The sequence below is a fragment of the Heterodontus francisci genome, chromosome 1, assembly GCF_036365525.1.
Source record: "Heterodontus francisci isolate sHetFra1 chromosome 1, sHetFra1.hap1, whole genome shotgun sequence".
Taxonomy (NCBI): Eukaryota; Metazoa; Chordata; class Chondrichthyes; order Heterodontiformes; family Heterodontidae; genus Heterodontus; species Heterodontus francisci.
In genome coordinates this window covers 156,377,817-157,531,249 of record NC_090371.1, presented here as the reverse complement: position 1 = coordinate 157,531,249, position 1,153,433 = coordinate 156,377,817, and the positions used below count along the sequence as shown (strand labels likewise).

The 1,153,433-nt window shown below is 43.6% G+C and overlaps 1 protein-coding gene and 1 long non-coding RNA gene across 2 annotated transcripts; one reads left to right on the top strand and one right to left on the bottom strand.

The window, feature by feature from the left end:
- Nucleotides 1-599,266: 599,266 nt before the first annotated feature.
- slit2 (slit homolog 2 (Drosophila)) lies at nucleotides 599,267-1,103,070 on the top strand. The gene is made up of 36 exons (XM_068037597.1): nucleotides 599,267-599,547; nucleotides 601,485-601,556; nucleotides 602,769-602,840; nucleotides 622,424-622,495; nucleotides 903,806-903,877; nucleotides 918,102-918,173; nucleotides 920,523-920,594; nucleotides 922,085-922,248; nucleotides 924,683-924,827; nucleotides 948,581-948,652; nucleotides 951,061-951,132; nucleotides 969,389-969,460; nucleotides 984,704-984,847; nucleotides 994,709-994,872; nucleotides 999,728-999,878; nucleotides 1,003,074-1,003,148; nucleotides 1,009,127-1,009,270; nucleotides 1,015,467-1,015,610; nucleotides 1,023,022-1,023,188; nucleotides 1,030,719-1,030,851; nucleotides 1,034,029-1,034,097; nucleotides 1,036,840-1,036,911; nucleotides 1,037,113-1,037,184; nucleotides 1,042,215-1,042,286; nucleotides 1,044,204-1,044,367; nucleotides 1,045,531-1,045,655; nucleotides 1,052,298-1,052,395; nucleotides 1,059,533-1,059,672; nucleotides 1,077,019-1,077,112; nucleotides 1,079,954-1,080,091; nucleotides 1,082,654-1,082,894; nucleotides 1,083,579-1,083,709; nucleotides 1,092,481-1,092,635; nucleotides 1,093,415-1,093,703; nucleotides 1,098,885-1,099,096; nucleotides 1,101,333-1,103,070. The coding sequence occupies exons 1-36, from the start codon at nucleotides 599,363-599,365 to the stop codon at nucleotides 1,101,572-1,101,574; spliced, it is 4,578 nt and encodes a 1,525-aa protein (XP_067893698.1). The 5' UTR covers nucleotides 599,267-599,362; the 3' UTR covers nucleotides 1,101,575-1,103,070.
- Nucleotides 632,997-694,403, bottom strand: LOC137346763 (uncharacterized). The gene is made up of 3 exons (XR_010968784.1): nucleotides 694,264-694,403; nucleotides 677,915-677,993; nucleotides 632,997-633,078 (listed from the first exon to the last, which is right to left on the bottom strand). It is a non-coding gene; the product is annotated as an uncharacterized lncRNA (long non-coding RNA).
- Nucleotides 1,103,071-1,153,433: the final 50,363 nt, after the last annotated feature.

Here is a 1,153,433-nt window from a genome sequence, read left to right as displayed (position 1 = left end):
ATGTTCAGAGAGACTTGGGTGTACTCATACAAGGAACACAGGAAGTAAGCATGCAGGTACAGCAAGCAATTAGGAAGTCAAATGGCATGTTGGTCTTTATTGCAAGAGGATTGGAGTACAAGAATAAAGAAGTCATGCTAAAACTGTACAGGGCTTTGGTGGGACTACACCTGCATGCAGTATTGGTGTCCATATTTAAGGAAGGATATACTTGGATTGGAGGTAGTGCAGCGAACGTTCATTAGATTGGTTCCTGGGATAAGAGGGTTGTCCAATAATGAGAGACTGAGTGAATTGAACTGGAGTTCTCTGGAGTTTAGAAGAATGAGAGGTGATTTCATTGAAACATACAAGATTCTGAAGGGGTTGCATAGGATAGACATTGAGAGGTTGTTTCCCCTGGCTGGGGAATTTAAAACACAGGGGCACAATCTCAGGATAAGGGGACAATCATTTAAGACTGAGATGAGGAGAAATTTCTTCATTCAAAGGGTTGTGAATCTTTGGAATTCTCTACCCCAAAGGGTTGTGGATGCTCCATCGTTGAATATATTTAAGGCTGAGATAGACAGATTTTTGGTCTCTCAGGGAATCAAAGGTTATGGGGTATGGGCGGGAAAGTGGAGCTGAAGCCAAAGATCAGCCATGATCATATTAAATGGCGGATAAGGCTCGAGGGGTCATATGTTCTACTCCTGCTTCTATTTCTTGTGTTCTTATGCCGTTCCCCAGAAGGCAAGGTCACGTACGAGTTCCACAGCAGATGGCTCAGATGAGGACATTGATAGGGCAGGATACAGAAAAAGGCATTGTGGCCAAGAGGATGCTGTGATGGTCAGTAACAGAGGGAAGATGTGGGACAGTTGTTGAATGGGAATTGGGGTCGTGCTCACTGGTATCACAGTTGGATGAGCCAATCATGGACAGCCCAGCTTGAAAGGGGTTCAGTTAGTTCCCTACTCCCTTCATCCTGCTCCTCCTCTTCCTCCTCAGCTGCACACCATAAACCTGGTGGCAAGGGCTGTGCCTTCATGATGGTGAGGTTGTGCAGGATGCAGCACACCACCACGAATTGTGGCACATGCTCTGGTGACTACTGCAAGGTTCGTCCAGAGTGGTCCAGGCATCAGAAGCATTGCCCAATGGTATGATCGATGACATTCCATATGGCAGCATGGCTCTCATTATATGCATGCTGCCCACATGTGCTTGGGTTGCGCACTGGAAACATGAGCCAGGTAGTCAGCGGGTAGCACGTTGCCCAGTAGCCAGCTTCTGGTTTGATGTGGTGGCTGAAATACTGAGAGAACAGTGGACTGGTGCAGAACAAAGGCATCATGACTGCTGCCAGGATACTGGACATTCACTTGCATGATGTGCTGAGCATGGTCACACAAAAACTGTACATTCACGGAAGGGAACCCTTAGCAGTTGGGAGTGTATCTCTGCATTTGGATGTGGCACCCACAAAGCCACATATGTAGTTGATGGCATTCTGTACCGGGGGAAGTCCATGATCCCGGCGAAGTCACATACACTCTCTACCTGCTTTGCTCTAGTCACGAGAACACAATGTACTCCCCTCTCTTAGCGTACAGAGCATCAATCCACCTCTCTTATACAGCAGTGGACAGCAACTGGGAGATGTTCCAGATTTCGTCTGCTCCAGCCTGAAAGGATCCCAATGCAAACAGGTTCATGGCCATGACAGTGATGTCCTCACCCTGCTCTGAGGCTGGAGGTCTGCCTGCAAGAGGTAGCAGATTTTGATGAGCACCTCCTTCGTAAAACAAAGATGTCGCACTAACTGTTCCTGGCTTAGGTTGAGGTAAGAGAATTGATTTGGGTGGATGCGGTCTCCTGTTGAGATCCCTTCTCTCCTTCCTCCCTCTGTGAGCAGCTTGTCCTCATCTGTGCTGCCTCTGCTCAATCTCTCTGACATGCTGCAGGCCAAGGAAAATGGTAACTACAGTACCCATAACTGAGAGCAAGTAATCTGAGCTAAACCCTTGAAGCCAGAACCAAGGCCTTCACCCCGTGCCACACCACTCTCTGTAAACTGCACCGACTTTAAACAGCAGTAGAAAACTCACAGTACTTCTACAAGCTCATACAGAACCAGTAGAAATCAAACAGCAACTGATAAGTAAATAGTTGAAGAGCCCTTCAAATAAAGTGCTGGTGCAGGGTTCCTTCCTGCTGCTGAATGCACGTGTTTAAGAGAGGGCGATAGCTGGAGCATGAGGTCAAAAGTAGCACCGCTGGTATTGAATCCGCGTTACACACTGACTGACGTCACAATGTGCCTACTCTGCATACTACTGGTGCTTGCTCCCACTGCCTGCGCTAATGCCCTCGCCAAAATGGCAACTGGGTACACGACAAGTGTGCTTGCATACCACCGATGCCATGTGCACTCAAAGCGGCACCCGTATCACAGTAAATATGAGCACTACAGAGCCGAATTTCACGGCCACACTTTTAAAATGCATTTGCAATATCACTACAGATCCTCAGACTGTGATTGGTAAACCTGACCCCACCCCTTGAACCCCAATCTTTCCTCATTGCCGGGATCCAACCTGCACCCTCCACAAGCCCTGATCTTTTCCAAGTGTCTCCTGCCATTGGTTATCCTGCCTGGCAGCCAGCCAGGCTGTCAATCTGGTTGGCTGCTGGGTGGGAAATAGAAGAAGGAAATAATAATGAGGTCCAGCTATTAAATTCAGCAGATCCTTTATGTTCCTAGGATTTTCAGGTTTCCTCCCATTCCTGGCTATGACACTTCCTCGTTCCCTTCATGCCAGCCCGCAAATATAAGAGCCTAACTCTTTGAGATATGTTTTCTCACTTCTTTAGCCTGCTAGTTACAAAATGATGGATTTCTGTTTGTAGATAGAAGAGCGGTTTTATTTTAAAAACTAGATTCTCGCAGCATTGCCTTTATGGCAGGAGTGTTTTTTGTCTACAGACTGCTTACCACGTAGCCTTGTGAACCACATATGAAGTTTAAACAAATTCTCCCACTTAATTTGAAGCCTAAAACCCTTTCCTCAGATGGGGACAGCTGCCTCACATTGGGAGGTCCCTCACTAGGCCATTCCTGCTCGCAGTGGCTGTAAACAGCCTTCTTCTCGAAGCATACGCAAGATATTGAGAATTAGAAGCTGGCACAAGCATCCAGATGGTCACCCCTCGATCATTCCGGATCCCTCCTTATGTGGGATGCTTCCAATGCAGCACGTACATTAGTTCTGCTGGCAGTGTTAGTCTGCAGCACCATTTATATTCCACATTAAAAGCTATCTGTGTGCTGCAAAAACTGTGCACGACACCTTCTCTGCAGTAAGGAATGTAGAAAAGGTTGTCTCCGTGCTTTAAGTGCAAACTCCTTGAAGGTTCTGTAGCTGTTGGTTTTGATTTATACTATGTAAGCCATACTCCAATAGTAAAATAATATGAAAAGACATTTACTTTGGTACTCCTCCTAAAGCAAAAAAACTTCTTCCTCATGTGTTTCCAGGTCCAATGGATCTAGAAGTCTCCATTAATTGTGTTTTACCTCCTGCATATGACCACCCAAAATTTCCTCAGTAAAAAGGGGAATTCTCTTTACATTCCTATTTCCAAACATTTTTGGATGAGTGCATCTCTGGCTACTTTTCTTGAACGTGGTTACGGTTCTTCCCCTGTAAATACAAGTTTGCCACAACAAAAGCTCCTGTCCCCTTTAACAATGAACAGAAGTCCTTCAGGAGTGGCTGCCTGGCCAAATGTCCTGCTCCACGCAACCTCACCCGCAGCTCCCCCCCACCACCGCTCCCCCCTCCCCACCCCGCCAAACCCCTCCAGCTATTCATGCTTCAGAGGATAGATTTGCTGCATTTAATTTGGAGAGGCCAGTCATCCTCACCACTGTGCTGCCAATATTGCAAAATGGAGGTTAGCATATTTATTTGAATTCCTTTAGTGTCATTAAATAATCTTAAATAACCAAGGTGACAGTCCTGTGAAAATATCATGCAAAGGAATTCTGATGTTAATATGCTAGTAGAGGAAATGAAACCCTCAGGCTTACATATGACCTGCTGCCTTCCACAGAACCAAAAGTACAGCATAGTAGATTCATGACTAAGACCAAAACATGTGAAGTCAGGGAACAAGTAGCAGAATGAATACGAAACAGAAAACAGAGGCCAGAGATTTATGCCACCCTCCCTCACGACCCGGGAGTGGGCTGGCAGACGGGACAGAGGTGTGGCATAAAATCAGGCTTGGTGGTGGGGGCACTCGCCCGTCGTCTGCCTGCCTCCATTGGTACTTTACCAGCGGCAGTGTAGATATTGGGCAACCCACCTGCCATTGGGCCAAATGAGGCCCTTAAGTGGCTAATTAATATCTACTTACAGGCCTATTTCACCACCGCTGGTATTTTACCAACAGTGGTGGTGCCCATGCCATGTGGCGAGGCCACCAAGTTTACCCTGATAGCCTGACTGCAGGATCAATGCAGCCGGGTTGGGGGTGGTGGTGGTCCATCCTGCTTGTGCACCCTGTGCCCCACGGAGTGTTAATTGTGTATCAATTGTTTAATTATATGCAGGTGGAGGGTGTGAAGTGGGATCTTACATGAACACTTATAAGGAGACACTGAGACTGGTGAAGGGTTTGAGTGAGGAGCTGCATGTTTGTAATCCTTTTACTCTGTACAATAAATGTGAAACTGAGTAAAGTTAGGCTCCAGCATTATCCTTCCACAACAAGCTTTCTGGAATTTAACATGGTAGCAGGGGATGGTTGCCTAAAGCCGAAGGTTGGAAACTAGGATTTTGTATTCACATAGAAAACTAAAATCTCACTGGCTATTATGGAAAATAAGGCAGAAAGCAAGTGTGAATTGTCAGGGTATGATTACCCTCCGATGTTCTCTGAGTCTGAACCATATGACCAGTGGTAGAATGAAGTGGAGATGTGAACATGGGTTACATCCCTAACAATGAAGAAACAAGGTATGGCCTTGGCGTTTTCACTTCCGACCAAAAGTAAAATCAGAAGTAAAATGTTTTGTGAACTGGATGCTTATTAGTTGGATACTGATGAAGGGTTGGATCTTCTATTAGAATTCTTGGATGAAATTTACGAGAAAGTTGACCTTTTGAATGCGTATGAGGCATGGTCAGACTTTGATAGATTTCAGAAAACAGATGGTTATTCAATGGGGGGATATATCATGAACTTAAACAGACTGTATAGAAGATTGAGGAAATTCAATTTAGATATCCCAGTTTCATTTAAATTGCTAGATTGTACTAGGGTGTCGCATGTGGACAGGCTCTTGGTTTTAACTGGGGTTCTGTTCTTGGAAGAAGACTCCCTGTTAGATCAGATCTCTGCTACCTTAAAGAAATTACTGGGGAAATAGTCATTCTCTGCAGCCCTGGTAGAACAAACAGGGCATTCTGTGGTGACACAAAGAATGGAGGACTTAATGTTTACTGGATTTTGAAATGGTCCAGATACTGGAAACAGGCATAAGTACAATGGAAGAGTTAAAGACAGGAGGAATGAGGATAAAAGCACCTTTAGCAGATCTGACAATTACATTGGAAGACAGAATTGGAACAGCAATCATTGGTGAATTAATCCCAGGAATGCCTAAGGAACAGTTAATAGGTGCTTCAGGTGTGAGTCAAAGTATCATTATGCAATGAACTGCCCAAAGCGGAGGAGCAGAATCCTCGAAATAACACATGGCACAGAGAATTCTGAGACAGAACAGGAAGATGCTGATGAATCTGAACAAATTGTACTAGTCACAAGGAGTTTTAGTCCTGTGATGAGTGTGGTAGTTGCAGATTTGTTCAACTGTATCAGATTGTGCTTGCACATCACAGTATGTGGAATAGATTGGTTACAATGCTATCTGGATTCACTCAGTAATGAGGATCACCGAAAGGTTAAGGAATATAAAAGTACTACCAGCTTTAGGCTTGGTGATGATAACACATTGAAGTCACTGAAGAGAGTAGCAATTCCATGTAAAATAGCTGGAGTAAGCCACTTTCTCAGTATTGATCTAGTCTCCAGTGAGATACCTTTACTGTTGAGTAAACCTTCAATAAAAAAGGCACACATGAACCTTGATATGGAGCATGATAAGGCAATTGTTTTTGGAAAGTCAGTGAATTTATAGTTTACCCAGTCAGAGCATTATTGTACACCCTTAACAAAACCTGATTTTTCGAGTCTAGTGCTAAAGAAGTATTAATGGCATCAGATTGTAAGAATCAGAGAGATAAAAAGCAAATTATCTTAAAGTTATGCAGACAATTTTTTCAAAGATTAAAAACCCTGCTAAAGGCTGCAGGTGTGATTGATGAAGAGTTTCTGAGGATAATAGAAGAGATTAGTGAAAAGTGTGAAATTTGTAAAAAGTATCGGAGGACAGCATCATGTCCTATTGTAAGCTTTCCATTGTCACGTGACTTTAACGAGGTAGTTGCCATGGATTTAAAGGTATGGGACAAAAACTAGAATATTTTCATTCGCCATTTTATAGACCTAGCAACTGGATTTAGTCTTTCTACAATAATATATAGCAAGGACAAAAGGGTGATTATAGATAAAATTATGGAGAAATGGATGGCGACTGGACTTAGGGTACCAGCTAAGTTTCTGACTGATAATGGAGGGGTATTTTCCAATTATGAGGTCAGAGACATGCATGAAAACATGAGTATTATGTTTATGAATACTGCAACTGAAAGTCCTTTCAGCAATGGGCTCTGTGAACATAAGAACTAGGAGCAGGAGCAGGCAATTCAGCCCCTCGAGCCTGCTCTGCCAAGCAATACGATCATGGCTGATCTCATCTTAGCCTCAACTCCACTTTCCTGCCCGTTCTCCATAACCCTTTAACGCATTATTAATTAAAAATCTGTCTATCTCCTCCTTAAATTTACTCAATGTCCTGGCATCCACTCTGGTTGCTGAATTCCACAGACTCACAACCCTTTGAAAGAAGTAATTTCTCCTCATCTCTGTTTTAAATCTGCTACCCCCTATCCTAAAACTATGACCTTTTGTTCTAGATTGCCCCACAAGAGGAAACATCCTCTCCATGTCTACTTTGTCAAATCCCCTTAATCATCTTATATACCTCAATTAGATCTCCTCTCATTCTTCTAAACTCCAGAGAGTAAAGGCCTAAACTGGTGCCAATGTCCCACGAACTCGAACCCATTTCTCCCACACCAATCTTTGAGCCACGCATTTACCTATTTAATCTTATTGACCCTGTGCCAATTAGCTCGTGGCTCAGGTAGTAATCCAGAGATTATTACCTTTTTGGTTCTGCTTTTTAATTTAGCCCCTAGCTGCTCATATTCCCTCAGCAGAACCTCTATCCTCATTCGGCCTATATTGTTGGTACCTACGTGGACCACGACAACTGGATCTTTCCTCTCCCACTCCAAGTTCTTCTGCAACCCAGATGAGATATCCTGAACCCTGGCACCAGGTAGGCAATGTAGCTTGTGGGACACTTGATCCTGGCCACAGAGAACTGTGTCTATGCCCCTAACTATATTATCCCCGATTACGACTACATTTCTCTTTTCTCCCCCCACTTGAATGACTCCCTGTACCACAGTGCTCTGGTCAGTTTGTTTATCCTTCCTACAGTCCCTGCTCTCGTCCACACAGGGAGCAAGAATCTCAAACCTGTTGGACAAGGACAAGGGTTGAGGCTCCTGTAACTCTACCTCATGGATCCCTCTACCTGCCTCACTCATAGTCACACCCTCCTATCCCTGACCACTGGCCGAATTCAAGGTAGTTAATCTAAGGGGTGTGACTGTCTCCTGAAACACAGCGTCCAGGTAACTCTCCCCCTCCCTGATGTGTCGCAGCATCTGAAGCTCAGACTCCAACTCATCAACTCTGACCCGGAGTTCCTCGAGCAGCCAACACTTGCTACAGATGTGGTCACTAGGAACCACAATGGGGTCCACCAGCTCCCACATCATGCAGGTACAACATATCGCCTGGCCCTGCATCTCTATTTTATTTAATTAGATTTTAATTTGTTTTTTAAATTTCCGACTGGTCTTTAGTTTTTTAATCCACTTTAATTTTTAGTTTATATACTAATAAATTGATCAAGTCTTACTCTATATTTGATTTCAATTAAATTAAAAGCTTCCCTGAATACTGACCCCAGCTGCTCTCAGTTTCCCTGCTCCCACGATTGAATGTGACGTCACTCTGATGTCACGTTTCGATTTTCCCTGGCTCCGCTCCTGCTGTGTTCCTCCCTCTCTCTCTCCGACTCTGGTTTGGTTTGGCGTGCTTTTTGAACCTCCGCTCCTCAGGCTTTGTTCCTCCCTCTCTCTCTCTGAAAGGGATCATGCAGTGATTGATGAAACGCTGAATAAGATCTTAGATGACCAGCCAAACTGCAAGCTGGCAACCGCACTGGAATGGACGATTCATGCAAAAAATTCACTTCAGATGGTTGGGGGATATAAGCCCTACCAATTGGTCTAAGGGCAGAATCCCAAATTGCCTTTTATACTGTGCAACAGTCCTCCTGCTGTAGAAGGTACTACAATTAGTTCAATTTTTTTGGCACATTTGAATGCTTTGCCTGCAGGGCAACAGACTTTCGTCAAGGCTGAAGTCTCTCAGAAAACTCGGAGAGCTCTGAGGCATCGCATAAGGACATCTGAGGCAGAATTTAATTCAAGAGATTTGGTCTATTATAAAAGAGAGGGTCATAGGGAATGGAAGGGCACTGGTAAGGTGATAGGTTGTGGTGGTAAGACAGTAGTTATCAAGCATGGAAATCATTCCTCACAATTAATTAGGGTTGATTACAAAATCTCAGAATCTGAGCAGCTGATAGATGGAAACAAAGCACCTTGTAGCTCGGCTGATCATGTGTTTTGTGATGAAGGTCCTGAGAAACAGAATGAGGTACCACAAGGGTTGGATAGTAATGTGAGCGATCAAGATGCTCTAGAAAGAGCTATCACATCCAGATGGCAATTGTCCCGAGCAGGTACTCGGGTATCATATATTCCAGAGGGGTCTAATAAATGGAGGGATGCAACAATTGTGGGACGTGCAGGAAAAAAAATCTATTGGCAAGTTTAAATATTGGTTGAATGTTCAAGATGATGGCCAAGAAGCAAGGTCCAGAGACTGGCAGAATGGGTGAAAGAGTGGAGAGTAAGAAAGCACAGTGCAAGTTCTAATAGTGGGTCTGGAAGTGACTCTTGCATCAGGAAATGATCCCGTACTGGAGAAAGAGTCTCTGACAGTGAGCGAGGGAAATCGTATAGCAGTAATCCCGAAAGAAAAACATCACAGTGCTAATGGAGGCTGTAGTTTGACCGGATTCCACATGAAATGAAGGCCAGAGAGCAGTCTCGGAATAGAACTAGAGGCAGAAGTCCTCATGACAGTGAAGTTTTAGGGGCTACCAATAAACTTGAAGATAAGCTAACAAGATGATTATTAGGAATTATGATAAGGAATTAGACAGTTGGAGTGAGTTTGGAGTTTATTCTGAGCTACCAGATAGAAGACAGCCAGCCTTGTCACATAGATGGATTTGCACTGAAAAAGCCCTTCCCGATGGGACTTATACAGCTAAAGCAAGGCTAGTTGCAAGGGGTTTTGAAGAGTGACTGGGTGATACTGATGTTAACGTGGACTGTCCCACAGCTGGACAAGTAATCTTGAAAATCTTCTTGGCTCTTTTGGCCACATATTCATGGGAGTGTAAATCCATTGACATAAAAGCTGCATTTCTGCGGGATGATATTTTTCAGAGAGAAGAGTTTCTGAAACCACCTAAAGAGGTAGCAGATGCAGAAGGAAAACCATGGAAACTGAACAAATGCGTCTCGGCCCTAATGATGATTCCAGGGTGTGGTATTTCTCGGTGAGATCTGTTTTGTTGAAAATTGGATACGTTCAAAGCTGATCCTGTCATGCTTTATTGGCTTCATAAAAGGAAACTTTCAGCATTCTTCACGATGCACGTTGATGATTTCTTATGGGGTGGTACTGTGGATTTTGAGAAACATATTATTAATAAGGTTAGGGCAGAATTTAAGATTGGGAGTTAAGCTTGTGGGGCCTTTAAATATATTGGTTTAGATAATAAGCAGACTAAGTCTGGAATAAATTTAAATCAACAATCTTATTTAGAAAGTGTTACTCCCATTTGGTTAATCGTGCTAGGTCATCGCAGAAAGATGATGATATAGCTAAAGCAGCGACTGAGCAATTGCGAAGCTTGATTGGTCAATTAAATTGGTTATGCATTCTGACTAGACCTGATGCTAGGGATGAAATTTATGAGCCCTCCGGAGTCGGGGGTCGCAGGCGGGGGACTGGAAAATTCTTCCAGGAGAGGCCCGCCATGACCTCTGACGTTGAGAAGGCCCCGCCACATTTTACCGGTGGCGGGATGGCCTTGATGCGGTCGACGGGGCCTTTATTTCAATATTAAAATTAAGTTAAGAATATGCAAATCAACTCACCTTGTTCCGGCGGCCGTCTCACCCTAATATTCCGGCCGCCAGCTGGAACTCCCGCGCCTTCGGAATTCCTTTCAGAGTTCTGAGGCAATCACTGGTGGGGAGTGGGGAGGAATGAAATTATCAGGGTGGGGGGGTGGGTGGTGAGGGGAGTGATGAAAATACCTTTCATTGGCTGTGGGGATGGTGGGAAGGGGTTGAAGAGCAAAGGTTAAGAGGTTGCAGGGTGAAACTCGCATTGGCAATAAAGTTTATTTAGGGTCGCTGGCCCTAAAACAAAGAGTGGGGGGGGGGGGGGGTGCGGTTGAAAGGGCCTCCAGCTTTTATTTAAATTTTTAAATCACATTCACAATAGTATTGCTTTAAAAATTCTAATGTCACTGAAGGGCTTGAAGCCATTTAAAAATAGCGCCAATGCCTGTGCAGTGGCTCCGGACACTATTGCCCTCTCTATGTCATCGGGGGCGGCCCCTCCGCCCCCTCCATTTAAATGAGCCCTCGTGCGAAATTTGCAGCATGCTCATAAAATTCAGCCCCTAGTTTTGATGTGCTGGAGCTAAGTACGATGATGAAACACCTAAAAGTTGAGAATGTTTTTAAGGACAAATAAAACATTTAAAAAAAATCTGGAGAAGTGTGTACTGAGGTGACCCAAAGAACATGAAGCTAATAATTTTTAGTGATGCTTCACATGCTAATCTTCCTGATGTGTATTCGAGTGCAGCTGTTTCATAATAGTTCTGATCGGTGAAAATGGGAAATGTTGTCCTTTAGCTTGGGAAGCTAAGAAAATAAAAAGGTTTGTTAAAAGCACTTTAGCTGCAGAAACACTTTGGGCTGGATTTTATTAGTGCGCCACGCTCTGTGGCAGCGCACCGTGAGAGCAGCAGCCCTCTGATTTGGAAGTGCCGCTGCACAGCCCGCGCGATATTACACACAGGGGCTGATTTAAATAGAGGGGGTGGGGTGGCCGCCCCTGATGAAGTGGGCGGCTGCCACGTCCCCGACAAAGGCATCCAGCACCACCATGCAGGTGCCAGCACCATTTTTAAAGGGCTTTCAGCCGTTAGCAGAGATTTTAATTTTTAAAGTTACCATAGTCCTGATTTTTTTAAATAAAAAACTATGTTATGGAGGCCCTTCCCCAACCCCTCCAATGGTATTTTAATTGTCCCTTACTCAAAAAACTTACTTCATTCCCTACCCGAACATCCCCCCCCCAACCTTCTAACAATTGCTCCCAACCCCTTCCCACCATCCCCACAGTCAATTAGCATTGTCTTCCCTGCTCCCCCACCCCTCCCACCCTGAAAATTTTATTCCTCCCCCCTCCCCACCAGGTTCTTGCTTCGGAACTCCTTAAGGAGCTCCGAAGTCGCACGAGTTGTTTTTGGCGGCAGTAAAATCGGCGTGGGACAGCAGCCACCTTCAGGTAGTTCAATTTACATTTCATTATTCTTCATTTGAATATTTAGATGAAGGCCCTGCTACTTGGTGGCGGGAGCCGGGGGGGGGGGGGGGTGGGGGGGGCTGCACGGAGGTCCCCCCCCTGCTTGTAGTATCTGGTGGGCCCTTCTCGACGTCGAGGTTGAGGCGGACCTCTCCCCATTAAATTTTATGGGCCCCCCCGCCGCGACCAATGGCATTGAGGGGCTGGTAAAATTCAGCCCTGGGTCTTGTGGAGGCAGTGGATATGAGGTTCTATTTGTCAAATATTTTGGGTGAAATTCTAAACAAGGGACATACTGAAGATAGGATACCCATCGAATGTTATGTGGATAATCATTCTTTGTGGGACAATGTACGCCCTACAAAAAGTGTGAGTGAGAAAAGACTGCAAATTGACCTTGCTGGATTGAAACAAATGCTGGAGAGAAAGAAAATCACCAAACCTAAATGGGTAGAGGCAAGTCATTAGCTATCTGATTGTTTCACAAGAAGAGATGCTAGTACAAAGAAATTGTTAGGGGTGCTAGAGGAGGAGCGTCTCACAATGTAATAATTTCTTTTGATTTATTTTGAGATGTTCTTTGAGCATATTAATCTAAGTTTTATTATAAAAGAATGAAGGGAATCTGTTAATTGTGTATCAATTGTTAATTATATGCAGGTAGAAGGTGTTAACTGAGGTCTTAATTGAGTACTTATAAGGAGACTCTTACTGAGACTGGTGGAGGGTTTGAGTGAGCAGCTACATGATTGTAATCCTTTTATTCTGTACACTAAATGTGAAACTGAGTAAAGATAGGCTCCAGCATTATCCTTCCTGGAATTTAACACAGAGGGCCTCCCCCAGAGGAAAGGGCCGCCCTGGCTTGATTCCCATCCACTGCCCTCCCAATCGCTACCTTCTCCCCCCTCCCCCCACCTGGCTGGGGCCTGCTTGATTGGCCCCAACAAGTCTGCCCCACTTACCTGAAAGCAGGCCTTCATCACTGGCTGGGTCTGGTGCTGGTTGCAGTCCCAACAGTGGCCACTACTCCTGGTGGGCTGCTGGACTGAACAGCTGCCAGCCCTCTGAATGGCTGGCAGCTCTTGGAGGTAGAACATCCTGACTCATGGGGGCTGAAGCCATGACATCAGGCAGCTGATTACATTGTGGCTTCCCAGGCCAGTGGAGGCTGGTTCGCCCCTAACTTTCCAGCTAGTGGGCAGGACCACCACCTCCACGTTAAATCCCGACCAGATAGTAGTTGCTAAAGGTAGTTACTCAGACTGGCAAAAGGTGGGAAGTGGTGTTCCACAATGATCAATGCTTGGACCACTCTTGTTCACCATTTACATTAACAATTTGGACTTGGGAATTGGAAGTACAATTTCAAAATTTGCAGATAACACCAAATTGTGGGGTTGGGGGAGTGGTGGTGGTTTCACAGCGGGGGACAACATTGTTAATACAGAGGACTGTGATAAAATACAGGAAGAGCTGCATAAACCCGCACAATGGGGGCTGGAGTTTGTATTCCTGCTGCTGGCAGCAGCGGCAGGTGTGGAACATGGCGGCTGACCCCACAGGACCCGTGCCGACGTGATTATGCAGCAGGCAGTCATTTTACACATTCATGATGGCCGCCGCCCCCAATCATTTGGGGGGGGGGGCGGCCTCACCAACGTTGCTCACCACGTCACCTGTTGAAGGAGCAGGTGCTGGTGCCATTTTTAAAAGGCTGCCAGCCCTGCAAACAGTACACCATAATGCAGAGTTCACCCTTTCCCCACCCCCGTACCCATCAAAGTACAGAGTTCATCCCTTCCACCTCCCCCTGTACCCGTCAAAGTGCAGAGTTCATCCCTTTACCCCCCCCCCCCGTACCCATCAAAGTGCAGAGTTCACCCCTTTACTCCCCCCGTACCCATCAAAGTGCAGAGTTCACGCCTTTACACCCCCCCCCACCCATCAGAGTGCAGAGTTCACCCCTTTACCCCCCCACCCATCAGAGTGCAGAGTTCACCCCTTCGACCCCCCCCCCGTACCCATCAAAGTGCAGAGTTCATCTCTTTGCCCCCCACCCATCAGAGTGCAGAGTTCACCCCTTCCACCTCCCCCTGTACCCATCAAAGTGCAGAGTTCACCCCTTCCACCCCCCCGTACCCATCAAAGTGCAGAGTTCATCCCTTTGCCCCCCACCCATCAAAGTGCAGAGTTCATCCCTTCGCACACCCCCCCCCCCACCCATCAGAGTGCAGAGTTCACCTCTTCCAGAGTTCGCCCCTTCGCCCCCCCATACCCATCAGAGTTTACCCCTTCGCCACCCCCCCATACCCAACAGCGTGCAGAGTTCACCCCTTCGTCCCCCCCATACCCATCAGAGTGCAGAGTTCACCCCTTCCCTCCATACCCATCAGAGTGCAGAGTTCACCCCTTCGCCAACTCGGTGGTGCCATCTTTCTCTGGACGGGAAAGTGAAGGCGCGTGAGTCCTACATGTCATGCTGAGGATTGGGAACTGAAGGTAAGATGCGGTTTAGATTTTAATTCATGCAAATATGTGATTTAAATATGCTATGTCGGGTCCCATCGCAGAGTGGTGGAGGGCCACCATGGACCTTCCCCACCACTGGGAGGATCGGGCCCAGCAATCCCAGCATCAGATTCTGTGGCAGCCGTTGCCGCTTCGATTTCCTGGCACCCCACTGCCATGGGACCCAACAGGCTGGGAACAAAATCCAGCCCTGGGTGTGTAATTGGGAAAATGAACTTCAATATAGATAAGAATGAAGTAATACATTTTAATAATAAGAATAAGAAAGCCACATATTCCTTGGAAAATAAGTAGCTAAATTGTGTAGAGGAGCAAAGGGATCTGAAGGTACTGATACACAAATCACTGGAAGTAGTGATGCAAGTTAATGAGGCCATAAAAACAAACTTACCACTAAGGTTCTTTTCCAGAGGGATCGAACTGAAAAGCAGGGAGGTTATGTTAAACTTGCAAAGAACCTTGGTTAGACCAAAATGGAGTACTGTAAACAGCCTTGTGGACTGAACATTGAGTTCAATAACCTCAGAGCATGACTGGCCTTTTTAAACATTTTTAAAAATATTTTTTATTTTATGTTTTTAACCATGTGCTTGTTTTACATGCAGACAGAGCCGCTCATTATTCCGCTATTAACAGTCTCTCTGGACTAATGCTTTGTCTTTCACCACAAGCATTAACACAATCTTTGCCTTTGTCCCAGGACAGCTTTGTTATTTAATCTCTTCTGCTCTCTGCCCTATCACTCACCTCCCCTTTTGTTCTCTTCCCCACCATCTCCCCACCATCTCCCCCCCAAACCCCACCCACTTCACTTGCTCAAAATCTAATTCTTTTCTAACCTTTGCCAGTTCTGATGAAGGGTCACTGACCTGAAACGCTAACTCTGCTTCTCTCTCCACAGATGCCGCCTGTCCTGCTGAGTATTTCCAGCACTTTCTGTTTTCATTTCAGATTTCCAGCATTTGCAGTATTTTGCTTTTATATTATTTTACTGTAAACAGTTCTGGTCTCCATATTATAAAAGGTATATAGCAATATCAGAAAAGGTGCAAAAAAGATTTACTAGGATTATACCAGAGTTGAGAGGCTGTACCTATGTGGAAAGATTGAATAGGGTGGGGTCTCTTTTTCAGGGTGATCTGATAGATGTCTTCAAATTTATTAAAGGGTTTGATAGGACAGACATAGAGAAGATGTGTCCACTGTGGGAGACATCAGAATTAGAGGCTATAAATATAAGATAGTCACTAATAAATACAATAGAGAACTCAAGAGAAACTTTGTTATCCAGGGAGTGGTTAAAATGTGAAACTCAGTACCAAAAGGAGTAGTTGAGGCAAATAGCATAGATGCATTTAAGGGGTAGCTATATAAACACTTGACGGAGAAAGGAATAGAAGGATATGTTGATGGGGTTAGATGAAGAACAGTGGGAGGAGGCTCATGTGGAGCATAAACACCTGCATGGACCTGTTGTACCGAATGGCCTGTTTCTGTTCTGTAACTGCTATGCAACGGTATATAATATTACATTTGCAGGCTCTCCACATTTATTATAAAGTCAGATGAGTCTTCAGGGATGTATAAAATAAGAATTCAGACTGTGGAAGCCACAAAGAAATCCCTTTTGGTCAATAACATGCTATTATTTATAACCAATCTCAGAATTCTGTACATAGTCTATCATAATTAGTAAATTCTGAGAAGTTGTCAGGATACAAGGGGAATTGAGAATAACTAACAACTGCTGCTATTGGGAGCTTGCTTTCTCTCCCAGGCGCATTTATCTCCTTCTTATATGGGCCTACAAACAGAATGTAACAATCGGGTGTTAAATTTTCCTCAGGTTTACATTGGTTTCTGTACTTTTAATAACTTAACTTTTTGGCCAGCTGATAACACTGCAAACAATATATTTTTTCCCTTTACCGGATGTCCTGTCCCCACAGCCACTCATGCTTCTGGCCAGGTTCTCTGAAATATAAGGTATGAAATAAATGTTTTACTGATGCTGAACTACATGTGATCCATTGTAATGTTGCTGACCGTGATATCTTTTCTTATGAGTCACAGGAAACTTTGACAACTTTATTTCTGTGGTATTCCTCACACAGGAAGAGATGGCTCTGATTGCATTACTAAGTGGTGGACAATGAATGGACATAGTGCAGGAGGGAGAAAGTGGTAAAAGTGATAGGAGATAAGTAAAGTTAATCTTTAGGAGACTTCTACAATCCACGAGAGAGACTGCAAAGCAGAGAATTCAAAAGGGTGCAGCAAAGAGGCAGAAGTAATGAAACATTAAGCTAAAACGCTGTCAGTTTTTGAGGTGGATGTAAGCGATCTTATGGTAGATCTCATTTTTTGTTTCTGGGATTTAGCTGTGCACAATTGACTGCCATATTTAGTACATAATGACAGTGACTACTTTTCAAAAATATCTCATTGGCTGTAAGGTACTTTAGGATTTTATGAGGACAAGCTGTTGATCACCTCTCCTAATATCTTTCTTTGGTTGGTGTCCATTTTTGTCTGAAGACACCTCTGTGAAATGCCACAGGACATGTTCCAGGTTAAACATACTATATAAGGTTTGTTGTTGCTGGTAATAATAATAAGTTTCTTTCCTAGTAGACAAATAAAATTCCTGTGAAGCACCTTGAAATGCTTTTCTATGTTAAAGGCACTATATTAATTCAGGTTGTTGTTGAACCATTATTATTATTCACCATTACACCTTGACATTTATAAGTTCTTGGCCTAAAACCCAATGGGGCAAGAATTTGTTTGCATAGTGCTGCTTCAAATTCCCCAGGGGCAGACAGCACTGCGGACCATTACCTGGTAGCTCGCGTGGCATTCACCATTAATATCATTGAAGAAACCCACATGGTGTTCCAGGAATGAACTTTTCCCCATTATTTCCTAGAACTTTTCCAATGGAATAATGGCAAATGCTATTGTTACATTATTACTATAGAACAAATTGGCAGAAATCTAGGCTGTTATCTCTCGTGTCATTTTTAACCAATTCACAAGTTACCTCTGCCCCTTTCTTTTGTAAACACTAATATGAAGTTTTTGTTAAATATTCTCACCAATTTACAATTATCCTTTGTGAACTCACTGTGCTGTCCTCTCAGAGGTCCCACCTTATATTTTGACATTTCTCTTTTCACTGATGTATTAGTAGAATATTTTACTGAGCTTCTACTGCTTTTTTAGATTCTCTTCTCATACTCCCTCCTCGTTTTCCTTTTCCCTTTCTTAAACTCTTTCCTTATATTCTCACATTATCTTTTATTTGGATCAGACCTTTAGCCCTATATGCCCTCATCATCAATGTTAGATTTTTTTGATACCTCTTTATTTATCCATGCCAATCTAAAACTGGAAGTAGCCTCCTTTTCAAATACAACACACACAGATCAAGTCTCTCCAATTAGAAAGAATTATCCCTCATTGTCACATGAAATTCATATATTGAAGTTTCAGTAACTTTAATTGTTAATTTGAGATAACAGCTTCTGTCCTAGATATTTATGGGACATGATCAACAATATTGTTGAAAAGGGCTTGCAATGGGACCCTGAATTTGACGCTATTCCTCCTGGTTCATTGCCAATATAACCGTGGTATGAAATTTAACAGAGGAGAAGCAGAATCCTATATGCTGAATCAGACAATTCCTCAGCGTTCATTGAAAGGAAACCTTCAGCCAGTCAAGAGACATCACATCAGCTTGCTGTCACTTTCCCAAATTCTTGCATAGTGAGTAGCTCTATCAGTAGCCTGTGTGAAGTATGAACCAGCAACAAACACATCATAATTGTAAACATTGAGTTTCTGCACTCTTACCTTAGCTGTACGATCCTTGATGCTCTGGTCTGCAGAATTGGGCCAAAAATGGGCATTTAAAAAAGCCATTTAGCACTGGTTTGGAGATTATTCCTTCAAAAGTTAGAACCATGTCAGAGAGAAAAATTCCTTAACAGCAGTTTGTGATTTATTTTTTCTTCCTTGACTTTATTTGAAAATTCTTGTTCTGATCACCAGCTGGAATGCCAATTTAATTTAGCTTTACCTGGGGACGAAGCTGAAAGCTCTGCCAGCAGCCCTCAGAGTCAAGATGAAAGCTATCTGAGCCTCCATAGCAAAAGTGTGAGCTGCCATGGATGCAGTGTGAGCTGTGAGAACACTGAGATGTTCATAGAGCTGACCATTCAGTCCATGCTGGACAGAATGGTTTCCATGCTCTGCGTGAAGCCCCAACACAAGATGGAGCTGGGATCTTTCATGGTGTCCAGCTCACTGGCAAGCCACTCAGTGTACCTAACACAGTCTGGTGTATATTCAGCAGCCTTTTTCAGTATTTCAACCCTTGAAGTCTTTATCTATGTCTTCTGTAGCAGAGCTAGTACATGATCCCACTCTCTGGTAAACTGACACCTGTGGCATCCTATCCCCTGCCCTTGCTCCTGCACACTTGTGGCTGGTACTTTACCACCTGAATTTCCCTCTTCCACACTACCCTCTAAAGTACACATGGTTCCAGTCTGTGAGCTGGTGCTTGCTATAGTTATATTGAATGACAGTGCATCCACGGGAAGGCTGGCCTCCTCTTTCCGAAATGGTCGTGGGGTGTCAACATTTTCAGCGTTTGAAATGAAAGGGAGGGGTGAGGATTAGCTTTTAGTGTGAAAGCAGAGCAGAGAGTGATGAATGGCTGATGAAAACAGCTGCTGATTGCCATGCAGAGTATATAAGAAGGGAAAAAGAGCATAAGATGTGATTTCTCCTCCAGGGTCGCCACTTACTTCAACTGTGGCCACTTATATAAGCAAAAATCATTGACACACAAAAAGTACAAACCATACCAACAAAACATTAAGCATGTGACAAATGATGATAAACACTGTGGTAGATTTTTCAACTAATCGTGCATTGCACTGGCATTGCGGATCGGTGCTCCAATGGAGATGACAATTGGACGGTTTCTATTATGTGTGGCTGATACACAAGGCTGGTTTTTATGCCCAGACAGTAAGTTGAAGATCAAGCCCACCACTTCTTGTGTGCTGCATGCTGCACAATGTAAAATGCTACAGGGTCATGTGATACAACATTTTAGTGGTTCAGAACTTAATTTTTTAGTCCATTGAAGAACCACATAGATAAGAACAGAGGTAAGTAGTGAATGACTTTCCCCTCTAGAAGGAGAATCCAGAACATGGGGACATAATCTTAGAACTTTATTGTTAACAGTATTATTATTATTTTTGTGGAATACACTGACCAAGAAAGTCTCAACAGGAAAATAGTAATACATTGGTAAGGTTTGGGGATTTTTTTTCAGCGAGCAGTATAATCACAAAGAGCAAATTAAGTTGTTCTTGGCTTCTAAAGTAGGTCATTTCCTATTTATCTTGCTTTATATCCTTTTGCTTAAATGCCTTCTTTCTGCTGTTCTCTTGTGTTCATTATTCTTTGTTTTATTTCGATGTTTTCCTATTTGCGGTTTCAATAAAAACCTCAATAACATGAAGTTTAATCTTATTAAAATAATAGAGCAAATTCTTTTAACTTATGCCACTGATGAATTATCAACCAGCCAGACAACACAAGATCAAAGCAGGCTGACGAAAGATGGGGAAAGCCTGGGTATGTATTAAAACAGACTGCAAGAAATGGGATACTAGTACTTAAATATGCCATAGAGGATCCAGTTTGATTGTACACTTGAAAGCTTTGAAAATCCAAATTAGCTATGGAGTTTGTAGACTACAAAATCTGATTTAGTTGTTTATTTCATAGTTTATCAGATGCAATTTAGTTGCGCCTTAATGGTGGAATATTTGTAATATATATGAGATTTTAAAAGTTATACTCTCAGAACCACGATTTAATTGCCAGAATACTATTCCTGATCTCACTTCTCCTGACACTGACTTAAATTCTGACAGCTAACTATGCACTAACAAGATTTATCAGAAGCAGTTCTAAAATATAAACAGAGCCATGTTAATGCCAGTGGTGGCACCAGAACACCTCATAAGTGGAGTTTGGCTGGTGGTTCTGATCACTGAGGGTTTCTGATAGTATTATGACCCAGTTCACCATTTTAGGTCTGACAACAGGCAGTGCTAAAGGTCAGCCCATCCATAAGCATAAACACTTAAAATGCGTCTTTCATGTAGGAAAGCATCCTAGGTGCTTCACAGAAATGAAATAGGACAAAAATTGACATCGAGTCAAAGAAAAAGAAATTAGGAGGGGTGACTAAAAGCTTGGAGAAAGAGAGAGGTTTCAAGGAGGGTCTTAAAGGAGGAGAAGGAGGTTGAGAGATGGGAGCAAATGTCACAGCTCAAGGCCCAGATGGTTGAAGGCAGGGCAACCAATGGTGAGATGGGGATATGTAAGAGTTGGAGGAATGCAAAGTATTCACAGGACTGTAGGGTTGGAGGAGGGAGAGATAGGGAGATGTGAGGCAAAGGACGGATTTCAACATAAGGATGAGAATTAAAAATTTACGATATAGGTGGACCAGGAGTCAATTTAGGTCAGCAAGCACAAAAGTGATTGGGGGAGCAGAACTTGATGCAGGTCAGGACATGGACTGCAGAATTTTGGATGAGTTCAAGTCTATGGAGTATGGAAAGTAGCAAGTTGGCCAGGACAACATTGGAATAGTTAAGAAGGATGAGAGTTTCCAGAGTAGATTGGCTGAAGCAGGGACAGACATGGACAATGTTACAAAAGTGGTAGTAGGTGATCTTTGTATTGGAGAGGATACAGATTTGGAAGGTGAGGGCATTTCACAATGTCAGCTTCTATAGTCCTTGTGCATTCACAATCATCCATTATTACTCAATTCAACTCAATGTAAATGGGGGCAAAGTTAGCAACAAGGGAATCAAAACATATCACATAACAAGTGTTGATGGAAGCAGTTCTATTGTGTAATTGTAAAAGTGTTTCTATAATATGAATGTGGCAAATAAGTCTCATAATTACATAGTTCACATGTTATTGTCATAAAGGCTATTTGCAAGATTTTGCATTCCCAGTGGTGGGGTTTGCTTGCAGGTAACATAGGTGAGAGATTCAAGGTTACAATGTTGCTCCCTCAGAGCATGATTTAATTGCTGGAAGTACCTCATGCAGAATTAACCCTCTAATATTCAAAAGTTTAAATGTATAATTCAGATGTGATTAAGCAAAATTGCAGAGAAGTGTTATATTTTTTGTTAATTTTTTTTGGACTCGTATTTTAGAATTATGGACATTGTTTTATTTGGGAAAACTGAAGAAGGATTCTATGGATGTCTTTTTTACTGGGGTTATTGAAAGGACACTGAGAGTTCTTGTTTGAAAATAACATTTACTGGAAGTCACCTGTCTTCAGATAAATACCCGGCAGGGGTTTTTTGACTTGGGGGTGATGCTTACAGAGAAGTGACATGTCAAGATTTATAGGGGTCAGGAGGTTTGACACTTGAGATATTGTTTTTGGTTTCGCTTTGGACAGTGTGAATTGTTTTGAAGGCAGGTGGAGAAATCCAGCCAAGAGGGCAGTCACCATCAGCTCACCCTCTTCCATCTCTTTGAGAACTTCCTGAGAATCAAGTGTAAGAAATAGAGAAATTGATGCTGTATTTTTCCTGGAAAACCTGCCATTAACCCCTGTTGCCGCATTTCTCCTGAAAAGCCAAACTGATCTTCAACACCGCCTGAAAAGAACTCTTCCAGTAAGAGCCCAGTGACAGCCATCTACGTGCATTTGGGACGCCAGACCAAAAAGGGACAACTGACATCTTCACATATATTCTCTTTTTTCTTCAAGAATTGGCAAGTATTTGCCAAAGTATTCTTTTTTGTATTTCTATTTTGTAACAGAGCTCTAAAGAGAAAATATCTATTTTTCTGGTTAACTTATGTGTGTGTGTGTGTGAGGGGCTAAGGTAAAAGGGAACTTTCATGTTTCATTCTGTATGTTAATACTTTGCTTCATTACTGGTTAGGTCTTTTTTTTATAATAAATTGATAATTTATAAAAGAAACCTGGTTGGTGTATTTTATTCTGGGATATAGAGTCTCTGATTGACTACATCTGTAACTGGGTAAATATTTAAATATATGTTGTGACCTGTGGAGAAGTGGAACTACAAAAGACAATGCGTCATTGACCAGCCATTTTGCAGCATTCATTTTATTATTGGGCAAAATACCTACATAGGGGACCATGGAGTGTTTCGTGTTCTTATCTTTAGGACTTGGATTTAAATTCAATCTGAATTTATAGGGCCAAAGTCCTGGGCTTTTGTAGCCTTGTGATATTTTTCATGTTCCTGAAAACTGTAATGTTTTTAAATCCATGAACAATTTGCCAAGAGCTCTGTCCCTATGGGTTGTCCATCTACAGCAGAAAATTAGTCAGAATTTTTCATTAATGAGCTATTATCTCATTATAAAATTACTTCTAGATATTTGCTTTAATAGTATAAGGTTAACATTACAATAAATAAAGCACTCCTGATGTTTATAGTTTTTACTGTAATGTTAGCATTTATATCATGTTATGATCCTGTAATTTTTTGGGGGAAGAATGTGGTGTGCCTTTAAGGCTGGAAAAGGAGCTGTACTGCTTTAAGAACCAGCAAGCCTCAGTAGTTAGAGAAAGTGCATTCTTGTTGCCTTGGATACAGCCACTCGGACTGATAATTGAGAGATACATTTGCTACAATTTAATTTTGAACTGGCTGACAGTGGAAAACAGGACACAGACAGACAGCTGGACATTTAAACCTTATTTATTATTCTCCTTCAAAATTCTAAAAAGTCAAGCTAAAACATAGATCTCTGATAATTTAAATGAAAGGGAAGGAAGTTAGACTGTGACAATCTTTTATCCCTCAAAAGTTCTAAAGCCAAATTGATTCATTAAAAGGTCTTTGCAAGCGGTTAATTTTAGAAATTCATCGCTGGAGAAGGAACGATCATTTTGACTTCTGGATTAGACTAAGAACTGTTCTATTGTTGAAGAACCTTTTTTCCCCTATCGGACGGCCGTGAGGACTTCAAGCAACCTTGGACTGTTTCACATCCGGCAGGAGCATAAATTTGCAAGGACAAATTTAATGTTGTTTATATCTTCATAGTGTTTAAGAATTTAGCTTTCCTAATTAAAAAGTTAATTTGTTGGTTTAAAGACTCCTGGTTTGGTTAGCCTCATTCAGGGGTTAATAGATGGTACAATTTTGCTCGGTCTTTCTTTAATTTGGAAAGTTTAAAATGATATGTTAGGCAATCTGTGGAGGGACAGGATTGAATTAACAGTGCCTTTCTCCCACCACAATCAGAATCGTATATTTTGATTGGAGTTTTGACTGGAGCAGTCTGTCATAACAATCAGTACACAGTGTTCAGATGAAAACTAAAAAAAAGGCGACAAGAACCTGAGATATCCCTGGAATTGCCAGCAATGTAAGAGCTAATTCAAGTTTCGTAGTCTGTTGGGCTCAGTAACTCAGTCAAACCATCACAGCTAATTTTCATACTATTTCTTTCGTGCCTGCCAAAGACCATCAACGACTAAGATAGTAATCCTATCTTTGGGTAAGTATGCTACGCTGTTGAAAATAAATCAATAATTCTGCTAAGGCAACTGAAGGTTACATTGTGAGCTTGTATAGTAATTTGAAAATAGGGAAATTCCAATAAATATTATTTAATATCATTGCTGTTTTGCAGGCAGTGGAAAAAATATTCAAAGTGAATACACATCCGTCAGGTGGAAAATAAATAATTGCATTCAGTTGAGCTTTAAAGACATAGGTTACATGTTCACAAGTGTTTTTAAAAGTTATATTACTGAGTCAATAAATGTATAAATGAACAACAACTTGCCTTTATATAATGCCTTTCATGCTAGAAATATTCCAAGGTGCTTTACAGTTAGGCATAAAGAGGAATAATAGCAAGGCAGGAAGTGAGAGATTACGGGGGGTGGCCAAAGGAGCAAGGATGTCTTACTGCAGTTATACAGGGCCTTGGTGAGACCACATCTGGAGTATTGTGTGCAGTTTTGGTCACCTTATCTGAGGAAGGATATTCTTGCCTTGGAGGGAGTGCAAAGAAGATTTACTAGGCTGATTCCTGGGATGGCAGGATTGACATATGAGGAGAGATTGGGTCGACTAGGCCTATATTCACTAGAGTTTAGAAGAATGAGAGGAGATCTCATAGAAACCTCTAAAATTCTAACAGGACTAGACGGGCTAGATGCAGGGAGGATGTTTCCAATGGCTGGGGAGTCCAGAACCAGGGGTCACAGTCTCAGGATACGGGGTATGCCATTTAGAACCGAGATGAGGAGAAATTTCTTCACTAAGAGGATGGTGAAGCTGTGGAATTCTCTACTGCAGAAGGCAGTGAAGGCCAAGTCATTAAATATATTCAGGCTGGAGATGGATATATTTCTTAATGCCAAAGGGATATGGGGAAAAAGTGGGAACAGGGTCCTGAATTAAACGATCAGCCATGATCCTTTTTGAATGGCAGAGCAGGCCCAAAGGGCCGAATGGCCTACTCCTGCTCCTATTTTCTATGTTTCTATGTTTGGTTGAAGAAATAAGTTTCTGAAGATTTTTAAAGGAATAGAGAGAGATAGAAAAGTGGAGATGTTTGAGGAAATTCTAGAGAATAGGACCCAGGCAGTTGAAGTGCAAAGGGAGGGGAAACCCAGAGTCAAAGCAATGGAGTTCTTGGGTGGGTATAATACTGGAGTAGATTGCAGAAATAGAGGGCTGAATTTTCCCCAAGAAGACAGGAAACAGAAGTTGGGACTATTTTTGGGTCCCAAACCCACCTCCGATAGGAAACAGATTAATGTTAATATTTACACTTGGATGAAACCTTAACTGGCATGGAGAAAGTTTCCCTGTCCAATTAAGCGTGGCGAACAGGCTGTTGAAGCTGGAAAGCCAATCAGAGGCCTTCCAGGTTCAGAGGAGCACCCAGTTGCAGTATAAGGTAAGTAACTGGGAGGGTGCTTTAACAAGAAGGTGCCCTCTCAGCCACTGTTTAAAACCTTTAATTAAAAAAATATATAATGCAGCCAAGCTAACACTGTGGGGTCAAGGGGAGGAACCCCTCTACAGGGAAGCCTTTGGCTGCACCCCTGCCCAGGCAGGCAGGGAGGGCCTGTAGGCTGAAGCACTGGTACCGCAGTCTGCCTCTGGGTATCTGCTTCCAGGCAGTTAATCCGACCCCCTCCCCCTGTTGCATCATGAAACTGGAGGCCAATGAGAAAATCCCAGTTGGCCTCCTTAACTTACCTTTAACAAGGCTCTTAACAAGCCTGATTGCCTGCCTGCCTTGTGGAGGTGGGCGTCTTTCCTGGGCCCCGAACACATGGCAGCCAAAATGGTTGATGTCAGAAATGGGGTTGGGAAGCTGGCATACTGGCTGGACTCAAAATGTTTGGGCCCAGTCTGCCTCTGTTCCTAATGTCAGCAAGGCCCAAAAATTCACTCCTCAGGGGTAGACCTTGACTGTGTGTGATAGTGTGAAACTGATGATAGTGACTCAGGAAACCACTTTATAACTCTCTCAATTTTAATTTCCATTGGTGAGGCCATGGAGAAATTTAAAGGTTAGGACAAAAACTTTAAATTAATGTGCTCAGGCAGTGCAAGGAAGATGGTTGATAGGTAACCAGCACTTAGAGCAGGATAGGATATTTATGCAAGAGTTGGAGTTCATTAAGGGTTAAGATTGGGAGGCCAGTAAGGAGAACATTGGAATATTTGAGTGTAGAGTGACAGAGCATGTGCAAGGTATTCAGTAGAAAAGAATCTAAGAACGGTTCGAGTTCGATAATGTCTCAGAGGTGGATAAGCATTCTTTGTGATGGAAAGTATGTGGGGTCGCAAACTCCACTCTGGGTTAAAATGGACACTAAGGTTACAAACAGTTCAGTTCCATCTGGACAGAGGCCAGGTGGAGGGGGAGGGGAGTGGAGGGTGGTGAAATCAGTGGCAAAATATTCTAAGCAAGAGGGAAAAGATGAGGGCCTAGAAATTGGATTGCTCCCAAATCAGAGTGTGACTCTGGTGCTGTGCAGGCTGCATGGCCGGATAAGGATAATGGGAGGACCGTGGCAAATTGGTCCTCTGGCCTCATCTGTTTATTACCAATGGGCAGATGATGTAAGTCGCTGCTCCAGAGGCAGCTCACAAGTCACAGAAGGGGCACGAATTTGGCTGGTTCAGGTTACAGCTGAGGTCCTCAAAGTGTATGGGAAGGAAAGACAAGCGGTGGCCGGCAGCAGCATTCCTACTCCTCCCAAATTCATAATAAAATGAGTGAAAAAGGAAAACTTACCTTTCTGGTATCAGCCTATAGCTTTAAGGACCACTGGTTTGACTGCTAAGGGCATGAAGAAACTGAACCCAGCACGGATGGCGCATAATGTGGTCAATCGCAATCAAATTTTGAAAAGGGGCACTTAAACAGGCAATAGACTCTATGTTTACATATGAAAATGGCTTAACTTTGCTTGTAGGATGGCTACGGAAGAGCCCCAGTCAATACAGTGGATGACACACTTCTGGCACAGAATGAGCGCACGCTCGCTGCCGACAAATTGGACTGTTAGATGATCATTTTACACCAAAACTGCTCGTCAGAAATTGGATTTTTGAATTGTACTGCTCAGCTATTCAATATCTATCTAAACTACTGACTTGATCTCAAGGATTCATTGCTAGACTGAGCTGTTAGAGTATCGATTTTCTGCTCTACATTCTATTATAATGTAATGTTGACTCTGTACGGAATATGTTGTAGTACGCAGTGCGTCTACTGACTATGATTGCCTGAATAGCCTAATGAAGACATTATTTAAAGAGAAACTGCTCAAACCTTTCTGTAACATACTGTGCAGCAACGTACATTACGTTTCAGTCTGCTTTCGCTATTGAATGTAGTTAAAATACTATTATGAAGGTTATTTAACTTGTTATATGTATACTTATTCATGTTATCAAGATGACTGTGAGATTTGTATTTCTAACACAAGCTATGAATCTATCACAAACCGAACTACTCATCCTCCTCCATTGGACACCATTCATCAAACTATTCAATGGATATTTGAACAAACAGTAGGTAATTACAGGTTGTATAGTTACATAATTATTCAATTGCTGTCATGGGCAAGATCCTTGAAATCTCTCAAGGTTAACATCCAATGAACACTTAAAGACAACTTGCAAATCAATTTCCTGGTGGTAAATCGTTAAATAACCAATTACAACTCTCTGTCGTTTGCCAATAACAAAAAAAAAATCAATCTTTGTAGTCTGGTTTCAAAACAAGTAAATTCTAGACAACTGTTCCAGTGAACTCCTATCCTCTCATTAAACATGAAAAAAACTAAGGATTTTACCGCAGGAATAAATGTACATTGTCATAGCACAACAGCTGTTTTCAATTACATATAAACATGTGTCTAATGCCACATAAATGAGACAGAGCAGATTTGAGAAATTGTGGAAATTTCTGACTTAACTGGAAAAATTTCAACAACTGAGCAATTTCCTCAGAGAAATAAGAGCTAGCTACTTTCTGCTTGGTTTCTTCCACCTGATCAAACAGGAAGGACTGGAGCTCAGAGACATGCTCAGCTGTGGAGTTAAAAGAGAGAAAAATCATCGGATCTGCCCAGTAATGTTATATGTAAATTGGGTCATTTGTGTGTCACTGTGGAAAAATATCAAAGGATATCAATTCAACAATTAGAAAAAATACGGGGAACAGCAAAAGAGACTCATCAATGCATAAATAAAATAATCCTCCAATTCTCTGATTTTTTTTTACAAGAAAAGTAAGAAAATGAATTGAGCCCAGGCAGCAGAGTAGTTGAAGACAATGAATACCTGGCATGCAACAGCCTGTCACTCATTTTTGTCTACCTTAACAAGATGGGCTTAATTTGATATCTTCTCTATTGGCTGCCTAAAGCGTTATACAGAAGTGACTCTGATCTTATTTCACTGTTCCTTTAACACTGGGGTCTGGGTTTAAATCTGGTGCAAACTAGTAGGATGGAAGTTCCCTCCTCTGCCAGTTGTAAGGATCTTGTATGAAATGAGTTTGGGCAATTGTCATATTTCGCATTGAACACACGGCCCATGATTTGGCACTGACAATGAAATGTGATCTCAAAGGTCCAAAGGGTGACTGATATGGCAGGAGTGCATGATGCTGACATGGGTGCTTAGAAAGGAAGGTCTTCCATTCTTCAGCTTCAATATCCATCACTTTGGGAATAAAACTTCATGACAAACAAACGTGGTGAAGCTATTCACTGTGATCTCGGCAATCCTGGTTAATTTGTGCAGCACGAAGAGCATAGAATTGATATTCCAAAGCTGTGCTATTGGTGCAGAACCTTGTTAGCAGCAAGAGCAGTCATAAAGTTTGGCTGACAGGCCTATGTGCCTGACATGCAGTGTCCCTCAGTTCACGATGAAAAATTTTGGACTTTACCAGAGGCTGTGCTTTCAGCAAGTGGAAGCTTCGTTCGAGCCATGGAAAGTATTTAAATAGATTCCGTTGTTCAGCACAGGCATGATGGACTGAATGGCCTCCATTCTATGATTTGATTCCTCTGTCGCAAGGGATTTGTTGCAGATAGAGAACTGTTGTATTTCAGGATGCATGCATGACCTCTAAAAATCCATGGCCTATTGATCAGATTTGCACTCTGTTGCCTAGGCCCTAAGCTCTCAAATTCCCTCCCTAAACCTCTTTGACTCTCCAGCTCGCTTTCCTCCTTTAAGACACTCCTTAAAGTCTACCTCTTTGACCAAGCTTTTGGTCATCTGACTCAATGGGCTGATTTTGTTCTGGCAATGGGAGTCCCGGCAGCAGGCCAGAAGGTGGGAGGAGACCCCGCCTCGGCCTTCCATTGGACTCCTGCTGCTATTTCATGGCGGGCAGGCAGTTAACTGCCCACCATCGGGACACCATCCCTTTAACTGATGAGCACTCGCCTCCAAGAGCTACTGGCCAATCGGAAGGCTGGCAACTCTGCAGTATCAGCAGCACCACTGGGACCACTGCTGGTATTGCAGGAGTCCCTGCAGTACTGAGGAGAGGGAAGACCCCAAGAGAGGTGAGCAGGGTCAGGATTGGGGTTGCTGGGGCCATTTAGGCAAGCCCTGGTGACAGCTTGGTAGGGTGGCATTGTTGAGGGTGGGGGGGGGGGAGGATTCTTCCCAGGGGGGGTGGTCATTACTGCCAGGGGGGCCCTCCGGGGGCCCTGGATTGTCCCCAAAAGAGGGAACCCTTCCCCTCACCCGACCCCACTAGGAAGCCGCCGGGTTTTACCTGCTCAGTGGAGAGCCCTTCCACATTCCATTAAATTAAGGTGGAGACATCAAGAGGCCCTTAAGTGGATATTAATTGGCCTCAAGGGCCTCAATTGGCTCGGTCTTCCTTGCCCTGGACTAAATTGGAAGGCATCAGGAAGGAGATGGGCACTCCACCCCCTGTCTTCCCACTCAATTTTATGGGCCTCCCCACCACCATTCCCATCCATAGGGGGCCCATAAAATTCAGGCCAATATCTCCTTATTTGGCTTGGTGTCATATTCTGTTTTCTAATATTCCTGTGAAGCGCCTTGTGACATTTGCTTATGTTAAATGTGCTAAAGAAATATAAGTTGTTGTTGTTGTTCTTGCACGTCCTTTGAATCCGTTACAGGGTTTTCTCTGTGCTCTCAAAGGATTGTGTCCATGATGCCAGCAAGGGGATAAGGATTAGAAGGGTACAAGGATAGATCCATGGGGGATCCAGAGGTAATGGTGTGGAAGTGAAGCAGTTTCTGGAGATGCTTTGGCTATGGGAACCATACCAGGGGAATGACCAGGATGGGACAGAGTCAAGGTTTTGCTGCAGGCAAGGGCATCAAAGGTGGCAATGAGAGAATAGTTGATAGGTCAACAGCTGGAGAAGTATTGTGGCAAATGAAGGGTCAAAGGATCACACGGCACTTAAATACAGCAAGTTGGTGAGTCCACACCTGGAGTACTGTGTACAGTTTTGGTCCCCGTATGTAAGGAAGGATATACTAGCATTGGAGGCAGTTCGGAAAAGGTTCACTAGGCTGATTCCTGGGATATAGGGGTTGTCTTATCAAGAACGGCTAAACAGGTTCGGCCTTTATTCATTGGAGTTTAGAAGAATGAGAGGTGATCTTATTGAAACATATTTAAAATTCACACATGAACTGTGAGCAGTAAAAGGACTTTCTCAAATCACCAGACTCAGATGGTAACAGTGCTAGATTGTTACTAGATTATCTTGGTTTCCCTTTCCTCCCTGACCTCCTTCCCACCTCAGCTGCTTTAATCAAATGCCTTGTCTTCTTGCATGTTTCTGTCATATTTCTGACCACTGGTTGTTGGTTCTTATTGGATTGGACTAAAGGGAGATTTGTACCCAGCATGAATTGAGTCAGTCTAAACTCCTTTTCTGACAGCAGATTTTGCTGTGGTTTCTGCTGCTGCTCAGCCATTGGCATTGCCATGTTGTGGGTTGAAATAAAACAGTATGATATTAGGAATAAACACGTTAATGTGTTGACATGAAATTCCTCTGTCCACTATTTCAGTGAAGGCATTAACTCAATTAACTATCAGCTAGCTTTACTTAAAGTCTCATGAATGTTTATGTGCCACTTTTCAAGAATGTCAACCAAAATTGGCACATGCAGCCAAACAAGGTACCAGGGCACAGCACAGAGGCAAAGAAGAAGATAGCATTATTTCATGGAGTCTGACCTGAAAACACTTCTTAATGAAGTTGAGCTTAGGAAATAAGATAGCTGCTGAGTTTTTGCGACAGGAAGCTTGTTCAAAATCTCACTACTAGCACTGAGTGGCAGTGTTCTCACCCCAGGACTTCAGAGCATTGCTGCATAATATTCAGTGACCATCCAAGGAAGGTCACTGACCACTCACTCTTTTCTTCTTTGAGCAATCTGGGTACCAGCACATCCTTCATCATATAAACGTAACACTTATATAACTAATGCTTCACAATGGCATCTTATTAATGGGTTGGGAGTGGATGTGGAGGGGCAAGCATTAACTCAGGATCTTGCTAACCATGCTCCATCTCAGCAACTGCAAGCCCGAATCACTGTCTCTTTTTTAACAGTATGATATTACCACATCTCTTAATTAGCTCTCCACTTGGAACATGCTCCTCAACCAAAATTATTAAATTTTGTTGCAAGGTAAATGGCGTACAATGGTCATGAAAGGCATCCCCAACCTAAAGACCTCACATGCTAGGAGGGGAAAGAATGGAGCTCAGGGGGAGAACTCTGCTCTTGTTATGGGAGATGGCAAGGTGCTGGTGCCAGGTTAGTGATTGAACACCAACACTGTCCCCATAGCATCCCTGTGAAGTACCACACAACCACAAGCTTCCATCCACTTCTTTGCTTCCTTAGTTGCAAGGGAGTAATACTCGTCCATTCTAAGCTAGTACCCTCCTCTCCAGCAGATTCAACACAGCAATTGAGAGAACAGGAGGAGGAAGATGATGATGAAAAGGAGGAACAGAGACACAATTACCTGCTTATCACTACAAGACTACAATGATGATGAACAAGATGAGCAGGATGATGATGAAAAAGGTGAACAAGATAAATTTGAACTCCACCTAGGGGTTCCCTGCAGACACTTCCTGCGCTGTGTTTGGCTGTTTTAAACCCCTCAAACTCATCCACTGCGTCACTTGCTTCCTTACTCCAATGTACAGCTCAGCTACTGTCATCAGGAGGAATTGAATAGTGTTAGCACTGAAATGACCCTGGTGAATCACAGAGCATGAGGAAGGTGAAAAAGCAGGAAATGGGTGAAGATATGCCAACTTCCCAGCTGAGAAGGTTGCCTATAGTTTTGGAAACCAAAACTCATGGCTACTCGCCTGAAAAGATAGATGGAAGAACCTATGTTTAAGTTGTGCGGTTAGTCACTGAGGGCGTTCTACAACTCCTTAGTCTACAGCTCTTATTTACATCAGCAACATCAGAGAAGCTTTCTCTTTATTGCAGACATTAATGAAGCATGTGGAAACTTCATTTGTTTCATAAAATATTGTGCCAATTAAACAGGGAATAAAAAACATTTAAAAGATTGCAAATTTCAGTAGTTTAGCTGCCACTTAGTTTATAAAAAGTAACAGAATCTGAGATGAGATTAAATCTGATATGGTAATATAAATTACAATAATATAACATTTTTAGAATTTAAGGTAACAGCTTATTAGGGTTTTAGTTGACAGCTATTGAAGACAACAAACTGAAAAAAGTCTCCATAATTATTCCTTAGTCAATGTGAGATAAAGGAATTCACTTCAATTTTTACACTGATTTTGAAAGTTATGAGGTACATAAGAATTGGTAATGGATACTGGACACTGCAGAGGGACTATGATTGAGATTGGAATCAAGAATCAATTTCCCACTGAAATTCAGTGCATATAAATAAACTTTTCCCTTTACTTTGCTTCGGAAGTAGATTTTTACAGGAACATAATGTATATTTTTCATATTGAGTTCAAACAATTTACATTTAAACTAATAGATAGATAGATAGATAGATAGATAGATAGATACATTCTAATGATAGAGTCACAGATGCATATTTGGGCAGAAGTTAGATTATGACTATAAGGACTAAGGCCTGCTATAATCTGGCTGAGCTCCTACATCTTATCAAAAGTTCTTTCCGAATATATCCCATGAGATAGGTTTGGGCTATTCTTTTATTTTTATGATGATTAAGTCATAGAAGTAGCTCACACTGCTATCTTTCCCCCATGAAAGAAAGGAAGCACAAGCAACATGCTACAATTATCTTGTCTGAACTTAGGTACATTTTAGCTCCCCATTTGCAGTCCAATTGTTTGTCAATGCGAGCTTGTGCAAGGCTGATTTATAATACTGGATTTGTATTCAGATCACAATCTCAACTTACATTTAAACCTAACTATTCTATGGGCAAGTCTCACGAGTTCTTGAATGGACCACTAGATGGAGTGGATTACAGAGTGTTCTGTTTAGTGCAGAGGGAAACGATCTAAGAAAAACCAATGCTTCCCCACAGTTGGAGGCCTAGACTTGAATCCAGTCCCGGGGACAAAGCTTAATTTCTCTTGCTGAAAGCTATTAAAGGTTACAAGTTAATTAAGTTCTTGAAGTCTCAGCCCAGTAACAGTGGAGATGTTACTACATAATCTTGGCCAGCATTAGCACAGTGAGTGGCCCTGCATTGAGAACAGAAAGAAAATGTATGTTTAGAGATTCGACGAGGGACAATGAGGTAAGCATGGTGTTGGTGTGCATTGTCAAGGGACTCCTGTAGAGCAACTAACTACTGACCTTTGGCATACCTTATCTAGGAGGACTTAGCACTGTCTCTCTTTGCAAGTTAATTTGCAGCAGTGCCAAAAGAATTAGTGCTAAATGGTTTGTCTGAATTTGTACTCAGCCAAATTCATCAATTCAAATCCAAATTGCAATGATTGCCATTCTGTCTTCCATGTCAATGCAAATAAATTGTTTCAAGTCCACGTTTTCTTTTTGTTTGGAAAAGAATCACAGGCTCATCTGAGCCTGAAGCACGTAAAACTCGGCATGAGCTCAGCTTGATTGACATAACAGTATTAGAGCACCTTCAGGTTTACAGTTCAGTTCCATGTTCATTCCTAATAAGAACATGAAAATAAAGAAAAAAATGCATGAAAGGAAATCTACTGTTCAGTGAACTTGAAAAACAAATGAGAACATCTCCTTGTAGTTAAGGTAAAGACAATCTGCTCAGCCCTAGGTAACCATAACAGTGTATAACCAACGCAGTTCCTATGAGTATGTGGGACCTGCAGAAGGTGTGTAGAAATTAGAAACAGATGTCTGTTTAACTATAACAGAGTGCTATTCTATATATTGTTAATACCCAATTTTGTGCAGCAATGCAAAAACGCAGAGTTATAGTATAATGCATTCAGTTACATGTTCTGTAAGCAGTGTCTGTAATTCCCATTTGTCTCTGTGGAGAGTGTGCATCTTTTCAAGAACGTAAGACAAGAGTACATAAAAGAAGCATGTTGGGTACAGGTTCACATCAGCAGTAGAATTACAGAAAAAGTACATAATAGAAACAGGCCATTTGGCCCATCGGGTCTATGCTGGTGTTCATGCTCCAGACAAGCCTCCTACCACCCTACAGCTAACAAATATTAGGCAAATAAAAATATAGTAAGCAAATAATTTCAATCAGAACATTGTAAAATCAAAGCATAATAAAATAACATATAATTAGTAAGATGAAATAAGAAGCAAAAAAAAAGTGGCAAGAAACATCATTTGTGCATGAGTTGTTTGCCATTATTTTTATCAGAAGCACTGATTTTAGGGTTTTATGAAAACAGACATTTCTTATAGGGTGCCAGGAATGTCTCCAACAAATGATGATCTCTTGGTTCTGTATCATTTGTGTTCCAAAGGTGGGAATAAATCATGTTCACAATTGTCTTTTCAGATTTGGGCTCAACAAGAGTGCATGTTGCTAAACAGTGCCTGGAGCCAGAGATAACATACACAAAAAAGGATTCCACATATTTGCTGAGTGTTGAGTATCAGCGGAAATAGTAATAAAGTGGTCAAATCCACAGCTACAGTAAAGTAAGATCTCAGAGCTGGGTAATGAGATCCAGACCTACAGTTCATGTTCAGCAGAAACAGCCTCCATTAGAGTGTCCCTGCCTCACAAGCAATGAGCTATACTTTTTTGCCTTGTTCCTTGTGGAAAGTACACCAAGTCCAATTGTGCCTGCCATAATGCCAATAGCCACTCTCCCACTTCTTTCCCTCCCATTCTTTCTTCTTGAGTGGACACCCAAATAAGGCATCATTGCTCATTCTGGAAATCTACATTCTTTAAGGTAGATTCAGAAACATGCCTGTGATTATCGCCATAGGAAATGTGAGGCCCTTTGTGTAAACAGTAGGGGTGCAATAATTTTGAAAACATGTGTAATTCGTCATTGATACAGCTGTATTTAGCTACAATTTTCCTAGTCAAATAATCATTTAGTTGACATTTAAATGTAAAAATTTGCCATTTTCCACACTACTCTTCAAATTTCATCATTTAGTTACAGTACAATTCTACAACATTGCAACTATTTGTCCGTATGGGAAAAGACTATAAGGGGGTGAGATTCCATGGGGAATCCTTGTTCATCTGCCATAACTTCAATGGAAGAGCTGCAGAAACTCCAGAAAAAGTTGAATTTTTGTCCTGTCTTTTTCTGACAGATTTATAGTGGACAATCAGGAGAACCCCCATGGGAATTCACCCCCTATGATTTTAGTGTTTAGATCAAAAGACAAGAAAGCAAAAGCTGAGATAGTCTGATAATTCATTACTAATAGTTACTGTTTGGTTAAGAACAAAAGAAATAGGAGCTGAAGTCGGCCATTTTGCCCTTTGAGCCTGTCCCGTCTTTCAATAAGATCATGGCTGATCTTCTACCCCTCAGGTATGTCCTGTCCAATAAAAGCAGGACACTTCCAATCCAGCCAGTTACTGTCCCATCAGTCTACTAACAATCATCAGCAAAATAATGGAAGGTGTCGTGACAGTGCTATCAATTAGCACTTACTCAGCAATAACCTGCTCACTAATATAAAAGCAAAATACTGCAGATGCTGGAAACCTGAAATAAAAACAGAAAGTGCTGGAAATGCTCAGCAGGTCTGGCAGCACCTGTGGAGAGAGAAGCAGAGTAATGTTTCAAGTCTGTGACCTTTCATCAGAACTGTTCTGAAACGTTAACTTTGCTTCTCTCTCCACAGATGCTGCCAGACCTGCTGAGTATTTCCAGCACTTTCTGTTTTTATACCTGCTCACTAATGTTCACTTTGGATTCTGCCAGGGATACTCTGCTCCAGATCACATCACAATCTTGGTTCAAACATGGACAAAAGAGTTGAATTCCAGATGGTGAGATGAGGATGACTGTCCTTGACATCAAGGCAGCATTTAACTGAATGTTGCATCAAGGAGCCCTAAATCAAGGTCAATAGGAATCAGGGAGAAAACTCTCCACTGGTTGGAGTCATACCTCGCACAAAGGAAGATGGTTGTGATTGTTGGAGGTCAATCATCTCAGCCCCAGGACATCATTGCAGGTGTTCCTCAGGGTAGTGTCCTCGGCCCAACCATTTTCAGCTGTTTCAATGACCTTCCCTCCACCACAAGGTCAGAAGTGGGGATGTTCACTGACAATTCACAGTATTCAGTACCATTTGCAACTCCTCAGATACTGAAGCAATTTGTGCCTGCATGCAGCAAGACTTGGACAACATTAAGGCTTGGGATGACAAGTGGCAAGTAACATTTGTGCCACACAGTGCCAGTCAATGATCGTCTGCAATAAGAGAAAATCTAACCATCTTCTCTTAACATTCAACAGCATTAGCATCACTGAATATCCCACTACCAACATCCTGGGGGTTACCATTGACCAGAAACTCAACTGGACCAGCCATATAAATACTGTGGCTAGAAGAGCAGGTCAGAGGCTGGGAATTCTGCGGTGAGTAACTCATGTACTGATTCCCCAAAGCCTGTCCACCATCTACAAGGCATAAGTCAGGAGTGTGATGGAATACTCTCCACTTGCCTGAATGAGTGCAGTTCCAACAAGACTCAAGAAGCTCAGCACCATCCAGGACAAAGCAGTCCGCTTGATCAGCACCTCATCGCCACCCTAAACATTCACGCCCTTCACCACTAGCGCACAGTGGCAGCATAATGTACCATCCACAAGATGCACTGCAGCAACTCGACAAGATTCCTTCGACAGCACCTTCCAAGCCCACAACCCCTACTACCTAGAAAGACAAGGGCAGAAGATCACAGAATCCCAGCATTACTGAATTGTTACGGTGCAGAAGGAGGCCATTCAGCCCATCATGTCTGCACAGCCCTCCAAACGAGCAATTCACTTAGTGCCAATCCCCCGCCTTCTCCCCATAACCCTGCACATTCTTCCTTTTCAGATAACAGTCTAATACCCTTCTGAATGCTTCAATTGAACCTGCCTCCACCACACTCTCAGGTAGTGCGTTCCAGACCTTAACCACTCGCTGCATGAAAAAGTTTTTCCTCATGTTGCTTTTGCTTCTTTTACAAATTACTTTAAATATGTGCCCTCTTGTTCTCGATCTTTTCATGAGTGGGAACAGTTTCTCTCTATCTGCTCTGTCCAGACCCCTCATGATTTTGAATACCTCTAACAAATCTCCTCTCAGCCTTCTTTTCGCCAAGGAAAACAGTCCTAACTTCTCCAAAATGTCTTCATAACTGAAGTTCCTCAACCCTGGAGCCATTCTCGTGAATCTTTTCTGCACTCTCTCCAATGCTTTTACATCTTTCCTAATGTGTGGCACATAGAACTGGACACAATACTCCAAACGCGTGTCTTATACAAGTTCAACATAACCTACTTGGTCTTGTACCCTATGTCCCTATTAATAAAGCCCAGGATACTGTATGCTTTATTAACTGCTCTCTTAACCTGTCTTGCCACCTTCAATGACTTATGCATACATACACCCAGGTCCCTCTGCTCCTGCACCTCCTTTAGCTTTGTGCCCTTTATTTTACATTGTCTCTCCATGTTCTTCCTACCAAAATGAATTACTTCACATTTCTCCACATTGAACTTCATCTGCCACCTGTCTGCCCATTCCACCAATTTGTCTATGTCCTTTTGAAGTTCTACACAATCCTCCTTACAACTCACAATGCTTCCAAGTTTCATATCATCTGCAAACTTTGAAATTGTGCCCTGTACACCAAGGTCTAGGTCATTAATATATATCAGGAAAAGCAAGGGTCACAACACTGACCCCAGGGAACTCCATTACAAACCTTCCTCGAGCCAGAAAAACATCCATTAACCACTCCTCTTTGTTTCCTGTCACTCAGCCAATTTTGTATCCATGTTCCTACTGTCCCTTTTATTCCATGAGCTATAACTTTGCTCACAAGTTTGTTGTGCGCACTGTATCAAATACCTTTTGGAAGTACATATACACCAGATCAACTGCATTGCCCTCATCAATCTTCTCTATTACTCTTCAAAAAATTCCAGCAAGTTAGTTAAACATAATTTTACCTTAAGAAGTCCATGCTGGCTTTCTTTAATCGATCCACATTTGTCCATGTGACGATTAATTTTGTCCCGAATTATTCTTTTTAGAAGTTTCCCCACCACTGAATTTAAACTGACCCGAAACGTTAACTCTGCTTCTCTTTCCACAGATGCTGCCAGACCTGCTGAGTGAATCCAGCATTTCTTGTTTTTGTTACTGAATTTAAACTGACTGGCTGATAGTTGTTGGGCTTATATTTACACCCTTTTTTGAACAAGGGTTTAACGTTTGCAATTCTCCAGTCCTCTGGCACCACCCCTGAGTCTCAGGAAGACTGAAAAATTATGGCCAATGCCTCCGCAATTTCCACTCTCATTTCCCTCAGTATCCTTGGATGCATCTCATCCGGTCCTGGTGACTTATCCACTTTAAGTACAGACAGTCTATCCAATACCTCCTCATTATTATTTTTAAACCCTACTAGTGTCTGAATTACCTCGTCTTTTACCATTTCCTGGGTTGAATTTTCTTCCTTGTTAAAGACATCTGCAAAGTATTCATTTAATACTTCAGCTATGCCCTCTGCCTCCATGTGTAAATCCCCTTTCTGGTCCCTGATCGGCCCCACTCCTCCCTTTACTATTTACATGTCTATGGAAGACTTTGGGATTCCCTTTTATGTTCGCTGCCAGTCTCTTTTCATGCTCTCTCTTTGCTTCTCTTATTTGCTTTTCACTTCCCATCTGAACCTTCTATATTCAGCCTGATTCTCAACAGTATTTTCTATCTGGCATCTGTTACAAGCATACTTTTTCTTCTTTATCTTAATCTCTACCTCTTTTGTCACCCAGGGAGCTCTGGATTTGTTTACCCTACTTTCCCCTTCGAGGGAACATACCTTGACTGTGCCCGAACTGTCTCTTCTTTGAAGGTAGCCCATTGTTCAGCTACCATTTTTCCTGCCAACCTTTGACTCCAATTTATTCATCCCAGATCCGTTCTTACCCCATTGAAGTTGGCTTTCCCCAGTTAATTATTCTTACTCTGGATTGTTCTTTGTCCATTTCCATAGTCAGCCTAAATCTTATGATTCAATGATCTCTGTCCTCTAAATGTTCTCCTACTGACACTTGATCCACTTGGCTCACCTCATTCCCAAGAACCAGGTTTAGCAGTGCCACCGTTCTAATTGGACTAGAAACATACTGATGTAGAAAATTTTCCTGAACACACTCTAGGAACTCTTGCCCCTCATTGCCCTTTACACTATTACTCTCCCAGTCCATATATGGATAATTAAAGTCCACCATTAGAACTACTCTATAATTTTGCACCTCTTTGTAATTTCCTTGTAAATTTATTCCTCTAAATCCTTGGTGGCCTATAGACAACATCGAGCAATGTAACTGCACCTTTTTTTCCCTTAGCTGTAGCCAAATAGATTCTGCCCTCGACCCCTCTGGGACATCCTCTTTCTCTAGCATTGCAATGCTCTCCTTAATTAATACCTCCACCCCTTCCCCTTTTTCCCTTTCCTATCTTTCCTGAACACCTTGTATCCAGGAATATTTAACACCCAGTCCTGCTCTTCTTTGAGCCAGGTCCCCGTTATAGCCAAAACATCATATTTCCACATGGCAATCTGCGCTTGTACCTTACCAATCTTATTAACCACAATCTGCACATTCCCATACATGCACAGTAACCCTGATTTAGACTTTCTTTCTTTCTCCCTTACTCTGACCCCACCTATTAAATTACTATTCCTTATTCTAGTACTATCTATCTCCCAGTATTCACTGCAACTTGGTATTCCACTCTGATATTATCTCTTGGTTCTCACACCCCTATCAAGTTAGTTAAAACCCTCCCCAGTAGCACTAGCAAAGTGCCCCGCAAGGCACTCTGTCCTGGCTCTACTTAGGTGCAACCCATCCAGCCTGTACAGGTCCCATCTCCCCCAGAGCTGATCCCAATGTCCGAAGAATCTAAATCCCTCTCTCCTGCACTATCTTTCTAGCTGCTTTACCTGTTTTATCCTCTTGTTCTTTTATATTCAATTGCACGTGGTCCCAGGAGTAATCTGGAGATTACTAGTTATGAGGTCCTGCTTTCTAATTTCCTACCTATCTCCCTGAATTCGGACTGCAGGACCACATCCCTCTTTCTGCCTATGTTGTTTGTACTGACATGGACCATGACTGCTGGCTGTTCACCCTCCCCTCTCAACCGCTTCGTGACATCCTTCACACTGGCACCAGGGAGGCAACACACCATCCTGGATTCACGTCTGCAGCTGCATAAACGCCTGTCTATTCCCCTATCAAATCTCCTATCACTATTGCTTTTCTAGTCTTCCTTCTACCCCATCCCCTGTACAGCTGAGCCACCCGGGGTGTCATGGGCTTGGATCTGGCTGCCCTCCTCAGATGAACCATTACTTTCCTCAGTATTCAAAACTGAATACTGGTTGGAGAGTGGGATGCACTCAGCGGACTCCTGCACTACCTGATTGTTCTTCTTTTACTGTCTGGTGGTCACACATTCCCTCTTTTCCTGTATACTCTTAAGCTGTGGGGTGACCACATCTATAAATGTGCTATCCACGAAGCACTCAACCTCACAGATGCACCGCAGTGATGCCAGTAGCTGCTCAAGTTCTGAAACCCAGAGCCCAAGCTGCTGCAACTTACAACACTTACTGCGCAAATTGTTATCCAGGACACGGAGGACCTGGAGTTCCCAAATCGCACAGGATGTGCACTCCAGACATTGGAGCAGCAGATGCATCAGAACACCACCACCTGCAGGTTCCTTTCCAAGTTACATACCATCCTCACTTGGAACAATATGGCTATTGCTTCCCTGTCGCTGGTTAAAATCTGGAACTCCCTCCCTAACAGCACTGTGGGTGTACCTGCACCACATGGACAGCGTCACCACCTTCTCAAAGACAGTTGGGGATGGCCAATAAATGCTGACCTTGCCAGTGATGGCCAATCCAATGAGCTTATGTGCTTGAGAAGGTTGATATGTAGTCTCCACATGGATGCAATCTACAACATCCTGCAGCTAAGAAACCTTGCTGTTTAGTGAAAGCTCTACACACTGTCCAGCTGATGTCTTTTTCAACACAGAAAAAGATGAAGGTGTGTCCCCTTGGAGGCATAGCACTTGCTTGAGATATGCAAGCATTGTAGATTTCCCTTAATAGTGGGTGCGCTGCGGTGGGTAAACTTTATTTCCTTCAGGAAAGACCTGTCCCTGTTCCAGATCTGCCCTGCAGGTCATCTTGCAGCAGACATGATAGCTCTTTGATAGCTCTTTGAAGCAAAGGCAGAAAAGACACCTCATCACAGACATGTTCGGGTATGCATGCACATTCCTATAAATGCAAGTCTGGAGGTATTGTCGTTGCAGACAAAATATCTCAGGTGTTGTCGTTCTTGCATTTATTGTTGCCCCATCAATTTGCCTTCTCCAAAGGAAAGTCCATGCTCTCCACTATGCTTGGATCTATTTAACTGGCAACAACTAGGAATAATGAAAGAAAGCAGAAAAAAGCAACAAAAAATTGCTTAATTGGCAGGCTGCCGGAAAAACAAACAGCTAAAGAATAGGTCAAGAAGCAGCAAAATATAATTAAAGATTAAAATAAAACATTTTTAACAGTAACTCAAACAATAATATCTCTTTAAGAATCGGGTCCCAAGATTCCTGAAGCACCCTCTTGATATGAATGAAGTGCACGTTGTGACTGGAGCCTCATCTCGAGTTGTGAAATTCAGTACGGAACCTTGTTGGACTAAGTATTCTAGTGTAATACTGCTTCACTCTGAAATCATTGGGCTGAATTTAGTGGAGCTGGCAGGGGTCTCGACACTGGGCTGAAAAGGCAAGGGGAACCTGGCCTCAACCCTTTGGAGACCCCCTACCCAGCACAGTTTAACGGCGTTCAGGCACTTAGCTGCTGGCTGCCCGGGTCCCTTTCCCTTTAAGGACAGGGATCCCATCTTCCAGAGCTGCTGGTCAATCAGAGAGCCGGCAGCTCAGATGTATTGGCAGCACCACTGGGAGCCATTGTTACACCAGGCCTGGGACTAGACCTATCGTTGGTGCCCCAGACCCCAGGTAAGCGTGGTGGGGCTTCCAGGCCCTGCTGGCAAGCTTTGGCGAAGGGGTTGGGGTGGGGGGGGGGGGGGGGGAGTGGTCATTGAGGGTGGGGGATATTCGCGGAGTGGCGGCCTTTGCTGCCAGGGGTCCTCCATGGGCCACAGATTGCCAACAGAAGAGGCCACGTTTACTGGGCGACCTCCCCACGTGGTGTAGACCCCCCTGCAACCCCACCCCCCCGCTGTTGGTGTAATTCCAGTCGCGGTGGGAAGAGGCCCTTAAGTGGCCATTAATTAGCCTTTGGGTGGAAAGGCCATCTTCAGCCTTTCCCGCCCCCAACTTAATCACAGGGTGACAAGAAGGCGACAGGCACTCCACCCCACCCCGCCCCCGCACCTTCCGTCACTATTGTATGGGCCCCCCACCTCCCATCGCGTCTCCTGGGGGCCCATAAAATTCCGCCCATCCAGTGCATAGTACAATACAGCTGAATTTATGCCCCATACTTGCCACTACACCATTAGTGGAGCTCTGTGAAGTTTACCCTGAAGATTCTAACTGCCACAAGCCAGGCATTAGACATGTCAATATAGGCAAGGTGAGTTTGGAGAGCAGAGCCAGCCACATTGGCAATGGATCTATTATCTTAATTGTTGAGCCTGTAATGAGACTTGCAGTCTCCTGAACGCTGGCCAGTTTCGTTGCTGCAATTTTCCGACTCACATTGGTCCCAGACAAAGCTTGGTACTGTCAGCACAGCCTCACAAAATCCGGACTATAAATCAGGCTGGCCATACAGAACTAGAAATTTAAATTAGGGCCATTACTGTTTCATTGATATAATCAAAATACTGGTGAAAAAGGATAAATAGAGCACAATTTCATTAGAAGTTCTACTGGACATTCACTATGGACTTGCTATTTCCAGGGAGGGGGTGAGGGTGTGGGAAAGGCTGTAAATGGCCAAGGAACCTGGCTAGGCCGGGAACTTGGAGATCCTGCCAAATTTAATGGCAGGATCTCACTGTCATTTTTTCTTCCATTTCCTGCCAGGCAGCCAGCCCAATTGATGGCCTTGCCAGGCCAGAGTGGAAACACCAGCGGCAGGAGGCTACAGCAGGCAGGCCCTTGTGGACTGTCCCTGGAAATTCGGGGGTTAGGATTGAGGCCTATAACTCTGGGCAATCCGTTGAAAAAAATATCAGAACATGGATATGATTGCCACATTGCAAGGTCACCCAAGGTCAAAGAAGGTGGGGACTCCTCAATTTCTGCTTACTCAGCCCATAGGGGACCTGGCACAGGATTGGCGGTTGATACGCCAAGTCAGTTGAAGTGTACTGGCTTCTAGAAGGGTGGAATTGCACTCCATTGGAGCATTCTGACCTGGATCCCTGAAAATTGGGTAAGCTTTTTTTATTTATGATCATCCCCTTACACAGGGACACAAGCAGAACTACATAAGGTCTTTGGGGAAGAGTTGACCTGTATATGCTGGTTGATGATGGCCAGGTGGCACAGTTTCTGGCAGCGTGGAGCAGGCAGGCATCTGAGGTGCAACCATGGTGACACAAGTGCTGCAGCCCCCTGCAAACGAGGTGTTGTCCCACTGATCCCACAAAGTCCATCATGGTTAGTGCGGAAGGGCACCAGCGGATGTGATCTAGGATTGACTGCCAGGATCGTAGTGCATGCATTTTCAAGTTTTATACATTTAGAAGCAATATTTGACCAAGGTTTATATTCAGGTATGATATAGAGAGCTGATCATCTAACTTGACTACAAAAGTCAAGGTTTTCTGAGCTGACCATTTGTAATGTTGTAATGTTTTAATGCTGAAATATACCTTAATAAGATTCATTCCTTCAAAGATTATTTTAATTTTTGTTTTGATTATAGCCCAGTGTGAATTGGGGTAGAACGGATGAGTGGAAGAGTGAACTGGGGGTAAAACGCTGGGGAGGGAAAGGGAAGTGAAAGAGAAGTGCACACATGAACTGGGATAGGGGGAGGGAAAGGGCACCTGCATGTCACCATGACAACTATAAAACAGTTAACAATCAATTCTACCAGCAGTGGATACCAATACACATACAAAATTGCCCACAATTTCTTTGCAAGCAGTTAAAGAATATTGGATATTCACAACTCCCAGGCGCCCCTTTACGCCGAAGTGCAATAAAAGGAAAATCTTCTCTTGCACTCAAATGACATGTTTTCTGTCATTTGTGCCACAGCAGTGTTGAATGCCAGAGACATCTACTCAGGGTCAGGGACACATTTTGTGGCATGGGAGGTCACAAGAGATTCATTCATACACATACATGTAAGTCTGAGGTATGACACAAGAAATGTTCATTTGCTAATATTATAACCAGTAATTTCCAGTTTCCTACAATGATGATTGTGAACAAGATTCTAAGTAAATTACTTAATCCATGCTATCTGGAAAGGAATCTTGGATGATAGGCAAGCATGTATAATAAGGTCACACATCCATCAAAGGTCAAAGTGTATGTTTTATGAAACCAACCATTTAAAAGTTGAAAAATCAAGAAATGAAATGTGAAGAAATGAAGAATCACTTGAAAGGAGTTAACAGGGTATTGATTCCCCATTAACTGATGACAAGCATACATATTCAATTTCAACAATTTATATATATTTTAAGTGGAAAAATGAAATGGGCTGTAAAATAATGAACAGGTTACTTTAAATTTCTGATGATCGTGATCTAAGCTTCATTGCAATGTGCTTTGATATTTCAATCAGGATCATTGGTAACTATCAATTGTGTAAAAGAAATTGTGTAAAATTAATTAAATGATATCTATCGGAAAGAACTCTTTCTAATAATCAATTGACTTTTACTGCAATGCAGTTCACACACACACACACACACACACACACACATATATATATATAATATATATGCAACAGATTTTAATGAAGACATATTAAGACAAACCATCCCACTGGCCTTTATAGCCACTCCAGGCGCTGCTTCACAAACCACTGACCACCTCCAGGCACGTATCCATTGTCTCTCGAGATAAGGAGGCCCAAAAGAAAAGAATTGTATCCTTCCAAAATATTCACATGGAAACTAAAGTCACAGAAAAAAGGTAAAGGGAATCACACAATCCTATGCATCTTTGAACATGCCAAACTCTACCCCCTCTCTCTGCTGACAAATGCATCATGAAATTTAAAAATACGAACTCGAGACTCAGTGTGGTAGTTTTGGTTGAATACTTTAGGTGCTAAAGAGCCAAGTTGGGGTCTTAAGCTGCAGCACTGGTTCAGCCTGTGTTTAACACAAGGTATCACCTTGATAAATAAGTTGATGCGTGTGATAGGAACCACTGCCTGGAGGTTCTTTAAGGGACTGATTGACAATTAAATTGCCTGTTAGTGCTCCTTTTTGGAGGGTAAAGCTTCATTTAACAACCTCTCCTACCAGTGATCAGCTGAACAGGAGTAAACAAGTTGTTGCTGAGGATTTCAAGCTTTACTTCAAACCATGCTCAGCTTTCAGTGTTCACTTTGTCAAGCCTTCACCAACACTCTATCAACATTCTTTCTAAATATTCTCTCCGGACTTCACCTAAAAACAGTTAGTGCTGTGCTCTTTCGCCTTGTTAGAAAGGATATATAAGAGCCATCAGGAGAAAGGAAGTGTTTGGTAATGAGAATCTTTCTAGGGGTCTACCTTGTGCTGCATGAGGAACTGGAGGAGGAGATGAGGCCAGGCAGAGCAGCACTAGCTGTTGTCGGAGAGAAGGACAGGAAGGAGAGAAGGTCTTTCAGCAGGATACCCTATCCACCCAGCGTCTTCAGAGAGCAGTGCTCTTACATTCACATGACCCAATGACTTCAGGAGGCTGCACTTTACCAAGGAGGTTACAGTGCATGTATGTCATAGAGTTTTACAGCACAGAAACAGGCCCTTTGGCCAATCGTGTCCATGCCGGCCATCAAACACCTATCTATTCTAATCCCATTTTCCAGCACTTGGCCCGTAGCCTTGTATGCTATGGCATTTCAAGTGCTCATCTAAATTCTTCTTAAATGTTGTTACAATGCTGGAGACAGAGGGGGCTGGATGTTCAATCCAGAGTCAGGAACCTGACACCCAGATCATTACTGGGTCCCGACCCTGTGCTGCGTCTATGTTGCTGATGCAATAGTATTTTAATATGCAAAGCCCCTAATTGGGCCAGAGGAGAGCTCGGTGCCCAATTAGTGGTTCCTGATGCTGCCTGGAGGCAGGAACTGGCTCTGGAGTGAATTGCTCAAAGGCAGATGGCAGCCATGATTGGGTGTGCTGTTGCCTTGCAGATTGGAGCAGGTAGGAGAGCAGAGGGCCAGCAGCCTCACAGTGCATACAAATGGCCAAACAGTTAAACACAAGATACTTGACCCACTTTGCTCAAGCGATGGCAACTTTGTGCCACCACTCGAGCATCTCAGTTTAATTAACATTTTTTTGCACCACTTTTAATTCAGCAGCAACTTCGCAGTCTGGGTCCCCGCCGTGCTCCCGATAGTTATGTACTAATCTGCCCCAGACCATTCGCTGTTCCCATTTGCCACTTTGAAAGTTTCCTTCTGCCCTCTCCAGCTCATTAACAAGCTCTTCAACGAGCTTGATGACCAATTAATTGGAGGCGTGCAGGTTGCCATCTCCCCCCCAACCACCCCCGACCTCCTGCCCTTACTTAGAAAATTGCAGTGCGTTGCAGAGGCATCGGAAGACTGACGCCATCCAGGAGCACTATTTTCAAAGTGCTCCTGCACCTGACCTCACCCCAACGGGTGTTTGAAAATCAAGCCCAGGATGTCTTGGAGGGGTCAAGGAGAGAATCTATATAGTTAGAGCTAAGAAATAATAGAGGGACTGTTACATTGCTGGGTATATTCTGCAGGCCACCAACTAATGCGAAAAAAATAGAGGAACAAATTTGCAAGGAAATTACAGAAAAGTGTAAAAACTATAGAGTAGTTATAATGAGGGACTTTAATTTCCCTAATATATAGTGGGATAGTAATAGTGTAAAGGGGAGAGAGTTTATGAACTGTGTTCAGGAGAAATTTCTCGAGCAGTGGGTTTATGACCCAATGAGGAAGGAGGCATTGCTGGATCTGGTTCGGGGGAATAAGGTGAATCAAGCGTTAATAGGGGAACAGTTGGAGGACAGTGACCATAGCGTCATAAGCTTTAAAGTTAACGATGGAAAAAGACGAGGAGCAATCCAGAGTAAAAATATTTAATTAGAGGAGAGTCAATTTCAGTGGGATGAGAACTGATCTGGCTCAGGTAAATTGGAATCAAAGATTGGCAGGCAAAACTGTAATGGAACAATGGCTGCCTTAAAAGAGCAGATTGGTCAGGTACAGTTGAGGTACATGCCCATGAAGGGGAAAGGTAGGACTAACAAATTCGGAGCTCCTTGGGTGGTGAAAGAGATAGAGAGTAAGATGAAGCAGAAGAGGGGTACGTATGATTGATGTCAGGTGGATAATACAATTGAGAACCAAGCTGAATATAGAAAGTTCAGAGGGCAAGTGAAAAAATACATTTATAGAGGCAGCGAGAGTATGAGAAGAGATTGGCTTCTAACATAAAAGGGAATCCAAAAGTCTTCTATAGGCATATAAATAATAAAGGGATAGTAAAAGGAGGAGTGGGGCTGATTAGGTACCAAAATGGGATCTACATAATGAGGCAGAGGGCGTGACTTAGGACTAAATGTGTACTTTGTATCTGTCTTTACCAAGGAAGAAGGTGCTGTCAAAGTCATAGTGAAAGAGGAGATGGTTGAGACACTGGATGGGCTAAAAATTGTTAAAGAGGAGGTATTTGAAAGGCTGGCTGTACTTAAAATTGATAAGTCACCAGGACCGGATGAGATGCATCCAAGGATACTGAGGGAAAGAAGGGTGGAAATTGCGGAGGTACTGGCCATAATTTTCCAATCCTCCTTAGATATGGGGATGGTGCCTGAAGACAGGAGAATTGCAAATATTACATCCTTGTTCAAAAACAGGTGTAATGTTAAGCCCAGCAATTACAGGCCCGTCAGTTTAACCTCGGTGGTGGGAAAGCTTTTAGAAATGATAATCTGGGACAAAGTTAACAGTCACTTGGATAAATGCAGATAAATTATGAAAGCCAGCATGGATTTGTTAAAGGTAAATTGTATTTAACTAACTTTATTGGGTTTTTTGATGAGGTAACAGAGAGAGTTGATGAGGGTAATACAGTTGATGTGGTATATATGGACTTCCAAAAGGGCGGCACAGTGGCGCAGTGGTTAGCACCACAGCCTCACAGCTCCAGCGACCCGGGTTCAATTCTGGGTACTGCCTGTGTGGAGTTTGCAAGTTCTCCCTGTGTCTGCGTGGGTTTCCTCCGAGTGCTCCGGTTTCCTCCCACATGCCAAAGACTTGCAGGTTGATAGGTAAATTGGCCATTATAAATTGTCCCTAGTGTCAGTAGGTGGTAGGGAAATATAAGGACAGGTGGGGATGTGGTAGGAATATGGAATTAGTGTAGGATTAGTATATAAATGGGTGGTTGTGGTCGGCACAGACTCGGTGGGCCGAAGGGCCTGTTTCAGTGCTGTATCTCTAAACTAATCTAAACTAAAAGGCATTTGATACAGTGCTTGCCAGTACAGTTGAAGCCCATGGAATAAAAGGGACAGTAGCAGCATGGATACAAAGTTGGCTGAGTGACAGGAAACAGAGAGTAGCAGTGAATGGTCGTTTTTCGGACAGGAGGACGATATACTGTGGGGATCCCCAGGGGTCGGTATTAAGACCACAGCATTTTTTGATCTATATTAATGATCGAGACTTGGGTGTGCAAGGAACAATTTTAAAATGACCCAAAGCTTGTAAGTATTATGAACTGTGAGGAGGATAGTGATAGACTTAAAGTGAATGACAGAAGAACCAAAAGCTACATCAGAAAAAACATTTTTTACGCAGATCTGGAATGCACTTCCTGAGAGTGTGATGGAGGCAGATTCATTTGTAGCTTTCAAAAGGGAATTGGATAATTATCTAAGGAGAAAAAATTTGCAGGGCTAAAGGGAAAGGCCGTTGAAGTGGGACTAGCTTAGTTGTACTTGCAGAGAGCCAGCACAGACACGATGGGCCAAATGACCTCCTTCTGTGCTGTAACCATTCTACTGGCAAGATTTTGCCACCAGATGGGGGTAGGTGCAAAGGTGCATGGGCACGAAAATTCACACCACCAGTCCGCGTGTCGGTTTGCCTGCTAATCCTGACCCCGGGCCCTTTTCCCAGTGGTAGGATGGGCAGCCGGCAGAGCTACCCACCCACAAGTGACGGGTAGCCAATTCAGGGGATTAAATGGCTAGCTATGGCCTATTGTCAGAGGCCAATTGGAATTTTCCAGTCAGCCTCCGGGGCCCCCGAGGCATTAGGAACTAGGCCAGCTGCCTGGAGCAGGATTCCTGGTGGCAGACTGGGGGGGCCAATGCTCTAGGCAGGCTTTGAGAACCTCCCCACAGCTGTGCTGGAGGCCACTCATTGGAGGGGTTCCCACTCCACAATCGTGGCCCTGCTGCTGATTCCATTTTTTATTTAAAAGCTTAAAAGTTGGTGAAAGGGAACCCCAAGGTGGAGGCACCCTCTCTCTCTCTTACCTAAATTGCAGGGTGCAGCACCTTCCACGCTGCAAGGCCTCCTATTGGCCCACCAGCATTGAGAGCCTGCCTGTAATCCTTACTTGGATGGTAAGCCCGCCCTCTGGCCACTAGTTGGCCAATTCGGGGAAAATCGCTTCCAGGTGACTGTTTCCTACACAGTGCAGGGTTGTGACCTGCATTTAATTGCAACATTGGGGTCCCAACCCAAAACCCAAAATCCTTCCCTATGATTCTATCAGGAGGTCATTACAGAGATCTGTAGTCTCATGGAATGAAGACTCAGCATCACATTAGAGGCAGGACTGCATTGCCTGTGGCAGTCAAGTCACAGTACCATGTAATTTTTATGTAACTGTCCAAGCTGCCACAAGTGATATGTCACATTTCACAACCCTCTGTACAGTTCTGATTAAGGAAGATTACCATGGCTCCATACACTCTGAGAAATGACTATATGTCATTCCCTATTCAGAGGCAGAGAGCTCTAGGGCAGGATTTTGTGCTGGAGGTAGGGCTCCTAGCGCCAGGCTAAAAAGGCAGGGAGAGCCCTGCCTCGGCCTTCCCCCCCACCATCCCCTGGAGCGATCCTCCAGTCTTTTATTGTCAAAGTTTTAGGAGGCAGTATCCCCGTCCCCTGTGATTCGCCAGCAGCTCAGCAATATTGGCCACCGGGAGTGGTGGCCACTGCCAGTACTGCCGAGGCCTCGGGCCCAGGCTCAGCACTGGAACTTCGGAGAAGACATAAATGAGACAGGGTCACCGGGGCCAGTACAGAAGGCCCGAGCGAGGGTGGGTGGGTGGTTGGTTATGTAGTCCAGGGGGAGGGGTGTCTGGGGGGGTGGGGGGGGGGGTGAATTGACTCCCGATGGGGGTCCTCCGTGGGCCACAATTTGCCCTCGAAAGAAGGGAGTGACAGCCCCCCCCACCAAGCCTGCAGGGAAAGCACCTTGCTTTACAAGGCGTCGTCCCCGTGTGGGGGAGGCCCCACTGCCCTGCCACCGGTGAGATCCCAGCAGTGGCGAAAACAGGCCCTTAACTGGTCCTTAATAGGACACTTATGGGCCTCAATTTGCCTCTGGGCAGGAAGGCCGTCACTGGGTGACAGGCAGGTGATGGGCCCTCTGTCCCGCAGTCTCTTCCACTACCCGCCACAATTCTCTCTGCCCCCGCGCCTCTGATCCCGCCTCGGGGGAGCCCACAAAATCCAGGCCTAGGATTCAATCAGATTACAGGATTCCCTATGGTCTGGGGGCCATTGACTGTACACATGTGACTATATAAGCCCCTCATTCAAACTCAGAGTTGATAAGCAACAGGAACGGTTTCCATTTGCTCTTTGTGCAGCTTGTAAGCTAACACTGGCAGTGCATCATGCAGGTGAATGCCTGCAATCCAGGAAGCTGCCATGATGCATTTATAATGACACAGTCAACATTCATCCCGCAGATCTTTGAACTCCAACGCAATGTGCATGGCTGGCTACTAGGTGATAAGGGAAACTCTCTGATGCCATGGCTCATGACTTCTGTGAGAAATCCCCATACCAGCTGAGCACATACAATGCGAGCCACTCAGCCACCAGAAAAATAATTAAGCAGATCATTGAGGTCCTCAAGCAGAGGTTTAGATGCCTTGACTGGTCAGGAAGTGTCCCACCAGTCTCGGCCGAGAAAGTGTCTGGACTCATAGTAAATTGCTGCATGCTCCACAATCCGGCAATTGTGAGAGACCAGCCCTTACCATCTGCAATTGAGCCAGATGGTCAAACTCAGGAGCCTCAAGACAAAGAGGAGGAAGAGGAAGAGGAGAAGGAGGAAGAGGAGGGACCTAAGGAGAGCACCAGAGACTACCAGGTAGATGTCCCACACCTGGGATGGATGCTCACCTCCATTTAATTGAGGACTGCTGTCGAGAGACATCCTTCACCATCAAACACCAGAGCACTGTTGCCACATTATGTATCTTCCACAATTTACAATGCACCAGGCAGTCCATCATGTGCACCCAATTCTTTCCACCCCTTCCCCATAAAAATAACAATCAAAAAGACCACCCATTGCACAATTATCTAATTACCATAATCATCCTTCATCCACATCCAGACAAAGAAAGGAAAGCATTACACAGCCAACATCATTTACAAATAATAAAAACTTCACCCCTGGTGCTTAACCTCAGTGGCTATCAATAAGTGTGCTTGTGTAATCTAGTACTTCTACAAACTGCAGCACCATTTTCACCAGCAGCTGAGGCGCCTGGCTCTGAGAATCTGAAAAGCGCAGTTCAGATATCCTCCAGAGACCCTTGAGAGACCATGGGCCATGATGGCTCTGCCTCAGATGGCATCATGACAGCATGGGTTTGAGCAGTCTGGGCCACCTGGCTGACAGACAGCTTTAAATGCGATGGTGGAGGGAGCAGCAATGCTGGCATCCAAAGAGAGACCAGTAGGTTCCTGCTCCATGATTCCCACACCAATACCTCATGGTCTCTATGTTGTCTGTCCAATGACCTGATGATCTGGTGGAGGACAGATCTTTGGGCAGCTGAGAAACTCTGTAAGCCCCTTTCAACCAAGGAGACTACAGCCACCATGGCAGCTGCCTAAGCTTCCATTGCAGCAGATTACCATTCCATGGAAGCTGTTTATATTCTGTGCAAGCAGCAATGACTGCAGTGAAAGCTGCAACATCAGTCACCAGATACTGCATGACATTGGGCTCCACAGGTCACTAGTTGGAATTGATCAGCCTCTCCAATCTGGAAAGGATGGATTCCAGACTCTGCATCCGTCCACAGACCAGGTGAAGACGGACTCCTCCATCCCCTGAGCCACCAGTCGTAGGCTTTCAGGCAAGCTGTCCATTGTGCTAAGCATTTGGTTTGCCGCATCCACGAGCCTTCTTCTGAAGCTTGGCCCTGCAAAGTTCTTATCTGATGCCACTGCAGCAGAACTAGTATGCGATTTTGCCCACTGTGGTGCCTCTTCCATCCTGCATGGTTGCTGCCTGCTAGTGCCCAGTGTGTCCCAGGGTGAGGATCCCATTTCTAAGCTAGCCTCTTAGTTATATATGGTGCCGATCTCTGAGCTGGTGCTTGTAACAGTGATAGCCACTGACGCTGTGCACTCTTCCTCAATCTCCTCCTCTCTTCCTCTGGGAGGTGACGAGGCTGTTGCTGATACTGAACCTGATCCATGGGTAAGGTGGATCTTGCTCCTGGAGGCCTGCAGTGATAAAGTTGGAAGGGTTACGGTACAGCACAGGGGGCCACTATAGGACGATGTATGTGATGAGGCCACTTGGGAGTGAGGATAAGTTTGGGGAATTGTGGAGAAATGGTGGTGTAGTGGTAATGTCACTGAACGAGTAATCCAGAGGGCTGGGGTAATCCCCTGGGGACACAGATTCAAATCCGACCACAGCAGCCGGTGGAATTTAAATTCAATTAATTAATAAAAATCTGGAATTAAAACCTCCTCTCAATGAAACTATCATCGATTGTTGTAAAAACTCATCTAGTTCACTCATGTCCTTTAGGGAAGAAAGTTAGCTGGTCTGGCTGATATGTGACTCCAAACCCACTGCAATGTGGTTGACTCTTAACTGCCCTCTGAAATGGCCTAGCAAGTCACTCAGGTGTCCAGGGCAATTAAGGCAACAAATGCTGGCCTTGCCAGTGACACCCACATCCCATGAAAGAATTAAAAACAATCAGGAGTAGTGGTACATGTGTAAGGAAGCTGGAATGGTCGCATACATCTGGGTGAGATGTCCCCTGGTGTGTTTCTGGCCACACTGACTCCCACTCCCCACCAATCATGACCAGCTGTGCCTCCTCAAGGGGAGTGATCTCAAGGCGATGTAGTTGACCTCCCCGGTCAGGTCCTGCTTTTGCCTGTTACGTGTTCTTATTTCTGGAAGAGAAAGTGTGGTAATTGTGAAAGTGCATACTGGCAGATGTATTTGTGTATGTGATGCCTCACATGGTTGAAAAGCTATGAGATGTGTCTGAGGTGTGAGTTGTGGCTGTAAGGATGCAATAGTGTGGGGTGTGTGAATATCAGCGTATAGTTAGATGGTGGATGGATTGGGTTGAGGTTGTGATGCTGGTGGTGGTGCAGTTATTGAGAAGTGTGTTTGTGAGATGGGATCTCATCTTGACCACTAATGCAAAGTCATTAAATTTATTGCAACATGCAAGCAATGTCCTATGGCCAGAGCTCCTGACTGTGACCTTCTGTGCAATCTCCTCCCACATACATTACTTAAATTACTTCCTCCCCCATGTGAATAGAAAACATCACCCTCTCTCTACCTCCTACATCAGACTTTCAGTGCCACATCGGAGAACCTGGGCATCCTTTCTCTAGCTCCTTGAGGCATCTTTCCACACAGCAAGCATGCTCCATAACATTTTTTTTTATTCATTTGTGGGCTAAGAGTGCCACTGGCAAGGCCATCATTTATTACCCATCCCTAATTGCCCTTGAGAAGGTAGTGGTGAACCACCTTCTTGAACCACTGCAGTCCTCGGGGTGTAGGTGTGCCAACAGTGCTGTTAGGAAGGGAGTTCCAGGATTTGACCCAGCAACAGTGAGGGAATGGTGATATAGTTCCAAGTCAGGATGCTGTGTGGCTTGGTGGGGAACTTGCAGGTGGTGGTGTTCCCATGCATTTGCTGCCCTTGTCCTTGTAGGTGGTAGAGGTTGCAGGTTTGGAAGGTGCTGTCGAAGGAGCCTTGGCAAGTTTCTGCAGTACATCTTGTAGATGGTACACACTGCTGCCACTGTGTGTCGGTGGTGAAGGGAGTGAATGTATAAGGTGGTGGATAGGGTGCCAAACATTCCAAATATTTCGTCAAGTTCAATGTGTCAGACTATTCTCTTTGGTTAGACCCTCCACCCAATGAACCAGAAGGCACCTTTACCTGCTCAATATCTGGTAATTTATAGCGAGGCCATGGTTCAAACAGAAGGCTCTTTTCAATGTACCTTAGCTATTTGTTATATCATGTGCTTGTCCTCAATTTTGGAAGACAATAGAAGAAATACAGTCAACAGTTAAGACGTAGGATAAGGATAGCCTGTAAGGTCAGCGAGGAGAAACATGGTTTGGGGCTTGTACGACATAATAATAATACTGCAATACATGCAAGCTCAGTATTGATATGATGAGATAGGAGCAAGCACTTCTCTAGCATTAATTTCCTATGTTAATAGCTAAAGGGTGTCACACTCACACAAGGAGACATTATAAACTATATCATGAACTTATGAAACAAACCCAAAAGCAGACAATTTTCCTATTTAAAAAAATGGAGTCGAGAAGTCAGGTGACCTTATCCCGTCCTGCTAATACACATGGAAACTGCAAGAACCCTGAGCCAATCTTCATTTCTGGACAAACCTTTGAGAAGGCATTAAAATGTAAATGACCCATTCTGTGTTAATGGTTACTTCTCTCCAACAAATTGGGTTAACAATAGCGTCACAGATTTGGTGACCCCCAAGTTCAAACTGAAGAGAATGGCTGTGAAAAATCTCCACTTTATCAGGATGGGCTGAAGGTGAGTGACACCCAAACCCCATTGTCTAATAATGGCCTCACCATCAGATACCATTTATGAGAACAATGAGAGAGAAACTCTGGTCTCATGACAGAAATCATGTTTCTTATAAGGAACCAAATAGAGGCATATGCTGGGGAGACAAAGCCAGAAGCAAAAGAAGAGAGAAAGATCCATCTATGCCATTGAAGATACAGGACCCTGCCTAAGATTATCAGCTTTGAACATGTAGACAGTGATTGGAGTTTGGCCTTGAACTCCTTACCTGAGAAATCATATCAGGAATTCGGCAGGGACCTTTGACTGGAATACAACAGAAACAGTCTGCAGCAGCGCATCCGCCTTTCTAAACCTTTCTTCAGTGAACAAAGGAAAAGAATACAGGCCTGCATCATTCCAAGTCTTCACCCCAGGGAAACACAAGTTAAACAGAGGATACTTTTAAGCCATCAGACCTAAATGCATGTTATCTTTTAATCTCTATCTTTTCTTTGTGTCTGTGTGTATCTGTATGCATGTGAGCGGGTGAAGTTGTGTACATTTTCAGATGTATAATAAACATTTATCTTTCTTCTAAACTTACAAGAAAATCTGTCATTGTCTGTTTGTTGAACACTAAAACGCTCAGGGGATAAAACGCATTTTTTAACAAAGCGTTGTATTCGGTCATTTAAGAGGTGAAAAAGAACAACCATCATTATGATCTCCCACCTATCCATAACAAGGGTTCCTATTTATAGTGATGGCCAAAGAAGCTGTCAGTGTGTCTTGTGTGCGGACTTCTCGCAAACTTGAGACTCTGTTGTGGGGGGCACAGCAGGGTAAAAGGCTCAGAATGGCAGGTAGGTAATTTGTCTTCTTTCTAATTTGGATACAATTGTATTTGTGGGTCAGAAAACCCTGAACCTAGTGGTTAAACCTACAGCTGTGCTCCTGTTTGGACCCACAATTACTGGTGCAATTCATGCCAGGCATACAACTGATCATCATGTGGTCACTTCCCATCAAACTCTGGTGCACCTTGGGCAGGAGAGCCATAGCACAAATGTTATAGGTGTCTTTTAAACTTTGACCTTTATTGAAATGTAGCTACATAATAATCAGTTAATAGCTACGAATATAATTGGTAACAGGATGGCCTCTTCATGATACTGATTGTGTCATTGCATCCTCCTCTATTTATGTACAATGTACAGTGTCTTTCATGCCGTGACATAAAGCCTGGCTACCCGACCCAAACCCGACTAGACCCGACTACATGTGTCGGGTTCGGGTTGGGTCGGGTCAATATTTCGAGTCCAGCAGTCGGGCTCAGGTTGGGTTGGGCTGGACAGTGTTGCTTCTGGGAACTCATGGGATCAGGCTCACCCAAGATTCCCCACAACTCCATCTGCAAGAATAGCCTGCTGCTGGAATGGATGAACAGGATCACAAGTATTACCATTTGGACAAGGTAGAGCACAATAACATGTTTGATATCATTAAATTTATTGTGATATTTGGGTCGGGTCTGGTCGGGCATGAAAAAGTTAAAGGACTCGGGTCCGGGTCAGGTTCGGGTTGACTGTGGTTGGGCCGGGCCCAGGTCGGGTTTCAATTTTATACCCGAGCAGGCCTTTAACGTGACAGTCTTATCCACTTAATATTTTGCAAAACTGGGATTTTATTTCTTGCATTGTTTTCCTCCTTTGATCTAGCTCGCATGCAGCTAGCTGTGGTGGAGAGTTTTTTTTATTTGGACTTTTAACATGCTGCGACACCACCTATTTATATAGAAATAATTTTAAATTGCTATCAAAATGATTCTTTGCCAACCGTGTCTAAACTGAGTGTGAAAGATTGGCTGAAGCACGCAGAGAGAATGGTTATGTGAGGAGAGACTGCTGCTAAAGTTCCAATAAAGTAAATAAATAGCTCCATTTACCGACACATGTTTTAAGCATCAGTCCAAAAAACTGGCGAGCAATTTGTTCTGCTCCAATGGAAAAGACACTAGGTTTCTCAAGATTAAAGTGCGGAATGAAAATAGAGGCTTTCAACAGAGCCAACTTGTGTCTTTCTGAGTTGCTAATGACTTTTATGCACCAAGCTGAGACCTAGCAGCACAAAAATTAATGTTTCTTTTCACAAGATATGGAACAAACTATAAGACCACCACAAGATGCACTTTAGCTCTTCAACAACTTAATTGGCATTTTCGCACCATACTACAAGAAAACATATTGCAATTCAATATTTACTATAATAACATTTTATGGCTCCTGTATCCTTCTTTAACTCAACTTTAAAATTTTTGTTTGTGTACACTTATGGTATTGTATAATTATATTTTATTTACAAATGTCAAGGGGTTCAGCTATAACGCACCTGAAAATTTGTCATTTGTGATAAGCCTCACCTCTGAAGAATATTATTTTATATCCTTTGGGCATAAAGCTTTTTCCTTCGTCTGTTTCTAAATTTAGTTTTATAACTTTGCTTCCATTTCCTCTGTCTGTGGTGCTCTTCAGTCCAAAGTGCGAGGTAGTGTAGCCTATATACATCTCAGACACCGTTTATTGCTGTCCTTAGTTCAGCTCATCTTGAATCATCAACTTAACTGAGGTTATTGCTCGAAGCTCGACACCATCCAGGACAAAGCAACCCGCTTGATTGGCAACCCATCCACGACCTTCAACATTCACCCCCTTCACCACCGACGCACAATGGCAGCAGTGTGTACAGTCTACAAGATGCAGCAACTCACCAAGACTCCTTCGACAGCACCTTCCAAACCCGTGACCTCTTCCACCTAGAAGGACAAGGGCAGAAGATGCATGGGAACACCACCACTTGCAAGTTCCCCTCCAAGCCACACACCATCCTGACTTGGAACTATATTGTTGTTCCTTCACTGTCGCTGGGTCAAAATCCTGGAACTCCCTTTCTAACAGCACTGTGGGTGTACCTACACCCCAAGGACTGCAGCAGTTCAAGAAGGTAGCTCACCACCACCTTTTCAAAGGCAATTAGGGATGGGCAATCAATGTTGGCCTAGCCAATGACACCCATATCCCACGAACAAACAAAAAAAGATAAATTGCTGTCAGCTGAAGTATAGACCTCTGCCAATGATGGTTAGCTCTGTCACTTGGTAATAGCACTTGGGAACTTGCTTGTTTAATCCATTACCCTTGATTATATGCCTGTGGTTCCTACCTTTCCAGCCTCTATGTTACCCTCATTCAGATTGATAAACTTGAAAATGAAACTTTTGAGATATGTAAGACAAGATGCAGGTTCAACATTGCGAAGGACACATTTTACACTCTAATCAAAGTGCTAAAAACATAACATTTTTGTCTAAGATTTAGTTTGGTATTAGTTTCTTTACAGTGTTACGGAATTTCCATTTTTTTGTGGTAAAACTTGAGAATCTTAATTTTTAAATACTAAAAAGAAAGGATTTCATGGACATTGAAACATTTGGAAATAGCTGAACTTTATGGATGCTTTAAAAAAAGAGGTAGGTCGACAAGGTTGTGACCAGTAAACAAATACTGGAAAACAGGTGATTTCAATTAAGCACCACAGGGGGGTTGACTTAAGAGCTATCCTTTGTTGTGACAAGAGAGAATTTATGATTAGCATGAGACTTGCTTGGAAAAGTAGTTTCATTTTGAACTGCTAAAAGCCAGTGGGTTTGGACTAAAGTAGGCAATTGGAATTTGAGATGGACCTGCTAGCAGTTCAGAAGAAAGCTATTACCTCTCTTTAAAGAATCCCTGCTCTTGAAAAGCAGAAGCTTGTATGAAGTGGCACTGTTGCCTCCTGCATTTTTGAAGAAACCCTGGATATTTGCAGAAACCTTGCATCTTCAAATGAACTTTGTATCTAATGTGTGTGAGAACTGACACCTGTTGCTGCACACCTGATGGATGACCGATATGCAGCCTTCTGCAGTTGAATTTCTTTGAACACCCAAAACAGACTGTTCATCAACCTCGCCTGGAAAAATTGCTAGTGGCAGCCAACTATTCAACTTAGGGACACCTCGCCAAAACACTGGACTTCCATCTCTTCTCTTCAGTAAAAAATTTTTTTTATCCCTTCCATTTCTTTGTAACAGCTGTAAACAAAAATCCCTTTTTTCACGGTTAACCGATTTTTGGATGTATATGTGTGTGCGTGAGGGCTAGGATAACAATACGGGACTTTAATATTTTGATTTGCCTATATATTTACTTCATTATTGGTTAAGACTTGGTTTTATAATAAATGGATAATTTCATTGTTTATTAAAGAAACCTGGTTGGTGTGCTTTATTCTGGGAAAATTTATTGATATGCTGTGATCTGTGGAGAAGTGGGACTGAATTAACAGTGCACTCCTCCCACCTCAGTCATAACAATAGTGAACCTTTGGCCTAGTAGTAGCATTCCCACTTTTAAGTTCGACTTCTAGGCTCTACTTCTGACAGCCATGGCAAACAAAGACCAGATCACTGGCTCTGAATACTGGGTTGACGTCCAATGGGGGTATTTGCATCTGATGACTGCTGGTGGCTTCCCGGCACCCAACACTGAACCCACCCCCGCCCCACACCACCCTCTCCTCCCCCCACCTGCCCCCAAACCTCATCATAAAGTGTAGGTGGTTTCTTTATCTTTGGTTGTAGTCGATCTAGGGGAAAATATTCCAATGATCAAAACTGTGAGGAAGACAATGGCAAACTACCTCAGCTATTCATGTGCAACAAGTGGCTCAAGATTCTCACTTGTTAAACTTGATTTAGGACCTTCCCTAGGGCAGAACACAATGGACAGATGGAATGTTCAGTTACATTTTGTTACAATTATTGCAAATTTTAATAGTTATTGTTAGACAGTTGGATGAGAGAGAGGTAAAACCATTCAATTTAAAAAAAAAACATTCTGGCCGGAATTTTACGCTGGGTGGATGGGAGCCAGACTCCGACGTAAATGTCGGTGCCAAACCCGCTTCCGGCAGCCTGGGGATCTGTTCCGTATTTTACGGATCTCCAGGCTTTAATTGGCCCGAGGCGGGACTTCCACCCACTTGAGGGAGGAGGTCCCGCCTCAATGAGCTGCCAACCAATCAGCGGGAGCAGTGGCCACTGCTGGGACTGCAGCCCAGCTGATCAAGGAGGATACCAAGGAGCCGGGATTGAAGGTAAGTTTGGGTTGCCTCACCAGGGGAATCGGTCGTGCCCTGGTGAGGCTAGGGTGGTCGTTTGGGGGGAGGGGAACGTCTTGGATCCCGGGGTTGGGTTGAGAGGTGGGGGCGGCCCTCAATCGGGCACCCTGTGCCCAATTGCCAGGCCCCCCCGGGGTGCGGAAAGGCCAGCAGCTATAGCTGGGCGGCCTTTCACGTCCCCGGCACACCCGTTTGCCACAGGTAAAATACCCGTGGAGGCAGGCAAGGGCCCTTAAGTGGCCGTTAAGTGGCCACTTAAGGGTCTTGATTGGCCTCAGGCGGGCAGGCCACATCTCACCCCCCGCCCCCCCACCGGACCTCCGTAAACTTGGTCAGAGGCAGAATCTGGGCGGTTAGACGTGCCGGAGCCTGCCGCTCAATTTTACGCCACTCTCACGCCACCATCAGACCCGCTGGGGCAGCGTAACATTCCAGCCACTGTGTGACTTGTTCAGATATGTTCGATGTGTTTGACTTTAAACTACCCTCTGAAGTAGACAGCCAAGTCACTCAGTTGTGAAAACTAGGGATGGGCTGGCCTTGCTCGCGATGTGCACATCCCAAGAATGAATAACAAAATGTTTGAATTTATTGAATTTCTATTTGAATTTGAAGTCCTTTAAATTTGTTTTGCTCCCTGTTGCAGATTTGAAGGTATTTATCAGCTTGTCTTTTTCAAATCAGTGTGGATGAAGTTCCATGAGTCCTGCTCTGCCAATGGAAGTTCCGTGAAGTGGATCTCCCAGATGCTCAGGTACAATGACAGAAACACCAGTTCAAATCTTGAACTTGGAGAGATGGGTGGTCTGTTTGTGCCTACAATGGTGCATTAGAAAAATAAAGAAATTATAGTGAAATAACTAAAATGCAATGCATTCTTTCATGCCTTCAGTATATTTACCACTGTTAAGCAGCCCAGGACACCATTTCAAATGATTGGCATTTGCATTGGATGTCCTTCATGCTAGAATTGGGGAGAATGACATAAAGGGAAGACAGTTCCTCAAATTTATATTTAAATTAGGCGTTCACCTGTTTGAGACTGGCATTTGACAGCAGTATATCCCACTCACTAAAAAATATGTTGGTGCACAAAATGGATAGATTGGCCGGAATTTTACACCCCCACCTCCCCCAAAAAGCGGGATGGTGATGGGCGGTGGGGGGGGGGGGGGGTGTAAAATGGAGTGGGAGGCTCAGGGGACCCTTCCCAACCTGCTCCCATCTCTGCCACCATTTTACACAGGGCGGCGACAAACAGCCCGCCAGCCCCTGGCCAATCAAGGCCCTTAAGTGGCCAGTTAACGGGGGCAAGCAGGCAGCCCAGGCCCTGCAAAATCGCCTGTTAAAAGGAGGCAGCTTTCTGATGGCCTGGGGAGGCCCTCCCGATCAGGCACCCTGTGCCCAATGGAGGCCGCCCCCAATGCCCCAAACCCTAACACCCAACATGCCCCCCATCCATCCAATCAACCACCCTTGCCTCACCGGGGCCCGACTGATCACATCCAGCGAGGACCCAAAAACTTACCTTTTCCCAGGGCACCCTTCCTCTTCTTCTTGAAGTTGGGTTGCAGTCCCAGCAGTGGCTACCACTCCCGATGACGCTCCAGGGAATAAGCGCTGCTGTTTGGCTGGCAGCTCCATTAGGCGGGACTTCCTGCCTCAGACCAGTTAAGGGCCTGGAGACCGTAAAATGCGGTTTGGATCCCCAGGCCAGGTGGAGGCCGGATCGCCACCAACATTTCGGTCAGTGGACGGCCCCCGTCCGATGAATGTAAAATTCCAGCCATTGTTGACCAATTGACCCCCATTTTCCAATACCAATGATCAAATTTACACTGTGGGGTGAGGTGCTGGGCATCAGGAAATCCGGGCTGATCAGATTTTAGAAACTTATTCCTGCCTTAACTTCAACAATTACATAACCTTTTCAGATTAGTCCATTGTCCATATCATTTGGCCCCTCAATGACTGGGATGGGTATATCACTATGTCTCCAGTTCAATGGTTAGGAAAAGAAAATTTCGAGCCTCGGACCTCATAGGAAGTCTCCGGAAGCAAAAATGGTTTATTTTGGTCAATGGGTGAAAACAGGTGCTAAAAGCGTTCTGTGCTAACAAGAAACGTCTGTTTGAAAGTCTAGCTTCAGCACATGGTTTTCAGGCTAATTGAGGATTATCATGTTTTGAATGTGCCTGATAGCGCTGTAACTGACAACTGCAGGATTAGCACTCGAACGCTGTTTAGATGCAATTTTCCTGGAGTTGTATGTATAGCCTGCACTCACCCATTTCCACTAAAGTGCCAGGTAATGACCACCTCCAACAAGAGAGTATCTAACAATCTTTGTTTAGCGTTCAATGGCATTACCATTGCTGATTCCCCCACTATCAACGTCTTGGGGGACAGCATTGACCAGAAACCGGACCAGCCATATAAGTACTATGGCTATTAAGCAGGTCAGAGGCTGGTTATTCTGTGGTGAATAACTCACCTCCTAACTCCCCAAAACTTGTCTACCATCTACAAATCAGGAGTGTGATGGAATACTTGCCTGGACAAGTGCAGCTCCAACAACACTTAAGAAGCTGGACAGCAAGCAGGACAAAGCAGCCCACTTGAGTGGCACCCCAACCACAACCCTCAACATTCACTCCCTCCACCACCGAGGAGTAGTGACAGTACTGTGTATCGTCGACAAGATGTACTGCAGCAACTTGCCAAGGCTCCTTCGACAGCATGTTTCAAACCCACAACCTGTACTGCTTAGAAGGACAAGGGCAGCAGATGCATTTTCTTGAGTTTAACAAAGAAAGAGGTTAACTTTATTTTACTAAAACTGAACTAAGTAAAGTAATAAAATACACTCCAACTTTCACACACACACTAGAGATTCACAAACACACAAATAGATTACAGAATGGGGAAGGGTAGATTGGTCGAGTTAGAATCCATTAAAAAAAGGGGTATACAGTCTGTGGAGTTTGGTGATTTGGCTGGCTTCTATCTGAATTCAGTAGTCCTGAGGTGTTTAGTTTGAAAACATAGATGACTGATTCTGTGGGTCTCTTGGAGACAGTGATGCAAATGATTTCTTCAAAAGAGATTTCTGATTGTAGCAGGAGTATGTAGAGATGGTCAGTCAGCAGGCAGGGTTTGAAGCTTGCAAGCTGGAATGGAGAGAGAGAAAGAGCAGAGGGACCCCCCACCTGGGTCTGAACGTGTCAGAATCTAGATGCTTCTCCTTGCTTTTGCAGAGAAACACCAACTGGGCAGTGGGGGGGGGGGGGGGGGGGGAGGGGGGTGTTTGTCACATGACAGTCATGACATGACAGTATTTATTCTTACTAAAAAGAACAGGCAGTTCCCTTAAACTTCCTGGGTCTTGGTTCTTGCTGAGATGAGCAGATATTTCTTCTCCACCTCACAGGCCTTGCAATGTAGGATACAGTGTTGCAAAATAGGTGGCCATCTTAAGCTGCCAGGAAAGTCATCTTTTATTTGTTCATTTTTAAATTTATTTAAAAAATATAAATTCAAATCTCCAGTCAGTGGATTAAAGAAAATTATTATTCAACAAAGCACATTGGCTTGACAGGAGATACACAGTTGCTTGCCCTGCTCACACAGGTCCCAGATGCCCTGGAGAGGGTGCTGAGCTTTTCGTCTGGTTGACTGACAGGAACTTTCAGTGCAAAATCCCAGAGCAAGGCTGTGGGCAAGTACAAGCATAATGAACAGCTAACTCTGTATGTTCGCCACTGACTGCAAAATCTAGGCCATTATATTATGTTGCATATTTCTAAGCCTATAATATAGATTACATTAATCTAATATTCCGATGTGTTCTATATTTTATATGGGTGCACTTAGTTATTTGTGTGACAGCTGCTTAAAATGGAACATGGCTCCAATAGACAAGGCCTGCCCTTTAACCTAATCTTTAAAAAATACATTTCCATTGGTTTCAGTCTCAATTAAAAGTAAGAAGAAACTCTTTTTTAGAAACAGGTAAAGTCAACTAGTTCAAATAAGCCCATCATTTTTAAATAACTACCTGATACCTTCTTACTATAACTTTTAATCTCTTACCATCCTACGACTCAGTTGGGAGCACCTCTACTGCTGAGGCAGAAGGTTCCAGGTTCAAGTCCTACTCCAGGACTTGAGCAGAAACTATCAACGGCTGAATTCCAATCGCACGCCACGTTCCTCGGTGGCATGCTTTCAACTCGGTGGCCTTCCGACACGGAAGGGCCACCAAGGAGCCTCCGTGATATTTTGCGCGGGGCTCATTTAAATAGTGGGGGTGGAGCAGTCGCCCCCCCCGGGATGATGAAGCGGGGGCGGCCGCCGCGTCCCCAGCAACGGTGTCCGCCGCCATCGTGCAGGCCCCAGTGCCATTTTTAAAGGGCTTTAAGCCCTGAGCAGAAATTCTAATTTTTAAAGGGACCAGGAATTTAATTGTTCATAAAAACAGTAAATTTCACATAAAAGTGCCACTTCCACCTCCACCACCCCCCCCGCCCCGCCCGCAATGATCACACAATAGATTTATTTCCCTCTCCCCCAAAAAAAACATACTTCACAGTCCCAAACTTTAAACCCCAAACTTTGCACTCTTTGCCCTTCAACCCCTTTCTACCATCCCCACAGCCAATGAAAAATGTTTTCCCCGCTCCACCACCCCTCCCACCCTGCAAATTTTATTCTTACCCCCTCCCCACCAGGTTCTCGCCTCGGAGTTCCGAAGGCATGCGAGCTGCGTTCGGAGTCGGTAAAATTCGCGTGGGACGTCTGCTGCCTGCAGGTAAGTTTATTAGCATCTAATTTAGGTTCATTTGAATATTTAGATGAAGGGACCACCATTAGGCGGAGGGGGGCCGCACCAAGGTCGCCCCGCCACTGGTAATATGCGGCGGGCCCTTCTCGACATCACGGGTCAGGTCAGGCCTCTCCCCACAACATTTTACCGGCCCCCACGCCGCGACTCGTCTGCCTGTTCAGGAGAATGTAAAAGATCCCACACACTATTTTGAAGAAGAGTAGGGAAGTTATCCTGAGTGTCCTGGCCAATATTTATCCCTCAATCAACATCACCAAAATAGATTATCTGGTTATTATCACGTTACTGCTGGTGGGAGCTTGCTGTGTGCAAATTGGCTGCCATGTTTCCTACGGTACAACAGTGACTACACTTCAAAAGTATTTAATAGACTGTAAAGTGCTTTGAGATGTCCTGTGGTTATGAAAAGCGCTATATAAATGCAAGTCTTTCTTTTTCTTCTCTTCTTCTCTCATATATGCCCTCCACCTATAACAAGAGCTTAAGTCAGAAAGAGGTGCATTGAAAGTGTGCTTTTTCTGAAACGTCCTGAATCCACCTGTATTTCTGCATTCAGGCATTAAGACTGCCCAGGTACAGGAACCCCTCTTGGAATGGGCATGTGCCTAAAAGATAGGAGAAAGCAAGCTGATGCTACAGGCCTGAGAGATAATGGCCACCAGCTTCAGGACCTGCTAGCTGCTGTTCAACTTCACTGCTCCTCCTGTCTGGCTCAGGTCATCCCATCCGAGGGTGCTAGGCACAAACTCCAAGGCACCATTTCAGTGTGCATTATAGTATTTGGACCACTGCCAAATCTTTGAACTCTCACTTCCTTGTGCTGCCAGTTCTGGCAGGTTCCTTGACCCTCTCTCCACCACCTTCCAACTCTTACAGAATCAAGATTCCCTTCCAGTGCTGTCAGAACCTGGATGATTCTCCCCAATTTTTTCAGATGCCAGGAGCCTCTGCAGTCCTGCCAGTTCCTGTCTCAGTGCTACTACAGCCTATACATCCCTCTCCACTTCTGACAGACCCCAGGACCTCACCTCACAATGCTATTATTCTCTCACATTCCCACTCCCAGTGCTGCCAGATTCCAGGAATCCCCAGTGAGCTAAATTTCACATTCCAATAAGCGGTTCTTCGAAAGCCTAGATTACCTCTCCACAAAACTGCCACACACCAAAATTGACACTGCATGTCAATCCAAACCCTTTCAAAAGACTACAGCGCATCAAAACATAGGATTCTTACCGCAATGCTATCAAACCTCACAACCTTCCCTCCTTCCCCAACTCAGATAATGTCCCAGACACAGCCATCACCATCCCTGGTTATGCCCTGTCTCACCAGCAGGACAGACCTAGCAGAGGTGGTGGCACATTGGTATACAGTCGAGAGGGAGTTGCCCTGGGAGTCCTCAACATCAACTCCGGATCCCATGAAGTCTCATGGCATCAGGTCAAACACTGGCAAGGAAACCTCCTGCTGATTACCACCTACTGCTCCCCCTCAGCTGATGAATCAGCACTCCTCCATGTTGAACACCACTTGGAGGAAGCACTGAGGGTGGCAGGGGTGCAGAATGTACTCTGGGTGGAGGACTTCAATATCCATCACCAAGAGTGGCTCGGTAGCACCACTAATGACCGAGCGGGCCGAGTCCTAAAGGACATAGCTGCTAGACTGGGTCTGTGGCAGTTGGTGAGGGAACCAACAAGAGGTAAAAATCTACTTGACCTTGTCCTCACCAATCTGCCTGCCGCAGATGCATCTGTCCATGACAGTATTGGTAGGAGTGACCACCGCACCGTCCCACATTGAGGAGACCCTCCATCGTGTTGTGTGGCACTACCACCGTGCTAAATGGATAGATTTCAAACAGATCTAGCAATGCAAAACTGGATATCCATAAGGCACTGTGGGCCATCAGCAGCAACAGAATTGTACTCAACCACAATGTTAACTCATGGCCCGGAATACTCTACCATTACCATCAAGCCGGTGGACCAACACTGGTTCAATGAAGAGTGCATGAGGGCATGCCAGGAGCTGCACATGCATATCTCAAAATGAGGTGTCAACCTGGTGAAACTACAACCCAGGACTACTTGCGTGCCAAACATCGTAAGCAGCATGTGATAGACAGAGCTAAGTGATCCCAGAACTAACGGATCAGATCGAAGCCTTGCAGTCTTCCCACATCCAGTCACGAATGGTGGTGAACAATTAAACAACTAACTGGAGGAGGTGGCTCCACAAATATTCCTAACCTCAACGAAGAGGGAGCCCAGCACATCAGTGCAAAAGATAAGGCTGAAGGATTTGCAACGATCTTCAACCAGAAGTGCCGAGTGGATGATCCATCTCGGCCTCCTCCTGAAGTTCTCACATCACAGCTGCCACTCTGCATGATGTCAAGAAACGACTGAAAGCAATGGATAATGCAAAGGCTATGGGCCCTGACAACATTCCAGCAATAGTACTGAAGACCTGTGCTCCAGAACTTGCTACACCCTTAGCCAAGCTGATTCAGTACAGCAGCAACACTGGCATCTACCAGGCAATGTGGAAAAGTGCCCAGGTATGTCTTGTACACAAAAAGCAGGACAAGTCCAACCCAGCCAATTACCGCCCCATCAGTCTACTCTTGATCATCAGTAAAGTGATGGAAGGTGTCATTGATAATGCTATCAAGCGACACTTTCATAGCAATAACCTGCTCAGTGACACTCAGTTTGGGTTCCGCCAGGGCCATTCAGCTTATGACCTCATTACAGCCTTGGTTCGAACATGGACAAAAGAGCTGAACTCATGAGGTGAGGTGAGAGTGACTGTCCTTAACATCAAGGCAGCATTTGATCGAGTATGGAATCAAGGGGCCCTAGCAAAACTGTAATCAATGGGAATCAGGGGGAAAACTCTCCGCTGGTTGGAGTCGTAGCTAAAGGAAGATGGTTGTGGTTGTTGAAGGTCAATCATCTGAGCTCCAGGACATCACTGCAGGAGTTCCTCAGTTTAGTGTCCTCGGCCCAACAATCTTGAGCTGCTTCAGCAATGACCTTCCTTCAATCATAAGATCAGAAGTGGGGATGTTCGCGGATGATTGCACAATGTTCAGCACCATTCACGACTCCTCAGCTACTGAAGCAGTCCGTGTAGAAATGCAGCAAGACCTGGGCAATATCCAGGCTTGGGCTGATAAGTGGCAAGTAACATTCACACCACACAAGTGCCAGGCAATGACCATCTCCAACAAGAGAGAATCTAACCATCTACCCCTGACATTCAATGGCATTACGATCACTGGATCCCCCACTATCAACATCCTTGGGGTTACCATTGACCAGAAACTGAACTGGAGTAGCCATATAAATACCTTGGCTACAACAGCAGGTCAGAGAATCGGAATCGTGTGGTGAGTAGCTCATCTCTTGACTCCCCAAAGCCTGTCCACCATCTACAAGGCAAAACAATGGAATGTGATGGAATACTCTCCACTTGCCTGGATGGGTGCAGCTCCAACAACACTCAAGGAGCTCTACACTATCCAGAACAAAGCAGCCCGCTTTTTTGTCACCCCATCCACAAACATTCACTCCCTCCACCACCAACGCACAGTGGCAGCAGTGTGTACCATCTACAAGATGCACCGCAGCAACGCACCAAGGCTCCTTAGACAGCATCTTCCAAACCTGCGACCTCTTCCACCTGGAAGGACAAGGACAGCAAATGCATGGGAACACCACCACCTGCAAGTTCCCCTCCAAGCCACACATCATCCTAACCTGGAAGTATATCACCATTCCTTCACTGTCGCTGGGTCAAAATCCTGGAACTGCCTTCCTAACAGCACTGTGGGTGTACCAAGCCCACATGGACTTCAGCTGTTCAAGAAGGCAGTTCACCAGCACCTTCTCAAGGGCAATTATGGATGGGCAATAAATGCTGGCCTGGCCAGCGATGCCCACGTACAATGAATGAATAAAAAAAAAAATTCTCCCATATGTTCCCAGGACCTACACTGCACTGCTAGTAAACTTCAGAGGCACTTCCTCTTCCTGCTATTAACCCTCACTTCCCATGAATAAGTTAGATAGGCAGCTGGTGGAAAGGAAGAGAAAGGACATTAGGACAAGATGGGTACATGATATTAGGACCACAGCTCACGTGGAGGATCAATACCAACAAGGACCAGTTGGGCTTGTTTCCATGTCGCAATTTCTATGGAATTCAATGTAAACCCTGGGTTCTTCTTTCCTGGAATCTGAACTGTACAAGTAATTTATTGCCCTATTGAGCAGTGGGCTTAAAGGGACTGGTTAGCAGCTAAATGTCACGCCCATGTGCTGGGCTCAGACCATCAGGAGCAACACACTGACAGATTTGCTGTCACACATATAAGCCACATTTCAGATGTCATACTTTAAATTGAGTAAAATTGTTTCATGTCCATGTTCCAGTTAACATATATTTTCAAACTTACAGCAACGCTCGTAACTAAATAAAAAAATGATTGAATCCCTTAAAAGGCGGTTGTCACTACTCAGTCAAGGGATGTTATTTGACATGGGAGGTAACAAAAGTAGAGCAGAAAAGCAATGACATCATTATTATCAAGAAAACATGCAATGTTAAATGAGAATTTTTAATCATTGGTTGGAAACTTGCATTAAAGAGAAGGAAAGTTGGAATATCACAGACAACTTTTACTAAGACTTTGCCACAGCTAAAAATGGCCACCACCATTTGCATTTGAAAACCTTACACATTCCAAAGCTTCAAAGTGGAGATATATGTCTGATTAGCCTGTACCCAAAACAATGGCTCACACTATTGATTGAACTACCTGAGATTGTTTTAATTGGCAAGACATTCAAAGCCATCCTGGGACATTAACATTGAAAGGACGAACTCCTCCAGGGGAACACATTGACACCATGAGGCTAGAAGGATGGAAATTTATAAACTTGAATCTCATTAGAAGGTACCAAAGAATACACTGAGACAGTCATGTGCCCATCTGTCCATCTCTGTGAAAACGGGGAGTTTCCCTTGGACAAGCTGACAAGCCAGTAACTCAATCTGTGCAGAAGGCTCTCTCTCGCTCTTTCTCTCTCCAGAAGGCCTGGTGGGGCGTGCAAAGTCTAGCTGCCGGCTGCTGGATCCAAGGCAAAGACATCAAGAAGTAAGCCCTCTGCTCAACTATCTCCAAGGACAACTACCAACGCAGAACTTCAGGACCATGAATTCAACCGGAAGACCACTGAAGTCACCAGACAACACAGACTGGGTATTATTTTTATTTTTCTGGACTCCAATTCAACACAAATATACTTCTCATCACTCTGTAATCTATTTACGTGTGTGTGATTCTTATGCGTGTGTGTGTTTGAAAGTGCAGCATAAGTTTATTATTTTTATTTAGATTGGGTTTAGATTTTTAAGTATAATAAGCTCACCTTTCTTTTTTAAACTCAAGAAAACCTGTCCGATTGGATCTTTTACGATTACAACAAACGTAAAAGGTAAAACACTCAGTGAAGTGGTAAGCACAATCATTGTTTCGAAAAAAGGAATAAACCCTGTTGTGATCAAAGAAGAGGAAGGGCAAGAGGGGAGACTTGCGACCCCTCTTCACCTGATCATAACATTATAGATAACAATGAAATGAAACATAAGCTAGACATGCCAATGAACAGACTAATCCCAGTGGAAAATGAATTATGTAATATTTGCATTTTCTACCTTGGAAAATTACTGTTATTTTCAAATCGTCTAAACACACTGCGCAGAATGTGTTATTTTTAGAGGTGTAACATATTTTTGTGTAACACAGAATATATAACCTTTACTCCTGAAAAATGGAATAGTCTTTGTTGGATTAATATTTTTCTTAAAATAGTAATACTATGCAAGAAGTAGATAATTCAGCTCATTTTACAGCACTTCCAAAAATCGACATTCACAGCTGAGTTTTTGTCATCCTCATAAGTGACATTATTATCACACCTTATTGGTTGCTTTAACATCATACAATAATGCAACACAAATTGAATTGCAACCTATTACCACAATCACTGCAACTCTGCTGCATTACATTGTCACAGTAAAAGTGGTGCATGACTTGTAAAAACACCATAAGAGCCCAAGGAAAGAGAAAAGGCCATTTAGTCCTGCTGGTTTTATTGACCAGCTGCAAATGGTACTATTATGGGCTCAGCACAGGGAATGAATCAGATCATTTGAGCAGAGATGGTGGTGGAGCCAAATTGAAGAAGGGAAAAAGCTTGCCTAGATTGACATGGACTGAACTGCAATCTGCAGGTATCAAGGCATTTGCAACAAATTATGGTCAACAATGCTCAACCAAATAATTGAAGTGACAGGAAAGTAACCAAATTGAGCCTCCGGCTCCCAATATGGGAATTAGCCTCTCCAAGAAAATGCTATTAAGGGAGTTACAAAACAACAGACAACTCCACGAGTAAGAAGTAGCATTTTATTACTGAGTATTTTTCTTCTTTGTGCAAAATGGTACTTTTACAACCCTGAGGGTATTAAGAGCCAACCACATTGAGTAAGCTGCGGTCAGATGTAGATTAGACTACATAGGGGTGGTATACTCACATTCTTGAAGGACTTACATGAACCAGAGGGATTTTTACAATTTCGCCACTTTCATGGTCATTTTTCTCCTGACATCTTACAAATTACCATTACCAGCTTTATTGAATTCAATTTCACAAATTGGCAGGGTGGCTTTTAAAATCACAACCATCTGGATTCGTAGTCCCAAACCACAACCACTACACTATTCTATCCAGTATAATGAGTCAAAACAAACTAATGCTGCTAAACCTGAGAATGTATCTAAAACAGCCCCAAATTTGTAGAAGAATAAAAATCAAATGATGATGCTAGCCCAGAATCTGCAGGACCCTATGGTTTGAAAAAAGTTCAGGGTTATAGGTAAGGCAGCTCCACCCTTGGTCTTCGTGCACTGCTGTTTATGATGGCAGCTTCTCCTCCAAGTAAATAGAAAACAAACAAGTATTGGAAAGAGGAATCAGTGTGCACCCCAGATGCCCAGACCAAAAGTGACTTTATGCAATTTGTCAATATGCACCATGCAGGTACCCTTTTTTGACAGTGTGTTTGGTGTTTCTCAATTCCCACATGTATTGGGCCACAGGGCAAAAACACTGCCATAGCAATAATGCAGAGTGGCTTGGTAAAATATGAGCATGCCTGTACAATTGAACAATTGAAGAATTGCTGCAGTCCTGTGTATTTTCCCTTGCTGATGCTACCCCAAACTGAAACTGAAATGTTGTTCAGATTCATGGTACGCCAAAATTATAAAATGCACCTAAATGTAAGCAAACTTACCTTGGATACATTCCTGGCACGAGCAAACTTCCTCTTCACATGCTCCCAGGTTCAGGACAAATGACTATGTCAACCACCTCCATTCAAGCTGTTCAAGCACTGCTTCTCATTGGAGGAGGGGCCCTCCGTTCCAACGCTGTCTCATTCAATGGTGCTGTTCTGCCGCGTGTGTTTATTGCAGCAATTTCTCTTCAGTAGCAGAAGAGCTTTAAGGGTGACCAGTAGTTCTTCAGAAATTGCTGACACTAGAAAAGTCATTCTTTCTTTGTGGAGCACTCCCAGAGTACATGACACTGTGTTCCTGGAGTACCGCAACTTCATATAAATGAGCTGATGTCTCAGCATAGCACAGGGGTAGCTTTGTACACCTTAGATGCTACCTGCCCCGGTGTGCAGCTATGCGGCACAGCATTATCAGCTCACATATATCATTAAATGTGACATCAAACCATGAAACTCATCCTTGTCTAATCTGCACATCTCATTTAAATGTAGAATTGAAATAGTGAAATGTCTTGATTCATAATCTTTGAAATTTAACAGCTGCCATGACAAAGGATTGACCGATTGTTTTCAAGTAATGAATGATTCCTGTTCAATCATATTTACAATACCAAATTCACCTTGAAGGCAACAATTTCCCCAAATATATTACTTCCTGAAAACCCCAGAGACACCAGAAACTTTGCCAATCGACATTTGAGTTGTTAATTGGCTCAGTGATCTCTAAAATTTATATTTATTCCTTCCCCTAGGGACACAGGAACAGGAATTGTCCATTCAGCCCCTCTAGTCTGTTCCATGACTGACCTGCATCTGAACTCCTTTCACCTACCTTAGCTCCATATTCTTGAATAAACTTGTCTAGCAAAAACCTATTAATCTCAGAATTAAAATTATTAATTGAGCTAGCATCTATTGTTTTTTGTAGGAGAGAATGACACTTCAACCACCCTTTGTCTGAAAAGGTGTTTCCTAACTTCTCTTCGAAATGGCCTGGCTTCAATTTTAAGATTCTGTCCCTTGGGGCTAGAAAACCCCACCAGTGAAAAAAGTTTCTCTCCATCTATCTACCCTTTCAATTTCTTTCAAAATCCTAAAAACCTCAATCAAATCACCCCTTAACTTTTTCTAATCCAGGGAATACAAGCTTAGTTTAAGTAAGCTCGACTCAAAGTCGGAACTCAGTGATGCCATTGATTCTCCAGCCAGTGGAAAAGCCCCTGGGAAGAACGGCATTACCCCTGAATTAATCAAGAGTGCCAAGCCTGCTATACTCTCAGCACTCCATGAACTGCTTTGCCTGGTCTGGGATAAGGGAGCAGTACCACAGGACATGCGCGATGCCAATATCATCACCCTCTATAAGAACAAGGGTGACCGTGGTGACTGCAACAGCTACCGTGGAATCTCCCTGCTCAGCATAGTGGGGAAAGTCTTTGCTCGAGTCGTTTTAAACAGGCTCCAGATGTTGGCTGAGCATGTCTACCCTGAGGCACAGTTTGGCTTTCAAGCAGAGAGATCCACCATTGACATGCTGTTTTTCCTTCGCCAGCTACAGGAGAAATGTCGTGAACACCAGATGCCCCTCTACGTTGCTTTCATAGATCTCACCAAAGCCTTTGACCTCGTCAACAGACGTGGTCTCTTCAGACTACTAGCAAAGATCGGATGTCCACCAAAGCTACTAAGTATCATCACCTCATTCCATGACAATATTCAGCATAGCGGTGCCTCAACAGACCCCTTTCCTATCCTGAGTGGCGTGAAACAGGGCTGTGTTCTCGCACCCACACTGTTTGGGATCTTCTTCTCACTGCTGCTCTCACATACGTTCAAGTCTTCAGAAGAAGGAATTTTCCTCCACACAAGATCAGATGGCAGGTTGTTCGACCTTGCCCATCTAAGAGCGAAGACCAAAGTACAGAAGGTCCTCATCAGGGAACTCCTCTTTGCTGACGATGCTGCATTAACATCTCACACTGAAGAGTGTCTGCAGAGACTCATCGACAGGATTGCGGCTGCCTGCAATGAATTTGGCCTAACCATCAGCCTCAAGAAAACAAACATATTGGACAGGACGTCAGAAATGCTCCGTCCATCAATATCGGCGACCGCGCTCTGGAAGTGGTTCAAGAGTTCACCTATCTAGGCTCAACTATCACCAGTAACCTGTCTCTCGATGCAGAAATCAGCAAGCGCATGGGAAAGGTGTCCGCTGCTATGTCCAGACTGGCCAAGAGAGTGTGGGAAAATTGCGCACTGACACGGAACACAAAAGTCCGAGTGTATCAAGCCTGTGTCCTCAGTACCTTGCTCTACGGCAGCGAGGCTTGGACAACGTATGTCAGCTAAGAGCGACGTCTCTATTCATTCCATCTTCGCTGCCTCCGGAGAATCCTTGGCATCAGTTGGCAGGACCGTATCTCCAATGCAGAAGTCCTCGAGGCGGCCAATATCCCCAGCATATACACCCTACTGAGCCAGCAGCGCTTGAGATGGCTTGGCCATGTGAGCCGCATGGAAGATGGCAGGATCCCCAAAGACACATTGCACAGCGAGCTCGTCATTGGTATCAGACCCATCGGCCGTCCATGTCCCTGCTTTAAAGATGTCTGCAAATGCGACATGAAGTCCTGTGACATTGACCACAAGTCATGGGAGTCAGTTGCCAGCGTTCGCCAGAGCTGGCGGACAGCCATAAAGGCGGGGCTAAACGGGGCAAGTCAAAGAGACTTAGCTGTTGGCAGGAAAAAAGACAGAAGTGTGAGGAGAGAGCCAACTGTGTAACTGCCTCGACAACCAACTTTATCTGCAGCGCCTGTAGAAGAGTCTGTCACTCTAGTTTTGGCCTTTATAGCCACTCCAGGCGCTGCTTCACAAACCACTGACCACCTCCAGGCGCTTACCCATTCTCTCTCAAGACAAGGAGGCCAAAGAAGAAGAAGACTCAAAGTCCTCCCCTTGGAGCTCTCGTAACATTCTGATGAATCTGCATTGACTTCTTCAAAGGGTAATGTATCCTTTCATAATGTGAGATGTCAAGAACTGTACATAGCTCCCCCACCCGAGGTGGGGGGCATGCATGGGGGTCGTGGAGGCCCAACCCAAAGGGGTATCTGTTCCAAAGGGTGGTTCAATCCCTGACCTTGAGGAGGTGGGATCTCAAGGCAGTCTGATCCTGGGGAGGGAGTTTCTGATCCCGAAGGGGTGGGCCCGATCCCAAAGGGTTACAAAACGCCAACCCTGGGAGTGGGAGGGGGTTGAGTCCTGGTGTGGAGGTGCCATTGTATGGGGTGATGTCTGATGGTGGGGGAGATTGCGGTGCCAGGAGGATGGGTGAAAGCACTCCTGTCCCTCCTGGTCCACAAGGAGTGCTGTAAAGGCACTTGCCTTCTCCCCTAGGGCATCCTCACCTCGCTGCAGCTGCTGGGTTTCTCGAGGCCTGAGAATCCTGGCTGACCAAACTTCAACCTGCTAAACAGGTTAATTCTGAGGTTTCCTGCCAATGTTTCTCCTGGGAAGGGGTTGCCGCCCTCCCGCTGTCCTGCCTGAAGTCGGTAGGTTGGATCAGCTTTCCAACAACACTTCCATTTTTTGCCCATTTAAGTCCCCATCTGTACCCAATCCCAGCGCTCACCCATGTTAAAATTGCCTCTGCTATAGCAAAATTTTTTCCTCTTTTTATTCCACCCTTCTAGATATAAAGGCTAACATTCCATTAGCATTCCAGATGTCTGATGAACAGGTCTATAACTTTCTGGTTCCTCTCCCTCTCACCTTTCTTAAATATTGCACTTATATTTGCAATTTTCCAATCTTAAAGGAGAATTCCTGAATGAGGAGAGCTTTGGAAGATTATAGCTGAAGCATCTGCAGTTTCCTCACCAATATCCGTCAAAATCTTGGGGTGGAAACCTTCAGGTCCTGGGGGTTTGTCAGTCTTTAGTACCATAACTTTTTCTAATACTGGTTTCTTGCTTACATTAACTTTAGTTTGAGTTACAGTCCTTGTTTCATTACTAGGTTCCCTGGAATGGCAGATATATTATCCTGTTCCTCGATTGTGAAGTCTGACACAAAGTAATTATGCAACAAGCCTGCCATTTCTTTAGTTTTATTTGCAATATTACCCATATCTGTTTTAAAGGACCCACATTACCCTGATTACACTTTTCTTCCAGTATGTTGTAAAAATGTTTTCTGTTAATCTTGATATCCCTTGTGAGTTTCTTTTCGTATTCCTTTTTGCAGCTCTATCTGTTTGCTCTTCATTTGCTGTACTTTATATCTATTCCAGTCCCCTGGCTCTACGCTATTCTCTGCCCTTGTACATGCTCTTTCCTTAAGTTTTTGTTATCTCCCACCTCTTGCTCAATCGTGGCTGTTTTATTTGTCCCTTAGGGGTATATACTGGCTCCATAGTAAGCTAAATTCTTTTTTGAACACCTCTACTGTTCATCTGCTGTTCTAGTGGTGGCTAAGGTTTTCAACACAATAATCAGGGGGAAAAAAATCAACAGACACATGGGCCGGGATTTCACGTTGGGCAGACGCATTTACGGGCCATAGGCCGGGATTTCACGTTGAGTGGACGGGAGCCGGCCACCGACTGAAAAGCCAGTGGCGAACCCGCTTTCATCTCACCTGGGGATCCGACCCACATTTTATGGGTCCCCAGGCTTTAACTGTTCCGAGGTGGGACTTCCACCCACTTGAGGGAGGAAGTCCCACCTCATTGAGCTGCTGGCCAATCAGCGGGCCGGCAGCTCTTATCCCAGCAGCACCACCATGAGCAGTGGCCACTGCTGGGATTGCAGCCCAGCCGAAGACATGGAGCTGCGAGTCCAGATAAGTTTTGGTTGCCTCACCGAGAGTAATCGGTTGGGCCCTGGCGAGGCAAGTGTGGTTGGATGGGGGGAAGGGGGGTATGGTGGGTGTTGGGGATGGTTGGGGTAGCGAGGGTGGCCCTCTATCGGGCACCCTGTGTCTGATAAAGAGGGCCCCCCTACCCCTGGGGCGATCACAGCCGCCTGATTTTCCCAGCTCCAGGACGCCCGCTTGCCACACGCAAAATCCGTGTGAAGTCGGGCGAAGGCCCTTAAGTGGCTGTTAAGTGGCCACTACAGGGTCTTGATTGGCCTGGGGGCGGCAGGCCTTTTTCCGCACCTGCACCACCCCCCCTACCGCCCTATGTAAAGAGGGGCGGAGGCGGGAAAGCCTCCCAGAGCTTCCCGCTCCATTTTACGCCATCCCCGCCACCACGTAAAAGTCCGGCCATGGAGAGGTGTGAGTTAATTAAGGAGAGTCAGCACAGATTTGTAAAAGGCAGATCGTGCTTGACTAATCTAACTGAATTTTGTGATGAAGTAACAGCAAAGGTTGATGAAGGGAAAGCAATAGATGTTATCTATATGGATTTGACGAAATGTTTTGACCAAGTGCCACAAAATTAAGGCTCATGGAATAGGAAGGGCAGTGTCAGCTTGGATAAAAAAGTGGCTTAAGGACAGAAAACAGCAAGTCATGGTAAATGGATGTTTTTCAGACTGGAGGATGATAGGCAGTGGTGTTTCCCCAAGGGTCAGTGCTAGGACCACTGCTTTTTTGATATATATAAATGACTCAGATACTGGAATACGGAGCAAAATTTCAGAATTTGCCAATGATGCCAAACTTGAAGGTTTGGCAAACAGTGAGGATGATACCAATTGACTGAAACAGGACATCGATAGGGTAGCAGAATGGGCAGACAAGTGGCAGATGGAATTTAATACAGAGAGGTGGGCAGTTATGCATTTTGACAGGAGGGATATGGAGAGACAGTATAGACTTAATGGCACTGTTCAAAAGATTGTGCAGAGGGACCAGGGGTTCATGTGCATATATCTTTGAAAGTGACAGGACATTTTGAGACAGTAGATAGCAAAGCATATGGAATCTTGGGATTCATAAATAGAGGTATTCAGTACAAAAGTAGAGAAGCTATAGGTGTATAAAGCTCTGGTTAGACCACAACTAGAATATTGCGTCCAGTTTTGGTCACCACACTTTAGGAAGGATTTTTTTTATTCATTCGTAGGATCTGGCTTCACTGGCTAGAGCTGCATTTATTGCCCAACCCGAATTGCCCTTGAGAAGGTGGTGGTGAGCTGCCTTCTTGAACCGCTGTAGTCCTTGAGGTGTAGGGTTCTTGAGAGGTTGCACAGGAGATTTACCAGAATGGTTCCAGGGATGAGGGATTTTAGCTCCAAAGTTAGGTTGGAGAAGTTAGGGTTGCTCTCCTTGGAGAAAAGGAGATTGAGGAGAGATTTGATAGAGTATAAGATTATGACAGATTTAGATATGGCAGACAAAGAAAAGCTGTTCCCATTAACTGATGGTACAAGGACTAGGGGGCACATATTTAAAGTTTTGGGTAAGAGATGCAGGGGGAATGTAAGGAAGAACATTTTTATGCAGCAAGTGGTAATGACCTGGAACTCGCTGCCTATAAGGTGGATGTGGAGACGATGAATGATTTAAAAAGGAAACTGGTTGGGTACTTGAGGGAAATAAATTTGCAGGGCTACAGGGATAGAGCGGGGGCATGGGACTGATTAGGTGCTCGACAGAGAGCCAGCATGGACTCGATAGGCTGAATGGCCTCTTTCTGTGCTGCAATAATTCTTTGACTGTGAGTCTATAACTGTTTTGACCAGTTTGCTGTCATTAGTCTCTGTCACATCCAATTAAAGTCAGTCTTATCAGAAGCTAAAATCTTAGTAACTGTATTATGTTTCTCCTTTTCAAACTTAACATTAAATTTGATCAGATTATGAGCACTGTTGGATAAATGTTCCCTAACATGTTAGATTATTAACTATGTCTGTCTCATTACTCATTAAAAGTCTAGTATGGTCTGTCCACTTGTTGATTCTAGGACATATTCCTCCAGAAAACTATCTTGAATGCACTCAAGAAATTCACTACTTTTCTCGCTTGAGTTACTCTACTCTTCCCAATCTATATGAAAATTAAAGTCTCCCATTAAATCAACTTTACTTTTGCTCTCTAATCGCTGAATTAATGCATTCTGCCACTTCACTGCTGCTAATAAGCCGTATTTTATTCCTCAGTTCTAACTATAGAGTCTCTGTTTATTGCTCTTAACTATATCCTCTCTTACTAATGTTGTAGTAATATTTTTAATCAGTAAGGCTACCCCTCCTGCTCTTCCAGTATCCTTATCCTTTCTAAAGACCTTGGGGAAGAAATTTGTTTGCATAGAACTGCCGCAGTGCTACAGACTTACATCGATTCCCTGGGGGCTGGTAGGGTGCAACGTACCTAATTGATATCATTGAAGAATGCTATGTGGGCCGTAGATTGTGGCCTGTGGTACTGCCTGCCCACAGGGAATTGATGTAGCCAGTGTAGCATTGCCAAAAGTGGAACACGAACAAATTTCTTGCCCCTTATAACCTGGAATAATTAACTCCCGATCATGGCCACCTTGCAGCCTTATCTCTGTAATGGCCACCATGCCATATCCTCTAAGCTGTATTTGAGCCTCAAATTCACTCAATTTATTTCTTATACTCTAAGTTAGGGCGAGACCCTAACCTGTCCTCTGTCCTGATACTGCCTTTCTCATACCATTTAACTTAACACATTTCTCATTGGTTATTTGTGCTGTAACTGTCTTGGTTATTTCAGTATTCCCTTCATCTGGAGTATCTATAACACTGTTTGTGGCCTGAACTCTACTCTTATCCATCTTTTTTTACTCTCTAAACAATATTTTTAATATTTCATTTAACTGAGCTCTCCCCCCATTTCTTAGTTTAAACTCCTCTTTACTACCCTAATTTTCACGGAGCAGGCTTGAGGGGCCGATTAGCCTACCCCTGCTCCTAGTTCATGTGTTCGTATGTTCATAAGTTCGCTAGGACCTTGGTCCCAGCACAGTTCAAGTGCAGACCATCCTAACAGTAAAGCTCCCTCCTGTGCTGGTACCAGGGTCTCAGGAAGTGGAACCACTCCTTTAGTCACATGTTAACCTTCCAGCCTGCTTCTCACTATCCAATGTGTATTAGATACACTGGAGTGGCATGGGGTAAACAGCCTGATTCCCATTTCAAAGCAAGAGTAGGAATAAGCAGATTCAGCTACGAGAGGCTCAGTTCAAGTACCTGTACTACATATACTGCACTCTGATACAGATTTATTGCAGGAATCCTGCTATAGTTGCAGACCACTGGAGGGCTTTTAGAAAACCAGTGAGCTCTTTCAACTGCACTTAGAGTTTCTGCAGATTTAACCGTGTTTGAACTGTGCTAGCCTGGAAAATCAAGGCCATTGTTACAATTACCATCAAACGTATATTTCTGTAATGTCTTTTGACACTCTCCACAGAGATGTTGGTCTGGGCCAGTTAATTGCCTCCTTCTCTATGCTTTCCAAAGATACAGCCTGGTCATATGGTGTTCAACAATGCCGCCAACATGATCAAGCTGGACCCAGAGACTCTGGAAAGTAGCCCAGTCAAAAGAGATAATTTACTCTCACCAATTAAATTAAACCAAGTTCCATTTTACATGGACTCCCTGTCACTGACACATAGATTATTTTCAGTGCTAAGTAATAAAATTGGATGTGGCACCCTCTAAGCAGGACGTGAACAGAAACAATAAGGATGATTAAGGCCGTATGATGTGTTTCTTCACCTCCATCCTTGGAGGTTAGCTATTTTCTGGCTCTTCCTTCCCATTTATTTATTTAGCTACTTTCTCTTCCCATTCATATTTATTTCAGTCCATGTAGACTTTCCTTTCTTCTTATTTAATGTGTCTTAATCTTCCTTCTTGTAGAAGGTTTAAACTTATAACTTATAACATATTCTTCTCCTCAGCAGACATTCTCCTCCAACCCTCTCTCCTAATGAGGATCAACACTTTCATCACCCTTCTATGAAGGTCACTATAAATACATAAAACAAACACATGAGGGGCTAGAGTTTCTCTTTTGCTACAATCAGTGCAAAACTGTGATTCACTTCCAAAATTGTGGCCATTTTGAAAAGTATTTTTTTCCACCAATTTCTGCTCAAATTCAATTGCATTTCGCTGAACCCAAAATCTGTCATGAATCAACACACTCGGGCAGCATTTAAAATTAACTTCTTTTTTAACATACTCCTTAATATATTTAAGGTTGGTAACTTGGTAAAGTTTGATTAATACAGCAGAAAATGGTTTTATAATCAATGTCAAGCCTTTTTAAGCACAGCGTCAATCCACCATCTTTGAGTAACTTGAATTTAAATTACTGAAACTGACTTTTAGAAAATAAACAAAACACTTTTCTAGTCAGATTGAAGTACAGTAGTCAGTTCCTTAGTAAATTAAAAAAAAATTAAAACCTGTCAAAACACACCTATTCGTGTCCTTGCCCCTAGAAGATCCAGCTTAATTTTTGGAGCCTCTGCAAAGATCAGCAAACAAGCACAATTAGAAGAAACTCTCAATGGTGATTAATTCGCCCTGGGGTCATGGACAGTTTTGTGGGTAGGGCCTGCTTCTAGCACAATGTTCTTTTAAACAAGCACAAAAGAGCATGGAAACTCAAGTTGCAGTGAATGCAATTTGTGCAATAAATTCCACAATCTTCAGCATTGGTTATGCCAATATCGAGAAACTTGTACCCAAAAAATGCAATTGAACAGAAACTCCAGTCCTAGATTATTAGGTATGATATTTATACAGGAAATTTCTTAAAGTCATGATACCCATGTAACCTGTTCCTATGTATTTTCCATCCTTTGTCTTCTTGTCCTCGTCACAAATCCTAAAATCAGCTACAACAACTTGCATTTATGAACATATGAATTCGGAGCAGGAGTAGGCCACTCAGCCCTTCGAGCCTGCTCTGCCATTCAATAAGTTCACCTAACCATGATAACCTTCCCCCTGGCATATCAAGAATCTATCTACCTTGGCCTTAAAAATATTCAAAGACTCTGCTTCCACCGCCTTTTGAGGAAGAGAATTCCGAAGACTCATGACTCTCTGGGAGAATTTTTTTTCCCTCATCTCTGTCTTGGGAAACCCCTATTTTAAAACAGTGACCCCCAGTTCTCGATTCTCCCACAACAGGAAACATCCTTTCCACATCTACCCTGTCAGGACCCCTCAGGATCTTACATGTTTCAATCAAGTCGCCTCTTACTCTTCTAAATTCCAGCGCATACAAGCCTAGCCTGTCCAATCTTTCCTTGTAAGACAGCCTGCCCATTCCAGGTATTAGTCTAGTAATATAAAAGCAAAGTCTTGCTCTGTTAGAGATCCGCTCGCAGGGAGGCGTGTCTCCTGAAGTGCTGCAATATCCACATTGAGTCTACTGAGCTCGTTGTTAATGATGGCGGTCTTCCGAGAATCGTTGATTTGTGTAAGGTCTTCCGACAGGCCAGGACACATAGTTCTGACGTTCCAGCTTGCAAAACGAAGGGCTGGTACCTTCTTTCCTTTTTTCGTGCTGTTTGGTGCAGTGTTGCAGTCTGCTTTTCGGGCAGGGTAGGGATCCTGAAGAACCAAGACAGCATGGAGTGGTCTTCGCCATCAGAAACTCTTTGCTCAGCATGATAGAGCCACCTTCAAATGGCTCAGAACGCATACTGTCCATCCGACTGCTCACCGCCTCTGGTCCAGTACACCTACTAAGCATCTATGCTCCAACACTCTGCTCCCCACCAGAAGATAAAGACCAGTTCTACGAGGAACTCCATAATATCATTAGTAGCATCCCCAACACGGAACATCTGTTCCTGCTAGGGGACTTTAATGCCAGGGTTGGGGCCGACCATGACTCATGACCATCCTGCCTTGGGCGCTATGGCATTGGAAGGATGAATGAGAATGGACAGATACCGCTTGAGTTGTGTACCTATCATAACCTCTGCATCACCAACTCGTTCTTTCACACTAAACCCTGTCACCAGGTTTCTTGGAGGCACCCTAGATCACGTCATTGGCACCAGCTGGACCTCATCGTCACAAGGCGAGCCTCCTTAAACTGTGTTCAAATCAAAGGCAGCTTCCACAGTGCGAACTGCGACACCGACCACTCCCTGGTGTACAGCAAGGTTAGACTCAAACCAAAGAAGTTGCATCATTCCAAGCAGAAGGGCCACCCGTGCATCAACACGAGCAGAATTTCTCATCCACAGCTGTTACAAAAATTTCTAAATTCACTTGAAAAAGCCCTTCAAAACACTCCCACAGGGGATGCAGAGACCAAGTGGGCCCACATCAGAGATGCCATCTATGAGTCAGCCATGACCACCTATGGCAAACGTGTGAAGCGGAATGCAGACTGGTTTCAATCTCATTTGGAAGAGCTGGAACCTGTCATAGCCGCTAAGCGCATTGCACTGCTGAACTACAAAAAAGCCCCCAGCGAGTTAACATCCGTAGCACTTAAAACAGCCAGAAGCGCTGCACAAAGAACAGCCAGGCGTTGCACAAATGACTACTGGTAACACCTATGCAGTCATATTCAGCTGGCCTCAGACACCGGAAACATCAGAGGAATGTATGATGGCATTAAGAGAGCTCTTGGGCCAACCATCAAGAAGATTGCCCCCCTCAAATCTAAATCAGGGGACATAATCACTGACCAACGCAAGCAAATGGACCGCTGGATTGAGCATTACCTAGAACTGTACTCCAGGGAGAATGTTGTCACTGAGACCGCCCTCAATGAAGTCCAGTCTCTGCCAGTTATGGATGAGCTGGACGTACAGCCAACAAAGTTGGAACTCAGTGATGCCATTGATTCTCCAGCCAGTGGAAAAGCCCCTGGGAAGGACGGCATTACCCCTGAAATAATCAAGAGTGCCAAGCCTGCCATACTCTCAGCACTCTATGAACTGCTTTGCCTGTGCTGGGACGAGGGAGCAGTACCACAGGACATGCGCGAGGCCAATATCATCATCCTCTATAAAAACAAAGGTGACCGCGGTGACTGCAACAACTACCGTGGAATTTCCCTGCTCAGCATAGTGGGGAAAGTCTTCGCTCGAGTCGCTTTAAACAGGCTCCAGAAGCTGGCCGAGCGTGTCTACCCTGAGGCACAGTGTGGCTTTCGAGCAGAGAGATCAACCATTGACATGCTGTTCTCCCTTCGTCAGCTACAGGAGAAATGCCGCAAACAACAGATGCCCCTCTACATTGCTTTCATTGATCTCACCAAAGCCTTTGACCTCATCAGCAGACATGCTCTCTTCAGACTACTAGAAAAGATCGGATGTCCACCAAAGCTACTAAGTATCATCACCTCATTCCATGACAATATGAAAGGCACAATTCAGCATAGCGGCACCTCATCAGACCCCTTTCCTATCCTGAGTGGCGTGAAACAGGGCTGTGTTCTCGCAACTACACTGTTTGGGATTTTCTTCTCCCTGCTGCTCTCACACGTGTTCAAGTCTTCAGAAGAAGGAATTTTCCTCCACACAAGATCAGGTGGCAGGTTGTTCAACCTTGCCCGCCTAAGAGCAAAGACCAAAGTACGGAAAGCCCTCATCAAGGAACTCCTCTTTGCTGACGATGCTGCATTAACATCTCACACTGAACGGTGTCTGCAGAGTCTCAACGACAGGTTTGCGGCTGCCTGCAACGAATTTGGCCTAACCATCAGCCTCAAGAAAACAAACATATTGGACAGGACGTCAGAAATGCTCCGTCCATCAATATCGGCGACCGCGCTCTGGAAGTGGTTCAAGAGTTCACCCACCTAGGCTCAACTATCACCAGTAACCTGTCTCTCGATGCAGAAATCAACAAGCGCATGGGAAAGGCTTCCACTGCTATGTCCAGACTGGCCAAGAGAGTGTGGGAAAATGGCGCACTGACACAGAACACAAAAGTCCGAGTGTATCAAGCCTGTGTCCTCAGTACCTTGCTCTACGGCAGCAAGGCCTCACAGTGGCGCAGTGGTTAGCACCGTAGCCTCACAGCTCCAGCGACCCGGGTTCAATTCTGGGTACTGCCTGTGTGGAGTTTGCAAGTTCTCCCTGTGTCTGCATGGGTTTCCTTTGGGTGCTCCGGTTTCCTCCCACAGCCAAAAGACTTTCAGGTTGATAGGTGAATTGGCCATTATAAATTGTCACTGGTATAGGTAGGTGGTAAGGGAATGTCGGGACAGGTGAGGATGTGGTGGGAATATGGGATTAGTGTAGGATTAGTATAAATGGGTGGTTAATGGTCGGCACAGACTCGGTGGGCCGAAGGGCCTGTTTCAGTGCTGTATCTCTAAATCTAAAAAAAAACGTATGTCAGCCAAGACCGACGTCTCAATTCATTCCATCTTCGCTGCCTCCGGAGAATCCTTGGCATCAGGTGGCAGGACCGCATCTCCAACACAGAAGTCCTCGAGGCGGCCAACATCCCCAGCTTATACACACTACTGTCAGCGGCACTTGAGATGGCTTGGCCATGTGAGCCGCATGGAAGATGGCAGGATCCCCAAGGACACGTTGTACAGCGAGCTCGCCACTGGTATCAGACCTACCGGCCGTCCATGTCTCCGCTTTAAAGACATCTGCAAACGCGACATGAAGTCCTGTAACATTGATCACAAGTCGTGGGAGTCAGTTGCCAGCGAGCTGGCGGGGAGCCATAAAGGCGGGGCTAAAGTGTGGCGAGTCGAAGAGACTTCGCAGTTGGCAGGAATAAAGACAGAAGCGCAAGGGGAGAGCCAACTGTGTAACAGCCCCGACAACCAATTTTTTCTGCAGCACCTGTGGAAGAGTCTGTCACTCTAGTATTGGCCTTTATAGCCACTTCAGGCGCTGCTTCACAAACCATGGGCGGCACAGTGGCGCAGTGGTTAGCACCGCAGCCTCACAGCTCCAGGGACCCGGGTTCGATTCTGGGTACTGCCTGTGCGGAATTTGCAAGTTCTCCCTGTGTCTGCGTGGGTTTCCTCCGGGTGCTCCGGTTTCCTCCCACACGCTAAAGACTTGCAGGTTGATAGGTTAATTGGCCATTACAAATTGCCCCTAGTATAGGTAGGTGGTAGGGAAATATATAGGGACAGGTGGGGATGTGGTAGGAATATGGGATTAGTGTAGGATTAGTATAAATGGGTGGTTGTTGGTCGGCACAGACTCGGTGGGCCGAAGGGCCTGTTTCAGTGCTGTATCTCTAAAAAAAAACCATTGACCATCTCCAGGTGCTTACCCATTGTCTCCCGAGACAAGGAGGCCAAAGAAGAAGAAGATAAAAGCGAAATACTTCAGATGCTGGAAATCTGAAATAAAAACAAGAAATGCTGGAAATATTCAGCAGGTCTGGCAGCATCTGTGGAGAGAGAAGCAGAGTTACTGTTTCACGTCAGTGACCCTTCATCAGAAGATTAGTTTAGTAAACCTTCTCTGTACTGCCTCCAGCATCCTACATCCTTCCTTTAGTAAGGAGCCCAGTACTGTGCACAGTGCTCCAGATGTGGTCTCACCAATGCCTTGTGTAGCTGAAGCAGAACCTCCCTACTTTTGTATTCAATTCCTCTTGTGATAAACGATAACATTCTATTAGCTTTCCTAATTATGTGCTGGACCTGCACACCTTTTGTGATTCATGCACTAGGATACCCAGATCCCTCTGCATCTCAGAGCTCAGCAATCTCTCACCATTTAGATAATATGCTTCTTTTTTATTCTTCCTGCCAAAATGGACAATTTCCCACTTTCTCACATTATACTGCATTTGCCAGGTCTTTACCCACTCACTTAACCTATCAATATCCCTTTGTAGCTTCCTTATATCCTCTTCACAAGTTCTTTTCCTATCTATCTTTGTGTCATCAGCAAATTTAGCAACCATAACTTCGGTCCCTTCATCTAAACCATTTATATAATTCATATCGTGCCTTTAACATAGTGAATGTTCCAAGGCGCTTCACAGCAGAGAAATGACAAAAAATAAAAATCGATACTGAGCCGAAGGAGATAATAGGACAGGAAACCAAAAGCTAAGTCAAAAAGACAGGTTTTAAGGAATGTCTCAAAGATGAAGGGAGAGGTAGAGAGGTTTTAGGGAGGGAATTCCAGAACTATCTATCTGTTTAATTACATTACAGTTGTAAATCTGGAACTGTTTTGTGTTGTGCTTTCATTGCAAAATGAAATAGAATGTTCGAAAAAAATATTTTTAACCTAGTTTTCTACAGTTCACCCAGCTCTCTTGTTTACTCGGAAGTCTGAGAATGTCTCTAGTTATTATTATTAATGTTTCACTGTAAAGCCAGTAACACTTAAGTTGGGAACTATTATTTGGAAATGACTCCATGGGAAAAACAGAATATGGGCATATTTGCAAATCTCCACCTGGTGACCTGGTTCAGAAAAGGAAAGCAGCCTAGGGTGGGTTCTTTCCTGCATTATTCACCTGTGAATTCTGTTATGTTAACTGAGGAGACTGCAGCTGACATCACATCAGCCTCTGCAGGCTTTTTCCATTCTGCTGGCTGGCAACAGTCTTGTTTTTTAAAATTAAAATAATGAAACGTTGGAAACAACATTTAGATTGAAGTGAATACTACGCAAAAACAAGGTGAGCACTTCTCCAGGCTATCGTTCCGGGTGACTGCAACTTGCATTTCAGTGCAATCGACCCGCTGTCAGTCCTTCTCTTAAATCAGGCTGAGTATACAAAGTGCCCTGGTTGGTTCGTTCTGAATTTATGGCATTTACCTGCCAATGAGAAGCCTGAGATTGGTAATGGGAGAGTGCAGCTCTTCCTTATGAAACCTGTTTGTACAGTCTGTATGTTGAGCCGTGTATCTGAAAGTTTAAATCTAAGTTGAATAGAAAAAGGTTTAAAATAAAAAAAAATCCATCATTGCATGTGTAATGCTTTATTCCAAAGTGAAGATAAAGCAGTTTATTGAGATTACTTGAGTTGTGTGGGATTTGAAATTACAGAATGCTCTCTGGTAGAGTGGTGGTAAGATAAAGGTGACAGCCTGATATTAATCTATTGGCTTGTCTGGATGGTCAATCAAGAAACACTAAGCTGCAGCCTATCCAAATAAACTCTGATGTACTGAATTAAAACATCAAGAATTGCAGAACAAAGTGCTATATCAGAATTCCTATCTCGTTCTGCACAAAATGCTATGTCAGATGTTTACCTTCGGCTTCACTGCAAATGCAAGCAAAATATTTCAAAACCATTTGCTATCTTTATTGAAGTTGAGATGCAATCGTTTTCAGACTTAACATTGAATTACTTTTCAGCATGCAACATATTAACAGAATTTCCATTACATAGTATGATAAAAATGAATACTTTGACTAAATTATGAGGATGGTCATTATAATTTCTAAATGTTAAAGAATAATGGGTAGAAACTAGAACCTGTTGCGCCCATTTTATGGACTTTGAACAGGTGCAATGAGGCCCAGTTTCGTGGACCATCGTTCTGAGTCCCATGAATTCCTGAAAGACATCCGACCCATAACTCCACTTTGCAATGTTCTTCTTCAATGATGCCCAAATGGGCAGAAATGGTTTGTAATTCCCGTGAAAGAATTAGGTAATTGGGAAGCGGGGTGAGTTGGAGAGAATATTGCATCGTGTCACTTTTATCAGTAATTTCAACAGTAATGAGGACAATGAGAAGAAGCTCTTATTACCCACAGTTTGATTTAAAATCTCTATTCCTCAAAACTTGGAGAGAGGGTTGAAATCTCCAGTACCAAAATAGAGAGAATGCCTGTTTTTATCCATGATTAACAACACACTAACAAAATTAGAAATTGAATAACTCAAAGCTGCATGTCTCAGCAATTTCATTAATAGATCATTAATGTGAAAGAAAATTAATGGACCCTCACCCCCACTCTTGAGTCTTCAGTGTTGGTTCCCTGATCGGGTGTTCTTCGTGAGATGTGATGCTCACAGGGAGCACTAGTCAGGAACTCTTGGAACACAGCCTTGATTCTTATTCAAATATAAACATGGATGGAGACTCAGTCATTGAAGGCTCACAGTTTTCTGACTAATGCTCCCTGTTCAGTGTCACTCCTTGTCTGCTGCACTCAAATGCAGTAAAGCTCTGTTACAACACAATGAACCAGACGTCCATCTATATGATAGTTTGGGATTGAGGGCAGGGGTAAGGGGGGAGGAAGAACAAGTGAAAAAACATATTTATTGTTCAGCAAACATTTCACTATTAGTCTGAATTTCCCTCTCTCATTTTAACCACCAGCAATATTTAATATTTTGGGTCTTAAAATGTCTGAAAACCACTGGCAAAAGTGTAAAATATTGAAACTATACATATACAAAAGCAGTGGAAAATAGCCAGCGGCGGGAAAGGCTGACAACAACCTTGCAGCCCAGTGACCAATTGAGGCCCTTAAGAGGCCTATTAAAGGCCAATTAGGGCCTCTTCACGTCACTGCTGGGATCTTACCAGCGACGGGGGGGCCTCCGCTACACAGAGAGGTCACCTTTAACACAAGGCAATCTCCCTGCGGGCTTGGGAGGGGCTCCTCCTCCAGGGGCAATCTGTGGCCCATGGAGGATGCCCGCCGGAAACCACCTCACCTGGAACATCCCTCCCCCTTGACTGCATGACCACCCCTCGACCTCCCTCGCCGGGGCCTCCTGGACTGGCCTCACCTACCGCTGATCCAGGGTTCCAGCACTGGGCCTGGGTCTGAGGCCTCTGCAGTACTGGCAGTGGCCACCGCTCCCAGTGGCACTGCTGATACTGCTGAGCTGCCAGCCCTTTGTTTGACTGGCAGCTCATGGAAGTGGGATCTCCGTGTTTAAAGGGATGGGGATCCCGGCTCCTGAAACTGATAGAAAAAGACCGGAGAATCGCTCTGTGGGGGGGGGGGGGGGGGGCAGGAAAAGGCAGAGGTGGGGCTTCCCCTGTCTTTCTGGCCCAGCGCCGGGAATCTTGCCTCCGACACAAAATCCAACCCCTTATTACTGAATATTCTCTGAATCAACATCAATATAATTTTCTGATGAAAGGTCATGACCTGAAATATTTTTCCCTCCATAGGTGCTGCCTGACCTGTTGAGTTTTCCAGCATTTTCTATTTTAATTTCAAAATAATTCTTGTTTGCAATCATGCAGAATTGTTCATTGAATTCATATTATTTATTGTTTTAACACAAGAAATAGGAGCAGGAGTAGACCATAAGGACCATTGAGCCTGCTCCGCTAATCAAAACGATCAGGTCTGATCTTAGTCTTCAACTCCGAAAGGCCGAAGGGCCTGTTTCAGTGCTGTATCTTTCTCTCTAACTCCACTTTCCTGCCTGCTCGCCACATCCCTTGATTCCCAGAGAGACCAAAACTCTATCTATCCCAACCTTAAATATATTCAACAATGGAGCAACCACAACCCTCTGTGGTAGAGAATTCCAAACATTCACAATCCTTTGAGTGAAGTAATTTCTTCTCATCTCAGTATGCTATGACCAAGGTGGGAGTAATGCACTGTTAATTCCCACGACGCCACAGATCACAGCATATTAGTAAAGTTTTCCACCTACCGGAAAATAGCCAAATTAAACACCTTATATATCCCCCAGAATAAAGCACCCCAACCAGGTTTCTTTAAACAACAACAAAATTAACTATTTATGAATAACCCAAGTTTTAAATGACAATGAGATAAATCTATATGTATGAAAAGATTTTATAATTTCATATTCTTTCTAATCCTCATGCACACTGTTACGACCTGGTGAGAATGGGTCGATGGGGTTCCCTCTCAGCCTTTGCCTGGTTTAACCGTAACAGGGTTTAATTTGAAAACACCGTGTTTTTAGTTCCCCCTTAGTGAATCCTTGTTCACTGCTCCAATTGCAAGGCAAAGAACTCAAACACGTTTCCTTAGATGTAAACAATAAAGGTAGAAGTTTATTCATCTTAAACTCTAATCCGGTTAGTGACTACGAATATGCGACGTGACCACGCTAGCATGCATACGCAATAAACACACGCAGATAGAGACAGAAATAGTAGAAGGAATAAAGGGGAAAACTCTGAGGCAATATCTGGTAGTCACAGTCCTTTAAGTTCAATGTGGAGTCTTTGGTTGCCGGTAAGTCTTGCAATTTGTTGGGGTCCAGTTCACGCTTCAGCATGTTCCGATTAGATTAGATTAGATTAGAGATACAGCACTGAAACAGGCCCTTCGGCCCACCGAGTCTGTGCCGACCGTCAACCACCCATTTATACTAATCCTACACTAATCCCATATTCCTACCAAACATCCCCACCTGTCCCTATATTTCCCTACCACCTACCTATACTAGTGACAATTTATAATGGCCAATTTACCTACCAACCTGCAAGTCTTTTGGCTTGTGGGAGGAAACCGGAGCACCCGGAGAAAACCCACGCAGACACAGGGAGAACTTGCAAACTCCACACAGGCAGTAGGAGTCTTTTCTCTCTTGAAGTTTATGAGTCTTCCATGGGTCCAGTGGATTGGGAGAAAGCGAGAGAGAGAGAGAGAGAGAGACAGCCAGGTGAGAGACTTGCTTGTTTCAGCTTCAGTTGCACATTGCCTTCTGAATTCAAACTGTCCTGTGGCTAGTTCAAAAAACCTGGACAAGACAGTTAGTCATGTGACCAGCTGGTTTAACCAGTCCTGGCTCTGTGGATTGTATCATATTAGCAGGACCTGGAATATGCTTCCTTACACCTTCAATGTCTGGTGATCAAAATCCATTTGGGTTAATTGGAGCAGAGAATATTCCTTTCTCTCCAAAAGCAGCGTCTCTTAGTATGCAAATGGCCTTCCAGCCCAGTGACTGGTGATCTTCAAACAAGTAATTTCTTCACTCCAGCAACAGTTTAAAATCAATGTTCATATGACAAAATTAATATGCCTCATTCTTGGCAGATGGGGTTCTGCATGAGAACACACATACATTGAAAAAACAACCGTTAACCAGTTTTAAAAGGATGTTTTAAATTAGAACTGTTTCTTAGGAATAATAAAATAACTGGCTACCTTTGGTAGGATATTTCTGGATTGGTAAGGTGTCCCAGAGTCGAATAGTCAGATGCCACTCAAAGTCTCTCCAGGTGAAATTAATGAATAGTCTGTGATGGATAGGCATTCAAGGCAATTCGTCTGCAGCAGTCGAACACACAGATATTTCAGCAAAAGGTGTAGCAACAGGTCTACTTAAATTTTTAAAGTAGCAGTCTAAAAGGAGAAACTTTCTTGAGATTTCAGGATCTCACAAAAACACAAAAGGTAATAGGACTCACTCTTGAGGCAGGGATTCTTGAGACTGAAGGCAATAGCAATCTGCCACACCAGAAACATCAGGCTTCCTTTCTCCAAAGCAATGTTCCTCCACAGAGTGCAGTAACGCCTCTTTTCTTGGGTATTTTCTCTCTCTTCAGGCAGGTCAAAACCATACCTTAAATGCAGTATTACTTTCTAAGAGAAGAAAAGCTTCTTTTTCAGGAAATGTAAGTCTTTTCTCTGGTCTATCAGCAGATCACAGCTTCCAGCCAGCTCACTGCTAGCTTCCCACAGCTCCCTGGTCTGTTTCACTCTGCAAAACTGAAACTGAAACCTTGCAACAACCAAGTCACAAGACAGTCATAAATCTCCCTGTTGCTTAGATACAAGTTTATAGCCTGCACACTTCAAACACCAAGTGTTCACAGAAAGTCTTTTTTTCTCAGTTCTTAAAGGCACACAGACCTATAATTTAAAAAAAAACTCATTATTTTTTTTTATTATTTAGAGATACAGCACTGATACAGGCCCTTCGGCCCACCAACAACCACCCATTTATACTAACCCTACAGTATTCCCATATTTCCTACCTATACTAGGGGCAATTTACAACAGCCAATTTACCTATCACCTGCAAGTCTTTTGGATGTGGGAGGAAACCGGAGCACCCAGCAAAAACCCACACAGACACAGGGAGAACTTGCAAACTCTGCACAGACAGTACCCAGAATCGAACCCGGGCCCCTGGAGCTGTGAGGCTGCAGTGCTAACCCCTGTGCCACTGTGCCGCCCTTATGATAAGTCATAAATGATTGGCCCCTTATCCTATACTGTGCCCTCATGCTTTAGATTCCCTGACCAGCAGAAACAATATCTCAGAGTCTACCCTATCCAGCCCCTTCAGAATCTTGTATGTTCAATGAGATCACCTTTCATTCTTCGAAACTCCAGAGAATATAGGTCCAATTTACTCAGCCTCTCATCATTGGACAAACCCCTTATCCAAGGGACCAGTTTAGTGAACCTATGCTGGACTGCCTCCAATGCAAGTATATCCATTCTTAAACCTGGAGACCAAAACTGCACATAGTACTCCAGATGTGGTCTCACCAAAACCTTGTACAATTGTAGCATGACTTCCTTATTTCTGTACTCCAATCCCCTTGCAATAAAGGCAAACATGCTACACAGTGAAAAAAATGCAGAAATTCTCTCTGCAGAAGTCTGTTACAAAAAAAAAGACACAAAAAGAGAATACTTTGGCCAAATACTTGCTAATTTTTGGAAGAAAAAAGAGAAGATATGGAAGGAAGGCAGTTATCCCTTTTGGTCTGGCGTCCGGGGATACGAAGATGGGTCATTGGGATCTTTTCAGAAGCAATTCATTCTAGAGATGTCAAGAATTAATCTGGTAGGCTGTTCAGGAGAAATGTGACACCAGGGATTTCGGCTGAGACAGTGAACATGTCGGGTTTCTTTCAAAGAGGTAGAAATAGACATGAGCTGGGTGGTTTTTCCTTGGCAGGTTTATCTTCAACTTTCTTCAAAACAGTTCACAGTGAAAACGATCCAAACCCCAAACAGCAGTTCAGAACATCCTGACCACTCATAATTCTTGACAGGTCACTTCTCCGTAAACATTTTCCCCAGGTCACCAAAGTTTCTGCTGTTTATTGAGCTTAAAGCACATTATTTCCAGCAAAGATTGTTTTCAAACAACATCTCAAGTTTCCTTTCAGTGAAATTGATTTTAAAAAAATCCATGGAATCTATTCAGTTTTAAAACACAAGTCCGCAAACAAATAAAATATTAAAAAATGGAAGCACTTTCATAACAATATTAATTATTACCAATTCTTTGGTCCAGTGTTCCCAGTAGGGAGTAACATCATAGGAAGTCCATCTCAAGAAATGACATGTTTGCAGTGGAGTGCTGTCTTGGGTTGCATTAGAGTGCTAAAGTGGAGTTTTGTGACTGAGGGAGTTCGGTGAGGAAGTAGTGAGGAGCTCCTTTCATTTCCTACCTGTCCTCAAAGAGCGTGAGGGGAGTCGAGAGTTTCCACAGAGCACAGCTGACTGGTGAGTAAGTCCTGGTGGGTATTTTTCAAGCTGGATTGAAGTGTAAGTCATTGATTTAGCAAGACTTAGTTGATTTTTAAAATTATTTTAATTTTAATTTTATTTAGAGATACAGCACTGAAACAGGCCCTTCGGCCCACCGAGTCTGTGCCGACCATCAACCACCCATTTATACTAATCCTACACTCTTACCACATCCCCACTTTCCCTATATTCCCCTACCACCTACCTATACGAGGGGCAATTTATAATGGCCAATTTACCTATCAACTTGCAAGTCTTTGGCTGTGGGAGGACACCGGAGCACCCGGCGAAAACCCACGTGGTCACAGGGAGAACTTGCAAACTCCATACAGGCAGTACCCAGAATTGAACTCGGGTCACTGGAGCTGTGAGGCTATGGTGCTAACCACTGCGCCACTGTGCTGCCCATAAATTATAATAGTCTTCTAAAGTTTCAAATTTAAAGGGTTTAGTCATGGCAGGAGAGCTTAAAACCGTGGTTTGCTCCTCTTGCTGCATGTGAGAATCGGGAAACATTTCAGTCCCCGGGACCAGCATGTGTGCAGGAAGTGTGTCCAGCCGCAGCTCCTGGAAGCTCGGGTTTCAGAGCTGGAACGGCGGCTGAAAACACTGTGGAGCATCCGCGAGTCTGAGAGCATCGTGGATAGCACGTATAGAGAGGTGGTCACATCACAGCTGAAGGGACTTGAGGAAGGAAGGGAATGGGTGACCACCAGGCAGTACAAGAGAAACAGGCAGGTAGTTCAGGAGTCCCCTGGGATCCTGCTTGCAAATCGGTATTCCATTTAGGAGGCTGATGAGGCTGGTTCCTCCAGGGAGTGCGGACAGAGCCAAGCTTCTGGCACCACAAGCAGCTTGTCTGCACAGGAAGGGGGAAAGAGAGGAAGAGCAATAGCAATAGGGGATTTTATAGTCAGAGGAACAGATAGGCGCTACTGTGGCCGTCAACGTGACTCCAGGATGGTGTGTTGCCTCCCTGGTGCCAGGGTCCGGAATGTCACTGAATGGCTGCAGGGCATCCTGAAGGGGGAGGTGATAAGGCAGAGGTCATGGTACATGTTGGTACCAATGACATAGGTAGAAAGAGGGATGAGGTCTTGCATCAAGAATTCAGGGAGTTAGGCAGCTGACTAAAAAGCAGGACCTCTCGGGTTGTAATCTCTGGATTACTCCCAGTGCCACGTGCTAGCGAGCATAGGAATAGGAGAATAGTACAGATGAATGCGTGGCTTAAGATTTGGTGCAGGAGCGAGGGTTTTCGATTCCTGGACCACTGGGACCGTTTCTGGGGAAGGTGGGACTTGTACAAGCGGGACGGTCTACATCTGAACCAGAGGGGGACTAACATCCTTGCTGGCGGGTTTGCTAATGCTGTTGGGAGGAGTTTAAACTAATTTGGCAGGGGGAGGGGACGCAGACTCCGAGCAGAATTGGGACACAGCTAAACACAGGAAAGCAAACAAGCAGAGGGAATACAGCAGAAGTAAGTTTCAAAGGAGTAAGACCCGGATGGATGGCCTCTACTTTAATGCCGAGAGTATTAAAGGTAAAACGGATGAGTTAAGGGCAAGGATTGACACGTGGAATTGTGATATAGTAGTATCACAGAGACATGGTTGAGGGAGGGGCAAGATTGGCTGCTCAATATCCCGGGATATAGAATCTTCAGGCGGGACAGAGGAGGGGGTAAAAGAGGAGGGGGCATTGCAATATTAGTTAAGGAGTCAGTTACTGCAGTAAGGAGAGATGATATCTTGGAGGGGGCATCAAATGAAGCTTTATGGGTAGAGTTTAGGAATAAAAAAGGGACAGCCACATTGCTAGGTGTTTATTATAGACCCCCAGATGATCAGCGGGAAAATGAGGAGCAAATACGTGTGCAATTTGCAGAGGTGTGCAAAAATAATAATAGGGTAATTATATTAGGTGATTTCAACTTTCCCAACATTAATTGGGATAGTCATCGTGATAAGGGCTTAGATGGAGTGGAGTTCTTAAAATGTATACAGGAGAACTTGTTAGCTCAATATGTAGAGGATCCAACAAGGGAAGATGCAGTGCTGGACCTAATTCTGGGGAATGAAGCCGGACAGGTAGTTGATGTTTTGGTGGGGGAGCATTTTGCTGATAGCGACCACAACATGGTACAATTTAAAATAAAAACAAGAAATGCTGGAACCACTCAGCAGGTCTGGCAGCATCTGTGGAAAGAAAAGCAGAGTTAACGTTTCGGGTCAGTGACCCTTCTTCGGATTTCCAACATCCGCAGTATTTTGCTTTTATGGTACAATTTAAGCTTGTTATGGAGAAAGAAATAGACAAGTTGCAAAAAAAGGTTTTGGAATGGGGGAAGAGCGAATTTTAGTAAGGTGTATGAATAACAGAATCACTTCGATTGTTTATAGGAAGGGATTTTTGCCACTAACATACACAAGGACAATTCACACTTATATAGAGCCTTTATCATCTGGAACATCCTGGTGGAGGGGATAATGGACACGAAGTAGGACTTGAGAGAGGGAGGTAAAGGGAGACAACTAAAGGTACAGCCAAAGAGGTAGATTTTGAAGGTGACAGAGATATAGCAAGATGAGATTTTGGGAGAGAATTTTGGAATGAAGTCCTAGCCATAATGCTCCAATAATCATTTTCCTTTTCAGATAGACCACTTCGAATGATGTATGAAAATGTGTCAAAGATAAAAGCAAATAAATGCATTCTGAAAAATTATATTGGTATTTACGCTATTTACATCACTCATGCCACAATCGTGCTCATAACTGCTTAATTTCACATTTCCTACACATATGTCAAGATGCTACCCCACGTCAGTGGTATGGAAACTATTGGAAAAAGTTCTGAGGCACAGGATTAATCGCTACTTGGAGAGGCAGGGATTAATCAAGGACAGTCAGCATGGCTTTGCCAAGGGGAGATCATGTTTAACAAACTTGATTGAATTTTTCGAGGCAGTGACGAGATGTGTAGATGAGGGTAAAGCAGTGAATGTAGTCTACATGGACTTCAGTAAGGCTTTTGATAAGGTTCCGCATGGGAGATTTCTTAAGAAGGTAAGAGCCCATGGGATCCAGGGCAATTTGGCAAATAATGGTCGAGGGTTATTTTTGCGATTGGAAGCCTGTGACCAGTGGTGTACCACAGGGATCAGTGCTGGACCCTTGCTGTTTGTAGTGTACATTAATAATTTAAATGTGAATATAGGAGGTATGATCAGTAAGTTTGCAGATGACATGAAAATTGGTGGTGTCGTAAACAGTGAGGAGGAAAGCCTTAGATTACAGGACGATTTAGGTGGGCTGGTAAGATGGGCAGAGCAGTGGCAAATGGAATTTAATCCTGAGAAGTGTGAGGTGATGCATTTTGGGAGGACTAACAAGGCAAGGGAATATACAATGGGTGGTAGGATCCTAGGAAGTACAGAGGGTCAGAGAGACCTTGGTGTACTTGTCCATAGATCACTGAAGGCAGCAGCACAGGTAGATAAGGTGGTTAGGAAGGCATATGGGATACTTGCCTTTCTTTGTCGAGGCATAGAATATACGAGCAAGGAGGTTATGATGGAGCTGTATAAAATGCTAGTTAGGCCACAGCTGGAGTACTGTGCACAGTTCTGGGCACCACACTATAGGAAGGATGTGATTGCACTGGAGAGGGTGCAGAGGGGATTCACCAGGATGTTCCCTGGGCTGGAGCATTTCAGCTATGAAGAGAGACTGGATAGGCTAGGGTTGTTTTCCTTAGAGCAGAGAAGGCTGAGGGGTGAGACATGATTGAGGTTTACAAAATTATGAGGGACATAGATAGAGTAGATAGGAAGAAACTTTTTTCCTTAGTGGAAGTGTCAATAGCCAGAAGGCATAGATTTAAGGTAAGTGGCAGGAGGTTAAGAGGGGATTTGAGGAAAACCTTTTTCACCCAGAGGGTGGTTGGAATTTGGAACACACTGCCTGAAGGGGTGGTAGAGGCAGGAACCCTCACAACATTTAAGAAGTATTTAGATGAGCACTTGAAATGTCACAGCATACAAGGCTATGAACTAAGTGCTAGAAAATGGGATTAGAATAAATAGGTGCTTGATGGCTGGCACAGACACGATGGGCCGAAGGGCCTGTTTCTGTGCTGTATAAGTCTATGACTCTATTAGCAGCTGAGGTGGAGGCAGTCTGCTCAGTGCGTTGCCCCTTTGGTGTTGATGACCGTAGTGGGTGTGCTCTGGAGGAATGGGGCCTTGATGGCTCCGTCATACTGGTGGTCTGCAGCACCAGTGCCTGAGTATCCCCCGTGTGCTTGCCTGCTGGAGGTAAGGGGGTTAATGTCGGGGGTGGTGGGGAGAACGAGACACTGATTACCCTGAGAGGAAGGCCCCAGAGCAGCTGACATGCGCTTCACTTCCTTCTATATGCACGATGGCACCTGCCTGTCTCGTTGAGGGGAAGGAGGGAGGCAGGTCCAGGTTCCCCATCCCGCTCTCACTTCGGCACTGCTGCATGGAGCCCACGGCAACAATGATGGAGAGCTCATCAGATCGTGTATGGGTCGAATGCTCAACCAGACTCTTCACTGAAGAAGCCATATGCTCAAATGCCTGGGACATGGCAGACATCATGGCTTGCATGGACTCCTCCATGAGACCCGCAAAGCTGCGCATGACCTCAGGCATCTCCAACATATTTTCCACATAGCTTTGCTGCACATCCAGCAGACTTCTTGTAGCAACAAACAGAGGATCATCATGAGTGTGGGGTTGAGCAGGGGCCTGGTCCCAACTGCCCTCTGATTGACAGGACACCCGGCTTGCACATGCTCCCTCAGCTGCTGAGACGTGTCTGTGTCGTGCCCACCAGATTATGACCCTACTTCTGATCTCAAACCCCTCGTGGACCATGTGGATGTATCTGTGCTGACGGATGTGGAAAAGAGGCAGCTAATGGTGCACCTTCTGGGGCATTGGCTTCATCTTCCTCCCTAGAGAAGGAGTCTTGTGCCGTGCAGCCTTCTAATGCTCGAGTGAGGGCACCTGCAGTTGATAAACAAATAGAGGTACATTAAGCATCATCAGAGCATGAGGTCGACACTTTCACACACGTTCCTCCTGTATTCACATATGGCTGCAACACTAAAATTGACATTTCATCCTTACATCTTGAGGATCCTGCCTCACTGTCTGTGATGGCTCTGCTTCACTCCTTTCTCACTAACTCTGCTGTCTCCTCCTCTGCTGGGGTGAGCAATCTGAGGTCTGGCACTCCTCCACCTGCTCCCATTGATTATGGGTGTGTTTATCCTACGGGAGACAGTGCAGATTTAATGGCCTGTCCAATGATGCCTCACTCCCATTGTCTACATGTCTGACATCACCCATTCTGGAGTGGTATTTGCATGATACATCCAAGCACATGAAAAAAGCCAGATGTAGACTTCCTGCACAATCTTTGGGTGTATGGCACCAAGGCTGATCATGCATTCGAATGCATGCCTTGTCTGCCCACTGTCATGAAGACACGGAGCCAAGGAGAAAAACATTATAATAAAAGCAAAATACTGCGGATGCTGGAAATCTGAAATAAAAACACGAAATGCTGGAAATGCTCAGCAGGCCTGGCAGCATCTGTGGAGAGAGAAGCAGAGTTAACGTTTCGGATCAGTGACCCTTCTTCGGAACATTATCAGAAAAACATTATCGGCAACATCACTTACCTTTGCCAATCTGAGCAAGTTATTGATGCATTTCCAACACCGACCCCAGGTCCAGCGTGTTACCCCACGGTTTGAAACCTCCTCCGACACCTCCAACCAGACCGCCTTAGTCAGGCGGGAGGGTCTTCTGAGACCATCTGCAGGGAAACGGACCTCCCGTCTTTACCTGACAGCCCGGAGGGGAACCTGCAGGGAGGCATCACTGAACCGTGGGGCAGGACACTGCCTGCTGGCTGATATGGTATGGGTGGTGCTGGTAACAAAATAAAAATTTGAGGGGGAATTGGTGCTGGGGTGGGAGAGATCACTAAGGATGAGGCAGCAAAAAACCCAGCAATTTTAATGAGTTTTCCCAGCAACCGCTTTAAAAACATGAAGGCCGCTGATCCTTCAGGCTTGCAACGCCAAATGATTTATAACCGTGGTGTTCATGTTGCTTTAAAGAATGACGGTGGGTTCCACCGACGGAAGTCTGCCCTGCCGCATGATTTCATGTGTCTCCCCTACCCACTGCTGGAACTTTAATTTACATTTGTAATTGCGTGCGAACTGGGAAAAAGGGTTGATGCGCATGTGCCGCTAACTTCTGGTTCCGCAGTTGGAAACTCAACCCATAGTGGGCTGAATTTAATGAGGCAGCCGCTGGCAGCAGAAACGGGCACCATTGCCGTCTGTCATGTGGGCAATCATGAGGCGGGCGGCCATTTTGCATTGAAGATGCAGGACCCCCCGCAATCACATGGCAGGGGCAGGATGAGAGTCATTGATTATGGCATCAGATGACTGGTGCAGGTGCTGGCACCCCATATTTAAAAGCCTTCCAGCCCTGCATTCACTCCTGCCTTAGATTCATCGGCAGCTTGGAGAAGCTTTAAACTTAGCATGACTGGTTCCTGTAATTTCCCCAATCGCCTGGGAGGGCTGCAAATGATGGCCAAGGCAAGACAAAGGGTGGCCCCACAGTTCAGTGATGCCTCCCTGTAGATTCCCCTCCAGGCTGCCAGGGAAATACAGGAGGTTCTCTTCCCCAGCAATGGCAAGGAGGTCCTCCCACCTAATCAAGTAAGCCTGGGTGGAGATTGGAGAGGAGGTCAGCAGTTTTGGGGTCACCCAACTCAACTGGGTCCAGTGCAGGAAAAGAGTCAACGACCTCCTGCGTTCTGCCAAGGTGAGTGCTCCATACCACTCGCCTTTTTGGGGATTGCATATGACTATGTGGGATGATGTGCGACATGGGGAGGGTGGCACTATTATGGCGATGGCGGAAGGGCTAGGTGAGAACTCATCCTGACAGATACAGGGCTGCATCTCGGCCAAAGGACACCGTCCTTCGTAACTCAGCCCCATTAACTCCCCTGACAGCGTCTGTCAGCATGAGAGATATCACATTCCCTCAGCAGGGGACGAGGGTCGGACACTAGCAGAAATGTCTTGTTGATCTCCCTGTCCATCTCTACTAAGAACAAACATAGAACAAAGAACAGTACAGCACAGGAACAGGCCATTTGGCCCTCCAAGCAGGCGCCGATCTTGATGCCTGCCTAAACTAACACCTTCTGCACTTCCGGGGCCCATATCCCTCGATTCCCTTCCTATTCATATATTTGTCAAGATGTCTCTTAAACGTTGCTATCGTATCTGCTTCCACCACCTCCCCTGGCAGCAAGTTCCAGGCACTCACCGCCCTCTGTGTAAAAAACTTGCCTCGCACATCCCCTCTAAACTTTGCCCCTCGCACCTTAAACCTATGTCCCCTAGTAACTGACTCTTCCACCCTGGGAAAAAGCTTCTGACTATCCACTCTGTCCATGCCGCTCATAACTTTGTAAACCTCTATCATGTCGCCCCTCCACCTCCGTCATTCCAGTGAAAACAATCCGAGTTTTTCCAACCTCTCCTCATAGCTAATGCCCTCCAGACCAGGCAACATCCTGGTAAACCTCTTCTGTACCCTCTCCAAAGCCTCCACATCCTTCTGGTAGTGTGGTGACCAGAATTGCACGCAATATTCTAAGTGTGGCCTAACTAAGGTTCTGTACAGCTGCAACATGACTTGCCAATTTTTATACTCTATGCCCCGACCGATGAAGGCAAGCATGCCGTATGCCTTCTTGACTACCTTATCCACCTGCGTTGCCACTTTCAGTGACCTGTGGACCTGTACGCCCAGATCTCTCTGCCTGTCAATACTCCTAAGGGTTCTGCCATTTACTGTATACCTCCCACCTGCATTAGACCTTCCAAAATGCATTACCTCACATTTGTCCGGATTAAACTTCATCTGCCATTTCTCCGCCCAAGTCTTCAACCGATCTATATCTTGCTGTATCCTCTGACAATCCTCGTCATTATCCGCAACTCCACCAACCTTTGTGTTGTCCGCAAGCTTACTAATCAGACCAGCTACATTTTCCTCCAAATCATTTATATATACTACAAACAGCAAAGATCCCAGCATTGATCCCTGCGGAACACCACTAGTCACATCCCTCCATTCAGAAAAACACCCATCCACTGATACCCTCTGTCTTCTATGACCGAGCCAGTTCTGTATCCATCTTGCCAGCTCACCTCTGATCCCGTGTGACTTCACCTTTTGTACCAGTCTGCCATGCGGGACCTTGTCAAAGGCTTTACTTAAGTCCATATAGATAACATCCTTCATCAATCATCTTTGTCACTTCCTCAAAAAACTCAATCAAATTAGTAAGACACGACCTCCCCTTCACAAAGCCATGCTGTCTCTCGCTAATAAGTTTGTTTGTTTCCAAATGGGAGCAAATCCTGTCCCGAAGAATGCTCTCTAGTAGTTCCCCTACCACTGACGTAAGGCTCACCGGCCTATAATTTATGAATTATCCTTGCCACCCTTCTTAAACAAAGGAACAACGTTGGCTATTCTCCAGTCCTCTGGGACCTCACCTGTAGCCAATGAGGATGCAAAGATTTCTGTCAAGGCCCCAGCAATTTCTTCCCTTGCCTCCCTCAGTATTCTAGGGTAGATCCCATCAGGCCCTGGGGACTTATCTACCTTAATGCTTTGCAAGACACCCAACACCTCCTCCTTTTTGATAATGAGATGACTGAGACTATCTGCACTCCCTTCCCTAGGATCATCATCCACCAAGTCCTTCTCTTTGGTGAATACTGATGCAAAGTACTCATTTAGCACCTTGCCCATTTCCTCTGGCTCCACACATAGATTCCCATCTCTGTCCTTGAGTGGGCCAACCCTTTCCCTGGTTACCCTCTTGCTCTTTATATATGTGTAAAAAGCCTTGGGATTTTCCTTAATCCTGTTTGCTAATGACGTTTCATGACCCCTTTTAGCCCTCCTAACTCCTTGCTTATGTTCCTTCCTACTGTCTTTATATTCCTCAAGTGCTTCATCTGTTCCTAGCCTTCCAGCCCTTACAAATGCTTCCTTTTTCTTTTTGACTAGGCTCACAATATCCCGTGTTATCCAAGCTTCCCGAAACTTGCCAAACTTGTCTTTCTTCCTCACAGGAACATGCTGGTCCTGGGTTCTAATCAGCTGATGTTTGAAAGACTCCCACATGTCAGATGTTGATTTACCCTCAAACAGCCACCCCCAATCTAAATTCTTCAGTTCCTGCCTAATATTGTTATAATTAGCCTTCCCCCAATTTAGCACCTTCACCCGAGGACTACTCTTATCCTTATCCACAAATACCTTAAAACTTATGGAATTATGGTCACTGATTCCGAAATGCTCCCCCACTGAAACTTCGACCACCTGGCTGGGCTCATTCCCCAATACCAGGTCCAGAATGGCCCCATCCCTAGTTGGACTATCTACATATTGTTTCAAGAGGCCCTCCTGGATGCTCCTCACAAATTCTGCCCCATCCAAGCCCCTAGCACTAAGTGAGTCCCAGTCAATATTGGGGAAGTTAAAATCACCCGCCACTACAACACTGTTACCTTTACATCTTTCCAAAATCTGTCTACATATCTGCTCCTCTACCTCCCGCTGGCTGTTGGGAGGCCTGCAGTAAACCCCCAACATCGTGACTGCACCCTTCCTATTCCTGAGCTCCACCCATATTGCCTCGCTGCATAACCCCTCTGAGGTGTCCTCCCGCAGTACTATCTCCATCCTTCCTCTTGTAGGGCAAGAGGGCCCACAATAGGAGGGAGAGGCCTGGATTGGCAGAGGAGTTCCTGATCTACATCCTTTCACCACAGTCGAGGAAGAGGACTTGGGAACTGGCAGGGACCCAGGGCAGTCATGCAATTTCTGATGAGGAGACTGGAATGCCTGTGTGAGAGAGTCAGGATTGGCCTCCATCGACATACTAATTAATTATGGTTGACGTGACGGGATCTGCACAGCCTAACCCACACATGTTTGTATTCTTTCACGCAGGTCACCACGCAAAGGAGACCACAGCCACAGGGGAATAATCATCCACCTCTGAGGAGGAGGACCACTCAGGGGATGCACCTTCATAGAAACATAGAAAATAGGAGCAGGAGTAGGCCATTCGGCCCTTTGAGCCTCCTCCGCAATTCATTATGATCATGGCTGATCATCCAACTCAGTAACCTGTTCCTGCTTTTGCCCCATATCCTTTGATCCCTTTAAAACCAAGAGCTACATCTAACTCCTTCTTGAAAACATACAATGTTTTGGCCTCAACTGCTTTCTGTGGTCACGAATTCACTCTCTGGGTAAAGAAATTTCTCCTCATCTCAGTACTGAAAGCTTTCCCCTGTATCCTTAGACTATGACTCATGGTTCTGTACTCCCCCACCATCGGGAACATCCTTCCTGCATCTACCCTGTCAAGTCCTGTTAGAATTTTATAGGTTTCTATGAGATCCCCCCTCACTCTTCTGAACTCCAGCGAATATAATCCTAACCGACTCAATCTCTCCTCATACGTCAGTCCCGCCATCCCAGGAATCAGTCTGGTAAACCTTCGCTGCACTCCGTCTCCTGCAATAACATCTTTCCTCAGATAAGGAGACCTAAACTGCACACAATATTCCAGGTGTGGCCTCACCAAGGCCCTGTGTAATTGCAGCAAGACATCCCTGCTCCTGTACTTGAACCCTCTCGCTATGAAGGCCAACATACCATTTGCCTTTTTTACCGTTTGTTGGACCTGCATACTTACCTTCAGCGACTGGTGTACGAGAACAGCCAGGTCTCGTTGCATATTCCCCTCTCTCAGTTTATAGCCATTCAGATAATAATCTGCCTTCCTGTTTTTGCTACCAAAGTGGATAACCTCACATTTATCCACATTATACTGCATCTGCCATGCATTTGCCCACTCACTCAACTTGTCCAAATCATCTTGAAGCCTCTCTGCATCCTCCTCACAACTCACCCTCCCACCCAGTTTTGTGTCATCTGCAAATTTGGAGATATTACATTTAGTTCCCTCATCTAAATCATTAATATATATTGTGAATAGCTGGGGTCCTAGCACCGATCCCTACGGTACCCCACTAGTCACTGTCTGCCATTCAGAAAAAGACCCATTTATCCCTACTCTTTGTTTCCCATCTGCCAACTAGTTCTCTATCCATGTCAGTACCTTACCCCCAATCCCATGCGCTTTAATTTTACATGCTAACCTCTTAAGTGGGACTTTGTCGAAAGCCTTCTGAAAGTCCAAATAAACCATATCCACTGGCCCCCCCTCATCAACTCTACTGGTTACATCCTCGAAGAATTCTAGTAGATTTGTCAAGCATGATTTCCCTTTCGTAAATCCATGTTGACTCTGTCTGATTCTACCACTGTTCTCCAAGTGCTCCGCTGTAAAATCTTTGATAATGGACTCTAGAAGTTTCCCCACTACCAATGTCAGGCTGACTGATCTATAATTCCCGGCTTTCTCTCTACCTCCCTTTTTAAATATTTGCTACCCTCCAATCTGTAGGAACTGTTCCAGAGTCTATAGAATTTTGAAAGATGACCACCAATGCATTCATTATTTCTAAGGCCACTTCCTTAAGTACTCTGGGATGCAGACCATCAGGCCCTGGGGATTTATTGGCCTTCAATCTCATCAATTTCCCCAACACCATTGCTCTAATAATATTGATTTCCTTCAGTTCTTCTCTCTCATTAAACTCTGTGTTCTCCAACATTTCTGGTATGATATTTGTGTCCTCCTTTGTGAAGACAGAACCAAAGTATGTATTTAGTTGGTCAGCCATTTCTTTGTTCCCCATAATAAATTCCCCTGTTTCTGACTGTAAGGGACTTACATTTGTGTTCACTAATCTTTTTCTCTTCACATACCTAAATAAACTTTTACAGTCCGTTTTTATGTTCCCCACAAGCTTGCTCTCGTACTCCATTTTCCCCTTCTTAATCAATCCCTTGGTCCTCCTTTGCTGAATTCTTAACTGTTCCCAATCCTCAGGTCTGTTGTTTTTTTTCTGGCGAATTTATATGCCTCTTCCTTGGATCTAATGCTATCTCTAATTGCCCTTGTCAGCCATGGTTTGGCTACCTTTCCCATTTTACTTTTGCGCCAGACAGGAATAAACAATTGTTGAAGTTCATCCATGCGCTCTTTGAATGTTTGCCATTGCCTTTCCATCGTCGTACTTTTCAGTAACGTTTCCCAATCCATCATAGCCATCTCGCGCCTCATATCTTTGTAGTTTCCTTTACTAAGATTCAGGACCCTTGTCTCAGAATCAACTATGTCACTCTCCATCTTGATGAAGAATTCTATCATATTATGGTCGCTCATCCCCAAGGGGTCTCGCACAACTAGTTGGTCAATTATTCCTCTCTCATTACACAATACCCAGTCTTGGATGGCCTGTTCTGTAGTTGGTTCCTCAATGTATTGGTCCAGAAAATCATCCCGTATACACACCAAGAATTCCTCCACTACGGTATTGTGACTAATTTGATTTGCCCAATCTATATGCAGATTAAATTCACCCATAATTACAGATGTTCCTATATCACATGCATCTCTAATTTCCTGTTTAATGCCATTCCCAGTATCACCACTACAGTTTGGGGGTCTATATACAACCCCCACTAACGTTTTTTGCCCCTTAGTGTTTCTCAGCTCTACCCATACAGATTCCACATCGTCAGAGGTAATATCTTTCCTCACTATTGCAGTAATTTCCTCTTTAACCAGAAATTCAACTCCACTGCCTTTTGCTTTTTGTCTGTCCTTCCTAAATATTGAATACCCCTGAATGTTCATTTCCCATCCCTGGTCATCCTGCAGCCATGTCTCCGTAATCCCGACTATATCATACCCGTTTACATCTATTTGCGTGATTAATTCATCCACTTTATTGCAAATGCTCCACGCGTTAAGGCACAAAGCCTTAAGGCTTGTCTTTTTAACATCACTTGGCCCCTTCCCACTATTTTTCACTGTGGCCCTGTTTGATTCTGGCCCTTGATTTCTCTGCCTATCACTTATCTTATTCCCCTTACTGTCTTTTGTTCTTGTCTTTGATACCCCCTCCTCTGACTCCTTGCAAAGGTTCCCATCACCCTGCCATTTTCGTTTAAAACCCTCCCCAACCACTCTCGTAAATACTTCCCCTCGAACATCAGTCCTGGTCCTGCCCAGGTGTAACCCGTCCAGTTTGTACTGGTCCCACCTCCCCCAGAACCGGTCCCAATGTCCAAGGAATCTAAAACCCTCCTCCTCTTCAGCCACGTAGTCATCCAATATATCCTGCTATTTCTACTCTGACTAGAACGTGGTGGTGGTCGTAATCCTGAGATCACTACCTTTGAGGTCCTACTTTTCAACTTACTTCCTAACTCCCTATATTCTGCTTTTCGGACCGCATCCTTTTTTTTACTTCCGTCATTTGTACCAATGTCTACCACGACCACTGGCTGTTCACCCTCTCCCTTCAGAGGTTAAAGTGAGCCTTCAAAGGGTAGAGGAGAGGCTAACCTCCACATCCGGGGGTTCCCCTCAAGTTGCTCCAAGTGTGGACAGTGGCTCCTCAGCCACTCTGCCAGTGAACCCAGCTCCAGTTGTTACAATGCCTGAGGAGAGATCTACACCAGTGCAGCAACCCCTCAAGCAGACGGTGCCCTCCAGGCCTCAGGCAGCCAGAGAACAGCCACCAAAACCTCACAAGCCAAGGGGCATAAAAACAAGAAATGCTGGAATCACTCAGCAGGTCTGGCAGCATCTGTGGAAAGAGAAGCAGAGTTAACATTTCGGGTCAGTGACCCTTCTTAGGAACTAGGGCAGAGTTAACGTTTCGGGTCAGTGACCCTTCTTCGGAACTAGGATCTCTTTCCACAGATGCTGCCAGACCTGCTGAGTGGTTCCAGCATTTCTTGTTTTTATTTCAGATTTCCAGCATCCACAGTATTTTGCTTTTATACAAGCCAAGGGGCAGCCTGATCAGCAGCCTGCCTCCAGCCCAGCTGCTGTTGCAGGGCTCACACCACGTAGGAGCACTCGCAAACGTTTTAAGAAAATCACTTAGTCACACTTTGGGACTCACAGGCATTGATAATAAGTAATTCATCATCAATTAAAATTTCTTTTGTGTAAATCATTGGCCATCAATGTTTGAAAGCCATGTTCCATTATTATTGATTGTGAGCTGTTGACTTTCCCCTTCCCCCTTAGAGCAATGCAAAGTGACCACAACCCTCATTAACAAATTTACTCCCATGGGCACTAGCATGCATTGTTACTGGCCGTAAGTCAGAGAACACAAATGGAAAGGAGATGAAAGACTACATGCGTGAAGGTGAGTCTTTATTACATTCTCAGTGAGTGGACATCAGAGTGGCTGGAAATGGGCAATTATAAGGTTGTCTCTTGCCTCCTTTGCACGTCTCTTAACCTGCCTGGCCTCAGTGCCGTGTCTCTGACATCCATTGTTGCTGGCCCCTCTGCCTCCTCTGCATCCTCCTCATTGGTGGAGGAGTGTTGCTCAGGCATCTCATTATCATGTCAAGTCTCCCCCCTCTGTAGTGCTAGATTGTGCAGAGCACAGCAAACCACCATGATGCACAATACCCTCGCCAGGGCATAGTTCAGGGCTCCACCAGATCGATCGAGACAACAGAATCTCATCTTCAGTAGCTGAGTGGCCTGCTGAATGGTCGCTTGGGTGGAGCCATGAAAAGTGTTATGCCTCTCGTCCACTGCATTGCGAGGGCTCCTCATAGGCATAAGCAACCATGTCTTCAATGGGTAGCCCTTGTTCCCAAGAATCCAGCCCTGTGGCATCTGGGACTGCTGCAGTCTGCAGGCATCGTGGCTGCTTCACGGGAAGCGGGCACACACCTGCAGGAACTGCTTTTGGTGATTGCAGACCAGTTGATTGAATGGAAGCCCTTCCTGTTGATGAAGGCAGCTGGCTGGTCAGTGGGAGCCTTGATGGTGACATGCGTACAATCAATTACCCCTTGTATGTGGGGAATCCAGTGATGACCCTGAATCTGATGGCCCTTTCGCCCTGACTGTCAGGGTCAGTCCAGTACTACACATAATCACCGTCCCTCTTTTTCAGAGCATTGGTTACCTCCTTGATGCAGTGGTGGGCTTCTGCCTGTGACACCCCATATATGTCCCCAGTGAATCCCTGGAAAGATCCAGGTGCATAAAAGTTTAGGGCCACAATGATCTTCAGGGCTATTGGGATAGGGTGGCCCCCAAATCACATAGATCACAACTTATCCTGCAGAATGGTGAATGGGTTGGTGATGGTCTCCCTGGACAGCCATAGACTTCGCTGGCAATGGCGTTCAGACATTTGGAGGTCGTTGATCCAAGTCCGATACACTGTCTGGTGTATGTGGGCCCTTCTGAGCCTGGCTGGCTGCTGTTACTGTTGTCATGAAGCTGCATGGACAGGCGTAGCTGTCTCTTTTCCCTCTCTCAGTCAGAGGCACAACATCATGTTACGGGGGCCCAAAAATACTGGGTATATGAGACCCACCCAAGGTAACTGATTGGCCTGCAGATTGTTATCGATGCAGAGATGACCCTGCTTTGGCAACTGAGCTTTTGAAATTTCAGCGGAGTCCCCGATAGACCTCAGAGTCCAACCTTGCTGATGGCCCACCCTCTGTTTCAGCAGTGTGACTGAACAACCACATCACACAGCTGTTCGATAACCCAATACAGCCCCCGCACACCCAGACTGCATACTTGCAGAAGACCCCCACACCCATACTGAACACTTGCAGAGCTCCCGAAACTTCGAATCTCCCTGCAGAGACCCCAAGACCCCGAACCCCTTTGCAGAGCCCACAGCAACACAGGCCTCTGAACCCCTTGGTTCCCTATGCAGCAATGCTCAGGACTGATTAGATTAGAGATACAGCACTGAAACAGGCCCTTCGGCCCACCGAGTCTGTGCTGAACATCAACCACCCATTTATACTAATCCTACACTAATCCCATATTCCTACCAAACATCCCCACCTGTCCCTATATTTCCCTACCACCTACCTATACTAGTGACAATTTATAATGGCCAATTTACCTGTCAACCTGCAAGTCTTTGGGCTTGTGGGAGGAAACCGGAGCACCCGGAGAAAACCCACGCAGACACAGGGAGAACTTGCAAACTCCACACAGGCAGTACCCGGAATCGAACCCGGGTCCTTGGAGCTGTGAGGCTGCGGTGCTAACCACTGCGTCACTGTGCCGCCTGTTTCCCTGCTTCCCTGTTGTGACAATATGGCCTCTCGCCTCAGTGCCACCAGGTTTTAACGGATGTGAACGCAAAGGTACGTGAGTGCTGCCCGCCATTCACACAATCGAGATCCTGTCGTTAAATTGCAATTAATTATATTTAAATCCATTTAAAAGAGCAGTTCAGCCATTTAAAATCGCTTTCCATTGTGTCAAGGCGTCAATGCCATCATGGTGCTTTCCTGTCACTGACGAATTCTGGAACCAACATCATAACGTTGGATTTCTGGGCAGACAGCTCTAATGTGATTCTCCGTTCCCCCCCACGCCACCATACCCATAATGGCCCCATTAAATTCTGCCCAGTGAATGCAAAATGTCAAAATGTTGAGTTAAGGCTGAAAATGTTATCTATAGTTTAATAAAGAAGCCAATATCTCTGCCAGACTACATTCTTTCACCATTCATCTTCACCGTTAGTACTCTTGCATAATAAAATTCATATTCACAAGGAAATAAGAAATTGGCCACTTCAAATCACCTGAGCTGAAGATTTCTTCTGCGTACCCAGTTCAGTGAAATTGTAAACTTGCTCTTTACACATATGGGGCGGAATTTTTCCAGAATCTAGGAAGTCCCAAGCCGAGCCCACGCGGGCGGGTGGACGGCAGGGCCCCAGGCGGCAGTTTACCAGCGGCGGCTAATTAGGAGGCCGCAGCCGGAGCCGCTATCCAATTGAAGATGGCAGCCTGCCTGTCAGAGCTGCCAGTCCAATCAGATGGCCATCAGCTTGGCAGCCTTGGCAGCATCACCGATAGAGGTGGTCATTGCTAAGATTGCAGGGGATTGAGGGCGCCTCCATGTTGAGGTGCCCATGAAGGCCAGTTAAGCTTTTTTTATTAATGTGCCAGGGCCAGGCAGACAAGCGCTGGCAATCTGAGGGGTGAACTCTTCAGCGGTGGCATCAGAGCCGCGGGGGGTGGCCACTGTCACTGGGGGTCTCCTTCATGGGCCATAGAGCACCCATAAAGGAAGGCCGCCATGGTTTACCTAGCAGACTCTCCGCCCTGACGCTGGTTGAGGTGGGATGTGGCCGTTAATTGGCCTATTAATTGATTTAAATGGCTCCCGTCCTCTGGACGACAGGCGTCTGCGCCATTGCCAATCCTACAGCTGAGAATATCCCATAGCGGCACAAAGACATCGGGCTCCCCCACAATGTTATCTGCCACCATTTTACAAGGCCTCCTGCCTCCCAGCCTGTCTCCAAAGGCTGGTAAAATCCAGCCCCTGTTTATGATATTTCTGCACCCAGTTCATGGGAAATCTTTCTTTCCCATCTGTATTTGCTGGTTATGATTGTGGCAATAAATTATATTTTCAATAAATTAATTTTTGTTCTTATGAGTATTGTATGTTATTTCACAACATTACTATTTTCAAAATTGCAAAAGTATTTGAAAATCATGCATTTTCGGCCCAAATAACCTGATGCACTGCGCGAATGGCAGCACAAAGCTGCACATGTCACAGTCAGACAGAAGGTCTGTGAAGATCCCTTGAAGAGGACAAACCTAATGGTCCCATTGTCCTTAATGCCTGCAAGATAATAGAAGGATGATACTGAATACATTATTATTATCTCCCCCCACCCCCCACCACCAACTGCTGTTTGCTGAATTATGGTCATTGTGAAAAGACTGTACTGGAGACAAAATTAGAGAGTCCCTGAAATAGGGTGTGGGGATTGCAATGTGCAATTAGTCATGTCCACTCAAAGCAATGCAGGGCACACAAACTTTATGCTGTCTACTAATTTTAATGATTGTGGAGCGCAGCCCAGCTCTGAATGTGTTGCTGAGTGGCCTTCAGCAGGAGTTCCAAATTTGTGAGAGGTTAGCAATTAAAGCTAGCCTGCACTACCTAAAACCAACAAAAACAAGAAATGCTGGAGTCACTCAGCAGGTCTGGCAGCATCTGTGGAAAGAGAAGCAGAGTTAACGTTTCGGGTCAGTGACCCTTCTTCGGAACTACCTAAAACCAGTCTGCACCTCTTAAAGGTTAAGTGCATTGCAGCTGTAATGGTTGGAAGTGGTGAAAGAAGGGTTAAAGACCAGGAAAAAACCTTGAAAAATGGCACAACAAACCAGAAAAGATGCAACAAGGTTGTCCGATACAGTGCTGGAGGCCTTTGTGCAGGTGGTGCAGAGAGATCCTCTTCCCTCAGGGGGCCTGGAGACTCTCCAGGCAGATATTAAGAAGGCAGTAGGAAGCAGTAGCAGTCACAGTCAATGCCAGTAGTGTAGCTCTGACGCCCCAGATGCAATGCCAACATAATGCCAACACTAGTGTCAGCTTGGCTCAATTGGTAGCACTGTCGCCTGAGTCACAATCTCATTCCAGGACTTGAGCACAGAAACCTAGGCTGACACTCCAGTGCAGTACTGAGGGGGTGCTGCACTGTCGGAGGCGCTGTCTTTCAGATGAGATCTTAAACCCAGGCTCCATCTGCTTGCCCAGGTGGATGTAAAAGATCCCACAGCACTATTTTGAAGAAGAACAGGGGAGGTATTCCCGGCTGATATTTATCCCTCAATCAACATTACTCACACAGATTATCTAGTCATTATCACATTGCTGTTTGTGGGAGTTCACTGAGTGCATACTGGCTGCCACGTTTCCTGCATCACAAGTAACTACACTTCAAAAAAAATACTTCATTGGCTGGAAAGAGCTTTGGATTGTCCCGTGATCAAGAAAAGCACTATATAAATGCAAGTCTTTCTTTTTCGTGCTCAAGGTTGGTGAATGCATCTTCATGTGAGAAGGTTGATTAAGGAGGAATATACCATCACTCTTAATGGTTTCAGCCACACCACTAGCCACATCCTCAGTAACAGCCACACCAATGATGGCCAGCAATGTCTCCTCTGTAGGGGAAGGACATGCCTACTCCCATGCCGGTTAGCTGCTCCTGCTGCTGCCTATTATGAAGCACCTTATCCTGCAAAAGAGAGGGAAGTGTGTCAGTGAGTGTGGTACAATGTGTTTGGGTGATGTGGATGCTGTGATGGTCCATAACAGATGGTAAGATGTGGGACTGTTGTTCAATGGGGATTTGTGTTCTTATTCTCAGGAACCAGAGTCAAATAATATGCTCATGGACACACCATCCAGAACTTGTGTGTGTGAACTGCCCATTCCCTTCCTCCTCCTCCTGAGGTGCTCCCTGAATCCCTGGTGGTAAGAGCTCTGTCCTCATGATGGACAGGTTGTATAGGCTGCAGCAAACTAGCACAAATCTGGACACCCACTCTGACGAGTACTGGACAGCACCTCCAGAGCAGTCGAGCCATCAGAACCATTGTTTCAGCACCTCAATCACTTGCTCGGTGATGCTTGACATGGCAGCATAGCTCTCATTATATGAATGCTGGCCCCATGTGGTTGGGTCACAGAGAGGAGTCTTGAGCGAAGTGTAGAGCAGATAGCCCTTGCTGCCCAGCAGTCACCTCTGGTTTGATGTAGTGGCTGAAAGATGATGGAACAGTGAACTGGCACAGGATGCACGCATCATAACTGCTGCCAGGATAGCAGGCATTCACCAGAAACCTTTGTGGTTTCTGTACATCTTAGCATTGAGATACGGCGCCTGCAAAGCCACATGTGTGGAGTCAATGGAACCCTACACTATGGGGAAGCTCTCCTGACAAAGCCACATGCACGCTCTGCCTGCTCTGTTCAGAGAGAGCACATTGAAGTCCCCTTTTCTGGTAGAAAGTGCCTATGTCAGCTCTCTGATGCAGTAATGGATGGTGAATTGAGAGATGTTAGATATGTCGCCTGTTCCAGCCTGAAGGATCCCAATGTGAAGAAATTCTGGGCCACGGTCTGCTTCACAACCACTGACAGCGCCATCCTTGCCCCGCTCTGGGGCTGCAGGTCTGATTCCAAGAAGTGGCAGAGTTTCGTGAGCACATCTTTGGCGAATCCCAGAAGCTGAACACACTGCTCCTGGCTTAGGATCAGGTAGGAAAAGAGCTCCTAGGAGACCCTAGGTGGATAAGGTCTCCTGCTGAGAGCCCTTCTCCTGCTCCTCCTCTCTCTGCAAGGAACTTGCCCTCTTATTTGCTGCCTCTGCACTGTCTCCCTCTCATGTTGCAAACCAGGGGGGATTTTAACTAAAGCCCCTATGACAGGAAACAGAGTGCCCAGAGACCTTGCAGTGACAAACAACACCTTCTCCACTTGCAGCACCACTCCCTGTAGGCTTCACCAACTCTAACCAACTCCTTAAAACACCCCGCACTGACACAAAAACAGTAATCAGCAATTAACTTGCAAGTTCTCGGTGATCCCTTTAGATAGCATTGGTGGAGGGATCCTTTCTGCTGCTGAACGCATATTCAGCTGTGTGTGTTTAAGAGAGGGCATTAACTAGAGCAGCGAAGTCTAAAATGGCAGAGCTGGAGTCATTTCAGTGTTAGCTGCTGACTGATGTCGCGATCTGCCTACTCTACATAGTTCTGGGGCACAGTCTTAGCACCCACACTAATGCCTTCACCAAATGGCATTGGGCACACGCTGCACCGGAAGCGAGCTGAAGTGGCGCAGACACCACTTTGGCCCTAAGGCAGCACCTGTACCGCCAAGAGTACTGCGTTACGGAGCCAAAATCTGTGGACTATTTCTTCATTAATGCATCTGAATTTTGATGCCAGATTTGTTGTGGAAAGGGAAACAGATATTGTACTGGGTAAAAGCTAGTAGACCAGGAAATATTATAATAATATGAACAAAATTAAATTCATGGAAACCTTCTACAACTCTTCCTCAAAAGAAAGATCAAATAGTCAGATCATGCCACCTGAATGCACTGGTAAATTCAGGAGGAATTTTTTTGAATGCATTAAGCACTTATGCAATAATAACAGCAGGAGGTAATTTCTGCTGTTACATATTTTATCAGACAATAAGAACAAATGATATAAATTAAAGAAATAAAAGTGTTATATTGCTGCCAAAATCATTCTTAGGCTATTTCATCTTCCAATTATTTAATTTTTCTGGAGGGTGCTTGAAACATTTATGAATAGTAGTAGTTTTAATTTGGAAAATTAGTTAAGTCTCATAGGAATGTTTCCTTAGATCTGAGACAAAAATGTTGGTGAAGAATTACTCCTGCTCCTATGTTCCTATGTTCTGCAACTGCAATGCGTTTTTAAAAATATTAGTTCTTGGGGTGTGAGCATCGCTGACAAGGCCAGCATTTATTGCCCAGCCCTAATTGCACAGAAACAGGCCATTTGGCCCAACAGGTCCATGCCGGTATTATGCTCCACATGAGTTTTCTCCACACTCCCTCCCCACCCCCGCCCCGCTTCTTCAAGTAACCCATCCACATATCCTTTTTCTCTCATGTGTTCATCTGGCTTCCCATTGAATGCATCTATCAATATCTATATCTATACTCTATCAAACCCTTTCACAACCTTGAAGACCTCTATCAGGTCACCCCTTCAGCCTTCTCTTTTCTGCAGAGAAGAGCCTCAGCCTGTTCAACCTTCCTGACAGGATAGCCTCTCAGTTTTGGTATAATCGGAGTAAATCTTTTCTGCACCTTCTCCAGTGCCTCTATATCCTTTTTATAATACGGAGACAAGAACTGTTCACAGTACGCCAAGTGTGGGAGAGTCAAGGTTTTATAGAAGAGTAAAATATGGAGGAGCTTTAGCTTGCAAAAGCATGTGGGTTTGGGGCTAAAAGCACTGAACTTGACACCATGTTGGGAAGCCGGCTCCAACACGTTGACTTCTGCATTTAACTGCAGCAGATTAGGCTGCGTGTGAGCAAACCCCTCGGGAGAGACGGGTTGTCAATTTCAATATGTTAATCGCCCATTAAGAGTGATTTTAACATGGATATTAGGAGTTAATTGTGGGTGCCCAGGTTTCCCAGAACTTGCCAGACAATGGCCATTGATGGGGCTGAAGAAGAAATGACAGGCAAAAGTTTTAAGCACTGATAACTTGCCTAATTTTGTGAAAGGCATTTGTTCACATTACTTGTTTCGAGAAGTGACATTCACAACTTTACAGGTTAATTTCACTACTTTGGAGGGTACTGTGGAGGTTTGTATGTCTGATTTCCACTTTACAGCTGTGATCTATAGATCAGGATGGGTGCCGCTAATGCTGTATTAGCTTGGATAGCAGATGAGGATCAAGATGACCAGCAGCATCAACAGTACCAGTAGCAGTAGGAGGAGCAGGAACAGCACCAGTAGAAGCAGCACCAGCAGCACCAGCAGGAGCAGCCTTCTCCTCACAGATCTGAGACTCCACAGAAGATAGGGAATATATACAGAGGTGTAGCTCGCATGAGACAACACAGCGTGTACTATCAGAGGATCAACTTCCTGGACATGCCAGAACACCAGGGTCTCCGGAGGCTCAGAGTCTCGCATCAGCTGGTGGCAGACATTTCCAGCCCACCGGAAGAAGACTTGCTGCCAAGTGGACCTGGCGACCACACTTTACCAGTGGCTATCATAGTCATCATCACCCTCACCTTCTTTGCCTCTGGATCCTTCCAGGGATCTGCCAGAGACATTTGCATGATCTTGGGCTTGACAGCATACAAATGCATTGCACAGGTGACTGATGCCATGTTTGCCAGAGCTGGAAATTATGCCAACTTTGCCACCGATGATGCCAGCCACGGTGAGCAAGCACTCGGGTTTGAGGTTCTAGCTGGCTTTTCACAGATTCAGGACATCATCAACTGTACACACGTGGCAGTCAGAGCACCCATAAATCACCCAGGTGTGTTCATCAACTGCAAGGGCTTCCACTCCCATCAATGTGCAGCTGGTGTGCAACCACAGAAAGATCTTTAGGCTGGTGGCTGCAAGATTCCTGGGCAGCTGTCATGATGCTTTCATCCTGCAACAGTCCACACTCCCTGAATTCTTCAAACCTCAAAGCAGACTTACTGGCTGGCTGCTTGGAGACAAGGGATATCTGCCTAAAACTTGGCTGATGACACCTGCGGGGAACCCAACCAATGAGGCCCAGGAGCAATGCAATGAAAGCCATCAGAAAACCAGATATATAATTGAACACACAATTAGCATGCTGAAGCTGTGTTTTAGGTGTCTCAGCGGATCTGAAGGCATCCTTCAATACGCCCCAGCCAGGATCTCCAGAATGGTCATGGTGTGCTGCGCTCTGCGAAACATTGCATAGCAGCAAGGTTTGGACCTTCAAGAGAAACAAGGCACAGAGCACACAACCTTTTTGGAGGGGAACGAGGACAGGGAAAATTATGCCTCCACTGCACCAGCAGTGGTGCACATCGCTGCCTGGGATGCCCTCATAATGGCAAGGATCTGTTAGGTTCCACTACTGCACCCATCTGGCAGCCACCTCCCTCCCATATACACAAAGCAGTCCTTCAATCAACCAAGCATCCCTTTCACAACCCTCCAGTGCTCAGTGTTAAGTCTTGCCCTATCAGTCATCACAAACGAAAAGGCACTTGACAGACAGCAGGCAAAAATGTGCAACAAGGGAAAGTGGGGAAACAAATAATATTTAAGTGACTGAAAAATGAAACAGAAATTTAACCATCTAACATTGTGTAGCACACCCATATGCATATCCTTTACTCTTCCTCTTCCTTCACATGGTGCAAACCCTGAGACTTCAGCACAGGTAGAGATATGCTGCTCAGATCCCTGTTCTGACTGATAAGTTACTCTTGGCCAATGTCCTCTGCATTTTGGAGCCTGTGAGGGACCCGTCAAGGACTGCTCCACCTGCACATGTGCAGGGACAGACTCGGGCATCAGGACAGGAGGTAGCACGTGGGGATCTGACTGAGGTGGAGGCAATGGGTGAGAAATAGAAGTGCATTGAGCCAAGTTCCACTTCCATACCCCCTTTCACCATCATTCCTCTCATAGCCCACCTAAACTTCCCTGCTAGTAATGAGCCAGAGAACATTTTGCTGCAGATCAATGGGGCGATGAACAGACAAGGCTTGGGTACTATTCATCCTATTTAAGGTGGTCTTCATAGCGTGAAACCCATTGTTGAGGGCCTGCATGCACTCATGTGATTTCTGCATTTAATACTCCATGTAGTTGGCCACTCTTTCCAAGGAAGAAGACATCATCACAATTACCTGAAATGGAGAGGACAGGGTGCTTAATATACAAAGATATAAAGTTTTCAGAAAAGACAGAAAAGGAAATTAAAAAGGAGGTGACATGGCAGTATGGATTAGGGAAGACATTGCACTGTTGGAAAGGGAGGACGTCCTTGAGAGGGCAGGGACAGAATCCATTTGGTTAGAGTTGAGAAGCAAAAAGCGTATGATCACGTTACCCAGGGTATTCTATAGGCCTCCAAATAGTGAGACAGAGAGGAGCAAATCTGCAGGAAAATCACAGAGATGTGCAAGAACTATAGAGTGATGATATTGGTGGACTTTAGTTACTCTCATATCGATTGGGATAGTGTTAGAATAAAGGGTAAGGAGAGGAAGGAATTTCTGAAATGTGTTCAGGAGTACTTCCTTGATCAGTATGTTCTCAGTCCAGCTAGAAAGGAGGCATTGCTGGATCTGGTGCTGGGAAATGACGCGGGTCAAATGGACCAACTGTCTGTGGGGGAGCACTTGGGTAAGAGTGATCATTGTATCTAAAGGTTTAGACTAGTAATGCAGAAAAGCAAGGTACAAGATAAGGTAGAATGTCTAGATTGGAAGGGGGCTAATTTCAACATGATAAGAATGGATCTAGCCAGGGTAGAATGGAACCAAAGACTGACAGGAAACTCTGTAACAGAACAATGGGTTATCTTTAAGGAAGAAATGCTTCAGGTACAGGTTAGGTACATTCCAACAAGAGCAAAAGGTAAGCAAACCAAAAACTGTGCTCTTTGGATGACGAGGGAGATAGAGATTATGATGAAACAAAAAAAAAAACGGTGTATGATGCATTTCAGATGAATTCTTCAAGTGAGAACGAGGCCATATACAATAAGTTGAGAGGGGAGGTGAAGAGGAATATAAGACTGGCAAAGAGAGAATATGAGAATAGAATGGCAGTCAATATAAAAGAGAACCCAAAAATCTTCTACCGGCATGTAAATAGTAAGCGAACAGTAAGTGGTGGAGTGGGGCCTATTAGGGACAGAGAGGGCGATATATGCTTAGAGGCGCAGGGCAAGGCTAGAATACTTAATGAGTATTTTGCATCAGTGTTCATTGAGGAAGTGAAATCTAACAAAATATCAGTGGAAGTGGAGAGAGTAGAGACAATGGATAGGGTAAAAATTGATATGGAGGAGGTACTGGAAATGCTGGCTATGCTTCAGGTAGATAAGTCACCTAGTCTAGATGGCTTGCATCCCAGGTAGCTAATGGAAGTGGGGATGGAGGTAGCGGAAGGGCTTGCCATAATGTTCCGATCTTCCCTGGATATGGGGGAGGTACCAGAGGATTGGAGAGTGGAAAATGTGACACCCTTATTCAAGAAAGGGTGTAAGGACAGCCCTAGCAACTACAGACCAGTTAGCTTATCATCAGTGGTGGGTAAGGCTTTAGAAACAATAATCAGAGAAAATAAATCAACAGACATTTGGAGAGGTTTGAGTTAATTAAGGAGAGCCAGCGTGGATTTGTAAAAGGCAGATCATGCTTAGCTAATCGAATTGAATTTTTTGATGAAGTAACAGAGAAGGTTGATGAAGATAATGCGGTGGATGTTGTTTATATGCATTTTAAGAAAGTGTTTGATAAGGTACCACATAAAAGACTGGTTAACAAAATTGAGGCTCATGGAATAGGAGGGTTGGTGTCCAATTGGATAAAGAAAATTGGCTAAAGGACAGAAAACAGTGAGTCATAGTAAATCTGAAACACAAACCAGAAATGCTGGAAATACTGAGCAGCTCTGGCAGCATTTGTGGAGAGAGAAGCAGAGTTAACGTTTCAGCTCAGTGACCCTTCATCAGAAGGGTTGTAAATGGTTGTTTTTCAGACTGTAGCATGGTAGAAAGTGGTGTTCCCCAAGGGTCTGTGCTGGGACCACTGTTTTTTTAATATATATGAATGACTTGGATCTTGCAAACAGAGTAGAATCTCAAAATTTGCCAAGGATACTGAACTTGGAGGTGTGGCAAACTGAGAATGATGTGAACTGCCTGCAACAGGACATAGATAGGCTGGCGGAGTGGGCAGAGAGGTGGCAGATAGAATTCAATACTGACAAGTGTGATGTAATGTACTTTGGCAGAAGGACTAGGGAGAAGCAATATAGACTTAATGGCACAGTTCTAAAGAGTGTGCAGGAACAGAGGGACCTGGGGGTTTATGTGCATTGATCTTTGAAAGTGGCAGGACATGTTGAGAGAGTGGTTAGTAAAGCGTATAGGATCTTGGGCTTCATAAATAGAGGCATTGAATACAAAAGCAGGAAAGTAATGCGGAACCTTTACAAAGCTCTGGTTAGGCCCCCAACTGGAGTATGACATCCAGTTTTGGTCACCACACTTTAGGAAGGATGTGAGGGTCCTTGAGAGGGTGCAGAGGAGATTTACCAGAATGATTCCAGAATGGGGAATTTTACTTACAAAGTTAGGTTGAAAAAGCGGGGGTTGTTCTCCTTTAACAAAGCAGATTGAGGGGAGATTTAATAGAAATGTACAAGATTATAACAGGCTTAGATAAGTTAGACAAGGAAAAACTGTTCCTATTAACAAATGGTACAAGGACTGGGGAAACAGTTTGAAGGTTTTAGACAAGAGATGTGGGGGAATATGAGGAAGAATTTTTTTATACAGCAGGTGGTAATGACCTGAAACTCACTGCCCACAAGGGTGGTGGAAGTGGAGACAATCAAAGACTTCAAAAGGAAATTGGATGACCACTTGAAGGAAATAATCTTGTAAGGATACGGGGATCGAGCGGGGGAGTGGGACTGACATTGTGCACATGCTCATATTTCACTGGCTGCTGACATCAAACCAGCATGAATGAGTGTTGTGTGCCATGTGGTTGTCCGATATTTAATTCTCTTACCAGGTAGCTGGGCGGCCCCCATTTCTCTATCACCGACAGTCATGCATGCCAAGACTCGATTTATTTCCAGCGTCTTCTTCTCTGCAGATGTTAATCACAAGATTGACGGAGGGCCACCTCCAGTTTTCTACCCTCCCTGGTGTTCTGTGCTCTCTTCTCCTACAAGGAGGGAAAGAAGAGACCCATGAGTGAGAGTAATGGCATGTGTTGACCAGATATCTGCAGAGTATTTGTTGAGGGTGACCATGAGGGAGAGGCATGACGTTTCATAAGGATGAAGGTGAGTGTCCCTTTTGAAAACCATGTTAACTATTCTTTGTTCGATTTTCAGTTTCTGGATGCTTTTCTATTACATTTTTGAGTAAGAACCGTTGGGCCAGATTTTGCAGGGGTGGAGGGGGATGGTCTTGACACAAGCATCAGTGTTCAACATCGTTACCCCTCTGTAACTGACTGCAATGTCAGGATGTTGGGCATGTGCAAATTAGTGTGGAAATCCTGAAGTTCTGGTCTGTCACTCAGGGCTCCAGCACAGGCTGTGCTGTGGACATCCCCACTTCACCACCACCCAGGGCCATCAATCATTGAAGTTAACGAGAACTTAACCTTTTCCTCTCCCACATCGCTGTTAGAAACCCCTTATAAAGGTATTCCTTGTTCAATCAGCTGTAACTGGGTTATTAATGGCGATGTGATTAATAACATTTGATGAAGTACAGAACTGGCCCTGAAAAAATAATTTTATAATCATGGAATGCTGTTAAATGAATTGATGAATCGATTTTTTAAGCTAAACTATTTTAATAACTTTTTAAAAGATTTTCAGAATATTTTACCTTCTACTTTCACACCATGTGTATGTCCCAATCTTTAATTTGCATTTTGTAAAAAAATTTTAAAAGTGATTTTACTTTAGTGCTTTTAGTTTCCTGTTTGGGGTGCTGGGGGGCGGGGGGGGGCGGGGTGGTGCTGTGAAAATCCTTTAATGTGACTGACTACTTGAACAGCCGAATGACATCACTCCAGCTCCACAGTGTGAGTGTCCAATGTAAAATGTTGCAATCAGTTGCAATACCACCGCACAATGCTGGAGCTGAAATTCTCACCAGAGAGATCACTTGATCGCTCAGCATGATTTACTTTGTGGTCAGCGGCAAGCGCCCCTGCTGCACCACTGACCACAAAATCTGGCCCAGTATCTTTCCCATCACCAACATTAAGCTAATTGGTCTGCAGTTTCCTGGACTTGTTCTGTCTCCCTTTTTAAATATAGGAATCACATTAGCTGTCTGTCAGTCCGCAGGCACTATTTCCTTTTCTAATGAATATTTATATATATAAAAGCAAGTCTGCTATCTCTTTCTCAGCTTCTTTTAATATGTATGATCTAATCCATCCGGTCCAGGGTTTTATTCTGTCTAAGCTTGATTACATTATCAATTATCTCCTCCCTTTCTACCTTAAATGTCTTCATATCTTTTTTGAACTCTTCTTCTAAAGCCTAGTAAATGCTGAAGTAAAGCTATTATTTAATATCTCTACCATTTCTCATCACCTGTGAGTTTAGCATGTGAATCCCTCAGAGGCCCTATCCTTATCCTGTTTTTCTTTTGTTATTTATGTGTCTGTAGAATACTATTGCTTTTCATTTTCTTCTTTGCCTTACTAATTTGTTTTTTGTTCTTTCCCACCCTTTTGGTAGCCCTTTTTGTCATACTCTCCCTTGTTGTTTTTGTACTTAGTATATAGCTTTTTCTTCAGTTTTAATTTTGCCCTCATTTCTTTATTCATCCACGATTTGTCATTACTGCCTAGTTTGCTCGTGCTTTTTAGTGGGATATATTTCTCCTGGACATCCTTGATATCTTGGAGGGGGCATCAAATGAAGATTTATGGGTAGAGTTTAGGAATAAAAAAGGGACAGCCACATTGCTAGGTGTTAATTATAGACCCCCAGATAGTCAGCAGGAAATTGAGGAGCAAATATGTGTGCAATTTGCACAGGTGTGTAAAAATTATATTAGGTGATTTCAACTTTCCCAACATTAATTGGGATAGTCATCGTGTTAAGGGCTTAGATGGAGTGGAGTTCTTAAAATGTATAGAGGAGAACTTTTTAGCTCAATATGTAGAGGATCCAACAAGGGAGGGTGCAGTGCTGGACCTAATTCCGGGGAATGAAGCCGGACAGGTGGTTGATGTTTTGGTGGGGGGGCATTTTGCTGATAGCGACCACAACATGGCACAATTTAAGCTTGTTATGGAGAAAGAAATAGACAAGTTGCAAAAAAAGGTTTTGGATTGGGGGAGAGCGAATTTTGGTATAATAAGGCAGGATCTGGCCAAGGTAGACTGGAAAGAGTTACTTGTCGGGAAATCTACAGAAGAGCAGTGGGGGGCATTCAAAAAGGAAATGGGGAGGGTACAGGCCCAACATGTTCCCTCAAGGGTAATAGGTAGGAGCAACAAGCCCAGAGAACCATGGATGACCAGAAACATTCAGGGTACGATGAGAAGGAAAAGAGAGGCTTTTAGCAAATACAAGGAGAGCAAATCAATGGAAGCATTAGTGGACTACAGAAAGTGTAGGATGGAGCTTAAGAAAGCAATTAGGAGAGCAAAGAGGGGATATGAGAAAACGCTGGCTGGTAAAAGTAGGGAAAATCCCAAGATATTCTATAAGTATATCAATGGGAAGAGGATAACCAAGGAAAGAGTAGGACCCATTAGTGACCAAGGGGGAAATCTGTGGGTGGAGCAAGAGGACATTGATAGGGTGTTGAACGAATACTTCACATTTGTCTTCACCCAAGAGAATGAGGATGTAGTTAGGGAACTCAGAGAGAGAGACTGTGAGTTTCTTGAGCAAATTGTCATAGGGAGTGACAAGGTATTGGAGGTTTTGGCAGGCTTAAAAGTGGACAAATCTCCAGGTCCGAATGATTTGTGTCCCAGGATGCTGTGGGAGGCGAGGGTGAAAATTGCAGGGGCTCTGACCCTAATTTTTAATTCCTCTCTGCCACAGGGGAGGTGCCAGAGGACTGGAGAACAGCTAATGTGGTCCCACTATTTAAGAAAGGTTGTAGAGATAAGCCAGGGAACTACAGACCAGTGAGTCTCACGTCAGTGGTAGGGAAACTATTGGGGAAAATTCTGAAGGAGAGAATCGATCTCCACTTGGAGAGGCAAAATTTGATTAGGAATAGTCAGCATGGCTTTGTCAGAGGGAGGTCATGCCTAACAAATTTGATTGAATTTTTTGAGTGTGTGACCAGGTGTATAGATGAGGGTAGTGCAGTTGATGTAGTTTACATGGATTTCAGCAAAGCCTTTGACAACATCCCACATGGGAGACTTATCAAGAAAGCAAATGCACATGGGATACAGGGTAACTTGATAAGGTGGATTCAAAATAGGCTTAGCTGTAGGAGACAGAGAGTGATGACAGACGGCTGTTTTAGTGACTGGAAGCCAGTGTCCAGTGGCGTACCACAGGGATCTGTGCTGGGTCCCCTATTGTTTGTCATTTATCTAAACGACATAGATGACTATGTGGGGGGTAGGATCAGTAAGTTCGCAGATGACACAGAGATTGGCCGAGTGGTTAACAGTGAGGTTGAGTGTCTTGGGTTACAGGAAGATATAGACGGGATGGTCAAATGGGCAGAAAAGTGGCAGATGGAATTTAACGCTGAAAAGTGTGAGGTGATACACTTTGAAAGGAGTAATGTGATACGGAAATATTCAATGAATGGCCTGACACTGGGAAGTTCCGAGGAACAAAGGGACCTTGGTTTGTTTATCCATAGATCTCTGAAGGCAGAAGGGCAGGTTAATAGGGTGGTGAAAAAGGCATATGGGACACTTGCCTTTATCAATCGAGGCATAGATTACAAAAGCAGGGAGGTCATGTTGGAGTTGTCTAGAACTTTGGTAAGGCCACAGCTGGAGTACTGTGTGCAATTCTGGTCACCACATTATAGGAAGGATGTGATTGCACTGGAGGGGGTGCAGAGGCGATTCACCAGGATGTTGCCTGGGATGGAACATTTAAGCTATGAAGAGAGGTTGGATAGGCTTGGATTGTTTTCACTGGATCAGAGAAGACTGAGGGGTGACCTGATTGAGGTGTACAAGATTATGAGGGGCATGGACAGGGTGGATAGGGAGCAGCTGTTCCCCTTAGTTGAAGGGTCAGTTACAAGGGGACACAAGTTTAAGGTGAGGGGCGGGAGGTTTAAGGGGGATTTGAGGAAGAACATTTTTACCCAGAGGGTGGTGACAGTCTGGAATGCATTGCCTGGGAGGGTGGTAGAGGTAGGTTGCCTCACATCCTTTAAAAAGTACCTGGATGAGCACTTGGCACGTCATAACATTCAAGGCTATGGGCCAAGTGCTGGAAAATGGGATTAGGTAGACAGGTCAGGTGTCTTTAATGCATCGGTGCCGACTCGATGGGGCCGAAGGGCCTCTTCTGCACTGTATTATTCTGTGATTCTGCGACTCTATTAATCACTGTTGTAAATATTTTCCACTGATGTTCTGTACCTTTGTCAATAAATTTTCCAGTTTATTTTGCCGAGATCCATTCCCCTTAAAATCTGTTTTTTTTTCAAATTATTACTTTGATCTTTGTCCTACTATATCGTTCACAATTTTTTTGAATTAAACCTTATTATGTTGTGATCGCCATTGCCTAGATATACCCCTATGCTTACTTACTTTGTCTGTTTGGTTCATTTCCCTTTACTCGATCCAGAAATGCTTACTTTCTTGTTGAACTTTTTATATATTAGATAAGAAAGTAGTCCTGCACATGTTGTATAAACTGTGTTCCCTGTACTCTGTCTGCTATCTCTTCTTATCAGTTTATTTGGTGATAGTTAAAATCTCCCGTGATTATTGTTCTATGTCCTTTACTCAATTCATATAGTTGCTTACATATTTCTTCCTTCACCTCCTTTCCACCATTAGTTGGTCTGTAGTATTAGCATGATTGATCCCTTCCTATCTTTTATTTCTGGATTTTGTTGCTTTGTCCCTTATATACATGTCCTTATATTATCTCTAATTACTACAGGTACCTCACCCCACTTCTTCTTTCCCATTCCTTTCTGATTATATTATAACCTGCAATACTTAGTTACCAGTCCTGTTCTTTATGTAACCGTGTTCCAGTATCCCTACGGCATCTGATTCCTTGCGATACATTATGCCTCCAGTTCCCTCATTTTCTTTTGGATGCTGTGTACATTGCTGTACAGGCAGTTTAATTCATCTTTAATAGTTTTTCCTTTTATTTTACTTTTACAGTACTGTTATACTTCTGGTTTAGTTACCCTTGTTCCTTACTTTGGTCTGACCCTTTATTCTCATCTATTTCTTTTATCTTCAGACTTATGTTCACCAGATCTATCCCCTTGTCTTACCATTTTAAAGTCCTATTGACAGCTCTATTTATCTTTTCCACCAGGACACAGGTTCCACTCCGGTTCAGGTGGAGCCCATCTCAGTAGTACAGCTCATCCCTGGTGCCAGTATCCCATGAAATGGAATCTTCCTTCTCACCACCATCTTTCAGCCACGCAGTTACCTTCTAGACCTGCCTAACCCTATGCCAATTACCACATGGCTCAAGTAGTAGTCCCAGGTTTACCATCCATAAGGTCCTATTTTTCAATTTAGTTCCTAACTTGTATATTCCCTTAGGAGGATTTCTCACTTTTCTTCCCATGTTATCGATCCCAACATGGCCCACGACAAGTTGATATTCCCCTCCCTTTCCAAGTTCCTCATCAGTTATTTCAAGAATTTGTGAAGGGGAGGTCATGTCTCACTAACCTGATTGAGTTTTTTGAGGAAGTGACAAAGATGATGATGAAGGAAGGGCAGTGGATGTTGTCTAAATGGACTTCAGTAAAGCCTTTGACATGGTCCCTCATGGCAGACTGGTACAAAAGGTGAAGTCACACGAGATCAGAGGTGAGCTGGCAAGATGGATACAGAACTGGCTCTGTCATGGAAGACAGAGGGCAGCAGTGGAAAGCTTTTCTGAATGAAGGGCTGTGACTAGTGGTGTTCCGCAGGGATCACTGCTGGGACATTTGCTGTTTGTAGTATATATAAATGATTTGGAGGAAAATGTAGCTGGTTTGATTCGTAAGTTTGCGGACGACACAAAGGTTGGTGGAGTTGCGGATAGTGATGAGGATTGTTAGAGGATATAGATTGGTTAGAGACTTGGGTGGAGAAATACAGTAAGTGGCAGAACCCTTAGGAGTATTGACAGGCAGAGAGATCTGGGCGTACAGGTCCACAGGTCACTGAAAGTGGCAACGCAGGTGGATAAGGTGGTCAAGAAGGCATACGGCATGCTTTCCTTCATCGGTCGGGGCATAGAGTATAAAAATTAGCAAGTCATGCTGCAGCTGTACAGAACTTTAGTTAGGCCACACTTAGAATATTGCGTGCAATTCTGGTCGCCACACTACCAGAAGGACGTGGAGGCTTTGGAGAGTGTACAGAAGAGGTTTACCAGGATGTTGCTTGGTCTGGAGGGCATTAGCTATGAGGAGAGGTTGGATAAACTCGGATTGTTTTCACTGGAACGACGGAGGTGGAGGAGCGACATGATAGAGGTTTACAAAGTTATGAGCGTCATGGACAGATTGGATAGTCAGAAGCTTTTTCCCAGGGTGGAAGAGTCAGTTACTAGGGGACATAGGTTTAAGATGCGAGGGGCAAAGTTTAGAGGGGATGTGCGAGGCAAGTTTTTTACACAGAGGGTGGTGAGTGCCTGGAACTTGCTGCCGGGGGAGGTGGTGGAAGCAGGTACGATAAATACGTTTAAGAGGCATCTTGACAAATTCATGAATAGGATGGGAATAGAGGGATACGGACCCCGGAAGTGCGGAAGGTTTTAGTTTAGACAGGCATCAAGATCGGCGCAGGCTTGGAGGGCTGAATGGCCTGTTCCTGTGCTGTACTGTTCTTTGTTCTTTGTTCTTTGTAGCCATTGCTTTTGCACCTACCTTTGCAGGAAGGCAACATATCCTTTCGTAAAATAAAAGCAAAATACTGCGGATGCTGGAAATCTGAAACAAGAAATGCTGGAGCCACTCAGCAGGTCTGGCAGCATCTGTGGAAAGAGAAGCAGAATTAACGTTTCGGGTCAGTTTCGGGTCAGCAGGGTTCCGAAGAAGGGTCACTGACCCGAAACGTTAACTATCCTTTCGTAATCTCGGATGTGACTGTAGAAGTTGCATATCTAGCCGCTAATTATTTAGTCCCCTACAACTACAAGCTTCCAATTCTGCTCTTCCCCCATTTGGACTGCCTCCTGCTCCACAGTGCCATGGTTAACATTCTGGCTGTCTTATCCTCAAAGGTAGCAAGTATATTGTACTTGTTTCTTAGGACCAGTGTCTCGAGGACCTCCCCCTCTATCGCCCCTTGGTTCCCGTTACTCTGCTGACTGAGAGTCACATTCCAACACCACCCCACCCCCACCCCTTCCTGCACCTGTGCTTTCCTCTGAAATGTGATGGTACTCTGGAAAAAACTATCCAGAAATTCCTCCCCTTTCCTTATGTGTCTGAATTTCTCGCAGTCTAGCTCAAAGACTCTGAGCTTGAAATGTATCAAGTGTCATGTGGGCCCCCACCTGCCAAGAATGAGGCACATTAATTTCGCCACATGAACATTGATTTTTAAACCTTTACTGGAGTAAAGAAAGAACTTGCTTTGAAAAAAACACCAGACCCTTGACTGGAAATACATTTGCATAGTAATAGACAGTGCTTGGAAAGGACAAAGGGGCCACTCCTTGCTCCAATTTAGTCCACAATGGACTTTTGTTTGCCAGACGTTGAAGGTGGAGAAGCTAGCATTCCAGGTTGACTGCTAAGATGCTCCCAATGCACAGAAGAGGCCTGGTGTCAAACCAGTCAGTCACATGACCACCTGCTGGCCAATGAGGGGAGTTTTAAATTGGAGAAACAGTGTTTGAACTGGAAGAAATCTCCTGGACTGGAAAAAGACCTCTCTCCTGTCTGCTCTCAGCTCTATCACCAGTTTCAAAAACCATTGAAGACAAATGAACTGCAAGAAAGAAAAGTCTCTTACAGTGAACAAGGTTTAAGAAGAATACTGGGCCCCAACAAAAAGCAAGATCTACCTATAAGCAAGGACTACAGCGAGCTCGAAGCGCAGTAAAAAAAAACCCTCTTCAGAGATTGCCTCAAACCTCTCTACTTTATTTTTCTTCTGCCCTTTTCTGTCTCTATTTGCATGTGCTTATCATGCATGCATGCTAGCGTGGGGCGTGGCAGTAAGCGTTAACCGAATTAGAGTTTAAGTTTTAATAAATTTCACTTTTCTTCTTTAAACCTAAGAAAGCCTGTTTGTGCTCATTTCTTTGCCTTATAATTGGAAAGCGGAGAACAAGGATTCACCAAGGGGGAGCTAAAACACAATGTGTTTAAAAATTAAATCCTGTTACAGTAAGACCAGGTGAAGGTTGAAAGAGACCCCCAGACACCTTTCTCACCTGGTTGTAACACAAGCCAAAGACATTTACTGCTGATGTGGCAATCCAGAAAAGTCTCATAGTCCACAGACTCCCATAGATTACAGCCCAACTTATTTTGTGATTTCTGAGCAGCCTGTTCCAAATGCAATGCCCCACCTAGTTTAGCACCATTTGTAATTGATAGGGTGAGATGAAGTAAGGTAGGAGGAGGCTCATGTGGAGCATAAAGACTGGCATAGACCTGTTTGGGAAAATGCTCTCTGCTGTAAAACTCTTTAAATTTGGCACAAAGTATTTAGTGAAATTTTATCATGCAAATCATAAATTGTGAATGGGAGTAGTATAGAACCTTGGTGTGGAACCTGGTGCCACTGGGTCTCCATCACTTGTTGGCCACAATTTGAAATTGTGATGAGGGTTCGGTCCTCCTTGCATTCTGTCATGATGTTATTGATGGAAGTGTGACTGGCATAATGATGTCATACATCAGAAAACTAAATTCCAGAGAGGAGGTGAGAGTGCTGCCCTTGATATCAAGGCAACATTTGACTGAGTGTGGTATCAAGGAGCCCTAGCAAAACTGAAGTCAGTGGGAATTGGGGGAAAACTCTGCATTGGCTGGAGTCATAACTAGCACAAAGGCAGATAGTTGTGGTTGTTGGATGCCAATCATCTCAGTTCCAGGACATCACTGCAGGAGTTCCTCAGGGTAGTGTCCTAGGTCCAACCATCTTCAGCTGCTTCATCAATGACCTTCCCTCCATCATAAGGTCAGAAGTGGGAATGTTTGCTGAGGATTACACAATGTTCAGTTCCATTCACAACTCCTCAGATAATGAAGCAGCCCACACCCGCATCCAGCAAGACCTGGATAATGTTCAAGCTTAGGCTCCTGAGTTTTTAGTTTAGTTTAGAGATACAGCACTGAAACAGGCCCTTCGGCCCACCAAGTCTGTGCCGACCATCAACCACCCATTTATACTAATCCTACACTAATCCCAAATTCCTACCACATCCCCACCTGTCCCTATATATTTCCCTACCACCTACCTATACTAGGGGCAATTTATAATGACCAATTAACCTATCAACCTGCAAGTCTTTGGCATGTGGGAGGAAACCGGAGCACCCGGAGGAAACCCACGCTGACACAGGGAGAACTTGCAAACTCCGCACAGGCAGTACCCAGAATCGAACCCAGGTCCCTGGAGCTGTGAGGCTGCGGTGCTAACCACTGCGCCACTGTGACAAGTAACATTCATTCCACACAATTGCCAGACAATGATCATCTCCAACAAGAGAAAATCTAACTATCTCCCCTTGATATTCAACTGCATTACTATTGTTTAATCACCCACCATCAACATCTTGGAGCTCATTATTGACCAGAAACCTAACTGGACCAGTGACATAAATACTGTGGTTACAAGAGCAGGTCAGAGGCTGGGAATTCTGCAGTGATTGACTTACCTCCTGATCCCCAAAGCCTGTCCACCATCTACAAGACACAAGTCAGTAGTGTGATGGAATACTCTCCACTTGCCTGGATGAGTGCAACTCCAACAACAATCAAGAAGCTCAATACCATCCAAGACAAAGAAACCCACTTGATCGGCAGCCCATCACCACCTTCAACATTCAGTCCCTTCACCACCATGCACAGCGGCAGCAGTGTGTACTATCTACAAGATGCACTGCAGCCACTCGCGAAGGCTTCCTTCACAGCACCTCCCAAACCCGCGACCTCTACCACCAACAAGAACAAGGCAGTAGACACATAGGACCACTACCACCTGCAAGTTCCCCTCCAAGCCACACACCATCCTGATTTGGAACTATATCGCCGTTCCTTCACTGTCACTGAATCAAAATCCTGGAACTCCCTTCCTAACAGCACTGTGGTTGTACCTACACCACATGGATGGCAGCAGTTCAAGAAGGCAGCTCACCATCACCTTCTCAAGGACAATTAGGGATGGGCAATAAATGCTGACCTAACCAGCGATGCCCAAAACACATGGATGAATAACAAAAAAACATTTGGTTCTGCCTCTCTGGAAGGTAATGTAAAGTAAGCCTTCATAATGTAGGCATATTTGCAGCACAGATGAAGCCCACAATGTTGTTTCCCAATGACAGTTGATTGCATTATGATTAATTACTGCTAGGAAACTGCCAACATGGAATTGTCTACAGTTTTTTAAAAGATCTTTTAGACTTTTTGAAATTCCTAATTCCCCATGATGCCATGTAAATAATGCAGGCACCAATTTTCTTTATGTATATGATTCCATTCCCGGGGTAATGATGGGGTCAATGCTGGAACTAACTGCTGGTTACTAGTCCTGCTCCACCACACATTTGGTGGAACAGTTGCCTGCTAGGAATTTCTAGGCCTCTGTTTCCAAATCATTGATGTAAATCAGAAATGCCAATCCCTGGAACACACTACTCAGCAATTCTGCCCACTTTTACTCAACTTCTCAATCTCACTTGTGTGGTCCAGTAACTGTGGGAAAAAAAATTCTGATTAACAGAGGTTGTGCATGCCTGCTTTCAGACATTCTGTGAAGCAGGACCAGTAACTCTCCATCTATTCAACAGCCAGTTACAAATTAGAAAAGGGATCTGATGATACCGACAAACTGGGAAAGATATCAGAATTTGTTTTGAGATGATACTGATCCTCGAAGCTATAAAATCACACTAATCCCACAATTCTCAAACAAAACGCATGATATTTGGGGCTGGCACAGCCTTGTAAATTTAAAGAAGTGCAGTGTCATGAGGGTGAAGTCTGATGTTAGACATTTTATGATGTTTATAAACAGAAAAGAAGGCAATGAAATTTTAATGTAATCCAGGATAAACAATGCCAAGCCTGTAGGGTAAAAGTCGGTGCTCTAGAAGATACAATGTCCATGTCCCACAGCAGTCACTGAGGTAGTGTGACAGCAGAGTGTTTGGAACAGACAGCTCTTGACTGTTTCAGCAACTGAGGCAACCCAGGTGAACCAATAATAACCTTTTCTTATTTATGACTTTTTTTTATTATTTTATAGATCTGTGCTTCCTCCAACCAGGCTGGTAACACCTATCAGTATTCTCACAATTTTCCAATCACCAATCAGAAACTCACTACAATATTGCAAACATATAAAATTACAGGCTCACGATTTCAACAAAATATAGATAGCTGTGTTAGAAAATGTCAGAAAAGACAATAAGCATCTCTTTATAGGCCGCATATTTTTAAAAATTGTATTTAACTATGAAGAAATTTTATAGATATGCATAAAACTGTAACTTATCTAGTATCATATGTTCTAATCCTCAGAATGCTAATAACATCCATTAGAACCCATTGTTCTCATGATCAAGCATATGATTAACATTTTCAGAATTTTGCGTCTGCGCAGATGAAAAACTGATATCTCATATTTCCCAGATGCATTTCTTCAAATACGGATATCAAAGTCATATTGCATATATGTTTGCAAATGCTTGTTGTTCAAATTTGTTGGCATCAGAGGCCACGCTTTATTAAATGCATAAATTCTGAACATAGCCCACACTGAAAGTAAGTCTGAGATTTCTCTGCTCTCAATTTGGCTTGAGGCCCAGGTTGGATTGAGATCCTATACATTAAACAGAGATCCAGCAGCAAAGTTAACTGATGGCCAGCTGATTGACATGAAAATATTGTTGACTGCTCCAAGGCAGTTCAAAGAATTAAATGTGATTAATGCACTGAATTGGAAGAGAAAACAATTGACGTTATCGGCATTGAATTCAATGGCCACGAAAATATGGAGCTGGAAACTGATAGGTGCCTGAAAGTTCTCTGATTCATAGAATCATAGAAAGTTTAAGGCACAAAAAGAGGCCAGTTGGTCCATCGTGTCTGTGCCGGCCAAAAAATGATCCACCTATTCTAATCCCACCTTTCATCATTGGTCCGTAGCCCTGCAGATTACGGCACTTGAGGTGCATATCCAGACTCCTTTTGAATGAGGTGAGGGTTTCTGCCTCAACTTCCCTTTCAGGCAGTGAGTTCCAGACCCCCACCACCTTCTGGGTGAAAAAGATTTTCCTCATCTCCCCTCTAACTTTTCTACCAATCACTTTAAATCTATGCCCCCTTGTCACTGACCTCTCTACTAAGGTGAATAGACCCTTCACCTCCACTCTATCCAGACCCCTCAAAATTTTGTACATTTCAATCAGATCTCCCCTCATCCTTCTCTGTTCCAAGGAGAACAATCCCAGCCTATCCAATCTTTCCTCATAGCTGCATTTTTCCAGTCCTGGCAACATCCTCGTAAATCTCCTCTGTACCCTTTCTAGTGCAATTACATCCTTTCTGTAATGAGGTGACCAGAACTGCACACAGTACTCAAGTTGTGGCCTAACCAATGAGTTATACAGTTCCTGCATAACCTCCCTGCTCTTATATTCTATACCTCAGCTAATAAAGGAAAGGATTCCATATGCCTTCTTAACCACCTTATCAACCTGCCCTGTTACCTTCAGGGATCTGTGGACATTCACTCCAAGATGCCTCACTTCCTCTACACTTCTCGGTATTTTCCCATTAATCGTGTATTCCTTTGCCTTGGTTTGACCTCCCCAGATGCATCATCTCACACTTCTCCAGGTTGAATTCCATTTGCCACTTTTCTGCCCCTCTACCAGACCATGAATACCTTCCTGCAACCTATAGCTATCCTCCTCGCTATCAACCACATGGCCAATCTTTGTGTCGTCTGCAAACTTCTTGATGATGCCCCCTCCGTTTACGCCCAAATTGGTAATATATACCACAAAAAGCAGGGGATCCAGTACTGAGCCCTGCGGAATGCCACTGGAAACTGCACTTGGGGTACTTTTGGTCCCTGTATTTAAGAAAGGATATACTGGCATTGGAGGTTCAAAAGAGATTCACTAGGCTGATTTCTGGGATGAAGGGGTTGACTTACCAAGAATGGCTAAACAGGTTAGGCCTTTATTCATTACAGTTTAGAAGAATGAGGGGTGATCTTATTGAAACGTACAAGATTCTGAGGGGATAAATAAAAGCAAAATACTGCAGATGTTGGAAATGTGCAATAAAAACAAGAACAAAATGCTGGAAATACTCAGCAGGTCTGGCAGCATCTGAGGAAAGTGAAGCAGAGTTAACGTTTAGGGTCACTGACAGACCTGCTGAGTATTTCAAGATTCTGAGGGGACTTGACAGGGTAGATGTTGGGAAGATGTTTCCACTAGTGGGGGAATCTTGAGCTAGGGGACATAGTTAAAGAATAAGGGCACACTCATTTAAAACTTCGATGCAAAGGCATTTCTTCTCCAAGGGTAGTGAATGTCTAGAATTCTCTACCCCAGAGAGTTGTGGAGACTAGATCACTGCAGGTATTTAAAGGAGGTAGATAGATTTTTCAAATATCGGGGAGTTGAGGACTATGAGGAGCTGGCATGAAAGAGGAGTTGAGGTCTAGGGCAAATCAGCCATGATGCTATTGAATAGCGGGACAGGCTTGAGGGGCCAAATGGCCTACCCCTGCTCCTATTGCTTATGTTCTTATCTTCTTATGAAACAGCCCTCGAGTCGCTAAAACACCGGTCAACAATTATCCTTTGTTTCCTGCCACTGAGACAATTTTGTATGCACCTTGCTGCATTTCCCTGGATCCCATGGGATTTTATTTTTTCAACCAGTCTGCCATGTGGGACATTGTCAAAAGCCTTGCTAAGATCCATGTAGATCAGATCAACTGCAGTACCTTTATCAATCTTTCTTGTTACTTCTTCATAAAATTCAATCAAGTTGGTCATACAAGATCTTCCCTTAACAAATCTATGCTGACTATTCATGATTAACCCATGCCCTTCTAAGTGACAGTTTACCCTGTCTTGCAGAATTGATTCTAATAATTTGCCCACTACTTTATTTTTCTTTTATTCATTCATGGGATGTAGGCGACCCTGGCCAGGCCAGCATTTATTGCCCATCCCTAATTGCCCTTGAGAAGGTGGCGAGCTGCCTTCTTGAACTGCTGCAGTCCATTTGGGGTAGGTATACCCACAGTGCTGTTAGGAAGGGAGTTCTAGGATTTTGAACCAGCGACAGTGAATGAACGGCGATATAGTTCCAAGTCAGGATGGTGTATGACTTGGAGGGGAACTTGCAGGTGGTGGTGTTCCCATGTATTTGTTGCCCTTGTCCTTCTAGTTAGTAGAGGTTGCGGGTTTGGAAGGTGCTGTCGAAGGAGCCTTGGTGCATTGCTGCAGTGCATCTTGTAGATGGTACACACTGCTGCCACTGTGTGTCGCTGGTGGAGGGAGTGAATGTTTGTAGATGGGGTGCCAATCAAGCGGGCTGCTTTGTCCTGGATGGTGTCGAGCTTCTTGAGTGTTTTTGGAGCTGCACCCATCCAGGCAAGTGGAGAGTATTCCGTCACACTCCTGACTTGTACCTTTAGATGGTGGACAGGCTTTGGGGAGTCAGAAGGTGAGTTATTCGCCTCAGGATTCCTAGCCTCTGACCTGCTCTTGTAGCCATGGTATTTATATGGCTACTCCAATTCAGTTTCTGGTCAATGGTAGCCCCTAGGATGTTGATAGTGGGGGATTCAGCGATGGTAATGCCGTTGAATGTCAAGGGGAGATGGTTAGATTCTCTCTTGTTGGAGATGGTCATTGCCTGGCACTTGTGTGGCACGAATGTTACTTGCCACTTATCAGCCCAAGCCTGGATAGTGTCCAGGTCTTGCTGCATTTCTACTGAGGTTAGACTGACTGGCCTATAATTATGCAGTCAATCCGTCACTCCCTTTTTAAATGGAGGTACAACGTTAGCAGTTCTCCAATCCCCCAGCACTACCCCTGTATCCAGTGAGGACTGGAAAATGATGGTCAGAACTTCTGCTATTTCCTCTCTTGCTTCTTTTAAAAGCCTAGTGTACATTTCATCTGGCCCTGGTGATTTTTCAAATTTCAAGGATGCTAATCCCATTAATTCTTCCCCTCACCCCATGTTTATCACATCCAATACTTCACACTCCTCCTCCTTAACTATAATATCTGCATCATCCCCCTCTTTAGTGAAGAAAGACACAAAGTATTCCTTAAGAAATGAACCAGATCTTTCACCTCTACACACAGGTTACCTTTTTGGTCTTTTATGGGCCCTGCTCTCTCCTTAGGTATCCTCTTACTCTTAATGTATTGATAAAACATCTTTGGGTTCACCTTAATTTTGCTTACCAATATTATTTCATGCCCTCTCTTTGCTTTCCTAATTTCCTCTTTGATTTCACCCCTCCACTTTCTATACTCCTCTCAGCTTTCTGTAGTACAAAGAACAAAGAACAGTATAGCACAGGAACAGGCCATTCGGCCCTCCAAGCCTGCGCCGATCTTGATGCCTGTCTAAACTAAAAACTTCTGCACTTCTGGGGTCCGTATCCCTCTATTCCCATCCTATTCATGTATTTGTCAAGTTGCCTCTTAAACGTCGCTATCATACCTGCTTCCACCACCTCCCCCGGCAGCAAGTTCCAGGCACTCACCACCCTCTGTGTAAAAAACTTGCCTCACACATCCCCTCTAAACTTTGCCCCTCGCACCTTAAACCTATGTCCCCTAGTAACTGACTCTTCCACCCTGGGAAAAAGCTTCTGACTATCCACTCTGTCCATGCCGCTCATAACTTTGTAAACCTCTATCATGTTGCCCCTCCACCTCCGTCGTTCCAGTGAAAACAATCCGAGTTTATCCAACCTCTCCTCATAGCTAATACCCTCCAGACCAGGCAACATCCTGGTAAACCTCTTCTGTACACTCTCCAAAACCTCCAAGTCCTTCTGGTAGTGTGGCGACCAGAATTGCACGCAATATTCTAAATGTGGCCTAACTAAAGTTCTGTACAGTTGCAGCATGACTTGCCAATTTTTATAGTCTATGCCCTGACCGATGAAGGCAAGCATGCTGTATGCCTTCTTGACTACCTTATCCACCTGCGTTGCCACTTTCAGTGACCTGTGGACCTGTACGCCCAGATTTCTCTGCCTGTCAATACTCCTAAGGGTTCTGTCATTTACTGTATACTTCCCACCTGTATTAGACCTTCCAAAATGCATTACCTCACATTTTTCTGGATTAAACTCCATCTGCCATTTCTCTGCCGAAATCTCCAACCGATCTATATCCTGCTGTACCTTCTGACAATCCTCATCACTATCTGCAACTCCACCAACTTTTGTGTCATCCGCAAACTTACTAATCAGCCCAGCTACATTTTCCTCCAAATCATTTAAACATACTACAAACAGCAAATGTCCCAGCACTGATCCCAGCGGAACACCACTTGTCACAGCACTCCATTCAGAAAGGCACCCTTCCACTGCTACCCTCTGTCTTCTATGACCGAGCCAGTTCTAGTTTAGTTTAGTTTAGTTGAGAGATACAGCACTGAAACAGGCCCTTCAGCCCACCGAGTCTGTGCCGACCATCAACCACCCATTTATACTAATGCTACACTAATCCCATATTCCTACCACATCCCCACCTGTCCCTCTATTTCCCTACCACCTACCTATACTAGGGGCAATTGCTAATGGCCAATTTACCTATCAACCTGCAAGTCTTTGGCATGTGGGAGGAAACCGGAGCACCCGGAGGAAACCCATGCAAATACAGGGAGAACTTGCAAACTCCACACAGGCAGTACCCAGAATTGAACCCGGGTCACTGGAGCTGTGAGGCTGCGGTGCTAACCACTGCGCCACTGTGCCGCCCATCTTGCCAGCTCACCTCTGATCCCATGTGACTTCACCTTTTGTACCAGTCTGCCATGAGGGATCTTGTCAAAGGCTTTACTGAAGTCCATATAGACAACTTCCACTGCCCTTCCTTCATCAATCATCTTCATCACTTCCTCAAAAAACTCGATCAAGTTAGTGAGACACGACCTCCCCTTCACAAAACCATGCTGCCTCTCGCTAATAAGTTAATTTGTTTCCAAATGGGAGTGAATCCTGTCCGGAGGAATCCTCTCCAATAATTTCCCTACCACCAACGTAAGGCTCACTGGCCTATAATTTCCTGGATTATCCTTGCTACCCTTCTTAAACAAAGGAACAACATTGGCTATTCTCCAGTCCTCTGGGACCTCACCCGTAGCCAATGAGGATACAAAGATTTCTGTCAAGGCCCCAGCAATTTCCTCCCTTGCCTCCCTCAGTATTCTGGGGTAGATCCCATCAGGCCCTGCGGACTTATCTACCTTAATGCTTTTCAAGATGCCCAACACCTCCTCCTTTTTGATATCGACATGACCCAGACCATCTACACTCCCTTCCCTCGACTCATCATCCACCAAGTCCTTCTCTTTGGTGAATACTGATGCAAAGTACTCATTTAGCACCTCGCCCATTTCCTGTGGCTCCACACATAGATTCCCTCCTATGTCCTTGAGTGGGCCAACCGTTTTCCTGGCTACCCTCTTGCTCTTTATATACATATAAAAAGCCTTGGGATTCTCCTTAATCCTGTTTGCCAATGACTTTTCATGACCCCTTTCAGCCCTCCTGGCTCCTTGCTTAAGTTCCTTCCTACTCTCTTTATATTCCTCAAGGGCTTCGTCTGTTCCCAGCCTTCTAGCCCTTATGAATGCTTTTTTTTTCTTTTTTGACTAGGATCACAATATCCCTCGTTATCCAAGGTTCCCGAAACTTGCCAAACTTATCCTTCTTCCTCAGAGGAACATGCCGGTCCTGCATTATAATCAAGTTTGAAAGACTCCCACATGTCAGATGTTGATTTACCCTCAAACAGCCGCCCCCAATCTAAATTCTTCAGTTCCTGCCTAATATTGTTATAATTAGCCTTCCCCCAAATTAGCACCTTCACCCGAGAACTACTCTTACCCTTATCCACAAGTACCTTAAAACTTATGGAATTATGGTCACTGTTCCCGAAATGCTCCCCTACTGAAACTTCGACCACCTGGCCGGGCTCATTCCCCAATACCAGGTCCAGTACGGCCCCCTCCCTAGTTGGACTATCTACATATTGTTTCAAGAATCCCTCCTGGATGCTCCTTAAAAATTCTGCCCCATCCAAACCCCTAGCACTAAGTGAGTCCCAGACAATATAGGGGAAGTTAAAATCACCCACCACTACAACTGTTGCTTTTACATCTTTCCAAAATCTGTCTACATATCTGCTCCTCTACCTCCCGCTGGCTGTTGGGAGGCCTGTAGTAAACCCCCAACATTGTGACTGCACCCTTCCTATTCCTGAGCTCCACCCATATTGCCTCGCTGCATGATCCCTCCGAGGTGTCCTCCCGCAGTACTGCTGTGATATTCTCCTTAATCAGTAATGCAACTCCCCCACCCCTTTTACATCCTCTTCTATCCCGCCTGAAGCTTCTAAACCCTGGAACGTTTAGCTGCCAATCCTGTCCTTCCCTCAACCAAGTCTCTGTAATAGCAACAACATCATAGTTCCAAGTACTAATCCAAGCACTAAGTTCATGTGCCTTACCTGTTATACTTCTCGCATTGAAACAAATGCACTTCAGACCACCAGTCCCACTGTGCTCAGCAACATCTCCCTGCCTGCTCTTCCTCTTAGCTTTACTGGCCTTATTTACTAGTTCCCCCTCATTTATTTCACCTGTTGTCCTACTGCTCTGGTTCCCACCCCCCGCCACACTAGTTTAAACCTTCCCGAGTGACGCTAGCAAACCTTGCAGCCAGGATATTTGTGCCCCTCCAGTTTAGATGCAACCTGTCCTTCTTGTACAGCTCCCACCTGCCCTGGAAGAGATCACAATGATCCAGATATCTGAAACCCTCCCTCCTATACCAGCTGTTCAGCCACGTGTTTCGCTGCACTAACTTCCTATTTCTAGCCTCACTGGCACATGGCACAGGGAGTAATCCTGAGATTACAACCCTAGAGGTCCTGATTTTCAACTTTCTACCTAACTCCCTGAACACCCCTTGTTGGATCTTGTCACTCTTCCTGCCTATGTCGTTGGTACTGATGTGTACCACAACCTCTGGCTGTTCACCCTCCCCCTTCAGAATGCCCTCTGCCCGTTCAGAGACATCCTTGACCCTGGCACCAGGGAGGCAACATACCATCCTGGAGTCTCTTTCACGTCCACAGAAGCGTCTATCTGTGCCCCTGACTATAGACTCCCTTATAACTTTTGCTCTTCTGCGCTTTGTCCCTCCCTGCTAAACAACAGTGCCAGCCGTGGGGCCACTGCTCTGGCTTCTGTTGTTGTTTTCCCCTGATAGGCCATCCCCCCCAACAGTATCCAAGACAGTATACTTGTTAGAGAGGGGAATAGCCACCCTGTAGGCTCCTTGACATCCATGGGCCTCTAGATTTGGCCGTCTCACCCTTTTTCTTTGTGGGAACATGTTTACTCTGAACCCCTTGAATCTCCCCTTTGAATGCCTCCCACTGTTCTGACACTGATTTACCTTCAAGTAGCTGTTTCCAGTTCACTTTTGCTAAATCACTCCTCAGTTTAGAAAAATTGGCCCTGCCCCAATTGAGAACTCTGAGTCCTGTTCTATCTCTGTCCTTTTCCATAATTATGTTAAAACTGACTGAATTGTGATCACTACCACCAAAATTCCCTCCCACTGCCTCTCCTTCCACCTGCCCATCTTCATTTCCTAAAATTAAGTCTAAAGCTGTGCCCTCTCTTGTTGGACTTGTTCCATACTGGACAAAAAAGTTCTCCTGAATGCATCTCAAGAATTCTGCTCCCTCAATTCCTTTCACACTAAAACTATCCCAGTTAATATTGGGGTAGTTAAAATCCCCTACTATTACTACCCTATTGTTCTTTCACTTTTCAGAGATATCTGCTCTTCTATCTCCCTCTGACTGTTTGGGAGTCTATAGTACACTCCCAGCAGTGTGATTGCCCCTTTTTTGTTTCTTAGCTCAATCCATATGGCCTCATTTGATGAACCTTCCAACATATCATCCCTCCTCACAGCTCCAATAGTTTCCTTGACCAAAATTGCCACTCCCCCTCCTTTCTTATCTCCCTCCCTATCACATCTGTAAACCCTGTAACCAGGAACGTTGAGCTGCCATTCCTGTCCCTCCTTATATATATTATATTATATTCTGTAATATCTATGATATCATACTGCCACGTGTCTATCTGTGCCCTCAGCTCATCTGTTTTATTTGCTATACTCCTTGCATTGAAATAGATACCCTTGAGCACTGCCACACTTTTTTTTTTATTTTCTAACCCTTGTTTCCTCTGTCTTCCAGACTCATTCATTAATTCTCTGCCTTCCATTTTCATTTCTGATTTTGTCCCAGCTGAGTCTACTCTCAGGTCCCCATCCCCCACCAAACTAATTTAAACCCTCCCCAACAACACTAGCAAAATGTCCTGCAAGGAACTCAGTCCTGGCTCTGTTCAGGCGCAACCCGTCTGACCTGTACAGGTCCCATCTCCCCCAGAGCTAGTCCCAATGTCCCAAGAATCTAAAGCCCTCCCTCCTGCACCATCTTTCCAGCCACTCATTTATTGTCTTATCCTTCTATTTCTATACTCATTCTCAGATTTCCTCCATCTCTATCAATTCAGTCCCAGTCAATGCAATATTTTGTACAAATCGTTGAAGTTTTGTTCACTTTAAGATGCTAAGGATATTTGAGCCTCCCGCACCAGTGTACACTGCTATATTTTTAAACTCTTTGTTTCAATTGGTATTCATTTCCATTTTATAATTTTACACAACACGTTCTGATATTACAAATTTTTATCAAAAGCAAGAATGGTTCTGTGGAATTAGATCTGCTGTGTTGACTGGAAAATTTCCTTCAGGTCTGATTATCTACAGCTTTATAATAAAAAGATGATGTTTCTTACCTGTGTAATATTTGATAAGATAGGGGTGTTTTATACCCCCTTCTAAGGTGGGAACAGACTTGGCAGCACAACAGCTTGTTATGAATTGACTTTATTGAGATAAAGGTAAGGACAAGTTTGTTAACTTTTCAGATAAACCATAGTCACAAACTCAGGAGTAATTAACAGTCTAACACAGATATTACCCGTATTAGAGAATGGACAGCAGAGCGCAAGACTAGTTTATTTTGCAGCTTTTGGTCTTCAAGTTTTCCTTGTCGGTCTCTCTCTCCCTTGCCTCTTGTTTTTTGAAAATTCTCTGCCATACAGTATCAAAGACAGGACTTCTTTTATCTTGGCAGCTTTTCAGTTAACCCTTCCCTCTCCAAATCATTGATTAGTCTTGTATTAAAGGATGCCTTTCTTAACCAATCAAGGATCATTTTGTGATGGTTGCTAACCTTTCGGATTTGCACAAGTAGTACCCTATTTGTGTTGACTACTTTATTTCAATGCTTTTACATTTCGAAGTTCCTTATCTCACTACGAGACAAATTTACACAAAAGCTGTTTTCACTGTCTGCTCTCAAGGTCTCACCCTTGTACTGCAAGTAAGCTTTTAAAACTTGACATAATCTCCCAGAATCCCTCTGCTTTGACATCTTGTCTATACCCCTATTTCCTAAGCTTTTCTACTTTACCATACTACAAAGAAGGTTTCTAATAAACTTAAATGTTAGTTTATAATAATAAGTCAATTGTTAGTTTATAACAGCTAGATTTTAACAATTAGTACTCTGGTTAGTAGCTTTTAGTAACCTAATAATCTTACACCTGGTAGAATTTAGAACATAACCTGAGGTATACAGAGGTGCAAAAGGCCAGTCCTCAAATATGTTTGCCCAGCATTTCATTTCATTGTCAGACAATGTCAGTAAATATGTATGAATCTGCTCATTTCTGGGATTATCTTGCATTTTGTTCACTTCATTGTCAAAAGCAGATTTATTGCTTGTCTTAGCTTTTTCTAATGTTTACAGATGTTGCTAAACTAAAAAAAATTAGGATTTTGACCACAGTTTGTTTATCTTAAAGTATAACAGATCTCCCAAGGCATTTCTTACAGTATGTCATATAGTGCACAGGTTGATAAATATTATATAATTTAACATATAAAATATTATTCTGCTGCTAATGTGAGGCTGTATTTAATCTAACTGGCTCCCTTTAATCCGCAGGGCTAAAAATTGGCTTACCCTGCTTTTTGAACATGGGGGTCGTGATTTATGTCCTGCCTGTTATGGTTCCAGAAGGGAGAGGGGGCAGGTAACCAGGGAGGTTCATCTCTAGTATCTGGCCCTGAGGAACCTTGTAGCAGTACCACAAGAAGTCAGTGAATGCCTCTTTACAAGCCATCTCCTAACCACACCCCCACCATTCACCCAGCACAGGTCCCTGGTACTCAGGACTCACATATAACATCCAGATTCTCTATCTCACCCTTATATAACTACCAATGCTGCCAGCCTCACACCCATCTCTCACTACCTCCGCATACCTCCAACTATTCAGTCATGGCAGGGAGCTCACCCAAGCACAGTCCTACATAACCAATGACATTCTGCCCTCTCTCTTGCTGGACTAGGTGGCACCCAGTAGGAGGGAGCAGAGCAGATCTGGTCAGGGACAAGGATACATTTATCTCCTGAGCCCCGTGGAGGAAATGGCTCTCTGCATGATCGGGCTGGCTACGATGGAGACCATGGCATTTGGCCTTGCTGAGAACGTTGAAGATGGTGGTACTTTTTGGAGGTGTCATGCTGTAGACCCAGAGGTACTGCCACCAATGACCCTTAGGCACCTTCTCAACTCCCAGCACACCCTCATCTTGAAATCTGACAATGATGTGCAAGCAGTTGATGATGTGACCATGGACCTCTTGCTTTTCAACTCTCCCTCCCACCCCCTGACTTCCCTCACACCAACCTTCCCTTCTGATTTTCTACTTTCAGACACCAAGAACTGCCACTTGCCCAGCCACTGCAGCCTCATGAGGAAGAGAGAGAGCAACAGCACAGCACTAATGAAAAAGCCATGTCACTTGACCTGGCACTTGCAACCACCAGCTCAGATACTGGCATGACATGTACCGTGGAGGCTAGTATAGAGTTGGATCCAGCATGTGGTGAGTCACTGGACATGAGTGGACACCAGCCCTGCCATGGACAAAGGATGGCTCATTTGCCAGCTCACCAAAGGGCAAGGTCATAGACAAGTATGTTGCAGAGGAGCAGCATACAGGCGAGCACTGATGACGCTGCACACCAAGCCTTCTGTCATTGTCAATGAGCATGGTGGAGTCTGGCTCTAGGTTTTCAGACAGCATCACTCAGAGCTTTCCCTCTCCACAACCTCTGCTCCATCCCCCTGTCATGCTGTAGACCCAGAGGTACTGCCACCAATGACCCACATCTGTTGCAACGTTTGAGTAGACTGCTCACCCATTCCTCTCCCCTCCCTGTGAGGATGCAGCAACACTCTAATACCTCCAAAAACCCTCCAGAGTATTTCCAGGTACTTTACAAGAGCAGAGGTTTTTCCAAATCAACTTATCTGCAAGATGGGTGCCTGGGCTCTTTAAACAGCAATGCTGCAGGGTCCATCTCACAGCTCAGTTCTTGATCTTTGTCGAGTGATGCGCAAATTCATCCAATGGACCTGCAGGGCCAAAATTAGGAATTCTGGCATCACATCAGCCAGTAGGACTGCGAGACCTCTGGATAATGCTGAATCAGTTGCTTCCAGCACACACAGAGGATGCCCAGTGAGGGTCCTTCTCAAGAAGCTATGCCGTATGGATGGTGCTCAAAGTGGCTGGTGGCACAGCATGCCCCAGTAAAAGCTAGGCTTTGTAGCACCATCTCCAACAGTGCTCCAGAAACCAAATTCATACGTACAGATTGTAAGTTTAATTGCTGTTGGTGAGGGAAGTTTGAAGATTGACCATTGTATGTAAATTTCTGGCTTCAAGTAAGAAGAAACCAGCAAGAAATGGCTGTTTATATTGATATATGTTTTTAAAATACCTTTGACACTTTCAAGTAGTGTAGTGATTATGCTACTGGGAGAGTGATCTGGAGGTATGGACTAATAATTCAGAGAATGTGAGCTGAAATCCCACTGAGGCAGTTTGAGAATTTGAATTCAGTTAAAAGAATATCTGAAAATAAAAAGACTGGTAGCGGTAAAATCCCTCATTAAAAACCCAGCTGGTTCATTAATATCCTTTCATGAAGGAAAGCTGCTGCTTTTATCCAGTCTGGTATTTATGTGACTCCAGACCCACAAAATGTGGTTGACTCTTAACTATCCTCTGAAATGGCCTAACAAGCCACCCAGTTGTATCAAACAGAAGACAGCTCACCACCACATTCTCAGAGTAACTAGGGATCATAAAATCATAGGATAGTATAGCACAGAAGGAGGCTATTCAGCCCATCGAGTCTACACCAGTTCTTTCAAAGCGCAATCCAATTCGATGCCCACCCCTCTCTTGCCACATATTCCTGCAATTTGTTCATCTTCAAATGTTTATCCAATTCCCTTTTGACAGTGACGATTGAATCTGGATCTACTACCCTTTCAGGCAGTGCATTTGAAGTCCTAACCACTCGTTGCATAAAACATTTTTCTTCATGTCACCTCTGGCTCTTCTGCCAATCATCTTAAATCTGTGCCCTTTAGTTATTTACCCTTTGGCCATTGGAAACGGTTTCTATCAAAAGTGTTCATGATTTTAAACACCTGTATCAAATCTCCTCTTAGCCTGCTCTGCTCTAAAGAGAACAATCTGAGCTTCTCCAGTTTATCCATGTAACTGTAATCTTTCAACCCTGGAACTATTCTCATAAATCTCTTCTGTACCCTCTCCAAAGACTTCATGTCCTTCCTAAAGAGTGGTGCCCAAAATTGGGCGCACTACTCCAGCTGGGGCTGAGCTAGGGTTTTATACAGGCTTAACATAACTGGCTTTTGGATGAGCAATAAAGTCAGCCTTGCCAGTGACATCCCACATCCTGAGAATGAATAAAACCAAACATATTTATGTATGACAAATGAAATGTGGCATTTGAAGTGTGATGAGTATACACGATATGCAAGAGCCCACAAAGGAAAGATTTCCAATTACTTTGCAGGGCCTCTTTGTCCTCTCGACAGCTGCTGATCCAACATCACGGTGGCTTCCCTGCTCAGCCTGGATTAAAATGCAATCGGGGTTTCATTGAAGTAATAAAACATCAAGCTACAAAGATTTATGAGGCTCCTGCCTGCTTCTGGCGAGCACCTCATCACCAAAACAACAGTGAGCAGATAAACCAAAAAAAAGGACTCTGGTGTGTTGATAAGGTAAGCTTTTTATTTAAAAATTCTGTCTGTCGGATTGCTAAGCTAACAAGTTTTGACTTTTTTTGGGGGTTTTTCAGTAGATTTGTTGGGAATTTAGAATAGTGGGAATGGAGGTTAAGGCAGTTGTATGTTCCTCCTGCAGAATGTGGGAGGTAAGGGTCGCCAAGAGTGTCCCTGCTGACTGCATCTGCGGGAAGTGCACCCAACTCCAGCTCCTCGAGAACCGCGTTAGGGAACTGGAGCTGGAGCTGGATGAACTTCGGATCATTCGGGAGGCGGAGGGGGTTATTGAGAGGAGTTATGGGGAGGTAGTCACACCTCAGGTAAAAGAAGTAGGTAGATGGGTTACCGTCAGGGGAAGGAGAGGGAACCAGCAGGCAGTGCAGGGATCCCCTGTGGCCGTTTCCCTCAACAACAGGTATACCGTTTTGGATACTGTTGCGGGGGACGACTTACCAGGGGTAAGCAATGGGGTACAGGTATCTGGCACAGAGTCTGTCCCTGTTGCTCAGAAGGGAAGGGGGAAGAGGAGCAGAGCATTAGTCATTGGGGACTCCATAGTTAGGGGAACAGATAGGAGGTTCTGTGGGAACGAGAGAGACTCACGGTTGGTGTGTTGCCTCCCAGGTGCCAGGGTTCGTGATGTCTCGGATCGTGTTTTTGGGATCCTTAAGGGGGAGGGGGAGCAGCCCCAAGTCGTGGTCCACATAGGCACCAACGACATAGGTAGGAAGAGAGATGGGGATTTAAGACAGAAATTCAGGGAGCTAGGGTGGAAGCTTAGAGCGAGAACAAACAGAGTTGTTATCTCTGGGTTGTTGCCCGTGCCACGTGATAGCGAAGCGAGGAATAGGGAGAGAGAGGAGTTGAACACGTGGCTGCAGGGATGGTGTAGGAGGGAGGGTTTTGATTTCCTGGATAATTGGGGCTCTTTCTGGGGTAGGTGGGACCTCTACAAACAGGATGGTCTTCACCTGAACCAGAGGGGTACCAATATCCTGGGGGGGAGATTTGCTAGTGCTCTTCGGGGGGTTTTAAACTAATTCAGCAGGGGAATGGGAACCTAAATTGTAGTTCCAGTGTACAGGATGTTGAGAGTAGTGAGGTCAGGGATAAGGTTACAAGGATGCAAGAGGGCACTGGCAAGCAAGAACCTGGTTTAAAGTGTGTCTACTTCAACGCCAGGAGCATCCGGAATAAGGTGGGTGAGCTTGTAGCATGGGTTGGTACCTGGGATCTCGATGTAGTGGCCATTTCAGAGACATGGGTAGAGCAGGGGCAGGAATGGATGTTGCAGGTTCCGGGATTTAGATGTTTCAGTAAGAACAGAGAAGATGGTAAAAGAGGAGGGGGTGTGGCATTGTTAATCAAGGAGAGTATTACGGCGGCAGAAAGGACGTTTGAGGACTCGCCTACTGAGGTAGTATGGGCCGAGGTTAGAAACAGGAGAGGAGAGGTCACCCTGTTGGGAGTCTTCTATAGACCTCCGAATAGTTCCAGAGATGTAGAGGAAAGGATAGCGAAGATGATTCTCGACAGGGGCGAGAGTAACAGGGTAGTTGTTTTGGGGGACTTTAACTTTCCAAATATTGACTGGAAATACTATAGTTCGAGTACTTTAGATGGGTCAGTTTTTGTCCAGTGTGTGCAGGAGGGTTTTCTGACACAGTATGTAGACAGGCCAACCAGGGGCGATGCCACGTTGGATTTAGTACTGGGTAATGGGTGTTAGATTTAGATGTAGGTGAGCACTTTGGTGATAGTGATCACAATTCAGTTAGGTTTACCTTAGCGATGGGCAGGGACAGGTATATACCGCAGGGCAAGAATTATAGCTGGGGGAAAGGAAATTATGATGCGATTAGGCAAGATTTAGGATGCGTAGGATGGGGAAGGAAACTGCAGGGGATGGGAACAATCGAAATGTGGAGCTTGTTCAAGGAGCAGTTACTGTGTGTCCTTGACAAGTATGTACCTGTCAGGCAGGGAGGAAGTTGTCGAGCGAGGGAGCCGTGGTTTACTAAAGAAGTTGAAGCGCTTGTCAAAAGGAAGAAGGCGACTTATGTTAGGATGAGACGTGAAGGCTCAGTTAGGGCGCTTGAGAGTTACAAGCTAGCCAGGAAGGATCTAAAGGGAGAGCTAAGAAGAGCAAGGAGAGGACACGAGAAAAAGGATCAAGGAAAACCCTAAGGCTTTCTATAGGTATATCAGGAATAAAAGAATGACTAGAGTTAGATTAGGGCCAATCAAGGATAGTAGTGGGAAGTTGTCTGTGGAATCAGAGGGGATAGGGGAAGCGTTAAATGAATATTTTTCGTCAGTATTTACAGTAGAGAAAGAAAATGTTGTCGAGGAGAATACTGAGATTCAGACCACTAGGCTAGATGGGATTGAGGTTCACAAGGAGGAGGTGTTAGCAATTTTGCAAAGTGTGAAAATAGATAAGTCCCCTGGGCCAGATGGGATTTATCCTAGGATTCTCTGGGAAGCCAGGGAGGAGATTGCAGAGCCTTTGTCCTTGATCTTTATGTCGTCATTGTCGACAGGAATAGTGCCGGAAGACTGGAGGATAGCAAATGTTGTCCCCTTGTTCAAGAAGGGGAGTAGAGACAGCCCTGGTAATTATAGACCTGTGAGCCTTACTTCGGTTGTGGGTAAAATGTTGGAAAAGGTTATAAGAGACAGGATTTATAATCATCTTGAAAAGAATAAGTTCATTAGCGATAGTCAGCACGGTTTTGTGAAGGGTAGGTCTTGCCTCACAAACCTTATTGAGTTTTTCGAGAAGGTGACCAAACAGGTGGATGAGGGTAAAGCAGTGGATGTGGTGTATATGGATTTCAGTAAGGCGTTTGATAAGGTTCCCCACGGTAGGCTATTGCAGAAAATACGGAAGTATGGGGTTGAAGGTGATTTAGAGCTTTGGATCAAAAATTGGCTAGCTGAAAGAAGACAGAGGGTGGTGGTTGATGGCAAATGTTCATCCTGGAGTTTAGTTACTAGTGGTGTACCGCAAGGATCTGTTTTGGGGCCACTGCTGTTTGTCATTTTTATAAATGACCTGGAAGAGGGTGTAGAAGGGTGGGTTAGTAAATTTGCGGATGATACGAAGGTCGGTGGAGTTGTGGATAGTGCCGAAGGATGTTGTAGGGTACAGAGGGACATAGATAGGCTGCAGAGCTGGGCTGAGAGATGGCAAATGGAGTTTAATGTGGAAAAGTGTGAGGTGATTCACTTTGGAAGGAGTAACAGGAATGCAGAGTACTGGGCTAATGGGAAGATTCTTGGTAGTGTAGATGAACAGAGAGATCTTGGTGTCCAGGTACATAAATCCCTGAAAGTTGCTACCCAGGTTAATAGGGCTGTTAAGAAGGCATATGGTGTGTTAGCTTTTATTAGTAGGGGGATCGAGTTTCGGAGCCACGAGGTCATGCTGCAGCTGTACAAAACTCTGGTGAGACCGCACCTGGAGTATTGCGTGCAGTTCTGGTCACCGCATTATAGGAAGGATGTGGAAGCTTTGGAAAGGGTGCAGAGGAGATTTACTAGGATGTTGCCTGGTATGGAGGGAAGGTCTTACGAGGAAAGGCTGAGGGACTTGAGGTTGTTTTCGTTGGAGAGAAGGAGGAGGAGAGTTGACTTAATAGAGACATATAAGATAATCAGAGGGTTAGATAGGGTGGATAGTGAAAGTCTTTTTCCTCGGATGGTGATGGCAAACACGAGGGGACATAGCTTTCAGTTGAGGGGTGATAGATATAGGACAGATGTTAGAGGTAGTTTCTTTACTCAGAGAGTAGTAGGGGCGTGGAACACCCTGCCTGCAACAGTAGTAGACTCTCCAACTTTAAGGGCATTTAAGTGGTCATTGGATAGACATATGGATGAAAATGGAATAGTGTAGGTCAGATGGTTTCACAGGTCGGCGCAACATCGAGGGCCGAAGGGCCTGTACTGTGCTGTAATGTTCTAAAAAAAAAAATGGTGACCAGCACAATTCCAGCAGGAATAAGGCAGTAAAGCTGAATGCTCAATTTTAAAGGCCCTTTCTCTTCCCTGCAACATGCCCCACACAGTGGGGAGGCGGGGTGTGGGGAGATTGGAGGATCAATGGTGGGGGTGGTCAGAGACCTCGGTGGGTAGGAGGTCTGGGATGGGGGAAATCACAGGTCTTGAGTGGGATGTCTCAAGTCTTGCGGGGGGGGGGGGAAGGTTGGAGGTCTCAGGAGGGGAGGGGGATGTTGGAGGCTTCATGGGAGTCGGGGGAGAGATAAGGGTTGTGGCGGGTGTCTGTTTGCAGGAGGTTGTCCAGGCAGGCCCACTGGATCCCACCAGAGGATGGAAAGATACTTATCTCCTGGATCAGGCAGTCCTCACCTTGGGTTTAACTCAGGAAACCTGGCCATCCAGCGCTAAATTCAAAATGTTACATAAAATTCAGGCTCACAACCTCATATTTAAAGTACTAACTCACCTCCTGGGAATAGGCTGGTTACCCACGCCCCGTCCCATCTCGTTAAAACCAGAAGTGGGCGGTTGGAGAGGTGGGATGAGGTCAGAATGCAGATTTTTAACACTTGACCCAAATTCTTCCCCATAGAATAAAACCAAATGATCAAATGGATTCAACTCTTTACAGGAGTAAATAAAAGACCCTGCAATACCACAATATGAGAATGCTGCTGCTGCCTTACCATTATTACAGCCCACCAGCTCTTTATTCTGTGCTATGCAATTTACCTTTTCACTTACTTACTTGCACATTGAACAGCAGGTCTGGGATTACAGCATTCTTTTCAGTGAGGCACTAACCTGAAAGCATGTTTGATGAGGATGGCATTCATCCAACCCACGGCAGCCTGTTTCATTATTACATCTCAGATGTTAGTGCTGTGCAGAAGTCCCACAACATTTTCATTATAAAGTTGAAAGAGTATCCAGACCTATTTCAAATGATCCTTTTCTACTGGAGATAATTAGCATGCTCATTCCTCATTAATAATGGACTACTCAATCTCATTGTTTCAAAGGTCCACCAAAAGTTTAATGATTTCCCTAGTTTTTTTTAATAGACTATAATAAACTATAAATGCTTATTTAATCCTTTGAGTACTGAATATCCTTTGCAGTTTTAAATATGTATTTAATCATACAGAAGCAGGCGCAATAATGCTCTAGATTCTTTGCAGAGACAAAATTTATTTTTTATAAATTTCTATTTTATAAATAACTGCCCTCTTCACATAGCTCAACAATGTTTCAATCTTTAAAGTTGTTCTATTGACTATAGAAGTCATTACTCATTTTCCCAAAACAATTGTAGTACATTGATTGCAGTTATCAATGTAAGGCTTACACATCAAAGCATGATGGATTTTTTAATGATGTGATAATTGCTTTCAAATGGATCAAAACAAATTACTTATTACAATTCTGTAGTGCATAATGAACGCAATGATTTATATCTTCCTGAGCTAAGGAAAAGACTGTGGGGAAAAGAAAATCATGCATTGGCATGAAATGAACTGCTGACTCCGATTTCACCCACTTGGATCGTTTTTAACTTTGTGCAATCATGTAAAACGTGTGATAGTTAGTCAGCTACCTGTTTTGCTATGATCCTAATTATTGAAATTAATGGAAATAAAAATCAGGGGCAATGTATAATGTACTAACTCGCTATCATCTGTTTTATACTATCGCACAAAGGCAAGATCGACCCCACCCTCTGTTTGTAATAGTGACCCAGTAATTCAAGTAGTCGGTTGCCTGCTCCCCACCCAAAAGATTATGGGGGTGATTTTGCAATCCGGAGCTCTCCATTGGCTCCCTGTGTCCCATCAAATTGACTCCAGGATTCGCATCCTCATTTTCAGATTCCTCGCCCTGCCTTATAGCAACATCCTGCAGCTTATGTTGCCATGTGCATCTGCTGCTCCTCGGAGTCAGATGACTCTTGTTTCCCACTCCCTCTGTTCCACCATTGGCAGCTACCTTTCAGCCACTGCATTCCTGCTGTATGGAATCCCAGCCCCAAATCCCTCCACTTTGGAATCTTCCACCTACCTTCAAAAGCCTCCATAAAACCATTCCCTTTGACTATGCCTATAACCTCCAATCCCAACCCCTCTACAATTTTCCTTTCTTGCTGCTGCTCAGCACGCACATATTTTCTTCCTTAACTATATAGCACTTTATCTCCCAATAAGCGAGCAGAGCAACAGAAATGCGAATTGTGGTAAAGGTTGTGTTGCTGGACTGATATAGATTGATATTTTACTTAGCTTAGCTTGGGGAGCAGTTTATCGTATTCTATATCTAGTTTTGTTAGGCTGGTTGATATCACCAGTAAATTCACTTTGGGGTCTGCTGCAAGAGTATATCACTGAAAAGAAACAACATGTCAATATAAATGTGCTGCCTGAAAAGCTGAGGATGCCAAGGTTGAAGGTTGCTGAAAGATGATGGATTCAGTTCCTCCCTTCGTTTGGTTAAATCGTTCTCTTACCCTTTATATCTTTGAGCATTACGGACAATTTCATAACCAGATGGTCACTCGCATGCAACCTGCTCTCAAACCTTTAACAAAGCTGTTCTTGAGTCAGATGCTAAGGGTGTGTGAGATTGGCACAGGCTGACTCTGTCTTTACCCCCTGAGGAAAACCTTTTCTTCCATCTGGCATCTCCTTTAGAGGGCCAGCTGAGAACAGGAAATAACAGCATGGGGAACGCGAGGGGGAGTTCTTACGTGCTACCCACACTGTGGCACAGCCTAGCGGGGGATTACAGTGGATTTCTTAACCGCACTGAAAAAACCTGCAGTAGCGCTTTCCCAATCATCCTAAGCATAATAATCAATTGCACAGTATCTGTGAGCTGCGTTCAGTTAATCCAGCAAAAAAGGTCTGCTTGCTTTAATCTTGCAGGTCAGAATAGCAACAGCACTAACAAATAAGCAATTTTACATAGCAAAGTATAAGGTGTCGAATCTTGCAGGAAAAATAATGGCATGTTAATGACAGACAGCGTTGTTAATGTACATTTGGGCCAGTAAATTCAGGGGTGAAGAGATACACCATGAGTTGAGATTCTCCAGAAGTTGCTGGCTGATATGCTTTGCACTTATTTTTAAGAACTTTTGCTGGATTTGCACATTAATTGCCCATTAAGCTCACCACAGAAGGTTTGGGCTGATGATTAAGAGTGTAAGTACCCTTTTAATGACTTGATAATTGTTAATGCATTGCCAATGAACCTCTCTGCCTAAAACGGGAACAAGTAAAACTGTTATATCTTTTTCCTGCATGTAATAAATTCTCAGAGATTTTTTGAAGACAAATCTTTTTCTTACTTTTCCTTTCTGTCTCTTTTGTTCTGTCTCTCTTTGAATCTAATACTTCTTTACCACTCCACTTCTTTTACTGAACATAATTTGACTTTAATTCAAGAGGAAAATACAGCAGATGCCGGAAAACTGAAATCAAAACAGAAAATGCGAGAAATACTCAGCAGGTCAGGCAGTATCTGTGGAGAGAGAAACAGAGAGAAGATGAAAGGTCACCGTTCTAAACGTTAACTCTGTTGAGTATTTGCAGCATTTTCTGCTTTGACTTTTATTCACCCTCTTTCTTCATAATTCCTATGTTTCTTTCTCAATCCTGACATCTCATTGGTTAAGGAGATGCACTGTTTGTCTTATCATTGCCCTGTTGCTCTATTATCTGCTCTCATATCCAGCATGTTTTAGTGCAAAAAATGTTCAAGCTGATATGTGCGGAAAAAAGCCTAACCAATGGCATTTGCTCTGAGATGCCCTGCTCTCGCAAGAGTGGGCCTAATGTATCAGCCTTAGCTCAGTGGTAACATTCTCGCCTCAGAATTAGAAGGTTGTGGGTAAAAGTTCCATTCCATTAACATATAACCTAGGATGACACTCCAATGCAGTACTGAGGGAGTGCTGCACTGTTGGAGATGCCGTCTTTCAGATGAGACCGAGATCTGCCTGGGCTTCCAGTTGAATGTAAAATGGCACTATTTTGAGGAGGTGGTTGGTGGCGTTGACCATGATGCAAGCTGGACAGAGGATGAGGAGCAGCATCTGCAGGCACAGTGTGCTATTGTAAGTCTGACAAATCTAAACTTGCAATACTCAAATGATACTTAGTTACCAACAAATCAATTTAAACCAAATCAGATAGTAAGATGCAATACCGGAAGTTGGCTGGGAGGTGGCGGGGGGGGGGGGCATAAAATCAGGTGGGATGGCAGGAGATTAATGCCCATCACCTACCCACTTCCACTGCTATTTTACCAGCATTGGGGGTAGTGGTGGGCGGCCTGCCCAGCCCAGGCCAATTGAAGCCTGTGAGAGGCTTATTAATGGTCACTTAGGAGCTTCTTCCCGCTAACGTGGGATCAGCAATTCGCCACCTGGAGGGGCCAACCAGAAAAACCTGGTGGTCTCCTTGCGGGCTGATGGGTGTGGGGGGGGTGGGGGGTTCCCTGCTGATTGGATATCCTGTGCCTCCGAGGTGGGACACCCCAGCAGGATGGGTCACTCCTCCTGGAAGAACCCACCCCCCCAACCATCACAATCGAACTCCTCCTGCTTGCCGGGGCCTGGCTAATTGACCCTGGTGAACCCCGACCCTATTTACATTCTTCTCCGGCCTCCATCGCTGGCTGGGTCCAGGGCCTGCTGCAGTCCCTGCGGTGGCCACCGCTGCTGGTGGTGCTGCTGGGACTGAAGAGCGGCCAGTCCATTGACTGACTGGCATTACTTGGAGGCAGAACATCCTGCCTCAGAGGGGCAGAAGCCACGATTCAGGCAATTAATTGCCTGTGCCATGCTCCAGGGCTGGTGGAGACAGGCTTGCCTCTGGCTTTCCAACTGGTGGCAGGGGCTGCCACCTCCTCGTTAATTCCTGGTCTATCCCTAACCAGGATCCATGCCACAGTTTCAACTAGAATTTATGATCTGGCACACAGCAAGGAGAAGAGAAGGGCTCTGTCACTTTCTGAGGCCACTGGGGCTGTCAAAAAATATTTCTTTCTTTATAATCACTCCCAAGACAGATCTTTAATTTTTAACCAGGGAAGCAATGACTTCCTTGTTGTCAAAAGTTACTGAAGCAGTCTGTGTCCATATGCAGCAAGACCTGGACAACATTCAGGCTTGGGCTGATAACTGGCAAGTAACATTTGTGCCAGGCACTGACCAACTCCAATAAAAGAAAATCTAACCATCTTCCATTCACATTCAATGGCATTATCATCGCTGAATCGCCCACTATCGACATCCTGGGGGTTACCATTGACCAGAAACGGAAGAAAAACAGCCATATAAATACTATGGTTACAAGAGCAGGTCAGAGACTGGGAATTCTGTGCCGAGTAACCCACCTCCTGATCCTTAAAACCTGTCCACCCTCTACAAGGCACAAGTCAGGAGTGTGATGGAATACTCTCCATTTGCCTGGATGAGTGCAGCAACAACACTCAAGAAGTTTGACACCATCCAGGACAAAGCAGCCCACTTGATTGGCACCCCATCCACAACCTTAAACATTCACTCCCTTCACCACTGATGCACAGTGGCAGCAGTGTGTACCATATAAAAGATGTACTGCAGCAACTCACCATGCCTCCTTCAACAGCACCTTCCAAACCTGCGACCTCTTCTACCAAGTACAAGGGCAGCAGATGCATGGGAAATGCACCACCTGCAAGTTCCCCTCCAAGCCACACACCACACTGACTTGAAAATATATTGCCATTCCTTCACTGTCGTTGGGTCAAAATCCTGGAACTCCCTTTCTAACAGCACTGTGGGTGTACTTGCACCAGATGGACTGCAGCAGTTCGAGAAGGCAGCTCACCACCACCTTCTCAAGGACAACTAGGGATGGGAAACAAATGCTGGCTTTGCTAGCGACACCCACATCCCATGAAACAAAAAAAAAGGATGCCAGGAAGCCATTAGAATGGATCCCCAGCATATTTCCCATTCCATTACTACTGAATCAGGTGCCAAATGCAAGCCTAATATATCTTAAACTGACAATACTCAATTTGCTTTTCCTTTCTATTTGACTAAATTCCAGCAAAGTAGTTTGTTCTTTAATTTGTTGGCTTTTTCTCTTATAAGCCAATTTTATTTTCAAAATATGAAAAGTGGGAAATCATGTCCAACTCATTTGTCATCCTTGCTAATAGCTGTCTTTTCATAATGTGAACATTTTGGAGGTGAAATTGGTCAACGGCAGTAGCACAAACAGGTGGATAGTGGGTCAACTGCCTGTTTTGAAAATTGAGCAGGGTGTAAATTGAGCTGCTAATTCACTATTAGCCCATATTGTGCTACCAGCATTGGCAGATTTCACTCCCTTTATGTTTTGTATTGCAATGTGCATGGCCTTACATTTATCCAGATTAAAATCTATTTTCCATTCCTTAACATATCCATTCAAAGTAGTCAGTACGAATCTGGACCCTATCTATATTTGTTATGCTCACTTCTACCCATATAGAAATATTTGCTGGTAACACCATGCTATCACAAGAAGCACCCTTGTGCATATAATTTCTAAATAATGTGAACAGCAATGAACCCGTTAAATGCCTTTGCATAACTCTATTAACCATTGCTCCCATATCATGCTTCCCCTCATTTATTATTTCTCTTCATCACAAAGCAAGGTTATATGCTATTAATTCTGAGTCTCAATCTTGTTAAGAGCCTCACATGTGGAACTTTATCAAGTGATTTTGTGACATGATTGGACCAATTCCAACATTGCTCAACCCCTGTTAAGTTGTGCCTCAATTTAGAAGGAGATACTACAGGGAAATGGCAACAGTTTAACTGATAAAGCTCTACACGATAAGCAATGAATCATAGAGCATCAGTGTTCTGATGAAAAGTCACAGACCTGAAACAGTGGCCCGAATTTTATGCCGCCCCAGTGGGTTGGATGGTGGCGTGGCGGCCGCGTAAAATGTAGCGGCAGGCTCCGGGAGGCCTAACCGCCCCAATTCCGCCTCCGACCAAGTTTACGGAGGTCCGGCGGGGCTGGGGGGTGAGAAGCAGCCCGCCCGAGGCCAATCAAGACCCTTAAGTGGCCACTGCTGCCCTGCTATAGCTGCCGACTTTTCCGCAACCCGGGGGGGGGGAGAGGCGCCTGGCACCCTGTGGCACTGCTGAGACTAAGAGCTGCCAGCCCGCTGATTGGCCGGCAGCTCATTGAGGCGGGACCTCCTCCCTCAAGTGGGTGAAAGTTCTGCCTCGGGCCAATTAAAGCCTGGGGACCCGTAAAATACGGGAAGGATCCCCAGGCTGGGCGGAAGTAGGTTCGTCACCAAGATTTACGTCAGAGTCCGGCTCCCGTCCGCCCATTGTATAATTCCGGCCATTAACTCTGTTTCTGTCTCCACAGATGCTGCCAGACCTACTAAGTATTTCCAGCATCTGTAGAGTTCGTCCATGGTCTTCCAAGTGCAAACGAAAGCCCTGACTATCTCCCAGCAATTAAAGAAATTCAATGAGGCAGGTATTTTCCTTAATTTCGAACATCTTATGCAATTAACAACAGGTACTGTAGTAAATGCCACCACCAGGAAAAAAAAATAGTAATAGTTTCAGGGCAGGGCAAGGATTGGGGAGGATTTCTGGCCAAACAAAGTACTTGTTTCAGACAAATAATAATTTTTTAAAAAGCATGCAGTTAGGCTCAATAGTCAGTCATGAAATGCTTCTGACAAATCAATATTTTGAATATTTTCACTAGAATCCATGGTTACTTGAACTGTGACTTTCTTGACAGCTTTCTTCTATTAAATATTATTTTTCCTTGTTCACTACCACAGGAAACTAATTAACAAAGTCATTAAAGTGCTATATTAGCATAATTTCATCTATCCAACCAATAGATGATTGAAGTTACAGCATTTAAATGCCAAAACGTGGAATTGACACAACCAAAGAGCAGCTGTAACAGCAGAGATTTACTGCCAAAACAGTGCGTAATGCCACCACCCAGGATGATTCTTCCTCAGATTCTTCATAGATGGTCCAAAGATAAAGTACAAATTACATACTAGGATGGGAATCTTCAATAAATACAAACCTCTTGGAAATGAATTTTGTGTAGAATACATGATGCATTTTATAATTTCCACCTTTTCATACTGTGTTTGTATCATGTTTCTATAAAGGAAAATCTACAGTAAAAGTGGTGAAAATTGTGTGATATATGAGATGTAGCAATATTGTTTGCCCCAAGTGAAATACACTGAACCGATTTATGCCACCAAATAGAGAAACATGTAAGCCAAAACGCTAAATTAAAAATTACAGCCAGATTGTCATTAGATTCATATATGAATACCCACTGTGGACTGAAACCATAAAGAATCATTTCAGAGGGACAAGAAGGTAATCATCAAAGGTAATACACAAGCTGAATAGAGGATCCTGACCTACAGCAAAGAGTGAGCATTTCAAGTAAAATTTGAACTATGGGGCAACAACTGTACCTAATCCAAATTCCAATTGAAGAAGAATCAACCCATTATGTATGAGTCAGCAATCAGCACAGAGTTTCATTATTCCTAAGGGGTCAGCCAGCTTTGGCTTTCAGCCAAGCCAAGAAAATATTAAAGCAAGGCCCGACACCATCCTATAAGGAAATGCTCTACCAGACCACCCCCTGAGAGAATAACAAAACCATTGATCTGGAGTCCCTATCCTTAACAAAAGCATACCAGATCCAACTGCCCACCTCTTGCAAATGGCCAGAAGCCAAGTCAACAAGTTAATCTTTGGTGCACTGACAAGGCTGTGTACAAACATAAGATTTATGAATTATGAACAGCTGAAGCATGCTTGCTGAGGTGTATTCCTAGATCACTGAAAAGTAATAAATTATGTTATTCAGCAATCTCTAAAGTCTGTTCTGTACTTTATTGACAATATTAAATCAAACATTCAGATACAAGGGATGCCATGCCAACATTTTGCTTAGTAGTACCCACAAAATGCCAGTCGTCAGAAATACCTTTTTGATCAAGTAAATTCCAAACAAGCAAAAACCGGTTTCTGCATTTTTTTTTTAGTTTCTGATCAATTTTTTATGAGTACCAGCTTTCATCCTGCTGTTGCTCAAGTGAATGATTTTCCTTTAGCAAACTGCAATTTGGTCAAACTATGCTTGCTAATGATGTGTTTAATCGGCCATTGAAATCCCGTAATTTATGCTGAAAGCTTTGGTCATTGCTTTCAGATGCATTGAACCACGGCAGGTGTGGGTCAGCACTGCATGAGATATTATTTTGCTTGGACTAAATGGCAACTACACAAACAATCATTTAGTTATCAGAGTGAATCAGTGTTTCCGTTCAACCTTATTTATCATAAACATTGGGCTATTTATAAAGAGAAAGACACAAATAAAATAAACATTTAACTTTTTCCACCTGTCGCTATTTTAGCACTTAAACATTGAGTTCCACACGTTATTTCACTTTCTAGGAACATAGGAGCAGGAGTAGGCCATTCAGCCCATTGAGACTGCCCCACCATTCAATCATGGCTGATCTTGCACTTTAATACCTTTTTCCCACACTATCTTCATATCCACTTGTGTTTAGAAACCTGTCAATCTCTAAACATACTCAATGACTGAGTTTCCACAGCCCTCTGGGGTAAAGAATTCCAAAGATTCACAACCCTCTGTGTAAAGAAATTTCTCCTCATCTCTGTCCTAAATGACTTCCCCCTTATTTTGAAATTGTGTCCCCTGGTTCTGGACTCCCCAACCAGGGGAAACGTCTTAGCTGCATTTTTCCTGTCTATCCCTTTAAGGATTTTGTAGGTTTCAATGAGATCACCTCTCATTCTTCCAAACTCTAGAGAATAAAGGCCGAGTTTCCCCAATCTCTCTTCATAGGACAGTCCCACCACCCCAGGAACAAGTCTGGTGAATCTTCGTTGGCAAACAACCTTCCTAAGGTAAGGCGACCAAAACTGAACACAGTACTCCAGGTGCTGTCTGGCCAAGGTTCTATCCAATTGAAGCAAGACTTCACTACTCCTGCACTCAAATCCTCTTGCGATAAAGGCTAACATGCCATTAGCCTTCTTAATTGCTTGCTGCACCTGCATGTTAGCTTTCAGTGACTTATTGACAAAGACACCCAGGTCCCTTTGTACATCTACACTTTCTAATCTCTTACCATTTAAGAAATTCTCTGCACATATGTTCCTCCTACCAAAGTGGATAACCTCACGTTTTTCCGCATTATATTCCATCTGCCACATTCTTGCCCACTCACTAAGTCTGTCCAAATCCACTTGAAACCGCTTTGCATCTTCCTCACAACACACATTCCCACCCAGTTTTGTGTCATCCGTGAACTTGGAAATATTACATTTGGTCCCCACATCCAGATCATTGACATATATTGTGAACAGCTGGGGCCCAAGGAACAGCCGATCCCTGTGGTACTCCACTAGTCACAGCCTGCTGATGTGAGAATGACCCCGTTTATTCCTACTCTCTGTTTTCTGCCTGTTAACCAATCCGTAATCCATGCCAATATATTATCTCCTATCACATGTGCTTTAATTTTGCTAACTTTTTATTGCATGGTTGCTATATTTGTTGTGGGAAAGTTTTAATACCTCTGATCTAATTACCATTGAGATATTTAATTAAGGAACCCTGTTTTTTTTGTTATTGGGGATTTAACCTAAAACAAAAGGTGTGTTTGGGTTTAGTGAGGGGGTTAAAGTCTGAATAAATCTGTTTCCTCCTCCCCCACTTACCCCGTGGTAAAGTCACGGGTAAGGAAGGTCGAGGACAGCCTTCCTGCCTGGAGGCCAATTGAGGCCCTTAAGTAGTCAATTAATGGCCTCTTCAGGGCCTCATCCCACCGCCACTGGCAATTAACCATTGGCGGGGTTGACCCTCCGCCATGTGAGAAGGCCACATAGTAAAACCAAGTGGGCACCCTGTGGGCTGGTGGATGGGGCCCTCCTGTTTGGACAATCTGTGGCCCGCAGAGGTGCCTCCCCCCCCCAATGGCAAAGGCGACCCCTGCACCATCATAACTCCCCTATCCTCAACAACCCCCAACCTTATCCCCCTCACCAACTGCGGCCTGCCTCCACTTACCTGCTCTCCGGGACTCCATGGTCGCTCCTGGTCCTTGGTCCACTGCAGTACCAGCAGTGGCCACCGCTCCCACTGGCACTGGTGGGACTGCTGAGCTGCCAGCCTTCTGATTGGCTGGCAGATCTTGGAGGCGAGAGTCCCATCTTAAAGGGATGGGGACCTCGGTGTATGGGCAGTTATTTGCCTGAATGACGTAAAATGCAGCCAGGTGTCACCCAAATGGCCGAGGCAGAGTTTTCCTTGCCTTTCTGGCCCAGCGTTGGGGCCCCCCCAGCTGCATAAAATCCAGCCCAAAGGCTTGAATAGTGAGATGTGGGTCGTGATCATGCCTGCCCACTCCAATTGGTTAGGAAACCCGGGAGTGGGATGCTAATGTTATGGCTGAGTTAAAGAGCCAAGGCAAAACCCACTTCACAAGCTTTTGGGTCCCCACTCTGCTACCGGCTCCCCCACTGAGAGCAGGTCCAACAGGTAAAATTCAGCACCAGGTCCCTGGTGCACTTTTGTGCCATCCAAGCTTGTTACTGCCGCTGTCAAAGACAGTACTTTTACTTCTCCAGCTCCACATGAAGGTACGTTTAAAAGAAGAAACCTTTTTAGTGGCTGTTCCTTTAAGGGTCACTCATTCGGCTGCTGAAGAACCCAACAACCTGACCTGATGATGCTACTGCAGATTAACTAGTATGTATAACAAGTCTTACATCTTATGCATATTCCTCACACACAAGGAGTATTTTTCACTTTCAGCTAGAATAGATGGTAGAGGACTTGCTGTCCATGACACACCCCTTTCCACATTGGAAAAAGAAATTTGGGTTGGATGTATCATTAATGGCCTATATGTCAGCTTTCCACCACTGCCAAAAGCGAAAATTAGCTCCCAGAAGACGCACTTTCTACAGATGCAAACAACCTCAAAAAAGAGAGGAAAAAAAACAGTTGTTATCCTAGACCCTGAAATTTACAAACAATTGCAACTGCCCTCTGACTGACATGAGCTGTTTCTAAATGGCTACAGTTAGCTGATGGTTTCCACATAGATCAGAAACAAGCCAGTTCCAATTACTTGTATGTTCCAGAACTGAGACTTACCATGAGCAATGCCACAGGAGGATGCCAGCACTATTTGAAAAGGGACTTAATTTTCATTATCACTAAGAAACTTCCTCAGAAGCAATAATACTAAAGGGCCATGTCCAAAATATTATTTTATCCAGCTGTGCAAAGTTGATTTTATTGGTGCTGGAGGACCATTTAAATTTGTACTTAAATGTTTTTTTAATGTAATTTTATTCTCACACCATCATAACAAGAGCACACTGGAAGAAATGGCTAGAGCTGGAAAATGAAACACCTCTCCTCACATGATTAGAATTTATAAAATGGCTTAATCTCTCTTGAGAATTCCTTCTTTGTAACACACAGAGGTTGGGTATGTACACCTTATTTTGAGCCTACAATGAAGTGATCTGACCTTGTGTCACCATTATACTACCTCCAAGGTCAAAATCACATGTTGTGGCTTCTTGTTATTGAAACCAAGACTGATTTCTTTGGTATTGTTCTTGGGCAGCAGCAGTTCCTCACCAGCTGCACATGCAGCCCACGAGATTGGATAGGTAAGTCCCACATTGAACTCTCAATTCTTTGGGAAGATACATCATTTTTCAACATTTTTGAGGAAGCTGTGTGGGTGTGCAACTGTGCAGCAATCCAGGACATACTGTGCAGGGAACAAACAGGCCATGCATCACCAAAGTTCCCTTTAAGATGTGCGCACCAACGACCGTGCGGTAATCATAAAAGGACCACACAGACTGTGCACAGCAAAGAGAAATCCAAGTGTATATTGGTCATGTTTCAGCTAAACAAAGACCTGGTTAGACCACATCTGGAATACTGTAAGCAGTTCTGGGCACCACACCTTAGGAAGGTGTCATGAGAGTTTTTTTTTAAAGACTAAGAGGCCTATGCGCCTTTAAGACTGAGAAAAAGGACATTCCGTGAACAGTGACTGCAGAGGCTTGGTATTTGAAGAGTGCAGACTGTAAGACCGTTTTCCAAGCAACCAGAAAGATTTATGACAGTCCTGTGACTTGGATTGTTGGAGAGTTTCAATTTCAGTTCTGCAGTGTGAAAGAGACCAGGGAGCTGTGAGCAGCGAGAAGTCACTTGCTGTTGGAAACCTGGCTTTTCAGACCAGGAAAAGAACTTGCCCTGAGTGGAAGACTTATCTCTTGTAAAAAGGAATCTTATATTTGAGTTGGGGCAGTGTTCTGCCTGGAGAGAGGAAAAAGACCCCTGGAGAGAAAAGACCCAGAGAAAGAGGAGTTGCTGCTCTCTGTGGAGAAAGGCTCCTTTGCTGAGAGGAATCCTGCATTGTTGAAGGTAGCAAAATTCCTATTGTCTCCAGTCTCTGGAAAATCTCTGCCTCAAGAGTGAATCCTGTTGCCTTTTGTCTTTTTGGAAGTTCCTCAAAACTCAAGAAAGTTTCTACTGTTAGATTGCTACTTTAAAATTTAAGTAGACCTGTTGCTACAACCTTTTGCTGAAAGATCTGTGTGATGCTTGCTACAGACGAACTGCTTTGCATGCCTATCCATCCCAAACTGTTCATTAATTTCACCTGGAGAGACATCAAGTGGCATCTGACTATTCAACTCTGGGACATTTTTTTTTATTCATTCATGGGATGTGGGCAACGCTGGCCAGGCCAGCATTTATTGCCCACCCCTAATTGCCCTTGAGAAGGTGGTGGTGAGCTGCCTTCTTGAACCGCTGCAGTCCATTTGGGGTAGGTATACCCACAGTGCTGTTAGGAAGGGAGTTCCAGGGTTTTGATCCAGTGACAGTGAAGGAACAGTGATATAGTTCCAAGTCAGGATGGTGTGTGACTTGGAGGGGAACTTGCAGGTGGTGATGTTCCCATGTATTTGCTGCCTTGTCCTTCTAGTTGGTCAAGGTCGCGGGTTTGGAAGGTGCTGTCTAAGGAGTCTTGGTGCATTGCTGCAGTGCATCTTGTAGATGGTACACACTGCTGCCACTGTGCGTCGGTGGTGGAGGGAGAGAATGTTTGTAGTTGGGATGCCAATCAAGCGGGCTGCTTTGTCCTGGATGGTGTCGAGCTTCTTGAGTGTTGTTGGAGCTGCACCCATCCAGGCAAGTGGAGAGTATTCCATCAACTCCTGACTTGTGCCTTGTAGATGGTGGACAGGCTTTGGGGAGTCAGGAGGTGAGTTACTCGCCTCAGGATTCCTGGTCTCTGACCTGCTCTTGTAGCCACCGTATTTATATGGCTACTCCAGTTCAGTTTCTGGTCAATGGTAGCCCCTAGGATGTTGATAGTGGGAGATTCAGCAATGGTAATGCTGTTGAATGTCAAGGGGCGATGGTTAGATTCTCTCTTGCTGGAGATGGTCATTGCCTGGCACTTGTGTGGCGCGAATGTTACTTGCCACTTATCAGCCCAAGCCTGGATATTGTCCAGGTCTTGCTGCATTTCTACACGGACTGCTTCTGTATCTGAGGAGTCACGAATGGTACTGAACATTGTGCAATCATCAGCGAACATCCCAACTTCTGACCTTATGATTGAAGGAAGGTCATTGATGAAGCAGCTGAAGATGGTTGGGCCTAGGACACTACCCTGAGGAACTCCTGCAGTGATGTCCTGGAACTCAGATGATTGACCTCCAACAACCACAACCATCTTCCTTTGCGCTAGGTATGACTCCAGCCATTGGAGGGTTTTCCCCCTGATTCGCATTGACTCCAGTTTTGCTAGGGCTCCTTGATGCGATACTCGGTCAAATGCTGCCTTGATGTCAAGGGCAGTCACTCTCACCTCACCTCCATGTTTGAACCAAGGCTGTAATGAGGTCAGGAGCTGAGTGGCCCTGGCGGAACCTAAACTGAGTGTCACTGAGCAGGTTATTGCTAAGCAAGTGCCGCTTGATGGCACTGTTGATGACACCTTCCATCACTTTACTGATGATAGAGAGTAGGCTGATGGGGTGGTAATTGGCCGGGTTGGATTTGTCCTGCTTTTTGTGTCCAAGACATACCTGGGCAATTTTCCACATTGCAGGGTAGATGCCAGTGTTGTAGCTGTACTGGAACAGCTTGGCTAGGGGCGTGGCAAGTTCTGGAGCACAGGTCGTCAGTACTATTGCTGGAATATTGTCAGGGCCCATAGCTTTTGCAGTATCCAGTGCCTTCAGTCGTTTCTTGATATCACGCGGAGTGAATCTAATTGGGCGGCACAGTGGCGCAATGGTTAGCACCGCAGCCTCACAACTCCAGCGATCCGGGTTCAGTTCTGGGTACTGCCTGTGCGGAGTTTGCAAGTTCTCCCTGTGTCTGCGTGGGTTTCCGCCGGGTGCTCCGGTTTCCTCCCACAGCCAAAGACTTGCAGGTTGATAGGTAAATTGGCCATTGTAAATTGCCCCTAGTCTCGGTAGGTGGTAGGAGAATGGTGGGGATGTGGTAGAGAATATGGGGTTAATATAGGATTAGTATAAATGGGTGGTTGTTGGTCGGCACAGACTCGGTGGGCGGAAGGGCCTGTTTTAGTGCTGTATCTCAAAATAAACAAATAAATAACAAAGGATATATTGGCCCCAGAGGGAGTACAGCATGGATTTACAAGAATGATACCTGGACTCCAAGGATTAAATTACGAGGAAAGATTACACAAACTAGGGCTGTTATCCCATGAATTTAGAAGGTTATGGGGTGATTTGATCAAAGTTTTCAAGATATTCTGGGGAATAGATAGGGTAGATGGAGAAAAACTATTTCTGCTGGTTGGGGGGTTGAGGAGACTCGCGGGCATAGTCTAAAAAATAGGAGTGAAACTAGGAAACATTTCTACACAGAAATCTTGGCAGAAGTTTGGAATTCTCTTCCACAAATTGTAAATTTTATATCTGAGATTGATGTATTTGTGTTCTCCATAGATATTAAGGGATATGGGGTTAGGTCGCAGATCAACCACTGTCTCATGGAATGGCGGAACATCCTCAAGGGGCTAAATGGCCTACTCTTGTTCTTATGTTCCTATGTAAAACATAGCTGAAGAATTCTAACACTTAAAGCTGGGTTGGCATATTTATGAGATTTAAATTTTGATCACCACTTTTGACTTGATGAACTGAACTTTAGGCACAATTGCTGGTATGTTATTTATCCTGCTGCTGGCTGCTATTTTTCTCCAATGCTGCACTCCGTTAGCACACTCTACCCACAGTGCCATCCTTTCTGTCACCAGTTTACGTTACAGCTACAAGCAGTGCTGAATATGGGCATTCTTCTGGGCTTGCCCATGAATGTCCTGGATTTGGAGCTGGATGAGGAATTCTTGAAGAAAGAGGATAGACAAGGGCACTGGCAAGGGCAGGCATTTTACACCACCCACAGATTACCCAGGAATTATATCATATAATATTGAAATACACCTGCCTTCCTCATTATTAATAGAATATGTTTGGCTTGGCCATGTGAGCCGCATGGAAGATGGCAGGATCCCCAAAGACACATTGTACAGCGAGCTCGCCACTGGTATCAGACCCACCGGCCGTCCATGTCTCCGTTATAAAGACGTCTGCAAACGCGACATGAAATCCTGTGACATTGATCACAAGTCGTGGGAGTCAGTTGCCAGCATTCGCCAGAGCTGGCGGGCAGCCATAAAGACAGGGCTAAATTGTGGCGAGTCGAAGAGACTTAGTAGTTGGCAGGAAAAAAGACAGAGGCGCAAGGGGAGAGCCAACTGTGCAACAGCCCCAACAAACAAATTTCTCTGCAGCACCTGTGGAAGAGCCTGTCACTCCAGAATTGGCCTTTATAGCCACTCCAGGCGCTGCTTCACAAACCACTGACCACCTCCAGGCGCGTATCCATTGTCTCTCGAGATAAGGAGGCCCAAAAGAATGTTCAGTATAATTTACCGATTATATCAGGGATGAGAAAGAGTACAATTACAACTTGCATTTCGATGTAAAAAAATGTCCCAAGGCACTTAACAGAAGAGCAATCAGAAAAAAATGCATGCTAAGGCAAAGGAGGATAGATTAGGAGGGGTGATCAAAATCAAGAGAGGTGGGTTTTAGGGATCAGAAAAGGCATTTAGAAGGGTTTTAATAGGCCATATAGGAAAGATTATTCATCTGGTTGGGTCATCAATTTAAATTGTCACTAAGTGAGTGAGGAGAGAGCAAAGGAGATCTTCACTCAGATACTTGTTCGAACATGAAACACCTGCCTTGGCATTCATCAAGATGATGGATGATCTTCTATATCAACTCTGCTTTCCTGCACTATCCCTATGTCTCTTGATTCACTTAGACCCCAAAAATCTATTAATCTCAGTCTTGAATATACTCAATGATGGAGCATCTACAGCCCTTTGGGGTAGAGAATTTCAAAGATTCACAACCCTCTGAGTGAAGAAATCTTTCCTCATCTCAGTCAGAAATGGCTGACTTCTTATCCTGAGATTATGCCCTCTAGTTCTAGAAGCTCTCGCCAGGACACACAGTCTTTCAGCATCTAATCTGCCATGCCCTCTAAGAATTTTATAGGTTTCGTTCTCCTAAACTCCAGAGAATATAGACCCATTCTGCTCAATCTCTCCTCATAGGACAGCTCTCTCATCCCAGGAATCAATCTGGTGAACCTTCATTACACCCCTCTGAAGTGAGAATATCCTTCTTGGGTAAGTAGACCAGAACTGTGCACAATACTTCAGGTGTGGTCTCCACCAAAGCCTTACATAATTTCAGCAAGACTTATTACTGTCATACTCCAACCCCTTGCAATAAAGGCAAATATACCATTTCCTTCCTATTTGCTTGCTGAATCTGCATGCTAACATTCCATGATTTGTGTACAAGAATGCCCAAATTCCTCTGAATACTTACATTTACCAGTCTTTTGCCTTTTAAAAAATATTCTGTTTTCCCATTCTTTCTACCAAGGTGTATAATTACATGTTTCTGCACATTATACACCATCTGCCACCTTGTTGCCTAATCACTTAGACTGTCTATATTTCTTTGCAGCATCTTCACATCCTCCTCACTATGCCTAGCTATGTATCATCGGCAAACTTGTATATATTACACTCAGTCTCCTCATCTAATTCAATGATAAACATTGCAAATAACTGAGGTCCAAGCACTGATCCTTACTGCAATCCACTCGTTACATCTTGCCATCCAAAAATTGACCCATTTATTCCTACTCTGTCTTTTCTGTCCATTAGCCAATCCTCAATCCATGCCACTATATGACCCATAATCTCATGAGCCCTAATCTTCCATAACAACCTCTTGTATTTCATCTTATCGAATGCCTTCTCCAAATCCAAATATATTACATCTACTGGTTCCCCTTATCTACCCTGCTAGTTACACACTCAAACATTCTAAAAGATTTGTCAAATGATTTCCCTTTCATACAACTGTGTTGACTCTGCATAATCAGTGATTTTCTAAGAGCCCTGTCACCACATCCTTAATAATAGATTCTAGCATTTTCTCTACTGCTGATGACAGGATAACTGGCCTATTGTTCCCTGCTTTATCTCTCCCTCTTAAACAGTGAGGTTACATTTGTTCCCTTCAATCCACAGGGACTATTCTAGATTCTAGGGAATTCTGGAAGATCAAAATCAATGGATCCATCCAGGAAAAAGCAGCCCGCTTATGTGGCATCCCACCTTAAACATTTACTCCCTTCACCACCAGCACACAGTGGCAGCAGTGTGCATCATCTGTAAGATGCACTGTAGCAACTCCCCAAGGGTCTTTTGATAGCACCTTCCAAACCCGTGACCTCTACAACCTAGAAGAACCAGGGCAGCAGATGCATGGGACCACCACCACCACCACCTGCAAGTTTCCCTTCAGGTCACTCAACATCATGACTTGGAAATATATTGCCGTTCCTTCACTGTCGCTGGGTCAAAATCCTGGAACTTCCTCCCTAACAGCACTGCAGGTGTACATACACCACATGGACCACACTAGTTCAAGAAGTTGGCTCACCACCTTCACAAGGGAAATTAGAGATGGTCAATAAATGCTGGTCTTGCCAGCAACACCCACATCCCATAAATGAATTTAAAAAACCTATCTCTGCAGCTACCTCTTTTAAAACCATAGGATATACACTAAGTCTAGGGGATTTGACGGTTTTTGATTCATTAATTTATCCAATACTTTTTCTTTACTAATATTAATTACTTTAAGTTCCTCACTCTCATTAACCCATTGGTTCTGCACAATTTCTGATATGTTCTCTGTGTCTTCTACTGTGAAGAGAAACAAAATTGTGGTTGCCTGGGATCATGCTGTTCTCCACAAACACCCACATTCTGCAGAAAAGGCACACCACCTGCATTTACTTAATATAATTAATTAATTAAACTGCTATGTAATTAATTCACTTTGTTTATTTTTAGATTTTTAACTAATTAATTTAACAAGTTTAAATTATAATTTTAATAAAGTATTTTTTTATTTATTCATGGGATGTTGGCATAAGTGGCAATCCAGCATTTATCGTCCATCCCTAATTGGTCTTGAGATGATGGTGGTGAGTCATTTTCTAGTTCATGTGGTGATGGTAATTCCACAGTGTTGTTAGGTAGCAAGTTCCAGGATTTTGACCCAGTGATGATGAAGGGACAGTGATATAGTTCCAAGTCAGGATAGTGTGTGGCTAGGAGGGGAACTTGCAGGTGGTGGTGTTCCAATGCACCCGTTGTCCTTGCCCTTCTAGGTGGTAGAGGTTGTGGGTTTGGAAGGTGCTGTCGAAGGAGCCTTGGTGAGTTGCTGCAGTGCATCTTGCAGATGGTACATACTGCAGCTCTGGTGCACCAGTCGTGGAGGGTGTGAATGTTTAAGATGGTGGAGGTGGTGCCAATCAAACAGGCTGCTTTGTTCTGGATGGTGTTGAGTTTCTTGAGTGCTGTTGGAGCTGCACTCATCCAGACAAGTTTAGAATATTCCATCACACTTCTGACTTATGCTTTGTAGATAGTAGTAAGTTTTGCAGAGTCAGGTGGTGAATCACTTGCTGCAGAATACCCAGCCTTTGACGCGCCCTTGTAGCCAAAGTATTTATATGGCTGGTCCAGTTATGTCTCTAGTCAATGCTGACCACCCAGGATGTTGATAATAATACCGTTGAATGTCAAGGGAAGGTGATTAGACTCCCTTCTGTTGGAGATAGCCGTTGTCTGGCACTTGTGTGGCACGAATGTTACTTGCCACTAATCAGCCCAAGCCTGAATATTGTCCAGGTCTTGCAGCATGCTGGCATGGACTGCTTCAATATTTGAGGAGTCACAAATGGAACTGTACATTGTGCAATCATCAGCAAACATCTCTACTTCTGACCTTATGTTGGAGGGTGGGTCATTGATGAAGCAGCTGAAGATAGTTAGGCCTAGGACACTACCTTGAGGAACCCCTGTTATGGTGTCTTGGGAATGAGATGATTAGCCTCAAACAACCACTACCATCTTCCCTTGAGCTCGAAATGACTCCAACTAATGGAGAGTTTTCCTCCGATTCCCATTGACTTCAATTTTACTATGGCTCCTTGATGCCATACTCAGCCAAATGCTGCCTTGATGTCAAGGGCAGTTACTCTAACTTCACCTCTGGAACTCAGCTCTTTTGATCATAAGAACATAAGAACTAGGAGCAGGAGTAGGCAATTCAGCCCCTCGAGCCTGCTCCGCCATTCAATACAATCATGGCTGATCTCATCTCAGCCTCAACTCCACTTTCTTGCCCATTCTCCATAACCTTTCAACCCATTACTAATTAAAAATCTGTCTATCTCCTCCTTAAATTTACTCAATTTCCCGGCATCCACTGCACTCTGGGGTAGTTAATTCCACAGACTCACGACCCTTTGAGAGAAGTAATTTCTCCTCATCTCTGTTTTAAATCTGCTACCCCTTATCCTAGAGCTATGTCCTCTTGTTCTAGATTGCCCCACAAGAGGAAACATCCACTCTACGTCTATTTTGTCGATCCCCTTAATCATCTTATATACCTCTGTTTGATCTTCTCTCATTCTTCCAAACGCTAAAGAGTAAAGGCCTAAACTGCTCAATCTCGCTTCATAAGACAGACCCCTCATCTCTGGAATCAATCTAGTGAACCTCCTCTGAACTGCCTCCAATGCAACTACATCCCTCCTCAAGTAAGGGGACCAAAACTGTACGCAATACTCCAGGTGTGGTCTTACTGATGCCTTGTACAGTTGCAGCAACACGTCCCTACTTTTATACACTATTCCTTTAGCAATAAATGCTAAAATTCCATTTGCCTTCCTTATTATCTGCTGCACTTGCATCGTAGCTTTCTACAATTCATGCACGAGGACACCCAGATCCCTCTGTACCAAAGCATTCTGAAGTTTCTCTCCATCATGTTTAGACCAAGGCTGTAATGCAATCTGGAGCTGAGTGGTCCAGGCGGAACCCAAACTGAGCATTGGTGAGCAGGTTATTGATGATATGTGCCACCTTGATAGCACTGTCGGTGACAACTTCTATCATTTTGTTGATGATTGAGAAAATGCTGTTGGGGCGGTACTTAATCAGATTAGATTTGTCCTTTTTGTGGACAGGTCATACCAGGGCAATTTTCCACTTTGTTCATTAGATGCCAGTGTTGTGACTGTACAGGAACAGCTTGGCTAGAGGGGCAGCAAGTTCTAGAGCACAAGTCTTCAGCACTACAGCCAGGATGTTGTCGGGGCCCAAAGCCTTTGCTGTACCCAGTGTGCTCAGCTGCTGCTTGATATCATATGGGGTGAATCAAATTGGCTGAAGACTGGCTACCCTGATGGTAGGGACCTTGCAGGAGCTTCTGGCTGAAGATGGTTGCAAACACTTCAGCCTTGTCTTTTGCCCTCACATGTTGAACTCGCCATCATTGAGGATGAGAATCCCCTCCTCCCATTAGTTGCTTAATTGTCCACCACCATTCACAGCTGGATGTGTCAGGAATGCAGAACTTTGATCTTGTAGTATAAAGATCTGAAAAGGTTAATGTTGGAGACAGTGAGAACAACCCCTCCCACATGGTGATGATGGTGTAACAGTCATATGGTAATGGGCTTTGGAAGAAGAGACTAGCAGCATGAAGGATGCTAGTTAGAGAGGCTTGAGGAGAGTGTAAATAGAGATGTGTAAATAATAAGAGTTTTTTTTCATATTTCCAAAATATACTTTATTCATAAAAAAAAACAGATCAGCGTGAACCTCTGTTAACTACTCAATTTCCGACCTGACCATGGGAACCTCTAGATACAGATTTATTCATGTTCAATGGAAAGTCTTACATAATCATTATTGATTACTTCTCAAGGCAGATAGAAGTGAGAAGATTATATTCAACAACAGATGCAGTTACAAGAGTTCTACAAGACATTTTTGTGACACATGGGGTTGGAATTTGTTCCCAGCCCAACGTCGGGTTCTGTGGTGGGGGTGGGTGGGAAGGGTCCGGAGAATCGGAGCGGCAGTGGCCGCCACGGAACCCAATGTCGGGATTGCTGGGCCCGCTCTTCCCGGCAGCGGAGAAGCTCTGTGGTGATCCTTCTGCCACTCTGTGATGGGACACTGCTTTCCATATTCTAATTAGATCTTTGATTTAATTTAAATGTAACCCCGCAGCGATCTTACCTTCAGTTCCTGATCTTCAGCGCGACGTGTGGCACTCACGCGCCTTCACTTTCCTGTCCAGGGAAAGCTGGCTCCACCGAGGTGGGGAAGGGGTCAATTCTGCAGTATTTGTATGGGAAGGAAGGAAGGTGTCAACTCTGCAGTATTTGTACAGGGAAGGGGGAAGGGGTCAACTCTGCAGTATTTGTACAGGGAAGGGGGAAGGGGTCAACTCTGCAGTATTTGTACAGGGAAGGGGGAAGGGGTCAACTCTGCAGTATTTGTACAGGGAAGGGGGAAGGGGTCAACTCTGCAGTATTTGTACAGGGAAGGGGGAAGGGGTCAACTCTGCAGTATTTGTACAGGGAAGGGGGAAGGGGTCAACTCTGCAGTATTTGTACAGGGAAGGGGGAAGGGGTCAACTCTGCAGTATTTGTACAGGAAAGGGGTCAACTCTGAACTTTGTTGAACTATTTGCAGGGCTGACAGCTTTTTGAAAATGGCACCAGCACCTGCTCCCACATCAGGTGACACTGTGAACGGCGTTGCCGATGCTTCCCCTGCCACGTGTTTGGAGGGGTGGCTGCCGTAAATCGAAGTAGCCACCTGTGGCAGAATCGCGGCAGCATAGCAGCGTGGGTTCCGCACAGGACACCCGCCATTTTCTGCACCCACTGCCGCTCCTGGTGGCAGGACAACAAAATCCTATGGTATCCCTGACAAAATACTGTCAGATAACAGACTACAGTTTGCGAATGAATATTTCACACAGTTTGCAAGAAGAATGGGATTTCAACATCTCACAAGTTCACCATGTTATCCACAGTTAAATGGTGAAGTGGAAAGAGGTGTAAGAACCATAAAGTCCTTATTGAAAAGAATGAAGACCTTCCAACCTCACTTCTAATTTATAGATCTACACCGTTAATGACTATAACCTGCAGAGTTACTGATGGGCAGGAAGATAAGAACGCAACTTCCTACATTGCCTAAAAGATTGCTTCCAGAATTGGATGTCCGGGACTACAAGACAGTAAGAGTCCAGGAAAACTCTTATAGAAGGCAACAAACTCGAAATCACAACAAAAGATTTTGTACCAGAGTATTACTAAAACCTAAAACTGAATGAAGACCAAAGAGTATGGATACATGACCAAGAAAGGGAGGGTACTATAATCCACAGAGATGAAAACTACCAGAGATCATATATAGTACACACAACTGAAGGGAACATACGTAGGAATAGGAGAAACATTATCCCTATTCCCCAGAAGCAACAATCAATAATTTATTTGGAAGACCCAGATGATGATGAAGAAACCCAGAGCAACCAGTATACTACAATCCTTAATAGAAATCAACCAAGTCAGTGATCCAGACTTACAAGGAAGACTACTGATCACCCCAGTCAGACTAGAACAAGATCAGGGAGAGTCAGGAAACCTCCTAACGGACTAAATCTGTGAAGTCAGAGACTTGGGGGGAGAAAGGGTAGTAGGTAAATTCAAGAATGTATATATGTTTTCAGAAAATGTATGAATAAAGACTTGGGGGAGAGATGTAGTATAAGGACCTGAAAGGGTTAATGATGGAGACAGTGAAACCAACCCCTACCACTGTAGTGATGATAATGTAACAGTAACATGGTAATGGGCTTTGGAAGAAGAGAGTAGCACCACAAAGAATGTTAGCTAGAGAGACTTGTGGAGAGTGTAAATAGAGATGTGTAAATAATAAGAGTTATTAGTTAACCTTATCCAGGCTCCGAGACTTTATCAAGAATGTCCTAACTATGCTACTACAACAACAACAACACACAACAGATCTGCTCCATTGTTTGTAGGTTCACTTAGCTCTGTCTATAGCATGCTACATCTGCAGTTAAGCATGCATGCAGCAGTGTGCTGTAGCTTCATCAGGTTGGTGCCTTGTTTTCAAATAAGCCTGGGTTCTGCTCCTGGCATGCTGTCTTACACACTTCACTAAATAAGGCTTGGTCTTGGCTTGATGGTAATGGTAGAGTGAGGGATCTACCAAGCCATGAGGTTACAGATTGTGGTTGAATACATGCTGATGATGGCCCGCAGGACTTTATGGATGTCCAGTTTTGAGCTGCTAGATCTATTCTAAATCTATTTCATTTAATACGATGGTAGTGCCACACAACCTGATGGAGGTTGTCCTCAGTGTGAAGATGGGTCATCTTCTCTACAAGGACTGTGCTGTGTTCGACTCTTACCCCACACAGGGTACATTCTGTGCCGTTGCTACTCTCAGTGCTTCTTCCAAGTGGTATTCAACATGGAAGAGTACTGATTCATCATCTGAGGAATGGTGGTAATCAGCAGGAGGTTTCCTCGCCCATGTTTGAGCTGATACCATGAAACTTCATGCGGTCTGGAGTCAATGTTGAGGAAACCCAGGGCCAATCCTCCTGACTGTATGCCACTGTGCTTCCACCTCAGGGATGGTGATGGGAGAATCTAGATCATTGACTGAAAGGTGTGATTCTGTGCCTGTGACTATGTTAGGTTGATGCTTGACTAGTCTGTGAGATAGCTCTCCCAATTTTGGTCCATTTTCCGAGATGTAAGTGAGAAGGACTTTGTGGGTTGTCTGGGCTGGGTGTATGGGATTAACTGTGCTGGGTGTGTGGGGTTAACTGGGCTGGGTGTTGTTTCAGGTGCTTAGGGCTATGCCAGGTGGTCCATTTGGTGTTATTCTTGTTATAATTTTGAATAGCATTTTAATACAACTGTGTACCTTGCTGGACCATTTCAGAGGGCAGTTAAGATTCAACTACATTGCTCTAGGTCTGGAGTCACATGTTATAGGTTCCTAGTTTTAAATTCTTACTGCCTCAAGCTTGCATACTCCAGTACAAGTGTTAAAGGCAAAAACAAACAGATCCTTACCCCATGCACTGAATTCCAACTCTCTATTCCTGAATAGCCCTACCCTCTCTAATTATTCCCTTTTATTGTTGATAAACTTATATAAGCCTTACTATTTACTTTTATATTAGGCTGTGTTTGCTGACAATGCAACCACTAGGTGGCGCTGCACAGGCACATGCGCAAATACAGCCTGTGCCACTAAAACGTCACAGTCTGCGATGTTCAGGCAGCTGCCAGGGCTAAAGATGGCGCTGCTCAAATAATCACACAAAGTAAACACATGGTAGCACACAATGGCCGGACAGAGTGAGCGAGTGAGCGGGCGGGGGGTAGTGAGTAGTGAGTGAGCGGGCGGGGGGGGGGGGGGGTGTAGCGATGGGCGGGGTGGTGGAGAGACAGTGGGCGGGGGGTGGCAAGCGAGCGAGGGGGGGGTGGCGAGCGAGCGGGTGGTGGGGGCGGGGAAGGAGCAGAGCACACCCACATCCACCGCCACCAAGGTCTTCAGCCGCTCTCCACCCACTGTCTCCCGTCTTCAGCCCCGCGTAACGCGATGACGTCATCTGCACATGCGTCAACCAGTCATGGCAATCGGGAACGCAGCGCATGTGCAGAGAGTAACAGCCCGTTTGCGCAAGTCCGCAGCTTGGCACTGTCTGATGACGTCAGCGACTGACTGCATTGTCAAGAATCACTTTGTTTATATTAACTGCTAACATTTTCCATATTCCCTTTAGGTCTTTTAATCTTCCCTTTAACCACCCTAATATTCTTTTTACATTCCTCATGAATTTCTTAACACTTGTATCATGCTCAGTAAAGCTCATGTCCTATTCATAACTTTAAACATGTTTAAACATGGACCATATCCAGCATAGAATCTTCTGGAACTGAATTTTCCTTTTTTTTTTAAATGAACCACAATGGAGACTAAAAGGCGACATAAGATGGTTGCCGAGGGTCAGGTGATGTTTGCAATTTTAGCCCAGACTCAGAAGTATCTCAAGCCTCTGGAAAGTTCCTAATTGAATGACCATGGGTGGAGTGCCTCCCTTGAATGGACATACCAAGACAAAACCATTTGTGGAATTCACACCTCCTATAGTTTGTATTCTGATCCAAAACTCAATATCTATGGACTCCTAGACTGAGTGTCTCCAGCTTGAAACTTAACAAAGACAGCTGTAAGAAACCAGTTAAATCATACGTCGGTGTGAATGGCCACCATCCATTCCCACTGTGTAGAAATGGCTTCTTATTTCAAATCATTCTGGGTGAACAAAAGAAGTATTGATCAGTTGGTCATCTGACCAAAACTGGTCACCATAACAAATCTAATTACTCCAAACACCAGGAAGAAAACTAGTCAGTCTGCAACCACCAGCTGCAGAGACAGCAACAAAGGCAAAACACCTATGCGTTAAAACCGGAGACTACCACATCTTAAGGCCTCCAAGCCTGTTTCTTTTCAAGTCCACCAGTACAGAAAACTGACCGCCTAGTAATGAGATTATAAGCAACTAACTTCGTGACCTGCTAAAAATCCACCTCTTCAAGAGAATCTTACAACAACTTCGATATACAACTCTGTCTATCGAATCTACCTAACTACCCATCAGGGGTGAAAATGCCTTCTTCAACGGGCCCACAACACATGCTTTTTCCCAGGTTGAGCCAAAATCACGTGACATATGAACTATTCCTTTGCTTGTAATTTGTAAAAGTGAACTACCTCTTTCACATAAAAGCAAAATACTGCAGATGCTGGAAATCTGAAATAAAAACAAGAAATGCTGGAAATACTCAGCAGGTCTGGCAGCATCTGTGGAGAGAGAAGCAGAGTTAACGTTTCAGGTCAGTGACCCTTCATCAGAATAGTTCTCTTTCTTGATTGTGTGTGAGTTGTGAGTGAGTGACGTAGCATTAGACTTTCAGGATGAACAAGTGAATAAAGAAAAATAATCCTCTTTATTTAAACCCATGAAAAGCGTGCTGCTGGTTATTCAAATTGACCATACACTCAGAGGTTAAAAAACACACATATCTCCCTTGTCAAAAACACACTGATTACGAAGAGTAAAGGGAAGGGAACTGGGGTTTCAGTTCTCTCTCAATTCTGTCCATAACACTTGTGAAAGCTAGTTTTATCATACAAGTCTCTTATAAATTTCAGTTCATTTTAATCTCTCTTGTTATGTCCTTTTATGTATTTAGGTATGTATTTTGTACACAACCCATCAGAAATGTATAGACTCTGATTTCTACACAGCTCATTTGGGACAAATCCCTTTTTATTTCACTGAACTTTGCCATTTTGTAGTCCAGCACTTTTATTTTTGATCTTCATTATCATGTTCTACTTTTACTTTGAATCTAATGATGATGTGATCATTATTCCCCATTTGTTCTACACTTACTTTCTCCACCTCATTTCCTGCAGCTAACTCAAGCAATGCTTCTTTCCTTGTTGGATTAGAAATGTGCTGATCTAGGAATTTATCCAGAATGCATTCTACAAAACAATCTTACTTTGGCTACATTCATTACCTTTATTGAGTCTATCTTGGGATAACTAAAATCACTCAACATACCTTACATATCTCTGAACTGTGTAAAAATCTCCCCTTCTATCTCATCTTCATGATTTGATGGCCTGCAATGCACTCTATGAGCTGGATTTTGTCATCCCTTCACGGGTCCTGGCGTCAACCCCGGAAACGGGTGCCGTCGGTGCATGACGTGTGCATCCAGCCGACCGCGATCACATAGCAGCCAGCCACTTAACACATTGGAGGCACAGGGCCCGTCCTATTGCAGGTGGGGGCAGGTTCCGAGGTGCTGATGGCAGTGTCAGATGACTGCAGTGAGGCACTGAACCTAGAGTGTTGCTGGAACCCTCTGCTATTGTTTCTAAATCCTGCACCCCCCCTGCATCACTGTTGCTGTTGCTGTAGCTGGATCTGCTGACCCCCTGCACCACTACTCCTGACCATCTAGATGGAGCGGGAGCAAACTGGGACCATGTTCGAAGCAAGATACCGGGTGGCCCCACGGTTTAGCAATTTCTCCCTGGAGATTTTCCTCCAGGCTGCAACAAAAAGGAGGGAGGTCCTCTTTCCACGGGATGGCAAGGGGACCTCCCACCTGACTAAGCAAGCCTGAATGCAGATTGCAGAGGAGGTCAGCAGCCATGGGCTCAACCCCGAGAACTGGGTTCAGTGCTGCAAGAGGGTCAATGACCTGTTTATCTCCTCCAAGTCGAGTACTCCAAACCTCTCTCCTCTTTGGGGCTTGCATGTGGCTACATAGAAGGGACTGCGACATGGGGAGGGAGTGACCACAAAGGCGCAGGCAAAGAAGTTAGGCATCACCTCATCCTGGCCAAAGCATGGCTGCATCTCAGCGACAAGCTGCCTTCTTTCACAGCTCACCCCCATTACGTCCCCTGAGAGTAGACCTGGGGAGGAGCCATGGAGGAAACCCCAACAGGAGACTGCGATGTCTCTCAGGACTGAAGTGAGGTTTAGCCAAGTTTAGTATGAGATGTAAGGCAGAGATTGAGACAGAAGCAGCAAGCTGTTGAATACAAAGGCTTCTTCTTTATTTTGTTTTAGTTTCACTTTCCCTTTACTAGCATGTGTGTTCTACAGCAGCCTCTAGAGTACACAATGCACAATTCAATTGAAATTTCAAAACACTACAACACTACATCCCTCCTCTTCTTAGTAAATGAGAGACTTAGCATGTTTCAATGATTTGTTTCCAAAATATAAACAATAAACTTAAATAGTTCACCTCGTAACATAGTCACTTAAGTATGGTGGGTATTTTCTCTCACGAGTAGGATATCGTCTAACATTAGATGTAATCTCATTTGATTCATGTTCTTCATCTGAGATGTCAATGGCAGAATTGGATTCAATGCTTGCGAGTGATGTTTTCAGTGCTTTGAAGAATGATCATTGATCCTTTTGTAATAAAAACAGAAACGGCTGTAAATATTCAGCAGGTCTTGCAGCATCTGTGGAGAGAGAAGCAGAGTTAATGTTTCAGGTTTGTAACCTTTCATCAGAACTGGCAAAGGTTAGAAATATAATAGGTTTTAGCAAGTAAAGGTGGGGATGGGGGGGAAGAGAACAAAAGGGAAGGTGTGAGATAGGGCAGACGGCAGGAGAGATTAAATGACAAAGATGTCATGGGACAAAGGCAAAGGGAGTGCTAACAGTTGTATTGAAAGACAAAGCATTCGTCCAGAGAGTGTTAATGACAGAATAATGAACAGCTCTGTCCAAAAGCACAAACATGAAAAAACAAGTTTAAGGCAGGTACATGGTTTAAAAATAAAATAATAAAAAAGGCCTGTCAATCTTTGAAATTGTTGAACTCAATGTTGAGTCCGGAAGGCTGAAGAGTGCCTAATCAGAAGATGAGGTGCTGTTTCTCGAGCTTGCGTTGATGTTCACTGGAACACCACAGCAAGCCATGGACAGAAAGGTTGCCATGGGAGCCGGGTGGTGAATTGAAATGGCAAGTAACCGGACATTCGGGGTCATGCTTGCAGACTGAGTGGAGATGTTCTGCAAAACTGCTACCCAATCTGCGTTTGGTCTCCCCAATGTAGAGGAGACATGTGTGCAGTCGATGACATCTTGCATCTGGGGGAATCCAGCGATGGCTCTGAAGCCAATGGCTCTCTCTGCCTGGCTGAGGTGGTTGGTCCGGTAACGCAGATAGTTACCGGCCCGCTTGAACAGGGAATTGCTCACCTCTTTGATGCAGCGGTGGGCTACTGCGAGACCCCATACATGTCCCCAGTGGATCCCTGGAAAGAACCAGATGCGTAGGAGTTGAGTGATCTTCAGGAGCACAGGCGTTTGGTGTCCACTGAAGTCCATGGGTCGCAACTCGTCCTGCAGCGTGGTGCATAAGTTGGTAACGCCCTCCCTGGAGAGCCATTGTATTCGCTGACACAGCTGCTCAGACGTTTGGAGGTAGCTGAGGCGAGTCTGATACATTCTCTGACATGTCTGGGCCCTTCTTGACGTGGCTGGCTACTGCTGTTCTCCTTTTGGAGCTTCATGGGTAGGCGTATCTGCATCCTGGCCCTCCCTTCCTCTAAGCCGCTGCCTCATGGCATGGGGTTCACAAAGATGGGTGTGTGAGACCCATGCCATCTGATCAGTACCCCTTCAGAGTGCTGTCCTTGAAGAGACGAACTAGCGTTGGCACCTTCCCATTGCTACTCCTCTCAGAATATTCCCAATGCCCCTCAGTGTCCATCCTTGCAGAGAGCCCAGCACTCATTACTGTGCCCACCCAACCCTTGTAGCCTATACTGTGCCCACCCGACCCTTGCACTGCAGGCTGACAATGGCCTCTGCTCCCCCATCTTCTTTTATCCACTGCTGCCCATGGCTGCCTACCCACAGCCTTAGTGAGGCCTTGCCTCAGTGCCACCACTTTTAAATGGCTGGGGATCAGAAGGCACATGATCCCCATGTGTCTTTGACTAAATTTAAAACCCCCCATAAAATTGCAATCACTTCAATGCAAATGTATTATAACAAACTGTCCAGAAATTTAAAATGCAGTCCCGTCGCCTAGGAGCTTTCCTGTCGCTCATAAAATTCGACATCCGACGTCACGACATCAGGTTTCCAGGTGAGCACACCCGTCACAATTTTTTGGCCCCCCACATCTCCACTCCCGGTCCTGCTGGCCGGCCAAAATTCAGCCCTACAAATGGTACTCTTTCACTTCCTATTCAACTCCTAACATTCTTACACTGAGAGAATCTTTTAAGACTGCCCCTCCGCTTTCTTTTTGCCTCTTTACCTCTCCTGAAAATGTTATACCCAGGAATATTAATTTCTCAGTTCTGTCCAAAACTATGCCATGTCTCTGTTATAGTTATTATATTGTAGGTCTAGTTATTAATGCATCTACAAAAATAGCACTCAATCCTGAATCTTAGTTTCTCATGGCTGTAAAGTATCAAAGGTAATTTGTGCTCTCTTCTGCACAATTACACCATTAGAAAGGGTATACCAAACAGCCAGGAAGGCTGTGAAGCAAGGCTGTGCCCTCACCTGCAGAGAAGGCAGAAGAGACAAAAGGAAGAAAAGGAAGACATGATCCTAGCTGAAGAATGACCAGGATGAAAGGAGCATCAAGGACTGGTAACAGTTAAAAACTGCCCTACTTGTATTTAATACTATTCATTCATCTGTTTATTGTTTAACAAATATAATTCTTACTTTATAATCTAAGCCACCATTTGGTAGAGCACTTTCTTTTCCTATTGCTGAAGATAAGGACACTGTGTAAAGGTGTGTGGTATATCCAGTAAGCCAGAATCTCAAGACTCTCTTTACAACCCCCAAGTTTATGATATTTAGATAGCTTTGAGCAGGTAAAGGAACAGTCCAAATCAAAGGAGTGTTTTTTTTTTAATAGGAATGGTCTGTGACAAATACCTGATGAAAAATATCTAAGCAAAGGGTCTCACATAAGCAGTGCATATTGAAACATTGTGCACTGCTCATGATTTTCTGCCCATTGATTTCAATAAACACACATGCATGCTTTTCTAATATGCACTTTAGTATTATCTGGTAATGTCTGATAACCTACCTGTACTGTTACAAGACATTTCAAAATGAAATAAATCTCGGCCGCTGTACTCATTTAAGAAACAGCTAGATAATTGGGACTTAATGAGAGTGATATCCTAGGTCAGTGAAGCCTAATGAGCTAAAAGGCCTTCTTCATCTAAACCTATCCTGTGACCTTGCATGGTCTTTTTTCATCACTAGATTTATCACAAATTTCCATTTTAATGTTTGTAATTTTTTCATCGCCATTATTTTCCCAACAACTTTAATGCTAATTATCCTTACTAAAAACAACCTACGGATATTGGAAAAAGGAACGCTAAATGCCATCCAAACACTGTAAAACAACATACCATACCCTCAGAAGTACTGCATAATCACCGCTCAATTTGAAAAATTAAATCAGCAAAAGCTGCCAAACCTATTTACATAATACGAATGAATAACCATTATAGGCAATGGTTTCAGTAAAGTATAAATCTAGAATAGTACAGCAGGTCAGAGAAAGACTCCAACACTGATAACTGTTGCTCAGGGCTTTAATTTTGTGATTTCACCAGAGTCAAACAATACAAGGTATTAGTTAAAGCAGCTGGAATGACTGGACAATGATGGATGGATATACTGATGTAGTTATAAATTAAGTCTAATTGACTCCTTTAGTGTATAAGATTGCATTTAATTCTAATTATAGCAGGTTAATGGACTTTATTTTCAAAATATATTTCAACAGTCAGATGTATTGGCTCTCGTCATGAAAACTTTCAAGCAACGAGACTTTGGGTTACCTTAAAACAAAATTATTCATATACAAGTCTGCTTTCATGTTGTGTGAGAATGTAGAAAATGTGCCAGCGTTAGCAAAAAAATGTATGTTCAATAAAAGGACGCAGCTATAGTAACTCACCAGGGTACTTTGATACAACATCATCTTAAAAGGCCTCAGAAGACAGACAAGTCATGCCAAATCAGGAATAACATTTCAGTCGAGACTTTAATTCCATATCACAATTGCCTAAATGGTTTCAAATGTCAGTTAATGAGCAAATAAATTGGCTTTCATCAAAACCAGATTCTGTAGGAATGCATTTGTACCTAGTTAAATAAGCAAGGCTCGGGACATGGAGGCACTCGCATAGACCTTGTGATGTTTTTAATGGAATTGTTTGTTACTTTTTTTCCCATAATGTCAAATGGTGTAAACCTATGTTTTGAATTCTCGTACAAATCTGAACATTATTTGCTCTGACCTCAGATATATGTTCTTAATTCTAAGCTCAACCTATTAGACATTTCAATGAAAATGCTTAACAATAGTGACTGACTGGTAGTTTTAGAATGATCAACTTTTTAATTGTTCTGCATTGTATTTATTAATTACACAAAGAATCAAATGCTAATATGATCTTTCATTTTAAGCACGATTTTTCTTACCATCTGACTGAATTTTCAAACCGAGATGTCACCGCATTGGATTTTTTGTAATTTCTCTGAACTTTTACATTTTCTTATGAGACATGCATTTTCTTTTTCCACCATGTTTGCTTCCCCCACAGGCCTTTCCCCTTTACATCTGAGAGGTCAGGGGTACAGCTGCCACCAGTGCTACTCTTGGTCTGCTGCCAGGAGACATGTAATCGGATTGGTTGGAGCTGCTTTGGCATCTGTCCGCCCTTTTCTGAGCAGTGCAGCCGAGATTGGGAAGTTGGTGGAATAGGGTTCAAAAAGATTTCCTTTTTCACAATGCTACCACAGTACAATACTGCTGTTACAAGAAAAAAAAATCACGCTTATTTCATACATTTTTCTCAAATATATTTTGCTAGAAGAATAGAACAGTTGCCAACTTTTTCATTATCGAGCACTCCCAAGTTGATGATAGAATGGGTTTGATTCAGGATATAGTGCCAATGATTTTGGCCCAATAATGTGCCTGAATGTGGAGAGTATGTCTAAAACCTATAACACTATCATTGATCAGTGCTTACCCACAGAGTTTCTCCACAGTCTTAGATAATGTTTCCTTCTTATAGCTTTTAAATAGCATTGTTTTTCGGCTTATCTGTGGAGCACTGTAAATGCCCCTTTTCAGATGGAGTATAAAAAAAATTGAGATTAGTGGGAATATTTTCAAAACTTGGAAAACTAACATTAAAATCAGCCTGATTGGCTGTCAATGAACAGAGGTCATGTACTGCAGAGTGGATATACTGTAGTGTGCCTTACATCACACTGATAGACTAGCTTGTTCACTGCAGGTCAGAGTTCATCTCCGCCACCAGTGGAAACTTAAACTTAGATAAAGATTGGTTGAAGGATTTAACAGTTCCATAGTATAGATTCTAAAAAAGCCAGAATGCTGAACAAAGGTGGAAAGGAATACAAAAACAGTCCAGAACTTTTAAAATGCAGCAGTTTAGGTCTTGAGCTTGGAAAATTGGAACTGGACTGTATTGGTTTGTCCAAATCTTTACATACACTCATCCTGGTACAGCTTTTAACTGTTCTAGGTTAAACAGGAAGCTGAAATGAGAGTTGATTGAATGCTGCACCAATTTTTTTTTTGCAGAATTGCACTTACTTCAGAACTTTTCATTTTTCTGTTCTGACATCAGTATAATCAGAGGTGGTAATGAAATGTTACAAATACTCATCCATAATTGTATGGCAGTAATAATAATGAAAGTATGCCCTCAAGTGGACTGTGATTCATTTGGCCCTCTTATAGCACTTGATTTTATTACATTTACTAAACCCCACAGTCACCCCAAAGACTTCTTAGATCTAATGGCTTTTACCTATTCCTAAAACTTCAAGATCCAGAGGTTTGGTTGTGCAATACCCATTTTTCAGGTGCTAACAGGTTTATTAAGTCCCAGTATGGCAGACAGGAACCGCTTGTACATTTTGAGCCAGAAGTGTGCTGCCCATCATATCAGGACAGGGGAAAAAGTGGTGTACATTGTTCAAGCTTGAAACAGGCGTTAGGCCTTTTGCTTATGTGAATAAGAGACCTAACACCTGTTTGAGGCCCTCACTGCAAGACTGGTCAATACTGACTGCACTCAGTAAAACTAGAGCTTGGATGATACCAAAAAGGTAAGGTTTTAAAATATAATTATCTGAACGTGGAACCAAGAGGAGCAGGATTGCTCCCCTGGCCTCCAATGCCCCTTCCCATTTTTTGAATCATTTTCCTGGCCTTATATCTCCCAGCCCCTGTCCTCACCTACCTGAGGGTTGCCGTGATGCTAGCAGTGGCCCAATCTTCATTTACTGTTTGCTGGCTTTTCTGGCTACGCCGACTTCATGTAAATCAGATCCGAGGCCTCATTTCGGGTATGCCTCTGGCCTCAACATTCAGGCACAGGAGTCCAAAAATGGGCAGTCTTCATTTCTGCCCACAAGTTCTAAATACATATCTAATTCTAATTCTAATATCTATAACTTCAATGCTGTCTGCATCACATTATCAGATGGAGGTAAATTGCAATAGGTTTTCCTTGCCATTCCTAAGCATTCCAACCAATCTGCATACATGAAAAGATTTTGAAGGTGATTAACTTTCCTCTTTTTTTTCTTGATAATTATCTTGGGAATCCAAGAATATAATGGAAATTTTGAGGAAAACTTACACTGACAACATATATAAGTTCCACATTTTACTGTGTTTTGGAAATCTAATGAATTTTTTTTTCACCCTGCGTCATGTTACATTGATGCACTGAATGATTACATTTATTTTGACAATCTGGAATTGAGTTTTAATAAAACAATTAAGGGATTATATTGAAATTTACATTTGTCTGCATATAATTATACTTACAATTACTAATGGAAATACCACCTCTTCTTGACCATGTAAAAGCAATTTATCTTAACTATGATGGGAATGCCCGACTGTGACCTCTGCCTAGTCTAAAATCAAGTCAAATTTACTTCTTTGTACTTCAGAGAATTTCCAGGCCCTGGATGTATTTAATGTCATCTTCTTTTCAAAAATATATATTTGTAATGAATGAGAAGCATACATTCACTGTCAGCAACACAATACAGCAGCAATCTTGTGCCTGCCCAGAACCAACACTCACAGTTCACTAGCAACAACAACAACTTATATTTATAAAGCCCCTTTAACATAATTGAATTGCGCTTATTGTTTGCCCCATAGAACGTCTAATAAAGGAATCCAGTCATGAAAAATGACAAAATGAATGAACTCTGTTTACAGCAAAATGCCTCTTTTCATCCATTCAACAGGCTATGTTCCTTAGGTTTACTTCATTACATACTTCCTTAAATCTTCTCTGTAAGGTTGTGGAGAGGGTGCTGAGAATTTTAATTTATATGATTATAATGAAATCATAATTTGAATGCCAAGGTAAAGCCTTCTGAAGTCACTTTGTGTTGTTTAGCAATACATATGGACCTAAAAAAACTAGCCAGCATCACATGTCATAGAATCATAGGATCATACAGCACAGAAGGAGGTCAATCAGCTCATCATGCCTGTGCTGGCTCTTTGAAAGAGCTGTCCAATATATCCCACTTCCCTGCCTTTTCTCTTGATGCCATGATACACTGTTTTAGTTATTTTGTTAGTTTATCTGCTGCATGCTATCGTATTAGATGTTCATGGAAGCATTGAGATTGGGGAACAAGTAGCTAGTTTTAAAAATGGCTAAGAGGTGAGTTGTGGGAATGCAGTGCTTATATATACACAATCTTTCAATTCTGACACCGGAGTTTGAACTCAGCTCAAATTCATTGGCAATGATCGATTATTTCAGTAGGCTGTAAAGGTCCTTAAGGAAATAAGTAATGGCCAATCTCAATCCAGTTCTTGGTAGACAAATAACTCACAATACAGAACTCCTCATAATCTGCTGGTAAATTGGTAGTGCATTGTAGACAGTACAAAGAGAAACTGCACATGTACTTGGTGTGGGAAATGGAAATGTCATTATGCACAAACACCAACTAGCAACTCACTTCAAAATACACAGTCCCGATATCTAGCAGCTCAAAAAATAAACCTGAAAATAGGCTTTGCGTCATGCGGAAATGAAAGGTTGGAGATGAAAGGTTGCACTGAAAATGCATTTGGATATGGGCAGGTGATAATTTTGCTACAGAAATATGAAACCTTTGATAAATGTTATTCCAGGAGAAAAATCTTAAAGTACATGAAAGCACAGTTTCCATCAATGGTGACTTTAAAAATGCACTGAAAGAGGAAAGTAACCCCTGAAGTATAAGATGTTTTATCTTGGGGATTCCTGGGGGCTTGCCCATAAAATGTTTGATTTTTGGCACTTGAATTTGTGCCTTTCCTGATATTTTGGAGCCTAACATAATTCTACCTGAAGGAGTACCTGTTGGAGGTGCCATCTTTCAAATAAGATGTTAAACCAATCTTCTGTCTGTGTTCTTTGGTGGTCTTAAAAGATCCCTTGGCACTATTCAAAGAAAGGTAGGGAAGTTCTCCCAGTATCCTGGCCAATATTCATCTCTCAACTAAAAGAAACTGATTATCTCATTACTGTTTGTGTGTCCCTTCTGTGTGCAATTTGGCTGTTGCAATTCCCTCCATTACAACAATGAGAACACTTCAAAAGTATTTTCTTGGCTGTGAAGTGCTTTGGGAGATCCCTGAAGTTGTGAAAAAAAACAGTTCGTAGGCTCGGGGAGGTCTTATGGTTTAAATGCCTTTGGCAGACCAGAGGCACGAAGGAACATAGGAACAGGCATAGGCCATTCAGCAGCTCCAGCCTGTTGTGCCATTCTATTAGATCATGGCTGATTAATAACTCTACTCCATTTCCATGTCCCTTGATACTCTTATCCAACAAAATAAATCAATTACAGTCTTAAGAATTCAATTAACTGAACATCCACAAGTGCTAGATGGCATCAATCTGAGGACAGCCTGGGATTGGCTTTCTGGTATACTTCAGGGTCCTCTTCTGCTGCATCTTGCAACTCCTCCTTACTTGTACTCTGTACTTCACCTGATGCTCCCTGTTTCATTTAACTCTATAATTTCCTCCGGAATGGATATTTCTGGGCCAATGCTTCCAACCAGTGTTGGAAAGAGAGGATGTCCTTAAGGGGGCAAAGACAGAATGCATTTGTTAGAGTTGAGAAGCAAAACGGATATGATCACGTTACTGGGGGTATTCGATAGGACACAAAATAGTGAGAGAAACATATAGAGGAGCAAATCTGCAGGGAAATCACAAAGATGCACAAGTACTATAGAGTGATGATATTGAGGAACTTTATTTACACAAATATTGATTGGGTAATGTTAGAGTAAAGGGTAAGGGGATGGGGAGGGTGAATTTCTGAAATGCATTTAGGAGAACTTCTTTGAACAGTATGTTCTCAGTCCAGCAAGGGAGAAGCAGCAGGAGAGGAGAAGATTTAGACTGTGACTTGAACAGAGTGCTGGGAGTTCGGGCAAGAAGCTAGCTGTTTGGTGAGTATCTGGTAAGTGGTTAAGGTCTATTCTATTCCTAAGATTTAAAATAGTACAGCAACTAGTGGTAAGGTTAATAAAATATATAAAAAAGGAAAATAAATAATTGAATAAAATAATTAAGTAGTTCGTTAAAACACATTAAGGATGGCAGGATAGGTGATGTGACATGGCTGCAGCATGTGGGAGCCCCTGGATGCCAGTGTGATCCTGGGCAAACACAACTGCAGTAAGTGTTTACGTTTCGAGGAGCTTCGGCTCAGAGTCATTGGACTGGAGGCCAAGCTGCAGACACTGCAACACATCAGGGAGGGGAAAGGTTACCCGGACACTTTGTACCAGGAGACGGTCACACCCCTTAGGATAGGGTCTTCCGATTTGGTCAATGGTCAGGGATAGGAGAGTGTGGCTGCAGCTGAGGCAGGTAAGAGGACCCAGAGGGTGGGAGTGCAGGAGCCTCAGCCTTTGCGATTGTCTAACAGGTTTGAGGGACTTTCAGCTTGTTTGGATGAGAGTGGGGGCTGTAGGGTGGATGAGTTAACTGACCCTGGCATCATGGTACAGGAAACCATTCAAGTGGGGGAAGCAAAAAGGCATGTAGTGGTAGTAGGGGACAGTATAGTGAGGGGGATTGACACTGTTCTCTGCAGCAAAGAGCAAGAGTCCAGATGGCTGTGTTGCCTGCCCGGTGCCAGGGTTCGAGACATCTGCTCAGGGCTGGAGAAGAACTTACAGTGGGAGGGGAAGGATCTAGTCATTCTGGTCCATGTAGGTACCAATGACATAGGCAGGACAAGGAAGATAATTCTGTATAGTCAGTATGAGGAGCTGGGCAACAAATTAAGAAGCAGAACCTCAAAGGTAATAATCTCTGGATTATTACCTGAGCCACGTGCAAGTTGGCATAGGCAAATAAGATTAGAAAAATGAATGCATGGCTCCAAGACTGGCGTGGTAGAAGTGGGTTCTGGTTTGTGTGACACTGGCACCAGTACTGGGGAAAGTGGGGGCTGTACCATTGGGGACTGTCTACACCTGAACCGTGCTGGGGCATGTGTTCAAGGGAGCTGCATAACTTGGGAAGTAGAGATGGTTTTAAACTAAATAGTGGGGCAAGGGACCAAATTTGGGAAGATGTGGTAAATCAAAGAGTAGAGACAAGGCAAGAGAGAAAGGTATTAATATGGGAAATGATAAACAGATCGCAACACGAAGGGATAGAGTGTACAAATCAAAGAGTAAATCAGCAGTCAAGGCTAGACATTACAAAAATAATAAAAGGAGAAAACTAAAGGTTCTGTATCAGAATGCAAGTAGCATTCAAAATAAAATAGATGATAGATGAAAATAAAATAGATAGAAATAAATAAATATGATCTGATAGTCATAACAGAGACAAGGCTGCAGGATAACTTAGATTGGAACCTGAATATTAAAGCGTACATGACATTTAGGAAGGACAGGAAGCTAAGAAAAAGTGGAGGGATGGCTCTGTTAATTAATAATGGTATGAGTACATTAGAGAGGGATGACCCAAGTTCAGGAAACCAGAATGTAGAAGCAGTTTGGGTAGAGATGACAAATGATAAAGGCAAGGATTCACTCATGGAAATGGTGTACAGGCCCCCTAACAGTAACCACATGGTAGGACAGAGTATGAAGGAAGAAATAGTGGGAGCTTGTCAGAAAGGCACAGTGGCGCAGTGGTTAGCACCGCAGCCTTACAGCTCCAGTAACCCAGGTTCAATTCTGGGTACTGCCTGTGTGGAGTTTGCAAGTTCTCCCTGTGTCTGCGTGGGTTTCCTCCGGGTACTCCAGTTTCCTCCCACAACCAAAAGACTTGCAGGTTGATAGGTAAATTGGCCATTATAAATTGCCCCTAGTATAGGTAGGTGTATGGAATTAGTGTAGCATTAGTATAAATGGGTGGTTGATGGTTGGCACAGATTCGGTGGGCCGAAGGGCCTGTTTCAGTGCTGTATCTCTAAATTAAAAAAAAATAAATAAATAAAAATAAATGAAATAATCATGGGCGATTTTAATCTACATATAGACTGGGCAAATTAGATGGGCAAAGGTAGTCCAGATGAGGAATTCATAGAATGTTTTTGGGATAGTTTCTTAGGACAGCACATTCTGGAGCCAACCAGAGTGCAGACTATATTAGACCTGGTATTGTGCAATGAGATACGATTAATTGATGACCTCATAGTGAATTTTACATTCAGTTTGAGGGAGCGACAAATGGGTCTAAGCCTAGTATTTTAAACTTAAATAAGGGCAAATATGAGAGTATGGAAGCAGAGCTAGCTAAAGTGAACATGCAAATTAGGTTAAGGGATAGGTCAATAGATATGCAGTGGCAGACTTTTAAGGAGATATTTCAGAATAAACAGATACATTCCAATGAGAAAGAAACATTCCAAGGGGAGGACCCACTATCTGTAGTTAACTAAAAAAGTTAAAGATAGTATCAAACTTAAGAGAAAAAGCATATAATTGCATAAAGATGGGTGGCAGGTCAAACAATTGGACAGAATATAAAGAACAGCAAAGAATTTGACTAAACTGAGGAGTGATTTAGCGAAAGTGGACTGGAAACAGCTACTTGAAGGTAAATCAGTGTCAGAGCAGTAGGAGGCATTCAAAGGAGAGTAAACATGTTCCCACAAAGAAAAAGGATGGGACAGCCAAATCTGGAGTTCCATGGATGTCAAGGAGCTTACAGTGTAAGATAAGGCAGAAAAGGAAAGCTTATGTCTGACACCGAGAACTCAATACTACAGAAAACCGACAGGAGTATCGAAAGTGGAGGGGTGAAATCAAAAAGGCAATTAAGAAAGCTAAGAGAGGGCATGAAAGAATATTGGCAAGCAAAATCAAAGATGTTTTATCAATACACTAAGAGTAGGAACGAAGGAAAGAGTAGGACCCATAAAAGACCAAAAAGGTAACCTATGTGCAGGGGCAGAAGATTTTGCTGTTGTTCTTCATGAATACTCTGCATCTGTCTTCACAAAAGAGGGGGATGATGCAGATATTGCAGTCAAGGAAGAGGGGTGTGAAGTATTGGATGTGATATACATAGGGAGGGAGGAGGTATTAATAGGATTAGCATCCTTGAAAGTAGATAAATCACCAGGGTCGGATGAAATGTTTCCCAGACTGTTAAAAGAAGCAAGAGAGGAAATAGCAGAAGGTTTGTCTATCATTTTCCAGTCCTCACTGGATATAGGTGTGGTGCCAGATAACTAGTGAACTGCTAACATTGTACCTCTGTTTAAAAAGGGAGCGAGGGATGGACCGAATAATTACAGGCCAGTCAGTTTAACCTCAGTAGTGGGAAAATTATTGCAATCTATTCTGAGAGATGGGATAAACTGTCACTTAGAAGGGCATGGATTAATCACAGATAGTCAGCATGGATTTGTTAAGGGAAGATCTTGTCTGACTAACTTGATTGAAATTTTTGAAGAAGTAACAAAGAAGATAGATGAGGGTAGTGTAGTTGATGTGGTCTACGTAGATTTTAGCACGGCTTTTGACAAGGTCCTACAAGGCAGACTGGTTAAAAAAAAAATGGAATCCAGGGAAATGCAACAAGGTGGATTCAGAATTGGCTCAGTGGCAGGAAACAAAAGTTAATTGTTAAGGGGTGTTTTGCGACTGGAGGGCTGTTTCCAGTGGCGTTCTGCAAGGCTCAGTACTAGACCCCTGCTTTTTGTGGTATATATTAACGATTTGGACGTAAATGTTGGGGTGTAATCAAGAAGTTTGCAGATGTCACAAAAATTGTCCATGTGGTTGATAGCGAGGAGGATAGCTGTAGGCTGCAGGAAGATATCGATGGACTGGTCAGGTGGGCAGAAAAGCGGCAAATGGAATTCAAACCAGGGAAGTGTGAGGTGATGCATTTGGGGAGGTCAAACAAAGCAAAGGAATACATGATTAATGGGAGAATACTAAGAGGTGTGGAGGAAGTGAGGGACCTTGGAGTGAATGTCCACAGATCCATGAAGGTAGCATGACGGGTCGATATGGTGGTTAAGAAGGCATATGGAATCCTTTCCTTTATTAGCAGAGGTTTAGAATGCAAGAGCAGGGAGGTTATGTTGGAACTGTATAACTCATTGGTTAGGCCACAGCTTGAGTACTGTGTGCAGTTCTGGTCAGCTCATTACAGAAAGGATGTAATTTCATTCGAGAGGGTACAGACGAGATTTATGAGGATGTTGCCAGGACTGGAAAAATGCAGCTATGAAGTAAGATAGGATAGGCTGAGGTTGTTCTCCTTGGAACAGAGAAGGCTGAGGGGAGTTTTGACTGAAATGTACAAAATTGTGGGGGGCTGGATAGAGTGGATATGAAGGGCCTCTTTACCATAGCAGAGAGGTCAACGACTAGGGGATATAGATTTAAAGTGATTGGTAGAAAGGTTAGAGGGGAGTTGAAGAAAAGTTTTTTTCACCCAGAGGGTAATGGGGGTCTGGAACTCACTGCCTAAATTGGTCCCTGGGATGAGGGAGTTGAGGCTGAGTAAATTGGGCCTATTTTCTCTGGAGTTTAGAAGAATGAGAGGCAATCTAATTGAGACATACAAGATTCTGAAAAGGCTTGATAGGGTTGAAGCTGAGAGATTGTTTCAGCTGGTCAGGGAATCTAGAACGTGAAGCACAGTCTCAGAATAAGGGGCCAATCATTCAGGACTGAGATGAGGAAAATTACTTCACTCAAAGGGTTGTGAATCTTTGGAATTCTCTACCCCAGAGGGTTGTGGATGCTCCCATCGTTCAAGGCTGGGATAGGTAGATTTTTGGTCTCACAGTGAATCAAAGGATATGGATAGTGGGCAGGAAAGTGGAATTGAAGCCCAAGATCAGCCATGATCATATTGAATGACGGAGCAGGCTCGATAGGCCATATGGTCTACTTCTGTTCCTATTTCTTGTATTCTTGTTCTTGTGCCTGTAAGGGTAGTAGAGGCAGAAACCCTCAACTCATTTAAAAGGTGTCTGGATATGCACCTCAAGTGCTGTAATCTGCAGGGATACGGACCAAATTCTGGAAGGTGATATTAGGCTGGGTGCCTCGTTTTTTGGCCGGCGCAATCTCAATGGACCAAGTGGCCCCTTTCCGTGCTGTAAACTTTCTATGATTCGAATGACTAAACGATTGATAAGAAGGGAAAAATTAGAGTACAAGAGAAAACTAGCTAGAAATATAAAAACAGATAGTAAGAGTTTCTATAGATATATAAAAAAAAAGAGTGAACAAAGTGGGCGTTGGTGCTATAGAAAGTGAGTCTGGGGAATTAATGACGGAAAATAAGGAGATGGCAGAAGAATTGAACGGGTATTTTGCATCGGTCTTCACTATAGAGGATACAAGTAACATCCCAGCAATAGCTGTAAATCAGGAAATGGAAGGGAGGGAGGAACTCAAGAAAATTACAATCACCAGGAAAGTAAAAGTGAGAAAATTGTTGGAGCTGCGGGCTGACAGGTCCCCTGGTGCTGATGGACTTCATCCTAGGGTCTTAAAAGAAGTGGCAAGTGAGATAAATGATGCATTGATTTTAATTTTCAAAAATTCCCAAGATTCAGGGAAGGTACCATTAGATTGGAAAATAGTGAATGTAACTCTTTTATTCAAACATGGATGGAGACAGAAAGCAGGACAGGCCAGTTAGCTTAACATCTGTCATAGGGAAAATGTTGTAAGCCATTATTAAAGTTATTATAGCAGTGCACTTCGAAAAATTCATGGTAATCAGGTAGAGTCAACACGGCTTTGTGAAAGGGAAATCATGTTTAACCAATTTATTGGAGTTCTTTGAAGAATTAACATGTGTTGTGGATAAAGGGGAACTGGTGGATGTACTGTACTTAGATTTCCTGAATCAGACCAAATAATGGAGCTAGTGATCGTATCAACACTCAATGAAGCATTCCAGAAAGACCTATTTGGGAAAAAGAAAGGTCACAGCATCGATGTACTGCTGGAAGATGGCAGGAAGTACAAAGCCATTGCAGTTGGACAACAGCAGCAACAAGAACTAGGTAATAAAAGCAAAATACTGCGGATGCTGGAAATCTGAAACAAAAACAAGAAATGCTGGATTCACTCAGCAGGTCTGGCAGCATCTGTGGAAAGAGAAGCAGAGTTAACGTTTCGGGTCAGTGACCCTTCTTCGGAACTGTTGTTGAACAAGAACTAGGTATTGGCACCATAACCAGGTCAAAAAGGACAAGAAAGCTGTGTGGTAAATGCGGTTGGTCCCATTCACAGCCAAGTTGTCCTGCATTTCGAGACCTGTGCAAGGCGTGCAATGCAAAAGGACACTGGGCCCGCCTATACAGGCTACACTTGTATCCGCTGGAGTTTGGAAGAGTAAGATGCAACTTGATTGAAATGTACAAGACCCTGAGGGGTCTTGACAGGGTGGATGTGGAAAGGATATTTCTGCTTGTGGGAGAATCTAGAACTAGGGGTCACTGTTTAAAAATAAGAGGTCGCCCATTTAAGATAGAGATGAGGAGAAATATTTTTCTCTCACAGCGTCATGAGTCTTTGGAACTCTGTTCCTCAAAAGGCAGTGGAAGCAGAGTCTTTAAATATTTTTAAGACAGAGATAGATAAATTCTTGATAAGCAAAGGGGTGAAAGGTTATCGCGGGTAGGCAGGAATATGAAGTCGAGGTTAAAAGAAGATCTGCTATGATCTTATTGAATGGCATAGCAGACTTGTGGGCTGACTGGCCTACTCCTGCTCCTAATTCATATGAGGCATTGGTGGTCTGGTGCTGGGGAGTGAGGCGAGCCAAGTGGACCAAGTGTCTGTGGGGGAACACTTGGGATAGAGCAATCATTGTGTCATAAAGTTTAGATTAGTAATGGAGAAGAGCAAGGAACAATCTAAAATAGAACTTATAAATTGGAAGAGGCCTAACTTCAATGGGATGAGAGTAGATCTAGCCAGGGTAAAATGAAATCAAAGACTGACAGGAAAAATGACACGTACATTCCAACAAGGTTGAAAGGTAAGGAAACCAAAACCAGGGCTCCTTGGATGACAAGGAAGATAGAGAATATGATGAAACAAAAAAAAGAGGGCGTATAATGCATGTCAGGTGAATTCTTCAAGTGAAAACCAGGCAAAGTACAATAAGTTGAGAGAGGAAGTGAAGAGGAAAATAAGACTGGCCAAGAGACAATATGAGAATAGAATGGCAGTTAAGACAAAAGGGAACTCAAAAATCCTCTATTGGCATGTAAAGACGCATGGTGGGGCCTATTAGAGACAAAGAGGGTGATATATGCTCGGAAGACCTAGAAGGGCAAAGGCAGCAGATGCATGAGAACACCAGCACCTGCAAGTTCCCCTCCAAGCCACACACCATCCTAGACCCAACCATCTTCAGCTGCTTCGTCAATGACCTTCCTTCAATCATAAGGTCAGAAGTGGGGATGTTCGCTGATGATTGCACAATGTTCAGCACCATTCGTGACTCCTCAGATACTGAAGCAGTCCGTGTAGAAATGCAGCAAGACTTGGACAATATCCAGGCTTGGGCTGATAAGTGGCAAGTAACATTTGCGACACACAAGTGCCAGGCTATGACCATCTCCTCCAACAAGAGAGAATCTAGACATCTCCCCTTGACATTCAACGGCATTACCATCACTGAATCCCCCAATATCAACATCCTAGAGGCCACCATTGACCAGAAACTGAACTGGAGTAGCCATATAAATACTGTGGCTACAACAGTAGGTCAGAGGCTAGGAATCCTGAGGCGAGTAACTCACCTCCTGACTCCCCAAAGCCTGTCCACCATCTACAAGGCACGTCAGGAGTGTGATGGAATACTCTCCACTTGCCTGGATGGGTGCAGCTCCAACAACACTCAAGAAGCTCAACACCATCCAGGACAAAGCGGCCTGCTTGATTGGCACCCCATCTACAAACATTCACTCCCTCCACCACTGACGCACAGTGGCAGCAGTGTGTACCATCTACAAGATGCACTGCAGCAACGTACCAAGGCTTCTTAGACAGCACCTTCCAAATCCACGACCTCTACCAACTGGAAGGACAAGGGCAGCAAATGCATGGGAACAACACCACCTGCAAGTTCCCCTCCAAGTCACACACCATCCTGACTTGGAACTATATTGCCATTCCTTCACTGTCACTGGGTCAAAATCCTGGAACTCCCTTCCTAACAGCTCTGTGGGTGTACCTACCCCACATGGACTGCAGCGGTCCAAGAAGGCAGCTCACTACCACCTTCTCAAGGGCAATTAGGGATGGGCAATAAATGATGTCCTAGCCAGCGAGGCCCACATGAATGAATAAAAAAAAGGCACAGGGCAAGGCCAGAATACTTAATGAGTACTTTGCATTGGTGTTTATTAAGGAAGAGGAAGCTGACAAAATATGGGGAGAAGTGGAGATAGTAGATGTAATGGATGGGGTGAAAACTGATAGGCAGGATGTACCAGAAAGGCTTGCTATGCGTAGAGTGGATAAGTCACCTGGTCCGTATGGCTTACATTCCAGGTTGCTAAGGGAAGTGGGGGTGGAGACAGTGGAAGGGCTTGAAATCTTCCAATCTTCCCGAGATATAGGGGGATGTTCCAGAGGATTGCAGAGTGGCAAATATGACACCCTTATTCAAGAAATTATGTTAGGACATTTCTGGTAACTATAGGCCGGTCAGTTTAATATCAGTGGTGGGTAAGGTTTTAGAAAAAAATAATCTGGGAAAAAAATCAACAGACTCTTGGAGAGGTTTGTGTGAATTAAGGAGAGCCAACACAGATTTGTAAAAGGCAGATCATGCTTGACAAATCTAACTGAATTTTTTGGTGAATTAACAGAGAAGGTTGATGAAGGAAATGTGGTGATGTTGTCTGTACGGATTTTAAGAAATTGTTCAACAAAGTATCATATAAAAGGCTTGTTAACAAAATTGAGGCTCATAGAATAGGATGGTCAGTGTCAGCTTGGATTAAAAAAAATTGCCTTAATTCCCTTAAGGACAGAAAACAGTGAGTTGTGGTAAATGGTTGTTTTTCAGACTGGAGGTGTTCCCCAAGGTTCAGTGCTAGGTCCACTGTTTTATGATATATACAAATGACTTGGATATTGGAATATAAAGTAAAATTTCAAAATTTATTGATAATACCAAAATTGGAGGTGTGGGAAAAAGTAAGGCTGATACCAATCTATTGCAACAGGACATAGATAGACTAGTAGAATGGGCAGACAAGCAGCAGATGGAATTCAATACAGAGAAGTGTAAGGTGATGCATTTTGTCAGAGGGGATAGGGAAAGACACTTAATGGACTTGATGCCATTAAAAGTGCCATTATAGACTTAATGGCACAGTTCTAAAGAGTGTGCAAGGACAGAGGGACCTTGGGTCCATGTGCACGGATCCTGAAGTTGGCAGGACATTTTGAGAGAATAGTTAGCAAAGCATATGGGATCTTGGGCTTCATAAATAGAGGTAGTGTGTACAAAAGCAGAGAAGTTAAGCTGAACCTTTATCTAGAGTATTGCCTCCAGTTCTGGTCACCACGCTTTAGGAAGGATGTGAAGGTCCTTGAGAGGGTGCAGAGGAGACTTACCAGAATGGTTCCAGGGATGAGGGAATTTAGCCACAAAGTTAGGTTGAGAAACTGGGGTTGTTCTCCTTGGAGCAAAGGAGAATTGAGGGTAAATTTGATAGAGGTATACAAGATTATGACAGGTTTAGATAAAGTAAACAAAACAAACTCCCTGAAGGTGGCAACGCAGGTAAATAGAGTGGTCAAGAAGGCATACGGCATGCTTTCCTTCATCGGACGGGGCATTGAGTACAAGAGTTGGCAGGTCATGTTACAGTTGTATAGGACTTTGGTTCGGCCACATTTGGAATACTGCGTACAGTTCTGGTCGCCACATTATCAAAAGGATGTGGATGCTTTGGAGAGGGTGCAGAGGAGGTTCACCAGGATGTTGCCTGGTATGGAGGGCGCTAGCTATGAAGAGAGGTTGAGTAGATTAGGATTATTTTCATTAGAAAGACGGAGGTTGAGGGGGGACCTGATTGAGGTGTACAAAATCATGAGAGGTATAGACAGGGTGGACAGCAAGAGGCTTTTTCCCAGAGTGGGGGTTTCAATTACTAGAGGACACGAGTTCAAAGTGAAAGGGGAAATGTTTAGGGGGGATATGCGTGGAAAGTTCTTTACGCAGAGGGTGGTGGGCACCTGGAACGCGTTGCCAGCGGAGGTGGTAGACGCGGGCACGATAGAGTCTTTTAAGATGTATCTAGACAGATACATGAATGGGCAGGAAGAAAAGAGATACAGAACCTTAGAAAATAGGCGACATGTTTAGAGAGAGGATCTGGATCGCCGCAGGCTTGGAGGGCCGAAGGGCCTGTTCCTGTGCTGTAATTATCTTTATCTTTATCTTTATCTTTAAACTGTTCCATTAGCTGATGGCACAGGACTAGGGGGCACAGCTTTCAGGTTTTGGGCACAAGATGCAGGGGGAATATGAGGAACAACTCTTTTATTCAGCCAGTGGTAATGACCTGGAACTCACTGCCTATGAGGGTGATGGAAATGGAGACGATTAATGATTTCAAAAGGAAATTTGATGAGCACTTGAGTGAACTAAACTTGCAGGGCTCCGGGGATAGAGCGGGGGAATGGGATTGACCTGTAAGATTTAGGCTTGGGAGTCACAGGTACCCAAAGGGGGTCGAGCTCATAATGTTATTTTAAGTGTAGTTTATTAAGAATCAATTAAATATAATGATGCATGAGCTAAATAGGCAGCAAAGACAGCTTGAATAGTTTCCCGATCCCTGATCAGATGAACGGATGGAGGAAGCAGAATGATGCTGATCTCCGTAGCTGGTGGTGACAGTCTCTTCTGCTCTGTCTTCTTGAGCTAGCCAGGGTGTTAAGCTGGAGTCAGCATGGATTCGCCTTGAGAGGCTCGTTTTCGTCCAAAGTTATTTTTCCTTCTTGAGAGCCCATTTATATACATTAATTCTAGGAAGTTGCTGATTGTTTTGTGCCAGTCACATTCAATTGTCCATTTAGCAAGGGAGATATGTTCAAAGTAGATACCTCCCATTTCTGTCCAACATCATCTCATGGCCTGCAACACATGCCTTTTCCCCAAGACGAGCCAAATTCCATGACTTACGAACTATTCCTTCATTTGTAATTTGTGAAAGTTCACTATCCTCTTTAATGGCTTTCTTTCTCAACTCTGTGTGTGTGAGTGATGAGTGAGTGATGTAGCGTTGGACTTTCAGGGTGAACGTGTGAATAAAAATAATCCTCTTTATTTAAACCCATGAAAAGCGTGCTGCTACTTGTTCAAATTGGCCATACACTCAGGGGTTAAGAAACACACACATCTTCCTTTTCAAGAAGAAACACTTACAGGAAGGGAACTGGCTTTCAGTTCTGTCTCTCAATTCTGTCCGTAACATAAGACTCCAACAGGTGGAACAAAAAAGGCAGTGGGTACGATTTTGCCTCTGGGGTCAGGAATTAATCACAACCTGCGATTTTTGCAGAGATGGACTGCTAATTGGCTGGAGGGTGACTTGGGCAGCCGATTAGCGGCTGCAGGTGTGGGACGGAGACGGAACTGCTGAAATGTGGGCCTGACTTACAGGTAGCACGGCAGCCATTACTGAGGCAGCCATTTGAAAGAGGAAATGCAAGAAGCAGGGAGACTGGAGGAGAGACAGAGGCCTGGCAGCTGGGACAAGGCTGCCCCTAGCTTCTCAGATGTTGACCTTGAGGTCCTCCTAGAGGCTGTGAGGGAGATTCTCTCTCTGGAGGGTGGAAGGAGAAGGTGAGTGCAATGTAAGGCCCTGCTGACAGGCCTCTGGGTATTCAACCTCCAGCAGACACACCTGCTGAGGAGCCTGAGGGCACATACTTCTTCTGAACATGGGAGGAATGTATGCCCAGGGTACTTACTGACCCCTCAGCAAGTCTCAGAAACATGGTGCTGTTGAGGACTTGCCAGAACTGATACATGCAACCAATGTCAGCTACAGAGAATGGGAAACAAAGGACACAGGAACAAAAATTGGAGAGCCGCTGGCATTGGTCAGAGAGGTCAGCAGTGCCTTTTTTCTCTCTCTTTTGTCCTTGGAAGAGAAAAGGACACATAATGCTAGGGAGAGGGCTCAATTTGGAGGAGGAATGCCCCAGGTCACCAGCGTCACTGCCATGGTGGAGGGAACCATGGAAATCGCCAGCGTGGCCCCGCAGGACCCAGTCGGGGAAGGAGTGATGGGCATACCTGAAGGAGAGGGGGAGAAAATATTGCAATCTGTAGGTGAAGGGGGCTGAGTGCACTCCTCCCTGTCCAACTGCATGCCAAAGACTCAGCTGCATTGGGAAGCCTCAGCATTGCGAGCTTGCCTGCTTTCCTTCACAGCTGGTGCCAAAAATTCCCTTACACAAAAAATATCCATCACAACTCTTATTTTTCACTTTCTCCACCAATAATAAATCTCATTGATGAACAAACAAGTAACAACATTATCCAGCTTTTTCACAAAACAAGAAGTCATTATGAATCAACTCGTTGTTAAACATTTTGGTATGTGAAGCATGTGGTTTTTAAGTAAAAGGAAAAAATGAAATAAAGTTTACTGCATAAATACAGGCTTCTTAGCAATTATCTAAAAGTGGATTTTAGCCTGCATCACTGACATGTCTACTGTTTCCTGATCCCTGCAATTTACACCTTTTTCCCCCAATGTGAGATAAGGAAGACCATTAAAAAGCTATAGTTGAACAGCTGGTTATTTCAAGGTTTCAATCTTCCTCCTGGTGCAGCAACACAAATGCTGTTTCTGTTGGAACAGTACAATCTTTCACTCCTCTGCTGGAAGTGTTCTTAGTACCAGGCTATGCAAAGTGCCCCCACTCCCCTACTTGTACCTTTCTTTGGCAGTAAACTACACCATCAAGTGATATTAAATACGTATGTTGTTAATACTCCTTGCACACTAAACCCATACAACTTTAAGGTGGACTTCATAATGGCAGAGCTATGTAAAATTTCATACATTGTAATGCATGTACTTGCCTGCTAATTCTAGAATATAAAGGCTGATTGTATTCCTGTGTTAACAACAGCTGCCAATCTTTATTAAGCCTATGACCTGTTTCTGTAGAATAAGACATTGGACACTGATTAGGTAATATACACTCACATACATAGCTAAAAAAAAAAGGCAGGATCATACTATTCATAATATCTGTCCTGCTCTTTTTAATCTTCATTAGATCCATTTGAAATGTTTTCTTTCGGGTGTTATGGCAATGTGTTTTGTTGAATGATCAACTTCTTTGGTTCACTGGCATTTTGGAAGACATTTTTTAAAAAACAAGCAAAGTCATCCTTTCAGCTTAAGATGATCACCGAATTTGCAACACTGTATCCTATACTGCAATGCTTGTGAGGAGAGAGAGCAAGAACCAAGACCCAGGAAGTTTAAAGGAGCTACCTGTTCTCTCAGCAAGAAGAAGAAATACTACTGACTGTTATGCTTTGAATCACTAAGTGACTGTCATTTTTTTATTCATTTGAGGGATGTGGGCTTCGCTGGCTCAGCCAACATTTATTGCCCATCCTTAATTGCCCTTGAACTGAATGGCTTGCTAGGCCATTTCAGAGGGCAGTTTAGAATCAACCACATTGTTGTGGATCTGGAGTCATATGTAGGCCAGACCAGGTAAGGACGGCAGATTTCCTTCTCTAATGGAGATTAGTGAACCAGATAGGTTTTTATAACAATCGACGATAGCTTCATGGTCACCATTAGACTAGCTTTTATTTCCAGATTTATTAACTGAATTCAAATTTCACCATCTGCCATGGAGGGATTCGATCCCATGTCCCCAGAGCATTAACCTGGGCTCTAGGTTACTAGTCCAATGATATTACCACTACGCCACCGCCTCCCCTTTAAGCTCCTCCCCATTTGTGGTTTTAAGCTGGTGTTTTTTTCTGCAGCAGAGGAGAAGGGACTGGACTCTGACATGAACAGACCCTAAGTGGGGGTTCCCCTCTCTCTCTCCATTCCAGCTTGAACGCTTTCTGACTGACCACCTTTGCATACTCCAGCTACAATCAGAAACCCCATTGGAGCAAATCATCTGCCTCACTATTTCCAAGAGACTCACAGAACCAGTCATCTACCTCTTCAAACTAAAAGCCTCAGGACTATCGAATTCATCTAGAAACCAGTAGAATCACCAAACTTCACAGACTGTATACCTTTTTTTTATGGACACTAACTGAATCAATCTACCTTTCCCCACTCAATAACCTATTTGTGTGTGTGTAAACCTCTAGTGTGTGTGAGAGTGAAAGTTGGTGCGTAGGTTATTATTTTCATTAGTTTGGTTCAGATATAATAAAGTTAACCTCTTTCTTTGTTAACACAAGAAAACCTGTCCGATTGGTTCTTGTTATGATCATAGCAAGTAAGTAATCAAACACCTAATGAATTGGCCAGTACATCCACTTTAAGAAAGAATTAAACCTGTTGTGGTTACACAACCTCACTTGACCATAATGTGGGTCATCAAGCTTTTTTTTTTAAAAAGACCAAAACAGAATCCTGCAATATGCTTAGAGCAGACTTGCTAAGATTATTGCTGACACTAATGGTGCAGGGAGATTGTTCCTGAGCTTTAGGGCCTTGGGTACTGCAACAGACAGGCTCAAAACAGCTGCATAGCCTTTACATTTCATAAACATGGAGTGAGTTCAGCCACGTAGCTGCTCATTGATGGGCTCTATCGGGTCATACTCCTGGAGCTGAGCTTTCTGTACTAGGATTTACAACTTGGGAATTCAGGTGGGTAGGTCAGCAGGTGCGTCATGGAGGGAAATTCCAGGTCAAACAGGTGGGTTGAAGGTGCTCCTTAAAGGAGGAGAAGGAAATGAAGGTGCGGAAAGATTTAAGGAGGCAGCTCCAGAGGCAATCCTTGGAATGGCAGTATAAGGTGGAAAAGAGGGGAATGTTGGAGGATGTTGCTCTGGCATTTATATATGGCACATGCACACTTGATGGCTGTGGTAGGCCCAATTGGGGTGCGGAAGAGAGATTAAGATTGGTGTAAGGAGGCTGCAGTGGAGCTAGGTAGCTAAAAGCATGGCTGTCAGTGGTGGGCTAAAGGGGTAGAGAATGCACAAGAGCTATAGACAGAGAAGTTGAGGTCTAGGAGGCTGGTTGTAAGGCTGTAGAGCATTCCAGAGATAGGGAGGAGCATGGACATAGTAGGATTTAAAAGCAAAGATGAGAATTTTAAATTTCAGGCTCTGGGAACTGGGAGCTAGAGAACAGAGTGATAGGTAAGCATGACTTGCTGTGTGATAGGATATGGGCATTAAAGTTTTCAATGAGCATTGGAGTAATCAGACCGGATGTTCCACCACTAAGCTGTCCCAAATCCGAGAGGATAGCAGTGAAAATGATAGGAATATAGCATAACAAGGCCTTCTTGCTTCAACCTTAAATTCCCCCCTCAGTATCGCCTCAATCACCTGTTCCTGACCTGTCACATGCAAATGCCAGCAGTGAGTCGAGGTGCGGGGAGCCCTTCCTGTCCTCACCTCATATTGCCATTCCCATAACCACCACGTGAAGCTGGCAATAGTCCATGGGATAATGGCAAGAAGGCCCCAGCGTCTCCAAATAGAAGGAAAGGGTCTAGTAGCAGCCTCCTCTCCTTCCATTTTGGCCCAGTCATGAACATATTGAGGGCCTTGGTCTTGGCTAAGGCCTTCAGTAAATGATTGGCTGCAGTCTTCCAATATACAGAGGTGGCAATTTGAGCCAGTCGTGCTGGAAGTATATAAAGATGAGAAGTGGAATCATCCTTGTGATTAACTTCTGATTCAGTCGGACCAGGAATGGGGGAGGGGATTGGGATTTGGTGCTTCAATCCTGAGACCAATGCCATTCATCAACAAATACAAACTTAGGGTTGGATTTTCGAGCCCCGCCAGGCATGGGAACGGTGGCGGATGGGGCCCGAAAATATCGGCGTTTGCCGGTGGGCTGGTTTCCCGACCCCGTTCCTGGCATCAGCCATTTTAGCAGAGCTGGGTTCAGGGCCGGGAGGGCTACATGCCCCCACACAGTGGGTAGCCAATTAGGCTCATTAAGAGCCTTGTTAAGAACAATGAAAGGAAGCCAACTGGAATTGCTTCGCGTTTCCCACACCGGCAGGGCCCAGTTTAGGTGCCTGGAGATGAGCACCTGGCAGCAGGTTGGGGAGTGGCCAATGCTGCAGACAGGTCCTGGGGCAGCAGCAGCCACATGTCGCCCTGTTGAGGGATTCCCCCTGACTGCAGGAACCATTTTTTAATTAAAGTTTTAAAAATATTGCCGAGTGTGTGCCTCCATGACTTTTACTTACCTGTCATTACAGCCAGCTGCTCCTTTCAAACTGGAAGGCCTCTGATTGGCCCTCCAGTTTTGAGAACTCGCCTGCTGCTCTTAATTGGACAGGGAACCTGTCTCTATGCCAATGAGTGACTGCTTCCCCTCGGGGCAGGGTCGGGACCTGGAAACAGTCCCAACCTCTCTTTCCTAGTCCCGCAGGGAAGATCCTGCCCTTAGTGCCTGTTGCCGTGGGTCTCAACTGAAACATTCACATCAGTTTCCTCTTCTGTGCCAAATGCTTTTCCTTCAACAACTCTAACTTTTCATAAAGCTTCACAAAAAATTGAATGATGCTCCCTTATGAGGAAGCTCCTGACCAACTAACTGGCATAAAACATTTGAACATTAAACCTATTCTAGAATAGTGCTCACACAATCTCTGTACCATTTCCCTGCACTCATCAACCAAACTATGCCTGCAGCAGAAGCTTATACCATGCACCTACCCATTGGATACAAATGAAAATTTAATTTGCTGTATGGGTAGCTGTGCTGTCAATCATTCACCAACACATTGCCACTATGAAATTAGGTTGACTGGACCATATTATTTTTAGGTGCTTGATGCTCTTAACAGTAGACGGAGTAGCAATGCACACATGTAAATTACCGTTCCAGTTCAGTGTAGTTGAAATTTATCTAATCCTGGAAATCAGCTGATGTCTGGTTCCCTCGTGTAAATAGTGTAAATGGGGGCTGCAAAAGTTATTTTTCTACATGAAAAACAGATGGTTAGGACAGCATGCATTTTTCTGTGGATTAAAGAACTAAAGAACTGTTAGCACAGAAGCTATATGTGCAGTTTGATTTGTGCTAAAGTGGAGTTATGTCTCGGAGAAAGAGTGGAAGCATGTATCTGAACTGCTTAGATTGGTAGTTATGCTGTAATCAGGAATGTTTGCACATGAAAGATTAGATGTACAGTCTAAAGAGGAACCATGAAGGTAATATTAGTGTAGCAGTGAACACAGCAATGACATCTGAAGGTGCTCCTTATAAACACTGCTTGCAGATGTCTAGCAGCTGCCAAAGGGATCTCCAGTTTTTGCGGAAAGGAAACACTATGGTTTCCTAAGGTACAAGAATCAAGTGTACAACAAATATAATACATTACAGTTCTGCTTAATTCACAGCATAGCTAAATATTTTGTTGTGGTGATACATTTGTCTATTTATAATAGTCATCTACCACGATGACCAGTTGCTACAGCAGCTTGGCAACAGGCGCCAATGTCAAAAACAGCAACTCACAGCATCACTTGGCAGCTTCATGTGTAGCACTTGTGGCAGAACCTGCCTCTCAAGGATTGGCCTTTACAGCCATCAGCAAAGGTGCACCAAGAGAAGGTACCCCACATAAATGGATTGTTTGCTGCGTGTCCATCACCTTTCATAGATGGAAGGATGCCAACCAGTCGTCTGATAGTGAAAGAGGTGTATGATCTTGTGGTAGTGCAGTGATAAATGAAGTTTGTGACCTCATGGTGGGATTGCACTCGGACTCCTGCTATTGGGGATAGAGAGTAACCAATCTTATTCGGTGTTTGGTGAATCTCTGCCCAAATCCTTCGGAGCCAAAAAGAATGATTGAATGCACAGGTGAAATAAATTTGGACTATGGCATTAGTGTTTAACTCTCTTCAAAGTCAAATCCAAAATTCAAACGTACCAGAATTACACATATCTGTTCACCTATAGAAAGTAAGTTCTGTCAGCGCATTTAGACTGGCTTTCCCACATTAAACACTCTTTGAACTTTTTCCTGGTGGTTTGTTCCAGATCAGTCACGGACTAACACGCCTGATTTGTGACATTGATTGTCACACTGATGGAACAAACATGAGACAATCAATACATGATTGTCCCAGATAATTTGAAATTACTGATTTTACAAATGTCATAAGTTCCTTTTATTCCATCTTCCTTGGAAGTGGATAAATCGCCAGGGATGGATGGATTGTATCCCAAGTTATTAAAGGGAGTCAGGAAGGAAATAACGGATGCTCTGAGGATCATCTTCAAATCCTCACTAGATACAGGTGAAGCACCAGAGGATTGGAGGTCTGCAAACGATGTACCATGGTTTAAAAAGAGTGTGAGGGATAGGCCAAATAATTATAAGCCGGTCAGTGTGACCTCGATGGTGGGCAAATTATTAGAATCAATTCTGAGATAGGATAAACTGACACCTTGAAAGGCACGGATTAATCAAGGATAGTCAGCACGGATTTGTTAAGGAAAGGTCGTGTCTTACTAACTTGATTGAATTTTCTGAGGAAGTAACAAAGAGGATTGATGAGGGTAGTGCAGTGGATGTTGTCTACATGGATTTTAGTATGGCATTTGACAAGGTCCCACATGGCAGACTGGTCAGAAAAATAAAAGCCCATGGGATGCAGGGGAATGTGGTGAGTTGGATCTAAATTTGGCTCAGTGACAGGAAACAAAGGGTAATGGTTGACGGATGTTGTTGCAAATAGAAAGTGATTTCTAGTGGGGTTCCACAGAGCTCAGTGTTGGGTCCCTTGCTGTTTGTGCTATATATTAATGACTTAGACTTAAATGTGGGAGGCATGATTGGGAAATTCACAGATGACACAAAAATGGCCATGTAGTTGATAGTGAAGAGCTGTAGACTCCAGAATGATATCAATGGTTTGGTTGAGTGGGTGGAAAAGTGGCAAATGAGATTCAATCCAGAGAAGTGTGAGGTAATGCATTTGGGGAGGGCAAACAAAGCAAGGGAATACACAATAAATGGGAGGATAGTGAGAGGTAGAAGAAGTGAGAGACCTTGGAGTGGATGTCCACAAGTCCCTGAAGGTGGCAGGACAGGTAGATAAAGCGGTGAAGAAGGTATACGGAATGCTTTCCTTTATTGGCCGAGGTATAGAATACAAAAGCAGGGATGTATGCTGGAACTGTATAAAACTCAGGTTAGGCCACAGTTGGAGTATTGCATACTGTTCTGGTCACCATATTACAGGAAGGACATTATTGCTCTGGAGAGAGTACAGAGGAGATTTACAGGAATGTTGCCAGGGCTCGAACGTTGCAGCTATAAGGAAAGATTGGATAGGCTAGTGTTGTTTTCCATAGAACAGAGGAGGCTGAGGGGTGAGTTAATTGAGGTGTACAAAATTATGAGGGGCCTAAACAGAGTGGACAGGAAGGACCTGTTTCTCCTAGTGGAAAGGTCAATTACCACCGGGCACAGATTTAAGGTGATTGGTAGAAGGATTAAAGGGAACATGAGGAAAAACATTTTCACCCAGAGGGTGGTGGGTGTCTGGAATTCATTGCCAGGAATGGTGGTGGGGGCAGAAACCCTCAACTCATTTAAAAGGTACATGAACCTGCACCTAAAGTACTGTAACCGGTAAGACAATGGAAGAGATGCTGGAATGTGGGATTAGATTGGGCGGCTAGTTTTTTCAGCTGGCGCAGACATGATGGGCTGAATGGCCTCTTTTCTATGGTTCTTTAAGTTGAGATGGAATTGAGACTGGATTCCTAGCTTTAGGAAAATAAGTTTTATTCAGGTTATCTATCACCCTCTGAACGTGTAGACCTGTCCTTTACAGTAGATCAGGATGGGTTACACAGACACACAGTTCAATTATTTAAATACATTGTTTCTATGTTTTTAGTTGGCTTGTTATGATTTTGTTAATGTTTATTTATTTTTTTGTTAAATTTACTTGTGGATACATAGAATTTTGCAGAAGGTCAGGTGATATGGCAAAAGTCAAGGAGACTATTTGAAAATAATCCTGGGTCTGGTGATTTTTCAGTCAAACTCAGGGCCACTTTTACAGGACAGCTATTCCTTTTGAATGACTTTTGAAATGTGGATAGAGACATTATTAGCGCTTGTAACAGATGGTTAACCTTGAGCAGTCACTATTTTTAATGGCCAACTACCTAAAATTCCGGAATATAAATGGTGAAAACAAAAGAGAAATTGAAGGAGTTATTGTTTGATTGATATGTTAGTCAATACCTATGTTTAATTTGTGTCATTGCCTTTCCCAACTGATTATAACATTAGGGCAATGTACCTTACCAAAGAATCTGGACCATGACCTGGCTCTGTGTGTCACAATCATGCTTGTGCGTGTAACCTAATTGACTTCAGTTAGTGTTTTAATCCAAAATGTTCTGCCAACACTGACTGAACTGGCAGTCAAACTATTGGACAAATATTGAATTAATAACCAACCTTTCTAATGTACAGACCTCCCGTAGAACACTGAATTGAGATGTCTCACGCATATCCCACAATGGTATTTTAAAGTGAAATAGGGGGCAGAAACCACATATCATCCCATATTAAGCACTGCACCAATCCTTGTTTTTTTGGTGTATTGTCACAAATTGGTAATACTGCTTCTAATAAACAAGTGTTAAATTAGTGTTCCCCACAGTAATGCAACACATTCTGCGGAGATAGAGATTCCACAAATTTACTGAGTCTAGGAAGAGCTACTAAAATGTCACCAAACTTTACAGCTTTGACTCACTGTAATAAATGCCATCTGTTGCAGTTGCCAGTTGCATGCACCTGGCTCAGCAGGAAGGTTGGGGTCAAGCTAATGAACATTTCTTTCTTCCTCTCTTAGGAGATTTGAGGAGAACACTGAAAAAAGCACAGTCCTATAACTGAAGGTACTGTAGGCAGCACATTAGAACTATGTGGTATGGGATTGAACAAAACTCTGTAACAAACATATGCAAAATTTTCAATCACCAGTGTGGTCTTCTCAATTCGTTGAATGGTGCCAGACTTTCCTTCCTGGCTCTTTTAATTTGTACTTTGCACAATTTTTCATTTTCCCTTGTTTTATTAGTTATTGAATCCTTTCAATGTTGACTCTTGAGAATTTCAGATATGTATTGGGAAATTTTTGTTGTTAATAAAATGTTGCTGTATTGTGTGCATGGATTTTGTCCACAAGAATTTAAATGTATTAGAACCACAAACAGGTCCATTGTGTGGAGCAGGTCATTAGCGGTACTTTGGTTTGGGCCATTTTAGACTGGTGCTTGTTAAGCTTATCTATGTTAAAGGCACAATATAAATGCAAGCTGTTGTTTAGTTCAGGTTGCAGAAAAACACTGTCCATGCACTGGCTCCCCTCTTTTATATTGCTCGAGTTGGCTCTCTTTACTCAATGATGGAATCATAGGGTGGAATTTAATTCCCCTTCAGAGCAGGCTGGGAAACGGGGTCAGGGACCTTTGAATCAGGAGGGAAGGTGGGATGCAGAATGCCTGCTGCCTTTCTGATTCCCCTCCAATTGTCAGGGGTGGGGAATGTTGAGGGCGGCCTTCCAGCCCGGAGGTTAATTGAGGCCCTTAAGTGGCCATTTAACCAGCAGCTGGGGTTTGGGGGTTGAGGGGGGGGGGGAACACCTCTCAGCCAAATGGGGAGTAAAACCAGGTGGCCTCCTTGTGGGCTGGTCAGGGGGGGCCTTCCTGCTTGGGTAATCTGTGGCCCTTGAAGGGCCCTCCAGCAGCAAAGGCTGCCCCTGCACCAACACTCCCCCAACAACCCACCTCACCCCCCCAGACCCTTCACCAGAGTCTGCCTGATTGGCACCAGCGAGCCTGTCCCACTTACTTGCTCTCCAGGGCTCCATGGCTGCTTCTGGTCCTGGGCCTACTGCAGTCCCAGCAGTGGCCACCGCTCCTGGTGGCACTGCTGAGATTGCTGACCAGCCAGCCCGCTGATTGGCCGGCAGCTCTTGGAGGTGGGATCCCCATGCTTAAAGGGACAGGGACCCTGGTGCTGGGCAGTTAATTGCCTGAGCGCCATTGAATGCAGCCAGGGATCCCCAGGATGGCCATGGCAGGGTTTCTCTTGCCTTTCTGGTCCAGCATTGGGACCTCCGCTGGCTGCATTAAAAATCCAGCTCATAGATTCCAACTTTTCGGTGCATCTATGATTCTGTTTCTGAGATAAGGGAGCTCGCTTTAGCAGTGTACACAGAGTGAGCCAGACTGTAGGCATCCTCTCCCTCAATATGAACTAAATAGGAAGAGGTCAATGTACAAGAAGTAAACTGATCTGCTGCTATTGTGTTATATGAGATGAGAAATGTTGGGTTACAGCAGCTGTTTCTACTATTGGCTACGCGAGGAATCAAACGCCTTTCGGCAAAATCTTTCTCTCAAACACTTACCAGCAAAATTAAATTTCTGCAATGGTGACAGGCTTGGCTTGTACAAAACATTCTTTGTACTGATATTTCCTAATTTATAGTCCAAATAAGCCTGAGGTTCCAGGGAGAAAAAAAAATCTAAAAAGGAAACACACTTGTTTTAAAAATTCAAAAACGTACAGCAAATTGTTTTGTCTTAAACATCACAGTCCTTTCAATTTTTTGTTTTCCCGCTGTATAATAACTTCTACAATATTTATTGTTAAAATGCTGGGGATGATGACTTGGCAGTGTTCAGCAGCAGCAATGTCGCATCATCAGCAATGAAAGAAGCAGCTCATTTATTTTTGCTCGTTTTGGCTGAAGGAAAGATGGTGACCAGGACACCAGGTGAACTCTCTGTTCTTCTTTAAATAGAACTGTGGTAACTTTGACAGTCACCCGAACAGAGAGACTGGCTCAGTTGATAAAATGGTCAAAAATATCTAAAATGAGGTATTGGGTTGTTCTGATCTGATGCCAGAAATGTACAAACAAGGACAATTAACCTCTGAATTGCCCAGCTTTGTCTATTTAAAGCATTTTCCCACAGGAAATACTTGAGAGTAGCCTTAAATGGATAAGCCAGGTTAATCACTACAGCAGTTAAATAACACAACTATGCTCCAGACTCTAGAGTACCCATGAGCAATGCAATAGGAGATTGACAAGTATGTTTAATAAACAATCATGCAGTTGAGACTATCAATCAGGCACTGTCATAGTGTTAATGTCACTAAACTAGTAATCCAGAGCCCACGTTAATGCCCTGGCAACATGGGTTCAAATCCCACCATGGTAGCTGGTGGAATTTAAATTCAATTAATTAATTTTTTAAAATCTGGAATTGAAAGCTAAGTCTCAGTAATAGTGCCATAAAACTATCATCGATTGTCATAAAAACCCATTTGGTTCACAATGTCTTTTAGGGAAGGAAATCTGCCATCCTGACTTGGTCTGGCCTACATGTGACTCCAGACCCACAGCAACGTGGTTGACTCTTAACTGTCCTCTGAAATGGCCTAGCAAGCCACTCAGTTATCAAGGGTAAGTAGGGATGGGCAACAAATGCTGGCCTTGTCAGTGACGCCCAAATCACATGAAACAAATAAAGAAAAAGATAAGAATGGAACCAGGGGAATGCAGTCCCACCCAGCTGGATGATGATGGTGAGGAGTTGGAGGAGAATTTTGTGATAAACCATGTAAAAAAAGGCTACAGACAGCTCAAGAAGAATGAGGAGGGAAAGTTTACCTTTGTCACAGTCACACAAGATGTCATTTGTGACTTTGATAAGAGTCTTTTCTATATTGTGGCAGGGACGGAACCATGATTGCAAGGATTCAAACATGGAGTTCTGGGAAAAATGGGCACAAATTTGGAAGGCGACAACACTTTCAAGGACTTTGGAGAGGAAAGGGAGGTTGGAGATGGGGTGGTAGTTTAACTTATTATTAACTAATTGTTAGCTCATTTACTGAGGAAAAGATGTTGAAGCCTGTCACACCATTGGTTGAGCTATAGTGATGTGGTATAGGTAACAATATTCTATATGAATGAACTTTTACAAGAAAGGGATACAAGGTGCAAAGTGATTAATGCTAAAGGCTTTTTCCATGTAAAGTCAAAACACTCAATAGCTTCTACATGCAACAGGGAATAGTTTTATTGATGGCCTGACACAGGCTCTCTTTAGAGATTTAATTTAATGAGATTTAACAGGCAAGAGAAGTTAGCTCAGGTATGATAGCATAGTGGTTCTGTTACTGGACTAGTAATCCAGAGGCCTGGACTAATGATTGGGGACATCAGTTCAAATGGCACCTGGGGAATTTAAGTTCAGTTAAATAAATAAAGTTAGAATACAAATTATGATTAATGATGACCATGAAACTACTAGATTGTCATAAAAACCCAACTGGTTCACTAATGTTCTTTAGGGAAGGAAATCTGCCATTCCTACCTGGTCTGGCCTACATGGGACTCCAGACCCATAGCAATGCAGTTGACTCTTAACTGCCCTCTGAAATGGCCCAGCAAACCACTTATTTATATTCAAGAAGGTCACCACAGTATTCTCAAGTGCAATTAGGAATGGGCATTACATACTGGCCTTGCCAGTGATGCTCACATCTCCTGAATGGATAAAATAAAAAGAGGATTTGGAAGGCCATGCTTGCATGAATTACACACTGTTAGCGTTAATTAAAGTGAATGCGAGGGAGGGAGCCTGGGCAGCAGTGGCCCACATTATTCTAATGAAGCACAGATGAGCAGTCGTGGCTAACAAGAATAATTTTAGATTTACCTTTTTGTGGTTTCTTCATTTTGATTGCCAGGCTTTATTAAGCGGAGTCTCATGACACACACTCTACCTAGTAGGCATTCTAAATTGCTTTAGTGTCGCACTTACTTCATAGAACCCTGATTTGCATTGATTAATAAGTCCCAAGTTAAAATGGTGGCAAAACGGGAATGGAACAGTAAGTTGATTTAACTCCGCTTCCGTCCTATTTCCACTGGTTAAAATTGCCTGTTTTTTCGATGCCAGGTTTTCATCTCTGTAATAATTACCACCAGATCCCATCAACTTATTTATGAGTTCACATGCTTCATATCATTAGGTAATCTCAAAATGACTGTTCAGAACAAAATAATCAGATTGGTCTTCATTTCAAGTTGCGCAGTTCAAATAAGCATGGAAACCATTCTTAAAATTATACATTTGTATTCCTCAAGAACACATCTTTATGAAAGCATGACCTTTTCCATTTCTTTAGAGATTTCAGTATCTGTCAAGATTTATTGACAAGTTATATTTGCCACTAGAAAGGATCAATTTTAATATTATTAGAATGAAGGCTTTTAGTACAAAAATCAATAAAAAAAACATTCCGACTTCAATTGCATCAGTGGACAACAAGACTTATTATTTTTAGGTTTTTGGGAATTCTGGGGTTTAGCATTATGGACTTTTCTGAGATTTACCTTTGGTTCACTGGAGGATTTTCATGTCTTGAGAGAGGATGGGGTATTGTCCCAAATTCTGGTAGTACTTTTGGATCTTGAAAGTGACAGAGGCCAAGAATCACTGTCTCTACCAACCCCTAATCTGCACTGTATATACTGGTTAGCTCTTAATAAACCTGTTTGAGATCTTCAATCAACTGAACTCCATGCATTTCATTGATGTTGCATCAGACAACATAAAAAGCTTCTCATTACATTCATGACCTGTTTATGGCTGGGCAAACATGACCTCATACAAAAGTCAGGTACAGCAAGGAAGTCAGGGCCAGAGTAACCCCCAGGACGAGTATGGTCATCTAGATGTGTTGGAGAGAAATGTCCCAGATTTCTCCCCCCAAATTGGTCAGGGTTCTTATCTGATTTTTTTAGCTCTTCCAGGAGATCCTGTGGTTTTGGGTGGGGTAGGGGGTTGCGTACATTGTGTATCACAATTGTGTGGGAGAGACTAGATGGACCAGGGGGTCTTTACCCGTCCATCATAGCTCATATGCTTGTAAATCTGCCAGTGAACCCAATTAGAGATTAGACAAATTCCTTGTGACTGAGCAGTTGTGAGTTAAAATGGTGCTTCAGTGTTTGCAGAGGTTCCCCGTTGCATACGAGTTTCCCTTACACCCAGGTGATGGCACAGAAAAAGTATGCAAGGTAAGGAGGTAAGTGAAACCTTTCTCATCTTTATAGCATGTAGATTGAGAGCTACGCCTTCATTAATCTTGGCCGCTCTTGTGAGGTCATTGTGCAGGAAGAGGTTCAGTGTGTCAGTTCTAGGGATGGTGGAAATTACACTGACTGCTTCAGCAGCCTTCCTTCATAGGGCCTGAACCACACTCTTAATGAGCTTCCTGCCTTCCAATGATGGTAACCAAAAAAGGAACAGTATTACAAGACCCAATTCACCTTGCATGGATATTAAAAGCCTAGGGAGAAGTTCAGCAGATTAGTGGCAGTCCTGTGCAGAGGCAGAAGTGATGGCCAACAAATGGGAAGGAAATCCAGTCCAATGATAAATGTTTGGAACAAACTACCAGGTAGCGTGATAAAGACATACAAAATATATTTGGAATCTAAGATGGGAGAAATAGAATAAACTTACATGGCATTTCTCATCGTTGTTTTTTGCAGAAGGAATAATTTTTCTCTGTTTAATGGCCTTAATGCATGGTTCCAGGCAGAAAATTAAGGAAAATAAGTTGGGAGGCCTTCCACTGGCACCCCTCATCCCACCATCTGAAATTGACTATTTATGATGAGAGATACCTAATTCCCAGTCCACAATGATAGCAAGGAGTCTCCATCAGATCTTCCTTTGTTCTCATTTGCACCACTGATGACAATGAAGACCTGAAAGAAAGAGGTGGTAGGTGAACTGTCGCAGCAACAGGAATGACAGGCATCCATGGTAGGCGATCTGGCCACTTCTTCTGGCCTGCAACTGCTGGTAATGTATGGCTAGACTTATGCAGAGTCAATGAAAAATTTGAACCGAGCTGTTGCTTCCTTTAAAATTGAGTCCATCCATTTTAGCTGTTGTAGCACCATGGAGGTGGAAAGGAAAGAATGATCGGACGGGTGGAAAATGAATGGTCGACCTGATGCTGCCCACCTCCTCCCTGGTGGAACAGTTAACATCAAGTCCCCAAAGGAGGTTGTGAGTCTACCCTGAATATGTAATTAGCTTCGACACAGAGGGTCACCTGGAGGTCAGCGTGGTAGACAGACGTCTTCTAGTGACAATCCCAAGTGGAAAGAATAACAAATCCCTTATGTTCTTATGATTATTACAATGAAACTTGGGGGAAGAAGAAATCCACCAATTCACAAGATACCCAATAAAACACTGAGTATCATTTTAATCTGCCTCAGTTTCTGGCAAGAACAGTGCAGCAGGAACATGATAATTGGAAGATTATATCCCACTGACACCTCATCAGATACCCACACAACCTTTGGACAGGCCTCAAAATAGGCCTGCAAAACAGACAGGAGCCTTATTTAAATAGTTAAATTAGGTCCTACACCATTTGTAGGAGCCTTTTTTAAAAATTCATTCTTGGGATGTGAGCATCGCTGGCTAGGCCAACATTTATTGCCCATCCCTAATTGCCCTTGAGAAGGTGGCGGTGAGCTGCCTTCTTGAATGCTGCAGTCCATGTGAGGTAGGTACACCCACAGTGCTGTTAGGAAGGGAGTTCCAGGATTTTGACCCCGCAACAGTTGGAGCTGCACCCATCCAGGCAAGTGGAGAGTATTCCATCACACTCCTGACTTGTGCCTTGTAGATGGTGGACAGGCTTTGGGGAGTCAGGAGGTGAGTTGCTCGCTACATGATTCCTAGCCTCTGACCTCCTCGTGTAGCCACGTTATTTATATGGCTACTCCAGTTCAGTTTCTGGTCAATGGTAGCCCCTAGGATGTTGATAGTGGAGGATTCAGCGATGGTAATGCCATTGAATGTCAAGGGGAGATGGTTAGATTCTCTCTTGTTGGAGACAGTCATTGCCTGGCACTTCTGTGCTGCAAATGTTACTTGCCACTTATCAGCCCAAGCCTGGATATTGTCCAGGTCTTGCTGTATTTCTGCATGGACTGCTTCAGTATCTGAGGAGTCGTGAATGGTGCTGAACATTGTGCAATCATCAGCGAACATCCCCACTTCTGACCTTATGATTGAAGGAAAGTCATTGATGAAGCAGCTGAAGATGGTTGGGCCTAGGACACTACCCTGAGGAACTCCTGCAGTGATGTCCTGGAGCTCAGATGATTGACATCCAACAACCACAGCCATCTTCCTTTGTGATAGGTATGACTCCAACCAGCAAAGAGCTTCCCCCCTGATTCCCATTGACTTGAGTTTTGCTCGGGCTCATTGATGCCATACTCGGTCAAATGCTGCCCTGATGTCAAGGGCAGTCACTCTCACCTCATCTCTTGAGTTCAGCTCTTTTGTCCATGTTTGAACCAAGGCTGTAATGAGGTCAGGAGCTGAGTGGCCCTGGTGGAACCCAAACTGGGCATCACTGAGTAGGTTATTGCTAAGCAAGTGCCGCTTGTTAGCACTGTTGATGACACCTTCCATCACTTTACTGATGATTGAGAGTAGACTGATGGGGTCGTAATTGGCCGGGTTGGACTTCTCCTGCTTTTTGTGTACAGGACATACCTGGGCAATTTTCCACATTGCAGGGTAGATGCCAGTGTTGTAGCTGTACTGGAACAGCTTGGCTAGGGGGCGGCAAGTTCTGGAGCACAGGTCTTCAGTACTATTGCCGGAATATTGTCAGGGCCCACAGTCTTTGCAGTATCTAGTGCCTTCAGTCATTTCTTCATATCACGTGGAGTGAATCGAATTGGCTGAAGTCTGGCATCTGTGATGATGGGGACTTCAGGCGGAGGCTGAGATGGATCATCAACTCGGCACTTCTGGCCGAAGATTGTTGAAAATGCTTCAGCCTTATCTTTCGCAATGATGTGCTGGGCTCCCCCATCATTGAGGATGGGGATATTTGTGGAGCTGCCTCCTCCAGTAAGTTGTTTAATTGTCCTCCACCATTCATGGTTGGATGTGGCAGGACTGCAGAGCTTAGATCTGATCCATTGGTTATGGGATCGCTTAGCTTTGTCTATCGCATGCTGCTCAGTTTGGCATGCAAGTAGTCCTGTGTTGTAGCTTCACCAGGTTGACACCTCATTTTGAGGTATGCCTGGTGCTGCTCCTGGCATGTCCTCCTGCACTCTTCATTGATCCAGGGTTGGTCTCCTGGCTTGATGGTAATGGTAGAGTGGGGGATATGCTGGGCCATGAGGTTACAGATTGTGGTTGAGTACAATTCTGCTGCTGCTGATGGCCCACAGCGCCTCATGGATACCCAGTTTTGCATTGCTAGATCTGTTCGAAATCTATCCCATTTAGTACGGTGGTAGTGCCACATAACACAATGGAGTTAATCCTCAATGTGAAGACGGGACTTCGTCTCCACAAGGACTGTGCGGTGGTCACTCCTACCCAATACAGTCATGGACAGATGCATCTGCGGCAGGCACATTGGTGAGGACGAGGCCAAGTATGTTTTTCCCTCTTGTTGGTTCCCTCACCACCTGCAGCTATGTCCTTTAGGAATCGGCCAACTCGGTCAGTACTGGTGCTACCAAGCACACCCAGAATGCATTCTGTGCTCTTGCCACCCTCAGTGCTTCCTCCAAGTGGTGTTCAACATGGAGGAGTACTGACTCATCAGCTGAGGGAAGGCGGTAGGTGGTAATCAGCAGGAAGTTTCCTTGCCCATGTTTGACTTGATGCCATGAGACTTCATGGGGTCCGGAGTCGATGTTGAGGACTCCCAGGGCAACTCCCTCCCGACTGTATACCACTGTGCTACCACCTCTGCTGGGTCTGTCCTGCCGGTGGGACAGGGCATACCCAGGGATGGTGATGACACTGTCTGAGACATTGTCTGTAAGGTATGATTCCGTGAGTATGACTATGTCAGGCTGTTACTTGACTAGTCTGTGGGACAGCTCTCCCAACTTTGGCACAAGCCCCGAGTTGTTACTAAGGAGGATTTTGCAGTGTCGACGGCCTGGGTTGCCGTTGTCATTTCCGGTGCCTAGGGCGATGCCGGGTGGTCCGTCCGTTTCCAATCTTTTTTATTGACTTCGTAGTAGTTAGATACAACTGAGTGGCTTGCCAGGCCATTTCAGAGGGCTTGTAAGAGTCAACCACTTTGCTGTGGGTCAGGAGTCACATGTAGGCCAGACCTCGTAAGGACAGCAGATTTCCTTCCCTAAAGGACATTCGTGAACCAGTTGGGTTTTTACAACAAACAACAATGGTTTCATGGCCATCATTAGACTAGCTTTTTAAATTCCAGATGTATTAATTGATGCAATTTTTTTGTGAACCAATGGGTAGGGTGTACCTTTCACATGTCCAGCCCATTGGTCACCAGCATACAGTTACCTAACCATTGCTCCTCAAAGGAATTGCTGAAGGATGCTCTAAATAGGGGCAAAAACAATTATGTCATTTTATGGTGCTAGGAGACTGCAGGTCTCACAGAAATTCAGCAGTCCACTGTCTATCCCCTGTCCTGCATCTGCAACCACTTCCAGGAATCATCTCCCATATAAACAACAAGTTGAATGAACATTTCACTGGAATTTACATTAAGATGCCAGCTATCCATGAATACATAGCATTCACCAATTGTATCCTGCCGCTTCCTTTTAGATAGCTTCTGCTGATTAAATGTACCTTTTCAGCGGTAAGTAAATCTGATCAAGAACCTTCCTATAAGGGTGTATTGCACGTGTTAGAAAAGTGAAAGAACACACAACCAAAATAGCGTGGATTTTCTCATCTTCATTGGATTGGGCGAGTGGGGTCAGAAAATTCAGCAAGCTAGTTCTGGACTTGTTTTTCTCCCCTGGAAATGCGCGCATTATTTTGAGATTGGCAACATTTTCTTCCTAAGAGGGTTCTTACACCAGATATGTAACAGCTTCAATAAAGAGCGCAAAATTATTTTTACATATTCAAATTCAGTGAAGGTGCAATTTTTGGTTTTTTTGCAAAATCACACTGTTTGCTCTGTGAGCCCATTTGGACTGAGAGTCAGAGAAACTTGATTTGTAATGGAGCTCTTCAAGGAACAAAGACTGCTTAGCCATTTTTTTCAAATTCCACTTTTATACTACGCTTTTGTATTCTGTTTCATTATTTTATTTGTAAGATTTCATTTAAAATAAAAACATATGTAGGTACTTTTTGTCTACAATTATCCAGTATCATTTTTTTATTTTGACAAAGAGTGTCATTTTTACGACATAGGGTACCCGGGATCATTATTTTGGTCCCTAACCATGGCCTCTTGATGCTCAACAAACTGCTGTCAGCTACCAACCACTTGCTGCTTCCCACTAGCTTCTGACTGGGCCTATATTATATAGTTGAGGCCTGGGAGTGAAAGACTCCAATGTCTCATGCTGCCAAGGTGGAGACGGTTTACTGCATGAATGCACAGCTGTTGTTCCAAGTTAATATTGGGGCTTGTGTGACTGTCATTGACATGCATCTTGTGTTAGAATGATTATGGCCTAGATTTTGCAGTCAGTGGCAAAGATATGGCACTCACTGCTGACCTCAAAGAAACCTGCCCACAAAGGTCTAGCGATCTCTGTGGCATGGATTTCCCCGTTCCTGATTGCACTTTAAATCTGATGCCAAGTCAAAAAGATCTCCAAGTGTCCAGCAGCAGAGATGTCAGCAATCATGGAGACCAGCCAATCACACTGAAGTATTCTCACAGACAGCAAAGTAGGAAGTTAAAAGCACTGGATCCCTTCGCTTTTAATTTATATTTTCAGATAATGAAATAAATGATTATTATGGATTAAGATAGAGGTTAAAATATTATAAACAGTATTTTAAAAATATGTGGATTTTTTTTTAACTATAATGGAGAACATTGACATTCCACAAATAAAAAATTAGTTTTTTCTGGGCCAGTGAGGGGGTTTAGCAGTAATTATGAAGTTAAAACACTGTTTAACCTCAGTCAACAAGGTGTGACATTTACAAAGGTTTTCACAACGAGACTAACACCGTAAACGTGGAAGTTTTCGTCAATTCAATGATTGCTTATGGGTTGCACTCTGGGGGGACCTCAATGGTGTACTCTCTGGAGGAGCTTTAAATCACTGACAAAAACTTCTGGATTTCTGCATTAATCTGCAGATGTGCAGGCTTCCAAAGTTGCAGTTAGTTTCAGTGGAATAATGGCAGAAAACATTGGCAGTTTCACCATCATGACCACTGCAAAATCCGGGCCTTTATATGCAAAGCCCTTTAAAGATATGTGTATGGTAGCTAGCTGGTAAATAGTACCATAGTATTAACACAGAAAATGGTATGCTAGCCCTTATTGCAAGAGGGTTGGAGTACAAAGTTAGGGATGTCATGTGGCATTTATAAAGGGCTTTGGTGACACTACATCTGGAGCTGCCCTCCTCACATATCCACTTCAGCAAGTAAAAAACAGCACATGGTCTCTCTTGAGTGAGCTAATAGAAATCCCACCAGACTGAGCAGGATTCAAAACTAGATCTAAAGATGAATGCACAATATGTTATATGCTGTGCTACCAGGTCCTCCATGTTCTTGGATTACATACAGCATGGAGCCAATAAACAGATACAAATATTATTCTAAAATTAACAAATTATGCCTCCACAAACCTTATGTTCTACATAATCTGTGACTTTAATCCTGGCTAAAATCTTGTCTAACTAAGACCATGCAGTAAGGTTTCATTCAGACAAGCTAAAACTGACTGGTGGGCAATCCAATGTTGCAAAAAATGTTTTAGAGCTGTGCGTACATCAAGATATTTTAGACTAAATACAGTTTCTATAATGCCACTTCTTAGGTTAATCTCCCACAATTTGTTGGCTTGTTTAAAAGTGAAACATGTGTTATGGCCATTAACACAATTAAGTTCAACATTTTATGAACATTCATGGAGAGCAGCCATGTTGCTAATGCTCAATCTAGGGATTAAAAATGTAAATATTTGAACAGTATTAAAACTTATCTAATTGTAGTTTACAGTGAAATATCTTCTTTGTATATCCTCAGAAACAGAATAAGGTCATCTGTTGAATAATAAAGAAACAGTAAGTTGAATCTCTCATTATTTTCAAAGGGAAGTGAGACTTGAACTTTGACCTGCTATTGAAATGTAATGGAAAATGTTGAAGTATATGAACAAATAAATATTCCATAGGAAATAATAGCTGTTTGAAATGCTGTATTGAAGGGGTTCACATGATGTTATAAGCCATGACAGTAAAGCTCAAGAGCCTTATAAAGTCAGCTGAACCCCAAGATAAAGTTACAGGCTTGTGACATATGAACCAAGCCAGCTGTTATTATTTATAATCTGCACAATTTGTTTTCTGTGGGATCACTGGAACTGAAGTCACACATAATTAATCTTCAGATTTGGTCTTGGCTTCAAAGGATTTGAAATTAAGATCCTCTGAATCTCAATCTGAAGCATGAATTTGAAAACTGTCTCCAAGTAGAATGTTAGGATTTGCTGGTAGCTCTTAAAACAGACATCATAGTTTAAATAAAGCTGTGCTGTTTAATATGGGCTAAGGAGTAAAGTTAAAACCATTTATCATTTGGACTTGTGTAGCAATTAGTCTTAGCATACTTTAATGAATGACACCCAGATATTCCCTAAACAGGCTGACATAACCTCTTATTTGAAAGAGACTGCACCTCCAACAATACTACACTGAAGTGATGCCTATATTTTGTGATTAAGTCCAAGAGGCTTGAATCCATGACCTTTCGACTCAGGCAAGAGTGCTATCACTGAGCCAGTGGTAAAAATACGTGGTAAAATGGGAGACTCAGGAAAGGGTGGTAGAAATGAGGAAGAGCAAGTACAGAGTTTAAGCAGACAGAGAGGACAAGAATAAAGCACACAGAATTACTATTTGTAGGCAGTTGATAATGTATGCAAGTTCCAGTCGCATGCGAGTTTGAGGAGGAATTGTTTGTATACAACTGTGATTTGCATGCGAGTAGATATGACTCCAGTGTACTTTTAATGGTACTTCTGTCAGCATAGCAGAATTCCATAGTGGGCAAGAATGGCAGAAAACTGATTAATGATGGTAAATATAGTCTGTGCACAGAAAATGTAAGCTAGTCTTAATACAATCCCTGTTGATAGTCTTCTGAATTGAACACAGCCTTCTATCCTGAATAAAATAAAAGGCTTTCCATTTTTGACTATTCCATTCAAAGCAGGTGAGAAGATGAAAATGATCTGAAAAGTCCTACAACAACATGAACTGAATGGACCGCTAGTATTTTCTCAGTGCTGCTTTCAAATGTTAATATTTCGGGATCCAGTCTTGGTTAAGCTGAAATTTTCTCCAATTAAATATTGGGAAGACAGAAGCCTTTCATCCCAGGAATCAGCCTAGTGAACCTTTTCTGAACTGCCTCCAATGCTAGTATATCCTTCCTTAAATACGGGGACCAAAACTGTACGCAGTACTCCAGTTGTGGCCTCACCAACACCCTGCACAGTTGTAACAAGACTTCCCTATATTTAAACTCTAACCCCCTAGCAATAAAGACTAAAATTCCATTTGCCTTCCTAATTACTTGCTGCACCTGCATACTAACTTTTTGTGTTTCATGTGCTAGAACACCCAAATACCTCTGTACTGCAGTATTTTGTAGTCTTTCTCCATCTAAATAATAATCTGCCTTTTTATTCTTCCTACCAAAGTGGATGACCTCACACTTTCCCACATTGAACTCCATCTGCCAAGTTTTTGCCCACTCATAACCTTGGTGTTATATTTGACCTGAAGATGAGCTTCATTGGCGCATCACTAAGACTGCCTATTTCCACTTCCATAACATCGCTCGACTTCGACCTTGCCTCAGCTCATCTGCTGCTGAACCTAATTCATGCCTTTGTTACCTCTAGAATTGATAATGCCATTTCTGGTTGGCCTCCCATGTTCTATCATCCACAAACTTGAGGACATTCAAAACTTTCCTGCCATTGTCTTAAGTCGCCCTCATCCATCTTCTCTGTGCTCGCTGATTTACATAGGCTCCCTGACAAACAATTCTCCAATTTTAAAATTCTCATACTTGCTTTCAAATACTTCCATTGCCTTGCCCCTCCCCATCTCTAATCTCCTCCAGCCCTACAAACCCCCAAGATATCTGTGCTCCACCAATTCTGGCCTCAAGCATTCCCAATTTTAATCACTCTACCATTGTGGCCATGCTTTCAGTTGCCAAGGCCCTAAACTCTGGAATTCCTTTGCTAAACCTCTCTGCCGCTCTACTTCTCCTTCCTACTTTAAGACTCTCCTTAAAACCTACCTCTTTGATCAAGCTTTTTGTCATTGGGCCTAATATTTCCTTACGTGGCTTGGTATTAAATTTTGTTCCATTGTGTTCCCATAAAGCGTCTTGGGACATTTCATTACATTAAGGGTGCTTTATAAATGTAAGTTGTTGTTGTCATTGCTGAGATTTAAAGCTATCACAATCTCTCACCTTGGAGCCTTAATATGAGTAAAGATTAGAAATTTCTTTTGGATTTTGCTTCTTTACTTGAATTCCAATCCTTCTCTCCATATTGCTGATGATAAGGAATCAGCTCTTTTAATTCTTTTAATCTTTAAAGTGAAGGATGTTAATGCTGTGAAATCTAACAGTTTGTCTGCCCCATGAGCATGGGCAGCTCAAGTAAAGAATAGAGATGCAGAGCAAGGCTCCCTCTACTCTGACGCAATGAGATGCCTCACCTCAATACAAACATTCCTGCTGCACCAGCATGATTTTTGGTCATTTCGAACACTGGCCAAAGCATCACCTCTCTGAGTGAGATTGCTAAATTCATACCAATTGTTGAGTCATGTCAATAGGACCTCAGTCAGTTTCTTGAACTCATTTTGCATAGAATCCTTACAATGGATAGAGAGAGGAGACTATTAATCCCCTTGGTCTGTACTGGATTTGAATTTATGGGCCAAAGTGGTAAAGTGCTGTGTTAACAAGTCTCCTCACCATATGTATCCAATTCCAGGTTATTTGACATAATTAGTTTGTGCATACTTTGGAATACATATCAATAGTAAATAGTATCTTTTGATGCAATGGGTTAGAGAAATTACTTTCATGCCTATGATCCAGGATTGAATTGAACACAGAGCAGCAAATAGTGAATATCTGCTTGCTCTGTTGACTGCAGATCTTTGAAACAACAGGATTTTGAGCAATTTTACTTAAGTTATTAGTATTCAAAAAGCCACCCTACCAAATTGCCTAGAACGGCAAATATAGAGGGTAAGGATGTCACAATGGTATAGCAGGGAAAGCTCTTCCGATGTCAAGTTAAACTATATTGACAGAGTGGCAATGCTGTAACTCTCCAGAGAATGCTGAACTCTGACATTGAGATCCAAAATCAGCTCTGTTTCCTCTCATTGAAAAACTCCCCACTTCTGAACAGGACATTTAGAACTAAAATTAAAATGTCATCCTTTGTGATTGTTAACCATTAATAAATATATTGAGTTACAAGTCAGTGTGTTCTCATATAGAGTACTGTTTCTGTCATACCATGTCTTATCCATGCCTTTCTTACCTCTAGACTTGACTATTCCAATGGAATCCAATGTTGGTCTCCCATGTTCTACCCTCTGAAAATTTAAGATCATCCAAAACTTTGCTACCCATATCTTTACTCGCACTTTACTTGAATCGTGAAACAAAAGCAGAAAATACTCAGCAAGTCGGGCAGCATCTGTGCAGAGAAACAGAGGTAACGTTTCAGGGCGAGACGTTTTGTCAGATCTCCAGGTTTCAGATTTCTAGTATTTTGCTTTTGTATTAGTGAACTGCGAGATGTTGTTGAAGTCACTTAATGCTGCTTGAAATGACCTTATAACATAAAAGCTAAGGTGACCTTGAGAGCCACAGGCAGTGCTGCTCATGCTCTAGTTTGTGGCTCCAGTTGTAGATTAACAAATGGCATAGCTCAGTGACAGCCTCCTTGGTGAAGCACAGGCATCTTATACATTGTTCCTCAGTGAGGTTGGGGAATAAGAAGTGTTCCTGAAGACCCCACTGTGGGTATAGCCTCCTATTTAATGTCCTTCTCCTCCCTCTTCTCGGCTCCTCCTACTCTGTCCTGTTTTCTTTGCTGCTATCCCTCCTCCTCCAGACCCAAGGGCAGACCTATCAGACCACCCATGACTGAAATAGTTACATGTTGAAGCAGTTATCTCACACATGCTCTTCAGTGAGCATATGAACTGGGAGCAGAAGGAGGCTATTTGGCCCCTCGATATGATGTGGTCCCTGAAGAGTCACTGTGGGTATGGCCCTCTTTGCAGTGACTTCCTCCTCCCTCTCCTCACAGCTGCTTCTATGTGCTGCTTGCCCTCCTCTTCCAGCCCCAAATGGAAACCTACCAGACCACGTATGAGTGAAATAAAATATTTCCAAGGCAAACAGCAGTCCAACGTCAGCACAAAGTTTCTCCCAGAACTCTCAAAGTTAATAATGGGACAGAGAAAATATCCCCAAAATGGGCAAGAAGTTGACCAGCAGCCAAATAGTACAAACCAGCAACTTAACGTGCATAGAGGGGGAAACGCTTTAAACAGCACTCCTGCAGGGTCCTCCTTGACTGTTAGTGCTCAGAGTTGCTGAGTATAATTATCACATGATGAATTAGATGCTGGCGCAGACCTCTTTCACAAAAGGATCCTACAGCCAGCATAGCACCCTCACTTTAGTACTTTAGTGAGATTCCTGAATAGTTCCAGCATGCACCCTGGACACCTGAAGAGCTTGATCCAGTACCAGTGCTGAAGAGGCAGCATCGCTCCTCCATTTATTGGATCCCCAGATGCTGGAAAAATGAGTGCGACGTGACTGAATTTCCAGGCCAAGATTTTTGAAACTTAATATATCAGGGATAATTTTCAACTTCACCACCTGGGCCGTAACCTGGGAGAGTGAACTGTCCACTCTTCGTACAATCCACTTAGTTTTCATTCCATGGAAAACAAAGGGATGAAAGACAGGCAGTTTTACAATGGACGGGCGATCTGCCTCACTAAGGTTACTGCCCAGGTGGAGAAGTTGAAAATTACCTCCCATTGTGTGTTGTATTTGCAAGGGGAAGGTTAGTTCATCAAGTAGAGATTGTTTATTTGCACTTCTGTTATCCTAGCCAGAGGCATGGAGCTGAACACGTGATTACAATAGGGAATACGGTTCTGATTTACCACATTAACCATGGTTACAGAAGGGATTCAACAGCGTTTCAATGGTCAACAAAAAAGAAATAGCATTGATGACAAAATAAGTCTGCAGATAGTCTGTCCTCCATGCTTGATCAGTTACTTACAGAATCACAGAATTGTTATAGTGCAGAAGGAGGCCATTTGGCATTCTGCACCAACTCTCCGAAAGAGCAATTCACTCAGTTAGATTCCCCACCTTCTCCCCATAACTTTGCATATCCTTTCTTCTCGTATAACCAGTCTAATTCCCTTTTGAATGCTTCAATAGAACCTGCCTCCACCACACACTCAGGCAGCGCATTCCAGACCTTAACCACTCACTGCATAAAAAAGCTTTCCCCCATGTCACCTTTGCTTCTCTTATCAATTACTTTAAATCTGTGCCTTTCCATTCTTGATCCTTCTTGAGACAGGGGCGTTAATAGAGGGGAACACAGAAATGACGGAGGCACTAAATCAGTATTTTGCCTCAGTTTTCACGGTGGAGGACACTGGTACCATCCCAATAGTAACAGGAAATGCAGAGGTTATAGAAAGAGAGGAACTTAGAATAATCATCACCACGAGGGAAAAAAGTACTGAGAAAACTATTGGGATTGAAGGCAGACAAGCCCCCAGGGCCTGATGGCCTACATCCTAGGGTCTTAAAGGAAGTGGCAGCTGGGATAGTGGATCCATTGGTTATAATATTCCAAAATTCCCTGGATGCGGGAAAGGTTCCAGTGGATTGGAAAAATTCTAATATAACGCCCTTATTCAAAAAGGGAGGGAGGCAGAAAGTAGGAAACTATAGACCAGTTAGTTTAACATCTCATCGGGAAATTGTCAGAATTCATCATTAAGGAAGTAATAACGGAACATTTAGAAAGTCAAAACGCAATCCATTAGAGTCAGCATGGTTTTATGCAGGGTAAATCGTGTTTGGCTAATTTGCTAGAGTTCTTTGAAGCTGTAACAAGTTAAGTGGATGATGGGGATCCTGTAGATGTAGCATATCTGGACTTCCAGAAGGCATTTGATAAGGTACCGCACAAAAGGTTGATACACAAGGTAAGATCACATGGGGTTAGGGGCAATTTATTAGCTGGGATAGAGGATTGGCTAACCAACAGAAAACAGAGAGTCAGGATAAATGGGTCTTTTTCTGAGTGGCAAGATGTAACTAGTGGGGTGCCACAGGGTTCAGTCCTTGGGCCCCAACTATTTACAATCTATATTAATGATTTAGATGCAAGGACAGAAGGTACTATAGCCAAATTTACAGATGACACTAAAATAGGTGGGACAGTAAGTTGCAATAAAGAAATAAGACATTTACAAATGGATATGGATAGGTTAGGTGAATGGGCCAAAATTTGGCAGGTGGAGTTTAACGTGGATAAGTGTGAGGTTATCCATTTTGGTCAGAAGAATAGAAAGGCAAATTATTATCTAAATGGAGAGAAACTTCAGAGTGCTTTGGTGCAATGGGATCCGGGTGTCCTCGTGATTCACTGAAAACTAGTATGCAGGTGCAGCAGGTAATAAGGAAGGAAAATTGAATTTTGGCATTTATTGCTAAAGGAATAGAGTATAAAAGTAGGGAAGTGTTGCTGCAACTGTACAAGGCACTAGTGAGACCACACCTGGAGTATTGTGTACAGTTTTGGTCCCCTTACTTGAGAAAGGATGTAGTTGCACTGGAAGCAGTTCAGAGGAGGTTCACTAGATTGATTCCAGAGATGAGGGGATTGTCTTATGAAGAGAGATTGAGCAGTTTAGGCCTTTACTCTCTAGAGTTTAGAAGAATGAGAGGAGATCTAATTGAGGTATATAAGATGATTAAGGGGATTTGACAAAGTAGACATGGAGAGGATGTTTCCTCTTGTGGGGCAATCTAGAACGAGAGGTCATAGTTTTAGGATAAGGGGTAGCAGATTTAAAACAGAGATGAGGAGAAATTACTTCTCTCAAAGGGTCGTGAGTCTGTGGAATTCACTACCCCAGAGTGCAGTGGATACCGGGACATTGAGTAAATTTAAGAAGGAGATAGACAGATTTTTAATTAGTAATGGGTTGAAGGGTTATGGAGAATGGGCAAGAAAGTGGAGTTGAGGCCAAGATGAGATCAGCCATGATCATATTGAATGGCAGAGCAGGCTCGAGGGGTTGAATTGCCTCCTCCTGCTCCTAGTTCTTATGTTCAATACTACAGCTGAGGCCGAACTAGTGTCTTATAGAAGTTCAACATAACTTGTTTGCTCTTGTACTCTATGCCCCTACTCTAATAAAACCCAGCATTCTATATGCTTTGTTAACTGCTCTCTCAACCTGTCCTGCCACTTCAATGACTTATGGACATATACACCCAGGTCCCTCTGCTCCTGCACCCCTTTAGAATTGTACCCTTTATTTCATATTGTCTCACCATGTTCTTTCTATCAAAATGAATCACTTCACATTTCTCTACATTGAACTTCATCTGCCACTTATCTGCCCATTCCACCAACTTGTCTATGTCCTTTTGAAGTTCTACACTATCCTCCTCACAGTTCACAGTGCTTCCAAGTTTTGTATCATCTGAAAACTTTGAAATTGTGCCCTGTACAACAAGGTCTAGGTTATTAATATAGGTCATGCAAGCCCCCACCTACCAAGACTGAGGCACACATTATTTTGCCACATGAACATTAAACTTAAAATTGTGGCTGGGAAGAAAAGAGGGCCTATCACAAGGAATTGCCAAGCCCCTGACTGGAAAGCCATTTGCATGCTGGCAGACAGTGTTGGAACAAAGGACCCTGTCCCTGCTTCTCCAATACACAGACGACCTGGTTAGGCCAGTTTAGTCACATGACTAACTGGCTGTTTGAATTTGAACTTGTTGAGAGAAAGAAACTCAGAAAGCTGTTTGCTCCTGGACTGAGAACATCTCTCTCCTATCTGCTCCCATTTCTTTCTCACGGAACGGAAGACCCATTGAAGACATGTGAACTCAGAGAGAGAAAAGTCTCCTACGTGAACAAGCTTAAGAAGAATACTGGGCCCCAACAAAAAGTAAGAGCTGTCTGCAATCTAAGACTCTATGGCTAGCTGGAAAAACAAAAACGGTAACAAGAAACCCCCTTCAGAGACTGCCTCAAACCTCTCTACTTTATTTTTCTTCTGCTCTTTTCTGTCCCTATTTGAATATGTGTATCGCGTGTGCATGCTAGCGTGGGCACGTCATATATCCATAGGCGTTAACCGAATTAGTGTTTAAGTAAGTTTAATAAATTTCACTTTTCTTCTTTAAACCTAAGAAAACCTGTTGTGCTCATTTCTTTGCCTTATACTTGGAAAGTGGTGAACAAGGATTCACCAAAGGGGGAGCTCAAAACACAGCGTGTTTAAAATTAAATCCTGTTGCAATAAGACCAGGTGAAGACCAAAAGGGACCTCTAGACACCTTTCTCACCTGGTCGTAACATATATATCAGGTAAAGCGAGGATCCCAACACTGACCCCTGGGGAACTCCACTAAAAACCACCCTCTAGCCCGAAAAACATCCATTAAACAATACACTTTGTTTCTTGTCACTCAGCCAATTTCATATCCATATTGCTACCTTCCCGTTTATTCCATGAGCTATAACTTTGCCTGCAGGTCTGTTGTGTGGCACTGTATCAAACACCTTTTTGAAAGTCCATGTACACCACATCAACAGCATTGCCCTCATCAACCCTCTCGGTTACCTCGTCAAAAAACTCTAGCGAATTAAACATGATTTTCCCATAAGAAATCCATGCTGCCTTTCTTTAATTAATCTGTATTTGTCGATGTGACTATTAATTTTGACCCGAATTATTCTTTCTAGAATGTTCCCCACCACCGAAGTTAAACTGACTGACCTGTTTTTGCTGGGCTTATCTTTACACCCATGTTTGAACAAGGGTGTAATTTTTGCAATTTCCAGTCGTCTGGCACCACCCCTGAATCTAAGGAAGACTAAACAATTGTGGCCATTGCCTCCACCATTTCCACTTTAACTTCCCTCAGTATCCTTGGATGCATCTCATCCGATCCTGGTGTTTTACTCACTTTACGTACAGACAGCCTATCTAATATGTCCTCTTTATCACTTTTAAACCCTTCTAGTATCTGAATTACCCCCTGATTCACCATTGCCTGGGTTGCATCTTCTTCCTTGGTAAAGACAGATGCAAAGTATTCATTTAATACCTCAGCTATGCCCTCTGCCTCTGTGCATAAATACCCTTTATGGTCCCTAATCAGACCCACTCCTTCTTTTACTACCCTTTCACTATTTTTAAGTCCATAGAAAACTTTGGAATTTCCGTTAATGTTAGCTGCTAGTCTCTTTTCATGCTTTCTCTTTGCTTCTCTTATTTGCCTTTTAACTTCCCCTCTGGACCTTCTATATTCAGCCTGGTTCTCAATAGTATTTTCTACCTGGCATCTGTCAAATCACAACTTACAAATTCCTAAATTTGGTGACCAAGAAAATGGTACTGAATCTCTGGAATGGATTTTTAAATATGATCAGGGACCAGATTGGAAGTGGGCTGGCGTGCAATGTGGCACCGCCACCCTCTGTGTTGATTCGCCACCACGCTCCTGACCCCGAGCCATTTTGAATGAGGACAGCTCGGGGTCGGATAAGTTACTTTCCAGTGAACAACTAATTGAGGCTAATTATTAGCAATTATGAGGTCTATTAAGGCCCTGTTCCCACACCAACTGGAATTTCCAATTGGCAATGCGGGCAGTCCACATCAGCCTGAACCACATCCAGGCCAATGTGGTGGGCACAGGGCAGGAGGTGAAGGCAGGAGGGGGTGCAATAGATCATGGGAGGGACACTCCACCAGACCCATAACAGCTGCTGGACCACAGCTGTGGCTGCTGGCTGTCCCCTGGAATCATGGCCATGCAATTGTGGCTTTTTAAAACAGACAAAAAAACCTACCTGGCCTGCTCCTTTTCTCTCTCTATCTTCAGATTGGCAGCTCCCACCCCGGACATTGGGGCTGCCAATCACTGAGTGCTAGAGGGCCTCCCATTGACCCTCCAGTGTAGGGAGCCCACCTACCATCCCTGATTGGATGGTGGTCCCACTTCCTGGCCTTTAATTGGCTGAGGATTTGAAAACTCTAGTGGGCATGCTGAAAGCACACTGTGCAGAGTTGGGACCCGGAATCAGTCCCATTTCCGGTTCCCAACCCCTAATTAAACTCCAGCCTTCGGTATCAGCCAATACCCATGCTCAATGGCATTAGCTAGACAGGTGCCTCATTTGATTAAGACCAACAATCTGCTATCACTATTCACACTACATATCAGCAGCTCATTGATTGGGAGTGCAGGAAATCAGGCACCCATGGGCTTTTTAAAGGGAATACACACACTTTGCCTTTACTTAATTGAATCAATGCTGTACAGTGCAAATGGAACATGGAGCAGGTGCAACAAAGGTCAGCATAGATTTGTTAAAGTTGATTGAGTTCTTTGATAGTAACAATGAGGGTTGAAGAGGATAGTGTGGTTGGTGTTGTGCACATGGACTTTCAAAAGGCGCATTTGATAAAGTGCCACAAAACAGACTTGTTAGAAAAATTGAAGCCCATGGGATTAAAATGGCCGTAAACTATTTTGGATACAAAATTAGCTTGGGGAGAGAAAGTAGGGAGTGGTGGTAAATGGTTGTTTATCTGACTGAAAGTAAGTGTACAGAAGTATCCCCGAGGAGTCGGTATTAGGATCACTGCTCTTTTTGATATGTATTAATGATCTGGACTTGGGTACACAGGGCATCATTTCAAAGTTTGCAAATGACAAAACTCAGAAATATAATAAACAGTGAGGAGGATGGGAACAGACTTCAGGGGAAAATGGACACATGGCAGATGGAATTTAAAACAAAAGTATGAAGTGATAGATTTTAGTAAGAAGGATGATGAGAGGCAATATAAACTAAATAGTACAACTTTAAAGGGGACTCAGGAACAGAGAGCTGGGGATTTTTTTTTTAGAGATACAGCACTGAAACAGGCCCTTCGGCCCACCGAGTCTGTGCCGACCATCAACCACCCACTTATACTAATCCTACACTAATCCCATATCCCTACCACATCCCCACCTGTCCCTATATTTCCCTACCACCTACCTATACTAAGGGCAATTTATAATGGCCAATTAACCTATCAACCTGCAAGTCTTTGGCATGTGGGAGGAAACCGGAGCACCCGGAGGAAACCCACCCAGACACAGGGAGAACTTGCAAACTCCACACAGGCAGTACCCAGAATTGAACCTGGGTCGCTGGAGCTGTGAGGCTGCAGTGCTAACCACTGCGCCACTGTGCTGCCCTGTACATGCACAAATCTTTGAAGGTGGCACAACAAGTTAAGAAGGCTGTTAAAATGGCAGACATGATTCTTGACTTTATAAATAGTACAAAATTAAGTACAAAAGCAAGGAAGTTACACTAAACCTTGATGGAGCACTAGTGAGGCCTCAACTGGAATATTGTGGCCAATCATGGCCAACTCAATTTAGGAAAGATGTCAAGGCCTTGGAGAGGGTGCAGAGGAAGTTTACTTGAATTATACTAGGGATAAGGAACTTCAGTTCTGTGGAGAAACTGGAGATACTGAGATTGTCCTTGGAGCAGAGAAGCTGAAGGAGAGATGTTCAAAATCATGAAGGGTTTTGATGGCATTAATAACATTAAATTATTTCCAGTGGCAGAAGGTTTGGTAACCAGAGGGCATGGATTAAAGGTAAAAGAACAAGCAGAAGAGATGAGTAAAAAAACCTATACAGTGAGTTGTTATGATCATCTGCAATACACTGACTAAAAGGGTAGTGAAAGCAGATTCAATAGTAACTTTCAAAGCAGAATTGGATAAATACTTGACGGGGAAAAACTTGCAGGGCTATGGGGAAAGAGCAGGGGAGTAGGACTAATTGGATAGCTCTACCAAAGAGCAGGCCCAGGCATTATGTGCCAAATGAGCTTCTTTTGTGCTTTATCATTCTATAAAGTTTCTGAGCAGGTGGTCAACATGAGAAGCATTACAACCAAGACCTGATGTGAAATTTGGAAGTTTTCCACAATTTTACACATGAAAAACGGGCAAATGTAAAATACATTTCTCACCTCCAAAAAAATGATTGACTAAACTAAGCGTAACAGGTCAAACAATGTATTCTTCCCAGAAGGTAGGAACAGCTGGTTCTTACACGCAATTAAGGCTAGATTTTTGTCAGAGTTAACTTTACTGCATTTCTTGCTTACCTAATAATGAGTAACAATCAAAGCCAACAGCCTCTCGAGAATGAGAATGAGGTGGTTAGAGCATTTGAATGTCAGAGGAATTATGTCCTTAAGGATTAACTCATTATTAAGAGATTTGGATATATCTATAGCACTCACTGTCAGTACCTCAATCAGCACTCTTGCTAGCAAAGGCAGAAGCAATGAATACATCATATAATTATTATAATGATTTCTGGCCAGTCTTCCCAGGAAACACCTGCCTACAATATTCCTCATTTAATCCAATGGTTACATCATTACAGACTGATGCATTTAATAGTCGTAAGATAAATACTTACCCAGCATGAAAGACAAATGAGATAATATGGACTCTCAGCTACAAGTGGTCTTTGTAATTTGATACAGCAGCAAACCAATAAGGGCTACCATCAAAAATGTTTATATCACAACATCACTTGTCTGTAAAAGTAAACGGAGATGTGTTTACCATTAAAATGTCTGAATTACATGCAGTTAGCTTTTCCCACAACAATAAACAAAGCCTCACTCTAGAGAGGCAAGATTAACTTTGAAGAGATGAAGAAAAAAAAATTACATTGAACAGCTGCTTCTACAAGCTCCCTGTTCAGACACACGTATATCTGGATGAGATGTAAAATTTCAGTCATCAGTTTCCATGCATAGTTACTTGATAAATTTTAGCTACCATAGGATCCTGCTGGCTAAACAAGATTGATGGATAGACATATCAAATATAAGACAAAGTACTGGAGAGTACAATAACATCCAGGCCATTCAAAAACATATCAGTTCTGTTTTATGAACTGCAGCTAATGGGGATGGTCATGCAGTCCACGGGAGGAGGGGGGTGGGGAGGAAAGTGGTTCCCAGTGGGCTCCTCTGTGGGCCACAAATTGCCCGCAAAAGAGGATTCCCCCCAAGCCCGTGATGTTAGGGGGAGTCTATGCCAGTTCTTTGAAAGAACTATCCAATCAGTTCCACTCTCCTGCACTTTCCCCAAAGCCCTGCAAACTTCTTCTTTGCAAGTACATAGTCAATACCCTTTTGAAAGTTACTATTGAATTTGCTTCCATGACCTTTTTAGGTAGTTCATCTTATATTTACAGATCATGATTTTATCACGGGTTCCTGGCAGGTTTTTCATGGCGGGGAAGCCATCACTGCTCCCCTGCTCAGGCCGTGGTTTAAAATCACAAATTGGGCCCTGAGAATGACACAGGAGTCCAATCTGCAGACCTAAAGAGGACTCATGGCTTGGGGATTGCGGGCGGTCGGACTGAGTGGGAAATAAGTTGTTCAGCCCCCTGCCCACTCCATTTTAACTGACTACCCCCCATGCCTGGTTTCTGCTAAGTTAAAATCAGGCCCACTGTCTCCAGATGAAACTCCCTCAGTATTAGGGATAGGAACAGCAGCTGATCATTCTGCCCCTCAAGGCTATTCCACCATTCTATTATTATCATTGCCGATCTTTACCTCAACTCCATTTACCTGCTTATGCTCCATATCTTTTGATACCCCTACTTAACAAAGCAATGAGCAGGTAGGGAAGTTTAAAGAGCAAATGTAAGGTCTAAGTTATGAGAAGAGAGAAAACTGTGATGCTAGAACAAAGGGGTCTATAGCAGGTTTTAAGAGGCAGCCTGAAACATAGAATCAAAGCTACCATAGAATGGTTACAGCACAGAGGAAGGCCATTCAGCCTGTCCTGTCTGTGCTGGTTCTCTGCAAGAGCAACTCTGCTACCCCCACTGTCCTGCCCTTTCCCTGTAGCTCAGATTTTTTTCTCTTCAGGTGTTTATTCAAATCCCTTTTGAAAGCCACAATTGAATCTGCCTCCACCACATTCTCAGGCAGTGCATTCCAGATCCTAACCACACACTGTAAAAAAGCTTTTCCTCATGTTACCATTGTTTCTTTTGCCAATTACCTCGACCCTTTCATCAATGGGAACAGTTTCTCCCTATCTACTCTGTTCAGACCTCCTCATGATTTTGAACACCTCTATAAAATCTCCTCTCAGCCTTCTCTTCTCTAAGGAGAACAGCCCAAGCTTCTCCAATCTATCCTCATAACTGAAGTCTCTCATCTCTGGAACATTTTCATAAACCTCTTCTGCACCCTCTAAAGCCTTCACATCCTTCCTAAAGTGTGGTGCCCAGAATTGGACAAAAACTCCAGTTGAGGCCGACCCAGTGTTTTGTAAAGTATCGTGCTCAGAAGGAGCCATGATGAAATAAACAATGAATTGGAGTAATTATGAAAATAAAAAGTCAACTGTAAAACAGAACCGCAAGAATAAGGACGCTGTATTAACTACACACACCTCTGTCTGTTGACGATGAAACTCGTTAACGTCATCTGAAATAGCTCTGGGGAGAACCCATTGAAATTAAAAATAGCACCATTGCATATTGATGACTCCTATCTACATGAATGAATTAACAAAGGGTTCTGGAGACAGACTGACTGTTACGATCAAGTGAGAAAGGGGTCTAGGGGGTTCCCTCTCAGCTTTTGCCTGGTCTAACCGTAACAGGGTTTAGTTTTAAGAACACCGTGTTTATAGCTCCCTCTCAGTGAATCCTTGTTTGCTGCTTTCCAATTGCAAGGCAAAGAAATCAAATCAGACAGGTTTTCTTAGATTTAAACAAGAAAGGTGGAAATTTATTAATCTTAAACTCTAATTCGTTTAACGACTACAATTACGCGACGTGACCACGCTAGCATGCATACGCGATAAAGACACACGCAGATAGAGACAGAAAAAGTAGAAGGAATAAAGGGGAAAAGTTTAAGGCAATATCTGATAGTTATTTACAGATCTTTAAGTTCAATGTGGAGTCTTTGGTTGCCGGTAAGTCTTGCTGTTCGTTGGGGCCCAGTGCACTCTTCAACTAGTTTTGATGTAGGAGTCTTTTCTCTCTTGAGGTTTACCTGTCTTCATTGGGTCCGGAGGCCTGTGAGAAAGTGAGAGAGATCCAGCCAGGAGAGAGAGCTCTCTTGTTCCAGGCTCAGTTGCACTCTGCTGTCTGACTTCAAAACTGTCCTGTGAGCACAATTCAAACCTCCAAATTGGCCAGCAGGTTAGTCATGTGACTAAGTTTTTTCAACAAACTCTCCTATGTCTTTTGTGGATTTCAAATTTCTCAGTGGTGGGGTGTAGTGCTGTCTCTTGCACCGACAAGATGTGGATCACCATTGCCCAGACCAATCTCTGTTAATTGAATTAGTGAGCAGTTCTTTTATCTCTCCAAGCACTGTCTCTTAATATGCAATTGTCCTCCAGCCAAGGTCTGGTGATCTCTTTTTAAATAAGTAATTTTTTCACTCCAGCAACAGCTTAAAATTAATGTTCAAATGACAAAATTAATATGCCTCATTCCTGGCAGGTGGAGGTCTTCATGACACTGACTCACAGCCCAAATCAAAATGAATAGGGGTAAAGTAGCGCCATTGTAACAGAATTGTACCCATTCAGACATCAATAGATAGCCATATTTTCCATATCATGTACGATTGTGTGGTCACATCAGAGGAGAATGCCCTGTGACACTTCAGAGACTCAAATGTGATGGATTTTTACCTCAAAAGGTAACCCTCTGGAGTGAGAGGAAGATCAAGCCAAGAACACAGAAGACAAGTTTTCTGCCAGAGGCTGTGAGAGAGATCCAGCTAAACAAAAGAACCCTGCTGAACAAGAAAAGACAACCACAACAGAAGAGAAATTAAAAAGTGACTCTGAGACTATCCAACTGTGAAGGTAAACCAAATTTGCATCACCAATTTTGGGCTGAGTTTTAACCACTAGAACTCTACAAAGACTGCAAACATTCAGGCCTGCACTTCTATAAAAAAAAAGACTTTCCTCCCAAGAAGATTCAACAGTTTTCTGTAAACCATAAACTGAGGGCGGCACAGTGGCGCAGTGGTTAGCACCGTAGCCTCACAGCTCCAGGGACCCGGGTTCGATTCCGGGTACTGCCTGTGTGGAGTTTGCAAGTTCTCTGTGTCTGCATGGGTTTTCTCCGGGTGCTCCGGTTTCCTCCCACAAGCCAAAAGACTTGCAGGTTGATAGGTAAATTGGCCATTATAAATTGTCACTAGTGTAGGTAGGTGGTAGGGAAATATAGGGATAGGTGGGGATGTTTGGTAGGAATATGGGATTAGTGTAGGATTAGTATAAATGGGTGGTTGATGTTCGGCACAGTCTCGGTGGGCCGAAGGGCCTGTATCTCTAATCTAATCTAATCTAAAATCTTACATCACCCTGAACTTTCATTGCATCCTACCCTTTTCTCTCTATCTATCTATTCTTGAGTATGCATTGCATATATGAATGCTTGAGTGGATGAAGGTTGTGACCATTTTGGGAATTGTTTAAAATAAATAGTTATCTTCCTTTTTTTTTTACCTAAGAGAAAACCTGTCATTTGTCTGTATATTTGACCCTAAATACACTCAGGAACTATAGCACCATTTTTAAAACAGCACAAGCGCGGTCAGTTGGGAGGTGAAAAGTGGAAGCTACCCACATCACTTACCACCTGTCCGTAACAAAAGATTCATCATAACTTCCTTGCTTTTGTACTCTATGCCTCAATTCGCAAAATGACGGGCATGCGCAGAATGATGCAGGCAAAAATGGCCCAGCGCAGATGTCTTAAAAAGGAACAGGTGACATAAAATGTATGCAGACTAAATGACTAAAAACTGGACTAAATTTTGATTTATTGTGCCATGTGGAAACAAATTGTGTTCATTATGCATTATGTAAATACCTATCAGCACTGTTGCAAACAATATTGAACCAATTCCAATCTTTTCTGTATTAGAAGTCAAGAGACAAAATAAGGAATTTATTTCTTTGTGGAGCATCTTGATGAATTTAGTGTTTTATTCCAAGCAGTGGTATCCTATTTACATCTTAAGTAGGATACCATTGCCTACAATCCCGAGTCAATGATTTAATGTAAGAACACAGTTTTGTATATATCTGAACATTCTATGCACCAAATGAAAACCTACAGCACAGAACACAATTCTTTTTTCAGTAACAGAGTTCTAAAGTATCTAGTTTTAACAGTAATCTACAGTGAACTAAGTGATGGCAAATTCCATTGTGTTAAGAACATTAGTAAGCTTGGGGCAGATTTTCTGCTTGGGTGCAAAACAGGGATGATATTGGCAGTGCACCCATGGCCCTCTCACTCTGCGACAGTTAGGAAGCCCAAACTGTTTTCTGGTTTGAGCCTCATTGATATTTTTTCAGTGAGCTGAGGGCACTAAAAGGGCACTTCACTGCAGCTATAGCAGAGAATCGATCAACTATAGCATGCAGCCAGCCAGAAGGTACAGCCTGCTGTGCTGACAGTGGGAAGGTGTGGGGCATTTGCAGAGGGATAGATACTGAGCGAAGAATGAGAACATTTCAGAGCAGACCAGAAGATTTTTATGGGTCCTGGACTACTGTATCTCCAAGATCAGGAAAAGGATTAGAACTTTAACTGCTGCCAATGCTGGAGAAATTAAACTCAAGGATCAATGAGAGGTCAGAATTGGAGGATGGCAGAGATTTCGGAGGGTTGTAGGACTGGAGGAGGCAATACAGAAACAAGGAGGTGCAGGGTCATGGAGGGATTTGAAAACAAGTGTGTTTTTTTGAGGTGGGTCTGTAGGTATCCATGTATCTCTATAGTGGTTAGTTTAGTTTTGGCATGGCGGTGACTGAGGTTAAAGAGTTTTCCATTTAGGCAGCATTTAATACTCACACCAGAGGGCAGCTGATCTTTCACGAGGTAACTAGCCACGATCAGGTAGATTGTAAATAGTATGGCGGCTATTGCACAGCCTTGCTTGACACTGGTCTGGATTTTGAAAGCGTCGGTTTCAGATGTCCCACTCAAGACGGTTGCAGTAATATCATCATGGAGCAATTGCAGGATTGTGATGACCACCACATTCCTGTAGTGCAGTGAGACCTGGACTGTGTATCAGTGACACATAAGAACACTAGACAAATTCCATCATATACCCCTTCGCCGCATCCCCCGGATTCAATGGGAGGGCCGTCGAGCAAACATTAGTGTCCTTCTTGAAGCCAGCTCTACAAGAATTCAGGCAGAACGCCTGCAAAACCAACTTTGATGGACTGGACACTGTGTCCAGATGGCTGAAAACGGTCTCCCCCGCCAGGTTCTGTTTTCTCAACTCTCAAATGGTCAGCATTCCAGGGGAGGACAAAGAAAACACTTCAAAGACACTCAGAAGCTCTCTTTGAAGCACGGCAGTATTGCCATTGATGACTGGGAGGAGCTTGCGTTCAAAATGGTGACAACATGTCCATCAAACTGCATCGTGCTTTGAGTCCAAACGCCTTAATGATGTGGCAGAGCGGCAGCAGAGAAGGAAAGAAAAGGAAGCCAAAACCTAGACTCCGGATCCCAGTACCTTTTGGGACATCCTGCCCTATGTACCCAAAGATCTGTGGGTCGAGAATCGACCTGTTCAGTCACCTGAAGACCCATGGAAGTAACTAGTGACCTTGAGTAGATGTCATCTTCGAATCTAGGGACAGTTGACGACAGCGTAGGTATCCTGGGGAAGGGGATGTTTTGGTTATACACCCTTTTAAAATTTTCATACTTGATTTCAAATCCTTCAATGGCTTTGCCCCTCCCTATCTCTGTAACTCCTCCAATCCCACAACCCTCTGAGATATTGGTGCACCTCTAATTCTGGCCACTTAAGCATCTTTGATTGGTGGCTGTGCCTTCAGCCAAGGCCTTAAACCTTGGAATTCCTTCCCTAAACCTCTCTGCATCTCTACTTCTCTTTCTTCTTTTAAGACACTCCTTAAAACCCACCTCTTTGATTAAGCTTTTGTCCATCTGTCTTAATATCGACATATGTGGCTTGGTGTTTAGTTTTGCCTTATAACACTCCTGTGAAGCATCTTGGGTTGTTTTATTACTTTAAAGGCACTACATAAATATGAGTGTTTGCTGTTGTTGTTGTTATGTTGGCTTCTCCAATATCTTTTTATCCTTTAATTCACTCATTCTTTTGCTCTTTGTTTTTACATTGTCACACCACTGTCCTCCAGAATTTAACTGCAGATTCCTATAAATAAGGCTCCCACCAACAGGCAGCCTGATTGATGGGCTGGAGGCCTTTTGGACAAGAAGCCTGTGTCGCAGGGCTGAAGACTACGAGTGCATTTAATTGTTGTGGGGTAGAGCATGGGAGTGTCAAGATAGCTGGGGTGGTGGGGGGGTAGTGCTGGAAGGGCAGTGTTGTTGGGGGTGTTCATATCACAGGGGTTCCTGATTGCAGAGGGCCATCAGGATCAAGGGGAGGCAAGATTGTATGGTTGTCACTTGGTAGGGTCCTGAATGCAGGTGGTGAAACCACATGGTGGTCTGTGAGGGTCCTGCAAATGGAGAAATGATGGTCTGGAGGGTTTCAATGACAGGGTAGGATCAGATGGTAGTCAAGGAGAACAGACATCGCGGGAGAAGGTTTACTGTATAGTTTGTTGTGCTTGGAAGAAGCACTCATGTTTTTCCTGGCCTACAAACAATGTTATAGTTATGTTGTTGGAGGCCAATAATTTCAGCCCCAGTTCATCACTGCAGGAATTCCTTAGGATAGGCCCAACCATCTTCAGCTACTTCATCAATGACCTTCCCTCCAACATAAGGTCAGAAGTGGGGATGTTCATTGATGATTACACAGTGTTCAGTTCCATTCACAACTCCTCAGATAATGATACAGTCCGTGCCCACATGCAGCAAGACCTGGATATCTTTCAGGCTTGGGCTGCTAAGAGGCAAGTAACATTTGCACAACAAAAGTGCCAAGTAATGACCATCTCCAACAAAAGAGAATATAACCAACTCCCCTTGGTATTCAATGGCATTACCATCACTGAATTCCCACATCATCAGTGGCCACCATTGACCAGAAACATAACTAGACCAACCATATAAATACTGTGGCTACAAGCGCAGGTGAGAGGCTGGGAATTCTGTGGTGAGTAACTCACCTCCTGACTCCCCAAAGCCTGTCCACCATCTACAAGGCAAAAGTCAGGAGTGTGATGGAATACTCTCCACTTGCCTGGATGAGTGCAGTTCCAACAACACTCAAGAAGCTTGACACCATCCAGGAAATAGCAGCCTGCTTGATTAGCACCCCATCCACCACCTTAAACATTCATTCCCTTCACTGCTGATGCACAAAGGCGGCAGTGTGTACCATCCACAAGATGCAGTGCAGCAACTCGCCAAGCCTCCTTCAACAGCACCTTCCAAACCCGCGACCTCTACCACCTAGCAGGACAAGAGCAGCAGTCACAAGTTCCCCTCCAAGCCAAACACCATCCTGACTTGGAACTATATTGCTGTTCTTTCACTGTCGCTGGGTCAAACTCCTGGAACTCCCTTCTTAACAGCACTGTTGGTGAACCTAGACTCCAAGGACTGCAGCGATTCAAGAAGGCAGCTCAAGGGCAATTAGGGATGGACAATATATGTGAGTCTTGCCAGGTACACCTACATCCTATGAATGAATAAAACAAAACGATGGATTCAGGCCCTTGCATTTCCTTTAAGCTGCCAATTTTTCCCAAGGTATGGGAAATCCAGAGGCCTGTGTTTAAAAATAGAATGACTGTTGTAATGAAGGCATACAACTTATTAATAATAATAATAAAATAACCAACGTGCTTCCTGCGAGTGGGTTGGTCATCTGCCCCTCGTACTGCCACCATTAAAACTGGAAGTGGGCCAGTTCAAGGTGGGATCAGTCGCTTTTCCAGATATTTTGCATTTTAACCTCTGACAGAATTCCAACCTGCCCATTTTTGGGAGTTGACATTCAGCCCTGCGTGTCTCTGAAAATTCTTCAATCTGTTTGGTTAATGAGCCTCACTGTTTCTTGTCCTCTCACAGACGCCACAGATACCCTCCAGCGAAACTGGATCAGATGGCAGATTAGAGCAACTCTACACTCAAAGATATGAATGGATTTTCGAATGTTTTCCCCTCCGACATACTAGCCTTCAGACTTTCCTTTATCACCCTGTTGAATCGTTCAACACCACCATTCAATTGCGAGTTGTAGCGTGATGTCAGATGGTGATGAATTCCATAACTTGCTAGGAACTCAACTTCATGAACTGACTTGAACCAAACTGCAGCCCATTGTCTGTGGTGATATTCTCCGATAAACACCATTTTATAAATAACTTGTCCAGAATGTCAATGACTGAAGTGGTTGTAATGAAATTTGTTGTAGCGATTTCCCGCCATTTCCTCGACTTGCAAAACACAATTTGATGCTCAACAAGGACAAATGCGCATTTGCAGCTCCTGAGATAGGTTAAAATGCAAAATATCTGGAAAAGCGACTGATCCCACCTTGAACTGGCCCACTTCCAGTTTTAATGGGGCTGCTTGCACTTCTCCAAAAATATCTACTTAGAGTTGTTGCCATGGTTTTGTTGGCCATGGTGTCAGTTGTAGAGGTGCAGGACATGGTTTTACAGATTGTTCACTGAGTGTACAAGCTACGCAGTTCCTAATGAACTCCCCTATACAGCGATCCATTCTTGGCCACCAGACTGCTTCACAGGATCATTGTTTCATCTTAACAATACCCAGATGTCCTTCATGGGCAAGATGCAATATACGTTGCTGTAGTGCATTTGGGATAACTGCCCGAGCTCCACGTGCAGTACAGCTATCACCAAACAAAGCAAGTTCATTGCATACTCCATAATATGGGATCGGTTCTTCCCCTATATTACGAGGCTACTCAGATTTGAGGTACTGATTTTCTTGCTGTAGTATGTTGTCTGCTGCTGACTCTGTCTCCAACTCCTCTTGTGTAACAAGATTCGCGGTCATGCGCAAAATCACTGCGATCATGTAGTCTTCAATGTCGCAAGTTGCTTTGCTGTCGCTAACACGATCTGCGACAGTATTATGGCTCAGCATATCAGCTACTCAGTTGCCTGAACCCACAAGGTACTCAACCTCGAAGTTATTCTATCGTAGATGATCTGACTATCTATAGATGCATAGAGGCCAATGACTTGATCCCGACGTAGCTAATAATGTAGTCAACGCTTGGTGATCAATGCGAAGAGTAAACTTTCTACCAAAAAGATACATGTGACAATGTTCACATGAATTGATACAGGCTAGTGTTTCCTGCTCTCCAGTAGAAGATTCACGTTCACTTTCCGACAATGGGCGTGATGGATAAGTTATTGGTCGTTCGCATCCATCAATAGACTGTGAGAGTACAGATCCAATTGCAGTTCCCGATGCATCTGTTGTGACATACGTTTCTGCATGTGGGTTGAAATGCATGAGGACTGGCGGAGATGCAGTCTTCACCTTTAACATTTCAAATGCTGATAGCTGTGTGACAGTCCATTCCCATTGAGTATCTTTATGCAGTAAGTTCCGAAGAGGCTCTGCAATCTCTGCGTACATAGGAATGAATTTCTGATAAAAGTTGGTAGTCCCAAGGAACGATGCCAACTCTTTCACATTAGACAGTGTAGGAAGCGCCTGAAGGGCTTTGACAGTGTCATGTGTAGGCTTTACTCCAGCGGCTATCACTCTGTAACCTAGAAAGTCAATCTCGGGAGCTGCAAATGTGCATTTGTCCTTGTTGAGCGTCAAATTGTGTTTTGCAAGTCGAGTGAACACTGCTGACAATCGTTGATCATGTTCAGCTCTGTCCTTTCCGTGGTCAACGACGTCATGAAGTAGGTTGAGCGCCCCTCAACATCCAACAAGACTGAAGAAACCATCTTCTGGAATGCGCTGGGTGCTGAACGTAGTCCATAGGGCATTCTGCAGTACTGAAACACACCCTCATGGGTAATAAAAGCTGTAAGATATTGACTTTGTTCCACTAGCGGTATCTGAAGATAATTCTGTCGCATATCAAGCTTTGTGAAGACTGTGGAGTCATGAAATGGTGTTGACAGTTCTTGTATTATAGGAAGTGGATACTTGTCTGGTATGATAGCTTTGTTGACTGCCTTTAGGTCAATGCATAGTCTACATTCATCATTTTATGTCATGCTATGACTAGATTTGATATCCACGGCGATGAGTCTATTCGTTTAATGATACTGTCTGCTTCTAGTCATTTCAGTTCCTGTGACACTTCAGCATGGATTGCAAACGGCAACCGTCTCAAACTCTGTAAAACTGGTTGAATTGATGTGTCAACGCGAGGAGTGTGACAGTACCCTTTGATCTCCCCAAATCCAGTAAATAAGAAAGGATACTGTCGTGTATAATCCAAGCCTATCGAGAAGGTTTACCCCCATAAGGCTTCGGCCTTTAGCTACATAGAAAGTGAACCTGTGTAGGGTGACATTTTTGTAGTGTTCTGGAACTGTGATCATCCCTGAAACTGGAATGATAGTGTTGTCATATGCTTGAAGAGCGTGTGTTGCAGGAGTGAGAGAGAATTGCAAAAAATACCGATTGTCGAGTTTGTCACTCAAAATAGATACTTTTGCGCCAGCATCGATCAGAAGTGACACTGAGATGCCTGTGATCTTGACTGAGAACTCCTTAAAATGACCTGGTGTTTTACTTTTTGTGATGGTAAATACAGGTCGTGCCTCATTCTCAGGAAGAGACTCTCCCACGTGTCGAACTAATGAAGTCTTTTCCATTGACACTTGTACATCTTTGTAAAATGGTTCCACTTTAAACATGAGTTACATTTTTTCTCTTGAGCTGGACATGGCAATTGTGACTCAATAAGCATTTCCACAATTTGGGCACAGTTTTGCAGGGAACTGACCATGATGGGGCACATTTTAATGAGGTTGCTGAGGTCTTCTTGTCCTCAAACCTTGCACTGAAGCTGGTTGGGCAAGCTGTGCCTGCAACCCTGAGTCTAAGGGTGCATGTGTGTAACCTCTTCAAATTTAACATGGCAGATTCGATCTGGACTGCCAAGGTTATGGCTTTTTCCAAGGTTAAATCACCATCCTCCATGAGGAGACGTTCCCTAATTTGTGGAATTGAAATGTTTTCAATTAATTGGTCACAAATTAGTTCGTTGGTTAGTGTGCCAAATTTACATGTAGCCATCAATTGCTGCAATGCTGTCACATATGGTTTAATGGACTCACCATAGCCCTGGGATCTCTGGTAGAATGCGTATCATTCTATCATCATACTTTTCTTTGGCCCAAGGTATTTTTCGAGAGCATTTACCGCCATTTCAAATGTAAACGTATCTTCTGTGGGCTGCTCAAAGACTCACTGGCCTTTGGCTCCTAGACAATGTACAAGTATCACTTTCATATGGTTCCCTGCTATATCTGGGCTGTCCATCCTCATAGTGAGCAAATAGGTGTTGAACCCCAAACTCCATCGTTCTCAACACAAAGAAGGCTTTCCTGGTGTTGGAAGAAAAGGTTCTGGAGCTGGTAACATTAGATTTTGTTGAATCATCTTCATCACCAAGATTTTGTAATGTCTACGTCGTGTTTCTGGATATAGTATGTATATCTGATTTATCTCAGAGCAATGCAGATATCACACTTGTACTAAATCACCAACTGGTTTGTTTATAGCACTTTAAACTATAATAGTTCTTACACAAGTTCAGTACAATCAGTGTGTTTTCTGTAGAAGATCCTAGCTGAGTCTTTTAGTTTCACTTTTAACTCTTAAACTCCACTCAGGCTTAAACAATCAAACACAGTGGACACAGATAGGTGGACAGACAAATACAATCAAACACAGATCAATCAAACACAACCATGGCCAATCAGCAGGCCCACATCTCTTAGTCCCACCCGAAGCGGTGGCCACTGCTGGGACTACACCCACCATCGCAAGCAAGATGAAGGATGGCCCTGGAATTAAGGTAAGGTTTTAGGGCCTCAATGGGGACAATCGGTCAGGGCCCAGTGAGACAAGGGGGGGGGGGGGTCAGTTAGGGGCTCGGGGGCCCTTCAGCCCACCGAGTCTGTGCCAACCATCAACCACCCATTTATACTAATCCCACACTAATTCCATATTCCTACCACATCCCCACCTGTCCCTATATTGCCCTACCACTTACCTATACTAGGGGCAATTTATAATGGCCAATTAACCTATCACCCTGCAAGTCTTTTGGCATGTGGGAGGAAACCGGAGCACCCGGAGGAAACCCACGCAGACACAGGGAGAACTTGCAAACTCCACACAGGCACTACCCAGAATTGAACCCGGGTCACTGGAGCTGTAATGCTAGTGTTAAAATGTTAACAGTTAATATGAGGAAAATTATATATGATACAGAAACATACTAACATACAAATTAACAGTTAAATGTCGAATATACTAACATACAAATTAACAGTTAAATGCCGAATATATCTCATAGAATCACATCAAAAAACAAAACAAAAACAAAAACTGTACAACCTTGGAATAAAATTTTTCATCTTGTGGGAGCTATTTTTTCTTAACCTCATTTAGAAAAGAATTTGAATTTTCCATTTTTGAACGTTATCAGATATCTTTATGTAAAATAGGCCTACTTTTAAATGTAATTTAAACTTCTGTCACCTCTGAAACTGAAGAGTTTTTATACTATCTGCATGTAATTATTACAAAAAATCATTTTTGCACTGTGCACAAGCCTGATTATGAATATGTACAACAGCTTATTGACTACTTCAAAACAATAAAAACAAAAACAAAATTAAAGCAAAATATCAGTCCCTGCAACAAACTCCAAGTTGATAGTTTGGAATGAACTGGAGTTCTGCAATTTTCATTGGCTTTTGACATTCTGCATGGGGGAAGTTGGGGCTTCAGTGGCAGCCCTCTGTGGGGCACAGGGTGCCTGATCAGGAGGACCCACCACCAACCCGCAAGAATGCCGCCTGGTTTTATCAGGCGGGTTTTTTGAGGCCTCAGCCGCCTGCCAGACAAGCATAAAATATCCACAGTGGCGGGCGGAGGCCCTTAAGTGCCAGTTAATTGGGTCTTGATTGGCCTGGGGCAGGCGGGCCATTTCTCGCCTTCTGGAAATCCAAGTACACCACATCCACAAGTTCCCCTTTATCCACGTTGCTTGTAACTTCCTCAAAAAACTCTAATAAATTAGTCAAACATGATTTCCCTTTCACAAAACCATGTTGACTCAACCTGATTGCAATGAGATTTTCTAAATGACCTGCTATAACCTCCTTAATAATAGACTCTGTATAATAATAGGCAGCATTTTCCCTTTGACAGCTGTTAAGCTAACTGTAGTTTCCTGCTTTCTGTCTTCCTCTTGAATAGCATGAATTCGCTATTTTCCAATCTGATGGGACCTTTCCAGAATCTGGGGAGCTTTGAAAAATTAAAACCAATGCATTCACTATCTCAGCAGTCACTTCTTTTAAGACCCTAGGATGATATCCATCAGGACCTGGGGACTTGTCAGCTTTTAGTTCTAATAATTTTCTCAGTACCCTTTCCCTGGTGATGATAATTGTTTTCTGTTACTCCCTGCCTTTCAGCTCTTGATTCACAATTATTTCTGGGATGTTATTTGTATCCTCTACAATGAAGACAGATGCAAAAAAACTCTCGATGCAGCAGGAGATTGGGATTTTGAGCGCAGATTTGCACAAATCCTTCTAACCTCTCCCAGTTGTGTCTGAGTGGGCCGAGATTTTAACTCATTCAAAGTACAAAGAGCACAATACATGGCAAATCAATTGTGAAAGGTCATGGACCAGAAACAATAACTCTGTTTCTTTCTCCACATATGCCTGCTGACTGTTTCCTGCATTTTCTGTTTTTCAATCATTTGTTACCAGTTTTATTTCACTGTTGGCTCATACCTACCATAGTGTTCAGGTGCAGCATTCAGATCATATTCTAAAAGTCTCTCATAGAATGAATGTTGCATCAAGCTTTTCAATACACAGTCTACCTTTTACTTATTATCCAATCAAGATGGTATTTGCTACTGCACAGAGTGTGGACCACAGAGTGATCAGGGAACTGACTGCCTTGTAAACAGAGTGCTAAATCAGGAATTCAGTGCAAGTGGGATGTCTCTGGTAAGTATTTACCAAGCAGAAATTTAGTTTAACATTTTAAATTTGACCTAGAGCTTTAAAATCATAAAAGAAACTGCAAGGTAGTTAAAATACCTAGTTAACAGAAACTGCCTTTCAGTGGCAGTAAACAGTCAATCAACTGAAAGTGGTTGCCTGAATAGATGTTAATTTTTGTAGCAGGAAGCTGACTTAGCAGTGTAACTTGGGTGTGAGCCATAAGCTCTCTATATAAGTAGACGGTATTTGTTACGCCACAGAGTAATTGGGGAAGTGAGTGCTTTGTAACAGAGTGCTAAAGTCAAGAATTTGGTGCAAGTAGGAGTTCAGGCCAGGGGAGAATGAAATGCTTCTTTTTTGGTTTACATTCAGTAGCTGGTGAGTTTTTCCTTTCTCTCTAAGCTAGGAACTGTAACTTGCTATTACTTTACTAAATTAGCAACTAATTAACTGATCAAATAAGGAAAAAAGTATGGTTAGATAGACATGGCAGGGTAGGTAGCATGCTGTAACTGCAGCATGTGGGAGTTTGTGAACAGCATCGCGATCACTAACAACCATATCTGCAGTACATGTCTGCAGCTTGAGCAGCTTTGGCTCAGTTCTGATGAAAGGTCACAGACCTGAAACATTAACTCTGTTTCTCCCTCCACAGATGCTGCCAGACCTACTGAGTATTTCCAGCACTTTCTGTTTTTATTTCGGCTCAGATTTGTTGAGCTGGAGTCCAAGCTGCCAAGATTGTGGGACATCAGGGAGAGGGTGTGTTATCTGGAGACTTTATTCCAGGAGGCAGTAACACCACTTATGTTAAGCAGAGCATTGGAGTTGGTTAATGGTCAGGGACAGGAGGGTATGAATGTGTGTCAGGCAGGTATGGGAATCCAGGATGTATTAATGGAGGAGACTTGGCACTTGACTTTGACCAAGAAGTATAAAGTAATTGCTACCTGTGTGGAAGAGAACAAGGGCTGCAGGATTGATGGGCAAACTGGCCATGACACCATGGTGCAGGAGCCCATTCAATTGGGGAGAGTGAAAAGGAATGATGGTAGTGATAGGGGACAATATAGTCAGGGGGATAGATATGTTCTTTGCAGCCACGATCAGGAGTTCCAAAGGTTGTGTTGCCTGCCTGGCACCAGGGTTAAAGATATCTCCTTGCAGCTGGAGCAGAACTTGGAGTGGGAGAGGGAGGATAACATAAGAATATAAGAACTAGGAGTAGGAGTAGGTCATTTAGCCCTCAAGCCTGCTGTGCCATTCAATAAGATCATGGCTGATCTGCTAGTGGCCTTAACTCCACTTTCCTGCTTGCCCCTCATAACTCTTGACTCCCTGTAGATCAAAAAACTGTCTAACTCAGCTTTGAATAAATTTAATGACCCAGCCTGCACTGCTCTTTGGGGTAGAGAATTCCAAAGATGAATAATCCTCTAAGAAAATAAATTCCTCCTCATCCCCATTTTAAATAGAAGACCCATTATTTTAAAACTGTGCCCCTAGTTCCAGATTCCCCCATGAGGAGAAACATCCTTTCAGCATCTACCCTGTCAAGAGCCCTCAGAATCTTATACATTGCAATAAGATCACCTCTCATAACAGCCAGTTGTTGTGGTCCATGTAGGAACTACTGATATAGGTAGAACTAAGAATGATGTTCTGCTGAGAGAGTTTGAGGAGTTAGGGTGTAAATAAAATGCAGAACCTCAAAGGTAATAATCTCTAGATAGTTAACTGATCCACTTGCCATTTGGCAAAGGGTCAAGCAGATTAGAGAATTAAATGTGTGGCTCAGAGTGGTGTGGGAAGAAGTGGTTTTGATTCATGAGGCACTGGCATCAGTACTGGAGAAAGAAGGAGCTGCTCCATTGGGATGTGCTCCACTTAAACTGGGCTGGGTTTAAATGGGGGAGTTTATACTGGGGAACAAAGAAATGGCAGACCAATTAAATACATACTTTGGTTCTGTCTTCACAAAGGAGGACACAAATTACCTTCCAGAAATGTTGGAGAACATAGGGTCTAGTGAGAAGGAGGAACTGTATGAAATCAGTATTAGTAGGGAAATGGTGTTAGGGAAATTGATGGGATTGAAGGCCAATAAATCCCCAGGGTCTGATAATCTACGTCCCAGAGTACTTAAGGAAGTGGCCCTAGAAATAATAGATGCATTGCTGGTCATTTTTCAAATTCTATAGACTCTGGAATAGTTCCAACGGATTGGAGGGTAGCTAATTTAAACCTACTATTTACAAAAGGAGGTAGAGAGAAAACAGGGAATTATAGACCAGTTAGCCTGACATCAGTAGTGGGAAAAATGCTAGAGTCAATTATAAAAGATGCAATAGTAGAGCACTGGGAAAACAATGAGAAGATCGGACAAAGTCAACATGGATTTACGAAAGGGAAATCATGCTTGACAAATCTACTGGAAATTTTTGAGGATGTAACTAGTAGAATAGATAAGGGGGAACCAGTGGATGTGGTGTATTTGAACTTTCAGAAGGCTTTCGATCAGGTCCCACAAAAGAGATTAGCGTGCAAAATTGAAGCACATGGGATTGGGGGTAAGGTACTGACATGGATAGAGAACTGGTTGGCAGACAGGAAACAAAGAGTAGGAATAAACGGGTCTTTTTCCGAGTGGCAGGCAGTGACTAGTGGAGTACCGCAGGGATCAGTGCTAGGACCCCAGCTATTCACAATGTATATTAATGATATAGATGAGGGAACTAAATGTAATATATCCAAGTTTGCAGACGCACAAAGCGAAGTGGGAGTGGGAGCTGTGAGGAGGATGCAGAGAAGCTCCAGTGTGATTTGGACAGGTTGAGTGAGTGGGAAAATACATGGCAGATGCAGTATAATGTGGATAAATGTGAGGTTATCCACTTTGGTGGTAAAAACAGAAAGGCAGATTATTATCTGAACGGTGATAGATTGGGAAAGCAGGAGGTGCAGTGATACTTGGGTGTCCTTGTGTACCGGTTGCTGAAAGTAAGCATGCAGGTGCAGCAGGCAGTTAAGAAGGCAAATGGTATGTTGGCCTTCATAGCGAGAGGATTGAAGTACAGGAGCAAGGATGTCTTGCTGCAATTATACAAGGCCACATCTGGAATATTGGGGTTAACGTTTCGGGTCAGTGACCCTTCTTCGGAACTGACAAATATTAGAAAAGTCACAGATTATAAACAAGTGAGGTGGGGGTTGGGCAAGAGATAACAAAGGAGAAGGTGCAGATTGGACCAGGCCACATAGCTGACCAAAAGGTCACGGAGCAAAGGCAAACAATATGTTAATGGTGTGTTGAAAGACAAAGCATTAGTACAGATTAGGTGTGAATATACTGAATATTGAACATCAGCAAGTGCAAACCTGAAGAAAAACAACCTGAAAAAAACAGTGGGTAAGCAAACTGAACAAACTAAGATGAAATGAAATAAATGCAAAATAAGATTGTAAAAAATGTAAAAAGGAATGCAAAAAAAAGGAAGAAAAAATAACTAAAAATGACTAAAAATGAAAGTAAAGTGGGGGGCTGTCATGCTCTGAAATTATTGAACTCAATGTTCAGTCCGGCAGGCTGTAGTGTGCCTAATCGGTAGATGAGATGCTGTTCCTCGAGCTTGCGTTGATGTTCACTGGAACACTGCAGCAATCCCAGGACAGAGATGTGAGCATGAGAGCAGGGGGGAGTGTTGAAATGGCAAGCAACCGGAAGCTCAGGGTCCTGCTTGCGGACTGAGCGGAGATGTTCCGCAAAGCGGTCACCCAGTCTGCGCTTGGTCTCCCCAATGTAGAGGAGACCACACTGTGAGCAGCGAATACAGTATACTACATTGAAAGAAGTACAAGTAAATCGCTGCTTCACCTGAAAGGAGTGTTTGGGGCCTGGGATAGTGAGGAGAGAGGAGGTAAATGGGCAGGTATTACACCTCCTGCGATTGCAAGGGAAGGTGCCCCACCAGCCTCCATATCCAAAGGATCATCCTCCGCCATTTTCGCCACCTCCAGCGTGATGCCACTACCAGTCGCATCTTCCCCTCCCTTCCCCTGTCAGCATTCCGAAGGGATCGTTCCCTCCGCGACACCCTGGTCCACTCCTCCATTACCCCCACCACCTCGTCCCCGTCCCAGGGCACCTTCCCTTGCAATCGCAGGAGGTGTAATACCTGCCCATTTACCTCCTCTCTCCTCACTATCCCAGGCCCCAAACACTCCTTTCAGGTGAAGCAGCGATTTACTTGTACTTCTTTCAATGTAGTATACTGTATTCGCTGCTCACAGTGTGGTCTCCTCTACATTGGGGAGACCAAGCGCAGACTGGGTGACCGCTTTGCAGAACATCTCCGCTCAGTCCGCAAGCAGGACCCTGAGCTTCCGGTTGCTTGCCATTTCAACACTCCCCCCTGCTCTCATGCTCACATCTCTGTCCTGGGATTGCTGCAGTGTTCCAGTGAACATCAACGCAAGCTCGAGGAACAGCATCTCATCTACCGATTAGGCACACTACAGCCTGCCGGACTGAACATTGAGTTCAATAATTTCAGAGCATGACAGCCCCCCACTTTACTTTCATTTTTAGTCATTTTTAGTTATTTTTTCTTCCTTTTTTTTGCATTCCTTTTTACATTTTTTACAATCTTTTTTTGCATTTATTTCATTTCATCTTAGTTTGTTCAGTTTGCTTACCCACTGTTTTTTTCAGGTTGTTTTTCTTCAGGTTTGCACTTGCTGATGTTCAATATTCAGTATATTCACACCTAATCTGTACTAATGCTTTGTCTTTCAACACACCATTAACATATTGTTTGCCTTTGCTCCGTGACCTTTTGGTCAGCTATGTGGCCTGGTCCAATCTGCACCTTCTCCTTTGTTATCTCTTGCCCAACCCCCACCTCACTTGTTTATAATCTGTGACTTTTCTAATATTTGTCAGTTCCGAAGAAGGGTCACTGACCCGAAACGTTAACTCTGCTTCTCTTTCCACAGATGCTGCCAGACCTGCTGAGTGAATCCAGCATTTCTTGTTTTTGTTTCAGATTTCCAGCATCCGCAGTATTTTGCTTTTATTCTGGAATATTGGGTGCAGTTTTGGTCTCCTTATCTGAGGAAGGATGTTCTTGCTATGGCGGGAGTGCAGCAAAGGTTCACCAGACTGATTCCTGGGATGGCAGGACTGACGTATGAAGAGAGATTGGTTCGATTAGGCTTGTATTCGCTAGAGTTTTGAAAAATGAGAGGGGATCTCATAGAAACCTACAAAATTCTAACAGGACTGGACAGACCAGATGCAGGAAGGATGTTCCCGATGGCGGGGGAGTCCAGGACCAGGGGTTACAGTCTATGTATAAGGGGTAAGCCATTTAGGACTGAGATGAGGAGAGATTTCTTCACCCAGGGAGGGCGAACCTGTGGAATTCTCTATCACGAAAAACAGTTGAGGCCAAATTATTAAATATATTCAAGAAAGAGTTAGATATAGTTCTTAGGGCTAATAGGATCAAGGGATACGGGGAGAAAGCGAGAACAGGGTACTGAATTTGGATGATCAGCCATGATCATATTGAATGGCGGTGCAAGCTCGAAGGGCTGAATGGCCTACTCCTGCTCCTGTTTTTCTATGTTTCTAAAACCATAAGAGTGTGTTATAAATGCTGGAATTTGTAGTATGATTATGTTTTAAAACCTGTGTTTTTTTTAATGTAATGTAAAGATAGAGTCAGAGAAGTCATGTGACCTCACAGCAACTCTGCTCAAAGACAAGACAGGAATCTTGGTTACCAGGACAACAAGGAACCCAGAACAAAGACCCTTTCGAAAAGCAGAGAATGCTGCTTATCCTGCTGCCCCCTGGATTGGGATGACTTTGATGACATCCTCTGGCTGCCTGAGGCCTGGAGGGTCCCGGCATACTAAGGACTCCTGGCCTCCTGCACATGTGCAGGACCCTTCTATGTTGTCGGGGATGATGAAGGTGCTGGTGTCACTTGCAGAGGGGCTGAGGAGCTGCTGGCTACACCAGGAACACCCTGAGATGAGCTCCTAGATGCAAGAGGCAGTTTCTCCTCCTTCTTTGTAAGGCACACATACCTCCCTGCTAACCTGAGAGGGACGAGGAACTGGTGGAGACTCCAGGTGCCTCATCCACCTCTTACCTTGCCAGTGCTGCACCAAGCTCATGAATATAGCGATGGTGCGCAGGTCTGTGTGCATCTCCAGAATCCATCGATAGGTCTGCTGAGAGTAGCCAATCTGTTGATGGAGAAAGCCGCACATGCATCAGCCAGAAACATGACAGCATGCAACAGTCCACCACCCCAACTATGGAGCTCCATGTATCCAGACGCATGAGCACCATGGCTCGTTTGTGCCACATACACTCTTGTGGCCCAGGGCACCCTCACTCTCTTGGGTGGGCACCTCTGTCTTGCCATCCGCTATGCAGTGGCTGCCTTGCTGCCCTGCCATTTCCGTTGCCTCCTGTTCCACTGGACTCAAGACATGCAAATAAAGAAACCCACCACTGGTCTTGGCCCACTCTTTCCAGTTGTGTGCTGTCTCCTGCAAACACAAAGAGGTACAAGAGAAACAAGCACAGCACCTTTGCTGGCGTAGTTCAGCTGCCCATGATGGGAACACATGAATGTCTCCTGCATGCGGCCACTCTTGGGCAATGCAATGACAGACAGGCACATCTCACTGAGATGCAGCCATGCCTCAGGCAACATTTCTTGCTGCCTTACCCCATTGCCCAGAACTGGGTTGTGACTTCCTCTCCACCCCCAAATGCTCCTTCCGGTGAGAATTCCGCCATTTGTTCCAATACAAATTTGCTCCCCCCTTTGTCCCAGTAACTCGCCTAAACGAGTCATTTCCAAATCTTTCTCAGTTCCCGAATACATCACCCTTAGTCCGATCCGTCTTCTGCAACAACCACCACCATCCCACTGAGATGCTACCTCAGCACTCCAGGCACACTTGCTTCCCTCTTTCACCCGTACCTTGCTGGCTGTAATATTTAATCTTGGGCAGGGCACTGATACTTCACCGAACTGGTACCCGGTGGAATTGGAGTATTTGGTCGAATTGGACCCCAACCAACCTGGCCACTTTCCCTCATGGGAATGTGTGGTTGCCCCATCTGTGTCCCTTGTCTTGCCCCCCTGGGTTACAATGGGTCCAGCTCCCTCCATACACCTATAGGTGAAAGACATCTCAGTGTTGCCCCGATCTGTCTGTCTGGCTCCCACCAGGATTGTCACCATGCTCAGCCACAGGGTACGTCCCATCTCGTGTCCTTGAATCCGATTTGCTTCGTCAGAAAAGAGAAAAATAAGAAAAATAACACTTCTCTGTGAGGGGTTCTCCCTCCACAGGTCAGACTTTAGTTATGTACAAATTTACATAATTTACCCTGAGGAATTCCTCAGGGTCGTGTCCTAGGCCCAACCATCTTCAGCTGCTTCATCAGTGACCTTCCTTCAATCATAAGGTCAGAAGTGGGGATGTTCACTGATGATTGCACAATGTTCAGCACCATTCGTGACTCCTCAGATACTGAAGCAGTCCGTGTAGAAATGCAGAAAGACTTGGACAATATCCAGGCTTGGGCTGATGAGTGGCAAGTAACATTCGCGCCACACAAGTGCCAGGCAATGACCATCTCCAACAAGAGAGAATCTAACCATCTCCCCTTGACATTCAACGGCATTACCATCGCTGAATCCCCCACTATCAACATCCTAGGGACTACCATTGACCAGAAACTGAACTGGAGTAGCCATATAAGTACCATGGCTACAAGAGCAGGTCAGAGGCTAGGAATCCTGAGGCGTGTAACTCACCTCCTGACTCCTCAAAGCCTGTCCACCATCTACAAAGCACAAGTCAGGATTGTGATGGAATACTCTCCACTTGCCTGGATGGGTGCAGCTCCAACAACACTCAAGAAGTTCGACACCATCCAGGACAAAGCAGCCTGCTTGATTGGCACCCCATCTACAAACATTCACTCCCTCCACCACCGATGCACAGTGGCAGCAGTGTGTACCATCTACAAGATGCACAGCAGCAAAACACCAAGTCTCCTTAAACAGCATCTTCCAAATCCACGACCTCTACGACTTCGAAAGACAAGGGCAGAAAATGCATGGGAACGCCACCACCTGCAAGTTCCCCTCCAAGTCACACACCATCCTGACTTGGAACTATATCGCCGTTCCTTCACTGTCGCTGGGTCAAAATCCTGGAACTCCCTTCCTAACAGCACTGTGGGTATACCTACCCCACATGGACTGCAGCAGTTCAAGAAGGCAGCCCACCACCACCTTCTCAAGGGCAATTAGAGATGGGCAATAAATGCTGGCCTGGCCAGAGACGCCCACATCCCATGAATGAATTTTAAAAAAAACATGTGGTGCCCCAATTACCGCGTTTCCCCTTCCTGTCTATCAGGGCGGGGTCTCTTGTGGCTCGGGGTTGGTGTGCGTGGAGGCATCCAGAGCATCCTGGGTTGGGGTGTCCGACTGCTCCTCCTTACCGCCCTTCTGTCTAGGTCTTGTCTTTAAACAAAGAAAGCTCCCTTTTCCAAAATTAAAACCTCTTTATTTAAAAAAAGCATTTATCCAAATTGTCTTATTTCACCCTTTAAGTTCCTTTTGTCAAATGATCCTTTGTTCTTCCCGCAGTCTGAGCTTAAAACACATAGTTTGAGTGTGTTTTCTTTTATTCCAATCCCGAAACCGCATGTGTGAATTTCTGTCCGGAATAAAATCTTCACATGTTTAACAAAACAAAATTCCGTTCGAATTGAAATTTTGATCAGAAATTCCAACTTGAATTTATAACTTCGAATATATGCTTATCCATTACTGTCCCCCTTTAACAAGGTCACAATTCCCATTGTGAAATCCCCACAATTTCAGAAAACAATCTTAAAACATACATCCTCCTCATAAAATCTTTTTTACACACACACATTCTCTTGCTGGAAGCTTCCCACTCGCATTCTCCATGCACACATCTTAAACTTTATCAACTTAAATCAATCAACATAGCACATGTTTTACAAAGAAACAAAAGAAAATAACTTAAGTTCTGGGTTCTAAGGTCTTCTTAAGGTCCCCTTTGAAGCAACTGTAAGTAGGAACTCAAGAAAAAGATGAATTTTCAGAGTACTACTTCAGACAAAATTTAAACTTAACAGCGGCTTCACACAGCATGGGAGAAAACCCCTTATATATCTTTCTCTCTCAGAACAATGAACACAATCATTTTTTTTAATAGTCCAGTATCCATGTTTTCATAACTTCTTTCTCATTTATACCAATTAAAAAAAAACAGCTCTTGAAACACATTAAACAACCAACTGTTTTAAAATCACATACAAAAACAGACCACAAGGGGTTAAACAACTTTCCAGTGACACAGACACTGGCTTGCAAATCAGAGAAATCAGAGACATGAGTCACTCTCTCTCTCAGCGTAAGAACACAGCACAATTGGATATTAACACTTCCAACATCCACTCAGTGACAGACACTGAACACTGGAACACAGACACCCCAAATCAAACAGGACACTCTAATAAAACATACAGACAGAAACTGAACCAACTATCATACACACAAGGTTTTCTTTACTGTTCACACAGTGGTTTAAAACCTACCGTGTGAATCTCCCAATTAACTTCCTCTAACTATTATCTTTCAATCTGAGCACCTTTTCCTGTCCCTTGCCCAAAACCTGCTGTAATGTGGCCATCAGAAGTTTCACTGGGACTTCTCCTTGCTCTTTTTCTCCTCTACTGCCTGTGGTTTTGACCCTGGGGAACTCCTGTTTGCCTTCTCCTTCTCCACCCCTACTTCCCGCGGCTTTGGTCCTGAGGAACCCTCATATCCTGGTTTCCCCCTTTCGGGAACTTACACTCCCTGAGCCAGTGTCCCATCCTTCTGCAGTTAAAACATGCCTTGTACCCGCAACCCCCTTCTGACTTCCATTCTCTTCCACCCCTGCTTCCCTTTTTCTCATGCACCTGGCCCTTCTGCTTGAGCTCCTCCCCCCAGTCAGCTTTAAACACTAGGGTCAGCTTCCTCAGTACCCCTGCCTCAGTGTTTGTCAGGTCTTTGGGGCCAAACCATGACTCCGCCATCGTTCTGATTCGTGGCAGGCTATAGGTTTCTGGAAGCCCCTACCAGTTGCAAATGGTCCTGGTTTCCTCCTGTAGCCTTCAACTACACTGGCTATAATCTGTCCACAAACGCATCCGGTGCCTCACCTGCTAGCTGCCGGGTCTGCTAGACCTGTAAAAATGGGCTGCCCTGACCATGTCCAAATGCAACCAAAATCTCATCCTTCAGACCATTTACATTGCCCCCTCCCATCTTAGTGGCCGCAGATAAGCTTTGGGTACACCTTCCCGTCCAGAGATAACAAGATCAGCTTTTTCATCTCGTCCTCATCACAGTTGTTGATCCCCTCTACCTGCTCTATGCTAGCGAAGTGGATAGAGGTGTCCCCTCTGTGTTTCAGCCTCGGCATGCCGGCTATCATTTCTTGTTACTGTAGGATAGTACAGGGAACCACATAGTCACTTTGTCACGGCGTGGACCACCACCTACAGGGGGCAGGCTGAACTTCTGCTGTCGCAGGGGGCACATTGGTCTCGGTGGACCTGATGCCTACTCCCACTGTACTGGATCCCATCATCAGGCTCTTTCCCCTCTTCATCCCAGTCTATACCACCATCTCCTGGCACCAAGAGACAAATCATATCCCTGGCCTCTGAAAATGCTAGAGTCAAATTCCGAATCCTTTCTCTACAGGGTCAGTGTCAGCCTCTTCATATACCCAACTCTGAGCTACCCCGTAAGCTGCCTTAACATCTTTCAGCTGCCCCTCAGCCTCGCCAGCCCTCTGCAGATTCCTGGCACTTGGTTCATGTTGAGCCTGGCACTCTCTCCTACTCTCCGTAACCTGACACTGTAAATACTCTACTGCGCTTCATGAAGTCTCCTCCTGCACTTTCCTCTCCTGCCTTTCACTGTTTAATTCTGCCACCAATTTGTCCAGCACGGCTTCTCTATCGCCTGTTCTGTTTTCCAACTCCGGCTTTTCCTCCTGTACCTGCTTGAGTTTCTCCGTTAAAATCTGAATCTGCCTCTGCATACACAGTAGCCAGACTTCCTTTTCCTTTGACTTCCATTGCCTGCTTCTCCGGACAATCAGCGTACATCAATTCCTGCACGAATGATGCAGAAAAGTTTCACTTGCTTTCCACATACTTGGATATCCTATCTGCCATTGAGGGTTTCTTGACTTTGGCCCCATCCATAATTTGTCCTTGACCTTGAAGTCCTGCCATGGTTGCCAGATATGTAAGAGGTTCCCGCTCCCGTTTCCTCCTTACTGATGTTTCTTGACTTTAGGATTTTATAAAAGACAAATTGCACAGACCCAGGATTGGGCTGAACTACAAACTTGTTTATTAACACACTGATACAAAAATCCTCTAAACTAATTTAAAGGTCACCACACGACACCTTGATTCGTTAGTCTGATTTAAATCCCTCCACGGTGGCGCAGTGGTTAGCACTGCAGCCTCACAGCTCCAGTGACCCAGGTTCAATTCTGGGTACTGCCTGTACGGAGTTTGCAAGTTCTCCCTGTGACCGCGTGGGTTTTCGCCGGGTGCTCCGGTTTCCTCCCACCGCCAAAGACTTGCAGGTGATAGGTAAATTGGCCATTGTAAATTGCCCCTAGTGTAGGTAGGTGGTAGGGAATATGGGATTACTGTCGGTTTAGTATAAATGGGTGGTTGTTGGTCGGCACAGACTCGGTGGGCCGAAGGGCCTGTTTCAGTGCTGTATCTCTAAATAAATAAAAATAAATAAATAAAAATTAACCTTGGCTCCCATTCAAACATACAAGTCACCACAACTTATAAACTTTTAATCAAAAACCACAGGCAAAACCCCACATTTCTGCCCCAAACTCACTCAATTCAAAACCCCAAACCGTCCCAGGATTTGGTTGTTACACTTAAAATTGCTTTAAACTCTCAGCCCCGAATACCCCTCGGATTTGGCAGATAACTTACAATCCTCCAAGCGGCTGGGCCTTCCAGTGAGAATTTATAGGTCGACGAGCCAGGTTGACCATTCCTGACCCTCCTTCTTGACTGCAGTGCCAAACCCTTAGATCTTGTCCTTTTTATGATAATCCTTATCGAAATATCACATCTCTTGAAGTCATCCTGATGGATGGTCTGTGCTTGGCACCTTTTAATCTCTTTCGTCTGTTACCTGCCTGGTCCAGACAGATCCACTTAGTGCTGATATTATTTCCATGACTGAGAAGAATGAAGTCCACCAAAGTGAGGTACTCCAGGCTCCAGGGCTGATATACATGAAAAAGGGTTCTCTCCCATCTTGACAGGAGTGAATGCTGTGCTCTGGGGCTGGTTAGTTGTAGCAATGGCCTCCCCAAATACTTCACTGGATTACATGATGGCAGTTACGCTGTGTCACTGTTATGATAATGTCCCAAATTCCAGTCCTTTAACAGTATCAGTTCTGTTGTGATGTTGGAATGTTTGAAATTGACCCATTGGAATGCAGCCTGCCTCTGTGTGCTTTGTGTTGAGTTTTGGCTCTCATTCACAGTACTATTTTTCATGGGGGTTGGGGTTCCTTCTACATACTCCACAAAGTCCAGTTTTAAAGTCCAGTTGTGGGGTGGAAATCCGATCCCACAATTCACCTTGGTAATATGAATAGAAAAGCAGAATATTTTTAAAAGGTGTGAAACTTTTAAATGTTGATGCTCAGAGATACTTGGGTGTACTTGTACAAGGAACATTGAAAATTAACAAGCAGTTCGGAAGGCAAGTGGCATGTTGGCCTTTTATTGTAAGGGGACTCAGTATAAGAACAAGGAGGTCTTGCTACAATTGTATAGAACTTTAGTGAGACCACACCTTGAATACTGTGTGCAGTTTTGCTCTCCTTATCTCAGGAAGAATATACTTGCATTGAAGGTAGTACAGCAAAGATTCACTAGATTTATTCCTGGGGTGAAAGGTTGAGTAAATTGAACCTATAGTCCCTGGGTATAGAAGAATGAGAGGGGATGTCATTGAAACATACAAGATTCTGATGGGGATTGAGAGTGGAGACACTGAGAGGTTATTTCTTATTTCTTAGGGTGGAATTTTGTGCTGGCGGCAAGCATCTCAATGTTGGGTGAAACCGATGCCGAGATCCCTGTACCGGCTTTCTGTACAGAAGGCCCACCAAATTTAGTGCCAATCAAGCACTTAACTGTACAGCAGCAGGCCTTCCATACGATTTAGAACCACACCACTGGAAGTCCCGGCTTTGCAGAGCTGTCGGTCAATCAGAGGCTGGCAACTGCAGCACCACCACGGAGGAGCAGCCACCAGACACTGAGGAGCAGCACTGGAACCAGGCTTAAAGTAGGTCAGGGTGGGAGGGGTCTCGCAGGGTAGGAATTGCAAAAGAAGGGTGGTGGGAGTCAGCAGACCACCCCCTTCCTAATGCCGGGTCCCTCGTTCTTGTACTAATTGCCTTTGAACAGGGCCGCCCGCCACATGGGTAATTGTGGCTGTGGCAGGAAGAGGGCCTTAATTAGGGGTTAATTACCCAGTTTAGGGCCTCAATTGGCGTTACAGACCTTTCCACCCTGGACTAAATTTCAGCAGAGGCAGGATGGTGGTGGGGTTGCCCCCCAACCAACACCATCCTTCCATCCTTACTGATTTTATGCTCTCCCCACCTCCAAACCCACCGCAGGAGAGAGAATAAAATTCCACCCCTTCTTTTGTTCTATAAATGGCATGATTTTGGAAAGTGTAGATGTGCAGAGAGACCTTGATGTCCAATAATGCAAATCCTTAAAGGTGGCAGGGCAAGTTGATAAGGTTGGTAATAAAGCATAGAATTATTTGAGTTTATAGAGTGTTATGGAGAGGGGGAGATGGTGTGGATGACCTCCACTTTTCACCTCTCAACTGACTGTAGACAGTGTTTTTTAAAAATATTGTTTTAGTCCCTGAGCGTCTTAGTAGTCACATGAACAATGACAGGTTTTCTCATAGCATTAAAAGTAGGATAAATGATTTATTATGCAATACCCAAATATATTCACAACCTCACCCACTCATACATGCATACACATGCACACAAAAAAGAAGAGGTAGAGATTAGAGTATAGCATGCATTTAAGTCCGATGGACATAAAGAGTTCACTTTGAAACCTTCTTGGTTTTCTGGGAGGAAAGGCCTGGAGTTCCTTTTCTTGATTCACTGAAGTATTGCAGATTCCTCTGCTAAGACTCCGACAAGGTCAGTGGTGAGAATCCCACTATAATTTCTCAGGTGGAGAGTTTTCAAGGTCACTTTTCAGTCTCTACCTCTGTGGTTTAGAGATGTTGCAGACAGGCTCTTTGTCTTGGTTGGAATGGATCTCTCAGCTTCCTGGACGACAGGCTTTCTGTTGCTGTGGGTTGGATTTTACCGGGCTTCCAACATCAGGCTCCATGGTGAGGGGTGCTGGAAGATTGTTCCGGCAGAGCCCCGTCACAGAGCCTGCATCAGGAGGGCCAGGCCTGATCCTCCCAGTGGCGCCGAGACTCCGTGGCTTCCCCCCGCCACCCCCTCCCCTCCCCCCCACTGCCGCTGGGCGATGGGACCTGGATTTAAATATTTAAATGATAGAACTGAATACATTTAAGTAAACTGACCTCCGATCTTACAGACCCACCACAATCTTCTGTGTGACGGCCGGCAATCCCATGCCTTCACTTCCCTGTCTGGGGAAAGCAGGCGTGACACTGGTGGGGGAAGCATTAAGAGTTTTAATGCGGGGGGGTGGATGGGGTCAATTAATTGTAATAAGTGTAGGGGATGGTGGGAAGGGGTGAACTTTAAACCTTGTACAGTCTGGGGGGGGGAGAAGGTCAGACTTCAAAGGTGTTTTTGGGGGGAAGGGCAAATACTTAATTTCATTGGTATTGGGGGTGGGAAAGGGGCAGCTATCATGTCCTGTGGTACTGCTCCCTCGTCCCAGCACAAGCAAAGCTGTTCATGTAGTGCTGAAAGTATAGCAGGCTTGGCACTCTTGATTATTTCAGGGGTAATGCTGTCCTTCCCAGGGGCTTTTCTGCTGGCTAGAGAATCAATGGCATCCCTGAGTTCCAATTTTGTTGGCTGTTCGTCCAGCTCATCCATGACTGGCAGAGACTGGGCTGCATTGAGGGCAGTCTCAGTGACAACATTTTCCCTGGAGTACAGTTCTAGATAGTGGTCCATCCAGCTTGCGTTGGTCAGTGATTGTGTCCCCTGATTTATATTTGAGGGGGGCGATCTTCTTGATGGTTGGCCCAAAAGCTCTCTTAATGCCATCACACATTCCTCTGACGTTTCCGGTGTCGGAGGCCAGCTGAATATGACTGTATAGGTGTTGCCAGGTTTGCGCAGTGCCTGGCTATTCTTTGTGCAGCGCTTCTGGCTGCTTTAAGTGCTACGGATGTTAACTCGCTTTCTTGTAGTTCAACAGTGCAATGCGCTTAGCGGCTACGATAGGTTCCAACTCTTCAAAGTGAGATTGAAACCAGTCTGCGTTCTACTTCTCAAGTTTGCCATAGGTAGTCATAGCTGAGTCATAGATGGCGCCTCTGATGTGGGCCCACTTGGTCTCTGCATCCCCTGTAGGAGTGTTTTGAAGGGCTTTTTCAAGTGAATTTAGAAACTTATGGAACAGCTGTGGATAAGAAATTCTGCTCCTTGTAATCGCCCCTTGTCATTTACCCCTTGGAGTCCAGGTATCATTTTGGTAAATCTAAACTGCACTCACTATATCTTTCCTATGGTGTGGTCCCCAGGAATGCTCACAGTACTCCAGGTGTGCTCTAACCAGAGCTTTGTATGGCAGAAGCACAACTTCTACCCCCTTGCATTCTGGTCTGTTAGATATAAAAGCCAACAGTCCATTAACCATTTTTATTATTTCTTGCACCTGTTCATGACATTTTCATGATCTATGTACCTGGATTCCCAGGTTCTTTGGACATTGCTATTTTTTTACCATTTAAAAAGTATTCTGTTCTCTCCTTTTTCAGTCCAAATTGGATGACCTCACATTTTCCTACATTGAAATCCGTTTGCCACAGTTTTTCCCATTCACTTAATCTATAAATATCTCTTTGTAATTTTAGCTTCCATCGACAATGCTACCTCTCTATGTGTTTTTAGCAAATTTGGATACGTGGCTTTCAATCCAATCATCTAAAACTTCCCACCCAAAAAATTTGCTACCTTTCTGGCATGAACACAAACACATGAAATAGGAGCAGAAGTAGACCATATGGCCAATTGAGTCTGATCTGCTATTCAATACGATCATGGCTGATCTTGGGTTTCAATTCCACTTTCCTGCCTGCTTCCCATATCCTCTGATTCCCTGCGAGACCAAAAATCTATCTATCTCAGCCTTAAATGTATTCAATGATGGAGCATCCACAACCCTCTGGGGTAGAGAATTCCAAAGATTCACAACCCTTTGAGTGAAGTAATTTCTCCTCATCTCAGTCCTGATTGATTGACCCTTTATCCTGAGACTGTGTCCCCGTGTTCTAGATTCCCTGACCAGTGGGAACAATCTCTCAGCTTCTACCCTATCAAGCCCTTTCAGAACCTTGTATGTCTCTATTAGATTGCCTCTCATTCTCCTAAACTCCAGACAATACAGGCCCTGATGCTAGTCTGCTGATCCCAATTCATATGAAAGTTAAAATCCCCCATTAAAATCACTCTGCTTTTGCTACGTGCTTGTCTGATCTCTCAATTTATACAATCTAGCACTTCGCAGCTGCTGCTAGGGGGCTTACACACAACTCCCACTCCAGTCTTGAAACTTTTGCTGTCCCTTAATTCCATCTAGAAAGTCTGCACTGACTGCTTACATCTCATTATATCCTCTCTTATCATTGAAGTGATTTCATTCTTAATCACTAGGGTTATTTCTCCCGCTCTTACCATTTTGCCTATCTTTCCTGTAAATCTCATAGCATGGTCTATTTCATTTCCAGCCCTGACTGTGTTGCAGCTATGTCTCAGCAATTGCTACCATATCATACCCTCCAAGTTGAATTTTCAGCCACAATTCATGCAATTTGTTACTTGTACCCCATGCGTTTGAATAAAGAACATTTATTTGAGCTACACACTCTAACCTGTCCTTCTGCTCTAATATTTGACTCATATGTGTTTTATTTCTCTCTCCGAGTTTAATTACTCTACATCCTTTAATTTTCCATTTACTTGTAGTACCTAAAGCATCATTATCTGGTACTCTACTTTCTTCCCTGTTGTTTGTTTTGGAACAATTATTTATTGTACCTTTTCCAACTGAGCCTTCCACCCCCCCCAGCTCATTTAGTAGTTTGAAGTCTTTGTGACTGCCCTCTTTATCCTTTCTGCTTTCTGGCTGTCCTTTCGACAGTCTTTATCCTTGCGCTGAATTTGCAGGGCCCCCTCCCCAAAGTCGAGAATGGGGTCGGAGGTGTGGGGGGCGGGGGTGCTGGTGGTGCCCGAAAATATTGGCTCCAGGTGGCGTCTCAATTTCAAGACGCTGTTCCCGTGCCAGCAATAATTGTCAGGCCGTGGAGAAGGCGGAACAGGAATGCTGTTCTCTTCCTAATTGAGGCCAGTTAAAGCCATTTAAAAGCTCGTTAAGAGCTTGTCAAGGTTTGTAGTTTAAATTTTTAAAGGGACATATGGGTTACCTGCGCCTTCAGAAACAGTTCATCTGAAGGGAGGTGGGTACGGTTTGGGGAGCCAGTCATGACTGCCCCAGGCCCTCACCATGCCCCATAAGAGGGTCAGCAGGACAAAATTGGGACTGAGAACTTGATAAGGGGCTGCCCTTGGCACTGTGCAGGTGACCAGGAGAGTGGGCAGTCAGCACCCAGACTCTGAACAGGAGCAGCACACTCCTGGCATCACAGGGGCAGAAGAGCAGGGGCCAAGGCCGCTAAGAACAATTGGGCAGCCACCTGCCCAGATGGAAGGCTCCAGCTGGCAATTGGGCATGGCTCTGAGATTTTGGGCCCAGTAACAATGAGGGGTAACGCCCTCCACAGTAAGGACAGAACCCCAGGTATCAGGAGGACATGGGAGAGGAAAGAGGAGCAGGAAGACAACAAAGGTCAAAACCTCAACACAGGAATGACCACCAAAGACATCTGGAGATGACTAACATCCAGTTTCGCAGGAGACTCCGACTCTCCAGGCAGATGGTCACAGACATCTGTGCCCTCACCACCAAAGACCTTGCACCTTGGTCACCATGTCATAGACAGATACAGCACTGAAACAGGCCCTTCGGCCTACCGAGTCTGTGCCGACCAACAACCACCCATTAATACTAATCCTACATTAATGCCATATTCTCTACTACATCCCCACCATTCTTCTACCACCTACCTACACTAGGGGCAATTTACAATGGCCAATTTACCTATCAACTTGCAAGTCTTTGGCGGTGGGAGGAAACCGGAGCACCTGGCGGAAACCCACGCGGTCACAGGGAGAACTTGCAAACTCCGGACAGGCAGTACCCAGAACTGAACCCGGGTTACTGGAGCTGTGAGGCTGCAGTGCTAACCACTGCACCACTGTACTGCCCCATGCCTGGCCAGTGGCTATCAAAGTCATTGTAGCCTTGAACCTCTTCGCTCCTGGCTCCTTCCAAGGATCAGCTGTGGACCTTGGTGGCATTTCAAAAATGGCTGCACACCATTGCATCTTGCTAGTCACTGATGTTGTCTTTGCCAATGCTGGAAAACATTTTCATTTAATGAAAGACACAGCCTTGCAGGAACAGAGGGGAGCGGCTTTCCCCTTCATCGCTGTATTGCCCCAGGTGCAGAGCATCATTGATTACATTCTTGTGACCATCAAGGCACCCAGTAACTGGCCAGTGAGATTGGTCAACAGGAAGGCCTTCCACTCCCTCAATGTTGAACTGGTCTGTGACCAAGACAAGAGCTTCTTCCATGTGTGCGCTCACTTTCCTGGCAGCTACCATGACTCCTTCATCCTTAGCAAGTCCAGTTTGCCTCAGATCTTCACTCCAACCCCCAAAAAGTACTTGGAATCATCCTAGGGGACAAGAACACAAGAATAGGAAATAGCAGCAGGAGTAGACCATATGGGCCATCAAGCCTGCTCCACCATTCAATACGATCATGGTTGATCTTAGGCTTCGACTCCACTTTCCCGCCCACTTGCCATATCCCTTGATTTCCTGAGAGAACAGAAATCTGTCTGTCCCAGCCTTATATATATTCAACGATGGAACATCCACAACCCTCTGGGGTAGCGAATTCCAAAGATTCACAACCCTTTGAGTGAAATAATTGCTCCTCATCTCAGTCCCAAATGATCGTCCCCTTATTCTGAGACTGTGCCCCTGTGTTTTAGATTCCCCGACCAGCGGAAATGATCTCTCAGAGTCTACTCTCTCCAGCCCCTTCAGAATCTTGTATGTTTCAATGGAATTACCTCTCATTCTTCTAAACTCCAGAGAACATAGGCCCAATTTACTCAGCCTCTCATCCTAGAACAACCCCCTTATCTGAGGGACCAATTTAGTGAACCTTTGCTATATTGCCTCCAATGCAAGTATATCCTTTCTTAAATGTGGAGACCAAAACTGCACGCAGTATTCCAGATGTGGTCTCACCAAAACCCTTATAATTGTAGCAAGACTTATTTATTCCTGTACTCCAATCCCCTTGCAACAGAGGCCAACATTCCATTTGCCTTCCTAATTGCTTGCTGTACTTGCATGCTAACTTTCTGCGTTCCTTGTACAAGCACACCCAAGTCTCTTTCAACATCAACACATACAAGTTTCACACTTTTAAAAAAAATAACCCTTGAAGAGATGGCTACTCACCGCTCTACGAGAGCCCCAGACAGAGACACAGAGGTGATATAACCAAAGTCACCTGCTCAGAAGGACAACCATTGAGCAAGTCATTGGGCTTCTGAAGATGTGATTCCAGTGCCTGGACTGGTCGGGTGATGCCCTCCAATACCCTCCTGCAAGGGTCTCAGTCATTGTGGTTTACTCCGCTGTCCATAACATGGCCCTCCAGAGAGTTGTGGACCTTGAGGACAGTGAGGCCCTGAAAGGACACAGCTAATCAGGGGAAGAACAGGAGGTAAGAGAATATGAAGAATAGGACACGGAGGGAGATGATGCTAAACAGAGAACTGCCCCTGCTACATGACTAGGTGACCTTCTCCTGCTACCCTTCAGGAAGAGGATCTCCCTCCTCTCAATCATGGCCTCCAGCATTTGATCCAAGTTGGAATCGATGAAGTGAGGGGTAGCCCTGCCCAGGTGCCAGGACTCGAGCTCTCTTGTGACATCTCACTTTCCTCTGGTGTTGTGCAAGGCTTTTGCACAAACAGCAAATCTCTCCCTCAGGACAACAAGCAGCTTCAGTGATGGCTGCCATGGGGTGTCTAATGAGTCCCACACTTCATCTAACCCATCTCCATTCTCGGACCACTGGCTCTAAGTGGGCAGGGAACCCGTCACCATATCAGTTAAGGGCTCACCACCATGACAATATTAACTTTAATCAGTTTCCCACTGCAGGTGGGTTTCTGACCCAAAAACAGACCCAGCTCCTGTTTCCCGCCTCTGTGGCGAAAATTCAGTCCCTTATCCTCACAGGCAGCAAGTACATTGTACCTGTTGGATAGGATCAGTTTCTGCAGATCTGCATTTTCTATCTCACCTGGGTTCACTAACCCCATTTTAAAGCTGTACCTCTCTACGACGTGTGACCAAAGTCTGGAGCCAACTGTCCAGATTCTTCTGCCCCTCCCTTGTATGTCAGCATGCCTCCAACTCGCACGCCAGCTCAATGACTCTGAGTCGGAGAGGTTCAAGATAGAAACGTTGACTGCTGATATGTCCACGTGGGACAGTCTCGCAGTCCACAAGCTCCCACATACTGCAGTCCATCTGCACAATCTGCTCTGCCACATCTTAGTCTAGACTATATGTAGTTTTTACATTTTTCTTCTTTTTCCACACACTAACTTGCACTAAGCACAAAAGCACTGGCCAAAATTTTAAATACTTATTGCATCAAGCTTACACAAACCACCTCAAGTACTACAGGCAAAAAGCAGCAACTTGTCCTACCTCTGCATCAAATTCCCACTCTCACCAAATTCCAAACGTTTGCACCCTATTTACGATGCACTCCTTTTTTGAGCACTCTGCGTCTGCAGATACTGTTTTCTTTATAGACCTTTTTGAGCCACACCCAAGCCACAAGTGCTGACACAGCTTCCTGCTCACCATAATTCGAACCTATTCAGACAATCACAAAGTTGATTGACAGTTAACTGCCACTGACAGGCAGTTTCTGTTAACTAGCTTGAAGTTCTTAAAGTTCAAATTTAAATTCAAATGTTAAACTAAATTTCAGTTTGAGATGTATTCACCAATACTTACCAGAGAATTCCCACTGTCACCAAATTCCCAACATTTGTACCCTATTTATGATGCACTCCTTTCACAACGTCGCTGTATGTCTGCAGATACTTTTTACTTTATAGTCATGCGTGTGTTTAAATCCTTTCATAGCCTTGCCCCTTCCCCATCTTTGTAACATCCTCTTGGAAACCACCACCCACCCCAATGCCCTAACCCATTCCGCTGCCCCACAACTGCAGAATTCTTCATTCCTCTGAATCTGGCATTTTGTGTACTCCCCTCCTTTAACACCACCATTGGCAGTCATGTCTTCAGGCACCTGCTCCTCTTGGCCCACAGGCAGTGATGGAAAAACACTTACCCGATGGATCCATTCCGTCTCTCCTCCTTTCAGCTCCTAAGTTTCACGAGGCCTGGGAAATGTGGCCAACATGGGTTAAAAATAGAAATCTTGTTGAAAAGAGTCACACAGCTTTCTTAAAAGGTTTTATTCACCAACCCGAAAGTGGATTGGTCACCTGCCACTTCTACTAAAACTGGAAGTGGGTAAGTTCGAGGTGGGTTCAGATTGCAAATTTTTTAATTTTTAACTTCCCACCCAAACCAACCCCATCTGTTTCTGGGGGTTTGTAATCACTCCCTATCCATCTTCTGAAGTGACTTAGGGGAATCCCACATACAATCCGATAACAATTTTTACTAAGTAAGGAAAATGGTTTGTTTGTGATGCCCTATATATTTGACAATCTGTAAATACTTACTGTCCACATTCACAGATAAATTGCCTTTTGCTATTTGGCCAAAGCCTGGAAGCCGACTAGCACCTTTGGAACTATGCACCATCATATCAGTAACTTCAGAAAAGGAGGCAAGGTAACGGCAGCGATGGGGAATTAAAACTTTGATGTGCAGTTTGTAAGTAAATATGCTGTGGACCTGCTCGTGCAGACAGAAGTGCAGCTGGATGAAGATTCTACCCATTGTCTAGACCCTGCCATGACCTCATCCCAAACCTTTGTGATGGGGTTGTTTAAATGTTAGGGCCAGCACCAATGTCTGGAGTGGTGCAACAGAGGTGCCTGCCACTCTGAGGAAATGGTGCTGGGGGTGGCACATCCCCCTTTGAGGAGGGAGGGATACCCTGAATCAGGCAGAGAAAAAAAGGCTCATTCATCTCAGGAATTCTAGGGGTACCTTGCTAACCTTGCAAACCCCAGCACTCTCAGCAGGGCTGCTCAGGGCAAGTTGCTTGGAATTCCTGAGGTAGCTTGTGAGCACCCCCAGACCTACTCTCAAAGTTACTCAATGGAATGGGGGCAGGCAGAGAAATATGTGCCCCTCCCCAGAATATAAGTTGTTGGGGAAGGAGTAAGGAGTAGAAATCTGACAGAACCAGTTTCCACTGTCATCACACCATGCAGAAATTCTTTACTCTTGTGTTTATAGCTTTTTCTTTTGCTTTCAACAAATCACATCTTTATTATATTCCAAGAAAAGACTGGGCAAAATTCCATGTGCTTGAAAAAAAATTTCAAAAAAAAGTCTTTGTAACTTTTAATCAACTTCATCAATGTATGATCTTTCAAAATGTCTGCAGGAAATTTGTAATATAAACCAGATTCTTTTAACGTTGTCAAGTATGCAGCCTGCTTTCTCCTGCCATTGTTAAACACATTGTCTAAAGAATGAACAACAAAGTTTGGAAATCACGGTTGCCAATTTTATCATTTGAGCATGATGCACTTATTGCAAATTCCTCTCGGTTTTTAACAGAGTTGTTAATCTGTTTAAATGAAGTAGCTTTGACGACTTGCTTAAAATAACAGATGAAGAATTTTATATAAGTGCACTGTATTTGTTCAATAACATCACTGACAGTCAGTTCCAACCTTAAAAATCCAAATTTGACACCAATATTGTTCTTTTAATTAAGGTTTTTCAACTATGAAAAATGCACCACATCAATGCAACACATCACATTTGTGGCTTTTATTCAAGTCTTACTGTCAAATGAGTGGAAGAAAAAAAACATTTTTAAAAAAGCATTAAATTGTACACTTTTTAATTATCCACAATTATCCACTGCTTGACAATGAAGACTGACCTGTTGCACTTGCTTAGTGTATGAACTGCCAAGCCACTTATTAAAAAAAAATTGTGTGGGTAACCAAATGGTATTTGTGAAACATTAACGGAATTTGAAAGGAACTTCTTACGTAGTTTAATTGTTTCCAGAATGTTAGTTTAAAAATTTATGAGGTTGTACATCACACGCAAAGTGTGTGACTGCCAACCCTCCACTGCAAGATTTGGCACCAGTGCTGGCAATGCATATTTCACCACTAGTTGGATCAAATTAGTCCACAATGCAAGTACAATCTGTCTTGTGCACTAACACATTGTGGCATTGCAGTGAGTTCAAGTCCAAAGAAAAGGATTGAATGCTGGGAGAATTTTTAATAGACATTTCTAGTCATATGGATGTGCTTGGTTAGTTTACCTGTTTATATCTCGATTAGAAAATTAATTCCAGCTGTACAGTCCAAACGTATTTTTATTGAATTAAAAGAAAACTCAGCACTTATTATTCTAAATGTTCCTTGAAACCTCTCAGCTGCCACAGCAAATTTATTTTCCCTCCGATTATTTTACTTCAAACAAGTTCTGAATGAATCAGAAATGAAGTGTTTTGTTATTGTTCTAACTTACCCTTATTTATCCTTTAGAGTATGTCCTTATAAGAGGACTAGGTGATGTGACAGACATTTCCCCCATGTCTCTGATGTTACAGTGGAGCCAGCGTTGGTGAAGGTGCATCATGTGTATTAAGGATCAAATTGAAAAACAACACTGTGGCATTTTCTGCAATTTTGCAAAAAATACAAGATCAATTTGGTAATACTAAAACCGATCTTTAATTTGGCAACCTCGAGCTTAAACGTTTTAAGGTATCAAGCATAGCACACAGTGTTCTCTAATACTGAGCCTTAAATTTCACTAAAATCACCATCACTAAAAACTTTCCAGCCAAGAATAAACTCGTTGAAATATTTACCCTATTAAGAACATACTTCAAGCACATTTGTGCAATAATAATTCTTCTGGATGAATTTTGTTTTAAATTTCGATGTGATTTTGTAATCTGGCTTTATGCCCAAAAGAAACCAACTTCAAACTTCAAAATGTATTTCACTGAGTCCTTTTTAAGGAAAAAAAAAAGAATATTTATCTAATGTCATGAATACATACTAGGTCAAATGATGATTTTGTTTTAATCCACCGGCTGGAAATCTGAATATTAAACTGATGAAGATGAGTCACTGAAACTTTGAAAACTTCGAACTCTGTCTGTTGACCATGAGCACCAAGGCATATTCCCTGCTGCAGACTGTAGTATTCAGTAGTATAGTTGGCTTGCGTTTGACTGTGTTAGTTTGCTGACCGATCGATGCTCACTGTGCCTAATGACTTAAGCCTGGGGTGGTGGGGGGGGGGGGGGGGGAGGGGGGGGGGGTTGGTTCACGGAGGTATGGAGCGTAGAGAACCTTCCCGAAAGAACAGACAGAGATCTCCCTCGAAGGAATTTAGTCACGTTCCTGTCTCCCAGAGAACCACTGAATCAATGCCCACCTCTTCAAATCAGAAGCCTCAGGACCACTGAATTAAGCCTGAAGCCAGTCGAGTCACCAACCTCCACAGACAGTATGCCCTTTTATTTCTCTGGACTCTACTTCGGCCATACTATTGTTTCCCACGCCGTAACCTATTTGTATGTGTGTGTGTGTGAAAGAGCTTTTTTTTACGTAGATCAGTTTAAGTACAATAAAGTTAACCTCTTTCTTTGTTAAACTTGAGAAACCCTGTATGATTGGCTCTTTTATGATCATGGTGCATAAATAGTTATACACTCACTGTACTGGCAAGTATATCCGCTTAAAAAAGTAATAAATCTGTTGTGATCAAACAAGGAGAGGGAAAAGAGGGGAGACCTTCCACCCCTCCTCACCTGCTTGTAACACAAACACCTTATCATAGCTCTTGAATGCATCCCAAAGCACATTATATAGAATAAATTATATTGCAGTTATATGGATAAATGTGTCAGCCATTTAGTATGCAATAGGGCCTCAAGAATAGCAGTCAGATGAATGGCCAGTTAATCTGTTTTTGATGGTGTAATATTGGATAAAACATTGGAAGAACTCCTTGCTCATCTTCAAATAGCATTATGAATAATTGAACCACCAGAACGTACAGACAGGTCTTGAGCTTAAAATCTCATCCAATGGATGGAGTGAAGATCTTGATTATATCTATCTAGCCTGTGTTTGAATTTTGGTTCCAGAGATCGGATGGCAGTATTCTAACACAATGTGGCAGTCAGAAGATATTTTCTGATCACAATGCATCAGAACATCACTCTGTCTTATGTGATAAATAACCTGAGATGCATACATAATAGGAAATGCTTTTGCATGATTCAGTGATCTAACAAACAGAAATGTTCAGGAGTGTCGGCATATGTCACAGCTGCTAATTAAAATCCAACTTGTGAAAATACTGACAAAACTTAATTAAGATTCTGTATTTATTTGCTGACAACATAAGCAGTTGTTTTAACGAAATGCAGGAGGAAAGGCTTGTTTATATTACTGAACAGCCTTTCCAGTGATTTATTTGGACAATAATGTCTGGATTCACACACATTAGAAATGACTCAGGGGATAGTAGTATTTCACTGTGCATGTGCCTTCAACATACTGTTTACAGACTCAGTTTAAAATTAGCTTTAGAAACCCTTTATGCTGATTTAAAAATGATTATAAGTTTGTAGTTCCTTGAGGGACTTCATATTCATATAGTCAGACCTGTTATATATGCAAGTAATTTTATTACCATTATAATTAGAGTATTTTACAGTAGTCTTATCGAGGACAGATTTGACAAAACTACTAAACTTTAAAATGAGATTGAGTGTGCTGGACAACTTGAGGGTAAGAGAATGTTGTGAAGAATGCTGAGACTTTGGCTGGATTTTGTTTTCTCGCCATCGGGAGCAGCGGCCAGCACGCACGGGCTGTGCACCGCCATGATCCTGAACTTGGAAGCTCATTAGAATATGCGGGGTGGCCGACCCCCTTCCCCCCCAATCATGTGATGGGGCTGGCCTTGGCAGCACCATGAATGGCATCAGTTGTCTCTGCGCCAGCACTGGGGTCATTTTTAAAGGGCTATCAGCCCTGCTCATAGAATGCAGAGTTGAACCCCTTCCCTCCCAACGACACCGAAAATAAATGTTTGCCCCATTCACCCCCTAATACACCGAAATTGCAGAGTTGGCCCTTTCTACCCCCAACTGCACAAAGTTCAGAGGTCACCCTTTGCCCCCCGACCCCCCACTTCACTAAAAATCCTGAGTTCTCCACTTCCCCACCTCGGTGGCGCCACCCGTTGCACAGAAGATCTGCATCTGACAGTAAAATTGTGGGGAATTGTATTTAAATGGATGCATGAGGTTTATTTAAATATTTAAAGCTGGTCCCGTCGCCAAACGGTGGAGGGGACATCACGGAGCTTCGCCACCTCTGGGAAGGTCGGGTCCAGCATTCCTGGCGTCAGACGGGCCTCTGCCGCTCCAATCTACCGGCCACCTCTGCCATGGAGCCTGACTTTGGGAGCGGAACACAGTTCAGTCCTACCTGTGGAAAGTTTACGCAGCAAGGATTAAGTTAATTTTAAGATATGCAGGCTTTAATAGTCCTTTTATTTTGCATAACTGTATTCGAAAGTGTTATGCAAAGGCAACTCCTAGCTATGTAGAAAATGTCCTGTTTCTTATTTGGGACAGTTTCTATCCCAGATGCTTCCATGGTGTGCTCCTTTACTCAATTGGTAGTACTCATGCCTTTGAGTTAGAAGATTATTTGTTCAAGACCATTCTTGGGCACATAATGCAGGCTGACACTTCAGTTCAGTGTGGCACTGTGGGAGGTGCTGTCTCTCAGATGAGACAATAAGCCATGGCCCTGTATCAGGTGGATATAAAAAGATCCCATGGCACTTTTTGAAGTGTGGTGGCAAACATTTACCCCTCAACAAACATCTGAAACAAATGGTCGTTGCTGTTTTTGGAGCTTGCTGTGTGCAAATTGGCTGCTGTGTTTCTTACAAGATCAAATACACTTCAAAATGCTACAAAGTCTTCAAAATAACTTCATTAATTGTAAAGTGCTTTGGAGTGCCAGAGATTTTGAAAGGCTCTGTACAAATGAAAGTTTTTCTTATGTCCTTTTCATGACTAGCTGTTGGCAGTAACTTTTGGGGCAGTTAATACAAGTCATTGATAATAAAACCATTTTAAATCATAGGTGTGAGCACTCTGGCTGCTTAGACCAGCGGTGGTGAAATTATACAGTCCATTTTTTGTGCTTTGGTGCCAATGGAGTGTCTGAGTGAGGCAATCATATTCGATAGTGAGTGCCATCTCTTTGGTACGGACAGCAAAATAAATGGGCCAACCCATTAAGTCTTAAGGCATGTAAAATTAAATGGTGGTACTAGTCCATGGGATCGAATTTTGAGCAATCACCTTTATGAAGCCAATAGGTCTGCTCATCCTGAAATAATAAAATGTGTTGTTTACCAGAATAGGAAACTGAGTTCCAGAAATAATTTCTGGAGATGAGTTTTCAAATTCAGATGTCTGGGATCTTTCTGGGAGCAGATGGGCACGCATTTCTAATGTCCAACAAGGTGCCTGTCACTGGAGGACCAACACCCACCCCGCCTCTTGCCAAGTAGTATGCGCTCTTCTCCCTCAAGGGGAGAAATCAGACAGGTGTGAGTGCTCACCATGGTCTGTTTGGAGAGGAGCGAAGGCCACTATTTGTGGAGGGTGACTGTGAGAAATAGGTGCAAGAGTGAGGGTGAGTGTGAGTGTTGGCTGTTCAGATGGGGATGTGAGGGAATGAGTGGAGCTGCAAGGTGTGTTGACCTGAGGAGTGCTGTGCAAGAAAATGCTGGGAAAGTCAGAGTTTGGGGTAAGTGTTATGCCCCTCACTTGTCATGCTATCCTGTGGTCCTGGATTTTCTTGGTGCACTGTCTCCAGATTGCTCACTCCCCAGCCACTTTCATCCATGCCTGCTTGGTTGGAGAGGTTGTCCTCTTCCTCCCATACTTAGGAGAGCACACCTCCCTGTAGCCCCTCAGATTCCACAGCAGTATCTCTTGTTAAGTGTGAGACACCCAGGGAGCAGTCTTGCCAGGCTTCCTGTCCATTCCTGTGGTTGCTGCAGCCTCAAAAGTCCACATGCTGGTGAGCTCATAACCCATGTCATGGGTCCCTTTAATTAGGAGCCTTTCCTTTGATAAAATGGGCATGTCATCCCAACAGCTGTCCCTAATTGGTCAGGGAGCCCAGAGGCAGAAGTTAATGTTGTTGCTCTAGGAAAGAGCCTTGGCAAAGCCAACCTTTAGGAAATTGGGTTCTGGGCCTGAAAGTTGTCCTGCCCTTCCAGCAGGGACTAAGTTAAGAAGATTTCCCCCGCTGTTTCTAAGTAAGTGACAGGATAATGAGGCCTAATGCTAGTGTCCCAGAAACTCCAACTTCTACAACAGTGTTGTGTCTGACTGCAGTCACATGTGTAGAAAGGAGACGTAAGTTACCTGCATGACTTGTCAAACCAGGAAGTAGTTACGCTCACAATCTTTGACACTCCACAGTCTTTGACTGAAGTATCAGCTTAGAGTAAAGCAATTTAAAACATCTTTTCTCAGCTGTGCTGCTAAGAAAGGATTCTGCAAGCTGCCTTTCAGGCAGGTAGGTCAGTTTTTCCCACGCTGTTGTCATAGGAACAACAGAACAGGAGTGGACCATTCAGCCCCTTGACCTTATTCCACCATTCAATGATATCAGAGGTGATTGGTAGTTTAACATCATCCATTATTTTGGCTGCATGGTCATGGAGCCCTTACCATAGGGTTCACTATGGACATTTCTATTTATGACCTTATAATGGAGGCAGAGCCGGATCAGGAGCAAGAGAAAAATCACTCCTTTTTTAATAGAAAGAATTGTGCTTGACATAGAATGTTTTGAGGAGGTAATAGGCATGGTTGATGGCAGAAATGTAATTGATGTAGCGCACAGTGACTTTAGGAAAGCCTTCAGCATGGCATCATATGGTAAAGTAGGAAAGAGGATTAAGGCTACAAAATTCACCTCCATAGTTTTTTTCCCCCAAAATATACTTTATTCATAAAACTTTGTAAAAAATACATTACAAAACAGTTTAAATTTGACATTTTGTAAAGTACAATAGATATCAGATTCCTTCAATACAGTATATGAGGTGCCTCACAATTCTTGCCATTCCATTTTATATGCGATGTACATTTGCATTACACAGAAAAAAACATTTTTGGTGAACACATCCCGAGGGGTTTTACAAGGGTTCCAGCCCCTCATTATACTATGGTGGGAGGACCTTACACAGTGGTCTTTCCCCATTGAGCCTTTGCGACAGCTGCCCCAAGCTGTACTGCGTCCCTCAGCACATAGTCCTGGACCTTGGAATGTGCCAGTCTGCAACACTTGGTCGTGGACAACTCTTTGCACTGGAAGACCAGCAAGTTTTGGGCAGACCAAAGAGTGTCTTTCACCAAGTTGATGGTCCTCCAACAACAGTTGATGTTTATCTTGGTGTGCATCCCTGGGAACAGCCCATAGAGCACTGAGTCCTGTTTACAGAGCTGCTCGGGATGATCTCAACAAAAACCACTGCATCTCTTTCCATACCTGCACATCAACAACAAAGGCACATTCCAGCAGGAGGTGGATGACGGTCCTGTTCCCCAAAACAGCCACCTCGAGGGCAGCATGTGGAGGCAGTGAGACTCTGGGCATACAGGAAGGGTCTGACAGGGACAGCCTTTTTCACCACCAACCAAGCTACGTCTTGGCACTTGTTTGAAAGTTCTGGCGATGAGACATTTTGCCAAATGACTTTGACAGTCTGCTCGGGGAACCTCCATAGTTTCATTGGTTTTGGTATCAAGGTAACGTCTGCAACACTTGTGCTCTTTGCTGACATGACCTGTGCTGTACACTACCTTTGTGATGGCATTAGCAGAGACATTATGGCATGATTGTGACATCAGTCAGCATCTAATGCTGATTTGACGCCAGTGCTGCCATTTTAGACCTCACTGCTCCAGCTAAGCCCTCTCTTAAACACACACAGCTGAACTTGCATTCAGCAGCTTAAAAGACATCCTACCAACACTAATTGAAAGGGTCATCAACAACTTGCAGTTTAGTTGCTGATTACTACTGGCTCTGTTTGAGTTTGTAAAGGTACCGTGTGTTTTGAGGAGTTGCTTACAGTTGGTGAAGCTTGCAGTGAGTCATGCCGCAAGTGAAGAAGGCATTTGCTGTGACTGCAAGGTCTCTGGGCACCCTGCATGTTCCCAGTGTTGGGGGTGATATTAGCAATTCCCCTGGGGCTGCAGCATGAGAGGGAGATGGAGCAGAGGCAGCAAATAAGAGGCAAATTGCTCACAAAGGGAGGAGGAGAAGGGTTCTCAGCAGGATGTGTTATCCACCTAACGTCTTAATTCATCCTCTTTGATCACAAGGGGTGGCGTCAGTCTAATGATGTCCACGTGAGTTGGCTTACTAGCAGACCATTATCACGTAGACGAATGAACACTTTCATGTCATCAAAAACTTTTGTTTCTCGGATGGGAGGATGTCTCCTTTTTTTTATTCTTTCATTGGATGCAGGTATTTTGGCAAGGCCAGCATTTGTTGCCCATCCCTAATTGCCCTTGATGGCTGAATGGCTGGCTAGGCAATTTCAGAGGGCAGTTAAGAGTCAACCACATTGCTGTGGGTCTGGAGTCACATGTAGGCCAGACCAGGTAAGAACGGCAGATTTCCTTCCCTAAAAGATATTAACGAACCAGATGGGTTTTTTGACAATCAATGATATTTTCAGGGCACCATTACTGAGACTAGCTTTCAATATCAGATTTTTATTAATTAGTTAAATTTATTAATTACCTACATCCACATAAGCCAGAAGCAGTGTGTGCATCGTCTGTAATTCATGAAAGAGGTGCTCCCAGAAATCTGCCACCTCTTGGAACCAGAACTTCAGCCTTAGAGCAGAGTGAGGATGGCTCTGTCAGTGGCTGTGAAGGTGACTGTGGCTCTAGAGAACATTCTTAGAACATTACAGCGCAGTACAGGCCCTTCGGCCTCTCAATTTATACACGTCAGGATTCTTCCAGGCTGGAACAAGTGACATATCTAACATCTCCCAGTTGCTGTCCATTGGTGCATCAGAGAAAAAAGAAGAAAGACTTGCATTGCTATCACACCTTTCACAGCTACTGGACATCCCAAAGTGTTTTATGGCCAATTAAGTACTTTTGAAGTGTAGTCACTGTTGTAATGTAGAATGTACGGCAACTAATTTGCACACAGCCTACTCCCACAAACAGCAATGTGATAATGATCATATAATCTGTTTTTATGATGTTGACTGAGCGATAAATATTGCTCATGACACTGAGGATAACCCCTGCTCTTCTTCAAAATAGTGCCACAGGATCTTTTACATCCACCTGCCAGGGCAGATGTGGCCTCGGTTTAACATCTCATCCAAAAGATGGCATCTCTGACAGTGCAGCATTCTCTCAGGACTGCACTGAACTGTCAGCCTTGATTTTTGTGCTCAAGTCCTGGGGTGAGACTTGAACCCAGAACACACAATTAGGTAACAGAAGCTATTTATGCCAGTAGAGTGGACTTGGAACAGAGAGAACCAGGTGGAGCAAGCTCTTTGCTTTGCCAGGTTAAAAGGCTTCCCCATGTGTTGTGTGCCATTGACTGCACACAGGTGGCTTTGCAGGCACCACATCTCAATGCTGAGATGTAAGGCAAAGATTACCACTCGCTAAATGTGCAGTTGGTGTGTGACCACAGTCATCACATTGCGCTGGTGAATGCACACTATCCTGGCAGCAGTCATGATGTGTTCATTCTGTGCCAATCTTTCAGCCACCACATCAAACTACAGCTGGGTGACAATGGCCATCGGCTTTACACCTGGCTTATAACTGCCCACTTCCATACTGTGCTATGTTGGAACCAAACTCCTCCATACTTCTTGACAGTGACGATATTATTTCTGGCAGGCCTGCCAATATACCAAGCATCTCTGCATGCATGCTCCTCAGCCTATTTCCATATGCTGCCCCATGAAAGTCCTTATCTGATCCCTCTGCAGCAGAACCCATGTGTGACCTCACCCTCCGAGGAGCAGACAACTGTGGTATGCTTTCCCTCTGGCCTGGCTGCAGACCATCCATGCCCGGTGCCTCACCAAGTGCAGATGCCACCTCTATGGTACCCGCTAAAGTATGTGCAATGCCAATATCTGAGCTGGTGGCTGCAAGTTTCAGATCAAGTGATAGTGTTTCTTGTTCATCAGTCATTTGTCTCCTGTTCTTCTAGGACGTCACAGCATTTTTCTTTAACAGGATCTCCACTCAGAAGTCAGCATGATTGACCGGCTTGGCTAACAGTCTGGGGAGGGCAGGAGCTCACCAAAGCAGGCTGCAGCCCCAGATTGGGAGTCTGCCATTGCTACTGGAAGCAAATGGGGAGGGGTCCGATTTCCAATCCTGAGGGGCTTCAGTATGGCAAAGGGGTGGTATGATCCAAGACTAGAGGGTAAGATTTGAGAGCTGGGGGTTGGTGGTGGGGTAGGGGGGTACATCTGCCCATCCTAAATGCCCTGGAGAAGGCTATGGTGAGCCGCCTTCTTGAACAGCTGCAGTCCATGCATTGTAGGTACATCCATAGTTCTGTTAGGAAGGGAGTTCTAGGATTTTGACCCAACGATAGTGAAGGAATGTTGATATAGTTCCAAGTCAGGATGGTGTGTGACTTGGAGGGGAACTTGCAGGTGGTGTTGTTCCCATGCATCTACTGCTCTTGTCCTCCTAGGTGGAAGATGTCATGAGTTTGGAAGGTGCTGTCGAAGGAACCTTCGTAAGTTACTGCAGTGCATCTTGTATATGGTACACACTGCTGCAACTGTGTGTTGGTGGTGGCAACAGTTGGAGACAGTGAATGTTGACGGTGGTGGATGGGGTGCCAATCAAGCGGTTGCTTTGTCCTGGATGGTGTTGAGCTTCTTGAGTGTTGCTGGAGCTGCACCCATCCAGGCAAATGGGGAATATTCCATCGCACTCCTGACTTGTGACTTGTAGATGGTTTTAGGGATCAGGAGGTGAGTTACTTGACACAGAATTCCCAATCTCTGACTTGCTCTTGTAACCACAGTATTTATATGGCTGGTCCAGTTACATTTCTGGTCAGTGGTAACCCCTAGGATGTTGATGGTGTTGGAATTCAGTGATAGTAATGCCGTTGAACAACAAATGGAAGTGGGTAGGTTCTCACTTGTTGGAGATGGTCATTGCCTGGTGTGGCATGAATATTACTTGCCACTTATCGACCCAAGTCTGAATATTGTCCAGGTCTTGATGCATGCAAGCACAGAATGCTTCAGTTTTCTCCCTGAAGATGTCCTCACCTCCCTTCAGCTGCTGGGTTTCCCAGGGCCAGGGAATCTTGGCCACCCATTGAAAAATTGCAAAGCAAAATATTTAAATAGGCAAAACGCCCCTTGTGTCATCGCCATTAAACCCAGAAGTGGCTGGTTGAAGGAGGGTTGAGGTCAGTATTGAGACTTTTAATGTTTTAATGTCTCATACAACCACAGCCCACCCATTTTTGAAGGATAGAATCCACCCTGTTATATCATTGTAGGCGTTTATAAAATACCAGAAATGGTGTATTCTAGCCTGTAGAGATACTGCCAATCAATCCAGCAGGGTATCAGCCATCAGGTTCTCTATTTGCAACAAAGTGCAAGTGATGTGATGCCCAGAAAATAATCTTCCAGGACTGTAAAGTACTTGACATTCACAGGCGGTTCCGTCGTAACATAATACTGAGACTGAATCGATTCTGTAATCCAGTAGCTCTTTGTTTTAGAGATGGAGCACTTTATATTCTCCAACCTCAGATGCACAAGAATCTGAAAGTTAACCAAAGCTTTGTGCATACTCTGTTAATGTATCACCATTCTTGCCTTGTTAATGTGCTCATTAATCTCCATTCCCACCTACTTCTCCATATGCACTTCAGGCCTGCAACTTCTGTAACCTAGAATGGATCTCTCCAACTCATGTACTTACACTGACAGTTCTACATTCATTAGGCTAGGAAATGCATGTGGGTCATGATACAGCAAAAAAAGTTGCGGTGGGTACCAGCATCTCTTCAGTGGTATTCGTGCTTTCTATTGCAATGTGTGGGGCTGCTACCACAGGGAAAAATCATCTGAAGCTAGAAGAAAGGTAATAACTTTGTAGTGTACCACACCTCTACCCACAATGTAACCATCCATTCATCTGAGCTCCTTCAGTCCTGCCAATTGAAGGGTCTGGTAATAACTCGAAGCTGAGAAAAGAGTGCTGTGGGGAGCAGGATTTTCAAATGGAACAACTGGAAGTAAGAGTTTTTCACAGTGCTGCTGTTCCAACAGCTTTCCTGCCCAATAGTGGGCCAGATTGACAGGCTTTTTAAAAATTCCTTCATGGGATGTGGGCATCGTTAGCTAGGACAGCATTTATTGCACATCCCTAATTGCCCTTGAGAAGGTAGTGGTGAGCTGCCTTCTTGAACCGCTGCAGTCCATGTGGGGAAGGGAGTTTCAGGATTTTGACCAGCCTCATTGAAGGAATGGTGATATACTTCCAAGTCAGGATGGTGTGAAGCTTGGAGGGGAATTTGCAGGTGGTGGTTTTCCCGTGCATCTGTTGCCCTTGTCCTTCTAGATGGTAGATGTTGCAGGTTTGGAAGGTGCTGCCTGAGCAGCCTTGGTGCATTGCTGCAGTGCATCTTGTAGATGGTACACACTGCTGCCACTGTGAGTCAGTGGTGGAGGGAGTGAATGTTTGTGGATGGGGTGCCAATCAAGCGGGCTGCTTTGTCCCGGATGGTATCAAGCCTCTTGAGTGTTGTTGGAGCGGCACCCATCCAGGCAAGTGGAGAGTATTCCATCACACTCCTGACTTGTGCCTTGTAGATGGTGGACAGGCTTTGGGGAGTCAGGAGGTGAGTTACTCGCCACAGGATTCCTAGCCTCTGACCTGCTCGTGTAGCCACGGTATTTATATGGCTACTCCAGTTCAGTTTCTGGTCAATGGAAGTCCCCAGGATGTTGATAGTGTGGGATTCAGTGATTATAATGCCATTGAATGAGATGGTTAGATTCTCTCTTGTTGGAGATGGTCATTGCCTGGCACTTGTGTGGCGCGAATGTTACTTGCCACTTACCAGCCCAAGCTTGGATATTGTTCAGGTCTTGCTGCATTTCTACACAGACTGCTTCAGTATCTGAGGAGTCGCAAATGGTGCTGAACATTGTGCAATCATCAGTGAACATCCCCACTTCTGTCCTTACGATTGAAGGAAGGTCATTGATGAAGCAGCTCAAGATCGTTGGGCCTAGGACACTATCCTGAGGAACTCCTGCAGTGATGCACTGGAGCTGAGATGATTGACCTCCAAGAACCACAACCATCTTCCTTTGCGCTAGGTACAACTCCAACCAGTGGAGAGATTTCCCCCCGATTCCCATTAACTCCAGTTTTGCTAGGGCTCCTTGATGCCATACTCGGTCAAATGCTGTCTTGATGTCAAGGGCAGTCACTCTCACCTCACCTGTTGAGTTCAGCACTTTTGTCCATGTTTGAACTAAGGCTGTAATGAGGTCATGAGCTGATTGGCCCTGGTGGAACCCAAACTGAGGCTGCAAGACAGCTGAGGTGCAGTTGTCAGGCAAGTTGGAGATTGTGGAGAGGGGGTGGTGTGGAGGATCTGAGCTATAAAGCGAAAGAAACATTGTAGGGCATGAGGGGAACCATGAAGGGGTGGGGGGTGGGGTGAGGGGAAATAGCACATGTGGTGAGGGGACATGGTGGAGGAGTTGAGGGGATATCATGGAGGGTGAGAGAGCATCTTGGGTAGGAGATGAGGGGACACCGTGGGGGATGAGGGAACATTGTGGGGGGTGAGAAGACAGCATGGGTGGGTAAGAGGACATTGCGGAAGTGAGGGGACATCGTGGGTGGGTGAGGAGACATCTTTGGGGGTAGGGGACATTTCTGGGAGTGAGGGGACATCACGGGTGAGTGAGGGGTTATTGTTGGGGATGAGGGGATTTTGTAGGGGGTGAGGGGACATTGTGCAGGGTGAGAGGACATCACAGGTGGGTGAGGTGATATTGCAGGGGGTCAGGGGACGTCGTGGTGGGTGAGGGAACTTTGTGTGAGGTGAGGGGAAATCTCAGGTGGGTGGAGGGATATTTTTGGGTGGGTGAGCAGACATTGTGGGGGGAGTGAGGTGACATAGCAGGTTGGTGAGGGAATATGGAGTGTGGATGAGAGGATATGGCAGAGAATAAGGTGACATCGTGGGGGTGGTCAAGGGAATCAGATATCGCAGGGCAGGTGGTTAGAGGACATTGTGTGGGGGTAAAGGGAGATTGTGTGGGGGTGTGGAGATTGTGTGGGGGTGAGGGGAAACTGACATCGTGGGATGAGGAGATATCGCAGATGGGGTGGGGACAATTGGATATCGGACATACCAAAAATGGAGATTCTACTGGTCAGTTGATCATTGAGACATAGGAAATAGGAACAGGAGTAGGCCACCTTGAGCCTGCTCCGCCATTCAACTAGATCATGGCTGATCTTCTATCTCAACGTCATTTTCACAGAATCAAAGAATAATACAGTGCAGAAGAGGCCCTTCGGCCCACCGAGTCTGCACCGATACATTAAAACACCTGACCTGTCTACCTAATCCCATTTGCCAGCACTTGGCCCATAGCCTTGAATGTTATGATGTACCAAGTGCTCATCCAGGTACTTTTTAAAGGATGTGAGGCAACCTGCCTCTACCACCCTCCCAGGCAGGGAATTCCAGACCATCACCACCCTCTGGGTAAAAAAGTTCTTCCTCAAATCCCCCTTAAACCTCCCGCCCCTCACCTTATACTTGTGACCCTTCGTAACTGACCCTTCAACTAAGGGGAACAGCTGCTCCCTATCCACCCTGTCCATGCCCCTCATAATCTTGTACACCTCAATCAGGTCACCCCTCAGTCTTCTCTGCTCCAGTGAAAACAACCCAAGCCTATCCAACCTCTCTTCATAGCTTAAATGTTCCATCCCAGGCACCATCCTGGTGAATCGCCTCTGCACCCCCTCCAATGCAATCACATCCTTCCTATAATGTGGTGACTAGAATTGCACACAGTACTCCAGCTGTGGCCTTACCAAAGTTCTGTACAACTCCAACATGACCTCCCTGCTTTTCCCACACTATTCCCTATCCCTTGATCTCTTTAATATCTAGAAATCTATCAATCTCTGTCTTGAATATCCTCAACCACTGAGCCTCCACAGCCCTCTGGGGTAGAGAATTCCATAGATTCATCACCCTCACCTGGACATCAACACTTCCCAACCTCTCCCCATTTAAGAAATACTCTGCATTTCTGTTTTTCCTACCAAAGTGGATAACTTCACATTTTTCCACATTATATTCCATCTGTCATGTTATCACTCACTTAGCCTGTCTAAATCCCCTAAAAAGCCTCATTGCATCCTCCTCACAACTCACATTCCCGCCTAGTTTTGTGTCATTGGCAAATTTGGAAATATTACAGTTGGTCCCCACATCTAAATCATTGATATAGAATGTGAATAGCTGTGGCCATAGCACTGATCCTTGCACGATCCCACTAGTCAGAGCCTGCCAACCTGAGAATGACCCTTTATTCCTATTCTCTGTTTCCTGTTCATTAACAAGTTCTCAATCTATGCCAGTATATTGCCCCCCAATCCCATCTGCTTTACTTTTGCTTCCTAACCTCCTGTGTGGAACTATAGTTGTGTGGATAGATTGGAGAATCTGGGACTGTTCTCCTAGAACAAAAAAAGTTTGGGAGGAGATTTGATAGAGGTGTTTTAAAATCACGAGGGGTCTGGACAGAGTAGATAGGGAGAAACTGTTCCCATTGGCAGAAGGGTCAAGAACCAGAGGATAACGATTTAAGGTGATTGGAAAAGAAGCAACAGTGACATGAGGAAAATCTTTTTTATTGAATGAGTGGTTAGGATCGGGAAAAGCGCTGCCTGAGAGTGTGGTGAAGGCAGATTCAATTGTGGCTTTCAAAAGAGAATTGAACAAGCACCTGAAGAGAATAAATTTGCAGGGTTACAGGGAAAGGGTGGGTGAGTGGGAATAGTTGAGTTGCTCTTTCAGAAGGCCAGCACAGAAGGTGCTGAATGGCCTTTTGTGGTGTAACCATTCTATGATTCTATTCTATGGTTTGTCATAAAGTCCCAACTAATTCACTAATGCCCTTCAGGGAATTAACCTTCCACCACTACAAGTCTGGCCTATGTGTGACTGCAGTCCCACACTATGCAGTTGGCTCTTAGATACCTTCAGGGCAAATAGGGGTAGGCAATAAATACTGCCAGTTGCACGCATGTCTCAGGAACAAATATATAAAGTCCAACATTTACCTTCGTGTAAAACCATCTGAATAAAGGGTGATTGTCTCATATCATCATATAGACCTTATTATTGCTGGATAGGCATCAACCAACTTTACTATGATAATTCTTTCCAGAAACTTGTAGACAGAGAATATATTTTTACAAATTGGATAAGTGTAAATAGGAGGAGTAGTATGTAAGGTGCAATCCTTTCTAATTAACTTTATCCAGCAATTTGTAGACTATGTTTTTTGAAGGTTGTATTTACAGCTGAGATTCCCATAAGGATTTTCTAAAGTTTGGACACCATATAATTGCTGTTTTTGTTTGCCTCAATCATGCATTCAATCTCTGCAAGCTTTGGGCACTTTCAGTCTTTTTCTAAAGCTGACTGTTGAGAGGCATTTGGCTGCAAATAATGAAACCTTTAGTTTATTGTGTGTTGAAAGTCCATTTGGAAGTAATTGCATGAGCAGAATACCATTTCTACAAACCTGTCTGCAATATATTTAATAGTTGCTTGATTCCAAGCTGGACACCTGATTACATTACCAACAACTTGAATAACAAGATTACTTCACTGTATTTCTGGGTGGGCCTGTGATGTTGACTGAAATGGTATTTCAGCTTAAATATCAGGTCCTCAGGTAGGTTTAGATGATTATTCTACTATAATGAGATCAAATAAGAAAGGCTTCCTATTTCTTTGTTGATAGTAGGATGGAAACAGGTACAGCTGGATGAGAGTCTCACCTGCTAAACTAGTATTTTCCAGTATACATACCGTTTGTATTACAACACAATTATTTATAATTTATATTATCATTATTACTTAAACAGTATTTGGTGTATTTGAATTTAGAAACATCTATAATAATTGGGAATATCTGTATTCAGTTATACAGAGCAAAAACCATAATTTCAAATTCACAGTCTAGATATGCCTACATTGTGAAGTCCTTTTCCTGCACAGGTTTAGTGGAGAGGGTGATGTTAACACTTTAGACTCTCTCAAAAAATAAAAAGGCCAGTTGAATTTTTTTCTTGGGGATGGGGGAAGGGGACATCTAAAGTCTCCAACCAAAGGTAAAGGTTTAACTTCTATAAATGCCCAGTTACATCAATATATTAAAAATAAGAGCTTGTTCAGAAAGTCCTACTATGGTTGGAGGATTGTAAACTTGACCACTCCTTTGTTTACTTCTCAATTGTAGGATTAAGTTGAATCTGGATGGAGTGTGACAGGCTCAGATGTTCAGGAAACTCAATTTGCCAATGTTTTTCATAGTTTTCAGCACCGTATCTCATCATCTGGAATCAATGAAAAGCCAGCATTGTAATAGATTGACAGACTTTCCCAAGGTAACAAAAACAGCATGACAGCACAGTTAACATTTTGCTTGTACGTTAATCACAATTTTAATACAACCAATATGATAAGCCACTTCTGTTCAAATTTTGTGTGCAATGAAGGGAGGCAGTGGCATAATGGTAATGTCACTGGACTAGTAATCCAGAGCCCAGGATAATCCACAGGGACATGGGTTTGTATCCCGCCAGGGCAGGTGGTGAAATTCGAATTCAACTAATAAATCTGGAATTAAAAAAGCTAGTCTAATGGTGGCCTTGAAACCATTGTCAATTGTTGTAAAAACCCATCTGGGTTCACTAACCCTTAGGGAAAGAAATCTGCTGTCCTTACTTTGTCTAAACACCATATGACTCCAGACGCACAGCAATGTGGTTGACTCTCAAATGCCCTCTGAAATAGCCCTAGCAAGGCACTCAGTTCAAGGGCAATAAATACTGGCCTAGCCAGTGATACCCACACCTTGCTAACAAATAATAAAAAGAAAATTCCTGAAGTACATCTACATATCAAGTAGGATTGAAACCATCTTTTGCAGCTGTCATCACAGCATAACTAAAATCATTTAATATTTGACATTTATAGTTAGCTGGCAACTATTGTCAGCTCATTATATGCAACAAGATCCTCCCACAAATATAAAAGTTAGGATTGCCTCGCCTGTAAAATTCAGGAGTCCCAATTAAAATGAAATACTGCTTGCTTGTGTTTTCAGGATGTAATTGTTCTTAATTTCCAAAACACATTTGTGGAATAATGTGGTTCTTCAAATAGGCTGAAATTTGTATTACATGAGTCTTGGTTTACTATTGTATGTGCACAAATAAACTGTGATTTCTTTAAAGGGATATCTGTTACAATGTTGTTGCGCAAACTTTTATCCCACTGTCTATGCACACTTACTGCAACGATGATTAGACATAGAGTCATAGAGTCATTTACAGCACAGAAGGAGGCCATTTGGCCCATCAAGTCCATGCCGGTTCTCCATGGAGCTATGCAGTCAGTCCCATTCCCTGGCTCAATCCCCGTGGCCCTGCAAGTCTATTTCTTTCAGGTGGCCATCCAACCTCCTCTTGAAGTCATCCATCGTCTCCACTTCCACCACTCTTGTGGGCAGCGAGTTCCAGATCATTACCACCAGCTGTGTAAAAAAGTGCTTCCTCATATTCTTCCTGCATCCTTTGCCCAAAACTTTCAATCTGTGTCCCCTGGTACTTACACCATTTGTTAATGGGAACAGTTTTTACTTGTCTAACTTATCTAAGCCTGTCATAATCTTGTACACTTCTATTAAGTCTCCCTTTAGACTCCTTTGTTCTAAGGAGAACAAACCCACTTTTTTTTAAGTGTGTCAGAAAATATTATTTGGTTGCCAAAACTTCATGAGACTAATTCTACACTTCTGGAGTTGTTACCATTAACACTGTTAATGAAGTAAATAATTAGATTTTGCAATTCAAAACCTGAGTGTCCACTGGGTAATAATTCCTTTGGCCTGCTTTCAGGTCTGAAATGGATGCCACGCAGAGAGCATACTACTCAACTAGCTGGTCCAAAATTGAGCCTTGAGCTTTGTTAATAATATTTCAGCAAGCAGCTTTCACCTGTCAGTAGTCCAGAATGGAAGAAGAGAAGGAAAGGGAACAATTGCAGGCCAGCAGCAGCCTTTGGGAATGTGGTGGATCCAGGAAAAGCATGCCTGCTCCTACTGGCTCCACATCATGCGTTAACAAACAACTTACATTTTTGATGCCTCCGACTCATAATGCCTGGGAAACCCAAATTAAGCAGGCCCTATGCCTGCTCCAATCAGGTCAGCGCAATTTCCCTGAACTGCCTGCCATCTGGCATCTAGCCGCTCTTTAGCATATGCAAGGGGCCTGACACTGGTTACCACCTGCAAGTTCCCTACCAAGCCACACACCATCCTGACTTGGAACTATATTGCCATTCTTTCGCTGTCGCTGGGTCAAAATCCTGGAACTCCCTTCCTAACAACACTGTTGGTGTACCTACCCCACAAGGACTGCAGCAGTTCAAGAATGTAGTTCACCACCACCTTCTCAAGGGCAATTAGGGATGGGCAATAAATGCAGGTCTAGCTGGTGACGCCCACATCCCAGAAACGAATAAGAAAAACATAACTTTTAGTTTACCCAATGAACCTCAGACATCTCTCCCCTCAAACCTATGTAATTGCCTTTGTTTAAATTTAGATTCTTGTTTGGGACTGGAGAATGTCACTTTCAAACTTAATATGGAATGCAATTATATTATGATTACTTTTTCCCAGTGGATCTTTTACTATGAGATTGCAAATTACTAATTGTGTTTCATTGTGCAATACTAGATCTAAAATAGCTTTTTCTCTATTGTGCTCCCACAAGATTTTGTTCCAGGAAATGGTCACAAAAGCATTTTACAAACTCATCTTCCAGACTACCTTTGCCAATTTGATTTGTCCAATCTATATGAAAAGTTAAGTCCCCACAATTATTACATTGCCTTTGTTACATGCTCCAATTATTTCTTGTATAACTGCGTTAGCGAGCCTATTAGCTACTCGCGCCAGCATTTTCTGAACCTTCTTATTCCTAATCTCCATCAACGCTGATTCTATTTCCTAATCTTCTGAGCTAAGATCCTTTCTCACTACTGTCCTTATCATTCTTTACTATCAGGGCTACTCTTCCTCCTTTTTCATTCTGTCTGTCTTTTTGAAATGTTGTGTACCCTGGAATATTTATTTCCCAACCTTGGTCACCTTGTAACTATGTCTCTGTAACAGCGATTAGATTTAATCTATTTATCTCTATTTGCAGCACTAGTTCATCTATCGTATTGTCAATGCTTTGTGCATTCAGATCAAGAGTCTTTAGGGGTTTTTTTTACTTCTATTCTTTGCACAGAAGAAATAAGATGCAGTCTTGTGAATGTGAATTTGATCCTCATATCAGCACATGTTTCTTGGGAGACCTATCAAACATGGCACAGCTACAACTTGGAACTGCACATTCTCTGGAGGTGCTATTTCAAGCATTGTGCTGAACCAATGAGCTTTTGTATCTTTTCCACTGCATGATTTTCCTGAAGGTGGAGGTGACAATTGAGGAGTAGAATATAGATGCTGAGGTAGCTAAGATGAGGTGTTCCTCAGCTGTTAGGAGTATTCTCAGTGGAGTCAACCCTGTTCTTCTAAGACCTATCCACCCAATCTTTCTCCTCCTTCAAAAATGCAAGCACCATGGTCTGTCATCATGGCTGCTTCCTGTATAATTGTCACTGGTATGCTTGATGATGTGGTCAGACAGGTTTTATGGGCAAGGGTTCATGTTGTGCAGATAACCCTTTCAAAGGCCGCCATGGTAACAACAACATCTGCCACTTATAGTTATATAGCGCCTTTAACGTAATAAAACGTCCCAAGGTGCTTCACAGGAGCATTATAAAACAAGGTATGACACCAAGCCACAAAAGGAGATATTAGGTCAGATGACCAAAAGCATGGTCAAAGAGGTAGGTTTTCAGGAATGTCTCAAAGGAGGAAAGTGAGTTGGAGAGGTGTAGGGAGGGAATTCCAGAAGGTAGGGCCCAGGCAGCTGAAGATGTGGCTACTAATGGTGGAGCAATTAAAATCAGAGATGCTGTTACAATCAGGAGGTGTCAAATGGTTCCCCTCTTTTCCCGTTCCTTGTTTGACCGTAATAGGTTGAGTTCTTTTTTGAAAAGGATATACTTGTCAATTCAGTAAGTGTTTAACTGTCTATGCACTGTGATCATAAAAAGAACCAATTGGTTCTTGCGTTTAACAAAGAAAGTGGTTAGCTTTATTGTATTTACACTGATCTAAGTAAAATAATAAAATGCGCTCTGACTTTCTCACATGCACTACTCGAAGTTCACGCACACAGACAAATAGGTTGCAGAGTGGGGAAGGATAGATTAGTTAAATTAGATCCAGAGAAGTAAAAGGGGTATACAGTCTGTGGAGGTTGGTGACTCAGCTGGTTTCAGGCTGAATTCGATAGTTCTGTGACATTCCCTCGGTGGTCCTGAGGCATCCGATTTGAAGATGTGGATGACTGATTTGGTGGTTCTCCTGGAGACAGTAGTGTGGCTGTTTCCCTTCAAGGAGTCTCTGTCTGCAGCAGGGGCATCCCTGGGTGATCACAGTCAATAAACAGGGTTCAAAGCTGCAAGGTGGGTTGGAGAAAGAGAAAGAAAGGCTGGACCCCACTTGGGTCTTCGCTCATCAGCATCTAGCTGCTTGTCTCTTTACTGCAGAGGAAACAAAAACCTCAACGCATGAAGGGTGGGCCTGTCACCCAGTGATTCAAGCATGGTCGTTACTGGTGTGTTCCCTCTTGCAACTTAATTAGTCCATGTCTAGAAATCCCCTCTCACAGCTAGGGTCCCCTTGTTCATGTGATTGGGTAATGTGGTTCATCTTTACAAGTTGAATACTACAGGTGATGGCCTCAATGACTTGCTAATGGGAACAGGCTATGTGGGTCACTCAGATTCCCTAGGTCATTGTCCTGGATGGGTCTTTGCAGACATGCTATCTCCATCTCAATGTATTGGAATGTGGAAGGTACAGTGATGTAAATTGAGGTAGCCATCTTTAGCTGCAAGCACGAGTCACCTTTAATCTTTGTGTTTTTTAAAATTCAGTTCGTGTTTCCAGCCGGTGAATTAATATCATCATTGAACATAAAGTACATTTTCGAGACAGATGCACAAGAGGCCAGAATTAGAGGAGCACAGATATCTTGGAGGGTCTTGTGGCATGAAGAGATTCCAGAGATGGGGTGGGGCAAGGCCATGGAGCGATTTGAAAACAAACGTTGACTGGGAGCCAGTGTAGGTCAGCGAACACAGGGTTGACAGGGGAATGAGATTTGGTGCGAGTTAAGACATGAGCAGCAGAGTTTTGGATGACCTCAAGTTTACAGAGAGTAGAATATGGGAGACCAACCAGGAGTGCATTGGAATAGTCAAGTCCAAAGGCTAGCGAAGGCATGTATGGGGGTTTCAGCTGCAGATGCGCTGAGACAGGGGCGAAGACAGGTGACGTTATGGAGGTAGAAATAGGCGGTCTTAATGATGGCACAAATATGAGGTCAGAAGCTCCTCTTGGGGTCAAGTGTGACACCAAAGTTGCAAATAGACTGGCTTAACCTCAAGCTGTTGCCAGGGAGAGGAATGAAGTCGGTAACTAGGGAATGGAGTTTGGAGCAGGGACCAAATACAATAGCTTCAGTCTTCCCAATATTTAATTGGAGGAAATTTCTGCTCATCCAGTACTGGATGTTAGATAAGCAGTCTCTAATTTAGCAACAGTGGAGGAGTCGAGAGAAGTAGTGGTATGGTAGAGCTGAGTATCATCAGCATACATGTGATTGATTTTAATATGTTAATGGTGCAAGGCACGTGGGAAACATGGGCTCAGTTTTGTCTCTTAGTGGAGCATTGTACAATCAGTCACCACATGTATCTGGCACTTGAGGTCAAATATCCAGCTCCATGTCCTCCACTGGCTGCATGTGAGGTCCCATCAATAGCATGGGGGTGACATAAAATGTATCCTTTTAGCACCAATTTGGAAGTAATTGAGAACTCAAACCTGCATTCGCAGCAGCAATTGCCACTGCAACCATAAGTTTTCACATTTTCTCCTTCAAGTTTAGCATCTATGACAGTGGGCAATAGACCAAAATCACAGAGGAGAAATGAATTTCAGATCAGTTGTAAGCATTGGGTTGGACGATCTGATGGCCATTACAGAGATAAGTTTGCAGGATGACATAGATTGGGACCTGAATATTGCAGGGTACATGTCATTCAGGAAGGATAAGAAGCTAGTAAAAGGTGGAGGGGTGGTTCTGTTAATTAATGATGGTATTACCACAATAGCGAGAGATGACCTAAGTTCAGGAAACCAGGATGTAGAAGTGGTTTGGGTAGAGATGATAAATGATAAATGCAAGAAGCCACTTGTGGGAGTGGTGTACAGGCCCCCTAACAATAACCACTTGGTAGGACGAGGTATAAAGGAAGAAATAATGGGAGCTTGTGAGAAAGGTACAGCGATACTTATGGGGGATTTTAATCTAAAATAGGCTGGAAAAATCAGATGGGCAAAGTAGCCTAGATGAAGAGTTCATAGAATGTTTTCAAGATAGTTTCTTAGAACAGCACGTTCTGGAGTCAACCAGAGAGCAGGCTATAATATACTACTATTGTACAATGAGTTAGGATTATTTATGACCTCATGATGAAGGCGCCCCCAGGCAGCGGCGATCATAATATGATTCAGTTTGAGGGAGAGAAGAGTGGGTTCAAGACTAGTGTTTTAATCTTAAATAAGGGTAATTATGAGGGCATTAAAGCAGAGCTAGCTGAAGTGAACTGGCAAATTAGATTAAGGGATAGGTCAATAGAGATGCAGTGGCAACCATTTAAGGGGATACTTCAGAATACACAGAATAGACACATCCCAACGAGAAAGAAAAATTCCAAGGGGAGTACCCACCATCCAGGGTTAACTAAAAAGGTTAAAGATAGTATCAAACTTAAAGAAACAGCATATAATTGTACAAAGATGGGTGGCAGGACAGAAGATTGGATGGAATAAAAAAGCAGCAAAGAATGACTAAAAGGTTAATAAGGAGGGAAAAATTAGAATATGAGAGAAAGCTAGATAGAAATATAAAAACAGATAGTAAGAATTTCTATAGATATTTAAAAAAGAAAAGTTAGCAAAGTGAGCATTGGTCCCAGAGAAAGTGAGTCTGGGAATTAAAAACACAAAATAAGGAGATGGCAGATGAATTGAACAGTTATTTTGCAGTGGTCTTCATTATTGAGGATACAAGTAACATCCGAGAAATAGTTGTAAGTCAGGAAATGGAATGGAGGGAGGAACCCAAGAGAAGTGCAATCACCAGGGAAGTGGTACTGAGCAAATTGTTGGAGCTGCGGGCTGACAAGTCCCCGGGTCCTGATGGACTTCATCCTAGGGTCTTAAAAGAAGTGACTAGTGAGATAGTTGATGCGTTAGTTTTAATTTTCCAAAATTCCCGTGATTCGAGGAAGGTTCCATTAGATTGAAAATAGCAAATGTAACTCCTTTATTCAAAAAGGGAGGAGACAGAAAACAGGAAACTACAGGTCAGTTAGCTTAATATCTGTCATAGGGAAAATGTTAGAAGCTATTATTAAAGACATTATAGCAGGGCACTTAGAAAAATTCAAGGTAATCAGGCAGAGTCAATATGGTTTTGTGAAAGGAAAATCATGTTTAACCAATTTATTGGAGTTCTTTGAAGAAGTAACATGTGCTGTGGATAAAGGGGAGCCAGTGGATATACTGTACTTAGATTTCCAGAAGGCATTTGATAAGGTGCCACATCAAAGGTTATTGCAGAAAATGACAGCTCATGGTGTAGGGGGTAACATATTGGAATGGATAGAAGATTGGCTAGCTAAAAGGAAACAGAAAGTAGGAATAAATGGGTCGTTTTCTGGTTGGCAAGATGTAATGAGTGGTGTGCCACAGGGATCAGTGCTGGGGCGTCAACTTTTTACAATTTATATAGATGACTTGGATGAAGGGACCGAAAGAATGGTTGCTAAATTTGCTGATGACACAAAGATAGGTAGAAAAGTAACTTGTGAAGAGGACATAAGGAGGCTACAAAAGGATATAGATAGGTTAAGTGAGTGGGCAAAGATCTGGAACATGGAGTATGATGTGGGAAAATGTGAAATTGTCCATTTTGGCAGGAAGAATAATAGCGAAGCACATTATCAAAATGCTGAGAGATTGCAGAGCTCTGAGATGCAGAGCAATCTGGGTGTCCTAGTGCATGAATCACAAAAGGTTAGTATGCAGGTCCAGCAAGTAATTAGGAAAGCTAATAGAACATTATTGTTTATCGCGAGGGGAATTGAATACGAAAGTAGGGAGGTTATGCTTCAGCTATACAGGGCATTGGTGAGACCACATCTGGAGTACTGTGTGCTGTATTTGTCGCCTTATTTAAGGAAGGATGTAAATGTATTGGAAGCAGTTCAGAGAAGGTTTACTAGACTAATATATGGCGTGGACTAGGCTTGTATCCGCTGGAGTTCAGAAGAGTAAGAGGCGACATGATTGAAACATATAAGATTCTGAGGGGTCTTGACAGGGTGAATGTGGAAAGGATGTTTCCTCTGGTGGGAGAATCTAGAACAAGGTGTCACTGTTTAAAAATAAGAGTTCACCCATTTAAGACAAGTGAGAAGTTTTTTCGCTCAGAGAGTTGTGAGTCTTTGGAACTCTCTTCCTCAAAAGGTAGTGGAAGCAACGTCTTTGAATATTCTTAAGGCAGAGGTAGATAGATTCTTGATAAAAAAAGGAGGTGAAAGGTTATCGGGGGTAGGTGGGAATATGGAGTTGAGGTTGCAATTGGATCGGCCATGATCTTATTGAATGGCGGAGCAGGCTCGAGGTGCTGAGTCGCCTACTCCTGCTCCTAATGCATATGTCTGTATGCATTTTATGGGGCCCCCTGAGGCAGGGTCGGAGGCGGGGGTGGGGGGAACAGATAATCACGAAGGGGTGGTGGGCAGCGGACAGCCCGTCACCAAGTACTTGGGGCAGGATAGGCCGACGATCGCCTTCCCGTCCAGAGGTCAATTAAGGCCCTTAAGTGGCCTATTAACAGCCAATTAAGTGCCTCCTCTCGCCTCTGCTGGGATCTGACTAATGGCAGGTTTGCCTCTGCCACAGGGGGAGGGCGCCTGTTGGCATGGGTGGGATGTCCCTCCTCCATGGGTAATCTGTGGCCCATCGAGGATCCCCGCTGGGAACCAATTTACCCCCTGGGACCTCCCTCCCCTAGACTGCACGACGAACCCTCATCCTCCTGCTTTCCATACTGGCCATGGACACCCCGCCTCACTTACCTGAAGTCCAGGGTTCCAGCGCTGGCCCTGTGTCCAAGGCCTCTGCAATACCAGCAGTGACCACCGCTTTTGGTGGCACTGCTGATAATGTTGAGTTGCCAGCCCTCTGATTGGCCAGCAGCTCTTCAAGATGCGATCCCCCTCTCTAAAGGGACAGACATCCTGGCTCGTAAACTGAGATTTAAAAAGACCAGAGGATCGCTCCGGTGGAGGCTTTCCCCTGCCTTTTCGGCCTGGCGCCGGGAGCACAGCCTCAAACACACATTTCCCTGCCCATGGCTTTGAATTTCTGCAGCTGTTATCACAATTCCCTGCTGTAACTTTGTTGGGAAATCAGTGATCCCTACAGAAACAGCATAAATGGCTGAAAACGGTAGCACAATTAGGACGGCACCCCTCTGGAAATTGAAAGCTAATATCATTCTGATTAACATGATACTCAGCTGTTTTACATTCCTTCTCTTCCATATAGCTTTCTGTTATCTTATTAAATCTGGGTACTGCCTGTGTGGAGTTTGCAAGTTCTCCCTGTGTCTGCGTGGGTTTCCTCCGGGTGCTCCGGTTTCCTCCCACATGCCAAAGACTTGCTAGTTGATAGGTTAATTGGACATTATAAATTGCCCCTAGTATAGGTAGGTGGTAGGGAAATATATAGGGACAGGTGGGGATGTGGTAGGAATGTGGAATTAGTGTAGGATTAGTATAAATGGGTGGTTGATGGTCGGCACAGACTCGGTGGGCCGAAGGGCCTGTTTCAGTGCTGTATCTCTAAAAGCTAAACAAAAATGTGCATAGATCTTTGAAATTGGTAGGACATATTGAGAGAGTAATTAACAAAGTAAAGGGATATATGGGCTTTATAAATATAGGTATTTAGTACAAAAGCAGGGAAGTTATGCAGGATCTTTATAAAGCTCTGCTAAACCGCAAGTAATATATTGCATCCAGTTCTGATCACCACACTTTATGATGGATGTGAGGCTCTTGAAGACGGTGCGGATGAGATTTACCAGAATGGTTCCAGGGATGAGGGATTTTAGCGACAAGGTTAGGCTGGAGAATCTGGAGTTGTTGTCCTTGGAGCAAAGATGATTGAGAGAAGATTTGTATGATGATAGGTTTAGATAAGGTATACAAAGAAAAGCTGTTCCCATTAACTGATTATACAAGGACTAGGGGGCACAGATTTAAGGGTTCAGGCAAGAGGTGCAAGGGAGATGTGAAGAATAACATTTTTACGCAGTGGGTGGTAATAACCTGGAATGCACTATCTACAAGGTTGGTGCAAGCAGAGACAATCAATGGGCTGGATTTTAAGAGCCTGCTGCCGATTTCGTCGATGAGCTCAAAAACGCGCTGCACACCAAAGAGCTGCTGCAATCGCAAGCGCGATGGTTCATTTAAACAGCCGGGGCAGCCCGCACCTCCCGCCCCCCAATCTCATGGAGTGGGGGGCGGGGGGCTGTCCGTCCCCACCAATGATGACAGCTGCCTGTGAGCAGGCACTGGCACCATTTTTAAAGGGCAGCCAGCCCTGCCGCCCAGTTTAAATCTTTAAAGTCCTAGCCCACAAAATTAAATAAATACATTTCTGACACCTCTTTCCCACCCCCCGCCCCATAACAATTACATTAACTATTTGCCCTTCCCCTCCCCAAAACATTTACATTTTACATTTGACCATCCCCCCCGCAAACTGCACAAAGTTTCATGTTCAACCCCCACCATTCCTGAACCCTTTGCGTATTGTTCACACTGCACCCCACCTCCCAACCACACTGACAAACTTACCTCCTCCACCCCCACCCCCACCAGTGTTGCGCCGCATTTCCCCGGACGGGGATCTGAAGGTGCGGGAGTGCCTGCCACCACACCAAAGATGATAGCAGGCCCTCCAGATCGCAGGTAAGTCTACTTAAATTCAATAAATTTTTCATTTGAATATTTAAATTGTGGTCCTGTTGCCCAGCAAGTGGGGTGCGAGGGGGGAGGGAGGCGCCACAAAACCCCGCCACCCCCCGGGAGGATCGGGCTGAGCCCTCGTGGCGTTGCGGTCCATGGGAGGCCTCATCAGGAGCCATCTTCAGGCCTCCCATGCCACGGAATCCAACGCCTGGGGGAGAACAAAATCTAGCCCAATGATTTCAAAAGGAAATTGGATGGGCAAGAGGGAAATAAATTTGCAAGGCAACGGGGATAGAACAGGGGAATGGAACTGACTGGAACTGACTCATACAGAGAGCAGGCATGGACCCAATGGGCCAAATGGCCTCCTTCTGGGCTATTATGACTCCATGATCTGAAATAAAGCCGTGCACTATCATCACACAAATACTTAATGTATTCTTATCTAATTCCCTTGTAATTTATTCAAACAAAAGTGTCAACCTGATTTCTTTTGGAAGAAAGTTAATGCCTCTGTTAAAGTAATGGACAAAGGAATTTGATACTTACTTGCCGAGCTCTGCTTTCTTCTCAGTAACATTTCATTAATGCAGCATGTCCTAGGGCACCATATCACTAAAATAAATTTGATTCAGTAACTGGTGAATGAATATTTAACAGTTAATTTAAATATATATTTGTTGGACTTTCATGCCGCTGCATCACAGGAGCACTGGAGAGGTACAGTAATAAGTGCCATTTAGCATTATCACAACCATTTATCCCATCTCTTAACCTCCATCTCACAATAAAATATTATGTGGAATTGCAACGTTGCAGATCGAACATCCATAATTTTTTCCTCCTGTCACGAAAACATGCTTTATGCCAAATGATAATTTTTAATCCAATGGCTGGAAACCTGAATTGTATGTTAAAAAAACAGAGACTAAAGGTGACTCAATGCTTGCAGCTAAGAATGGTTAACCCAAATGCATCTCTGTACTTTCCACATTCCAATACATTGAGATGGAGACACCATGGGCTGGATTTTAAGAGCCTGTCGTCACTCCCGGCAGCGAGCTCAAAAAATGGCAGCCTGTACACGCAGGCCGCATGCCAAAGAGCCGCCATTATCTCCCGTGTGGCAGCGCAGTTAAATAGTCGGAGTGGCTACTCCCCCCAACAATCACGTGGAGGGGATGAGCTGTCAGCTGCCTGTACGCAGGCCATTTTTAAACGGCCGCCAGCCCTGCTGGCAAATTTGAATTTTTAAAGTGAACCCACCCCCCAAAATTTACAAATTAAAATTGTAATGCCCCTTTCCAACCCCCCCAATAAAAATTACAGTAACGTTTTGCCCTCTCCCCACCAAAAAAACCTACCTTTGAATTCTGACCTTCCCCCCCCACCTCCAGACTGTACAAAGTTGAAAGTACACCCCTTCCCACCATCCCCTACACTGATGATGCTTATTTGATCACCCCTGCAATAAAAATCCTATCTCCTCCCCACTCCCCATCAGTGTTACGTGTGCTTTCCCAGATGGGAATTGAAAGTGCGGGAGCTCCGGCCGCTACACCAACAATTGCAGTGGGCCTGGAAGATTCAAGGTAAGTTGATTTAAATTTATTCATCTCATTAATTAAAATATTTAAATCCATGTCCTGTCGCCCAGTGGCCGGGGGGCCGCTACGGAGCCTCGCCGCCACTGGGAGGATTGCCCTCCCAGCATTGGCCTCCGTGGCAGGCCTTTGCCACACCATCTTCCAGCACCCCCATCATGGAGTCTGACGTCTAGGGCTTGGTAAAATCCAGCCCTATGTCTGCAAAAACCCATCAAGGACAAATGACCTGGGAAATCTGAATGAACCTCATATTCCGCTCCCAATTACAAGGCATCAGGCACCTGAGGTATTCAACTGGTGGAGACGAACAGCTAGACTGAATCACTTGAGCAATGGGACCCTAGATGTGAGAAGGGGACATGAACTAATTAAGTTGCAAGGGGGAATATACTGTTACTGACCATGTTTGAATCACTAGGTCACAATCATATGACAGACCCACCTTTGGGTGCTTAGATTTCTTTTTTCTCTGCAGTCAGGAGACAAGCAGCTAGACACTGGTGAGAGAAGAACCAAGTGGGGTCCCTCCTTCCTCGCTCTCTCACCAACCCAATTTGCAAGCTTCGAACCCTGTTTGTTGACCGTAACCAACCAGGGATGCCCCTGCTGCAGACAGAGGCCCCTTGAAGGAAATCAACTCCACACTACTGTCTTCAACCATCCACATCTTCAAACCAGAAGCTTCAGGACCACCGAGGGAAAGTCACATGACCACTGAATTCAGCCTGAAGTCAGCTGAGTCACCAACCTCCACAGACTGTATACCCCTTTTATTTCTCTGGACTCTACTGAGGCCAATCTATCCTCCTCCTCCCCCCTCACTCTGTAACCTATTTGTGTGCATGTCTGTGTGTGTGAACTTTGTATGTGTGTATGTGTGTGAGAAAGTCAGAGCGTCTTTTATTATTTCATTTAGATCGGTTTAAGAATAATAAATCTAATCTCTTTCTTTGTTAAATTCAAGAAAATCTGTCCAATTGGTTCTTTTATGATCACAGTGCGTAAACAGTTAAACACTCACTGAATTGGCAAGTATATCCATTTCAAAAAGAAGTAAATCTGTTGCGGTCAAACAACGGGAGGGAAAAGAGGGGAATCTTTCGACCCCTCCTCACCTGATCATAACACTCCTCTGTTATTAAAGTGAAAACATTGTGCCACAATGTGCCAATGAAATTAATGGACAGAAAATTCAGTGAGGTCTGCTGACCTCTCCTCTCCCACCCCTCCCCAATCTAAAATTCCCAATATGTTTGCCTAACATGTTAGAAGTACAAATTCATAAAATCTTCCCTTATTTGTGATGCTTCATGTGTCGCATTAATGAGTACTTGCCTATCTCTGCCTCTTCCATAACATTGGAGAGCAGGAATACTACAGCAGTACCATCTATGGAATTCAATAGTGGTATGTTGACAAATCAAGTAATTGTTAATCATGTCACTAACAATATTTAGTGGTGGTGTTTGAGTGATAAACCACATCGTTATCCTAACCATTCAAATGTTTTCAGCATGCCTATCTGTAATACTGTTGTTCAGGCGCTCTGCTTATTTGACAACTCCTGTTACTGCCTGAGAAATAAATCCACTGGTCCTGATTGCAACACGCTTTGACAGCTGTCAGGTCACTCAGTGGGTGGGTCATCTTATTGCTGTGCAATTTCTTACTTCAGGGCAAAATACAAGGTGATGTAGGCCATTTCTCCCTGCAGTAAGCTCTCTTTCGACTGACACTGGCAGAGAAGTGTTCTATGGATCACTAATCAGCTTTTCATGGCTATAGGAGGCTGTTGCAGAGAAAAGACCATAAAAGGACAAAAAGGAAAAATCTGAACAATCCAGTGAAAAACAGAAAAAGAAACATTAACGAGATTGCAAAAAGATCTATGCTACTTCATCAACAATCTGAAATATGAGACTATACCTTTCTTCTAATTAATGCACAAATTTGAATGCGTGATTGCATTGTTTTCCATGACCCATGCAGCTCTGTGTGAGATGTTTATAGAGCTGATACATAGGTTGAAATTATACGTAATCTAATAGATCAGCCAGGACAGAGTTGGTTGGCTTTGGATTGTGTTTGGAACAACAAGATGATGCTAAAAATATATTTCTGGAAAACAAATTCTGAGTGAAAACTAATGAACCTGAATGAGTTACATTGATAGGCCCTTTTTCCTTAACCGAGGAATTCCCCCCCACCGCCCCCCCTCCATTGTGGTTGACAGGGCTCTCAACCGTGTCCGACCTATTTCCCACACTTCTGCCCTCACCCCATACCGCGACAGGGTTCCCCTTATCCTCACTTTCCACCCCACCAACCTACACATCCAAAGGATCATCCTCTGCCATTTCAGCCACCTCCAACTTGATGCCACCACCAAAAGCATCTTCCCCTCCCCTCCATGACACTCTGGTCCACTCCCCCATTACCCCGGCACCTCATCCTCTTCCCACAGCACCTTCCCATGCAATCGCAGGAGGTGTAACGCCTGCCCTTTTACCTCCTCTCTCCTCACTATCCAAGGCCCCACACACTCCTTTTGGTAAAGCAGCGATTTACTTGTACTTCTTTCAATTTAGTATATTGTATTCGCTGATCACGATGCGGTCTCCTCTACATTGGAAAGACCAAATGCAGATTGGGTGACCGCTTTGCAGAACACCTCCGCTCTGTCCGAAAACATGACCCCGAGCTTCCGGTCGCTTGCTATTTCAACACACCCCTTTGATCTCATGCCCACATCTCTGTCTTGGGCCTGCTGCAGGGTTCCAGGGAACATCAATGCAAGCTCGAAGAACAGCATCTCATTTTCCGATTAGGCACACTACAGCCTGGTGACTGAACAATGACTTCAATAATTTCTGGTCCTTTTATATTTTTATTTTATTTTGATTTTTTAACCATGTGCCTGCCTACTGGTTTTTTCATGTTTGTGCTTTTGGCTAGGGCTGCTCATTATTCTGTCATTAACCCTCCCTCTGCACTGATGCTTTGTCTTTCACCAAACCATGAGCACACTCTCTTTGCCTTTGCATCATGACTTTTTTGTCAGTTAATCTCTTCAGTCCTCTGTCCTATCACACACTTTCCCTTTTGTGCTCTTTTCCCCCACCCTCGCTTTACTTGCTTAAAATCAATTACATTTCTAACCTTTGCCAGTTCTGATGAAAGATCACGGATCTGAAACATTAACTCTGCTTCTCTCTCCACAGATGCTGCCAGACCTGCTGAGTATTTCCAGCACTTTATGTTTTTATTTCAGATTTCCAGCATCTGCACTATTTTGCTTTTAATTTATTGGAAGGCCCATTCTCATTTGTCATTGTTTTTTGTTCCTTCCACTAAATTTCACCCCTCTGGTTTCATCCCTCTTCCTGAGCTGTTTTTTCCTCATTTCCCCTTTATGTAATGCACCATGGGATATGTTTTACATTAAACACACTGATCCCAAAGGCCCAAAGCCATTCCTGTGCAATTTTCCTATCCTTATTTTATTTAGAGATACAGCACTGAAACAGGCCCTTCGGCCCACCGAGTCTGTGCTGACCATCAACCACCCATTTATACTAATCCTACATTAATCCCATATTCCCTACTATATCCCCACAACTCTCCTACCACCAATCTACACGAGGGGCAATTTACAATGGCCAATTTACTTATCAACCTGCAAGTCTTTGGCTCTGGGAGGAAACCAGAGCACCCGGCGAAAACCCACACGGTCACAGGGAGAACTTGCAAACTCCGCAAAGGCAGTACCCAGAATCGAACTCGAGTCAGTGGAGCTGTGAGGCTGCGGTGCTAGCCACTGCGCTACTGTGCCGCCCTTGCCCCAATCATGACCATCAATGTATGATTGGTGAAAGTATATCTGTTGAGGCCAAATCTAATTCGCTGACAGGGCAGAAGTTGCACTGACCAGAGGGTCCAGGCAGGATTAAAGCTAGCATCCCAAAATAGATCGGAATTTGTTTTTCAATGTAGTCCCCACTAGCGGGAAGAGACACTTGGGGCACCATGAAATTGTTTCCATGGTGGTAAACATACTGAGATGTGCCCAATCACACACAGGTCATTATATAAATACAAGTTATCATTGCTATTATTATTGACTGTTACCTTGCTGCTTGGGCTTTCCAGGCATGCTGTGTGCTCTATTGTACCTCAGTCACTTGGCATAACCTTAGGTTTTTTTTTCCAAAATATACTTTATTCATAAAAATCTGTAAAAATTACATTGCCAAACAGTTTCCAAACAGCACGAAAAAATACAAACATTGCAAAAGAGATCAGTTTCTTTCAATAATGTTATGAGTTTCTTCCCAACCCTTCCGTTTCACAATTGTCATGTCAATTACAGTTTTACATTTACAGCAATTGAGAATATTAACGATACAGTTCGAGGGGCTTCCCATGGTTCCAGCCCCTCAGTCCAGCTTGGTGGGGGAACCTTACACTGTGGTCTTTCCCCATTGAGCCTTTGCTGCGGCTGCCCCAAGCTTTAGTGCGTCCCTCAGCACGTAGTCCTGGACCTTGGAATGTGCCAGTCTGCAACATTCGGTGGTGGACAACTCTTTGCGCTGGAAGACCAGCAAGTTTCGGGCAGACCAAAGGGCGTCTTTCACCGAATTGATAGTCCTCCAGCAGCAGTTGATGTTTGTCTCGGTGTGCGTCCCTGGGAACAGCCCGTAGAGCACAGACTCCTGTGTTACAGAGCTGCTTGGGATGAACCTTGACAAAAACCACTGCATCTCTTTCCACACCTGCTTTGCAAAGGCACATTCCAGGAGGAGGTGGGCGACCGTCTCTTCCCCACCACAGCCAACGCGGGGGCACTGTGTGGAGGGGGCGAGACTTCGGGTGTGCATGAAGGATCTGACGGGGAGGGCCCTTCTCACCACCAGCCAAGCTACGTCTTGGTGCTTGTTTGAAAGTTCTGGTGATGAGGCATTCCGCCAAATGACTTTGACGGTCTGCTCGGGGAACCATCCGACAGGATCCACCGTTTCCTTTTCCCGTAGGGCCTTGAGGACATTCCGTGCAGACCACTGCCTGATGGACCGGTGGTCAAAGGTGTTTTTCCGCAGAAACTGCTCCACGAAGGATAGGTGGTACGGCGCCGCCCAACTGCATGGTGCGTTCCGCGGCAATGTGACCAGGCCCATCCTTCGCAACACCGGGGACAGATAGAACCTCAGCACGTAGTGACACTTGGATTTTGCGTACTGGGGATCTACACATAGCTTGATGCAGCCGCACACGAAGGTGGTCATCAGGATGAGGGCCACGTTGGGTACATTTTTCCCGCCCTTGTCCAGAGATTTGAACATCGTGTCCCTCCGGACCCGGTCCATTTTAGATCCCCAGACGAAGCGGAAAATGGCTCGGGTGACTGCCACGCCGCAGGAGTGGGGTATGGGCCAGACCTGCGCCACGTAGAGCAACAACGTGAGCGCCTCGCACCTGATGACCAGGTTCTTACCCACAATGGAGAGAGATCGCTGCCCCCACATGCCCAACTTTTGTCGTACCTTGGCTACTCGCTCCTCCCATGTTTTGGTGCACGCCCCGGCACTTCCGAACCATATCCCCAGCACCTTCAGGTAATCTGACCTGACGGTGAAGGGGACAAAGGATCGGTCAGCCCAGTTCCCAAAGAACATGGCCTCGCTCTTGCCGTGGTTAACTTTGGCTCCCGAGGCCAGTTCGAACTGGTCGCAGATGCTCATCAGTCTGCGCACGGACAGCGGATCCACCTTAGGTGGTGATCGTTAGTAAGCTGCTGAACAGCAGAGTGCATCTCAGACAACCCAGATCCTTTCCTCATCTGATATCTGCAAATGCATGTTGGTAGTGGTAACTGAACAGCAATCAGAAGCAGGAGCCCTGACTAAATTCATCTTCCCGAACCCAATTTTTCAACATAGTGAGCTGGATTCTATGAGCCCGTGGCCAATCTCAGTGGTGAGCTCAGAAAATGGCGGCCCGTGCGCTAAAGAGCCACCGCGATCTTAAGCGTCGCAGTTTATTTAAATAGCCAAGGCAGCCTGCCGCCTCCCCCCACAATCATGTGGGCGGGGCGGGCTGTCCATCCCCGGCAATGGTGTCAGCTGCCTATGGGCAGGCACTGGCGTCATTTTTAAAGGACAGCCAGCCCTGACGGCAGATTTAACTATTTAAAGAATATACCCCAAAATTCAATAAATATATTTCTCATGCCCCTTCCCCACCCAACTCATAACAATTACAATAACCATTTGTGCTTCCCACCAACCCCCCAAAACACTTACCTTTTACATCTGACCTTCCCCCGCAAAACTGCACAAAATTTAAGGTTCAGCCCTTCTCACCATCTCCTACACCCGTTACGTTTATTTGACCCCATCCACCCACTCCCCACTCCGCTCACATTGGTAAACTTCCTCCTACCCCCTCCCCACCAGTGTAACGCCACATTTCTCAGGACAGGTATCTGAAGGCCATGGGAGTGCCAGCTGCAGTGCCGAAGATCGTGGCGGGCCCTCAAGATTGCAGGTCAGTGCATTTAAATTTATTAATTTTATTGATTTACATATTTAAATGCAGGTCCCGTCACCCAGCGGTGGGGGGGCTGCCACAGATCTTCGCCACCGCTGGGAGAATCAGGCCCTGCCAGCGTCATGGTCCATGGTGGGCCTCATCTACAGCCAGTAACCCACCCCCGCCCACCACCTCCCCCCCCACTCACCACGGATCCCGACGTCGAGGGCTTCTTAAAATCCAGCTCAGTGTGCAGATTCAACCAGTAAACTTTCTAATTTGTATTGCTTCAACCATGCTCTTAATTCGATTTTCTTCACTTTTTTTATCATGAACACAGGAACAGCTTAATATGATGCGTTACTAGCATATAAAAATGCACAAAAAATAGAGGAATGGATCAGCTGGTCTATCAAGCCTGTCCCATCCTAGCATCGTGTAACTTCTGCATATCATCACCTCATTTTACGGAAGCCATGTTGAAAAATAACAAATCTCTGACAAGGTGGCAAAACAATGCATCTCCGGCAGTTCTGATGCAAGGTCACAGACCTGAAACGTTAACTCTGTCTCTCTCTCCACAGATGCTGCCAGACCTGCTCAGTATTTCCAGCATTTTCTGTTTTTATTTCAGAGCAGCCATAGTATTTTGCTTTTATTTTAATGCATCTCTGATGATCCTTTGTAGCAACTTGCCTGTAACTGAAATCAAACCAATGGGGTTTATAGTTTTAACTTGTTTCCCTTTTCAAATAGTGGTACCACATGGTCCTCATTCCAGCCCATGTGAAGGGTGAAAGTAACAGTGAAGAGCATTTACAAACTCCATGTAGTGAGTTTCCAGCTGGGTTATTGCACTATAATGTACCATATATAGACTCTGTCCTAAGCTGTGTGATGTTATCCATCAACAATCCTCTGTATGAAAACAATATGCGATGTAAATTCTGAAATAAATTAATTTGCAGAAACAATAGTTGTGCAAACAATAGATAGAGCTCAGGAACTGAGTTATGTCCTTCATAGGTGACCTCACTGTAACCTGAGGGTTAAAGTGTGTGCAATGGATAAGCATGGATGACAGAAGGATTCTGAATGTCTAAAGCACAACTGTCTCTTGAAACAGATAGCCTATCCTTCTGCAGGCATTATAATAACAAGGTAAACAGGTTAAACAATAGCCTGAGTAGGTTATATTGCATTCAAGTTGCAGGTTTACATAATACAGATGGGAAAGATGCACCACGTTAATGAAAAAATGTTGAGTTATTTATCAACATATCAAATTGCATCACCATATCCATTGTGCATGCCATTATTATGATGAAAATGGTACTCACTGATGCAGCTCTTCTCCCTCCTCAAAACAAAGAGATTGGACAATTGGAATAAAGTCAGCAATGTGCATGGACCCTTGGTGGCTGAGCTGGTGAAAGCAGTCAGCAGCCAAGCCATATAGATCAGGGAAGTCACAATAAAAAGCATAGTTTGTGGATCACAAAGAGGAGCACCACATCTGTAAACTCCAACTCAATGTGGAACACTATTATCAATTAATATTCAGTCATTACTGGTTGGACTATGTCCAAGTTTTCTCTTCATAGCAGCAGTGCTAATCTCAGATATAGGATGAGCTAGCAGGACCAACCTTCAATAAAATTCATCTCTTACATGGGAGCGTTAGCAATGGATGCACAGAAGCTGTTTCAGAGATTATTCATACCTTCCGGCTGTGGAAGAAAGCTGACACAAGGTGGCAGCACTTGCTATTTAATTGTGGAAAGTTGTCATTCATAAGATAATTTTTTAAGATATATAGGTAAAGGCAAACTACCACTATCCCTTCTATGCCTTGGAAATAAAGGAAATATAATCAGAAGAGGCATAGAAAATAACATCAGGGAGGTTAGGCTAGAACTGCATAAAACACTAGTTAGGTGACAGCTAGAGTACTGCAAACAGTTCAGGTCACCACATGACAGGAAAGATGCGATTGTACTAGAGAGGGTACAGAGGAGATTAACGAGGATATTGCCAGGAATGGAAAATTTTAGCACAAAGAATGATTGGATAGGCTGGGGCTGTTTTCTTTGGAACAGAGTGGAGATTTAGTTGAGGGGCCTAGACAGATTTTTTTTTATTGCTTTGTGGGATGTGAACATCACTGACATGGCCAGCATTTGTTGCCCATCCCTAATTGCTCTTGAGAAGCTGATGGTGAGCTACAATCGATGATGATTTCATGGCACTGTTACTGAGACTAGCTTTCAATTGCAGATCTTTTGCTAATTAACTTTTGTTAATTAATTGAGTTTAAATTCCATCCATTGCTGCGGTGGTGGGATTTGAGCGTATGTCCCCAAGGCATTAGCCTCAGCCTCTGGGTTACTAGCCTAATACTTTACCACTATGCCACCATCCTATTTTCCTTAGCACACAGGTCAATAACAGGAAGCATAGATTTAAAGTAATTGGCAGAAGGATGAGATGGGAATTGAAGAGTCATTTTTTTTTTACCCAAATAGTGCTGAGAGTCTGGAACTCACTGCCTGAAAAAGTGGTAAAGACAGAAAGCCTCATCATATTTAAAAAATACTTAGATATGCACATTACATGCTGTAATCTACAGGGCTACAGATCAAGAGTTGGAAAGTGGGGTTAGGCTGGACAGCTGTTTATTGGCTGGCACAGACATGATGGTCCAAATAGTGTCCTTCTGTGCTGTAAATTGTCCATGTTACTATGTTGTTAAATTTCAATTTAACCTTATTCGCAAACTGTGTGTGAAGGTTTTGCTGCATCCTTTCCCTTTTTGCATCTGATCTTTGTGTTTGTTTCTTGGACTGTTTGCCATATTAACTCCATGGTTACGTTAACAATCTCTGAGAAAATATTTCCAACCATTTCACTCAAGTTCCCTGTGGACCATAAGTCCATACCAGAACTATTCACTCAGTTTAATAGACTGAGCTCTGAAATACATAGGCTGTAAGTGAGGAGAATGGAAAGACCACCTGCTTTAAGCAATATGTTTCAATCCAGAGCTGATCCTAAATTGTTCTGGAATAAAGGGCATCTGGCATTCCTACTGAGTTAGCTAAACCAGGGTAAAGGAATTCTGAGAATTGCTCTGCCAATTATTCTGTTAGTACTCAAAATGTTTGAAAAATATGGTTTCACCCATTAACTTACAGGCATTGGGCCTGGAGCACTTCCTTCACCAAACATCCATATCCCTAGCAAGCAAGTTAAACTCCGACCTGAAATTTTCACAACAAAGCCTTTCAGTTCCAGATTCTGTGGTACATCCATAATATATTACATAATTCTTGCTGCTTGCAGTGTTAGTGTTGGTTTAATGCAGTAACAATAGCAGCTTGTATCTCCATGTATGCCTGTGAGAATGCTGTATAACTTTGTTCACACATTTTCCCCAGTTTAATATTGGCAGGACCGAAGCCATGCTGAGTGGCTCCTGCCAAAAACTACACACCCGAGGCCTTAATTCCATTACCCTGTCAAACTTATTGATGCAGAAATTAATATGTTGTTTTGAGCTTTAAACCCCAAATTCTATCAATCACTATGACTGTCTATTTCCACTTTTATAACCCCTCCCTACTTTCCTACCTCACCCCCACTGAAACTCACATACAACTCTTTGTCAACTTGAGACTCAATTTTTCCAGTGCTCCTCGCTGCACTCCTGATCGTAACAAAATTCCAACATGTGAAAAACTGCACACCTGCATCCTGTAGCTACACAAAACACTTCTCACTTATTATCCAAGTTCACGTCAAACTCTACTAATTTCTCTGTTCTCAACACATTGATCTAAGAATCCACATGCTCATTTATATATCCTTCCATGGCCTCTCCCCACCTTGCCCCATAACCATATTTTGCACCCGCTCCTCTTTCAAATAATGCCTAGTGTCCTTCCTTGCATCACTCCACCACCAGTGACAGAGGCCTTCAGCTATCATGCCCACTTCCTGTATTATCTCCCCAAACACCTCACTAAATCTTACCCCAAACTAAGTTTCTTTCCTATCTTCAAAAGTCTCCTTAGAATCTACCTCTTTATATTCATCTTCAGTTCTCTCCTCTAACTGTCCTCCTAATCCCTGATTGGTGTCTGCTCTCTCACCCCATTTTGATGCGCTTTCAGATAATGTACAAAGTTAAAGTCACAAATGAATATTTCCTCTCCACAGCTACTGTCTCACTTCCTTTAAAAACTGCTGGTATCACCCTCCTCCTCAAAAAGGCTAACCTGTATTTGTTCACTCTTATCTCTCTAATCATAGCCATAGTCACAGGATCTCCATAAAAGGAGTCTCTTCCACCCCCAAACCCCACCCCCCCCACCTCCACACCATTACCTCCGGAGTAAATAATCTAAACTTTGTCCCCTCCTCTTCCACATCAACATGCTGTCTCTCAGCAACATCATTTGCAGATAAGGACTCAACGTCTAAATGTACATTGGCAACATTCAGCTCTTACTCTCCACCCATCTCTTTGTTCTTAGTCTGTGTATCCAATATCCAGACTTGGATGAGCCACAATTTCCTCAAGTTAAACATTGGAAAGACTGAAGCCATTGGTTTCTGCCTCCGCCACAAACTGCTGACCTTTGCCACCATTTCCATTCCCCTGCCCAGCCATTGGCCATCAGGTACGGCGGCAGTCATAAAAGATGGCAGCCCACACACATGGGTTTTACTCAGCGGAGCTGCCGCCATCTTATACTTGGCGGCTCACTAACATGGCCAGGGCAGGCCACCTCCCCTGAAGACATGGAGCAGATGGGAGAGCTGTCCCCGGCAACGGCGTCTGGCGCCACTGCGCAAGAGCCAGCGCCATTTTTAAAGGGCTTCCAGCCCTTACATTTACTTTAAATTTTAAACAGGCATTACTTTAAAATGTATTACAAATAATGAACTTAATGTTGCCAGCCCCCCTCCCACCTCCCCAATAAATTTACATTTCATCCCTTGTCCTCTGCGCACCCCCCTCAAAATACTCAGCTTCTTTACCTGACCTTTCCTCCCCCAAAGGTCAGAAACTTTTAACTTTACCCCTTCCCATCACCCCCTAGACCAATGACCATTCAAGTAAGTTTGACCCCACTTCCCACCCCCACACTGATAAACTTACCTCCTCCCCCACCACCCCCAACAGATGTTGCACGTCGTTTCCCCGGACGGGGATCCGAAGGTGTGTCAGTGCCGGCCACCAGGATGAAGATAGCGGCAGTATATCAGGAGGCGACAGGAGCATCATTAATGCAGGTAAGTTAATTTATTTAAATACTTAAATTGAGGTCCCATTGCCGAGCGGCAGGTGAGGGGCCGCCACGAGGCCTCGCCACCGCCGGCAAGATCAGGACAGGCCCTGCCGGTGTACAGGTCCGTGGCGGGCCTCATCCGGGACAATCTTCATGCCCCCCACCCACCATGGATCCCGATGTAAAATCCAGCCCATTGTCTCAGGCTAGACAACAGCATCCTATTCAAACCTGATCTAAACTTCTGACCTCATACCTTCTCAATGTAGTAAAAGATCCCAAGGCATTTCACAAGAGTGTTATCAGACAAAATTTAATGCCAAGCCACATAGAGATGCTACAGTAAGAGACCAAGATTTTGGTCAATGATTTGGATTTTAAAGAGTGACTTAAAGGAGGGGAGAGAGGTAGAGAGGTAGAGAGGATTAGGGAGAGAATTCCAGAGCTTAGGGCCTTGGCAACTGAAGACACAGCTGCCAATGGTTCCATCACAAAAACTGCATGTATCCACCTTCATATCATCTCCCGACTCCACCCGCCTCAGCCCATCTGTTCATCCATGTCTTTTATCAGTTCAACCTTCTCAATGCTCTCCTGACAAGACTCCCATTCTACAACCTCCATCATTTTCAACTTATCCAAAACACTGCTATCTCTGTGGGCTGAATTTTATGTCAGGCAGATGGGAGCTGGCCACTGACGTAAAAGGCCACTGGTGGTGAATCCGCTTCTGCCCGGCCAGGCAACCGCTTGAGGGAGGAAGTCCCGCCTCATTGAGCTGCCAGCCAGCCATCAGGCCAGCAGCTCTTAGTCGCAACAGTGCCACTGGGAGCAGTGGCCACTGCTGAGACTGCAGCCCAGCTGAGGACAGGGAGCCAGGACTACAGGTAAGTTTGGTTTGCCTCGCCAATGTGATCAGTCATGTGTGGGGGTAGTTGGGGAAGTGGGGACGGCCCTCAATCAGGCACTCTGTGCCCATTTGTCAGGGCCCCCTCCCCCCATCAGTGTGCTGAGAGGCCTCCAAGTTTCACTGGGTGGCTTTTCCCAGCTCCAGGATGCCTGCTTGCCATGCATAAAATCCGCGTGGAGGCGGGCAAAGGTCTTTAAGTGGCCATGAAGTGGCCACTTAAGGGCTTTGATTGGCCTGGGACAGGAGGCCCGTTTCTTGCCCCCCGGCCCACGTAAAGTGGGGCAGAGGCGGGAGTGGGTCGGGAAGGCTTCCCGGAGCCTCCCACTCAGTTTTACATCACCCTCCTGCCATCATCCACCTCGCTGGGGTGGCGGAAAATTCCAGCCTATTTTATCTTGCACCAAGTCCCATCATCCCTGTGTTCTTGCTGACCTACATTGGCTCCCCATCCCCCAATGCCTCCAATTTAAAATTCCCTTCTTTGTATTTTACTCCCTTTATTGACCCACCCCCCTCTATCTCTGTAACCTCTGTAGCCCTACAACCTTCCTCCTCCAACCCCTCTGTTCCTCCAACTGTAGCCTTTTGTGTATTTACCATTCCTTAGGACCACCACTGGTTACCATGTCATCAGATGCCTGACCCTAGACTCTGGAATTCCCTCCTTAAACCCCTCTGTCTTTCCACCTCCCTCTCCTCCTTTAAGAGTCTCCTTAAGATGCTATTTTGTCCCCTCTCCTAATATTTCCTTTGGCTCTGTGTCCATTTACTTCTGATTATGTCTCTGTGAAATGTCGTGGGACATTTTCTATGGTAAAAGCACTATCTAAATGCAATTATTGCTGTCGTTGTAGTACAAGTGCAAGTTGTTATTTATCAAAACCCATGATCCTAACACATCAGCTCCATATTTATTAGATAAACATTATTGAGTTGTATGTAACCACTGAGCTGCACAGAATTCTGCAATGCAGCTAACATTTAACATGATGCACGGAGCGCCAAGGATAAAGATAGAAATATAATGTTAACCAAAGTTATTAAGGGATAGGGGGCAAAGATGAATCATGTAACTAGGGCTGTGGTTAGGGCTTTAAACTAAAAGGGGGCTAGGTTCAGATGAAGGGAGGTTTAGAAATCTAAAGAGAAAAGTCAAGGCAATAGAATAGAATAGCGATCTGGGTAAAGACAAGCATTGTAAGACAGGAAGGGACAGAGAGTTTAATGGTAAAAGTACATCAGCGAATAAGGTCCATGCAAAAAATAGTAGTAAAAAATAAAATTAATGCCTCTTTATCTGAATGCGCTAGGCATTCGCAAAAAGTTAGATGAACTAGTGGCACAAGTAGAGATAAATGATTTAGATCTAATCGCCATTGCAGAGATGTAGTTGCATGGTGACTAAGGTTGAGAAATAAATATTCCAGGGTCCACAACATTTCAAAAAGACAGACAGAATGGATAAGGAGGAGTAGCCCTGACAGTAAAGGATGACATGAGGTCAGTAGTGAGAAGGGATCTTGGTTCAGAAGAAGTAGAATCAGTAGGGGTGGAGAATAGGAATAAAAAGGGTCAGAAAACACTGGTGGGAATAGTTTATAGACCCCCTAACAGTAGACTGTTGGACAGAGCAAGAAATTATTGTAGTTTGTAACAAAGGCAATGTAATCATTTTGGGGGACTTTAATCTTCACATAGACTGGACCAATTAAACAGACAAAGGTGGTCTGGAAGATGAGTTTGTGGAATATTTTCATGACAGTTTCCTGGAAAAATATGTTGTGCAACCAACTCAGGATAAAGCTATTGTAGATCCAGCATTGTGTAATGAGGCAGGTTTAATTAAAAATCTCATAGTAAAATATCCACTGGGAGGAAGTGATCATAATACAATTGAATTCCATATTAAATTTAGAAGTGACAAACTCCAGTCCCACACAAGAATCTTAAACTTAAGCAAAGACAATTACATAGGCATGAGGGGAGAGCTGGCTGAGGTTGATTGGGTAAATAGAGTAAAAGGTTTGACAGTAAATAAACAATGTGATACATTTAAAGAAACAATTCAAAACATTCAACAAAAAATATATTCCATTAAAAAACAAAAACTCAGGAAGAAAGATGCATCTGTGTCTTGCTAGGGAAGGTAAGGATAGTACTAGATTAAAAGAAGAGGTTTATAATGTTGCAAACAATAGTAGTAAGCCTGAGGATTGGGAGCGTTTGAGAAACCAGTGAAGGATGAACAAAAGTTTGATAAAAAAGGAAAAAAATAAAATACTAGTCAGGAATATAAAAGGGGATTGTAAGAGCTTTTACAGGAGAAGAGTAGCTTAAGCAAACATTGGTCCTTTAGAGGCAGAAACAGAAGAAATCATCATGGAAAATTAGGAATGAAGAAATGGCAGAGACATTGAACAAATATTTTAGTTTGAATTTTATGCAGCTTTCAGGGTTATGGTGCATAGGCAATTAACTACCTGGTACTGGGGTCCTCGTCCCTTTAAGGATGGAGATCCCATCTCCAAGAGCTGCCGGAGTATAAGAGGGCCAGCAGCTCAGTAGTCCCAGCAGTGCCACTGAGAGCATTGGCCACTCTTGGTACTGCAGGGCCAGTGCTGGAACCCTGGAGAGGAGGAAAGTGGGGGGGGGAGGTTTGGTGGGGGGGGGGTTGGGGCAGGGCTCGCCACAGCCAGTCAGACAGGTTCCAGCAAGGAGTTGATGGGTTGTTGAGGGCAGGTGTGAGTGTTGGCACAGGGGTGGCCTTTGCCACCTGGGGCCCTCCATGAGCCACAGATTGCCCAAGCTGGAGGCCCTGCCCCAACAATCTATAGAGAGGCTGCCTGATGTTACCCCTCCCCCACCCACTCCCCTCCACCGCTGGTAAAATGCCATCAGCAATAGGACGAGGCCTTTAAGTGGCCATTAATTGGTCATTATAAGGGCCTCAATTGGCCAAGGCCTTCCCCACCCCTGACTAAATTGAATGGCATTGGGAAGGCCATGGCTAACTAAGGAAGGTAAAGATAGTATCAAACTGAAAGAAAGAATTTAGCAAAGAGTAGTGGCAGGTCAGAAAATTGGACAGAATATTAAAAAAACAACAAAGAATGACTGAACGAATGATGAGGAGAGAGAAATTAGAGTACAAGAGAAAACTAGCTAGAAATATAAAAATGGATAATAAGAGTTTCGACACATATTTAAAAAGGAAAAGAGTAAGTAAAGTGAGTATTGGTCCTCCCGAGATTGAGTCTGGGGAGTTAATAATGGAAAATAAGGAAATAGCAGAGGAACTGAACAGATTTTTTGCATCCATCTTCACTGTAAAGGATACAAATAACATTCCAGAAATAATTGTGAATCAAGAGTTGAAAGGAGGGAGTAACTTGACACAATTCCCATCACCAGGGCAAAGGTACTGAGGAAATTATTCGAGCTAAAATCTGACAAGTCCCATCCTAGGGTCTTAAAAGAAGTGACTGCTGAGATAGTGGATGCATTGGTTTTAATTTTAGAAAATTCCCTAGGTTCTAAAAAGGTCCCATCAGATAGGAAAATAGCAAATGTAACTCTGCTACTCAAGAAAGGAGGGAGACAAAAAGCAGGAAACTACAGGCCAGTTAACTCAACATCTGTCATAAGGAAAATGCTGGCATCTATTATTAAGGAGGTTATAGCAGGTCATTTAGAAAGCTCATTGCAATCAAGCAGAAACGACATGATTTTGTGAAAGGAAAATCATGTTTGACTAAGTTATTAGAATTCTTTGAGGGAGTAACAAGCAACGTAGATAAGGGAAACCTGTGGATGTGGTGCACTTGGATTTTCAAAAGGCATTTAACAAGGTGCCACATCAAAAGTTACTAAACAAAATAAGAGCTCATGGGGTTAACATATTGGCATGGGTAGAGGATTGGTTAGCTAACAGAAACAGAGAGTAAGCATAAATGGGTCATTGGCAAGCTGTAACTACAGGAGGGCCACAGGAACCAGTGCTGGGGCCTCAACTATTTACAATCTATATCACTGACTTGGACGAAGGGACCGAATGTATGGTTGTGAAATTTGCTGATGACACAAAAATAGGGAGGAGAGGAAGTTGTGAAGAGGACATTAGGAGGCTACAAAGGGATATAGATAGGTTAAGTGCGTGGGCAAAGATTTGGCAGATGGAGTATAATGTGGAAAGTGTGACCTTGTCCACTTTGGCTGGAAAAATAGAAAAACAACATATTATTTAAATGAAAAGAGATTGCAGAGCTCTGAGATGCAGAGGGATCTGGGTGTCGTAGTACACGAAACACAACAAGTTAGTATGCAGGTACAGCAAGTGATTAAGTAGGCAAATGCAATGTTATTGTTTATTGCAAGGAAAATAGAATATTAAAGTAGAGATGTTTTGTTGCAGTTGCACAGGGCATTGGTGAGACCACATCTAGAATATTGTGAACAGTTTTGGTCTCCTTACTTAAGAACAGATATAATTGTATAGGAAGCAGTTCAGAGAAGGTTCACGCGACTGATTCCTGGGAGGAGAGGGTTATCTTATGAGGAAAAGTTGGACAGGTTGGGGTTGTATTCTTTGGAGTTTAGAAGAATGAGAGGTGATCTTATTGAAACATATAAGATCCTGAGGGGAGTTGACAGGTTGGATGTTGAAAGGATGTTTCCCCTTGTGGGAGAGACTAAAACTAGGGGGCACAGTTTAAAAATAAGGGGTCTCCAATTTAAGACAGAGGTGAGGATAAATTTTTTCTGTCAGCGGGTCGTGAATCTGTGGAGCTTTCCTCTCCGGAGAGCGGTGGAGGCAGGTTTATTGAATGTTTTTAAGGCAGTGGTAGACAAATTCTTGACAAACAAGGGAGTCAAAGGGTACAAAAACAAGAAATGCTGGAATCACTCAGCAGGTCTGGCAGCATCTGTGAAAAGAGAAGCAGAGTTAACGTTTCGGGTCAGTGACCCTTCTTCGGAACTGACAAATATTAGAAAAGTCACAGATTATAAACAAGTGAGGAGGGGGTGGGGCAAGAGATAACAAAGGAGAAGGTGCAGATTGGACCAGGCCACATAGCTGACCAAAAGGTCACGGAGAACAGGCAAACAATATGTTAATGGTGTGTTGAAAGACAAAGCATTAGTACAGATTAGGTGTGAATACACTGAATATTGAACAGCAGCAAGTGCAAACCTGAAGAAAAACAACCTGAAAAAAACAGTGGGTAAGCAAACTGAACAAACTAAGATGAAATGAAATAAATGCAAAAAAAGATTGTAAAAAATGTAAAAAGGAATGTAAAAAAAAAGAAAGAAAAAAATAACTAAAAATGAAAGTAAAATGGGGGGCTGTCATGCTCTGAAATTATTGAACTCAATGTTCAGTCCGGCAGGCTGTAGTGTGCCTAATCGGTAGATGAGATGCTGTTCCTCGAGCTTGCGTTGATGTTCACTGGAACACTGCAGCAATCCCAGGACAGAGATGTGAGCATGAGAGCAGGAGGGAGTGTTGAAATGGCAAGCAACCGGAAGCTCAGGGTCCTGCTTGCGGACTGAGCGGAGATGTTCCGCAAAGCGGTCACCCAGTCTGCGCTTGGTCTCCCCAATGTAGAGGAGACCACACTGTGAGCAGCGAATACAGTATACTACATTGAAAGAAGTACAAGTAAATCGCTGCTTCACCTGAAAGGAGTGTTTGGAGCCTGGGATAGTGAGGAGAGAGGAGGTAAATGGGCAGGTATTACACCTCCTGCGATTGCAGGGGAAGGTGCCCTGGGACGGGGACGAGGTGGTGGGGGTAATGGAGGAGTGGACCAGGGTGTCGCGGAGGGAACGATCCCTTCGGAATGCTGACAGGGGAAGGGAGGGGAAGATGCGACTGGTAGTGGCATCACGCTGGAGGTGGCGAAAATGGCAGAGGATGATCCTTTGGATATGGAGGCTGGTGGGATGAAAAGTGAGGACAAGGGGAACCCTGTCACAGTTCTGGGAGGGAGGGGAAGGGGTGAGGGTAGAGGTGCGGGGAATGGGTCGGACACGGTTGAGGGCCCTGTCAACCACAGTGGGGGGAAATCCTCGGTTGAGGAAAAAGGAGGTCATATCAGAAGCACCGTCATGGAAGGTAGCATCATCAGAGCAGATGCGTCTCATCTACCGATTAGGCACACTACAGCCTGCCGGACTGAACATTGAGTTCAATAATTTCAGAGCATGACAGCCCCCCATTTTACTTTCATTTTTAGTTATTTTTTTCTTTCTTTTTTTTTTACATTCCTTTTTACATTTTTTACAATCTTTTTTTGCATTTATTTCATTTCATCTTAGTTTGTTCAGTTTGCTTACCCACTTTTTATTTCAGGTTGTTTTTCTTCAGGTTTGCACTTGCTGCTGTTCAATATTCAGTGTATTCACACCTAATCTGTACTAATGCTTTGTCTTTCAACACACCATTAACATATTGTTTGCCTGTTCTCCGTGACCTTTTGGTCAGCTATGTGGCCTGGTCCAATCTGCACCTTCTCCTTTGTTATCTCTTGCCCCACCCCCACCTCACTTGTTTATAATCTGTGACTTTTCTAATATTTGTCAGTTCCGAAGAAGGGTCACTGACCCGAAACGTTAACTCTGCTTCTCTTTTCACAGATGCTGCCAGACCTGCTGAGTGGTTCCAGCATTTCTTGTTTTTATCCTCACCAAACTACCTGTTGCAGATCTGTCCATGACAGTACTGAGAGGAGTGACCACTGCACAATCCTTGTGACAATGAAGTCCCAATTTCACACTGTGGATACGCCCCATTATGTTGTGACACTACCACTGTGCTAAATGGGATAGATTTAGAACAGACCTGGCAGCTCAAAACTGGGCATCCATGAGGTGCTGTGGACCATCAGCAGCAGCAGAATTGTATTCAAACACAATGGGCTGGATTTTACGTTGCAGCCGCCGAAATCGGATGTGGCCATAAACAATGGCAGCCCGCATGCACGCGCGGGTTGTACTTCGCGGAGCCGCAGCGATATTCAGCGTGGCAGCTAATTTAAATGGCCGGGGCAGACCCCACCCACCCGGATGACATGGAGTGGGCGGACAGTCCGTCTCCAGCAATGGCATCGGCAACCTTTACGCAGGTACTGACACCATTTTTAAAGTGTTTGGGCCCTTCCATTTAATTTACATTTTTAAAGAGAGATGTTGGGAAAAAATTTTGAAAATTTTTAATTTGCCCTTCTCCCACCACCCCCCCCCCACACCACCACGCACCCCCCCCCCCACCATCTCCCGCACCACCACGCACCCCCCACCACCACCACGCACCCCCCCACCATCCCCCCCACTACCACACACACCCCCCCACCATCCCCCCCACCACCACGCACCCCCCCACCATCCCCCCCACCACCACGCACCCCCCCCCACCACCACGCACCCCCCACCATCCCCCCCATAACCACGCACCCCCCCACCATCCCCCCCACCACCACGCACCCCCCCCATCACCACGCACCCCCCACCATCCCCCCCACAACCACGCACCCCCCACCATCCCCCCCACAACCACGCACCCCCCACCATCCCCCCCACAACCACGCACCCGCCCCCCCACCACCACCACCCCAATAACCACGTAATTATCTACTTCCCCTCACAGATCAACCATGATCTCACAGGCTCGAGGGGCTGAATGGCCTACTCCTGTACCTATGTTCCTATAAATGCGCTTTTAACATCTGTTTAGTATGAGCATTTTATAAAATTTCTCTACTTTTCAGAAGAAATAAAATCGCATACCCTGGATAAGAAGCAAAATAAATAATTCTTCCTTCGTGTATGTTTCTGATATGTTCCTCGTTCCAGGATTTCATTGTGAGTTATATTTATCTGTTAAAAAGTGCTATCGTGGATAATTTGTTCATAAAGAAAAGCAGACCACACATCATTTTTTTGCTGTACAAGAGAAAAGATATAAATTACTCAGGGGCCAGTGTGGGGTTCAATCAAAGTCGGCCAAGCATTGTTATTGTGGAATGCAAATCTGAGTTTAAGTTTCCACAAAGCTTAGTTTGAAGTGGCATTGACAAGTGGTCAAATGTCTGACAAGGCAGTTTACCAGATTATTAAACACAGCAAAGCAAAACAGCATGATCGATGAAGCGACCACAACACTGAGCTTATTTTTTGAAATTCAGCATTAAAAAAACTTGCCACATAAATTTCTGATGCAGCAAATACAATGGTTTAAGGAAGTAATTTAATCCTGGAACTCTGCTAATGTTTAAAAACCTCTGAGTTTTCAATATCCATAAGCCACATTTCCATATTATTATCAAAATTGTCAGTCACTAATGGAAATGTTCTTGACTACATTTGTATAAAACAAGCATCTTGGAATGTTTTACTATGCTTTCCTACACTGCAACTGTGACCACCTTCAAAAGTACTTCATTGGTTGTAAAGCGCTATGAGATGTCCGGTGGTCGTGAAAAGCACTATATTGATGCAAGTCTTTCCCTTTATTTTTATGTTAAAGGTACCATAGAAATGCAAGTTGATATTGATATAATTTTTCAAAGTGAGGCCAATGCACAGAAATGATGGTTTTGAAGTAGTAGTAAGAAAGTTCCAAACCAGTCAATGTCCATACATTACTACTTCCATTGGTTTTAGAAAGTAATAACCGTGGACCTCTGAATAAGAGCTGACGACAGACACCACAGCAGCAGTGTAGTGGAGCTTCAATGTACTGCATCCACATGTGATTCTCTCAGGGTAAGTTCTTGCTCTCCGCTGTACCCTGATGGGGAGTTTGTGAGCAAGAGATCTGGCATTTCCTCACAGTGAATGAGGGAAAATTTAAGGACCAGTCATTAAGCCTGGAGTTCTCCAAGCCCTTTGGGGACAGCTTAGGAGGCGGGAAGGCTGGGAAAATGGCACGGGAAGGCATCAGGGGCATAAAGTTTTCTCACCTCCATGTAATCTTGTCAGCAGCAGGAAAGTTAGCAGATCGGCCACCCGCTGGGAGGCCATTTGACCCAGTTAAGCGGCCAGTTAGGGACCACTTCTCGCCTCCATGGGCATTTTATCTGCTTAGGGGACCTGCCACCATGCAGGGACATTTCCCAGTGAAAGCTGACACCCTCCCTTTGGGCTCTGCGGGTGGGGCCCTCCTTTATGGGCACTCCATGGCCCATGGATGGGCCCCCCAGCAGCAATGGCCACCCCCGGGGCAACGACGCCAGTGATCCGTAATGAACCCTCCCCCCACCCCCCACCAATTGCTGGGGCCTGCCTTAGCCTTTGAGGTGCCCTTTTCTTCCAGCTGCATCCTCAACACTGGCCACCGCTAGCGAGGGCACTGCTGAGGCTGTTGAGCTGCCAGCCCTCTGATTGGGTTGGCAGCTCTTGGAGGCGGGTTGTGTTCCTTAACTGGACAGCGGCCCTGGCGGCTGCCACTTAATTGGCCGCTAGCAGCATTATGCCTTCCCAGATCCCACCACTGGCCAAAGCAGGATCACCTACCACTTTCAGCCCCAATGACAGGACTCCTGCCGTCCAGTAAAAGTCAGCCCTAAGTTTCTGTCATGCATTGGAGGACACTGGAAGAAGACTCGAGCCATTCCTTTTGACTGGGTTAGTGAATAATATGAGGAGAATTAGGAAGAAAAACTAGCAGGAAAATAATAGAGCAAATTATCAAAAATACAATAATTCACATGACCGGGGAACACTTTATTTTACAATAAATTACAGCCTTAACCACTAGATGCTACAGAACTCATGAATGCTAATTTTTAATCGCAGAGAGACTGAATACCTTTGGTCCTATTGTTAATTGTATATCGAATCACAGAATTACAGAATGGTAACAACACAGAAGAGGCCATTTGGCCCATTGTGTTTGTGCCAGCTCTCTGCAACAGCAACACAGCTAGTCCCCGCCCTCTCCCCATATCCCTGCAAATATTTTCTCTTCAGGTGCTTATCCAATTCCCTTTTGAAGCCACGATTGAATCTACCTCCACCATACTCTCAGACAGTGCATTCCAGATCCTAACCACTCCCTGCATAAAAAAAACTTTTCCTCATGTCACTGTTGTGTCTTTTACTAATCACCTTACTTCGTGTCCTCTGGTTCTTGACCCTTCCACCAATGGGAACAGTTTCTCCTTATTTACTCTGTCCAGACCCCTCATGATTTTGAATATCTCTATCAAATCTCCTCTCAACTTTCTCTTCTCTAAGGAGAACACCCTGGCTTCTCCAATCTATCCATGTAACTGATGTCCCTCATCCCTGAAACTGTTCTTGTAAATCTTTTCTGCACCAACTCCAACACCTTCACATCCTTCCTAAAGTGTGGTGCCCAGGACAATACTCCAGTTGAGGCAGAATCAGTGTTTTATAAAGGTTTACTATAACTTCCTTACTTTTGTATTCTATACCTCTATTTATAAAGCCAAGGATCCAGTAGGTCTTATTAACCGCTTTCTCAACCTGTCCTGCCACCTTCAAAGATTTGTGCACATATATCCCCAGGTCTCTCTGCTCCTGCACCCACTTTAGAATTTTATCCTTTATTTAATATTACCTCTCCTCATTCTTCCTACCAAAATGTATCACTTCAAACATCTCTGCATTAAATTTCATCTGCCACACATCTGCACATTCCACCAGCCTGTCTATGACCCCTTGAAGTCTATCACTATCATCCTCACTGTTCACAATACTTCCAAGCTTTGCATCATTTGCAAATTTTGATATTGTGCCCTGTGCATCCAAGTCTAGGTCCTATTAATTATGTTTAATTGCATGCAGGTGGTGGACATTAAAAGGGTTTAACTTGTGCCCCAATAAATAGACGCAGCCTGGAACTAATATTGCTGGTTTATGAGATGCCTTCTTGTAATGTATTACTCTGTAAATAAATGCTCATAACAGTATGTGAAGATTGTCTCCAGTTCTATCTTTCACCAACTAGCTTTCTGGAATATAATATGGTAGCAGAGGATAGTTGCATAAAGGTGATGATTGGAAGCTAAGAAACAACATTTCAGACAAAAATAAACTACAACTCTAGTAGCCATTGTGAAAATTCACAGGAAGCAAATTGTTGGGGTATGCTTACCCTCCGATGTTCTCAGAGTCTGCAACATATGATCAGAGGAAGAATGAAGTGGATATATGGACATGGGTTACAGCCCTACCAAAGGAGAAACAAGGTATGGCCTTGGCGTTGTCATTTCGTACAAGAAGTAAAATCAGAAGTAAAATATTTTGTGAGGTGGATGTCTGTCAGTTGGATAATGATGAAGCTTTGAACCGTCTATTAGAGTCCTTAGATGAAATTTGCAAGAAATGTGATCTGTTAAATGCCTATGAGACATGGCCAGACTTTGATAGATTTCAGAAAACAGATGGTCATTCCATGGAAGACTTTAACAACTTGTATAAAATATTGATGAATTTCAATTTGGGGATCCCCAGATCAGTACTAGCATCTAAATTGCTGCACTGTGCTAAGGTGCCTCATATAGACAGGCTACTGGTCTATTGGTTCTAACTGGTGTTTGGTTCTTGAAGAGGGTGATCCTGTTGGATCAGATGTCTGCTGCCTTGGAAAAATACTGAAGAAACAGTCATTTCCTTCAGCCTTCATGGAATAAATGGGACTTTCTTTGGAGACACAAAGAATAGAAGACTCAACGATTGCCACATTTTGAAATGTTTCAGAAACTGGGTGCAGGTGTCAATACAAAGGAAGGATTAAAGATAGGCAGAATGAGGATTAGCAGAGGAGAATGAGGATGACCTTCAGCAGATCTGGCTATTACAGCAGAATTAGAACAGCAATGATAAGGGAATGAATACCAGCAATGCCCAAGGAAAAGTTCATAGGTGCTTCAGGTGTGACTCAAAGTATCATTATGCAGTGAACTGCCCAAAGTGGAGAGGAAGGACCTCAAAATGACACATGATGAAAAGAATTCTGAGGAATAAGGATAAAGATAATGATGAATCTGAACTAATTATGCTGGTCACAAGAACTTTTAGTCCTGTGATGAATGTATTGGTTGCAGACTCCCTTAACTGTGCAGTGCTAAACAGTCCTTGCACTTCGACAGTATATGGAACAGATTAGTTAAAATGTTACCTTCATTCACTAAGTAGTGAGGATCGATGTAAGGTTAAGGAATATAAAAGTACCACTTCTTTTAGCTTTAGAAATGTCAACGTATTGAGGTCACTAAAGAGAATTGTAATTCCATGTAAAATAGTTGGATTTAATCCATTTTATAAGCACTAATATAGTCCCTAGTGAGATACCTAGGCTATTGAGTAAACCTTCTATGAAAAAGGAACAAATTAAACTTGGCATGAAGCCTGATAAGGCAATTGTTGTTGGAAAGTCAGTGGTTCTGCATTTTACCCAATCGGGATATTATTGTATCCCCTTAACAAATCTTGGTGTTTTTATTTTATTTATTTAGAGATACAGCACTGAAACAGGCCCTTCGGCCCACCGAGTCTGTTTCTCAGAAGAGTGTAAAGCAAGTATTAATGGCATCAGGTGAGAAGGATCAGAGAGAGAAAAAAGCCAATTTTCTTTGTTACATAGACAATTTGCTCACCCTATTTGTCAAAGGTTAAAAATCCTGCTAAACCATGCAGGCATGGTTGATGAAGAGTACACAAGACTAATAGAAGAGATTAGTAAAAAGTGTGAAATCTGTAAAAAGTATTAGAGGATACCACCACATCCTATTGTAAGCATTCCATTGGCACATAACTTTAACAAGGTAGTTGCAATGGATCTAAAAGTATGGGTCAAAGACAGAAATATATTACTTCTATATTTTGTAGATCTAGTGACCAGATTTAGTCTTGCTACAATAATATTGAGTAAGGACAAAGGGGTTATCATAGAAAAAAATGGAGAAATGGATAGGGACTAGACTTGAGCTCCCAGCAAGGTTTCTGACTGATAATGGAAGGATTTACCAATGACAAATTCAGAGACATGTGTGAAAACATGAACATCATGGCATGAAGACCAAAGCTAAAAGTCCTTTCAGCAATGCTCTCTGTGAAAGAAATCATGTGGTGATTGATAAAATTCTTCTTTCTTTCTTCTTTTCTTTTGGGCCTCCTTATCTCGAGAGACAATGGATACGCGCCTGGAGGTGGTCAGTGGTTTGTGAAGCAGCGCCTGGAGTGGCTATAAAGGCCAATTCTGGAGTGACAGGCTCTTCCACAGGTGCTGCAGAGAAATTTGTTTGTTGGGGCTGTTGCACAGTTGGCTCTCCCCTTGCGCCTCTGTCTTTTTTCCTGTCTTTTTTTGATAAAATACTGCATGAAATTTTACCTGATCAACCAGACTACAAGTTGACAACAGTCCCTTCATGTAAAGAATTCAGTCCATATGTTTGGAGGATATAGTCCCCATCAATTAGTTTATAGGCAAAATCCCAAATTGCCTTCTGTGCTGTGTGATTATCCTTCTGCTCTAGAATGAATGACAGCTCCAATTTTTTCATGTACATTTGAATGTTTTGCAGGCAGGGAATTAGGCTTTCTTCAAGGCTGAGGTCTCAGTGAAAATACAGAGAGCACTGAGGGTTGTATAAGACCAACTGAGGCAGAATTTAATTCAGAAGATTAAGTGTATTGTAAAAGAGAGGGTCATAGGAATGGACAGGTCCCGGTAGGGCATGATGGTAAGACAGTACATATAACCTCCAATTTTTAGTTAAAGAGAAAGGAGAGAATCTGTTAATTGTATTGTTACGACCAGGTGAGAAAGAGGTCTAGGGCTCCCTTTCAGCCATCACCTAGTCTTACTGTATCAGGGTTTAATTTTAAACACATCGTGTTTTTAGCTCCCCCTTTGGTGAATCCTTGTTCAGTGCTTTCCAATTATAAGGCAAAGAAACCAGCATAAACAGGCTTTCTTAGGTTTAAAGAAGAAAAGTTGATATGTATTAAAATTAAACCTAAACTCTACTTCGGTTAATGCCTATGGATACACGACGCACCCACACTAACATGCATACGTGATATACACATGCAAATAGAGATAGAAAACAGCAGAAGAAAAAATAAAGTGGAAGAGTTTGAGGCAATATCTGAAGAGGTTTTTTTGTTACGGTTCTTCGAGCTCACTGTAGAGTCCTTGATTGTAGGTAGATCTTGCTTTTTGTTGGGGCCCAGTATTCTTCTTAAACCTAGTAGGAGACTTTTCTCTCTTGGGGTTCATGTGTCTTCAGTGGATTCAGAGGCTTGTGAGAAAGAATTGGGAACAGACAGGAGAGGCTGTGGCGAGCCAGCCGGGAGAGATCTTCTCAGTCCAGGGGAATTCTGCTTTTTGCCCAAACTGTTTGTACAAATTCAAAAAACTCAGGTTGCCCAGCAGGTTAGTCATGTGACTAGCTGGTTTGACCATGTCCGTATTCGGCCATCTTAGCAGTCAATCTGGAATGCGAGCTCTCTCACCTTCAACATCTGGTGATCAAAAGTTCATTGTGGGTTGAATGTGTCAGGGAATGGCTGCTTTGTCCTTCCATACACTGTCTGTTAATATGCAAATGTCTTTTCCAGCGACAGCTGATCCTTTTAACAAGTCCTTTCTTCACTTCAGTAACAGTTTAAAATCAATGCTCATGACAAAATTAATGTGCCTCATTCTTGGCAGGTGGGGGCCTCGCATGACAATATATTAATTGTTTATAATTGTATGCAGCTGGTGAGCATTAACTGTGGATTCACGTGTGGGCTGATAAACAGACACAGACTGAAACTGTGGTTTTTGGGTTAGGAGGTGCATGCTTGTAATTGCAACACTGTAAACAAATGCTTATAAGCATGAAAATATTGGTTCCAGTTTTATCTTTCACCAACAGACTTTCAGGAATATAACATCTATTGTGTTAGAATCCCTCAATTTCAACTATTAGCACTGGAAATGCCTCAGTTCATGTGAAACACAGCACCCATGACAATATCCCTCCTTGATGCTGTTGGATTATGTACTTAAGAATTAAACCCACAGCCTATTGACTGAGAGGCAAGAATGATATGGTAACAAGAATCCTACCATTGATTCAAACTGGCCCTCTAAGAAATGTAATGGAACTTTTTTTTTGAACTGTATCAGTCCAACCTTTACATGGTGTTGTTACAAGTTTTGAGTCCTGCCTTAAATATTCTCTCAGGTATGGTAGGATGGTCACTCTTATAAGCAGTCTGAGAGTCTCATGCCTAAATGTGTGCCAGTATTGCTCCACACACCACTGACCATCTCCAGGCGCTTATCCATTGTCTCTCGAGATAAGCAGGCCAAAGAGAAAATTGCCCATATCTAATTGTGCAATTGCATAACCCAGGGATCTAACAATAGAAACTGTCTGTGATCTGAACTGGATACTGTAACTTTCTCATACATTCCCCACATGCACTTCTCCAATTTTTTCAAAATTGTCCCAGGGAAACATTTGATAAGAAGAAATCTGATATAACACTAACATATTGGGCTGAAGTTTACGCTGCCCCAGCGGGTCTGATGGTGGTGTGGGGCGGCATAAAATTGAGCGGCAGGCTCCAGCAGGTCTACCCGCCCTGCTTCTGCCTCCGGACAAGTTTATGGCATTGGGTGGGGGGGGCGGTGGGAAATGGCCTGCCCGCCTGAGACCAATCAAGGCCCTTAAATAGTCACTTAATGGCCACTTAAGGGCCCTCGGCCACCTCCACGGGTATTTTACCCGTGGCAAGCGGATGTGCTGGGCACGTGAAAGGCTGCCCAGCAATAGCTGCTGGCCTTTTCACGCCCCGGGGGTGGGGTGGGGGGAGTATGGCAGTCGGGCACAGGGTGCCCAATTGAGGGCCGCCCCCACCTCCCAACCCACCCCCGGGAGCAAAGACACCCCCCTCCCCCCAAAGGACCACTACAGCCTCACCAGGGAAGGACAGATCCCCCTGGTGAGGCATGCCCCTATTTACCTTCCCCCCTTGATCCATAGCGTTGGCTGGCCTGCAGTCCCAGCAGTGGCCTCCGCTCCCGGTGGCGCTGCTGGGACTAAGAGCTCCCGGCCCACTGATTGGCCAGCAGCTCACTGAGGCAGGACCTCCTCCTTCAAGTGGTGGAAGTCCCACCTCAGGACAATTAAAGGCTGGGGACCTGTAAAATACGGGGTGGATCCCCAGGCTAGGCGGAAGCGGATTCACCACTGACTTTCACGTTGGAATCTTGCTCCTGTCCATCCACCGTAAAATTCTACCCATTAAGTTTGAACGTGACATACTCCAGTCCCAAAAACAAATCTTAAAATTAAACAAAGTCAATTATTTAGGTAAAAGAGGAGAGCTGGCTAAGGTTGATTGGGTAAATAAACTAAGAGGTATGGTGATAAATAAACAGTGGGAAACATTGAAAGAAACAATTCAAAACGTTCACCAAAAGTACACTCCATTAAAAAACAAAAGCTCAGCAAGAAAGATACATCCGTGGTTTACTAAGGAAATTAAGGATAGTATAAGATTAAAAGAAGAGGCTTATAATGTTGGAAAATTATAATGTGGGTAAAATGTTGGAAAAGGTTATAGGAGATAGGATTTATAAGCATCTTGAAAAGAATAAGTTCATTTGCGATAGTCAGCACGGTTTTGTGAAAGGTAGGTCGTGCCTCACAAACCTTATTGAGTTTTTCGAGAAGGTGACCAAACAGGTGGATGAGGGTAAAGCCGTGGATGTGGTGTATATCGATTTCAGTAAGGCGTTTGATAAGGTTCCCCACGGTAGGCTATTGCAGAAAATACGGAAGTATGGGGTTGAAGCTTTGGATCAGAAATTGGCTAGCTGAAAGAAGACAGAGGGTGGTGGTTGATGGCAAATGTTCATCCTGGAGTTTAGTTACTAGTGGTGTACCGCAAGGTTCTGTTTTGGGGCCACTGCTGTTTGTCATTTTTATAAATGACCTGGATGAGGGTGTAGAAGGGTGGGTTAGTAAATTTGCGGATGACACGAAGGTCGGTGGAGTTGTGGATAGTGTCGAAGGGTGTTGTAGGTTACAGAGGGACATAGATAGGCTGCAGAGCTGGGCTGAGAGATGGCAAATGGAGTTTAATGCGGAGAAGTGTGAGGTGATTCACTTTGGAAGGAGTAACAGCAATGCAGAGTACTGGGCTAATGGGAAGATTCTTGGTAGTGTAGATGAGCAGAGAGATCTTGGTGTCCAGGTACATAAATCCCTGAAAGTTGCTACCCAGGTTAATAGGGCTGTTAAGAAGGCATATGGTGTGTTAGCTTTTATTAGTAGGGGGATCGAGTTTCGGAGCCACGAGGTCATGATGCAGCTGTACAAAACTCTGGTGAGGCCGCACCTTGAGTATTGCGTGCAGTTCTGGTCACCGCATTATAGGAAGGATGTGGAAGCTTTGGAAAGGGTGCAGAGGAGATTTACTAGGATGTTGCCTGGTATGGAAGGAAGGTCTTACGAGGAAAGGCTGAGGGACTTGGGGTTGTTTTCGTTAGAGAGAAGGAGGAGGAGAGGTGACTTAATAGAGACATACAAGATAATCAGAGGGTTAGATAGGGTGGATAGTGAGAGTCTTTTTCCTCGGATGATGATGGCAAACACGAGGGGACATAGCTTTAAGTTGAGGGGTGAAAGGTATAGGACAGATGTCAGAGGTAGTTTCTTTACGCAGAGAGTAGTCGGGGCGTGGAACGCCCTGCCTGCAACAGTAGTAGACTCGCCAACTTTAAGGGCATTTAAGTGGTCATTGGATAGACATATGGATGAAAATGGAATAGTGTAGGTCAGATGGTCGGCGCAACATCGAGGGCCGAAGGGCCTGTACTGCGCTGTAATGTTCTAAATTCTAAATGTTGCAAACAATAGTGGTAAACCTGAGGATTGCGAGTGTTTTAAAAGGGCCACCAAAAAGTGGATTAAAAAGGAAAAAGTAGCATGAAAGTGAACTAGCTAGGAATATACAAATAGATTGTAAGAGTATAAAAAGGAGAGTAGCTAAAGTAAATGCTGATCCCTTAGAGTCAGAAACAGGAGAATTTATCATGAGAAATGAGGAAATAGCTGAGACATTAAACAAATATTTTTTGTCTGTTTTCACAGTAGAAGAAACAAGTTATACACCAGAAATAGAGGGTAACCTAGGGACTAATAAGAGTGAAGAACTTAGGGTAATTAATATCAGGCAAGAAAAAGTACTGAAGAAACTTAAGGGACTAAATTCTAACACATCCCCAGGACCTGATGACCTATATCCTAGGGTTCTAAAAGAGATAGCTGCAGAGATAGTGTATGTGCTGGTTATGATTTTCTAAACTTCTCTAGATTCCAGAATGGTCTCAATGGATTGGAAGTTAGCAAATGTGACACGTCTATTCAAGAAAGGAGGGAGCAAGAAAACAGGGAACTACAGGTCAGTTAGCCTAATATCAGTCTTTGGGAAAGTGCTGGAATCTATTGTTAAGAAAGTCTTAACAATGCACTTAGAAAATCATCGTATGATCAGACAAAACAAACATGGTTTTGCAAAAGGGAAATCGTGTTTGACAAATTCATTAGAGTTTTTTGAGTGACACCTTTGATCCTATAACTATTTGTTATAACTGGTGCTACCACTTCTGCCTTCTCCAGAACACTGAAGCTTTCAGTTTCCTTTTTCAGCAAATGACTGTCTCAGAAACTAGTGAGGTAGATAAAGGGGAACCAGTGGATGTAGTATACTTGGATTTCCAAAAGGCATTCGATAAGGTGCCATTCAAAAGGTTAATACACAGGATGATCACTCATGCTGCATATATATATATATATATGCTGTATATACACACACAGCTTAAAGATGACATGTTAATTATCAGATAAATCAACAAAGATAAATCTCATGAGTCTTTTTGGCAGTCCTCTCAGCAAAGGTAGCCCCAGTTACAGCCACAAAGTCCTTCAGGTCTTTGAACTTTTCAAGTAGATCTCCAGATCCTGTCCTCCAAGATGCAAATGCAGATTTCCATGTAACCCAAACTTCCAGATCCTCTGTAGATTTGCTTACAACAGTCTTGATAACATAGCTCCACAGGTGTCATCTTAAATAACTCTTTAAGCATTGAAAACAGCTGTAGCAACTCATATTTGCCAAGTGCCAGATCCCAGAGAAACAGGTTCCAATTACAGCAGCATATCTCTTTAAAACAATGATGCCTTGCTGTTTGCTTCGACACACTGCCGTCTGGTAAACTGAAATCTGAGCTTCAGTCACATGTATCTGGTGACACCTTTGATCTTATGACTATTTGTTTTAACTGGTCTTACCAGTTCTGCCTTCTCCAGAACACTGAAGCTTTCAGTTTCCTTTTTCAGTAAATGACTGTCTCAGAAAAAATACAAGTTTTGAATCCAAAGTCAGTGCACCGAGCAGTACATTCAGCAGGTCAACTGTTCAGATAGCAGTCTGGACACTCGGACTCCATTACACTTGCCCCCACTTGGGAAAAAGAAATTTTTCCGTAGTAAAGTTTTCTTAACAGCATTTCAAAAATGCAGTAAGTTCTTCATACCATAAACATTTTAACAAATAGCTTATTACACATTGCGTAGGTAAACTTTTTACATTCCACAATTACACACATCATATTTACAAAATCATAAGTCTTAACCAGTAACAAAATTAGGATTAATAGGATTCAAACATGGTAAAATTTTCACATCTCAGAGAGTTCCTTCACTCTTACACCCCTTCTTTAATCTCTGGACAGAGCATCAGTAATTACATTGCTTTTCCCTGCAACATGTACAATTTTTAGGGTAAATGGCTGTAACATGAAGCTCCAGCAAAACAGCCTGAGGTTCTTTGTTCTGAAAATTTCAGAAACACAAGTGGATTGTGGTCTGTATAGACTTGTATATCCCCCTGACTATTGGTTACATATACCTCAAAAGGTTGTATAGCCAGTACAAGACATCTTTCTTGATGGTTGAGTACTTTCTTTGATGTTTATTAATCTTCCTAGAGACTTAACTAATGGGTTGTTCCATAGTCATCTTTGAGCAGTACCGCTCCCTGCCCCTACATCACTTGCATCAATATCCACCTGAATGGTTTATTAAAACCTGGGGCTGCAAGAACTGGTTCCTTTATTAAAATAGTCTTCAGCTTCTCAACTGCTGTTTGACATGACTTTGACCATTTGAACTTCATGTTTTTCTTTAACAGATTTATCAATGGGGTGACTACCGTGCTGACATTAGAGACAAACGTCCTATAGAACCCACAGATACCCAGAAATCGTAACACTTCTTTCTTTGTCTTGGGTATAGGAACATCTGTTATTGCCTGAACCTTGGTCCGTCATGGTAATACTTAACCTTGACCAACAATGTGTCCGAAATAAGTAACTTCAGCCTTGACAAAATCAATCTTTGAAAGGTAATGTCAGACATGATCACGCCATGTGTTGCTGAAGACCAAAATATCATCAAGGTACACAACACAATTATTCAATTCAACAATCACTTGATTGGTTAATCTTTGAAATATTGCTGGTGCATTTTTATACCAAAAGGGATGACTTTACATTGGCACAGACCAGCTGGTGTCACAAAAGCAGATTTGTTTTGGCTTGGTCAGACAAGGGAACTTGCTAATATCACCTAAATAAATCAATCTTGTTAATAAAGGCTGAGTTCCCCACCCGATCAATACAATCCTCAAACCGTGGGAGCATATAGGAGTCCATCTTAGTTATCGCATTAATTTTTTTGGTAATCTACGCAGAGCCATTGAGAACCACCTGGTTTTGGTACAAAAACAATGGTAGAACTTCAACTACTTTGACTGGGTTTAATTATATCGTTATTTAACATATATTGAACCTCCTCCCTGACTTTGGCCAATTTGCTGAGTTTGAATTTCTCGGGTTATGTTTAATTGGGTTAGCTTCCCCTACATTTTTTTTATTCTTTCATGGGATGTGGGCATCGCTGACAAGGCTAGCATTTGTTGCCCATCCCTAATTGCCCTTGACAAACCAATGCCTTGCTAGGCCATTTCAGAGGGCAGTTAAGAGTCAGTCACATTGCTGTGAGTCTGGAGTCACATGTAGGCCAAACCAGGTAAGGACAGCAGATTTCCTTCCCGAAAAGACATGAGTGAATGAGATGGGTTTTTACAACAATCGATGATAGTTTCATGGCACCATTACTGAGACTACCTTTCAATTCCAGATTTTTATTAATTAGTTGAATTTATTAATTGATGAGGGCAGTGCAGTGGATGTGGTCTACATGGATTTTAGTAAGGCATTTGACAAGGTCCCACATAGCAGACTGGTCAGTAAAATGAAAGCCCATGGGATTCAGGGGAATGTAGTAGGTTGCATCCAGAATTGGCTCAGGGACAGGAAACAAAGGGTGTAGTTGATGGATGTTTTTGTGAATGGAAAGCTGTTTCCAGCGGCGTTCACAGGACTCAGTGTTGGGTCTCTTGCTGTTTATGGTATATATAAATCATTTGGACTTAAATGTGGGAGGCACGATTGGGAAATTTGCTGATGGCATAAAAATTGGCCGTGTAGTTGATAGTGAAGAGGATAGCTCTAGACTCTAGAAAGATATCAATGCTTTGGTTGAGTGGGCGGAAAAGTGGCAAATGGAATTCAATCCAGTTAAGTGTCAGGTAATGCATTTGGGAAGGGCAAATAAAGTGAGGGAATATACAATAAGCGGGAGGATATTGAGAGGGGTAGAAGAAGTGAGAGACCTTGGAGTGCATGTCCACAGGTCCCTGTAGCCGACAGGACAGGTAGATAAAGTGGTGAAGAAGGCATATGGATGCTTTCCTTTATTGGCCGAGGTATAGAATTCAAAAGCAGGGATGTAATGCTGGAACTGTATAAAACACTGGTTAGGCCGCAGTTGGAGTATTGCGTACAGTTCTGGTCACCACATTACAGGAAGGACATAATTGCTCTGGAGAGAGTACAGAGGAGATTTATAAGAATGTTGCCACGGCTTGAAAGTTGTAGCTATGAGGAAAGATTGGATAGGCTAGGTTGTTTTCCTTAGAACAGAGGAGGCTGAGGGGTGACCTAATTGAGGTGTACAAAATTATGAGGGGCCTAGATAGAGTAGACAGGAAGAATTTGTTTCCCCTAGCGGAGGGGTCAATTACCAGGGGGCACAGATTTAAGGCAATTGGTAGAAGGATTAGAGGGGACATGAGGAGAAACCTTTTCACCTGGAGGGTGGTGGGTGTCTCAAATTCACTGCCAGGAATGGTGCTGGAAGCAGAAACCCTCAATTCTTTTAAAATGTACCTGGACATGCACCTGAAGTGCTGAAACCGGCAAGGCAATGGACCAGGCGCAGGAAAGTAGGGTTAGATTGGGCAGCTAGTTTCCTCAGCTGGCGCGGACATGATGGGCTGAATGGCCTCCTTCTGTGCTGTAATATTTCTATGGTTCTATGGTTCTACATGCCTCCTACCTCCACCTAAGCCAGGAGCAGTGTGTGCATCGTCTGTATTTCATGAAAGAAGTGCTCACAGAAATCTGCCACCTCTTGGAAACTGAGAGGTATGACCCAAATTATCTGCGCATACAAACTTATAGACCCTCAATATCTCAGCTATGTCTTTCCTCTGGTGCTCAGGTGGATGCAGGTAGTACCTCATCCAGACCCTCTAACACCTCTGTGTTCATCAGCTTCACTGCAGGAGGCTCAATCTGGGAACACTCAGTCTCAGACTCACGGGCTGGATTTTGTTGAGCTCCCAGCATCAGGATCCGTGGCGGGGGTGGGGTCTGGAAGATCGGAGCAGCAGTGGTGTGACACAGAGCCCGACGCCAGGAATGCCGGGCCCATTCTTCCCGGCGACAGGGAAGCTCAGTGGCGGCACATCTGTTGCTCTGCAGCGGAACTCAGATTTCAATATTCAAGCCAGCTATTTAAATACATTTAAATGCAAGCCAGAGCAACCTTACTGGCAGTTTCAGATCTTCCGAGCAACATGCGGCACTCCTGTGCCCTCACCTTCCTGTCCAGGGCAAACTGGCGCCACTGAGATGTAGAAGGGGAGAACTCTGCATTTGTAGTGTAGTGGGGGGGACACGTCAATTCTGCATTGTCAGTGATGGGGGGGTGGGGGGGGAAAGGGTTGAACTCTGCACTTAGATCAGTTTGCAGAGGTTAAAGGGGTCAACTCTGCAATTAATGCATTTGGGATGGAAAAGTGGTAATCTGGGCTTTTCTGGTGTAGTTGGGGGGATGGGTCAAACTTTACTTTTTGTTGCAGTTGCAGTGGGGAGGGGGTCAACTTTCATCTGCCAACACAGGCCTGGCAGCCCTTTAAAAATGGCACCAGCGCAGTGCAGTAACAGGTGACGCCATCAGCCACCCCCGCCATGTGATTGGGGGGGTGGGGGCGGCTGCCCTGCATATTATAATGCTAGATTGCGGCATACAGCCCGCACATGCGGACCGCCATTTTTTTCGTCCGTCACCAAATAAAATCCAGCCCATCATCTTGTTTATCATGTGCACCAATGTCCCCATCTGCATTCTCTACCCACTGTGCTACACCTACTGACTGACTATGCTCACAGTCATAGTATCTCTTCAGCATAGTCACATGACACATCCTTTGACTTTTTGGTCTGTCTGGAGTACTAACCAAATAATTCACCTCACTGAGTTTCCTTTTGATACAGTAAGGTCCACAAAACCTGGCTTTCAAAAGTTCACCAGGCAAAGGCTGCAAAAGTAGCACCTTATCTCCAGGTTGAAAACTATGTGCATTAGCTGTTCCATCCACTTGGGCTTTCATCACCTGCTGAGAAGACTTGAGATGTTCTCTGGCCATTGTACAATTTTTTGGGAGTCTGAAAACTCTGACACATAACCTAAGAGGGTAGTTTCCTCCTCCTGTGCCAAAAATCGCTCCTTAATGAGTTGAAGAGGGCCCTTAACTTCATGACATAGACAAATTCAAAGGGACTGAAACCAGTAGACTCATTCAGTGTGTTCCTAGTTGCAAATAACAGAAGTGATATCCTTTTATCACAATACTGTGGATATTCAAAACAATAAGCCCTAATCATACTCTTTAGGGTTTGGTGATATCTCTCCAAAACACTTTGGGATTGTGGGTGACAAGCGGATGACCTGAGCTGCTTCAGTCCCAAATTACAAATTACCTCCTGAAATACACCTGATATGAAGTTTGACCCCTGGCCAGACTGAATTTCTTTTGTCGACCCAGACCTAGTGAAAAACTGGAACAACATCTCAATCTCAACTTGCGCTATGATCTTTTTCGATAGTATTGCCTTTGGAAATTGAGTGGACAAATTCATGATGGTCAGGAGATAATTATTGACCTGACTTAGTCGTAGGTAAGCGTCCAACAAATTCCACAAGAACCCGACTAACTGGTTCATCAAATGCAGATATTAGTAATAAGGGGGCTGACTTAATCAAGGGCTGTGGCTTCCCAATCATCAGATATGTATAACATGTCTTACAGAAGTCAACCAGATCCTGATGCAGCTTTGGCCAGTAAAAATGCATCATTACCCTAGTCTGTGTCTTCCAAATACCCAAGTGATCTGCAACTGAAATCTCATGGGCAATTCTCAAAATTTCACTATGGTAGCAAAGAGGGCCAACAATTTGATGGACTACAGCCCAATCGTCATCAGCAGGGCTCTGGAGAGGTCTCCATTTCCTCATCAAAATGTTATTTTTGACATAATAACACTCAGCGACCTTTTCAGCTTCTGTCTCAGAACAAGCTATTTGAGACAATCTTCTTCAGTCAGGGTGTGTCCATTGTGACGCAATCAAGGATGATCTGCTAAACAATTCTCCATTATTAGCCTTGGAGCCTTTTACACCAACATTCCCATCCAAATCCTTGAAAAGGTTTTCAGCCAACCAAAAACCTGAATTGTCCTCCACAACAACTGACTCCATCTCATCTTGTTTAACCCGATGAGCTTAAGACCCAGTCACAACACAATCTGGGAATATTCTGGGCAATTCTTCTTGCAAAACCTCAGTTACAGCACCCTCAGCTGGCTTCTCCAAAACTACTGGAGATGCCACTACCTTATCCACAGCCAGAAATTCTATACCCTCAATGGGAAAACTGGAAATGACACTGGCAGTAACAGGACCAGTGACCAAGTCACATTTTAAGTCAACTCTTTATAAGGAAACAGGTAAATAGGTTCCATCAATCCCTTGGATTAACACCTTCACATTCAGCGAACTACCAAGGAAAAAATTCATGTCACTTACCAACATTAGTGACTATGCTGTCCCTGTATCTTGAAGGATAACAATTGCCTTGCCTGCCTCAGCAGACAAGAGTGAAAATACTTCACCCTCAAACAGAAAACTTCTATAGTTTTCGACAATCTGATTCACTCTATTAGTGAACAGGTGAGAAACTATCTGCTTGTGATGAACATAAGAACATAAGTAAGAGGAGCAGGAGTAGGCCATTCAGCCCCTCAAGCCTGCCCCGCCATTTAATAAGATCATGGCTGATCTGTCCCAGGCCTCAACTCCTCTTTCGGGCCTGCTCCGCATAACCCTCGACTCTCAGAGATTTCAAAAATCTATCCAGAGATTCACCACCCTCTAAGAGAAAAAATTCCTTCGCATTTCAGTTTTAAATGTGTGCCCCCTTATTATGCAACTATGTCCCATAATTCGAGATTCCCCCACTAATGGAAACATCTTCTCAACATCCACCCTGTCAAACTCCCCTTAAAATCTTATATGTTTCTATAAGATCATCTCTCATTCTTCTAAACTCCAATGAATAAAGGCCTAACCTGTTTAGCCATTCTTGATAAAGACAACCCTTTCATCTCAGGAATCAGCCCAGTGAACCTTTTCTGAACTGCCTCCAATGCTAGTATATCCTTCCTTAAATATGGGGACCAAAACTGATTCCAGGTGTGGCCTCACCAACACCCTGTACAGCTGTAACAAGACTTCCCTGTTTTTAAACTCTAACCTCCTTGCAATAAAGGCCAAAATTCCATTTGCTTTCCTAATTACTTGCTGCACCTGCATGCTAACTCTTTGTGTTTCATGTACAAGAACACTCAAATCCCTCTGTACTGCAGTATTTTGTAGTCTTTCTGCATCTAAATAATAATTTGCCTTTTTATTCTTCCTACCAAATTGGATGACCTCACACTTTCCCACATTGAACTCCATCTGCCAAGTTTTTGTCCACTCACTTAACCTATCTATATGCCTTTGCAGATTCTTCGCGTCCTCATCACAACATGTCTTCCCACCTATTATTGTATCGTTAGCAAATTTGTATACACTACACTCTGTCCCTTCCTCCAAGTCATGAATATAGATAGTAAATAGTTGAAGCCCTTGGACCGATCCTTGTGGCACCCCACTAGTTACGGCTTTCCAACCTGAAAAAGACCCATTGATTCCGACTCTCTGCCTTCTGTGTGTTAGCCAATCTTCAATCCATGACAGCACATTACTCCCAAATAGCCTGAGCTCTTTTTTGTGCATCTTAACGAACGCCTTCTGAAAATCCAAATACACAACATCTACCAGTTCCCCTTTATCCACTCTGCTGGTTATATCCTCAAAGAACTCTAACAAATTTGTCAAACATGATTTCCCATTTATAAAACCATGTTGACTGTTTGATTGCATTATGTTTTTCTAAGTGTCCTGCTATTTCTTCCTTAATAATGGACTCTAGCATTTTCCCAATGACAGATGTTAAGCTAACTGGTCTATAGTTTCCTGCTTTCTGTCTACCTCCTTTCTTACGTTACCCACTAGGACAGTATTTCCTGGGAACACCATGTGACAGTATATTTGCAATGGGCTTGTTTTTCCTCTTCCAACACTCAGTTTCACATGTCATAGAAACATAGAAAATAGGAGGAGTAGGCCATTCGGCCCTTCGGGCTTGCTCCGCCATTCAACAAAAACATGGCTGATCGTCTAATTCAGTACCCTGTTCCTGCTTTTTCCCCATATCCCTGGATCCCTTTGGCATTAAGAAACATATCTATCTCTTTCATGAATATATTTAATGACTTGGCCTCCACTGCCTTCTGCGGTAGAGAATTCCATAGGTTCACCACCCTCTGAGTGAAGAAATTTCTCCTCATCTCAGTTCTAAATGGCATACCCCATATCCTGAGACTGTGACCCCAGGTTCTGGGCTCCCCAGCCATCGGGAACATCCTCCCTGCATCTAGTCTGTCTAGTCATGTTAGAATTTTATAGGTTTCTATAAGATCCTCTCTCATTCTTCTAAACTCTCGTGAATATAGGCCTAGTCGACCCAATATCTCTTCATATGCCAATCCTGCCATCCCAGGAATCAGCCTAGTAAATCTTCTTTGCACTCCCTGCCAGGGAAGAACATCCTTCCTTGGATAAGGAGACCAAAACTGCACACAATACTCCAGATGTGGTCTCACCAAGGCCCTGTATAACTGCAGTAAGACATCCTTGCTCTTGGACTCAAATCTTCTTGCAATGAAGGCCAACATACCATTCGCCTTCCTAACTGCTTGCTGCACCTTGAATGCTTGCTTTCAGTGACTGGTGTACAAGGACACCCAGGTCTCGTTGCACTTCCCCCTTTCCCAATCTATCACCACTCAGATAATAATCTGCCTTTCAGTTTTTACAACCAAAGTGGATAATCTCACATTTATCCATGTTATACTGTGATGCATTTGCCCATTCACCCAACTTGTCCAAATCACATTGGAGCCTCTTTGCATCCTCCTCACAGCTCACAGTCCCCCCCAGCTTTGTGTCATCTGCAAACTTGGCAATGTTACATTTAGTTCCCTCACCAAAGTCATTAATATATATCGTGAATAGCTGGGGCCCAAGCACTGAACCCTGCGGTATCCCACTAGTCACTGCCTGCCACCCGGAAAAAGACCCGTTTGTTCCTACTCTCTTTTTCCTGTCTGTCAGCCAAATCTCAATCCATGCCAGTATATTACCCCCAATCCCATGTGCTTTAATTTTGCACAGTAACCTCTTATGTGGGACCTTTCTTATGAAAAAAATAGCATGTCAGTCCTCGCGAACCAAACTTGTCCTCCTGGCCTTCTCTTTTATTAACCTGAGGTGAGTCTGTGTCCTTACCTTTGCCATCTTTTTCAATAGAACCAGATCTCTTTTCATTATCAAACTTTGTATCTCTCCAATTTTTCTGAAAGTTTCCAAACACTTGGCCTGTGACTACTGCTTTTGTAAATCAATTCGAAATCACCTGCTATTACAGCGGTATCCCAAATTTTACCAATTTTATATTCTTCTCAGTGAGACCTTATTTTTGAAGGGACATTATTTTTGAAATAGTCCATCAGGATCACTTCCCTAAGACTCTCAACATTTTGTGCAATCTTTATTTATCCATACCACCGATCAAACACCATTTCCTTCTCCCTAGCAAATTCCACCAATGTCTGACCCTGTTTCTTCTTTAAATTTCTAAATTTTTGTCTGAGTCTTGCTGGTACCAACTCATAGGCATTGAGAACAGCAGTCTTTACTTTGTCATAGTCCCGTGAGTAATCATCTGAAAGAGTTGAGTACACCTCCAAAGCTTTCCCCACGAAAACACTCTGAAGGAGCTTTTTTCAAGATGCTTTCGGCCAATCCAGAATCATGACAATTTTTTCAAATGACACAAAGTACATTTCTACCCCACCTTCACTAAATTTGGGTACCAAGCGGATATCCTTTGCCAAATGAACACTACGAGGAGCTTGCTCTGGGTCATGCTCAGCTTTCACCTCCAATTCACGTCCATTGACTTTGAACTATTCCTTTTTTTTAAATTCAAAGTCTTAATCAAGTCTTCACAATACGTTTTCATTTTTTTCTCTTTACTTTCCCTTTCTCTTTCAAATTCAAGTTTTTTTTTTCATTTCTCTCTCTTTTGCTAATTTCATCTTTATTTCAAATTTTCTTTCTCTTTCTCTTACTTCTCTTCCTTTGTCTCTTTCTCTTTCTTCGCCTTCCAGTCTCATCTTCTCTCTTTCTAACTCAATTTTGGCTAGTTGTACTTGAGCACGAGCAAAAACATCCTTTTCTTTCTCCAGCTTCAAGTGAGGAGCCAATTCATGGGTTTTATCTGCTTTCACAGCCCCTGGGATTACATTAACACCCACATGCTCTGATACAGCAATCAAATCAACATTCTTCAACTACTGCAATGTACTGAGAGTCAAATCTCTCTTCACAAAGACTTGAACACTAATAGAATACAGCCATAGTAGATGTGAAATCTTATTTGCTTAAACTCTGGAAAATTCCAGTGAAATCATTTCACAGCCCAGTCTTGGATAGATCCCAGATGAGCCTCCAATTTTATGAATCTCCGTAGAAATTACAAACCAAAAGAATCTAATCTACCAACCAACCCAATTTAGAGGGGAAAAAAAACAAATGGATCAGATTTCACATTTATAAAATTTACTTTAACACTCAAACCAAAATCAATATAAATTAAATATGAACTAACAGTTAAATCACAGTCAATTTTATATATTTATATATATATACATATATGAGAGAGAGAGAGAGCTTAAAGATTGTATGTTATTTATCAGATGTAACAAAGATAGATCTCACAAGTCTTTCTGACAGTCCTCTCAGCAAAGATAGCCCATTTGCAGCCACAAAGTCCTTCAGGTCTTTAAACTTTTCAAGTAAACCTCCAGATCCTGTCTTTCAAGATGAAAACACTGATTTCCATTCAATAGCAATTCCCCTGCAACCCGAACTCCAGCAATACCATCTCCACCAAAACTGCGCACCCTTCTGGTACTTCCATAGATTTGCTCACAGCAGTCTTGATGGCGTAGCTCTGCTGGTGTTGCCTTAAGTAACTCTTTAAGTTACCAAAAACAGCTGTAGCAACTCGTATTTGCCAAGGGTCGGATCTCAGAAAAACAGGTTCCAATTACAGCAGCATATCTCTTTAAAACAGGATTGTCCAACCTTTTCACCTGGGGAGGACCACATTACAATTTTTGTCGTACATAGGGGGCCGGTCGGTGAGACTATTTTAGAAAGATAATGGCATTAAAAATGTATCTTACTATTCATCAAAATGACAACAAATGGATATTTTTGTCAAGAAACTTTAAATGAGAAGACTAATTTATTGACTTACTTTCTCTTCACTATGTTGGACACTGATTTAGTGAGATATCTGGCAATTTTTTGCTTGCACAAGTAATCTATGGAAGCCAATGTTTGCCTGCAAACTTATCGTGATGTGTATTCCGGATAAAGGTCATTCTGTCAGGAGTCAGAACACTTTCTCTGCCTTTCTCTCTCTATACCACCCTCTTTGTAGTCTCTCCTCTCTGTGTCGTCCTCACTCTCTGTGCCCCCCACCTCTGTCCTCCCACTTTCTCTCTCTGTTAACCCTCTCTCCCTCTATCTCGCTCTGTCCCTCTTTCTCTCTCTGTCCTCCTCTCTCTTTCTGTCCCTCCCTCTCTTTGACCCCCCCTCTCTCCCTCCCTCTCTCTCTCCTCGCTCTCTCCCCTCTATCACCCCCTCTCCCTCTCTCCTCTCTCTCCCCCATCTCTCTCTCCCCTATCTCTCTCTCTCCCCTCTCTCGCCCTCTCACCCCTCTCCCTCTCGCCCCTCTCTCCCCCCTCTCTCTCCCCCCCTCTCCCTTCTCTCTCTCTGTCCCCTCTCTCTTCCTCTCCCTATCTCTCTCTCGTCCTCTCGCTCCCACACTCTCTCCCCCTTCTCTCTCTCTCCCCCCCACCCCGCTTTCTCTTTTTGTCCCCTCTCTGTCTGCCTCTCTCTCTTTCTGTATACCCACCTCTCTGTATTCCCTCTTCTCTGTGTTGTCTTTGCTCTCTGTCCCCCCACCTGTCCTCCCATTTTCTCCCACTTTGTCGTCCCTCTCTCCGTCTATCTCTCTCTCTCTCTGTCCCCCTCTCTCTCTGTCTCCCCTCTCTCTCTGTCCTCTCCCTCCTCTCTCTTTCCCTCCTCTCTCTCCCCCCTCTCTTCCCTCTCACTCTCCTCTCTCTATCTTACTCTCCCTCTCTCTCTCTGGTCTGTCTCTCTCCGTCCCCTCTCTCCCTCCCCTTTCTCTCTCTCCTCTCTGCCTCTCTCTCCCTCTCCCCCCTCCCCCTCCCCCTCTCTCCTCTCTCTCTCTCTCCCCCTATCTCTCTCCACCCTCTCTCTCTCTCTCTCTACCCCCTTCTCTCTACCCTCTCTCTCTACCTCCCTCACTCTCTACACCCCCTCCCCACTAACAATTGCAGAGAGCAGGAACGCTCAGCAGATGGGTGGTCAGTTTAAAAAAAAAAATCAGAAGTCAGGTTCACAGCTGCTGAGAAGGAAAACAGCCATTTCCCAACTTTAGACAGAGTCAGGGTGTTTAAAAAGCCAGCTGGAAAACCCTGAATCTGTCCAAAGTTTCCAGTGGCTGTTCCCGCTCCCAGCAGCTATCATCTGTCAAACTGTCTTCTGATTTTTTTTTAAAGCTCGTCTGGAAGAAGAAGCCAAAGGGAAATTTCTCATCTCCAGTCACGAACCCCTGGTAAGGATGAGGAATAGCCTGATATAGTTTATATCTGTGGGCCAGATGGAAACCTTTGGACAACCCTGCTTTAAAACAACCATGCCTTGCTGCTTGCTTCAACACATTGCAGTCTTTAATCTGGTAAACTGAAACCTGAGCTCCAGTCACATGTCTCTGGTCGCACCTCTGATCCTATGACTGTTTGTATTAACTGGTCCTAGCCAGTTCTGTATTCTCCAGAACTCTGAAGCTTTCAGTTTCCTTTTCTAATAAATGGCTATTTCGGAAAGAATGCAAGTTTTGAATCCAAAGTCTGTGTACCTAGCAGTACAGTCAACATATCAACTGTTTGGATATCAATCTGCATACACAGACTCCAACTAAAGCATGGCTACCCGATCCGACATGTGTCGGGTTCGGTTCGGATCGGGTCTCTCTTCTGGGTCCAGCATTCGGGCTCATGTTGGGTCAGGCTGGATGTGGACAGTGCTGTCTTGCTCCAGGAAGTAATCTTCAAATGAACATTCAGGATGTCAAGGTGAAAACTTGCAGTCCGGACTCCGCACTCTGCAGTAAAGCCTGGCTACCTGACCAAACCTGACTACATGTGTCAGGTTCGGGTCGGGCATTTAAAAAAATTGAAGGACTCGGGCCGGGTCGGGTTCAGGTTGGCTGTTGTCAGGTTGGGCCTGGGTCAGGTTTTAATTTTGTACCTGAGCCAAGTTTTAACTCCATCACACCTTCTACTGAAACTTCCAAACTGCTCCTGACAAGTCTTTCAATGAGCTCCTCATTGAGCTCAACAGCCAATTAATTGGGGGCATACGGGCTTCCCGTCCCCTCCCTCCCAGCAACCCTTTCAAAATTGCTTTGCTTTCCAGGGCTGTGAGACCCAGTGTCAACCTCTGAGAACGTGATTTTCAAATCACGCACATGCTCACTCCCCCACCCACTGGCATTTCAAAATTGAGCCCTTGGTCTCTCAGGAAATCAAGGGATATGGGGAGCAGGCGGGAAAGTGGAGTTGAGGCCAAAGATCAGCCATGACTGTATTGAATGGTGGAGCAGGCTTGATGGGCCATATGGTCTATTTCTGCTCATATTTCTTACGTTCTTATGTTCTTAACAACTTACATTTATATTGCACCTTAATATAGTAAAATTCCCAAGGTTCTTCAAAGGAGTAGAATCAGACAGAAATTATCATCGAAACAAAAAACAAAGAATGAGGGCAGGTAACAAAAAACCCATTCAAAGAGGTATATTTTAAGGAAGACTTATAGGAGGCAAGGGGATAGAGAGGTTCAGAGAGGAAATTCCACAGCCTAGGGCTGAAACAGCTAAAGGCACTGCCACCAATGGTGGGGTGAAGGGAGTGGGTGGGGCAGGGCAGTACTTCAGAGCAGAGATCGAGGATTGTGTAGTTCTTGAATGTTTTCAGGGTTGGAGAAGGTTACATAGACACCCTAACATTTTTTAGTCTGGTCTAAAGCTTTCTCTAATCTTTCTGTGTTTAAAAATCTGACTGACAATATTTCTATCCAGAAGTTATTCCCCAGTGTTCAAAACCAGATGCCAGAGTCTATGTTATATAACTCCTGCTAAACTTACTGTACCAGGTTTTTCCCAGCACAATAGCCATTAGGTGTTTATTGATTAGGAGACAGGTTGATAAATTATTATTTTTAGTAAATGAGAAAATAACTTCATTGCCTAGCACCATAGCACCTTAACCAGCTATTTCTGCTTTTTGAAAACTTTAGGCGAAATCTTACCACCATAGTCCCTGGTGCAACAGTGGGATCACTTTTGTGTTTGGAACCCGACTCTGTGCATAATGCCCCCGGCAGTTGCTCTTTTCCAGAGTAAACCAATTGGCATCCCGCCTCCGGGCTCCCCGACTAATTAGGGACGGAGACCTGGGAAGGTTGTTTCCTGGGTCTCTCACTCTTACCTTGAGGTCTTGCTGAGGGACTGCAGTGAAGTGATCTTTCCCAAGGACGGGAGGAAGAAGACGACCTCTCCAATCAAGTAGGCTTGCACGGAGGTGGCTGAGGAAGTCAGCAGCAACAGTCTGGTCACACTAACCTGGAGACAAACGTAAGATTTAAAACCTTACTTATAATTTGTTCTTGGACCAGACAATAAGATTTCAGACAAGGAGACACCTGATGTAGTGGTATGAGGCTGATTTATTAAGGCAAAAAGCAATACTTACAAATCCAAGGTACCCTAGTCTGGGTGGCCTTTACTCTCCACCAGCTCTGGTGACACATACGGCTTGTGACTCCTGTTGTCTCTCCCTGTGCACCGATCCTCTCCAGGTTGGTTCCTTTATTCTTCGCAGCCAGTGGATCCTCCAGTTTACCTATTAGTTGGTTCATTCATATCACTGTTTCGATTGGTCCTGCCATTTTGTTTGTCAATGCTTTCATTTATACATTAATCATGATCACACATGCAAAACAATGTGTCCTTGGTGCACAAACAGTCCATTATAATCTTGAGGTCCATTAGTTTGTACATCTTCAGCGAGACTCATCCTGCTTTTCTATTACATTTTGATCATAACTTGTTACATAGCTTTTGATATCTGTTCTTTTCTTTCCCTTTATCTGTTCATGTTATTAGTCCAGATCACAATGTGGTTCTGGTTGACTCCAACTGTGCATTAAATTAACTCATCATTTACCAAAAGCTTATACAAAACATCATATATATTATTGGCCACTGGCAATGCGTGTCCACATGGTCCACTGGGAAGCACTGGGAAGGAGCTCTTGTTCAAGGAGACTGAAGATATCAGCAGTGACATGTCAGCAGAGCCTGAGCCTCCTGAGGCACTGATACTCAGACATGTCGAGAGAACTGATCCTCTGCCTGTGGACTCTGTGTTGGGGTTCTTGCCACCTTCCAGCTGGTGCCCTGTGGAAGGGCATGCAGCTGAGGAGAAGGCAGCTGGTGCTGCTGCTGGTGTTGCTCCCGCTGTTGCTGGAGCTTATGACAGTTGTGTGGTCTGGGCTTTTGTCCCTCAGCAGGAATTGGAAGATAAAGCTACATAAGCTGTTTCCATCCCTTGCTAAGGCTGGCAGCAATGAAGTGCCGCTGCAGATGAGTGAAGTACTAGACAGGTGAAGTGCCTTTCAAGAAGTTGCTAATCACTGTCAAACAGTGAAAACACTGTCTGAGAGAAGAAGTGCTTTGAACACTAGTTTTGCAATGCACATGGCTTGAGCTCTTCAGTGTAACTGATAAAAGCCTTCCCAGCTTGTCAGTTTCAATCAAGTAGGTCTTCCCCCTGTGCACTCACCTCAGTGATCCTGGTGACTTGCTGACAGATCAGGAAGCAGATTCCATGCTGGGAAATCCAGGGTTCAGGGCTAAAGCAGCTTATAATTGACTTTTAACAGATCCAAGGTGGTTGTCAGTTGGCTTTCAGTGCTATCCGGGAAAAGCAGGAAAAGGACGGGATTACAATAGGATCCTGACTTGATGTCAATTTCTGTGACTTTCCTGATCCACACAGCCCTGAACCCATCTCTCACAGGCTGAGAAAATTTCACCCTTTAACAGGAACTCTTACACAAATCCTTTCTCTGGAAATACTATTTTTAAAAATCGCAAAATGTGACATCTGTACAAGTATAAAAAGACAATGGCCCCAAAGATTTGCTATCGTTCTGGTGGAGTCCCATCGTAAAACTGATGGAAGTCCACCATTATATCCACAAATTCGGCCATGAATCAGATATGCCTAGTCTTCATCTTAAATTAGAGATTTCATGATAGCCCATTAGGGATGGATCCTGCACTTGGCCCACAATATCAGTAATCTCAGAGGATGCAAGGACTGCAGAGGGTTAAAGATCCTCCACCTAGCTGTTATTCTGCTACTTGGAGTAACATTAGCAGAGGAAAACCTAGTCTAACCAGCCATACCTCCCCCACCCTTGGTGGATGTGGACCCACCTGCAAAAGAGGGGGCACTTTAAAAAAAATGTAAATGTAACCCCTGCCAGGTCACTTACAGTATGTTGTATTGGTCATCAGCCACATGGACATTGATGAGTTAGTCACAATCCCAGATTTGCAGACCATAAAGTTGAAAGTTCAAGCATGAACCAGATCTTATAGCACATCATGAACCTTCAGTAGATGGAAATGTCTGTCCTTGTTAATCTCTCCTTCAGGACTAAAGGGTTTGTCAACAATAGAATTTTCCCAAAGCAGAAACGTGAAAGCAGAGCAAATATAAATATATTCAGCTGAAAATTATTACTCCGTCATTTGGTTTCCTAGTTAACTCATATAACTAGACAATATCAATTGGACTTCAAAGCTGAACTTTCTTTACTAGTTTAGTTTAAGGTCATTCTGCCAGTCATACCTCCTCTATCCCCTTCTTTTATTTCTTTACTTGTCCCATTATCACTCCCTTTGGCCTTGTAACACCAATCCTTTTGTCATTTAATCTTTCCTGCCTTCCAACCTATCACAGAATCTTCCTTTTTGTTCTTTCCTCTCCTCCCCTCTTTCGCTTGCTTAAAACCTATTACATCTCTAACTTTTTCCAGGTCTGATGAAAGGTCATCAACTTGACATGTTATTTCTTTTTCTCTCTCCACAGATGCTGCCAGCCCTGAGTATTTCCAGCATTTTCTGTTTTTATTTAGATTTCCAGCTTCCATAGTATTATGCTATTTTTATGAGTTTAAGGTCAGTTGATTCTTCATATATACTTATGTGGATAAAATATATTCTTAACTTAAATGTTTTACATTATTAATGTTTAAGTATTGATTTCTGCCACAGGTATAGATATGGTACAATGTGGGCATCACAATTCAGAGAAAAGATTCAACCTGTAGCTAATGTCATCATATTAGAGCCACTTTCAGGAATTGTGAACTTTGTGAAGTTACTGCTTTCCCTCATTGTGAATAGAAAATGGTTAATGAAATGCTTGCTACACTGCACCAATACTCTGAGTTTTCTAGTGCATAGCTGATAGATTTCATCAAAAAGATTCAAATACAAGAACCCCTGTTGCCACAGCAGTAGCAATGCTGTAGTTCCTTAACAGAAATCATTACAAGTAAAGGATCAAAGGCAAATTTGTTTGATGTGTGTAAAACCTAACAGCGTCCTCATTTCTTTTTCCTTTAGGGTGCCTGTTTTGAGAACTCTTAAAGCAAAAATGCCTTTGAAGCAGGCTGCTGGCTCAAAAGTTTGCAATTAAAATAATATTTAGCAAAGTAAACAAGGGAGAGCTGCTCATTTTAAATTAAAAATGTGGACAAGAGGAAAGCATTCAAAGAATGTGATTCACAAATATTTTATGTCTAGTTTTTCAGTGAACATTCGAATATCTCCAGCATTTAAAATACCAATGGAGTTGAAATTTAAGATCAGTGCCATCCCTGATAAAATTGCACTCAGCTCGTAAAGGATGGAAATAAGCAGCATGAATTGCCAGACTTCCATATAATACATTATACTATATATATCAGTGAACATCACTCACAAATTTTTAACAGATGATATACATATGAGAAGCTGCAAAAAATCCTAATAATTCCAACTTTCACATTCCTCTCACCAGAGCTAGTGTGTGATTTTGCTTTTGGTACAAATCGGCCCTGATTCGAATGCAGAACACTTTCTTAATACAGATGGCACAACAATTACTTTGACTAACTAACAAGTGGTTTTGCATAGCAAAATCATGAGCTATATACTGCATATGGAAATGTTTCTCCACCAGACTTTTCTTCACTGACAGTTTTGCCAAAATTTCAATTAGTCCATTATTTAGTTAGGAGACAAGTGTAAAAAAGACATTTCAAGGGATAAGGGATTTCAGTTGTGTGGAGACACTAGAGAAGCTGGGAATTTTCTTCATAGAGCAGAAAAAGTTAGGAGGAGATTTAATTGAAGTGTGAAAATTATGAAGGGTTTTGATGGAGCAGATAGGGAGAACTGGCAGGTGGGTGGTAACCAGAGGACACAGATTTAATATAATTGACAAAATATCAGAGGAGAGATGAGGATTTTCTTTTACGCTATGAGTTGTTATGATCTGGAATGCACTGCTTGAAAGAGTGGTGGAAGCAGATTCAACAACAACTTTCAAAAGGGGTTTGGATATATACTGGAAAAAGAAAAAAATGCAAGCGTATGAGGAAAGAGCAAAGGAGTGTGACTAATTGAATAGCTCTTTCAAAGAAATGGCACAGGCAAGATGGACTGAATGAGCTCCTTCTATACTGTAAAGTTCTATGGCCTGTATTTTACCAGCCCTATGGGCATAGGCTGAGAGACAGGAGGGCTGGTAATATGGTGGGGATGGCATTGGGAGGCTTAGTGTCAATGGCGGGAACCTCAGTGCCGCAACCGCCCACTGGGCATCCAACTGAACCACTTAAGGACGACCTCTCACTTCCGCCAACATTTTGCCCACATCGGGAGGGCCTGCTGTCATGTGGGGAGACCAACAGGTAAACACTGGCGGCCTCCCAGCAGGTTCCCGGGGGCGTGGACCCTCCTTGATGGGCACAACATGGCCCACAGAGGTGCCACCCAGCAGCACTGGTCGGCCCTGTCCTAAGTCGCCATCACCGTCCCTCCCCACCCATACCAGTCACAGGGCCTGGCCTTGGCTCTCTCAAAAAACTTACCTGTTCACGATCCTCTATTGGATGGTGCCTGTTATTAGGCTACTGCCTGGAAAATGCTGCCCCTGGGTCCTGCTGCCCGCCGGCACTGGGTCAGCTCCTGCTTTTGGCCCCAGCGGCGGGGATGCCTTATGGATTCTCAGCCTCCTCAAAAGGCTAGCATCAATATATTGCATTTCAGTTGCGGCTGCAAACCTGGTTTATCAAGAATGTAATTGCCTCAAAGTCTATATTCAAAATTTTAAAAGTACAGTAACCTTCACTTACTGAAAGCTCTAGGGCTGCACATTGGCAACACAAATTCTCTAGACTTTTCTGCGCTGTCAACAATCACAGGTGTAATTTTTGTGAAGCATCTGTCATTGTAGTTGCCTCTTGCTATTATACTACATAATGTAATAAAAAAGAACAGATCCAGCTAGCAAATGCGATTTGTTTCTAGAATGGTCTTAGTAGAACTCATACTCAGCTGGTGTTTATTTATGTTTAGAGAAGAAAGTCTGATCCAGTCTTCATTATTTTAAATCACATTTATGTTATTTGAAGGCATTACATAAAAAATAATAAATGTTTCCTTTTTAATTGTAGCAAGTATAATAATTTAAACAAGAGAATGCAGATGATGAGAAATAAAAATTCTGTTTGGGGTTAATGGCTATTAAAGTTTCACAGAGTCTGTCATAGGTCCCATCACATTGACATTCGTCAGAAGGTCCCTGAGGTGTGTCCAGGTCAGTGTGGTCGCTGTAACCTCAGTTTAAGATTGGCGGAAATCGCAATATATCTGGGAATTCTGCTGATGTACTGGCAACCAAACAGGTGAACTTCCAAGGAAATTCCTCTCAAGATTATTTATAAATAATATGCAGGAGGTGCTCTCAATAATACTACAAAATTTGCTGAGACTATGAAACTATGCAGCCAGAGACTATAAAATAACCAAACAAATCTAGACCAAAATAACAGATGGAGTAAATGGTGACGGGTTATTTTAATGTGGGTAAATGTCAAGTCACATACACAAAAACAGTAAACATGAAATGAGTGTACAAGAGAAAATCATAGAGTCATAGAAGGTTTACAGCACAGAAAGGCCACTTGGCCCACTGTGTCTGCGCTGGCCGAAAAATGGGCCACCCAGCCTAATCCCATCTTCCAGTATTTGGTCAGTAGCCCTGCATGTTACGGCACTTGAGATGAATATCCAGACACCTTTTAAATGAGTTGAGGGTTTCCTCCTCTACTACCCTTTCAGCAGTGAGTTCCAATACCCCCATCACCCTCTGGGTGAAAAGAGTTTCTTCATCTCCCCTCTAATCTTTCGACCAATCACTTTAAATCTATGCCCCCTAGTCACTGACCTTTCTGCAAAGGTAAATAGACCCTTCACATCCACTCTATCCAGGCCCCTCACAATTTTGTACATTTCAATCAAATCTCCCCTCAGTCTCCTCTGGTCCAAGGAGAACAACCCCAGCCTATCCAATCTTTCCTCATAGCTGCACTTTTCCAGTCTTGGCAACATCCTTGTAAATCTCCTCTGTACCGTCTCTAGTGCAATTACATTCTTTCTGTAATGAGGTGACCAGAACTGCACACAGTACTCAAGTTGTGGCCTAACCAATGAGTTATACAGTTCCAGCATAACATCCCTGCTCTTATATTCTATACCTCGGATAATAAAGGAAAGGATTCCATATTCCTTCTTACCATCTTATCGACCTGTCCTGCTACCTTCAGGGATCTGTGGACATTCACTCTAAGGTCCCTCACTTCCTCGACACCTCTCAGTATTCTCCCATTAATTGTCTATTCCTTTGCCTTTTTTGACCTCTGGATTGAATTCCATTTGATACGTTTCAGCCCACCTGACCAGTCCATCGATATCTTCCTGCAGTCTGCAGCTATTCTCTTCATTATCAACTACACGGTCAATTTTTGTATCATCTGCAAACTTCTTGATCACGCCCCCTACATTTACGTCCAAATCATTAATATATATCACAAAAAGCAGGGGACCTAGCATTGAGCCCTGCGGAACGCCACTGGAAAAATCCCTCCAGTCACAAAGCACCCATCAACAATAACCCTTTGTTTTCTGCTACTGAGCCAATGTTGTAGCCAGCTTGCTACATTTGCCTGGATGCCATGGGCTTTTTCTTTAACCAGTCTGCCATGTGGGACCTTGTCAAAAGCCTTGCTAAAATCCATGTAGACCACATCAACTGCACTACCCTCATCAATCTTCCTTGTTACTTCTTCAAAAAATTCAGTCAAGTTAGTCACACAAGATCTTCACTTAACAAATCCATGCTGACTCTGCTTGATTAATCTGTGACAGTTTATTCTGCCCGTCAGAATTGATTCCAATAATTTGCCCACTACTGAGGTTAGACTGTCTGTAATTATTTGGTCTATCCCTCACATCTTTTTTAAACAAAGGCACAATGTTTGCAGTCCTCCAATCCTTCGGCACCACACTTGTATCCTGTGAGGACTGGAAAATGATGTTCAGAACCTTCGTTATTTCCACCCTGGCTTCTTTGAACAGCCTGCGGTACATTTCATCTGGTCCTGGTGATTTATCCACTTTCAAGAATGATAATCCCATTAGTACCTCCTCCCTCCCTATGTTTATCACATCCAATACTTCACAATCCTTCTCCTTAACCACAACATCTGCACCGCCCCCTCTTTTGTGAAGACAGACGCTCAGTGCTGGAATTTACAGCCTCTCTGCCATCATGAACGTTGGTGGGGGCGGGAGGGAATGAAGATCGGTGTGGCAGAGGCCCACCACCGACCCCGACGGCGACAGGCCCTGTGCCGATCTCGGTGGCGACGGCGAGACCTCGTGGCAGCCGCTCCTCCGTTTGGCGACAGGTCTCCTTTTTCAATATGTAAACTAATTTACATACCTGATTTAATGATGGCCACATCGCCTTCTTAATCGCCGCACTGATCTTCATTCGGGCAGCTGACAATGCCGTGCCTTCGAATCCCAGTTCAGGGAAATGTAGCCAAAACCTGTGGGAAGGGGAGAGGAGGAATTTTTTCTCTCTGCGGGAGGGATGGAGTGGGGTATCATTGCTGTGGTTTGGTCGGGGGGGGGTTGGTGGGAAGGGGTAAAGGGCAAAGTTGCCGAACTGTTTTGCGGGGACAGGTAAAATTGTCAATATTCGATTTCCGGGGGCAAAAGGGCACGAATAACTGGAAATGCCATTGGGGGTTGGGAAAATGCATTTAAATTTCATTAAAATCTGTTTAGTGGAAATTCTATTTATCTGTCCCTTTAATTTTTAAATGTCCATTGAGGGCTGTTAGCCCTTTAAAAATAGCGTTGCGCTTGCGCATAGCACCGGACGCCGTTGCCTGTGACGGCTCGCCCTCCCCCTTCACATCATCGTGGAGGGTGGGCGCCGCGGCCATGCAAATGAGCCGCCACGTACGAAATCGCGGCGGCTCCGTGACGCAGTGGCCATGCGGGCAGGACGCATTTTTTTACTTCCGCCGCCTACTTCAGCGACAGACTCTTAAAATGCACCCCAAAGTATTCATTAAGAACCAGACCAACATCAACCGCCCCAACACATAGGTTACCTTTTTGGTCTTTTATGGGCCCTAATCTCTCCTTAGTTACCTCTTACTCTTAATGTATTGATAAAACATCTTTGGGTTCACCTTGATTTTGCTTGCCAATATTCTTTCATGCCCTCCCTTTGCTTTCCTAATTTCCTTTTTGATTTCACCCCTCCACTTTCTATACTCCTCTCGGCTTTCTGTAGCACTGAGTTCTCGTTGTCGGACATAACATTTCCTTTTCTGCCTTATGTTATCCTGTAAACTCTTTGACATTGAGGGGGCTCTAGATTTGGCCATTTCACCCTTTTTCTTTGTGGGAACATATTTACTCTGACCCCCTTGAATCTCCCCTTTGAATGCTTCCCACTATGCTCACACTGATTTACCTTCAAGTAGCTGTTTCCAGTTCATTATTGCTTAATCACTCCTCAGTTTAGTAAAATTGGCCTTGCCCCAATTGAGAACTCTAACTCCTGTTCTATTTTTGACTGAATTATGATCACTACGGCCAAAATGCTCTCCCACTGCCATTCCTTCCACCTGCCCATTTTCATTTCCTAAAACTGAGTCCAAAGCTGCACCCTCTCTTGTTGGAATTGCTACTTACTGGCCAAAAAGGTTCTCCTGAATGCACCTCAAGAATTCTGCTCCCTCAATTCCTTTCACACTCAAACTATTCCAGTTAATGTTGAGGTAGTTAAAATCCCCTACTATTACTGCCCTATTGTTTTTGCACTTCCTAGAAATTTGCCTACATATTTGCTCTTCTATCTCCCCCTGACTGTTTGGGGGTCTATAGTACAGTTCCAGCAGTGTGACTGCCCTTTTTTTGTTTCTTAGTTTAATCCATATGGCCTCAAATGGCCAAAATTATTAATATTCATTTACAAAGATGGAAAAGGAAAAGGATTTGGGTGTAATTATTAATCATTCATTAGAAATATTTGATCAGTATGGAAACAATTGTTAATAATGCATAACATTCTGCATTTCACTATTACTGCAAAATTGAAGGGTCTGAAGTTTTTGGTCAGTACAACTTATTTTATTTCGCTTCTGAGCTCACATAAGTTAGACTATATGGTCACCAATAACAAAGAGGCAGAGTAGTCCCACTGTCGGAAAGAGATTTGAAACCATTGTCACTCATACTAATTAACTTTGTGCTTATTTATATGTAAATGTATCTTACCCAATTAATGATAAGTAATGGGTGAGTAAATGCCAGCTGTGACTAAAGCCAAAGTAGGAGAGCTAGATCTTTAAACAAATGAAAAGAGGAAGCTTTGCAGGTAAGTGCAATGGGTGCTTTTGGTACTGAACTATACAAAAGGAGTAAAGCCAAAGTTGAATAACTGCTCTGTGTTGAGCTAGCTGAGTTCTACCAGGGTAGAAGTGGTACATTGACCTCAGCTGGGTGATGAAGTAGAAAGCTTTTAGCAGCAGACCTGATTGATGACACAATGACATATTTGAGTTATTAATATTCATAAGATTAACAGGTTTAAAATAACTCTTTTGATGAGGCTTAGCCAGCAAACATTGAATATGCACTTTGGAGTGCGAGCAATGCATTTACACTGCAACCGAAGTGTCAGTGAGAAGTAGCTTGGCTTACTGGGGTAAGTTTTACAATTTAGCACTCCCAGCATGGAGCTTTGTGTGATGGGAGGCATATTGAGAATTCAGACATGAAAATCAACATGTTTGATTTGCAAATATTTCTATCCATGAAAGTTAAATGTTTGCACCCATTATTCCCTTATTTGCCCTTATTCATGCAAAGCTCAAAACTTTAGAAGTGCTAAATTACAGTAGAAACTACTCTTTAAAAATACTTCATTGGCCGTAAAAAGCCTTGGGACATCCTGAGGATGTGAAAGACAATATATAAATACAAGTTCTTTCTTTCTTTAAATTGGAAATGCAATTTAAGGGCTGAATTTAATGCCAGCGGTGGCGGCCACGTATGGCAGGCCAGAAAGCTTAGGGTAACCCCTCCGCAGTTGTTTCCAGGACCCCTGACAAGATTCTGTGTCCATCAGGTAATTAATTGACAGGGATCGGGGCTCCCATCCTTTAAGGGCAAAGATCCTGCCTCCAAGAGCTGCCGGCCAGTTGGAGGATCGGCAGCTCTTCAGTTACAGCAGCTCTACTGGGAGTGTGATTACTGCTGGGACTGCACCCAGCCAGGGTCTTTAGTGAGGGCAGGATGGGTGTTTCAGCAGGGGCGGCCCTTAGCGCCGGCGGGGGGTGGGGGGCCCTACATGGGTAACAGGGTGCCTGATCAGGAGGGCCCTGGCCTCCCCCACAACCCTGAGCAAACATGGAGGCCACCAGCATTTACTAGGTGGTCTTCCTATGTGACAAAGGCACACCACCACCCACCACCCCACTGCCCCCCCCCCACCTCCCCACCCCACCCCGCTGCTGGTAGAATACCGGCAGCAGTGGGAAGAGATCCTTAATTGGTCACTTAAGGGCCTCAATTGACCTCTAAGTGAGAAGGCTGTCTTCGACCTTCCCCACCCTTGATGTTTTGGACGGAGTCAGGAAGGCGACAGGCACTTGCCCCCACCTTCCCTCCCAATTCTATGGTCCCTGGACTAAATTCCACCCTAAATCTGGGGCAAGCCCTCCCACTGGAAACTGTTTTGCCAAACTTGTAGGCCCTGAATTTCTGCAGGGCATTGTCAATCTTCTGCCATAACTTTGGTGAGAGATCATCGGAACCCTGGAGAAACAATGTAAATAGAATCTTTATTGGCAGAATTTTTCTCTGGGGTTGAGACCGGGGGTGGGCAGTGGGGAGAAGGTTTGAACAACCTTCCCTTGATGACCCCTGTGGAACATCCAGGAAGTAGCTTCTCATTCAACACACTCTCAATAGCATATGAAATTTATGATTCTGTGGGTGATGGGGTAAGCCCCTTGCAACAGGAACATGTATGTAGCCTAAGCTTGGCCAGAGAGATGTCAGGAATGTGGAGCAGCATTTAATTATTATCATTTTAGCTTTCTGTAGTCTAAAGTTAAAATCACCAAATTTAGGCCAAACGTCAACAAACAACATAGAGCATTCAATGATTTCTTAAAAGGCAATTGGAAACAGTTGTTCTGTGGTGTTTCAAAATTGCATTAAAAATAGGTTATCCTCTGGAGGTGCTTTTTGCTGCATGTAATCTATTGCTAACAAGGAGAAAATTTTGCTCACTTTTCAGATTCCATAACTGGTCTAATCCACCTTAAAATATTTGCCCAGTAAGATCAAGGAGTTAACTGAATACAATCTGAATTTTATACACTATTACAAAATACATAGAGGTTTGAAGACTATAAGGTAACATAAGTTATAGCATTACATTTCTATTCAGAGTTATTTCCACATAATATCTTAGGAATTCTTCAACTTATGCCAACAAATGTAAAAGGTACATTGAAAAAGCACTATAGGAATACTTTCAATTTAATTCATTAATTAAATATATGTTGCAGACAAAGAATGCATCACAGTATCTCAGTGGGACATAGATTTTATCCTACTTAATAGCATGACCTAATTGCCACATGTGGATTATCAAGCTGGGAAACCAGTAGGATAAATTCCAATAAAACCACTGACCATCTCTAGACGCTTACCTCTTGAGACAAGGAGGCCAAAGAAGAAGACGAAGAACATGTCCATTGTGCATAGTTATTTGAACAACTACCCAATAAAACCTGTTTATTAAATTAATGTTGGAAAATCAAAGCTATCAAATAATAGCAAGACTGAATTCAATGGTTGTATGTGATTTGCAAAGATATAAGCTTAGAAATTACTGCCAGCGATGTTAATTTATGAAATCCTTTGTGGCTAATACTAACTCATGTATTGATTTTGTTGCAGAAGGAGAACAATTGTATGGCATTGCATCTGTAATTGGTAAAAAGTGGCAAGTCATATCATCCAATACTTCACAATCCTCCTCCTTAACCACAATATCTGCACCGCCCCTTCTTTTGTGAAGACAGATGCGCAGTGCTGGAATTTACAGCCTCTCTGCCATCAGGAAAGTTGGCGGGGGTGGGGGGGAATGAAGATCGGTGTGGCAGAGGCCCACCACCGACCCCAACGGTGACAGGCCCTGTGCCGATCTCGGCGGCGACGGCGAGACCTCGTCGCGGCTGCCCCGCTGCTTGGCAACGGGTCCCCATTTTAATATGTATACTAATTTACATACCTGATTTAATGTTGGCCGTGTCACCTTCTTTATCGCCACCCCAATCTTCATCAGAACAAACCACATTAAAATCATGCAATTATGCTCATTCTTCTAAAGCTAGTAAAACAAATAATTTTTATTTAATTTCCATCAAAGTGCTATAATGAATAAAAATAATTCAGTGGTAGAATCTAACCATCGGGAAAATTACATGTCACAAATATGACTCAGTATTGTAGTTTGGCACATCTTGAGTTATGTAAATTGGTTGAATTTATGTACAAAGTAATCTTAGCATTCTAGTTCAGCATCCTCTGATGACCAATTGAGTCCACTGCATTATACGAATGACTCGTTTCCAAAGCTATAACCCATTAACACTTGAGGCAACCCTACTTTGGATGCCTGACTTTTATCTCCTTCCCAACAATCCAGGTGACCATGTGTGGGAAGATCAGAGGAAAAGATTTTGAATATATATTAATAATTTGAAAATTAAGGGTTATCTAAACCGCTTCTAAAGATTCGGCAACATTTTAAAACAGCTTGACATTTTCTTACCACAGTGAACTTTCCGGGTTCTTATTTAAGTGCTCTGGGATTTTAATATTCCCTGCTAGAAATGAAGTATTACAAAGTTAGGGCAACTGGGGTGTTCTCAGATGTTATTCAAATCTCCGAACGTGGTCACTTAATGTTTATTTAACATTGATATGAATGTCTAACTCTGCTGCCTGTAAAATTAATGCAAGCCTTCTTGACTTGTGACAAATTAAGAAGGTGATTATTCTAAGGAAGTGATTTATTTTTCCAGCTCAAGAAATAAATAATGAAAATTCAAGGATAAAATTAATAAGTTTTGATTATCTGCCAGCTTGGTATGTGCCTTTTTAATTTTGCCTGCCATTTGGTGGGCTTACATACCAAGAACACATTTGGTAGAGGGTGGGCATTAACAGGTTCAAAATAGGAAGCTCTTAAGAATAATGCCAACTAATTTATTTATGGAAACTTTTCTCCTTTGCCTTAAATTTCTATTTTTTGTGACACAAATTATCTGGTTCTCCCTACTATTTTTGACATTTTGGCACTTTTTTCCCAAATGTGACTGAGCTCCAAAAGATGTGTGTGATTCAATCTCTGAAATAAATATTCAAAGAAATTGCATCAGATTAACCTTTAATGCAATATGCTGTTATTAAAAGCAGCTTTGAGAGATGAGCACTGAGATAATGAAAGTCCTTAAGTTTTGGAGGTGAAAAGGTTGATAGTTTAAGACTCAAGATGCTTACTTCATGTTGTTCTGGTCCTGGATACCAGTCCCAAAGGTGGCGGACATACCAAATCAATCAGCATTGGACTTGATGGGCAGAATTTTCCCAGTCCAGTGGAGGTGGGTTCGGGAGTGTGTGGGGTGGGAAAGTCCTGGAAAAGGACGTGAGGCTGGATTTTGTTGTCTCCCAGGCATTGGGTACCGTGGCGGAGGGTGGGGGGAGGGGGGTGCCTGAAGATGGCTCTGGATGAGGTCCACCACGGACCTCGATGCTGGGAGGACCTGGCCCGATTCTCCTGGTGGCGGCGAGCCTCTGTGGCAGACCCCCTACCACTGGGTGACAGGATACAATTAACATATTCAAATCAATAAAATGAATACATTCAAATAGATTTACCTGCGATCTTGAGGGCCCGCCGCGATCTTTGGCGCGGTGGCTGGCACACCCATGCCTTCAGATCCCCATGCAGGGAAACGCGGCGCCACACTGATGGGGAGGGGGGAGGAGATAAATTTGTCAGTGTGGGGGTGGGGAGAATGGGGTCAAATAAATGTAATGGGTGTAGGGGATGGTGGGAAGGGTTGGACCTTAAACTTTATGCAGTTTGTGGGGGGAAGATCAGATGTAAAAGGTAAGTTTTTTGTGCCAGGCATTGACCATCACCAATAAAGAAAAATCTAGCCATCTTCCATTCACATTCAATGGCATTATCATTGCTGAATTGCCCACTATCAACATCCTGGGGGTTACCATTGACCAGAAACTGAAGAAAAACAGCCACATAAATACTATGGTTACAAGAACAAGTCAGAGACTGGGAATTCTGTGCCGAGTAACCCACCTCCTGATCCTCAAAACCTGTTTGCCATCTACAAGGCACATTTCAGGAGTGTGCTGGAATACTCTCCACTTGCCTGGATGAGTACAGCAACAACACTCAAGAAGTTCGACACCATCCAGGATAAAGCAGCCCGCTTAATTGGCACCCTATCCACAACCTTAAACATTCACTCCCTTCACCACTGATGCACAGTGGCAGCAGTGTGTACCATATAAAAGATGTACTGCAGCAACTCACCATGCCTCCTTCAACAGCACCTTCCAAACCTGCGACCTCTTCCACCATGAAGTACAAGGGCAGCAGATGCATGGGAATTGCACAATCTGCAACTTCCCCTCGAAGCCACACACCACACTGACTTGGAACTATATCGGTATTCCTTCACTGTCGCTCGGTCAAAATCCTGGAACTCCCTTCCGAACAGCACTGAGGGTGTACCTACACCACAAGGACTGCAGCAGTTCAGGAAAGCAGCTCACCAACACCTTCTCAAGGGCAATTAGGGATGGACAATAAATGTTGGCCTAGCCAGCGTTGCCCACATCCCATGAAAGAATTTTTAAACATCTATCTACCTCTGCCTTAAAAATATTTAAAGACTCTGCTTCCACCACCTTTTGAGGAAGAGAGTTCCAAAATCTCACGATCCTCTGAGAGAAGAAATTTCTCCTCATCTCTGTCTTCAATGGGTGATCCCTTATTTTTAAGTAGTGAACCCTAGCTCCAGATTCTCCCACAAGGGCAAACATCCTTTCCACATCCGCCCTATCAACACACCTTAGGATCTTATATGTTTCAATAAAGTCTCCTCTTACTCTTCCAAACTCCAGCAGGTACAAGCTTAGCCTGTCCAACCTTTCCACATAAGACAACTTCCCATTCCAGGTATTAGTGTAGTAAACCTTCCCTGAACTGCTTTCAATGCATTTACATCCTTCCTTTAATAAGGAGACCAATAATGCACACAGTACTCCAGATGTGGTCTCACCAATGCCCTGTATAACTGAAGCATAACTTCACTACTTTTGTATTCAATTCCCCTCACAATAAATGGTAACATTCTATTAGCTTTCCTAATTACTTGCTGAACCTGCATATTAACCTTGTGCAATTCATGCACGAGTACATCCAGAGTTCTGCAATCTCTCACCATTTAGATAATATGCTTCTTTTTCATTCCTCCTGCCAAAATGAACAATTTCATATGTTCTCACATTATACTCCATTTGTCAGATCTTTGCCAACTCACTTAACCTATCTATATCCATTTGTAGCCTCCTCTGTCCTCTTCACAACTTACTTTCCTACCTATCTTTGTCATCAGCAAATTTAGCAACCATATCTTCGGTCCCTTCATCCAAGTCATTTATATAAATTGTAAAAAGTTGAGGCCCCAGCATTGATCCCTGTGGCACACCACTCGTTACATCTTGCCAACCAGAAAATGACCCATTTATGCCTACTCTCTGTTTCCTGTTAGCCAGCCAGTCTTCTATCCATGCCAATATGTTACCCCCTACACCATGAGCTGTTATTTTCCACAATAACCTTTGATGTGGTACTTTATCAAATGCCTTCTGGAAATCTAAGTACCGTACATCCACTGGTTCCACTTTATCCACAGCACATGTTACTTCTTCAAAGAACTCCAATAAATTGGTTAAACGTGATTTCCCTTTCACAAAACCATATTGACTCTGCCTGATTACCTTGAATTTTTTAAGTGCCCTGCGATAACGTCTTTAAGAATAGCTGCTAACAGTTTCCCTAAGACAGATGTTAAGCTAACTGGCCTGTAGTTCCTCCTTTCTGTCTCCCTCCCTTTTTGAAGAGAGGAGTTATATTCACTATTTTCCAATCTAATGGAACCTTCCCCGAATTTAGGGCATTTTGGAAAATAAAACCAACGCATCATCTATCTCACTAGCCATTTCTTTTAAGACCTGAGGATGAAGTTCATCAGGACCCAGGGACTTGTCAGCCCGCAGCTCCAACAATTTGCTCAGTACCACTTTTTGGTGATTGTAATTTTCTTGAGTTCCTCCCTCCCTTCCATTTTCTGATTTGCAGCTATTTCTTGGATGTTACTTGTATCCTCAATAGTGAAGACTGATGCAAAATTCCTGTTCAATTTATCTGCCATTAATTCCCCAGACTCACTTTCTATAGGACCAACACTCAACTTTGTTTACTTTATTGAAAGATACAGCACTGAAACAGGCCCTTCGGCCCACCAAGTCTGTGCCAACCATTAACTATCCATTTATACTAATCCTACATTAATCCCATATTCCTACCTCACCCCCACCTTTCCTCAATTCCCCTATTACCTACCTGTACTAGGGGCAATTTATAATGGACAATGTATTTATCAACCTGCAAGTCTTTGGCTGTGGGAGGAAACTGGAGCACCCGGCGAAAACCCACGCAGTCACAGGGAGAACTTGCAAACTCCACACAGGCAGTACCCAGAATTGAACCCGGGTCGCTGGAGCTGTGAGGTTGCAGTGCTAACCACTGCGCCACTGTGCTGCCCTCTTAACTCTTTTATTTTTTAATTATCTCTAGAAACTCATACTATCTGTTTTTATATTTCTATCTTTCTCTTGCACTCTAATTTTTCCCTCCTTATCAATCTTTTAGCTGTTCTTTTTTATATATATATATTCTGTCCAATCTTCTGACCTGCCACCCATCTTTGCGCAATTATGTGCTTTCTCTTTAAGTTTGATACGATCTTTAACTTTTTTGGTTGACCACAGATGAGAGGTTCTCCCCTTGGAATTTTTCTTTCCCATTGGAATGTATCTATTCTGTGTATTATGAAATATCCCCTTAAATGTCTGCCACCTCATCTCGATTGTTCTATCCCTTAACCTAATTTGCCAGTTCACTTTAGCTAGCTCTGCTTTCATGCCCTCAGAATTGCCCTTGTTTAAGTTTAAAATACTAGTCTTGGACTCATTCTTCTCTCCTTCAAACTGAATGTAAAACTCAATCATATTATGATTGCTTTACCTAGGGGCGCCTTCACCATGAGGTCATCAATTAATCCTATGTTGTTGCATAATACCAGGTCTAGTGTGGCCTGCTCGCTGATTGGCTCCAGAATATGCTCTTCTAAGAAACTATCCCGAAAACATTTTATGAACTCTTCATCTTGATTACCTTTGCCCATCTGATTTTTTCAGTCTATATGTAGATTAAAATCCCCTATGATGGTCGCGATAACTTTCTGACAAGCTCCCATTATTTCTTCATTTATACTCTGTCCTACCATGTGCTTACTGTTAGTTGACCTGTACATCACTCCCATGAGTGACTTCTTACCTTTATCATTTCTCATCCCTACCCAAACTGCTTCTACGTCCTTGTTTTCTGCACTTAGGTCATCCCTCTCTAATGTGTTAATACCATCATGTATTAAAAGAGCCACCCCTCCACCTTTTCCTAGCTTCCTGTCCTTCCCAAATGTCATGTCCTCTTCAATATTCAGGTCCCAATCTATGTCATCCTGCAGCCATGTCTCTATAATGGCTATCAGATCATACTTATATATTTCTATTTGCACAATCAGTTCATCTGTTTTGTTTCGAATGCTACGTGCATTCAGATACAGAGCCTTTAGTTTTGTCCTTTTATTACTTTGTAATATCTAGCCTTGACTGCTGATTTACTCTTAGAGTTTTACTCTCTTTCCCTTCATGTCACGGCCTCTTTATCATTTCCCATATTAATACCTATCTCTTTTGCCTTGTCTCTACTCTTTGATTTACCACATCTTCCTAAATTTGATCCCTTGCCCCCATTTTAGTTTAAAACCCTCTCTACTTCCATAGTTATGCAGCTCGCTAGAACACCAGCCCAAGCATGATTCAGGTGTAGACCATTTCAATGGTAGAGCCCCCACTTTCCCCAGTATTGGTGCCAGTGCTTCACGAACAGGAACCCACTACTACCACACCAGTCTTTGAGCTGCACATTTATTTCTCTCATCTTATTTGTCCTATGCTAATTTGCATCTGGCACAGGTAATAATCCAGAAATTAGTACCTTTGATGTTCTGCTTTTTAATTTTATGCCAAGCTCCTCATACTGACTATGCAGAACTTCCTTCCTTGTCCTGCCTATGATGTTGGTACCTACATGGACCATAATGACTGCATCCTCCCCCTCCCACTGTCAGATGTGTTTGCACTGGATCACACTGCATCCAGGAGCTCCCATATGCTGCAGCCATGACACATCACCTATCCTGCCATCCTTAATGTGGTTTAATGAACTACTTAATTATTTTGTTCAATCATTTATTTTCCTTTTTTATATATATTATTACCCTTACTACCAGTTCCTGTACTATTTTAAACCTTCAAACCATAGAACCATAGAAAAATTATGGCACAGAAGGAGGCCATTCAGCCCGTTGTGTCCATGTTGGCTGAAAAACAAACTCACTGCCCAATCTAATCCCACCTTCCAGCATCTGGTCTATAGCCTTGCAGGTTACAGCACTTCAGGTGCAAGTCCAGGTACCTTTTAAAAGAATTAAGGGTTTCTGCCTCTACCACCATTCCTGGCAGTGAATTTCAGACACCCACCACCCTCTGAGTGAAAACGTTTATCCACATGTCCCCTCTAATCCTTCTACCAATCACCTTAATTCTGTGCCCACTGGTAATTGACTTCTCTGCTGGGGGAAACAGGTCCTTCCTGTTTACTCTATCTCGGCCCCTCATAATTTTGTACATCTCAATTAAGTCACCCCTCAGCCTCCTCTGTTCTAAGGAAAACAACCCTAGTCTATCCAATCTTTCATCATAGCTGCAACTTTCAAACCCTGGCAACATTCTTGTAAATCTCCTCTGTACTCTCTACAGAGCAATTATGTCCTTCCTGTAATGTGGTGACCAGAACTGTACACAATACTCCAATTGTGGCCTAACCAGTGTTTTATACAGTTCCAGTATTACATCCCTGCTTTTGTATTCTATACATTGGCCAATAAAGGAAAGCATCCATATGCCTTCTTCACCACTTTATCTACCTGTCCTGCCACCCCAAAGACCTGTGGACATGCACTCCAAGGTCTCTCACTGCTTCTACCCCTCCCGTTTATTGTGTATTCCCTCACTTTACTTTCCCTCCCCAAATGCATTACTTCACACTTCTCCGGATCGAATTCCATTTGCCACTTTTCCGCCCACTCAACCAAACCATCAATATCTTTCTGGAGTCTATGGCAATCCTCTTCACTATCAACTATATGGCCAATTTTTATGTCATCAGCAAATTTTTCAATCATGCCTCCCACATTTAAGTACAAATCATTAATACATACCACAAACAGCAAGGGACCCAACACTGAGCCCTGTGGAACGCCACTGGAAACAGCTTTCCATTCACAAATCATCCATTGACTGCTACACTTTGTTTCCTGTCCCTGAGCCAATTCTGGATCCAGCCTGCCACATTCCTTTGTATCCCATGGGCTTTCATTTTACTGACCAGTCTGCCATGCGGGACCTTGTCAAATGCCTTACTAAAATCCATGTAGACCACATCCACAGCACTACCCTCATCAATCCTCCTCGTTACTTCCCCAAAAAACTCAATTACGTTCGTAAGACATGACCTTCCTCGAACTAATCCATGTTGACTATCCCTGATTAATCTGTGTCTTTCTAAGTGGCAGTTTATCCTGTCCCTCAGAATTGATTACAACAATTTACCCACCACTGAGGTCAGACTGACTGGCCTATGATTATTTGGCCTAGCCCTTGCACCCTTTTTAAACAATGGTACAACAATCGCAGACCTCCAAGCGTCTGGTACCTTGCCTGTATAGAGCCATAGAGTTATACAGCACAGAAACAGGCCCTTCGGCCCATCGTGTCTGTGTCGGCCATCAAGCACCTAACTATTCTAATCCCATTTTGCAGCACCTGGCCCATAGCCTTGTATGCTATGGTGTTTCAAGTGCTCATCTAAATACTTCTTAAATGTTGTGAGGGTTCCTGCGACTACCACCACCACCTCTGCAGCGGTGCGTTCCAGATTCCAACCACCCTCTTGGTGAAAAACTGTTTCCGCAAATCCACTCTAAACCTCTTGCACCTTACCTTAAATCTATGCCCCCTGGTTATTGACTCCTCCACTAAGGGAAAAAGTTTCTTCCTATCTAAGCTATCAATGCCCCTCATAATTTTGTATACCTCAATCATATCTCCCCTCAGCCTTCTCTGCTCTAAGGAAAACAACCTTAGCCTTTTCAGTCTCTCTTCATAGCTGAAATGCTCCAGCCCAGGCAACATCCTGGTGAATCTCCTCTGCAGCCTCTCCAGTGCAATCACATCCTTCCTATAGTGTGGTGACCAGAACTGTACACAGTACTCCAGCTGTGGCCGAACTAGTGTTTTATACAGCTCCATCATAACCTCCCTACTCTTATATTCTATGCCTCGGCTAATAAAGGCAAGTATACCATATACTGTCCTAACCACCTTATCTACCTGTGTTGCTGCCTTCAGTGATCTATGGACAAGTACACCGAGGTCCCTCTGACCCTCTGTACTTCCTAGGGTCCTACCAGCCATTGCATAGTCCCTTGCCTTGTTGGTCCTCCCAAAATGTATCACCTCACACTTCTCAGGATTAAATTCCATTTGCCACTGCTCTGCCCATCTTACCAGCCCATCGATATCGTCCTGTAATCTAAACTTTCCTCCACACTATTTACGACATCACCAATTTTCGTGTCATCTGTGAACTTACTGATCATACCTCCTATATTCACGTCTAAATCATTAATGGACACTACAAACAGCAAGGGTCCCTGTGGTACACCACTGGTCACAGGCTTCCACTCACAAAAACAGCCCTCGACCATTATCCTCTGCCTCCTGCCACGAAGCCAATTTTGGATCCAATTTGCCAAATTGCCCTGGATCCCATGGTTTCTTACCTTCTTAACCAATCTCCCATGCGGGACCTTATCAAAAGCCTTAATGATTTCCATATAGACTACATCAACTGCTTTACCCTCAGCTACACATGTTGGCACTGCGTCAAAAAATTTAATCAAGTTAGTCAGACACAATCTCCCCCTGCCAAAGCCATGCTGACTATCCTTGATTAATCCCTGCCTCTCCAAATGGAGATTAATCCTGTCCCTCAGAGTTTTTTCCAATAGTTTCCCAACCACTGATGTTAGACTCACTGGCCTGTAATTACCTGGTTTATCCCTGTTACCCTTCTTGAATAATGGTACCACATTCTCTGTCCTCCAATCCTCTGGTACCTCTCCTGTGGCCAGAGAGGATTTGAAAATTTGTGTCAGCGCCCCTGCTATTTCCTCCCTTGCCTGACATAACAGCCTGGGATACATCTCATCTGGGCCTGGGGATTTATCCACTTTTAAGCCCGCTAAAACAGTTAATACTTCCTCCCTTTCAATGCTAATATGCTCAAGTATATCACAGTCCCCCTCCCTGATCACTACACCTACATCATCCTTCTCCATAGTGAACACAGATGAAAAGTAATCATTTAAAAGCTCATCTATGTCCTCCGGTTCCACACACAGATTGCCACCTTGGTCCCTAATGGGCCCTACTCTTTCCCAGGTTATCCTCTTGCCCTTAATATACTTATCAAACACTTAGGATTTTCCTTTATCTTGCCCGCCAGTGTTTTTTCATGTCCCCTTTTCGCTCTCCTAATTACTTTTTAAGTACCCCCCTACACTTTCTATACTCCTCTAGGACCTCTGCTGTTTTCAACGCTCTGAATCTGCCATAAGCCTCCTTTTCTTTCCTGATCCAATACTCTATATCCCTTGACATCCAGGATTCCCTGGACTTGTTGGTCCTACCCTTCACCTTAACAGGTACATGTTGGTTCTGAACACTCACTATTTCCTCTTTGAATGACTCCCACTGATCTGATATCGACATTCCTACAAGTAGCCGCTCCCAGTCCACTTTGGCCAGATCCTGTATTATCATTTTAAAATTGGCCTTCCCCCAATTCAGTACCTTTATTTCCGGTCCATCTTTGTCCTTTTCCATAACTACCTTAAATCTGACTGAGTTATGGTCACTAACCTGATACGTTCCCCCACTGACACTTCTACCACTTGGCTGACTTCATTCCCTAGGATTAGGTCTAATATTGCCCCTTCTCATATAGACTTTCTACGTACTGGCTCAAAAAGCTCTCCTGTATGCATTTTAAGAATTCCGCCCCCTGTAAGCCTTTTGCATTAAGACTATCCCAGTTGATATTGGGGAAGTTGAAATCCCCAACTATTATTACCCTATTATTTTTACACCTCTCTGAGATTTGCCTACATATCTGCTTCTCTATCTCTCCCTGACTGTTTGGGGGCCTATTGTGCAATCCCAGCCAAGTGATTTCTTCCTTTTTGTTTTTAAGTTTTACCCATATGTCCTCATTTGAGGAAACTTCTAAGATATCATCCCTCCTTACTGCAGTATTTGACTCCTTGATCAACAGTGCAATGCCACCTTCTCTTTTACCCCCTCCCCTGTCATGCCTGAAGATTCTATACCCTGGAATATTGAGCTGCCAGTCCTACACCTCCCTCAACCATGTCCCTGTGATAGCAATAATATCATAATCCCATGTGTTAATCTTCTTTCTTTGGCCTCCTTGTCTCGAGAGACAATGGGTAAGCGCCTGGAGGTGGTCAGTGGTTTGTGCAGCAGCGCCTGGAGTGGCTATAAAGGCCAATATTGAGCTGGTCTTATAACCCGTAACTGCTGCCTTCCATGTTGATTTGGTTGCTGTGAGGCGACTATGGAGTGACCTCTCCATGGCGCATGCCTGGGCGGATGTATGGAGGTTGTGAGTTGCCCAAGCGTCAAAACCCCCCTCTCGGCCTTCCTGGTGGGGTCCAAAGGAGTGCAGAGCATGACGTTTGGCACCAGTATGGCTGCAGGAACTGCCAGAAACATGCCAAAGGTGACACATGACCGCCCTCGGGGTTCCGCTCCGGATTTTCTGTTACGGTTTACTCCCTTAGCCTTGGTCTCTCCCGAGATGCCCACAAGGCAGTGGGGTTGTTGGGGCCCCTACACAAGGGTAGGTTTACAAGTCACTGATCTCCCCAGGCAGCCAACTAAAGAAAGCAGAATATTTCAACCTGCAGGGAAAATTCCATTGGATTTCAAATCCCACACCTCAATCACTCAGTCATCACAGCTCAGTATGTATCCATACAAAGCAAGAACTGTCTTGAACATATTCTGGGGATTCACTCAGACAATGCGTTTCAGATCTTAAGAATCCTCAGTCTGGAGAAATTTCCCCTCAATGATCTTCTGTTTCTTTTGGGGACGATTTTGAATTTAGGGTGCGTTTGTTCAACGCGACCACCACGGGGCATGGTACTGGCACATGCGCAAATCCGGCCTCACTGCCAGTGACGTCACAGTAATAAATATGGCGCTGCTCAATCAATGCCCTCAATTCATCTGCCTTACTAGTAAGACTCCTTGCATTAAAATAAATGCAATCCAGCCTTGCATTATTCACTTGTGCCTTAACAGGTCTATATTTGCTCTGCCTTCCAGAATGACTCAGTTTCTCTTCTATATTTGATTGTACCTCCACTCTGTATCCTATCCCCCTGCCAAATGAGTGTAACGCCAACCCCACCCACAGCACTAGCAAACCTCCCAGCAAGGATGTTGGTCCCGTTCTGGTTCAGGTGCATCCTGTCCAACTTGTTCAGGTCCCACCTTTGCCAGAAACAGACCCAGTGATCCAGGAAACTAAAGCCCTCCCTCCTGCACCATCTCCTCAGCCACGCAGTCATCTGCTCTGTCCTCCTATTCCTATACTCACTAGCACATGGCACTGGGAGTAATCCAGAGATTACAACCTTTGAGGTCCTGCTTTTTAATCTGCTACCTAGCTCCCTAGATTCTTGTTGCAGGACCTCATCCCTCTTTCTACCTATGTCGTTGGTACCAATGTGTACCATGACCTCCGACTGTTCACCCTCTCCTTTCAGAATGTCCTGCAGCCGCTCTGAGACATCCTTGACCCTAGCACCAGGGAGGCAACATACCATCCTGGAGTCTCATTTGCGACCACAAAAACGCCTGTCTGTTCCCCTTATCAGTATGGCTCTCCCATTCTTTTTCATCCCCTCCTGTGCAGCAGAGCCATCCGTGGTGCCACGAACTTGGCTGTTGCTGCTTTCCCCTGGGAGGCCATCCCCCCAACAATACCCAAAGCAGTATATTTGTTTGAGAGAAGGATGGCCACAGGGGACCCCTGCACTACCTGCCTGCGCCTGCTACTCCTCCTGGTGGTGACCCATCCCTTTTCTGCCTCTGCAGCCATTACCTGTGGTGTGACCACCTCGCTAAACATGCTATCCACAACGTCCTCAGCATCTAGTGAGGATTTGAAGATGATCCTCAGTGCATCTGCTATTTCCTCCTGGCTTCTTTTAATACCTGGGATGCAATCCATCCAGCCTTGGCAATTTATCCTCTTTCAAGTATGCAAGACTCTCTAGTACTTCCTCTCTCATTATGCTTATCGTATCTAACATTTCATACTCCTCTTTAACTACAGTGTCTGTATCAACCCTCTTCTTTGCGAAGAAAGAGAAAAAAATCTCAATTAGAACCCTGCCCCCATCTTCTACATCCACGCTTAAGTTCCCTTGTACATCTCTGATAGGCCCTGCCCTATCCTTAGTTATCCCTTTGCTCTTAATGCACTGATAAAAAATCTTTGGGTTTTCCTTGATTTTCCCTGCCAATAATTTTTCACGTCCTCTCTTTGCTTTTCTAATTTCCTTTTTTACTTCACCCCTGCACTTTCAACACTCCTCCAGGCTTTCTAAAGTATTAAGATTTTTGTGATCGATTATTAGGAATAGAATAGATCTTAACCACTTATCAGATACTCACCAAACAGCTAGCTTCTTCAGAACTGGCAAATATTAGAAATGTGAAAGGTTATTAGCAAGTAAAGTGGGAGTGGGGCAAGAGATGACAAAGGAGAAGGTGTAGATAGGACAAGGTCACAGAATAGCTTACCAGAAGGTCATGGAGCAAAGGCAAGTGGTATGTTAATAGTGTATTGGAAGACAAAGCATTAGTACAGATAGGGTGTTAATGAACTGAAAGTGAACAGCCGCAAGTACAAACATGAAAAAAAATAATGGGTAAGGAAACTGAACAAGCTAAGATGAAATAAAATAAAATCCACAAACAGGACTGTCCTGGCAGACCCATTGTGTCAGCCTGCTCCTGCCCCACTGAACTTATTTCTTCCTTTCTTCACTCTATCTTTTCTCCCCTGGTCCAGTCTCTTCCCACCTACATCCGTGACTCTTCTGACGCCCTACGTTATTTTGACAATTTCCAGTTTCCTGGCCCCAACTGCCTCCTCTTCACTATGGACGTCCAATCTTTCTACACCTCCATCCCCCACTAGGACGGTTTGAGGGCTCCCCACTTCTTTCTTGAACAGAGGCCCAAACAGTCCAAATCCACCACCACCCTCCTCCACCTCACTGAACTTGTTCTCACATTGAACAACTTCTCCTTCAACTCCACTCACTTCCTTCAAGTAAAAGGTGTTGCTATGGATGCCCGCATGGGTCCTAGTTATGCATGTCTTTTTGTGGGATATGTCGAACATTCCTTGTTCCAGTCCTACTCAAGCCCCCTCCGCCAACTCTTTTTCTGGTACATTGATGACTGTATTGGTGGAGTTTCCTGCTCCCGCCCCAAACTGGAAAACTTTATCAACTTTGCTTCTAATTCCCACCCTCCTCTCACCTTTACATGGTCCATCTCTGACACTTCCCTTCCCTTCCTCGACTTCTCTGTCTCCATCTCTGGGAATAGGCTGTCTACTAATATCCATTATAAGCCCACCGACTCCCACAGCTACTTCGACTACACTTCTTCACACCCTGCCTCCTGTAAGGACTCCATTCCATTCTCCCAGTTTCTCCGTCTCCGACGCATCTGCTCTGATTATGCCACCTTCCATGACAGCGCTTCTGATATGACTTCCTTTTACCTCAACCGAGGATTCCCCCCTACTGTTGACAGGGCCCTCAACCGTGTCTGGCCCATTTCCCGCATCTCTACCCTTACCCTCTCCCCTTCCTCCCAGAACCATGACAGGGTTCCCCTTGTCCTTACTTTCCACCCCATCAGCCTCCATATGCAAAGGAGCATCCTCCGCCATTTCCACCACCTCCAGCGTGATGCCACTACCAGACGCATCTTCCCCTCCCTTCCCTTGTCAGCATTCCGAAGGGATCGTCCCCTCTGCGACACCCTGGCCCTCCATTACCCCCACCAGCTCGTCCCCTTCCCATGGCACCTTACTCTGCAATCGCAGGAGGTGTAATACCTGCCCATTTACCTCCTCTCTCCTCACTATCCCAGGTCCCAAACACTCTTTTCAGGTGAAGCAGCAATTTACTTGTACTTCTTTCAATGTAGTATAATGTATTCGCTGCTCACAATGTGGTCTCCTCTACATTGGGGAGACCAAACGCAAACTGGGTCACCACTTTGCAGAACAGCTCCACTCAGTCCGCAAGCATGACCCCGAGCTTCTGGTTTCTTGCCATTTCAACACTCCCCCCTAATCTCATGCTCACATCTCTGTCTTGGGATTGCTGCAGTGTTCCAGTGAACATCAACTCAAGCTCAAGGAACAGCATCTCATTTACCGATTAGGCACACTACAGCCTGCCGGACTGAACCTTGAATTCAACAATTTCAGAGCATGACGGGCCCCCCATTTTACTTTTATTTTTAGTTATTTTATCTTTTTTCTTTTTTTTGTGTTTATTTTATTTTATTTTATCTTAGTTTGCTCAGTTTCCTTACCCACTGTTTTTTTCATGTTTGTACTTGCAGCTGTTCAATTTTCAGTCCGTTAACACCCTATCTGTACTAAGGCTTTGTCTTTCAACACACCATTAACATATTGTTTGCCTTTGCTCCATGACCTTCTGGTCATCTATTCTGTGACCTTGTCCTATCTATACCTTCTCCTTTGTTATCTCTTGCCTCTCTCCCGCTTTACTTGCTTATAACCTTTCACATTTCTAATATTTGCCAGTTCTGAAGAAGGGTCATTGACCTGAAATGTTAACTTTGCTTCTTTCTCCACAGATGCTGCCAGACCTGCTGAGTATTGCGAGCATTTCTTGTTTTTATTTCAGATTTCCAGCATCCGCAGTATTTTGCTTTTAACATAGTTTCTTCCCTTGTAGTAGAATAAGAACCAAATTCTACAGGGTGGAAAATTAGAAAAAGCAAAGGAGCAGTTCCTTCCCCTCCTTACCCAACTCCCTCAATTCACCGAACTCACGACACTCTGTTCATACGTACATATGAATTAGAAGCAGGAGTAGGCCACTCAGCCCTTTAAGCCTGCTCTGCCATTCAATAAGTTCATGGCTGAACTGATTACTCCACATTTCCACCTACCCCCGATTACCTTCCACCCCCTTGTTTATCAAGAATCTATCTACCTCTGCCTTAAAAATATTCAAAGACTCTGCTTCCACCGCTTTCTAAGGAAAAAAATTCCAAAGACTCATGACCCTCTGAGAGAAAAAAATTCTCTTCATCTCTGACTTAAATGGGCGACCCCTTATTTTTAAACAGTGACTCCTAGTTCTAGATTCTCCCACAAGGGGAAACATCCTTTCCACATACACCCTGTCAACATCCTCAGGATATTATATGTTTCAATCAGGTTGCCTCTTAATCTTCTAAATTCTAGCAAATGCAAGCCTAGCTTGTCCAACCTTTCCTCATAAGACAGCCCGCTCATTCCAGCTATTAGTCTAGTAAACCTTCTCTGTACTCCCTCCGACGCATTTACATCCTTCCTTAAATAAGGAGACCAGTACTGTACACAGTACTCCAGATATGGTCTCACCAATGTCCCGTGTAGCTGAAGCATAACCTCCCTACTTTTGTATTCAATTCCCCTCGTGATAAATGATAACATTCTATTAGCTTTCCTAATTACTTCCTTTACCTGCATTCTAACCTTCTGCAATTCATGCACCAGGACACCCAGATCCCTCTGCATCTCAGAGTTCCGCAACCTCTCACCATTTAGATAATATGCTTCTTTTTTATTCTTCCTGCCAAAATGGACAATCTCACACTTTCTTACATTATACTCCATTTGCCAGGTCTTTGCCTTATCTATATCGCTTTGTAGCCTCTTTATGTCTTCTTCACAAGTTACTTTCCTACCTATCTTTATGCCATCAGCAAATTTAGCAACCATACCTTTGGTCCCTTCATGTAAGTCATTTATATGAATTGTAAAAGGTTGAGGCCCCAGCACGGATCCCTGTGGCACACCACTCATTACATCTTGCCAACCAGAAAATGACCCATTTATGCCTACTCTCTGTTTCCTGTTAGCTAGCCAATCTTCTATCCATGCCAATATGTTACACCCTACACCTTGAGCTTTTATTTTCTGCAATAACCTTTGATGCGGTACCTTATCAAATGCCTTCTGAAAATCTAAGTACAGTACATCCACTGGTTCCCCTTTATCCACAGTACATGTAACTCCCTCAAAGAACTCCAATAAATTTGTTAAACATGATTTCCCTTTCATAAAACCATGTTGACTCTGCCTGATTACTTTGAATTTTTCTAAATGCCCTGTCATAACATCTTTAATAATAGCTTCTAACATTTTCCCTAAGACAGATGTTAAGCTAACTGGCCTATAGTTTCCTGCTTTCTGTCTCCCTCCCTTTTTGAATAAAGGAGTTACATTCGCTACTTTCCAAACTAACGAAACCCTTGTGAATCTGGGGAATTTTGGAAAATTATCTTTAGTTCTCATCTTTCCCTTAATGTACTGATGAAACATCTTCAGGTTTTCCTTGATTTTACCTGCCAATAATTTAAATAATAAATTATCAAATCCACCGTAGTTTTTAGTTTATATATTAATGAAGCGATCAGGTCTTATTTTATATTTGATTGATTTAGATTAAATTAAATTAAAAGCTTATCAGTATACTCACCCCATCTGCTCTCTCTTTCCCTGCTCTCTCCGTTGATTGTGACATCACTCTGGTGTCACTTTTCAATTTTTTTCCTCTCGCTCTGCTCCTGCTGCTCTCTCCCCGGCCTCCCACCTTTTGGCACGCTTTTTAAATCTCCACTCTGCTCCCACTGCTCTCTCACTGGCCTCCAACCTTTTGCCACGCTTTTTAAATCTCCGCTCTGCTCCCGCTGCTCTCTCTCCGGCCTCTGACCTTTTGGCGCGCCTTTTAAATCTCCGCTCTGCTCCCGCTGCTCTCTCTCCACTATTCACTAACCAGTCCTCTATCCATGCTAATATGTTACCTCCTATACCAAGGGCTCTTATCTTGTGTACTAACTTTTGATGTGCACCTTATCAAATGCCTTTTGGAAATCTAAGTACACCACACATACAGGTTCCCCTTTATCCATATTCCTCAAGGAATGCTCATAAATTAGTCAAACATGATTTCTCTTTCACAAAACCATGTTGACTCTGCCTGATTGCATTAAGATTTTCTCAGTGCCCTCCTTGATAAGAGATTCCAGCATTTTCCCTTTGACAGATGTTAGGCTAACTGGCCTGTAATTTCCTGCTTTCTGTCTCCCTCCTTACTTGAATAGAGGAGTTGCATTCACTATTTTCTGATCTGATGGGACCCTTCCAAAATCTAGGGAATTTTGGAAAATTGAAACCAATGCATCTACTATCTCCACAGCCACTTCTTTTGAGACCCTCGGATGAAGTCCATCAGGTACTGGAGACTTGTCAGCCTTTAGTTCTAATAGATTTCCCAGTACCCTTTCCCTGATGTTTGTAATTGCTTTAATTTCCTTCCTCCCTTTCTCCTCTTGATTTACAAGTATTTCTTGGGTGTTATTTGTGCCTTCTACAGTTTTATGCTGTTGAAGGGGATTTCCATGTCCGGAAAAAGCGATGCCGAGAACCCTGCGTTGCCTCTTCTCCGGAAGGCCCACCGAATCTAGTGCCGGTCAGGCACTTAAGTGGACAGCAGCAGGCTTTTCACAGGATCAAGGACCCTGTCATTGGAAGTCCTGACCTTGGAGAGCTGCTGTCCAATAAGAGGCCAGCAGCTCTTCCACTGAGTAGCACCACTGCAGAGACAGTGGCTGCTGCTAGAGGAGCATGTACCTGAGACCCAGGGGCAACGCTGGACCCAGGCCACAGGTAGGTCATGGCAGGAGGGGTCTCACGGGATGGCGGGGGGAGTCACAGGAGAGAGGGGTGTAGGGGTGTTGGTAGAAAGGGCAGGAGGGTGGCTCTCAGCGGGTTCTGTCTTCCAAATGCCGGATCCCACGTTCAGGCACTAAGTGCCTTTTAACGAGGGTTCCCCCCAACTCCACCAGAGCCGGGAAGCAGCCCACACAGTTTTTCATGCCGTGCTTCTTGTGTAGCAACAAGGCCGCCCTCCACGGGGCCAATTGGAGTTAATTGCTCAGTTAAGGCCCTCAATCGACAGCGGGGCAGCCAGTTCACTTCAGCCAGCTCAGTCTACATACCCTTGTAATTGCATTTATTTAAATTTAAAACGCTAGTCTTAGACCCATACTTCTCTCCCTAAAACGGAATGCGAAATTCAATCATGTTATGATCACTGCTACTTTGCTATGAGGCCATTAATCAATGGTGTCTCATTGCACATTACCAGGTCTAGAATAGCCTGCTCCCTGGTTGGCTCTAGACCATGTGGCTCTAAGAAAATGTCCCAAAAATACACTATGACCTCATATTCCAGGCTACCTTTTCCTATCTGATTCATCCAATCTATGTTTAGATTCAAATCACCCATGATTATTGTCATACCTTTCTTACAAGCCCGTATTATTTCTTCCCATATACCTTGTCTTACAGTGTAGTTACTGTTAGATGGCCGATAAGCTACCCCCACAAATGACTTCTTACCTTTGCTTTTTCTTTTCTCTACCCAAACTGATTCTACATCTTGATCTTTAGAACTAAGATAATTTCTCACATTTGAGGAGGGTGATTGAGGAATGGGAGCAAGACGGCAATAGGTTGAGAGTGAGTGTGAGTGTTGTCTGTTAAGTTAGAGATTTGAGGAGGAGGCTGGAGAGAAAGGAATGCGTGTAACTGCCCACATTCCACCCAGTATTTCTTAGCTACATGAGGGAATAAAATTATTGGTAAAGGATAATATAGGGATCTTGTAAAGAACAAATTCAAAAATTTGTTCATAGGATCATAGAACTTTACTGCAGGGAAACAGGCCATTTAACCCAGCAAGTTTACATCATGGCTTTCTCCACATCAGCCATCAAATCTAATCCCACTTTCCTGCTCACGCCCCATATTCTTTAATATTACCCTTTTTCAAGCTATTATCTAATTTCCTTTTCAAACATTTTATGGTCTCTGCTTCAACATGTTTATGTGCAGAAGGGGATATGCCAAAATCATTAAGAGCAGAAATGAATAATGATAAAGGTAACTGCTAATGGCTGCTTGTTCACGGCTGATTTCAGTAGCTCCGAGTAAAATTGGTAGACCAAGGACATCTGGGAAGGAATGGTTAAAGTACAGTATTCACCAAAGAGAAGGACTTGGTGGATGATGAGCCTAGGGAAGGGAGTGCAGATAGTCTCGGTCATGTTGTTATCAAAAAGGAGGAGGTGTTGGGTGTCTTGCAAAGCATTAAGGTAGATAAGTCCCCAGGGCCCGATGGGATCGACCACAGAATACTGAGGGAGGCAAGGGAAGAAATTGTTGGGGCCTTGACAGAAATCTTTGCATTCTCATTGGCTACAGGTGAGGTCCCAGTGGACTGGAGAATAGCCAATGTTGTTCCTTTGTTTAAAAGAGTAGCAATGATAATCCAGGAAATTATAGGCCGGTGAGCCTTACGTCAGTGGTAGGGAAATTATTAGAGAGGATTCTTCGAGACAGGATTTACTCCCATTTGGAAACAAACAAACTAATTAGCGAGAGGCAGCATGGTTTTGTGAAGGGGAGGTCATGTCTCACTATCTGCACCTTCTCCTTTGTTATCTCTTGCCCCACCCCCACCTCACTTGCTTATAATCTGTGACTTTTCTAATATTTGTCAGTTCCGAAGAAGGGTCACTGACCCGAAACGTTAACTCTGCTTCTCTTTCCACAGATGCTGCCAGACCTGCTGAGTGATTCCAGCATTTCTTGTTTTTGTTTCATGTCTCACTAATTTGATTGAGTTTTGTGAGGAAGTGACGAAGATGATTGATGAAGGAAGGTCAGTGGATGTTGTCTATATGGACTTCAGTAAAGCCTTGCCAAGGACCCTTATGGCAGACTGGTACAAAAGGTGAAGTCACACGGGATCAAAGGTGAGCTGGCGAGATGGATACAGAACTGGCTCGGTCATAGGAGACAGAGGGTAGCAATGGAAGGGTGCTTTTCTGAATGGAGGGATGTGACTAGTGGTGTTCCGCAGGGATCAGTGCTGGGACATTTGCTGTTTGTAGTATATATAAATGATTTGGAGAAAAAGGTAGCGGGTCTGATTAGTATGTTTGTGGACGACACAAAGGTTGGTGGAGTTGCGGATAGTGGTGAGGATTGCCAGAGGATACAGCAGGATATAGATCGGTTGGAGACTTGGGCGGAGAAATGGCAGATGGAGTTTAATCCGGACAAATGTGAGGTAATGCATTTTGGAAGGTCTAATGCAGGTGGGAAGTATTCAGTAAATGGCAGAACCCTTAGGAGTATTGACAGGCAGAGAGATCTGGGAGTATAGGTCCACAGGTCACTGAAAGTGGCAACGCAGGTGGATAAGGTAGTCAAGAAGGCTTACGGCATGCTTGCCTTCATCGGTCGGGGCATAGAGTATAAAAATTGGCAAGTCATGCTGCAGCTGAACAGAACTTTAGTTAGGCCACACTTGGAATATTGTGTACAATTCTGGTCACCACACTACCAGAAGGACGTGGAGGCTTTGGAGTGGGTACAGAAGAGGTTTACCAGGATATTGCCTGGTCTGGAGGGCATTAGCTATGAGCAGAGGTTGGATAAACTAGGATTGTTTTCACTGGAATGACTGAGATGGAGGGGCGACATGATAGAGGTTTACAAAGTTATGAGCGGCATGGACAGAGTGGATAGTCAGCAACTTTTTCCCAGGGTGGAAGAGTCAGTTACTAGGGGACATAGGTTTAAGGTGCAAAGGGCAAAGTTTAGAGGGGATGTGCGAGGCAAGTTCTTTACACAGAGGGCATGAGTGCCTGGAACTTGTTGCTGGGGGAGGTGGTGGAAGCAGATACGATAGCGACGTTTAAGAGGCATCTTGACAAATACATGAATAGGATGGGAATAGAGGGACTATGGGCCCCGGAAGTGCAGAAGGTTTTAGTTTAGGCAGGCATCAAGATCGGCGCAGGCTTGGAGGGCCGAATGGCCTGTTCCTGTGCTGTACTGTTCTTTGTTCTTTTGTTCTTTGTACAAGTAATTTGATAGCAATAATAAGAGACTCTTTATTACAACGTACAATGTTAGCCAATGGAACAGTTCTCGCAATCACTCAATTGCGAGATTTGACGTTTTTGGAAATCTGCGTCTGATCTTGTCCTCACCCAATGTCCTTGTTGTAGTCCTCATGACATAAATGGTGAACTTGGGCCAGTTGTGAGCCCTTGATCTAAAACTTAATACCATGCATTCATACACCATTTTCAGCATCATTGTACTACAAAATTAATTTTGGAGGATTTAACGGGCTAAAATTTTATATAGGCCTATTTTTGGGCACGGGATTCGTGATTCATGATCTGCATGCACCCATTCCCATTGAAGCAGGCAGCATGCAAAGTTTGTGCTGCCTCTTCATTAAAATAAATGAAGTGTTGGGTCAAGCAGGACTCATGCTGCTGGCTGCTTGAGCACTCAGCAGGAGGTCCAACAGCGTGCACTGATAGCACATGGTGCAGCCTACCTGCTTCTCTTAAAGGCAGCCTATCCCTCTTAAAGGAAGCTGCACTCATTGGAAGGAAACACTGCTGACTGCCTATACTGAAACTGGCTGCAAGCAGTGTGTGGCTGGAGGCCCAAAGGAACATCCTCCAAAGGAATGGGAGCAAGTGGCCAGAGAGGTCAATGACTGGAGTCTGGCCCCCAGGACCTGGCAGAAGTGCCAGAAGAAGTTCAATGACCTCGCCCAGGTGGTCAAGGTCAATGAATGCATGTTTACATGACATCTCCAATCCACCTCTCTACCAACCTGTCATCCTGCTCAATGCACCATACCTTTCAGACACCCATCGCCAGTCTCTAGCACTCAGGACTCAGGCCTAACATCCAGATACTCCACCTCGCCCTAATACACCCACCAATGCTGGCAGCTTCACACCCACCTCCCGCTGCTTCCACATACGTCCAGCTATTTAGCTGTGGCAGGAACATTACCCATGCACAGTGCAACACAGTCACTGACATTCTGCCCTTCCTCTTGCAGGACAAGGTGGTACACAATAGAAGGAAGCAGAGCACAACCAGCGGGCCACAGACCCATGTTGATCCCTTGAGTCCTACAGAGGAGATAATGCCGCACATGAAGGGGCCGAATATGATATAACCCCTGGCAACTGGCATTACCGAGGGAAGTTAGGATGATGGTATGTTACAGTCCTGTGCCCCTTCTCAACTCCCTCTTCACCCCCTCATCCTGATATCTGGTATGATGTGCAAGCTACAGATGGTGTGACCATGGACCTCTTGCTTTCCACCCAATCCCTCTTCCCTCACCTCAACCCTCCACTTCTGACTTTATGCTTTCAGATATCCAAGAACTGCTGACCGCCCAGCCACAGCAGCCCTGGGAGAAAAAGAGAGTGTGACTCCAAACCACTGATGAAGAGGACCTATCACTTGATCTGACACTCACAGCCACGAGCTCAGATATTAGCACTGCACGATCTTTAGCGGCTAATATAGGAAAAAATATATAGAGTTGGGATCAGCACACAGTGAGTCACCAGGCACAAGTTGGCTGCAGCCAGTCTAGACCAAAAGGAATGCTCGTGTGCCATCTCACTGGAGGATGAGGTCACAGATGAGTTCTGCTGCAGGGAGCTTAAGTGAGGACTTTTATGGGGTGGCCTACAAGGAGAAGGCTGATGAACATGCACACTGAGATGCTTGGTGCATTGACAGGTCTGCCAGACAGCCTCCTGTCACTGTCAAGAAGCATGGAACAGTCTGGCTCGAACATGGCAGAAGGCATCGCACAGAGCTTGAAGCTCATCGTTTCCACCGTGGAAGTGGTGGCCAACTCCATATCAGCACTTACAGACCCAGCCGTGATGCAGCATCTGGTGGCTGATGACTCAGCTTCAATTGCAGCACAGGCAGAAGCCACCCAACCTCTCAATGTTGCTGTGGAAGCTCAAATTGAGGTTGAGAGATGCATGCTTGCTGCCATCATAGCTGCAGATACCAGTGCTCAAGGGAGCATGCAGGTTCTGACAGCAGTCCAGCAATCTGTCCTCCAGCACATTACTAGGATTGCTGAGGCACCACCCTGCAGGTGGAGCACAAACCTGCTGCCCTCTCAGGATGACAGCATTCATTCTCCTAGCATTGCCACCCCGCTAGTGCCCTTGCTGTGCCTGTCAGCCAGCCAGCCCAGATTGCTGCACCCATGTCAAGATAATGCAGTCCGAAACTGGGCTCTCAAGGCCCAGAGCTGCTGGAGGGCATCCTGAAAGTTCATCTGCAGTCTCTCCCATTGAAAGTCAGCAGCCTTCCTGGAATAGCACTGTGCAGGAGCACTAGGATAGGCAAGGGAACCAACTATACAGGCACTAATGGGAATGCACAAGGGTATATAGTTTATCATTCTTAAATAATTGGATGTGTTGTTTGACAAAGATGTTCTGACAAGGTTTTTGCTGTTATCTTTTCTGGCAGGGTTAGAGCCAAGAGGATGATGGGATGTCACAGATGAATGGGAAGGTGGGATAGAGTGAAAAAATAGTGGTGAAGGGATGCCATCCTAAGGGAAACAGATTGAGTAGGCATTCATGGGCAGCCCATCTGGAACAAAGGCATCCCAGATGCCTCCTCCCTGACTCTTCCTCTTCCTGCTCCTCCTCCTCCCTCCACACAGAGCATCTCCTCTCTGCAACCACTTTTCCACCTCTCTGTTCTGCTGCAGACCCAGAGGCACTTCAACTAGAGTCCCCATATCTTTTGCAGCCTTTGTGTGCACTGGTCACAAAATTCTCTGCCCTCCCTGTGAGGATGCAGTAACACTCCCTACCAAATCCAGTAACTCATCCCAAAGCCTCTAAAATCATTCCAGAGTACTTCCATAAACCTCGCAATAGCAGGCATTAATCCAAATCACCTATCAGGAAGTTGGATAGATGGCCCTTTAAAGAATGTTAGTTGGGGTTCCCTTTTGCAGCTCAATGCATGTTCTTCTGTGAGTGGAGCACGCACATGTTCAGTGGTCCTGGGCGGTCCAAATTTCGAGAATATGCGTCAAATCAGCCAGGACGACTGTTTGATATCACAACCATGCCAGTTGGGATGTTTCTAGTGTGCAACACATCATGCCCAGGCTACACCCTTCCCAGCATGGGGCACTGTGAGTGCCATGCTGGAAGTGGCCGGAAGTGCTGCATGTGTCATTGCGAGGGACACTGGCTTCTGTTGCGCCAGCTCCTGCAGCACTATGGAGCCAAATTTCCAGCCCAAGCTGTCAAACAATTTTGAAGTGCAACCCTCCATGACTATAATGAGACAAAGTCAGGGGATTTATTACCTTTTAAGCAACATTGCATGATTTTGCCTATGACATAATGGGGTCAATGGAAAAGATTGTCAACAGAGTGTAAAACTGGCTGCTGATTCACTATTGTCCATGTTTTCCTATCACCTAAGACAAGTTTTCCTGTGATGAGTGGTGTTTCAGACTCTCGCTACCCTTTGTGACTCTTCTTAATGACGAGTACCTGAAAAGGCAGCAATGTGAATTGTAAGATAACTAACATAGAACAGTACAGCACAGTACAGGCCCTTCGGCCCACAATGTTGTGCCGAACCTTTAACCTACTCATTGCGGTTAACCTCATTTATTTTTAAAAACTATTAAGATCATTATTAAAGTTCTACTCTGTATTACTATTTGACCAACTGGGCTATCTTCAAAAACAACAGAACCCACTGGCTTCACAGATAATTATTTTACCTTTTAAGCCACTAAATGTATTATCAGATATTTAATGTATGAACAAATGGTAACACCAAAGTGTACTGTAGACCATAATTGAGGTAAGCAGTTTGATTGTTGGACTCAGACCATAGTCTTATCCTTCAATGAAACTCCTGTCTTCAGTTATAACCCTGCACTCCCACAAATCCAGAATTGCTCATTCTGCTAAATGTTTCACTTTCAGAAGGGACAGCGCGGATGAGATTCATATTGTAATAGAACTAAGTATAAAGCTGCACAGTGGCACATAAGGATTCCAAGCAGCCACAAATGTATTATGATGGCACATTCAACGCAGGGACATAAAGTGGAAAAGTTATTGCTGGACTTTTCTAGCATCATCTTTTTATGGATGAAGCCACTGGCACTGGGAACAAAGCACACTGGACATCAAATTGAAAACTAAGCAGTGATTTTGGTCTATCTTTCAATTATGGAGGTGTGCACAGTATTGCTTCAACTATATGAAAACTAACAAAATACAGTTTGCATCACAGTCAATCCACCAAGGGTTAGAGTGTGATTTTTATGCTGTTATTTAATGTGCCATGAATAATATTTGAAGGGTAATGGCCCTATAAACAGAATAATGCAACTGTAATTTAGCAAGTTGCAAGAAATCAATCAGTTGTTTGGTGCACTACCAGATGTTGATCACTAATTGAATAAAAATGTGCTACTATTGACAAAGAGTATCTTAAAATAGCTGGGAGAACAGCTCATACATACTCTCACATTTGCAAACAAGGGGCACATGTGCAAGGAACTTACTTCAAAGTGATAATGGATCAGTAGGCACTCAAGTGGCCACGGAAAATGTAAAACTCCCAGTGGGGATTAAAAAGAAAGGGTTGCATGGAATTCAACTTCAAAGTGATGCCCAGGACAAAAAAAGGAAAATGAAGTTACATGCCAGTTATCTTAGCATCAAGTTCTCTGAAGTCAAAAACACAAGAAGGGAATTTCAGACAAACTAAGCGATTGTGGCATGAATGCAAGAAAGGAAAACATGAAGACGGCCAAGGACCACATGTGAGCAAGTGCATTGCAGCAGTCTTGCAGAAGCGGATTTGTGTTGGCATATCTAGGCTGCATGGAAGCACAGACGGTCAAACCGGAAAATTTCATCAAAGTACAATAAAATTGCTACAACCATCTCTTAAAAATTGTTAGCTAGGGAAGGTTGCATTTTAAGGATAGAGCCTAATTTAGGTCATTGGTGTTATAACATTTGTCAGCAATGGGTGAAATGGCTAACCTGCTGTTCTGAGTATGGGGAATGCCTCACTTATTTGATAATGAAGTATGCCCTGTTACTAATTGAACAATGAAAGGCTAGGAGACAGTGGGCTGAGTTCTGCTTTTGAACAACTTGAGGGTTGCAGTTAAAACACAAAAAAAATCTTGAAATTCCCTGACACCAAAAGTACGGCTGAATAAACAAAATCAGATTTTCCTCTCAGCATTCAATTCCAGTCACTCAACCTGTAGCAACTACTTAATTGACATAATACCTGCTGCTCTTTGAACACTGCCTTATGCTGCCTCTGTATCCCTCCTACATACAGTGCCAATGATTATTTAAAATAGATTGGTTGCTAAATACAAATGGAAATTCCTACAAACAAAAATCTTCAGGAATAGGTGAGGCTATTGCAATAATCTAGTAGGTCTCAAGATCCGAAAAATGTAATTTTATATTTTTATAATTCGTCAGTATCTTATTCAGTTTGCTCCTTACAAGGAAAATATGACGACAAAGATCTCACATTTCCTTCTATAACCCATTTACAAGGTGGCAAAGCTGTAGCTATGTCATGGAATGTATAGTTACTCTGAAGTCTCGTCTTGATTTTACATTACCATTTTGCTTCAGAAACAGGGAGCAAAACCATTTGAAACATGGAGTGCTTGCCCCTTTAATCAGTAGCACAGCCTAGATTAAACAATGAAACCAGCTCTGAAGGCAGGCATGTTTGCTGTCAAATGCACTTCTCTGGTATAAATGGCAATATTTTCAATCCCCAGACTGAATCAGCAGACTACACAGTACATTTAACTAAGTCCTAGTTAAATATTCCAACAATGTCTTTTAAATAATTTCACCAGCTTGAACCAGCAGGTAAACACTCTTATTCCTATATATCTGCCCTTTTAATCTTTTGGGGCATGATATAACAGTAGATAAGTTCAACTTTGTCCATGCAGTTTTATCCTAACTCTTCCAGACAAGGCTTCCAAGTTTTACAGTCTGTTCCCTGCCCATCTAGCATTTATTATGAAACACATGTAGATTTGTAGTGAACAAATATATTTTGCAGATCCCACAGTTTTACTCTATCAAACCTCTCTTGATACAGTGAAAAATCTCTCTTTGCTGGTTAAGACTTGTTATCAGTGAAACCCTGCAATCTTTTCGTGTACCTGCACCAGATGGACTTCAGCGGTTCAAGAAGGCAGATCATCACCTCCTACTCAAGGGCATTAGAGATGGGCAACAAATGCTAGCTCAGCCAGCGATGCTTACATCCTATGAAATGAAAAAAAAAATTATTGAGAAAGCTGCCTTCCTCTGTCACTCTGCAAACTGTTCAGCCTAAATTTTCCCAACCTCTTGACAATGGACTGGGAAGTGGGAAGGTTGGCAAAATGGTGTGGGAAGGTGTCAGGGGGCATGCATGATGTCTTCCCGCTGCTATGCCATTTTACCACAGGCAGGGAAGCTGGCTGATATGCTACCCACTGGGAGCCCAATCGAGCCACTTAAGTGGCCAATTAAGGGCAAGCCGGCATTTATTGCCCATCTGTGGCTGTCCTGAGAAGATGATGGTGTACCTCTTTCTTCATCCTCTGTAGTAGTTTGATACAACTGAGTAACTTGCGAGACCACTTCAAAGGGCAGTTAAGAGTCAACCACATTATTGTGGTATTGGGCTGATATAAGCCAGAATGGGTAAGGACAGCTGGTTTCCTTCGCAAAAGTACTTTAGTGAACCAATTGGGTTTTTATGACAATTTGACTTGTCATTGCACCAGCCCCTGTAATTACATGGGAGCCTGGAATGCACCTTCAGTTGCTGTTTAAGAAAATAATTTATCTTCATAAATGTAACCAGTACTACAATCGCAATAAACATACCAATCCCAACTCCACACAGAGCTGTTTTTGTGAACTAATAATCCCATTTGCCACTGTTCAAGAGCCATTGCTGCAAGATTCATTACCTCTTATTTGACGCCTCTCCAGAAGAATTAGTCAGTGCACTATGCTTTATTGTGCACCTTATCTGCAATCCAACCAGAGACTACTGTGCCACTGCTGCCCTCCTGCAATACGTCAACAACATGTTTGAATAGGTCAAACATCATTTCTGATTGATGGCCCAAACCTGAAGTCATGACCTGGACAGAATGCATTGCTTAGTCCATAAATCTGAATCCCATTGACCAGTATTTAATTTTATGCACAGTTAGTCATGAAAGAAATACATTATTGTGACATAACCATGTCTTGGGACCAAGATAATATTTAGTGACTCTGATTTTGCATGGTAAAGAAAGAGTAATGCACAAATATGTGCTGAGTATGCTGTTGCAATGTTGAGAAAACAACAGCAACTAGAAAAACATGCTCCATTATTTTGAAACTGCACAACTTATGTTCAATTTCCGCCACCTCCAGCGTGATGCCACTACCAGTCGCATCTTCCCCTCCCTTCCCCTGTCAGCATTCCGAAGGGATCGTTCCCTCCGCGACACCCTGGTCCACTCCTCCATTACCCCCACCACCTCGTCCCCGTCCCATGACACCTTCCCCTGCAATCGCAGGAGGTGTAATACCTGCCCATTTACCTCCTCTCTCCACACTATCCCAGGCCCCAAACACTCCTTTCAGGTGAAGCAGCGATTTACTTGTACTTCTTTCAATGTAGTATACTGTATTCGCTGCTCACAGTGTGGTCTCCTCTACACTGGGGAGACCAAGCGCAGACTGGGTGACCACTTTGCGGAACATCTCCGCTCAGTCCGCAAGCAGGGCCCTGAGCTTCCGGTTGCTTGCCATTTCAACGCTCCCCCCTGCTCTCATGCTCACATCTCTGTCCTGGGATTGCTGCAGTGTTCCAGTGAACATCAACGCAAGCTCGAGGAACAGCATCTCATCTACCGATTAGGCACACTACAGCCTGCCGGACTGAACATTGAGTTCAATAATTTCAGAGCATGACAGCCCCCCATTTTACTTTCATTTTTAGTTATTTTTTCTTCCTTTTTTTTTTACATTCTTTCTTACATTTTTTACAATCTTTTTTTTGCATTTATTTCATTTCATCTTAGTTTGTTCAGTTTGCTTACCCACTGTTTTTTTTCAGGTTTGCACTTGCTGCTGTTCAATATTCAGTGTATTAACACCTAATCTGTACTAATGCTTTGTCTTTCAACACACCATTAACATATTGTTTGCCTTTGCTCCGTGACCTTTTGGTCAGCTATGTGGCCCGGTCCAATCTCGACCTCCTTTGTTATCTCTTGCCCCACCCCCACCTCACCTACTTATAACCTGTGACTTTTCTAATATTTGTCAGTTCCGAAGAAGGGTCACTGACCCGAAACGTTAACTCTGCTTCTCTTTTCACAGATGCTGCCAGACCTGCTGAGTGGTTCCAGCATTTCTTGTTTTTATTTCAGATTTCCAGCATCCGCAGTATTTTGTTTTTATTTTAGTGTTTAATTCACTGCCACTTCTCTTCCAGGAATGCCTACCTTGAAGAAGTTCTGCTCTTCTCTCCGACGGGATTTTCGTTTGTCTCTTTTACCTTGTTCACCTTCATTGCTTTCTATTTCCCTCCTGGTGTTTGATAAGGTATCTACCAAAACTCGTTTTCACAGCCACATCTCCTTCCTCAGTGCCTGTCTCCGGCTCCGACTTATTCCACGTGGATTCCAACTGCAGTTTCATCCATCATGCTTTGAAACCACCCAGGATCACAGGTATCTCCGAGAAATACAACGTTCCTCAGACTGCTACTCTCGCCGCATCCTGAGATCCACACTCAGTGCTATGCGCCGCCACATGCACACACTGGACCTCTCTCTCTAGCAGCACCGCCTTACCTTATCTCAAAGCTGTTCTACTCCGCAGTTTCATTTCATCTTTCGTCTCATCCGACGCATTAACAAAAAACTTTTTTTCTTCCTTTCAGGTGTTAAGGAACGCAAGCTCCAGCAGCTGATGGGGACTAATGCCCCTCCAGATCCTCCTTCCGCTTCACTTCCCTCTGACCCCACCCCTTCTGATCTGACCCCTTGCCGTGTATTCACTATACCCTCTGACCTCCCCCTCTCTGATGCTGAGCGTTCTGTACTCAGCAAAGGTCTCAGTTTTATCCCCTTACGTCCCCACCTCAATGAATTTCGCGCTCGGCATGACATTGAGCTCTTCTTCCGTCGCCTCCGCCTCCGGGCTCACTTCTTTGACCAGGAGTCCTCCCCCCGACCAGCAGACCCATTCACCCGCCTCCAGCATTCTCCCTCTACCTGGACCCCTCCCCCTGGCCTCTTACCCGCTCTTGATCTCTTCATTGAAAACTGTCGGCGAGACATTGGTCATCTCAATTTCTCTGCCCCCCTCACTCACTCTAACCTGTCCCCCTCTGAACTTGAGGCACTCCGTTCTCTCAGGTCTAACCCCGACATGGTCATCAAACCTGCAGACAAGGGTGGTGCTGTTGTCAGATGGCGTACCGACCTCTACCTTGCAGAAGCTCAACGCCAACTCACGGACACTTCTTCCTACCTCCCTCTGGACCATGACCCCACCACCGAACATCAAGCCACCATCCAAAGGACTGTCACTGACCTCATCTCCTCTGGAGATCTTCCCTCTACAGCTTCCAACCTCATAGTCCCACAACCCCTGACAGCCCGCTTCTACCTCCTTCCCAAAATCCACAAACGGGACTGTCCTGGCAGACCCATTGTGTCAGCCTGCTCCTGCCCCACTGAACTTATTTCTTCCTATCTAGACTCTATCTTTTCTCCGCTGGTCCAGTCTCTTCCCACCTACATCCGTGACTCTTCTGACGCCCTACGTCATTTTGACAATTTCCAGTTTCATGGTCCCAACCGCTTCCTCTTCACTATGGACGTCCAATCGCTCTACACCTCCATCCCCCACCAGGATGGTTTGAGGGCTCTCCGCTTCTTCCTGGAACAGAGGCCCGACCAGTCCCCATCCACCACCACCCTCCTCCGCCTGGCTGAACTTGTTCTCACATTGAACAACTTCTCCTTCAACTCCACGCACTTCCTTCAAGTAAAAGGTGTCGCTATGGGTACCCGCATGGGTCCTAGTTATGCCTGTCTTTTTGTGGGATATGTTGAGCATTCTTTGTTCCAGTCCTACTCAGGCCCCCTCCCCCAACTCTTTTTCCGGTACATTGATGACTGTATCGGTGCCGTTTCCTGCTCCCGCCCCGAACTGGAAAACTTTATCAACTTTGCTTCCAATTTCCACCCTTCTCTCACCTTTACATGGTCCATCTCTGATACTTCCCTTCCCTTCCTCGACTTCTCTGTCTCCATCCCTGGGGATAGGTTGTCTACTAATATCCATTATAAGCCCACCGACTCCCACAGCTACCTCGACTACACTTCTTCACACCCTACCTCCTGCAAGGACTCCATTCCATTCTCCCAGTTTCTCCGTCTCCGATGCATCTGCTCTGATGATGCTACCTTCCATGAAGGTGCTTCTGATATGACCTCCTTTTTCCTCAACCGATGATTTCCCCCCACTGTGGTTGACAGGTCCCTCAACCGTGTCCGGCCCATTCCCCGCACCTCTACCCTCACCCCTTCCCCTCCCTCCCAGAACCGTGACAGGGTTCCCCTTGTCCTCACTTTTCACCCCATCAGCCTCCATATCCAAAGGATCATCCTCCGCCATTTCCGCCACCTCCAGCGTGATGCCACTACCAGTCGCATCTTCCCCTCCCTTCCCCTGTCAGCATTCCGAAGGGATCGTTCCCTCCGCGACACCCTAGTCCGCTCCTCCATTACCCCCACCACCTCGTCCCCGTCCCATGGCACCTTCCCCTGCAATCGCAGGAGGTGTAATACCTGCCCATTTACCTCCTCTCTCCTCACTATCCCAGGCCCCAAACAATCCTTTCAAGTGAAGCAGCGATTTACTTGTACTTCTTTCAATGTAGTATACTGTATTCGCTGCTCACAGTGTGGTCTCCTCTATACTGGGGAGACCAAGCACAGACTGGGTGACCGCTTTGCGGAACATCTCCGCTCAGTCCGCAAGCAGGACCCTGAGCTTCCGGTTGCTTGCCATTTCAACACTCCCCCCTGTTCTCATGCTCACATCTCTATCCTGGGATTGCTGCAGTGTTCCAGTGAACATCAACGCAAGCTCAAGGAACAGCATCTCATCTACCGATTAGGCACACTACAGCCTGCCGGACTGAACATTGAGTTCAATAATTTCAGAGCATGACAGCCCCCCATTTTACTTTCATTTTTAGTTATTTTTTCTTCCTTTTTTTTTACATTCTTTTTTACATTTTTTACAATCTTTTTTTTGCATTTATTTCATTTCATCTTAGTTTGTTCAGTTTGCTTACCCACTGTTTTTTTTCAGGTTTGCACTTGCTGCTGTTCAATATTCAGTGTATTAACACCTAATCTGTACTAATGCTTTGTCTTTCAACACACCATTAACATATTGTTTGCCTTTGCTCCGTGACCTTTTGGTCAGCTATGTGGCCTGGTCCAATCTCGACCTCCTTTGTTATCTCTTGCCCCACCCCCACCTCACCTACTTATAACCTGTGACTTTTCTAATATTTGTCAGTTCCGAAGAAGGGTCACTGACCCGAAACGTTAACTCTGCTTCTCTTTCCACAGATGCTGCTAGACCTGCTGAGTGGTTCCAGCATTTCTTGTTTTTATTTTATGTTCAAATGACTTAATTTAATATTCCATATAATTATGTCACATTTTTGAAAGCAGCAATTATCTAAAAGTCACTAAAATACCAATGAGACTCAATGACTACTTAGCACATAAATACCTGGAATATAGCCATTTAGTTTGTTAATTTCTCTGTCCTGAGGGGTAATTTTATCCCACCCTGTCCAGTGGGAATATGGTAAGGGAGGTAAAACCTTTAAAATTGATTTGTCAGCCTTAACACCTCATTCCCACTGGAATCACGGTAGTCACCCTTTTAGCTACTCAATGCTGTCAGATGGTGAGGTGTCTGCAGATGTACACTGCAGTTATGAAAAGCCTTAGCTTTTTTACTCAATTGTACATAAAGTGGGCAGGTTTGTCCAGCCTTCAATGCTTGATGCTATGGGCTGGATTTTAAGAGCCTGCCGCTGATAACAATATAAGAGCATAAGAAATAGGAGCAGGCCTGCCCCACCATTCAATAAGATCATGGCTGATCTGTCCCAGACCTCAACTCCTCTTTCGGGCCTGCTCCACATAACCCGTGACTCCCCGATATTTCAAAAATCGATCTTCCTCCTCCTTAAATACATTTAGTGACCTAACCTCCACAACTCTCTTGAGGTAGAGAATTCCAGAGATTCACCACCCTCTGAGAGAAGAAATTCCTTCGTATCTCAGTTTTAAATGTGTGCCCCCTTATTCTGCAACTATGTCCCCTCGTTCGAGATTCCCCACCAGTGGAAACATATTCTCAACATCCACCCTGTCAAACCCCCCTTAAAATCTTATATGTTGCTATAAGATCACCTCGTTCTTCTAAACTCCAATGAATAAAGGCCTAACCTGTTTAGCCATTCTTGAGAAGACAACCCCTTCATCCCAGGAATCAGCCTAGTGAATCTTTTCTGAACTGCCTCCAATGCTAGTATATCCTTCCTTAAATACGGGGACCAAAACTGTACGCAGTACTCCAGATGTGGCCTCACCAACACCCTGTACAGCTGTAACAAGACTTCCCTATTTTTAAACTCTAACCCCATAAGGCATTTGCCTTCCTAATTACTTGCTGCACCTGCATGCTAACCTTTTGTGTTTCATGCACAAGAACACCCAGATCCCTCTGTACTGCAGTATTTTGTAGTCTTTCTCCATCTAAATAATAATCTTTCTTTTTATTCTTCCTACCAAAGTGGATGACCTCACACTTTCCCACATTGAACTCCATCTGCCACGTTTTTGCCCACTCACATAACCTATCTATATCCCTTTGCAGATTCTTTGTGTCCTCATCACAACATGCCTTCCCACCTATTATTGTATCATCAGCAAATTTGGATACACTACACTCTGTCCATTCCTCTAAGTCTTGAATTTAGATAGTAAATAGTTGAGGCCCTTGGACCGATCCTTGTGGCACCCCACTAGTTACGGCTTTCCAACCTGAAAAAGATCTCGGCGGTGAGCTCATAAAATCGGGCCGCAGCTAAAGAGCCGCCACGATCTTAATTTAAGTAGCCGGGTCGGTCCATTTCCCCACCCCAATCTAGTGGAGAGGGGCGGCTGTGCAACCCTGGCAATGGTGTCAGCTGCCTGTGCGCAGGTGCTGGCACCACTTTTTAAAGGGCAGCCAGACCTGCTGCCTAATTGAACTTTTTAAATACAAACCCCCCCAAATTAAATAAATAAATTTCTAATGTCCCTTTCCCACCCTGCCAATAACAATTACATTAACTATTTACCTCCCCTCACCCCCCAAAACACTTACCTATAACATCTGGCCTTTACCATCCCCAAACTGCACAAAATTTACAGTTCAACCCTTCCCACCATCCCCTACACTCGCAGGCGGCGCCCTTTGAACTCAGCGCGGCGCCGCATTTAACAGCCACCGCAGGACCCCCACGATATTACGTGCGGGGGCTCATTAGCTTCACTGCCCCCCCCACCCCACGATATTACGTGGGGAGAGGCGGGACATTTGGCGCTGTGAGGAACCCATTGTCAGTTGTGCAGCAGGTGCTGGGGCCCAATTTAAAGTGCCCCAGCACCTGCATCCTGACAGCTGTCAAAGAATACTTACCTGATTGCTCAAGAGTGGGGCTGCTGTCAATCTGGCAGCAAAGCAGAATGTGCTGCAGAAATCCAGCAGGTCAGGCAGCATCTGTGGAGAGAGAAGCAGAGTTAACTTGTCCAAGTTCACAAACCTGAAAGTTAACTCTGCTTCTTTCTCCACAGATACTGCCTGACCTGCTGAGTTACCCCAGCACTTTCCGCTTTGCTGACATATACGTCCTGCTGTGTCCCAGTGTCCTGTGAAGTTGCGATCCTCTTCTCCCACTCAAGTGTAACATTCCTTCTTGTAGGTGTGCTGCACCTGGGTGAATAATCTTAAATTTGCACGTTCCAGGATGTGAGACTTAAATAGACCATAAAAGGTATTACAGAGGTTTACAGAGAACACACTGACACAAATGGGAATGCATGGTTGTCACAGCAATGTAAATATGTCTTTCACTAAATGTTCCTCACTAACATGTGTGTCCTTTTCTCGATGCGAATGATGTGTGCCAGCATGTAGCGCCAATGTCACATCCCTTTGCACCGCTGGCCCTTCAGAAGAGCCAACATATGCAATAACATCATTGCCATGCCACCATTATACACAAGTGTCTCCACGGATGCAGTGACATGGACATTGGCTCAGTCAGCTGCTGCATCTAACGGTTTACACAGAGATGCTGCAAATGTGGACTGGTACACAGCAGGTGAGCGAGGGTGATGTGTGGCTTGCAGAGCTCATGTCGGTTCCTATGGAGCAGACAGCTTTTGTCTGATAAGCCACATCTGTACATCCCTACCTCGCTGCTAGCCCTGCGTGCAGAGCCTGGGTGCCATCTGCCCTCCCATGCGTCTTTCATATTGTAGGTCCTTAGTGTCCTCATAGTCCAAGGAGGAATCCTGTTGACGTCTCTCCTCATCATGCCAGGCCTGGCCCCTATTGGATGCATAGTTGTGCAGAGCAGAAAAGAAAGAAGCTGGCCTTTCGGCCCGTAGTACAGGGCATCACCCTATTCATACAGGCATTGGGGGCACTCTTTCAGCATGCCGACCTCATGCTCAATGGTGGCTCATGTAGCTCAGTGGCTGGCATTGTATCCCTCCTCTGCAGTCGTGGTGGAGTCTCTCAATGGTGTCGGGAGCCATGTCTGCAAAGGATATCCCTTATCTCCAAGACGCCACCTCTCCATCTGAGCCAGTTCAGTGAATACTGGTGGCAGCCGGGACTGGCGCAAGACCCAAGTGTCAAGGTAACTGCCTGAGAAGCAGTCACTCATTTGCTGTAATCATCTGCGGCACGTGATGGCTGCCCATTCAACGAAAAATCCGGCAGTGTCGGTGGCGGAGAGGCGGCGGGCTGCATAATCAGCATAGGTAAGTAATCATTACCGTATATTGATTGTAGTGCCGGCGCCGTGCGGCGGGGGTGGGGGGGGCCGCACTGAGGTCCCGCCGCCGCCGGTAATATGCAGTAGGCCCCTCTCGACGTCGCGGGTCAAGGTGGGCCTCTTCCTGTAGCATTTTACACCCCCACCCCGCGCCACGACTTGTGGCACGAGGGGCCGGTATAATTCAGCCCATTATGTTTATTTGACCCCATCCCCCATCCCCCCCTCCACCCTCCGCCCCCACTGAAAATCTTACCTGCTCCCCCCTCCCCACCAGTGTGGCACCACCTTTCCCTGGACGGGGATTTGAAGGCGTGGGAGTACCGGCCGCCATGTCAATGATCAGGATGGGGTAACGGTATGTTAATTCATACATTTTATTGATTTGAATATTTTAATAGTGGTCCTGTTGCTCAGTGACGGGGCGCTGTCATGGAGCCTCGCAACTGCCAGGAGGATTGTTACAGGCCCCCCTCAGTATTGAGGTCTGTGGTGGGCCTCATCTGGAGCCATCTTCAGGCCCCCCTCACCCCCCGCCATGGAATCCGAGGCCTGGGGGAGAACAAGATCCAGCTCTATATGTGTAGGTAAGTAATATAGACAATTAAATCAGTTATTGTTCATAAACAGGATAAATGAAATAGAACTATATCACAATTTCAGCGCAGAAACATGCCATTTGGCCCAACTAGTTTATGCTCCACAGAAGCCTCCTCTCACAATACTTCATGTAATCCTGTCAGCATATTCTTTGATTCACTTCTTTCTCATGTATCTATCCAGCTTCCCCTTAAATGCATCCATGCTATTTGCCTTCATGGGCGGCACGGTGGCGCAGTGGTTAGCACTGCAGCCTTATAGTTCCAGGGACCCGGGTTCGATTCTGGGTACTGCCTTTGTGGAGTTTGCAAGTTCTCCCTGTGTCTGCGTGGGTTTTCGCCGGGTGCTCCGGTTTCCTCCCACATCCAAAGACTTGCAGGTGATAGGTAAATTGGCCGTTGTAAATTGCCCCTAGTGTAGGTAAGTGATAGGGAATATGGGATTACTGTAGGGTTAGTATAAATAGGTGGTTGTTGGTCGGCACAGACTCGGTGGGCCGAAGGGCCTGTTTCAGTGCTGTATCTCTAAATAAAATAAATAAAAATACTCCTTGTGGTATTGAGTTCCACATTCTAGCCACTCTCTGAGTAAAAACATTTCTCCTGAATTCCTTATTTGATTTGTTGGTGACTAGCCCCACAGGTTGGGGGTCGCGGCAGGGGGGCCCGTAAAATACTTGTGGAAGCAGCCCGCCACGACCCCCGATGCCGAGAAGGCCCGGCCGCATTATTCCAGTGGCGGCGAGGTCTTGGTGATGACACCACCAATCCCCGCCGCCACCAAGCAGCGGGGCTTTCATTTCAGTATTAAAATTAGATAAATAAACATGCAGATGAACCTACCTGGTCCCGGCGGCCATCCCACACCAATATTACGGGACCCTGCCCTAACTCGCGCGCTTTTGGAACTCCGTTTGGAGTTCCAAGGCGAGACACTGATGGGGAGGGGTGGGGCGGGGAGGACTGAAATTATCAGGGCGGGAGGGGGTGGAGCAGGATAAACACTTCTTATTAGCTGTGGGGATGGTGGGAAGGTATTGAAGAGCAAATGTAAAGTTCCCTTTGATGATAATGCCTGTAAACAGCGGTTGGGGGGCGGTGGGGGTGGGGGGGGGGGTGGTAGGCAGGGTGAGAAAAGGTCTCCAGTATTTATAGAATTTTTTATACATAATGCTACACAATATAACTTTAAATAGGGGGAGATCGTGTCTAACAAATTTGAGTGAATTTTTCGAGGAGATGACTAGAGGTATAGGTGAGGGTAAAGCAGTTGATGTCGTCTACATGTACTTCAGTAAGGCTTTTGATAAGGTCACGCATGGGAGATTGGTTAAGAATGTAAGAGCCCATAGGATCCAACGTAATTTGGCAAATTGGATCCAAAATTGGCTTAGTGGCAGAAGGCAGAGAGTAATGGTCGAGGGTTGTTTTTACGAATGGAGGCCTGTGACCAGTGGGGTACCACAGGGATTGGTGCTGGGACCCTTGCTGTTTGTAGTGTACATTAATGATTTAGATGTGAATATAGGAGGTATGATCAGTAAGTTTGCAGATGACACGAAAATTGGTGGTGTCGTAAATAGTGAGGAGGAAAGCCTTAGATTTACAGGACGATATAGATGGGCTGGTAAGATGGGCAGAGCAGTGGCAAATGGAGTTTAATCCTGAGAAGTGTGAGGTGATGCACTTTGGGAGGTCGAACAAGGCAATGGAATATACAATGGATGGTAGGACCCGAGGGAGTACAGAGAGTCAGAGGGACCTTGGGGTGCTTATCCATTGATTACTGAAGGCAGCAGCACAGGTAGATAAGGTGGTTAGGAAGGCATATGGGATACTGGATTTTCTTAGCCGAGGCATAGAATATAAGAGCAGGGAGGTTATAATGGAGCTGTATAAAACACTAGTTAGGCCACAGCTGGTGTACTGTGTACAGTTCTGGGCACCACACTATCGGAAGGATGTGATTGCAATGGAGAGGGTGCAGAGGAGATTCACCAGGATGTTGCCTGCGCTGGAGCATTTCAGCTATGAAGAGAGACTGGATAGCCTTGGGTTGTTTTCCTTGGAGCGGAGAGGGGCATTTGTAGGCTAGATAGGAAGAAACATTTTCCCTTAATGGAGAGGTCAATAACTAAGGGGCATAGATTTAAGGTAAGGGGCAGGAGGTTTAGAGGGGTGTTGAGGAAAGAAATTTCACCCAGAGGGTGGTTGGAATCTGGAACACACTGCCTGAAGGGATGGTAGAATCAGGAATACTCATGATATTTAAGAAGTATTTAGATGAGCACTTGAAACGCCATAGCATACAAGGCTACAAGCCAAGTGCGGGGAAATGGGATTAGTTTGGACGGGTGCTTGATGGTCGGCACAAGCACGTTGGGCCGAAGGGCCTGTTTTTGTGCTGTAAAATTCTAAAACTCTATGACTCTAAATATTAAATAATAAAATTTCTCCTAAAGCCCCTTAAAAATGGCACCGTCGCCTGTGCGGTGACACCGGACGCCATTGCCGGTGACGCAGTGGCCGCCCCCTCTACATCATCGGGGGAGGCCGTTTCCCCCTCTCCATTTAAATGAGCCCCCGCGTGAAATAATTTGGGGGTTCAGCAGCAGCGCTTCCACACATTGAAGGCCGTTGAGTTCAAAGCACGGCTCCGCATTGTGTGGCGCTCTAATAAAATTCAACCACTAGTTTTGGTCTCTCCCAGAAGTGGAATCATCATTTGTTTAGATATTGGATATAGCATAATCTGTTATTGCTCTTTAACAAGATAAGTACAATACACTATAATCTGATATTGTTCATAAACAAATTATGGCATTTAGGTGCTGAATTATTGCATGTTTAGCCGATAGAACCAATACACTGTGATGCATATCCCTTTTACCTCAGATCTGTTTCTTCCTGTCGCAGTGAACTACCTGTGGACACGTTCACTGTCCCTTCACCATGAAGGTTCACATTTCTGTAAAGTCTTTTTCCAGCTGTGCATTGCTTTTCTTGCTGATGGTGCTGTCTGCAGCCTTTTAGGCCAGATGCCAATATGAGGGATTTGTACCATTTATGTTTTTGTTGATATAATCAGAATTCCCCCAGCAGGAATAATCCTTCGATAAAGAATACTTTGTCTGTCATTGGAGCTTTACTGTTCAACTAAGAACCTATTGCACAACTACCTTTTAAGAAGCCCTGCAGAGGCGATATAAGTAATCATTTTGGAAAATATATTAATCCTGGACACCAACCATAATAGTTAAGAGAGTTTTCCAGTCTGACAAAATGACAGAGCTAATGCTGTGTACATTAGTGTTATTTTTTTTTTAGATTAGAGATACAGCACTGAAACAGGCCCTTCGGCCCACCGAGTCTGTGCCGAACATCAACCACCCATTTATACTAATCCTACACTAATCCCATATTCCTACCAAACATCCCCACCTGTCCCTATATTTCTCTACCACCTACCTGTACTAGTGACAATTTATAATGGCCAATTTACCTATCAACCTGCAAGTCTTTTGGCTTGTGGGAGGAAACCGGAGCACCCGGAGAAAACCCACGCAGACACAGGGAGAACTTGCAAACTCCACACAGGCAGTACCCGGAATCGAACCCGGGTCCCTGGAGCTGTGAGGCTGCGGTGCTAACCACTGCGCCACTGTGCCGCCAGTGTATGAGTTAAGTTTAATTCATATCTTCTGCAATTGTGTCCCTCTGCTGCATAATGCAGCATACATTGCACCGTATAGAAACAGAGAAAATAGGAGCAAGAGTAGGTCATTCGGCCTTTCGGGCCTGCTGCGCCATTCAAAAAAAGATCATGGCTGATCGTTTAATTCAGTACCCTGTTCCTGCTTTCTCCCTATATCCCTTGATCCCTTTGGCATTAAGAAATATATCTATCTCCTTCATGAATATATTTAATGACTTGGCCTCCACTGCCTTCTGGGGTAGAGAATTCCATAGGTTCACCACCCTCTGAGTGAAGAAATTTCTCCTCATCTCGGTTCTAAATGGCATACCCCGTATCCTGAGACTGTGACCCCTGGCTCTGGCCTCCCCAGCCATCGGAAACATCCTCCCTGCATCTAGCCTGTCTAGTCCTGTTAGAATTTTATAGGTTTCTATGAGATTCTCCCCTCATTCTTCTAAACTCTAGTGAATATAGGCTAAGTCAACCCAATCTCTCCTCATACGTCAATCCTGCCATCCCAGGAATCAGCCTAGTAAATCTTCTTTGCACTCCCTCCAAGGCAAGAATATCCTTCCGCAGATAGGGAGACCAAAACTGCACACAATACTCCAGATGTGGTCTTACCAAGGCCCTGTATAACTGCAGTAAGACATCCTTGTTCCTGTACTCAAATCCTCTTGCAATGAAGGCCAACATACCATTTGCCTTCCAAATTGCTTGCTGCACCTGAATGCTTGGTTTCAGCGACTGGTGTACAAGGACACCCAGGTCTCGTTGCACCTCCCCCTTTCCCAATCTATCACCATTCAGATAATAACTTGCCTTTCTGTTTTTACAACCAAAGTGGATAACCTCACCTTTATCCACGTTATACTGACATCTGCCATGCATTTGCACACTCACCCAACTTGTCCACATCACATTGGAGCCTCTATGCATCCTCCTCACAGCTCACATTCTGCACCCGCACCCACCCCCCAGCTTTGTGTCATCTGCAAACTTGGAAATGTTACATTTAGTTCCTTCACCCAAGTCATTAATATATATTGTGAATAGTTGGAGCCCAAGCACTGATTCCTGCGGTACCCCACTAGTCACTGCCTGCCACCCGGTTCTTCCTTATCTATTCTACTAGTTACATCCTCAAAAAACTCCAGTAGATTTGTTAAGCATGACTTTCCTTTTGTAAACCCATGCTGACTTTGCCCAATCCCATTTATGTTTTCCAGGTGTTCTGCTATCACATCCTTTATAATGGACGCTAGCATTTTCCCCACGACTGATGTCAGGCTAAATGGTCTGTAATTCCCTGTTTTCCTCTCCCTCCTTTTTTAAATAGTGGGGTTACCTTTGCCATCCTCCAATCTATAGGAACTGCTCCAGAGTCTATAGGATTTTGGAAGATGCCCACCAATGCATCCACTATTTCCAGGGCCACTTCCTTTCGTGCTCTGGGATGTAGACTATCAGGCCCTGGGAATCCGTCAGCCTTTAACCCCATTAATTTCCCCAGCACTATTTTTTTTACTAATACTGTAAGTGTAAAATGTTATTTTATTCTGAGCTGTTGTTGTATGATTGCCTTTAAGAGTGATGTCCCTTTAAGATTTTAGTATGCTAATGAGCTAAGTACCAGGATGCAGTCATGTGACTGCAAGTCAGAGTCACTCTGCAACTGTAACACCCAGAGTAAGGTTCTGTAAATAGTTTGCTCTGTACTGTACATAATAGTTAGCTGTAAGAAACCTGTTTGAGATCTTCAACCAAATGGACTCCACATTCTCATTTATGTTGCATCAGACAACATAAAGAACTCATGACATTTTTTTTTAGAGATACAGCACTGAAACAGGCCTTTCGGCCCACCGAGTCTGTGCCGACCATCAACCACCCATATATAGTTTAGTTTAGAGATACAGCACTGAAACAGGCCCTTCGGCCCACCGAGTCTGTGCCGACCATCAACCACCCATTTATACTAATGCTACACTAATCCCATATTCCTACCACATCCCCACCTGTCCCTATATATTTCCCTACCACCTACCTATACTAGGGGCAATTTATAATGGCCAATTAACCTATCAACCTGCAAGTCTTTGGCATGTGGGAGGAAACCGGAGCACCCGGAGGAAACCCACGCAGACACAGGGAGAACTTGCAAACTCCGCACAGGCAGTACCCTTTTTTTTTTTTTTTCTTTTTCTTTTTTTTTCTTTTGGGCCTCCTTATCTCGAGAGACAATGGATACGCGCCTGGAGGTGGTCAGTGGTTTGTGAAGCAGCGCCTGGAGTGGCTATAAAGGCCAATTCTGGAGTGACAGGCTCTTCCACAGGTGCTGCAGAGAAATTTGTTTGTTGGGGCTGTTGCACAGTTGGCTCTCCCCTTGCGCCTCTGTCTTTTTTCCTGCCAACTACTAAGTCTCTTCGACTCGCCACAATTTAGCCCTGTCTTTATGGCTGCCCGCCAGCTCTGGCGAATGCTGGCAACTGACTCCCACGACTTGTGATCAATGTCACACGATTTCATGTCACGTTTGCAGACGTCTTTATAACGGAGACATGGACGGCCGGTGGGTCTGATACCAGTGGCGAGCTCGCTGTACAATGTGTCTTTGGGGATCCTGCCATCTTCCATGCGGCTCACATGGCCAAGCCATCTCAAGCGCCGCTGACTCAGTAGTGTGTATAAGCTGGGGGTGTTGGCCGCTTCAAGGACTTCTGTGTTGGAGATATAGTCCTGCCACCTGATGCCAAGTATTCTCCGAAGGCAGCGAAGATGGAATGAATTGAGACGTCGCTCTTGGCTGGCATACGTTGTCCAGGCCTCACTGCCGTAGAGCAAGGTACTGAGGACACAGGCCTGATACACTCGGACTTTTGTGTTCCGTGTCAGTGCGCCATTTTCCCACACTCTCTTGGCCAGTCTGGACATAGCAGTGGAAGCCTTACCCATGCGCTTGTTGATTTCTGCATCTAGAGACAGGTTACTGGTGATAGTTGAGCCTAGGTAGGTGAACTCTTGAACCACTTCCAGAGCGTGGTCGCCAATATTGATGGATGGAGCATTTCTGACATCCTGCCCCATGATGTTCGTTTTCTTGAGGCTGATGGTTAGGCCAAATTCATACACTAAATTCATAATCCTACACTAATCCCATATTCCTACCACATCCCCACCTGTCCCTATATTTCCCTACCACCTACTTATACTAGGGGCAATTTATAATGGCCAATTTACCTACCAACCTGCAAGTCTTTTGGCTTGTGGGAGGAAACCGGAGCACCCGGAGAAAACCCACGCAGACACAGGGAGAACTTGCAAACTCCACAAAGGCAGTACCCAGAATTGAACCCGGGTCACTGGAGCTGTGAGGCTGTGGTGCTAACCACTGCGCCACTGTGCCGCCATGGTGGCAGCAGTGGTGAAAAGACAAAGTCTGAGATTGAAGGTCATAGGTAAAACAGCTGCAGAACTACCCTTCCTCCTGCCAAAAAGAGAGAAAGTTCCACAGAAATACTAGCCCAAACAGCAGGAAAAAAAGGAACTTAATCTCCAGCTGTAGAAGACCGAGCAAAGAATGTCAGGCTACAAATAAATTGGGTGAGTCATTATTCTTTAAATAAAAACAAGTTTTGAAGTGTTTAGAAATTTTTTTTTTTTGCAAAGGCTCCATGAAAAAAAACATGGAAAACCCAACTCCTCTCCCAGGCTGATTGAGGTTGGCGCCATTACAGGAGGCATCCAACAGCAAAAAACATGGGAAAACTCTAATAACTGCAGAGCCTCATCCAATCAGCCAAAGTTTTTTAAAAACGAATTAAATCACTCGAGCATGAAGAATAGCTTCCATTCACAAAGCCACAGCTATAAAAATACCATCAAACCACTCGAGCATGCAGAACATAAACAAACTCTAAAAAGCCATTAAAATGCTGAGTGAACAGCTGTGTAAACAGACCAGCTTAAGTGCTGCAAAAAAAAACTCTTTTAAAAAAAAGCAGTTGAACTGCCTAGTGAAGAGCTGTGTAAATAGACAGACATACATTCTGCAAGATAAACACAGAACACTGTGAAACACCTGCTTCTCTCAATCCAACCAGATGGTCTAAATAACAGAGTGTTTCTTAAAGGGGAAACAGTGCAGAGTCATAGAACAAGTCTTAAAGCAAGTTTTAAGCAAAAGAACAGCAGAAATATGGATACCAAATTTCCCAGCATGAACTGGAAGGCCGTAGATTTCTTATCCAAGTTCCAACTTTTCAAACTGTGAATGCAGTTATGCTTCACACATCAAGTGATTGCAGAAGCAGAAAAACAGGCTGTAAAAATACTAATAGCAGTTGGAAATAAGGGATTACATAGAATCAATATATCTGTCTTTTCTGAAGAGGACATTAAAGATCCCACAAAGATATGCAAATTGCTAAAAGATCAGCTCCGGTTACCAATGAATTTTAGAATTCACCACCTGGATTTGATGTCCTACAGGCAACAGCCACAGGACTCAATAGATCAGTTCATCAGTAGATGCTGTAGTAAGAGGAACAAATGCAATTTCTTGGATGCTGAGATGTCAGACTGAATGATAGAGCTGGTGATTGTATCACTACCCATTGAGGCATTTCAGAAAGACCTCTTGGGAAAAAAGGAAGGTCGCAGCATTGATGCACTGCTGGACGATGGCAGGAAATATGAAGCCATTGTAGCTGGACAACAGCACCTGCCAGCACTAGATGCAGCCAACATATCGTCACAATAACCAGGTCAAAAAGAGGAAGCAAGCTGTGTGGTAAGAGTGGTTGGTGCCACTCACCACAAATTTATCCTGCATTTCAAGACCAATGCAAGGTGTGTGGTGTTAAAGGACACAGGGCCCGCCTATGCAAAGAAATCTGGCTCCAAAGATGCAGCCAGAAGTCACAGTAGGACACAAACAAACAGACAACAGGTGTAGCAACAGGGCAACAGCAGCAAGGAAAGCACCAGAGACCCATGTAAGTATAAGCCGATACATGAGGTCCACAGTGGAACAGAACTGAGACAAGACTCAGAGTGGAGCAATTCTCAGCCAGAAGACGAGCAGATGTTCCACATTGTGAGCCTGACACATTGTGAACCTAACACATCATGTTGATGAAATCAAACAACTGGAAGCTTTTACTACCATTAACATCACGTGCCCAAAGAAAGTTGGCAAACACACACTCAGGGTTAAGATTGACACCAGAGCTAGTGCACATATCCTACCAATCCTAATCCTGTAGGATTTGTACCGAGGTCAATTGAAAATCAATGGTACAACCGACAACTGCAAACAATGGGTCACCCATCCATTGCAATGTCACACTAACAATGCAATGCAGCTACAGCAAATCAGCATGGAAACCATAAGTATTCTACCTGGTAGACATGAGTGGACCAGCAGTGGCAGGACTATCACCATGTAAGGACCTCAATATTGTGACCATCCACAAGGTCAACAAGGTACCCATTACAGCAGAAGAGGCCAAGGGTACCCGCATTGAGTCAGTTCATGACCTACAACAAATGTACCCAGACAGGTTCGACGCCATAGGAGATTTCAAAGGCGCTGCCATACTGCACCTCAGAGAGGATGCAATCCTGTCAATCGACCCTCCCAGAAAGTGCAGTGTGCACATACATGAGCTGGTGCGAGTTGGATGACATGGAATGCAATGGCATCATCTGTCATGTACATCATCACACAGACTGGTGCAGCTCATTCACATGTGTACTGAAGAAGGATGGAACAATCAGGGTATGTCTTGATCTGAGACATCTAAACCTCTCCCTAAAGAGATGCCCCCACAAGATTCCAACACCAGAGGAATTGAATCCCAAGTTCACAGGAGTCAGATTCTACTCCGAGTTCAATGCGAAACATGGATATTGGTCAGTATGCCTAGCCAAGGAATCTCAAGAAGTCGCCACATTCAGGACACCATTTGGAAGATACTGCTTCCAAAGATTACCCTTCGGCTTATCTGTCAATCAAGTTTTGTTTCAGCAGCACATAGACAGAATTATAGAAAATGTGCCTAGCTGCATATGCATTGCCGATGACATTGTGGTAATGGGTAAAACCAAAGAAGAACATGATTCGAATCTCCACTTACTGATAGCAGTAGATCATCATGAAGGGCTCATTTTTAACAGCAAGAAGTGCCAGGTGAATGTAAGTCAGATCAATTTATTTGGCTCCATCTATTCCAGTTGTGGAATCTGTCCTGACCCAGGCAAAATCGAAGATGTAAGGCATATGCCTACCCCACAAGACAAGGAAGACCTCCAGAGATATCTTAGATTTTTCCACTTCTTGGCACCATACATTACAAATTTTTCTGACAGAGCACTATCGCTGAGAGAGCTCTTAAAGACAGATGTACCATATATATGGCAGGAGGACCAATAGCATATGTTTGAGTCTCCCAGACAAGCATAGCAGACAACTGTACCCTGTAGTACTATGATCCAAGGAAGAAGACAATCATGAAAGTCAATGTCTCACAGAAAGGGCTAAGAGTGTGAATCCTGCAGGATGGAAAACCACTTGCATTCGGGTCCAAATGTTTATTCTCAGCACAGTCCAATTACTCAAACAAAGAGCGTGAAACACTTGCTCTGGTGTTAGGAATCACAAGGTTCCACACCTTGTTCAGTAAAGAGTTCATGGTAGAAACTGACCACAAACCACTGGAGATGATCTGGCTTAAACCATTGACAAGCTCTTGTAGGGGTACGACTGCGATATTTGCTACAAACCGGGCACTAAAATGGTGACCTCGGATACGCTGAGCAGATTGCCAAACCCGAGCAAGAATGAAAAAGTTCCACTGGATCTACAAGTAGACAGCATGGACATGGAGGTGGAAGATGTGCTCAAAATCAATTTATTGCCAATGAACCACAACTGAAGGCACTGTGGAGAGTCATCATAGAAGCCTGACCGGATGCAGTAAAAGAGGGGCCAGGAGCTTCTGGCCTTATTGAGTTGAACTCGGTATCTCAAAAGGTGTCACCTTCAAGAGGAAACAAGTGATTCTGCCAAAAGCTCTCCAACAGGACACCTTGTCACAACTTCACCAAAGACATATGGGCACAGAGCAAACCAGACGACTGGCACAAGACATTGTTTGTTGGCCAGGGATCAGCAGTAACATCGAAAAGTTAATGATGATGTGTGAGGCATGCCAGAGCCACCAGCCACAACAAGGCAAAGAGCCCATACACCCTCACAAGATTCAGTCTGTTCCTTGGGTCCAAAATCGCCACTGATCTATTTTCCGTTAATGGAGATGACTATCAAGCGTGGTCTTCGCAGACACATTGAGTGTCATATTCAGTCTGTTCAGTGCACCTGAAGAAATAATTTCTGACAATGGACCACAGTATACGGGCAAACCTTTCAGGGGTACGTGTTCCAAATGGGGTGTAAATTATGTGACATCCTCACATTACCCCAGGTCTAATGGTCTCACTGAGTGAATGGTCCGCACAGTCAAAGCCCTTATCCTAAAATGTAGAACAACAAAACAAGATTTTCATGTTGCCATGCTCCATCTCAGAGCGACACCTATGGATATGGGCTTACCGTCACCAGCAGAGATCATGTTTGGCAGACAAGTGTGGACGGCTCAATGGTGGCCAAGCCATCATCTGTCCAAATTCTCCGAGATGCAGGAGACACTGCTCGAAAAACCAGGGAGAATGAAGATGGTGCATGACCGACACACAGGGAAGGAACTACCTCAGCTACACGTAGAACTAAATGTCAGGGTCATTCACCCCACAATGAAAACATGGTCACTCACAGAAGTTTCCAAAGTATGCAGTGAGCCTAGGTCCTATGAGATTACAACATCGAGCGGAGTGGTGATGAGGATGAACCAAAGTCAATTAAGAGAAGTGTGCAATACTCCAATTGCACACAGCGGACTCAAAATAACACTCTCCGATGATGAGGATGTGACGGAACAACAGGCCAACAACCAACACATCGACAACCTTTCTGCAAACGCAAAACAACCAAGAGTGAAATCCACATCCCCAGAAGGTTATACCACAACCAGATCTGGAAGAGTTGTCAAACCACCGAAACGATATATGGAATCTGAAGCTTCTATGCTTGTACATTTAATGATCTATAGCCCATATGACTACTTTTGATGTTATCTAATTTTATGTATTTTTACTTTTAGCATATGAGACTTATCTTTGGAAAGAAAGGGGATGTTACATGATTGCCTATAAGAGTAATGTCCCTTTAAGATCTTAGTATACGAATAAGCTAAGTACCAGGATACAGTCATGTGACTACAAGCCAGCATCATTCTGCAACTGTAACACCTAGATGAAAGTTCTGTAAATAGTTTGTTCTGTACGGTATATAATAGTTAGCTGTAATAAACCTGTTTGAGATCTTCAACCAACTGGACTACATGCATCTCATTTATGTTGCATCAGACAACATAAAGAACCCATTACATGCATAACATGTTATCCAATGGAAACTGATGTTCAATACACAAAGGGAAATCAACACATTAAAATTCTGTATCAAATTTAAGAAAAAGAAATACTGAGTCACAAAGAAAATGAAACAAGCATCAATGTTAGGAAACAATAACATTTGGGGCTCTTTGGATGGTGTCGAGCTTCTTGAGTGCTGTTGGAGCTGCACCCATCCAGGCAAGTGGAGAGTATTCCATCACACTCTGACTTGTGCCTTGTAGATGGTGGACAGGCTTTGGGCAGTCAGGAGGTGAGTTACTCGCCTCAGGATTCCTAGCCTCTGACCTGCTCTTGTAGCCACAGTATTTATATGTCTATTCCAATTCAGTTTCTGGTCAATGGTAACCCCTAGGATGTTGATCGTGGGGGATTCAACAATCATAATGCCATTGAATGTCAAGGGGAGATGGTTAGATGCTCTCTTGTTGGAGATGGTCATTGCTTGGCACTTGCGTGGCACAAATGTTACTTGCCACTTTTTAGCCCAAGCCTGGATATTGTCTAGGTCTTGCTGCATTTCTACATGGACTACTTCAGTATCTGAGGAGTCGCAATTGGTGCTGAACATTGTGCAATCATCAGCGAACATCCCCACTTCTGACCTTATGATTGAAGGAAGGTCATTGATAAAGCAGCTGAAGATGGTTGGGCCTAGGACACCACCCTGAGGAACTCTTGCAGTGATGTCCTGGAGCTCAGATGATTGACCTCCAGTAACCACAACCATTCTCCTTTGGGCTATGTACGACTCCAACCAGCAGAGGGTTTTCCAGCTGATTCCCATTGACTTCAGTTTTGTTCGGGCTCCTTGATGCCATACTCGGTCAAATGCTGCCTTGATGTCAAGGGCAGTCACTCTCACCTCACGTCTGGAGTTCAGCTCTTTTGTCCATATGTGAACCAAGGCTGTAATAAGGTCAGGAGCTGAGTGGCCCTGGTGGAACCCAAACTGAGCGTCACTGTGCAGGTTATTGCTGAGCAACTGCTGCTTGATAGCACTGCTGACAACCCTTTCCATTACTTTACTGATGATCGAGAGTAGACTGATGGGGCGGTAATAGGTCGGGTTGGATTTGTCCTTTTTGTGTACAGGACATACCTGGGCAATTTTCCACATTGCTGGGTAGATGCCAGTGTTGTAGCTGTACTGGAACAGCTTGGCTAGGGGTGCGACTAGTTCTGCAGCATAGGTCTTCAGTACTATTGCAGGAATGTCATCAGGGCCCATAGCCTTTGCAGTATCCAGTGCTTTCAGTCGTTTCTTGATGGAGAATTCACATGGAGTGAATTGAATTGGCTGAAGACTGGCATCTGTGATGATGGGGACTTCAGGAGGAGGCCGAGATGGATCATCCATTCGGCACTTGTGGCTGAAGGTTGTTGCAAATGCTCCAGCCTTATCTTTTGCACTGATGTGCTGGGCTCCCCCATCATTGAGGATGGGGATATTTGTGGAGCCACCCCCTCCAGTTAGCTGGTTGATTCTCCACCACCATTCACGACTGGATGTGGCAGGACTGTAGAGCTTAGATCTGATCCATTGGTTGTGGGATCGCTTGGTTCTGTCTATCGCATGCTGCTTATACTGTTTGGCATGCAAATAGTCCTGTGTTGTAGCTTCACCAAGTTGACACCTCATTTTGAGGTATGCCTGGTGCTGCTCCTGGAATGCCCTCCTGAACTCTTCATTGAACCAGAGTTTATCCCCCGGCTTTATGGTAATGGTAGATTGAGGGATATGCCGGGTCATGAGGTTACAGATTGTGGTTGAGTACAATTCTGCTGCTGCTGATGGCCCACAGCGCCTCGTGGATGCCCAGTTTTGCGTTACTAAATCTGTTCAAAATCTATCCCATTTAGCACGGTGCTAGTGCCACACAAAACGATGGAGGGTATCCTCAATGTGAAGACAGGACTTTGTCTCCACAAGGACTGTGCGGTGGTCACTCCTTCCAATACTGTCATGGACAGATGCATTTGCCGCAGGCAGATTGGTGAGAATGAAGTCAAGTATGTTTTTCTCTCTTGTTGGTGCCCTTACCACCTGCTGCAGACCCAGTCTAGCAGCAATGTCCTTCAGGACTCAGCCAGCTCGGTCATTAGTGGTACGACTGAGCCATTCTTGGTGATGGACATTGAAGCCCGGCACCCAGAGTACATTCTGCACCCTTGCCACCCTCAATGTTTTCTCCAAGTGGTGTTCAACATGAAGGAATACTGATTCATCAGCTGCGGGGTGGCGATAGGTGGTAATCAGCAGGAGGTTTCCATGCCCACGTTTGACCTGATGCTATGAGACGTCATTGTTCCAGAGTCAATGTTGAGGACTCCCAGGGCAACTCCCTCCTGATTGCATACCACTGTGTCTTTGATGAGTCTGTCCTGCCAGTGGGACAGGACATACCCGGGGATGGTGATTGTGGTGTCTGGGGCATTGTCTGTAAAGTATGATTCAGTGAGTATGACTACGTCAGGCTGTTGCTTGACTAGTCTGTGGGACAGCTCTCCCAACTTTGGCACAAGCCCCCAGATGTTAGTAAGGAGGACTTTGCAGAGTCAACAGGGCTGGGTTTGTCGTTGTCATTTCCGGTGCCTAGGTCAATGCTGGGTAGGCCATCCAGTTTCATTCATTGTCACACGTGGTGACCAAAATTATTTCTAGACATTCCATAGCTGTAAGAGGATGAAAATTGTTGCCAGCTTTTCCAAAGGATCAAAGGAAGGGACTGGCAAACAACAATGAATGGCAAACAAATGGAATCTGTGGGTAAGAGATGCATAGTGCAGCCTGTTTGATGCCTGGCGAAGTGGAGGCACTGCTGCATGAAACAGATGTGGGGGGGAGAGGTGGGGAGGGGGTGTTGTCGATGAGGCATATCAAAATGTCAAACGTACCATGATCCATTTACCAGGTAGCCCGGGCATGGATACCACAGTGCTGCTTGTCAACCTGTTGTATATGTACAACAGACTCACATAGCCTTGCACCTTATTGCTTTGAATGCAAATCCACAGGCCAACAGGCTGGTTATAGGCCAGGTAACCCATGACCATCACATTATCAAGCTGTCCCTGCTCCTGCATCACTACCTCTGGTATCCTCCAAGGATCTATACTTGGCCCCCTCCTACCTCCTATTTCTCATCTACATGCTGCCCCTTGGTGATATCATCCAAAAACACAGCGTCAGTTTTCACACGTTGCCTGATGACACCCAGCTCTACCTCACCACCACCTCTCTCAATCCTCTACTGTCTCTAAATTCTCTGACAGTTTATCTGACATCCATACTGGATGAGCAGAAATTTCCTCCAACTAAATATTGGGAAAAACAAAGCAATTGTCTTCAGCCATTGTCATAAACTCCTTTACTTAGTCACCATCCATTTCCTTGGCAAATCTGTAAGGCTGAACCAGATTGCTCACAACCTTGGTCTTGTATTTGACCCTGAGATGAGCTTCCAATCACATATCTGCACCATCACTAATACCGCCGATTTCCACCTCCATTTTATTTCTTTATTTAGCCAATTCAAATCCCCAGAGCCAAGCAATAGCCTCCTCATTTGTTGAATTTAAGGTGATTATTCCACCACTTCATCTGTAGAGGGGACACTCCTCAGTAATGTTCAGAATGGTTGTGTCTCTCCACAACTGCCTAAGGAGCCTTTACTAAGGCCCCAGCGGTGGAGGTTTACTGTGCAGGGGCCCTACCTTGTCCTGAACCAATTTAGCAAAGATCTCTCTTGCCATGGTAGTTCAATGCCTGCCATTCGACAGATGGGGTTTGTCACAAGGAACTTGTTAGTGACATCCCGTGTTTCCCACTCCTTGATCCAAAGGACGTCTGCTAGTAGATCTTGCTCAGGAAGGTTGCTCCAAATGGGGTATCGAGATTGAAGGTGGGCAGTAGGTGGATTGAACATGTCATTTTGGAGTGGTAAGTTAGGTGCAGCACGAATGGTTTCAACCAGCTTTTGGGTTTTCGTCAGTCAGTGGGATGTGTGGGGAGTGATGTTTGCGAGGACAGGAAACCAGAGGAGTGTTGAGCAGAGGGTTCCAGTCATGATGCACTTTGTTGCATTCAACTGAGTATAAACAAGCTGACTCCACCCCTGCCTTAGTTCATCTACTGCTGAAACCCTTATTCATGTCTTTGCTACCTCTAGACTTGACTATACCAACAAACTCCTGGTTGGTCTCCCACATTCTACCCTCTGTATACTTGAGGTCATCCAAAACCCTACTGCCTGTGTCATAACTTGCAACAAGTCATGTTCACCTATCACACCACTACGTTGGCTGTCAGTTGTTGGCTGTCAGTTATGCCTCAATTTTAAAATTCTCATCCTTGTTTTCAAAACCCTCCATGGCCTCACCCCTCCCTATTTCTAGAACCTCCTCCAACCCTACAAATCTCTGAAATATCCACGCACCTCCAATTCTGGCCTCTTGAGCATCTCCGATTTTAATTGCCGCATCATTGGTGGCTGCACTTAACCTCTGGAATTTCCTTCCAAAGCTTCCTCTCAGCCTGTCTACCTCTCTTTCTTCCTTTAAGGCACTCCTTCAGCCTACCTCTTTGGCTAAGCTTTTGGTCATCTGCACATATGTGACTTAGTGTCATATTTTGTTTGATAACACTTGAAATATTTTATTTTGTTAAATGTGCAAGATAAATACAAGTTCTTGTTGCTGTAGGCATTTGCAGTGAAATACTAAATGAGAGCCAACTTTGCAACATTTAGTAGGGTTAGCTATTTGCAGTTTCTATGAGTGCCTCAGAACTGGTGCTAGATAAGGACTGGAAAAAAAAGAAGCAAAAAGGTCACTTGAAAATCTTTTTAAAGTGCCCATTTAAGAGCTTCCATCACACATGGAACATCCCTTTTCACCCACTTCCAATGGTTGAGCAGTGTACACTCCAGTCATAAGGTTGTGGGCTCAAGATCCACTCTCGGACTTGAGCACAAAAATCAAGGTTGACACTCCAGTGCAGTACTGAGGGAGTGCTGTGCTGTCTGTGTTGCCATCTTTTGGATGAGATGTTAAACCGAGGCCCTTTCTACCCTCTCAGGTGGATGTAAAAGATCCCATTGCACTATTTTGAAGAAGAGCAGGGTAGTTATCCTTGGTGTCCTGACAAATGTTTATCCCTCAATCAATATCAAAAATGTCAGACTCTGCTCATTATCGCATTGCTGTTTATGGGAGTTTGCTGTGTAAAAATTGGCTGCCCGTGTTTCCTGCATTCCGACACTGCCCACACTTCAAAAGTACTTAATTGGTTGTAAAGCGCTTTGGGATATCCTGAGATTGTGAAGGGCGCTATGTAAATTGCAAGCCTTTCTTTTTTGTATTAAACTCAACTGGAATCGTGTTAAAGAATACTTGCATGGATTAAAATATGTTTCAATATTTAAATGAAGCTCTTTCATGTTGGGATGAAATTTTTGAGGTACTTCACCCACCAGTCTGTACCAGAAAATCTGTTATAACAATATCAATTTATATTTATATAGTGACTTTAATGTAGTAAAACACTTCAAGGCATTTCACAGGAGTGTAATCAGAGGACAGTTAACACTGAGTCAAAAGAAAGGTTAGGAAAGATGATCAAAGGCTTAATCAAAGTGGGAGGTTTTTGAGGAAGGTCTTAAAGGAAGAGAGAGAGGTGGAAAATTAAAGGGAGGGAATTACAAAGATTAGAGCCTAAATGGCTGAAGGCACAGCCACCAATGGCATGGCAAAGGAAATGGGAGATTCAGTGAGGCCAGAGTTGGAGGAGTGCAGAGATCTCGGAGGGTTATAGAGCTAGACAAGTTTACCAAGGTATGGAGGGGCGAAACCTTGGCAGGATTTGAACACGAGGATGTAATGATTGAAGTGTTGGTGGACCAGGAGCCAATGTAGGGCAGTGAGCAACAACAACTTGTATTTATATAAAAGTAAAAAACATCCCAAGGCACTTCACAGCATCATTATAGAGCAAAATTTGGCACTACGACACATAAGGAGATATTAGCGCAGATGGTCAAAAGCTTGGTCAAAGAGGTAAATTATGAAGAGCGTCTTAATGGAGAAAAGGGAGAGAAAGAGGAGGAGAGGTTAGTGAGGGAAATCCAGAGCTTAGGGCCTTGGTAACTGATGGCACGGCCACCAATGTTGAAGCAATTAAAAATCGGGGATGCTCAAGAGGCCAGAATTAGATGAGTGCAGATATCTCGAAGGGCTGCAGGGCTGGAGTAGAACAGGGACACTGGATGAGCGGGACTTTGTGCAAATTAGAATTTTGGTTGAGCTCTCAATTATGGACAGGGGAAATTGGAAGGCTGGCCAGGAGTGCATTGGAATAATCAAATCTTCAGGAAACAAAAGCATGATTGAGGGTTTCACAGGAGATGGGCTGAGGCAGTGATGGAAATGGGCAATATTATTGATGCAGAAGTAGGCAGTCTTTATGATGGAGAAGATATGATATCTGAAGCTCATCCTGGGGTCAAAAAGGGTGTCAACATCTGTTCAGCCTGACACAGTGCCCAGGGAGAGGGATGGAATCAGTGATTAGGGAACAGAGTTAGGAAACAAAAGACAATGGCTTTGGTCTTCCAAAAGTTTAATGGAGGGAATTCCATCTCATCCAGACTGGATGTCAAACACAGAGGAAGTGGAGGGGTCAAGAGAGGTGGGTGGTGAGGCAGAGCTGAGTGTTGTGAGTACAAATGTAGAACCTGATGTTGTGTGTTTGAATGACATCTCCAACAGGCAACATGTAGATGAGAAATTGAAGAATTGATCCTTGAAAGGTCTCCAGAGATGTAGGGGCAGGAAGAGAAGCCATTGCAGGAGATTCTCTAGCTACATCTGGATAGGTAAAGGTTACACATTGAAAGCAGATGAGGTACCTTGCACCAGGCATAGAATCAGAATGGCATTTTAGGCTGTATTGTGCTGATCAGATAGCTATCTGGCTAATGGAATTCACCACCTGTTCCTCACTTGCACACTCATACATTCTGTGCCTCTGGGATCAATCCTGTCAGCCAGAAAATATCTTACCTTTTGATTTAAATAAAAGCAAGATACTGTGGATGCTGAAAATCTGAAATAAAAGCAGAAAGTGCTGGAAATACTCAGCAGGTCTGGCAGCATCTGTGGAGAGAGAAGCAGAGTTAACGTTTCAGGTCAGTGACCTTTCATCAAAACTGGCAAAGGTTAGCAATGTAATAGGTTTTAAGCAAGTGAAGCAGGGGTGGGGGGGGTGGAGAAGAGAACAAAAGGGAAGGTGTATGATAGGGCAGAGGGCAGGAGAGATTAAATTAAATTGGATGTCCACTCTCTCTACACCTTCGTCCTCCACCAGGATGGTTTGAGGGCTCTCTGCTTCTTTCTTGATCAGAGGCCCAACCAGTCTCCATCCAACACCACCCTCCTCTGCCTGGCTGAACTTGTTCTCACATTGAACAACTTCTCTTTCAACTCCACTCATTTTCTTCACATAAAAGGCATTGCTATGGGTACCTGTATGGGTCCTAGTTATGCCTGTCTTTTTGTAGGGTAGGTCACACAATTCTTGTTCCAGTCCTACTCAAGCCCTCTCCCCCAACTCTTATCCAGTACATTGATGATTGTATCGGTGCCATTTCCTGCTCTCGCCTGGCCTGGAAAATTTCATCAACTTTGCTTCCAATTCCCACCTTTCTCACCTTTATGTGGTCCAAATCTGACACTTCCCTTCCTTTCCCTTCCTCAACTTCTCTGTCTCCATCTCTGGGGATAGTCTGCCCTCTAATATTTATAATAAGCCCACTGACTCCCACAGCTACCTTGACAACACTTTCTAACGCCCTGCTTCCTGTAAGGACTCCATTGCATTCTTCCAGTTTCTCCGTCTCTGACACATCTGCTCTGATGATGCAACCTTCCACAACAGTGCTTCTGATATGTCTTCCTTCTTCCTCAACAGAGGATTCCCCCCACCTCCTCACTGTGCTTGACAGGGCCCTCAACTGTGTCTGGCCCATTTCCCACACTTCTGCTGTCACCCCTTCCCATCCCTCCCAGAACCATGACAGGGTTCCCCTTGTCCTCACTTTACACCCCTGCAGCCTACATATCCAAAGGATCATCCTCCACGATTTCCGCCACGTCCAGCGTGAACCCACCACCAAAAACATCTTCCTCTCCCCTCCCTGTCAGCATTCCAAAGGGATCGTTCCCTCTGTGACACCCTAGTCCACTGCTCCATCACCCCCGACAACTCATCCCCTTCCCACGGCACCTTCCCATGCAATCACAGGAGGTGTAATATCTGCCCTTTTACCTCCGCTCTCCTCACCATCCAAGGCCCCAAACAGTCCTTTCAGGTAAAGCAACAATATAATTATACTTCTTTCAATTTAGTATACCGTATTCGCTGTTCACAATGCGATCTTCTCTACAATGGGGAAACCAAACGTAGATTGGGTGACCGCTTTGCGGAACACCACTGCTCAGTCCGAAAGCATGACCCCGAGCTTCCGGTTGCTTGCCATTTCAATTCAGCACCCTGCTCTCATGCTCACATCTCTGTCCTGGGATTGCTGCAATGTTCCAGTGAACATCAATGCAAGCTCAAGGATCAGCTCTCATTTTCCGATTAGGCATGCTACAGCTTTCTGGACTCAATATTGAGTTCAATATTTTCAGAGCATGACTGGCCCTTTTTTATTATTATTTTATGTTTTTGGATTTTATTTTATTTTTTAACCATGTGCCTGCTTTAAACTTGGATTTTCACGTTTGTGCTTTTGGACAGAGCTGTCTATCAGTCTGTCATTAATATGTCTCTGGACTAATGCTTTGTCTTTCACCACACCATTAGCATTCCCTTTGCCTTTGCCCCATGACATCTTTGTCATTTAATCTCTCCTGCCTTCTGTCCTATTACACACCTACCCTTTTGTTCTCTTCCCCTGACACCCTCCCCGCACCCCCGCCACCCAACCCCCACCCCCTTCACTTGCTTAAAACTGATTATATTTATAACTGTTGCCAGTTCTGATGAAAGGTCACAGACCTGAAATGTTAACTCTGCTTCTCTCTCCACGGATGCTGCCAGACCTGCTGAGCATTTCCAGCATTTTCTGTTTTTATTATCTTTTGATTTCTTGTTTTCTCTCTTCACAAAACGAAAGAAATCACAGGAACACACTTCACTGAATAGTCACCAGGGTGAAGCCTCTTAAGCTTCATTGCATTTGATAGAACTTTCCCTCATTTCTTGAATCAACCAATGAAGAAGAGTTTAACTGAATAGCCCTGAAGATCCTCTTGCCGGCTAAGTGATGGTGCATTGAGTGTCAATGGAACTGATGTTTAGAAAAAGTATCATGATATAAGGCTATATAAACAACAAAAATAATAACTAATTGTTTTCAGACTTGAGCCCTGAAGGAGAAATAAATGTAGAAGCATGTGTGTTATGGAGTTTTAAGATGACTGAAAAATCAATGTGGCCTGGTGGTATCACAACTTTCTCAATTTGCAGCAGTCTAAGGGTTAGTTTGAAAATGGGAAATATCAGACAAAAAGCAATCATAGTGTAAGCTTCATGAGATCTGCAAGGTTCATGATCTCCCTCAAATTAAAAATAAAATCAATGTTTCCAATGTATTTACCTTCACGACAGGAATCAAATTATGACTCTCACCCCTCAGGAAATCTGAATTATGAGTCACCAAACCATCAAGAAATGTCTGTGCCTATATGTATTATTTTACTTTCATTTTGAAATCTTTGCGAAATGATATTGAATTTTAAGTTTCCAGTATATACGGAATAATAGATTCTGCTCGGCGAATTATGGGGAATAATCCAATAAAGTGTTTCAGATGATGTTATAAATGTAACTTCTTGTTCAACATTTGAACCCATAGATTGGATTGCTGTCTTGTAATTCAATCAGAAGTATACATTATAGTTTCTAAATGGTCTGAAATTTCTTCTAACAATTCTTCTTATCATTTCAGTGCAGTGTTGGCGCTATCTTTGTCAATTAAAGACATCCCATGAAAGCAACATAGAGGTCTGGTGTAAGCCGTGAATAAATATTATATTTTGTGGCATCGGACCCAAATGTGGATTGAATTTGTGAGGCACGATTAGATGGAACGTTAGATTTGTGATGAAGGACTTGGAGGTATTTTCTTGGTACCTTGGGATTATCCAAGGTTTAACCAATTATTTCCTTCGGTTCACAATTTTTAACATTTTAAATTTGTGGCTTGTTGATAAAAAGACTATTGCACGTTCATACAATATTTATCACATATTTCACATTCAATATGAAATAAGGGGCTAGAATTTATTGTCAGTGATATTAGAAGATGATCATATTAAGCATTTAGACAGTAAATGCCTCTGTTAAAATAATAAACTCTTGGAGTGTCATACAAGCATGAAATTATAGCCAACGTATAGCAAAATATATATTTATATAGCTCCTTTAATAAAATAAAATATTCCAAGGTGCTTCACAGCTGCGTTAGAAAGCAACTTTAAACACTGAGCCACATAACGAGATATTAAGGCAGATGGCTAAAAGCTTGGTCAAAGAGGTGGGTATTAATGAGTGTCTTAAAGGAAGAACTAGAGGTAGAGATTCAGAGGTTTAGGAAGGGAATTCCAATGATTAGTGTCTAAACTGGCAGCAACTGTCATTTCTAGCTTTAATATTCTTTGACCATGACGTGAATTACACATATCTTAAAAGAGAAAATGAAGGAATAAATTTAGCATATATATTTACTAAGCAAAGTACTGTAAAAAAAAACAGACAGAACTTTCTATTTGCAGAACACACTTTTTTGATTTGTTCTTCTTATACTGCCAGTTCAGGTACCATTGAACTCCATTTCATGTGAAGCTGCTTACTGTCAGGCTTGTTTTGCACACTTCATCAGCTCCCAATATGGGGGGAGTCCCAAAATAGAAGGGGGAAAGTTGAGAAAGAAGATAAAAATAGGAATATTTGATCAGAAATAGAGCAGGAAATGTATTTACCAAATGCATCTTCCCCTCCCTTCCCCTGTCAGCATTCCAAAGGGATCGTTCCCTCCACGACACCCTGGTCCACTCCTCCATTACCCCCACCACCTCGGCCCCTTCCCACGGCACCTTCCCCTGCAATCGCAGGAGGTGTAATACCTGCCTATTTACCTCCTCTCTCCTCACTATCCCAGGCCCCAAACACACCTTTCAGGTGAAGCAGCAATTTACTTGTACTTCTTTCAATTTAGTATACCGTATTCACTGTTCACAATGTGGTCTCCTCTATATTGGGGAGACCAAGCCCAGACTAGGTGACCGCTTTGCAGAACACCTCCGCTCAGTTCGAAAGCATGACCCCAAGCTTCTGGTTGCTTGCCATTTCAACACTTCCCCCTGCTCTCATGCTTGCATCTCTGTCCTGGGATTGCTGCAGTGTTCCAGTGGACATCAACGCAAGCTCAAGGAACAGCATCTCATTTACCGATAAGGCACACTACAGCCTGCCGGACTGAATATTGAGTTCAATCATTTCAGCGCATGACGGGCCCCCCCATTTTTCTTTTATTTTTAGTTATTTTTTCTTTTCTCTTTTCTCTTTTTTATCTTTTTATGTGCTTATTTTATTTTATTTTATCTTAGTTTGTTCAGTTTGCCGACCCACTGTTTTTTTTTATGTTTGTACTTGCGGCTGTTCAATTTGCAGTCCATTAACACCCTATCTGTACTAAGGCTTTGTCTTTCAATACACCATTAACATATCGTTTGCCTTTGCTTCACTACGTTCTGGTTGGTTATTCTCTGTGACCTTGTCCTATCCACACCTTCTCCTTCGTTATCTCTTTCCCCACCCCAGCTTTACTTGCTTAAAACCTTTCACATTTCTAATATCTGCTAGTTCTGATGAAGGGTCACTGACCTGAAATGTTAACTCTGCTTGTCTCTCGACAGATGCTGCCAGACCTGTTGAGTATTTCCAGCATTTCTTGTTTTTATTTCAGATTTCCAGCATCCGCAGTATTTTGCTTTTATATAAATGTAGTCATGAGTTCAGCGTGCTGGCTGGCTATAGATACCATAAATTTTCTCAATATTAAATTTACTTATCACTTGAATAATAGTACCTGTTTTCATAAAACAACGGATATGAGATTTCTATGTAATTCCGGATCACAAGATGAGCTTGAGATAGTGGCATCATTTGTCAAAGGGACTGCTAGAAGCCACTCACAAAATATCCCAGGAAATTTGGAGTTTCTGTTTTGCTGGGCCCAAGTCAAATAGAAGTACTTGTCCTGCTGGCACTGGGTGGAGGAGGGAGGCCATCCTGGGGCGATGGTAGGGGATCCTTGAACATGTTGGGAGCAAGTGGCTGTCTTCGTGGGGCCCGAGGTGGAGTACTGAAAAAAAATTGAAAGCTTCCTGGACCGATTTTTGGATTTTCTCTTGCGGTCAAGCCACTCAATTCCTTGTACAATTGTGCGGAGCGTGCATGGGTCACAATCTGCCTTTTGCACTTGAAAGTTGCATTTGGGGTCTGACAATTGATGTAGGACACTGATTTACAAATTCACGCACCTTCTGACTGTTTCAGGCAGATCAATGACTTGCTCGTTTACAGGCCGCCTAAAAATTGCATCAGGGAGGCCTTGTGTGTGGATAGGGTGACTGATGCTCCCTCTCTGCCTCCCCGCATCCCGATTTTCAATTGTTGGCTATCCGCATTTCAGGCAAAAATTGGATGATCAGTAGAAGATTATCGCAATTCTGGTTACATTTGAAAAATAGAGCACAATATATAACAGACAAAAATACCTTCCAGCGTGTCACAACAGCAACAACAAATGGCATTTATATAGTGCTTTAACATAGTAAGATGTTCCACAGGCACATTATCAGGCAAAATTTGACACCAGGCCACTTAAGGAGATATTAGAACTGGTAACCAAAAGCGTAGTCAAAGTGATAGCTTTTAAGGAGCATCTTAAAGGAAGAGAGAGGCGCAGAGAGGTGCAAAGGTTAGGAAGGGAATTCCAGAACTTAGGCCCTAGACATGGGAAGGCACAATGTTGGAACAATTAAAATTGGGAATGCACAAGATATTAGAATTGGAAAAACTTGGAGGGTTGCAGGGCTGGAGGAGGTTACAGGGATATGGAGGGCAGGGTCATAGAGCAATTTGTAAACAAGGCTGAGAATTACAAAGCCTTTGGAAATTTAGTTCGACATGTTTTGGTACCTGTCATTGCAAAAGAAGAAAGCCGTTAACAACGTGGCTAGTCAATTCTTTGTGGATTAATGAAATAGACCTTCTTGTTTGGTGCTTAAGTGCCACATAGTCTGTCACATTTTTATACCTGGCTCAAATAATCACTACCAATCATACACCTATAGACAGTTACGGTAGGCTCCGAAGCACAAAGCAGAAACTCTCACAAACCCAACTAATCAAATTAGGTGATTTTCAATGTTATCAATCAGGAATTTACAACTGTAACAAAACAAACCAGTTAAATTCATGAATTTTACAGTTATCTTTTGTGATTCTTTTTGTGAACTTTATTGTTTGTTATGTTATAAATGTTGGCCCTGAATATTACAAAGGATCACTTCCCAGATTGAATATTGGGGATTATTGCTACCACTGAAATTCAGAGAGTCAGTGATAGACGGGCAGGTGACATGCAGTTTTGGCACCTGGGGGTGATGCATCACGACCAGTGCCTGGCAGACATTACTGCATACAGCACTGTAAGTTGCTGATCAGCAGCAGCTTCTGTCCCACCACAGAACAAAATCTAACATTCTTCTGGAAGCCTCTTTTGTAACAGGGACTGCTTCTAAATACTAAAATAACTTTGTTCCTCTTCTTCAACAGTACAGGCCTTGACACTGATCAGAACACTCAGGTGGGCTCAGCTTCCATGGGACAGAGAAGGGAGGCAGCGAGGTTTAGGCAGATACATCTGAGGAGACTTGAGCATCTCTGGAGGGCTGCAATAATTCCTAGAGTTTTGTGCCTTATTCCTGAGCCATCCTGTTGTTGATGGCTTTGCAGCAACGGGCAAGGCTCTTACTCCACAAGGCCATCTCAAAATTCTCAAACTAAGGCAAGGACCTGATGTACCTGGGTCTTGGCTAAGGTTTCAGCTTTACCTGCAGACCTGCACAAGATTTATTATCTGTCCAGCTGCAGATTTCCAGGGCTGTTATTTTTAATCTGTTGTACTTAACTGACTGAGGAAGAAAAAGAGCAGCCAATATCATGAGTGCTTAGCACTACATCAAAGGTAATCATCTCTGGATTGTTACCTTAACCACGTGCGAATTGGCATAGGGTCAAACAGATTAAAGAATTAAATGAGTGGTGCAGAGAGTGGTATGGGAAGAAGGGGTTTCAATTCATGGGGCACTGGCATCAGTCCTCAGGGAAGAGGGAGCCATTCCGTTGGGGTGGGCTCTACTTAAATCAGGCTGGACCAGCATTCTGGCCAATCATATAACTAGGGGTGTGGACAGGGCTTTAAACTAATGAGGTGGGGGGAGGGGGAGGGTTCAGGTGAAGTGAGATTTAGAAATCCAAAGAGAAAGGTCAAGGCATCAGAACAGCATAGTGTTGTGGGTAAAGACAAGCAGAATGGGACAGAGAGTTTAACAAAAATTGTACATCAGTGAATAGGGTCATTGCAGGGAATAGAAATAAAAAAAATAAATTAAATGTTCTTCAGCTGAATGCACAAAGCATCTGCAATAAGATAGATGAACTCATGGCACAAATACAGGTAGATCTAATCACCATTACGTAGCATGGTTACAAGGTGATCAAGGTTGGGAAATTAATATTCCAGAGTACATAATACTTTGGAAAGACAGTGAGACTGGCAAAGGAGGAGGGGTGGCCCTGATAGTAAAGGATAACATAAAGACATTAGTGAGAAAGGATATGGCCTCAGAAGATCATGAAGTTGAATTAGTATGGGTGAAAATTAGGAACAGCAAGAATCAGAAAACACTGGTGGGAGCAGTTTATAGGCCCCATAACAGTAGTTATACCCTTGGACAGAGCATTAAACAAGAAATTGTTGGAGCTTGTAACAAAGACAACGTAATAATTGTGGGGGACTTTAATCTTCATATAGACTGAGACAATGAAATTGGAAAGAGTGATCTAGAAGATGAGTTTGTAGAATGTATTTGTGACAGTTTCTTGGAGCAATACATTGTAGAATCAATTAGGGATAAAGCTAGTATTGTGTAATGAAGCAGGGCTAATTAGTAATGTCATAGTAAAAGATCCACTGAGAAATAGTGATCATAATACCATTGAATTCCATGTTAAGTTTGAAAGTGACATACTTCAATCACAAACAAGAATCTTAAGCTTAAACAAAGCCAATTTCAGAAGTATGAGGGGAGAACTGGCTAAGGTAAATTGGGTAAATAGACTAAAGGGTATGGTGGTAAATGAACAGTGGGAACACTGAAAGAAATAATTCAAAATGTTCAATAAAAATACATTCTATTTAAAAACAAAACTCAGCAAGAAAGACCCATTTGTGGCTCACTCAGAAAGTTAAGGATAGTATTAGATTAAAAGAAGAGGCTTACAATATTGCAAAAATCCATCACGAGTCTGAAAATTGGGAGTGTTTTAGAAACCAACAAAAGGCCACCAAAAATTTGACAAAAAGAGAATATGAGAGTAAACTAGCCAGAAATATAAAAACAGATTGTAAGAGCTTTGATAAGAATATAAAAAGTAAGAGGGTAGCTAAAGTAAACATTGGTCCCTTAGAAGCAGAGACAGGAGGAATTATCATGGGGAATGAGGAAATGGCAGAGGCATTGAACAAATAATTTTTGTGCCATCACAGTAGAAGACACAAGATTCATACCAGAAATAGACAGTAACCTAGGGGTTAAAAATGTGAGGAAATTAATATCAGCAGAGAAAAAATATTGGAGAAATTTAAGGGACTAAAATCTGACAGATTCCTGGGACCTGAAGACCTGCATCCTAGGGTTCCAAAAGAGATAGCTGCAGAGATAGTGGATGCACAAGCTATAATTTTCCAAAATTTCTTAGATTCAGGAATGGTCCCATCAGATTAGAAGTTGGAAAATGTTACACCACTTTTCAAGAAAGGAGGGAGAGAGTAAACAGTGAACTACAGGCCAGTTAGCCTAACATCAGTAGTTGGGAAAATGCTGGAAACTTTTATTAAGAAAGTTTTAGTAATGCACTTAGAAAAGCATAGTGTGATCAGAACAAGTCAACATGGTTTTACTAAAGGGAAATCTTATTTGATAAATATATTAGAGCTTTTTGAGGATGTAATTAGTAGGGTAGATAAAGGGGAACCAGTCCATGTCCTAACTGAATTTCCAAAAGGCATTCGATAAGGTGTCGCACAAAAGGTTAATAGGCAAAATAAGGGCTCATGGAGTTGGGGGTAATATATTAGCACGGATAGAGGATTGGTTAATGGACAGGAAGCAAAGAGTGAGCAAAAATGGGGAATTTTCAAGTTGGCAGGCAGTGAATAGTGGATTGCCACAAGGATCAGTGCTGGGCCTCAGATATTTACAATCTATATCAATGACTTAGATGAAGAGACAGAGAGTAATGTATCTAAGTTTGATGATGATACAAAGGTAGGTGGAAAGGTAAACTGTTGGGATGATACAGAGAGGCTGCAAAGAGATATAGACAGGTTAAGTGAGTGGGCAAAAAGATAGCAGATGGAGTATAATGTAGGGAAGTGTGAAGTTATTCACTTTGGTCGTAAGAATAGAAAAGCAGAATATTTTTTAAAATGTGTGAAACTTGTAAATGTTGATATTGAAAGAGACTTGGGTGTACTTGTTCAAGGAATGCAGAAAGTTAGCATGCAGGTACAGGAAGCAATTAGGAAGGCAAATAGCATGTTGGCCTTTATTGCAAGGGAATTGGAGTACAGGAATAAGGAAGTCTTGTTACAATTGCATAAGGTTTTGATAAGACCACATCTGGAGTACTGTGTGTGCAGTTTTAATCTCCATATTTAAGAAAGAATATACTTGCATTGGAGGCGGTGCAACAAAGGTTCACAAAACTGGTCCCTGGGATGAGCGGGTTGTCCTATGATGAGAGGTTGAGTAAATAGGACCTATATTCTCTGGAGTTTAGAAGAATGAGAGGCAATCTCATTGAAACATATAAGATTCTGAAGGGGCTGGATAGGGTAGACACTGAGAGATTGTTTCCGCTGGTCGGGAAATCTAAAACACAGGGGCACAGTCTCGGGTCAAGGGGCTGATTAACTAGGGCTGAGATGAGGAGAAATTACTTCACTCAAAGGGTCGTGAATCTTGGGAATTGTCTACCCCAGAGAGTAGTGGATGCTCCATCATTGAATACATTTAAGGCTGAGATTGGTCTCTCAGGGAATTAAGGGATATGGCGAGCAGGTAGGAAAGTGGTGTTGAAGCCTAAGATCAACCACAATCGTATTGAATGACAGAGCGGACTTGATGGGCCATATGGTCTACTCCTGCTCCTATTTCTTGTGTTCTTGCACTTAAAGCTAGTCTGCACCTCTTAAAGAGGAGGGGTATTGTGGCTGTTGAAGCTGTTGAGACCGTTGAGAATATTGTGCTGTGCAACAATCAACAATGATGACCATGGGAGAGAGCAGGCACCAAGGTTTTCAGAATCTGCATTGGAGGTCTTGGTTGAAGAGGTGAAATGAAGTAGAGATATCCTGTACCATCGGGGGACTGGAGGTCCCCCAGAGATATCTTCAGAAGGCAGTGACAAGAGATACTTGCAGAGGTCAATGCCAGACATGGATGAAGTGCAGCAAGAAGTCCGATGAACTCACACGTAATCAAGGTCAGTGAATGCATGGCAGGAATTTTACACCACCCCAGCAAGTTGGATGGTGGTGTGGGAGCGGGGCGTAAAATTGAGCAGGAGGTTCTGGGAGGCCTTCCCGGCCCGGTCCCGCCTCCTCCCCACTTTACGTGGGCCACAGGGGACGAGAAATGGGCCACCCGCCCCAGGCCAATCGAGGCACTTAATGGCCACTTAAGGACCTTCACCTGCCTCCACAGGTATTTTACCCATGGCAAGCTGGAGTCCGGTAGACATGAAAGGCCACCTAGTGATACCTGGCAGCCTCTCAGCGCACTGGCGGGGGGGGGACCCTGACAATCAGGAACAGGATGCCCGACTGAAGGCTGCCCCCGCTTCCCCAACCACCCCCAGGACACGAGACGCCCCTCCTTCCCCCAAATAACCACCCTTGCCTCGCTGGATCACAACCGATTCCCATGGCGAGGCAACTCTTACTCACCTTTGGTCCTGGGTCCATGTCCTCAGCTGGGCTGCAGTCCCGGTGATGCTGCTGGGACTAACAGCTGCCGGCCCGATGATTGACAGGCAGCTCACTGAGGCAGGACTTCCTCCCTCAAGTGGGTGGAAGTCCCGCCTCTGAAAAATTAAAGCCCGGGGACCTGTAAAATGCAGGTCGATTCCCCAGGCTGGGTGGATGTGGCTTTTATGTCAATGGCCAGCTCTCGCCTGCCTGGCATAAAATCCAGCCCTGTATTTAAATGCCATAACCTTCCAGTTCCACCACTAGCCTCAGCTACTGCTCAATTCATCACACCACATCACTCACTTACGAACAATCTCAATGAATGAGAACTCATTCCTAACATTCATATGCTTCACCTCACCGTCACACACTTAATAATCTTGAAAACCTCATAACTGTAGTGTTGTAGTGTTTTGAAATTGCAATTGCATAGTGCATTGTGTACACTAGAGGCTGCTGTAGAACACATATGCTAGCAAAGAGAAAATGAAAGTAAAACAGAATAAAGAAGACTCCATTATGTTCATCAGTCTGCAGTCTCTCACAAATCTTATACCAAACCCAGCAAAACCCCACTCCAGTCCTGAGAGACTTCACAATAACCACATCTCACAGCTTGCAAACACTTCAACCATGACATCACCCAAACACATTGCAGAACACTCAATGATGCATTTCCCTCTCTGTTGCAGGAGAAGCTGGTACACAGCCACAGAGGCAACTAACCAGAGGGAGACAAGTGCACCTACATGTACTAACCCCCTTGAAGGAGATGGTGCTGGACAGTACGAGAAGGGCCATTGCTCAGGGTGTGGCCACTGGAGGGGCTGAAACAACTAATGATAATGTACCTAATTGTTCTCTCATCCCAAATCTATTTCATCTCTCAATCTCTCTGACTGAGAAGCTGCAGTTGCAGTAAGCATGCACTTTTTACTTTCTCATCACATCTCACCGCAACCTTCCCCATGTCCCTTTTTCCATTCAGAAAGCACAGTGTTAGTTTTCACATGTACAGTGATAACACCCAGCTGTACCTCACCGCCACCTGTCTCAACTCTTCCATTGTCGCTAAATTATCAGACTGCTTGTTCAACATCGAGTACGAGATGAGTAGAAATTTCCACCAATTAAATATTGGGAAGACTGATTGCCATTGTCTTCGGTCCCCGCCCCAAACTCTGTTCCCTAGCTACTGACTCCATCCCTCTCTCTCGCAACAGTCTGAGACAAAACCAGACTGTTCACAATCTTGGTGCCATATTTACCCCTGAGATGACCTTGAAACTATATATTTGCACCATCACTAAGATCACCTATTTCCACCTCCATAACATCGCCCAACTTTGCCCCTGTGTCAGCTTATCTGCTGCTGAAACCCTCATCATGTCTTTGTTACCTCTAGCCTTGACTATTCCAACACACTCCTCACTGGTCTCCCATATTCTATCTGCCGTAAACTTGAGGTCATCCAAACTCTGCTGCCCAGGTGCTAACTCGCACCAAATCCCGTTCCCCGATCACTCCTGTGCTCACTGGCCTATATGACTCCCATCAAGTAATGTCCTGATTTTAAAATGCTCTCCTTGTTTTCAAATCCCTCCATGGCCTCACCCCTCCCTAACTTTGGAACCTCCTCCAGACCCACAAACTTTCGAGATATCTGCACTCATCTAATTCTGGCCTCTTGAGGATCCCTTATTTTAATTGCTCCACCATTAGTTGCTGTGCTTTCTGTTGCCTAGGCCCCAAGCTCTGGAATACCCTCCCTACACCTTTCTGCCTCTCCACCTCACTTTCCTCCTTTAAGACACTCCTTAAAACTTACCTTTTTGACCACCCCTTTGGTGATTTGACCTAATACCTCCTTTTGTGGCTCAGTGTCATATTTTGCTCCTTTGAAAAAAGAATAAAGAACAAAGAACAGTACAGCACAGGAACAGGCCATTCGGCCCTCCAAGCCTGCGCAGATCTTGATGCCTGCCTAAACTAAAACATTCTGCACTTCCGGGGTCCGTATCCCTCTATTCCCCTCCTATTCATGAATTTGTCAAGATGCCTCTTAAACGTCTCTATGGTACCTGCTTCCACCACCTCCCCCGGCAACAAGTTCCAGGCACTCACCACCCTCTGTGTAAAGAACTTGCCTCGCACATCCCCTCTAAACTTTGCCCCTCTCACCTTAAACCTATGTCCCCCAGTAACTGACTCTTCCACCCTGGGAAAAAGCTTCTGACTATCCACTCTGTCCATGCCACTTATAACTTTGTAAACCTCTATCATGTCGCCCCTCCACCTCCGTCGTTCCAGTGAAAACAATCCGAGTTTATCCAACCTCTCCTCATAGCTAATGCCTTCCAGACCAGGCAACATCCTGGTAAACCTCTTCTGTACCCTCTCCAAAGCCTCCACGTCCTTCTGGTAGTGTGGCGACCAGAATTGCACGCAATATTCTAAGTGTGGCCTAACTAAAGTTCATTACAGCTGCAGCATGACTTGCCAATTTTTATACTCTATGCCCCGACCGATGAAGGCAAGCATGCCGTTTGCCTTCTTGACTACCTCATCCACCTGCGTTGCCACTTTCAGTGACCTGTGGACCTGTACGCCCATATCTCTCTGCCTGTCAATACTCCTAAGGGTTCTGCCATTTACTGTATACTTCCCACCTGCATTAGACCTTCCAAAATACATTACCTCACATTTGTCCGAATTAAACTCCATCTGCCATTTCTCCACCCAAGTCTCCAACCGATCTATATCCTGCTGTATCCTCTGGCAATCCTCATCATTAGCCGCAACTCCACCAACCTTTGTGTCGTCCGCAAACTTACTAATCAGACCAGCTACAGTTTCCCCCAAATCATTTATATATACTACAAACAGCAAAGGTCCCAGCACCGATCCCTGTGGAACACCACTAGTCACATCCCTCCATTCAGAAAAGCATCCTTCCATTGCTACCCTCTGTCTCCTATGACCGAGCCAGTTCTGTATCCATCTTGCCAGCTCCCCTCTGATCCCATGTGGCTTCACCTTTTGTATCAGTCTGCCATGAGGAACCTTGTCAAAGGCTTTACTGAAGTCCATATGGATAACATCCACTGCCCTTCTTTCATCAATCATCTTTGTCATTTCCTCAAAAAACTCAATCAAATTAGTGAGACACGACCTCCCCTTTACAAAACCATGCTGCCTCTCGCTAATAGGTCCATTTGCTTCCAAATGGGAGTAAATCCTGTCCCGAAGAATCCTCTCTAATAATTTCCCTACGTAAGGCTCACTGGCCTATAATTTCCTGGATTATCCTTGCTACCCTTCTTAAACAAAGGAACAACATTGGCTATTCTCCAGTCCTCTGGGACCTCACTGTAGCCAATGAGGATGCAAAGATTTCTGACAAGGCCCCAGCAATTTCTTCCCTTGCCTCCCTCAATATTCTGGGGTGGATCCCATCAGGGCCTGGGGACTTGTCTACCTTAATGCATTGCAAGACACCCAACACCTCCTCCTTTTTGATAATGAGATGACTGACACTATCTACACTCCCTTCCCTAGGCTCATCATCCACCAAGTCCTTCTCCTTGGTGAATACTGATGCAAAGTACTCATTTAGTACCTCGCCCATTTCCTCTGGCTCCACACATAGATTCCCTTCTCTGTCCTTGAGTGGGCCAACCCTTTCCTTGGTTACCTTCTTGCTCTTTATATACGTATAAAAGGCCTTGGGATTTTCCTTAATCCTGTTTGCCAATGACTTTTCATGACCCCTTTTAGCCCTCCTGACTCCTTGCTTAAGTTCCTTCCTACTGTCTTTATATTCCTCAAGGGATTCGTCTGTTCCTAGCCTTCCAGCCCTTACGAATGCTTCCTTTTTATTTTTGACTAGGCTCACAATATCCTGCGTTATCCAAGGTTCCCGAAACTTGCCAAACTTATCCTTCTTCCTCAGAGGAACATGCTGGTCCTGGATTCTAATCAACTGACGTTTGAAAGACTCCCACATGTCAGATGTTGATTTACCCTCAAACAGCCGCCCCCAATCTAAATTCTTCAGTTCCTGCCTAATATTGTTATAATTAGCCTTCCCCCAATTTAGCACCTTCACCCGAGGACTACTCTTATCCTTATCCACAAGTACCTTAAAACTTATGGAATTATGGTCACTGTTCCCAAAATGCTCCCCTACTGAAACTTCGACCACCTGGCCGAGCTCATTCCCCAATACCAGGTCCAGTACGGCCCCATACCTAGTTGGGCTATCTACATATTGTTTCAAGAAGCCCTCCTGGATGCTCCTTACAAATTCTGCCCCATCCAAGCCCCTAGCAGTACGTGAGTCCCAGTCAATATAGGGGAAGTTAAAATCACCCACCACTACAACCCTGTTACCTTTACATTTTTCCAAAATCTGTCTACATATCTGCTCCTCTATCTCCCACTGGCAGTTGTGAGGCCTATAGTAAACCCCCAACATCGTGACTGCACCCTTCCTATTCCTGAGCTCCACCCATATTGCCTCGCTGCATGACCCCTCCGAGGTGTCCTCCCGCAGTACAGCTGTGATATTCTCCTTAACCAGTAATGCAACTCCCCCACCCCTTTTACATCCCCCTCTATCCCACCTGAAGTACCTTGGGACATTTAATTAGGTTAAAGGCACTATATAAATATAAATTGTTGTTGATGTTCAGATACCCAAGAACTGAAACCTGTCGAGGCAGTGGACAAAGAGCAAGAAGACAGTCAAGATGAAGCTGCTCCGTCACTCGATTTCGTATTCGCAGCTACCAGCTGAGATACTGATAGTGGCCATAATTTAGAGGATAAGTTAGAGGCATGAGTGGCCTGCAGCCAGGACAACTGGAAAGTGTAACGTAGGTGCCAGTATGTCAGAGTGCAAAGTCACGCATTAGTTCTACTGCAGGGGGCTCAGTTGAGGACTTTGATGGACCAGACTAAAGAAGGATACTGATAGGTGTACACATCCAAATACTTGGTACATTGGGAAGCCTGCCAGAAAGCCTGCATTCAAAGTCAAGGAGCATGGCTGTGTCCAGCACCAACTTTGTGTCGGGTTTTGCACAGAACCTGGAGTCCATCCTTTCCAGTATGGAATAGATGGCCACCTCTAGCAACACAGCTGTGAGATCAGCCATGATGCAGCATCCACTGGCCGATGTCTCAGCTTCCATTGCAGCACAAGCAACATCCACCTAATGTCTGAGTGCTGCAGTGGAAACTTAGACTGTTGCCATGCAATCTCAGCTTGCTGTCATGGAAGCTTAGACTGTTGCCATCATAGCTCTGAATGCCAGTGGGCAAAGGGACCTCAAGGGCATCAGAGCATTCTAACAATTAGTTGTCAAACAGATCTGCTCCCTAAAAGATCTCTGTAGATATGGCCTCCTACTTAAAGCCCTTCTCACCCTCCTTAGAATCATAGAAAGTTTAAGGCACAGAAAAAGGCTACTTGGCCCATTGTGTCTGTGCTGGCAGAAAAACGATCCACCTATTCTAATCCCACCTTCCAGCATTTGGTCCGTAGCCCTGCAGCTTACAGCACTTGAGGTGCATATACAGACTCCTTTTGAATGAGTTGAGTGTCTCTGCCTGAACTACCCTTTCAGGCAGTGAGTTCCAGACCCCCATCATCCTCTGGGTGAAAAAGTTTTTCCTCATCTCCCCTCTAATTTTTCTACCAATCACTTTAAATCTGTGCCCCCTCATCACTGACCTTTCTGCTAAAGTGAATAGACCCTTCACCTCCACTCTATCCAGGCCCCTGAAAATTTTGTGCATTTCAATCAGATCTCCCCTCAGCCTTCTCTGTTCCAAGGAGAACAACCCCAGCCTATCCAATCTTTCCTCATAGCTGCATTTTTCCAGTCCTGGCAACATCCTCGTAAATCTCCTCTGTACCCTCTAGTGCAATTACATCCTTTCTGTAATGAGGAGACCAGAACTGCACACAGTACTCCTCACACAGTACTTCTCCTCTCTCTTCTCGCAGCTTGTCCTGCTTTGTCTGCTTGGTCTTTGGTCATTCCCCTAGTCATGCTCAATGCCAAGAGGAAGTCTGAGAAGGCCTCTCATATCTGGAAGCAATTGGTTGGTGCACGGTTTGTGCACAATGAAGAGTAAATCTTGGAGTTTGACTCAAAGATTTCCATAACAGAAGCATGATTATTTATTGCAAATGTTCACACTATGCCTATAGCTCTCATTTAAACTCAGGGGAGAAGTTGGGCAGAGAAGTAGCGGGAATCGAGTGGGAAGTGAGGTTTTAACTCTCAAGACTCATATGGTATGATTGATGGGCTGCTCATTCAATGGTGTCAGGAAACACTTGGCGAGGCTACCGAGATCTATTTGAAGCAGGACAGTACCCCTTAAAACGAAGCTGCATTCTTTGAAGACAGAATTGCGTTCAAAGACTCTGCATAAAATTCTGCCAGGATTACTGAGTCACAGGGCTGCCTTCAGGTATTGTGATGCCTCCCTGGAGAACCTCATTAAAAAAGTCAGGGCAAGAAGGGATGTACAGATTCCCGGGCCCTGTAGGAGCATCCCAGGGCCACTATCCAACAGGTCTGGACAGAGATAGTTGAAAGGGTCAGTGCGAGCAGCATCACCTTTAGAATCTGAGTTCATGTAGGAAGAGGTTTAATGACCTGAAAAGAACAGCAAATGTGAATACAACTCTTCAACTCTCTCAACAACACCTGCCAACACCTGACCCACTCTCCTATCACTCTCAATAGTTTCCTCTCCTCCGTCACATCCTGCAATATACTATTAAAAGGACACACTGCAACACCACTCCAACTCATACCTAACACACTCACGTCTTCCATTCCTCTCTTCACACCACATTCTAACACCATCTCCTCCCAGCTCTCCTCCCACACTTCATATGCCACACTCTCGGCTTTATGTTCATCACTTTTCCATCACCATTCCATTGTGCTTCTTCTCTGCCTCTCAGTATGTGTACCAAATGCACAAACTCCACATGCCTCCACTTACCTTTTCAATAGCCACTCACTAACTCTCATATTCAGTACCTGGGAGGGGAGTATGTGTGGGAGTGGAATGCCTGACATTGTAGCCCTCGCCTAAATGGAGTAAGAAGCTCTGGAGATCAATGGCCCAGGGATAGCCATGAACATCAGGAAGGGCAAGGCTGTCAGCTTATCTGAGCAGAATGCCTGTAACACTTCATTCAGAAGAGCAAGCTTCATGACTTCAAGCTGCATCCTCAATACTATCACCTCCAGCCTTTCAGTGCATACTATCTCTTATTCCTGTTCTCTTTCCTCAAGAACCTGTTTAGCAACTGGGTCCACAGAAGAAGGTAACCTTGGAGAAGGACAAGCCTCCAGAGGATGCACCATTATGTGCACAATTCCTCCCAAGCACTAGGATAGACGATGTGAGTTAGGTAATGGTCCAAAGGGGTCAGCACCTGGTAAAAAAAACCCAGTACAAGTACAGGTATTGGTAATAGAGCCCAGGTGAACTCGCCAGGAGACAAAATCCTTTCCCAGCTTTGCTGAGCAGGTCAGAGATGAAGAATCCATAGACCCACCCATGAAAAAAAAGTGTGCCTCTCACATGCAGTTATATTAGGTATTATAAGGACTGGTAAAGAGTATCAGCACTCTGGGTGAATGTATGGAAGAGTCCACTTCCAGTCTATGTGGCATCGTCTCACATGGTATCAGCATTCTGTAGTCTACCTTGGGGAGTTTGGCAAGGAACACTGCAGCTGGGCCCTCACAAAAGAAGTCTGTGTCACCAGTCTTTACAGTTAAAATGGTGACAAAAAAAACTTTCATTTATACAACACCTTTCAACACCTCAGGATGTCCTAAAGTGCTTTATAGCCAATGAAGTACTTTTGAAGTGTAGCCACTGTTGTAATGTAGGAAATGCAGCTGCCAACTTAAACACAGTAAGGTCCCTCAAACAGCAATGTGATAATGGCCAGATAATCTGTTTGCCTTAAGTGACATTAATTGAGGGATAAATATTGGCTCGGACACCAGGGATAAGTTTCCTGCTCTTATTTGAAATAGTGGCATGGAATCTTTTATGCCCCCCTGTGAGGGCCAATAGGACCTCAGATTAGTGTCTCTTGCCAAAAGATACCACCTCCCATAGTGCCATTCTCTCTCAGTACTGCACAAGCCTAAATTTTGTACTTAAGACTCTAGAGTGGGACCTGAATCCACAACCTTCTTACTCGGTGGTGAAAGTGTTATCAACTAAACCTTGGTTGAAATACAATGCAATGCCCCTGGGAATGGGGTGGTAAGGATGACCACTCCATTTTAAAGGTCCCCTACATAATTACCACTGAGTGGCAGAGGTTAAAATTGTCCCTGCATCTTTGCTATATATAACTGTTCTTGGTGATAAATTCTCCTGGTTATCCAATGACATTACTGAACTCACAAATTTTCTCATTCTGGTATTTATGGAGGGGTCATTGTGTGTGAGGTTTATCCAGAACTAACTTTGTCTCATGTCCACTTAAAGCAGCATGTATCATTGACTTTAATATTTCTGACCTAACTTGGTGGATTTCTTAAGGTCTGTCATCTTCTTTATGACACTTTTCCAGGTCTGGTGGATTTGTAGTGCCACTGACTGGAAATAAATCTGCAAGTTCTGTAGGGGTTTTCCGGTGGGATATTGGCAGAATCCCTGGAGAAACTCTAAAAATGATGATCCACGTGGTTTCTTTGGAGCTTCTACTGTTCTCTTGTTAAACTTATGGCGTGACACCAGGATAACCCGAGGGAATTTCAGGGTCAGTCAGTGATTTCTCCTCATACCTGGCGACCAGCCTCTTCTAGTGACTCTGAGTTCTGTAGATGGTGTCATTCCATTCTTTCAGTTTGAATCAGATGCCTGTCATCAAAACTGGACTCTATCTCCTGTACTCCATTTATGTGAGAGAATTACTCAAAATTTGTTCCTGAAAATTCTCCAGCAGGATATGGGTGAACCCCTAAAGAAAAGAATAAGTTTGGGGGTTCGCTAGTACACATCATAAAGCCGACTATTATAAGTGCTGGAGGTGGTAGTGTAGTGGTTTATGTTAGTGAATTAGTTGTTATCAGTCTAGGCTACTAATCCAGATAATAGGAGTGCATGATTCACTACAGTTTAATTTAGTTTAACAAATCTGGAAATAAAAAAAAACTGGTACCAGTGACCATGATAATTGTTATTAAAAACTCATCTGGTTCATTAATGCTCTTTAGGGAAAGAAGCCTGCTGTCCTTCCCCAATGCTAATAACTCTTAACTACCATCTGAAGTAGCCTAACAAGCCACTCAATTAGTGTTGGAAAATAAATGCTGACCTGGCCAGTGATACCCACATTTTGGGAATAACTATAAAAACTTGATTACTGTGGAAAGATTCATTTCCAAGCTGCAGGTTTTTCAGAATGCTAATTTGTTTTTATTAAGTTGTCCCTATTGTGTCACTGATTTTCCCAGTAACCTTGTAACTTCACATTGTAAAGTCATCGACTAGAGTATACTATCTCAATTATACAAAGCCCTGTTTCCAACAATAAACCTATGGCATACATGTTGATCCCCCTATATTCTAATGCCTACATGCCCTCCCTGACTTACACTTCTTATTTCTCAGTCGTTCCTTGTCAGAGATAATCACATCGGTTGGTTCTTAGTTATTGCACCTCCATATTATTAGTGTTCACATTTCCTGTCTCGCCATTATTTTTCAGCTCTTGGTACTTACAGTTCATCTCCACACAGCTATATCATGATTGTTGGCAACTGGACCTTCCTGATCACATTCTTAGTGCTTGGCATTACCACTTAGCTCAATAGCTCCAATTCTTTGGCTCACAAATGTACCAGGAAAACACATTCATATTTTATAAACTTAGCACTACTTTAATTATACGCTGCAGGAAAGCTAGATGCAGCATCCTGAAATATTAGGAACTGATCCAAGTTCAAAGTAGAATAAATGCAGATGTCATTCATAATAAATGGCAGTTTAATATTTCTGTGTCATTTTTTTTCAATTGTGAACTAAACAATATAAGATAACCAAGACTCTGCCATAATAATACCATGTTGAGATTCAGTATTCTCAAGCTGTCTTCCACACTTGTCCATTACATTTTCCTACATTACAAGAGTGACACTTCAAAACTACTTCATTGGCTGTGAAGCACTTTAGGGTGTCATGAAGTCACAAAACGCACTGTAGAAATGCAAGGCTTTCTTTCTATCAACACACTTGCAATGCTAGCCCTACTGGAAAGCAGCTGGATATTGCATAATGCTGTGGCTCAGGTGGTTGCATTTTTGCCTCTAAGTTAGAATGTTGTAGGTTCAAATTCCACTCCAGGATCCTGTGTACAAGAATTAAGACAGATACTCCAGTGCTGTACTGAGGGAGTCCTGCACTGTCAGCAATGCTGTCTTTTAGATGAGATTTTAAACTGAGGTCCCATTTGCCCTCCCAGATGCATGTAAAAGATCCCATAGTACTATTTTGAAGAAGAGCAGGGGCGTTATCCCTGGTGTCCTGGCCAACATTTATCCTTTAATCAACATCACACAAACAGATTAGCTGGTTATTATCACATTGCTGTATATGGAAGTTCGTCGGTTTGCAAATTAGTTGTTGTATTTCCTACAACAGTTACAACACTTTATTGGCTGCAAAGTGCTTTGAGATGTCCAGTGGTCATGAAAGGTGCTACATAAATGCAAGTCTTTCTTTTTTTCACTTGCCTTTCTCCTGCAATAGAAGTACCATATTGAAAGTGAATAAAGAAGCTGATCTTACTCAGTTCCTCCATTTTAAATAGTGCTTACTTATAAGGGGAGATGGTGGTAATGTCGCTGCCCTAGTAATCCAGAGGTTTAGACTAATGCTCTGGGGACAGGTGTTCAAATGGCAGCTGGTGGCATTTAAATTTGATTAACTAATAAAAAAATCTGGAAATAAAAGCTAGTCTCAGCAATGGTGCCATGAAATTATCATTATCATAAAAACTCATCTGGCTCACTAATGTCCTTACTTGGTCTGGCCTACATGTGACTCCAGACCCACAGCAGTGTGGTTGACTTTTAACTGCCTTCCAAAATGGTTATCAAGCTGCTTAGTTGTCAAGCGCAATTAGGTTCAGTCAGTAGGAAGATCTCCAACAAAAAATGCAAGTTGCAGAGAAAGGGTTTCAGGAGCTCATCCTTCTCTTAAATGGTAGCTTTTAGCGACTCCTTAAGAAGGACAAGGAATGATTTGTTTATGACAATCTGGTAGTTTCCTGCTCACACAAGGAAATTAAAATTAAAAAACTAAGTAGAAATAGGTTCTCATGGTCCCAGATCCTCTTCATGCTGTGGGAAGCTACAGAAGCTACCTGTCTCAGGCAGGAGTTAAAATTGCACCTGGGGCCCAATGTCATCATTCGCTTCAGGCAGGAAATCAGCCAGTAAATCATATTGGGTGGGTAGGGCTATAAGTGCTCTAGTGTGTGTGAAATTGTGTGTTTCCCTCTTACTCCTCTCTCTTGTTCTGTTCCTTTTTAAATGCTGTTCATCAAGGTAGCGGGGTCATTTGAGACCTCAGGCGGCAGTCGTCCCTATCCTTTGAAAGTCTCCCCAGGCCCAAGTAAGGGTCCCATGCTCAGGGTTATGAACCATGGCCAACAGCAGAATAAGCAGATTTTCAGGTGGTGGTAGAAGATCTAGAACCTCGAGGGACAGCAGGTCTTTACAAGTGGAGGATCCTTCAGGAATAGGACTTGTGTTTCTTCTAAAGCACACACGAGGAAGGCCACAGGAAACCACCCCTTGTACCTTTTCCCTATTCATATTATTCATTTGTCATTGAAGTTAAAAAATGGGAGGTTCTTGCAAGCAACTGAAGAGGAAAGCGTAGGACCATGAGGTGTGGAAAAATGAGCAGAGGACCTACCTTGGGCAGACCACTACTACTACTACATCAATAATGTATTTTAGTTCTGAGTAAGAGTGTATACCTGAAACATCACTTGACGAGTGTTCTCTCAACAGATACTACCTTTAATAATTCATTCAGGGGATGTGGGCATCGCTGGCAAGACCAATATTTATTGCCCAACCCTAATTGACCTTGAGAAGGTGGTGGTGAGCCGCCTTCATGAATATAACTGAATGGTTTGCTAGGCCATTTCAGAGGACAGTTAAGAGTCAACCACACTGCTATGTGTCTGGAGTCACGTGTAGGCCACACCAGGTAAGGATGGCAAATTTCCTTCCCTAACAGACGTTAGTGAATCAGAAGGATTTTTACAACAATCCTGCAGTTTCACGGTCATTATTACAGATACTAGCTTTTTATTCTAGATTTCATTAATTAACTGAATTCAAATTCCCCTGCTGCTGTGGAGGGATTTGAACTAATATCTCTCGATCATGAGACTTGGCCTGTGGCTTAGTAGTTCACTAACAGAATCATATGGTATGGGTACCTATGTGCCTTACTTGCTGAGTGTCTTCAGCATTATCTGTTTTTGTTTAATATTAGGGGATTTTTCTTTTTCTGAAACAAGGATTGAAGGGTGATTTGTTAACATGTATTTGTCTTATGTTTCTGTCATGTGTTGCTCTGGTATTTATATAGAACCTTTAAAATAAACTTTGGGTGTAATATACTGGTATGGATTGAGAATTGGTTAACAGACAGAAAACAGAGATTAGGAATAAATAGGTCATTCTCAGGATGGCAGGCTGTTACTAATGGGATACTGTGAGGATCAGTGCTAGGGCCACAGATGTTCACAATCTATATAAATGATTTAGATGTGGGGACCAAATGTAGTATTTCCAAATTTGCTGATGACATAAAACTAGGTGGGAATGTATATTGTGAGGAGGATGCAAGGAGGCTTCAAGGGGACTCGGACAGGCTAAGTGAATGGGCAAGAACATGGCAGATGGAATATAATGTGAATAAGTGTGAAGTTATCCCCTTTGGTAGAAAAAAACAGAAAGACAGTATTTCTTAAATGGTGAGAGGCTGTGAAGTGTTGATGTCCAAAGGGACCGGGGTGTCCTTGTTCATGAGTCACTAAAAGCTTGCATGCAGGTGCAATAAGCAATTAGGAAGGCAATTGGACTTCATCGCAAGGGATTTTGAGTGCAGGAGTAAAGAAGGCTTGCTGCAATTGTATAGAGTCTTAGTGAGACTGCACCTGGAGTATTGTGTACAGTTTTGGTCTCCATATCTAAGGAAGGATATACTTGCCATAGATGGAGTGCAATGGAGGTTCACCAGACTAATCACTGGGATGGCAGGATTGTCCTATGAGGAGACATTGAGGAATCTGAGCCTGCATTCTCCAGTTTCGAAGTATGAGAAGTGATCTGATTGAAACTTACAAAATTCTTACAGCACATAACAGGGTGGATATAGATAGGATGATTCCCCCTGGCTGGTGAGTCTAGAAACAGGGGACAGAGTCTCAGAATAAGGGGCAGGCCATTTAAAACTGAGATGAGGAGGAATTTCTTCACTCAGAGGGTGTTGAATCTTTGGAATTCTCTACCCCAGAGGGCTGTGGATGCTTAATCACTGAGCATGTTCGAGACAGAAAGCAACAGATATCTGGACACTAATGAGATCAAGGGATAATGCAGGAAAGTGGCTTTGAGGTAGATGATCAGCCATGATCTAACTGAATGGCGGAGCAGGCTCAACAAGCTGAATGGCCTACTCCTGCTCCTACAATACCAAGGCACTTCATAGAGACATAATGAGACAAAAATCATCACCAAGGCAAATTGGAAGGAGATATAGGGGTGGGTAACACACAGGTGCATTTTAAGCAGGGTGCTAAAATAGAAGAGGGGCAAAGGAAGAGAGAGGATATACAATAAGCCTGAATCAGAGAAACAGTGAGTCTTTGGAGAGATTGTAGCACTAGGCAGGTTACAGAGATAGGGAGGGGCAAGGTCATGAAGAAATTTACACATGATTATGAGAGTTTTAAATTGGAGGTTTTGGGGGAACCAGGAATCAATGCAGGTCAGCAAGGACAGGGATGATGGGTGAGCAGGCCTTCCTGCTGGGTCGGATTAGCTGAGCAGGGAAGGCTGAGAAAGTGGTTAAAAAGGCATATGGGATCCTGGGCTTTATAAAAAGAGGCATAGAGTACAAAAGCAAGGAAGTTATGACAAACCTTTATGAAACTCTGTTTTGGCCTCAACCGGAGCATTGTGTCCAATTCTAGGCATCTCACTTTAGGAAGGAAGTGAAGGATTTAGAGAATGTGCCGAAAAGCTTTACCAGAATGATTCCAGGGATGAGGGGTTTCAGTTACGTGGATAGATTGGAGAAGCTGGGGTTGCTCTCCTCAGAGAAGGTTGAGAGAAGATTTGATAGAGATGTTCAAAATCATACGGGGTCTAAACAGAGTTTTTTTTTATTCATTCATGGGATGTGGGCATCACTGGCTATACTAGCATCTATTGCCCATCCCTAATTGCCCTTGAGAAGGTGATGGTGAGCTGCCTTCTTGAACCGCTGCAGTCCATGTGAGGTAGGTACACCCACAGTGCTGTTAGGAAGGGAATTCCAGGATTTTGACCCAGCGACTGTGCCCAGTGCTCTTGTCCTTCGAGGTGGTAGAGGTCGCGGGTTTGGAAGGTGCTGTCTAAGGAGCCTTGGTGCGTTGCTGCAGTGCATCCTGTAGATGGTACACACTGCTGCCACTGTGCACCGGTGGTGGAGGGAGTGAATGTTTGTGGATGGTGTGCCAATCAAGCGGGCTGCTTTGTTCTGAATGGTGTCGAGCTTCTTGAGTGTTGTTGGAACTGCACCCATCCAGGCAAGTGGAGAGTATTCCATCACACCCCTGACTTGTGCCTTGTAGATGGTGGACTGGCTTTGGGGTGTCAGGGGGTGAGTTACTCGCCGCAGGATTTCTAGCCTCTGACCTGCTCTTGTAGGATAGGAAGAAACTGTTCCCATTGGCAGAAGTGTTGAGAACCAGGTGACACTGATATGGTGACATGAAAAAAATCCTTTTTTACACAGCTAGTGGTTAGGATATGGAATGCACTGCCTGAGAGTGTGGTGGAAGCAGATTCAAGTGTGGCTTTCAAAATGGAATTGGTTGAGACAAAAGACAAAAAAAAAGTGCAGAGCTATGGGGAAAAGACAGGGGTGTGGGACTAGCTGAGTTGCTCTTGCAGAGAGCTGGCACAGACATGATGGGCCAAATAGTCTCTTTCTGTGCTGTAGACATTTTATGATTCTATGATTTACTGAGTGTGGAGAATGGGAGATCAGACAGGAGAGCATTGGAATATCTGAGTCTGGACGTGACAATGGCATATCTGAGGGCTTCAGCAGTCGATGGGCAGAGGTAGGGTGGAGATGCGTGATGGTACAGAGGTGGAAATAGTCTTTTTGATAGAGAGCATAATGGGTCAGAAACTCAGTTCAGGGTTAAATAGTATGCCAATGTCAACAGACTGATCCAGAATAAGAGGAGTGAATGGGAGGGAGATGGAATCAATTACAAAGATACAGAGTTTACAGCAGGGCCAAAGAGAATGGCTTCCCCTTTTTCCAATGTTTAACTAAAGGAAATTACATCTCACTCAAGACTGGATATCAAACAATCAGTCTGATAACACAGATTTGGCAAAGGCCCAATTACACTTGATGTGGTCCAGCCAGATCAGGTGAAGGATGGCTAAAGCAGGAAATGAAGATAGAGGGTGTAGGAGGAGGAACAACCAGGCTGAGCGAGAGTAAAAGTATAATTGAGGGCAAGAACATCAAAGTTGGAAGTGAGGAAGAGGCAGTTGCAATGCAACCCACAAGCTCCATCGTGCCATGTGTTCGTTTTCAGTGCACTGCATCACAGTTTAACAGGATACTCCTTATTCTAGATTCTTGAATTTCCACGTAATATTGTAGACACTAATATTGCTTTTTGCTGCAATGCATGAAACAAAATCCAAAATTTTACACATTACTTTGGAGCCGAAGAGGACTCCAGAAGTCCTGTCAACAGCATCATTTGAATAAGTGTTGCAGCCTGCTCCCATTTTTGCAGACAGTATGTGGTAAAGTGACAGGCATCAAGGGCTCGCTCTGCCATCTGTACCGAAGCTGCCACAGAAACAGAATGAAGGGAGCAGAACTGGCTAGACGAAAGGATCAATTCTTGACTAAAGGAAAAATAAATCTAATAGAATCATATAACTACACCCCCACCCCCAAGAAATTAGGAACGTAAAAAGACCTTTTAAAAGATTTAATATGCTTTAAAAATGTATACAGTTCCTTTTGCAGTCTGCAAAATTAGATTTGATTAATTACAACATGAATTAAGAGTCTGTCTGAGCAATTCTTTTTCTAGGAGCCATCACTGCAGGAAGCAAATGAGATGTTGTTGGTAATAACATGGGATTTGATATGAAGGTCGCACCAGCATAGGCACAACTGGCCAAAAGGCCTCCTTCTGTACTGAAGCTTCTGTTATTCTATAATGCTACATGTTTTGAGTGGGGTAGGCTTTTTTTGATTTGTTCATGGAATGTGGGCATTGGTGGCTTGGCCAGCATTTATTTCCCATCCCTAATTGCCCTTGAGAAGGTGGTGGTGAGCTGCCTTCTTGAACCATGGCAGTCCTTGGGGTGTAGGTACATCAACAGTGCTTTTACGAAGGGAGTTCCAGGGTTTTGGCCCAGCAACAGTGAAGGAACGGCGATATAGTTCCAAGTCAGGATGGTGTGTGGTTTGGAGGGGAACTTGCAGCTGGTGATGTTCCCATGCATCTGATGCCATTGTCCTTCAAGGTGGCAGAGGTTTGGAAGGTGCTGTCTGAGGAGCCTTAGTGCATTGCTGAAGTGCATCTTGTAGATGATACACACTGCTGCCACTGTGTGTTGGTGGTGAAGGAAGCAAATTTTGAAGATGGTGGATGGGTGCCAATCAAGTGGGCTGCTTTGTCCTGGATGGTGTTGAGCTTCTTGAGTGTTGTTGGAACTGTACCCATCCAGGCAAATGGAGAGTACTCCATCACACTCCTGACTTGTGCCTTGGCAAAGGTGGACAGGCCTTGGGGAGTCAGGAGGTGTGTTACTCACTGCAGAATTTCCAGCTTCTGACCTGCTGTTGTAGCCACAGTATTTATGAGACTGGTCCAGTTCAGTTTCTAGTCAATGGTAACCCCCCAGGATATTGATAGTGGGGGATTCAGTGATGGGAATGCCATTGAACATCAAGGGGGGATGTTTAGATTCTCTCTTGCTGGAGATGGTCATTGCCTGGTACGTGTGTGGTGCGGGTGTTACTTGCTGCTTATCATCCCAAGCCTGGATGCTGTCCAGGTCTTTCTGCATGTAAACATGGGCTGCTTCAATATCTGAGGAGTCATGAATGGTGCTGCACATTGTGCAATCATCAGCAAATATCTCCACTTCTGATCGCATGATGGAGGGAAGGTGAAGCAGCAGAAGATGATTGGGCCTAGGACACAACCCTGAGGAACTCCTGGAGTGATGTGCTGGAGCTGAGATGATTGACCTCCAACAACCACAACCATTTTCCTTTGTGTTATGTATGACTCCAACCAGCGGAGAGTTTTCCCCCTGATTTTCATTGACTCCAGTTTTGCTAGGGCTCCTTGAGGCCATACTCGGTCAAATGCTGCCTTGATGTCAAGGGCAGACACTCTCACTTCACATATGGAGTTCAGCTCTTTTGTTCATGTTTGGACCAAGGCTGTAATCTCAGGAACTGAGTGGCCCTGGCGGAACCCAAACTGAGTGTCACTGAGTAAATGGACACGACGAAGGCTGTTGCTATTCTATTTCTGGTAATCTTCTTCGCTCTCCCCTTCTACCCTGTAAACACTGACACATGTTGCAAATATGTTTCCACATCTGCTACCTACTAATGTTCATAGATGGCAGCCATCAGCATTTGACACAATTGCATTTAGCAGTGCCATTAGAAGTGGAGATGCACCCAAAATGGATTATTAACAGCCAAACTCAGGTTGGAGTGGAACTAAGGGAAGGAAGGTGAAAATGATGACAGCAAACAGGAAAAGGGAGAAAATGGTGGAAATGATAAGGAGATGGATGGGGAAATGAAGGGGAGAGAGTTGGGGAAAATAAAGGGTAAGGGAATCATCAATAGATAACAATGGAGAGGAGAGGGAAGGGAGAAATGGTGGCCAGTTGTGGGAACCCAGGAATGTTTATTCCTCCTATATATTGTGACGGAAACCACACCTGCCAAATGGAAACATATTAATTTCATCATATGGAACACTATTTGAACTCTTACCAGACATTGAACATAACTTGTTTTAAAAAGACCACAGGACTGAATGGTTGAAAACATAGCTACACATTTGCATTCTGAGACAGTTGCACTGAGAGACAACAGAAGTACTCCCTGATCCAATTAGCCAGATGAGTTTTGTCAATAGTGACCATCAAGAGACATTGAGAGTCATTGACTATGTAAGAGCCAGCATTCCAGCTCCCACTGAGTGTGGCTGGTAAGCTTGGAAGAATTAAGAAACTTTGTCGGTGATGCCATTTCAAACAAAGAGCTAGCCACATGACTAACCTGCTGGCCAACCTGAAGTTGATTGAATTGTGCTCACAGTAAAGTTTTGTGACAGACTGCAAGTGAACTTCAAGAAGAAAGCACTTCTCTCTCTCTCTCTCTCTTGCAAACTTCCAGGGACCATGGAAGTAACTTAAGCTTCAAGACAGAAGACCCTGCAGCCTTCTGGTATCAGCAAAACAAGTTTGAAAGTGTGCACTGGGCCCCAACGAGAATTGCAAGAATTAACTTCAATCAAAGACTTTGCATCCAACCCAAAACAAGTAACTGAATTCTATCTACTACTTCAAACCTTTCCCCTTTAATTCTTTCTCCTCCTCTGTCTCTATTTGTATGTGTGTTTATCATGTATGCATGCTAGCATGGTTGTGTAGCATATTCTTTGTAGTTTTAACTGAATTAGAGTTTTAATGTTCATAAACTTATCCCTTTCTTGTTTAAATCTGAGAAAACATGTCTGCTTGATATTTTTTACAATTACAATTAGGCAGCAGGGAGCAAAGACTCACTGAGGGGAAGCTAAAAACACTGTGTTTTAAAAGTTAGACCCTGTTACGGCCAAACCAGGAAAAGGCCGAGAGGGGAGCCCTAGACCCCTTCCTCACCTGGTCGTAACAATACACTGAAGCCTCAACAAATCTGGGATCTTTTAGATTGTATGCCTTAGTGCCATAATCCACCATGCTATCAAGGGTCCTAACAACATTTTTGATTAACCTTGTGCAATCTAATCTTATGACTTCACCACTGACCACTGACTGGAATACAAGAGCAGTCTGCAGCAACACATCCATCTTCCTGAACCTCCCAAGGCTTTCTTCAGTGACACCATGTTGAAGAAAGAAATGATAAGATAACTTGTAACCTGCTGGATGGTTGTACACATATTCTGCTTTAACTTTTATGAACTTTTATACATGTATGTGATAACTTCAGATATTGATTTCTTTCATATTTTGGGTCTACACTTAATTAGATGAATTTTTTCATCTAATTTTTCTGAGTTTCTAGGCCAAATCACTATTCACATCACTTTAATATGAATACTGTCTTTCTGTGGCTGGTCACCACAGACTTGTTGAATAAATAGCGTGAACACTCCCTGCAAAAATGACATAAAAGATAATAAAAGTTAAAGCAGAATATGCAACCAACCATCTAACAAGTTATCTTATCACTTCTTTCTTCAACATGATTTGTAGTCAACCTATCAATCTACAGAATGTAATGAAGAAAAATTAGCTTGTGAGCGAAAAATCAAAGATTGGAATATTTGTAACAGTCTTAATGGCCACAAAGCTAGGATCACAAAGGGATTACTAAACTCCAGAAAGCATAAATTCCTTACTGGCTACAAAGTATTACATTGTAAGACGCTCCTCCTCTAGCACCTCTAACAATTTGTACAAGCATTTCATTTTGTGAAAGCATCAGATAGCTGATGACTTGCATCTACCCATTTAAGTTTGGAGATTTCCTTTCTCTGCAGCATTTGTTTCAATCCAGCAAGGTCAATACATAGTCATTTCTCACTCACAATTTTCATAGGGTGTACATTAGGAAGGGCTTTTTCAGTACAAATCCATCTATGTGACAAGACTGGCTGTCCCCTATCTGGTACCTCAGAATAAACTCCAAACTCTCTCCAACTCTCTAATTCCTTATGTTTTGCTTCTCTTATTAGTTTATTTTTTAGTTTAGAGATACAGCACTGAAACAGGCCCTTCAGCCCACCGAGTCTGTGCCGACCATCAACCACCCATTTATACTAATCCTACACTAATCCCATATTCCTACCACATCCCCACCTGTCCCTATATTTCCCTACCACCTACCTATACTAGGGGCAATTTATTATGGCCAATTTACCTACCAACCTGCAAGTCTTTTGGCTTGTGGGAGGAAACCGGAGCACCCGGAGGAAACCCACGCAGACACAGGGAGAACTTGCAAACTCCGCACAGGCAGTACCCAGAATCGAACCCAGGTCCTTAGAACTGTGAGGCTGCAGTGCTAACCACTGCGCCACTGTGCCGCCCACAATCCTCAAACTTATTGGCTCCACTAAAACTTCACAATCACGAGGACTTCTGCTTCTAGTTCTATTCCGAGACTGCTGTCTGGCCTTCATTTCATTGTGGAATCTGTTCACACTACAGCCTCTATTAGCACTTTGATATCTTTCGGAACTACAGCTAGAAGATCTCCCTTGCACATTATCGGAGACTCTTTCACCAGATCGCTTCCTTACACAAGAGTCACTTCCAGACCCACTATTAGAACTTGCACAGTGCTTGCTTACTCTCCACTCTTTCATCCTATTCTGCCAGTCCATGTGAGTTGCCATCATCTTGAACATTTAACCAATATTGAAACTTGCCTGTAGATTTTCCTGCATGTCCCACAATTGTTGCATCGCTACATCTATTACACACCTCTGGAATATCTGTCACCCAAATACCTACTTGGAGCAATTGCCCTTTGGATGTGATAGCTCTTTCTTGAGCGTCATGATCCCTCACATTACTATCCAATGCTTGATCTAGCTCATTCTGTTCCTCAGGACCTTCATCACAAAACATATGAGCATTTGAGGTACAAGGTGCATTGTTTCCCTGTATCAACTGCTCAGATTCTGAGATTTTGTAATCAACCCAAATCAATTGTGAGGAATGAACCTGAACAGTTTGATTTCCATGCTTGATAGCTACTGTTTTATCATCACAACCTTACCAGGGACCTTCCATTCCCTATGACCCTCTCTTTAATAATACACCAAATCTCCAGAATTGAATTCCACTTCAGATGGCCTGATACGATACCTCAGAGCTCTCCGAATTTTCTCAGAGACCTCAGCCTTGATGAAAGCCCGTCTCCCTGCTTGTAAAGCATTCAAATGTGCAAAAAAATTGAACTAATTGTAGTACCACCTGGAGCAGGAGGACTATCACACAGTACAAAAGGCAAATTGGGATTTCACCCATAGGCCAATTGACAGAGACTAACTCCTCCAACCAGCTGAAGTGAATTCTGTACATGAACTGTCCATGCCAGGGCAGTTGTCAACTTGCAGTTTGGCTGATCAGCTAAGATTTTATGTAGTATTTCATCAACCACAGTGTGATTCCTTTCACAGAGCCCTTTGCTGAAAGGACTTTCAGCTGCAGTTTTCATAGCCATAATGTTCAAGTTTTCACACATGTCTCTGATTTTCTCATTGGCAAATTCCCTTCCATTATTAGTCAGAAACTTAGTTGGTGCCCCCAAGTCCAATCCCTATCTGTTTCTCCATAATTTTGTCTAAAATCACACTTTTGTCCTTGCTATTTATTATTGTAGAAAGACTAAATCTAGTTGCTAAGTCCATAAAATGTAGAATGGAAATATTGTCTTTGTCCAATCCCGCTAAATCCATGGCAACTACATCATTAAAGTCACATGCCAATGGAAGGCTGACAATATGACATGATGGTATCCTCCAATACTTTTTACAGATTTCACATTTTTCAATCATCTCTTCTATTATCTTTGCATGCTCTTCATCAATCACACCTGTATCCTTTAGCAGGGTTTTTAATCTCTGACAAGAAGGGCGAGCAAATTGTCTGTGTAACTTTAAGACAATTTGATTTTTATCTCTCAGATTCTAAAAAACTAATGCCATTAATACTGTTCTAACACTCTGACTAGAAACATCAAGTTTTGTTAAGGGTATACACTAATGCTCTGACTAGGTTAACTGCAAATTCAGACTTTCCAAAAACAATTGCATTATCATGCTCCAAATCAAGTTTCATTTGTGCCTTTTTCATTGAAGGCTTACTCAACAATAAAGGTATCTCACTAGAAATTACATAAAGTACTGATAAAGTGGCTTACCCCAGCTATTTTACATATACTTCAATGCATAGTCATCACCAAACCTAAAGCTGGTAGTACTATTATACTCCTTGACCTTGCGTTGTTTCTCACTACTAAGTGAATCCAGATAACATTGTAACCAATCAGTTCCACATACTGTTGACGTGCAAGCACTATCCAATTCAGCACAGTTGAACAAATCTGCAACTAACACATTCATCACAGGACCAAAACTCCTTGTAACTAGTACAATTCATTCAGATTCATCAATATCTTCCTCTTGTGCCTCAGAATTTGTTGTGTGTTATTTCAAGGACTCTGCCCCTCCACTTAGGGCAGTTCATTGCATAATGATACTTTGAGTCACATCTGAAGCACCTACTAATTGTTCCTTGGGAATTCCTGGGATTCATTCACCTATGACTTACCTTCTGGGATAGCAGCAGAGAGAAGTGGACCCGCAGGAAGAACACGGAGCAGGGAGCCAATAAATATAGCCTGAGGATCGCGGCCTAGAGCACTTACTTTCTGAGAGAGAAGCAGACCTGCGGGATGAACACGGAGCGAGGAGTGGATAAATACAGCCCGAGGATCACAGCCTAGAGCACTTATCTTCTGAGAGAGCAGCAGAGAGGAGGGGATCTGCGGGAAGAGCACAGAGCGGGGAGCAGTTAAATACAGCCCAAGGATCACGATCTACAGCACTTACCTTCCGGGAGAGCAGTGGAGAGATGCCCAGGAGCACCTGAGTTTGAAAACAAAGTGAGCAGTGACATCACAGGAAAACTGCAAGGTGATTGGTAGGTTAGTAAGTGCTGTTAGGGAATAATTCTAAATAGCTGGGTTAGTACACTACTGTTAGAGGATATGTGTAAATAGCTTAATAATAAGGAGCAAGTGAGTAGCTTTTTTTTTTTGAGTAAGGTTTATTTTAACTAGTGAACTGCATTGATTTTTAGTAGCATTTGTCACTACTAGTAAGGTTTTATTAATAATTCTAAGCTGTTGTAGTATTGGGAAGAGTTTTTTTAGCAGTAGCAAAGGGTCAACGAATAAATAAAGGAATGGCAGGTTTGCTTCAACCTCGAGAGTGCACCATCTGTGCTATGTGGGAGTTCCAGGATGCTTCCTGCATCCTGGAGAACCATTTGTGCAGGAAGATTCGTCAACTGAAGCACCTTGAGCTCTGGGCTTTGGAACTTGAACAGCAGCTGGCGACACTGCAGTGCATTCATGAGGATGAGAGCTACATGGGTCGCACGTTTATAGATGTGGTCACCCCACAGCTTAAGAGTATGCAGGGAAAGAGGTAATGAGTGACCACCAGACAGTCAAAAAGAATCAGGCAGGATGTGCAAGAGACCCCTGAGTGCATGTCACTGTCCAATAGATATTCAGTTCTGAATACTGAGGGAAGTGATGCTTCACCTGCAGAGTGCAGCCAGAGCCATGTCTAGGGCATCACGGGTGACTCAGCTGCACATTGGGGTAGAGGGAAGACTGGATGAGCCATAGTGATAGGTGATTCAATAGTCAGGGGAACACACAGGCCTTTCTGTGGCCGCAAACGTGAATCCAGGATGGTGTGTTGCTTCCCTGGTGCCAGGGTCAAGTATGTCACTGAGCAGCTGCAGAGCATCCTGCAGGGGGAGGGTGAACAGCCAGCAGTCGTGGTCCACATCGAAACCAATGACATAGGTAGAAAGAGGGATGTGGTCTTGGAGTCAAAATTTAGGGAGCTAGGTAAGAAATTAGCAAGCAGGACCTCAAAAGTAGTTATCTCCGAATTACTCCCAGTGCCATGTGCAAGTGAGTATAGAAATAGAAGGATAAGACAGATGAATGTGTGGCTGGAAAGATGGTGCAGGAGGGAGGGATTTAGATTCCTGTGACATAGGGACCGGCTCTGGGGGAGATGGGACCTGTACAACCCAGACGGGTTGCACCTGAACAGAGCCGGAACTGAGTCCCTTGCGGGACATTTGCTATTGCTGTTGGGGCGGGTTTAAACTAGTTTGGCAGGGGGGTGGGGACCTGAGGATAGACTCAGTTTTGACAAAATCAGAAATTAAAATGGAAGGCAGTAAGTTAATGGATGAGTCTGGAAGACAGAGGAAACAAGGATTAGAAAATTTAAGAAAAGAATTTGGCAGTGCTCAAGGGTATCTATTTCAATGCAAGGAGTATAGTAAATAAAACAGATGAGCTGAGGGCACAGCTAGACACGTGGCAGTATGATATCACAGATATTACAGAAACATGGCTTAAGGAGGGACAGGAATGGCAGCTCAACATTCTTGGTTACAGGGTTTTCAGATACAATAGGGAGGGAGATAAGAAAGGAGGGGGAGTGGCAATTTTGGTCAAGGAAACTATTCCAGCTATGAGGAGGGATGATAAGTTGGAAGGTTCATCAAATGAAGCCATATGGATTGAGCTAAGAAACAAAAAAGGGGCAATCACACTACTGGTAGTGTACTATATACCCCCAAACAGTCAGAGGGAGATAGAAGAGCAGATATGTAGGCATATCTCTGAGAATTGCAAGCACAATAGGGCAATAATAGTAGGGGATTTTAATTACCCCAATATTAACTAGGATAGTTCTAGAGTGAAAGGAATTTTTTTTTTATTCACTGGATAAATGGCAAATGGAATTCAACTTGGAGAAGTGTGAGGTGATGCATTTGGGGAGGTCAAACAAGGCAAAGGAATACACGATTAATAGGAAAATACTGAGAAGTGTAGAGGAGGTAAGTGACCTTGAAGTGAATGTCCACAGATCTCTGAAGGTCGCAGGACAGGTCGATATGGTGGTTAAGAAGGCATACAGAATCCTTTACTTTATTAGCCCAGGTATAGAATACGAGAGCAGGGAGGTTATGCTGGAACTGTATAGCTCATTAGTTAGGCCACAACTTGAGAACTGTGTACAGTTCTGGTCACCTCATTACAGAAAGAATGTTATTGCACTAGAGGGGGTACAGAGGAGATTTGCAAGAATGTTGCCAGGACTGGAAAAATGCAGCTATGAGGAAAGATTGGATAGGCTGGGGTTGTTCTCCTTGGAACAGTGAAGGCTGAGGGGACATCTGATTGAAAGGTACAACATTTTGAGGGGCCTGGATAGAGTGGAGGTGAAGGGTCTATTCACCTTAACGGAGAGGTCAGTGATGAGGGGGCATCGATTTAAAGTGATTGGCAGAAAGATTAGAGGGAGATGAAGAAAACCTTTTTTACCCAGAGGGTGGTGATGGTTTGGAACTCACTGCCTGAAAGGATAGTTGAGGCAGAGACCCTCAACTCATTCAGAAGGAGTCTAGATATGCATCTCAAGTGCCATAAGCTGCAGGGCTATGGACCAAATTCTGGAAGGTGTGATTAGAATAGGTGGATCATTTTTCAGCCGACACAGACACATTGCCTCTTTCTGTGACTTAAACTTTCTATGATTGCTTTTCCAATTCTGTCTTCCACTGTAATGATCAGACCTGCCAAAGGTGCTTTCATCCTCATTCCTCCTGTCTTTAACTCTTCCATTGTATTGCTGAAAATAGAGACATTATGTCCAAACTTTTCGTCTTGCATTCATCAGGACAATCCACAAGAGATGTAACCCATGTCCACATATCCACTTCATTCTTCATAATATAAAAGCAAAATACTGCGAATGCTGGAAATCTGAAATAAAAACAAGAAATGCTGAAAATACTCAGCAGGTCTGGCAGCATCTGTGGAGAGAGAAGCAGAGTTAATGTTTCAGGTCAATGACCCTTCTTCAGAACTAGCAAATATTAGAAATGTAAAAGGTTATAAGCAAGTAAAGCAGGGGTGGGACAAGAGATAACAAAGGCAAAGGTGTAAACAGGACAAGGTCCCAGAATAGCTGACCAGAAGGTCATGGAGCAAAGGCAAACAATATGTTAATTGTGTGTTGAAAGACAAAGCCTTAGTACAGATAGGGTGTTAATGGACTGAAAATTGAACATCTGCAAGTACAAACATGAAAAAAAACAGTGGGTAAGCAAACTGAAGAAACTATGATGGAATAAAATAAAATAAACACAAAAAAATATATTAAAAAAGGAAAAAGAAAAAATTACTGAAAATAAAAGTAAAAGTGAAATGGGGGGCTCATCATGCTCTGAAATTATTGAACTCAATGTTCAGTTCGGAAGGCTGTAGTGTGCCTAATCGGTAAATGAGATGCTGTTCCTCGAGCTTGGGTTGATGTTCACTGGAACACTGCAGCAATCCCAGGACAGATATGTGAGCATGAGAGCAGGGAGGAGTGTTGAAATGGCAAGGAACCGGAAGCTCAGGGTCCTGCTTGCGGACTGAGCGGAGGTGTTCTGCAAAGCGGTCACCCAGTCTACGTTTGGTCTCCCCACTTCATTCTTCCACTGGTCATATGGTTCAGACTCAGACAACATAGGAGGGTAATCATATCCTGACAATTTACACTGGCTTTCTGCCATATTTTCCACAATAGCCCGTGAGATTTCAGTTTTCGATGTAAAAATAAATTCCTAGTTCCCAACCTTCAGCTTTAAGCAACCATCCTCTGCTACCATGTTAAACTCCAGAAAGCTTGTTATGGAAGGATAATGCTGGAGCCTATCTTTACTCAGTTTCACATTTATTGTACAGAGTAAAAGGATTACAAACATGTCGCTACTTACTCAAACCCTCCACCTGTCTCAGTAAGTGTCTGCTTAAGTGCTCAAGTAAGGCCTCAATTAACACCCTCTACTTGCATATAATCAAACAATTGATACACACTTAACAGATTAACAAGGCTGTCACATCAGACTGTAAAATTAGGCAAAGCCAGCTGCAGTAACGAGGCTCCAAAACATGCATAACAATTGGCACGACTGAGTTCATCATTCAAATAGGAATCAATAATTTAAGCAATGTCAGTACATAAGTAATAAATGCTGGGTGTAAATAGGATAACCATGGTTGTTGCATTAAGTATTGGAGAATATTAATATAGTTGATTCAAGGCATTAATGAAATTATGCCTTTGAAGGGTTAATTCCAATTTAATATTCCGCTCCCAAAGTCTTTTGGAGATTTAAGGTAGCCCTGCTTTGTCTCATTCATTTTGGGCTATTTTTAAAGAAATTATAACTGTTAATTCAGCCTGGGTATATTCGATACATTTTGGGAATGAATTGTCATCAGGAAGTTTAGAGTTTTGTGACTAATTGTGATTCAAATGGACCTGAACCAGGAAAACACTGGAGGGTCTGTATTCCTGAAGGCTATGCAGCTGGAGACATCTTATGATTGGACTGTGCTAACTGAGCTTCTGGTTAAAACTACTTTAATATTTATGCCAAAATCAGTAAAATAAATGGGGAGATGAACAAACTAAATTCTACCTTCCCAAACAGGGTTAAGCAGCACAAGTTCAAATAAATATAAAGGGTAACAATAGTGATAATGTAGTCAATCAACTAATGGTTTTCATTTGTTTTATCAAATTTTCACTCCCTAAGGATGTTTTCAAATTTTTGATCTACTTGCAAAGTTATGTTGTGTACCTGTGGTATTATCACTTAACTTCACAATGTTTGGCTTCATGTGTACAATGTTTGAAAACTGGTCCTATATTTTACATTAAGTTTGAGTAGATGATTTAGGCTGACATTTTTTGGCAGAATTCATGTATATTTGATTGGATACATTATACTTGCAAATTTCGGGTATAAGAATCTTTGAAAAATTATTTTGCATTAAATTGGTTCCAGGAGTTTTCATAAATCCACAGGATGCAATAAATGCACAGAGTCAAAAAAAAGAATAAAAGGACATTGGAGAATTATAAGTTACAGTTACAGAATTTTGTCCTGTTTTAAAAAGGTCAGATCTAAGATTTAAATCAACTGGAACTTTTCAAATCATTGCCCGACTTTGTTAAATTTGTTATGTAACTTGTTCTGGTTTCCTTTGCCTGTACCTTTAATATTAAACAAATGAAGCAAAGTCTGCTGGAACAGATTAGTGTGTGCAGACCTCAGAACTTCTCTCAGGCCCGAAAGTGTTCAGGGAGGGGGGAGGTGCCCCGTGGAGGTGGTGTGGATGGAGGGATTGCTGTTAGGAATGCTATCTGGAAGATTTTATGGAATAATTCACTTTATGCTCATGACTCCATTTTATGGTTAAAAGACAGTTGTTGCAGAATTTGTTGAAACATGGAATGTCACAAGATAGCTCAAATCACCAAAGCCCATTTGAAAGGCTGTCATCCTACAAGATAGCCTTGTGCCATTCTAACCTTCTAATAAATTCATCTACCTGTTTGAGGACCAAATGTTTACCTTTCTGCACATGTAAGGACAGCGAGATTCATGCTTTGTAATGCTGAGCTGATGTAAGGTAGTGTAAACCACGAGTGGAGGTTATGGAGGAGATATGATGCAATGACCTGCAATTTAGCTGAGGATGAAAGTGAGATCATTGTAAAAAAAAATAGGGAAGACCTGGTTGCTAAGCTTTTGACCGAGCTCAGCAACTGTAACATGAGGTCTCCCACAGCCTTCGTATCATTACGTGCACTGTCTGTGAATACCATTCCCCTCTGATAAAATCTATTTGCATAGACTCAGCATCTAGAACTTGCACAGAGATAGCAGCTCCAAGCTTGTGTCTCTCACAACATTAATTAATATTCAGGCCCAAACATGGGCAAGGATCCCATACTTTATCAGTGACATTTCCATTTTTCACATGTAGCCAAACTAAGGCTTCCGTAAGTGGCATTGGCATTCGCAACTCCTCAAATACAGAAGCAGTCCATGCCTGCATGTAGCAAGACCTGGCTGGGCTGATAAGTGGCAAGTAGCATTCATTCCACACAATGACCATCTCCAATATGAGAGAATCTAACCATCTCCCTTTGACATTCAATGACATTACCAACGCTGAATCCCTCACAATCAACACCCTGGGGGGTTACCATTGACCAGAAACTTAACTGGACCAGCCATATAAATACTGTGGCTACAAGAGCAGGTCAGAGGCTGGGTATTTTGTGGTGAATTTGAACCCAAATTGTAAAGATGATAGCCTAGCATGTAGCCTACCGCACCATGCAGTTTGTATAACCATTGCTACTTTGAAGACTGCCATAAAGGATTTGTTAATAACCTTGAAAAAGGACTTTAGCAGAGCTTACAAAGATAATTACAGAAGAGGGATGCCATTGGTTCATCTGACACTTCCCACCATAGAAACCTATGGTCCTGCTACCCCAATAAACAGTACTTCCTGTCTTGAACTTGACATTTACCAGTGTGTGCTCATTCAGCCTTGTCCTAGTCTTCAAATAATTCTCCAGGTCAAACATTTCTATCGCACTTATTGGACTGGATTTTACTGGGTCCCCGATGTCAAGCAGAGGCTCGCCACAAAGCTCGATGCCAGGAGGGCCTGGCCCGATCCTCCCGGCGGCAGCAAGAATCCGGGGCGGACTCCGCGTCGCTGGGTGACAAGACCTGAATTTCAATACGTAAATCAATAAAATGATTACATTTAAATACGCTCACCTCCAATCTTCCGGGCCTGCCACAATCTTCAGTGTGGGGGCCGGCACTCCCAATGTCTTCATTTCTCTGTCTGGGGAAAGCAGGCATGACAATGACGGGGAGGGCAGACAGTTAAGACTTTTTGTGCGGGGGTACAGAGTCAAATAAATGTATTGGGTGTAGGGGATGGTGGGAAGTGGTGAACTTTAAACTTTGTACAGTCTGTGGGAGGGAAGGTCAGGTTTCAAAGGTAAGTGTTTTAGGGGGGAAAGGGCAAATACTTAATGTAATGTTTATTGGGGGGTGTGGGAAAGGGGCATTAGGATTTTATTTGATACATTTTGGGGATTTATCTTTAAAAATTTAAATTTGCCGGCAGGGCTGGCTGCCCTTTAAAAAATGCACCAGCACCTGCGCACAGGCAGCTGATGCCACTGCCGGCATTGGATAGACCGCCCCCACCACATGATTGGGGGCATGCGCTGCCTCAACTATTTCGATGAGCTGCCGTGCAGTAGATCGCTGCGGTTCTTCAGCGTGCAGCCCACCCATGCGGGCCACATATAATTCGCCCGCCGCCGAGAGCAGCAGTGGGCTCTTAAAATCCAGCCCATTATTTGGTATATTTCTATAAGGATCGCTCTCATTTATCCCCTTTCAAGACTGGAGAATCCAAGTGTTCCTAATCTTTTCTCATAATTCAGTTGTCTGATACAAGGATCCACTTGATAGCACTTCATAGTATTTGCTTCCAGAACTGGGATGCTTCCCTTATGCCTCAGTGAGCAAAACTGAATTCAGTACTTTGTCGGAACATTGCAAAACTTCAGCGATTATAACCTCCATCCTTTACTGATCTGATAAAGCAGATAAGCATTCTGTTTGCTTTGTTGAATGCAGCTTTGCAATGGGTGAACTTTACAACTGATGAATTTACTGTTACTCCAAGATCTCTTTCAGCCTCGAACTGGTTCAACACCATTCATTGAGTAAGTAACCAACACAACCAAAATCGGATGATCTGGTCATTCATTCATTTGCTATTTGTGAGACTTTACTGTGCACAATTTGGGTATTGCATTCACCTGCACAACAAGAGCTTACTGCTACTGCCCCCACCACAGACACCACCCCACCCACCACCCCCCCCCCCCACCCCCCACCCCCCACCCACACCCTTGCAGTTTAATATAAGCCCCAAATCTAACCAATTTGCATTATGTTTCTGAATCCAGATTGTTGATAAAGATTAGAATTTTAGATTAGATTAGTATTTAGCTAGCATCAATCTCTGAAGCACATTACTGTTGTACTTCTCCCCAACCTGGTATCATTTTCCTGCTAATTCCTTTCCTTCAGCCAATTCTTTATCCATGTCCAAATTTTACGAAGGATGCTCAACTGCTTTAAGACTTTGTAACAAGCTGTCACACAAAACTTCACTAAAGGCTTCAGGAAATGCAGATATAGTGCACTATAGGCTTTCTAACATTCACTTGTAGCATCGCCTCCTAATTGTTTAAGCTCTTACCTCTTCTCCTTAGTGTTGCCCCTTTTAAAGTTGTACAGCTGGGTCTTGTCAAATGTAATCATGTTATCGTCGCTGTCACCCAGAGATGCTGATACTTCTATTTCCAGTGTGGTATCTGGGTCATTTATCATTATCCAGTCAGAGGTAGTTAGTTATTGTGCTATTCCCATTGGACAGGGCTGAAAGCAGTCATGCATTACATTTCCCAACTCAGATTCTTAACCATCTAAACCAGAAAGTAACTTCATAAAGATTGACCACCTCCAATGATACTGAGGCTGCAACAAAGCAGTCAGATGCACTCAAGAGTTAATTCAAATAGCCACCATGAGCTATTTGACAGGATATTGAAAGCAGATTGAGTTTGAATATACAAGTTCATCTCATTTAAACAAACCAGAATATGAAAAACTCTATGTCAGAATTTGGCCTTTTCAAATCTGTACCCACTTCAGTTGTTACATAGTACTGCTCCAAAGTCTTAACATTACTACTGGTACTTTTGTGCTTAATCTAATGCTTGCATAGATACAGACCCTATTTACCCAAGTATCAAAACAGATATATATGTATCAGAACAATGGAGTGAAGGCCAGGTAATAGAGAGACCCTGCTAGGAAAGAGCTAATGGGAGTGATTTTCATGTGTGATGGCTAAATGGGCAGGCACTCGGAAAACTCAGTAGGGCATCCGTGTAATTTTCCCTGTCAACCCTCATTGACATGATAGATAAGCTGCCAGCACAAAACGCAATTCCCAGGGACAGCTCACTATTTTGATTTTTTTTTAATGTAGATTTAGAGATACAGCACTGAAACAGGCCCTTCGGCCCACCGAGTCTGTGCCGATCATTAACCACCCATTTATACTAATCCTACACTAATCCCCTATTCCTACCACATCCTCACCTGTCCCTATACATCCTCACCTGTCCCTATATTCCCCTACCACCTACCTATACTAGGGGCAATTTATAATGGCCAATTTACCTATCAACCTGCAAGTCTTTTGGCTTTGGGAGGAAACCGGAGCACCCGGAGGAAACCCACACAGACACAGGGAGAACTTGCAAACTCCACACAGGCAGTACCCAGAATTGAACCCGGGTCGCTGGAGCTATGAGGCTGCAGTGCTAACTACTGCGCCACTGTGCCGCCCCTATTTTGAAGGTACTGTGGCTGCTTCTGAAGGGTTGGCTGCAGCAGCTTAAAAGGGTGGAATATTTCTTTGTGTGGCACAGAAAGAACAACTGTGCAGCAGCATGCAACATGAGTTCAGGGCATACAGCAGCAATTAATTTCAAATCAAACACCCACAAGTTACTGCAAGAATTTTTCTTCCAAATGCATAAGACAGCTATACCCGATGATATCAATCTAAATGGCTGCCTCCAGAATTGAAGTGTCAATGGTTGTGAATCGGCGGGTAACTAGTGGTAATCAGGCGGTGAAGACAGAAAATGACATCAGGATATAAAGATGTCACTGGAACCCTATTCTTATGTATTAATGAAGTTTCTGAAGATCTGGCTAACAGGATTCGTGTCCATCTGAAAATTGGATTACACATGAAAGCAATGGCAAATCAGCTGGATTAGCAGCTGTTTTATTTTCCGACCATTACCACTCTATTTTTTGATTGCAAATATGACAGGAACAAGATAAAAGCAACCCCTAGCAAGATACATCCAGATCATAATTTTCCAACATTGACTTTTATTAATAATTTGTCACGATTGTGATGAGTCTGTGGTCTATGAGACCAGTGGAATAGCGTGTGCAGACTGTTAGGATCAGGTGAGGAGGGGTCAAAGGGCCCCCTCTTGTCTCTTTCCTTGTTTGACCACAAGAGGATTTATTTCTTTTTTAAAGTGAACGTGCTTGCCAACTCAGTGAGTGTTTTACTATTTACATGCTATGACCATAAAAGAATCAATTGGACTGGCTTTCTTGAGTTTAACAAAGAAAGAAGTTAGTTTTATTGTACTTAAACCAATCTAAGTAAAATGATAAACTACATTCCAACTTTCACACAAACACACACACTCTAGGCCACACACACACACATAAATACGTTACAGACTGGGGAAGGATAGATTGCTCGGATGAGTCCAGAGCAATAAAAAGAGGTATACAGGTTATTGCAGAAAATAAAAGCTCATGGTGTGGGGGTAACATTTTGGCATGGATAGAAGATTGGCTAAATGACAGGAAACAGAGAGTAGGCATAAATGGGTCATTTTCTGGTTGGCCAGATATAACGAGTGGTGTGCCACAGGGATCAGTGCTGGGGCCTCAACTTTTTACAATTTATATAAATGACTTGGATGAAGGGACCAAAGGTATGGTTGCTAAATTTGCAGATGACATAAAGATAGGCAGGAAAGTAAGTTGTGAAGAGGACATAAGGAAGCTACAAAGGGATATAGATAGGTTAAGTGAGTGGGAAAAGATCTGACAAATGGAGTATAATGTGGGAAAGTGTGAAATTGCCCATTTTGGTAGGAAGAATACAAAAGAAGCATATTATCTCAATGGTGAGAGATTGCAGAGCTCTTAGATGCAGAGGGATCAGGGTATCTTAGTGCATAAATCGCAAAAGGTTAGAATGCAGGTACAGGAAGTAATTAGGAAAGCTAATAGAATCTTATCATTTATTGCGAGGGGAATTGAATACAAAAGTAGGGAGGTTATGCTTCAGTTATACAGGGCATTGGTGAGACCACATCTCAAGTAATGTGTACAGTATTGGTCTCCTTATTTAAGGAAGGATGTAAATGCTTTGGAAGCAGTTCAGAGAAGATTTACTCGACTAATGCCTGGAATGGGCAGATTGTCTTATGAGGAAAGGTTGGACAGACTATGCTTGTATCCACTGGAGTTTAGAAGAGTAATAGGCGACTTGATCGAAACATATAAGATTCTGAAGGGTCTTGACAGGGTGGATGTGGAAAGGATGTTTCCTGTTGTGGGAGAATCTAGAACTAGAGGTCACTGTTTAAAAATAAGGGGTCACCCATTTAAAACAGAGATGAGTAGAACATTTTTCTGTCACAGGGTCGTAAGTCTTTGGAACTCTCTTCCTCAAAAGGTGGTGGAAGCAGAGTCTTTAAATATGTTTTAGGCAGAGGTAGATAGATTCTTGATAAGCAAGAAGGTGAAAGGTTATTGGGGGTAGGCAGGAATGTAGATTTGAGGTTGCAATCAGATCAGCCAATATCTTGTTGAATGGCAGAGCAGGCTTGAGGGGCCTTTTGGCCTACTCCTTCTCCTAATTCATATGTTCGTATGTTTGTATGTTCTTCACAGGGTCTCTGTCTGCCACAGTGATAGGCTTAGGTGGTAATGGCCAGCAGGCAGTGTTCAAAACTTGAAGAGAGAGATAGAGAGAGAGGGACTCCACTTGGATCTCTTCTGATCATTGTCCAGTTACTTGTCTACTGCAGAGAAAAAACCTAACTTAAAACACACAGATGGTGGGTCTGTCACTCAATGGCTCAGCATGTATTTCCTCTTGCAACTTAAGTAGTTCATGTCTAGGAATTTCCTTCTCTCAATCAAGGTGCCATTGTTCAAGTGATTACCTTTGAGTGGCTCATCTCCACAAGTTTAACATCTCAAGTGTTTGCCTTTAAATGTTTTCTTAATGGGAACTGGCCAGGTGATGCACTCCAAACTTCCCAAGTCATTTGACCAGAGGCATGTGACTAGAGCTATCCAAGCTCAGATTTGAAGATTACAGAATTCAAGGAGTCTGCAGGCTTTTTGTCAGAGAAGCTGCAGAGAGAGAAAGCTGATTCTGGGAACTGGCCTTTGGCAAATATGAGTTGTTGCAGTTGTTATAGGTTACTTAAGGCAATACTGGTGGAGCTATGCCATCAAGGCTGTTGTCAGCAGAACTATGGAAGTTCCGGAGAAGCGCGCAGTTTTAGTGGAGATGGTACCTGTGGAATTTAAGAATGCAGGGGAACTGCTTGCAGATGCAAATCAGTCACTCAGTCACTGCATTTTGGAAGATGAGATCTGGAAATCCACTTGAAAAGTTCAGAGATCTGAAGGACTTTGTGGCAGTAACTGGATCCATATTTGCTGAGTGGACTGCCCAGTAAATCCATGAGATATATATTTGTTGTATCTAATAATTAACGTGTAATCTGTAAACTATATATATGTTGACTGTGATCTGACTGTTAATTCATGTTCAATTTACATTGATTTTGGTTTAAAAATTTATGAAAGTGAAAACTTGTCTGCATAGTTTTTCTATTCAGATTGGTCGGTAAATTTAATTCTTTTGGTTTGTTGATCTCCATGGGGATCATAACATAATTGGGGGCACATCCGGGGTCGATCCAAATTAGGCTGTGAAATGGGTTCACTGGAATTTTCCAGGGTTTAAACAAACAAGATTTCGCATTTACGTTTGCTGTATTCAGTGGAAAATCAATATCAGTACATTGTAACAGTTGATTTGATTGCTGTAGCAGAGCATGTGGGAGGTAGTGTAAGCCCAGGGGCTAAGATAGCAGAGATCATTGAATAATTGGCTCAGCACTTGAAGCTGGAGAGGTAAAAGAATGTCTCTGCTAGTGTTAAAGTAGAACTAGCCAAAATTGCATCAGAAAGAGAAGACAAAGAAAAAGAACGAGAAATGTGAAATTTTGAGTTAGTTTGAAAGATAGAGGATGAAATTCTAAAGAGAAAGGGGAAAGTTAGAGAAAGAGAAATGAAGACTTGAGTTAGAAAGAGAAAAAGAAATGTAAAAATTTAAATTAGAATAAGAAAAGGAAATGGAGAAGTTAGAAAGGGGGAAATTAGAATTTAAGAGAGAAAAGCTCAAATCTGCGCATGTGCATTGGAGCTGATAGATGAGGAGGACCCAAAGCAAACTGCTCGTGGTTTTGATTTGACAAAGAATATTTGCTTCATACCTAAATTTAGTGAGGAGGGAATAGAAATGTACTTTGTGTCATTTGAGAAAATTGCCACAAGTATGAATTAGCCTAAATCATCTTGGACAATGCTCCTATCAAAGAATCATAGAATCATAGAATGGTTACAGCACAGATGAAGGCCATTTGGCCCATCATCTCCATGCGGGCTCTCTGCAAGAGCAACTCAGCTAGTCCCACTGCCCTGCCTTTTCTCCGTAGCCATGTAATTGTTTTCTCTTCAGATAATTAGCCAGTTCTCTTTTGAAGGCCCCAATTGAATCTGCCTTCACCACACTTTCAGGCAGTGCATTCCAGATCCTAACCACTTGCTGCATAAAAATAGTTTTTCCTCATATTGCCGTTCCTTCTTTTTCCTTCTCTGGTTCTGGATACTTGCACCAATGGGAAGAGTTTCTCCCTATCTACTCTGTCCAGACCCCTCATGATTTTGATCACCTCTATCAAATATCCTCTTAATCTTCTCTTCTCCAAGGGAAACAGACCAGTCTATCCACATAATTGAAGTTCCCCGTCCCTGGAACCATTCTCATGAATCTTTGCTGCACCCTATCTAATGCCTTAACATCCTTCTGAAAGTGTAGTGCTCAGAACTGGATGCAATGCTCCAGTGAGGATGAACCAGTATTTTATACAGTTTATTCATAACTTCCTTGTTTTTGTTACTCTATGTCCCTATTGATAAATCCTAGGATCCCTTATGCTTTAGTATCTGCTTTCTCAACCTGCCGTGAAACCTTCATTGATTTGGGTACATATACACCCAGGTCCCTCTCCTCTTGCACCCACTTTAGAATTGTACCCTTTATTTTATCTTGCCTCTCCTCATTCTTCCAACCAAAATGAATCACTTCACACTTTTATGCATTAAATTTCATCTGCCCCTTGTTCGCTCATTCCACCAGCCTATGTCCTCTTGGCATTTATCACTATCCTCCTCACGGTTCACAATACTTCCAAGTTTTGTGTCATCCACAAAGGTTGAAATTGTGCCCTGTATACCCAAGTCTAGGTCATTAATATATATCAAGAAAAGCAGAAGTCCCAACACCAACCCCTGGGGAACTCCATTATATACATTCCTCCAGTCTGAAAAACAACAGTTCCCAATGACTCTCTGTTTCTTGTTACTAAGCCTATTTCATATCCATACTGCTATTGTCCCTTTTATTTCAAACGCTTTAACTTTGCTGACACAACATCCTGACTTGGAGCTATATCGCTGTTCCTTCACTGTCGCAGGGTCAAAATCCTGGAACTCCCTTCCAAACAGCACTGTGGGTGTACCTACCTCACATGGACGGCAGCAGGTCAAGAAGGCAGATCACCACCACCTTCTCAAGGGCAATTAAGGATGGACAATAAATGCTGGCCTAGCCAGCAACGCCCACATCCCATGAATGAATAAAAAAAAACAAGCCTGTTATGTGGCACTTTATCAAATGCCTTTTGGAAATCCATCAACTACATTACCCTCATCAACCTTCTCTGTTACCTCATCAAAAAATTCAAGCAAGTTAGTAAAATACAATTAGCCCTTAAGAAATCCATGCTGACTTTCCTTAATTAATCCACATTTGTCCAAGTGACTATTAATTTTGTTCTGAATTATTGTTTCTAAAAGCTTTCCCACTACTGAGGTTAAACTGACTGGCATGTAGTTGCTGAGCTTATCCTTACACCCTTTTTTGAACAAGTGTGTAACATTTGCAATTCTCCAGTCCTCTGGTAACACACCTCTATCTAAGGACAAGTGGACGTTTATGGCCAGTGCCTCCGCAATTTCAACCCTTACTTCCCTCAGTATCCTTGGATGCATCTCATCCGCTCCTGGTGACTTATCAATTTAAGTGCCCTCTCCCCCAAAAAATAACTTTTCATCCGATCCCGAACTTTCCGCCCCAAACTTTATTAACTTTGACCTTAGACCCCTTTCCACCATCCCCACCACCACCACCCGCCTCCCCCCACCCCCCGCCCTGAAAACTTCACTCCTCCCCCCTCTCAACCTCCGGAGGCACAGAAGTTCTGGCAGCTGGCTGGAATATTGGAGAGGGACGGCCATTGTGAAAAGGTATTTATTCATCTAATTTAAATCGATTAACACATTTTAATTAGGTCATGTCGCCAAGTGAAGGCGGGGGGCGGGGGGGGTCCACCACGAGGCCTCGCCGCTGCCGGTAATATGGGCCGGGACCTTACCGACATCAAGGCCTGTGACGGGTCTCTCCTGGAGGCATTTTCCGGGTCTGCCTGCCATGACCCCGGATGTCAGGTGGCAGGTAAAACACAGCCCCATGTGTTAGTGCTACTACCAATACAGGGCAAACCACTGAAAGCCCAGTTCAATTGCCCATGCAGAGTAGTAAAGCGGATTAGCAAGGTGAATTATTTAATTGATACCCCAGACCATACGAAAAAGCAAAGGCTGTGCCACTTCAATATGTTAAAGCAATATCACAGCCAGGAAGGGGACAAACAAGCACAGATCTGTCAGGCAGTCAAGAAAGAGGAGGGCAAAAGGGACAGTGAGGATGGGTTACAGGAAGGCCTGGAGGGCTCCCAAATCAAATCTCCTAACGTCCGGTTAGCTAACATTGAAACATGAGGGAAATTAGACACCGTACTCTCCTATTTAAATGCAGAACAGAAAGGAAACTTAACAAGTCTTATCACAGCGTTTAAAGGGATCTGCAGGAACAAACCAGGGTGCACAACCCAAATCCTACACGATGTGGATGTAGGAGAGACCCCTCCCATAAAGGAAAATCCCTATCGCCTAGGCCCTGGGAAACTGACCCAAGGTAGGGAAGAAATTCAGTATATGCTGAAGCACAAGCTGATTGAGCCCAGTCAGAGCATCTGGAGTTCCCCAGTTTTGCTGATGCCCAAACTCAATGTCTCAACAAGGTTTTGCATTGATTATAGGGAGGTTAATGCAGTGACCAGAGTTGACGCCTATCCAATTCCCACCTCCCAATCCCCCCAGAAGACTGTATCGATAGAGTAGGAAACGCCACCTACATAACAAAAATAGACTTGTTAAAAGGATACTGGCAGGTTCCCTTAACACCCCAAGTGAAAGAGATCTCAGCTTTTTTCACCCCTGACAGCTTATTTCAGCGCCAGGTGATGCCCTTTTTATGAAGAAATGCCCCAGCCACATTCCAAAGGCTGATGAACCAGATAGTGGCTGGCCTGCCCAACTGTGTAGTGCAGCTGGATCATCTGTTTGTGTACAGTGATACCTGAGGGAACTACCTAGACCAGTTAAAAACCCTCTTCCGAAGTTTAAAGTCGGCTGACCTAGTGAGAAATCTTGAGAAGAGTAAGCTCAGGTAACCTACCTAGGGCGAGTGTTACCCAGAGCAGCAAAGGTACAGGCATTGATGGATTTTCCTGTCCCCAAGACCAAACTGGAAATAATGCAATTTTTGGGGATGTGTGGGTTGTACCGCAAGTTCGTCCCAAACTTCAGTACTATAGCTGCCCCACTGACAGAAAAGAGCGAAGGTAGTGTAGTCAGGTAGTGTTTCGAGAGGCTGAAAGCCATCTTAACCAATGAGCCAGTGCTAGCAGTTCCAAATTTTAACAAACCATTTAGAGTAGCAGTTGATGCTAGTGCCTTGGGGTACGCGCCGTCTTCCTCCAAGATGATGAGTCAGGCATTGAGAGACAAGTTGGGAATTTCTCAAAGAAATTAAACGGACATCAAAAGAGATACTTTACTGTGGAGAAGGAAACTCTGGGACTGTTACTGGCTCTCAAGCACTTTGAAATAAATGTCCGAAATGGATATAGAGAGACCGTAGCTTATACAAGCCACAATCCTTTGAGAAGCGGGAGGTAGAGGAGCAGATATGTAGACAGATTTTGGAAAGATGTAAAGGTAACAGGGTTGTGGTGGTGGGTGATTTTAACTTCCCCTATATTGACTGGGACTCACTTAGTGCTAGGGGCTTGGATGGGGCAGAATTTGTAAGGAGCATCCAGGAGGGCTTCTTGAAACAATATGTAGATAGTCCAACTAGGGATGGGGCCGTACTGGACCTGGTATTGGGGAATGAGCCCGGTCAGGTGGTCGAAGTTTCAGTAGGGGAGCATTTCGGGAACAGTGACCATAATTCCATAAGTTTTAAGGTACTTGTGGATAAGGATAACAGTAGTCCTCGGGAATCTTTCAAACGTCTTTTGATTAGAATCCAGGACCAGCATGTTCCTGTGAGGAAGAAGGATATGTTTGGCAAGTTTTGGGAACCTTGGATAACACGGCATATTGTGAGCCTAGTCAAAAAGAAAAAGGAAGCATTCATAAGGGCTGGAAGGCTAGGAACAGACAAATCCCTTGAGGAATATAAAGACACTAGGAAGGAACTTAAGCAAGGAGTCAGGAGGGCTAAAAGGGGTCATGAAAAGTCATTGGCAAACAGGATTAAGGCAAATCCCAAGGCTTTTTATACGTATATAAAGAGCAAGAGGGTAACCAGGGAAAGGGTTGGCCCACTCAAGGACAGAGAAGGGAATCTATGTGTGGAGCCAGAGGAAATGGGTGAGGTACTAAATGAGTACTTTGCATCAGTATTCACCAAAGAGAAGGACTTGGTGGATGATGAGCCTAGGGAAGGGAGTGCAGATAGTCTCAGTCATCTCATTATCAAAAAGGAGGAGGTGTTGGGTGTGTTGCAAAGCATTAAGGTAGATAAGTCCCCAGTGCCTGATGGGATTGACCCCAGAATATTGAGGGAGGCAAGGGAAGAAATTGCTGGGGCCTTGACAGAAATCTTTGCATCCTCATTGGCTACAGGTGAGGTCCCAGAGGACTGGAGAATAGCCAATGTTGTTCATTTGTTTCAGAAGGGTAGCAAGGATAATCCAGGAAATTATAGGACAATGAGCCTTACATCAGTGGTAGGGAAATTATTAGAGAGGATTCTTTGGGACAGGATTTACTCCCATTTGGAAACAAACGAACTTATTAACGAGAGGCAGCATGGTTTTGTGAAGAGGAGGTCGTGTCTCACTAATTTGATTGAGTTTTTTGAGGAAGTGACAAAGATGATTGATGAAGGATGTTATCTATATGGACTTTAGTAAAGCCTTTGACAAGGTCCCTCATGGCAGACTGGTACAAAAGGTGAAATCACACGGGATCAGAGGTGAGCTGGCAAGATGGAATATACAGAACTGGCTCGGTCATAGAAGACAGAGGGTAGCAGTGGAAGGATGCTTTTCTGAATGGAGGGATGTGACTAGTGGTGTTCCACAGGGATCAGTGCTGGGACCTTTGCTGTTTGTAGTATATATAAATGATTTCGAGGCAAATGTAGAAGGTCTAATTAGTAAATTTGCAGACGACACAAAGGTTAGTGGAGTTGCGGACAGTGATGAGGATTGTCAGAGGATATAGCAGGATATAGATCGGTTGGAGACTTGGGTGGAGAAATGGCAGATGGAGTTTAATCCGGACAAATATGAGGTAATGCATTTTAGAAGGTCTAATGCAGGTGGGAGGTATACAGTACATGGCAGAACCCTTCGGAGTATTGACAGGCAAAGAGATCTGGGCGTACAGGTCCATAGGTCACTGAAAGTGGCAACGCAGGTGGATAAGGTAGTCAAGAAGGCATATATCATGCTTGCCTTCATCGGTCGGGGCATAGAGTATAAAAATTGGCAAGTCATGCTGCAGCTGTACAGAACTTTAGTTAGGCCACACTTAGAATATTGCGTGCAATTCTGGTCGCCACACTACCAGAAGGACATGGAGGCTTTGGAGAGGGTACAGAAGAGGTTTACCAGGATGTTGCCTGGTCTGGAGGGCATTAGCTATGAGCAGAGGTTGGATAAACTTGAATTGTTTTCACTGGAATGACGGCGGTGGAGGGGCGACATGATAGAGGTTTACAAAGTTATGAGCGGCATGGACAGAGTAGATAGTCAGAAGCTTTTTCCCAGGGTGGAAGAGTCAGTTACTAGGGGACATAGGTTTAAGGTGAGAGGGGCAAAGTTTAGAGGGGATGTGCGAGGCAAGTTCTTTACACAGAGGGTGGTGAGTGCCTGGAACTTGCTGCCGGGGGAGGTGGTGGAAGCAGGTACGATAGCGACGTTTAAGAGGCATCTTGACAAATACATGAAAAGGATGGGAATAGAGGGATATGGTCCCCGGAAGTGCAGAAGGTTTTAGTTTCGGCAAGCATCAAGATCGGCGCAGGCTTGGAGGGCCGAATGGCCTGTTCCTGTGCTGGACTGTTCTTTGTTCTTTGACATTTATGGAGAAATTCAAAACCCAGAATGCAAGACTATTTCGATGGAGCCTGCTTTTCCAACCTTATGACCTAAAGTTTGGTAGCTGATGCTTTATCCAGAGTCTAACTCAGCACAGAATCATGCCAGATAAAAACTAAACCAGAGCACAGTTATGGCCTTGTGAGATTGGTCAGTGAGTGTTTGAGGATGAATGTATGGGTACAGTTCTTTTTTAACTTTACCACCTTATAATGAAATTCTCCTGTCATCGCATTTCATTTCAAGTGGTGTGGAGGTGTCACAAAAATGTGCTAGGTCAAATGATTTTTTAATCCACCGGCTGGAAACCTGAATATTAAACTTATAGAGATGAACCACTCAAACTTTGCAAGCTTCAAACTCTGTCTGTTGACCAAGAACACCAAGGCATATTCCCTTCTGCAGACTGTAGTGTTCAGTGGTTTAATTGTTCTGTGCTTGATTGTGTTTAGTCTGTTCACCGATCGATGCTCAATGTGCTTAATGACTTAAGCCTGACAGGGGAACTACTGAGAGTAGAGAACTTTTCAGAAAGAACAGACAGAGATCTCCTTCAAAGGAATTCAACCACATTGCTGTCTCCCAAGAACCACCGAATCAGCATCCACATCTTCAAACTGGAAGCCTCAGGACCACCAAGGGAAAGTTGCATGACCACTGAATTCAGCTTGAAGGCATGCGAGGCACCAACCTCCACAGACTGTATACTCCTTTTATTTCTCTGGACTCTAATTTGACCAATCTATCCTTCCCCACTCTGTAACCTATTTGTGTGTGTGTGTGTGTGTGTGTGTGTGTGTGTGTGTAATTTGGAGCGTATTTTATTATTTTACTTAGATCGGTTTAAGTACAATAAAGTTAACCTCTTTCTTTGCTAAACTTGAGACAACCTCTCCGATTGACTCTTTTATGATCATGCTGTGTGAACAGTTAAACATTCACTGAATTGGCAAGTATATCCACTTTAAAAATAAATAAATCTGTTATGGTCAAACAAGGGGAGGGAAAAGAGGGGCGCCCTTTGACCTCTCCTCACCTGATCGTAACATAGGAAATGACTTGGCTGGGAATAAAGTATTGGCGTCTCCCGTGGTTTCCGGGAAGCCAGCTGAGGCTGTTGAAATTGAGGTTTTGCAAGAAGAATATCCCAGAAAATTTACAGATTGTGTTGTGACTAGGTCCCAGACTCATTGGGTTAAACAAGATGAGAAGGATTCAGTTGTTCTGGAAAACAATCCAGGTGTTTGGTTGGCTGAAATCTTTTTCAAGGATTTGGATGGGGATGTTGGTGTTAAAGGCTTCGAGGCTAACAATAGGAAATTGTTTAGCAAATCTTCCTTCATTGAAGCACAAGCCAAGAATGACATTATAAGGAAGAAGGGGAGGCCTCCCCAAAGGCCCGCTGATGAGGATTGGGCTATAGCCCATCAAATTATTGTCCCTCCTTGATACTGCAGTGAAATTTTGAGAATTGCCTATGAGATTCCAGTTGCCGGTCATTCGGGTATTTGGAAGACACAGTATAGGGTAATGATGCATTTTTACTGGCCAAAGCTGCATAGAAATGTGTTTGACTTCTGTAAGACATGTCAGTTGGTTGGGAAGCCACAGCCTTCGATAAAGCCAGCCCCATTAATTCCAATACCTGCATTTGATGAACCATTTAGTAGGGTTCTTGTGGATTGTGTTAGACTCTTACCTATGACCAAGTCGGGTCATAATTATATCCTGACCATCATGAATTGATCCACTTGATTTCCAGGGGCAATACTATCAAAGAAGATCACAGCAAAAGTTATGATTGAGATGTTGTTCCAATTTTTCACTAGGTATGAGTCGCCAAAAGCACTTCATTCTGACCAGGGGTCAAATTTCATGTCAGGTGTATTTCAGGAGGCCATCTGTAATTTTGGACTGAAGCAGCTCAGGTTGTCTGCTTATCACCCACAATCCCAAGGTGCTTTGGAGAGATATCACCAAACCCTAAAGAGTATGATTAGGGCTTATTGTTTTGAGTATCCACAGGATTGGGATAAAAGGATATCACTTCTGTTAATTGCAACCAGGAATGCGCCAAATGAGTCTGCCGGTTTCAGTCCCTTTGAATTGGTCTATGGGCATGAAGTTAGGGCCCCCTGTAACTCATTAAGGAGAGATTTTCAGCACAGGAGGGGGAAACTACCCTCCTAGATTATGTGCCAGCATTGCTAGAAAGGCTCTCAAAAGCATGTGCAATGGCCAGAGAACACCTCAACGCTTCTCAGCAGGTGATAAAAACCCAAGTGGATGGAACAGCTAAGACATTTGGTTTTCAACCCAGGGACAAGGTGCTAGTCTTGTTGCCTTTGCCTGGTGAACCATTGAAAGCCAGGTTTAGTGGACCCTGCTGTCTCAAAAGGAAACTCAGTGATGTGAACTATGTAGTTAGTACTCCAGGCAGATGAAAGAGTCAAAGGGTGTGTCACGTGACTATGCTGAAGAGGTATTATAACCAAGAGCATTGTCAGCCAGTAGGTGTAGCACAGGTGGTAAATAATGCAGATGGGGACACTGGTGCACATGATAAACCAGATGATGAGTCTAAGACTGAATGTTCCCAGACTGAGCTTCCTACAGTGAAGGTGGCTAACACAGAGATGTTGCAGGGTCTGGATGAGGAGCTGAAACATCTACCTGAACAACAGAGGAAAGACATAGCTGACCTACTGAGGGAGTATAAGCCTGTATGTGCAGATAAGCCAGGTTGTACTTCTCTGGCTATTCATGAGATGATGTAGGGGAAGCTAAACCAATTTAAAAAAAACCCTACAGACTGACTTCAGCAAATTGGTCAAAGTCAGGGAGGAGGTTCAATGCTTGTTAAATAATGATATAATTGACCCCATTCAAAGTAGTTGGAGTTTTCCTGTCGTTCTAGTGCCAAAACTCTGCGCTATGATAATTTTATGATGTTTGAATCCTGCTAATCCTAAATGTCACATTAACTTAGTTTTGTTATTGGTTAACCCCTTATGGTTTTGTAAATATGACACATATAGGACTGGATTTTGTTGTCCCGCCACCAAGAGCTGCAGCGGGTGCAGAAAATGGGAGCTGCACCACCACGATTACATGGTGGGTGACCACTTAACATATTGACGGCAGCCACACACCCCCAATAACATGGTGGGAGCAGCATTGGCAATGCCATTCGCAAAGTCACCTCATGACGGAGCAGGTGCTGGCACCATTTTTAAAAGGCTGCTAGTTCTGTAAATAATTCAAAAGAATGCAGAATTGACCTCTTCCCCCTGTTACAAGCTCGCACGACAACAGTCTTGCTTGTACTGTGTCTTCATTGAACTGCCTGCTGATGGATGCCTGCAGTGAGTGCCTCATGGTAAAGGTCACATTACTACAGCAAGCCAGGAGGCTCATTAGTACAGTATTGCATTTCTATCCCAAACATTCCCCTTTTCATACAAAAAACCCCAAAAAGATTGCATGCATTATCATTTACACTGTGAGTTGCCCAAGTTACCCACTATGCATACAACTGTTCTCATGTATTTGCAGTTCACTTTTCTCATCAGTCTCTGCACATGCATTGCACACATAAGGCTGGGTTTTGCAGTGACCCCGACATCAGGGGGTCATGGCAGGGGGTGGGCTCCAGCGAGGTCTTGTGGTAGCCCCCCGCCGCTTGGTGACAGGAGCCAAATCTGCATATTTTAAAAAATGGAAATGAAGGAATAAATGACTTGCCCGCTCCCGCCATCCATTCCGGTGTCATATTGGTGCCAATGGCTTGCACTCCCACACCTTTGGATCGCCGTCTGTAGATCTGAGGTGGAACACTGGTGGAGAGGCGGGAGCAGGTATGTTTCTCTGTACGGGAGTTGGGGAGGTGGGAATGGCATCCAAGTAATTTAATTGGTCTTGGGAATGGTGGGAAGGGATAAAGTTTAAAGTTTATGAACTTTGGGGGGGATGGAAGGTTAGGTGCACCATGTAAGTGTTTTGGGAGGAGGAAGAGAGGGCAGGTACTTAATTCTATGGTTATTGTGGGGGGGTGGGGGGGAGAGGGTCAGGATCAAGTTACTTAATTTTTAAAAAACAATGTCGCTTTAAATTTTAAATTCAATGTAGGGCTCGAAGTCCTTTAAAAATGGCATTGGCGCCTGTGCAGCAGCACCTGACGCCATTGCCAGGAACGGACCGCCCGCCCCCTCATGTCATCGGGGGGATGGCAGCCTGCCCTGGCCATTTAAATGTGCCACCATGTCTAATATTGCGGCAGCTCCGCAATGTGCTGCCTGCACATGCGGGCAGCCATTGTTTACGGCCACCGCCATAGTCTTTAAATTGTGCCAGTCTCTTCATGGTGCATGTGCACGTTGTCGTTGGCTGTTCCTCTGGGTGATTTTCCTGCTCTGGGGTGTGTCATTCCCATGGCACTTGTTGCTGCGGTAACTGTTGTTGTTCCATTTCCGTTGTTGGGAGTTCTGTGGATCTCTGGGACTGATGGTTGATCTGTGGTCTGTGCAGATGGTGAGTTCATATCTTCCTGATCGGCCACCTGCAGTGAAGGAACGGATTCTCTGGTTGTGCACACGTGCCTGCGGTTGCGACGGTATATCTAGTCGTTCACTTCCACTGCGTTCGATCGAGATGGCAACTGCTCGTGCAGGTCCCAAGTTGCCACTTGACAGCATTGAAGGTCTGAACCCTGACTGGCTCTCCAAAGCTCAATTCTGGCAATGGTTTGGCAATTTTGTCAAAATGAAATTTTGCTTTCTGCAGTTTCACCTTTATTTTGTCACTCTATTTTGTCAATAGCCTTTTTGCTATTGGTGTGACTTGACATTCGTCTTTGCACTGGACTACTTTACATGTCTTCAGTAGGTGTGTTTGTCCACTTGAGGATTGCCTTGTATACATCTGTGCTGGATTTGCTCACATTCTTTCTGATTCCTTTGGCGATTTCCACTGCCACCTCAGCCTTTCCATTTGACTGGGGATGGTGTGGAGATGAAGTCTGGCCTTGAATTTCCCAATCCTTTATGAAGCGGCTGAATTCTTCACCCATGAACTAAGGGCTATTGTCGCTCATTACAATGTTTGGAATGCCATAATGACCAAAGTGTGCTTTCACGCATTCTACTGTCTCACTGGTCATCATTGAGGTCAGCTGGCCTACCTCCTAGTTGTCTATAGTGACAAGATAATCAGTTCCTGTGAGAGTGAAGAGGTCTACTCCCAACTTGGTCTGTCTGGAATGTCATGTGTCATCAGCGGCTCTTTAGCTTGCTTAGCCTGGTATTCATTGCATGCACTGCACTGGCTGATGTGGTCCTTGATTTCCTTGCTCATGTTTGGCCCCTGGAGCACTTCTCTTGCCTTCCTCAGACCCGACTCAATTCCTTGGTAGCTTGCATGGATGTGCTTTAGCATCTCTTCTCTTAACTGCAGTTTTTTTAAAAGGGTGGCATAGTGGTGCAGTGGTTAGCACCGCAGCCTCACAGCTCCAGCGACCGGGGTTCAATTCCGGGTACTGCCTGTGCGGAGTTTGCAAGTTCTCCCTGTGTCTGCGTGGGTTTTCGCCGGGTGCTCCGGTTTCCTCCCACATGCCAAAGACTTGCAGGTTGATAGGTAAATTGGCCATTATAAATTGCCCCTAGTACAGGTAGGTGGTAGGGGAATATAAGGACAGGTGGGGATGTGGTAGGAATATGGGATTAGTGTAGGATTAGTATAAATGGGTGGTTGATGGTCGGCACAGACTCGGTGGGCCGAAGGGCCTGTTTCAGTGCTGTATCTCTAAATAAAAATAAATAAACTCCTTAGGGATAATGACTCTATTTCCTTTGTACACAATGCAATCTTGGACTGTCAGTTCCTCTCTGTATGCCCAATACGCTCTTGTGACCACAGGAGTATCCATGATGCTTTCAGGTCATCCTTTCATCACTACTTCTTGCAACACTTGGAGAGTTGCATCTTGTTGGGTCGTTCGCTTGATTTGAGCAAGGTACTTGTCTGTCAGATTCAGTATCTCTGCTGGGTTGATAGGTTCCAGAACATGTCGAGCTGCAGCTTCATGTTGGATCTGGAAGATTGCACACTCTGTCGTAGCATCCTCTCCTTTCTTCATAGGGAGTGCTGGTCTCGACAGCATGTCTGTGATGTACATCTGTTTCCCTTGCTTGTATGTCACATCCAGATGATATCTCTGTAACCAGAGTAACGTTCTTTGCAGACAATTTGGAGCAGATAGTAGCAGCTTGAGGAAAATGCTTTGAAGTGGCTTGTGGTCAGACTCGACTGTCACTTTGTCTCTTCCAAGTAGGTATTGATGAAAATGTTCACAAGTAAAGACAATGGTCAGGCACTCCTTCTCAATCTGAGCGTAGCATTTATTTTGATTGCATTAATGCCCTGGATGCAAATGCAACTGGTTGTTCTTCCTATATTAGGATTGCTCCAAGTCCTGTCTCACTGGCATCACACTGCAGGGTGACTTTATCATTTACGTCATAGTATTTCAACACTGGCATTGCCATCATCAGTTGCTTGATTTTAGTGAACACTGCTTCTTGTTCTGTGCCTCAATACCACTATGTTAATGTGTTAATTGTGTGTCACTGGTTTGATTATATGTAGGTGAAGGTTATTAATCAGGGTCTTAGTTGAGCATTTATAAGCAGACACTCACTGAGACTGGTGGAGGTTTTGAGTCAGGAGCTACATGTTTGTAATCCTTTTACTCTGCACAATAAATGTGAAACTGAGTAAATATAGGCTCCAGCATTATCCTTGCATAACAAGCTTTCTGGAATTTAACGCACTGCACATTCTTGGCAGTGAGTTGGCGTAATGGTTCACACTCCGATGACAAATTGAGCAAGAATTTTGATAAATAGTTGACAAATCCAACAAATCGTTGCACTGCTTTTACATCTGTTGGTCACTGCATTGCTGCTACTGCTCTCACTTTTTCGGGATCTGGGTGAAGACCTTTTGCTGTCAGTACATGACCTATGTACTTGACTGCAGGCATCTTTATTTGCAATTTTTTCTTGTTCAGCTTCAGGTTCATCTGGCGAGCTCTGTCCAGCAGTTGCACTAGATTTTGATCATGGTCAGAAATAGCTTCTTCCATTGTGTCTCCACATCCATAAACTAACAGATCATCCACTACAGCTTCCACTCTGGGAAGATCACTAACTACCTCATGCTGTCTGCGTTGATACTCCTCTGGAGCCGTGGAAATGCCAAACGGCATGCACAACCATCTGTATCTCCCGAAAGACATCAAGAATTTAGTTAGAAAGCTGCTGCTTTCATCCAGCTTCACTTGCAAGTAACCATCCAAGGCATCTAGGGTGGTGAAAATGTTTGGCTTTGTAAGTTGTGGCAAAATTTCTTCGATGGTTGGCATGGGGTAGTGAGATCTCTTCAGAGCTTTATTTAGATCCTTTCGGTCAATGCATACTCTCAGCTTTCCAGGTTGTTTCACTGCTACCATGCTGCTAATCCATTTTGAAGGGGTTGTCACTTTCTTGATTACTCCCTTCTTTTACAGCTCGTCTATCTTGTCTTTCAGGCTGCCCTTGAGGGCAGCTGGAACTTTCCTTGGCAGATGCTGAATTGGTCTTACTCTCTCATCTACTTCGAGATGATATTCTCCAGGAAGATATCCTAAACCTGTAAGCACATTGTTGTACTCCTCTAGGATCTGTTCCGCGGTCAATGGTTTAGTGTGCTGCGACACTTTGCAAATCTCTTTTTGTACATTGGGGGTTACCAGTCCAAGCTTTACACTTGCTCCGGCTGAGATGAGTGGCTTTTGCTTGCCATCTATGATCTGGAACTCTTCGTTCTTATCATTGTATTGGGCTCTCAGAATAATTTGTCCTCTTGGCATTAGTATAGTGCCATCATATAGCCTCAACCTTACTTTTGAGGGCTTCATTTTCGGATTGCCATGTTGAGCCACTTTGCACAGGTCTGTGAAGGTCATGATGTTGCATGATGCATTGGTGTCTATCTGACACTTTATGTTGACTTGAAGTTCTCCTTCTGCAGTCATCGTTCCAACAATCACAAACCATTTATCACCTATCGATCTGACTGAACCAACCTATTGTATGGTGTATAGCGATTTTTCAGAATCTTCAGTTGATATCTCCAGTGGCCATCTGTACCTGCTTGTTGTGCTTCCTTCTAGCCAAACACTTGTGTGCAAAATGATTCAGCTTCTTGCAGTGAGAACACTGCTTTCCCATGCTGGACATGCCTTCTTTTCCTTTGAGTGATGTCCTCCGCAGTGTTCGCATCCTGCCCTTTGTCCGTGATCTTTCTGCCCTTTTAGCCTGGAATGTCTCACAGCATAATGCAAGCCCTGGTCTGTTCTGTCATGAATATGCTCTAGCTGCTGACTTACAACCTCAACACTTCTGCACATGTTGATCGCTTTCCTGAGAGTAAATTTCTCCTCTCTCAGTAGATGTGTTCTCACTGTGGGATCTCTTATGCCTCATACAATCCTATCTTTCAGTTGCACAAATTCACAGGATTCTGCGAGCTGTATTAATGCAGTCACATATTGATCAATGGACTCTTTTTAACTTTGGGCCCTGATATTGAACACATACTGTTCATAACTTATGTTCACTTGGGGTTTAAAGTGTGCCTTCAAGGCTTTCAAAGTTTCTGCTGTCCATAATTTTTTGTTCTTCGGAGAGAGTTAAAGTGGAATACAGTTTGTAACAGTCTCTCCCCAATCGTGATAAAAGTGTAGCTACTCATAGCTGCTCTGGTTTGTTAATCAAATCTGTTTCAATTTTGTAATTTTGCCATTGCGAGTAGAAAACTGCCAGTTCTGCTTCATATCAACTTTCATTTTGAACGGCAATGGGAGAGGAAGATTTGCAGCCATTGTGTCTTACCCAGTGCTTTCTGCACTTCTTTGTTCTGTTTCTGTGGATTCCTGTGGATTTTAGCAGCTTTCAGCAGCTCTGAATAATCCTGTGTTCCTCTTTTACTAGCTGTGCTTCTATACAGCTCTTCAGCACTCAATCTCAGCTCCACTCTGACACCATGTTACAAGCTCATAGGACAACAGTCTTGCTTGTACTGTGCCTTTATTGAATTGCCTGCTGATGGATGCCTGCAGTGAGTGCCTCATGGTAGAGGTCATATGACTACAGCAAGCCAGGAGGCACATTAGTACAGTATTGTATTTCTATTCCAAATACCCCCCATACACCAAATATTGCAGAGTTGACCCTTTCACCCGATACAGTAAATAATGCAGAGTTGACCCTTCTCCCCATACACAAATAATGCAGAGTTGACCTCTTCCCCATCTCGTTGGCGCCAGCTTCTCCTGGATGGGAAATGCAGGTAAGTGCCACACGACATGCTCAAGATTGGGAACTGAAGGTAAGATCGCGGAGTATTAAACTTAAATTTATGCAGAGATATTTTAAATATATAAAGTAGGGTCCCGTCGCAGAGCTCGCGGAGGTGCCACCATGGAGCCTCACCGCCACCAGGAAGATCGGACCCGACAATCGCAGCATTGGGCTCTGTGGTGGCCGCTGCTGCTCTAATTCTCTGGCCTCCCACCCCCACCGCCAGGAAACCCGATGTCAGGCTGCGAACAAAATCCAGTCCATAATTGTGGAATATGAAAATATTACCTGTACAGTATACACTCAGCTATTTGTTAAAATGTTTATGATGTTCAGAACGTGCTGTGTTTTTAAACTGTTGAAAATAAAACCCTGCTACGATAAAGCTTTCTTTGTCCCAAGGAGAAAAGTGTGATGAAGTCTGCGGTCTACAAGCCCAATGGAGGAGCATGTGCAGACTGTTATCAGAATAGACGATTTATTGAATTATGTTTGGTGTACTGACACTGGTTTCAAAGCTTCTTTATTTTTAAGACAGACGCTAAGTTGAAAGTGAAACTAAAAACTTCAGGTTTCGAGGGAAATTGAAAGTGATTGGAGCCAGATAAGACACAGAGTCATTTGACCAGAGACATGTGACTAGAGCTATCCAAGCTCTGATTTGAAGATTGCAGAGGTCCAGGAGGCTGCAGGCTTTTTGCCAGAGAGACTGCAGAGAGAGAAAACCAGTTCTGGGAGCTGGCCATCAGCAAATATGAGTTGTTGCAGTTGTTTTCGGTGGAGTTACGTCATCAAAGCTGTTATGAGCAGAACTTACGGAAGTTGCTGAGGAATGTGTAGTTTTGGTGGAGATGGTACCTGTGGAGTTCGGAAATACAGGGGAACTGCTTTTGGCGGAAAATCAGTGACTACATTTTGGAAAACAGGATCTGAAGATCTACCCGAAAAGTTTAGAGATCTGAAGGACTTTGTGGCTGTAACTGTTGCCATGTATGCTGAGTGAACAGCTCAGTAAATCCGTGTTGTATCTTTGTTGTATCTAATTCTTAACATGTAATCTGTAAACGGCCAACATCCCCAGCTTATACACACTACTGAGTCAGCGGCGCTTGAGATGGCTTGGCCATGTGAGCCGCATGGAAGATGGCAGGATCCCCAAAGACACATTGTACAGCGAGCTCGCCACTGGTATCAGACCCACCGGCCGTCCATGTCTCCGTTATAAAGACGTCTGCAAACGCGACATGAAATCGTGTGACATTGATCACAAGTCGTGGGAGTCAGTTGCCAGCATTCGCCAGAGCTGGCGGGCAGCCATAAAGACAGGGCTAAATTGTGGCGAGTCGAAGAGACTTAGTAGTTGGCAGGAAAAAAGACAGAGGCGCAAGGGGAGAGCCAACTGTGCAACAGCCCCAACAAACAAATTTCTCTGCAGCACCTGTGGAAGAGCCTGTTACTCCAGAATTGGCCTTTATAGCCACTCCAGGCGCTGCTTCACAAACCACTGACCACCTCCAGGCGCGTATCCATTGTCTCTCGAGATAAGGAGGCCCAAAAGAATCTGTAAACTATATATAGAGACCATGATTTGACTGTTAATTCATGTTTAATTTTGCTTTGATTGTTAAAGTAAAATTTATAAAAGTGAAATCTTGCCCCTATCATTTTTCAATTGGAATCAGTTGGTAAATTCGATTCTTTGTTTTGTTGATCTCCAAGGGGATCATAAAACTATATTTCAAGTAAAATTTAATTTAGCTTTAATATGAGAAGATAGACAGTCATTGAGATGCCTAGATAGCAATTTTATAATGAAAAGGAAGTTTAAATGTACTATTATTAGTTAAGGGAATTCATTTCAATCATTTGTTGTAGAAAACAGAAGCAGTATTAATCTAAGGCAGGTGTCAGTTTTACTTAGTGTTGCTCTAGTGTTCATTCAATCTGTCGCTGGAAGTTTTAACTGTATTGAAGAAACATAAATTGGTGCCATATTATCATATATGTTACAGAGTAACATCAGACAATGGAATGTGGCTGTTTCCTTAAAGGATAGTTGCAGCTGTTCAAAATTAAGTACTGATCAATGGATCAAATGTCATTAAGAATTATTTTCATACTTAGAATCATAGAATTATAAAATGGTTACAGCACAGAAGGTGGCCATTCGGCCTGTCGTGTCCGTACTGGCTCTCTGCAAGAGCAGCTCATCTTGTCTCACTCCCTCACCTATTCCCTATATCCGTGCAATTTCTTTCCACCTCAGATAATTATCCAATTCTCTTTTGAAGGCCTCAATTGAATCTGCCTCCACCATACACCCAGCAGTGCGTTGCAGATCCTAACCACTCGCTGCGTGAAAAAGTTTTTTCTCATATCACCGTTTCTTCTTTTGCCAATCACCTTAAATCGGTGTCCTCTGGTTCTGGATTCTTCTGCAATGGGAACAGTTTCTCCCCATCTACTCTGTCCAGACTCCTCATTATTTTGAACACCTCTATCAGATCTCCTCTTAACCTTCGCTTCTCCCCAGCTTCTCCAAACTATCTATGTAACTGAAGTTCCTCATCCCTGGAACTATTCTTGTAACTCTTTTGTGCACACTCTCGATTGCATTCATATCCTTCCTAAAAATACTCCAGTTGAGGCTGAACAGGTTCATCATAACTGCCTTGCTTTTGTACTCTATGTTTTTCAAACCCAGGATCCCATTAATGATTTGTGCACATATAACCCTAGATCCCTCTGCTCCTGCGCCCCCTTTAGAATTGTACCTTTTGTTTTAAATTGCCTCTCCTCATTCTTCCTACCAAAATGAATCACTTCACACTTTTCTGCATTACATTCATCTCCCACTTCTCCACCCATTCCACCCCCTGTTGATGCCCTCTTGAAGTTTATCACTATTTTCCTCACAGTTCACAATATTTCCAAGTTTTGTGTCATCCATAAATTTTGAAATTGTGCCATGTACACCAAAGTCTAGGTATTAATATATGTATCAAGAAAAGCAGGAGTCCTAACATCTGGGGAACGCCATTATATACCTTCCTCTAAGCTTAAAAACAACCTTTCACCTGTTCCCTCTCGCTCTGCCAAGTTCGTATCCATGCTGCTACTGACCCTTTTTCTCCAATCATTCCAATTTCAATTAAAAAACAATTAATGAATTTTACCTTTGTGTGTTGGCTCAAGCCTGCACTGCAGGAAAATATATTAATTTAGACAAATTAAAATTGCTTTATTAAAGCGCATTATGTTTGGTGGGCAAGTACTCCTTTACCTTATAAAATATAGAGCTAAAACTATTTCTGATACCTCGTGAGTGGATATGAACATTATTATTTAGCTCCTACTCTATAGTATTTTATTACTTCCAATGATTGTAAAACCTTCATTATTGATTATTTCACATTTAATAGAGATTGAATCATTCCACTGCTGAACAATAAAGAATGTTATTTTCTTTAAAATTAAGCCAGAGATAATTTTAAACTCATGAGACAATGAAAAAACTTTGTGTAATGGTTTTCCTTGTTAATAACTTGCAGTTATTTTGTATATATTTGGAACTGTGTGTTATTTCAATTTTGAACAAGTGGTTTACACGATCATCCAGATCCATTACTTTCATACTTTGCCTTGGATAATCTAAATAAGATGGAAAACAGCTTGTGATGGCTGTGAGAAATTAAAATACATCCGCTTCTTAAACAGATAGGATTATGACAAAAGCAAAATATAGCGGAAGCTGGAAATCGGAAATAAAAAGCTAAAATGCTAGAAATACTCAGCAGGTCTGACAGCATCTGTGGAGAGAGAAACACAGCTAATGTTTCAGATTGATGATCTTTCTTCATAACTGGAAAAGGTTAGAGATGTACCAGTTTTTAAGTAAGTACAGCGATGGGGAGAGGGGGAGGGGTAGAACAACAAAAGTATTGGTGTGTGATAGGGCGGAAGGCAGGAGAGATTAAATGACAAAAGGGATGATGGTGCAAGGCAAAAGGGATGATAATGGGACAAGAATAGAAACAAAAGATGGGTTTAGAGAAGCAGTAAATGGCAACAGCAGAACCACTACCAGCATCTGCTGCCCTGAAAAATGGAAGCTGTGGTTGTGATCTGAGATTGTTGAAATCAAAGCTGAGTCCAGACGGTTGTAATGTACCTAATTGAAAGCTGAGGTGTTGTTCCTTGAGCTTCCATTGAGAGTATTTGAGGATCAGCATCTCAAACCCAAGACTATGATCATGGTTTACTGGGCAGCAGTGATCCCTATACTCCTATATGCTTTGGAGACTTGGACAACCTACAGCAGGCACCTCCAAGCACTGGAGAAATACCACCAGAGGTGCCTCCACAAGATCTTCCAAATCTGGTGGCAATAAAGATGGTCCAACAGCAGCATCCTCTCCCAAGCCAACCTGCCCAGGATAGGGGTCCTAATCAGCCAAAACCAGCTCCACTGGGCAGGACATGTCATTTGCATGCCTGACACCAGACTCCTGAAGCAACTGTTCTACTCAGAACTTGGTCATGGCAGAAGCCTCCCAGGAGACCGTGAAAAAGCTTTTGAGATATCTTCAAATCCCTGAAGAGATCAAACACCCTCGTCGACTCGTGGGAGTTGCTGGCTCGTGAGCATCCTTATGAGAAAGCTCATTCAGGAAGGCATTGTACACCTCGAGCGACTTCATCGGGAACATGAATTTTAATGCCAGTGTGATGCTAGGTATATAGGTAGTATGTCCCAAAGACTGGCGGATCGTATCAAACAACATGTCCTTTCCACTGTTCGCAATGGGCAAAGTACAGGCCATACCCAACCAGTCCATGGTTGCAAAACTCAAAACACAGTGTCCAACATTAGATGTCATTCTGCGATTGGACAACATTTGCTAAATAATCCTCAGTGTGCTGAGAATTACGCTGACAACCAATTTGAGATTGTCAGTAGGGCTCGCAGTTTGGCACATTTGTGTGTACTGGAAGCTACATATATTAATACACAGGGCCCTGTTCTTTGCAGACAGAAAGAACATGTACAAACATTGTGCCTGTTTCAGCTAAACAAAATAAGTGACAGCCATTTGCTGGTTCATTCCTCAAGGCAAGGCCTTGACCAATCAGAGTCAATCTGCAGGCATCAGAGGGAGCACACAAACCTCCAAACTACACATCTACCTGACCCTTCAAGCACCATCTGCCCCTCATGTAGCAGCGACTGTAGATCACGCATTGGACTTATCAGCGAATGACATCTAATGTTGGACACTGTGTTTTGAGTTTTGCAGGCATGAAGGATTTGGGTATGGCCTGTACCTTTCCCGTTGCGAACAGCGCGGAAGGGACATGTTTGATACGATCCACCAGTCTTTGGGACGTACGGCCTATATACCTAGCATCACACTAGCATTAAAATTCATATAGGCTTACTACCAAACGACTAATTACCGATTCATTTGTATCAGAAAAATGCATCACACCATGAATGTTTTGCTCAGAATAAAGACTAGGACCTGTTAAGGTCCTGTTGAGTCCAAGCACATGCCACATCACTTATAACAAGTCGGTTGGAGTTAATGTATTTTTCTTACTATACACAGTAGATGATAAATCTAAACATAGAAGTGGCAAACATATCTGCATTCTTTTTAAAGTAAGTCTCCATTTAGCAACTGCCCCTCCTAATTATTAGCAGTTGCATCCAGAAACTCATCACTAAGGTAATCACACTTTAACAAGGTAGGAATAACTGACTGAAACTGCTTGAAAACCCAACTTTACCTGAAATCAGTGGAGCTTTTTAAATCAGTAAGTAAAGGGTAAGTACCTATTGAACTGCCTTAAATAGTCAGAGCACTTAATACATTATAAGTGACACCATTGTAATTGACGCCTAGGGTAAAGGCACATGGTTAGCACCGTTTTATTCAGGAACTGTCATCGTGTAACCATTTGTACAAGTGCAAAGGTATTTTCCTATTTATTGTATGTTACCAAATGTCTGCTATATTTTCTATTGCCAACTTAGTACTACGTTAAATCTTTGTGTATATAACTTTCCAAACAAAAGATATAAGATTTGTCAAGTGTAAAGTCTGCTCACTATGCTGCATTTTTCAAGAAAACTGAAAAGTGGGAGTGAAAGTAATACTGCAATGATAATGATGGTTACTGGTTATCCAGTCATGGCAAAGATTCAGCAGGGGAGGTCATTAAGGGAGACCCTGCTTTAAGAGGGTTTGGATGCCAAAAAGAACCATCCTAGTTCTGTCTGGGAGAAATCATTAATGGTATTTTCACCTAATTGAACACATGTGGTGTAGACAATGAACCATGGTTATTAATTTTGCACAGCAGTAAGTTTCCAAAATGCGTTGTCACTAATCAGCAAATTTTAAATATTTACATGATTTAAGGGATAGAAATTACACTATTTTTAACGAATTAGTTAACATTTTGGGTCCAATTTCTCTGCTAGTTATTTCACTAAACTCATTACCCATTTAAATAAAAGGGCTAATAAACTGACAAACAGGTGTTTCACTCTGATGTGTTAAGCAATTCGCTAAATGTAGCCCATGAGGAATTTCCACCCTCAAAAAAGATTAACAAATCAAAGTAAAATTTACATTCTGCCTCTAATGCTGATGGTGGGAGCAAGATGAAACTTGTGGCCCCTTGCTGGATTTTCCTGATTAGATGTTCTTGTAGATAAGATCAGCGAGAGCAGAAAATAAATATAAATTTTACTCACTTGGACCTTGGTGTCTATCATCACTCAGATTGACCACTCATCCTGTACTGCTGGCAGTGATCAATGCACAAGAATTCAACCAAAAGGGCATTTAAGACTTCATCCCAGAAACTGTCGCACACAGACATAGGATAAAGAAAATTAACCCGAACATGTCTCCATCATGTCCTTTTGAATAATAGAACTGCCTTCGCTTTTATATTTTCTCTGGTCCTACCTTAGAGGCTTTCTAGTTACAGAGCATGTTAGACTACACCCCATCCCCATTTTACTTAGCATTGGGAGAGTGCTTCATGGCAGTTTTATTTCTGCTAGTTTTAAATATATGGTTGTAGAGTTTGAATGATTTTCTTTGATTTGCCTGCTGGGTCAAAATATTATAAAAGGCCAAGGCCAGAATAATGAGGAACGCAGATTGGAATGATAGATTGATTTGCTCTTGATTATCTTTAGGGTCAAGGAGAGACTACAAAATTTTATGGACGTCTTAACTATGACTTTTCACCATGGAATGAGTGAGCTTAAAGCACCAAATGTCTTTTTCCGAATCCATTCTTCATTATCTCCTAATGCACTTTTAAAAGGATCAATCGGAATCTTGGTTGACGTTAGTATATATTTATCAAAAACCAACGGCCTGGGATTAGTTCCCCAAAACAGTATACCAGCACACAAATGAATTTTGCACATGCAACCTGTGAGGCACAATAAATAGTGCCTAAAGTAATACTTTTATGAACTTCAAACAAGAAAAGACATGAAGGGTGCTTTTCCAACATTAGTTTCCGGTGGGGTGCTTTGCTCGCCAGCAGTACATATCCATTCAGGCATGCACTCTCAATCATTTGCATCTATATTTCTAATCTGTTATGGAAAGAAAATCATGGGGAAAACATGTCCAAATTCCCAATATGCAGTTCTGGTGGAAGAGGCTTCCTGCTAGGAGTATGCTGTTATAGAATTACTCTTACAGTGGCTGGAAAGGAACACTGATTACCTGAAGAAGCTACGTACATTTAGGTCTTGCAATTTTCCAGTTGTACTGTACTAATCTTTACATTATCTTCTAATTGTAGACTTCAAATTAATATTGATGTTTAATTTCAATAAATTGAAGTTACTTGGGCTTATTCTGCTGTGGTTCTTGTTAAGTGGGATTAGTTTGTACACAGTGGAACCAAGTTTGATTTATCAGAATGATTGACAATCTTATGAATTTTGTAAAATAGAGACAACAGTAAGTTCAAGGTCTGCTACTGTTTTCAGTCTCACCAGTTTTCCGTCTAAATTGTTTTACTGTAGCCAAGCTAACTATAAACAGTTTTGCTATAGCGAAGTGACTAAGAATGTGCAATCATTGTGATTCCAAATGGTAGAGATCAAAGTTTCTGGATTTAAGAACCAAAGTATCAAACATGAAAAAATAATTGATAACTTTGGACCATGGAAAAAATATTATCCTTTATCAATTTTATTTATAGTTCTGTCAGTGCATTTATGTATACTTTCTACCATGTTTTACGACCCAGTGAGAAAGGTGTATAGGGGTCCCTCTCAGCCTTCACCTGGTCTTACTGTAACAGGGTTTAATTTTTAAACACCCCATGTTTTTAGCTCCCCCTTGGTGAATCCTTGTTCACCGCTTTCCAATTATAAGGCAAAGCAACCAGCACAAACAGGCTTTCTTAGGTTTAAAGAAGAAAAGTTGAAATTTATCAAACTTAAACTTAAACTCTAATTTGGTTAATGCCTAAGGATACATGACATGCCCCACACTAGCATGCAAACACATGCAAATAGAGACAGAAAAGAGCAGAAGAAAAATAAAGTGGAAAAGTTTGAGGCAATATCTGAAGAGTTGTTATGGTTCTTCAAGCTCACTGTAGAGTCATTGATTGTAGGTAGATCTTGCTTTTCGTTGGGGCCCAGTATTCTTCTTAAACCTTGTTCGCTGTAGGAGACTTTTCTCTCTTGGGGTTCATGTGTCTTCAGTGAATTCAAAGCCTTGTGAGAAAGAGTTGGGAGCAGACAAGAGAGAGATCTTTTCAATCCAGGAGGAAACAGACATTGTCTTCAAACTCTCTTCAAACTCTCTGCAGCCAGTTCAAAAGAAAACCCTGGAACAGCCAAATAGTCATGTGAACTGCTGGTCTAACCAATTCTGGCCCTTGTGGATTGTATCCTCCTTAGCAGGCCTTGGAATGCGCTTCCTCACCTTCACTGTCTGTTGGTATGTAAATGTTTTTTTCCAGCCACGGCTGATCTGTTTAACAAGTCCTTTCTTCACTCCAGTAACAGTTTAAAATCAATGTTCATGACAAAATTAATGTGTCTCATTCTTGGCAGGTGAGGGCCTAGCATGACACATGTAAAGAAATAAATAATGGGTCAGATTTTGCAGTAAACATGAAGTGAAATTGTTCATCTTTGACCTCAAAGAAAGCTGCCAACAAAGATTTCGCCTTGGATTTCACCTGCCATGGATTTCACCTTTCCCGATGTTAATTTTGTCCTGACGCCAGCTGTAGGGGCTCTCTGGTGCACACCAACAGTGATGTCATCAAGCAGGCTAAACAGCCAATCACAACGAAGAATTCTCACAGATGGCAAACCAGGAAGTAAAAAGCACTGATTATCCTTCACTTAATCATTTTTCCAAAGAACACAATAAAGATTTGCATATACATATTGGATTAAGATAGAGGTGGAAGTATAAGCAAACTTTACAAAGAAATCATTTTTATTATTTTAAAAACTATGGAATTTTTTTATCTTAATGGAGAAATTAGGACCCGTAGTGCTGTCGAAGGAGACTTGGCGTGTTGCTGCAGTGCATCTTGTAGATTTTACACAATACTACCACTGTGCATCGGTGGTGGAGGGAGTGAACGTTTATGTTAGTGGTCGGGTGGTTGGGAGGTTTTGTTGGAAGAGGTGCTGCAGCCTTTTCTGTGGCTTGAGGCGAAACTCTGAGTGGACCACAATGTGCAGCAAGCCTTGTAGGAGGAAGCAAATCAAGTTAATGCTGTATCCTCACAACTGAGGAAAGAACTCTCAGGCATAAGGAAGATTGCCAAGGTAAGGCTGCTCATGGATTTGTCTCTGTTCATAGTATGCATTCTGTAAGCACAGTGTTTCCAACATGACACAGCATCAACAGGTCTGTCCTGCTTTGCACCCCTCCAAAGCTTTTTTTTTGATTTGTTCATGGCATGTGAGCATTGCAGGCAAGGCCTGGATTTATTGCCCATCCCTAACTGCTCTTCAGAAGGTGGTGGTGAGCTGCCTTCTTGAACTGCTGCAGTCTATGTGGTGTAGGCACACCAACAGTGCTGTTAGGGAGGGAGTTCTATGATTTTGACCCAGCAACAGTGAAGAACAATGATATAGTTCCAAGTCAGGATGGTGTGTGACTTGGAAGGAACTTGCAAGTGGTGATGTTCCCATGTGTCTGCTGCCTTGCCCTTCTGGGTGGTAGAGGTCATGGGTTTGGAAGGTACTGTTGAAGGAGCCTTGGCAAGTTGCTGCAGTGCATGATAGTAAGCACTACTGCTGTTGTGTACCAGTGGTGAATGGAGTGAATGGTTAAGGTGGTGTATGGGGTGCTAATCAAGCGGGCTGCTTTGTCCTGGATGGTGTCGAGCTTCTTGAGTGTTGTTGGAGTCGCACCCATCCAGCCGAGTGGAGACTATTCCATCACACTCCTGAATTGCGCATTGTAGACAGTGGACAGGTTTTGAGAAGTCAGGAAGTGAGTTACAGGCCACAGAATTCCAAGCCTCTAGCCTGCTCTTGTAGTTACAGTATTTTGGAATGATACCAGACAGACCACCAGCATCGACCTGGGCACTGGAAACAACAACAGCAAATCCAGCAAAGTCCTCCTTACTTACATCTGGGGAATTGTGCCAAAATTGGGAGAGCTGCCCCACAGACTAGTCAAGCAACAGCCTGACATAGTCATACATTTTTTTATATAACATACATTTTTTTTTATTCGTTTCATGGGATGTGGGCATCACTGGCCAGTCCAGCATTTATTGCCCATCCCTACTTGCCCTTGAGAAGGTGGTGGTGAGCTGCCTTCTTGAACTCCTGCAGTCCACGTGGGGTAGGTACACCCACAGTGCTATTAGGAAGGGAGTTCCAAGATTTTGACCCAGCGACAGTGAAGGAATGGCTATATAGTTCCAAGTCAGGATGCTGTGTGGCTTGGAGGGGAACTTGCAGGTGATGGTGTTCCCACCATCTGCTATCCTTGTCCTTCCAAATAGTAGAGGTCGCGGGTTTGGAAGGTGCTGCCTGAGTAGTCTTGGTGCATTGCTGCAGTGCATCTTGTAGATGGTACATACTGCAGGCACTGTGCGTCAATGGTGGAGTGAGTGAATGTTTGCAGAAGGGGTGCCAATCAAGTGGGCTGCTTTGTCCTGGGTGGTCACGGAATCATACCTTACAGACAATGTCCCCGACACCACCATCATCATCCCCAGGTTTGTCCTGTTCCACTGGCAGGACATGCCCACCAGAGGTGGCGGCAGAGTGGTATACTATCGGGAGGGAGCTGCCCTGGGAGTTCTCAACATCGACTCCGGATCCCATGAAGTCTCATGGCATCAGGTTAAAAATGGGCAAGGAAACTTCCTGCTGATTACATCTACTGCTATCCCTCGGTTGATGAATCAGTGCTTCTCCAAGTGAAACCAATTGTAAGAAGCACTGAGGGTAGCAAGGACACAGAATGTACTCTGCGTGGTGCACTTCAATGTCCATCACCTAGAGTGGCTCAGTAGCACCACTACTGACTGAGCTAGTCGAGTCCTAAAGGACAGAGCTGCTAGACTGGGTCTGTGGCAGGTGGTAAGCGAAACAACAAGAGGGAAAAATCTATTTGACCTCGTCATCAGATGCATCTGTCCATGAAAGTATTGGTAGGAGTGACCACTGCACAGTGGGCACTACCTCCTCGCTAAATGGGATAGATCTCGAACAAATCTACCAACTCAAAATTGGGCATCCATGAGGCACTGTAGGCTATCAGCAGCAGCAGAATTGTATTCAACCACAATTTGTAACCTTATGTCCCGGCATATTCCACACTACACCAGTACCATCAAGCCGGGGGACCAACCCTGGTTCAATGAAGAGTGCAGGAGGGCAGGTCAGGAACAGCACCAGGCGTACCTCAAAATGAGGTGTCAGCCTGGTGAAGCTACAACGCAGGACTACTTGCATGCCAAACAGTCGAAGCAGCATGTAATAGACATGTGATTCCACAACCAATGGATCAGTTCTAAGCTCTACAGTCCTGTCACATCCAGTCGTGAATGGCGGTGGACAATTAAACAACTAACAGGAGGAGGAGGCTCCATAAATATCCCCATCCTCAATGATGGGGGAGCCCAGCACATCAGTGCAAAAGACAAGGCTGAAGCATTTGCATCCATCTTCAGTCAGAAGTGCCAAGTGGATGATCCATCTCGGCCTTCTCCTGAGGTCCCCAGCAACACAGATGTCAGTCTTCAGCCTATCCGATTCGCTCCATGTGATAGTAAGAAACAGCTGAAGGCAGTGGATACTGCAAAGGCTATGGGCCCTGACAACGTTCTGGCAATAGTACTGAAGACTTGTGCTCCAGAACTTGCCACGCCTCTAGCTAAGCTGTTCCAGTACAGCTACAACACTGGCATCTACCCGGCAAGGTGGAAAATTGCCCAGGTATGTCCTGTCCATAAAAAACAGGACAAATCCAAAACGGCCAATTACCGCCCTATCAGTTTACTCTCCTTCATCAGCAAAGTAATGTTAGGGTCATCAACAGTGCTTCTGGCTGAAGATGGATGCAAGTGCTTCAGCCTTGTCTTTTGCACTGATGTGCCAGGCTTACCCATCAGGCTGAATATTACAAGCGTGTCACCGATCGCAGTCAGAGACCTGAGAGTTAACTCTGCTGCTCTCTCCACAGATGCTGCCAGATCTGCTGCATTTCTCCAGCATTTTCTGCTTTACTGCTAAATAATTACTCTGTAAGAGAAGGACTTGGTGGATGATGAGCCTAGGGAAGGGAGTGCAGATAGTCTCAGTCATCTCATTATCAAAAAGGAGGAGGTGTTGGGTGTCTTGCAAAGCATTAAGGTAGATAAGTCCCCAGGGCCTGATGGGATCTACCCTAGAATACTGAGAGAGGCAAGGGAAGAAATTGCTGGGGCCTTGACAGAAATCTTTGCATCCTCATTGACTACAGGTGAGGTCCCAGAGGACTGGAGAATAGCCAATGTTGTGCCTTTGTTTAAGAAGGGTGGCAAGGATAATCCAGGAAATTATAGGCCGGTGAGCCTTACGTCAGTGGTAGGGAAACTATTAGAGAGGATTATTCGGGACAGGATTTACTCCTATTTGGAAACAAACAAACTTATTAGCGAGAGACAGCATGGTTTTGTGAAGGGGTGGTCGTGTCTTACTAATTTGATTGAGTTTTTTGAGGAAGTGACAAAGATGATTGATGAAGGAAGGGCAGTGGATGTTATCTATATGGACTTTAGTAAGGCCTTTGACAAGGTCCCACATGGCAAACTGGTACAAAAGGTGAAGTCACACGGGATCAGAGGTGAGCTGGCAAGATGGATACAGAACTGGCTCGGTCATAGAAGACAGAGGGTTTCAGTCGATGGGTGTTTTTCTGAATGGAGGGATGTGACTAGTGGTGTTCCGCAGGGATCAGTGCTGGGACCTTTGCTGTTTGTAGTATATATAAATGATTTGGAGGAAAATGTAGCTGGTCTGATTAGTAAGTTTGCAGACGACACAAAGGTTGGTGGAGTTGCGGATAATGATGAGGATTGTCAGAGGATACAGCAGGATATAGATCGGTTGGAGACTTGGGCGGAGAAATGGCAGATGGAGTTTAATCCGGACAAATGTGAGGTAATGCATTTTGGAAGGTCTAATGCAGGTGGGAGGTATACAGTAAATGGCAGAACCCTTCAGAGTATTGACAGGCAGAGAGATCTGGGCGTACAGGTCCACAGGTCACTGAAAGTGGCAATGCAGGTGGATGAGGTAGTCAAGAAGGCATACGGCATGCTTGCCTTCATCGGTCGGGGCATAGAGTATAAAAATTGGCAAGTCATGTTGCAGCTGTACAGAACCTTAGTTAGGCCACACTTAGAATATTGTGTGCAACTCTGGTCGCCACACTACCAGAAGGACGTGGAGGCTTTGGAGAGGGTACAGAGGAGGTTTACCAGGATGTTGCCTGGTCTGGAGGGCATTAGCTATGAGGAGAGGTTGGAAAAACTCGGATTGTTTTCAATGGAATGACGGAGGTGGAGGAGCGACATGATAGAGGTTTACAAAGTTATGAGCGGCATGGACAGAGTGGATAGTCAGAAGCTTTTTCCCAGGGTGGAAGAGTCAGTTACTAGGGGACATAGGTTTAAGGTGCGAGGGGCAAAGTTTAGAGGGGATGTGCGAAGCAAGTTTTTTACACAGAGGGTGGTGAGTGCCTGGAACTTGCTGCCGGGGGAGGTGGTGGAAGCAGATACGATAGCGACATTTAAGAGACATCTCGACAAATATATGAATAGGAAGGGAATAGAGGGATATGGGCCCCGGAAGTGCAGAAGGTGTTAGTTTAGGCAGGCATCAAGATCGGCACAGGCTTGGAGGGCCGAATGGCCTGTTCCTGTGCTGTACTGTTCTTTGTTCTTTGTTCTTTGCTTTGTCCCAGTGTCCTGTGCAGTTGAGATCCTCTTCTTCCACTCAAGTGTAACATTCCTTCTTGTCGGCTTGCTGCACCTGGGTGAATAATCTTAACTTTGCACATACCAGAACGTGAGACTGAATTGTATCATAAAAGGCAACTATCAGAAATAAAAGCATCATTTAAGAATATCCCCATACCATGGGCTTTTACTTTCCTGAATGTGAAAAGCCATAGACTAATACGCAATTGAAATCTGTATTCATTTTGTTGCTAGCTGTTATGTGCAAAGACATGTAACTGGAATTAGAAGTATTTCTTAAAGAACCAGGAAAATATGTTTATATTCTATCTGCATTGCAAAGCAGAAATATTGCATTAATAATTATGATCAACTGCTGCAGAAGCAAAGTGTACGTGAACATGTATATCTGTGTCGATCTGTGTCGAGTTGAAAAACCGGGACAACAGCACAGATTCCCTCACTAGTCCTGCATTAGTTTTCAAACATGTGCAAAAAAAATCTCACAGCCAGAAGTTAGCGCAGTTTCACTGTGGAATAACCTTTGCATGTAAAGGACTAGACCAAAAACCAAAGATGGCAGAAGGACGCTCCAGGGTGGCCCACGGTTCAGCGATGCCTCCCTGCTTACTCTCCTCCAGGCTGTGCATGCAAGGCGGGAGGTCCTTTTCCCCTGCGATAGTAAGAAGAGGTCCTCCCGCTAAACAAGGCAGCCTGGCTGGAGGTGGCAGAGGAGGTCAGTAGCCATGGGACCGTCCGGCATCAAAGGGTCCAATGCCGGAAGAGCATGAACGATCATTCCCCCCAGCCAGCCGGGGCCCTCCAGGCCTCACGCGCGCAGAGTACAACTGCCAAAGTTATCCACAGCCAAAGGGCAATCTGATCAGCAGCCTTCCTCCAGTCAGGTTGCGAGCACAGAAGTGGCACAGTGAAGGAGCACCCACAAGCGTTTCCAAAAACCACCGTGACACAACTGGGCCTGCACAGGTGATGCAACACTATAAAAAGTTCAATCTCTAAATCTTCTTCACTAAGATGTGAATTGCTTTTACTGTGTGAATGACGTGTGCCAGCATGTACTGATCGTGTCTCCTCCCATTACATCAGAACTGCCAATGTACGGAATAACATCATTGCCATGCCAGTATTACTCATGTGCATCTCCACGGATGCAGTAACATGGACAATGGCTCAGTCTGCTGCTGCCAGTAATGGTGGATGCAAAGATGTTGCAGATGCGGACTGCTGTACAACAGGTGAACGAGGATGCTGTGTGGCTTGCAGAGTCCATGGTGGCTCCTATGGCATGGAGAACCTTTTATCGATAAGGCCTTGTCGTGCATCCCTTGCTCACTGCTCGCCCTGCGTGCGGCGCCTGGATGCTCTCTGTCCTCCTGTGTGCCTTTCCTGCTGTAATTACTCAGCATCCTCATCATCCAAGGAGGAGTCCTGCTCACGTCTCTTCTAATCCTACAAGGCCTCCCCCCTATTGAGTACACAGTTGTGCAGAGCACAGCAAACAGCAACGATACGAGCTACCCTTTCCGGTTCATACTGCAGGGCACCACCTGATCTATGCAGGCAGCGGAAGCGCATTTTCAGCATGCCGATCGCCTGCTCAATGGTGGTTCTTGTAGATCCATGGCTGGCGTTGTATCTCTCCTCTGCAGCAGTGGTGTGGTTTCTCACTGGTGTTAGGAGCCATGTCTGCAAGGGATAGCCCTTGTCACCAAGAAGCCAACCATCCATCTGAGCCAGGTCAGCGAACAGCAATGGCAGCTGGGACCGGCGCAGGATGAAGGCGTCATGGCTGCTGCCTGGAAAGCAGGCAAAGATTTGCATAAAGAGGTTACGGTGATCACATACTAATTGTACTAGAGCGAGTGGAAGCCCTTACGGTTTACGTATTCAGCTGGTCACCTGGAAGGAGCCGTGATGGCCACAAGGGTGCAGTCTATGACCCTTTGCACCTGTGGGAATCCCGCAGGGAGCCGAAACCAATGGCCCTCTGCGCCTGGTTCTCAGAGACCGTCCTGAAGCGGACATAGTCACCAGCCCTCCGGTACAGGGCTTCAGTGACCTCCCTGATGCAGCGGTGCACTGCCGACTGTGTAACCCAACAAAGGTCTCCGGTGGGCCCCTGAAATGATGCAGGGTCATAAAGGTTTGGAGCCGCTGTCACTTTGAGGTCCACAGGCATAGGATGGCCACGAATCCCATCAGCTGCAGGTCATCATTCAGCAGGGCACAGAGATGTGTCAACGCCTCTCTTGATATCCACAGTCGCCTCTGATACTGGCTCTCTGACATCTGCAGGTATGTCATGTGGGACCTGTAGCTGCGTGGTGATCTGTAGTGGCAAGCTCTCCTTGGGAGCTGCTACTCATGATGGGGGCCTCCATGTGGGCTGCACCTGCCTGCTGATTTTACCTGCAGTGCATATGGATCCTCACTGGAAGCGGATCAAATAATATAAGATGTACCATTCCATCTCCAAGTTGCAAGTAAATTTGGTTCCTTCACTTCTTTGAAGGTACCTAACAGGGCAGAGATTGATGTTGACTGGCACATATGGTGCTTTCATGCATCAACTATGTGACGTGGCATGGCATTGCCCGTCTTAGCTCCCACTGAGTGGCACAGCATGACCACAATAAGATTGTAACAGCTGCATTGATTGCCTCACCAGCCAGAAAACCTTTACAGTGGCACCCTCCCCACACACAGGGTGACTGGAGTGCCATTGCTTCTTCACTCACACAAACAAACAATGGCGCAGAGTGGCCACCCTTAATGGAGGGAGGGTATGCAGTACCTCCCTTCATGCCTGCAGAGTTGTGCCCCCAGTAATACCATTCCTCCCCCCCCCCCCCCACCTCCCTTCAACTATGCAGAGATATGCCCCCAGTAATCCCATCTCCGGTCCCACCTCCCTTCAAGTATGCAAAGTCGAGACCCTGGTTTTCATGGGCATGCTGAGGTCTCAGAGACCAACATGCCTGTGAGCTGGAAAATGGAATGTTGTCCTTCTCTGCTCCTTTTCACAGGCTAATGAAGATTCAGGTAGGAGTTTCAGCCCAATGGATACACTTTTCGGCTGAAAGGTGATCTTAGACCGCAAATTATGTAAGGAACTGGCACTATCATAACAGACATAGGTATATAAAATAAGTGCTTAAAGAGATATTAGCATTTTGCCTGAAAGATACCGAATTAGAATTTTAAATTGATATAGTTTTAGGATTTTTAAAATTACTCCTGAATATTGCCAAATGATAAGAATTGAAAGTGCTACTTCCACTTATCTGAAGCTCCATTAAGAATGGCACAGCCTTGTCTGCATGTCAGAGCTCCAAACCACTGTGTTATGGAACACTAAGATATAGGTTCACCATTGCTATTTTGCTCAACCTGCTTAAGTCCTAAACCAAGAACAAATATTTTCCCTCAGGGATAGAAGGAAGCTTCAAGGGTCAGTCACCTTAGGCAACTCCAAAGCACTCTTTAGTAAGTTGCCACAGTGTGGCATTAGGATCAGGATAGAAACCTGGCATGGTGAGATGTAAGGAGAGAAAATAAATTTATATCAAACGTATATGCTTATATATCATATATTTGAGATTTTCTTTATGGATATTGATTCTTTGATGCTTACATGCATTATAATGCCTCCTAATTGAAGGCTGTAATTTAAGCTGCAAAGCAATAAAAAGAGATTGTTTCAAACCAATTCCAGCAACTATTCCATTTTGACATCTCAAAGAGAATAGATTTAAGGAGTCTTTTATTTTTGGCAAATAATTAAAGAAAGCAGTAAAACTAACTGAAGTAACTTAGCTTTAAAGACATTAGGGTTTGTTCCAATCTGTTTAAACCAGGTAAATTCAAATTATCCCAGGTTTTTCTATTGATCTGGAACTGTTTTCATTCCTAATTGGGATCCAGCATGTTGGCATAATGTTCCCTAATGCTTTACCTGGCAGATTGGTTGGTGTAGGTCTGCACTCATTAAGGAGGAATGTTTGCCCCGAAGGAAGTGACCTAACATAAGCAGTCATTAACCAAAATATAATAGATCAATGGGATTGCCTCAAGGCAGAGACAAGGATGGTGCCATTCTTATGAATTCTGAAATGCAGATGTTATTAAGAGATGAATAAATATAGCAAGAAACTACCTGTAGCCAAACTGTCACTTTAATAAAAACTCCTGAGAGTGTAAGTCTGGGAGTTGAAAGCAGACAAAAGCAGATTGCAGTCAGCAGACCACATAAATCATTGGTTTCCTGATTACATTCAAATGTAAGATTTGACTTGCACACAAATGTGGTGGCATAAGACTGTGAAGAGCAGAAATTTTCAGCTCTGGGAAAATGTTTAGCAAAAGGCAACTAAGGATAGCTAAAGAAAATATAATTGAAAAATCAAAAAAGAAACAGATATAAGCTGTCAAAAGTGGTTGGAGACAGAAAAATTAGCTATTGAAAGCCCTACTCAGAGGAGAGGGCCACCCTCTAAAAAGCAGTACTGCAAAAGTAGCATGGATGGAAGCAAAAGACCACAGAAATGCTCGGCTGAATTTTAATGTGGAAAAGCGTATGGGTTTGGGAGTGGGTGGGGTGCTAAAACCAAAAAAATTCATAGAATCATATGATGGGTGCAACACAGAAAGAGGCCATTTGGCCTGTCCTGTCCATGCCAGCTTTCTCCATGAGCAACTCACCTGGTCATATTGGAGAAATTAATGGGGCTGAAGGTTGTTAAGTCCCCAAGATCTGATATTCTACATCCCAGAGTGTTGAAAGAGGCAGCTATGGAGGTAGTAGATGCATTGGTAATCATCTTCCAAAGTTCTATAAATTCTAGAGCAGTTCCTGAAGATTGGAAGGTAGTAAATGTCATCCCACCATTTAAGAAGGGAGGGAGAGAGAAAACGGGGAATTGCAAACCTGTTAGCCTTGCATCAGTCATTGGGAAAATGTTAGAATCTATCCTAAAGGATGTGATAAATGGACAATTGCATAATGATGATCTGATTGGGCATAGTCAACATGGATTTATGAATGGGAAATCATGTGACAAACCTGTTGGAGTGTTTTGAGGATGTTACTAACAGAATTGATAAATGCTAGTCAGTGGATTTTACTTGGATTTTTAGAAGGCTTTTGATAAAGTGCCCCACAGGAGGTTAGTTAGCAAAATTAAAAGCACATGGGATAAAAAACTGGCATGGATTAGGGATTGGTTAACAGGCAGAAAGCAGAGAGTAGGAATAAATAGGTCATTCTCACTTTGGCAGGCTGTGACTAGTGGGGTACCGCAGGGATCGGTGCTTGAGCCCAAGCTGTTCACAATATATATCAATGATTTGGATGTGGGAACCAAATGTAATATTTCCAAGTTTGCAGATGACAGAAAACTAGGTGGGAATGTGTGTTGTAAGGAAGATGCAAAGTGGCTTCAAGGGGATTTGGAAAGACTTAGTGAGTGGGCAAGAACGTGGCAGATGGAATATAATGTGGAAAAATGTGAGGTTATCCATTTTGGTAGGAGGAATAGTTGTGAAGAGTATTTCTTAAATGGCAAGAAATTAGAAAGTGTAGATGTACAAAGAGACCTGGGTGTCCTTGTCAATAAGTCACTGAAAGCTAACCTGCAGGTGCAGCAAATAATTAGGAAGGTTAATGGTATGTAAACCTTTATCGCAAGAGGATTTGAGTACAGGAGTAGTGAAGTCTTGCTTCAATTGTATAGAACATTGGTTAGAGCGCAATTGGAGTACTGTATGCAGTTTTGGTCCCCTTACCTTAGGAAGGATATGATTGCCATTGAGGGAGTGCAACAAAGTTTTACCAGACATGTTCCTGGGATGGCGGGACTGTCCTATGAAGAGAGATTGGGGAAACTGGGCCTATATTATCTAGAGTTTTGAAGAATGAGAGATGATCTCATTGAAACCGACAAAATACTTAAAGGGATAGATAGGGTGGATGCAGGTAAGATGTTTCCCCTGGTTGGGGGAGTCTAGAACCAGGGGACACAATTTCAAAATAAGAGGAAGCAGAAAATAATAACATGTTTTTATTATGCGAAGGAATCGCATATGTGACTGCAGTCATGGGCTGATTTGTTGCTGTGTGGAAACTGATGTGTGTCAGAGTGTCCAGATATGACATAGTGCCTTTGAATGAGACTGGCATTTCAAGATTTCTGAGAATTTTCAGCGGTTTGTCACTGTTGTAAGGGAAATTTTTTGTATTCCATGGTTTGCAGAGAATGGGGTAATCCTGAAGTTTGTTGAATGTTTTGTCTCCCCTGACATTGACAGACATTCCTGTCTCTATGAGAGCATCGACATCTGAGCAACCAATGGTTACTGTCACACATGGCTGTTTGCTGTGCCTGAGAGAGAGCACAAAAGTATGTTCAGGGTCATCCGCCTCTACATTAGCTACATTCTCTTGCCCTTTTGCTGTGGAATGCACACGTAGCACCCTTCTGTTGGTATTGGTCTTAGTAATTGATTTTGCTGATGAGCAGTAAACATGAGCAAAGTGGTTGGGTTTTCCACAAGCTTTACATTGTTTACCAGTGACAGAACACTCTGCCTGGTGTGGGTAAGCACTGCCACAGTGAAAGCATTCACTGGATAAGTCACAGCTCTGTTTGTGAGATGGCTGTTGTTGCTTTGCCGGTGGTTTCCTGGCACGTAAGTGATGAACAGTGTTCACAGGAGTTGAACTTGGCGTGTGGTAGTTACTGTTAGCAGCCTCAACTTCAGTAGCTCTGAACTCTGAAACAATAGTGATCTTGCTAACTTCAACAGCTCTGACACCTTTCTGTCTTTCGCAAGTGCTTTTCAGTGAAGTTGACTGGAGAGACAGCCTTCGATTATTTGTGTTTTGATTTCCAGTTCAACATGTTGAACATCACCAAAGCCACATCTGGTTGCTAGTTGCCTTAATCGTGTGCAATATTGGACAATTGTCTTGTTTGCTTCATGCTTACGAACATATGAACATATGAATTAGGAGCAGAAGTAGGCCACTCAGCCCTTCGAGCCTGCTCTGCCATTCAATAAGTTCATGGCTGATCTGATTACTCCACAGAGGTGCGGGGTAGTGAAGAGGTGAACGGTAATCAAAGTGTGACAAGAAGGGGAAGAAAATATAAGCAGAAGAGTGCAGCAGAACTTAGAACCAGAACGAGTAATAATGGCAAAAAGTCAAAGCTTAAGGTTCTTTATCTGAATGCACGCAGCATTTGTAACAAGATAGATGAGTTGACGGCACAAATAGAAATTAATGAATATGACTTGATAGCTATTTCAGAGACATGGTTGCATGGTGGCCAAGACTGGGAACTTAATATTCAAGGGTATTCAACGTTCCAGAAAAATAGGTAAAAAGGAAAAGGAGGTGGTGTAGCTTTGTTAATAAAGGAAGGTATCAGTGCAGTGGTGAGTAGTGATATAGGTGCAGTAGATCGTGATGTGGAATCCGTTTGGGTGGAAATAAGGAATAACAAGGGGAAGAAGTCATGGGTGGGCATCGTCTATAGGCCCCCGAAGAGTTGCCTCACTGTAGGACAAAGTATAAATCGGGAAATAACGGCGGTGTGTAAGAAGGGCACTACAATTGTCATGGATGATATAATTTGCATATTGACTGGACAAATCAGAGTGGCAGAGGTAACATGGAAGACAAATTTGGAGAGTGCATCAGGGATTGTTACTTAGAGCAATAAGTTGCAGAACCTACCAAAGAACAGGTTATTTTAGATCAAGTAATGTGTAATGAGGTAGGATTAATAAGAGATATTGTCGTTAAGGATCCTCTTGGGGGTAACGATCACAACATGGTAGAATTTCAAATTCAGTTTGAAGGCGAGCAATTCGGGTCTCAAACCAGTGTCCTCAACTTAAACAAGGGCAATTACAGAGGTATGAAGAAAGAGTTGTCTAAAGTGGGCTGGGAAAATAGACTAAGGAGAAGGTCTGTGAATGACCAGTGCCAGACATTTAAGCAGATATTTCATAACGTTCAGTAAAAATTTATCCCGTTCAAAAAGAAGGTCTCGAAGAGCAAGATGAACCACCTGTGGTTAACAAAGATAGTCAAGGAGAATATCCAATCAAAAACTAAGGCATAAAAAGTGGCAAAATCTAGTGGTAGGCCAGAGGATTGGGAATTTTTTAGGAACCAGCAGCGGATGACTAAAAAGCTAATAAAGAGGGAGAAAATTGATTATGAAAGTAAATTGGCAAGAAATATAAAAACAAACAGCAAGAGCTTCTACGGGTATATAAAAAGCAAGACAATATCTAAAGTGAGTGTGGGACCCTTGGAGGATGCGACTGGAGAATTGATAATGGGGAACAGGGAAATGGCAGATAATTTAAACCAATATTTTGCATTCCTCTTCATGGTGGAGGACACTATAAACATCCCACAGATATCAGATAAGCAAGGAGCTGATGGGAGGAAAGACTCTGTAATAGACTCCATCACAACAGACAAAGTATTTGACAAACTAATGGGACAAAAGGCAGACAAGTCGCCAGGACCTGATAGCCTACATCCAAGGGTTTTAAAGGAAGTGGCTGCAGAGATAGTGGAGGCATTGGTCAAAATATTCCAGAACTCACTGGATTCCAGGAGGGCCCCAGCGGATTGGAAAACTGCTAATTGATGCCCCTGTTCAAGAAGGGAGGGAGAGCAAAAAGCAGGAAACTATAGGCCAGTCAGCCTAACATCGGTCATTGGGAAAATGCTTGAGTCCATTGTTAAGGAAGAACTAGCAGTACATTTAGAAAAGCTTAACGCATTCAAACAGAGTCAACATGGTTTTGTGAAAGGGAAATCATGTTTGACAAATTTGCTACAGTTCTTTGAAGATATAACAAGCAGAGTTGATAAAGGGGAACCGGTAGATGTAGTGTATTTAGATTTCCAGAAGGCATTCGATAAGGTGCCACATAAAAGACTATTGCACATGATAGGAGCTCATGCTATTGGGGGTAATGTATTAACATGGATTGACGATTGGTTAACTCACAGAAGACAGAGAGTAGGGATTAATCGGTCTTTTTCAGGTTGGAAAGGCGTAACTAGTGGAGTGCCACAAGGATCAGTCCTAGGGCCTCAATTATTTACTATCTATATTAATGACTTGGAGGAGGGGGCAGAGTGTAATATATCCAAATTTGCTGATGATACAAAAATTGGTGGGAGGACATGTTGTGATGAGGTCATAAGGAATTTGCAAGGGGATATAGATAGGTTGAGTGAGTGGGCAAAAACTTGGCAGATGGCGTTTAATGGAGGAAAGTGTGAGGTCATGCACTTTGGTAGGAAGAATCAAAAGGCAGACTACTATTTAAATGGAGATAGACTTCAAAAAAGTGCAGCACAGAGGGATCTGGGTGTTCTTGTGCATGAAACGCAAAAAGTTAGCATGCAGGTGCAGCAAGTAATTAGGAAGGCAAATGGAATTTTGCCCTTTATTGCATGGGGGTTGGATTTTAAAAATAGGAAAGTCTTGTTACAACTGTACAGGGTGTTGGTAAGGCCGCACCTGGAGTACTATGTACAGTTTTGGGCCCTGTATTTAAGAAAGGATATACTAGCATTGGAGGCAATTCAAAAGAGATTCACTTGGCTGATTCCTGGGATGAAGGGATTGTCTTATCAAGAACGGCTAAACAGGTTAGGCCTTTATTCATTAGAGTTTAGAAGAATGAGGGGTGATCTTATTGAAATGTACAAGATTCTGAGGGGACTTGACAGGGTAGATGTTGAGAATATGTTTCCACTAGTGGGAGAATCTGGAACTAGGGACATAGTTACAGAATAAGGGGACACTCATTTAAAACTGAGATGCGAAGGAATTTCTTCTCTCAGAGGGTAGTAAATGTCTGGAATTCTCTACCCCAGGGAGTTGTGGAGGCTAGATCACTGAAAGTATTTAAAGAGGAGGTAGTTAGAATTTTGAAATATCAGGGAGTTGAGGGCTCTGAGGAGCTGGCATGAAAGAGGAGTTGAGGTCTGGGGCAGATCAACCATGATCTTTATTTATTTATTTAGAGATACAGCACTGAAACAGGCCCTTCGGCCCACCGAGTCTATGCTGACCAACAACCACCCATTTAAACTAATCCTACAGTAATCCCATATTCCCTACCACCAACCTACACTAGGGGCAATTTACAATGGCCAATTTACCTGTCACCTGCAAGTCTTTGGCTGTGGGAGGAAACTGGAGCACCCGGCGAAAATCCACGCGGTCACAGGGAGAACTTGCAAACTCCGCACAGGCAGTACCCAGAATCGAACCCGGGTCCCTGGAGCTGTGAGGCTGCGGTGCTAACCACTGCGCCACTGTGCCGTCCTGCGGGGCAGACTTGAGGGGCCGAATGGTCTACTCCTGCTCCTATTTCTTATGTTCTTATGTTCCTACCCCCGATAACCTTCCATCCCCTTGTTTATCAAGAATCCATCTACCGCTGCCTTAAAAATATTCAAAGACTCTGCTTCCACTGCCTTTTGATGAAGAGAATTCCAAAGACTCACGACCCTCCGACAGAAAAAATTTCTCCTCATCTCTGTCTTAAGTGGGTGACCCCTGATTTTTAAACAGTGACCCCTAGTTCTAGATTCTCCCACAAGTGGAAACATCCTTTCCACATCCACCCTATCAAGACCCCTCAGGATCTTATATGTTTCAATCAGGTCGCCTCTTACTCTTCTAAATTCCAGCGGATACAAGCCAAGTTTGTCCAACCATTCCAGGTATTAGTCCAGTAAACCTTCTCTGAACTGCCTCCAATGCATTTACATCCTTCCTTAAATAAGGAGACCAATACTGTACACAGTTCTCCAGATGTGGTCTCACCAATGCCCTGTATACTGAAGCATAACCTCCCTACTTTTGTATTCAACTCCCCTCGCGATAAATGATAACATTCTATTAGCTTTCCTAATTACGTGCTGTACCTGCATACTAACCTTTTGCAATTCATGCACTGGGACAGCCAGATCCCTCTGCATCTCAGAGCTCTGCAATCTCTCACCATTTAGGTAATATGCTTCTTTTTTATTCTTTCTGCCAAAGTGGACACTTTCCCACATTATACTCCATTTGCCAGGTCTTTGCCCACTCATTTAACCTATCTTTATCCCTTTGTAGCCTCTTTATGTCTTCTTCACAACTTACTTTCCTGCCTATCTTTGTGTCATCAGCAAATTTAGCAACCATACCTTCAGTCCCTTCATCTAAGTCATTTATATAAATTGTAAAAAGTTGAGGCCCCAGCACTGATCCCTGTGGCACACCACTCGTTATATCTGGCCAACCAGAAAATGACCTATTTATGCCTGCTCTCTGTTTCCTGTTAACTAACCAATCTTCTATCCATGCCAAAATGTTGCCCCCCACACCATGAGCTTTTATTTTCTGAAATAACTTTTGATGTGGCACCTTATCAAATGCCTTCTGGAAATCTAAGTACAATACATCCACCGATTCCTCTTCATCCCCAGCACATATAACTCCCTCAAAGAACTCCAATAAATTGGTTAAACATGATTTTCTTTTCACAATACCATGTTGACTCTGCCTGATTACCTTGAATTTTTCTAAATGCCCTGCTATAACATCTTTAATAATAAATTCTAACATTTTCCCTATGACAGATGTTAAGCTAATTGACCTGTAGTTTCCTGCTTTCTGTCTCCCCCACCAAACCCCCACCCCCACACCCCCCACCCACCACCCCCCCCCCCCCCCCCCACCGCTCCCCCACCCCTTTTTGAATAAAGGAGTTACATTTGCTTAGTGTGTCGGAAGATAATTTTTCATATATGATGCTTTTCTTGAGTGTGAAGTAGGCTGTCAGTGCATGTTTTGCTGAGTTGTAGTCATTCTGCTCAGGCACAAGTGTCTCAGATATCTTCTAATTCTTCACTTGCATAGCGTCGAACCAAGGCCTTTTTTTGTGACGGTCTATGATTGCGAGACCTGCCGTCGCAGCCACCTTTGCCAATGTGGGGATATGGATGATGGCTCTGAATGCACATCAAAACATGGTAGGTTGGGCATAGGCAACGCAACACTGATCAGCAACAGTTATCGCGTGTGACCAAGGTTTCAGGATCGCGTTCCTTTTAGAGGAAACTTCTCTGCAATGATCCAAGATTATACTTTTTTTGCATTGGATGGTCATTTTGGAGAGATCAGTGTGTGAGTATACAGTGTACAAGCTTCCTGTGTGTCACTGTAACAGTTTTTAAGTTAAAATGCTGTCTGTGAAATTGGACAAAAAATTTCCAAAATTTTTACACCTGAAAGTAATGTTTCTGGGTTTTTTTCATCTTTTTTCTGTTTACCACATCATCATTATGATGTCCTCGGGACTTGAGTGAGGTTTAGTCAATTTAGTGTAAGGTATGAGGCAAAGACAGAGAGACAAAGACTGTAGCAGCTGAACATAAAGGCTTCTCCTTTTATTCTCCCTTAGTTTCACTTTCTGATTGTGTGTTCTATAGCAGCCTCTGGAATACACAATGCACAATGCAATTGCAATTTCAAAACACAACACGACACCACACAAAGTCATTCATTTTGGTGTAACGCACCTCAACAGCTTGCTACATGAAGAAATAACACAAGGCCTTACTGCAAGTACTCTCAGGTATGGTCTACTTCTGCTGCTGTAAGTGCCTGAGAGGCCAAACCAGATGTACTCTCAACTGAGCACCTCATAGCACCCTACACCATCCACTCCTACACTGCCAAATACCATCCCAGATAGATTTCTTGCACAAAGCGCAGGTCAGTTGCAGGATGGAACATGTGGTGAACCATCGAGTGGAGGAAAGAATGAGTAAATGCAGGAGGCAAAACCTGCTGTTTGGATAAATAGCTCAAGATTCCTTCAATTACTGAGACAGGGATTGGACCTCGGAGAACCTGCCAGAAAATGTACTCTGTTGTTCATCAGCAGTTCATGGAGTCATCTTCCGGGTCTGAACCATACGCTGATGTGGAAAAATGCATGCGTCACAATTTTTCATCAGCAAGAGCTTAATTGCCCTTGGCATTGTGTTCGCTGCCCAATTAGCAGCAGCAGACACTTGAAGGAGGCGGCACTGAGGCAGCAGAGGGCCCATTCTAAAGGGCGGGTGGTAACCATTGCTGAGGGTGCCGTTCATTCAAAGAAATTGAAGCAGAATTTGAGCAGAAGGCAATAGGCAGGTAGGGCTCCCATGCTAGGGCAACCCCCCACCAGACCACCACCCACCCCCCCCCCCCCACCCCGTTTTGCTGACAACTCATTGGACACGCTGCTGGAGGCAGTGGCTGTGCACAGGAACATTCTTTTCCCTGCCAGTGGAAGCAGAAGGTGCACGAGACTCACCAAGAGGGCAAGCCTGGAGGTGGCACACGAGGTCAACAGCAGAGGAGTGGTGAGGAGAAACAGAGTGCAGTGCCTGAAAATGCTTCAATTACCTTCTTAGTTCTGGCAAGTTGAGTGCCTCAGAGACCCAGGTGGTATGCCTCCCATCAGCAGACACCAGAGTTCAAAAGAGAAGGCATCCTTATGGTGCATTGAGTTCACCTCATCATGGAAGAGGGGTGTGCTCAGCAGCCTTGCTGATCCACAGGCATAGGTCAGAAACCTAATGCTGCTGGTGAGGAGACTGGAATGCAGACTGAGAATGAAAGGGGGAGGGAGGGATTGCACGGCATCATTCTTCACCTTGTAGGCCAAAAGGGAGTTGAATGCTCGGGAGAATGAGAGGGCATATCTGGACAGTGGGGTTCCCCAGCTCATGGTATGATATGATTCAAGGAGCAGTCCCTTGATATGGCCAGAGTGTCCAGCCACAGGAACACTGGGGATGGAGAAGTGGGAGTCTGCCACAGACAGGATGAAACTATCTCAACAGGTTGGATTTTGTGTTGGAGGCAGGGATCCCAGCGCCAGGCCGAAAAGACAGGGGAAAGCCCGCCTCAGCCTTTTCGTACCCCCCGGAGCGATCCTTGGTATTTTTAAATCTAAGTTTCAGGAGCCGGGATCCCTGTCCCTTTAAAGAAGGGGATGCTGCCTCCAAGAGCTGACAGCCAATCAATGTTTGTAGTATCCTGTTGTCTCTGGGTTTCTCAATTATCATCTGGTTCCTCCAAATATATGACTGGTTGCTGTTTTTGAGGTATAGGGATAAGGTTTCTCCTATTTCTGCATATAGTACCCTCGGAAGTGTGTATTACGTATGATCTTGGATGAACTTCATCTCTCTGGATAACTCTACCTTCACGACCTAGATCTTTAGTTAGGCCACACTTAGAATATTGCATGCAATTCTGGTCGCCACACTACCAGAAGGACGTGGAGGCTTTGGAGAGGGTACAGAGGAGGTTTACCAGGATGTTGCCTGGTCTGGAGGGCATTAGCTATGAGGAGAGGTTGGAAAAACTCAGATTGTTTTCAATGGAACGACGGAGGTGGAGGGGCGACATGATAGAGGTTTACAAAGTTATGAGCGGCATGGACAGAGTGGATAGTCAGAAGCTTTTTCCCAGGGTGGAAGAGTCAGTTACTAGGGGACATAGGTTTAAGGTGAGAGGGGCAAAGTTTAGAGGGGATGTGCGAGGCAAGTTCTTTACACAGAGGGTGGTGAGTGCCTGGAACTTGCTGCCGGGGGAGATCGTGGAAGCAGGTACAATAATGACGTTTAAGAGGCATCTTGACAAACACATGAATAGGATGGGAATAGAGGGATACGGTCCCGGAAGTGCAGAAGGTTTTAGTTTAGGCAGGCATCAAGATCGGCGAAGGCTTGGAGGGCCAAATGGCCTGTTCCTGTGCTGTACTGTTCTTTGTTCTTTGTTGAATCCATACATTCTCACCATCTTTTAATCTTGGCAGGTTTCTGGTACAAAATCGCTTATTATAATTGCGAGCTTGTTGGTTCCTGTAAGACTTTGTCTTTGAACTTTTGGTAGTCTTGTACTTCAATTTGGGGAGTAGTTTACTGGGAAGTTGAGTTTTCAGCTTTCTGCCATCAACAGCTCTGAAGGTGACATTGGAATAGATCAATAATTCAATAATGCAGTTGGAAGATTATTGTTCTTCTTCAACAACAATTTAATAGTTTGTACTCCTCTCTCTGCTTCACTGTTCACTTAAGGGTAATGAGGGGAAGTTGTGAGATGTTCGACTTGCCAGTTCCTCGCAAATTTTGTGAAATATTCATTTGCAAACTGTAATCTGTTGTCTGACACAACCTCGTCAGGAATACCATGCATTGCAAAGATTTCCTGTGAAGCTCTAACAGATTCTATTGTCATTGAGTACAATCTTTTCATTTCTATCCACATGAAAAATAATCGATCACTACCATCTAAGATTTTCCATTGTACATAAACAAATCCATTCCAAGACCTTCCCACGGTCTGGTTGGAAATTGTATATTTATCAGAGGTTCTCTCTGTTCTGGTCTGTGTACCGCACATCTCTGACAATTCAAGATCATACTCTCAATGTTTTTGGATATTCCTGGCCACCAAACCAATGATTGAGTGCGAGCTCTACATTTTGTAATTCCCATGTGGCCTTGATGAATTCTTGCCAAGATATGTGATCGAAGTGAACTTGAAATGACTAGTCTGTGATTATACACCAACATAATGGACAATTGTGAAGTGTTTCCTGAATTTGAAGAAAACTTTCATTACTTTCCCAATAGGACGTTCCTGTGGCCAACCTTTTGCACAGTATTGGCATATCTATATATATTCCTCATCTTGCTTTTGAGCGTGACAAGTTTTTTGAAGTTTCTGTGTACTTGCTGGCCACTGCAACGCTGTGTATTGTGAATATGATTCTATTTCCAAAAAAGTTAACATCCTGTTATGTCAGATAGTCAACAATTGCTCTCGACAATGCTTCTGCGGAAGTTTGCATCTTCCCTTGTACATATACCATCTCATAGATATACCTCATCAACCTTAATCAGAATCTTTGAATTCTCAGAGGCATTCTTGCAATTTCCCTCTCCTCCAGCAAGGAAACCAAGAGTTTGTGTCTGTCTCAATAACAGCTTTCAGGCCAATAATGTAATCTGAAAACTTCTTGCAAGCCCACGTGACTGTGAGTGCTTCTTTATCAATGACAGAATACCTTGTCTCTGTCTCAGACAAAGCTCTAGATAAATAATAGATTGGTCTTCAACATCCATTTGGCTGCTCTTGAAAGAGGACAACCCAGAACCCTGTAGATGAGGAGTCTGCTGCAATGATACTTGGAAATGAAGGGTTTTAGTGTGCTAATATCGCTGTTGAAACTAGCATCTCCTTAATTCTTCAAAAAGCTTGCTCTTGATGTGTGTTCCAACATAGGATTGATCTTTCTTCAAAAGTTGTCTTAATGATTCTGTTACCTGTGCCAATTGGGTAAAAGTTTTGCCAATTGATTCACCATTCCTAGGAATCTTTGGAGATATTAGACTGTAATTGGAATAGGGAACTGATTAATGGTTCTCATCTTTTGCAGGTCTGCCATCATGCCCTTACCATTCACAATATGGCCTGAGAATTGAATAGATGTTTTAGAGAATTCATGCCCCATTAAGTGTCAGCCCGTCTTCTTGAAGGCGATGTAGAACTGCTTTGACTCTCTGGTCTTGTTCTTCAACTGATTCTCCTTGGACCAAAATGTCATCCATGTGACAAATCATCACTTTTAGACCTTGAATAATATTGGACAGGGCCCTTTGGAAGATTTCCAGTGCCGATGTCATGCCCAATGGTAAGCGATTGAATCAAAATCTTCCAAATGGTGTGATGAATGTTGTAAGCAATCTTGACTTCTTATCTAACGGAAGTTTCCAAAAGTCACTGTTCATGTCAGGTTTTGTGAACATAATACGTTTTGATAGCTTTGCCAGGCTTTCATCCACCAAAGACATAGGAGGAATTTCCCTCACCACAGCTTTGTTAAGCTGTGTTAAGTCCACACAGATACCAAGAGTACCATTTGGTTTTGGGATGGTAACCATAGCTGAACACCATTCTGTTGACTTCATGACTGGAGAAATGACTCCCATCCTGTTCATCTCTTCCAGCTTATGCTGAACTTGATTCAACAATGGATGTGGTATCTTCCTTGGTGTAAAGATACATACCGGTCTGGTATCTTCTTTCAATGTTATACTGTACTTGGTCTTCCTAGACCCGAGAACAGTTTTGGCAAGTTTGCTTGAAAGTGACTGTTGGACTCTGGCCATTTAATTTCTTCCACTTTTTTAAGTAGATGTAGGTCTAAGCACGCTCTTCTGCTTAATAATGAAAATTCTTGATTTTTCAAAACACACCAGGTTTCCTTAATCTGCCTTCCTTTATATTGGAATGTGGCTTGCAGCGTTTCTTTGACCTTCAATTGTATCCCTCCAGGATCTTGTAACTGAGTATCTGCTGGTTGTAAGGAATGTCTTGTCAACCATGGCTCTTGGTCTGACAGAACTGTGACACTTGTGCCAGTATCCAATTTAAAATTCGGAATATATCCATTTACATACATGTCTGCCATCCAGAATGCCTCATTGGGGTCATTAATTTCCCCTAGGAGGTCTCCTTTTTTTTCTTTTACTGGGAATTGGTGCAACTCATTCAGAACTCTATGTGTGAAAGCTTTTTGTTTGGCACTTTCATGAAAAGAGGTCTTGCTCTGGTATTTTTTCCCACAATGGCCTGACTTCTTGCATGTAAAGCATTCTGCTTTACTAGCAGGACACTGTTCATGTCTGTGGGTCGAGTTGTACTCGGCCCTGTGGGACTGGGTCAGCCCAGACCTGCTGGAAGTATACGAGAGTATGCTCCTGGCCGGCAGCATGTCAGAATCCATGAGGAAAGGCATCATCACCCTTATTCACAAGCGGAAGGGGGAGAGGGCAGAAATCAGAAATTGGTGGCCCATCTCACTGCTTAATGTTGACTACAAGATTCTGTCCAAAGTCATAGCCAGTTGAGTCAAGTCTGCTCTGGAGTTGGTGATCCACCCTGATCAGACCTGTACTGTACCCGGCAGGAAGATGTCCGATAGCCTCGCGCTACTCAGGGATACGATCGCCTACGTACGGGACAGGAGGGTGAACACCTACCTCATCAGCCTGGACCAGGAGAAGGCTTTTGACAGGATATCACACACCTACATGATGGATGTGCTTTCCAAAATGGGGTTTGGGGAGGGAATCTGCAATTGGATCAAACTGCTCTACGCAAACATCAGTAGCGCAGTCTCAGTCAATGGGTGGGAATCGGAAAGTTTCCCGATCAAATCTGGAGGATGACAGGGCTGTCCTCTCTCCCCGGTCTTGTTTGTTTGCTGTATTGAACCCTTTGCTGAGTCTATTAGGAAGGATGCGAGCATAAGAGGGGTGACAATCCCAGGCAGTGGAGGCACTCAGGTTAAAACCTCCCTGTACATGGATGACGTCGCCGTCTTCTGTTCGGATCCGCTGTCTGTGCGCAGACTGATGAGCATCTGCGACCAGTTCGAACTGGCCTCGGGAGCCAAAGTTAACCACGGCAAGAGCGAGGCCATGTTCTTTGGGAGCTGGGCTGACCGATCCTTTGTCCCCTTGACCGTCAGGTCAGACAACCTGAAGGTGCTGGGGATATGGTTCGGAAGGGCCGGGGTGTGCACCTAAACCTGGGAGGAGCGAGTAGCCAAGGTACAACAAAAGTTGAGCATGTGGGGGCAGCGATCTCTCTCCATTGTGGGTAAGAACCTGGTCATCAGGTGCGAGGCGCTCACGTTGTTGCTGTACGTGGCGCAGGTCTGGCCCATACCCCACTCATGCACTGTGGCGGTCACCCGAGCCATTTTCCGCTTCATCTGGGGATCTAAAATGGACCGGGTCCGGAGGGACACGATGTTCAAACCTCTGGATAAGGGCGGGAAAAATGTACCCAACGTCGTCCTCATCCTGATGACCACCTTCGTGTGCGGCTGCATCAAGCTGTGTGTAGACCTCCAGTACGCAAACTCCAAGTGTCACTACGTGCTGAGGTTCTATCTGTCCCCGGTGTTGCGAAGGATGGGCCTGGTCTCATTGCCGCGGAACGCTCCATGCAGTTGGACCGTGCCGTACCACCTATCCTTCATGGTGCAGTTTCTGCGGGAAAACACCTTTGACCACCGATCCATCAGGCAGCGGTCTGCACGGAATGTCCTCAAGGCCCTACAGGAAAAGGAGACGGTGGATCCTGTCGGATGGTTCCCTGAGCAGACCGCCAAAGTCATCTGGCGGAATGCCTCAGCACCAGAACTTTCAAACAAGCACCAAGATGTAGCTTGGCTGGTGGTGAGAAGGGCCCTCCCCGTCAGATCCTTCCTGCACGCCCGAAGTCTCGCCCCCTCCGCGCAATGCCCCCGCAGTGGCTGTGGTGGGGAAGAGATGGTTGCCCACCTCCTCCTGGAATGTGTCTTTGCAAAGCAGGTGTGGAAAGAGATGCAGTAGTTTTGGTCGAGGTTCATCCCAAGCAGCTCTGTAACACAGGAGTCTGTGCTCTACGGGCTGTTCCCAGGGACGCACACCGAGACAAACATCAACTGCTGCTGGAGGACTATCAATTTGGTGAAAGACGCCCTTTGGTCTGCCCGAAACTTGCTGTCCACCACCGAATGTTGCAGACTGGCACATTCCAAAGTCCAGGACTACGTGCTGAGGGACGCACTAAAGCTTGGGGCAGCCGCAGCAAAGGCTCAATGGGGAAAGACCACAGTGTAAGGTCCCCCCACCAAGCTGAACTGAGGGGCTGGATCCATGGGAAACCCCTCGAACTGTATCCGAAAAATTTTCATTTGCTGTAAAATGTAAAAATGTATATGGCATGACAAATGTGAAATGGAAGGGTTGTGAGGCAACTCATGATTGTATAGAAGGAAACGGACCGCCTTTGCACTGTTTGTATTTTTGACATGGTGCTGTTTGAAACTGGTAATGGAATTTTTCCAGATTTTTATGAATAAAGTATATTTTGGAAATTTAAAAAAAAATGTCTGTGGGTCTTTCTGGCTCCACAACGCTGGCAGGATTTTCTGGTCTTGCACCCTCTCACCTGTGTGCACCTTCTTCAGTCCAGTGTTTTTTCCCTTCTTGGGCTTGAGGAACTGTACCATTGTCAGACTCCTTCTGTTCGAAGGCCCTCAGGATGGCTCTATTTTGTCTTCTGTCTTCCGCCTGTTTTACAATCTGATCGCTTTTTCCAGAGTGAGGTCCTCTTTTGACTGCAAGAGATCTGATAAAGACACATCAGTTACTGCAACTACAGTACGGTCTCTAATCAATTCAGACTTTAGTGCTCTGTTCTCACATCCTTCAGTCAATCTATACAAATCATTAATGAAAGCATCCGCTGATTCGCTCAGCTTCTGGATAGTTTTATTGAATTTTACGCTTTCTAGGATCTATTGCTTCTTAATTGAAAATAATTATTAAGCTTGCAACACACCCTCAAATTTATCCGAAGCTTCATTGTCTCATGATCACATCATCAGCTATTTCACCTAGGGCGTGCAGTAAATTATTTACTTATTCTTGTGGAGATGAAGTCCCGACTTCACATTGAGGATACCCACCATTGTGTTGTGTGGTACTACCACTGTGCTAAATGGGATAGATTTTGAAAAGATCTAGCAACTCAAATATGGGCATCCATGAGGTGCTGTGGGCCATCAGCAGCAGCAGAATTGTATTCAACCACAATCTGCCACCTCATGTCCTGGTATATTCCCCACTCTACAATGACCATCAAGCCTGGTTCAATGAAGAGTGAAGGAGGCCATGCCAGGACCAGCACCAGGCATACCTAAAAATGAGGTGTCAGCCTGGTGAAGCTACAACACAGGATTACTTGCATGCCAAACAGCGGAAGCAGCATGCAATAAACAAAGCGAAGTGATCCCACAAACAATGGATCAGATCTAAGCTCTGCAAACCTGCCACATCCAGTCATGAATGGCGGTGAACAATTAAACAACTGACAAGAGGAGGAGGCTCCACAAATGTTCCCTCCTCAATGATGAAGGAACCCAGCACATCAGTGCAAAAGGCAAGGCTGAAGCATTTGCATCCATCTTCAGCCAGAAGTGCCAAGTGGATGATTCATCTCAGCCTGCTCCTGAGGTCCCTGCATCACAGATGCCAGTCTTCAGCCAATGCAATTCACTCCACGTGATATCAAGAAACGGCTGAAGACACTGGATACTGCAAATCAATGAGCCCTGACAACATACCAGCCATAGTACTGAAGATTTGTGTTCCAGAACTAGCTGCGCCTCTACCCAAGCTGTTCTAGTACAGCTACAATACAGGCATCTACCTGTCAATGTGGAAAGTTGCCCAGGTATATCCTGTACATAAAAAGCAGGACAGATCCAACCCGGCCAATTACCGCCCTATCAGTCTACTCCCAATCATCAGCAAAGTGATGGAAAGGGTCGTCGACAGTGCTATCAAGCGGCACTTGCTCAGCAATAATCTGCTCAGTGATGCTTAGTTTGGGTTTTGCCAGGGCCACTCAGCTCCTGACCTCATTACAGCCTAGGTTCAAACACAGACAAAAGAGCTGAACTCGAGAGATGAGGTGAGAGTGACTGCCCTTGACATCAAGGCAGTATTTGACCGAATATGGCATCAAGGAGTCATAGCAAAACTGGAGTCAATGGGAATCAGTGGGAAAACTCTCCGCTGGTTGGAGTCATACCTAACACAAAGGAAGATGGTTGCAGTTGTTGGAGGTCAATCATATTAGTCCCAAGACATTATTGCAGGAGTTCCTCAGGACAGTATCCTAGGCCCAACCATCTTCAGCTGCTTCATCATCAGGTCAGAAGTAGGGTTGTTCGCTGATGATTGCACAATGTTCAGCACCATTTGCAACTCCTCAGATACTGAAGCAGCCCATGTCCGCATGCAGCAAGACCTGGACAACGTCCAGGCTTGGGCTGATAAGTGGCAAGTAACATTCGCACCACACAAGTGCCAGGCAATAATCATCTCAAACAAGAGAGAATCTAACCATCTCCCCTTGACGTTCAATGGCATTACCATCACTGAATCCCCACTTCACAAAAACACAAGAAATAGGTGCATCATCGAGCCTGCTCTGCCATTCAATACGATCATGGCTGATCTTCGGCTTCAATTCCACTTTCCTTCCCGCTCCCCTTATCCTTTGAGTCCCTGCAAGACCAAAAATCTATCTATCCCAGCCTTAAACGTATTCAATGATGGAGCATCCACAACCCTCTGGAGTAGAGAATTCCAAAGATTCACAATCCTTTGAGTGAAGTAATTACTCCTTATCTCAGTCTTAAATGATTGACCCCTTATCCTGAGACTGTATCCCCGTGTTCTATATTCCCTGACCAATGGGAACAATCTCTCAGCTTCTACCCTAGCAAGTCCTTTCGGAATCTTGTATGTCTCAATTACATCACCTCTCATTCTTCTAAACTCCAGAGAATATAGGCTCAATTTACTCAGTCTCTCATCATAGGTCAACCCCCTCATCCCAGGGACCAAATTAGTAAACCAAACATCCTGGGGGTCACTTTTGACCAGAAACTGAACTGGACCAGCCACATAGATGCTGTGGCTACAAGTTCAGAGGCTGGGAATTCTGCAACGAATAACTCACCTCCTGTCTCCCCAATGCCTGTGCACCATCCATAAGGCTCATGTCAGGAGTGTGATGGAATACTCTCCACTTGCCTGGATGGATGCAACTCCAACAACACTCAAGAAGCTCAACACCATCTAGGACAAAGCAGTCACTTGACTGGCACCCCATCCACCACCTTCAACATTCACTCCCTTCACCACTGACGCACAGTTGCAGCAGTGTGTACCATCTACAAGATGCACTGCAGCAACTCCCCAAGGCTCCTTCAACAACACCTTCCAAACCCACGACCTCTTCCACCTAGATGGACAAGGGCAGCAAATGCATGGGAACACCACCACCTGCAAGTTTCCCTCCAAGCCATACACTATCCTGACTTGGAACTATATCACCGTTCCCTCACTGTCACTGGGTCAAAATCCTGGGACTCCCTTCCTAACAGCACTGCGGATGTACCTACATACCAAGAACTACAGCGGTTCAGGAAGGCAACTCACCGCCACCTTCTCAAGGGCAATTAGGGATGGGCAATAAATGCTGGCCTAGCCAGCGACACCCACATCCCCCAAACAAATTTTTAAAAACCTTCAGATTTAGTATGTAATTGTGATGCTCTTCTGAATCTTAAAAATCTTTTTCTCCAGATTGTCCAGTTTTGAATCTGGTTAGGCTCTTCTGAATTTTCGAAGTTTTCTGGCGTTTTATATTTTTAATCCATCCTGTGCTTGACTCTTTAGGGTATTCACTTCTAATTTTATTTTTTCTTTTCCTTAATGGAGGTGCTGTTGCAGTACTTGGGGGTTTTCTGCCCTTTTACGGGTGTTCTCATGCTTTCTGAAATTTCCCGCACTTTCCCTCCTCCGTGTGCTTGATTAATAGCCACAAACTCTGGACTCACCCTAACCAGGAATTGACTGCTTTTTGTTTTCCCATCTTCCCTTCTCTCCTGCCCAGTGTGCCGTTTTAAGTAATGTACCTTTCTACAAGGTTTATCCCCTGTTCTTGAATCGTCGCTCGGTTCTGTGATTTGCAGCCCGATTGCTGCGCCCGGCTCGTTCACACAGACCACCATGCTTCTGTGGTGCATTCTGAATGCCTGCACGGCTGACTCACCAACTCTCTGTGCCTTTCATCGTCTATGGAGCAGTTCTGGAGCTCTTCGCAGCCTCTCCCGAGATCTGCAGTCATTTGGCACTTCAAATGGTTAGGTTTCTCCAATCTTCTGGGTGTGTTCACCATTTACCAAGTTTTACACCATCTGCCGCCGACCACCATATTGTATCTCTCTGTCATGAAATTGTATGCTGTTGGTAGCATAGTTATGGCGTTCTTCACAAACCTCTCGGAGTCTCTGGCTGGCTCAACATTATTATATTTACACTTTCCATGAGGATCTGTAGCTGACACTTCTAATGGTGCTTCTAGCTCCATCCAAACCCACTCCAATGTGATTATTACCACATTATCACTACAGTGGGAAGGGTTACTTTCACTGTCTCAACCATTAACCCTTTAGACTCTTATACTACAGAATGCAGAATAAACATTTAAGATTTGGCAATGATATCAAACATGAAGCTGTGGCACAGTGAGAATGATACCAATCAATTACAACAGGACATAGATAGGCTAGCAAAATGGCAGACAAGTGGCTGAATGAATTTAATACAGAGAAGCATGAGGTAATGCATTTTGGCAGAAGGGATAAGGAGAGACATAATACACAATTCTAAAATGTGTGCAGGGTCAGAGGGACCTGGGGCTCATGTAGCAAAGTGTATTGAGAGTAATTGAAAAAGCAAATGAGACCTTGGGCTTCCTAAATAGAGGTATTGAGCACATAAGGACATAAGAACGTAAGAACATAAGAACTAGGAGCAGAAGTAGGCAGTTCAGCCCCTCGAGCCTGCTCCGCCATTCAATACGATCATGGCTGATCTCATCTCGGCCTCAACTCCACTTTCCTGCCCATTCTCCATAACCCGTCAACCCATTGCTAATTAAAAATCTGTCTGTCTCCTCCATAAATTTATTCACTCTCCCGGCATCCGCTGCACTCTGGGGTAGTGAATTCCACAGACTCACGACCCTTTGAGAGAAGTAATTTCTCCTCATTTCGGCTTTAAATCTGCTACCCCTTTTCCTAAAACTATGACCTCTCGTTCTAGATTGCCCCACAAGAGGAAACATCCTCTCTACGTCTACTTTCTCAATCCCCTTAATCATCTTATATACCTCAATTAGATCGCCTCTCATTCTTCTAAACTCTAGAGAGTAAAGGCCTAAACTGCTCAATCTCTCTTCATAAGACAAACCCCTCATCTCTGGAATCAAACTAGTGAACCTCCTCTGAACTGCCTCCAATGCAACTACATCCCTCCTCAAGTAAGGGGACCAAAACTGTACGCAATACTCCAGGTGCAGTCTCACTACTGCCTTGTACAGTTGCAGCAACACATCCCTACTTTTATACTCTATTCCTTCAGCAATAAATGTCAAAATTCCATTTGCCTTCCTTATTACCTGCTGTACCTGCACACTAGTTTTCTGCGATTCATGCACGAGGACACCCAGATCCCTCCGCACCGAAGCACTCTGAGGTTTATCTCCATTTAGATAATAATTTGTCTTTCTATTCTTCCGACCAAAATGGATAACCTCACACTTATCCACGTTAAACTCCATCTGCCAAATTTTGGCCCATTCACCTAACCTATCCATATCCATTTGTAAATTTCTTATTTCAACTTACTATCCCACCTATATTAGTGTCATCTGCAAATTTGGTTATGATACCTTATTTATTTATTTTGAGATACAGCACTGAAACAGGCCCTTCAGCCCACCGAGTCTGTGCCAACCATCAACCACCCATTTCTACTAATCTGACACTAATCCCACATTCCTACCACATCCCCACCTGTCCCTATATTCCCCTACCACGTACCTATATTAGGGACAATTTATAATGGCCAATTTACCTATCAACCTGCAAGTCTTTGGCTGTGGGAGGAAACCGGAGCACCCAGCAGAAACCTACGCAGACACAGGGAGAACTTGCAAACTCCACACAGGCAGTACCCAGAATCGAACCCAGATCGCAGGAGCTGTGAGGCTGCGGTGCTAACCACTGCGCCACTGTGCCGCCCTTTCCCTGCATCCAAGTCATTACTATAGATTGTAAATAGTTGGGGCCCGAGGACCAAACCCTGTGGCACCCCACTAGTTACATCTTGCGAACCAGAAAAAGACCCATTTATCCCTACTCTCTGTTTTCTGTTGGTTAGTCAATCCTCTATCCAAGCGAATAAATTGCCCCAACTCCATGTGATCTTACCTTGTGTATTAACCTTTTGTGCGGCACTTCTCAAATGCCTTCTGGAAGTCCAGATGTACTACATCTACAGGATCCCCATTATCCACTTTGCTTGTTACATCTTCGAAGAACTCAACAAATTAGTCAATCACGATTTACCCTTCATAAAACCATGCTGACTCTGCGTTTTGACTTTCTAACTGTCCTGTTATTACTTCCTCAATAATGGATTCTAACAATTCCCCAACAGATGTTAAACAAACTGGTCTCTAGTTTCCTACTGTCTGCCTCCCTCCCTTTTTGAATAAGGGGGTTATATTAGCATTTTTCCAATCCACTGGAACCTTTCCTGCATCCAGGGAATTTTGGATTATTACCAATGGATCCACTATCTCCGTTGCCACTTCCTTTAAGACCCTAGGATGTAGGCCATCAGGCCCTGGGGACTTGTCTGCCTTCAATCTCAATAGTTTTCCCAGTACTTTTTCCCTAGTGATGATGATTGTTCTCAGTTCCTCTCTTTCTATAACCTCTGCATTATCTGTTACTATTGGGATGGTACGAGTGTCCTCCACCATGAAAACTGAGGCAAAATACTGATTTAGTGTCTCAGCCATTTCTGTGTTCCCCTCTATTAACTCCCCAGTCTCATCCTCCAAGGGACCAACATTCACTTTAGCTACTCACTTTCATTTTATATACTTATAGAAGCTTTTGCTATCTGTTTTTATATTTTGCACGAGTTTTCTTTCATAATTTATCTTTGCTCTTTTTATTACCCTTTTATTAACCCTTTGTTGATCTTTAAAAGTTTCCCAATCTTCCAGCCTGCCACTGGCCTTTGCAATATGGTATGCCTAGTTTTTGTCTTTATGTTATCCTTAACTTCCTTGCTTAGCCATGGATGTTTTTTCCCCCTCTTACAATCTTTCTTCCTCTCTGGAATATATTTTAGTTGGGAGGAATTGAATATCTCCTTAAACATCTGCCACTGCTCATCAACTGTCCTACCTTTTAGTCTTCCTGCCGAGTCCACTAGGGCCAAATCTGTCCTCATGCCTATGTAATTACCTTTGTTTAACTCCAGAATGCTAGTGTGCGACTCCAGTTTCTCACCCCAAACTTAATTTGAAATTCTAGCATGCTATGATCACTCTTCCCTAGAGGATCCTTAACTATGAGATCATTAATTAATGCCACCTCATTACACAATACCAAATCTAGAGTAGCCTGCTCCTTGGTTGGTTCCACAACACATTGCTCCAAAAAACAATCTCTCATACATTCAATGAACTCTCCCTCGAGGCTACCCTTGCCAATTTGATTAATCCAGTCTATATGCATATTAAAATCACCCATGATTATTGCCGTACCTTTCCTGCAAGCCCCCAGTATTTCCTGGTTTATACTGTGCCCCACTGCAGAACTACTGTTTGGGAACCAAAGATTACTTCCACCAGGGACTTCTTTCCCTTGCTATTTCTTATTTCTACCCAGACTGATTCTACATCTTGATCTCCAGTGCCTTTATCATTTCTCACTACAGCACTGATCTCTTCCTTTACTAAGAAAGTAACACCGCCTCCTTTTCCTTCCTGCCTATCCTTCTGTAATACTGAGTATCCTTGGATATTCAATTCCCAAACCTGGTTTGCCTGCAACCACGTCTCAGTAATCGCCACTAAATCATACCCATTTGTCTCTATTTGCGCTGTTAACTCATTAATTTTATTCCGAATGCTTCATGTATTCAGATACAAGGCCTTTAAGTTTGTTCTATTATCAAATTTCCCTACTCTTGTATGATTCCTTGGTGCAATATGACGTTCATACGTTCTGTCCCTTCCTTTTATTTTCTGGTAACAATCAGCCTCATCACTAATTTGCACTCCTACCTGCTCCTTTAACGTTAACTTCCTAATTTTCCATGCAACTGAACCCTCCCCCCCACTATTTAGTTTAAAGCCCTATCTACAGCCTAGTTATGTGATTCGCCAGGACTCTGGTCCCAGCATGATTCAGGTGGAGCCCATCCCATCGGATCAGCTCCCTCCTTCCCCAGTACTAGTGCCAATGTTCCATGAATTCAATCTCATTCCTCCCACACCAATCTTTGAGCCACGCATTTACCTCTTTAATCTTATTGACCCTGTGCCAATTAGCTCGTGGCTCAGGTAGTAATCCGGAGATTATTACCTTTTTGGTTCTGCTTTTTAATTTAGCCCCTAGCTGCTCATATTCTCTCAGCAGAACCTCTATCCTCATTCTACCTATATTGTTGGTACCTACGTGGGCCACAACAACTGGATCTTACCCCTCCCACTCGAAGTTCCTCTGCAGCCCAGATGAGATATCCTGAACCCTGGCACCAGGTAGGCAACACAGCCTTCCGGACTCGCGATCCTGGCCACAGAGAACAGTGTCTATGCCCCTAAGTATACTGTCCCCGATTACAACTACATTTCTCTTTTCTCCTCCTACTTGAACGGCTCCCTGTAGCACGGTGCTATGGTCAGTTTGCTCATCCTCCCTACAGTCCCTGTTCTCGTCCACACAGGGAGCAAGAATCTCAAACCTGTTGGACAAGGACAAGGGCTGAGGCTCCTGCAACACTAACTCCTGGATCCCTCTCCCTGCCTCACTCATAGTCACACTCTCCTATCTCTGACCACTGGCCAAATTCAAGGTAGTTAATCTAAGGGGTGTGACTGTCTCCTGAAACACAGCATCAAGGTAACTCTCCCCCTCCCTGATGTGTCTCAGTGTCCGAAGCTCAGACTCCAGCTCATCAACTCTGACCCGGAGTTCCTCGAGCAGCCAACAATTGCTAAAGATGTAGTCACTAGGAACCACAATAGGGTCCACTAGCTCCCATTTCATGCAGGTACAACGCATCGCCTGACCCTGCATCTCTATTTTATTCAATTAGATTTTAATTTGTTTTTTAAATTTATGACTTGTTTTTAGTTTTTTAATCCGCTTTAGTTTTTAGTTTATATACTAATAAATTGATCAAGTCTTACTCTATATTTGATTTCAATTAAATTAAAAGCTTACCTGAATAGTGACCCCAGCAGCTCTCTGTTTCCCTGCTCTCACTGTTGAATGTGACATCACTCTGATGTCACTTTTCGATTTCTTTCCCCGGCTCTGCTCCCACTGTGTTTTTTCTCTCTCTCTCTTTAAAGCAGGGAAGTTATGTTGAAGCTCTGGTTAGGCCACAACTAGAGTATTTTATCCGGTTCTGGTCATCACATTTTAGGATGGATGTCAGGTTCCTTGAGAGGTTGCAGAGGAGGTTAGGTTGGAGAAGCTGGGGTTGTTTTCCTTCGAGCAAAGGAGGTTGAGGGGAGATTTGATAGAGATGTACAAGATTATGACAGGCTTAGATAAGATAGAGAAAGAAAACCTGTTCCCATGAGCTGATGGTACAAGGACTAGGGGACGCAGTTTTAAGGTTTGGGGCAAGAGATGCGGGGGGTTGTGAGGAAAAATGTTTTTACACAGCGATGGTAATGACCAGGAATTTGCTGCCTCCGTGGATGGTGGAGGCGGAGATGATTAATGATTAATGGAAATTGGATGGGAACTTGAGGGAAATAAACTTGAAGGGCAATGGGGATAGAGCTGGGGAATGGGACTGACTGGATTGCTCTACAGAGAGCCGGCATGAACTTGATGGGTCAAATGGCCTCTTTTTGTGCTGCAATGACTTTATGGGCCAGATATTAAAGCCCACTGGGAGCAGGAGTGGATGCATGAGCGATTTAAAGATCACATTCTCGGAGGTCAGCAGTGTGTCCCGCCACCTATGGAATGCAAAGCCATTTTTAAGAAGATGCCAGGATGGAGGGAAGGACAACCCTGCACGCCTCCAATTAAGTGCCTGTTGAGCTCATTGTGGAGCTCATTAACAGGCTTGTCAGCAGCAGTTTGGGATTTTCAAAGGGAGGGAATAGGGAAAATGCCACGTCTGCACACAGCAGGGTGTACAAGTCGTGAACAATGTGGAGGGCCATGAGGGCTATGCGAAGGGTTGATTTACATAATGCAGAGGCCCAAAATAAAGCTCAGTTGTTTCAAAAGTGCCACAGAGTAGCTATTGCTAGAGCTGTAAGACTTGCTTTTCTCAGTCATGAGTGGTAGGAATCTGGAGAGGGACATGAGCTGCTGGAATCACTTGGACAGCTCTGGTCGGTAGGGGAAGACCTGGTGAATGCACAAAGCCCAGCTGAGAGAGTTGAGATGGGAGCAAGCTACTCTGACATTGGACAGAGCAGACAAGATGAGCTTCAGCAGATGCAACCTCCTGGACAGCAGGAGGCCCAAGGAGCACAGCAAGGCACTGCAAGGGGAAAAAGGTGGTAGCCAAACATCGGGTCTACTGACCAAGAGTCAGCTACCCCTGTAAATGACAGAGCGCCAGTGCCTTAGGAGATTGCACCTATCCAGACAGATGGTCTCAGACCTTTGTGCTCTGATCTGCAATGACCTGAGGTCTTGCAGTCCCCATGGCAGTTCCTTACCTGCAGCCGTCAAGATCTCTGTCACTCTGAATTTCTATGCAACTGGGTTATTCCAGGGATTAGCTGTGGACCTCGGTGCCATCTCGCAATTGGCAGCTCATCACAACATCAGGCAGGCCCCGAATGCCATATTTAGGAGGGTGGGAGACTGCACCCACTTTGACACAGATGAGCCTGTGCAGGGACAGAGGGCAATGGATTTCGGTTTCATTGCTGGTTTCCCCCACATGGAGGGCATCATCGATTGCGCCCGTGTGGCCATCAAGGCACCCAGTGACCAGCCAGTGAGATCCATCAAGATGAAGGCCTTCTGTTATGTTTACTCCAGGTTGCTGGATATTTGATTTATCTCTGAGCAATGCAGATATCACACTTGAATTAAATCACCAACTGGTTTATTTACAGTACTTTAAAGTATATCAGCACTTACTAGATGCCAGAACAGTCTGTGTTTTCCCTTTAGAACATTCTAGTCCTGTTCTGTTAGTTTGTTTCAAACTCTTAAGCTCCACCCATAGGCTTAAGTAATCAAGCACAGTGAACACAGATCAGAGGACAGACTAGTACAATCAAACCCTGGTAAATCAAACACTACACCTTCCACTCCCTCAACATCCAACTGGTCTGTGATCACAAGAGCTTCCTGCATTTCTGCACTCGCTTTCCTTGCAGTTGTCTTGACTCCTTCATCCTCCGCCATTCCATGCTGCCTCGGATCTTCACTCCAACCCCCAAAGTGCATGGATGGATCCCAGAGAGAAGGCCAATCCCTTGAAGAGATAGCTACTGACCCCTCTACAGGAGCCCCACAAAGAGGTACAAAAGTGAAACCACCTGCTCACTAGGACAACCGTTGAGCAGCCATCGAGTTTCTGAAGACACAATTCTAGTGCCTGGATCGATCGGGTGGCACCCTCCAGTACTCTCCTGCAAGAGTCTTGGGCTTTTTGGTGGTCTGCTGCGCTGTCCATAACATGGCCCTCCAGAGAGGTGTAGACCTTGAGGACAGTGAGGCCCTGCAAGGAGTCAGATCATGATTAATCTAATTGAATTTTTTGACCAAGTAACAGAGAAGATAGATGAAGGGAATATGGTGGATGTGGTTTAAATGGATTTTAAGAAAGGATGTGATAAGGTACCACATAAAAGGCTGGTTAACAAAATTGAGGCTAATGGAGTAGGAGTTGGTGCCTAATTGGATAAAAAATTGGCTTAAGGACAGAAAACAGCAAGTCATAGTAAATGATTGCTTTTCAGACTGGAGAATGGTAGACAGTGGTTTTCCCCAATGGACAGTGCTATATATAAATGACTTGGATCTTGGAATACAGAGTAGAATCTCAAAATTTACTGATGCCACCAAACTTGGAGGTGTGTCGAACAGTGGGGATGATACCAATCAAATGGAACAGGACATAGATAGGCTAGATGAATGGGCGACAAGTGGCAGATGGAATTTAATACTGACAAGTGCGAGGTGATGCCTTTTGGCAGAAGGAATAGGGAGAGGCAATATATATAATGGTTGTTCTAAAGAGGGACCGAGGGGTGCATGTGCATAGATCTTTGAAGGTGACAGGACATATTGAGAGAGTGGTTAGTCAAGCATATGGGATCTTGAGCTTCAGAAATAGAGGCATTGAGTACAAAAGCAGGGAAGTTATGCTGAATATTTATAAAGCTTTGGTTAGGCCCCAACTGGGGTATTGCATCTGGTTCTGGTCACCACACTTTAGGTGATGATCCTTGAGAGATGCAGAGGAGATTTACCAGAATGGTTCCAAGGATGGAGGATTTTAATTACAAGGTCAGGTTGAAAAGCTGGAACAAAGGAGATTGAGGGGAGATTTAATAGAAGTGTACAAGATTATGACAGGCTTAGATAGTCAGACAAGGAAAATGTGTTCCAATTAACAAATAGTGCAAGGACTGGGAGACACTGATTGAAAGTTTTGGGCAAGAGATGCCAATCAGAAGTCTGGCAGATCTGCAGTACTGGCAGCTCTACTGGGAGCAGTGATGGCTGTCGGTATTGCAGGAGGCCCTGCAGTACTGAAGAAAGAAGACCCTGGAAGAGGTGAGCAGGGTTGGGGTCGCTAGGGCCAGGCAGGCACTGGCAATGCGGTGGGGTTGAGGGGTTGGTGAGAGTGGGGGGTGGGGAATCTTCCCAGGGGTTGGCAATCACCACTGGGGGGGGTCTCATGGGGCCCTGGATTGCCCCAAAAGGAAGGATCCCCCTCACCGACTCCGCTAGAAAGTTGCCAGGTTTTATCTATTGGTATCTCCCTGTGGCAGCGCATCCCTCCTTCCTCCATTAAATTGAGGTGGAGGTGGGAAGAGGCCCATAAGTGGCCATTGGCTACTTAAAGGTCTCAATTGGCCCGGGCTGGAAGGCCTCCTTGGCCTTTCTCGCCCCAAACTAAATTGGCAGGCATCAGGCAGGTGACGGGCACTCCACCCCTGTCTTCCCGTGCAATTTGATGGATTGCCCCCGCTTCCATTCCCATCTTAAGGGGGTCCATAAAATTCAGGCCTATGATTCTCCCTTGGACCTCTGATGAGGAGCAAAAGGAGCAGCACCAGCCGTACAACCCACAGCAGCAGCGGGAGCAGAAGCTGCTCTCCTCAGCAACTGCCACTCCACAGCGCAGAGCAGATGAACTTGGATCTCTAACTCGCAGAAGCTAATGCCCTCAACACAGAATTCAGAGGATCAGCTTTCTGGACATGAATGAACAATAGTGCATCAGGAAGCTCAAATTTTATTGGTAGACTGTTGCTGGCATCTGCTGCGTCCTGGAAGAAGACCTCCTGCCCAATGGACCAGGTAGGCATGCATTACCAGTGGCCGTCAAGGTCAGCACAACCCTGAATTTCTTCATCTCTGCTTCCTTCCAGGGATCTGCTGGTGACATATGCAGAATTTCATAATCTGCTGCCCACAACTGCATCTCCCAGGTGACCATGTTTGCCAGGGTCACCACTTATGTCTACTTTGCAACAGATGAGACTAGTCAGAACAAAAGATTTCCTGCAGTGATTGGATTCCCACAAGTCCAGGGAGTCATAGATTGCATCTATATGACAATGAAGGCACCCTCAGACCAGCCAGCAGTATTCGTCAATTGAAATGCATTCCATTCCATTAATGTTCGGCTGGTACGTAAACAGAAGGAGATAATCATGCAGGTCTGTTCAAGATATCCATGCCATAATGCCTTCATTCTGCACCAGTCAAGTCTCCCATAGATTGTGCAAGCTCCAAGCAAAGTCATTGGATGATTCCTTGGAGACTAGGGATGCCCTCTAAGGATGTGGCTAATGACACCTGTGAGGAACCCTACCACTGATGCATAGGAAAGGTACAACGGAAGCCACACGAGCTCAAGAGTGGGTAATTGAGGAGCCACTGAGCTGCTGAAGATGCAATTCTGGTGTCTGGACAACTCTTTCTGGACAGGGGGAATCCTTTAGTATGCACCAGCAAGGGTGTCCTGAATGGTGGTGGTCTGTTGTGCCTTGCACAACACAGCACTGCACAGAGGACTGGAGCTGCAGGAGAAGGAAGTTGATGACTGTGCTGCATCTCCAGAGGTGGAGGAAGAGGAAAAGCAGCAGGAGAAGCAGGAGGAAGAGGCGGAAGAGCCTGGTGTAGCCAAGGTCCCTGCAGAATTTCACATTAAGTTTGAATATATTGTTCATCTGAAACTAGGGTCTTAAATCTGGACAAGGGAATCTATGAAGGTATGAGGGGCAAGTTGTCTATGGTGGATTGGGAAAATACACTAAAAGATTTGATGGTAGACAGGCAATGACTAGTATTTAAAGAAGTACTACATGGTCTACAACAGATATATATTCCTCTAGGACACCAGCACCCACTGGGAAAGGTGAATCAACCGTGGCTAACAATAGAAATTAAAGATTGCATTAGATCAAAAGAACTGACTGATAAGGATGCATGGTAAGCCTGAGGATTGGGAGCAATTTAGAACCCAGCAAAGGATGATCAAGAAAGTGATAAAGAAAGGGAAAATAGAATGTGAATGCAAGCTCGTGAGAAATATAATGGCAAACTGTAAAAGCTTCCTTAGGTAAGTGAAAAGGAAAAGATTAGCTAGGACAAATGTGAACCCATTAAAGGTGGAGACGAGAGAATTTATAGTGGAGAACAGGGAAATGGTGAAGAAACCTACAATTAATTTGTGTCTATCTTTATGGAAGAAGATACAAAAAATCTCCCAGAAATACTTGGCAACCAAGGGACTTGTGAAACTGAGGAACTAAAAGAAATTAGTATTAGTAAAGAGGTAGCACTTGAAAGGTTAACTGGATTGAAGGGTGATAAATCCCCTGGAGCAGATGAACTGCATCCCAGAGTATTGAAGGAGATGGATATAGAGATAGTGGATGCATTGGTAGTTAACTTTCAAAATTTTTATAGATTGTGGAAAGGTTCCTGCAGACTGGAAAGTAGCAAATGTAACCCCGCCATTTAAGGAGGGAGGGAGAGGGAGAATGGAGAACTACCGACCTGTTAGTTTGATGCCAATAGTTGGGGAAAAGTTAGACAATGAACAATAAGAAAATAATGGTAAAATTGTGCAGAGTCAACATGGATTTATGAAAGGGAAATCATGTTTGACAAACCTGTTGGAGTTTTTTGAGGATGTTACTTGCAGCATAGATAAAGGAGAATGAGTGGATGTGGTGTATATGGATTTTCAGAAGGCTTTTGATAAGGTCCCATCGAGGAGGTTAGCAAACAAAATTAGAGCACATGGGACTGGGGGTAATATACTAGTATGGACTGATAATTGGCAAACAGACAGAAAGCACAGAGTAGGAATAAATGGGTCATTCTCAGGGTGGCAGGCTGCTACTAGTGGGGTACAGTAAGAATCAGTGCTGAGGCCACAGATGTTCACAATCTATATAAATGATTTGGATATGGGAACCATTTGTAATATTTCCAAATTTGCTGATGACACAGAACTAGATGAGAATGTATATTGTGAGGAAGATGCAAGGAGGCTTCAAGTGGACTTGGACAGGTTAAGTGAATGGGCAAGAACATACCAGATGGAATATAATGTGAATAAATGTGAAGTAATCCACTATGGTAGAAAAAACAGAAATACAGAATATTTCTTAAATGGTAAGAGGTTGGGAAGTGTTGATGTCCAAAGGCACCTGGGTGTCCTTGTTCATGAGTCACTAAAAGCAAGCAGACAAGTGCAGCAATCAATAAGGAACTGACCTGAAATGTTAACTTTGCTTCTCTCTCCACAGATGCTGCCAGACCTGCTGAGTATTTCCAGCACTTTTTGTTTTTATTTCAGATTTCCAGCATCTGCAATATTTTGTTTTTATATTAGTGAGGAAACTGGGCACATAGTGAGGCGTCTCTTGCGTTTCGAAGAATGAGAGGTGATCTCATTGAAACTTACATAATTCTTACAGAGTGTGACAGGGTAGATGTTGATAGGATGTTTCTCCTCGATGGTGAGTCTAGAACCAGGGGACATAATCTCAGAATAAGAGGCAACCATTTAAGACTCAGATGAGGAGGAATTTCTTTACTCCGAAGGTGATGAATCTTTGGAATTCTGTACCCCAGACGGCTGTGGATGCTCAATCATTGAGCATGTTCAAGACAGAAATCGATAGATTTCTGGATACTAATGACATCAAGGGATTTGGGGATAGTGGGAAAAAATGGCGTAAAAGTAGACGATTAGCCATGATCTGTTTGAATGGCGGAGCTGGCTCGACGGACTGACTGGCCTACTCCTGCTCCTATGTTGCTATGTTCCTACAATAAAATTGACACATTGACATACTTCTAAACACCCACGTAATTACCCTAGACTACAAAGTCTTTCTTCTCCTTTTCCTGTAACATCTATATGATCATACCTCTGTGGCTTCAGCAGAGCCAGAGGCAGACTGCTTGTTCCCCTGCTCTGACAGCTGATATCCCCTTGGTGGATGCCCTCCGGGTTTTGGAGCCCATGAGGGTCCTACCAAAGACTGCCCCACCTGCACCTGTGCAGGGGCAGACTCAGTCATTGGATCAGAAATCAGCAAGTGTGACTCTGAGGGGTGGGTGCAAGGGGGGGAGGAGTAGGAAAGCCATGAGTAGAATCCACACTTCCATTTGCCCTTTCTCCATCTTTCCCCTCGTGGCCCACCCACATTAACCTGCTAGCCAAGAGCTGGACAGCACTTCGCTGTATTTCAGTGAGATGCTGAAAAGCTATGTTGAGGCTTTCCTCCACTCTATTTAAACTGACAGACCGTGTGTGCAGGCCATTGGTGACAAACAGTATTCACTCAGTTGCCTGCTGTGTCTGTGCTCCATGCAGGTGGTCAGTCTTTCCATGGAGGTGGACATCAGCGCAAAGGCCTGAGACATCATGGCACTCATGCTAGAGATGGACTCCTCCAACCTCTCTCCAGTTGTGCACAGTGCCTCTGGAAATGCTGACAAATCCTTACACATTTGCTGCTGCTGCTCCAGTGTAGTCCTCATGGTCAATGACCCTGGGCCTCAGTATCTGCATCCAGCTGAGTAGAGCCTGGAGTATTCTGTGCCCTCTGACAGGGACTCTTCATTACTGTTCCTGTCCCTGTCCCTGTCTCCAATACCTGCTCCTGCTCACTTGTGATGTGTGCCTCACTATGTGACAATGTAGCTACCTGCCTTGGCGGCCCCACCGAGGTGTGTATACCCGAGCTGGTGCAGTGTGTGCATGAGTTGTGAGATGGTGCTTCCTCAGAGTGTGTGACCTCTTTTGAGGATTTCTCGGCCTCCTCCTGCTCCATCTCTTGTGATATGCTTGACGGACCTATAGGAGAAGAAAGCCATGAATTAGAACTGACAAGGGGAAAGAGTTTAAAGTCATCATAGTGCAGTTAATCATATTTCAGTTACAGATGATACCAAGTCAGCATGAGTGAGTGTTATGTCCCATGTGGCAGTGTTATATCTAATTCTGTCATCAGGTCTCTTAAAGACCCCCATCTCTCCATCTCCAATGGCCATGCACTCCAACAGATTGCTGATTTCTAGGCCTACTCCTCCGCAATGATCTAGGTGGCATTTACAGGAGGACTACCCTCCCCCAACAGCACCCCCTCCCCCACCCTGTTCTCTGCCTCTCTGGTGTTCTGCACTCTCTCGTACTCTCCTGTAGGGGGAGAAAGCAGAGAATTATGAGTGTGGAAAATGGATTGAGATGATACAATGGAGGAGGAACATTTGTGGAGGATTACTGTGAGATAGCAATAAGATGAAGCTGTGTCAGTGGTGGCTGTTCAAATAGGGAAGTGAGGAGGTATCTCGAGAGAGAGGAATGAGTGGAGCTGCATGGTGTGTTGGTCTGAGGAGTGCTATGCAGGAGAAGGCTGGTGAAGTTAAAGAGAGGGGGTTTGCACTTGAATGTAGGTTGCCACTTACCTTTCTTGAACCTCTTCCACACTGTATCCAACTGTGAGGTACCACATTCCTGCTGCTCAACCCTTCAGCCACTTTCCTTTCAGAGGCTAGACTCTTCCTCCCATCTGCAGGGTCCTTCCAGCCTGCAGCATGACCTGCAAGGATGCCTCAGACAAACGTGGCAAGGGGTGGGGGGGGAGGGGGAGGGGTGTAACAGTGGGCAGCCATCTCACATTGAGACTCCATCATTGCAGTTGCAGTCTGTGTCCTGACAGTTGTAGCATGGATCCATTCGATCCATGGCCGGGGTCCCTTTAAATAGTGAGGCTTGAACAGTCAGGTGCAGGTCATAATCATGCCAGCCCACTCCAATTGGTGAGGAAACTCACAAGTAGGATGCTAATGCCATGGGTGAGTTAAAAAGCTGCCTGTCTCTCCTGCTATCAGTCCGTTAGTTAACATTCTGCCCAAAGAATTTGTTGTCTGTTTAGAGGCTACAGCATCCTACAAAACAGTGTTCTTTCCTTTCAAAATGTTTCTATAAGAATCAAAAAGGCATTTTGCAGTATGTTACTGTTAAGTATACACACTTTAAGTGCATACCATATAAACTCGTAATACCATATTAAGCAAACCCTGTGCTACCATTACTCCTGTCAGAAAGCTTCAATCCTCTGAAAAAAATCCATCATCCATACATAAATAAAGATTGCCATTACATAGAACTAAAATATAACAAGCTCCGTTTATGTCAGACTTTGGCTAAGCCAGTTTCCAAATGAAAGCCATGAGGTACAACAGCCAAGTTGAAAGTTTGCTTAAAAAATGTGTTTGTGATAAGCAAATTATTGAATGGCATGTAGCATCCGAAGTGGCAAAGTTCATACCTTAAAGACAAAAATGTCTGATGATGCAGCTCTTGGTCACCAGCTGTGTATATAACTCTCACACAAGCACTGACATTATTGTGAGTCTGGATTCAGCTGTCTGACTGCACCACCAAGGATGTTACTGGGGCTTCTCTCTCTGTCTCTTTCTCTGACACCTGGGTTCATCACTCTGTGAGCGAAGTATCCTGTAAAGACTTCAAATTCCTGGTCCCTAAGAACTGTGAGGTCAGAATGTCTACTTGACAAAAAAAACCTGCTTAGTTCCTTCATACAGTTGTGGATTCAATTTCCTACCACAGCAGTCAACTCTTTTGAGCATGGAAATTTATATCCAATTATTTTAGTGTATATATTTGCATATTGTTGCATATAGCTCTCTTGTAGAATCCTATTCTCTTTACTCACAAATAAATCTCCAAACTGTGACTTAAATTTCCCATCTTATATGAAAGTATGTACAGTAATATTTAAGTGCACAGTTTTCTAACTGTTCCTTTTGTGGGAATTTTTGTGGCTTTTATATTTATCAGGATGTTAGTACTGGGAAAGCAGTACTTTAAAAAATGCCAAAGTATTGCATTATTGATTTTGATGAAAGTCTGGCCTATTGTGGTATAAATCATTTCCAGTATGTAGCAAAAGATCCTGGCACAAAACAAAGAGTTTAAATTATTGAATCCTGTGTTAAAAGTATGCTCTCAAAAACAACATGCAGCCTCCATGTCAGCAGCACATTCACCCTTGCTACTTGGAGAAGATTTTGCACATAGACCAAGCGGAGTGGGTGCTGGTGAATGACTTATTTTAACACAGATTAAAGGGAACTTGGAAGTATTTAAAAGGCAATGGTAATGAAACTGGTCTATGCCAGTAGTGAAAAATGGGCACTAGTGAACAGGAAAAATCAAAATGCTGTGGATGATTGAAATCTGAAATAAAAACAGAAAATGCTGAAATACTCAACAGGTCTGGCAGCATCTGTGGAGAGAAAAACATAGTTAAGGTTTTGGGTCTGTGACCTTTCATCAGAAGTATTTCCAGCACGCCAAAGACTTGCAGTTTGATAGGTAAGTTGGCCATTATAAATTGCCACTAGTATAGGTAGGTGGTAGGGAAATATAGAGACAGGTGGGGATGTGGTAGGAATATGGAATTAGTGTAGGATTAGTATAAATGGGTGGTTGATGGTCGGCACAGACTCGGTGGGCCGAAGGGCCTGTTTCAGTGCTGTATCACTAAACTAAACTAAACATTACTGGTGAATAGGCTGCCCATTTCACATTGCACCCAATTTATTTGTCATTGAAGTCAACGTGGATTACAATTTTAATGTCATACATAAAAGCTCCAGGAAAGCTGAAATCTCACAGGAAAGTCTCCAGCAATTTCACCATCCTGTTATATTACTAAAGCATTCTTTTTAAGAGCTGGATCCTGAAGGTCAGAAACCCTTTTGTCATCAGCTGCAGACAGATGTGAGATGACCCTCTGGTCAAGTGCTTCCTGCTCCTCTTCTGTTACCTCCACCTGTTCTGGCTAGCTTATTTTCGGTGGTTATCTCTGTGTTATGCCCTCAATATCACTTACTAAATCCCCTAGTGTGAATGGAATGTTTGCCAGAGTGAGATCGAGTGAAGTGGTGCCATGAAAAGCTCATAGTGATTCCAATTCTGAGGAATCAACTCAGCTTCTTCTGCCTTATCTGCAGACACAGAAAGAAAAAAAGTGTTGCCAGTAGGCCATCACTACAATATTGTGCCAAGCAGCTTTGCGAAACAGAATCATAGAACCATAGAAAAGCACAGAAGGAGGTCATTCAGCCCATTGTGTCTGTGCCAACTGAAAAATACTCGCTGCCCAATCTAATCCCACCTTCCAGCACCTGGTCCGTAGTCTTGCAGGTTACAACACTTCAGGTGCAGGTCCAGGTACCTTTTAAATGAGTTGAGGGTTTCTGCCTCCACCACCGATCTGGGCAGTGAATTTCAGACACCCACCATCCTCTGGCTGAAAACGTTTTTCCTCATGTCCCCTCTAATCCTTCTATCAATCACCTTAAATCTGTTTACCACCCCCTGGTAATTGACCTCTCCACTAGGAGAAACAGGTCCTTCCTGTCTGCTGTATCTAGGCCCCTCATAATTTTGTACACCTCAATTAAGTCACTCCTCAGCCTCCTTTGTTCTAAGGAAAACAACCCTAGTCTATCCAATCTTTCCTCATAGCTGCAACTTTCAAGCCCTGACAACATTCTTGTAAATCTCCTCTATTCTATCTCCAGAGCAATTATGTCCTTCCTGTAATGTGGTGACCAGAACTGTACACAATTCTCCAGCTGTGGCCTAACCAGCATTTTATACAGTTCCAGCATTAAATCCCTGCTTTTGTATTCTATACCTCAGCCAATAAAGGAAAGCATTTCATATGCCTTCTTCACCACTCTATCTACCTGTCCTGCCACCTTCAGGGACCTGTGGACATGCACTCGCACTTCTACTACCCCTCTCAATATCCTCCCATTTATTGTGTATTCTCTTGCTTTGTTTGTCCTCCCCAAATGCATTACCTCACACTTTTCTGGATTGAATTCCATTTGCCACTTTTCCGCACACTCAATCAAACCATCAATATCATTCTGGAGTCTACAACCATCCTCTTCACTATCAACTAGGGGCCAATTATTGTGTCATCTGTAAATTTCCCAACCATGCCTCCCACATTTAAGTCCAAACCATTAATATATCCCACAAACAGCAAGTGACCCAACACTGAGCCCTGTAGAACGCCACTGGAAGCAGCTTTCCATTCGCAAAAACATCCGTTGACTATTACCCTTTGTTTCCTGTCTCTGAGCCAACTTGGATCCAACTTGTCACATTCCCCTGTAACCCATGAGCTGTTGGTCAATGTAAGCTTTGATGTGAGTCATTGCATGACTGATTAATATGAAGATTGACGGGAGAATAAGCATTGGATAAACCCTTCACCTCCTACTTCTCCATTGCCTGCTTTCTTGGCGAAGACCTGGTCCTGAATTTTGAGCTTGCTCCTCAAATCAATGTTAATTGAATATTAATTCAGTGCTTAATTGTATTTGCAGTTGGCAGGAAAAAAGACAGAAGCGCAAGGAGAGAGCCAACTGTGTAACAGCCCCGACAAACAAATTTTTCTGCAGCACCTGTGGAAGAGCCTGTCACTCTAGAATTAGCCTTTATAGCCACTCCAGGCGCTGCTCCACACACCACTGACCACCTCCAGGCACTTACCCATTGTCTCTCGAGATAAGGAGGCCAAAGAAGAATTGTATTTGGGTGGTGGACATTAACTGGGGATTCACCTGTGTTCATATATATAGGAGCAGGTTGAAAACTGTGGTTGCTAGATTAGAGGTGCAGAATATATAATGTGTGTCTCTGTAAATTAAAGCTCGTAAGTGAATAAAGACTAGAGTCCAATTATATCCTTCACTGCCTGACTCTTTGAGTTATAACAATGGGGAATGGGTATGTAACCGAGACAAGCCACCTCTTGTTTGTACTGTCCTTTGGGAAGGCAGAGACATGCATAGAGCAGTGATATAGGTTGCATGCCATTATTTCAAAAATTAAGTGTCAGGGTGCTATTCATTGGTACTAGAAGATACTAAAATGGAAGATACTAAAATCCAACATGCAGTTGTTGTATATGGAAGGATTGGCAGGGACGTGCCTTGTGTAATCTTCTAGTGAAGGAGATAGTGCTGGGCAAGGGAGGTTCTAGGAAGTGCTCAGTGCATTATAATGGGCAACTATGGGAAGCAGCATGCAATAAAGGAATGCATGGGTAGGAGGAGACAGAACATGCCAGTACTCATTCTGCAGTGTTCCACCATTTTATTCATCCAGTGGCCATCTCAGGGAAACAGAAACTTCCTCCTGAACTGTGCTTCCTGCAGCAACATTTCCACTATCTCATCATGAAATGGGATGTCCTGTGTTTTTTTTTTATTCATTCATGGGATGTGGGCGACGCTGGCCAGGCCAGCATTTATTGCCCATCCCTAATTGCTCTTGAGAAGGTGGTGGTGAGCTGCCTTATTGATCCGCTGCAGTCCATTTGGGGTAGGTATACCCACAGTGCTGTTAGGAAGGGAGTTCCAGGATTTTGACCCAGTGACAGTGAAGGAACGGCAATATAGTTCCAAGTCAGGATGGTGTGTGACTTGGAGGGGAACTTGCAGGTGGTGGTGTTCCCATGTATTTGTTGCCCTTGTCCTTCTAGATGGTAGAGGTCGTGGGTTTGGAAGGTGCTGTCTGAGGAGCTTTGGTGCATTGCTGCAGTGCATCTTGTAGATGGTACACACTGCTGCTACTGTGCGTCGGTGGTGGAGGGAGTGAATGTTTGTGGATGGGGTGCCAATCAAGTGGGCTGCTTTGTCCTGGATGGTGTTGAGCTTCTTGAGTGTTGTTGGAGCTGCACCCATCCAGGCAAGTGGAGAGTATTCCATCACACCCCTGACTTGTGCCTTGTAGATGGTGGACAGGATTTGGGGAGTCAGGAGGTGAGTTGCTCGCCTCAGGATTCCTAGCCTCTGACCTGCTCTTGTAGACATGGTATTTATATGGCTACTCCAGTTCAATTTCTGGTCAATGGTAGCCCCTAGGATGTTGATAGTGGGGGAATTCAGCGATGATAATGCTGTTGAATGTCAAGGGAAGGTGGTTAGATTCTCTCTTGTTGGAGATGGTCATTGCCTGGCACTTGTGTGGCGCAAATGTTACTTGCCGCTTATCAGCCCAAGCCTGGATATTGTCCAGGTCTTGCTGCATTTCTACACAGACTGCTTCAGTATCTGAGGAGTCACGAATGGTGCTGAACATTGTGCAATCATCAGCGAACATCCCCACTTCTGACCTTATGATTGAAGGAAGGTCATTGATGAAGCAGCTGAAGATGGTTGGGCCAGGACACTGAGGAACTCCTGCAGTGATGTCCTGGAGCTCAGATAATTGACCTCCAACAACCACAACCATCTTCCTTTGCGCTAGGTATGACTCCAGCCAACGGAGGGTTTTCCCCCTGTTTCCCATTGACCTCAGTTTTGCTAGGGCTCCTTGATGCCATACTCGGTCAGATGCTGCCTTGATGTCAAGGGCAGTCACTCTCACCTCACCGCTTGAGTTCAGCTCTTTTGTCCATGTTTGAACCAAGGCTATAATGAGGTCAGGAGCTGAGTGGCCCTGACGGAACCCAAACTGAGCGTCACCAAGCAGGTTATTGCTAAGCAAGTGCCGCTTGAATGCACTGTTGATGACACCTTCCATCGCTTCACTGATGATTGAGAGTGGCTGATGGGGCGGTAATTGGCCGGGTTGGACTTGTCCTGCTTTTTGTGTACAGGACATACCTGGGCAATTTTCCACATTGCAGGGTAGATGCCAGTGTTGTAGCTGTACTAGAACAGCCTGGCTAGGGGCGTGGCAAGTTCTGGAGCACAGGTCTTCAGTACTATTGCCGGAATATTGTCAGGGCCCATAGCTTTTGCAGTATCCAGTGCCTTCAGTCGTTTCTTGATATCACGCAGAGTGAATCGAATTGGCTGAAGTCTGGCATCTGTGATGCTGGCGACTTCAGAAGGAGGCCGAGATGGATCATCAACTCGGCACTTCTGGCTGAAGATTGTTGTAAATGCTTCAGAGTTATCTTTTGCACTGATGTGCTGGGCTCCCCCATCATTGAGGATGGGGATATTTGTGGAGCCACCTCCTCCAGTTAGTTGTTTAATTATCCACCACCATTCATGGCTGGATGTGACAGGACTGCAGAGCTTAGATCTGATCCGTTGGTTATGGGATCGCTTAGCTCTGTCTATCGCATGCTGCTTACGCAGTTTGGCATGCAGATAGTCCTGTGTTGTAGCTTCACCAGGTTGACACCTCATTTTGAGGTATGCCTGGTGCTGTTCCTGGCATGCCCTCCTGCACTCTTCATTGAACCAGGGTTGGTCTCCTGGCTTGATGGTAATGGTACAGTGGGGGATATGCTGGGCCATGAGTTGACAGATTGTGGTTGAGTACAATTCTGCTGCTGCTGATGGCCCACAGCGCCTCATGGATGCCCAGTTTTCATTGCTAGATCTGTTTGAAATCTATCCCATTTAGCACGGTGATAGTGCCACACAACACGATGGACGGTATCTTCAATGTGAAGGCGGGGCTTTGTCTCCACGAGGACTGTGCTTTGGTCACTCCTACCAATACAGACAGAAGCATCTGCAGCAGGCAGATTGGTAAGGACGAGGTCAAGTATGTTTTTCCCTCGTGTTGGTTCCCCCACCACCTGCTGCAGACCCAGTCTAGCAGCTATGTCCTTTAGGACTCGGCCAACTCGGTCAATAGTGCTGCTACCGAGCCACTCTTGGTGATGGACATTGAAGTCCCCCACCCAGAGTACATTTTGTGCCCTTGGCACCCTCAGTGCTTCCTCCAAGTAGTGTTCAACATGGAGGAGTACTGACTCATCAGCTGAGGGAGGGCGGAGGTGCTAATCAGTAGGAGGTTACCTTGCCCATGTTTGACCTGATGCCATGAGACTTCATGGGGTCCCTACTGTATACCACTGTCCCGCCACCTCTGGTGGGTCTGTCCTGCCGCTGGGACAGGACATACCCGGGGATGGTGATGGCAGTCTGGGACATTGTCTGTAAGGTATGATTCCATGAGTATGACTATGTCAGGCTGTTGCTTGACTAGTCTGTGGGACAGCTCTCCCAACTTTGGCACAAGCCCCCAGATATTAGTAAGGAGGACTTTGCAGGGTCGACAGGACTGGGTTTGCCGTTGTCGTTTCTGGTGCCTAGGTCAATGCCCGGTGGTCAATCCAGTTTCATTCTTTTTTATTGACCTCATAGTGTGAAGTACAACTGAGTGGCTTGCTAGGCCATTTCAGAGGGCATGTAAGAGTTAACCACATTGCTGTGGGTCTGGAGTCACATGTAGGCCAGACCAGGTAAGGACAGCAGATTTCCTTCCTTAAAGGACATTAGTGAACCAGATGGGTTTTTACAATAATCGACTATGGTTTCATGGCCATCATTAGACTAGCTTTTAATTCCAGATTTATTAATTAAATTCAAATTCCACATTCTGCTGTGGTGGGATTCAAACCCTTGTCCCCCGAGAAATACCCTGGGTCTCTGGGTTACTAGTCCAGTGATAATACCACTACGCCACCGCCTACCCCTGTGTCCTTCCAAGACTGCTGCCAGACTTTTTCACTTGCTAAGCCTCTTTCTTCAGGCAACAGGCCGAAGAAAGTGATTACCCTTCAAATTGCTGAGGGTCTTTAAACGCATAAGTTTCTTCCTGCTATTGCTGATTCTGAGGCAGATGGCCTACCTGACACTTTGCATATTATAATCAGATGAACCTGGAATAAAGGGTGATTTTACAATAATAAGGTTGGTCACAGGAGAGGAGGGGAGGGGAGAAGAGGAAGATCAACCTCTTTACTCCACAAAAGGAGAAACTAAGATCATAAATTGATGATAAAAAGATCATTTGCTTTCACTGCAATCCATATCCTCATTCTGGTTGTTGTAATTACTGATCTGCTAACCCATGTATCTTTATCATATGCTAAACCCTTCAAGTATAACTAAACTGCCAGATTATTATAGCAAGAAAACTGCTTTTTAAATGTGGTTTTGTAATGGATCATATTTTGCCTACTCTCCTCTCAAGTGCATGCCTGAGCACCTAAAAGAAGAGTGGATTATGTTGAGAGTGAACAATGCACTGAACAATCAGCAATGTTTAAAGAACACCAATTTAGCAGATTTTATCAGGTAGAAGATATGTTCTTATTTTGAAATCGACAACTACTGAGCAGCTATGATGTGTTACATAGAGGAGAATGATTAGCCCCTGATGTGGGTGGGCACGGAGGCCGGCAGGCGCAAAAATTCACGGCATCATCCGGCACGCTGGTTCCTTGGCTCCATCCCACCCACAGGCCATTTTCCCGGAGAAGAGATTGGGGGGTGGTGGGGGCAGCCCACAAGCGGCGGGTAGCTCATTCAACTAATTAATGGCCCATTAAGGTCTATTGTCAGAGGCAGACTGGAATTTTCCAGTTGGCCTGCAGGTCCCCACAGACATTGGAGAACAGGGCAGCTGCCTTAAGGCAGCCTCCTAGTGGCAGAATGGGGGGAGGGGGGGTGGAGGTGGAGGTGGGGGTGGGGGTGGGGGTGGGGGTGGGGGGATGGTGGCCTGCACTCCAGCAGGTTTAGAAGTCCTCCCTGCCTGCCGGCTTAAGCTGCAGCCACAGGCCATCCCGTAGAGGGGCTTCCCCTCCACAGTGGTGGCCCAGCTACTGAGGCCTCTTTTTATTTTAGATTTAAAAAATTTGGAGAGAGGGAGTCTCCAATTTGGGGTGCCCTCTCCCTCACTTACTTTAGGAATATAGGAAGAGCCTGGGAACATAGGAGCAGGAGAAGGCCATTCAACCCGTCAAGCCTGTTCCACCATTCAATTAGATCATGGCTGATCATCTACCTCAATGCTACTTTCCCACACTATACCCATATCTTTTGATGTCATTAGTATCCAGATATCTATCCATTTCTGTCTTGAACATGCTCAATGATTGAGATTCCATAGCCCTCTGTGGTACAGAATTCCAAAGATTCACCACCCTCTAAGTGAAGAAATTCCTCCTCATCTCAGTCTTAAATGGCCTACCCCCATCTTGAAAGGCATCCTGCTGCTGCTTCCAAGCTGGAGAGCCTCCTATTGGTCCTGCAGCTTCAAAACCCTACCGGCTGTCCTTAATTGGACGGTGAACCTGTCCTCTGGCCATTAATTGGCCAAATCAGGAAAAATCACAGATTCCCCACACAGTGCAGGCTTCTGACACCCATATGAGCCTGACGGTGGGGTCCTGAAGCCCATGGGGCAAATCCTGCCCATAGATGTTGCAAAATTCCTGGGCCAGCATTTGTCACACCCAAACTCTATGGGGGCAATTTTAACCTAGCTTCCCAGATAGGAAACCCACCAGATTAGGCAGAGCACTGATTTTACAGACCAGCCAAATGTGGGCAATTTTAACCTATTTTGCCAGTTGGGAAACTGACATAATGGGGCACAACATTGGTTTTACTCCCCACCCAATTTTACTGTCCATTGAATTCAACAAGTAATATTTAGTGGAGTGTAATATCAGCATTCCAACTGATCTCATGGGTTTCCCACCCAGCAAGTTAAGTTAAAATTGCCCCTATGGAGCAAATGTTGTCTTCATATACGTTTGGTCCTTGTGGTCCCATTGGACATAACATGGAGCCTCATTATAAATGTAAATCCATGTTTTCATTGGTTTGCATGTATCCCAAGTTGTCAATTCTGACAAATCTAGCTGTTTTCGTTTAGAATTTATCGACCAATACAGCACATGGCAACTCAAAACACCACTTTCCAAACCTCCAAGCCCACAACCTTCAAATAGGGAAAACCAGTGCAAGACAAATATAAGCATCAGGCACAAGTTGAAACGAGTTGGCAGGATTTTGAGGGCTGGAGCTTGGGAACGTGTTTGTGACCCTGAGCCACAGGTTGGACACTCCTGATGTATATAATGCTTGTTTCTCTATTAAGGGAAGAGTTCTCTCTATGTTTGAAGTCTTTTCTTTGATTTTGCATTGATGTGAAGTGGAATCCACAGAAAAAGTGTAGCATGACTGCATTGTTTAATATAAATTACGTTATTAATCTGATTAAAGTTGCTGATCTCATGTCTGCACGCACATTTTGTCGGCAGACGTACTTATGTGCAAAGTAATGACCCTTAATTGCCATAGACTGTCTGCTGGTGTGCCAATGTAGCTTCACAGATAGTGTGTTGGAAACCCCAGTTACACTGTAAACAGAACCTCTGCCACATTTCCAGCAAAAGTAAAGTGGCCTGAGGAAATTCAGGGCCCACGTTTATAACTTCAGTTTAGGAAGAAGCATTCAATATGAGGTATTGTATTAATTTGGACAAGAGTCCACATCACATATCTGATCCCATTATTCATGATTTTGCTTTAGCTACAGCTAAAATAAAGCCTTTATACCTTCTCTTTTGTCTTTCACTGTCGCCACCATTCATTGCGTTACTCTATGTTGAATTAAAAAGATTTTACTTTCAAAAGCAATCTAGTCTTGCAGTATATCTCTATAAACTTGTTTGGTTCATTTCAAGTATTTACTTCTCAATATAAAATTTTTTGTGCCATGTACTCATGCACTAACTTGATAGAGGATAGCCTGTGGCTCATTCCTATGCTTTGTCATTGTTGCTGTTTAATTGTTGGCTTTGGCATGTTCTGAATGATTCGAGTCAACTTGCCCTTCCAATTTCCCTTCCTCCTTTTGACAGCTAACATTTCAGTACATTAACCCCACAGAATCACTGTAGTAGTCCATTAATACTGAGTGATACTAACACATGCACACGTTTATATACTTCAAATTAGCCTCATATTTCAGTAAGTAGGTCAATCACACACTATACTGCATGTTCTGATGAAAGCTCACACTGAGAGCATTAACCTATCTTCTTTTTCAGATGCTGACTGACCTGTTTTGTATTTCTAAGTATTTTCTATTTTTAATATTTCAGAATTCCAGCTTTCACAATTTTCCTTTTGGGCTTTGCTTTTCATGAAATGAAATGTAGCACATCTTAATATTCACATATATACTAATATACATATATGCTGAAGGAGGGCAGCATGGAGGACTCGAGCAGTGAGGCAATATGGGCAGAACTCAGAAATAGGAAGGGTGCGGTAACAATGTTGGGGCTGTACTACAGGCCTCCCAACAGCGAGCGTGAGATAGAGGTACAAATATGTAAACAGATTATGGAAAGATGTAGGAGCAACAGGGTGGTGGTGATAGGAGATTTTAATTTTCCCAACATTGACTGGGATTCACTTAGTGTTAGAGGTCTAGATGGAGCAGAATTTGTAAGGAGTATCCAGGAGGGTTTTCTAGAGCAGTATGTAAATAGTCCAACTCGGGAAGGGGCCATACTGGACCTGGTGTTGGGGAATGAGCCCGGCCAGGTGGTTGAAGTTTCAGTAGGGGACTACTTTGGGAATAGTGATCACAATTCCGTAAGTTTTAGAATACTCATGGACAAAGACGAGAGTGGTCCGAAAGGAAGAGTGCTAAATTGGGGGAAGGCCAACTATACCAAAATTCGGCAGGAGCTGGGGAATGTAGATTGGGAGCAGCTGTTTGAAGGTAAATCCACATTTGATATGTGGGAGGCTTTTAAAGAGAGGTTGATTAGCATGCAGGAGAGACATGTTCCTGTGAAAATGAGGGATAGAAATGGCAAGATTAGGGAACCATGGATGACAGGTGAAATTGTGAGACTAGCTAAGAGGAAAAAGGAAGCATACATAACGTCTAGGAGGCTGAAGAAAGACGAAGCTTTGAAAGAATATCGGGAATGTAGGACCAATCTGAAACGAGGAATTAAGAGGGCTAAAAGGGGTCATGAAATATCTTTAGCAAACAGGGTTAAGGAAAATCCCAAAGCCTTTTATTCATATATAAGGAGCAAGAGGGTAACTAGAGAAAGGATTGGCCCACTCAAGGACAAAGGAGGAAAGTTATGCGTGGAGTCAGAGAAAATGGGTGAGATTTTAAACGAGTACTTTGCATCGGTATTCACCGAGGAGAGGGACATGACGGATGTTGAGGTTAGGGACAGATGTTTGATTACTCTAGGTCAAGTCGGCATAAGGAGGGAGGAAGTGTTGGGTATTCTAAAAGGCATTAAGGTGGACAAGTCCCCAGGTCCGGATGGGATCTATCCCAGGTTACTGAGGGAAGCGAGAGAGGAAATAGCTGGGGCCTTAACAGATATCTTTGCAGCATCCTTAAACACGGGTGAGGTCCCGGAGGACTGGAGAATTGCTAATGTTGTCCCCTTGTTTAAGAAGGGTAGCAGGGAAAATCCAGGTAATTATAGACCGGTGAACCTGACGTCAGTGGTAGGGAAGCTGCTGGAGAAGATACTGAGGGATAGGATCTATTCCCATTTGGAAGAAAATGAGCTTATCAGTGATAGGCAACATGGTTTTGTGCAGGGAAGGTCATGTCTTACCAACTTAATAGAATTCTTTGAGGAAGTGACAAAGTTGATTGATGAGGGAAGGGCTGTAGATGTCAAATTCATGGACTTCAGTAAGGCGTTTGATAAGGTTCCCCATGATAGGCTGATGGAGAAAGTGAAGTCGCATGGGGTCCAGGGTGTACTAGCTAGATGGATAAAGAATTGGCTGGGCAACAGGAGACAGAGAGTAGTAGTGGAAGGGAGTTTCTCAAAATGGAGACGTGTGACCAGTGGTGTTCCACAGGGATCCGTGCTGGGACCACTGTTGTTTGTGATATACATAAATGATTTGGAAGAAAGTATAGGTGGTCTGATTAGCAAGTTTGCAGATGACACTAAGATTGGTGGAGTAGCAGATAGTGAAGGGGACTGTCAGAGAATACAGCAGAATATAGATAGATTGGAGAGTTGGGCATAGAAATGGCAGATGGAGTTCAATCAGGGCAAATGCGAGGTGATGCATTTTGGAAGATCCAATTCAAGAGTGAACTATACAATAAATGGAAAAGTCCTGGGGAAAATTGATGTACAGAGAGATTTGGGTGTTCAGGTCCATTGTTCCCTGAAGGTGGCAACACAGGTCAATAGAGTGGTCAAGAAGGCATACGGCATGCTTTCCTTCATCGGACGGGGTATTGAGTACAAGAGTTGGAAGGTCATGTTATAGTTGTATAAGACTTTGGTTCGGCCACATTTGGAATACTGCGTGCAGTTCTGGTCGCCACATTACCAAAAGGATGTAGATGCTTTGGAGAGGGTGCAGAGGAGGTTCACCAGGATGTTGCCTGGCATGGAGGGCGCTAACTATGAAGAGAGGTTGAGTAGATTAGGATTATTTTCATTAGAAAGATGAAGGTTGAGAGGGGACATGATTGAGGTGTACAAAATCATGAGAGGTATAGACAGGGTGGATAGCAAGAAGCTTTTTCCTTGAGTGGGGGATTCAATTACTAGGGGTCACGAGTTCAAAGTGAGAGGGGAAAAGTTTAGGGGGGATATGCGTGGAAAGTTCTTTACGCAGAGGGTGGTGGGTGCCTGGAACGCGTTGCCAGCGGAGGTGGTAGACGCGGGCACGATAGCGTCTTTTAAGATGTATCTAGACAGATACATGAATGGGCAGGAAGCAAAGAGATACAGACCCTTAGAAAATAGGCGACATGTTTAGATAGAGAATCTGGATCGGCGCAGGCTTGGAAGGCCGAAGGGCCTGTTCCTGTGCTGTAATTTTCTTTGTTCTTTGTTCTTTTGTTCTAATATTTTGCATCGGTCTTCACGGTGGAGGACACTATAAACATCCCAACAATAATAAATGAGCAAGGTGTAATTGGGAAGGAGGAACTTGTAACAATCTCTATCACAAGGGAAAAGGTGCTTTGCAAACTGATGGGACTAAAGGCAGACAAGTCATCAGCACCTGATGGCCTGTATCAAAGGGTATTAACAGAAGTGACTGCAGAGATAGTGGAGGCATTGGTCATAATATACCAAAACTCACTGGATTCCGGTAGGGTACCAGTGGATTGGAAAACCACTAATGTGACGCCCCTGTTCAAGAAAGGAGGGAGACAGAAAGCAGGAAACAATAGACCAGTTAGCTTAACATCTGTCATTGGGAAAATGCTAGAGTCCATTATTGAGGAAGAAATAGCAGGACATTTAGAAAAACATAATGCAATCAGACAGAGTCAACATGGTTTTATGAAGGGGAAATCATGTTTGACAAATTTGTTAGAGTTCTTTAAGGATATAACAAGGAGAGTGAATAAAAGGGAACCGGTAGATGCAGTGTATTTGGATTTTCAGACGGCTTTCGATAAGAGCTGAGGGTATTGGGGGTAATGTGTTGGCATGGATTGAGGATTGGCTAACACACAGAAGGCAGAAAGTCGGGATTAATGGGTCTTTTTCAGGTTGGAAAGACTTAACAAGTGGGGTGCCACAAGGATCTGTCTTCGGGCCTCAACTATTTAATATCTATATTAATGACTTGGAGGAAGAGACAGAGTGTAGTGTATCCAAATTTGCTGCTGATACAAAAATAGGTGGGAAGGCATGTTGTGATGAGGCCACAAAGAATCTGCAAAGATGTATAGATAGGTTAAGTGAGTGGGTAAAAACTTGGCAGATGGGGTTCGATGTGGGAAAGTGTGAGGTAATCCACTGTGGAAGGAAGAATAAAAAGGCAGATTATTATTTAGATGGAGAAAGACTACAAAATACTGCAGTACAGAGGGATCTAGATGTTCTTGTACATGAAACACAAAAAGTTAGCATGCAGGTGCAGCAAGTAATTTGGAAGGCAAATGGAATTTTGGCCTTTATTGCTAGGGGGTTAGAGTTTAAATATAGGGAAGTCTTGTTACAACTGTACAGGGTGTTGGTGAGGCCACACCTGGAGTACTATGTACTGTTTTGGTCCCTGTATTTAAGGAAGGATATACTCGCATTGGAGGCAGTTCAGAAAAGGTTCACTAGGCTGATTCCTGGGATGAAGCGATTGTCTTATCAAGAACGGGTAAACAGGTTAGGCCTTTACTCATTGGAGTTTAGAAGAATGAGAGGTGATCTTATTGAAACATATAAGATTCGAAGGGGGCTTGACAGGATAGATGTCGAGAGTATGTTTCCACTGGTGGGGGAATCTTGAACTAGGGGACATAGTTACAGAATAAGGGGGCACACATTTAAAACTGAGATGCAAAGGAACTTCTTCTCTCAGAGGGTGGTGAATCTCTGGAAATCTCTACCTCAGAAAGTTATGGCGGCTAGGTCACTAAATGTATTTAAGGAGGAGGTAGATAGATCTTTGAAATCTTGGGGAGTCGAGGGTTATGTGGAGCAGGCCCAAAAGAGGAGATGAGGCCTGGGACAGATCAGCGTTGCTCTTATTGAATGGCGGGGCAGGCTCGAGGGGCTGAATGGCCTACTCCTGCTCCTATTTCTTATGTTCCAGGGCCTCACCATTCTCAAAGTCAAGTAATGAGGAATGCTGTAGACCACCACAATGAATGAAATCCTTGCAGGAGGGTATTGGAGGGCACCACCAACCAGTCCAGGCACCAGAATCACATCTTCAGAAGTGCAATGGCCTGCTCAATGGTTGTCCTGCTGAGCAGGTGGCATTGGTTGTATCGCCTCTGTACCTCTGTCTGGGACTCCCTTAGAGGGGTCATTAGCCATCTCTTAAAGGGATTTCTCTTGTCCCTGAGGATCCAACCATGCACCTTGGGGATGGAATGAAGATCTGAGGCAACCTGGACTAGCAGTCAATGAAGGAATCATGGCACCTGCGAGGAAAGTGAGCAGACAAATGGAGGAAGCTCTTGTTGTGGTTGCAGACCAGTTGGACGTTGAGGGAGTGGAAGCTCTTACTGTTGATGGATCTCACTGGCCAGTCACTGGCCACATGGGTGCAATCGATGTTGCCCTGAACCAGGGAGAATCCAGTGTTGGAGGTAAAACCCACTGCCCTCTGTACCTGTGAGGCTGTGTCTGTTGTTAAATGAATGTATTGTCCAACTCTGGCAAAGAGGGCATCAGTGTGCAGCTGATTTTGAGATGCCACTAAGGTCCGTAGTTGACCCTTGAAAGGAGCCAGAAGTGAAGAAGTTAAAGGCCACAGTGACTTTGATGGTGACTGGAAGGGCAGAGTGACCAGTGCTGCGAGGTGATGAGGGCACAGATGTCTGTGACCATCTGCTTGGAGAGTCACAGTCTCCTGGGTCATCTCCAGGTTACTCCGTCTTTGGCGGTAGATCCTGTGTTGAGGATTTGGCCTTGGTTGCCTTCCTGCCTTTCTTTCTTCTCCTGTACCCTTCTGATGCCCTGGGTCCTGCCCTTCCTGCAGAGGGTCTTGCCTCTCATCGCCACTGGGCCGAAAATCTGACAGTCATGTGACCATTGCCAGTTGCAGCCTTCCTTTTGGGCAGGTGGCTGCCCGATTTTCCTTGGCAGCCTTGCGCCCTGCTCTTCTGCCCCTGCTTTGCCAGGGGGTGTACTGACCCTGTTCAAAGGCACAGATTAATCAAGGATAGTCAGCATGGATTTGTTAACGGAAGATCTTGTTTGACCAACTTGATCAAATTCTTTGAAGGAATAACAAGGAATATAGATGAGGGTAGTGCAATTGATATGGTCTACATGGATTTGACAAGATCCCACATGGCAGACTGGTTAAAAAAAATCTCATGGGATCCTGTGAAATGCAGCAAGGTGTATATAAAATTGGCTCAATGGCAGGAAGCAAAAGGTAATTGTTGACGGGTGTTTTTGCAACTGTAGAGCTGTTTCCAGTGGCGTTCCACAGGGCTCAGTACTAGGTCTTCTTCTTTTGATGGTATATATTAACAATTTGGACATAAATGTAGGGGGCATGATCAAGAAGTTTGCAGACGACACAAAGATTGGCCATGTGGTAGATAGTGAGGAGGATAGCTGTAGGCTGCAGGAAGCTATTGATGGTCTGGTCAGATGGGCAGAAAAGTGGCAAATGGAATTCAATCCAGACAAGTGTGAGGTGATGCATTCGGAGAGGTCAAACAAGGCAAAGGAATACACGATGAATGGTAAAATACTGAGAAGTCAAGAGGAAGTGAGGGACCTTGGAGTGAATGTCCACAGATCCCTGAAGGTAGTAGGACAGGTCAATAAGGTGGTTAAGAAGTCGTATAGAATATAAGAGCAGGGAGGTTATGCTGGAACTGCAAAACTCATTGGTTAGGCCACAAATTGAGTACTGTGTGCAGTTCTTGTCACCTCATTACAGAAAGGATGTGATTGCACTAGAGCGGCACAGTGGCGCAGTGGTTAGCACTGCAGCCTCACAGCTCCAGGGACCCGGTTTCAATTCTGGATACTGCCTGTGCGGAGTTTGCAAGTTCTCCCTGTGACCATGTGGGTTTTCGCCGGGTGCTCTGGTTTCCTCCCACAGCCAAAGACTTGCAGGTTGATAAGTAAATTGGCCATTGTAAATTGCCCGTGGTGGAGATAGGTGGTGGGGAATATGGAATTACTGCAGGGTTCGTATAAATGGGTGACTGTTGGTCGGCACAGACTCGGTGGGCCTAAGGGCCTGTTTCAGTGCTGTATCTCTAAATAAATTTTAAAAAAGGTACAGAACAGATCTATGAGGATGTTGCCAGGACTGGAAAAATGTAGCTGTAAGGAAAGATTGGATAGGCTGGGGTTGTTCTCCTTGGAACAGAGGAGATCTGATTGAAATGTACAAAATTGTGAGGGGCCAGGATAGAGTGGAGGTGAAGGGCATATTCTCCTTAAAAGAGAGGTCAGTGACCAGGGTGTGTAAATTTAAAGTGATTGGTCGAAAAATTAGAGGGGAGATGAGGAAAAGCTTTTTCACCCAGAAGGTGATGGGGTCTGGAACTCACTGCTGAAAGGGTAATTGAGGCAAAAACCCTTAGCTCATTCAAAAGGAGTCTGGATATGCACCGCAAGTGCTGTAATCTGCAAGGCTACGGACCAAATGCTGGAAGGTGGAATTAGACTGGTTGAATCATTTTCAGCCAGCACAGACACGATGGGCCAAATGGCCTCTTTTTGTGCCTTACACATTCGATGATTCTAAAGCCCGGGCGCTAAGTACCCACTCTCCCTGCCACCTGTAGAGTGCCAGGTGCACTCTCCCTCTTTGCCCCATTGACCCTTTTATGGGGCCGGGGTGATGCCCTGAGGAAGCTAACACTGGCTCTCGACTCTGTTCCCGCCTGCCTTCAGCTGGTCAGTTTCTGGAAGTGTAGATAGGTAACCTGTCTGCCCCTTCAAAGATTAGAACTTCAGCCCCTGACAAGCCCGAAAAGCACTTTTTAACAAGCTTAATTGGATCCAACTGGGAGGAAGGCGAGATTCCTGTCCCGCTCCTCCCCACCCTGGTGAGTATTGCTGGCGCCTGGATCGAAACCTTGAAATTGACACGCCACCTGGCGCCGGTATTATCAGGCCCTTCCACCTCCGTTCCTGACTTTGGGAGGCCCTGAAAGTTCAGCCCTATGTTTAGGTTAACCTGGTCAAATTCTTTGAGGATATACAAAGCTAAGTGGACTGTGGTAAGTCCTAAGACATGGTGTACCTCAATTTCCGAAAGGTTTTTGATAAAGTTTTGCACAAAATGCTATTTTATTAACGTCAAAACTAGAGATTCAGGGTAAACCCTGGGAACGTATAAGAAAGTAGCTTACAGCTAGGAGTACCATGTATTCATCAGAGAAGTGGGGAGGTATTGTATGGGGTACCTCAGGGCTCAATGCTGCAAACATTACTATTTCAAAATTGCATAAATGAACTGTAGTCAGAAACTCAATGCAAACTGGTCAAATTTGCGGATGGTACTAAATTGGAAGGGACAATGGAATCGGACGAGGCCATACAGAAATTACAAATGAGTTGGACAAAGTATGCAAGTGGGTAGAACAATAGCTGATGAAATTTAGTGCAGCCAAATGTAAAGTGTGATACGTGGGAAAGAAAAATAGACAACATCTGCACTCCATGAATGGTGTTGAAATTACTAGTCATGAAGCTGAAAGAGGCCTATAAATCTTAATATGCTCAACCCCAAACATGTCGAACCAATTCAGAGCTGCAATCAACCAAGACAACAGGATGTAGAACTATATAGTCCAAACAGTAGAATATAAGTCATAGGAAGTAATGCTCAAACTGGATGATGCTCTGATCAGACTGTAACTTGAATGTTGTATCCAGTTCTGGTCATTTAGCAACAAGTGAAACTTTCAAGTGCTGGAGGCTGTGCAGAGAAAGTCCACAAGGCTGATTCCCAGATTGGGGTCTGAATTATGAGGAAAGACTTGAGAAACTGGCAATATCTAATTTGGAAAGGAGATGTCAGAGAAGTGATGTTATCTAGGTACAGAAGAGTGTCAAGCATATGGAAGAAGATAATCAGAAAAATTATATTAAAATAAATTGTGGGAATTGAATAGAGGTTCAAATTATTAAAAGGTAATTTTAGAACTGATATCAGGAAGTTCTCCTTCATAAAAAATGATCAATGTGTGGAATAAGCATCTAAACAGAGCAATGAAGCCAAAAATTCTGGAATCATTTAAGAAACAACATGGCCATGTGGGGTGGAGGGTTAGGATTTCTCTGGATATAGAAATTATGATGGGCTGAATGGCTTTGCTCATCTGTAATTGTCTTGTTATGTGTATGGCTATCAGCATTCTGTTGTGGTGTGTGTGCATGTAGTTGTGCTCATTGCTATAGTAGCAATTTTAGAAGAGGGCATACTGTATAACATGTACAAGATTTGTTTTCTAGAATTGTGGGGCATGCTCCCCATAATTTTGATTTTTCCCAGCATTTGTGAGATTACCTCACTAAATTGGATAGAAACCAACTACAATGATGAATCGTGCATTGTGCGAATCTGTTATCAGCAAAATAATAGACTGCCTTTTTTTTTGCTTTTCACTGAACTTTCTTGAACCGAGAAATTACTGTTGCTGATATTAGTGGGCAAACTCTTAATGCATCTATACAATATATGATACACAGATATTAAACCATTTATTAACAGCTTAATACCTCTGCTGAAATCGCAGGCAGAGTAATGTGCTATGGGTTCATCTGCTAATATTGCCAAAAGTCATTTACAGCTTTAGTCTCTAATGAATCATTGATTATAGTGTGGGTTTAAAATAACTGGCACTGAGGGGGAGATTTTAACTGAACCCACCCATCGGAAAACTGCCAGGATCAGGCATATGGCTGGCTTTACACCTTCTTAATTATGCTCTCCTGGAAATTTATATTGGGTGTGATGCTAAAACAGTATTCCACCCAATCCTATGGGTTTCCCACCCAGCACGTTTAGTTAACAGGAGTTATCCTGATCCTGATCTCTTACTGAAGTTATATCATTTCTCTGGAGGTGGGGGTGGTGGAGGGGGAGGTGGGTGCTGGGTGTGGGGGTTCACCAACTTCTCGCCAAAGTTATGGCAGGGGATCAGGACAACCCCTGCAAAATCCAAGGGCAGCAGTTTATTATGGTCACTGACACATTGGAGGGAATTTTATGTGGGTGATGGAGGTCTCAACACCGGCTGAAGTGCTCTGGGGAAGGCCCGCCACATTACGTGTCATTTAGCCACTTAAGGGGACAGCGGAGAGCCTTCCGCGGGAATAAGGACCCTGGCGATGGAAGTCCCGCCTGCTGAGAGATTCTGGTCAATCAGAGGCCAGCAGCACTTTTACTGAGCAGTCCCACCACAGAGGTGGTGGCTGCTGCCGGCAGAGCACCCATTGGAGGTGGGGGACTCAGGCCACGGGTGAGTCAGGGCAGGAAAGGGTTTGCCGGGTGGGGTTTCACGAGGTGGAGGTGTAGAGGGATTGGCAGAAAGGGTAGGGAGGTGCCTCTTAACAAGGGACCCAACCCCCACACCCCCAGAGCCAGCAAGCAACATGCACAGGTTTGCTTGGCGTTCTCCCCGTGTGGTGACAGGCCCCGCCCGCCACTGGGCTAATACTGGTGGGCAGCGGGATGAGGCCCTTAATTGTGCATTAATTGTTCTCTTAAGGGCCTCAATTAGTGGCGAGGCAGGAAGGCTGTCCATGGGCCTCCCCACCATGGACTTAATTGGGATGGAGGCAGGAAGGTGGCGGGTACCCCCCACACACCCCCACCACCACCACCATCCTGCCCAATTAAATGCTTTCCCCACATCGTGGGGGAGAGCATAAAATTCCCCCCATTCAGTGTGAATTAGTCTTTGGTGGCAGCACAAGATGGGTGACAATGCATTGGCAGCCCTTTTTATACTCTGGCCATTTTTTCCTCCTGTGGAAAGAATGATTAGGTGGGATGTAAAATGGGCTGCTGATTCTCTATCGTCCGATTGACATTACCACTGAAGTAGAATTTCACCCCCTGTTGCTTTTTGACCGCTATCAGAAGATGGCTGCCTGAATTTGGGGTTAAATTTTAGAAACTTTATTCAGGTAAAGTTTATGTTGCGTATTTTTTTTAAATACAGTGAGGCTTTGTGTGTGTGCATAGGGGACAAGGAAAAGACCAACAAAGTATGAACTCTGAGCTTAGTATAGCATTCTCCTCAACTCCTTCAATATTGTTCCGCCCAAAGAACTCCAGGATGGTCCCTTCAAACAATAACAGAAAATGCTGGAAATACTCAGCAGGTCAGGCAGCATTTGTGACGAGAGAAACTTTCATCAGAACTGGGAAAAGTTCAAAAAGTAATAGAACTTCCCCTGTGAAGGATTCCAGCCACAATAAGGGGGTTACAAAGTTAAAAAAAATATTTTCCTATGCATTAGGGATTTAAAAATTAAAAGCAGGGTTCATCTTCCTAAAAGCTTAGAAGAAGTTCAAATGCTAGCCTTGGCATTCCCCCTTGGTGAAGGGCTCGCCTCATCTTACAGCACACAGGCAGCTTCTGATAAGAGGGATTCACTCCTAAAAAGTCACAAACCTCATCACATAGTAAAACATTGGTAACATGGTTTGCAACTGATCACGTAAGCTAGCACAGTGTAATAGTTGATAAGATGGTAAACAACGGTCAACTGAAATTTTGACAAAACTGACCAAACCCAAGAAACTGAATTATAATCTTGAAACACAGTTAGGTGACTAAGAGAATTAACCATCATGAGAGGCTGACACCTTGCTGTTGGCCTACCTTTTCTTAGAAATCAAAGAAGGAGGATATTAACTAGAAATTAACAGTTGTGCAGCCTTATTTGGGAAATAACAGAGGACGAACCTACTTGCAAGAGAGGTAACACCCCCCATACGTAAAAAAAAAACTAGTTATGCAGCTTGGAAACAGTATAAATATTGGAACCACACAGTGGATCTTCAGAATCATCGGATTCATTCCAGCCTTTCTCACAGTAAAGGTACAAGCTACCTGGTGCAGCGAAGATAGTTCCCTTAATTGGGATGGAGGTATCTTGCTAAACTCTGTAGCTTTCTACTCAGGGACGTAAGGTAAATGCTGCTTTAAATATTGATGGATAGCTCAAATATTTTACAATAACATTATTTGGACTTAAAACTTGGATTCTCTACTAGGAATAAGATTATACTCTCTTTGAACTATTAACGTTGCGATTGTTTTATTCATCAAAGTGTGATTTGCATGTTTGGTTCTTTAATAAACTTTTATATAATTTAGAAAATATATTGTCTCATTTTTATTCGTTTATGGGGATGTGGGCATTGCTGGCTCGGCCAGCATTTATTGCCCATCCCTAAATTCCCTTGAGAAGGTGGTGGTGAGCTGCCTTCCTGAACTTCTGCAGTCCATTTGGGATAGGTACACCCACAGTGCTGTTAGGAAGGGAGTTCCAGGAATTTGATCCAGCGACGGTAAAGGAACGGCAATATAGTTCCAAATCAGGATGGTGTGTGACTTGGAGGGGAACTTGCAGGTGGTAGAACCATACAACCATAGAAACATTACAGCACAGAAGGAGGCCATTCAGCCCGTCATGTCTGTGTTGGCTGAAAAACTAGCTGCCCAATCTAATTCCACCTTCTAGCACCTGGTCCATAGCCATGCAAGTTACAGCACTTCGGTGCATGTTCAGGTACATTTTAAAAGAAAGGCTTTGTGGTTAACTTTCACCTGGTCTCGTTCAGGGTCGTTCAGGGTCGTCCCTGCTTTAACCTAGATCAAGGGTTTCTGCCCCACCACCAATCCTGGTAGTGAATTCCAGACACCCATCACCATCTGAGTGAAAAAGTTTTTTCTCATATCCCCTCTAATCCTTCTACAAAATAAAGGTTCGGCCTCCACAAGAAGCCAAGTTTGCAGTCCAATAATGTTTTAGAAATAGTTTGTGTGTCACTTCAAAATAGTCTGGGGAAAATGTCATTAAATGGAGAGTTTTAAGCATGCTTGCCTCTGATCTGATCAACTTAAATCTGTGCCCCCTGGTAATTGACCTCTCCGCTCGGGGAACCAGGTCCTTCCTGTTTACTCTGCCTCGGCCCCTCATAATTTTGTACATCTCAATAAAGTCACTCCTCTGTTCTAAGGAAAGCAACCCTAGCCTGTCCAATCTTTCCTCATAGCTGCAACTTTCAAGCCCTGGCAACATTCTTGTAAGTCTCCTCTGTACTCTCTCCAGAGTAACTATGTCCTTTCTGTAATGTGGCGACCAGAACTGTACGCAATACTCCAACTGTGGCCGAACCAGCGTTTTATACAGTTCCAGCATTACATCCCTGCTTTTGTATTCTATACCTCGGCCAATAAAAGAAAGCATTCTATATGCCTTCTTCACCACTTTATCTACCTGTCCTGCCACCTTCAGAGACCTGTGGATATGCACTCCAAGGTCTCTCACTTCTTCTACCCCTCTCAATATCCACTTGTTTATTGTTTAGAGATACAGCACTGAAACAGGCCCTTCAGCCCACCGAGTCTGTGCCGACCATTAACCACCCATTTATACTAATCCTACACTAATCCCATATTCCTACCACATCCCCACCTGTCCCAATATATCCCTACCACCTACCTATACTAGGGGCAATTTATAATGGTCAATTTACCTACCAACCTGCAAGTCTTTTGGCTTGTGGGAGGAAACCGGAGCACCCGGAGAAAACCCACGCAGACACAGGGAGAACTTGCAAACTCCGCACAGGCAGTACCCAGAATCGAACCCGGGTCCCTGGAGCTGTGAGGCTGCGGTGCTAACCACTGCGCCACTGTGCCACCCTTGCTTATTATATATTCCCTTGCTTTATTTGCCTTCACATTTCTCTGGATTGAATTCTATTTGCCACTTTTCCGCCCGCTCAACGAATCCATTGATATCATTCTGGAGTCTACAGCCATCCTCTTCACGATCAACTACAGGACCAATTACTGTGTCATCAGCAAATTTCCCAATCATGCCTCCCACGTTTAAGTCCAAATCATAAATATATACCACAAACAGCAAGGGACCCAACACTGAGCCCTGTGGAACACCACTGGAAACAGCTTTCCATTCACAAAAACATCCGTCGACTACTACCCTTTGCTTCCTGTCACTGAGCCAATTTTGGATCCAACCTGCCACATTCCCCTGTATCCCATGGAATTTCATTTTACTGACCAATCTGCCATGTGGGACCTTGTCAAATGCCTTACTAAAATCCATGTAGACCACATCCGCTGCACTACCCTCATCAATCCTCCTTGTTTCTTCCTCAAAAAATTCAATTAAGTTAGTAAGACACGACCTTCCCTTAACAAATCCATGCTGACTATCCCTGATCAGTCCGTGCCTTTCGAAGTGGCAGTTTATCCTATCCATCCGAATTGATTCTAATAATTTACCCACCACTGAGGTCAGACTGACTGGCCTATAATTATTTGGCCTATCCCTCGCACCCTTTTTAAACAATGGTATAACTTTCACAGACGTCCAATCCTCTGGCACCTCACCCGTATCCAGTGAGGATTTGAAGATGACCCTCAGAGCATCCGTTATTTCCTCCCTGGCTTCCTTTAACAACCTGGGATGCAAACCATCCGGCCCTGGTGATTTATCCACTTTCAAGATGTCAGACCCTCTAGTACTTCCTCTTTCATTATGCTAATCGTATCTAATATTTCATACTCCTCCTCTTTTACTACAATGTCTGCATCATCCCTCTCCTTTGTGAAGACAGAGACAAAAAACTAATTAAGAACCCTGCCCACATTTTCTGCATCTATGCATAAGTTCCCTTGTACATCTCTGATAGGCCTTACCCTTTCCTTATTTTCCTCCTGCTCTTAATGTATTAATAAAACATCTTTGGGTTTTCCTTAATTTTACCTGCCAATATTTTTTCATGTCCCCTTTTCTAATTTCCATTTTTACTTCACCCCTGCACTTTCTATACCCCTCTTGGCTTTCTAAAGTATTAAGTTTTTTATGATCGTCATAAGCTTTCTTTTTCTGCTTTTACTTACCCTGTAAGCTTCTAGATAACCAGGGGGCTCTAGATTTGGCAGGACCACCCTTTATCTTTGTGGGGACATGCCTACATTGTGCCTGTAGAATCTCGCTTTTGAATGCCTCCCACTGGTTTGCCACTGATTTTCCTTCCACAGTCCACTTTCACCAGATTGCCTCTCTGTTTCATAAAATTTGCCTTCCCCCAATTTAGAACTTCAACTCCTATCTTATCTTTGTCCTTTTCCATGCTTATGCTAAAACTAACTGTATTATGATCGCTATCTCCAAAATAGTCACCCACTGCTACTTCATCTACTTGCCCAGCTTCATTACCGAAGACTAAATCTAGAATTGCGCCCCCTCTCGTTGGGCTTGTTACATGCTGGCTAAAAATGTTCTCTTGAATGCAGTTCAAGAATTTTATGCCCTCTGTGCCCTTCACACTATTTGTATCCCAGTTGTTCCCAGGTGTTTCCATGCATCTGCTACCCTTGTCCTTCTAGGTATTAGAGGTCATGGGTTTGGAAGGTGCTGTGTAAGGAGACTTGGTGAGTTGCTGCAGTGCATCTTGTAGATGGTACACACTGCTGCCACTGTGCATCGGTGGTAGAGGGAGTGAATGTTTGTGGATGGGGTGCCAATCAAGCGGGCTGCTTTGTCCTGGATGGTGTCAAGCTTCTTGAGTGTTGTTGAGGCTGCACCCATTCAGGCAAGTGGAGAGTATTCCATCACACTCCTGACTTGTGCCTTGTAGATGGTGGACAGGCTTTGGGGAGTCAGGAGGTGAGTTACTCGCCACAGGATTCCTAGCCTCTGACCTGCTGTTGTAGCCTCAGTATTTATATGGCTACTCCAGTTCAGTTTCTGGTCAATGGTTATTGATAGTGGGGGAAGTCAGCAATCGTAATGCCATTGAATGTCAAGGGGAGATGGTCTCATATAGTCATCTGTATTTCAACTCGCGAACCCATCTCTCTACTCGCTTTAGGGAGGATGTTACGCCAATGTGTTTTGTTGAATGATAATTTTCTTTAATACACTGACTGGAGATCTGAATTTGTAATTTTTAAAAGACATTTTAAAAAGGCAAGCTGCCAGCAAAGTCATCCTTTCAGCTTAAGATGATCACCTAGTTTGCTACACTGTATCCTGCATTGCTAAGGACTGTGAGGAGAGAGACGAAATGTCTGCTCAGTCCCCAGCAAGAACCAAGACCCAGGAAAGGAACTACCTGGTCTCTCAGCAAGAAGAAGAAATACTGCTAACTGCTATGTTTGAATCACTGAGTGACTTTCATGTGCCAAGCCCCTCCCCATCTGTGGTTTTTAAGCTGGTGTTTTTCTCTGCAGCAGAGGAGAAGCAACTGGACTCTGACTTGAGCAGACCCTAAGTGAGGGTCCCTCTTTCTCTCTCTCTCTCTCCATTCCAGCTTGAAAGCTTTCAAGTCCTGCTTTTTGATTGACCACCTTTGCATACTCCGGCTACAACCAGAAACACCTTTGGAGGAAATCATCCATATCACTATCTCCAAGAGACTCACTGAACCAGTCATCTCCCTCTTCAGACTAAAAGCCTCAGGACCACTGAATCTAGCTAGAAGCCAGCCAAATCACCGAATTCCACAAACTATATACCTTTTTTCAATGGACTCTAACTCAAACAATCTACCTTTCCCCACTCTGTAACCTATTTGTGTGTGTGCAAACCTCTAGTGTGTGAGAGAGAGTGAAAGTTGACACTTTGTTTATTATTTTATTAGTTCAGTTTAGGTTTACCTGAACACAGGAGCGGCGACTGGCAGACCTGGGTGAAAGCTGATCCGGAGCGGGAGATGAAAAGGCCCTCACTTACCTGAAGACAGGAGTGGTAGCTGGCTCTGTCTCTCTCTCTCCGTCTCTGTGTTGGAGTGAGCTGAAACTCGAAATAGGGAAAAAAGACTTATATTGTCATCACGGGAAATCTGCAAGGTGATTGGTTGGGGAAGTAACAGCTGTTAGTGCATTTAAATGCGGAGAAATGGCAGATAGAGTTTAATCCGGACAAATGTGAGGTAATGCATTTTGGAAGGTCTAATGCAGGTGGGAGGTATACAGTAAATGGCAGAACCCTTAGGAATATTGACAGGCAGAGAGATCTGGGCGTACAGGTCCACAGGTCACTGAAAGTGGCAATGCAGGTGGATAAGGTAGTCAAGAAGGCATACGGCATGCTTGCCTTCATCGGTTGGGGCATAGAATATAAAAATTGGCAAGTCATGCTGCAGCTGTACAGAACCTTAGTTAGGCCACACTTGGAATATTGTGTACAATTCTGGTCGCCACACTACCAGAAGGATGTGGAGGCATGGAGAGGGTACAGAAGAGGTTTACCAGGATGTTGCCTGGTCTGGAGGGTATTAGCTATGAGGAGAGGTTGGATAAACTCGGATTGTTTTCACTGGAACGATGGAGGTGGAGGGGCGACATGATAGTGGTTTCCAAAGTTATGAGTGGCATGGACAGAGTGGATAGTCAGAAGCATTTTCCCAGGGTGGAAGAGTCAGTTACTAGGGGACATAGGTTAAAGGTGCGAGGGGCAAAGTTTAGAAGGGATGTGCGAGGCAAGTTTTTTACACAGAGGGTGGTGAGTGCCTGGAACTTGCTGCCAGGGGAGGTGGTGGAAGCAGATACGATAGCAACGTTTAAGAGACATCTTGACAAATACATGAATAGGATGGGAATAGAGGGATACGGACCCCGGAAGTGCAGAAGGTTTTAGTTTAGACAGGCATCAAGATCGGCGCAGGCTTGGACGGCCGAATGGCCTGTTCCTGTGCTGTACTGTTCTTTGTTCTTTGTTCTAAATAGCTTAAAGAAAGAGGAAAGTTTTTTTTGAAAAAAAGCCTCAAGTGTTAAGGTGAGGATTACTAAAGTTTTTTTTTAATTTAGTGTAATTTATTAAGGACTTAGATTGTATTGGGTAGTGTTTGGAGTAGAACAAGGCCCTAGTGCAATTAGTATTTTTTAATTAAGGGAGTAACTAATTAATCTAAAGGTAAGTCGTGGCAGGAGAGCTCAGCCCCGTGACACGCTCCTCCTGTGCTATGTGTGAAATCAGGGATGCTTCCAGTGTCCCTGACGACCATTTGTGCAGGAAGTGTATCCATCTGCAGCTAGTGGCTACCAGCATTACGGAGTTGGAGCTGTGGGTGGATTCACTGTGGAGCATCTGCGATGCTGAGGACATCGTGGATAGCACATTTAGTGAGGTGGTCACACCGCAGGTAATGGCTGCACAGGCAGAAAAGGGATGGGCGACCACCAGGCGGAGTATTAGGGCGCAGGCAGGTAGTGCAGGGGTCCCCCCTGGCCATCCCCCTCTCAAACAGATATACCGCTTTGGATACTGTTGGGGGGGGATGGCCTCCCAGGGGAAAGCAGCAACAGCCAAGTTTGTGGCATCACGAATGGCTCTGCTGTAGAGGAGGGCAGGAAAAGGGGTAGAAGAGCTATACTGATAGGGGATTCTATCGTAAGGGGTATAGATAGGCATTTCTGTGGCCGCAAACGTGACTCCAGGATGGCATGTTGCCTCCCTGGTGCTCAGGATGGCATGTTGCCTCCCTGGTGCTAGGGTCAAGGATGTCACGGAGTGGCTGCAGGACATTCTGAAGGGGGAACGTGAGCAGTCAGAGGTCGTGGTACACATTAGTACCAACGACATAGGTAGAAAGAGAGATGAGGTCCGGCAACAAGAATTTAGGGAGTTAGGTAGCAGATTAAAAAGCAGGACCTCAAAGGCTGTAATCTCTGGATTACTCCTGGTGCCACATGCTAGTGAGTATCGGAATAGGAGGATAGAGCAGATGAATGCGTGGCTGAGGAGATGGTGCAGGAGGGAGGGCTTTAATTTCCTGGACCACCGGGTCTGTTTCTGGCAAAGGTGGGACCTGTACAAGTTGGACGGGTTGCACCTGAACTGGAACAGGACCAACATCCTTGCTGGGAGGTTTGCTAGTGCTGTCGGGGAGGTGGGGGGGAGCGGGGGGTGGTGGGGGTGGCTTAAACTAATTTGGCAGGGGAATGGGATACAGAGTGGAAGTACAGTAGGGGGTGATGCACAGTCAAATATAGAAGAGAAACTGAGTCATTCTGGAAGGCAGAGCAAATATAGACCTGCAAGGCTGGATTGCATTTATTTTAATGCAAGGAGTCTTACTAATAAGGCATAAGAATTAAGGTCATTGATTAGCACATGGGATTATGATATTATTGCTATCACAGAGACATGATTGAGCGAGGGGCAGGACTGGCAACTCAATATTCCAGGGTATAGAATCTTCAGGCGTGACAGAGGAGGGGATAAAAGAGGAGGTGGCATTGCACTGTTGATAAAGGAGTCAATTACTGCAGTAAGGAGGGATGATATCTCAGAAGGTTCCTCAAATGAGGACATATGGGTAGAACTTAAAATCAAAAAGGGAGCAATCACTTGGCTGGGCGTGTACTACAGGCCTCCAAATAGCCAGGGAGAGATAGAGGAGCAAATATGTAGGCAAATCTCAGAGATGTGTAAAAATAATAGGGTAATAATAGTAGGGGATTTCAACTTACCTAATATCAACTGGGATAGTCTTAGTGCAAAAGGCTTAAAGGAGGCGGAATTCTTAAAATGCATACAGGAGAGCTTTTTGAGCCAGTACGTAGAAAGTCCTACAAGAGAAGACCTAATCCTAGGGAATGAAGCTGGACAAGCGGTAGAAGTATCAGTGGGGGAGCATTTTGGGGATAGTGACTATAACTCTGTAAGATTTAAGGTTGTTATGGAAAAGGACAAAGACGGGCCGGAAATAAAAGTACTGAATTGGGGGAAGGCCGATTTCAATCTGATAAAACAGGATCTGGCCAAAGTGGACTGGGAGCAGCTACTTGTAGGAAAGTCTATATCAGACCAGTGGGAGTCGTTCAAAGAGGAGTTTAGGGGCAATATGTTCCCGTAAAGGTGAAGGGTAGGACCAACAAGTCCAGGGAACCCTGGATGTCAAGGGATATAGAGGATTGGATAAGGTAAAAAAGGAGGCTTATGGCAGATACAGAGTGCTGAAAACAGGGGAGGCCCTAGAAGAGTATAGGGGGTACTTAAAAAAGTAATTCAGAGAGCGAAGAGGGCACATGAAAAAACACTGGCGGGCAAGATAAAGAAAAATCCCAAGGCGTTTTATAAGTATATTAATGGCAAGAGGATAACCAGGGAAAGAGAAGAGCCCATCAGGGACCAGTAGTAGGAAAGTCTACATCAGACTAGTGGGAGTCATTCAAACAGGAAATAGTGAGAGTTCAGAGCCAACATGTACCCTTTAAGGTGAAGAGAAGGACCAACAAGTCCAGGGAACCCTGGATGTCAAGGGATATAGAGTATTGGATCAGGAAAGAAAAGGAGGCTTATGGCAGATTCAGAGCGCTGAAAACAGCGGAGGCACTAGAGGAGTATAGAAAGTGTGGGGGAGGGGGTACTTAAAAAAGTAATTAGGAGAGCAAAGAGGGGACATGAAAAAAATATTAGCGAGCAAGATAAAGGAAAATTCTAAGGCGTTTTATAAGTATATTAAGGGCAAGAGGATAACCAGGGAAAAAGTAGGGCCCATTAGGGACCAAAGTGGCAATCTGTGTGCGGAGCTGGAGGACATAGGTGAGGTTTTAAATGATTACTTTGCATCTGTGTTCACTATGGAGAAGGACGATGTAGGTGTAGAGATCAGGGAGGGAGATTGCGATATACTTGAACATTGTAGCATTGAAAGGGAGGAAGTATTAGATGTTTTAGTGGGTTTAAAAGTGGATAAATCCCCAGGCCCAGATGAGATGTATCCCAGGCTGTTATGAGAGGCAAGGGAGGAGATAGCAGGGGCTCTGACACAAATTTTCAGGTCCTCTCTGGCCATGGGAGAGGTGCCAGAGGACTGGAGGACAGCGAATGTGGTACCATTATTCAAGAAGGGTAGCAGGGATAAACCAGGCAATTACAGGCCGGTGAGTCTAACATCAGTGGTTGGGAAACTATTGCAAAAAATTCTGAGGGACAGGATTAATCTCCAACTGGAGAGGCAGAGATTAATCAGGGATAGTCAGCATGGCTTTGTCAGGAGGAAATCGTGTACAACTAACTTGATTGAATTTTTCAAGCAGGTGACTAGATGTGTAGATGAGAGTAAAGCAATTGATGTAATCTACATGGACTTCAGTAAGGCTTTTGATAAGATCCCGCATGGGAGATTGGTTAAGAAGATAAGAGCCCATGGGATCCAGGGCAATTTGGCAAAGTGGATCCAAAATTGGCTTCGTGGCAGGAGGCAGAAAGTAATAGTCGAGGGTTGTTTTTGCAAGTGGAAGCCTGTGACCAGTGGTGTACTACAGGGATCGGTGCTGGGACCCTTGCTGTTTGTAGTGTACATTAATGATTTAGATGTGAATATAGGAGGTATGATAAGTAAGTTCGCAGATGACACGAAAATTGGTGGTGTCGTAAATAGTGAGGAGGAAAGCGTTAGATTACAGGACGATATAGATGGGCTGGTAAGATGGGCGGAGCAGTGGAAAATGGAATTTAATCCTGAAAAGTGTGAGGTGATGCATTTTGGGAGGACTAACAAGACAAGGGAATATACAATGGATGGTAGGACCCTAGGAAGTACAAAGGGTCAGAGTGACCTTGGTGTACTTGTCCATAGATCACAGAAGGCAGCAGCACAGGTAGATAAGGTGGTGGGATACGGTGGCATGCGGGATACTTGCCTTCATTAGCCGAGGTATAGAATATAAGAGCAGGGAGGTTATGATGGAGTTGTATAAAATGCTAGTTAGGCCACAGCTGGAGAACTGTGTACAGTTCTGGGCACCACACTATAGGAAGGATGTGATTGCACTGGAGAGGGTGCAGAGAAGATTCACCAGGATGTTTCCTGGGCTGGAGCATTTCAGCTATGAAGAGAGACTGAAAAGACTAGGGTTGTTTTCTTCAGAGCAGAGAAAGCTGAGGGAGGACATGATTGAAGTATACAAAATTATGAGGGGCATTGATAGGTTAGATAGGAAGAGGCTTTTTCCCTTAGCATCGTGGTCAATAACCAGGGAGCATAGTTTTAGGGTAAGGGGCAGGAGGTTTAGAGGGAATTTGAGGAAAATAAATGTCACCCAGAGGGTGGTTGAAATCTGGAACACACTGCCTGAAGGGGTGGTAGAGGCAGGAACCCTCACAACATTTAAGAAGTATTTAGATGAGCACCTGAAATGTCATAGCATACGAGGCTATCGGCCCAGTGCTGGAAAATGGGATTAGAATAGTTAGGTGCTTGATGGCCGGCACAGACACGATGGGCCGAAGGGCCTGTTTCTGTGATGTATAACTCTATGACTATGACTAGGTACAATAAAGTTAACCTCTTTCTTTGTTAACTCAAGTAAATCTCACCAATTGGTTCTTGATGTGATCACAGCATATAAATAATCAAACACTTACTGAATTGGCCAATGCATCCACTTTAAGAAAGAATTAAGCCTGTTGTGGTCAAAGAGGGAAAGGAAAAAGAGGAAAGCCCTTCAAACACGCCTTATTTGCCAGTAACAGAGGGGTACATTATTGAGGAGAGATACCCAGCCCCTTATAATATCCAGGTGGTTATTATCCGGCTAACACTTATTGAAAAGGCTGCCGAGAGGATGGTAATATGCTCCGCTGGTTCCTTTCCTTTTGGGAGCATTAGCTCAGTTCTTCAGACCCATTCAGTTGTCTGTGAGATCTGTCTTTCTCAACTTTAAGTGAGAGTGACCATCTAAGGAGTACACCTGATCTGGGATGGTTTCAAAAAGGGGCTAGGATTATAATCCACTTCACCCCCTTGTTTTTCTCACCCTCCCTGCCTTTCACTTGCTTAAAACCTATTACATTTTTAACTTTTCCCAGTTCTGAAAAAAGTCTTCATCCTGAAACATTAACTGTCTTAATTTCAGATTTCCAGCATCCACTGTATTTTACTTTTGTATTAGATCCTTTCAAAAGGACTGATGAGCTTGAAATTTCTGGGACTGTGCCCCCACCCCAACCCCTCCTCTCCAGTCTTCCTTTTCTGTAGAGGTTAAGTAGGCTGGATCTTTCTGTTTAATTGTAAAGCTGGTGGCAATACAGCAGGGTAGGGTGGGACTTCCACTGAATCATATGTTTACCATTAAACCTTGTGCATTTTCCAGGGTCAGAGAATTCTTAGTTATTGTTGGATAAGCTCCCAGCGTAACTCCCCCAATGACTGGACTTTTGCAGTGTTTGGCGGGGCATGTAAGCACTGGTGGTAAATGTCAACATGACCCCTGACCCAGACAGGTGTCCAAAGAGAAAAGGATGTTATGATATCACAAGTGTAGGCAAGGTAAGAGAAGTCAGCCACTGCTTCCAAGAATGCAATGTACAATCATATTTATCATTTTCTTGCTACTAATTCTCTCTATGTTCCCAGGCTTCATCGGGAACTTAGTTTGCCCCTCCCCAAGCGTAAAAAAACTTACCTCGGGGATTCTCGGAGCAGTCTCGGAGGGTGGAGTTCCAGAGCGGTAAGTATAAAAAACTTACCTCAGGGATTCTCGGAGCAGACTCGAGGGCGGAGTTCCAGACTGGTAAGGATAAAAAACTTACCTCGGAGATTCTCGGAGCAGACTCAGAGGGCGGAGTTCCAGAGCGGTAAGTATAAAAAACTTACCTCGGAGATTCTCGGAGCAGACTCAGAGGGCAGAGTTCCAGACCGGTAAGTATAAAAAACTTACCTCGGAGATTCTCGGAGCAGTCTCGGAGGGTGGAGTTCCAGAGCGGTAAGTATAAAAAACTTACCTCGGAGATTCTCGGAGCAGACTCAGAGGGCAGAGTTCCAGAGCGGTAAGTATAAAAAACTTACCTCGGAGATTCTCGGAGCAGACTCGGAGAGCGGAGTTCCAGAGCGGTAAGTATAAAAAACTTACCTCGGAGATTCTCGGAGCAGACTCAGAGGGCAGAGTTCCAGAGCGGTAAGTTACCTCGGGTGGGGGGAAAAAAACTGAAAAAGTGACGTCACAGGAGAGCTGTGACCTGATTGGCTGGTAGGGAATCTGTACCGAATTTGAAAATAAAACTGATAAAAATTGATTAAACCACTAATTAATTAATTAATAAGTAGAGTAACTAAACCAGAGGGAGGAGATTACTGTATTTAGTTAGCATATAGTATTTATTGTAGAAATCTAGCACGAAGGACCACATAGTTAAGTGTATCATAATTTAGTAAGGATTTAATAAGTATTTATTTCTTTTATATTAATTAACTAATTAGTGCTAAGAATGACAGTTAGAGGGGTGAAGTGCTTCACCTGTGAGATGTGGGAGGTCCGTGCCGCTTCCAGCGTTCCGGGCGACTACATCTGCAGGAAGTGTATCCAGTTGCAGCTCCTCACAGACCGCATGGATCGGTTGGAGCGGCAACTGCATGCACTTCGGAGCATGCTGGTGGCGGAAAGCGTCATAGACAGGAGTTTTAGAGAAATGGTTACACCCAAGGTGCAGGCAGATAGATGGGTGACCACTAGAAGGGGCAGGCAGTCAGTGCAGGAATCCCCTGTGGCTATCCCCCTCTCTAACAAGTATACCGTTTTGGATACTGTTGGGGGGGATGGCCTATCAGGGGAAAACAGCAGCAGCCAGAGCAGTGGCCCCACGGCTGGCACTGTTGTTCAGCAGGGAGGGATAAAGCGCAGAAGAGCAATAGTTATAGGGGACTCTATAGTCAGGGACACAGATAGGCGCTTCTGTAGACGTGAAGGAGACTCCAGGATGGTATGTTGCCTCCCTGGTGCCAGGGTCAAGGATGTCTCTGAACGGACAGGGGGCATTCTGAAGGGGGAGGGTGAACAGCCAGAGGTTGTGGTACACATCGGTACCAATGACATAGGCAGGAAGAGTGATGAGGTCCTGCAGGGGGAGTTTAGGGAGTTAGGTAGTAAGTTAAAAAACAGGACCTCTGGGGTTGTAATCCTGTGCCACGTGCCAATGAGGCTAGAAATAGGAAGATAGTGCAGCTAAACACGTGGCTGAGCAGCTGGTGTAGAAGGGAGGGTTTCAGATATCTGAACCATTGGGCTCTCTTCAGGGACAGATGGGACCTGTACGAGAAGGATGGGTTGCATCTAAACTGGAGGGGCACTAATATCCTGGCTTCAAGGTTTGCTAGCGTCACTCGGGAGGGTTTAAACTAGTGTGGCAGGGTGGTGGGAACCAGAGCAGTAGGACAGCTAGTGAAATAAATGAGGAGGACATTGTAAATAAGGCCAGTAGGACTAGGAGGAAGAGCAGGCAGGGAGATGTTGCTGAGCACAACGGGACTGGTGGTCTGAAGTGCATTTGTTTCAATGCGAGAAGTATAACAGGTAAGGCAGATGAACTTAGAGCTTGGATTAGTACTTGGAAATATGATGCTGTTGCTATTACAGAGACTTAGTTGAGGGAAGGGCAGGATTGGCAGCTAATTGTTCCAGGCTTTAGAAGCTTCAGGCGGGATAGAGAGGGATGTAAAAGGGGTGGGGGAGTTGCATTACGGGTTAAGGAGAATATCACAGCTGTACTGCGGGAGGACACCTCAGAGGGGTTATGCAGCAAGGTAATATGGGTGGAGCTCAGGAATAGGAAAGGTGCAGTCACGATGTTGGGGGTTTACTACAGGCCTCCCAACAGCCAGCGGGAGGTAGAGGAGCAGATATGTAGACAGATTTTGGAAAGATGTAAAGGTAACAGGGTTGTAGTGGTGGGTGATTTTAACTTCCCCTATATTGACTGGGACTCACGTAGTGCTAGGGGCTTGGATGGGGCAGAAATTGTGAGGAGCATCCAGGAGGGCTTCTTGAAACAGTATGTAGACAGTCCAACTAGGGATGGGGCCATTCTGGACCTGGTATTGGGGAATGAGCCCGGCCAGGTGGTCGGAGTTTCAGTGGGGGAGCATTTCGGGAGCAGTGACCATAATTCCATAAGTTTTAAGGTACTTGTGGATAAGGATAAGAGTAGTCCTCGGGTGAAGGTGCTAAATTGGGGGAAGGCTAATTATAACAATATTAGGCAGGAACTGAAGAATTTAGACTGGGGGCAGCTGTTTGAGGGTAAATCAACATCTGACATGTGGGAGTCTTTCAAACGTCAGCTGATTAGAATCCAGGACCAGCATGTTCCTGTGAGGAAGAGAGTCAAGTTTGGCAAGTTTTGGGAAGCTTGGATAACACGGGATATTGTGAGCCTAGTCAAAAAGAAAAATGAAGCATTTGTAAGGGCTGGAAGGCTAGGAACAGATGAAGCACTTGAGGAATATAAAGACAGTAGGAAGGAGTTAGGAGGGCTAAAAGGGGTCATGAAAAGTCATTGGCAAACAGGATTAAGGAAAATCCCAAGGCTTTTTATATATATATAAAGAGCAAGAAGGTAACCAGGGAAAGGGTTGGCCCACTCAAGGACAGAGATGGGAATCTATGTGTGGAGCCAGAGGAAATGGGCGAGGTACTAAATGAGTACTTTGCATCAGTATTCACCAAAGAGAAGGACTTGGTGGATGATGAGCCTAGGGAAGGGAGTGCAGATAGTCTCAGTCATCTCATTATCAAAAAGGAGGAGGTGTTGGGTGTCTTGCAAAGCATTAAGGTAGATAAGTCTCCAGGGCCTGATGGGATCTACCCTAGAACACTGAGGGAGGCAAGGGAAGAAATTGCTGGGATCTTGACAGAAATCTTTGCATCCTCATTGGCTACAGGTGAGGTCCCAGAGGACTGGAGAATAGCCAATGTTTAAGAAGGGTGGCAAGGATAAACCAGGAAATTATAGACCGGTGAGCCTTACGTCAGTGGTAGGGAAACTATTAGAGAGGATTATTCGGGACAGGATTTACTCCCATTTGGAAACAAACAAACTTATTAGCAAGAGACAGCATGGTTTTGTGAAGGGGAGGTCGTGTCTTACTAATTTGATTGAGTTTTTTGAGGAAGTGACGAAGATGATTGATGAAGGAAGGGCAGTGGATGTTATCTATATGGACTTTAGTAAAGCCTTTGACAAGGTCCTGCATAGCAGACTGGTACAAAAGGTGAAGTGGGCGGCACAGTGGCGCAGTGGTTAGCACTGCAGCCTCACAGCTCCAGGGACCCGGGTTCGATTCTGGATACTGCCTGTGTGGAGTTTGCAAGTTCTCCCTGTGTCTGCGTGGGTTTTCTCCGGGTGCTCCGGTTTCCTCCCACAAGCCAAAAGACTTGCAGGATGGTAGGTAAATTGGCCATTATAAATTGTCACTAGTATAGGTAGGTGGTAGGGAAATATAGGGACAGGTGGGGATGTTTGGTAGGAATATGGGATTAGTGTAGGATTAGTATAAATGGGTGGTTGATGGTCGGCACAGACTCGGTGGGCCGAAGGGCCTGTTTCAGTGCTGTATCTCTAATCTAATCTAGTCACACGGGATCAGAGGTGAGCTGGCAAGATGGATACAGAACTGGCTCAGTCACAGAAGACAGAGGGTAGCAGTGGATGGGTGTTTTTCTGAATGGAGGAATGTGACTAGTGGTGTTCCGCAGGGATCAGTGCTGGGACCTTTGCTGTTTGTAGTATATATAAATGATTTGGAGGAAAATGTAGCTGGTCTGATTAGTAAGTTTGCGGACGACACAAAGGTTGGTGGAGTTGCGAATAATGATGAGGATTGTCAGAGGATACAGCAGGATATAGATCGGTTGGAGACTTGGGCGGACAAATGGCAGATGGAGTTTAATCTGGACAAATGTGAGTTAATGCATTTTGGAAGGTCTAATGCAGGTGGGAGGTATACAGTAAATGGCAGAACCCTTAGGAGTATTGACAGGCAGAGAGATCTGGGCGTACAGGTCCACAGGTCATTGAAAGTGGCAACGCAGGTGGATGAGGTAGTCAAGAAGGCATACGGCATGCTTGCCTTCATCGGTCGGGGCATAGAGTATAAAAATTGGCAAGTCATGTTGCAGCTGTACAGAACCTTAGTTAGGCCACACTTAGAATATTGCGTGCAATTCTGGTCGCCACATTACCAGAAGGACGAGGAGGCTTTGGAGAGGGTACAGAGGAGGTTTACCAGGATGTTGCCTGGTCTGGAGGGCATTAGCTATGAGGAGAGGTTGGAAAAACTCGGATTGTTTTCAATGGAACGACGGAGGTGGAGGGGCGACATGATAGAGGTTTACAAAGTTATGAGCGGCATGGACAGAGTGGATAGTCGGAAGCTTTTTCCCAGGGTGGAAGAGTCAGTTACTAGGGGACATAGGTTTAAGGTGCGAGGGGCAAAGTTTAGAGGGGATGTGCGAGGCAAGTTTTTTACACAGAGGGTGGTGAGTGCCTGGAACTTGCTGCCAGGGGAGGTGGTGGAAGCAGATACGATTGCGACTTTTAAGAGACCTCTTGACAAATACATGAATAGGAAGGGAATCGAGGGATATGCGTCCCGGAAGTGCAGAAGGTGTTAGTTTAGGCAGGCATCAAGATCGGCGCAGGCTTGGAGGGCCGAATGGCCTGTTCCTGTGCTGTACTGTTCTTTGGTCTTTGTTATTATACTCCATCTGCCAAATTTTGCCTACTCACTTGACCTATCTATATCCTTTTGTAGACTCTTTACCTCCTCTTGACAACTTACTTTCCTTCATATCTTTGTGTCATCAGCAAATTTAGCTACCCTACCTTTGGTCCCTTCTCCCAAGTCATTGATATAAATCGTAAAGAGTTGAGGCCCCAGCACTGATCCCTGTGGCAATCCACTAGTTATAGCTTGCCAGTCCGAAAAAGTCCCATTTACCCCTACTCTCTGCTTCCTGTTAGCTAGCCAGTCCTTTATCCATGGTAATATGTTACCCACTATGCCATGTGCTCTTATCTTGTGTAGTAACCTTTGATGTGGCACCTTATCACATGCCTTTTGGAAATCCACGTACACCACACCTTCAGGTTCCTCTTTATCCACCTTGCTTGTTACTTCCTCAAAGAACTCTAATAAATTAGTTAAACATGATGCCATTATGATTTTCTAAGTAACCTGCTATAACCTCCTTAATAATGATTTCTAGTAATTTTCCTATGACAGATGTTAGGCTAACTGGCCTATAGTTTCCTGCTTTCTGTCTCCCTCCTACGAAAGCCATAAATTGGTGCAGAAGACTTGGAAAAAGTAAGGGAGAGAGAGAATAGAGAGCGATCAATTCAAGCTGAAAATTATGATAGACAGTGTAGAGTGAGAAATCTGTCAGACATCCAACCAAGAGAATCGGTTTGGGTTAAGACTAGATATGGAGAAGTGATGGAGATATCACTATATCCAAGATCATACATTGTCCAGATAGCCAGAGGATGATAAGAAGGAACAGAAAATCATTGTTACCAGTTCCACAGAAAAAACAAATGGAAGAAATGCAAGAGAATCAGTCATCAGAGAGATTTAATTAACTGATGATACAACAATCAGCAGACATCCCAGAGAACAACCAAGACAGAGAACTGGAGTCATCGAATAGTTCCACCCAAATTCAAGAAAGTGAAGAGGAAAAACTAAGAGACTCTAAACTCCAAACATCTTCAAGTAAAAGGAGAATGCGTTGTGACAGAGTTGTGAAAACGCCACAATGTCACTTACCCTGATGAATGAAGTCAGAGACTTGGGGGGAGATGTAGTATAATGTGATGTAGGTTGTTGCTAGGTAGATATGTAAATAAACTGTAAGCATCATTACAGGATGTGATGTCACGGATTGTACAGAGCTTCATGTGAGGAGTATTGCAGTGACAACCGTAGACGATAGACATTTGTAAATAAACTCCAGTTACCTTAACACACAAATTACTATCTGTATTCAGTGCAAAGAGTATGGTAACCCAGATTTATAAAAATCCATGCTGGTTCTCAGCTGAGCAATCTTCTTCCTGATCTGTAGAGGCCCAATGGGTTCTTCAGTCTGCTGTAATGTTTGCTGATCCAATCATTTTTGAGGAAGGTACCCTTTTCTCCTGCCCAGGATATCCTTCCTTTGCCACTTCATTGGACCTTCAGTGATTGATCAGTCATAAAATATAACAATGCTTGCTCTGGCAGTCACTAATTCTAATCCAGAGGACAGCAAGCTGTGCAGGAGGAAGATCAGGTGAACCACACATAATGCTGCAAACAGTAATATCAGGGGTTAATGGGCAGATGAGAAATTTCCCTACAAACCTTAATAACCCACAAATAAACACTGAATAGTGCATCAAGAGCAACTTCTGGAATTATGCATCAATCTCTATTAAACCATAAGTGATTGGATGCCCCCTACTGGACCATCAAGAAGTTAACACAGTAAAAAGCCCAAACTAACAGAATGAGGGGTTGCACAACATGTTGGGAACCCAGAAGTTATTATTTCCAATGCTATGGCCCTGAAATGATGCTAGCGAACAAATTTTTTAAATGTTTGTCTGATATTCCTTCCCCACTATTTTAGCAGATGAGATAACCCATTTATTTTAAACAAAATCATAGAATCTAGAATGGTTACAGCACAGAAGAAGGTGGCTGTGCCTGCTCTCTGCAAGAGCAACTCAGCTGGTCCCACCCTGCCCCTATTAGAAAAACAGTGAGGGGAATTTCATATAAATGCATTATGCATTCATCCATTAATATTCCATTACACAATTTCAGGAGCAATGAATTCTCAGTATCAACCATCCCTCCTCACTGGGTGACAAACGTAAAATCACAAGGAAAATCAGCTTGGCCTGTTCAGTGCACTGTCTGGCTGGCAGATACAGAATCATTTTGTCAGGGGAGAAGGTACAGGTTATGCTATTTTTAAGCTTTTATTCACGATAAATTTCTTGACTTCAAACCTTTTCTTAGTCTGCCCTCATCCAAACTGTACCTTTTCCTACCTAATTTAAGTCATTTGTAGTGAGCCAGAGAATCAACCAGATGAGCCCTACTCTTGTATTTTATTGCTAATTATATCATGTGACCTTGTGTGATCTTCTCTACTTTGGAAGGCACTAGATTAAATATTTCAATAGACCATGGCTTAAATTATAAATCTCCAAACAAATTACTAAACAGCTAACAAATATGTGAATGGAAGTACCATAGATTCAGGTTTACCTCTTCTTCCTCAAAAAATAGAAAAGTGACAGACAATAGGCAAGACTGGATCTGAGGCCCTGGAAGTTGCTTAGAAATGCGATCCCAGCAGATACATATTGGGTCATGCCCATCACTAGCCTCCAGTATTGATTACACAAAAGTATGTAGGGTCACAGAAGGACATCTAATCCACTCAAAGCCAGTGGGTGCCTGACCATTCCACTAATCCACACAGGTGACAAGTTGCTGTCATCTGGGAAAGAGTGTGCTCGGATACCCCACCTCCCCCTTCCTCCCACAAAGATCATTTCCTGGCCCCAGCACCCGCTCCCACATTGTCCAATAACATGATTCATTAATTGGAAAGTAACGTTGCTTATTTTTGGGAGTCCAAGCTGCTTTCCCGGTCCAGACCCCATGTACCCTTCAGGAAACCAGTTTACCTCAACTCACTAGGAATACCCGCCTTCAAACTTAAACTGGGTCTCTTTTGGGATGAGGGATTCCCAGCATAGGCAGTCCCTGCTTTTGGCCCCTCCTTCTTGACGTCAGTGGCCTTGTTTGCAGCTGTAGATAGCTCCGCCCCAAACAGGGCTACTGGAAACTCCAACATGTCTCCAGGTCCTGACAGAGTTTACAGCAATGCTGGCAGAATCCTTTTGTATGGGAGTCCACCAGAATGGCTAAGCAATTTCAACCAAAAGGATCCTCATTATTAACTTTTACCTGGCTGTTTATTGCTGACTGACCACAAAGTCTCTCTTTTTGGCATCTCTCTATGATGGAGTACTCAATTTGAACAAGACAAGCTGAGAAAAGCTCTTCATAAAAGACTGGGACAAGCACATTTTAAATCTGTGTCTCTTTTGTTCAAAAAGAGTTGACAACAAAATATATGTGCAAATAGAACCCACACAAATCTGGTATTTATAATAAATGGCTTGACTTGCTCCCTGACCAGTTACAACTGAATAGCAACACAATCATCAGAAAGTTTGTGCCATGCTATGTTAGTGCATTATACCAGAGGTGTAGGTTGTGGCATCTCTCCATGGGTCATATACAGTGAGTCCTGAATCGATACCAGGTTGTCTAGAGAAGGTATTGAATGTAGGTGAAGTACTGTCCAGGTGATGCAAAGGAAACTGAAGAATGAGTTAACCAATACTAATCCCCTGACCATATAATAATGACTGACTATAGACATTAAAAGAAGGTGGGGAACATTAACACTTGGCTGTCCTTCTAGATTAGGCATTGTGTGGTGTAAAGGAGTCAAAGAACCCAACTGATCAACAAATAGCAATGTTCTTCTGGGAGACAGAAGAACAAAAGTAAAAGTTGATCAGCCTGAATTCTGAACGGCTTTGCTTTATATTTTCAATCTCCTTCCCTGTCATAGAGTCATAGAGTTATACAGCACGGAAACAGGCCCTTCGGCCCTTCGTGTCTATGCCAGCCATCAAGCACATAACTATTCTGGTCCCATTTTCCAGCACTTGGCCCTTGTCCTCTTTTTTTTTCCAAAAATATACTTTATTCATAAAAATTTGTTTAAAAAATACATTACAAAACAGTTCAAAGCAGTTCAAATTTGACATTTCAGAAAGTACAATAGCAATCAGATTCCTTGCTGCCACAGTTATTATTTTGCCAGGATTGTAGAATGGCTTAGTCAGCCAACCCTTCTGTGGTCCCCATTAATGTGACACTGGGCTGATTCTAAACCTACATGCCCAACAGGTAGACAATCAAAATTGACAATTTGACTTAACCGCCGATGTCAATGCCTGGATCCCACTGTCTTTAATCATCAACAGCTCTGAGCAGGCAGCAAAGACAAGTGTTTGAAACCAGTGGGGGTCCTTCTTTAACTATGCAGATTGGGGTCCCATGATATCATTGGGCCCCAACTGCTATTTTAATTTTGAACTGAGCAGGGAAGCTGGCTTCCTTCCAGGTGAGCTTAAGTCAGAAGAAAATGTGAAGCAGAAGTGAACGTACAAGTTAAGTTTTTCACTTTCCTTTGTAGGTCCAGGAATTCTGCTTCAAGTCCCACCAGGAAAATTTAGGCCTTTGCTACCCTGAACTCTTCCCCTCATTTCCCTACCAGGAGACTGCTTCTGGAACCCCAGTTCTTGCACCTAACTGAACAGTGGCAGGTGACCAAAGGATGCCAAATTTCCGAAGGATAGCAGCACTTCCAACCCACTCCCGCCTGTTCCAGTGATTAAAATCACATGAGTTCATTGTGCCCTGGGCAGGTGGGAATCGAACCAAAACCAATGGATTCCACCAGAAACCAACTGGCAGTTAAACTCTATCCCCCACCCGACTTCTCCAGCCTGGCTTTTCTGGGATTAATAAAAATATCTCTGGCAGCTACTCTCCCAATTTTCCCTCTGTTTTATTTTGCTGTTACACTTCCTGTGGCTGAAATTTCTGAGTTTGGTAATTTGCTTAGTGTTGCTCGCACTTTCTGTTATTCTAGTAATGTCAATGCATCATTTTCCTTCAGAAATCTTTTCCAACTCCCATGGCCCCCACTCCACCCCACACCATAGCTCTCCTGAACAGATAATCAGTCTCTATACTAAACAAGATGTTTTGATGCTCCCTGGGCCTGTGAACACCTGATCAATATACAGTTAGCAACATTGTAAGATTGTAAAGACAAGTTGAGCTGAGTAGGATCTCAAGTATTCAAGTCTATGCAATCATGGGATTCATTGCTGTCTGAAGCTGGCCATAGTATTTGCCTAAGATAAACTATGCCTCTGGAAGAGATGGAGCTAGTCCTAATAGGTTTCCTTCTGCCTCTGAGGTGGGACTTCCTATTGTCACAATATTCCACCTGATGGGCAAGCCGAGTATTGGCGCAATTCATTGACTGTCATCTCAAGCTGACCACCTGAGGGCGTTGTAGCTGGAGAGTTCGGAGAATGGAGGTGACAACCTGGAGGTGGGAAGCAGCTACCTCTAGCTGCTCCCTTCGCACACCTGGACAATAAGATCACACCTACCTTTGTGCCGATCTTGGGCCGTGCCAGTTGGTGACAAGGCATTTGACAAGTGCCACATAAAAGGTTATTGTGCAAAGTGGGAGCTCATGGTGTATGGAGTAACAGATTAGCATGGATAGAAGATTGGCTGGCTGGCAGAAAACCTTTTGGCAGAGTATGCCAAAATGGGTCCTTTTCTGATTGGCAGGATGTGACGAGTGGAGTCCCGCAGGGGTCTGTGCTGGGGCCTCAACTTTTTACAATTTATATCAATGACTTAGATAAGGGGAGCGATGGCATGGTCGCTAAATTTGCAGATGACACAAAGATATGTAGGAAAGTATGTTGTGAAGAGGATATAAGGAGCTCGCAGACCGATATAGATAGCCTGAGTGAGTGGGCAAAAATCTGGCAGATGGAATATAATGTGGGAAAATATGCAGTTGTTCACTTTGGCAGGAAGAATAAAAAAGCAGAGTATTTCTTAAATGGAGAATGACTGCAGAATTCCGAGGTGCAGAGGGATTTAGGTGTTCCAGAGCCACAATAAGTTAGTATGCAGGTACAGCAAGTAATAAAGAAGGATAATGGAATGCTATCCTTTAGTACGAGAGGAATTAAAAATAAAAGTAAGGATGTTATGCTTCAGTTATACAGCGCATTGGTGAGACCACATCTCAAATACTGTGTGCAGTTTTACTCTCCTTATTTAAGGAAGGATGTGAATGCATTGGAGGCGGTCCAGAGGAGGTTTACTAGATTAATGCCTGGAATGAGCGGGTTGTCTTATGAGGAAAGGTTGGACAGACTGGACTTGTTTTCACTGGAGTTTAGAAGAGTGAGAGGAGACATGATTGAAGTTTATAAGATCCTGAATGGTTTTGACAAGGTGGATGTGGAAAGGATGTTTCCTCTTGTGAGTGAGTCCAGAACTAGGGGGCACTGTTTTAAAATTGGGGTCGCCCTTTTAGGACAGAGACGAAGAGAAATTTTTTCTCTCAGAGTGTTGTGCGACTTTGGAATTCTCTGCCTCAGAAGGTGGTGGAGACGGGGTCATTGAATATTTTTAAGGCAGAGATAGATAGATTCTTGTTAGGCAAGGGAATCCAAGATTATCGGGAGTAGATGGGAGTTTGGAATTCTAGACAGAAACAGATCAGCCATGATCTTATTGAATGCTGGAGCAGGCTTGACGGGCCGAATGGCTCACTTCTGCTCCTAATTCATAAGGTATGGTACCTTCAACATTAATAACAACATCAAGAGCTAATGGCTAATGGTGTAAACCCGACAAAATCTGAAGTGGAATCCCATTAGGTAGTTGGTGTTTCCCTCAAGTTAGCACCTTCCGGCAACTCCTGCAACTGAATAGGCTCCAGGCATACAGGCTTTCATCTTTCCTCTGGACACCAGCCTACAAGGTCGAGAGGGGGTTGCAGATGCTAGGCAAGTCTGCACCTCCTAAAACCATGCCTAAGCTATGCAGCAAACGAAAAAAGGTAACCTTTCAGCTTGGAAGCTGGAATGTGAGGACTATGTGGGAATAGCGACCTACACTGCAGAGCAAGTGTACACAAGACAGCCCTGATTGACCGTGATCTACACAAGCTTGGTATTGACATTGCCGCTCTACAAGAATTAGCCGACACAGGCTCCATTCGATAGGCTAATTATACCTACTACTTGCATGAAGAGTGCTGAAGATCACAGTGAGCATAGTGTAGGCTTTACAGTGAGCAACCGGCTGACACTGTCAATTGTGCCACCAGTAGCAACCTTGGAGCGCCTCATCTCCCTGTGGTTATCATCCAGTGGAGGCACAGTCAACATCATATGCATCTACACACCAACTCTATGCCAGCATCTCAGATAAAGAGCATTTCTATAACTCTCTAGGTGACATTCTAAGGAATATCCCAAATGGCGAGAGGCTATTCATCCTGGGTGATTTCAATGCACATATTGGAGCAGTCAGTGATTCATGGCTAACATGCCTCGGTCATCATGGGATGGGCAACATCAACAATAATGGACAATGCCTTCTTGAGCTTTGTGCCCTGAATGAACTCTTCATCACCAACACCTTCTTCCAGGTCAAACATTGCCACAAGTTATCATGGTGTCACTCAAGATCTGCTCATTGGCACAAACTAGACCTAATCATCACGAGGGGCGTGATCTGCCCAGTGTTCTTTACACCTGCACCTACCATAGTGCAGATAGCGACACCGACCACTCTCTTATCAGCAACGGAGTGAAAGTACATCCCCAAAAGTTACACGACGGCCCGCCACGCATCAACATCCCTTGCATAAGCAATGATACCAAACACCAGCACTCTGCACTGTCGCTCGAACACTTGCTACCCACCAAAGCCTTAACAGGAAGCACCAATGCTGGCATTGATGAAACTTGGATGTCACTGAGCTCAATCACCTATGAAGCAGCAGAAACATCATTTGATAAAGGGAGAACCCACAACAACGGCTGGTTTGAGACCTACTCAGCTGATATGATATCTGTCATTGATGCAAAAATCATAGCCTACATGATGCACAACATAAACCCAACAGCTAAGACACTGCATGATCTGAAAGTGGCCAAGACAGTTGTGCAAAGGAGAGGGAGATACTGCGCGAACAAACACTGGATCAGCTTATATAAAAAATCCAAACTGCCTGTAACAAAGGAAATCTAGAAGGGATCAAGAGGGCGCTTAGCCCTGTCATCACCAAAGTTGCTCCCCTGAAGTTAGCAGATGGTGAAGTACTCATTGACAAAGTAAACAGATGTCCCTCTGGGCTGAACACTACTGTGAACTGTATTCATGTGAGTCGGACATCTCCCAAATCTGCGCTCGATGCTCTCCCGCAAATTCCTGTCAAGGATGAGTTAGATGAAGAACCCGCAACACTGGAGCTCGAGAAGGTCATAGACCACCTAGCGAACAGAAAGGCACCGGGCAAGGACGGAATCCCAGCTAAACTGCTCAAGCACGGAAAGTCCCATCTATTCCCACATTTATGACCGTCTCCTTCCCTGCTGCAAAGTAGGCTCTGTTCCAAAGGAGACATGTGTTGCCAAAATCGTGACACTATACAAAAGCAAAGGTGACAGAGGAGACTGCAACATCTACAGGGATTTCTCACTCCTTAGCGTCACGAGGACGGCCTTTGTTAGTATCATACTTAAAAGACTCCATTTACTTGCAAACTGAGTGTACCCGGAAGCCCAGTGTGGTTTCCATGTCAGCAGATCTACTGTGAATGTGATCTTCGCCATAAGCCAGCTACAAGAGAAATGTAGGGAACAGAGTATACCCCTTTACCTTGCTTTCATAGATCTCACTAAGACATTCGACACCGTCAGCAGAGCAGAGCTCTACAAGATTTTGGAAAAAATTGGCTGTGCACTGAAGCTCCTCAATCTCATCCACTCCTTCCAGTACACTGTACAGTTTGATGGTTCCACTTCTGACAGTTTGGGAGTGAAGAATGGTGTGTAACAGGGTTGTGTCCTAGTCCCCACTCTGTTTGGCATCTTCTGCTCCATGCTCCTGATCTTTGCCTTCCCTGCAGATACGGAAGGCGTCTACTTGCACACTAGATCAGATGGCAAGTTCTACAATCTATCAAGGCTGAAAGCGAAGACAAAAACACATCACGTTTTGATCAGAGAACTCCTCTGCACAGATGATGCTGTGCTAGCCGCTCACAGGGAAACTCAGCTACAAAGAATCATGGACTGTCTCTCCCATGCCTGTAACTTGTTGTCCTTGACTATAAGCATCAAGAAAACCATGGTCAGGGGACAACATGTTGCATCTCTGCCCCGATCACACTAAATAACACTACACTGGAAGTGATTAACAAATTCTGCTTCTGTGGATCTATGGTGACAGACAATCTGTACCTTGATGCAGAGCTCGAAACACGCATAGGGAAAGCAGCTACCACCTTTGGCCAACTTGTGAAATGCGCATGGGATAACACCAAGCTGACCCTGAGGACCAAGCTGATGGTTTATAAGGCCTGTGTTCTTAGCACCTTGCTATATGGCTGTGAAAAATGGGCGACTTACAGTTACCAGGAAAAGAAGCTTAATAATTTCCATCTTCACAGTCTGCAGTGCATTATGTGTATATCCTGGAAGGACACAATCACAAATGTGGCAGTCCTCTCAAAGGTAGAGCTCCCAAGTGTGTTGGCAGTAATCAAACAGAGGCGGCTTTGTTGGATCGGACACATCCGCAGGACGGAAAACTGTCGCACACCCAAGGATCTTCTGTATGATGAGGTAGCCAGGGCCAGATGACCAGTGGGGCTCCCAAAGCTCTGCTTCAAGAATACTTGCAAGCTTGAACATGAAGACACTAAATGTCAACAATTGCACTTGAGAGTCACTAGCTGGCGAAAGAGCCTGTCGACTGGTGTGCACTATCACGATGACCAGTTGCGACAGCAACTTGGCAACAGGTGCCAATGTCAAAAACAACAACTCACAGCGTCAGCTGGCAGCTTCATGTGTGGCATTGTTGCAGAACCTGCCTCTCAAGGATTGGCCTTCACAGCCATCAGCAAAGATGCACCAAGAGAAGCCACCCCACCTAAATAGATTGTTTGCTGCATGTCTATCATCTTTCATAGATGGAAGGATGCCAACCATTTACTGAGTTCAACTGCCATTCAAAACTGAGATTCAAACATGCATTCTATGGTACAGATTGAACCACTTATCTATTTGAAAATCTATTTGAAAAGTGCAGATGTACATTTCCTTTTTCATGATCTGCCTGCGGTGTGGTAAATGTTAGAGGCAGCGCAGTAAAAGTCAGTTGTGGTGTTGAGTTACACTGAAATTTGAAAACCTACAAAAAAAAAATGTACTCTGCAGGCATTCAAAACTGGCTTGCCCTGGTACTAGTCACACGTTGTTAAGCAAACCTGTTTCATCAAAAAAGTTCTCCAGATTGTATACAAGAACTATTCCTGTGTCTGGTGCCAGTTACTAAAATGGGGATGTTAGAGGACAGGAAAAATGCTGAAAGTTTTGCTGAATGTAGGCTGACTTTTTGCATCCAAATTTGTGCTCCTACTGTATTCACTGGACAAGGAAAGTAATTATGCAAGTGCCACTGGTAACTTAATCACCCAATCTATAAAGCAATGTCCCCATTCAAGAAAGCAACTAAATGCTTAACAAGTAAAATTCATGCAACACTGACCTGACTGCATAGACTAAACAGGGTGTGTTACAATTATGTGAAACTCAGTTATAATGATCAATTTGAGCACGCTTCCCTTTGATTGTTATATCTGGTTGATCACTACATGCGAATTCCTGCATTTCTGTGCACCAGAGAGCGGCACTAATGAAACCATGGAGCAGAACTGATTTTATGGTTTTTACTTGCAGAAAAACAACAGTGCAATTCTAAAGCCAACAAACAACACAAATACATTCGTCATAAATGTCTAAATGGTTGGCAATACAGTAAAACATCTGTAATTCTCCTCCATTGATTAGTTGATTCCGGGGGACAGGGAACCAGGATAAGTGTTAAAATGCACACAGGTTAGCATCATGAATCGGCTCTTTCCCCAGTTTTACAATCAATAAACATTTTTCATTTCATGGCACATTAATGTAACAAGTGTTTCCTCACTGCTTCTGATTTTGTTTCACTTATAAGCCCTGAAATTGTGAAACAGATCAGGGAATGGCGGAGATCAAACAGTTGGATCTGGAAGTCATTATGGCTAATTTTTGTGCTCACAATTTTCCAGCAATTGTGCTCCTCTCGTGTGAGAGTCTGTATCGTGGATATAGTTTGCAATTTTGAGGCGACAGGCTTGGAAATTTCATAGAGGTTCTCTTGATTTCCCACACTTAGGTCAATAGGAGATCTGCAGAGCCCCCAGAGAAGCAACATAAACACCATTATCTGTAAACTCATGAGCTGGCTGCAAATCTCAGCATGTGCCAGCTTCACTAGTATGTATCATTTGGTACCACTTCTTGATGGGCTTTCATCAGTAGAAGTGCAGAAATGTGGTTTTCAGCGACTGCTTGGTCATTCGGTATTTGCATGAGCTGTGAAATTCCTTCCTGGCGATGAAACATTGAAAGGGAACTGCTGCAAATTTGAACATTACAATGCTGTTTGATCATTATAACTAAGTACAAATAACTCGTATACAAACATTGGAAATCAATTAGGCCATTCAGCCCCTCAAGCTTGTTCTGCCTAACAATGAGATCATGGCTGATCTACATAATTGTGAAATAGTTTTGGAAAGTCAGATTTGATCAGTAATGTTGACTGGTCACAATAAAGCAAGCAAATTCACTGTTAAGTTCACTGAGCTGTAGTTTGGGAGTACAAGTGAAGCATGGAAGGACCCCAATGCTCAATCATCTATTCCATAAACTGAAAACATATAGGTATTTTTTATTCAGATATCAATATGTATCAGTTCCAAATGTAACTCAGTTTAACACAATAACTGCATTCTTTGTAAACTCTGGTAATTCTACAATAAAAGTCTACGCTAGAAATGTGATTACTGGTGTGTTCCTTTTCATTAATGTATGGGAATGTTCTGGAATGCACTGCCTGAAATGGCGGGGGAGGCAGATTCAATGTTATCCTTCAAAGGGGAATTGGATATATACCTGAAAAGGGAAAAAATTGCAGGATATGGGGAATGAGGAGGGGAATGGGACTAATTAGATAGCTCTTTCAAATAGCTGGCAGAGGAAAGATGGGCTGAATTAATTCCTTCTGTGCTGTATCATTACATGATTCTAAGACAGCTTTGAATAAGTTTGGTAAAGAGAAACATATCAAAGGGTTCAGATAACTGAATAGGATATAAGAATGAGGCATGAGGAATTTGTCAATGACATCTGAAAGTAAGATGTTTTCCACCCTTGAAACAAACTGTTCCTTATCTTCTTTATGATGGTGTATTCTATATGTATTATATATTGATTTTTGGGAGATGGGAGAATAATTCTGTCCTGGATCAGTTTGTTTTCGTTAATAGTGGGTTCCCAGATGGTGAGCATTTCCACTGATGGAATTGCATGATGTAAATTGAAGTGTTATTTCACCATATGACTTGACCTGCACTGATATTGAATTTTATTCATTGGATCTCACAGGGAAATTGAAAACCTTGCATCAATTATAATCTGTTGGTGGAAGATTCCTAGAATAGCTTGTCTCTCCAGATAGTAAATGTGCTAGCCAGTATGCTTTGAGCCATACAGACCAGGACTGCCTTTAATTCCCAGAATACACTGTCTGAACTGATCTTGGACATGGCAAATGTAGGTCAACACAACTGACTTCTGCAATCCAGGGATAGGGAATCACCAACCAGGGCCCCTGCTGCTAGTCATTATCCAGCAATTGTGAGTGTGAGATGTCAGGTAAAGAGAGGCTAGGGTTTGATTATCTTGAGACTAATGCACACTGCCAGGATGGAATAGTTTGCTGCCATCCACTGTTTAGGTAAGCATGTGAACTTTAGCCACTTAGTGGACACCACAGAGGGTGGCCAATGGCTGTGAACTACATTCCAGCACGAGTTGGTGCCTGTAGGAGAAGGGATGGAAATTGGAGGGAAACAAGAAGTCTCAGAAAAGTTGGAAAACCCAAAATTGAACAAAGATGACTCGAGCCAACTGAAGTCGAGGCTATGTCCATCTTTACGCATGCAACATAACAGGCCATTGTACCAAAGGGAGAGTGGTCTTAAAATGCTAACTGTTAGCCAAAAGAATTTGGTGGGCTTGTTCAAACTCCATGAGAATTCTGCTCCTGGGACATGTGCGTCTAAAAAATGAATATTATAGTTTACTTACTTTCAAAGTGTGTGCATTTCCTTAAAGTAGAATAATCTGGTTTTTCCCCTTTTATTAGAATATACTCAGCTGAGAATTTGTACATGATGCAACAAATAGAATGTGCTGATGGAATATTCATATAAAATCATCCTTGAAATATAAGAAAGTTGTCAGTTAAATAAGTAATCTTTATAGCACTGTTATTTTTCTTTCCACACCCTGAAACTCGTTAGCATTCCCTGATCAAGAAGTACGTGAAGATGAACTACTTCCATTCTTCACCTAGCTCCACTCTTAAGCTTCTGCTAGGAGGTAGCACCCTCCACACCCGTTGCCCCTACCCCCAACACCATCATCATAGACACAGCATAAACCTGTCCCCAACATCATTTTGTTCCTGCTACATTCTAATGGAGCTTGCATTTCCACTTTGTCCCCGTACACATGAAGATACAGACACATACATGCAAACACAGACACATGCGTGCAGACAGGCACATGTACATGCGGATACACACCCCTAAGCACAGACACATGCATGCACAGATACAGCTACACAGGTATGCAGACAAAGACACACACATACACACAGTTACATCCAAATAGACGCAAGCACATATGCAAAACACAAACGTGAGCAGACGCAAAGGTACACATGCAGACACATTCATATGTAGACATGAACACAACTTATGCTTTTGATATTAAAAATGCTCATTCAAATAATTACTTCTGAAACAATAATTTTCCAAAAATTCTTCCTTGTTGTCACTATGTGGAGTAAATATGGGAAGATAAACAATAAACAATTAGAAGTTGCTACTTTCTTTGGGTCATTACGTAGAAATGTAGTGCAAACTCTGGATTGTAGTATGCCCACAGATGGCTGGCTTGGAATATCCTTAAGTGTCTGTAATGCTGAAAAAGAGTGTACTCTGGTGGAAACCCATGTCTGTCCTAGGATCATATGAATTTCAAATGCAGATAATTGGAATTCCTCCACATGACAAGTGGGAACCAGGAGAACTACCTATGCTGTGCTACAGCAAGATTTATGGACATTTTTCAGTGGTTGCAGGAAAGTGTTTTTTTAAGTTACTGGGGTCAAAAAGGCTATTGGCACATATTAAATAACACACAATGGCTTACATTATAAAATCATCAAATCAAAAGTTAAATCAATACATGGCACTTGAAATGAAATACTGCAGTCATGTAAAATGATAAAAATGCATCTCAGCTAGATTCCTTTTGCTCACCTTAGCCAAAACATTTTGTAGATTTATGGTACAAGAAAAAAAATAAGAAAATATTTGGGGATATCTGTTCAAACTGTAATATTACAGTCCCACAAAGTGTTGAGAACAAAGCATTTAAGTAAAACAGATTTGATCAATTAATTTCATTATACAACATAACCATTAACCTGTAATGGCACTGAGCTCTGGAATTTGTTAGAATGCTCCTTTTTCATAAACCAGTTGGAAATCTGCCTTTGTAGGCTGTTTATCCATTAGCTTATCATAATATCTCAGTAGATATACAAAATTAATTCTACCACTAAAATTCTAGTCACTGAAATTAACTTGTGGTAATTTGGCAAGCATGTACAAACGATTTGTATTCAACAAATATGTATAATTATCATTTTAATCTTGCTGGTTTATACTCTGATGTTTGTTGTACACTCGAGTGTGTAGTATAAGTGAATTGTTTGGCTTTCACCAGTATAAAATAGGATCTACATTACTGTGCTGCCATGCTAGTCTCACCAGCTCCCAGCATGTAGCAACAGCTGGCAGCAACATAATGGTAAATTTGCTATGGCCAAACCTGTGAAGACCCAGTTAAAGTAAAGTAGGAGGTATTAGACAGCACATAATTCAACATTAATAAATAGCTTGCAGTAGATCAGTAACTACTGTGATTGAGTGTCTGCTTCCCAAACAGAAGGCTTTGAGTAAAGGAGCTTTTACATTATTACAGTGTCATTGGCTCCTGGCATGTGGCTGTCACACTGCCACTGGCATGCCAGATTACAAACTTACTGACCCTGCTTATAACCACCGGCAACGAAGACCCAGTTTTTGCTGAGTCTCCATATTTGTTGCTGGTGCTGCTGCCTCCCACTTTTACAAATATAATTGCAGATGAGGAGGGCCATTTGACCCATCTTAGTTCAGCAATGCAGAAAGGCCCCGTAGTCCCCCATTGTGTCATTCAATTTTTTCCAGAGCTTTTGCCTCCACTACTCTAACCGGAAATCTGTTCAATTTGTTGATCACTTTGTGTAAAGGAAACCCTCTTGATATGAGTTCTAAGTTTGGCTTTTACTAGTTTGAGTCTGTGTGCCCAGGATTTACTTTTTCCTACTGTTTATAATCATATATATTTCTATAAGATCACCTCTAAGGTGCCTCTTTTCAAGACTCAAAGGCTCAACTATCTCAGTCTTTCCTCTTAACTCAGGTACACTAAGGCAAAACCTGATGGTTCTTCTCTGTAATGCCACCTATCTGAGAATATCTCTCTATGACTTGATTAACAGGCTAGGCACAATGATCAGGACATGGTTTGACCAGAATACTTATATCGTTTGAACATGACTTACTCTGACTTGTATTCTACTCTTTTGGAAAATTTAGTTCAGTGTTCTATTAATTTTGTTAATTGTTCTGCAGCAGCTAAACATGTTGGATGTGGAGCCTACTAAGATGCCTAGGACTTTACACTTGTCCACATTAAATTTCAACTGCTATTGTTCTGCCCACTTGAATATTTTGTCTAATCCATTCTGTCATTTTTAGAGCTGTGTCCTCCGAGCCTGTCTAGTTTGCATATCTGTCTAATGTGCATTGAGTTTCTGAATCCAAGTCATTGATATAAATTAGAAACAATGGAGGTCCAAGATAACAATTCGTGAGGAACTACTCCTCACCCTGACACAACTCATCTAACGAGTATGTGTAGGTTTCTACCTTTCAGCCAATGTTTTGCCCATTCCCAAATGTTTAATCGAATTTCTACAGCTTTGAGGTCAATTAATAGCCTTTTATTTGGAACTTTGTCAAATCACTTTTAGAAATCTAGTTAGCATTAGTTCTTTCCACAGTTCACTTAGAGAGTCACTTCATCAAAGACTCAAAGATATTGGCCAGCATGATTTCTCCACCCTCCCCACTCCCATATACATTGGACTGGATTTTCCAGTGGGCGTTGGAATCCTATGGGAGCCCCAAGCGTGCCCATATCATCAGTGTGTCCACCGGCGCAATCTTCCGGGATGCAGCCTCTTAATTGGCCACCTCCATGTTGACCATCCTATTAAGGTTGGTGGACGGGCTCTCAAGGCTGCAGGCCCAATCAGAGGGTCTGCAATGATGTCAGGTCGCCTGCATAGAATTAATGAAATAAAGAGGCCCGAAGCTGGTTGAGACATCAGGATGCAGTGGAGGAGCCTCTCCACGGGACCAGTGAAGGACGGGGCTGCGGCCTTTCATCCCCATGCCTTCGTCATTGGAGCATGGAGCCTTTGGCTCTGATGGTCCCCTGGCCTGATGCTGGGAGGGTGCCTCAGGTGAGCTGGCAGACTCTGCACATGGCGGGGACCACTCTGGCGGCTGTAGAATCCCAGCGCCGACCGAAAATGGCCCCTAAGTGGGGTCATAAGTAGACAAATTGGCTGCTCAGCCCCGTGCAATGGACAGCCAACTCTCTTCCCAGCCTGCCTCTGGGAAAGGCCCTTGGAGTCAGGAATCCTGACACAGCTCCCCACTATATCCCCGGCACCCCTGCCTCCAATGCTGTCTCCACGGGGCTGGGATAATCCAGCCCACTGGCTCTAGTATACTGGATTATGATACAGATGGCCTCTAAGTTTACTCCTGATAATTCATTCCATGATTTTACAGTTTTTTAATGTGAAATTATTGGTTCAGTAGTTTTGAATCTGACTTGTTACACTCTTTGAAAATGGGTGCTCTTTTAGTCTGTCTCCAATCTATTAGTACACCTCCATCCCACTAAGCCCCTAACACAATGCACCCCACACTCCTGCCACCCCCCACCCCACACCATCATAGTGACCAGTGACTCCCTTACCATAAATAAAAACAGAAAATGTTGGAAATATTCAGCAGCTCAGGCAGCATCGGAGGAGAAAGACTTTTTGTCAGAACATTTCTCTCTCCACAGATGCTGCCTGACCTGCTGAGTATTTCCAGCATAGAAACATAGGAACATAAGAGCAGGAGTAGGCCATTTAGCCCATCAAGCCTGCTCCACCATTCAGTTAGATCATGGTTGATCATCTACCTCAACGCCACTTTCCCACGCTATCCCCATATCCCTTGATGCCATTAGTATCCAGATATCTATCGATTTCTCTCTTGAATATCTTCAATGATTGAGCTTCCACAACCCTCTGGGAGTAGAGAATTCCAAAGATTCATCACCCACTGAGTGAAGAGATTCCTCCTCATCTCAATCTTAAATGGCCTACCCCTTATTCTGAGACTATGTCCCCTGGTTCTAGACTCACCATCCTATCTACATCCACCCTGTCATGCCCTGTAAGAATTTTGTAAGTTTCAATGAGATCATTTCTCATTCTTTGAAACTCGAGAGAATATAAACGCATTTTTCTCACTCTCTTCTCATAAGACAATCCCGCCATCCCAGGGATTAGTCTGGTGAACCTCTGTTGCCCTCCCTCTATGGCAAGTATATCCTTCTTAGATGAGGAGACCAAAACTGTACACAATACTCCAGGTGCAGACTCACCAAGGCTGTATACAATTGAAGCAAGACTTCTTTACTCCTGTACTTAAAACCATTTGTCTTAATAAAAGCAAAATACTGCAGATGCTGGAAATCTGAAATAAAAACAAGAAATGCTGGAAATACTCAGCAGATCTGGCAGCATCTGTGGAGAGAGAAGAAGAGTTAATGTTTCAGGTCAGTGACCTTTCATCAGAACTGGCAAAGGTTAGAAATGTAATAGGGTTTTAAGCAAATAAAGCAGGGGTGGGGCAAGAGATGACAAAAGGGGAGGTGTTAATAGGACAGGGTCACAGAGAATAACTGACCAGAAGGGCATGGAGCAAAGGCAAACTTATGTTATTGGTGTGCTGAAAGACAAAGCATTAGTGCAGAGAGGGTGTTAATCGACAGAAAATGAACAAAAATGTATTCGTAACAGCCTGCCATCCTGAGAATGACCTATTTATTTCTACTCTGTGTTTTCTGTCTGTTAAACAATTCTTGATCCATACCAGTATATTACCCCCAATCTCATGTGCTCTAATTTTGTTTACTAACCTCCTGTGTGGGACCTTATCAAAAGCCTTCTGAAAATCCAAATACACCACATCCACTGGTTCTCCTTTATCTATACTACAAGTAACTCCAAAGGGTTTGTCAAGCATGATTACCCTTTCATAAATCCAGGTTGACTCTGCTCAATCATATCATTATTTTCTAAGTGTCTAGTTATCATATTCTTTATAATAGATTCTAACATTTTCCCTACTACTGACATCAAATTAGCAGGTCTGTAGTTTCCCATTTTCTCTTTCTCTCCTTTCTTAAATAGTGGAGTTACATTTGCTACTTTCCAGTCTGCAGGAACCCTCCCACAATCTATAGAATTTTGAAAGATAACCACCAATGCATCCGTTATCTCTATAGACGCCTCCTTCAACACTCTGGGATGTAGCTCATCTGTTCCAGGGGATTTATCAACCTTTAATCCAGTTAATTCTGTCTTTATTTCAGATTCTAACAACTGCAGTATTTTGCTTTTGATTCCCTTACCATGATGCCAATGCTTCACAAATTTCCTTCCTTGTGCTGAACCAAATTTGCACATCAGTGTTCTTACATTAACCCAAAAGCAATGTTTCAACCTTAGACTCGTTTTTCTCTTGTTTTTGCTTTTGAACGGCAGCTCTTCACTATTCTGCCATTGGCACCTCCTCTGGACACGTTGTCATGGATTCTATAGCCCCGCCGCCAAAATAGGCGGCGGGCAAGAAAATGGTGGCCTGCACACATGGGGCACACTTCGCAGAGCCACCGCAATTCCAAACATGACGGCTCATTAGCATGGCCAGGGCAGCCGCCCTTCCCGATGACATGGAAGGGGCGGGCGAGCCATCCCCGATAATGGCGTCCAGCGCCACTGCACAGGTGCCGGCACCATTTTTAAAGGGCTTAGAGCCCCAAATGACCATTTCAATTCTTAAAGGAATATTGCATTTTACAGTAATAAAAGTAATTGAAATTTTTTCCATCCTCTCTCCCACTCCCCCAATAGCCTTACATTTAATTCCCTTGCCCGCACACCCCCCAAAATACTTACCTTGACGACGTGACCTTCCACCCCCAAAGTTCGTAAACTTTAACCCTCAACACCTTCCCACCATCCTCCCAAAGAACCCAAAGAGTTTGACCCTGCTCCCCACCTCCCGCACTGAGAAAAGTACCTCCTCCCCCCTCCCCACAGGAGTCGTGCCTCGTTTCACCGGACGGGGATCCGAAGTCATGGCATTGCCGGCTGCCGGAATGAAGATCGGTGACGCAAATCAGGAGGCAAAATGGCCTTCATTAATTCAGGTGAGGTAATTTATTTAAATATGTAAATCATGGTCCCGTCACCGAGCGGTGGTGGGGTTGGGGTTGTGCATGCGGGGGCACCATGAGGCCTCTCCACCTCCATTGAGATCGGGTCGGGCCCTCACGGTGTCGGAGTCAGTGGCGGGCCTCAACGGGAGCAATCTTCATGCCCCCCCCCCCCCCACACAACAGTTTCCAACGTCGAGGGCTCTATATAAAATTCAGCCCATCATCTCGGTCAGATTGTTGCATTTAATATTGTACAATTATATAAATCAAAGGTGTGAAATAAAACTGATACATAGAACTGATACAATCAGCTGGGAAAGGAGGAAAGCTAGTTTACTTAGCAATGCTTTGACAAATTATCCACAGTATATTAAGAAGCGTAGAAATTTAAGGAAGCTTCCAAGCATTAGAGTATTAATCAACACCATCTTCCATTTCCTAAGTATATGGGAGCAGGACTGATTCGTACAGATTTGAAGCTCTCAATTTTTGCTGATTTTCTTGAACATCTATAAATTTTATATTATTGTTGGCAGCCTTGTGCTGTCAATGTGTCCATTATATATAACATATAACAATGATAAGCATCGCCTTTATAAGAGGTTATTGCCAATATATTCCTGTTTGCAAACACACCGTGGTTATCTATGTGACAAGACATCATTGTGTCACTTCTGTATGCCACAACTCTTGGAAAATTGACGCCCCAGTCGTCTCCAAACAAAAGAATGGGTTTTACAATTCATTCATTTACTTAAGGAATGACACCACCCCAGTAAAGAATGCAGTTTCACACCTAAAATGTTGCTGATTGACACGGGGTGAGGAATTATCTTGCCAGTAAGCTCACTGAATTGCGTTTATGAAGTGGGCTATCATGTCAATCGACTTTTTTGTTGTTGCTAAAACTCAGTTAATTTGGGGAGCGGGTTTGCCTGTTCCAGCAGTGTTAGAAAAGGGGGAAATGAACAGCAGAGAAAGAGACAGTTGGTTACGATTTGAGGAATGAACGCTATTTGTGCCAATCACTTTTGGACCCCATTCAGGATCTCAGACTCTCCTTCCTCTTCATTCATTCCATTGTTGCTTGTGCCGCGTCGCCGCCGTATGCTAATGAGCCGGCCTGCAGGATCCAATGGGAGGGCGGGTGGGGGAAGGGGCGTGACCAGCGGGCCGGGTACATTAGCGCGTGCCCGAGCGCGGTGAATGTTGCAGCGTTTGTGAGTGTGGAAGGGCGGCGAAGGCGGCAGAGGCGAGCTTCCAGCATTAGCAGCAGCTCGCAGGCAGCATGTGAGAGGGACACACACTCCACCGGGCTGCTCCAGGACTTCCCACTCTCTCTCTCTGTGAACACCCTGCTTTTCAAATCTACCAACTCTCCGTCGCGATTGATGCAACGAGCAAGAGGTGCTGAGAGTGCAAGAATGCAAACATTTGTTTCACTGCCCACCTATCTTCAGGTGTTTTGGGCAAAGCGAAGATAAGAGATTTTAAAAAAAACTGGTCTCAATCAGCTTCCCGGAGGGAGAAAGAGAAAAATAACTCCTTGTTTGTTTACTTGGGATCTAGACTTAAATGAACAAAAAAGGCAGGTTGTCAGGACTTTAAGCAATTACAAGCACATTGATAGCCAGTTTTTCTAGTGTGTGTAAATCAGGGCGAGCATGATCTCTCCCCCAAATCCTCAGTGATTCTCATGACTTGTCAGTGAGAGCCTGATGGATGCTTGAAAGGAAATCAATATCTGGCGTTGTATGCGGCGCCGTCTGTTGAATCATCTGGGCTGTTGTGCTCGAACGATCCGAAGCTATTCGGTGACAAGATAATTCATTTGGTTTGGCTGCATTTGTTGAGAAGCCGGAGCCTCCTATAGTGGCGATAAAGAAGGCGCAGTTGATACGTGTTATTGTCTGGGAACTGGTCTCTGTGAGTTTGCAGGGATTGGAGCGATCGCTGCTTCGAAAATCTCTGCACACACCAACACCCAGGCATTGGGACAGCGGGAAAAAAAAAGTTGGGAGAGCGGATCGATTGCACTTGGAAGGCGGATTTGACACCAACAGCTCGAATTTATTCATCTTCGGGTTCCTTTTTAAGCTTTCCGTGTTTATTTTTTTAAAGAAACTAAGTTTTTCCCTCTCCCAAAAGCAGAGATGAGTGCGTTTGGATTTTGGAGGATTTTCTCCTGGTTTCTCCTTGTAATCGGGACGAACACTTGGAGAGAAGTTGCTGGCCAAGTTTGCCCGAATCACTGTACCTGTGCTGGGACGGCTGTGGATTGTCATGGACTGGGACTACGCTCGGTTCCTAAAAGCATCCCGAGGAATACCGAGAGACTGTAAGTACAAACCCAATCGCAGCATCCATTCCTGGCCTTTATTTCTCAGATATATCGCAAGCTTTTAATTTCTTTATAGCTGGCATGCAGCATTTTGTATTTCCCCATTAATGAAATAGTCTGCAGACAGTACTCGCGACAGTGATTTTTTTTCTTGGCCTTTTCCCGTAGTGTTTAAATGTGATGCAGAGGTGTTTCTTGAGCAGGGACTCTGTCCATTTCACAGTGTGTAACTGATTTCTGCTCATGCCTCCTGTTTAGTACAGGAGACTAGAGGAAGGAGCTGAATAGCTCCTTGAAACCAGCAGGTCTGAGTATGGATCTTGGCTGAAAAGCTTCATTTTTACATGAGGTTGATATATTGTCCTTGCACGGTGACAGGTTTGAGGAGACGAGCACCACAAGAAAGACTTCGAGCCACTCATTCGGGAACAGACGGGAGCTGGTTAATATTAGAGAGCGGAGATGATAATGAACGAGTCTGTTTGACTCAGCCTCAAACATCTGGGAGATGTGTCGAATAAGTCAGATGCGATACTGAAATCACTTTGAATGCACACTTATTACTTGCTGACCGTCAGGCTCTGTAAATAACACATCAATCGCGCGCGAACGGTTTTAGTTTCGCCTTATTGCACATCTGGCTGATGTGTTCACTCGTAACAGTATAAATTTAGTTGCTAAACTCTGGTAGGACATGTTCCTACATAGCGGTCACCCGGAATATGAACTTCCTTAGGGACCGGGCAGGTTTCAAAACTGTTCCTAAAACAAAATATCTTATAGCGGCTACAGAAAGAAGCGATGACCCCAGAGTTGTGCTCTTCCTACAGCAGCTCTCCCCTTATTGTTGAGGGTATTTTGCTTTGAATATAAGGTGGAATGGTGCAGTTTATTTTAGCGGTTCGTTCTGTGCAAGTGCCTGAAGCCTTCGAGTAGGTTTGAAAGAGTTGTGCCCTTATTGAGCTTAGTTAGCGAGTGTGTAAGTGGTCTCAGATGCTTGATCGGATTAGATTTCAAGAGCTTGCTGTGCTGTCAAAATCTACATTTGCACACAGCATAGAGACGCACACATTTTTCTATCAATACTTTGAAATGTTAGATGACAGTGAAATTTTCTGCATTGCCTGTGCCGTAGCTTAGATTTTCTTTTTTTTTAAAAAAGCAGCGTTATGAAATATTCCCAAGATAAAAGTTTCTTTTTTTTATTCCCGTCTCTCAGAAATGCACTAACTGCCGCAAGCGACAACTTTGACTTTTTTTTAGTGGACAACGGTAACAGTTTAACATCTTGCCTTCTCTTTCCTGTTATGGAGATCCAGAATTAGCTTTTTTGGGAGATGGCTATCGATTGATGATGATTCACTGGTAGCAGTACACATCGAAATACCTTCAGCCACATTCTAAACTTCTCCCCAAAGCCATTCATCTTGCTGCATTCGTCCCCCACCTTCCAAATCCTCTTTAAAACCTATTTCTTTGACTCCTTTTCCGGTCTTTGTCCCTAATCCTCCTACCTTGCTTACAACTATATTAAAGGCACCACATACACAGGTTCTTTGTGTTGTTGATGGAAGGGTAAGTATTTCGGTTTTTATTCAACTGTGTTAAATATTCTGTGGCCATTAATTATTGATTTGCGCCCCTTTTTCTTTTGCTTGCAGATGCAGAAGAAGGAAATGACTTGTTGGGATGATATTTTGATTCCAAACATTCACCCCCTTTTAGGAGCGATGGGGGAGGGGGCATGTACTGTACTTATAAAAGTTTCAGACGGCTTTAAAATGGCTTAAGTGTCACTGAGTGAAATATCAATAATTGGGCATAGATTTGGCTTCTGCTTTTCACACTTGAGTAGGCTTCAGGAAATTATGAGTCTGTCATGTTGCCTGTCTTTGCTTCATTGTCAAACACTTTTTAACATTGTTTCTCTTCAGGGATTTGAATGGGAATAACATCACAAGAATCACCAAATCAGCCTTTTCAGGATTGAGGCACATGCGAGTTCTGTAAGTCTAGATCTTTCTGTCGCACAATCTATAAATACATTTCTGCCACTATTTACTTCCAGCTGTTCAGTTTGTGTCATTTTTTTAAAATTGCAGTTTGATATTTAATGTTACTTTGCATTGCCTTTTGTGACTGAAATACAGGAACAAGTTGTTGCTTGAATTAGCACAAGGCAGAATCAGCAGTGACTATATACCACAGATTTAGACCATAACACTCTAATGTCCCTGTCCCAACTGGTTATTGGCATTTTAAAATGTTTCTGCAGGAAAACTTGATACATTTTAGAATTTAGAAACTGAAGCACTTGGTGTAAACTGTAATGATACAATGGGGTATTTTATCCAATACTGATCCAATGTTCCAAGCTGCCTGCTATTTTGATGATTTAATAGGAGTGTACACTCACCAAACTCTACTGGGCCAAACTGAGCTTGTATGTTATATTTTTGATTCACTTGTTAGTTATGAATGATATTCACCAGTCTTAGAGAATTGACACAACCAAATACTACTCAATGAGTAGCGGTAGAGTCACAGCCAGTGTCAAGTACTTTAAATGTGGAAAAACTCAAAGACCGAACAGGATTCTTGCATAAATAATAAACCTTACTATTGCTCATTTTTAACACATTTCTATATTTGAACATGCATATGTTTCTTTTAAAAATACTCTACCCAGGTGAAATATATTAAGCACATTATAATCGAAACTAAAGTTCACATTTTATACTCCTAAATGTAGGGTTGTCATTCTGTAACAAGACGTTCATTTACTCAACATAAACATTGCTCATTCACCTCTGCTTTTTCTGCTTCTACAAATTAAAGATGCTCTATTACTGGTAAATGTGCTTTTTTTCGTACCTCTAACCCTTTGCTATTGGCCTCGAAACCACAATAAAGCACATTTCTAAAAAATGTTTAAATATATTTTTAATGACTAAGTGCCTCCCCCACCTCCTCCCTCCCCCACCCATACTTGCTTTCTGTACTGCACATGTAGCTGGATGGGTTTCAGGTGTCAGTAGCAGGCAGAGCAAATTGGATGTGAAATCTCAAACTCAGTTACAATATGCTGTGAAGGAAGACAAGTCAGCCCACAGTCTGCTTTTAATGTTTGAAATGCAGTCGTTCGAGGTGTTAATGGCTGCCTGCTTGTTGGTTACATTAAGTGTCGTGGCTTTAATTTTCTGTCATCTGCTTCACAGACAGCTCATGGAAAACCAAATAGCCACCATTGAGAGGGGAGCCTTTCAGGATCTGAAGGAGCTGGAGAGACTGTGAGTATTTTCAGTAGCTGAACCTCACAAGGTGACTTCCCTGTAAACTAAGAATCCAAATATGGTCATTAGTATTACCTGGTCAGAAGAAATTAAATGCAGGAAGTGAACAGAACATATTTCTCACTTCATAATATCACAGGTTTGAGATTTTTTTCTTCAGCTTTCCTTTTACTTTGTTACTGAATTCCTCCAGTATCTTAGGTGTTGCAAAGTTGTATGATTTAGAGTATAATTAATCTAACATAAAGCATTGATAATTGTGAAATCTTCAGTTTTAAATTCTTAAAAAAATGTTTTTGGAAATCTAGTTGTTTAGAAACTTTTCAAACTATTTGAGTACCAGTTTGCTCATGAAATTTTTACTCTTCATGGATGGCATGCACTCACATAAAGTCCAGATTTTCAGAAAATCAACCCTCATTTGTATATATGTGGTGCTTAGCTTAGTGACCATGCTTTCTGCTCTCTAAGCCTTAAACTGTGGAATTTCCTTCCTCAACCTCCCTGTTTCTCTCTCCTTTTTAAAACACTCCTTAAATCCTGTCTCTTTGACCAAGCTTTTAGTTACATGTCCTAATATCCTCTGACTCAAAATCAATTTTCTTTGGTCTGATAACACTCCTTGAAGCTTGTTAGGACCTTTTACTATGTGGCATGTGCTATATAAAGGCAAGTTGTTAGCATTGTGAAAAAAAAGACAGACCTATACAATGTTTTGTACTCTGAAATTTTCTCTAATTATGAGAATAAAAATAAATGTATTCTTATTCTCATAATTTAAAGGTTAACACTTCAAGCAACGTTGTATAATTAGTGTACAGAACCATGGTATAGGAGGACACTGGATTTGCAACCCTTTTTTAAAATCTATTTTTTAAAGACAAAAGTAGATCTCTCTTGTCATTGCTCATGTGAAGTTTCAGGCATGAAGCGAGTGCAGAGTTCTGTACGCGTCACATTTACTGACCTGACTTTGCTGCTTTATTTTTCACTGAATACTTTATTCAGTGCAAAGGTGAGGACGGAGCCAGTGAGGGTTAGATAGGATTGGCTCTATTGGTATTTCTTATGAAGAGCCCTGTGCTTTCTGGATGGAGATTATTTGGGCATCAGGGATGCCTTTAGTGATTCTTTATCTTTGAGTATCTTTCTTTGTTACTCTTATGTGTTCCAGTGTCTTCTGATTTTCTTAGTGGGACCAGTGCCACAGGTATCTTGGGACTCTTTTATTTGTTCATGGGATGTGGGGGTCACTGGCCAGGCCAGCATTTATTGCCCATCCCTAATTGCCCTTGAGAAGGTGGTGGTGAGCTGTCTTCTTGAACTGCTGCAGTCCTTGGGGTGTAGGCACACCAACAGTGGTTTGAGGAAGGGAGTTCCAGGATTTCGACCCAGCGACAGTGAAGGAATGGCGATATAATTCCAAGTCAGGATGGTGTGTGGCTTGGAGGGGAACTTATCAGGTGGTGATGTTCCCATGCATGTGCTGCCCTTGTCCTTCTAGGTGGTAGAGGTCGTGGGTTTGAAAGATGCTGTTAAAGGAGCCTTGGTGAGTTGCTGCAGTGCATCTTGTAGATGGAACACACTGCTGCTGCTTTGCGTCAGTGGTGAAGGGCGTGAATGTTGAAGGTGGTGGATGGGGTGCTAATCAAGCAGGCTGCTTTGTCCTGGATGGTGTCGAGCTTCTTGAGTGTTGTTGGAACTGCATCCATCCAGTCAAGATGAGAGTATTCCATCACACTCCTGACTTGTGCCTTGTAAATGGTTTTGGGGAGACAGGAGGTGAGTTACTCGCTGCAGAATTCCCAGCCTCTGACCTGCTCTTGTAGCCACAGTATTTATGTGGCTGGCCTAGCTCAGTTTCTGGTCAATGATCCCCAGGATGTTGATAGTGGGGGATTCAGTGATGGTAAAGCCATTGGACATCAAGGGGAGATGGTTAGATTCTCTCTTGTTTGAGATGATCATTGCCCACCACCTGTGTGACAGGAATGTTACTTGCCACTTATCAGCCCAAGCCTGGATATTGTCCTGGTCTTACTGCATTTCTACATGGACTGCTTCAGTATCTGAGGAGTTGCGAATGTTGCTGAACATTGTACAATCATCAGCGAACATCCCCATTTCTGACCTGATGATGGAGGGAAGGTCATTGATGAAGTAGCTGAAGATGGTTGAGCCTAGGACACTACCCTGAGAAACTCCTGCAGTGATTACCTGGGACTGAGATATTGACCTCCAGCAATCACAACCATCTTCTTTTGCGCTCGGTATGACTCCCACCAGTGGAGAGTTTTCCCCCAATTCCCATTGAATTTAGTTTTGCTAGGGCTCCTTGATGCCATACTCGGTAAAATGCTGCCTTGATGTCAAGGCAGTCACTCTCACCTCCCCTCTGGCATTCAGCTCTTTTGTCCATATTTAGACATAGGCTGTAATGAGGTCAGGAGATGAGTGGCCCTGGTGGAACCCAAACTGAGCGTCAGTGAGCAGGTTATTGCTGAGCAAGTGCTGCTTGATGGCACTGTCGAAGACCCCTTCCATTACTTTACTGATGATTGAGAGTAGGCTGATGGGGCGGTAATTGGCCGGGTTGGACTTTCCTGCTTTTTTGTACAGGACATCTCTGGGGAATTTTCCACATGGCTGGGTAGATGCCAGTATTGTAGCTCTACTGGAACAGCTTGGCTAGGGGTGCGGCTAGTTCTGGAGCACATGTCTTCAGTACTATTGCCGGAATGTTGTCAGGGCCCATAGTCTTTGCAGTATCCAGTGCCTTAAGCCGCATCTTGATATCATGTGGAGTGAATCGGATTGGCTGAAGACTGGCATCTGTGATGCTGGGGACCTCGGGGGAGGCTGAGATGGATCATCCACTTAGCACATCCGACTGAAGATGGATGCAAATGCTTCAGCCTTGTCTTTTGCACTCATATGCTGGGCACCCCATCATTGAGGATGAGGATGTTTGTGGAGCCTCCTCCTCCTGTTGTTTAATTGTTCACCACCATTCATGACTGGATGTGGCAGTACTGGAACTGAAAGAGGGAGAGGTCAGAACAGGCACCAGGCAGAAAGCTGTGAGAGGGATCAAATAGGAAAGCATGAAATGGGTGACGTATGCACCAGCAAGTAAAGAGGGATGCAAAAGTGTGTCTTTTTGCAACACCTTAACATGTATCTCAGAAATGTAGGCAAACACAGTAGACCTTTTGTCCAACAAACAAATGAGATGAAGGACCTGTTAGCTTGCTTTTAGTGACGATAGTTGAGGAGGAACATTCTTCATTACAGGGATTACTTTTTTTTATTTCCAAAATATACTTTATTCATAAAAATCTGTGAAAAATACATTATCAAACAGTTTTAAACAGCACCATGTCAAAAATACAAACAGTGCAAAGGCGGTCCGTTTGCTTCATTACAATCATGAGTTGCCTCACAACCCTTCCATTTCATTTGTCATGCCATTAACATTTTTACATCTTACAGCAAATGAAAATTTTTCCGATACAGTTCGAGGGGTTTCCCATGGATCCAGCCCCTCAGTTCAGCTTGGTGGGGGGACCTTACACTGTGGTCTTTCCCCATTGAGCCTTTGCTGCGGCTGTCCCAAGCTTTAGTGCGTCCCTCAGCACGTAGTCCTGGACCTTGGAATGTGCCAGTCTGCAACATTCAGTGGTGGACAACTCGTTGCGCTGGAAGACCAGCAAGTTTCAGGCAGACCAAAGAGCATCTTTCACCAAATTGATAGTCCTCCAGCAGCAGTTGATGTTTGTCTCAGTGTGCGTCCCTGGGAACAGCCCGTAGAGCACAGACTCCTGTGTTATAGAGCTGCTTGGGATGAACCTCGACCAAAACCACTGCATCTCTTTCCACACCTGCTTTGCAAAGACACATTCCAGGAGGAGGTGGGCAACCATCTCTTCCCCACCACAGCCACCGCGGGGGCATTGCGCGGAGGGGGCGAGACTTTGGGCGTGCAGGAAGGATCTGACGGGGAGGGCCCTTCTCACCACCAGCCAAGCTACATCTTGGTGCTTGTTTGAAAGTTCTGGTGATGAGGCATTCCGCCAAATGACTTTGGCGGTCTGATCGGGGAACCATCCGACAGGATCCACCGTCTCCTTTTCCCGTAGGGCCTTGAGGACATTCCGTGCAGACCACCTCCTGATGGATCGGTGGTCAAAGGTGTTTACCCGCAGAAACTGCTCCACGAAAAATAGGTGGTACGGCACGGTCCAACTGCATGGAGCGTTCCGCGGCAATGTGACCAGGCCCATCCTTCGCAACACTGGGGACAGATAGAACCTCAGCACGTAGTGACACTTGGAGTTTTCGTACTGGAGGTCTACACACAGCTTGATGCAGCCGCACACGGATTACTAGCATCCATCTAAACCGCTGGAACAGGCAGACTTGATTTTGGCACCTTACCTGACAATGCAATGCTACCCTCAGTACTGCACTGTAATGTCAGCCTTGATTGGGTGCAAAGGTCCTAGATTGAGGCACGAACCCACTATTTTTTGTGACCCGGAAACAATAATACTATCAACTAAGCCAAGTTATTGAAGTTGTCAGCACAGGCATGAGCTCTTCATGTTGGGGTTTAAGGTATTGGGGCTGGCAATGGCATATAAGAGCGTATGCAGATTTGATACTGTTAACATGGAAGAGTGTCTGCATGATCAAAGCTGTTGTTTTTCCCCCCAGGACGGGTAGAAAGAGATCAGCAAGATTGAAGGGTGAAATGGGAAACTCTGTTTTTACATTTGTAATTTACTGAAATTGTATTGTATAAATTATGTGAAAATGTTTATTTTTAATCGGAGAGGGTGAGGAACTGCATTTTACGGGTCCCCAGGCTTTAATTGTTCCGAGGCGGGACTTCCACCCACTTGAGGGTGGAAGTCCTACCTCATTGAGCTGCCAACCAAGGCAGCTCTTAGTCCCAGCAGTGCCAGCAGGAGCTGTGGCCACTGTTAGGACTGCAGTCCAGCCAAGGACATGGAGCCAGGAGTCCAGGTAAGTTTGAGTTGCCTCAGCAGTGTGATCGGTGGCACCTTGGCGAGGCCATGATGGTCATTAGGGGGGATGTGGCGGGGGGGGTGTCACGGATCCTGGGGATGGTTGGGGAAGCGGGGGCGGCCCTCAATCGGGCACCCCTGCCTGTTTACCAGGCCCCCTCCTTGCCTCCGGTGCGCTGAGGGTCCGCCAGGTTTTATTGGGCGGCCTTTCGCGTCTCCCGGACACCCGCTTGCCATGAGTAAAATTCCTGTGGAGGCGTGCGAAGGCCCTTAAGTGGCTGTTAAGTGGCCACTTAAGGGCCTTGGTCGGCCTGGGACGAGCAGCCCATTTCTCCCCCTGCCCCTGGCCCACGTAAAGTGGGGCAGAGGTGGGAGCGGGTTGGGAAGGCTTCGCAGAGCCTCCTGCTCACTTTTACGCTACCCTTCGCCACCATCCGGCTCGCTAGGGTGGCGTAAAATTCCGGCCAAACAATAATTAAGTAATGACCAAACAATCCTTTTTTTAGTGAAGTTGGTTGAGGGACAAATAACAGCCAGGACAATGTTTGGTGCTCACTGCAAGCATACATTCTACATCTTGTACATTATTACAAACACACACAGATAATTTCAAATGGGGGTTCTCTTGATCTCCCACCTGAATTTTGTCAGAAATCTCGAGAAATTATGTAAATAGCTATTCCAGGGGTTCTGCTGATTCTGCACTGAGGTTATGACAGCAGACTAGGTAGGCCCCTTGCAGAAATTTATGGCAAAGGTTTTTAATGATATAAATTATAGCTGTCACCAGCAAAAGTGGATGATCCACTGTGTATCCAGTTTACCTAATGCATTTCCAAAGCTTTGCATCTGCTGATTATATAACATGCGGTTGCTCACTAACATTAGCCTTATTTAGGAACTCTTTTTCACTTCAGAAATGCTGCTGCACCAATGCAGTGCAAATGAGGTACAAAAGCAAACTGTAGCTTCTCAGTAAAAAAAAAATTACGAAGTTGCCTCTGCAAATAAGGCCTGTTACCTGCTAATAGACTAACTGTCGAACTAAGGGACAAAATAGCCCAAATTTTATTCTGTAAAACAAGCAGCTATCACCTTGGTAATTTCCTAGTTACCACCATTGTTGTTCAGTTAATAACAAACATTAAATCACCAAACAATCGACAGGACTGTTGTCTAAGTACGTAATTAAATCTTAAAAACAAAGAACTAGTTTTATTCCTCCCCCAAACTATTTGCATTGCTGATGAACCCTGTAGCTGTAGTAATTATATTTAATCTTGTAGCCTATGACTTTTGTTTACTGCTTTTCTAAAACTGCATAGAATGAAACCTGAAATGGTACTTTCTGTTCAAGAGTTTCACCTGAACCCTGATCCACAATATTGATACAAACAAATTCAGTACAGATCAGGGTTGATGTATGCATGTTCCTGCCAGAGATATGTGGGTCTTCATTCATACCATTTCGGAGAACTCAACCTACTAACCCTGAACCAGAACCTGTCATCCCATATGAATGCACTGAATATTAGTCTAGAATATAATTGCAGCTGGTAGGGATGGTGTTTTCCATTGGCATTCTATGCAGCCCTCTAGCTTGCTTCACATTGGCTGCCTCAAATTTGACAATGATCTATAGCTAGCAGGGCCTGACTGAAGTGTAGGGGGTTGAGTTGACTTTTGGCTGTGGAACATGATTTAACACAGAGCCCCCTCTAGGCAGTCACAGCTGTCAGCCCCAGAGCAAATATTTCATATTTGTTCAGAATAAGCTGCGGAAATTCCCATTGTTAGTGGCTGTCAAGTCAACCTGACGTGAAGACGTTGTTATCTGACAAGCAATTTATCTCTATGTGCCTCTGGAATCTGCAAAAAGGTGTATTACTACCCATGCCATTGCACTGCAATATTAATTGGGGACACCAAAAGGGAAAGTCATCTGAGTAAACCTTGTTTATTTATAGCCTAGTATTTTTTCTTAAATGTCAGCCTGGATGGTGTTGGTCTTTTGCATGCTGACCATGTTTGCTGTGATTTTTTTTAAAGAGAAGTCTTTGTTTTTCAATTTTTCCCTCTGATATTTTCCCCTTACTCTCTCTTCTGAACTCAAATGGCACTTCCTGCAGTGCATTACTATGTGGCACTGGCAGAACTTGGAACCTCAAACAATATGTGCATTTGGATAGTGAGCATGGTAGGCTATTTGGTCATTGTGGGCATCAGAGCCAAGCTTGTTCCTGCTGTGTCCACTGTCTATGTACATGCATTTAACAGAAGACATCATAGGAAACATATAAGGGATGGAAACTCTGGCAGACTGAATGTGAATACATTCTGAATTTTAATTGGTTGCAACCAATGGAGAGGAGGCTCTTCTGGGTGTTGGATAATAGCTTTTTCCCGTCATATTTATTGTGACGCAATAGCTGAAGAATGATTACAAATACCTAGTGATGGAGTTCTCTCTTCTCTATCTTCCAATGAAAACCCTCTGTACACGTGCTGCTGCAGTGCTGGAACACTACTCTTAACAGCAGGGTTGTGAGTTTTAATTCCAGCCTCAAATGTCAGTAGGCTACAAATGTCCTTGCTTGGTGCAGCTTTACTGGTTGAGAGCTTGCCTACACTGTATAGTAGTTGGGTAGTGCATCACAGAAATTAGCCCCCTTCCAGCTAATAGGACTGTTTTTTAAAAAAAAATCAATTGCGCCTCGGGTTACCAGCTCTGGTTGGACGAATCATTGGAGGTTTCATCAAATGACCTCAAACCTCCAACCACCCCACCCAGTCAAACAGCCTTTTTTTTTTCTCATCTCTGATATTTTTATGACTAATAAATAAGAGTTCAAAGAAAATGAAGAAAAAAAACACACATTTGTTTTTGATGCCCCTATGATTTTTCTTCTGGGTTTCACACAGCAGGAATCTTCAATCCCTGGAGATTCAAGGACAATTCTGGAGGGTTGGCAATCCATGTTGTGCCTTCTCAGTTAAAAGAGTAGGTCTGTCAAGAAAACACAGCAATAGGGACCGTGGAAAGGAAAGCAGAATGTGAAGAGGACATAAATAAATAAAACACTGAGTGTGTCTTAGTTTAGTTTAGAGATACAGCACTGAAACAGGCCCTTCGGCCCACCGAGTCTGTGCCGACCATCAACCACCCATTTATACTAATCCTACACTAATTCCAAATTCCTACCACATCCCCACCTGTCCCTATATTTCCCTACCACCCACTAGGGGCAATTGCTAATGGCCAATTTACCTATCAACCTGCAAGTCTTTGGCATGTGGGAGGAAACCGGAGCACCCGGAGGAAACCCACACAGACACAGGGAGAACTTGCAAACTCCACACAGGCAGTACCCAGAATTGAACCCGGGTCACTGGAGCTGTGAGGCTGCGGTGCTAACCACTGCGCCACTGTTCTGCCCTTGAGAACCCAGAAATTAATTTGACCTGACATCAATTTAAAAAGCACTCTGTAGTGCCTGCCTGCTAATCTGCTGTGTGTACTGCTTGTTTCTGGTTATAATGGACCTTGAATTATTTTCTTTCAGTCCTTTAATGACTTTTTTTTAATGTAGTTTAGAAGTGTCAGACAGTTAATGGCAGCAAAATAATCCAATTTTTTTAACCACGAATTCTAACCCATTGCCTGAATCCACAACAAGTATTGATGAGGAGATTAAATAACACCTTATTTAATGAGGACAGCTAACTGAAAGTGACAAGTAGAACATCTTTTGTAAAAGAATAGAAAGTGCTCTTTTGGTAATATGGTGCTTCACATAAGCAGGTGAATAGCACTACTCTACACATGATTACGTAGCACAGTGGTGCCTTTTGGAATGGGTGACTATTGCAGCATATATGGGATTGCTTTCATTGGGATTTAACATAGCCAACAACAACATATTTGTATAGTACCGTTAATGTAATAAAACTTCCCAAGGTGCTTCAGAGAAGCATTATAAAACAAAATATGACACCGAGCCACATAAGGAGATATTAGGCCAGGTGACCAATAGCTTGGCCAAAGAGGTAGGTTTAATGGCGGAAAGCAAGGTGGAGAGGCAGTGAGGTGTAGGAAGGGTATTCCAGAGCTTAGGGCCTAGGCAACTGAAGATGCAACGACCAACGGTGGAGCATTTAAAATTGTGGATGCTCAAGAGGCCAGAATTAGATGAGTGCAAATATCTTGGAGGGTTGTCAGGCTGGAGAAGATTACAGAGATAGGGAGGGGCGAGGCATGGAAGGATTTGAAAACCGGGATGAGAATTTAAAAATCAAGACATTGCTTGACTGGGAGCCTATGTACGTCAGTGAGATGGGGTCATAGGTAAATGGGCAGCAGAATTTTGGATGACCTCAAGTTTGTGGGGGTGGAGGTGGAGGTGGTGGGGGTCATAGAATGTGGGAAACCAGCCAGGAGTGCATTGGAATAGTCAAGTCTCGAGGTAACAAAGGCGTGAATGAAGGTTACAGCAACAGGTGAGCTGAGACAGGGGCCAAGTTAGGCAATGTTACAGAGGTGGAAATAGGCAGTCTTACTGATGGTGCAAATATGTGGTCGGAAGCTCATCTCAGGGTCAAATATGAAACCAAGGTTGTGAACAGACTGGTTTAGTCTCAGACTGTTGCCAGGGAGAGGGATAGAGTGGGTAGCTAGGGAACGGAGTTTTCAGCAGGACTGAAAATAATGGCTTCAGTCTTCCCAATATTTAATTGAGAAAATTTCTGCTCACCAATACTGGATGTTGGATAAGCAGTCTGATAATTTAGCAACAATGGAGCAATCAAGAGGGGTGACCATGAGGTAGAGCTGGGTGTCCTCAGGGTAGATGTGGAAACTAACGCTTTGCTTTCAGATGATGTCGCCGAGGGGCAGCAAGTAGAGGAGAAATAGGAGGGGGCCAAAGATAGATCCATGGGGGACATCAGAGGTAACAGTGTGGGAGCAGGAAGAGAAGCCATTGCAAATGAAGCTCTGGCCACAATTGGATAAGAATGAACCCAGGTGAGAGCAGTGCCACCATGCTGGATGACAATCAACAGGCATTGGAGGGAGGATGGTGTGATCGACTGTGTCAAAGGCTGCAGACAGGTCGAGAAGGATGAGGAGACAAAGTTTACCTTTGTCACAGTCACGTAGGATGTTGTTTGTGACTTTGATAAGAGCCCTCTGCATTATTTATACTACTTTTGTGGCAGCACTGGTTTAGTTTGAATTTGGGAGACCAGCTTTAATAAGCCGAATCTTCTTGCTGACAATACTAAATTTGGCTCTTTTAGTCGGGCAACAGAATTGTAGACTCAGTTTTTCATATATCTTGGAGTTTGTTCCCAGGATAAGAAATCTGGATTTAGCAGTAAGTTGATTTAAAAATAACAGACTTCGAGAATAGAGCAATGCCAGCAAAAGATCAATTTTAAAGGGGTAGAATTTACATAACTTTCGGAATGATGGAATAATGAAAGTCCACTTTGCTGGAATGCTTGATTGTAATTTAACAGTGATAAGGCTAACGACTACAAAACACAAGTTTGGCCCTTTAAATGGCATACATAGAAGCATCATGACAATAAGGAAGAGTCCCAGCCTCTGTTAAAATTCCAGGGATGAAACGTAGAAAGATTGCTTGATGAGATTGAAAACAAAAGGCCTAGGAAGTAATCTCAGCTCCATCTCATGGTGCTGAGATAATGCATTAAAGCCCAAAAAAGAGTGAGCCATTCTGACACTGGACCCCCTCCCCAATAACATGGTGAAAGTTGATCCATTAGTGCAAGTTAAGTGATGGGCAGCATCTTGGGCAATCTCAGGTTGCCCAACAAATGGGAAATGGGGAGGGGGTGATGAAGAACAGCTCAAAGGAAAGTACTGTACTCAACAGCACTAAATGAAGGATGTGAACTACCACTTTTTTCGCAATGTGCTTTTCTTTTTAAAAGCAGCAGGATGCATTAATTATGATAAAGGTATGCACCCTCCCCACTTCAGAACTTTCTCTGCATTCCAGAAATGAAGCCTTATTTTCTCCTGGAGCATTGCTGACTGCTGCATTCAAAAAGGTAATATTGTATTCCAAAGGATTTGACCATGAGGGAATCAACTGATTTCTTATTTTGTGTAACTCTTCTATTATTTTTCTGTCATATCTTGCAGTAAAAATCCTCAGAGTCTTTTTATAAAGGGAAGAGTGGGTGTGTTGCTGTAGAAACTCCTTAGAGGGAAGACACTGGTGGGAAAGGAGACATTTCCTTTATCTAGCTGAATCCATTAAATAAAGAAACACAATTGATGCTGATATTCTTCCAAGGAGAGTGATGTGAATAGCCAATGTCACCTGACACAAGCACAGAAACTGCCTTCTCCATACAGCTAAAAGGATATGCATGAGGGTGAGAATGGGTCTTCTTGGTGATGGTTGACGCATTTATCAGTTAGTGTTGGCACAGAACGAGTTCTGAACAGCACATCGAGAAGGCATTCAGTAAAGCCTGTTTTTATTGTGACATAAAGCAGAATAATACAATTTTAGAAATTAAAAGAAAGATTTCTTTAAATGAACTTTAAATATCTGTTTTAAGATTATTGGCCTGGATCTTCCTTTTCTACACTGACCCAAATTGGTATACCAACGACAGAATATTGAAAATGGGCTGGTGTCACTTCAGAGCTGGATGAATGAGAGGTGCTTGGAATGATTCATCTGGTCATTGTCCCACCACCGCCCCCCCCCCCCCCCCACCCCCACCTATCCCATCTCGAGAAGTGTGTTTTCTTCATATTGTTCTTGTAAGATACAGTCAAACTGGCACCTGCTGTCTCAAGAACTGTGGGTATAGGATCTTGAGCTAGAGTCATAGCTAAAACTTCCTGGCACGATATCATATTCATAAAATGCCAGGTGTGGCTCAGTGGAGCAGGGAAATTTCTCCCCAGTGTCCTGGCTAATATTTATCCCTCAACCAATATCATTCAAACAGATAGGGAGCTAAATTGGATAGCTTCCGAAAATGGGCGTGGGAATCACTAACTGCACAGTACACCAGCTGGGGGACAATAGCATGTGTGGCTAGCACCACATAAAATTAACCTGCACTAAAACAAGCCTGCACCTCTTAAAGGGGAGGTGCATTGTGACAGGAACAGGTGGTGGGTGTCGTGGTTGAAGAGAATATGACCTGGGAAAGAATGAGGATGACACAACATGGGAGAGAGTAGGCTCCAAGTTTCTCAGATGCTGCACTAGAGATCTTGGTGGTGGAGGAGGTGAAAAGGAGGGGAAATGTCTTGTATCCACGAGGGTAATGGAGCCCCTACAGACACAATATCAAAAGGCAGTGGGAGCAGATAAATGTGGACGTCAATGCCAGGAGACAAGCTGCGAGGTCCTGGATGTAGTGTCACAAGAAGTTCAATGACCTCACACGAGTTTTTAAGGTCAGTGAATGCATCATCAAATGCCATATCCTACCAACTGCACTACTAGCCTCAGTCACTGCTTAAATCACCACACCCACATGAATCAACCGCCAACAATCTCTATCAATCAAGCCTCAAACCTGACATTCATTTATTTCACCTCAGCCTCACATACTAAGGGCTGCTGCAAGCCTCACACCCATATCTCTCAGGATGCATACACTGTCAGCTATTCAACCATGACAGCCAAACAAACTGCACAATACTGACCAACTTCCCTCTCTCTTGCAGAACAAGATAGCGCACAATGAGAGGCAGCAGGAGCTAACCAGAAGGGAAGAGGTGTGCCTGCATGTCCTGGAGGAGATGATGCTTGTCATTATTAAGATGCCCATTGTTGAGTATCTCACCAGCAGCAGGGCTGAAACCATCAAAGATGACAGTATCCTCACACCTAATCCTCCTGCTCACATCCCACTTCTCCCTCATCCCACAATCTCTCCTGATTTACAAGCTGCAGATGGTTTAAGTATGCACCTCTCTATCCAGTTACGCTGTGCCCCTCTGCCCACCACAATCTTACCCTAGTGCCTTTTTCCTTTCAGTTACCCAAGAGTTGCAATGTGACCAGAAATGAGAGTGATAATGAAGACATAGCACCATCACTTGATTTCACACTAGCAGCCACCGGCTCAGATACTGACAGGATAGATTAGAGGCAGGATCTGTATGTGGTGAGACACCAGACATCAGTGGGCTAGAGCTAGGGCAGGGGTAAGGATAGGGCTTGCCAGAGATTGAGATCCCACACTATAGATGACACAGATCAGCACTTTGATGCAACAGCCTACAGAAGAACACTGATGGGTATGCATGATGAAATGCTTGGTGGATTGGGAAGCCTGTCAGAGTGACAGCAATTAGTCCAGTATCGACTTGGCACAGGACTTTGTGCAGAACTTGGAGACCATCCTTTCCAGCATGGAAGTGGTGGCTAACTTTTTTCGCACACATGATGCAGCATCTGATGGCTGATATCTCAGATTCCATTGCAGCACAAGCAGAAACCATCCAATGTCTGAGTGCTGCAATGGAAGTTCAGACTGCTGTCATGCAAGCTCAGACTGTTGCCATCATGGCTATGGATTATAGTGTGCAAAGGGCCTTGCAGCGTGTCCGAGGAATCCAGCAATCTGTCCTCCAACAGATTATCAGGGTTACTGAGGCACCACCCCAGAGGTAAAGGCCTGCTCAGGTCAGGTAAAAAACCCGACAGAACCACATCGGACCCGAGCCCAACCCGGCCCGGGTCCCTCCATCTTTTCCCGCGCCCGACCTGACCCAAGCCTGACCCAACTACCGGAATGTTCACTGTACCTACCTTCCCATCCCAAATCTGCAGGAAGCTGCAGCATGAGCGCGATGACGTCTTAGAGATGCTCACTGCGCAGACTCGGAGTTTCCCTCCTTAATGTCCCGGACTCCCAGATCAGGTAGGCTTTTCAGCTTTTGACACTCAACTCAATTTCCCAGCAGAGCAAAACGTAATACTTACTGTGTGAGTCCAACCCGGGCCTGGACCCAGCCCAACCCGCCCTGAGTCCGAAAACCAGACACGGAAGAGCAACCCGACCCGAACCCGACACATGTCGTCAGGTCCTCTCAGATTCGGGTCGGGTAGCCATGCTCTAGTTGAGTAACATTACCACTATGCTGCCGTCTACCTCACTCCTCCAGAGTGATCCAGGCAGCAGAAGCATTGTTTCAGCATGCCAGTAGTCTGCGTGATTACATTTCATGTGGCAGCATAGCTTTCATTGTTTCTATGCTGCCCATATGTGCATGAACTACACAGCGGAGTCATGAGCCATTTCTCATTGAATAGTAGTTATCATCCCAGTAGCCACCCTTTGGTTTCCTGCGGTGACTCAAATGCAGCTGGCACAGTGGACTTCCGCAGAAAGAAGGCATCATGATTGCTGCCAGGATACCTGTGTGACTCACTGCCTATGGTCACAAACCAGCTGGACATTGAAGGATTGGAATCCCTTTTGGTTGCAGTATAGGGGAGAGTTAGCACGTAGTGTCTACAAAGCCAGCGAAACTACATGCTTGCTGTGCCTGCTGCTCCCTGGCAAGAGAGAATGCAACATAGTTAGTTCTCTTTGAATAGAGAGCCTCCTTACACAACAGTGGACAGCATACTGCGAGATGCTGCAAATATCTCCAGCTCCATCCTGGAATGAATCAGACGCATAAAAGGTCGTGCTGTCCTTGCTCTGCTCCAAGTTTGCAGTTATGGCTGCAGCAGGTGGAAAATTTCATGAGGATGTCACACACATTGTTCCTCGCTGAGGTTCAGGGAGGAGAATTGTTTCCTGAACACCTTGGGCAGATATGGCCCTTCTGCCCCTCCTCCTTCTCCTTCGAGCAGCTTGTCCTGCTCTGCGTGCCCTCATTCTCCAAGTCATGCTGTATTCCACAAGGAATGCCTACTAGGGTACCTGTGTCTGATCGCAACTGGTTTGTGCAGAAACATTGAAGTCAGCAAAAACTCCTTTAGCACCTGCCACACCCCTCCCTGTAAACTTTTGAAACTTGTAATGACTATAGAAAGCACCAAAATGTGTAGAATCTAAGCAATACCTACTAAACATGTACTCAGCTGCGCGAGGTTGAGAGGGTGTTGGCTAGAGCATTGAACTGCAAAATTGCACCGCTGGCATCAAATCAACATTACATCAACAGATCTACCAGCTGTGCATACTTCATTGCACATGTCCATTGCAGGCACTAATGGTGCACCAACATGGTGTCGAGCACAATTTGCCCCACAAGTGTGCATATACTATGGATCCCATTTTGGAGCTCTGAGCACACTCATAGCACCCAAAAAATGGACATTAATGAACCCAATTTCTCACTCATGATCTGATCATTATTTCATTTTTTTTTGTGGAACCTTGCTATACACAAATTAGCTGCCACATTTCTTACATTAGAGTAGCGTGTGTCTACATTTCTAAAGCACATCATTTGCTGCAATTCACTTTTGGGCATCTTGATATTGTGAAAGGTGCTATATAAGTGCAAGTTTTTCTTTTTTTTCTTTATAATTTGCTAAGCTAACAGTGTCCTGTGCAATTACATTGGTTGTAGATTGCTGGCTTAAAAACGTGAAGTTATGTTCTTCATCAAGATAACATTGAAGCAGTTGTTCACAGTCAGGTTTGTGAATTATTTCAAGGAAAGAAAAACAACGAAAATGTTAACATTATAAATGACCTACACTTTTTTTCTCATTTGACCCAGTTTCCTACTTAATGAGTATCTAGGTATACTCAGGAGCACCTGGCTTTATAAACAGATTTACAATTATCTGATGACACATTGTACAGAGCAAGATTGGTCGTCAGTGAGAACTTAAGCTATTTGATGATATGATAGCACTGCCTGTAAAAAAAACCTGTATTGCATCCAAAGTGGTACACAAGATTGTTTTCTCATAATGTTTGTCGAATTCAGCATTTTCTCCAAAAAAACATGAATGTTGATACTGTTGCCCCATTGGGACAGGATCATGTACACAACCATTAACATTGAGTAAATACACTCATACAGCCCCAGTCCCTCCGCACTACGTATAACACACTTCTTGTCACCACATGTCTTGTTGCAGCATCTAAAGGCAATGTAACAGAGTGGATTGACTGTATCTTAATATATATATAATTGCAATAGTAACAAGATCTATGGTCAAGTTGTTGGAGCCATGTTCCACCTTTGTATAAATAGTGTTGCACTGAGAATTGTATGTTAGCTTCTTAGCTCATTTTGTCTTTAATGCTTAAATGTCACAGTGAAAAGGCTTTTTTCGTTCCCCATTGCTAACACAGTTTCTTGCTGCCCATGCAGAAACCACTACTATTGCAGAGTTCTCAGTGTCTCTCCTTTGCTCTGGGTTGGGTTTTGCCTGACCTTTTTATAGCTATTGATGTTGAAGTGAGGAATGGAGTCTGTTTGCATTGAGCAGGACCTTTTACCAATTCAGATGACAAGCTGCTGTTTGTTTTTCCCACATCTGTTTTGCACTGTTTCTTTGTGATAATGTTTGCTGGATGCTGGCCCTTCTACTTTCTCCTAAAATGAGAAGCCAGTTTGAACGGATGTTTCTAAATGTTAAAGACACACTTGGTTTCTTGCTCCCCCCCATCCCCCCCCCCCCCCACCCACCTCCATCACCACTTTTATTATCAGCCGACAATGCTTGGACTGTATTTCACAGAAACAGTAGCTGTCATCTGTCTGAAGTATAAGACTGAAAGGCCCCATAGTTTCCAAACATGGTTTGAATAGATGCGCACTGTAAAGAAAAAGAAAAATGATGAATTATTTTTCACATTATAATTCCAGATATTCCTGCCTCCCACCCCCAAATAATTTCCCCTTCTCCTCTCCTGAAAGTATTGATACTTGCTCAGGTACACTTCATGGGTGCCAAGAGTTCACCAGTATATTATGTAACTGATTGTCCTTCCTGCTCAAGCCTAGACATTGAGTTTTGTCAAGCTGTTTGACTGAGGAAGGCATCACAGCCTGATCCTGTCCTCAATTGGAGTCCACCCAAGCACACTTTCAACAGGGGTTATTGGATAGAGGTCCTTAACAGGCACTGTGGCTGATTCTTTCCTGCTGTAACCCAGACATCGAGCTGCTATCAATCACAGAGATGCCAGTGAAAATATGACTGCAAAGTCACTATCTGAATGAATGGTTCAGTCACATGCTGTGGAGTCTTATCATGATCAAGAGAGAATTAAGAACAACTTGGGCCATCCCAAAAGAGAGGTTTATTTAACTTAAAATGCCTTGAAACCAGATGCATGGAAAATCATGTTTGTTTTTGAAATTTTAGCAGACTGATTTGTTGACAAAGAACAAGCAAATCACAATTTTGAAACAACAGTGCAGCACTAAACCTACGAATTCTTCTTACACAATGATGTAAAAGTTAGCAGTAACTGAAAGGTTGATGTAATTAGCGGGCCTTCAATAAATATGTGAAAGTTATTGAGTAGGTTAAAAACAATAAAGTGCAATTCACAAGGGGACATAAGGAAAGAATTGTTCAGGTTTCACTTTCTCATTAGCTCCGCTTCTCAACACCTCTCAATGGACTTTGCGGATTTCTGACTCACTGCATATCTACAGGGAACATTTTAACATTCTGTAATGTCTTGGGTAAACACTGCAGGACCACCTTGTGGAATTGACAAACTGTTATCATACCCTGGCTAAATATGTAGCACATGTTTCATTTGATGCATATGTAGCACCTGTGTCCATTAGAACTCGGACATTTAATAAACACACAAAGCCAGCCTTTGACAGGCACCATATGAAGAATATTAAGAACAAACACAATGTTCTTATTATATGAAAATGAGACAGTGGAACTCCTGGCATGCCTCTGAGTACTTAACAAGAATTTTTAAAATGCAGTATCTTTTCCTCTTCAATTTTCATGCAGTCTTGTTTGTGTGGAGCTCATTGATCTCAACTGAGCAGTAGTTACGTTTCTATATTTGGCCTCAGTAAAGGAAATGCTAGTCAATGTCCTCACGCCTGTTTACTGCCTATGTCCTGCTGAAAATTATCTATGTATGAACACAAAAAATAGGAGCAGAAGTAGACCATATGGCCCATCGAGCCTGCTCCGTCCTTCAGTATGATCATGGCTGATCTTGGGCTTCAATTCCATTTCCTACCCGCTCCCCGTATCCCTTGATTCCCTGTGAGACCAAAAATCTGTCAATCCCAGACTTAAATGTATTCAATGATGGAGCATCCACAACCCTATGGGTACAGAATTCCAAAGATTCACAACACATTCAGTGCAGTAATTTCTCCTCATCTCAGTCCTGAATGATCGGCCCCTTATCCTGAGACTGTGTCCCCGTGTTCTAGATTCCCCGACCAGTGGAAACAATCTGTCAGCTTCCACCCTATCAAGCCCTTTCTGAATCTTGTATGTCTCAATTAGATCGCCTCTCATTCTTCTAAACTCCAAGGAATATAGGCCCAATTTATCAGCCTCTCATCATAGGACAACCCCCTCATCCCAGGGACCAATTTAGTAAACCTTCGCTACACTGCCAACAGTGCAAGTATATCCTTTCTTAAATGTGGTGACCAAAACTGTACACAGTATTCCAGGTGCGGTCTCACCAAAGCCCTGTACAGTTTTAGTAAGACTTCTTTATTCCTGTACTCCAATCCCCTTGCAATAAAGGCCAACATGCCATTTGCCTTCCTAATAGCCTGCTGCACCTGCATGTTAACTTTGTGCGTTCCTTGTACGAGTACACCCAAGTCTCTCTGAACATCAACACTTACCAGTTTCACACCTTTTAAAAAATATTTTTCTTTTATATTTTTACGATCAAAGTGAACAACTTCACACTTCCCTACATTATACTCCATTTGCCATCTTGTTGCCCACTCACAGACCCTGTCTGTATCTCTTTGTAGCCTCTCAATGTTCTCCCCGCAGCTTACCTTTTCACCAAGCTTTGTAACATCAGCAAACGTAGATACATTACTCTCTGTCTCTTCATCCAAGTCATTAATATAGAGTGTAAATAGCTGAGGCCCCAGAACTGATCCCTGCGGCACCCTACTATTCATTGCCTGCCAACTTGAAAATGCCCCATTTATGCCCATTCTCTGCTTCCTGTCTGTTAACCAATCCTCAGGATTGTGAGCACACGATCAGATATCAGTGATGTTTCCGTGGTCAAATAGCCTTCTGACATCTGAGGTAAATCCACCAGTCCCTCATTCCCACCACGGAGCTACACTGAAAGGGAGCATGGATTGGTGAATTGGTGCGACAGTCGTGTAGCCCAGTCTTCGATTTGGTGCCCCTTCTGCGCTGAAGTATGGGATTTGTAAGCTTAGCCATTCTGCTCTAGGTTCAAAAATGAAGGAAATCACTTAGATGAGGGCACTGGAGAGTACACAACATTTATTGAATTAGCACCTTGAGGGGAGAAATTTTTGTGCAATTATTTTCTCATGACTCTTTCTCTTTATTACTTTCTGCCTCTCTGCAGCCGCCTGAATAGAAACAATCTACAGGTCTTGCCAGAGTTGCTTTTCCTGGGAACTCCGAAGCTCTACAGACTGTGAGTAGTCAGGTTTCCTTAAACCTATCAAATTTGAAAATAATAGAGACACCTGGATGATTTCAGTACTGCGTAGCTACTCCTGAACCAATTGCACCACATCAGCACAGCTTGATTCTTGGTAACTCACGCTTCAATCCAACCTAATGTTGCAAATGGCCGTATAATTATAGATATTTGTTATACTGCCATCTGAAGAGTGTATTTATTTTTGCCTAATTGTCACAATTTTTCTAAAGCCCTTACAGCTATATTTTTTTGAGAGAACCTGTAGGATAGAGTTATAATTTGCTTTGTGTTTTCTTACAAATCATAAATCAAAGTTAGAGCTTAAGCTCTGAATTATCCTCAGGCACTTTGAAGCAGGCAGATGCAGTCCTGATGGTAATTTAGAAGGAAAAAGTTCATTCCAAAGCCATTGAGAAGCGAGCAGCTTCAGAAAGATGCAGGATGGAAGGTCATGTCTGGTATGATGTCACATAGTTATAGTTTACTTGGAACTCTACATGCCTAATGGGACAGTATTCCAAAACTGTGAGTTGATTCAGAATGAATCTGGGATTCGTTTTAGTTTCATTGTGTTGATGGAAATCCTGACATTCAGTTTATGGAATTTAATTTTTTTTGACTTGCTTAATGCATGAATATTAGCTGAAAATGTGAAGTAGTTGTCCAGTTGTCATAGCGAGTTGTGATGAAATGTCAGTGGTTTATGTCTGAGGGCCTCATTTAATTCGAACATGAGTAATTGTGCAAAAAGTAACTTGATTCCTCTGACAAAGAAGGACTGTAGGTGCAAAGTTTCACTCTATCAGATGCAATAATCCTGTCGACTGTGCTGCCACTCAAAGTGGAATTTAAAGAACTGATCATCTCAGTTCCTATTTCTTAGTTCTGTGAAGCAGGAGTGGTCTTGGTTTTTGAATTTCTTGAAGCAGAACTATAATACATGTGCATTTTGTTGCAAGACTGCCACCAATCTTGCATTCTTATGAAAAATTTCAGATTGATCTTGATGTGGATTGTGATACCTTCAAGTACTTATAAATTAATATAGATCAATGTAAATATCAAACCAACATCAATTTTGCACATGCAACTTTAGCAGTTCATCAGCATAGTGCAAAATCAGTTGGAATGGCTTTAAGGAGATTTTCTTCCATAAATAATTGGATTCTAATTGTAGATAATACTGAGACTGAGTAGTTCTGAACCATTTTTGTTTCGATAAAGAATCTGTTTGCACTGACTTCGATCAGTCTGTATTAAATTAGCATGATCTAATTTGATAAATCCTCCTCTTAAGATATCAGATGTCTGTGCAACTAGACTGTGCTCACAAGTATCAGTGGAACTTTTTTGTGCTTATTGTTTATCTTTCTGTCCTTATTACTGATAATGCTTGAGAAAAAGAAGAGAGAATTTGGACCTCCAGCATCATGTTTGAGGAGTTTACTATTCATGGTGTTTCAAGAAAACTGATGAGCAGTTTGTCATTAATTGGCAAATTCACTAAACCTCCACCTTCAATGGGGAACCACGCCATAAGGAAAGTAAGAGAATTAGCAGTACAGTGTCATTGGCCCATCTCCCACCTCCATTCCTTTTCAGCGTGGGGGTCACTGCATTTATCCATAGAGCCTATGGCAATATTTACAAGGCACATGTGCCAATGAGATACAATATTCAAATCTTATTTCATGTTTCAACTTGGCTTTGTTGTTAGCACTTTGAACTTTAGTTCAGAAAGATGTGGGTTTGAGCAGCACTTAAGGGCTTGAGTGCACAATCCACATTGAGACGCTAGTATACTACCAAAGGAGCTCTGCATTGTTGGAAGTGCTGTCCTTTGCATGAGTTATTGAGCCCCTGCTGCCTGCTGAGTTGGATGTTAACGATCCCATGGCAGTGCTTTAAAGAAGAGCAGTGGAACCTTCCTTGTGTCCTGACCAACATTCTTCCCTCAACTAATAACAACAAAAATAAAAACAAGTTAATGGGTAATTCACTTTATCACTGCTCACGGATGGTGCTGGTAAAGACTGCTGCTGCATTTGGTTACATAACAACGGTTACTTACACTCCGAAAGTATATATGTGAAACATTTCAATGTTTCAATGTGATAAAGCACCATGTAATTGCAAATATTTTGCATTATTTTATTTGTTAAAAAGTTGCCACAACATCATTCACTGCACCTCCTTACTGAAAATTGTGCATGCCCAAATCTGATGTATTCTCACCATTGCTTGAGAAGGGTGCATGAAGTCTTTCAGCTCTCTGCCTCAATAGCAGTTGCAAGATTAATAAAGCATTGCTGATTATAATTTTCAATTGCTGTCCAAATAGGAACACTGTAAACGGCAGTCCTTAAATAATGTACTACTTGGCCGAGTGAAATAATTAATACATTTTCAATTGGTATTTTAAACTTTGAACTACTGTAAAGAAATTACATTCTACCTCTTGAAGTTACAGTTTTCTCTGAGGGAATTACCATTAAGGCAGCCTGCTGTACAGTATGTTATATTTCCACAAAAGCTTGTATGAATCATATTTTTCCCCAAAAGATAACAGTGTTTTGTATGGTGTTGTTTTTCTGACTGCATTTAATTTTCAAAGATGTAGACAGTCTTTAACTCAGAAAGAAGTAGTTCCATTCACAACCTTAGGTCTTGCACGGTATGGAGCTCTTATGTGCCAAAATGCATATTGGTAGCCTATTCAGAGCTTGCATCTTACATGGCTGTGTAGCACTGTAATGCACTGTTAGTGACAATTATGCCGTTAATAAGTAAGCAGTCTTGGATCCTGCTGTTCCTCTTTCAGTAGCAGTGTTTCCATGACCAGAGTTTAATTATATTCAGACAGAATTAATGACGGGTCTGAGCACTGGGTAACCTATAGGAATCATTTTGGGTTCAAATAGACTAAAAATTATTTTTAAAAACCCTGCTCTTGGTTTGTCCAGAACTCAATTTTAGTCTTTGGCTCTGCTGATGTCAATGGGTGATTTTTGTGAGAAATCAGTTACATCTATATACCTTACCATATATTCAGTGCTCTGACACACATTATTTGTTGGCAAATGGAATGTGCACTTCCTGCAGGCGGAGCCAATAAGAAATTCACTTAGTTCAGATTGACACAAACTGAATTGACTCCAGTTTTCCCCTGATAATGAATATTAGTTCATTGCACCCTGAGAGCAGCTCACAGCACTGGGTTCAATTGTTATAGTCATTGCCAATCTGAAGGTGCTGGCTGATGCTGGGGAACAGTTTTGCAGGTGCCAGTCAGCATTTGTTATCTTCCCAAAGTAGCCACTTTTCATACAAGAGTCCAGATACTGAGTGCTGATGAGCTTTTTGACTGTGGGAAGCATCACTGCCAGCATGCAGTGTGGCAATCCATTTACATTGTTGGCTGAGCCATTGGACAAGACCTACTGTCCAGTTTTGAAGAAAGATTAAAATATCCATATAAGGGCATATTCAGTACAGTTGTGCTCCATGAGTGGAGCCCTTCTTGACAGGATGGCAAGCTGGAAAATTGGGGCTGCAGTTGTTGTTATCCTGTCTCTGGCTCACACCCCTGTCCAATAAGGATGACTCCTATCTATAGTAATAAAATCAAAAAAGTGCTGGAAAATACCCTGCAGGTCTGGCAGCATCTGTGGAGAGAGAAACAGAGTTAACATTTCAGGTCAGTAACCTTTCATCAGAACAGACCTGAAATGTTAACTTTGCCTCTTCACAGATGCTGTCAGACCTGCTGAATATTTTCAAGCACTTTTTGTTTTTATTTCAGATTTCCAGCATCTGCATTATTTTTCTCCTATCTGTAGTATTTTGTCAGGGCCTGAACAGATGGAGATTTACTGGCTGCATAGCGACAGCACATGTCCCTGGGGCTGATCTTAACTTTCAGTAGTGGCGGAAAATGGACGGGAGCTGATTGGCCACCCGCTATACACCACGCCCAATTATCAATGGAAAGGACCAATCCATTAACATTAGCCCATGTGAACCTATGATATCAGAGACTTGACTGCTGTGGGGGAATTGGGAGATTTCAATGTAATACAAAAAGGAAACTGTAATATTAAGTTTCTCTTGCCCAGGGGTTATTGCTGAACAGACTGTGAAGTCAAGCATCTGTGTGTGTGCGTGGCTAATGCAGACTTTCATAAATAATGCCTTATACTTAGTTTACTAAATCTGTATTTTCTCTGTCATATGCTCTGCTCTTTAACCTCGTGTAAAATGGATTTTAATTCAACAGCTTAAGTGGCATAGAAAATTATAATAATACTGATAATCAGCAACTTGAACATCCACTGTAGTGTGAAATGCTGTTCAAAATAAAACCATTTCAGAATAATTGAAACACTTTGCAGACTGCTGATACAAGTGCCAAAGAAAACTTAGATAACACAACACAAATTGTAATGCATTTTCTTTAAGGAAACATGTCCATCGAAGTCTCCAGTAATGTTTGCTCAGGTTCTACTCTGCATGCCAAGAATGATTAGCATTTTGTGGCACTCTGTTCCAGTCACTAGTGAGTTATTTAGTTTTTTATGAAAATATCCCTGAATCACAGACTGGGGGATGATTGACAGGCTGACCCCTTTGTGCATGTGCACCAGTGAAAGTTTAAGTGGAGTGACACCTCTCCGTGTATCAAACTGTTTAATGCAATCCTATCAATAGTCTATAATTACTGGTGGATAGTTACTTATCTGTCTGTTTGGCACAGATGAACAATGTGAGAAACTGGGCATGTGAAATATATATGATTGGTTGCAGTTGGTCACTAACAGCAACCAAGGGATTTTTTTCCCCACTTTTACTATCTGCTGTGTGGCTTCTGTTCTCAGGGAGCTATACAGGCTGGAAGCATCACATGCTTAGGTCAAGGTATTTGCTTTGTAACAGTAGTATAGTCACAGCTGTGTTTGCAGGGCTAGGAAACCAATTCAAATATCATTAGCACAATTTATACTACTCACCGTGCTGCTGTTTTTTAACCCCAGGTACCTGCTGAGCTATAATTAGGACTACCCTTGATAGTCTCCGATGGCAGGCTGTACGCTGTAATGATGGTGCGTATGACTACTAGAGAGTCTGCATCGCAGGTGCTGTGCTGCATTTTAGACCTGTGTGCCTGGAGTGCGGAGCAGAAGCTTATGCTGGCTGTGTATCGCAATGAAGTCCAGGTACAAACATCTTCATTCCAATCGCCAATCCTGCTGCTCTGATAACAATCAGATGTATGCGATTTGAAATCCAGAGCCCCAGAAGTGAGATTTTACGTGGACCAGTAATTTATGGTGGTAATTTGCACAAACCAAATGATGGGATGAAATCACATTATTCAATTTTAGCAGATACATTTATGAGCATATTTCTGTGCTAATATCATAAAGCCCAAAGTCCATCTTCATCCAATAATTGGACTCCATTCCCTCTTCATGTTGGCATAAGTCGAAAATAGAAACATGGCTTTTGCTGGCAACTGGAATCTGAATAGTGGCATTCATAACAATAAAGAATTCTAACAAATTTGATGGCAGTGATTGTGAAAAGAAAACTCATGAATTCAAGTTAGTTTCCCACACACAGCACTGATATACATATATATATAAATATATCTGCTGCACTTCCTGTTGTTTGCACCACTTGACTTCCTGTTGTCATGTTAAACTGTTTCCTATGTCTACATTTTTAATAGAAAAGGTCTATGTGAACTTGTCACGCTGTTTGCATAATTGTAGATGTATATTGGGAAAATTTCTGAGTTTACTCTGAGATTTCAATGAGCACAGTAGCTACTTTCCATTAGTAAAGACTTTTGCAGGACCAAGTGGTACCAAATGTAGAAATTCGCTATGTTATTAAAAGACAATCAGAACCAAATCCACAGCCCTACCAACACATTCCTGCTGTAACTTTAAACTGGGGTCAATGTTCCTGCAAAGCTTTGTGCATTTGCGACAGTGCAGCAGCCTGGAAGTTACGATGCAGGCCTTGTTCCCACTTAAATACTGCATTTGCGCAGCAGTGCAAAAGGAATTTTAAGGGGCTGCACTGAAAATACTGGCCTCTCACAACAATGAAATTTTAAAGCGAACATTGGCTGGGACCTGCCTTATTTGAATCTTGATCTTACACCAGAGTTCCTGCTCAGTCTTCTTGGGGCTAGAGCTTCTGCACAGCCCAAGCAAGGCCAATGGTATAAGAAGGGGTGGAACCAAGGATGGTGATCCTATGTTAGGAGTTCCATGTGACTGGCCCTCAAAGGGACCTGGTGTAAGGTTGGCGATGGTATGTTTAGTGAGACCAGGTGTACCATGCCATTAAGCAGCAGAAGCACACCCAGCCTTCCAAACTGGGACCCCAAAGAAAAAATATATCATTTTAAAATGACCCTTCGTAGCTACAGTGGCTGATCAGGAGAACCCTTAAGGAAATTCTTAGTGCCTGTGTTTAGACTTAATACATACAGATATTTCGAACCAGCCGGCTGCACATTCCACCTGTTTAGTTTTTATAGGATGCATAATTTTAATTTCCTCAGAATTAGTACTACAGCCAATATTGTTAACACTGCCAATTATAGTTACTATTACAGTTGGAGGTATCTGAGATGTTGTCTGTAATACCCATTTGGCTCTCATTCAAAAAAATTCCATTCACCTGGTTCATTAAAGGGCTAAATTCTGCATCAGTGTGGGTCTGTATGGTGCACCATTATGCAATTGCAGTGGATACTCTGTTCTGCTTTGTGCAGTAGCCTGATGTATGTCAAACTTCGTAGCTAAAGAACAAACTGCTCCATGTGTTGATGCATGCAAAAATAATTCAATCTAGCCCTTCATTTTGAGAAGAACAGAAGAGAAAGGGCCAGTGTTTCTTGTCAGTGCTGACAATTTCTTAGAAACCAGATGAAACTTCTGCAGCATATGTCGTGTTCTCAGAGTTACTTAAAAAAATAAGCAATATAATAATGCTCTTGATATGTCTCTACAACAGAGAATACTCTGAAGATTTTATGGAGGAGAGCAGAGAATAATTGAAAAATTTTCTGAATTGTGGCTTAAAATTGTGCAAAAAGAGTAATTTTACTAAATGGATGTCTGTGTTATGTTTATGTTTGACCTCTTGGCTGCCATGTTGATTTGTGGGCATTGGGAGTAGGTATTAATTTTCTTTATTGGTAAGTGATTTGTTCAGTACACGGTAGTGCTGAGTCCTACCTCATTCATATTTACAGTGTAGTACTGTAATGGAGAAACAGGAAAGTAATTTTTCAGCATGATTATTTGCCCAGTGGTAATTTCTTTAATTTAATATTTCCAAATACTTGGAGCTGAACCACACAAGACCACAGGAGATTAAATACTGATTTAAGTGAAATAGGGGAGGCTCTGGGGAAAGATTTTCTTTCTCTTTTGATGTGTGTTCTGAACAAGAGGGGTGTGTTGTGTGCGTGTGTTGTGGGTGTCTGTATAAATCAGTTTGTTTGAATGTGTGTGAATGTAAGGTGGGTGGAGGAGAAAAAAATATATTTTAAATAGAAGCAGCCTAACGCAGTCTGTGTTTTACTACTTCATTTCAGTTTGATTTTTGAAATATATCTTAGGTATTATAAGTTGTGTTCTTTGTTTCTCTATTGGGGCACAACTGCACTGCGTAGAAAGAGGCTGAAACAAAGATCAGAACTAAAACCATCTCTCGAAATGTCCAGTTTTGATTCCTTTCCTCCTTCACTTTTGGTTTACTATTAGCCCCTCTTCATTCACATACTTCAATCTTCCTCACAGTTGGTGGGCAGGTAACCTCCTCCTAAGTTTTTGTCAATGCAGTTAGCTTACGCGCAATATTTCTTCTTTTTCCCTGTTCTAAATTGCTTAGTCTCTGCATTGATATATTGTTCACACAGCATACCAGTGAGGGCACGAATGAGCTGTCCCACTATTTTTTTCAGTAGCTACGTTAAGGTGTAGCCCACAAATGCAGTGAAGGTCAGCAGTATTCGCAGTGACCTGATTTCTCATTCATAGCAATGCTGCCCTGCCCAAATCTAGTATCTCTTGAAAAGCACATTATTCACAGCCTGCTGACTGCGCATTTGAAGCAAATGGATTTTGACTGTTTAATTTAGCTTGTTGGATCACAGTTCAGTGATCGTTGTTTTCTGCTCAGCTGTGTTGTGTCGCACCAAGTGTTTGACCTGAAACGCTGGAAACTCTGCCTTTTGGGAGTCTAGACTCTATCATAGGTGCATTCCTGAAGAACCAACAGGGAGACAGGTGGAACTATTACATGCAGGCTGGGACTCAATAGAATAAATGTGCCAAGTGGTTGCGAGAAGAGACTTTGAGAAATGTGCCAATATTATAGCAAAACATCAGTGATGCAAAAAAGTGAGATCCAAACACAGATTTGAATGCACATGGATTGAATTGGAAGGGGAACGACACACAGAGGCAACTGACCCTTTCATCACCACCCTTCCTTCCTTAATTCAAGGGATAGGTACTATCTGGGCTGTGGAATCCTCTATCGCCAGGAGGCTTCCATATTTTAGTAATGGAATAGATTTTCTTCTGCTGACTTTCTCACCCTATGATGGAATGGTGTACTCAATCTAATGTGTTCATCCCTGTACCATGCGCTGTCAGAAAAATGAGGTGCAGCTGATGAGTCCCTGCTTGGGCAGGAATCCAAAAAGGCTGCACAGTGATGGAGCAAGATCAACATTCTGCCTTTTATTGTTTTAGACTTTAAGAAGCAAAGCGCGTTTGTTTTCCAGTCCCACTGACGGCATAATTATTGCATCAGACATGTTCATAACGAACAGAGCTGGGCCAGACCACTTCTTTCACCAACAGGGTAATGAATCATCTCTGGACCAAGATTCAAATTCAGATTCAGAACTTGTAGGTTTGTGCAGCAGGAGAGTTAAGGGAGGGGGCACATTCAACATACTGTGAAGCTATATTAAGAGAACAATTATTTCTTTCAGCTCTATTGTAATATACTCTTGATTTCTTAATTCTGTTTTATAATGTAAACTGTCTAAAGTGATTGCTTTCTTTACTTGAAATGAACAGTTCATAACTGTTGCCAAGGCAGCAGTAGGCCTGGCTTTATTGTCCTTTAACTTGGGAGGGGAAAAATTAATCAGGGTTTCTACTCCTGATTGCTACCAAACACCCCTCCACCCCGTGAATACAGACACCAGGCAGAGACAGGATTGGACTTGATGGAGATGGTGTTGATAATTGAACAGTTTGCCAAAATTCATGTTCCAGACACACACGTGAGGGATGGTGATTTGGGCAAGTTACTGGAAGGTAGTCAGTGCCTGTGGAACAGTATGTTGGTGCAAGTCGCCATCTTTGGGACATCAGGGAAGCAAAGGAGACAAAAGACTTTACAGAAACATAAACACAAAGACTTATAAATGTGCTTCAATTATGAAATTTTAATTACTTTTAATACAGACATAACGTGATAAGCAATTTGTAATAGGAAAAAGACAAATGTTTCATTCTGAAGGAGTGTTTCCTGAAATAGAAAATATTTCCTTTGAGCCTGGCAGCTAGCAGGATTGAGGACATTATAGCTATAACAAAAACAGGAGCGACACAGGGAACCATCTCGAAAATCCTCTCGAATTAATTTCTCCCAGCTATGATTAAAGTGCAGGACACTAGACATGTCAGATGCCATAGTTCTTTGCTTTATTTTTTTCCTGGCCTCTCTGGCCTCTGCCGCATTGAATCCAACAATGGCTGTGCAGGCTTCACAGGTTACTGTTGCTACGGTTACTGTCGCCTTGTCAAATCAAAATCATTACTCATCCTGTGAGCTGCCATGATAACTATTGCTGGTTTCCAATGCTAGGAAGACTGAAGATAATTTACGCAGAATAGAGCGAACTTGCTCGGCTGAGTTCTGTGAGGTGGATTTTAATCTCTTGGCTCTGCTAGCATGAGACAGCTGTTGATGAGCCCTGTAAGTTTTCTCTGTCAACCTTGGCTCTTAATTGCCATGGAAACCTGAGAGAGCTATGACTTTGTAAACTTGGTAACGCTAAAAGTTTTCTTTTTGCAGTTCTCGTCAGGGATTATACCTCTGTGTTGGTTCGCCCTGACATTTTGCTGATAACATAATGACGCCTTTTAAAACTACTTGTATCTTTGAAGTAGTTGGGTTGGTATGAACAGGAAATTGTTTTGTCCTTAGTTGTCAAAGCTGCTGGCAGCTCATGGTGTTGTCCTTCGGTGCCAGGCTGAACAGCTTCAAAAGAGCAAATCGACTTTGTAGCAAGGTCTCTAAAGAAGTAAATAAGACATCAGACAATGTGAATGCATAAAGTGGCCTAATCCCTGTAGAGAAACTAGGACTTGTATAGAGACAACCCACTATCTCAACCGATTGAGCACTTGACTCGCAACCTCAAGGTCAAATGTTAAATTACCATTGAAGGGTCAGCACTGACAAGTGGCGATGGAGAGGTCCATAGTTTTGCCCAGCCCATCTTCTGGGGGATGTGGGTAGAAAAGGATCTGCAGGGACAGAAAATGAGGAAGAGAACATATTAATTTGTCAGTGTGGACTGCCGTTCGGAGGTTTTGCTAATTAACCAAAGGAAGTAGAACTGCCTAATTCCTGTTTTAATGTTCCATGTCATCAACACCAGTTCAACCTGCATGATGAACACATGGCTAATAAGATTAAAACTTGTTTCCAGTAGGGCGCAGAGTGTTTAGAGCCAGCTCTAAATGTCACAGTAAAATGCTATTTATCTCTGGGTTGCTGAATGGCTACTTGCTGCTCTAATTCCAATGCTGTTGTCAGTGAGCTACACTGGTTCTCAGCCAGGTCCTTCGATTGGAACCTCCATCTTCTGGGATAGGGAAAACCGAGAAAACATCAGGCAAAAATGGCACAGAATCTTGCTCAGTGCACTGTGTGATATGATACTGAGCCATAGGTCTGATTTCAGTCTGTGCTCAAACATCTGGCCATAGCCTGTGTAGCTTTGGGAGGTTGTGATCATCGTCAGCATCCGTAGGCTCACAAAGAAAAATATTAGTCAGGATTCGTACTCTTGTTTGCTATCCCGTAACCCCTGTTGAAATGCGGCTGTCAGGAGGAAGCAGAATTGGGCTCGGCCTTCCGTGGTCAAATGGCCTGTAGACACTCAATACTTAGGAACAAACTGCATTTGAACATAAGTTATTGCATTCAGAAGAGATGGAATAAAAGGGGGGGGGGGAGTGAAAACAAGAACAAATAGGACTTATTTGTCCTATTTTTCAAATCTGAACAAATAATATTTAAAAAGATATACTCTGCAATGTATTGTGACACACACCCAGGCAGCATGCAGATTTAGTGTTTAACTCCCAACCTAAAGGTCAGAGTTTACATTTTTATTCAAGTACCAGTATTGACTAGTGGTTGGAAAAATCAGTTCCCTGACTGCCAAATATTTGAGTAATATTATTCAGTAAGTGGTGAGTTTTAGAGATCCATGAAAATTCCAGGTTACAATCCCTGGTCAGTGCTGGGAATTCTGTGGTGAGTAACCCACCTCCCGACTCCCCAAAGCCTGTCCACCATCTACAAGGCACAAGTCAAGAGTGTGATGGAATTCTCTCCACTTGCCTGGATGGGTGCAGCTCCAACAACACTCAGGAAGCTCAGCATCATCCAGGACAAAGCAGCCCCAGATTGGCGCCCCAACCACCACCTTAAACATTCACTCCGTCCACCACCGATGCACAGTGGCAGCACTGTGTACCATATACAAGATGCACTGCACCATGCCTCCTTCAACAGCACCTTTCAAACTCACGATCTGTTCCACCTAGAAGGATGAGGACACCAGATGCATGGGAACACTGCCACCTGCAAGTTCCCCTCCAAGCCACACACCATCCTGACTTGGAACTATATCGCCGTTCCTTCACTGTCACCGGGTCAAAATCCTGGAACTCCCTCCCTAACAGCACTGTGGGTGTACCCGCACCAGATGGACTGCAGCGGTTCAAGAAGGCAGCTCAGCACCACCTTCTCAAGGGCAATTAGGGATGGGCAATAAATGCTGGCCTTGCCAGCAATGTCCACATCCCATGAAATGAATAAAAATAAGGCATTATAGGGGTACTGCCTCTCTACTGCAGAACTAGAAAGTGGAAACTCATTCAGAGTTCCCACTCATGATTTCATTGGAACAGCCCTTGAGGGAAGTGCATGTGTGTGGCTATCAGTTTAAGATAGAATTGGGGCCAATTTGATGCTCTGTCCAGTCAAATAGTCTGCAAATGTTCACTATTATGGCTTCCACATAAATGATCACCATCTGGGCAAAGTACTAGAGGGTGACTGGTGCCGTTGAATGTGTACCCTGAAAGGAGAAGAGGGGAGGAGAATATCACTGCTGCCCTCATTTAAAGCATTATCTATTCCAGTTGTAAAAATGTAATCATTAGAGCTAATTATCAGAGAATATCTGGCTCAAGATGCTCAAGAAATCTTGTTTGAAAATGCACACAAAATGAAATAAAACATCGCGTATATTGATAACTGCTGGAGAAGATAGTTAACCAAAGAATAAGGCATGCACTTAGCCTTGACAAGTGCAGTATCTGTAGAGGGATTCAAACGAAATACTTTCTGAATGGTGTAAACAGCTAGAATGAGCTGTGCTGCTCTCTCCTTATTTGGTGTGAATAATAAAAGTCTGTATCCATGTGGTGCTCTTATGTTACGATGCAATGAAAACAGATGTGGCTGAAGTTACAGTCTGTTTCTGTTTTCTGAAAACTACTTAACAAACTGCCAGCATAAACTTTCAGCATCAAAGCACTAAAAACTGCTCAAATTAAAATATCACCTTGCCGGTAACCATGTCACCAGCATGATATGAATGGGATGGCAAGCATGTTAGACATTTAAAGTGGCGATAGATAGGAAACATTGCCACATTTAACTGAATCGCACTTTCATTAATTATAGACTACACTTGGTATATAATTACATACTGGGTGAAGTGTGTATAAACATTAGACGGAGGGAAGAGCAGACATGACAGGTTGATTCATTCCTCAGTACTTGGCTGCTAAAGGAAGAGTGTTGCGCAAAAACTGATGCTTTCAGGGATTTTTTTTTCATGTTCCATAACACAGCACATACCAAAAGAGTTTCCTGTAAATGTTAAATGTTACATGCTATAAAGTAGCACAGACAAGTCCAGCCCATTTCTTTATCTGCTGTCTGAATGGATTCATGTTATTAGAATGCTAATACCACTTCCTGCATCCTCTGGCTCACTGGGTCTATGCCCTGCCTGCTATGCACCTAAGCAGACAGATCAGGAAGATAAAAAGGAACAAAACTATAGATAATGGAAACTTGAAACAAAAACAGAAAATGCTGGAAAAACACAGCAGGCCAATTGACATCTGTGGCGAGAACAGACAAGATGACATTTTGTCAGAACTGTTCAAATGAAAGGTTTCACCCAAAACGGTAACTTGTCTGTTTTGCCCCAGACCAGAAATGTTCCTGGTTCAGTCCTTGGCCTGTGCTGAATTATCTAATCTCACCTGGGACTGTGAAGTGTTCCTGTGTTCCCTGATTATAGTATTACATACTCTGGGTTCTCTTTTTCACAGGGCAGATTACATTTATTTCATACACTAATTTTTTTAGTGGTGATAATTGTATGAAATATACTGCCATTATACCAGGACAACAATTTCCCATTAAAATATTGCAATGCATAATTGCTGTTCTTAAGTAAAATAAATGCTGTCAGTTGGTGAGCTAGCTGCAAAGTGAATATGTGTGACTGTCAAGTAATGATGGGTTGGGTATGACTGTGATCTACAGCTGTGTAACCTGCCAATACTCACTGTGCAAGCTCACAAATGCCAAGAGGCTACTTTGTGTGAAGTTTCTGATGGTTACTAGGATGAGGTGTCCGATGGTTACTTGTGCTATGCCCTTGAAATCATGCTGTAGTGTCAAATTAATATTCTCAGTAGAGGAGAAAACTGATAGGGCCTGGAGTGGGGAGGAATTGAAAAATGACCTACTGGTGAAATAATCGCCTCTGATGTCCACATGAGGGAACGGATAATGAACCAACTTGGAGGGGCAGATAAAGACTGTGGGCTAGAACCTCTACAGGAGTTCCCTGATCTCCAGCTGCTACAGTTTTTGCAATGCAGTTTTCACAGAGCAGATTAAAGTTTTTTCATACACTGTAACAGTCAGATGTTTTTATAGTGAAGGCATAATTAGTGTGGAGTGACATAATGAATCATGTATTGGTACATTTGTTTATAAACAGCAGATAAAATATGGTCCCTGATATTATACCATGATGACAGTTCCACTTTCAAAAATTGCAATATATAATTGCAATTTATAAAAATATGAACAAATTCTGTTGGTTCTTTTGCCTTTTTAGCTACCAGCTGAAGAATCCCAGAAACCAGCCTGAATTGTCATTAAAACAATTCAATTTAGATCCAGCACAACACATTTAAACTGAAAGTAATGCTAAATGTGGCAGTGTTGTTGCTAGGGCTGCTTATGGCACTGTATTCCATGTATATCTCCCTGTGAGATTTCAGGGCTCATTCTTCAACAGGTATCAGGCTGGATGTTCTAATGTCTGATGTTTGAACATGTACAGTTATTTCAGTTGCCTCCTCTGACCTACTCATCTCCATCTTGTCTCCCAGTGTTTTCTATTAGAAAGTGAATAATGGAGTCAATTGGAAGCCACTTGCTGTGTAGATGTTGCTGAGTAAACAGCTTCCATTAGTTGATTTTAGTTCATGTACCAATTGTCATGAAGATGTGATATGATGAATAAGAATTTTTAATTCATCGATTGGAAACCTATGTTAAACTTAAAAAAAGGAAAGCTGGAATATTACATTCAACTTTCACAAAGACTTTGCCACAGCTAAAAATGGTTGCCACCATTTGCCTTTGAACACCTTTCACATTCCAAGGCATCAAAGTGGAGACACATGTCTGATTAGCCTTTATCCAAAACAATGGCTTGCCCTATTGATTGAACTCCCTGAGATTGTTTTCATTGACAAGACATTCAAAGCCATCCTGGGATATTAATATTGAAAGAGCGAAACTCTCCAGGGGTAAATATTGACACCATGAGGCCTGAGAGAGACTGAGATTCCTAAACTTGAATCTCATTAGAAGGCACCAGAGAATACACTGAGACAGTCATGTGACTGTCCATCTCTGTGAAAACTGGGAGTTTCCCTTGGACAAGACAGACAAGTTCCAGAGAGACTCAATCTGTGCAGAAGCCAGAAGGGGTCTCTCTCTCTCTGCCTCTCTCTCCAGAAGATCTTGTGTGGGGCATGTGAAGCCGAACTGCCAGCTGCAAGATCCAAGACAAAGACCCTGGGAAGGAAATCCTCTGCTCAACTATCTCCAAGAACAACTATCAACCCAGAACTTCAGGATCACAGATTCAACTAGAAGACTACTAAAGTTACAAGATACCACAGATTGTATATTCCTTTTTATTGATCCGAACTCTATCTCAACTACTATTCTTCTCCATTCTGTAATTTATTGGTGTGCGTGATTCTCGGGTGAGTGAGTGAGTGAAAGTGTAGCATACTTTTATTCATTTATTTAGATCGGGTTTTTGGTTAAGTACAATAAACTCATCCCTTTCTTGATTAAACTCAAGAAAACCTGTCCGATTTACGATCATAACAAAGGTAAAAGGTAAAACACTCACTGAAGTGGTAAACACATCCACTGTTTAGCAAAAACGAATAAAACCTGTTGCGGTCAAACAAGAGGAAGGACAAGAGGGGAGCCTTGTGACCCCCTCCTCACCTGATCGTAATGCAATGAAGTAAAGCAGATTTCAACATGGCTAGCGTCATATGTTAACTTGTAGGCTGCACTCACATAACAGTTCTTTTGGGCCTCCTTATCTCGAGAGACAATGGATACGCGCCTGGAGGTGGTCAGTGGTTTGTGAAGCAGCGCCTGGAGTGGCTATAAAGGCCAATTCTGGAGTGACAGGCTCTTCCACAGGTGCTGCAGAGAAATTTGTTTGTTGGGGCTGTTGCACAGTTGGCTCTCCCCTTGCGCCTCTGTCTTTTTTCCTGCCAACTACTAAGTCTCTTCGACTCGCCACAATTTAGCCCTGTCTTTATGGCTGCCCGCCAGCTCTGGCGAATGCTGGCAACTGACTCCCACGACTTGTGATCAATGTCACACGATTTCATGTCGCGTTTGCAGACGTCTTTATAACGGAGACATGGACGGCCGGTGGGTCTGATACCAGTGGCGAGCTCGCTGTACAATGTGTCTTTGGGGATCCTGCCATCTTCCATGCGGCTCACATGGCTAAGCCATCTCAAGCGCCGCTGACTCAGTAGTGTGTATAAGCTGGGGGTGTTGGCCGCTTCAAGGACTTCTGTGTTGGAGATATAGTCCTGCCACCTGATGCCAAGTATTCTCCGAAGGCAGCGAAGATGGAATGAATTGAGACGTCGCTCTTGGCTGGCATACGTTGTCCAGGCCTCGCTGCCGTAGAGCAAGGTACTGAGGACACAGGCCTGATACACTCGGACTTTTGTGTTCCGTGTCAGTGCGCCATTTTCCCACACTCTCTTGGCCAGTCTGGACATAGCAGTGGAAGCCTTACCCATGCGCTTGTTGATTTCTGCATCTAGAGACAGGTTACTGGTGATAGTTGAGCCTAGGTAGGTGAACTCTTGAACCACTTCCAGAGCGTGGTCGCCAATATTGATGGATGGAGCATTTCTGACATCCTGCCCCATGATGTTCGTTTTCTTGAGGCTGATGGTTAGGCCAAATTCATTGCAGGCAGACGCAAACCTGTCGATGAGACTCTGCAGGCATTCTTCAGTGTGAGATGTTAAAGCAGCATCGTCAGCAAAGAGGAGTTCTCTGATGAGGACTTTCCGTACTTTGGACTTCGCTCTTAGACGGGCAAGGTTGAACAACCTGCCCCCTGATCTTGAGTGGAGGAAAATTCCTTCTTCAGAGGATTTGAACGCATGTGAAAGCAGCAGGGAGAAGAAAATCCCAAAAAGTGTGGGTGCGAGAACACAGCCCTGTTTCACACCACTCAGGATAGGAAAGGGCTCTGATGAGGAGCCACCATGTTGAATTGTGCCTTTCATATTGTCATGGAATGAGGTGATGATACTTAGTAGCTTTGGTGGACATCCGATCTTTTCTAGTAGTCTGAAGAGACCACGTCTGCTGACGAGGTCAAAGGCTTTGGTGAGATCAATGAAAGCAATGTAGAGGGGCATCTGTTGTTCACGGCATTTCTCCTGTATCTGACGAAGGGAGAACAGCATGTCAATAGTCGATCTCTCTGCACGAAAGCCACACTGTGCCTCAGGGTAGACGCGCTCGGCCAGCTTCTGGAGCCTGTTCAGAGCGACTCGAGCACATAACAGTAGTGTTGTGATTATGTCACAGTATTCATTGTATTGAAAATCATATCGCATCAGTGACTCTCTGAACTTGTTCCATCTCTTTGGAACATTAGCCTGGATTTTACTGTTGGAAGTAGCCTGGAATGTGCAAATGAAGCTGCCAGGGATGGTGGAGATTGTCTCTGCTCACTATTCTTTTAGGATACCTTTAAAAGGCTGGTAGAAATAGTCTACATAAAAAATCTTTCTTCTATTCAATGATTACCAGATACTACATGTCTACCAGAAGAAATCACCATGGTTCACTGATTTTATCCGTTTACATTTTTGGTGACAGTAAGAAACTGTCACTAAGGGTCAGCTAGGGAGGTGGAGTAGAATTTATTAGAAGAAAGAGGTACTGATGTCTGGTTTTCCCCTATGTGTGACAGAGTACCTGGTAGCAAAGTTGGAATTATTGAAAGGCACAGTGTGCTGTTTAAGTCTCATGAGTATCCCCCAAAGTCTGCACAACTGAATCTGCTGCTCACTGTATCACACTCAATAGCAATCAGCAGGGCTAAAACTAAAGGAAAAATAATTGGAAGGGGAAAAAGGATGCCAAACAGAATTTCAGCCTATTTTATCCTGTGAATCGTTGATGGACAATGGCTACGAAATAGATAAAGAGGATGACAAATTGACAACAGGATTAAACATGGCTGTGATGGCTTCCATGACACACTTGCTGGAATTTCCTCGTGGGCTGTCCTGATTGGCGGCTGTAACTTTGTGTCAATGGGATATCTGCTAGAGTTATGGTGGACAATCAAGGTAGCCCATGAGGAAATTGCCGGTGTCAGTGTTTAGGGCTGTGCATGTTGAATGTCATTTGGGTGAGGTGATGGAGGCCAGCTGTGGTCCAATGAAACATGGTCAGGGAAGAAGGTGGTAAGAGGAGAATATTAAGGGGAAAAAATTTATAATAGACAGAAAAGAAAAAATAGTACTTGTGGATGTGAAATTTTACACTGATAACTCCCCTGCTCTTCTTCAAATAGTGCTGTGGGATCTTTTACATCCACCTGACCAGGCAGACAGTGCCTCACTTTAACATTCTACTTGAAAGATGGCATCTCCAACAGAGCAGTGTTCCTTAGAGTCATAGAGTCATACAGCACAGAAGCAGGCCCTTCGGCCCATTGTGTCCATGCCAGCCATCAAGCACCTAACTATTCTAATCCCATTTTCCAGCACTTGGCCCGTAGCCTTGTATGCTATGGCATTTCAAGTGCTCATCTAAAAACTTCTTAAATGTTGTGAGGATTCCTGCCTCTACCACCTCTTCAGGCAGTGTGTTCCAGATTCCAACCACCCTCTGGGTGAAATTTTTTTTCCTCAAATCTTCTCTAAACCTCCTGCCCCTTACCTTAAATCTATGCCCCCTGGTTATTGACCCCTCCACTAAGGGAAAAAGTTTCTTCCTATCTAACCTATCAATGCCCCTCATAATTTTGTATACCTCAATCATATCTCCCCTCAGCCTTCTCTGCTCGAAGGAAAATAACCCTAGCTTTTCAGTCTTTCTTCATAGCTGAAATGCTCCAGCCCAGGCAACATCCTGGTGAATCTCCTCTGCACCCTCTCCAGTGCAATCGCATCCTTCCTATAATGTGGTGCCCAGAACTGTACACAATACTCCAGCTGTGGCCTAACTAGCATTTTATACAGCTCTATCATAACCTCCCTGCTCTTATATTCATTGCCTCAACTGATAAAGGCAGGTATCCCATATGCCTTCCTAACCACCTTATCTACCTGTGCTGCTGCCTTCAGTGATCTATGGACAACTACACCAAGGTCCCTCTGACCCTCTGTACTTCCTAGGGTCCTACCATCCATTGTATATTCCCTTGCCTTGTTAGTCCTCCCAAAATACATCACCTCACACTTCTCAGGATTAAATTCCATTTGTCACTGCTCCGCCCATTTTACCAGGCCATCTATATCGTCCTGTAATCTAAAGCTTTCTTCCTCACTATTTACGACACCATCAATTTTCGTGTCATCTGCGAACTTACTTATCATGCCTCCTATATTCACGTCTAAATCATTAGTGTACACTACAAACAGCAAGGGTCCCAGCTCCGACCCCTGCAGTATACCACAGGTCACAGGCTTCCACTTGCAAAAACAACCCTCGACCATCACCCTCTGCCTCCTGCCACTAAGCCAATTTTGGATCCACTTTGCCAAATTGCCCTGGATTCCATGGGCTCTTACCTTCTTAACCAATCTCCCATGCGGTACCTTATCAAAAGCCTTACTGAAGTCCATGTCGACTACATCAACTGCTTTACCCTCATCTACACATCTAGTCAGCGCCTCGAAAAATTCAATCGTTAGTAAGACACGATCTCCCCCTGACAAAGCCATGCTGACTATCCCTGATTAATCCCTGCCTCTCTAAGTGGAGATTAATCCTGTACCTCAGAATTTTTTCCAATAGTTTCCCAACCACTAATGTTAGACTCACCAGCCTGTAATTGCCTGGTTTATCCCTTCTACCCTTCTTGAATAATGGTACCACATTTGCAGTCCTCTGGTAACTCTCCTGTGGCCAGAGAGGATTTGAAAATTTGTGTTAGAGCCCCTGCTATCTCCTCCCTTGCCTCACATAACAGCCTGGATACATCTCATCTGGGCCTGGGGATTTATCCACTTTTAAGCCTGCTAAAACAGCCAATACTTCCTCCCTTTCAATGCTAATATGTTCAATTATATCACAATCCCCCTCCCTGATCTCTACTCCTACATCGTCCTTCTCCATTGTGAACACAGATGAAAAGTAATCATTTAAAACCTCACCTCCAGCTCCACACACAGACTGCCACTTTGGTCCCTAATGGGCCCTACTCTTTCCCTGGTTATCCTCTTGCCCTTAATATTCTTATAAAACGCCTTAGGATTTTCCTTTATCTTGCCTGCCAGTGTTTTTTCATGTTCCCTCTTCGCTCTCCTAATTACTTTTTTAGAACCCCCCCTACACTTTCTATACTCCTCTAGTGCCTCTGCTGTTTTCAGCACTCCGAATCTGCCATAAGCCTCCTTTTTTTCCTGATCCAATCCTTTATATCCCTTGACATCCAGGGTTCCCTGGAATTGTTGGTCCTACCCTTTTCTTAACAGGTACATGATGGCTCTGAACCCTCACTATCTCCTCTTAAGTACCAACTGAGATTTTCCTCAGTACCAACTGAGATTATGCGCTCACTGGGAGCTGACTGACATGCACAATGCCATTGCACATGCTTCACACTGGAAAGCCTCAATCAGCATGGGTGAAACCCCCACTGCCAGTGCACAGTGTAATCGGGCAATACCTTGCTTAGCAATGCAGCAATGAAATACCCAAATCAAATTGGATGTCTGATCTCAATGTAAATGAGATGTGAGACTCTGCACCATTGTGCACTGTAACATTCTGCACTCCCCCCTCCACCAATACTCCCTTCTTCCAATGCACCATTCCTGGTGATAGCTATCTCCTCTTCTCTGTATAGGAGACGTCTTGGAAGTGAACATCAGAGTAAAAAGCAGCAGCTAAGCTTGCATTAAAGTATTATTCTTCTCCAACCCCCAACAGGACAAAAGCTGGTTTGTCCTCGATGGGGCCTACTTCAAGTTTGCCATTAACTTTACTGATTGAATATTTTTTTTCCACAGAGCTCCGGTATCCATGGCCAGGGAGCAACTTTACCATCATCCTCCCACTTGTTAATGTAATATTTAACTTGCCCAGCCAGGCCCTTTATGATTACCTTTTCCTTTCTTCTACAAATTTCCTGTTTGTAAATGAACAAACAAGTTGTGAAGACAAATAGACCATGACAGAAAGTGACACCTTTTTCCCCATTTTCTTTGCCTTCAGTTTTATTTAATTTAAAAAAACAAACAAAGAGTCCAGTCACAGAGTGCTGCTTGGGAAAGGAGAGCTTGCCTTAGGAATGCAGTGCCTTGTTTGCTGTTTTGTACCTTCCATTCTGCCTTTTATTTGTATCAGACTATTACACCAGTGTGCATGAGTGTGGTCAGTCAGTGTCTGTTGGGAAGTGGTGCTGCTGTAGTGGAGACCTTTATTTTGGTTCTAAAGGCGGTGTACCCTCACATATAGATTTCAAGAGTTCAAGCAACAAGAAAGTAGGACATGTAAGAACAAGAGATGTTTATCTTTAGCTTTCAAAGCCCCACCTAAAAAAAGTAAGAAATGTTTGTGGGCGGGATGCGTCACGGGGCGGGGGGGGGGGGGGGGGGTGGTGAGGGGGGTGGAGTTGGTGGTGTTGGGGGGAGGGGGGGAACTGGCCACTTCTTACTTTCTGGGGCTCGGAATCAATTACAAAGACTTCTTGAAAGAATAAGGAAATAATGATAAATATGAGGTGTGGAAAGTATTTTTTAAGTACATTAACATGTCCCTGACAGTTTTTATTTTGTTCTTCTTGCTAAATGTTTTAACATGCAAACATTCAGATGAGCCTTTATCCGGTTACATTGGGGATTAGTGTCATTAATAAGCAGTTGCAGTATTGATCATTTGATTTGTTGGTCTGAAATTTCTTACTCCAACATCTTGTGTTTGTGGCCAGTATCTTTACAAATCTAGATAAAGATGCGACTGCAGGAAGAAAATGTGGTTGAATCCAAATATTCCAGCAATGCCTCCTGGCATCATTGTCCTGCTATTAGTGCCTTTTTTCAGGGAATTGCTGTGTTGGTCACTCTGAGCCATGTGCTTCCTATGATTGAGAAGGAGTATGGATGATACCCCACCCATGCCAGTCTTGGACCAATTGCAAGAAAGTGCTCAAACTTCATTGGGTACCTCCTTATGATGTAGTTAAGATAACAATTTAACAGTATTTATGGTAGAACCTGCACCACACAGTGGTTCAATTTGTAAATACACTACCTAGTTTTAAACTGAATTATAAGGAGCATGGAACAAGCTTTAATCCCTGGATTTTGCTGAGTTAGCTGTGTTCACATTGGGTGCCAGTAACCTGTCATATTTTGCCTCAGTACCCCTAAGAAGAAAGAGGAATATTGGCCTGGTCTGATTCTGATCTCCATCCAGAGAACCCTGCTACAAAGTGCCCCTATATGGACATGGAGTAAGAACAGAAGAGGGTCAACCTGTGATACCCTACATTGTCAAACAGATGGTCAACACTTACTATCTAGATTCACACATGAAGCATGGCCACATGGATCGGGCACTCGATGGTGGCCACTGTCCATGGAACCATATCCCAGCATGCATCAGCAACTTTGGGAGAGATGGAGAGAAACCTGCAAGTGAAGGCTGCTGCATCGCATCACATCCAACCATTGGATGGCACTAAACATTGGTGCTTTACCACACAGAGCCACTATGCCCCTTATTAATATTACTATGTAAGATGAGTAGAGTCATAGGTCATTTAAAAAACATATAGCTAATGGTTGGTGTGATGACCACTTATACCATTGACTGTTAGTTAAACAATTAAACTTGAATGCCTTCGTAAGTGGTGATATAACACACACCATTAGATGGTGGTGTGTTAAGGAGAGAGCTCCATGCTGATGAAGGAAGTAATAAAGGCAAAAGCCATGTCAGAGTAATACCAACATTCTGTAGAGCAAAGAAAAGCCACAGAGAACCATGAAGGGAACATCTGTGAGTGACAAGAAAGTTCATTCAGCAGGCTCTGAAATTGGGTGAAACCATCTTGATTAAAATCGAGAAGAAAAGAGGAATAAACAAGCCCAGGATAAAGGCCAGAAAGAAATAAATCTTTGCAGGACCACACAATGAAGAAACTTTCTTCCTTCTACCAGAGAAAGATTAAACCTTGAAGTAACTGAATAGCAAAGAAAAGCAGGAAGAAAGGTTGATTGCTTCCCCTCCTACAGTTCAAATTGATGAAAAAGGACTCAATTCAAATTGTGTTTGTTCTGTGTCTTAGACCATCTGAATTTTTTCTGTGGAGTGGCAGAATACACTGGTAGGAAAGGAGCCAGGGTAAAAAGTCATTGCCGGCTAACAATTGCTTCTAATCCTCACAAAATGCTGAAGAAATTCAATTTATTCTGTGTTGGTCAGAATGTAACCTAGGTCACTCGGCGATGGGAAAATTGAACTGGAAGTCGAGTTGGCCGCATCTTTGTCTTGTGCCTAGATGCTTAACCCAAGACGTAACAAAGCTTTCTGTAGAGGGTGGTGGGAACTTTGCACAAAATGTTAGCAGTAGCTTTTTTTTTGGATGCTGTGTGTCCTGGAGAGAAGCAGACAGCTGACGCAGACTGCGGGGTGAGAGCACTACAATTTCAGATTGAAATGGTTATTTAATTAACACTTAGCAATAACTGTGTGTGGAATAAATAGCCCTTATTGTTGAGTTGCCCAGGAGGTTAAATGTTCTGCTTTATTCAGCTGCATTGCTTGAAATGGAACTTTCTTGTAAGAATTGGGATTGCGTTCTGATGGATTATACAAAGTTTGCATACACACTCCTAGCTTTAATTCCACAGTTTACAGACTGTTTTAGATCTGTAGTATGATAACATGGGTGCTATTTCTCTTTTCATTTATTAATAGCAATAATAAAACAAGCTGCAGGGATTTAGATGTTTCAGTAAGAACAGAGAAGATGGTAAAAGAGGGGGGGGGTGTGGCATTGCTAATCAAGGAGAGTATTACAGCGACAGAAAGGACGTTTGAGGACTCGTCTACTGAGGTAGTATGGGCCGAGGTTAGAAACAGGAGAGGTGAGGTTACCCTGTTGGGAGTCTTTTATAGACCTCCGAATAGTTCCAGAGATGTAGAGGAAAGGATAGCGAAGATGATTCTCGACAGGGGTGAGAGTAACAGGGTAGTTGTTATGGGGGACTTTAACTTTCCAAATATCGACTGGAAATACTATAGTTCGAGTACTTTAGATGGGTCAGTTTTTGTCCAGTGTGTGCAGGAGGCTTTTCTGACACAGTATGTAGACAGGCCAACCAGGGGCGATGCCACATTGGATTTGGTACTGGGAAATGAACCCGGCCAGGTGTTAGATTTAGATGTAGGTGAGCACTTTGGTGATAGTGATCACAATTCGGTTAGGTTTACCTTAGCGATGGGCAGGGACAGGTATATACCGCAGGGCAAGAATTATAGCTGGGGGAAAGGAATTATGATGCGATTAGGCAAGATTTAGGATGCGTAGGATGGGGAAGGAAACTGCAGGGGATGGGAACAATCGAAATGTGGAGCTTATTCAAGGAGCAGTTACTGTGTGTCCTTGACAAGTATGTACCTGTGAGGCAGGGAGGAAGTTGTCGAGCGAGGGAGCCGTGGTTTACTAAAGAAGTTGAAGCGCTTGTCAAGAGGAAGAAGGCGGCTTATGTTAGGATGAGACGTGAAGGCTCAGTTAGGGCGCTTGAGAGCTACAAGCTAGCCAGGAAGGATCTAAAGGGAGAGCTAAGAAGAGCAAGGAGAGGACACGAGAAGTCATTGGTGGATAGGATCAGGGAAAACCCTAAGGCTTTCTATAGGTATATCAGGAATAAAAGAATGACTAGAGTTAGATTAGGGCCAATCAAGGATAGTAGTGGGAAGTTGTGTGTGGAATCAGAGGAGATAGGGGAAGTGTTAAATGAATATTTTGCGTCAGAATTTACAGTAGAGAAAGAAAATGTTGTTGAGAATACTGAGATTCAGGCTACTAGGCTAGATGGGATTGAGGTTCACAAGGAGGAGGTGTTATCAATTTTGGAAAGTGTGAAAATAGATAAGTCCCCTGGGCCAGATGGGATTTATCCTAGGATTCTCTGGGAAGCTAGGGAGGAGATTGCAGAGCCTTTGTCCTTGATCTTTATGTCGTCATTGTCGACAGGAATAGTGCCGGAAGACTGGAGGATAGCAAATGTTGTCCCCTTGTTCAAGAAGGGGAGTAGAGACAGCCCTGGTAATTATAGACCTGTGAGCCTTACTTCGGTTGTGGGTAAAATGTTGGAAAAGGTTATAAGAGACAGGATTTATAATCATCTTGAAAAGAGTAAGTTCATTAGAGATAGTCAGCACGGTTTTGTGACGGGTAGGTCGTGCCTCACAAACCTTATTGAGTTTTTCGAGAAGGTGATCAAACAGGTGGATGAGGGTAAAGCAGTGGATGTGGTGTATATGGATTTCAGTAAGGCGTTTGATAAGGTTCCCCACGGTAGGCTATTGCAGAAAATACGGAAGTATGGGGTTGAAGGTGATTTAGAGCTTTGGATCAGAAATTGGCTAGCTGAAAGAAGACAGAGGGTGGTGGTTGATGGCAAATGTTCATCCTGGAGTTTAGTTACTAGTGGTGTACCGCAAGGATCTGTTTTGGGGCCACTGCTGTTTGTCATTTTTATAAATGACCTGGAAGAGGGTGTAGAAGGGTGGGTTAGTAAATTTGCAGATGACACTAAGGTCGGTGGAGTTGTGGATAGTGCCGAAGGATGTTGTAGGGTACAGAGGGACATAGATAGGCTGCAGAGCTGGGCTGAGAGATGGCAAATGGAGTTTAATGCGGAAAAGTGTGAGGTGATTCACTTTGGAAGGAGTAACAGGAATGCAGAGTACTGGGCTAATGGGAAGATTCTTGGTAGTGTAGATGAACAGAGAGATCTTGGTGTCCAGGTGCATAAATCCCTGAAGGTTGCTACCCAGGTTAATAGGGCTGTCAAGAAGGCATATGGTGTGTTAGCTTTTATTAGTAGGGGGATCGAGTTTCGGAGCCACGAGGTCATGCTGCAGCTGTACAAAACTCTGGTGAGACCGCACCTGGAGTATTGCGTGCAGTTCTGGTCACCGCATTATAGGAAGGATGTGGAAGCTATGGAAAGGGTGCAGAGGAGATTTACTAGGATGTTGCCTGGTATGGAGGGAAGGTCTTACGAGGAAAGGCTGAGGGACTTGAGGTTGTTTTCGTTGGAGAGAAGGAGGAGGAGAGGTGACTTAATAGAGACATATAAGATAATCAGAGGGTTAGATAGGGTGGATAGTGAGCGTCTTTTTCCTCGGATGGTGATGGCAAACACGAGGGGACATAGCTTCAAGTTGAGGGGTGATAGATATAGGACAGATGTGAGAGGTAGTTTCTTTACTCAGAGAGTAGTAAGGGCGTGGAACGCCCTGCCTGCAGCAGTCGTAGATTCGCCAACTTTAAGGGCACTTAAGTGGTCATTGGATAGACATATGGATGAAAATGGAATAGTGTAGGTCAGATGGTTTCACAGGTCGGCGCAACATCGAGGGCCAAAGGGCCTGTCCTGCGCTGTAATGTTCTAATTCTAATTCTTGCAGTGATGATAACTACAAACAAAGCATGAATCTCTAATGACTTAATATGTGAATGTGCCACGCAGTTCAATACTGAGGAATACAGACCAGGAAGGTTCCAGCTTCAATCCACCATATCTGCCGAATTAGCTGATCTTTTCTTTTGTTGTGATGGTATCAATTGTTATTCCGCCCCTTTTGCATCTAGAATCACCAGGCTCTCCTGATGGCTCAGCAAGTTTCTCCAGTGAGCAGCTGAGCTACACCACTCAAGGAGATGCCAGGCTTTGTCCTCAGTTTGTGAAAACTTAGCTGATTTCAACTAGAATGGCAGCTGAACATTATAATTGGCCTCATTGCTCCTGGATCAAGGAGAGTAAAAAAAAACTAAGGTTCTTACTCCTGATTGCTATTCATTGATGTGTGTTCCACATGCATCGGCTGTGGACATTAGGGAAGGGCAGGCTCAGAATTCGGTGAAGTGCCACCTCCCCCCCAGTCAAAAATGCTGCTAACACTCACTGTCATGGTTCACCCATGAATAATGGATACTTTGGGGAGGTACTGGAAGGTGACCAATATCTGTGGAACATAGTGGAACAAGGAGTTGATGTCGTCTGCAGAGGAGCAAGGGAGATAAGAGGAGGGGGCAAAATTAGCAAAGAGAAAACAGAACTACCTCAAGTAGAAGCTGGAGCTGCCGGTGCTGTGGCATATGGTCCAGTCACATACACAGTACCAGTGACAATGGGAAATAACTGCAAGCACAGTTGTGCAAAATACATGAATCACAGATTCCTTTTTTGGCTCTGGATCTTCCTCAATTTAACAACTGCATTGCCAACCTGCATAGGATGGACTCAGCATTCAGGCTGCCATTAACCAGAAAAAAACAGGACTTGTTAAACAGATCAGCCGTGGCTGGAAAAGACATTTGCATATTAACAGATAGTGTTTGGAAGGACAAAGCAGCCATTCTCTGACACATTCAACCCACAATGCACTTTTGATCACCAGACGTTGAAGGTGGGGGAGCTCACATTCCAGGTTGACTGTTAAGATAGCCAAATACACAAATGGACATGGTCAAACCAGCTGGTCACATGACTAACCTGCTGGGCAACCTGGGTTTTTCTGAATTGTACAAACAGTTTGAACTCAGAGTGTCTGTTTGCTCCTGGACTGTGAAGATCTCTCCTGTCTGCTCCCACCTCTTTCTCACAAGCCCCTGAATCCACTGAAGACACATGAACCCCAAGAGAGAAAAGTCTTCTACAGCGAACAAGGTTTAAGAAGAATACTGGGCCCCAACGAAAAGCAAGATCTACCTACAATCAAGGACTCTATAGTGAACTTGAAGAACCGTAACAAAAACTCTTTGGATAGTGCCTCAAACCTTTTGACTTTACTCTTCTTCTGTTCTTTTCTGTCTCTATTTGCATGTATGTATCATGTATGCATGCACGCGTGGGCATGTCGTGTATTCGTAGGTGACAACCGAATTAGAGTTCAAGTTTAATAAATTTCAACTTTTCTTCTTTAAACCTAAGACAGTCTGTTTGTGCTGGTTTCTTTGCCTTATAATTGGAAAGTGGTGAACAAGGATTCACCAAGGGGGAGCTAAAAACACGGTGCGTTTAAAATTAAACCCTCTTATGGTAAAACCAGATGAAGGCTGAGAGACACCTCTAGACATCTTTCTTACCTAATCATAACAGCTTCCTTACTGAATTGGCAAAAGATGCAGCAAGGCACCATGTAAGTGAATTGCCTGGTTGTTAAGAAGATGCCATTAGACTTTGACTGTAATGAAGAAATGCACAGAGAAGATTAACCTGAGGAAAATCAGTAGTTTCAAAGAAATTTGCATTCAGAGTGAAAATGAAAAATTCACCTTCAGTGTCTGCTTCCCGTGGATGGTCAACCAATCAGCAGAAAGCAATTGCTATTTATTCTAACGTTAAGGAAATTCACTTTTGAAATTGAATGGAAGGTACGAGAGAGGAAGGATATTTATTTGCCTCAGAAATATTGTGATTCTTAATTCATGAAGTCAAGTTGTGGTAGAAACTGTTTGGCTTTCCATAGTAGAGGCAGTTGCTTCAATTCATCGGGGATAATGCCACTGGTGTGTTCTGGCTGCCTGATCAATTTTCCCTGTGTCAAGTGTTAAAATTAAATCTGGAGGACATTTCAAAATGGCAACTTGTTTGCATGGTAATTCAATCTTGCACAGTCAAGAGCCAGCAAGTAACTCAGGCAGTAAGTGCTAAGCACCATGAAAGCTGTCCATTTGCAACTTGGGAGTGGAAACCAAGATACAGATTCCTATCTTTCCGGTCACCAGCTTCATTCTGGCAGCTACATATCTGAAATGCTTTGTACTTATCTCTCAGAAAAGGTATAAGGATATACTTTTAACAAAACAAAACTGCAAGAATGGATGCGTGGAAAAGCCTGAGTTATAAAAGTGTTTTTAAACAATATTTTTTATAGCGAAAATGCTACAGGCGAGTAACAGATGTACAAATTAACACATTGTCAAGTGTGGCTGTGTTGCATGTGTCAAGTGATGTCATGTAGCATGATCTGCTTGTCTTCAAGGCCAGGAGGACCCTGCACAGCACACTGTCAGTTAACTTGTAAAACCTGGAACATTGAACATGAGAAACTTTTCAGATTCATACAAATAGAAATATTCAGATAGAAAAAAAGTTCTGGAAATACAAAGCAGGCCGGTCAGCATCTAAGAGAGAAAAGAGATGTTAAGGATTAGGGTAGCGACTCTTCAACTCTTCACTAGAACTGAAATGGAACTAAAAACATTGAACTAAATATAATTCCTCCATTTTCAGGATTTGCGTCTTTTCACCTATGTTACATAGTTTTAATGCAGCACATTATGGTGCTCGTGCTACTATCAGTACGCACCAAAAATAACATCTAGACCTGAGACTGTTAGGCTGCATAGTGAGCCAGACATTGTTGAAGTAATAAACCTAGACTCATAAACATGTTGGGTTTGAAATTGTGCTGCATGATATTAGAAACAAGTACATTTGGAACTCTTATTTTAAGGAAGGTGTTGATTTATTTAAAATTAATGCTTAATAAATGTTAATGCTTTTGTTGAATAGCAGAAGTGGCTACTTCATACTTGTGTGTTAACATTCTTGCTAACTAATATTGCAGAAAATGGTTTTGTTTCTATTAAATTCACAATGCTGTTATCCTGATTATGGGTACATTGATAATGTGTCTGCATTTTCTCCTCACATATTTAACATAGATAACATAGATAAAATTAGTTAATTTGTTGGTAAATCTGCTTGCTGTTAGTGGGGTTTCTGTCAATTCTGGCCATCATCTTGTAACAGGATTGGCGTGTGCTGTTGTGCATCGGAATTATATTTTCATATATTTTGCTTTGTTTTCTTTCAATATGCATTTGGTAAAAATCAACACAACAACACCAAAAACCTGCATTCGCTTTTGAAGGATCTTCCATGTCACTAGAATAATACAGTGAGAAATATTCAGTTAGGAATTGAAATGGCACTGGGTAATAATAATCACAATAATGCATTCATATGAAATCCCTTTGTCTGCCATTTTAATGAGGATGTTTATGTTTTCATTAAAATAATGTTTCATTGCTGTTTGTGGGAGCTTGCTGTGTGCAAATTGGCAGCCATGTTTCCCTACATTACAACAGTGATGCACTTTGAAGTACTTCACTGGCTGTGAAGCACTTTGAGACATAATAAGGTCATGAAAGGAGCGACATAAATGCAATTATATTCTTTCCTTAAACTGTCTCTCTCTTGTAACGATGTTATTGGATAACCCCCAAATGTCATATTTCCTACTGATGGAAAATTCTTTCAAAACATGAGTGTATCACCCAATAGCCATTTTGAGGAAAATAATCTGTATGAGATGAATTTAAGGCAATACTCATTGTAGACATGAAGAACCTGTAAACTGTAGTAATTCTCAAAACTCCTGACCTGACTGCTGCTTCGAACTATGAATAAAGCCATGATATGGAAAAAAAAACCTGTAAATGTGAAATGCTGATCAGATTGCCATTGTGATTTAATTGTTGTGGGTTTTTATTGGATAATTTTATTTTTGTAAATGGAACACTTAAATTGGATATTTGTTTCTGAAGGGACAGCATTCTGCTACACTCTGAGCTTCGATAATTATTTTATCCCCCTTCTGTTTTAAAGGGGTTTTCTCTATTTAAAACTTTTTGGAAACTTGCAACTCCTTCGCCAAAAACTGGAACCTGACAGAGAATGCAGCTAATGTCAAAACACAACACTTTGTGATAATATTACTGCCTCACTTGCACCTTATAATCAATAAAAAATACTTGCATTAATTCTATATCTTATCACGTCAAAATGCTTCACTTTGAAGTGTAGTGCAATGCCAGATAATTCCACCAACAACAATGCAATGAACAACTCGTTAATCTGTTTTTTTTTATGTCTTGCTGAGGGAGGGGTGTTACCGAGGAGAACTCCCTGCTTTTCTTTGAATAGTGCCAATGAGCTCTTTAACGGTCATCTGAACCGCTCAGGTAGTAGATGGGGCCTTAGTTTAACAGTCCAGTCAAAGGATGTAGCTGTGTCAGTGCAGCACACCCTCAATATAGCACTGAGGGAATGAGGTTAAAGGCTAGACCTGACCATGGGCAATAATAGTAGATGAATCTCTAACATGCAGTGTGACATACCTCTGTCCATTATTTTTACCATTTTTACCCCTTTATTTGAAATGATTCTACACCTGTATTAAATAAGAGACCAAAGAATGCCATACAGATGTTTAGGTAAATGCTAGTCCACTTTTATCGGCAAGAGTAATTTTGTGGTGATCATTGTGACAGAAATGCTGCCTTCTCCTCCCCGTATAAGAAATGCACATCCTTATTGTTCCTTTTGCAATGGAAGCTGTTGCTCAGAAGTTACAAACCACAGTTGCACAATTAAATAAAATCTCATTTGTGACACTATCCAATGTCTTTCAATATACAGTTGGTGACTGTTTGGCTTTGCCAATGACTAATTTCTATTACAGGCATCCAATAAAACTCCTGCTGAGGAAGGGTTTTGATATCTCTAATAGTATGGGTATTGGTTCATTCACATTATTGGGTTTACTCTGATGCTAGTCTAACAGTCAGAGGCAATCCTGAGTATAAGAGATGGCATAAGTGCTTGATTGTAATTTTAGCATACAGACCGATTAACAGTCCTGGCCCTTAGTTTGTTTGCATATACAGTGATCACACTTTACTTGAAGAAAATGTATTAAATTGACCTGAAAAAGACAGAGGGATTACTCGACAAATTGGTTCTATGGCAGTAAACATAAGCATTGTAGTTCAGAACTACTAATTGGACATTGGCAAATGTCAGACATTTCACGCAGATAACCAGCCAAAATTTAACCGTAGGTTCCATCAGCTGGTCAAAGCAGTTAATTCTGCCAAGAATGAGACATAATAGTCAAGGCTGGGTAGTGTTGCCAGCTTTTGCCTTTTGTGCAGAAAGGCGATTGATGTTTGTGCCATTGAAAAACCAAGGGAAAAAGGGAACGCTATGGATTCCTGGTGAGAAGCTGCATATTTTCCACCAACACTTAGTTCCATGCCAGGTTGTGGAAGGGAAATAAACACACTGTTATTCTGTTTATAAACGAATGTATTGGAGGAGTGAGCCAGAGGCATGAAGGAGAGTGCCAAGTGCCACAATCTGACGTGGAAAACATTGGCGGAGGTAGCAATTGCTAATGACTAAACAACACATGCATTATCACTAATTGTCGATTGCTGCTTCAGCACTGAGTGCCAGCACCTGGGAGTTTGCTCGCCGAACTTGGAGCCCAGAGGCTGGATGTGTAGTAATCTGGCAGCTTTGAAGCCTGCATTAGCACTTTGAGCCATGGCTGTTTAAGATAAGCTTTTTTCCAAGTGGAAACATTAACACTTCCAGTTAGCACCATATCAGATTCAAAATATAACCGACAAAATCGTTACACAAATAAGCCAAGGAGCATGAAGATGGTTTCAAAATGGATAAAGGGTTTCTGAAGTGGAATTGACAGTGGAAGATGCCAAAATGATAATTACAGTATTCTGAGAGAGAGTGGCAAGCCACAGGGAGTGTTTGTAGAGCCCTCTGAGGATTGACAGGTGATTGACAGGGTAAACAGTCCTACTGTGCTCTGATAATACATGCTATGAGCCTCAAAAGAAGCAGAATATCACACAAGCATGAGGAAATAGCCAGAATCCAATTTTTATTAAAAGTTATTTGGATCAATGGGTGCAAACATCACTTTAATTAGTGGATGAAATGTGCCAGAGCCTTTCAGTTCATTTGCAGATAGTGCAGTAGTTCTCTGATGGAAGCTGAAAGGATCTGTAAAAAGAATTGTGCAGTTCTGCACTAAAGGGAAATAGGATGGCAAAACAAACTGTGGGCATTCTCATTAAAAGGGACTTAAATGAGTCTCAACCAATCATTCTTACGGGAGATCATTTTTGAATGCTAATTGCAGCAGGTTCTAAACTGTTCTGCAAATGATGCTGAATGTGAAGTAATCTCTAGAATACACTTAATTATGATTTTAAATTGGTGTTTATTTGATTGTGTGCAACATGTACTGCTTATTTTGCCAATGTATTTCTGTTTAGTGAAAATAAGTGTAATATATGGTGTGACACAGTGTATACTCTCTCCATAGATTATCAAAAGCCAAATTGTGCCCACAATGGAGTGTTAAGTGCAGAAAAACCAATATCCTATCGTTTTATTCAGCAGCTTATTCAAACTACGGCAAACTGCTAAGATGTTAACTATTGTCTGAAGTTCCTTTTATGTTTGGTTCAGTGGTGTTCTTCTTGTTGCAAACGCTTACAGCAAGTTTACTTTGTACTTGCCATCACTTGTACAAGATCCGAGTGTCGGGATCTGGTGGCCTTAGGACCCCACTTCATCCAATATAAAAGAAATTCACGTTTAGTCTGTGTAAAGTCGCACTAAGCAGTTATTATTCAAAATGTCAAGCATTTTTTTTGCAAGAAAATGTGTTATACTACAGTAATTTGCTATATTGACTCCTTTTTTAATCTTTAACTTATTAATGTTTACAAATTGTTGAATTGCTTATTACATATAGGAGAGGTGCACTATGCTATGATGATCTACAGTGTTGCTTTGCTTTAAAGTGTTGTAAACAGCACATTACTTTCACAAAGTTATTTTAAAATACAATATTAATTATGTTCAATGAGCATGCATTCCTCTATGATGCCGAACTGGGAAACAGGTAAAGGAATTAAGCTTCCCGAAAGCACATCAGAATCTCTCAATTTCAGCCTGGAGACTTTGCACAGTATTCCCCTGGTATGCGAAAAAATACCTTCTGTAAGTTCAAAGCATTGTGGTTTCACATATACAGAACTAGAGCTGTATAATTCATGATGCCTTTACATTCAGTGTGACTACAAGTTTTAGCATCTTTTCTCAAAGATATAGTTAAGTGCCCCAAATCTTCAGCAGGGTGTTCAAGAATGCTGGCATAGTTTTATTTTACTAATTTGATATTTTCTGTCATTGTTGTTGAAATGACATAAGGGGCGAACCAGATGAACATTTTGCAGTACAATTCCATTTTCTATCTAGTGCTTGATTTTAAATCCTCTTATTCCATCTTGTTTTACTGTTAAATTTAACATGCTATGTAAGGAATATTAAATGTATGATTGCGCTTTTATTAGTTCAGATTCCTCACCAAACTGTTGTTTGTAGGTCTATTAAACCATTAGATAATGTCAGGAGACCTTTAAAGTGTTTGTCAGTTCCATGCTATAAGTACAATAGTTAAATTATACAGTGTAGCGATGATCAAATGACTTTATGGCATTTCTCTTTCTGAACACCCCTTCATCATGTCAAGATTCACTCAGATAGTTCAATGTCATGTCAAATTTTTATTGAACGTATAGTATTATCAATAGATTCTATGTAAACCAGACTTTTTGGTTAGTTCTACAAATTCTTGGAAAAAATGGCAATAGATGCTAAGTATTTAACAAATACAAAGTCACTTGATTAAATCTATAAAGATCAACCTTCCCATTAACTGCTCCTATCTTTCACAGTGCTGTTAAACACTAGCTTCTGCTATTTGTGTTGCTCAGCACAAGCATTCTTCCTTTTTTCCACCATTCTGTTGATCAATTGAAAGACCTTTAACGTAAATCAACAAGCAAGCTAACAGAAGTAAATACCTTAACTACCCTAATGTTGACGCGTCTCACTGGTGCTGTGGATGTATAGCACAGCTAGAGCCCTGGCCATGGGCGCCTCAGTCTGTGCTGATAGTTGCATTGAAGTCGAGCAAAGGGAGTCGTTAGAGGGAAAAAGGGGGTTTTATCTTTCATTAGTGCCAGTCGATTGAGAAAGGGAACTCTGATCTTTGGTCATTTATGAGAGATCACAGACAAACCAGAGTTGGCAATAAACGTGTTTTGTTGCTCTGTTTGAATGTGGCCTCTAAGGGAAGGATCAAAGGTCGGAGAAGAAGTGTCAGGGAATCTATAGGTCTGAATAATGAAAATGTCAGGGAGAAGAGGGGAGATGATGGTAAGGAGGTTTGAATAAGTCTGCCCTTTAAGTGATGACAAGTACAACTCATTACTGTTACCAAAGGACAAAGACAAAAAGGAGACAGGAGCTAAATATGGATTGATGGCTACAGGCTGCTGTGATTCAAGATTTGTTGACATGGACATGAGTTATACTGCAGAAATATCTCGGATTTTTCATGCAATCGGAGACCTCAGATACTATTCTGATGCTTCAAATTTAAAGTTTGCATGAATTGACGTACAAGCATGAAGTAGTTACATAAGCAGCAAAATTTAATGCAGCATTTAAGGATTAGCTGAAGTATATTGCTTTATTGAAATGCTATTGCTGTTTAGTAACATTGGGTGATATTATGATCTACATGGAGGATTGTGGTAATGGTAGAACACAAAGGAGACTATATCCGGAAATGGTAGCACTTAAGCTGACACTTCCCAACATGATCAGTTTCAGATCTTTACATCAGATTACATAGGATATAGGCACAGAAACAGGCCGTTTGACTCAACCAGTCCGTGCAGCGTTTATGCTTCAGTCGAAACTTCTCCCATCTTTTCTCATCTAAATCTAGATTGTAAACCTCTATTCCCTTCTCCCTCAAATGCTTGTCTAGCTTCCCCTTAAATGCATCTATAGTATTCGCTTCAACCACTCCCTGTGGTAACGAGTTCCACATTCGAACCACATTTTGGGTAAAGAAGTTTCTTCTGAATTTCCTATTGAATTTTTTTGTATTGATGGCCTCTAGGTACGCTGTTTCCCACAAGTAGACACATTCTCTCTGTATCTAAACTATCAAAACCTTTCATCATTTTATTAGGTCACATCTTAGCCTTTTTTCAAGAGAAAAGAGACCCAGCCTGTTCATGCTTTCTTGATATTATATCCACGCATTTCTGGTATTATCCTTGTAAATCCAGTGCCGCTATCTCCTTTTTATAATATGGCGACCAGAACTGTATGCAGTACCCTAAGTGTGGTCGAACAAAGATTCAATACAGGTCTAGCATTACTTCCCTACTTTTCAATTCTAACAAGCTAGAGATAAAGCCGAGTGCTTGGTTTGCTTTTTTTATGGCCTTGCTAACCTGTGGCACAACTTATACTGATTGGTGTATTTGTGCTCTGAGATCCCTTTGTTCCCCTAATCGACCTAGACTTGCACCTTCCAAGTAATAACAAACCTCCCTATTCTTCCTACCAAAATGTACTACTCACATTTATCTGTGTTGAACTTCATTTGCAAATTATTTGCCCATTCTGCAAGTTTATTAATGTACTCGAGTATTTTTTTTCTCAGTATTGACTATCCTCCTCCACCACCCCCCCCCCCCCCCCCAAATTTGGTGTCGTCCACAAATTTAGAAATTGTGTTTTTAATTCCAAGGTCCAAATCGTTAATGTAAATTGTGAACAGCAGTGGTCCCAGCACTAATCATTGTGGAACACCACTTCCTGCATTCTGCCACTCTGAATAACTACCCCTTACTCCCACTCTCTGTTTTCTGTCTTGAAGCCAGCTAGCAATCTTGCCACTTGTCCCCTGGCGCCGTATTCTCTGACTTTAGACATTGATCGTTTAAGGGGCACCTCATCAAAGGCCTTTCAAAAATCCAGATAAATTACATCTACTGCATTACCATTGTCTCCTCTCTATTGTCTCCTCAAAAACTTCAATAAGGTTGGTCAAATAAGATTTTCCCTTTTACAATTCATGCTGACTGTAAAGTGTTATATTTTTCTGTTTTAGATGTTCGTCTATTCTCTCCTTTAGTAGAGATTCCATTATTTTTCCTACCACCAATGTTAAGTTGACTGGTCTATAATTCCCTGGGCATGTTCTGTCCTCCTTCTTAAATATAAGAATTAGGTTAACTATCCGCCAGTCCTCTGGCACTACACATTTTTCTAACAAATGATTAAATATGTGTAGTCATGCCTCTGCTATTATATCCCTGGATTATTTAAAAATGAGTGGATGCGATCCGTCTGGACTAGGGACTTTATCCTCTTTGAGTTTGACTAGTTTATTCAATACATCCTTTTTAAAATTTAAATTGCACTTTTGTCATTACTCATTTCATCATTCAATTGCATGTCTACGTGTTCTAACTCCCTGGTAAATACCAAAGTGAAATAATTTATTATTTCTGCCATGTCTGTATTGTTACCTGGGCGGTGGGGTGGGGGGCAGAATTTTATGCTAGCAGCAGGGATCTCAACGTCAGAGGAGACAGTTGCTGAGATCCCCGTGTCACCTCTTTTCCGGAAGGCCCTCTGAATTTAGTGCCAATCAGGCACTTCAGTGGACAGCAACAGGCCTTCCACAGGATCAAGGACCCCGTCGCCGGAATCCCACCCTTGCAAGCTGCTGGCCAATTAGAGGTCAGCAGCAGCAGCACCCCTAGGGAGGCGGTGGCTGCTGCTGCAGGCGCACCTACTGGAGGCCGAGGAGCATCGCTGGAACCAGGCCTCAGGTAGCTCAGGGCGGGAGGGGTCGTGAAGGATGGGGGCTGCGGAGGTGGGGGGGGGCGGGCAGGGAGGAAGGTGGGTCAGCAGCAAGGCAGCACGGGCAGGGAGGTGGGACTCGGCGGCTCCCCCCCCCCCCCCCTCCCTCCCTCCCAATGCCAGGTCCCTCGTTCAGGCACTAAGTGCCTTTGAACAAAGGAAACTCCTCCCCCCTCCCCCCCCCACACCTCCGGCTGCGGAGGGAAGAGACCCTTAGTTGGAGGTTAATTATCCAGTTAAGGGCCTCAATTAGCAGCAGGGAAAGAAGGCTATTCACAGGCCATCCGGCCCCGGACTAAATTTCGGTGGAGGCGGGATGGTGGCGGCAATCCACCACCACCCCCACCCTCCAACCACCAGCCCACCCTATTTTATGCTCTCCCCACCTCCAAACCCGTCACAGGGGAGAGTATAAAATTCCACCCTTATGGTATTATCCTGTCAATCCCTTAATGGTTCTCTTCCCATCACAACCTTCCTTTTTTTAATTGATGTGCCTGTAAAATATGATACCATTTTGTTTTGTGTGCATTGAAAATTTAATTTCATAGTTCCGCTGTGCCTTCCTAATTTTTTTTTAGTTCTCTCCTAATCTTTTGGTATTCTCTCTTATCAGCACTCCTCTGCTGTCTATGTAATTAATACATGCCTCTTTCCGAACCCTCAATTGTTCCCCTATGTTTTCATTCATCCATGGAGTCTCATTAGTGCTTAGTTGTTCTTTCCTTTTAGCAGAATAATTTTTCCTGCACTCTGTTGAACACCAATATAATTATATAATAATTGTATTCAATATTATATAATATAGAACACAGATCTTGGCTGTCTCATAAAGGGTACATTTCAGGTATTTCCCCGTAGGTAATGAGGGAAAATCAGAAAAACAAGTCAAGCTGCCTGCTTATGATCGCCTCATTGCACTTGGATTAAGAATGACCTGAGCAAAGGTGTGGGAGCAGGCAGTCTGCTTGTCACTTGAATGTAGGCAAAGTGGAAGAGAGCTGCAGAGGAAGGCAAATCATTTGGAGATTGGTACATAGTTGTGGACAAATTCCACATGTATTGATGTAAAGCACATTAAAACATTGCCTTAATATCTTAATATTTGATTTAATTTCCTGCTTCCCATTTTTAGGAAGCTGGTGAATAAACAATTCTTGCTGTTATACTCCATATCAGACATTAATGCTGCACTGACAAATTTGGTACATTGGTGCCATTAAGACAATCTTATACTGCCAGTGCGGCAGTCTTTTGTTTTGCAGTGGCAGTTGTATGATGGCAAAACACAATCTGCTGGCTTCTGCACTGTCATTCGTATCCTCGGGATTTAACAGAGCTCTCTGTTATGTCAGTATTTCACAAGTGCAAAAGTCTGACCGCCATTTGGAGGTCAGTAAGCAGCCCTTGTGCACACATTTAAATGGACGAGGGCAGGGCATGACCATTTCCATTCCACCCTGGAGTAAGCAGGAGTCTGATCGTCTGACGCAGTGGGTAGATTTTCATGTGTTCTGCTTCCATTGAGCCAGCTGCCTGCCTGATGGAAGCAGACCAAGGGCCAAGGCCTAAACTATTGCGGGGCAGTAAGTGCTGTGCTATGCTGTGGACTGTGCTACCGCCCTGTTCCTGCTAAACACATGGTACGAATGTCAGCTGCAATATTACACTAATTGCTACCTTCCACTGCAGATATGATGAAATCTCATTATTTGGGGCACCTTGTGTCCCACCATTCCTTGGCCTAGCATGTTGGAATACCAATTAGTCTCACAGTTTAAAATGACTTGTATTGTGACCCAACCCGCAGATGAGTGATGGCGGGAGGGGTTTTGTCGTGGTGGGGAGGGGGTTATAGGGGGTTCGGCAGCAAGGGTAGAGGGTGGCTCTCAGCGGGCCCTCCCCTTCTTGATGCCAGATCCCTCGATCAGATTTCTTATCTTCTGTACCCCTTCTTAAAATGGTGCTCTGTGTAGCTAGTCTATTGAAAGAATGGCTTGAGAATCTTCTTATTGAAAATAAATCACCTGATGAGGAGACACTAAACCCTACTAAAGTCTCACATTCTGAGAATTGATATTTGGAAAGCAGTAGAGTTTGCATCCTTAAAGAAAGCCAACCGAACTATGTATAATGGCTGAGATGTAGGGATATAATGTTATATAATATTATCTACTGTACCTGCCTACTCGCAAAGAACTTTTGGATTTGTTTAGTATATCCACACTAGATCATAAATAGAAAAAGTTTAACTGAAGTAGTATGGCGCAGTTCTGATAAAAGGTCATCAACCTGAAACGTTGGGTGGTATTTAATGGAGACAATGGGGGTTTCGCTGATGGTCTCACCCACTGGCTGAAGAGCCGGCGAGAGCCCCACATCCCCTCTTTGCTTGAAGGCCCACCGTATCACGTGCCAATCAAGCGCTTAATTGGGTAGCAGCGGGACATCCCCGAGATTAAGGACCCAAAGGGTGGAAGTCCAACCCACTGAGAGCTGCCGGCCAATCTTTTACTCAGCAGTGCCATTACCAGTTGCCGGTAATGCACCCACCCCCGAGGCCCAGGATCGTTGATGGACCCAGCCCACAGGTGACTGATGGCAGGAGGGGTTTTGTGGGGTGGGGGTCGCATGGGGAGGGGGTTGTAGGGGGGTCAGCAGCAAGAGCAGACGGTGGCTCTCAGTGGGCCCTCCCCTTCTTCATGCCGGATCCCTTGACCAGGCACTAAATGCCTTTAAATGAGGCCCCTCCACTACCCCCCCACCCCCGCCCGGGAGCTGGCAAGCAACCTGTGCAGGTTTGCTTGTTGTGCTCCTCACGCAGCGACAGGCCCACATGCCGGTGGGCTAACACCAGCAACGGCGGCAGGAAAAGGCCCTTAATTGGTTATTAATTTCTTACTAAGGGCCTCAATCGGCTGCAGGGAAGGAAGGCTGTCCATGGGCCTTCCCGCCACAGACTTAATTGGGGTAGAGGCGGGAAGGTGGCAGGGACCCCACTCACCAACATCCCCCCAGATTAAATGCTCTCTCCTTCAAACACTCCACGAGGGCAGCATAAAATCCAAATTGATAACTCTGCTTTTCTCTCCACAGATGCTGCATATTTCCAGCACTTTCTGTTTCTGTTTCAGATTTCCAGCATCTGCAGTATTTCGCTTTTGTAATATGGTGTGGTGCCATTTTGGTTGTGTATTTTCCTGGAACTAGGCATAACATAAATAGATAATTGCTATTCAGACGTTCCATCCGGTCTGTTCTGGGGACATGGGTGGGGGAAGGGGTCTCCTAGTCACTATTTTGTGCCACAGAAACTTGACATGACACAGAATCGCACAGTATGCCAGCAGGGAATAAATCAGCTCCATGCCTTAGTTATAAATACATCTTTCCACTTGTGTATCTGTGGTTTTATAGTCAAATGACTTTGTGGCTTGGGAAAATAGCACACAGATAAAACAAGCAAATTGAATAACAGGAGGCTGAATCAATGTTGCTGTAATTATGCAGAAACCCATTTGCTAACTCTATATCTTGTGTTAGTTAAAGTAGGTTAATCTCTTACTATCAGTCTCTTTGTGCCTTTCACTTTATTAAATAAAAAAGTCTGTACCACATAGAGTGTTTTCATTCTGCTCTTGCCATTTGTGTGTCTGGTTTCTCTTAATTTACTGCTTGTCTAGTTGAGGGCAGTCTGGTGGTTTATTATGCTTGAGTTATTTGAGGAAGACAATTGTATGTACACATACACACACACTCACTTTATCTCCTTACAATCCAACAGCACAGACCAAAGACACTTCACAGACAATACTTTAAAGTCTCTTCTCTCTTAGCAAGAGAGCATGTGACTTTGCCCACACTCTGAAGCGCTGTTAACAGTCCATGTATTCTTTAAGGAACCTTGCACATTGCTCACAGATGTGGTTTTATTTAATCAAGTCTGTTATGTCTTGAAGAAGAGGTGTTATTTTGAGGTTTGTGGGCTTTTACTAATCCTGACCTCTGAATAAACAGTTTTTCCCCAGTTGTTTTATTTGTCAAAGGACCCCAAGCCCTTTAGTAAATAGCAGCAACTGCCTTTAGGCAACCTTAAGTACATTACTGCGAATTTCCTAGAAGAAAAAAAATATAAAAACAAACACAGTTTCCTGTAACACTGGTTTATTTTGTGCTGGAGGATATTCTCTGTTGTTGCCATAACTACACTGGGATGTCACCTAAGAGATGGAAAAGACATGTATATGGACAAGGCTGGACCAACCAACAGTAAGCAAGAGGATGGGCAAAAAATAGACTGCACATCTTTTGTTATCTCAATGACTTCTGGTTGCTAGTGGTTACCAAAAGGATCCTGAAAGACTCTTCAAACTGGGATACTGTTTGTGGAGTTAAACAAATATTAAAAACTCTTGGTCTCAAGGTGAGTCACAAGTAATGCAGCAAAACTTAAGACTATAAATTATTTCTGAGGTAAATCAAATCTGCTTGAAATAAATCAGAGTGCATTTATTAATTTTTATTTTCTTTATCAAAAAAATTAAACATCTATTGAATGACAATTGTGATCTACTGCCGAACAATAAAATCAGAGATGCATGCTAGGAAACAGTAGAAATAACCATTGGCACAAAGGACGTATTTTCATAATTCACTGTTATACTGGTTAGTATTTTGTCTCTATCACACAAAGTCTGCATTGGGGTTTATTTACTGAAAGTAAGTTATTTTTAGTAATTCTTTAAAAATGCTGCAGCATGTCAATTGTTTATGCAAAAACTAGTACAGTAGTGGTGCAGCCCATCAGAGATCATTTGGGTAATGGGGTTCTGTTTACGTTCGGCTGACCCATTGTTCATGATAAGGAGCTCTAAAGTATGGAGAAAGATGGGAAGAGAGAACAAGAGAAACAGACTAGAGCACATGAAAGAGGAAAAGTTTGGGAGAAAAGCAGATAACTTTTAGAGAGAGAAACAAGTTGGCAGAGAGATAGAGGAAGAGAGTAACTGTCAGCAGTGTGGGAAGACTGCTGAGGCATGTACTGTATAATGCTCAAAAATAGTTCCAGCAACAGCCACTCAGACCTATAAATCATTGCTGGTAAACTGCTTGCATGGAATAATCTGGGTTATGCCAGCTTGCTCTCCACTTTGTTTCTCTCAATTTAAATAATTGGCACTGAAAAGCCATATAGTTTGATTACTTGTGACAAAGGAACAGATCCCAATGGTTGCATGTGTCATTACCACTGAAAAACCTCCATTGAGCTACACCTCAGTGGCTTCCAGCACAATGGAGAAACACACACAGGCTGCCTTAAAGTTTCAGTTTTCCAGTTTGAAGTGTTTCATACTTTTTCCTCTCCCAGGAGATTGTGTGGCTGTTTGTAGCAGGGGCAGATGGGGGTCATGACATGCATAAGTTGCACCACGACCAAATGGAACAGGCTTGATTTCCTTGAATTTTTTTGTCATCCAGTTTTGGATGGTCATATCATTTTTATCAAAACAAATACCAATTCCGAATGTTCTGTCCATTGGGATTTTATTGAGCTACTTCAGTTAAACCCTCAAAAATGTGAATTCTATGGATAAAATTCTCCACTTCATACAATCTTAACAGTGCAAAAGGAGGCTGTTTGTCTATTGCACAGTGCTGTCTCTCTGAAGGAGTCAGCCACTTAGACCAATTTACTCAGCCCTTTCCCCAAATCATTGGTGAGATTCCTTTACTAAGTGAATTTATGGTTTAAACTAATCTGCTACTCCAGTGCAACTCAACAGCAAATCCTGTCTGCTGAAAAAATTTAAGTTAAAGAGACTTTAATAAAAGTATAATTTCTTGATCTGATGGAACAAAAATAGAACAAATCTCAGGAGAGATGATGTTTGTAGATTAAACACAAAAAAATTATAATAATGGTGCAAAGAATGACATACTGTTGTTAACACTCTTCGCAGAAGAGATTGCTGTCAGGCATGTCAGTTTAACTGAACCATAATTAATACACTTGATAATAAAGCTCCATGTCAACTGCCCTTCAACAATTAATGTTAGCTGCTTAAGATGTCTTGCAGAGGCTGACAGCTTTCTCAAAGGCAGCCCTGCCTGCTGGTCATGTGATAAGCTTTCTCTGCATACGTCGCCAATGGGAAAGCCCAATTTGGCGAGGTAACATGCCTGGATTGTACTCTTAACGATTGCAGGGCAGCCGCAGGTAATAAGCGTGGGTGACTTCCTGCGGTACTCTCTGGGTGCATTGGAGCTGTCACCTAGCAACAGAGCAGCGTCTAGCTTCTGCACTGTATGTGTCCTTGACCTAATGAAGTTAAATAATCCTATGACACTACAGTCAAATGTCTGCTCTGGGAGCATGACAGCAATTCCTCTTGAAGTGCCAGCTACAATAGAAGTTAGAAAGCAGCTGGCCACCACTTTAATTAATATCTTTATTAGTATTTTGGTTGTTATTAGAATCAGGGTGTCGACATGTGTCACCATTCTGAGCAGTATGCTGCCTTTTTTGGAGTAGTTAAGTAAACCAAAAGTAAACCAAAAATGACCCTGAATATGTTGGCTCTGATTTTGCCACTGTTTCGAGCAGTCACGGTGTGTAAAATGAGTAGTCGATCCTGGAGAAACACCAGCAAAAATGAATAAAACCCCAGAAGGAAAACCAGGCAGCAAGCCTGAAACTGCTGCATGCTCTCAGAACTCTTTCGAATAGGTTATTTTACAATTCCTAGTCTGTCTTTGTGTTGCTGTTTCTTCTTTAATTATCTTTGGCATGCAGACACTTCAATATAGAACATCTCTTTAAAGAAATACCACAAATTTTAGATGGGATTGAAGTATAGATGTAAACACAAATTCAGAATCAGAGGAGACTTAAAAGTTTATGTGGCAGCATTACATAAAATTGGCTTGTGTCCAAAAATTATTTGATCAAAAAGGTTTTTTCTGTCTGGGACTAAGAAGTAGGCTTTATTAGGAAAGTTTTGTCTTCATTGTCTTTATTGAATGCAGTAATCCTTGGATTTCTGAGGCCTGGGTATGGGAACACGGGACAACCTGAATCCAGACATTTGACAGGGGCTGAAGAGCACGCAAATCTGTGACGCCGAATTTTTTTTAAGGACAGCCTTACATAATCTGTTTAATGCTTTTTGTTGTCTGCCCCTTTAATATGAAACCCAAGCTGTCATGGGTATTAGCCTAATGGGAACGGAACACATGTTCCTGTTCCCTGCCTTTAAAAGGAAATGTTAATATTTTGCAGGGAGATGTTTTCAACATGTGCTTTGTAGTCTTTCATCTTCAGCTATAGTGAGGTAAATGATCTTTGAAATAGTTTGAGATAGTTTGGACCAGCTTTTACAAATGGTGAATCATAGACCAGATTTTTACCTTGCGACTCCACCCACTGGCAACGCAGTTGGGGGCGAGCCCACCTCTGCCGGGCCTGGAAGCCAAGCAGAAATTTTATGTGGCCCAGGCCCTTAATTGGCCTCGATTGAGACTTCCGCCACTCTGAGGCAGGAAGTCCCGTTTCCAAGAGCTGCAGACCAATCAGAGGACCGGTAGCTCTTCAGTCACAGCAGTACCACTGAGAGTGGTGGCTGCTTCTGGGAATGCACCCAGTGAGAGGAGCAACAATGGAGGAGGCTCTGGAAAAGGTGAGTGGGGGTCGGCCTATGCCAGGGACAGTCAGCTGGGCTCTGGCGAGTAGAGTGGGAGTCGGAATGTAGGGTGGGGTTATTGTTTTAGGGGGAGCAGTCCATGCTGTTGTGGGGCCCTCTTTAGGGCACAGGATGCCCGATTAGGAGGGCCCCCCCAGGATGCAAGGAGTCTGCCAGATATTACTGGGCGGCCTCCTCAGGTGCTGAAGTGCCCTTCCGCCACTGGTAATATACCAACAGCAGCAGGAGGAGGCCTTTGAGTGGCAATTAATTGGCCACATATGGGCCTCAATTAGCCTGGGGCAGGCGGGCTATTTGCCACCTCCCCACAGCTAGTAAAATAACAGTGGGGGTGGGTAGGCGACGGGAACAGCACCGCCTCCCCCGTCTCCCGTTCGATTTTACACACCCAACCTCCCCACACCTCCTAGCCCACTCCCGGGGGCATAAAATTCCAGCCAGAATTTCCTTTTCATGTAGGAAATCTCTTCCTTGACATTATCGTTAAATTAGTGGCCGATAATCTGTCAGCAGCCTTGAGCACCAGTGAGAGGCTACCTGCCCACTTCAGGTAGTGCCGGCAGATTCTGGAGCTCAGACACTTGCAGTCTGCGTAATGAGTCAAAGCATGGCCTGCCAACAACATGCAGTGGGTTCAGGTGTAATAGCGACATTCTTTCACCACTATGTGGTGGTTGTGTTATTTATAAGTGGAAGTCATTCAGCCCTGATTTATTTCTGGATATTAGACATTTTAAAACATTCCCTTGTAGAATCTACTCAGGTATTTCCATACTGGGTTCACTGAGATGAGGTTTAGTTTTTTAGTTTTAGAGATACAGCACTGAAACAGGCCCTTCGGCCCACCAAGTCTGTGCCAACCATCAACCACCCATTTTATACTAACCCTACACTAATTCCACATTACTACCACATCCCCACATGTCCCTATCACCTACCTATACTAGGGGCAATTTATAAAGGCCAATTAACCTATCAACCAGCAAGTCTTTGGCATGTGGGAGGAAACGGGAGCACCCGGAGGAAACCCACGCAGACACAGGGAGAACTTGCAAACTCCACACAGGCAGTACCCAGAATTGAACCCGGGTCGCTGGAGCTGTGAGGCTGCAGTGCTAACCACTGCACCACTGTGCCGTGTGGTGTGAAAAGGTTTAATCACCGAGGAAGTGAGATTCTCCTGTTGATAATTTCAGTGGAAACTTTGGTGCGGGACAACACAAGGATGTCTACAGACTTTTTCACTAAAATTTATGCCTGGGTCTTTGGCCCATAGAATGTGGCCATGGAGAGGTCACTCCACTGACCACCTCCAGGCGCGTATCCATTGTCTCTCGAGATAAGGAGGCCCAAAAGAAGAAGAAAAGAAGAATGTGAAATCATGTCATTGCTTTCTGGCATTCCAGGGTCGAGCGTGATGTTACTTGCAATTTTACCTGTCACCTTCAATCTTGGGCAAAAAGGAATGTTTTTCTAAATTTGAGTCAGTGTTTTGGAATGCAAAGATAATTCATTTACATTGTAGTAATAAAAGTAATTGAAGTCATATAAACCTTTGGATCAAAAGTAAGGGCAAGAGTAGACTGATAAGGGTTTTTAAAATTAGGAACATTCAATCTTTATTAAGTTAAACCTTGGTATGTGTGGTTAGGCACAATGTCATGTAATTTCCCCACACTGCATATTTTGAGGCTAACTGGGAGAAGCGTGGCATTATACAGTAGTGGTTTACTCACACCAAGGCAGTAACTTGAGGTAAGCTGGATTTGTTTATCTTTTGGCCCAATTCCCTTTTTCTATTCAACAGCCAAAATACATTTGATTGAATTTTTATTGTATTAGCAAAATTGCTGTTTTGAGTTAGGACAGTCTGCCTTGTACTTAGTGAACAAAGTGAAGATTTCTGCCATGGAAGAACCACTTCTGAACATTTCTGACACTCTTCAAGTGGTTGGGTTGGACACATTCCAGAGACATTTTGGGGTCTGTTGCTGTGGAATGCTTTAGGAAGGAAATTCTTTGCCTGAATACAGCAATCATGCTGAAAGATTCTCAGCAGTGCGAAGTGTGTGAGGCACAGAACTCAGCACCTATGTCAACCTGGGTCAGCAGTCTATCTTCCTCTCCCAAAGAAGGAAACTTGAAATGATGCTGTATCTGAACATGGCACATGCTTAACCTGATTGTCACCATTCCTTTATTTATTGAAAGACATGTGCTTTGCCTTTTACTGCTTATTTTAGAGTTGTTTTCACTAAGTGGGGATTCTTATGTCTATTTATGGAGAGCTCTAAGTAACAGTAGAGATATAATTCTGATGAATTAATATAGACTTTATCGCCATTAATAATTGGCAGCATCTTAGGCAAATGTATTTCTCTTCACTTCCTTAGTAAAGCTTACTTATTACTACAATATATCATGTACATTGTGTGTTATCAATGGAATATATGTTAATGTGTCAGAAGCAAAGAGTAATTGCAATAATCAAAATCAAATGCCTCTAAACAAATGATGCTACGTTCAATATGTTTGAATTTCTAATTTTTCTAAAATACATACTTAACATTTTTGCGTTAATTGTATTTGATATCTGGTGTCGAAAACCCTGAGTATTGTCTCAAAGTGGTGTCCATAGACAATAGATATACTTGATAGCCTAAAGGTGCCGACTTTTAGAAACCAAAGTTTTCTTTCATAAATTAATTCGGATATCTCAAACATTGAAATAATGAATTCGAAAGCATTGTTTTGAATAAATCTTTTCAGCATAATTTGTTTGAACATTCTGCCATTAATCTTGTATTGTGGTCATTACATTGCAGACACACACTTGTACATCTCAATAAGTGTTGCTGAGGTGTACAAACAGTATGGGGAAAAAATTTCACCTTGTTTGTCATTGCATAGACCAGGCCCTTGTAACTTAAGCTGCTTTTACATCAGTCTTCATCGACCAGCTTGCTTAAAATGACTGCATCAGAATTAGCTTTTTGGACTTTTTAAGAGGAAACCCCACTTTTACTGGGTTTTCCTAACTGCCATTCCTTTTCCTGTGGCCAGTACACCCTGTTTCTCCTGTGGTAGCAGGAAGTTTTAATGGTGCTGTCATCACACACACTCGCTGTTATTCTTTCCATACTGATGTCACTACTCTGCTTGTTGTTACGACCAGGTGAGAAAGGGGTCTAGGGGTTCCCTTTCAGCCTTTGCCTGGTTTAATCGTAACAGGGTTTAATTTTTAAAAACACCGTGTTTTTAGCTTACCTCAGTGAATCCTTGTTCACTGCTCTGCAATTGTAAGGCAAAGAAATCAACCAGACAGGTTTTCTTAAATTTAAACAAGAAAGGTGGAAGTTTATTAACCTTAAACTCTAATTCGGTTAACAACTACCAATACGCAACGCGACCATGCTAGCATGCATACGCAATAAACACACAAACAGATAGAGACAGAAAAGTAGAAAGAATAAAGGGGAAATGTTTGAGGCAATAGCTGGGATTTATTTAGGTCCTTTGAGTTCGATGTAGAGTCCTTGATTGCTGCTAAGTCTTGCCGTTTCGTTGGGGCCCAGTGCATGCTTTAAAACTTTGTTTCGATGTAGGAGTCTTTTCTCTCTTGAGGTTTAAGTGACTTCACTAGATCCAGAGATTCGTGACAGAGAAAGAGAGAGAGCTAGCCAGGAGAGAGGCTCTCTTCTTCCAAGTTCAGTTGCAATCTCCCCAAACTGTGCTGTGAGCAGTTCAAACAAAACCTGGGCCAGCAGGTTAGTCATGTGACTAGCTGTTTTAACAAACTCCTGCATTTGTGGATTCTCCATCTTAGCAGACACCCTGGAATGCTGGCTTTCTTACACATTCAATGTCTGGTGATCAAAATCCATGTGGATTAATTGGATCAGGGAGCCATTCAATTGCCATCAGACACTGTCTCTTAGTATGCAAATATTTTCCAGCCACTGCTGATCTCTTTCAACAAGTCATTTCTTCATTCCAGTAACTGTTTAAAATTAATGTTCATATGACGAAATTAATATGCCTCATTCTTGGCAGGTGGGGTCTTCATGACAATGTGCATTGGCTAAAATGTCATTACAAATCTGCTTATGTGTGAAATGGCAGACTACCTCAGTGCAGCTGGTTTACAGGAAGATCAGCTGCACATTGTACAGTTAATTGTGGGAGAGTGGTACAGCTACTCTCAAAACCCAGGTCATGAAATGGAAATAGCTCTTGATTCATAACAACATTAGCATTGACATCCACTAATTAATATTAAATGCTGTTCTGGGGTTGGTGGGGAGGTATAACTTGTGCTATTCATAGTTATGATCAATTTTTTTTTTAATTGAGTGGGTGCCTTGGTCGTTGAAGCATTCGATTTACAAACCAGGGGCTCAATTTTCAAAATGAAATCAGGAATCCAACACCTGGATGATTTCTGGGTCCCGACCCCATGCCTGAGCTTCGTCCCTAATGTGATCATCAAATGTTAATGCCCGAATTGGGCAGAAGTCGAGCTCGGTGCCCAATTAGTGGCACCGAGCATCTGCATGAGGTGGGAGCTGCCTACTTAGTGCAATCGGCAAAGATTAGATTAGAGATACAGCACTGAAACAGGCCCTTCGGCCCACCGGTCTGTGCCAAACATCAACCACCCATTTATACTAATCCTACACTAATCCCCTATTCTTACCAAACATCCCCACCTGTCCTTATATTTCCCTACCACCTACCTATACTAGTGACAATTTATAATGGCCAATTTACCTATCAACCTGCAAGTCTTTTGGCTTGTGGGAGGAAACCGGAGCACCCGGAGAAAACCCACGCAGACACAGGGAGAACTTGCAAACTCCACACAGGCAGTACCCAGAATCAAACCCGGGTCCCTGGAGCTGTGAGGCTGCAGTGCTAACCACTGCGCCACTGTGCCGCAGGCAAAGGCAGGCAGCAGTCATGATGGGCCCTACCACTGCCTTGCTGATAAGAGCAGGCAGCTCCATGGAGGACCAGGGGAATAAAGAGGTGAGGCAACACTTCGAGAATTAAGAAAAATGTCCTGCGCTTGATTCGGCAGAAGATCCCTGTGGGCCCAAAACATTTCATCATGCAGCAATAAAATTTGTCCCCTGTCCGCTGTGAGCCTGTGCTGTGCATGTGCACCAGACTGTTCGGGCTCGCCAGAATCGCCATGAAAATTGCCGTGCGGACCCCTCCCAGCCCCCACAGCCCCTTAACAATCTCCTTCATGGGCTTAATGGGCCCTTAATTGGAGCTGAGCAGTTTCCCCGTTCCCTCCCCCCAGGCCTCACATTGAAAATTGCGGACTGTCCCAGCAGCGTCGGGTTCTAGAGATGACTTCCCGGACCGCAATTTTCAAATCACGTCGGCACCGGGTCCCGACCCCAAAGCCCTTTGAATATCCAGCCTCAGAAACTCCAGGATTGCCTTTAATTTCAATTCAGCCATCTCAGTTGAGATTGAGTGCTGCACAGAAGAAAGATACTGCTGTATGTCTCTGTGGGTGTAGGAGATGGACCTAATGTGGCTTGTTTTGCTTGGACTCTACCAGCTGGTTAATGGAAAGTACCATTGACAGTCGTTGCAGAATTGTTGGCAGAGCATGGCTCACATGGTAGGTGGTGGGGGAGGGGGGGATCGGGGCAGGTGGGAATGGAGCATAGGAACAGGAGAAAGCCATTTTGTCCATTGTGCATGTTCCGCCATTCAATGAGATCATGGCTGATCTGCTGACTAACTCCACACATCTGCCTTTGCTCCACATCTCTTAATATCTTTGGGTAACAAAAATCCTATCAATCACAGATTTAAGATTTACAATTGATCTTGCATTAATTGTAGTTTGCGGAAGAGAGTTCCAAACTTCTACCACCCTGTGTTTAGAAATGTTTCCTAATTTCACTCCTGAAAGCTCTGGCTCTAATTTTTAGACTATGCTCCCGAGTCCTAGACTCCCCAACCAGCGTGAATAGTTTCTCTCTACCTATCCTATCTGTTTCCCTTAATATCTTGAAAACTTCAATCAAATCATCCCTTAACTGTCTAAATTCCAGGGAATACAACCCCAGTTTGTGTAATCTCTCCTTGTAATTTAACCCTCCGAGTACAGGTATTATTCTAACAAAGCTACTCTGTATCCCCTCCAATGTCAATATTTCCTTCTTAAGCTGTGGTGCCCAGAACTGTTCACAGTACTCCAGGTGTGGTCTTATCAGGGTTTTGTATAGCTGAAGCATAACTTCTACACTCTTGTATTCTAGTCCTCTAGATTAAAAGTCCAACATTCTATTAGCCTTTTTGGCTTTTCTGTGCCTGTTCATGACATTTTAATGATCTGTGTACCTGGACCCCAAGTCTCTGAACCTCCATGCTTTCTAACTTTTGCCCATTTAGAAAGTACTGTGTTCTATCCTTTTTCAGTTCAAAGTGGATGACCCCACATTTGCCAACATTGAAATCCATTTGTCATAATTTTGCCCATGTACTTAGTCTATTAATATCTTTGTCATTTTACGCTTCCATCTACACTACTTACAATGTCGTCGGTCTTTGTGTCATTAGCAAATTTGGATATGTGGCTCTCTATCCCATCATCTAAGTCATTCATAAATATAGTGAATTGTTGAAGCCAATCCTTGCCACTAGTCACATCCTGCCAATTAGAGTACCTGCCCATTTTCCCTGCTCTCCGTCTCCTGCAGCTCATCCAATTTCCTAACCAGATCAGTAATTAGCCTTCAATTTCATGAGCTTTAACTTTAACTGATAGTCTCTTATGAGGAACTTTATCAAATGCCTTCTGGAAGTCCATATAAATAACAACCATAGACATTCCTCTGTCCACTACTTTAGTCACCTGTTCAAAAAGATTCAATCCGGTTCATCAGGTATAACTTACTCTTCATAAATCCATGCTTGCTCTCTCTGATCAGCTGAAAATTTTTAACATGTTCAGTTGCTCTATCCTTAATTATAGACAATTTCCTGACAACAGATGTTAGGCTAACTGGTCTATAATTTGTTGGCTTCTCTCTCTGACCTTTCTTAAATAACACAGTGACATGCGTAACTTTACAATCTATAGGAACATACCCTGAATCGAGAGAACTTTGGAAGATTATAGTTTGGGCATCTGTAGTGTTCTCATTTACCTCCTTTAAAATCCTGTGGATTTGTCACTCTCTACTGCCATTATTTTCTCATTACTGTTATTTTGCTTACGTTAATTTTGGTGAGTCCCCGTTCCTGATCCAATATTAGTTTCCTGGGGCTGGCCACATGCTATCCTCTTTCTCTACTGTAAATATTGATGCAAAGTAGTTATTCAACATGTCTGCCATTTCCTTATTTCCATTGACAAAATCATTGATATTAATTTTTAAGTGGTCCACATTGCTTCTGACCACCCTCTTTTTCCTAATATAATGTAGAAAATGTTTGCATTGATTTTGATATCCCTTGCAAGTTTCCCTTTTTTGTAGCTCTTTCTAACTGTTTTGTTACCCTTTGCTGTTCTTTGCATCCCTCCCATTCGCCAGAATCTGTATTTTTTTTGCACCTTTGCATGTTTTTTCTTTTTTTTGTTGTCTCATATCTTTGCTTATCCACGGCTCTTTGTTTGGTAAGCAGAGCTCTTGCCCCTTAAGTGTATAAACTGGTTCTGTAACGCACTAAATTCTTTTGGAACACCTCCCACTGATCTTCTGTCATTTTACCATTAACCGATTTGCCCAGTTTACTATGGACAGCTAACCTTACCTATAGCTGGAATCCTAGTTGCTGTCATGCATTTCTCCCTTTCAAATATAATTTGTTCCCTCCTCTTCTGACAGCAGTGACTTTCATTAGCATAATTCCATGGGTGCCAGGAACCACCTGATACCTTGCTAAAGTGGCCTTCTATATTTGTCAGCTTCAGACACTGGTGGATCGAATTTCTGCAAGTGTTCAGCTACGGGATCATTTTGGTCTATATATCTAAAGTAGGACAGCACATGATGCATTTCTTCACCTAGTCATCCGTTGAGCTTCTGAATGATAAACAATAAATTGAAAGTCTCAAGGAGAATATTGTTGATTCTGTTACTCTTCCTAAAACTTAACCTGCATTTTCCTGCTGTCTGCCTAAAGTCTTCACAATATTTATTCCACTTTCTGGGATATCTTGCTTGTTATGCCTCTCACAGTAAGGAAGAACAGATGACACAATTGTCGTCGGTTTTAGAAATGGCCACATTTTGGCAAGACATGTTCGTGACATTGCAAGATCCTTATTGATCTGGGTCATATCCAGTATAAGGTTTAAGACAATGGAGGGAGCTGCATCATTACCTTCTGTAAATGTATGATACAGTCACCAAAAGATAGCGTGTCGACGGGAGCCCAAATGAACTGAAGCTATTGACTTCTTAAGCTTTGCTGTTAATTTGCTGAAACTAAAAACATTCCGTGTTAAGGGCTTTGACTGGGAAGAATCCGGGACCAATTTCCCTGGATGCCATCTGGCCCGCGAGGTCATTTATGCCCTGTAAATCCAAGTTTGTATGAAAAGCATTTAGTGTCTGCCCTTGTTCTCACATCAGAAGAATTTTTTCTTTTGTGCAATTTATTCTTGTTTCCAAAGGCTTAAAAATGAAAGCTTTGTTTCTGAAATAATGGCTTAGTGTAGGCTTACATTGTTGATCCTCTCAGTAGATGCAATGTAATCCTCTTTAGTAATGTGAATTTTTAAACAATCATCTCCCATGGCATTAACCCTTGGCTGTGTCCAACTGGCCAAATTACGACAACAGCAAATGAGAGTTGTTAGTTGGTACTGCATGGTGGCGGCAGATAGAACCTGTGTGTGACCAGAGTGGGTTTGGCCTTCATGAACCTAACACATCTGTATTCACTGAGCATTCTTTGTTGGCTTCTTATCATTACAAGAGGCTACTTCTGACTAAACAAGGTCTTTTTAAGATGTATGTTACTGCTGTTGCTGCACTGTACAGTTTCACAGGAAAGGTTGCACAAAGTAATCCTTGGGAATGGTGTAGTGGGATGAAAGGTTTCTAAGGCTTGTGTGATGGCCCTATTTCTCTGATGTTCCTTTCATACTATGTTTCATAGTCGAAGAAGAACTGGAGCTGTCATCTGTTTCCAGAGGCACCAGGCTTTTTATCATCTATGTTGGAGGCTTTTATTGATCGTTCTAAAAAAAAATTACCATGATAACTATACAGAAGAACAAATGCAAACCTGCCCTAAAGCTGGAAAGGAGCCGCTGTACTGCATCAACTGTGTCATTTGTTTCGTGCAATACAATTAGAAACTTAATGTAAGGAACCAGATTGTAAGATCAATTAATGGTACTATGTATGTTACTGATATTCATTTATTAAACACATGTACTTCAGATTCCACTGATGGCTCAATGGATAAATATCTAGCATGCAGTGGTATCTGAACCAGACAAACTAGGAAGGTCCCAGGCTTTCTTGCCAATCTGTTCTGAGTTGGTTGATCTTGGAATCAGGCAATTCACCTCAGTATCTCTGGAAGGAAAAAATCAGCACAATTTCAAATCTTGATTGCTACACAATGACTCTTCCTGGAAAGAGTTCATTTTGGATGTCATGTGAAGAAAGGATCAGACGCAACTGAATGCCCCATGGTCAAGCAACCTACTCACATTCTCTGTTCAGGCTTACCACATAAAGATTGCTCCCTTGGATGACGTGCTGAGTAGCTGCTGTTATTGTGGAAGCGTATCCCAGGAGGAGCTAGCACCTTTAGAAGAGGGAAGAAAATCAGAAAGCAGAAAATAATATTCAAGCCCAAGTTGCCTTTTGAGTCTCGATATTCTCCTTGAGTGACAACTATCTGAGCACAGTTAGATGCTGTCATGTGTTTTAGGTCACCTCTGGGAAGTAGTGCTTAGGATATTTGACAAACAGTAAAGTAAGCTTGGTCGAGCTGCAGAATGAAAATTAATCTGGAGGTCAAGCCAAACAAGGACCAGTGTTTTGGCTACTTCTGGGGATTGTGGCACGTGTGTGTCTTTAGCAAATAAAGTGTCAGCAACTGCTGTTAACGCAATTTGGAAAAGAGAGGCAGCATCGTTCTAAGAAGCAAAAGGAGGTAGGCTGAGAAACAGAAAATTTGAAGTGAAGGTAGGATAGCAATTTTTATAGTATTTGCTCCTTGTTAATTTTCCTTCATCCCGACCTCACCTAAAGCTATTGATTCAGGTGCTGGTCATGCTCCAGTATCTTGTCTAAGTGAACGTTATTCATGCAGGGGCCTTGACAGTTTGTGTCAGCACGTATTTGACTGCATTGATGGGGGAGCAGGGTGGTGGGGGTTAGGAAGAAACATTACAACTGAGTCCAATCCTGTCCTCTCCCAATAACCACACTCGCACATGTCCAGAGGAGCTGCTGCATTGCATACAGAAACCACAATCTTGGCTGCAAAAGGAAGAGAAATGCTTGCATTTATAGCACCCTTCACGCCCAATGGATGTCACAAAGCACTTTACAGCCAATGTTGTCACTGATATAATGCATGAAACGCAGCAGCCAATTTGCAGACAGCGAGCTCCCACAAATAGCAATGTAATAATGACCAGACAATCTGTATGCAAAAGCATCAGATGTTGACTGCGGGATAAATGTTGGCCAGGAGATTGGGATAACTCATACAAAAGACAGAACCTCCAATAGTGCAGCACACCCTCAATACTGCACTGGAGCATCAGACTAGATTTTGTGCTTGAGTCTGAGTGTGGGACTTAAACCCACAACCTTCTGTCTGAGGGACAAGAGTGCTACCAAGTGAACCACAGCTGACATATACACCTTGACTTCCCACTCAACGTACTGAGACCAATTGCAACATTCTTGCCTTGGTTAAATCAGAACAAACTAAAGATCAAATCTGGGCTTCTCTTATTCTGAATGACTTGACTATTTACTGCAGAGCTACCAGGGGACTCCAGAAATAGTTCACCATGAACAGACATTGAACAATTGGCATATTTGTAAAAGAGCGGAAATGTAGACTTTGAGAATGTTTGACAGTGAACAGGAGCAAAGGATATACCGTGTTCTTTGAAGAATGAGGGGGGTTTGTTGGGGGTTGGTAGTTGAGGGACTGGTTACTGTCTCTTTCTAATTCTGCAGTGTCAGGGTTGAGAGAGCTACCAGCAGGAACTCCTGTTGATTGTTTGGGAAATAGCTGGAAGCCCTTTTAGAGTTATGTTAATAACACGCTCCACTATTAGAAAGGCAGAACAGGGAGTTGATAATAATACAGTTAATCCACCACAGCAGACTTTCACAATTTTACTTTTTCCTCAGGTTACAAGAGAGAGAAAAAAAACTTTAATTGCTTAATTGAGGAAAATTGACAGAGGAGAAAAAAACTGCAGCTGTTCTTCCACGAGCTGGAAGTGCTTGGATTTGGGGCCCTTCTCGATGATCAGCTGAGTACAAAACTTCAGTTGTGAGAGAGAATAGGCTCTTTTGCATGTTGATTGTATGCACCTGTTTCTTGAAGATCTGTCTTTAACCTGTGAAGTGTCAGTGAACTGTGTTTTCATTTAGTTTAGATGCCAGTATGGCACCAAATATCTGTTCATTCTATACTGCATTTATCAGTGTGACATTCTTGAATATCACTGTTCTCAGGAGTGAGATGAGCCCTCAGATTATATCACTAGTCAGGCTACACAGTGCAAAGATACAGTACATCTCGCAACTTGAAATACCTGGTTTAAATGAAGAGATGGGAGTCAAGCAATTAGGTCTCTCTATTTGAGCAGTGCCTTTCTCCTCAGCAGGTACTGACTCAAGATGGTAGTTGAGCATAAAAAGTAGCATGGTTTTTACCCACATGGCATAGCTATGGTCAAAACTGAATTGTCAAAGCAAATGGGAAATAAAGTACAGTGCAGGCTGTATGTTACAGCATGGTGCTAAGTAGCAGATCAGCTGAAGATGGACTGTTCAGTGCTGAAGCATATTGATGGGACACTGGATAAATTTGGATAAAACCAGTAAAGCTGACCCTGATTTGCTAAACAATCCAGGCAACCTCAACTTAATGCAGCTTAATGTAGTTAAATAGTGCATTTAAAATCACTTAGGCAGAAACAACAGTAGCTATTAGGGAGTTTTATCTGTTTGACGTGCTAATAGACTCAACTGAAATCAACCCTAGTCTCCCATAATGTCACAGTGTTAATAAAGCCTTTTGAGTGTAAGCTGGCAGTTTGGTTGCATTTAGCATATAGGATTTAAAGTGATGCTGAGTCCAGCAACATAATGAAACTGAGAGGAGTACAGTTCTCATTCTGCAGGTTGTAACAGCAATAAAGCACTGCCAGTGTGGGAGAAAACTGAAAGCTAGACAAGACATGTGTGCATCAAATCAACATCCTTTATGTGAAAGCTGCCTAGAATTACCCTAATTTTTGTTATTTTATTCTGTTGAGTGAGATGTGCTGTATTTTTGATACCCCTTTCATTAACTATTAGCTCACTGGAGGTAGGATTGCAAACCTTCATTTCAGTTGATTCCTAGTAGTGATTATCCTTCAATCGGTGGCTTTATAGCTGGGCAGATGAGAACCAGTAGGGTTAAAATCAAGGTGGTCACCCTAGAATTATGTTTGCCTGTCTATACTGATGCTTTCTGATTTTGTTTAGAGATGGCATGCACTTTTTCACTGACACTGGAATAATAACTTCTGCATAGTGCAGCTCAGCAATATAATGCTTGTTTTCAAAAACAAGGTACAAGGTGCACACTTAGAGCACATTTGCTGCTGTATAAGGTTATAGAAAAGAGTTAAGTACTGAGTGAAAGAGGTACTCCAGGATCTAAGAACATGAGGCCCTGGCTAAACTAAAGTTGTGTACAGGGTAGCTGTGTATGCCCAGCCTTTTCAGCAATTACTGTTCCTCACTTCTCATTGTTTTCTCAAACTCCATATTTTCCAAAGTTCTTTTACCCTCAGAGGTGAATTGCATAATGAATAATGAAATCTATTTCCCTAACTGTGAGAAAGTAAATCTACCTCTGAGGCAGTGCAGTGTACTTAAAAGGTACATCTTAGGATGTGAGAGCAAAGTGACCTTATGACATGTTGTGGTATTGAGCCATGTAGAACAGAAGGAACCCACGTCTGAGTCAAACAACCTTGACCTGGGTGACCTGAGCATCCCAACTCCATTTAATAAATCAAAACCAAAGCGGAACTTGCTGCAAGTCATTTATTTAGCCGACTGCACTGAAAGGTCTCTCCATTAAGTATGTACTAGTGATTTCTTATAAATTTAGCAATTTTCCGGCAAGCATTGGAATCTGTTTATCTGTTAACCTTCAGCCAGACTAAGTAATAGCCTCCAGGGTTCAAAATCTGTCCAGACTGCTTCTATAGTTGTTAACAGAAAGCAATATGGACTTCATTTGCTCAGGTGCACTTAGTATTTGGGCATGGGCAATAAAAGGCTCCTAATAATAACTGCACGTGTTCATTGAATGTGACCATTTGCACATTGTATTCAATGTTCTGGGCCTGTTCCACTGGATTTTCAATAGATCTGGTGTGGATGTTAGGAGAACTGAGCCCAACGATGAACTCCACTGTGTTCCTGCCTCCCTCTCGTTTCTCGGGCAAGTAAGCTTGGTGGCATAAAATATAAACTGAGAGAGGGGAATATGCAACAAGACCTGGGTGTTCTCATACACAAGTCACTGAAGGTAAGCATGCAGGTGCAACAGGCGGTAAAAAATGGCAAATGATATGTTGGCCTTCATAGCGAGAGGATTCAAGTACAGGAGCAGGGATGTCTTGCTGCAATTATACAGGGCCTTGGTGAGGCCACACCTGGAATATTGTGTGCGGTTTTGGTCTCCTTACCTGAGGAAGGATGTTCTTGCTATAGAGGGAGTGCAGCGAAGGTTTACCGGACTGATTCCTGGGATGGCGGGACTGATGTATGAGGAGAGATTGAGTCAGTTAGGATTATATTCGCTAGAGTTCAGAAGAGTGAGGGGGGATCTCATAGAAACCTATAAAATTCTAACAGGACTCTTGACAGGGTAGATACAGGAAGGATGTTCCCGATAGTGGGGGAGTCCAGAACCAGGGGTCATAGTCTAAGGATACGGGGTAAACCTTTCAGAACTGAGATGAGGAGAAATTACTTCACCCAGAGAGTGGTGAGCCTGTGGAATTCGCTGCAACAGAAAGCAGTTGAGGCCAAAACATTGTATATTTTCAAGAAGGAGTTAGATATAGCTCTTGGGGCAAAAGGGATCAAAGGATATGGGGGGAAAGCGGGAACAAGTTACTGAGTTGAATGATCGACCATGATCATAATGAATGGCGGAGCAGGTTCGAAGGGCCGAATGGCCTACTCCTGCTCCTATTTTCTATGTTTCTATGCTGGCCATATACAGGTGAATGCATGTGCAAATGGCATTTCAGTGAACGAAACACAGCCTCCGTTATGCTTTCAGTCATTTTCTAACACTGGATTTAGGGGCCGCCTGATTAACCCAGGCAAGCAGCATCTACTGTCGGAAGAAGGGGGAAGGGAGTTAGGGATAAAAAGTTTACTTATAGTCAGGAGCTGTGTACAACTTCAGAGAGTGCTTCTATCCACAGGCCCAAGAAGAAGCTCTGAAATTTATTTGGGAAAAAAGTTCCAGGCTGCACATAGGTTGTAGGAGGCTCCTCACGGTTACCATATCAAAGCTCCATCCTCTTTTCCAGTGGGGTTCACTGATCAATGCCCGGGACCCTGTCTTAAATATGATACTGGCTCCATGGCCAGAAAGTCAGTTGAGAGCAGGGACATCATTGTGGTGATGTGTTGTAATTCTTAGTGACATATCCCAATCCAAGAAGCACATAAAGCCGAGGCCTACTTGTCTATGTGAAAAGAGCTTGCACACAGTCTGCAGATAAATGAGTAAAGCATGTTAGACGAGCATTTGAAATTGTCCAGATTGTGTATAAATGTGGTTAAATACCTTTAAAGGTTGCATGCCTCAGTGCAGTACACATATGAGCAAGAACAGCTGAATTAGCTAAATCAGTGAAGCAGAAGGGAAGTCTTAAGAAACATGGGCTGGAATTTTATGCCCCCCCAAAGAGCAGGAAGGTGGAGGGAGGGGTGGTGTGTAAAATGGAGCGTGTGGCTCGGGGTGCCCTTCCCGACCTGCTCCCGTCTCTGATGCCACTTTACACAGGGCAGCGGCGGCGAAAGGCGGCCTGCCTGCCGCAGGACAATCAAGGTCTTTAAGGGCCACTTAAAGGCCTCCACCCACCGCCACAGAGATTTTATCCGTGGCTAGTCGGGTGGCCCAGGCCCAAGAGAAGACGTCTGACTAAAGCTGGCGGCTCTCTGACGGCCTGGAGGGGGCCCCTCATGATCAGGCATCCTCATCACCCCAATCGACCACCCTTGCCTCGCCGAAGCCCGACTGATCAACCCCGGCAAGGCAACAAAAACTTACCTTCGTTCTGGAGTACCCCGACATCATCATCTTCAAGCTGGGCTGCAGTCCCAGCAGTGCCCACCGCTCCTGGTGGTGCTGCTGGGAGTAAGAGCTGCCGGCCCGCTGATGGCCAGCAGCTCTATCCGACAGGACTTACTGCCTGAAGTGGGTGGAAGTCCCGCCTCAGAACACCTAAAGGCCGGGGAACTGCCAAATACGGGTCGGATTCCCAGGCCAGGCGGAAACGGGTTCACCATTGACTTTTCAATTGGTGGACTGCTCCCGTCTGCCGAGGGACAAATCCTGGCCATAGTAATGAGGAGTGAATTAGGCCATTTGGCACTTCAAGCCTGTTTGTTCCCTTATTCAATACGATCATGGCTGATCTTCGACCTCAACTCCACTTTCCCCCACCATCCCCACGTCCCTTAATCCCCTTCGTGTCCAAAAGCTTAGCGATTGTTGTCATGAATAAACTTGATGACACAGCTCTCTGGGGTAAAGAATTCCTAAGATCTACAACCCTTCGAATGAAGTAATTTCTCCTCTTCTCAGTCCTAAATGGCCACTGCTTATACTGCACTGTGACCCGGTGTTCTAGATTCCTCAACCAGGAGAAACAGCTTTCCAGCATCTACCCGATCAAGCCCCCGAAGAATTTTATATGTTTCAATGAGATCACATTTCCTTCTGCTAGATTCTAGAGAATAAAGTCCCAGTCTACTCAATATTTCCTCATAGGACAAGCCCCTCATCCCAGGAATCAGTCAAGTAAACCTTCCTTGCACTTTGTTCACGATAAGTTTTTCTTTCCTTAGGTAAAGAGATGAAACCTGTACACAATATTCCAGGTGTGGTCTAACCAAGACCCTATACAATTGCAGTAAGAGTTATTCACTTCTGGTCACTGGTTCTGGTCACCATACTTTCGGAAGGACGTGAGGGTCCTTGAGAGGGTGCAGAGGAGATTTACCTGAATGGTTCCAGGGATGGAGGATTTTAGTTACGAGGTTAGATTGGAAAAGCTGGGTTTGTTTTCCCTGGAGCAAAGGAGATTGAGGGAAGATTTGATAGAGGTGTACAAGATTATGACAGGCTTAGATAAATTAGACAAGGAAAACCTTGGGCGGCACAGTGGCGCAGTGGTTAGCACCGTAGCCTCACAGCTCCAGGGACCCGGTTTCGATTCCGGGTACTGCCTGTGTGGAGTTTGCAAGTTCTCACTGTGTCTGCGTGGGTTTTCTCCGGGTGCTCCGGTTTCCTCCCACAAGCCAAAAGACTTGCAGGTTGATAGGTAAATTGGCCATTATAAATTGTCACTAGTATAGGTAGGTGGTAGGGAAATGTGGGGATGTTTGGTAGGAATATGGGATTAGTGTAGGATTAGTATAAATGGGTGGTTGATGTTTGGCACAGACTCGGTGGGCCGAAGGGCCTGTTTCAGTGCTGTATCTCTAATCTAATCTAATAATCTAATCTAAAAAAACCCATTCCCTCTAACTGATGATACAGTGTGGTGATGACCTGGAACTCGCTGCCCACAAGGGTGGTGGAAGCTGAGACAATCAATGATTTCAAAAGGAAATTGGATGGCCACGTGAAGGAAATAAACTTGCAGGACTATAGGAATCAAGCGGGGGAGTGAGACTGACTGGATTGCTTTGTGAAGAGGCAGCATAGACTCGATGGGCCGAATGGCTGCCTTCTATGCTGGAAATGACTCTGTGACTCCATGACTTATACTCCAAGACCTTTGTAATAAAGGCGAACATACCATGATGAGGAGAAGGCAACTATACTGAACTCTGATTGCTTGGGGGATTTTATGGGAACATCTGCATTTTGAAGAAGTAAGTTTATCAATTTCATTCCTCTAGAAATGAAGCCCAGTGCTGGGTTTGCATTTTTTAATGGCATTGCTAACCTGCTTTGCTGTGTTTAACTATCTGTGAATCTATACTCGCTGGATCCTTTTGCCCCTCTACCCCATTTAGATTCTTATTTTCTAAGGAGTATGTGGTCTCCTTATTCCTCCTACCAAAATATACCACTTCACTCTTATCTATATCGAAATTCATTTGCTATTTACACACTCATGCTGCAAGTTTTGCATTTGCCATGGATGGATTGTTAAACTTTAGGTCACTTGTACCTGTTAAGTGGCTATTCAGCTGCTTCAGGGGTCTGAAAGCAGCTCTATTACACGTACGTTGTATTGGAAGGCTTTCTCTTGTTCTTACTGATGAATTTGAATGTCACAAAAGCATTGGTAGGAAAGTTTCGCACATGTGTCATTTTGATTGACGGTCGTTAAGTCCTACAAAGAATGAAGTTATTAACTCTTTTTACTGAAATGACGGAATGTATGACCTGAAGAGTACTTCATGCTGACGTGGGTAAGGGGAGGGTGTATGGTTGTGAAAATTGACCTTCCTCTTGTCAAGTAAGTATAACAAAAAGTTGCCATGGCTACAAAACACAATTTGCCATTTTGTACTCATACTGACATTTTCACTAAAGTTTTCAATGGAAGGAATTTCAGCCACCCTTCTTCTCTTTGCTCCCCCCCCCCCACCCCTAACCTCCAAGGTGCCAGAAAAGGAAAAGTGTTGCCTAATCCTAGCACAAAGTTATCTTACCTTGATGAGCACACAATTCACCAAAACAATTATTAAAAAGAAATGGGGTGAAATCACGCTGTACAAATACTAGCATACAAATGGTTAATGTGTTCATGAAATTCCTTCGTACACCTCACACTGCACAACATCATTTCATCCCAAAGATCATTCTTTCCAATGCAGCCTGTGTGGTTCAGTCAGTGATATGCACCTCCTTGTGGATGATACGCTATATGGAAGCTGGCATTTTTTGTAACCAGTTTTTGAACCATTGATGTAAAATGTTCTTTACTGGGTCTGCCAGGTTTGCACATCCAGATTACAGTCTTATTTCTTCTTTACCGCGAAGCTAAATAATGGGCACTTTATGCACTTGGCCCCCTTGCACGGGTGCACGTTCTGCCAAGCAGCCCCAGTGCACAGAGGGGATAGATAATCACAAGTGTTTAGCAAGTCGCACAAAAGCCTCGTCTGTTGACATCTCTTTAACCAGTCAGTGCAGCGATTGCTTTCTTTCAAATGCTTTCACACACAGAGTCATCAGCCAGATACAAAGGGGATAGGAGAGTAAGCTGTTGAAATTCATGACAACCAGTTCTCCGCCCCATACTTGTCACCCTCCTCCTCCTCTCCCCCTCCACCCCACCAAAGTGGGGCTTTGTAGTAAGGCCAGTGTGTGCCTTATGCAGTTATGTGCTGGCAGAACAAGTTGCGTACTGGATCACGTTGATGGGAGGGTTCTTTAAAAAAGGTTTTTACTCTAATAGCTGACTTGAAAAAGGTGGCAACAGAGGGAAAGAAAAATGATTCAGCTGTAGATCCATATAGCTGTTGTACACCCCAATCCAAATCAAGCCTCTCGGGACAATTGCTATATAGGCAGCACTAATTCACTCTCCTCTAACTGTCTAAGGGTCATTACTGAATGCTTCATGACTGTTATTGACATGTCTGAACAGATGTCAATATGATCTTTGCCTGTTTTGATGTGTTTTTAGCTCAGTCTCTCAAGTGTGGAGCAGTACACCATCTGGACTGTAGTTAGTCCCGCCTGTACGAGTAGGGTTTCTGCTATGAGTGCTGCAGACTTTTGCATTGTGCATGTTGATGACTTCCGTGACTTTATCTCTTCTATAGTACAATCGCAGAGCCAACTTAGCAGAATCCCTGTTAAGAACAAATTTGCTATCAAAGTCTCGCTTCCAGGAGACCTGAATTTTAGTATACGTTCTTCCCTGTTCAGATCATTCCTTTTTTGATAAAATGAACCAGATTTTTAAAATATGCTGTTACTTTTTTTGTGCTGTGATTTTCTGTCCATTCCTGTTTATACATACATATCTTTGAAAATAATTCCACAATGTTTTTCAGGATTTCTTCCCTTGCGCTTTTCAGGGAGTGCTGTGTTTCTGCTGATGTTTCAAGGCTCCCAGGTTCTTCAATACTAAAAGCCTGCTGTATATGGGTGCAGTCCAGTCACCATCAGTCCAACTTAATTCTCTTTTGGTAGATGTGAGCGTTCCTGACGTTGGAACAACAAATGGGTGTAGACTGGGAAAATCCTTCTTTTCAGTATAAATTACAAATACAACTGTTGGCTACACAAACACTGTTAAACACTGTCGGCTCTGAGATTAACTGGTATTTACTGCTTTTATTTAGCAAAATAGCTCCATGTTGGTAATATTTCCATCATTTTTTAAAATGTGTTTAGTTTTTTGAAAGCACAAAGGAAAAATACAGAAAAGACGTTTAAAGCTACATTTTGATAAAAGATATGAAAAATCCAGGAGCACTGATGAATGCTATATTCTACATTGTAATCTGCAGGCACACAGATCATTTGCCACAGTTCTGAATTTCTCAATTTTATAAGTCCTGGTGTGAATTCATATTTGGTGTTGTGCTTCTTGCAACATGTTTGTTTCTTTTTTTTTAACCTCCTCCAAAGGTACAAATTTATAGGAGGTATCCTTACAGGATCATGATACTGGCAAGTTTGCAAAATCCTGCTGAAACACAAGCCCAATCTCTGGATAATGTGCCCTGGAAGATGAGGGTTCCTGTTAGATGTGAGATTCTGTAAACCACCACTGTGCCCCCACCCCCCTACCCCACCCAGTACAATTTCCCAAACACTGGATGCACTCTGGTATATCAGCCAAGCACCTGTTTGTCAGGTGTAAGCCACAACTGTATGGGCACACTATTCTACTTTCAAGGCCATCACAACGGAGATTGAATGTACAAAATACAACACCAACAGCATTCACAAATGGTAACCAAATAAAATGAAAATCACAGCAATTACTATCTTAGTTTTCACAGGTACATAGCTCCTAAACTGGCCCCATCAAGCCCTAATGAAGTAAAAACAAGAAATGCTGGAAATACTCAGCAGGTCTGGCAGCATCTGTGGAGAGAGAAGCAGAGTTAACATTTCGGGTCAGTGACCCTTCTTCGGAGCCCTAATGACGTCCTGTTTCATGTGAAAGGATGATCATTGGATATTTCTGTGAGAATTAAGTAAAAAGTGGCAACATTCAATTAGAATAAAGCAATTTTGCTAACATTCTGAACAGACTCTAACCACTGTACACTCATACGTTACTGCTAACATAATTTTTACACTGTTTACATTTTGGTCTGACAGAAAACAGCTCTCTGTATCTGTTTAGTGGACGCCGAAAAGAGAGCAGTAATACTCGTTATAGTGAGGGTTTACCAAACACACAAATAGAAAAAAAAGTGTGTAGTGTTGAGAGCCACTGAGGAAGTGTTGAACGTGAGTTAATGTCTTCATTGACAGTGGGTTGTGCTGGTAAGCAATGATTACTGTTGAATGGTGTGCCTGTGCTTGACTCCTGGTGTAAGGGGTCAGGCTACCAGCACAAGATTAATGCCACAGATCTGAGGTAGAAAGCTGCTTCAGAGGAGAATGATTACAGGGTGCTGCAGAAGCGCAGAAAGTATTCGGGAGAGCAGCCACCCAAACCAGGGGAAACAAATGGTGAACACCTGTAGGGTCAGCGAAGAGGCAGCCCAGGAGCTAAAGTGATGGGTGACCCAGTTGCTATGACGAATGTTGTGCAGCAGGTTTTCCTGATTATCAGGCTTGCAAGCTTGTCAGTTACTTGTAAATTATGATTTTTTTTATCACTGTGAGTGTCTCGTTATTCATCACTTCAATCCCAAGTAGTCACTTGCTCAGTGACCTGAATGGCAGGTATGCTTTTAGCTATGCTGCAGTTAATAAAATGTTGGGAGCAAGAACCCCTAGTAATGTTAAGTGCCCTGTGGTATTTGCAGGTGGATAGTTCAAGTATTCCCATCTGCTGGAGCACCAGATCGGCTCTACAATCTTCTCTAAGTTCACAATTAGACCACTTTGTAGATGCAGTAGGCACCTTAGGGGTAAGCACACCTTGGGATTTAAATAACAATTAGAATTTATTTGCTTAGTAGCTGACGACTCTGAAGAGACCACACAAATACTGTATTCTCATCAAGCCCAAATGCATTGGTTAAAGTAGTAGTGCCCTAAAATGAGTTCATTTTCTGTAGATGTGACAAACGTAAAGCAGCATTCTTATAGAAAAAAAAGGAAAGTTGATTCTTGGTAGTGTTACTTTTGCTTTTCTTTCCTCCTTCCTCTGATGTGTTAACTGAACTTGGGGAATAATGCCATGCACTCATCTGACTCTTCATGATTGTAGTTTTAGCCAGTAGGGGGCAGAGCTCCCGTGCAGTTTTTGCGAAGGTGCCTGCAATATAGGGTTCCTCTGAATTTCTGCCCTGCTAAAGGTCCCCCACAGATTGCCAGTTGGGCAGGACCTGGGCTTCTTAAGCCAAAGAATGACTCTGCGGGTGTGGCAGGTGACTGGCCTGGTCATCTTTTCTTCCCAGCGCACCCTTAATAGGCCCAGTGAGACCTACATCTGCTGAAGGCAATTAGAGATTATGTCTGGGCCTAAAGAATTAATTGATTCCTTTATGAGGTAGCCTTTCCATCCTTTGAGAGAATCATACAAGATTTTTGCTCTATTTTTCGTTGGCCTCATCTAGGCCTCATGTGCGCCCTTTTGGAGTGGAAGATTGCCACTCCAACTTCTGCCTCTTCAACACTTTAAATTTAATGTTTTGAAAAAAATACACATAAAGGGCTAAAATAAAGACAAGAATGTTGCGAGTTAATAATACCTTGCAACTATTTCTTTGAATTTTTTAAAAAGGGGGCTTTGTTATTCATACACCACATTAAAATACATTGCCTCTAGTTAGGGCGATGTAATGAAATCTCTAACAAGCATGGTAGATCAAAAAAAAAAGTTTGTCTCAATTGGAAAACGTATTTCTCCTCTCTTAGAAAAAGATATTCAAGACCTATTTCTCCAATTTGGTTAATTGACTTTTTTTTTAAGTCTGTAAATGTTCAGTCCCCTCCTTTCAGTTTTTTTTTGTTTGAAGTAACCATCCCTATTAGTCACTATGAGTTTGGAGTGGCCGTGTCCTCTCGGGCTATTATAGTGAGCTCCATGTCTTGTGCTGATGTGTCAGGCGGGAACTGACTGGATTAGCATGGCTAAGTCTGTCTGCAGCTGGGCTCCACTAATGGCTGAGAATGTTGCAGTCTTCCAAAAGAATAAAGGAAAAACTCTGAGAGTGAATGAAAACAACCTGAATGGGGTATAACTCGCACAAACTTCGCCCTACTTTCAAAGCCTCCCTTTTTAATGCTCGCTTTTCAAAACAAACTTATGGTGCAGTTTCCCACCACTGTTGTAAACAGTGTGATGCTGCAGAAGCTGTAATTGTGAAATTACATCATTTTAAGACCTTGCCACTAATGGATTACAGGAGAAATTGAAATGTTTTTTGTTGTTTTAAAGTGTTCATAATTTGGCAGTGAGGCCTCCTTCTTCTCTCTCTATTCTCATCAAACTCCAGCGATTAGGGGGTTGGCAGGAGTTGGGGGAGGGAGAGGGATGTTGGTGGTTGTCAGTGACAGGTGTTAAGTTTAAAGCCTTTTCCCTCTGGCCTAACAGCTTCTGGCAACAGAATGTCAATTTTGGACTCAGTCACGAGCCTGTAAACTTTATAGGTCTCTCGGAAGAAAGCTGGTGGCTGTGCTAGAGTGTTGATATATGAAGTAATTTCAAATTGGATCTCAGAGACTGGCAACGATAAGAAGTTTCGCACCCAAAATTCTAGACGAGTGACATAATTTGTCAAAACACTATTTCTGTTCTAGTTGAAGCAAGGCAGCAGGGAATGAATCTGAGTTCCAAAGGAACGATTGATGTAGGAATTGAGAGAGCAGAGATTAGTCAAGCATTTGACTGTCATAAACATTTTAATGTTTTACAATCCTAAGCTATGCTATGTGTGAGTTGCAAATTCATATTTTTATATCATTTTAACGAGACAATCATTTCAAACATGAAACATGCACTTTGCCAGAGCAATTTATAATTTATAGTTAATTGATTGGAACATTTTAAATTGCTTGCAGGTTGTTATGGTATGAAAACCCTGACATTGTGTTGCCTTCTGCCACAGCAACATGTGCACGAAAAATTAACAGAACTGGAATTTGAAGCCGGGTTCCCAGCTTCTGATCAATCATTTACCAAAATGTTGCTGTGTGATTTAAAACATCTTTCTATCTAGTGTCAAAACGCTGAAAAATTTTGACATTGCAGTCACACTCCTATTTTGATAATAAATAGACGCTGCCTGGTAAATAATATTTCATGTTTATTTCAGACTGTAAAACAGTTTGGATCCTGTACCTGGCCATTGCTGCTGAGTTGGACTATTCACATCCACCAAGAGAGAACTCACCTGGACCAGTGTTGGGGAAGGGGGTTGGGGGGGGGTGAGGGATGGGTCAGGGGTGTGGAATGATGCGTTGTCCCCGATAAAACAAATTTTTAAAGGATATTTTCCTCTACACAGGGTGGTGTCATTTTGACATTGTGCAATATTATAAAATGGGTGACAATGAATCGGCAACCTATTTTATATCTCTCCCCACTTTGCTTCCATTGAAATCAGTAGGAAAGAATACCAGGAGAAATGTAAAAAGGGCTGCTGATTTGCTATTGCCCATTTTACACAAAGCCAGAATGACCCCCAGAGTTCTCTGACAGTCCTGGAAACATTCAGCAGCCATTCAACACGTGACTGGGAAAGATTTTGACCTGTGAGAAATCTGTCTCAGTTGCTGCTCATTTAATTCCAGCCCAAAAATCTTTGTGCTTTCTATGCCAGGGGTTGTTTTCATAAATATTTTGCACTGCAGGGATGTGCTGTTATGGATTTGTCACTAATGAGAAAAGGTTCCTGAGTGAAATGGTGGGATTTTAAATTGCAAGTACGCTGGCAGAAAGTGAAATGTTTGGACTGCAAAATGAAAGGGGTTGATGGTATTCTGGAACGATTATACCTCCAGTTACTGAAAATGCTTCAACTGAGAGACAGAAGTAAATTTTAGTGATAACATTGTAATTAACAAATTCAGCGCAGTCACTAATTTCTTGCTAAGTATTAGTTAAATTAAACCTTTTGTTTTGCACAGAAACCATCCCAGAGCAGCTGACAAATGGCTCCAAAATTCCTAAACATTTTCTGAGACTTCTGAATGGAACATAGAAGTACATAGAATATACAGCACAGAAATGGACCGTTCAGCTTCTCTATGCCAGTGTATATGCTCCACACAAGCCTCCTTCCGCACTACTTCATCCAACCCGATCAGTATACCTTTCTGTTCCATTCTCTTTTGTGTATTTATCCAAATTCCCTTAAAAGGATTTATGCTATTTGCCTCAAGCAGTCCACATAATAGTAAGTTCTACATTCTAACCACTCTCTGGTTAAAAAAAGTTCTCCTGAATTCTCTATAGAATTTATCTTATATTTATGACCCCTAGGGCCAGAATTTAATGGTGGGTGAAGGGGAGCCATCCACCGACTAAACTGTCAGTAGCAATCCCGCCTCCACTGGGCCTGAGGATCCACACCGGATTTTACGACCCCCAGGCCCTTAATTGGTCTTAGGCGGGACTTCCACCTCATTGAGGCAGGAAGTCCTGCCTAATGGAGCTGCCGGCCAGTCAGCAGGGCAACAGCTCTTTAGTCCCAGCAGCGCCACCGAGAGCGGTGGCCACTGCTGGGACTGCAACCCAACTTGTTGAAGAATGAAGATCTCAGGGAGCACCGGAAAACAGGTAAGGTTTTGGGACCTTGCCAGGGGTGATTGTTTGGGTCCCGGTGAGGCAAGGGTCCCGGTGAGGCAAAGGGGGGATCAGTTGGGTGGCAGGGGGCATGTTGGGCATTGGGGGCAGTTAGGGCATCAGGGGCAGCCCTCCATGGGGCGCAGGGTGCCCGATCAGGAGGACCCCCCCCAAACACCAGACCATCAGAAGACTGCCTACTTTTATCAGGTGGCTTTTCTGAGGCCTCAGCCGCCTGCCAACCGTAAAATCCCCAAGGCGGCGGGCGGAGCCCCTTAAGTGGCCACCAGTCCGCTCTTTGAGGTGGGGGTTGGGGGGTAAAATTCCAGCCCTAGTTTTAGAATTCCACATAGTGGAAACATCTTTCCTACATCTGCCCTATCAAACTCTTTCATAATCTTAAAGGATTTCTAGCAGGTCATTCCTCAGCCTTCTCTTTTCGAGAGAAAAGAGCCCCAGCCTGTTCAGCCTATTCTGATAGTTATCACCTCTCAGTTTTGGTAATAGTTAACAAGCCTCAGTAGCAAAGTGTCTGCCAACTTTGTATGATTGCACTGTGGCACAGTCAACCAAAAGGAACATTTCTTTCTGAAAAAAGCCATTACTGTGCTGTATTGCAAAAATGATTTTATCAGCTCCCAGTGAGCACTAAATGTACATTTTCAATCAACAGCGCCCCGCATTTACCTGGTATATGACGATGTAATATCCTTAAACAGCCACAATGGCTCATTACTTTTCTGGACATAATGTCATTTTAGATATAATTGGTAAATTGTAATCAATTTTGAAATGGCGAGCTGGTTCTGGTGAATGTTGCTGTGGCTTCTATGGAGAAAGCTAATGAACAGAATTGCCTGTCATCAGGCGTATTTTGTAGCACAATCCCATGACCTTCGAGCTGTTGGGTCTAAAAATAAACCTGAAGTTTCTGCTGGAATCCAACACTCAGGCTGTAGCAATCATACTGCACACAAACTGATAGGTAATAGAGTGTCAGGACTTTGGTCACAAGCGGTCCAAATGAAGTGTTCCTGTTGAAACACCTTACGCTAATCCTGTAATCAGATCAAGAGTTTTGGGCCTTAATTCATTTCTTGAACCCAGTAACTTACGTGTGAATATTCATGTAACAAATTGCATAGGGATTGTCCATCTGAGCTTTTTAATTTTAGCTCTGAGTAATGGATCTTGTAGATGCTGTCGTCCACGATGGCCCTCCTTTCTGAAATAAAAAGCCATGAGAAATGCAACACCCATTAAATTGGTTCATTTAGAGCTGCCACTGGTGGGACTGGCTCTTAACTCATTGAGTCACAGGATTTTATATCAGTGAGACATGTGGCACATTCAAAATATTATACTTTGGTTCTTGAAATACTGAGATCTCACTTTGAATAATATTCTTTAGATTGTTAAACTGGAATGCTGAAATGGTAATGTCCAAAGTCCAAGTTTGCCTGAACAAAAAATAATTTGGAAAGAGTAAGAAATCAGGATTAGCCTAATTAAGGCTAATTCTCCTCATCAGCACCTCACCCATATTGTTCTAGGATGTTTCTTTAAGGTTCTGTGTTTAATGAATGACATTGAGAAGATCCATTTCTCACAAGGCCGTCTGTTCAAATTTGTCTGTGCTCATTTTCGGGGCCTGATTTGGCACTGCACGGGGCCAAACCAAGAAACCTAAAAGAAAGGCTGCACAAATTTAACAGTAAGAACAATGCCTGCGTTGACCGGGGCAGACTGTTTCATTGCTAAATTGGTATACCTCGTGGCTGCTTCATGACTGAAAAATGGGTGCAGTGCCAACCAATATCTACCCCTCTGTAGTGTACACTTTGGAAATTAAGATGGGGGACAGTATTCCACCCTATTTCCAGAGTTCACATTTTGTTCTATTATTTTTTTTCCCCATTAACAAAGGTAAATATATTTAACTAGTTAGACCATCTGTCACTTATTAGTTACAACCATTCTGCTGCATCATCTTGGCCACTTTGAAAATGTTGGTGGTGTTAAGGCATGAAATTCAGCCATTCTGTGACAATTACAATGGAATGTTCAGATTTTTGTTCAGTGAATCTAAGTCAGGCAAACAGACAAGTGCTCTTAGCATGCAATAAAACAGCCAGAGATCAGTTGGATATTTTCCATTTGCTTTAGCTTACCCCTTGTGTAGAAGTTTGTGCACTCAGCAATGGGCCAATATATAAGTTTGTTTTGAATTAATCCTCCTAATTGCTGAGTGGGGCTTGATGCACTAGATTTTTAATGTTTGTTCAGTTGGGAACCACCTTTATCAATTGATGCCATAATTTCCTGGCTTTGCTTTGTGGCAGTGTGATGTTACGTCATTTTGCATCAATAAACTAAACAAGACTTTTTAAACTTTAAACTGTGCCTTAAAGCACAGCCTAATTAGGTCAAATCAAACACTGGTAGCTAGGACGCCAACTGTTGCTGGTTCATTTACACACATCTGGGTGAGAGTTAATGTGGAATGACCATGCTAAAACATCAGAAGGAAAATGCTTCTTCCCTGACTTAAACAAACAAATAAATGAGACAGACCCAACAGAAGGACATTGCATGGGGAGGGTTAGTGAAGATTGGAATCTGGGCCAGTCGAGAGTAGATAACCATCCCTTCTTAAAGCCACTTATTGTCCTGTCAAATAACTCCCTCCCCCTCCACCTCCCACCCCTCCCCACATTTTCATTCCTCCTCTCCTGGCTCTTGTTAGGTTTCAATTCCTGTCCTCCGCTCAAGTGGCCATTCTCCATGTGGAAGATTGGTTAGTGAGTGTTAACAAAATATTTATCATGGGGAACATGACAGCTGACTCTCATCTGATCTTCAACGATCATCCATATATGTGCTGTTTCCAGGCCAGGTCAGTGCACAGCAATCAGGAGTAGGAATCTTTACTGATACCACCCACTGCCAACCCTATTGCTAGTCCATGGTCTTTCAGGCCTGTTGTAGGACCTCACCAGCACCCAGCTAATATCAGCTAGGAATTAATTATTGAATTTGGAAGCATTCTCCTTTGTTTGGTCAGTAGCACATCACATAATACACTGAGCCACTGGGTATGGTGGGGAAAGTGGGCAGTGTTGCTAGCTGTCAGATGACTAATATCTGGAATTTCAGGCTGCCTTCAAAGCCGCAGCTTCTAAGTGACCTGATTTATGCGACCATTTTCACAAATCTAGGAATATGCAGAACATGAAGGGAATGATGTTGAAGATCAGCAATCAGATGCTTACGTTAAATAGCTCACTGTGAGCCGCCATTCCAAAAATAAGCGCAGAAATTTGATCATTGACAATAAATTGACAGTGTTTTGTCAGTGCGAGATTCACAGGGGAGGGGCTGTGTCACAGCCGAAAGGTGAGTGAGGCAGTTGCAGAAGACTGGTCTTACACAGGAGCAGGTTGCAACCATCATCAGGGGTTGACCTGAGCAGGCCATTTTGCAAAGTTGCCATAGATAAAGTGAGATCACAACATACAATAGTGCATCATAATTCCACAGCATAAAATGTTCAAATTCCAATTGCAGTGAGTAACTCCCCACGAACCCAGTTTTCTTATACTCCGTAATGCAGCTACAAGGAGCTTGGGTGCTTCAAAGTAGAAAAAAAATTGCACCAGTGCAGGTCCTAAAGACTTGCTCCATTCTTTCTTCTCCTTGCTTTTGGTTCTTCTTTCACCTGTATGCTTTGGACTGATTCGGGATTAAAGTGGCCAGTACCTGCACACAAGTTTATTGTGTTTATAGTCATTTTATCGTTTCCGGTGTAAGTGATATGACTGCTTTATCCTTCAGAGGCTTGAAGGAAAGAAATACTGGTGGCGAAATAAGGCTTGATAGCGTGTGTTTTTTGGGGATTACAGATCACCTTTGGGTACCAAAATAGCATCTGCAGTCAGTGTGCACACATCTGATCTGAATGCTGTATTACTAAATTGCACTGGAGATATGGTCTTTGCCCTGCTCTGAGATTGCAGTTGTGACTGCAGCAGTTAGCAGACCTCCTTAGTGAAGCGCAGATGTATCAAACATTGGCCGTCACTGAGGTGGTAAAGGGGTTAGCAGACATGCACTTAACATCCGCCAGAAGTATGCAGAGCAGACAGATCATGATGTCCATCAGGGTGCAATACTGATTTGACACCAGTGTTGCCATTTCGGAGCTCCACGCTCCAGCTGATGCCCTCTCTTAACCTCACACAGCTGAGAACGATATTAAGCAGCATGAAGGACCCTCTACCAGTGCTATTTAAAGGGACCATCAATTACTTAGTTAGTTACTGGTTTATTTCTTCTGGCTGTTGCTACAATTCTACACTTTCCATAGTTTCAAGTTTCAGAAGTGTACAGGGAGTTGTGTGGCAGGAGCTGAAGTACTTCTTGCTGACATGAGGGCATCTGCACAAACCCAGGCATGGGGACACTTGTAGGCCTTCCTCGTGGAATCGAGCAGAGGCCACACAGAGCAGGGCAAGCTGCTGGAAGAGTGGGGAGGAGGGGGTGGTGGGGTGTGGGGGGGGGAGGTGGGGAGAAAGGCTCTTAGCAGGAGGCCATATCTGTTCAGGGTGTTCAGAGAGCAATTTTCCTACCTGAACTTCAGTGACGACCAATGTTTGAGACGTCTGCACTTTAGTAAGAAGGTTATCATTGAAATCTGCCAACTGCTGCAGCCACAACTGCTATTTCAGAGCAGGCAATGGATCGTATTGCCAGTGGCTGTGAAGGTAACTGTGACCATGAACTTTTATGCTGGTTCCTTCCAGACTGATACTGGTGATATTAGCAACATCTTGCATTTAGCAGTCCACGGTTGCATAATGAGGTCACTGAAGCTCTTTTTTAAAACAGAGATAACTTCATTTTATTTCCTTTCGCCAGAGGGACGAAGGCAGATAAAGTTTGAGGGTTTGCAAGGTTTGCAGACGTCCTCATGGGGTGCAGGATGTCACTGACCCCATTTCAACTCTGCCATGTACTGGAACTGAAAGGGATTTCACTCCTTCAGTGTCCAGATGGTGTGTGACCATAGGCAGTGAATCATGAAGGTGAATACCAGATATCCTGGCAGCAATCATGATGCTTTCATTCTGCGACAGTCCATTGTGCCAACTTTATTTCAACCACCACAGCAAACTAAAGGGTGTCTACTGAGCAACAAGAGCTATCTAGTGATGACATGGCTGATGATTCCAGTTCACAAACCCCATACAATATGCATAAAATAAGAGCCATGCTGCCACATGAAATGTGACAGAGCAGAGAATCAGTGCAAAATGTTCCACTGGTTGGAGTCATACCTAACACAAAGTACGATGGTTGTGGTTGCTGGAGGTCAATCATCTCAGTCCCAGGACATCACTCAGGAATTCCTCAGGGTAGTGTCTGAGGCCAACCATCTTCAGCTACCTTCCTTCAGTCATGTCAGAAATGGGGATGTTCACTGATGATTGCACAATGTTCAGCACCATTCGCGACTCCTCAGATACTGAACCAGTCTGTGCCAATATGCAGCAAGATCTGGACAACATTCAGGCTTGGGCCGATAAGTGGCGAGTTACATTCACGCCACACAAATGTCAGGCAATGACCATCTCCAACAAAGGAGAATGTAACCATCTCCCTTTGACATTCAACCACATGAGCATCACTGAATTCCCCCACTATCAACATCCTGGGGGTTACCATTGACCAGAAACTTAACTGGAGCAGCCATATAAATACTGTGGCTACAAGAGCAGGTCAAAGGCTGGGAATTCTGTGGCAGGTAACTCACTTCCTAACTCCCGAAAGCCTGTCCACCATTTACAAGGCACAAGTCAGGAGTGTGATGGAATATTCTCCACTTGCCTGGATGGGTGCAGCTCCAACAATACTCAAGAAGCTCGACACTATCCAGGATAAAGCAGCCCGCTTGATTGGCATCCCATCCACCACCTTAATCATTCACTCCCTTCAGCACCAGAGCGCAGTGGCAGTACTGTGTACTGTCTACAAGATGTACTGCAGCAACCTTCTTAGGCTCCTTCCCAACTCACAACCTCTACCACCTAGAAGAACAAGGGCAGCAGGTGGATGGAATACTATCATCTGCAAGTTCCCTCCAAGTCACACACCATCCTGACTTGGAAATATATCGCTGTTCCTTCACTGTTGTTGGGTCAAAATCCTGGAACTCCCTTCCTAACAGCACTGTGGGTGTACCTACACCACAAGGACTGCAGCAATTTAAGAAGGTGGCTCACCACCACTTTCTCAAGGGCAATTAGGGATGGGCAATAAATGCTGTCCTAGCCAGTGACAGCCACATCCCAGGAATGAGTGGTCAAGATTTGCCGTTGTCTGCTGTATACTGCACAATCTCGCCATGATGAAGGGACAGCCATTACCACCAGCTATACGGTGAGCAACTGAGGAGCAGGAGGAGGCAGAAAAAGTGGAAGAGGAAGGGAAGCTGCAACGTAGATAGCCACCTTCTGCCCGGGCTGTACGTGAAGAACTGATTCACTTGCAATAACAGTAACCTGAACCCCAATTACCCTCTCACCAACAGTCTCACACCCTTTATCGTCTATCTGTTGCTGACCATCACAACATCCCCTTGGCCACAATGCAAAAATAAAAGCCAACACAAAATGCACATTCCAAACCAAATTTTAAATGAAATCATGCTAAATATCATACAAACCTAAACTAATCTGATTGGCTGGCAGCTCTTGGAGACAGGATCAGGTACCTTAAACAGATGGGAGACCTGACTCCTGGCAGTTAATTGCCTGATGCATGTAAAATCTGATCGGGGCTCCCAAAACCAGTAGAGTAGGGGTTTCCCTTAACTTTCCGGCCAGTGGATGGGGCCACCGCCGATTGTAAAATCTTGCCCCCTATGTGCAGATCCCACCTCTGAGTTTATGGCAGTGAGTGTGAAATTGAATAATGGTGTGTCTTCACCATAACTGTCTGCTTGGTCTTCACTGCCTAGTCAGGTTGTTGTTTTTTGGTATCTGAAAGGAAAAGGTTAGGGGAAAGGGGAAAGTAAGAAGTGTCTGCTTTCCCATCAGCAGCTTGTAAGTCAGAAGAGATCGTGGCATGAGGGAGAAGTGAATGCGAGAAGGAAGATAAGGTATGTGGATATCCTCATCTTCAATGGATTCAGCCCCATTGTTGGCCATAGCTTCAGTAATGGCCATCCTATAATGGCCAGCCCGGTCTCCTCCATGTGTGTTAGAATGTGCAGGTGCACCTCTCCCCCTTCAGTTAGTTGCTGCTGCCTCCGGTTATGCGCCACCTTTTCCTGCAAGAGAGAAGCAAGTGTGTCAGTGATTGTCTTGCAATATGGTTAGATGATGGGGCTGCAATGGTTGAATAACTGGTAGTGTGTGAGTGTGAGGCAGCAGTGCTAAGTATGTGAAGGTGAGGTGAAGCATGTGAAAGTTCAGTATGAGTTCTGATTGATAGTGATTGTTTGCAGGTGAATGATGGGGTGTGGTGAATTGAGCAGAGGCTGAGGCTAGTGGTGCAGATGGCAGGATATGGCATTTGAAAATGCATTCTCTGACCTTGACCACTCGTGTGAGTTCATTAAACTTCTTGCATAGCTGCATTCAGGTCCTTGGGGCTAAACCTCTGGCATTGGCCTCCATGGCTGTCTGTTCCCACTGCCTTCTTATTCTTGGGTTTGGAGGGCCTCCTGCCTCCTATGAATACAGGACATCTTTCCTCCTTTCCACCTCCTCCACCAAAAAACCTTGGTGCATGTTCTCTCCCATGGTCATCCTCTGTTGTTTGTTGCATAGCACAATATTCCCAATGATTTCAGCACCTCCAGCAACTATAATGCACCTTCCCTTTAAGAGGTGCAGGCTAGCTTTAGGTAGTGCAAGTTACTAATGATATTGGGCTCCCTGCCGATGCGTGCAGCCAGTGAACAGTGGGGTTACCGCCGGCTGCATACAGAAATCATTATAATGAGCTGCCAGCACGAAGTTGGCACATTGCCTGCATTACACTGAATGGGTGCGAGGCAATCATGCTTCACAATCCCCGTGTCCATTTGAACTGCCACTGCTTTTATAAAACTTAATGTAACTTTCGAAACCTTAGTTAGCTAAAGTTGGGGGTAGAGTTTCTGCTAGTTTGCACTAGTTTTATCAGTGCAATCTAGGTGAAATCGGATAAACCAGTGTAAAAGATCTCAGAAACTCAAGAGTAAGTTATATCAAGTGTGAATTGATCTTCTGAGATCAGTAACACTGGGTTAAAAAATCATTTTGCCCAAACATGGTCCCACCCCATAAAACTGGCCTTGCCCCTTGATTGCAATAATAAGAATTGCAAGTTTCCACTGTTTGCGACCGTTTGAGGAAACTTTTCAAATTCAACTTGTTTTCTTGGGCATACAACTGCTAGTAGGTACGTTATAAAAGTTTTTAAGCATTACAAATATTTAATTTAATAAAAAAAACTGACCACTGTATGCCAATGAAACCTGTGAATGGTTCACTATATTTTTTTAAAGTAGTTTTCAGGAATTTAAAACCAGGTTACTTACAGGGGGACACCAGAAACTCATTAAAAAGAAAGAGAGATTAGGAGGAGTGACCAAAAGCTTGGTGAAAGGGGCAGGTTCTAAGGTGGAGAGAGTGGCGGAGAGAAGGAGGGGATAGAGAGGGAGCTCAGAAAATTCTCCCCTAAATTTCATCCTAAAATAAATAAATGGGAAGTGTAAATAGGAGATCTTTACAAGCTGGCTGGCTCTTTTTAAGACTGGAGTAGAATAGACAAAACTAGATAGCTTATGGTCAGAATGTGCCTTGCTCAGACAGCATTGTCAGGCAGCATCTTAAAGTGAGGATGAGATCAGGCTGAAATCTTTGGAGCTGATGTCAAGAACCTGTTTTCCCAGTTTCTTAGAAAACTATCAAGAATCTTGATTGCGCTCATACAAAGGACAGTTAATTTTAAGTGATCATTTATGGTTGTTGTGTTGACGCACCTTTTAGTTTAGTTTAGTTTAGTTTAGAGATACAGCACTGAAACAGGCCCTTTGGCCCACCGAGTCTGTGCCGACCATCAACCACCCATTTATACTAATCCTACACTAATTCCATATTCCTACCACATCCCCACCTGTCCCTATATTTCCCTACCACCTACCAATACTAGGGGCAATTTATAATGGCTAATTTACCTATCAACCTGCAAGTCTTTGGCATGTGGGAGGAAACCGGAGCACCCGGAGGAAACCCACGCAAACACAGGGAGAACTTGCAAACTCCACACAGGCAATACCCAGAATTGAACCCGGGTCACTGGAGCTGTGAGGCTGCGGTGCTAACCACTGCGCCACTGTGCCGCCCTTTGTACACTCAACTAAGGAATATTTGATATCCTCGAAGTGGCTGAATTATTCATGATACTATTGCACAAGTCAGTGTATTATGTAGACTGACATTAATTAATTTGATCAATAACACAGCTACAAGTCCCTAGAATTAGAACCTCATGGTTCTAGACATTGCTGATCAATAATTCATCGTATGTCATTTGTTTTCAGGGTTATCTGATATGCTGAATAAAGCTGATTTCACTTGGCCTGAAAAGGAGCAATTTATTGGAAACAAATAATAAATGCAGTGATCTGATTTGGTGAATGAATGCTGCAGGATGAATTATGTAATAGGTTGAGACAAATTGAGTAACTCTGACACATTCCTCAAACAGGCATGATGAAAGGATCTTCAAAAAAATTTTTTCCCAAAAATATACTTTATTCATAAAAATCTGTAAAAAAAAAATGCATTACAAAACAGTTCAAAACATCACCAAGTTGACATTCCAAAAAGTGCAAAGGAAATCAGTTTTCTTCGATACAGGAGTGAGTTGCCTCACAACCCTTCCATTCCATTTTACATGCCATGTACATTTTACAGCAAACCCATATTTGGTGTATACAGCCTGAGGGGTTTTCAATGGGTCCAGCCCCTCAGTTTACTTTGGTCGGAGGACCTTACACTGTGGTCTTTCCCCATTGAGCCTTTGCAGTGGCTGCCCAAAGCTTTAGTCTGTCCCTCAGCACGTAGTCTTGGACCTTGGAATGCGCCAGTCTGCAACACTCGGTCGTGGATAACTCTTTGCGTTGGAAGACCAGCAAATTTCGAGCAGACCAAAGAGCGTCTTTCACCGAATTGATGGTCCTCCAGCAGCAGTTGATGTTTATCTCGGTGTGCGTCCCTGGGAACAGCCCGTAGAGCACAGCCTCCTGTGTTACAGAACTGCTTGGGATGAACCTCAACAAAAACCACTGCATCTCTTTCCACATCTGCTTTTTTTTAGAATTAGAATATTACAGCGCAGTACAGGCCCTTCGGCCCTCGATGTTGCGCCGATCATCTGACCTACACTATTCCATTTACATCCATATGTCTATCCAATGACCACTTAAATGCCCTTAAAGTTGGCGAGTCTACTACTGTTGCAGGCAGGGCGTTCCACGCCCCTACTACTCTCTGCGTAAAGAAACTACCTCTGACATCTGTCCTATATCTTTCACCCCTCAACTTAAAGCTATGTCCCCTCGTGTTTGCCATCCTCATCCGAGGAAAAAGACTCTCACTATTCACCCTATCTAACCCTCTGATTATCTTGTATGTCTGCTTTGCAAAGACACATTCCAGAAGGAGGTGGACAACCGAAGGATCTTCAAAATGGCTGATGTACAATAGGATAGGGACATCATATGAAGCTAAAGCATCACCACAATGAAGTTAATTATATACCATTTTAATGTTAGAGCAGTAATCAATTATTTGGAAACTGCCATTCTTCAAATAAAAAGCAATATATAACGTAGTGACGTAGTTAGGTCTACCCCAATCTCTAACGCACCCACCGTATAAACCCTTTGCCTTATCTGCAAAGTTTGGAAGAAATCCATCACTGATTTATTACTGTGTTGACAAATTGAGATGGAAGTAACAATGACAAGACTGTACCTTCTCTGCTCTTCCTTTGGAACAAAATAATACAGATCATATCTCATGTTTACTTTTTGAATGCATTTCAGAAAGCGTAGCACCTCTCAATGATAATTGTGGGGGGGTGGGGGGCGGGGGGTTTGGGAGGTTGCTGTATGGCCTTTGCACTTCTCTGATGATCCAGAATCTGACCTTGGAAATGCTTCCATTTTATAGTGTGCCATTGTTTACAGGGCATGGGTTATAGCACCTTAACAATTGGTCCATGTTGCTTATCACTCATTAAAGATGGTTTATTTCAGCTAATTATTGCTGTCTAATTCTAAGGCAACACAGTTACACTAACAGTTATTGTGGGGAAACTGTGAATGTTGTGCACCTGTTCAGTGTACAGCTTTCAGCACTCGGTAGGGACATTGAGCTGCCGGAAAAAAAACAAAGGACCAATGGAATTTGTTTTAGGAAATGGTCTGAAAGAGTAAGCTCTCTGTGAAATGGATCTTCATTTGAGTTTATAAATATGACATAATGGCAAATATAAGCACACTTTCTATTTCTGGATAATTTTAGAACTCTTTTAATAGAACAGACTTGTTTGAACAGATATGCCCATATCTATACATAGAGTAAGGAAAAATTCTGTTTGGTGAAACAGTCACTTTTTTAGAAATAGCTTCCTATTATTTTACCCTAATCTTCTTTCCTGAAGGAAGGTACACATAACTAGGCTATAGTCCCCATGGGTAAAGGTAAAGGTAGCCCTCCAGCACCTGCACAGGATTCATGTGTGAGTCTTACTAATTGACCATGGGGGCATCACAGTTGAGTATAATCCTATTTTCAGTCACTGTCCAAATTTACATCTTTTAGCATTCATTGTGAGTTAGTTGATTGATTCCACCTCCCACCACTCTGCCCTTCTTAGCACAAAGGTGCTGAGATCTATTGTTGTATCCCACTATTAATGGCCAGGGTAAGATCCAGTAACTCTGAATAGATTAAGGCTTGAATCCAGGGCCTCCCTGGTGTGTTTAGCTCAATCCAACTGCTTTTATTAAGCAACAATGAATCAGGCTTTTTGAGTTCTCGAACATACAGTTACGAAGTGAACACCATTCCACTGTTTCAACAAAACAGCATTCCTTCAATGATTCTGGTGGGAAGCAAGTTACAATTTGGTCAGGCACAAATCATTAATTTAAATGTAATCGTTCTGTGCATGATTGATGTAAGTTTGGATAAATGTTTGGTTTCTCGTTGTTAATTTAGATTGAAATTCTGATATGAAACATTTTTTTTGAATGAAGACCCCTTAAAGACTTCAAAATGAGGCTGCTCTTGGCCTGATCAGAGGAGGAGCCATATTAGTGATCCCACTTTTCCTGTGAGGTTACATAGGAAATTAGAAACTTGTAATTTTATATATAAAGGCCAGTACAACCTATCTGACAACATGAGCACTTGTAATGTTAAGCTTTCTAGCAGCATGAAGTGCAATAACATTTGAAGCAGCCGTGTTTAATCTGTCAGATTTTGCTGGTGATAAGTGTAGCCACATTGTCAAATTGCAGATTGTCAAATTGTGACTTAGGATTGTTGCGTGCATTGCACACTACTGTAGACCTAGGAGACCCTTTAGGTTCTGCACTGTACTTCAGAACTAATTAAATACGACAGCAGTTACAGACTTAGCTGTGTCATCTGCACAGTTTCAAATCTGAAAATGTACTAGGTGGGTGTCTGATCTCTGGATGGCTTCCAGCTATGTCTGTTATTTTTACTTGCCTCTTCCTTCGTCCTTATGTGCTTTTATTTAAGCATAAATAGATATGATTATATGCACACACACAGCCACACATACACACAATTATGTATATGTACAGACACAGATGTGTACACACCCCTAGAAGCACATACATGCACAAGTACATAGGTGTCAGTCTTACGTGAGTGGTTGTCCTCTTGCCTATGAGTCAGAAGGTTGTGGATTCAAGCCTTACTTCAGAAATTGCATGCAATCTAGATTGACACTTATTGAGCGAAGCTGAAATGTTGAAGGTACTGCCTTTTAAGCTGCATGTTTGCGCTCTCAGGTGAATGTAACATGATGCCAGTTGCAGAATAGCAGGGGAGTCTGGTGTCCTGGCCAATATTTGTACCTCAACTAACATCACTAAAATAGACTAACTCGCCATTTATCTCAGTGCTGTTTATGGAACTTTGCTGTGGGCAAATTGGCTGCTGTATTTGCCTACATAACAATAGTGACTACATTTTATTGGTTGTGAACTGCTTATGGATGTCATGAAAAGCACAATATAAATACAAACTCTGTCTTTGTTTTGATATAAGTAAAGAAAATCACTTGCATGTGAACATGCACAGCGACCTACTGTCGCTGCGTCGACATCCTCGAACTCTCTCCGAACAGCATTGTGGGTGTACCTACACCACATGGATTGCAGTGGTTCAAGAAGGCAGCTCGCCACCGCCTTCTGAAGGGCAATTAGGGATGGGCAATAAATGCTTGTCTTGCCAGTGATGCTCACATCCTATGAATAAAAAAAATACATATATGGATGCATAGACATACTCACACCTTTTCCACAGGTGGGCACATGAGCAGTCATACTTGGTTTGACGCACACACAAACTAGTCAGTCTTTAGTGGATTTTTGATCTAGTTAGGAGAGTTTCTTTTGAAGCTGGAATGTTTCAATTTATTTATAACCTCTTGTCGTCAGATCAATCACCTCCAAATAAATAACCTGCAAATCTGATTCAAACCCGAGGAAAGAGTCGGTCTTTTTACTGCAGCTAAAGTATCTTATACCAATGCTGGTTGTCTGCAGCTCCCTTGGTTTGCAGTGTAATCTTACAGGGAACATCGTATTACTCCTGGTTCCCTTGATTTATAAGAATTTTAAATAATGTTCAAATAATTATTATATGTCTTGTCTTAAACTAGTTCTCTGCAAAAGTGAAGTGAAGATGAAGTTGAAAGCTAACAGCATTGTGCTGAAAGTTACAGTGTCACACAGAATAATTTTTTTTGGGTGAATATTGTTTAGTTTAGTAAATAAACTGCCTCTTTACGACATCTATGCTTCAAATTACTTATCAATCTAAGAAAAAAACAGGGGAAAATATCAGAATTTATTTACTGACTCTAATTCCTATGATTTTGTTTATCATAAACTGAGAGTAATATTATGGAAGTAGGGGGCTTAATGTCAAGTGGAATATTTGAAGGAGAATATTGGGTATCTATAGAAGTTTGGGATGAGCAGCAAACCTGATTGAAAATGAAATGCTGTAAAATTGCTGGCTGTGGAGCACTAGTGGCATTGATCTGTGAGTAGGTCATGTTTTTTCTATCAGTATGACAATGGTGTGTGTGTGGGGGGCGGGGGGTGGGGGGTTGGAAGGAGACCTAAAGAGGGGATAAATGTAATTTACAGATTGGTGGCAATGCAATGAGTAAATTCTTCAAAATTGTATTGACTCAAAATTGTTGGGCATTTGGTATATGTGCAAAAATCCAGCAGAGAATTCAAACTCATCCTTAACAAAGCTGGATTGCCTCAGAATCTTGTATGCCATTCCCTAGATCCCTTCCTCAATACCTGGAGTGTGCCATTTGAAATAGATTCACTTTAAAATGTCTGCTCTGTGTTGTATGCCAGAAAATACGGGAACATAAAGACAAATTTTGTTATGGCACTTTATGTGCTGGTTGGCGGTGCCTGCAGCTTGACATGTTACTTATTGTGTGCACAGCACTGATCCTCATACATTAACTTTGATTCCTCTAGTCTTACAGGCTCAACACTCTGCTCTCACTATTGACAACCACTGTTTGTAGTCAGTGGCAGTCTTCTGGCGCTCAGTCTCGTTTCTGGAAATGGTATACATTTGCCTGCTCCAGACATCAAGTCCAAGAATCCTGTAGCTGGCTGGCAAAATGTCAGTCTGTAATTCTTGAGGGCATGCCTTGCCTTTGCTGGAGGATTGAATGTACACACAGCCAGCCAGGGACATACTTGGACTGTAAAGGAACTTGCATCAAGCCAGACCACATATGCTGCAGTACATCTACTGTACACTACCAGGTGAAAAGCATCCATTACGTTGATTAGAAAGCTACTGTCTCCTGCATAACACTGATCTGAGTTTTACAATAATCCAAAATCCCTTTAGAATCCTTTCTATACATTAACCATCAAAGTTGGCAAGATTGTCTCCGTTTCCTTTATTTTACAATAAGCCATTTGTCAGAATTTCAGTACTTACACAGTAATCCTACATTGTCTTCTGACATGCTCAAACTCCATTTTGGTGCGTGAAACATTCAGCTTGAATTGTGTATAAGCAAATGTCAAAAGGTGGCATGCTGCTGTTGCAGTGTGCCAGTAACATAGCTTAGAAGCTTCCAAAGATTTCTGCACAGGAGCACCAAAACGTTGTGGAGTCAAAAGGAGTTTGTGCAGGGAAGGAATAAAGAAAATGTTTGGGCAGAGCAGGAATTAGGAGAAATTAGGGGCAATGCAATAAGAGCAGGGACAGGAATGAAGGAAATCTGAAACTGCAGAGCTCCAGTGGGGACAGGATGGACTCACTTTGACTTCACATATGCCACACAGGAATGAGAGAAATCAGGAACTGAATGCTAGGGCAAGGACAGGACCGAAATAAATTAGGAACAGTGGAATTAAATAAATTAGAAATGGTGAATGAGATTCTGGTCAGGACGACTGATCTTGGTGCCAAAGTGAACACGATCACAGCTGCTTAAATATGATCAAGACCTGGGGCTAGAAAGACACAGAGATTCCAGTGCATGGTGAAAGCCAAAGGGAATGATCAGGATTCAGGAGAAATGAAATTGAAACTGAAAAACTACAATAAATTGGGGCAGAAGAGGAAGAGAAAACAGAAGAGGCGTTCTGACCGATGTGAAAGCATTGAGCCCAATTTTAAAGCCATGCTATTATCTTGAAATTTAGGAGAACATAAGCTTTATTGCACTTCTCTTAGCTGCCTTGTAAGCTTTCATCTTACTGGTAAATTTTCATAATTGTAAGAAAAATTCTGCAGATACATTTCCTTCATAAGGCTTAATTTTCAAACATACTTTTAAGTTCCATGCAATTTCTAACTACTCCCTTCACAGACGATAACATCAGTCACTGGTTAATGTTCGTGTTTTCTGTTGGCAAATTGAAGATGGCCTTGCTGTAGTTTCACCACATGTTGCCTGACCTCTTTGCAAAGCTGCATTCCACAATACATGCTGGCATTAATCAGTACTAGAAATTTCCTGTCCCAGATGTGGTTAATTTCTTAACAGATTGTTACCTGACCATTGCTTGTTGGGTCTCAATTGAACAAACCTGCCATGCCTGCTTAGTTCTGCAGTGGTCCTATTGCTCAGTAACTGCTGTCAATGTTTATTTTTGAATCAAGTGCCAGAAAAGATGAAATCAATGATTTTTGAATCCAATAATGTTCATATATGGTGTTGCCAAGAGTCTTCATGACCTAATTGGCAAAGCTACATAGGAAACTAGAAATGTCAACATGAGAGGATTTTTGTTCATTTTATAATTGGGAAATTTCACAAATAAATCTTTTTTTCTGGTAATAAGAGGCTTTTTCTGTATGTCGCCAGCTGTCTTGCACTTTGGTAGAGGTAATTTGTAATGCCTGGACCTCCCAGTTTCCCATATAATATCTTGCAGCAATGACTGGCATCCTGACTTCCATCTTCTGAAGAAATGGCACCGCTAACAAGCTCTGCAGGGTGGCTAATAGCTTTTGTCGGGCAAGGGGAAAATGGCTCACTTTGAAAAGTCATCCTCTTTAGATGAAAGGACGAAATGAACTGGTGATCAGAACCAGATATTAAAGGAGTGTCCTGTGTACCAAATGGAAGTTGTTAGGGGCCCGGAGTTTTCCTTTCATGTGTGTGAATAATTGGACCCAGTTTGTGAGGAGAACCCTTATGACGGTCTATACCACACAGAGGGTGTCCTCCTCCAAGTAAGACCACGTTTGTAGGATCTTCTGAGTTCTTCACACTCATGGGAAGTAAATCAAGGTTAGATAGCCATTTTTAAAAACTAATTAGCTTTCCAAGATTTTTTCCCCTTCTGTGTCATTTTTAGTGCAGTGGGAGCACTTTTGCCTCTGGGAGAGGAGTTCATAAGTTCAAGCTCTAATTCAGGACTCAAACTCATAATCAAGATTGAAACTTCAAGGGGCTGCAGCATTATCAGAGATGCCACCATTCAAATGAGATGGTAAATTGAGGCCCTGTCTGCTTGTACAGGTGGATCTCAAACCCAAGGCAAAGATCATGGTTTACTGGGCAGCAGTGATCGCTGCACTCCTATATGCTTCGGAGTCTTGGACAACCTACAGCAGGTACCTCAAAGCACTGGAGAAGTAGCACCAGAGGTATCTCTGAAAGATCCTCCAAATCCAGTGGCAAGAAAGACGGTCCAACAGCAGCGTCCTCTCCCAAGCCAACCTGCCCAGCATCAGGGTGCTAATCACCCAAAACCAGCTCCGCTGGGCAGGACATTTTGTTCACATGCCTGACACCAGACTCCTGAAGCAGCTGTTCTATTCAGAACTGGTCGCAGCAGGAGACTCCCAGGAGGAAAGTGGAAACGCTCTAGAGATATTCTCAAAGCATCCCCATCAACTCGTGTGAATCCCTGGCTCATGATCGTCCTAGGATGGAGCAACCTCATTCGGGAAGGCATAATACACCTCGAGGGACTTCATTGGGAACATGCGGAGGTGAAGTTGAGGCATCGGAGGGACCGCACAAGCCTCCAATCTACTCATCTACCTGATCCTTCAAGTACCACCTGTCCCTCACGTGGCAGAGACTACAGATCATGCATTGGACTTATCAGCGGTCTCAGAGCCCATTTAACATCACTAAAAACAGATCACTTGGACATTCATCTCAGTTCTGTCTATGGGACCTCGCTAGTGAAAATTGACTGCTGTATTTGCCCATCAAACCACAATGACCACACTTCAAAAATGACTGTGAGGTACTTTGGGCATCCTAAGCACCTGAAAGGTATATAAATACAAGTTCCTTCTTTCCTTTTACCATCCTGTTTTGAAATTAAAGAAAAAAAGCCCTCGGGCTGTATACACCAAATATGGGTTTGCTGTAAAATGTACATGGCATGTAAAATGGAAGGGTTGTGAGGCAACTCACTCCTGTATTGAAAAAAACTGATTTCCTTTGCACTTTTTGGAATGTCAACTTGGTGCTGTTTTGAACTGTTTTGTAATGTATTTTTTACAGATTTTTATGAATAAAGTATATTTTTGGGAAAAAAAGGGAAAAACAAAAGAAAGAACTTGCATATCTATAGTGCCAGTCACAATCTCAGGATGTCCCAAAGTACTTTACAGCCAATGTAATACTTTTTGAAGCACTGTAATGTTGTGATAGGACTTGATGAGTGCCAGCAGCCTTTGTGTGTGTTATTATTTTGCAGATTGTCTCCTAGACAGTGAGCATCGACAGATGTGGATCATGAGGGGTATCAGAGCTGAAACCTGTCTTCAGCTGATGGTTACAGGTTTTTCATAACATTTTATTGTGTATCAGCGATCTGTAGTAAGAACCGTAATATTTAGTTTTCCCCCTTCCTAAGTCAGCAAACTTGGGCTACTTGTAACTTCTCATCTGTGCTCTAACTAATATCTGGTAATAGCACAGACCAAGGATTAAACCAGAGACCTTCCCAGACTGTATGGATCATAACATAACCTCGTCGCCTTCCCACGGCACCTTCCCCTGCAATCGCAGGAGGTGTAATACCTGCCCATTTACCTCCTCTCTCCTCACTGTCCAGGGCCCCAAACACTCCTTTCAGGTGAAGCAGCGATTTACTTGTACTTCTTTCAATTTGGTATACTGTATTCGCTGCTCACAATGTGGTCTCCTCTTCATTGGGGAGATCAAACGCAGATCGGGTGATCGCTTTGCGGAACACCTCCACTCAGTCCGTAAGCATGACCCCGAGCTTCCGGTTGCTTGCCATTTCAACATGTTCCCCTGCTCTCATGCTCACATCTCTGTCCTGGGATTGCTGCAGTGTTCCAGCGAACATCAACGCAAGCTCGAGGAACAGCATCTCATTTACCGATTAGGTACGCTACAGACTGCCGGACTGAACATTGAATTCAATAATTTCAGAGCATGACGGGCCCCCCCCCCCCCCCCCAACCTTTTTATGTTTATTTTTTTTAATTATTTTTTATTTGGTTATTTTATTTTAGTTTTTTTTAAATTTGGTTAGTTTGTTTCTACTGTGACTACCCACTGTTTCTATTTTTAAAATTTTTTTTAATGTTTGTGCTTGGAGTGCTTTGTGCTTTACAGTCAATTCACACCCTCTCTGTACTAACGCTTTGTCTTTCAGCACACCATTAACATACTGCTTGCCTTTGTTCCATGACCTTCTGGTCAGTTATTCTCTGTGACCTTGACCTATCAACACCTTCTCTTTTGTTATCTCTTGTCCCCCCCCCCCCCACTTTACTTGCTTAAAACCTTTTACATTTCTAATATTTGTCAGTTCTGAAGTTCTGACCTGAAACGTTAACTCTGCATCTCTCTCCACAGATGCTGCCAGACCTGTTGAGTATTTTCAGCATTTCTTGTTTTTATTTCGGATTTCCAGCATCTGCAGTATTTTGCTTTTATAACATATCAAGCGGTGTGTTTCCTGTGAAGCCACTGGGGTGGGTGGGGGGGGAATGCTTCCACCCCATCTCCAAAGTAACTTAAAACTTTAATTGTTAACTATGTGCATTTAGAACAACACATTGCATTTAGGTGAAGAGAAGAGAAAAGAAAAGGGAGATGTGTAGAAGTGATGGATGTAGAGCATTAACTGTTAACCATGCAGGCTTAGATAGTTATTTTGTAGTTACGTTCAACTTTCCTGGGAGCAAGTAAAATTAACAGAACCTTTCCTCAGGAAAATAAATAAGTCGAGTCGACCTGATAGGAACAGGCTTGAAGTGGCAAATGGCCAATCTCATTCCATACTCTCTGAATGATATTAAGCGCTGCTTTGAATTGGCCTTAAGTTAACCCCAGAACTAGTTAAGACAAGTTGGGTGTTATCAACTTGATCTCGATTTACATTAACCACCCACAAGGGCTTTAAATCCTGGAGATTGAGAAGCAGGCAGGCAGACAGAAGCTAGATACTGCAAAGTACCAATGGGAAGCTAAGCTCACTGCCACAGGAAGTGCTAAAACTGATTCAGAGATCTCTTTTTCTTCAGTTGGCTACTAAAAGAAATGTCAATTGTGACATTGTTTGATGTATTCGCTTTTGTAAAACTACAGAGCTCATTTACATTATATTTAACATGCTGCTCTGACTCAGGATGTTCTTTAACAAGGTCTTCGTTTACAAGCTAGTAATCTGCCAGCTCAACTCCTTTTTAATGAAGACCTATAGACAGTGAACAATTTCCAGCTGATGTCTCTTTATGTTCTATTATTCTCCTGTAAATTGTGGTTTGAGTGTTACAGTTAGAGCTTAGTTGCTCCCTTGATACTGTGTGCAGGTATCTGTTTCTCAACTAACACTATGATCATTGTCAGCAGACAGTTCATGAGAACAGCTATATGCTTGGAATTGTGGTACCCAGAGGAACTTCTTGACAGTTTAGTTTTCAGGGAATACTCGTTATTCGTTTCTAGATCTTTGAAGAAGCTTGCCAGTTTGTCTGATACCTATATGACTGCCTGAAAAAGATAATAACAATTTTTTCTCTCCAGAAATGCATTTTTCAATAAATATGAGGCCTAATTTTCCTTTGTGTTTGTGGGCATAAAGGCTATTTGTATATGTCTTGTGCTTATTACAAATTGTGTTGTCACGATGATTTCAGTAAAACAATGCTGGATTTTTACTTTTTTTTTACACAATGTTCATTCCAACTGTGAAAAATGTCCATCAGTCCACACGTATATATTGTCCTTCCAAACCCAAGTTGTCTCTGAGGATACTGCTCTGTTACTGTAGGTGAAGAATTGAAACCATCACATAAGGGGAGCCATTTTATAAATTTGCATTCCTAGGTAGAACTTCACCCCCCCAAGATGCATAAAAGGAATTCAGATGTGCATTGCCCCTGGCCTTGCCCCAATTTTCTGTCCAATATTTTAAGCCTGGTACATCTTTAATAATATTGACCTAAGTATGTTTTTTTCTCTGGTAATTTGGTACCAATATGCTGACTAAAGCTTGTAAGAACACTGCTATTGCAAATGCAGAGTTGAGCCTGATAACCTTATCTGGTTGCAATGGGGTTTCTCTGCATTTAAGCTAGCAATCTTTTTATAAAATCAGAATTAGAAAGCAGGCGAAGTAAGGACTCGAAATGATGTGAAAAGTGGAATAAGAAATAGTTGACAGATATCCAGTGTAACTAAATGACCAGTGAATAAAGGGTCTGAATAAAGTTAGCAATTGTGCCAATCAAAACATACTGAAGAAGCTTCTAAATATGTTCATAATTATACTGCCAGATGCATAAATAATGCAAACCGTGACTGAATGCTTGTAATAACATTTATGGATCTTATTTATGACAATCCTGAAAGAATTCTGATTGTGCAGTACAATGCTTTCAGAGGAAATGTAAAATTGATTTGTTTCTAGTTTATTTATTATATTTTCAGCTAATTGATGTTCTGTGGCATTCCAAACAGAAAGTCAAGACACAGTAAAGAATGCAGGCCAAGCAGGATTAGAGGGCATGGGATAAAGGAACAAGGGTGGGGGAGGAAGCAAATGGGAGGAGGAGGAGGTAGGGTGGAAAGGAGGGTGAGAGAAGAGGAGGGGAAGAACAGGGAGAGGGAGAAAGGGTAGATGGGTGAGGAAGGATAGAAGATGATGACAGGAGGGAGGAGATGACAAGGTGGGGAAGGATGGCAGGAGACGGGGACCACAATTGGGCATAGGAGGGAGGGATCAAAGGGAAGGGGGCATAGAGGGTGTGGTGGAGAGAGACAGGTGACAGGATAGGAGGAATGGAGATTGATTGTGGGTGGCAGAGAAATAAGATGCTTGCCTGAAAACACACCTGGAAGATTGCTGTGGGATTGGAAGCTGTTCAACCATGGGGTGGTGGGGGTGTGGGGGGGGTGGGGTGGCGGGTGGGGATGGTTAGGTGGGGTGGTGTGTGATGGGGGTTGGGGGAGTGGGATGACTGACGTGAGGGCTACTGGACCTCCAAAGGTAGAACCAGGAGGGTGAGAGAGAGAGAGAGAGTTGAGGAACGTTCCAGGCAACCTCATCATCATCGGGACTGGAAATTCAGGCAGCTGGAGTTCAAAATGTAGGCTAGCACTGGGAGGGTAGAACCATTTGGGGATCAGGATGCCCAGCCTGTTTGAGTGATGGATGCAGTTGAGGCTAGTGATGACCAGAATGGCCCAGAGGCCTCATCACAGAAAACTTACTGAGTAATTAAAGCTCAAATATCATCCAAAAATGGATAGAGATTTTAAAAGGAAATTAATAAAGTTATTGAGCAAAGGGGAGAGGTACAATATTGAGGTGGGAGTTAGGACACCAGCTTGACCAGATAGAATTTCTTATTGGGGTCAGAGGGGTTACTGTTACATGTCAACAGCTGATTCGAGCTTACACAATGGCTGCATTTAGCTTCACTTTTCAAGCAGAGGTGAGGACTATATTCCCTATATGTTCAAAGTTTGTTTTGGACACTAGATTTATTTTTAAATTCATCCTCACACTGATGCATTGTGGTCAAAGCTAAAGAATTCCTGTAGTAGTGTTCAGCACTTTTATAGAGCAATTGTATGCACCCAGGGCCAACATACAGTACCAGTAATGGGTTATGCAGTGTATACAGATCTTTCAACATTGCAAAGGCTTATCACACCACCATCTACAGGCATAACTGGTATTGCACCCAAATATTGACAGTTTTTAAAATGGATTATGCCATAGTTGAAGGCTGGCTTCAGAATGTTCAATGCATATGCTTGGATGTTTCTGCAGAAAGGCAAATGTTGCTGGTAGTCAATAAAAATGCAGTGCTCTGAGCTACAATGTTGTTTTCAATGAGGTCTGTAAGATGGAAGACTGACATCAAATGTGATTGAGCAGATAGGAAATATTAATTATTTTTCAATTACTCATCACTTTATTTTGCTTGTTAATATGTGTGGATAGATTCAATACATCAATCCAAACAGCACTGCTGAACCTTAAGCTGATTTTATCCATGAGTTATGCTTAATCCTGCCAGGACGTGGTCTAAAGTCATGGCTGATTGAGCCCTGCACATTTTATAGATGGATTTAGAAAGTGTCAATAAAGTGGCTTAGTGAAACATAAAATTAGTACATATAATAGTCTGTAATTGTTAGGGTAATTTGAGACAGTGTTTTACTTGTCAAACTGAAGAGATACATCCTATTGAAATTACATTGTCCCCTTTACTTTGAGGATGCTGCTGTCAGTCAGTAATAGCTCATGTTTTATTAGGCAAGACTCTCCATTTGTCATTTCTGATGGGATCATTTTTACATAAACTTGTTTCTGTCATCACTACTCTATCTGTTATTCACCAGATCATATCTCATTGCAGGCACTGTCTGGAGGTGGGTCATTGCGAGACCTGCCATTAAGCTGCCCAGAGGAGGCAGAAGCTTTTCTTAGTCGGCCTCTTTCTTTTTCTTCCTTTTTGTTTTAAGAATCCAGTTTCGAAGAGATTTTAATGAAGTGTTCTGCAAGTTGATGATTTAAAGGGCTACCGCTTCTAAATTCCTCATGAACATAACCGTTTTTAAGAACTGGAAATGCTAATATGCCCAACAAGCTCGTCCCCTTTTAAAATATTTAAACCTAAAAGCTGAAACCTGGCCTAAGGAGGAAGGTAAGATTCTGTTTTCATGCATCAATCTTTGAGGCAATGCTTCCAATAAGAGGTTGCTGGTTGTAAGCTTGAGAGAATTGTGCATGTATTGGTTACACAGTAACCAGCAGGTTTATTCTTATAGTCTCTGTATTGGATTTATGCTTTCATACTGATAGGCTCGTCATTGTCAAGCTGTAAATTGCTTTGTGCAGTCTGACTGCACTGGAAACTTATTTTCATGCTGATTTTTTTCCTCTCTTTAATTTTCTCTTTCAGTAGTTTCTCCACCTCTCCTGAAGGCTGAGTACAGTTCCATAGGCAACAGTTGCCTTCCACTACCTCACCCAAAGGGTTATTGTTCACATTTGAGCCTTGACTATGTATACCAGCAAGGCATTTAAACATAGGGGGAGGGTGCATCAGTACTGATCCTGTTCACATATATTCAGGTACAAGTTCTCTAAACGGATCAGTAAGTAAAGGCACAACATGATATGGAGTCCCAGGTTTGATACCTGGCCTGCATCAAACTACTTGATCTAACTAGGCTGGCAGTGGGAGTGCTATAATGGCCTCTGTGTTCCAAGCTAAGGAACAGAAAAGTCAGCCCATATTCTTCCTTGTTCATCATTACTGAGGGACCCCAGTTCGAAGTGCCAGTGTGTGGATTCTGGGTGAGAAGATGTTTGGGTTCAGCTGTGATCTCCTCCATGGTCAAACTTACTGACTTCACTATTTATGAGCAGGTAGGGAAGGGTTGTGTGGGGAAAACCTGGCAAGGCTGCTTACACAGAAGGAAAAGCCCCTGGCAATTGAGACAGGGGAGAGGAGAGAGAAATCGGGGTTTGGAGATGGAGGGTAGAGCCTTTGAGGGAGAGGCAGAGCGAGAGATCTGGACTTGGGGTGGGAGTGGAGGGAAATTTGATGACCATGGCAATGGAGTAGAGAGAGGTTGCAATCAGCAGAGGGGAGGCTGAAGGCTTCCTTGAGAGACCAGGCAGAGACCCCTGCTCCTCCTGGCACACAAGGAGTGATGTAGAAATCACTTGCCGTACTTGCTGGAACAGAAGGTGCACTTTTTTGCTGGAAAAAAGTCACCTATTTTATGGTCCGAAGGTTACACCAGTAGCACAGATCGTTAGCACATGTTTTGGAGGTAGGCACAGAAATTAGTTTGTTGTTTTTATTTGCAAAATCTGGTGAAAACTCAGTGGGTACATGACAAAAAAAGTTTTCTTATACCATAGGATTCAAACTGGAAGTGGTAAGGTATGCCAAAGACCAAGGAAATAGAGCAGCTGAAAGACATTTTGGTCATCCTCTAACTGAGAAAATAATATGGAAATGGAAGAAGCAAGAGGAAGAACTAATGAAAATGGAAAAGAGCAAGCACACTTTTCGTGGGCATGCTGTAAAATGACCACAGCTGGAAGAACAGGTGAAAAAGTGGATAATAAACCATGGGAGAAATGGAAGTTTCCCTAACTTTTGCTGTTCCATCAAACAAGGTTGTGGATATTATCGACTCTAAAACAATACCAATAAAAATGTCTGGCCATGAGAAGACCCACAACACTGTTATTTTGGCGTGTTGTTCTAATGACAAAGAACTGCCGCCGTTACTGATCTTTATGTGAAAAACTGTACCAGAAGATGAAATTCTACATTGAATTTTTGTTCAGGGCGGATTTTACAGGTCCCTGATGTTGGGGGGCGTGGGTGGGGGGGGCGGAAAATGCTTCCAGGAGAGTCCCGACATGGGCCTCAATGGCCCATATTGCTGGCGGCGGCGTGGCCTCATGGCGACACCCCTGTTGCTTGGCAGCGGGCTCAAAATTTAAATATGTTAATTTATTTAAAGTATTGAATTAAATACTTACCCGCTCCCGCTTTCAGTCCCAGTGCGATATTCATGCAGGTGGCCGGGACTCCCAAGCCTTTGGATCTTCGTCCAGCAATCCGATGCGGGACACTAGTGGGGAGGGGGGAGCAGGTAAATATTTCAGTGTTGGGGGTGGGGGAGTGGGATCAAAGCAATCCGATTGGTCTAGGGTATGGTGGGAAGAGGTTGAAGTGAAAAGTTCATGTACTTTGAGGGGGTGGGGGAGGGGAAGGTCAGGTACGGAAGATAAGTATTTTGTGGGAGGAGAGGGCAAAGAATGAACTGTAAGGTTATTGGGGGGGGGGGGGGTGGGACAGGGGTGAGAAACATGATGTTAATTTTTCCAATAAAATTTAAAAGGCCGATAACTTTAAATATGCAAACAAAATTGAAGGGCTCAACACCCTTTAAAAATGGCGATGGCACCTGCGCAAAGGCGCCTGGCATCATTGCCGGGGATGAACTGCCCACCCCCTCCACTTCATCGGGGGAATGGGGGATCCGCTTTAATTTTAATTAATTTAATTTTCATTAGGTCCATTTAAATAACCCGCACATGCAAGCCACTATTTTTTACGGCCGCCGCTAAGGGATGGATGAATGAAGAAGGGATTAAGTGTGGAGAAAGTGTGATCGAAGCGTCCACGTGGCCTTCTAAAAAAAAATCCAGCTCTATTAGTGTATAACTTGTTCTGGGCACATATAACTGAGGTCACAAAAAGAGGATTGTGGAATTGAAGACACATTTAGCTGTGAGTCCAGGCAGTCTTACATGCCAACTACAGCACCTGAATGTTTCAATAACCAAGCCATTTAAAGCATTCATGCATGAGGAATGGACCGAATGGATGAAGGCTCCAAATCATGACTTGACACCAACAGGGCGAATGATGCAGCTCACCAATTCATAGGCGTGTGAGCGGGTGAGAAATTCTTGGTAATTAGTGAAGCACGAGACAATCGTGAAGTCATTCAAGAAATGTGGTATCAGTAATGCCCTTGGGCAATGAAGGTGACTTCCTATTTGTAGAAAGTGACAATTCACATTACACCAGTGATAATGAGTCTGACAGCAGTGATGAGGAAGTTTTGGTTTTCTATGATTAGTAAAACTTCATGCTGCATTGTTGTTTTAGTGTGCTGCATTGCTGTTTTTGTCACATAATGTTAAATGTAAATATTAAATATTTACATGAACTGAAATATATTTTTCCTAAATATTTCCTTTTAAAATCCTGGTCGCTTATATGGTACCTTCCTGAGTTGGTAGTTCCCGTCTTCCTTTTACTGTTGGGTTTCCCAAGCCCCGGGAAACCCTTACAGCAACTGTTAAATTTAAACAAGGCTCCTAATTGCACTGTGGATGCGAGGTTTAAATATTGCCATGCTAGGCCCCCACCTGCCAAGAATGAGGCACATTACTTTTGTCATGAACATTGATTTTAAACTGTTAATGGAGTGAAGAAAGGACTTGTTAAACAGATCAGCTGTGGTGGGAAAAGACATTTTCATATTAACAGACGGTGATTGGAAGAACAAAGGACCATTCCCTGACACATTCAACCCACAATGGACCTTGATCACCAGGTATTGTATGTAAGAGGAGCATTCCAGAGACTGCTAAGGTGATACAATCCAAGAAATGGTCAGACCAGTTAGTCACATGACTAACCTGCTTGGCAATCAGGGTTTTTCTGAATTGTACAAACAGTTTGAACTCAGAGTGTCTGTTTGCTCCTGGACTGAGAAGATCTCTCCTGTCTGCTCCCATCTCTTTCTCACAAGCCTCTGAATCCACTGAAGACACATGAACCCCAAGAGAGAAAAGTCTCGTACAGCGAACAAGGTTTAAGAAGAATACTGGGCCCCAATGCAAAGCAAGATCTACAATCAAGGACTCTACAGTGAACTCGAAGAACCATCACAAAAACTCTTCAGATATTGCTTCAAACTTTTCCATTTTATTTTTCTTCCCTTTTCTGTCTTTATTTGCATGTGTGTATCGCGTATGCATGCTAGCATGGGCGCGTTGTGTATCCATGGGCGTCAACTGAATTAGAGTTTAAGTTCAAGTTTAATAAATTTCAACTTTTCTCCTTTAAACCTAAGAAAATCTGTTTGCCTTATGATTGAAAAGCAGAGGACAAGGATTCACCAAGGGGGAGCTAAAAACACGGTGTGTATAAAATTAAACCCTGCTACTGTAAGACCAGGTAAAGGCTGAGAGGGACCCTGAGACACCTTTCTCACCTGGTCGTAACAATATGTTATAGTGATGGCCATCCTTTCCTTGGCCACACAACACGATACCTGTTGCCAGAATATGCTCTATGGTTGCATATGCAGCAGGATGGGAATGCGTACTCCATTTGTTAATTTTTAACTCCCTTGGTCCTCTCCCACCCGCTCTGGGGTTTAATATCGAGGCCACTGCTTACCATGAACACTGATTAGAGGTAGTAGAGGGCTGCTGCTTCCTGTTAAACTGCTTCAGTACAAGCTGGTGACTTCAAGAGAAGAAGGCAGCAATTGAAGGGAAAAAATAAAGTACAATTGCTTAATACTCCTGTCACCATGTTGTGTCCTACTAATAAACCAATGTTTCAAACACAATTTCCAATAAAGAGCAGAAGTCAAATGAGGAAATGCCTGCTCAGCATAAATCAATGGAACAGCAGTAAATATATTGATTATAAGATGCACTTATTTAGTACTTGACAACCAAAACGATCAAATATAAATCTGTTTCCTTGCCCAGCAGTATACCAGAGCTCACCTGCAGTCAATTCACCTCCTTGGCAGAGTGGAAGTGCAGTGCAATGAAAGAATGCAGATTATTGCAGTTCAGTAGCTTTATTAGGTAGTTAGACTTGTGACAGTAAGCTTTATATCATTATATACCCATGAACCATAATCTCGCCATCTGTTTATTGTATTCTATTAGTGCGGTGAGAGGAGCAGTGTGTGATGCAATTTGAGGGAGGAGGAATGGTGTGGAGGATACATTAGGGAATGCGGGGTTAAATTTTTATGATTCAGTGTTCCCAGTGCAGAGCTTCACACATCAGGAGTGCAGGAGGAAATTCTGGTCATGGAGATGATTGAGTGCATTTGATTCATGGTTCCTCATGGCTCAATGGGGATGATGGCATAGTGGTAATGTTACTGGACTAGTAATCCAGAGACCCTGACAAATGCTCTAGGGACAAATGTTCAAATCCCACCATGGCAGCTGGTGAAATTTAAATTTAATTAATAGATCTGGAATTTAAAAATTAGTCCCAGTAATAGTGACCGTGAAATGATTATCATTCAAAATCCATCTGGTTTCCCTTTAGGGAGGGTGCTGTCCTTACCCGGTCTGGCCAGTAATGTGGCCCTCTTAAAATGACCTAGCAAGCCACTCAGTTGTATCAAACCATTACAGAGAAGTCAAAAAAGAATAAGGCCGGACGGATCACCCAACATGAAGCTAGGCACCGAAAACAACGAAGGCATACCCTGCAGAGTCCTGCTCACTTATATCTGGCACTGGTGCTAAAATTGGGAGAGCTGTCCACAGACTACTCACACAACAACCTGACATAGTCATACTTATTCAGTTATACCTTATATCCAATGTCCGATTCTCCTTCATCACCATCCATGGGTCTGTCCTGTCTCGCCAACAGGACAGACCCACCAGAGATGGCAGCACAGTGGTATATAGTCAGGAGGGAATTGCCCTGTGAGTTCTCAACATTAACTCTGGACACCATGAAGTCTCATGGCATCAGAACAAACATGGACAAGGAAACCTCCTGCTGATTACCACCTACCACCACCCCTCAGCTGATGAATCAGTACTCCTCCATGTTGAACACCACTTGGAGGAAGCACTGAGGGTGGCAAGGGCACAGAATATACTCTGGGTGGGGGACTTCAATAGCCATTGCCAAGAGTGGCTTGGTAGCACCACTACTGACCAAGCTGCTGAGTCCTAAAGGACATATTTGCTAGACTGGGTCTGTGGCAGGTGTTGAGGGAACCAACAAGTGGGAAAAACCTGCTTGACCTCGTCCTCACCAATCTACCTGTCATAGATGCATCTGTCCGTGACAGTATTGGTAGGAGTGACCATCTCACAGTCTTTGTGGAGACAAAGTCCTGTCTGCAAACTAAGGATACTGTTGATTGTGTTGTGTGGCACTACTGCCCTGCTAAATGGAATGGATTCAGAACAGATCTAGCAGCTCAAAACTGGGCATCCATGAGGCACTGTGGGCCATCAGCAGCAGCAGAATTCTATTCAACCACAATCTGGAACCTCATGGCCCGGCATATCCTCCACTCTACCATTACCATCAAGCCGGGGACCAACCTCTGTTCGATGAGAAATGGAGGAGAGAATACCAGGAGCAGCACCAGGTATACCTAATAATGAGGTGCGATAAAGTTAAGCAATCCCACAATCAATGGATCAGATCAAAGCTCTGCAGTCCTGTCACATCCAGTCATGAATGATGGTGATAATTAAACAACTAACCTATGGAGAAGGCTCCACAAACTTTCCCATGCTCAATGATGGTGGAGCCCAGCACAGGGTGGCACAGTGGCGCAGTGGTTAGTACCTCAGCCTCACAGCTCCAGTGACCCGGGTTCGATTCTGGGCACTGCCTGTGCGGAGTTTGCAAGTTCTCCCTGTGACCGTGTGGGTTTCCGCCAGGTGCTCCAGTTTCCTCCCACAGCCAAAGACTTGCAGGTTGATAGGGCAATTTACAATGGCCAATTTACCTTAGTGTAGGTAGGTGGTAGTGGAATTGAGGGGATGTGTTTGGAATATGGGATTAATGTTGGATTAGTATAAATGGGTGGTTGATGGTCGGCACTGATTCGGTGGGCCGAAGGGCCTGTTTCAGTGCTGTATCTCTAAATAAAATCAGTGCAAAAGACAAGGCTGAAGCATTTGCAACCACCTTCAGCCAGAAGTGCTAAGTGGATCATCCATCTCTGCCTCCTCCTGAGGTTCGCAGCATCACAGATACCAGTCCTCAGCCAATTCGATTCACTCCACTTGAAGGCACTGGATACTGCAAAGGTTATGGGCCCTGTTAACATCCTGGAAGTAGTATTGAAGATTTGTGCTCCAGAACTAGCTGTGGCCCTAGCCAAGCTATTCCAGTACAGCAACAACACTGGCATCTCCCTGACAATGTGGAAAATTGCCCAGGTATGTCCTGTGCATAAAAAGCAGGACAAGGCCAATTACCACCCCATCATTCTACTCTTGATCACCAGCAATGTGATGGAAGGGGTCGTCGACAGTTCTATCAAGTGCCACTTAAACAACAATAACCTGCTCACTGGCACTCAGTTTGGGTTCTGCCAGGGCCACTCTGCTCCTAACCTCATTACACCCTTGGTCCAAATATGGACAAAAGAGCTGAATTCAAGACGTGAGGTGAGAATGACTCCCCTTGATAGCAAGGGATCATTTGACTGAGTGTGGCATCAAGGATCCCTAGCAAATTTGAAGTCAATGGGAATCAGGGGGAAAACTCTCCACTGGTTGGAGTCATACCTAGTGCAAAGGAATATAGTTGTGGTTGTTGGAGGCCAAACATCTAAGCTTTAGGATTTCCTCAGGGCAGTGTCCTAGACCCAACCATCTTCAGCTGCTTCATCAATTACCTTCCTTCCATCATAAGGTCGGAAGTGGGGGTGTTTGCTGATGACTGCAGTATTCAGCACTATCCACGATTTCTCAGATACTGAAGCAACTCATGTCTAGATGCAACAAGACCTGGACAAAATTGATGGCTTGGGCTGATAAGTGGCAAGTTACATTTGCACCACATAAGTGCTAACAATGACCATCTCCAACAAGAGAGAATCTAACCATCTCCCCTTGACATTCAACAGCATTACCATCGCTGAATCTTCCACCATCAACATCCTAGGGATTACCATTGACCAGAAGTGTAAATGGAGTAGCCATATAAATACTGTGGCTACAAGAGCAGGTCAGATGCTGGGAATTCTGTGGCGAGTAACTCACCTCCTGACTCCCCAAAGCCTGTCCACCATCTAAAAGTCACAAGTCAGGACTGTGGTAGAATAGGGGAGATGGTGGCGTAGTGGTATTGTCACTGGACCAGTAATCCAATTGCCTAGGCTAGCGTCCTGGGGGCACATGTTCAAATCCCACCATGGCAGCTACTGGAATATAAATTCAATTAATTAGTAAAAATCTGGAGTTGAAAACTAGTCTCAGTAATGGTGCCATGAAACTATCATCGATTGTTGTAAAAACCCATCTGGTTCACTGATGTCCTTTAGGGAAAGAAATCTCCCATAATTACCTGGTCTGGCCTATATGTGACTCCAGACCCATAGCAATGTGGTTGACTCTTAACTGCCCTCTGAAATGACCTTGCCAGTGATGTCCATGAAACAATTAAAAAATACTCTCCACTTGCTTGGATGAGTACAGTTACACCAATACTGAAGAAGCTCGACATTATCCAGGACAAAGCAGCCCATTTGATTGGCGCCCTATCCACCACCTTAAGTATTCACTCTTTCCAGCACCAGCGCACCGTGGCAGCAATGTGTACCATGTGTAAGATGCCCTTCAGCAACTTGCTAAGCCTCTTTCGACAGCAGCTTCCAAATCTGCGACCTCTACAATCTAAAAGGACAAGGGCAGCAGACGCATGAGAACACCACCAGTTGTAAGGTCCCCTCCAAGCCACACACCATTCTGACTCGGAATTATATCACTATTCCTTCACTGTTGCTGAGTCAAAAACCTGGAACTGCCTTCCTAACAGCACTGTGGGTGTACCTACTCCACATGGACTGCAGCACCTCACCACCAGCTTCTCAAGGGTAATTAGGGATGGGCAATAAGTGCTGGCTTTGCCAGCGACTCTCACATTCCATGAAAGAATTTTAAAAAAAGAAGAAAATAATGCAGACCACAAATCAGGTCCACTTCCATTGCCTGGAGACCATAAACACTGAATTCATCAGGTGCTGAGTATTTCCACTTAATGTTTCTGGAGGCTCGGGTATGAATGGAGATTAAACAGTACATTACAGCGTAGTGCACATTAATGATTTAGACGTGAATATAGGAGGTATGATCAGTAAGTTCGCAGATGACACGAAAATTGGTGGTCTCGTAAATAGTGAGGAGGAAAGCCTTAGATTACAGGACGATATAGATGGGCTGGTAAGATGGGCGGAGCTGAGGCAAATGGAATTTAATCCTGAGAAGTGTGAGGTGATGCATTTTGGGAGGACTAACAAGGCAAGGGAATATACAATGGATGGTAGGACCCTAGGAAGTACAGAGGGTCAGAGGGACCTTGGTGTACTTGTCCATTGATCACTGAAGGCAGCAGCACTGGTAGATAAGGTGGTTAGGAAGGCATATGAGATACTTGCCTCTATTAGCCGAGGCATAGAATATAAGAGCAGGGAGGTTATGCTGGAGTTGTAAAAAATGCTAGTTAGGCCACAACTGGAGTACTGTGTACAGTTCTGGGCACCACACTATAGGAAGGATGTGATTGCACTGGAGAGGGTGCAGAGGAGATTCACCAGGATGTTTCCTGGGCTGGAGCATTTCAGCTATGAAGAAAGACTGAAAAGGCTAGGGTTGTTTTCCTTAGAGCAGAGAAGGCTGAGGGGAGATATGATTGAGGTATACAAAATTATGAGGGGCATTGATAGGTTAGATAGGAAGAAACTTTTTCCCTTAGCGGAGGGGTCAATAACCAGGTGGCATAGATTTAAGGTAAGGGGCAGGAGGTTTAGAGGGGATTTGAGGAAACATTTTTTCACCCAGAGGGTGGTTGGAATCTGGAACGCACTGCCTGAAGGGGTGGTAGAGGCAGGAACCCTCACAACATTTAAGAAGAATTTAGATGAGCACTTTAGCACCATAGCATACAAGGCTACGGGCCAAGTGCTGGAAAATGGGTTTTGAATAGTTAGGTGCTTGATGGCTGGCACAGCCACAATGGGCTGAAGGGCCTGTTTCTGTGCTGTATAACTGTATGACTCTATTACTGTATTATGCTTAATCCTCATTGGCATAATTGAAAATTTTTACACACATTTAGGTGTGCCACTGTTACCGGTTTTGGCCCTCCCATGACATTATCCCATACTTCTGGGGATGTGACAATTGAAATGTATGGGGCAGCTGCCTCTGTACCGCCTGCTGCATTGACCTACCAGGGTGTTGGTGAGCTTTCTTGCTGCTCTGGTGGGAGTGTGATAGACTGATGTGGCTGAAGACCCTGATACCTCTAGGTTCTTTTTCAGGTTGCTCCCTTGATAGTGACCCTTATTTGAATTAAGTTGTATAGAGTTGTTCAGTGAGCTCATTGAACCACTTTTAATTCTTATTGAACCCCAATTGTGAAGAGTAGAATGATTATGATATAATGCGGGATGAAGAGAAATAACTAGAGAACTTCATGAACCATCTCTTCCCTTATGGGATCCAAACTAGTTTTTTTAAATTCATTTATGGGATGTGGGCGTCACTGGCTAGGCCAGCATTTATTGCCCATCCTTAATTGCCCTTGAGAAGGTGGTGGTGAGCTGCCTTCTTGAATCGCTGCAGTCCATGTGGGGTAGGTACACCCACAGTGCTGTTCGGAAGGGAGTTCCAGGATTTTGACCCAGCGACAGTGAAGGAACGGCAATATAGTTCCAAGTCAGGATGGTGTGTGACTTGGAGGGGAACTTGGAGGGTGTTCCCATGTATTTGCTGCCCTTGTCCTTCTAGTTGGTAGAGGTCACGGGTTTGGAAGGTGCTGTCTAAGGAGCCTTAGTGCATTGCTGCAGTGCATCTTGTAGATGGTACACACTGCTGCCACTGTGCGTCAGTGGTGGAGGGAGTGAATGTTTGTAGATGGGGTGCCAATCAAGCGGGCTGCTTTGTCCTGGATGGTGTCGAGCTTCTTGAGTGTTGTTGGAGCTGCACCCATCCAGGCAATTGGAGAGTATTCCATCAACTCCTGACTTGTGCCTTGTAGATGGTGGACAGGCTTTGGGGAGTCAGGAGGTGAGTTACTCGCCTCAGGATTCCAAGCCTCCTACCTGCTCTTGTAGCCACGCTGTTTATATGGCTACTCCAGTTCAGTTTCTGGTCAATGGTCGCCCCTAGGATGTTGATAGTGGGGGATTCAGCGATGGTAATGCCGTTGAATGTCAAGGGGGAGTCCAGCAATTCCTGGCTTCAAAAGCACAAGACATAAGGTCAAGATGATGAAGATTAAAAGGCTGTGTAGCAACTACTCTATTTAAATTATTTTTATACTATATACTAATATATTATCAGTGATTCAGTGTGGCAGATAAACCAGTGTACATTTGTATGGCATTCCCCTGCCTCTTAATTTAATTGAGGTATTAATCTTTTTGAACTAAATTGCTTAATACCTGTGTATCATATTGGATATCATGTGAAAGAATGAAGAATTTGTCTCCTGGTATAGGAAACAGTAATTTCTAGGATCAATAAAGTTTAATGGTGAAGCAAAAACAACTTGAAACAAAAATAGATAAACAAGTCTATTATTTTGCTGATTATAGATTAGCATAATTTATGATTTGTCATTGTCGTTGGATCTGTCTAGTTTAGTGAGGCAAGTGTCAGTGGGGCTCAGTTATAGCAATGTCAACTCTAAATTAGCAGGTTGTGGGTTCAATCCGTACTCTAGGACATGCATACATGATCCAGGCTGACTCTTTAAGTGCAGTAATGAAGGATGGTGGTGCCTTCTTCTGGATGTAATATTAAATATTAAACCAATCCCTGTTTGCCTGCTCTGGTGGATGTAAAGAATCCCATAGCATTATTTGAAGAAGAGTAGGTGCATTGTCGTGGTGTCCTGGCCAATATTTATCCCTTAACCAACACCACTAAAATAGATTATCTGGATTTTATCTCAATTCTATTTATGAGACCTATCATATGCAAATTGAATGCCATGGTTCCTTACACAACAGTATCAACACTTCAAATTGAATTAATTGCCTGGAAAGTGCTTTGGGTCATCAGAAGTTCTTTCTTAAATCTGTGATGTGAAGGAGTATACATAAAAATATTTACATATATGTATTCAACAATGCTGGAAAATAGACCAAATAAAGTATCAAAATCATTTTTTTTTTCTTGGGAGCATGCTCCAGACTCATGCAAAGTAAATCCTTTTCTGCACATGATATATGCTAAACCCACTTCCAAAATTACTCTATCCACTGAAGTAGAGTGAGACTAAAAGGTAGGAAATTAGTTTTCAGTACTTTCTTCAAGTCCATTAAGATACTGCCTAAGAGGGTCTGGAGTTGGCATTGTACAAGTATTGGCAAGAAATGAATGTTGTACTCTAATACAATGATCTATATTTACCAATATTTCCATGCCAGCATAAAACCATATAACAATTATAGTAGAAATGGTTTATATACGAGGTTGGGGTAGCTAAGAGGTTAGGTTCAGGATTGTGTTGTGGTTTATGTTGGTTTTGTCCATTTTGTGGAGGAGAACAATTCTTGTTAAATATCTGTTTGTTCCAGTCTTTTGTCCTTGCTCCATCTGATGAAGCAATTTATGGTCAGTGGGACCCAGCAGGAAGCCTACTTTCCCTTAAGATAGTTTTGACATTTGAAAAAACCTTGCAGGATTAAAGGCACTCAGGCAAGCACTCACTGTAAACTCGCAGGCACAACCTGACAGGTCTAATCTGTGCACAGCCAGTGATTGAATGGCTCCAGGGTAGTGCAAGCTTGTAATACAGACAGGATCAAGCAGACTTTTAATCAATGGCCAGACTCAGATTTTTTCAGTTCGTCCACTAATGTTTTCAGTATCTACGGCCTTTCAGTTCTATTCATTTAAAATGAAACACATTTTCTATAAACTCCCATTTCATGTTTTTTTTTTAAACTCTCCTCTGAATGCAGAACTGCTCACCTATTTACCATTTTCTCTCTGAAACTAACCCTTCTGCCTGCTTGAGCACAGAATGGACAAAACCGAATTTATTAAAAATACTTAACAGATAACATGAAGAATGAAATAAAAACACGAAATGCTGGAAATACTCAGCAGGTCTGGCAGCAACAGTGGAGAGAGAAGCAGAGTTAAGGTTTCAGGTCAGTGACCCTTCTTCAGAAGTGACAAAACTGACAGAACTGACAGTTCTTCAGAACTGACAACTGAAATGTAAAAGATTTTAAGCAAATAAAGCGGGGGTGGGGCAAGAGATAACAAAAGAGGTGTTGATCCTATCACTCTCCACAGATGCTGCCAGACCTGCTGAGTATTTCCAGCATTTATTGCTTTTATTTCAGATTTCCAGCATCTGCAGTATTTTGCTTTTATTTTCTATGAAGAATGAAATCCGGTGTCTATCAGAAACATTCCCTTTTCCCTTTTTATTCTGGTGTTGCTGTAATTGGCTGATATGACGTTACAGAGCTCAAGCAGAATCTGTCTTTCATTCACTGCATTTTGCTTGTCAGAGGAGAGGAGAGGAGAGCAGCTGATACCTTGAGCTGCACATAGTCATGGCAACAGGTGCGTGGCTACCAATTTAACACATATCTTGCTCTGCAATCCCATTTTCTATGTGAAGAAGCCTCCAATCTGCACAATTCACACCTCTGCTGCTCACTGCACCTTGCTCATGCTGGGCTGCTCTGTCCTATAAAGCCACCTTCATAGACTGCTGCTGTTGAGAAGAAATTGCTTTCTCTGTTTCTCCATTTACCTGCGAAAAGTAATGGAGAGTAATGAAGTAATGTCTGTATCCTCCGAATACTGTAATATGTGGCTATTTGTTCAAATCTTCCAGAACAATTCCTGTCCTTTTGTCTGCAGGGTTCCCTCCAGTTGCATTTTGGAACAGAAAGTTCAGTCAGATGCATAGGCCAGGCAAGCCATAGGCCAATAGCTGAGAATAATTGTAATCAGCATCAACTTGTTAAAGAGCCATTCATTTATCCACATTCTTTGGGGGCTAATTTTCAACTTTGCTACTTGGGCAGTGACCTGGTGACGGGGATGAAAATTGAGCAAGTTCAGCAGAAGAGATGGAGCAGACCTGACCATCCACCCCATATGTAACTCATCCAATTTTCACTGTGCCTGCCAGGTTACTGCCCAGGCAGCAAAGTTGAAAATGACCCTGGTTGTGTTTTAAAAGTCCTCCCTGTTTACCTTGTGCACTGTAAAAACTGTAACCAGAATGCAAGAAGGAGTAAGTCCGCATGCATCCAATGAGTTTTTCCTAAAATACATCCTTTGTCTTGGGTACACTTTATTAACAGGTCAAATAATCAACTATTTGACTATAGGAGGCTGAAGCTATCAGCCTCCTTAAATGATTTCATGCAAACCAATGCACAAAATTCAAAAAAAATCTGACAGCTTGGAAAAAAGCTAACAACTCAGAACAATGTACAACAGAAAAACTACCATGAATAAAAACATATGACCAAGGCCACTTCTTCAAGGCAACTACTTAAATTAAGTTTCTTTTTATTGCATTGGATTTCAGAATCTTTGTTAGCTTTTTGGATCGATATTTGACAATTCAGTGTTTTTTCAGTGAAGCCTAATGGCCTTATGTACGACAGATATAAAGAAGCAATCACTTGAGGAATGCAGTGGGACATGAACTCCTCATGATTCAAACTGTAGCTATACCCAGTATTATACACAGTTGACAACTATCCATTCTTTGTGCAGCCAAATAACTTTTCCAGCCCCCATTTGTGCCATTCACTTAGGGACTGAGAAAGCAGTTTGTCAAGAGTTGGCTGACTTTCTCCCACAGTTCACTGCAAACAATACAAATGGGGGTTGGAAAAGCTGATGTCCGGGAGAGAAGCAGGCAATTGTCAACTATTCAGTTTGGGCTTTAGAATGCAGGCATGGGAGAATCTTTGCATAGTCTGCATAGGCATGGTGCGAACTGGCGGAGTGATGTTGGGTTCGGAGGAGGTAGGAGAGTTTGGGGAGTAAGAAATTAACAAAACCAGTGGTAGGAAAGAAGGTCACAGACTTTATAAAGTCTGAATGTGGCTTCAGGGCTCATGTAATCAGTGGGAGCCCCATGACTTTTAAAATAATCTCTACCCTGTGCTCTTTGCTCTAACCGTTTACCCTGCACTAATCATTGATTCCCAGCCTGGGTTAGGATATTGCAGGGTCATCCAGGATTCTCTACTTTCTGTGTAGCTGGACTTATAACAAGTGACATGAGCAAAGTGTTCCCAGGATATGCTGTGGGCCAGGTACATGGGTATGCTCATTGGCCAATTAGCACGGCAGGTACACCAATTTCTGGAATCCGGGGAATCATGGTCTTTGAGACCATTATTAGTGATCGAAGCTCTGTAAATTTTCTTTTTGTACAGGTAGCACATAGGACCAAGTCTAGAGACACAGATGGACAAACTCAGAACCAATGTGCACCAGGCATCCGGAAGTCAGTTTCTGACCTTTTGTGTGGGGCTTTTATTTTTGCTGCAACAGTTTGAGGAAGTAAGTGTTGGGAGTGAAACTGTGGAGTATCTGCTGTGGAGAAACTGCAGTGTTAAAACCCGATCAAGCTTGAAAATGACTTCACCCATTCACAGATCAGCTGTTTCCCTGGCTCCTGAATGAGCAAACTATAAGAGGGCTGGAAAAGCTCATCGTCTATGCTACAGTTAGCAACTATACAGCTTCAGAATCGTGCACAGCAACTGTGACCTAATCCCTGTGTATATTTACCATGCTCCTCCTCTATGTTATTTCCAGAACATCAGAATCGTTCTTCTGACAATAGTCCTCTTCCAAATCTCCCAAGTAAAACAATCATATTGCCTTTGAGTACCCTTGATGGTGCAGGGGATAGTCTTAAATTATTCCAACATGGAAGGCCCATGTTCAATCTCTGAATTTATTGAGTTAGCCAAAATTAACTGAGGCGACAAAGGAGCCCTGCAGTTGAGAGCAGTATCCATGCTCCAGGAAAGAGAAAATAATCGATGAGGGTTACTATTTGGTAACCCTTGCTGGAAAAAGTACATGTATGTGGCTATGAGGTGAAGGCAGGATCAGGCTTGGATGTTATGCCCCTCACATTGTTATGACTGACCGCTCCTGTCAAAGCCCCCAATCAAAATATACGATTCTGACTGTGGTGGGAGAGACGCACTGATAATTCAAACCCGTTGCTCCACAGATCGCCTAACATATAATTTAAAAACTTCCCAGATTAAAGAAATACCCAGCCAAATTGTACCATCTATTAACCCCGGAATGAGGCTAACCAAACCAAGTGTCTTTAAATCAACAAATTAACTCTTTAATTAGAAAAACTAAATTCTTAAACACAATGAAGCTATAAACAACATTTAAAATAGAAAAAAAAGAGTCCTTGCAAAGTTCCAGTCCAATGTTGCTTGAAGTCCTCGCAGAATGTTGTTTGAAGTTTTCCACAGTAGAACAGTCCATAGTCTAACTTCAGCAGTAGTTGATGCTTTCCTTCTCCCACGAATGTTGCTTGAAGTCCAGCGAATTTCAACAGTTAATGACTTGCAAACACTTTCAACAGAATCGATCTGACTTTAGAGTTTTTGAAGGAAAAAAGATTGTCACAGTCCAACTTCCCTTTCTTCAATTTAAATTACCACAGATCTCTGTCTTGGCTTGACTTTTTAGAATTTTGAGAGATAATAATTAAACAGACTAAATTCCTATTCCTTCAGTTTAAATGGTTGAGTGCTCTTTTTCAGGTGTCTGAACACCACAGCTGTTGGTGTCTTCTGTCTGTGTGTTCTGTTAGGACAAACCGTCTCACTAAAAGTCAGTTCAAACTAAATTGAAACAAATGTATCGCATCATACTCACTCCCAGCAGCTGTTTCCATGGTATCGAGAATGCACCCTTTGAATTGCCATCTCCAAATGTCTGCTTCTAAGGCAATGAAAATGCACCTTCTTATAACTCCTAAGGCTTGCCGGCTCTTAAAGCAATACTGATCCCTTGCAAGCCTTAAAGGCAAACCGCATATTCTGAAAAAAAATTACAGGACCGTGACAATATCGAGTAGTCTGCCAGAAAACATTGTTGAGGTACAAACATAAAGAGTGATCTCTTTGAGGAAGCTAAGGGTTATTGAACCATACCCCAAAGTGAGTTACTCCTTTCTGAAGGGGAAGGAGGAAAGAGGAGAACATTTGGGAGAAATTTCTCCAACTCAGCAACTCAGCATCTTTACTAACTTTAGAAAAGTTTATAAGTATTGATCTTTTCCTCCATATAGATCACGTCTATTTAAACATCATAATTTGCCAGTTATAACTATATGATAATTGAACTTAAATTATATATAATGAATAGGGCCTAACCAAATTCACAGTCAAACTTTACAAATTTCAAAGTCACAGCATTTTAAGAACCGTGAATTTCATGAAATGATCTATTTAACACAAAAAAAAAGACAAGGGAGGTTGCTGGTTTCAAATGGCATTCATTGTAAACTCAAAACCTATTGTAAAAAGCTAACTATAAACAGGTCACACTCTTTGCTTACTGAAGTCAGTGGTTGAATATGAGCATGAAGCAACCTGAAGCTGTCTCTTCCTTCATTCCTTGACTCTGTGCTGTGACTACCTGTGTATTTAGACACAGCTCTCTCTGCATCCACAGAGTTTGTTGGAATTGTCAGACAGTGCTGTGCTAGCCTTGCAAGGTGGGGGATTCCGCATTCCACAGAGTTCCGAAACTGCAGCAGTGGCAAAGTACAATCTGCTTCTTTTGCAATGCTTTTATAAATAGCAATCTCAAGCCTACAGTTCTTGTCAAAGCCAGGAATCACATCAAATGAGTTTAAATCCACCATCAACAGGTGCATTTGTGCAGGGTCAAAGATACACACAGCTTTCGGGAACACTGCAGAAGGTTGTTGAAACCTCTGAGCCAGTTTTTCTTCACTTGCCTCTTCCCCATAGCAGTAATATTGTTTGAGCTTCTTTGCCATACAAGAAAACACCTGTTGAGCACAGGCATTTGATTCAGCGTCATCAGAGTGTTGTTTGTTTGTCTGTGTTTCAACCCACAGCATCACATCCATTACTTTATTGTAAGCTTTTTGGATTTTGACGTGTCGGGATTGAAACCAAGTGATTAAATTCATCAGTCATGTTGCATTCTTGGCAACAAACTGAACCTCCTCATTAAGCTGAGCATCGTTTAGAAGGGTTAAAATATCTGTTAAAATCTGTATGTTCGGTGTCAGTTTGAGCTCTTCTGAGAGGAAGTCTGGGTAGTATTTCAGGTGAGCTGCATGATACTGTACTGGCTCTGGAGGAAGGGCAATGTTTTTTCCCCAATTTCAGCCATTTAAGCTACATTTGCAACATGTTTCCTGTATTGAAGTTTGCGGCTAGGGCAGTGTTTGAAGATCTTTTTAATGTAGCTGACCAGTTTGTCGACTTTACTAAACTCACTCTTCCACAGTTCACTGATCAGAAATTATATGTACATTACGTTTAATATGGACAGCATTAGGCATTACACCTTGGAGCACAGCTTTGAAAGATTTTGTCGTGTAAGTTGCATTGTAACTAATGAAAGCAGACACTTTGTTGAAATCTGCACTGTATTTTGCAACAGTTTTGAATATTGTTGGGAAACTGTGGTGTAATTAGCAGCTTCTAAGTGGGTGCAGTCTGCAAGCACTGTTGTTAGCTTTTCTGACTGTACATCTTCATCCTTTCCAGTCATAAAATCAAACAAAACATGCAGTACATAGTTGTCTTGCTCATCGGTAGACTCATCACAAATAATTGCAAAAAACTCATATCCATTAATCTGAAACTACATCTCCTCACAATGTGTAGCAAAAACCTTTGGTAGATAGTCCTGTTGTAGCTTATTTGCACATGGCAAGTAAGCACCATTTTGCACATTACATTGAATACCTGCAGATTTGGATGATCAAGTTTTTCCAATGTTGGCGCTTACAAAAGCACCATTGTAACCAACTGATAATCTTCTGAGCTCCCTGTCGACTTTTTAAAAAGATATGAAATCGTTGTTTGTGTTTTTGCGTGTTCACTTTCCAGCAGTGCAGTGTTGGATGCTCTCTTTCTGCTGCGATGGCTTTCGGATTCTAAGTGGCGCTGAATAGTTGCCCTCTGTGAGTGATTCAACAAAACATTGCAGCTTGTACAATACCGTATTCCACCATCGGCATGCAGAATTCGGCTTCCAAATTCTTTCACTTCATGTGCTGCAGTAATGGTTGTGGCCATTTTTGATTTGCTCCTAATGGGATTCTCACTTGTCCGCTAATAGCTGAGACTACTTCTCTCAACACTGCACCGGAAGCCCTTCTTCATCTACCAATCAGCGAGGTGAGCCTTGTGTCAATCACTAAAATGCATGATGTTTACAACATGCCCAGCAATCAGCGAGGTGAACCTTGTGTCAATGAATAAAATGTGCAAAGTTCACGAAAAGGCCGATTTCACAGAGGACCCAAGATTTCCCGGAGGACCCGACATTTTATGGTCCATGACACATTTTTCATGGCCGTGAATTTGGTAGGGCCCGAGTCATATAACTTGGCGGTCTTAAGACAAAAATTTTGTTTCAATAATAATCTCCCTAAAGTGATGGGTGGTGGTTTGCAGTTGTAGAGTGTTTTGCGCACACAAGGCTACGTTTCCTGAAGATTAGCTCTGAAGTACTTGTTGAACAGTACTTGTCACTTGTGCTGTTACCCTGATATTTATAGTGAAACTTGATGGAACAAATCCTACAATACTGCTAACAGGAAAGAAAAAACAATAAATCCAGTCCACTGTCTGAACACTGTTGTAAAGTGATGATTTGGCCTCAAATGAAATTAGAAGGAAGAAAGAAAGACTTGCATTTACGTAGCGCCTTTCACGACCACTGCACATCTTAAAGCCCTTCTGCTGTCCTTATGCTAACTTGCAGCAAGCACCGCACATCTGTATTCATTGACCTACATTGGCATCTGGTCCAGCAGTGCCTTGGATTTAAAATTCTTATCCTTGTGTTCAAATGTCCATGGTCTCGCCCCTCCCTTTTTCTATAAACTCCTCCAGTGATGGAAAGGTTGGCTATGCTTAGGGTAGATAAATTACCTGGTCTGGATGGCTTGCATCCAGGTTGCTGAAGGAAGTGGGGATGGAGATAGCAGAAGGGCTATCAATCTTCCCTAGATATAGGGGAGGTGACAGAGGATTGGACAGTGGCAAATGTGACACCCTTATTCAAGAAAAGGTGTAAGGACAGTCCTAGCAACTACAGGCCAGTTAGCTTATCATCAGTGGTGGGTAAGGTTTTAGAGACAATAATCAGGGAAAATATCAACAGGTATTTGGAGAGGTTTGAGTTAATTAAGAATAGCCAGCACAGATTTGTAAAAGGGAGATCTTGCTTGACTAATCTAATTGAATTTTTTGATGAAGTTACAGAGAAGGTTGAAGCAGGGAATGTAGTGGATATTGCCTATATGGATTTTAAGAAAGTGTTTGATAAAGTACTACATAAAAGGCTGGTTAACAGAATTGAGGCTCATGGAATAGGAGAGTCGGTGTCCAATTAGATAGAAAAAGAATTGGTTTAAGAACAGAAAACAGCAAGTCATTGTAAATGGTTGTTTTTCAGACTGAACGATGGTAGACAGTGGTGTTCACCAAGCGTCAGTGCTGGGACCACTGCTTTTTTTGCTATATTTAAATGACTTGGATCTTGGACTACAGAGTAGAACCACAAAATTTGCTGATGATGCCAAACTTGGATGAGTGGCAGACAATGAGGATGATACGAAACACCTGCAACAGGACAGAGATAGGATAGCAGAATGGACATACAAGTGGCAGATGGAATTTAATACAGAGAATTGTGAGGTGATGCATTTTGGCAGAAGGGATAGGGTGAGGCAATATAAACTTATTGGCGCAGTCCTAAAGAGTGAACAGGAACAGAGGGTCCTGGGGGTGCATATGCATTGATCTTTGAAGGTGGCAGAACATATTGAGAGAGTGATTAATAAAACATATGGGATCTTGGGCTTCATAAATAGTGACATTGAGTACAAAAGCGTGGAAGTCATGTTGAACCTTTATAAAGCTCTGATTAGGGTCCAACTAGGACTCAGTGGGCCGAATGGCCTCCTTCTATGCCAGAAATAACTCTATGACTCATACTACCTCTAATCGTTCATTCAGATTCAGCACATTTCAGATACCTTTGCTGTCCATCAGTTGGCTCTTAACAGAACTGCAGATTATGAGAGGAGAGACGTCACATAGTATAAGTGGAAACAACATTTGAATGTGTCGGCTGCAGTGACAGGAGTCAGTCTGAGAGAGGCAGGAGTTCTCCAAAGCAGGTTGCAGCACATATTCTCATTGAAATCATCACTAACTGACACTTGTGGTGAAATTTCCCTCAATGGGCTCAGAATTTCTGGATTATTGCAATTATACGCTTTAATCACCTATATTATTTAAGTAAGATTAAAACTGACAAAATGATTTTTAAACTTCCCCTGAGCCAGGGACAGGCTGATGGCCGTTTTGTCTGGTACTTCAACTAATTGTCCTAATCAATATCCTAGATGACTCATAAATCTGTAGGAATTAACAGTGTGAACTGAATGGAGGAAAATCATAAGTTAAAACAAAAGCCCTTCAAGGTGAAAATACCTGTATTATTGCCATTCTGATTCATACAACTTCACAATGTGCTTTAGAGAAGCCCATAATTTTCATGTCAAAACGGAAATAAAGTTGATTTCACCTTGTCTTGCAATAGCTATGTCTTTAAACTTTCTGCCTCTGCTGTGTCCATTAACAAAATCTGAACAGCAGTCAACACCATTTTAATTGCATGCAGGAGAATGGAATTACTCACGTAGTGCCAAGGAACTTGACTCCCAGATGGACCATGACAGTGATGGTTTCCACATCTTTAGCACCCAGGGAATGCTTGTACACTGAGCATTGATGGCTCATGCTACTGTGTTTCTGCTTCCATTATATCTTCTGGGGCCTTTTCCTAGGGTGGTGCTTCCTAATTTTAATTGCTTCACCATTGGTGGCCATGCCTTCAACCGCCTGGGTTCTGAGCTCTGGAATTCCCTCTCGAAACCTCTCCGCCTCTTTTCTTCTCTCTCCTCCTCTTTCCTTATCTCCCTTCCTTTAAGATGCTAATTAAAAGATATGTCTTTGCCGGATCCTAATATCTCCTTATGTGGCTCCGTGCCCACTCCTGCAATTGTGCCTTTTGGAGGGAAACACAGATGAAGCAGGCTTTAAGGCCTTCCATCCAGCCATTCTCCAATTAGAGGGTTAGAAAGGGCAGGCAGAAGCCTTGCAGGTTAATCATTTCTCTTCCTTTCAGGGACATCTGGCCTTGGATCAGTTGGAAAACTTTAGGCTGGTCTTTTTTGACTTAGTCCTAGCCACAGCAGCCACTGCTGCTACTGCAAGTCTCTCATGGTATACTGAGGCTTGGATAGAATCATAGAAAGTTTACGGCACAGAACAAAGCCACTTGGCTCATTGTGTCGGTGCTGGCTGAAAAACGAGCCACCCAGCCTTATCCCACCTTGCAGTATTTGGTCCATAGCCTTGGAGGTTACGACACTTGAGGTGCATATTCAGGGACCTTTTACATGAGTTGAGGGTTTCTGCCTCTACTACCCTTTCAGGCAGTGAGTTCCAGCCCCTACCACCCTCTGGATGAAAAGATTTTTCCTCATCTCCCCTCTAATCTTTCTACCAATCACTTTAAATCTATGCCCCCCACACTGACCTCTCTGCAAAAGTAAATAGGCCCTTCACCTCCACTCTATCCAGGCCATTCACAATTTTGTACATATCAATCAAATCTCCCCTCAGCCTTCTCTGTTCCAAGGAGAACAACCCCAGCCTATGCAATCTTTCCTCATAGCTGCATTTTTCCAGTCCGGCAACATCCTCATAAATCTCCTCTTCACCCTCTCTCATGCAATTACATCCTTTCTGTAATGAGGTGACCAGAACTGCACACAGTACTCAAGTTGTGGCCTAACCAATGAGTTATACAGTTCCTGCTCTTATATTCTATACCTTGGCTAAGAAAGGAAAGGATTCCATATGCCTTTTTAACCACCTTATCGACCTGTCCTGCTACCTTTAGGGATCTGTGGACATTCACTCCAAGATCCTTCACTTCCTCTACACCTCCCAGTATTCTCCCATTAATTCTCCCTTTACCTTGTTTGACCTCCCCAAATGCATCACCTCATACTTTTCTGGTTGAATTCCATTTGCCACTTTTCTGCCCATCTGACCAGTCCATCAATATCTTTCTGCAGCCTATAGCTATCCTCCTTGCTATCAACCATACGGCCAATTTTTGTGTTGTCTGCAAATTTCTTGAGCATGTCCCCCACATTTACATCCAAATCGTTAATATATGCCACAAAAAGCAGGGGACCCAGTACTGAGCCCTGTAGAATGCCACTGGAAACAGCCCTCCTGTCATAAAACCACCCGTCAACCCATCAACAATTATCTTTTGTTTCCTGCCACTGAGCCACTTTTGTATCCAGCTTGCTACATTTCCCGGGATCCCATGGGCTTTTATTTTTTTAACCAGTCTGCCATGTGGGACCTTGTAGTGCCCTTTGGGTACGTTGCACTTGGCTGCTACTCAGGCAAATAGGCCAGGAAAATCAGTCCTTTTGAGTACATGGAAACACCATTAAAAGTAATGTGTATCTACAAAGCATAATAGGACTTATGACATTATCCTACAGTGCCCTGGTCTACCATCTAGCATTTCACTTTAAATTCCTACTTTAAGTTACCAGGCTGCCTTTGAACTCTTTCATTGATTCAGTGGGTAAATGCAGCACATTGTCTAGTGCTCACCCGCGGAGACCAAGATGGTCCCAGCTTCAAATGTATTGTGCACTGAAAGTTCATGGGTGGGGAGTGTAATCCAATCTTCTAGAAACGTATGTGGATGTCAGCTGAGGACCAGAGCACAATTGTGAAGCAGCAATGGTCAAATAATATGCTAACACTCAAGAATTTGTTTGACACATGAATGTCCACTTGGGTAAAAAAACTGGGGACACTAAAATGGCTGTTGGCACCCATGATATCATATTCCAGTATAATTAATTGCTTTCAAGAAATAGAAAAAAGTTGGAAAATAGTTGTTAAAATGTAATATTGTATCGAACAGTTGGAACTAGCAAATACTGCTATCATGGCTGACAAGTAATGTTCTGTTTTTAATCTCAGTGAGAGAGAAAAAAATCTGAAGATTACTTCCAACTCTAAAAAAGATGGTTTCACTCTATTTGAACACAATTGGCTACAAATTCCTCAAAAGATGGATTTGTCCCAGTCAAAATGGGAACATGTCTTTGCCAGGGGATAAATGTAACATAGAGGGGAATTTCTATAAACAAATATTGTCTAGTTTTAAGTTTGAGACCCAAATTACCATTTTAAACTGGCAGTTAAATTCTTCCTGTTCTTCTCGAAGATTGTCAACACTGACACACAGCAGATTCGGATTTCCTGTCAGCACTGCCTGTCTGCAATAGTATCTCTGATACCTTGAAATTTCAACATGTGGTTGTGGCCAAGTTACCTGCAGCTCTCTTCCATTATTCTGCTTTGAGCAAATGACATGGCATTCAGAGGTCAGAGGTATATGTTGATAACAGTGTTGTGGGAAGTTGCCTGCAGTGTGGATTGCATTCGTATTCTTCTATCAACAGCCTTAATAAAGCTCCTCGTCTATCTGTCTGCTGATACTGGCCACAACAAGTAACAATGTGGCAGCTGGAATATCAATTGTCGGTCACAGAACAAGCTTTAATTTATTTGTTTATTCTGTGGTTTATGCTAATTTCTCTTTTCAATGGGAGAACTTTATAATGGTCAGTCTGTTGTTATACTGATTTTGAAGGAAAACTTCAGCTGTGTTAGCTCACTGCCTACGTGCTTATTCCAAGGATGTTGAATGAAATACAGTTCTTACATTAGTAGACTGCATGAAACATGAGGACAAATTCAGCAAGGGCTAGACTTTGGAAATGTAGCCTCACTAGACAGGGCAAGGGGTGGGGAAGATGAACTATAGCATCATAGCCATATTTATATCTGAAAAATACAGTCACTTGGCAGGGGACTCTAATTATTAATGACTGTGGAACTGGAAAAGAAAGAACTTGCATTTATATAGAGCCTTTCACAACCTCAAGATATCTCAAAGTGATAGCCAGTGAAGTTTTGAAGTATAGTCACTGTTCTAATGTAGGAAATGCAGCAGCCAATTAGCAAACAGCTATCTCCTACAAACTGCAATGTGATAATGACCCGATAATCTGTTTTTGTGATGTTTAGTTGAGGCATAAATAAAGGCTAGGACACTGCAATGCACTCTTCTACTCTTCAAAATAATGCCAGGGGATCTTTTATGTTTCTCTGAAAGGCAGAAGAGGTCTCATCACTCCAACACAGAATCACAGAATTGTTACAGTGTAGAAGGCATTTGGCCCATCGTGTCGACATCAGCTCTCCATAACCCTGCTCATTCTTCCGTTTCATATCACTATCCAATTCCCTTTTGAATGTTTCAGTTGAACCTGCCTCCATCACACTCTCAGGCAGTGCACTACAGACCTTAACCACTCTCTGTGCGAAAAAGGTTTTCCTCATGGCACTTTTGCTTCTTTTACCAATTATTTTAAATCTGTGCCCTCTTGTTTTCGATCTTTTCACAAGTGGAAACAGTTTCTCTCTATCTACTCTGTCCAGACACTTCATGATTTTGAATACCTTGATCAGATCTCCTCTCAGCCATCTTTTCTCCAAGGGAAACAGTCCCAATTTCTCCAATCTATCGTCACAACTGAAGTTCCTCATCCCTGGGACCATTCTTGTGAATCTTTTCTGCACTCTCTCCAATGCCTTCACATCTTCCTAAAGCGCAGCGCCCAGAACCTCCTTAACCCGGTGTCCTAAGCTGGCTATTAAAACACTGTCCCTTACACTAAGCACTTATCGGCCAATCAACTTACTAGTTTCCTGTCATGTCACAGTTGTTTTTTCACTCAGTTTCTTCAAACTGAGCGCGCACTGGCTCACAGCAGCTGAAATGGTGACTGTCCCCCGCAGGTTTGCTCCGACTCCCAGGTAGGTTAGGCCGCACTCTGATCCACGGGCTCTATTTATAGGTGCTCTGCTGCTCCCGACTGTCCCCCGCAGGTTCGCTCCGACTCCCAGGTAGGTTAGGCCGCACTCCAATCCCTGGACTTTACTTATAGGTGCTCAGCTGCTACAGACTGAGTCCCGCAGGTCTGCTCTGACACACAGGTAGGTTAGTGTGCTGCTCCTTTCAAATTGGAAAGCCTCTAATTGGTTTTCCAGCTTCGAGAGCCAGCCTGCCGATCTTAATCTACCGGCGAACCTGTCTCCAGGCTTCATTAATTGGCCAGTCTGGGGAAATTCACAAATACGTGACTGTTTCCCCCTACCCCCCGCCCCACCCCGGGGCTGGGGTCAGCACCCAAAAACAGCCCTGACTTCCGTTTTTCACTCCTGGAGGGAAAATTCAGCCCAAAAAGTTTGCAAAGGGATTTGGATAGAGTGGGGAAACATTTGGGGGTGTGATGTGGGAAAATGTGAGGTTTTCCACTTTGGTAAGAAGAATAGAAAAGCAAAATATTTAAATGGAGGGAGACTACAGAATGCTGTGGTACAGAGAAATCTGGGTGTCCTTGTACATGAACCACAAAGTTAACATGCAGGTACAGGAAGTACATCGGACGATAAATGGAATATTGGCTTTTATTGTAAGGGAGAGATAGAGAATTAAAGTAGGAACATCTTGCTCCAACTGTACAGGGCATTAGTGAGACTGCACCTAGTGTACTGCATACAATTTTGATCTCCTTATTTAAGGAGGGATATACTTGCATTGGAAGCAGCTCAGAGAAGGTTCACTAGGCGGATTCCTGGGATGACGGGTTGTCTTATGGGGAAAGGTTGAGCAGATTGGGCCTATACTCATTGTTTAGAAGAATGAGAGGTGATCTTATTGAAAGATATAAGATTCTGAGGGGGTTTAACAGGGTAGATGCTGAGAGGATGTTTCCCCTCATGGGAAAATCTAGAACTAGGTGATTTAGTTTCAGAATAAGGGGTCTCCCATTTAAGACAGAGATGAGGATGAATTTCTTCTTTCTGATGGTCGTTATTCTTTGGAATTCTCTTCCCCAGAGAGCTGTGGAGGCCAAGTCATTCAATATATTTAAGGCTGAGATAGACTGATTCTTGAATTATAGGGGAGTCAAAGTTTATGGGGAATAGGCAGGAAAATGGAGTTGAAGCCACGATCAGATCAGCCATGATTTTATTGAACGGTGCAGCAGGTACAAGGGACCGTATGGCCTACTCCTGCTCCTATCTTTTACGTTTCCTATGTCTGCAAAATATTGAGGACTGCACACCAACTGGGACCTGATAACATTCTCATTCAAAAGGAGTCTGGATATGCACCTCAAGATCCGTAAGCTGCAGGGCTAGGACCAAATGCTGGAAGGTGGGATTAGAATAGGTGGCTCGTTTTTCGGCCAGCACGGGCACGATGGGTCAAGTGGCCTCTTTCTGTGCCTTAACCTTTCTATGTTTCTATGATTACGCAGTTCAGATACAGTGCAGTGGGGAAATGGTTTTTGTGTTCAAAGTGACTCCTGACAATGCAGCCCCCCCTGCCAACCTCATCAGAGCGCTCGCACATTTGCACATGTGCAGGACAGACTCTTGCTGCCAGTATGGTACTGCGCATTCGCAGCCAACGTTAACACCCGGCTTGCCAGGACTAATTCATGCATGCACGCAAAAACGACATTCGTCACTCATCACCACTTCTCCCCACTCGGGTCCCTCCCGCCTCTGGTCCCCACTCCCTCCCGCTTCTGGTCTGCAGTCGCTGCCTTTCTTCCTTGCACGAGGGAAGCGGGGAAGAGAGAGAGTGACAAGATAGGCAGGGGAGGGAGACTGTGAGCGGGAGGGAGCGGGGAGTGAGCGTCTGAGGGGGAAGAAATGGCAAGGCCATGGATTCTGTTGAATTGCACACACAATCATGCTGAACACAAACTCCCAGGATTTATCTGTTACAACTTCCACAATGTTAGAAATCTCTTTTTAAAATGCTCACTGGTTTAAAATTCAGGTTTGCATTCAGAAATAATCGTCAATAAAATTCATTACGATTACGGGGAACAGGAGTGGGGACCAGAAGCAGGATGGAGCGGGGAGCACAATGCAGAGCAGAGAGGAGGAAGCGGCGAGGCAGCGATCGCCTTTTGGTTTCATTTGTTTTTGTTTTTGTGATAAATTGAGCAGCGCCATCTTTGCTACTGGCAGCTGCCAAAAAAACGTCGCAGACAGTGACGTTTCAGTGCATGAGGCTGTATTTGCACATGTGCAAGTACTGCGCCACCTGGTGGTTGTGTTGTCAGCAAATGCAGCCTTTTGAGATACAGCTATCACACCTCAGTAATCGTGGCAATAAATTCAACTGGTCTTTGGGTTCCATAGCCTCTGCTGCTCACTCAGTCATTTTTGGTCAGGTGACTCTGAATAATTTATTGATTTAAGAGGGACTGAGTTGGGAACAGAACCCTGGACTAAAGTCATTAGAAGCAAACAGAGTGTGTATTGATTTTGCTTCACATTTGAAACAAGTCATCACACAATCCTGTCAGCTGCTTTCCTGAGTTATGGTTACTGAAGCCATACAGGGAAAGAGGGGCTTGGAGTGGCCTGTGCTTGGAAATGAAGATATTGAATAAAAGTCACAGCTGTAGTGAAAGCTGCAGTGCAGGACTAAATCACAAATGCTAGACTATCAGAAGGAAATTAAATTCTGAAGCTTGTACTTCTTAGTGTTTGCACATTAATGCTGCCGAAGGAAATGAAATAATGAAGAAAATCATTATCCCTTTGCTGTTTCATGTTGAAAATTTATTTCTCATCCACATCCTTCAGCTTTATGTTTAAGTCGCACACCAGAGTGACTTTGGGCCTCACTGCAAGTCGTTCTGAGGTTTGTGTCTTTAAGTACGACTTTTACACAAGCTCCTACGTACAAAGTATTGACTAGCTGTCAGCTGCTGCAAGAGTTTTACAATGAAATGACTACATTCATCTAGAGAAAGTGTCACAGTGAAAACAGTCTATTTCATTTCTTACCTTCAGCAAGAGCTTGCAGAATTAAAATATAAAACAGTGATTCTCTAACTTAGAATTGATGGAATACAGAAAATATTATGAAACCTACTGAGGAATCAAAGATTAGAAAAGGTTCAAAAATTGTGCCTTGTGGCAGGTAGATCAGCTACATTTTATTTAAAAAAGGAAATCCATGGCCAGTTGGCAACATATGCTATGAACTTGTAACAGTCATGAAGTAAAGGACCAGCAGCTGTTTCATAAGGGCTGTTACAAACTGAATTATTTTCAGATAGAGTGATTTTCTTTTGGAATTGTGTGCCAGTACCTTTAGTTCTGCCGTTGGGGTGTTTGTAGTGCATGTTGTATGCTGTCAGCCATGGCTCAGTTACTGCTAAGTTATTTAAGGTTCCAGGTTCAAGGGCTTGAGCACAAAAAAGAGGGCTGACACTCCAGTGCAGTATTGAGAGGGTTGCACTGTTGGAGTTGCTGTCTTTTGGCTGAGATGTTAAACTGAGGCCCTATCTGCCTGCTATGACACTATTTTGAAGAAGAGCAGGTGAGTTATCCCCAGTGTCCTGGACAATAATTATTCCCCAATCAAAAACAGATTATCTGGTCATTATCACATTGCTGTTTATGGGAGATTGCTGTGTGCAAATTGGCTGCCACATTTCCGACATTTACAACAGTGACCACAGACCAAAAGTACTTTACTGGCTGTAAAGCGCTTTGAGACATCCAGTGGTCATGAATGCAAGTCTTTTTTTTGAAAGAGATACAGCACTGAAACAGGCCCTTCGGCCCACCAAGTCTGTGCCGACCAACAACCACCCATTTATTCTAACCCTGCAGTAATCCCATATTCCCTACCACCTACCTACACTAGGGGCAATTTACAACAGCCAATTTACTGTCGCACATTGTAATAATTCCTGAGGAATGTAATGGGACTGGACAAATATTACTCTGCACATGCTGACAAGTCTTTAAACATATAAATCTTTTGGAACTTGGTCCTACCTCTTCAATGAGTCTGTTTAACAGATTCTACGTTTCGGCCACTGAAAAGTATGAACTTGCATTACTGCTGCTATCCAGTGGGCTGCAGAGTTCTTAACTTTCCTCTCTTTACTTTAGTCAGATATGACTTTAAAATTAGTCTGTAGCAGTGAACAAAATGAACAACACGTTGGGTCGTGAAAGGCTGTCACCATGGGAAAGTCTTGCTATTGCTTCATAACCTCAAGGCAAGAATAGGCTGCAACAGGGAAACATAAAGTACTCAGTGGAGCATTTGGCTATGACAAGCTACCCTTTTACTTGAGTGCCTTCTTGGATGACAGGTGCTGCTATTTCTCCTTGCCTGTCATTGATTTTAAAATGTTGGAAATAAATTAATTTGATATAAATGGTATCCTTGCTTGAAGTACAAATAACTCTTGGGCAATGGAATTCTCTGAAAGCTAGCTTTCCATCTGTGCATTACCTCATGATTTATGCTGTAAAAGCTTTTAGGGTATTGTTACGACCAGGTGAGAAAGAGGTCAAGGGTTTCCTTTCAGCCTTCACCTGCTCCTACTGTAACAGGGTTTAATTTTAAACACACCATGTTTTGAGCACCCCCTTGGTGAACCCTTGTTCACCGCTTTCCAATTATAAGGCAAGAAACCAGCACAAACAAGCTTTCTTAGGTTTAAAGAAGAAAGTTGAAATTTATTACAGTTAAACCTAAACTCTTAATTCGATTAACACCTACGGATACATGACGCGCCCACGCTAGCAAGCATGCGTGATACACACATGCAAATAGAGACGGAAAAGAGCTAGAAGAAAAAATAAAGTGGAAAAGTTTGAGGCAGTATCTGAAGAGGTTTTTTGTTATAGTTCTTCGAGCTCACTGTAGAGTCCTTGCTTGTAGGTAGATCTTGCTTTTCGCTGGGGCCCAGTATTCTTTTTAAACCTTTTTCGCTGTAGGAGACTTTTCTCACTTGGGGTTCATGTGTCTTCATTGGCTTCAGAGGCTTGTGAGAAAGAGATGGGAGCAGACAGACAGGCGATACTGTGGCGAGCCAGCCAGGAGAGATCTTCTCAGCCCAGGAGCATTTTGCTTTTTGCCCAAACTGTACAAATTCAAAAAACTCAGGTTGCCCAGCAGGTTAGTCATATGACTAGCCGGTTTGGCCATGTCCGTTTGTGTATTCGCCCCATCTTAGCAGTCAACCTGGAATGCCAGCTCCCCCAGCTTCAGTGTCTGGTGATCAAAAGTCCATTGTGGCTTGAATGTGTCAGGGAATGGCTGCTTTGTTCTTCCCAATACTGTCTGTTAATATGCAAATGTATTTTCTGGCCACGGCTGATCTGTTTAACGAGTCCTTTCTTCACTCCAGTAACAGCTTAAAATCAATGTTCATGACAAAATGAATGTGCCTCATTCTTGGCAGGTGGGGGCTGAGCGTGACAGTATACAGTGATTATGATTCAATGCTTCATGATAGTGCAGCATTTTCCTAATGCATCAATTGTCATTAGTGCTGCACTTAAAATTAAAATGAAGGACGAGGCTGATTCAGTGTGGTTCAGTATAATATTCTCTAATTTATAAATGGTTGAAATAATTGTGCAAGCAGTAGTAACAATCAATAAATTTAGTGAACTATTATGAGATTTTTATATATAGTAGCAATAAAAAAGTGCTTGTCATTTTAAATACTTCAAATCATTAAGAAAAATCTGTTTGCTTTTATCAAGATCTTTTGGAAATAATATTCCACAGTTGAATTAAAGATATCTGCAGGGTGGGGTGATCAATTACATTAACCACGTAAAACAGCCTGAGCTGTTACCAAAGCCAACAGGTTCTCCAACCCAGTCATAGAATTTCTTTTCAAAAATGGGATTTTTGAAGTGTTTAAACAGCATGGGGACTAAGTTCCTTACCACCTGAAACTGGATGCGATTCCGGTGGTGCAGCAGAATGGAGAGATCTTGGGCCTCAACATGATAAATCAGGCAAATTATGGGCGCCAATCAGACACCCATATGCAGCTTGCCTGTTTCGACCTTATGAATCCAGCCCTTTTCGAAGGTATCTTTAGGTTAGGGTGATAGGTGATCTGGGTGGTGGTATGAGAACAAGGGCGAGTTGTTAGTAGCTTGCAGATGTTTTGTGGAGCCAGGTGGAGCATTCCTGCTGCTTCCAACTCCAAAACATACAAGTTTTCCTTGTTTTTGAGCAAGCTGTGGCTCAACTGGTTCATTTAAAGACTGCTGGTTAGGCTACTTAATACTCAGAAATCCCAATTGGAACTTGGACATTGTAAATGACTAGGGCAAATGAACTTCGGAGCACAGGAACCTCATTTCAGTACTTCAATTAAATGAGACTACACTCATTTTCTGCAGCCATCAGGCCCACCTTATTAAAGGCCCTGACCAATATAACAATGGTTTGAACTGTTGTGCAGATTGATCATAGGCCTCTGCGCTGCTAGATCGGTTATCATTGCGACCATTTTAGGCCCATAAAATGGGCTCAACGATGTTAAATTTAGCACCCCAAGATCTTTATATGGGTTCTTAATAATTCTATGAAAAAGTTTTGGATTGTCTTGCTGCTCGCTGATGTATTGGGCAATGTGATGAAGTTGCTTAATTACTCGTAGCAAAAGTCAACAATTCATGACAATGATGCTCATTAAAATAATAAATCTAAATGGTCAGATACTGACTTGATGTAAAGCTACAAAGAAGCTTTATGGAATTGTGGAAAATGAACTAATCTGGATTCTTGTTGTTTTTGTAAAGTGGTATGGAGTAGTTTAATCACCTTTCAGTTACCTTGGTCATTTGACAAGAGGAAAGGCTTCTGTTAGCAATGGTTAAAATGAAAGGACAGGCCTTTGCTGATATGTTCACCTGGCCAACATCTGGCCACCAGATCAACTGATTCCAATTGCTGTTTGATGAGAAAAACACATGAAACAAACACTAGATTGAATCTGTCAACTCATCGGGCTTTATTTTTCCTAGCATCAGCAGTCCAGGCAAAAGTCTATTTCATGGGATGTTGCACTGCAACTTATTTTGGCTTAAACCTCTTTACAAGCTGGAGGAGTTCAAGAGTAATATTTGCATTAAGTGGTGGGAAAGACTGTTTTCCTCTGTGGGCTTTAGTAACTGAGCCAAAATACTACCCCGCTTGAAAGGGTGAAATTATTTCAAACCACCAAGATAAATATATTTGTTTTGATTATTATTTCATTTACTCGGTGTTAAAGAAATATTTCTGCACCTAATTCACAAGGTTAGATTTTTGTCTACAACATATAAAGCAATCTGCTGGCTTAGAGAATTATGTGCTCTATGCATTATTCCAGTTGGTTATAATGTACTTTAGCATAATGTGTTTCCCAATCTTTGCCACCACCACCCACCCCCCTTCCACTTCCCCCACCGAATTAGAGTCCCCAGTGCTGTGGCTACTGCTTGTTCTTGCCTTCCTTCCTTCCTTCAGCTAAGACACTAGAGTCAAGGTTTCACATGGCTGTCTGACACACAGGTAAATTGCAGAGTTGGTATTGCAGTGTTGGTTTTGCTAGTGTTTGCCACCCATTTATAAAGCAACTTGTTTCTCAGTAGCAGCCCAACTGACAGCTTGCGAGCCTTGCCTGCTGAGGCAATTCGAGTTCATCAAGCAGAACTTGGATTTAAACTCAGGCCTTGCATCTGGCGGTCCAACACACTTCTGTTATCCATGCAGCATCTGTTTTTAGGCCATGCATGATGCTGATGACCTATTTGTGCAAAACAGATTGCCCAGAAATAGTCAAATCTGGACAAATGTAACGACAGACTTTGTAATGAGATACTTCCATAGAACCTATATAGATCCCTCACAAATTAGCTTTGTGTGTAATTATACTTTACGAGAACAAGATAATTTATTTATATCATTTTCCAGGTTTGGAGAATATTCTTAATACTGCATCTCATATAAAAATGAACCGTTGGTAATATTGACTGCATAGTCCCCACACAACAGGAAGCTTGGACATTCCCATTAGCTGATTCACTGACTCAAATACTCAGCAAGCCTATAAATGCAGTAGCACATACCTTACAATTATACTGATGATTTTACCTTTTATAGAACTATTTGGGGGAGAATTTTAAAAAACGGCAGGTTTGGGTCAGGTGGGGTGGTTAAAAACTTAAAAGTCAGAAAGCTGACACCAACCCACCTCCAACCTGCCAGCTTGCAGCTTTAACAGAGATGAGAAGGTAGGTGGGCAACCAAGGAGGCGGTTTAGCACTTTATTATTGTGAGGCTGGAATAGTTGTTACTTTATTTTTGGAATTTAACTTTGGTCAGCCAGATTTCCCAAGCTTCAAGGAGCCTGGCAGCTACATCCAGGAGAAGACTTGGCAGAGCCAGGAGGTGAGTGTCTTTACAGCTACTTGCTAGATCCAGCATGCCTGCTTGGGCAACCCCTGCGATCAGGTGCCCTTCCCCCAGCCCCCCACTCCCCCATCCTCCCTGAGACCCCCAACCTTTCCCCCCTGCCCCCCCCACCCATCCCTGCCATCAATCCCCTCCCCAGGCTTCCCATCCTCTTATCCTCTTCCCAGACCTTCAATGCAGCTTCCTGGGATAGACCGCCCCTCCTCGCTCACGGATCAAAATCAACACCCACACCGTCAAGATCACCCCACTGAAATCAACTCCTCCGCCACCCCCCGATTGATTCCCCCTCCCCCCCCACCCCCCGCAACCCACCCTGACAGGTTAATCAGTCTGGCTTCCTGGTGATGAATGGCTCAGTGATGTCACACACATGCTGTGAAGTTAAAACTCGACAGGACTGAATTTTATGATCCTGCCACTCGGAGCGGCAGCGGGAGCATAAAATGGCAGAAGTCCCCCTTGTGATGTCAGCAGCTGCGCCACTGCAATTACGCAGCAGAGAGCCATTTTGCGTAATGGCAGCAGCTGTCCCCCCAATCATGTGGCGGGGCAGCAATGGAGACGCCATTCACCGTGTCACCTGATGTTGGAGCAGGTGCTGACGCCATCTTTAAAAGCCTTCCAGCCCTGCATTTACTCTCTGTGCACACAAACCCCTTGCAGAATTCCCCCCATTTATACATAAGCCCCTTGCAAAACTCCCCCCATTTATACATAAGCCCCTTGCAGAATTCCCCCCATTTACACACAAGCCCCTTGCAAAACTCCCCCCATTTATACATAAGCCCCTTGCAGAATTACCCTCATTTATACACAAGCTCCTTGCAGAATTCCCCCCATTTATACATAAGCCCCTTGCAAAACTCCCCCCATTTATACATAAGCCCCTTGCAGAATTACCCTCATTTATACACAAGCTCCTTGCAGAATTCCCCCCATTTATACATAAGCCCCTTGCAAAACTCCCCCCATTTATACATAAGCCCCTTGCAGAATTCCCCCCATTTATACATAAGCCCCTTGCAAAACTCCCCCCATTTACACATAAGCCCCTTGCAGAATTTCCCCCATTTACACACAAGCCCCTTGCAGAATTCCCCCCATTTATACACAAACCCCTTGCAGAATTTCCTCCATTTACACACAAACCCCTTGCAGAATTTCCTCCATTTATACACAAACCCCTTGCAGAATTTCCCCCATTTACACACAAGTCCGTTGCAGAATTTCCCCCATTTACACACAAGCCCGTTGCAGAATTTCCCCCATTTACACACAAACCCCTTGCAGAATTTCCCCCATTTACACACAAGCCCGTTGCAGAATTTCCCCCATTTACACACAAGCCCCTTGCAGAATTTCCCCCATTTACACACAAACCCCTTGCAGAATTTCCCCCATTTACACACAAGCCTGTTGCAGAATTTCCCCCATTTACACACAAGCCCGTTGCAGAATTTCCCCCATTTACACACAAGCCCCTTGCAGAATTTTCCCCATTTACACACAAGCCCCTTGCAGAATTCCCCCCATTTACACACAAGCCCCTTGCAGAATTCCCCCCATTTACACACAAGCTCCTTGCAGAATTTCCCCCATTTACACACAAGCCCGTTGCGGAATTTCCCCCATTTACACACAAGCCCCTTGCAGAATTCCCCCCATTTACACACAAACCCCTTGCAGAATTCCCCCCATTTACACACAAGTCCGTTGCAGAATTTCCCCCATTTACACACAAGCCCCTTGCAGAATTCCCCCCATTTATACATAAGCCCCTTGCAGAATTCCCCCCATTTACACACAAACCCCTTGCAGAATTCCCCCCATTTATACACAAACCCCTTGCAGAATTTCCCCCATTTACACACAAGCCCCTTGCAGAATTCCCCCCATTTATACATAAGCCCCTTGCAGAATTTCCCCCATTTACACACAAGCCCGTTGCAGAATTTCCCCCATTTACACACAAGCCCGTTGCAGAATTTCCCCCATTTACACACAAGCCCGTTGCAGAATTCCCCCCATTTACACACAAGCCCGTTGCAGAATTTTCCCCATTTACACACAAGCCCCTTGCAGAATTTTCCCCATTTACACACAAGCCCCTTGCAGAATTCCCCCCATTTACACAAGCCCCTTGCAGAATTCCCCCAATTTACACACAAGCTCCTTGCAGAATTTCCCCCATTTACACAAGCCCCTTGCAGAATTCCCCCAATTTACACACAAGCTCCTTGCAGAATTTCCCCCATTTACACACAAGCCCGTTGCAGAATTTCCCCCATTTACACACAAGCCCCTTGCAGAATTCTCCCCATTTACACACAAACCCCTTGCAGAATTCCCCCCATTTATACACAAACCCCTTGCAGAATTCTCCCCATTTACACACAAACCCCTTGCAGAATTCTCCCCATTTACACACAAACCCCTTGCAGAATTCCCCCCATTTATACACAAACCCCTTGCAGAATTTCCCCCATTTACATACAAACCCCTTGCAGAATTTCCCCCCATTTACACATAAGTCCCTTGCAGAGTTCCCTCCGTTCACACACAGGCCTCTTGCAGAGTTCTCCCCGTTCAGACACAAGCCCCTTGGACACTCAGCAAAGCAGCAATGGCTGCTGTAAACCCCACTTCCCCTATGCTACACTGGTTAGGTTACCTTCCCTTTCACAGCACCGAGGACTCTTGCCTTGGTGGCGCCAGCTTTTCAAAGTCGCGAAACTGAAGGCATGTGAATGCTGCACGTCGGCCAGAAAATTGATAAACCTTTGTTGGATCATAGTGAATTAGATTCAAATTTATTTAAAGAAGCAATTACAACATTTAAATGACAATACCGTCACGTTGGGGCGTCAGTATCGCCGCAGCACATCCTCCCCACCCCTGACAAAATTGGCACACTGCATTACGGTGTCGGGTTTTGTCATGGACAGCTCTGTGGAGATTCTCCGTGCCCCCACCCCTCACCCTCCACGCCATCGAACCCGCGTCCGACAAGAGAACAAAATTCAGCCCACAGAGTGTGGGGAAACCCTGACTTCCCAGTTCCCTGTGCCTTACTATCTTCTCCTCCCCCCCCACCCACAACCCCCACCATCCCCCACACTCCCTCCCAACCCCGGTGGGTTAGGTTAGTTAAAATCCTTGAAAATCTTTGGCATTTAGAAATTGTAGTAAACAGAAACATTCTTCTTTTGAAGGCTGGTACTGTAGTATAGTGATATGGTGTGTAATATATTGCACTACAAAGCAGTACGATGCTGACTTTCCATGTATGAGTTCTCAATCTCATTCATAGTTAATCTTTCTCACTTTATACGAATGCATGGACTTATGAGGTGCCATGTTTGATCCTCAGACTTTGCTGATTGAGTTGACTTCAGGTAGGATGGTAATAGGGTCTATACAATTTGTCCTAGTATCTCTGATCCAGAGAAGGGAAAAGTTGGCCAGAATTTCCAGCCCTCATAATTACCTAGTAATTTGAATTGAAAAGTGATCACATGTGGATGGGATTGAGCTTGACTGTTAAATCCCAATTGTTTAATAACTTACCAGCACTAAACTATCTAAACTCACAAATGGTGATGGCTAGGTAAATATATCCGCTTAGGGAACCAGTGAGATAAGTAAGGAGAATAGTTCTGCCATCCGTTCGTTGGTCTGTCTGTCCTCACATATGAGAGACCCAAATAGAAACGGCTATAAAAGACAAATGGGTCTCTTGAGTTTTATACATGAGACAATGAACATAATAACAAAGATGCACTAAATTTGTACTAGACATTGAAATAGTCCCACTTCAAGCACGAATACAGTTGCAATATTGTGAACATACCTTATAGGAAGGATATTACTGTGCTGGGAAAGGTGTAGTAAAGATTCCTTTGAACTATACCAACAATGAGGGGTTATAGCTGTGCAAAAACACTTGAAAAATTGTGGCCTTTCTCTTGAAGGGAGAAGGTTAAGTAGGTCCTAATAGAGTTTTAGTTCAAATTTCTTAAGTGTTTTGAGATTATAAATAGTGAAAGACTATTGGCACTGGTTGACAAACCAATAGAAAAGGCACATAGGGCTGAATTTTATAGAGCCCTCGACGTGGGAACGGTGGCAGGTGGGGGCCGGTGGGATGGCATGATGATTGCTCCGGATGAGGCGAGGCCCACCACCGACCTCGATGACAGCAGGGCCCATCCCGATCTTGCTGGCGGTGGCGAGACCTCGTGGCAGCCCCCCTGCCACTCGGCGATGGGACTGCCATTTAAATATTCAAATTAATTTACATACCTTTAGTAATGAAGTTCCCGTCACCTCCTGAAGTGTCACCGCGATCTTCATCCCGGCAGCCGGCACTGCCGGGAGGGTGGGAGAGGGCCTGGAAAGATTTTTTAAATTACTTTTAATAATTGTAAATTAGCTGTTTCTTTGAAAATTTAATTTGTCATTTCAGGCTCTGAGCCCTTTAAAAATGGCACCAGAGCCTGCAAGGTGGTGCCGGTTGCCATTGCAAGGGACGGCTCACCCGCTCCCTCCACGTCATGGGGAGGGATGGGGGGAGGGGGGGGGGGTGCGGCATTTAAGATTGCGGCGGCTCTGCGAAGTGAATGCCATGCGTGTGGGCCGCCATCTTTTATGGCCGCCACCACATAAAGTCTAGCCCATAGACTCAGGATTATCACCAGAAGAATGAAGGGGATACTTAGAAGTTTTTTTTAACATGAAGAGCTATTAGAACGTGAATGCTTTACCACAAATTGCTACTGAGGCACCAACTATAACATCAATTTTAAAGTGAATTTGATGATTATTTGCAAATGAAGAATGTAAAAGGATACAAAGAAATATGAGGAAATGAAATAGTCCCAGTTCAAGCATGAATACTAATACAGGTCTGATGGACGAAATGGTCTACTTTTGGACTGTAATTTATAATTCTGTGATCAGTGATCAATCTGGCTATCTTGTTAAGTTTTTTTCAATAATGAATTTAGGGTTCGTGCTAACTTTATGATTGATTGGTCAATGCCAATCAGGTACAAAAAAGTAGCCAATATACTTAGTGGTGCTGATGCTGCTACCTGACTAATGGAACTGCGGTAACATTGTTTACCCAGCAAGTCGCTGTCTCTTTACTTTAATTCCAGATGGTGGGTAATCCATTTCTACTGGTGTTTATTCCAACTGTCATTGTGAGACAGTTCAAACATCATACAGCACTTTGCAGCACACTCCATTTTAAACCATATTCTTTTACTCACCATGAGCAATACCTCTACCTGGCATCAAATCATTACCATTGCAATATTCAGTGATATTTTTATGCGATTGTGGAAGATAAGTTTAATCATCAACAGGGACGATTTCTTCGGCAGCAGTGGAGCATTGTGTATCAGGAAAGTGTTTGTGGTCATGGAAGTAGGTAAGTGAAATTCTAACAACTAAACACCAATAGCTATTGATGCAGAAAGCAACAGGTCTGGTTGGGTCATATTTGTGTCATTTTGTGCAGAGTTCTTGGCTGTTTTAATGGGAATAGGAATTTCAATCAAATCTCAAAAATAACTTGATTTTCCATTTTCCACTTTGCGTTAAGTTCAGCCTTGTTTTATATGCAATTTATTCCCCCTGCTTTTATTTTTGTTGATGCAGTGAATAAGATAATGATAATAGACAAGATTTTGTTGAGGGCTATTACAGCTTCTGATTTTAATGGCATACTGAACTTGTTCAAAGATTGATGTTATTCTGCCTGGTATGCATTCAGTCCCACTGTAGCAGGGAGTTTCTCAAGGTCCAGTGATCATAACCTTCCTACTTGTTATTGGGCAATATGATGTTAAAAATAGCAGAAACATTGCATTATTGAATGTACGTGGAGAGAATGGTTTGATTGTAGCCATGCAGCGGTGCACAGTGGGACAGAACACGAGTTGGATTAGAAGTGCTGCTGTTTCTTCACGAAGGCTGGATGTGAACTGACGTCCAACAGCACTTCAAAGTAGCTTCTCTTCAGGGTGTCAGGATTCATCCTGTAGAGTAGACTTTCATGTACATAACGCATTGTGTTTGTGAGCATTGTGCAGTATGATTACTTACTTGTGTTTTAACACTGAAATGATTCTCTGCTTCCCTTTAGTAACATTTATTTTGTATTTATTATAAACTTGCCCCAATATATGTTGTACATTTTAGGAAAATGTTATTGTACAACTCAATTTTTTCTTAAATGTTTTCTAGCAGCTCATAGCGAAGAATTAACTAAATTATTTAATTGTTGGCCATGGCTCCATGGTAACACTCCTGCCTCTGTATCAGATGGTTGTGGATTCATAGTCTCAATCCAGAAACTTGCGAACAAAATCTTGAATGCTGCACTGTTAAAGGTGCTGTCTTTCAGAGGAGATGTTAAATGTCTGCCCTCTCTGATGGGCATAATAGATCTCACGGCACTATTTTGAAGAAGAGCAGGGGATTTCTCTGTGTGTCCTGTCCAATATTTATCTCTCATCATTTTAACGTATCATAGTTAAGATCCTATTTTGTCAAACTTCCCTCCCACTGCCAAAAGCATTAAGGAGGTATTCCCTAACCTCGAAGAAAACAGAGTCCTGAGGCCTCATCGCTAATCCACTAGTGTATTCTCCAGTTAAAAACTAATGAAACCTTGTCAGGGTACTCTTACAGGGACTGGGACTGGAACTGACATTCTTCTGATTTTTCAGTTCATGGCTTACCTAACTTTAGGTATGTGGAGAATAATTCACTGAAATTCTATAGGTATCTCTATCAGTTCCAAATGGTTACAGAATTATTTGCAGTTTAATACCAGTATGTCTGAAGCTGGGAGATAACTTAATGTTAGAAAATGGTGAAAAGATTTTTTTTAAAATACAAATGAAAGCAGTTGCTCAGTAGAATGTATGTAAATGATTTGAGTCCTGAGGCATTTTGTCATTCCAAGCCTGCTGGAGCCATCTTCCCAAACCTTGACCTAAGTATGTGAGGATCCTCAGTTTGCAGATTGGGGAGGTGTTTGTTTGACCCATTATCCCAACACTTTGTGTCCATATCAACAGTAATTGCACTTCAAAAAGTAACTCATTATGTAATTTGGGTAATTATTATAAAGATATATGCTTAAAATAATCAATGGAACCAGCCTGTAAGCTATACTTGCTGATTCCTTCAGAATTAATTATTTATCAGTATCTTTAAATTAATTTCATCGGATCCTTTCAATTATTGATAATTTTCCAGAACTGGACAAATATTTAAAGAGCTTTTTTTTTTGCTTTATTTCTTCTATCACGGTGAGCTTCAGATGAAACCTAAGAGAGGTAGACTGCCATTCGCTAATGCAGGAATTGTGCTTTATATAAAAATTATTTAATCAGTAGTATATTATTACCCATGAAACTGTTTTTCATTGGCATATCAGGCATTTTCCTGATATATACGAGAGCAATGTGCTCAGCACTGTTTGCAGAGAAGTAATAAGAGAGGATCGATACCTTTCCAGGTCTAGTGAATCTCAAAACTATTATTGTTTTAGGGTCAGCAAAGGGAGAAGATTACAGAATTGCAGCTGTTTGATAGTATTCAAAACACCCCATCAAATTCAGAATAGTAAGGTTGAGTCTATGTATTTGACTTGTGTCAAGTCGAATAGTCAGGGGTGGAGATATGGCAGGGAGTCCACTCAGTGTAAAGGAGTATCTAATTGCACTTAAGATTGGAAACTATTTCACACATACTCAGAAGGGACAAGCAAATCCTTTAGCTCAACAGCAGGATATTAAAATATGTGGCATGTTTTAATGGTCAGATTTAAATAGATAGGGACTCTCAACTAGAGATTGTAACAGCTCAGTAATAAGATGGTGTTTGTTCTCCCGCTTCTCAAGTATGGTCCTATGGTTCTATTTTGTTTCCTCAAACAAAGGCTTCATGTACTGCAACCTCATCTTTAGCCGAGCAGACAGGCCTGCGTCCAGGTCGTGCTGGTGATGCAATAAACGGGCCGCGTGAGTCAAAGGCTATCCCATCCCACAGGATAAAGGCCTAATTTCTGCTCAGAGGCACCTCAGTGTCTTGTGAAGTGCCTCAAGATCAAAACAGACTTCTACCACTCTGAGGGGCTGAATCATCACATTGGTCTGTGGTGCCACCCGGCCACTGTAATTAATTGGGATAATTGAAGGGAAGGAAACAGGAAAAGAATGGTTTTGAAGACCCCGTTCCAGTGTCTTTAAGTTCCCTGTAAAAAGTGATGTAACTAGGTCTGCCCTAAAATGTGAGCAAACAGATGATTTTAGTACCTACTCTTTCATTAAAAAGTGCAACAGCTGTCTGTTTGATGATTAGCCCAACCAATTTATTATTTCTCAGATTCCTTTGGATTCCAGTATTTTCACTACCTCTGGGACTTTATATGCAAAATTGTGATACAAGATAGCGAACTGTGCAATATGCAGGGATCAGTGAAATTCATGGCATGTCGCACTATGGCAAATCTCTTGCTGTTTATGAGTTGCAGAGATCTCTCAAGAATTCCACGTTGTATAACATCCCCAGAGTTCATGACATTGCACCATCAACTTTAAATTAATAAATCAATAGTAAAATCAAAATCTGTCTAACATGCAAGAGAGACTCTTTCAAATGACTTTGGTGTGGATGAATTTAAATTCTGAAGGATACCAAAGTGGTTTTATCTGGACTGCGATAAGAATATAGTGTAAAAAATACGATTTTAGAGCTATGAGATGTTATAAGCAAATGTCACCTCGTCATTGAAAAATCCAGCAAGCTTTAATAATGTGATAGATTTCTGTCATGTTTTTTCAGTATAATGCAGTTCATTTATTCCCAGTGGAGGATCTCTCTTCTGGACACTGTCAATTTATCAAGTCATATCACACAGCTTATACAGCTCAAGAAGTAATGTGACTTAGGAAATCTGCTGAAATTGGTTCTTATGCTAAGTGTATGCAATAATGTAGATTCCAAATCAGTTCTTGATGAGTTTAGATTTTCTGGTCCAGTTTTATCAGCGAGAAGGAAACATTATAAAATACATGTACCTGCACAAAGGCTTAACGGACGATTTGTTTTACTAGCGAATTTGGTAGTCACTGCAAATGCAGTTTACATACAATGATTATACCCAAAGGCCTGATAACCACCACACAATTAGTACAATCTTCCCTGATTAGATTCAAATGGAAAATCATGCAGTAAAATTAGAGAGCAGCAGAGCTGGGCTGAGAGACAAAGACATTGCACAAGATAGGAAATTGATTGAACGATGCTGTCATGCAGTTTTAAGTTGAGTATTTTATTTCAATATACAGAAAGTCCAGGAAAGTAGAAGAGCTATATGTAGTCTCACAAGTAGCAGAAGATCAGTTTTCAAGATCAGACTTTGATTTTTTTAAATAACCCTCAGTTTTTAAAAATTTGTTATCTAGAATGAGTTGATTGAAGAGATTATCCCAAGGGGCCTTCATCAAAATCTATATTCTGTTGCATTGTTATTCAGTGGGTTGTGGTCTAAACTGGCCATGGAAATATAATATTAGTGTCTTATACCAGAGGAGGAGAAAAATTGCTCTAAAATGGTTTAATTTTCCAAGGGCCTAAATTATTTTTCTGTGAGCCCATAAAATATACTAAAGTTATGATAAGATGCTTAAAATGGTTGTCAAGTTCCCTGATACCTCACTAAACTTATCCAGCAAGTGGCTGAGCCATATAGACCAGGAATAAACAAGGTTTGATCCTTGATCTGTGCTGAGTTAACTGAGATGGCGGCAGGGATGGGAAAGTTGGAGGAAGTGTATGTTTGTTAGGGCCTCTGCCCATAATCACCATCCAGAAGCAGCTGCTGGAAGTGTGTGTCTGGGTGGATATCAGGTGAAGCCAGGATAAGGCTCCCACTCCCCCTCTCCACCAACCCTCTCAAGATTGAAAGACCTGAATAGCACTCACACATGACAAATGGCCACTTGGGAGGAGCACTGCAGCACCACACTCCCAGCAAAGAGTCAATGCTTTGTGAAGAATAAAAGAAAGACTTGTATTTGTATAGCACCTTTCATAGCCATCAGACGTCCTGAAACACTTTACACCTAATGAAGTATTTTTGGGGTGTAGTCACTATTGTAATGTAGGAAACGGGGCACCTAATTTGCACACAGCAAACTCTCACAAACAGCAATGTGATCATGACCAGATAATCTATTTTTGTGATGTCGCTTGAGGGATAAATATTAATCAGGACACTGGGGTTAACTCCCCTGCTCTTCTTCAAAATTGTACCATGGGATCTTTTACATCCACCTGAGAGGGCAAATGGGGCCTTGGTTTAACGTCTAATCCAAAAGATAGTAACTCCAACAGTGCAGCACTCGCTCAGGATTGCACTGGAGCGTCAGCCTCAATTTTTGTGTTCAAGCCCTGGAGTGGGACTTGAACACATAACCTTGTGATTCATAGGTGACAGTGTTACCAACTGAGTCATGGCTGACACGAGAGGAAAAGAGAGAAAGTTGAAGAGAAAAATAACATTTCCCAAAGAGATCCCTGTTGTTATTGAGAACAATACACCAGTAGGACAAGAAAGAAAGATTCCACTTTGAAGACCAAAATTTGGAGTAATTTCAAAACTTGCGAATTTTGTTATTAAAAATTGGGTAAGTACAATAAGTGATAGGGGCATTCTAGAGCCCTGAAATTGTGAGGTCTCACTCCTGGCACAGAGTCTTGATGGACAGGAGAAAACTTCAGAGCTTAAGTGCACTGCTCTCTGCAGGGAAGTTTCTGACCCATGTCCACGTCCAGTGAGAGTTTTCAACAGGTATGGAGTTTCTGAATTTCAGGGCATATGTATCACTGAATGTTGTTAATACAGGAATGAACCCCATTGATGAATATGTAAAAGTTGTGGTTCTTAATTTCTCCTTTAATAAACTGAAGTCTAAGTAATTCACTTCTCTTTCTGTTTTAACAGGTCTGCTTGATCCTTACGCTCGTTTTTTTTTACAATTACCTGTAGTTTACACTGTACTGAACAGAAGGAAGAAGTAGACATTGAATTATGCCTCAATTTACTGGTGCATTGTGCTTAAACTATTTTTAGTTTCACATTCAGAAATATATACTGGTGATGCTTTCTGGCTCCATTCTCTCAGGGAACAAAAATATGTGTATTTCACGATGGTTGATCTGCAGGAATCTGAACTTGTTGAGAAAAACTTTGAATGCTTTCTTCAACTGATCATTACTCTCCAAATCCAGATTCACTGCAAGTATGGCACATGTGCCATTCTACAATCCTCAGCCATTATACTAGATATTCTGCAGCAAGATAGAATGGATACATCAAAAGTAAAATAAGGTGATTCTGCTTTGTTTACATAACCTTAAACTCAAAACAGTCAATTATTTTGCAGACTGGGTGTGTACAGTTGCAGGAGGAGATACTGTATGACTGTTGCCGGTTTATATCAAGAAAGCATCTAACTTGAGCCAAAATAATTTTGTCTCTCTCTTCATCTCAGAATCTGCACCTTAGGCCATGTTAGTTAACCACAGTGCCCAAAAGAAATGGCAGGAGCTTAATGAACTACCAGAACTTATTTTTTGGTCACACAAGTGACAATATATATTGTGGACCTAATGGTGGTATTGAGTTACACAGGATTACTAGGCCTAGATTGAAGGCGGCTTTTTTGAAATACGGTAACAATTTATTAATTGTGAAAAGTGGTTCAGACTGACAGTTGATTTGAGATGATGATGGAACCACCTCTGACATATCACAATGAAAGGAATGTTTCTTTTATTGAGCATATAGCTCTTTCGATGCACTACACTTATTAAAATGAGTGTTATCTTGTAGTATAAATTAGATGTGAGTACAGTTCCTGTTCACATTCAATATAACCGCTTCATAACTTTAAAGTAAAGATTTGCATAAAGTTTAAACTATTCCTGAACATTGCAACTCTAGCTTGATTTCTGCACAAAGCTTTAACATTAACAAAATTCATCAAGTAATGAGCTTCTGACTTAATCCATGCAGAACCAATTACATGGAGAATTATCAAGGAGATAAAATATTCATATTAAAGTGAATACTTGCCACTCGGCCAGCTCCAGGCTGCTTTTGGCAGCAGTGTCCTTAAAACAATGTGACTAACCCAGTTTGCATTGTAAACTATTATACCAAACAAATTTTGCAAACAATTGCTGCAGTGTTCCAGGCAGACACAAGCGGACCACCTATCAAGGTGCTAAGGGCATCATATTGTAAGGCAACAAGTACCATCGTGTGAGCTGGATTTCTGCTTAGAAATGTATTCCCGGGGGTATTTTCAGCTCATGCCATTTGTAAAGTAAAATATGTGCTTCGAGGGAAAACACACCACTGAAATCATTCATCACACACTGCTTTGGTGATATTATTTGCAAGAGCTGACGTCTACTCAGCACCAGCTGCAGTTATTTCATCAACTACCATCTTCATCCTCAAGGGTAACAGTAGACATTGAGATTAACTCCAACGTTGGCCTGGATTTTGTAGTATGAATAATAATGAGGATAATCGTGTGAACTGTTATTATGGAGTAAATCAGATCACAACTTCCAACATCTGCACATAAGCAGTTAAATGTGGAAATCAGGAATTTGCTATCCGAGTTACCTTGCTCTTCCACAAGCTTCACTAAACAGATGCCTCGCTGGGAGATTTGGCATTGAAGCCCATCTAAGGGCATGACATTGCGGCATTAACCATTAGTTAGCCCATTAAACACACCAGCAAAGGTTGGGGTTTGTGCATTATGTCTGAATTACTGTGAAACAACCTTTCTGGCACTGAAAATGTACTTTTACAAGTGTGAAGTCTCATTTCCTCAGATTTTAATTGTTGTTGGTGCTTTAAAAAGAAAAAATAATAATTATTTTTCAAAAATGTTTCTTTCTGTTCTTTTTTCCTCTCTTTGTGTGGTGTTGTATTTGGTAGTGTAACAGGGACATTCTGGAGAAAATCTCAGACTCAGGATAAGATCAACTAAGAACTGTTTATTATTTACATAATACTAGACACACTGTCATCAAGCCTCCGAAGCTACCATCCCTCATGCTGCTCGCTCTTCTCTCCAGCCTAACCTCATGTGACTATAACATCATCACTCTTACAGTGGGAGGGGTTGCTCTCACTGTCTTCAACATTAGTCCTTTAGATCCTTATACTACATCTCCACCCAAGTCTTTATCCAACATTATATCAAACATATTTACATACTTGACTTATTTACTACCCTCTCTCCCCCCAAGTCTCTGACTTCACAGATTTAGTTAGTTAGGAGGTTTGACAACTCTCCCTGATCTGGTTGTAGTCTGACTGGGACAATCAGTAGTCTTCCTTATAAGTCTGGATCACTGACTTGGTTGTTCTTTACTACGGATTGTGGCCTTCTGTTCAGATTGGGTTTGCTCCTCTTCATCTGGATTTTCCAAATGAACGACTGACTGTTGCTTTTGAGAAATAGGGATGATAGTTCTCCTATTTCTTCTTACGTTTCCTTCAATCGTGTGTATAACATATGACCACTGGTAGTTCTCATGTCTATGGATTACTGTCTCTTCTCTGTCCAGGTCACGTGTCCATACTCTTTGACCTTTTTTTAAATTCAGATTGGTTTCTTGCTCAAAATCTTCTATTATAATTCTGGGTTTGTTGCCTTATGTAAGAATTTTCCCTGTCTCTTACTTTTTCTTCGGCCTGGATATTCAATCTGGGAAGCAAGTCCTTCAGCAATATAGGAAGCTGTGTTCTTATCTTCCTACTCATCAGTAGTTCTGCTGGTGATAATCTGCATATCAGCAGCGTAGATTTATAAATTAAAAGTGAAATTGAAAGATCTTCATTCTTTTTTTAATAATGACAATGTTTCTTACACCTCTTTCTGCCTCGCCATTTGACTGTGGGTACCTTGGCGAACCCGTGAGATGTCGAAATCCCAACTTCATCGCAAAGTGAGAAAAATATTAATTTGCGAATTGTGGTCTGTTGTCTGACAATATTTCGTCAGGGTTACCATGTATCACAAAGATGTCTGGTGACTGTTACTGTTATCATAGAATGCAATCTTCTGACTTCTATCCAACCTGAGAAGTAATTGATGATGATCGTGTGTGGCTTCCCACCGAACATATATAAATCCATACCCAGCCTTTGCCACGGTCTGGTTAGAAACTATGTGGTTAACAGGGGTTCACATTGTTCTGGTCTCTATACCGTGCTTATCTGACAGTTTTGGATCACGTTCTCGATATCCGTAGGTATTCCAGGCTACCATACCGAAGATTGTGCCCTCGCTCTGCACTTGATTATACCCAAATTGCCCTTGGTGTAAACGATTTAAAATCTCTGATCTCAGTGGACTAGTAATGACTAGTCTGCTGTTGTATACTAACAAGTCATCTATAATGGTAAAGTATTTCCAATACGCATAACACGTTTTCATTGTTCTCCTACCTGGACGTTCTTGTGGCCACCCTTGTATGCAATACTGCCTTATGCGACCACAGTCCTTGTCACTCTTTTGGGATTGCTATATTTCCTGTGTACTCACTGGCCAATTTGTTGCTGTATGTTGGGAATATGGTTCTATCTCGCATACAAAATTCAAACCTTCTGTGTTGGATGGTCTACCATCGCTCTAGAAAGCGCATCGGCCGACGATTGCTACTTCCCTTGTCTCATATGTATACCGCATCAACTTTAGATGGAACCATTGTATTCATGGAGGCATTTTTGCAATCTCCTTCTCGTTTAACAAAGATACCAAAGGTTTATGGTCTGTCTCGACGGCACTCAATCCAACGATGTAGGATAAGGTCAACTGAGAACTGTTTATTATTTACATAATACTTTATAGGCTCTCATCAAGCCTTCTAAGCTCACATCCCTCGTGCTGCTCTTTCTCCTTCTCTCCAGCCTAACCTCATGCCACTATGGCATCCTCACTTTTACAGTGGGAGGGGTTGCTCTCACTGTCTTCAGTTACATCCTTATACTACATTTCTCTCTCTTAATGCCATCTTTCTTACCCTCCTTTTATTTCACTTTCTGTACATGATTTTACAATGAATTAAATATTCTAATTTATACTTCCTGGTTTAGACACTGCATGGCTCAGTGAAGATTCTTCAATCTGATTGCTTAAGGACACACACTGTTGCTTGCCCTCTCTGAGATTCCCTGTAGCAGGCGCCACACTGAAATGGATTTCTAATTCCTCTAAATTCCAGCACAAAAGCCCATAAAAATTCTGTGGGCATCTATAAGCATAATGAACAGCAAGCATTGTTCCTTCGCTGCTGACCACAATATCTGATCTATTGTCAGTACATATTGATTAATAAATTAATGCTATTCAACGGCATAAGATTTTTTTCCAAAACATTTCACTGATTACATCTCTTTATTCAAAGGGACCTCATGTCAGGATATAGTATAGGCCTTTGTTGCCATATGAAAGGAGTTATCTTTATGCATTGAGGCTAGTCTGCTCCGCTGTAGGCATTATTACACTGAAAATATCAGCAGGAATCTCTCTGCCTAGCCAACAGGGCCTGTAACCAGGCTTGATGTTATTTTCCCTTCACAAAATTAGAGGTACCAAAGTAAAATGCAGTGTCACAATTGCTTCTTCAACCGAGATCGGATAAGCAAGGTCTGAGCTTTATTATGGTCCATGTGAGTTAATGCCACATCACTTGGCACATTTATCCATTAAGCCATTGGTAGCTCTTTACAAAGTTCTTTTGCATTACCAGGTGAAAATTGCTGTAAAGATTTTACTATAGATTCTACTATAATAACATACTTCTTCATTTGGCTGATAACTCGCAAATTCTGCAGCATACAATAATGTTATATCAAATAACTTTCATTTTTGCAATTATCTGTAAGATTGCTGGATTCAGGCTGAACAATGAGTTGGCACATTGTTCTTCATTTTTCATTAATTTCATGGGATGTGGGCATCGCTGGCAAGGCGATTTGTTGCTCATCCCTAATTACTCTTGAGAAGGTGGTGATGAGTTTTCACCCCTGGTGAGAGCATGAGTCCAGAAGGCTGTGTTTGCTTGCCCAGTGCCAGGGTTCAGGATATTTGCTCAGGGCTGGACAGAAACTTGGAGTGGGAGGGGGAGGATCCAGTTGTCGTGGTCCATGTAGGTACCAATGACATTGGTAGGACTAGGAAAGAGGTTCTGCTTAGACAGTATGAGGAGTTAGGCAACAAATTGAAGAGAAGAACCTCAAGGGTAATAATCTCTGGATTATTACCGAAACCACATGCCATTTGGCAGAGGGAACATAAGATTAGTGAAATGAGTGTGTGGCTCAAAGACTGGTGTGAGAGAAGTGGGTTTCAGTTTGTGTGGCACTGGCACCAGTACTGGGGAAAGTGGGGGCCGTACTGTTGAGATGATCTGCACTTGAACTGTGCTTCTAGCAAGCCGTATAACTAGGGAAGTAGAGAGGGCTTTAAACTAAACAAGGGGGGAGAGGGATCAAGCTTGGGTCGATGTAGCAAATCAAGGAGTAGAGTCAAGGCAGGAGAGCAGGACAGTAATATGGGAAATGAAGGGCAGAGAATGGCAGGAAGGGACAGAGAGAAAAAACCGAAGAACACACCAACAGTCAAGACTAGTTGTTACAAAGATAACAAAAAGGCAAAACTAAAGGCTCTGTATCAGAATACACGTAACATTCATAACAAAGTATACAAACTGATTAGCGCACATTGAATAAATAAATACGATCTGATAGCCATTACGGAGACATGGCTGCAGCATGAGAAGGATTGGGTCCTCAATATTGAGGGGTATTTCACATTGTTACAACCAGGTGAGAAAGAGGTCGAGGGTTCCCTTTCAGCCTTCACCTGCTCTTACTGTAACAGGTTTTAATTTTAAACACATTGTGTTTTTAGCTCCCCCTTGGTGAATCCTTGTTCAATTATGAGGCAAAGTAACCAGTACAACAGGTTTTCTCATGTTTAAAGAAGAAAAGCAAAATTTATTGAACTTGAACTTAAACTCTAATTCAGTTACTGCCTATGGATACATGACACGCCCACGCTAGCATGCATACACGATACACACATGCAGGTAGGGACAGAAAGAGCAGAAGAAAAATAAAGTGGAAAAGTTTGAAGCAATCTCTGAAGAGGGTTTTTTGTTACTGTGCTTCGAGCTCATGGTAGAGTCCTTGATTGTAGATGGATCTTGCTTTTCGTTGGGGCCCAGTATTCTTCTTCAACCTTGTTCACTGTAGGAGACTTTTCTCTCATGGCGATTCATGCGTCCTCAGTGGATTTTGGAGTTCCATGAGAAAGAGATGGGAGCAGACAGGAGCGGCTGTGGCGAGCCAGCCAGGAGAGTTTTTTTCAATCCAGGAGCAAACAGCTTTCTGCAGACTCTCAGTTCAAAACTGTACAATTCAGAAAAAAACCCAGACTGCCAAGCAGGTTAGTCATGTGACTAACTGGTTTGAACCTCATCTGTTTGTGGATTGTATTGGAGCAGAGGATAGCTCCTTTGTTCTAAGCACTGTCTGTTAATATGCAAAAATGTCTTTTGAGCCAGTGGCCTGCCAACCCCTTGTCACATGCCTTCTCTTCTTCCCAGCAACAATTTGAAATTTAACGTCCATTTGGCAAAATTAATGTGCCTCATTCTTGACATGAAGGGGCCTGCATGACAACATTCAAGGGCAATAGGAAGCTGGGTAAAGGTGGAGGGGTAGCACTGTTAATCAAGGATGGCATTGGTGCAATAGTTAGAGATGACCTTGGTTTAGGAGATCAGGATGTAGAATCAATTTGGGTGGAGCTGAGGAATATTAAGGGAATGAAGTCACTAGTGGGAGTGGTCTACAGGCCCCTTAACAGTAACCACAATGTAGGACAAAGTATCCAAGAAGAAATATTGGGTGCTTGAGATAAAGGGATGACAATAATCATGGGTGATTTTAATCTACAAATAAACTGGAAAAATCAGATTGGCAATAGTAGCCTGGATAAGGAGTTCATAGAATGCTTTTGAGATAGTTTCTTAGAGCAGCACGTTCTGGAACTAACCAGTGAGCAGGTTATATTAGACTTGGTATTGTGTAACATGACTGAATTAATTGCAGAATAAAGGTACCTCTAGGTAACAGCGACCACAATATGAATGAATTTTACATCCAGTTTGTAAGAGAGAAGAGTGGGTCTAAGACTAGTATTTTAAACTTAAATAAGGGCAACTATGTGGGCATGAAAGCTAAGCTAGCTGATGTGAACTGGGTTACTAGGCTTGGAAATAGTTCAATAGAGAAGTAGTGGCAGATATTTAAGGGGATATTTCAGAATATTCAGAGTAAGTATATTCCTACTCTAAAGAAAAATTCTAAGGGGAGGACCCACCATCCGTGATTAACTAAAGAAGTTAAAGAAAGCATTAAACTTAAGGAAAAAGCATATAATTGTGCAAAGATGAGTGGCAGGTCAGATAATTGGTCAGAATATCAAGAACAGCAGTGAATGACTAAAAGGTTAATCAGGAGAAAGATATTAGAGTATGAGAGGAAGCTAGATAGAAATGTAAATACGGATATCAAAAGTTTCTACAAAAATTTAAAAAGGAAAAGAGTAAGTAAAGTGAGTGTTGGTCCTCTAGAGAGTGAGAATGGGGAGTTAATGGTAGATAATAAGGAAGTGGCGGATGAAATGAACAAATGTTTTGCTTCTGCCTTCATTATAGAGGATACTATAAATATTCCAGTAATAGCTACAAATCAGGAGGTGGAAGGAAGAGAAGAACTTAGTGAAATTACAATCACCAGGGAAGCGGTGCTAAGCAAACTAATGGAGCTGCGGGCTGACAAGTCTCCGGGTCCTGATGGACTTCAGCCTAGGGTCTTAAACGAGGTAGCTGATGAGGTAGTAGATGCGTTGGTGTTAATTTTTCAAAATTCGTTAGATTCTGGAAAGGTTCCATCAGACTGGAAAGTAGCAAATATAAACCATCTATTCAAGAAGTGGGGTAGGCGGAAAACAGGTAACTCTAGACCAGTTAGCTTGACGTCCATCGTGGGGAAGATGGTAGAATCGATCATTAAGGAGGCTGTAGCTGGGCACTTAGAAAAACTCAAGGTAAGCGGGAATAGTCAACATGGTTTTGTGAAAGGGAAATCATGTTTAACCAATTTCCTTATGTCCTCTTCACAACATACTTTCCTACCTATCTTTGTGTCATCTGAAAATTTAGCTACCATGCCATCGCTCCCCTCATCTAAGTAATTGATATAAATTGTAAAAAGTTGAGGCCCCAAAACAGACCTCTGCAGGACTCCACGCATCACATCCTGCCAGTCATTTATGCATACTCTCTGTTTTCTGCCAGTCAACTTAATCTTCTATCCATGCTAATACGTTACCCACCACACCATGAGCTTCTACTTTGCGCAGTAATCTTGGGGAAAGTGCAGGGTTGAGAGTGAGAGGGGTTGAGAGTGAGAGGGGGGAGAGTGAGAGGCGTTGAGAGTGAGAGGGGTAGAGTGAGAGGGGTAGAGTGAGGGGGGGAGAGTGAGAGGGGGGAGAGTGAGAAAGGAGTTCTTTGAAGGAGTAACATGCGCTGTGGATAAAGGGGAGCCTGTTGAAATACTGTACTTGGATTTCCAGAAGGCATTTGACAAGGTGCCAAATAAAAGATTATTGCGCAAAGTAGGAGCTCATGGTGTAGTGGGTAACGTATTAGCATGGATAGAAGATTAGTTGGCTGGCAGAAAACAGAGAGTATGCATAAATGGGTCCTTTTCTGACTGGCAGGATGTGATGAGTGAAGTCCCACAGGGGTCTGTTTTGGGGCCTCAACTTTTTACAATTTATATCAATGACTTAGATGAGGGGAGCGATGGCATGGTAGCTAAATTTTCAGATGACACAAAGATAGGTAGGAAAGTATGTTGTGAAGAGGACATAAGGAAGTTGCAGACCGATGTAGGTTGAGTGAGTGGGCAAAGATCTGGCAGATGGAATATAATGTGGGAAAATGTGAAGTTGTTCACTTTGGGAGGAAGAATAAAAAAGCAGAGTATTTCTTAAACGGGGAACAACTGCTGAATTCTGAGGTGCAGAGGGATCTAGGTGTTCTAGTGCAGGAGTCACAAAAGGTTAGTATGCAGGTATCTTCTTTGGCCCCCTTGTCTTGAGAGACAATGGGTAAGCACCTGGAGGTGGTCAGTGGTTTGTGAAGCAGCGCCTGGAGTGGCTATAAAGGCCAATTCTAGAGTGACAGAATTCCACAGGTGCTGCAGATAAAATTGGTTGTCGGGGCTGTTACACAGTTGGCTCTCCCCTTGCGCTTCTGTCTTTTTTCCTGCCAACTGCTAAGTCTCTTTGACTCGCCACACTTTAGCCCCGCCTTTATGGCTGCCCGCCAGCTCTGGCGATCACTGGCAACTGACTCCCACGACTTGTGATCAATGTCACAGGACTTCATGTCGCATTTGCAGACGTCTTTAAAGCGGAGACATGGACGGCCGATGGGTCTGATACCAGTGATGTGCTCACTGTACAATGTGTCCTTGGGGATCCTGCCATCTTCCATGCGGCTCATATGGCCAAGCCATCTCAAACGCCGCTGGTTCAGTAAGGTGTATATGCTGGGGATGTTGGCCGCCTCAAGGACTTCTGTGTTGGAGATACGGTCCTGCCACCTGATGCCAAGGATTCTCCGGATGCAGCGAAGATGGAATGAATTGAGACGTCGCTCTTTGCTGACGTACGTTGTCCAGGCCTCGCTGCCATAGAGCAACGTACTGAGGACACAGGCTTGATACACTCGGACTTTTGTGTTCCGTGTCAGTGCGCCATTTTCCCATACTCTCTTGGCCAGTCTGGACATAGCAGTGGAAGCCTTTCCCATGCGCTTGTTGATTTCTGCATCGAGAGACAGGTATAGCAAGTAATAAAGAAGGCTAATGGAATGCTATCCTTTATTATGAGAGGAATTGAAAATAAAAGTGAGGATGTTATGCTACAGTTATACAGTATATTGGTGAGACCACATCTCAAATACTGTGTGCAGTTTTGGTCCCCTTATTTAAGGAAGGATGTGAATACATTGGAGGCGGTTCAGAGGAGGTTTACTAGATTGATAGCTGGAATGAGCGGGTTGTCTTATGAGGAAAGGTTGGACAGAATGGGCTGGTTTTCACTGGTGTTTAGAAGAGTGAGGGGAGACTTGTTTGAAGTTTATAAGATCCTGAATGGTCTTGACAGGGTGAATGTGGAGGGGATGTTTCCTCTTGTGGGTGAGTCCAGAACTAGGGGGCACTGTTTTAAAATTGGGGGTCGCCCTTTTAGGACAGAGACAAGGAGAATATTTTTCTCTGACTTAGTAATTCTCTGCCTCAGAAGCTGCTGGAGGTGGGGTCATTGAATATTTTTAATGGAGGTAGATTCTTGTTAGGCAAGGGAATCAAATATTATTGGGAGTAGATGGGAGTGTGGAATTCGATACAGAAACAGATCAGCCATGATCTTATTAAATGGCAGAGCAGGCTTGACGGGCTAAATGGTCTACTTCGGCTCCTAATTCGTATGGTCGTATGGAACATGGTTTGAATCTAACGCAGACAGATGGGATGGCAATCTCTCTCTCTCATGGCTTTTCGGAATCTTAAATGTGTATGTCTGGTTGTATGTATATATGTTAAAGCCACAAAACTATCCATAATTCTGCACAAGTTGCCACTAAGTGGGAAATATAACTCAGGAACTAATAGAACAAGAAACATCCTTTGGGAATGTGAAGGAAGAAGGAAAATCAGGAAGAAAATTTGACTCACATAATTTACAGGGTGGGATTGATCGGGTACGTAAGAAGTTTGCACTGCTCTCTCTTAGTTTTAGGTGGGTGTGGTGAAGGGAAGGGACCTCACAGATAGAAGAAAATAGTTGAAAAATTTAATTGGAAAGAATGACATTAAACCACAACACCCATAGGAGGGGTGAGAATACATATTGTACTTTTTAATGACTGTTTACTGTAAAATACAGTATATATGCCGTGCCTTCATGCACTTCTTCTAAATATAGAGAGCAGTTTAAGCACAAGGGCAACTTCAGAGCTTAGATTTTTAAGAAATTTCATCTAAGAACAACTTGTTTTTCATTAAGCAATACATTTGTGTGCCGTGTACTCTTATGTACTAAATTTTGGATGAAATGAAATGAAACCTGTCTAAGGACCATAAGAATTGAAGAACCAGCTGTCTACAGTAAGCAGTGATAATGGTTGTCACTGGCTTGAATCTGTATTCAGAGACCACCTAGAATTTAGTCCCAAAGGTGGTGTTATTGATGCACTTCTCCGTAATAGCAATCAAAAGGGCGGCACAGTGGCGCAGCCTCACAGCTCCAGCGACCCGGGTTCAGTTCTGGGTACTGCCTGTGTGGAGTTTGCAAGTTCTCCCTGTGTCTGCGTGGGTTTCCTCTGGGTGCTCCGGTTTCCTCCCACAAGCCAAAGACTTGCTGGTTGATAGGTTAATTGGCCATTATAAATTGCCCCTAGTATAGGTAGGTGGTAGGGAAATATAGGGACAGGTGGGGATGTGATAAGAATATGGAATTAGTGTAGGATTAGTATCAATGGGTGGTTGATGGTCGGCACAGACTTGGTGGGCCGAAGGGCCTGTTTCGATGCTGTATCTCTATACTAAACTAAAAACATGAAATTCTCAAAAGGCCAAGTTATGTTCTAGGTAAATCGTTTTTTTTGCTGACAGAAACCAATTATTAATATCTATTTTAAAACTTGATTTATTTTGATGCAACTAAACTAGATCCGTGTAGTGTGGTATGAACATTTTATTAAGGAATTATAGTTCTGTTTGTAGACAGTTCAACCAAAAGAGCCAGAGGTCACCTTGTGTGTTGTCAGTCAGTGGCAAGGCTCATGCAACATGACTGATTACTTGGGTCAGGTACTCGAGGAAACATCAATATCCATGGAACCATGTGGTAGCAAACAATCAACACCTTCAGGAAAAGAGGGAGAGAAAATTTGTGATGAGAAGGGCCTGCACAATATTTATAAACTGCCCAGCAATATAATCAGGATTGCTTACAGTGCTAAGCGAGGCATCCAGCTTTAGGAAGTGATTCTACAATGTAAGTAAATAATTTAGAAGGATTTTTGCACCAAAACAGTTTTTAAAAACAACAATCTAAAGAGCAATTTGGAAGTATCCTAATACATATTTACACATTTATGACCCATGAGTGCTGGTTGTCAGAGGGCCCAACATCCTGAGTCCAGTCACTGGCAGTTGTGCAAGCTGTTACATCATAGACCCATGCTGCAATGACTCTAAATCCAAAATGACAAGTTAGCTGCGGCAGCTTATAAAATGATCTATATAATGTCCTTTACCACACTTTTGACGATGACATCATTGTCAGTCTAGTTAGGAACAACCTATACTAATTTTCAAGATGGCTTTGGGAGTCAACCAGTGTGTATGATTCATTGTATTTGAATCATGGTATCTGAATCATGGTCATAAAATTATAGTTCTATGTTTAGAAACCTGGAGAAAACATTACATGAGTGTTTGAGCAGCAAAATGGGAGTGACAAATATGAGGTTACAGCAGCATTGCACGATGTGGTGTTCCCTTGTGGGATTTAGTTTCAAACAGCATTTAGATGAAGTCCAGATCCCTGTGGTCTTGTTCCAGGATTGCACTGGTATATCTGGTTAACTGCACAAATATTTAACAATGTGGTGTCACATCCTTCCCTCACCCCCACCCCATCTCCCACTCAGAGCTAATGTCAAAACTGGCTGCACAATACAACAGGGTTAAGCACTGTGCTTTGTAGTAAACCTCTAGGTTAAAAGCTTATTGCTGGTATTATTTTTATCAAATCTGCTTAGAAGACTGAGAACAAGGCAGGAATTAGGTGCCAGAGGTCTCAGCTGTGACTGTACATTTGAAGTCTCTTAGCATGTTAGTCATTTATATTCTGACCTCCAACAGCCCATGTGCATAGGCCAGAGTGGATGTACAACTGCAAGCCATGTAGAATGTAATTGTGAAATCATGTAATATCAGAAAACACTCTTTTATGTTTGGTCAGTACCACGTGCTTCTATTGCTCTGCATTATAACCATTACAACACTTTGATTTCAGCTACACACCACTGAGACTATTCTCAAAGGGAGTGATGTCAGAAATGTATATTTAATGATCAGGCACGTCACAAACAATTAACATTTCATTGTCACTAAATCTGACTGAGGCCTCACTGAATTGAGCCCTACATGGGCCTTATTGGGCTGCTTATCATGAGCTCAGAAGAATTTCATCTTGTGCTTGAGGGAATTCATTCATTTTCCAACAGGCAGCCATAGAGTATGGGGGTTGAAAGGCTGAGCAGTAATAGGTTCCCATTCCCACAGGAGTTCCCTACATACAAAAAAAGACAGCACCGAGGTTAGATATGTAAAAGAAAAACAAGAAGGCCTTTTTTTCTGTTTTTCCCATGGTTATACTTTTGGAAGTTGCTTTAACTATCCATATATACATATTTTATACATACGATTATGTTTGTCTGTGCTTTTCAGGTTTATGGTTTTAGATAGCAATCCCTTTATATCTATCTATAGTATAAGTTGAAATTGCTATCTAACCATTGTTGTTCTATCAACCCATCCCCCAGTTTATGATCTGAAAACAGAATTCCCAATTTGTAGCAAATACTGTAAAACGGGAAAATAAATGCTCATGGCACTGCCACAGAAGTACCATTACTGAAAGATGCGTGGCCTTGTCTTGATTCATTGGGGATCCAGTGGATTGGATGAAATAAATGTTTTCTCATCCATCACCAGCAGGGGGCTTGAACTGGGTTTCCTGAGATACCAATGACTGTATTGGCATTACAGACAAACAAACTATCCTGAAACTAAGGGTGAAGTATTTAATTTGAAATCTTGCCTCAGTTCTGAAGGAAACCTAATTCGTGCGGAAGTACCTCCCTGACTGAAGACGGATGCTGCTTCCTGAGTGATTCAAAGCACTTTGGCTTTTTTCCTTCTTACTCTGTAATGCTCAGAAGAGAGAATCCATTATGGCTAAACAAAGCACATTTGTGCCAGTCCCCAGTGACTGTCAGCATACATCCAAATATTGCTGCCAGAAGGGATTTTGTGAAAATAGCTTTCAAGACAATCTTGAAAAAGCATTGTGTACTCATTATGATGCACTCTCTGTCTCTTTTGTCAGTAGGGAGCAGTGTAAATAAAATAGGCAACTCTAATATGACAGTAGCTGATGGTACAATAGTAAACCAGGGCAGTTTGATTCTACACTATCCACTTACCTGACACCAACAACCTGGAGTTTGAATTCATGGTCTGCAAGTTCACACTGGCCAGTTTCGGGCATTAATGGAGCAGTAATGGCGTCCAAGAGGGGCCAGGAGATTAACTGCCTCATTCATTCTCATGCTTTGGCTGTTGCTATTTTTAAAGGGACTTTCCAATGGGCGGCTGCAACACTCACCTGTTTCAGGCAGTTAGCTTTCGTGCTATGCATGCCGGAATGCGATACTGTAATTGGAACTCCAGATTACAATTTTGAGGTGCACGTAGGCAGAGTAAGCACTACACATGATCTATCCGCATGACCTGTTGTCCAGTGGCTGAGCAGCTATCCTTAAAGGAACCACAACTGGCTGTTCCGAAATGTTCTGCAAGTTATACTTTTATGGAACAAGATAGACTGCTCAACCTGGCTGTGCCAAAATACTGTGATTTTTTTTTGAGGGGTGGTGCATTTGCCCTAAAGTGAAATGCTCAGGCATATAACAATTGTGTTTTATATTTTTAAATTACTCTGTTTGGGAAAGAAATTGATGAACCATTGGAATGGAACACTCAATGTCACCTACATCTTTGGAAGTCTGGTGCTTAAACATGTTAACATTTGTGTAATGAAGAAAATGATTCCAGTGATGATTCAAATTCAATATCTTAAAATATAGTCACCTGAATATATCAGTGGGAGGAATTTAACTCCACAGCATGCATGTGACAGCACTGATAGGTTCTCCGCCTAGAACTCAGCCTGATTGACAGCACCCCTTCGCACCCCCCCCCCACCTCTACCCTCCACAAGGAGTACACCCCGAGTCTATCATCACCTTGCTGCAGCTGCTGGGCTGGGAAACCCTGCCGGTCAAAGTTACACCTGAAAAGTAAGTTAAATCTGAGGCCTTCCGCAACATTAAGTTAGATAAAATTCCAACCCTGCCCCCTCTCCCGCCTGAGTAACATCCAGAAGTCGACAGGTTGGAGCCGTCTTCTTGACGCAGTTCCATTTTTTGGCAATTTAATCCCCCACCTGCAACCAATCTCACCTGCTCCCCCATGTTAAAATCCCTTCCATCGTTTACAAAAAGGATCCCATTGACTCGGAGAATAATACAGCCAATGTAAATGTCAAAATAGGTTTAAATGCAGAAGGAAGTGAAGGATCACTCTCCACTTGCCTGGATGGGTGCAGCTCCAACAACACCCAAGAAGCTCGACACCATCCAGGTACAAAGCAGCCCGCTTGATTGGCACCCCATCCACAAACATTCACTCCCTCCACCACCGAAGCACAGTGGCAGCAGTGTGTACCATCTACAAGATGCACTGCAGCAACTCATCAAGGCTCCTTAGACAGCACCTTCCAAACCCACGACCCCTATCACCTGGAAGGACAAGGACAGCAGATGTATGTGAACACCATGACCTTCAATAAAAGCAAAATACTGCGGATGCTGGAAATCTGAAATAAAAACAAGAAATGCTGGAACCACTCAGCAGGTCTGGCAGCATCTGTGAAAAGAGAAGCAGAGTTAACTTTTCGGGTCCGAAGAAGGGTCACTGACCCGAAACGTTAACTCTGCTTCTCTTTTCACAGATGCTGCCAGACCTGCTGAGTGGTTCCAGCATTTCTTGTTTTTATTACCATCACCTTCAAGTTCCCGTCCAAGCCACACACCTTCCTGACTTGGAAATTTATCACCGTTCCTTCACTGTCGCTGGGTCAAAATCCTGAACTCCCTTCCTAACAGCACTGTGGGAGTACCTACCCCACATGGACTGCAGTGGTTCAAAAAGGTGGCTCACCACCACCTCCTCAAGGGCAATTAGGGATAGGCAATAAATGCTGGCCTAGCCAATGATGCCCACATCCCATGAATGGTTAAAAAAACAGCAACATCAGCACAAGGAATGAAACAAGGCATGGCAGCTGTAGATTAAAGCTCCCTGTCTCTCTCTTGTGAATCAATATCTACTCTTCTCATCTCTACCTTGTGAGTATTTCCACCTCCCTTATCAGCCATCCTAAAGGCCTCTGCACTTGCAAATTACAGTTGAGTCATTCAGAATAAGCTGGTGAAATAATCTCATTTACGTTGTGGGTTGAGTCACTAAAAGGAAGAACAAAAATAATTCTACAGTGACCAAAAATTATTGCAGTCTTCAGCCAATTATCGTCCACCCACCTCATGTTCTGGCACTGTTGCCCTGCGATAAGTTAGACAGTTTTTGGAAGGTGGAATAGCACCATGTTCCTCTGGAGTGAACACAAAAATTACCTCGCTTAAAAAAAATAGACCTCTCTTAAAAAAAATTGAGGGAAAACATATAGCATAATTAAAATTAAACTTTTTTTGGATGGCAGTTTATATAGATTGATAATTGGCTTTAAAACTGCTTTGATTGTGTTGGGAACTGAATGGCTTGAAGTAGATGATGTGGCGTTTGAGGAAGGCAAGTCAGATTGGTGGAAGCCTTTTTTTTAGATTTTGTTTCTGACCAGGATGTTTTTCAGTTTTCTGTCTGTAATTTTGGTTGGGATTTGTTTCAAGTGTCCAATTATCTGCCTAAATCCTGCTACAGCTTGAGAATGGTGCAGTGTGTGCAACAATGTCCCAGCTGTTTGTGGTAACCACGCTTAAAACATGGATGCAGGTGTTGCATGAGTCCCTGTGGCCAGATGGTGTCATCCTCAATTTATGAGTGGATTGCACACATGGGCCATGCAATTGGGCTCCATAGCTCAAAATATGGCAGTTGGAATGCTTCCAGTCTCTTCTGCTGTGGCTCGCATGCCGACTGTGACTGACAAAGCACTAGCGCAGCTGTACTAAGCAGGCACTGGAAGCACACAGAGTGGACAGATCATGATGTCAAACAGCCTCTAACACTGATTTGGCGCATGAGCTGCCATTTTAGACTGTGCAGATCCTGTTAATTCTTGCTTTTAATCACTTCCAGCTGAACATGCGTTCAACTGCACGAGGAACCTGCACAAAAGTGTTAATTAAAGGGCTAACCATCCAACTTTCAGGTGAGCTGCTTTTGACTAAGTTTAGAGCAGATATTCAGACTCCACTTCCCCTAAGATGTCATCCCAAAATCACAGTTGCTCCACAATTCCCCACCTTACAATCCAGCTTCTACATATCATCACAGGGTCCTCTTGGCCAAAGTCCTGCAATAAAAGCCACCACCAAAAAGAATCATTCAATAACAACTTTGTCCAACAACACTTCCAATATTACACACAAAATGAACTAATCACCCTTGTGCACTCCCTCAGTGCATGTCTTGCGGGTACCTTTGTCTGGCCTAGTGCACCTATGCAGTGACACCCCAGTGGTTGCAGCATTGCTGGTGGAACCGCTGTGTTTCACTGGGGGAGACTGCAGATGGCTTTGAAGGATGACCTCGAGCTTCAGCATCCATCTCAGTATAGGTGGCAGCAGGTTGGACTGGCTGGGTGAGAGGCAACAGCAAACACATTGGCAGAGTGTCAGTGGTGGGAGCACAAATGCTATCATTCTGAGAGAGCCACTGCCATTCCCCTGGGGCGGCATCTCAGCTATCCAAGTAATCTGTTGGAGGACAGATTGTAGGACTGCTGTGAGACTCTGCAAACCCCTTTGAGCACTGGTATCCACAGCCATGATGGCAGCAGCCTGAGCCTGCATGGCAGCAAGTCATGTCTGCAGTCTGAGCTTCCATTACAGCACTGAGATGTTGGGTGACTTCTGCTTGTGCTGCAATGGAAGCTGAGACATGGGGAAGTCTGCAAGTGCTGTCATGGAATTACTTCCATGGTGAAAAGGATGGACTCCAAGCTCTGTGTGATGCACTGTGCCAAGTTTGGACCAGATTCTTCCATGCTTCACTCATGCCCAGTGACTCAACACATGCTGATCCCAAATCTATTCTATACTGTAATGTTTGTGCAATGCCATTATCTGAGCTGATGGCTGTGAGTATCAGACCAAATGATGGTGTTTCTTCATCTGAGATCTGGTGTAGCCCTCGACCTTCATGCTGAGGCTGCAGTGGCTGGCTAGCTGGCAGTTCTTGTGTGTCGAAAAGCAAAAATGCAGAAAAGGAGGGTAGGAGTGAGGGAAGGGAAGGAAAGAGGGTTGGAATGCAATAGGTTCTTGGTCACACCATCTGCAGCATGCACCATGTGAGACAGCAGTATGAGGGTGAATTGGGATTTGAGAAGTGCCATATGGCAGGAACATACCATCATCCTGAATGTTCACAGAGATGCCAGTTGCAATGGCCTCAGTAACAGCTAGCTTCATGATGCGAAGCACCCTCTTTTCCAGAGGGCTCAGTCAATGAAGGTGTGCCTATCCTCTGCTGCTGCCTGCAGCTATAGGCCTGTTTATCTGGATGAGAGAGGGATGTATGTCAGTGTTGTAAAGTGTTTGAGTGATCTGCCTGCCATTGATGAATAGCTGGGCATAATTAAAAGCTGCAAGAGTTAGGTGTGAAGCTGGCAGTGTTGGTAGATGTGTGATGGTGAGGTGGGGTATCTGAATGTTAGGCATGAGTTCTGATTGCTAGAGATTGCTGATGGGTGAGTGATGGGGGTGTGGTGCATTGAGCAGCCTTAGAGGTTGGTGTTGTGGTGGCAGCACTGCTGCTAGGTCCCCTGGTCCAGACTCTGGGAATTGACTTTCCTGACCACCAGCGCCCATTCCTTTCTCAGAGTGTACCTTGAGAGTCTCCTGGCCACCTTCAGGAATATGGAGCTTTTCCTCCTTTCCACCTTCATCACTAATGCCTCGAGTGTCACACCAGAGAACCTGGGGACCCCCTCTCTTGCCTATTGGTCCATTTGCTGTACTTTTCCTTCCAGCTAAATGGTCCAGAGACAGTCCTCTGCAGCTCCTGTTGCACTAGTTTTTTTTATTCATTCATGGGATGTGAGCATCGCTCGCTAGGCCAGCATTTGTTGCCCATCCCTAACTGCCCTTGAGAAGGTGGTGGAGAGCTGCCTTCTTGAACCGCTGCAGTCCATGTGAGGTAGGTACATCCACAGTGCTGTTAGGAAGGGAGTTCCAGGATTTTGACCCAGTGACAGTGAAAGAATGGCGATATAGTTCCAAGTCAGGATGGTGTGTGACTTGGAGGGGAACTTGCAGGTGGTGGTGTTCCCATGCATTTACTTCCCTTGTCCTTCTAGGTGCTGGAGGTCGCGGGTTTGGAAGGTACAGCTCCCTTTTAAAAGGGGAAGTTGCCTTTACGAGGCACAGGCTATCTGCACATTGGGCTAGTCATATACACTGCTAGGCCCCCCATTAAGTGTGCAGCCAGTCAACAGCACATTCTGTACTGGGCTGCACACTGAAATCATTTAGATGAGGAGACAGAATGAAATTTGCCCGTTGCCTGTTTCATCAGGACCAGGTGCTGGGTAATCGCACATTGCGATCCCTGCATCCAAAAATGGGCCTGATCCAGTTTTTCCCCCCATGAATTTTTAAAAAAATCTATACAGAATGACAAATTTAATTGACTTTGTTAGTAGAAAATAGGAGAATAAGATCCTATAAACAATTTGTACTGTTCTGAGCTTTGGCTCACGAGATTTATTTTTTTAAGAATAAAAGAAAGGAAGGGGAAGGTTGAAAAGCTTCAATGCATCTGCATATTATTAAACTGAGTGGACAGGACAAATTTGTGTTTGAACTTCAGCTCTTTTCTAATAGACAGGCAACCTCTGAAAAATTCGCTGTGGTGTAGGGCTTCCTCTGTGCTTTATTTTTCTAAGTTGCTTACCACATGAGGTTACAGCTTCTGCTCATGATATTAGTCCAAAGATTAGCAGTGCTGAAAACATGGATACAGGTGTTAAAATAGCACCCAACAAAGGAATTTCACCTGAATGCATAAACCAATTTGTTAGAAATAAGCCACAGAGGAATTTCTACCCCATTGAGAGTTCAGTTTTTACTTTGATGCATTGGTCTTGGACATGAGAGCCAAAGTTGCATCGTACTGTGTAGCATTATTGCTTCTACATTTGCTAATAATGAAACTGGCGCATTAATTGTTGTTATACAACGGGACTCTGTTGTAAAGGGACAGGTTGATTTCCTTTTGTAGTCAAACCCTGATTTCCTCCATTCTCACTTGACAAAATGAAGCGAAATATCTGCACAGCATATGCCAGCTGAGAGCCAGTCCTACCAGCTGAATAACTGCCACTTGCGAGAGTTTTAGTGTCATGGAAGTGTTTTTTTGTTGTGGTTTAAAAACTAAAGAGGGTCTGTGTGCCTTTAAGACTGAGAGTTTTGTGTCCCTCTGGGAACAGTGCATGCGAGCCGCAATCCTGTTTCCTCGGCAACAGCAAGAGAGATGCGGTCACATGCCATATGTTTTACTGTGTGTGAAGATTGGTTTGATCTGGCAGACCAGCGAAGCATGCTCTCCCTGAAGGAAGGAAAGAAGGATTTATCTCTCTCAGCAAAAAATCTACATTGGCCTACAGGCTGTGTTTTGCCTAAAGAGGAAAAGACACCTGGAAAGGATTTTTTGCATTATTTGGAGGTAGAAAATTCCTTTTTACTTCCAGTCTCTAAGAAGTCTATGCCTCAGGAGTGACTTTCTGTTGTCTTTTGTGTTTCTGGGAATTCTGGAAACATAGGAAAATTTCTATTGATAGACTGCTAATTCAAAATCTAAATAAACCTGTTGTTATACTCCGTGTCGAAAGATCTGTGTGACGCCAACTGCAGCCGAGGTGCCTTGAATGCCTATCCATTACAGACTGTTCATCAACTCGCCTGGTGACGTCGAGTGGCATTTGACTATTCGACTCTGGGACACCTCATGTGTGTGTGCATGAGGGTCAGGAGGAATCAGAAGTTATAAAGTCTTTTCAGACATAGATTTATCTCAGTATTGTTTAATTTTAGTTTATTAATAAATAGTTAATTTGATGTTGTTTAAAGACACCTGATTTGGTGTATTTTATTCTGGGGGTTGATAAAGTGCATAATTTCCAGTAGGTGGGAAACTTTAATAATATGCTAATAGCGAGGGATTCCGCAATGGTGATGCCATTGAACATCAAAGGGATTCTCTCTTGTTTGAGATGGTCCTTGCCTGACACTTGTGTGGCATGAATGTACTTGCCACTTACCAGCCCAAGCCTGAATGTTCTCCAGGTCTTGCTGCATATGGACACGAATTGCTTCAGTATCTGAGGAGTCGCGAATGGTGCTGAACATTGTGCAATCATCAGCGAGCATTCCCACTTCTGACCTTATGATGGAGGGAAGATCATTGATGAAGCAGCTGAAGATGGTTGGGCCTAGGACACTACCCTGAGGAACTCCTGCAGTGATGGCCTGGGGCTGAGATGATTGACCTTCAATAACTATAAACTATCTTCCTTTGTGCTAGGTATGACTCCAACCAGTGGAGAGTTTTCCCCTGATTCCCATTGACTCCAGTTTTGCTCGGGCTTCTTGATGCCATACTCGGTCAATTGTTGCGTTGATGTCAAGGGCAGTCACTCTCACCTCGCCTGGACCAAGGCTGCAATGAGGTCAGGAGCTGAGTGTCCCTGGCAGAATCCAAACTGAGCATCAGTGAGCAGGTATTTGCTGAGTAAGTGCTGCTTGATAGCACAGTCAACGACACCTTCCATCACTTTGTTGATGATCGAGAATAGACAGATGGGGCGGTAATTGGCCGGATTGGATTTGTCCTGCTTTTTGTGTGCAGGACATATCTGGGCAATTTTCCTCATTGTCGGGTAGATGCCACTGTTGTGCACTAAAACCAAACTTTTAAACAAGCATGTTTTATTAGCACAGCACCAATTTAGTGTCTGTTTTCATCCTTTCACCACATTAACCCCTTAATTGTTTGCATGTAACATTGACAATTATGGTGTGTGTGCAAAGTAGAAATCAGGCAAATATAACCTGAAAGCCTCTTGTGGATATGGAGCTCAGGATTGATCTATTACAAATACTTCCAAAGGGGGATTTTTTAACTAGATGCATGCACTCTATAAGCCTGCATCCCAGTGCCCGCATTGCAGTATTTCAGAAGGTTAGTTCAAAGTTAAATTGTATTTGTTGGCCATTTCCTTCTTACGAGTCGCAGGATATTCCGGGATAGCTACAACATGGCCTAATCCGGTGTTGCAATGACAGTTTAATTAGAATTATGTGCAAACAATAGCTGGGTTTAATAAGAAGTTACTTAATAATATTATAAAATTGCAGCATTCTGCATAAATTGGGCCTGTGCAGCATAGAAACAAGAGTCCTTGTTAGTCTATACACAAGTCCAGTAAAAGGGTAATGGCCACACCTGTCTGCTAAAGCAAGGTGCTGTTTTGAGCCAAGAATGAAATGCAGCTTTCTTTCAAAGCTTGCGACTTGTTATTGCTTGTACCAGTTACAGTTCTCCTGCAAAATATTCCCGTTTCCTTGAGCATGTTCCAGCTGAAAGCAGTCCCTGTCTACATAATAATCTTCTGCCAACAGGCTGTGAGACTCCCTTTTGTGCATTGTTGTAAAAGTAGTGATGGCTTCCGGATTGAATTTCCTTTTAGCCCAACGAGCCCAGTTGACTTGTTGGGACTCCCTGTGGGAACTAGTCTGTGCATGTATCATCAAGAGGACAATTTGTTGCTTCATTTCTTTTCTGTTCACTTCTGTCATTCCATCCACGAGTAGGGTCCTGCATGGATTGGTGCCAGGTGTGCCTTTTTCCAAACAACAGGAATCCCTTCTTTTGCTTGACGTTCTTTAAAAGAAATTATGAACAAGGACATTTTAACCTTTTTCATTTTTTAGCTGAAGTTAGTTTTCTTGTAGCTGGAGTGCAATGCAAAGCAGAAAGGTGGAATGAAAAAATGGGGATTGCGAGGATGATTGCAGACCATAACTTGAAATAATGGAAGAGAATGACCGCCTGTTCATTAAAATGATTAAAATACTTTTTTGTAATAGTCCATTTTGTATGGAACAGCAATTACTGTTAATAGACATTCACATAATGAGAATTGTCATCGTCTTCAGAGCAAGTAATCGAAATCCATGATTTCAGCTGTATTTTCTATCAACTGTATCAAGTACCAACATGTGAAGAATTTTGTATGTCTATATACAAACGTAACTGATTTTTTTTTTTAATTAAAAAGCTTGGCAGGCTTGGTGGCACACGAGCATGCTCTGTTATCGAGTGCTGTGATTGTCATTGCTCCATACAGTGTACTCCTGACATGGCCACCAGAGGCCCAGAAATTTCTGCACTTTGAGTTAGAGGGTGAGTCACTTCATACAGTCCTCAGGAGCCTCCTGCCTCCCGCTCACTGGTCAAAATGAGAAACTGGGACTGGGGAATTAATAGTGGAAAATAAGGAGATGGCAAATGAATTGAACAGGTATTTTGCATCGGTCTTCACTATAGCGGGTACAAGTAACATCCCAGAAATAGCTGTAAATCAGGAAATGGAAGGGAAGGAGGAACTCAAGAAAATTACAATCACCAGAGAAGTGGTGCTGAGCAATTTGTTGGAGCTGCGGGCTGACAGGTCCCTGGGCCCTGATGAACTTCATCCTTGAGTTTTAAAAGAAGTGGCTAGTGAGATAGTTGATGCCTTGGTTTTAATTTACCAAAATTCCCTAAGTGCGGGAAAGGTTCCATTAGATTGGAAAATAGCCCATGTAACTCCTTTTTTCAAAGAGGGAGGGAGGCAGAAAGCAGGAAACTACAGGCCAGTTAGCTTAACATCTGTCTTAGGGAAAATGTTGGAAGCTATTATTAAAGATGTTATAGCAGGACACTTAGAAAAATTGAAGATAATCAGGCAGAGTCAACATGGTTTTGTGAAAGGGAAATCATGTTTGACCAATTTATTGGAGTTGGTTGAAGAAGTAACATGTGCTGTGGATAAAGGGGAACTGGTGGATGTACTGTATGTAGATTTCCAGAAGGCATTTGATAAGGAGCCACATCAGAGGTTATTGCAGAAGATAAAAGCTCATGGTTTTGGGGGGTATCATTTTGGCATGGATAGAAGATTGGCTAGCTGACAGGAAACAGAGAGTAGGCATAAATGGGTCATTTTCTGGTTGGCAAGATATAACGAGTGGTGTGTCACAGGGATCACTGCTGGGGCCTCAACTTTTTACAATTTATGTAAAAGACTTGGATGAAGGTCTAGTTGCTAAATTTGCTGGTGACACAAAGATAGGTAGGAAAGTAACTTGTGAAGAGGACATAAGGAGGCTACAATGGGATATAGATAGGTTAAGTGAGTGAGCAAAGAACTGGCAAATGGAGTATAATGTGGGAAAATGTGAAATTGTCCATTTTGGCAGGAAGAATAAAAAAGAAGCATATTGTCTAAATGGTGAGAGATTGCAGAGCTCTGAGATGCAAAGGGATCTGGGTGTCCTAGTGCATGAATCGCAAAAGGTTAGTCTGCAGGTACAGCAAGTAATTAGGAAAGCTAATAGAATGTTGTCGTTTATCACGAGGGGAATTGAATGCAAAAGTAGGGAGGTTATGCTTCAGTTATACAGAGCATTGGTGAGACCACATCTGGAGTACTGTGTACAGTATTGGTCTCCTTATTTAAGGAAGGATGTAAATGCGTTGGAGGCAGTTCAGAAAAGGTTTACTAGACTATTACCTGGAATGGGCGGGTTGTCTTATGAGGAAAGGTTGGACAGGCTAGGCCTGTATCCACTGGAGTTTAGAAGAGTAAGAGGCGACTTGATTGAAACATATAAGATCCTGAGGGATTTTGACAGAGTGGATGTGAAAAAGATGTTTCCTCTTGTGGGAATATCTAGAAGTAAGTGGTCGCCCATTTAAGACAGAGATGTGGAGAAATTTTTTCTTTCAGAAGGTCTTTGAAACTCTCTTCCTCAAAAGGCTGTGGAAGCAGCGTCTTTGAATATTTTTTAAGGCAGAGGTAGATAGATTCTTGATAAGCAAGGAGGTGAAAGGTTATCAGGGGTAGGTGGGAATGTAGAGTTGAGGTCACAATCAGATCAGTCCTGCTCCTAATTCGTATGTTTGTAAGTTCATATCGACGACCTGAAAGCGTACTGCTGGAATTTTTAACCCAGCAAGTAAGAAATGTCTACTAAATTATATTTGAAAAGGAAATATTTTCAGGGCTATGTAGAAAGAACAAGAGCACCATTTGGTTCTCTTCCAGCTGATGTTGAACTTGGCTCATCAATGGATATGGTATCTTTCTTGGCGTAAAGATACATACCGGTCTGGCATCTTCTCTTAACGTTATCAAGGTAACATTTGACTGAATGTGACATCAAGGAGCCCGAGCAAAACTGGAGTCAATGGGAATCAGGGGAAAACTCTCCACTGGTTGGAATCATACCGAGCACAAAGGAAGATGGGTTGTGGTTGTTGGAGGTCAATCATCTCAGTTCCAGGACATCACTGCAGGGGTTGCTCAGGGTAATGTCCAAGGCCCAACCACCTTCAGCTGCTTCATCGATGACCTTCCTTCCTTCATAAGATCAGTCTTCCTAGACCCAAAAATTGTTTTAGAATGTCTGTTTGAAAGTGATTGTTGGACTCTGGCTGTTTGATTTAATCCACTTTTTTAATTAAATGTAGGCCTAAGCACACCTTCCCCTGTATTGGAATGTTGCTTATAGCTTTCCCTTGGCTGTCAGTTCAATCCCTCCCGACCATGTAACTGAGTGTCTGCTGGTTGCAAGCAATGCGTCGACAACCATGGCTCTTGGTGTGACAACACTGTGACACTTGCACCTGTGTCCAATTTGAAATTAGTAATATGTCCATTGACATAAATGTCTGCCATCCAAAATGCCTGATTGGGGTCATTAATTTCCCCTGGGAAGTCTCTGGTTTGTCTTCCAATGGACGTTGTTCCACTTCATTTACAGCTTTTTTTTATTCGATCATGGGATGTGGGCGTTGCTGGCTAAAACAGCATTTATTGCCCATCCCTAATTGCCCTTGAGAAGGTGGTGGTGAGCTGCCTTCTTGAACTGCTGCAGTCCATGTGGGGTAGGTACACCAACAGTGCATTTAGGAAGGGAGTTCCAGGAGTTTAATCCGGTGACCGTGAAGGAATGGCGATAGTTCCAAGTCAGGATGGTGTGTGTGGCTTGGAGGGGAACTTGTAGATGGTGGTGTTCCCATGTCTTTGTCCTATTGAGTGGCAGAGGTTGCGGGTTTGGAAGGTGCTGCCAAAGGAGTCTTGGTGAGTTGCATCTTGTAGATGGTACACACTGCTGCCATTGTGCATTGGTGGTAAAGGGATTGAATAATGAAGGTGGTGGATGGGATGGCAATCAGACGGGCTGCTTTGTCCTGGATGGTGTCAAGCTTCTTGAGTGTTGTTGGAGCTGCACCCATCCAGGCAATTGAACACTATTCCATCACACTCCTGATGCCTTGTTGATGGTGGACATGCAGTGGGGAGTCAGGAGGTGAGTTACTCGCCGCAGGATTCCTAGCCTCTGACCTGCTGTTGTAGCCACAGTATTTAGTGACTGGTCCTGTTCAGTTTCTGGTCAATGGTGACCCCCAGGATGTTGATAGTGGCGGATTCAGCCATGGTAATGCCATTGAACATCAAGGGGAGATAGTTAGAATCTCTCTTGTTTTAGATGGTCATTGTGTAAAGCTAATGTTACTTGCCAGTTATCAGCCCAAGCCGGTATATTGTCCAGGTCTTGCTGCATTTCTACATGGACTGCTTCAGTATCTGAGGAGTCACAAACGGTGCTGAACATTGTGCAATCATCAGTGAACATCTCCACTTCTGACCTTATGAAGGAGGGAAGGTCATTGATGAAGCAGCTGAAGATGGTTGAGCTGAGGACACTACCCTGAGGAACTCCTGCATTGATGTCCTGGGACTGAGATGATTGACCTCCAACAACCACAACAATCTTCCTTTGTGCTAGGTATGATTCCAACCAGTGGAGAGTTTTCTCCTGATTCCCATTGACTCCAGTTTTGCTCAGACTCCTTGATGCCTTACTCGGTCAAATGCTGCCTTGATGTCAAGGGCAGTCACTCACACCTCATCTCTGGAGTTCAGCTCTTTTGTCCATGTTTGGACAAAGGCTGAATTGAGGTCAGGAGCTGAGTGGCCCTGGCAGAACCCCAACTGAGTGTCACTGAGCAGGTTTTTGCTGAGTAAGTACTGCTTGATGGCACTATTGACAACCCTTAAATCACTTTACTGATGATTGAGAGTAGACTGATGGGGCAGTAATTGGCCGGGTTGGATTTGTCCTGTTTTTTGTGTACAGGACATGCTTGGGCAATTTTCCACATTGCCGGGTAGCTGTCAGTGTTGTATCTGTACTGGAACAGCTTGGCTAGGGACACGGCTAGTTCTGGAGCATAAGTCTTCAGTACTATTGCCAGAATGTTGTTAGGGCCTGTAGCTTTTGCAGTATCCAGTACCTGCAGCTTTTCTTGATATCACGTGCAAAGAATCGATTGGCTGAAGACGGGCATCTGTGATGCTGGGGACCTCGGGAGGAGGCCGAGATGGATCATCCACTCGGCACTTCTGACTGAAGATGGATGCAAATGCTTCAGCCTTGTCTTTTGCACTGATGTGTTGGGCTCCCCTATCACTGAGGATGGGGATATTTGTGGAGCCTCCTCCTCCTGTTAGTTGTTTAATCGTCCACCACCATTCATGATTGGAGATGAATGGACTGCAGAGCTTAGATCTGAACCGTTGGTTGTGGGATCGCTTAGCCTTGTCTATCACATGCTGCTTACGCTGTTTGGCACGCAAATAGTCCTGTGTTGTAGCTTCACCAGGCTGACACCTCATTTCTCAGTATGCCTAGTGCTGCTCCTGACATGCCCTCCTGCACTCTTCATTGAAACAGGGTTGGTCCCCCAGCTTGATGGTAATGGTAGAGTGGGGGATAAGCTGGGCCATGAGGTTACAGATTGTGGTTGAATACAGTTCTGCTTTTGCTGATGGCCCACACGCCTCATGGATGCCCAGTTTTGAGTTGCTAGATCTGTTTGAAATCTAATCCATTTAGCACGGTAGTAGTGCCACACAACACGCTGGAGGGTATCCTCAATGTGAAGGTGGGACTTCATCTCCACAAGGACTGTTCGGTGGTCGCTCCTATCAGTACTGTCATGGACAGATGCATCTGCGACAGGTAGTTTGGTGAGGACGAGGTCAAGTAGGTTTTTCCCTCTTGTTGGTTCCCTCACCACCTGCCGCAGACCCAGTCTAGCAGTTATGTCCTTCAGGACTCGGCCAGCTCGGTCGGTAGTGGTGCTGCCGAGCCACTCTAGGTGATGGACATTGAAGTCCCCCACCCAGAATACATTCTGTACCCTTGCTACCCTTAGTGCTTCTTCCAAATGGTGATCAACATGGAGAAGCACTGATTCATCAGCTGACGTTGGTGAGAGGGGTGCATGTGGGCCGGTAGGTGGTAATCAGCAGGAGGTTTCCTTGTCCATGTTTGACCTGATGCCATGAGACTTCATGGGGACTGGAGTTAATACCGACTGTATACCACTGTGCCACCACGTCTGGTGGGTCTGTCCCACCGGTGGGACAGGACATACCAAGGAATGGTGATGGCAGTGTCAGGGACATTGTCTGGAATATATGATTCCGTGAGTATGACTATGTCAGGCTGTTGCTTGACTAGTCTATGGGACAGCTCTCCCAATTTTGGCACAAGCCCCCAAAATGTTAGTAAGGGGAACTTTTCAGGGTCAACAGGGCTGCGTTTGCCAGTGTTGTTTTCAGTGCCTAGGTCGATGCCGGGTGGTCCGTCCTGTTTCATTCCTTATCTTACACTTTGTAGAGGTTTGTTACAACTGAGTGGCTTGTTAGGTCATTTCAGAGGGCATTGAAGAGTCAATCACATTGCTGTGATTCTGAAATCACTTGTAGGTCAGACGAGGTAATGATAGCAGATTTCCTTCCCTAAAGGACATAAGTGAACCAGAAGTTTTTTTTTGACAATCAACAATGGTTTCATGGTCACCATTAGACTAGTTTTTAATTCCAGATTTATTAATTGAATTGAGCTCTATGTATGAAGGTTTTTTGCTTGGCATTTTTGTGAGAAGAGGTCTTACTTTGGCAGAACTTTCCGAAATGGCCTGTCTTATTGCAATGAAAGCTTTCAGCTTTATTCACAGGACATAGTTCACATCCGTGGGTCTTTCTGGCTCTGCAGTGCTGGCAGGGTTTCACAGTACCTTGCACCTTCTGCCCGAGTGTACCTTCTTATCTGTAGATTGCTTTTCCGTCTTGGGCTTCAGGAACTTTCTGATCCAAGGCTTCTCTTCAGTCCGCAGAATGGCTCTATTTTGTCTTCTGACCTCTGCCTATCATACCATCTGAATCGCTTTCTCCAGAGTGACATCCTCTTTTGACTGTAAGAGATCTTATAAAGACTTGTTAACTGTTCCCAATACTATTTGGTCCTTGATCAACTCAGACTTCAGTTCTCCATACTCACATCGCTGATCCAATCTCTACAAATCATTAATGAAAGCATCCACTGATTCTCCCAACTTCTGGATCCTTTTCTCTTTCCAGGATCTTATTGCTTCTTAACTTATTTATTGAAGGCTTGTAACACATCGTCAAACTTACCTGAAGCCTCTTTGATGCCTTGTCTTACTATCGCGTCATCAGCAATTGCACTCTTGGAGGATAATAGAGTATTAACTTGCTCAGCCTCAAATTTGGTGTGTAGCTGAGAAGCTATTCTAAATCTTAGAAATCTTTTTCTCCATATAGACCAGTTCTGTATCTGATTGGGTCCTTCTGAATTCTGGAAGCTTTCAGGAATCGCATATTTCAAATCCATTTTTTCCTAACTCTTTGGGATTTCACTTTCTTTTGAGAAATTTTCCTTTGCTTTAATAGAGGTTTCCCACTTTTTGGGTGTTCCTTTGCTTTTCTGAGGTTTCATGCTCTTTTCAGGTGTTCCCTTGCTTTCCCTGCGTGGTCTGCTTGAGTAATGGCTGCTGGCTCCAGACTTGCCCTAGCAAGGGATCGACTTTTATTTTCCTGTCTCATCTGCCCAGTGCACCGTTAAACAATAAATATACCCTTTCTAAAAGGTTTCTCAACCGATCCCCGACTGTCGTTTGGTACTCTGACTTGTAGCCTGGTCAGTGAACTTGGTTTCTGCTCGCAGACCACCATGCTTCTGTGGTGCAGCCTGAATGCCTGCACGGCTGGCTCACCGACTGTCCGTGTCTTCCTACGGTTACGACAAAGATCTGGCGCTCTTTGCAGTCTCCTTTCGAGTTCTGCTGCCTTCTTGGCGCTGCTGTACAAGGTGAGGTCTTTCAATAATTTCTGGGTCTGTTTACCATTGCCACCATGTTGTATATTGTGGTTCATGTAGTTCGAGATGTTTTGGAGTCTAAATCGTAACTCATTTAATTTATATACATAACTATTTATAATCTCATTCATCATGTCCAGCTAACACTTCTCATGATGCTTCTAGCTCCTTCCAAGCCTGATACCCATGTGACTATTACATCATCACCACTACAGAGGGAGGGGTTACTCACACTGTCTCAAACATTAACCCTTTCAGACCCTTTTGGTACAGATAACCCCATCAAGCAGAGATATGATGCACTAAGTGGCCTCCTGCTATGTTGTATGATTCTATGATAAAGGGAGTCACTTGAATGACAAGAAAAGATGAAATTACGGAATAGTTTACTCCTGCTCACCCTTTATTTTGATAGCCGTTCCCACGAAAATGCTTGTGACTTGACACTTCAGAATTTCACAAAAACAAATAAAAGTTCTAACCAAAGCAAGCAGCTAGCTTTTTTTTCTATTTGGAGGGAGGGAGAACAGTGGGAGAAGGGAGGAAAATAGTCTGATGAAGTGGTGAAGACACAGGATGAGGCACTGGTTAGTCATCTGTAGCTAAATGTAGTACCACTGTTTTATTTGGACAAAATATTGCCCTTTATATTTTTAAATATATGATAGGAAACAAATGGCTCTGTTGGTGGAACTTGGCCAAAATAAAATTGTGCTAGGTTTTCTGCAGCTGATTTTGAGTCTTTGCTGTCTTGTTGTTTCTTTCCCACTTTATGCATGGTATTTTGATTAGCTTAAAAGCAGATGAAACATTTTTAAAATAACTGAGAATGATAATTATTACATGTAAAGTGTGTTTGCGTACATATTTCAGAAATATGAGGCAGCAGGTAATACAAACAGGTGAGTAAATAAGCTTCAAGCAATGTTTTTCTACAACTCAGATGCGGATGAAAAGGCAAGTTGGCATGGGGCTGGTTTGTGTGATGGATGGTTGGATCTTTCAGTTGTCTCAGTGGCTTGTCTCTGAGGAGAACCTGTTTACAGTACAGCATGATTGAATCTTCCCCTCGGAAAACTCAGTCGATGCATACCACACACAAATGTAAGAACAAATGGAAGAGACTATTTCAAATGTTCAAGACCCACTTTGTAATCTCTGTGCAGTTACATAATATTGAAGTGTATAAAGAAAGGATTGTTTTGAGGTAACTGTTACGACTGGTAGCTGACAAAAAAAATATTCTCCTTACTCTGTACTTGTTTTAATTCACTTTTGTAATGTGAAGGTTTTTTGCTTTGCAATAGTTAAATTCACTGATGTGCAACATCAGAGAGTCTTTAAAGTTGATTCAGTCTACTCTAGTTTCATAGGACAGACAGTAGAAGACGTCTGCAGGGTTTTTTAGGCAACACCGCTTGACTGTAAGGGGAAAAGTTCATCATGAAAACAAAGATAGAAATGATGACATAAAACTGAGAGCCAGCAATTCTGGTTTTTGTTATGAACAAAATAAGGGGATGGGGTCAGGGGCAAGGGGAATGTTTGTGAAATGTTTCTGTAAGGATATTTCCATGCCATCATGATGGATATTATGAACTGCTGCACTGATACACTGACTCAAGGATTTGGCTCTTCTTCAGAGAATTTGATTTCTTTTATCTGTCTTTCAACAACTAGTGCAATATATAGTTTTCATATTTTCTATTCCATTCCATACAGTGTTTATTGCTTCAGCGTCAAGCTGCCTAGATGCTTGCCTCACTGTAAAGCAGAACCTTATAAATGGATTCTGCCTGCCTTTGATCTGGGGGCTAGGGTTCCTCTGTAGTTAGTCATCTGTCTGATGTAGTGGCAGAAACGACATTTGATGGCAGAAAGGCAACCTTGGCTGAGTAGCACTTTGCTAAATGATTAGAAACCTTTCCTTAAATCAAAATATCCCTTGTGGCAAGCTGCTGACTCTGAGCAGCTTTTAGAGGGGAAATAAACTGGCATCTGCTCTGGCCAAATGATTTGCCTGTGTGTAGTGAAATGAAATTGGAAGATTTATTTGTGGTTTTGTGAGAACGGATTTCTATTTCTCTGGACGGGCCTGGGTTCTGTTCTAGTATTTGTTTTGGCTCAAGCCGTGTGACTGGTGCTCAGACCTCCCACCTAAAAAACCGTAACATAAATGCATTCCTCCTGCTTCAGACTCACTGCTGTTTAATTGATGAGAAAATCCCATTTGTATGATGAGGACAGAGCTTCCAGCTTAATGTGTGCGTTTCCTTTCATCCAGTTTTCTCAAACCTTTTAAAAGTCAATATCAACCAGTTAACCATCGAGAGCCCTGTTGACCTAACATACCGTGCAGCATCTTTAATAAATTCACTCTCAGGAGTGGATGTAGCTCGCAAGGCCAGCATTTATTGCCCATCCTTAGCTGCTGTAACTCAGTGGCTTACTGGGCACCACACTGGTATGATACTGGATTCACATATAGGCCAGACCAGATAAGCATCGCAGGTTTCCTTCCCTATAGAACATGAGTGAACCAGTCGGGTTTTTCCAACAATGCGACAATTTCATAGTCACTTTTACTGGTGTCAGCTTTTTAACAGATTTTTTTAAAGAACTAAACTCAAAATTCTCAAACTGCCATGATGGGATTTGAACACAGGCAGGACTTTTACGCCGCCCCAGTGGGTCGGATGGTGGCGTGGGGGCGGTGTAAAATTGAGCGGCAGGCTCTGGGAGGCCTAACCGCCCCGATTCCGCCTCCGACCAAGTTTACGGAGGTCCGGCGGTGGAGGGGGGCGATGGAGGCTGAGAAGCGGCCCGCCTGCCCAAGGCCAATCAAGACCCTTAAGTGGCCACTTAAGAGCCCGAGCCCGCCTCCACGGGTATTTAACCCATGGCAACCAGTGTGCCGGGTACGTGAAAGGCCACCCAGTTATAGCTGTCGTCCTTTCTGCACCCTGGAGGGCGGGGGGGGGAGCCTAGCAATCGGGCACAAGGTGCCCGATTGAGGGCCGCCCCCACCTCCCAACCCAACCCCAGGATCCAAGACACCCCCCTCCCCGCAAACGACCACCCTAGCCTCACCAGGGCATGACCGATTCCCCTGGTGAGGCTGCCCGAACTTACCTTCTGTCCCGGTTCCATTGCGTCCTCCTCCGTCGGCTGGGCTGCAGTCCAGCAGTGGCCATCGCTCCCGGTGGCGCTGCTGAGACTAAGAGCTGCCGACCTGCTGATTGGCCGGCAGCTCACTGAGGCGGGACCTCCTCCCTCAAGTGGGTGGAAGTCCCGCTGCGGGCCAATTGAACCCTGGGGATCCGTAAAATATGGGACGGATCCCCAGGCTGGGCAGGAGCGGGATCGGCACCGACATTTACGTCGGAGTCTGGCTCCCGTCCGCCCAAGCTAAAATTCCAGCAACAGTTTCTGATTATGAGGCCAGGCCTCTGGATTACTAATCCAGCAAGCACTCAGTAAGCACTCCCAGATTGAAGTGCTTAAATTGCGATTTGAGGAAAAAGGTAATCACGAGGATACTGATTTTTTTTTTTAAAACTCATGTAAAGCACAGTTTGTGCTTTCTTGGAATTGCAGTGGGAAGCACACCGTCTTGTGTGGTGCTGAGCCAGACAGGTTTGATTGTTGCTTTGTGCTGAGTTTGTTGCTCTGAGCTGGGGTAGCAGCAGGGATCCTACAATTCAACTCAATGGGCTGGCATGGCGGCGAGCTCATAAAATGGCGGCCCACCCGTGTGGGTCGCACACCAAAGAGCCGCTGCAATCTTACGCATGGCATCTCATTCAAATAGCCGGGGCAGTGCCCCCCACCCCCTCCCCTCCAATCTTGTGGCGGGGGCGAGCAGACCGTCCCCAGCAATGGAGTCAGCTGCCTGTGTGCAGGCGCTGGCGCCATTTTTAAAGGGCAGTCAGCCTTGCTGCTCAATGTAATTTTTTAAAGTCTGACCCCCAAAATTAAATAAATAAATTTCTAACGCCCCTTCCCCCCCATAGCAATTACAATAACTGTTTGCCCTTCCCCTCCCCAAAACACTTACCTTTTACATCTGACCTTCCCCCCGCCCCCTCAAACTGCACAAAGTTTAAGGTTCAACCCTTCCCATCATCCCCTACACCCATTACGCGTATTGGGCCCCATTTCCATACCCCCGCCCCTGCGTTAATAAACCTACCTCCTCCCCCCTCCCCACCAGTGTGGCACCTTGTTTCCCCGGACGGCGATCTGAAGGTGTGGGACTGCCGGCCAAAGCCCCAAAGATTGTGGAGGGCCCTCAAGATCGCAGGTAAGTCTATTTAAATTTATTAATTTCATTCATTTGAATATTTAAATTGTGGTTACGTCACCCAGCGGTGGTGGGGCTACTATGGAGCGTCGCCACCGCTGGGAGGAACAGGTCAGGCCCTCCCAATGTCGAGGTCCATGGAGGGCCTCATCTGGAGCCATCTTCAACCTTACCCCCGCTATGGAACTGGACACCTAGAGGAGAATAAAATCCAGCATAATGGCTCTGAGTTGAGGATGGCAAAAAAATCAGCCAGGGTTACTACTTCCGATTGCTATCCACTGGTTGATGATGGAAAGCTCATAGGTGCGTGGCAGGTAAGGACAGGTCAGACTCAGCAGTGGTGCTTCCTGTGGCCAAGTAGCCTGTTAATACTTTAACTAAGTTCACATATGCAGAATGGCCACTCGGACCGATTACAGGAGTATGCCTTCAAGAGGAGAGCGAAAAAAATAAATTTCTAATTGTTTGTGGTGAAATGTGTGACATATTTCTTTTAATGTATGTGATGCATCAGAAGATTATTTAACTTTACAAGAGCTGCAAGTGAGAAATAAAAACAAAAAATCATCTTATTAAACTGCAATGTAAATATATGAACATACAAACAATGCTGAACAGGATAAAAACCTTCTAATCTGTCCAGCTTGTCCCACACAACTGTGATGCCTTGTGCATCACAATATATACTCCTCAACCAAAGCCATGTAATTTCCTGGGAGAGGCAAAAAGTACATATAAAAACCCAGGCCAATTGATCTGCCACATGTGACAGAAAAACGGATTTAAAATGAGCAAAGTAGGATTTTGGTTTGGGGTGGAAAAATATATTTTTTTATTCAGGTGTCAGTTTCAAGGGTTTGTAACTGCTTTTTTGTGCACAAATACTAAGTGTTTGACAGTGTCTTGGTGTAATGGGATAACTGTGTACAAGTGGGGTCATGGATGAATTTTGAGAAAGGAAAGAACAAATCTTTTGTGGATGCTTGTCAATGTTTGTCTTGTTAACCTGAAAAAGAGATAAGCTCGGTGACCAGAGAGTTAGAATGAGCCTTTATTATTTGAAGTTTTTCCACAGCATTTTTTTTCCTTGTTGTCAGTGTCTCACTGTCTTAAGCAAGGCCTTATTTGTTTGATAAGCAATTTTCATTTAATAAAGTCAGAGAGGTGTAAAGAAATCTGCGCTACCCAAGAATGCAGTGCAACAAAGACAAAGGCAACCTATGCAATTGGTATATTCTTGCATCTGGGGAAGTAAACTTTTCACCATAGTGGTGGTTCTTGGTAATGGACACAAACATTAGGGCCAAAGAGGAGGGTGACAATGCTAGGGGATGTATTATAAGCAGTTAGGACAAGATGCTTGGGTGCATGCTGCTGAGAAAAATTGTCATGGCTTGCAGCCTGACCCTTTTCCTTCCAGCAAAACCTCTTAATGCTAATGTAAACTCCGTGGTGTTTTTGTTGGCACTACTGCATTGGGAACCAAGCTCGCCCACTCACTCTAACAGTACCCATGCCACAGCTGCTGTGTGCACCTTGCAATGTCTCAAACTGTTCCCTCAGAATTTCAGTGGCAATAAGCTACACTTTCTCTGGGACAAAGATGCTGAAATTTCTGTCTTTACCAATATCAGCAAACAAAGAAATGAGTAAAAATGCAAAATTCCAGTACTTCTTGCTGATCTCTACTTTTGTGCTAAAATTTGCAAGAACAGGCCAATCCGCTCCAATGTGTCAGCATGGACAATCCCTGTTTGAGGCTGCAGTTTCACTTGCTATGAACCTTGAAATGTCCAGTTAAAAAAAACCATTAAATTATCTGCTAAAACTCTTCACCAAATACAGCACCATCTTTTCCCTTCTCTTATTTATTTTTTTAAAATCTTATTTATTTATTTAGAGATACAGCACTGAAACAGGCCCTTCGGCCCACCAAGTCTGTGTCGACCATCAACCACCCATTTATACTAATCCTATATACCTACCACATCCCCACCTTCCCTATATTCCCCTACCACCTACCTATACTAGGGGCAATTTATAATGGCCAATTTACCTATCAACCTGCAAGTCTTTGGCTGTGGGAGGAAACCGGAGCACCCAGCGAAAACCCACGCGGTCACAGGGAGAACTTGCAAACTCCACACAAGCAGTACTCAGAATTGAACCTGGGTCGCTGGAGCTGTGTGAGGCTGCGGTGCTAACCACCGCGCCACTGTGCCGCCCCTATATATATGGATGGTAGTGCAGTAGAACACTTCTTGGTGAACGTCATCTACGTGCAAGAATAGTAGGGGTAGATTTTACTGCCAGTAACATTATGAAAAGGAAAACCGGGCAGGGTTATAATGAGTGTTGATCCATTACCATCGGTTATCTGCCTAATGGTGAAAGTTAGAACAAGACTTGTTGAAAAAATGTAAGAAAATATATTTTGAGACTAATGTAATAATCCTATATCAAAATTTTAAAATTTACACACTTATTAAGAAAATGATGAACTCTGAATTTATAATTATGAGCCCCAGGTCAAAAGTTGTAGCAATTTTCATTCACCGGGAGATGGTGTCTCTCTATGTCTGCGCCTGATGCTGTAAATCTACTTGTTATCCATCTGGTAAACCAGCAAGGGAGGAGAGATGGCCTATGAGCAGAACGGAGAAGGAGTGAACTAATGCTGCATAATGAGCAACATCAATTTTCATTTATATAGCATCCTCAATCAAGAAAAATGTTCCAGGTTACTACATAAAGGCATACGGGACAAAGGAAAAGTGAGCCAAAAAAGGAGATTTTAGAAGGAGTGACCAAAAGAAAGGAAATGGATTCAGTGTCAAGGATATGGAACTCTGTGTGTGTGGTGGGGAGGGAGTGGGGGCGGGGGTGGGGCACAAAGACAATGGCCCTAATGTTGACAAGGGACGGGTTTTCCCAGCCTGGGGGCGGGGGTTCTGACGGGGGGTGGTGGAGGCGGGCAGGGGTGTGGTGGTGGAGTTTCAGATGGAGGTTTCCCCACATGCAGTTAAGTTTTGATATCACAGCATGCGTACCTTTTTTTGGACAGGATCTAGTCATACCCCATACAGCAGCCTGACTGACAGGCTTGGCTTCCAGTCGGGCAGGGAGCATTTCAGAGCAGGCCGCAGCCAGAGGTAGCGATCCTATAACTGTAACTGGGAGCATTGATGGTGCGGGGAGCCACCTCCCTGGCCAAGGGTGTTTCTGATCCCAGGAGGTGGGGGAACCAATCCTAGGGAAGCAGGTAAGTTTGGGGGTTTGAGAGAAGCACTCCAGAAGCTGTCCTTGCCTTCCTTGACTACATTGAGTTGCCAGGTTTCCTGTGGCCTGGGAAATCTGGCTGACTAGGGTGAAAGCTATTAGGAAAGTTAAATGTGAGGTCCCACCAACGCCTCATTATAATATCTAAATGATTAACCCACCTCCTGGGAGGGGATTGGCTGCCTGCCCCAGAGGTGGGCGCATTGAAGGTGGATTGGGGTTGTGTTTGAGATTTTAAACGTTTTTACATTTCATCTGATCCCAAACTACCCATTTTTGGGAGGGGTTACAATTCACCCCAATAGCTTCAGTCCTTCCATGCTTATTTGGAGGAAATAGCAACACATCCAAGTTGTGTGCTGGATACGTGGTTTGGTAGCATAGAAGCAATGGAGGGATTGAGAGCGATGATGGAGACTGTCAACAGCATACATGTGGAAGTTAACCCCATGTCTACAGAGGATGGCATCAATGGGAAGCATATAGATGAAGAAGAGGAGGGCATCAAGGATGGATCCTTGGAGAATGCCTGAGGTGAAGGTGCTGTGATGGGAAGAGAAGCCTCTACGGCAAATGTTCTAAAATGTTGTACTGAGCAAAATGGATAACAGAGGAGAGATATTGGAGGAGGATGGATATGGTCGACCTTGTTAGAGGCTGTAAAGAGGTCGAGAAGGATGAGGAGGGATAGGGCGCAGTGACAGAAAATGTCATCCATGGCTTGGGTAAGGGTTGCTTTGGTGCTGTTGGAAGGCTGGAACCCTGCATGGACACATTCAGCAAGGAGTTATGGGAGAAAAATAAGCTACTATAAGCAAACCTACCCCCAAACCCCCTTCCGATCTACTGTAACCAAACACCCCACCATAGACTGTAACCAAACCTCCCCCACCCCGATCAACTGTCACTAAACCTATCTTCCACCTCCTGATCAACTATAACCAAACACCCCACCATAGACTGTAACCAAATCTACCCCCACACCCTAATCGATAGTAATCAGAATCGCCCTTGACTGTAACCAAACATACCCCCACCCCGATCAACTGTAACTAAACCTGCTCTCCATCAACTGTAACCAAGCCTATTCCCCAATTGACTGTAACCAACACCCCGATCGACTGTAACCAGACCCCCACATCGATTGTAACCAAACCCCCATTGACTGTAACCAGACACACCTTCCATTGCCAGTAACCAGTGCCTCCATCGACTGTAACAAGATCCCCATCGACAGTAAACAGACCTGCCCCCCATCGACTGTAACCCGACCTGCCCCCCATTGACTGTAACCAGACCTGCCCTCCATTGACATTAACCAGACCTGCCCTCCATCGACTGTAACCAGACCCGCCCTTCGTCGACTGGAACCAGACCTGCCCTTCATTGACTGTAATCAAAACCGCCCTTCATTGATTGTACCCAGAGCCCCCATTGACTGGAACTAGACCTCCCACTGACAGTAACCAACCTCCATCGACTGGAACCAACCACACTCATTGAATGCAACCAGACCCACCTCCCATCAACTGCAACCAGACACACTCTCCACTGACTGTAACCAGATCCCCCATCAACTGTAACCAGACCCACCTTTCATTGCCTGTAACCGGACCCACCTTTCATCGACTGTAAGCAGACCTGCCCTTCATCGACTGTAACCAGACCCACTCTCCATCACCTGTAACCAGACTTGCTCTCCTTCGACTGTAACCAGACCTACTCTCCATCGACTGTAACCAGACCCACCCTCATCGACTGTAACCAGACCCGCCTTCCATCGACTGTAACCAGACCTTCCTCCATCGACTGTATCCAGACCTGCCCTCCATCCACTATAGACCCGCCATCGACTGTAACCAGACCAGCCCCCCCATCAACTGTCACCAGACTTGCCCTCCATCGACTATAACCAGGCCTGCCCTTCATCGACTGGAACCAGATCCACCCTTCATTGACTGTAACCAGACCCATCATCCATCACCTGTAACCAGATCCATCCTTCATCGCCTGTAACCAGACCCACCCTTCATCGACTGTAACCAGACCCATCTCCATCGACTTGCCGTCTATCAACTGTAGTCAGACCTGTCCTTCATGGACTAGAACTAGACCCACCTTCCATTGACTGTAACCAACTCCTCCATTGACTGTAACCAGACCTTCTCCCCATCGACTATAAGCAGATCTGCCCTTCATCGACTGTAACCAGACCTGCCCTTCATCAACTGGAACCAACCACACTCATTGAATGCAACCAGACCCACCTCTCGTCAACTGCAACCAGACACACCTTCATTGACTGTAACCAGACCCATCATGCATCACCTGTAACCAGACCCGCCCTTCATCGCCCGTAATCGGACCCACCCTCCATCAACTGTAACCAGACCTGCTCTTCATCGACTGTAACTAGACCTGTCCTCCATTGACTGTATCCAGACATGCCCTCCATCAACTGTAACCAGACCTGTCCTTAATTGACTGTAACCAGATCCACCCTCCATTGACTGTAACCAGACCCCCTCCAATTGACTGTAACCAGACTCGCCCTCCATTGATTGTAGTCAGGCCCCATATCGACTGCAACTAGACCCACCCTTCACCCTTCATCAATTATAACCTGACTCATCCTCCATTGACTGTAACAAGACCCACCTTCCATCGCCTGCAACCAGAACCGCCCTCCATCGCCTACAACCAGTAGCGCCCTCCATCGCCTGCAACCAGAACCGCACTCCATCGACTGTAACCAGACCCGCCCTTCATCGCCTGTAATCGGACCCACACTCCATCAACAGTAACCAGACCCGCCCTCCATCAACTGTAACCAGACCTGCTCTTCATCGACTGTAACTAGACCTGTCCTCCATTGACTGTATCCAGACCTGCCCTCCATCAACTGTAACCAGACCTGTCCTTAATCGACTGTAACCAGACCCACCCTCCATTGACTGTAACCAGACCCCCTCCAATTGACTGTAACCAGACTCGCCCTCCATTGATTGTAATCAGGCCCCATATCGACTGCAACTAGACCCACCCTTCACCCTTCATCGATTATAACCTGACCCATCCTCCATTGACTGTAACAAGACCCACCTTCCATCGCCGGCAACCAGAACCGCCCTCCATCGCCTACAACCAGTACCGCCCTCCATCGCCTGCAACCAGAACCGCACTCCATCGACTGTAACCAGACCTGCCCTCCATCAACTGTAACCAGAACTGCCCTCCATCAACTGCAACCAGAACCGCCCTCCATCGCCTGTAACCAGACCTGCCCTCCATCAACTGTAACCAGAACTGCCCTCCATCGCCTGTAACCATACCTGCCCTCCATCGACTGTAACCAGAACCGCCCTCCATCGACTGCAACCAGACCTGTCCTCCATCGCCTATAACCAGACCTGTCCTCCATCACCTGTAACCAGAACCGCCCTCCATTGCCTGTAACCAGAACCGCCCTCCATTGCCTGTAACCAGAACCGCCCTCCATTGACTGTAACCAGAACTGCCCTCCATCAACTGCAACCAGAACCGCCCTCCATCGCCTGTAACCAGACCTGCCCTCCATCAACTGTAACCAGAACTGCCCTCCATCGCCTGTAACCATACCTGCCCTCCATCGACTGTAACCAGAACCGCCCTCCATCGACTGCAACCAGACCTGTCCTCCATCGCCTATAACCAGACCTGTCCTCCATCACCTGTAACCAGAACCGCCCTCCATTGCCTGTAACCAGAACCGCCCTCCATTGACTGTAACCAGAACTGCCCTCCATCGACTATTTCAGCAGATTCCAGTGAGAAGTTTCTAAGCCACTTGCATACACATTCCAAAAATGAAGTCATTTTGAGTAATGGAAGTCCCATCAGATAGAATTTTTGATAACTGTGCAATATAGCCTTGTTAAATCCACCAAAGGGATACTGCTGCTTTAAATGTTACAAGTTGACAATGCACCTAATTTGCTGTCAGTTTACATGGTATAAATTGTGTAAGACATGAAGTTAATATGCTTATCAGCTTTCTGCTCAGATTCAACACAGCTTGCGATAGACACCATAGATAAATGCTTACACATTTTTTTTGCAATTTGTGAAAGATGTCTGTGAGCTGGTTGTCACAAGTGGCCTGCAAAACATAACTATTATTTTTCTCTAACATATTGAACCAATCATTCAAAATGCCTCCCTGGGCTAATTACAGTGATGACATTGGTAAAAGCCAGAACAGATGTAAATAATAATAAATTAGAAAATCAGATTGTCCACTTGTGGTCACCATTGAGAAAAAATTAAGAAGAATGTACTTATTTATAAAATTGAGAAAGCTGTTTGTAAAAGTGTAAGTGATAGGTTCAAGGGTTGAAGTAAATCACATGGAGCCTGGCATCTGGTGGAGAATTAGAAGGTTATTGGCATTCACTAATACCAATCTATTAGCAATCCCAGTTAATTAAACAGGGAATGTGATTTTGGTATATAGTTCCTGTATTCACAACAGACATCAACAGGCCTCTCACACCAGTTTAAAGGCACAGTCTGTTTCTGGTGGTTTAGAATACATGCATTTATGTAGTGCCTTACCAAATTGAAACATCTCAGAGCACCTCACACATTGGAGGTCTTTTTAGTTCTGGATGACAGTATAGAACAGGCAACATTGATTCAGCTGCTTGTTATACACATCCCCTGACTATCATTTCCACAATGGAAATGAAAATCAGGGGAGATGTATAATGGACAAGAGAATCAAAATAGAATCATAGAGCACAGACAGAGGCCATTTGGCCCATCGTGTCTGTGCTGGCTCTCTGAAAGAGCTATTTAATTCGTTCTATCCCCGTTACCCAGTTTGCGCTATCATGCAAAATCAAAATTACCCCCAGTTAATTCCTTAGTTACTTGTCTATCAAGAGTGCAGAGATTACAGTGATTTAAAAAAACACAATCATTAACATATTGTGTTAAGTCTAAAAGGGTGTGCTAAAAATAAAAGCTGCACAATTCCTGGCCAACATTTTCCTTCAAGCAAATCAACTGGTAATCAGCCCATTGCTATTTGTGGGACAGTGGCCAGAATTTTACACACCCCCAAAGAGCGGGGTGGTGGTGGGACTGGGAGTGGGGGGGTGCGTAAAATGGAGTGGGAGGCTCGGAGGGCCCTTCCCAACCCGCTCCCACCTCCGCCACCATTTTACATGGGCCAGCGGCGAAAACCGGCCATTTAATGGCCACTTAAAGGCCACCACGGGGATTTTACCCTTGTCCGATCGGGCGGCCCAGGCCTGAGAAAAGCTGCCCGACAAAAGCAGGCGGCTTTCTGATGGCTTGGGGTGGGGGGGGGCCTTCATGATCAGGCACCCTGTGCCCAATGGAGTGTTGCCCAGATGCCCCAACACGCTCCCTCATCCCCCAATCGATCACCCTTGCCTCGCCGGAGCCCAAACAATCACCCCTGGCGAGGCCCCAAAAACATACCTTTTCCCAGGGTGTCCGTCCTCTTCTTGTTGATGCTTGGTAGCAGTTCCAGCAATGGCCACCACTCCCAGTGGCACTGCTGAGTCTAAGAGCTGCCAGCTTGCAGATTGGCCGGCAGCTCCAATAGGCGGGACTTCTTTCATTGAGGCAGGAAGTCCCGCCTCAGACCAATTAAGAGCCTGGAGACAGTAAAATGTGGTTTGGATCCCCAGGCCAGGCAGAGGCAGGATTGCCACCGACTTTTCAGTTGGTGGACGGCTCCCGTCCGACAAAAGTAAAATTCCGGCCAGCGTGTGTAAACTGGCTACCACATTTGCAATTGCCTGGACAATTGTGTTTCAAAGTAATTCATTGTATGAAGCACTCTGAGTCATGGTGGGTGTAATTTTCATCTTCACCACTTGGGCAGTAAACCAGGGGGACAGATCATAGGCCCATTATAGAAATGACCCTGCCAAATTACTGCCTAAATATAAAGATTGAAACATTGAAGCCTGTACTATGTTTTCATGTGACTTCATATATTAAGATTTGTACACTTTCCGGAAAAGGCTTTGAAGTTTAAGTACATAGGATTCCTGAGGAAACTCCATCTCAATCACTGGAACAAACAGATATACATTAACATCTCACCTGAAAGATAACCCCCTCCCACCCCCCCCCCCCATCCCCCTTCTACTGCACGGCAGTGTTAACCCAGTCTGTGCACTCAAGTCCTGGGGCGGAGTTTGATCCCACAACTTTCTGACTCAGAAAAGCATTACCACTGAACCAAGCTGACAGCTATCACAGTGGGTAATATGATGATATAATTGGTGGCAACTGTCATTCAGTGTTCCCCTGTTTTCTCATCTGGAAATGGTGAGTTATGCTCAGGTATGGTTCTGGCAAGGACCTTGTGTGTGTGCTAGTATAGGAAATGGATATTGTGCAAGTTACTTATCCGTCAGTAGGCAAACACAATGGAGCCAAATTGCACATAGCAACATGCCATGAACAATAAAGAAATGCATGTTTTTGTGGTGTTAGTTGAAAGGCAGCAAAGCCTTATCATAAATTCACCCTTTCATTGCCCAAAGGATTAGTGCTCCTGCTGCCACCTTGAGCTAACTCAGCACAAAATCACATTTGAGTTCTTCTCAAGCAGTGTACATGCCACCCATTGCATTTATCCACTGACCTGATTGAGGAGCACCCAGATAGTTGTCAGCATCTCGTGAATGTTTGCTCTGCATCTAGCATGAGTGATTACAAGAGTGTCTGGCGCCTGCCCTTCAGGTGATGTATACTGAAAAATTGGATACCTACTCAGGTGGTTGTTAAAGAACCCATGGTAGTATTCAAAAAAAGTGTAAGGCATTCTCCCAGATTACACCAGATTAACTTGTCATTCATCTCATTGCTATTTGTGAGACGTAGCTAGGTACAAATCAACTGCCACATTTGCCTACAAAACTAATTTGTGTGACATGCTTCAACACACTCCTCAAATGTGAAAGGCACTATATGAATATCTGTGTGTTTGTCTTTCTAAAACTCCTCATTTAGCCAATACTGTCCCTCTAATGGAACTGTTTATGCTGCCTAAATTAATATTTTAATCCTGCAGCAGTAAGGTGTAGTTTTGTGTATATCCTGGTGCTATGATCAAGTGAGGAGGGGTCAAAGGGCTTCTCTCTTTGCCCTCTCCTTGTTTGACCACAACAGGTTTAATTCTTTCTTAAAGTGAATGTACTGGCAAATTCAGCAGATGTTTGGTTCTTGTTATGATCATAGCAAGTAAGTAATCAATTGGACAGGTTTTCTTGCGTTAACAAAGAAAGAGATTAACTTTATTGTCCCTAAACCGAACTAATAAAATAATAAACAATGGGCCAACCTTCACTCTCACACACACACGAGAGGTTTACACACACACAAATAGGTCACAGAGAGGGGAAAGGTAGATTGGTTGAGTTAGAGTCCATAAAAAATGTATAGTTCGGTGATTTGGCTGGCTTCTAGCTGAATTCAGTGGTCCTGAAGCTTTTACTTTAAAAAGGTAGATGATTGGTTTGGTGAGTCTCTTGGAGATAGCGATGTGGATGATTTCCTTCAATGGGGTTTCGGATTGTAGCCGGAGTATGCAAAGGTAGTCAGTCAACAGGCAGGATTTGAAAACTTTCAAGCTGGAATGGAGAGAGAGACTGGGAGAGAGAAATACCCCAAATCTGGCTCATGCCAGAGTCCAGTTGCTTCTCCTCTGCTGCAGAGAAAACACCAGCTTAAAACCACAGATGGGGAGGGCCTTGTCACATGACAGTCTCTCAGTGAAACAAACATAGCAGTCAGCGGTATTTCTCTTGCAAAAATAACAAGCAATTCCTTCAAACTTCCTGGGTCTTGGTTCTTGCTGGGGAATTAGCAAACATTTCATCTCCTTCCTCAGCGACCCGGGTTCAGTATTGCAAATTAGGTAGCCAACTTAAACTGCCAGCAAAATCATCCTTTTTAAAAATGTCTTCTTAAAAGAAATATAAATGCAGATCTCCAATCAGTGGATTAAAGAAAATCATCATTCAACAAAGCACATTGGCGTAACACCTGGGAATACACTGGGGCACAGTGAATTGTATAAGGGATAACAGTGTGGTACAGTAGCAGCAGCAATCTAGTGATATCTCTGTTAAGCAGAGATATTATATTACAACAGTGACTACACTTCAAAAATACTTAATTGTGAAGTATTTGGGAGATCCTGAGATTGTGAAAGGCACGGTATAAATGCAATTTGTTCTTTGTGTTTTGGAACAGTTGCTTCACTTTTCCAATATGCTGTTCACAAGGCCTCACCTGCATTCCTGTGTATAATCAGTTTTAAAAATGGTGTTCTCAAATCCAACTTCAGGGGAGTTAGTCCTGCCATTATTAAGTTCCTGTTTTGTCATCATTATCAATCTTGTAGATAGTTCTGGTGGTGCAGCCTATATCAGCATGACCTTATGAAGGATGTAACTCTAGTGAGGGGCAGGTTGCTGCGACACAGTCAGGTGCAGATGCTGTTTTACTCTGTACTGCCTCTTGTTACGGCCAGGTGAGAAGGAGTCTAGGGGTTCCCTCTCAGCCTTTGCCAGGTCTAACCGTAACAGGATTTAATTTTAGAAACACCGTGTTTTGGCTCCCCATTAGTGAATCCTTGTTCACCGCTTTCCAATTGTAAAGCAAAGAAATCAATTCAGACAGGTTTTCTTAGATTTAAACAAGAAAGGTAGAAGTTTATTAATCTTAAATTCTAATTTGGTTAACTACTACGAATATGCGATGCATGCAGCTAGCATGCATAGGCGATAAACACACACGCAGATAGAGACAGAAGAAGTAGAAGGAAGAAAGGGGAAAAATTTGAGGCAATATCTGGTAGTAGTTACAGTCCTTTGAGCTTGATGTTGAGTCTTTAGTTGCCAGTAAATCTTGCTGTTCATTGGGGCCCAGTGCACACTTTAACTTGTTTTGATGTAGGAGTTTTTTCTCTCTTGAGGTTTACGTGTCTTCAATGGGTCCAGAGGCTTGTGAGAAAGTGAGAGAGAGCCAGCCAGGAGAGAGGCTGTCTTGTTTCAGGTTCAGTTGCAATTTGCAGTTTGAATTCAAGCTGTCCTGTGTCTAATTCAAAAGCCTGGACCAGCCGGGTTAATCATGTGACCAGATGATTTAACCATTTCTGCGTTTGTGGATTCTATCATCTCAGCAGACCCTGGAATGCCAGCTTCCTTACACTTTCAATGTCCGGTGATCAAAATCCATTTGGGTTAATTGGACCAGGGAGTAGTTCCTTGTCTCTCCAAGCACTTTTTTAGTATGCAAATGTCCTTCCAGCCAAGAGTCTGGTGCTGTCTTGTAAAGCAAGTAATTTCTTCACTCCAGCAACAGTTTAAAAATTACTGATCATATGACAAAATTAATATGCCTCATTCTTGGCAGGTGGGGGTCTTCATGACACTCTGAATTGGGTTTGGTTTGAAACCTAATTCTTGGTTGAGGCCATGTTATGCTATGACAAATAATGCTGTAGAATTCAGAGTCCATATGTGATGTGAAAGGGCAGATTTTAGCGAGCAGCAGCTTATGTTCGAACATCCAATTTACCAGGATAAAAATAAGTAGATATAACATCACAGAATCACAGAATTGTTACAGCACAGAAGGAGGCCATTTGGCCCATCATGTCCGTACTGGCTCTCCGAATGAGCAGTTCACTCCATGCCATTCCCCCACCTTCTCCCTGTAATCCTGCACATTCTTCCTTTTCTGATAACAGTCTAATTCCCTTTTGAATGCCTCAATTAAACCTGCCTCCACCACACTCTCAGGCAGTGCATTCAGATCCGAACCACTCCCTGTAATAAGAAGCACACAACACTCACTGCATGAAGAAGTTTTTCCTCATGTTGCATTTGTTTCTTTTGCCATTTACTTTAAATCTGTGCCCTCTTGTTCTCAATCCTTTCACAAGTGGGAACAGTTCTTTTCCCTATCCATTCTGTCCAGACCCTTCATGATTTTGAATACCTCTATCAAATCTCTCAGCCTCTTCTTCTCCAAGGAACACAGTCCCAACCTCTCCAGTCTATCTTCATACCTGAAATTCCTCATCCCTGGAACCACTCTTGTGAATCTTTTCTGTACTCTCTCCAATGCCTTCACCTCTTTCCTAAAGTGTGGTGCCCAGAACTGGACACAATACCCCAGAGCTGAGGACGAACTAGTGTCTTATAAAAGCTCAACATAACCTCCTTGCTCTTGTACTTTATGCCCCTATTAGTAAAGCCCAGAGTACTGTATGCTTTATTAAGTGCTCTCTCAACCTGTTCTGCCATCTCCAATGACTTATGCACGTATACTCCCAGGTTCCTCTGCTCCTGCATCCCTTTATAATTGTACCCTTTATTTTATATTGTCTCTCTATGTTCTTCCGACCAAAATGAATCACTTCACATTTCTCCGCTTCATCTGAACTTCATCTGCCACTTGTCTGCCCATTCCACCAACTTGTCTATGTCCTTTTGCAGTTCTACACTATCCTCCTCACTGTTCACAATGTTTCCAAGTTTTGTATCATCCACAAATTTTGAAATTGTGCCCTGTACACCAAGGTCTAGGTCATTAACATGTATCAGGAAGATCCAGGGTCCCAACACTGACACCCTGGGGAACTCCACTACAAACCTTCCTCCAGCCCGAAAAACATCCATTAACCACTACTCTATGTTTCTTGTCACTCAGCCAATTTCACATCCATGTTGCTACTCTCCCTTTTATTCCATGAGCTATAGTTTTGCTCACAAGTCTGTTGTGCAACATGTCCATGTACACCACATCAACAGCATTTCCCTCATCAACCCTCTCCGATACCCCTTCAAAAAACTCCACAAAGTTAGTTAAACCTGATTTTCCCTTTGCGAATCCATGCTGGCTTTTCCTTAATTAACCTGTATTTGTCCATGTGACTATCAATTTAGTCCCGAATTATTGTTTCTAGAAGTTTCCCCACCACCAAAGTTAAACTGACTGGCCTGTAGTTTCTGGGCTTATCTTTACACCCTTTTTTGAACAAGGGTGTAACATTTGCAATTCTCCAGTCCTCTGGCATCACCCCTGAATCTAAGGAAGACTGGAAAATTATGGCCAGTGCCTCCGCAATTTCTACTCTCACTTCCCTCAATATCCTTGGGTGCATCTCATCCGATCCTGGTGTTTTATCAACTCTAAGTATAGACAGCCTATCTAATACCTCCTCCTTATCAATTTTAAATCCCTCTAGTATATTTATTACCTCCTGTTTCACTGTGGCCTGGGTAACATCTTCCTTGATAAAGACAGATGCAAAGTATTCATTTAATATCTCAACAATTCCCCCTGCCTCCATGTGTAAATCCCCTTTTTGGTCCCTAATCGGCCCCACTCCACCTTTTACCAACCTTTCACTATTTATATTCTGTAGAAGACTTTGGGATTGCCTTTAATGCTAGCTGCCAGTCTCTTTTCATATTCTCTCTTTGCGTCTCTTATTTGCTTTTTCATTTCCCCGCTGGACCTTCTGTATTCAGCCTGGTTCGCCATTGTATTATCTACCTGACATCAGCCATAAGCACACTTTTCTTCTTCATCCTCATGTCTAACTCTTTTGTCATCCAGCAAGCTCTGGCTTTATTTTCCCTACCTTTATTTGCCCTACCTTTCCTCTTCAAGGGAATATAACTTGACTGTGCCCAAACTATCTCTTCTTATGAAGTGGGAAGCAAAGCATCTGCAACAAAGTGGCAACTGGTCATTGCAGGCCCAGCAGACAATATTAGTTCAAAGTAAGTTACCAAAGTCGGACAAAGTCAGCACGTGCTGTGTGCGAGATAAACCCATGATGTTAGTGTGCATATAGGCTAAATCATAAACTGCCTCCTGTTTTGCCTTTCTTTTGTCTCACTCTGTGAGCACAACACAATAATTTATGATATTCAGATAATTAAGTAATCTGGTAAAGTGTGAAAGTGTGACTTAGTTCAAGGTGAAGAGAGTTAGTCATGAACATCAGTCATGCCTCTTTAAACTAAAATTTGCTTTTGTTCCAGCCATAGTCCCAAAGGCATCTCTCCCCATTAGAGATAGACAATTGGTGATGTGTAGCTTGAGGGTCACCACTCCTCGAGCATGGGGCAAGGCAAGGAGGCAGGCCTCTATGAACTACCACAGCTGATATGGGTAATGAACTCACATTGTTGGTATCTTTCTATATCATACTGTAGCCATCTAGCCAACTGAGCTAACCAACTCCCCTTTAAACTAAAAAGAACCTTGTCTAATACACTGGAAAGTGTTTGAACTGGCCTTTTAAGGGTGATTAAAAAGTGGATCCACATCAATAATTTTCTAGGATTCTTTCACTGTGTGAGAGACGTGCCTGCTAGAGTTCTTTTCAGAGGATGTTACAAATAACTTTAACCAAAAGCATCAATAGTTAACCATTAACATGAATTCATGAGTAACATGAATTCTCTAATACTACAATGCCGAAGGCTCGTTGGGATGCTGTAATGCATTTTGTAATAAAGATGCATTCTTTTTAAAATCATTTGTTTGCTTTGCCAATTGCTTAGTGCATAAGGCATGGCGTAGTGTTACTGGACCATACAAACCAGGAAGATCCTAGGTTCGAAGCTTAGTCTGACCTGAATGAGCAGATCTCAGTCGTAGGGGCTGTTCCTGTTAATCAATGGTTTACTATTTCTCCTTTTATACGAAAGGTAAAAAAATCAAATCTGAGATCCTGTTCCTAATCAGTATCCAATGATCACAGTCCAATAATATTAACAGCTGCTGACAGTTACTGCCCAGGCTCATCAATGATGAATGGCCACTTGGGTGAAGTACTGGAAGACTATGGAATAATATCTCTGCAAGGAGGTAACACCTTCAGGAGGGAAAGAAGAACAAAGTCAAAAAGAAACAAATTAATGAAAGGATCCTAAGAAAAGAAAATTGCTCCCTGAATCTCTAGAACTACTTATGGAATAATAGCACACTGGTTCAGTTTGGTGCACATCTGATCCAGGGCAAAACCATCTGAGATGATCATTGACATGTGAACTCTGTGGGGTGCTGTGTGCTTCCATTGAGTGGGTATGTAGATGAGCTGGAGACATGTTCAAAACTGTGAAGACAACACAGAGCAGCTCGTAATACGACTGCTTATGGCCTAAGAATTGGGGTGGGGAGGTGGATTTAGAAAAAGTCTCGTACCTTTAGCTTTCAATCATTCAGCCAATTAGTTCCAGCCTGATTTTGGGTTTCTTTGTATTTTTTTTTTTGCTTTCTGAACTCCGTTGGTATACAACCTAATAATGACAACTTCACAAAATTCTTGGATTAGCATGAATGCTTTAATTTGTAGAAATAACTGGTATCAAGTGTCAGGACATTAATCCTCCATTAAGAATACATGATGTTCCCTCAGACAACCTGGAAATTATTGTGGGCCAATCATTATATTTTAGTGATGGTGATTTTTATTTAAAAGAGTTGTGACAGGAATTGCTGTTAGTAGAGAGATTTGTTTTCACAGATTTTGCCCCATCAAATGCAGACCAAGCAAGACGTATATATTTACAAAGCTTGGCGAAATTAGGATGAAAGCTGATCTGCCTGTCATTACCTAAACAAAAGATGTGATTGCTTCGGGGGGGGGGGGGGGGGGGGGGGGGGGGGGGTGTGTGTGTGTGTGTGTGTGTGTGTGTGTGTGTGTGTGTGTGTGTGTGTGTGTGTGTGTGTGTGTGTGTGTGTGTGTGTGTGTGTGTGTGTGTGTAAAAGATGAGAAAGAGCTGAAGAAAAGAATAGTCCCAATATATTTACCCTCTTATAGTGATGTAGTTAAACATTCACATAACAGCTTATGAACCTGTGCCATCTCACATTTCATCAACTCCCATTATTTTAAGGGAAATTCACAGTCAATTTGGGTCAGTTTGGGTGGAAATCTTAATGTTAGATGATCACTTTAATTTAAACCTTCATACATCAAGGCCTGTTCTGTAAAATGCTTGCGTAATCATGTAGCCACTAATGGAATGGAGCCCAGCCAGTTTATGTAGTAAGTGAATGGCAAAACATCATTTTATTGAATGTGGGCTCTAAAACATTTGCAATTCCATTAAAAGCTATTGCTGTGCTGAACATTCATGAGGCATGGGGACTGATGCTTTCACATTCAACAATATAACATTTAATTTATTTTAGTAAAACAGCAATTTAAATCAAAATATATTAGTTTCTATGATCTCAACCACTGGTAATGCACTTTTTCTTTTAGGTAACATGTTATCAAGGTAACAATATTCCAGATGCATCCTTGCAGGGTATACAACAATAACAATTATATTTATATAGCACCTTTAATGTAATGTAATGTAATACAATATCCCAAGGCACGAGGGCATTATAAAGCAAAATATGACACTGAGGCACAAAAGGAGATATTAAGTCAGATGACCAAAAGCTTGGTCAAAAAGGTAGTTTTTAAGGACTGTCTTAAAGGAGGAAAGTGAGGTTGAGAGGCGGAGAGGTGTAGGGAGGGTATTCCAGAGCTTGGGGCCTAGGCAACTGAAGGCGCAGTCACCAATGGTGGAGCGATTAAAATCGGGAATGCTCAAGGGCCCAGAATTAGAGGAGTGCAGATATCTTGCAGGGTTGTGGGGCTGGAGGAGATTGCAGAGATAGGGAGGGACGAGGTGGGATTTGATAACAAGGATGAGAATTTTGAAATCAAGATGTTGCTTGACTGGGAGCCCATGTAACTCAGCAAGCTAGGGTGGGGGCGGGTGTGCGGGTATAGGACAACTAGACTTGATGTGAGTTAAGGCATGGGCAGCAGAGTTTTGGATGGCCTCGGAGTTAACTACTCCCTGCCCCCAGGAGCAGGATGGGGCGTAAAATCGTGTGGGGGGTGGGGGTGGAGGGGGAGGTACCATGCCAGTCGCCTACCCACCCCCATTGTTATTCTATCAGCGGTAACTAAGGTGGCAAATGGCCCACCCACCCCAGGCCAATTGAGGCCCATAAGTGGCCAATTAATTGACACTTAAGGGCCTTCTCCCGCCGTCACAGATTGGCCTGCAGCTCTTGAAGGCGAGACTTCCTGCCTCAGAGGGGTGGAAATCCTGACTGAAGCCAATTGAGGGCCTGGGCCACGCAAAATAGCGTGGCTTCCAGGCCTGGCGAAGGTGGGCTCTCCCCAGACTTTTCAACCAGTGGGCGGGGCGACCATCTCAACGTTAAATTCCGGCCCTCAAGTTTATGGAGGGTAGCATGTGGGAGACCAGCTAGGAGTGCATTGGAATAGTCGAGCCTTGAGGTAAAAAAGGAGTAATTGAGCATTTCAGCAGCAGATGAGTTAAGACAGGGGTGAAGTCAGACAATATTACAGAGGTGGAAGTAGGCGGTCTTATCGATGGTGCAAATATGAGGTCGGAAGCTCAACGCGGGGTCAAATGTGACACCAAGGTTGAAAACTGACTGGCTTAATCTCAGACCATTGCCAGGGAGAGGGATGGAGTCGGTAGCTGGGAAACAGAGCTTGGAGTGGGGACTGAAAACAATAGCTTCAGTCTCTGCAATATTTAATTGGAGGAAATTTCTGCTCATCTAGTACTCGATATCAGATAGGTAGTCTGATAATTTAGCAATGTGGAGGAGTCGAGAGAAGTGGTGGTGAGGTAGAGCTGGATGTCATCAGTGTACATGTGAAAACTAATGCTGTGCTTTTGGCATGACTGTATTAAGAGCCTAGAACAATTTCCTGCGAGCCTCTGCAATAGAAGCTGTGGGAAGCTATAGTGCTGAATTGTTTTCAGATCGTTCCTTATCTGGCAATTTATCTGGCAATGACCATTTATTTAAAGTGTGATAGCGTCAGAAATTTCAGGCTGCCAAACCAAAAATTACTTAATTCAAACAGCAAGCAACTTGGCACATATGCAATGTGTTGCCCAATATGCAAGCCCACCACCGGTTTTACACTAATAGTTACAAAGCTGAACATTTCATGTAAAATGTTTCCATGTCGACCGCAGCATTTTCTTTAAAAAATGGGATTGTTGTAAAATTCTGTGGTAGACTGTAATATCCATTCTCATCTCAGATTCTCCAAAATTGTGCATGACTATAAATTCTGTAAACCAGATATTGTTGATGCCAATTAGCTTTTTCTTTGTTTCTGTCAGGTAATAAAAGTGAGTTACTCCCACTTTATTTTGTCTGTTTTGGCTTGAGTCAATAGAATGGCTTGCAGCAGTCATGCTGTGCTGCCATTTAGATTTTTGCACTTGGGAAACTTGGTTTCTAAATGCTAGTGTAAACTCAGCCCGATAGCATCTTCAGAATGACTCTTGAGAAGCTGGGTCAGAACTTTGGCACCATGCACTGAATGTAGCCGGCAGATGGGAACAGACAGATGGAGGGTTCACAAGTGCTTGTGACACAAGTCCTGACAAAGCGAGAGTGAGCCTGGAGAAAACACTGAATATTATTGAGGTGTTTAAAACTGGAATGTTTAAGTTCACCTCCAGCTGACAAGATGAATTTCAAGTTGGCAAGGAGAGGAGGGAGGGAGGGGCAGACACCTTAAAATATTATGTTTCCAAGAATGAAAACAGAATCCTTGTAGAATTATTACGTTATTTTTGCCACCATGGAGATACTTGAAATCACACACTGGGAGGTGATGTGTTACGCCTGCTGCATTAGCCAGAGAAGAACATTGGTACCTGAAACTACCTGTAGGTGCTTCTGTAGCTTGGACTGTATGAAATTAACATCCATGCACCAGCTCTCCATTTTTATTTTGCTAAAACAGACCCTTTGATCCCAATTGTTAAGGTCTGGACTCATGGAAAGTGAGGATGTCCCTACATCACAATCTGAACCTCAGAAGCTCCAAAGGTAAACATACTTTATGCTTTACAAATGCCTTGGCATCATGTCAAAAGTGGTCAGGACCACAGACATTTAAGGCACTTTGTGTCTGCGCCAGCTCTTTCCCAGAGTAATCCAAAACTAATCCCATTATCCTGTGCTTTCCTCATAGATTCTTCTGCTTTAAATACTTATCCAATTTTCCCTGAAAGGATGCAATTGTCTCTGCCTCAATCACTTCCTCTGACAAAGCATTCCACGCTCCAACAAGCTTCTGCAGAAAGAAATGTTTTAACCTTGTTTCTCTGCATTCGCTTAGTTACAGTTTTAAATTGATGAATTCTGATCACTGTCTCCACAACCAGGGGAAATTGTCTTGCCCTAATAACCTATCAACACATAAGAACAACATAAGAGCTTAAGAACTAGGAGCAGGAGTAGGGCATACGGTTACTCAAGCCTGCTCCGCCATTCAATAAGATCATTACTGATAATCTACCTCAATTCCTCTTTGCTGCCCCACCTCCATATCTGTTGATTCCCTCAGTATCCAAAAAAGCCCTTCATTGTTTTAAACACATTGATTAAATCTCCTCATAGCCTTCTCTGCTGCTGCGGAAATAGTGCAGTATCTTGCCTTTTTGCACAACTATAGTTTATTATAGTTCCCATCCCTGGCATCAGCTTGGTGAAACTACGCTGTATGTTTTCCATGTCTTTAATGTCCTTTCTAGAGTAGGGCACCCAAACCTGCGCCCAGCACTGGACGAGTGCAATGAATCACTGCAGCTCCCCCAGCATGCGGCAGTAAAGAGCCTTTAACTTATTCAGACCAATTTACTGCACCTTACCACAGTATTGTTACTCGTCTATGGCCACTCTGCATGGTTACAATAATGAGTTCATCTGGAATCTCCCAGAGACACGGGGAGTGATTTTCACATTCAGTGCGGGCAGTAAACTGACAATTGTGGTTTGGTCACCCATTATATACCTGTCCTGATATTCAGTTCCATTGAAGTGAGTGGAAAGGAAACTTGGGCTGACATATAATGCATAGCTGTTCCGCACTTGCCAGTTTACTGGCTGCACAAAATGTGAAAATAGGCTCCAGGAATTGTCAAATGATGTCTGTACTCATTGAAGAATTATGGTTTTTTTTGAAAGAGAAGCAAATCAGAACCCTGTGCACTTATTAGCGCACCTACGATTATGGTTGTCATAATACATAGAAATATTTTACGAGACAAAATGAGTGCAACAGGCTGTCACATGGTCCCCATTTAATGAGCTTTCTACTAATGACTGACTTCCAAAAAGCTTTTATTTATGAGGTTAAAACCTACTGTTAAAGGGACGCTATCTTCATGAAAATGTTCCTGACAGTGGATCTTTTGATGAGTCAATGGGTAATGTATTATTTAGTGTAGTATGGAACTGAATAGACCATCAAGGTCCCAGGTTTGATCTGTCATGAATTCTGATACAAGGCAGCTGTGAGGATATTAATCGTGCAACTGATGTCCCTTAGCCAGGGAAGACCAAAATCCCACTCCTGACCAGTGCGCCATTTAATTATCAACACTCAGTGTTGCTGTACTAATTGTTATATACAGGAGGTGAGGCATATCTATTTCCACAAGGGCTCATGTGCACCCCACTACTGGGGTTTAGTCTAGCCTGGAGCTCAAATAACTTTTATTAATCCAGGATTATTGGTCTCCTTGTTCAGGGGGCCTGACACAATATTATGGGATTGGAGAGCGGGGAAACAAAGACAGAGTTTCCAGCAGCATGATGCTTTCAAAATGTCTACTAACAATTAAATCTCCATTTAGTTTTCGTCATCACTTTAACTTTCATTCAAATGCAGTTTTTTTCTCTCCCACCCTGAGAGTCCATTTGAGGGCCTGATTTTTCTGGCAGTGGGAGTCCTGGTGGCTGGCCAGAAGGCGTGGGGAGACCTTGCCCCAACCCTTCATTGAACCCTGTTGGTAATTAACAACGGGCAACCAATTAACTGCCCACCATCAGGGACGGCGTCCCTTTAAGGGATGCGCGCCTGCCTCCAGAGCTACTGGCCAATCAGAGTGCCGGCAGCTCAGTGGTACTGGCAGCGTCACTGGGAGCAGTGGCCACTGCCGGTACTGCATAAGGCCCTGCAGTGCCAAAAGCATCAGAGACCCCTAAGTGGGGTCAGGGAGTGGGGTGGAAAGGGGCAGTTTCAGTGAGGGCTATTCACGGGGGGGGTGGCAATTGCTGCTGGAATGACCCTCCGGGGGCCATGGATTGCCCCCAAAGAAGGGACCCTGCCACCCCCAGCCCCCCATCCCCACCCGGCCCCATTAGAAGGCCACCAGGCTTCACCTGGCAGAATCTCCTCATGTGGCAGGCCCCTCTGCCTTCTACAAAATTGAGGTGGAGGCAGGAAAAGGCCCTTATAAGTGGCTATTAATTGGCCACTCAAGGGCCTCAATTGGCCTGGGATGGGAAGGCTGTCCTTGGCGTTCTCCGTGTCGGACAAAATGGCAGGGGGCCTGAACTGTGTCGGGAATGGTGGCCCCTGTCATTTTGTTTGCAACCCCCGCCTTTGTGCCTGCCTCCAAGGGCAGAACAAAATCCTGCCCTGAGTCTACTCCTTGGAATATCAAGTGAAAACAGAACACTTCCATTTGGCTCTGTCTGAAACCTGTTGCTAGCCACTCTGGTGTGCATAGAATCATAGAATGATAGAATGGCTAGAGCACAGAAGGAAGACCATTTGGTCCATTGTATCCATGCTGGCTCTCTGCAAAAGCAACTCAGTTAGTCCCACTCCCCTGTCTTTTCCCTGTAGCCCTGCAAATTGCTTCTCTTCAAGTGCTTATCCAATTTCCTTCAGGAAACCGCAATTAAATCTGCCTCCACCACACTCTCAGGCAGTCCATTCCCAATCCTAACTACTCACTGCATAAAAAAGTTGCTCCTCATGTATCTGTTGGTTCTTTTGCCATTTTCCTTAAATCAGTGTCTTCTGGTTCTCGTAACTTCTGCCAATGGGAACAGTTTATCTGTATTTACTCTGTCCAGACCTCTTATGATTTTGAAAACCTCTATCAAATTTCCTCTCAAAGTTCTCTAAGGGGCACAGACCCAGCTTCTCCAATCCATCCACATAACTGAAGTCCCTCATCCCCGGAATCATTCTCGTAAATCTTTTCTGCACCCTGTCTAAAGCCTTCACATCCTTCCTAAAGTGTGGTGCCCAGAATTGGACACAGTACTTCCGTTGAGGCTCAACCAGACTTTTATAAAGGCTTACCATAACTTCCTTGCTTCTGTACTCTATGCCTCTATTTATAAAGCCCATGTTTTTGTATGTCTTTTTAACCACTTTCTCAACCTGCCTTGCCACCTTCAATAATTTGTGCACATATACCCTCGAGGTCATAGAGTTATACAGCACAGAAACAGGCCCTTCAGCCCATTGTGCCTGTGCCAGCCATCCAGCACCCAACTATTCTAATCCCATATTCCTGCACTTGGCCCGTAACCTTGTATGCTATGGCGTTTCAAGTGCTCATCTAAATACTTTTTAAATGTTGTGAGGGTTCCTGCCTCTACCACCCCTTCAGACAGTGTGTTCCAGATTCCAACCACCCTCTGGGTGAAATTTTTTTTCCTCAAATCCCCCCTAAACCTCCTGCCCATCACCCTAAATCTGTGCCCCCTGGTTCTTGACCCCTCTGCTAAGGGAAAAAGTTTCTTCCTATCTAACCTATCAATGCCCCTCATAATCTTGTACACCTCAATCATGTCCCCCCCTCAGCCTTCTCTCCTCCAAGGAAAACAATCCTATCCTTTTCAGTCTCTCTTCATAGCTGAAAAAGGTCGCTGTGCTTCTGCACCACCTTTAGAATTGCATCCTTTTATATTGACTCTCTTCATTATTCTTACAAAAATGAATGACTTCACACCTCTCTACATTAAATTTCATCTGCCACATTTTGGTCCATTTCACCAGCCTGTCTATGTCCTCTTGAAGTCTATTGTTATGACCCAGTGAGAAAGGGGTCTAGGGTCCCTCTCAGCCTTCACCTCTACTTACTGTAACAGGTTTAATTTTAAACACACTGTGTTTTTAGCTCCCCCTTGGTGAATCCTTGTTCACCACTTTCCAATTATAAGGTAACAAAACCAGCACAAACAGGTTTTCTTAGGTTTAAGAAAAAGAAGGTTGAAATTTATTAAACTTGAACTTAAACTCTAATTCGGTTGACGCCTACGGATACACGACGCATCCACACTAGCATGCATATGCGATACACATATGCAAATAGAGACAGATAAGAGCAGAAGAAAAATAAAGTGGAAAAGTTTGAGGCAATATCTGAAGAGTTGTTGTTACGGTTCTTCGAGCTCACTGCAGAGTCCTTGATTGTAGGTAGATCTTGCTTTTCTTTGGGGCCCAGTATTCTTCTTAAACCTTGTTCACTGTAGGACACTTTTCTCCCTTGGGTTTCATGTGTCTTCAGTAGATTCAGAGGCTTGTGAGAAAGAGATGGGAGCAGACAGAAGAGATCTTCTCAGTCATACGAACATACAAATTAGGAGCAGGAGTAGGCCACTCGACCCCTCGAACCTGCTCTGCCATTCAATAAATTCATGGCTGAACTGATTACTCCATATTTCCACCTACCCCCGATAACCTTCCACTCCCTTGCTTATCAAGAATCTATCTACCTCTGCCTTAAAAAAATATTCAAAGGCTCTGCTTCCACTGCCTTTTGAAGAAGAGAATTCCAAAGACTCACGACCCTCTGAGAGAAAATATTTCTCCTCATCTCTGTCTTAAATGGGTGACCCGTTATTTTTAAACAGTGGCCCCTCGTTCGAGATTCTCCCACAAGGGGAAACATCCTTTCCACATCCACCCTGTCAAGACCCCTCAGGACGTTATATGTTTCAATCAAGTCACTGCTTACTCTTCTAAATTCCAGTGGATACAAGCCTAGCCTGTCCAACCTTTCCTCGTAAGACAGCCTGCCCATTCCAGGCATTAGTCTAGAAAACCTTCGCTGTACTGCCTTCAACACATTTACATCCTTCCTTAAATAAGGAGAACAGTACTGTACACAGTGCTCCAGATGTGGTCTCACCAATGCCCTGTATAGCTGAAGCATAACCTCCCTACTTTTGTATTCAATTCCCCTTGCAATAAATGATAACATTCTATTAGCTTTCCTAATTATGTGCTGTACCTGCATACTAACCTTTTGCGATTCATGCACTAGGACACCCAGGTCCCTCTGCGTCTCAGAGCTCCGCAATCTCTCACCATTTAAATAATATGTTTCTTTTTTATTCTTCCTGCCAAAGTAGACAATTTCCCACTTTCCCACATTATACTCCATTTGCCAGTTCTTTGCCCACTCACTTAACCTATCTATATCCCTTTGTAGCCTCCTTATGTCCTTTTCACAAGTTACTTTCCTACCTATCTTTGTGTCATCACAAATTCAGTCCAGGAGCAAACAGTCTTTCTCAGTTCAAACTCTCTGAGGCTATTTCAAAAGACCCTGGAACAGCCAGTTAGTCATGTGACCAGCTGGTCTAACCAGTCCTGGATTGTATCAACTTAGGAGTCTCGGGAATGCTGCTCTTACACACAATACCTGGTGATCAAGGTCCATTGTGGGTTGAATGTGTTGGGAAATGGTCCTTTGTCCTTCCAACCACAGTCTGTTAATATGCAAATATCTTTTCCAGTCATGGCTGATCTGTTTAACAAATAATTTCCTCGCTCCAGCAACAGTGTCAAATCAATGTTCATGACAAAATTAATGTGTCTCATTCTTGGCAGGTGGGGGCCTGCATGACACTATCCTCCTCACAGTTCACAATGCTCCCAAATTTTGTATTGTTTACAAATTTCAAAGTTGTGCCCTGTATACCCAAGTCTAGGCCATTAACATATATCAAGAAAAGCAGTGACCCTAGTACCGGCCCATGTGGAACCTCACTGTATACCTTCCTCCAGTCCAAAAACAACCATTCACCACTACTTTCTGTTTCCTGTCACTCAGTCAACATCATACCCACAATTCCACTGTCCTTTTTATTCCATGGGTCTCAACTTTGCTGACAATCCTGTTGTGTGGCACTTTATAAAGTGGCTTTTGAAAGTCTGTATACACCACATCAACTGCATTCCCCTCATCAACCCTCTCAGTTACCTCACCAAAAAACTCAATCAAGTTAGTTAAGCGCAATTTACGTTTAAAAAATCTATGCTGGTTTCCTTGATTAATCCACATTTGTCCAAGTGACTGTTAATTTTGTCTCTATTATTGTTTCTGAAAGCTTTCCCACCACTGAAGTTAAACTGACTGGCCTGTAGTTGCTGGGTTTATCCTTACACCCTTTTTTGAACAAGAGTATAAATTTTGTAATTCTCCAGTCTTCTGGCACCACCCCTGTATCTAAAGAAGATTGGATGATTATGTCCAGTACCTCTGCAATTTTCTCCCTTACTTACCTCAGCATCCTCAGATGCATCCCAACTAGCCATTTAGTCCCAGTGATTTATTAATTTTAAGTACAGCCAGATTTCTAATACCTCATCTTTATCAATTTTTAGTCCATCCAATGTCTCAACTATTTCTTCTTTCACAATGACTTCAGAAGCATCTTCTTCCTTGGTAAAGACAGACACAAAATACTCATTTAGTACCTCAGCCGTGCTCTCTGTCTCCATGCATACATTCCCTTTTTTGGTCCCTAATTGGCCCCACTCCTCCTCTTACTACCTTTTTGCTATTTATGTAGAAGACTTTTGGATTCCATTTTGTGTTAGCTGTTCTAATAGTCTCTCTTTACCTCTCATTTCATTTTTCATTTCCCCTCTGAACTTTCTATATTCAGCCTAGTTCTCACTTGCACTACCAACCTGACATCTGTTCAGCATACCCTTTTTTTGCTACATCTTATCTCTTTCATCATCCAGGGAACTCTGGCTTTGGATGTTATGCCTTTCCCCCTCATGGGAATGTACCTCAACTGTACCCAAACCATCTCCTCTTTAAAGGCAACCCATTGTCCCATTACAGTTTTGTCTGCCAATCTTTGATTCCAATTTACCCGGGACAGATCTGTTCTCAACCCACTTAAATTGGCCCTCCTCCAATTAAGTATATTTACTCTAGATTGCTCCTTGTCCTTTTCCATAGCTAATCTAAATTTAAGATACTATGATCACTGTCCCCTAAATGTGCCCCTACTGACACCTGATCCACTTGCTTCACCTCATTCCCCAGAATGAGATCCAGCAATGTCTCCTTCCTCCTTACTACACTAAAAGCAGAAAATTCACACTCATTGACCAGACATCATCACAAAAAGTAGCTGCTGTGGAGAGATACCGATGTTAATGTGACTCATTGCATCTGAAACATGATAGTGCAGCACTCCCTCGGTGTTAATACTGGAGTGTCAGCCTAGATTATGTTCTCAAATTCCGGACTAGGGCTTGAGCACATGATCTTCTGACTTAGTGGCAAGAGTGCTACCACTGAACCAAGCTGGGGGGATGTTTAAAAATTGATATGTGCTATGCTGTTTAGGGTTTTCAATGAAAAGAGTACAAGGGAGCTGAGTATTTTTGTCTTTCTAGAGGAAGTCATTTAATTTTATTTTTCTTCTAACATGCACCAATGGGAGGACCATTTTACACAAATTATTTAAATGTCTGTGGGCCTGATAACAAGAGAAATTTGGAGCCCTATGAACCTAATCATTGCTTTGAAAACCACAGCCCTTGTCCAAAAGGAATGAACAAACCGAAGCTGACAGTGTTATAGGGTCACCCAAGTGGCACCACTAGCCTTATATAAAGTAAAGTATGCATGTTACAGGTAGGTGAACTTGAGCTGAAGGGAAATATTGGTGGAACTGTCTGTAGACTGACTATTTAATGGTGATGCTACAATATTAATGTAAGGCCAATGGATAATCTCAAAGGTGAATATTCCTGCCCTTCAGGTTGGCTTCTGGTGATAGAAATGTTTTTGAAATGTTCTTAATGGCCATTACTGCTGACAATGTACAGGTAACCTGATACAAGTACTTAGAGAAAATAGGCAGAGGTTTGTTCATACTTTCTATCTGTGAATTATACACTGTTTTGCAGATCATAAAAAGTGTTTTATTTAGTGCTGTGCAATGAGATGGAACATGGTTATGGCTGATTGAACTTGGTTTGTTCATCCATTATTTTCTGACTAACTGTGGAGCCAAAAACTGGTTATTTTTTGGATAGAGGAAGTCAAAATTGAACTAGAAAAGTCAGAAAAGCAAAATACTGCAGATGCTAGAAATCTGAAATAAAAACAGAAAGTGCTGGAAATACTCAGCATCTGTGGAGAGAGAAACGGAAGTTCACAGACCTGAAACATTAACTTTGATTCTCTTTCCACAGATGCTGCCTGACCTGCTGGACATTTCCAGCACTTTATGTTTTTATAACTAGAAAACTCATATTTGGTTTCCACAGTAACTGGTTCACACGCCTTCATTTGGCATCCCTTGTCCCCTGAAAGCGGAAATTTCCCCACCATCTCGCGCTGGTTGCACTGTTTTGTTTTTTGAAGCCTGAAGCTTCACCTGGCCTGGGTTGAGAAGAATGTTTTTCCAGTGGCAGAAGATTCCTAAAGTGTTGGCACTTCTGTTCACACCTGAGGCTTTATTGTGTCATTTTTAAATACTACGAATGTCAGTAAGCTGAGCAATTAGAGTATGCGGGACATTCCTGCTGAGCAGTGATCCAGTTACTTAGGCAGTGACAGCAGTGTCAAAATAAATGGAGGAGAGACGGCTGAGGATCAGCTGGCGACTGAATAATGAGCAGAGTGGTGTCATGTTGAAAACCCAAAAGTGCCACAGGAGCAGGTGGCAGATTGTGGCCAGTAGCTTATGTTTTAGCAGTAAAACATCAATCCTGAATCGTGTGTGTGCGGTTCATAATCCACATTAAACAGAGGAGTGTCTGAAATCTGGCGCATTCACTAAAATAAATTAATCAAAAGATAAAAGGTAAAGTGAGTAATTTAAGTGTTGTAAAATTTTCATGAGGCAGTGCCCATGTGCAAAGGGTTATTCGCTGCCTGCACTCACTGCAGAGGGCACTTGAAAGCCTGTAATGTTGAGGCATGAGTCACCTGCCTATATATCCTGAACAGGAGCACATGTGAATATTATGTGTGTACGTGTGTTTGTTTGATTCTCTCCAACACACTGCTGTGAATTCCCATTGTAAAAATAGTAAACCCCTGGTCTGGGTGAAAAAGCACTCCCAAGTACTAAATATATTACTTTAACAGGATACCTTCAAAGTTGAGCAGGATATCATTTTTAATTGTTGAGAAAATAAATGCAAGCATTTTGCAGCATCTTTGTAAAAAGCCAACATAAAGTTAATGGCAGAGTGGGTGGGTTAGAGACGGGTTTGAGTCAGTAATCTGATTTATAAGACTTTAACCACTGCTGCCCTCACCCCCGTACCCAGCCATTCCCCCACAAACTCTAACTCAATTAAAGAAAATCATACTGCCTTACCCACTATCCTGCACCCAATTAAAAGTTCCAGAGACTCTGGTAAAATGAATTATTCACTGATGAGCTAATTTACAAAGCAACAATGTAATTACGGCTGCAGTTGATAAAGATGTTCTCTTAATTTGATCACATTGTTGTCATTTTAAGTTAAGAAAATTAGGTAAATTAGGTTCCCTACTCGTCTGATATTTTTCAGAAAGTGACTCAGCCTATATATCTTTTCTATCGAACAGTCACAATATGCAGGGGATTGCTCACAGAGATTATTCTTATTATGAAATCTCTACAAACACACAGATAAGACTTTAATGCATAAAATATACAATCTTTGTTCTGTCCATTAAAGTCAAACATATTTAACGTTTAATTGTTCTGAAGTCTTTGATCACTGCCCCTCCACTCCCCTCCCCCAACCAGGTCTTGAATAGTGTTGAAGGTTAAAATGATAGCGGTAGCAGGCCTGGACTAAACCAAACAGACACTATTAGGAGTAATCAGAACATCTTCGCAATTAAACTCTGAGTGCAGCTGGGCTTTGAGAAAGTACCCAGAGACACATATGGAACTTCAAAGAGGTGTGCAACAGTCAGAGTTCTGAATGAAGAGGTCTGCAGGGAGAAGGCCCAAACCACAGCCAGATGTGGCACACAGTGAGATTCTGAACTGAAGAAGGTGTGAAGTACTGAACAAGAAACCTCTGATGACATGCTGGCACTCTATGCCAGCATGGAGCTCAACTCTGTTGAACCCAACAGGACAAAAAGGATAATCATGCCTTCGAGTGATAATAAATCACGGCTTCTAAGGACTTATACTTCACAGATGTGCAGGAATTTAAGTCCTATGGCTTATTCAGTGGCATGTACTTATTGTCTTTGAAGACGACATTAAAGCCTTGTTCCAGTTTAACTTTCTCATCCTTCTGGCTGAGTTTTCTGTGATTTAAGTGGATGTACATTGTAATATGTACATAATTGCTTAATATTTGATGAAATGATATATGCTTCCTGTGTAAGCTACATGATGCTGTATACAGCGTATCCATTTACGCGGGTGTAAATGTAATTCCTGTTTTAAAGTAACCAATTCTGTAGTCCTTTTTTTGGCCTCCTAAGCCAGCAATATGGTGAGCAAGCAGCACATGCTCATTATGAGCTGCTGTCATATTGGTAAAGGCCAAAAAAATGCAGAGACTATGCCTGAAACGGGCATTAGACCCTTTGCATTTGCAAATAAAGGGCTGATTGTCTGTTTGGGGCTCTAACTGCAAGATTAGTTTGTCTTGTGGCAGCCAGCACAACTTTTTTGGGTGCAATTCTTCTTCAGAATCATTTTGCAGTTTTTTAAAGTAATTTTTATGTCCAATGTTTATTGTACAAACTTGTGCTGCAGTGCTGTTCTGCAACTTAGTAACCACCTGATTGTATTTTGTATTTTGCAATGGCTAATTCTATTACCAATCATTGGACCCAAATGTTCTACTTAAAGCATCCCTTGGCACAGAGTCACACATTTCGCAAGATTGTTGGCCGATTGAAACAAAACCTCAACCAACAATGCAATCTCTTGAACTATAGTGTTATGTCACTTTCTCATAAGGCACAGACGTTCTTCCTACTCTTGGTTGTTGCTGCTGCTGAAGAAATTGTGCCAGATGGGAGTTATTTAATCTTTATTCTCTAGTTTTGACAGACAAAGAGATATCCAACAGCAGACACATGTTCAAGTCCAGTGACACAGTAAGTGACTAACAAACACTTTCCTTATTCTAACATATCCCCAAATGGCAAGTGGGTCTTATGCTAACAAGTGGCACCGAAACTGATGAATGGTTTCCTCACATAATCTGAGTTTCTAATTAGTTGTTTTAGTTTGTAACATTTGCCAAAATGATTATTCCTTTTAAAGGGAACCCCCAGGTATCATCACATGTTTGGATATAGATCCATCAGTGATAGCTTTCCCCCACTCCAATACCTTGACCAAATGGCCAATTTTCATATGGAGAGCCAGAAAGTGAGTGTTGACAGGATATTCAACAATGGGAACTGTTGTTGCTGCATTAGTAGCATTGCAGGGCATTCTAGAGAAAGTCTTAGACTCTGGATAAAGTCAACTAACAACGCTTTGTTATTAACATTTACTATATACACTCTTCACCAGCCTCCTAAGCTAGCATGCTCTGTGTTGCTATTTCTTCTTCTCAAGCCTATCCCATGTGACTGTTACATCATCACTCTTACAATGGGAGGGGTTTCTCTCACTGTCTTCAGTATTAATCCAATACATCCTTATACAAATCTCCCCCCAAGTCTTTATCCAGTATTTTCTCAAACATATATACATTCATGAATAATCTACTACGCGCTGTCCCCCCAAGTCTCTGACTTCACAGATTTAGTCTGATAGGAGTTTTGATAACTCTCCCCGATCGGGTTGTAGTCTGTCTGGGACAATCAGTAGTCTTCTTTGTAAGTCTGGATTGCTGACTTGGTTGGTCTTTACTACAGATTGCAGCTTTCTGTTTAATTTGGGTGTTCATCTTTATCTGGATCTTCCAAATGGATTATTGGTTGTTGTTTTTGGGGAATACAAATGATATTCCTCCGATTTCTTCATATGTTTCCTTCAGTCATATGTATCACATATGATCACTGATAGTTCTTATGTCTATGGATTACTGTACCTTTCCTTTTTCAGGTCACGTATCCATACTCTTTGACCATTGTTTAATTCAGGTATGTTTCTCACAGGGAAATCTTCTGTTATAATTCCGTGTTTGTTTCCTTCGATAGGGGTTTTCTCTATTTCATACTTTCTCATAGTCTTGAGTCTTCAATCCAGGAATCAATTTCTGAGGCAACACTGGAAACTGTGTTCTAACTTCCGACCCATCAGCAATTCTGCTGGTGATAATCAACACATTAATGGCATTGAATGATAAGTTAGGAGTGAGATTGGAAGATCTTCAATTTTCTTTAGTAAAGACTTTATGGTTCTTACACCTCTTTCTGCCTCATCATTGGACTGTGGACACGTCGGTGAGCTTGTAAGATGCTGAAAGTCCATCTTCACCACAAACCAAGTAAAACATTCATTCGTGAACTGTGGTCTGTTGTCTGATAATAATTCATCTGGAATTCCATGTGTCGCAAAGATGATTTGAAGAATCCTGATAACTACTTCAGTGGTCGCAGAATGTAATCTTCAGATTTCTATCCTTGAAAAGTAAGCAATGATTATTATATATGTCTTCCCACTAAACCTGGATAAATCCATGTCTAGCCTTTGCCAAGGTCTAGTTGGAAATTGGGTAGTTAACAGAGGTTGGCGCTGTTCTGGCCTCTGTATCACGCATGTCTGACAGTTCTGGATCACGGTCCCGATGTCCTTAGATATTCCAGGCCACCATACTGAAGATTGTGCCTGTGCTCTGCACTTGGTTATACCCAAGCAGCTTTGGTGTAGGCGATCTAAGCTTTCGGATCACATTGAACTAGGAATAACAATTCTGTCATTGTAAACTAGTAAGCCGTCAATTATGGGAAAGCATTTCCTATACTCATGGAACATCTTTATTGTTCTCCCTCCAGGACTTTCTTGTGGCCACCTTTGTGTACAATACTGTCTTATTCAAATGCGTTCATCGTCGCTCATCTGGGCTTGTTGTATTTGTCACAACTTCTGTGTGCTTGCTGGCCAATTTTGTGCTGTATGTTGCAAATATGATTCTATGTCACATAACTGCTTTGAGCCCTTATAAGATGTTGGACATAGACCATTGAAAAATCTCTAGTGTGGAAGTTATCCCAAGCAGTAACCTATTGAAACAAAACTGCCCAAAAAGTGGTCAATAATTTTGAGATCTCATCTAGGAGTGCCTGCCAAAACCCACTATTGGCATTACGTTTTGTAAACATGGTACTCCTGAGAGTTTTGCTAGACTGTCATCAACTGTGAACTTTGGTGAATCTCACGCACTACTGCTTTGTTGAGCTGTGTTAAATCCATGCAAATACAGAGTTCCATTTTGCTTTGGGACAGGAATCATGGTTGAACAACACACCGGAGAGATAATGCCTATTCTTATCATCTTTTCCAATTGTTCTTGGACTGGACTTTGGTCAACAATGGATGAGGTGTCCTTCTTGGTGTGAAGATACACACTGGCCTGGCCCCTTCCTTCAGTGTGATCCTGTCCTCTGTCTTGAGTCTTCCGAGTCCTATAAAAAGCTTTGGGTAATCTGCATAAAAGCGATTGTTTATTTTTTTTTTATGCGTTTGTGGGATGTGGGCGTCACTGGCTACACCAGCATTTATTGCCTATCCCTAATTGCCCTTGAACTAAGTGGCTTGCTACGCCATTTCAGAGAGCATTTTTAAAGAGTCAACCACATTGCTGTGGGTCTGGAGTCACATGTAAGACAGACCAGGTTAGGACAGTAGATTTCCTTCCCTAAAGGACATGAGTGTACCAGATGGGTTTTACAACAATCGATTCATGGTCACCATTAGACTAGCTTTTAATTCCAGATTTATTAATTAAATTCAAATTTCGCCCATGATGGGATTTGAACCCATGTCCCCAGAACATTAGCCTGGGCTCTGGATTACTAGTCTGGGGACATTGCCACTACGTCACCATCTCTCCCTTGTTTGCTTGACTTTGTCTATCTTCTTAATCAACTGCTGTTCTAAACATGCATTCCTACTCAGTAAGGAAAACTATTATGCAAGACATATAAGGTCTCTACCAGTTACCTCCCTCTATGCTGAAGAGTTGCTTGGCGTTTGCCTATTAGGCTCAGTTGTGTCCCGCCTGGACCATGCAACTGTATATCTGCTGGTTGTAGGCAATGTCTCATCACCCATGGCTCTTGGTCAGACAGTACCATGACGCTAGCCGCTGTGCCAAGTTTAAAGTTTGTGAGGTGTCCATTCACACAGATGTCCGCCGTCTAGAAACGTTGATCTGGGTTATGAATTTCTCCTAGGAAATCTCCAAGTCCTTTCTCTTCTGGATATTGCAGTACTTGATTCACTGCTCTTTGCATGAAAGTCTTCTGCTTTGTACTCTTTAGTAAAGAAATTTTGCTCTGGCACCATAATGCCAGTTTTATTACAATTAAAATACTCAGCTTTACTCACTGGACATTGCTCCCGTCTGTGGGTCTTCTTGGCTCCACAACGTTGACATGGTTTCCCTGTGTCATGCACCTTCTCACCTTTATGTCTTTTCTTTCCGTGAAGTGTTTCTCTCACTTTGGCCTCACAAACTGTACTGACACTGGACTTCTTCAGATCCACAGCTTGTCTTCAGCTAGTAAAATGTCTCTATTCTGTTTGCGAACTTCAACCTGTCTTACAATCTGAATGGCCTTTTCCGGTGTAAGGGCTTCCTTGAATTACCAAATGTCTGATAAGGATTCATCCGCTATGTTGATGACTATCCTGTCTCTAATTAATTCTGCCGTATTCACATCCTTCTGCCAATTTATATGGACCATTAATATAGGAATCTATGGATTCGCCAATTTTCAGTGCTCGTTTATTAAATTTGGCTCTTTCCAAGATTTTATTGCTGTGAAGAATGGAGTACCTCTTCAAATTTATCGGAAGCCTTGTTGATCCCTTGGCGGACAATTATGCTGTCTGCAATCGCACGTACTGAATATAAAAGGGTGTTCACTTGTTCCACTTCTGATTTGGTATGGAGTTGAGAAGCAATCCTAAACTTTAGGAACCTTTTCCTCCATAAGGACCAGTTTTATACCTGATTGGGTCCTGCTTGATTGTAGAAGCTTTCCAAATTTTGAATCTATATTGCTTTAATAGACTTTTTAGGGTGTTCCCCTTTCTTTAAGAAATTCTGTTTTTTTTTCAGGGCTCGCTTGCTTTGATAGTAGTGTCCCAACTGTTTTTGGGAGTTCCCTGCTGTTTTAATAGGCTTTTTTAGAAGTTTTCCCCTTTGAGAAATTCAGTTTGGTTTCTTTTTCATGCTTGTTTGCTTTAATTGAGTTCTCCCTGCTGTTTGCGGGGGTTTCCCGTGATTTTTGGGAGTTCCCTCTCCTTGCCCTCACTTTCAGCCTGAGCGAAGAATTGGGTTTTCCCCAATTTTTTTCACTTTCTGAGCACAATATCTTTAGAAAATTACTTAAAGCATTTCAAAGGGCTTTTAACCTGATCCCCACCCATGGGTACCATGACTCATCCGATCACTGGATTCTACTTGCAGGCCACCATATTTCTGTGGTGCAGCCTGTGTTTCTGTGCTCTGACTCACCACAGCTCTGGAGCTCTTCGCAACCTCTACTGCATGTGAGTAGTTTTCTTGCTGTACTGGGCCAGTATTTATCTTTAAATTTCTCTGTTGTTCACCACACTTTTATTGTTGTTTTACCATTGTCACCATGTTGTGTGTTGTTGTTGAATTAGTAGCATTGCAGGGCCTTTTAAAGAAAGTCTTATACTTCAGATATAGTCAACTAACAACTCTATTATTTACATTAACGAAAAACACAAGCCTCCTAAACTGGCATCATCTGTGTTGCAATCTCTTTTTCTCAAGCTTATCCCATGTGACTGTTACATCATCACTCTTACAGTGGGAGGGGTTGCTCTCACTGTCTTCAATATTAACCCTTTATATCCTTATACTAAAGGAACATGGCAACCCAACTATTTTACCACCAGTTTTACCTCGCCCTATCTCCACACATATACACTTATATCAAAAGTCACCCATTATTGATCAAGAGCAGGAACTTTGGCAGATTTCTTTCTTCCTTCCCTAACCTAGATACAATTGTAGATTTCAATTCATCTCATCAGCTGAGAACAGCTAATTCAGCAAAAACTAGGAATGTAAATCTGGACTATCATCGTAATTGACATTTGTATGCAACGCTGGAGGGCTCAGTTCCATACACGCCTGTGGTTTCTGAATGAAATTTGTTCAGTGGTTAAAAGTTTCACAAAACTGACATGTAAGAGAGAGCTGTTTTTCTATTGATTATTAGGAGTTCGGATTTCACAGAATCAGGAGATGCATCAACCTGTTCATTGGGAGGAGAATGCTGAAAGCTTTGGAGTATCAGATCTACATTTTGGTTCTGGAGTATTTAGGGGTAGGGTTCATTATACAACATTAAATAATCAAGAAAGACATCTGTAAAGGACTTTAAAGAAATGATTATTGGATTTGTTTTAATTGTCTGCCATCAGTAATTGCCTGCTGGTGCAAAAAGTTGGCAGATGACAGTTTAGATTTGTCATGATGGACTGTCTAAATTCCATTAGACAACTGGGCCCAAGTGATACAGTGTGATTTTCCTTTGTCAATTTCATCTTTATTCCTCACAATGAAATAGGAAGCTTCAGCTTATAAAATCAATTTCAGGGAGCCTTTCATCAATTTGATTGGTAGCTTTAGGCTTGACAGTCAAAGCATTATTCACACAGCAAGGTGTGTGTGGTGCTGTGAAAACAAAACCACTGTCCAGTCAGATATATTTTCATATTTTTGGTTAATTTAAACTGTAAATTTGTTATGGTATTGAAGAACAAAATTGTATACAAATGTGCATTTGTTTAGATAGGCTAGTTCCTGTAGACCTCTGAAGTGAGTGATTTAAAGGGAGCTAATCTCTGATTGTTGGGCTGAAATAGATATTGTCATATGCCTGGACTTTTCACTACTTCAAATATTTAACCAATTTCCGTTTAAAGATACAATAGTCTCTTCCTCAATCACTCCCTGTGGCAAGCATTCCATTCTCCAACAACCCTCTGTGTAAAAGAAATCTCTGCTAACTTCTCACCTCACTCTTCGTTTCAATTTTAAACTGATGACCCTCCTCATCACTGGTTCTCCAACCAGAGGAAATAGCCTTTTCGTATTGATTCAATAAAAAAATTGTCATAATTTTAAAATCAGCATCTGTTAAATCTTCTCTTAGCATTCTCTGCTCTAGTTGAAATAGCCAATATCTCTTGTCATAACTATCTATTTGCATCCACTGCATCATCCTAATAATGCTACACTGTGCACTCTCAGTGGTCTCTGTCTTTTCTATAATGCGATGCCCAAAATTACAAACAGTATTTTGACTGTGCTCTAACTAATGTTTTGTATAATATTATCACCTTTACTCTTGCACCTTATGCTCTTATTTATAAAATCCAAAAATCTATTGGTCATTTTCAAGCATTTGTCCACCTGCACTTTTAGGGAATTACAATTGTTTTGTACATTGTTTTTCCTTTCACTTACTTATCACGTGATCTTGTGACCTATGCAGTGTTTCTTTTTCTGTGATTGTCAGTAAACCTTGACTATTGTTCTGGATAAAGTTATTTTTCTCTCTCAAATCAATATTTTCAATACAATTAGACACTCTAGCAGCAGATCTTGTTTCAGGCTCTCCTTCCCTCTGTGTCCATGTCTCTCTCCCTCCTTCCTAACATTATATAGCTTTCTCTCTCTTCTCTGTTTTGTCACTACTGGACTGATGTCATGATCCAGTGCTCCCAGTGGGAAGTTTTAGTCACAGGGAGTGCATTGCAGGAAATTGCAGGATTGTAGCTCTTGATATCCATCCATTAAGGCTGAAGGTTATGGGCTGAGTAACAGGTGATTTGCCACAATGCACTACCCGCTTGCCCGGCTCCGCAGTGGGAGTACAGGCACATGGAATCAGTCCTTGGGTGACTTTTCAGATCCTGCATCCTACAGTATCTGAGAGCAGGCCAATCAACCCAACCTAGAATAGTGCAGCAGCCAGGGATTACAAAAGGTACTTCTCCAAAATATCTCAGATTAACTGAATTTCATGAGGCATTTCTTTTCTGAGAAAGTGCCCTATCAGTTAGGGCCTGTGAGATGACCCATACTCCTTCTCTGTCATAAATGCAAAGGATTTATTTTTCTTCTAAAAGGAAGGCGACAAAAGAGCTATTATTTCAAGAGTTAGTTTTTAACTTCAGTATTTCTACCGCAAAGCTTCACACGCCAGGAGAACTGAAGAGAATATTTGCCCCATGAGAATGACCCAAAAACTACAAGACTTGCAGTATATTAGTGGGAAGTGGCACTGCCTTCACGAAGGGCAGTAGGGGTTTGAAACTATTCTGAAGAGCTTTTCCCTTGCCTCCCTGCTTTCCGATCATACTATCCAACTTTTTAGCTAGTTCACTGTGACCATGGTGTTGCTGCATTCATCAGGGATAGTACTGATTGATTCAACCCTAATACTGCATTGGAATAGTAAATGATAAGTTCAGTGTAAAGGTCAGCATTACTTATTGAGGAAATTGGCCTTTATCATTTCTGTACCTTATCTGCAGCTGAACTTGCTGTGCTAAACTCCATCACTGTCAAATATTGCAAGGCAAGAACTAGCAAATATAAAAGGCAGACTGCTGTTATCACTGTTGAAAAATGAAGACAAGAAAAAGCACTGAAGGCTGAGCAGCTTAAATACTTAGTAACACAATATTTATCAGAGTTATCTTAGACACAGGACTGGAGGTATTAAGCATTTTCTAGGCCTCGATGGAATCTCTCTTTCTATTTTTGACAATCCTTGGTTGTGCCCAGAATAGGTAATGTGTTCCATTATCGTTGTTGCCACCAAGCTAATCAGTGCTAGCTCAGATGATAAGAACCAGGCATGATTTATCAGAGACATGCAGGAATTGTCTCCAAGCTTCTAATGGGTTAGTTTGGAGATAGGGTTCCAGTGACAGTGGAAATTGTGAAGAGTGCATTAGTGCAAGGACAAAACATAACTTTTTGTTTAACAACTCATATTGCATTATTAGACATAATGAAAAAGAAAAAACCTCTCATGATAAATTTAAGAAAAAAAACCAATGTGGTTTTAAGTGGTTTTTCAATAAATTCCAGTTTACAATAACCATATATAAACCATCTTGTTATCCTTATTTAGAAAATAAATATAATTATCCCATGTAAGAATGTGGTGCAAAATACAATATTGGAAAAGACAGAATGTTACATTTGGGTTCTGTCTGCTTTTGTCCTGACCTGCTTCACCCTTAATTCCAAATATTGTTAGTTCTGTTAAATATTGAATTTATATATGATTTATTACTAAGAGTTATGTCTTAGATAAATAAAAGTGCTCTTTATGCCAAATTGTAAAAACAACAGAATTCTTTTGGAGTGCTCTATTTTTTATGGTGTGTTCTTGCTGCCCTTGAGAGTCTTTAACCAGGTTCTGTTGCTTAAACTAGGGAGTGTCTGCAATGATCTCTAACAGGACAATTTGTTCACCTTAAGGTGCTGCACCTGCTGCAACATATGTCTTATTGAGGCACTTTTAATTTATTTAAATGCTGCTGTGGAACCAACCAGGAGGTGCAAATATCATTCTCAACTTTGTTTGGACGTATTCCAGGAGGTTTTAACACATGACTCCCAACTCCGATTACCCTGCCCAATCAAACAGCCTTTTTCCACATCTCCAATATTTCTATGATGAAAATGTTTAAAGAAAATGGAAAAGAAACACAATTTTAGTTTTCATTACCCTATGAATTTCTTGGTTTGTTTGCAGGAGTATCCAAGAGATTAATCTTAAATTCATAATTGCTCTGAAGAGAGTACGGAGGAGATTTACAAGAATGTTGCCAGGGCTCGAAAGTTGCAGCTATGAAGAAAGGTTGGATAGGCTTGGGTTGTTTTCCTTAGAACAGAGGAGGCTGAGGGGTGACTTAATAGAGGTGTATAAAATTATGAAGGGCCTAGCGAGAATGGACAGGAAGGGACATGAGGAAAAACTTTTTCACCCAGAGGGTGGTGGGTGTCGGGTGTCTGGAATTCACTGCCAGGAACAGTGGTGGAGGCAGAAACCCTCAACTCTTTTAAAAGGCATCTAGACCTGCATCTAAAGTGCTGTAACCGGCAAGGCTATGGACCAGGTGCTGGAAGGTGGGATTAGATTGGGCAGATAGTTATCTCGGCTGGCACAGACACGAATAGCCTCCTTCTGTGCTGTAATTTTTCTATGGTTCTGTGGTTCTAAGGAAACTCCAGGACATTCATGGAGAGTTGGAAATCCTAGGTGCACATGGGTAGCCAAGGCTAATACTTCCTCATGCGATCCTTATGGAGAAGCACTATATGCTGTGCCACTCCCTTTAATTGCATATCCCGTTGGTCACGCATATAACGTTGTGTTCTGTGTTCACTAAACATGCAAGACAATTTTCCAGAAGACAATACACCTTTGCTGTAAATTTCTTGCCAACCAGATAAAGTTTAAAAAAACTATCTGTCCACAAAGTGAATGATCTCCAGCTGAATAATAATTAATTCTTGCTCAAGGAGCATGAAACAACATTACTCAAGAATACTGTCAATTAAAGGGTCAATCCCACATATCTGTTCTAATCTGTTGCATTCTTAGAAATTCAGCCTGAGCTCGGCAAACAGGGTGGTAGTGAATTATTCATCATGTTGTACTGAGTTTAGCATTATGTTTAGCTTCCTACATTACAATAGTGACCACACTTAAAGAGTACTTCAATGGCTGTAAAGTGCTTTGAGATGTCCGGTGGTTGTGGAAAACGCTGTATAAATGCAGGTCTTTCTTTTCCCTTTCTCTTAGAATCAATCGACTTGCAGGTAAATAGGAGGGGCCCCTACATGATGTGTCAATACAGAAGGTCTTATTATGTTCCCATGATGTTGCTGATCCATATACTGCTGGTCTGGCTGATTAAACCCTATCCCAATCAGGAAATGAGTTGATCGCAGTTAAAAGTCTGGTTTGAGCTATGCAATTACCAGCTCTGCAGAGTATTGCATTTAACCTTTTAGTCTTGTTGATCTATTTAACAATAATATTCCCTATAACCCTGAATTGGCAGTTTGATTTCAGTTCATAATCCATACAAATCCCTCCTGATCTCATCATTTTAACCGCCCACTCCTTTTCTGTAATTCATCCCTGAACATATATGGGGTGTTGAGGAAAGGGGAGAAAAATAACTTATTCAATTTAAATAACCTACTCTATAAATGCTCCCAAAAGTAACCATTTTTCATATAAAGCAATGTAAAAGTTTGAAATAAATGCGGAAAATATGCAAAAACATTAAACCTTTCAAAATTGCAGAAGATGACCATACCTGAAAGTGATAGCCTACCTGCAAGAGTTGCAAAGAATGTTTTCTGCAATTTCACACATTGGGCTGGATTTTGTATTCCCACAGCTGCGAGCGGCAGTGGGCGCAGAATATGGTGGCCGCCTCCATGGGACCTGCACCGATGCAATTATGCGGTAGGCCGCTATTTTACATATTCACCGTGACTACCCCCTCCCCCACCCAATTACGTGGCCGGGGCGGCTTAGTTTAGTTATACAGCACTGAAACAGGCCCTTCGGCCCACCGAGTCTATGCCGACCATCAACCACCCATTTATACTAATGCCATATTCCTACCACATCCCCAACTGTCCCTATATTTCCCTACCACCTACCTATACTAGGGGCAATTGCTAATGGCCAATTTACCTATCAACCTGCAAGTCTTTGGCTTGTGGGAGGAAACCGGGGCACCTGGAGGAAACCCACGCAAACACAGGGAGAACTTGCAAACTCCACACAGGCAGTACCCAGAATTGAACCCGGGTCACTGGAGCTGTGAGGCTACGGTGCTAACCACTGCGCCACTGTGCGTGTTGAAGGGGCAGGCGCTGGCACCATTTTTAAGAGGCTGCCAGCCCTGCAAACAGTACATCAAAATGCAGAGTTCACCCCTTCCCCTCCCCCATACCCATCAGTGTGCAGAGTTCACCTGATCCCCCCCATACCCATCAGAGTGCAGAGTTCACCCGATCCCCCCCATACCCATCAGAGTGCAGAGTTCACCCGATCCCCCCCATACCCATCAGAGTGCAGAGTTCACCCGAACCCCCCCATACCCATCAGAGTGCAGAGTTCATCGCTTCCCCCCATACCCATCAGAGTGCAGAGTTCACCCGATCCCCCCCCATACCCATCAGAGTGCAAAGTTCATCCCTTCCCCCCCCATACCCATCAGAGTGCAGAGCTCAGCCCTTCCCCCCCATACCCATCAGAGTGCAGAGCTCACCCCTTCCCCCCCATACCCATCAGAGTGCAGAGTTCACCCGATCCCCCCCCATACCCATCAGAGTGCAGAGTTCAACCCTTCCCCCCCATACCCGAGTGCAGAGTTCACCCCTTCCCCCCCCCCATACCCATCAGAGTGCAGAGTTCACCCGATCCCCCCCATACCCATCAGAGTGCAGAGTTCAACCATTCCCCCCCATACCCGAGTGCAGAGTTCACCCCTTCCCCCCCCATACCCATCAGAGTGCAGAGTTCACCCGATCCCCCCCCATACCCATCAGAGCGCCGAGTTCACCCCTTCCCCTCCCCCAGACCCATCAGAGTGCCGAGTTCACCCCTTCCCCTCCCCCATACCCATCAGAGTGCAGAGTTCACCCTTCCCCCCCATACCCATCAGAGTGCAGAGTTCACCCCTTCCCCTCCCCCAGACCCATCAGAGTGCCGAGTTCACCCCTTCCCCTCCCCTTACCCATCAGAGTGCAGAGTTCACCCGATCCCCCCCATACCTATCAGAGCGCCGAGTTCACCCCTTCCCCTCCCCATACCCATCAGAGTGCAGAGTTCACCCGATCCCCCCCATACCCATCAGAGTGCAGAGTTCACCCCTTCCCCCCATACCCATCAGAGTGCAGAGTTCACCCCTTCCCCTCCCCAAACCCATCAGAGTGCAGAGTTCACCCCTTCCCCCCATACCCATCAGAGTGCAGAGTTCACCCCTTCCCCTCCCCAAACCCATCAGAGTGCAGAGTTCCCTTCCCCTCCCCACACCCATCAGAGCACAGAGTTTACCCGATCCCACCCATACCCATCAGAGTGCAGAGTTCACCCCTTCCCCTCCCACACCCATCAGAGTGCAGAGTTCACCCGATCCCCCCCATACCCATCAGAGTGCAGAGTTCACCCGATCCCCCCCATACCCATCAGAGTGCAGAGTTCACCCGATCCCCCCCATACCCATCAGAGTGCAGAGTTCACCCGATCCCCCCCATACCCATCAGAGTGCAGAGTTCACCCCTTCCCCTCCCACACCCCAGAGCGCAGAGTTCACCCGATCCCCCCCATACGCATCAGAGTGCAGAGTTCACCCCTTCCCCTCCCCCTACCCATCAGAGTGCAGAGTTCACCCTTTCCCCTCCCCACACCCATCAGAGCGCAGAGTTCACCTGATCCCCCCCATACGCATCAGAGTGCAGAGTTCACCCCTTCCCCTCCCCATACCCATCAGGAGTGCAGAGTTCACCCCTTCCCCCCCATTCCCATCAGAGCGCAGAGTTCACCCGATCCCCCCCATACCCATCAGAGTTCAGAGTTCACCCGATCCCCCCCATACCCATCAGAGTGCAGAGTTCACCCGATCCCCCCCATACCCATCAGAGTTCAGAGTTCACCCGATCCCCCCCATACCCATCAGAGTGCAGAGTTCACCCCTTCCCCCCCATACCCATCAGGAGTGCAGAGTTCACCCCTTCCCCCCCCATACCCATCAGAGTGCAGAGTTCACCCGATCCCCCCCATACCCATCAGAGTGCAGAGTTCACCCGATCCCCCCCATACCCATCAGAGTGCAGAGTTCACCTGATCCCCCCCATATCTATCAGAGTGCCGAGTTCACCCCTTCCCCTCCCCATACCCATCAGAGTGCCGAGTTCACCCCTTCCCCTCCCCATACCCATCAGTGTGCAGAGTTCACCCCTTCCCCTCCCCATACCCATCAGAGTGCCGAGTTCACCCCTTCCCCTCCCCATACCCATCAGAGTGCCGAGTTCACCCCTTCCCCTCCCCATACCCATCAGTGTGCAGAGTTCACCCCTTCCCCTCCCCATACCCATCAGAGCGCAGAGTTCACCCCTTCCCCTCCCCATACCCATCAGAGTGCCGAGTTCACCCCTTCCCCTCCCCATACCCATCAGTGTGCAGAGTTCACCCCTTCCCGTCCCCATACCCATCAGAGTGCAGAGTTCACCCCTTCCCCCCCCCATACCCATCAGAGTGCAGAGTTCACCCCTTCCCCCCCCATACCCATCAGAGTGCAGAGTTCACCCCTTCCCCCCCATACCCACCAGAGTGCAGAGTTCACCCCTTCCCCCCCCATACCCATCAGAGTGCAGAGTTCACCCCATCCCCCCCATACCCATCAGAGTGCAGAGTTCACCCCTTTCCCACCTTGATGGCACCAGCTTTCCCTGAATCGGAAAACAAAGGTACATGAGTGCCGCATGTCGTGTAGAGGATCGGGAACTGAAGGTAAAATCACTGTGGTTTAGATTTTATTTAATGCAAATATGTTGTTTAAATATGCTAAGTTGGGTCCCTTGAAGAGCGGTGGAGGGGCAAGATCACGCCCGGCAATCCCGGCATCATGTTCCGTGGCAGCCGCTGCTGCTCCAATTTTCCGGCCCCCACTGCCACGGAGCCTGATATCAGACTGGGAACAAAATCCAGCCCATTTAGTGGGTTCAAGTTTTCTATAATTGTGAAACAAAGCTTCATGTCATATATGAATGCAAGAGATTTGGAAGTTTTTTTTAATACCCTAAAGCAAATTAACCTGCCAATAAATTTGATAACCTGAAGGTCTGGTCCCTTGGTTTTTATTTGCATGGTGAAGTTAGCATTTACAATACTGCAACATTTAATTTCTCCAGCTTGACTGAATCTCAATAAAGATGGTTAGATGCCAGAAAAATCCTAAGTTTAACCAGCAGTCTGTTCTGAGTGAGTTGTTCTCTGATGGTGTGGTTGTGCAGGTCACATACAGTTTGCCTTCAGTGACCCTGATCTGGATAAGGAGAAAAATTCAGTCAATATTGTCATTCCCAATTGCTCTTAGAGTGATACAGCACGAAACAGGCCCTTCTGCCCACCGACTTTGTGCCAACCATCAACCACCCATTTATACTAATCCTATATTAATCTCATTCTTCCCCTCTCACATCCCCACCTTCCCTCAATTGTCCTACCACCTACCTACACTAGGGACAATTTTTTTACAGTGGTCAGTTTACCTATCAACCCGCAAGTCTTTGGCATGTGAGAGGAAACCGGAGTACCCGGAGGAAACCCACACGGTCACAGGGAGAACTTGCAAACTCCGCACAGGCAGTACCCAGAACCAAACCTGGGTCGTTGGAGCTGTGAGGCTGCGGTGCTAGCCACTGTGCCACCCTGCATTGAGCTTCACCCGCAGCAGCCCCCCACCCCTCCCCCTCCCTCCCTCCCTCCGTCACTCCCTCCCTCACCCCCCCTCCCTCCCCCCACCCCGCCCCCTCCCTCACCCCCCCCCCCCCCCCCCAATTTTAAGTATGTGCATGCAGGCATCAGAGGAGGACAGGTTTGAGCTCAGCTATAATGGTCCCACATTCAAATGTCTGGTTCAGATTACTGTGCAGACTTCACATGAAGAATGGCTATTTGGTCAAGGCACTGAAGGACCGCTAATACCTGTGAAATTTTACCCCAAAAGAGCCAGAAAGCAGAGGGGGAAAGAGGAGAAAATTGGACAAAGGGGCTTGCGAGCAAAATCAACCACCAGTGAGAGTTGCGTGCACAGAGGAATGGGCAATTTTATTAACTGGTCAATTAGTTATGGGGTGTTCTTGATATGGAGTTACATGGAGGCATAATTGAACAAGTGAGGAAGAGGTATTGGATAGTCAATTTCTGGGAAAAAGGCTGAGTCATAATTATAATTAGAAGAATCCTTCAATAATAATGAGTCATCAGTGTAAATGTTTGTTAGTACTTATACAATCATTAAATGGCATTGTACTCTTGGCCTGGCACATACGGCAACTGGCACATAGGGATTTTATCATCTTGTAATAGAGCACACACAAAAGCAATGGCACAATTGAGGTTCTTGTAAGAACTATGGTTATGTCTGAGTGAAGAGAATTCCCACCATTCAGTTGATAAGTTTTGCTGTCATATAAATGCCCTGAGTACAAGAGCCTTGTCGATTGTTTTTAATTTATCTTTAATTTTTGCTTCACTCTAAGGCTGTCATATGTCTTCAACTCTTGTGTGCTTTAGAAGCCATAATCATTAATTGTTCTGGAGTCAGCTGCAAAGCAAATGGATAGTTTTTAAGTGCTGGGTTGCTTGAGGTCAACCATCTATTCAGTGTGTAATATTTGGAAGAAAGCTTGAAAAAAAGAGCAAAAGTACAATGAAAGCAGTCATTTAGTGTCGGAGGAGATTTCTCAATTGGAATTTCCTTATGTTCCCGTCAATTCACGGAGTTGTAATGCATTTGGAAGGTGATGTAGCTTTGGTAATTATGATGCCAGGGCTTCAGTAAACTCCTTTTCAAGCCTCTGAATGTCTGTGGGAATGTTTAAGTGGAGTAGCAATGTCCTACTGAAGGGGAGAGCCACCAGCCTGACACTGGGCAAACAAAAATTGGAAGCATGTGTTAGCAATTTTTTAACCTCTGTGTGTGAGGTGCTTGTCAATGGAAGTCCATGGAGCCAAATCTAGTTAATAACAGCTGCAGGCAACAGTTCTTTTGAAAGCTAATGCAGAGTTCCAAGATTACCAGAGCCTTTGAACAAGTGAAGTTGGCCACAGGGGGAAAGCAGCAGGTCTGAAGTTTGCTTGTTAACTAAGGTTAGCCTGGGCTAAAGAGCAGAAAAATATTCAAAGGCAGAGTTTTTTTTTCTTTTTTGAATTTCCTTAGTTTTTTTTAAATGTGAGGTAAAATGATGGAAGCATACAGAAGCAAGGATTGTAGCCACTGGGGTTTCGCACAAGAGGTTGTGGATTAAGCATCGCAGTAATGAGGATTCAGAAAATGCACAGCTGTTTGGCACCTCACTGTCCAACTGTTAGGATTTCAAATAGTGCATTAAGTAGCCACAACAAAACTAGCACCACATGCAATTAAAGCAGCAAATGGAAACAGTCTTGCTAATGGAGATAATAAACACAGAATATATGATACTGCACTAATGTAATTAGGCAGTGTGTGTAACATGAGAAGGTCTTTGCGCTCTCGCAGTTCTGTCCAAGCCCTGGGAATCTCAAAAATCGTCCACCCTTTGCAGTTTGTTACATGCTGCCGTTACTTTAAGAAAATGGCCAACACAGTTGTCTAAAGTTACTTGCTTATTTTTCTTAATTATACATCAATTAATAACTCCTGTACGCTCTTCAAATGCTTTTAAGAATTGTAGCTGTGGCAGCCCCAATTGCTCAGCAAGTTTATTCAGACCAAGAAAATCACAGGTTCGATCCCTAATCTGTGATGAATTATCTTGATCTAAATTGAGGCAACGGTAGGGATTACAATTGACCTCAAGGCCCTGGGAAGGGAAATTCTGCTAAGGCTCCTGCTGTTGATCACTATCCAACTGAGGACATATCCATGCTTGGCTGTGATGCTCCCTGTGATTGAATAGCTTGCATTTAGACATACACAGGGTCTTTGAGACAAGGTACTGAAGGTCTAATCCATGCCCCAACGATGAAAAGAAAACAATTGTGGCTGAAAAGGTACCAAGGCCAAATGAGCCAATGTATGCAGTTATTGAAGAAATAGGTTATCTGTTTGCTTAGTTAATCCTCATTGCTTTTCAGTGCTAAAAATAATGTTACAGTTGTTTCAGAATAGGAGTATTACAAGGTTGAAAACCAATTCACACTGACTAACCCCAATCAATTGCATTTCACTTGTGTTTCATTCTAAAAGATGAAAAGAAAAAACTGATATAAAGTTTTAAAAATTCTGCATGAGGCTCAATGTGCCAAACTGTATGTGTGGTACTCCAACAACATGTGATTGGCTGGCTCCACAATGGTTGACTTCTTCCAAGGCATTTGAGTGCCTCTAGGTGGGCAGATAGAGAAGTGCAGGCACTGGCATGTGCAACTTAATCTGTCAATATCCTGTGCTTGGTCAATCAGATAGTGCGAGCTTCACATTCCCAAGAAAGAGTGCCTCCCCACAGGTGCTACTGATTCTTTGGTGAGCTGTAGTAATGCAGGGACATTTGTGTTGTTAATTTTGCATCTGGAAATAGCTGACACAGGGCAGGGACAGCACAGCCTTTTATTTCTCCTGCTTATGATTCTAATTTACCCTCATCATTACTGTTGTCAAAGTGAATCAAAGATTAGATTGGATATGGAACAGCGACATGACAGTGGAGATTAAATTCTGGCATTCAGACTGTCAGGGAGCAATTGTCACTAAGAGAAGAACCTTCACATTTTGTACCCATTTAGCAGATGATTTTAACTTTTTTGTAAACTGTTCACAGAAAGGAAATTTTAAAAAAAGATCATTTTGCTTGGATGTGCTTTCAGGGAGTTATAATAGTCATATGATTTGTTTCAAATCATAGCCCTTCTATAAAGACAAATTGTCTGTAATTTCACAGCATCTTTTCTTCTAATTTCTGGTAAAGATGAAAGGCATGAGAACTATTATTGTTCCTGTTCGATTATTTTAAATGTGATTCATTTTACTTGTAATGTTGTTGAATCCCATCTGCCAATGAATTTATACTCATTTCCTCATGGTTTAGACAGTTGGAAAAAAAATACATAATTCTCTAATAAGATTAAGGTCCAAGTAATTCTGATTCCACATTGATGGTTCAATACACCAGTGGTATTTTCTCATTCAGGCACAAGCTAATTTGAGGTTTAAACATTTTGAAGAGCAGCAGCTCTTTGAAGAGGCAAACAATACATCTCAATATTCTTAAATTTTCTAAAATACAGATAAGCCTTTGGCCACGATGAAATATATGGCATACTGTGCTGTTTTTCAATTTTTTGTCTCTTCACTATTTAAAGAAGAGTTGTTATTTGTGGTTATTTACTTTATTTTCTGTCTCAGTTTCAAAATAATTTTTAGCCTTCTTTAATTTCCTTAACCCACACCCAACCCTGCCACCACCAAACCCCACCCCCCCCCCCCCCCCCCACCAATCCCGGCGTGTGCCATAAACTTTTCCCCAACCGAAAGTGTTAACAGACAACCTGTACATAAGCTTCTGACACCGTCTCTTGGTAACCAGCCATACACAGATGATAGAGCATGAAATTCATCAAACATCTATAAAAGATGGTCCTTGTGTCACTCACCTTCTGCAATTGTTAGTATTTTTTAAACAAAATGATCACTCTACAATTAATAAAGGTTATAACAAATATGTTGCTTCTGTTCTTTTAGTTTCTTGTCTCACTCCACTCCACATTGCACTGTTTACTGAAAAAATAGAGTGAATTAGTACTTTCCAGCCTTTACCAATGAACTTGGCCACCGGGAGGTGTGAGAGCAGCACTGGTGGGTTCCCCCTTCAGCTTCCTGTTGAGAAGAATCTAGTTCTCATTTTACTGCCCTTACAGAAGCCATGACTAGTAATTGAGAGCTTGCTCTGTAGAGAATTGCAGACATGAACCTGGAGTCTGTCACCATGCAGATTTAAAAAGAATAGTGTTACGACCAGGTGAAAAAGGTGTCCCAGGGTTCCCTCTCAGTCTTCACCTGGTCTCACCATAACAGGGTTTTATTTTTAAACACACTTGGTTTTTGGCTCCCCCTTGGTGTATCCTTGTTCACTATTTTTCAATTATAAGGCAAAGAAATCAGCACAAACTGGTTTTCTTAGGTTTAAAGAAGAAAAGTTGAAATTTATTAAACTTGAACTTAAACTCTAATTCGGTTGATGCCTACAAATACACGACGGGCCCACACTAGCATGCATATGTGATACACACATGCAAATAAAGACAGAAGAGAAATAAAGTGGAAAAGTTTGAGGCAATATCTGAAGAGTTTTTGTTACGGTTCTTCGAGCTCAGTGCAGAGTCATTGATTGTAGGTAGATCTTGTTTTTCGTTGGGGCCCGCTATTCTTCTTAAACCTTGTTCGCTGTAGAAGACTTTTCTCCCTTGGGGTTCATGTGTCTTCAGTGGATTCAGAGGCTTGTGAGAAAGAGATGGGAGCAGACAGGAGAGAGATCTTCTCAGTCCAGGAGCAAACAGACTTTCTGAGTTCAAACTCTCTGTGGCTGGTTCAAAAAACCCTGGAATAGCCAGTTAATCATGTGACCAGCTGGTCCAACCAGTCCTGGTCCAACCCGTCCTGGCCCCTGTGGATTGCATCACCCCAGCAGGCCCTGGAATGCGCTTCCCCACCCCCTCACTGTCTGGTGATCAACATCCATTGAGGGTTGAATGTGTCAGGGAATGGGCTTTTGTCTACACAACCACTGTCTGTTAGTATGCAAATGTTTTTCCAGCCACGGCAGATCTGTTCAACAAGTCATTTCCTCACTCCAGCAACAGTTAAAAATCAATGTTCATATGACAAAACCAATGTGCCTCATTCTTGGCAGGTAGGGGCCTGCATGACAATAGCAAACTGTAGAAATCTAAAACACAAGCAGAAAATGCTAGAGATGTACAGCAAGTCCATCAGTGTCTGAAAAGTGAAAAGACTAGTAAATATTTCCAGTACTGATCTGAACTGTGATAAGCATTTACTGAAGCCTGGTTATTTTCTCTTCATTGATCTGTTGTATATTTCCAGTATTTTCTACTTTCCTTTCATCCTACCACTCTATTGCAGGCTGACCCTGTAAGGGGAGGTTTTCGAGCTTCACTCTTGCGAATAGTCAGAAAATCATAGATTATTCATGCCTGAATTTCCTATATGTTCTCCCAGCAGTCAAGGTTTCCCACCAGGAGTCAGAAAAAAATCCCTTTTTATTGCTGGACTGCCACCATTTGTGTATGCTTTTTTTTAATTAAATCCTACATTTTTGTCAAATAAACTAACAAAGGTACTAATTAATTCTATGAGAAATACTGTTCAGAAAACGTGTTTCCACAGAAACACTAAAATATACATCTCTTACAACAGCTTAGAGTGCAGCTTGAAGTGAAACATTTGTGTCTAAAAATAACACATAAGGCATCTATTGAATGGGCATCAGGTACCAGTGTCGCAACTTCTTACCGAGGAAGCATTGGCTAGTTCTAGCATGGGGAAGAAGGGGAAGATTGGATGTTCCCAGGAACCATTATCTGCCTGAAACCAAAGTAAATATTTGTTCTTAGATAAGAGCATTGCAGTCCCCAGAACAGTCAGCACCACAAAGGTTGGAATAGGAGGGGAAGGGCCCATCCTTTATGGAAGTCAGATGAATTTCACGCTCTTTAGTGTCTACTGTGACTGTAGGCTTTGCATGGAGCCCTGCTTCTAACGTTTGTGTGTGGAAAAAAAAGGAAAAGTGATTAAAGTTCACTCAGTTCTGGGCAGCAGGGGGGAACTGCCACTCTATCTTCAAGAGAGCAAGAGGGAACTTTAATCAAGGACCCTGCAAAGAAAAGAAATTGGGCTCAAAGGATCCAGAAAGGCTGCTGCTAGCAGTTATTCATTTCCTGTGCTTTAACATATTGTAATACTGTTACCCTCTTCATTAGAACATTCATTATAGAAAGGAAAGAGAAAAGCTCAGTTTAGCTGTGGTGAGGTCAAAGGTTGGGAGGGTCTATTTAAAGTAAAGAGTTGTGAACTATTTGTGATTGTGCTTGTAACACTTGAGTAGATGTAAATGACTGCAGGAAACTGTCACCGAAGACTCAGTGCTGTCTTTCTCTTTCACGTTTGTGAGTCTTTTTTTCCTTGTTCTTGAAACAAGTAACCTTGGGTGTCCACTCAAGTCTCTGTCAAATGAATCAACTGAAGTATACTCCTGGATCGTGCCAGTCTGAAATATTCTGATGCACAATTGCCATTCACACATTCTTACAACTAATAGGATTAGGGGCGTTACAAAGGGATTTGAACAAGATAATTAGTTTACTGCTTAGTTCGCAATAAAATGGGCAAAATCCCTCTGAGAAAAGACATACAAAAGGGGTCAGAAAATGTGTGGGAAATTAAGTGAAGGCTTTCAGCTGGGACCTTGATCAACACTGAACTTGAAGAAAGCTCTCACAGTATTAATTCTCTACCACAGCCTTGTTCTCCATTTTCTCTCTCTCTCCTCTCTTTCCCCTCTCCTCCTCCTCTCTCTGCTTTCTGCTAAGTCACCAGAAGTGCAAAGGAAAGAGCGACATACAGGCTAAAGTTGAGGAAGCAGTGGGATAGGGAGGGAGGCCTATATCACACACAAAACGTTCCAGTTGTTTAATCAAAGAACACGTTTCTGCTGAAATGTGTTGAATACTTAAAAAGTGGTGATACTGCTGGAAACATCCTTTAATAACATACGATGCAATTCGAATGTGGCAATAATACCCAACACAAATTGAAGGATGTTAGAATTGACTGTGACCCATTGCTTCTCTTTTGTCTATTGAATGGTGCTTCTGAATGAACTGGAAACGAGGAGATTTCTAAAGACTGTAATATATTGTGGGATTGTGTGTGGTATGCTTTAGTAATGCAGACAACCAGCTGGGAGTACTTCAGAGTTTCTGACCATATTTTTGTCTCTGAATCTTGTATTAGCCACCAGGCTGATCAAAGCTGCCAGAAATTGTTAGTGAACAGGCCTGGCTTGGGCAGCATGGCGACTGCACTCCTTTATATTAAGTAGAAGATGCAGCAGGGGCTTCTCGAATGAACTGTCCAACATCTCCAAAGGAAGTGCTCCCCTGGGGCTTTTTTTGGTGGTATTGGGGGTTGGGGGTGGGGAAGGGATGTGTATGTGTGTGGAGGTTAGTGTGTGATAGTAACAGAGACCCATTTGTGAACTGAGGGAGAAAAGACACGAGTATTTTGTTTAAAAAAAACTGCTTCTGGATCGGAATAAAAGTTGAGAAAAATAACCCTTTCAGTAGTCACTGTGTTTGGTGAGAAGCTACTGGATGTTGTCACAGCTAGGGATTCTTTTCAGACATTTGACTTATTTATATGTCTTAGAATTTTATTGTTGCTTACATAGAATTTACAGCACAGCAACAGACCAGTTGGCCCAGGAGTCGGCAACCTTTTTTAACCTGGGGAGCCTTCTTAAAAACATTTGCTGAAAATGAAAACTATTGGGAACCGCAAGACGGAATTTTGGCATTTCTAAACCAAATACATGGCAAATTGCCAGGTGTCTCTGGTAGAATGCATAATTTGCATATATAATAAATAAATTACATGTATTGAATTTATGTTTCTACAGAAAAAAATTCAAAATTAAGTCAGACCTAACTGAATTATCACATTTTTGACTTTTTTTACTATAATTTTCAAAGTGGTATAGCTGCACCATGATTATAGATAATACCATTGATTCAAGGAACAGGTTTGATGGTTGCGACCATTATTGTTTCTGATATAGCTGAGACAATAAAATATTCTGACTGTGCTATTAGAAGCTACTTTGTTGTCAAACAATCTATAACTTAAGATGTGTAGAATTAAGACAGTTTTTTTCAGCTACTGATTCTCGTGACAAAAAAGTTCCACATTCTAACCATCTCTGGGTAAAGACATTTATCCTGAATTCCTAAAAAAAACAGAAAGTGCTGGAAATACTCAGCAGGTCTGGCAGCATCTGTGGAGAGAGAAACAGAGTTAACTTCTTAGGTCTGTGACCTTTCGTCAGAACTGGCTAATGAGCTTGCGTTGAGTTTCTCAGGGGACAACTCAGGGAACAGAACCTCATCTTCGGATTAGGCACTCTCCAGCTTTTTGGACTCAACATTGAGTTCAACAATTTCATAGCATGACTGCCATTGTGTTTATTTTTTTAAATTTTATTTTATTTTAATTTTGAAACGTGTGCTCGTCCTAAACTTGTTTTTCATGTTTTTGCTTTCAGACAGAACTGTTCATTATTCTGCCATTAACACCCTCTGCGGACTAATGCCTTGTCTTTTACTACAACTATTAGCACTTCCTTTTGCCTTTTGTTCCTTGACATCTCTGTAATTTAATCTCTCCTGCCCTCTGCCCCATCACACATCTTCCCTTTTGTTCTTCTTCTCCTCTCCCCTTTCACTTGCTCAAAGCCTATTACATTTCTAACCTTTGCCAGTTCTGATGAAAGGTCACAGACCTGAAACGTTAACTCTGTTTCTGTCTCCACAGATGTTGCCCGACCTGTTGAGTATTCCAGTGTTTTCTGTTCTTGTTTCAGATTTCCAGCATTCACAGTATTTTGCTTTTATTCTTCTGAATTCCTTATTGGGTTCAGCTACTTATGGGTTCATGCATTGTGAAAACAATCAGTAAACTGTAATTAAACTAAAGAAAGACAACAGTCCTTTTTTAGTAGATAACATTCATCACCTTAACAATATGAGGGTGACGATTCATCCTGTATGCTCTTCCATCCCTCCGCCCTTCTTCATCAGCATTACTGTTACATTTTCAATGCCACGAGCTTCACAACTGGCAACTGTAATGTGTCACCCATACGCATAGTTAGTGTCAGACTGCCAGAATATATGTCCCATGTTATTCAGTGCAAAAGTGTCATAGTAATGTTTTGATTTGAGAAAAATACGCCATAGAAGTCTCATTGGTGTCAGCCATGGCCCAGTTGGAAGCACTTTCACCTGAGTTAGAGGTTATGGGTTCAAGTCCGACTTAAGGACTTGAGCACAGAAATCTAGGCTGGCACTCCAGTGCAGCATGAGGGAGTGCTGCGATGTTGGAGGCACAAACATCTGCTGCCCTTGTCCTTCCAGGTGGTAGAGGTCGCAGGTTTTGGAAGGTGCTGCCTGAGTAGCCTTGGTACGTTGTTGCAGTGCATCTTGTAGATGGTACATGCTGCTGCCACTGTGCGTCAGTGGTGGAGGGAGTGAATGTTTGTGAATGGGGTGCCAATCAAGCAGGCTACTTTGTCCTGGATGGTGTCGAGCTTCTTGAGTGTTGTTGGAGCTGCAGCCATCCAGGCAAGTGGAGAGTATTCCATCACACTCCTGACTTGTGCCTTGTAGATGGTGGACAGGCTTTGAGGAGTCATTGAGGTGAGTTACACACCACAGGATTCCTAGCCTCTGACTTGCTTTTGTAGCCACAGTATTAATATGGCTACTCCAGTTCAGTTTCTGATCAATGGTAACCCCCAGGATGTTGATCGTGGGGGATTCAGCGAACGTAATGCCGTTGACTGTCAAGGGGAGATGGTTAGATTCTCTCTTGTTGGAGATGGTCATTGCCTGGCACTTCTGTGGCGTGAATGTTACTTGCCAGTTATCAGCCCAAGCTTGGATATTGTCCAGGTCTTGCTGCATTTCTACGTGGATTGCTTCAGTATCTGAGGAGTCACGAACGGTGCTGAACATTGTGCAATCATCAGCGAACATCCCCACTTCTGACCTTATGATTGAAGGAAGGTCATTGATGAAGCAGCTGAAGATGGTTGGGCCTCGAACACTACCCTGAGGAACCCCTGCAGTGATGTCCTGGAGCTCAGATGATTGACCTCCAACTACCACAACTGTCTTCGTTTGCACTAGATATGACTCCAACCAGCGGAGAGTTTTCCCCCTGATTCCCATTGACTCCAGTTTTGCTCGGGCTCCTTGATGCCATACTCGGTCAAATGCTGCCTTGATGTCAAGGGCAGTCTCTCTCACCTCACCTCTTGAGTTCAGCTCTTTTGTCCATGTTTGAACCAAGGTTGTAATGAGGTCAGGAGCTGAGTGGCCCTGGTGGAACCCAAACTGAACGTCACTGAGCAGGTTATTACTAAGCAAGTGCCGCTTGATGGCACTGTCGATGACACCTTCCATCACTTTACTGATGATTGAGAGTAGGCTGATGGGGCTGTAATTGATCGGGTTGGACTTGTCCTTCTTTTTGTGTACAGGACATACCCGGGCAGTTTTCCACATTGGAGGGCAGATGCCAGTGTTGTAGCTGTACTGGAACAGCTTGGCTAGGGGTGCGGCAAGTTCTGGAGCACAGGTCTTCAGTATTATTGCCAGAATGTTGTCAGCGCCCATAGCCTTTGTAGTATCCAGTGCCTTCAGACGTTTCTTGATATCATGCGGAGTGAATCGAATTGGCTGAAGTCTGGCATCTGTGACATTGGGGACTTGAGGAGGAGGTTGAGATGGATCATCCATTTAGCACTTCTGCCTGAAGATTGTTGCAAAAACTTCAGCCTCATCTTTTGCGCTGATGTGTTGTGTTCCCCCATTATTGAGGATGGTGATGTTTGTGGAACCACCTCCTCCTGTTAGTTGTTTAATTGTCCACCACCATTCACAATTGGAGGTGACAGGACTGCAGAGCTTAGATCTGATCTGTTGGTTGTGGGATCGCTTAGCTCTGTCTATCGCATGCTGCTTATGCTGTTTGGCATGCAAGTAGTCCTGAGTTGTCGCCTCACCAGGTTGACACCTCATTTTGAGGTATGCCTGGTGCTGCTCCTGGCATGCCCTCCTGCACTCTTCATTGAACCAGGGATGATTCCCCGGCTTGATGGTAGTGGTAGAGTGGGGGGATATGCCGGGCCATGAGGTTACAGATTGTAGTTGAGGACAATTCTGCTGCTGCTGATGGTCCACAGCACCTCATGGATGCCCAGTTTTGCATTGCTAGATCTGTTCGAAACCTATCCCATTTAGCACGGTGGTAGTGTCACACAACACGATGGAGGGTATCCTCATTGTGAAGGTGGGACTTAGTCTCCACAAGGACTGTGTGGTGGTCACTCCTACAAATACTGTCGTGGACAGATGCATCTGCGGCAGGTAGATTAGTGAGGACAAGGTCAAATATGTTTTTCCCTCTTGTTGGTTCCCTCACCACCTGCCGCAGACCCAGTCTAGCAGCTATGTCCTTTAGGACATGGCCAGTTCGGTCAGTAGTGGTGCCTCCGAGCCACTCTTGGTGATGGATATTGAAGTCCCCCACCCAGACTACATTCTGCGCCCTTGCCACCCTCAGTGCTTCCTCCAAGTGGTGTTCAACATGGAAGAGTACTGAGTCATCAGCTGAGGGGGGGGGGGGGGGCGCGGTGTGGTAAGTGGTAATCAGTAGGAGGTTACCTTGCCCATGTTTGACCTGATGCCATGAGACTTCATGGGGTCCGGAGTCAATATTGAGAACTCTCAGGGCAACTCCCTCCTGACTGTATGCCACCATGCCGCCACCTCTGCTGTGTCTGTCATGCCAGTGGGATAGGACATAACTAGGGATGGTGATGGTGGTGTCTGGGACATTGTCTGTAAGATATGATTCGGTGAGTATGACTATGTCAGGCTGCTGCTTGACTAGTCTGTGGGACAGCTCTCCCAACTTTGCCACAAGCCCTAGATGTTAGTAAGGAGGACTTTGCAGGGTCGACAGAGCTGGGTTTGCCGTTGTCGTTTCAAGTGCCAAGGCCGATGCCGGGTGGTCCGTCCAGTTTCATTCCTTATTGACTTTTTAAGCAGTTAGGTACAACTGAGTTGGCTTGCTAGGCCATTTTAAGACATTGCTTTGGGTCTGGAGTCACATGTAGGCCAGACCAGGTAAGGACAGCAGATTTCCTTCCCTAAAGGACATTAGTGAACCAGATGGTTCGACAATGGATTCATGGCCATCATTGTACTAGCATTTAAATTCCAGCTTTTTTGTTATTAATTGAATTCAAATTGCACCTTCTGCCATGGTGGTATTCGAACCCTTGTCCCCAGGGGAATACCCTGGATCTCTGGGTTACTAATCCAGTGGCAGTACCACTACACCACCTCCCCCTTAGAACTCGGGGGCACTGTTTCAAAATAAGGGGTCTCCCATTTAAGACAGAAATGAGGAGGAATGTCTTCTCTCAGAGGGTCATTAATATTTGGAATTCTCTACCCCAGAGAGCAGTGGAGGCTGGGTCATTGAATATATTCAAGGCTGTTAGATAGATATTTGATCTACAAGGGAGTAAAGGGTTTTGGGGGCAGGCAGGAAAGTGGAGTTGAGGCCATGATCAGATAAGCCAGGATCTTATTGAATGACAGAGCAGGCTCAAGGGGCTGAATGGCCTACTCCTGCTCCTATTTCTTATGTGGTTATGTTGTTCTTATGTTAGATTGGTTCCTGGGATGACAGGATTGTCCTCTAAGCTGAGTAAATTGGGCCTGCACTCTCTGAAGTTTAGCAGAGTGAGTGATGAAACATATAAGATTCTGAAGGGGCTTGACAGGGTAGACAGTGAGAGGTTGTTTCTGCTGGCTGGGGGATCCAGAACATGGGGGCACAGTCTCAGGATAAGGGACAGATCATTTCGGACTGAGATGAGGAGAAATTTCTTCACTCAAAGGGTTGCGAATCTTTGGAATTCTCTACCCCAGGGGGTTGTGGATGCTCAATCATTGAATATATTTAAGGCTGAAATAGACAGATTTTTGGTCTCTCAGGGAATCAAGGGGTGTGGGGAGTGGGTGGAAAAGTGGAGTTGAGGCAGAAGATCAGCTATGATTGTATTGAATGGTGGAGCAGACTCCATATGGTCTACTCCTGCTCCTATTTCTTATGATTGGCTCGGTTGGGGTTTGAGGGGGTGGGAAGGTGATGGAAGGTGTTTGGTTCCCCTCTCCTGTAAATGCAAGACTGTGCCTTCAGTGACCTTGTTCCCAAGGAAACCCTTTACTGAACCAGTGGGAAAACTTTTGCCTCCATTACAGTCTTGTGGTGAGTTTGCCAAATTGGAAACATTCTTACACTGTAAACTCCTAGAATTTGTGTAGCGGCCTTTCCTTCATTTAAAGTTGGATTCTTCAGCTTTGGTTGGGAATTCAAATCTAGGGCTCACAGCAAACCGCTTATGCTAACCCACTGCAATTAGCAGGTTCGCTCACCCACCCCTCCCATGTCCCTTCCAGTTTTGTAATCATAGCTGTATTATAGGTGCTTTCTCAATATAAAGCTTTGAGTGCTGGTGTGAGAAATGAGCCTGGTACATCCCATGGCAATCCCAAAGCAAACGTCCCAATTTATTAAGGCTGGCAGCCTGGTGACCAATCGAAGGTGAACCTGGAAAGGGTGCTTTCATGTGGTTGCTGCTCAGCTATATATTCAGATACAGTGACACTGACACTGCAGCAGTGCTGTATAAAAGAAGGTGATGAGTGCAGCTAATGGAAAGAGACCTGCATTACACGTTGCAAAGAAGCCTGATTCCCTCATCCCAATGGAATCATAGAATTGTGGATTTTCTGTGGGATCTGCCCAGCTGGACAAGGGAGCTGGGCTTAGCAGTGCACCAACTTGGAACTGGCTTCATCTGTTTACTGTCTGTGGAGCTCCATGTAAAAGCAGAGCCCAGTGCTCCGACAGACACTCCCCACTGTCAGTGTGAAAGCAAGAACGTATTGAATGGATATTGCAGTCTTAAAACTGAAGATAGTATTGACTGTGAAGATGAAGGCATCTTCTGAAGTGAACATAGAATATAAGAGGCATAGAATATAAGAGCAGGGAGCTTATGATGGAGCTATATAAAATGCTAGTTAGGCCACAGCTGGAGTATTGTGTACAGTTCTGGGCATCACACTATAGAAAGGATGTGATTGCACTGGAGAGGGTGCAGAGGAGATTCACCAGGATGTTGCCTGGGCTGGAGCATTTCTGCTATGAAGAGAGACTGAAAAGGTTAGGGTTGTTTTCTTTAGAGCAGAGAAGGCTGGGGGGGGACATGATTGAGGTATACGAAATTATGAGGGGCATTGATAGGTTAGATAGAAAGAAACTTTTTCCCTTCGCGGAGGGTTCAATAACCAGGGGTTTAAGGTAAGGGGCAGGAGGTTTAGAGGGGAGTTGAGGAAAGATTTCTGCACCCAGAGGGTGGCTGGAATCTGGAACGCACTGCCTGAAGAGATGGTAGAGGCAGGAACCCTCACAACATTTAAGAAGTATTTAGATGAGCACTTGAAACGCCATAGCATACAAGGCTACAGGCCAAGTGCTGGAAAATGGGTTTTGAATAGTTAGGTGCTTGATGGCTGGCACAGACACAATGGGCCAAAGGGCTTTTTTATGTGCTGTATAACTCTATAACTCTATGACTCTAACATGATACTTTGATAAACAGGTTACAGATTTTACCTATTGAAATATTTATCCTACTTTTCTCTTTGCTGCCTAGTTTATTGTATTGATGCAAACTGTATTGTATTGAAGAAAATCACCAAATGAATGCATCCAGCGATGGCCATGTTTTGAGCAGGATGCATTTTATTATCTTTGTTCACCTCTATTTTAATTTTTTTGGAGATACTTTCTGCTCAACAAAGTTGTACAGAAAGGGGAAACAGACATCAGTAAAATAATACCCGCTGGTCCTTCCAGCAATGCAGAGCAAATTAAATCATTGCTGTTTCTAACTGGTGACTTGTTCTTTCCCTCAGATTTGTAAAAATTGTCCCATAAATGGAGATTTATATTCCCATGAAAACTTAGGGCAGTTCCCTTTATGAATGATGTGTTTGAAGAGCAACAAGCATTAATGATGCTTAGAATGCCATTTGCAATGGAGCAGTGAAAGAACAGGCAAAAAGAAAGGTGTTTAGCAACATGGTTGGCTGATTAAACTACTTAATGCATTAAAATGACAGTAAAATGTGAGTCTCAAAAATGACAAAAAAAGAAAAAAGCCCAGGGACTTTCAAAAGCCCAGTCCTTTGATTATTTATGTCTGCAACTCCATAACTCTGTCCCTGTCAGTAGCTTTGGATGTTCTGGTGCAGAAATAGTGTTAGCAAGTAGAAAGGAGGTGAACACAGAGAAATGGATCTGAATGAGAAATAACTTATGCTGACTGTTGAGAAATTGCTGAAAGGCTACGATCTCTGGAGCATTCAGCTTATAAAAGCATCTGGCTTTGATTTCTTTAAGTGGTCACGGTGTACTTTTGTATTCCATCTCTCTCATATCGCAGAGTTACATCTCACTAATAGGCGTTTATTCCCAATTTCAGATCTATTGCACCAGTATCTGAAACATGGCAAGCTGAGGCTCCTTATAACCCGTTAGGTCGGGAAGCAGAGAGGCTGTGCTGGTCACACCAGGAAATGTCTTGTGAAATCAGAATGGGGTTAGGTTGTAGATTCAGTAAAACAATTTCTTGTTCTTCGCAGAGTGTAATACCTATAAAGGGGTGAGTCTAATCCAATGTTCCATCACCGTGTGGAGGGTTTATCACATTTTCACACCCCTTGGCCCTTCAATTCTGAAGAAAAATATTAGCCTTTGAATAATTCCAGAGATAGGGATAAGATACTATCTTTGATTTTCTCTTTTCTTATGAGTTATAGCTGTTGTTTTTTTTTCCTTCCCCTCCTCTCCTGAAGATGCATTGTCCCATGGGTACTTGTTCAAATGACCGTTACTTGTATGTCTTGGCAGGCTAATCAACTGTATAAGGAGGCGGAGACATCACAGACAAGCTCAACTCACTCCTCACCTGACGTCCATATATGCATATTTCCAGTATCGCTCTGGGTAGCAATGAGGAACAGGTTCTCTGGCTAATATTTTCCTCCCTTATCTGAGGGACCTAAACACAAATGTAGCTTCCTTATTAGCATCCTGGCTGAGATTATCTAGCTCAGCATGGATTAGAAAATGATTATGGGATCTTACTGGTCTATATGACTCAGGTACTTTCTGGATTACTTGTTGAATCAACGGGAAGACAAGGGAATTTAATTTAATGGAAAAATCAGTTAAATGCTCTGACCTTCTGGTCTCAATATGGAAAATGAATGACCTGAAATTTGGGACAGCCACAAGTCAGGTGCTGGGACCTCCAAAGTCAATTGTCCAATCTATGCTAACATTGAGTCAGACTGTGTGGTGGGAGTGGAGATTGCAAATATTTACCTCAATAGCTGTACGTCAGAATGTTTTGTGATAAGCATTCACCTGTAAAATCTTTTTGTGCTTTGCAACCCTTCATTTTTAATTAAGCCTTTATAAATGATGTGGATTTAGTCTCTGTGGAGACTGTGGCTAGCTTTCTGGCTGAATAGATTGATTCCATGGTACAGTCAGATAGAATTCTCCAGCTTTCCATCACATCTACCTCACTACTTCTTATTGCTTAATGAAATGCAGGAGAAATGATCAATAAGTCAAAATCCTGGAATTCCCTATCTAACACCATTGGGGGTGAAGCATCAGCACAAGGACAGCCGCAGTTCATGCAGAAGGCCACCACCATCTATTCAGGGCAACTAGTGATGGGCAATAAATGGCACCTTACCAGCATCACTCACACCCCAGGACTCTGTATATGTTCAATTTTAACGTGGCTAAATATATGGAGCAGTTAAACATTTATCACTCTTGCTATATACCTGTCAAATCATCTCTTATATTACATTATTTTTACTGAATAATTTGCATGACAAATTTGCAAATACACATACTTTATTTCTAGATTTTCTGAGTACAATGCATCCTGTAAACTGTTGCCATAGAAATGTGTTCTGGTAAAACTGTCCCTCCCAGTTTGGGGTGGGGCGATGGCATTAAGGGGGACCTGGATATCTTTTGGAGGGAGGGAATGGGTGGGTGAAAACAGTCATGCAGTTACTGATTAAGTGCAGTGATTTTAGAGAAATAATTCTCTGAATAATTCTCAGTGCCTTGCTCTATGGCAGCGAGGCCTGGACAATGTATGTCAGCCAAGAGCGACGTCTCAATTCATTCCATCTTCGCTGCCTCCGGAGAATACTTGGCATCAGGTGGCAGGACCGTATCTCCAACACAGAAGTCCTCGAGGCGGCCAACATCCCCAGCTTATACACACTACTGAGTCAGCGGCCCTTGAGATGGCTTGGCCATGGGAGCCGCATGGAAGATGGCAGGATCCCCAAAGACACATTGTACAGCGAGCTCGCCACTGGTATCAGACCCACCGGCCGTCCATGTCTCCGCTTTAAAGACGTCTGCAAACGCGACATGAAATCCTGTGACATTGATCACAAGTCGTGGGAGTCAGTTGCCAGCGTTTGCCAGAGCTGGCGGGCAGCCATAAAGGCGGGGCTAAAGTGTGGCGAATCGAAGAGACTTAGTAGTTGGCAGGATAAAAGACAGAGGCGCAAGGGGAGAGCCAACTGTGTAACAGCCCCGACAAACAAATTTCTCTGCAGCACCTGTGGAAGAGCCTGTCACTCTAGAATTGGCCTTTATAGCCACTCCAGGCACTGCTTCACAAACCACTGACCACCTCCAGGCGCTTACCCATTGTCTCTCGAGATAAGGAGGCCAAAGAAGAAGAAGAAGAATTCTCTGAATAATATAAGAGAAAAGAATAGCTTGTCAGGCCTTGAGATGAATGAGCTACATACAGTAAAAGCTTTGTTATCTGGCGTGTGTCAGATCTGAGAGATGCCAGACAATCAAAAATTTAAGTTGATCAAGAGTTGCACACAGAATTCCAGAGCAAAACACGTCTGACTGCCGGGACCAGGAATCTCATTATAGTGACCAAGGCAAGGTAGCATTTCCACTTGCAGATGGCAACCTTAATTCCCATTGGTTTTGGTGGTCCAACCTGATTGGTTGAGCAGTTTCCCAACTGGGCTTTCCAGTGTCCAACTAGTTTGGTTCTGGTACTTGTGGATGCCCCTTGAGCCCCGCTACCACCAAGCTACACACGGAGAAGGTCAGCCTCGGCCTTACAGATTCAAGAGACAGAAAGCGGTTTCTGGCTTTCCTGTTGTCTCTTGGCCAGGCAGAGGTTCAGCCACAGGACACTGGGCACTACCTGCCGCATCTCACGGAGCCCTATCACCTGCCATTGTCTGCATGGAGATCGGACCTTCCATCCCAAAGTTATTGCCAGAGGACCGAAGGATACCTTGGAAAAGCAGATTTTTAAGTTTCCCTTAATCCTCTGAGTCTGTTCACCAAAATACATGTAGTACGTGAGAGATGGCACTTGGGAAAACTTGGCCTGGAAGAACTTTCGCAGATTTTGGAAATTCCGCTTGCTGGGTTGGTAAAGTGTCGGATTAAAAATCTTTTACTGTACTTCCAAATTTAATTATTTTCTTGTATTCATCATTTCATGATTGGCATTTCTGTTTATCCTGTGTTTGAATGGTACAATAATCAAACAAATGTAGAATTATACAGTTAAAGCAACATCAAAGTAACAGTGTATGTGATCCAGGACTTAATGAAGTTATATATGGGTGACCAAAGTACCTACTGCATCTCAGAACATAGCAGTAGTATAAATTGATAGTCTGAGAGCTGGGTAGAGGACTGATCACATTAAACGCTATGCTAGTTGGGTTTACATTGTAGTGAAGCCACACTATTCATTTGGCATTGATTGGTGGAGTAAAAAATTGCACACATGAAAATGCAGTTGGAGCATGCTCGATAAGCCGAACGTCTTCATGCCAACTCAGAATCATCTGGGCTTAGGCCCTGCCAGAATGGTGGGACTATTTTCAGGTTGGAAACTCAATTTCCCAATAGCTTGGCTTTGCAGAGGCTCTTTAACACAGCCACGGTATTAACATCCTGCTTCCAGTCTCCCCAATCAATCAGGGAGGGTGGGCAGGATGATGCATCCAGTCTGACAAAGGAAGGATTTCGAATAAAAGGGACGATGTGTTACAAGGGTTCACCCGCACTTGAATTTTTGAGGATTCAGCAACCACAGGAATGGAAAGAAGAACTGGGAAGGCTGCTCCCCGGGTCTCTCACTCTTACCTGGAGGTCCTGCTGCAGGATCTGAGGGGCTGCAGTCAGGTGATCTTTCCCCAGGGAGGAGAGGACAACCTCTCCAACCAAGCAGACCGAGGAAGCGAACAGCAGGGGTTTGGTCTCTCCAATCTGGAGACGGTGCACCGAGAAGACTCAGGACCACAGGATGACATGACAGGTAAGTGGCATAACACATTCGGGTGCCAAGCCCCACACTCTAACTTACCCAGCATTCTCCTGTACACCTTGCAACTCCACTCATTCCTCTCTCTCCAGGTAGAACCTGCCTTGTGGAGGGATATGCAGCTGAGGAGAAGGCTGCTGGTGCTCCTGCTGGTGTTGCTCCTGCTGCTGATGAAGCAATATGCAGTGGTGTGGTTTCTGCTCTTGCTCCTCAGCAGAAGTGGCAGATGGAACTACATAAGCTGCTCCCATAGCTTGGTGAAGACTGGCATTAGGGAAATGCTGCCGCAGGTGAGTTACGTGCTGGATGTGTGAAGTGCCTTCCAAGAAGTCGGTAATCACCTGTCAAGCAGCAAAAGCACTGAGAGAAGAAGTGCTTTGAACAGCAGTCTCTCAATGGTCATGTCTGGAACTCTAGTTTATTGATAAAAGAACAAGTTCTTCCCGCTGTGCACTTATCTCGGTGACCCTGGTGAGTTGCTGACAGGTTGGAAAACAAGTACCCTTGCTGGGAAGTCTGGAAATGAGGGTGAAATCAGTTCTTAATTGGCAGGACACAAAGGAGAACTCTGTGTAAGGACTGAATTGTGTCAGCGTGGTGGGGTTCCCGATGCTGGCTAGAAAAGCAGGGACAATCATGCATTGGTCATTTGAGGGAACCCTGACTGCATTTTTCATCACTCAGCCAATTAACTGCCTGGCACCGGGGTTCCCATTTCTTTAAAAACGGGAACCTGCCTCTAAGAGTTCCCAGCCAATCGGAGGACCTGCAGCTCTTCCGTCTCAGTTGTGCCATTGGAAGCCATGGCCAGTGTTGAGACTGCAGCTGTCAAAAATGGATGCCAGCCTCCCCACCAGGTAAGTGAGGTCGGGGGTCGCCGAGGCCCTAACGAGGTGTTGGTGAGGGTGGGTGGTTGTTGGTGAGGGCAGAGAGGGTGTTTCTGTGGGCCAGGGGTCCCGTCTGTGGGCCACAGAGTGCCCGATCCAGAAGGGCTTTCCCCTGACCCCAGCCCACAGGGTTTACTGGGTGGTCTCCCCTCAAGACAGGGGCCCACCAACCACTGGCAAAATGCTATTTAAGCGCTTCAATTGGCTGTTGGGCAGGAAAGCCATTGTTGGCCTCTCCCATCGCTGATAAAATTCCATGGAGGAATGCACTCCACTCCTGTCTTCTCTCATCATTTGTCTTTTTAAGGTCGCACCCCTCCCATCCCCCCGCCGCCCCCACCTCCCACCCATAGAATTGTGACGGAAGGCGGGATGGGCGGGGGGGGGGGGGGGTGGGTGCGCGGAGGGCCCGTCACTCCCCTATCTCCAAGCAATTTTTCTCAGGGACAGGAGAGGCCAACGACGGCCTTCCCGCCCAGAGGCCAATTGAGGCCCTTAGTGGTCAATTAATGGCCACTTAAGGCCCACGGAGGACATCTATCAGCAAAACCCACAACTCCATGGACCCCCTTCTCCCTGGACATCATGCCCACCCTCCCAACCTCACCCCATCCCAATTGGGGCCTTCCAGACTAGCCCCAGTGACTCCACTTCACTTGCCTTGGGCCCATGGTACCAATTATGGGCTTAGCTCCGAGCCCTCTGAAGTACTAGCCCTGTGATTGGCCGGTAGCTCTTGGAGGCGGGATCCCTATCTTTAAAGGGACGGAGATCCTGGTGACAGAAACTTCTCCTCTGGAACAACGGAGGATTGTTCCGGGGTCAGGGGGGGTTGGGGGTGGGGTTGGCTCCACAAAGCCTACCCAATTTTTTGGCCCAGAGCTGGAATATTCAGGCCATTATGTGCACGTAATAAATTGACATTAAATGATTCACAAACACTGAAACAAAAGGATTAATGTTTCTCTATAAATCTAATTTTACACTGCCTGCAAATAAAATTCCATCTTCTTGTTAGGCTCCACATTAACAAAGTGGCTCTTTATCAAGATTTTAATTTTAGGAAGTTTTCTTTTTCCTTAACTTGATACAATTTTTATTTCACAGTCGCATCCAGCAAAATGATGAGGTTCTTATAGTAGAAATACACTGTAATATATTGCCTTGAGCAGATCTTGAAGGTTTCTTTTGTTTTGTTCTCTTGAGTTCAGTCTTATTTTCCAGTCAGCAAGTTTGTAACTGAATTTGATGGCCTCAGCAGTTGAGATAAGCCTGCTTTTATTTTCAGTACATTAATCAAGACACTTCAATTCTTCCATGGAGCTCAGTAACCAGCTCAGTGCCTATGTTCTATCTGAATTGGACTATTGGAAATGTTAACCTGAATTGATTCTTTTTGTTTTCCTTTCATTGACAGTTTATTTTCCAGTAGAGTGGGCTTCTTAGAGAAAAAGTCATTTTTGTGCCCATTTTAAAGATAATGGGCTGCATTTTGAAATCCCGAGAAACTGGGAGTGAATAGAGAAGCTGGGATTGTTCTCCTTAGAGCAAAGACGTTTAAGAAGAGATATAGTAGAGGTGTTAGAAATTATGGAGCATTTTGATACAGTAAATATGGAGAAATAATTGCCACTGCTCAGAGTTTTGGTAACCAGACCACACATATTTTTTGGTAATTGGCAAAAAAACCAGAGGGGAGAAGAGGAGCTTTTTTTTCGCAAAGTGAGTTGTTATGATTGGCAGTGTACTGCCTGAAAGGGTAGTGGGAACAGATTCAATGGTAACTTTTGAAAGGGAATTAGTTATATACTTGAAAAGGATTTGTAATATCTATAACCTTTTGGCATTGGCTGTGAACTTTTAGAGTCTCATGCACCCTCTCTCTTTCTGACATCAGTTCCAAGGCCAGCCTGGTATACACATGCTTGGCATTACCCCTACCAACATGCATTGCATGAAAATTATCTACTTTAAATGCCATTAGCCAGTTGCAGGCCCATTGCCTCAATGCATCTAGATCAGATGATAATCTTTCTTTCTCATTGAGAACTGTGACACCAGCACAGATCCTTGCATCATCCACAAACATGTGTCCACCCCTGGGTACCATGCTGAACTCACCGTTTGGTATGATGAGGAACCCATCCCTTGATGCCATGAGGAACCCACCCCTTGGTGCCATGAGGAACACACCCCTCGGTGCCATGAGGAACTCACCCCTCGGTGCCATGAGGAACTCATCCCTGGGTATGATGAGGAACCCAGCCCTCAATGTGATGAGGAACTCATCCCTGGGTATGATGAGGAACTCATCCCTGGGTATGATGAGGAACCCAGCCCTCAATGTGATGAGGAACTCATCCCTGGGTATGATGAGGAACCCAGCCCTCAGTATTTTTGAGGAACTCATCCCTCGGTATGATGAGGAACCCAGCCCTCGGTATGATGAGGAACTCATCCCTCGGTATGATGAGGAACCCAGCCCTCAATGTGCTGAGGAACTCATCCCTCGGTATGATGAGGAACCCAGCCCTCAATGTGCTGAGGAACTCATCCCTCAGTATGATGAGGAACCCAGCCCTCAATGTGATGAGGAACTCATCCCTCGGTTTATGAGAAGGTGCTGGTGGGCTTCTTCCTATTCTTTTCCATGACATTTTTCTAACATTACAATGAAGTAGTGACTTAATGCAAATGTCAGTGTACTAAAACTATAAGTATGACAAATGCGTGGCAACATTCTGGGTGATAGATTTGAAGTAACTGGGAGCCTTGGTGTGTCTAGAAATTAAGTTAGTTTGGGGCAGTTACCAAGCCAGGTTGCAGTCAGTTTACTATCCATGGTGCCAGCAGGAAATCTTCTGCCCCTCACCATCAAAAATCAAAATGGTGGCAGCTTGCTCTATCGGATAACTTCTTTTCTGGTTTATTTAGTCGAAAGTGCGTTTTATCTTTTAAATAATTCTCTTATATGTATTTCTAGAAAAATTATCTGTGTTTAAAAAGGGGTATGCTGAATATCTGACTGGAATTATTAATCAGAGGAAGCCATCGGGAATGTTTTTACAATATTGCTGGATGTAATAACTAGTGTCATTCTTCCTCACGGGTGATATGCACTAACTGCTGAAGTACAATGAGGAAAGAGGACACTGAATTGCAGTGTGCTTCTTCTTTCTCCTGACTAGAGCTCCTTTTATACTATGTGAGACTCACAGGGCCAACCAGCTGCAACCCGAAGGTAATCTAGCCAGATTTACTAAAGCATGCCACCAGGAAAAGCTAGTGGTTGTAACTTCAGATCATAGCTGACCGCACAAGCCATGCATGGCAGGAACCTGCAAAGCTGGCATGGGTCTCTCATAGTACAAGAGCAGTTAGTGGGGGCCCTTATACTAAGACCCAGTTCAAACATTGCTATAACTGTTCTGTCCATTTGACAGTTAAGAAAGCAACTTGCTAGGAAGTGTGACTGTATCTGTGGTCTCGTAGGAATGTGTTATATGACGCACATATGGGGACAATGTGTTATACTTTCAGCCATGATATATGGTTCTGTTTGTATGTGGAATTGACAGACTGATTAATATGACACCAGCCTTGCATGCATTATAGTCTTTAAGTCTTTTGGTTTTACACTGTTGTCATACAGATCACAGCAACTTCCGTACTACAAAACAATTCAGCACCAGATGTAAACATCGTGCCCTATTGGAAGCTTGATGTCATAAATAGTTGTGCAGCAAAAGGCCGACACCAAATGCTGGTTCACTGGAGATTTCATTCATTACATTTCATTCAAATGTTTTTTTGAAAGCATTCCCTATCCAATTTGTTCCGATATGGAATCTGGACAACACTAAATTAGGAGGGATAGTAAATAGTGTACATGGTAGCAAGAAATTGAAAAGGGACATAGATAGATTAAATAAGTGGGCGAAACTGTGGTAAATATGAGTTCATCCACTTTGGACCCAAGAAAGATAAATCAGAGTATTTCCTAAATGTTGGGAAACTAAGGACTGTAGAAGAGCAATGAGATTTATGAGGCCAAATACACAAATCAGTTAAAGCCTGTAGACAGGTACAGGCTTCTGGCTGTTTTTCCCCTTTCCTAATTCAGAAGCACTGAGGCCAATTAATGATGTTCTATCATCATCTTTCCTAACTCAGTACAGACTGGAGATCAAACTTTGGAAAAGGCCTGGTCTGAATGGTTTTAGGGTAAACTTTTGACTACAGTGCGCCCAGCACAGAGGTTTATGTGTTGATGGGACATGCTAGGAATTTGGGCATGTGCCCTCCTCCCCTCATAATTTTCAAGCCATTCAAATGAATAGATGGAAATCAAGGGGAGGGGCGTCTGTGGCCAAGTTCCTGACATGTGTGCCCAGCATGTCCTGCACCAGGCATGCAGTAAATGAACAGTTACCCCTTAGTTTCATACTGAGCAGTGTAGTTGTGAACAGAGATTTCGTGGAGTACCTTTGCTAACCAGTTCAACAAAATATTTTGGAGGGTGCTGATATTTTAGGCAAGAAGCATGATTTAATTTTTGATGCAAACAAGACAGCTGTTGATGTCGTGTGTTGACATCTGTATCTATGTTTGAAAGATTTTGTTAGTTGAGCTCATTGAGAATCTTTCAGCAGTTCTTACTTTTTGAAAGGCTTTATTCTAAGTCCATTGTTGGAACAAAGAGAGTCAAATGACTTAAGGGTTGGACGTTCTCTTGTTATAAATGTGGAATTACTGAATCTTTACATTAGGTAGATCAGTATCAATCTTACACACCTCCCAGCAACAGCAGCAGAGTATAGTTGTGAATTTTTTGTTTCAGTGAAAATCCACATCACTGTTACTTTCAACACCTTGATGTTGAGTCTGGAACTCCCGCATTCCATGGTGTAAATGAGCAGATAACGATACAAGTGTCACAGTTCATTCCCACTGACTCCAAGGAAAGCAGCATTGGCTGACAAGTTACTGACAATTTTACATTTAAAGTTTTGAAATGGGGTCACCTGGGGAGGCCTGTAAGAGAAATTGGCACCATTAAATGTTAGGAAAACAAAGGTCTTTCAGTTTATGACCAGTTTTATTATGTTTGCGTCCAGAGGTAAGAAGACATTTGAGTTGCAATTTGCTCTGACAAAAGTAAATGGCACCATTCTGCTCTCTGCTTTGTTTGCTGGGCCACATCAATGCTGGAGTACTCTGCAATGATAGACCTGGTATTGGTGCTCCATCCAGGTACCAGCAATGCAGTTTTAAACTGTGAGTTTTCCCTTTTTTAATGTCAGGAAGGAATTTACTTCAGCATTTTTTGCTCTCCAACAAGAGGATATTTGCTCCGAAAATGAATACTTCCTTTGACCTTCACATTTTGAAAATTACCGCAAATATGATGGGAATTTGCATCAGTGACTACATGCTACAACAATAAAGTTTGGGCTAAATGTATCAGTTTGGCTTGGTCAGTAGCGCACTTCCCTCTTAAAAGGTTGTGTATTCAAGCAATACTCCAATATTCACGCACGTAACCTAGGCAATGCTGAGGGAATGCTGTAATGTCAGATGAAATGTTAAATTGAGCCTCCTTCTGCTTATTCCAAGAGTTCAGGTAAATGGATCCTAAAGATTCAGTGGCATTATTGGAATAGAATTCAACTTGGTGTCCTGGTCAACATTTATCCCACAACCAATGTAACTAAAGAAACAGATTAATCATCATTTCTGTTAATGGGATCTTACACAAGTTCATAGCTTCATGTACCACTGCATAGACTTGACCACATAATCTAGGCTGACACTTCAGTGCTTTACTGAGGGAATGCTGCACTCTCAGATGAAACATTAAATTGGGGCCCCGTCCCCCCCATCTCGCCTCTCAGACACAGCCCAATGTGCTATTCAAAGAAGTACAGCGAGTTCTCCCTTGTGTCCTGCCAATGTTTTCCCGCAACAAGCAGCACTAAGGAACAACAGATTATTTGGTCTTTATCTCATTGCTATTTGTGGGATTATACTGTACATTGCCTGTGAAATATTGACAGAATTGTATCCTGACAGAGGCCGGAAGGCGGGGAGGCGACCCCACCTCGGCCCTCTGTCGGACCTCCGGTGGAATTCCACAGCAGGCAGCCAATTAACTGCCCGCCGTTGGGAACCTCATCCCTTTAAGGAACAAGCTCCCGTCTCCACAGCTGCAAGCCAATTGGAGGGCCAGCAGCTCAGCAGTATCAGCAGTAAGAGCACTGCCAGTACTGCAGGAAGCCTGCAGTTGGGCAGGCCCCAGTGAGGGAGTGGGGTGAGGGAATGGGGTCTTGCCGCGGGGGCAGCCATCGCTGCTGGGGTGCCATGCATTGCCCCCAGAGGAGGGAACCCCCCCCCCCCCACACACAGAGCCCACTAGGAGGCCCCCAGACATCACCTGGCAGTGTCTCCACGCAGCAGTGGGCCTCTCCAACATTGGTGAAATGGGAGTGGAGGCAGGAAGCTGTCCATAAGTGGCCCTTAATTGGCTACTAAGGACCTCAGTTGGCCTCTGGGCTGTAAGGCCATCCTTGGCCTTCCCCACCCTCAGACTAAATTTTATGGTGTCAGGAAGGCAATGGGCACGTGGCCTGTCAGCACCCAATGCCATTTTGTGTGCTTCCCCCCCCCCCCACCTCCGCTTCCGTTCCCATCTCCAAATGCAGGATAAAATCCAACCCATTGTTTCCGAGAAATGTGATGCAGCACTATATAAATACAAGTTCATTCTTCAAAGGTTTTCCAAATCTAGAACTGAAAAAATAACAATGTAGAGCTCACAATCCTACGGAGGATCTTAAAGTCAGTGCAAAGAATCCAACAAATTCATTGAATTACCATGACTCTTTGTAGACTAGCTTGTTTCATATTTAAAGGAACCTGATTCAGTTTTAATAATCAATAATTACATCATATACATGCTCCTGTCTTACTGTTAAACACTTCATTTTAAAATCAGTGTTGTAATTGTCAATGGATTTTATTTTCTCACTTTTGCGGAAATCCTCTTCCTCAATGCGGTGTAATTGTGTTGTGTGTTTGCTTATTTAATGTTTTTCTCCACTGATTATTGGAGTAGTGGAAATCAGTCTTGAAAATGCCTGCATGTTTGAACTTAAATGACACCTTTACATAACACATGTAGAAGCAGTTCTGTAAGCAAATAGAGTGCTGAACTATATAAATAAATCAGAACAGTACAAGTTCGAGAATCTGGTTAGACCACAACTTGAGTACTAAATCCAGTTATGCTCAACAAGAGGTAAAAGGAACATTTGGGGACTGCTGGTCAAACTCCCATCTTCCATCCTCCATAAATGTAAGGTCATCCAAAACTCTGCTGTCCGTGTCCTAACTTGCACCCATTACTGACCTACGCTGGCTCCCGGTAGAGCAACTCCTCAATTTCAAAATTCCCCTGTTTGTTTTCAAATCCCTCCATGGCTTCGCCCCTCCTTATCTCTGTTACCTCCTCCATGTCTACAAACCGCATACCTGCGCTCTTCCAATTCCGGCCTCTTGAGCATTCCTGATTTTAATCATTGTTAGCCATGCCTTCAGTTACCGAGCTGCCTGCCTAAGCCCCTTCCTAAAAATCTCTGCCTTGCTGCCCATCTTTCCTCCTTTAAAACACTCCTTAAAATTTTCCCCTTTGGCCAAGCTTTTTATCATCTGTTCTAATGTCTCGTTATGTGGCTCGGTTTCAAATTTTGGTTGATAATGCTTGTGTGAAGCACCTTGGGACGTTTTACTATATTAAAGTGGCTATATAAATGCAAGTTGCCGTGCGTGTTGCAGTTGTGGAAGCACTGACGAGAGAACCCACTGGACTGATTCCTCGTACCTGAACACTAAGTTTTGAGGAAAGATTAGGAAAGCTTGTGGTTTCCACCCTTGAAAGAATGAACCTCATTACAGTAAATCAGATAGCAAACGGTTGATTGTAAACTTGAAAGATTATTTAAATTATTTCAGTGGGACAAGGGAGCACAGGTTCAAAATAATAAAAGGCAAATTTAGGACTCAAGTCAGGAAGCACCTCTTTACATAGTGTGATCAATATCTGGAATGGTCTCCAGAAGAGGGCAGTGGAGGCAAAAGCCACCGAGCTGCTCATCCGCAAACTGCCCTTCCAACGCCTGGTGCGGGAGATCGCACAGGACTTCAAGACAGACCTGTGCTTCCAGAGCTCCTTGCAGGAGGCCAGCGAGGCTTACCTGGTGGGGCTCTTTGAGGACACCAACCTGTGCGCCATCCATGCCAAGCGAGTCACCATCATGCCCAAAGACATCCAGCTGGCACGCCGCATCCGCGGGGAGCGCGCCTAAACTGACCCTACCCGGAACTGAGTTTGGCATCAAATACCACAACGGCTCTTTTAAAAAAAAAAGCTCTGTAATCATTTTGAAAAACAGTTGGATGTTGTGATGGGGAGTTGTAACTTTGTTCTGGATGAATGAGCCAAAATGGTCTTTCTCATCTTTGTTTATCTTGTGATCTTGTAAATGTACAGAGTTCTTGATCTATCTCTATCTATTCCATTTACATTATAAAGTGGACTCCAGAGAAAGCACCAAACAAATGAGTGGTGCACATGCAAATCTGCTAATTCACAGATGTTTGAAAGTCATGAATCTACCTTCATTTCATCTTGCTAGACCTTCCTATTGGGCAAACTGATAAAGGTTCATGATGAGAACATCCCAGCTACCTTGTATGGGAGGAAGTAAATGCAGCCAGTTGCAGCTTCATACTTGCAACAGCTACCATAGCTGGCACTGCTGTATAAAGAGGCGATTTGGCAGGCCAACTCTTCCGGTAGTGTTAGCATTTATGTCACAGCTCTGCTGCAGAACTAAAGGCTGTATGTAGTCAGCTGCAGTGCTAGAATATAAAGGAGTCAAAAAAGTTCAGGGTCATCTTAACTTCAGGTGCTATTGTTTAATGATATTGGATCAACCATGTGTTATACATCTTGCCCGATTTTCATTTCTATCAACAGAAATATATAATGAGGTGGCTGATCCAATAACACCCATTATATTCAACCTTAGTCAAAATTACACCACCTTCCCGACTCTAAATATTATTAAGTGAAATGGCTTCCTTCACAATAGAAACAACCTATTACAAAATTAAAAGATCCAGATCCCATTTGCATTCAAACTCCCAGCTACTTTCCTACTTGGTTTGTACTACTCCAGTAATCAATGGACCAAGACGAGTGTTGGCAATGTATTGTTAGTCACAAATCCGTCTTTATATTTGAGCAGAGTATGGGGCAGTTGACCTGGAAATATCGCTTTGGTTGAGGAAGCTTTGTATGTTGGGAGAGAAAGGAAAATGTCAAGTACTGTATGGGAATGAAACTGAAAAGGGGAAAAGGTCAGCAGCCATTAATAATTCAGAGACAGTGAATAAAAAAGAATTCCAGCCTTCATCTAGGTCTCCTTTTATTAGGTTTTGTAATGAAGTTCTTTAATTTTTATTTTACTTTTGTAGATTGTTGAACAGTGTCAGCCTCTCACAAAAGGCATTTGGTTCATTAAAGGAAATTGTGGGCACATTGACAACGAGCCATAATTTTTTATACCACTTGTGTGGTCTGTGGATCAGTGGTCTATTTCTGGTGGCCCACTTCCCATTCGGAAGTGGTTTTTGAGATGCTGTGTGACCTTGGATGCCACAAGCATCACCACCCTCTTACCTTTATTAATTGATGATGCTTCTGCTGCCAAACCATCCTGACCTGTGGCACAAAGCAGGTAAATGAATCAGGAATGGTGCTTTAATAATTAGACAATGACTTTCTGAAAAATGCAACCCATCCTTCCCCTTAAATCAATTGCAAATGCAATTCATACTTGTAATGCAGCTTTCCTTTCAAAACCATGAGGATGGTACCTTCAGAGGACTTGCATCATGACTTTCGAAAAAAAATTACTGGTGCATATTATAAAAGATTGCCAGGTTATCTACTGTCAACACACACTGGGAAAATTAAAAGAAAAAAGAGCTTACATTCACAGCGAATTTCATGACCTCAGGATGTCCCAAAGCACTTTACAACCAATGAAGCACTTTTGAAGTGTAGTCACCATTGTAATGTAGAAAACCCAGCAGCCAATTGAGCACACAGCAAACTCCCACAGACTGCAATTCAGTAATGACCAGATAATCTATTTTAGTGATGTTGATTACAAGATAAACATTGGTTAGCATACTAGGATAACTGCCTTGCTCTTAGGAACATAGGAGCAGGAGTAGGCCATTCAGCCTGTAAAGCTTGCTCTGCCATTCAGTTAGATCATGGCTGATCATCTACCTCAAAGCCACTTTCCCACGCTATCCCCATATCCCTTGATCTCATTAGTTTCCAGATATCTATCGATTTCTGTCTTGAACATTCTCAATGATTGAGCTTCCACAGCCCTCTGGGGTGTAGATTTCCAAAGATTCACCACATTCTGAGTGAAGAAATTCCTCCTCGTCTCAGTCTTAAATGGCCTGCCCCTTATTCTGAGACTGTGTCCCCTGATTCTAGACTCACCAGCCATAAACATTCTATCCAGATCTACCCTGTCATGCCCTGTACGAATTTTGTAAGTTTCAATGAGGCCACCTCTCATTCTTTGAAACTGTAGACAATACAGGCCCAGTTTCCTCATAAAACAATCCGGCCATCCCAGGAATTAGTCTGCTGAACCTCTGCTGCATTCCCTCTATGGCGAATATATCCTTCCTAAGGTGAGGAGGCCAAAACTGTACACAATACTCCAAGTGCTGTCTCACCAAGGCGCTATACAATTGCAGCAAGACTTTTTTACTCCTGTACTCAAAACCCCTTGTGATGAAAGCCAATATACCATTTGCTGGCCTTGGCTCTCCCTATCTCTGTAATCTCCTCCAGCCCCACAACCCTCTGAGATATCTGTGCTCCTCTAATTCTGGCCCCTTGTGCATCCCTGCCAAGGCCCCAAGCTCTTCAAAGTAGTGCCATAAAGAAATAAAGACTTGCATTTATATAGCGCCTTTCACAACCACAGGACATCCCAAAACACTTTACAGCCAATAAAATAAAGTACTTCTGAAGTGTAGTCACTGTTGTAATTTAGGAAAAGTGGCAGCCAATCTGCACAAAACAAGTTCCCACAAACAGTAAGGTGAGCAAATAATCTGTTTTTGTGGTGATGTTTGAGAGCTAAATATTGACCAGGCACTGGGGATAACTCCCCTACTCTTCTTCAAAATAGTGCTATGGAATTTTCACATCTAATTGACTGTAAATTGTGAGGGCAGACGGAGCCTTAGTTTCTCATCGTATCTGGAAAACACAACAGAATGTAGCATTCCCTCAGTATTGCACTGGTGTGTCAGCTTTGTGCCCAAGTCTCTGAAAGGTGCCTATAAACTTACAACCTTCAGACTCAGAAGCAAGAGAGCTACCACTGAGCCACGGTGACTCCACTGATACCGATGAACCAATATGCATTGCTCCTTCATAAAGCTATGCACTGGGAGTACAAATCCATGCAATCTGCTTTATAGTGACAGAAGAAATCATCTCCCAGGGTGACTCTATTATTGCCCTCTCTACAAATATGGTAGGGCACTGGGCCAGTCCAGAAACTTGAGCTTCCTTTATTTTACAGTTTTATTCCAAAAACAAGTTTATTTTGGTGTTACAGAAAGAAACCAAACAAATGGTTCAACTGTGAACCAGCCGCACCTCCGCTTCAAATAAGTAAAGACAAGATTGAGTTAAAATGTAAAAATATTTGGAATTAATATGCATTTCTTCAATGATCTACTTAATTCAGTGCCTTGGTAAAACTAGGATTTCAGCAATAAATAGGTTTTATTGTAGACTCCTCTCTAATGATAAAATAAACCAGATCCACACACTTACGCATGGGGTGGGCCCCTGGCAATTCTTATTTACGCTTAAAAATTGAGTTGAGCACATCAAAAACTCTGCTACAGTAAGCAAGGAATGAATCAGACATTAATGAATCCATTTCCTGTCAGATCTAAAGGATTTTCATTTCTTTTTGCTAAAGACATGACAATTTTCACAATCGGCAAGAGGGGGGTCTTTCACTTTTGATTGGTGATTGTTTTGTTCATCAATATAAAAGATGCCAGTGTTGAGGTGGGAACATTTCACAACTTCTGGCACCTACTGTCAGTATCAAGTGCTTCTAGGACAACTGAATAGCATTAGACCTAACTTAAAGTTCCCTTCACCATTACTGCACGAATGTGAATTTTCCCACATGGAGTATTCTCTTTCTAATTTTGTGCTGCTGCTTTGCACTGTGTACTTTTTCCACTAAGAACTGTATTCAAAAACCTGTCTAATTTGGTATCCTTTACACTTGCCTAGATAATAACAATCACTGCACTTCAGAAAAAAGACAGTTCATTGAGTGAAGTGTTTGGAGATGTTCTGACATGCGTTATATGAAAGACATTATTTTCAGAGAAAGGAAACCGTTCACCCTCAGTGTAGGTTGGATTCCAGTGCAATCCCAGAGCTGAAAGGACAGTCTGCTGATCCACTATAAACACACTGGCACAGCAGGGGTCTTCTGGGATTAGGGTCAAGGCAGACTTTGGGGCATAGGATAAAGTGTTTTATTTCCAGCACTAGCTTCCCTCACCTTCATAACTTCATCACATAACTTTGCCAAATATTATTTTAAGAAGTATAAATCTATGTTGAGAAAAAATTAGATGTTAGGGAATGTATTGGGCTGAATTTTCCTGCCCCGGAGATGGGTTTAGAGATGGGGTCTAAGAAAGTATTGGGAAACCTGAAGCTTCCTGAAGCAATCCCACCTCCAGGCGTCTTTCCCAGAGGCGGGCTGCCACGGGAATCTGTAACCCGCTCCACTGGCAATGAAGCCAATTAAGGTCCCAATCTAGGGCCATTTGCTCCTCAGTGCTCCAACTTTCCCTTCACCACATGGGTCCCGCATTGTTTCAGGAGCTCGGCAATGGATCGAAGTCAGCTTCGCAGTGGGATGTCCAAAGGCTCACATTTACTTGCTGGCAGTAATTCAGAAAGGGGATCTATCCCCAAACAGAAGGCATGCTCTTGCAGCGACTTCATGGAGGCTGATGTCCTTGCTCATGCTTGACTGCTTCAATGCCAGCTGCTGCCCTCCCACTGACGGCGCCTCCAACATGCACTACCGGTCCAATTAATGACCAGGCATTGTCCATACTGTGAAGGCAGTAGGCAGCCATCTCCACACGCCATGCTGAATGAACCCCCCCAACGCTGGAACCCAGCCGCCGTCCCTAATTGGACAGGGCTCCAGGAGGCGGCTTCCTAATTGGCGATATGCATTGGCGCAAGAACATATTTAACTACAGTAAAAAAATAAGATTACATTGACAAACCATAATCAATTTTGTCTTAATTGTCTAGCCCACACATTACAGAACAAATTTCAAAGTGCCCTATTCATCTTTTTTTAAATGTTCATGAGATGCTGCAACACTGGCTTGGCCAGCATTTGTTGCCTATCCCTCATTGCCCTTGAGAAGGTGGTGGTGAGCCACTTTCTAGAACTGATGCAATCAATGTGGTATCGGTATATCCACCGTATTGTTAATGGGGGAATTCCAGGATTTTGATCCAATGGCAATGAAGGAACGGTGATATATTTGCAAGTCAAATGTGACTTGGAGGGGAACTTGCAAGTAGTGCTGTTCCCATGCATCGACTTCCCTTGTTCTTCTAGGTGGTAGAGATCACGGGTTTGGAAGGTGCTATCGAAGGAGCCTTGGGGAGTTGCTGCAGTGTATCTTGTAGATGTGCGTCCATAGTGGAGGGCGTGAATGTTGAAGGTGGTGGAAGGGGTGCCCATCAAGCAGCTGCTTTGTCCTGGATGGTGCTGAGCTTCTTGAGTGCTGTTGGAGCTGCACTCATCCAGGCAAGTGAGGAGTATTGCATCAAACTCCTGACTTGTGCCTTGTAGATGGTGGACAGGCTCTGGGGAGTCAGAGGTGAGTTAGCCATCACAGAATATCCAGCCTCTGACTTGCTCTTGTAGTCACAATAATTATTTGGCTGATCTAGTTAAGTTTCTGGTCAATGGCAACACCCCAGGATGTTAATGGTGGGAGAATTCTGTGATAGTTCTTTGAATAAATAGAACATAGATGGTTTAACAATACAAATCGTGAATGCTACAGTTTTTCACAATCTTGAAGTAAATCCTGTAGCACACCATCCCTGTTATAATATCCTTCACTTAATTTATTCCAAGAACTCTACAGAGTAGATTTTGTGTAGTACACAGTTTTGTGAAGTGGAAGCACCTGTCAGGAATTCATATGCAGACCTTTATAAGCTCCAAGTCCTGCTGGTCCTGCTGACTTTTGTGCTCAGATCCAGATATGTGCTCCTATCATACATGCCATGTAAAGCCTACTCTTATAGCTTTTTTGTTTGCTACTTTTGTCAAATTACACTCTGCTGTATTCTGTGCCAAAAAATAATTCATTAATAAAAACATATTTGGCAATTTCTGTGATGGAAGAGGTATGTGTACTTTAGAAGGTTTAAAGATTGTTATGTTTTTCCATGATAAACACTAACTACTGCCAATAGGTTTACTGAACATTGCAACATTGTTCAAATATATTTTCATGAAGACAGCAGATGCAGGTGGTTCAACAAAGATAAATAGCAGTAATATCCACTGATAGTAGGGTTAAGAACAAAAAGCACCTTTAAGAGCAGAAACTCTCAGATAAAGTACAGGTTAGCTATTGGTGAACTCTCATGTAGACATGTTTTTAACTGACCAAGCTGTTTTAGGAGAACCAGTATTTAAATATGTTCTCCAATTTGTTTGAATGTCTTCTGTTTTATTTGACAGAAAATGCATAATGAGTGATGGAAGGAAAAGTAATTTAATGTTGTAGCACAGTCATCCTGGACGCTGTTGGATTTCCTCAAAGGGTTATAGGTCAAAACCACAGGGAACTGTCTCCTCTTGCTAATGTTAAATTATTGGATAGGGTGCCTTTTAGCCATTGATTGGCATCAAAGGCCTCACAGCTAATGTCAATTAAAAGAGCTGAATGCTAAATATGGTCAGGGATTGTAAATCTCTGTTATTATATGTTGTGTTTTTGACTGTACTTCCCTCTTGTCAATTCTGAGACAAATTATATCATCAAATAGTTGCAGTGAGTTTTGTTTAGTTAGGCAAAGCTGTGACTATCTTAATATCTGTCTTCTCTGGTAAGATTGAATGAGAGACAGAGAACCTAAAGTATGACACATTCTACCTGATCCAAAAGCAAACACTGCTCATTTTCCATTGTTTTGCCTTTGAGCTCAGCACTACTGCGACAGATTAATGATATATTTGAAAAGCCTCTCTTACAACCTGCGACAGCAACAGCAGCATAAAAATGAGGTTCTTTTATAGTCACATTTTGTATTATTTCTAATTTAAAATTCTTACAGCAAATGTACTTGTCACTGCTTTGTAAGACAACACATTTGGTTACTCGGTATGTGGTAATGCATGGATGAGATTACATACAGTGTACATGGCAGGAGAAGGCAGCTGGAATGCAACCCATGGTTACAGCTGAAGACAAGGAAAATTAATTTATAACAAAATCTTACAATCAGTTGCCCTTCTAAAAAAATGGATTATCATTAATTACCATGCTCTTTTAATTTTTCTATCCTGATTATAATTTGGGGTCGGAATGCAACGTGTGGGGATAGTTAACGGACAGAATTGAGAGAGAACTGAACCCCCAGTTCCGTTCCCTTTACTATCCATAATTAGTGTGCGTTTCCTATCCTCTGAGTGTATGGCCAATTGGAATAACTAGCAGCATGCTTTTCTTGGGTTTAAATAAGGAGGATTATTTTTATTCACACGTTCACCCCGAAAGTCTCTCACTCACAACTCACACACACTAGAGAAAGAGTACCCTTAAAGAGGATAGTGCACTTTTACAAATTACAAGCAAAGGAATAGTTTGTAAGTCACGTGATTTGGCTCAATCACGGGGAAAAGGCATGTGTTGTGGGCCCGGCGAAGAAGGCGGTTTCACTCCTGAAGTGTAGTTAGGTGGATTCGATAACCGGAGTTGTATATAGAATTTGTTGCAGGATTCTCTCGAAGAGGTGGATTTTCAGCAGGTCATGAAGTTAGTCGCTTGTAGTCTCTTTACCAGGAGGTTGGTTTTCTGTCCTGGTGGACTTTTTAAATAAAAACAGGTTCCGAGACCTCAAGATGTTACAGTCTCCAGTTTTAAGGCATAGGTGTTTTGCCTTTGTTGCTGTCTCTGCAGCTGGTGGTTTCAGACTGACTAGTTTCTTCCTGGTGCTTGGAGTAATTAGATTCGTTATTTGTGACCAGTTTCAGTCAGGTGGCCAACTGATCAATACTTCTGATGAAGGGTCACTGACCTGAAACGTTAACTCTGCTTCTCTCTCCACAGATGCTGCCAGACCTGCTGAGTATTTCCAGCATTTCTTGTTTTTATGAGGGCGGCACAGTGGCGCAGTGGTTAGCACCGCAGCCTCACAGCTCCAGCAACCCGGGTTCAATTCTGGGTACTGCCTGTGTGGAGATTGCAAGTTCTCCCTGTGTCTGCGTGGGTTTTCTCCGGGTGCTCCGGTTTCCTCCCACAAGCCAAAAGACTTGCAGGTTGGTAGGTAAATTGGCCATTACAAATTGTCCCTAGTATAGGTAGGTGGTAGGGAAATATAAGGACAGGTGGGGGGGATGTGGTAGGAATATGGGATTAGTGTAGGATTAGTATAAATGGGTGGTTGATGGTCGGCACAGACTCGGTGGGCCGAAGGGCCTGTTTCAGTGCTGTATCTCTAAACTAAACTTCTATTGTCCACCCAGAATGATTTGAAGTAAGAAGCCATTGCTGCACAGTAGGAATGGATGGTGGCCATTCACACCGACTTATGATTTAACTGGTTTCTTACAGCTGTCTTTGTTAAGTTTCAAGCTCAGAGACACTCAGTCTTGGAGTCCATAGATACTGAGTTTTGGATCAGACTACAAACAATAGGAGGTGTGAATTCCACAAATGTTTTTTTCTTGGTATATCCATTCAAGGGAGGAACTCCACCCATGGTCATTCAATTAGGAGCTTTCCAGAAGCTCGAGATACTTCTGAGTCTGGGCTGAAATAGCAAACATCACCTGACCCTCGGCAACCATCTTATGTCACCTTTTGGTGTCCATTGTGGTTCATCTAAAAAGAAAATTCAGTTCCAGAAGGTTCTATGCTGAATACGATCCATGTTTAAAGTTATGAATAGGACATGCCTACATTACTGGGCATGACAGGATCAATGCAGTAACATCTGGACTTCATTTAAACGATTTAGATGGGACTCACGCCTGAAGTCAATAAAAATAACATTGAAACTGAACACTGGGAGCAGTTTTGGGGAGGCAGGAAGCCACCTGTCGGGATGGTCTGCAGTGGGTGTCAATCAAGGTGGGGTGAGAGAAGTAGGGAATCTGGCAGTGATTGCATGATGTGGCAGACGGAGGAGCCCGAGAAATGGAGGCCCAAGGTTTTCTTGTGGGTCTGGGGCAGAACACTCCTGCTCCTCTCAGTCGACAAGAAAACCTTTAAAAAAAATCTAATTTACCTGGGCTTCTTCTGGCCATGATCCTCCTTGCCACTAGGTTTTACTGGCGGTTCTGGGACTGGATAGGCCTTCGCCTGTCTGCAGATGAAATGGCGCCATCGTAATTTGGCTCCCACTTGCTTGGGGCAGACACCTGATCCAAAGCGAAAAAAAAATCACATGTTTCTGCAGGCTATCATTTTAACAGTTCAGGCATGGTGCGATAAGTTGTCAAAGCCTATTTTAACCCATACACACACATGCATGCACGCATGCACACACACTCCACTCGCCAATGCAGACAGGGTTAAAGTTAGTTTATATTTCTTATTCCTTTATTTTGCTTTGATTCCATTTTGTTCAGCTGTCTTGTATTTCCAGCTGTGTACTCTTGCTGTTGGACCTCTTCAGTAAAGCCTCTAAAGCTCAATGCATAAACATGACTAGTTTTAATAGAAAGAAAAGATCAAAGTTAATAATTGTTTAATTTTATAAAGGGTATGAGACTATTTCTTTAAGTGTCCATACAAATAAAAGTGAGCCCAGAACAACAGTCCATGGGTGTTATACTTCCATTAAATGGTGAAAATTACTGAACTTTTTAATTGTTTTGGTTTTATTTTGTTTTGGAATCAAAAGTGTTTACTGACAAGAGATGGAATGAGTCTGCAGAATGATAACAATGGGACGAATTTATAAATGTGTGAGCAAGAGCTTAGTGTCTGGTTGGGAAAATGATCAGTTTCTTAAAACAGACTGACTTTTGGCGGGTCAGAGGTTAACCTCATTGGTCTTCTCTGGACAAGCTTTGGAATTAGAAACATGATGAACTTCAGTGAGTTAATGTGTATCTGCTTTTTCTTTGGCTCTTGAGCATTAATGGGGCAGATGTTACTCCATTCGCTAATTCTAATCACAAAAACGTAGATGCGGGTGTCAGTCAATGTTGCCTGAACAGTCGGAAATAATCCCAATGGGTCAGAAATCTCTCAATGCACTTGGAAATAGTAAAAGTATAGTGGAACACAACTTTCTTCTGCTGCTTTCCTGTGCTGCTGGCCTGGTCTCCAAATTAGATCATTTGGGGTGGGCCACCTAGATCTGTAGTCACGCAGCTGCTGAAAATGTGGAAGCCAGAGCAGCACCCTGCTGCTTTGAGAGGCACCCAATGCCTTAAATTAGGCAAAAGAAAGTTAATGGCATGAAGTTTCACAATACTCCAGGTGGACAAGGACAAAACATGTAAAGGGATTCAGTCCCCTTGGGATCAATTTCCTTTGTTTCTTCTCTGCCTGGGCCTCCTTAAGTGTGCAAAGAGTGAAACATAAGACCTGCCCTCTCCAGGTGTAGATCCTACTCGTCCTATCGAGGAAAGCCAAGCAGAATGTCTGGAAATGCTCTCTGGACAAACCTCCAAAGCTCCTATTGTGATTTTGCACCAGCAAACCCAAGCAGCAACCACTTGCCCTGCGTGCAATTTCAAAACATACGTTTAGAGATGGGAGGGGAATCACCAAAAATCTGAGTTCCACCTCAGATTATACCTCCCTCACCAGAAAAATGTTTCACTTCCACCCCTCCCCCCACTCCCCTGACGGCGGCACTTTTAAACTAATGTCTTTGTTGGAAATATAAATACTGTAAGGTTGAAAAACCCTTCTGAGCACCACTGGGACAAATGGAAGAAACAGCATTTCTCTTTCACAATCGTGCGGTTTCATACATTCCTCTTTTTTGAAGATTATTCAAGGTTTCATCCACATTTTTTGACTAATTTTCTGATCCAGTGGTTCTTATCTCTCCCCTCTCATTGTTCAGGACCCAGTAAGGCACTGGATACAGTTGATAATTTAATACGTTCTTATAAATATTAAAAAATCAGAGTTATGCAGTGAAGTAAGAACCTCACTGAAATTACCATTTAAGATTCTGGGCTTTTTCATAACCTTCAGCAATGCATGAATTGATCAATGGAGAGCTACACAATCCAGCCTCTAAAGCTACACTGAATTCAATGCCAGGTACTTCATCCATTAGACTGCAGCTTGTTCAATGGCCACTCGAGTGAAGCAGTGGAGGGCTGCTGCTGTATTGTGAACCACAACCCAGTAAGAATTAAAACCTTCAACTGAGGAGGAGAAAGGGAGGAAATTGAAAGAGAATATTTGGAGAAGGGAAACGAATAAGATAATCAGGTGTCATTGTTTTTATTGTATCACCGCAATTGAACAAAATGTAAATTCACCAGAGTACAAACCAGCTATTCTATAGGAAGCAGTTCATTTTATAGAAATAAACTCAGTGGTATAGACATATGGTCACCTTTGATGCAGCTCACCAATTCCTTTGTTAGCACTCTGTGATGTCTCACACAGTCTACTCCATTATACACTTCTTAAGTGCGAAGTAAAGAATGATTAAGATGCCTATTCATAAGGCTGTTGGTGATATGCCAAAGCTAGTTTACTTTTCAACAATCCTGTTGCAGATTTTCCTTTAAAAAATCTACTCGTGGTCATTTGCAGAATTTTGTTGGAAAAGTAGATTTCTTAAAACTGTCCCATATGGTTTACATATTAGTGTTGTACAGTTAATAGACAGTTGGAATTTCCACAGGAATACTCCTGATCTCTTGCTGCAACTTCAGAGGAACCCCTGAAGAAACGGTATAAATGGTTAAAAATTGCAGTTTACACCTTTTCCCTAAGATTTCCATCCATCTCCTGCTAAAGTTATGGCAGGAGATTAGGAAAACCCACTTTATCCAGTCAGCAACAGCCAATTGGATAGGATCTTGGTACGATGCACTTTGTGCTAAACTGGAGAGTGATCTTTTTGTTGCGGTCGGTAGTCAGCAGGTTTTATCGCTACACCGAATGTTTGTATTAATTGATATTCAATATCAAACTAGTCGATGTGCAAATAGATTAAATTAAAAAATTGTTTTCAGAAGTATTAATTGGATTTAATCTACTGTGCACAGACTGGGAAATTATCAATTTCATGCACACTGAACCATTGAAACCTAGTTTTGTACCCCAAGCACAAAACCTGAACTTAAGCAGCCTTGGAAGAAATTGAAGAATTTTCATTCCTTGAACAGGTAATGTACAAGTGAACTAGTTTTAGTTGGTATAGAGTTAATACTCTAATTTCTCATCTTTTTGAAAATATAAATTTGCTTATTTACAGACCATAGATTAAGGATAGTTTATGGAGTATTACTGACTTAAATATCACTAAGAGTTCAAATGCCCTCTTATTTTTTTCAATAGGCAGAGGTGCACCACTCTGTCAGAAGATGTACTTCAGACCATGTGCTTCAGGCTAAACTATCAATCAAAACCTTTACAAACAAAATAAAATGCAGTAGGACAAAGTTAAACTTAAATCCAACTTTGGGCTAATTGTCACTTCAGGTTGTGGTGTAATTCCTGCAATAGCGAATTTCTAATATGGAAGTAAAAATCAGGAGAGATGTAAAGCGGGCTGCTGATTCACTATCACCGATCTACATTATAGCACAAGGTAAAAATTACCCTATTTATTCTTTGACTTGAAAATAGCAAAGATGTCCAAATTCCAGGAATTTACTTTGAGTATCCTTAAAATCCCTTTTAAGGTCATTTTGTATAGGTGCATGCAACAGCATGGAGTTGTGCATCATCACCGTCCAACTTATTTGTATGCGTACAGCATTTCAAAAGCTTGAGGTGTTTTGCCAAAATGTCTTTTTATCTCATGCAATTAATATGATAATGAAATGCATATGCCCCTAGACACTATGCACTTGCTGAACCACAAGGCAAAGCCAAAGGATGTATCTTCAGAAATAACATTAATATAGCATGCCCAATACTCAAAATATCCCAGAACACTTTATAGAGTGGAAAAAGAAATAGATAAAATAAATGAAGGAATAAACAGCAAGCCCAGCATTTTGATTCAAAGCTTAATTGAACAGTTAGGTTTTAGATTTTGTTTTAAAATATGAAGGGAGAAGTGGAGGTGGAGTGGTTTTAGGAGGGATTTTCAGAGAGTAGGACTAAGGCAGCTAACGCCTCCACCATCAATGGTGGGTGAAGAGAGGTGGAGTCCATAAAAGGTCCGAGGATCGAAGAGTTCAAAATGGAACTTAAGGCTGGGGGAGACTGCAAAGGATCATCGAGGAATTGAGTAAACTAGTGAGAAACATAAACACGGACTGTAAAAGCAACTATAGGTATGTAAAAAGGAAAAGATTAGCAAAGACAAATGTGCGTCCATTACCAGTGGAGGCAGGAGAATTTATAGTGGGAAATAAGGAAATGTCAGAGAAACTAAACAAATCCTTTGTGTCTGTCTTCACGGAGGAAGATACTAAAAACCTCCCAGAAATAATGGAGAATCAAGGGACCAGTCTAAACGTGGAACTGCAAGATATTAATATTAGTTAAAAAATAGTACTAGAGAAATTAATGGGACTTAAAGTAGATAAATCCCCTAAACCAGATGAGCTGCAACCCAGAGGTGGTTGTAGAGATAGTAGATGCATTGGTGGTCATCTTTCAAAATTCTATAGACTCTGGAATCGTTCCTGCAGATTGGAAGGTGACAGATGTAACCCCATTATTTAAGAAAGGAGGGAGAAAGAAAATAGAGAACTACAGACCTCTTAGCCTAATATCAGTCGTAGGGAAAATGCTAGAATCTATAATAAAGGATGCGATAATAGGACACTTAGAAAATAATGGTAAGATTGAGCAGAGTCAACATGGATTTATGAAAAGGAAATCATGCTTAACAAACCCAGAGTTTTTTGAGGATGTAACTAGCAGAATAGATAAGGGAACTGGTGGATGTGGTATATTTAGATTTTCAGAAAGCTTTTGATAAAGTCCCACACAAGAGGTTAGTAAACAAAATTAGAGCACATGGAATTGGGGGGAATATACTGGCATGGATTGAGAACTGGTTAATGGACAGAAAACAGAGGGTAATTTGAAGATGATGGCAAGCGTTATTCATTTAATATATTGGGAGACCAGAACCAGTGTAGGTTAGTGAGTATGGGAGTGATATGTGAACAGGACTTAATGCAAGACAGAATACAAGCAGGCAAGTTTTGCACAAGTTGAAACTTATGGGCAATGTGAAATGAAAATTAGACGGGATGTATAACGATTGATCGATCCAATACTGTCTGTTTTCCACCACTGTCGAAAGTGAAAATTTACCCCATCGAATCTCGAGGTAACAAAAGCATCAGTGCAGATTCCAGAGTCAACAGAACCACCTCTCTTTGAAGTAGTCTGTCAATACAAACACACCATCATTTTCTCATTGTGGTATCAGAGCAGTGGGACTCTGACCTTTTTTGCGTTTATTTTCCTACATAAATGTTAGCAAATAATTTGCATACAAAACTCCAAAATCTCTGCCTGGTCCTTTGAACTGTGCTTTGTGGAGAACTCCATATTCCAACAATGCACTTTTCACAGCTTTGACCACAATAATTTCCTAGTCTCGAACCTCCCTCAGTACCTAAATTGAACAGGCTACAAGAAGTTGGCACAGTCATTGAAAGTAATGTACCCCATTGATTTGACTTTTACCAACAAGGTCTGCCTACAATGATATTGGCAGGTGTAAGGAATGCAGTGCCATGAACTGGACTTCACTCCAACACAGCAGAACATGATACAGAATGGTTTTTCAGAAGGAAATTACTGGATTATGTCATTTCTAGTAATGAGGGTCATATATTCCTCTTCAAATTCATGAAACTATCTTGAAATAGCTTGTTGTTAGAAAATGAAGGCAAGGCTTTCAATTTAATGTAGACAATTTCTATGCCAAAGCATAGAACATACATTATATGTGCACGGGTGTGCATGTTAATGTGTGACCGCAGTGGACTCCTTGGGGTAGAAATTGATTTGTGCCTAAAGTCACACCAGTACTGAAGTTGGCCCTCTTGCTTCATGAAGACGTTATACGAAAAAATAGAAATGAATTGTGCTATCCCAAGGCTTGTTTAGCATAACTGGTAACAAAATGCTATAAGAAAAATTGCACTTGGAGTAATAAATTTTTATGTATGGCCAATGTGCTCTTAGGGCTGAATTTAGTGAGCCTGATTGGATTAGGAATGGATGGGTCTGGGGCCAGAGAATAGCGTCGGACGAGTCCGCCTGGAAATCTGACGTTGTGTCGTCCGTTCCAGATTTAGTCAGTGGCGGGAAAGCATCAAAGCGGTGGCACCGCCCTGAAGCAACAGGACTGCAATTTAGATTGTAGAACAGTTAGTTTAAATGCATTTGCCTGCAATTGATTGCAATTCAAGGGGGCTTGGAATTAAGTGGACGCGGGCAGCCCTCACGTGCCTTCAGATTCCCAGCCATTGAAAGCTGGCAGCACTAAGGCCAGACCTCAGTGGTGCGATGGGTAGACAGTCAGGACCAGCACTGCATAGGTGAAGAAGGGGGAGCAGGCCATTGTCGGACTGCAGTGGTGTACGCTGTGCATTGGTGGGCTTGGTCTCAGATGGCAGTGCTGGGCGAGCTTGGTCTCGGGTGGCAGTACCGGGCGAGCTTGGTCTTGGGTGTTCTGTAAGGAGGGGCTGCAATGAGAAGCTGTTTTTTATGTTGGCTGATGCAACTTAAATGAGATGTCTGGAGTTCAGGTTGATGGAAGATCTCAAACAGGTTTATTAAACAGCTAACTAATATATACAGTACAGAACTAACTATTACAGAACTTGTCCATTGGTGTTACAATAGCAGAGTGAGCAGTCACATGACTACATCCTGGTACTTGGCTCATTAGCATACTAAGATCTTAAAGGTACATTACTCTTAAAGACAATCACACAATCTTTCCAAAGATACGTCTTGTATGCTAAAATTAAAAACACATAACATTAGATAACATCAAAATTATTTACACATGGCTAGAGATTATGAAATTTACAAGAATAGAGGCTCAAAAGGCCACAGGTCACAGGTTTACCTCCTCTCTCCTCACTATCCCAGGCCCCAAACACTCCTTTCAGGTGAAGCAGCGATTTACTTGTACTTCTTTCAATGTAGTATACTGTATTCGCTGCTCACAGTGTGGTCTCCTCTACATTGGGGAGACCAAGCGCAGACTGGGTGACCGCTTTGCGGAACATCTCCGCTCAGTCCGCAAGCAGGACCCTGAGCTTCCAGTTGCTTGCCATTTCAACACTCCCCCCTGCTCTCATGCTCACATCTCTGTCCTGGGATTGCTGCAGTGTTCCAGTGAACATCAACGCAAGCTCGAGGAACAGCATCTCATCTACCGATTAGGCACACTACAGCCTGCCGGACTGAACATTGAGTTCAATAATTTCAGAGCATGACAGCCCCCCACTTTACTTTCATTTTTAGTTATTTTTTCTTCCTTTTTTTTTTTTGCATTCCTTTTTACATTTTTTACAATCTTTTTTTGTATTTATTTCATTTCATCTTAGTTTGTTCAGTTTGCTTACCCACTGTTTTTTTCAGGTTGTTTTTCTTCAGGTTTGCACTTGCTGATGTTCAATATTCAGTATATTCACACCTAATCTGTACTAATGCTTTGTCTTTCAACACACCATTAACATATTGTTTGCCTTTGCTCCGTGACCTTTTGGTTAGCTATGTGGCCTGGTCCAATCTGCACCTTCTCCTTTGTTATCTCTTGCCCAACCCCCACCTCACTTGTTTATAATCTGTGACTTTTCTAATATTTGTCAGTTCCGAAGAAGGGTCACTGACCCGAAACGTTAACTCTGCTTCTCTTTCCACAGATGCTGCCAGACCTGCTGAGTGAATCCAGCATTTCTTGTTTTTGTCACAGGTCATCTTGGTGGTTTGACAACTCTTGTGCGGGGACTTTGCGACTCATCTTTTGCTGTTCTTTCTGCAGTTTCTCCCTCTCTACATTCATTTTCTGTGGCTCTGCTAACATACTCTGTTGCTTTTCTCAAAATTTCACCACTTTTGGGATCTTGTCATTCTTGGAAAATTCTGGCACCTCATCTGGAAGAGCTAACAGACAATGCTTCAACTCATTCCTCCTGTGCCTTTTCAGGGCATTGCATGTCCTTCGCCTCTCCTCATCCTCCGTGTCTGAAGGCTTGGGGCTCAAGGTCAAGGACTTGTTGGGGGAAGAATACTTGGTCTCATGGACATACCTGTCCGTTCTGGCTCATTGTGGTGCTGGTGGTTCTCTCGAGAGCACAAGTGAAGGCGGGGCATAGTTGTGCTGTTGCTGGGTTTCCAGACTGCACTGTTTGATGCTGGGCAGAGTCTGTGAGCGGCTTCGGTTCTTGGCGATTTCCCCTTGGCAATGCTTTTGTGAATAGTTATGATGTTGAGGTCCTTACACACTGGTAGTCCTGCCACTGCTGGTCCACTCATGTCTACTAGGTAGAATGTTTGTGGTTTCCATGCCATCTTGCTGCATTTGCATTGCATTGTTAATGTGCCACTGCAAGGGATGAGCGACTTATTGTACGTGGATAACTTGGCAGTTGTTGGCTGTACCATTGATGTCCAACAACTCCGGTACATATCTTTGAGGATTCGGACTGGTAGGATATTTGCACTAGCGCCGGTGTCGATATTGACCTTGAGTGGATGTTTGCCAGCTTTCTTTGGGCACGTGATGTTGATGGTGGTGAAAGCTTCCAGTTGCGTGACTTCGTCAACGTGATATGTCAGGTTCACATTGTGAAATGCTTGCTCGTCTTCTATCTGAGCATTGCTTCTCTCTGAGTTTTGTCTCAGGTCTGTTTTGCTGTGGACCTCATGTATCGGCTTGCATTTATGCAGGTTTCTGGTGCTTTCCTTGCTGCTGTTGCAGTGTTGCTGTGCCTGTCTTCTGTTGGCTCATGTCCTACCGTGGTTTCTGGCTGCGTCTTTGGAGCCAGAATTCCTGCATAGGCGGGCCCAGTGTCCTTTTGCACTGCACGCCTTGCACTGCTCTCGAAATGCAGGGCAATTTCACCGTGAGTGGGGCAGACTGCACTTTACCACACAGCTTGCTTGCTCTTTTCAACCTGGTTACGGTGCCAATACTGTTGGCTGCACCTTGTACTTGCAGGTGCTGTTGTCCAGCTAGAATGGTTTCATATTTCCTGCTATCTTCCAGAAGTGCATCAATGATGTGACCTTTCTTTTTCCCAAGAGGTCCCTCTGAAACGCTTCAATGACTGTTGATATAATCACCAACTCCGTTATTCAATCTGACAGCTCAGCTTCCGAAAAATCGCATTCGTTGCCCTTACTTCAGCATCTACTGACAAACTGGCCTATTGATTCCTGTAGCTGTTGCCTATTCTTCTTCTTCTTCTTTGGCCCCCTAGTCTCAAGAGACAATGGGTAAGCGCCTAGAGATGGTCAGTGATTTGTGGAGCAGCACCTGGAGTGGCTATAAAGGCCAATTCTAAAATGACAGACTCTTCCACAGGCGTTGCAGTTAGTCTTGGTTGTCAGGGCTGTTACACAGTTGGCGCTCTCCTTGCACTTCTGTCCTTTTTCCTGTCAACTGCTAAGTCTCTTCGACTCACCACACTTTAGCCCCGCCTTTATGGCTGTCCGCCAGCTCTGGTGATCACTGGCAACTGACTCCCACGACTTATGATCAATGTCACAGGACTTCATGTCGCGTTTGCAGATGTCTTTAAAGCGGAGACATGGACGGCCGGTGGGTCTGATACCAGTGACGAGCTTGCTGTTGCCTATAGAACATCAATTCCAGATATTGAATTCTAAAATTCACTCTTAATCTGAGCTGATTTTCTAGCATTTCCGTAGCTTTGCGGGATCTTTCTGGTCCTCTTCAGATGTGACTGAGGTATTGATTCTGTGTAATCCATCATTTTCAATCATTTTCATTATTTTTAGAGCTTGCTTCTCTGGTTCTACCGTCACTTGGTCTGTGAAGGGTAACTGCATTCTCTGTTTGAACAGTTGGAGCTCAGATAGGATATCCAAGGCTTTCCAGTTCATGCTGGGAAAATTGGAATCCATGGGCTGAATGTTAATCGCACACCGTGCTCCGCTGCTGCGCGCTTTCAACTCGGCAGCCTTCCGACATGGAAGTGCTGCCGCAATATTACGCTCGGGGGCTCATTTAAATAGAAGGGGCAGAGTGGCCACCCCAATGACATAGAGGGGATGGCCGCCATGTGCCCGGCACTGGCCCTTAGCAAAAATTACAATTTTTAAAGGTGTAGCATTATTAATTTTCATTAAATAAAAACTATTGTGATGGACGCCCTTCCCAAACCACCCCCCAATGGTAATTTCATTTCCCGGGATAACCAAAAAATGCCTTTTTCCCTAACTGAACTTAGCCCCTGACCTTCAATCATTTGCCCTTCAGCCCCTTCCCACCATTCACACAACCAATCAAAATTGTTTACCCTGCTCCCCCACCCCTCCCGCCCTGAAAATTTTATTCCTCCCCCCCTCCCCGCCAGGTTCCTGTCTCAAAACGCCACAAAATCGGCGTGGGATGGACACCGGCTGCAGGTAAGTACATTTACATATTATTAATCATAATAAAATAGAAACAAGATATGCTGGAAATACTCAGCAGGTCTGGCAGCATCTGTGGAGAGAGAAGCAGAGTTAACGTTTCAGGTCAGTGACCCTTCATCAGAACTACATATTATTAATGTTAATTTAAATATGCAGATTGAGGGCCCGCCGCCATGCGGTGGGGGTTGCATCACGGTCCCCCCCGTCACCGGTAATATGTGGCAGGCTCCCATGTTCTGCAGCGTCGAGGGGCCGGTAAAATTCAGCCCCATTTGTCTGTTGTTCTTTTGCTTTGAATTTGCTTTAAGACCTGGTTCTGTTGCTCTGTACTGCTATCCCCTTTAAGAAACTCTCTTGGCTAATTTGATCGACAGCAGCAGCTTATCTGTTTGTCTAGCTTCCAGCAGAAAGCCTGTTCTGTTTATATAGATGTGCAACAGGTATTTCAATTGCCTTTTTTTGCTAGTTTGTTTTCCAGTCTTTCAAGAGGCAATTCTTAACGGTTTTATGAGTTTTTTTTAAACTCAGGCTGTGAATGAAAGCTATTCACAGTTGAGTGGTTTTAATGGGGTTTCATTTTGATTCCCTCGCTTTTCACTGTCAGACACCTCCTGCAATGGTGGCGACCACCGTTCAGCCTGGGAGGGGAGTCAGATCTTCTCCGTTTTTTTTGACAGAGGCTTTGAAAAAAATCGATTTTTAGGCACTTCAGAGCTTTTGAAAAAAATATATCTGCTGAAGGTATAATATATCTTCAAAGCTTTTTATTAAAGCAGTATCCCTCACCCATCGGCAGAATGACTCACCCAATTTCCTTGCAGCCTGTTGTTCAGCTCTGTCTTCAACAGCTTGAGGCAAGTGTTTTCTTCTTTGCATTGTTTTTACCAGTACTTTTCTTTAACTTTCTCTCTTCCAGCTATAGGGAGGTATTTTTTAAAAGCTGTTTTCCTGTGGTCTTCAAACATGGATTTTTTTCTTCTCACTACAGCTGCCACCATACAATGAGAAGCTTTTATTTATGTTGTCTGATGTAACATAAATGAGATGCGTGGAGTTCAGATTAATGGAACATATCAAACAGGTTTATTAAACAGCTAACTCATATATACAGTACAAAGCTAACTATTACAGAACTTCTCTCTTGGTGTTACAGTAGCAGAGTGAGACTGGCATGTAGTCATATGACTACATCCTGGTACTTGACTCATTAGCAGACTAAGATCTTAAAGGTACTCTTAAAGGCCATCATACAACAGGGGCTTGGTCTCGGGTGGTCTGCAAGGAGTGGGGGGGCTCTTGGTTTTGGGTGGCAGTATTGGGTGCCAGTATTGGGTGCCCATACTGCTGGGTGGCAGTACCAGGTGCCCATACTGCTGGGTGAGCGGGTTGGGTGCCCATACTGTTGGGTGAGAGGGTCAGGTGCCCATACTGCTGGGTGAGAGGGTCAACTATCAGCTTGGATGGACATTGAGGGCCATTAGCGAGTCTGCTGAGAGAAGTAGCAAGGGGAGGATGCCCAGGATCATGTCTGCAAGGACAGTGCTCTTGAGGCCTGTTGATCACCTGGCCTGGGTCTTTTTGGATCCCTGTGGCATGATGCAGCATGCAGCACCTCCGACTGAGGGGAGGGCCAGGAGGCAGCTGCACCTGCCCAGGAAGAGAGCAGCAACAGCCGGCCATGCCAAGAAGGGCCCACCTGAGCCAGAGAATGTACCAGCCCCATATCAACTACCTCCAAATGTCCAAGCGGCATCATCAGCGAAGACTGCAGCTCTCCAGAGAGGCTGTCACCGACTTTTTTTTATTCTTTCATGGGATTTGGGCATTGCCAGCATTTGTTGCCCATCCCTAATTGTCCTTGACAACTGAGTGGCTTGCTAGGCCATTTCAGAGGGCAGTTAAGAGTCAACCACATTGCTGTGGATCCAGAGTCACATTTAGGCCAGACCATGTAAGGATGGCAGATTTCCTTCCCTAAAGGACATTAGTGAACCAGATTGGTTTTTACAACAATCGATGATAGTTTCATGGCATCATTATTGAAACTAGCTTTCAATTCCAGATTTTTTTTTCATTAATTAATTGAATTTATTAATTGAATTTAAATTCCACCAGCTGTCATGGTGGGATCAGAACCCATGTCCCCAGGACATTAGCCCAGGCCTCTGGATTACTAGTCCAGTGACTTTACTACTACGCCACCATTTCCCCTGCAGCATGCTGCAGGATGAGTTGTGACCCATGGGATTTGGTGGTTGCCCTAGACTTGTGGCCTTGCTGATCACCTTGGCATTTAACTTTTATGCATGGATCATTCTCATGATCCACTGGAGACATGTGTGGCGTCTCCCAGGCTGCAGCCCACTGCTGCATTAAGGAGGTGAACTAAGCATTGTTCATGAGGGCTGGAGACTATGTACACTTCCGGACCAACCCTGACAGTCAGGCAAAGAGCAACATCAGATTCAGGTCCATTGCCGGATTCCTCCAGGAGTAAGGTCTGATCGATTGCATGCATGTGGTCATCAAGGTTCCTACGGACCAGCTAGCTGCCTTCATCAACAGGAAGGGCTTCCGTTCCATCAACATTCATTTGGTCTGTGATCACCAAAAGTGTTTCCTGCAGCTGTGTGCCTGCTTCCCAGCAAGCAGCCACACATTTACATACTTTGATAGTCCCAGGTGCCACAGCTTATCTGGCCCCACAGTCACCTTCAAGGATGGATTCTCGGGCACAAGGGCTACCCATTGTAGACATGTCTACTAACGCCTGCTGATCACGCTGCCCCTTGGGCTGTGATGACTTCGGCGGCTATCCTCTGGCTGCCTGAGGCCTGGAGGGTTCTGTCTGCCTGTGGGTTTTCTGCACAGGTGCAGGTCTCTCCTCAAGCATCACAGCTACTGGAGCTGGGCTCAATGGTATAGGGGCTGAGGAGCCGCTGTCCACAGTCTGAGCACCCTGAGGGGAGCCCCCAGCTGTGGAGTGCAGCCTCTCCTCCTCTCTTTCAAGGCTCACTTGAACCTCCCTGCTGACCAGAAAAGGACGAGGAGCTGGAGGAGACACAAGGTTCCTCAACCTTCTGTCGCCTTGCCACGACTGCAAAGAGCTCATGGCCAAAGTGATGGTGTGCAGGTCTGCGTGCAATAGTGGGATCTGGCTCTCCATGAGGATCGCCGACCTCTCAATGGAGGAAGCCATGCTCTCACATGCCTGAGACCTGGTAGCAGTCATGGCATGGGTGGACTTCTCCATCGTCCGCTCATGGCTGTGCATTGTCTTTGGCATCTATGCCAGGTGCAGGAGAGTCATGTGATGATGCATCCTTTGACTACTAATCCTCCTCAGAATTGAAATTATGACCCCCCTTCTACTAGAGTTTCCTGTGGATGCCGACCTGCATGAGGGAACACAAACATGTGGGTTAGGCTGTGTAGATTTCGTCATGCTAACTGTATGTGATGTGGGTCTCCAGAGGTGAACTGTATGTTGATGGAAGACATTCCTCACTCTCTTGTGCAGAGACTCCAGTCTCACTATCAGCTATTGAGCAGCTGCCCTGGATCCCTGCTAGTTCAAGTGCCTCCTCCTCAGCTGAGGAGAGAGGTCTGATGTCTGGGATGCCTCCGCCACAATCATGCTGTTATGGGCCCTCTTGTTCTGCAAATGGAAACAGGGAGATAGTCAGACTTTACAGAGAGATCTGGTAGTGTCAGCCCCTCGTCCCTGTTGGGATATCCTATATAACTCATCATCCCGTCCAGTCTTGGGAGTTATTGGGGGTGAGCTCTGAAAGAAGGTGGCCTGTGGCTGAGATGCAGCCATGCTGCTGTCAGGATGAGGTGATGCTTAACTGCTCTTTGTCAGTGCCTTTATGGTGCCTCCCTCCCCATTTCCCACTTCCTCCTGCAAAACCATGTGGAATCTCTAAAACAGAGAGAGCAGTGGAGCATTCACCTTGGCAGAACGAAAGAGGTTGATGCGGCATGCACCCATGTTCGGGCGGTGATCCCACGGCTGCTGTCCTCCTCTGCGATCTCCATCCAGGCTTGATTGCCATCGCCGGGGAAGAGGACCTCCCGCCTTTCGCTTGCAGCCTGGAGGAGAATCTCGAGTGAGACGTTGCTAAATCGTGGGGCCACCCAGTGTCTTCCTTTAGCCATGGTTGCTGCAGGCTTGTGTTCAGCTCATTGCCTATCAGGCAGCAGAGACAGCAGAATGTGATGAGTGGGGACGAAGCCTGCTTCTGGGTTTGCCGCTGGGACCCACAACGGGCTCACTAAATCCAGCTCTTAGTTCTTTATCTCAAGTTGCTCTCTGCAATGCCACTCTCAGGGATGGAATTGTAACCAGGAGGGCTCTTTTACAATGCTGCTGAATCTGCTGTGTCTGCAGCACTTTTTTGGGTGGATTTACCATGGGGACTCTCTGGTAGGAGATTTGCAAAACCACCAAAGGAGCAACATAAATGACCATTTGTGCCGTACCTCTGTGGGCTCTGCCAATCTTCCACCAAAGTCACAGCAGTAGATCAGTGGAGAGCCCCTTGGAGATTCCAGGCCTGTAGAATAACTATATTTAATTGGGTGTTTTTCTTTCAGTTTAAGCAGATATCCTTTGAAAATTCCAGTATGTCCACCGTTAGGCTACACAGTAATCGTACTGATTGGGCTGCTCTGCTTCACTCACTGTGCCATGCAGATCAAGAAATTCAATAGCTGGTCAATGCTGAGCTGGTTGACCTTGGACGAAATAACAGGGAGGACACTACTATTAGCCACAGTAACTCGAGGCTAGTAAAAACAAAAATTATCTTTGGTCCCTACTTCTGATTGCTGTCTAGTGGCTTCTCCTGGAATGTACACATGGACAACAGACATCTACAGGACTGGGCTTACCTGTTGTTGAATAGCTGCTAGAACTCATTGTTTAGGCTCATACTTTAATAATAACCACAAGGTACTGAAAAGGTGCTAGCATCTGCAGAGAAAATGGAGGACAATTATCTTTGTATTTGGCTCTAACTATAAGGTGCCCCAGTATGTGAAAGACTAATTGTTACACCAGTGAGGGAACAAATGAGTACATTTTCGATATATTTTTAATATGGATTCATTTTTACAGTGCTGTTTCAGCGATTCAATGACAAAGCAGCAATAATGTGCAACCTGTATTTGACAGATTACATTTTCTTGGACTTCTTGTTATTGGTCAGTCGCCTGATTACATGTGAAAGGAGCAGCTCAGATGATGTTGCTGATAAACCCATAAAGAAGGAGTTAGAAATGTTTTCATTTAATTCTAATTGTGGGACAAAGTTATCTTTTCAACATACATTCAGTGACACTTCATTGTGGTGTTGCTGACTGTAGTGGTGCCAAGTATTAAGAGTGAGATGAACTGCAGCACAGAGTGCAATAAGTAAGTTATTTGTTGGTTGGCTGTTGGTGTATGATAATCGAAAAGGTACTGTTTGTATGCTGTCACACGTGAATTCCATGACACCATCAATGTACTGGTGATTGTAAGTGATATCTTTCAGCACTGTTCAAATTTAACAGGATTTTAACAAGATGAAATTATGCTAGGATTACACGTATGGGATTCATTGCTAGTGATATGTTTCTGCTGATGGCAGCTTCCATGTCAATGGGAAACTGGCAATATAAATAAAGTGGGGATACTGCTGGAAATGATGCCACATAAAAAGTGATGGAGTTTCCCAGCCCCAACTCTGCTCATGATAGCAGCGCAAACAGAAAATGTATTGCCAGTGAAGATGTTTTTCGTGGCAACCTATGGTTGCGGTGGGTAAAGTACGCATGTTCAGCATGCAAAGGGCAGCAAAGTGCTTTTGTGATCTGGACAGACCTTCCCCAGCCATTGGCCAGGACACCAAAATCAATTGCATGAAGCAACATTAGAACTGCACTTGCACAAAACAGATGTATGTGCATATAGACCACCAAAAATTTCCTATTTCTAATTTAATCTTGTAGGAATGCGTTAAGTGGAATCCAATGACTTGTGTGTGATGTTAAAAATATAGATACCAGTTACGCTAGCTGTGCAATGATCATGCTGTAGTGCTGCATTTTTAAGGACCATAGTTTTAGTTCGTCCTTGAATCCCCTCCACTCATTAAACGACAGCCTTCCTCAAATCTTAGGTTGCAGCAGTTAGGTGACCCTTTTATAATTCAGGCCAAGTCATCCAAACGGCAAATTATCATTGGGATGAAGGGCTTTGGGCCAGCCAGTTGTTCACATGTTGCATTGCTGCCATGATTAAATATATAGCTCATTTGCATATATGCTCATTTTCTTAGTAATCAATAGAGAAATACATTAAGAAGAGCAGATTGGAAAACTGCATTGAGAAGCCTTTGTCAAGAAAGGAAAGTAAAGGCAATTTGGAGGTTACTGTGGAGAAATATCCTTATCCCATCTCATTTATCTTTCCTTGTCAAAGTGGGAGTATTATGTTAAGATTTCTTTCAGCGCAGCACCTGTTCTGAATTGGCACCTTTTCTTGAACAGATTGTCAAGCATTTGGCAAGCACCACCTTTGCCACTGTACTATCTGTGCATCACATTCTGGGGCTTTTATTGTCCGGTTCTAGTTGCTTTTACAATTTGTCTCAAGGAGCTTAGCTCATTAAAGGTATTTATGAAAGCAGTCGATAGTAGTGGAGATTTATGGTTGTGCCGTTCCGAGTCCAGGGACATTGCCTTGGAGGAAAATAAAATTACCAGTAATTAAATTTACAGGCAGGGTGCCATCTATGGAAGATTTATTGCGACAAAGTTCAAAGGACAGTGAAGCTGTGTTAGTAACCAATACATTCCCGTCGATACACGATATAAGCATTGAGAGAGTCTCTCCTCCCAGAGGGTTAAACTGACAAGACTACAATAAGATTCCTTTTGAAAGTCTATAATTTCAGGGATTGCTTTTCTATTGCATCCACTCAAGATAGCGTGTTAAACAGTCACAAGGGTAACTCTGCACATTTCGATCACTCCTCTTAAATTACATTGTGTTAGCCCTTCACTGTTACACTATCTAATAATCCACATCCTCTGATCTAGCTCATTGTTTATTGTGTCCTCTCCAGCTCATATTCTTTTCTGAAAGCATGCCTTTCTTTTTACTGTGCTTTAAGACTGTGTTAGGGAGGCCCCAAAGTATTAAAAAGTACCGTGCTATAATACAATGGCAAAACTAACAATGATTTCTTATAATCCAATAATTCAGTAAAATGTTAATTTAAAGGGGTTAACTGGGGTTGAGCACAGACCTTTAGGAGTGGGGCTTCTATCAAATACTTGTATATTCAGAAGTGGTGTTCCTATTTGAATAAATTTTTTGTATTTCAAATAATTAACTGCTCTAATACATCATTACATGGTAATATTATGAAGCACATGTGCATGTGGCATTCTGAGAGAGAAGGCCGTGAACAACTGCAGCAATTGCATAGGTTCTCCTTACAAATGCATATTAATAGATCAGATATTCAGGCATTTGATTGAGGGTTCAATTGAGTGTCATATTTTAGTCTTAGTGGCCACCTGCATTTAGGAGCTGACCTTGAATCCCAGTACTAAATCTGCTCTGTGTGATGATGTTACGCAAATGACATAAACCCGCCATTTTGTATGGAAGCAGAGGCGAGGACAGTACAGAGATTGAGCACAATGCTGGAACTTCATCTATCAGATTTTGTTTTTCTTCTTCCTTGTTATTTACTTCAATCCTGAAAGGCCTTTGAAGTATTTCAGATATAAATCCCAGCTTAATCACAGCATGCAAAGCTGAAATAGTCCTGTTTTATTTTGGGGCATATTTGAAAAATGTTCAAGTGTGTAACATGAATATTGTTCTAACAATTCAGAAGGAATAATATCCTGCTAATCCTCTAGGTATCTAATTGTTATATTTGCTCAGATACTTTTTCAGACTTTCAGACTTTTTCCCTTTTTGGTACCCTGATTGTAAGTTTGATTAAATGAATGGTGAACATATTGACACATTGTTGTCAAATTAATGAGGCAACTAAAAAGAGAAAATGCTTCAAGCAAAATTGATCAGTGTCCAAAAGATATTGCGGTAAAGGGTTATATACAAGAAGTGAATTTGGCCTCTTACAAAAGATCTATGCATTTTCCACAGTATTTCAGATTCCCAGCCTTTGCAGTTTTTCTTTTTGTCTAGTTTAATAAATAATGTTGCATTTCATGGGTCTTATTGAAGTGAGCTTACTCAAAGGAAAGGCAGGACTAGCACTAGCTAACTTTTTTTTTCTGGTATGAAATGGCAATCATTTGCTTTTCAGAATGTAAGTGTATCTTATTCTAACTTCTCTAAAGCTGTCACACACTAATTTGTATTTTGCGCTTTTGTGGGCCACTGAATGAAAAGGTACATTATTGCAGTAAACAATGAGACAACAGTTATGTTTACTGGCACCAAAATGGCATTCATTCAGGATATTAGATAATAACAGTAGTGTTTGTTTTGTGAATAGAAAATTATATGCATGGAACAGAAGACACTTTATTTTTTTATTTGACGTTCGTTTGGCATACAGTAATGTAGCATTCTGAAAGTGAGCCAGAGACCAAACTCTCCTGGATTCCTCTCTGCTTGAATAAGAAAACAATGGAGGGTGTCAGAATAACTAGACACTACCCTTTCTAAATACCCATGAGTTACCCGTCAGGAGATATTGTTTGAAAGGTCAATCCAATAGAAAACACATCACATGGTGAATAACAGCTGCATTCATGCTGAGCAAGGGTGAGATTGGGCTGTTGCCATTCCGCCAGGTCCGTCATTAAGGAGGACAATGTGAAAACCCTGGTTCAAGAGTCTGAATTTCAACAGGGAAGCTCCACTCTACATTGGAGTCACACTCTCAGCACTCGTTGCTATCGAGATATCAGAGTCAGTTCTTTGCAAGAGCCCTTGGCGGTTCACATGACTGAGGAATCGCTAGCTGACAACAGCAAAATTTGAAGTGCCATCGAGTTCTTGCCATCCTGTTGTACAACTCAGTGGTAAAAATGACATATTTAGGTGATTACAAGTAAATACTACAAATAAACATACAGTGTATTAGCAAATATATTGTTGGTCTCTTTTGACCAGCTAATCGAATATGGTCCATGCCAATACATTTTGGATGATTTATTCTATAGTACTATAGCATGTCTGGAATTAGCCTTAATTATGCCAAAGCCCTGAAGTTGCCACACTCTACATCTGATGCAGAGTTTTGCTCAACGGTAGTGCAGATTGGATTGTCAGGAACAAGAGGTCCATGTGCCTGACTCACATTGCACAATCCAATGGCTGGAAATTTGGAAATGCTGTAAATCAGGTATTACCTTCTGCTACATGAAACCTCACAGTGGAAGTGCTAAAATTCTGAAGTTTAAGGCTGTTCCTTAGCACTGCCACCTGACGTTTAATGGGTTAATGCCAGACGAAAGAGGAAGGAGCCAGGTTTAATTCCTGACATGCGTTCAGTTAGTTGACCTCAGTCAGGGCAGCAGTAAGTGTGCTACAATTAATCTGAGCACCCCTGGGTTAGGCAGGAAAGCCAAGCCAGCTAGGGATCCTGCCTCTGACTGCTATTTGATCACCTCTGCTAGAACTGTTTGTGCTTTTGTCAGGTGAGGACAGGATCAGTTTCAATTGTAATTGTTCCCATAGTGATTTGGCCTGCCAACATTCCATACCTATGCTCGCACATGAAGAAAGGCCACCTGGGCAAAGTATTGGATAACTTCTAGCAGTGAGCTGGATACCGTACCTATGATTCACTATTAAAATGGATAGATGGAAAATTATTGTGGTGCGCCCACATTTCCCAATGCGCGAAGCTGGCAGGTGAGCTTACCCCCACCCCACCCCAGTGATGCAAACTTAGAAGATGGGCCTAATGTGTTATCACATTGACAAGACGAACATGATAAGATATTTATCAAGCACTACTTTAAGTAAAGTAATTCTGATTGAATGCATCATCGTTGCAGGAGCATTGCAAATAAAAAACAAACTGCAGGATGTTGTAAAACCTAGAATTGCGTTTCAATTCAGGAAGGGTTAATCCTTTTACCTTGAGCTATTATAACAATGACTAGGTCTTATTTCATTTGAAGGTGTACGATTTATTGTCAGGGCTTCTGCAGTCATATTGCATTTCACAGATTACTTAAAGTGCCTTGAAAATTGAATCAGAGCAAACAGGTCCCATCCTCTTCTGCACATTCATCATGTCAAAAGTACATAAGCAACCAGACTTTTACATTTCACTTTGCTTATTACAGGTGCTGAACTTTTCTGAATAAATGGGGAACACGAAGATCCAAAGTAAAAACTTGATAAATTCAGAATGCTTCCTTTTTATTTTGCAAAATGAAACAAAGCTCAATACTGCTTTGCCTTTATCTTTTTTTTGACAGTCTGATCTACTTTTTGTGCATATTAATATTATGCATTGTAGTGTGACTCAGGAAATGTATGAATGTTTGATAGGAGCAAAGGGACATGCAGGCGATGATGTGGTGCAAATGGAAATGTCAGGGAAAAAGTGAAGAAGCATTGCAACCAATGCAGCCATGCTATGTGAGCGAGCTTTCTTTTCTAACTGAACTCCCACCATGTCACATGCTAATTTAATTCCCTTGTTATGTTACTACAGTGACCTGAGCGAAAACCATATTCATGCTATTCCAAGGAAGGCTTTCCGAGGAGCTGTTGACATCAAAAATTTGTGAGTATCTTTCTGACTTGGTGCCTGTCGTGACTTTGGAGATGATTGATTGTTGCATAGTTTTGAAGTACTAGGCACACACGATAAAGGTTGAAAGCCTATATTCATATATCCTCCATTGCCTGTATGTAAGTGAAGGTTTTTCTAGTTGGTAGGAACAGTCTTGCCAGTAATAAATGGCCAGATGGGGACCCTAAAATCAGACATATCAACATTCCAGGTCACAACTCATAACTTGCATTGTGCTTTTTCTGCTTCATAGGGATGAATTTTCCCTTGGGCTTTGGGATCCTGACGTTGGGACCAAATGAGGGTCCCAAGCCTGCACTTGCTGATAGTGAGACCAGCTTGGTGATTTTACTGGATGCGGCCTCCTAATTGGCCATCTCTGGGCTTGCTGTCCAATTAAGGGAGGCGGGTGGGATGTAGATGCTGCAGGCCTGATCGGAGGGCCAGCAGAGCTGAAGCCTTGGCAGCCCCACTAGGGGAGGTGAGTGCTGCTGGGGTGGGTCAGAGATCAAGAGGCGCCTCCATTTTGAGGTGCCCTTGGACAGGTAAGTAAAAAATTAAAAATCAGAGGAGTCAAGCAGGCAGGCCCCTCCGGATGGCTCATTGGGTCCATGGGAGTGTCCTTCACTGCTTGAGGCCCCCTCTGTGTGGCATGGAGTCTCCCGCTCCAATGTACCTCTCGATAGCCGCAGGGAGGTGCCCCCATGAAGCTCGCCGCCTCCCCACATGTGGGGGAGGAGCTGCTCCACTGATGGCAAAATATTGGCAGCCTGGGAAAATCATTTATAATAGGGCCTTTAATTACTTAAATTGGCTTCCCGCTTTCATTCAGCGGGTAGTCAATCCATGTCCAGTCCCATCACCGGGTAACTTCCCCGGCAGTGGGACTGCATTGGGGAGCCGACCTAATGTGACTCCCTGCTATTTTCCTGGCCCCTCCTGCCTCCCAGCCTGCAAACCTGGGGCCAATAATATCCTTCCCCATGTTGCCTGCGAATGCTCTTTGCACTCACGCAGAATGTGCAAGAGCTTTATTATGGATCATAGAGTTAGAGTCATAGAGTTATTTACAGCACAGAAGGAGGCCATTTGGCCCATTGAGTCCCTTCCTACTCGCCATGGAGCAATGCATCAAATCCTTTGAATTTGAAAACTAGTATGTTAACAGGTGGGAAAACTGTAAATCTCTTCGCAAATGTGAGGTATCTGAACAGTCTCTAGTGTGACTGTGCTGGTTTATCAGTAAATGAGATGACTAAGTGAATCCATTTCCACATTCAAGCTGATGAACACCCTCTTCCCAACATGACTGGCAATAGAATCCCTGCCCACTGTCAACCACAATGTGCATTTATATAGCACCTTTAACATTGTAAAAACATCCTGAAACTCTTCACAGGTGCGTTAAAAGTCCCCACATTAAGACAATTGATTCCCACACGTCCGTGCTTGTATCTCCAATTTAATCCCTAAAACACTGCTATAATTTCCAGACAATAAATATGGGAAATGCACATATTTTACCAACGTAACTCAGTGGCTCTGATAAATGGTCCATAACACCGTGTAACACTCCTGTTGTAAAAAGCAGATCCTCTGGCTCAGTAAGAGGATATGAACATGTGAATTAAAAGCAGGAGTAGGTCACTCGGCCCCTCAAGCCTGCTCCACCATTCAACAAGATCATGGCTGATCTGATTGTAACCTCAACTCCACATTCCTGCCTGTTAACTGTTAACCTTTCACTCCTTGCTTATCAAGAATCTATCTACCTCTGCCTTTAAAATATTCAAAAACTCTGCTTCCACCACCTTTTGAGGAAGAGAGTTCCAAAGACTCACGACCCTCTGAGAGAAAAAAATTCTCCTCATCTCTGTCTTAAATGGATGACCCCTTATTTTTAAGCAGTCACCCCTAGTTCTAGCTGCATCATCTCTGGTTAAGAAAGACATTGCCCTCAGTTTTTCATGTTTTGGCTGTAAGTTCCAGCCAGTTTTACATCTTTCCTGTGTTAAATCTACCCATTGGGAGTGGGTGTCAATGTGTATGTGAACAAGCAGCTTTCAAAGGGCCGAAGGGCCTGTACTGCACTGTAATGTTCTAAAGAACACTGCCCATTTTCAGGTAGACATTTTCCCTCAAATATAAGGTTGGTTTTTGAAGCACTTATCACAGGTCTTCATGCTTGATAATAAAGAACATCAGCTGACACCAGAGCTGGATGGCTCACAGCCATCATTATTTCGGCAACCACATTTGTAGACCCTGGCACTCCAATCCCATAATGACCAACTGAAACTGTTCTGCAGGCTCTAGGTCTCTATGGAGACAGTGCCATCAGCTGTATAGGGTCTAGACTTCCAATCACAATCAGGGCCATTTTCTGTTATGGCCCTGCCTCCTTGCAGGCTAGCAGAGGGTACATCTGCAGCGTCAGCTATTTTCTAGCTACTGATACGTCAAACAAATGGCTGATTTTTCAGGGCCAGCATTTTCATCTCCTTTTGGACTAAATAGCATATGGGATTGGGTGTGGGTGTGGGTTAAATCAAGAAAACTTCTGGGCATGTCGGGAAGCTGGCTCCAACCTTCCACCTCTTGGTTTTGTGGAGATGGGACAAGGGGCTGGCAGCCAACTCGCTCCCAGAAGGCAGATTGGCATTTTGAATGTACTGATGAGGCCGCCAGCCTCTGATTTAACCTGCTTTGTAGGTTTTACTGTGGGGGATTGGGTTTTTCTGACCTCGGGGAAACCCGGCAGCTGAAAGGTGGTAAGGACAGCTTTTGGGAGTAGGTAAGTGCCTTTACAGCACTGCGTGTGGGCGAGGAGGTGTTCCATCCCTCGATCCCCCAAGCTATCAAACCCCCATCATACAAAGGCCTGGGGGTCAGATTGGGATCAGAGCCATTCCCCCGGGATCTGACAACCACCCCCCATCCCTCTCCATCCCCTAGGCCAAAAGAGGCAGCACTCAGGGAGACCTGAACATCTGGGTTTTCTGTCTGAAACTTTGCTCCTTGACTATGTTGCCTGCCCGTTAATATCCAGGCCCTCAATTGCAATCATATATTTTCCTCACAGAATCTTGAATGCTTCCAAATCAATGATAATGTTTGTGTGCATAAGTATGATGTCAATGAGCGCTTCATCCTTCCTCCATTCATGTGTCAGTGCTGGTGCTAAAGTGTAACATTGGTTGTTTGCAGCAATTTCCAGCACATAAAAAAGCTAGCTGCAACCTTCAGGAACAATAATTCCTTGTTCCTCCCTTCCCCAAGACACAGCAGTGAAAATCTATGGTGCTAAATAGGGTGAGAAATTTGGAAAGGTTAATTTGGAAAACTTGCTTTAGCCAGTAGCTGAGAGCTAGTGGAAAATTCCTTTGCAACAAAGAGAATGATGGTAGTATGGATTTAGACTTGCTGATGTCCTCCTGCTTATTCAAAAACAGCCTTTGGCTAGTATTGGGTTTCCCACTGTGGTGATGCTTTTCAGACACTTATTTCACTCTCAGTACATATATCCCTTGTGCTTAGTTTTGTGTTTTAATCAATGATGAAACTGCCACTTTATTGAAAGTATAGTTGTTGGATATGACAAGAGTAGATGGATGAGCTACAATACCTTAAGGAATGACTTTAGTTAATTCACTCTTCCTCAAGCCTTTTGTATTTTCTTGGCATATTTCCCCTGCTGTGGAGAATGCAACGATTCTTCCTTGTTAAAGATTTATGTAGCCTAAGGCATTGGGGTTCCCAGCTCATCCCCTTGTCTGCGTGCGGATCATTGAAAGAGGATGAAAAATCTCTTTATTGTCAATAACTTGCTTCCATGTTTGCCCTGGAGATTTTTTGATAGCATTCTGTTAGAGTCTTAGATGAATGAACCAGTAGAAAGGGTATGACATTGTTGTCACAGAAACATTTTCCCTTTCGACTAAACAAATATGTCTCTTTCAGCACCACCTTACTGGCAAGTTCATGTTTAAAGTTTTTCAGGCCCCATGAAGCCTACTACGTTGTCAGCACCTGGTCTTAACCTCCTACATGTCTCATCCCATCTGGTTTGTAAAATTCAACAAGAGCACTTTGTTTTGATTGACAAACCAATTGCTAAACACAGTTACCTTATAATCTGGACATCCTTTATTTTTGCATTTGGCAATTTGTTCATATCATTTATATTTTTACCCCCATTGGTTCTGTCAGTTGTTATTGAATCTCAGTAAAGAAAATGAGGGCTGCTCTTCGCAGTTAGAAACGAAGCAAGTCATATTGAGCCAGAGCAGGACATAGATTTGAACGTGATACTTAGGCCACATTTATTTTAAACTGCACAGTTTTAAAAGAATGCACATCAATGTCAGAAAACTTCCTCGCCCTCACCTTTTGGATAGTGATACTAACATTTCTGTTTTCACTTTTCCACCATGAGCCATAAATCATTCTTGCTCAAGGGTGAACACTCTGCATGCTTCATTGTTACCTTGACGAGGGATGCTGAAATAAGACCGGTAAAGAAAAGTATAATTAAATGCTATGAAACAAAGATAAAAAATAATCTGCAAATGAGGAGACCCTTTTTAACTAACTAATTTGAGAAATGCAGTACTAAATATTTCCCCTCGAGCTGCAGCCTTGTGTACCTAGGTAGCAGAAATGACTTAAGAGTGGGGCTGGAGCTGTGTCAGCACAGGAAAATGCGATATAGACCAACATGCAATTCGCCTTTCTTCAAATTAATCCGCAGACCACATTAGGCAAATTTGATGATATGAGAATTTCCAATTTGTCAAGTAACAATTTCTCTTTTGTGTTGTGTCAGGAATCCAGTTTGTGCCATTGTAGTAATTTAAATTGCTTTGTTGAATTAAGCTTGAGGTTAAAGAATAATGTTATAGATAAATCTTATTACATAAACTATAAAAAAAAAGCTACTGGCTGAAAGATTAATAAAATAGCCTTTAAAAAAAAATCAAGCTTTTTAAAATTAGATAACCATCTTCTAGCCTTGGTGGAGAAGCAAGATATTAAAGGATGCTACAGAGAGCGACGGGACAGTGTAACTAAACATAACTCTGGTCGTTGGCCAGTGCTGATTAGAATGTATTTCAAAGTGATTGGGACTAAGCCACCAAGGAACCCAGGAGTGAAGGTGTCACAGAACTGCCTCACAGGCAGATGGCTGGAATCCATCAGGAAACTACTGGCAATTTTCTCTTTGTCTCTCTCTTGCTCACTGTTTCACTCTCCCTCTCACTTTTTCATATACACTGAAATTTTGTCACAGCAGTGGAGATAGGCTGGGAGGTGTGTCAGTGTCGGGTGGCAAAATGCCACTGAATAGTGCCGGGACAGAAGCCCAATGTCTTTACACCGGTTACAGTCAGGTGAGGAGGGGTCGAAGGGCTTCCTTCTTTTCCCTCTCCTTGTTTGACTACAACAGGTTTAATTCTTTTTTAAAGTGGATGTGCTGACCAATTCAGTAGGTGTTCATCAGAACTCTGAACAATGTCGACATGGCCAGGCAGCGACCAAGTGCAAATAGCGGAAGGAGCATTTGGAAATTCCAGCATCCCATCCACTCGCCTCATCAAACTCCATCTGCCCCACCTGTAGCAGAGTGTGCAGATCCAGAATTGGACTATTCAGTCATCTAAGGACCCACAACCCTAGAATGGAAGAAAGTCATCCTCGTTCCCGAGGGACAGCCTAAGAAGAAGAAGATAAATAGACATAGACTAAAACTGTGGTCAGTTCTGATGAAGGGTCACTGACCTGAAGCGTTAACTCTGCTTCTCTCTTCACAGATGCTGCCAGACCTGCTGAGTATTTCCAGCATTTTTTGTTTTTATTTCAGATTTCTAGCATCTACAGTATTTTGCTTTTATATAAGGTTAACTTTATTGTCCCTAAACCGAAATAATAAAAATAATAAACTACGCACCAACCTTTACTCGCACACACACTGGAGGTTTACACACACACAAATAGGTTACAGAGTGGAGAAAGGTAGATTGGTTGAGTTGGAATCCATAGAAAAAGCGGTATACGGTCTGTGGGGTTTGGTGATTTGGTTGGTTTCTAGCTGAATTCAATGGTCCTGAGGCTTTTAGTTTTCAGAGCTAGATGACTGGTTCAGTGGGTCTCTTGGAGACAGCAATGCAGATGGTTTCCTCTAACGGTGTTTCTGATTGTAGCCAGAGTATGCAAAGATGGTCAGTCAACAAGCAGGATTTGAAGCTTTCAAGCTGGAATGGAGAGAGAGAGAGACCCACCCCACCCCACTTGGGTGTAGCATGTGTCAGTCAAGTGGATTAAAGAAAATTATCATTCAACAAAGCAAGTTGGCGTGACACACTCATAGGGGATATTCCCGGAGACAGCCAGGCTGCTGGGTGGAGGCCTTGCTTTAAGGTGGCAGGCAGGCAATTGAACCTGTTAAACAGGCAATTAATGACAAATTTACAAGGTATTCACAATTTTGTGAGGGGCACACAAGAACAACAGAGCTTCAGAGCCTCACCATCTATGTAAGGAGACGGAAGCTCAGCAGAAGGTCAGTTTTGGCTCCAGTTGGCAGCCATTGTGAGAAGTAGCATGGCAGTGTAGGGAGGGTGAGAGAGAATAAACTGCTGCATTGGCAATCTGGAGCCTGGCCAAAATTGGCGAGCACATTGGAGGCATTCAGATTGAGTGTCCTCTCTGGCTTGCAACATATGTTTACAGAGAAAGGGAAGTGAGAGGCTTTGCAAAGTGAGTGCAGCAATTTACATTGAGTCTCATTTAGTTTCGAGACCTCCAGTGAGGAGGAGAATCAGAAAGGGAGAGAGCTGCACCCACTGGGAGCAGGGCTGTAGTATCCAGTGATGCACTAGGATTATGAGTCTGGAAGGAGGCATGGACGAGGAGGATGCAGAGGGGATGCTGTTCTCCAGAGAAGGTTTACTGTCAAAGGCTCTGCTTCCTGCAAATGTCAAAGCAGCAGTGTCATCAAAGACTGCGCCTCTCCAGGGAAGCGGTCAATGAACTGTGCACCTTGATGGAGGAGGAGCTGAGCCCAATGGGAAGAGGTGGGCACTATTGCCTGTGGTGGTGAAGGTCATAGTGGCACTGAAGCTTTATGCCTCCTGATCATCCCAGGGATCCTCTGGAGACATCAGTGGGATTTCCCAGTCTGCGGTTCATCGCTGCATTAAGATGGTCACAAATGCCATGTTGAAGAGGGCCGGCCAATATGTGCTCTTTTTCACCAATCTGGCCAGTCAGCCAGAGAGGGCTGTAGGATTTGCAGCCATCGCTGGATTCCCCAGGTGCAGGGTGTGATTGACTTCACGCATGTGGCCATCACAGACCAATCGGAAGGGCTTCCACTTGCTGAATGTGCAAATGGTTTGCAGGTGTACAAGCTTTTCAGTCTCCCCATGCACCTTCAAGGATGGATACTGGGTGATAAGGGCTACCCACTGAAGACATGGCTCCTTACACCTGTGCGGAAGCCCAGTGCAGATGTAGCGAAGACATACAACAGCTGCCATGTGACAACTCAAATGACCATTGAGCAAGCCATTGGGCTTCTGAAAATCCGGTTTAGATGCCTTTATAGATCTGGTGAAGCCCTTCAATATGTTCCATCAAGATTCTCATGTATTCTGGCCGTGTGCTCTGCACAACCTGGCGCTAAAGAGGGAAAAGCTTTGGATAATGAGGACATTCTATGTGATGACTCCCCTAAGGATGAAGATTTGGAGGGGCCTGCTGACCAGATGGACCATGGTGATGCACCTGTGGGACCCCAGGCAAAGCGCAATGAAATACACGCAACGGAGGCTTGTGAGTCACCAATACAGTCACGTTTCTCCTGAGCTTTCCTTAGACGCCCATTTAAGCAAATAAATCTTCTACCTTCTACAGCCCTGTTGCCCTTTCCTTGAATGCCTTACTATTTCATTGGACCCGTCATGACATCAAGCCAATTCATGGATAATGCATTGACCTAATGCTGTCTGGTCCTTCCCATCACACTCTTTGCAAGAACAATCAAACTATTAATGGCCCAGTGGTGGATAAATGAGTAAAGAATTCTTTTTGTGGTGCAGCATATCAGACTTTATTAAAGACAAATAAATGGCAAGGTGCCATCAAACTACATAATATAACCCCGTGAAACCCAGGTGCAAATAGGTGGACTTTCTCGTGCACTTGCAGGCGCTCCTACGTGATGCTCCTACATGGTGCTCCCCCTGCACTGTCAGCTGAGGTGGAGGCAGGCTGCTTACTTTTCTGCTTCATGGCTTTAGATGGCCCTGGCAGTCGTCTTCTGGTTGCCCGAGGCTTAGAGGGCCCTGGCATATGGGGGACTTGCTGCACCTATGCCTCTGTCTTCGTGGTTTCATCAGGCACTGGTGTTACCCTCAGCGGGGATGAGGACCCGCCATCCATGTCAGGAGTGCTTTGAGAGGAGCCCCTGGTACTTCAGGCAGCTGCTCCTCTACCCTTTCAGGGCACACTTGTCCCTCCCTGCTCACCTGAGGAGCAGGAGCACCTGTCGATGACTCCAGGTTTCTTGTACCACTCTCCTCCAGCCATTGCACAAAACGGAGGTGCCGATGGCATGCAGTTCTGCACACATCTCCGGCATCCACTGTGTGGGATGCTGGATGTTGGTTTCCATGACGGTCGCCACTGTCTTAATGCAGGATGCCATTCGCACATACACCAGAGACATAGCTGCACTTATGGCCTGGATGGACTCCTCTATCATTTGTGCATTGGTGCCCAAAGTCTCTGGAAGCTCTGCCAGATGTTCATACACCTCATGCTGCACCTCCAGCATCTGCTGCCTTGTCGTTGACTGTAGAGGTATGTCATCAGCCTGAAGCTGAGCATCATTATGCCCGCCCACATCCTCCAAGTGTGAATGACCGCAGCTGTCAGTGCCTCTGTCAGCTGCTCGGGTGTGTCTGTACTGTGCTCACCAGAGTGTGTCACAGTTGTTATATGCACATGATTGCCCACTGACGTGAAAGTATCTGTGATGTTGTAGGGTGCGGAGGAATGTTGTGACACTGCATCGTCTCAGGTCTCCTCTTTCTTAGAGGTGCAAAGCTGTCCCACAGGCTCAGCAACTGCCTGTTCTTCCACTTGTCCTGCAAGAGAAAGAAGAGTGATGAGAGGGCATCATGTGTTACAGTACATCCTTCTGAGTACTCATCCTCTGGAGCTCAATGTGATCAGTGATGGTCACATGAGTGCTAGACTTATTGCTCGCCAGTGGGTGTATTGTCCTCATCCATTAGGGCACTCACTGTCTGGTGGCTCCACACCTGCCTCAGCATCAGCAACAGGCTGCTCTGCCTTCATGCCTCCTAGTTCCATGGCCTGCTCTTCCATTGGTGTCAGGAGCACACCGCCTCCAGTTCTCCTTCTCTCACTTGCATTGTGAACTCTCTTCTCCTGCAAGCACAGAAATTAACATTATCACTCACCCATCATAGATACGTACCACACCTATGTTGGTGGCAGCCTCACTGTCCATCATAGTACTACAGGGAGGCCTGCTGCATGTGGTCGTTCAGTACTAGCAGTGCAAGGGTCAACTCTAGCTGACCAGTGTCCTCTACAGAGAGGCTAACATGCATGTCAGCCATTGTGGCTGCCTGGACATTGCCGCTGACTGGGTGGGCACCCCCTTGTCCAATTTCATATTTATCTTTTATAACATCTAAGACTGCAAGCTTGCGCTGCACTCACATTGCCAGACCGCATCAGGTCATTGATCCTCTTCCGCACCGCAGCCATGTACGTGAGATCACCCCTCAGCTAATCATCTCCTCTGCAATGTCCAGCCATGCCCTGTTCGTCTGCCTAGCCAACCTCCTCCCCTGTCCCGAGGGAAAAGGACTTCCCTCCATGCCCTTGTCACCTGGAGGAGCACATCCAGGGAGGCATCAGAAAACCTGGGCATCACCCTTGCTCTGGCTGCTCCCATCACCCAAACACACCTGTTGTCAGGCCTCCCTCTCAATGTCCTCCTGTGCTCCTGCCTTTCAATAGATTGCTGGTTGCTTTTTAAACATGGCGCCTGCCTGACATGCCCCAATACATCACCCGCTTGCGCTGTCTAACTGGCCTTCTCCCATGCCTGCCAGCTATTAATTGGATGGCCCCAACAATATTGTTGTTTCACTTCCGTCCTCTCCCCCCGCCCACCTGCTATCTGCGTGACCATACCATCCACTTTGCATCCTGACATCGGGACTTCGTTGTTGCCAACACCATCTCGCCCACTCTTTTTCTCAATCTCCCACTCCCCCACTTTAATTCTTTCATTGAAATTAATGGAAAGAAAATCTGACCAGATCTGCAAGAGGAATGCAAGTCTACTCGCGAGATTTTCCTTTCCAAATGGGTAAAGATCAAAATCTGCCCCTATCTGATCTAGAACATTGCCCCCTTTTGGAATAAAAACAGAAATTGTTAGAAATACTCAGCAAGTCTGGCAGCATCTGTGGAAATAGAAACAGAGTTAACGGGCAGTATCTTCTGTGAGACAAAACCGGCGGTCTGCCCACGCCAGTCGCATGTCGTGGAGCCGCTGCAATCTTCTGTGCGGCGGCTCACTTGAATGGCTGGGTTGGGGCGCCCCTTCCCCCCGCCCGATCACATGGAGGGGTTCGTCCCCGGCAAGGGCGTCAGCCCTACAGGCAGATTTAAATACTTAAAGATAAAGTGAATTAAAAAAAGACATTTATTTTGCCCCTCTCCCACCCCCGCAATAACCATAAAATTATTAACTTTCGCTATTCCACCCACTCCCAAAACACTCTCCTTTTCAACCTGACCTACCTCACCCCCCCCCCCCAAACTGCATAAACTTTAACCTCCAACTCTTCCTGCCATCCCCTACACCAATGATGCTCCTTTGACCCCATTGCCCCCCATCCCGCACTGAGAAACTTACCGCCTCCCCCCTCCCCACCAGTGTGGCTCCTCATTTCCCCGGACGGGGATACGAAGGCGCGGGAGTGCCGACCACCGGGTCAAAGATCAGAGTGGGAACTTAGACGGCGATGTAAGTATGATTAATTAATTAATTAATTAATTTTAATATATTTAAATATGAAAATGGGGGTCCCGCCACCGACCTGCCGGTGTGGGGTGGGGGGGAGGTGGGGAGGGTGCCACGAGGCCTCGCCGCCACCGGTAATATCGGGCTGGGCCCTCCTGGCGTCGGGGTGCGTGGTGGCCCGGAGACATCTTCAGGCTCCCCCCCCCCCGCCCCAACCCCCCACCACAGACCCCGACAGCTGAGGGAGAATTAAATCCAGCCCAACGTTTCAGGTCTGTGACCTTTCATCACAACGGATGTCCTTTTTTGGGCATCCTCGCTATAGACGGAAAGAAAAAAGAGCCATGAAGAAACAAACAGATTCAATTGTGAGTCCGTGCTTACTTATACTGGATGTAGATAAATAGCTGCATCTCAAAGCTCCAGTCATTCAATTCTCTGAAGTAGCAATTTGCTCATCAACAAACTTTGCTGAGTAGCTCAGAATGCTCATTTCAAGGGGAATACCTCCATTTAAATGACCTAAAAGCAAAATTCAGCAAAAACACTGTAGTCTTGGCCATGTCAGGAAAGATGTACTGATCTTGGAGGTTGCAGTGCAGACTCACAGGAATAATACCAGGGCTTAAAAGAATAAATTATGTGGACAAGTTACATAATCTTGGCTTGTATTCCCTTGCATTAGGTTATGGTGTGATATAATCAGGGTGTTTAAAACAATAAACAGATAAAGGGAGCAAGGAAGCATAATCTTAAAACTAGAGCTAAGCTATTTGAGTGAAATCAGGAAGTTTTTTTTACGCAAAGTGTAGCGAAAATCTGGATGCTACATCAGTTGAAATTTTCAAGACTGAGATCGATAGATCTTTGTTATAAAGGGCACCAAGGGCTAAGGAACATAGGTGGCTCAATGAACAGATCAGCCACGATGTAATAAAATAACAAAAAGTCTCGAGGAGTTGAATGGCTTACTCCTGTTCCTTCTATGTTTCTATGTTTTTGCTATCTGTGCAATGGCACTCACATAACTGTGTCTTTACACTCTTGTTACACTACCTCACCAACCACTAGCTGCAGAGAGAACTATGCGTGAGATAGAATAGCTTTAAAAATGGGAACTATATGATTCAGAACGCTGGTCAGGGATGATTTGCTTTGGGCAGGGTGTAAACCACCTGCCATCTCAGGATCCAGCATCTTGCTCTATTGCCAGAGTTGAATTTCACACCTAAGCTATCAATTAGCAAAGTCCCTTCTTTGTTTGGATTGCAAGAGCAATTTGTGCAGTGTTGCTAGATTGGATTTATTATGAATGAGAATAGTTGACTCTCACTGAACCCTGTGAAGTCATCTTCTGAAATTGGTAACAGAAGTTGGCAGTGCCTGACAGCTATTCAGCAATTCAGTGAAAGCCTGTAAAGTTGTAGCATTGGGTGAGGACAAGAATGGGCTTAGTTGTGATAACCCTCCCATATTTATCTGGCTGATACCTATGCAGGCTAAATCATGAAGAATAGTTGTTCATGAAATGCACTGCCAGAGACTCTGGTGCAGGCAGATTCAATCGAGGCATTCAAAAGGGATTAGATAGTTACCTGAAAAGGAAGAATGTGCAGGGTTAGAGGGAGAAGGTGGGGGAATGGCGCTAAGCGAATTGCTCACTCGGAGAGCTGGTGCAGACACGATGGGCCGAATGGCCTCCTTCTGTGCTGTAACAATTCTGTGATTCTGTGGAAGTAACCAAAGTGTGCCGATGCTTGTGCAATAACACCCTATTACAAATCACACCCTTGAGAAGAAAACATGGATAAATTGCCAAAAAAACACAGAAAAGTTCATTTTTGTGAAAACTGAAGAGAATTCTGTCACTTGTTTCAGGAATTTCTAGCCTGCAAGACACAATGTGAAAGAAAAGAACTTTTCAGTCCATCCAGCTTTCCATACCATTTATGTCTTCTCCTTAGGTCTTCGCCAACCAGTTTTCATTTCCTACCATGCCCCATTCCAAGCCTACATCTATCAATTCCCTTCGGATTCAGAAACTCAATCCCTTATTATGGATTCAACATAAAGTCACCAGACGTTATGATCTTTGACAACTGTAGGACAATTTTATTTGGGGGAGGGATCATACTTCCTTCTTTTTTTGTGTGTTTATTTGTGTTAACTTATATATTCAGGAAAGAAAAGCAAATCTTCCAAAACACTTGAAGTACCTGGACTTTGTCACTTCACTCTAGTTGTTTCAAGAAAGCAGAAAATTCAGAATTTACTCTTTTTCTAGAAACTGCTTCATTACTGCTGGTGTCCTCAAAGAGTTACGCACACAACCAACAGAATATGGAAACACTTGCTATTTGGAGCGTCAGAGATTGATATCTAGCATCACTTTCATTTACGAGAAGGATGTTATCCAAATTTTCCTTTCCGAAGATAATTTGTTAAAAATATCTTGAAAGGGTTGCTTTTTCTTCCATTCTGTATTTGATCATGGATTTAACTGCAGAGAAAATTGCATTTTATCTTCTTTCTTTGTTGACTTTCGTTACTGTCTAGTCGTTCTAGAGACTGAACCCAACATGCGCTTTGAATAAGAGAAGTCAGTGGTGTTTGCTGAGGTTGGTGGAATTAGCATGCAGCCGGGTTCTTCTGATAAATGGATTCTGTTAGGTCACCGAGGGGAACAGTGTGACGTTAAGTGATTTACAGGCCTTTTCCTTTAATGAAATTGTTTCAGTGGGATGATGCTGAAAGCTTTTAATGGATAGCTTTTCTTGATGTAATGAAATTGTATTCCGTCGGCATTTAATATAAGGTGCAGTTATTATTTACTGGAGCTTTCCTGAGCTGCGGTTGCTTGCACGTAGTCTGAGGAAAGACAAACATTTTCACTTGGTTAGTGCAGAGAGAAGAATAAATATCAAAGGCCAAAGTATTTTAAGAGCGGGAGGATATGAGTGTGCGTATTGGTGTATTTGTGTGAGTGTGCGAGAGAAAGAGATAGATAGAGATAAATATGGAGCACCTGTAAGAGCATTTCATGCAACAGGCCTAGTTACAGAAAAGCCTTAAGGGAGGCTTTGTGGTACATAACACTGCTAATATTCTGCTTCTCTAAGTTTATCCTCCTAATCTATTTAACAGGCAACTGGATTACAACCAGATCAGCTGCATTGAGGATGGAGCATTCAGGGCTCTGCGTGACCTGGAAGTGCTGTGAGTACTGCTTTCATTTGTCTCTAAAGGGCAGCCCTTTGCTTGGGGATTATACATGTATTAGTTTATCTGAAGGTTGCACTCCTTGCAGCAAAAGAGAGAGTCATGTGTTAACCAGAGAGCTAGTAAACAATTCACGCTGGATGTTAAGTCAGTTCTTCTGCAAAACGTTAGGATCTGTAAAATACATTTTCTTTCATTTCATCCTCAATGGACCACGTACTTGTGAGTAAATGTGTACACAGGATGGTACTGTCATAGATTAAATAGCAGGTTAGCTACAGCAGGTCAAGTAAAAATGTTTTTAGTTAAGTATATGAACAGAGGACAATCTGCATTGCTCATAGAGGCTTCCATCACCTATAGGTGTAATGGAAAACTTAGTAACAGTCCTATAGCAATTCTAAAATAAGTATGAAATAAAGTTATTGCAGCACTGCCTAAAACCAGAGATAGTTTGCAACAAGCTATTAAGGAGGTACCAAAAGGAACTTAACTACAGAGAATTGACCTTTTAATGTAGTAGTGGAGTCTGGTCAAGAGAAAGGCAAAGCCTAGGAGAATTTGAAGCACTTAGCACATTCTTGACATGTTTGGCCTTGGGACTTTATGCTGTACATTCTTTGGATATTTGTAGATATGTGAGGATGCCAAGAATAAGTTCCCCTTTTCACAAATATTTAGATCACTAGATGTTCTAAACAAAAGCTGGCCCCTCCACTTGATCAAAGGGTTACACCCTGAGTAACTGTTTGGTTCTTTTGATCAACTTACTTGATCCTCAGCTCAGTTTGTTTGGAAAGACTGAAACCATCACTTGGTTTCAGTAGCTGTTAAAGATCGCGTCAATTAATGCTAAACCTTTTGCTGTAGACAAGAAAGAGCCTTTCAGGAAATTGCACATATTAACTAACCCTAGCCCACTTGGTTTTCAAGCAGCTGATTTACGGCATGTAGTTAAAATGTCTGCTTCTTCTGCTGGGAGAAGGGGTGCTTTGCATTCACTGTGATTGTTGAAAGACTAGGTTTTCTTTTCAACAGGCAGGTTCTAATGTAGTATACACAGTTTTAATGTTTTAGAAGTAACATTCAAATGTGCTTACAGTCTGTACTTATTGCAATTGGGCTTACTGTCTTTTTAAATGGCAGTTAAGACACCTTTCTGGAAACTGTTGATTTCCATGACAACCATTCAAAGAAAATAGCATCAGTTTTCAATCTTTTGCATTAGCAAAATAACTATAAAACTCTGTACAGTCCTTGAAGAACACTGTCCATCTAGGTAATATGGTGAAGAACTGTAAATTTCAGTGCTTGAAAAAATGAATCTTTCTTTTCCCTTTATATGTCTTTCGTCAATCATATTCCACCTTGGTTTTGTAATAATTGCAAGCATTCTGTGAAAGTACTTTCTGTAAATGATTGAGGTTCTGCTAAGATTGTCAGCGGGAGAGGATAGCAGTTGGTATAGCTTAGAGGAATGGAAAAGGCAAGGAGAGGGAGGTTGATTTTTTCGACCTTTCAAGTCCAATTCTTACCGTAGGTACATCTTCCCAAAGAAACTAGAAATAATCCCCTTCAGCTCAAGGGTTGTTTACTGATCTGTGACTGAAGTTCTGATTTGCCACCTTCATTTGCTATGAACAGATACTGTTGATGCAATGAGCAGATACTGGATTTATCTTATCAAAACAAAGCACCAGGGTTGCTCATTCTCTACGTACTTGCAACAATGAATAAACCACCGTCTAAACCCCACAATGAAGGGTGATACTTTATGTTAATTGTAACTGCATTTCTCACAAGGGCCCACATAGCAGGCATCATTGAAAATTACATTTAGGAAAAATAGCAGATTTGTACTGTTTTATCAAGTACTTTTTGTGCCTTTTCTAGACATGACTATAGTCAATGGAAAAAGAAATGGAGAAAGTTATATACCCCACATTTCAATCTGACCCACACTATATTACACTGTTAAGCCAAGTAAGGAAGCATTGATTGAAAGAAAAAAGCTACTATCAGCATTTTAAAGTGAGGTATAGCGCAATACACAAGGGCAGTCAGTGTCAGTAGCTACCCTCTTCCTCCTTTTCAAAGCTCACATTTCCATTCTGTTATGAAGCATACAGTTGTGAATAATGATATTACATCAAATACTCGGACTTCTCACAGAAAAAGTGGTCTGTTTGTAGTTCTTTGAACTTCCCATAGGAAGAGAATACACTTATTCCCTCACATCATTAGTCAGAGACTCACAGCTAAATCAACAGTATAAAGCAATTAAAATGAATAATCAAATGTGAGTGTTCGATAATCTTGTAAAATTTGTTTTTTTTTCCTTCACAGTACCCTTAACAATAACAACATCTCTCGACTCTCAGTGGCAAGCTTCAACCACATGCCCAGGCTTAGAACCTTGTAAGTTAAAAGGAAAAGTGGTACTTCTAAGAAATATAATTTGTGTCATACTCTTGGAACTCAAGGAAGAAATGTTGTCTGAATTAGTGATATCTAAATAAAGCAATATGGTTAAATAATGACAAGATTCCAAACCTGTATCAAAATGCACACATTGAAACTCTTTCCTTGCGTTTCAATTTCTATGTAACTGCTTCTCAAAAAATATTTATGATAATAGATGTAAGGACATTGGATAGGGGTGAATTTGAGCTTGTGGCAGATGAAATGCTAAAACTAGAGATATTTGTTTTCTTAGGTTTTTTTCTCGTTTTAATTTTATAAAACACATCATGTTACAGTACTACCTTGAGAGGCCCCTACACTGGAATTGCCATATTCCAAAGTACAGTATTTAATTAAAAGTAGCTGTCTGTCCAGTAATCTCCTGAATGGAAAATTAGCATGCTGGACGACATTGAGTTTCAATATCCATTAGGGTATATTTTGTTAAGATTGAATGCATTGACTAAAAGGTTCTGATGAAATGACATTACACAGTCAATGCAGTATTTCAGACAGCAGCTTGATTTATAGCTTTTGTCATCCTTTATTTTACTTTGAGGAACATGAAAGCCAGTCTGAAGTAATTTGCCTAATTTAGAGGATACATTTGTCTGATATTTTATTAATGGCGAGGTGCTTTTTGCCTGTTGGATGGGAGCCATGTTCTTGTGAAGGTCCTGTTAGGAAAAGCAGCTCACGTAATTCCCCTGCTCACTGTCATTTGCGTCTTTTAATTTCGGAGATTGCATTGAGTACAGGTCCCGAGGGGCCGAAATCTGTTAATCCCTTTTCTGTGATTAAACAAGAGAGGAGAAAATCAGAAAAAATTGATATGAAAGGAGTGTTTTATATTGAGTTATTTTCTGCTTTGTTCAGCAGAAAATGAATGTCATCCACTAAAAGGATTTTGGAGGCAGTTTTTACAGAGACTAATAATGGCAAGACTTATTGGTATTTTTAATTGGGAGCCAAAGCTTCTATTAGCATTATTTTTCTTGCTGACAGTATGCTACCACTGTGGTGCAATTTACTTCTTTTCCTTGTCGTTTGGTTAGACTTAAGCTTCTGCATTTTATAATTGTGTTTCTGGCTCTTAGGTGTTTGCTGAGCTCCTAATCCAGTCAAAGTGGTGGGGAGGTGGGGGGTGGGGGGAGAGCAGGGGGAGGAGGGGTGCTTTGAATTGATTTTGTGACAACTGAGCCAACTTTTATTAATTAATTAATCTCTGACTAAAAGGCTGCTGTCACAAAAATGCTGCTTGGAAAAAAGGGTGGAAGGATTGGAAAGGGTCCTGTCAGGGAGCCTTAAATTTACAGATGAGATTAAAGGATTGATTCCTCATTTGCTTTCCTTATTACACCAACCATGAATCTCTGAAATTGTGTTGCTCACTCTCCTTTGTTCATTTAAATGTTTTAACTTTATTCCTCACTTTTTTATTCCAGTCGACTCCATTCAAACAACCTGTACTGCGACTGCCATTTAGCGTGGCTTGCTGATTGGCTGCGGCAGCGCCCTCGAGTTGGGCTTTACACTCAGTGCATGGGGCCTGGGCACCTGAGGGGCCATAATGTCGCAGAAGTACAAAAGAAGGAGTTTATTTGCTCTGGTAGGTGGAGAAAAAGAAAGTATTGTTAAAAAAAGATTGATCAAAGCGCATGTGCGTATTGACTAAAATATTAGAAAGTTGGTCTTTTTTTTTTAAGTAAAGCGTCCACTGTGCAGACATGAGGTGCACATTACCTACAGAAATAGTGAAAGGATTATGACTGTTTATTTAACTGCTCAATCATGTGTAAAAATTTTTGACTGTTTAATATACGGTGTAAAGTCTGAAATTGCTAAATGTAGTTATTTAAAATGGATTGTCTAGTAATATATGCATATTCTTACCAACACTTGATTGCTATTTAGTAAACTGTACTTTGCTTAGAAAAGCAGAAAATTAAATGAATATAATAGTGGGATATATAGTTCTAACAGGTTCACCAATGAATCCATTTTTTACGGCATAATACCTGCAGTGAGCTGAGATATTGCAGAATATTTTAATAGCAATCATTATCGCATGTTTATAATCATTTTTCTTCACAAATATTTTCTTGAAAAGTAATATTAGAGATATTGGGCTGACAGTTGCAGCAATGTCTCAGTGTGAAGTCTGTTAGTAAAAGCTTGTTGCTTTTTATTGCTTAGATCTTTGGATGAATTATGTCTCCAGAGAATTGGGACGTAAGGGAAAGAGGGTCTCAGTTATAGTTACATTCCTTTCTATCTTACTACCATTGAGGAAAAATTAACACCTAACGTTCCTGGTGATGTTACAGCTCCTTTGAGAGTATGTTTTATGTAGACTTTGTCTTCATTAGGAAACTGGATGTGAATTATCGCTCCTACCTTGCTCACTCCTGCAAGTGACTGCCTTGGGTATTAGACATCTTTTCCTCTATTTTGATTAAGCCTAAAGATGCTTTTTTATATTTCTTTTAAATTCCGCTGTCGAGCTCTAAACATCCGAGAAAGCCTCTAACTTTAATGGTTTACAACCTTTGCTAATCACCAGTGGTTTGTTGGAAGGATTAAGTATTATCTCATTGTGTTTTTATCATTTTTTTCCCCTGCTTTCCAGAAGAGGACAAAGGCAAGTTTACTTCTGTTTTTGTTATTCTACACTTTGTTAGATGTTGATAGAATTGCTATCGGATGGGAATTGCTATCTGATCTCCAGAGTTCTGTCCTGAAGCAAAGCATTTTTGAGCAATCCCCTAGAGTTATTTTTAACTCCTGTATGTGAAAAGTAGGTGCTAAATAATAGGGTTTATTTTCCTCATTTATCATTGGTATCATATGACCTAGGATTTTTGATCCATTGTAATACAGAAGAGTAAATAATAGGGATGCAGTACAGTGATTTATATGTAAATAATCCAATGGAGAGGTTCAGGTCCATGTCCTAAACCATGAGAATGAAGCTTTCTGTTAATCATCTGAACAAAGGAGTTAGAGCTGCTGTTATTATTTACAATAAGCAAGAGAGTGAATTTTCTTCATAATTCCATTGTGTTTATATCATGCATTACTGCTGCCATTTAAAAATATTGTATTGCATAGCAACAAAAGATGTTCTTGAGTAGGAGTTGAGATAAATTGAACTCAGCTTTTAGCTCCTGCAGTGGTACCAGGTATTTTCATTATCTTCCACTTGGTATAAGTTTCCCAGGTGTAGCTCCGGTTATTTCACACATACCCAGCCAAACGTCTGACATAGGCACTCAGCCGAGGAGGACCAGATGTAAAAGCAATGTGGCTGGTCTCTTGGTGGAATATTTCTACCTGACAGCTGTATAGCAGAGTTTTTTTAAAAAGTTAGCTTGAATATTCATTTGTTCACCATCAGATCTGTGCACAGTTCTTGTTGCTGTATTCTGTGGCTGCTAAGGTTGTCATTTCCAGGACTTGACATTGAGCTTTATGCTGAATGGATTTGTAAGTTTTGAATAACGAATCCTGTTCCAGATAGTATTCATAGAGAGCTTACCTAGGTAAATAATTGCTGCATCCGTTTAACCTTGGTGTTCTGAATCAATATGAAGTAATGTACGAGAAAAAGTAAATCTGTCCCACTGGGGTTGTTGCATGTACTGCATCTGTTTGGCTGGATGCTCTGGAGTTCTGATTATAATCTTTTATTCTTCTTCCCATCAGTAATATAAAATGAAAGCTACATGTTATAAATGTGGCCATGTTTGTAGATGAACTTGTTAGTGTAGGTCATGTCTAAAGTTCCCAAATACTTTTTACATAAGTTATTACTGAACAATGGGGATATAGTAGCCCTACCTCATCGGACTTATTCGATTTAAAAAAGTAGTCAGTCATTTAAATCTTATTTGGATGTCGTTGAAGTTATCCATTCACATGATTCAGCCAACTGCACTTGGCATGTGAATTATTTAATAAAGTGTCGCACTTTTAAGAAGGGAGAAGTTCATAAGTACTCTAGTTTTTGATAGATGTAATTACTCTTCTCTTCGTTCCTGTAGGTCACCAGAGTTTAACAACGCAGTCATGCAGTGTCCATTCAAAGTCTTGTCCAGCGGTCTGCACATGCAGCAACAGTATTGTGGATTGTCGTGGCAAGGGCCTCACTGAGATATCGAGCAAACTTCCAGAAAGCATCACTGAAATGTAAGCTCCTAGCTTCTTTACTCATCCGATGTGTGGTCCTTGCAGTGCAATTGCCTTGCAATTACGTGACTGCTCAGTTAAGAGTATTAACTGCTGTCGTGCGTATCGCTATGGAGAGCTGAGGAATTCAGATATATTCTCTAGCAGAGCGAAGTAGAAAGGATAAGTTGGGCAGTAGATTCTCTCAATTATACAAGGGAGGAATATGGTTGCCAGGAAGCTAAATTGCATACAGTCTTGAAAATTATTTTCACTTGTTAACTAATATTTAAAGATATATTTATTATATAAAGTGTGGTATGCGGGATACACAGTTTCATTGATAATTTATTGGGATAACTTTTGGTTTTCACTGCCTGGATTGTGATCTGGTAAAGTGAATGGAAATCAATGGAACAAAAATCAGATAGGTTATGCAACTGGTAAGCAAGCGATCCATTCCCATACATTACCACCCAGGCAGTGAAGACAAAAATCTCCCCCATTATAAGAACCTACAGTACTTGTAGCTCTTATAGGTTGCATAATGATTGAGGTTTTCAATGTTAAAGATGTCACACTGTGAGCCACATAATCACTGCTGCTTTATATCAGCCTGAGGTTGCATAATCTGTCCGTGATGGCTCAAAATACATTCTGAAATCTTTTTCAGCTACCATTTTCTTGCTCAGTAATTTCTAGTGTCTAAAATAAGGGTCTAAGTGCGCTTCCTGGCTGCTCGTCAGATTAGATGTAACCCAGGTATATTATTGGCACTAACACGAAAGCAAAATACTGCAGATGCTGGAAATCCAAAATGAAAACAGATCCAATGCACTCCTGGTAAGAACGCTTGCAGCATTGTCTGTAATATTTTTAAATTCTCAATACCCCAACAACACATCAGCATCTGCTGTTGATGGAGAGATCAAAAGGTAGAACTCCACTGGCCTGAAATGGGCTAGATTCAGCCCACTGGCTGGGGATTGGACGGCCCCAGTTTAGAACTTTCTCTGACCATCTCAGTTCCAGTGCAGCCTTGATTTTAATTGCTCCACCATTGGCAACCATTCTTTCCGCTGATGAAGACCTAAGCTCTGGAACTCTACCCACACCCGTGCCGCCCAAACCCATAAAGCTCTTCATCGCTCCACCTCTCCTTCCTTCTTTAAGACACTCCTTAAAAGCTACCTCTTTGACTAAGATCTTGGTCATCTACCCTAATATCTCCTTATGTGATACGGTGTCAAATCTTGTTTCATAATGCTCCTGCAAAATGCCTTGGAATGTTTTACTACATTCAAGGCACTATATAAACACAAGTTGCTGTTAACACCTTTCTCCACCATCCAACTATGCATATGCAATTGGAAAATCAACTAATTTTAATCTGACGACAAGAATTGTTATCCTGCTCTAACACTGATTACCCCTACCCTTTACTTCCTCCCCCCCCTCCCCACATATAGTGGCAGCATTCCAGCCTCAGCAGAGTCTGGGGGTCTGGAGGTGCGAAATGTTCCTCAGGTGCTGATGTTGCCAGAAAGTCTTGCTTAAATTTGTAACTGGTAGAAGAATGCCTTAAGGATGGCATGGATAATGTTAGCACAGGTACAGAGGGAGGTATTCTGACAAGCCCTAGATTTTGTAGAATGAACCAATGTCATCTATTTTACCACAGGTATGTAATGTCCTCTGTTTTGTGCATGTTGCGATATGTGATCTTATGCTATGACCCGGTGTCACTCTGATTTACTGCACACACTGGGCTGGATTTTGTAGTCCTGCCACCGCTTCCGGCAGCGGGTGCGGAACATGGCGGCCATCCCACATGGGACTGACGTCGCCGTGATAACACGGTGGGCAGCCACTTTACAAATTAAAGTGGCCGCCCCTCCCCCCCCCCCCCCACTATCACATGGCGGGGGCGGCCTCGGCAACGCCATTCCCACCATGACATCTGTTCAAGGAGCAGGTGCTGCCACCTTTTTTAAAAGGCTGCCAGCCCTGAAAACAGTTCACCATAACGCAGAGTTCACCCCCCCTCCCCCCCCCCCCCCATAACCATCAGCGTGTAGAGTGCACCCCTTCCCCATCTTGGTGGTGCCAGCTTTCCCTGAATGGGAAAGTGAAGGTGTGTGAGTACTGCACGTCATGCTGAAGATTGGGAACTGAAGGTAAGATCGCTGCGGTTTGCATTTCAATTCATGCAAAGATGCAATTTAAATATGCTAGCTTGGGTCCCATCACAGAGCGGCGAAGGGGCCACCATGGAGCTTCCCCACCACCTGGAAGATCAGCCTCGACAATCCTGGTGTTGGGTTCCATGGTGGCTGCTGCCGCTCTGATTCTCCGGGACTGTCCCCGCTACCCCCGCCCCCCCGTCATGGAACCCAACATCGGGCTGGGAACAAACTACAGCCCAAGAGCTGCTCACTTGACAACAATTGATCAAAGTATGCAAAACAGAGAGTGAAGAAGATTGAAAAACAGCATCACAATGAGGGGTTTTGACAGTGTAGATAGGGAGAAACTGTTTTAACAGCAGGAAGATCAGTAACCAGAGGGCACAGATTTAAGGTAATTGGCTAAACTACTTGATGGAGGCTGAGGATAACTTGTTTTATGCAGTGAATTGTTATGATCTATAATGTACTGGATGAGTGGTGGAAGCAGATTGAATAATAATTTTCAAAAGGAAACTGGATACATATTTGAAAATAAAATATTTGCAGGGCTATGGAGAAAGAGCAGGGGTGTGGGACTAATTGGATAGTTCTTTCAAAGAAGCTACACAGGCGCGATGGGCCGAATACCTCCTTCTGTTCTAAGATTTTATGAGGGAGAGGGTTACAGAAGAGGATAAATGGAACCACACAGGGGAATAGCACAAGAGGAGACAGGGCAGAGCTGTGATGTTTGAGCAGGTGACAATGTTGGATTAGCTAAGGAATGCTTCAGTACCAGAGGCCTAGAAAGATGGTTGTTGCAGAATCTATGGCTATTTATTTTTTGAAACACACTCACCTTAAACTACGCCTCAGGACGAGAGGGTATTATTAAGAAAAGTCCTGGTATTTGGTGTCAAAATAAAAGATTCCTTATGACTAGGAAGAAGCAGTGTGATTTCCTGTATCAATTAAAAGATTTAATAAAAATTAATATGTGGAAGGAAAAGTTTTATTGTGGTGAGGAGATTTTATTCTGAAGGAATCAAAGGATACAACTGCATACCTCTGCTGTGATGTTGGCACATCAGCTAAGCACATGTGCTTATTGAACAAAAAGATTCAGTCAATTGGAATGAAGAAAACCCACATAAAGATAGGATTTGGCTTTGTAACTTGTGCTCGTCATGGGTTTTCAGGCAAGCTCAGGCCCCACCAAAAATAAACTTTTCTTACTATATCAGCATTGGAGTTACATCAGAACGAAGAGAAGAGTTTGTAGTTGTTAGTTCAGTACAGTAAAGCACTCAGAGTAAGCTTGTACACTGTTCACTGCGGATGTAGAAAATATTTACAGAATGTTATTTTCCTTAAACTCTTACTGAGCAGATTTTCTATCATTTTGGTAAATCCCATAAATCATGGCCGGTCTAAGCTTCTACCTTTCCATGTTTTCAATCCAACAGTTCCCATAAGGGAGATTAAGTACAGTGTCAGCTTTAGAACCATGTATGACCAACATCTGTACACTTCATACTGCAAACTAACAACTTGTTCACATTTTGCCAGCTGTTCTGCGCAGTAAATTGTACTACAAGCATGTGTGAGCAAACTGAAGGCAGACTGTTAAACGGCAGCACGGATTTATTACAGCTTCTGTGCTGAAAGCACTTCCACAGAGTCTTGACATGTAGGTGTAATCTCCTCCAGTAGAAAGAGCCACAACAATTTTGATGAGGATGGAAGGATATACAAGCACATCAACCCTTGATACTGGGAAATTCCAGGCCTAGAGGTACAAGTGTACTGAACTGCCTGTACACCCAAGGAAGAGAGACATTGGGACAAATCTTTGTCTTCACCACATGAGCAGTAATCTGATGGAGAGGACTGCCCACCTGTTGTAGAAACCACCTGATTTTCACTCCATTGATTTTAATGAAATGAGGTTCAGGTGGGTTCGAAAACAGATGCTGTTTTGCTGTGGCAGATTGCCATCCAGGTGGTGAAGTTAAAAATTTATCTCTTACCCAGATGAGGAGCAATTATAACTAGTACACAAGGATGATGCACAGACATATAAGAACAATAGTAGTTCGATCAAATGAATCATCCTGAACTGTAAATAACATTTTACCCTCAAATTGATGGTCATAATTATACTCCCTCCCTCCCTCCCACTTGCACCACCACCATGCCCATTACCAAAATCAGAACATCAGTTTGGTTTGACATTGATACTTAGACTGCAAGAAAGTATTTTTACCTTTCTAACATTGGTAAGGCCAACATTGTGCACAAATAACACCTTCAGTGCGCTCCTCTCTCTGCTATTTCACAGGGGAAAATAACCTATAGCATTGGGCCATTTCAATTAGGATCAGCCTGTGCACATTGGAAGAGATGTATATAATAATGGGACACTATTTAGAATAGCACTAAACTAACCAGTGGAGAAGCTGAAAGAGATCTTAGAGTGAGGCTTAACACTGACCACATCCAGTCATTGTGCAGCAGCAATCAGAATGAAGAGCTATATTGTCAGATGAATAGAATATAGGGAAGATTTTACACATTTGCATTCCCAACATTGAGCATTTTATATTGTGAGCACATATTCGGAATTCAGATGCAAAGGTCAGCAGATTTTAATGGATGGAAAATCCTGAGATGGCTGACCTCCTCACCCAAATTTTGAATATGCACTCCATGCCAGGAGCAAGAATTTGTAAAGTCTACCCTAATGAGCACATCATGCTGAAGCTGTATAGTGCTCTGGGCAGCCTGCCCCTTGAATACTGCATTGAATTCTGTCACCAAGACACAAGGGAATCTTCCAGGCCCTGGAAGAAATGCAGAGGACAATAAGGCCAGTTCAGAGACTTTTGTTATGAGGAAAGATTAGAAAAATGTGGACTCTTCAGTCTTGAAGGAAAGTCTTATGGAGGTTTGATGGGCGGCACAGTGGCGCAGTGGTTAGCACCGCAGCCTCACAGCTCCAGCGACCCGGGTTCAATTCTGGGTACTGCCTGTGTGGAGTTTGCAAGTTCTCCCTGTGTCTGCGTGGGTTTCCTCCGGGTGCTCCGGTTTCCTCCCACAAGCCAAAAGACTTGCAGGTTGATAGGTAAATTGGCCATTATAAATTGCCCCTAGTATAGGTAGGTGGTAGGGGAATATAGGGACAGGTGAGGATGTGGTAGGAATATGGGATTAGTGTAGGATTAATATAAATGGGTGGTTAATGGTTGGCACAGACTCGGTGGGCCGAAGGGCCTGTTTCAGTGCTGTATCTCTCAATCTCAATCAATCTCAATCTTATAAAAGATACCAGGTGGAATAGAAAAGTTAATTGTGAGCACTATTTCAAGTTAAACAAGTTACCCATTACTGTAAAATAAGGAACAAAAGGTAAAAGAGAAGTTCAAGATTGATGTCAAGAAAGCACTTCCTCACACTGAGTGATTAACATCTGGAATTATATTCTGGGTTGGGTAGTGGAAATTAAAGCTCTAGAGTCATTCAAGTGATAGATGCTATTATGGGGGGTGGGGTGGTTCACTGGAAGGATGAGTTAAATTGGTTAAATGGCCTCCTTCTATAATTCATATCTTTCAAGGTTACTCATGTGGATGCCAGGCCCTGCTACTGGAAGCTACATTTGAAAATTGAATGTTACAGATGCGGGTATAAATCCTTTCTATTGGAGTCAGGCTGGAAAAACCTCTATGCACCATAAAAATAATTTCTACGTCTTCATCCATATTTTTAATGCTTATTTACCAATAGAAGCACATTCATGGATGAATGAATAGCAAATGTAAATTATTTGTCATTGTCCCCGATTGAGTTTTTCAACTGGACTATCTAGGGTCAAAGGGACACCAAAGGAGGAAGAGTTGGGAGACAGGGAGGACTCAGAGATTTCCTTTACTTCTGAAAGTATCCAGAGACACTAACCAACTGTTTTCATAATAATAACAAGCTTGGTTAGCTAAACATCTGAGAAGCATTTCAACTATCTCCAGACATCATTTACACATTACTTAGCACTACCAGGGGAGGGAATTCTCCCAGTTTAAGTGAAAGGAAATCTAATTTCATTTTTCTGTCAAATTACTTGGTCTTGGCTCTGTTCTATCAAAGAGGGACATCAGTAACAAACTCAGGTATCATATTTTCCTAATTATCCTATTCTCTGTTTTGAATGCCTCAAGAAAAATTCTCAGAGGCCCTAGTAGTTTGGCTATTAGGCACATTGGTAAGCTTTTCTTTCTGGTCTGTCTCCATATTTTTATTGAAGCTAAATTGCTTGACCTCTTCAAATTGTTATTCCTCATGTTTTCTCATCACACAAACATAAATCACAATGGTAAGTTAATTTGGTTGTGAATGTTAAGAATTGGAATTGGATTTTGTTCCCAGCCCGACGTTGGGTTCCGTGTCGGGGGTGGGGGGGTGCGGTGCCAGACAGTTGGAGTGGCAGCGGCTGCCACAGAACCCAATTCTGGGATTTGCCGGGCCCGATCTACCCAACGGTGGGGAAGCTCCATGCCAGCCCCTCCATCGCTCTGCGATGGGACCCCAATTAACATGTAAGCCACAGCAATCTTACCTTCGGTTCCCGACCTCCAGCGCAAGATGCAGCACTTAGTGCCTTCACTTCCCCATTCAGGGAAAGCTGGCGTCACCAAGGTGGGGAAGGGTTGAACTCTGCACTATGATGGGTATGGGGGGATACGGGGTGAACTCTGCACTATGATGGGTATGGGGTGAGGAAGGGGTGGACTCTGAACTCTGATGGGTATGGAGGGGGGAGAGGGGCGAACTCTGAACTCTGATGGGTATGTGGGGGGGGAGGAAGGGGTGAACTTTGCATTATGGTGTACTGTTTGCAGGACTGGCAGCCTTATAAAAATGGCGGTAGCACCTACTCCTTCAACAGGTGACGCCACATGCTTGGTGGGGGGGAGCCGCCACCGTCAATATGTAAAGTGGCCGCCCGCCACGTAATCACGACATTGCAATGGCGTGGGTTCCATGAGGGATGGACGCCATGTTCCACGCCCGTCGCCAATTCCGGCCAGCGGGACGACATAGCTCAGCCCCTTATGGGGTTGGTGGGTTGGGGCAATCACACATGGAGCCTTTAATGTAAAATAAAAATAGGAAATGCTGGGAACAATAGACAGATCAGTAAGCATCTATGCAGAGAGTTAACAAGTTAGGGTTGCAAATAAAATCCATTATCAGAATTGGAAAAAACTACAGAGGAAACACATGCACACATGCAAACACATGCAAACACACACCCACACATGCATAGATACACCCACATACTTGCATCCACACGTACACCCCCCCAACATACACGTATACCCACCCACACATAGACTGGAATTTTATGGCCTCCCCTCCCCCCCACCCCCGGGAGTAGGTTGGGAGGCGGGGCAGGGGGCGCAAAATCGAGTGGGAAGCAGGGGGTTCCATTCCCGTCACCGACCTGTCCCCACTGCTATTTTATGGGCAGTGGGGGAGGTGGAAAATGGCTAACCCACCCCAGGCCAATTGAAGCCCTTAAGTGCAGAATTAATTGCCACTTAAGGACCTCCTCCCGCCGCTGCTGCTGGTATATTACCAGCAGCAGATGGGCATTTTGGCTGTTAACCGTGGTAGCCTCCTTGCGGGTTCAGTGGCGGGGGCCCTCCTGATCAAATATCCTGTGTCCCACGAAGGGCTCCCCCAGCAGCTCGGGCCGCTCCCCTTAACATAACACCCCTGCCCTACATTCCAACCCCTACCCCCTTTGCTGGGGCCCAGCCGATTGTCCCCAGTGAGGCCAGACCCCCACTCACCTTTTCTGGGGCTCCTCCATTGTTGCTGGTCCTGGCCGGATGTAGTGTCAACTGCAGCCATCACTTCCAGTGGTACTGCTGGGACTGAAGAGCTACCGGCCCTCTGATTGGCCTACAGATCTTGGAGTCAGGACTTGCTGCCTCAGCAGGGCAGAAGTGCCGACTGAGGTCAATTAAGGGCCTGGGCCATGCAAAATTGCAGCATGGCTTCCAGGCCTGGTGGAGGTGGGCTCGCCCCCAATTTTTCTGCCAGTGGGCAGGGTCACACACCCATACCCACATATACACACATAAACACAAAAGGGAGTAGAGTAATCTGTAAAGTGCTGAAAAGGAAAACAGAAGATGATTAAATGGTTGATGTGATCATAATATGAGACAATAGGTAGAAACATAATAAGTCAAATAAATGTTGCATAATCGCCGTCGCTCTTGTTGCTTATCTCTTGTCAGCTTTATAATAGCAGTTTCTCCTTAGTGATTTATAGGTATTGTGTCCCAACACTGCTAATTCGTGTTACGTAGTTCAACTCTTTCAGACATATTTAATATATTGGTATCAGTATGCTGCAGGAAAGTCAACGTTGAAAGCAGTACACTGTAATATTGTGCAATTATGCTTCTCACTTGATATAGGATAGTAATATTTTATGAAAAATAAAATACCTGTAGTACAGTTTAACTGAACTCAATCCCAGGTAGAAACAGTAAGAAAAGAAAAACTTGGATTGATATAGCATCTTTCATGACCTTCGTCCTGACGCAATATCCTGCTGTTTTCCTGGTACCCACCTCCACCCCCGCAACCCTCCCAGCCCGGCACCCTGCGACCAAAAACTTGCATTTATATCGTATTGCACACCCACAGGATGTCCCAAAGTGCTTTACAGCCAATGAAGTACTTTTGAAGTGTAGTCACTGTTGTAATGAAGGAAACACAGCCAATTTACACACAGCAAACACCCACAAACAGCAATGTGATAATGACCAGATAATTTGTTTTTGTGATGTTAATTGAGAGATAAATATTGGCCAGGAGACCAGGGATAACTCTCCTGCTCTTTCTGAGAACAGGGTCTCAATTTAACCTCTCATCCAAAAGACACAACCTCTTACAATGCAGCACTCCCTCAGTATTGCATTGGAGTGTCAAACTAGATTTTAAAATTCAACTCATCAAGTGCGACTTGAACCGATAACCTTTGAAAGGACAGGTAAGAGTACTCCCAACAGAGCCAACGCTAACAAGTGGATTTCAAGCTTTTTATTGACTTCATGATCAGTTCCTATTCTTGGACCTTTGCACTCAGAGCTGATGGAAGGTGCTCAAGTAAGGTGAGGTGAAAGTGACTGCCCTTGACATCAAGGCAGCATTTGACGGAGTATGTCATCAAGGAGCCCTAGCAAAACTGGAGTGAATGAAAATCGGGGGAAAACTCTCCGCTGGTTGGAGTCATACCTAGCACAAAGGAAGATGGTTGTGGTTGTTGGAGGTCATTTATCTCAGCTCCAGGAGTCCCTCAGTGTAGTGTCCTAGGCCCAACTATCTTCAGCTGCTTCATCAATGACTTTCCTCCAATCATAAGGTCAGAAGTGGGGATGTTCACTGATGATTGCACAATGTTCAGCACCATTCACAGCTCCTCAGATACTGATGCAGTCCGTGTAGAAATGCAGCAAGACTTGAACAATATCCAGGCTTGGGCTGATAACTGGCAAGTAACTTACGTGCCACACAAGTGCCAGGCAATGACTATCTCTAACAAGAGAGAATCTAACCATCTCCCCTTGACATTCAATGGCATTACCATAGCTGAATCTCCCACTATCAACATCCTAGGGGCTACCATTGACCAGAAACTGAACGGGAGTAGCCATATTAATACCATGGCTACAACAGCAGGTCAGAGGCTAGGAATCCTGTGGCAAGTAACCCCTCACCTCCTGACTCCCCAAAGCCTGTCCACCATCGACAAGGTGCAAGTCAGGAGTGTGATGGAATACTCTCCACTTGCCTGGATGAGTGCAGCTCCAACAACACTCAAGAAGCTCGACACCATCCAGAACAAAGCAGCCTGCTTGGTTGGCACACCATCCACAAACATTCACTTCCTCCGCCACTAACCCACAGTGACAACAGTGTGTACCATCTACAAGATGCACTACAGCAATGCACCAAGGCTCCTTAGACAGCACCTTCCAAACCCGTGACCTCTACCACCCCGAAGGACAAGGGCAGCAAATGCATGGGAACACCACCACCTGCAAGTTCCCGTCCAAGTCACACACCATCCTGACTTGGAACTATATCCCTGTTCCTTCACTGTCGCTGGGTCAAATTTCTGGAACTCCCTTCCTAACAGCACTGTGGGTGTACCTCCTCACATGGACTGCAGCGGTTCAAGGAGGCAGCTCACCACCACCTTCTCAAGGGCAATTAGGGATGGGCAATAAATGCTGACATAGCCAGTGACGCCCACATCCCATGAATGAATTAAAAAAAAAATCCTGCGGCGAGTAACTCACCTCCTGTCTCCCCAAAGCCTGTCCACCATCTACAAGGCACAAGTCAGGAGTGTGATGGAATACTCTCCACTTGCCTGGATGAGTGCAGCTCCAACAACACTCAAGGATTTCAACACCATCCAGGACAAAGCAGCCTGCTTGATTGGCACCCCATCCACAAATATTCACTCCCTCCACCACCGACGCACAGTGGAAGCGGTGTGTACCATCGACAAAATGCACTGCAGCAATGCACCAAGGCTCCTTAGACAGCACCTTCCGAACCCGCGACCTATACCACCTAGAAGGATAAGGGCAGCAGATGCGTGAGAACACCACCACCTGCAAGTTCTCCTCCAAGTCACACACCATCCTGACTTGGAACTATATCTCCGTTCTGTCACTGGGTCAAAATCCTGGAACTCCCTTCCTAACAACACTGTGGGTGTACCTGTCCCAGATGGACTGCAGCAGTTCAAGATGGCAGCTCACCACCACCTTCTCAAGGGCAATTAGGGATGAGCAATAAATGCTGTCCTAGCCAGTGATGCCCACATCCCATGAATGAATATAAAAAGGATGGAAAGTACAAGAATGAGCAGCAGGATTCTCTGTGCACACCTCACGGTGCCAGGGAGAGGTAGTCTGATGAATTATCCTGCCCGCGAATGCTCTCTGTTCCATAACCAACCTCTTCTTTCATCCATTTTCTATGCAATGAAATATGACTCAAATGACTGATTGCTGAAATAATACCCAATAAAGTAGGCTGCCATTTAAAGAAAAGCTGGAAAACAGATTTGGCAGTGGAACACAATCTATACATTTCACTGTTAATATTTATTCTTAGATCAGTCCAGCAGTGAAATCAATTCAGTGGCAAATTAAGGAACCTGTTTACAGCAATTCACTGGATTGCAGGAAACTGACTAACAACACTTAGGACTGAGATTTCCCAAATGTTCTGCACACAGTCATAGAAATAATGTCAAAAACGAATTCACACCAAAAGTGTGGGTGCAGAAACACACTATTTTTATATTGGCAAGTAAAAGCAAACTCTACAGAGTCATTGAACTGGAGGCCGAGCTGCAGACGCTGTGACACATCAGGGAGGGGGACAGTTACCTGTACACTTCATACCAGGAGGTGGTCACGCCCCTTAGGATAGGGTCTTCTGGTTTGGTCAGTGGTCAGTGACAGGAGAGTGTGGCTGCAGCTGAGGCAGGTAAGGGCACCCAGAAGACAGGAGTGCAGGAGCCTCAGCCTTTGCAATTGTACAACTGGTTTGAGGTTCTTTCAACTTGTGTGGATGAGAGTGGGGGCTGCAGGGTGGATGAGTAACCTGACCATGGCACCATGGTAGAGGAAGCCATTCAAGTGGAGGAGGGAAAAAGGAATGTAGTGGTAGTAGGGGACAGTATAGTGAGGAGGATTGACATTGTTCTCTGCAGCAAAGAACAAGAGTCTAGATGGCTGTGTTGCTTGCCCGGTGCCAGGGCTCGGGACATCTGCTCAGGGCTGGAGAGGAACTTGCAGTGGGAGGGGGAGGATCTTCATGTCCATGTAGGTACCAATGACATAGGCAGGACTAGGAAAGAGGTTCTGCATAGTCAGTATAGGAATTAGGCACCAAATTAAGAAGCAGAACCTCAAAGGTAATAATCTCTGGATTATTACCTGAGCCACGTGTAGATTGGCTTAGGGCAATAAGATTAGAGAAATTAATGTGTGGCTCAAAGATGGTGTAGTAGAAGTGGTTTCCAGTTCATGGGCACTGGCACCAGTACTGGGCAAAGTGGTGGCTGTACCGTTGGGACGGTCTATACCTAAATCATGCTGGGGCTGGTGTTCTAGCGAGCCGCATAACTCGGGCAGTTAGAGAGGGTTTTAAACTAAATAGTGGGGGCAAAGAATCAAATTTGGGAAGATATGGTAAATCAAGGAGTATAGACAAGCCATGAGAGGAAGGTATTAATATGGGAAATGATAATCAGACTGTGACAGGAAGGGACAGAGCGTACAAATGTAAGAGAAAATCAACAGATAAGGCTAGAGATTAAGTAATAAAAGGACAAAACTAAAGGCTCTGTATCTGAATGCACGTAGCATTTGAAACAAAATAGATGAACTGAGAGCGCAAATAGAAATAAATAAGAGACATGGCTGCAGGATGACAAGGATTAGGACCTGAATATTGAAGGGTACATGTCATTTAGGAAGGACAGGAAGCTAGGAAAAGGTGGCGGTGTGGCTCTGTTAATTAATGACAGTATCAGCGCCAAAGAAAGGGATGACTTAAGTTCAGGAAACCAGGATGTAGAAGCAGTTTGGGTAGAGATGAGAAATCATAAAGGCAAGAAGTCACTTGTGGGAGTGGTGTACAAGCCACCTTATGTTAACCATACTGTACGACGGGGTATAAAGCAAGAAATAATGGCAGCTTGTCAGAAAGGTATGGCAATAATCATGGGGGATTTTAAACTACATATAGACTGGAAAAATCAGATGGGCAGAGGGAGCCTAGATGAGGAGTACAGCAAACATTTTTGGGATAATTTCTTGGAACAGCACGTTCTGGACCCAGCCAGAGAGCAGGCTAAACTGGACCTGGTATTGTGCAACAAGATAGGATTAATTAATGACCTCATAGTTAAGGCACCCCTAGGTAGCAGCAATCATAATATGAGTGAATTTTACATTCAGTTTGAGGAAGAGAAGAGTGGGTCCAAGACCAGTATTTTAACTTAAATAAGGGCAATTATGAGGGCATGAAAGCAGAGCTAGCTAAAGTAAACTGGCAAATTAGGTTAAGAGACAGGGCAATAGAGATGCGGTGGCAGACATTTAAGGGAATATTTCAGAATATACAGAATAGATATATTTCAACGAGAAGGAAAAATTCCAAGGGTGGGATCCGCCATCCGTGGTTAACTAAAAGAGTGAAAGATAGTATCAACTTAAAGAAAAAGCATATAATTGTGCAAAGATGGGTGGCAGGTCAGAAGATTGGACAGAATATAAAAAACAGCAAAAATTGACTAGAAAATTGAAAAGGAAGGTAAAATTAGAGTACGAGAGAAAGCTCGCTAAAAATTATAAAGACAGATAGTAAGAGTTTCTATCGATATTTTAAAAAGAAAAGTTAACAAAATGAAGGTTGGTCCTATAGAAAGTGAGTCTGGGGAATTAACAGTGGATAATAAGGAGATGGCAGATAAATTGAACAGGTATTTTGCATCGGTCTTCACTATAGAGGATACAAGTAACATTCCAGAATTAGCTGTAAGTCTGGAAATGGAAGGGAGGGAGGAACTCAAGAAAATTAGAGTCATAGAGACATAGCGTTATACAGCACAGAAACAGACCATTCGGCCCATCATGTCTGTATCAGCCATCAAGCACCTATCTATTCTAATCCCATTTTCCAGCACTTGGCCCGTAGCCTTACAATCATTACTGAACAAATTATTGGAGCTGAAGGCTGACAAGTCCCCGGGTCCTGATGGATTTCATCCTAGGGTGTTAAAAGAAGTTGCTCGTGAGATAGTTGATGCGTTAGTTTTAATTTTCCAAAATTCCCTAGATTTGGGGAAAGTTCCTTCAGATTGGAAAATAACAAATGTAACACCTTTATTCAAAAAGGGCGGGAGACAAAAAGCAGGAAACTACAGGCCAGTTACCTTAACATCTGTCTTAGGAAAAATGTTAGAAGCTATTATTAAAGACATTATATTAGGGCACTTGGAAAATTTGAAGGTAATCAGGCAGAATCAATATGGTTTTGTGAAAGGGAAATCATGTTTAACCAATTTATTGAAGTTCTTTGAGGGAGTTGCATGTGTAATGGATGAAGGGGAACCGGGTAGATGTATTGTACTTAAATTTCCAGAAGGCATTTGATAAGGTGCCACATCAAAGTTTATTACAAAAAATAAAAGCTCATGGTGTAGGTGGTATCATATTGGCATGGATAGAAGATTGGCTAGCTAACAGGAAACAGAGAGTAGGCATAAATGACTTATATAAATGACTTAGATGAAGGGACCGAAGGTATGGTTGCTGAATTTGCTGATGACACAAAGATAGGTAAGAAAGTAACTTGTGAAGAGGACATAAGGAGGCTACAAAGGAATATAGATAGGTTAAGCGAGTGGGCAAAAATCTGGCAGATGGAGTATAATGTGGTAAAATGCGAAGTTTTCCATTTTGGCATGAAGAATAACAAGGAAGCATATTATCTAAATGGTGAGAGATTGCAGAGCTCTGACATGCAGAGGGATCTGGGTGTCCTGGTGCATGAATTGCAAAAGGTTAGTATGCAGGTACAGCAAGTAATTAGGAAAGCTAATAGAATGTTATCGTTTATCGCGAGGGGAATTGAATACAAAATTATGCTTCAGCAATACAGGGCATTGGTGAGACCACATCTGGAGTACTGTGTACAATATTGGTCTCCTTATTTAAGGAAGGATGTAAATGCATTGGAAGCAGTTCAGAGAAGGTTTACTGGACTGATACCTGGAATGGGCGGGCTATCTTACGAGAAAAGATTGGACAGGCTAGGCTTGTATCCGCTGGAATTTAGAAGAGTAAGAGGCGACTTGATTAAAACATATCAGATCCTGAGGGGTCTTGACAGGGTGGATGTGGAAAGGATGTTTCCCCTTGTTGGAGAATCTAGAACCAGGGGTCACTGTTTAAAAATAAGGGGTCGCGCATTTAAGACAGAGATGAGGAGAATTTTTTTCTCTCAGAGGGTCGTGAGTCTTTGGAACTCTCTTCCTCAAAAGCAGAGTCTTTGAATATTTTTAAGGCAGAGGTAGATAGATTCTTGATAAGCTAGGGGGTGAAAGGTTATTGCGGGTAGGTGGTAATGTGGAGTAATCAGTTCAGCTATGAGCTTATTGAATGGCGGAGCAGGCTCAAGGGACCGAGTGGCCTACTCCTGCTCCTAATTTGTATGTTCGTATGTACGTGTGTTCGTATGTAAAAGTCTCTGGTACAGACTGAGCCTTTTAATTTGCATTCATCAATGGAATTCAGACTCTCCGCTTGACCCTCATTCTGTTTTCAAGGTCTGAAATTGCACTGAGCTATGTTTACAGCTGATGCAGTCCTCAGGTTGTTAAAGTCTCATCTAAATTCCAATCACATCCTGGTACCACAGGGCTTTAAACTAAATAGTGAGGGTGAGGGATCAAATGAGCGAAGATGTGATAATTTAAAGAGAGAGGAGAAGGCAACAGAGCAAGATTGCAATAAAGATAATGATAATCAGAGTGTGGCAGTGGGGGACAGAGCGTACAGACTCAAGTGTGCCAGCAGATAAGGCTAGAGGTTGTGAAGGGAGATTTAGAAATCCAAAAAAATAAGGTTGAGGCATTGGAATAGTATAGCATTGTGGGCAAAGACAAGCAGAATGGGACAGGAAGGGACAGAGTAACAAAAATTGTACATCAGCGAATCGGGTCATTGCAGGGAATAGAAGCAAAAAAATGAAATTAAAGGTTCTTTATCTGAATGTGCAAAGCATCTGCAATAAGGTAGATGAACTAGTGGCACAAATGGAGGTAAATGATTTAGATCTAAACGTCATTACAGAGACATGGTTACAAGGTGATCAAGGGTGGGAAATAAATATTCCAAGTACACACTATTTTGGAAAAACAGACAGAATGGCAAAGGAAGAGAGGAAGCCCCGATAGTAAAGTATGACATAAGGATATTAATGAGAAAGGAGATCATGAAGTAGAATCAGTATGGGTGGAAATTAGGAATAGCAACAATCAGAAAACACTGGTGGGAGTAGTTTATAGGCCCCCTAACAGTAGATATACCATTAGACAGAACATTAACCAAGAAATTATTGGAGCTTGTAACAAAGGCAATGCAATAATTGTGGGGAACTTTAATCTTCATATAGACCGGGACAATGAAATTGGCAAGAGTGGTCTAGAAGATGAGTTTGTAGAATGTTTTCGGGACAGTTTCTTGGAGCAGTACATTGTGGAACTGACTAGGGATAAAGCTATCTTAGATCTAGTATTGTGTAATGAAGCAGGGTTAATTAGTAATGTCATAGTAAAAGATCCACTGGGAAACCGTGACCATAATACCATTGAATTCCATGTTAAGTTTGAAAGTGACATACTCCAATCACAAACAAGAATCTTAAACCTAAAGCTACTAATGTAGGTATGAGGGAAGAACTGGCGAAGGTAAATTGGGTAAATAGACTAGAAGATATGGCAGTAAATGAACAGTGGGAAACCTTTAAAGAAACAATTCAAAATGTTCAACAAAAATACACTCCATTGAAAAACAGGAACTCAGCAAGAATCACCCATCCATGGCTGATTCAGGATAGTATTAGATTAAAAGAAAAGACTTACAATGTTGCAAAAAAGAGTAGCAAGCCTGAGGATTGGAAGTGTTTTAGAAACTAGTAAAGAGCCACCAAACAGTTGATAAAAAGGAAAAAAAATAGAATATAAGAGTAAACTAACCAGCAATATACAAATGGATTGTAAGAGCTTTTATAGGTACACAAAAAGGAAGAGAATAGCTAAAGTAAACGTTGGTCCCTTAGAAGCAGGGAGAGGAGAAATTATCATGGGGAATGAGGATTTGGCAGAGACATTGAACAAATATTTTGTGTCTATCTTCACAGTAGAAGACACAAATTTCATACTAGAAATAGATTGTAACCTAGGGGCTAAAAAGAGTGAGGAAATTAATCTCAGCAGAGTAAAAGTATTGGAGCAACCTAATGGAATAAAATCCAACAAATCCCCAGGACCTGATTGCCTACACCCTAGGGTTCTAAAAGAGATAGCTGCCAATATAGTGGATACGCTAGCCATAATGTTTCAAACTTCCTTATATTCGGGTACAGTCCCATCAGGTTGGAAGTTTTCAAATGTTACACCGTTTTTAAAAAAAGTAGGGAGAGAGAAACCAGGGAACTATAGGCCAGTTTACCCAACATCAGTCGTTAAGAAAATATTGTCATCTATTATTAAGGAAGTCTTAACAATGCACTTAGAAAAGCACAGTATGATTAGAACAAGTCAACATGGTTTTACTGAAAGGAAATCCGGTTTGACAAATTTATTCGAGTTTTTTGAGGATGTAACTAGTAGGGTAGATAAAGGGGAACCAGTAGATGTAGTAGACCTGGATTTCCAAAAGGCATTTGATAAGGTGCCACACAGAAGGTTAATAGGCAAGATAAATGCTTTTGGAATTGGGGGTAATATATTAGCTTTGATAGAGGATTGGTTAACATACAGGAAGCAAAGAGTGGGTCTAAATCAGGCATTTTCAATAGTGGAGTACTGCAAGGATCAGTGCTGGGGTCTCAGCTATTTACAATCTATATTATTGACTTAGATGAAGAGACAGAGAGTAATGTATCTAAGTTTGATGATGATACAAAGGTAGGTGGAAAGGTAAGCTGTGGAGAGGACACAGAGAGGCTGCAAAGAGATAGACAGGTTAAATGAGTGGGTAACAAGATGGCAGATGGAGTATAATATAGGAAAGTGTGAAGTTATTCACTTTGGAGAGGCTATCTCATTGAAACATACAAGATTCTGAAGAGGCTGGTTAGGATAGACACTGAAAGATTGTTTCTGCTGGTTGGGAAATCTAAAACACAGGGGCACAGTCTCAGGATAAGGGGCCGATCATTTAGGACTGAGATGAGGAGAAATTACTTCACTCAAAGGGTTGTGAATCTTTGGAATTCTCTACCTCAGAGGGTTGTGGATGCTCCATCATTGAATACACTTAAGGCTGGGATAGACAGATTTTTGGTCTCTGAGGGAATCAAAGGATATGGTGATTGGGCAGGAAAGTGGAATTGAAGCCTAAGATCAGCTATGATCGTATTGAATGGCGGAGCAGGTTCATTGGGCCATATTGTCTACTCCTGCTGCTATTTCTTGTGTTCTTGTGTACCAGTTAAAGCAGCTTTAAGTGAGACCAGCTGTGAGTGGGAGCCTGACAGTTATGTCAGACGTTTCATATACTTGTATAAATTATCTGATATGTGTATATGGTGCACACATTAAAAGAAACTCCATTCAAGGAATAATTAAATAAATACATCCACGTCTCTTTGGAAGTATTTAGGATGGACTTCAATTCCACTCATGGGCAGAGAATCCTTACGTGTGGAAATTTGTTTTAGACCCTTTTTGGGGTCTGAAATAAATAGTGTGCAGCTCGTGTCGGTGGAGATTCAATGTTCACCCAAAGTTGTGCCTTGCACCTCATCAGTATTTTGCCAGAATTCTGCAAACACCAATCAGGTGAGCAGAGGCAGCTCACTGGTTCCACAACAACAAAGTTGACCTGGTTGCCTCCCTGGTAACAGCCCTCAGGAAGGTGTTTGGAGGGAGGAGGAGGGGTCAGGATGGAAGGGGCTGACTGGAAAGGGGGAGTTAGGGGACAATCGGGAAGCAAGGATTGGGAAGAAGTTGGACGATTGGAAAGGGGGTGGGTGATCGGTAACGGGAGTGTGGGAGGGAGCGGGTTGACCTGGTGGGAGCCAGCAACAGTCTTTGAGGCAGCTGTGCAGCTGGGAGGGAAATTCCTACTCCTCCTGACACTACACTAAGGTAAGCATTAAAAAGAAACTTACCCTTTTGGTGACAGTCTCCAGCGATCTGGCATTGGCTGTGTTCAGGAAAGCCCATTTCTGGAAAGGGGGTCTCAAACAAGAGAAGAAGGTGAGGCTAACATCTCAGATCAATGTCTTCTAACAAGAAGTCCCAGGCTTGAGATATTTACCCCACCTTCCTCCCGCCACAGATGCTACCTGACCGGCTGAGTGTTTCTAGCATTTTCTGTCTTTATCCTAGCAGTTTTACATCTGGCTGCATGAGACATAATGCTTCTGAAGTCTGACAGCACCAACGTGGGTCTCATGTGATGTAAAAGTAACTTAAAAGAGTAAAGAATATACAACGTGCATTTATATAGAACCTTTAACAGAGTAAAACGTCCCAAAGTGCTTCACAGGAGTGTTTTCAAACAGAATTTAACACAAAATTTAACATAAGGAGATTTTGGGCAGCTAACCAAAAGCTTGGTCAAAGAGGTGGGTTTTGTAGAGTGTCAAAGGAGGAAGGAGAGGTTGAGAGGGGGAGGGAATTCCAGAGATTGGGTCATAGGCAGTTGAAGGCATGGCTGCTAGTGGTGGAGTGGTTAAAATCAGGGATGTGCAAGATACCAGAATTGGAAGAGCATAGAGATCTCAGAGGGTTTTAGGACTAGAGGACATGACAGAGATGGGGAGTGGCAAGGCCATGGAGGGAATTCAAAACAAGGATGGGAATTTTTAAATTGAGGTTTGTGATGGGGAGCCAATGTAGGTCAGCAAGCACAGGGGCGATAGGTGAAAGGGGCGTGGTAAAATAACTGTGCCTCTGACAACATTAGGGGCAACATCATTACCATTACAACTAAGATTGCTCAGAGTGAGCAGGGCACATCCCAGGTGATAATTAGGACCAAACTGTTTCTGTTACCCAGTTTGTAATTCCAAGGTAAACTGCTTGATTCTTAGAATATAAAGGATTATGTCAGGATGAGAGAGGAAGGGATTTTCTTTCCATGCAGCTTGATCAAGGTCATCCTATCCATGTGCTGGGATCTAGGAATGTGTGTAATTATATTATTCACAGATAGATAAATGTGAGGGTGTGTTGTGGAAAATGAAAGCTGATCTCAGGCAGATAAGGTGAAGATTTTCAGAAGAGGAAAATATGTATTTATTTTGGCGTGCTTTCTACATGATCAGAGAAATCGGTCTTGCATTGTTGGCTTCACTTTGTAGTGTTATAATTGGAGCCAGGATCCAGTATTTTTCTTCCATTGGCTCTTTCATGGTATCTGGTGATGTGAGTAAGGGACCGTTATCTCCGGATAAACCCTACACAATCAGACCCTGCAATGGCCGCAGGGACTGTGTTAAGTCAGGAATTGGGGGAAGGAACAGATAAACATTGTCAAATACATATGCAATAGCCATCTTATATAGATAGGCACAAGGTAGAAATCTAAACTTCATTTAAAAGCCCAAAAGCATAAATTTTTCTTGGTGTGTCATATTTCATCAGACAACGAATAATTCTGCTAAACATTTCACTTCTTTAGGATGGAATGTGGACATGCCTACCTAAAGTAACACACTGTCTGTCTTTCTTTGCAGTCTGATCCAAATATGAAATTGCGTACTGAATATGTAAAGGTTGCTCTATTTGGTTATCTTGAGGACTGGTTGGAGATATTGTGGGCCATCCTGGGCTTACTTTTAAGATTAACCAAGTTAAATCTGCACAGTACCAAGAATCACCAAGCTGCTTTAATAAATGTTGCTCATATTAAGACAGCTGAATCTTAAATCTCCCTGACATAGGCAAGGGAATGAAAAGGGTTAGCTGTACTATAGAATTTTGGAAGGTCTGGTATCTCTTGACATTTCTATAGACTTTCATTTGGAATCTGAGTTGTTGAACTCTTTCAAGAGTTTTGGCTCGTTGCCTCTATGTATATCTCAATGATTGCCTTTCTAAGAAGTGAGCTCAGAGTAAGCAGTTGCTCCATGAAGTCTACTCTTTTCAAAGGCCTATAAGTACAGGCATGTATCACACAACCTGATGTGTCACCATGAATTTAGGTTCCCAAACCTCCTGGAATGAACACAGGAGCTTTCCAGAATCAGGCATTCCTTACTGCAGCGCTGCCTCCTGCAGCCGGGAGAGTCAGCAACTTACATTTTCTGCCGCAGTGCACCATCCCCCCTCACCAGCTACGTAACATCACCAGCCGCTCTTAGAGAAGCTTCCGGCTTGGTAACCTCACCTGCAAAGAGTCATGACTGTATAGAGGAGGCCGGAGAGTCAGGAATTGCAGTTTTCAGCATTCGAGTGGCAAGGGGCAGGGAGCTCATCAGTCGGGGTAGCTTTTAAATTCTGGTGCAGTGGGAGTCTCTAAATTGAGGGTTCTCTGATATGGGAAGGTTCCTCAGTTAGTCCTCGTCGCCTGTTCTCATGTGGCCACCCGGTTCTTAGAACTTGTCACGTGCTGCTAGCGTGAAACCACAAACAAAAATATAAAACTACAGAAGACCCAACCTTTGGAAGCTAAATGCAGCATCCTTTTTAGAAGTCATATGAACAAATGTCATGTGATTAGGCATCATGTGGTTAGAATATCATGTGATCAAACCTCCAGAAATTATTCCAACCAGAAATGACAACCCTATCAATAATAACTGAATGAATATTGAATATTTCAAACATGCTATCCAGTGACACCACCCCCACTCATGCTTGAAATGTACCTGTTATGGAAGTTACAGGTAGATGCAATTGAGTTGGGCTGTGATGGCACCTTTGGATGGATAGTCCATCAAGACAATCCACATGAAGGGCTGAATTTTATGGGACTGCAAAAGTAGGCTGGGAGGTGGTGGGAGGGTGCCGGAAAATGATGAGGGAAGATGGGGATGGAGTGCCCGCTGTCATCCCATCGCCGTGGCATTTTTCCAGTGGTGGGGAAGGTGAAGGACAGTCCTCCCATCCAGAGGCCAATTCTGCCACTTAAGTGGTCAATTAAGGGCTTCTTCCTGGCATTTTATCAACAGCAGGTGAGCCCTCCACCATGTAAGGAGACCATCTGGTGATCCCTCGCAACCTCTCTGCGGGCTCGGGGTGCAGGGGGGAGCCCTCCTATTCGGGTACTCTGTGGCCTCCCCGATTTGGTGGCAACCCCCAACCCCACTTAAGCGGTCAATTAATGGCCTCTTCCTGCCGCCATTGGCAATTCTTGGAGGCAGGCTCTCATCCCTTAGAGGGACAGGAGCTCCGACGGCAGCGTGTTAATTGCTAGATTGGCAGAAAATCTGGCCAGGGCTCCCCCAAATGGCCAAGGAAGCACTGGCCAGTGATCTCTGGTGCTGACATCGCCATAATTTGGGGGGGGGTTGTTGGTGGACATTGGGCTCTGATGTCAACATATTCCCCTCCCAAATGATGATTATCTGGTCCTGATAACTGCATTAAAAAATAAATTAATGCTTTTCAAATGCCATGCTCCAGACCTGGATCCCAAAGATGGCCTGATTTGCACCACGCTGATGGTCGGTTTGCTTGCTGTCACCAGGTCACTGTTGCCAAGAATATGTCAGGTTCTTTTGAAGGTTGAGGTCATTGGAACTCTCAATTTCCAGATCCCTGCTCCCAGCTGCACCCAGTTTGGTACCGCTGGCTTTGTCAAGATTGAAGGTTTCTCCCCTTACATGGCACAAGAAAACTTTGAAGTTAGGCCAGGACCCAATGTATCATAAACGTGGCCTAATATCCAGCCCGTTCTGATGTACTCCCATCATAGTTACGACAGGATTGCAGCAGAAGGTCCATGGATTTTCAGGCGTGCTTTCTGACTGCTGTTAAAATTTACACAAAGTATTTCATTTGCAGATCATGTCACCCTTGATGTAATCAATTTGACCTTTTGATTACTGGAGGAGAACTTGAACAACCAAAATGCAGTCATCAAAAAAAAACACAGTTGGAAACTATTTGCAGTATTAGTGCATTAGTGCCGACAGTACAGTGAAGTCAGTCCAAAAACATAGCAGCATTTAGAACCTGCCTGCAGCACGTTTTATGCGAAACATAATTTTGCTGTTTACGAGTCTCCAGTGCAATCCTTATAAGAACATAATTCTGTGTTATCCCACTCTTGAGACTGTGCAGGAGGATGCTTAATGTAAAAATCACCTTGGGTATAATATGTCCACAGCCAACTTGACACTGCTGAACTAGTATCTCTTACAGCAGTAACACTATCATGATATAAATTTTAATAAGTTGTTTGCTTACTAGCCATCAACATATACCACTTAGTTATGTCAATGTGACAAAAAAAATGGCCTTCTGTCTCATCAGGCAAGAAGCAACCAGTCAAACACTACCTTAGTCGAGATTTTTTTACAAGAAAGGAAATTATATTTCCTATACAACATGACACTGCAGCTCTAACCGGCAAATTTATTCTGGACAAAGAGGGAAGGTCTTTGGTATCCAGCTATTCTTAGTAACATTGACAGGAGTACCAAGTAATGTGGTTTGAGTAAACATGAATGTTGACAAGAGGCTGAGTGTGGACCACCACTGCTGTGTGCTTTACTCTCGGAATGTACTTTCAATAGCAAATCATGTTTTCTCCACAGACGTCTGGAGCAAAACTCAATCAAATCCATCCCCCCTGGAGCCTTCTCACCCTACAAGAGGTTGCGAAGAATGTGAGTAGAAGAAAAAGTATTCCAAATCTTTAGAAGATTATTCAGCATGTGTTCCATAAGTAAAGCTGAGTATTTAACAAATTGTAGATGGTAATGGCTGACTGATCCTATCTGATTTACGACTCAAATCTGTAAATGTGTTTTTCAGTTTGTAAAGCTTTTTTGTGTGTTTCCTTCATGAAAAATGATGGAATTGAAATCCTTCAGTATTTTCCCAATGACATCCACATTTAGTATCTCCCCTTCTCTCCTAACTCATGTTCTGATACAGTTCCATAGATGCCAGCCGCCCTTTGGTCACTTGCCCCAGTGGCTTTTCTTTGCATGAGCCTACGCAGGATGGGCGGGGGGGTTAAAATTTCAAAAACCAGAAACATGACCCCAACACGCCTCCAACTTCTGGTTTTAAAGGAGGCGGGCTTTCGGAGGCGGGCAATTAAATGGCTCTCGAGGCAGGTCAATCATTGAAATACGGTAATGAGGTTCATGCCTCAAATTTTACCTTTTACTGCATGCATGCTGCATGCTGGGTTTCCCAGGGCTGGGAAAACAAGGCAGCTGAAGGGAGTCAAGAATGGCTGAATCCAGCAGCTAGGTGCCTTTCCATTACTGTTTGTGGGTCAGGAGGAGCAGGCATGTATTCCCCTTGAGTCACTCAAACAAACCTTCTTCCCTCCCCATGAAAGGCTTTCACCCCACCCCACGGAATCCAATTCCACCACCACCACCCCCCCCATGCCACCGCCCAAGCCTGCCATCCACAATCTCCCCACAACCTTTCATCCACCATCTACCACCAACCTTTCATCCACAATGACCCCCCACATCTGACTTGCCATCCATGACCTTCCCCCAAACTTACATCCACGATCTCCCTCGCCCATGCATTTCTGGCATTCCCAGCCACCCCAAGGTCCCCACCAGCCTCCCCATAAACATCAGTGCCAATGTGTGTCATTAGGATACCGTGGAATACATCAGTGCCAAGTCGCAGTCTATGCTCCCGCAAAATCAGAATCATACACTGCCAGGCGTCACAGATCAGGAACAAGAAAACACCCCCTCCCTGGCCCAGTGGCACTGAATACTTTTGTAGCACACCTACTGGGCGCTGACTGATAGCTGCTAGCTCAGAATCTGGGATCTAATTGGTCCATAAGGCTCAACTTTAACATCTTGGGGTGCAGTTAGCTTTTCCCATATAATACTTGGGATAATCTTGACTTTGTGCAATAGTGTAAAACCGATGGTAACAGGTTGACAGCCCATTTTACATCTCTCCTGATTTTTAATTCGAACCTGAGCAGCCGCTCACAAAGTCATGATTTAGCGCCTTAAGACAAAACATCATGCTACTGTTAACCAAATGATAGATCTCACAAAAATGGAATATCCAGTCAGGGATTGTTTCATTAAAGTGATTGTAGCTATACAGTTATTATCATTGTTACTAAGGATTTATTTTTAGTTAAGTTAGTTTTTATTCAGAATGTCCTATATTCAGTCCTGTGGACTGCCATAAAGTCATTTTTGAGATGAAAAATTATTAGTTATGCTTTTTAATGAAAAATTTTATTTTTCACTCATTTTGATACAATGGAATTCCTTTCATAAGAGGCAAGTTCTACAAGGTTTCCAAAGGAAGTGGCAACAGTATCTTATCAGTGGGACAGTGGTATATTTCTTCACAGATCTCAGCAGAGCACAGTACCTATCGCAAATCAGCAGCAGCTAAAAAAAAGCTTTCAAAATGAGCATAAGATTGCCTAATAGTATGTCTGTCTTTGAGAAATAACACCTTGACATATCACCATGCTCAGAATAGAACCACAGCTTCAAAAAATAGACCAATCTGTCCTTAATTATAAATACAGGATTTTGTTGTCCAGAAAGTAGGTGTAATTTATACTTTACATGGTTTACCTGCTGAGAGTGGTTATCAGAAACTCCAGCAGACATTACATATGATCTTCTGATCATTTAAAATACCGGTGGAAAATTTGTGCCCAACAAACTTCAGAATTTTCATTTTACACTCTTGACAGTTAAGGTACATGCCGGGGGTGGGGGTGGGGGCTTATATAGCCATTATTCCAAACATACAGAAATAGCAACTAAAAGTTTACTTTAAGCAAATAGCTCCTTATTTTGGAATCTATGAATAATGTAATGCACTGACCATGAATCTCAGTCACCTGTGCAGGTTTTCGTGTTGTGGTAGTTTGGCATTCAAGGGAGAAATAAGTCAGTGAGAAACAGATGCAAGGCATCAGTAGTGCCAAAGTGGAAAACCCTGTTGAATATTGGTGAGCCATTTGTGAGTATTTGAATAGAACAAACAGGCCAGTAGGCCTACAGCACCTTTCTAAGATGGCAGTCAATATTTAAGGTATTGTTTTTCTTTTCAGAGACCTGAGCAACAACCACATCTCAGAAATCGCACCAGATGCTTTCCAGGGACTGAGGTCACTTAACTCCCTGTAAGTTTCTTGGAAATTTTTAGAATTGCCTGAGATTGTTTTGAGTGTAACTCAGTCTCTTCATTACACTCTAAACTTTAAAAAAAAATTATTTGTCAATTGTGCATTTTCTAAATTACCTTGGAGTTGCAACATAAAATTTGTGCTAATTACATTTCTAAACCAGTCTCTAAATTACATATGAGTTCAACAAGCAATTACATACAATGGGTATATTCATTTTAAATATCATTTTTTAGTTCTCCATTTAGCCATTTCTAAACTTATTTGACACAAAGTTTTGATTACAGCACATATGTAGACCTTCAAAAATCAAAGGCAGTGTGGAAGTCTGGATTCACGGAAGTGTAGGAAAGCAGGCAGGCCTAAATCTCACCGCATGCTTCCAAGTTTCACTGGGACATGAGAGGAGCTTTGCTCATTGTATGTTTGGGTAAACCAAAAGGAATTTTCCTGCAGAGCTTCAAAACTTCCAGAAATAACTTCAGCAACATTGTAGCCACGCTGCCTAACTGAAGCTGGTGCCTGAGGTTTGGGGGAATTTTACACATGTCGACATGAAAGGAAACTGGTGGCAGCCCACATTAGCATGGGTTTTATTTTTGTACTGTAGTTTTTATTTTTCTCTTTCTTTCTCTTTCTCCCTTCCCCTTTCTGCTTACAGGCCATTACCCTTTGTCCAGGCCTCTGCTGATGCTGCTCCCTCAATGTTGAAAATGGCAAAGCAGACTGTGCCCGTTAGGATCAGCAGATTCTAATTTTCTGTGATGTAAAGTTGTATTTAGGAAATTTGAATCTGCTGATTTAAATGTTAATATGTGCAAATAGGCTGCTAGCTGCTAAAGGCAGGACTTTTAGCCCCCCCACCCCCAATGGGGGCGAGCACGGGGGCAGGCGGACACAAAAATTTGCACCACTGGCTGGCGTGCCAGCTTGCCAGCTCCATTGCGCCCTGGGCCATTTCCTCAGAGGCAAGATGGGGATGGGGCACGGCTAGCTGCCTGCAAGCGACGGGTAATCAATTAAGACCATTAAATGGCCACTTGAGGCCTATTGTCAGAGGGCAACTGGAATTTTCCAGCCAGCCTGTGGGCCCTCCGAAGCATCAGAGCCAGCAGGGTCCAGGCAGACTTTGAGGCCCTCCTCGCCTGCCTGGATTCAGCTGCAGCTGCAGGCCGCCTTGTGAAGGGGACCAGTCCTCCACAATGGTGACCCAGCTGCTGAGGAAATTTTTAATTTAAAATTGTGAATGGCTAAAGACAGGGCACCTCCGTCTTGAGGTGCCTTTTCTATCTCTGTCTTATCTGAAAAGGCAGCCTGCTGTTTCTTCTGTGTTGGACGGCCTCCTATTGGCCCTCCAGCTTCGAGAGCCCACCTGCTGTCCTTAATTGGATCGTGAGCACACCCTCTGGCCACTAACTGGCCAATTTGGAGAAGATTGCTGCCATTTGACAGTTCCCACACACAGTGCGGGGTTGTGATCCACATTTGACCTTGACATTGGGGTCCTGACCCAAAGACTAAAATCCTGCCCCAAGTTCCTGAGCTGATCATTTCAGGCTGGAGTGGGTGCATGGTTTCACCAATTTTAACATTGAGGGAGTGATGGCTAATGTCAGCTGCCTTGCTGAACTGCACTAGAAGAGATCTGTTCCATAGCCTCTTGGCAAAACATGTTATAACAATAGAAGGAGACAAGACAGGGATATTGCTTGCATTGAAGGGATCTAGAAGGATGTAAAATGGATAGGGGTATAGATGGAGACAGAGCAAGAGGGGAGACAGACTGAGAAAGCGATAAAACTGGACCAGAAAATAAATGGACAGAGCCGTACCATCCGAAGGCAAATTGTCCAAACAAAAATGAGCAGGCTCACCCGATGGCAGTGACTGATCTGATTGCATGGCTGGGATTTTATCTGGGTGACAGGGGTCTCAGCCATCAGCTAAAGCACCAGCAAGAGCCCTGCTTCGCCTCTTTTGGGGAAGGCCCACCGCATTACATGCCAATTAGGCACTTAAGTGGACAGTGGCGGGGCTTCCCCGAGATTAAGGACCCCGGTAACGGAGGTTCTGCCTGCTGAGAACCATCAGCCAATATGAGGCCAGCAGCTCTTTAACTGAGCAGTGCCAGCGCAGAGGTGGAAGTTGCTGCCGGTGGATCACCCACCCGAGGTCCTGGACCCAGGCCACTGGTGAGTCAGGGCGGGAGGGCTTTCACAAGGTGGGGGTTGGGCAGGGGCGGGGTGTAGGAGGGTCAGCAGCAAGGGCAGGGGTTGGCTATCAGTGGGTCCTGCCTTCCTGATGCCAGGTCCCTCGATCTGGCACTAATTGTCTTTTAACGAGGGACCACTCCCCCTCCCCCCACCCCAGAGTCAGCAAGAAACCTACACAAGTTTGCTTGGCATGCTCCTGGTGTGGCTACAGGCCCACCCACCGCTGGGCTAATACCAGCAAAGGCGGGATGAGGAATTGGACATTAATTCTCATTAAGGGTCTCAATTGGCAGCAGTGTGGGAAGGCCTTCCATGGACCTTCTCGCCCTGGACTTAATTTGTGTGGAGGTGCCACCATCTCACCCGATTATATGCTCTCTGTGCCTCCAAAGTCACTATGGGGGAGAGCATAAAATTCCCCCCAATATCTGCAGTGTGCCTTGGTTCTGTTCCTTTAATGTTTCATTGTACATTGTCCATGTGATTTGCACTGGTTAATAGCACCTGCAGAAAAGTGATCAGATTGACTTTCCCTCCTCTTGTTTCTTTCTTCAGTTCGCTTGGGCAAGTGCCTGTCTTCTGCCTGCCACCTCCCTGAGCAAGTACAGCTCTGGTCAATAGCTTAATGCGTGGTGCATTGCCAGCACAATCCCACACCTTGGGCGATATTTTATTAATGGCACACCATTCACGACGGCGGAAGTAGGCAGCACTTCAGCTTTTGTGTCAGGAGCTGGTTCCCACGTGATTAAAATTAAAGTATGACTGGCTGGCGGCGGGCACGGGAGAAATGCGATCACATGTCAGATGAAGCTTTTCATTGGTGAAAGTTGCCATCATTTAACAATGCAGAAGGTCTGTCCAGGCTTTAAAACAGGCTCCTGGACAAACAGGAACACTCTGCATCATGGCCACAGTGTTCCTGGCTAGCTTCATAACCTTAGTCAAGTATCTTTCTTTTCCGAGCAGCAAATCTTGTTCCTCATCCCCAACATGTAGTGATCATAAGCATAAGAGCATAAGCATTGTCAAATGTAAATTTTTCACAATATATCTATTGTGAATTGCTCGTGTATGCATTATCTTCATTTTGTTTGGACTAACTTAGTGGGAGAGCTAAAGGTAATGGAAAGCCTCACAGTTGGCACACTTTTGATGGTTACAGAGGAGGTGCGGACATTACATTTAATGTGGAAGTCACGATGTAGAGTTTCAGTGAGCAAATTGCAATGAATGCTCATGTTACTTCCCATTTTTCTACTTGACAGTCTGTAGGACATGACTGCACTCCCATTTGTGCACTATCATGATGCCTGTTGCTGGCACTACAGACTCATTTATTGAGCAGCAAGAGTTCTCCTAAGCAGCATCCTCTCCACTTGCTCCCGAAGTTCCATGCAAATTGGGTATATGAGAACCAGGTTATTTTAACACTATAACTGTGTTCATAAAGCAGACAGGGAAATGAAAAAATCTTGTCCATTGCTTCCATCCATAGAATTGATGAGCAGTGAGTTGATAAACTCCTCCCATTGTCCACATACACAACTCCACCCACCCTGGCTTCCTCCCACTTGGATCTGCAATCCTTGCAGTCTCACGTGCATCTTGAGATACTGTGAGAATATGGTGCATGTGAGCTTCCAGCTCATGGCTATAAACTTACACCCTCCTCCTATCACCCTCTTACTTGTTCCCATCACCCTTGACCCTCCCAACATCACCTTGCACCTCCCTCTTTAACCCTTCAACCAAACCCCATTATCCTGGACCCTGTCACCATCCATTTGGATGTGCCTCCTCTCCCCCCTGAGCTTACACCATGCCCCCTCTGATCCTAGACCCTCCTCGCATTATCCATGAGTACTTGTTAGATTTCCCTGACCCGCCCTACAAAACCTTTGAAAAACCCAACCTCAGACTGGACATACTCCCCGACCAAATTGAACTCCCCCTGTGATTGTGAACATTCCTCTGCCAGCCAGCACCCTGAGTTTGACCCATAGGACCACAATGTGGACACTACTGACCCTTCCATTTAGGCACCTCATTTCCCTTACCTTGACTGACTGAACTGCCCCCCGCACCCCCAACACCAGGACACCAGGCCCTTCCCACTTCACTCCTCCGTTTACCCTACCCCTCCCTCTGACCTCCCTTGGATCCCTCTGCCACTCCTTCGTTCATCCGCACCCACCCTCCTCTCCCCACCTGCCCCCCCCCCCGTTTTGCCCTTACTGTTCCCAAGCCTCCAGCCAAACTTCCATTCTTCTGTTGCCCTTCCTTATGCTGCTGAGTTCAACAAACGAAACCGCTGACCTCAGACACAACTGAACAAACACGACTGTTGAATGCCACCTTGAAACAATTGTGAAGTGGGTGCCACAAGATTCCTGTACGCTCCTCAGGTAATCTGGAAGGTAGGATTTACCTGCAATTAATTATAAGCTAATGAGTATTCATTGCACAGAAATATATTTGAAGTTGGAACCTGCTATAGGGCAGCGTGAAGATCGACCCGCCATAAGGATGCTGCTGACAAAGTCTCCAATTCTCAACCCACCCTCTGGAAAAAGAAATTTTGACTCCCGCCTTGTTAAATCACCCCACCCGCCATGAATGCTGCTCTTGCAGGCCCCATAAAATTCCCCCCCTTGGCCATGTATTGCACAGCATTTTGCAGGCCCACGTGAATCACAATCCTCGGTGTTTGCATATATGGCTGTAGGCCAAGAAGTTCATTCCAATACATACATTTTCAAGCCATTTTTGATCTTCTTAAAAAAGTAATTTGAAGTATTTTCTTTCATTCATTTGAACACTTTTAATAATTGCTCATTCATTTATACACAGGTGGAGTCTTTGAGCTGAGAGTTCATTTATAAAAGTGGCTATGGCTGTGACAGGTTCCTCAGAAGCAGGTCTCACTTACACATGATCATAGAAATGTACCACAGTTAAATAAACAGCTTGTTGATGAAAACCTATTTGACTTGTAAATGCTGCCAAAATCAGTTAAAAATAGGTTACCAATTAAGAGCTTGAAACTCCAAGTGATAGAACCAGTAAAACCACAGGGGTTCTGTCCATAATGTGTTCAGGAATTCCTTATTTGAGCAGTTTAAAGATGATTATTTCAAGTCCTTGTATTGGTAACACAATACACATCCTTGCTTGCACTGATTTTGTGATGCAGCCTAATGTATCTTACAGCAGAAATGGGATCCTGATGAGCTCATCTCTTTTTGTAATGAGCAAGTATCTGACACTGCAGCTTCCCCTTGTCAGTTCTACTGAAGCAGCGTGCTATCTTCATGTGGTAACTACTTTCCCGTAATTCTTGGAACCTTGGCTTTCACAGCACTATGACAGGCATAGAAATTTTATTCTGTATCAAATAGAAAAAGGTTCAGTATCATATCTTTCCATACAACTTTAAATAAACAGATTAATGTGACCCAAAATATTGGTGTCAGTTAGGTGTATCTTGAACAGAGTTCACTTTGCCTTTGTATTGGGGAATGGTGCAACCGGTTGTAATCCACCTGTTCAAAGGAAGTCAAGTTAGTCTCCTTTGTGGGTCTACCTGCTGCTACTCAGAAACTAATTTGGTCTGGTTTGTTTGGTGATTTCACAATTCCACTTTGAAATGCTAAAATTGATGAGTTTGTAGACTCATGATATTATCACTGGGCATGATATTGTGCCGTCATTTCAGACAAATTCACGCGGTACCAGTCCGGTAAATCAGGTCGGGAGATCTACCACCGACTGTTTTCCTGTATAAGTGCTGACTCCAATTTTACTCCCCCTTGACGCTACAGGGAAGCTGGCTAGTTACCTCCTCACCATCCTCCTCCATCTCCCCTCCTCCTCGCTGTAAATGAAGTTGAGCATGCGAAGTAATTAGGGATTGTAACCAGACAAAGCAATGATTAAGACAAATAGTGGCTCCCTGTGTATCATGTATAATACATAACGCTGCATTGCTTTCCATTCAGTACAGTCTTCTTCTTCTTCTTTGGCCTCCTTGTCTCGAGAGACAATGGGTAAGCGCCTGGAGGTGGTCAGTGGTTTGTGAAGCAGCGCCTGGAGTGGCTATAAAGGCCAATTCTAGAGTGACAGACTCTTCCACAGGTGCTGCAGATAAAATTGGTTGTCAGGGCTGTCACACGGTTGGCTGTCTCCTTGCGCTCTCTCAGTACAGTACCTGGAAAATTTCCAGAAAGGCAGCAAGTTTAAATGCGACCCATTGCTATCCCACACTACTTTGAACCCTTTACTGCCTGATGAGCACCATTCACCAACACTTTCGTCACCGAGAATGCAGACCTACCTTAGGCCATGGAGAGCCCTGGAAGCTGCACAATAAGCCAAAAATACATCAATTCAAACTACATATGGTTTTGATATTAAAAAAGCACAAAATGTTTAGTTCCCACATTGTTAAATTATGTTTGGGTTTTATTGCAAGAACTGAAAATTATTTCTATCGAGATTACTGACAAAATTGCATTAATGAGGCAAGACTAAGACGGATGTGGTTTGCATACCGACATTTCCTTCAGCAAAAGTCTCACAGGGACTGCAAACAGCCACTTTGATGTTCTGTGAAAGTTAATGTCATCGACACACGCAAAAAGCAAACTGTAAACAACCCTGGAGACCAACTGCTGCCTTTAATATTTATTTTTGTTTGTTATCCATTGCCTGTAATATGTGGCCTATCCCAACACATAGCCGACAAGCTCTGCAAATTACTGTTTGTTTACCAAAAAACAAGGGCCAACATTTTTGTTGTGTGCAAAGGCCCATCAACTCTGAAGTGACAACTGGCTGCCTAACCTTAGGTAAATGACATCCTCCTTTACAAACTAATGGTAATATCACAGATCTAATCTTCAAGGCCACTCCAACCATTTTAGGATGCTTTCTATTGAAAGAAAAGATTATTTTTATTGATTTGCCAGTTTTCTCTTGATAGATTACTCAGCATGGTTATTATTTGCTTCAATGAAATATACTGACCTCGTGGGTTGTGGTAGTGAGGCATTCCTTAAAAAGGGACCCTTTTTCAGGTGTCTAATTGATTGCTCCCACCTATTTTCATCAGTACTGACAGCTTCTGCTCAATGGAGAGAAGTTGCTAATTGGGATTGTGTTACTTCCACTGGTGACTTGCAGTGATTAGGCTCCAGCTAAATTGGGATGGTTAAAATAGACTGGAGCATCTAGGAGAGAGAGAGATTGTGCTGTATTGTGTGACACTGCAGTTTAGATTGTATCGGAAAGTTGTAAGACACTGCCGTTCAGGCCAGAGCTTTTGTTTTTGTGAGCTGCGTAAGTGGGTAGCATGGAGCTTTGGAGGCCATATATAAGGTGTAAATCCATATTCCATTTAATTTGTCTCAAGTTGCTCATGTGAGCAGATCAAGATAGATCAATGTCTACTGTTACGACAGGTGAGAAAGGTGTCTCGGGGTCCCTTTCAGCCTTCACCTGGTCTTACTGTAACAGGGTTTTATTTTAAACACACCATGTTTTGAGCTCTTCCTTGGTGAATCCTTGTTCACCACTTTCCAATTATAAGGAAAAGAAATGAGCACAAACAGGCTTTCTTAGGTTTAAAGAAGAAAGGTGAAATTTATTAAAACTTAGACTCTAATTTGGTTAACGCCTAAGGATACACGACGCGCCCACGCTAGCATGCATACGCGATACATGTAAATAGGGACAGAAAAGAGCAGAAGAAAAATAAAGTGAAAAAGTTTGAGGCAATCTCTGAAGAGGGTTTGTTACTGTGCTTCGAGCTCAGTGTAGAGTCCTTGATTGTAGGTAGTCTTGCTTTTCTTTGGGGTCTAGTATTCTTCTTAAACCTTGTTCAGTGTAGGAGACCGTTCTCTCTTGGGATTCATGTGTCTTCAGTGGGTTTTGGAGTTCCATGTGAATGAGATGGGAGCAGGCAGAAGGGAGGTCTTCTCAGTCCAGAAGCAAACAGCTTTCTGAGTTCAAATTATCTGTGGCGAGTTCAAAACAACCTGCAGCAGCCAGTTAGTCATGTGACCAGCTGGCCTAATCAGTCCTGGCCCTTGTGGATTGTCTTGTCCTAGCAGACCTTGGAATGTCTCCTCTACACACAATACCTGATGATCAAAGTAAAGGCCTGCTCAGGTTGGGAAAAAGAACCCGACCCAAACCCGACCAAACCACAGCAGACCCGAGCCCGGCCCGGCCCCAGTCCCTTCGATTTTGCCCCAAGCCCGACCCGAATCTGACCCCGACTCAACCCAACCTGACCCAAGCCCGACCTGACCGTCCCTTTACTTGCCTTCCGACTCGAAACTTCAGGAAGCTGCAGCGTGTGCGTGATGTCATCATAGTGATGTCACTCACTCACTGCGCAGACTCAGTTTCGTCCCGGACTCCCAGCTCAGGTAAGTTTTTTAATTTCAGTACTTACCAGCAGAGCACATACTGTGCGTGTCCGGCCCGACCCGACCCGAGCCCGAAAGCCGGACCCGGAAGAGGGGCCCAACCCGACCCGAACCCAACACATGTCGTTGGGTCCCGTCAGGTTCGGGTCAGATAGCAGGCCTTTAGATCAAAGGTCCATTGTGGGTTAAATTGGAGCAGGGAATAGCCTCTTTGTCTTTTCAAGTACCATCTGTCAATATGCAAAAATGTATTTCCAGCCAGTCTGGCAGCCCTTGTAATAGGCCGCCGCTTCTTCCCAGCAACAATTTGAAATTTAATGTCCATGGGGAGAAATTAATATGCCTCATTCTTGGCGGGTGGGGGCCTGCATGACACTACCAATAAAGTAGCAGTACAAAAAGAACAGCTTTTCCAAAACACTAGATCCACAAAATTCAAGCACCAAACATAATATCATTACATGTAGACTATAAAGCTTAATGCCATCCCATGTAGTCTTCAAAGCTCCAATATTTGAAATTGAATCTGAAAGTTGAGCTGAAAAAACAAAAGTAAAACACAAAAACGGTGTGCAGATCGCAAGCAGAGTATGGATATACGGGTTTGGTGAGTCAGGAGTTCAGTGAAAGGGAGAGGAGGTGCTGCTTTTTTTCTGCTTGTTTTAACCCTCCAGCATTTTGTTCTTGCTTCAGTACAGTGGAAGAAGCTGGTTGTTGAGTAACTGGTAAGCTATTCTACTTATAATAAATAATCTGTAAAGTTACGGTATGGCAGGGCAGCTCGGCCGAGTGTACTGTACAGCCTGCGGCATGTGGGAAGTTGAGTCCTAGACAAACACATCAGCAGGAAGTGTCACCAGTTGCAGAAGCTTGAGCTCCAGGTTTCAGAACTCGAGCAGCGGCTGGAATCACTGTGGTGCATCCGCGAGGCAGAGAATTAAGTGGATAGCACGTTTAGGGAGGTGGTCACACCACAGGTTAGGAGCATGCAGGCAGATAGGGAATGGGTGACCGTCAGGCAGTCCAAGAGGACTGGGCAGGTAGTGCAGGAGTCTCCTGAGATGATCTCACTCACTAATCAGTTTTCCATTTTGGATACTGGTGAGGATAATGGTTCCTCTGAAGAGTGTAGTCAGAGCCAAGTTTGTGGCACCACAGGTGGCTCAGCTGCAGAGGAGGGGAGAAAGAAGAGTGGAAGAGCAGTAGTGATATTAGTTGGGGGAACAGACAGGCTTTTCTGCGGCCATAGACATGACTCCAGGATGGTATGTTGCCTCCCTGGTGCCAGGGTCAAGGATGTCATGGAGCAGCTACAGGATATTCTTCTGGGGGAGGGTGAACAGCCAGAGGTCGTGGTCCACATTGGCACCAAATGACATAGGTAGGAAGGGGCATGAGGTCCTGAAGGCAGGTTTTAGGGAGCTAGGAAGGAGATTAAAAAGCAGGACCTCAAAAGCAGTACTCTCAGGACTACTCCTAGTCCCACTTGCGAGTGAGCAAAGGAATAGAAGAATTGAGTGATTGAACAAGAGGCTGGAGAACTTGTGTAGGAGGGAAGTCATCAGATTTCTGAAGAATTGGGACCGTTTCTGGGGCAGGTGGGACCTGTACAAGATGGGCAGGTTGCATCTTAGCAGGACTGAGACTAATATCCTCGCAAGGAGATTTGCTAGTGCTGTGAGGGAGGGTTTAAACTAGATTGGCAGGGGAATGGAAACCTGAGGGTGCTCAAATTGGAGGGAAGCAAAACTGGTAACTTGTCAGGGGTGTGGGAACCAGGAGCAAATGTCAGAAAGGAATACCAAGGTGCACAGAATACTGAGAGAGATAGATAGTACTAGAGTAGGGAATACTAAGTTATTAGGTGGGGTCAAAGTAAGGGAGAAAGTAATAAAGTCTGGATCAGGGCTAATGTGCATATATGTGAATGCACAAAGTGTGGTTAATAAGATTGGTGAGAGACAGGGGCAGATTGCCATGTGGAAATATATTGTTGTGGCTATAACAGAGACCTGACTCAAAGAAGAGCAGGACTGGGTATTAAATATTCGTGGATACGAAAGATAGAAAAGGGAAAAACGCAGGAGGGGTTGGGGTATTGATTAAGGAGAGCAGTGCAGTGCTGGAGAAAAAGGATGTCCCGGAGGGATCGAGGACAGAATCAATTTGGCTCGAGCTAAGGAACGAAAAAGATGCAGTTAGTCATAGAATCATAGAGTGATACAGCACAGAAACAGGCCCTTCGGCCCACTGTGTCCACGCCGACCATCAAGCCTATCTATTCTAATCCCATTTTCCAGCACTTGACCCGTAGCCTTGTATTCTATGACATTTCAAGTGCTCATCTAAATACTTCTTAAATGTTGTGAAGGTTCCTGCCTCTACCACCCCTTCAGACAGTGCGTTCCAGATTCCAACCACCCTCTGGGTGAAATTTTGTTTCCTCAAATCCCCTCTAAACCTGCCTCTTACCTTAAATCTATGTCCCCTGGTTATTGACCCCTCCACTAAGGGAAAAAGTTTCTTCCTATCTACGCTATCTATGCCCCTCATAATTTTGGACACCTCAATTAGGTCCCCCCTCAGCCTTCTCTGCTCTAAGGAAAACAACCCTAGCCTATCCAGTCTCTCTTCATAGCTGAAATGCTCCAGCCTAGGCAACATCCTGGTGAATCTCCTCTGCACCCTCTCCAGTGCAATCACATCCTTCCTATAGTGTGGCGACTGGAACTGTACACAGTACTCCAGCTGTGGCCTAACTGGCATTTTATACAGTTCCATTTTCACCTCCCTGCTCTTATATTCTATGCCTCAGCTAATAAAGGCAAGTATCCCATATGCCTTCCTAACCACCTTATCTACCTGTGCTGCTGCCTTCAGTGAACTATGGACAAGTACACCAAGGTCACTCTGACCCTCTGTACTTCCTAGGGTCCTACCATCCACTGTATATTCCTTTGCCTTGTTAGTCTTCCCAAAATGCATCACCTCACACTTCTCAGGATTAAGTTCCATTTGCCACTGCTCTGCCCATCTTTCCAGCCCATCTATATCGTCCTGTAACCTAAGGCTTTCCTCCTCACTATTTACGACACCACCAATTTTCATGTCATCTGCGAACTTACTGATCATACCTCCTATATTCATGTCTAAATCATTAATGTACACTACAAACAGCAAGGGTCCCAGCACCGATCCCTGTGGTACACCACTGGTCACAGGCTTCCAATCGCAAAAGCAACCCTCGACCATCACCCTCTGCCTCCTGCCACTAAGCCAATTTTGGATCCAATTTGTCAAATTACCCTGGATCCCATGGGCTCTTACCTTCTTAACCAATCTCCCATGTGGGACCTTATCAAAAGCCTTACTGAAGTCCATGTAGACTACATCAACTGCTTTACCCTCATCTACACATCTAGTCACCTCCTCGAAAAATTCAATCAAATTTGTTAGACATGATCTCCCCCTAACAAAGCCATGTTGACTATCCTTAATTAATATGGCCTCTCCAAGTGGATTAATCCTGTCCCTCAGAATTTTTTCCAATAGTTTCCCTACCACTGATGTTAGACTCACTGGCCTGTAATTACCTGGTTTATCCCAACTACCCTTCTTGAATAATGGTACCACATTCGCTGTCCTCCAGTCCTCTGGCACCTCTGCTGTGGCCAGAGAGGATTTGAAAATTTGTGTCAGAGCTCCTGCAATCTTCTCTCTTGCCTCAAATAGCAGCCTTGATACATCTCATCTGGGCCTGGGGAATTATCCTCTTTTAACCCCGCTAAAACCGCTAATACCTCCTCCCTTTCAATGCTAATTTGTTCAATTTGTAGTTACATTGCTCAGTGTTGTCTATAGGCCACCAGCTAGTGGGAAGGACGTGGAGGAACAAATTTGCAAGGAAATTACAGAGATTTAGATTTTTTTAGATTTAGAGATACAGCACTGAAACAGGCCCTTCGGCCCACCGAGTCTGTGCCGACCATTAACCACCCATTTATACTAATCTTACACTAATCCCATATTCCTACCACATCCTCACCTGTTCCTATATTCCCCTACCACCTACCTATACTAGGGCAATTTATAATGGCCAATTTACCTATCAACCTGCAAGTCTTTTGGCTTGTGGGAGGAAACCGGAGCACCCGGAGAAAACCCACGCAGACACAGGGAGAACTTGCAAACTCCACACAGGCAGTACCCAGAATTGAACCCGGGTCGCTGGAGCTGTGAGGCTACGGTGCTAACCACTGCGCCACTGTGCAAAAACGATAGGGTAGTTATAATGGGGGACTTTAATTTTCCAAATATAGACTGGAATAGTAGTAGTGTCAAGGGCAGTGAGGGGCAAGAGTTCCTAGAGTGTGTTCAGGAAAATGTTCCACAGCAGTATGTTGCGAGTCCAACGAGTAAGGATGCACTGCTGGACCTGGTTCTTGGGAAGGAGGTGGGCCAAGTGGATAGGTATCAGTAGGAGAGCATTTAGGGATCAGTGATCATTGTTTCATAAAGTTTAGGCTGACTATGGAAAAGGACAAGGAGTAAGAATAATTAACATGGGGAAAGCCAACTTCAATGGGGTAAGAATGGAGCTGGGGCGAATAAATTTGAGTCAAAAGTTGGAATGAAAAGCAGTAGCTGAACAATGGGCAACCTTCACAGAAGAGATAGTTCGGGCACAGTCAAGGTATGTTCCCTCGAAGAGGTAAGGTTGGGCAAACAAATTCAGAGCTCTCTGGAAGACACAAGAGGTAGAGATTAAGATAAAGAAGAAAAAGTGTGATTATGACAGATGCCAGGTAGAAAATACTATTGAGAACCAGGCTGAATAAAGAAAGTCTAGAGGGGAAGTGAGAAAGCAAGTAAGAGAAGCAAAGAGAGAGCATGAAAAGAGACTGGCAGCTGGCATTAAAGGAAATCTCAAAGTTTTCTGTAGACATGTAAATGGCAAAAGGGTGGTAAAAGGAGGTGTGGGGCCAATTAGTGATCATAAAGGAGATTTACACATGGAGGCAAAGGGTTCAGCTGAGGTAGGAAATCAATACTTTGCATCTGCTTTACCAAGGAAGAAGATGCAACCCAGGCAATGGTGAAAGAGGAGGTAATTCAGATACTAGAAGGGTTTAAAATTGATAAAGAGGACGTATTAGATAGGCTTTCTATACTTAAAGTGAATAAAGCACCAGGACCGAATGAGATGCATCCAAGGATACTGTGGGAAGTAAGGGTGGAAATCGCGGAGGCATTGACCATAGTTTTTCTGTCTTCCTTTGACTTAGGGGTGATTCCAGAGGACTGGAAAATTGCAAATGTTATACCCTTTTTCAAAAAAGGGTGTAAAGATAAGCCCAGCAACTACAGGCCAGTCAATTTAACTTCGGTGGTGGGGAAACTTCTAGAAAAAGTAACTTGGGACAAATTTCATAGTCATTTGGACAAATGCAGGTTAGTTAAGGATAGCCAGCATGGATTTCTTCAGGGAAAATCATGTTTAACTAACTTGCTGGAGTTTCTTGAGGAGGCAACAGAGTTGGTTGATGAGGGCAATGCTATTGATGTGGTGTACATGGATTTTCAAAAGGCATTTGATACAGTGCCACACAACAGACTTGTGAGCAAGGTTATAGCTCATGGAATAAAAGGGACAGTAGCAACATGGATACGGAATTGGCTCAGTGACGGGAAACAAAAAGTAGCGGTTAATGGATGTTTTAGGGGCTGGAGGGAGGTCTGTAGCGGAGTTCCCCAGGGATCAGTGTTGGGACCCTTGCTTTTCTTGATATATATTAATGACCTAGACTTTGGTGTACAGGGCACAATTTCAAAGTTTGCAGATGATACGAAACTTGGAAGAATTGCGAACTGTGAGGAGGATAATGTAGAACTTCAAAAGGACATAGACAAGTTGGTGGAATGGGCAGACAGATGCAGATGAAGTTCAATGCAGAGAAATGTGAAGTTATTCATTTTGATAGGAAGAACATGGTGAGACAATATGAAATAAAGGGTACAATTCAAAAGCAGGTGCAGGAGCAGAAGGACATGGGTGTATCTGTGCATAATTCATTGAAGGTGGCAGGACAGGTTGCGAGAGCGGTTAATAAAGCATAGAGTATCCTGGGCTTTATTAATAGGGACATAGAGTACAAGAGCAAGGAAGATATGTTGAGCTTCTATAAGACACTAGTTCGGCCTCAGCTGGAGTACTGCGTCCAGTTCTGGATGCCGCACTTGAGGAAAGATGTGAGGGCATTGGAGAGAGTGCAGAAAAGATTCACGAGAATGTTTCCAGGGATGAGGAACTTCAGTTATGAAGATAGATTGGAGAAGTTAGGACTGTTTTCCTTGGAGAAGGCTGAGAGGTGATTTGATAGAGGTATTCAAAATCATGAGGAGTCTGGACAGAGTAGATAGAGATAAACTGTTCCACCCGTGAAAGGATCAAGAACAAGAAAGCATAGATTTTAAAGTATTTGGTAAGAGAAGCAAAAGTGACATGAGGAAAAACCTTTTCACGCAGCAAGTGGTTAAGGTCTGAAATGCACTGCCTGAGAGTGTGGTGGAGGCAGGTTCAATTGAAGCATTCAAAAGGGAATTAGACAGTTATATGAAAAGGATGAATGTGCAGGGTTACGGGGAGTAGGCAGGGGAATAGAACTGAGGGAATTGCTCTTTCAGAGAGCCGGTATGGACACGATGGGTCCGATGGCCTCCTCCTGCACTGTAACAATTCTGTGATTTTGTGATAACAGATTGAAGCTGCTTTAACCTTCAGAACAAAGCCACAGTTTGGAATGGTAACCAGACAATGCAATGATTATTATAAACAGGGGCTCCCCGTGCATCACATTCAATACACAACTCTGTACTGGTTTCTTTTCAATACAGTACCTGGAACACTTACAGAAAGTTGACAAGTTTCAATGCTACCCATCGCTATCCCACACTCCTTTGAACCCTTCTGCGTGACTAGCACTGTTCAGCCAATAGCCCACTATTGCAAACTTGCAAGGAGCTGGAAAATAAGAAATTTGCAGACAATTGAGAATGCCCTGTCTGTCAAATAACACTGCAAGTTTCAGTTTGGAGAGAGTCTGTCAGATAATATATCAGTTTTGGCTATATGAGAGAGACTTTGTAGTTATAGCATGTTTTAAGGTTTTCAGTTCAGTTTACATTGGCAGAAAGATCTCTCTTTAAACTGACCCCATTCTTTGATTCAATGCAGTAATCATGACCAAAGCATTACTGATTATAGTAGTGTCGTGATATGTTCGTATGTTGTTACTGAAATAATAATCCAAAGGTCTAGACTAATAATCCAGAGATTGTGAGCACAAATCCTACCATGTATTATGAAACTGCTCCTATATTTTTTGTTAAGTATATGTTTTTGAGGACTTGTATTTAAATTGTGGAGATAGATTCATTGGAAGGCTGAAGATTCATAGAAGCTGGACTTTGCTTTGTTGTTGACAGTTCATTGAAAGGACACTGAGATGTTGTTTAAAAACAACCTTGCTGGAAGTCATGTGCTTCAAGCAATAAACAACAGAAACTTTAGTGACCTAGGGAAGATGTTTACAGAGAAGCGACAGGTCAAGATTTATAGGAGTCAGGAGGCTTGACTGTTGAGATATTGTTTTTGGTTTCGCTTTGGGTAGTGTGTTGGGGTATGAACTGTTTTGAAGACAGTTGGAGAAAACCAGCCAAGAGAGCACCCATCAGCAGCTCACCCTCTTCCATCTCTTTAAGAACTTCCTGAGAATCAAGTGTAAGAAATAGAGAAACAGATGCTGCATTTCTCCTGAAAACCCTGGCCGAAACCCTCATGCTGCATTTCTCCTGGAAAGCCAAACTGATCCTCGATGATGCCTGAAAAGAACTGCTGTAGAAAAATCCCTGTGACAGCTGTCTATGCATATTTGGAATGCCAGACCAAAAAGGGACAACTGACATCTTTCCATATCTTCTCTTTTTCTCTTCAAGAATTAGCAAGTATTTAGCAAAAGTATTCTTTTTTGCCTTTTTTTTGTAACAGACCTCTGCAGAGAGAATTTCTGTTTTTTTCAATGTGTGTGCGAGTTTGTATGTGGGGAATTTAAAAAGGGAACTTTCATATTTCAATCTGTCTGTTAATGCTTTGCTTTGTTACTGGATAAGTCTTGTTTTATAATAACCTGATAATTTTGTTGTTTATTAAAGAAACATGGTTGGTGTGTTTTATTCTTGGATAAAGAATAGAGTACATGATTGACCACATCAGTAACTGGTTAAACATTAAAAAAAATGTATGTTGTGACCTGTGGAGACCTCTAGAAAAGACAATGCACTGCTCCCACCTCGGTCATAACACATGGCGGTTTGCAAAATTTGAATTTGGTTCAAAGAAATTTTGGAAATAAAGAAAAAATGATATCAATAAAACTGCTGTCCTTACCCAGACTGACCTATTCATATCTACAGTCACAAACCAGCTTAGTAAACTAATTAGTTATATCAGACTGCTACAAAGAATATGAACTGCAGTGGTTCAAGAGAAGGTTCTCCACCATTTTTCAAGGCAACTTACGATGAACGATAAATGCCAGCCTTGCCTCTACCAGTGAAGCCCACATCTGATGATATTGTTTTTAAATGCATTAAATAATTTAAATAATGGTCTGATAGTTTCCTGATTCAGGCTGATGTACAGCACCATAATTATTTTCAAAGAGAATTATTTTTTATTCATTCCTGGGATGTGGACATCGCTGGCCAGGCCAGCATTTATTGTCTATCCCTAATTGCCCTTGAGAAGGTGGTGGTGAGTTGTCTTCTGGAACCGCTGCAGTCCATGTGGGCTAGGTACACCCACAGTGCTATTAGAAAGGGAGTTCCAGTATCTTGACCCAGCGACAGTGAAGGAACGGCAATATAGTTCCAAGTCAGGATCGTGTGTGGCTTGGAGGGGAACTTGCAGGTGGTGGCGTTCCCATGCATTTTCTGCCCTTGTCTTTCGAAGTCGTAGAGGTTGTGGGTTTGGAAGATGCTGTCTAAGGAGACTTGGTGCGTTGCTGCAGTGCATCTTGTAGATGGTACACACTGCTGCCACTGTGCGTTGGTGGTGGAGGGAGTGAATGTTTGTGGATGGGATGCCAATCAAGCGAGCTGCTTTGTCCTGGATGGTGTCGAGCTTCTTGAGTGTTGTTGGAGCTGCACCCATCCAGGCAAGTGGAAAGTATTCCATCACAATCCTGACTTTTGCCTTGTAGATGGTGGACAGGCTTTGAGGAGTCAGGAGGTGAATTCCTCGCCACAGAATTCCTAGCCTCTGACCTGCTCTTGTAGCCACGGTATTTATGTGGCTACTCCAGTTCAGTTTCTGGTCAATGGTAACCCCCAGGATGTTGATAGTGGGGATTCAGCGATCGTAATGCCACTGAATGTCAAGGGGAGATGGTTAGATTCTCTCTTGTTGGAGGTGGTCATTGCCTGGCACCTGTGTGGCGCAAATGATATCTTGAAAGTGTATGCCAGGTGTGGAAAACAAATTGAGAAATCCTACCATTGTTTCTTTCTAGGTTTTGACTGACAGTTTTCTCCTTTTTTCCCCCACAGTGTGCTGTATGGAAATAAAATCACAGAACTGCCTAAAGGCCTCTTCGAGGGACTCTTCTCTCTGCAGTTACTGTAAGTATGTTGAGCCAGTTCCTGTGTAACAGATTGGGGAAGAAAAACACAAGACACTCGAATCAGAAACAGAAAATGCTGGAAATACTCAGCAAGTCAGGCAGCATCTGTAGAGAGAAAAACAGAGTTAATGTTTCAGATCTGTGTGACATTTGATGATCGTTACATTTTTACAATTCCTGAAACTAGTAATGGGCTTGATTTTAATTCCCCTGCTTGGCAGAAACCAGGTGGAGAGAACAGTTAAAATGGAACAAGGGAGTTACCCACTATTTTCCCAACTCAATCTAGCCAACTGCAATTTTAAATTGTAGACAGCAAAGATGTCCACCTCAAGCTGGCAGGGTCCTCTTTCAATGTGCAGATTGTGTGCCTACGATGGCTGATTTGTTGTCAGATCTGAGGCTTGAACGGGGTAGCAGTGATGCCTTCACACCCGATAAAACCTGCTGGGAAAAGAGCCAGGATCAAAAGAGGCCCAGCAAAGATACGTTTCTGATTTTTTTTTTTTAGTTTCCTTCTTGGCCAAGAAGAGTAGGAACCAGGGCCCCCCAGGAAACCTTATGCCTCCCTTGTCCTGGTCTTCCTCCCACCTCCCTCTACTGGGATTCCCTTTCTAGTGAACTTACCTTGTGCTGGGGGCCACACCCCCGAGTCCCCTGTGGTGACCTCCTGCTGCCCCAAATTTAACTTCTGACAGCTGCTTCCTGCTGACTGCCCAGCCCTTTTGGATGGGAAGATCGCAAGCAGCATGCGAGTGCAGCTGGGCTGTTAAAAAAGTCCACAGAGCCTTCCTGCTGCCAGTCCCGGATGGGCACATGTCTTGCATTATTGCATTTCCACCCAGGAGTTAAAACAAGTCCAATGGATGTGTTGTCTTTCGGAATTCTATATAATCACTATTCAAAGGAGTTTGTGTGGTTTTAATCATGAGGGAAGAATTGTTTTCCAGCTTCAGTATTAGGCTACAGGCTCTGTACTGGATAGTGCAGCACTCATAACATCATTGGAAACACTTCAGAATTAGAAAAGAACAACTGGGCCTAGTTAAAACATATGAGAGTCATGTAGAACAGAGCGGGGAGCACAGAGTGATCTGGGAATAGAGTGCTTTGTGGACAGAGTACTAAGGTGGGAATCTGGTGGAAGTAGGAATTCGGTGCAGAGGAGAAAGGAGGTGCTGCTTTTGTTTGTTCTTATTTCACCTCCAGTAGCTCGTGAGTGTCCTTTTGTCTCCAAGCTGTAACTTGCTATTACTTTAGCTAACTAATAACTAATTAACTAAACAAATAAATAAACAAGGTTAGACAGACATGGTAGGTCTGGTTGCAACATGTTGGAATCTGTGGAATGCACTGCCGTCCCGGACAACCATAGCTGCGGTCAGTGACTACAGCTTGAGCAACTTCGGCTGAGAGTTGCTGAGCTGGAGTCTGAATTGCGGGGCATCAGGGTGGAGGATTGTTACCTGGACACTTTTGTTCTGGGAGGCACTCACACGCCTTAGGTTAAGTAGAACTTTACAATCGGTCGATGATCAGGGACAGGAGGGTGGCATCAATAGGTGTGAGGTATTTGCGACCTGTATGGATGAGAATAAGGACTGCAAGCTGATTGAGCAGTGACCATCTGCAGCTGTGCCTGGTAGCTCCAAAGGTTGTGTTGCCTGTCCAGTGCCAGGGTGAAGGATATCTCTTTGCGGCTGGGGGCGAAATTGGAGTGGGAGGGGGAGGATCCAGTTGTCGTGGTCCATGTAGCAACCACGACATAGATAGAACTAGGAATAATGGCTTCTGCTGAGAGAGTTTGAGGAGTTAGGGTCCAAATTAAAACACAGAACTTAAATGGTATTAATCTCTGGATTGTTAACTGAGCCATGCACCAATTGGCGGAGGGTCAAGCAGATTAGAGAATTAAGCGCATGGCTGAAGGAGTGGTGTGTGAAGAAGGGGTTTTGATTCAAGGGGCACTGGCACTAGTACTCGAGAGAGCTGTTCCTTTGGAATGGATTCCATTTAAGCTGAGCTGGGATCAGTGTCCTGGAAAATCGTGTAACTAGGGCTGTGGATAGGGCTTTACATTAACAGGATGAGGTGAGGGCTCAGGTGAAGGTAGATTTAGAAATCCAAAGAGAAAAATTGGGCATTAGAACAGTGTAGCAATGTGCATAAAGACAAGCAGAGTGGACAGGAAGGAACAGAGAGTTTAATGGTAATGCTACATCAGTGAATAAGGTCCATGCAAAGAATAGTAGTAAAAAAACTAAGGGCTCTTTATGTGAATGCACGAAGCATCCGCAATAAGATAGATGAACTGGTGATACAAATAGAGATAAATGGTTTCGATCTAATTGCCATTACAAGGTGACCAAGGTTGGGAAATAAATATTCCAGGGTATACAATATTTCGAAAAGACAGACAGAATGGAAAAGGAGAAAGAACAGCCCTCATAATAAAGAATGACATAAGAAAAGTAGTGGAAAAGGATCTTGACAGTAGAATCAGTATGGGTGGAGATTAGGAATAGCAAGAGTAAGAATACGCTGGTGGGAGTATTTTATAGGCCCCCTAACAATAGTTATGCTGTTGGACAGAGCATTAAGCAAGAAATTATTGGAGCTTGTAACAAAGACAATGGGCTGGATTTTGTTCTCCTCCTGACATCGGGCTCCGTGGCGTTGTGGTGGGGGTGGGGGTGGCGGAAGATCGGAGCGGCAGCAGCTCGCCATGGAACCCAATGCCGGGATTGCCAACAGCAGGGAAGCTCCATGGCAGGCCCTCCGCCTCTCTGCAACGGGACCCAACTTTACATATTTAAATTACCTGTTTGCATTAATTAAAATCTAATCAGCAGCAATCTTACCTGCAGTTCCAGATCTTCAGCGCGACGGGCAGCACTCACACACCTTCACTTTTGCGTCCAGGGAAAGCTAGCACCACCGAGGTGGGGAAGTGGGGAGCTCTGCATTTGTAGTGTAATGGGGCGGGGGGGGGTGGTGCTGCGGGAATGGGGTGAACACTGCATTTTTACTGTCATGGGGGGAAGGAGGAAGGGGCAACTCTGCATTTTTGGTGTAGTTAGAGGGAATGGAGCAAATATGCATTTTTGGTGTAGTTGGTTAGTGGGTGGGCAACTCTGCAGTTTCTTCACAGGGCTGGCAGCACTTTAAAAATGATGCCAGCGCCTGTGCGGAAACAGTTGACGTCATTCACAGCATCGCCGCGGCTGCCCCCACCACATGATTGGGGGGGTGCCGGCTGCCGTGCATATGATAATGAGCCGCTGGACTCAAGATTGTGGCAGCGTGTGGCCTGTGCTAAACCGGCCACCATTTTTCATGCCCGCCACCGCTCCCGGCAGCAGGACCACAAGATTTAGCCCAATGTAATAATTCTGGAGGACTTTAATCTTCACATAGACTGGATCAATGAAATTGACAAAGGTAGTCTGGAAGATGAGTTTGTAGAATGCTTTTGTGACAGTTTCCTGGAGTAATATGTTGTGGAATCAACTAAGGATAAAGAATTTTAGATCTAGTATTGTGCAATGAGGCTGGGTTAATTAATAATTTCATAGAAGAGGGACATTTTGTCGAAGCTTTTCATCTTGCACTCATCAGGACAAATCACAAGAATACCAATGTAAGGGAAATCAACAAATTTATACTGATTGGTCAAGGCATTGCCCTGAGGAATGAAACAGTGAATGGCTGTCACTTATTTTGTTTAGCTGAAACAGGCGCAATGTGTGTACATGTCAAGAGTCAAGCTGCCTGGTTTAAATTTCAAACAAAGCTTGGCAGTTAACTGTCAGTCACCATAAAAAGCTGGTGCATTCTCCATGGCAACGTCTCTACCAATCAGAGTCCACTTGTCAACCAATCAGCACTCTCATACAGTATAAATTTGTTGTTTTCCCTTTCATTGGTATTCTTGCGATTTGTCCTGATGAGTACAAGATGAAAAGCTTTGACAAAATGTCTCTGTTTTCAGCAATACTCAAATTCCATATGACCAAACGACAATCTTATAGTAAAAGATCCACTGGGAAAAGTAACCATAATCTAGTTGAATTCCATATTCATTTGAAAGTCCAGTCCCAAACACAAATCTTAAACTTAAACAATACCAGTTACTTAGTTATGACAGGAGGGCTGGCTAAGATTGATTGGGCAAATAGTCCAAAAGGTAGGGCAGTACATAAACAGTGGGAAACATTTGAAGAAACAATTCAAAATGTTCAACAAAAGTACATTCCATTAAAAAGAAAACTCAGCAAGAAAGATCCAGCTGTGGCTTACTAAGGAAGTCAAGGATAGCATTAAATTAGACACGATGGGTTGAATGGCCTCTTTCTGTGCCGTAACTTTTCTATGATTCTGGTTAAAAGCAGAGGCCCATAATGTTGAAATGAGTAGTAGTAAGCCTGAGGAATTGGGGGTTGCAGAAAGCAACAAAAGGCCACCAAAAAGTTGATAACAAGGGGAAAAGAATAGAATGAGAGTAAACTAGCCAGGAATATAAAAACAGATTGTAAGAGCTTTTACAAGTGTATAAAAAGGAAGAGAGTAGCTAAAGTAAATGCTGGTCTGTTAGAGGCAGAGACAGGAGAAATTATCATGAGAAATGAGGAAATGACAGAGACATGAACAAATATTTTGTGTCTGTCTTAACAGTAGAAGACCCAAGTTATATACCAGAAATAGAGACTAACCTAGAGGCTAATAAGAGTGTGGAAATTAAGGTAATCAATAGCAGCAAAGAAAAAATATTGGAGAAACTTAAGGAACTAAGATCTGGCAAATCTCCAGGATCTGATGAGCTACATCCTAGGTTTCTAAAAGAGGTAGTTGCAGAGATAGTGGATACACTCGTCATGATTTTTGCAAAATTGTCTAGATTCTAGAACAGTCTCAATGGATTGGAAGTTAGCAAATAAAACACCACTATTCAAGAAAGGAGAGAGAGAGAAAACAGGGAAGTACAGGTCAGTTGGCCTTACATCCGTCATTGGGAAAGTGCTGAAATCTATTATTAAGGAAGTCTTAACAAGGCACTTAGAAAATCATAGCATGATCACACAGTCAACAAGGCTTTATGAAAGGGAAATCGTGTTTGACAATTTTATTAGATATTTTTGAGGATGTAACTATTAGAATAGACAAAGAGGAACCAGTAGATGTAGTATACTTGAATTTCCAAAAGGCATTCGATAAGGTTCCACACAAAAGGTTAATACGCAAGATAAGGGCTCTTGGAGTTGAGGGTAATATATTAGCATGGATAGAGGACTGGTTAACTGACAGGAAGCAAAGAGTAGGCATAAATAGGGCATTTTCAAGTTGGCAGACTGTAACTAGTGAAGTGCCGCAAGGATCGGTGCTGGGATTTCAGCTATTTACAATCTATATTAATGACCGACAAAGATTAACGTATCCAAGTTTGGATGAGAGGATTGTCCTATTATGAGAGGCTGAGTAAATTGGGTCTATATTCTCTGGAGTCTAGAAGATGAGAGATAATCTCATTGAAACATACAAGATTCTGAAGGGGATTGACAGGGTCGACACCGAGAGGTTAGGAATCTAGAACACGGGGACACAGCTTCAGGATAAGGAACCAATCATTTAGGATTTGTTAAGGGAAGATCATGTCTGACCAACTTGATCTAATTTTTGAGGAGGTAACAAGGAGGTTAGATGAGGGTAGTGCAGTTGATGTGGTCTACATGGAATTTAGCAAGGCTTTTGACAAAGTCCCACATGGCAGACTGGTTAAAAAAATAAAAGTCCATGGATCCAGGGGAATGTAGCAAGCTGGATACAAAAATTGGCTCAGTGGCAGGAAACAAAGTGTAATGGTTGATGGGTGTTCTTGCGACTGAAAGGCTGTTTCCAGTGGCGTTCCACCGGGCTCAGTACTGGGTCCCCTGCTTTTTCTGCTATATGTTAATGATTTTGACTTAAATGTAGGAGGCATGATCAAGAAGTTTGCAGACAACACAAAAACTGGCCACATATTTGATAGTAATGAGGATAGCTGTATACTGCAGGAAGATAAGATATCAATGGACTGCTCAGGTCAGCAGAAAAGTGGCAAATGGAATTCAACCCGGAGAAGTGTGAGACAATGTACTTTGGGAGGTCAAACAAGGCAAAGGAATACACAATAAGTGGGATGCTTCTGAGAGGAGTAGAGGAAGTGAGGACCTTGGAGTGCATGTCCACAGATCCCTGAAGGTTGATAAGGTGATTAAGAAGGCATATGGAATACTTTCCTTTATTAGCTGAGGCATAGAATAGTAAGAGCAGGGAGGTTATGCTGGAGCTATATAAAACACTAGTTGGGCCACAATTTGAGTACTTCGTGCAGTTCTGGTCACCTTATTACAGAAAGGATGTAATTGCACGAGAAAGGGTACAGAGAAGATTTACAAATGATGTTGCCGGGACTGGAAAATTGCAAGTATGAGGAAAGATTGGATCGGCTGGGCTTGTTTTTCTTGGAACAGAGGAGGCTGAGGGAAGATTTGATTGAAGTGTACAAAATTGTGAGGGGCCTGGATAGTGTGAATGGGAAGTTACTAAGGGGCATAGATTTAAAGTGATCGGTAGAAGAATTAGAGGGGATGAGGAAAACCTCTTTCACCCAGAGGGTGGTAGGGGTCTGGAACTCAGTTCCTGAGAGGGTAGTAGAGGCAGAAACCCTGAACTCATTTACAAGGTTTGGATTTGCACCTGAAGTCCCGTAACCTCCAGGGATACTGACCAAGTGCTGGAAAATGGGATTAGGCTGGGTTTGTTTTTCGGTAGGGGCAGACACGATGGGCGGAGTGGCCTCCTTCCACGCCATATGTTTTTCTATATTTTCTAAAAATTCTGAATATCTGCAGAAGAGGAATGTGCAGGGATGTGGGGAGGGGATGGAGGAGTGGTAGTACGTGAATTGCTCCTTAGGACAGCCAGCATAGACACAATGGGTCGAATGGCCTTCTTCTGTGCTGTAACAATTCTATGATTCTATGACTGAGATGAGGAGAAATTTCTTCACTCAAAGGGTTGTGAATCGTTGGAATTCTCTACCCCACAGGGTTGTGGATGCTGCATCGTTGAATATATTTAAGACTGAGATAGACAGATTTTTGGTGTCTCAGGGAATCAAGGGATTTGGAGAGCAGGTGGGAAAGTGGTTGAAGCCCAAGATCAGCCATGATCATACTGAATAGCAGAGCAAGCTCAATGGGCCATATGGTCTACTCCTGCTCCTTTTTTAAAATGTTTTTATGTTCTTAACACAAGCAGGGTTTGATCAAGATGTTCAATCTCAGATATAATTTCCATTAGTATTAACTCCTTCCATCAACCTGAAGATTTTCATGGGGAAAAATGATATAATCAGCACTGTGGGTGTATCTGTGCCACATGGACTGCAGCGGTTCAAGAAGGTGGTTCACCAGCACCTACTCAAGGGCAATTAGGGATGGACAATAAATGCTGGCCTTGCCAGTGACACTCACATCCCATGAAAGAATAATTTTTTTTTTTAAAGGAATTGGGTATGGAATTGTTTACAAAAAAGTCACATTTTTGATACAGTTGCTGCTCGTGTAATATGCTAAGGCATTAGTCTTGTATAGAATTATGGCAGGCTTAGATAAATGAGACAAGGAAAAACTGTTCCCATTAACTAATGGTACAAAGGACTAGGGGACACAGATTGAAAGTTTTGGGCAAGAGATGCAAGGAGAATATGAGGAAACACTTTTTTTTATGCAGCGGTTGGTAATGACCTGGAACTCCCTGCCCACAAGGGTGGTGGAAGTGGAGACGATCAATGACTTCAAAAGGAAATTGAATGGCCACTTGAAGGAAATGGACTTGCAGAGCTATGGGGATAGAGCGGGGGAGTGGGACTGACAGAATAGCTGTGTGGAGAGCCAGCATTGACTCGATGGGCCGAATGGCTTCCTTCTGTGCTATAAATGACTCTAAAATGAATTCCTGCCATCTCTAAACTCTAAGTTTCCTCACTTGTGTGTGCACAAGTGGTGCCAGGGGTGGGTGGGGGAAGGTGAGACTCTGCTGTGCAAAGTGCTGATGGCTCTCTTTTTGTCTATAGTGTTAGTTTATTTGCTCTATAATATATCCGACAAAAAAAGATGAAAAATAAAGTGTGATTTTAGGGGAAACCAATGTTGAACATTCAAGTGTATGATATTCAAGGCTCACATCACAAGGTTTAGCAAAATTCCAAATGCAACTTATGCGACATGAACAAGGGAGATGGACAAAATACAACCAAAAGCCCTAATTTTAATCCCTCTTGCTCGACGAGAATTGAGTGAGTGGTGGAGGGGGGTGGGGGGTGGGGGGGGGGGGTGGGATTGGTAGGATTTAAAATCGAGGCAATGCGCTCATTCCACACTCCCGCCTGCTGCCATTTTAACTCCTGACTTTTGAGGGGGGTCAGAGCTGCTCGCCGCAGACAAGTAAGGGCCTTAAATATACAAGGGTCAGGGTCCTATGAAATAGTACCCCAACACCATTTTAACTCAGGATCGCGTGAATCTACTGAGCTCCAGAGCCTCTAGTGAAAGCTGGAAGCAAACAAGAGTCTGGAAAAGGCCCAGAAATGTTAGTAAAACTACTTTGTTTTTGGTTTCCTTGTGGGGCGAGTTGAGCAGGATTTCGCCTCCAGGCCCCACAGTGGAACCATGGACCTTTTCTTCCTTCTTCCATCCGTGATTGCCAGATCCCCTCACCCCTAATGCCAGGAATCTTTCCATCCTGCTCCACTAAATCCCCTTCCCACCCACCAACCAGGTAGCTGATCCCTCCGAGTTTGGGTGGGATTCTAACTTGAAACATCAGAATGATGCTCGGAAGTTAAAATGGGAATTTCGCACCCACCCTGGCCCCTATATGCTGCATTTGCCCTGAGTTAAAATTGGGCCCCTTTTGCTTGCACCTTCAAGGTGCACATCCATTAAAGTCTGCACGTTGGTCTTTCAGGTCAGTGTATTTTTTTTCAGAAACTGTAGTTTGCAAAGCTGCTTAATGGTAGGTCCAACTGATGGTTCATTTCTTAAGGAATCTGACTGCAGAGTAAGTAAAATAAACATGAAACAATAGGGATGAGCATTCAGTGAAATTCAGGCTTGGGAATTGGACTGCGGGAAATGCACTCCTTAACCCAAAGGCTTGCTCCAGAATGCTGCAGAATAATGGCTGATTCCTGTAGAGAATGTTGGTTAGGGGTCAAAGCACTTTTATTTCCAATGAGTTTGTACAGTACACACAAAGCAAGCATGGAGAATTTGTGGAATCTGGTTTCTCAATCTCTGCCAGTGATCCTGTTGTGGGGGCTGTCATATTTGTTCACCCCAGCACCACTGGATGTCTTAGTTTCAGCTCTACAATGTGTGAAAGAATTTGATATGTTTATCACACACTGTCAAAGCAAGCAGCAGGAATGAAGATGCACCATTGCCAGGCCTGGCTGAAGAGAAAACAAATGCATTTAGCTACTTTAAATAACAGTAGCATTCCAATCTAAGATTATTTGAGAATCACTGGGCACTCTGCTTGCACAGGGTGTTGAGTTCAGATAATACTGTTCATTTGGTTGATTAAAAATATTTAATGCCAGGGGTCTGATTTGGTGGGCACCCTGTGCGAGAATGTGAGAGGCCAATGATTTGTGATGGCATCTGTTCAGAACTCTCTTTCTCCTTTCAGTTTTGTCACTGTATTGTCACCTTTAGCTCGGAGGGTGGATTATTTCAAGCCTTGGTCTATACTATCAGCACAGTCATTAGCCAATAGTAGGTGTGCTTATAACAAGGTGAGCTGACTGACCATGCCACTATGAGATGGAATGCCTTTGTGCATTCAGGGGTTGAAGCTAACAGCACAGCGGTGAATCCTCTACTCAATGAATGTTTTACCTGAAGGCTAGCGGAGATCTCAGCCAAATGCTGCTGGACTCAATTTGCAGTACTTTGTGGTATAAACTTGAACAAGCTCTTGACGAGTCGAATGAATGGGGTGTCTTGACTAGAGGGAGGACTCACAAAAGAGGAGGCCCAATCTCCTACAGACACACTGTCAGGTAAAAATGAAGGTATTGATGGTAATAAGAAAGCACTGGTGCAGCATAGGTTATCTCTTTTACTTTGTAAAGGAGGCCTCGTAGTGATGGCTTGGAGACAGAAGACTTTGGGGACAGAAATCAGTGGGGTAAAATTGAGTTTGAAATGTTCAAAAAGATGTATACTCCATTTAAAGTACCATGAGAATGAGAGTAGTGAACAGAGGGACATGATGTATTTTAAACTCAGATTGTAAACCAACAAAAATGAATTGTGCTCTCTAGGGTGAGATGTTAAGTCATTCAATACCCATCCACTTACAGAGTTAAAATCAGGCCCCTAATGTCTAAGCAACAGTAAACTAAGAAAATGTCACACCAGCAGAGCACCTGTCAAACAGTGCAACACCTGAAGATCTGATAATTGGAATTAACACAGGTGTTGTGTACCGAAGATTTGTCATGGAGAAATTTATTGCAGATGTGATTGCTATACTAGTACAATCCTATCCCACAAAGACATGCCAAACAAACTTTCCCACCACAGAAGAATAGGCCATCCTTTAGTCAGCTAGTTTCTGCAAGCAGATGTGGCTGTTTGTTTTGTTTCATAAGAAGAGCTTGAGTACAGAACACTGGACACCTTTAGATTAGAGATACAGCACTGAAACAGGCCCTTCGGCCCACCGAGTCTGTGCCGAACATCAACCACCCATTTATACTAATCCTACACTAATCCCATATTCCCACCAAACATCCCCACCTGTCCCTATATATCCCTACCACCTACCTATACTAGTGACAATTTTATAATGGCCAATTTACCTATCAACCTGCAAGTCTTTTGGCTTGTGGGAGGAAACCGGAGCACCCGGAGAAAACCCACGCAGACACAGGGAGAACTTGCAAACTCCACACAGGCAGTACCCAGAATTGAACCTGGGTCGCTGGAGCTGTGAGGCTGCGGTGCTAACCACTGCGCCACTGTGCCGCCCTGTCCAAAGCCATTCTCTTGGAATGCGTCATGTGCAGTGAGTTATTCGTGGTTTGGCTGATGTTTGGTCGTGACATTCCAACTACTGGAAGACCTGCCACTGGTAATGAAGAATATGGAATAAATTTAAGCAAAAGTTTCTGGTGACACTACATTCATTGCAGTTATCAGACATGATCTGTGATGAAATAAAAACAAAAAAATGCTGGAAATACTCAGCAGGTCTGGCAGCATCTGTGGAGAGAGAGGCAGAGTTAACGTTCCAGGTCAGTGACCTTTCATTAGAAAGGCCTCTTACCTGTTCGGGATCTTTTCATTGAAAACTGTCGGCGAGACATCGGCCGTGTCAATTTCTCTGCTCCGCTCACTCACTCTAACCTGTCTCCCTCTGAACTTGCTGCACTTCATTCTCTCAGGTCTAACTCCGACATTGTGATCAAACCTGCAGACAAGGGTGGTGCTGTTGTTGTCTGGTGCACTGACCTCTACCTTGCAGAGGCTGAGCGTCAACTCTCAGACACTTCTTCCTACCTCCCCCTGGACCATGACCCCACCACCAAACATCAAGCTACTTTCCACAGGACTGTCACTGACTTAATCTGCTCCGGAGATCTTCCCTCTATGGGGAACCTCATATACCTGCAACCCCGGACAGCCCGCTTCTACCTCCTTCCTAAAATCCACAAACAGGACTGTCCTGGCATACCCATTGTTCAGCCTGCTCCTGCCCCACTGAACTTATTTCTTCCTATCTTGACCCTATCTTTTCTTCCCTGGCACAGTTTCTTCTCATCTACATCCATGACTTCTGACGCCCTATGTCATTTTGACACTTTCCAGTTTCCTGGCCCTAAACACCTCCTCTTCACTATGGACGTCCAATCTCTCTAAACCTCCATTCCCCACCAGGACAGTTTGAGGGCTCTCTGCTTCTTCTTTGAACAGAGGCCCAACCAGTCCCCATCCACCACCATCCTCCTCTGCTTGGCTGAACTTGTTCTCACTTTGAACAGCTTTTTCTTCAACTCCACTGACTTCCTTCAAGTAAAAGGTGTTGCTATGGGTACCCGCATGGGTCCTAGTTATGCCTGTCTTTTTGTGGGATATGTCGATCATTCCTTGTTCAAGTCCTACTCAGTCCCCCTCCCCCAACTCTTTTTTTGTACATTGATGACTGTATCGGTGCCATTTCCTCCTCCCGCCCCAAACTGGAAAACTTTAACAACTTTGCTTCTAATTTCCACCCTTCTCTCAACTTTACATGGTTCTTGAGTTCTGATGAAAGGTCACTGACCTGAAGTGTTAACTCTGCTTCTCTCTCTACAGATGCTGGCAGACCTGCTGAGTATTTCCAGCATTTTTTTAATTTCTGATTTCCAGTATCTGCAATATTTTGCTTTTATGATCTGTGATGAACTTGTGTTATCTGAAGGTTATGAGTAACAGCACAATTTATCAGAAAGTGCTATAGAAAAGAAACCGAGGTCAGGACCTTGTTTTAAAGAGATTTAATATTATATTGAAATCTTTCATTTGCATTCTGTCGATAGCAATCCTAGTTCTCACACAGAATGGGGCAAGAAGGATGGAAATTAAACCCCTATTGGCATGTGCTGGAGGATATCTGGAGGATATCTGATTTCCAAATCCCTCGAGATATGGTAGGTTTTGTAAGACATTGGGCAGGATTTTTGTTCCCAGATCCTGAACCTGCCATCGGGATAAAATGCGGATCAGGAACCCACAAATGCTGGCGGTGGGACCCAGAGGGAGATTTTGGGGGAGGCGGCCAATTAAGTGGCTGCTGCCGATAAAGGTCAGAGAACGAGAAGGTGCCTCAAGGTAGAGGTGCCCTCTGAAGACATTTCCAATATTTAAGAAGGAAACGTGGCCGCAGCTGTTCGGCCATTATTAAGGAGGGGGCAGCCGTCTGCAGGATGGCCTGCACCGCAGCTATGGCCTTCTGGCAATCATGGCTGGGGGGGTGGGTGGGATTTAACAGAAGCATCGTTGGCTCCTCGGCTTGCCACTGGGAGGCTGCCTCCATCCATCAGCTGGGATTCAGCCTCAGTGGGGGTGCTCATGGAGTCATAGAGCTATACAGCCCAGAAACAGGCCCTTCGGCCTGTCGTGTCCATGCCGACCATCAATCACCTATCTATTCTCATCCCATATTCCATTATTTGGCTCGTGGCCTTGTATGCTATGGTGCTAAAGTGCTCATCGAAATACTTCTTAAATGTTGTGAGGTTTCCTGCCTCTACCACCCCTTCAGGCAGTGCCTTCCAGATTCCAACACCATCTAGATGAAAAATGTTTTCCTCAAATCCCTTCTAAACCTCCTGCCCCTTACCTTAAATCTATGCCCCCTGGTTATTGATCCCTCCGCTAAGTGCAAAATTTCTTCTTATCTATCCTATCTATGCCCCTCATAATTTTGTATACCTCAATCAGGTCCCCCCTCAGCCTTCTCTGCTCTAAGTAAAACAACCCTAGCCTATCCAGTCTCTCTTCATAGCTGAAACACCCCAGCCCAGGCAACATCCTGGTGAATCTCCTCTGCACCCTCTCCAGTGCAATCACATCCTTCCTATTGTGCAGTGACCAGAACTGTACACAGTACTCCAGCTGTGACCTAACTAGCATTTTATACAGCTCCATCATAACTTCCCTGCTCTTATATTCTATGCCTCAGCTAATAAAGACAAGTATCCCATATGCCTTCCAAACCACCTTATCTACCTGTGCTGCTGCCTTCTATGTGGTCTATGGACAAGTGCACCAAGCTCCCTCTGACCCTCTGTACTTTCCAGGGTCCTACCATCCATTGTATATTCCCTTGCCTTATTAGTCCTCCCAAAGTGCACCACCTCACACTTCTCAGGATTAAATTGCATTTGCCACTGCTCTGCCCATTTTACCAGCCCATCTGTATCGTCCTGTAATCTAAGGCTTTCCTCCTCACTATTTACAACACCACCAATTTCCACGTCATCTGCGAACTTACTGATCATGCCTCCTATATTCACATCTAAATCATTATTGTGCACGGCCAACAGCAAGGGTCTCAGCACCGATCCTGTGGTGTATCGCTGGTCACAGGCTTCCAATCGCAAAAACAACCCTCGACCATCACCCTCTGCCTCCTGCCAATGGAGATAGCCCCGCAGCAGCAATATAGATTGAAACACAGAAACTGGCACTTGCTTTTGCTCAATAAAGCTGGCATAATTTTTTAAACATACTTTAAGGAGCCTATTAAAGGCTGGACTTGGTGATAGCAGTGTGTTCTTCTGTGAGAGAGCTCAAACTGTGTCCCATTGGCCAGGCACAAAGCTACATTGCTAAAAGTCATAGAGAAGGAAGCAATTTATAGCAGAGCTATCAAGTCTCACTGACTTTATTTCAAAAGGGGATATTTTAACACAACCCGCCCATTGGAAAACGGACGGGATTGGATACAATGCTGGCCTTACATCCCTCCCAATTTTACTATCTATTGAAGTCATTGCTTTGTCACATTGTACGGGTCATAAAACCAGCGATCCACCCATTTTCATCAGATACCTAGTGATGAGTTAGGTTAAAATTACCCCATAATGTCACATATTTTAATGTAACACACTCTATAAAGTGACTACTACTCTGTGGGGGTCATTTTGACTTTGGGCAGTGGTGTAAAATGGGTGATAGTGAATCGAAAGCTCGCTTTACATCTCCCCATTTTTATTTGCATTGAAGCCATTGGAAAAGATATAAAACACGCTGTTAATTCACTATCGTCTGTCTTATACTATCGCACAGTCACAATCTACCCTCTGTGATTAAATGAGTTTATAATCTGTCTGCCTTTTTTCTGATCATAAGTATCACCCACAACAATTCCCTGATGTTGAGAGCTGGCATTTCAAGGCAAAAAAAACAATTACGGTTGAACAAAGTTAGGATTTAAGAATTCAAATGTCAAGATATTGAAATAACAGGAAATAAAAGTTAAACTGTACCTTTAAAAACACTTACACATGTGAAAGAATGACTGTCTTCCAGCTGTTTGAAGTCTGTTGGGACCAGGTGTTGTGAATTTTGTTCTGATTGGAATTGTTCAAATTTTATGCAGACCGTGTTTATATATTTTACACATTGTTCATTTTGTTTGACAGGTTACTGAATGCCAATAAGATTAATTGCCTGCGAGTGGATGCTTTTCAGGATCTTCATAATTTAAACCTTCTCTCTCTATATGACAACAAGTTACAGACCATTGCCAAAGGCACTTTTGCTCCTCTGCGTGCCATCCAGACATTGTATGTATTCCTTTATAATCTCAGCTGAATGGGAAACTTCTATCCTATGCAAATGTGAAAATAATGCATGATGTAAATGATACTTTTACACATTAAAAAAAAACATATCTGATTTTCTCCCCCATCTTTACCCCATGAGGGTAAAGCAGTGGATGTGGTGTATATGGATTTCAGTAAGGCGTTTGATAAGGTTCCCCACAGTAGGCTATTGCAGAAAATACGGAAGTATGGGGTTGAAGGCGATTTAGAGCTTTGGATCAGAAATTGGCTAGCTGAAAGAAGACAGAGGGTGGTGGTTGATGGCAAATGTTCATCCTGGAGTTTAGTTACTAGTGGTGTACCGCAAGGATCTGTTTTGGGGCCACTGCTGTTTGTCATTTTTATAAATGACCTGGAAGGGGGTGTAGAAGGGTGGGTTAGTAAATTTGCAGATGACACTAAGGTCGGTGGAGTTGTGGATAGTGCCGAAGGATGTTGTAGGGTACAGAGAGACATAGATAGGCTGCAGAGCTGGGCTGAGAGATGGCAAATGGAGTTTAATGCGGAAAAGTGTGAGGTGATTCACTTTGGAAGGAGTAACAGGAATGCAGAGTACTGGGCTAATGGGAAGATTCTTGGTAGTGTAGATGAACAGAGAGATCTTGGTGTCCAGGTGCATAAATCCCTGAAGGTTGCTAACCAGGTTAATAGGGCTGTTAAGAAGGCATATGGTGTGTTAGCTTTTATTAGTAGGGGGGTCGAGTTTCGGAGCCACGAGGTCATGCTGCAGCTGTACAAAACTCTGGTGAGACCGCACCTGGAGTATTGCGTGCAGTTCTGGTCACCGCATTATAGGAAGGATGTGGAAGCTATGGAAAGGCTGCAGAGGAGATTTACTAGGATGTTGCCTGGTATGGAGGGAAGGTCTTACGAGGAAAGGCTGAGGGACTTGAGGTTGTTTTCGTTGGAGAGAAGGAGGAGGAGAGGTGACTTAATAGAGACATATAAGATAATCAGAGGGTTAGATAGGGTGGATAGTGAGCGTCTTTTTCCTCGGATGGTGATGGCAAACACGAGGGGACATAGCTTCAAGTTGAGGGGTGATAGATATAGGACAGATGTGAGAGGTAGTTTCTTTACTCAGAGAGTAGTAAGGGCGTGGAACGCCCTGCCTGCAGCAGTAGTAGACTCGCCAACTTTAAGGGCATTTAAGTGGACATTGGATAGACACATGGATGAAAATGGAATAGTGTAGGTCAGATGGTTTCACAGGTCGGCGCAACATCGAGGGCCGAAGGGCCTGTACTGTGCTGTAATGTTCTAAAAAAAAAAAAAAAAATCTCCTGGTCTCCTCTGAGATATGCACTGTGCCCTGGCAGGAGACCAGGCTTCTGCAAGCCCAGATTCAGATGACCCTCAATTCAGTTTGCCTCATTACCTGTAGGGAAGCAACAATCCTCTAGTTGTGGCATAGGTAATTGTGGATGCAAACTCATAATCTGCCTCTCCATGGCATATCCATTGATCATAAAGAAAATACGTAGTCTGTTAAATCATAGATATATTCAACAACTGGACTGTGGCTTCTCAAGAAGTTACAAATCCAATGCATGTACCCCAGGTGCAAGGCGCATGTTTCAGTTCTACATATTTGACTTGAGACATAATGTCCTTTCAATTTCTTACAGCAATTGTTATTTTTTTAGAATGATGGAATCATAGAATAGTACAGCACATAAGGAGGTCATTCAGCCCATCAAATCTGCAGTGGCTCTTTCAAAGAACCACCCAGTAAGTCCCACTGCCCCACTATATCCTTGCATTTGTTTTTCCTTCAAGGGTTTATACTATTCCTTTTTTAAAGCTACAGTTGAATCTGGATCCACCTTACTATCAGGCATTGCATTCCAAATCCTAACCACTCATAATGTAAAATTTTTTTCCTCATGTCATTGCTGGTTCTTTTGCCAATCATCTTAAATCTGTGCTCTTTGGTTATCGACCTTACAGGCATTGGAAACAATTTCTCTTTATTTACTCTATCTAAACCCTTTATGATTTTAAACACCTCGACCAAATCTCCTCTTAATCTTTTCTGCTCTAAGGACAACAATCCCAGCTTCTCCAGTCTATCCATGTAACTATAATCTCTCATCTCTGGAACCATTCAAGAAAATCTCTACTGCATCCTCTTCAATGCCATCATGTCCTTCCTAAAGTGTGATGCCCAGAATTGGCCACAGTACTCTAGCTGGGGCCAAACTAGTGTTTCATTTATGAATTATGTATTTTTTTGTTGTGGTGTGGTTCTGAGGTAGGAAAGCCATCAAGTATAATTCCACAGTGGGGGAGAATCCTCGACTGAGGAAAAAGGAAGACATATCAGAAGACATATCAGAATCCTCAACCAAGGATTCCCCCCCCACTGTGGTAGACAGGGCCCTCAACCGTGTCCAGCCCATTTCACACTGCTTGTCCAAAAGTCAATATTTGATGAGCAGAAATTTCTTCCAACTAAATATTGGGAAGACCAAAGTCATTGTCTTTGGTCCCTACCACAAACTCCATCCCTGATGATAGTTTCCATCTTTGACAAGTGCCTTAAGCTGAGGAAGACCATTTTTAACCTATGGAGTTATGGTTGTCCTACAAGACTGCGAGATCTCTATGCTCTTCCAATTCTGGCTTCTTATGCATCTCTGATTTTAATTGATCCACTGTTGGCGGTCATGCTTACAGCTGCCTTGGCCACGCTCTGAAATTCTCTCCCTTAACCTTTCCATTTCTCTAACTCTTATTCTTCTTTTAAGATGCTCCTTCAAACCTACCACTTTGATCAAACTCTTGGCCATCTGTCCTGATACCTCCTTATGTGGTTTGATGTATTTTGTTGACATCACTCTTGTTAAATGTCCTGGGAAGTCTTACTACGTTAAATTTGCAATATAAATTTAAAATGTTCATGATGTCCAGTCTGTTTTGGTTCCCATAGGCTTGACTATTCTAACACCCTCCTAACCAACCTGCACATTCTTCCCTTCATAAAGTTGAGGTCATCCAAAACTCTGCTGCCAGTGTCTTCACTCATACCATGTCCCATTCACCCATCACCCCTGTGCTTGCTGACCTACATTCTTTCTTTTCTTTCTTTTGGGCCTCCTTATCTCGAGAGACAATGGATACGCGCCTGGAGGTGGTCAGTGGTTTGTGAAGCAGCGCCTGGAGTGGCTATAAAGGCCAATTCTGGAGTGACAGGCTCTTCCACAGGTGCTGCAGAGAAATTTGTTTGTCGGGGCTGTTGCACAGTTGGCTCTCCCCTTGCGCCTCTGTCTTTTTTCCTGCCAACTACTAAGTCTCTTCGACTCGCCACAATTTAGCCCTGTCTTTATGGCTGCCCGCCAGCTCTGGCGAATGCTGGCAACTGACTCCCACGACTTGTGATCAATGTCACACGATTTCATGTCGCGTTTGCAGACGTCTTTATAGCGGAGACATGGACGGCCGGTGGGTCTGATACCAGTGGCGAGCTCGCTGTACAATGTGTCTTTGGGGATCCTGCCATCTTCCATGCGGCTCACATGGCTAAGCCATCTCAAGCGCCGCTGACTCAGTAGTGTGTATAAGCTGGGGGTGTTGGCCGCTTCAAGGACTTCTGTGTTGGAGATATAGTCCTGCCACCTGATGCCAAGTATTCTCCGAAGGCAGCGAAGATGGAATGAATTGAGACGTCGCTCTTGGCTGGCATACGTTGTCCAGGCCTCGCTGCCGTAGAGCAAGGTACTGAGGACACAGGCCTGATACACTCGGACTTTTGTGTTCCGTGTCAGTGCGCCATTTTCCCACACTCTCTTGGCCAGTCTGGACATAGCAGTGGAAGCCTTACCCATGCGCTTGTTGATTTCTGCATCTAGGTTACTGGTGATAGTTGAGCCTAGGTAGGTGAACTCTTGAACCACTTCCAGAGCGTGGTCGCCAATATTGATGGATGGAACATTTCTGACGTCCTGCCCCATGATGTTCGTTTTCTTGAGGCTGATGGTTAGGCCAAATTCATTGCAGGCAGCCGCAAACCTGTCGATGAGACTCTGCAGGCACTCTTCAGTGTGAGATGTTAAAGCAGCATCGTCAGCAAAGAGGAGTTCTCTGATGAGGACTTTCCGTACTTTGGACTTCGCTCTTAGACGGGCAAGGTTGAACAACCTGCCCCCTGATCTTGTGTGGAGGAACATTCCTTCTTCAGAGGATTTGAACGCATGTGAAAGCAGCAGGGAGAAGAAAATCCCAAAAAGTGTGGGTGCGAGAACACAGCCCTGTTTCACACCACTCAGGATAGGAAAGGGCTCTGATGAGGAGCCGCCATGTTGAATTGTGCCTTTCATATTGTCATGGAATGAGGTGATGATACTTAGTAGCTTTGGTGGACATCCGATCTTTTCTAGTAGTCTGAAGAGACCACGTCTGCTGACGAGGTCAAAGGCTTTGGTGAGATCAATGAAAGCAATGTAGAGGGGCATCTGTTGTTCACGGCATTTCTCCTTTATCTGACGAAGGGAGAACAGCATGTCAATGGTCGATCTCTCTGCACGAAAGCCACACTGTGCCTCAGGGTAGACGCGCTCGGCCAGCTTCTGGAGCCTGTTCAGAGCGACTCGAGCAAAGACTTTCCCCACTATGCTGAGCAGGGAGATTCCACGGTAGTTGTTGCAGTCACCGCGGTCACCTTTGTTTTTATAGAGGGTGATGATATTGGCATCGCGCATGTCCTGGGGTACTACTGGACCTACATTGGCTCCCAGTTAAGCAATGCCTCAATTTTAAAATTCTTATGCTTATTTTCAAATCCCTCCACAGCCTTACCCCTCCCATCTCAATAATCTCCTCCACCTCCTCCCCACCCTCCAAAATATCTGCATTCCTCTAATTCTGGCCTCTTGAGCATCCCCAATTTTAATTACTCCACCATTGACAGTCATGCTTTCAGCTGCCAATGGCCTAAGCTCTGGAATTCCCTCCCTAAACAACTCCATCTCTTTACCTGTCCTTCCTCCTTTAAGATGCCCTTTAAAACTAACCCCTTTGACCAACGTTTGGCCATCTGCCCTAATATCATCTATGTGACTCGGTGACAAATTTTGCTTTACAATATTCCTGTGAAGCACCATGGGGCATTTTATTACATTACTTTGCTCTATAAGGACAAGTAATTGTTGTAGTTTATGTACCTGAACCTGACCGCCCATCCCAGTCACCAGCAGGTTATTTTTATTATAGAGAGCAATTGTATCTCCTATTTTGTTCCCTTCCATATCTTCAGAACAATCTCTATCCCTGTAAATTTAGCTCTCAGTCTGTATCATTAAATCATGTCTCTGTGATTCTTATATCATAGTTAGGGCCTTACCAAATTCATAGCTGTGAAAAATGCACAATCCATGAAATCTTGGGTCCTCCATGAAATCAGCTATTTTGCAAACTTCGCATCAACGCTCACCACACTGATTGGTAGATGAGAGATGAGGGACGGCTTCCGATGCAGTTTTGAGAGAAACAGTTTCAAGTATTCGCAGACACGTGAGAATGTCAGAATGAACAAATCAAAAACGGCCACAACCATTACAGCAGCACATGAAGTGAAAGAATTTGGAAGCTAAATTCTGTATGGTGATGATGGAATACTGTTTTGTACAAGCTACAATGTTTCATTGGATCACACATGGCAGGCAACAGTTCCACGCCACTTAGAGTCCGAAAGCCATCGCAGCAGAGAAAGCATACGACACTGCACTGCTGGAAAGCGAACGCGCAAAAAAGCAAACAACGATTTCATCTCTTTTTAAGAAGTCAACAGAGAGCTCAGAAAATCATCAGTTGGTTACAATGGAACATGTGGATGCTTTTGCAAGTGCCAACATACCATTGGAAAAACCTGATCACCCAAAGCTGCAGGTATTCATTCAACATAATGTGCAAAGTGGTGGTTACTTGCCAAGTGCAAATAAGCTATGACAGGACTACCTACCCAAGGTTTTTGCTACACATTTTGCGAAGATGAAGTCTTGGATTAACACGTGAGTCTTTTGCAATTATTTGTGATGAGTCCACCGATAAGCAAGACAACTATTTGCTAGTTTTTCCAGCACTTTCTGTTTTTATTACAACTATTTGCTACATGTTTTGTTTGATTTTATGTCTGGTAAGGCCAAAAATGTACAGTCTGGAAAGCTTCACAACAGTGCTCAGAGACTGGATTCACCTAGAAGCTGCTAATTATACCACAGTTTCCCAAGTGATATACAAAATCTTTTCAAAATACAGTGCAGATTTAAACAAAGTGTCTGCTTTCATTAGTGACAATGCAACTGACATGATAATAGCTTTCAAATCTGTGATCCAAGGTGTAATGCCTAATGATGTCCATATTACATATGGACATATAGGGCTGCATTTAATGGACCCACGCCACCCGCCCCCCCCCCCCCCCACCATACCCCGAGACGGGTTCAGAAGTGGGAAAGGGGTCCATTGAATTGTGGCAAGGAGTGGAGGGCCCATCGCCTCTCGGTCACACCAGAATTTAGTTGGGGGCGGGATAAGCCAACGACGGCCTTCCTGCCCAGAGGCCAATTGAGGCCCTTAAGTGGCAATTACCAGCCACTTAAGGGCCTCTCCATGCTGCCACTGGGATGTAAGCGACAAGGGAAGGGGGGCCTTCACCATGCAGGGAGGTCACTCTGTAAAATGAGGCAACCTCTCTGTAGGCTTATGGTGGGCTTTCCTCCATGGGCAGTCTGTGACCCACGGAGGGCGCCCACTGGGAAACACTTCACCTACGTGACCCTCTCCCCCTGCATTAAATGCCCACCATCCCCCACCCTGCCCGCATCAGGGCCTGCTGGTCTGGTCCTGGCAAAGCCGCTTCACTTACCTTGGGTCCGGGCTCCAGCGCTGGGCCTGGGTCCAAGGCCTCTTGTAGTGCCAGCAGTGACCATTGCTCCCAGTGGTGCTGCCAATACTACTGAGCTGCCTGCCAGCCTTCTGGTTGGCACTTAAGTGCCTGAGCGCGGTAAATTGTGCGGGTGGGGGGGGCACCGAAAGACCGAGGCAGGCACCTCATCAGCGTGACAAAATGTAGCCCATAATTTGTCTTGTCAGCTACATTAGAAAGATCTTCAAACACTGCCCTAACTACAAGCTTTCATACAGCCAACACATTGCAAATGCGGCTGAAATGGTTGAAATTGGAGAACAAAACATTGCCCTTCCTCCAGAGCCAGTAATTGAAATTCCTGGTTTCGGGCATTTCAATATCATGCAGCTCACCTGAAATACTACTCAGAGTGCATCTCAGAAGAGCTCAAACTGACACCGAACGAACAGGTTTTAACAGACATTGTAACCCTTCAAAACGATGCTCAGCTTGATGAGGAGGTTCAGTTTGTTGCCAAGAATGCTACAAGACTGATGGATTTCATCACTTGGTTTCAATCCTGACACATCACAATCCAAAAAGCTTACAATAAAGTAATGGCTGTACTGTTATGGGCTGAAGCACAGTCAAATGAATAACACTCAGATGACTCTAAATTAATTACCTGTTTTCAACAGGTGTTTTCTTGCATGGCAAAGAAGCTCAAATAATATTACTGCTACGGGGAAGAGTCAAGTGGTGAAGAAAATGTGGCTCAGAGGTTTCCACAACCTTCTGCAGTGTTCCTGAAAGCTGTGCATATCTCTGATCCTGTGCAAATGCACCTGTTGATGGTGGATTAAACTCGTTTGATGTGATTCCTGGCTTTGACAAGAACTGTAGGCTGGAGATTCCTGCTTATAAAAGCATTGTGAAAGAAGCAGATAGTACTTTGCCTGAGCTGCAGTTTCGGAACTCTGTGGAATACAGAATCCCCACTTTGCATGGCTAGCACGGCGCTGTCTGACATTTCCAACGAACTCTGTGTATGTGGAGAGAACTATGTCTAAACACAGACAGGTGTTCACAGCACAGAGAGAGGGAATGAAGAAAGAGACAGTTGCAGATTTCTCCATGCTCATATTAACCACTGACTTCAGTGGGTAAAGAATGTGACCTGTTTATAGTCAGCTTTTTACAATAGTTTTTGAATATACAATAAATGCCATTTGAAACCAGAAACCTCCCGTCTTTTTTTTGTTTAACTTGATCATTTTCATGGTTTGTTGTGACACCTTGAAATTTATGATTTAAAAATGTGAAATTGTGAAAATCATGATTCTTAAAATGCTGTGACTGTGAAACATGTAAAATTTGACCGTGAATTTGGTAGGGCCTTAATCATAGTTCTCTTTCTTAGAATACACTTTGTTCAAGTTCTTGACATTTGTATATAGAGTCTTGAGGCAGTGACTCTGCTTTCTTAATCGTACCCTATCAATTTTTTTTCGACATTTACTACCACATGGTTTCTTAATTTCCCTACTTTTGATATCCTCTCCTTTATTAAAATCTCATCTGACATAAAAGTTCCTACCTCCACTAATTCTGCGGTTATCTTTTCCTCTCCTTGCCAAGCTGTCTGGGTGAAAACTTCAAATTGCCCTAGTTAAAATCCTCCCCAAGTTCTCTATTTGACCTCTCTGTCAGGATATTGATAAGAGCTCAATTTTGGTGAAGCAGCTCCCATTTGTATGGTTTTTCCTGCCTGAGATCTCACGCCAATGTCGCAGAAATGTTAAACCTTCCCTTTTACACCAATTGTTAAGCTTTGCTGTTTCTAACCTGGCCTGGAACAGGCAATAATCCTTAGATTACTATTCTCGACATTCTGGAATTTTAATACATCGCCTAATTTCTCAAGCTCCCTTTGCAAATCTCCATCCTCTGTTTGCCTATGTCATTGGTTGCTAGATATTCTATAACTTCTGGCTGATTACTCTCTCTTTCCAGAACTTTTCCACCCACACTGTTATGTCCCTTACCCTAGTACCATGGAGGCAATACATCATTCAGGACTCTCAGACACAACTGCAGAAAAACCTATCTATTCATCCAGTCATAGAAGGCCCAATAACTACCATTTGTGTTTTCTTCACTTTGTAACGGCACAGTGGCGCAGTGGTTAGCACCGCAGCCTCACAGCTCCAGCGACCCGGGTTCAATTCTGGGTACTGCCTGTGTGGAGTTTGCAAGTTCTCCCTGTGTCTGCGTGGGTTTCCTCCGGGTGCTCCGGTTTCCTCCCACAAGCCAAAAGACTTGCTGGTTGGTAGGTAAATTGGCCATTATAAATTGCCCCTAGTACAGGTAGGTGGTAGGGAAATATAAGGACAGGTGGGGATGTGGTAGGAATTTGGGATTAGTGTAGGATTAGTATAAATGGGCGGTTGATGGTCGGCACAGACTCGGTGGGCCGAAGGGCCTGTTTCAGTGCTGTATCTCGAAATTCACAACTCACCCCTTACCCAGGATACCACTAGCTTTGTGGTGTTGCTCGTGATTTTTATTTTCAGGAATTATTTCCACAGTTAATAACACAGTTATACATGAATAATGCAGTTTTTACATCTCTGGTAATGAAAGCAATATATGCCTTCACAGCTCCTGTCTGCCTTAAATAATTTAGTAGGAAGCATTACACTTCTGTCATATCTCATCTATGCAGGTAATAAGCAGTTTTGAATGTGATGCAGGACTAAAAGTCACTGCATCGAATGCTAAGTCGTACATTGTAAATTCTTAATGTATCCGGGTCCCACTAAATGCATTACAGCTGCAACTAACAACGGGAACCATTAGCTGCTGTACCTCTTCCTTTGAAGAGCTCCTTGCACTACTGTTTTATATCCTATGGACAGGGTTGATACATTTTTTTTTTGATCCTTCTGTTTTTTTGTTGTTCACCTTCATAAAAGGCATTTGGCTCAGAACCCATTTATTTGTGATTGCCACCTGAAATGGCTTGCGGATTATCTCCACGCAAACCCCATTGAGACAAGTGGTGCCCGCTGCACTAGTCCTCGCCGTCTGGCAAACAAGAGGATCGGGCAGATCAAGAGCAAGAAGTTCCGCTGCTCAGGTAATATAATTATTTGAACTTTGTTATTTATTTATATATGTAGTGATATTAATTACACTGTCTTGGCTGGAAGCTACTCTTTTATGGATTCTGAAAATTCATCTGTTGTTCTGTGAATTATTAAAACTTTTGGAATCTTTTTTTTTACCCTTTTGTTTCTAACTCAGTGCTAATTACAACACACCAGTCTTGTGCAGTTTGCTTTGCCATTTTTTATTGTTAATGAGTTGCAACCTGTGGATTTAATATGAAATAAACTGTTTCTTTTTCCTTCGGCTGCTAACATTCAGGTGCATCTCTTCTGTCTTCTCTCTCTCTCTCTTTTTTATGTTTATAGCAAAAGAACAATATTTCATTCCAGGTAGGTTTGTCTTGCAGCAGAACTGACCAGCTGTGGATTTCCCATAGGATTTAGTGGAGTGTTGCATGCTGTAGTAATCTGGTGAATCTCCCCAATAGACAGCATTTTTCGGTAGCTGAATCTGGTCCTACCAAGAGCTTTGCATGAAACCTTTTTTAATCCAAGTAGCTGAATCCTTAAGCCCATGTTTCCTTGTGTCAGCTATGCAGTTGCCATGCGTCAGAGTTCTTTTTATTGTTCTTTGGTTTTATTGCCAATTCCGAACTATGGTCACTATTTATTGAAGATAGTAGCGCATTATTTACTCCCATCTTAGTGGAGTTAAGCATTTGTTGTCGCGTTTCGTACATTATTGCTTCAACGAAAAGCTTTTGTTCATATCACATGGAAAGGGGACGGTGTAAACACTTAAAGCTAGATAAGAAATATGGATCACAACATCATCTGACCTCCCCTGTTACAATTCCATTGGTGGAGGAAGCGAAGTTTACTTCGTATGGTACTTTGGGAGGTATAACAATCAATTATACCAGAAGAAAGTATCTTGTGTGCTCTAATCATAAACTAATCCACTTAGTGCTGTGAAAAATAAAATTAAGGCCCTGTCCTGAAAGCAAGAAAATTCCTAGGATATCCACAAAACCAAACATCATTCCTTCTTTGTGAAGCCACGTGAGTTATCTGCTCCCAGACTCCTGTTGTGTTGTCAAAGACTTGGAAATTCCTTGGAGGAGGACTGATTTACAACAACAATAACAACTTGCATTTGTACAGTGCCCGGAGTGTAATTGACCCAAGGCACTTCACAGAGCTGTAGACAGAGAAAAAATGGACACAGAGGCAAAAGCGATATCAGGAGGGGTAATCAAAAATTAGGCTAAAGAGGTAGGTTTTAAGCAGGGTCTTAAAGGATGAGAGGGCTGTGGAGAGGCAGAAGATTTGGGGAGGGACTTCCAGAATATGGTGCCTAAATGGTTGAAGGCACAGATGCCAATGGCGCAGTGAAAGGTGGGATGGGGTGGGGGAAGGTGGGAGCTGGAGGGGCAAAGGCTTTGATCTTCCCAATGTTTGATGGAAGAGAATTGTGGCTCATCCAATACTGGATGTTGGGTCCTGATCTGAGCTTCTGTTCGGACCCTCACCAACACAAACATTATTTATTTGCAGCTCAATAATATCACCTGCTTTCATCTCTACCTCAGCCCTACAGCTGCTGAAACCTTCATCCATGCCTTCGACATCCCTGGACTCAACAATTCTAATGCTCTCCTAGTTGACCTACTACCTTCCACCCTCAGTAAACTTCAACTCATCCAAAGCCCTGCTGCTTGTCTCCTGCTCAGCACCAAGTCTTGTTCACTTATCACCCCTCTCTGTTCTCGCTGACCTAAATTGCTCCCAATACCCCAATGTCTCAAATTTAAAATTCTCATTGTTGTATTTAAATCCTTTTGTGGTTTCCCCAGCCTAACCTTTCCATTTATCTGACTCTGGCCTCTAGTGCAGCTCTTGCACCCACACCAAGCCCCTCTCCAATGCCTTGACCAATCAGAGTCAAGCTGTCTGGTTTAAATTTCAAACAAAGCTTAGCAGCTAACTGTCAGTCACCGTAAAATGTAAACTGGTGCATTCTCCATGGCAGTGCCTCTACCAATCAGAGTTCACGTGCCAACCAATCAGCACTGTCTTCTCATAAAGTATAAAGTTGTTTTTTCCCTTACGTTGATATTCTTGGGGATAGTCCTGATGAGTGCAAGATGAAAAACTTCGACATGTCTCTATTTTCAGCAATACTCAAGTTTTGTCCTACCATCATTTGTTTTAGTAATGTTGGTTGAGGAATAAATATTGACCAGGACACTGAGGATACTTCCCCTTCTCAAAATAGCACCACAATAACTTTTATGTCTCATCTGAAAGACAGCACCTCCATCAATATGGCACTCCCTCAGTATTGCATGAGATTACGTGCTATTCTTGAGTGGGACTTGAACGCACAACTTTTTGACTCAAAGGTGAGATTTCTACCAACTGAGCCTTGGCTGACACTAAGTATTTAATATGGACAAGTATTAGTGTATCAGAGTAAGGATTGCACAGCAGACCACTAGTACAGTATCCATAAACTTTGTTATAACAAGCACCCAAGAGGATTCAACTGTGCACATTTTCAAATACTGTTGTGCAACTGTGGATATACTGAGCAGACAGTAGGGGCGATTCTGCGGTCTGATACTCCCAGTGGCGAACTGCACTTAGAGGAAGCTTGTCTTTAAAAAGTTGCAGATTATCCATCTTCTACTTCCCAAGAAAGGCTGCCTATGAACTCCACCTCCCATTCGGAATGCTGGATTGTAGAATCACCCTTCATTCCATTTTCATATCTTTGGCAACTGTGTAGCTGTGCCTTTTGTTGCTATAATTAATGAAGGTTAGATTGTTCTCAATCAACACTTTTATCTAACATTTTAGCTGTTTTTCCTGCTAACCTATATGTTAGTTGATAAACGGGTATGTATGTGTGATTGTAGTGTTGCACAAACAGGCTGGTGTGCCAGTTTGAATACCACATATATGTTTGAACCAGTCCAAACCAGAACTGCTTTAAGAATAAATCCTCAAAAAATAGCTGAGATTAAGACCTGGAACTGTTTTCACTAAGTACATTTTTATTGAGATGTAAGGAATGGTTTCACAGCACACAGTAATTATTAAATATGTGTATCTAGTAAATTAAGTGAAATATTTAATATATCCAAGAGCATGCTTTAGGCCTTGTTTATAGCCATGGGAAAAATTCAAATATTTTTGACAAAATCCCTTATATTTCCCATAATTATTTATAAACACTGGTCTTATTTAGAAATTGTGTCATTGTCCAATAAGTTCAGCTTATTGATTGAATAATTAAAGGGGGATTTAGTGTGATGACACTATACAGTTCTTCGTTGGTAGTTGGTCAGTTTCTTGTCTGGCTAATTCTCTTTAGTATTGTACTCTACCTGGGTACAATAAGAGAGTCAAGGTTAGTCCCCACAAAGAATCTATTTCATTCAACCTAATTAATAGCTAATGTTCTGCAGAGTCTTAACACAAATGGATTGGCTGCTTTCTTTGCTTTCCTGAATATAAATGCAATCGCTCTGTCTCTCTTTTCCTTCTGTGCTTCTTTACTTTTTGCAGGAATTCACCATTTTGGCTGTAAGTACAAATTTGTGTGCTACCTGATACTTTACTTCTGCCCATCTTCACCTTCTCCTTCAGATCTGGTCCAACACTCTCCCCCCACCCCCAGCTGTTTTTTTTCCTTTATACTCCTACCTTGATGCCTCACACGCACCCTGTTGGCAGCCTGTAAGAAACCATCCAGCGCTCAATCACAAGTGCCCCCGTTCTCCATACCTTTATGTGTCCCAACATATCAGGTTTTTAGTAGTGCTTAGTTGGCTAGTGACATCAAGTACTGAATTTGAGCAATATCCATTTGAAAAGAGCTATTCTTTCATGTAGGCATGTATATTGCTTGTGTTCAGCATATAATTCACAATAGTTGTTCTGCTGTACATTAACTGAATGTGAAAAAAATGTTCCCTTGTTTATACTAATGCTGTTGTACCCCAGCTGCCCACTGCTACAATCTGCACCTCTTACAGCAGATGCTCTGCCTTCTTTCCTGTACTACCTTCCCTCACACTTTTACCTGGCCTAGCTGATGCGGTCTGAAACTCAGCGGGATTTTCCGTTGTGCTTGATCTAACCATGTGGTTGCAAGGTACGAATAAAACATGGTTCTGTCAAGCACCATGGAGCGTCACGTATGCCTTCTACAGCATGCCAAGCTACAAATAGAAGTATCTAGAGAGAGGCAGTGTGCTGTTCTTCTCTGATGAAAGGCCAACAAGGCTCAGGATGGTAGTTCTATAGACAGAGACTTTTAGAGCTAGAGACCAATTTTATGACATTTGTATTGCAGCCATGGCTGATTGAATCATTCTCATAAAAAATGTGGCAATTTGATTTGATGTAGGAAAAAGCAGGTGAAAGAACAAATGTAATGACTGTAGCAGATGTGTTGCTGTAGGTCTGGAAGTGTTCAGTCTTTTTGAATTCCACTCACTATTTCAAACAAATGGCTCAGGTGGGAGCACTAAATTGAATTAGATAAGGCTTAGCGACATTCTGAGGAGTAGTGAGAAGGCAGTTAGCTTTGTAGTAGAAATTGCAATAGAAGGAGCCTGCATTGAAAGGTCAGCTGGTAAATGCTACCTCTACTCTTCTGGATCTTGGCTTTACTGTAGGATAAAGTTCAAGATCTATGTATAATATTTTAGGTCTTGTAAGTTTGCTTTCAGTATGGTCTTTGTAAAATCTACCCAAAATTTTCCTGCCTTGCTGTTGAGTCTCTTTACATATTTTTACTTCTCCTGTTAAAATGCCTGCTTTTCAGTTTGCTGACTTGAGTAATCTGCATATTTTGACTCAAATAATCTGCAGGCACAGAGGATTACAGAGCCAAACTCAGCGGAGACTGCTTCCTGGATCTTGCTTGCCCTGAAAAGTGCCGATGCGAGGGAACCACTGTGGACTGCTCCAATCAAAGGCTCACCAAAATTCCTGATCACATCCCTCAGTACACTGCGGAGTTGTAAGTTGGCACAGCAAGCCCACTACCCCACACTTACTTGCTTAGTCTTTCTCATCTACACTTGGCAATGAAACAAAGAACTGTAGAATTCATTTAGAAAATGGCTACAGGCAGTCGGCCCACATCCCTTGAGCTGAAAGAAAGAAGGTACACTTATGGGAGAAGGGCTGTTGGTTGCACATGATCATTAGAAAAAAGGGGGAAATCACTTGGATGTCTGTTAGCAAGTATTAATAATTATGCTGGTGTTGCCTAGGCTCTATGGAAAAAATAGAATTTAGACAGCAGTGACCACATTCTTTGAAACAGGGTTTGGTTTTCATGTATTACGTTACAAAAGTGACTTTGTTAACCATAAACTATTGTTCTCCATTGATTCCTTGTACATGAGGTGTCAACTCATTAGAAACTGAATAAAGTTTGTTATGTCTGCTTAGTGAGAGAGACATCAAACAATATGGGGGTCAACTTTTCAGTTTCGTGCTCCCGGCACAGAGCTTCATCTCATAGGTCTCACAATTTATAGCCCACAGCGATAGCATGCCCTAATTGCAACCCCCAAATGGATAGCACACTCTATTCACAACCTCCAGTGGATAGCACACCCAATTTATAACCCACAGTCATAGAGTACAGCACAGAAACAGGCCCTTCGGCCCATCATGTCTCTACCGGCCATCAAGCACCTAACTATTCTAAACCCGTTTTCCAGCACTTGGCCCGTAGCCTTGTATGTTATGGCATTTCAAGTGCTCATCTAAATATTTCTTAAATGTTGTGAGGGTTCCTGCCTCTACCACCTCTTCAGGCATTCCAGATTCCAACCACCCTCTGAGTGAAACTATTTTTCCTCTAAACCTCCTGCCTCTTACCTTAAATCTATGCCCCCTGGCTATTGACCCCTCTGCTAAGGGAAAAAGTTTATTCCTATCTAACCTACCAATGCCCCTCATAATTTTTTATACCTCAATCATGTTCCTCCTCAGCCTTCTCTGCTCCAAGGAAAACAACCCTAGCCTATCGAGTCTCTCTTCATAGCTGAAATGCTCCAGCCCAGGCAACATCCTGGTGAATCTCTTCTGCAGCCTCTCCAGTGCAATCACATCCTTCCTATAGTGTGGTGCCCAAAACTGTACACAGTACTCCAGCTGTGGCCTAACTAGTGTTCTGTACAGCTCCATCATAACCTCCCTGCTCTTATATTCTATGCCTTGGCTAATAAAGGCAAGTATCCCATATGCCTTCCAAACCACCTTATCTACCTGTGCTGCTGCCTTCAGTGATCTATGGACAAGTACACCAAGGTTCCTCTGACCCTCTGTACTTCCTAGGGTCCTACCATCCATTGTATATTCCCTTGTCTTGTTGGTCCTCCCAAAATGCATCACTTCACACTTCTCAGGATTAAATTCCATTTTCCACAGCTCCGCTCATCTTACCAACCCATCTATATCATCCTGTAATCTAAGGCTTTCCTCCTCATTATTTACGACACCACCAATTTTCATGTCATCTGTGAACTTACTGATCATACCTCCTATATTCACGTCTAAGTCATTAATGTTCACTGCAAACAGCAAGGATCCCAGCACCGATTCCTGCGGTACACCACTGGTCACAGGCTTCCAATCGCAAAAGCAACCCTCGACCATTACCCTCTGCCCCCTGCCACTAAGCCAATTTTGGATCCAATTTGCCAAATTACCCTGGATCCCATGGACTCTTACCTTCTTAAATAATCTCCTATGCAGGACCTTATCAAAAGCACACTCTATTTACAACCTCCAGTGGATAGCATGCCCAATTTATAGCCCACTGGGATAGCACGGCCAATTTATAACCCAGAGCGATAGCATGTCGTATTTACAACCCCCAGTGGATAGCATGCTCTATTTATAACCAATAAGGGATAACACACCCACAGAAATAGCACACCCTACTTACAACCCCCAGTGGATAGCATGCCCAATTTATAACCCACGGGGATAGCACACGCAATTTATAACCCCCAGTGGATAACATGTCCAACACATAGCCCACGTGATTCGTGGCTCGAAAATTTTGAGGGTTGGGAATCGAGTGTGCTAACCCCATGCCCAAACTTTGGTCATGCAAAGGTCTGTGCTGAAATTGCTAAATTGTAACACGCAGCCCACATATCCCAGCTACAGAAGCTCTTCGATGGTTAAAGCAGTATTTCCTATTCATAAAAATAAACTGAATGGCCTAATTTTAATTGTTGCTTAAGACATTGGTTCTCAAGTTATGAAGGTTTCGAGCACCCAATAGCTCAATTGGTAAAGACATTACCAAGCATGGAACTGAGACATGAGGTTGGGGTTAGCTGACCTCAGCTGGGTCATCAGTTGGATGTTACAATTGGACTCAATGCTTCTGCACTAAGAAGATAGATTCTCAGCTATGGTTCCCCATCCTGATTGTTTTCCAGTGATTCCTGCTGGAAAATACACTTTTGTAGAATTTGAATGAGAAAAGAATCATCTATATTGCCACCCTGTCAAATACATGACCAGTACTCCCGTCAAAGTGCACGCTTAAAGAATGGCACAAGATTACTGCTTGATAAACTTCAGCATAGGTCAACCCCTTCAGGAGAAGAGGGAGAAAGCTGCCAGGTGGGTGGGTTGGGGCAGGGGAGTTGAATGCCAACATTTCTACTTTGCTTCTTCATTCAAGCATAAAGGTGACTCAATGCAGACTCGCACTTCCAAGTCGAGGTGGTGCGACTACATGGTCCAAACTCATAGTGGTGCGTTTCAGCCCCATGTTCATGATTAGCAGTGGGATGAAACAATGCCATGATCCTAAGTAAAGCTTTACTCAGTCTCATATTCCCTTCAGGTCATCCTTGTGCTCCTGAAGGAAGGTAACATGATTCAGTTTCCTATTTGAAAGTGAACGTGGCACCATATTCAAATCTCTATCTAATTAAAAAATTGTTGTTTACAACAAAGCTAAGTGAAATCCAAAAATGTATCATTCTTAGCTGTCCAACTTCAATTCAGAATATTTGGAAGTAAATTTTTCAACATTAAATTGAACAAAGCTACCACAAAGGAAGCATTAGGTTCATGTTGCAAAAACTGGAGGTTTGAAGTGTGAAAAGTTTAGGTTAAAAAATGTTCTTATGAAGGAATTTTTCTAATTTATTTATTTCCTACTTGAACACTTTAGGCGTCTTAACAACAATGAATTTACAGTATTGGAAGCCACAGGGATCTTCAAGAAACTCCCTCAGCTCCGCAAAATGTGAGTTGAACTTGAACTTTAGAGCAATTTTCCCCTCTGCAATTGGTGAGCAGCTCCCACTTCTGTCAGTTCTATTTCGTGAAAGACATTATTTAAGACAATTACACAAGTGACATGTAATGTGCTGTTAGGATTGTTAGTGAGGCACACTGGAGCTGGCAAGTTGCTCCTGCTAAAAGCAGTTCTTCATGAGTCGAGCACTGGCATCTCTCAAGACTTCGCATTCGGACAGCTGACCTCTTGTCCTGGTACAGCAGTGACTGCCAGCTACAACAAGCCAGCAAGTTCAGCAATCTCCTGTAACATCCCTTGCGGCATTCTCCAAATTACAATCTTCTTAAAGTATATTAGAATTAGAATTAGAATATTACAGCGCAGTACAGGCCCTTCGGCCCTCGATGTTGCGCCGATCATCTGACCTACACTATTCCATTTACATCCATATGTCTATCCAATGACCACTTAAATGCCCTTAAAGTTGGCGAGTCTACTACTGTTGCAGGCAGGGCGTTCCACGCCCCTACTACTCTCTGCGTAAAGAAACTACCTCTGACATCTGTCCTATATCTTTCACCCCTCAACTTAAAGCTATGTCCCCTCGTGTTTGCCATCCTCATCCGAGGAAAAAGACTCTCACTATCCATCCTATCTAACCCTCTGATTATCTTGTATGTCTCTATTAAGTCACCTCTCCTCCTCCTTCTCTCTAACGAAAACAACCCCAAGTCCCTCAGCCTTTCCTCGTAAGACCTTCCTTCCATACCAGGCAACATCCTAGTAAATCTCCTCTGCACCCTTTCCAAAGCTTCGACATCCTTCCTATAATGCGGTGACCAGAACTGCACGCAATACTCCAGGTGCGGCCTCACCAGAGTTTTGTACAGCTGCATCATGACCCCGTGGCTCTGAAACTCGATCCCCCGACTAATAAAGGCTAACACACCATATGCCTTCTTAACAGCCCTATTAACCTGGGTAGCAACTTTCAGGGATTTATGTACCTGGATACCAAGATCTCTCTGCTCATCTACACTACCAAGAATCTTCCCATTAGCCCAGTACTCTGCATTGCTGTTACTCCTTCCAAAGTGAATCACCTCACACTTCTCCGCATTAAACTCCATTTGCCATCTCTCAGCCCAGCTCTGCAGCCTATCTATGTCCCTCTGTACCCTACAACACCCTTCGACACTATCCACAACTCCACCGACCTTCGTGTCATCCGCAAATTTACTAACCCACCCTTCTACACCCTCATCCAGGTCGTTTATAAAAATGACAAACAGCAGTGGCCCCAAAACAGAACCTTGCGGTACACCACTAGTAACTAAACTCCAGGATGAACATTTGCCATCAACCACCACCCTCTGTCTTCTTTCAGCTAGCCAATTTCTGATCCAAAGCTCTAAATCACCTTCAACCCCATACTTGCGTATTTTCTGCAATAGCCTACCGTGGGGAACCTTATCAAACGCCTTACTGAAATCCATATACACCACATCCACGGCTTTACCCTCATCCACCTGTTTGGTCACCTTCTCGAAAAACTCAATAAGGTTTGTGAGGCACGACCTACCTTTCACAAAACCGTGCTGACTATCGCAAATGAACTTATTCTTTTCAAGATGATTATAAATCCTGTCTCTTATAACCTTTTCCAACATTTTACCCACAACCGAAGTAAGGCTCACAGGTCTATAATTACCAGGGCTGTCTCTACTCCCCTTCTTGAACAAGGGGACAACATTTGCTATCCTCCAGTCCTCCGGCACTACTCCTGTCGACAATGACGACTTAAAGATCAACAACAACGGCTCTGCAATCTCCTCCCTGGCTTCCCAGAGAATCCTAGGATAAATCCCATCTGGCCCAGGGGACTTATCTATTTTCACTCTTTCCAAAATTGCTAACACCTCCTCCTTGTGAATCTCAATCCCATCTAGCCTAGTAGGCTGTATCTCAGTAATCTCCTCGGCAACATTTTCTTTCTCTACTGTAAATACTGACGAAAAATATTCATTTAACGCTTCCCCTATCTCCTCTGATTCCGCACACAACTTCCCACTACTATCCTTGATTGGCCCTGTTCTAACTCTTATCATTCGTTTATTCCTGATATACCTATAGAAAGCCTTAGGGTTTTCTTTGATCCTATCCGCCAATGACTTCTCGTGTCCTCTCCTTGCTCTTCTTAGCCCTCCCTTTAGATCCTTCCTGGCTAGCTTGTAACTCTCAAGCGCCCTAACTGAGCCTTCACGTCTCATCCTAACATAAGCCGCCCTCTTCCTCTTGACAAGCGCTTCAACTTCTTGAGTAAACCACGGCTCCCTTGCTCGACAACTTCCTCCCTGCCTGACAGGTACATACTTATCAAGGACACGCATTAGCTGCTCCTTGAATAAGCTCCACCTTTCGTTTGTGCCCATCCCCTGCAGTTTCCTTCCCCATCCTACACATCCTAAATCTTGCCTAATCGCGTCATAATTTCCTTTCCCCCAGCTATAATTCTTGCCCTGCGGTATATACCTGTCCCTGCCCATCGCTAAGGTAAACCTAACCGAATTGTGATCACTATCGCCAAAGTGCTCACCTACATCTAAATCAAACACCTGGCCGGGTTCATTACCCAGTACCAAATCCAATGTGGCATCGCCCCTGGTTGGCCTGTCCACATACTGTGTCAGAAAACCCTCCTGCACACACTGGACAAAAACAGACCCATCTAAAGTACTCGAACTATAGTATTTCCAGTCAATATTTGGAAAGTTAAAGTCCCCCATAACCACTACCCTGTTACTCTCGCTCCTGTCGAGAATCATCTTCGCTATCCTTTCCTCTACATCTCTGGAACTATTCGGAGGTCTATAGAAAACTCCCAACAGGGTGACCTCTCCTCTCCTGTTTCTAACCTCGGCCCATACTACCTCAGTAGACGAGTCCTCAAACGTCCTTTCTGCCGCTGTAATACTTTCCTTGATTAACAATGCCACACCCCCCCCTCTTTTACCCTCTTCTCTGTTCTTTCTGAAACATCTAAATCCCGGAACCTGCAACATCCATTCCTGCCCCTGCTCTACCCATGTCTCCGAAATGGCCACAACATCAGGATCCCAGGTACCAACCCATGCTGCAAGCTCACCCACCTTATTCCGGATGCTCCTGGCGTTGAAGTAGACACACTTTAAACCAAGTTCTTGCTTGCCAGTGCCCTCTTGCGTCCCTGTAACCTTATCCCCTACCTCACTACTCTCAACAGCCTGTACACTGGCACTGCAATTTAGGTTCCCATTCCCCTGCTGATTTAGTTTAAACCCCCCCGAAGAGCACTAACAAATCTCCCCTCCAGGATATTGGTACCCCTCTGGTTCAGGTGAAGACCATCCTGTTTGTAGAGGTCCCACCTACCCCAGAAAGAGCCCCAATTATCCAGGAAACCAAAACCCTCCCTCCTACACCATCCCTGCAGCCACGTGTTCAACTCCTCTCTCTCCCTATTCCTCTCTTCGCTAGCACGTGGCACAGGCAACAACCCAGAGATAACAACTCTGGTTGTTCTCGCTCTAAGCTTCCACCCTAGCTCCCTGAATTTCTGCCTTAAATCCCCATCTCTCTTCCTACCTATGTCGTTGGTGCCTATGTGGACCACGACTTGGGGGTGCTCCCCCTCCCCCTTAAGGATCCCAAAAACACATATAACACATGTCTCTAATTTTCCAAATTAATGACATATTTATTGAGAGCAAAGAACTATTTTAGACAACGGATTTTATTGCCAGTCTAAACTACTATTTAAGTACCGGTAACTATTTTTAAGAGGTTTTTCTAGAATGGCATTAGGACTTGAAAGTTATGGTTCACTTCCTGACTCAGGCAACAAAAATAGGTCATGGGACAAGTGAAGCATTTGCATTTTCTTGTCATATCTGAATGTACCAGAACAAGACCAGTAGCACTAATTAGGTAATTAATTTCTTGACTAGATGGTAATTCAGCACAGAGAACAAAAGTAAATTGATGATGCTGACTACAAGTAATGCGTATTTAAACAAGAGTTTCTACAAGGTGCACATAAATCAATATAAAGATATTGGGAATCAACTATCCTCTTGCTGCCCTCCCATTGTACATCCAACAGGAATCCATCAGAAGAGGTATAATTTAGGCTGTGTATTGGATCTACTGGGTCACAGCCTTCCCTGCTAGCTTCCATGGCACTTACTTTGGGGAAGAGCTTCTGTCCATGCTAAAACCAGGTTACCCGTGTCACAGAGGGTGTACCCAGAGTAAAGGGACATGCAGGCTGGAAGCTTCCATATCCTTGGCGAGGGAATCCACTGGTGGGCATGTACACCAAGTGAGATCGTGTGTACACCATCCAGTGTATGTGAACTTAGGCCTGGACCGTGGCCTAAGGATCTTAGAAATATCTGAAATATCTTTCAGCTCCCTGATAAAGAAGGCCAATGGGGCACCCGAAAGATGTTTGGGGTGGGGGTGGTGGTGGTATGGGGAGGGGCATGGAACCATGCCCAGAACAGGTTGGGATTTCTGGCCTCACCCCAACTGGTTGGTGTCTGAGATGCATAACTATTGGTACAGGCTTCAACCATTGACAATTAAATGATACAGCCCTGACCCCAGGTGCTGCGGCAGGGAGGGTGCCTACGGTTCCCAGTGGGCACATCCCAGTGCTTGTGCCAGGTGCAGGTTATCAATGGCCATCCTTTCACAAAAGAACTGACAAAACCCACACCTTGTTCAGTTACTTGCCTTGTTGATTAGTTTGTTTCATTGTAGCTCAACATTTCAATAGATGGACTATGCAGTCGGTGCCCAGGTACTGTTGGAACAATTCGGTGAAGGAGTCAGCTTTTCAGAACTACTGATTAGCATATTAAATGTGCCAATGTGGAAAACCATGTGAAGCTATGGAACAAGTTTGCATCTTCTTTGCTAGACTTTAAATAATCACCTGGATAGTGCACAGAGAGGAGAATCAGGTGGAGAGGATTGCATGCTTGTAATGGAGAATGCCCGACTTTGCATCTGTTTAGAATAAATTCAGAAAACCACTAATTAGATGCTGAGCTCATCTTCTGCCCAATTAGGGCATTAACATTTGAAGATCTCGTTGCATTAACAACACAGCTCAGGCATGATGTTGGGGCCCATAAATTATCTGGGCGTTGGGTTCCAGACCCCGTTTTGAAAATTAAGCCCACGGTCATTTAAGTAGTAGGGCCAGACATCCATACCTAGTAAACCACAGCTGTGACTCCTACCCTGTGGAGACAGTGTAAAGTCAGAGCAGCAGCCTGTCACCCCAAGAGGGCATGAAAGAGGTTGCTCAGACCAAAGGGGAGTGGTAAGCTAAGTTCATAGTTTCTGCTGTCCTATACTGGCAAGCCCTTGTTGCAATAGCCATTTGTCTTAACTTTGCAGCCTACTTCAGGCCCAGAATGGAACCCATGATTACCCTCAGTAAATACAGATACCGATTGGCCTCTCAGGAGTACATCTTGGTGGATTTCCAGGATAACCTAGGAATACCTGAGATATGCCATAAACTACTGTCACAGTGTAAGTGAGGCAGGCAGAAGAAGAACCCCCTTAGCACAATTTCACATTCAACTTAAATGGGGCAGAAGTCCTGCAGATCTGGATTCTGCTCCAAATTCCAACTCCTTATGTCACAAGTACACCAGAATTTTGTTCTGTCAGAGGACATAAATTCCTCCCTAATGTGTTTATTGTGGAGAGACAGAGTTCACTCTGCTATCTGATTGTATTAGTAGAATTTAATTGGATTGGTTTTTGATACCTCCATTAGATTGCTTACTGAAGAAAATGCCATGCATTTAATATTGCTTCCTATATCCATACAAAGTAAAGCTCATGTGCTGAAAACTAACATTTAAGCCCAGTTCAGATGGTTAAGATTGTAATTTTCTGAATTTCGTCCATGCTTTGTCTTTTAGAAACTTGAGCAATAATAAGATTACAGATATTGAGGAGGCTGTGTTTGAGGGAGCTACAGGTGTGAATGAAGTGCTACTGACCAGTAACCGCCTGGAAGCTGTGCACCACAAAATGTTCAAAGGACTGGATAGTCTTAAAACACTGTAAGTAAACCAATTTTGCCTTTTATTCTCCATTCTGCACAACTGGAAAAAAAATGCCTCATGATAGGTCACAACAACTGCCTCCTGAGTTTTGATTCAGTCTATTGATGTGCTTTGACCCTATGACATTGTGGTTATTATTATCCCTTGGCTGCCCTGTCCCTATTTTCCCCTAGTGTTTAGATTATATGCGTGCAGCCTGATATTTAGCACTCAATTCAGAGAAAGGAATTGGACATGTTTACATTTCATCAGGAATCAGCATTTATATTTTTTGATAAATATATTCAAAATTCACTGACCTTCTATTCTGACTTTAAGGATAATGGTATAAGTCATCTAAGCACCCAATCAAGTCACAAAAAAAAATCATGGCTTCATAGACTCTCTTTATTCTGCAGGTATTAAATGCACTTCTACATTTCTGCTCAGACTTCAGGAGAACGGCACACAAGCGCATTTACCTGTTACACTTGCATCAGCATGCTAATGACAGTAGGCTTGTTTGAGGGTCCAATGGTCATTCTATCCTTTGCTATTTAAGGTTCCTTGCTGGGCTGGATTTAATGGGCCCCCTGGAGATGGGTTTGGAGGCAGGGGAGCCCATAAAATTGCAACAGGTGGCGGGGGGAGGGTTGCGCGGAGGGCCCATCGCCTTCCTGTCACACTGCAATAAAGTTGGGGTGGGAGAGGCCGACAACAGCCTTCCCACGAGAGGCCAATGGAGGTCCTTAAAAAGTCTATTATCAGCTGCTTGAGGGCATCTTCCTCCTGCCACTGACTTAATGCCAGCAATGGGGTCCTCTGCCATACAGGGAGGTTGTCCAGTAAAATGAGGTGATCTCCCTGTAGGATTGGGAGGGGGATCCTTCCTTTGTGAGCAATCTGTGGCCCACGGAAGGCGCCTGTGGAAAATAACCCAACTCCCTGAATCCCACCCCCCTGCACTCAGCGCCTACCCTCCCTCACCCCATCGCCAGGGCCTGCCAGACTGGCCCTGGCAACCCCGCCTCACTTACCTTGAGTCCAGATCTCCAGTGCTGGGTCTGGTTCCAAGACCTCCTGCAGTATTGGCATTGGTCACCACTCCTGGTGGTGCTGGCACTACTACTGAGCTTCTCACTCTGATTGGCCCGCAACTCTTGGAGACGGGAACCCCCATTCTTGAAGGGGATCCTGGTGCCGGAAGTTAATTGGCTGGCACCATTAAATAGAGCCGCGGGGCTCTGAATGGCCAAGGCCAGGTTCCCACCACCTGTTCAACCCGGCACCAGGAGCCCTGCCAGCTCCACTAAATCCTTCCCGTTGTGTGCAAAAGTAGCTGCCATGTTTGCCTACATAGCAACACTTCAAAAGTAATCTATTGGTTGTAATCCTGTCGACATGGTGATGGACTATATAAATGCATGTCCTTCTAAAGGGACCATTACTTTGCAAGAAGTTGACTGTCAACTTTTTTTTGTTTGGGAAGAGAGAGTAGCCACATATAATTTTTCTCACGGTGACAGCAGGTGCAAGAAGCAGCATGGGGATGGAGTTTACGAGCCCTCTGATGTCAGAGGTCATGGCAGGGCGGCTCGGAAAATACCTCCAGGAGAGGCCCGCATAAGCCTCGATGCTGGAAAGGCCCCGCCCCATTTTACCGGCACTGGCAAGGCCTCATGGCGGCTCCCCCGCCACTCGGCACCAGGAGTTTAATTTAAATATTTAAATAAATGTTAAGTAACGCCTAATTACTTACCTTGTCCTGACGGCCGCCCACACCAATATTCCAGCCAGTCCCCGGAACTCCCTGCCCTCTGGTATCAGGTATTAGACTGGCATCAGGTGTGATTCTGAGCTGTGCCTAGATATAAAACATAGAACAGTACAGCACAGCACAGTCCCTTCGGCCCACGATGTTGTGCCGAACCTTTAACCTACTCTAGGATCAAACTACCTACATACCCTTCATACTACTATCGTCCATGTACCTATCCAAGAGTCACTTAAATGTCCCTAATGTATCTGCTTCTACTACCACGGCTGGCAGTGCATTCCACGCACCCACCACTCTCTGTGTAAAGAACCTACCTCTGACATCTCCCCGAAACCTTCCTCCAATCACCTTAAAATTATGCCCCCTGGTGATAGCCCTTTCCGCCCTGGGAAAAAGTCTCTGGCTATCCACTCTATCTATGCCTCTCATCATCTTGTACCCCCCTATCAAGTCACCTCTCATCCTTCTTCGCTCCAATGATTTAACTCCCTTATCCCAAAGACAGAAACATAGACCCTCATTTCCAAGGATGCATGATTCTGCTGTTGCAATAAAAGTGGTAGTTTTAGCAATTTGAACATGAGGAGCTCACAACAGGCTCACATGGTTGGTGTTCCACAACCTGAACTCGGGAAGCAACAAATGTAAAAGCACCTATTATACACTGACATGGATATTGACATTCCAATTTTTTGCATATGTACATTTATACTGAATAATGCATTCTGAATATTTATTATTAAAGTATTCACCATACACCACTTTAGTGGGTACATATATGTAAGAGGAAAGCATATATATGATGCCTTATATAATATATAAATGCTTTACAGCCAATGAACTACTTTTGAAATGTGGTCACATACACTTTTGATCTGAGAAAAACTAAACAGAATATTTTCTTAATGACAAGAGTCTAGGAGTTGTGGAGGGCAAAAGAGTTTAGGTGTCCATGTATGCAAATTCCTAAAAGCTAGTACACAAGTGCAAAAAGTAATCAATATCTGAAAGGGGAGAAAGTTATGATTCAGTTGTACAGAGCTTTGGTCAGACTCCATCTGGAATACTGTACTCAGTTTTGGCCACCGAACCTCATGGCTTTGGAAGGGGTACCGTGCACATTCACGAGAAGGGCTTAAAGGACTATGTGAAAATATGACTTGTGTGCCCTTGCATTTAGAGGTTATCTAATCAAATTTACAATTATTCAGTTATTCTCTAGAGTAGATACAGAGAAACTATTTCTTCTGGTGGAGGAATCTAGAACAAATTAATATATTCTTAAAATTGGAGCTCGGCTATTTCGGATTGAAATCAAGAAGCAGTTTTTCACACAAGGGGAAATGAAAACATAGAACTCATTCCCCTAAAGGCTGTGGATGCTGGGTCAGTTGAAATTTTCAAGACTGATATTGAAGATTTTTATTAGATAAAGGTATCAAGGGATATGGAGCAAAGGCAGGTTATTGGAATTGAGGTACAGACCAACCATAAACTAATTGAATAGTGGAACAGGCTTGAGGGGCTGAATGTTCCTGTGTTCCTCTGTTTGTAGGCAAACACAGCAGCTAATTTTGCACAGCAAGGTTCCATGCACAGGAACAAAATAAATGTCCTTTTCTTTGGTTTTGGTTGAGAGATAAATGGCTAGGAAAACATTTCACTGATAGGCGGGTTTTAGGTTTATTAACTGATGCATGGACTTGCTGAAGTGAAATTATTAGCTGTTTAATAATTTTGTCCAGTACAATAGGTTATTCTATTGCTTTGAACCTCACCCATTACTTTAATTCATGTTCTGAAGTTTATTTTTACTGATGAATACAGACACGTTCATGGAATTGATCACATACAGTGCTAATTCAGATCATATTAATATAATGACCTGTTTATCATTTGAGCACCCTAGATTCCTTGGCCATTAGTAGGGGAAAGGCATGATACTGGAGGGAGGATTTATATTATTGAAAATATACCATGCCAGCCTATACTAATCTTCTCATTACTAAATTATCTTGTCAAAAGCAGAACTCTGTCTTTGTATTGCAACAAAATTTTGAAATCTGCTTCATTAAAAACAAAAGCAAGAAAAAGGGGTTTTTTGCTACAGGCACTACAATAGATCTCTGTGCCCCTGGGCTAGGGAGGGGAAAATTCAACCAGGGCCACTACTCTGATCACTATCCAGTGGCCCTTGATGGAAAATGCTGATGGAGTTGCTCTTTCCCCAAAGTCAAATGGCCAATACTCACTGTCTAGGCTCATACACAAGAATGGCCACTGGGGTGAGTTTGGAATTTATTTATTCATACTCATGATGTGGGCATTGTTGACAAGACCAGCATTTATTGCCCATCCCTAGTTTCCCTTGAGGGGGTGCTGGTGAGCTGCCACCTTGAACCTCTGCAGTCCATGTGGTAAAGGTGCTCCCACAATACTGTTAGGTAGGGAGTTCCTGAATTTTGACCCTGTGACTGTGAAGGATCAGCAATATATGTCCAAGTTAGGATGACGTGTGACTTAGATGGGAACTTGGATAAATAGAGTTCCTATGCACCTGATGCCTTTGTCCTTTTAGGTGATGGAGATCATGGGTTTGGGAAAAGTTAGCAGATGGCAGCTGACCCTCACAAATTGTACCCCAGCATAAGTCAGTGCTTTCAAAAGAAGAAGGGAGAAAATTGTGGGGAAACAATCAGTAAAGAACTTCTTCTCTCACCAGGACTGAACAAAGTTACAGAATATGTCACGAAGGCAAGGATGGTTTGCTGAACAATTTTTGCTTCTACTGTCGAGGCACTGAGTCTTTCGAAACATATAATCTGCAAAATTAAGACTGGATTTGCAAATGTCATTGCCATTAATCCATTAGCCTTCCAGCCAGAAAGAAACATATAGCTGAGCCCAGAGATAGCAAGCTAAAGGTCAGAGTATTCATATAAAGCTTTGGGATCTTCATGCTGATGAAGGGTTGGATTTTCTCAGTGTGGGCTGAATATTTGGCTTATTATTACAGCTGTGGAACAGGAAGGAATTTAGTTCCCCTGATGCAAGATGTAAATATTACTGCATAGAAGTATCACCTGCATTATCTTTTATAGAAATATAAAAGTGTGTTTCTTAAGGCGTGGTGGTGCTGCAATGCCTCAAATGGGCCATATGTGCTTTAGAACACAAGCTATTTCCAAAGCACAGCCTGATTTTTTTCATTCCACAGGTAATGTCATGCAGTTACTTTGCTCTTACAATCTAGCATACTCAGCTGCTCCTGCATTTCTCTGATATTCATCAGGTCCTATGGCCCATTTGTTTCCATCAAAAGTGCTTCCATTCTGTGTGCTAATTTATCTTAGAACAGTACCATCAGGGACAAGACGAGCTATGGTGCTGAAAATCCATGGCCATTGCGGTGTGCTCCTGCTATAACTTGGGCAGATGTATGCCAGAAACTAAACCAGGTCCCAACTTGTGGCAAACTTTCCAGAATAGCCTTATGGGGATGGAGGCTCCTCCCGCCCTTTACAAGTACTCTTGTACATTTTGTAACCAATTTTAAACTTACAAATCTTAGAGCAATGTGTTTTTTTTAAATAGTATTTATTTTCTGACTGTGAAGTACTACAGTTTCAAATTCAGTAACAGAGTTTGGCCGGAATTTTAGGCTCCTGCAGGAGCAGGCTGGAGGCAGTGGGTGGAGGCATAAAATTGAGTGGGAGGTGGAGGGGTGCCATTCACGTCGCCATCCCACCACCGCTGCAATTTTACAAGGAGCGGGGAAGATGACTAACAGTCCACCCGCCCCAAGCCAATGAAGCTCCTTAAGTGGCCAATTAATTGCCACTTAAGGGCCTCCTCCCCCTGCCACTGGTATATTACCAGCAGCGGGTGGGTGTTTCAGTAGCTCAGAAGGCTGCCCAGTAAAACTTGACGGCCTCCTTGCGGGCTGTGGGGGGGCCCTCCTGATCAGGCACCCTGTGTCCCCCACCCCCCACTCCCCGCGGCACAAGCCATCTCCCCAGGGCACCTCCCCCCTCACTGAGCGATTTCCCCCCCACCCTGCAACACCAGCGGATCATCCGCAGCAAGGCCCCACACACTTACCTCATGCATGTTGCCAGTCCTGACTGTTTGCAGTCGCAGCAGTAGCCATCACTCCTGGCTGGCCAGCAGCTTTTGGAGGCGGGACTTCCTGTCTCAGAGGGGTGCAAGTCCCACCCAAGCACAATTAAGGGCCTAGGCCAGGTAAAATTACAGCGTGGCTTCCTGTCCCGGTGGAGGCAGACTCACCGCTGACTTTTTCTGCTGGTGGGCAGAGCCTCTGGACCAACGTAAAATTCCGGCCTTTATCTCTGTGTGTCTAAAAGTTGGATTGTGGCTTGTTCCTTGTATAAAGTTACCTCTGACCATGTTGTAACAAATCTATTCTCTATCCTGTAGGATGCTGAGGAGCAATAAGATTAGTTGTGTCAGCAATAACACATTCACAGGCCTGAGTTCTGTTCGTCTGCTCTCACTCTACGACAATCAGATAACCACCATTTCTCCAGGAGCGTTTGACACTCTCCATTCTCTATCCACACTGTAAGTTGTTAAGAGATATGATTAGAAAATTTCAGTAAACTGGGATTTTATTTTCGGTATTGATGACTTGTGTTCTTTGCATGTAGGCCAAAGCATTTTAACCTGTAATCTAATTTTACACAATAAAACAAGCATTCTTTATGTTTATTCATGTCTATAGATTTTCAGGCTGAGAGTTGATTAGTTATTGAGGGCAATGGAACTTTCAGTAGGAAAATCATTTTTTGTAAGTGACATGTAATCAGTATAATCAGTGCTGCTGTCAGCTGCAAAGGGAAACCTATTTGCTTGTGCAAATAAGTGATGGAGGTCTGGAAATGACATGTTAATGAAATGGCCCTTGTAAAGTGAAAATCCAATCTGAGAGTAAGTCGCTGCCGCTTCCCCTTTTCATCTTCAGATTGAATTACCTTTTTATTAGTTCAGCTCAGTTTGACAATGTGCTGAAGCTCATTGACAATTTGAATTACAGCTAAATGAGCTGTAAGCAATAATGCACTATGTTCTGGATTGGATGACAAGAAAGGTTTGGGACTAGAAAGACTATTCATCCCAGTATAGTTCATCTTAGCCACAGTTCCTGTGTGGCTCCATGATTGTATAGTGGTTAGTACTCTGCTCAGTTCAAATCCAAGTCTCTCTTCCTTTAAAAGAGTCGCAAAGCTTTTTTCCTCATGCCAAAGTCTCTTATTGTCTTCATTAGGGTGATTGAGGATACTGGAGAATGGAGCAATTTTCCATTTTGGGCATCTAGTATCAGCATTGAGCACCTCAAGGTCAGGTATAGCACAATCAGATATGGAGTGAAGTTCCCTCTAAGCTGCTGCAGCATTTGTTTTAGCCCCAGACACTGAAAAGCACAGATGCTGCCAGACCTGCTGAGTGGTTCCAGCATTTCTTGTTTTTATTATTGAAAAGCACTTCCCCACAATAGTGCAAGGTTTTCCATTTATGACACCAGCTTCCTAGTAGTTTCTGTGATTTAGATATCTAATTTAATGCCAAATTATGAGCAATTTTATGTTGTATGAGCCTTTACGCATTGGTTGATGCTACTCAAACCCATTTCTGAAACCTAAAAGGATAGAACAGAATACTTTCTAAATGGTGAAATGGTAGAAACAGTGGAGGTCCAAAGATACCTGGGGGGTCCATGTTACATTGATCATTAAACCATCATGGACAGGTAGAGAAAATAACCAAAAAGGCTACTGGAATGCTGGTCTTTATATCTATAGGAGTAGGACAAGGGGGTTGAGGTTATACTGATTAGACCACACCTGGAGTACTGTGAGCAGTTCTTAGGAAGGAGATATTGGCCTTGAAGAGAGTGCACTGTAGATTTACCAGAATGATACCTGATCTCCAAGGGTTAAATTACAAGGGAAGATTACACAAGCTAAGCTGTATTCCCGAGAATTTAGATGGCTAAGGAGTGATTTAATTCAAGATTTCAAGATATTAAGGGGAACAGATAGAGTAGATAGAAACTATTTTCGCTGTTTGGCAAGTCTAGGACAAGAGGGAAGAATCTAAAAATCAGAGTCAGACCTTCCAGGAGTGAAGTTAGGAAACACTTCTATACACAGTGGATGGTAACTAGATCAATTGTTAATTTTAGATCTGAGATTGATAGATTTTTGTTCACCAAATGTATTAAGGGATATGAGGCAAAGGCAGATATATGGAGTTCAGTCACACAGATCAGCCATAATCTCACTGAATGACAGAACATGTGAAGAGAAAAAGGTTAGTGAAGACACATGTAGGTCCCTCACAGTCAGAAACGGGGGAAATTATAATGGGGAACAAAGAAATGGCAGAACAATTAAACAGGGTGCGGGAAGGGTGCGGTAACAATGTTGGGGCTGTACTACAGGCCTCCCAACAGTGAGCGTGAGATAGCGGTACAAATATGTAAACAGATTATGGAAAGATGTAGGAGCAACAGGGTGGTGGTGATAGGAGATTTTAATTTTCCCAACATTGACTGGGATTCACTTAGTGTTAGCAGTCTAGATGGAGCAGAATTTGTAAGGAGCATCCAGGAGGGTTTTCTAGAGCAGTATGTAAATAGTCCAACTCGGGAAGTGGCCATACTGGACCTGGTGTTGGGGAATGAGCCTGGCCAGGTGGTTGAAGTTTCAGTAGGGGACTACTTTGGGAATAGTGATCACAATTCCGTAAGTTTTAGAATACTCATGGACAAAGACGAGAGTGGTCCGAAAGGAAGAGTGCTAAACTGGGGGAAGGCCAACTATACCAAAATTCGGCAGGAGCTGGGGAATGTAGATTGGGAGCAACTGTTTGAAGGTAAATCCACATTTGATATGTGGGAGGCTTTTAAAGAGAGGTTGATTAGCGTGCAGGAGAGACATGTTCCTGTGAAAATGAGGGATAGAAATGGCAAGATTAGGGTACCATGGATGACAGGTGAAATTGTGAGACTAGCTAAGAGGAAAAAGGAAGCATACATAAGGTCTAGGAGGCTGAAGAAAGACGAAGCTTTGAAAGAATATCGGGAATGTAGGACCAATCTGAAACGAGGAATTAAGAGGGCTAAAAGGGGTCATGAAATATCTTTAGCAAACAGGGTTAAGGAAAATCCCAAAGCCTTTTATTCCTATATAAGGAGCAAGAGGGTAACGAGAGAAAGGATTGGCCCACTCAAGGACAAGGGAGGAAAGTTATGCGTGGAGTCAGAGAAAATGGGTGAGATTCTAAACGAGTTCTTTGCATCGGTATTCACCGAGGAGAGGGACATGACGGATGTTGAGGTTAGGGACAGATGTTTGATTACTCTAGGTCAAGTCGGCATAAGGAGGGAGGAAGTGTTGGGTATTCTAAAAGGCATTAAGGTGGACAAGTCCCCAAGTCCGGATGGGATCTATCCCAGGTTACTGAGGGAAGCGAGAGAGGAAATAGCTGGGGCCTTAACAGATATCTTTGCAGCATCCTTAAACACGGGTGAGGTCCCGGAGGACTGGAGAATTGCTAATGTTGTCCCCTTGCTTAAGAAGGGTAGCAGGGATAATCCAGGTAATTATAGACCGGTGAGCATGACGTCAGTGGTAGGGAAGCTGCTGGAGAAGATACTGAGGGATAGGATCTATTCCCATTTGGAAGAAAATGGGCTTATCAGTGATAGGCAACATGGTTTTGTGCAGGGAAGGTCATGTCTTACCAACTTAATAGAATTCTTTGAGGAAGTGACAAAGTTGATTGATGAGGGAAAGGCTGTAGATGTCATATACATGGACTTCAGTAAGGCGTTTGATAAGGTTCCCCATGGTAGGCTGATGGAGAAAGTGAAGTCGCATGGAGTCCAGGGTGTACTAGCTAGATGGATAAAGAACTGGCTGGGCAACAGGAGACAGAGAGTAGTAGTGGAAGGGAGTTTCTCAAAATGGAGACGTGTGACCAGTGGTGTTCCACAGGGATCCGTGCTGGGACCACTGTTGTTTGTGATATACATAAATGATTTGGAGGAAAGTATAGGTGGTCTGATTAGCAAGTTTGCAGACGACACGAAGATTGGTGGAGTAGCAGATAGTGAAGGGGACTGTCAGAGAATACAGCAGAATATAGATAGATTGGAGAGTTGGGCATAGAAATGGCAGATGGAGTTCAATCAAGGCAAATGCGAGGTGATGCATTTTGGAAGATCCAATTCAAGAGTGAACTGTACAGTAAATGGAAAAGTCCTGGGGAAAATTGACGTACAGAGAGATTTGGGTGTTCAGGTTCATTGTTCCCTGAAGGTGGCAACGCAGGTCAATAGAGTGGTCAAGAAGGCATACGGCATGCTTTCCTTCATCGGACGGGGTATTGAGTACAAGGGTTGGCAGGTCATGTTACAGTTGTATAAGACTTTGGTTCGGCCACATTTGGAATACTGCGTGCAGTTCTGGTCACCACATTACCGAAAGGATGTGGATGCTTTGGAGAGGGTGCAGAGGAGGTTCACCAGGATGTTGCCTGGTATGGAGGGCGCTAGCTATGAGAGAGGTTGAGTAGATTAGGATTATTTTCATTAGAAAGACGGAGGTTGAAGGGGGACCCGATTGAGGTGTACAAAATCATGAGAGGTATAGACAGGGTGGATAGCAAGAAGATTTTTCCCAAAGTGGGGGATTCAATTACTCGGGGTCACGAGTTCAAAGTGAGAGGGGAAAAGTTTAGGGGGGATATGCGTGGAAAGTTCTTTATGCAGAGGGTGGTGGGTGCCTGGAACGCGTTGCCAGCGGAGGTGGTAGACGCGGGCACGATAGCATCTTTTAAGATGTATCTAGACAGATACATGAATGGGCAGGAAGCAAAGAGATACAGACCCTTAGAAAATAGGCGACATGTTTAGATAGAGGATCTGGATCGGCGCAGGCTTGGAGGGCCGAAGGGCCTGTTCCTGTGCTGTAATTTTCTTTGTTCTTTGTTCTTTGTTCTACATGCTTTGGTTCTGGCTTCACAAAGGAGGACAGAAATAATCTCCCAGAAATGTTAGGGAACCAAGGGTCTAATGAGAGGGAGGAACTGAAGGAAATCAGTATTAGTAAAAAAAAATAGTGCTCGGGAAATTAATGGGGTTAAAGGCTGACAAATCCCCAGGGCCTGATAATCTACATCCCAGAGTACTGAAGGAAGTGGCCCTAGATATAGTGGATGCATTGGTGGTCATTCCTACAGATTGGAGGGTGGCAAAAGTAACCCCGCTATTTAAAAAAGGAGGGAGAGAAAAAACAGGGACCAGTTAGCCTTACATCAGTAGTGGGGAAAATGCTGGAGTCTATTATAAAGGATGTGATAGCAGAATACCTAGACAGCATAAATGAGATTGGACAAAGTCAGCATGGGTTTATGAAAGGGAAATCATGCTTAACAAATCTACTGGATTTTTTTGAGGCTGTAACTAGTGGACGTGGTGTATTTGGATTTTCAGAAGGCTTTTGATGAGGTCCCACATAAGAAGTTAATGTGAAAATTAAAGCACATGGGATTGGGGGTAATATACTGGCATGGATTGAGAATTGGTTGACAGACAGGAAACAGAGAGTAGGAATTAGATTAGATTAGATTAGAGATACAGCACTGAAACAGGCCCTTCGGCCCACCGAGTCTGTGCCGAACATCAACCACCCATTTATACTAATCCTACACTAATCCCATATTCCTACCAAACATCCCCACCTGTCCCTATATTTCCCTACCACCTACCTATACTAGTGACAATTTATAATGGCCAATTTACCTACCAACCTGCAAGTCTTTTGGCTTGTGGGAGGAAACCGGAGCACCCGGAGAAAACCCACGCAGACACAGGGAGAACTTGCAAACTCCACACAGAATAAATGGGTCTTTTTCCGGGTGGCAGGCAGTGACTAGTCAGGTACCGCAGGGATCAGTGCTTGGGCCCCAGCTATTCACAATATATATTAATGACTTGGGTGAGGGAACTAAATGTAACATTTCCAAGTTTGCAGATGACACAAAGCTGGTGGGGAATGTGAACTGGGAGGAGGATGCAAAGAGGCTCCAATGTGATTTGGACCAGTTGGGTGAGTGTGTAAGTGCATGGCAGGTGCAATATCACGTGGATAAATGTGAGGTTATCCAGTTTGGTTGTAAAAACAGAAAGGCAGATTATTATCTGAATGGTGATAGATTGGGAAAGGGGGCAGGTGCAACGAGACCTGGGTGTCCTTGTACACCAGAAGCTGAAAGCGGGCATTCAGGTACAGCAAGCAGTTAGGAAGGTAAATGGTATGTTGGAGGATTTGCAAGAGGATTTGAGTACAAGAGCAAGGATGTCTTACTGCAGTTATACAGGGCCTTGATTAGACCACATCTGGAGTATTGTGTGCAGTTTTGGTCTCCTTATCTGAGAAAGGATGGAGGGAGTGCAAGGAAGATGTGCTCGGCTGATTCCTGGGATGGCAAGATTGACATATGAGGAGAGATTGGGTCAACTAGGCCTATATTTACTAGAGTTTAGAAGAATGAGAGGAGATCTCATAGAAACCTATAAAATTCTAACAGGACTAGACAGGCTAGATGCAGGGAGGATGTTCCCGATGGCTGGGGAGTCCAGAACCAGGGGTGACCGTCTCAGAATATGCCATTTAGAACCGAGATGAGGAGAAATTTCTTCACTCAGAGGGTGGTGAACCTGTGGAATTCTCTACCCCAGAAGGCAGTGGAGGTCAAGTCATTAAATATAGTCAAGAAGGAAATAGATATATTTCTTAATGCCAAAGGGATCAAGGGGTATGGGGAGAAAGCAGGAACAGGGTATTGAATTAGACAATCAGCCATGATCTTTTTGGAATGGTGGAGCAGACCGGAAGGGCCGAATGGCCTACTCCTGCTCCTATTTTCTATGTTTAACAGGCTTATTGAGCTAAATGGCCTGCTCTTGTTCCTATGTGCTATAAAGCCCAAGCCCATCCAAGACTTCAAAATTGCTTCTTTATCTGGGAGGCATTTCTAGTACCTCTCACAGTCTAGGATATCAGAACAAAACTTGTCATCTGAATGGAAATCCTTCTCTCACTTCTAACCTCCAACTTCTCTGTCTATCCTTCAGCCTTTCTGGTTGTGCTCTATTTTATTGATATAACTGCAATTCAGTATTCTTTTGAATTTTCCTGTCTTGTTTCTTCTAACCTCTAAAAATAGCATCCGACATCCTCTTCCTCCACCTTGTACCTTCATAGTTTTTTTCAAATCATGATTCATTCTCCATGAATCGAGTCCATTCCTTCCTGGACTATAAAAAATTGAAATCCTGCCCCCATTAATTTCCCTTCCTCCTGCAATTTGTGAGTCTCTTAACCCAAGTTTGATGTCAATTAATTGCTGCTTTCTGACTGACCTTGCCTTCTTTTCGATTGTCTTGTCTTGCATGGCCTGCCATGGCTATATCTGAGGTTTCTTAATGCAAAATAAATGGAAGGGTGGAGATCTCATCAAGGGTGATGCAGTTGACTGTGATGCTAGTAATCCCATTCATTAAGATCAGCTGTGATCCAGACAGAGTTCAATTTTACTATTTATCTTACCTTGTGTCACAAACCATGTGGTGATGCTGAGCAATAAGTAAAATGTTACAATTCAAATCATTTTGGTCACTCTAACCTGATTGGATTTGTTGCTTACACAGCCATAGCATTTGACTGTACCTAGGGCAATTTAGCTAAACTGTCAATAGTGACTTTATTTACACCATGCATACTAATTCAAATAAAATTGACTGAACATTTAGAGCTGTCATCTAAGTGAGATTGCAGGCAAAGACATGAGGTATGTCAAAAAACATATTTTAGGTTAATATGTTTCTTATTATGTTGACTTATGATTACTTACACTTAATTCAAGGTCATTTTCTCAATGATTAATTCCTTACTGGTCTCTTCAGAAATCTGCTGGCCAATCCCTTTAACTGCAATTGTCATCTGGCCTGGTTGGGTGAGTGGCTGAGAAAGAAACGCATAGTCACCGGAAACCCTCGCTGCCAGAAGCCCTACTTCTTGAAGGAAATTCCTATCCAGGATGTAGCAATCCAGGACTTTACATGTGATGATGGTAAGCATTTTAGCCTGTTCTTTTTTCTGACTATATTTAGTCTAACAAAAAATTTGACTGTATGTAAAACGGGAGATGGTTGCTTCTGTCAATGTTGCTAGTTATCCAAGAAGCTGATCACAAGGTGTACAATTTGTGATAATTGGAACTTGGACATATAATAAGGACATAATTCCAGGTGACTGCAGTGCAATGAGCTCATCTACGATTCTTAAAATGTTGCGGTTATATTTTACTTGAAGTTTATTGACTGAGAAACTAAACTTGCAGAATGCAACAGCTTTCTAAAGAACAGTTTCTAATCTGTATTTATTGCACTTGACAACATATTGCATATGCCTCACCTGTTTTTAGAAATACACAGTTACATTTTGTAGTCTGCAAAGTACAAAATTATTTCAAAGTGTGAATGCTGATTCATTATGTGAATACAAAGAGTGCAACTGTTGTAATTAATCATTGAGCAGAATGAAGTTTCTCTCTATATAAATATATAAATAACACCAAAATTATTTCACTGTGAATTGAGAGTTTCGTATTTGTGCGGGTAACTCGTTTGTTATGCAAGACGTGTGTCTCTTGTGGAGTGCGATGTCCGCGAGCAATCTGCAGAGCTCTATTACTATTAATTCATGCCTGTGTTTCCTGTCACACGCTGCTCATGCATGTCGATGTGTGTATTTAGTGTTGTGATTTCCTGGAAAGCTTAACTTGGGCATCGACCTGCATTAATTCACTGCCATAAATAAAACATTGGATGCAATTTGCGACTGTGCTTTGACACTGTGCCACAGCTTTCCCTCCAGGATAACATGATAATGGTATTTGCTCCAAGGGCCATGGAGAATTGATCTGTGTAAAATACATACATGCAAAACACATCTGGAGTGTGGATGACTAATTCAAAGTGCACTTTTCCATTACTGGGCATCTGTTTTGTGGGAGTAATGCTGTGAGATGGGCAGAAACACATGGTTTCATACCGGGTGGCCGGAGACTTGAAGAATTTGGACCATCTGTTTCTTCCACTTACACCTTTGACAGTAGTCACTGTTTAATTAGAATACTTTAGCTGTTTTCCCCTCGGTTCTCTCCACACTGAAGCCTATTGCAGATCTCCCCCTCCAGTCTGGAAGCTTACATTGCATCAGGTGGCATGCATCATGATTCAAGCAGAGAAGTTCATCTGTACAGTTTACCCTCTTTTCCTCGTTCCTTCCTTTGCTGGAATAAACTTCTCCATGCAGTACTCCACCTAACTGCCTTCTTAAGACTGGCAGAGCTCACCCAACCAGTGAATAATGGGCCAGACTGACAGGGATCTCCGGTTCTAATCCAACCACTCTGCTTCAAAATCAAAAGCTACCTATTGCTCAAATTAACTGAGCTGTCCAAATATATTATAAATCTTGCACATACTTGCATATCCTGAAGTATAACACGTTTAACAAACAGTTCTTGTTATGATTTCAATTATGCTTAAAATCATTATCTATAGCCATATTTCTTCCACTTAATTGGCTCCTTCTACCCACATAACTCATTCACAAATGGTTCTTCCAGCTCCCACCTCCCAACTCTGACTGGCACTATAGTCAGCAGCTCCTGCACTTACTTCCACCATAGCATAAAATTGCAAAGAGATACTGACAGACTAGGTGAATGGGCAAAACTGTGGCAGATGGATTTCAATGCGGGCAAGTGTGAGATTATCCATTTTGGACCAAAAAGGGACAGAGCAGGGTACTTTCTAAATGGGAAGTGGTTAAGTACAGTGGATGTCCAAAGAGACTTGGGGGTTCAGGTGCATAGATCTTTAAAATGACACGAGCAAGTGCAGAAAATAATCAAAAAGGCTGATGGAATGCTAGCCTTTATATCTAGAGGATTGGAGTATAAAGACACAGAGGTTATGCTGCAGCTGTACAAAACCCTGGTTCGACCCCACTTGGAGTACTGTGAGCAGTTCTGGGCACCACACCTTAGGAAGAATATATTGGCCTTGGAGGGAGTGCAACGTAGGTTTACAAGAATGATACCTGGACTACAGCGGTTAAGTTATGAGGAGAGATTAGGCCTGTTTTCGCTAGAATTTAGAAGGTTAAGGGGTGATCTGATCAAAGTCTTCAAGATATTAACAGGAAAAGACAGGCTAGATAAAGATAAACTATTTCCACTGGTTGGAGATTCTAAAACTAGGGGGCATAGTCTAAAAATTAGGGCCAGACCGTTCAGGAGAGATGTTAGGAAGCACTTCTTCACGCAAAGGGTGGTAGAGGTTTGGAACTCTCTCCCACAAACAGCATTTGAAGCTAGAACAGTTGTTAATTTTGAATCTGAGATAGATTTTTGTTAAGCAAAGATATTAAGGGATATGGGCCAAAGGCAGGTATATGGAGTTAGGCCACGGATCAGCCGTGATATCAGTGAATGGGGGACAGGCTCGAGGGGCTGAATGGCCTACTCCTGTTCCTATCTTCCTATGTACCAGCTCCAGCAATTCTAAGGTCAACTATCAAATAATTTTATCTTAACTTTAATAGTCAGTAGACACTTTATATTAACTCTCATCATCAAACCTTTCCCCCACCCCCTCCCCCTCCCCCCTGCCCCACCCATCATTAAGGTATCTTCAACTTCAAAAGCTATGATGCCCTGCTTCATCCCTTCTAATTCAAAAGTGGCCATGACTGCTATATCACTGCAACTTTTCTTTTTTATCTCAAAAGTGCCTACCTTCACCATTGATCTCATAGCTGTTACAACTATCTCTAAATTTCTTTGCAGTATTAAGATCAGCATGAGCCACAATTTTTTTCAGTTTAATGTTGGTAAAATGGTGCTAATTTTAACCTCACCCACCCATCAGTTAACTAACTTCAATGGAGAGTAAAATGGGATGGAGTGTAAAACTAGGATTCTACCCGATCCTCTCATTTTTCCGGCGGGCAGGTTAGGTTAGGCAGCCCCGGCAAGCTCAACCCCACTTACCTTAATTTCTGGGCCTCCTCCATGGCTGCCATGCTGGGCCTCCTGCACTACCACCAGTGGCCACCCCGCACAGTGGTACTGCTGGAACTGAAAGGCCAGTACCTCTTGGAGGCAGGCTCTTCACATTTAAAGGCACAGAAGCCCCGATGGTAGGCAGTTAACTGACTGATTGACATTGAATTCTGTTGGGACTTGCGAAAATGGCTACAGCGGGGTTGCCCCAGCTTTCTGGCGGATGGATGGGGCCACCGCCACAGACATTATATTTGGCCCGATGTCTCATCCTCTGCTGCCTTTCCACGGTTGCATTGTTCCATTGCTTTCCTTGCTGGCCTCTCCACATCTACCTTTTCTGGTGCACACCTGCCACTTGCATTCACTGCCACCTCCAATCCCTACTATCCCACAGATGCTGATGTCCAGGGCAGAAGAGGAGACTTAATCCACAAAATTCACTACCTCGCTTTCTGAAGTAGTAGGGGGAGATAAGGCGGTGAAAATTACTTTGCAATGTGACAGATGGCACACCACAGTATACACAGCCATGTATATCTCATTCACTGTGTTTTGATCCTGGATTCATTGGATCATTCCCATATCCATTTTGCCAACTCTCTGTTTATGTTAGGAATGATATCACAAACTAACCATTTGGGAAAAAAGAGTTGGCACTGACTTGAAGTCTCCTGTAGCTGATTCCCCCTCCTGCACAGTGGAAGCCACTGAGCTACTATGGTTATTGCATCAGCAGGCATAAGAAGTCCAGAAAAAAAGTAATGAAAGTATGGGATGTGAGCAACGCTCCTTGAATGTAATGTCCTGGAAATGCACAACCTGTTGAAGCTATTTACACTGGCCAGAGGGTCAGTAACCAGAAGACACAGATTTAAGATAATTGACAAAAGAGTCATATGAATTAGGAGCAGGAGTAGGCCACTCAGCCCCTCGAGCCTGCTCTGCCATTCAGTAAGTTCATGGCTGAACTGATTACTCCACATTTCCACCTAACCCCAATAACCTTTCACCCCCTTGCTTATCAAGAATCTATCTAACTCTGCCTTAAAAATATTCAAAGACTCTGCTTCCAGTCATGGGGGAAGATGAGGATTTTTTTACTCAGCAAGTTGTTATGATGTGGAATGCACTGCCGGAAAGGGTGGTGGAAGTAGATTCAGTAGTAACATTCAAAAGGGATTTGGATATATACTTGAAAAGGAAAACTTTGCCTGGCTATGGGGGAAAGCAAGAGAGTGGGATTAATCTGATAGCTCTTTCAAAGAGCCAGCACAGGCACGATGGGCTGAATGGCCCTCTTCAGTGCTGTATAATTGTATAACTGTCAAATTCCATAAGGAAAAAAGACGGGTTAACAAGAGTTGAATTCTCAGTTTGACACCACCAGGTAGGGATTGATGCTTGTAAGAACCACTAGTTAGAAAATCACAGGTCCACACTGCTCTAACTTCCATTCTAAGCAAAGGTCCTGAGACTACCAGGAGGACCTGCTCAGAGAAACCCCCTTACATTTCATGTGTAAACTCTTCATCAGAACTCTACTGTTTTGACTAAGAATCTCCACCTGAAACATTAACCTATCTTTTACAATTTTAGCTGCTGATGGGATGTGTTGTAAATTTCCAGCATTTTCTGTTTCTACCACAGTTTAGACATATGATTGAGGTAACTTCCTGACTTTGCATTCTTGGTTGCGGGCCTCACCCGTTCATGGAACCTATAGGAAATTTGAGCAGGCAGGCACTGCCCATGATTATGGTTGGAAATTAAACTTTGAGCAATATCCCATAAATCTCACCTCCCTGCCTTGTGCCAGAGTTATATTGCTTCATGGAAACCAAAGTGTTTTCAAATGTTTTTGCATTCTAATTGTCAGCTGCAACAGTAAGAGTTTCTCTTCTCAATGACAAATGTTTGAAAACACATTTTTCCCCCCTCCAGGAACAGTGTCAGAAAAGAGTTTTCAAGCTGTCAGTCCTTATGCTCTATTTATATTATTTCCTGGTACAGCTGGAACTGGGCCAATTCCAGTTTAATCTGCATTCAATGATGGACTGAAGTAATCATTGCAGGTGAAGCTGGGATACCTATTCCAGGAAGTAAACACATTGAGCACCAGGATTGACCGCTTGAAAACTGCCCCCTGCCACTAATGGAAACTCCACTGTTCCTCGCAAAGGATGGATTTTCAAGCATGCATCACAGGGAAAGAAAACTTTTACTTTTCATATTGGGGACCATACTCGAAAATGTCAATGGTTTTCAATCTCTGTACTTCAATGAATGTCAATGGAGTTGTTGTCAAGCTGAATAAGTACTTACAGTCACTTCGCTGTGAAAAGCTTGCTCATTTTTGCACAGGATACATCAGCCTAGATTTTCTACACAGTTTATGTCAGAACATTAATTGGTATGGTTCAGATTGATTACAATGGAAGTGTGTTGTTTGCATCCAATTTTACATGGTCAGCTCATTAACAGAACTTAAAGTGCAGTTTCAGACTAGTTTTGGGAGTATGCTTGGTGGTAGACCTTGACTTTGTGCAACCATAAGAAACAGGTGATAGCGAGTCAGCAGCCCGTTTTACATTTCTGCCAATTTTATACCTTCGCACAAAATCAAGCTCTACCCCTAGTGGTAGAAATAGAAAATTCTGTGTGTAAGTGAAATTTAAAGTGAAGGGGATCATTGAAGTGAGTTGGACGGCAAAAATTCTGAAAACCTTTCGAGAGGCTGAAAGGGCAAATAAAGAAATTGTCATCCATTGCCAATGCTGAAGGGTAAGGGGACTTAGAAAATAGGCAAACATCTACAGAAAGGAAACTCATAATGCAGGCATGAGACTGCAAGCAAGTGATGGAACAGTCTGGCACCAAACTCCTTGTTTGAGGCTGCTGAAGTGGGAGGTGGGCTACAAGAATGATTGCCAGCAGAGCTACCCTCTGTGCTGGTCCATGGCACCATCGCCACCAGTCTGCATTGCAGCATGCTTGTTGGTGGGACAGAGCCAAATTCCAGGATGTAGCTGGATGTGCCAGCCCCATACTACATGGTATCTACACGTGTCTGCAGCAGATGACGCAGCTCTGCACCTGCTTCTTTGCTGACCCAAACTTTGGGAATACAGTTCCCTGTAGCCATTGCTAGGTAGGCATGCCACGACCTACAAAAATGGATGATAGTATCTTGGCAGGTGTGCTTTATCAGGCTAAACTGGCTGTTGAGCACCCTTGAAATGTATCCTTTCATGCATTGCCACTGAAAGACTGGCCAACAGCGCTTAAGTTGCTGCTGAGGAAGCATCCAGCATTCACATATTTTGGTGATGCCATCAGAGGAATTACTACAAGTACTAAACATCTGTCAGAACGAGGTCTGGCTACATGTCTCTGGATGTCTGGGTCTGTCTGGCATCCCTCTGTATTTTGTCATCTTCTTTCAAACACATTAGGTTTCCATTGGAAAATTCATTAGTGACATTAATGTTATCTGGGGCAAAAGAAATAATTTACAACAAAAACAGATTAAATAAATTTACCTTAAACTTACTATGTCCTTTCCATGATGCCTAGTATACTTACTACTGCCCAGCAGCATTAGACTCCACTGTCACCTGGGTATGATTAATACTGACGTTCTGCTTGCCACAACAGGAGGAAATGATGTGCAAAACTGATATCCATCTATTTGAGGCAGGGGTTTCTACCATTGCTGTCCCACCAACTGGAAACTGCAGTGGGGCACAAAGTGGGTCACCTGATTACCTTCAAAACCATATGGAACAGGGCAGGAAATGAAGGCTTTTCTGTTTCTATAAAATTGAGGACAACCGGTATTCCTTTACTTCTATGATGCATGTGTGTAGTTTCTCCCCACTACCAATGTAAATTACTCCAGATAATGAACAATGAATAATGTTGAGATAGCAGGCTCAGTAATTTCATATAAACGCATTAAGTGCTTACGTATCATACTGTGTAATCTTTTTGATTTATATTATTTAAACAAAGAAAAAAAATTAACCAAGAGGTTTGGGTAATGTGATACATTCTGAAGAAGCTCAAGCAATGCATAACTATGACCTGAACCTGGAGACTGATGCACTTACATAGGAATAAGACAGTAATTTTATCCATGGAGCCAGGTGATGATTATTTCATTTCACTTTAGCTTCACTATTCCAGTTTCCTTATGTCATCTCAACGATTCAACTAGATTACTACCTTGTAAATACTACCAGCTAGTCTGTATCCTCCGTATGACATCTGAACTACTCGATAATATTACTGAATGGTAATCACTGCCAGGTTTCCATTACTCTCTATATAAAATTTTAAATCATGGTGCACTTTTCATTTTGGTACAGCAATGCTACTGTACCCCAATGTGAGTTAATGTGAACAGCTTGAATCTATTACCTCAAACAAGGGTCCATGTCTTAGTATCCTTTTGAACTGTCCTTAGAATTGAAGGAAGTAACTGTTTATTTTGCCTCACAGTAATCTCTTTTGTCCACAAACCAGGAAATGATGACAACAGCTGTTCACCTCTTGCTCGTTGCCCTGCGGAATGCACTTGCCTGGATACTGTGGTTCGTTGCAGTAACAAGGGGCTGAAAGCCTTACCCAAGGGCCTCCCCAAAGATGTGACAGAACTGTGAGTAACACTTCTTACTTCTTACCTTTGGACGCTTATGTTCAAGTCATAATTGAGAGAGTTTCAGTGTTGAAGGATATTCAAAAGGGTACTGATCAAACATGGCAATCTGGAGCTCGAAAGATCCTTGTCAATTGGCAGCTGTGAGTCCTGTTCTCTTTTGTGGAGGAACTTGTAATTTCTTCTGGCAGAGAAAAATGTGAAGATTAGCTACACTGCCCTAGTATCTTATAAATTAATGCCCAACTTATAGCGAATTTACTATAGTTTTATCTTTCCTTGTTTGAATTGTGCAGTATCTAACTGTTCTGTGGAGTCACAGGAGCAGACATTTTACATTTTCACTTCACAGTCCATGGTATGCTGTTGGTTAAAGTTCTGGAACTTGGTAGCTTCCATTAAATGAAAACATTGTGGGGCTCCCACTGCATGCCGAGTTGTTTGCCCATGGGTAGTGTATACTGGAAGCATGTATGTGCACTCCTCATAATTCTGATCATTTAAATTAATGGTTGAAAAATGGTACACAGTGCACACCTGAATTTCTGTTATGCTCTACCTTAAAAGCTGAGGAAATTGTGATATTGATGAAAATTAAGAAATATGAGCTGGAAATAGTTTATGGTCCCTTTCGGGGAGAGCCATTAGGCTCAATGCGACGTTAATCAGCTGAAAACTGGAGTGATTCACTGAGGGCCTAGTAAAGACTCCAAGAGAATTAATTACCTCGACAATCAGTTCCATCAGGAGCAGAAGAAAATTTAACATGTTTTTCTTTGGCCTTTCCTGACTCTCGGGGTCCTCTTAACCAATTCAACATATCCTAGCGGAATGGGCCGAGGTGTCTCTGAATTATCTGTACACTACCGGATCCCTGCCCCCATTATGATAACGATGGGACAGGATCTGTGTCAATGTCTGGAATCCTATTTTGCTACATTTCTACCAGCAGAGCAGGGTTCCCAAAGCCATGTTGTTTTCACTCCCTGATTGAATTTTAATGATGGATGTTACTCCCACTCGCCATCTTTTCTGATGGTTCAATCAGTAGCTGTCAGGGAATAATTGCCATTCCATGCAAAGAAATTAATTTTGTACATTTCTGAACACAGTACAAAATTATTCCTCTAACCTGAAAAAGAAAAGAGAGCACCGTTAACTTTGTTTCCTCTAAGTTGTTTTCAGCTTCAGATCTCACACATCCCACCTCTAAAACCCATCACCACTACCTCTGACACAACATCACTACAGCCTTGTTTGCTCTGCTAGGAGACACATCTATACTGTGTTGATTTTCTCCCCTTCCAGCCAGTCTACTGAAATTCCGTCCTGTTAGTGCCACACTTACATTGTGACCCAGGATGCATTTCTCCAAATCAATTCCCAGATCCCACTGCTGTAGAAACTGGGAATCACAGCTGTTGATAAGTTTCAGGAATTATTCTTTTAGCTGGAGAGATGAATATTGTGGCCTTATGGTTACTAAACTACACTCAACCTTGTACAACATACTGAGCCATCAATAGTGTTGCAGTCATTGCAGTTTAAAAACCACCTACAGTTAGATTTATTTATTGACGATTCCTTTGTTATTTGATAAATTTTGTTTTCAAAAATAAGACTGTTTGCATTGGTTACAGGGCCTTTGTAGAATAATTATTTACAGATTGGGGAAAACTACAGTGATTAATATTTAAAGCAAACAGTAGTAGTTCTCAGTCTTACTCAAACACCAGTCCTCACTTAAAACGCCTAGGAACGGTTGCACACAAATCTTTGTAATTAATATTTAAAACAATGAGTTACAGCTTCACAAAGGCACGGTATTAATTTTTAACTTGGCAATGGCCATGAACATCCTTCAATTATCAATGATAATGAATATTTTACAGCAACAATAACAATTAACAGTTTCCCAAGGGCAGCAGTGATTAGAACTTAAAACAACTAAATAAAAGTCTTCCTCAGCAGGGCTTGGGGGGTGGTGGTGGTTTGAAGAACAGGGATTTCAAATTTTTCTGTTAGCTGTTATTAGACCCTAGAGGACATGTAGGGCTGGATTTTATATCGGGCGGACGAGAGCTGACCACCGACATAAAAGTTGGTGGCGAACCCGCTTCCGCCTAGCCTGGGGATCCGTCCCGTATTTTACGGGTCCCCAGGCTTTAATTGTTCCGAGGTGGGACTTCCACCCACTTGAGGGAGGAAGTCCTGCCTCATTGAGCTGCCGGCCAATCATCGGGCCGGCAGCTCTTAGTCCCAGCAGCACCACTGGGAACGGTGGCCACTGCTGGGACTGCAGCCCAGCCGAGGACATGGAGCCAGGACTGCGGGTAAATTTGGGTTGCCTCACCGGGGGGAATCAGTCGGGGTCCGGCGAGGCAGGGGTGGTCATTTGGGGGGATGGTGGGGTGTTTTGGGTCCTGGGGGTGGTTGTGAAAGTGGGGGTGGCCCTCAATCGGGTACCCTGTGCCCGATTGTCAGGGCCACCACCCGCCCTTACCCCCCCCCCCCCCCCCCCCCCCGGAGGGCTGAGAGGCCACCAACTTTCACCGAGCGACCTTTCCCGGCTCCAGGACTCAGTTCTTAAACATAAAGAGAGAATAAAGGATGCAAGCAAATGTTGGCATTAGGCCAATGCCTGCCATTCTCTAACCCTACCCCCAAATTGACAAAACTGAGAAGAAAGGCAATAATGCAAGGGAAGCCCAAAAAGGTAAATAACTCCTTATAGTCTAACCCCATGAATCTATGGGCCAGAGGGCATTCTGGCTGCTGTGTCTGGACACCAACCAGAAAGTCCCAAATCCAGCAGCCAGTCACGCTGCAGGTGGGGCAGAAAAACCGTCCTCATGGTCTCCAACTCAAAATCGTTCTTTTTCAGGACATAAGAACTGTGGAACTCCTCCTTCAATTTTACTTGTCTCCTAATATCTAACAAGTTTGCTATCACCTAACCACTACTTCTTGATTTACCTCTTTACTCTTTTCTCCTGCTGTTAGTGGTTTGCTACACTATGGATCTTGGCCCTTCACTTGGTTTGTCAATAATGGAAGCCTTTCCTGTACCGTGTTAATAGGTGTATTTGGTTTAAAGTTGAAAGATAAAAGGGTAAACTCAAACTAATGCATCACTACTGATTGATGTTATTTCTCATGTCCTGTTCTTTGTTCCAGATATCTGGATGGAAATCAGTTTGTGATGGTGCCCAAGGAACTCACCACCTACAAGCATTTATTACTTATGTAGGTACTTTCATTATTACACTTCTAAGATACTGACATTTGAAAACATATCGGATCGGAAATAGGCCATTCAGCCTCTCGAGCCATTCAGTGAAATCATAGCTGATGTGTATCCGAGCTCCATCCACCCACCTTGGCTCTATATACCTTTATACACTTGGCTGGCAAAAATCAGTCTCAGATTTAAAGTTATTAATTGAGCTCGCATCTACTGCTATTTGTGGGAGAGAGTTCCACATTTCTACCACCCTTTGCATGAAAATGTGCTTCCTAACTTCTCTGCTGAATAGCCTGACTTAAAAAGGCCTGCTCGAGCCCGACAGAACCCCATCCGAGCCCGGGCCTGACCCTGGCCCGAGTCCTTCCATTTTTTCCCATGCCCGGCCCGATCTGACCCGACCATCAGTTAACTTACTTTCCGTTTTTCACTTTGTTCCTTACCTGCACAAGTTTAAAATTCTTTTTTTTTTCTTTTTGGGCCTCCTTATCTCGAGAGACAATGGATACGCGCCTGGAGGTGGTCAGTGGTTTGTGAAGCAGCGCCTGGAGTGGCTATAAAGGCCAATTCTGGAGTGACAGGCTCTTCCACAGGTGCTGCAGAGAAATTTGTTTGTTGGGGCTGTTGCACAGTTGGCTCTCCCCTTGCGCCTCTGTCTTTTTTCCTGCCAACTACTAAGTCTCTTCGACTCGCCACAATTTAGCCCTGTCTTTATGGCTGCCCGCCAGCTCTGGCGAATGCTGGCAACTGACTCCCACGACTTGTGATCAATGTCACACGATTTCATGTCGCGTTTTTCACTTTGTTCCTTACCTGCACAAGTTTAAAATAACTGTAACAAAACCACCTTTAAAGTCCAAAGAGTAAATTAACATTAGAGTCACTTACCTGAGGTGGTGATAGAGCGTGTCCGATCCGGCCTGACCCACCCAACCTGAGCCCGAATGCCGGACCCGGAAGTGCGACCCGGCCCAATCCGAACCCGACACATGTCGTCGGGTCCCGTCGGGTTCAGGTCGGGTAGCAGACTTTTAGCCTGACACTGATTTTAACATTATGTTCCATTGTCCTAGATTCCCCAACAGCAGAAAATGTTTTGCTCTTTCTACCTTATCAGTTCCCTTCAAAATGTAGTTCTCTGATTAATTGTAATGTTTAATTTGACAAACTACATTCTGCACAGGAGGTTGGGACACTGACGAGAGGTTGTTTAGCTCAGAATCAAAGACTGGCTTTTGTGATGGTGTAATCAAATAGTATTGTTGTAAAATGGATATCGGTGCTGACTACATGCTGTACATGTTCATTGCTGAGGACCTTAAAGACCATGGAATGCAGGCTATACCTGGCAGTGCTGAGTATCCCGAAGGGTAAATGATGTAAAGTACAAGTGTAGAATCTTGTGAGTGTTTTTGTGGCTCGCAGCTCCTTGTATGTTGTCCCAAGATTTTTGTGACTCCCTGTGGGGGGGAGGGTGGTGGGCAAGGTGGGGTAAGCTGGGCCTGTGCCAAAGCAGGTACAACCCTTTGCACCAATGCTTATGAAGCAGGATAGGGTGTACCCAGCATCATGCTTCATTTACCAACTGGATCCATAGCTGGGGAGGTTCGCTCTGGTCTCCCTAATGACCACACTTCATGTGGAAGTCTAAACAGTGAGTGTTGGTTGGGCAGTTAGACAAAGAGGAGGAGCATACCACAACTGAGTAAGACATCCACAGTTGCAGGGCGTTGTAGGTAACAATCATGAATGGGAATTTTAGCTGATGTTTTTCCTTTAGCAACCTAAGATTGTAACAATGGCAATGGTTGGAAAGGGAGGTGGGTCAAATTATCTAAGGTCACCTCACCTGGTACAAATGAGGAGTTCCACTTGCCACATTCCTGGTCTGTGTGGTTCAATAGCCTTTGAGCCAGCCCCCCCAGAATAAACTTGTTCAAGGCAGCGTACATTATGTAAATCTGAGAAGTGTAAATTCAGGTGGCCCAGTGATTTTCAGTTGGCATGGCTGGGAATGCCAGGGTGGAACGGGTGATGAGCACTCAGAAATTGAACACAAGACATGCACGAACTTCATTTTAATGTTACGCTGAAAAATAATAAGATGGGAAAAGCACAGATGGGATTCCGTGATTTGCTTACACTGAATGCGTTGTGCAGTCAAATCTATATAAAATGAGTGGTCAGGAATATTCTGAGTCGCCTGGAAGTCTTTGTTTAAAGGGGACCAGCTGTATTTTCATAAGCAGACTTTCACTTTGGGCTTGTGAGAGCTCAAAGTTTTGTTTGCATTTTTTGGAAGTTTGTTTATTTTTTGAAGGTTTTTTTGCCTCCGAGTTAGCAGCAAAATTTATGATTAATGCAGCCAAAATTCTGGATCCTAAAATTCCAATGACTGTCCATCATTGTGTTATTTGGAGGAGGAAGAAATACCCAATGACTGGAGCACTGCTCAGGCACTATGGTTACATTGTGGGAATGTCCTCTAATTAGTATAATTGTTTGCACCTTAAAGAACCACGTGTGCAGTTTGTATGCAAGCTTCAATTTCTCAAGTGTTGTTTGGCCACATTGCAGTGCCTTAGATGCCTTAGACATGTTGTAGGCTTCAGGCCTTCATGCCTGATAGTATGGGGAGCTACAGTGCACCAGGTGCCCGCCATCCCCTCGTGTCCGTGTTTCTGTGCATCACGTGCATGCCTTTTTCTCCCAACTGTGCTAATTATACTCATTGTGTTTCCCAGTGATTTAAGTAACAACAGGATCAGTACATTGTATAACCAGAGCTTCAGCAACATGACAGAGCTCCTAACCTTGTAAGTATAATATTTATTTGGCACTAAACCAGGACTCCTGTGTTGCTTGTAGAAGTACTGATTAAACTGGCTGTGTCAAACTCCATTGCAGATTTTCACAATAGAGAAATATTTGACCCTACATCCAGCATGTGATTGTTTGTCTGCTTCTATTTATGAACTGACATATTTCATGTAAAATGGCATTTTTTATTTTCACAGAATTCTTAGTTATAACCGACTCAGGTGTATCCCAATTCGTGCATTTGATGGTTTGAAGTCCCTGCGTTTATTGTAAGTACAAGATGAAATGGCTCCTATTGCCGTTATGTTAAATAATGCAGCTAACTTTTACCAGCACCTAAGTAAGCTATGTAAAACAAAAACAAAGTGCTGGAAATACTCAGCAGGTCAGGCAGCATCTGTGGTGAGAAAAACAGTTAATGTTTCAGGTCTGTGACCTTTCTGATGACCTTTTGCCAGTCCTGATGAAAGGTCACAGAAATAAAACATTCACCCTGTTTTTCTCTCCACAGATCCTGCCTGACTTGCTGAGTATATCCAGCATTTTCTGTTTTTGTTTCAGATTTCCAGCATCTGCAGTAATTTACTTTTGTAAGCTTAAGTGAAGCTTTGGGATTTCCCAGCCTCTTCCCTCCTCCCAATTAATGCTAAAACTTGAGCTGTCCTTTTATTGGTTCTGTTCTGCTCTAGTGTTACCAGTCCCTCACCCCCTCAGCCCACCCCCCCGCAAACCCCGTGCTATACTGAGCACTGAGAAGACATGAATCAGAAATTTCCTCGGAGCTGCTTTCACTCTTTTGTTATAACTTTGTAAACGGGTTTTCTGTTGCAATTGCAGCAAAGTTATGGCAACAACTCTGAAGAAATTCCTGACCCTGATATTTGTGAATCTGGCAATTTTACATCACAACAGCCAACAGCTACAGGAGCCATCGCCAATAGTACACCCACAAAACCAATATAAAGATAGTTTTCTCCATTTCTGTGTGTAAAATTCCATTGCAAGGCAACCCAAGTGAGTAGGCTGAGACCAATCACAAATTATGAGGGCAGGGACTTGTAATGAGGAGCTGCCACCATGTAATGAGTTCTTTTTATGTTGTCTGATACCACATAAATGAGGTGCATGGAGTCCAGCTGGTTGATGAGCTCAAACAGGTTTATTAAGAGCTAACTAGTACAAACAGTGCAGAGCTAACTATTTACAGAACCTTACTGAGGTGTTAGAGTAGCAGAGTGTATTTGGCATGTAGTCACAAGACTACATCCTGGTACTTAATTCATTAGCATACTAAGATCTTAAAGGGACATCACTCTTAAAGGCAATCGTACAACATCCCCCTTCTTTCCAAAGATAAGTCTTGCATGCTAAAGGTAAAAACACATAACATGAGATAATATCAAAATTATTTACACATGGATAGAGATTGTGAAGTTTGCAAATATAGCGTCTCAAATGTCCATGTAGCGTCTCGGTGGTTTGACAACTCTTGCTCAGGAAATTTACATCTCGTCTGTTGCTGTTCTTTCTGTAGTTTTTCCCTCTCTGCATTCAGTCTCTGTTTCTCTGTCTTCACCCTGCTAACATACTCTGTTGCTTTTCTCAAGATGACCGTTTTTGGGGCCTTGTCATTCTTGGAAAGTTCCGGCACCTCATTTCAAAGAGCCAATAGACAATGCTACACCTCATTTCTCCTCTGCCTCTTCTGGACATTGTGTGTCCTTCGCCTCTCCTCATCCTCTGTGTCTGAAGGCTTGGGACTCAAGATCGAGGACTTGTTGGGGAAGGAGTGCTTGGTCTCATGGAGGTACCTGTCTGTTCTGGCTCGTTGTGGTGCTGGCGGTGCTCTAGAGAGCAGAGGTGAGGGTGCGGCATAGTTGTGCTGTTGCTGGGTTTCCAGACTGCACCATTTGATGCTGGTCAGAGTCTGCGAGTGGGTTCCAGTCTTTGGAGATTTCCCCTTGGCAATGCTCCCCACTGCCAACTGCATACCATTGGTCTCTTCTACTGTAATGAGTACCTTGGAGACCTCGTGGATGGTGATGATGTTGATGTCCTTACATGCCAGTAGTCCTGCCACTGCTGATCTGCTCGTGTCTACTAGGTAGATCGTTTGTGGCTTCCATGCCGACTTGCCATATCTGCATTGCATTATTAATGTGCCGTTGCAAGGTATGGGTGGCCCTTAATATGCAGATAACTTTGCAGTTGTCGGTTGTATCATTGAATTCCAGCGACTCTGGTACATATCCTTCAGGATTCAGACTGGTAGGATATTTGCACTAGTGTCAGTGTCAATTTTGACCCTGCGTGTGTGTTTGCCAACTTTCTTTGGGCACATGATGTTAATAGTGGCAAATGTTTCCAGTTGTTTGGCTTCATCAATATGATGTGTCAGGTTCACAATGTGGAATGCTTGCTCATCTTCTGACTGACAATTAATTTTCTCTGGGTCTCTTCTCAGTTCTGTTTTGCTGTAGGCTTTGTATATTGGCTTGCGTTTACGCAGGTCTCTGACTGCTGTTGCCCTGTTGCTGTGCCTGTCTTCTGTTTGCTTGCGTCTTACTATGACTTCTGGCTGTGTCTTTGGAGCCAGATTTCTTGCATAGGCGGGCCCAGTGACCTTTTGCACCACCTGCCTTGCACAGATCTTGAAATGCAGGACGACAGTGGGTGGGACAGAGCACACCTACCACACAGCTTGCTTGCTCTTTTCGACTTGGTTACCGTGCCGATACTGTTGGCTGCACCTAGTGCTTGCAGGTGCTGTTGTCCAGGTACAATGGCTTCATACTTCCTGCCATCTTCTAGCAGTGCATCAATGCTGTGACCATTCTTTTTCCCCAAGAGGTCTTTCTGAAATACTTCAATGGGTGTTGATGCATTCACTAACTCCATTATTTGGTCCAACAGCTCAATTTCTGAGAAGTCACATTCATTGCCCTTACTATGGCATCTACCGATGACCTGGTCTATTGATTCCTGTGTCTGTTACCTGTAGGACATCAATTCCAGGCAGTGAATTTGAAAATTCACTCTTAATCGGAGTTGATCCTCCAGCACTTTCCAAATCTTTGAGGGATCTTTTTGGTCCTTTTCAAATAAGCCTGAGGTATTGATTCTGTGCAATCCCTCATTTCCAACTGCTATCAGTAGTTTTACAGCCTGTTTCTCTGGTTCTGTAATTACTTGGTCCGTAAAGGATAACTGCATTCTTTCTTTGAAAAGTTGGATCTTGGACAAGATATCTATGGCCTTGCAGTTCATGGTGGAAAATTTGGTATCCATCTTCCTGCTGTTCATTTGCTTAAAACTTGCTGTAAGAATTATTTCATGAGTCTGTACTGTTTTCCCTTTAAAAAAAATTCTCTTGGCTGCTAGGATTGACAGGAGCAGGTGTTCAGCAGTGCTTGTTTGTTTATCTAGCTTCCAGCACTCTATTCTGTCTGGTTACACAGCTATGTAATAGGCATTTCAAGTGCTCCCTTTTTCTCTGCTAGACTTTGTATATACAACCATGCAATAGTCAATTTTTCACACTTGAATATTTTTTTAAAACTTTGGCTAAGTAAATAAAAGCTCTTCATGTTTGAGTGATTTAGTTTTTTAAAGCTTTAGCTGCAGGCTGTGTGAATGGAGGATTACCATGCTTTTTGCTGTCTGCCACCTCCTGTAATGGCGCCAATCTCGATCAGCCTGGGAGCGGAGCCTTTGAAAACAATCGATCAGCCTGAGATAGGGATTGGGTTTTCCCTGTTTTTTCCTTTTGCCGAGCCTTTAAAAATATCAACTTTGCAAGCACCTCAGAGCATTTTTTCAACAGGGATTCCTGGACTGTCGGGACAATGACTCACCCGATCGCAATGATAGATTTGCAGCCTGTCATTCAATGCTCTGTCTTCTACAGCTAGAGGTGTTTTCTTCTTTCCCTGCCAGTATTTTTTTTTTAAACTTTCCCTCTTCTGGCTGTAGAAAGTTCGTTTTTAAAGCTGTTTACCTGTGGTCTTCAATCTTAGATTCTGTCACCTCACCACAGCTGCCACCATGTAATGAAGAACTGCCACCATGTAATGAGTTCTTTTTATGTTGTCTGATACAACATAAATGGGATGTGTGGAGTCCAGTTGGTTGAAGATCTTAAACAGGTTTATTAACAGCTAACAAGTATATACAGTGCAGAGCTAACTATTTACAGAACCTTACTCGAGGTGTTACAGCAGCAGAGTGTATCTGGCATGTAGTCACAAGACTACGTCCTGATACTTAGCTCATTAGTATACTAAGATATTAAACGGGGGTCATTTTCATACTTAGAAACAAGCAGACCATTTTACAGCGATTAATATTAGCTGGGGTGTTAGGTCGACGTTCCACCTGAACCCAAGGATTTCCCTACCAGCGAGTTAGATTAAAATTACCCCCGCTGTTAGAGTGGTCAGAGTATCAGGAGCTACTGGAAAACCCTGAGCTAAGTAGATGTAGCTCCAGGGGTTCAAACAGCATAATGGATTTGTCAGTTGAGTTCAGTGGCCATGGAGCTGGCAACCTCACAATATGGGAATACCTTTTGCTCATGGTTGTAATCTGACAAAATTTCTGTTTACTTTTTATTTGCACTCATGCAGGTGTGATGAAAAATCAGGGCCACGAAAATGTGCTCAAAGTAGCTGGAATAGTGCTGTAATACAAATTTTATTTTTCTACAGTTGTGATTGAGTTTACAAGGAGAAAAGCAAATTCAAGTTAAGGCACTTTTACAGTGGTAATTATTTTAGTTTGCAACAAGGGAAATCATTGCCCATATGCAGGCTCCCTGCGTTTATTCTCCAAAATCAGCTCCCTTTTCCCAGTGGCAGACTTACAGTCACAAAAGAAGTAGGACAGTGTGACTGTTTTAACCTAACATGCTCATTGGGACACTGACGAGACTGGGATACAACACTGGTTTTACACTGCACACAATTTTACTCTACATTGAAGTCAATGGTGAGTAATATTGGACGAGGTTTAAATCCAGGGTTACACCCAATACTATGGGTTTCTCGCACATCAGGTTAGGTTTAAATTAGTCAAATGATTCTATGCTTGTTATGAAAAAGGCAGATTTAGCCAGTATACACACAGGGGTCTCCAACAATACAAACTAAACAAACGCCAACATTAAATGTTTAACAGCACTCTATTCTGTAACTCAGACCTAAGATACAAACAGCATCTAATTTCTGTTTGAGAAGCTGAGTAGAGTTTGTGCAGGTTTCTGGTAGATTGCATTTATTGTTTATTATAAACTATTTTCCAGGTCTTTGCATGGGAATGACATCTCAGCTATTCCTGAAGGAGCATTTAATGACCTCTCATCGCTGTCACATTTGTAAGTAGAAACTTCAATAAGATCCAGTTAAAATTTCAACATTTCTTGGATAAAAACAGCATTTTTTCTGCTCTGGACTTTAAGCAGATAGAATTCCCCCTCAGCTCGGATTAGAACATCTTCAACTAGGCTGCAATCTTAATGACAGAAAGGTGATGAAGCCCAAAGAAGGGAACAACCTGATAGGTGTACACTTTTCCCTCAGGAAAAAAAAATAGCCCTGACAGTTTTACAAGGAAATGTGTTATTTCCTTTGGCATGGAAAGTTCTAATGTTAAGTTCTATATTGCTGAACCAAATTATCCAGATAATATTTTACTTTGTATGGATTGATTCTCTTGTTTATTATGAATTTAAACTGAATAGAACCATACAGTTATGAGATGCAGTGATACAGAATCTGAAACTGTTCTGCTATTTCTTCAAACAGGATATTATGGAGGTGAAATTGGTCTTTGGTGGTACTGTAAAACAGGGGATAATGAATCGGCAACCTGTTTTACACCCAGACCAATTTTCAATCCAATGACTTTAATCCAAAGAAAATTGGGCAGAGTTTAAAACAGGCTGCCAATTCACGATCACCAGTTTTGTACCACTGCTGAAGACCAATTTCATTCCCTACGTGTTTTAATTTGCACAGAAAGGAAACTAGAAGGGTGTTTAAATATATAACAAAAAAAATATTGCAGGGTATATCTTAATATTGTAGCAGCTGTAGAAGAAATGTTCTCAAGGGAACGTGGATTCATAATATTGAACCAGTGTTGCTAGATCAGTAGTATAACATCTGAGCCTGTTATGCTAAATCTGTGTAGTACACTGATTGGGTCACACCTTGAGTACTGTGTTTAGTTCTGTTAATGTTTAGAAAAACTCAGGCTGTACAGCTTAAAAGGGGGCAAATGTTGGGGGCATTATGGAGATAAATGAAGAGACAAATTGGAATAGAAAATGCTAATCCAGGCACAGTTTCAAGAAAAATAAAAAGCAGCATTGGACAAACTAATAAAAGGCGAGTTCAAGATTGATGCCAGGAACCGCTTCTTCACATAAATAATTAATGCCTAGAGTGGTCCTGCAGGGAGCGGGTGGAGGCAAAAACGCTGGAATTCTTTTAGTGGCAGTTAGATGCAGTGATGGGGCTCCCACTGGTTTCTATGGAAGGATGAGTTAAATTGGGCGAATGGACCCATTTGTACTTACTTCTGTGATCTTTATGCTAATGAGCTGGATTTTGCGGTCAGCAGCAAAGCAATAGTTCTCACCGCGAACCTCAAAGAAAGCTGCCCACAAAGATATAGTGATCTCTGTGGCGCAGACTTGCCCGTTCCCAATGTCAGTCTGATTCTGACGCAAAGTCAATGGGATTTCCAGGTGTGTAGCAACAGTGATGTCATCAAGAAGGGTAAGCAGCCAATCACATTAAAGTATTCTCACAGACAGCAAGTTAAAAACCACTGAACGATGTAGAATTTATCATAATGGAGAAAGTTGACATTCAACAGAAATAAATTTATTCTTTCAGGGACAGTGAGGCTGTTCAGCAGTAATTATGAACTTAATGGACCATTAAAAACCCAGTTATTCCTCATTTAACAAGGTGTCAGTTTTTCAAGAGTTTTTACAGCAAGTCCAACAGCATAAAAGGACAAGTTTTCATCAGTTCAGTGATTTCTAATTGATTACATTCTGGGAGGACCTCAACATCGCACCCTATGGAGAAGCATAGAATCACTGCAACAACTTCTGGATTTCCATGTTTAACTACACATGTGCAGACTCCAGAAGTTGCTTTCAGTTTCAGAGGAGTAATGATGGTGAACACTGACAGTTTCGCTGTGATTACAATCACAAACTCTGGGCCAATATTTTGGTGTATAGAAAAGAAATTAAGCAACTTTCTTGTCTTTCCAGGGCCCTTGGTGCAAACCCACTGTACTGTGACTGTAACATGCAGTGGTTGTCTGACTGGGTTAAGTCGGGCTACAAAGAGCCAGGCATAGCTCGCTGTTCTGGACCTGGTGACATGATAGATAAGCTCCTGCTCACCACTCCTTCTAAGAAATTTGAATGTCAAGGTAATACCACCAATTGAGTTCGACTATGGGATTGAGTGTACATCAAAAATGTCTTTGTATTGGAATGAAGAGATTAATTCAGAACTTTCTAATGTGGATTATCTAGCAGATTGATTTCTTATGTACTAATTTACTAATATCTATTTGGTTGGGGTTGGTTGGTTACACTTATAGTTAGGTGCTTTGACTGTAACTTTTTGATGAAGCTTTTTGTAACTTGTAATTGCCCTTTGATTTTCTTTGGTTGCATGCAATCTAACACTTTTTAATTCTTCACTTGTGACCTTTGACATCCTGTGCCCTGCCAATAGAGATTCCAGGGCCTTGCGGTTTTCTGGTACCAGGTAAGACAGCTGATCTGCCCCTGGCAATAATGGTTGGTGTTGAACACAGACCTTCTGCCTCTCCTTAAATGTGATCCCAAAAAATCCTAATCCCTCAAACAGACTTGTTTTCCTCAGATAACCAATGTCCATTTGATTTAAATATAGTTTATACATTGTCAGTCCAACTTCTGATCTTAGATACATAGTGCATGAGTTTGAGCCTAAATTGAAAGATGACTGTGAAATAAATGTTGGTCTTCTTTGAATGTTGAATTGATTTCCTTGTACATTTTTGAAATATTATTGTTGATAATAGAGTATACTTCACATTTAGTGCAATATTCTCTTCAAACAAAAATTCTTACTGTGGTGTGGTGATGTAACTTTGTCAATGCTGACCTGTACATATGCACCATTGAAATGTAAGCAAAATTGATTTCTGTAGCAAACTCACATAAGTAAGAAAGGTTTTGTTAAAATACCATCAAATGAGATTAATTTTCATTTAGTTAGTTTAGAATTAGAGCCTTGACTTTTTTGTACGAGTTACTGTGCTGATTTCTGGGCTCCGGTGACGTTTGAGGATCAGTCATTTATTTGCAGTTGTTTACTTCTTCCTAGTATTATTTATCAAACATTGAGGAATTTCAGATCATTTTTGTGATACTACAGTATTCCTTTTGCCAAAAGTGCTGGAAAGTGGACAGATGTTGAGGAGCAGTGGTCAACTACAAAATAAAAAATCTTGTGATTTTTTGCAAATGAAAAGTTCTCACTTTTTTGTATTTACCCTCCAGGTATTGCTTGTTTAACTTACACAGTATTTTACTTTTCAAGGTCCCATTGACATCAACATTCTAGCCAAGTGTAACCCTTGCCTTTCTAACCCATGTAAAAATGATGGCACCTGCAACAATGACCCAGTGGATTTCTATAGGTGCACCTGTCCTTATGGATTCAAGGTATGTTCAGGTCTTGCACAGAATAATAACAATGCCAGCTCTAGTACATCATAAGTATGTCATCATCCAATTGTCCATCCCCATGGGGGTGGGAAGAGTAGGCTACTTCCGCTGTTTTCCAAGTTAGATTTAATTTACGAACTCATAATCCCAAATTTACAACAGATTCAGGCTCAGGATCTGGCTACTCATCATCTTGTATGCTGCATATAAAATAACAGATGAATCACTAATGCTTATGATTCCGAATTGTGACTTGTGCACATACATGTCCGAGACCAAGGAGGGACTTAAGGTACATTTGTTATTTGCGTGAGAAAAAACATTTATTCCATCAAGTCCACTTTTCCCAACACCACCATAAAATCTTTTATCACTTCTCTAGCCTACATAATTTCTTTGTGGTTTCAAGAAGAAAAAGCTCATTAAATTTCTCCCTGAAGATAGTTGAGGAAAAAAAATCCAGATATTGGTTCAGCATTATGTATAGATTACATTATTCAGCTCTGATTCTACAGATGATATTCCTTGGTCACCAGGACTGGAACAATTATGTTCCATAGATCTTCGATCACCTTCAATCCCATTTTTCACCAGATATTTATCCAACTGTGAACCTCATGCAACATCTTCTACTCAATTGGGGGAAAAAATTCCTTGTGATCGTCAGTCTCATTGCAGGCTTGCTAATTTTATACTGCAGATGCTGGAAATCAAATAAAAACAGCAAGTGCTGGAAATACTCAGCAGGTCTGGAGCATCAGTGAAGAGAGAAGCAGTTAACAGGCATTTCCCCTCCTCTCCTTTCACTTGCTCAAAACCTATTACATTTCTAGCCTTTGCCTATTCTGATGAAAGGTCACAGACCTGAAACGTTAACTCTGTTTCTCTCTCCACAGATGCTGCCAGACCTGCTTGAGAATTTTCAGCACTTTCTGTTGTTAATTTTATACTTGCTATTAGTCCGAGGATTATGTGGTTTAAATTAAATATAACTACATACATCAATGTTAACAATGGATTTCTGAATATTAAAGACTTGGATCATATCTCTTCTTATCTCCAGTGAGAATTAATTTTAATGGATGGAAAATCACAGATTGCGGGTCCACATTTCTCAACCTGCACTCTTTACTGGGAGAGGCTGATCGCAGAATCAGCCACGTAATTTTATAACAAAGCAAGATATTATTTTCGGTGAAAAATCTGCATTGTTGAATCAGGTTAAGTAAAATACATTGGCCAAGAGACTGTTGACAAGGGAAGCCAACAATATCACAGTTTACGTCTTATGTTGGAGAAGATAATCTGTAGCGGGCCAGAATTCTTCGAAAGTTATGCCAGTATAACTTTAGTGATAGAACACTGCAACATCCTGAAAAATGGCGAAGACCATTGCACCATGTCTCCACCATTTCTGTAAGTTTCCTCTTTGCTTTGTAAAGGGTCGAACTTCCTTCCACCCCTTTCAAGACGAATGATGGTTGGGAGCTGAGACAGGGCATGGATTCTGTAAAGGAGTTTTCACTCCTGAATTTTATGGGCCTCCCTGAGACGCTTTTGGAGATGGGGGGGACCATAGAATTGTGATGGGAAGCGGGGGTTGGAGGGCCCGTCTCCTCCCCATCACAATGCAATTTTGTCGGGGGCAGGATAGGCCGAAGACTGCCTTCCTGCCCGGAGGCGGATTGAGGTCCTGAAGTGGCTTACTACCATCTACCACTTCTGGAATTTAACCACCCAGGGAGGTCACCCAGTACAACAAAGCGACCTCCCTGCGGGCTTCAGGTGGGAGGGGCCCTCCTCCGTGGGCAATCTGTCGCCCATGGAGGCCTACGCCAGGAAAACCAGCCACTCCCTGATCCACCGTCCCCCTGTGCTAAACGTCCACACTCTCTACCCGCGCCCCCCCCCCCCACCCCCGCCCACCCCATTCCCCCCACCTCACCGGAACCTGCCGGTCTGGCCTCAGCGACCCTGCCTCATTTACCTTGGCTCCAAGCTCCAACGCTGGGCCTGGATCCATGGCCTCTGCAGTACCGGCAGTGGGCACCACACCCAGCGGCACTGCTGAGCTGCCTGCCCTGTGATTGGCCGACAGCTCTTGGAGGCAGGATCCCCATCTTTAAAGTGACAGGGATCCCAGCGCCGGGCTGTTAATTAGCCCGGTGCCATAGAATCGCTACAGCAGTCTCCAGCTGGCCGAGGCAGAATTCCCCCCACCCTGACTTTTTCAGCCCAGTGCCTGGAGCCCTGCCGTGAGCACAAAATTCAGCCCCTGGTCTTGGGAGGGTACTTGGCATAGTCGTCATGGTCAATATGCTGAGTGAGGCATATGTGGTCCCCAGCAGTGGAGTCCAGGCCTGCCAAGTGTTATATTTATGCCAGGTCACTGAATATATTTATATCAGATTTATCTCAGAGCAATGCAGATATCACACGTATTAAATCACCAACTGGTTTATTTACAGTACTTTAAAATATCTCAGCACTTACAAAATTTCAGTAAAAGCCTTTCTCAGAACAGTCTCTCTTTCTAGCACATTCCAACCCTGTCTCTCTTTAGTTTCAATTTCAACTAGGCTTAAACAAGCAAACACAGTGAACACAGATCAGTGAACAGACTAATACAATCAAACCCAGATCAATCAAACACTACAACAAGCAGTATGCCTAGACAATCTAAGGAATGAAAACTTAAAGAAAAAATGATGCAGCGGGCCAATAAGACCATTGTAAGGGCCTAGGTGGAGGCTTGGCAATACCTATCATCCTGGGCAGGTACTGAGCTTTCTACTATTCAAGGGAAAGCAGTTGCCAGCGATGTGCCAAAAGTGATATTTGCACCCATCTGATCCATGCTCATGGTCTCGCACTGATCCTGTTAATTCCAGCAGGAATGCTGGAGGGCACCATTGGGCATGATCCTGTTGTAAATCCCAGAATTCCACCGATGTAATTTTAGGGCCCATGTATTTACAATATAATGTAATATACAAGTATATAATTTTCAGAATTTGCAGAGGGTAACAGGGGAATAAAATACTGCTGATGACTTACAGATGTGGAAATCTGGCAGCCAGCCATTGGTGTTGCACAGCAGCTCATTGCTGGAGCAAAGCATGAATGTGTATTATCGAGAGGACAGCTTTGAACATCAGTTAATCACTGTTCAATGTTGCCACACAGATGGTATCATCCCCTGGTATGTCATTTATTCTGCCAGGTCAAGTAAGCCTGCTAGATTGACCTAACAGATCCCTGGCAGCTGACAGCTGTCTATCCTCCAGACAGAATATGAAATAATATATTGTTAGAGTGACTGTTGATAGTAATTTTAAAACTGAAGAGTGACAGTTGATAATAATTGTAAGTCTGAATATCAGGCCTTGACTTCAAAGTGCAAGTAATCTTGTGGGACTGGTAGTTCTGTAAGTGCACTTTGCAGTGTTCAGACGGATAACAGTGTATTCAAAATTCTCATTTGTGGATCCACAAGAGCTTTCCAAATTTTTCTTCTAAGGCCTACTTTAAAAGCAAACAACTGTCTTGCATCCTTGGGCATTTTCCTTTTACAAACTCTTTGAATGTTGGATGGTCTTTATATTTTATTGTTTCAATTTGTTTGAATTTTGAGTGGAATTTTCTTGCAGTGACTGGTGGGTGCAACACCAACTCCATCCCTGCCTCACCCCCACTTGCCTGAACCCCTGCTTAATCATCTCCATGATCAAAGTTTCCCTGCTCGAAAGACTCCTCAGCTCCACTTTACATAAACATCAACCATGTCCAGTCCCACACACATTCTGCTCACCTACCAACCTAATTCTTGCCAATCTTCATTGATTTCCTGTCTCCCCAAAACTTTACACCTTGCTTCTTCCTGCCCACTTCAAAAGCCTTCTTGAAATCTAATTGTTAACTTTGCTTCCAATCACCTCTCCTAAATTTTCTTCCTGCATCTATTTGGGTCCAACACCAAACTGGGAAGAACTTTGGGACATTTTGACATAATGGTTCAGAATTTGCTGTCGAAATAATGGTGAGGATAATGGCGCTCACCATTATTTAAGTATAAATGACACTGCAAATTTAAGCAAGGGTAAATGTAAGATTAGATGCGGAAATCCAAATGTTGCGAGATGTGCTAGTCTGCCATTAGCTTTGCGAAAACAGCACCTCACTGCCTGGCTCAACATTGATGCATTGAATGGTGTGAAGTTGTTGTATTTGTGTGATAGTTACAAACTAAATTCACCACAGAAAGTTATGTCTTATCCATTTGAGTCTAAGTACCCTTTTAATAATGTGGTAAGTACTAATTACTACCAGGAAACCTCACTGGCATTGGAAGTTAACTATTACAAACATGGAGTCTCATTCCTTTGAGCTTTAATTGTTATTGGAGATTTTTTAAATGTAACATTTAAAGTTTGATTTTTTTTACTTTTCCTTTCTGCCTTTCTCTCTTTTAATCCAATCTTTCGTGTCCTCTCTTAATTTCTCTTTCTGTACCTGATTTGACATTGAATTCACCCACTTTAATTTACACTTCCTACTGTTCTTCTGTTGTTAATTTCACAATCCTTCAATCTGATTGGTTAAGGAGATACACCGTTGTTTGCCCTGTTCAGGTCCCAGTTGCTCGGTTTCCTTCGCTGCAATATAATCAGTTAGCACTTTCAGCAATTTGCCATGAGAAGCCTATCTGTGCAAGGGCAAGTCTAACTAATGGTAGATGCCATTAAATGCTCTATCACAGCTAATTATGGCCAATTAAAATTGCTATAGAATGACAGTCCATGTTATCTTTGTTTACCTTGCACATTGCAGGAGCTGTTCTCCAGTCAGTCAAAGTAGAAGCAATAGCTTTAACTTTTTTGTTTGCTTGACAATTAGATATATTTGAATATTTATCTAAATTGAACTGTACTGTTTTCCTTCATACTAGAGTTGATGGGTTGGATAGAGGGTTATATGGGATTTGTGAAAAGAAGGGGCTTGCTGGGATAAATAGCCTTTTCTTGCTTCATGTTTATGCTCTTACCAGGCATTTGTTTCTATATTTGTCCTTCGCCTAGGTTTTAAAAAAAAAAACAAATAGGCAAGTTGATCTCCCACAGTGTTCACAGATTTATATGGACTGGGCTTTTGTTTCTTCCTACTATTGCTGCTGGGCAGTGCTTAGCACATTGTGGTCAGAAATGCGTTGTTCTTGGGCTTGCTCATGCTGGTTACTCCCTCTGCCTCCTAACCTTTTGCCCCCTCCTCCTGATCGATTTCTCACCAATATGATTATTATTTTAGTTAATATTTCTGCCTTTCCATTCTAACTTGATTTGCTACACAGTTGTATTTCTTCTGGCCTGGTTGGTATCCTGTTGTTCTTTCCATTTACTGTCCTCAGCCATAGGCTTTAGGAAATAATTAGCCTTGAGATTGTACATGAACTGGAGATACCAGAGGAATTCTTTGGCTAGTTTGAATATACATTGGAGTCCGAGCTCCTTGGAATTGTATCTCATTGGGCACACACAAAAGAGCATATCAGAAGGTCTCAAAGCTTGGAGAGTCAGCTAGATGGGTAAAGTGTGGTTTTGTACTATGAAGTTGATGAATAATCCAGTAGAAAATAAGCAATTAGAAAGGAGAAAAACATGGAGACTTAAGCACTTAATTACTTGAGGAGGAATATTGTCCTGCTTGAAGCAGGTGACTGATTTAATGTCAATGATATACACAAGATATTCTAAATGTATATACATATAATATCTCATTTCTCAGTCGCACTCTGTGATCTGCTGACAGGAAATGTATTAACAATGGGTAAGATGGGAAGCTTTCGCTCTTTCCCTTCCTCCGTCTGGTGAAGTGTTTAACTAGTGCAAAGTAACCTTGCTGACAGTTGTAAAAATTCAGCAAAAAACTGCAGAGTATGTGAAGCAAATTCTCTTCCAACAAAAGCTCTGGTGAGAATTGAGCTTGAGTGCTCTGTAATTGGCTGTTGAGCATGATAACTAGCAGGCAAGCATTTTACGGATGTTTCTGATGCTTTATACTAATAGCAAATGCATTCAGTAAAAAGTTATCTTCAAATATTTAAAGTGTAGCACTTGCTTAATGCCTGGATTAATTACTTTATAATCAGTACATTTCAAACGGGGATACATTGAGACTAAAAACATCAAACCTTAATATCTATAACATATGGAGAGCATTTTGTTATTACAGTAACTCAGATTATACATAACTGCCCAACTTTACCACAAACAAAAATCCTTTTAATCTTAGCAGTATTTTCTGTCAGTTTGTTGCCACTAATTCATTTTAATTTTATTTTCAATAAAGAATATTTTGAAGTCATCGATTCAGCAGAAAGAGCAGCTACTCTCTGTGCAGTTGGCAATAGTGGTGCCTTAACTGAAGTTAGACTGCTGCTCCCAGTCTGGCATACCCTCTCCTCTAATGACTGTTTATGTTGGACTGTTGTTCCTGGTCTGTCATACCCACTGCTGTATAACTAATTAGGTTAGAACCTTGTTTCCATTCCTGTAGGGACTGTTGGACTGTTATTCCCACTTTGTTGTACCCGTTCCTCCAATGACTGTGTAATTAACTGATCTGTACTTTGTTACTCTGCAGGAGCAGGACTGTGATGTTCCCATTCATGCCTGTGTTAACAGCCCATGCAAAAATAGCGGAACTTGCCATCTTAAAGAGGGGGAAAAGGATGATTTTTGGTTTGTATAGTTTGATTTATGTTTATTTCATAATAAATGGCGACGAACATGTAATAGAAATCCAGCATTTACTAATCAACATTACACAACAGACCCTTTAGCTTACTTCAACTGAGGAATCTCATGAGGACTCTGAGGAAAAGGTAAACTTTAAATATTAATCAAAAATTTGTGTAGCAGTAAAAAAGAAATAGCATGCTTTTTTTGTCCAAGCAGTGCTACAAGCTTTTATCTAACAATACCAAATGTACGTACATACATATATATCTTGAAATTGCTGAGGAAGCAAAAATACATGGAGAAATTCTATGCAGGTAGAATTTAAATGCAGCTTAAAGAGATGAGAAAAAGCATATTTATCTCTTCATTGAAGAGGAACTCAAAACCATAAATAAAAGCAAAATACTGCGGATGCTGGAAATCTGAAACAAAAACAAGAAATGCTGGAATCACTCAGCAGGTCTGGCAGCATCTGTGGAAAGAGAAGCAGAGTTAACGTTTCGGGTCAGTGACCCTTCTTCGGAACTGATAAACCATAAAAGTGAGCTTCATTGTATTAATCTGTAAAAGAGATGTGAAACAGAACTGGGGACTGATGAGATATTAGTGCGATGAAACAGAAAATTAAAGAGTCTTTTTCTATACCCAATAATCACCTTCTCAACATTATTGTTTCTGAATGTTCCCAAAGCTTTGGTCAAATTTGAAAAAAAATTCCACACTTTTCAACAAATAAAATGAATTGCATATTGTCATGCTCGATCCCCACCTGCCAAGAATAAGGCATATTAATTTCACCTTATGGACATTAAATTTCAAACTGTTGCTGAAGTGAAGAAAGGACTTGTTTAAAAAATCACCAGGCCCTTGGCTGGAAAAATATTTTTTGCATACTAACAGCCAGTGCTTGGAAGGACAAAGGAGCTATTCCCTGCTCCAATTTAACGACAATGGGCTTTGAGCACCAGGTATTGTGAGTAAGAAGAGACATTCCAGGGTCGGCTAAGACCACATAATCCACAAACAGACATGGTCAGACCAGCTAGTCACATCACTAACCTGCTTGGCAACCTGAATTGTACAAACAGTTTGAACTGAGGGATGCAGAATGCTCCAGGACTGAAAGAGACCGCTCCTGGCTGGCTCTCCATCTCTTTCTCACAGAACTCCAAATCCACTGAAGACACATGAACCCCAAGAGAGAAAAGTCTCCTACAGCGAACAAGGTTTAAGAAGAATACTGGGCCCCAACGAAAAACAAGATCTACCTACAATCAAGGACTCTACAGTGAGCTCGAACAACCATAACATAAACCCTCTTCAGAGATTGCCTCAAACTTTTCCACTTTATTTTTCTTCTGCTCTTTTCTGTCTCTATCTGCATGTGTGTATCGCGTATGCATGCTAGCGTGGGCGTGTCGTGTATCCGCAGGCTTTAACTAAATTAGAGTTTAAATTTAATAGTTTAAATGTTCAACCTTTCTTCTTTAAACCTAAGAAAACCTGTTTGTGCTGGTTTCTTTGCCTTATAATTGGAAAGCGGTGAACAGGGTTGCCCAAGGGGGAGCTAAAAACATGGTGTTTTAAAAATTAAACCCTGTTATGAGAAGACCAGGTGAAGGCTGAGAAGGAACCCTAGACACCTTCCTCACCTGGTCGTGACAATATAGATGAGCAAATTAAAAATAACTTTTATTCTAGCATTTTTGGACGTGTTTAACTGTTGGATCTTACCAAACTGTGCATGTGCCATTGATCTATTGAAGATTCAGACTTGCTGTTATACCAATGCTGGATTCATTCTTATTGATTTTTTAAAACAGGACACAGATTATGGACCTTTACTTATTAACGAATTAATAATTATGGAATAGCATTGAATGTACTGGGGTAGATTTTTTACTGGAGTTATAGCAGGAAACTGGTGTAGCTCCAGTAGACGTGGGCTAGAAAATGCTTCAGAAGTTGCTCCACCAGCCTTGCATTGCTCCAGCCACCTTCACTGTTCCACCAGAGGTGATGGGTTGCTCACTGTTCCTCGACCTATGTGTAGGTGGGGATGCTAAAATAATATGAAAATGTCAGAAATTTGCAGTCATGGATGCCTATTTAGAATTTAACTGTTAAGCAATTGTATAGGCTTAGGCACCAAATCTGAAAAAAATGAATAATTGTTTGCAAGTTTATATTGGTAGCAAAGATGCTGCCCGCAACACCATTCCAATTGGTGATAGAGGGCAGGAAACCCATCAAAATATTGAATCGACTCTGACATTCGACAATACATCTCTGTAGCCAAGAGGAGGCTACAATGAGGATGAGTTCCAATTTCCCCTAAAGTGTAATAACTGTGTCCGGTGCAAGTGATGGTCACTGCTTAGCCTGTGTGCAGACTCTCATTAATCAGTGGTTTTGTTTACTTGATGACTGCACAGGGTGCACACTCACAGTTGAAGAGTGCAATGACATTCAGTATTCTTTAGCAAATGTGTTCTGCTGTGGTTGGTTGCAAATTGATAGAATGTTATTGCAGTGAAACAGAAAATGAGAAAGTCATTCGCAAACTGCTGCACCAGAGCAGATAAACATCCTCTGAGCTTCACAGATTTCAGGACATTAAATAAAAGCTTAAAATGAGTGCAGCTACATGCTCATAAATTATGAAGCAGTGCTCTCTATTAGTGTAGTTTAATAATTTCACATGAGAATGGCAATTAATTCATCAAGGTTATGAAGTATACGTGCAGCCTCATACTTGCATGCATCATTAACATAATCAAGATCTTTTTTATTCCTGTGGAAAGATTAACCAGCTACAGTTTTTGCAGCAGGATGTTTTTATGTAGACATTGATTTGTGTGCAGTTATTCCATTACCGATACTAAATGTGCTGAACTATTTAATGAGATGTTCTGCAAGAAAGACTGAAAATTGACATTAAGATGTATTTTTAATTAAGGGCTTATCCTACTGAGGAATAGGCTTGCCTTATTTTCTGTAATGCTAAAGGATGCTTACTAGGGAGTTTTACAATGGTCCTATTTGATTCTACTAAAACAGGAGGGTAGGTTTTTAATTTTTTTATTCATTCGGGGATGTGGACATCACTGACTAGGCCAGCGTTTAATCCCCAACCCTAATTGCCCTTGAGAAGATGATGGTGAGCTGCCTTCTTGAACCGCTGCAGTCCTTGGGGTATAGATACACCAACAGTGCTGTTAGGAAGGGAGTTCCAGGATCTTGACCCAGCGACAGTGAAGGAACGGCGATATAATTCCAAGTCAGGATGGTGTATGGCTTGGAGGGGAACTTGCAGGTGGTGGTGTTTCCATTGCATCTGCTGCCTTTGTCCTTCTAGGTGGTAGAGGTTACAGGTTTGAAAGGTGCTGTCGATGAAGCCTTGGTGAGTTGCTGCAGTGCATTTTGTAAATGGTACACACTGCTGCCACTGTGCATCGATGGTGGAGGGAGTGAATGTTGAAGGTTGTGGATGGGGTACAAATCAAGTGGACTGCTTTGTCCTGGTTGGTGTCCAGCTTCTTGAGTGTTGTTGGAGCTGCACTCATCCAGACAAGTGGAGAATATTCCATCACACTCCTGACCTGTGCCTTGTAGATGGTGGACAGGCATTGGGGAGTCAGGAGGTGAGTTACTCGCCACAGAATTCCCAGCCTTTGACCTGCTCTTGTAACCACAGCATTTATTGGTCAATGGTGACCCCCAGGATGTTGATAGTGGGGAATGCAGCGATGGTAATGCCATTGAATATCAAGGGGAGATGGTTAGATTCTAGCTTGTTTGAGATGGTCATTGTCTGGCACTTGTGTGGTGCGAATGTTACTTGCCACTTATCAGCCCAAGCCTGGATGTTGTCCAGGTCTTGCTGCATATGGACACGGGCTGCTTCACTATCTGAGGAGTCGCGAATGGTGCTGAACGCTGTGCAATCATCAGTGAACATCTCCACTTCTGGCCTTATGATGGAGGGAAGGTCATTGATGAAGCAGCTGAAGACAGTTGGGCCTAGGACACTACCCTGAGGAACTCCTGCAGTGATGACCTGGGACTGAGATGATGGACCTCCAATAGCCACCACCATCTTCCTTTGTGCTCGGTATGATTCCAACTAGTGGAGAGTTTCCCCCCTGATTCCCATTGACTCCAGTTTTGCTAGGGCTGCTTGATGCCATATTCGGCCAAATGCTGCCTTGATATGAAGGGCAGTCACTCTCACCTCAGTTATGCCTGAATAACGGATATTCAGTGGGCATAACTGATCAAAAGAATGAGGGGAAATCTGTTCAAGCGTAGGTTATACGGTCAACTCATTTGCATGGATTTATACCATCTCGTGCACATTGATGGACAGAGGTGTATATACCTGTCAGTGACTTTGTGGAACTAATTACACAGGGTAAGTAGATTGCCTGGTGTAAAACTGTAGCATCTGCTGAAAGGGCATCCATTCTTAATTATAGGAATGGTACATTTAATGGTCTTAATGATCAACTGTGGCCTCTATTCCTCTTCCTCCATTTCCTGCCAGGCATGCTTTAATGTTGACCCTTTAATGTTGAACAGGGTCATCAAACAATGGATTGGAGTGTTGCTCTGCTCCAAACTTAGCCACAGACTTGGCTTCGACCGTTATTCTGCCAATCACAGGTTCTGCCAGGCACTTTTGTTACCCAAACAGCCTTTGCAAAAACGAAAATATCCATTAGAATTATTCGCACCCTTTGTAAATGCTAGCAACATTTTAATGCCCACATGCAGCTAATTACCTTTAAATGGCACATTCCTTTAAACTTACCCATTACATCTCATAAGCAGTCCTTGCATGTGTTTTTCTGCACCCCACTTCTGATAAGCATGGTTTAGCAGGCTGAATATAGGCCAGCAGATTGCCCGCACTATGTAACTGAAGCTGGCTTTGCTAAATCAGGCAGGATCAACACCAGGTGGGCATGTGTTAGTAACACTCAGTCTGGCTCACACAATGATTGGGAAAGCTACCATGTGAGACTGTATTAAAAAAGGTGATTATGTAATCTTTGTTCCCAGTCCTATGGAAGCTGGACTGTTTATATTGTGATGTGGAATCACAGATCTTCTGAGGAATGTCAGTACCAATGAGCACTCGACCTACACAAATTGTAGAACAAGATGGAAGCCAGTGGCAGCAGCTGCTAATGTTGCTGTTCCTGCACTGCCGCATTCGGAGTCACTGGGGAGCATCACTTCAGGAAGAAGTGGCAGCACTGCCTCATTTACCTCACAACATTGCTGCTGAAGTTAGGACTGCCACCAGTGACAATTACTCTTAAGATTAATGCAGCATGTCTCATCCTGCTGCGACAAGATGTGCCAGGAGGCAGCAAAAATACTTCAACTGATCTTTGGAGAAGCAGGAGCAATGAGTCCACATTAGAAGCTGTACCTTTCGTGAGGCCAACTAGACAGTAATCAGGAGTAGGAACTTTGTGGCCCATGGTGACCTAGGTCAGCAGTACCACCCTAATCACCATTCAGCCTGTGATTAGCTTACTCAGTGTGGGTTTAAAATTGGACCTTGGGCCTTCACTTTATGATTCGGTTACAATTGCTTTAGCAAGTGATTCACTGGGGAATGCCAAGCCTTGGAATTCCTTTTGATTGGCTATTTTTTGAAAATTTTTCCCACTAAAGGTAAGGAGCTCTTTTTTTTTTAGTTGCTTTGGGCTGGAATATGCTCTACTGTACTGCCTGAAATTGAGCAGAATAATGAGGAAAATTGGACAGGGAAATGTATCTGGATTATCCCCCAATTGTGGGTAAATGGGTTAACCAATCCCGGCTGACCCTGTCACATGTAAATGATTGTGAACAAATGTTACCCTGTTTTTGCCTAATTTGCCTCCTTTTGCTGCTGACACCACTGATCCCAGAGACCATTGGAGGTAGTGGTAGACCCTGAAGACTCGCAGAATCCCCTCTTGGAGGGAGAGGATCCAGCACTGGGCTCCTCTTGAGGCTCTTTGCCACTTCAGGCTGGACAATCAGCTCATGAAGAGCCTCTACTAAATTTTTAAAAAAAAAATCTCTGGTGGCGTTGGACTGGTAAGTAGAGGCCGCTCTTCTGTGGTGAAACTGTCTCAGAGGAGAATTCAGACTTTCAGCTGTTTTTGGCCAAACTTCTGCTGTAAAACCAGTTGCACTGAGAAAGTGACCTGTGATAGATTCACAATGACTGTGTTTCCCTGTGGGGAAGTGATTGACCTTTTCTTGATTCTCCTTCAACGTTGTATGGCTGTGTTCAGCAACTCCATGTTTTGGTCAGGAATGTAAATCGATGTCCCACCATTTTGTAGTGTAGCATTTTGATGTGGCACCACCACACAATCTGGAATAGCTTTACTTAAGTAGTAAGTTATGATTACATCACCGGACGTCCTGGTTTGGAGGAGTTGTTGATCCTAGTAGTGCAAGGGAAATACATTAATATACATTAGGTAAGAAGATAGGATCCCTGATGCATTGTGGATAACCACCATATCTGTACCTCACTCCCTCATTCAGTAACTCCTCCAAGTCACTTTTCACAATGATATTATCAGAACCCTACAAAAAAATGGTATTCTACATATCAATAAAAGACAAAAAATAAATCTGCCTTGTAACTATTTCAAATTTTTGACATGGCACTGACATCGAAAACCTCAGAAGCTGATGGAACGGGTTCCTGATAGGAAAGCCACATGGAGTGCCAAAGCTTAAGTGATTGTACTGGGTATGGGAAGATCCAAATCAAAATGTGGCTGAGGGTAGAGAGAAGAGTGAAATGGTGAGATCTTATGACGCCTGTAGTCAGCCGGGTTACACGGACTGACATATTGGCTGACTGTTGATCATACACCCCTTTTAGAAGGTCAGGTCAAGGATTGGCACAGGCTTGCAGTGAAGTCACTTACCTAGTATCTACATTAACTGGATGACTGCTAATCCTGAAGACTCGTAACATTGCAGTAAAGTGGGTGCACAGAAAACATTAGTATGCACAAGCCTTCCTGCTTAATTAGAACAGTCTTGAAGTGTTTTGCACTTACTCTCCATTTAGCACTTTACAGTATTTGAATGTCAGTTGTCCTGTTCCCTCAGGTGCTCATGTGCTGATGGCTTTGAAGGTGAAGTCTGTGCAGTAAATGTTGATGACTGTGAGGACAACGATTGTGAGAATAATTCCACCTGCATTGATGGGATCAATAACTACACTTGCCTCTGTCCACCTGAATATACAGGTAAGGGAACTAGGAGGTAGTAGCAATCTCAGTATTGCCAAAACAAACAAATGCATAGTAAAGAGACAAGGGTAAGATTATCTGCTTCTTTCAGTGTATAAAGCATAACGAGAAACTTGATCAAAGTTGCAGTGTTTCTTTTTCTGTTCAGTAATAAATTATATTAAAAATGCACCAGCATTTTCCTTGTTTTAATGTACACTGCTTGTTGTGCAATAACAAATTATTAAATGGCTACTTTTTATGTTTTCTCCTCACATTTTTTTACTCTGATTTGCTACTCTTTTCTCTTCTATCCTGAGGGCACTGACTCATGCTGGGATATGGTTCCACAGGCTGTGGCAACCCTCCAGTAACTCAACCACTGGCTTTTCTTCATGTGAGGCCAGTTGGAGTACCTTTGTCTATCACCACCCCAGTTGAGATCAGCTAATTTAACCTAGACCAGCGATGTAATCTAGAACATTCCTACTCTATCGCACACTTAAAATACACAATGGAACATATGTGTGTGCCAGAAAATTAAGTATTAGTTTGTAAATTGACAAGAATGCAGTAAGACTTACATCTGAAATTACTGTTTGCAATGTTAACATGTGAATGTAAACTGTCCCTTTTATGATAGGAGACAAAGTGTTCAGACACTGATATTGCAAACGGTAATTTCTAAACTTTAAATTCCTAAATGCTGAGGTATTTGACAGATGATTAAACCTGAAGGTAGTAATTTCACATTGTGTGTATTTTCTTTCAAATGTAATTTATGTAAAATATATTTTAAGCTCTGCACTAGTTCCTTGTGCCATCGGTATTCTGCCTAATTTGTTGGTTTGAATGGGAATTTATTAAAACTGGCCTCAGTCTAACAAGTAGTACTTTGCAAAGAAATGTTGCAGTTTAGCCCGTTGGCTTACTGCTGCAGAGTAAGTTTTTTAACATGACTTTACAGCACCAGAGCCATCTGGAGACTTGAGAGGCAGATGTCTGGATGACTTCTACCACTGAAGACGCACAGTATGAAATAATCTGATAAACTAAAGGACGATGCCAACAAACTACTTTGAGGTAGTTGTGCCACATGCACTAACCACAATCAAAAACAGAAGAACAAAGGCTTTAGTGTCGGAACTCTGTGTCGCTTTGTTTCCACTGTGTATTTTCTTTGGAATACTGTGATCCAGTTTCCTTTGGGCATAAGAAACCTACCACATATATATGGTGGATTGAGAGGGAATAGAGCTGAAAGCATGCATGATATGGAATGCTGCCTGCTTTATTTCACAATATGGCATTCCCAATGGTGTGCTTAGCGATGGAAATTTTCAGATTTGTTCCTGATTTCAGGTGCTTTAAGTCAGTATTTCAGTTTTGTCTTTTAAAATGAAATATTAAAAATATTCTATTACATACAATGCACCAAATGAAATAGTAAATTGGAAGTGAGAAGTGTTTAGATTCATTGTCAATATAGCTTTCTCTACATGAGCATTCAGAGTCATAGAGTTATACAGCACAGAAACAGGCCCTTCGGCCCATCGTGTCTGTGCCGGCCATCAAGCACCTAACTATTCTAATCCCAGTTATTTCCAGATTTTTCTTAAATATTCTGTCCGGCCTATCTATCGTAGTTACTGCAACTATTGTAGATCTCTCATGCAAATACTTTCGAGTATGATAAAAAATCAGGTTTTCATACTAGTACTATATTAAAAGGAAAAATGAAATAAAAACAAGAAATGCTGGAACCACTCAGCAGTCTGGCAGCATCTGTGGAGAGAGAAGCAGAGTTAACGTTTCGGGTCAGTGACCCTTCTTCGGAACTGACAAATATTAAAAATGTCACAGGTTATAAGCAAGTGAGGTGGGGGTGGGGCAAGAGATAACAAAGGAGAAGATGCAGATTGGACAAGGCCACATAGCTGACCAAAAGGTCATGGAACAAAGGCAAACAATATGTTAATGGTGTGTTGAAAGACAAAGCATTAGTACAGAATAGGTGTTAACGGACTGAATATTGAACAGCAGCAAGTGCAAACATGAAAAAAAACAGTGGGTAAGCAAACTGAGCAAACTAAGATGAAATGAAATAAATGCAAAAAAAAGGTTGTAAGCAATGTAAAAAAGAAAAAAGAAGAAAAAAGAAAAAATAACTAAAAATGAAAGTAAAATGGGGGACTGTCATGCTCTGAAATTATTGAACTCAATGTTCAGTCCGGCAGGCTGTAGTGTGCCTAATCGGTAAATGAGATGCTGTTCCTCGAGCTTGCGTTGATGTTCACTGGAACACTGCAGCAATCCCAGGACAGAGATGTGAGCATGAGAGTAGGGAGGAGTGTTGAAATGGCAAGCAACCGGAAGCTCAGGGTCCTGCCTGCGGACTGAGCGGAGGTGTTAGACAAAACGGTCACCCAGTCTGCGCTTGGTCTCCCCAATGTAGAGGAGACCACATTGTGAGCAGCGAGTACAGTATACTATATTGAAAGAAGTACAAGTAAATTGCTGCTTCACCTGAAAGGAGTGTTTGGGGCCTGGGATAGTGAGGAGAGAGGAGGTAAATGGGCAGGTATTACACCTCCTGCGATTGCAGGGGAAGGTGCCATGGGATGGGGACGAGGTGGTGGGGGTAATGGAGGAGTGGACCAGGGTGTCGCAGAGGGAATGATCCCTTCGGAATGCTGACAGGGGAAGGGAGGGGTAGATGCGTTTGGACGTCCAATCGCTCTACACCTCCATCCCCCACCAGGATGGTTTGAGGGCTCTCCGCTTCTTCCTGGAACAGATGCCCAACCAGTCCCCATCCACCACCACACTCTTCCGCCTGGCTGAACTTGTTCTCACATTGAACAACTTCTCCTTCAACTCCATGCACTTCCTTCAAGTAAAAGGTGTCGCTATGGGTACCCGCATGGGTCCTAGTTATGCCTGTCTTTTTGTGGGATATGTCGAGCATTCTTTGTTCCAGTCCTACTCAGGCCCCCTCCCCCAACTCTTTTTCTGGTACATTGATGACTGTATCGGTGCCATTTCCTGCTCCCGCCTCGAACTGGAAAACTTTATCAACTTTGCTTCTAATTTCCACCTTTCTCTCACCTTTACATGGTCCATCTCTGACACTTCCCTTCCCTTCCTCGACTTCTCTGTCTCCATCTCTGGGGATAGGTTGTCTACTAATATCCATTATAAGCCCACCGACTCCCACAGCTACCTCGACTACACTTCTTCACGCCCTACCTCCTGTAAGGACTCCATTCCATTCTCCCAGTTTCTCCGTCTTCGACGCATCTGCTCTGATGATGCTACCTTCCATGACGGTGCTTCTGGTATGACCTTTTTCCTCAACCGAGGATTCCCCCCCACTGTTGTTGACAGGGCCCTCAACCGTATCCGGCCCATTTCCCGTACCTCTGCCCTCAACCCTTCCCCTCCCTCCCAGAACCGTGACAGGGTTCCCCTTGTCCTCACTTTCCACCCCATCAGCCTCCATATCCAAAGGATCATCCTCCGCCATTTCCGCCACCTCCAGTGTGATGCCACTACCAAACGCATCTTCCCCTCCCTTCCCCTGTCAGCATTCCGAAGGGATCGTTCCCTCTGCAACACCCTGGTCCACTCCTCCATTACCCCCACCACCTCGTCCCCATCCCATGGCACCTTCCCCTGCAATCGCAGGAGGTGTAATACCTGCCCATTTACCTCCACTCTCCTCACTATCCCAGGCCCCAAACACTCCTTTCAGGTGAAGTAGCGATTTACTTGTACGTCTTTCAATGTAGTATACTGTATTCGCTGCTCACAATGTAGTCTCCTCTACATTGGGGAGACCAAGCGCAGACTGGGTGACCGTTTTGCGGAACACCTCTGCTCAGTCCGCAAGCAGGACCCTGAGCTTCTGGTTGCTTGCCATTTCAACACTCCCCCCTGCTCTCATGCTCACATCTCTGTCCTGGGATTGCTGCAGTGTTCCAGTGAACATCAACGCAAGCTCGAGGAACAGCATCTCATTTACCGATTAGGCACACTACAGCCTGCCGGACTGAACATTGAGTTCAATAATTTCAGAGCATGACAGCCCCCCATTTTACTTTCATTTTTAGTTATTTTTTCTTTTTCCTTCTTTTTTCTTTTTTACATTGCTTACAACCTTTTTTTTGCATTTATTTCATTTCATCTTAGTTTGTTCAGTTTGCTTACCCACTGTTTTTTTTTCATGTTTGTACTTGCTGCTGTTCAATATTCAGTCCTTTAACACCTATTCTGTACTAAAAACAAGAAATGCTGGAACCACTCAGCAGGTCTGGCAGCATCTGTGAAAAGAGAAGCAGAGTTAACGTTTCGGGTCAGTGACTCTTCTTCGGAACCTATTCTGTACTAATGCTTTGTCTTTCAACACACCATTAACATATTGTTTGCCTTTGTTCCATGACCTTTTGGTCAGCTATGTGGCCTTGTCCAATCTGCATCTTCTCCTTTGTTATCTCTTGCCCCACCCCCACCTCACTTGCTTGTAACCTGTGACATTTTTAATATTTGTCAGTTCCGAAGAAGGGTCACTGACCCGAAACGTTAACTCTGCTTCTCTCTCCACAGATGCTGCCAGACCTGCTGAGTGGTTCCAGCATTTCTTGTTTTTATTTCAGATTTCCAGCATCTGCAGTATTTTGCTTTTATTAAAAAGAAAAATCCAGCTCGTGGATCCTCCTGAGATTGCAGCTGTTGTTACCCATGACCCTTTGCTCTGGTCCCAGGCTCTGAGGCTAAAAATCCAAGGTCCTTTTGTTACACTACTGCCATAAGTCCAGAATAGCCAGAATTAGGCCAGAACCTAGATATTTTGGGCTGACCTTTTCCACAGTTTCTGCCGAACCTTGTTTGAGGCAAAGTTTGTTCCCTTCCCAAACAAGAGCACTGGAGTTAGAGGGCACATGGCCGAGGAGGAAACTTCTAGGCAGCCATTTCCTTGACTTACCCAAACAGCACAAGGCCTGTAGGCCAAGCACAAGGCAGCATACCACCCTGCCGGCTAGTGTATATGGGAACTACCTGGCTGGTGTCCCCAAAGATTGAGCAATTTCTAGCAATACTTTTTGACTACTTATGAAAAGGGCCAATAGGATAGTGAGGACATCGTTCAGAGGGAGCTGGGATTCCACCTACCCCTTCCCCTCCTCACCACCCCCTCTACCCACAGAGTAGGCATCCCACATTGGATTTTCTGCCCTGCCCCCATAGGAGGCACCACTAGTGCCCAGATTATGTAAAGAAGGTAACCTTCCCCTGACCCTGCACACTTTGGTGGGGTCAATGTCAAAGGTCACTGGCAGGCATATCCCAGTAATTATGCCAATATAAACTGCCTGCGGATTTTCAGGACATATAAATTAGGCAGTTTCCACATAATGTAGCTGGAGCACCATAGAAGGGGAGATTGCTTTAGAGGAAATAAATAAAATGTTGGCATTGAGGATCCCATATTCCATTGCGTGGATCCCACTCTGATGCCAGAAAATCATATTGTCACACAACAGGCAGCCCTTCACCGATGTGCCTCATATTCTGTCCCTTACACTTCCAGGATATCATGAGCAACCTAACTGGAACACCAGAATATGATGCAGCTTCATGTCATCCAGTGAGGGAAGCTCATTTGTAGCAGTTGAGCAGCGCTGGCACCAGTGCTTGGTGCTTGAAGGTCCATGATGTAATTTTGCTGTAGCTTTATTCAGTTAAGAAGAGATTCAATTAAGTATGTCAGAATATTTACGTTATTTAGTTGTGTAACCGTCAACAAGGAAAAGACGTTTGCCAAACACCTCTTTGTGAAGGTCAAGTCCTTTTAAGGAGATCACATCTAAAACATGATATGCATAGCTTGATCTTATTGAATGGTGGAGCAGGCTCGAAGGGCTGAATAGCCTACTCCAGCTCCTATTTCTTATGTTCGTGTGTTCCTCCAATTGATGGGGTAATCTTGACTTTGAGTGGTAATGTAAACTGGGCGATATTCATTCAGCTGGTCATTATACACCAAGCCCAATTTTCATTTCAAATTTCAATTACAGTATCACCCAAATTCGGAATTTATTAATTAACAGTTATTAAATGTTCTAATCCAATATGATATGACAAGCTCTTTTCCTAGACACTGACTCCATGATTCCTCCCTAGCTATGGTCTGAACTTGGCTGTTCACAGCCTCAGCATCTTACTTGACTATGCGCTAAGATTCTGACTCCATATCCTCTCCATTCCCAATACTACTTCCACCTCTGTTACATTGTCCGACTCCTCAATGCCTCAGCTTAGCTGCTGCTGAAACCCTCAGCCATGCCTTTGTTACCTTCAGACATAACTATTTCAGTGCTCTCCTGGCTGACCACCCACCCCCTCCACACCACAATAAAAACTTGAGTTCATCCAAAACTCTGCTCTCTGGTGAACAGGACTTGGTGTGAGTTAGGATACAATCACCCCTATACTTGCTGACCTACATTGGCTCCCAATATAGCAGCACTTCAATTTTTTTTAAAAAATTCTTTCATGGGGTGTGGGCGTCACTGGCAAGACCAGCATTTGTTGCCTATCCCGATTTGCCCTTGATAACTGAGTGGATTGCTAGGCTATTTAATAGTCAACTACATTGCTGTGGATCTGGAGTCACATGTCAGCCAAACCAGTCAAGGACAGCAGATTTCTTTCCCTAAAGGACATTAGTGAACCGGCGACGGGAGAAGGAAATCTAGCCCTCCCTTTCTTTAGGTTGGTCTTTAAAACCTACTTCTTTGACCAAGCTTTTGGTCACCTGTCCTGATATCTTTCAGTGAGTGGCTCGTGACAAATATTGTCCAATACAACTCTTGTGAAGCGCCTTATGACTTTTTAAATTATATTAAAGGCACTATGTAAATGCAAGTCGTTATTGTTGTTCAAGCCAATGGAGCTGCAGCTGCATTAATTGTTAGCCACTCAGCAAAATGTTGCTGCGCAATGGGATATTAAAGTTATTGCGGAAAGGGAGAGAGTAACATGCTACTAATTATTCCTTGACAACTATTAACTCTGGGTCCAAGAACATAGTCGATAGTGTCACTATTGTTAGTCAGTGGTGACTAGCTTAAACCTGTTCTGTGTGTTTTGTCAACTCATTTCTATGGCATTAGGAGTTTTGTCAACAGATGAAGAAATAACAACTAGTTGTGGAATTTCCTGTCATCTGGTGAACACATGGAACCAGAAAACCGAATGATTGATGTCTGCCACTAATTAAACCAGCTAATTTCATTTACTGGCCTGATACAATAATTTGCCAGCACCAGTTAAGCACACTCGCTATTACAAACTCTGAATATCTAGGCTTATTTTAAAGGTGAGATTTTGGAGTTTGTCAACATATTTCTACTACTTTGTACCTCTGCAGTTTCGTCCTAAAAATCAGTCATTAGAATAAGGAAAGTCCTCTCTCCCAATAGTTCAGTGGGTAGATGCACATCCCAGTGTGTTACTGAGTAAATACAGGCCAGAAAGGACTTAGTTTGGATTCCTGGTCTGTGCTGAGTCATCCAATCTCAACCAGTTGGTAGTTGTGGTGTTACAGTTCACCTCAGTTCCACCAAGTAAGGGAGAGGAAAAATCAGCTAAAGCTCTTGCTCCAGATCTAGGGAACTATTGCTGAGAAGTGCATGCATGTGGATATCAGGGGATGACAGGATCAGGCTGAACTGTGATGATCTCCACAGTCAAATATCCTGCTGATACTCATTGCCCAGGCACACACATGGCAATAGGTCCCTTGGCCAGGGTACTGTTGGGCAGCCAATGCCTACAGAATCATATCCAAACAGCAATCAGTGCTATCAGGAAAAGAGGGGAGCAAATTGAGGGTGAGAAATGGATTTAAAATGAAGAAAAAACAAAATAGTTAATAAACTACACTATGATGATTGCTTCATGAGGATAGGACCACTGTGATCTCCAAGGAAGTCTGTGACCCCGGCAGAGGGTGCAGCTCTGATGAAAGGAGCATAAAAAATAAAAGAAGGCAGAGAAATCAAACAGGGAAATAGAAATACAGAGAGGTGAATGAAAGCATTAGATAGTTACTAAGCTGCTATTTTTTCTGCTGCATTTATTGTTCCAGTGTATTGAAAAAGAATAAACTCAGAAAATCTCTTGTTTCTTCTATCTCTTGTCACTACAAGCTGCTAATCTGAATGAGGTGGAAAAAGGTCAGTCGCAGTCTGTTTCTCCCTTTTTCTCTTTCCCACGAGCTGTTAGACTCGGATCTTTTTTTCTTCTTCCTGTCACCTGCTTGTTCCTTGGAAATGAGGTGCATGATTTCCATCCCCACCTCCCGACACTACTGTCATTTTTCCTTGTTATTTTGAAAGCATTATGGTGAGGTAGATGAGGATACCAAGTCAAGCTGCACTTCTTCAGCAAATAGTCAATTAATTACCTTTGAAAGATAAGTGGATCTCATCCTCAAGATGTGCTAAAAATCATCTGCCAGTTTAAAAACTGCATCCCTCTTGATACTACCTTATACAGAAACATAATCATAGTAGTACCAGCCCCCATTCAACTCACTTTTTTACATGCTGTGTATTGCATCAGTCAAATAGATGGATATGATTCAATTGTGAAACATCTGCTGCATTGAAATGTGGTATTGTTATTGAGGTAGCAAATTTCATTCCTTATGCCATAATTATAGAGAGTGGTACTGCTTAATGGGGCCTGTGTGGGGCTCCATCCTGTGTCACTTGCTGATCTTTTAACGTAGATTAGTACACCTCACCTCTGGCAAAACAAACTGGAACCAAGTAAGATAAATAACGCAATTATCAGACATTCACCAGGAACTAGACGGGAGCAGAATGTATAAAATATTAGCCATCCAGATCAAAATAAAGAACAGGATGCATAATGACATAATTATAGCATCCACATGAGAAATGAAATAAGATGGCAATAAAAATCACACAATGTGTCTCGAGGGTAAGCAGCTAAAATATACATGATATCCTCAATGTCCATTATTATGGAGCTGAATCCAAATCAGTCAATAAATATCTTTGCAGTTTATGTGACACTGCAGTATTGCAGAGATAATAATCTGTGCATTAATCTAATCGAGAGCAGAGTTGGGTTTAATACTCAATGCAATACTAAAAGAACACTCTGTCCTGTCATACAGGTCGAATAGGATCATGGGCTTCCATCTATACCCATACATGCTGATAATATGCTGATCCTACCCTCCAATTGCCCAGTTGTTCCATTTGCGGGTTAATTCAGTGCCCCTGGTACAAACTGTGCTCCTTATGGTTGGCACATTGCCTGTTCAATACAATTCACTAAATAGGGCTGCACATAGGTCAGATCCTGTTTTAAAGTCAGTTTTCAGTAACTCCATGCAGATTTATTTTCGGTAAGGGTTACACAAAATGGCAAGCCAAGGAACTGTTTAAATAAAATGTGCTTTTTTCAGGACATTGTTCCAATTATACTTAATATTTAATGCAGGACACTACCTTTTAGAATGGTAATTTTACATTGCATGATGCTAATGAACACTGCAGTAATCTGCACCTGATGGATAGTTGTCACCTGCATGACTCTTGCTGTTGTTTTTCCTTATGCATGCAGTGATGTTTCCCCACAGGCACCAGAGATAAACATTCGATACCATTTCTCCTGACTGCAATTTCTTCTCCAACTCCTTTTTTCTGATCAATTCATCTTTTTTTGAGTAGTTTTTTTTGTGCTAATCAAGAGTATAAGGGTTATCAGTGGTTGGAAAGGGAGCCTAGAGTCAACATCAGAGCCCCTTCCATCATCTGTTAAGTGAGACTGCTGGATTATGGGCAGTTTAGGAAATGGGTGAGAATGCTCCAAATCATTTCACTTAGGATCCTTCTAGTCAGCAGAGTGAGAGAGAGGAGCCAAAACATGATATTCTGCATGATGTGGGTGGTCTCATTACATCAACTCAGCAGCTGATAAAAAATGAATGTAGTAAAATGTGGCACAAAAGCAATTGTGTGAAACTACACTCTTGACTGTGGAATGAAGAATCTTCTTTTAATGTAGCTAATGTGCCAACATAAAATTTGTATTGGCAACAGCAGGTGAAATAATCACGGTGGATTTGCATTAAAATTGATGTACGTAGGCAGGGACCAGAGGCTTCAGGGGAAACTTTTTTCTGGATAATTTTACTTCAGATTGAGTACAAAATGGATTTCCCATTTTATGCACACACTGACTTCCTAAAATTATCACCAAGAGAAGTTTCACTCCTTTGCCTTCCCTTTTAAAAGCAAATCAGCACTTATGGAGCTTAATAATGTTGTACTGGTGGTGCAGAAAACAAATAAAGCATTTCTGCTCCTTACAGCTATATTTTTTCATATTCAAACATAGAAAAAAGACTACTTTAAATTGTATCAGTGATATACTAGGTGTATCTTACTGGTTCCATGAAAATTGCATCAATTTGTGTTGTCCACAAACCATTAATATAGGTAGGTATGGATTAGAAATTCTTGAAGTGCCAGTATTTCACCTGAGTTATTTCCCACATCTCACTGGTAAAATTAACAGCGTGCTGTGTTACAGATGTTGGAACAATGTACTTGCCTGATGGTAGAAATGTGTGCTGCAACAGGCTGTGTCTCCCTCAGGAATAAGACCCCTTTGAAATCGGAAAGAAAGATCAGGACTCAAAAAATCTGCGGGCCAGCGATCTTGAAAATTACATCGGGATCATGCCCCACTGGAATATGTGAGGTCGGGGGAATGTCACCAAATTTGCATATCCTGGCAGTTACTTGCGTCACTCGAAGCGTGTCTAAAGCTCCTGCCTTGTGCAGAAGGCTCAAATTGTGAGGTAGGGGTCCAGGTCCTGGGCAGGAGGGATGGAGCTGTCAGGCTCCTTCCTCTCAAAATGTTTTTGATTTTGCTGCAGTGCTCCCTTAGGAAGAGAGCAGCTCTAAAAAATAAATTATTCCAGGCCTTGATCCCGGCCTGTGTACCCCCAGGTGAGGCCCCTTCCACCAGAGACGTGGCTGATATCACTGTTTTCACCATGTGTATCACTGCCAGGGATATACTAGACCCCAGTTGAGGGCTGAAATCATGGGAATGCCTGATGCAGGTAATCCCCGGCCCTGTTGCTTTGATGCCACTGACCTGGTAAGGGGCATGTGTAAGCTCCGCCCTTACAAGGCCCATTGCAATTCTAGTTTATGCCAGGACCTGGCTTATTCATGTCTTAACCCATTTTGTGGTCTTTCTGACACACTTCTACAGGGGGCCCTGTGGAAGAGCACTGGCACAAGTAAGGATTTTTGGTCGCCAGCTGCTTTCTGTGCTCATCAAGATGAAGATGATCAGTTCCGACGAATAGTAGTCTGGTTTGGGTTGGATAATTAGTCCCAAAAGTGAATTGACAATTGTTACAACCAGGTGCAAAAGGTGTCTAGGGGTCTGTTACTATCTTCACTTGGTCTTATTGTAACAGGGTTTAATTTTAAACACACTGTGTTTTGAGCTCCCCTTTTTGTGAATCCTTGTTCACAGTTTTTCAATTATAAACCAAAGAAACCAATTCACACAGGCTTTCTTTGGTTTAAAGAAAAAAGATGGAATTTTATTAAAACTTAAAACTTAAACTCTAATACAGTTCACACCTAGGGATATGCGACGCGCCCAGGCTAGCATGTGCACGCGATACACACATGCAAATAGGGACAGAAAGAGAAGAAAAGATAAGTAGAACAGTTTGAGGCAATATCTTGTTACTGCTCCTCGAACTCACTGTAATCCTTGATTGAAGATATGGTCTTGCATTTCGCTGGGGCCCAGTATTCGTCTTAAACATTGTTCACGTAGGCGACTGTTCTCTCTTTGAGTTTATGTGTCTTCACAAGATTCAGTTCTGTGAGAAAGAAGAAGGCAGGCAGACAAGAGAGGAGATGTTCTCATTCCATGAGCACACGACGTTCTCTGTTCCAATTCCTTTGGTGGAAATTCAAATTCAAAAAAACTCCCAGGTTGCCCAGCAGGTTAGTCATGTGACTAGCTCCTTATATGGAATAGTCTCTTCAAAATCCTTTGTTGGAAGTTCAAATTCTCTGCAACAGCCAGTTAGTCATGTGACTAAAACTGGTCTGACCATTTTTGTGTATCAGGGAAGTAACCACTGGGTCCCTTTAGTTCCAACATTGCTAGTTCTATGCAAGTGTCCTTCCAGTCAGGGTCTTGCAATTTTAAGTTTTAATGTTCCTGTGGTGAACTCATGGGTGCCTCAGACTTGGCAGATGGGGGGGTTGCCTGACACCGCCACACCCAGGGGAATCAAATGCGATTTGAAGAAAAATGGCACATTTCATTACTGAGTTTGAGAGAAATATAAGATACAGGAAGAAAACCATGCATTTCTCTCATTCATTTCCATTCATTCACCAATCTTAAAGCTCATTAAAAATGATCTGTTCTGGGTGCCAGGGCTGCTTTAATTTCCCTTTTTTTTCCCTCAGGGATGTTAGTAGGGGAGTGGACCTACCCTGAACTCCCTGATTCATGCAAAGACTTTTGGCTTCAGGGGATGGGTGGTTCCCTTTTCCTCTGACTGTGGGGGAAGAATCTTTGTTACTGTCCCCTTTGTTCTCTGGGACACTCCTACCTGCAGGTGTTTGTGCAGACTTAACTGCATTCTCCTGTGACACTTTGACTAGGTGAAGCATCACCCTCACGGTTTCGGTGCCCCCTAGAGGTCTCTCTTTGTCTCTGCAGTTTCCTGTAAATGCTGTTAGCAACTCTGGTGGGGTGCTTCTAGAGTCTGCATTCACATAGGAGGATGTGGGGTCTAACTTTTCACATTTTTCTGGGTTGATTGACCAGACAGTAGGGGTTTTCATCCGGGATTGTTCCCAGACTTCCTTTAACCTGCCCTCCTGGTCACTTTTTCCACTTCTCTTTCTAAACTTTTGCCAGCCATGTGCCCGCCCGCCCCCTTTTGTTCTTGGCGGGAGTCTCTTACAGTTCACCAGCCCTCTGCTGGAGGGTCCTCCTAACACCGGTACAGGATTTAGGGGTGCAGGTTTCACTAGAGGTGGGGGTTTCCCCTCAACCTGGCACATGTGGCAACTCCTGCAGTACTCCACCACACCTTTGTGGAGTTTTGGTCAGTCAGACTGCTGCCTTATGCGGTTTTGGTCTTTCGTATACCGGCATGTACAGCCATTGTAGTCTCGTGGGCCCTTCTTAATACTTCTCCCCGGTACCTCTGTGGCACCACTAACTGGTGAACTACTGTCCACTTCTGGCCCTCAGGTCTGTGAGGAGGACTCCATTTCCTCATTAGTACCTCATTCTTTAAATAGTAGCAGTCAGGGACTCCCTCTGCTTCACTTTCAGACTGGGCAGCCTGTGCTAACTCTCACAAAACTGGGTTGGCTCGCTGAGCCTCAGCTAGGGAAAATCCATTTAATTCATTCCCTGGGTCTCTTAATTTTCCAAAGAAAGTCTCGGGCAGGCAGACCTCATGGTTATTTACCTGCAGTGCCAATGCAGTTTCCTCTGGGGGAACTGGTTTGATCATGGCCTGATCCACTACACATTCAGGGAAACTGCAGGAGACCGTCTCCTGCCACTGCCCTGTCTCTCTGACCTCCTGTGGTCTTTCTTTCACTAATGGGGGTGCTACCCCTTCACCCCCACCAGATCATTACCTAGGAGCAGGTCACCCTGTCCACAGGCAAACGAGGGACAATCCCTACAGTCACCAGTTCCAAAACAGGTCGCACTCTAGGTGCACTCTATGTACAGGTACAGACATACACTGCCCTCCAATACAATTCACCACCATTTTTGTGTTCACTCCACTCTCTGGGGGAAAGGTCAGGCCTTTTCCCATTAAAAGGGATCTGGTGGCCCCTGTGTCATTGAGAATTACTATGGGCTTGCTTGCCCCACTTAAGTGATATGGGATGACTTTCCCATCAAATACAAAACCCTGATAACCTTCAGGAATCCTATTAACTTTTCCTGCACTGGCCGTAGTAAGCTTCCTGGGTTGCACTCTTACTGCAGTTAAAGTCACAGCTTGTTCTGTGTTTTCCATCAGGTCCCTGTCGTCACTGAGTGGGTGTGCCCTGATTAACCCTACCGGTTTCCCCTTTAGTTTCCAACAGTCAGCTTTTAAATGCCCTGCCTTGTTACAATGGAAGCACACAGGTCTCTGGGTCTCACTCTTGCTCACAGCTGGAAGAGTGCCCCCTGTGTCTCATGCTTTCCTTTCTCTTCCAGGACTGCCTGGGAAGATATCACCTTCCCACCCTTTGTCCTTTTTGGATTTGTTGGGGTGATTAGGAAAGGTTCTCCCCTGGGAAACCGACTTATAAATTAAAGCAAATTCATCAGCCAGAACGGCCGCTTGCCGGGCTCACTGAACCCACTGCTCCTCGATTTGAGTTTTTATTGAGAATGGGAGAGAGTTTTTAAATTCCTCTAACAGGATTACTTCTCTAAGAGTCTCATAGCTGAGTTGTATTTTTAAAGCCCTCAGCCACTGGTCAAAAGCCAGCTGCTTACTTCTTTCAAACTCCAGATAAGTTTGATTGGCTTGCTTTTTGAGGGTTCTAAATTTTTGGCCATAGGCTTCAGGTACTAATTCATATGCCCCGAGGATAGCATTTTTGGTCAGTTCATAATTTGATGAACTCTCATCTGGCAACAGGGAATAAACCTCATGGGCTTTTCCGGTTAATTTGCTTTGTAATAAAAGAGACCAGGTCTCAGCTGGCCATTTTAGCTGCCTTGCCAGTTTCTCGAAAGACAAGAGAAACATTTCCACATCTTCCTCATTGAATTCTGGAATTAATTGAGCGAGTTTTAGCAATCTTGTACCTAGCCCTGCATTATGTTCCTCCATATTGGCCATGCTTTCATTGGGGTTACTCTGTCTCCCCCTAGTTAACTCAAGCCGCTTCAACTCTGGTTCTTCGCATTCTATCCAGAATATTCTTTCTCTCTCTCTCTCTCTCCTGCCTTTCATTTTCTTCACATTCCTTTTGGAAGGCTCGTTCTCTCTCCCTCTTTCTTTCAACAAATTCAAGTTTCAATTGTTCCAGTTGTATTTTTGCTAACAATACCCTGTCGGATTCTGTTTCTGCCTCTTCAGATTCAAGGGAAAAATGGTTGGCCATTAGCCTTAGGAGTTCAGACTTCCTGGCCTTGCCATGTACAGTGATCCCACACTGCTCAGCCATTTTTCTCAACTCCTCCATAGACAGCGCTTTTAACTTATCCCAAGTTACTTCACCCTGGCTTCTCTGGCTACTTGCTTCAGTTGCAGACATGTTAGTATACAATCACACACAACCAGAAGAAAACCTGTATTGATATTTTGCTGTTTTCGACTGGGAACAATTTGGCTTCCCACTTCCAATTTAACTCGTTTGTCTGTGGGTAACAATCCGGACGCTAGCACCCAATTTCTGTTATGACCAGGTGCGACAGGTATTTAGGGGTCTGTTACTATCTTCACCTGGTCTTATTGTAACAGGGTTTAATTTTAAACACACTGTTTTGAGCTCCCCTTTTTGTGAATCCTTGTTCACAGTTTTCCAAGTATAAGACAAAGAAAACAATTCACACAGGCTTTCTTTGGTTTAAAGAAAAAAGATGGAATTTTATTAAAACTTATAAATTAAACTCTAATACGGTTCACGCCTACAGATATGTGATGCGCCCATGCTAGCACCCACACGCGATACACACATGCAAATAGGGACAGAAAAGATAAGTAGAACAGTTTGAGGCAATATCTTGTTACTGTTTCTCGAACTCACTGTAGCCCTTGATTAAAGATATGGTCTTACATTTCGTTGGGGCCCAGTATTCATCTTAAACCTTGTTCATGTAGGAGACTGTTCTCTCTTTGAGTTTATGTGTCTTCACAAGATTCAAGTCCGTGGGAAAGTGATGGAGGCAGACAGACAGGAGAGGAGATGTTCTCAGACAATGAGCACACGGCGTTCTCTGTTCCAATTCCTTTGTTTGGAGTTCAAATTCAAAAAAACTCCCAGGTTGCCCAGCAGGTTAGTCATGTGACTAGCTCCTTATATGGAACAGTCTCTTCAAAATCCTTTGTTGGAAGTTCAAATTCTCTGCAACAGCCAGTTAGTCATGTGACTAAAACTGGTCTGATCACTTCTGTGTAATGGGGAAGTAACTGCTGGGGCCCTTTAGTTCCAACATTGCTAGTTCTATGCAAATGTCCTTCCAGTCAGGGTCTTGCAATTTTAAGTTTTAATGTTACTGTGGTGAACTTATGTGTGCCTCAGTCTTGGCAGATGGGGGTTTTCCTGACACAATGTTCTCACCTACTGCACCAAAATTGTATTATGCTCCAGCCATAATGTGCATTTTAAATTTATCCCCAAATATCAGACTGTGCGTGTGTGAGGGAGCAGTCAGGACTTCTCAGTCTATTGCCTTGTATAGCAAGTTAGTATAGTTTTTAAGAATCATTGATAAAGAGGAATGCTTAAGAATGGCATGAATGGACTAATGACTCCTAACATTCCTTTAGCGGTGACCTTCATCGATCATCTGAGCATGACTTGTGTGAACAGAATATGGATTTAACATGGGACATTGAATAAGGTGCAGTTAGATAAATTCAGAAAAGTTTGGCAGACATTCTATAGAGAGTCGATTCAGTAGCGTAAGCACATAGTTTGTGTGTAGAGAATGGCGAAAAGCATGAGGAGAACTGAATGCCTCTGTCTGTCTGTCAGTCTAAGTGAATTAGAAGCTTCATGATAAATTTATCCATTTAAAGTGAATAACAAGTTGACGTAAACAATAAAAAAACAGAAACTTTCATGGTTTCCCTTTGTTGAATATTGCATTTACCAGCCATTCAGATTTAAAGAAGCAAAGAAATTGGTCTGCTTTCGAAAATAAACGTATTTAGCAGCCCGAGTGTGTTTTGTGCCTCAGTCCCATCAATCGGGAGTGCAAGCGTTTTCTGGTTTTGGTGCAATCCATCGTTTTTTTACAAGATTGAATAACAGTGCTTTCAGGAATCACCTAGGGAAGATCAACAAAGAAAAACATTCACTATTTAGCTCTGTGTAATGAAACCATTCATCATGTTCACTCCATCAGCAGCTTTTAAGAAAGATGGAGAATGTCTCAGCCTTTTTCCGCTTAAGATTTAGAGCTCATAGTTTCCACGCAATAATTTAGATCACTCTTCCATTACTTTATCATTTAGTTCAAGTCTCATTGCTGCAACAGGGGATAAACCTGTAGCCTTTTCTTATTCTGTCATAGGTGAGCTATGTGAAGAGAAACTGGACTTCTGTGCCCCAGAGCTGAACGCCTGTCAACATGACTCCAAATGTATCATGACTGTCAAGGGATTCAAGTAGGTGGAATGATAGTTTGCTGGATTTCTGTCATTTTTTGGTCACCGTGTAATTCTTATGCTAACTCAAGCATCAATGAAGAATCTAGAAATTGTACAATTACAATTACTTGACTATGAGAGAGTCTGGGTTGGAAATTGACCATGACTCGTTTTCATTGACAACTGTGGGGGCCACTGAATAAACCCAAGCAGAGCAAATCCAACTCCTTCTCTGCTCATCATCAACCAATTTTGGCATGAAAACAAAAAATAGGCATTAGGCCACTTTTTACACATGTAAGCTGCCTAATAGCTATTTTAAGAGGCTGTTGGAGGTGTTTAAAATAGTAGCCCTGATGAATTTAGCAGGGGCTGAAATTGTCTTATGCTATCTTTTTTATTGTTGCACTGTTTTATGCATTGCACATAATGATTTCTACCCCCAGAGTTCCTGCTTATTTCAAATATTTATGACTAATTCATGGAACCTTACTCCATTTTGTTGCTTTTTATAATTTACATAGAATTTTACAGAACAGAAATAGGCCATTCAGCCAAAATGGTCCATGCCAGGACCATTTCTCCACATGAGTCTCCTCCCACCTTACATCATCTGACTTTATCAATATATCATTCTATTCCTTTCTCTCTCATGTACTTATGTAGCTTCTCCTTAAGTACATCTATCCTATTCTACCTCAACCACTCCATGTGGGAGTGAGTTCCACATTCTCACAGCTCCCTGAGTGAAGAAGTCTCTTGAAATCCTTGTTGGATTTATTAGTGACTATCTTATATTTATGGCCCTGAGTTTTGAACTCCCTTACAAGTGGAAATATCCTCTCTAAGTCCACCATATCAAAGCCCTTCAGTAATTTTAAAGACCTCTATCAGGTCACCTCTCAGTCTTCTCTTTTCTAGAGAAAAGAGCCCCAGCTTGTTCAGTCTTTCCCGATAATTATGCCGTCCTGATTCTGGTTTCATCTGTATAAACCTTTTTTCACTTGCTCCAGTGCTCTATGTCCTTTTTATAATATGGATATTAAGAGGACTGTGCACAGCGCTCTAAGTGTGGTCTAACCAAGGTTCTATATATAAGTTTATGTGATATCTGATTATGAATTTTTTCCTCTAGAAATGAACCTTTCTTTGCACTTCTTCTGGCTTTGATCTTATTTATTGAAATAATATGTAAAATTATGATATACATGAAATGCATGGACAAAACACATTTCTTTTTAAACCCATCATTGTAAGTTATTGCTGTATGCCCAGGAAATGTCTGCCCATTCATATTATACATGCACCATGCATGGCATGCAAGCAAACAAGAACTGGGGTGGGAGGGGAATTGTTCATGTAGGGTCACTTGAAGCAGCATTACATGGACTACATTGATTCCCCAGGGGCAGACTGTGCTGTTAACCACTACCTTGACAGCCCATGGGATTTTCTTCAATGATAACAATGAGGAAATCCATGCGGGCCAAGCAGGTAACAGCCCAAGGCGCTGTCTGCCCCCAGAGAATCGATGTAGCGACAAATTGTTCCCCACTGAGGGTATCTTTACTTTTGTGAGGAGTAATCAGAGGTAATAATAAAAATAATAGTAAAAGTGGAGCATCATGGGTGTCCGAGTTGGTAACTGCACAACATAGTATGGAACTGCGCCATAAAGACTAGGAAGGCCCTACATTTCAATTCCCAATCTGTGCAGAGTTAGCTCATCTCTCCAGAAGCAACAGTCAGAAATTATATAGTTGACCTTTTTGTTCCTGGGGATGGAAGAGAAAAATAACCTAGAGCTGACTGCTATGTGATGACCCCTACTGGAAAGTGCATGTCCAGGAACATTGAGCAAGGACAGATTGGGGTTCAGCTGTAATGCCCTCTGTAAATGAATTAGCCTGTTGATACTGCATGGGTTTTCACATGTGGGCAACTGTGGAATATATCATTCAAAATGTTCCAGAGAGATAGGGAGAATATTGGATTAAAAATTATATGTATAAACATGTATGAAACATCCAAAATGGAACCCTGTGTGAAAAGTAAGAATTTTCTGAAGCTTTGGTTGTACTTTTGATCCAGGAGGAGTCTCGCTCCAAGAAACCCCAGTGTTTTTACTGACTTTTGCTATGGTTAGGAAATGTGCTATGATTAAATAAGTTGCATATCTTCTCCACTATCTCATAATTATAGAAAGCAGCAGTTGTATGTTGCACTTTGGATACCATCCAGCTCTAAGCAGGTGCTGCTATAGCGCTTCCTTTCTGCCTGCAGGTACATAATATCTCTTGCACGCCTACACTCGTGGTCCTGTTGTGTCACAGTACACACTATGTACACTGCCAGCAGCATTACATGTGTTCCCATAGCTGTCTGGGCCAGTCTTCATTCATAGCAGACACTGTTAGCCTTCCAATGAAGGGAAACAAATTTCAGCAAGAACTTACAGATTTAATGATGATATTGAGTGAACAGAGTATATATCACATTTTAATGAGATACCAGTATCTGAAACAGAACAGTCCAACAAAACCTAAATAATCCTTTTTTAAAAGATAAATAATATTTTCCCTCAAGCGGATAGCTTTAGAAAATGGGCCTTTTTTCTCACTGGGGCTCAACATAGCCATTCTTCCATTGTAAATATTAACATATGGCATTGGCAGCATCAAGTTCTGTAAACTACATTTCCTATAATCTGGAAGCACTTGGAAAGTCACCAAAATTTTTCTAACATCATGCAAGAAGAATTAGACCAGGGACATAGCTTTTCCAAAGAAAACACGATTTTGAAGTGCATCACTAATGGGTATTTTATCTGACTTTCAGAGATTACTTTCTGTTTTACAGATGTGAGTGCACACCTGGGTACATTGGTGAACACTGTGACATTGACTATGATGACTGCCAGGACAATAAGTGTAAAAACAGTGCACAGTGTATTGATGCAGTGAACGGATATACATGCATCTGCCCAGAAGGCTACAGGTAGGCCTGGGTAGGAAGACACTGGCAATATAAAGGATTCTGCCAAAGTGCAGGACTCTAAGGAACATATTAATCTGTGAACTACTGTCAGTGTTGTTTCCCATACACTGGTTTCATTTGTGACAGCAATCTCAGCCTTTGCATGTATTTGCAGAATAGAGGTAAATTCAGTGGCTGACTTACTTATTTTGACTGTCACAGTGAGAGCAGTACTGTGTGACTGTAGTGACAACAAGGTTAGCACAGGATTGCTGTCTGTGCCAAAGCTGGAATCAGAAAATGGCCATCATCTTCAAATTGTTAGTATTGGTCAGTATTATAACAATCCTCCATGCAAGGTACAGTAGTACATCTGACCAAGTCACCTGACACTAATGTAACACCAGAATGCTCAGCCGAACTATAGTATTATTAGTCAATTTCCTGTGCTTTGTACATAGTAAATGGAAGAATATGGTCACTCGCTGAACTTGTCTATGCCATCATCACATTGCTGCTTCTCGCCAGGCATTTCCTCAAATGTTCTCTCACCCGGTCACTGTATCTTCAGCAGTAGATCGTGCGAACCCCAGACAGACCCATAAGCTTGGTTTCTGCCAATCTAACACTGAAATTACAGTGGCCAATTGAGAGAACACTCCCAACCATCCCCATTGAAATTCCTGGCATCTCTCTCTGTCTCTCTTCTTCAGCTTCTAATCTCTCATTTCTCTGTTGCTTCTTTTGCATTACCTATTCTTTCTGCTTCTCCCTTTTTTCTCATCCTTCTTTTCCTTTAGTCGGTAGTTATGGTGTGCTTTGGCAGGTAAAGGAGTCACCAATGGCTGCAAGCTGCATTTGGAGAAAATGTGACCCTCAGTGCCTCCTTTCCCATTCCCTTCTCCAATCATTCATACTTTCCCCACCTCTTCACTCTGATCTCATCCCCAATCTTCCCACTGTCCATTCCATTGCATAACACCCCCTCACACCCATCACTACTCCACTTCTTCTTCTTGGAAATACCCACTCAACCTCTGTTGTCTCTACTATCACTTGTAATATGTACAAATAATGTACATATGTAATAGTAAGAATACAATTAGAGCATGGTCTTCTCACTCATTTACATGTACACTGAATCTTTTTATCTTATAAAATAAAAACAATTGAGTTTAAGTTTTACCTCAGTAAAGCTTATGAAATTTTTCTCCTCGATCATTAAAAATGATTTAAATTTGTTAGGTATAAAGTGCTAGAACCTTAAAGAACAATATCCAATTAGCTGACCGAATAATACTGGTACATCCTAGGAACCAGGAGAACTTCTGCCAACCATTCACCAAGCCCTCCTGGGAGTCTGTGGTGCTAGAAATCCCAACACCAATATCTCCTGTCTTTTCTGATGGCTATGTTTGGGGCAGGCAAAGGTCTCATTACCAGTGTGGAATCCTCAAATTCACAGCTATTCTATGGGGGTTTTGATGACAAACCAGCAGTTCTTATAATCTTGTTTCTTGTATAGTGCTATTTGAATACACAAACTCTGGGATGCTATCCAACATTTTAACCACTATTCTACCATGCCCATTATTAACATGAGCATCCTTTATTCACAGCCACCATCTAAAGTGTGTACACTTTTCTACAACTGTACCAACTGATTTAATTTCTCTAATCTGTACTTTCTATTAGATTAAATCATATCTTCTGGTTTAGTCCCAATCTAGTGTATTCTTTACAATTTTAGGACATTTTGCTTGTTATAGAAACTCGGACTGGATTTTGTGATGCCAGAGGGGCTCCCAACACCGGGCCTATAAGGCAGGGGGGACCCGCCTCGGCCTTTCTGAGCCCCCCAGGTGTGATCTTACATTGTTCCGGCACTTAAGTGCCCGGCGCCAGGATCCCCGTCCCTTTAAAGACAGGGACCTTGCCTGCAAAAGCTGCCGGCCCTGTGATTGGCCGGGAGCGGTGGCCCCAGCTGGTACTGCAAAAGCCTTGGACTCAGGCCCAGCACTGGAGACCTGGACCTCAGGTAAGTGGGTGGGATAGTGGGTGTTAAGTGTAGGGGAGGGGTGTCCAGGGAGGTAGAATTTTCCCGGCGGGGGTCCTCCGTGGGCCACAAATTGCACACGGAGGAGGGATGCCTCCTTGCAAAGCCCCAAGGAGGGTGCCTCATATTACTGGGCAACCTCCCGGGTGGCAGAGGCACCGCCCACCCCCCTCCACTAGTTAAATCCCAGCAGTGGAGGGGGGGAAGAGGCCCTTAAGTGGCCATGAATAGGCCTCGGGTGGAAAGTCTGTCATCGGCCAATCCCTTCCCCAACAAAATCAATTGGCAACAGGCCTTCCGCCCCCTGCCTCTCATCATAATTCGTTGGGTTTCGCTGCCTCCTATACATCTCAGGGGGCCCAAAAAAGCCAGCCCTTCTAGATTTCCCTGTTTTTCAAGTGTGAGGTCCCCATTCATTGGTGAAGGTACAATCTTAGACTGATAGATAGTGTGTTTGTGAAGACTTTATTGACACATTGTTTTCCAGAAGCACTAAATGAGATTTTCTTGTTAACTGTCTTTTTCAGTGGTCTGTTTTGCGAGTTGGCCCCACCAATGGTTCTACCTCGCACCAGCCCATGTGATCATTTTGAATGCCAGAATGGAGCCCAGTGCATAGAGATTGGAAACGAGCCTGTCTGCCAGTGCCTGGCTGGTTACGAGGGTGACAAGTGCGAAAAATTAGTTGGTGTGAACTTCGTGAACAGAGATTCCTACCTGCAGATTCCTTCACCAAACGTCCAGCTTCAGCCCAATATCTCTCTCCAGGTAAGAGAAAAATGCCAATTAGAAATAGTTAATTTCAGCTTTATATGTGTATGGTATCAAAGATTCATATGTCAATTCGCTCACCAAAAAGTTAACTGTTCCTTGGAGAATTCCAGTCAACATATATATTCAGGCCTTCAGTCACTTTTATTCAAACATTCTGGGCTGAATTTTATAGAGGTCTTGAAGCCAGGATCTGTGGTGGGTGGGGGGCATGAAGATTGCCCTGCATGAGGCCTGTCACAGACCTCGACACTGGCAGAGCCCATCCCGATCCTGACGGTGGCGGCGAGGCCTCGTGGCGACCCCCTCACCGCTCAGCGATGGGACCTCAATTCAAATATTAAAATAAATTAACTTACCTGCATTAATGAAGTTCCCGTCGCCTCCTGATGAACCGCCGCGATCTTCATCCTGCTGGCTGGCACTACCACGCCTTCGCATCCCTGTCTGGGGAAATGAGGCGCAACACCTGTGCGGAGGGCGGAGGAGGTACATTTCTCAGTGCAGGAGGGAGGGGAGTGGGGGTCAAACTCTTTGGATTGTTTGGGGGGTGGTGGGAAAGGGTTGAGGGTTAGAGTTTATGAACTTTGGGGCGGGAAGGTCACGTAGTCCAGCTAAGTATTTTGAGGGGTGAATGGGCATCTCCATGATTAGTTGACCTTTGCACTTGACATTCCTCAGGTTGCTACTGATGAAGACAATGGGATTTTGCTGTACAAAGGGGACAATGATCACATAGCTGTGGAGCTTTTCCGTGGACGTGTGCGTGTCAGCTATGACACGGGTACCTATCCAGCATCAGCCATTTACAGGTGAGTAACATCTATACCCTGTCTCCATTAGTAAAGTGATTCCTCATATTCAAATAATAACTACAGAAGTGACTTGGCAAAAGAAGATTGAGCATGTGATGAGTAGAGGAGGCATGTTTAATTGAAGGTTGATTTTGTTTTGTAAGTTTCATCTTCATAAAGGTGAGAGATGTTAATGTTAGGGAACACTTTACATTTAAGGCAGCGAGGCCACAAAATTGGGCTCCATAGTACCGCTGGTCTCTGCACAACGGGAACCCAGAGGGGCTAAAAATGGCAATGGATATGCTTCCAAACCCTTCCAACGCGGCTCACACCATTCAAAATCTTAGGAAGGGGGATTGCGCAGGCTTGCTGTGCGTGTGCCAAATGCTTGCAGAGTGGCAGTTTCTGATGTCAGCCAGTGTCTAACTCTGATTTAGCACCCAACCTGCCATTTTGGACCTCGCAGATTCTGTTAACGGCCTCCCTTATTACACACACAGTTGAACATGCATTCAGCTGCATGAGGCTCTGCCCCCCCACCCCCCACCCCCACCCACCATCCCCATTGGCGCTATTCAAAAGCATCAGCATGGGACTTTCAGGAGAGCTGCTTTTGACTTTCTTTTGATGCTACAGAACAATGTTACCTCTAAGCTGCGCAGCCTGAGTACAAGTTGGCCCCTTTAAGTACTGCGTGAGCACTGCCACGCAAAAATATTTAAAGGGCCCGCATACTTAAATGAACAGGCCGCACACAACAAAGAAAGTTAGAGGGGTTGTTGCTGCAGTGAGTTGAAGTATTATGTACTATGTTTTTGAAGGAGTTCACACAGGTGTTTGGAGTCAGAAGAGAGTGGTGCTGGACATTTGCAAGTTGTTCAGTGGAGTTTGAAAGCCTCTGAGCAGAAAGCTTGCTGTCATTCATGGGGCGATAGTTGCAGTCCTTCTTGGGCTGCATCAGGTCAGGGAAATGGAGCACAGGCAGTAGAGAGGGGAGGAGGAGGAGGGCTCTCAATAGAAGGCCATACCCACCTAAGGTATTCAGAGAACACTTCTTCTACCTCCACCAGGAGTAGTGTATGCAGCAGCTGCACTTCACCAAGAAGGTGGTCATTGAACTGTGCCACCTCCTCCGTAGAGCAAGGCAAGGATGGTGCTGCAAGATCACCATTATCCACAACTCTGCACCTCGGGATCCTTCCAGGCTGGAGCCGGTGATATTGCCAACATCTCTCAGTTCACCGTGCAATGCTGCATCACAGAGGTCACTGAGGCCTGTATGCAAGGAGAGGGGATATTATACTCTTTCCTCAAAGCCGAGAGAGCAGGAGGAGCTGGCACATGGCCTTGCCAGAATAGCAGGATTCCCAATGATGCAGGGAGCCATCAACTGCCCATGTCACATGTTGACAGGGAGGTGCACTGGAACTGCAAAGGTTTCCATTCCCTTAAAGTGCAGCTGGTGTGCAACCACGCACAGATCATCATGTTAGTTGATGCCCACTATGCCGGCAACAGTCATGATACTTTTATGCTCTGCCAGTCAGCCGTTCCTGCCATCTTCAAGCCATCATGACAAACTAGAGAGTGGCTTCTTGGTGACAAGGGCTACCTGTTCTCCACCACCCAACCACACGTGAACAACACTCGTACGAGAGCCTTGCTGCGACCAGGAATGTCGGGGGAAAACTATTAGCATTCTCAAACAAAGATTCTGCTGCCTGGACCACTCAGGAGGAGCCCTTCAATACTCAAAGGAGCATGTCAGTCGTGTTGGTCTGCTATATTCTATGCAATCTGCCTCTCACCAGGACGCAGCTCTTAACCACCAGGCCCTCGGTGAGCACCTTGGAGGGAGGAAGAGCAGGAGGAAGAGGAAGGAAGGAGGTATCTGGGACATCATTGCTCCACAATTCCCTACCTTTCCATCCCTCTGCTATGAACCATCACAGTGTCCTCTTGGCCAAAACTCTGAAATAAAAGACACCATTAAAAAAAATTCAATAATAATTTTATCCAACAACACTTCCAATAATACACACAAACTAAACTATTCATCCTTGTACATTTCCTTCGTGCCTTCTTGCGGGTGCCTTTTTCTGTCCTAGTGCTTCTACATAGTGTTACCCCCGTGGCTGCAGCATGGATGGTGGAAGGCTGCTGACTTGCAGTGGGGGAAACTGCAGATGGCTTTGGAGGATGTCCTCGAGCAGCTCTGGACCTTGTGGGCTGGCTTCAGACTGCACCACCTCGGCAGGGGCGGCAGCAGTCCAGGCTGGCTGGCTGGCTGACAGGTACAGCAAGGGCATTGGTGGAGTGGCAGTGGTGGGAGCACAAATGCTGTTATCCTGAGAGAGGGCTTGGAGGGCCTCCTGGCCCGCTGTGGAAACACAACCTCCATCCTCCTTTCTACCTCCTAGACCAAGGCCTCCAATGTTGCATCAGAGAGCGTGGGGATCCTCTTTCTCACCTGCTGCTCTGTTGGTGCTGTTTATTCCCTGTGAGAAACACTTTCTGAAACTGTTCCAATGTTTCTGCTGCTGCCAGAATGCACCTTCCCTTTAAGAGGTGCAGGCAGGCTTTAATTCATGCTAGCCTCACATGACTCTGAGCCCCATGTTCAGCATGCAGCCAGTCAGCAGCACATTTAGTGCTGGGCTGAACACCACAATCATGGAAATGAGCAGGCAGCCCTAAATTTGCATGCTGCCTACATTAACTCAATAGGGCGTGGAGTATTCACCCATTGTGATCGCCATGCTTGCAACCCGGCCCTATTGAATTTTTACCTCAGATAGCTCAATGAAGTCCTTCCAAGTCAGATAGCATGGCCAGCTGCAAAGTAAATATCTCTGTACTACCCCCCCCCACCCCCCCTCCCCACCCCACCCTTACAATATACTTCAATTTCAGTGCCATTGGAGCACTGAAATATTTCATGCACCAACTACTATATGGCCACTGTAAGTTATCTTGTAGATTCAGGCCATTTTATGTAGTGTGTTCGTGCCCACTGAGAACTGGGCTAAGACTGTTCAAACAAGTGCCTTTCACATGAGGCTCTTTCACAGATGCTAGACAAAGACTTCGAGCAGAATTTTGCTGGCTCCATAGTGACAGAAATGGAGGCGGGGGGATCAAGCAAAATAGCACAAAGCTGAGTGGGGACTGGCAGCCAAGTGAAATATTTAAGGGCCCACTTGGGGGGGATTCTTCAGACCCGCTGGCACTTTACTGACAGCAAAGCGGCCCCACATCACGTGGAAAGGCTGCCAGCTTCGTGGAGGTCGCCTCCCTGTGACCATCCATGGAGTCTCCATGCCCCACTCTGCATGGTCAGGGAAGGCAGTCCCCACAGCCCCAATGGGCCATCCGGAGGGGCCTGCCTGCTTGGCCCCTCTGATTTTGAATTATTTCCTTACCTCTCCAGGGGTGCCTCCATGTTTAGGTGCCCTCATGATCCCTGAGCTACCTCAGGAGCATCCACCTTTCCCGGCCCTGGAGAGCTGCCAGCTCTCTGATTGGGCCAGCAGCATTGGGAGCCCGCCCACTGGCCTTAATGGGACAGTGAGCCCGGAGGCGGCAAATTAGGAGGGAGTTCCTGCTTCCCCAGCTCCAATAGGACTCACTATTGGACTGAAGATCATTATGTTGGGTGAGATGTGCCATACCAATCCCTTGATGGGACAGAGTAACCAAGGGGGAATCAAGCAATGGGCCACCTGGGCCCCAAAGAAAGTACAGAATTTTCTTTTCCAAATCCGGATCAGTTCCTTTACACAGGTGACTCAAGTGGAGATCGTTGAGAAAGCCTCCCTGTGACACCACAATGGCAAGCAGGCTGAGGATTTTAAAACAACATCGGGAAAGTGGACAGCACAGATGCCCCTGTACAAGTGATATTCCCCACTGCTCACCCCAGGAGATTTTCTGAATGTAGATTTGTGCTTAGCTCAGAGACTTTCATTTCTGTGTACGTTAGCTCAGTTCCTTCATACTGTTTGAAACAGTAACTCCTCCAAACTATGACCCTGTAACAATGTCATCAGTATTCACTGAAAAGTTCTACCTATATCGCAATAACTGCACCTCGAAAGTAATTAATTGGATGTGAAGCATTTTGAAATACGTTAAAGATGTGATGTTATATAAATAATAGTTCTGTAGCTCTTAAAAAGATCAAGATAAATAATAGAAAAAAAAAATCAAAGGAAAGTTGATCCTGACAGGATTGTAAATAGCATTTTAGTATTAGAGTGTGTGTAAATTTTTTTCCTGCTTGAATGGTGAAATTTCAATTATATTGTTTATCCTTCCAAAGCTGTGATTTGTGTCTGGAGAGTGCATTTTGAGCCATGTGACCTTTAGATAAAGTACTGGTGGTTATGGATCTGTCACTGGTGAATCAATTTCAGATGATGAATTAAGAGGATCATGTTGCACAACTTTAAAGGGTATTGGTGTAAATGGGAAAGAAAGGATGTGGGAAGTATTTTTTTGTTTAACACTCCCCAATTTTATAGAAGAAAATAATAGCATAGCCTCAAAAGAATTTCATTTATTGCTTCAGCAAAAGATTTCTTATCAATGTGGAGTCAGTTGAGTTCGATCTTGCTGCCAGACTAGTACAAGGATGTTACCAAAGGGATACTTGATAGCCAGAGAGCTAATCAGAGTCCCAGGCACTCGTAATACCATGATTCAGGCTCAGAAATCTGCATCTCTGCCTATAGCATGTTTATTGCTTGAATGACTTAGGTTTGAATCCTACAAGAAGCAGATTTCTACATGTGTATGAAGCAGATAATTGTTCTACATTTATCACTGTACTTTTACCACTCTATTCAGGCTGCCAATCGCTAATAAGCCCCAGCTGCAAGTCACTTCTATTTTTCTAAAAACACAGATTCATTGAGGCAGCTTCTACAAATCAGTTTGTGAAAGCAAATATTACAATTGGTGATATTTTAATAAATCCTTGCTATTTATTGTGGTGCATTCAAAATTATTGTATTCATTTTGCACTGCCAATTGAGCAAGTTTTCTCAAACTGCACAAGTGGACAACTTTTAGCAGGTTGAGAGATAGGAGAGAAAGCCAAATCAGATGTCTTTAAACTATAAGTGTGTGTGTGGTTCTTGCTATGGTTGTTTGTTTTTGGAACTAAACGTCTGGTTTATAGGAAATCACTTCTGATGTTTGGTTAAAGTATTTCAATAGGTAAGTCAGTATTTATGGATTTATGGTTTGAGGTATGGTTGGTTCAATTTGTGGCTTTGGGAAGCACAGCATTCTGTTGGCAGTTTTCCACGTCCCACAGCACCCTGGTGGTAAGCAGGCACCAGTAGCTCCAAGGAAGCCAGATCCTGAAAAGACCCCTGGTGTTTAATGAAAGGAAGTCATTTCAATTTGTTATCTCCTCTCCCTTCCTCTCCTGAAAAGTGGCTCATGGTAGGGTCCATTTCCCCGATTCACAGTGACACCCCAGTACCCTTCCCAAGTAGTCATTCTTCATTCAGGTGCTTATAAGGTTACTCGACTATTGAAGGCAGAGAGGGTGGCATCATGATTTAACCTGACACTATGCTCATCTGATGTTCACCCATACATACTTTGCCAGTAAGACAATCAATTCAAGCTCATGCTCACACCAGTTCAGAGTAGCATTGCTCCCCTCAGATCAGTGCAAAAGCTTAGTAAAACCACAGGAATGGGAAGAAAATAGAGCATCACTCTCAAATTTATAAAATGAAAAGAATTATAAATATTTTACTATTGTTTTAAAAATAAAAACTAATTTTGATAATTCAATGTGAAATTAATCTGCAGCAATGTTCTTTATAAAGGAACAGGCTGCAAGCAGAGTGTTTGAAACTGGCTAATTCCCAGTGTTTCATCCAAACTTAGCCAACCAAACAAGACTGGTAATGTCAGAATTAATTGCAGAGTCACAAAAGAGGGGAAAAGAGAAATGTTGTGCCATAAGGCATTAATTAGACAATTTGTCACTCATGTTCGGAATAGTGACAGGTCCTTCTGGCAATATGTAGGCTTGTATAACAAAAAATACAGCTAATAATTAACTCAACTCAATTAGAATACCTTGACAAGCCTGCAATTTTTTTAATTTATCATTTATTACTACATCTTCAGTCGATGAGGACATTATAGTGGGTTTTTAATATAGTTGTCACACAGCAATAGTATGGTATAAGGCTCTCATGGGTAATTATGGCTAAGTAGTTACACATGCATGATGGATCTGGTTTGTTTAAAATAAAAAGCATGATACTGCAGATGCTGGAAATGTGAAGGAAAAACAAAATGTTAGAAACACTTAGTGGATTGGGCAGCATCTGTGGACAGAAGAGACATGTGAACATGAAAGTCCAATTCTGACAAATGGTCCAGACCAGAAACTTTAATATTTGCCTGTTCCCACCACATATGTTGCCCGACCTGCTGATCATTTTCAGCATTTCCTGGTTTGTTTGAACATTGTTCAAACTTGAATATTCTTCCAAGAGCTGCAGAACAGCCCTTTTGTGGTCAGCCCCGGAAAAGTCAGCTTTAAAATGATGACAGATTAAATGATCTGAGAAGACTTTAATTTTGCAAATGATGCTGTCCTCATGCTAATAGAAATGGCACGTCACAAGATGTGCCTTTAATCAGTAAAATCAGAACAAGATTGACAGTGAGGTATTGGGTTAGCACTGTGCACAGTGACTGTCAGTCATATGTGAATTGTTGATGTGACAAATGGTCGTCCATTAAATCCGAGTGAGATAGAAAATATCCATCTCCCTGGGGCACTGCCACATAATTAAACACACTATTTTATGTTTTTCACACTTCCACTGATCAACAGCTAGCAAAGGCACTCGAGATATGTTTCCTTGTCATCTCTGAAAGAGGTAATATTCTTTTCCATGCATCAGACAACTCAACAGCTATACAGTATAGTCAACAGCTTAACTTCCTCAGCACAGTAGAGCAAGGTAAACATGAAATCCATTCTTTGCTGTCTAAGTATGCCTTTAATAAGGGGGGTTACTCAGCTCAGTTGGTTGGACAGCTAGTATATGATACAGAAAGATATCAACAGCGCAGGTTCAACCCCCATACTGGCTTTGGTAGTTCATGGAGGCCTGCCTTCTCACCTTGCCCCACACTTGAAGAGTGGTGACCCTCAAGCTATACATCATCAACTGTCTCTCTAATGGGGAGAGATGTCTATCATCCTTTGGGACAATGGCTAGAGCAAAAAGGCAATGTCTTTAATAAATGAGTTTGCTCACAAAAAAATAGTTCCTTCACTGCCCACATTTATAATTTGATATTAGTTACTTTTGCCTGAACCCATTCTGCACACCAGTCCTGGAAAGCATTTATAAGAATATAGGTTCACAGAAACAGGAAACCCTCCAGCCTATTGCATTATTCCATTGAATAAAAATCTATCAAACTCTATCTTGAACATTTCAAATTTCCTAGTATCCACAGCCTTTTGAAGGAGCGGGTTCCAGATTTCCACTACCCTTTAGGTAAAGCAGTGCTTCCTGAATTCACTCCTAAATGACCTAACCCTTCTTGTGGATTCCCTCACCAGAGGAAATAGTTTTCTGTATCTACACTTTCAAATCTCTCTATTATTTTAAACACCTTGACTAGATCACCCCGCAACCTTCTAAATTCAAGAGATTAAAGCCAGGTTTAGGCAACTAGTTTTCATAATTTAACCCTTTAAATATCATTCTGGTGAATCTGCACTAGTTGATCTCAAAGGGGAAAAAATCTTTAAAAATGCAATATTCTTTATGAAAGTTGAATTTAACATAAAATTATTTTTCTCGTTCTTATCATATCTTATTTCTTATGTTTTTCTTCATGCCTTTCTTTCCCTTTTCCCCTCTGTTGAATTTTTGTCTTCTAGCATGATATTTTATTCTCCTTTGGTTTCTTCAGTTTCTGTTAAGTCTTTTTACTAAAGTTTACTTTGTTTATGTTCATTTCTTCTGCATTGTTTAGAATTATTTAACTTTAATTGTGTTGCCTTTAACACAAAGGCCAAACAAATTGTAGGCCATTCGGCCCTTTAAGCCTGTTCTGCCATTCGATGCTGATCTGATTGTGGTCTCAACTCCACTTTCCTGTCTGTAACCCCATAACCCTTGAGTTCCTTGTCTGTCAAAAATCTATCTAACTCAGCCTTGAATAAATTCAGTGACCCAGCCTCCACTGCTTTCTGGGGAAGGGAATTCCACAGACTAACGAACCTTTGAGAAAAAAAAATTCTCCTCATCTCCACCTTAAAAGGGAGACTTCTTATTCTTAAACTGTGTCCCCTAGTTCCAGTCTTCCCCACAAGCGGAAACATCCTCCCAGTATCCACTCTATCAAGTCCCCTCAGGATCTTCTATGTTTCAATAAGATTACCTTTCATTCTTCTAAACTCCAATGGGTATAAGCCGTTCTGCTTACATGGGAATTGGGCATTCTGTCCTAGGCTGTCCATGGAGCTGGAGTCCATGGCAGTGTTAGTGGTGGCAAGAATTAATACTAATGGATGCTTTTGCTAATGGACCAAGAGAATAATTCTTCTGAATTTACCACAACTTTTGTGTTAGGCTAAAGTGGATACCTCATCTTTAGGAGAATTTATATTCAATGTGTAATTAACTACAAACTTTTATTATGTTCTAGGTAGCCATGCAGGTAAATCTCTAAGCTTTTAATGCAATATCCATTATCCAGGTAACTTACTTCTCTTGCTCTTTCTGCAGTGTGGAAACAATCAATGATGGTAACTTTCACAGTCTGGAGCTGGTCGCTGCTGATCAAATGTTGAGCCTGGTGATAGATGGAGGAAACCCAAAGAGCATCAACAACTTAGCCAGACAATCCACACTCAACATAGACTCCCCTCTTTATGTTGGAGGTATGGTGGAGTTCCAGTATATTACTTAAATTTACACTGATGAGGAAATTCCTTTCGTAACTCTGTTTTATGTAATCCTTCACAGTTCCAGCTGAAGAGCAAAACTTCCTGTCAGATATTAGGGTATTTCACCCCATTTTGTTAAACTCAAAAATATGTTAATAATAAAACATAAATTAAAATTGGTGATTACAGAGATGTGTTTAATTAATAAAGCAGAAGTTTTTTCGCAATAATTTTCTTCTTAATTTTGCTAAAGGCAAGTGCTGATGGATTAGCAGATTTGCATGTGAGGCAACATTTACCAAAACAATTGCACAAAAATAGTGCTGCATTACCTGGGGCACTGGTTTAGTGATTACACCTGTCTCCTTTACAGATACATTTGCAGTTTAAGTAATGACACTCCCAAGGGCAGCACTCCAGAACACCTAAGCTTTGTGCCTTGAAGTGGTGCGATTTAGATTTTTTGTGATTCTCAAATTTAAAATGTTTTTATCATAATGGACACTGTTCACGTAGTCTCAACTAGAGAGTTAGATATACAGGTTGTTGCTGCTGGGGATCTAAGATAGAAAATACATGGGAAGTATAGGCTTAAAAAGAGAGTGGGAAAAGAATGATTTTAATAATAAGTATTTAATCTTTCAAGGAAATGAACTGTGGAAGATATTTTGACATCAGTTGCAATATGCTTAAATATTACTATGTGGTTTCAGCAATAATACAAAGGTCTATTTGTTGCCCCAGATCACTAACATACTTTTACTTCTTTTTAGGTATGCCCACCAAGGCAAACGTTGCTGCTTTACGCCAAGGACCAGGCCAAAATGGCACCAGTTTCCATGGCTGCATTCGCAACTTGTATATCAACAATGAACTGCAGGACTTCAAGAAAGTTCCAATGCAGATTGGCATTCTGCCAGGCTGTGAACCTTGCCAGAAGAAGATGTGCCAGCATGGCACCTGTCATGCCATTGGCCAGTCCAGCTTCACCTGTGAGTGTGAGGGAGGTTGGACAGGGACACTTTGTGACCAGCAAACCAATGACCCATGTCAGGGGAATAAGTAAGTGATTATGGAGCTTGCTTTTTATCTCTTTTTATTGGCTAAGTGCTCATTTTTGTGCCTACCAAAATAAAATGCAGTATTTTCCCATTTTTAGACTCTAATGGAACATCAAGTGCTCCCAGGCCAGATAAAGGACAGGATCTTTGCAGAGAAAAATTCCCTTTACTCTGCCCTACCAGTATATTTACAACTTCAAAACAGAAGCTATTCCTGTGCCTGTGTGACTGTTTCTAAAACATTCACTAAAAGGATGGGGGGAAGTGCTTCTTCATACATTTATTTTCTGTTTTAAACCCCTGTCTATAGAAATGTCAACCTGTGAACTCCAACTTGTCATCTAAATAACCAGAACATTTCTTTAGGGTTGCATTGACCTAGATTTGTGACTTTCTCACCTTCCCCTTGATTGCTTTTGATTTTGAATGCACTGCAGATTGTACTGTGTCTATTTATGCATCCATTAATGACTTTAGCTCTGAAAGGCTTCACTGAATCTTAACCAAATTTCATAAGTGATTTCACTTCAGGAGACACAAAAGGCTGTGCTCACTGACCTACATTGGCTCCCGGCCCAGCAACATCTCCATTTTAAAATTCTGTCCCTCTATCGCCTCTCCTGTCTCTATCTCTGTAACTTCCTTCAGCCCTACAACCCCCTGAGAACATTACACTCCTCCAATTCTGGCCTCTTGTGGATCCCCCACTTGCTTCATTCCACCATTGGCAGTTCTGCCTTCAGCTGCCAATGCTGTAAGCTGCAGAAATCCCTCCCTAAACCTCTCTGCCTCTCCACCTGTCGCCTTTAAGATGCTCCTTAAAGCCTACATCTTTGACCAACCTTTGCTCATCAGTCCTAATATCTCTTTCTTTGGCTTGATGCCAAGTTTTGTCTGATTACACTCCTGTGAAGCTCCTTGGGATGTTTCACTATATTAAAAAAGCAAGCTGGTGTTCTTAACTTCCTCTGTGCACTATCTTCAATATAGTTGTTAACATATTCAAATAAGTTGGTAATCTCTTTGGCCAGGAATTTTGTGTAGCCCCCTGAGGCGGGGTCGGAGGTGGGGTGCACTATGTATCCCGACGGGTGGCGGAGTGGGATCGAAGGGTCCGTTGTCTCCCCATCGCCAAGCAATCTTCCCGGGGGGGTGGGATAGGCCGCCGACATCTTTCCCGTCCAGAGGCCAATTGAGGCCCTTAAGTGCCCTATTAACTGACAATTAAGGGCCTCTTCCTGTTGCCACTGGCATCTTACCACTGGTGGGGGGGGTGGCGGGCGGCTTGCCTCCGCCACGTGGGAAGGATGTATTGTAAAACGAGGCACCCTCCCTGCGGGCTTGGGGGGTTAGGGGCATCCCTCCTCCATGGGCAATTGATGACCCATAGAGGAACCCCCTCCGGGAATCAGTTTACCCCCGGGACCCCCCCCCCCATCTCTCCCCCGGACTACATGACCGCCCCCCACCTCTCCCCTTCACCTGGGCATTCCGGACTGGCCCCGGCGACCCTGCCTCACTCACCTTGGGTCTGGGGTTCCAGTGATGGACCTGTGTCTGAGACCTCTGCAGTACCGGCAGTGGCCACTGCTCACAATGGCGCTGCTGATACTGCTGAGCTGCCGCCCTCTGATTGGCCAGCAGCTTCTGGAGGCGGGACCCCCGTCTTTAAAGGGATGGGGATCCCGGCTCCTGAAACTTTGATTTTAAATGACCGGAGGATCGATCCGGATGGGATCCGAAAAGGCAGAGGCAGGCTTTCCCCCACTTGTTTTGTCCCGGTACTGGGAGCCCTGCCTCCAGCACAAAATCCAACCCTTTATTTTAAACAAGTTAACAACTAGTTAAAATAGGCAAGATTATATGTGTTCTTGATAACTGCTAATAATAGTAAATAGATAAATTTAAACCTACAATTTTTAAAAATCTTGTCCATGCTTCATTATTTACCTAACCTTTAAAACTTGTTAATTTCACACATATCAAACATTTCCAAATTCTTATTGGTGGGACTTCACACTCACAGGTATTGTTTAACATAGCTTGTGGAAACAATAACGTAAACACATTTTTGTTAGTTTTGGGAGTGGGATATATTGGGCTTAATATAGCAAGCTCCTGTGTACTTACTTTCCATCACTTTTTGACTGCTTTTTCAATAATATCCACAGTCCCCTGCAGCATCACGATTTGCTGGACATTTTGTAACTCCTACTGTTTTAAGTTTTGTTTTGTAAACTGTCCAATTGCTTTGTAATCTCCCACCTTCCACAATGCTCTCACCCTACAGCTTGGACAGACTGGGGTTCAGACGTTTGCAAGTGGCAGACTCACTGCATGGAATCTCTGCCAATCTGTTGTCTTCTCTCTCCCCAGATAGAGAATTCTGTGCCAAATGGTTCATTGAGAGTCTGAACTTGAGACTGATGCTGTGAGAATTTAAATACCATTTGAGACTGGGATTTGAACCTCTGTAAATAGGAGTCCAGTGTTGTGTCCTTAGTCTAAGTGGAGACCTTTATCACAGTTCCATATGATTTCTGGATTAGTTATCAGAAACAAGTCATATACTTTATGTTTCCTGTTTCCGTACACTGGTAGATAAGTCCATTGCCGGGATTTTATCTTGACGACGGGACTCTCAACCACTGGCTAAAGCTGGCAAGAGCCCCGTGTTGCCTCCTTAGGGAAAGCCTGCCAAATCAAGTGCCAATTAGGTACTTAACTGGACAGCAGCGGACCTTACCTGGGATTGAGGAGCCCGATGATGGAAATCCCACCTGCTAAGAGCTGCCAGCCAATCAGAGGCTGGCAGCTCTGTAACTGTGCCTGCTGCCGGTAATAGACTCACCTGAGGCTCTGGAACCCAGGCCATAGTAAGTCAGGTCAGAGGGGTTCCGCGGGGTGGGGGTTGCAGGGGAGTTGTAGGGGGGTCAGCAGCAAGGGCAGGGGATGGCTGTCAGCGGGGCACCCCCCCCTTGTCGATGACGGGTCCCTCGTTCAGGCACTTAATACCTTTTAATGAAGGACGCCCCCCCTCCCCCCTTTGCTGGAGCCAGCAAGCAACCCTCATGGGTTTGCTTGGTGTGCTCCCCATGCGGTGACAGGCCCACCGACTGCCTGGCTAATTCTGTCAGTGACAGATCGATGCTCTTAATTGGGCATTAATTGCCCTCTTAAGGGCCTCAATTGGCAGCAGGACGGGAAGGCCATTCAAAGGCCTTACTGCTCCGGACTTAATTTGAGTGGCGGGAAGGTGGCAGGGCTCCCCCCTCCAGCCACCATCCCACATGATTTTATGCTCTCCCCACCTCCAAATCCACCACAGGAAAGAGTATAAAATTCCCACCATGTTTTTCTCATGTTGCTTTGAAAGTAGAAATTAACTAGGTAATAATGAACAAGAAGCAGTGTATCACAATAAAATGCAGAGTTTTGAGCAGACTAGAAATCATGGCTAAATAATGCCAATAAATCATCATTATAGTTCATTATTGCTCCTGTCGAATTCCCTGAAAAACTGAAATCCAATATTCAAATCTGTAGTGAATGCCTCTAAAGTCAATCATATTTCTAGAATGCAGCTGTGGTACTGAATGTATTTACAAATGATCAGGAAATGAGTAGTAAACCGTAACTTTTCACAAAGTTTATTATTAAGATGATTCGCTGTGGATTCACAAAAGCATCTCTCTCGTGTTTCACTGCAGCCTGAACATCAAGTGCAGCAGATGCTAATTGTTCCTTTGAGGCATATTGGAAACATAATCAAGTAATCTAAACAAATGATTTACGTGATTACTACACCCTGATGGGAGGAATTTGAATTGCTTCAAACAGGAAGTAGTCCACTGGAATTGTCATGCCTCAGTTTTGCTCTACTCGCATATGTGCATTAATACTGGTAGCAAATAGATGATATTTTAGTTTTGAATTGCTACCAGGTGTTGTAAAGCTACTATACTAAATGTATAACATTTACTTGTTCCTCAAAATCATTGCAAATTTACCACGGCTTTATGTACACACCCAATCTTGGAATTTATCAAAATATTAAGAAAAAAAAGTATTTTTGGCCTTAAATAGGCATCTGTATGAAAGAAGCAAGGTATATTGCACAAAAAGACTGGTACATTTCAACTCAGTTATTTTAGTTAGAACACTTATAGCAGCCACATAAATAGTACTATTTTGATTTTTGGATTTAGCAATCTTTGATCCAGAATGAAGATAAACTAGTTTGAATGAAGCAGTTTCTTTTGCCTGAGGAGATCTGTGTGAGTGCCACGACATAAATGCTCATTAGTTGAATGTCAGGGTGTTAATAATGACACTATTTTTCAGTTGATGAGGAAGAATTATTATGCATTCTTGACAACTGTTAATGAATAAAGAGTTTAGATAAAATTTTACAGCACCCAGGACGTAGTAATGAGAATTTTACAAGAATTCTCATCAGAAAAAAAATTCTCGCTATTAAATGCTATTCTGTGAGCAAGAATGGCCTCTGTCATTCTGGCAATCACCACCAACAGGTATGCAGGAGGGAGCTTCTGATCTGTGTAGAAAACTACCTCACCTGGAGGCATAATTTCCTTTTACAATGCTCTACTTCATGCATTTTGAAAAATTGCTCTATGCATAATTCATATGGAATAATGACTGTGATAAAATAGGACATAAATGCATTAAGTAGTGTGCTAGGAAAGGAAATTAAACCCCCAGGAGCTTCAACTGTTGGCCTGACTGGCATTGAGAATTTGGTATTGCAGAATTGCGGGTGGGGAATTCATACTATACTACCATGGCACAGCATACTAGAAGTGCTCCACCTCTAGACCGTGCAAAGCAGATGAACAGGTAAAAACAAAGATAGCTGAAAATAAAAATGTGACCTAAATTTTGTTGACTCCCAGCCTGAGGATCTTCGGCTCAAGTCTTACAGCTGCCAGTTACTCAAATTTTCCTGCCTCAGTTGTGTGGCTTCACAATCAACCACAGGATGGATGACCATATGGGAGTGAGACTTGCTGTGCAACTAACATGGCTTGCCCACTCTTTGAGTAGCAGAAAGGTGCATTGTGGAACGTGGCAGAAAGGAGAGAAAATAAAATAGAAACTGTAAGAAAAAAGCATTGATTGCATTTGTTGATTATTTAATTGCATTTTAATCTGTTTTTAGGTGTGTGCATGGTATTTGTGTGCCCATCAATGCCTTCTCATACAGCTGTAAATGCCAGATGGGTTTCAAAAATGTACTGTGCGATGAGGAGGAGGAGCTCTTTAACCCCTGTCAGAACATCAGGTGTAAACATGGAAAATGTAGGCTTTCGACTGTGAGCAGGCCTTATTGTGAATGTAATAGTGGATACACTGGAGAGAACTGTGATAAAGGTATGGGCAGTTTTTTTTAAAGTAACTTTTTGAATGTAGGTTTGATTGTTTGCCTGCATGCTTAAATCATAGCCACATTTTCTGAAATGTTGTGATTTCAATCCACAATTAATTTTGGGCTGTTCACCAATTGTTTTCCTTAAGTTTCCAATATTGTGAAAGCAATTGGGGCAGAAATTAACTATTTTCATTGCTTTTGTATTTTTGTGCCTGATTTCATTCCTCTGTCCAGAAAGATGCCCACATTGTATGTTATATAAAATAAAACAATCTAAGGAACATCAATACTGAACAATATACTTTTTCAAAATAATGACGAACCTATGACAGAAATGTTTTTCATCATTCATTGTATTCCACACCCACAAGTTGAAGTCTGATGTTTCTTTCAGAAGCAGCTGTTCTTTGCTCTGTGAGAGTGTCTGCAAAGTGTGTTTTCTTCCCTACTTTTTGAATATTAACATTATTCTGCATACCTTCTAGCTAAATTGTACTAAATGCTGACAATGGCCATCATTGTTTCCTAGATTACACTTTCAAATACTAATGTTTGTGTTGCTATAAGCCTCGGTTTAATTCAGTTTTCATATTATGAGATTTCGTTAAATGAATTCAAAAGCCCTTCATTTAAATAGGTTTCATTTATCAGCTTTAACCTCACTGCTGTTTATCTCACTTTAACATTTCTATATCTTCTTGGACTAAGCAGCCAAATCCAATGATTCTGCACTTAACCCTAGTACAAACTCTACCTCTGACCTCTCAGCTTCAACTGACCAATCACAGCACCTCTTGCAGGTGAGATGGATGGGAAAAGGGGTGAATCGTTTCTTTTTCTCTCTCTCTCTTCCTGCTAGTTTCCCTTTCTAAAACCCTTTGTCTTTTTTATTCACTTGTTTGAATCCAATAAAAGCTATTTCCACCCCATGATTCTGAATCAAAGCTTTTCCCTGCCCTTTTACCTCATACAGTGTGATTTTCTTATTCTACTGGTGTAAGTGTTAAAGCATGCAGTCAGTGATAGTTATTCCCATGTCTCCTTGTTGGTTCATGTTTCCATACGAGATGACTGGAGACATAGTCAATAAATAAATAAGTCTGTACAGTGTTACAAAAATCAATCCTTTTGTATCCATAGCAACTGATGGAAAAACTGCAGTGCAAAGGGAGCTTGTGCTTGTCATTCTTGATGTATATTTGAAGCTACAAATTTTTATTGTACAGCACCATGTTTTCAGTCTCTGGTTAGATTAGCATTTACCACTGCTATAGTCCATCCAAAATATATTTAACAGAAATAGCAATACTTGGTATTAAAATAAAACGCCCAGTTTTATTCCGCAAGTAAAGAAGAGTTTGTAAGTCACAAAGTTCTGAAGCTTTCCCTCACAAGTGGAACAAACTGGGTATAAACTCATTCTGACTGGGAATTTTGCTTCCATAAATACGTGTGAGGATAACTTTGTTTATGGTTTTATAATATTTTTTTAAAAATATTTCAAGTACTGAAATCTTATTTCAGGTTCCAACATGTCTTTTTTTTAGTCATCAGTCATGGAGTTTGTCTGAATAGTCAGTTTATAATTTTATACAATATGGAAAGAAGCTCTGCTTATGTTCCTTTCTTTCTTCAGTCAGTTATAAATCTTATACTTCGATCATATAGCTGCCAAATGTGACAGACTACAGTGAAGGAAAAGTGACTTTTTATTTGTTCTTGAGATGCAGGCAATGCTGGCAAAGTCACCTTTATTACCTATCACTAGTTGTGCTGATAATTGATGTGTTTGCTGGGGCATTTAGAATCAGCTTACAAATCACCAGATTTATTGAATTAAATTTCAGTTTCCCGCAATGGGATTTGAACTCCCAACCTCTAGTTTACCAGTCCAGTACTGTATATCTCTTTCTGTGTGGTGACACGGGAGCACATGTAGACTTCCAACAGGTAATGCCTGGTGCTGGAATGCTCCCTCCATAATTGATGGTGCTGAACTATAAATAATATAACAGCCTAGTTAAGGGAGTTTCTACTTTCCATTCAAATTATGCAAACATTTTATTTCCTGTTTTGGCAAATGTGGAACTTGCATAAGTGGCCAAACCATTTAGACATAAGCTAATTAGTGCTGCTGATTTAAGACTATGCACAACCCAAGAAACTAAATACATTAATTGGATAGTGTCATTACTAGAAGTAAATCAGAAGTAATAGTTATTCCATTCTTATTTCCAGAAATCTCCTGTCGAGGGGAACGAATCCGAGATTACTACCAGAAGCAGCAAGGCTATGCCGCTTGCCAGACAACCAAAAAGGTCTCGCGGTTAGAGTGCAGAGGCAGATGTGACAACGGACAGTGCTGTGGACCTCTGAGAAGCAAGCGACGGAAATACAGTTTTGAATGCACTGACGGCTCTTCATTTGTGGAGGAGGTTGAGAAAGTTGTGAAATGCAGTTGCTCACGGTGTTCTTTGTAAAAGCTTCAAATGCTCACCCTTTTTCAAAACAGTGTGCACCTGGTGACAGTGTGGGACGTATTTTGCATCCGTGGTGGAGATATTTGAATTATATTGTAAAATACAGAACAGACTTATTTTTATTATCAGAAAATGACTATTTTCTTCATTTACAAAAATGTTTCAAATCCTTTTGACTGAAGGTTGTTGCAAAACACATAAAAGCATCTGTCAGAAGCCAAACCATTTTGGATTGGATTTTGACTTTTCCTGAATCGGCGAAAGGAAGCTTTCCATATTTTGACATCCATTGGACAGAAAAAGCGAAATCCAAAGGAGGACTCTGCCACTGAAAGTGAGTGATGTCCACTTGAAGAAGATGACAAGCTGCCAGTCATGTCAGTTCATCTTTGAAACAAGGACACAGATTTAACTGTGCTGTAAGGAAATGAAACCAAGAATGTGCATCGATGAAGAAGCCCTGGAACTTCCGCTGTCATTTCATAGCTTATGTGAACAGTCATTTTCTTTTCCCCAGTATAATGTGTACATTAGCATATTCGAGCTTACAAAGTGTTTTAGCAAGCCTTGTTTCCAGTATTAATTCTTTGTAATATAATTATAAATGGGGGACTATACAACCAATAGATAATTGATGTATGGATTACTTAGTTGGATAAAGTTTTGTGGTTTTCTTTTGAAATGAGTTTATGCAGTATTCAAGATATCATTACGAAGTATTTATTGTATCGAAAAAACTTGTACCTAACTTTGCTAGATCTTCTCTTTCACTCCATTTTTGAATCTTTAATATATATTAATTTATATTTCGTCCTCATATTTTTGTATGTTAAAAACGTTAAAAAAAGATTGCAGTTTTTTATTTTTATTTTTTGGGGGGATAGAGTAACTAACAATCTAGCATGTCCTCTTGGGGTGAATTGTCTTATCTTTTTATTCAGTTGTGTTTCCTGTAATGACCAATGACATTGCTTTGGTTTACAAAGACTGGGAAATAACCTCAGCCTAACGGTGTCAGATATAACAAACCAGTGTATATTTTGTGAATTCTGCTGAATTTGTACCTTACCTTGACAAACTAGACTTTTTGTTATAGAAGTGATTTTTTTCACCCCACCCCCCCACCCTTCCCCTGAACTTTAGTAAAGGTAAATTAAAAGACATGCTATTTCCCTGGCAGATGGACAAGTTTTTACATATCAGGATATTGTTTGGAGTTCCTCAGCTTCCTGATTGACTGTAAGGTTCAGAATTGTCTCCTTTTCTTGACTATTGAAACTATATGTCAGCCCTTTGTTCTCCTACAGTAACTTGTTGCTGCTAAACCTCAGATTTAGAGTTGATAAATTTAAGTAGTTGGGCTGTGCTCTTTAAAAATTAAAGACTGGGAATGCCTGTGTAAATACAACTCAGTTTCCTTTGATTTCTTTCTTTTTACAACTGGTTAGATGTACATGTTGACTGATATCGGTAATGCTACTGATGTTTGTAAATTAAATCAGATATTAACTTCAGTTGGGTTTACCCTTGCATTTATTGACTGGTCATGTAGTACCTTACTTGTTGATAAAAAGAAAATGCTAAACCTACTTTTCACCTCATTCCATCCTTGGTTATTCTGAATAGATTACTAGTTTAATAGTTTGAAGGGAGAAGCATAGGGGTAGAAATTCAATTTAGTTCACCCATCTATTGAGCATAAAATCAGCATAAAGGAGATATATTTCAGGTTGCGATCTCCCCTGGAAGGATTCTGACCGCCATATTAGATCAGGCTAGTTTTAGTTGTTTGGGGTGGCTGCCTGAAAGCAGAGTCCTCATTAAATTATTAAAATAAGGGTTCTACACTTGTGTCTTAAGCCCTTTTATCCCAAATTTAACTGTTGTCACGTGGAATTCGCTGATTCTTTATCCTGCCCAGATTTCTTGGCACCAACAATAACATAGTAAGTTGCACCAGCTTTATTTAAAGGGATCCTTGTCTCCATTCAGGTAAGTTTCTGGCTCGGCTTTCTAGGTGGCTTCTAGACTTATAGGCCTTTTATTTGACCGTGTTGGCTTCTGTTGCTCTTTGGAAAATTTTGGGGGAGTGACATTTTGGAGGCACAAGATTAACTCAGTGCAGCAGCTTCACCACATAACCTATGAAATTGCAGGTGTGCTACTTGGTCTGCCATTGGGGTGGAGGAGCAAGGAAGAGAGCAGAGACCTACAGCTGCTGGCTGAAGAAGGTGAAAGACAAGAGGGTAGAGGAGGCTTACATCACATGGGTCTTCTATAGTTAAGCATCCTACCTCAGCTTAACTGAGGAGCAGGGTTTGCGGCAGCTCTGCTTCACTAGGGAGGCTGTGACAGAGATATGTCACCTGTTGCAGCTTCAACTGCAGCCCAGCACTATGCTACATGCAATACTGCCAGTAGCTGTAAAGGTAACTGCAGCCCTAAATTACTACATCACAGGGTCATTCTAGGCTGCAGCAGGTGGCATCAGCAGCGTTAGTCTATTCGCAGTCCACTGTTGTATCAGATACCCTCCTCACTCGGCAGTACAAATTTCTCATGTAGGCAGCAAAGCAAGGAGAAAGAGCTCTGAACTTTGCCACAATTGCAGGCTTCCCACAAGTGCAAGGTATAATCGACTGTACCCACATAGGCTTTGCTCCATACAAAGAACCTGGCATCTTCATTAACAGGAAGGGCTCTCTATTCCGTGAACGCGCGTACAACTAGTATGTGACCATAGGCAGTGCATCATGCAGAACTGCCTGGTTTCCTGGCAGTATTCATGATGCAATTATCCTTTGCCAGTGCTCAGTCTGGGTGGAAGAGTCAGACTGGCTGCTTGAAGGTAAGGGGTATCCCTGAGTACATGGATCATGATACTTCTCAGGAACCCGAGTACAGAGGCTGAGGAGCAATACAATCGGAGTCACACCTCTACCAGAGTTCTGATTGAACAGACAATTGACAATTTGAAACAGAGGTTCCATTGCCTGGATAGATTTGGAGTCATTCTTCAGGCCAGTCTGAGAGTCCCCAGATTCAAGGTGGTAAGCTGTATGCTACATAACTTCACTCTGAAATGGGAACAGCCCTAGAGAAATCTGAGGAAGGTGTGGAGATACAACAACATGAGAATTATGAGGAAGCCAAGAATGAAGAGGAAGTGCAAAAGCTAAATATGTCAATAACTTCCAGAAATCTAAGGCAATAAATAATAGACAAACGAGTTTTGTTGAATTACCATCCCCACCACTCCACCTCTGCACCCCACCCCCGTACACCAACAGTCCTACCGCCATACCCAGTCCTTGCACTCATCAGATGAATGCCCTCAGACTGTACAAACTGCAGCACTTCATTGGCCTCTGGGGCAGGCTGGTCCAGCCAGCTGTTTGACACCACATGGCTTGAGAGGGTGGCAGGGGATAGGCATTCTGTTATTTTGAAAGAGGACAGTACGTACTCCCATGGGCTGTTAAGTGGCAAGTAACATTCATGCCACACAAGTGCCAGGCATTGACCATTTCAACAAGAATCTAACCATCTCTCCTTGATATTCAATGGCATTACCATTGCTGAATCCCCCACTATCAACATCTTGGGGGGTCACCATTGCCCAAAACTGAACTGGACCAGCCACATAAATGCTGTGGCTACAAGAGCAGGTCAGAGGCTCGGATTTCTCTGGCGAGTAATTCACCTCCTGTCTTCCCAATGCCTGTCCACCAAGTCAGGAGTATGATGGAATACTCTCCACTTGCCTGGATGAGTGCGGCTCGAAAAACGCTCAAGGAGCTTGACACCATCCTGGACCAAACAACCCGCTTGATTGGCACCCCATCCACAACCTTCAACATTCTCTCCCTTCATCACTGATGCACAGTGGCAGCAGTGTGTACCATCTACAAGATGCACTGCAGCAACTCCCCAAGGCTCCTTTGACAGCACCTTTCAAAGCCACAACTTTTACCAACTAGAAGGACAAGGTCAGCATGGCTTGAGAGTGTGGCAGGGGATAGGCATGTTGTCATTTTGAAAGAGGACAGTACGTACTCCCATGGGCTGTTAAGTGGCAAGTAACATTCACGCCACACAAATGCCAGGCACTAATCATCTCAAACAAGCTAGAATCTAACCATCTCCCCTTGACATTCAATGGCATTACCATCACTGCATTCCCCACTATCAACATCCTGGGGGTCACCATTGACCAATAAGTGCTGTGGTTACAAGAGCAGGTCAGAGGCTGGGAATTCTGTGGTGAGTAACACACCTCCTGACTCCCCAACGCCTGTCCACCATCCACAAGGCACAGGTCAGGAGTGTGATGGAATATTCTCCACTTGTCTGGATGAGTGCAGCTCCAATGACACTCAAGAAGCTGGACACCAACCAGGACAAAGCAGTCCACTTGATTTGTACCCCATCCATGACCTTCAACATTCACTCCCTCCACCATCGACGCACAGTGGCAGCAGTGTGAACCATCTACAAAATGCACTGCATCAACTCACCAAGGCTTCATCGACAGCACCTTCCAAACCCACAACTTTTACCAACTAGAAGGCCAAGGTCAGCAGATGTATGGGAACACCACCACCTGCAAGTTCCCCGCCAAGCCACACACCATCCTGACCTGGAACTATATCGCCATTGCTTCACTGTCGCTGAGTCACAAATCTGGAGCTCTCTTCCTAACAGCACTGTGGGTGAACCTACACCCCAAGGACTGCAGCAGTTCAAGAAGGCAGCTCACCACCACCTTCTCAAGGGAAATTAGGGATGGGTAATAAATGCTGGCCTAGCCAGCAATGCCCACATCCCATGAACGAATTTTTTAAAAGCGCCACTCTCATAAGATTGCACTGCAGCCCTCCTACTTCTCTGCGCAAAAGCCAAGTGCAAGAGTGATGTGAAGGCTTGGAAAGCCCTACAATATTTTTCGTCACACTTTGAAAGTCAGTGGAGATGCTGGAACCCAGAAACTACATGGTAGCAATCTGAGCTTCCATCAAAACCTGCCACCAGCATCTCCATCACTGTGGAACCTGCTGCAGTTTTCATCAAGCTGACCACACGCTCAATGGTTGAGGACTTGTTTCCATAACCTTCTCAAATACCTCACACAAGTTGGATCTAGACTTCCTTCTGCTCTCCAACAAGCTAGTTGGCAGGTAGATCAATGTAATCAGAAGTTGGTGATCTGGGCCCTTGAAGCCAGCATCTGTGCTCTCTCCAACAGGGCTAGGATGCAAGCTTGCACCCTGGTGAACTTGTTCCTGGGCTGCATTATCCTCCTCCCCTTGTGCTGGGTGAATCACCATTTAACAGACCCTCCAAACTGTACTGGATGCCAGTTTCTGAGCTGGTGTCTGTGAAAGTAAGGTCAAGTGACAGTCTGCGCTTCGGAGAATCACGCAGTCAAGAAGTGCGATGATACAAGTCATGGACTAAAACTGAAGAGTTATAAAGACTAACTTTGTCTTTTAAAAAAATGGACCTTTCTTGTAAAAAGTGAACAATGCTCCAAAATGGTTGTCACAAAAAAAAAGGGCTTGGCCTTTGTATATACAAACTGTCTGACAGGGACAAAGGAAAATCATCAAAGCTAAGATGTGTCAATTGCACTGATCCTACACCCATCCTAAAGCATTCCAGAATTGAATGTCTTCTTCTGAAATAATAAGGTGTGAAGTACCCACGTCCTGGGCCATTGTGCAATCACCATGGGGAAGAGACCAGAGCATTTCCTACCAGGAGGCGAGATGTAACACAGCTTTACCTTAAAAAGTAGCCTAGAGAGAGAGACACTCCAGAAGGAGAAAGAAGGAAGCATCCAGAAGCTTGTTTCTGGCAAACCAGAAGGCACATGCCCTGCTGCAGAATTCTGCATCCACACTATACAGCAGTGAACTAGTAGTGATCCACTGACTTCAACTGAGATTTCAACCAAGAGAGAAATCTACAATCACCTCAGACCTGCAACTAAGGAGAACTCAATTTCCAAGAGAATCCAGCAGGTTTACCATGACCTCCCCCTAAACCCATTGCCCACTTATAATCGCTTACCCCTTTTTCCCTCTCTGTACAAAGAATATACAGCACAGAAAGAGGCCATTTGGCCCAACCAATCTATGCCGGCATTTATACTCCACTTAAGCCTCCTCTCATCCTTCCTCACATACCTGTATCAGCCTAACCCTCTATTCCCTTCTCCCTTATATGTTTATCTAGCCTCCCCTGAAATGCATCTATACTATTCGCCTCAATCACTCCCTGCGGTGGCGCGTTTGACATTGTCGCCACTCTTTGGATAAAGAGGTTTCTTCTGAATGCCCTATTGGATTTTGAGGTGACTATTCTGTGTTGATGGCTTCTACCGTTTCTCTTCCCCAAAAGTGGAAAGGTTGGGCTGAATTTTTGTAGAGATGCGGAAATGGCATACCGGCAATTTCACACTCCTGGCCAGTGTGCTGGTCTGTCAGCATTATCTCTCCTCTGGCCTATTTTGAAGGAGGTTGCTTCTAGGGAGAAGAATCCATCAGCGGGTAGCCATCAGCGGGTAGCCATTTAGGCCAATTAAAGTGCCTATTCAGGGCACTCTTCACATATTGTCTAGAACTTTCCAGACGGCATACCGGCACTCACGAAGGCTGACGCCCATCAGATGGATAGAGGCGGCTTCCGGTGGCAGACCTGGGATGCCAGCGATGCCTCATTTAATTTCACACCCCCCCCCACAGCCATGATATCCGGAGGGACACAGCTGCAGCTGCAGGCCATCCTGTGGAGGGGCTCCCCCTCCACAATGCTGGCCTGGCAGCTGTGGCCGCATTTTATTTCTAAATATTGAAAAGTCTTTAGAGGATGCCTCCATCTTGAGTTGCCCTCACATTTGCTCACCTACTTCATCGTTGCCCACCTCTGATGGTAGGGCTGCTGGACTTCCAGTGCAGGATGCCCTACTATTGGTCCTCCAGACTCAAGATCCCACCACATGTCCTTAATTGGACAGGGCTCCAGGAGGCAGCTACTTAATTGGCCGTCTCCTCCAAAATCTCTCTATGGGTCCCGTCACTGGCATTTGTGGGTTTTTGACCAACAATTCATCCCAGTGATGCAATCAGGACATGAGAATGAAAATCCCACCTCTGTGTCTAATCTACCAAAACCTTTCAGAATTGTAAACACTTCTATTCGGCCATCTCTCAGTCTCCTCTATTTAAGAGAAAAGAGACCCAGCTGTTCATCCTTTCCTGATAGGTATGACCTTGCAGTTCTGATATCCTTGTAAATCTTTTTTGCATACTCTCCAGTGAGTCTATGTATGGCAACCAGAACTGTACACAGTAATCCAAGTGTTACCTAAACAAGGTTTGATACAAGTTTAGCATAACTTCTCTACCTCTTTGCACGGAGTGATCGCAGAACTGAATGCAAAGTTAAGAGAGTGCTGAAGTGGGTAATTTGGTACAAGTGGGAATTCAGTGCGGAGGGGGAAGGAGGTGCTGCTTTGTTTTGCTTCCAGTAGCTGGTAGGTTCTTTTCTATTAGTCTTAAGTATATTTCTAGATAATAGTCTAATAAATAGAGGCATGGCAGTCCTGTGGAATGCACATCCTGCTTCATATGGGAACTCCAGGATAATTCTCATGTCCTGGTTAACCACAGGTGGAATTGAGTGAGGCAATTAAGAGCAGGAATGGAGATATGGGGGGCTGGAGAACAACAACGGACTCGCCCGCCTGGAAATCAGACGTTGTGATGTCAGTTCCAGATTTAGACAACGGCAGGAAAGCTTCAAGGGGGCATTGCCACCCTGACGCATCGGGACTGCCATTTAAATTGTTGAACAGGTTGTTGTAAGACATTAGCATGCGATTGATTGTGATTCAATGGGGTGCTTGGCACTAAGTGAACGGCGGGTGGGCCTCACGTGCCTTTGGATCCTCGGCTGTTAAAAGGTGTTGTCACCAATGTGAGACCTCAGTGCCACGATGGTAAGGCAGCATGATGAGCACTGGATTGGGGAAGGCGGGGAAGCAGAGGTCATTGTCAGCCTGCAGTGCTGTCAACTCTGCATGGGTGGGCTTGTCCCAGGTGGCAGTGCCGGGTTGCCATACGACTGGGTGAGAGAGCCAGGTGCCCATATTACTGGGTGCAGGGCTGGCTCTCAGCAAGGGTGGGCACTGAGGGCCATTGTCGTGTAAGCCAAGGGGAGTAGCAAAGGCAAAGATGCCAAGGCAAGTTCGTCTCTACAAGGACATCGCTCTGGTGGCCTACTACTCAGCTGGCATGGGTCTCATACACCCTGTCTTTGTGGAGACCCATGGCGTGATGCAGCGTCTCTGATGGAGGGAGGGCCAGGAGGCAGCTGCACCTGCCCGTGAAGCTCCAGAATGGGAGCAGCAGCAGCAGGCCAGGCCAAGAAGGGCCCATCTGCATCAGAGAGTATAACAGACTCGACTTAGCTTCCTCCAAATGTCTGAGTGGCAGTGTCAGTGAAGACTGCAGCTCTCCAGGGAGGTTGTCACCAACCTATGTGACTTCTGCAGGTCGAGCCGCAACCTATGGGAAATGGTGGTCACTCTATGCCAGTGCCCCTGAAGGTCACCATGGCATTCAACTTTTACGTGTCTGCCTCTTGCCAGGGATCCACCGCTGCATCAAGGAAATGACTAATGCCTTGCTCAAGAGAGCTGGCAACGATGTGCGCTACTGGACGGACCATGACTGTCCGGCAGAGAGGACCTTCGGCTTCAGGGACATTGCTGGATTCTCCCAGGTGTAAGGTGTGATAGATTGTATGCATGTGCCCATCAAGGCTCCAATGGAGCAGCCAGACGCCTTCATCAACAGGAAGGGCTTCCATCCCATCAACGTTCAACCACCTTAAATGTTTTCTGCAGCTGTGCACCCACTTCCTGGGAAGCAGACATGATGCTTACATACTTCATCAGTTCCAGCTGCCACAGCTTTTCAGGCCTCCCGCTTGCTGTCAGGGTTGGATTCTTGGGGATAAAGGCTACCCATTGAAGATATGGCTACTGACACCTGTGAGGAACCCTCACATTGCAGAGGTACAACACGTGCCACTGCTTCACCCTAGTGACCATCAAGCAGGCCATTGGGCTGCTGAAGATGATATTCCAGTGACTAGATTGATCCGGTAGAGCCCCTTGGTCTTCCTCAGTGAGGGTCTCATGTTTCGTGGTGGTCTGCTGTGCTCTGCACAATATAGCACTGCAGAGGGGGAAGGTCTTGCATGAAGAGGGCATGACTGATCGCCATTCCTCATCCGACGAGGAGGATGTGGAGGAAGCTAATGAGCAGCCAACACTGGATCATGAACCCCTTGCACTGGAGGCCAGGCACATTGAGCGACGGGCCAGGGAGGCAAGAGACAATTTCTTACGTACCCACTTCCAGCCACCAGGATGGCCTCTCAGAGTGAACTTAATAAAGACTAACCTCAACGCATTCAGTCTGTCACCTCCTTTCTATCTTGATTCCGTGCCTAGCGCCAAGCCTAACCATGCTTTTTTCACATCTGAGACACTTATCAAAAGAGGGCTGTGCCTACACTGGCAGCCCAATGAGGTGAAGGCAGCATCTCACAATTGAAGCATGAAAGAATAAGTATTTTCAACAATGAATGTGAACTGTAATAATGATAGAACTTTATAACACAAAACAAATGGCAAATGTCAATCACCCGTGAAAGCCCAAGTGTGTCTAGGTGCTTTTCTGAATACATTTATGAGTGCTTCTACGAGGCATGACACCTACACCCCCACCCCCCACCCTCCAGCCCTGTGATATCAGCTGGGCTGGAGGCAGGCTGCTGATCAGGCTGCCCCTTGGCCTGGGATGACTTTGGTAACCGTCCTCTAGCTGCCTGAGGCCTGGAGGGCCCTGGCTGCCTTAGAGTTTCTAGCACTGGTACAGGAGTCTCCTCAGACATTGCGGCTACTGAATCTGGGCTCACTGGCAGAGGGGCTGAGGAGCCGGTGTCCACACTCAGAGCGCCCTGAGAGGCTGAGAGGTTAGCCTCTCCTCCTCCCTTTCAAGGCTCACTTGAACCTCCCTGCTGACCGGAGAAGGACAAGGACCTGGAGAAGACTCCATGTTCCTTGATCTTCTCTTGCCTTGCCACTGCTGCATTGAGCTCATGGCCAAGGCGATGGTGTACAGGTCTGTGCGCATTTGTGGGATCTGGCTCTCCATGAGAGTCTCCAACCTCTCGATGGAGGAAGCCATGTGCTCACATGCCTGGGAAGTGGCAGCACTCATGGCATGGATGGACTCCTCCATCATCGGCTTATGGCAGCTCCACCAGATGTTGCTTTACCTCTCTCTGCAACTCCAGCATGCCCTGTGCTGTCGAAACCAGAAGCGCTTGTCATCAGCCGGGGGCTCAGCAAGGGACTGGCCACACACAGTCCTCTGACTGTCAGACACCTCGGCTGTCACAGCCTCAGCCTCAGCCTCAGCCTGCTGCTCGGGTGTGTGTGCGGTGCTCTCAGCAGCTTGTGACCCTGATCCTACAGCCGAGCACAAACCCACCAAGGTGAAAGTATCTGCGATAGTGGAAGGCACAGGAAAGTCATGTGGCGGTGCATTCACTGACCGATTCTCTTCCACCTCAGAGGTAGATGGATGTACCTCTTTCACTGGAGCCTCCTGTGGATGACGCCCTACATGAGAGAACACAAACATCTGAGGGTTAGGGTGTGCAGATCTTGTCATGCCAAAAATGCTTGGTGTGGATCTCCAGATGTGTGGTGGATGTCGAATGAAGACAATCTTCATTCACTTGGGCAAAGACTCCAGACTCATTATCTGTTCTTGAACAGCTGCCATGGGCCCCTGCTAGCTTCAGTGCTTCCTCCTGAGCCGTGGAAAGAGGTCAGATAGCAACTATTCCTCCAGCAGTCCGCAGGTTCTCCCTGGCATTATGAGCCAATTTGTCCTGCAAGTGGAAAGAGGAACATAGTAAGACTTCCCAAGAAGAGCAAAAAAACAGTTCTGCTGAGGCAGCCCCTCGTCCCCTGATGGGCTTTCCTACATAGCTCCTCCCCACATCCGCTCTCAGCAGACATCATTGGGCTGAGCTGTGAAAGAGGTGGCCTGTTGCCGAAATTCATCCATGAATCTGCCAGGATGTGTCGATGCCTAATCCCCTAGCCATTGTCTTTGTGGTGGCTCCCTCCCCATTTCACGCTGCCTCCCGCATCGCCACATGAAAGCCCCAAAAAGGAGAGAGATGTTGAGCACTCTCCCTGGCAGAGCAAAGTAAGTCATTAACTTCCTTCTTGTACTGGACCCAGTTGCTTTGGTGACCCCACGACTGCTGACGTCCTCTGTAATCTTCCCCCAGGCTTGCTTGGTCAGGCGGGAGGATTTCTTCTTTCCATCCCTTGGAAAGAGGATCTCCTGCCTTTCCCTTGCAGCCTGGAGGAGAATCTCCAGGGAAACATCAGTAAACCATGGGGCCACCCAGTATCTTCTGCCTGACATGTTCCCTCTTTGCTTCTAGAGAGCTCCTGGCCTTTTGAGGCCTTGGTCAGCAGTAAAGGGACTTCAGGCAGGGGGGGTCACCAGTACAGCAGAACAAGGACTCCATGCAGGGGGTGAGGGGAGGGGGTGGGCTTGTCAGCAGCACAGCAGCACAGGGTCTCCAGCCGGAAACTTATTTGCAACGATCCAAGAGGAATACTTTTTGTTTGATTGGATGGTTATTTTGGAGAGATCAGTGTGTGTGTATACACTGTACAAGCTTCTTGCCTGTCACTCTAACACAGTCTGCAACTTAAAATACTGTCTGTAAAAGTAGACAAAAACCTTCTTAAGCTTTCATACCTGAAAGCAGTTTTTGGCTTTTCACCATCCTTTTTCTGTTTACCACGTCACCATTGTGATGTCCTCAGGACTGGAGTGAGGTTTAGCCAGGTTTGGTATAAAATATGGAAGACAGAGACTGGGATAGAAGCAGGAAGCTGTTGAACATAAAGGTTTCTTCTTTATTCTGTTTTACTTTCACTATCCCTTTGCAAGCATGTGTGTTCCACAGCTGCCCCAAGTGTAGCAATTGCAATTTCAAAACACTACAGGCTGAATTTTATATTCCCGCTGCCGAAGTCGGCAACGGGTGAAAACAATGGTGGCCCGTTCGGACAATCCACATGTCGCAGAGCCACCGCGTTCCCAAGTGCGGCGGCTCATTTAAGTAGCCGGAGTGGGCCGCTCCCTCCTGATCACATGGAGGGTGCGGGCTGTCCATCCCTGGCAATGGCGTCAGCTGCCTGTGCGCAGGCGCCGATGTCATTTTTAAAGGGCTTTGAGCCCCACCGGCTAATTTAAATATTTAACGCTAAAGTGAATTAAAAAAATTAAATACATTAATTTCACCCATCTCTCACCCCCAAATAACAATTAAATTGATTACTTGCCCTCTCACCTCCCCCCCCTCCCCCGCCGAACACTTACCTTGAACACCTGGCCTCCCCCCCACAAAGTGCATAAACTTGAATCTAAAATTCTTTCCACCATCCCCTACACCAATGATGTTACTTTGACCCCTTACCCCACCCCCGCACTAAGAAACTTACCTCCTCCCCCCTCCTCACAAGTGTTCCACCTCATTTCTACAAACAGGACAAATCAAATTGGTAAAAGTAGTTTGGAGGATGGGTTCATGGAATGCATTTGAGACAGACTTCTAGAACACTACGTTGTGGAAACAACCAGCAAACCAAGCTATTTTCGATCTTCTTTTATGTTGTGAGAGTGTTAATATGTGATCTCATATTAAGGAATCCTCTGGAAAAGAGTGATCATAATATGATATAATATTATATAGATTTGAGTGTGATGTACATAAATCTGCAACTAGAGTATTGAACTTAAATAAAGCCAATAGGCATCAAGGGCAAGTTAGCTAAGGTAGATTGAGAAATTAGATTAAAAGGTATGACAGTAGATAAGCAAAGTCAAACATTTAAAGAAATATTTCATAATCCTCAACGAATCTACTTTCTACGTAATAAAAACTCCAAGGGAGAAGTGATCAATCTGTGGCTAATTAAAGAGGTTAAGGATAGTATCAGATTAAAAGAAGAAGCTTATTAGCCAAGAAGAGCAATAAGCCTGAGGATTGGGAATGTATTAGATACCAGCAATGGATGACCAAAACATTGATGAGGAGGGAGAAAATGTGGTATGAGACCTTCTACAAGAAAGTTTAAAAGAAGAGAGTCATGGGCTTCGAAGATGTTGTTGAAAGATCCTTGGCAAGATGCTGCAGTGCATCTTGCAGATGGTACACACTTCTGCCACTGTGCGCAGGTGGTGAAGGGATTGAACGTTTAAAGTTGAGGATGGGGTGCCAGTCAAGTGGACTGCTTGTCCTGGATGGTGTTGAGTTTCTGAGTGCTGTTGGAGATGGACTCATCCAGGCTAGTGGGGGGGATTCCATCACACTCCTGACTTGTGCCTCGTAGATGGTGGAAAGGCATTGGGGAGATAGGAGGTGAGTTACTTGCCCAGGATGTTGATGCTGGGGGATTCAGCAACAGTAATACTATTGAAGGTCAAGGGGAGATGGTTAGATTCTCTCTTGTTGGAGATGGTCATTGCCTGGCACTTATATGCACAATAACACAAGAAATAGGTGCAGGAGTAGACCACATGACCCATCGAGCCTGCTCCGCCATTCAAATGATCATGGCTGATCTTAGGCTTCAATTCCACTTTCCCGCCCGCTCACCATACCCCTTGATTCCCTGAGAGACCAAAACTCTGTCTATCCCAGCCTTAAATGTATTCAATGATGGAGCATCCACAACCCTCTGAGGTAGAGAATTCCAAAGATTCACAATCCTTTGAGTGAAGTAATTTCTCCTAATCTCAGTCTTAATTGATTGGCCCCTTATCCTGAGACTGTGTCCCCATGTTTTAGATTCCCTGACCAGCGGAAATAATCTCTCAGTGTCTACCATGTCCAGCCCCTTTAGAATCTTTTATGTTTCAATGAGATTACCTCTCATTCTTCTAAACTTCAGAGAATACAGGCCCAATTTACGTAGCCTCGCATCATAGGACACCCTCTCATCCCAGGGACCAATCTAGTGAACCTTCGCAGCACTGCCTCCAATGCAAGTTTATCCTTTCTTAAATGTGGAAACCAAAACTGCACACAGTATTCCAGATGTGGTTTCACCAAAGCCCTGTACAATTGTAACAAGACTTCCTTATTCATGAACTCCAATCTCCTTGCAATAAAGGACAACATGCCATTTGCTTTCCTAATTGCTTGTTGTACCTGCATGTTAACTTTCTACGTTCCTTGTACAAGCACCCCCAAGTCTCTTTGAACATCGACACGAGTTTCACACCTTTTAAAAAAATTCTGCTTTTCTGTTCTTGTGACCAAAGTGCATAACTTCACACTTCCCTACATTATACTCCATCTGCCATCTTGTTGCCCACTCAGTAAACCTGTCCATATCTCTTTGCAGCCTCTCTGTGTCCTCCCCACAGTTTACCTTTCCACCTACCTTTGTATCATCAGCAAACTTAGATACATTACTCTCTGTCTCTCCACCTAAGTCATTAATATAGATTGTAACTAGCTGAGGCCCCAGCACTCATCCTTGCTGCACTCCACTATTTACTGCCAACTTGAAAATGCCCCATTTATGCCCACTCATTGCTTCCTGTCTGTTAACCAATCATCTATCCACGCTAATATATTATCCCCAACTCCATGAGCCCTTATCTTGCCAATTAAACTTTTGTGTGGCACCTTATCGAATGTCTTTTGGAAATCCATCTTTATCTGCATCTTTATCTACCCTACTAGTTACATCTTCAAAAAACTCTAATAAATTTGTCAAACAGGATTTCCCTTTAGGAAAACCATGTTGGCTTGTTCTAATCACATTGTGTTTTCTAAGTACATTGTTAATACTTCCTTAATAATAGATGCCAGCAGTTTTCCAAGGACTGATACGTTAACTGGCCCGTAGTTCATTGTTTTCTCTCTCCATCCTTTCTTGAAAAGCAGTGTAATATTTGCCAACTTCCAATCCGATGGGACCATTCCCAAATCTAGCGCATCCACTATATCTGCAGCTATCTCTTTAGAACCCTAGGGTGTAGGCCATCAGGTCCTGGAGATTTGTCAGAATTTAGTCCCTTAAGTTTCTCCAATACATTTTCTCTGCTGATATGAATTTCCTTAATCTCCTCATGCTTTTTAGCCCCTAGCCAATTCAATTCATTCTACACGATATCAAGAAATGACTGAAGTCACTGGATACTGTAAAGGCTATGGGCCCTGACAACACTCCGGCAACAGTACTGAAGACCTGTGCTCCAGAATTTGCCATGCCCCGAGACAAGATGTTCCATGACAGCTACAACAGTGGCATCTACCCTGCAATGTGGAAAAAGCAGGACAAGTCCAACCCGGCCAATTACTGCCCCATCAGTCTACTCTCGATCATCAGTAAAGTAATGGAAGGTGTCATCGACAGTGCTATCGAGTGGCACTTGCTTTGCAATAGCCTGCTCAGTGACACTCAGTTTGGGTTCTGTTAGGGCCACTCAGCTCCTGACCCCATCACAGCCTTGGTTCAAATGTGGACGAAAAAGCAGAACTCAAGAGGTGAGGTGAGAGTGACTGCCCTTGATATCAAGGCAGCATTTGACTGTATATGATATCAAGAAGCCCTAGCATAACTGGAGTCAATGGGAATCAGGGGGAAAACTCTCCGCTGGTTGGAGTCGTACCTAGCGCAAAGGAAGATGGTTGCGGTTGTTGGAGGTCAATCATCTCAGCTCCAGACATCACTGCAGGAGTTCCTCAGGGTAGTGTCCTAGGCCCAACCACCTTCAGCTACTTCATCAATGACCTTCCTTCAATCATAAGGTCAGAAGTGGGGATGTTCGCTGATGATTGCACAATGTTCAGCTACACTCGTGACTCCTCAGATACTGAAGCAGTCCATGTAGAAATGCAGCAAGACCTAGACAATATCCAGGCTTGGGCTAATAAGTAGCAAGTAGCATTCGCACCACACAAGTGCCACGCAATGACCATCTCCAACAAGAGAGAATCTAACCATCTCCCCTTGACATTCAATGGCATTACAGTAACTGAATCCCCCACTATCAACATCCACGGGGTTACCATTGATCAGAAACTGAACTGGAGTAGCCATATAAATACTGTGGCTACAAGAGCAGCTCATAGACTAGGAATCCTGCACTGCATAACTCACCTTCTGACTCCCCAAAGCCTGTCCACCCATCTACAAGGCACAAGTCAGGAATGTGATGAAATACTCTCCATTTGTCTGAATGGTTGCAGCTTCAACACTCAAGCAGCTCGACACCATCCAGGACAAATCAACCCGCTTGACTGGCACCCCACCCACAAACATTCACTCCCTCCACCACTGACACACAATGGCAGTAGTGTGTACCATCTACAAGATGCACTGCAGCAACGCATCAAGGCTCCTTAGACAGCACCTTCCAAACCTGCGATCTCTGCCACCTAGAAGGACAAGGGCAGCAAATACATAAGAACATCACCATCTGCAAGTTCCCTTCCAAGCCACACACCATCCTGACTTGGAACTATATTGCCGTTCCTTCACTGTCGCTGCATCAAAATCCTGGAGTTCCCTTCCTAACGGCACTGTGGGTGTACTGACCCCACATGGACTGCAGCGGTTCAAGAAGGCAGCTCACCACCACCTTCTCAAGGGCAATTATGGATGGGCAATAAATGCTGGCCTAGCCTGTGATGCCCACATCCCATGAATGAATAAAAAAAAGGTTACTGTCTATTTCTGGCATGCAACTTGTGTCATCTACTGTGTAGACAGACACAACATATATGTTCAATGCCATTGCCATTTCCTCATTCCCCATAATAATTTCTCCTGTCTCTGCTTCTAAGGTACCAACAATTACTTTAGCTACTCTCTTCCTTTTGATATGCCTATAAAAGCTCTTACAATCTGTTTTTATATTACTGGCTAGTTTACTCTCATTCTATTTTTTTCCTTTTTTATCAACTTTTTGGTGGCCCTTTGCTGGTTTCTAAAACACTCCAAATCCTCAAACTTGCTACTCTTTTTTGCAACATTGTAAGCCTTTTCTTTTAATCTAACACTATCCTTAACTTGCTGGTTGAGTCATGGTTGGCTGTTTCTGGCTGAGTTTTTGTTTTTCAAAGGAATGTATTTTTGTTGAACATTTTGAATTGTTTCTTTAAAGGTTTCCCATTGTTCATTTACCACCATACCTTTTAGTCTATTTATCCTATTTATCTCAGCTTGTTATCATCTCATGCCTATGTAATTGGCTTTGTTTAAGTTTAAGATTCCTGACTGTGATATAGAACCTTTCATTTTTTTGCTTTGATTCCCTTCAATGATCTTATTTGCTGAAGTACAATTTCTGTTAAACTCTCTGTCCCCTCCTGTCCCATTCTACTTGACTCTACCCACAACACTATACTGTTCTGATACTTTTCTCTTTGGATATCTAAATCTCACCTATCCCAAACCCTCCCCCCACTCTGTTAGTTCGAAACCTCTAGTCTAATCTGCTGGCTCACTCTTGAGTTTATACGCACTGTCTGTTCCTGTTACACCCTGATTATCATTATCCTTATTGCTATCTTGCTCTCTTGTCTTCTCCTCTCTCTTTAAATTATCACATCTTCCCTCACTTGATCCCTTATCTTCACTATTTAGTTTAAAACCCTCTCTACTGCCCTAGTTACACAACTCGCCAGAACACTGATCCCAGTTCAGTTCAGGTGTAAACCGTCCCAATGGTACAGCACCCACTTTCCCCAGTACTGGTGCCAGTGCCCTGTGAATCGAAACCCATTTCTCCCACACCAATCTTTGAGCCACACATTTAACTGTCTGATCTTATTTACCCTACGCCAATTTGCCTGTGGCTCGGGTAATAATCCAGAGATTATTATCTTTGAGGTTCTGCTTTTTAATTTAGCACCTAGCTGCTCATACTCCCTATGCAGAACCTCTTTCCTAGTCCAAATTTTGCATTGATACCCACGTGGACCACAACAACTGGATCCTCCCCCTCCCACTGCAAATTCCTGTCCAGCCCCGAGCAGATGTCCCAAACCTTAGCAACACAGCCTTTTGGACTCTCACTCTTGACTGCAGAGAATGGTCTATCCCCCTGACGACACTGTCTCCGACTACCACTACATTCCTATTTTCTCCCCCCGCTTGATCACGGTGCCATGGTCAGTTTTCTCATCCACCCTGCAGTCCTTGCTCTCATCCATACCAGCTGAAAGAACCTGTTGAATAATAGCAAGGGCTGAGCCTCCTCCACTGCTGCCTTCTCAATTCCTTACTTATGGAAGAAAGCGTCCAGGTAACTTTCACCCTCCCTGATGCACCGCGGTGCCAGTAGCTCGGCTTCCAGCTGACTGACTCTGAGCTGAATTTTATCGAGCTGCAGACATGTTTGCCTTGAAGCATAGGTGTCCATGAGTTCCCACATACTGCAGCTGCAACACATCAGCTGCCCTGCCATCCTGACTGTTTTAAATAATTAATTAATTATTTACTTAATTAATTAACAGGAAATATTCCTCCGCTAATCTATTAAGCTTTACTACTCTTAGTAAAATTACCCAAGTTTTGAAAGATAAGCGATAAAATCTAACCAACTAATCAACTACCTGTTTTCCTGTAATGTCACACTTTGATTTATTTTTCCCTCAGAATATGGTCTGCTCTGGTGGCCTACTCTGGACTGGACTGGACCGGATAGCTATTTTACACTGCTCGCTGGTCCTGCTCTCTCTCGTGTGGCACAAATGTTACTTGCCACTTCTCAGCCCAAGCCTGAACGTTGTGCAGGTCTTGCTGCATGCGAGCACTGACTGCTTCAGTATCTGAGGAGTTGGTACTAAACACAGAGCCTCATTCTTGGCAGGTTGGGGCCTACATGACAGGAATTTTGTTAGATTTACCACACATGCCAGATTGTGGGGAAGGGGCGGCACAGTGGTGCAGTGGTTAGCACCGCAGCCTCACAGCTCCAGGGATCCAGGTTCGATTCTGGGTACTGCCTGTGCGGAGTTTGCAAGTTCTCCCTGTGTCTGCGTGGGTTTTCGCCGGGTGCTCCGGTTTCCTCCCACATCCAAAGACTTGCAGGTGATAGGTAAATTGGCCGTTGTAAATTGTCCCTAGTGTAGGGAGGTGATAGGGAATATGGGATTACTGTAGGGTTAGAATAAATGGGTGGTTGTTGGTCGGCACAGACTCGGTGGGCTGAAGGGCCTGTTTCAGTGCTGTATCTCTAAAATTAAAAAAAAAATTTAAAAAAAAAATCAGAAAACATCCCTATTTCTGACCTTGTGATGGAGGGAAGGTTATTGATGAATCAGTTGAAGATAGTTGGGCCTAGGACACTACTCTGAGAAACTCCTGCAGTGATATCCTGGGACTGAGATGATCGGCCTCCAACAACCTTGACCATCTTCCTTTGTGCTAGATATGACTCCAACCAGCAGAGAGTTTTCCCCCTGATTCCCACTGACTCCAGTTTTGCTAAGGCTCCTTGATGTCAAACTTGGACAAATGCTGCCTTTATGTCAAGTGCAGTCATTCTCACCTCACCTCTGGAATTCAGCTCTTTTGTCCCTATTTGTGATGGAATTCAATTCTACTGCTGCTAATAGTCCACAGTGGCTCATGAATGCCCAGGTTTGAGCTGCTAGATATGTTCTGAATCTATCCCATTTAGTAAGGTGGTAGTGCCACATTACACGATGGACGGTATCCTCCGTGTGAAGATGGGACTTTATCTCCACAATGATTATGCGGTGTTTACTCCTACCAATACTGTCATGGACAGCTGCATCTGTGACAGGCAGACTGGTGAGGACCAGGTCAAGTAGGTTTTTCCCTCTTGGTTCCCTCACTACATGCCACAGGCCTAGTCTGGCAGATACGTCCTTCAAGGTCAGTCAGTAGTGGTGCTACCAAGCCACTCTTGATGATGGACATTGAAGTCCTCAACCCAGAGTACATTCTGTGCTCTTGCCACCCTCAGAGCTTCTTCAACATGGAGGAGTACTGATTCATCAGCTCAGGGTTGGGGTGGGGGGCAGCCGTGTGGTGCGGTAGGTGCTAATCAGCAAGAGGTTTCCTTGCCCAAGTTTGACCTGATATCATGATACTTCATGGAGTCCGGAGTCAATGTTGAAGACTGCCAGGGTTATTCCCTCCCAACTGTGCTGGCGCCTCTGGTGGGGCTGTCCTGCTGGTAGGACAGGATATACCCAGGGATAGTAATGGAGGAGTCTGGGACATTGGCTGTAAGGTATGATTCGTTGAGTATGACTATGTCAGGCTGTTGCTTGACTATACTGTGGGCCATCTATCCCAATTTTGGCACAACTCCCCAGATGTTATTGAGGATGACTTTGTGGAGTTAGCAGGGCAGGTTGTGCCTTTGTCATAAGCAGGTGGTTCATTTGGTTTTATTCTTATTTGACTTTAGCGTGGCAGTTTGATACAACTAAGTGGCTTGCTAGGCCATTTCAGATGGTAGTTAAGAGTCAGAGCGGATAAAGACAGCAGATTTCCTTACCTAAAGGATACTAGTGAACCAGATAGGTTTTTACAACAATCTGGCAGTAACATGGTCACCATTACTGAGACTAGGGGCTGGATTTCTATTATGGAGGAGAGAAGCAGGAACATGGTCTGATTTTTGGTCACCTTCTGTGGGAAACTGATTCAGAATACCATTTTCAAAGGGCAAGCCCTTAATCCCTTAATTGGTACAGAGACGGGTTTCATGTCCTCTTAGAGCCAGTAGGATTGAAAATGGCAATGGGTCAGATCAAGGGTGGGGCTCCACAGCAACAATCACTGAGGCTGCTGTTGTCCTGAGAGAGAGATCTGCCTTCCACAGCACCAGAGGGAAGTGAGATGTCAAAGAGGGGCTGGAGGCCTGGCACTAGGGGCAGAGCAGACCCTCACTTTGTCGATGACCTCCTGGATCTAATACTGCAGGCCATGAGGGAGAAGTGGGAGGTCCTCTTCCCAAAGAGTGGAAGGAGGAGGTCATCTTATTCTGCAGCAGCGACACCTCTCTGTTCAGTGTTATGCCCCTCTGCCTGCTCCTCTTTTACCTCCTACTCCTCCCCCCAATGAGCTGTCTCATTCCAGGGTCCCACTGTCCTCAAGGAGGGCCATGTTATGGAGACTGCAGCAGGCCACCACAATGGCTGAGACCCTTCTAAGGGGACAGAGTCTCAGAATAAGAGGTTGGCCATTTAGGACTGAGATGAGGAGGAATTTCTTCACTCAGAGGATGGTGAATCCTTGGAATTCTCTACCCCAGAGGACTGTGGAGGCTCATTCATTGAGTATATTCAAGACAGAGATTGATAGATTTCTAGATATTAAAGATATAAAGGGATATGGGGATAGTGTGGGAAAGTGACATTGAGGTAGATCAGCCATGACCTAGTTGCATTGCAGAGCAAGCTCTAGGGACCGAATGGCCTACTCCTGCTCCAATTTTCTATGTTCCTTGCAAGAGGGTATTGGAGGGTGCCACCCGACCGATTTAAGCACTGGAATCGCATTGTCAGAAACCCAATGGGCTACTCAATGGTTGGCCTGCTGAGCTAGTGGCATTAGTTGTTTCGCCTCAGTGCCTCTGTCTGGGGCTCCCGTAGAGAGGTCAGTAGTCATCTCCTCGGGATTGCCCTTGCCCCTTTGTATCTATCCAGGCACTTGAGGGATGGAGTGAAATACCAAGGCAGCCCGGGCTATCGGAGCATGTGGGAGTCACGGCAGCTATCAGGAAAGTGAGTGCACACGCGGAGGAAGCTCTTGTTGTGGTTGTGGACCAGTTGGACGTTCAGGGAGTGGAAGCCCTTCCTGTTGATGCATCTCACTGTCCGGTCACTGGGTGCCTTGATGGCTACATGGGCGCAAGCAACGATGCCCTGCACCTGGAGGAATCCAGCGATGGAGGCTGAACCCAATGCCCTCTGTGCCTATGCAGGCCCATCTGTGTCAAAGTGGCAGCAGTTCCCCTGCCCTTCCTGAAAATGGCATCCGTGACCTGCCTGATGGCCTGATGAGCTGCCGACTGTGAGATGCAACCTGGGTCCATACCTTCCCTGAAATGACCCAGTTGCATAGAAGTTTAGACCTTGACGGCTGCAGTTAGGGCACTGACATGGGGGCCGTGAGGCCTCAGATCATTGCGAATCAGAGCACACAGGTCAGAGACCATCTGCCTGAATAGATTCAGGCTCCTACAACACTGGCATTCTGTCTTGGGTAACACCTTCCTCCCTGTGCAGCCCCCCACTGTGCTCTTCTGGCTTCCTGCTGTCCAGGATGTTGCATCTGCTGCATCTCATCCTGGCCACTTTGTCCAATGTCAGAGTAGCCTGTTCTTATCTGAGCTCCTTCAGCTGGTATTTGTGCATTACCCAGGCCTTCCCCTGCCAACCCTGCTGCCCAAGTGATGCCAGCGGCCTCACATCTCTCTCCGGATTCCTGCCACTCACCACTAAGAAAAGTAAATCTTACAGCTGCAGCAATGGCTACTCTGCTGCACTTGTGAAGCAGCTGAGCTTTACGTTATGCCTCTTATTTTAATCAGCCCTTCCCATAGCCCTCCCCCCACCACCCTGCTGCAGTGTTCATGACTTGCCGTTTTCCCCACATGGCGTCCTCCACATCCCCAGCCGTTGAAATTTAGAACTTGCTGCTGACAAGCCTATTAATGAGCTGTTCAATGAGCTCAACGGGCACTTACTTGGAGGTGCGTGCCCCACCTGTTCCATCCCTCCCGGCGTCCCTTTAAAAATGGCATCGCGTTTCAGAGGCGGTGGGTCCCAGGCTTGACCTCCAAGAATGTGATCTCAAAATCATGCTCGCCTCCGCACTCACACTCAGCAGGCTTTAAAAATCTGGTCCTATCTTTGTATTCCAGATTTATTTAATTAACTGAATTTGAATTCCCCAGTTGCTGTGGTGGGAATTAAACTCATATCTCTGGATTACTAGTTCAGTAACATAACTATTATGCTACCATTCCCAGAGATTATAACCCTCGAAGTCCTGGTTTTTAATTTTGCTTCTAACTCATGATACTGCCTCAACAGGACCTCCTCCCTGTTCCTACCTACATCATTTATTCTGACATGGACCACAACAACTGGATTTTCTCTCTCCCTTTCCAAAGTCTTCTCAAGATATCCATTTCCCTGGCCCTCAGTAGGAAATACACTCTTCAGGATTCGCTTTCATGGCTGCAGAAAATGCTATCTATCTCATTAATTATAGAATCCCATATCACTATCACATTCCTGTTCTGTTCTTCCTCAACAATGCCGCCCCTTGGAGAGTCTTCTGTGTCACGGTGTTCTTTATCTTGAGTCCTTACCTTATTTTAGTCTATATTGATTGATAGGTAATTATCTTTTAGTCTGTTTTAAGCTTTTTTTGTTTGTTCTCTTTTTTTAAAGACTAACTGGCACTACTGAACGAAATGTAAAATACTGACAGCCTCAAGCTTACATAAACCTCTACAAATGTTAAAGGCCAAAAAAAGCACCTCCTTCCCCTCTGCACTGAATTCCTACTCTCACCAAATTCTAAACTTCCCATTTTGTTTATGATCTACTCAGTTCATGATGTGATCTGTGGTTACGCTCATTGAGGTATGATATAATGCTGGGCGTTCCTCTTCTGCATACAGGGTTTATAATCCTGCTGAGGTACATTTAGATGTAGTTTAAAACTTGCTTTACTATCCTCCAGCAATATATTTTAACCTCAACCATAAAAGTGTGTCGACTCAACCAATGTGACATTTCCATTTCCCAATCTAACCATCCAAGTGAGATGATCAATTTACTACCACTTAATACTAAATGTCTAGGTAGTTATAATGTTGTGAACCCACACTGACTGTGAACTGAGTTGATACTGATAAAAAGATCATTACAGACAGGAAAAGGAGACTTTCATTCTGTCAGTCTGAGCTGTGCTCAAGCCTGGTCTGACAGGGCAGAATATGAACCAATGCATCACTCATTCATCCAGGTGTTGGGATTTTACTGTAGAAAGCTACATAGAAACCTTGTGATGATCAACTGAACATCTATTGTAATATTACACTCAATATCAAGTGTTATCAACATGATTGCTAAATTTCTTTTTTAGAACAGACAAGAATAACAAAACACTGGGGCATGATAAACGCAATATGCACACTGCATTTGGATTACAAAACGGGAATACCTTCATTGGGCGGAGGCAATTATTTGGTAAGAAGATATATACCATCACAGCTTAGGAAAGGTGGAAACAATAACCATCTATGTGAATTTGGCAGGAAGAAAATCTTCAGTTACACCTACTTGAATCAGAGAAAATTTTTAAAAATTGCTTTTGAATTCTCCTTTTGCCTGCATGCATAAAACACCAGGAGAAGGTATAGCAAATTGATCATCATCAAATTGATAGGATGTTACATTTAGACATAACACCACCTGCATTAATTAGTATGAAAAGACAAAATTCACGTAGCACTCATCATAGTATTGGGGAATTTTGTAAAATTGCATCGAGATATAGTTTTTTTTATTTAAGGTCACTTGTTTTCATCTCTTTCTGATAGGCAATTCACCCAAAGTGAACAGTTGTTAGCCTGGCTGTGTTTATTAAGAAATAAAGGAAATTTGTTAGTTACATGAAAGTCTTGGTGCTTGATGATAAATGCTCTTCACGGTTAAATCAGCAAGGCTTATTTTACCTACTTTTACAAATAATCCATTCTCTTTTCCATTCACAGTGTATGCCAAAAGTAGATGCATGATAGAGTGAATAAGGATGCTTCATTTGAGTCAAATTACAATTCTCAATGGAAACAAAGGCCAAATTCACCTTCTGTAGAAGATGTGTTTCTAACCAGTTTGAACTAGTTAATTGCTATTTATAGATTGTTAAACAAGCAACACCATTTATTAGTTCTGGATATTAGTGCAGTTAATAAGGATTCTAACAATCAAAAAGTCTTCCCTTGGCCCAAAAATTGTTGGAAAAATAATGGCAAGTTCATGGTGCCCAGCTTTTTTACTTCATTAAAACAAAAATTGTGCTGAAGTAGGGATACACCATGAGTTCTGATACTCCACAAATTATGAAACAGTTTGTGTCACTACACCATTAGCCTCAACTAAGCTGAAAAAAAATTGCAACCTTATTGTGTACCTCCCTATTGAAGTTCATTGCATGTCATGAAATTGCTGGATTTATGCAACTAATGAGAATTAATCTTGCTGCTGGCATTTAGGGCTGCTAATTTGTATCATAAGAACCATGTTAATGTGATTTATGGTTCTGACATGTCGCTGAACCTTGAAGGCCCAGAAAGGTGACAATGAAACTGCAGATTCGGAAACCCACAGGTAGTAAATTGTTCCCAGAGGTTATTAAGAACTTCCTATCTTAGTACTCTTTGGGCTGAATTTAATGATCCAGCTTGGATATGCGTGCCATTCTGTCAGTCATGTGGGCAACCGCCCCACTGTGATCACACAGCGTGTGGTCATTTTGCATATTGGAGATGCGGGTCTCCCCCAATCACATGACGGGACGGGATGAGAGTCACCAATTACATCAGATGACTCCAGTACAGGTATTGGCACCACATTTAAAAGCCTGCCAGCCCTTCATTCACTCCTGGCTTAGATTCATCGGCAGCTTGGAGGAGCTTTAAACATAGCGTGACTGGTTTCTGTAATCCCCCACACCCCCTGAGGAGGGCAGGAAATGATGGTCAGGGCAAGACAAAGGGTGACTCCACGGTTCAGTGATGCTTCCCTGTAGATTCTCCTCCAGGCTGCCAGGGAAAGGCGGGTGGTTCTCTTCCCTAGCGATAGCAAGAAGAGGTCCTCCTGCCTGATCAAGCAAGCCTGTGTGGAGATCGTAGAGGAGGTCAGCAGCCGTGGCCACACAAGAACAAGAACACAATATCACAAGAATTAGTAGCAGGAGTAGGCCATTTGGCCCCTTGAGCCTGCTCCGCCATTTGATAGGATCATGGCTGATCTGATTGTGGCCTCAACTCCACTCTCCTGTCTACCCCCATACCTTTTGACTCCCTTGTCAATCAAAAATCTATCTAACTCAGCCTTGAAAATATTCAATGACCCAGCCTCCACTGCTCTCTGGGGAAGAGAATTCCACCGATGAAAGATCCTCTGCGAGAAAAAATTCTCCTCATCTCAGTCTTAAATGGGAGACCTCTAATTTTTAAACTCTTTCCCCTAGTCCTAGACTACCCCACAAGGGGAAACATCCTCACAGCATCGACCCTGTCAAGTCCCCTCAGGATCTTATATTTTTCAATAAGATCACCACTCATTTTCCTAAACTGCAATGAGTATAGGCCCCTCCTACTCAACTTTTCCTCATGAGACTTCATCTCAGAAGTCAGTCGAGTGAACCTTCTCTGAACAGCTTTTAGTGCAATTATATCCTTTAAGTAAGGAGACCTAAGCTGTACACAGTCCTCCAGATGTGGTGTAACTAAGGCCCTGTACAGCTGTCTCAACATTTCTCTACTTTTATACTTGATTCCCCTTGCAATAAATACCAACATTCCATTTGCCTTTATAATCACTTGCTGTACCTGCATACTAACCCAACACAACTGGGCCCAGTGCAGGATGAGGGTCATCGACCTCCTGTGTTCTGCTCCATATTACTCACCTTTTTGGGGATTGCATGTGACTATGAAGGAGGGTGCGTGACATAAGGAGGGTGGCACTATTACGGTGATGGCAGAAGGGCGAGGTTAGTATCTCATCCTGACAGTTACAAGACTGAATCACCGTCCTTCATAGCTCACCCCATTAACTCCCCTGACAGTATGTGTCAGCATGAGAAATATCAGATCAACTAGCAGGGGACGAGGGTCTGATACTAGCACAAATGTCATGCTTGCCTCTCTGCCAATCTCTACTATCTCCATCCTTCCTCTTGCAGGACAAGAGGTCCCACAATAGGAGGGAGATGCCCAGACTGGTGGAGGAGTTCTTGATTTGCATCCTCTCACCACCGTTGAGGACGATGCCTTGGAAGTGGTTGGGATCCAGAGCGGCCATGCAATTTCAAACAGGGAGACTGGAGTTCCTGCACGAGACAGTGAGGATTGGCCTCCATTGACATACTCATTAATTATGGCAAACCACATCAGGCATGATTGACATGACAAGATCTGCACAACCTAACCCACACATTTTGTGTTCTCTCATGCAGGTGGACATGCACAGCCACAATGGAGTAGTCATCCACCTCTGAGGAGGAGGACCACTCACAGGAGGCACCATCTCATAACTCTCCTGCACCTTCCACAAACACAGATACTTTCACGTTGGTGGGTTACTGCCTGGCTGTAGAATCAGGGTCACAAGCTAGTGAGAGCATCACACATGCCCGAGCTGCTGGCTAAGGCTGAGACAGCCGAGGCCTCTGACAGCCAGAGGACTGTGGGTGTCCTGGCCCATGCTGAACTCCAGGCTGATGACGAGCCTCTGATGTCAACAGCACAGGACATGCGAGAGTTGCAGAGAGAGGTAAGGAAACATCTGGCAGAGCTGCCAGAGAAAATGTGCAGCCATGGGTGGACGATGGAGGAGTCCATCCATGCCATGACTGCTGCCATGTCTCAGACATGTGAAAGCATGGCTTCCTATATCAAGATGTTGCTGATCCTCATGGAGAGCCAGATCCCAAAAATACCGACAACCTGCACACCATCACCTTGGCTATGAGCTAGACACAGCAGTGGAAAGGAGAGAGGACGAGGAGCCTGGAGACTTCTCCCGCTTCTCGTCCTTCTTTGGTGAGCAGGGAGGTTCAAGTGAACCTTCAAAGGGTGGAGGACAGGCTGATCGCCACTGGGGGCTCCCCTCAAGGAACTCCAAGTGTGGACAGTGGCTCCTCAGCCCCTCCAAAAGTGAGCCCAGCTTCAGCAGCCGCAATTCCTGAGGAGAGACCTGCACCTGTGCAGCAACCCCTTCAGGCAGCTGGGGCCCCAAATTCATCACAAGCCAAGGGGTAGCCTGATCAGCAGCCTGCCTCCAGCCCAGCTGCTATTGCAGGGATCACATTGTGTAGGAGCACTCGCAAATGTTTTAAGAAAACTACCTAGTCATACTTTGGGACTCACGGGTGTAGATAATATGTAATGTTATCATCAATTAAAAGTTCTTTTGTGCATATTGTTACCCATCATTGTCTGAATTCCATGTTCCATTATTCCTTAATTATAAGCTGCTAGCTTCCTCCTTCCCCCTTAGAGCAATGCTAATGTGACCACTTCCCTCATTAACATATGTTCTCCCATGGGCACTAGCACACATTGTAACTGGTCACAAGTCAGGGAACATGAATGGAAGGACGCAACAGAATTCATGCATCAAGGTGAGTCTTTATCAGATTCCCAGGGAGTGGACATCAAGGTGTCCGGAAACGGGTAATTATAAGTTTGTTTCTTGCCTCCTTTGCACGTCTCTCAACCTGTCTGGCCTCCAGCACCATATCTTCAACATCCATTGCTATTGGCCCTTCTCCCTCTTTGCATCCTTCTCGTCAGTGGATGAGTGCTGCTCAGGCATCTCATCGTCATGTAGGGTCTCCCCCCACGGCAGTGTTACATTGTGCAGGACACAGCAGACCACCATGATACACGAGACCCTTGCTGGGGCTGAACTGCCACCAGATCGATCGAGGCAGCAGAACCTCATCTTCAAATGGTCTGCTCAGTGGTCACTCAGGTGGAGCCGTTGTTATATATTGTTATACTATCTGTAAAGTGCTAGGAACTAATTGTTATGTGTAAATGTTCCAGTGGGGCCACATTCACGACTGCACTGGAGTCATGTGACATATAACAGGAAACCAGTCTCAACCAGTCCTACACCAGGCAGCATGCTGGCTGAATGAATAAACAAAGATTGCAGCTTTTCCAAGTTTAAAGTTCCAACATCTGGGAACCAGAAAACAACCAGAAGATAATGTAATATGGTGGTAGCGAGTGTCTGTGAGTAAACATAGAACATTTTATGGGAAAAATTGACCTAAATTAGTGCCAGAGAGAGAAAAACAAAAATAGAGTGACTTGTGCGAAAACTAAAAGACAAAATGCCAGCCGTGACAGGAATGAATGCACAGCTACAGCCCATAATGTATTGGGAAGCTGATGATGTCGTAGAGGCATTTGAGAAGTTTAAACAAAAGTGCAGATTGACATTCAGTAGTTTCCTAAAAGGCACCAGTGAAGAGGAGAGGGTCACCTATATCTTTCTTGGTCAGGAGATAAAGAATTAAATTTATTTAACAGCTGGGACATAATTGAAGAGGACAGCAGAAACCCAGACAAAATTTTTGAAAGATTCAGCACCCATCTCCAGCCAAAATCAAATCATTGGATATACCGATATGAATTTGAAGGCTTCACACAGGGATTAGGTGAGCCTATTGACAATTTTGTAACAAGATTGAAAAATGCAGCCAGAAAATGTAAATTTAAGGACACGGATGAAAGGCTGATAGATCAGCTCATTTGGGGTTCTGCACATCCTGAAGTATAGAAAGCTTTAATTGGAAAGGACAAGCTCACAATATCACAGGCTGTAGAGACTGCCAGAGCACATTAAGGCACGAGCAAGCAGATGAAGACACTCACTACCCAAATACCTAGCCTTCAGTTAAGCCAAGAGAAAGGCAGCAGGGTTGATGCAGTGAAACAATAACGAAAGAAAGTACACCAAACAGAGAGGAAGATGACCACATGAATTCACGGACAGAAGGAAATATCCTGCATATGGATCAATCTGCAGAGCTTGCGGAAAGATCAATCACTGGGAAAGATGTGCAGAACAAGGCAAGAAAGTGGCAGACGAGTCATCAGATCCAGAGTAACAGGATGAATGAATAGTAAAAGAAACCAAAACATCCATACCCTGGAAGATGACTTTGGGTTTGAGAACATGATAGACATAGGAACCATAGAATTGCATGAAATGTCTGAATGTGACAGTTCCCAGAGAAAAGAAATTCACAACCATTCATATCAGGAAGAGGCTGAGAAATAAGCCCACAACGATAAATCTGAAGGTGAAGGTTGATACTGGAGCACAGAGTAACATCATCCCGCTCAGACTATAGCAGCAGATCTTTCCTGAAAATTTGGAGGAAAATGGTTATTCAAGGAAAGGTGCTCTGAAACCAAACATCATGCTAACAGGGGAACTGAGATTTGACAGCTAGGAACAACCCAAATCAGAGGGACAAACAAAGGAAAAGATGTCAACTGTACGTTCTACGTCATGGAAACAGATGGTCTTGCTATCCTCATGTTGAGCAGTTGTGATGAGCTGCAGATTATCACAGTAAACCATGAGGTGAAGGAGGTGACACTGAGGGTTGAAGATAGTACACCCATTGAAAAATGCCCTCCGATCAGGAGCAAAGAAGATCTGGTACAATGTACCCAGAGTGTTTTGATGAGACGGTTGGATGCTTTGAAAATTTTGAGTATCACATCACTATTGACCCAGCAATGAAACCAGTGATTCATCCCCCACATAATGGAAAACATCATGACAACCATCTAAATGAAGCCATGGAGAGAACCATGAATGTTGGGATTAAGCTAAACACAGACAAATGCATTGTGAAAGTGACAGAATGCCAGTTCTTCGGAATGGTGTACACACCTGACGAAGTCAAGCCGAGTCCTGAAAGAATCTCAGCCATCTCTGGGATGGAAGCCCCAAGAGATAAGAGAGTTGAGACGTTTCCTTGGCTTGATCCAATACATAAGCTCCTTCATTCCGCACATGTTGGAACACACAGCAAATCTGCAGGAGCTGATAAAAGAAAATGTAGAGTACCAGTGGTCAGACTCACATGAAAGACAAACTTCGAAAGGTAGTATACAAGGAGACAAGTCTGTCATACTATGACAGAAAGAAACCTGTAACTCTGCAAGTAGATGCTTCTACAATAGGACTGGGAGCAGCCATGGTACAAGAAGGAAAGCCAATACCATTCACATCCAAAGCTCTAATCTCAGCTGAGACAAGATATGCCAATATAGAAAGAGAGCTTTTGGCAATCGTGTATGGATGTGAGAAGTTCCATACATATCTCTATGGGAAAAAGTTCATAGAGGAGAGTGATCATCATCCACTGGAGCAGATCTACAAGAAAAATCTATGTAAAGCACCAGCAAGACGGCAGAGGTTACTCTTGAGGCTCACAATTTCACTCTGAAAACAAGCCAGGAAGAGAAGAGAAATGTTGCTAGCAGATACCCTATCTCGGTTGTCACCACAGGAGAAACACAAGAAAGAAGATCTAGGTCTTAAGATTCATCACCTAGTGAATGTAACACCACGAAAACTTATTCAAATTAGAGATGTGACCGGCAAAGACGAAGAGTTACAGATGTTCTCTCAGCAAGTGATCGAGGAATGGCCTGATTAGATACAGCAAACACAGCCAGCAAGAAGGCAGTGCTGGTCTATCAGAGATGACATCTCACTAGAAGATGGTGTTCTGCTGGCTGGATCCAGAATAATCATACCCAAAACAATGCAGGAAGGATTTCTTCAAAAGATACATGAAGGCCACATGGGAAGTGTAAGCTCAGAGCCAAATCAGCTGTGTACTGGATAGGCATATACAAAGACATCGTAAATATGATGTCTACATGCAATGTATGCCAGAAGTACAGAAACTCTCAACAGAAAGAGGAGATGATACCCAGACTCTGTCATACTGTAGGAGTTGATTTATTCACACACAATCAAGAATGGTGTCTAACAGTCACAGACTACTAGTCAAAGTTCCCTTTTATCCGGAAGGTGAAAGACTTGACAGCCACAACAATCATCTCAGCAGTACTAGTTCTGTTCACTGAGCAAGTGATTCCTGAAAGATTAATATGTGACAAAGTCACCCAATTTACAGCCAGAGAATTTAAGGAATTCGCTGACCAGTATGGGTTCAACACCATCACCTCATCACCACACTACCCACGGGGACACGGATTTATAGAAAGACAGGTCCAGACGGTCAAAAGAACACTTGTGAAATGCCAAGAGACGAAGGAAAACCCAAACCTGGCCTTATTGTCACTCTGATCCACACCTCTCAAGGCTGATATGAAATCATTGGCAGAGCTGTTGAATGGAAGAAAATATAAGACAACTCTGCCAAGCAAAATACATCCTTCAAGTGACCAGGAGGAATTGAGACAACAACTCACTGAAGCACAGGGAAGAAGAGATCAACACCAAAAAATATGCTAAATCCCTACCCAAACTGTTGAAAGGACAAACTGTATATGTACATGATCCAGTCACAAAAACCTGGAGCCCAACAAAAGTTGTTAGTGAAGCTGAGACTCCAAGGTCATATATCATTGAGACCGAAACCAGTAACCAAATGAGAAGGAACAGAATCCATATTCGACCTACACCTGAGCTGGAACAACAGAAAAGATCAACAACAACACCAGAAACATCACTATCCAGCGAGACAACATTAACAACATCACCAGCAAGTGACACAACGTCGCCTGTGCAGTGTACCAACTCACCACCGAAAGCAACAAATACTAAATCCAAAAGATGGAGGCACAACATCTTATCACCCAAGTAATACTGAGAATAATATTTTTGGAAAAAATTACATGCTATAAAAGACTCTAAAAAGGAGTTCAGATTATTTCCAAAAGTTGGTTGATAGTCTTTAAAGAAATGTTAATGACTGGGACAGGTACATTGTTATAGGGGTATTATGTTTTAAAGAAAGAAGGATGTTGTATATTGTTATACTCTCTGTAAAGTGCTGGGAACTAATCAGCTAGGAACTAATTGTTATGTGTAAGTGTTCCAGTGGGGCCACATTCACAGCGGCACTGGAGAGTCATGTAACATGTTAACAGGAAACCAGTCTCAAGCAGTCTTACACCAGGCAGCATGCTGGCTGAATAAATAAACAAAGACTTCCACCTTTCCAAGTTTAAAGTGTGATTATTTACAACATCTGGGAACCAGAAAACAACCAGACAACTTAACAGCCATGGCAAGCGTTGTACCTCTTCTCTGCTGCATTGCGAGTGTTCCTCACAGGCGTCAGAAGCCAAATGTTTAATAGATACTCCTGGTCCCTGAGAATCCATCCCTGAAGGCAAGGTGGGGACCTGAAAATCTGTGGCACCGAGGACTGTTGAAGTATGTAGGCATCGTGGCTGCTTCCCGGAAAGTGGGCACACACCTGCAGGAAACGCTTACGGTGATCGCAGACCAGTTGAATGTTGATGGAATGGAAGCCCTTTCTGTTGATGAAGGTGGCTGGCTGATCCGGAGGAGCCTTGATGGCCACATACACACAATCTATCACACCTTGCACCTGGGGGAATCCAGTGATGGCTCTGAATCCGATGGCCCTCTCAGCCGGATTGTCAGGGTCAATCCGATAGCGCAAATAGTCACTGGCCCTCTTGAACAGGGCATTGGTCACATCCTTGATGAAGTGGTGGGCTTCTACCTGTGATACCCCACACATATCCCTGGTGGACCCCTGGAAAGATCCAGATATGTAGAAGTTTAGGGCCATGGTGATCTTCAGGCCTATTGGGTTAGGGTGGCCCCCAAATCACATAGGTCGCAACTTGTCCTGCAGAAGGGCGCATGAGTTGGTGATGGCCTCCCTGGAGAGCCATAGTCTTGGCTGACAATGGCGTTCAGACATTTGGAGGTAGTTGATCCAAGTCCGATACATTGTCTGGTGTACGTGGGCCCTTCTTGGCCTGGCCAGCTGCTGTTGCTCTTGTCATGGAGCTTCATGGACATACGCAGCTGCCTCTTTTCCCTCCCTCAGTCAGAGGCACAGCATCATGCCAAGGGGGACCAAAAATACAGGGTATATGCGACCCACCCAAGGTGACCAATGGGCCTGCAGATTGCTATCGATGCAGAGATGTCCCTGCCTTGGCAACTGAGCTTTTGACATTTTGGCGGAGTCCTGATGGACCTCAGAGTCCAACCTTGCTGATGGCCCACCCTCTGTTTCAGCAGTGTGACCGAACAACCACATCACACAGCTGTTTGGTAACCCAATACAGCCCCCACACATCCAGATTGCATACTTGCAGATCCCCCCCACACCCACACTACACCTTGCAGAGCCCATAAGACCCCGAACCCCCTTGCAGAGGACCCCCCACACCTAGAGTGAACCCTCAGAGTCCTCAAGACCCCAAACCCCCCTGCAGATCCCACAGCAACACAGTCTGACAATGGCAATTGGGGCAGACATAATTGTGAGGCAAGGGTAAACGAGGCTTCTGATAAATTTGAAGATGTCCTTCAATCTTTTGATAAATAATTTAATCTTTGTAACAATAAAATCTTGGAAAGGCCCAAATTTAGTAATCACTCGTAATCATGTAAACCGTGCTTTTATTTCATTCATATTAATGAATGTAAGCTGGCTGTGGTGGAGTCCTGTGGGCAGACAGTTTGTCTCATGGTGGTAAGAAGATGGAGCTACGAAGGGAGAATTCTGACAATTTAACTAAAACAGACACACACACACACACACAGACAGGCATGTCAGGGCATCTCCCTGAGGTGGTGGATTGCCACAGACACTCTGTCTACAGCAACTGAACTATAGAGTCATAGACAACAAAAACAAGAAATGCTGGAATCACTCAGCAGGTCTGGCAGCATCTGTGGAAAGAGAAGCAGAGTTAACGTTTCGGGTCAGTGACCCTTCTTCGGAACGGCAGTTCATTACTACTCCACTGAGATCAGAGATCTTAAATCATTTACACCAAAGCAATTTGGGTATAACCAAGTGCACAGCGAGGGCACAATCTTCAGTATGGTGGCCTGGTTCTAGTTCTTTGGCCTCCTTATCTCGAGAGACAATGGATAAGCGCCTGGAGGTTGTCAGTGGTGTGTGGAGCTGCGCCTAGAGTGGCTATAAAGGCCAATTCTAGAGTGACAGGCTCTTCCACAGGTGCTGCAGAAAAATTTGTTTGTCGGGGCTGTTACACAGTTGGCTCTCTCCTTGTGCTTTTGTCTTTTTTCCTGCCAACTGCTAAGTCTCTTCGACTTGCCACACTTTAGCCCCACCTTTATGGCTGCCCGCCAGCTCTGGCGAATGCTGGCAACTGACTCCCACGACTTGTGATCAATGTCACAGGACTTCATGTCGCGTTTGCAGACGTCTTTAAAGCGGAGACATGGACGGCCGGTGGGTCTGATACCAGTGGCGAGCTCGCTGTACAATGTGTCTTTGGGGATCCTGCCATCTTCCATGCAGCTCACATGGCCAAGCCGTCTCAAGCGCCGCTGACTCAGTAGTGTGTATAAGCTGGGGATGTTGGCCGCCTCAAGGACTTCTGTGTTGGAGATACGGTCCTGCCACCCGAGGCCAAGTATTCTCCGGAGGCAGCGAAGATGGAATGAATTGAGGCGTCGCTCTTGGCTAACATACGTTGTCCAGGCCTCGCTGTCATAGAGCAAGGTACTGAGGACACAGGCTTGATACAGTCGGACTTTTGTGTTCCGTGTCAGTGCGCCATTTTCCCACACTCTTGGCCAGTCTGGACATAGCAGTGGAAGCCTTTCCCATGCGCTTGTTGATTTCTGCATCTAGAGACAGGTTACTGGTGATAGTTGAGCCCAGGTAGGTGAACTCTTGAACCACTTCCAGAGCGTGGTCGCCAATGTTGATGGATGGAGCATTTCTGACGTCCTGCCCCATGATGTTCGTTTTCTTGAGGCTGATGGTTAGGCCAAATTCATTGCAGGCAGCCGCAAACCTGTCAATGACACTCTGCAGGCACTCTTCAGTGTGAGATGTTAAAGCAGCATCGTCAGCAAAGAGGAGTTCCCTGATGAGGACTTTCCGTACTTTGGACTTCGCTCTTAGACGGGCAAGGTTGAACAACCTGCCCCCTGATCTTGTGTGGAGGAAAATTCCTTCTTCAGAAGACTTGAACGCATGTGAAAGCAGCAGGGAGAAGAAAATCCCAAAAAGTGTGGGTGCGAGAACACAGCCCTGTTTCACGCCATTCAGGATAGGAAAGGGGTCTGATGAGGAGCCGCCATGTTGAATTGTGCCTTTCATATTGTCATGGAATGAGGTGATGATACTTTGTAGCTTTGGTGGACATCCAATCTTTTCTAGTAGTCTGAAGAGACCACGTCTGCTGACGAGGTCAAAGGCTTTGGTGAGATCAATGAAAGCAATGTAGAGGGGCATTTCTCCTGTATCTGACGAAGGGAGAACAGCATGTCAACGGTCGATCTCTCGGCAGGAAAGCCACACTGTGCCTCAGGGTAGACACGCTCAGCCAGCTTCTGGAGCCTGTTTAGAGCGACTCGAGCAAAGACTTTCCCCACTATGCTGAGCAGGGAGATTCCACGGTAGTTGTTGCAGTCACCGCGGTCACCTTTGTTTTTATAGAGGGTGATGATATTGGCATCGCGCATGTCCTGAGGTACTGCTCCCTCGTCCCAGCACAGGCATAGCAGTTCATGTAGTGCTGAGGAGAGTATAGCAGGCTTGGCACTCTTGATTATTTCAGGGGTAATGCTGTCCTTCCCAGGGGCTTTTCCGCTGGCTGGAGAATCAATGGCATCACTGAGTTCTGATGTTGTTGGCTGTATGTCCAGCTCATCCATAACTGGTCGAGGCTGGGCTGCATTGAGGGCAATCTCAGTGACAACATTCTCCCTGGAGTACAGTTCTAGGTAGTGCTCAACCCAGCGGTCCATTTGTTTGCGTTGGTCAGTGATTATGTCCCCTGATTTAGATTTGAGGGGGGTGATCTTCTTGATGGTTGGCCCAAGAGCTCTCTTAATGCCATCATATATTGGTCTCAGCATCCCCTGTGAGAGTGTTTTGAAGGGCTGTTACAAGTGAATTTAGAAATTTTTGTAACAGCTGTGGATGAGAAATTCTGCTCGTGTTGATGCGCGGGTGGCCCTTCTGCTTGGAATGATGCAACTTCTTTGGTCTGAGTCTAACCTTGCTGCACACCAGGGAGTGGTCGGTGTCGCAGTCCGCACTGTGGAAGCTGCATGTGATTTGAATATTGTTTAAGGAGGCTCGCCTTGTGACGATGAGGTCTAGCTGGTGCCAACGACGTGATCTTGGGTGCCTCCATGAAACCTGGTGACAGGGTTTAGTGTGAAAGAACGAGTTGGTGATGCAGAGGTTATGATAGGTACACAACTCAAGCAGTCTCTGCCCGTTCTCATTCATCCTTCCAATGCCATAGCGCCCAAGGCAGGAGGGCCATGAGTCATGGTCGGCCCCAACCCTGGCATTAAAGTCCCCCAGCAGGAATAGGTGTTCGGTGTTGGGGATGCTGCTAATGATGTTATGGAGTTCCTCGTAGAACTGATCTTTAGCTTCATGTGGGGAGCAGAGTGTTGGAGCATAGACGCTGAGTAGGTGTACTGGACCAGAGGTGGTGAGCAGTCGGATGGACAGTATGCGTTCCGAGCCATTTGAGGGAGGCTCTATCATGCTGAGCAAGTAGTTTCTGATGGCGAAGGCCACTCCATGCTGTCTTGGTTCTTCAGGATCCCTGCCCTGCCAGAAGAAGGTGTAGTCTTGCTCTGCTAGAGATCCACTCGCGGTGAGGCGTGTCTCCTGAAGTGCTGCAATGTCTACATTGAGTCTACTGAGCTCGTTGTTAATGATGGCGGTCTTCCGAGAATCGTTGATTTGTGTAAGGTCTTCCGACAGGCCAGGACACATAGTTCTGATGTTCCAGCTTGCAAAGCAAAGGGCTGGTACCTTCTTTCCTTTTTTCGTGTTGTTTGGTGCGGTGTTGCAGTCCACCTTTCGGGCAATGACCCTGAGCTCCAAGCACCCATTGAAGCAGGTAGACTGTGCCGGGACAGAACCTTATTGACCGGGGGCTGCCCGGTTTGAGGCGGGCGGTAGCTGTCCAGTGAGGTGCAATGACCTCTCCCACCAACAAAGGCAACCTGTGGTGCCCAGTTTCTATGCCAATTTAAAGAACAAAGAAGAACAAAGAAAATTACAGCACAGGAACAGGCCCTTCGGCCCTGCAAGCCTACGCCAATCCAAATCCTCTATCTAAACCTGTCGCCTATTTAAAGAACATAGCTGGACTTATAACCCGTAACTACTGCCTTCCGTGTTGTTTCAGTCACTGTGAGGCAACTATGGAGTGGCCTCTCCATGGCGCATGCCTGGGCGAATTTATGGAGGTTGAGAGTTGCCCAATCGTCAAAACCCCCCTCTCGGCCTTTCTGGTGGGGTCCAACGGAGTGCAGAGCACGACGTTTAGCACCGGTATGGCTGCAGGAACTGCCGGAAACATGCCAAAGGTGACACATGACCGCCTACGGGGTTCCGCTCCGGATTTTCTGTTAGGGTTTACTCCCTTAGCCTTGGTCTCTCTCGAGATGCCCACAAGACAGTGGGGTTGTTAGGGCCCCTACACAGGTGTAGGATGATGCCGGTGGGAGGAGGGGGTGCGAGGGGGGGGGGATGGAGGGAAGGGTGTGCGAGGGGGAGCTGGGAAAGGGGTGCGAGGGGGGGGGGGGATGAGCTGAGAGAGTGGAGCTGGGAAGGGGAAGGGGGGGTGGAAGGGGAATGGGGGGGGAAAGGGGGTGCAGGTGATAAGCCATTTCCTCAGTTCCCACCATCGACGCCTGGAAATCTTGTCCGCGTCCTTCGGGAGGTGAACGACATCCTCGTGCGCCGGTACCAGCATTGCCGACATTGTGCTGCAGATGCTCTCCGAGCCATCTCCCGCGGTCGCTTTGAAGTTGCGGCCGATGAGCCGTTCATGGCTTTTTGGGTGTTCGGGGCACCTTTTCGCAAGGCTTCCCTAGCGTCCCGCTGCTCCTTCTTCTCTTCAATGGACTTACCGCACGCCGTGGCCGCGGACACTCTGGACGGTGAAGACAGCAGGATCGGAGATCAAAGTATCACCAGCTGTACTTTTTAGTTTCATCCGGACTGCGATCAATTTTGTTGAGAAAACAAAGAGCAGGTATGGCTGGGGGAGGGCAGTGGGCCCAGGTAACATAAACTAGCTGATAGCTTGTAGTTAGGGCTAAAATGAACTGATTAAAGAGCCAGGGGAGTTTAAACAGTTTAAGAGGGTAGATTGGCGGAGAAAACACTAAGAATGGGAGGAGATGGCCATGGATAGAGTTGAACAGCAAGGGAGCTTCCTAGGGAGCTTACAGCCCAGGAGCCCGGTGGCCTGGAATACCTAAGGATATTAAGAACATGCTCCAAAACTGTCAGACTTGCGAAGTACGGAGACCAGAAAAATGTGAACCCCTGTTAACCACACAGTTTCCAGCCAGACTGTGGCAAAGGCTGGGTATGGATTTGATTATGTTCGGCAATAAGTCATACATGATCATCATCAATTACTTCTCAAGGTGGATAGAAATCAGAAGATTGCATTCTACAATGATAGAAATGGTCATCAGAACTCTTCAAGACATCTTTGTGACACATGGTATCCCTGATGAAATATTGTCAGACAACGGACCACAGTTTGCGAATTAATATTTTTCTCACTTTGAAATGAAGTTGAGATTTCGACATCTCACAGGTTCGCCAAGGTACCCACAGTCAAATGGTGAGGTGGAAGGAGGTGTAAGAAACATTAAGTCATTACTAAAAAAGAATTTCACTTTTAATTTATAGATCTACGCTGCTGATACGTGAATTATCACCAGCAGAACTATTGATGGGCAGGAAGATAAGAACACAGCTTCCTATATTGCCGAAGGACTTGCTTCCCAGATTGAATGTGCAGGTCTATGAAAAAGTAAGAGACAGGAAGAACTCTTACAGAAGGCACCAAATGTGGAATTATAATAGAAGATTTCAAACAAGAAACTTACCTGAACTAAATAATGGTCAAAGATTGTGCACACGTGACCTGGAAAGAGAAGGTACAGTAATCCATAGACATGAGAACTACCAGCGATCATAGGTTATATATACACAACTAAAGGAAATGTAAGAAGAAATAGTGAAATGATTTATGACTTTAACCCCTTATAGGGACTAAACCAAATCAGGAGTACATCCCTGTGAATCTTCTTTAATCAAGTACAAACCAGACAAATTCTCAGACACTTGTTTGGGTCCAAAGAATTGTAGTAGATTTCCCTCAAAGAAAGAAAACCAACAGAGAATACTACCATCTTTTGGACAGCCTATTTTAATAATTATGGCTAAGTCATAAATATCCCAGATATTATAAGGGTCTGGGAACTCTCTTCAATACGTATCTCTCCACTTAAAGAAACACAGAGAGGGGGTTCTTTGTAGTTGTATTAGAATGCTATATGAGACAGTTTATTAACTTTTATAGATTTATTAAAGAATTTAACATGCAATAGACTTCTTACTGGATAAGTATATCACAATATCAAATATTACTAAAAGATGTAACACATAATTTTATTTCTAACATAGAATCCAAAAGTTGAACCTTGCCAATGTTACAGCAAAAATATCTTAGAATATCCATCAAAATTTAAAGCAAACATTTTACCTTAAATGCCCCTTCATTGAGAAGCATTGTTTGAGGACTCAATGCTTCTAAGCATTGCTTCAAAACTCTCAGGTTTATACTGTTTCTGAAGTGTCATCTGACTTCCCAGCATTTAGATGTGACCTTCATGTGTTCCTTTTAAAATCCATGGCCGGAATTTAATTCCACCCCAGTGAGCGGGACGGTGGCAGGGTGGGGGTGGTGGGTGGTGTTAAAATGGAGTGGGAGGCTCCAGGAGACCTTCCCATCCCGGTCCAGCCTCCGCCGTCACTTTACGTACGGCGGTAGGGGAGAAAAACGGTCCGCACGCCCCAGGCCAATCAAGGCCCTTAAGTGGTCACCCGCCTCCATGCGGATTTTACATGTGGCAAGAGGGCGGCCGAGGACCCAGAAAACCCACCTGGAAATACCAGGGGGTGGCCGATGGAGGGCCACCTCCACACCCCAACCACCCCCAACCCCCATCATGCCCCCTTCCCCCCCATCCAACCACCCTTGCCTCACCGGGGCCCAACCAATTACCCCTCGCGAGGCAACCAAAACTTACCTGGACTCCCAGTTCCATGTCTTCGGCTGGGCTGCAGTCGCAGCAGTGACCACTGCTCCCTGTGGTGCTGCTGGGACTAAGAGCTGCTGGCCCACTGATTGGCTGGCAGCTCAATGAGGCGGGACTTCCACTCTCAAGCAGGTGGCAGTCCCACCTTGGAACAATTAAAGTTTGGGGACACGCAAAATGCGGGTCGGATTCCCAGACAAGGCGGAAGCGGGTTCGCCACTGACTTTTTAAGTCGGTGGCCGGCTCCCATCCACCCAACGTGAAATCCCAGCCCATATCTTTAATTAGCATTTCCACTTAATGCTTTACTGAAATTCCTTTGCTGTTGAAGTTGTGAGCACTTATCTGGTCAAAATGTTTATAATTTTGTTTACTTAACCCTTTTTGTTCCTGTGAGTACATTCCATTTATTGTTAATTGCCCTTTTGATGGCACCCCAAAGCAACTCTGGAGCCGACCTGTCTGCACAAAACAATTAAGTTTGTTGCTACTTCTTACTGACAGGATATTTCAATGTTTGTGTTGATCTTCCAGACCCCTGACAGAGACACAAATGGATTTCCCAACTTGTTCATAACAGGGACCTTGAAATTTTCGAACCTCTTAAAGGGGAATGTCAGTGAGTCTAAAAACTGACCGTCCATTCAATCTCTAACTCTAAAAGGCATAATACACTAACTATTTCCAAATTCTACTTAATTAAGCCTATTGTACCTATATTCCATCACAATAGGAGAACTATCATCCCTATTCCTCAAAAGCAACAGCCAGTCATTCATTTGAAAGATCCAGATGAAGAGGGACAAACCCAATCTGAACAGAATGCCACAATCTATATTAAAGAGCAAACATGTCAGTGATCCAGACCTACAAGGAAGACTACTGATCGCCCCAGTCAAACTACAATCAGATCAAGGAGAGTTGTCAAACCTCCTAACCAACTAAATCTGTGAAGTCAGAGACTTGGAGAGAGGGTAGTCGATAAGTCAAGTATGTAAATATGTTTGATAAAATGTTGGATAAAAACTTGAGTGGAGATGTAGTATAAGGATGTAAAGGGTTAATTTTGAAGACAGTGAGATCAACCCCTCCCACTGTAAGAATGATGATGTCATAGTCACATGAGGTTAGGCTGGAGAGAAGAGAAAGCAGCATGAGGGATGCAAGCTTAGGAGGTTTGATAAGAGTGTGTGTAGTATGTGGGGAGGCAGTGGCGTAGTGGTAATGCCACTGAGTTAGTAATCCAGAGCCTAGGCTAATTCACTGGGGGCAGGGGTTTGACTCCTACCACAGCAGATGGTGAAATTTGTATTTTCTTAATAAATCTGGAATTATTATCGATTGATGTAAAAGCCCATTTGGTTCACTAATGTGCTTCAGAGAAGGAAATCTGCTGTCTTTACTTGGTCTGGCTGACATGTGACTCCAGATCCACAGCAATGTGGTTAACTCTTAAGTGCCTTCTGAAATGGCCTAATTGCTGGCCTAGTCAGTAACACCTACATATGAATAAAAAAATGTAAATAATAAACAGTAACTGAAACAAAAACAAGAAATGCTGGATTCACTCAGCAGGTCTGGCAGCATCTGTGGAAAGAGAAGCAGAGTTAACGTTTCGGGTCAGTGACCCTTCTTCAGAACTGACAAATATTAGAAAAGTCACAGATTATAAACAAGTGAGGTGGGGGTGGGGCAAGAGATAACAAAGGAGAAGGTGCAGATTGGACCAGGCCACATAGCTGACCAAAAGGTCACGGAGCAAAGGCAAACAATATGTTAATGGTGTGTTGAAAGACAAAGCATTAGTACAGATTAGGTGTGAATACACTGAATATTGAACAGCAGCAAGTGCAAACCTGAAGAAAAACAACCTGAAAAAAACAGTGGGTAAGCAAACTGAACAAACTAAGATGAAATGAAATAAATGCAAAAAAAGATTGTAAAAAATGTAAAAAGGAATGTAAAAAAAGGAGCATGACAGCCCCCCATTTTACTTTCATTTTTAGTTATTTTTTTCTTCCTTTTTTTTTTTACATTCTGTGACTTTTCTAATATTTGTCAGTTCCGAAGAAGGGTCACTGACCCGAAACCTCTGCTTCTCTTTCCACAGATGCTGCCAGACCTGCTGAGTGATTCCAGCATTTCTTGTTTTTGTTTCAGATTTCCAGCATCCGCAGTATTTTGCTTTTATTTAAACAGTAACTGACCTTATCCGGAGTCTGAGACATTCTCCAGAATATCCCTGTTATGCTACTAAATACAACACAAAACCAACTTTTTTTTTCTTAACACTGTGCTTCCCCTGGATGTCTAACCATGACTTTCTCAATCATTGTGTTTCTGAGGTGCAATCTGAACGCTGGTCTTGCAAGAGGTAATTGTTTGTTTCTGTGGTACAGAAGACTCACAGCTGCTTTTGAATGGTGCTGGTAGACACTAAAAAAAACAACTTGTCCAAACTGCTTAAATGGCAACTTAAGGCCATTAACGAGCATGTTGTCAGCTCGTTTAAGGGAAAGACTTTGATTTTGGATTCAAGGGTTGAGTTCTACATGCTGTCAGAATCACGACATGGTGGAGGAGGCAGTGAAATAGCAGGGACTGATCTGCAATGGTGGAACAGAGACAAAAGGTAGCATTGAGGAGAGAAGACTGAGAGATAGCCCTCATTTGCAGGCAAGAAGTTGTGCTCAGTGATCAGAAATATCCTTCATATTTTGCATTCTTCACAAGGGATTTATTGTGGGGGTGGTCAGGGTTGGGCTGGATTCAGACAGACTCCACACTGCAATGCCAGCAAAGGAAGGGCATGAGAGGAAATAGTATCAAGCTTCACCAAGCTTGGTCTAACCAGCGATAACAAGTAGCATCTGGGCAGCAGCAGACCAGGGCTGAGGAAAGATGGGCAGGAAGGCTTCAGATTCTGAACCTGACAATCTTCATTAGAACACTCCATCACTCTGCCAACCCTCACTTCCCACTCTCCATTTTGCCAACTTGAAATGGAAACACACCAGTCAGCCTTTAGTGCAATAACTTTCCAAGTGCGTTATGGCTTAACAACCCTGACCACCCCCACAATAAAGCCCTTGTGAAGAATGCAAAATATGAAGGATATTTCTGACCACTGAGCACAACTTCTTGCCTGCAAATGAGGGCTATCTCTCAGTCTTCTCTCCTCAATGCTACCTTTTGTCTAACTATTATTGGCATCCCAAACACCCAAGTGACCCACAAAGTGACATTACCAGCACCATGGCCTCCGTGGACAGCCACTTTTCCAAGGTGCTGCACCTGCGGCAGAGGATAAGGTGGAGGCAGGCTGCTGGCTCATGACTGTCTTGGCATGAGATACCCATGACAGTCATCCTCATTGTGGTCATAGCAGGGTGGAGGGGCACCTCCAAAAGGCTGCTGCACTGGCATCACTACAGGGGCAGCCTCTGTCACAGAGCATGACTTCAGCAATGCTTCATCTCAGAGGGGCCATGGTGGTAAATGATGATGGAGGCCTGTGAGGGGTGGTCCCCTCATCATCATCTGTCACCTCCTCAGCCCTTTCATGAACCCCTTGTTTGCTGGCAGGGATCACCAGCTGGGGTGTGGCTGGCATCCACTCTTTCGCACTCTGTGCCACTGACTAGTCAATGCTGTTGAGTCTGGTATGTATCATCTGCATGTCAGTGCTCTGTTCCTGCATTCACTCTGAGTGCTGCCTCACATGACTCTCCAAAGAGGTTTGCGAGGAGCTCATATGCTGAAAGCAGAGAGTCATTATGGAGCACCTGAGATGAATGGTCTCCTCCATTCTCACACCATGACTCTGTAGAGCTTGAGGTAATTCTGACATGTGAGCACACATCTTACGCTTCTTCTCCAGGTAGAACCACCTATTTCGCCACTCCTGAGGCAAGGTATCTTCAACGTGCTGAGCAGGACTAGGCCTGTCCTCCACTCTGAGGGGGACTGGCCTCGGCCGACACTGCCTCCCCCGAATCCTCCAGCTCTGAAGTGACATGTACATCACCCTGTGCCACCACCTCTAACAATCCACAAGGACCCACTGAGGTGCAAGGTGGAGGGTGGGCTGGTAAGATGTGATGGTGCACGATCGAAGATATCTTCCTCCTCTGACTTCTCAGGAACTTATTCTCAGAGTATGGACTCCTGTCCCTCTGCATCTGGCCCTGTGGGAGACATAAGAGAAAATGGTGATGCGAGATCGGAACAGTCTGTTGCTTAAAATCATGAGCTGGCAGCTTATGCAATAACAGCTGGTTGACATGCATCCCCTGGCACTCTGGCCACATCAAGGCACGGCTTCTCAAATGGCATCAGTACCGCAAGCTGTGCCAGCCCATCTTCCAGATGTGCCCTCTTGCTCTCCTGCATGTTAGATTCCCTTTTGGCCTGCAAGGTGAAAAACGATGCCGTTAGGTCAATGCTGCCCTCCCTCTCCACTTGCAGCCTTTCATTCACATTGGAGTTTGCACTTGAGCCTTCTGACCAGCAGCACTAGGGTTCTGACCTATGCTATTGGGCCATCAAGACACCAGCGCACAGCCCTCTCCCATAGTGAGGAGAACTCTATGCACTCTTAGAATGCCCCTATCCTTGCCACTCTGGTGACAGCTCACCAGGAGGCATACCATCTGGATCCCTCTTGTCACTCACCTTGCCAGACCCAAGAAGGTCATTGCAGCATTTCCAGCACTGCACCCAGTTCCTCTTCACCACTCCTCTGCTGCTGACTTAGTATGCTACCTCCAGGCATCCCCTCTTGGTGACTCTCGCGTGCCTTCTGTTGCTTCTGACAGGGAAGAAAACGTTCCTCCATGCACTCCACCTCCAGCGAGTTGTCTGAATAACTGGGAGCTGCCCTGGCATGGGGGCCCTCCTTGCCCTCTGCTGTGGTTGTGCCTCCATTCTGTGCACGAACAGCAGCTTCAGCAATGGCTGCCACTCGCCCTTTAATTCAGGCCCACTTCTGGCTTGAAACCACCACCCTCCCACGTTCGCTGCTGCTAATAGGGCAGTGAATGCAACTCCTGGCCAATTAAATGCTTTGCATAACAAAATTGCACATGTGTGCGTTCCCACGTCGGCACGGGGTCAGGACCTGGAATTCATTGCGACGTTGGGGTTTCCACTGTGAATTGAAATCCTACCTAATAGGTGGGAATGGTGGCAAAATTGGCTAAGACAATGATCTTGGTTACTATCGTTCATTGCTATTCACCATATAGGTTTCACTAAAAGAAATGGGATAGAAGTTGTTTTAGACTTACAACTTTTAAAGATCACATGTGATCTGAGTATTTAAGTCTTAGTTAATCCAGAGTGAGCAAATTATCAGGGAACATTGTTTACTAATCTCACTTTAAGATTACTATAAAGAGTGAAAATTTTGGAGCAGTGAAAGCATGTAATATAGCTGAGAGAAAGTCTGGATTTATTTGACACTTCAGCTATGTGGAATTGATTATTGTTGTAGCCATAGTCCCAAAGAACCAGAGGCATCTACTTCATTAGAGAGAGCGAGAGAAAGAGAGAGAGCGTGAGCAAGAGAGAGCACGAGATGGTAATTTATAAGTTGAGGGGTACCACTCCTCAAGCATGGGGCAAGGTAAAGAGACAGTCCTCCATGAACTACCACAACTGGTACAGGGATTAAACCCACTCTGGTGGTATCTTGTTACATCACATTTTATAGTTAGCTCAGTTGGCTGGACAACTAAAGAAACAACTGTGCCTATGAGGTGGGATAATGTGGTATAAGGATCAACAAATGAGGCCATATGGGTTGAACTAAAGAAAAAAAAAGAGGCTTCATACTACTAGGAGTGTACTATATACCCCCAAAGAGTTATAGGGTGATAGAAGAGCAAATATGTAGGCAAATCTCAGAGGTGCAAACACAATAAGGCAGTAATAGTGGGGGATTTCAACTACCTTAATATTAACTGAAGAACCCTCATCACTAGAGCTCGAGAAGTCCATAGAAGCAAACAGAAGGGCATCCAGCAAGGATGGAATCCCAGCCGAACTGCCCAAGCACAGAAAGTCCCATCTATTGCCAAACCTTTATGACCTTCTCCTTCTCTGCTGGAAAGTAGGCTCTGTTCCACAGGAGATGTGAGATGCCAAAATCATCACACGATACAAAAACAAAGGTGACAGAGGAGACTGCAACAACTACAGAGGTATCTCACTGCTTAGCATCATGAAGGCCTTTGCTAGGGTCATACTTAAAACACTCAATTTACTTGCAGACTGAGTGTACCCGGAAGCACCCGGAAGCACAGTGCTGGCAGATCTACTGTTGATGTGATCTTCTCCATACGTCAGCTACAAGAGAAGTGTAGGGAACAGAGTATACCCCTTTACCTTACTTTCATAAATCTCACGAAGGCATTCAACATCAGCAGAGCAGGGCTTTACAAGATTTTGGGAAAAATTGGCTGTACACTGAAGCTCCTCAGTCTCATCCGCTCCTTCCATGACAACATGCACTGCACTGTACAGTTTAATGGCTCCACTTCTGACAGTTTGGGAGTGAAGAATGGGTGAAACAGGGTTGTGTCCTAGCCCCCACTCTATTTGGTATCTTCTTTTCCATGCTCCTGACCTTCACCTTCCCTGCAGATACGGAAGGAGTCTACTTGCACACTTGGATAGACGGCAAGCTCTACAATCTATCAAGCTGAAAGAAATGACAATGATACATCGCATCTAGATCAGAGAATTCCTCTATGCTGCCGATGCTGCAATGGTCGCTCACACAGAAACTCAGCTATTAAGAAGCATGGATAGTCTCTCCATGCCCGGCACTTGTTTTCCTTGACAATAAGCACCAAAAAAACGTGTCATGAGACAAGGTGTTGCATCTCTGCCCTGATCACACTAAATAACATCCCACTGGAAGTGGTTAGCAAATTCTGCTACCTTAGATCCACAATGACAGACAATCTGTCCCTTGATGCAGAGCTCGACACACGCATAGGGAAAGCAGCTACCACATTTGGCCGCCTTGCGAAACATACCTGGGATAACACCAAGCTGACCCTTGGGACCAAGCTAATGGTTTATAAGGGCTGTGTTCTCAGCACCTTGCTGTATGGCTGTGAAACATGGGCGACTTACAGCTACCACGAAAAGAAGCTCAATCATTTCCATCTTCGCTGTCTGTGGTGCATTATGGGTATATCCTGGCAGGACAAAATCACAAATGCAGCAGTCCTCTCAAAGGCAGAGCTCCCAAGTGTGTTGGCAGTAATCAAACAGAGGCAGCTTAGGTGGATTGGACATGTCCACAGGATGGGGAACCGTCGCATACCCAAGGACCTTCTGTATGGTGAGGTAGCCAGGGCCAGACGACCAGTGGGGCGCCCAAAGCTCTGCTGCAAGGATGCTTGCAAGCATGACATGAAGGCCCTAAATGTCGACTATTGCACCTGGGAGTCACTAGCTGGCGAAAAAGGGAAATGGCGACACAGCCTGTGTACTGGTGTACACTACCACAATGATCAGTCATTACAGCAGCTTGGCAACAGGCACCAATGTCAAAAAACAACAATTCACAGCATCACTTGGCAGCTTCACATGCAGCACTTGTAACAGAACCTGATTATCAAGGAATGGCCTTCAGCCATTAGCAAAGGTGCCCCATGAGAAGACACCCCACTTAAATGGATTGTTTGCTGTGTGTCCGTCATCTTTCGTAGATGGAAGGATGCCAACCAATATTTTATTTATTTTTATTTAGATACAGCACTGAAACAGGCCCTTCGGCCCACCGTGTCTGTGCCGACCAACAACCACCCATTTATACTAACCCTACAGTAATCCCATATTCACTACCACCTACCAACATTAGGGGCAATTTACAATGGCCAATTTACCTATCACCTGCAAGTCTTTGGCTGTGGGAGGAAACCGGAGCACCCAGCGAAAACCCACACGGTCACAGGGAGAACTTGCAAACTCCGCACAGGCAGCAATATTAACTGGAATAGAATTAGTATGAAGGCACAATGGGAGCAGAATTGTTAAAATGCATTCAGGAGAACTTTTTTAGACAGTATGTAGCAAGCCCCACAAGAGAGGGGATGGTTCTGGACTTGGTTTTAGTGAATTAAGCTGGGCAGGTGGAACAGGTGTCAATTGGGGAGCACTTTGGTGGAAATGATCATAATTAGGTTAGATTTAGGTGAGTTATAGAAAAGCAAACGATAGACCAGGAGTAAAAATTCTCAATTGGGAAAAAGCTAATTTTACTAAGCTGAGATTTGATTTAGCTAAAGTGGACTGGAAACAGCTACTTGAAGGTAAATCAGTACCAGATCAGTGGAAGGCATTCAAGGAAGAGATGGTGAGGCTTCAGAGCAAGTATGTTCCCCTGAAGAAAAAGGTGTGGGACTAACAAATCCAGAGTTCTCTTTATATTAAGGGGGTTAAAGGAGAGGAAATAAAAAAAGTGAAGCTTATGACAGATACTGAGGGCTCAATACTACATAAAACCTAGGAGTATAAAATGTGTAGGGGCAAAATTAAAATGGAAATTAGGAACGCAAAGAGAGGGCATGAAAAAATATTGGCAAATAAAATCAAGAAAAACCCAAAGACTTTTTATAAAATACATAAAGAGCAAGAGGATAACTAAAGAAAGAGTTGGGTCTATGAGGGACCAGAAGGATAATCTGTGTGTGGAGGTGTCAACGTGGGTATGCTTCTTAATGAATGTGTTTTGTCTGTTTTCACAAAAGAGCGAGATGATACAGACATTGCAATCAGGGAGGAGGAGTGTATAATACTAAATGTAATTAACAGTGAGAAATGAAGTATCAAAGGTCTTAACATCTTTGAAAAGTGGATGAAATGTATCCATGGCTGTTCAGGGAAGCAAGAGAAGAAATAGCAGAGGCTCTGATCATTTACCAATCCTCTTTGGCTACAGGCATGGTGCCGGAGGACAGCTAATGTTGTACCATTGTTTAAAAAGGGATAGACCGAGTAATGACAGGATAGTCAGCCTAACCTTGGTGTTGAGAAAATTATTGGACAAAGTTGAGGGACAGGATAAATCTTCATTTAGAAAGACACAGGTTGATCAAAGACAGCACAGATTTAGTGGAAGGTCGTGTCTGACTAACATGATTGAATTTTTTGAGAGGATAACAAAGAGAGTTGAGAGTAGTGCATTTGATGTACTCTATATGGATTTTAGCAAGGCTTTTGATAAGGTCCCACATGGCAGAATAATCATGAAAGTAAAAGCCCATGGGATCCAAGGGAAAGTGGCAAATTGGCTTCAAAATTGGCTCAGAGGTAGGAAGCAATGGGTGATGGTCGATGGGTGTTTTTGTGACTGGGAGGCTGTTTCCAGTCGGGTTCCACAGGGCTCAGTGTGAGGTCCCTTGATTTTTGTTGTATATATCAATGATTTGGATTTGAATATAGGGGGTATGATTAAGAAGTTTTCTGATGATACAATAATTTGCCGTGTGGTTGATAAAGAAGAAGAAAGCTGTAGCCTGCCGGAAGTTATCAATGGACTAATCAGGTGTGTGAAACAGTCGCAAATGGAGTTCAATCTGGAGAAGTGTGAGGTAATGCATTTGGGGAAGGCTAACGAGGCAAGGGAATACACAATAAATTGTAGGATACTGAGGAGTGTAGAGGAACAGAGGGACCTTGGAATGCATGCCCACTTATCCCTGAAAGTGGCTGGGCAGGTAAATAAGGTAGTCAAGAAGGCACACAGGATATTTTCCTCTATTAGTCGAGGCATAGAATGTAAGAGCAGGGAGGTATACTGGAACTGTATAAAACACTGGTTAGGCCGTAGCTGGAGTATTGTGTGCAGTTCTGGTAACCACATTATTGGAAATATGTGATTGCACTAGAGAGGGTACAGAATAGATTTATGAGGATGTTGTCGAGATTGGAGAATTTTAGATATGAGGAAAGACTGGGATTGTTTTCTTTGGAAGAGAGGAGGCTGAGGGGAGACCTCATTGAAGTTGATAAAATTATGAGGGGTCTAGATAGAGTGGATAGCAAGGCTCCATTTGACCGAATATGGCATCAAGGAGTTCTAGCAAACCTGGAGTCAATGAGAATCAGGGGAAAACTCTCCACTGGTTGGAATCGTACCTAGCGCAAACAAAGATGGTTGTGTTCATTGGAGGTCAATCATCTCAGCGCCAGGACATCACTGCAGGAGTTCCTCAGGGTAGTGTCCTAGACCAAACCATCTAGGGCTGCTTCATCAATGACCTTTCTTCAATCATAAGGTCAGAAGTGGGGATGTTGGCTGATGATTGCACAATGTTCAGCAACATTTGCGACGACTCAGTTACTGAAGCAGTTCCCGTAGAAATGCAGCAAGACCTGGACAATATCTAGGCTTGGGCTGATAAGTGGCAAGTGGCAAGATTCGTGCCCCACAAGTGCCAGGCAATAACCGTCCCCAACAAGAGAATCTAACCATCTCCCCTTGACATTCAATTCCATTAAGATCGCTAAATCCCCCATTATCAACATCCTGGTGGTTAGTATTGACCAGAAACTGAACTGGAGTAGC

Coding starts and splice junctions, on each gene's coding strand:
- slit2 (XM_068037597.1), top strand. CDS start 599,363: ATGAGTGCGTTTGGATTTTGGAGGATTTTCTCCTGGTTTCTCCTTGTA. Junction 994,873..999,727: donor CAAGAAGTTCCGCTGCTCAG/GTAATATAATTA, acceptor AATAATCTGCAG/GCACAGAGGATTACAGAGCC. Junction 1,045,656..1,052,297: donor CCTGTCCTTATGGATTCAAG/GTATGTTCAGGT, acceptor GTTACTCTGCAG/GAGCAGGACTGTGATGTTCC.